We start from the raw sequence: 928,137 nt of genomic DNA on the forward strand, positions 1-928,137 counted from the left end.
GGTACGGCAGTGTCACTATGTCTCCGTCTATCTCAACTTCATGATTCTGATGTAGTTGGACTGTGGTTTGGCCGACGGTAATCTTGAGGTAACTGACACATGTAACCTCTCCACCGCTGCCACATTCCGTAAACTCGGCCGCTATCTTGAATTTGCCTTTAGCGTCCTTCACAAAAGACAAGGTGCGTAAAGGTTAAGCAAATTCATTGGTCAAGACTAAAGAGATTAGAAATTATAACAATGATATTTGACTTACCTCTACCAAGGTGTATCCGCACATTCCGTGGAATGAATATTCATGTTTATCAAAGGTTATGACGTGAGATGCTCCAATGACGTAGCAGGTAGCGTCACAGATATCGTGAGTGCAGTCCCAGCGACCTTCTCGCCATGTGCTGTTAAAGATTTTAAAAGTATGAAACGCTAAAATTCAAAACATCTTTAATCGTGATGACACATGTACCGAAAGCCCGGCAGAGAAGTAATACATCAATACGGCTGTTTCACAATAGTGCTCCACCGAGAGTTTGCAACGCGTTGGCCAATTGCAATGCGCGGAATTCGTCGACTTATTGTGCGTTTGGAAAGGGTCGACAAATTTCGCGTGTTCTGATTGGCCAATGCGTTGCAAACTCTTGGTGGCGCACTATTGTGACTGGCTCGTATTAATTCACGTATAAACATCTTCCCACTCTTTGTCAAGTCAGTATGTGCAATAAAGCAAACAAGATTTCATTTCCAACTATGACAAATTGAATGTAAACATAGCAAAGTTTCCGTGGATGTCAATTTTATTCTCACCATGTATTGCAGTCTTTCTGAATTATGTCCCCAGGGTGATATACTCTTTTGTTCACCAAACAGGAACACTCTTCAGCCGTGACACACTTATCTCCTTCAATTTCCAGATATAAATCTTCAGGACACTGACAGCCACGGACACAGGTGTCTGGACAGTCCAGGTCTTGACCGTAGTTAAGAGAAGCGCAGGTCCTTGGACAGGCTGATCCACAATCTTTGTAGATCTGACCACCAGGGCATGATTTCTCTGAATCAAGAACAAATAATGGGAATTAGGCCTGTACTTGTAAGATTTCTTCTCTTAGTAAAGGAAAGTCTGTGGATCAAATTGAACGAATTCATAATGCCATGTTGCCTAAGTTTCCAAGGTTGACTAGTACAAAACGACATCGTTTAATTAAGTCTTTAAAAAGCCAAAAATACTTAAGGTAAATCCAAAGACAGAACTATGCTAAACTGTACTTACCGCAGAAGCCATCTTCCCTCCAGTAAATGGCAATGCCTAGACTAGCGCATTCACGTACATAGGCCTCCAATGATGAACACAGAACCGCCCGATTATCAGGATCATGTAAGCAAAGATCATACAGGCATGCATCGTGGTAAAGCCCAGGATCAACCTGAAATTCAGAAATGAGCATTCTGCTGATTGAAGCAGACAAGTGAATGACAAGCAAGCATCCCAAGCAATGAGCTACGTCAGTAATCCGTCAACCACAAGCGTCCAAGCAAGAGAAAAAATAACCGAAACTGAAACCAAGTGACCGATAAATCGATGGATCTATAACTCATGCAATGAGCGAATCAAGCCACTATGAACCTGCAGATTACAAACGGAGAATGGCTCTTCTCTCAACCGATCACAGTGCTTCAGCGCATCATCTAGGTAATCTTCGTATTGCTGACAGGGATGACTCGATGGTGAAACTGTCTCTGCACATGCCTGCAAATGGATTGAAGTTAGCAGGTGCAAATTCATTAGTTTAGCAGTAAGACGTCTGTGGTAAGTAAGCTAAGCTAGGGGACAAGACTATTTTGTCCACACAACATTGCAGAAGCGGGACTACGAAGAGTAAACGAGAGTTAATATATTTAATTGGTTTGCTTTGCCATTGGAAATTGATTGACCGTTTTACCTCTTCGTCTTCAACAGACCAACTTTGTCCAAAGGCAATCGGATTTAAAGCAATGCTTCCATTCCTAGTCGTAAAATCATCTGCAAGATTGATTGATAAGTATATAACAACTTAGCTACAACCAAATTGTAAATTTCACAGAAATATAGATTTTAAGTGATTTTACATCAGCTTTACGGAGAAACTTTATTTCTACTTCTGATTCAAAGGCCAAAGATGCAATCTCTTTGTAAAGAATATTTGTATTCTTCGAAACATTTTTTGTTTTTGTTGTTGCAAGGAATTAGACTGACGTACTCTCTGGACTGCCGTCATAGTTACCACACAAGCCAGTAACGGACGCCATTAACTCTTCATTTAGTGTGACGTACACGGTGGATTCGTTGTCAAACTTGCTTCTCCAACCAGATCCCGAGTCAAGATAAAAGAAATCACCCTCCTTCTCTATCAAGATGTCTGGAAAATTAAAGTTCGCCCCACAAAAAACGACTGATGAGATTCGTTTCCTTCAGTGCAATAAAGGGTGTAAAGATCTGGGAGGACATTTTCAGATACTGTATAAAAGAGGCATAATATTATTATGACACTGACAATATGAAATATTGAGAAATTGAGAATTATTAACCTTTAGTCTGAAACGGGATGGATTCAACGATTTTGCGATTGAATGCCATCATTCCTCCTTCGGTTTCCAAGATGTCTTGGCCAAGCTGAAACTTTAAACGCTGAGAATTGAAATAAAAGTAATTAAATAGCACGTGAGTCACCAAGCAGTCGTCATTGTAAAGGCAATTTGCTGTTATCAGTACTCGAAGGCGAAACTGACGATTGAAATAATAATAAACATGGAATTATACAGTAGTAGAATCTTCACTCAAACTGAAACAAAGTATGTGATCTAAGTCGTTCTCCACATTCACCTTTTTGCAAGTCTCAGGGTTATCGCATTCCATGTTACTGACATGAATGCTCCAAGTGCCTTCAACATCTGCAGACAGTGCGTACGTGCAGCCCCCCTCGAAGTCAAACCTTCGACCGTCATAAGTGCGGTAGTGACTTGTACCCCACATCATGCAAGTTGCGAAAGGCGGACGAAAGTCAACTACAATTTCACAAAATATTTCAACTTTCGTTAGCAGAGTGGCTGGTAAAGATGCAAAGATATTTTGTGTCTGGATAGTGCTCAGAAGGCAGTGACCTCTAGGAGAAAGTGCCACCCTGTCTTCCATAAGAGTTGCGAGCTGTAATTTTCAGAGAATGATATTGCCTACTGAAAATGACAAATTCAAGCTCATACCTTCATCAAAACCTTCCGAGTAGTGGTCATTCTCATCTAAAGACAACAACAATAAAATCTAATTATTCAAATTGGGTTCAAAAGTTAAAAAAAATTGACTATCAATATATATGACATGTCTCAATGGTTGAAGATGTACTTCAATAAAACCCACCACAGTGGATCGCTAATGAATAAATAGAAAACGAAGCAATTCCTGGAATTACTTGTTCAATCTTTATGAAAATCGCAGTTATTATGTAGGTAAAGGGCGACTTACCAAACCGGTCTTCACACTGGTCACCTTTAAACCCCTCTGGGCATGCGCACTTGTTTGGCGCAACGCAGGTGCCTGAATTCTTGCAGCCAATATTGCAAATTGCTGAGTCAATAAAGAGGATGGATCAAAGTCTACATTAAATCCAATTATATTTCCGGGGTGAACGTTGATGACTTTTTCTAACAGCAAAATGAAGCATTCCAGATATTCCCCTTTCTTCAAATCCAATGGCTGCATGGGGTCTAAATGTCGTGATTTTAAAAATAATTACTCAGAACTTAATTTTGGATTTTTGTCCTGCCTGACGTGTAATCCAAAATTAATTAACTTCTCACCGACGCAAATCCATCCCTAGAAAAACTATAAACTTCTTTTCTAGTTTTACCTCGATCACAGAGCATTCCTTCCCATCCCTCGCAGCATTTTCTTCGTGCTGTTTCCTCAACTTCGACAAATTTCTGGGAAGCCGGTCTATTAACCAGATACAAATCATCGGAAAGTAAAGTGTATTTCATAAACAAATATCTTGAGCAAAATAAACAAGAAGTCTGAAAGGTTTGCTTTGTATGTTGACACTCAGGGAACTACAAGGTTTTTCCCGAAACGGGAAGAAATCACTGCTTTTCAATTAATAAATTTCATTATTGTTAATTAAAATGCTGAAATTCCTTGAAATTACACAAATAAATGTTTCATTTAAACGTCTTTGTACTTTGCTCGAGAATATTTTAATCTTTCGTATTGCGTCAAATTAAATAGGGAAATAGTTTTGGAGTTACAGTTTAGACATTTTTAAAAGGCGTCGGTGGTGAAAATCAAGTATTCAAATTCATAGTTTGACGTCAGTATAAAGTGTCTCAACAGTGAACCTTTGAGTTGTATCCTATAAGCGCTTACAAAAATAACAGCTGGAGGAAAGTTATCATGTACGTACAGTGGCCCCTTAATCAAAGAGAGAACACGGTCTCTTGACATCTTGTTTATACTTACTTATAAACCGAGCAGTTTGCAGTAGGATCCTCCTTAACAATGCCCACTGTCGTTTCGTCATCCAGTAGGAACCCGAGGGCGAAGTACTGATTAACCTCCTGGCAGGGTATAGTTAAGTTCTGCCGGGAAACCTGCACTGTCCTATCCTTGGTTACCGTATCATCGCAGAAATGAGTTCTAGGTATGACAAAATTTAGTTTCGGAGCAGTAACTGAGCGTGAAAAGTCTATCCTAAGAACCAAAAGCCTCACTCACCTAACACAGGAGCAGACACACTAGAGGACTTAAAGAACACAACTATATCCGCATTGAAATTACCATTTTAGCTGATAATCTGAACTTAAAAAAAACTTTAAGAAAACAAGAACTGCTTCAAGTCCACACTTAACACGGAGTCGGTAATTAGTGATAATTATGCACGCGCTCCATGAATCCAGAAATCTGCGAAAAACAACTGAAATTGCTGTAGTTTAAATCTTATTAAGTAGACATAGAATACTAAAATGAAAAGGTTTTTCTTCCAAACTGCCGGTTTGATTCCAATTTAATTTAAAATTTAAAAAAAGGAACTCACATTTGTTGGGCAGCTACGTCATAGTAAATGAGAACATGTAACACCAAAAGAAGAAAATTTAGAATTGCCATCCCTTCACCACGACGCCCAGAGCAGAAATGAAGCAACCACCAGCCAATACCCGTACCAAAATTATTTTCATCGATTACTTCATTTTGAGATCTTGTAGAAGATCCTTTTTAAAATGCATTTGTTACCTTGGCAAAATCCTGTTATTTAACTGTTAACAGAAACCCACAAGTAACAGCTTGACATCACGACTAGCTTTCTATATGACGGCATTGATAAGGTTGATTATCTTGACAATAGCAAAGGCCGCTTTAAGCATTAAGAAGGAATGTTACACGCTGACACGCGTTGAGTCAGAAATTTAATAGACGAAGGATTGTGAAAATTGCTAATAAATATCGATATGAAGAGGACACCAGCTTGCGCTAAGCACCGTTTCCAAGATGTGTTTTTTATTCATGCGAATGTAAATCAATGTGAATGACACGCAAAAGACAAAACGTTCTGACAAGGCTAAAACGACCTTTCTTAAATTTAAGCTGGGATGCCATGAATAAACAGTGGGTGGGCATTTCCTTTAACATGGCAGATGTCTAACTTCTTTTTATTTTTTATTTATGCTATCTTTATAATAGGGTAAAAGAGGATGCTCCGGAAGCCGAGTATGTCGCTTTGCTATTTATTTCTCTATTCAAAGCTAATTGATATTAACTGGTGAGTTAGATTACAAAGGAAAAGTCCTTGTTTATCAAGTAAGAACAGGTAATTAAAAAAACAATTAGTAACTTTTCCGGTGTGGATTGTGGAAGTAATTTGTTTTAATGTCTTATTGTTCTAGAGTACACATTTCTCTAGGCACAGAATCTTTGTTACCTAAGCTTATCATGGCCTATAAATACACTGTATTCCTTGAACCGACTCACACTTAATTGTTGTAAACCAGTCACAGAATTTCTCAAATTACTCCAATATTCAGCTGATTGCTATCAGCATTTTCATCACTATAGGAAACGGAGAAAACCACTCAACAAACTAACCCACCCTCTAATGTATAGCAGTAACAATGGTCAATTGTCTTTAATACACACTTACTTTAAACGTTATATTACATCAAATTAACCGCAGAAGAGGTAAAAGACATAGCATATCAACGTGTCCCAACAAGAGCACGTTAATGTCATAAGTCCATGCCTAAGATTTACAGCATCTTCAGATCAACACAAAATTGGCATTTCATTAAGGGGTATTCCTCCATCGGCATCTAACCATGTATCTGAAAACGTCCTTGAAATCTGGGTGCGACGCTGCGTAGATGATCGGATCAATGATACAGTTACAGTATACAATAGCAAAGATGTAAGGCGTCATTCGAATGCTCCAGTCATATCCCAATGGCAAGAGAGAAAACAAGAAGAGAAACAAACAAACCATAAATGTACAAACAACGTAGACTAAGTTTTTAGTAACTATGATTTGCCTTTTCCAAAGAGTCTTTTGTATGGACGTGTTTGAGCCGCTCACAAAGCTTGAGACAGTGTTAACTTCGTGTTGGACCATGCGACGGGATGTCTTGACCATGTACCGGAAAATCGAACCGTAGCAAAACGTAATGATGATGAGTTGGATGGGAGCATAGAAGACTCCTACAATAATGTTGTGGTGGAAAGACTTAGGGTTGGCTTTAACCCAGGCGCAAAAGCTATATCGAGGTTCGTAGCCAAGTTCACCAAACCCAGCCAGTGGCGGGACTAGGGTCACGCAAAGAGGCATCAGCCACGAGAATACCAACATCAGGGTGATTTTACGCCAAGTGTAAATACGATGAGCAACGATGCGTGGTCTGGTGATTCGTACCCATCGATTGATGGCTATGAGGGCCAAATTCGTCGAGCTGCAACCCGTGCTGAGAATGATGAAGACACTAGTCATCACACACAGCCAGTAAGCGTGTGGGAGCGGCCAGCCATCTTCACTCAATACAGCCATAGCCTCAATAGGGAGAAGCGCACAAGTTATCAAATCGCTAATACTGAGGTTTATCACAAAAGCATTGGTGACTGTACGTAGTTTCTTCGACAGTGGCACGGCCAGGATGACCATTGCGTTACCAACAAGTCCAACGACGGCTAAGGTAATACTCAATGCCGCAAATATCTGCCTCATGAAATAGGACGTATACACCATAAATGCTGGTTCAGTTGTCTGAACAAAAGTTTCACTCAGTGTCGAATTCTCCATAGTTGAAGAGGTAGAAAGGCGCTGACATAGAACGCAAAATGTCCTGAGATTGATAGATTAATGAAATTGAAATGGAAAGAGACAAATCTCGTGATTAAACCTGATTATCTAATGATGTTTCACAGTCTAAACACACCCTAGCCCCGGGCGTCCCTCTTTACAGTCAGCATCGGTATAACACGTGCATTGAATAAGCTTGTAGCAATAAAAACTAACGAAATGGAGGTGGAACATTAACGTATCACAGCAACACTCAGCAACCGCACTACGGAAGTGAAATACTGTAGCCAAGCTTTCTGTAATGAATTCTAAACACACACACTCAAATACACTTTACCGTACGTGCAATCTACAAAGACCAAATAAGGTGACTTAGTCAAAGATTGTCAAAGTACAAGAAAGGGTCGTTTCAACAGCCTTCTAGCTCATTGGTCATCTAACATCAACATTTCCTAGATCCAATTTTACATTGAAGTGAGACAAATGGCTGACACTTCGGGTAAATGTGTTGGTTACTGAGTCAAGTTCAAGTACCACTGCCACATCTTTCTATTGACCTCATGTTGCCGAGAGATAGAAACGTGTTTTTCACTCCTACAAACTTACTTCCTGTGATGTCAACATTAGCCTTTCCTAGCGATCAGCAATCCTCGCCTAACATAGCCGTTGCCTCCCAGGCCCAACAGAAAAATGTGCGAGATATTAAACTCGCTCAAAGTGAGAGTATTAACGAACATGTTGGTAACAATACGCAGTTACCTGGACAGCGTTACCAAAATGGCCGATGATTGGTACCACGATGCAAAGAGGTGCAAAATTTGCCTCTCGTAATGCATAGGTTTGCACTCCCCGGCAAAAGACAGTTAACCTGGTGCTGTACATGCATAGGTCTAGGCCTATACACTTCATAGCCATTGTATGACGACTTACAAATCAGCTGTCGCCGTTTACTAAAAGACAAACTCCTGTTGTCCGACAGGACTAAGTTCAAAAAGTTGCAGCAGGTTGACAATCATTCGATGTAGCCATGTTTCGAGTTGCAATCCAAGGAAAATTACAAATTTCTTTACTAAAGTGAGTCTGAAGCGTTTTTCACCGAGGTGGAAGTAAGGAAAGCGGAGATGAACAGGAAGGGATAAGTTCTGATGCCTTTTGACACATTACAAGTTGCTTACAACATTACCCACACACACCAAAATCTTGATTGCTGATATTTTATTCAGGTTACTGAAGTGACTCTACAGAAGAGATACAGATGTAGAAATCATTCACCTGATAGTAAGAATCACCAACTGAGTCATTGAATGAAAACCTGCCTATGAGACGTCATACACATTAGGTTCTCAGGAGTGAGACCGCATCTGCATGACTTAGATGCAATGAGAAAACAGGTCCAAGGACAAAAATTGTAGCAGCTAAACACTGCCCTCCATAGTCACGTGTGTTAAACCTTGCCGTAGCCAAGTCATTCGGACAAGGTTAAGGTCTACAAATTATTGCCGCTACTAAGGATCGATTGAATATCATTTCTATCATGAAGTTCAGCTGAAAATGAACTTACACAAATAAAGCTGAAAAATCAATCTGGCACGTTCTGTTCAATTTTCGTACTTCAACAAGTACATGCAAATGGTACGTCTTTCTTCACTCCGTCTAGAGAGTACATTTGGAGACCATCATTATCAAACATAATGTTTTTTTGTCTTGCCCGAAATTTATAATCCATACACTTGTGAGATTTAAAATAAAATGTAGATTGGGCATGAAACTGTTAACTGTGCTCTAAGCCAAGCTAAAAGAAAATATATAAAAAAAATATTGGAATAAAATACAATAATAATTTTCATACATTTATTACTCATGCATATACAGTCAGGATTTAAATTTAAGGTAACTAAGAACAAAGTTCTGCGATAATGATCAAAATGCTTTCAAATAATTTCTCACGTTACATCACGGAACTAAACAACTTTATTCCAACAAATCTAAATAGAAGAATTTATTACTAAGAATTTGACAGTAGTCATGGCAACACAGTCACTCCCTTCCTCTGCATAAGTTGTCTCTCAGAGAACACGAACAGTAGCTTGAGGCACTAAATTAAACCAAAAAAGTGTAAGAAAGGACTTTTTATTCAATAAAAACAGAATTCTGGAAGCAGCATTGGGATTCAATTTTGGACAAGGTTTTACTTCCATAATAAATATTGCTAAACAATCGACCCGTGATTTAACTAGAATCCAAGGTAAGGAAACATTTCTTACCTTCTAGGGAGCAAAGGGCCTCTTTACATCGACATCGAGCAATTTGAGCAATAGGAGCCTGGGCTGTGGTACCGTCTGGACAGATCAACGTTATCAACGTGACAGATTCCACATCACCATGACAACAGCTGCAATCCTGTTGGATGTAAGGCTCGAGGAGGACAGTGTGTGATCGTGACCGACAGTGCCCATCACATGATGCAACACTGACATTGTGAGCAATACAGCCGAGCGAGTTGGTTACTGTCTGGCTTTCATGGATTAAGCTGCAAGACTCTGGCTCTGAAAAATTCAAACAGGGAGGCAAGTGTCACTGCTTCAAAACAGCAATTGTTGCTTGTTAAATGACACCTTCCACTAATGTAAAAATACACGTTTAGAAATATGCATCATTGGCAACTTCAATTATAAATTATATATGTTGCAATTGAAAGTCCAACCTGACAAGACACTTGCGCTAACAGTGACTAAAAAGTTGAACTCAAAGCCACCATCTTACCCGAAACTTTGCGACAAACTGGACAGCACTGACTATCGTCAAAGACTGGTGCAAGCCCCTGCAGGAATTAAAATTACATTTTAGCGTTAACCAATAAAAAAAAGTAATGTCAGATGACTGATGCAGGATTCAGACTAGTAAGTTGTCCAAACACTGCGCCAACATTCTAACAATTCTGGGGAATGACCAATGGGCAAACTGTCATCTTCTTATTGACTGAAGATGCTTCAACAGCGATTTAAGAAACTGATTAGGTCATAAACGGACCTCAAGGTACAAATTTCCTTGGTGATTTTGCCACTTCAGCAATACAATATTTGCTCCACTCTACCATTAGGGTATAGGCAATATATGGTATGTGGTTTTCCAAGAAAATGTGACAAATGTTTTGTGGCATGAGGTGCATGCATGATTCAAAAAAGTCATGACAACATGGGCAATTTAAGCATTTTAATGATTTACTCACAGCAGGGCAGCTGACCGGTTGGCAGTCACTTTTGCAAACCATCTCTCCATTGACACAACTGCAGATGGTACACTCATCCTTCATCCACACATCGTCATGGCGACGCATCACACCATTCTTATCCCAACATTCGCACTCTTTGGGCAAGACACACTTGCCAGAACTATTGTGATAATAGCCAGGTAAGCAGGTGCATGATTCCTGAAGAGCATCACTGCAGGTGACAGGCTCTGAAGTTGCAATTAGGGTGCCATGAAGATCATGGCAGGTTGAGGAGCAGTTCGTGGTTTGATAGTTCCAGAATTCATTGTCACCGCAAGCTACAACAAAACACAAAGGGAAAATCACAGAATGAACCTGACGACTTTCACAGCTTTCATTATTTGAAAATCCTTCCAAACCCCAAGATCTTAAGAAGGGTCTTCACTCACAACTTTGCAAAACATGATTTGAAGTCAAATGATCAAAGACAATAGGGTAATAATTTCTGATCCTCGGTACACATACTGCACAAACATTTGCTCCAAAAAGTAAACGCAAAACAACAGACTGATATGCAGACATTTCTAATCCAACTCACGGCAATCTTCAAGATCGCAAGCTGCATATTCAACATTATCCCCTTCACACTGCATCCCACCGTGTGATGCCTGGGGATTATTGGGGAATCTCCGTCGGAACTTGCCACTATCTCCTCGACCACAAGTTGCTGAACATTCAGACCATTCAGACCATTCACTCCAACCACAGTCCACTGAATAAACAGGGAATACAATGACAGATTGAACTTATCACTGAAAATATCAAAAGAAAAGTAAAGTCATTTTACAACTAGCTATGGTGAGGGCCACCAATTAGTCCACCTGCTAACTGGTAGAGCTGTTCACTCTTTTGATCTATAACTAGAATGGCAAAGCCGCCATGGCTTGCTGCTTGATATGAAGTTGAATTTCTTTCCTGTAATAACAGGAAAGATTGAGACATCCAAGTTTAATATGGTCACTAAATTAAACAAGAAAATACTAACCAAGATTCATCAAAATTTTCACAAGATTGGTTGATACACGAGTGCAATACAGATGTATAAGATATTTTATCGACCTTAACAATAAAATTCATTATACTCTAGGAGAAAAACCTAGTCAGTGCTGTGTGCAGACTGTGTGTTAAAAGGCGCCTGTCATTTGAAAGTAAATCAACAAAGACTACCAACAAGAGAGATACAGGTACAAAGGTGTCACAGTTCTTTACAGGAGAGAAGAATGTCTATTGAGTGTGGGTCCAGTACAGTCAGACTAGATCTAGATGATTTATAAGCAGTGCATTTGTGAGTTTGATGGATGGTGCATAATAAAAAATCCTCTAAAGTACAGTTCTGCACTTTGTATCGTCGTATCCTCTACAATTTTACCCCTATCATCCATACCCCATCATCCCATATCTACCGTGTCTACTTTGACTCCACCCCTTATCCCATCTATCTCCAATCCTACATCCACCTTATCTTTCCATCCATTTCCTACTCTGCCCCCTCCCCGTCATTCCCTTCACTTCTTACTCTGGCTGGCTCATCATCCCACTAATCCAGCGCAGCCGTTACGCCAACCTTATCCAGCATATCATCCACTTTCTACATACCTGTACTTTGTCCCCATAAGCCTCCTCCTACAGGTACCCCTCCCCCAACAAACATCCTAATTTATCACTTGGAGTCCCCCCATCCCTTACATTTTCCCCTCATACTGTACATGTACATTTGTATGTGTCTAAACACTGTCTATACATACATACATGTACATTATAGGAGTGCTCAGTACATATGTACTGTAGGTACTACAATGTAAGTACACAATACAACTCAAAACATTAACATTCAACTTTTATAATTTTTCATTAAATTCGTAAGTTTCTAAGCATTAATGCCATATGAGACTATTTAAATACTGATGGAATTATAAAAGGAAGCAAACAAGCACTCATAACGGCACATTTTAACACTTACGGACCTGCAAAACTTTAACATTTGAGGATGGCCGGACGGATGGACGGACGGATGGACAGACAGAAGACGGAAATCGGTATTACATAGTCTTGCACTTGCTTCGCAGCTCGCCAAAAATCAAATCCTACTATGGGTAGCTGTTGCTGGTCACACTGAGAATATATCAAAGGAAACTAAAGCAAAGCCTACCTTTACAATCCAAGTCAGTACACACAAATGAGCCGCTGCTACAAGTACTGTCGGGTTGGAAAAAAAAAGATAAAGTTTGATTAGCTGTGCCCATACAACACTGTTATGTAAACTCTATGCACGAATCTCTGGTCTCTTTTCATGCTTCATTGATTGAAACAAAGTAACAAAGCTTTAATAACATGAGTTCCTGCACAGCTAAGAGTGCGGTAATGGACCTCTGTAATGCAAACAATCCAGGTTCGAATTTTGAGTCAAATGCTGTGCCCAAACACTGACACTTACCAATTGTTGCATTGATGATAAATGGTTGCCCCTGGCTGATACTGAACGGAGCCATCAGTAAGTTGAAAGGAGCCGATATTATCGGGAATGACAATCTTGTCAGATTCAAGACCTAAGATGAATAGATCTAAGACACAGCGACATTCAGGCTGATACACACACTGGCCATCTTGTAAAACCTACCAAGGATGAAATGAAACAATATAATAAATTGTTATCGGATGCAAAAACCCATGGTAATTCATGCCAACATACACTAAATAACTTTTATTTTTGTAAACTTTTTACATGTAAAATAAGCTTAAAAAACAGGAAAGAAGGGCAGCGAATTTGTCCTTTAACCACCATTATGTGACGAATACAAGAATACAAGTTATTGGCTATTCAATGAAACTTGTGATGACCTGTTTGAAAACCACTGCTTCACAGTGATCCAACATAGAATGATTTACCATATTTTCTGGGCAATGGCAGCCTTTGGTACAGTTCTCAACTATGCACACAGCCCCATTCTGCAGATCAGCACAGTTACTTGGACATCGATTGGCACATTCATCTTCAGCCAAGCCTTCCTCACAGACTAATAAAGGAACAACAGAATAGTCTAATTTTCAATGATGCCTGAGGAATGTGAGCTTGGAGAAAAACTGCAGAAGAGACAAAAATAATGGGCAATATTCACAGTAACCGATTCATTTTCACCACGGTAACTCACCTGTGCAAGGTTCCACTCCACAATGTTTCATCTCTACCAATGCCACTTGGCATTTCTCCCCTCCATACTGAGCAGGCACGGTGATATTACGATACCTTTTTGATGTACCACCATCACATGTGGCTGAGCAAGAACTCCAGTCCGACCATTCGTCTGTCTGACAATCAACTACACAAACAGTGACAAAAATGTTAGAACGTCACTAGATTCCAGGCAATTTCCAGTACTCATCGAGAAGTAGAGCACACAGGGTGTTCTACTAGGAGCAGATCTAGTGAAAGGATAATTTGAAAGTTGTGTTCTTTTCATCTTCTCACTTGTCGGTATCCTGACAGGAAGGTATACACTCCTAACATGTCTCACGGACAATGCTTACCAGGACATGGATCTACATTACAATCCATCTGCTCTGTATCTACTCCTGGGCATTCTTGGCCTCCATAGGCAGTTGCTGGGCAGTCACAAACACGAGAGCGTTCCTTGGAGCCAACATCACAATCTTTGCTACAATTACTCCATGATGACCAACTGCACCACCCGCCATCAACTAGAAGAAGAAAAAGTCTCACAATTAATGCTACATGAGATGAGAAATTTATTTCTGTTTTTACCTTTATGACTTACAAATACAATACGAATCTGAAGAAGTGGTTTCAATTTCAATCTTTAAAAAGAACTTTGTAATCCATCATTGCCTTTCACAGGAAACGTGCAAAGATTTACAATGGTCCTTTCTTAAATTAGGAAATCAAGTTAAAACTTCAAAGGGGGGATTAACAAAAATGGTGGCTTGAAAATTACGGCACCTGACACAGCCTGTACGTTTTGATTTGTGCACTCTGGAGTAGAGGCGGAGGCAAATTTCAATGAACATTTCACATATGTGCGATGTGTTTATGTGTATGTGTGAGTCACACTCACCAGGACATTGGTCTGTATTGCACTCTTCAACCACCATCCCATCACCTTCGCACACAGCTCCTCCATTACTTGGAGGTGGCAATGAACAAGATCGTGATCGTACCGTAATTCCGCCATTGCATGTTGCATTACATATAGACCATGGAGACCATGTTGACCAACCACCGTCGCATACATTCTCGGTACAATTGAGGACACTGTTCACGCATGTGCTGATGCAAAATGTAAATTACAGATGTTACGGTTACCAACTGAAAACCTGACATCATTACTTGAGGACAATGTTTCATTTGGAATTAAGAAACAAATTTGGCTTTCGACTTGCAACGATTCAGAAAGATTCTTGCGAAACGCCAAACTTATTAACCAGCAAAACTGAGAAGCTATCATACACTAGGCTAAACCAGGCTAATTTTGTATTTGAACTTCTTCTGGACATGCCTGATACTTTCAGGCATATTTTAATAGAATTCCAAGTTGAATTGGGCGATCCATTTTCTTACCAAGTATTGCACATATCCCGAGTCACAATTTCCCCATCAGCATACGTCTCATTGCCATATATACAACCTGAAGGGCAATCTTCAACGTTACAGTTTTGTTCCTCCTGATTGGATCCGTAGCATTCAAGACCTCCATTAGATGCTGCTGGATTGTTGGGTGATCTAGCAACAAAACCAATTCAATGCAAAAATGATTAGCAGAAAAGATTGATACCCTGCCACAGAATGTTTTATAGGGCTCAAAATCTGCAATTTGCCTCAAGGTTAAACATGTTAAACTGACTTCTATAGTTTCATACCATTATCACTTGAAAAATTTCAATCAAAATCTGCCTTTCAAAGTTTACCTGAATCTGAGTTGAGAGCCTGTTCCGCATGTTTTCGAGCAGTCTGTCCATTTCGTCCATGCAGTCCAACTACAATCCACAGCACATGGGATCTCAACACAAGTGTAACGACCATTTAAACAAGTGCTGTAACAGAGATAACAAAACAAATATTGTTACAGGGAATGTTGCCTTCAAGATGTCATTACCCAAGGTTGGCAGGCTTACATTTATCCCCGGGTTCGTCTCACCACTCTTATTTCTCAAAGTCACTATTCAATACATCTTATGATAAGAGGGGGAAATCCCATAATGGGCACAAGTCCAAATATAATTTGCATGGAAGGGCACAATGAGCAATAGATGAATTACCAAATTGTAAATTAAAGAATTTAAGTTGGTAAAATATACCAATTGCGGCAGTCTTCTACTGTAAAAGAGCCAGGGGCATGTCTGTGCCCTGACTCATCCCAGCAATCACAATCCCTCTGCAAGATACACTCCCCATCCTGCTCCAACATATCGTCAGGACACCGGCAACCAGGCTCACATGCTTCCTCAATACAGAGTGACCCAAGCTGCAGGTCAGCACAGGTCAAAGGGCAACGAGTTGCACAGTCAGGGTCATAGACACGGCCACCTTCACAATAAGTACCTGAATTCCAAACAAAGTGGATATGTAATTGTGACTAAAAAATGAAGAGAATTTAATCTCTAGGTTTAAGTTAATGGTTTAAGTTTTTAAATTGCTTTTCAAAGTAAAAGGCCTAATTACTATGAACAAAATGAACTGGCCTACATGTAATAGTTAATGTGATATTCAATATGATCAATAACTTTACATCTCCGTGAAATAATTTACCTGTGATTCCATGCAACCCTCATCTGGAAAATTGCACAGGTGACAGCATTTTTACTATTTGATCTACTTTGTACCAGCTTTCTTACCACATTTGTTGGGGTTGCAAACTTTGGTTTCCAGTGGAACCCCTTCACAATCTTTACCACCATTCTTAGGGGGTGGGTTACTGCAGTTGCGATATCTAAATGAGGTACCACCGTTACAGGTCTTGTCACAGTCAGCCCAGGCACTCCAAGAGGTCCAGTTACCATCAGCTACAATTAATTACAAACATTAAAACTGGTTTTTCATGACATGATTTGAGAGAAATTCACTTTCAGAAGTTGCAGTTGTCGTAAAATTCATAGTGAGGCTTACATCAAGTTAGGAAAAAAGCAGGACTCGATCAAGAAGGTTCAATATACAGTCGAACACTGAGAGGAAGAGCATAGTTAACACAATGCCATGTTTATATCAACGTCAGTTTTAAGTCCAAATCTTTGTTTTTCTTTGTTTTCCATTACTGATAATGAGGGGTACCTGTCTTAACAAGGTAATCTGCAAAATTTCGAAAACCCCAACACCAAAGGTTAGGTTTATGAGGTGTGAAAAGAAACTTACTAGGGCAAGGATTTACGTTGCAAAATTCGTCCTGATGAGTCTCTGTGCTATTACACTCAGCACCGCCATTCGGTGACCGGACATGAGAACGGTCGCGTGACCTCTGACCTATGCCGCATATTAACGAGCAGGGTGTCCACTCTGTCCATGGATTCATAGTGCAGTCAACGGGTTCTGTATTGAAATTGTCAAATGTTATACTCTGTTGAGTAATACCAGAGATACATAGTAATCAAAGGCTTCTACTAAAAACTTACCAGATGATGTAATGGGTATTGAGACTTCTAGAGTAGTGCTAGTGGCAGGTTCCTGTGTTACCTCATTGGGTGGTGATGTCCATGATACAAGTGTAGTCCTATTGCCTGTAATGTGCATGAAAAAACCAAAATGACAACATTAGTAAGTGATATCATCAGTGGTATCAACCTTCATCTGAAATACTATCAATATAAGAATTAATAAATTAACCATTTGTAATTTTTCAATATGATAATTATATAATTTTAATCTTTAATATGACAACTAGAAGTGGTATTGAAAAGAAGTATATAAATTAATGCATAAACAGCATAAGACTCACCACACACATGTTCATCAGAGCAATCCGAACAATCACACTCCTCATCACATACATTCTGGCCAGACACACAAGAACCATCCCTACAAGTGAACTGACCACTGTAACAGGTGCTAACAGTGCGCGTTGTCACTTGTGGCATATGTGGAGTAGTTAACTTTGGCACACTGGGTGTGGTCAAGGATGGCAAATGTTCAGTGGTTACCATTTGTACATAAGTTGTTGACTGCGGTGGCACATATGCAGTGGTCACCTCTGGGATATAGGGTGTCTTCACCTCTGTTACATGAAGTGTGGTCACTGGGGGTTTATATGGAGTGGTCAGCTTCATCAGATGAGGTGTGGTCACTGGTGATGTATAAGGAGTCCTCACTTCTGGTACATAAGGTGTGGTCGCTGGTGGCATGGATAGAGTGGTTGCCTCCTGCAAAAAAGGTGTTGTCACTGGTGGCACATATGGATTGGTCACTTCTGGTACATGAGGTATGGTCCCTGGTGGCACATATGGATTGGTCACTTCTGGCACAACAGGTGTGGTCGCTGGTGGCACATATGGATTGGTCACTTCTGGTACATAAGGCGTGGTCGCTGGTGGCACAAATGGAGTGGTCAATTCTGGTACATATGGTGTGGTCGCCGGTGGCACGTATGGAGTGGATACCTCCCTCATATGAGGTGTAGTCACTTCAGGTGTGGTTATTGGTGGTATATATGGTGTTGTCATTGGTGCTACATAAGGAGTGGTCACCTCTGGCACATATGGGGAGGTCTTTGGTAGCAGATATGGTGTTGTTACAGATGGAATATTTGCGGTAGATGACTTTAACATTTGCAGTGTTGAAAAGTATGGAGGGAGATATGTTGCAATTTCAGTTGGCGGATGTACAGGTTTCAATTCTGTAAAACTGTTTGTAGCCTGAGAAATTGGGGATGTTTGAAGATAGGTTGGGGCGGTTGGAGACGGAACAGGCTGTGACGAATACCTCCGCACTGTTGTCTGTTCAAGGGGTATAGGTGTTGAAGTCCCAGGGACATTTACAGTTGTGTGAGGTAATTTGGAAGAGGATATAGGTTGATGAGGTGTTGCTTGTGTAGTTGTTTCGTGGGAATATGCTGTGGTCACTGGAGCCAGATATGGAGTAGTTACCTCAGGCACAAAAGGTTTGGTTACCTCTTGCGTGTAAGGTGTGGTTGCTGGTGGCACATACCGAGTGGATACCTCATTAACATAAGACGTGGTCACTTCTGGCACATAAGCTGTAGTCACTGGTGACACGTGTGGAGTGGTCACCTTTTTAATATAAGGTGTGCTCACTGGTGGTGAATGAGGTTCAGTCACTTCTGGCACAAAAGGTGTGGTTATCTCCTTAACATAAGGTGTGGTCACTTTTGGCACATAGGAAGTGGTTACCTCCTTAATATAAGGTGTAGTAACTTCTTGCAGATGAGGTGTTGTTATTGGTGGTTTATATGGTGTTGTCATTGGTGCCACGTAGGGGGTGGTCACTTCTGGTATGTATGGGGTGGTCTTTTGCTGGAGATATGGTGTTGTTACAAATGGAATATTTGCGGTAGATGACTTTAACATTTGCAGTGTTGAAAAGTATGGAGGGAGATATGTTACAATTTCAGTTGGCGGATGTACAGGTTTCAATTCTGTAAAACTGTTTGTAGCCTGAGAAATTGGGGATGTTTGAAGATAGGTTGGGGCGGTTGGAGACAAACTAGGCTGTGCTGAATGTCTCTGCACTGTTGTCTGTTCAAGGGGTATAGGTGTTGAAGTCCCGGGAACAACATGTACACTTGTAAAGGGTGTTTTGGAGGAGGTTACAGGTTGCTGAGATGTTACTCTTGTACTTGTTTGGTGAGAATATGCTGTGGACACTGGAGTTTGATATGGTATAGTTACCTCAGGCATAAAAGGTTTGGTTACCTCTGGTATGTAAGGAGTGCTTACTTTTGGCACGTAAGCTGTGGTCGATGGGGACATGTATGGAGTGGATACCTCCTTAACAGAAGGTGTGGTCACTTCTGGTACGTATGGGGTGGTTATCTTCTTAACATATGATGTGGACGCTTCCGGTACATGAGCTGTGGACACTGGTGGCACATATGTAGTACTAGTTACCTCCTTATTATAAGATGTGGTCACCTCTGGCACATATGCAGTGGTTAGCTCCTTAACAGAAGGCATGGTACCTTCTTGCACATAAGGTGTGGCCACTTCTGGCACATGAGTTGTGGTCACTGGTGGCACATATAGAGTAGTTACCTCCTTATTATAAGGTGTGGTCACTTCTGGCACATATGAAGTGGTTAGCTCCTTAAAAGAAAGTGTGGTAACTTCTGACATATGAGGTGTGGTCACTTCTGGCACGTATGGAGGGGTTACCTCCTCAACATATGGTGTGGTCACTTCTGGCACATGAGCTGTGGTCATTGGAGTAGTTACCTCCTTATTATAAGATGTGGTCACTTCTGGCACGTATGAGGTGGTCAGCTCCTTAACATATGGTGTGGTCACTTCTGGCACGTATGGAGGGGTTACCTCCTTAACATATGGTGTGGTCACTTCAAGCACATAAGGTGTGGTCACTTCTGGCATGTATGGAGTGGTTACCTCCTCAACATATGGTGAATTTACTTCTGGCAAATGAGCTGTGGTCATTGGTGGCACATATGGAGTAGTTACCTCCTTATTATAAGATGTGGTCACTTCTGGCACGTATGGAGTGGTCAGCTCCTTAACATATGGTGTGGTCACTTCTGGCACGTATGGAGGGGTTACCTCCTTAACATATGGTGCGGTCACTTCAAGCACATAAGGTGTGGTCACTTCTGGCATGTATGGAGTGGTTACCTCCTCAACATATGGTGAATTTACTTCTGGCAAATGAGCTGTGGTCATTGGTGGCACATATGGAGTAGTTACCTCCTTATTATAAGATGTGGTCACTTCTGGCACGTATGGAGTGGTCAGCTCCTTAACATATGGTGTGGTCACTTCTGGCACGTATGGAGGGGTTACCTCCTTAACATAAGGTGTAGTCACTTCTGGCACATGAGGTGTCACTTTCAGCACGTATGGAGTGGTTACTGCCTGCGTAAAAGTCAGTGGTGACACACTTTGAGATGTTGCCTCTTTAATATAAGGCGTGGTTAGTTCTGGTACATTCGATGTGATCACTAATGGCATGTTTGAAGGAGTTGCCTCTGACGAAGAAGGTGTGGTTATTGGTGGTATATATGGTGTTGTCATTGGTGCTGCATAGGGAGTGGTCACTTCTGGTATGTATGGGGTCGTCTTTGGTTGTAGATATGGTGTTGATACCCATGGAATATTTGCGGTAGATGACTTTAACATTTGCAGTGTTGAAAAGTATGGAGGGAGATTTGTTGCAATTTCAGTTGGCGGATGTACAGGTTTCAATTCTGTAAATGTTTCTGTAGCCTCAGAGATTGGGGATGTTTGAAGATTGGTCTGGGTCGGAGACAGAAGAGGTTGTGACATATAACTCCGAACTGTTGTCTGTTCAAGGGGTATAGGTGTTGAAGTCCCAGGAACAACATATTCAGTTGTGAGTGATATTTTAGGCGAAGTTGCAGGCGGCTGAGATGTTAATAATTGAGTTCTTTCATCATAATAAGTTGTAGTTTCCTTTTTAAATTTTGGGGATGTGGCCCAATTTCTGTGGGGTGTGGTTACCTGTGGTGTGTACACGGTTGTGATATATGACAGAGGGGTTGATTTAAGTACATTAGGTGTGGTCGAGTGATAGAAAGTGGTCTCTTGAAGTAGACGAGGTGTGGTCGCCACTTTTAAGTAAGGTGTGGTATTTTGTTGTGATGGTACATTCGATATGGTTGTTTTTGGCAGGTATGGAGAGGTAGATGCTATTGTGTATAATGAAGTCATCTCTTTGGTTGCTGAGGGTAATGTGGTACCTGAAAAGTATTAAAAACATATAGTAAAACATATAGTATATACAATGCAGATACAAGCGGCAATTAAAGAAAAAGTGCATGTATATGTAACTCACACAAACTTAGAATTTAAAGCTGTGTGTCCTTTGAGTAAAAGGGCACCAATAAATATGAACCTAGAAAAGAGCTTGCTGGATCGAAAATCTATTAGAAATGTATTACAAAAATAGTCAAATCATGGAGCCCTGGTCGCACAGGAAATAATTATGCTCACTTGCCTTAGTTTGCCAGGAAATACTTGTTTTTAGTTCAAACATATCAATATTTTGAATCTAGGTGAATGTGTGCATAAAGCTGACAATCCTGCACAACACCTACGGAAACCAACCCATATGAGATATTTTGTGGTTGAAAAATTGTAGAAATCTTTCTGTAGAAAGCACTCAACAATGATTTTAAGGGAGATTGAGTTTCTGTTATTTTGAAAACAAATTGCATCACACTGTGATCATATTGCACTGGACTGATGCAACTGTAGATTTCCACTCACCACAGCCCTTCTCATCGGAGTAATCTCCACAGTCATTAATTCCATCACACAGTTGACCCTCAGGTCCAGCATCGATGCATAAACCATTGGTACACTGAAACTGACCAGGGCGACAGGCTGAAGGTGTTGTACCACTTGGTGTGGTCACAAAGGTAGAAGTTGCAGCTGGAGTTGTATATTCTGTTTTCAAAACCAAAAGTGTACTATCCAACCAAAACTAATTCTGTTGTTATTATTTGAGTCAAAAGCTGACAGCCTTTCAGGCAGATTATCATGCCATATGAAACTAAATATGAAATTACGACACTACTTAGTTACTGAAAGGCTATCTGCAATTTGAGACTTCTCTGAAATCTAGACTGGAATCTAAACAGGTTGCCTCCATTTGTATCAACTTGATAGGCTCTAGATGTTCTTACCTAGATATAACTCACATCCGAGGATTGCACATCTCAACCTGATTCCTCCATGATATTCTAATACAGAGATCCTGAAGAATCGTGCAACGATAGGTGCTGGAAGGGGGTCCATTTGAATGGTATGGTCATCTTTGTTTCCTTCAAAGACCTGAAAAGAAAGATCAAAAAAATGTAAAGTTATCTCTGATTAATGTGGATTTTACAAAAAGCAGAATTGCATATGAAATCACCAAGGTTATAGCAAAGATTGTATAGCGCCGCACAGCGGCACAAGATGGACAACTTGGCCAAAAAGGTGTTATCACCACAGGCGCCATTCGAATGAGTACATCGATGTGTGTGTGCCTGTCACGGCGCTTGTGCTTGTGCATTTACATGCACTGCGCAGGCATAGTCCAACCGAAATGGCGCCCATGCGATAACAATGTTTTACGTGTATGCACGGTGAAGTTCCCCATCTTACGCCGCAAAATCTTGTGCCGCTATTAGGTCTTTGGTTATAGCACGTGGTGAAATACATGCGACTGCAAAGTTACAATGGACTTCATAACTGATTTCAGAATTTGGTATATTGTTTCCAGTGATATCGTGAAAAAAGAGACCATGCCAAACAACTTTGGGCAAGACAAGTACGTCAATATGACACAAACAGCAACATAAACCTTTGAAAAACTCACCGCATCTTCCCAATCAGGTGTCTCAACAGGTGTGAATTCCTCTCCATCAACACTGTAGAACACATTGAAGAGAGTCACATACTCGTCAGTACCAAACCCACCTCCTTGCACGGCTAAGCCATTGATAATCTTCTCTGATCCCAGGTCAATCGTAACACTCGGACCTTGGTCATTTGTTGCAGGTGCCCATGCTATATAGGTACTACGTTTGAGATTGTCCAGCCGGGCATTAGCAGGGCTGTTTCCTGGCTCAGAAGAGGAGGCATTAAAGGACTTCGGCTCCAAGATCAGCTGATCAAGCAGCGTGTAGGAGAATGGGCATGACTCTATAAAATGAAATATATGCTACAATGAGTCACACCCTACAATAAAAAATAATCTAACCTATTATGGAAAGAAACACTTTCGACAAATATAAGAAAAAGCCTTCTCAGAAAACACAACTTTATCTTTAAGTGTAAAAAAAATTACTTCGACAAATACAAAATTAAGCACATGTACAACGTCCCAGCAGCATAACTTACCAGGTGATCGTGTATTGTACTGAAGAGTTGGAGCAGAAGACGCTTTCAATGTGCCACTAGGCACATATGGTGTAGTCAACGTTGGTGCAGAGGGTGTGGACACTGGTGGAACATATGAAGTGGTTACCTCTGGCACATGAGATGTGGTTACCTCTGGTACATAGGGTGTGGTTACTTCTGGCACATGGGGTGTGGACACTAGTGGAACATATGGAGTGGTTGCCTCTGCCACGTAGGGTGTGGACACTAGTGGAACATATGGAGTGGTTGCCTCTGCCACGTAGGGTGTGGACACTAGTGGAACATATGGAGTGCTTGCCTCTGCCACGTAGGGTGTTGTCACGGGTGGAACATATGAATTGGTTACCTCTGGCACACGAGATGTGGTTACCTCTGGTACATAGGGCGTGGTTACTTCTGGCACATAGGGTGTGGACACTAGTGGAACATATGGAGTGGTTGCCTCTGCCACGTAGGGTGTTGTCACGGGTGGAACATATGAATTGGTTACCTCTGGCACACGAGATGTGGTTACCTCTGGTACATAGGGCGTGGTTACTTCTGGCACATAGGGTGTGGACACTAATGGAACATACAGAGTGGTTGCCTCTGCCACGTAGGGTGTTGTCACGGGTGGAACATATGAAGTGGTTATCTCTGGCACATGAGATGTGGTTACCTCTGGCACATAGGGTGTGGTTACTTCTGGCACATAGGGTGTGGACACTAGTGGAACATATGGAGTGGTTGCCTCTGCCACAAAGGGTGTCGTCACTGGTGGAACATATGGAGTGGTTACCTCTGGCACATGACGTGTGGTTACCTCTGGTGCAGATGGTGTGGACACTGGTGGAACATATGAAGTGGTTACCTCTGGCACATGAGATGTGGTTACCTCTGACACATAAGGTGTGGACACTAGTGAAACATATGAAGTGGTTGGCTCTGCCACGTAGGGTGTGGACACTAATGGAACATATGAAGTGGTTGCCTCTGCCACGTAGGGTGTGGACACTAGTGGAACATATGAAGTGGTTGGCTCTGCCACGTAGGGTGTTGTCACTGGTGGAACATATGGAGTGGTTACCTCTGGTACATAGGGCGAGGTTACTTCTGGCACATAGGGTGTGGACACTAGTGGAACATATGGAGTGGTTGCCTCTGCCACGTAGGGTGTTGTCACTGACGGAACATATGAAGTGGTTACCTCTGGCACACGAGATGTGGTTACCTCTGGTACATAGGGCGTGGTTACTTCTGGCACAAAGGGTGTGGACACTAGTGGAACATATGGAGTGGTTGCCTCTGCCACGTAGGGTGTTGTCACAGGTGGAACATATGGAGTGGTTACCTCTGGCACATGAGATGTGGTTACCTCCGGTACATAGGGTGTTGTTACTTCTGGCACATGGGGTGTGGACACTAGTTGAACATATGGAGTGGTTGCCTCTGCCACAAAGGGTGTTGTCACTGATGGAACATATGGTGTGGTTACCTCTGGCACATGAGTTGTGGTTACCCCTGGTGCAGAGGGTGTGGACACTAGTGGAACATATGAAGTGGTTGCCTCTGCCACAAAGGGTGTTGTCACAGGTGGAACATATGGAGTGGTTGCCTCTGCCACAAAGGGTGTTGTCACTGGTGGAACATATGGAGTGGTTACCTCTGGCACATGTCGTGTGTTTACCTCTGGTGCAGAGGGTGTGGACACTGGTGGAACATATGAAGTGGTTACCTCTGGCACACGAGATGTGGTAACCTCTAGTGCATAGGGCGTGGTTACTTCTGGCACATAGGGTGTGGACACTAGTGGAACATACAGAGTGGTTGCCTCTGCCACGTAGGGTGTTGTCACGGGTGGAACATATGAAGTGGTTATCTCTGGCACATGAGATGTGGTTACCTCTGGCACATAGGGTGTGGTTACTTCTGGCACATAGGGTGTGGACACTAGTGGAACATATGAAGTGGTTGCCTCTGCCACAAAGGGTGTTGTCACAGGTGGAACATATGGAGTGGTTACCTCTGGCACATGAGTTGTGGTTACCTCTGGTGCAGAGGGTGTGGACACTGGTGGAACATATGAAGTGGTTACCTCTGGCACATGAGATGTGATTACCTCTGGCACATAGGGTGTGGTTACTTCTGGCAAATAGGGTGTGGACACCAGTGGAACATATGGAGTGGTTGCCTCTGCCACGTAGGGTGTTGTCAAGGGTGGAATGTATGGAGTGGTTGCTTCTGCCAGAAAGGGTGTTGTAACTGGTGGAACATATGGAGTGGTTACCTCTGGCACATGTGGTGTGGTTACCTCTGGTACATAGGGTGTGGTTACTTCTGGCACATAGGGTGTGGACACGAGTGGAACATATGGAGTGGTTGCCTCTGCCACGTAGGGTGTTGTCAAGGATGGAACATATGGAGTGGTTACCTCTGGCACATGAGGTGTGGTTACCTCTCGTACGTTGGGTGTGGACACTGGTGGAACATATGGAGTGGTTGCCTCTGCCACGTAGGGTGTTGTCACTGGTGGAATATATGGAGAGGTCATTTCTGGCACATGAGGTGTGGTTACCTCTGGTACATAGGGTGTGGACACTAGTGGAACATATGGAGTGGTTGCCTCTGCCACATAGGGTGTGGTCACTGGTAGAACATATGGAGAGGTTACTTCTGGCACATATTGTGTGGTTACTTTTGGCACATTGGGTGTGGTCATTGTTGGAACATATGGGATAGTAGCCTCTGGAGAATAGGTTGTGGTCACCAGAGGAACATATGGAGAGGTTTGCTCTGGCATATAAGGTGTGGTTACCTCTGGCACATAGGGTGTGGCCACTGGTGGCACATATGGAGTGGTTTTCTCTGGCACATATGGAGTGGTCACTATCGGTCTAATTGGAGTTGTAAGCTCTTTCAAATAAGTCGTGGTTGGCACCGGCAAATAAGGTGTAGTTACAGAAGGCACATGTGGATAGGTCACTTCTGTCACAGCTGGGGTTAAATATGTTGTTGCAGGTGATTTGGTCTTTTTGAAGTGTGGTGATACAGGTGTTAAAATGGATTGTGTGGAGTGAAACTGAGCAGTGGATATTTCATAAGGAATGGGAGTAGATGTCCCGGGTTGCAGACTCAAACCTGTAGATAACTTCACACTGGTGCTAGGTTGTTGCGTGTATGGCTTTGTGGTTGTTGCCTGTATGGGAATTGTTCTTTCAACATAAGATGTGGTAGTGACGTAAGGTACATTTGGTTGGGTGGTAGTCAGCGGCTTGCTGGTAGAGTAAACACAGTTCAATTCATCTGATGCATCCTCACAGTCTGGAACCCCGTCACAACGATAGGATGATTGGACGCACTCTCTTGTATTCACACACTGCCACTGGTTAATCAAGCACCCAATCACTGTGGTCGTCTGGAGTGGTTGTGGCGTAGTGCCTTCAAAAAAGGAAATAACATTTGAGGAATTTACATCAGGAAAAAACCTATGCGTTTCAATACTAAGATGTTTGGTCAAAATTTCACCATAGCAAAAGTGTAAATTTCCCTTATACATGTAATAAATATAGCATTTCACGAATCAGTTTAGAAAAATACAAATTGTATCCTTGAAGCACTTCATATTTTGTAGAGAAACGGCCAACTCTCATACCACAGTATTCCTCATCAGATGAATCTCCACAATCATTGATGCCATTACAAACACTTCCGTTAATCCCTCCAGAAACACACAGGCCATTCTTACAGGTGAACTCATCTGGACCGCATGCATAAGGGGATGTAGTGTAAGTATCTGTAACGTCAAACACATTTCATCGCTATTAGTCAGAAATACAGAAGGAGCTTATACAATTAAAATCATCAAATTCAAACAATTTCAAAAGCTTTCATGTGAGACAACCTCCTTAAGAAGTTGTCAACTTACAAAAATCACTCTCATCTTCACCCGTCTCCTTGCCATCACAATGATGAAATAATTAGATGACATAATTCTCGTTTCTTAAGTAAATATAAGTATTACTATTTGTAAATCCATTGCTTAGGGAAAGTCATCACTGGAATTATGAACAAACTGCAGCAGAAACTTTGACGAAATTACATTACCACTGGACTCAACAGTGAATAGACCAGGCAAAAGGAAATTATCCATCCATGCTGAATATTTTCCAACTGTTGGAAACACCTTGAGTAAAGTCAAAGCGTAACTTTTTAAAAACCTTTTTTCAATCATATCATTTAGAAATAATACATGTTTAATGTACCAGTGATGGTTTCATGTGTGCTGCCTGATTGTGCAGTGACGGTTGTATGTGAAAATGCCGTTGTTGTGTCTGCAAAAGACAAACACAATTACAACATGTTAAATGAAAAAACAGCATCAACACCTACAAACAAAAGACACCAATCAAAAGGCATTTTTACTCAGAATTAAAGGTCATTACAAAAGGTGGTACAATCTAAAAGGAACAACAGAAAACCAATGGAAATACTTACCACAATTCTCCTCATCAGCCGGATCATTGAAACCACAATCCATATCACCATCACAAACAAAGGATCTAGAGACACATTTGCCATTGTTGCACTGGAATTCACCACCGTAACAAGTTGGACGAGCTGAAACAAAAGAGATACCAATCTACAGATACCTCTCACAATTAGGCCAATTATCATTTGGACAACTGTCTGTAGAGAGCACAATACATGGAGTGGCAACACCATATCTGACACGTTTCAAGTTTGAAAAGATGAGCATGGTTACTCACGGCAATCCACTTCATCTGAGTTATCATCACAGTCTTGAGTTCCATCACAGTAGAAGCTTGAATCAATGCAACGGCCATTGGCACAGGTGTATTGGTCAGATGCACAGGTGTACACTAATGTGTGAACATAATAAACCAACATTTTCTAAGCAAGTTATTGAAGCTTCTGTCATGTTCAGTTCAGTTGGTGGAAAATTAGAAACTTCAGTATCGCTGGTTTCCTGAATATTTCAAAGTGTTACTGTGATGTGCCAAAGTCTCGTTCTGGTTACTTCTTTGGACACTCTCATCAATGATAATAGAAAAACATTTACGTGGAATTAGACCAACTTATTTCAACAACAGGAATAAAGGATTAAAGTCTAAATTTCTAAATGGATACTGGTCTTACCGCAATCCAGCTCATCAGATCCGTCATGGCAATCATCTTCACCATCACATGTCCAGCCAGCTGGTATGCACTCCTCACTATTACACTGATACTCATTATCAGAACATGTTACTGCAGAAAAGTTCAACAATGAAAGATGGGGTGAATTAGGGTAAATATACGACAGATTAATCCGGGCACAAAAAATCAAAACTCCCAACTCTAACGTTTCAGATCCCTTTAAGAACTTACTATTACAAGGTTCTCCTAAGCACTTAAACTTCCCTCTCTCGCAGGTGCTGCAGAAAAGGGAGAAGGTAAACAAATTCTAAAGACAAAAAATCTTAATACAGATTATGAACTAAATATTTGATACAAACTTGCAATTTCTAAATTAAAAAAATTAATGTTGTCTTACCAATTCTGGCAGTCCATGGACAAAATTGTTCCTGGTGGATATTCTGCATTGCCATGGTAACACGGACATTCATCAGCAGGAACGCATCCACCATCTGTCCAATTGATTAAACAATGTCAACTTTTCTTAAGAAACAAAAAACTCAATATCACTGAGTTATGTTAAGAATGGAGACAGATTATTTCCAGTAAATTTTGGAATGGGAGGTAGATATATTTTTTATTAGTGGGCATTAAAGCTAGGCTTGTCTCTTTGATTACAATAGAGACTATGAATGTTGACAATTGTTTTGCCACTGACTTTGCTGAATGACACACTGTTGCTCACCTTGCACTACCATTCCATCTGGACAGTGGCATCCTTCTACACATCCATTGCAATATTCTGGTCTCTCATCACCAATGGTTTGACAAGTTTCTTGGCAAGATGGTCCGCAGGCTGAATACTCAAAGCCATCCTCACACTGCATCGCTGAAACGTAAAGATTACAAATCATGGGAAGGGGATTATGATGTATAAATGGATTACGTAACTGTGTCTCTCTGGAAGATACTTTGCAAAGACAAGATGAGTATTCAACGCCACACTAGCTCCAGATTGTTAAGTGAAACAATAGGAGTTCATGGGAAAAAATACATCAATTCTGTCCCTAAACGAGCAAGAACACCAACACAATATCCCAAAGTGGATGGCTAAATAACTTTGGGCCAAAACAGAGTGCACATGCGACTTACCACACAGATCCTGTGACCTCCATTTTATGTGTATGCCACTGCGTGAACATTCCATTGCATATGCAGCTATTGCAGTACAAAGACATTCACAATCACCTCCCATATCACATCTGTGGAGCCAACAAAATAAGCATACAGGTAAGTTGAAGACAAATATGGATCAAAGCTGATAGAGTGCGTTGCAAAAAGCTGGCTTTATGCGATCAAACAGAATGAATTAGGGCAATAAAAAGGGTTGCGTACGGACTCTTACCCGCAGGAATCATAGATGCAGTTCTCTAGGTAGGGTGATGGGTCAATGAGGGCATGACAGAGTTCAAAGGTCGGCTGCATGAGGATGTTGCACCGTCGATTGGCCCATGCCTCCCTGTGCCCATTCGCCTTCAATGACAAAAAGAACATTCCCGTTACAATGAAAAAAGTATGATAGTGATATGAAGCATGTCTTTTACACGTGGCTAGAATCAATCCATCATGGGTCACATTCTAGTTAATGCAAGTATACTCCTGATTGAAATAGCGAATAGGGGTAAACTGGCTTGCTCAAGGACATAATATACAGATGTGCATGGCTGGCAGTTGGATTCCAACCTCTGACCTCGCAATCACTAGTGGCAAACCGTTACAACCAGATTACCTTCCTGCACTTAAAGGAGCAGTAGTATGACTCAAAGTGTTAATTTGCATATAATGTTTTTGTCAGTCAGTAACTCACCGTGCATGGATGAATGACATCTTCCTTGTACAGCTCCGGGCAGCCAGCACTGACCTTCCAACTATTAGCAAAGTTATCAGCACTCTGCTCAAGACCTCCATTCCATGCTGTGAAGTCATTTTCTTGGTTTCCGTCAAAGTTCCCGCAAAGGCCAGACAGTTGTCCACCAAATTCTGGCTGTACTTCAGCATAAACTCGAGTACCTATGTCAAAGGGCAGTGGTTTCAGTTGAAGTTTTTCTGGGAGCAAGTCACTGAGGCAGTTTTTTCTACAAACTGATATCACTTCCACGGTCATAACTTTCAAAAGAAACCAGACTATCCATAAAAAGGAAACCAGACTATCCACTTACCTCCATCCCACAGCACCCTGAGTCCGATATCAGATGTGATGGTGTAAAAGAACCCAGACTTCTCAATTTGCAGAGAGTAGTAATGCTTAGGCAGCTGAATTTTGACACCATTGATGGTGACCTCTCCTCCTCGCACCAAGAAGATACTGACGTAATCACCAATGTTGATTTCAATTGCTCGAGTGCAAGTGATGCCGCTGGAGCCACATACAACATTCTCAACCTCAATGGAAAATGTGTTGTTGACAGACTGTGCTAGTGTGTAGCGGCAGTCACCAACAAATGAATACATCCGACCATCAAATGTTGTATAGTGACCCTCTCCAACAGCAGAGCACACAGCTGAAATGTAAACCGAAAATCTAAATGATAGATTGCAGTCAAAACTATCTAAACAAGACAAACGAACCTGAATAACCTGTGCATAGCAATCATGAAAAAGGTGTCTGTGTCACCTAAACGAATATAAAGAAGGAAAACACCAAACTTACCCGGACAAACTTTGTGAGTGCATTCCCATATGGTTCCTTTGCAAACACTGCACAAAAATACATGACACTGCTTAACAATCTCTCACAATTCTATTTACATTCATTGACATTAGGGCACTGGTAACATCATGCACCCCAAGATGAGTTATAAAACAGGTTCAGCCAACAGAATGACATACCAGTAAATGTAAATATTTGTGAATTCATATGAGATCTTGCCATAATGTGCCTTACCATTGATTACATGCATCTATCTGTAACATTTCTGCATGTTGGTAACTATGACCACCATGATAACAGGGACATTCAGAAGGCCGAATGCAAACTTCATCCTGCAAAATGAAAAATGATTCAACTTTTGCAAATCTAACTTACAACAAGAGGCATATTTCTCTTATGAATATCTAGCCCCTTCTGAAACCGGGATTTCATTGCTTATCTTGGCCCCACGGAAGGTGACATTATTTGTTCAATCAAATTTGTAAACACTCAAGCAGGTGACCAGTTCACCTTTCTTGCAATTATCTGCTGATCTACTACTGTGAATTGTGGCCCAAACACTACTACTCCTAGAACTGTGGGTCTTCTCTCTATATTAGATTCAAGATTTGCACCAACTTTGGAATTTGCACACCACTATCACAGACTAAAACAGGAAAGTGTGGTTTCATAACTTTAAAACAAATACCAGATTAGTTATTAACTCTATAAAAGTTAATGTCTGCTGAGAAACTCATAGGCATATTGCACACGCTGTTCAGTCTTAATGCTGGGGTGTAGTGGCACTTAACAGATAACAAATCTCCTTTGGAAGACCACAGTGGTAACTATTAAGTGATACTCAAAACCCTAGTGTGGCCTGGCCAAGAACGCAAGTTCAGGTGTTCTGGTAAGTAAGAATTCACAGTCTGAACCTGAATATGAACTGTTTGACAAAACTCACCAACAGTTTGATATTTTGGTCAAATACCACAAAATCAGGGATTGAAAGCACTCAAAATGGCTCATCATATGAATTCAGTGACTGTACTTACATCTAATGCATATCCCTCAGGACACATACATCCTGGCCTAGTTGATGCGACACATGGCTGGTAATGGTCCAAGTTATCACAAGTCAATGGGCAAGGTGTAGCATGATGATCAAATATTTGATTGTTAGGACAAATCACTGTCTCATTGCATTCCTCGCCAATACAGTCAAATGTACCATTCACACATGTACTGGAAATGTAGGAATAAATAATAATACTAATGGTGAGTATTTGTGACAGGAGGATCACTGAAATTACCCCTACCCCCTAAAAAAGTATGAAGAATGCCCCCCAGGGATAGTCTAGGTAACTGACTGAGGATTAAGCCAAATATTCATAGTTATGATCGTTCTAAGACTGAATTCAACTTCTCCAGAACTTGTCAGTTGATTTGAGTGGATTCAGGCAGCTCAAAGTTGAGTTAATATTCTCACCATGTCAAGCAGGACCGTTCCATTTCTGTGCCAGGGGCAAACACCTGATCATCCCAGTAGCAGGGGCACTGTGGCGGTGATATGCAGTTACCATCATCATCCAATACCGATCCTTCTGGACAGTTACACCCCTCAACACAATAGTCGGTCTCGATACATGGTAGGCTCAGATCTCGACATGATTGGCCACAGGTTGGCCCACAAGTGCTGTACACTTGGCTCCCTGGACAAGATATATCTATTGATAGAGAAGGGTTACCATAGAAACAAGTCAGGCCGGTTCTAAAATACATAATAAAGAACTTTTTAGATAGAACTGCACTATGGCAGTATTTTGTGACCGTGAAATTTAATTTTTTTTTCAAATTGGTTCTAATTAATTTGCACGTAAAGAAAATCAATTCAAATCCCAAAATTGGGGATAAATCTGAGGACTTACCACAATACTTGGCGACCAATTCATGCTCTCTCCAGTCAATGAATATGCCCTCATTAGCACACTCCATGGCATACCCGGCAACAGACTCACACAGACACGTAGTGGTGAATGCCGTATCACACCCGCACACATCATACATGCAGATATCATAGTACAGGTCAGGACTGACACTTCCGTGGCAAGCACGGAAGACATCCTCGTTCATAATGCCACACTTTGCTTCCGCAAAGCTTGCCATGTGTGAGTTCAGACTACAAGGTGGAAGAGACACTGTTGTCTCAGGCTCGTAACAACCTGGGTCAACTACAAACTTGTTGGTGAAGGAGACTTTATTAGTCTCTATATCGCCGGCTGGTGTCATGAAGTCATTGTTTTGGTTGGAATCAAAGGTTCCACACAGTCCATGAACCTTTAAAAAAGGATTAAAAGTAGTTTGTTAGCTGAGTTATGTACCTCACCTGCCAAAATCTGTCAAAATCTTGAAATCTATATAGTAAATAACATGCCATACCTTGTACATGTAGCTTGGAGCCAGTGTTATGTACAATCTGTCAATTCCATCCCATTTTAGGCTCATTCCAAAAGCTTCTAGAATCAGAAACTTGGATGACCCTCTACGGATGGAGACATGGTGATTGACAAATGGTGGTTGGATATGAACACCATTCACTTCAACCTCCTTGCCTTGCTTAAGGTAGACCTCAGTGTTGTTGACTTTGACAATGACAGCTTTGGTACAGGTCACTGAGTGTCCAGAACCACAGTTTTGATTCTCTCCAATGATGGACAGTGACCCATCAACATAATCCTACAAGGAAAATAGAAAGGAACCAGAAACCATGGTGATGGCGGTGACAGTAATGACAATATTAGTGGCTTTAATGTTGCAACATGTGATAAAATTGTTCAAAAAGGACTGATTCAAAACAAAAAATAACTACATACAATCTTGAATACAAGCGCATACCTCAACCAGCATGTAGCGGCAGTGCCCCATGAAGGTGTACTTCTTCTTGTCAAATGTCAAGTAGTGAGGATCACCCACAACATGACAGGTGGACTGGCAGACATCGTTGCTACAAGACCACTTACCTGCATGACAGGTGCTTTGATAAGGACGAGTCAAAAAAGACACATAATCTGTCCAGCCATGTAATCAAACACATGTAGTCTAGATTAACTGAATAAATTCAAGCAACTTCCAGAGCTCTTGGGTAGGGTTTGTGAAGAAAAAAGGAGACAATTTGCAGATGGGAAGTTGCACACTCACCAAGAATTGCACTTGACTGACACGCTAGCTCCTGGTGGGTACTTCTCCCTGTTATGCACACATGGACATTCTTCTACATTGACACAACGACCATCTTCCAGGACGGTACCCTCAGGACAGTGGCAACCACTCACACAGTCTGAAGGGCAGTGGTCAGTGTTAGCTGAAGTGCAGGTTGGAGGGCATAGGGTCCCGCATTCAGAGTAGACCTGGGTATCAGGACACTGCTTCGCTGTTGACAAATAAACATTCTTGCCCAAGTTTTGGTGTGCAACGTAACAAAAAAAAGCATTTTTCCCTGCAGTGTGAATGTTGTAATCCCGAAAAGTTTGACAATCAGTCAATGCAATGCACACTGTATACAAGCTTTTGTAATGATCTGATGGTAATTAAGCTACTGAATATCTGTTCATCAACACCTTTGATCTAAATTGAACTGACATAACAAACTTACGGCACAAGTCCTCACTACGCCAGTTAAGGGCCACATTTCTGCTCGCACAAACTCGAGCATATGCCTCAAGATTCACACAGAGAGCAGCCATAATGGATTCATCTGAACCTCCAAATTCACAGATGTCGTATTGGCACTGGGTGATGTAATCCAAGGGGCTCACCTACAAGAAGAAGAGAAATGTGAAAATGATTCACCAGTTTACATGTCTATCAACAAAATAAGCAACATTAACAAGAACAGACATAGGTGAGCATCTCAGCGTGAACCCAAAATCCTGATTCCCGACAAGATCCAAGTTTGAGCTGCAACTTTCACATAACCAGATAAGAACTCCAGATCCACCTTTACGGGCAAATCTGTTAGTTGTTTCCGACAGGTTACATTTTATCACAGCAATATTACCTCCATGTAGCTGTAGTTTGTAATTGCTACAGCATGCAAGAAAATGATTGCAAAAAAGGACTTACCACCGAATGGCACTGTTGGAATTCTTCAGCAAGTTCTATGACTCTACAGAGTGAATAGGCAACACCCTCCTGATCATGGTTGACACTGCATGGATGCACTTCTGACAACGGTGGACACACCTGTAAATGTTAGTATTTGGCAAAGAATAGAGAATATTCAAGGAGGATAATTCAACAACTAGAATGAGAAGCCATTTGCTGCAGTGGCACAACGCTTGTGGACAGGTGATACGCACACGTTACGAGCCTCTTCGACCAACAGGGTGTCAGGATTTGCCAAAATACATACACGCATCAAGCTGAAGAATGTGTGTGTGAGTGTAGCGCCACTGCAGTTATGGCGTCTCCTTGGATTAGTCTTTACTGCAAAAACACCTGATTTCTGAGTCACTATAAGCCGGAAATGCAGTTACTTTGAATCAAATGCCAACATACCTCACCAGGTCCTGGCACCTCCCATGATGCGACAAACTGAATCTGATTACTGGCCACCTCACCACTTCGTGCAGTCAAATCATCTATCAAATACAGATCACATCAACAGATCACATACAGATCAAATTCAATCACAAACACATCATTCTATAATATTTAAGCATGATTATCCTTTGTACAAGCACAAGGTTGATAGGCCTAGCCAGCTACATCCTGAGAACCTAAGTTTGATATCTACATCACTTTAAGAATTTCATTTTTTTTTACAATATTATTTGACCTCGTCATTGAAGAGTACTGAGTTTACCAACATAATCCAAAAATAGCCAATTTTTGCTAAATCTTCTTGATTTAGGTTTAAGTAGTGATAAAAACCAACTTCCTTTCGGAATGACTTACTTGTAGGGTCATCATCAAATGTCCCACACAGTCCTAGTGTAGATTGACGCAGTTCAGATAACACAGTCAGCTCAACCGTCATCAACCCATCCCACTTGGCAAGAACTCCAAGACCACTCTCAAGAAATGTAAAATCACCAACTCGCTTCAAAGATATACCTTCAAGGAAATCAAAATGAAAGCCATTTATTTCATCAGATGAAGTAAATTAGGGAAGTTATAAAAAAAATCAAAATGAGAATTATTCACAGCTTCAGGATTACAACCACTGCATTCTCCTGACGACAGACGGAGCATACTGTCTGATACTGTCAAAGCTCAAAATGAGAAATACATGTACACCACTTTATTATCTTGCACACATGTGCAAACAATGCATAATGTGACGTACTTACCATTATTCAAGTAGGGAAAATTTGTGATTCTCTTGTCATTGATGAAAACATTTCTGCCATTTGCTGTGACAACATCCATGCCAAGGATCAGCTCAAGAGTCTGGCATAAAGGAAAAAAACAGATAATGAATGTTTCTTAACGTCAAATGAAAAGAATTTCCGGCTACACAGATGGGACTAGTTTTTCCATGTAGTAACTATCAGCCATTTGGTGCAGTGAAAACGTTGCGGTATTCACATAAAAAACACTTACTTTTAGAATTTTTCAGACCGGTCTCACAGGGTTTGTGCACAGTGTGTTAAAAGGAATTCGTACATGGATTTTTATCTATCAAATATTGTTGAAAAGAAACTTCCTAAACATTTTGTTGAGATTTTAATTTCTTTGCCTTACTTTGTAGCAGGTATCCAACAAATCACATTTGTTGTTCTTCAGCGTGGCATCCCATGTGCCATCAATTCCTGCAGCCAACGTGTATGTACAGTCCCCAGCAAAGCTAAAATCAACTCCGTCAAATGATCGGAAATGATCTCTGCTCCATGACAGGCAGGTTGCATAGGAGCGTGAAGCAAGGTCCATTGTCTGGTTGCCATAGTAATTCATGACTGCCACCAAATGTAGAAAAGAGCCCTGTTACTTATGAACATTGTACTAAAAACTTCAAGTAAGGCAAAAAATCATAATACATGACAACTTGAGTTAACAAGTTTCTTGTCAAAAATGTTTACTTTCACTCTGCTGACAACACAACAAAATACTGAACTGTCCAGAAGCTGGCCAGTACTAGAACTAACCTAGTGATGTAGCATGCCTTTCTACCGTGTCTTAATGGGTTAACCATAGAGCAAAGTGACAGTCATGTATCTAGTCACACCTATCTGTTACTGCCAATACTGGCATATCTTTCTACATAGGTCCACAACAATTATGGTCCTGTATCTAGTCACACACCCATCTGCTATTGGCGTGTCTTTCTATAAGGGTCCATATATTATAATTGTGGTCCCGTATCTACGTCACATCATGGTGGAAGGAATAAACAGTCACACATAAAAACCCATCGTGTCCCATTGGCTGAGCACTACACCATTTGTACACAGGACTTGTGCCTGTCACTTTCGTGTCAGCTTCAAATAATGTTGACGACAAGCACGACGAGAAAGACATTTCAAAGGAAATAAGCCAGCAGAAACTTCTTTGATGCAAGACACAAATAAAAAAATAATGGATGCACTCACAAATTCTGTTTTGCTGGCACGAGTTGAGAATAAAGAAAATTTGATTTACAGTCTAGAAAAGTTGAATTACGCGGTTGTACGTGCGGTTGAAGTTGAAGAACTAAAGCGGCGTTTATGTATACCGCCCTCAGCGTTGACGCGAGGAGAAAGTTCAGAAAACTCATCAAGCAACTCAGTGACTACGGATGTCCGTACTGTACTCACTTTCACTTGACCTTTTCGCCATTGTAAGTTTTGACCCTCCCACTGTATTTTCAAACCCTGAAAGACAAAAGTCACCAAGTACAAGGGTTATGTTCTGGGCAACATTCTACACTCCGCAAGTGCCTCCCCCTCCCATTACCTGCCCTAATCCCGCCCACTCACCAGAGGAATCGGAAGTTGGCAAAACTGACAAGAAAGATTGCCGAGATAGAAAATATTTCGATGAGTTGCTGCTCAACATACCTGGAAATGTTTCAATCTGCGGATCTGAAAACAACAAAATAAAGAATTAACACTTTCACATGACGTAGGATTGCAGCCCACGTTAGAAATTATATCACTCAAGTTTTAATAATTTGTCTTTCAATAATTTGGTTATTATTTTTTCAGCACTTAGTAGTTTTTCTTTGTTCTTTCATAATATAAAAGCACTTACGGATGCGGGATTGACATCTACTGCCTTGGTAACCAGCTGGACATCGGCATGTATCAGGTGCTACACACCTGCCACCATTCAGACACCTGTCACCGCACATTGCTAATTAATTGAGTGGATTAAAACAAAGTTTTATAGGGAAAACGTAGTCACCTGATTTTTAATTGTGGTGCTTAACTTGATCAAGAGAAGAAAAGACGTCAAATGAAGTTGGGAAATCTGCAAATTCGTTTTTATCTCTCTTAATACCGTTTTCATCTTTTACTATTAGTCTAGCATTTGTTAAACCTACGTATTTCGCAGAGGATTCCTTCGTACCCTGGACAGCATACCAGAATGGTCTTAATCTGCTCTTGCTGCACAACTCTGCGTCCAGTGAAGGGATAAAAGTATTGAGCAAGAAAGGTTAATTTGCGATAAAAGTGGGTTGTTCAAATGTTGACAATGTTTCCTGTGAATTTGGAAAGAGTGATCTGAATTATCCGTTACCTGACCAATTCGCACACATTCTCCCCATCCAACAGAGCAGGTGCTTTATTCTGGTTCCATTGCCATCCCTCTAGTATGTAAATCGGGTCATAGATGGCATCACACGGTACCTGCTGCCGTTGCTCTACATCTAGGTGGGTCTCGCTACCCGGACAGTAATGTGATCTAAAAACAAAGACGTAATATTTAAGGGAAAAGACGCCCTGCGATGATTTATGGAAATAATCCACCGAAGTAGTTATTCCCGTGGAAGATGTGCTCTGAATGATATTTCCCTGTACGAACGTTTCGAAAAAGAAAATAAGATCGCGATATCGAGCGCTGCCAATAGAAAACGAGATGCAAAAAAACTGCCCTTATTGAGTAAACAGTAAGACAATTGCCTTATTGTCACACAAAATCCAACTCGGGGAGAAACCTCAAAAAAAAAAAAAATTGAAGAGAAATAGCTAACTTACTCCAAGGCGCAACCTTCTTTAAAACCCACAGCAGCTATAATAATGGAGGCAAGAATTAAAGTAGCATCGATGGGGACTCGTCTTGCCATTCCACCTGTCCAGACAGACAGCCGGTGCAATTGAACCAATCCTCCGCTGGCGAACTTGTTAAAAATGCGTTCCGAATCCACTTCACAACTAGTTCCACCAATTTCAAGTCTCTGATGAGCAAGTCCGAAACGCCCGCCCTACTTTACCGGTTTTTACCAAAGCCGTCATCTCCCTTTCACATTTTGTACTGACTGAGTTTAAATACGATCCAGATTGTGCACATACTGCAGTTTTTCATGCACTGGTTCAATAATCAAAATTTACTTTCTTCAAAACTTCCGGAGGTAAGACACTTTGATTTGTCCCACCTGTGACAGCATGTTTCATAATGAATATAACGTCACGTCACTACCATTGTTTTGTACAACCACCAGCTGTTAGGTTTATTAAATAAAAGCTCTCTTCTTACGTCTTTCATAAACATTTTCAGTTAATTAACTTTTCAGTTACCTATTATTAATTGTCCACAACCTGTGGACAGATCTTTTGTGTACAAATTTAATTGGTTTCTGTGTGGTTGCAGACTTGTATAACTGTAATTATAAAATTAGTAATGAAATTCAAACATACTGCATTCATATGAAGGCCTGGGTGGACATTTCTTTCCAACAAGACAGCATTAATGATCAAGAAACTTAATAACAAATTCCACAAATCTTGGAGTTACTTTGGGTTATTGAAATGCGAATGAACATAAACAGGTTTTTATTCGAAGTTAATTCGATATTTTATTTTCCTTCTGCTAACAAGCTGACAAGCCAATATGAACGACTTAATTCCTTGGAAGACAGGACTATATCAGATATCCTGATAAATTTTCCCACTTCTGTTGTCTTGGACATTGTTGTAAATTCCACAAGATAAATACAGGTGTAATCATCCTAATAAGGATAAAAATGATACCAGTTTAAATGTGGGTGATGCTTGTAATGAGGAACCTCTCTGTTGATTGCATATTTTGAAGTCATCTTTTCCAGTATCTGATAGAAAATATTAAGTAGGCCTACACAGGGTCGTCTGACAAGAAGTGCCAACATTCTAAAAAAATACTGCAACCATCTGTGCAGAGTAAACGATCTACAATTTCTTGCAAGTTCTGAAGCAACAGGTAAGTATACTGTTCCATCAGTGTGTCAAGTCTTGCTGTCTCCGCCACCAGCCTGCACAAGAGAAAACAAGCGAGAAAGACCAAGTGATAAGAACTGAATGAAGACTCAGTGTACTTTCTAATGTAAAAACATTCTGGAAGTATGCATATTTAGTTCTATTCAGGAACCAAGAGGCAATCCACAACTTAACAAGAGCATCTTTAATCTGTCAAGACCAATCGTCTAACATCCTCCCCTACTTACATTATATGCAGCCATTTCTCTGCGGAGTTCCTGTATAACTGAAGCTAATGCTTCAGGATTAACACCTAATTCACACAGTTTGACAGCGATGGCTAGGGTCTCTGAGTCTAGGCCTGTCTCTAGTAGCTTTGACATCTCACTCACAGCTGCATGCACAAAGTGAATAAGAATGAACCATGACATTAGCGTATTAACGTTCAAAATGCTCATGTTTTGGTGAATCTTTATACAACGTGTACATGTTCCGGGCCATCAACGTAATGTTGTACATTTTATGTAATGTTACTCAAGTTAATGGCCAGATATATTCAGTACTTAAGTACTGTGAACATGTTTGGTTAGATCGTAAGAAATGACAGCACTGCACCATCAAAAATGTATGATTTCTACAGATAGATCTTGGAGACTTGGTGAACCATGGATGGATTGGGCATGGAGCTCCGTGGAATCGGTGGACAGGTCAACTCACTGTAAGTGTAAGCATGGTAAGCGTACATCTGTTCACCTTAAACATTGGCCTCTCAGTCCTTTTAAGTGCACCTGTTTAAAAACGACAAGCCAAGATCCAATTCGGTGGGGGGGGGGTCAAACTTGCCTAGCATGCAGGCCACAAACGATACAGCAGTAGGCCATAGTACTGTACGTGCATGTTGGCCTACTGCCTTCAGCAGACCTACTGTTGTTATCAGTAGCCTACTTGTGGGTTCAATTTCCGAGTAACAGCGATCAATTTTATCCCAAACAATAATCAGTATTCTACTTACTATCCATCACTTCTCTAGCAGAATACACAGATTCATCATCGGCCTTTCCATGAGTCATTTTGAGCAGTTAGATTTTCTCTCAAATCGTCGAAGGGTCTTTATTTTGCCGCTTCCGTATTTTGTACATAGCGCCCTCATTGCTTTAATAACAACAGAACATGAGGGCGCTCTACAGATGGCCACAGAAGAGGGGCGGGGCCTGGTGATTATAAAGGAGTTTTACTAAAGTCTTCTGATATCTCTTTTCAACAGGCTGGAAATATTCAAGCTGCATACCATGTGTCACGTAAGGCTTTCTTTTACAAACTTTATTTAATTTTGGACAGACTCCTAAGTTTAAACAAACCTGATCTATGGTTAAAAGTACATGTTGGATTCGGTTCACTTGTGACATTGCTTCGAGTTGGTCCTCGGACAAGTTATATCTGGACGGATAGCGGCTTTGTTAAGAATCTCTTTACATAAATATACAGAAGAAAAATCGTTCTTTTATAAAACAATCTATCATGAACCAGGTACAGTTACAAACTCTCACAAGTACATGTATATACTCAAAAATGCATGTAGTGCTGAACTCAAAACGGAACACTGAAAAAAATTGTTTCATCTTAAAGATCTGTTTAGTTTATATTTAAACTTTCATTGTGTAATTAATGTTTCAAACTCACATTCTTTATGTACACACTTTCAAAAACTGTGCTCTTAACACATTTTATACAAAATATACAGAACAGCCATTTGTGCCCACAAAACTGCTTCTTGTGATGGTCCCACCAGTGGTACTACCTTACCTCAAACCCTTTACGCTTTGTGCCAGTGGGGTACGGCTTGACTGAAAGGGATGAATTGGGATCTCTGTCATGTGGGACAAAGCTTGACCTGTCAGACGGTGGTTGTTTCTATAATTTGAAAAGTTTATGTAACGCTCATTAAAAAATTGCAGAACTTCTCCACTTTCCTTAAGCGCAGTGTTAACATTCCTTAGAGCACAAGACCTCTCGGGTAATAATCCTTTGACCCCTCCAAACCCGATTGAATCTACTCTTCTTTTCAATTAAGGTTGACAGGCTCTCAGTACATTAAGTCCTAGTCCATGTACCCCTCTCAAAAACTGAAGAGGGGATATAAAATGAGGAAATCTAATACAAACCCCTCAATATTTACACATAAAGAATTACAATTTTTGTTTGCAGCTAAGACACAAATATTGGAGTGTTTTCTTTCATTGTAACCCTGTTAGTGATGTCTCTTTCGTTGGGTTGGCCAAGGAGGGTAGGACCTCCGGTCAGCTCTAACGGTGTGCTATCAATGTTGACATGACGACTCTGAAATGTCTGCAGAAGAGCAAGAAATGACAAGAACTTCAATATCCATGTTTTGTATTACGTTGGAAACAATGTTTGCTGTACACATAAGGTATAATGTAGCATTCTCTTAACCGCATATCGAGTGAAAAGCTAAAGGATATCAGAAAATCTTTCTTATAGCTTCACTTACTGTCGTTTGGAGATTGGCCAAGTCAGTGCTGTGATAAGTATCACTACAACAAGAAGAAAAATTATGAAGTAAGTACCTCCTAAACACGTTAATACTGCAAGGTTGTAGTACAAGGGTTTGAGTAGAGGGAAAAAGTGAAAAGGAAGACCTGATCGAGATTGACATTATTTTTGGACAGCCATGCAAATAATTCAACTTACACATCTTTGTCTGTTTAGGACCTCCTGTATTGATTTTATATCCTGCAATGGGATAAGAACTACTTACGAATCCAGGAAGTCAGTCTGTACTCGAGAGGCGTTTATGCTCAAGTCTTGATCCGTCTTAGCAGCCTATGAAATCAAACACATTAAGAGGGGTTAAGAGAAAGGGGACGATGTATGTTGATAGGGTACAGTGTCTTGATTAAGTGGGAGTAGAGTACAAGTGGATGGTTGGAAGAAGGATCAGCTCAGAGTTGGATTTCTGAAACAAAGCTTACCTTGAGTAATGAATAGTTGGATGTACGTGCTACGTAGTTGTTCCATCTCTTGATCGCCTTCTCTTTCTGGCGATGGTTCTCTCGGATCTGAACAAAAAAGCCCAGGTATTATATTCATCATTTGTATGATAAAATACATTCAATAGTTGATATACTCCTTCACGCATTATCCATTAAAGCATGCAAATAGTTCATTTCCTTCGTAGGTTTGCCTACCTCAGCATACATCTCCTGTTCTTCCAACAGATCCTGTTGTAGCTGTGTCTCTAACATGTCAACTTGTGTATCAGCTACGTTGATTGCTAGCTCCTCGGTAGTCCTGTTGATCACTGACAAGGCTTCCTACAATGAATAACAGTGAGAGCAAATCCGGTGTTTATGGGCTGAGCCTTCAAATTTGACCACTGTGGAATTTGTTTTAGTGGCAGGAATAGCTTTATTAAGAGACTGTCTGGATACCAGAGCTATGACACTACAATGTGGCTACTAGATGACATCAACCTACTTCATCAGGCGTGACTGGTCGAACTCCCTCCTGTTCCAACTCTGATGTCACCTCCTTCCATACTTCTCCTTGCTTGAAATCCAGATACTTCTCAATAATACACACCACAACTTGGTCACTGGTAGACAGGCTTGGGTGGTCATCAAAACCTATCTTACAAAAGAGGGCATAGATCTTGGCTCGCATGTTCTCAAAGACATCAACGATCGCCTGGCTGCGGGAATTGGCTGGTAGGGGGACGATACCTGCCTTCTCCTGAACTACACCCATAAGAGGCTTCCTGGTGTCTGGTGGTGGAAGAAATGAATAGTAAATATCATTATACAAACTCTTCTCATCTTTTGTCACAGTTGATTTGAACAGCTTGTGAATTGGCTTAAGGCAGAATGATTTGTGACACTTGTGATGGACTTACAGGGACCAAATGATGAACAAGAACACAAAACTGTACATCAATGATAAGTGGTTAAATACCAACAGCAACGACCCAACCCATGCCATTCTCTTTTACCTGCAATGGTCCCATTTTCGTTTCTGGCTACTCCAAGTGCCTGTTCTTCCTGCTTCCAGATTTTGATGAGTAGCGACGCTACTGTTGTGTTTTTATCACTCTTCCAAGCCAGCATATGAGCCACTGTCTTAGCATTCTCACACAGGTCCAAAAGGCAGCCAAGGATCAGGTTATGCATGTTGGCTGAACAGGTCTAAGAAACGAGCAAACATACATTAAATTACAACAAGCACCAAGACAGAGCAAACTCAATGAGCCCTGAACTGAATCAATAGAAGGCACAATTTTCCTAGCAAGGGCGGCTACTTAGGTCAGAAATGCCCTTCGCTGGTTCACAAACGATTATAGATGCACCTGTTAAGGGTACGTTGCTACCAGCCTATAACTCCATGGGTTGCTCCAACTCAAGGCGGATACAGAATGAGTCAAGTCTATAAATCAATCAGGCTTTTTCCTCCAAGCAATTCACGCTTGAATGAGGCTGCATACCTGCAGTAAGTCAAGCAAGAAGAAGACTCCTTGTCCTTCCAGAAACAAGTCCTCATTGAGATAAGCTCCTACCACACAGCACCAAATACTATCAACCGTGGCTAACATCATACGATGGTAACCTAAACCACTACACAGCTTCTTAGGGTTGGTTTTCAGGTACTGAAGGACAACCTTCACACCTTTCTCTCCGAACAATTCCTATAAGGTGGTCGAAAAGAAGTAAAATGTATTAAATTGAATCGGATTCAAGAGGGTTTGACTTTTGGTACTGATAAACCATTATCACTCTTTTCTTTTCTAACATGTTTAAGAGGAAAAAACGACAAGATTTCACCCTATGCATATTAATCTGGGTGGACAGGAAAAATAAGATTTCGGGCTTCATCTCAACATTCATCATGTTTGCTTTAAGGAGCAATGAGAAGAGCTTTTGGCGAGAGGGGATTAAAGGAGAGTTTTACCTTTCGATGAATGTCTCCTTCACAGAGGATGGATAGAATAGACAGCATGTCAGACTGCATCTCAACATCAATGACATCATCATCACTCTCTGAATGACTAGCACTAAGCAAAATATCTAGAATACACAAACAATTCCATAGATAATTGCCAAAGCTTTTTAATTTCATCAGAAACACACAAAATATCTAGAATACACAAACAATTCCATAGATAATTGTCAAAGCTTTTTAATTTCATCAGAAACACACAAAATATCTAGAATACACAAACAATTCCATAGATAATTGTCAAAGCTTTTTAATTTCATCAGAAACACACAAATTTATTAATAGATTAAATTAGAAAATTGGACAGGATAAGAGATCAGGCATTTCTTTCCTTGCGGAACTAAAGCTTTAGACTCTTCCAAGACATTTAGATGACTGACCTAAGATCTGATTTATGGCTCCCTGATCCACAAAGTCCTGATTGACTGAAGCCTCTCCAATGCTGACAATACTCCTCATGAGATGAAGGCAGTACCTCATCTGAGCTCGCTTGTTGCCACGGCCACCGTAACCATGGAAAGCATTACCATGGCCTGCAAAATCCTCTATGAGAAGATAAATTGAAATAAAACATGTCAATGATAAGCTCTGTGAATACAATGCAAGAAATCTATCTTCCTGACAGTCAATGATCAGGCATTTTTAAAATCCAATGACAAGGACAGCTAGCAGCCTAAACAATGATAACTTTTACAAGACAAATTTCTTGATACAGATTTCCTCGCTCTCACTACTGTTCCTAGAAAACAATGACAACTTCAGAAACTGCAGCTCAAAAATAAGATGGACACTTGACATACCTTTGCCAACGCACCATTCCAACAGCAAAAGCAATCTAGTGTTCCCCTGGCAGGTCATGTAATCCTGGACACAAAGCGGTGCTACGGTACAGAGAGCACTCATAGCATGAAGTTGTACCTCCTCAAACTGAGCCGGAGTCCACTCCTGGGGCTGAGAGACATTCTCATTGCCTCTGACGTAGGAGAAGAGAGCTAAGAGAATGTGGCCTTCAGCTAGTAACTGAGAGAAAACAAGGATGATGGAGTAATGAGAAAAAGCAGTTCTGATTAGCAAATGTTGTGTTGCCTCTGACATAAGAAAACACAGCCACATGCAAGTGGACTTGTCATTCTGGAAAAATATGAGAACAGCTTTTATTAAAACTACCTTTAACAGAGTAAAATATTGTATTCTTCAGACAAACATGGAGCAAAAGAAAAACTTACCGGGACCATTGAGACATCTTTGGAGAGGACAATAATAATATTAATAAGTAATTTCTTCAGCTCAAAGTCTTCAATGCTCTGTATGAAACGAAAATTAAAACAATGAAAAGTGGGATTATAGCATAAAAGTCTAACCAATAAAAGCTAAAATCCAGCATATTATACTTTAACATCATTGCAGGCATACACTGTTATTCTCATCGATTTCTAAAGCATAGGAGCTGGCAAAAGATGCGGCTTACTGTGCCAAGTTTCAGATGTCTGACAAGAACGTTGTGACTTCTGACTTCTTGGAATGTTGCGAAGAGAAGAAGCTGTTTGGCAAACCCAGTCTCCTGTAAACATTGAAAATAACAAGCAATATCTTGACAAAAACAGGTTTATTAAGCTTCTATTTCAACTTGGGAAAATAAAAACAATGTAAAGCCTGAATTCTTCAGGACAGCAAGCGTTGGTATGAACATAACCAATGTGTGTTAAACAAAATGGCATTATTTACATAAAGGCAAAAATCAGTTCAGCAAGTTATTAACACTTTTATGCTGCTTAGTTTCTGCTTAGCAAGTCTTGGCTTCAGGGTCCTACACTAGAAATAATGACATACAATAAATGGAGCTTGGGGGCAGACTGTTGCGATCAAGGTGGCTATCACTAACAAGTCATTCCTGCAGAAAAAAAGGACAAAAGTTATACATTATTGAACAAATCAGAGATGGATTACCTTCCAGATATATACACTTGGGGTTTACCCAACAAATAGGCATCATTCATCCAAGACCAAATGTGTGTTAACTCATTCAAATCATGTGACAGTTTGCAAACACTGGCATGCAAGGTTGTTCTTTGGTCTAAGGCTTTGTCTTCTCTTACCGTAACTGTCGATCATAGTGGCTGAAACCTGATGTCATTTGTTGAGAAAATGCCTCCTGGAGAGCTCTGTATAGAAAACAAGCAATAAGACGCAACAGGTGTAACATGACAGCTTCCCATAGAGCCTCATACTGGAAGGTAAATCAATGTCATGGTCCATATTTTAGAGTTCTCTTTAGTAAGGGGAAATTTTACTTGATGCAGATGAAGGAGCTGAGCTGCTCTGCTATCTCTTCTTTGTTTCCATTCTCTAGAAGATTCCACAGAATCTCAATGGACCGGAACAGTAACCTGATAAAAACACAAATATCACAGTAAATATGACAAGTTTCACAAATGGTTTTAATAACTTTTAGTGTAACAGAGTAACATGAGGTATCTTTTTCCCCCTGGAATTGTTAAATTACAGTCTAGTAACTACTATTTTTCAGTCACAATGGAACATTGTGCAATGTGTTTCGCACAAGTCCTGTTTTCCATTTGAATGCCATTTTTCTTTAGCTCACCTGCCAGTAGGTTCTGCATCATTCATACGGCTGCAGATACGACTTGCTGCTTCAGCGGCAAGCATCTTATCACAGTTAGGAGCGGAGAATGCAGACAGGTTCTGCAGCAAGTCTAGTATGTGTAGCTTGACATCAATGTCTTGTTCAAGAAGAGCTAGAGACTTTAAGGATGATGAGAAAGAATTAGAATTAAATACAAGACTTGTTTGGGAATATTGGTTTATTAAATAAAAATGATATCACAGGGAAAAGATGCTCCTTTCTTTAAAAACTGTTTGTACATGCTTGAGTGTATTTCAACCTCATCTAGTATTAAACACTTTTGATAAATGTAGATTTCTATTGTACGGGCACAACTGTACACAATTTTGAAAGTTAATAATATTTGGCAGTGTCCAGTCATCAGCTGGCATGCACCAGAGATAATGCTCGTCTATAAGAAATGATTGCAGCCACTAGATGAGGCTTTCATCCGCTGCATCAAATAATATGTAATGTGTGCTCTCTGCAATTAATCCATTCATCTGCTTTCCTTTGAAAACTGAGCAGGCCTTCAGACAAGGCTCTTACATCTAGGTCAACACTAAGGAAAGTCAATTAGGAAAGTGATCCCTGATGGTAACTTACCTTGACTAATGTTTCAGCTACGTCGCTTTTCTCCACCATGGCCATGTTGTAGGCCCTGGAAGATGCCTGATGATCTTGGACTTCTTGTTTAGGCAGCTCATTGCTGAAGATATTGAGAAGGGTCGAAGCTAGCTGAAGACGAACCTCCTTACTGGGCACTCTCATTAGGTAACCTAGAAAACATATTCAAATTTGGGTCATCACTGTACCATGCTATATATCCAACAGCATATTTTATTGAGGAATCTCGCTCAATTATAAATCCCTTTTCCTGTTAGTGCTAAATTGGTGACAGTGAGTTTTAAAACACTACTTTAGCAAGCAAGTTTTGTTTTCTACATTGTAACAAGGGCGACTGAAAGGAAATCCATTTTCTGGGGATTTACATGTACTTTCCCCTTAAAGCCCCAAAGACAAACTGCCTCTTACCCAGCTGTGAAATAGACTCCACAACAATCTGTGCATATGCCGTACCATCAGAAGTCTTTTCTTTCAGAAAGGGTAAGCTGAAAAAAATCAATACTAAAATCCGTGAAAATTCATAATGAACCTCATTAACTCTCTAACCTTCATAAACTAAACTTTGAACACAGTTTGCCTTCTTGTATCTCCAACTTTAAGCACACACAGCCTTGGTTGTCCCTTATGCACCCTCCACAAGTGCTTGTATACATGTGGCAAATGTTACTAACTCACCCTGCAATTTTGAGTATCTCCATCATGGGTTGGATGTAGAGTGGCTGTTCCTGTACTCTGTCTGCACAAACATTCAGAATCTTAAAGACTTGAACCAGATCTTTCATGAGCTATTCATAAATATCATTAAGGATGGTAGCAGTTTATAATATGTAGACAGATCTATGAGGTTGCTTGAGGACATCAGCTGCATGTTTATGGACCCTAAGAAGCAACAATAGAGTGCTGTTTTCTCGGCAATATCATTATCTATAAAATATGTTTAACCATTCAGTATTTAATTTGTCATTTGAATGAAAGGATACAAAGCCAACTTGATAATGGCGAATCAGTTTCTGGAGTGCGTTCAGGTGCCTCTCATATAACGTTACCTGTTGGTTGAATTGAACAGGTTTCAAAGTTATTACATGTACATAATTGTTCCAATATTCACTGACATAAAAGCCCTAGTTGAAGGAGTGTTAATTTGAAGTTAATCACTTCACCACAAGAATTTAAACATGTTACGTATGCATAAATCTATAAGCTTTTTATATCTGCAATTAACATGACCTTGGCTGAAACTTTAAAGATATTTTTGAGAACATTTTTTATTCCTTTTTATAAGCCTATAACTAATATCAGGTACAGAATTAGATCTTACTGAATGAGGATCTGTAAGAAGTTTGATGACCTTGCTGTAGTTCACGACTTGAATTTTAACACCCTGTGGAATATTCAGTAAAAATGATTACGATGAATAATGTGGGCCTCCAAACTCATTTCCACTGTGAGTTCACATGATTATAGTAACATGACTGTTAATATCTTCCACAAAATGACAATTAAAAACACTAGCACACATGACACTGTATGAAGAGGTATAATTGAGTGAAACAATTTATTAGACCGTCCTATAAGTATAGCACACAGTCAATGACAAAGTTGCTAAACAAAGTAAGAGAGACAACTGATGTCAGAGGACCAGGGCAGAATGACCAAATGACCTCAAATCACTGGCATGACTAGCACAAACAGGGATGATCTAAGACCGCCTAACATACCTTGAAGTACTTCAAGAACTCTAAGTCTTTAACTCCATCATACTCCGTGTAACTTACAGGAGACAAGGTTTACATTTGTGGTGAAATGGTTCACAGCCGTAAGAAAGCTATTAAATCAAATTTTCCCCTGTCATCATACCTGCTTAATCTTTACCTCCTAAAAAGGGATAACAAAAGTTTCACAGCATGAGATGGAATATTTTTGAAAAAAAATGAGTTTTTTGCTCACCAAGCTCTCGCTTCCACTGTCGCTCCGTTCATGCCGTTCATGTTTATCAGACTGCCCATGTGGTCAAGCCAAGATGCGAAGCAAGTGCGCGGTCATTGGTGGGCTCAACACATGCGCAGTCTGATAAACACGAACGGCATGAATGAAGCGACAGTCAACGGGTGGACTGGAAGCGAGAACTTGGTGAGCAAAAATCTCATTTTTGTTTTCAAAAATACTCTGTCTCATGCTCTGAAACTTTTGTTATCCCCTTTTCAGGAGGTAATGCTGACAGGGGGAAATTTGATGTAGGCCTAGTACTAGTAGTAGGCTTCACAGCTTTCTTACGGCTGTGAACCATTTCACCACAAAATTTGATTCCAAAACCCCATAGCGTTACAACGCCATGTAAACTTTGTCTCCTAGTCTAAGTCACACGGAGTAGGCCTATCACAGAGTTAGTGACTTCAGATAGAGATCTCGAAGTACTGTAGCCTTACAGTAAATCTATGGAGTTCCCAAGGAAAAAAATGTCTTGCACGTCTCCACTCACCTTTTTAATACCCATATCGTCATCTCCAATGACATGTTTCACCACAGGTAAGGGTGTTTTCTGCACGTCACTCGACGCCATTGCTTTCTGTGTGACTTTTGTTGCACCGAACAGCAGCTGCTAAAACAGTGAAAGAGGAACAGAACCTGTGCACTATCCTGCTGCAGTGCAACTACTGTAGTGCTACGCTAGGCCGTTAATACGTGCCCGTCTTTGAAGCTTTGTTGGCAGATTTCCTTCAAGAAGCCTACTTATGAATATTAATCCCTTCACTTCACTTCACAACAATAAAGTCGTACTGCAGAACACACATTTTGTTAAGTTTGCTATGCGACAGAAACAACTTTAAACGTTGTTTCATCATGTGCATCGCCATCGGGTAAATTAGTTGAAACAGTCGCCATTTTGAGGTTGCTAAGGCAAATAATCACTGGTTACCCACATCGAACGTAAGACAAAAATGAATGCGCGTGAACCAGCTACCCACCAGACGAGATTACCCGATTACCAGACGAGACTACGAAGGTGCAACATTTGAGGCTAGGTGAAAATATGGGCGGGACATAAATACAACTGGGGGGGGGGATATTGGCCCCGCTCTCGATATGACCTTATTATTAAATACTTTTAAATAATCTTTCTGAACAAGACGTTAATTTTCACTGGTGTTTTAACAAGAAGCATCACCGAAAATATGAACATATTTCTCTCACCTGTATTGGTTTTTTTTAATATACTGTTACTCGATTTTTTTTCAATATGATAATGTAGTGTTCAGAGTTGAAACAAAATGTTGACTTATGGCAAAATAATTATTTTAAAAATGTTTAAATAATAATGATTAAATTTGTGGTGTTTGTTTGTTATTACATTTTTAGATAATTGTCTTCAAAAGTTACAAAAAATCAGTTTTAAAACATTTGAATGTGTGCTCATGATGGGAAATACTAAAAGGTTCTCTAAAATGTGAAAACAAGTGGTTTTCCTTGGGCATTGAATAAAATACAGGTAATTTTAAAGAAAAAGGCTCTGTTGTTTGGAAGATCAATCCAATAGTAATTTCTTACTACATGTATTTGTATATTTTTCCATTTTAAGACCAGTCACCATGCAAATTCATGGCCATATGTATCATAATGAAAGTAATTAACAAATCGTATATATTCAAATAAAAGGCACTTATCTTTACTAAACATTCTTTAAGTTTGAGTTATAATTTCTGCTCAATTACTCAAAATGAAGACACATATGTAGGAATGGACCTCTAAAACCGGGCACAGGAGTAAAGGGAACTTATTAAATAACATTGTAGGGAGGCAATGACATGGATGCTTGTTCAAACTGACTGGAATATCCATTAATAAATTTTATTTATATCTGGAGTTTTTGGCCCACATGTCCGGGTTGTCACCAAGTATTTCTTTCAAGGCACTTGTACAATCCGAGAGTCTCTTCACCACATTCTGGAAAAAAGAAAAGACAGCAGAATTGCAGAATTACTCAAAGGAAAGAACATCTTCCCATAAGGTGCACTCTACAGAGTAGTCTCTTTGAAAAGACAATGCAATATTAATGCCATTTTTATAGTGCGAAGAAAATGAACTGAATATTCAGTATATTATTTGTACTGCTCTTTTTTATAATTGTCACTATCAAATATTTGCCCGACATTTCCAGCATTACTGAAAATACCTGACTATTTCCCTGGAAACTGTTCACTATACAAGGAACATCTTAGAAGGAAGGGCCTACACCAAATTACCTGTGACAGGTTGACGAGTTTGCAATTGTCCTCTAGCTGTTGTGGAGTCCTACAGCCAACGATAACTGATGCAACGCCCTCTTGTGCTAAGATCCAGGACAGGGCGGCTGATGACATGGGAATGTTCTCCTTGTCACACAAATTGCGAATGTCACTTATGGCCTAATGCAACAAATGCAGGAAATTCAAATGTCAAATATTAAAGGAACCAGGAAATGGAAATATTTTTATAAATTTTACCCAAAACCCTTGACATTGCATCTTTAGGGTGTCAATTAACCTCATTTTAAACTTTTGTTTTACAATTTTAACCCATATTTTAACGTTTTTTTGGTTTTTATGCTCATGCATATTTGCATATTCATGAGCAGAACTATGATGTCATCCAAGGCACTGAATCTCAATGTTGCACTGATTTGTGCAGAGAAAATTTCTAGATTTTTTTAACCACTGCTATGGCAGACTTCATTTTCTTTGGCAATTTATTGCTATATAAGTATATGACAATAATCCAGCCAAAATCCTTTTCACAGAAATGTTCCCAGATAGCAAATTTGGGGTTCACACTTTGAACATGAAAACATACAACCCGACCATGTCTTCCTGGATTTACATCGAAGCAAAAGCGCCCTCACTTGTCCAGAAATGCTTGGTCAATTTTTCAATGTTTGAAAAAGTGTACTCTTCAGTTATGTAACTCAAAAAAGATGTCAAACAGTCTTCATACGTGGAAGAAGAGTACAGAAAGAACACAGAAAGCAATTCTATGAAAAATTAATTTCCTGGATTTTTTAAACACCTCTTCTCACACACTTTCTCCTTTATGCCTTTAGAAGGTCCATATAAAGAAAGTTTTATTTTCTTTCAAAGTCTATTAAAGTGTATTAACCTGTAGAAACATGTTACTAGGTCCCTGGAAACTCTGTCTTGTTATCTCTTGTCCAACAAACCTTAAAAGTCTCAGCCTCTGCACCTTTCTGTTCATGTCTTGACAGGTTGGTGCTATCCTTGCTGAAATGACGTGTCCTCCTTCGCCCCTCTGGTACCTCTGAGGCATTATGGAACCTGCCTGTCAATAGACCTTGTTGGAGAGGAGAGTAAGCAAGGACTGACAGACCATGCTGGTGGCTGGTTTGCAGGATGTTGAACTCGACAGCTCGCCACAGTAAGTTATAGGGGACCTTGACAGGTTTTGAATAGTGAAATCAATGAAACTGATGTTTAAAATGCTATAATTCTGTCATTTAAAAAGAACTAATGCAAAATTGGGGCCTATGATGGCGTTCTTTGATAAGCCAATAGATACTAGCAACATTATTAATACATGTGACTACAGAAACAAAGAAGCATTTCACTAGAACACAAAAACATTACATTGAGAATGGCTGAAACATATCTGCCACGATACCTGCAAAGAACATGGCCTTCCACCAGCTGTCAAGAACTTATCAATGCTTGACGAGCCAAAGTTACAGATGCCATAATGCCTGATACGACCCAGTGACTTCTGCCGGTCCAACTCAGCTACGGTTTCAGTGGTATCCTTCATATTCACTGACCAATGAACCTACATAAACAAAAAAAAATCATAAACAATTATTGTCTTTCTTCTGAACTCATTTTTTTATACAGGTGGAATCCCTTTATGAGGAATTCAAATATCACAAAAAAAGATTTCACCTGATAAATATCTATGTAGTCTGTCTGCAATGCCTGGAGACTAGCAGTGAGGGCCTGGAATGGAAAGAACAGAAAACTGTGTTAAATAAAAAACAGACCAAGATGTAAACAAAAAAGAGGAATGATGTTCTGTGAATATTATGAGTCAGTATGGTATGAGACGGAAGCAAGGAATTCGGGAGTCAGGTTGGTGAAGGTTTTCTTTCCTCACCTTCCACCTCTGGGGGCCTGGGTTCCAATCCTGCTATGTCCACCTGTGGTTTGGGTTTTCAGTTCCTACCTGAGTCAATGGGTATTCCCTGAAACATTTATCTGGGGTTTTCCTCCCACCTCAAAAACTAAACATTTCTTCATTGTCTTCTATCATCCTGTAATTGGCCCTAAATGCGGTGTTGGATGATCAGATATAAATAGAATAAAATTGTTAGATGCATGGGACATTTTCTTTAAGAGTGGCTATGTACATAGCCATTACCTGTTCAATATCAATGGCAGTGTATTCTTTAACACTGCCCCTTACATGACGTCCAAACTTGGAAGCAATGATGACATCTTGTCTTCGTCCAGCAAGACATCGGGAGAGAACTCTCTCTGAATTGTGATCACCATAAGCCTATAAAGCAAATAACTCAATAGTTCACCAACATTTACAGTGATGCTGAAGTGACTGATTCCACTAATAAAATCCTTGACTTTTCACATCCTTCATTCAGCATTTACTTAAAGTGTTATCAGTTCATTGATTTTTCTTGAGAAAAAGGGCTAGAATGAGAGTACAAGGGGCTAGAAATGAAAGTAAAAGGGGCTAGAAATGAAAGTAAAAGGGGCTAGGAACAAGAGTTTTCCCCTATGAGCTCAGATTAAATTTCAGCGTACTGTTGTCACTGAAAAAGTTCTTTTGCACTTTCTTGAGTCTCACCTCAGCAGTGTCAAAGAAGTTAACACCAAGCTCAAGAGCTTTGTCCACTATTGCCTTGGAAACCTGTAAATGTCAAGTGATGAAAATCACTGTAACATGTTGTTCCGTTCTCACAAAATGTTAAAGTCAAAGCAAGAAAAATGAAAATTGAGCATAACAGGATCAAATGTTCATTTTCTATTCTTGTTCTGTTAATTCTATTCCTACAAGTTATGTAAACAACTGTACTCAAAAGAAAGGAGTCAGGACTAATTAGGATTAACAGACTTTATGTGAAATAAGGGCTCGACTGAAGTTTCAGCGTTGTAATCTTTAGTCTACATTTAGACTGAGAAAAACACGAATTTACAGTTTCATCCTGAGCTGGCCAGGTCTCATCTGCTTTGCCACCGTTGAACTGCCACGCACCAACGCATATTGGCGACACCATCAAATCACCACCTGATAAGGCTACCCTGTCCATAGTGATGATCTGCACCGAGGAAAGGAGAGAAATACCACCTCATTGCTCTGTATCAGTTTTTTGTTCCATCAAAACGTTTTCACGTGTTCTGGCGTCACAGTATCAACTATTGCGTAGTGCTATAGTTGGGATTGCCCAACTATCCATGTACAGTTGGCAAAATTTCAGTAGAAAATTCCTCAACCTTCTTCAAGTTTATGGCATTATGCAGCTTAAATCACACCTGACACAATTCATTTAAATAATTATGAAAGCCCAGTGCTTCGTATTTGAAAGATTTCCACAAATTTCCCTTGCAGAGACAACATCCTCTGTAAAAATCAAATTTAACAGTGAAAATATTTAGGTAGCCTAGGCTACAGTAAGTCTGGGAAAATACTTCAGCCTAGCATGCCTACCATCACAGGGTTGGAAGAGTTTCATATACAGACTCCAGTAATTATTCCCTACAGTGACCTACATGTATTTGCCATCGGAAAGCAAAACAATGCCCAGAAAAGTTCAATTTAGGACGGAAAATACCATTTTCTGAGTCGTTTACTGAGGAAGTTTTCAGACCAGTCTCATAGGGATTGTGCATGGGGTGTCAAGTGAAAACTGTATACCGAAGTCTTTCCCATTAGTACCGTTACGCTCCAACTATAGTATCTGTCCCAACTGTACGTGTAGCTGGGACCGTCCAAACTATAGTGCAGCTGCAGTTGGGCTGGCCCAACTATTGTTGACCAATTTCTGTAGAAAATTTCTCAACTTTATGACATTGTAAACAATATGACTTTGGCATATCCTGGGCACATGCACACTGGACCTCTGTGCTATAGTTGGGCTGGGCCAACTATATATAGCACTGTATAGTTAGGACAGTCCCAACTATAGTTGGGACAGTCCCTACTACATGCAGTTGGGACCATGGGCTGATGCTGTAGTTGACACACTGCAGAAGAAAGTAGTTTCCAGAAAAACCAATGTTGGGGCCAGGGAAGTGGGGGGGGGCAGAACGATCAAACGTGGACAGGGGTAAGCTGGGCGCGCCCTCAAAACTCATCAGGCTTCTTTGCCATCAAAATATTTTCATACGGTTTGTCTTTGTCCTTGACTTAAGCGCAACTGTTCATAAATTTCTGTCACGTAGTCATCATGAACACCAAAGCTGTAACACTTACTTAAGCAAAGCTGAAGCGAACGTGGATTGTGATGCAAACTTCAGTGTCAAAGTGATAATCTGCTCTCATCTCTAGCTGGAACTAGTAGCAACAATTAGTCAGACTCTTTTCCTTGGAACACCAGCTGAGCTCGAATTTGAGGATCAATATACGGCGACCAGAACTAGTTAACGAATGAGGGCGCTCGCTTTACGAAACAAAATGGCGCAAACTTTTGAGTACACGTGTGCTAAATTTTCTTTGGACAATGGGCGTGAAGGACGCGGTTCATATTTTGTGAAATGTCTACTGAGTCTTTCCACGCTTCCTGCTGTATTCTGGAGGGACCAGAATGGGATGAAACCGGATTAAACTGCGAATGCAAAGGTAGGCTTTCATGAACGTCTAACTTTTTCCTATGGTGTTAGGCCTCTTATTAAGTTCAGTTAGGTCTCGTCAGAGACTGAGGTGTATGTATGGCGTGACTGGTGATGATATCCTTGTTTTTTTGACGCGCAACACTGGGATAAGGTCGAGGAACTTGTGCACAAAATATGTAACATAATTGACTAGTGAGTAGTGGTTGGCAAATGTCGCTCGAACTTGCCCATGAGTTTCGGACATGTTGCAAAATCAGTGCCAGTTGATCGATTAAAATTACATGTATTATACGAAACAAGGTCAAGGGGTCCGAGCATGGTCAGAGGACAGAGTAGCTAGAGATATCCAGCGCTGTGCGCTTATGACATAGGGAGAATCGCCACAATTAACACAGAGCTGGAAAACATCTGTATCAAAATGGGAGGTGTGTCCTTTTCGGGCATTTTTCAGGCTAATATTTCCGATCTGAATAATGTTTGCTTAAGTTCCTGCCTCAAGCATTTTAAGTCATGGAGGAAGGAATGATGATCAAGTTAACACACACAAGGTCAATGGAGCAAACACTCATCACGTAAGGTGTAAATATAATTAATTTTCAGAACCAGAATAAAGGGGCATTTCTTGGCAACTCTGGCTTTGTACAATTCTCAAGTTCGTGATGATGTCACTGACTCTTGATTCTTCACTCTGATTGGTCAATTGATGGCTATTCCATCTTTCACACTCAAAACTCAAAGGGGCAAAAATGTGGGTGAAATTTCACTATTTATGCGTTATAAACATTTCCCACACTGTACTGAAAAGCTTTAGGTATTTCCATCATGTTGTCGCCAAAACTAGAGGAAAACATGCAAATCCCTGTACAAAATGAATGGAGAGTTGCCCCTTTGCCCAGACGTGAGTGCAATAAATGGAACAACCTCCGACCTCGAGAATCTTCAAATATACACCATAAACCTTTCACGCTTGTTCCACGACGACTGTTTCATGGCTGAGTTACTGTGAGTGCCGAAGTCTTTTTGCTTGCTTCGTGAAAACATACGAACGCTCAACGTCACGGCGTCACACACGACCTCAGATCTAGACGGCGAACTGGGTTTGTGTATTGTAGAGGTATATATGATTTTGACTAAACTTGAAGTATTTTCATAACAGACCAAGGGCCTATATCTAGGCTTTTTAATATTGTAGTAATTCTCCTTGCAATCTAAAATGAACTGCAGGTCTGAGTTACGCATTGTGTTACTGACAGCACTGCACTCAGTCACTTTTTGGTCCTATTATTATTATGTCCTACATGTATAACACCATCACTTATTTCATGTATTGCTTCAAGTAGTACATACATGTACATGTACATAGGAATGAGCACACTGAGCACTTTCCGTCATGCTTGTAACAATAAATCACCTCCTTGTCCCCTTGACAGGGAATGCTTACCTTATCGTGTAGCAGGAAAAAATATAATAATTATATGGATAATTTATTTCTTCCAGTTTATACCCGTCTTCATCGTAGGCCCATATGGAAATTAGTTGTCATCCCTTTTGATAAAATTAAGTGATAAGTGCAATTATTAAATTGGCCATGTTTTTTTCCTGGCTGAGGGCGATGTTGTGATGTTTTAGGGAAGACATAGGTTTTTCTGTTCAAACTGTAGGCCCAGACTTATTCACTGAAAGCACGGTTGCCTGTTATTGTTAGTATTATTATTATTTTATTCGTCATCATCACATCGGACCAAATAAAAATGCACAAATCTAGACAAGATGACCGGAGCTAAGAAAGTGAACGTAATCACCATTGCCAAAAGGCAAATAGCCTCAAACAACAAGTAAAAGACAAAGATAAAAAGTAAGACCAGAAAATAGCATACAGAAAAAAGGGTTAACATTATATTTGAGAAGAAAAATAAAGAGTAAAAACACATCATAATCATTAATTGGGCAAGTATGTTTTATAAAGCTGGACCAAAAATCCAGGTAAAGACATAAAAATGAAGGTTGAAAGAAAGAAAGAAAATGTGACTGAGCATCGGACGAGCCAGGTTCAACTGGTATAAGGTATAGACAATAGAGACACGGTGCTAATTAACAATTAGAACCAAGGAACAGATTGTGGATGGAAAATCTCTAATTAATTTGAACAGATAAATCAATGAAGTATGACACTCATCCAGTATAGACAGCAAATTGGGAAATTTTAAACAGTGTTAATTTAGTTTACGCCACAATTTAAGCAAACTTAATTAAGAACTGTTAGAGAGAACCCATCGATAAAGCAGTTAGAAGGGTTTTGGGGAGTGTCTCCCATAAACGAGGGAATACATGGATTGGATTGTGATGTAAGCAATTGTTTCTAGCTACAAGATGAGAAAATCTTAAATCATCAATATGCCGGGAGTTGATATGAATATGTTCTACCACGGAACTGCATGAAACGTCCCGATACAAAGCTTTAGCAACGGAAAGACACCAGTAGACAGTCCCAATGGGACTATAGAGAACAACAGTTCAACTGTTAAAGTCTATCAAAGTATGGCATCTCCATTCTCCTCTGCCGGAGAAGAATTCTTGTCGCCCGTCTTTGGATCTGCTCAGTATCAGCAATCAATCTCTGTGTGTGAATGTACCTGTTGGCTTATGACTGTGTATGTGTAGTTGTACAACGATATATCTCCACAAAAAAAGAAACTCTAAAAAATAGTGCACAAACCCCGACAACATGAGGCTGAGTTTCTGGGATAACACCGCATTATACGCTCACAAAAATGGAAATATTTATTAGCGTGTACAAAGCCAGCAAAATAGCCCTTAAAAATGTAGTTATCTAGACACAAAGGTGTATTTTGCGCAGATCAGAATGGCTACTATGATGATCCCCTCTTTTGTAATTACGTAATTAAAAAAAATAATTCGGCCAAATGCAAAAACCTCCTGTTAATTTGCATTTCTGTAGATGCTGAACAGCCTAGTTTAGTTACCTTTAACATGGGGACTTCCCCTGAGCTGCTTCATTCTTTTCCAGAGCCCGCCTCCAGCCACGTCCCATGGGGATTGTATGTAAATATCTAAACCACATGCTGATAAGGGTTATTGACAAAGAAAGTGCCTGGGCAAGCCTCGGAAAGCCTGGGCCTGTCTTATATCAATGGTCGGTCTCTCTTATGTGTCTCTGAGCTGTAGACAGCTGTCTGAGTAGTTTCATTGTGTTGGGGTGTCACATTTTTGTGGTTATAACGGAAGTGATCTCAAAACGATCACCTTGGTGCAATGGGTGTAAAAAGTAGGCTCTGTGCAGTGAATTCAGCTGATACTCATGTGTCAGCGTTCGAGCATTAACATGAACAAATCGGTCCTGTGCAGCGGAGGGTTAATTAACAGGTTTTCTTAACAGGTACATTGCACTTACCCTTTAATTATTGAATGAGGATGTATTAAGGCAAAATGATGAATCGTTTTACCGACTGCACTGCAAGTTTTAAAACCTGTCATTTGTCTCTGTCCCTTTAACATATGCATTTATTGGGAAACCATCATGTGTTGTACGTAAGCTACCTAGCAATGAGCATGCAATTTACTTTCTGTCATTCTCCCATCTATAAATCATCTCCCAGTCCCCTTGAAAGGGAAAGCTTATGTATTACACACTTAACCCTAACAGTCCTCAGTCCTTCATCTGTGGAAGAAGTTACCGTTGGGATTAATTATTGAACGAGGATATATTGAGTCATTAACAGATTGATTTTGTTCTGTGTGTATTCATCATTCACAGGAACTAGCGGGGTCAGATGATCCTGTGGAGGACAATGATCTAATTATGTGTACGGTCAAATGAATTCCTTGGCGAAATGAACATGAACAATAGGCCAAATATACATGTAATATTAAAATAGCCTAGAGTTGCATGTATAGCTCGTTGTGCTTCAGCAATGAGAACTGCAGGTATTAAGCAAACATCAGATTTTTAAAAAAAGTAGAGAATGAAACGGCCTAGTTTTATGAGAACTAACACGGAATATGCTTTCCTCGTCAAACATGGATCCGTACCGATGATTTGATTCTATGGCATTTTATTGACCAAAAATACATGACCAAAAAAGTATATAATGACAAAAATATGTACAACATAAGTCTTTTAAGTACTGAAGTACTTTTTTGAATTAAGGGAAATACCCCCTAAACAGTAAAATGGGTTCTGAAGAAATATTTCTTTGTTAAGCATGTTATTTAAGTTGAAATGGAACCATTATAAGAAAACGATAAGGGGCAACTGGAAATTGTGACATTGAAAGACAACAGATATCATATTTTTTAATAATCTCACAACGAAATGTAAACTTAAAATCTTGGATATCACAATATGCTCATGCACTCCGACCATACAGTCTAATTTCATTAGGCAATTGATTGCGAACACAGAGCCCCGGTTCGTTTCACCTCACGAACCCCTCAGAGATTGCGAGAGTGTTTGCTGGTAACGACTCCCAAGAATACATCAATTCAGTAAACCGGTATTTGCCAATTAATGTATTGTTTAAGAAGCCATTACCAACTTGGCGCCATACATTAAGGGGAAATTCCATTTCTTTATTGTGTGCGCCACTTTTAAAGTTGTGTTGTAAAAGCAGCGTACGCTGATGCGAAAGTGACCTGAAATATAAGCGAATAACATAATAACGAAATTAGAGGGTATAGTCTGCTACTTGACTTAAAAAAATCTGAACATCTCTGGATCGAGCATGCAAAGAACGGTAAGGTGGAACACATTTAAAGTTTCAAGTGGACAGGATGCAGTCCTTTGCTTAAATTCATACATGTATGATCCTGACAAACAAACAAGCCCAACATACGACCAAAACTGAATAATGTGTCATCATTTCTCTTGAGTTAAACTACTTTTACACGGACATCTTTGCACAGGGCATGATAACTTCGATCCGTTTCACTTATTCTTAGTTACTACGTAACGTAGCTTAATAAAGTATAAAAAGGCACTGGAAACGAACTTAGGCTGAACATTGCTGTGTAGGGAAGCCGATAATTTTCTGCTTTTGCTTCTATGTATCGTGCAGGCAGGGCAGGTTTCATAGTAATATCATTCTGATGATTAAATAATTTAGACATACATGTAACAATAGCTATAGGACTTACAAACATTATTTTACAGGTATCATCGATCTATGTTGCTGTGTGCAAATGTTAGAAAGCTTGTTTCATTTTACTCCTTTGACCAAGTATTCCATTCCCCTGCGCGACCAAGTTGTTGACGATGACACACAAGCTGCACAGTACAATCGGAGCTGAAAGCAGGTCAATTGAATTTTGAAAGTCTCAGATGGCTTCATTACAGCTAGGACTTTCAGACACATGCACTTAGATACGTAAACACACCACGCAGGGTTGCACTGTGGCTTTCAAATGTACTCATTTTATTTGTTAAATTAATTACAAAGTGACCATATACAACCATGTAAACATTAATTAAATTTTTCCAAAACTGTCAGTAACAATATAAGAAGAATACAGTGATGATTAAGAGGTAATATACACGGTACTGTTCAAAATGTCAGTGCACCTTGTTTTATGGACCTTGTCAGCGTATATTTTCTCAAAGTGTATTGTAACCGTCGTCGGTATGCAGTGTGCATTATCTACAGTACTTACACGTAGCTGAGTAGATATTCTGAACCATTTTTATTTTTATATGAAATGAACTTCAAAGCGGTATTTATTTATTTCTGATGTTTATCCAGGGTAACCTTTTCACCATAAGGTGGTCTCCCATAGGGCCCTGGCATATACATTAAAGAAAACAAAAACAAAAACAAAAAACACATGTACAGTGAACAAATTAAGTAAATTTAGAAATGAATTTCAAAACTGAAAACTAAATATAACTTAAAATTTTATCTGAACCCATAAAATAACATAAAAATTGTTGAAGAGTTGATTTTAGAGAATGTTTAAAAATGCCGCGCGACGATACCGATTTCACGGATTGGTCCAAATTATTTCACACTGACGTCAATGTGAGCAAAGGGCTGTGTCTTAAACATTCAGAATTAAACTTTGGAACAAATAGTGAACTTATGGCATGCCGCGTATCATAATTATGAATCTGGTTAGTTGGAATCATGCTTTAAAATGCACTTAGTGATTGAACTGTCGGGATAACTTGCAAACATTGGTGTAAATTTGTGCCAGAAATGGGGAGGGGGTGGGGATGGGGAATTGTGGGGGATGACTTGCCCTGCCATCGAAATTTGAAAAGCGAGGGAGGGGGGAGACGTCCTGACATCCATGTGACACTATTATAACAGGAGGCGATGTTCATGACACAGCTGTACATCTGTAATACATGTACATATTACGGTACGTTCCTGTGGAATCTTACATCAGAACGGTATATTTATGGCTTTTTAAATTGTTCTCCCTTTTTGAGTGCTTCTGAATACATTTCCAGTTTGTTTTCGGGAGGTTCGAAAAATTCTTCACAATCCGCCTTAATTTTTTTCTCACCACGAACAGTTAGGGGAGGAGTAGCCCACTCCTCCCGGTCAAAAAGTGGGGAGGGGATACATGCACATGTATGTACCCCATCCCCCCTGGGATTTACGTCCATTGGCACCATTAATGGCCAGATTTAATTGATTGGAAGACGCCGTTTTATGATGAAATGTAATGAAGCATGCCACTACATCATAAACGACTTCCTAAAGGGTCGTAAAAGCGCCACATGATCGTTTGGCAACTCGATAAAAGCAATTATGACGTATATGTATTTGATCAGAAATCTTTTAGACCTTACCGAGTAGTGTTTAGGTTCTGCTTTACACGGTGAATGCCCATCAAGCAAATTTGCTTCTTTATACTTTAGTTTCTAAAATCAAATACCTAAATCAGTCACTGGTGCAGAGAGTCCCTACCAAAAGTATTGCTTAGAAAAATAAGGGAAAATACATGTTTTAGCAATTATCAAGTAATCTACAAGGCAGTACACAATACGAGCGATTCACAATAGTGCGCCTCCAAGAGTTTGTAACGCGTTGGCCAATCACAACGCGGAAATTTGTCGACCATCTCCAAACGCGCATTGGGTCGACAGATTTCGCGCATTGTGATTGGCCAACGCATTGCAAAGTCTTGGAGGCATACTATTATGTAAATTTGCTGTATTGGAAATTAATTGAAAATTTCTTTTATTAATCTGCGATTTAGGAACTATTTTGAGATCTCATATCAATGAAAAGGAATAGGTAGGCTATATCAAATTAAGGTCCAATTTGAACTAAAGATGACAATCTAATGAGTATTTCTATTCTTTTGTTGAAAAATAAATCAACAATACCGCTATGGTGCCTTGTAGGTGTTTTCATAAGGTATGAATCTTCAGTTTTGAGCATCACTGCGGTGGATATACAGTATATAGGATTATTTTTAAGAAAAGGAATACAAAGGGACAAAGGACGCCATACCCTGGTTTCCAATATGGACTTGAATATATTCTTGACGTAATTCTTCTCAACATTTTGCTACATGTAATTCTTTTGACAAGCAAATTTCTAAGTGTCTCGAATCAGTATCGATCATTTCGCTGGATACCGTGTCAGTCTTTCGGCAGAATAGACAAACGCTGTGTCGGAGCTGGATCCAATCAGTCAGTGGCAATTAACAGGGATTAACTTGACAGGGATGCGATAAAATGTGTTTTTATACATTTAAAGGCCTCCAAAACCATAGGCTCTGCTTAGAGTCACCCACGCGTTGGGTAAGTCAGTGGGAATCCATCGCCCATGGTAACATTGTACTTTGTTTCTAAACTATCCTGTAGCTCCTCGTGATAATTTTCAGCCCCAAACTCTTACTCGATTACATTAACTACTGATTAATCAAGTCGAAGGAATTATCTCGGTTCTACAAGTACAAAAGTAGAGGCATTTGGACAAGAGTCACTTTTGAGATTGCGTATTTTGTGCACGAGATCTTTCCGACATCAATTCGCGAGTCTTGCATCTGAGAACCTTAGCAAATGCCAATTTGAAGTCAGGATGCCTGGTAGCGTAGATGAGTGGATTGATGCAGCTGTTACTCAGAAGAATGACGCCAAATGCCGGTACAACGATTTCCCCACCTGGTAGTACCAGAATCATGCTGTATGGTGTCATGCAGATGAGGAAGATACAGATAACGATTAGCATGTTGATGGTGACAGCCATTTGACGTCGGTTCACGGATCCCTTTCGAGCTCCATTTCCGTCTACAATGCCTGATACGCTGCGTGCGGAGACGCGAGTCATACGCTGCGCGTGACGGCGTACGTGACGCCATATCCTCGCATAAGACACCACAATGACCGACAGCGGCAAGGGGAAGCAGCAGATAGACAAGATAACGTTGTAAGTCATAGAAAACCAGTGGTTAGTATCCCAGATACACATGTCGTATTTGTTGTTAAAGCCGAGAAAATTGGGAGCGAATGTCAGAGGCATGAGAGAGACAGCTAGTGGCACAATCCAGACTACAACCGTCAGACAGGCCAGGCGACGACGGGTAAGAAAGTTAGCATAGTCGGTAGGATTCATAGTCACCAGGGCGCATCGACAGAGAGCAATCCCACCCAGGCTGTACAGACTGGATCCGATAGACACCAATAAAGCCACTGATGCAAAGCTACAGATTCCTTTTGGTAGCGGCCAGCCGTCTGCACTAAGAACAGCCACGCTCATCCAGGGAAGATTCAGACAGTTGACGAGATCAGCCCCACTCAGATTGACCACAAAGACGTTTGTCTTGGTGCGTAGTTTCTTGTAGACTATCACACCAAGGATAACAAAAGTGTTTCCGATTATACCAACCACGGAGATTATGCCAATGAGAGTGGCATACACTACACGGTACGCATAGGTAGGATACACCACTACGTCTTCGTCCCCGTCTGTAGGACTCACTGTCGTAATATTATCCATGTTGAGATTTTTTAAATGTCACAATTGTTCGGTTACAACTTTGTCGACGATACTGATTGTGCACCACATTCGTAGGCTGATAGACCCGTAGGATATCTAGATATACATCCAGGAACATCTGAGAGTCTCTGCACGAAAAGGTACCAGCTTGTTGCTCTGCAGATAGAACGACTCAAAGTGTACAAACCAGGTGATATTTGTTTTCCCGTGATAGAAGATGAAGCGTGATGGGACAAACGCTGTATCTGCCTGGATATACCTCCACAGTCAGACACTGTGTATGCCCAGCTGCAGTTACTGTGTAGTGATGTACTGTCACGCCTCCTAGATCATGTGAGCATAATCAGATATGGGCGCGACTGTTCCCAGTTGATTCCATCTACGCCATCCAATGGCGAGCCGTAATTTACATAGCGAAATTATTTCTCACAGCTGATTGGTGTTTAAACCATGCAGTAAAGGTGATGCATGGCGGTTCTTAGTAGTTATTATAAATACAATGATACTGATACAACTATTAGCCTTACAAATATGCATGTCATATTTTGCAGCTCCTTCAGGTCAGTGTGTTCTAATGAACAAAATATAGTGACTTTCAATCTCGTGACTAGAGAATTAAACGCAAAAACTTTGATAATTGTTGACATATTTTTATGTACCTTTCGGTCTCAGTAAAAAAATGGATTATCCTTTAAAAAAAAAGTATAAACTGATTGTTTCCGAAGATTTGTTGTTAATTGTGCTATTTTTGTCACTCATCTTCGACATAGTGCCGAAGAACAAAGTTTGGTATGTGCTTTGATGCATCGTCTAGCTGAATTTTTATGGAACTATTCTCGAAATACGAATAATAATGCGATTTGTAAGACGTGGGTAAATAAGAAAAGTTGGCCTACGCACGTGATCCGAACTGTAGTAAGTGAATTTAAGAGTTATTTGTGGCATATATAATTGAATTATATACGATGGATTTATAGACTGAGGCTTGCTGATTCAAAGATCTGTTTTAACCTGTGCCTCTTTGCTGATTGGAAATTGTTTCTGATTTCAAGTGGGGCACTCATGAAATATCATTAACCGTAAAAAAATGGCAATCTGTCTTTAGGAGGAAACGTCAAAAAGAACCTTCGACTTGTGCCTCATGAGGAAAAAATGTTGAAACTCTTTCGGCTCTATATGCAGTATCGATTCAATTTTGATACATTTAACATACCATTTAAAATGTATTTTGGACAATTTAAACATACCTGTAAATTTTGGGGGTTTTGGGGTGGGGGTTGGTACTAGCCAATATAAACTACTACGGTGACACCACACACACGTTGAGGCGCGTCCATTTTGTCGAAATCATGAGAATTATGCACCCCATTGGTTCTATGGGGTAGTAGTAGTAAGAGTACACGTAGGCCTACTAATACGCGTTTGTCTTTCTTTGGATATCGGTACGTTTTAGATGTTATGAGTTGGAGTTGTCTGGCCTTGATAATTCACTTATAATTTACATGTGTATTATTCATCATAAAATTGTGATTGTTTTCATCTAAGCAAACACATGTCACAATAGTCATCTGTTCATATTGTTTGTTTTGTTTTAACACTGATCACTTTACGTTAACGTACTTCCAGGAAATGATTGATTTTGGGTGTTTTTTTTATGGTTACGTAATCGACAAAGTGTTGATTGTACAACAAACCCACGATTTTCTGGCCCCACAGTTCCCTTTTTTGTAACTTCCAGCATACTTTACCTCTCCCCGAGTTTCAGAAACTTGCGTAATTTGTTATTACTCCCAGAAATATCATCTCTCATCCTGTTTGTGACACAATTATGCTCCATTGACGTTGCCTGGGTACTTAGTTGAAAGCCCTTGAGAAAAGGTCGCATAGGCGCAGCACAAGGAGACGGAATGACTTCACCTGTTATCCATTGCAGAAGGGACAAACAGCTCTTTGGCAGCTTGGAAAAAATCTTCAAGCAAAAGACCTTACAGACAGAAACACCCGAGAATAAAAACATCAAAACACGTGTTATGTATCATAATCTGTCATCATTAGTTGTTTATTAATTGGCGTCACAAAAGCCAACTAATAGCCAATACGCCGGTTCCCTATTGTGTATATTGTATCGCAAGAAGGTAGTTTTGAAGAGTTCCATGCACGGACATCACTAGCTAATTTGTCCCTGCGGTAGTATATCAGCTTCCAGAAAGCCATTTCATTTTCTGCATAGTCAAATTTAGCAGAGACAATATTGAAATCGTTTTCACGGAAACGCAATTACCATCTTCCAAATACATATAAAGCCGGAGAAATAGCATATTGAGCCATCTCATCAACGGGTTTGCGATGATATAAATCATATTGCGTTATTTAAGCTATTTTACTTTCCGTTATTTGTTCATTTTTGGAGTATATTAACTGTTATTTGGAACTTTGCATAATTCATGCAAAGCCTGCAGGCGCTTGCTTGGTTCTCGACAATTTCATGACGACCTTGTGAGAGAATTGCGATTGACCCCCTTCTTCCAAGATTCTACGTAATTCTGATAATGGTCTCTTTAATCAAAATACATGTATGGAGGCCATTTTTGTGACGTGAAGTCACTCTGTAGACAATTACGGCGAAAGTTGACGTAAATCCATCTGATTTCTCTTCTGACCGATTGTGCACGAAACTTGGATTAGTGTTCGAGGATAACATGTAGGAAGTACCACTGTTTGGAAATTAGATGACAGTATGCAGCCCCAGAGATAATAGGCCCAACTCCTTTTAAATTAACCTTACAAAGACGTTAAGGCTTCCTACTGAATTCCGTCATTCAGCACTAGAACCATAATTTTAAAAACAATTATTTGTTTATCTATTATTGACTGTTGTTTGGATATGTAGCCGAAGTATTCGCTAATAACCCATTCCAATTAAACCTTAGTTGTATATATTGTCCAAGGACGCTTTTTATTGCCTTTCATTTCTAGCTAAATTGAGAATATACCGCTCATCTTATCGCTAATGGTCTCTCGAAAGCTGAGACAAAGGCCATATGACGCGGTGTATTTGCGTATTGGCGCCAATTGCCCATTTCAGTCGGTTCTCATTAGCCAACGTTGACGTAGATTCACCATTGCCTTCCTGCCTATAACAATGTAATTCGTGCAAAAGTAAAACGCTACCTCAAAACCCCTTTAAGGAGTCAGTTGTCCTATAAGTACATATAAAAATGTTGCATTACAGAAATTCAAACTTAAGATTTTCAAAGTATGGTAGTGGTTTTTAATGCGGCATTACGTTTTCCTTATGAAGTCTTCTTTTTTATAGAGGAAGAGTCTATGTTCAGAAAGAAATGAAATATTGTGATTGTACTAAAGTTTGGAGTACATTAAGTAAATCTATAGTAAAGATTGCGGTAACACCATGTATTTATCTCTTCTTTGAGTATGTGTGGTTGTGAGAAGAACCGGGGAATAACTCGACGTTTCGAACAGTGTACTCTGTCCGTCTTCAGGAGACACATTAAGTAAATCTTTTGGATTTGGTTTGTTGTTTATTCAGCTGAAAAAAGGAGAAAATTCAGCATAATCTATGGTCATCAAAAGACGCTCCATTGGAACGTTTCAGCCATTTTTAACAAACGGAAACGGACAATGCCACAACCACTAGTAAGTTCATTCATTGTGGTATTTATTGTCGTTTCGTTCTGCACAAAATTGTCGAAACATTGACCCAGCAAAGATGGAACATAACGGATATAAAAGCATTGTAAACCAGACATGGCTATTGCAGAATTCAACAGACGTAACTTAATCTATAACCACATAACACCCGCCGCCACCACCACAATCACCACCTCACTATACTTGTTTTCGCCATCGCAAATCATAATCATTATCACTGTTAACATAATCAGCCCATCAGTTTACACTCTCACCACAGCCACCACTAACTCATGTTTGTTATTAAATTGATCGTTGCTTCTGTCGCCATACCACATCACGATTGACACCCTCACCATCACCACTAGTACCACACCTGCCATCATCAGGGACAGCATCTCCCTTACTTCCTTCTTCACCACCACTTATTTAATCATCGTCGCTAGAACACGTTGTCCTCATAACCTTCAATACCACATTAAGAAATTCAACTCTTCAACATCCTCATCTTTACATTTTACCATTGAAGTCTGTCTGACAGAATGTTGAGGGTCCCAGCACAAACCGATGATAAGTTTGGAAACTACATATATAGGGTCAAAACAACTTAGGCTTATACATGCTCATCGCCCAATGCACAATTTAAAAGCTTCTCACGACTGTCAGTTTCTTCGAACCTTTTTATTCATCACGTCTTTTATAATGTTGAAACAAGATGGTCACACTGTCTTAAGACATAAACCCCCAACGCATCTCATCGGTTCTCCTTATACCATAGATCATCATCATCTCCCTCATCAGAATCTGGTTCGTAAGTGTGACGTCACTTCCGTTTTAACCACGCCCACTGCACATGCACTGCACACAGGGTTACATGCATTGATCGCCGTTTACATGGAACCATGGAACTGGAAGTTAACGCGCAACGTCAGCAATTGTCCAACGGGAGCCTAAAAAATCGTGTCGCGTCCGCCTTTTTGACGAAGTCACTTACGAACTGGACACAGTGATCCTTCCCTCGTGTCTTCATTTTCTCATTATCCCCAGCAGTAATTGCGGACAGCTATCGCTGTTCGTCATGATCGAGGTCTGTTTACTGTCACCACCGTCCTCACGCGCACAATCTCCCTTCTAATTTTCTATAATCAAACAGTTTCCCATGTCTACTACCTCCATTCTTTCGACGCTGCTATTTAGAACCCTTTTGCCTCATTTTCTTTAGTCGTAGGCCTGTTCTCTTTCATTTCCGCCCTATGTATCTCTTCCAATATCGCTCAGGCTGCAGGCATCTGTTGGGAGGGTTTCCCATGCAACAGTGTCACCGCCAAATGTTAATGTCCAGGCAGATTAAAGTTTATCTTGCCGGTCAGGTTATCACATTTGCAAAAGAAAAAAAACTTGCACATGTCTAATCACGAGATCTTGGGGACTTGGGTTTTTGCTGAACAAAAGTTTTGTGAACTTGTTAAAAATTTTCAGGACGGTGTATTATCTTCTACTTTGTTTGCTGACACATTTTCAACTTCACACAATCGCGTCAACATTTGTTTAAGGATATCCCCTCAATTTGGCTATCGTCATGCCTATCCTTGCATCTAGTCTTTGCTGTTGTTCTTAAGCTCCCTCTGTCTGTTTGTTTTGCAATTATTCGCCTATCATTTATCACTTTCTCGAAAGACTCACCACATAGACTCCGTGCCCTCTTCCAAATCAATCACGTCGTACCGCAGTAAGCTTCCAAACTGGCTGAGAAAGAAAAGAATTCTGCGGGGGCGAAAGACTGTAAACAGAACTTGGCATCAGCCATACCTATCTTGTTGTAGCACTTATGATGTGTCTGTGGAAACTAAAGTGCGACACAAGTGTTTATCTAGAAGTAAGCCAGGAGATCTTGAAAGCAATCCATTTATTCATGAAAGTGACTGCTTTTCATTCGGTCTTCATTTACATCTATATACCATCTTCTTATTAAACGTTAATCTTTACCGCATTTCAACTGGTCTTACATTATACATGAAACCTCTTCACTTGCTTAATCCTTTCTGCACCTTCCCTACACCACCCACTGATGTTCTCGCTGCACAATCCTTTATTGCCTTGTCTTTGGCCTTATTTTCAATCTCACCGCATAATAATTCTCGTGACATTTCACCAGCGTACTTACATGTGCCATCAATTACATACAATTATATTATTTCGTGCACAGACCCATTCAACATTGCCGGGGCTAGTATCATGGAGCTGCTTTGCAGAGAAATTTGCTTTTCATAGAAAGGTTTTGCCCATGCCCAAAACAGGTTACTAGCAAAATACTGCGTGATATAGGCCTAATACAAAAATGGCGTATGGTTTGGTTTTGATTAGCACATAATTTTACCCAACAAGGCTTTCTGCTTAGGAGCTCTGTAAAGTTGATATTCATCCGTTTGTCTTAAAAACAAACAAGAATTGAAGACATTATGTATCTGCATGGCTATTTACATCACAGTCACCATTATCATTACTATCATACGTGTTCTCATAGCCCTTATGACAGTAAACTGCCGTCCTTATTGAAACCGTAATAAAGTGTTATCACTGCCAGTACCACTACTCTCATTATCACCGTCCATATCTTTACAGCTGTCACACATCGCCAATCAAATTCAACCACACCATGGCAGTCATCATCTTCATTTTTAATCCGTGCATGCAATTCTCAGTACACCTTCCCTGTAGCTCTTCTTGGATTGAAAATAAGTTGTAGACATGAAGATTTGCATTAATGCTAAGAAGATCATCCTCCTGCCTGGCAAAAATTGATTAGAAAAAGGGAATTATTTTCGACTTACATCAGTTGAGCAGTGGAAGGTAGGTTATTTGGAAAAGGAAGCTTATGGAATCCTGCCGAACTACGATTTGTGGCGTGATCTTCAGGATAAATATCAGTAGATTTGACATCCTTATTTCCCCTGTGCCTAAATGTATAGGTTTGATGCAACCGTGTAATGAAAATCGAAATAGCAAGCATAAACCACATGGTCACTAGTATGTGGAACTGACTAATGCCAAAATACATAAAGGTGCGCGTGATAAAGCAATCAATGTGAAACCAGTAATAATGATATCATTTCAAGCACAAAATATAAAATGAAGGCTCCCGTATGATTTCCGTCCAAGAACGGGTGGAGCTTTCCTTGAGCATTAGTGCCCTCATCCAACTAAACTCTTCCACTCAACCACACCCCCCAATTTTCATAAAGATGTTTCCTTTCGATTCACATTCTTTGTTTGATGTGGTTGCTCATCTGGCGTGTTGTTGACGGTAATATTAATGCATTTTGACGAGGTATGCGTGGTTTGTTTGTACGATGAAGTGTTACTTTGTTGTTGAGTTTCGGATTCAGCATCAGAGGACACACATCCTGAAAATAGAAGATAAATTATAAAGATGTTTTATCAATTACTGCGAACATCTAGTTCGTTTGTGTTCCAGTCATCTTATTTGCAATTAAATGTACTTAATAAAATGGATTTAATCTTGCCTTTACGAAAGAGAAACTGGAGCAAAATTCAGACTTTAGTATTTCATGTAAAGCGTACAACACTATGCACAGATGTAAGTCGGTATCATTTCCACATGCAGTTGCTGGCACAATTCCAGTTGCCGTTTATCAAAACTCCCTTAGGAGGAGTCCAAAATGAAATCGTTGCTCTGTTGAAGACCGCAGATGGCGCTCTTTAAAACGAAAAAGGCAGATTCTTACTTTTGCATTTCCCGTGCACGCCACACAGTGCCCAAAGGCTGTTGATCAGGCTGAAATAGCCCTGTCTGTATTGTCGACTGAGGGCTCCATACACGAATGGATTCAGCAGTCCATTGAGGGTTGTGCTCATTACGGCATAGACTGCCACCAGTTGACTGACAACCACACCAGACTGCGTCAGCGTCATGACAACCTACATATATACGTATACACGTAAAAAAGTGAAGTATGGATTAAGAAAAAAATCATTGAATTGATGTAGTGATCTAATGTCAGTTTGTTTTATATCCACATATTAAAAGACAGGCGCTGGAAAATGAAAGGGGTTAATGTAAGAGGGAAATTGAAGAGGACATATAGGTTGAGTAATGATAATACAGGATGTCGAAACTACGCGGGGTTGAATGGCTGACGAGTACCAGAAAGAGCAGTACACCTAATGCTGGTAAATTGAGATTGGTTATGACAGTATGCGTGTAATATGGACGTCTCTTTGGCACTATTGAAAGTAGCATTAGGGTATAGGATTTCAGAAATTACAGCAGTGCGGCAGGTAATGATTTCCAGGCGAGATATCGTTTACCACAGACAGACGTGTTGTAGTTGGTTAGGCCGGAAATGTCTCGTTTGTTTACTCGACTTTCCAACATTTTGTACAAAACCAGCCTTACAAAAGATCATAAGATTTATTTCTGGCCTCACAAACAGATTATTGGTTACCCTTGTTCATTCCCATCTCACCCTTTCTTGAAATTTCATTGAAATGATAATTGAAGACAGCATCTTCATCAGGCCTCTTGTGAATTGGCTCAGTGCTTGGCGTGATCGCTCCCAGGTATCATCATGATTAAAATGGAATTAGCGAAAACTACGTTTAATTTGTGCAGTGCTGGCAGGTAAAACCAAGAATAATTACACAGAAAGGATTCCCTGAAGCATTTCATTGCTTTGTCTTATCTAATAAGCCGCTCAAAGAACCCCTAGGTAGACTCACGATAATCAAAGACATACCATGATTTTTTTTTCTCGAATAATCGTCACAGCAAGTTCCCTGTGGTTTTCAGCTTGAACAAATCCATAGACCGTGGAGGCCTGAATCTTACATTCACGCTTTGGAGTAAAGCTACAACAGTGCTTGCGCGGATACAGGTAGAATAATTTGGTACAATCACATTATGGTTATTTATCTTCTAAGTATCACTGATCACGCGTCTTTTGGCGATATATTTCAAATCATTGGTTATCTTGATCAATTTTGGATGATGAACGAGTTAAGTGTAGTGAAAATATTGTCAGCAGTGAGGAAGAAAAAGAAGAAAAATATCGAATTGATAACCGCCGCTTGTGTAACGCATTGAGCGAGCTCGCGCGCCTAGCAGAAATTAATGCTCTGTGCGTCGTTACCTGTGACCCAGTCTGACGTATTTCTTTCACTAAAACCTGCGCAAGGCCGTCAGTCCTTCCCAGCGCTGTTTGGGCGCTGGACGACGAGCAAAGTAGAATTTAATATGCTAGAATTCGAAATAGCTGCCGTACATTCTCAACCTTGAACGTGCTGATGGTGTATTAAACTGTAGTGATCCCACATTGGGCATTACCTCACATCACAGTACATATACTTAGATTCAGAAAGTACATGTATGTTCTTTGTGTCTGTCGGGCAATTATAAAACTGGTTTGTCTATTGTTTAATATTGTTGTTTCAACACACACCCTGCGCTGACATCCATGGACACTTTAAAACGATAGGCTGTAGCTAAATAATTCCATTTCATTTTTCCATTTTCAGTTTGTGAATTGTGATATCAGAAGCTTACACAAACCATATTATGCCATGTAAACCTCTTTGTTAGAAGGGTCGATTGATTAAACCTGTCTAATAGTTCTTTAAGTATTTCTTATTGTATCTATAGTTGTGCATTGTACCCTGGTCAGGGAAAATAAAATCCGCAGTGAGGCAGGCGGGAGAACTGCCTTGCTTTGTTTTTTTTATTATTATTATTATTATTTTTTTATCTTTCTGGCGATTTCGAGAGCAGCGGTACTAATCTCGAAACTGTCGTTTACAGATTCTGTCCCGTTCTTGAAATCCACACTGATAGGAAAAAAAAGAGAAGAAAAAACAAGGACGTTTCAATTACATGGGTTGCATTCCACTGCGGGACGCCAATTCCATCGATTAATTGTGACCGACTTGTGTCAGTTTCCTGGTAAGCACTACGGTGTTCCGGCGCGAAAACTGGAACATGACTTGCTAGAGGGCGCTGTTCATGTGCTGTTTCCTGGATGTTCCTCTCGTCTACTGCAACGTCAGACACGATCTGTCTTCCGTTTGCAGGTTGCGTTCAAGGCAGATAAGAAACTCTAAAACAAGTGACGACTGGCGGACAAGATTAGTGTCGCAATGCTGGAAGAAGGGAGAGCAAATAATGAATGACATCCGCATCTTAGCGGACACACCATACAGTTTCCTCGTGGCTGCTTTCTGGCGATTTAATTCAAAGCGCCGTGGAAAACCATAGGCAGTTTATTAGATTTTGGAAAGATAACTAGGACCTTCGTTGGGACAGAAAAGGTAATAAAAGTACGCGCAGCATATTGGATTCAGTTTGAATCAGCAGAAGAATTTCAGGAACTCCCTTACATGTGGTGATGTAGCTTTAGTACGGTCTGCCATACTCTTGGCACATAAACATTCTACCAACCACTTATTTTTAATTAAGTTGCTATTTGTAAATGGGAAGTTTTGTTACCGAGAGCTCCTTTCACATGGGCGTCTTCCCATTTCCTTCTGATAATGTTGACAGTTGGTATTATGAAAAATGTGTATTTATTTTCGGACAAACACTGGTCTCAGGGAAATTGCCGTAACAGCTGTCAAATGTTTCAGATCTGTTCTCAAGGAAATTAATCCCACGGAATGCAAGCAGGAAATCAACTGAAACTGTCATGGTTATGGTCCCAATAAATTCGTGGGCACGGCCTCACATGGTGCGCCACTCCAACGAAAATAAATAAAGTGAAAACGAAATAAACTAAAAAAAAAAAGCAAAACAAAACCAAAACAACCAAACACAGCCATTTTCTTCGATGGTTGGGAAAGAAATTTGAAACGAAACCAAGCATGCGGCCGTGAAAACACTAGAATTCACTCGGACTGTCTTCTAAATGACATGCTTACAACAGTTTACTGCACCTTCATATGTGGGTTAATTCTGGTCATCGCATGTCATAGACACGCGAGAGAATTATAATTGTAGACAGGCAGAATTATAATTGTAATGGTTGTCTTTCCATCAATAATTGGTAGTACTACCGTAGTCATACCAAGGCTTACAATGATCATTCCTTGCGTCACTTGAAATAAATCAGACCCATCTGCATACTAGTTCAGAGCGCTGAGGTGTGTGACGAAGCAGCCCACACGTTAACGACACCAGCGAACGTACGAAAGATATGTATGTATGAAATAATGGCAGGTGAAAAAAGCCATGCATTGACGAGACACGAGACATTATTGCACCGCCTTTAAAAGAGGCTGTGAAAGACGAAAGCCTAGGATTATCAACGGAAGTTGATTGTCATGTCGGAAATTGAATGAACAGCTGCGCTATTCTCATTTCTTAAATTTTCTTCTTTGCCTTTATTCTTAGGCCTAATATTGTATCCTTTTATTTAATCCTTTATTCTCGGCCTAATATTTCGGCCATCTCCACTGGTCACTTCAAGGCTTTTTAGCCTGAGTGGCTGTCATTTTTCCGTCTGTTATTTTCAATCTATTTATTTTTATGCAGCTATGCTTGACGTTAGTTTTTACTGCCAGTAGAAAGAGGGTTAAGAATAAGGTTTGCGGTAGAAAACTTGAAGATTGTTCAAAAATGCTAAGATTTGCATAAAATGAGCAAATGATGAAATCAGTATTGATTTGTTATAAAACCGCTTGCAACAGCTTTAAGTTTAGCACACTGCACTTTCTCGCAAAAGCTCGGGGTAACAAAATGTAAACCATTTTAAGAATAAACTTTATGTCATCATAGTACATGATGGTCTTAGATAATAGGAATCGTACGTTCGGTAATCAGATATAAAATGAAGCCCCACAAGAGGGCGGTGCCGTCATTAGATCCATGTTTCCAGTTTCCACAAATATATTGGCTAATTCTTTACATCAGTCCTGCAGCTTACAAATCGAAACGGTTAGTTACAATGTCCACGTCACATATACATTGTACTGAAGATGGAATCAGTTGCTATGTATATGTATGCTAGTTTCCTGCTTACTTTAATATGTGTGAAATATTAAAAAATCAGCTTTTGTTCGAAAGCATTTTGCCCACCAAAATGTACATGTACGGTATCTCAGAAATCAATCAAATTTCGGCAATATTGTAACACGATTATATATTCTGTTTGTTTGTTGTTTTTTTTTTTGGTTTTTTTGCAATTGTTACCGCGATGACTTGATAATTATTTTAGCAACGCTTTCAATGTTCGCTATAAGTCATTTACAATCTTTTGAAGACATAAGAAAGCCCAAGGGACCACACAATGTTGAAGAAAAGTGTACGGACTCGAGATCGCAGTCATCGTAAAGGGCGCCCGGGCAATTTTCCCCTCTTCGTTAAATGTTTTAAATTAAATTCCAACTCCCGATATAACCAGTTAACACTAACCAGACACTCGAGGCTCCAAGCAGCGCAGAAGAAATCACTCCAATCTGCCACAAACGTGTGTTTTGTGACTATTTATCTTGAGAACAAATGCAATGTACAGATACCCTGTGCATTCATGTACCTGTGAGTCAAATGCCGACAAATCTTGAACAAATTATGTCCATATGGCGCATGACGTCATTGCATGGCTATTTCAGTCTCTTTCTGTCAGTTGGAGTTGATTTTGAGATTTTAAGCTTCAGCCTTTAAAGGATTGTGGATCAGTTGTGAACTCTGAAACGAAAGGTTACAAATGAATGACAATTTTGATCGAGGAAACATCCGCATTTTTTCGTGGTTGAAACTTACAGGAAGTCAATCAGTCCTCCCATTACATTGGCGTCAACTCGGGTGCATTTGGCTCCATCTGTAGTCAGCTTATTTGCATTCAGCTATAGCTGTGAGTCACGTCGATTACATGTGATACTGTCCCTTGGTCGATTCAGAAACGGAACCAGTTTCATAGTTCTAAAATCTGAACCGAAAATACATTTTACCATGAAAATCCTCGTGTTTTTAATGATAATGTTAAGATATAATCTCCCCACAGACAAACGTGTCTGCATGCTTTTATAACCTACAGGTATCGAAATGTCAGGTGTAACATATTAGTAGAAATAAACAGCATGCTAAACACATCTGTGACATTTGCTGAAAAGAATGTAGTTTATTTTATGTATGAATTCATAAGTCACTTAGCAGGTACCTGTCACACAGTGCTGGTAGCGAGGAGATTTGTACTTACGGAAAAGATTTGTCTGGCTTGGATAATGTATTAGGAATCAGGTTGTTGCTAGAAAATTACAGTGATTTTGAAGCTCGTAGCAATGTTGGGCTACTGACTAATATTAAACTCGTCTTGTAGGAACAACCCACAAACAGCAATTCATAATATCACGGTTAATTCATTTCAGTTGTTTGTTTATTGTCTGATGTTATATCGTCGGGTTCTTCCGTTCCTTTATGTTTTTGCTTTTTGTTTTAAAATTTGAAACCAATGCTCGGTGTTACGGAATATGTATTTTTTTCATGAGTTTTACGGTATCCACGGGGAAAAACGTTTCCAACACGTATCAATTTATAGAAGACAGTGACGAGCTTTGCCTACTTCACTTCACAGTTGCTAGGCAATTGTTCACATATACATGTCTTATTTTTAGATTGCAGATAATTATCCAGGCTTCACTAAACAACAGGACATTAAGAATGTTGACAGCGAGAAAAATAAGATATTATCGGTGTCGTGAACGTGTTTCGACTTTTAATATGATTCTGTTTTAAGTGGGACGTTTGAGCTTCAATATGAATCATTCCTGGGACTAAGCATTAATTCTCTTTACTGAATAGGAGATTTATCTCCTTATCGAACTGTTTACGTTGTTTACCAATATCGAGAATCGCTTGTAAAATGTATCCAATAAACTACACCAAAAGTTAATATTCATTAAATACCACAATATTGAATAAAGTATAGATTTTCAAGGCACAAACCTGACAAGAAAGAGACTTTCTGTGCGTGTAAGCATTCAATTTTCATTACACCCCCTTTCTGTTAAACTTGCCAGCCAAATTTTTGAAACGCGTTCTTGTTTATTGAGACTGTAAAAACGCTTGTGATATTCCCGCGTTATTACAACCAGCGCAATGAATTCCCAACGCAGCGATCCTGTGTGTTTCATCTCTTCAAAGACGGACGGGGCCATTCATCAGACTTGACGAGGTGCAACAGTGGGGCAGAGCAATCCAAAGTCCATTGCGCCGCGAGGACTTGTCAAGATAGTGCAGACCCTATGCCTGAGCACGAGGCTAGGGTAAATACATATAGCTGAAGAGATTTGACCGGTTTACGGGTGAGACGTGTTGACCATTACATCCAGCTGTGAAAATGAACGCCGGATATCTGGTGTAATCCCATCTACCAGTAGCTTGCAATCTTTCAGATTGAGTCAGACAAGATACATGAAGGGTAAGGGTCTGAGGTACATGTTACAGCCCACTCTCACAAAATAAGACATTGGCATGAATCATATCGCAGTCTTGCATTACCCCGGTGAATGTTCTTTGGGTGCTGAGTGGTTGGCTGGGTTCAAGGAAGCCTCAAGAGATTTCATTTCGTTTTTCAAAAGTTGCAGAAACCTTCAATAATTTAGCATTTTCTGGTAAATAATAACTTCGAATTTTTACAGATGATAAGAATGGGGCTGACTCTCTTTAGCATGAAAGGAGCCATGTTTTTGTTTAGAGAAAGAAACAGCTCATTTGTCTTGATTCTAACACATTTTGTATATATAGGTTATTATTGTTTATCATGTCTCATATTTTATTCAGTTTTCTGAAGTCTATTCCAGTTAATGGAATCAGCATTTTTGTAGATCCATCACCTGTTATTCTGAAGCCGTTTGTAATTATTAACCAAGGTAAACCAACCAGCAAACGCCTCAGCATTTCGCTCGAATTTCGTATGAAATACAATTATGCACGTGACGAATCGTTTATTTTATGGTTCAACTTGTTTGTCCCAAAGAAATCGTGACTTTGCAAAGATTGGGGCAGGATTGCTAAGCGTTGATTTATTATGTTTCGTTTAGGTGTTTTGCTTCCGACAGCTTAAGTTGTCACGGTGGCATACAAAAACGGTAAGATTGATGGGGAAGGGGTGAAATAATGAGTGTTAAGCAAAAATGAGTAAAGACGGCTTGGTTTAGGTGCCGATTCCGTCCATAAAATGCAGCAACGTCGATCCAGAACATTGAAATGTTTCTGAAAAGTTAAAATCCTCTATTTTGCAATGGAGATTCCCTTTATCGAGGAAAAAACTGCTTAAGCTCTCCGATGAACACCTTTTAGGCTGGCTATTACTGTGTCACAACCTCTTAATAACAACATTCTTTGGGTTTGTTTTGCAAACAGAGCGGCCCTCGGGATGATGTACCCAGTGAAGAGTTGATTTCCTGCGCTTCACATTCACCAGGTAGGCAAACTTTAATCAATGTGTTAATTTTAGGCGCTTGTCAATCACTGACTTGACAGAAACCGAAATTACCATCCATCCGTCTTTTGCCCCTTGACTGACGTCAATAGTATACTTTTATAGTTGTAGAGTTGTGCTTGTTTTTTGTGTCTGTGAAACGTTCTGAAGCCTGGTTGAGGAAAAACAAGATGTGCGAGAGCAATACACATTATGCCAGACCACAGTTATTATGACAATGAAACTCAAATTAGCTATTAACCTGTGTGTCCTATCTCACAATCTATTCATGAACCTCATCCATCCACAATCCTTCACCTGTCGGAGTATTTAGGAGCGTTAGGGCTAACTTACATCTGTAAGCCTAAATGTAATTTACGCAAATCCAATAAAGTTGTGCAAACACGACAGGGTATAGGTCACGCAGAATTGCCATTATTAATCACGTCATTCTGACTGCACGGCGCCTATTGCGTGATCTAATTCATCAATCATAATTTTTCCATCTAGACGTTTTCGAGTCCAATTTTTTAGTAAGTAAAACGCTGAAATATATTCGTGGAAACCAATTTAGAAACCAAGGCAGCGCGTTCTCAAAAGGTCCACCCACTCACCCAAATTAGTCTACAAGTGACACAAATTATCATCTCTATCATCAAACCAAGCATTTACTTATACCTTAGTGCTGAGGTGCAGTATTAAAAGTTTAATACCTAACCCATTGTAGTAATTAAATTGAAGTTTCTCTCTGACTGAGATGATGAAAAAGTCCCAAGGTTGACGGTGTATGCCCCTTGGTAAATTACATCATGATCACCGAATCGTTGAGAGCTAAGACGCCTCTACAAAAACCTAAGCTTGAAACACATCTTTTTTCTCGTTTTTAGTTGCCGTGTGTAGAAATGAATCACTATCACATCCCCCCCAAAAACAACTACAACAAATGTATCGATGTATAGTACAAACATCCTTCCGTGTACATAATACGGGCGTTTCATAATAGTGCACCTCCAAGAGTTTGTAATGCGTTGACCAATCACAGTGCGCGAAATCTGTCGACCCAATTCTCGTTTGGAGATTGTCGACAGGTTTTGCGCACTGTGATTGGTCAAGGCGTTTCAAACTCTTGAAAGCGCACTATTGTGAATGGCCCGTATTCGAACTATATTCACAACTGGAATCGTTGATGCGAAACACACGTCCTATATCGAGATACATGTCCAAATGACCGCGCCCAAATAGTCATGTATTCTACAAAGATTGTTTCTTGACTTTGCCTTTAGGGTTAGGATACAGGTTGCTGGACAGGATAAAGTTGAAAAGAAACTTAATAGAGTTGATGCTACACTGAGCTTTGTGATTGCTTGCATATGACAGATAGGTCACGCTGAAAAATGGTCTCCGCTAATTAAAAGAACTTATAAGCTAACATTAAATGTGATGCCTCTTGACGGCATAATGCGAAAACACTGTAATTTTAATTTGTTCAGTGCAACCGTCGATATACTCACCATGACAGGAAGCCAGGTGCAATAGAACAGAACTGTAACCGCGATAACTAGCTTGGAGAATTCCCGTAGGGAGCGTCCATCGACAGTGCATGAAGACGGGCTGGCCACCGCTTCCCCTGCACCGTCACAATTTGTCTCAGCTTGCCTATCCTTCGGCCTCATCGGACAGGTAATTACGGACGATTCTAATCGTCTTCTGAATCTTGTCAGTCGCCGAATGATGCAAGTGTTTAAACTTAATACCAAGACCATGGTGATCCAACCTTCCAGTATTAATACCATTGGAAATATACTTTGGTGCCAGTGGTCTGGTCCCGAGGATATCCAAGACCGGCAAAGAGCTTTGGAGGAGTCAGTGTTCTCGTCACCCTTCACCAGCACTACAGGGGGTGCTAGACCGAAGAATGGAAGGCATGAAATTAGAAAGGCGAAGCTGTAGACAAAGGCTATTGTAATCCGTACGCGAGTTCTTGTTGTCCATCTTTTATACCGCATAGGCAGACAGATGGCCAAAAAACGCTCGAGAGCCATAGCTGTTACCAGCAGCATGGCACTGTTCTGTAGCCAGAAGACCATGAACTGATAATACAAGCAGGCACTTTTGCCACCAGTCCATGAATCCTGGGCTATAAAGCTGGGTAAAGATACCGGTAGAGGCATCAAGACAGCCATAATGTCCGTCACTGCTAAAGAGCCGATCAGGAGATCGGTTGCGGTGCGTTCGGCTTGCCTCTTCAGCTTAAACGCCACTAAAGTGGGGAAGATATTTCCGATTAGTGTCACTGCTTCCACGGTCAAGCTTAGTGCACCAGACAGATCAGTCTCGGGTCTCTTCGGGCTAAACTGTTGTTCCAATCCCTGGCCCTCACGGTATGCCATTCTTGGTACAATCTTCTAGGAGTGCCACATATCAAGCTTGCCCTCCGCATCTCCGTCGACGGCACATCACACCGTCAACTATACAAGCTTACTGCCGCTTCTACCATAACATTATTGCAATCATGCACCATTAGACGCTCCATCGGTCTTGTGCAGTTGGAGCGAACAAACACATTAGCCTTCACTCCGAGTGCCACTTCAACGTATTATCCCTTCGCCACTGCGGAGCGCAAGCAAATTACATCCCTCACAAATTCTTGACATAATCACTTTATCGAATAAAGCTACTTTAAATTTCACAACACCCAGTCTAGGTTGAGATCCATGCAGCAGAGCCAGAGCTTTATCTCTTGCTGGTAGGCTGTGTTTGCTAAATTGTTGCCGGTATGCAGCAGAGCCAGAGCTTTATCTCTTGCTGGTAGGCTGTGTTTGCTAAGTTGTTGCCGGTTGATTAAGAAGTTCATTTCAAATATTTATTCCATATGCAGGGTGATCGTTTTTCAGGCCATACTTCATCTGAAAATGGAATAAACAGATTGGAAATATTTTTGAAAGGAGATTTCTTGAGAGTAATAATATTCAAAGATTTAAAGACTACCGCTAACTTTGTGGACGTTGACAACTGAAGATCGGTATACTGGTAAAGCCCTTTGCATACAGTATAACCCTGCCCGTGCTCTTCAGGACCTGTTTGCCTTTGCTTAAGTAAACCGAATGCCGAATACATGTAATATCTCCAATAAATTGTGGTTCTGGCTGTTAAACATGTCACAGTCACAGTCATTTCGTATAAAAGCTGCTATTGTAGTCAGCCATATTGCGCGACTTTGTATCTATGAAAATTGGTATTATTGTATACAGTTGGTATTAAGATAATGAGTCTTAGCTGTTTGCCATGTACCAGATAGTCCTGTCGATATCGTTCAATCAGTCAATACATAGTGTCTTCTTGTTGATACGGACTCAGTACCGTCTACACTGAAATAAGTTGATACACACCTAGAGTGATGAAAAATCCAGCCACTGTTCCAAGTACTGAAGATGATTAATCCTCGCCAGTTTCCAAAAGCAAGATGTGCAGCACTGCGTTCCAGCATTCTAGCCACCCGTGCCTTTGCTTCTTGAAACAACAAGCTCATATGCCGAACACAAGATCGACTACATCTGATGAAGGGGTCCCGTAACGCCAATTTGGAGCGCACGCAGACCCGTTCATTGATCAAAAGATGATACGTGATCTTCCCTATATCACCAGTGAGACGCCTCTCCTCATCTTGCAGCTACCATAAAACCAAGGAGTTCTTCTGAGCCAAACTGCTGTCGCTGTATTCGCTTTTCCCAATTCTGGGCATCCTACGAATAGTATGACGCTGATAGAGTGTCTGTACTCCTCTCTTCAGCGCCTGGTGTCCAGTTTCAAAGTCCAAACGAAATGAAAACAGCACTCAGACCCTAAATGACGACGCTGCGTTCTCATGGGCTGTACCTACGAGCCGTTCTCTGAACATATAGGAATAGAGGTATGGCAACTGGTTCAACTTAACGTGCACAGTAAGTACTGGTGAACGATCTGGCCGCGTTGATGGAAATGATTTGTTTTACCGACTCTACGGCGGTTGATATAGCTGTTTATTTTGACCTGGGTACTAGACTTGTGATGATGCACGGGGACATATTTAGTGGAGGAAGTTTTACCTTTAGACAGGGTACAGATAGCCAGATTTATCCCCTCGGACACGTTAACCGGTGAAATAATATTCATTAGCGACTCTGTGGCGCTTATCACCGATTGTGCATTTATTTTGGCTGTAAAAATGCATAGTCTGGGCGGTACACTTGTGACGTTGCGTGCGGACTCATTTACCGGGGGATCGCAGTGACGCTTAGGCAGGGGGAAGATTTACCTGGAGGGCGACAGATTCACTACATGTGTAGATATGTCTCTGACACATTTGCCGGGTTGCGTTGCACTAAGGCTGTCAAGGGAACACATTAACAGTGAGGGTTAGAAGTGCCTTTTTTCATATGCCTATTTATTGATAACATTTACGAGCATGGCATGTGGTTTATCTGTGTAACATATATTCTAATACACTCGTTAAGTGTGCAGTTGATACCGTTCGCTCATATGCTAAAGCAGGTTGCCCTTGAGGCATGATACCCCTCACTGTTAGCTTTGTCGTGTTTTACTCCGTAGGTTTGTGTACTTTAATAAACCCGGATCATTTCAAAACAAGCTACCGCGCCTTTTCAGATGCAAACCCTTGTCACGTTCTTGTCTGCAATAAGTCAGAGTTCTTCAACTAAGCCACGACATCATGCGATTCATACCGTCTTTAATTTACCCCCTTTACTTCAAATCCTGACCAAGATGTCTTTAAACTCAAAGAGTGCCTCTCTGTTCTGGAGTGTTATGATGAGGAGAGAGGCAACCAAGCTTGCACAGACAGTGGTCACACCTCAAGGAACGCGTGATTGCTGGACAAGACGCAGTAGAGAGATGCCTTGAAGTGATGGCTGCAACGACGTGCCTTGTGCAACTAATGAAATCCATGCCGATCTCCCAAGCCTGGCCTCACAGTTTGCAAGTGTCTGTACATATCAAGCACCACTGGGAGTTGATGTAATGAAAACAGCAGCTTCACAAAGAAAGCCCCTAGTTTAAGACTGGTGGATATTATGCAGGCAGGCAGTCTAGATTATTATGGCGGTGTCAGAACATTATATTGAGTTTGTAAAAATACTTAGTGTCAGATTTGGAACGCTGGGAACACCATAAAATGCTCATTATGTGGACAATTTCAATAACTACATTGCCTTTAAAAATACTTGCGTTTGTATCTAGGGAAAAACCTTTGACATGCAGTGGAACTGATTAACGTGACAAGAATTGATTAATTGATACTGACATTCCGTTCATTATGCAACGTATGTCTGAATTTGCACAGCCAACTATTACATTCAAATTCCTGTCTGAAAAAAATCGACAAGTTTGGAACGTAATGAAAAGTCGGCCTTTTAATATACCTCAGTTTGAAACGTGGCAAACCAAAAAACAGGATTTGTAGTTACAAACTCAATTGGTACCAGGTCATAGCTTTCTTGAATCTCATAAAAAATGAAGAACAGCCAGTAAGATGATCAATATCCATCGAGAGTTTAATACAAGTTTTTGTGCAGATACGATGATGATTTCATTTTTTATTTATTTCTCCTTATTGTCGGGCTGTTTATGACTGATAGTCGCACGTCATTGTACATTAACATGCGATTCTTATCTACCTTCCCACACCAAAGTTGACGAAAACATTATTGGCAATTCTATTTATAGTCAGCTATTTTGTCACATTCTGACATCGCTTTCTGATATCAAATGCAACTCTGAACATAGTACGTTCGACCCGAGGAAAAGTACATAACAGAGGACAAACATCGCAAGCAGGTCACTGCTGACTACGAAACCTGAAGACCTCAGGGCTTAATCCGCCAACACAGGCCCTTTGCATACAAATGTCAACTAATTTCTATGCACTGATTACATTATCCCGTTTTTACTGTGTCTGCTCTGAGATCTCATCTTCCAGTTTGCCAATGCAAATTTTAACAAATTATAACTCCAGAGGTGAAATTTATTTGTTCGCTACATGAAATACTTGTTTTATATAACAGGACAGAATTGTGAGCTCTCTCTCTTTCGAAAGTTCTTGATAACTTGAGAACATAATAATAACGGTTTTGATTCATTAGGCATCGGAACATAATCAGGTTTATTCAAGTGTATGTTTGGCTCATTATCTCCTTGCTTTGTTTTATAAACTTCAAAGCAAAATCATAGACTGCACCCAAAAATGTCTACCAAACAATTTTGTATTCTTTTTTGTTGCTGACTGACCCTCTTATAACTGCATTTCATACCGAAGTACCCTGTCATGAAATGCTCCCGAATGTTTTTCAACTCTTGATCCCACCCAGTTTAAGTTTTTTTCCAGCTGAAAATAATAAGTAAGGGGAAGGGTTGCACGTCTGAAGTTCACGTTAGTTTTCAGGGTCGACCTTAGCCGGTTGGCCGTGGTAGTACCTCCGTCCGTAGTTTCAATTTCTGTATAACATCTGCGAACGCAGGTTTTAAAATTATAACGAAACAGAGCATGACGATGATTCAGTACCACGGCTCGGACAATGTCGAGTGTAGTCTTTAGCTATAGTGCATGTCTAAACATTTTGGCATTATAAACACATCACGCAGTCGGGTAACCTTGCATCGTGTATTACTGACAAAAGAGCCATGAACGAAAACCTATTAGATGTCAACAATGGTGCTATGGAAACAACGGTAAACAAGGCTACAGAAAACTCGCCAATCCTTGACAGTTGAGTAGGCAACAATTGAATATTAAATGTTGTAGCAGCACCCTGCACTGTCTAGGTCAAGTGCATAAAGGTGCTTCATCCACGGGACAACGTTTTTAAGTCTCAATAGTTGATGTGTTATATTACAAATTGGCCTCAAAGCATTGAGTTATCCCGGTAGAGACCAATGCATATACAGTACATTACACACTTCATGGAAGCGCAGAGAGTTCTTGATTTTGGTCTTTCGTTGGAATTTGGTTTGTCAAAGATTACAAAGATCCTGTCTTGTTTCGGCCACGGTGTCCGAGTTATCAACGGATTGGTATCACCAGTCGGATTCACAACCCAACATCTAGTTGAACTATCAGATCAAGGTCTTCAACCGCATCATGGGGAACGCATGCGCAGGAAGCACCAGTAGCTCTCCACCCGATTACCAAATCGTTGTTAAGACTGGCGACGTTAAAGGGGCAGGCACGGACGCCAATGTCTTTATCGCTTTGAGCAACAACTCTCAGTGCAGGTCCAGAGACATCCCTTTAAGCTGCCGATGGAAGAATGACATGGAAAGGGGCCACGTCGACAGCTACCCAGTTAGGAATATGCCCAACTTTGGACGGATAGACAAAATAGAGTTATGGAGAGACTCGACAGGATTGAAAGATAATTGGTTCGTTGAAAAAATAGTGGTGAGTGACAAACAACTCAGTGGTGAGTGACAAACAACTCAGTGGTGAGTGACAAACATCTCAACACATTGTTACAATCACAAGACTGAAAAATACTTTATTCCTGTATCAGAAGACACCAGTGAATGAAATATTTCATAAAAGTTGGCCAATATTATATGACAAAAAATTCCAAATTACTTTGAAGTAATTATTATCTTTTTTAAAATCAAAATCATCACATCTTCGGCTGCGGCACTGTTAACTTTCCCCTTTTAAATCAAGTTGAGAGTTGCAAAAAGGTTCGCAGGATTATGATTAATGGATCTCGATGGAGTTTGCGTAACACCACTTGAAGTGTGTATAGTCACCGTAACACAAACACATAAAAATGAAAATGCAACTCACTTTCAACATGCAGATTACCAGTCCTCAATAATCGCCTTTAAACACGTCTTTCGCATGCTTCGCGATAGAGGGCGCTAGGAAATGAATTCTGTGCCAGTACTGTTGGGCAGGGACGTGACGTACCCCATGCAGCATGATAATGGGGTTGGCAGTTCAGCCACTTAGACGTGCCACTGTGATACTTGTCACACAGTTTATAGGACAGGGAAAAGCTATGGAAGCGTATGTGGGTACAGTCCACTAATTCAATCCCCATTGAAAACAGTGTAAAATCAGGACTGTTCAGGGCCCAATAACATGCACGCCAACATCCCTGAGATTTCTGAAACACAAATGAAATTCTTGTCTGGTAACTAATCTTTCAATTTCTTTTCAATTTTTGGTGGTTTAAAATCGGTAGAATGAGCGGCCTCTTTTGGCGAGTCCGTTTTAGCTAATTAAATTGTGTTTTTTTTCGTCCAAATGCAACAACTATTTATCATATCCTACCCCTGTACCTGATGAAAAACCTGGTTTAGTCACTTTACAGCCAGGGCCTCCCCTAGCCAGAAAAAAAAAGAAAAAATCCAGCCAGCCTCCAGCCAACTCCCATAAGACTCTGTGCTAAGTGGCCCCTTGTGTACAATCTAATGGATTGTTTACAAAACGGTGCCTGGGGCAGACAGTGGAATGTTTTTTATCAGTGACAGCTGTCTGGAACTTGCCTGGAACTTTCGGCTGTCTCTGAAGTGTTATTTTGGTTGGGGGGTTGGGGGGTGTTGTGGTGGTGGTGTGGCTTGGCTGGCGTGTGTCGAGGCCCCCCCCCCTCAAATCGGATAGTCTGGGATTACGCCCCCCCGGTACTGTGATGTACTTATGGTGGTTTTTCAGAGCTGTAGAGGCTAGGGGACAACCACTGAAGCATTTATTTACCTTCAGGACGGACTCAGGGCTCTGCAACCCTGAGAAATGATACGGACTCACCTGGCGAGGCCGGTCTAGAGACCCTGTAAAGAAAATTTATAAAAGCGTTCCAGGGTTTTAAGCCAATTACATTTTTAATTATTCCCACAAAACAAAATCAACCCCCAAAAATGATTTTCCCGAAGTCTGATTGCAGCCATTTTTCAGGTGGCAACCCTCAACTTTCTCGGGCACTTGGGACCATTTTTCAACCGTAATTTTTAGCCATTCTGCTCTCATATGAAAGCTCAAAGACCTAGGGAGTTGATCCTGGCAAGAATTTACACAATTTCACCATTTTGGGGGCCAAATAATCTCCTTGTTCAAAAGATACTGTGGGGGCACTTTTAATGCTAATGAGCTGGCCAGAAATTCTCACTTGAATTATTGGTCTGCACCCATGTATTACTGTTGAGGTTTATTCCGCCCGGGACGACTTAGTAAGCCACACTGTGCTTCAGTCATATCCTAAATACGCTGAGCAGCAAACAAAACAGATTTTCATGACAGTGGAAATCAGACTGTTTCGGTATTCATGGCGAAAGGCGTGGCCACACATTTAGAGCACTTGCTACTGGTTTCTCTGCGTTGATATGATTCTGTAACTACACCGATCTCAACTGTCACGGGTCTTTTTCTTTCCAGTTTCAAGCTATGTGCTACGGGTACACTTGAAAATAATTTATCCTTTGGAAGAAGTATACGGGCTGGCTTTTGAACACCTATTCAAATGCGTCGAGACGATACATAAATGGGAAAAGGGCCATGGAAACCAGTGGAAACTCAAACGTTTTGATTTCTTTACCTATCTGCCTTGTATGAGAACAAGAAGTTCCCTATAGGCATTGGATAGGGAGGAGCGTGGGGGACTTATTGTAATACCCCCCAGGGGGAAAGAATGGAAAACTAGGAAAGGCCAGCGAAAGGGAAGTGAAAGAAATGAAGAGAGAAATGAAGACTGGTCAGGGCAAGCTTGAAAACGAGGAGCATTTACTAATGTTCAAAATGGCAGCGTTCATGAATGTCGTATTAGAAAGGAAAGGTTGTATGCAGGCAGTTGTACCGATTTACGAGTGGTAGAGCAATTTTCTTCATCGAGGTTTATGCGATCAAAATTACTGCCATCTTGCTTATCTGCCATGCTGAGGTCTCAAGATACAGCACCGTGTTGCGCTGTGCGTGCGTTTGTGCGTGCAGACAACGGAAGCCCTGTTATGCAAAACCATTCGGCTGTGCAGTCAGCCACAATCATAAATCATTTGCTAATATTTAGACCAGTAGATGCTGAATAGCATTTGCTGAATAGCCTTTTCTTATTCTTAATGGTTTTACTTCTCAGTAAATGTTTTTGCTGTTTGCTTGAACTTCACAGCATTTGCTAGTTTTCATACGACCCATTGTCTACTCACGGCACATAAAAGTTAACCAGGCGTGACTTTTTTGAGAAACTGAGACTTCCATCACAAACCAAGAGTTCATCGTCTGGGTCACTTTAGACTTGGTGACAAGTCGTTACTCACTCGTGTGTTGTCTGAGAATCTAACTTATCCACTCTGAAATCTGAACAAATTACAGTGCTCGCGTAAAATTTGCCAACGATTCCCCTATGTTGAGCACAAAACTGGAAACCTTTTCCCCTGGTGGCAATTACCCCTACCTTGCCCTAGAATTGGATTATTTTACACATCCAAAAATTTTGTATTAATTTGACGTGTGATATCTTACTGTACTTGCAATCAGCGTTCGTTTTGGCATGTGTTGTTTGGTACATGTACTATATACAAAGCCAGTCTCCATGATGTGTTGTTTCTCTCGGGGATAGCGAATTCTTAAGAGAGAAAAAATCTTATTCAACCAATATTCGGCGGCACATTTTTCTAGTTATCTAGTAATTCTACTAATTTCTAGTTATCTAGTAATTCTAGTAATAATACGGAGAATTAAAAAACTAATCACTGACTAGTCGCCAAGTCTAGAGTCGCTAGGGAAAAAACTTGTTTGTGCAATGTACTAACGCATTTAACAACTGAATGTCTGCAGTTCATGGTTGGTAGCTCTTCTATGTCAATGACTGTGAACGTTGATTTACAGCATAAATTCATGCTTGTGAAGCCGTGTATGTTTGTGCTAGCTACTACCTGTTGAAGAGCTTCTGTTTTGTTTGTTGGTTTTTTGTTTTGAAATCTGTACTGTACAAGCGCCTGGCGTTTTCCCTTGCAATTTGCTTGAGACAAGGGGTCAGTAAGTCCTGCTCCGTCTGGATAAATTGATCGTCTCGTTTATTCAACGCATTACTGACTGAACTTAAGGTGCCGTGCGGGTGCAAGTCGTAAACCCAATAGGTTACATTCGTGAGTGTATATGTCTGCACGTGGCTTGACGGTTCAACATTATGGAAAGTACAAGTGAAAATTACCTTATCGTTATCAAAACGGGCGACGTTAAAGGAGCAGGCACAGATGCCAATGTCAAAATAGCCTTGATCAACGACGCCCAAATCAGGTCAAGGGATATCGCTTTAGACAACTTGTGGCGGGATGACTTTGAGAGAGGGAATACCGATCAATTCCCGGTTGAGAATCTGGCCAATTTCGGAAGGATCGATAAGATCGAGCTGTGGAGAGACAGCCGAGGGCTTTTTGATAGCTGGTTCGTCGAGAAAATAGAGGTGGGTATAGGATTGTGATATTAGCATATCCGGGTATGGTGAAATTACGTACTTCCCAAATAGACTTTTTTTTCACCTGTACATGTATTAGAATTCCCAATGCCCCAGATAACATGGTGCGTTTCAAATGCTAGTGCTTTCAATTCCTGATTCTTTTCAAATCGGCAACAGGTGTTGGGGATACGCTGCTGGATAGCGAAACTGTGTTATTCAGTTAATCATTATAATCCATATCAATTGGAGGTTGCAAAATCTCATTTTGCTCGTACATTTTTTGGCACAAATGAGTTCCTCACCGTCTGCTGTAAAGATGCTTTCTATATATTTTGGTAACGAGTACATTTTATAAGGTTTCACGGGTTATTGTTGTTATTATTATTGGTTTATTATTATTAAATCGGATACAGAACGGCAACTCGGAGGTTGAATTGCACTTACACTAGTTATAACTTATTGCTGAAAAAATAAATATATTGTAATAAATATTGCAAGTAATAAAAAGTCTAAAAGTTCGAAAATATAGTCTAAAATTGTTAACACGACGCCAGGAGCACCAAACAGAACACTAAAATGTCACATAGAAAGTAAAAACAAACACAGGAGTCCTGAAAGTCAAAATAAATTAACTTTAAACACTAATTTCATGATCAAAAACAAAATCACTCTAGGTTATGGGTTAGAGCACGCTCAAAAATTAAAAAATACGCTCATTGATTTTAGTAACCTGGTGGCCGATGGAACACTGCTGTTTTGGTACCTGCTGGTTCTACACTAATCCTTGTAAGACGATGGGAATTTCTGATACTGTAATTTCTGAGAAAGGGAAGCCAATCACAAAATCTATTAGAATTGACGGGTGACCTGCCAAAAGTCAGGTCAACGTCTTCAGTCTTTTGGATATCGGTGGAATGTCTAATTCATTACAAATCGTATCGTACTTATGGCTTCTGCAGTGATCATATTAGTGAGGATGATCCAAAACACTTTTCTCAGCATTTTCTCTAAACCTTCTAGTTGTGTCTTGGGCAAGCCAGAAATCCACACTGGAGAACCATATTTTACAACAGGCCTAATATACTGGACATAAACAGTTCTAAGGACACACATGGGTATATTATAACGCTTCAGTTGTCTTAGAAATACAGTTTACGGTAAAATGATTTATGCACACTGTTAACTTAAGCATCCCTCTTTGAGTTTGTCTTGGATCGGACATGTATGCCCAAAAGTTTAAGACAACTCTTTGGATTAAGAGACGAGCTTCCGATGTGTAAAACTTGTGTAACAGGATTCTGTTGGAAGCCAATAGTCACGAAATTGCACTTAATCGGATTTAACAGCATCATATTGTTGTTAGACCAATGTTGGAGGCAGTAGTTACTTTTGCATGATAGCTGTATCACCAACATCAAAAGGCAAGAAAAGAGTCATGTCATCGACATGTTTGTATTGAGTAACACTTGGATTAACAAGTTTGCTGTCGTTAATCATGGCTAGAAATGAGATGGGTGCCATTTTTGTGCCCTGTGGGACACTTGCGTTGGTTGTAACCCAGTCAGATATATTCCAACGGAGGCACTTTGATCGATTAGAAGGGAACTGCATATCCACGGAATAATGCAGGGTCTGACGCCGAGCCTTAAAAAAACTTGTTCACAACCAGCTTGTGGCTGACTCTATATCAAAAGCCTTTATCAGTTGTGACAACTACGCCAGATGTTTTAGGATTGTCAGTTTCTCTATACACGTCAAGCAATTTAATAAGGCAAGAAGTAGTTGAAGATCCCTTTAATAGACCAAACTGATATGTGTCTAATGAAGGAGTAATGTCATTATCTGTCCAGTTAACCACAGAATCCTCAACCAGTTTTGCAAAAGAAAAGTTAAGGCAATAGGTCTTAACTGTTCGATATTTGGGGATTTGACTTAGGGACTGGAACAACAATGTTTTTTCTGTATATCAGAAACCACGCCTTCTCACAGAGAACAATTGAAAGACTCTGCTTAAGGAAAGCAAAGTTAGATTGGGTAATTCTTTTACAATAGTATATGGACATAATACGTGGAGCATAATTATAGTCTTACTTTACGGAGACCACTCCTTGCTTTATGGGTTTACTACACCTCAAATTATTCATGAGCAAATTGACAAAATAAAAAATTCAAAGTTCGGAGCTGCAGGGTTCCGCATGGCTGGTGAGAACTACGTGTACAGACTACTTGTCTTCCAGGTGGGTCCCAGTGGGAATTTTTTTGTGCTTCCAGCAAAATACTACCGCACGGCAGCGAGCTGAATACTCACCGGGATGACGTCACCTTAGCGCGCATCAGTTCTACTTCCCTGATGCGTGGCAAAATTGGCCAATGACGCGCTACAGTTTGTACATGAATATTTATGGCACAAAAATACACATTATATGTACCAGCAGAACAAAATTCATTTTAAAACAGCCATAAAATTTAACGATGCAGAACAATGCTCTATGAAGCAAATGACAATTATATATTTAACTTTATCACTATTGCTATTATTATTTATTCGGCCATTTCATATCGGCCTGTTCAGACAAAACAAAAGGCGCCACATGAACATATGCAAAGAGATAAAAAAGTATAAATTAACAATCAGCTGAACGCACTATGTGGAGAGAGGGGACAGTGTGGATTGGGTATGGAAGGGGTGGGGAGGGGAGGGGTTTGGGGAAGGTAGGGGGGAGAGGGTAGGGTGCGGGCGGTTTGGGTAAAGGGACGAAAGACAATCCAATCTAGGGTGGCCAGGATAAACAAAAGTGAAAAACACTGTGACTCGAGAGTCTGTTCATCCAGCCCTAGGTTGGAAAACTAGTCTTAGTATTTCGGGATTTCTCTTTTAACAGATTTTCTGCAACTTTAGAAGGATAGAAGTTTACTTCATAGGATGGAGAGATCATAGAATCGGCCGCTGCAAAATTGAATGATTACCTATTTCTGTCTGCCAGTTCTATTTAATTTTGTTTCACTATGATGTAGTATTTGTTTACCTGAATAAAAATTCGTACCGTGCCAGTATAAGAAAGGACAATGCCTGTTTTTTTATGGTCAGTTTACCCGTGGAAGTCATCATCAGAAGGGTGAACTAAAATTTAGGCCAATATACAGTCTCCCCCGTGAGGAGGCTTCGAGGGGCCATTTTGCCCCGAATTGATAATGCAGAAAGGAAACACATATTACGAAGCACTCTTCTGTCATTGTTTCTAATAGTATCAGAAGTAATGATGCTGAGAAGAAATACTTTCATCAGAATTGAGTGCTCACCATTCTCCCTGTGCACAGGTGATGGATTCTGCCAACAGCGAGACTACTGTCTTCCCTATACATCGCTGGATCAAGGCAAATACGCGCCTTGTTTTTGTCAAGTACGACTGCTTGCTCCCACAACACGATATGAACAAGGAACAACGCCATCAGGAATTGATGGAAAAGAAGACGAAATATGAGATGGAGGTTAAGCAGGAGGGTTTGCTTCCGCAAGTAAGGTTGTTGCCCTTTGACCTACCGAGTGCGCTGCGTAGTTAAACAAAATATTTGATACAAGCACAAGTGATAGTCGAAGCTGTTGTACGAATTGCAAAACCCTGCAGCTTATAAAAAATAGAGCCACAGTCTTCAATTTTTGTTCACTCTTTACGACGCTACTGCAAAACCAGATAAATCGTTATTGTAGTTCCAAAGTTTTCATGTTTTTCTTTCAGGTCAAGATTCTTCCGGATGAGGAGGCATTCTCTGATGATTACAAGGTAAATGAGCTTAACTTATATAAACCAGCTCTCCTCTTGAATAAATTCGACGTCTAGGCCTATGTGAAGTGGTCACAAACTGGTGACTTTAAAAACTGTTCGCCGAGACAGGTTGATGGCTCGAAAGTCTTCGAAATTTGCCAAAGTTAAACGTATAAACCTGTTAAGCCGTCTGGCATTTTTTTAAGATTAAAGTTTTTCAAAGTTAAGTTTAGCAAAACACTTTTGTAAAGAACCTCTTCTTCCGAACAGTGGGACATCACTAAGATGAAATTGAAGCTTCTCCTTCAGAGCAAAATAATCGGTCTGACGTCAGAGCCTTGGAAGAGCCTGGATGACATTGTAAAAGTGTACAACAAAAGCCTTCCGCTGCCTTACGTGAGTCACCACTTCTTCCAAGCCTATTGCTCCTTCATATGAAGACGACTTTACTGTGTGTCCGCGTGCAGACATCCTTGATAGCAATTTCTATAAACATTCGTCCCACAGAAAACTGTTGCAAAACTAATGGCTGAGCAACTTTCTAAAACAGTTTTGAGTAGACATTTTAAGTTTAACGCCCTTGTTACATTATGATTTCGTAATGTTGCTCGAGCTTAAAATCCAAGAGGAACTAACCCAAGGTGAAAGTCCAAGCTTTTACGGCTTTATAACATTCCAGCTTTCATTTATTATTTTTATAAAACAACCAGACAGCATGGAATCCTCCAACAGCAGGAGGCTTCTCAGGGGTGCTATTTTGGTTAATGATCAATGTTCATTGGCAGGGAACACACAATTGGAGATCTGATATTGAGTTTGGATCTCAGAAGTTGGTCGGTTGTAATCCCAACCAAATCAGGCGATGTACTGAGATACCTCACAAGTAAGTTTAGTTTTGTGTAAGGATACGTACCTTCCTATTCTAAAAGTTTCAAAAATTTAAAGATTGAAGCTCCGTCTTTATGGCGGCGAATTCTACAATAGGTGAAAATCTTGTACGATAGATTACACTATTTCAATTCTTGAGTTTGCATGACCGACATTTCAAAGAGCACTTCAAAATACCGATTATATAACATCGGCTTCGAAAAACATGTAAAGATTCGATTCTTTCGATGCGAATATTCCAAGAATCTGTTTTGCCTCTTCGTAATTATCTAATCACTGTAACACAGTAATCAAAATTAGAAACTCGCTACTGACTATTGCCCCAATACGTGTTACCAGTTGTTCCTAACTTCAGATAATGAAAACTATCAGTCTTGCAGTTGATGATGCCATGCTGAAGCCCTTGATGGAAAATTTAACCATTCAAGAGGCGATTGACTCCAAGAGACTTTATATCCTGAACTACAAGATTCTCAAAGATCTACCATGCAGCTACGGCAGAAAGGTAATAGTCCCAGGCCTATACTCTGATGGTGTTACCTTTTTTGTTAACATGGGCACTTTCCTATGGTAAAACACGCACGCTTGGCCATGATAAGTTCACTTGACAAAGAACTGCCTGTGAACTGTTTTCAAACTTCACTCAATCGCACAACGTGTCATATACAAAGTACATCGAATGCAGACTAGACTTGATATTGGAAGGATAATTGGATATTTGTGGATTTAGCTGCAAATGGTCTTTGTTCCATACAGTTAGTGTTTGGAAAGAATTCTTGATTTTTTTTTATATCCACATTAGATCTGTGCTCCCATCGCTCTTTTCTTTGTCAACAAAGAGTTAAACCTGATGCCTGTTGCCATCCAACTCTACCAGGACCCTGCTGACGATAACCCGGTAGGCGTAAGCTTTGTGTCACTCAGAGGCAAAGTAGGGGTGTAAAGTTACCATTATTCTAAGTCGAATGTCAGTTGAAGTGAACAGGTATTATCCGAAATTCATCAGATTACTCATGAACTCAGTAGTCGGCCTCCCTCAAGTGTGCATTGAAGTCCTTCAAGCTTTTGTTGTTGGCCATTCCTGAGTATAGCGCTTATTTTCAGCATTGAGAATGTATTAGAGATTCAAGTTTTGGTAATTTTTCTTTTTCAAGGTATGAGTTTGATTTGTTACATTTCCGTATCATGTGCTTGTCAATTTTCTAGCTTAACCCTTTCTAGGTTAACTACAGAGATTGATACTAAAATTCTATAAAGATGAAGAGACAGTTAGATGAAAAGTCCAAAGGTGCAGTTTCTGAGTTAACTTACACCATGAATAACAGACACAAGACACAGGCTCCATTTTGCTTTGTCTGTTCAGGTTTTCCTGCCCACGGATCCAGAGTACACTTGGATTCTTGCCAAGATGTGGTTCAACAACGCAGACGCATCCTTTCATCAATCAGCAACCCATCTTGGATTCACTCATTTGGTTATGGAGGCGGTTGCCGTGGCAACAAATCGTACTCTCTCGCCCTCTCATCCGATATTCAGGCTGTTGGCGCCACATTTTCTTTATCTGCTCGCCATCAATAGGTGCGTAACGTAAAACGAGTTCCGCTGAAATGCCAGCAACCCCACGGAGCTTCAGATGCTTGGAGTCAAATATCTGTGCTGAAAATGTTTAAATTAATGGACTGAGCCCTTGCTATGTAGAAATGGATATGATTCATAATTTCATCTCAGCGCAAAATTCCGACGCCAGACAATGTATTTGTTTCCTGAAGTAATCGTCATCTTCCACCATTCATTCATTCAGTTTCTGCGCAAGAAACACCCGGTTACCGTTTAAACTATTTGTTTTCTGACTTGTAGCCGTGCACTCTCTAAGCTGGTCTCCAAAGATGGCTGGGTTGATGAGTGCATGTCTATCGGCCGTGAGGGTTTGTTTGCCATCAACGCAAGAACTAACTCCGAATGGCGTCTGAACGTTGAGGGCAGCCTCCCTGCTGACCTCAAGAACCGTGGAGTTGACGACCCTGAAGCACTTCCTAAGTACCACTATCGAGACGACGCCGTCTTGCTTTATGAGGCTATTAGGAAATATGTATCGGAAGTTGTGGAGGGGCATTATGGTAGGAATTCTGTCAATCGTAAAACAAATAGTGACATCATTATGTTTGTATGGTAAAAGAAATCCACCAAGAAAGCGCCAGAAGGTCTTACAAGGAGATGAATAATTTTTCTAGTAATTATTCACATGCTTTGCCTCAACTTTCAGATTCGCCAGACAAGTTGGCCGCGGACCACGAGTTACAAGGGTTTGCCGAGCTGCTGACAAAGAGTCATGGCGACGGAGGATGTGGAATCAAGGTACGACAGCAACCTGTTGCTCAAGTCATAACGTCTAAGAATATCCTGTGTTTTTAATTACCTGACAATTCTGCAAGACGACACGTGGGGGGAAATCAATAAGTGAATTCACATAATCTACAGCGCATCATTAGCGAATTAAGTATAATGTTTGAGCTTAATTTTGTGTCATCGTATTGCCAAATAGGAGATAGTGTCACTGACTTCAACTATCAACAGCACGAGAATCCAAACTGATTCAACAAAAATGGTAGGAGAGAATGATACTTCGGTTTTTGGCCCATCCTCATTATCCAGTACTGCAATTTTCTTTTTGATTTTTGTCACAGGGCGTTCATGGCAATGGGAAATTTCTCAAGACGGTTGATTTAACTGATGCTGTAACTGCTCTCATCTTCACAAGCAGCGTGGGACATGCCGCCGCTAATTTTGCCCAATACGATGAGTACGCATTTCCTCCCAATTATCCTGCGTTTATGCGGCATGAACAACCACCCAAGGACAAGGTAACAGCTTGCTAAGAAGAAAGACTGCAGTTTTGAAACATTTTTTGTCTTTAACAATTTTTCAACTGATATAGATAAGATGCTAAGTGAAATACTTTAGGATGTGATCAAGAAGCCATTCTCCTATTAAAAGTTCTTTCGACATATTATTCTAAATCCATTTATGAAATACATGCACACTCTCATGTTATAAGTGTTCTTAAACTGATTCAGACAGTGCCAAAAACAGCAAACCGACTCATGCATGAAATCATGAACAATATGTGTTTTACACACCTGCATTTTAGAATCCACGGACAGAGCAAGACGTGCTGAATTGTCTCCCGCACAAAGAGATGACGTTGAGTGTCATGGTAGTAACCAAGATATTGAGTGACAGAGGGACTAACTCTCTGGGTGACTTCGAAATTCAGTACCTGTATGATCCGATTGGCACCAAAGCAGTGAAGGCGTGAGTGTCATTTTATCATCATTATTTCTTGCAATGACACCAAGGATTCCTCAAAAGCGCCCTTGGCACTGTAGCTCATAAGCCTGAAGTAGCCTGTACAGAGGAGACAATGAGAAGCGTTATGACAGTTACAAAGACACGTTTTAGAAAACTCAGCTGCAGATCCTTTCATAAGCTGCATCAGGAATGTTTCACATTAAGAAAAACGAAAATGATCTATTCGAATAAAACGACTCAATGCATTCAAGGAAATAATCATGGTTTTAAGTCTGTAGAGCTGTGGGTTTTAATTATAGGTTACTGGTGAGTATATCTGTTATTTCAAGTTTGGAGCATCTTAGGCAAAATCACGCAGCATTTGGTAATTCCATGGTTTGACTGCAGTTTCAAGGAAGACTTACTCCGCATCGGTGAAATCATCAATAAGAGGAACCAGCAACGAGCTAGTCCTTATCCCTACCTGCATCCCAAGGAGGTTCCTAATGCCATCAGTATCTAAAAGAAGAAGCTGAGATATCTAGCCAGTAGGTTTCATGACGGAAAAATAAACAAGTGGTAAGTTTGGGAAACACATTCATGAACTTTGGTTGGTTGTGGATTTACTCATTGAGAAATCATAATGATAACTTTTAAATTGGTTGATTTTAAACTTTTTCAGGTTGTGGATTTACTCATTGAGAAATCATAATGATAATTTGTAAATTGGTTGATTTTAAACTTTTCAAGTTGTGGATTTACTCATTGAGAAATCATAATGATAATTTGTAAATTGGTTGATTTTAAACTTTTAATCCACCGCAAAGTTCATTATGTTCATTCTGATTTTTGTAGTGTCTTCAACTAGCTTTGATATATTTATTGTTACAGGAACCAGGAAATGAATATTTCCTAGAATCACTTTTTGTGTATCTCTGTGCTCTTCTTCCATGTATGAAGGCTGTTTGACATCTTTTTTGAGTTACGTGAACTGAATGGTGCACTTTTCAAACATTAAAAATTGACCAAGCATTTCTGGACAAGTGAGGGCGCTTTTGCTTTGATGTAAATCCAGCAAGACATGGTTCAGGTTGCATGTTTTCATGTTCAAATTGTGAATCTCAAATTTGCTATCTGGGAACATTTCTGTGAAAAGGATTTTTGCTGGATTATTGCCAAATACTTACACAGCAATAAATTGAGAAAGAAAATAAACTCTAAAAAATCTAGAAATGTTCTGTGCACAAATCAGTGCAACATTGAGATTCAGTGCCTTGAGAGACATCATAGTTCTGCTCATGAATATGCAAAAGTGAACTAGCATAAAACCAAAAAAGCATCAAAATATGGGTTAAAATTGCAAAACAAAAATTTAAAATCAGGTTAATTGAAACCCAAATATGCAATTTCAAGGGTTTTTAGTAAAATTTATGAAAATATTTCTATTTACTGGTTTCCTTAACGTTGTGACCATACTGTCATTTTTTCTTAAAATACCTGTGGTGTTTCAGGAAATTGGTAAGTTTTGGAGTAAGAAGTTTCATTTAAAAGTTTGCTAACGAATGTTATGAATTTTTAGCATTACAATTAGAATATTTGTATCAGTTAGAGGAAATATTGGTGACGGGGATAATTAATGGAATGACAAAGATTAATTAGTGACTATTCTCATCTACCAAAATTTCCATTATGTTTATTTTGCTATTTTCCAGTGTCTCAAGCAAACATTACAACGTTGTTAACCTTCTATTTGTGATTTCATTATCCCTTTTCTTGAAACATCTGTGTAGAAGAGGGATTTGAGTCGGAAGTCTTGGTTCAAAATATCAAATTTGTAATATTTACGAGTATTCTGTTGAATAGCTGATTCAGAATTGATAGATTTCAAAAACCAAGGGCTCTCAATACTTCATATGAGAATCCCCTATTCTGACGACTTTTCCGAGGAGACAGGATTTTGCCAGAATCCCCTATTCTGACGACTTTTCCGAGGAGACAGGATTTTGCCAAATACAATCAGATTTCAAACCAAACCTTGCAACCTCTAGTTTTTAGCAGAAACATGCACAACTTATGTATTACACATTTTGCTTGCAAATCAGATTAGCATTTTAGTTGAATGAATTGAAGTTGAATTGGAATGCTTTGAAGAAACCAGAATTCTTAATCGAGTTCTGAGGTACAAGTTTCATTTAAACATTCACTGAAGGATATTATACATTTGCAGCATTACAATTAGAATATTTGTATTATTTAGAGGAAATATTGGTGACGGGAATAATAAATGGAATAACAAATTAGATTAGCATTTTAGTTGCTTGGAATGCCTTGAAGAAACCAGAATTGGTAATCGAGTTCTGAGTTACAAGTTTCATTTAAAAATTTGCTGAAGAATGTTATTGATTTGTAGCATTACAATTAGAATATTTGTATTATTTAGAGGAAACTTTGGTGCGGGGATAATTAATGGAGTAACAATTAGATTAGCATTTTAGTTGAGTGGAATGCCTCGAAGAAACCAAAATTCGTCGGAGTGCACATGTTATGAACGATTGTATGGAGTGGCGCATATGCGTCATCCGTGTATTGTTTTCAACTGCATAAAAAATACAGATTTTTTTCTGAGAACATGTTGCATGTCTAGTGGGGTTCAAATGTGGTAGGAAGTAGATTCCTTATAAAGCGCTATATTGACTGCAAAGAGTGTAATGTTCACAGACTGGAAGGAGACAACGTTGTCGACAGCAAGGACAACGGTTTTCAGTTTTCAGTACATTTCAGTCTGTTCATGTTTTTTTTCTATCTTTATCCTTCCGCTCTTCTGAATGATTCATCGGTAGTTTTGTTTGTCATTAGTGTTTTGTCTTTATAAGACTTTGTCTTCTGAACGTGCCTCCATATTGCCTCTTTTTTCTCATATGTGTCCGATTGCAAGATATATACTTTGCAATATGGAAATAAATGTTGAGGTGAATCTTAAGTCGACAGAAATCGAGACGACATAGATACCCCATGAATTTCAAGTGTAATCACTAGCTTTGTTTGTTTCTTTGTCCCACTTGAGTCTTTAAAATTAAAAAGAACTATCATTTCATTAGCCAAGACTAATAGATTATTGGCAAGGCACTTTCTACCTCTCTGAAAATAAATCTAACTGATGTTTGTTTCGTTTTTCCCTTAAATTAATTTCATTCAGCTTAATGTATTGAATTTTAGTCACTTTGCTTTTTCTATTATTCGGTTTTGTTTGAAATTTGTGTAGGATGAACATGTTTTCTTCGCAAGTATTTGAAATCAAATAAATTAGAGAAATGCATCAGCCATACGTGGCTTTTCAATGATTCTTTAAGCTTTACTGGAACTGTGTCTCGCCTTCGTTGCGCACAAGTACGCGCGTCGCTCAAAGCACGATAATACAAGCAGATGGCCTTGGCCCGTTTAAAACCTCTAACTCCGTGGAAAGAATTTACACAGGTGGCTGTGTAGTTCCATCGATCTCTGTGCTCATCGGGGCGTGAACGCTGTTCTGTTGCAGGTGGATACGGTGTAAACAACAGCAACAAGAATATGTATCATGCATCGTGGTCAGCAGTATTTGGAGTACTTGACAAGAAATTTGGTTTCTGACCATAGTGAACCACCATAAGATACAGTTAACAATACATTTTATAAGTTAATGTGGCACGTATTCTGCTGATTGAAAGGAAGTAGTACAGAGTTGTCGGTTTTCCGATCGGTGAGTTGGTATTCGTTGTTTAACTTCAGGACTTGTTGCATTATAAAGGGGCTCGTGAGACCCTTGCTTTCATCAGCTAGATACATATAGGTGACCTTTTGCCATGGGTAATGCGTGCGTGTCCGGCAATATTTCTCCTCCTGATTACGTTATCCTCGTCAAGACTGGGGATGTGAAAGGAGCCGGAACAGACGCTAATGTCTTCATCGCTTTGTTTAACAAAGAAGGGATAAGATCCCGAGATATTCCCTTGAACTCTAAGTGGAAGAATGACATGGAGCGGGGAAGTACCGATCGGTTCCCAGTCACCAATTTGGCCAACTTTGGTCAAGTCTGTAAAATTGAGCTTTGGAGAGACACAGATGGAGCCATGGACAGCTGGTTCGTCGAAAGAGTTGAGGTAGGAGAATAAAATTGATGAAACCAATCCGCCAAGTTTAAAAAAATGCATTTTTCATCTTTTTGAAAGTTAGCGGGAAATCAGAAACCCATTTCATTTTTTTTTTCAATTTTCTTGGGATACTGTATGTTTTGTGTTTGTTTGAATAAACGGTTCTCACAATGTAGATGTTGGCTGTGCAAGTCAAGAATTATAACTCCCATTAACCAGTTAAGAGAGTAGATTTTCTTTAGTTCCTGTTCAGAAAGCTGCGTCACGGTGACGCCTTGCATCCATCATCAAAAATGAAAAACAGAAACACCCCTCCACGATGTTTGCTAGTTTATCAAGTAACATTTACTCCTGATATTCAGGTGATTTGTGAGAAGAGTGGAGAGCGAGAAGTATTCCCCATCCATCGATGGCTCAAAGCTCTGAAGAGGCACACATTCCTCTGTAATGACTGTCTATTGCCTCAGTTTGATGAGAGAAAACAAGAGCGGAAGGAGGAACTAGAGGAGAAACAGATGCTGTATGAATTGGAATGCAAGGTGGAAGGTCTCATACCTCAGGTATGAAGATGTTGGTCATTGTCATTCAGTGATAGTTGCTGCTACTTCACTCTCATCCTGTATTTAATATCACTGCTTCCGTAGGAGGATGGGAGTTATCCATTCATCACTCTGTTCCTTCAAGAGGGTAAAGCAGATTTGTGTGTTTTTTTTTATAAATGCACTTCAGAATTATAGAGTGATATTGTCTTGTTTCTGCAGGTTAAAACTTTCCCCTCAGACGAATCATTTTCAGACGACTACAAGGTGAGTACCTGACAGGTACATAATTAATAGATACCCCAACAGATACTACGGTGTCCAATGACGGGCATATCAAATACCAACTATTGCCGAATGTATTCATCACGTAGGCCTATCTTTTTTTCTCACATTTAGTGGGATATTATAAAGAACAGGACAAAGCTCTTCGTGCACGTCAAACTAATGGATGTGAAGACTAAGGAATGGACATCTCTGGAGGACATTGAGAGGGTTTATAACGACCAACTTCCTGTGCCTTACGTGAGTTCATCGGACAGTTTGTTTTACATTTTAAGTGAAAGCTACTTAGAAAAATATAGTTAGATTTACATGTATTTGCTACTACCATTACCTCTACGGGAATTTAAATACAGTAAATAAAACTTGTGCACTGAATAAAATTTAAAGCTTTCTCCAGAACCAAAATGCTTTCATAGGTTTTAAATATAATGTGTCGCAGGGGATGAATAATTGGAGATCTGATGTCGAGTTTGGTTCTCAGAGATTGACTAGCTGTAATCCCAACCAGATCAGGCGATGCACAGAAATAGTAAAGAAGTAAGTTTGTTCTTTTTTGTACAAATTCAATGGAAAATCGAACCTTACATAACTGTAAACCACTTTCTACCGTTTCAACTTTGCAAAACGTCTGTTAAAACGTACAAGAAAAAAATCCAGTAAATATTGAATTCTGGAGGTAGGAGTAGGGGGGTTTCTCTCTAGGTCCTACTGCTGGAAGAAAACAGAAACCAAAATCATCCGGTTTTCAAAAATTTCTAATCACAGCTTGGCAGTCAGTGATGAGATGCTGAAACCTCTTCTTGAAGGCTTGACAATACAAGAAGCTATTGATGCCAAGAGATTGTATATTCTGAACTACAAGATCTTGAAGGATCTTCCTTGTAGTTATGGTAGAAAGGTAAGTTATCTACGAGGACAATTATCGGACCTCTTTACACAGCAAAGCCTGCTGCCAATAAAGAGTTAAAAAACAGTACCGCAAAAAAGTGCTGGTTCTTTATTTCACAGATTCTCATTTCTTGTGTTAAAGAAAAACTAATCAACTAATTTAAGAGGTTGTTTCTGTGACAAAGTTATGAATATAGGTACTATTTGACTAATTCAAACTGGTGAATGCACCATTTTCTTGACTGGCCTACTTAATTTCCATCTGTATTTAGTGCTTGCCTGTATTAACTTTCCATGTATTACGCAGATCTGTGCTCCCATCGGTTTGTTTTTCGTCAACAAGGAAAAGAATCTTATGCCTGTCGCTATCCAACTTTTCCAGGATCCAGCTGAGGATAACCCAGTAAGAAAAGTGTCATCCTTAATGTCTGTTTTACAAGAAACAAAAACATGATTATTTTTCGTAGTGATTTTCTCATTTCCTTCACATTCAAGGCACGAATTAATGCTTGAAGCCGTTTTAATTAATTCTACATGCGGCCTTACTCTTAGAAAAAGCAGTCTGCGACACATAGGAAGCACTATTGATTGTTTACAGAGCGCCCTCTCTTTATTCCAGTGTACATGGGTAGTATACTTGACTATCTTCTTTTGTCCTCCAGGTGTTTCTCCCTACCGATCCCGAATACACTTGGCTCCTTGCCAAGATGTGGTTCAACAACGCTGACGCATCTTACCACCAATCAGCCACCCATCTTGGGTTTACACATCTCATTGTGGAATCCATCGCTGTAGCCACCCACCGTACACTGTCTCCGTCTCATCCCATCTTCAGACTTCTGGCTCCACATTTTCTCTACCTCATTGCAATCAATTAGTAAGTTGAGAAATGAACTCAGGTATCAACCTTTCGAATGCAGAAGAAATCAATCTATTTCTGTTTTGAAAGGTGCTAGTTTGTTATATTCATTTCAGAGCCTGTCGCAGCTTGATTGGACTTGTTTTTATTACCCTTGATAGTCGTGCTTTGGGCAAACTGGTGTCAGAAGACGGTTGGGTGGATCAGTGCATGAGCATCGGTCGAATCGGAATGTTTGAGATTATCGTTAGGACAAAACCTTCCTGGAGACTGGACGTCGAGGGAACACTGCCAGCTGACTTGAAAAACCGTGGAGTTGATGACTCAGAAGCACTTCCCAACTACCACTTCCGAGACGATGCCCTCTTGAACTTTGAAGCCATACAGACGTATGTGGCGGAGGTTGTTAACGGAACCTACGGTAATTACTGCTCGTGAACCGTTTCACTTTTTATCCTCTAATCCTTTTATAAAGATGTAAGATTTTACAAGTTCACTGCGAGAGCGGGTGATGCTGTTTTGATTAATTAACGACAGGATTTGTAATAATATCTGGTAATGGTGCCTTGAAAAGTTTTACTGTTTGGGTAACACAGATGATCCAGTTAAGTTGGCAGAAGACAATGAGATCCAAGAGTTTGCTGAGACTCTGACAAAGCCATCAAATGAGGGCGGTGCAGGAGTACTGGTAGGTCTAGACAATGATGTTATCTAGGTCTTCGAGCGGGGCTAGCAGGGATGGATGAAAGGGGCATACACATCCATTTTTATATTATCTTATTATAAAAGTTAAATACTCTGCTATTTCCTGAATAGCTACACTGTGAAGTACATATACATGTAGTCCCCCTCAAGATTTTGGATGTTACCGGTAGCTGCATGTCCAAGATAATATCCGGTCATATTCCATGTGTCCTTTGACGTTTTTCCCAGAATCAGTTGTTTATAACTCATATCGTTCCTTTTCTAACAGGGAGTTCATGGCAATGGAAAATTCACAACAAATGCAGAGTTAATAGGAGCTTTGACCGCCATCATCTACACGAGCAGCGTGGGTCACGCTGCTGCTAACTTTGCACAGTATGACGAGTATGCCTTCCCACCCAATTACCCTTCGCTCATGCGCGTTCCTGAACCACCAAGAGATAAGGTATGTGAAATGAAACATCATCAGTGATGGGAAAATAAGGAAGAGAACAAAGCAAAGCCCAGCGTTGTACAAAAAAATCCCGTATTCTTGACAAGGTGATTATTTTGACAAGTCCATTTTATCTACTTAAACAAATTCAAAGTTGAATTTTTCATTTCGAATAAACTGATGCTGAGCAACACTTTCTGCGCTCGATCTCCAGAGAGAAGTATGAGTTCAATTTAAAAGGAAAAACTCTCTTGCTTGATCCTGAGATATAGTTCTCAGTTATGTTATCTCAGCAGTGAATTATTTTATATCCATCAAGAAGAATTGAATGTCGTGTTCTATTTCTGATCAGAGTCCTCGGAGCGAGAAAGACGTGATTGACTGCCTACCAGAAAAAGAAAAGACACTCAGTATCATGTTGGTAACCAAGATTCTGAGTGATAGGGGAACCAACAGTCTAGGAGACTTTGAAGTTGAGTACCAGTTTGACCCAATCGGCAAGAAGGCGGTAGAATCGTGAGTATAATTTCAAAAATTGTTGTTCCATCAAATGTCTGTGACATTAAATATTGTATTGAATATCGTCGACAATGGGTTTTTAAAAGACAGAGGAATCGACTTATACTTTTGTTGAATTCCGAACCAAAATGAGGGTAATAAATTGCTACAATTTGCCTGTTTCTAGCGTATAAATATAATATTCATAAAAATGATAGGTTACTGCAACCTTTATGGAATCTTTCTCGACACCCGCGAAAAAAGCAGCTTTGGATGACATCTCCAATCTTAATGGTCCAAAACTCCCTCCGCATGACAAACTAACAAACTAAAAAAATACCAGTCTCCCAAAAACGTCCATGAAATGTCGTCCAATACAAGCCATTGGCTAAATTCTACTCTCAACGAATCTGTCTCATGGAAGTAACTCAGTTAAACGTGTCCCGTGGCCCACCACTGATAGAAGAACATCGTTCATAATTACAGGTTTAGAAAGGATCTGCTTCGTGTTGGCGCCATCATCGACGAGAGAAATGCCACTCGTGCATCGCCCTACTTGTATCTACATCCTAAGGAAGTACCCAATGCTATAAGCATTTGAAAGGTGCTTCAGGCATCCTACACTCAGCAAATGTCCTATCCCAACAATACCGTAAAAATTAGGCAGAAGATTATTAACATTATTAACCTTGTTTAACTTGGCGAGTTGACAGAGGGGTGAATGAGGGGTAAATAAGTGAAAGTAAAACAATATTCGTCAATAAAGCAAGGTTTCGATTTGAGTGTTTTGTTTGGTCACCAAATAAAAATATTGATGTCATTTTCTATTTTGGAAGATTCTTCGGTTCAACGGGTAAATTTGTCAAAGATGTATAATTTAAATCCATCTCTTCTTAATTGCTTCTAGCCTTATTATACCCATGTCTAGTAAATGAAAAATCAACACCGGTAGTTTCCTTGAAGGCGATAACGGCAAACTTTTTCAATTGATATGTACTGAACATGCAATTAACCAGGCATATAATGAGGACTTTTTGACGAACTGTACATGTAACCGGTAAAATGTCTGTTTGGAGTTACAGGTTATTTGTGTAAATAGTTAATCCTGCCAAATGGCTTTGTTTTCCTGTATGTGTGTGACGCAATGACTCACTAATATGAATAATCTACACCAAACATCCTACCCTGCAGCATCTGACAAAGTCAATTGACAATCTAGAACACTGTGACTTTTTCTTCATTGATATTTCGGGTATTTTAATAAAGTCAGATACTTAAATTTTACTACATGTATTATACATGTATTAGAAAGTGTTAAAGTGATTGAATTAACAGCCCCTTCAAAATCTGTACATATTTTGGGATATATAGGGATCATGGATTTTTTTTGTATATTGAGAGCAGCACGCAGGCAAAAATATTGCTCCATCCTTTGCTTTATGTAGGTCTTATACCTCAGACAATCAAGGCAAGTGGGCGGGCTATATTGGATAAGTTGGACACACACAACAGAATGTAAAACACTCAACTATTTGTACTTAAATAGTTATCTTAATCACAGAAACCATTAGTTTTTCTTTTAACAATGCTTTCTTGTGGCATAAGATAATTAAAATTTGAAACAAAGAAGGCAGACCGGCGAGTATGCAGAATGTTAAATTCTACCATAAAGAAATACGCCAAACATTGACTCTCAAACGAATAACTACGATTGGAGTGATTTTCTGGACAAAACGATAGCCACCGTTCATGTGAGTGAGGGGCACCAGTTTATTCAAAAAATTTTCTTTGCTGAAAATATTTCCTCCAGTTAATATTTCTTGCAAGTAAAAGGAAAAAGCTACAAAAATATAACGCGTTTTACCCCAAAATTACCATACGGTAAACACTGGAAATTGACATACATTGCGCACGTTGTCATTTACTACGCTTTCCAAAACAACTTGTTTTGTATAGATTGGGTGAAACAATGTACAATAAAATGACAGTGAACCTCAAAGTCAATTAAGTAACACCAACACAAGTGTTTGCCATTTTTGTGGTCCCTTTCCAACAACTTATACGGGATCGTTGTTTTACGGCTACAAAAGGTTTACTATCACTTAATCATTCTAGATAAGACGGAAACAACTGAAATAATTTTTCCGATGCCATATTTTCCTCTTGGAGTTGGTGGTTATTTACTTTTATTCATCAACATATCCCAGATGAGGATGTGGACACTGTTACCGTTTGTCTATGATCCATTCAGTTACGAGAGGTAAGAGGGTTGTCAGATATAGCCCACCGATGAACACAAATGCAGTGTCGTAACTTCCACTCTTCTCATAGATCCAACCTATCAAGAAGATATAACAAGTGTATTGTTAATTAACAATCCAGTTACATCAGCAATGACAGGTACCCATCTGTTTTTTCTGCCTCAAACCGAATCATAAGTTAACTTCTTTACGTCATGTTGTGAAAGACCTTTGCTGAAAATAGTGTCAGTCCACGTGTTATACTTAGGCATGGAAAAGGGAAATTATATTAGATACAAATATCGAAAAAAGGGTGTTTTTAAGAAGGAGCAATTGCAAATGTCATATGGAACAGTATTATTTTTCAGTATTACTTTTTGAGGGGGCCTCACCGGGTGCGAATCCCAAGAATATTCTGCTTATCCCACCGATCAAATCAATGAAGCCCAAGGCACTAGCAAGTCCATCATTTCCAGCTATCTCCTTGGCAAAGACATCCACCAAGCAAAACACCATCCCGAAAGAGCTACCGAAGATAGTTGTCACAATCATCATGGGCCAGAACGTATGGAGCAGTGGATCAATGACAAGAGTCAGTGAACAAGTAGTGATACAAAGTACCAGTCCTACTCTGCTGCTTATCATCTCCTTGTCGATGAGTTTACCCATGGCAATCTTGGTGACGATTTGTCCCACACCAGCTACCGCGACAAACGTCACCGCCTGTCCTGGAGTGAAGCCCTTTGCCTCCGCGTGAGGAACAAAGTACAGGTACCACAAGATAGATATCAAATATGTCCCAGTCATAACCAGACAAATCACCCAGAAGACCAACTTGGTCAAGACGGAGAAGTTGAAGGTTTTCAGAAAGGACTTGGAGCTTGCTGGAGTTTGATCTGTTTGTTCTGAGGATTCCACAATCTTATCCTCGTTTGGGATGGATGTATATCCCAACTGAGTTTCTTCTGACATTGGGGGGTCTCTGAGTAGCGCACCTACGGCAATAAGGTGCAGACACAGACCACCTTGGATCAGTAGAGCGCCCCTCCATCCGTAGGTGTCTAGCAAAACCTGCATCATAGGCGCTATGAGGACCATGGACAGTGAATCACCTGCACTAGCTAGACCTATTGCCAGAGCAAAGCGATGATGAAAGTAGCGGCCTATCATGGCCTTGGTCAGGATAGTTGGTGCAGAGAAACTTACTCCTGTCATGCAGAAAAAACAACCACGCGTGAAAACTTGTGTTAACTAAAATAATGATCTCAAACTTATATTTGATGAAAGAAGTGGCTGAAAATCTTAGGTTTTTGTGTGTAGACGTCTAGTAAAGCTAATTTGACTTTGAAATATTAAATTAATATGAAAAAGGTCTCTTGAAGGAATTGTATACGGAATACCGTATACTTTTGATTTGTTTGCTTATATAGACTGATTACTTAGAGAAAAAGCTCAGCAATTCGAAAATAAAATGCCCGAGGATAAAAAAATAACACCCTACACTCCGAAGAGTAAGTGCATAATTGACTCGGTGTGTCCAGCAATTGAAAAGATAGAACTGATAGATTTCTATGAGGGAACAGTGATTGCATTTACACTCTCTAAGGTTTACCAACTGCATTTCTTATAAAGCCCCCACAATCTTCAGAATTGCAGCCCACCATTCAGCTATACTGTTGTCATTGTTGGGGACTTGTACCAACAATTCTAGAAGAGATCCTATCTCTAATCTGTATCCCCATAAGAAAACAGAACGTCTAAATGAAATCTGACACTAGCTGTAATCCAGCCACGTGGGCTGTACTTTGTACCATGTCACACAAAGGCGAAAATTGCTTGTGGATTCAGTTCACCTGACATCTAATTCTGGAGAGTGTTTTTCTGGTGAAGACAGGGAAAGGTCCCTTTTATGAGAACCACAGCTTTTTAGTCTAGTTAGTAATGTATATATTGTTTATAGTTTCAAATCTATTAGATTCTTTGTATCATATAACACAATTGGTATAGTAGAAAACCAAAGCAAAACCTTAATTATGAATATGGGGAAGATTTTGCATTACCTGATATGACGGCTAAACATATCAGAAACTGCATTGTGGTATGAGTAAAGGCCGCAAAGATGATGCCAAGAGCGGCTGAGAAACTCGTTGTCATGACAACCAGTCTGTAACCAAACTTGTCACCTATTGGTCCAGCAAAGGGACCTCAAACAAGCAAACAAACAAACAAACAAGTAAAACACAAAGATACAAAAAAGATGGATCTTCGTTTGTTCCATTTTAAACTTTTTGTCAACTAAATTTTCGAATCAGAATCATAGCAAATGATGATGTGAACTCTACCAATCAGAGTGGATGAGAAATGGTCTTTTTATGTTCGTCAGCTGGAACTTACTCACACCTATACATTCTATCAACCAGTGACATGAGCAGTTTCGGGTTGTTATATCAGCCATTCGTGTGTTTCCCTATTTAATTTCAATTTGAAGTTCTTGGAATATTGTTTACCTCCAAGGCTCCTAATGCCTGCAAGAATAGCGATCATTTCTCCAGTCAGCCCTGTATTCTGTGTCAGGTCTGTCGTCACACTAGAAAGTAACACTCCCAACCCTTTCAAGAGGCCACTCCACAGAATGAATGTCGCGAATCCTCCAAGGACGACCAGCCAACCCCAACCACCGTCGATCACCGAGGGGTTATGCCGTACCTCGGCTCCGCTGTCACTTCCGGCTGTCCTGCTCTGAGACTCCTCGATCTCGGACATTTTCCGATGATTTACCCAAGCCACACCAAATCCAAAAACTGATTGACACTGATCTTAATGGTTAGGAGTAGCGAATAACGCGCAAACCTGCTTGCCTTACACACACTGACGATCCTTAAAAGGTGACCGAACATCGACAACCCAGTCTGCTCAGCGTCCTGGTCGCTGCAAATAAGTGAATGATTTCCAAACTATTGTTTGTTTTTCACTCACATTTTCCTATAAGCGTGATGTGTTTATTGGGTTAAAAACAAAATTGATCCTGACTGCTCAGGTGCATGATTATTTTAAGCGGTGCTGTCGTGGCGTAAATTTTATTTCGACTGACGAGGTACTTTCATTTAATGCATGAACAACTACGTGTACTCTATGCATTCAGTGCATTTGAAATGCAAAAAATCTACGACGTTAAGAGTATTCAGAACTGGTGATAGTCACTACCCATGGTATCTAATTGCCTAGCCGAGGTCGTTCAACTGAATGATATTAGCAAAATACTTGAACCATACAGTGACATTTGGTTTAGATATCAGAAATATTGTATCAACGAGTGATATTTCAGTTATCACCTTGACTGATAATATTACAAAGCTGCTGTTTATAGATGCACCTTTTCGGTGTATCACGAAAAAGACAAACAGTTGAAAATGGATTTGGTATTAGCAAGGTAGTATTTTATGACATTCCCTCCTGCAGTTTGCGTAAAACAACTACTCGAAAGAGTGTGTTAAACACGGAAAGAGAAATTATTCATTCGGTAAATTTAAATAAAAACTTAAGTAGCTTAAATTAGACAATCTAAGGCAGTAAACCCCTGCCCAAAATACTACTACATGTATTTGAATTGTAGCTCTGTAAGTTTCCGTATAGAAAAAAAAAAGAAAAACAGGAATGTCAACTTATATTGTGTCATTGTTCTACAGTGAGACCATTTTCACAAGTGCAATACCCTAAATTCCCAGCATTTCTTTTTTTTTAATTGAAAGACATCTACCAGTTCATCTTTGGCTATGATCCATGTATCCTCACATCAACCACTTGATGGTTTATTTGTCACAGTTGTAATTTTTCTTCTTGTTCTACCATTGAGCTTGGAGTTCCTATGTTGCATGTACATGCCCCATCTCCTTTCTTCCTTTTGAACGCGACATGCATGCCCCGTTCCATTGTAGATATTCTGTTATATATTCCTAGTGTATATACGTGCTCCATTTCCATTGCTGTTTTGGACTACCATCACACTGTTGTAAAATAACAAAATTCTTATCACGTGACACGCTTAGGCATTTCCTCGTGTGGGCTTCCACCATTGCGTTATTCTAGCAAAGGAAAGAAAATGTAAAGAAGGATAGTCAGTGATTATTAATTTGACTTACCTAACAGTTTTTCCCTCATTATTTTGGACACCATTGTGACCTGTGACATCATCATTACTTTTGTCTTTTACCCTTCATCCACTCTAATCTGTCGTATATAGACTTTTCCTTTCTTTACAAATATTGACCGTCATTTTGTATGGACGGCTGGAGTTGCAGAAATTTTACCCTTGATAGGCAACAATTTTTAGCTTAAAAATGTACTTTTTGCGCCATCAGTTTTCAATAGGGAGGCATTTCCATTTAGCATTTAACAAGTGTATTTACTATTAAGTGTTTTCATATTTGCATAAGAAATTTTAACGCTTTCTAAATTATTTTCGTTTTTTGTACTTACGGCCTGCCATACTTTTGCCCACCATAGTTGACAAAATTGATGTTTGGGACTTGACACAGAAGGGTTTAATTACATGTTATTTCACATGCTACTGTCAGGCCTATTGTTATCATCATTACCACCAAAGGGAATATCATCTCTTGCTTTCGTCAGCAACACCTTCCAATCTCCTCCTTTTACCTTTCTACCACCACAGTCCCCATTCATATATATTCATATATATCTTGTCACTTGCATTTCTTAGAAATGTCGATACCTTTGTGTGTTCAAATTTGAAGACACGAGTAGCCCTGCAGTTGCCAAGGCCCATTCTATCGGTAGATTTCCATGGTAACGCACATTTACTCTCGTATTGAAGGTGGCCCTTCCTACTGAGCGAGAAGCTCTAAGGGTGGAAGAAAGAAAAACTCCTTCAAATCTGCTTTACCTAACCCTAGCTGACTTTGAAGCTGTAAGCGCAGTAATTAGTTTAATAGTGCCACAAAACATCAAATAAGATGCAAGAGAGCCAGAAATTACAGTAATCCAATTTAATTTAAACGCTTCAGGCCCACAAACGGGGATTGGTTTTGGGAACGAAGCCTGAGACAGAGCCCAAATCGAGTATTGGTAAAGGGCCCATGACCAGCAGTTGTTTTCAGCATGTCATAGGTATGGACTGTAACATCCCCCCAAATGTTTAGTTTATTCCTTAACACTTAGATAATTTACCTTGCTTTGCTATGTTAATTCTTTTATGAATATTCATTATGTCGGCCAATCACAGACATTGATTTCGACAATGAAGTTACCGGTCTCCAGGGTATTCGAGCTATACTTTGAGACCAGGAAAGGCACATCTGTCTTCCCTTTCCTGTTTTTCTAGAATAAACCTCCCCCGAAGCCTTTTGGCCGTTTCCTCTTCCTAACTTCATGAATTGACTCCAGGCACCCAAGGTCACGTGTATGTGCTGTTACAACCCTTGGCCCCATAAGAATACATGTTAATATTTTTGCCTGAAACAGAATTATTTATTAAAATAATCAATGAATCACTGAATGACTTTTTACCTGGTGACCACCTTGTCCGTGGCATGGGTAAAGGCCCAGTGGTCCATTGGATTGTCTGTCTAAGCATTTACCCACGCCGAGATTTCTCATCTGGAACAAAATTGCATGACACATGGGCATAACTAAATGCATTTTGGTTATTGACGCAAAAAAAACTAAGTGAAAATGAAATTCAGAAATACCGCCTTCTATATAGGCCTAGTCTCATTTACGGGATAAGGATTCTAAAGTGGGTACATTAGAATCACAATCCCACCTCTGGCGGCAAAGAGCACAATTTAAATAAACTATTCGTTAAAAATTTTTTTTAACAATATGAAGATGTTAACAAGATCACACAAAATGGGTATTTTACTATCAACTATTTTGAATTTCTTAAACGGTAATCTAGTTTGGCTCAAAAATCACCTCTCCTCTCGCCGTCACATCCATGTCTGGTACATCGAGTTCTGGATAAACATTATCCAAGTACCACTTGAAATCTTTGCACTTCAGTCGTTTTCTCAGCTCCAGTCTCTCCGAGACATCCCCATACTGTCGTGCATGCAACTCCGGTCTCATTGAGTAAAAGAGAGGTTTGAAATCATCTAACCAAACCTCAACTACACGTTGAGTATTTCGCAGAAAAGTTCTGGCGAAAAGTGGGAAGAAAAATTAATAGTGTTAGAATTGTATTGAGTTATAAAACAAACATCCAAACACTAAACATTTTAATACAAAATAGTATCAACGTTTTTCCCATTTTATCATCGGTGTGATTAAACGTAGTTGACTTACTTTACATTACCGTCTGGAAATTTATAAGGTTGTGATTTCCTGAATATATGACCGACTCTTGAACAAGGTAGAATCTCCATTGAACCACCGCACATCCAAGTCTAAGAAATAAAATGGATGGTAGCAAAATGATTCTCCAAAATGTAATCTAATGGGGATTTTTAGGGAATAGTAAGAACCAAATCACAATGTAAATGAATGAATTCACGTACTCTGAGAGATAACTCTATATTTTCTCCTCCCCATATATCCATTCCTTTATCGTATGAACCTAGCTCATAAAACCATTGACGATCGATGGAGAACAGTCCACCTGCTATCGCTGGCGTTCTGAAAGAAAGGAAAGCCAAACAATTATTCACAAATCCGAATATGTTTAAATATTCTCTATTTTTCTAGGGCAAACATAAATTTTAATAAATTAAAAACAACCTGCATAATAAAGATCTGAATTCTTCCTCAGTGGTCCGTAACTAAAAATGATAATGAGCCAGTTCTGTAAAAGGTAAGGTCTTTCGGGAACAAATCGCGCGCGTGAGGCGACGTACGGCCGTGCTGATAGGACAGATTGTCGTGAGGACGTGCTCTTGTCCCCGAATGACCTCGGACGCGCTTCAGTTTGGGCTTGCGCCGTTGAAATACTGAACTGGCTCCTTACAGGAGGAAAGAACATGAAGGTATACCGAATAGGATAAGACTCGTCTTGTCGTCTCTTGAGTTCTCTACGAGGAAGGCCGACCCAGTGGAATTGTAGATCCCATTCAAAAGCTCCCATGATATTTCCAGAGCCTTCATACCTGCATCATGTGCACAGAAAATCGTTTTATTTTCCGGACTAACAAATGCAACCCTTAACATTACGTCACCCCATGCTCGTTCGAGCAAAAAAATTTAAAAATCTGTTCTGTGTTTGCTTTATTTCCTTAGTATTGCAGCCATACAACAGAGCGGTGTGCTAAGTACCATAATAAATAAAATCCACACTGAAATTGGTTGTCAAGAATTCAAAGAAATGGCAAAGACATAAATAACATCTTTAACAATAATGCGTGCTATCACAAACTTATTCAATACATCCTACCTGAACGTGGTAGCATCAATACTATCTAACGCAGGACAAACTACTCTTGTCCTGTTTTCCCAAATCCTTTGGAGTAACGGTTCCAACCATCCCACGTGGCACTCGACGTGTGAATCCAAGAATGTTAGCACAGTTCCCTGAGCGATCTCTGCCCCACGTAGTCTGGCGCGGATTAACCCTTCTCGCTGCTCAAGCCGAAGAATCTTCACTTTTGGAAATTGGGTCATGTACTCATCCAGGGGCTGTTTCAGATAATCTGGGGGGATGCAATGGGAGAAACATAGTCGCGTAAAGTTGGAATATACCACTTAACTGATCTTTTTACTCACAGCATACCAATTGATTACATACTTTAATGCTCCGTTGATACTCAGTTGTATTCGTTACGCTTCGCTCCGATCCGATACCAATTTTGATTATTAATCATCAATATTCAATCGATTATTCGTTTTTTAAAATCTTGTGTGAGTAAAGGCAAGACCTTTGGTTAGCAAAAGTCCAGCTTATATCGGGTTTATGATTTGCTTTATATCCGAATCTCAATAAATGTTTGAGTCGATATTTTGCAAGTACAAAACCGGATCGTTGAAATCTCTACTATTGACTGAATATTTCAGTCTTCATTGTGCTTATCGCGCCACTAAACATCAAACATTCAATACAATTTCTGACTTTCCCTGTTTCATAATCAAATTTATGATTATCGATTATTTTGAATCGACCAACCTCTCTGACTGTAGTCATCGACTAATATGACCTCCTTGACTAATTCAGGCGGTGATCGATTAAGTACGCTGTGCACTGTACGAAGCAATGTTGACCATGACTCTTCAGTGAAGCAGATAATAATGCTGGTTTCTGGAAGAACATCTACGTACTTCTTCCTCTTACACCTAGGAATCAAAATGATTGATGTTTTGCTGTATGTACATGTACCTCTTTTAATAGCACATGCCACTGTGGGGCAACATACCTGGTGCTGTAGTTTCCTGACTGTGAAATAAATGTCAGGACAATTTGAAGAATTGGAGTACATTAGCGTGTGACTTACATTGGCGGTCGTTTCTCTGGTAATGCTCTTTCGAGTGAAATCATATCACTGACAAACTCATTAAAGGAGGCGTGTTTAAATCCCAAGGCGACCTTGCTGGCATCTTTGACTTCCGTCTTTACTCCTTTACCCATCTCTCCCGGCCCATTGGGGTCACGTGGCTTGGAGGTCACATCCAGGTCACGAACATAATTATACGTGGGCGATCCCTGAACCAACAAAGACCGAAAAAATATGGGTTTTTATGTTCGTGACATTTTAACTTTACAGATGAAGAGATACACGTTTGTCTCAAGGAAAGAATGAAGGATGTCGCTACATTCTCCACCTTTCACTCCTGAAAGTAATTATTTGCCGGGGTTAGTGAAATGTTTACTCTTAACTGTTAGATCACAAGTAAGTGCTGTGTCGTTCTGAGCGAGAAAAACGTATTCGCGGACTATCAATCATCCTGATTGTTGGAGTCGCGTCTATGTTCATTCGGGGTTACCAGCGCATATTTTATAACCGCTGGGCTCATTAGATTCAAAGCTGTCAGCTGATAACGGTTTATCTAGGCTTCTAAAAAGGCCATACTCATCGTAAGAAACACCAAGGAAGGCTGAGCTATGCTAGCTCAGAAATGTTATTGAACATTTTGCTTAATAAAAAGGGATACCTAACACGATGTGGCGAGGGACGACCCCCCCCCGTGATGCATAAGCTATTTAGGTTGTCGCACGTGTTCCCCTCTGAAAATATGAAAGGATTCTTATAAGCTAAGAAACCTTAGGGGATGGGGGGGCTCCCTGTTACCGCATCATTCATCATATTTAACAAGGCTTAAATTGTTAAATAGTATAAAACTTGACCCCAAACGGAACACATATCTTGATTTCCCCATAGGATTTCCGTTGGGTAAAGTAAAAATAACCCTGAGCTACTGCTCCTGTAGATAACACATACTGCAACATCTAGTCAAGGATGGAAGGACTTTAGTCTCAGATATATTTAGAACAAATTAAGTATGCTGTGAGGAAGGGATTGGTGGACACAAGGGACATGGTGATATTTCACCCCAAGGCTTAACATAAAATGTTCAGGGCTATCAAAAATACACTATGTACATCTAAGTCTATTTTGCAGTGTTTTAAAAAGTCTTTTATTGATTGCTAAGTGTCTTTCCGACTTGACTTCATTTTGAGCGAATAACCGCATACCATTAGTGTGATGAATACTGGACTGTAAGGATGTGATCAGTTGCCATGGATATTAATTTTTTAGTTTATAATTTCTCAGTAAAGTGACCGAAGATTGAAGCAATTGGAAACGGAATACCTTCGATTTTGGTTCCAGCTTCACTGATGCCTTCCTCATAATCGATCGAGGCTTGCTTTCGAGATCCTCAGATACTGAGTCTGAAACCTGGTCGTCTTTCTCATTAAGGTTGACTCCTTGCTCGACATTATGTATTTGATTCTGATTGAAATTTTTCCTTCGTATATCCTCCAACTGCCGTCTTTTGTCATTGTTTACATCTGGCAAGTCTTTTTGTACTATTTTCTGTTCCCTGTTTTGATCGACATTGCGTTCGTCTTGCAGATCGACACTCTGTGTGTCTTTTTGTTGATTCCTCACGCCAGGCTCTCCTGCTTTATGCTGTAAGTGGTCATTATTTTTCAAGGCAACGATGTTGTGTTTTTGTTCAAAATTCACGACTGGATTTTTTTCTTCATGTTTTTCCCCCAGTTGATGTCGGTTACGGATGCCTACACGGGGGTTATCCCTTGGTATCTGACGTTGAGTCCCTCTTTGCTGATGGCTCTGTACCTGGGGCATACTCCAGTCATCCCTTCTCTCCATCTTATCAAATTCCTGCCGTCCACTCTTCCGTTCTCGCCCAGTGTTCCTCTTCTGGTCGTTTCCAAACGGCAGTTTGAGACTGAAGTTACTTTCAGGTGATGTGGTGTAGGTGATCAGGAGCATGATGTCCACAGAAAACCACATCATTGATGTCAAAAACACTACTTGTATAATTTTCTTTGAAGGTGCCATTTTGAGAGGGGCCGATCAAGAATAGACACAGTATCTAGATCAATCCAGCCAGAAACTCTTGATTTTTAAATAGCCAGTAGAAACGTCTTGTAAACATCATTGGTAGCTTTCTTTTCTACATTCAGAATGCCCTCGGTGAGGCCTCATCATGCAGGTGAAAAACATTCAGTCAAAATTGTCGAAGTTAAGGTCCGGTTCTATTTCTTGTTGCTTAAGAATTATGTCCTTTAAGGTTAAGGTGTTAATGAAGCACCAACCTTGAACTCTGATGTTCGAGCATTCTGAATGAAACCAGGGAGTGGAGTTGCAAGCTCACCCCTACCAGGAACAAACTAGTTTCACGTTTTGCCTCAGACGCTTCCGAACTCTACAGGAACTGTCTGTTTCCATTAGAAGGGCGGTAGAAAGTGTGCCACGTCTGGGCTTCGTTCCTGCAATGGAATCAATTTTTTTATCTTGGTGACGTGGCTACGAAATTCATAAAATTTGTGTTCAGTGCGACAGCTGCCAGTTACGGTCAATATTTTAATGAAGCAATGGTTGCCAAAATGCAAACGTGAGCTGAACAAAAATGTTCATCGATTTTATTGGGTAGTGCTGGTTTAATTTTGATGGAATTTCGCCCTCGTCAGTGACAATCAATGATTTTATTAGAAACAAATAATGTGTAAAAATTAGCATGATATTAACTTATTTGAGATAATATACTGATAAACAGTACTGCAAAAAGGTGAAATTAAATGTGTCCACTAAATTTGTTTTGCTACCAGATCAAATTTTCTGCTGACCGTAATTATGCAACGGCACACAACTCTTCCTATTCAGAGTGGTGCCGTTTTGGATCAATATATTTCAGCTTGCAACAGCTGTACAGGGTCCTGTGTATATAAAAATAGCCTAAACGAGTAAATATTGAAATGTAAAATATGTAATAAATATAGTAAATCCCCCCAAATTCTCACTCATAAATGACTCTTTGTCAAATTGTAATGGGGAATAGGAGCAGTGAACAATGAACGTGTTTAAAATGTTTCAAATTAATCAAACAATTATCAGTTATTTATCCATTTAATTGTTCCGGTATCAAAAGATTTCCGTATAGCAGTTCAAACATTTATAATAATTGGATTTCACATTTTAAAAAAAGCACATTATAATCGATTATTTTCAATTTGGGTGCACCATAAAATAACTTTTGTACACGTTTCTTAACAAACAATTACATGAGCTTTATCAAATTGAATTAGAAGTCTGGTTTTAGTCCAGGTTACTCTAATGCTTATCGTAGAACAGAAACCAGACAGGACTTTCAATCAGAGTCAGACGAATGAATGACGAAGGGTCAAAGGTTCGTTGAGGGCGAGTTCATTAAGTCATTGGGTACGTGCTGAGGTACAGTAGTGACTGATACATACTGGGTGATGCTTCTGAAGAAAACACAAATATTTCACAGGAAATAAGGAACCCATTTTTTTCTGAGTCTTAATTTAGTCAGGTTCTCGCGTGAGTGTGATCGTATTTAACAAATTGAAATCAAAATTTCCACGAGAAACAAGGCCCAGCTTGCCGTAACCTGGGATTAGATTTGAGGTTGGACACATCTGGAGATTTAAACAAAGAATTTAGGCCTATTAAAAGCAGGATATATCATGAAAATACTTTCATACGTGGATAATTGAAATTTGTATTGATTTTCAAAGTGGTAGTTCCAAAGTGATATGAAAGACAAATAAGAAAAGCTTTATTTTTTAGAAATACTTACAGTGCAGCACCGATCAGATAGTTTCAATCCTTCATACCAACCAGCCATTTATCATTTCAAAAGAATAAATTTAGTGTGTATGAATCACCTTTAAGTTTTGCTCTGCCATCAAGAACGCGTTCATTAGCCACACTTTGACTGACACATCCCATGGGACTGGCTACAGCTGGTGGATATATTGACGAGGTCGATACGGTCAGCTAGTCACATCAGACACGCTCCTCTGGTACCCAGAAACTCCCGCCGCAGAACACATCAAACGTTTGTATTATTCTATATTGATATCAAAATATACATGTCATGTGTCTACTCCTACGGCGCTTACTTAGGATGGAATGCAGGAATGTTGATGGTTTAGAGTCATTTTTTCTACTTTGTCCTCCTTATGTCAACTTCGAAGGAAATCGCAAGAGACAACAGCCCCGACATCAGGCATTTGGTATACTGTCCAATTGGACATTGCATAATTTTATCGATGAAAAAATCTTTAGTAGCCCTAGCTTTTACTTGCGAATGCATCTGAATTATTTGGGCAAGGTTTAATACGAAATGTAAGGCTTTGTTGTCAACTCTTACACATAATGTCGGAAAATACCCCCAGGGTTTTCATCAGATGGAAATTTAAATTCTTAAATCAGGGTTGAAAATAATGACGTAACTATTAATTAACCCTAACACCCCTCAATCCTTTACCCGTTGGAGGACTGAGGAGTGTTAGGGTTAAGGGTGGCACGTAGCACTGAGAGGCCTGTGCCTCCTGCTTGAGACTTATCCCCCCCGCTCAGAAATAAGAGAAGGAAACAAATCCTTTGATTGCCCCTCTGGAAAATGAGGGCCCCACCCCCTGCAAAATGTACCCCCAGTCACGCCACTGGTTGAAAAACGAAGTTAAATTAAGTCATTTTGACGTACCTCAAACTGTAAAACCTTTCCAAGACAAGACAATTCAGAAAGTTCCCACATCCATCACTTTCTTCGACTCGTCAACGGTAAGCTCATCGCCATACTTTTTCACGCTCATCAAGGATGATTTTGAATTCTCTCAAACGTCTGGTTCATGATGTCCAAGAAAACGTCATGATTCCCCAAGTCCAGACTCCATATTTGACTCCCGACGCGTTTTCCATTACGTGGGTCTTGGTCGGCTACAAAACATGTTCGTCAACAATTCTCAGGAATGTTGTTCAAAAATTCAGTATCAACTACAGTTCATGGCCGCGTCAGCTGGCCCGACTGTCATTCACATTATGATCATGAGGGGAACTGTTTGACCAATCACCTGTCGTCTTTCCACCGAACGGCGCCGTAGGACAGTAAGTGCACATATCCTTTATCACTTAACCCCATTCCTGTTTGTTCGTTGTAAAAGGAAATAATTTTATTGAAATTCGAACACAGAAGCCGAAGACCTCTAGCTATCTGAAATGTGAGGTCGAGGTGCAGTGTACTCGAGACAGAAAATTGTTTCCCGTCTCAGAAGGCCGCCCTCTGTCGGTGGACAACAAGGAAAACCAAATCCATTTTCTTAGTACCTTAGTTTGGATACCAGACCCGATGGTTCTGACTACGAATCAAGGGTCTGGCATCACCCAATGTCCACGTGACCAAGACTGGAGGAATTTATCCAGTTTCCCGGAAATAGCCGAAATATTCCGAAGTCGTCCCGTCTATATTCGGCATGTTCGGATGGTACCGTTGATGTTCAATTATTCCCGGCTTGGTGTAGGCTAGCTGTTGAACGTAAACTCCCGTATCCTGATGGCAGCTGTTGATCCTACAATACATTTGACTATTACACACTGAAATCAAAGGTTGCCTTTGCCGAAATGCTAGGCGGATTGCAGAATATAACTTTCTTCTACCAATGCAGGCTCTGTGCCTGAAACATGCTCTCAGTGGGGATACACTTGTATTATTGCCACTGGACATGGGAAAAGCCTCAATTTTGAGATGTTGCCACTTGTGAAATCGAAAACACAAGGGCTCTCAACTTCTGACCCCTGACACTTGCGTCATATCTATTTATATCCGTGGGTGATGCCTGACCAAAGATTTTGTTATCAAGAGTCGTCAGGAAATCTTTGGGCAGGGAACCAGACTAGCATCTGCGCCTCTCAAGCTTAGCAAATGGGTTTTTTTTTCGATAGGTTAACTTTGTTTTACTGTGTAAGTTATAATTTGGACTAATCTACTTTAAAATTGGTTGTTCTCTTCAGATGCTGTCACTCTATAAGATTACCCCCACAACTATGGGGTTACTTCGTCGTCGATCGGCCGCGCTCCCCGCACGACGAGCGCGGCGCCGGACGTCGAACCGGAACCCCACAGTTCTGGGGTTAACCATTTACATGGACTAGTTTTCTGCGGGCCTTTTTTGGGGAAAGCTGCCATCATGTCGCTGCAGATCTGCACAGAAAGGACCCTTGCTCTCGCAGGGCTTAGACCGTTCCATTTATCCAGCAAGAAATGAGACAGAGGGGTACCTCCCTCAACATGCTCAATCGTCATACACACTCTAGACTATTGTTACCTAAGACATCCCCGTAAATGTCTGAAAAGAGTTCCTTAGATTCCAGAGAAACAATGGCCAACACAAAGCAGGTGGGATTCTCTCCGTCTCATATCTTACTTCAAATGTCGTTCCAACCTGAAGGCGACTGGATTAAGCCTTATTGTCGTAAAACATAGGTTACTCTTTAGGTCCTACAGAGTAACAGCAGTGCAACGCGCAACAGCCTTAGAGCATTTGAAGCAAGAAATGGGACGGAGAGAACCCCCCTGCCTTTGTGTTGGTCATTGTTTGATCGGAATCTCAGGAATTCTTTACAGACTTCTAGGCGGGATGTGACCTCTGATGAGCTGATGTATTACGTACCCACACTGCATAAAAAACAAGATCGCAGACTTCCAACGCCGCAGCTAGTACCATTTTTCATCGTCACAGCAATCGCTATTCTGGTTTGGAAATTTGTTACCAATTAACGTTTGAAACTGTAACTTAAATGATGCTGTGGACAACAATAATGTCTCGTCTTTTGCCACTGTGTGTGTTCTGAAGCTGTCCTTGTCGGTTTTTGAAGCTGTAAGGTTAACCCGCTTGCTCTTCTGTTTGCCCAGTCCACCGTCACATTGGCATCTTGGTCATCAGAGGCAGGGACCCTTGGCACCCGGGTTCAAACGGTGGAAGATTTCTCACGTATCTACACCACCCGTCTTGGTCACATGCTTGTGCCCACTCCGGTTCACCCAGACACAATCAGACCCACGGTATCAAGTTATTCTGGCTCGATTAAAATTAAGTAAAAAAATATACGACCTGTTTGCAGACTGGCTAGGGGAAGGGCTACCCATGACCAGTAACGTCAACTAAGAGACATCGCCGACTTCGTAATTAACGGGTAGGATGGACCACCTGGCAGTGGCCGGTAAACCTTTCAAAGTTGGGCGTGAGCTGGGTCTTTGTAACTTTTATATCATCCACTGCATTTCTTGCTCTCACCATTCAAACCGTCAGGTAAGACCAGGGACTAAATGTGGCATGTATGACTATAATTAATCAGGCATATGCCATTTTTCATGCCTTTTTCCATTTACAGTTTGTGCATGTGCTGTAGTTATAGCACTCTTCTGAACGCCGACTACGGTACGGCCGGAATTTGAGGAAAAATTAATGGAGGGAAAGAATGTTGCATCCTGGCTTTTCTTCAGCGGTTATGTACAAAGTCTATCTTTACAAAATTGGAAGTTTTTCTCAGTCCAAGAAATATATCTTTGTAGCGCTTCTTCATTGACTGACTTTTGATGAAATGACAATGATGGAAACGTGGAGGTAGGGTGCAACATTCTTTCCACAAATGGGAAACTGTGTTTGTTTTAAAACTTCAAATAAATGTATATGTAATTAAGGATAAAAGAAGAACATTCATTATTCTTCATATAGTTTTTGATCATTTGAAGTCTGACTTAATTATTTCAATCAACTGCAGAGTCGAGCTTTTCGAGGGCTGTTGGATTCGTGTATTTATATGGGCCGGGAGTGTTCACCACGCAATCTCTTAAATCGTATTTTGTGTCTTTTTTAGCTCAAAGACTCGATGGCAGATGGAGAAATGGATGACTTCAATCCTGGCAAGGACTGTCCAATTAGGAACCGCTAGTAATCTTTTGCTCCTTAAATATAAGGGTATTCCGTTTCGGTTCCTTGTAGGAACTGGCAAAACTGGCAGATAGCCAACAGACATATGCAAACTGTGGCTGAAGGTTTGATCAACAAGAGAAGAGTCGAACGGAATAAAATGATAGGAAGTCCAGGTCGAAAACTGTTTATACATGAAAACAATTTGCTTCTTACAGTTGCGGATTAATCGACTACATACTTTTAGGTTCTCTTAGGATGACATATGAAGTCATCAGACAATTAATATTTGTTCCCTTCCCCGTGTTTCTTAGCTTGAAAGCAGTCGACCGTTGACCACCCCCGTGACGTCTTGGACACTGTACTCCTGGCTCTTGATGCTGATGGCAGTGGCTTAGCGTATCAGAAGATCAAAGATGATGAAGTCAACACCGTCCTCCTTGGTGGACGCAACACGACATCTTGTACCCCGACGTGGATATATAGTACGCGTTAGCCATGTATTCCAAGCATCAGGCCAAAGTGAGGGAGGATGATGCGTTGCTTCAATTCGCAACGAGGACTTTGATCGGATCACCAGGTTATATTGAATGTTTTTGTGCACGTATTCTTGGTTTCTTTGGTGTATTAATTAATCTTCACCCAGAGAGTTGTGATCAGGCATGAGATATTATTAGCTTGAGATTGCGGGGATACCTCAGAAAAGAAATTAAAAATCTGCGCATGCGTAACTGTTGTTACAAATTGCACGCGGTTCTACAGTCTGACAAATTGATAATTTTAGCGCATAACTAATTCTATATTTGAATTTTGTCCTCCAATCACAGCAAGGATTAAATCAGCCTGTAGTACACGTCCCTGGTCACCAAGGAAGTCGTGAGAGTATACACTCCAGTCTTTCCACCGACACACACACTCACTACCCCATACCACGTAAACAGGGTCACCGTCCGCCTGGCATCACTAGCTACTCTAGCTATCAATCTTACCAACTTCACCACAACCCGACCGTGTGGGGGTGTGATCACATCATGGAGTTTAAACCGTCTCGGTTACTGCTGCATAACTTCGCTAAGTTGGACCCCTTTGCCTACCTGCCTTTCTCTTTCGGACCGAGAAATTGCATTGGGGCAACAGTTTGCTTAGAACCAAGTGAGGACGGTGGTTGCCAGAATTCTGAGACGGTTCCATGAGTTTAGTGGAGGGGGAACCTGAGCCGATTCCTTGCGTGAAAGTAGTGGTGAAACACCAACACGAACTGCTATTGAGTGTGCAGCTGAGAAATTTCGACAATCTGTAGATCTCCGACCGGTACAAATATTAGGATACAAACAACGGACTCGGTTCCTCCAAGGCATATTTTTTTAAAAGATGAGTAGGCCTATCGCTCCAGATTGGATTTTTAAAAATAAGTATCCAGATTCATATGATTGAAATACAATTTCAAAGAAGTACGGTGGCCGAATTAAAGAATAAAATTGAAGTAAGTATGATTTAGTTGGTTAATGTAACACAGACGGAAAGTTGATAGACCAGAAAATTAACATTGTATCAACAGGTTACATGTTTTGTATTGAACTGACGGATGCTTCCTATTGCAAATGTCTAAGTGGATTTTTTTTAACAATGTTTTGTGTCTGTAAAGCTACTAATACCAAACATTGTAAAAAAAAAAAGGTATATATGTTTTTACTTATCATTGAACTTTAACCTCGCCGGTAATAACTCTCAGCTTGATCAAAGACCTGCTCTCGCAAATGCGAAGCAGATAATGAGATGCCCGCATTTTGACGAGTACAAGATAACAGTTACATCATCTGACCATGACTGACTCTCACTCTTATGAGGTTTGCAAAAACAGCAGAACCATTACCCACAGAAGGCACTTGTCTGTTCCTGATATATTGGAAACTTTCAATCGTCTGACCAATTCTACATTTCAATCACAAGATGTCGGCTCTCAAACACATCGAGAAGATGTTGGTTACGAGGCCAATTCGTCCAGCAGCTTCATGTAGGTTGTTCTGCTTCCCCTGGGCAGGTGGTGGCACAGGCTTTTTCGCAAAATGGGGGGCACAACTGCCGGCAACTTTAGAAGGTACAACAACAGATTTCAAAGTATAGATTTTTGCAAAATCTATAGGTCATTAGTTTTAGATGATAAATGGCACAGGTAATTTATGTAGTTGACTGTTAGAAGGAATGACACTTAATAGAACTGAAGTTTCCCTAGCATTCTCAGTAAAATTTAGCCAAAATATATTTCTCGAACTCTACGAAACATCTCTTTTTTTCTTAAAATCTATTATTTTGGACAATTTTTGAGCATATTTCCGTTGCAATAAAAACAGATAAGAAATTATTGAAAAGGGGATAAACTTACATAAATGGCAACAGGTAAGTCTTACATATTTATTCAAAATAAGGTAAAGATAAATTGGATTCAGTTTGAAAATTTTAAATCAAAGTTGTACTGTTTCAATTCGATGCAAAAGAGTTATGAAATTAGTGACAAAGGTGGTATAAAATGAATCGAAATGGCAAGGGGTAGCCTTGCATTTTTATTTAATTTTGCCACATTTGTTTTCTCCAAACGTTTCCAAATTTGGGGGAAAAAGATTAGTTTGAGATTTTGAGAGCTCTTTTGTATTGTCCCCATTCAAAAGAAATGAATGCTGAAATCGGTGAAAATTGGGCAAAATGTTATTAAAATGATAAAACTTCACCAGAAGTGATATTTGTCCAAACTTATAAAGTTGATTGTTTGTGGTGAAATAGATTAATTTTGACAATTTTAGAGCTTATATGTGTTGTTTCGATAAAAAAAAAATCACTGATGAAATCAGTGAAAATTGGGCAAAATTTGATTAAAATGGCAAGGGGTTAGCCTTGCATTTTTACCAAAATTTCACAAAAAAAATGATTTTTCTTCAAACGTTCCAAATTGTTGTTTAGGGTAAATGAATTGATTTTGGCAATTTTAGAGCTTTTGATTTGTTTTCATTCAAAAGAAATCAATAACAAAGGCAGTGAAAATTGGCAAAACATTGATGAAAATGCCATTAAGGGTTTAGCGTGGCATTTTATCAAGATTTCACAAAAACTGATTTTTCTCCAAACTTATCTAGGTTGTTTTCAGGGGTGAAATACATTAATTTTGACAATTTAAGAGCTTATTTGTATTGTTTTGTTGAAATCAGTGAAGATTGGGGTGAAAATGATTAAAATGGTAAGGGGTTAGCCTTGCATTTTTACCAAAATTTCACGAAAAAATCATTTTTCTGCAAACGTTGCAAACATATTGTTTGGGGTAAATTGATTTTGGCAATTTTAGAGATTTTGGTTTGTTCCCATTCAAAAGAAATCAATGATGAAATTAGTGAAAATTGGGGAAAAACTATGAAAATGCTAAGGGGTTAGCATGGCATTTTTATCAAAATTTCACAAAAACTGATTTTTCTCCCAACTTATCTAGGTTGTTTTTTGGGTGAAATACATTAATTTTGACAATTTAAGAGCTTATTTGTATTGTTTCGACGACAAAAAATGAATGTTGAAATCAGTGAAGATTAGGGTGAAAATGATTAAAATGGCAAGGGGTTAGCCTTGCATTTTTACCAAAATTTCACGAAAAAATCATTTTTCTGCAAACGTTGCAAAATTATTGTTTGGGGTAAATAAATTGATTTTGGCAATTTTAGAGATTTTGGTTTGTTCCCATTCAAAAGAAATCGATGATGAAATAAGTGAAAATTGGGTAAAAATTTATGAAAATTCCAAGGGGTTAGCACGGCATTTTTATCAAAATTTCACAAAAACTGATTTTTCTCCAAACTTATCCAGGTTGTTTTTTGGGGTGAAATACATTAATTTTGACAATTTAAGAGCTTATTTGTATTGTTTCGAGGACAAAAAATGAATGTTGAAATCAGTGAAGATTAGGGTGAAAATGATTAAAATGGCAAGGGGTTAGCCTTGCATTTTTACCAAAATTTCACGAAAAAATCATTTTTCTGCAAACGTTGCAAAATTATTGTTTGGGGTAAATAAATTGATTTTGGCAATTTTAGAGATTTTGGTTTGTTCCCATTCAAAAGAAATCAATGATGAAATAAGTGAAAATTGGGTAAAAATTTATGAAAATTCCAAGGGGTTAGCACGGCATTTTTATCAAAATTTCACAAAAACTGATTTTTCTCCAAACTTATCCAGGTTGTTTTTTGGGGTGAAATACATTAATTTTGACAATTTAAGAGCTTATTTGTATTGTTTCGAGGACAAAAAATGAATGTTGAAATCAGTGAAGATTAGGGTGAAAATGATTAAAATGGCAAGGGGTTAGCCTTGCATTTTTACCAAAATTTCACGAAAAAATCATTTTTCTGCAAACGTTGCAAAATTATTGTTTGGGGTAAATAAATTGATTTTGGCAATTTTAGAGATTTTGGTTTGTTCCCATTCAAAAGAAATCAATGATGAAATAAGTGAAAATTGGGTAAAAATTTATGAAAATTCCAAGGGGTTAGCACGGCATTTTTATCAAAATTTCACAAAAACTGATTTTTCTCCAAACTTATCCAGGTTGTTTTTTGGGGTGAAATACATTAATTTTGACATTTTTAGAGCTTATTTGTATTGTTTCGAGGACAAAAAATGAATGTTGAAATCAGTGAAGATTAGGGTGAAAATGATTAAAATGGTAAGGGGTTAGCCTTGCATTTTTACCAAAATTTCACGAAAAAATCATTTTTCTGCAAACGTTGCAAAATTATTGTTTGGGGTAAATAAATTGATTTTGGCAATTTTAGAGATTTTGGTTTGTTCCCATTCAAAAGAAATCAATGATGAAATTAGTGAAAATTGGGTAAAAATTTATGAAAATTCCAAGGGGTTAGCATGGCATTTTTATCAAAATTTCACAAAAACTGATTTTTCTCCAAACTTATCCAGGTTGTTTTTTGGGGTGAAATACATTAATTTTGACAATTTAAGAGCTTATTTGTATTGTTTCGACGACAAAAAATGAATGTTGAAATCAGTGAAGATTAGGGTGAAAATGATTAAAATGGCAAGGGGTTAGCCTTGCATTTTTACCAAAATTTCACGAAAAAATCATTTTTCTGCAAACGTTGCAAAATTATTGTTTGGGGTAAATAAATTGATTTTGGCAATTTTAGAGATTTTGGTTTGTTCCCATTCAAAAGAAATCAATGATGAAATTAGTGAAAATTGGGTAAAATTTATAAAAATACCAAGGGGTTAGCATGGCATTTTTATCAAAATTTCACAAAAACTGATTTTTCTCCAAACTTATCCAGGTTGTTTTTTGGGGTGAAATACATTAATTTTGACAATTTAAGAGCTTATTTGTATTATTTCGAGGACAAAAAAATGAATGTTGAAATCAGTGAAGATTGGGGTGAAAATGATTAAAATGGTAAGGGGTTAGCCTTGCATTTTTACCAAAATTTCACGAAAAAATCATTTTTCTGCAAACGTTGCAAAATTATTGTTTGGGGTAAATAAATTGATTTTGGCAATTTTAGAGATTTTGGTTTGTTCTCATTCAAAAGAAATCAATGATGATATTAGTGAAAATTGGGTAAAATTTATAAAAATACCAAGGGGTTAGCATGGCATTTTTATCAAAATTTCACAAAAACTGATTTTTCTCCAAACTTATCCAGGTTGTTTTTTGGGGTGAAATACATTAATTTTGACAATTTAAGAGCTTATTTGTATTATTTCGAGGACAAAAAAATGAATGTTGAAATCAGTGAAGATTGGGGTGAAAATGATTAAAATGGTAAGGGGTTAGCCTTGCATTTTTACCAAAATTTCACGAAAAAATCATTTTTCTGCAAACGTTGCAAAATTATTGTTTGGGGTAAATAAATTGATTTTGGCAATTTTAGAGATTTTGGTTTGTTCCCATTCAAAAGAAATCAATGATGAAATTAGTGAAAATTGGGTAAAATTTATAAAAATACCAAGGGGTTAGCATGGCATTTTTATCAAAATTTCACAAAAACTGATTTTTCTCCAAACTTATCCAGGTTGTTTTTTGGGGTGAAATACATTAATTTTGACAATTTAAGAGCTTATTTGTATTATTTCGAGGACAAAAAATGAATGTTGAAATCAGTGAAGATTGGGGTAAAAATGATTAAAATGGTAAGGGGTTAGCCTTGCTTTTTACTAAAATCTTACCAAAAAATGATTTTTCTGCAAACGTTGCAAAATTATTGTTTGGGGAAAATAAATTGATTTTGGCAATTTTAGAGATTTTGGTTTGTTCTCATTCAAAAGAAATCAATGATGAAATTTGTGAAAATTGGGAAAATTAATCAAAATGGCAAGGGGATAGCTTTGCATTTTTATCAAAATTAAAAAGAAAATCTTAACGTTTCAAAGTTTTTTATTTGGGGAGAAATACATTAATTTTCACAAGTTTAGAGCTTATTTGTATTGTTTCGATGAAAAAAATGAATGATGAAATCGGTGAAAATTGGGGTAAAATAATTAAAATCTCAAGGTGATAGCCTTGCATTTTTACCAAAATTTTACAAAAAATCATTTTATCCAAACGTTGCAAAATTGTTGTTTGGGGTAAATAGATTGATTTTGACAATTTTAGAGCTTTTGATTTGTCCCGATTCAAAACAAATCAATGATAAAAGCAGTGAAAATTGGGAAAACATTTATAAAAATGCCAAGGGGCTAGCGTGACATTTTTATCAAAATTTCACAAAAAATGTTTTTTCTCTAAACTTATCAAGGTTGTTTTTTTAGGGTGAAATACATTAATTTTGACAATTCGTTGAGAAGGAAACGATGTCTGCTGGAAAATTACCTCAAGTTCGTTATAGCAGTGAATATCGCAACTTTTTCGACGTTGTCTTCCAATTTTCAGTTTGTGTTGTCCGCCTTCCTTGTCGGGAACTGCGCATGAGTGATGCTCCTTATCCTGATTGGCCAACCATGGTTGATGACATCATTGATACTTTACTTCCGAAGATACAAGAAATGCCGTTTGGGATTTACGGACACAGGTGCTTACTTCCTTATTCTGTTGTCAATTTACATTTCCAAAATTATATTCGAAAGACTTTCCAGTTCATTTGGGGGAAAAATAACCTCAATGTAAACCTGACATAGGAAACTGAATAAAGCAACCTGAATATTCGCTAAGAACAAAACAACCAAAAAAAAAAAAAAGGAAAAAAAAAACACAAAGGTTGTCAATTGAATTCGTTGAAGACTTGCATGTTAGAACTAGTGTAATGTATACTGCTTTCACACTGGGCTTTTGTATGTCAAAATGTTATTTTAACACTTAACATTGAAAACGAATTTAGGAAACAAAAAAATTCAACTTAAACTCATAATAACATATTCTTTGCACATGTCCATTATTTTTTAAGTTTTGGTGCCCTCCTCGCCTTCGAGGTTGCACGCCATCTCAAAGATCGTCATGGTTTGAGACCGAAACACATGTTTTTGTCTGGGACATTTGCACCACACGTGAGTTATAATTTAAGATTTAAGTTTTTCCCGATTGACTTTTCTTTCAAGAAGAGCTCATGTATTCAACAGAATGTAGATGCAACCTGCACCAGTCTGCGTAAGATTTCAGACTGAGCGAAACAGTCACTAATGAGACACATTCATTATATTAACAGCCTTTAGAGTGTCACTTTCACCCGTTTTTCATTCAAATACTATGTGCGACATATCTCCAGGGTGACCAAAGAAGGCGCGATCGTGCTGAATTTGTGAAGATGGCAGACGCCACAGATGAAGACTTTGTTGCGAGCCTGAAACGAAATGGCGGAACGCCCAAGGAACTGCTCGAAAACGAAGCTCTGATAAAGCTCTTCCTACCGAGTATGAAACACGACTTCCGATTGGTTGGACAGTATAGGTGAGTAACACCCTCCAGGACAAGACTTCTGATTTGATGAACAATTCAACTTGTTCTGGAAGCTAACTCACTTTTCTCAAGAAAATTTGACTTAATAGGAAACAAGTATAAGTGAAACTTGCTTTCAAAAGTGCTGCTATTGGAGTTATGTGTTTTCCCCGATCAGGTTCGAAGGGCGTGTCTCAGTGCTGGATTGTCCAATCACATTCTTCGATGGCACACACGACAAAAAACACGACACTGAAGGTTTGAATACATCCATATCTTGAAATCACTTTTAAAGATCACAAACATGGAAAGATATCCCTTAAATACGACTCCAGCCAACATCAACCTGCCAAATTATGTAATAATTTACTGCATAAAATATTCTCAATACATGTATGTGCTCCTTTTCATTTCCATTTTGTAGTTTGGCGGGAAATGACGTCGTCAGATTTCGACATTCAGCTTCTTCCGGGTGGCCACTTTTTCCTTCTCGACAAAAGCAACGAGACAAAAATAACGGACCATATCAAATCTAAACTTCGCTAGCTTTAAGGTCAATAGAAGTCACACAAGGTTCACAGCCGAAATTGAGAAAAACAAATACACAACCTCATCAGTGGGGTTACAATGTGCTCCGCGTATTGACTAAGTTGATATCAATGTATTCTTGAACCTAAAAAAGTCAGAACACGGCAAATTATCGAGATAATAATCACACTGCAAATGGTCATGTTCAATGTCAAGTACACAACTAAACTGCTAATACGCACTGTTCATTTACGAAATTTTCTGATCTGTCATGAAATGTTTATTTTTATTCTTGTTCCTGGCAACAGAGCTCGATTTTCTTTCTCCAACATTGCCACTGACCTATACTTATTTTAATCATGCATCTTGCTTCAGAAAAGAAAGCCTCACCGATACTAGAAAAACATGACTCTTTCACAAAACCTGCTTTCAAAAATTTAATATACCAGTTGCAGTCACGCTAACAAAAAGAAGTCGTGTTTGGCGAGGGAAAAATCGCACCCTTGTGGCACAATAAAACTTCGTTATTCAAGTGATTCTTAGGCAAGAAGAATCCCTGAGAACAAAATATATCGTGATAATAATCAAGAAATGGCATAGAGTATTTCCCTAACTCAGAAACTCCATGTCTCCACTGAAATTCGAAACAGACACTCACACACCCCTTCGAACAATAAGATATTGTAACATCCCAAATCCACCTTAAGTCTAAGAACGCGCGCGAATTAAACATGATGTCACTGTAAATGGCGCTTGGTTGAATAAGTCTTTACAATAACATTTTAGATACAACTCCAGCATACTCCAATAAGCATTTCACTCATATCTGACACCTGTATGCAATATTTCGAAGTTAAAAGGACTACTTTGATAAAATTTCTAGACTCGCGGGACTAGACTCATTGATTCAAGTAAATTCAGCTTTGACAGAGATATTCACAATCCACGCACTTGAAGGTTTTGTACTGCAAGTTGATTTCGACTACAGGAACATGGAAAAAACATTACCACTAATCCCTCTCCCGCAAAAACTAAAACCTATCTTCAGCAAAAATACACAAAATGGTAAAAAATTATGCTCCTTGTGAAATCATTACTTTGAATTAACATTCCTTTTTTCAAAGGAGAATTCAAATTGTTCATAGCAAACTATAAAATAAATTTATAAAAACAATTGTTGAATAGACATAGCACATACTTAACTATACGTCAAAGTAATAAACATTTCTATAAATGAATATTTCAATTTCTTTCTTTTATGCACCTCAACATTAATGCTAATCATTTTATGTACATTCCATTTGCTTGTCACAATGTACATGTATCAGCATATCCTTGATATTTACCAGGGAAGATTAAAACTACACGAAAAATACCAGAAAATGAAAGAGGAAAAGTTTAAAGCTCTATTTCTAAACTTTAATTATCTTTATATTTAAGTTTCATTTTTTCAACTGTATTTTCAAAGACAAAAAACTCCAACATCCCCTAAAGGTCACCTTTAAATGGTGGCTTCATACTGTCTGTGGTAAATAAAAGATTTAACTTTTTGATAAGCCCCATAAAACAAAGAGAATAAAACATAACCTATGACTACGCAACGGTTTCCCTTTCTGCCTGATAGCCTAATAGTCTTTGATTCCAGTCGGCAATCCAATATTTCCTCTAAACGAAACTTCCGTTCTCATCAAGTGCATTCTTTCATGCTTTAATACATAATTTCCCTGTGTCATGACATTGTTAAAACCTGAAAAATGTTAAAGAGAATACCCCCCTACTGAAAATCAAAACTAGGGCTAGGAATCTTATTTGATCTGAGTTGATACAGAAGCCTTTGTTCTCGGTCATGGATTCTGCGAGTTCTGTTCTTAGATTGTGACATTTCGCAGCATCTAAAGGCTGGATGTAATTGTAAATTTGCTTTACAATCCAGGACATCGGCAACTAATAAAGATATCTTGGATCCAGATTTTAAATCATGAATACACCAATGATATAAGCTTTACATTTAATTACATCTATTATTGAACAAGTTAGCAGGTGGTAGCTTCATACCAGTACATAACAATTGTTAGCGGCTGGCACGTTCTATGGCTTAATATCTTTGAGGGGGCAACCATGTAACTGGGCTGCTATACGCCATTATCTACAATAACCATCAATTCTGCACAATAATGGCACGACATTACACCTTGATTTTAAAGTAGCCTGAATAAACTCCAGAAGCATTTCAAGGACCTTACCAAAGTCTTACAGGCTGAACACCAATCAATGGATCTCAAGCATCCGTCTCTCATCAATGGTGATAATGGAAAATAACATCATAGAGATGTTGCCTTAGTGTACACACAGTTTAGGGGACTACACCATATTACTCTCTCTGCAGTTCATAAACAAATCCAGAGTGAGTTTGTTTCCATCTGCTGCAGTGTGATATGAGAACTGCTTCCAAGGGTTTACAGTACTTCCATTCTTCACTTTCATAAATTCCTTCCAAACTACCCAAAGAGCAATTTTACCCCCAAATTGAAAGCGACCGAAAACAAAACACTTGCTCTGTATTTCTGTGCTCATTTACGTGTTCATCATCAGTGTTCACAGAACTCGTTCAGGAAAAAATCACTGACCTGCAATTAAGAAACTACTGGATCTTCCGTTTAGGTTTTTGCATCAAAATGAGGCAATGAAGCAAAGGATTGGATCACACACAGATTACCGATTGGGAGATTTCTTGTTAGTCCTAGCTGATGGTTAATTTGGCAAATCCTACCAGATGCTCCTCATCACCTGGACTAGCGCCAGAATGCTGCGTATAACAAAAGGACAAGACAAACACAAGATGTTGAATCTGGATCCTAAAAAGTCTCAAGAATGGACGCAGTTCTTTACTGTATGATACAGGCCATTAAAAATGATGAACAACAGGTGCAAATTATGACAAGAACACAGTCTAAAGACTTGTCCTCTGCCCCTTTCTGAAGCAAAGCTGGGGAGGGACTTACCAGTTTGAACAAGACACTTTTATTTTCTGGATTATCCACTGTCTTCTGAAGATTAGCTGCAACTGTAAAAATAAGAACATTTTTGCAACTTGTATGCAGTTCAAAATCTGAAAACAGATATTTATTGCTTTTCTATACTAGCAAAATGTTGACAGAGGAGGAAAAAGTTCTGAAATCAAATTTCCATTTGAAAAAACACCTTCCTTAAGATTAAAAAAAACCATATTAACAGTATATTTCTGAAAGAGATACAAAGCTTAAATGCATTATGAATCTTGAAATTTAGTGGAGAGTTCATATTACCAACGACAAGATCTTTGAGGTCCACTAGACCAGCAGTGACCAGTTCATGAGCTAAATTGTCAGCATTGTCTTTGTTGACAGTGTAATCAAAGCGGATATCATTCAGCTCTTGCTCAGCATTCCTGAAAACAAAGAAAAACTGAGGGTTAGAAGGACCGACGAAATACAATCTGGCAATTAACATTACAGAAAGGTAATTCACTGAATAAGGTAGAATAATTCATTCCAATGACTAGAGCTTGAAAATGTCCAGTAGAAAATGGGAAAAAGAACAAATGAAATATCAGATTAGAATGGAATTTGCCTCGGAGACCAGTAAAATAAAAAAGTCCATAAAAAGGCAAGAGATATTAGCGTGTTTGTGATGTTTTCTGAACAGAAAAAATCACGGGTAAATTAATTACAATTCCTGACTAACCTTAACCTGAGGACCATGTGTAGTGTTGGCCCAGGTTCAGCACCACCTTCTGTTGCTGCGGCACCTGCTGCTGCACCTGCTGCTGCACCTGTTGCTGCTGGTGGAGATATCTCCTTGGATTTAACAACCTGTGGCTCTGCAGCTGTCTTTACCTTTGGCTGGAAAGCGGCAAGATAGGTCAATTTCTCCATAAAAAACACTGGCTAGGAAGGCATCAATCATTCACTGAGGTCTTCAATCTGCTACTGGCCCTCTCAAATCTCCCAGCATTGCAAATCAGTTGTAACACTACACTGAATCTAATCCTCCAACTGGAAGGCTTGTAATTCCAACCCCCCTCCACATAACCACCAAGAGGGTCAATCATTCACAAAACCCTAATCCTCTTGATCAGCTCTCACTAAACAGCAGCAGGGATTTGCATCCTGTTACTCATCTGTTTAAAAAAATTTGGGTTAACAGAGGGTTTGATCATGAGATCTCCACAATATTGCACTGGTGTTCAATGCAGGAAATTATCCATAAAATAACAGTTGTGCAATATGACAACGTCTGGGGAAGGGAAAGTTAGAGGCCATGAACTCCATTAACCTTAACCCTGCCAGACACACCACAGGGCATCAGGTGAAGAGGTTTGATGCACTTTGATGCACTTGAACTAACTAGCCGTGTTGAGACAATGGGAGCTAATCCCATGGAAGAATGCCATTGTTGCATCTTGTGGTGACTGGCAACCATAGACTCCCAGGCCGTTTGGACTTGGGGAGAGTTGACCTGTTGGATCTTGTTACACTGAACAGGCAAGCCACTTTGAAGAACAATGCAGTTTGATGCATCTGGCAGGGTTTCTAGCCAAAGTAGGCTGGGGTTAGGATTAATGTGACTCATCATTTTATAAAAACAGATTTCATTGGTCTATCTGACAAGAGACCTCACTATTACCCCAGATATCCCAGCCATCTGATTAGCAAGCTTCATCTTCATATCCATGGCGATGCGAGGTGATCGTCCAATACTTGCTCTTCGGCCTTCTTCACTGTTCTCATCCAACTCGTCATCTGACCATTCCCATCCATCTGCAGTACGGTGCAGACGACCACTGGATCCAGGCACCCGCGTCACCTGCAGAAATATGATGATATTACACAAGGCTGATGTCCACATGATAGAGGTAGATGTACAGTTTTACACAAAGTGTAAACGGGATGTCAATTTGACCACAAGGTGCAATCATGTGCATAAGAGCATTTCACGAGGAAAGTTATGGAAATGATTTCAATACATTAATTTTGTCAATGTCCAATCACAAAACAGCTTTGATCACAGTGCCCTCTGATATGATTAAAAGCATGGTTCAGAAAAAGAAACAAACGTTCCCGATCAACTTATAAGACATACCTTCTCTCCACGATCCTCTAAAGTTGGTGCCACCCCCAACAGTTTTTCATGAAGGTACGTACACTCTCTTGCCTTCTTAAAGAATGGACTCTTGAGAAGTTCAGAAGCATCTGGCCTGGAGACAAGACAAATTCCCTGATTGTCCTCATCAGCTGCTGAGGTGTAACATACACTGGTCCCATATCAAGCATGATGGAACTAATTTCAAATATGCGAAATTTCCTCAAAATTAATTCCTTTGCCCTTGTGCCTCTCTTTAGCAAAAAAAAAAAAAACTGGCAAAAGGAATATTACAAGCTTAATTTGTGGATATTTAGATTTCAATGGATCCTGGAAAATGTAACCGTCGCCCTCCAATGTGCTGAGCCCATCACTAGAGGGCACTCACTTTGCTCTGAGTATTGAAGCTGCACACTCAATTATCATTCAAGGGAACAAATGATTTATGCAAACTGTTGCTGTGATTACTTTCCTCAATATTCCTACAGTGGACCTATGCTCTGATGGGTTAAATCCTACTTTTTCTTCTCTGAGTGGACTACCTTTTCTCAGGATCTTTCTGCAAGCATTTTGAGATCATCTTCCGAAACTCCTTGCTGTATTTTTTTACATCTTCTTTGTTGGTCATCGCCGTTTCCAGGGAAGGTGGATCGTTCTGAAGAGTCATCATCAAAACCTTTCCAGCGATTAAAAAAGCAAAAAGAATTATTATAACCATTCATTTCTTATTTTTTCCAGCTTGCACTAAAATTACTTGATATATAAGCGGACAGTGGCAAAGAAAAGTGTTTATGTAGAAAAAAAATTCCCAAATTTGGTTTGGGGAAAACCAGGCAGTGCACTAGAGACTGACAATCAAACTATGTCATGGACTGGGTTGGATTGGAACCAGGGTCAGTATAGACTGAAGACATGAATGGCAACATCTTATCACACCATCTTCAGCTCTGGATCAATCTGAATGAGAAAATCTGCAGAAACATAACAATGTGGGAAAGTCTACATCTCCAAATGAAAACCAAATCAAGCCACGTTACAACTTCAAACTGCTGAGATAAGAACATTCCTTCCAATTCTATTCAAAGATGCCTCACCCAACAAACATCTTGGTTAATCTTCTCACCTTCATTGGTGGGTACTTGGCATATGGTGGGGTCCCAGTGGCAAGCTCAATTGCTGTGATTCCAAAACTCCAGATGTCTGCTTTGCAATTGTAGCCACGAATCTGTAATCACCAAAATATATCCCAGTATAAGGAGATCTTTCCTGTTTGAACTTGAAAACAAGATCTCTTGAAATTGCCACAAAAATTAAGCCAATGAGATGGCTCAAGATTTAAGCTCAGTACCTGCTCCATAACTTCAGGAGCCATCCAGCATGGTGTTCCAACGAATGTGTTACGCACTTTAGCCCTGGACAGGTCACCTCCCATTGCAATCCACGAACTGACACCGAAATCAGCAAGCTGAACTATACCAGTATCACTGAGAAGAATGTTACCTGCTTTGACGTCTCTGTCACAAAGAAAAGAAATGATTCAAAGACAAAACATCTGCACTAGTGAAATCAACACAGGACCTGTCAGTAAGTGGATGAAAGAAATGTAAAAAAATACAGAAAACAGTACCCAATGCAGAGAGAAATTTATCTAAACTAGTAAGTCATTGTTAGTGGGATTGTGTGTTATCTTGACTGCCATGCAATGACCGCAATCCTTGAAAAAACTTAACAGTCCATTGTTCCAGTTGACAAGTCCATGAATTACAACTTCCACCAAAACTTTGTCTTTCAAACTGATTATATGTTGAAATAGTCTAAGCCATCCATCAACTTCAGTAATGTTACTGGTGACTAGCAGGTGTTTCAGAAAACTGATTTTATAGCAAGAAATACAAGACACTTAAGAAAAAGTATGGTTTTTACCTGTGAATTTGTCCATTTTCATGAAGATATTCTAGGCCCTTCAATGTTTCTCTCAAAATTGTTGCAATCACAACCTCATCCAAACGGCAAACTTTGTCGGGGGAGTTTTTCTTGATGTGCTTCATAATGTCAAGGACTGATCCTAAAAATAAATGCAAAAGAAAAAAGGATCATTATAACAAAGCAAAAAGAACCCAGTAACGCTAGAAACAAACCTACACTATTTAAGGTTATATTTTTATTCATTTAAAGAGAATGAAGACTTTTGGAATAAAAGAAAGATAACAAACAGGTCAAATTTACCTGCAGCAAGAAGCTTCATAACAAGCCATAGTTCATCTTTCACAACAAACGATGTGTAGTAACTCACAATATTCTCATGTTTGCACTGACCCATAGACTGAATTTCTTTCTGCAACAGTTGTAAGAAAACACTGGTTTTAACAAATTTGAAGAGGAAAATAATAAACAGTGAGACTACAACATTCACTGATTAACAGTGCAATTAAACAAACTTGGTTACATACAATATCTCTTGGTTCTTACAGTTTACAAATAAAGAATCCAAAGCAGATACACAGGTCCAAACTTACCGTGAGTTCTTCCATGGTAGTGTCACATTTTTCTAAGTTGATTCTCTTGACGGCGCATTGTTCCTTCCTAGGTGTACAGTATGCCTTTTGAACCAGGGCAGTAGCACCATGCCCTGCATAGTTATAACATTCACGTTAATGTATCATTTGATATATCAGTTGATCCCGTACAAAATCTGTCTATCCCACTAGGTACTACCACCATCTTTTTCTAATGTAGAATATTGCAGGTTAGTTTGGAAAGGTTAATGAAGTTGGAGATTTCATCCTAAATTGGGTGATCTCATGACAGAAAGCAACTGATCATGCCTAATACTAATAGTAATGCTGCCATGACAGCCACAAAAACTGTCAGGTAGGCCTATTGTAGTCCCCTGACAAGCCTAATTGAGTTGCAGGTTACCCTCATACGTGTATGTCGTGTTTCTCATGCTAATTCTGTACTGCGCCCAGCAGAGAGTTGAAGTTCAGGAACCATTTAAACACTCACATTCACATGTCACTGGAAATCATTGGGTGCGATCAGTCAGTGAGCACAGTTGTTTGATCTAATTGGTCAATCTTATTGCCACCAATTGCCTTTTCTTTCTAATTCATGGTTTTGAAAGACTGTTTTAAAAATGGCACATAAAGTTAAAAATTTCATACAGGATTGACCAATCACACAGACCAATCAGGCCATCATGTAGATCGGCTAATTGCGCCAAACATAAACACAGGCACTGCTTGCTTTAAATACATCCGTTAGGTTAAGCCATCTGCTAGGCAGCAGCAGACAAGGGAAAAAATGTTGCATCCTGACTCCACTTACGCAGTTGTACAAAGTCTATGGGGAGTGAAGAGAATTTTCTAAGTATTTCCCAACATCGGTAAATGTTTCTCAGTCCAGAATTCATGTCTTTCCAGCATTTCCGTGATGACTGACTTTTATTGAGATGATACATGTATATGAGAAAAGTGGAGTCAGGATGCAACATTTTTTCTCGCAGACAAGTTATTGATACTCAGCGATAAAATCTGTATTTCTAACTTTCAAGAGAAAGTTGTATTACATTTCATGGGAAATGTGGGCTGAAATCGTTTCCAATTCCCAATACACAGTCATACAGGGCCAACTGAGAATATTTTCCCATTCTAGCCTAATTAGTCTCAGACCCAGATCCTTGAGGCTCTTTGTCGTATCAGCAAGAGCAGGTGCCAGACTGATCAAACTCCATATGCAAACACATGTATGATATGCATTTGAAGGAAATCGCCAATTATAACATCATCTACTAAATGAGCTTTAAAACACAAGGCATTTGGATCATAAATTTACCCAAGACATCTCCTAGGACGTAGGCATCCTTGCTATTCGGCCATGGTCCTGATACTGCCGGCTGGGGAGACGTAGGACCGCCAGCAGCGCTAGTATATGCTTCCGAGCGAGTCCCACCTTCCGCCATCATGAATGGTAAATTACACTGGTACTTCCCAAAATCATCATGCCCAATTCAATGGACGGCAGGGCGCCAACGTAATTCCCGCTCCTTCCTTTACAGCATGGATTAAAAATTATCCAATTTTATCAACGTACTTTTGCAAAACACATCCTACCTGAGAAGAATTAAAAGTCCTTTATTTTTATACTTTTGTGAACCTTGTGAAAGTTTGAATTCCTTCCGTCCTGTCGCCTTCATCTAGCTCATCTCTGCCGTCTATCCTCTGATTCATCCACCTATTCAGCCCCCCCCAACATGTACACCTCCATTCTTACACCCCTAAACCAACACAATCTTGATACAGGGAAAACACTTGACAAAACAAACAGTATGTCTTAAAACACATCTAACATACATCATACAAATGACACTTTTATTTATCTACAGGGTTGACTAAACATGGTACAGTGTGTGCTCGAAGTACACTACTTTATTTTTGAATGGTAATTACAGAAATAAGGGTTTTCTTCATGTCCTTGTCACATCTGACAAAAGATTTTGTGAATTCAGAATACATTTTCTAATTTGCAAGAGAGATGTTTTAATGCAAATTCCTTGCCAAACAAATAGTAATAGTTTGACATTAATTCCGGGAATATTTGTCAAATAACAAAGGTCAGACGTAACAGGGACACAAAAATGTCACACTTTTGGACCCCTAACTTCTGGAATTACCCAAACTCATTTAAAGATAGAAATGACACAGTGTGAAGTGTCAAGATTTCAGCCCATGGTGATACAGTCTTACAATTACTGCTCATTTAAATATAAGTAGAATCAATTTTAAAGGTAATATAAATGAATCCTCCACCAAAAGAGATTTGCTTGTTACATCTTCAGCCTTAGAGCACAATTTTGGAACTAGATGAGTTTGAAAACAGTAACGAAATGAAATGAACACTGGCACCTGTAAAACTACATGTACAGGTATTCACTGGCAGGGGAGGGGGGCAGAGGGGCCAGTGGGGCCACCAGGTTTTACAGCTTGGGCTTATGATTGGGGGGGCTTAATGGATTGGTCTACTAATGGCTGATGCCTGATGGTCCAACAGCTGCCCCCCCCACTTTGAAAATCATTCTGCTGTCGCTGCATGCATGTTCAGCTAGTTTCAGCCAATGGCCCATATAAATATCAATGTAATGAAGTTTAATCCACTTACAAAATGTGCATTAAAACGTCTTTTTCAAAAACAAATCTTTGTGCGCCTTTGAAATGTGGAAGCTCATTACTACATTTTTATCCTACATCTAACTTTGATTTCTTAAATGGATTTCTACAATGCACCACTTCACAGAATACACATAGTCTGTGCACAAAGAAATTGACTGAACCGATGATACCTCTTGAATATTGAAGAATCATGTACCCTAAATCCCTAGCTTGTGTTTCAAGTCTTGAACAGTCCTCCAAAAACAATGACAATTTGGGTGTCATATGTGAAATCAGCGAATACTAAACTTCCACAAAAAGAAAGCCACTACAGCTTATAGTAATATTTGTCTTTTCTTTTGCGTAGCTCCAGGAGTATTTTCTCCCTATTTTCCACCACACCGGCACTCGCCATGTCTTCCATCCCAAGAACTTGTAGCAAAGAAGGAGATGATGTCCTCAGAAATGCATTATAGGTCCTCTCTTCGGCTACAGAGGACGGACTCTGTCATAGATCAGATTGTAAACAGATTGAGACTCTGTCAAAAAAACTAAAAGGAAACAGAATTTCGATTCAAATGCAGGTCCTTGTCCCTCTTTGGAATACTGCTACCCCTGATTTTCAGGCTTATCAGATCTACCTGGATTTATGATGGAAGTAGTTATTTTGACTTTTATCCCCCTTAGCCTTTATTTATTGTCACCAAATCTCAAGTGTGTGCCGTAAACAACTCTGTTGATTCACTGTTAGGTTTCCAAAGTGAGCAAAATATCCCTCATCTGATCATTCCAAACTAACCGTTATCAGTTTTTCCTTTCTTCTCTCCTTCACCCACTCAAACTTTTTCTGTAAAAAAGGCGACAAACATTGAAAACAGAAGGCAAGAGAAAAATAAAACTGGGATGGACACAAAAAAGAGACAGGTTTGATGCTAATACATTCTAGCCTATTAATGTTAATAATTCAGGATTATAAATGCTAAACTCTTCACCTCATGTTTTCTGTGAACTGTGATTACATTATATGAGCTGAGGGAAGATTAACAAACATTTGTCTATAAGACAATGATTCAACCCTACGAGTCAAGACACTCAATTTATAAATGCCCCTCGATGCTTATTACAAAATTATTTAATCCACAATGCTGCATATTCAGCAGTTTGAGCCATATGGGTCTGAGTGCAGCTTATGAAAGCTGGGACACCCAACAAACGTTAGTATTCAGCATTTCCTATTTCATACGTTTTCTTTTAGGTACTGAAAGTCTGGTGTTTTTACCGAGATGTCAGGATTGTTTGGTTCCAAGAAATGAGCAAAGTCCAAGTTATCCTTTGCATATTCATGACCTGAAAAACAAGCCAGACAAGACATTGTAAATTAAAAGGGGGGCAATCAATAACATGTATTAATCATATATAATTATAGGATTAATCCAAACTTTGCAAGGAGCTTCAAAATTTTCTCTTTGAGTTACATGTGGGTAGAGTTTTTTGAAAAGAAAAGGAAAGCATACCAGGCCAGACTATTGTTCCCTCAGACAAATTACAAATCTTATCCAGACTTTCCAGCATGGTAGAGGCACTACCCTCAAACAATCGCCCTGGAAATAAGGAAAGAATTATCAGTAGGTGCAATTTTTGTCATTTGCATGCTTAATCTAACCTATTCCTATGAGCCCCAAGTTTAACCAAGAGAGGGCGCAATTTTCCTGGCATTGGAAGTTCCTTTGCTGTCGCGTTGCTACAAACAAATATGAAACACTCCCGATGAACATTGCTCTTTTTAACCAATGAGGGGGTGAAACCTTATTCTTCTTAACACACAGAGCCAACACTCACCACATCCCCCAAGGAACAGCAGGTCTCCTGTGAAGACACAGTCAGGGATATCACCACCAGGACTATGCAGTAGGAACGCTGTATGACCCACGGTGTGTCCAGGAGTGAAAAGGGTTGTGAACCTCAGACCACCAATCTCTATGCTATCACCATCTACAACATGGCTGCAGAGAAGCATTGAGCAATCCAGTATACAAGGTTTACCTGGGCCCCACACATAAGACACAAAATCAGGTTCATTGGTCGAAAGCATCAAGCTAAAATTACCCTCCAAACATTTTTACAATGAATTTCCTTAAAAGTGTCAATTCCTTGAAGCAAGGTCAACGCAGCCATAAACACACTCTTAAGCCAAATATATACAAGACCCTGCAATAGAGGTGATTGAAATGGCGAACACTGTGAGCTGTACCACAGGAATAAATGCTATCATCAGTGAGTTCCAAAACTAAAAGTATAAAAAAAATCATGGGGTGTCCATCGGTGGAATGCTGCCTTAGACGTCTTGTATCCACTTACTGAGTAAGGCCGGGTACTGAGTCAGTAGAGCTACCATACACAGCTATCTTCTTGTACAGCTTCCTCAGCACTTTGTTTCCACCCGAGTGATCCCTGTATTAAAAGGGTTGAAAACCAAACTCAAAATGATAGATGAACAAAAGCATACCCAGGGCCAAACAATTCTCTGCTGAGTTATAAATCTAGAAGGATTAAACTTTCAACCACTAGATGCCAGATGATGTGTAAACACACAACACATAATTTTCTTCTTTGTTTCAGGGACGTGTACACTCATTTAAAAATTCTTTTTCATTTCCTTGGTTGACATAGTAACGCATCACTTTTGGTTGGGTCAAAGCACAATTGCAAGGTTGAAGAATTTACAGGTAAGAAACCCGCCCCCAGCAGCTTGTTTTGGGGTACGGAAATCCAACGTTAACTGGTTAAAAAGAAATTGCTTCCAAACTGATTGGAATGTTGGGCTGTGAATGTACATTTATTTCACTCACCAGTGTTTATGTGTCGTGAATATCGCTGTCAGAGACACATTTTCTTCTTCTATCCAATACTAAACAAAAATTACAGAAACATCGGAAAAGAGCAAAACAGAATTAAATTTGTACAAATAATGGTATTGACTTATAAACACTTATCTGGGAACCCATAAAGGTGCCGTTACAAATTATTATCCCTGCTCACTGGGCCAATAAACAATTTATTATCCCTGCTCACCAAGCCAATAAACATTCCTAAACTATCCTCTGATCCCTGGGGAGTATAGAGCTCAATGCTGCCATTGCTGACACAAACAGCTAATTAAATGCAACAACCATCTCTGCCCTAACTGGCACCCATTTTCACTCTTAGGAGGAGAGGCAAGTGAAGTACCTAGTAAAGAGACTTGTCCAAAACATCTAACCAGCAGCCGAATTTGAACCCCAGACCTTATGTCATGTATGTTAAGAAATCTCCAACTGTAACCAACAGGCTATACGCCTCCACAACTTTAAACTATGAAGCAAATTGAAGGAGTAATTTTTAGACCCTACACTTCAGACAAATCCCATGAGATGCCATTCCAAAGGGCTATTTACACTCATGTAGCTGTCTCAACCTGACGGAGCACGCACGCTTTGGCAATTGACTACTGCCTATTGGTCAAGGAGGAATTTCACGTGCACGCACCACCTGTGTGCGAACAGGATGGCCCCGTAGTAATGACTAATTTTGGTCATCGGATTTGTCTACAGCTGGCGGTTAAGACCAGTTAACCCTCACCTGTACAAATATCCTTCACTTGTAGCCGGCGGTTAAGACCAGTTAACTCTCACCTGTACAAATATCCTTCACTTATAGCCGGCTAATTAAGACCAGTTAACCCTCACCTGTACAAATATCCTTCACTTATAGCTGGTGGTTAAGACAAGTTAACCCTCACCTGTACATATATCCTTCACTTATAGCCGGCAGTTAAGACCAGTTAACTCTCACCTGTACAAATATCCTTCACTTATAGCCGGCAGTTAAGACCAGTTAACTCTCACCTGTACAAATATCCTTCACTTATAGCCGGCAGTTAAGACCAGTTAACCCTCACCTGTACAATTTCAGGATCTCCTGGGTCAATGACCACTGCTGTGCTTGTGGCCTTATCAATCACCAGATATGCATAGTTGTCTTGCAAGAACGGAATCGGCCTGATCCTAATACCTGAAGAGCAGAAATACTGAACCTTTAGGAAAAATTACTTGAAAAACCAAAGGGGGAAAATTTAGCTAATTATTTAAATAACTCATGGAAACTAAAATACAAACAAGGAAACACTTAAATGGCTATCCTTAATAAAGCACACAGAATGGACACTTCAGTGCTTTCTTCTTCATGTTAAATTTAATGAAGTTTTACCACTCAGGCCTGAATTTTGAAATAAAGGAATTAGGAAAATTAGGAATAAATCATCTAACCGAGTCAAGAAATTCAGAGGATCACAGGTTGACAACATAAGCCATGCCAACAAGTTTTAATTGTATATTTTAAGGAAATAAAGAATTTAAATGATAACCGTTTAAGTCAGTGACTTCCACCACAGAGTGACCCTCAGGAAACTGCTGTCTGGCTTTTCGTAGATCTTTCTGATGGAGATGATGTCCCACACTAGTCTTGGAATACAGCTGGTATCTGACAGATGCAAAACAGAAAGGTGATAACAAAATGTGGTATGGCAGAAATGACAGTGCTCAATAAATAAAATACATGTACTCTAGCATTTTTGTTTTGTTGGTGGAGTTTCCTTACAGCCAGTTTTGGCAGTGGACTTTTTAACATGAACTGGTACCAATGTGCTTTTGTGTCTTTTTGGGCAGGACAACTGCACAAGTGCATTGGCTATTTCGGGGGGCCTTTAACTGTGATGAATCTTCAGCTGGTTTCATGGTAACATTGCCATTGTGAATTTGAATCCCCTATTAATCCCTTTAAAAATTTGAATAAAAAAATAAACGTGAACTGCCCTCCAAGTTACAGCAGGGTTCAATTTAAAACGTTGAAGGATGGTTAAGCAACTTTTAATAAAACCCAAAAATAAAATAAAGCCTCCAAAACAGACAGGGCGGGTCATGAACCAAAGCCCTTGCATTTTACTTGGGGGATTTGCTGGCACCATGCATCTTGAAGACTCACTGATGGTAACAGTTATTTCTTCTTAATGGTCAAATTTATTACATAAGATATAAAAGTATAACATCCTAACAACAAGTTTAATAGGCCTCCACCTTAAGCTTTCAGCTTAGCCCATCAGGCAAGTTAACCTTTATTTTCAGTGACTGTGAAAATATGGTTTCTACATGTATACTTTTGTTTACTACAGCGATTAACTCTCGATCAAACACAGTCGGGATCTGTTTGGTCTAAGAACCAAACATCGTTAAAGACAGTGATCCCAACTGCTGTTTTATCAACGACTTTATATCACCAATAATGAAGCCTTGTGTATGTGTGAATTCCCTGTCCAGTCAAATACCACTTGTGGCGAATCATTGAATAAGTACATATCCCCACTTTAAATCAGTATTTCTTTGCTTTGCAGGCACCGATGGAATCCAAACATATATCAAAATGTTTCTTATGACATCCTCTCCAAGATCACTTCAAAAAGAAAACAGTTGAAACATTTATGAGCCTTCTTACCATCCCCATCATGGCCATAACATACACACATAGGCCCTACACGCCAAATTGGGTTGGCCTGCATGTACTTTACTACTCGAAGGCGTTTTCGCCGAGTCTACACTTTTTAGATGAGCCGTTGTGAGGCAAAGGATACGGAGGCAGTCCAGTACTACTACTACCAGACTGGCCCTTGCTACATCCAGTCTGTACTCGTAGGCTGTAAGCCATGTCTTTGCTCAAGTCAGACATACCGGAACTGGTCAATACATTTTTTATACAAACTGCACTAACGTTAACACTCACCCCAGGGCGAAAAGTGGGCTCCCGGGCTTAAACATTCTTTTAAGAATTTTCGGATTCCGTCTGACTATCCAGTAAAGACCCAGACCCACAGTGAACAACACAGCAATCTGGAATATCATTACATCAATGAGAAATTTGCAGTCTTCCTAGGTACATCATGCATGCCCGCTCTGAGCTCTGACCTCGATCGTAGTCGTAGACTCGTGCGCGAACTGGCCCACTGCACTATTTACGTGTAGATGCATCCGTCCTGCATGTACATGACAGCCGTACCGTGCGTACGCGTCAAGCAAGGTACCTCACTGGTCACTCTGAAATTCCTTATGATAACTTCAAGGTAAAAGAAAATTGTAATTGAGGGCACAAAACAAGTCTTCCAAGTGAATGCAATGATAGTTTGAGGGGATTAATAAGTTCAGGGAACCAAACAAAAAACAAAAAATCGTCCTCAAAGGAGCTCCGTATCAAGCAAATGACGTTTTGGACCGTGCAAAGCACCCGGATGTCGGACCGCGGGAATACTTTCTCAAAACTAATTCCTTGCCCCGTGGAAGCTTCCCCTACGCGTTGGACGTGCTTTCACAAGAAATAAATCAATAAAAAATCCGCCTAAATTCCCGGGCATGTTGTGTACAAACATTTTCCCCGTGTACATAAAATACGCTCAACAGGTTACCGGTTATTCATGTTACTATAAATATCAGCGGTCACTTACCCCCTCCCCGGCCCCCCGGGCACGTGCCCAGCGCCGCGCCGGCCACCGGCCGGGCAGACTGCGTGCGCATTGAGCCATTGAATTCCACACGCGCGTACGTACGTACACATAGGCCCTACATGTAACAGGTGTTTATCGTGCGGCTCAGAAACAATTAGTCTGCTGTGAATCGAGTGTCATCGTAAAACCCTGGATTATTGGCTTAACCGCTCTTGGGAGATTAGTGGCACGTGGCTGCCTGGCAGGAGGTAAGCTGCAAAAATTCTTATGCAGACTACAGCTCTGAAAAAAGCTGATGTCGAATTGTAAAGAATATGTACATGTACAGTCCATGTACTAGATGTACATGTACATGATGCACGTAGGCCTACGCTCCTAGTTTATGCATAGGCTTAGAGCTCAGTAGCGTAGCAAGTCAAAAGGGTAATGCCCTTCCCCTTGTGAGAACTCTTAATTCCCACCGCCCCCTGGAAAATTTTGGGTTTGGGGGGTGGGCTGTCGCCATGCCATTTGTTTGCATTATCTTAGTGTAGACATATATATGCACGCATAACCAGGTTCCAGAAATAGCTATCTATTATACAAACTCAGTGGCCTACCGATGTCAGTGTTGTAGTACTCTTTAGAGTCCTCGTACTACAGTTCTTGTACATGGGCTACAAAATACTCGGAACTCGACATCCAAAAATTATACTCGAGCATCAAAGTACTCGTACTGGATTAACAATACTCGATTTAAAAAATCCTTCAAGTTAACTTACCATGGCCGTTAAAATAAGGTACAAAAATATTGACCCCAATGACCCGATATTCGATACGGTTCTGACAAAAAGAAGGCCGAACGTGGGACCATTAAGGTATACGACCCATTCACCGTCTGTGCATGTACTTAACCAATCACGTACGCGAATTATATTGTGGTACTCCAGAATTCTAATGACGAACCCAGCATACAGAAACTCTTAGGCATGTGAATAATTGAGTTTGGAAAATAGACTTCGCTACGCCGTGCACGTTGTGTCAACTCAGTGCTGCAACACACGTGTAGTGACGGTGACATTGCTAGCCAGATCACTTGTTCTTGTAGCCATGTCATCTGCATTCGGTGTTTCTTTTACACAGTGGCAGGTTTTAGAGTCTCTAAATTAAGATAAAACTACTTTTGAATTAGAAGTACTAGTAATCGGAATTAGAAGTACTTGTACTCGTACTCGGAATTAGAAGTACTTGTTAGTGCAAGTACTTGTACTCGGAAACCAGTACTTGTACTTGGCTGGCAAAGTACTCGACCAGTCTTTGTACTCTGCAGTACTTGGTACTTGGAAAAAAGTACTCGACTACAACACTGCTACATGTACCGGTAGCCAGGGGAGGGGACGGGGGAACTCCTGCCTCGAAGGACGCAAGCCACCCTCTTGCCCCTTCTTCACCCCCCCTAAACTGATTGGAATCAGAAACAAATTCTTAATTTTATAACATCTGTACATGGCTTGTACGTGTACTTGATGGAAAATACATTGCATCTGTGCAGCAGACTTCAGTTGGATGGAACTTGAAAACAAAATTCCCACAATGGCACAGGACACTTCTCACATCTTTTTTCTTGAGTGACGAAAAACAAAGTACATGTTTTCCAACCTTAAATGAAGAGGATGTTTTCCTTGATGGACTTGAAATTTTGTTTTCTTTCATTTTCAAAAATCCAAGCAGGGATGGCTCATTAAACTTAAAGTAATCGCCTTTGCCATCCTGAATTTAAAGCAGCAAAGTGTCATGCCCAAGGACATCAATTAGGGAGTAAGGAGGGTATATACACCTCTCAGCCATTGTAAATATTTAAGTAGGTGTGCCAATCAAGTTCCACCCCACCCAAGAGTTCATCATGTGATTACATTTTGTTTTATGATATTATGATGTAATGTAGATACGTTATTTGTGTGTGGATATGTGGATGTGCATTTCTCTGTAATAATCAGTACGGCCTAATGCTTTTGTTTGTGGGTTATTCCCAGGATATCATGAACTGTCAAGACAAAAGCATGCGAATTCGAGTTTTTACCTACATGCATGGAACACCTAAATTATTCATTTGTAAATTTGAATTTTTTAATGACTTGTAATTGATTGCAAGTTTGATGAATCTGTCTGGATATTCCGCCATTTCTATTACATGAAACTTTACATACTATTGGCTCAAATACACAATCTGCACTAGGTATTGACATGAAAGTATCATTTTTGTCTGTACACATACAGTCTTGCTTGTGACGCAGTCCCAAAAGAGTTGGGAATTTCCCATTGCCCTGATGACCCCCTCACCTCATCCACACTGAGCATGATTTGCTCTGCAGTCTGCATGCAGGGAGGGTTTGTGTCAACAATAGACAACTTGCCTGACTTGCTTAAAAAAAGTTGCTTCCATGTATAGTCCGTCATGCTGGCAAATTGTTCAGTTGTAAATTACCTCATGATCAAAGAACACTGAAAGAAAAAAGCCTGCTCACTTATTTTACACATATTTTGTAGTTCATGTAGATGTTCAAAGGTTCAACCAGAATGTACATGTGGTTGGATTGCTTTACAAATGAAATTTAAGTTAAATTTATCAACAAGTGTGCACGCATAAATAGGCAAGAAGATGAAAGGTGGGTTCTCTTCTTCAGGGCTTATCCATTGTTTTAATGGGATTTAGAACCTTTGTGAGTAAACTACTAGTATAGGTAGGCGAATGCCTTTTGGATATTACTTGAGAAGTTTTCTCAAACTTACGTGTATATTGTATCATTATTTTCCCTTGAAAAATGATTGGGCATTGATTTATTGACAGCGTTTGGCCCTAATCTTAGGGCTCACTCATGTGGAAATACAATTTTTATCAGAGGAGGTTTGCTTCCTTGTTTCTGTTTGTCTTCTTGTTTTCATCTTGGGGATTTTGATACTTGTACTGTAGTGATAGTGTTATTGATTGAATTAATTCTGTTTGATATTTTTCTGGAAAGGACTTCCCACAAAGAATTCTTCTTGTATTCTCCTGGCAACCTTGCACGTGTGAACAACTCATTTTTATGTACACTTTTTGAAAAGTGTACATAAAAAATCCTTTCCGGGAAAGGACAGTTAGATAATTCAGTCTTAGAGGAATCCCTGATGAGGCCCAGTTGAGGTTATTTAATAGTACTGGTATCTATAAGATCCCTTGTTAGCAGATGCTAAATTTGAAAAAAAAGAATTAGTGGGCATCACTTCTGTGCCTGTGTTCATAGGTTTTATTGTCAGTACATGTACATATACATAATACAGACCAGCTGATAATTTTCTGCTTTTTGCTGGGATCCCATTTTGTATTGTTTTTTGCATGCATACATGTATGGAGAAACAAACTTTTATACTTTGACCGTTTCATTTCAGGTTCCAACCTGTTCACAATGAGCTTCTCCAAAGAAAAACACCCTTTAAAGGCAAAGCTTAACCGGTAAGAAATGACAGATCCTCCTAATTAGGATTATTCTCTTCATTTGCTGCAGTAAGACATTTAATTGCATAACCCAGATGTACATAAAAAAAATTAGTCAGCGTTTTACAGAAACCATGGAAACTACATTTCCCTTCAGAAATTCATTGTTTAACCATTTGAACATCTAAGGTTTGGTGTTCATAATGTACAGTGTCAATTGAACAAGTCATGTTGTCATTTTTCTCAGTGAACATGTTTCCTGTCACTAACCAATCATGACATCTGGAGCAGGTATTCTATTTATAGCACTTGTCTCCGGGCAGAAAGTGCAGGTGTTTATGGTGCCTTGTGGGGTATCAGAACAATGGGAATTATTCCACAAGGAACATTGGTTGTACTTGTGGGGTACTAAAATGGTACCCCACAAGAATTTCATGAAACAGATATTTGGAAATTAATTTTCAAATTGCATATCTGTTTCAGTTGAAGTGTTTCATATTAAGGCCATTCAATCGAAATTTCAGCCAAGGAAATGATTCCGGATGAGATGAAGGCAATTACAAACCGCACTTTGCACACTGTTTTCTTACTTCACAAGAACAAAGGAAATTCCTCACAAGGATAGGTGTGGTTTCACAGTGTATACCACTCTTTTCCATTACTGGGTATGATAACTGATGTTTGTTCAGTTTAGTACTGGATCATCATCATCAAAGACCTTCTGTGAGTGACTGTCGTGAAAAATGTGGAAAACACAGTCACCAGTTTCCACCTAAAGCTGTTTGCTATTTGTGTTCTTGCCAGTTGTAGCCATTTGTTAATTGCTGCAGAATGCACATTGAAAGGAAAGAAAACTGTTTAGTCAGCTTCAAAAAAGAAATCAATTCCTTTCACCAATTCAGAGCTTCATTTTTCATGCTTCATGCAAAAAAATTAAATCAATACAAAGTACAGGACGATGTAAACAAAATTAGGCCCGGGGCAAGGCTCTGTAAGTTTTAATATTTTATTGATTTGTCAAATAGAAAGATATACAGTATATGTAGGTTCCGCAGGATTTTTAGGTTGGGTCAGGAGCAAAGCGTTTTTTTTTGTTTGGCCTTAAATATTCAGGCATATTTGGAATCATTTTTATTTGAATTAAATGTGAAATAGTCATCAGAATTTTGTGCAAAACTTGTCAAATGTTACTTTTCTTGTTATTCTGTAACTGCAGATGCTTTAAGAAGTTGAAGCTCCCATTCAGGAAGAGCAAAAAGGACAACATTCAAACATGCACTGATACACACACATATGTGGAATTTTTTGAAAGAGATTATTCAGACTGCGTCGAAGCTTATTTGAATTGTCGGCAAAAGATGTCAGTTGTGTACAAGCTGGAAAACCCAGAAGCAGTACAGGTTGGTCTCTTTGAGTCCAAAGAAATTGAGTTCCGAGATGTTGTGACTCTGACTTCTGATCTGGTGGTAGGTGAGAGCCTTACTGCACTGTCTGATACAAATCAGCATTTTCAGAGAAGCATCAGATTTGGAATTGCAGAGAATGAGTTGTCCTTGGATGATTCTAAGATGGCAGGATGTGTCCAAGAGGAGGGGAGTATTGCAAAGACATGTCTTGGTGAGGATGAGAAGTTGTCTGAGGGTGACTTTAGGATAGACGAAGAATGTAGCCAGAGAGAGGTGGGTGTTGGAGAAGTCAAAGATGATTGGTACCTTCCCGACTGTTCAATGTCAACATTGTATCAGGAACCAAATCAGGTCTTGATGTTTTCTTCGTGGTGGTTGATGAGTGTTTGCCTGTCTTCCAAAATGGTGATTTCAGTCAGTTGGATTGAGGTTTGGTCAGGTTTCCTTGAGGCCACTGCCCATATGGAGACTGGAACTCAAGGATCAATTTGGAAAACTGTAGAATCATCCAAGGAAAAGGTACTGACAGCATGGGCAGGGAATTCTACAGCTGTTGCAAGCAATCTCCGATCCTTGTCCGAGGGAGAAAGTCAAGATACCCAGCCTAAGTCAGTTTTACCCTGGAAAGTTCTTTCCACTTCCCCTGAGCATTCCAGTCAAGAACCACAGCAGAGTTTGACTCGTGCAATGTCACCAGTCTTGCCAGACAGCATACCCCCACCTGTGTTTTCTGGACAGAAAGCAGGCTCTCAGGGGAGGTAAGAAAGTAATCCTCAGCTTCAAACACACTTGGATCCTTTGTCCTGATTGGTCAGTCCTTAGGAACAGACTACATGTACATGTATGCTACATCAACCTGTATTACACATTCCATATTGCCAGTTTGCACATACTGTCCAATTCTAAGAGCGAGCATGTTGCATCCCTCACATGTCATTTCTTCTAAGAAGACATAGATGTGTTTGATGTTATCCACAAGCCAGTTTCTCACAGTCTAGAAAATTATATTGCTTGTCATTTGCGAGAAACAGTTAATCGGCATAGTGCTATAACAACAGATGGCCAAGAGAAATTGATCACTACTTATTGAGTTTGTTTTTGCAAATTACAGAGAGAAAAACTCAAAGATGCCAAGCAGGGGGCCAAAGAAGACAGCACAGAGAAAGTCCAAGAAGCATGAAGCATGGGAAAAGATGAAGAAGCATCCTGTCCAGCCAGAAGGTGGTTGCTCATCAAACCAGACATCCAAGGGTCAACAGAAAGGTCAAACAGGTGGAACAAAGCGGGTTAGTCTTAATCCAGTCAACTTGACATGCTTGAAGAGAATCTCCTTAATTCTACAATGGTGATGGTCAATAAGAATTCCCCAGGGTTTACCATTGTGATCTATACTAAATTATCACCAGAGCATGTGAAACAAGGTTGTGATAACTTTGTTTTTATGAAAAGTAATAGAAGTACATGTACATCCACAATGCACTTTCAGTTTCATCCTTTCATTCAGCAGACATCCAATTCTGCCGAGAGGGTTACATGTAACTCCAGGTCGGGTTTCTCCAACGTCGGAAGGACAGGGGCATCTGGAGGAACAGGTTTGGAAACAGTTTCAGTACAATTCATTTGAAAGTAGAAAATTTGTGGCAGATGAGAAAGATGTAAATGTATGGAGCATAAGTATGAAGGTAGAAACGTGATGCATAGAAGCATTGACCTTCATTACAATAAAGTCATCTTACTGTGTGCATCCTTTTCATGAATGATTGTCAGTGTAGCAAAGTGGATAAAGGTTATCTGTGAGCAATGATAGATTGCACAGGGTGTCTACATAAAAAGTATACCGAGATAAAAATTACTGCAATAGCAAAACTACTTTATATATGGGAAAGAGAAATATCAGACGAGCAGTAAGGGACATGTTACGAAGATGTCAGATGTGCATTGACAAAAATGGTGGCCATGTGGAGGACTTGGCACATTAAACTGATGAGGTAAGTAGCCAAAGCAAAGCAGATAAGATTGATTTAGGTGCATTCCTTGTTTTCAAGAATGCGTTCTTAAAGCAAAGGCATTTGGTATTCTGCACATTTGCATAGTCTAGCTTTGTTAATCACATATACAAACTTGTCACAGTGCCGATTTCAGTACCCATAACACCGGTCTAGTTTGTTCACTCATCTGTGTCAATAACATCACAAGCTGTGTACCATTGCAAAGAGGGCATTCTGCCCTTTCTAGAGATATATTTCCCTTTCCCATATATAAAGAAGTTTTGCTAGTACAGTCATTTTTATCTCGGTATACTTTTTATGTGGACACCCTGTATGTTTTGTTTTATTTGAATCCAGGTGGGGGGGAACCCCCAGAGGACAAACGGATGAGGAAGGATAAGCTGCTGCCTCAGGATAAACTTGATGATAAGGAAGAGGAGAAAGTCCCACTGACAAAGAAAAACTTGGTCAGGATGGGAAACTTCCTTAGAGACGATCCAGATGCGAGTCACACAGGATTGTTTCTACAGACTGCTACTGAACAAGCTGTTGAGAACCAGCCATCAACTGTCTCACATCCTGGCAGAAAAGCCTGCGGCTTAAGGCGCAATAGACCACCCTCAGACTCTGGTAACAGTTTCCTACAAGCATTGGCTAAGTTTTCGACTGCATCTAAGACATCTTCTCCACGGTCAACCGTTACCCGCACTAAATTTGGAGCCTACAATGCCCGGGACATGTACCAGAGGCCTGCAAGCTCTTTCTCTACTGGATCTAAGTCACCATTATGCTATGCTTCTGACACGCCCATTTTCGATGAGTCTGGAGAGTTCATTTCATACTCATGTCCTGAGCGTCGTCATAACAATGCTACATCCCGGCCAGAGGCTCTGAGAGGTGTGGTTCCATTTTCAGCTGTGAGCGATATTACCTCACAGACTGATCCAGAAACACCTGCAAGCCAAGAGATACCAGCAGGGCACAGCCATGGTCCTCCATGGCAGGCATCAGCCAGTCAAGAAAGTCAACTAACAATGTCAGATGTGGACTACTTCTCCCTCCTGAAAGGTAAGATACACCTTTTTGTGAGGAAGTTCGTAGTAAATGAAACTTTCTGTTTTTGCATGGGGGAAATTTGTAAGAACCCCAGAGTAGCACATTAATAGAGGGAATCTCAAGAGTATCTTAGGATAATAGCAGATAAGATGACGCAGGAAGAAAACTGGATAAGATTACAGATCCAAAACTGCAAAATGGAGGCGAGTTAAATGTGCGCAGACGGAACCATAAGACAGAAATAGCCAAGAGAGTGTCCGATGACTAGGTGTTTCCTACCATGTTTTAAATAAGATGACGATTTTTGCTCATCTTCTTCAGAAGACTTGCTGAGGGCTGCCCACCTCCAAGAAGACCCGGAAAAGATGTCGGAGCTGATGTTGCTTGCTTTGTCTCTGCCCGAAAAGGACGATACCAGCCCAGGAGGTGATTAAGCTCAAAGGCAGCCTTTTGTTGACAGCCGTTGCATGCATTTATCTTGATTGTATTGGTGTCGCTGGAATTGTTTCAGAGGTAGGGGCAGCCCTTGCTGGGGCACACACACCCACTTTCCCAGCAACAAGAGATCGAGCATGTACAACGTACAGCACTTGAACTCGCATGGCTTGGCTTAACTGGCTTTCTCTATCATCCAGAACGCATTTCTTGTTCTGCTCCTTTGTACTCAAATGTTCACATTGTCAATGTCTTTGTGAGACTTTCACCAATAATGTTCATGTGAATCTACGCCATCAGGATTTGTTTACATTCTGCCATCTTTCTGATCTGCCCATACACAAGCATTGTTTCATTCTCCTCTGGGGAAATTCCTCCCTGTAGTGTCCCCAGAATGGAATTCCTTACCACCACATCAAAGACTGCTGTTATTGATTCCTCCAACAGTTCCTTAGGACCTTAAAGTCGTCGCTTTTTACCGAATGCATAATTCCATCTGTTGCTTCACTGGCTGTCAGTTCCCTGTTGGGCCATTACTTCTTAAGCAGGTGCTGCAACTGCAGGTAGCAGTACTTAATTCTACTTTTGCAGTCACTATCTCTAACCCACATAACAGTCGTGAGTCTTCTCCTTGTATTCGGTTGTTGTTCGCCTGTGGTCCCCGCATCTGCCTATGTTGTTGTTTGTTTTCTTTGTTCCGCTTTGTAATTTTGTTTTCCTTGTTTTGCTTGTATGCACGCTGTTAAACTCTGTTATTTTGTTTTGGTCGAATAAACAATAAAAACAAAGCACTCATCAGCTATAAACTGATCAACCATTGACAGTCGGGAGGGGTAAATCTTTAATAGGTTGCATTCCCCATCATCTTCATCTTCGTTTCTTTTACTTTTTGCCTTCAATTTTTTTTCAGAGGATGGGCAAGTGCTACCCCCTTGCCCCCTCTGCCTTGCAACCCCCTTACTTCTCCACCCGTGACCCTGTGTTTAATTGTAAGGTATCGTGTTGTAAGTGAAATCATGTAGAATGTTCAGATTCAGTAGTCTATTGTACTCTTCGCAGAAAGGGAAAAAAGTAATTTTTCTTTGTCCAGATGATGCACAGACCAAATGTTTGCAGTTGAAGCTGTGCTTATAGCAAAGTAAATAACTTTCATGTTTGTAGTTGTGCACATACTGGGCAGCTGTGATAGGAAGTGTTGTAGTCAAGCTCCTTACAAGGCCATCCTCAAAAGTCATCCGGTCTTAAACTAAGATTTCAAAGATGACCAAAACATTCCCTTAATGTTGTTCTCCCTCTTACTTAAGACTTGTTTCATAAAATGACTTGTGACTGGACTTGCCCTCAACACTGGTGATTTGAGCCCTGAGAAATTTCTTTTTGAACTTTCTGTACATAAATGTTGCCAGAGTTTTTGTCTTAGTTATTTTCTTAGTACTTTGTAATCTTAGAAAAAAGTGCTGTAAACGTTATTCTTTAAGTTGGAAAGAATTCCATACCTTAAATCAATTTGATACTCTGTGCACAAACCGCAAAAGAGTGATCAGAAAAAATTGCAGGGGGTTTCTAAATGTTTCAAAACAGATTTAACTTTTTTGGGGTGGTACTGCTCATAATCAATGTTACAACTCTCTAGAAAAATGGGTAATAAGTTGCCAGATTCAAGTTACCAGTTTTTGATATGGCTGGATTCTGTACATCAAAAGCTACAATTTGATTTATGAAAGACCCCCTGTAGTGCACTGCTTTCGGGAGATACTTAGACATTTGTATATCCACAGTTTCGGATGCAAAAGCACTTTCAGAGATAAAGCTCAGAAAGTGTAGCACTTGGAAACACAATGCTATGCAGGATTTCTTACTGAATGATCCATTTTTTATCTTTATTCATCAGTGTCCGTGTTTGTAGTCACAAATTCTGAAAACATAAATGTTATTCAAGCTAATAGAGGAAAAAACTCAAAATCACATTTTTGAAGACGTTTTGCCCTCTCCAAATAGAACAGGCCATAACACATTTTGGAATTGCACAACTTATTACCCTTTTTTTGCAGAGCGGGCACATTTATGATATTTATTTATTGGATTAGATTATGGGCAAAAGGTACAAGCACAAAAAGTTACACAAAACTAGGATGAAAAAATGACATTAAAAATTGATAGCAAACGTCATATCAGGGAAAAATTGTTAGGTTTTCGTATGGAATTCTTCCCAACAAATTAATATGGAGTTGATATGAATAGATGTTATCACAAGGAGTTACGAGACAGGTTCTGATGATCTTCCAATTTGGAAAGAGGAACCATAAAAATTACCGAGAATTCAGAAAAGAAAACAGAAAGTACATGTATTTGTTTGGATATTTCAGGATATAGAGCAGTACAACTTGAAACATCCAACTGTGGGTACCATATTGTAGTCAACTATTTTGCACTATTGAAAGAGTTACAAACTTACTCAAATGATGGCTTGTGTCCTCCAGCTTTCAGGCTGATCTGAGGGGTACTGTCAATCAAGAATCACCGAATTGATTGAACTCCTTGATGATACACTGTTCGTGTCATACATCGCTTTATAATCTTTGTTATAGGTAAAAATTAGAAGTTTTGTAAATTTATTCCATTTATACTGTGTTTGTAGTTGCTGAAGTATTTTCACTTGACTTGTTGCTTATGCTTAGATGTTAAAATCAAAGTACACAATAATCAGTACTTTTGTTAGTGTGAATTTAAAGAATTTCAGACTTGGCAGGATAGTTGTAACCGTAAATCTGTGGTAACACAAGTATTTGCTATGGAAATTTGAAAACTGAAGCAAAAATTTGGATGAATATTTCAGGATATCAGACTTACATTCGCATTTGTGCCAAGAGCGAAATTTGTTCAGTTGGTTCGGTGTTGTGCCAGCCACCCTCAACTCTACATGTAAATCTAAAGCTCAATAGATCACCTTCTCAAATCATGCAGATTAGGAGTAGATAGATGTACATGTATTAGATGCATTTATGAGTTACCCATCACCAAAGTGAATTGTTGGAAAGTTATGTTAAGAATGTTGTTAGTACAACAAATATATTCTATTTGTGACAAGGAAAGTTTTAGGCCCCAAACCTTTGTTGATTATTTTGATACCTGATATTACAAGGTTCCTGTTGTAACAAGGTAGTCTGCCAAGTCCGAAGGATCTCTCCATTATGAGGCTCAACTGTCATCCTTTGAAAATTCAAATACTTCATGATAGAGGCAAGTTATCATAGTAGATGCACAATCCCTTTAGAAGATAACCGGTTAGGTTAAAATAGTAGGTTTTTCACAGAGCCTTTACAAAGACTCGATAGTGAGGTGATACTTTAAATCATGGGAAAAATTCCTTCAAAATATACAACCTGATGATGTTGCATTTCTCTGCATCTCCATCACTGTCATGAAATAAAATACATCAGCCAATAACAAAAAACACTTCCATACATACGTAATGGTTTATTAAAATATCACCTAACTTTTCACACTGGACAATACATAGAAAGCAATAAATAACCTGCTTAATGATTTAATTAAAATGTGCCTTACTAAACAGTCGTTTATACATGTGACCCAATGGAAGTTTTGCAATGATGGAAATAACATGGGAACTCAAAGACATCTGTGTACGGAGTCACTTATTTGCTTGAAATGTGTCATAACATAAGCTTGTCTGCAGTTCAGTGGCCTATCCAGCGGGGAGGAGGGGGGACTTGCCCTCCTGGCGGAATTTGTGCCCCATCTTTTTTTTAAATTATACTTCATAGGTGATTAGGTAAGAAAGTAATTGGTATATTAATTTATCAAATATTAGCAGCAAATTCCTAAGAAAACAACACCAGCAAATAAAAGCAAGGATGTTGGGACATGAGTAAGGTTTTTTATTTTTTTTGAATGAGCCTGAAGCTGTATTCACTTTTGAGTTTGACCTCGAAACACCTAACGCTGGATATGCCATTGTTGCAGCTGTAACCTTATGGATTGTGTAGTCTGTAAACAAACAAACATCATAAATCTAAACTAACCCCCCTCCAAGAAAATACTTGCACTCTTAAAAACTGTTCACTGCTTCCAGTGACCCAAACCAACCAGCTTTATAGTGAACATGATGAAAGTGTTCATTGTCATGAATCTTGCCAACTTTCTCAAAGGCAACCCCCCTCCCAATCAAACTACCTGAGTGTACACCACTTCCCTCCACAGGCCTGGTTACAGTCTTTCCTCTGCACATCTGAACCACACGCACCTGGAAGTTATTCTGCCAAAATTCACTGGTAAAAAGCTGCACGACTGGTAACCTAGGTTTATGCTATGGGACCTGATATAGTGTAAAGAAACAAGTTATTTGAGTGTTAAAGTAACGCGAGAATTCTGAATGGGGATGGATGAAACTAGTTCACTTCTTACATTCAGCACAAATTCTGTCAAGTATTCAATGGTACAATAAAACTGGACCAAGTTACCTCCATCACTCTTCCCCAGAGAAAACTTTAACTGCCTGTTTCATCGTTGTTTCTAGAAGGTCTGAGATCTGTATCAAGAATTGCACTGTCAAATTTCCATTGTCACGCATACACCAAACACATGTATAAGTTGTCTACGGTCATCTTCGAAACCTTCACATTTAAACACTTGGCTTTATATGACCTGCACACAATGACCGTCTTTTAGAATGGTCAAGAAACACACACTATAAATTGTTCTCATAAAACATCTTCAGGGGTGACAAAAGTTTTCCAACAAGTCAAATAAGCTTCAAAGGGTGACAGCAAATCCAATACCAGACAACCAGACCAACTACAGATAACCGTACAATCTTTCCAATAAGTAAATGTAGATGTATGGAGCCAACCTGCCCAAACTCCAATTCAAAGGATGTTCTCCACGTTACTTTTTTCCGCTCTTGCTGGTTCCATTCTTGGCTTTGCTTCCATTCTTTCCCCCTTCCTTCTTGGAGCTTTTCTCCTCCTTCAAGATGTTCCTCTTCAGGTTCTCTTTGTAAGACAAGATGTCCCCAGACCACTTGGTAACTGTCTGCTTCTCACAAACCCAGATTTCCTTGGCAACCTTTGTAACAAAAGAGAGAATGAATGGATCCTCATGATTGCCAGAAGTCCACTGTGAACATGGAATCACCTTGACTTCAATGAGAGAATCTAAACAAGCATCAAATGCTCTCTCAAAATACTGAGTGCGACAATATGTTAGGACAATATTTCTCCAAGGAGAAATTAACAAAATGCATACAGTTGACTCTTGATACAAAGAACACTGTTATAACAAAATTCTGATAAAGAGAGCAAATTCCGAGAATCACAATTTTGAATTCTTGTATTTCCTTTGTATTTCCACTCCTTACCTTATCAAATCTTGGTTACAAAATAGAAATGTTTCCATTCTCTGTCACTTTGTTATAATGAGAGTTGACTTTACGCAAAAATGGAACTTGGTTACCCACCTGGTTGATTAACCTGAAGTCATGGCTAACAAGCACAAGACCACCATCAAAGTCATTAATGGCATCTGCTAGAGCATCAATAGTCTCAATATCCAAATGATTGGTAGGTTCATCAAGTAACAGCATGTGTGGACCTTGAAAAGCTAACCAGGCGAAAATACAACGACATCGCTGGCCATCCGAGAGGTTACGTATAGGACAGATCTAACAAGGTAAAAAATATCATTTGAATGAAAAATGATTTGACTTCTGATAGAATGAAACATTTCAGATAGTGATGTTGATTATTCCCAGACATTTTAAGAATCCTTCAACAGGTGTCTTTGACTCACAACAAGTAGGAGTCATAGGTAGAGGTATTTGTGCTAGAGGTTCCTGTATCTTTATATCTCAACTCACCTGTTGCTTGCCAGTCAGCCCATAGCGACCAATGATTCGCCTCATTTTCTCCACCTCTTTGATATCTGGGAAGTTCTTCATCATCCATTCCAAGGCACTCAAGTCTAGATCCAGCAGGTCTTGTAAATGCTGTCAGAAAAAAATCAAAACATATTTTCCTGCCATATTTGTGCAAAAAAAAGAAACCAGCTTCTCTTTATCAGTTACACTTTCCAAAATAATTTGGATTTCAAAATGTTCTTGTGTTAGTACCTGATGGTATCTGCCGATCCGTAGATGAGAATACTTTCGTATTAGGCCGTCAGATGGAATGAGTTCTCCTACAATGAGTTTGAGTAAAGTTGACTTGCCGGCACCATTTGGTCCTACCAATGCTATCCTACTATCCAGATCCAGCCCAAACTCCAGATTCTTGTAGATGAGTGGCTAAAAAAAAAAATCAAAGAGCAAGCAAGTTGGAAAGGGTGAGCTATCTGTTCCTCCATCAAGGTATCCATGGCTACGAAATATTACTGCTGAAAAAATAAAATGGAATTTCTTACAAGATTTTCTCAGCAGGAATCTGGATTACTGCGAGTCGTAAAATATTTGATATGGTGTTTTGTAGAGTTGGTTTTACCTTGTCTTCGGCATACTGGAAGGACACATTCTGGACCATGATGACAGGAGGTGGAACCTTCTCCACGTCAGGAAAATAAAAGGATATCGTCTGTAATAGAAAATGTTACAAAATAACTAAACATCGTGCAAAAAAGTGAATTGGTGGGTGTGTCAATTGAAGAAGTCATCAAAATGAAACAGGAACCTGCAGGTGTTCATAAATTGAATGAGCCAAGAGCTGGGCCAAGAGAGGGCGCAATTTTCCAAGCAACAAAGGCTCCTTTGGTAGGAACTGCACTTCACTGGTTCACAAACGACTATGAACTGCACGTGGTAGGGGTGCGTCCATGCAACAAAATGAAGACTCTTGAACAACATTGCTCTTTTTAATCAATGAGGTGCTTCTTCTCTAGGCAGATACACTAAAATCAACTCAGGGAAGGTAATTCTCGATTTTGCAGCACCAAGACGGGTACTTGGGTTGAAACCACCATTCTGACATTACCTTGTCTTCCACGACTTTCTCAGTCAATCCCGCTTCTACCATTTTCCGTAATGTCTTCTCTTTGCTCTGAGCTTGACGAGCCAACTTGGCGCTACCGTGCCCAAACCTGGCAATGTAGTCCTGCAAACAATCCACAAACATAATAAAATTTACAATAACAAAAGTATTATAAATAATAATGGGAGTTGTTGGCCTGGTTTGCACTTCACCAAATAATGAAGCAAGACAGATTTATCAAATTAATAGAAAATACTCACATAGCAGTTTTTCCAATCATTCCTAAACCTACTGCCTACCTTCATGTGTTGGATCTGATCCTGTCATTCCTAAACCTACTACCTACCTTCATGTGTTGGATCTGATCCTGTCATTCCTAAACCTACTGCCTACCTTCATGTGTTGGATCTGATCCTGTCATTCCTAAACCTACTACCTACCTTCATGTGTTGGATCTGATCCTGTCATTACTAAACCTACTGTCTACCTTCATGTGTTGGATCTGATCCTGTCATTCCTAAACCTACTGCCTACCTTCATGTGTTGGATCTGATCCTGTCATTCCTAAACCTACTGCCTACCTTCATGTGTTGGATCTGATCCTGTCATTCCTAAACCTACTGCCTACCTTCATGTGTTGGATCTGATCCTGTCATTCCTAAACCTACTGCCTACCTTCATGTGTTGGATCTGATCCTGTCATTCCTAAACCTACTACCTACCTTCATGTGTTGGATCTGATCCTGCTCCCAGTCATACTTCTTCATCTGATTCTCTTCCAACTCACTTCGTGTTTTGACGTAGCTGTCATAATTACCCTGAAATACAAATACAACTTGTAGAGTCATTCTCCTTGCTTTCCATCCACTTTTTCTTCAGGGAGTTCGTAATGTTAATAATAAACAAGAAGCTGTGAGTAAAATTCAAATGTCAACAACTTCAACTGAAAACTCATCAAAAGGAAATTGGATTTTTTATACAGCAGTCAACATAACCTGAAAATCTTGACAGATCAAACGAATATTTATCAAACTCATCTGATGCACTCATCAAAAATGACTTTTATGTGCCACCTGTTGCATCTGTTGGATTTGATGGGATTAGGGATGATAAACACATCAGAAAGCTACTTACACTATAGTAGTTGAGTTTACCCTGATGCATATGGATAATGTTGGTACACACACCATTCAGGAAATCTTGAGAGTGAGATATCAGCACCAATATCCTTTGGTAGCTGAAATGAAAAACATGAATAACATTCAAACTTTGAAATTGAACAACCAAGAATAAGGTAACAAGAAAGTTACGTGCCGAGCAATGAAAGACCCTTCCAATTTATGATGGATTCATGAAAAATCAGGCAATCAGATGACATGAAAAGTGGCTGCATACGTAGAAGATCCTTTTACAATATCCTGGCTACAATAGACTTGTCTGGACATTGCAAGCATGTCATCAGTAAACGTTCACCTGATGTCTCTAGGATGGGGAACATCAGAATTCCCTGACTTTCTAAACCATCTACTCCCAAGAAATTCCCCCCCCCAAGTCCAAACTGTGATCTGAGAGTAGAACTGCTGTCGTCTTCTAGCCTACCTCTTCAATTCTTCCTCCAGCCACACACAAGCCTCTAGATCCAGATGATTAGTGGGCTCATCTAGAAGTAATAGATGCGGCTTGACAAACAGCGCCCTCGCCAGAGAGATTCTCATGCGCCAGCCACCTGAGAAGTCACGTGTCTTGGTGTGCATCATGGCATGGGTGAAGCCAAGACCGTGAAGGATTCTTGCCGCTTTGACTTCAGCGTTGTCTGCTTCCATCTCATCAAGACGTTCATAAATCTCCATCAGTGTGTCCTCAACTTCTACACTCCCGAAGAAAAAAAGGTCGATATCAAAAACACAAACTTGAGTGATTTCTTTATACTGTATCCTGAAAAGTCTGAACTTACTTTGATTTCAATGCACTCAAAGCAGCACAGCCACATGAATACAATGAAGATTCACTTGGGGTTAGGTTTGAAGATGCAACAATACCAATGTTGGTACCTATATACATGTACACGCTGGCAATAGTAAGACAGCACCAGCAAGCATGACCTGTAGAAACACCAGCAAGCATGACCTGCAGCAGTGCCAGCAAGGATGACCTGCAGCATTGCCAGCAAGCACGACCTGCAGCAGCACCAGCAAGCATGACCTGCAGCAGCACCAGCAAGCATGACCTGCAGCAGCACCAGCAAGCATGACCTGCAGCAGCACCAGCAAGCACGACCTGCAGCAGCGCCAGCAAGCATGACCCGCAGCAGCACCAGCAAGCACGACCTGCAGCAGCACCAGCAAGCATGACCTGCAGCAGCACCAGCAAGCATGACCTGCAGCAGCACCAGCAAGCATGACCTGTAGAAACACCAGCAAGCATGACCTGCAGCAGCACAAGCAAGCATGACCTGTAGAAACACCAGCAAGCATGACCTGCAGCAGCACCAGCAAGCATGACCTGCAGCAGCACCAGCAAGCATGACCTGCAGCAGCACCAGCAAGCATGACCTGCAGCAGCACCAGCAAGCACGACCTGCAGCAGCGCCAGCAAGCATGACCCGCAGCAGCACCAGCAAGCACGACCTGCAGCAGCACCAGCAAGCATGACCTGCAGCAGCACCAGCAAGCATGACCTGCAGCAGCACCAGCAAGCATGACCTGCAGCAGCACCAGCAAGCACGACCTGCAGTGTCCTACCTTGTCCTTCCAGTTGAGCTAGTTCTTCTGCTTCCTTCTCTAGTCGCACTCTCAACTCATCTACCTCCATCACACACTGCAATGCTGTCTTGTCTGATGCTGCCATCTCTCGCTTCAAATGAAAGATGTCAATGTGGTCAGGAATGGGTACTTCCCGATTTCCCAGAGATGATAAGAAAGAGGATTTTCCTGAAAGACAAACAGAAAATAATTTTTATTCACCCAAGATTCCACAGTATCGTTTTGACTTGAAATCCTCCATGAACAAGAATGTGATAAAATTCAACAGCACAAGTACTATCATCACAGAACAGTAAAAAATTTCTTTGGTTTAATAAATTTATGACACGTACTACATTTCCCAAAAATAAAGGCACATGTCAACAATGTCCATGAAATTGTTATCTCTTTTGACTCACCAACCACAGTGCAAGGTTACACAGTTTCACCCTTTCTTTCCATTTTTCAAGATAACAAAACTAAGAAGTTTTGGGACACATCTTACAAACAGGATAAACTACGCTTGTGTAGCTGGGTACGTACCACAACCATTCAGGCCAATGAGTCCATACCGCCTCCCACAGGTTAGCTCCACCCTGGTATCCTGAAACAATTCTACACCATGAAATGTCAGCGAGTAGTTATCAATCTTCAAGTCGCGGCTACTTGGATGGGAGGACAGGACACCGGTACAGGCCCGCGCATCTGAGGCTAGATCTAACAAGTCTAACTCATCAATGATGCCATTCACATCATTTGAAGCTGTTAGCATGTAGGGAAAAATGAAAAATGAGACAAAAGAACAACACAATGGCACTTAATGAAGTGTAAACATGTCATCAAATACAGTAGTTGATACACTAGTCTACATTTCAGCAACAAAGAACATTTCACTCATTCCACACAATATGGTGTGCATACTTAACTGTACTTCAAATGACACTCCGACTGCTGAACTCAAGATTTGTTTATCTGAGCAAATTCAACTAGAGCACTATGAATTTTACACCTCGATGTTTGAAAACAAGAAGTGTAGACATATTATCTCCAAATCATTCAAGTTCCCACAACCTACCTGTGCCGTTGGTGGTCACTTTGCCATTTTCTGCTTTGCCGGTTCCAGCTTTATCAGTCTGTGCACTGCCTCTTCTCTTATTTGGGGGCGCTCTTTTCTTCGGCATGGTATATGTGAGCTACTGTCCGTGATTCTGTCTGATGATTTTGTGGAAAGTCCGTACCTGTAGTAGAAGTGTAAGCTTAACATTACAGGTAGCTGATACTTGACTGGTTTGAGTCATGACCCCAATATGCTTTAGCTGGTCCATTGCAACTGACCCTTTGCAGTGGTTTATTGGGGGGGTGCTTAAAAAATTTCCTTTTCATTCTCATCGTGAATTTGCATGAACAAATAGAATTCAGTCTAGGTACAAATTTCTGACTCCCCCCCAAGAAAGTCCTTCTCAGATCAGCAGACACTGATAAAAGTGAAACCCCTGAAATTTAATTGGCACTCTTGGGATTCAAAACAGGAAAAGATAATACTAGACTTTTTGGAGTCTGCAAAAACTGTTCAATTCATAGTTCTGATCCTGGGTACCGTGGTTACATGCCTTCATGGCAGCCTGCCAGGCCTCGACATTAACAGCTGCCCGATTGTGCGGGACAAGTAATTTCCTTTTTTGAGCAAGTAAAAATTAAGGACAAATTGCCCGATGGCCAGGTACTTTTTTCTCGAAATAGAAGTGTCCATTTTTCGTGGCCAAGAATAGCAGTCATTGTATTTTCCTCTTCACAAAGGTTACACAAAGTGATAAAAAGTAAACAGCTATGTGGTGTGCAATGAGTTTTTGCAATGTTACCTACACGTACAAACTTGAAAGCACCCTGTACATTTAGCAGGGCACCTGTCCACATAAGGGAAAATGCGTACACAAATAAACTCTAAAAAATACCGTTGTGTCTGGGTATCAAACCTCATTGGTTATTACACGCATGGTGCAGCGGAGCTTTGTCGTGTTTGTCCGTCCGGCCGGAAGCTCTCTGTGACTCCAACATTTAGTGAATTTTGCCTTGTACTTGTGTGGGTACTTTTTGCAAATACAACACCAGACAAAATTGTTAAGTTAAGAAATAGCTGTTGCCTAAACTTGTATGAAGGATGCATCAGAATCGTGCCTAGGTCTAACATGCCGCGCCTAACCAACATGGCCAATATTGCCATCACTACCGGCACTAGCCCCACTAGTGTGGCACGGACTCTCACTCCCGATCCATCCTTAGCCACACATCCGTACACCCAATTTCGTATCGGGGGATTGAACAATTTGGCGCACCCACTTATCATCGTGGGCGCAATTTCTTTTGCACACGAACATGTCTTTTTGCCTTTATCCATTCAATCTAACGGGCTCGCTCTCACAGTCGCTGCTGCTGCCAAAGTTTTGGAAGAGCCCATTGGTACATGTAGTATCTTATCGCTCAGTCCGTGCATTACATATGTCTTGACATGGAAAAGCCGTCGAAACGATGAGGGGTCAAGTGACATATTGTTCAACGATCTTATTTTAAAGATGACGACTGTGAGAGCGAGCCCGTTAGATTGAATGGATAAAGGCAAAAAGACTGGAAAATACCCAAATAACATGAGTGAAATCATTCAATAAGTGATTTTTTAGAAAGCGGAAAGGTCAAGAATCATGTTCGTGTGCAAAAGAAATTGCGCCCACGATAAGTGGGTGCCCTGAAAAGTTCAATACGCCAACACAAAATTGCGTAGACGGATGTGTGGCTAAGGATGGATCGGGAGGAGAGTCCATGCCATGTGCCACACTAGTAGTGGGGCTATACCAGCACTAGAATGCTCTGAATGGTTTATTACTGCTTGGTGGTCATACAGTGGTAGGCCAGCACCGAGTTGCCGGCGAATTTGCCCGTGCGTCATCGGTCGCTTTACAAAAAATAAAGTATATGTGTTGAGTGAGGCCCTGTCGGCATGTAAGCCTACATCATTCATAACATACGTCTAGGCCCTACATCAAAATGACGAACGGCCTTTTTTGCAACAAAAGGAAACAGAGATGCACTACGAATTTTGACAGAAAAAGTTAATTTAAACGACCACAAAAAGGATTTAAATGTACAGAAATATTCATTGACGTTTTATAAAACTTCACACGGGAATAGAACCATAGATAACACGTACTTACAGACAAAACTTCATTCGAAAAAGTAGCAATGTAGAGCACAAAACGCCGGTCCGCGGTACACACACGTCGCGCCAGGAATGAATGATGTCGCAATAGTACAGTCTGGTGACAGAACTTCCTTCGCCTTTTTAATACCGACAGTGTAAAGGAACAGGCGGGTACAAGACAGTACAGCAGCAGGTGGAACGGAAGTGCACGTGGGTGGTGACGTTTAAGCACGACGTCATAAGGCTAAATCCGAATGACATGTACGTGTATTTGGTTTCGGCTCTGGATGCCAGCAGCCTCTGATGTAGTCGACATAGTCGTAGCCAATTTTCGATTGTAGTTAACGGGTTTTTTGTGTTAAGAAAAAAAACCCCGAGTTATTTTTTAATGGCAAGCGCCCTCTATGTCCTTGGAAAAATTGGGCGGGATCATGGAGCTATAGCTCCATGGTTGAATGCACATTGTTTGAATTTTCTTTTATGGATCTTTTGTTGGGGTATTTGATATATATATTCATTTTGGTTTATTTTTAATCTTGCGAGGGCTGGATTTGTAAAGTGAATACTTCCAGTTTCAGTGCCTGTATATTTTGCATGTGGTGTGATGTATACCCCTGAAGCAAAAGCTAGCTGAGAGAACCTGTTTGTCGCATATACCCCCATCCCGCCTTATACCGTCACATAAACAGATCACTTAAATTTACGGCGCACAGATGGTTACACAAGAAATGAAAAAAAATGCTTAGTTTGTTTGTATCCGTCTAGAAACTAGTTCGAATTTTTCGCGGCGGAACTTTTACCAAGTATGCAAATGTGTACAATATTGCTTTTCCCCTAATATTGATAGGGTTCTGTATATTGTTGAGTAGTTTTTGTTCCGTCATAATGCATCTTGGTCGTGTAGGCTCCTATGGAAATTGTAATTTCTGCCAGCGCCACTTCGGCCTCCGCCTAAATTAGCTCGTCATACACAATTGGTGAGTCTGTATTATTTTTTCAACAGCTTCTATTCAAGACGTAGGTCAAAACATTTTCCGAAATGTAGTCATCGATTTTGGGGGCGGGAAGCTCAAAATATAAAGAAGCCTGACAACGACTGTCGGCGGGAAAAATACTCGCCAATATCACCACTCAAGGTTGACAAATTATCCTCGCCAGATATGAAATATGAAGGGCACTGCTGATACACTCTCCACTAACGCTGTTGCCTAGTAACGACTAGCACGAGACATCGCTTTGCCACGTTGACGTGAAACTCGCTCTATCATGAGTTGTGTCTAAATGTGGGAAGGAAACAACGCTTCACAAGCTAGCTGATGATGCATGATGTGTGAACACGACCACGCCCATCTATATCACAGGCCTCTTCACTTAAAAACTCGCATTATTGGACAAGAAAGCAATAACTTAGTTCACGAGAAGATAGAAAAATCGTAAGCCATCTAAGGAAAGCTGAGAACCAGGGTTTACATTCTGTGGGCCTGGAAAGAAATCGGCAGGCATTTTAAAACTGTGCTGATTTAGCCCAGAGAATTTCACGAGGAAAACACTCATTAAAACTGTTTGGGGATGCTGTCGACAAATTTATTTGAGTACGTAAACATTAAGGCGTACTCTTTTCAATGATTTACCCCGCGTTTTCTGACTAATCATGAATTTGGCAGTGACATGTTTAAAGGCGACTTCACAGACTTGAAATGAATGAAACTTGTTCAAATTCTCACTTCATAACATTAGTATTTTCTATTGTATTGAATACCACACACAAGGCAGAAAATGTAAAACGACTTATGCAGTTTTGAATACTAACACAATAGCAAGAGACATTGCTTGGCAAAATGAATACTTGAACTGAAATTGAAGTAAAATATGACTACCACATTAACAACATCAACCGTCTCCAATAACTGTATTAGGAACACAAAGGTCTCTATTCATCATGCAGCATGATACATCGACACACATGATATACACTTACGAACCGTACAGCAAAATGCCGCTACTCAGTCGAATGTGTGTAATCATAACCATGACAACAGTTTTGGCGGTCGGTTTGTCACATGATCATACATGCATAAATTTCCACAGTGAATGATAGGCCTACTTTCACTGTACGCAGTTTTGCAAAAATAATGTGACGATATTCACAATAGTGGGCACTGTTCCCGATTACTTACACTTAGTCAATAATTAGGATTGTCAAGAAATGCATTCTGCTTCAGGCGAGGTTAATTTTATGTCACCAACACGGCATTCCATCAATTAAAAAAAACACACAAAAAAACATTGGCAAAGACTCCTTCTATTTTTGTAATACTATATCAATAATAAAAAAGGTTGATGGCACTGAAAACCCCAGAACAAAGAACCTACCCTACGCTAATTTAAAACTATTTCAGCGATAATTTCTTAAATTACTTATTCTTGGAGCAAGAATATTGAGAAAAGCATCAGAAATCAATCCCCCAATTATTTGGAGTTCGGTGAATATGGACGGTGTGAAAACACAAATACAATGCTTCCTTTTAAATTGGAAAATGCTTAATGGGATAAAAAGGGGCATTTACTGGTTTTGTCCTTAGGAGTTTAAGTACACACATAAATATCGCTCTTTTCACTACTCGCCCGCTATCATTCGAATGTACCCTCGCCCATCAAATTCTCAACTACAAGCGACGTACCGACCATGTTCGCCTGGCAGTAAAAACTACCCAATTCAAAGTTTACAGATCAAAAATCAATGCTGCTCTTAAAAGGGTAAACTTACCTCATCATGTTAAGCGAGGATGACATTGTGCGGAAAGTGTCCACATTCAAGCATACGAACGCCGTCTTTTTTCCACAACAGCAGCGACAAAATTACTACGTCTAAAGCAACATTTACCATGAAGCCATAAAATTATTTACATTTTTCTTCTCATAGCCAGATTTAGTTGTTAGTGAAGTTGTCAACCCATGGATGCTTTATTGGCAAGGAAATATTAAGCGATACTTGATCGCTTGTCACGAACAGGAACACGACCATGGGCGTAAATCCCCGGTATGGGGACATATATCCCCCCCCCCCATTTTGGAGGGGCGGACTGTTGAATCCCCCCCCCACACACACACACACTTTTGTGATAAGGTGATCGAAAATTTAAAGTCGGTTGTGAAGATTTTTTTCGACTTCCCAGTAAAACGCATTCAGTATCACTCAAAAAAGGAAAAGTAATATTCAAAAAGCCATAAACATGCCATTCTAAGTACATAATTAAAGGTGTACATCGATATCATGAACATCAAATTTTCAAATGTTCATGGCAGGGCGAGTCATTCAGCCTTACCTTTCCCTATCCCCCCAATTTCCGGCACAAGTTTCTGCTTCTGAACACGACACTGGTTTGATACAATGGGCTTTCTCGAATTTATCGCTGTATAAATTCTTAATTACAGAAAGCTAAAGCAACAACAACCAGTACAGTCAAGGTCAAAAGGGCTACGCTCTGGACCACACCTTTATTGCAGGCATCTCGGTTTTCAACGAAGCAAGGTATTTCTTCTCCTTCCTTACAATGGGCCATAGGACGACCATCCACGCTAGCATCAATGCCGCGGTACAAATCTTTAAAGGCCATGTCTCCTGGTGTAATTACACCAGATTGCTCATCCAAATTTTCCACCGAGTACTGGTCCTGTCCTGTTTGCTTTTGCAGGAACAAGATGTATTTCTTGCCCTTTATGAGATCATTATGGATGCAGTCCCCCGTGTAGGTGTGCTCTGCCACAGTGATGTTGTTCAGGCCTGTGCCTTCTTGGGTCGAATTCTTGTGATCAGCATTACTTCTCTTGCTGCTGCCTGACCCGCGTCCGCCGTCCTCATCCGTTGTCCTGTCGCCGATGCTACCGGACTCGCTACCGCGCTTGAGCCAACACAGCGGCTCCACGACTACCTTGTACTCTTTCTTTGTTGAATTATTGCCCGCTGTTGGCATTTGGTCAGAGATGATAGTACCGTAGACCGTATATTGCGATGCTTTTGCTCTGCCCTCGAGAGACTGAACGACCCTGTCACCAGTCTGGTCACAACTGGCCTGAGAGAGGCCAATCATTACGGTCAACATGGCTGAGAGAAACTGAATAGTCGCCATGGATGATTGGTGTATGATCTACAAGCAAAATAGACGAAGGGTCTTTATCAGAACGGCTATTATACGAATGACCAAGATTGGAATATCGTTGGGAAGGCGGAATCACGGGGGGTAAATCGGATGAGGGGGGTAGGAGATCCCCCACTTGGTAAGGTGGGGGGCATATGGGCTATTGAATCATTCCTCCACTTTTGTTGGTGAGCAAAATATTTAATTAAAATTTTTTTCAGACTTTTATACGTTTCTCACTCAAAAAAAAAAAGATTGAAGCCATAATATGCCGTTCTGAATGCCTATTACAGATGTACATCAATATCATGAACATCGACTTCTATACCCCCCCCCATTCAGGTTTTCATGGCTGGGTAAGTCATCCCATCACCTTTCCCCATCCCCTATCCCCCCATTTCCGGCACAAATTACGCCACTGAGCAGAACCAATGAAATGTTATTTATTCACTTCAAAACTATTAAGGAACATCAAAATTGACAGTAAAGAATACCACATTCAATTGAAACAATTTCGTGCAGAGGAGAATATTGAATATTTAACACAAAACAGCTCATGATGAGCCAGGCTCATCTCAGAGGGGGCAACGGGCAGTTGCGCTCTGTGCCCCCTTTCATACGCGCAGCCGGGCCCAAGTCAGAGGAGGGCAAGAGTTCCCGTGCGAGGGGGCCGGGGGTGCAGTTGTCCCTTGCCTTCCTCCATTGGTTACGGAACTGTGTTCATAAGCCCAGAAATTTCAACTTTTTTTTTTAGTGTCAATGTCACAGCAAAGATACTGTGTATACGATAAAGAAATGCCAAGAGATTTTCTAGTCAAAGGACACAGATGGGTACGTTTGTTCCTAATGCATGGATCTCATCGTAGACAGTCAAATTAAGTAACTTACCGAATTCAACAGAAATTGGATCAACTGGTGTGATAATACCGCGGTCGGTAATTCACGAACAACGTGTATCTCTGAGCAACCAGCTTCGTCAGAAATACAAGAACCAAATGAACCGCACTGTGTAGGTAGAGATGACACACTAGATACGCCATAGAAATTACAATGACTATTAACGTTGAGAATATTCCCTTCTTGGGTAAGTGACGTCACCTTAGTCAGTGTCGAGGAACTATGTTTCTGATATAGACCGATGCTAAAAGCAACCCTCAAAGTTGTGAATCCAAAAATGTAATACATTGGAAAATTTATCGATAATAATTATTGGGGTATATCTTTTTTCTGAAAATTAATTTGAGAAAAATTTACCATTTCGAGCTTCTTGGTATTTCCCGTGGGGAAACCCCAGGGCCAGAAATTACGTGAAAATAAATAGCGCCATCTCGCGTTCGTCAAACACCACCATCGGAATGTCGATCGACATGGACTGCCACAAACTATTCTTACTTCATAAAAAAAATGGTTAACAATAACAGGCTTACGGATTGATATAACATCACAACTTGATCCCCCTCTTCCAGTCTGTGTTTAATTTCTCATACGAAATCTGATCTCACGTTTGGATAAGATGATCATTCCTGAAAGAGGTAATTCTATAAAAGTCCATCAATTTCAAAGGTTATGCCTTCGTTACCCGGCAAAGTTAAAGTAGACCACTTCTGGGGTGCCACTTCATCTGTTCCCCAACCCAACCCGATTCTCTTTGGCGTGCTAGAGTAATTTGGATTGGTGGAGGCAGATATGAAAAGGTGCGCTTGGCTTCTTCTTTTTTCAATCAATCGTAAACATAAACTATTCACAAAACGATATTTTTCGAGTTAACAAAAGGCTCAACGTGCAGTCCGTGTAAGTAGTAGTCCAACAGTAACATCGATGTCCGATCTTTGACGTAATGAATAGTGATGAGACTATCAGAACAACAGCTTCGGCCCTGAAACGCAGACGAAAACAACAACACGTGAGATTGATTTTTATCTAGTCGGACGGACGCGTTATGCATAATGATTTCACTTTCAAAAATTATTCAGAGGGTTCTCTGCATTAAAATAAGAAATCACATTGACAGCAATTAAGTTACTTCCATTAATAGAGTAAGTAAAAACATGATTGCTCAATGACACAAATCAGGTATCGTATAGTCTTTATCAATCCCTTTAAAATCAATTAAAAGCATTTTGCTTTCTAAATAAGAAACTTGGACTGGATCTTCTTATTAAATGAAAGCTTCCCCTCCAAAGGTCTTTGAGTCCTTCTAGCTCACCTTTTTCACGCGATATTTTGAAAATTTATAATACCAATCTGGCTGGCTGTTTTTGAAGAAAGTTTCCACATCAAAGGGCAGAAATCGACTTCGGTTCTTTTCATCCCTAGAATCCCCAGCTAGAACGCCTGAGTTCATCATGCAAAGCCCTAGCGTAACATCCTCCGCAGCCTCTGTCATGCCCTGGTATGCCCCGCAGTCCTTCCTAGCCTTCAGTTGAGCTATCAGCCTTGACAAAGCTTCTTTACTCATGACGTATCCTGCTCCTCCGCTCATATAACCCTGCCGGATGTACGGTCTGAAATGGTGACCATAGTAAACCGGCGCGCTGCTGTTTTTGTCCTGAAGAAACAGTCTGAGGTTCTCCACTATGACGTAGGTGTCGTCATCAGCTTTCATGAACCAATCAGCGTCGTTCAAATGGTGTTTGAAGATGTATCTGAACGAAGACTTGGTTTTGTTCCACAGGGCGGATCTACCTTCGGCCACGTCAAGCCCAATTGCTGGGAAATCCGGGTCAGTCTGTGAGCTCATGTACAATGTAACGTCACACCGTGGACCCCAGGTTTCTTGCACATTAGTAGCTCTAGTGTATAGAGTAGTCGGTGAAGTCATGACCCAACAGAGAATTCTGGCTGGGATCGACGTTTTTGCTGGATATGGCAAGTGATGTGTACCTGTTGGGTTTAGACAACCGTGAAATGTTCCATGATATTCAAATGTCGATAAAATATTCCACTGATATTTTTAAATCATCACTCCACAATGGAAGTTTGCCTCATCATCATTTGGTCAAAATAAAATAAGCAGGACGATTGAGCCTCATAAATAACTTCAGACACTCAGAAACGAAACCAAAAATATACAGAAAAGCATATACGGATGACTTTGAGCATAAATATAACAAACAAAGAAAACAAAGGCAGAGTCAAGAGACGGAAACAAATCGGTTGGTAGTAAGAATTAAATTGAAAACAAACAGAACTATAAGAAATAAGTCTACTACATCTGCGTTGTACCATGAGATCCGACAAAAGTATTGCTGAAATATAAAAAAAAAAAGAACCTTGACTTTTGTTGTTCGTGTTCTCCTGATTTTCAAATAGCTTTTCATGATATATATCTTTGCATTACATTTACACACTCGACGTACCGTGATTTGAGTTGTCCGTTGACGCACTTTCCGGACCAAATGCCCGGTTCAAACCCGGCTGAGTGATCCATGATGGCGATTCTTTGGTGGCATGGGAAATAAGTGATCGATGGTTTGCGTCCAAAATTTTGGCTAGCTGTAATTGATAATGATTCTCCTGATGCAAATACGTTGTAAGCATCCGCGTGAAGAAACCACCCGTGGCAAAAGCTACCAATAAAAGAAAAGCGCTCCAAATCGCACGTGCCATTTTTTCTTTTACAGAGAGTGGTCGAAGTAGCCACAGAACTGTCTCGTCCCTACAATCCTGTGTATACTAAGCAGAGTGGCCTGTTTTGCCACCAGAGCCACCCATATCTCTAGGCCTTCGTTACACTGGTTACAGAAGGATGGATTTTTGAGACACATGTGCAGCATTCAACAAACACTGAATAAACAGTTGAAGAAGGAAATCGATACAGTAACAATAAATGGTAGTAACCACACATTGGATCTTTACAATAATTATACCAGCACCAGCTGTTGCATGTTTGAAACAGCAGGAGGGAAGTGAAACATAGTTTAAATTAAAGTAAAGACGAATTGAAATCCAATTTACATGTTGAAATGAAAAGAAATGAATTTTTGTCACTATGTCGTCGCTTTAAGCTCAGAAGCAAGTGCCTTGGTGAAGATGGCGGGATGTTGTCAGCGGTACCATCGCAGTGATCCGTCTCTTCTTCGGGGGATGGGCTATCGAACCCCCCCCCCACAAACGCACATACATTTTTGTGGTAAGCAAAATAATTAGTACAGCGGACTTCCAACAACTAAAATGCATTCATTATCCCTCAAAAAGGGAAACCGACCTATGTATAGACCCTCTACATAGTCATATGGCGTCACCCCCTCCTCGCTTTTCTAATTTTCATGGCCGGGCAAGTCACCCCCCCTTCCCTATCCCCTCCCCCAATTTCCGGCACAAATTTCCGCCATGCGACAGCGACGGGCATCATGCTCAGCTGGATAGCAGCTGTAATGTGTGGTGCATAGAACATAGCAGGTAATTATGCCTAAGGACAGTGGCATCCCGGAATACGAACCATTCACAGGCAGAAGTTCATCTAGTGCCATCAACATTTGTGATGCTACTGAAATATTTGGATAAGGTTAATGTTGTTACTACTTTCCTAAGGGGGAGGAGTCCCCCATGGACTCCCATAATGTCCACCAGGGCCTGCTGTTTGCATACGATAAGTTACCAGCTGCCAGTGTGCAGAGACGAGGTTTGCATCAAAACGTTGTGAATGTTATAAAGCGCAACTAGGTGCCGATACCCGCAAACAGGTTGTATCTGCGAAGCTCACCAAGAGCGACAAGCTTTATTGACCGCGAGAGAGGATTCCTGGCCGTTAGATGCCCTCACCATGTCGAAGGATAGAAAAGAATTTAGCAAACTGTTAAACACTGAGGTCTATAACCTCGACAAACTAAAACCCTCAAGTGTAACAACAAACTTAAGCCGCTTAACTTATCATCGACACAAAATTTAATTTAATTCATGTTTATGCTCACCAAAAGTTGTAAGCTTGGAGCAGAGCAAGGCTCCCAAAGATGAACTGCATGTGACTTCCATGAACGACGAGTTGATGGACGATTTCCGAAAGAAATAACGCAGGTAAATGGGCAGAAGGAACGTCCATGTCATTACATGGCGGTTGGTGTAAGAATAAACACAGAATCACACGCGAATCTGATGAGATGCGCTGAAAGCCCATCTTTCTTTTATACTTGTACATGTAATTGCGTAACAAGAGCGCAGCTATAATGGGCAACCCTGACCTGGGGATAATCGTGGCCCCTTTTTTTCAAACAAGCAAGACGGTAGGGACGAGGTTAAACCCGTATAACTCGTGGATACTGGTCGAATCAGTGTGAGTGACAGTAGCTTACATTTTAGAACAATAATATAATGTGATCTTTCTGTAAAAAGGGATGACTCACGAAGCATGTTTCACAAACAGATTTTAAAGAAACATATGATCAGATCAATTTAATTCTGTAGTTATAAAACAAGTAGCAAATTAAACCAGTATTTCTCAATGACATCAATCTCAATAAACGAACGGTTTTGATCTGTGATTAAGTCTATGGTACGGACGTAGCACGTTCTATATACAACTAACTCCAAGCCATGGACGTCGTTCGCAGAACGGAAACTTGGGGAAAAGTTAAACAAGAGACGGAATCATGAGGATGACAATCCCAAATTGTCTGGAAAAACCGCAATTGACCCCTTTCCACTGTTAACAGGTTTATCAGTTCATTGTTGATGAATGTCTTGCCCCGCTAGAAATCCCCCTTCCTTTGAAAAAAGTACTTTGCCCCCCCACCCCCGGAAGAGTCCTGGCGGCGCTCGTGATGCAAGCTTACGAGAACATGCCTTAAAGTTAGGGAAGCTAAAAATGCATCTTTGAAAATTATGTTATACAAATCGAACAAGGCAAATTTACGAGAACGATACAAAAATATATAAAAACGGTATGCTTATTCTTCCTTCAAATCTCACAGTGAGAAGAACATATTCCTGGCTCCAACTTACTAATCACCAAACTCTTCAAATACTCTCCACACGTTCAAATGCTACTGTTAGTAAGTCTAGACAAAGATTTTCTAATCATTAGAGTATTGATCCTTGGGTTGACAACGTTGTCAGAATCACAAGAACAATTTTTCAATTAACCTTTTTTTTTTACTATACAGCAATAACCCTATTTTTAATACGCTGAAAGTAATTCTTACAGTACTCAGTTTCATACATTAGCTTCTGGTGAAAAGGTGGACAGGATTAACTCTTCCAAATTAAACCAGAGATATATATTTTTAAAACTGCACTTGCAGATTTTTGCTAGAAAGCATAGGATTTGAAGGTCTATAGAAAACGAAAATCTACCCACAACTCTACAAAATACTAAACCTTTACTCAATAAATACGCGGGTATGGCAACACTGCACTTGGTCAAACAAGTAAAAATACGCTTTTTACGTCTTATTTCATTTACAATTACAAGTTATGTATTATAGTCCACTTGATCCACTTTTCTTTATTTTTAAGTGACGATCCATGTGTTCTGTGTATGATTATTGCAGATCAGGGGAAAATACAGCTTGAATGATGAAAGTATCCTAAAACGTAGACCCCTTTTGAACAAAAGTTACTGAAGTAAAACAGCATGTTTGCGTTCCATATTCCACATCATGTAAAGGGAACTCAGTGGAGGGTACCCAGACGTTGCCTATGAGAAAATAGTTTATTTCTCATCAATTAATACTTCCTCCTGCCAATTATCTTGCGTAGCTCCTTGGGCGTTGGGTGGATGTATCTTCTTTCGTTTGAGGAATCCACACTGCATAATTAAACAGTAAAACAGGAGAGAATGAATTGACAAGTACCCTCCTGTGAGCGAAAAGGGAACGTCGAAAAAAATCGTTCTGGATGTGGGCTCTTAGGAGCTCTTCCAAGTCTAAAACGTTTCACTTCTAAATTGAAGGTTGAAAATTACCTTCCACAATCCGAGAACGACAAGGAGCATTATGATACTACTAACGATCGCCACCACAATGTACACCCAAAATGGAATGATGGTAACTTCGGTCGGCCGACGTATAGGTGGCTCTGGAGTTTGACCAATCACTGGAGTCGTTGCCTAGATACATGTAAATCATCAACAAAAACGGGAACTATAGTTACAACTTGTGCGTTGGTAACAGTATGACAGATATGGGCACTACCAAAAGGGCGTTCATTGCAGATGTGATCCGTGTAAGTCGGTCGATGTGTACATGAAAGTTTTGATGAGTATACCTGAGTGACTTGTAACCGAGCTCAAACCTCGACCCAGCAATGAAGAGTCCTGCTATATGAAAGACTTGATCCTACATATTTCAGCTGACTCATCTGATTATAATATTTACTAATACGGGCGATTCACAATAGAGCGCCTCCAAGAGTTTTCCACGCGTTGGCCAATCACAACGAGCGAAATTAGTCGACCCAATGCGTGTTTCAAAAGGGTTGGCAAATTTCGCGAGTTGTGCAAACTCTTGGAGGCGCACTGTTGTGAATCGCCTGTATTGCGTCATCATAAAGGTTTTAGCCATTGGTCAAGCAAAGAATAAATATTTGTTTTGTGAAGTGTTCATTTACCTGTGCAGTAGCTGTTGGGAATGTATCCGGAAGAAGTGACTCTCTATACGGCATAGTCAACACACTTGCGTTAGCAGTGGATGATATAAAAACTTCAACGTAATCTTTCTGTATGCAAACCAACAAAATGCAGGCAATTTTGGTTATCCTCGGAAAAGTCAATTTCATGCATGGTTCTGGATTACGTCCGGGCGCATAATCACTAAAACTAAAAAATGAGAATTCTGAAAATCTCTTCATCGACAACAGAATCGTACTGAGGCCAGCTGGGCCTAGCGAAATGGGACAACGCCATCAGAGCAGAATAAAACGATTGGAATTTCTGGACACAACAACAAACGACACGTATTATATTTTTTAATTGAGAAACATACCCCTTTGAATGTTTTCTCATAAAGCCTTGATTTGATCCGTATGAGGGCGCTGTCTATATCCTCTCCACCGACGCTGGGGGCCGTTATATTACACGTGATTTGCACACAATGGAGTGATGGGCTTTTGCACTCTATGGGAACCCCAGTTCCAACCTGGGGAAGAGCTGACATGGAGCTGTTGTTAGCCTGCCGTCGTTTGCGCGATTTCTGATCAGAGTTCAAGAGACTAGACGAAGTGGAGTTATCCGTAATATCCTCGGCTTCCGTAAGCTGAGAAAAAAATGAGGAATTGAACAGCATTGAATTATTTATTTACCTTACAAAGAACATCTTAACATGAGATGAAAAACCGTATCTACTCCTATCTTTGTTTTCCTAAATATTTGTTTGGTTAAATAATTTATGTTAATCAAAGTGAATGTATATTCTGATTAATTGTTTAAGCAAATTATTACCATACCTCAAGATCTTCAGGGTTAACACCGCCTTGTACATGACAATCCTCTCCTGTTCCGAGTTTTGCACTGATCAGATACAGCAAGTATTCCCCATCAGAAGAAATCAACGGCCAGGAAATCTCAATTTTTGTGTGGCCAACCTCACTAGGACCTTTGTTGCGAAGCTTCGGTTAAAAAAATCGAAATACAGGAATCATTTAAAGAAATGTGAAGACCAAAGATTTTAAAAACCAAGTAATATTAGCCGAGACCAAAGAGCTTGTTCATCGACTGCTATCTACTATAAACTCTTCCATATCATTTTGAAGCTCTCCAATGAACTCGATAGAGTCTTTAACTCTGACCACCATGTCATTTTTTTCTGATTGATAATAGAATTGTTTTCTTTAAAAAAAATTTTGGTAATCGACACCCATATTTCACACCAGCAGGAGCGGAGGGACATATCCTACTTTATTTCGTATGATCTTAATTCGTGACCTCACCATGTATAGGTGCGTGACCTCTGCCCCCACGTCTTCCTCTTTTTGAGGGTCTGGTGGGTTATAACTGCCGTTGGAGCGCGTAAAGAGCACCTGCTCTGGTGTAGAAACGCTAAGGAAGTACAAGTCAGATATCATTAGGTGTATTCATATTATTGCTCACACAGTCTTTGCAATGCGCTCAACAGTACATAGGGAACTGTTGCTATGGAAGGTTTGTACGCTTCTTAAATAAAACCTTCAGATGCATATACACGCTTGTAGTGGTATACAATATTGAAATAATACCACAAACGTCTGAGTTTAACATTTCATTTCAATGTCTTGATTAATGTACAAAACATCTACGTAGATAAAATGTTAAGTTTAAGTAAATAATACCTTTTTTCAGAGAATCAAACTTACCCATAAAGGCCAAGCTGTGCGGTAGCATATACACCCACTGTCACGTTGGCATAATTGTCATTTGTAAGATTCATCGGTTCAAAGTTTAAACTGAAGAAAAAAATTAGTCGAGGTCAAAATTGCTAAAGTATCGAAGTTAGATCCAAGGGTATGTTCGAAGACTCCCTACATAGCCTCAGTACAGATAAGTGACATGCTGAACGCAGTTCTCGGATAGAACCCTATCATATCAAATAAAACCTTATCACAAAATGATTTCCCCAACTTTAATCAGAGTGGGTATACGGTTTGAATCCAATCTGGGCCATAACAATATATGCTTTTCATGAATCCATAAATAGTATCACTAAGCAATATCACATAAATTAGCTGTGTTACTATGGTTACTAAGACCCCGTCTCATCATACCTATCCACCTTCATACTTATGATTAATTCATCCTTCTCATCCGCTAAACGGTCGTTTCCGATGGTTATACCGAAATTAACCTGCAGTTAAAAAAGTTAAAGTTGTTCTCATAAAGACATAGGTGCTAGTGAAAGAATAAGAATAATTGATCTCTTAAATAGTGAACAAAATGCTGTATTACGCATTGTATTTGTAACTTTTTCAAGATTACTCATTCATTACGATAACTATTGAGAAAAAGTACTCGCCATGTATTCTTCTGGTAAAGGATTTCCAATGTCGCACGTTAAGACTCTGCTGTCTTCATCTAAGCTGCATGTCACTGACAGATCCTAGAAAAACCATGAGAAGGAGCTTTTGCTCGGTTTAATTCCTTGCATGAATCCTAACAGTCCCAAATCCTCCGATTTCAATGTGAGTTTTAATTCACTCCAGGGGATTAAGGTTAAAACCAGCAAGGTTCTATGTTTACTATTTTTGTCCCTCGTTAAATGTCACTGCATGGCCTATGTAGTTAGCAAGTACATAATAACTGTCCAATTACAAGTAACGCACGCTTCTGTAAAATCGACGAAATTGGAACTTATATTACCGAGGTTCCTTCTACTCGAATAAATGCCATTCCTTCGGGAATGTTGGCTTGAAAAGTGGCCTCGTAAGCGTCCTCTCCGTGGTTTGTAACCGTCACTTGAAGACTGAGTTCCCAGTCATCGCCTAGGGCAACACGCTGGATATTTCTGAACGAGTATGGATATAAAACCACACATATTATACATTTTACCAATTTTCGTTGCAATAGTCTTAGCTATTATAAACTCTGCCGACTGATAACAGGTATTTCTTTTTCTAACAGGAATTTAGGTGACAATCATGCAATGTTTACCAAGAACAATAAAGAATTTCCATAAAAAAGGTTATTATCAAAAGAAATCCAACTCTGCATGATGCTAAACGAAATACCAATGTTCTCCTAACTTACGAAGTTGCAGTCAACACAAGGTCTGGCGCACAGAGATAATTCTTGCATGTGTTTTTTATTAAAAGCTGAAAGATAGCAAACCAACAGAAATACATTATAAGATTTAACGTTTTTCCAAATCATCACATCTATGCAATTTTGGCAATTGCAAAACGGTAAAAGAGACAATTTTATTTTCCCTCTTTTTCGATACAAGGACTCACTGATCTTAAGAGGACAGGTTCAGGGGTTGAGTTCAGAATGGGTGGGACTGGAGTAGATGCCGTCGATGATCCCTGAGGAGGTGTGGTATCTGCTGGGTCAAGCTCGTAGCTGAGACGGACTCCAATTGGGAGATTTTTCTCAACAATCACAAGCTACGGGTTAAGGTAAAGTCACAAATTGATCAGAAAAGGCACCAAAATGTTTCAGAACTTTGCTAACCGATAGTTTTGGTTTGAAAATATAATTTTACACAAGAAAGTTTCGTCTTAAGCAGGATTACGAAATTGACTTACACACAAATGCAGCTAGTCAGGATTCATTTTTTTTTACATGAAATGACGGTTTCGGATTTGATTATCCAAAACGAATCTGGATGCATGGTTACCTTAACATAAACCAGGTCCTTCTGACACATCTCTGCGTCAGTTGTCAGCTTGACTCTGCGCGTCATCTCTGACAGTTCCAAGCTGGTATCGAGTACAAATGCTGCTCGTGAGGTCGTGGGTAACACAGCATCGAGCTGTAAATTGTATTTCACATCTTGAAATATAATTAGATAAAAATATACCAATCAACAGAGAGGCCAGGAACCGCTTACTGATGGATAAGAGTCTTGAAACTGGATCGGCTCTCACTAATTAATGTAATAATAAAACTCTTCTTAGACAAATATCAAAGCTTTGTGTGATGAGACTCTTCCCATTAGACATAGTAATTTACAATTTTCAGTTTAGTGACAAAATCAACGGAACAACACACCCAAATAATCCCGGGAATCGAGTTTATTTTTACATGCATTTCCATTTATTTGGCACTGATGAAATGAATATTGTGAACTGGTGCCTACCAACAGTTGCTGGAATATCCTGTCCTTTGGCTGTGAGACAAGTTGTGACGTTAAAACTGCAACAGAGCAAGACAGATTTTGTCTTCATTAAAAACGACATGAACACGACGAAGACAGCAATAAAACAAATGCGGAAATAGAGCGCGGATGCCCTAACAAAACAAGTAAACAACAGTCCAACAGCTACAATATTCAGATACTTCCTTGAGAAAGCTTGCTCTGAAATCTGGCCTTACCTTGACACTTCCTGTCCAGATGGCAACCGGTAATCTCTGACGTCAAGATTTATCTGCTCTGGTTCAAAGGTGAGGGATTTCTGAATCCGGACAATAGGCCTTGATCTGCATTTTCGATTTGAAGGGAGATAATAAATTTTCTTTATCAATCTTCAATCTACTTTAAAATTAAAAGGGGCTTAACGTTTTATCAAAGCAGTTTATTGAAAAGTGATATTTTGTATAAACGTTTCCTGTAGGTTTGTAATTTATTAAAATTAATGACGATATTTCCTCACCTCACGAGAACAGACGTTGATGACTTGTAAGCTCCAACAAGAATATCTGGGAAAGAAATTGAAATAAATGTGAAACGTTTAGCTGGCTGTCCGACAATATTTTTAGTGACAAAAACCCTAAGATGTTAGTCCTTTTTTTTGGGGGGGGGCTTTGTACTTTTCTTTTTTCCTCACCATTATAATTGTTGCCATCCATGTCAAGTCCACCTGATAACGCAGTTCCAAAAGACACGATATCTAGATCAAAATCCACTGGCCTTAACATCTGCATATACAAAACACATCAGACAAAAACAAAGAACAAGCAAAAATATTTCAGTTGATTACAACTTCATTTTCAGGTATTACTATTCTCAATTCGCGAGGTTTTGGAACAAAAGGTATGTAGGAGAATTTTAACCTTCATTTTGTACCTCGAAATCAAAACATCGTTCTACTTTGTATCGCTAATGCTTCTTCTATCTCAAGTTGAGTCTGCAATAAATTTGAAGTCTGATTAATTGACTGACCAGGGAATGCTCTGAACCTTCAATATGACTCCGAACTGGATAAGGTTAATTTTGTCTGTCAATGCCACCATTCATCAAAAAGTCTTTTTGTGTTGTTTTACAACGTTTTATATTAAAACGCCTAATTTTAGATAAACTGCTAAAACTTTTCATTTCGCTGATAACGACACCTGTGTTGCTGTCTGTTTGATTCCTCTTCTTCGTCCTTGAAAAATATACACAATACCAGAACCATCCTTGCCAGCAAATGGGGCACCCACGGCTACATCTATTGACGAAAGAACATGTCAAATGAAATCATCATTTGGTTGAAAACAAATTCTAGTATGGATATCAAGAAGCATGGTGAATCATGGACTCAGTTCGCTGGATAACTACATCCTCAGTTGTCATCATTATGAAATAAAAGATGATGTTTCTTGGTTAATGCTGATTTTACCATTAAATCCGTCTTTATTTACGTCTCCAATTGCTGCCACAGAAAATCCAAACTGCCCACCCGGATGCGTCCCAGTCATGACGTCTGTTTTCGTGAAATGTCCCTTGAAAAAAAGGAGAAAAACATCTCTCTAAAATCATATAATGTTGATGTAAGTGGGAAATTGTGCATTGTGATAAAACAACGCATGATATAATGAAGCACACGTGGAAGGATATTACCATATCATTTTACATTTACTGCTTTCATTTTTATCTTATTCATCTTTTCGTCTAAAACAACGAACAAGTAGCGAAAGAGGTCCTAAAAAATCCGAGATAGGATAGACATAACTTGAACTGTGTTTATATGCTTTAATCTGAGATACCCACCAATTGTAAAAACGCTCACGATTGGTCCAGGAATAAAATACTAAGAGTTCTCATAATTATTTTTGTCCTCTTGGTATTGCTTTATACAGGAATGGTCTTTCAATACGCAAGGTATTGCCTTATACCAATTGTCTTCCGATCTGCAACTTACATCAACAACCTGACAGTAGACATATACTCGGCCGACCTCCCACTTGTCGATCAAGTTGTCCGGGTCGACAAACATTGGAGCACCAATTATGAGATCATCAAGACTGTCAAATCAAAAGTTAAAGAAAAACTTCAAGTGATGGTAGTAGTGTCTCATGTAAAACGTTTGGTCAGTTTGCTTAATACATGTACAGGAATCTTATGCTCTATTGCCATTCAGAAACTGGAAATGAAGCCAGTTATAAAAACTTTACGTATCGTACTTGTATTCTATTTGAAATAAACAGAATAAAGATTGGAATTGGCATAAAATAAAAAGTTATAAGAGATTATGCGGCTATTTGTTGAAACTAAGGCCCATGGAAGAACTGCCTTGACAACACAAAAAAATCTTTAAACCCAGCCAAGGAGCTGAGCTGGTTTTCTGGAATGCGTTTTATCGGTGGGTACTAGTGGAGACAAACAGTAGGGCGTAGTTTGAAACCAACCCGTCTGCGTTAACGTCTGTAACAGCCAAGGAATGTCCAAAGTACGCCGACATCTGCTCTCCGTAAATTGTATCGACCAAGATGAAACTTCCATTCCAGATGGATACCTAAAGGAGGCACAAGATGCTGAATGATTAATTAAAAAGAAAAAAGGGAAACCCAAACTCGGATTGGTTGGATAAAATACTCAAAACTTGCATCGTGATACCACACTGGACAATGATTGAATGAATCTTCTCTCGTTTTTAAGCGACACCAACAGACTGACTTAATCTAAAAAGATCTTTTTCTTGTATACGATTCGAGTAGTACTCGTCACATGATGGAAGCGTGAATGCAATTACAAAACAAGACAACAGTTTTTTCCTCACAATAACCATCTTATTTTAAGGTTGGTACACTATCAGTAGTTGGTTTCCTTGGGTGACATATAAGAGCAGCGTTGGATCCAGGGGGACATGGGGGCTCATCCCCTTCCCCCTTTCACCAAGTAAATAAATAAAAAAGAAGAAAAATGGAAGGAGAAGGGAAAAAAGAGGTGTCATATTCTCTGACATTGCACCACAGAGTGCCTAGAATCCAAAATGGCTCCGGGACCCACGCCGTACGGCAATTTACCCTGCCCCTCTTTTAGTTAATGTTCCCCCCTCCCCCGCCCGTTGGAAAATCCGGGATCACGCCCCTCATTTGGAAAATCCTGGATCCGCCTTTTTAAAGGGGATAACACATCCAGTCACTCAAAACCAGACTGAATATTTATAAGGCTGAGGTTGAGTGTTAAAATTCTTTTCAACACAAATGCTGGTCCAGCAGAAACCTCTTTTACTCACCATTCCCAGGAACTCGGTAGAGCGAGGCTCACTAACTGCATACACGCCACCATTGCCGAAGCGCCCTCTAGCCACAGCGTATCCCTGATAATAGTTGTCATGTGCGTAGGATCGTTCTCGACTGTAGAGAGTTGCCGTTGGATCGTTGACGTTAACGGAAATGACTTGACCTTAAATGGAAAATACATCTTCCAGTCAGGGATGTGTACAAGGAACTGACGATCACTGTGATGAAATAAGTTAATATTTGGGAAAATATGCATGTGTCGACATGTTTTCATAATTTGGTAAAACCTGACAAAATATCTTAACTACGAACAACTTTTGAGAAAATCAAATTAAAACTATGTCGAATGATAATTTCAGTTTTAATTGGGCAATTTTTTGGGGGGTGGTTAGATATGGAGAGCCGAACACATCGTTGTTTCCTTGAATTCCATACCTTGCCAATAAAAGCTCCCAGGCGCACCAAGAAGTAATTCTGCATCCTAAGAAACAAAAGGTCACAGACAAACCCAAACAGCTTAACAACGCTTTCAAGTGATGGGCTACAAATATTTAAACAAAACACAAAATCTCAAGTGTGATTCTCACTTCAGGTTAATTGTGGTTTACTTTGTGTGATCTGCTATTTGTTACAGCTTTCATTCCCTTTTTTTAGGTAGCTGCACCCTTGCGCTCCGGTGTCTTTGCTCACTTTCATACATTTTTGAAAAGCCTTCGCGCGTTTCCAAAGAGCAAATGAGACATAAGCAACCAACCTGCGAAATGGATGCACTCAGTCCAGCCTGACAGTAACTGATGAAGTCGATGCCAAGGTCATCCCCTGTCCCCATGGCGGCAGGTAAAGGAGAGAGAAAAAAATCAATATCAACGTTAAGAACTCCGTCACCAACCCACATACAGCGGAGTGAATATGTATTTTTCAAGTTGAGATGCAATTAATATACACAGTGCTTTCATTAAACGATACCCCCATACTTTGACCCCCATTTAACTTGAAGCCAAATCACCTCGCTATGGGTCTCGAGTTAGACCAAGAGATGGCGCTATTTCCTTAGCAACGGAGGCTCCTTCGGTCGTAAATGAACTTTGCTAGTTCATGAACAACTAGAAAGCGCACGCGTGACGGCCACATCGCCACTAAAAAACTGAACACTTCCGACCAACGCGGCTCTTTTCAACCGATGAGGGGGTGCTTCTGCTCGAGGTGGATAGACAACATGTACATTACTCATCCCAACACCTGAAGTTGGCGAGCGAATATAAGACACTCATACAGAGTATGTCTGTCATCTGTCCCTGTCTCGATTTAGCCTACCTGGAATTTCACACGGAGTGATTTCTGTTATATCAAGGAAGTCATTTCTGGCAACAAAACATCCACCAGCCAGGTATCGCTGAGTGGTCGAAGAATTAAAATCATCCACTGTCCAAACTCTACGAGGAGCACAAGCCTGAAACCGAAAGTGACAAGAAAGGCATAACCAAAGTTAGTATATACTGTCGACAATAAAACGAATGGACAATACATAAAGCTAGTGCACGCCTGTTGTCGAAGAAAAAATGGGGAAAACAATTGAAAGCGCACCTATACTGTCGACATCAAAAAGAACTCCCATAAAGAAAGCTAGCAAATACCTGTCGTCGACAGTAGAAAGGCTTTACGGCACACTAAAGGACGTCTGTCGTCGACAGTAATATTGGTTATAGCACATTAAAGGACCTCTGTCGTCGACAGTAATATTGGTTATAGCACATTAAAGGACGTCTGTCGTCGACAGTAATATTGGTTATAGCACATTAAAGGACCTCTGTCGTCGACAGTAAAAAGAATGGCATCCATCAACAAAAGTATCATACACACTGAATGGAGTCACGTGCTGCCTTCTTTAATATACTAGCAAACTGAACAGTGCTATACAGGTATGTACGTACCACGACTGGTCCATCTGGTCCACTGCTGTGCAGAGTAGCACCGAAGAATTGATTGGATTTACTTCCAAACTGATCCCCAAAAACGTCCATTTCATGCCCTGGTAATGGATCCGAACAAAATGTAACTCTCCAACGCACAAACAGTACAGTTACTCCTGTGGCAAAGCTGAACACAGTTCGCAGTGACAAAATATGGTAATCTGATACATGCTAATGAAAACCACAATTACAAAAAGAATGCCGAAGAGTAAACAAATTTTATTAGCACTGTTTAGCCATAACTATTGCCTCAGTCCCAACTATCTGCTCCGAGCGAGAACAAAAAAGGGCGTGTTTTAAATAGTTCGTTGGTAACCATAAACTGTTTTTGAAAGCACAGTGCAGAGAGGACCAGTTATAAGGAAATTGCCAGAAAAACAGTAGGTCACCTGTAAACGACCATTTTCACTTTTATTTTTGGTAGTTTGCCCTTCAGCCTAATGACCTGACAACAGTTGACTAGGGTCATTTGCACCTCAAATTCACAGTACAAGTGCGAGTACATCACAAATCAACAAGTGGTCCTTGATCGAACTTGACCCCGTTGGTATGAACTCATCGCGTAGGCGCGTAAGTTAATACGCGTTTCGCGTTAGTCTGGATACGGACCCGATAATTCTGACTACTCTACGAATCAAGGGTCTGGCATCACCCAATGTCCACGTGACCAAGACCGGAGGAATTCCTCGAGTTTTCTGGAAATAGCACAAATATTCCGAAGCCGTCCCGTCCATATTTGGCATGTCCGGATGGTACCGTTGATGTTCGGTTATTCCCAGCGGGGTAGGTAGGCCAGCTATTGAACGTAAACTCCCGTATCCTAATGGCAGCTGTTGATCCTACAATACATTTGACTATTACACAATGAAATCAAACGTCGCCTTGGCCGATCGAAATGCCGGGCGGATTGCAGAATATAACTTTCTTCAACCAATGCAGGCTCTGTGCCTGAAACATGCTCCCAGTGGGGATACACTTGCAGTATTGCCCATTGGATATGGGAAAAGCCTCATTTTTGAGATGTTGCTACTGATGAAATCGAAAACACCCAGTCTCTTAACTTGTGACCCCTAACCCTTGCGTCATATCTGTGTATATCCGTGGGTGATGCCTGACCTAAGATTTTTTTATCGAGGGTCGTCAAGGAATCTTTGGGCAGGGAACCAGACTAGTTTCGCGTGGGGCACGCTGAATACGTGCAACGAATTTAATGCTGGAATGTAATGGTCCTCGCGTAAACGCCGAACGCGCGCAAGATCCCAGTTGGAAAACTTCCCACCCGGCTGTCTTTCTTTCGCCGGTGAGGGTGCACTTCAACTCGCGGCGGATACTTGGGCCGTAGTTGGAACCGGCTTAACTATAGTTGGGACCAGCCCAAGTATAGTTGGGACCGTGACCATTGTTGGGGCGTAACAGCACCATCGAGCACTTCTCATTTCTTCGCAACACGTTCATGATGTTTCCTTTTCCTTAGTTTAATCGCGTAATCCTATACCAACCAGAAGAATCAAAAGTGATTTGCTGACAGTCCTCTGCCATGACGGGGCATCGATACACAGCACCGCCTCGTTCTACGCCCGGCTGGTTAGTCTGTGCACGAGGTGCTCCCACCAACAACCTTAACACAAATCAAAGGACTATGTCAAGTTTAGGTCTGCATAAGATTCAGTTCATTCTCAGCTTTCGACACATGCAATGGACACTAGAGGGTAACCATAAATCAAATAGTTATGCAAATGACAAAAACAGGTTTAAAGTGTGTATGGCTTCCTAATTTTCCATTAATTTCTGAAGAACAGAAACACTGTAATACAATTTAATTCATAGTGTACTTAACTTACAAATATTTTTTTACAAGTAAGAAATACTTATTTCAATAATTACATTTATAAAAAAAAAATTCAATATGTGCCACTGCTGTGGCTGGCATTAGCAGTCGGAATTGTGTCGAATGAGTTTTGTAAAAGGGAACTTTCATTTAAAAAATGATCAAAACATTGAAGTGCATCCAATTCTTTGGTCGCAATATTTATATTTTTCTCCAGCAGAAAATGGCCTTCACCCAATTGTTAACATGCAACTTCAGTTTTTATCATTTTTCCAATTTTGCTATTTGGGATACAAACCACATGTTAAACATCAAGCAGGAAAATATTTTATCATCTATATTCATAGTTTATATTTTCCTCGAGCAGGAAATGGCCTTCACCCGACAGTTTCATTTTTATTTCACACGACTGTGTGTAAAAGCCCCACAATTCCTATACAATTATTACAGTATAGGAAAAGTTCGTTATCTTTCGAATGAGTCATGATTGTTAATAATTTGGCCATGATACCATGCAACATCAGTATTATTTTGCCAATTGTGCTATTGGGGATACAAACACATGTTAAACATCAAGTAGGAAGCGTTAATCTTTTAGAAAATGAAAGAAGAATCTCTTCTGGACATTATTTGTCAATTTCCCTTTGCCCTTTTTATTGACAAAACTGGTTTAAGGAACAGTTTCTGGGGTGCAAAAAGAGCAATCGCAAGCCAAATATGCTAACATTTCCCAAGTCTGTATGTATCGGTTTGATTACCAAACATTAGGCCTGTGGCACAGTTTACAAGCAATCAAGTGGTCAGATCTTCAATGTGACCTTGGTGTCGGTTGTGATAATCCTGTAACCCTGACAGCTCGGGCTATATGATCTTCCGATTTCAAAAGTATTTTTACAGGTACCCTAAAACGCACACCTTTCTTGTGTCTTCACTTACAATACTGTGTCCTTAGCTTCACTGAGGTTTCATAATGTGATCAGTTTTTAAGAAGCGTGTACTCAGGCTGTTTATGATTCAAGTTTGACAATAAACACAAAGTTACTTAAATACGTGTAATTGAGACATCAAAGCCACCGGTGGCGTGCAACGTAAAAACGACCTTAGATGTGTCTTCTTGATGTACTATCCTGTAATCATATACCTTAGCAATGGAAAGTGGAGAAAATTTAGCAAGGAAAGTCGTTTTTTTGTGAAAGGAGTTCCAGAGTCTGACATCAAAAGTAAAGCGGATGTGTGTGTCGATTGTTATTTCCGCTGGGTAGGTTTAGCTGCAGTGTGTCCGTTGCGATAACAGGAAATATTCGAGAAGTGTGTCTTTTTTTTCACCGGCCGCGGCAGGGTCCCAAGTGCATTATTCCCATATGCTTATCATTTTTTTCTTCCAACCTTTTGACTGGTTTCGATCAAGTATGAAAGCTTTAACGTGGAAAATAAACGATGTAGGCCTACATGAAATTTGAAAATCTCATTTACTTCGGCAATAACGAGACTATTAACAATGAGTCTCATGTTGAACATTAATCTTTTGGACGTTGGAACACTTTCCCACTTTTATATTTTAATTGAAGTGCCTTATGATTTAAAAGCGACTAGTTACTGTTCGTGACCCTACAGTATGCAAAGTCGTGTGTTGTACCTCTGGATATGATATAAAACGTGTTTTCAACGAAGCAACGCCAAAGAGGCCTTAATTTGATTTCAAATAATCATCACGAGTAATTAACCATGTGGATTGTCCATGGAGTCTCACGTGACATTGGGCCTTGAGATAAAACCTGCTTTTGCAAGTTTTTTCCCCCCAAAATAACCGTGATTAACAAACGCAGGCGTACAGGCAGTAACGATGATTCTTTCTGATAACTCACACGTTTGTAGATCCACTTTCTCGATGTAAAGCAACAGAATAGCCAAACAAGCTGTCGGCTGGCCCCGTCCGTGTGATTGGCATGGTAGTATCCATGTTGAACGCTTGACATTCACGTCCACAAACGAAGACTCCAACAGCGAACACGAAAAATAATCCCCGGAGATTTCGACGATACATTATGTCGAATGCGGGCTGCAATAGTTTAGTTCCAAAATGTAGTCACACTTCAATGTTTGACTCCCAATGATGACAGAAGAACTAATCGAAAGCAACAGCATCAGTATATTAAACAATGACAGCGAACAAATGAACTAGTTATACAAGTACATGTATTCGTGAACACAACACCAATAACAAAGCCTGATCCTGTGACCTCCTGAGTGCGCTGCCACCTTGGGTCGGAAGAAGTTCCTAGTCTACCCCGTGCTCAAACCGCATTCATACAAGTACGCCTGCGCTCCCGAGGCTGCAAACCGACGTGTGCAGTACGTAATTTATGTCTCAACCACGATGCACGCATGCAGGTTTCGTTGCACGGTATAAACTGAGCATGTTTATCCTCTTGTTAAAGTGCGACGCTCGTGGAGGAAATCAAATTGCGGTAAGCCATCGAGCTCGTTTTAAATTAGACTGACAGGCCTGAAAGGAAATACATATCCCGGCAAATGTGAACGCCCTGACTACATAGCTGTTAGTGTTGAACAGCCTTGGTAATCCATGCCGGAAACGAGGTGGATTGAGGGACAGTTTGGTTTGTGTCGTCACTTCCGGAGAATCAATGCAACACTGCGGTGCTCCACCTGTGGTCGGCTGAAGACTGTGACCGACTGATTGATCTCATCCTATCCACCGTGGGGAAACAGAGCCACCCCAGCTAGACGATCCCTTGAATTGTCCGAAGACAGTCAACAGTTCAACTGCCTTGGTTTAGGATGTTGTTGACCTCAACCCCGACAGTTTAATACTTATCAAAGCAAATATTCATATTAGTATCAGACAGTTTCACAGCACAGAGTTTACTTAGGCTGAATCTGAGCCAAGTCAAACATACCCACAAAGATTCATCTATCTGTATCACAAGTTCAACAGTTATGTCATTCAATATTATTCCAAGATAACAGACTAGTTCGGGGTTGTTTGGGCTTAATATTGCTTTGCTTTCGTTTCTTTTTGTAATGGTGGATATTTCAAATCTGAACAAGTTATTGATCACCCAAAAGAACAAACTGCATTTTTACAATGTGCAAATTTCAAACCAAATATGAAGTATCATTTTGAAAATCAAGTAAATGCAAGGGTAAAATAGAACATGAGACAAACAAAACGATAATTTACGTATAAAGTCCCCATAGACATCGAAACAAATACGAAAAAGTTACTGACATGAAAACAAAAGCTGGGTATAAAACAAAGCATTTCTCCATCAGATATTTCATTTCCGTGGCTGCGACTGATGAATACCTTTTACAAAAGTAAAGCTTACTAAACCTGAACTGAACAAAGCAGATATAATATTACAAATACAGCCTTGCATAAAGGTAGACATTATTCAGCCTGCAAAAAAGATCAGTTCCGACAGGTGTCACAAATTATAACAAGCACAGACTATCCCTCAGCAAAAACTCATTTAATACGGAAATACTGAAAAGGTTTGATATGCCTCTCTGTAAAGTGACTAAAATTAGATTAGATATTCCAGCAAGTAGTAAAATGTCTGCTGCATTGACGATTTAAGTTAAGTTTCCACATCTTCTGAGCAGAGAATGGAAGACAATCCATTCCTGACCACAAAGGCCTGAGATACCTGTTCTAGTGTCTATCAAATTCAGCAGAAAACTGTCTACCTTGGATTGTTTCACCCTGAATGTGAAGAAAAAACTTAACTTAGATTTATATCTTAGGGAATGACGATTCCAAAATACACTGGCAACTCTTCTTAGCATTTTCATATGAAGCCAATCATGTTTTGCTTTTTGTCCTGCAACCTGGGCCGTTTTCCAATACTCAACGTCGTCTCTGTCTCAGGCTCCGTTCCCAAAACCAATCCCCGATTGTGGGCCTAAAGCGTTTAAATTACATTGGATTACTGTAATTTTTTGCTCTCTTGCATCTTATTTGATGTTCTGTGGCACTATTAGACTGATTACTGCGCTTACAGCTTCAAAGTAAGGTGGTAAAAAAAAACAGTGGAAGCCTGAGACAGAGCCGAAGTTGAGTATTGAAAAACAGCCCTGTTCTCAAAGGATAAGACACAAGGACAAGCAACAGACTCACACACTCTGCTTTCATTTGCATAGACATATACTTCGCCCACCATACTCTCTCCAATCCAACAGGCCTGGGTACCCAACTAAGCAGGTAAAGCAGGCAAGGCGCGGCAGCTAGCGTAAACATGAATGTCCGCGAATACGAACCCAATGTCACCCTGTTTGAAGTTTGCGGTAAGTTGCCAGTACTTATTGGCCATTCTCTGCTTGCCTTGAGTCTACAACAAGACATTCATCAATACATGGACTCACGTATCTCCGATGAGAAACGTAAATAATAAACGGCTAAGGGATGCACGTGTTGGTAAATACAAAAATAGAAAGCGAAGTTATCCAAATTAAATTTTACGCTGTGCGTAAAAAGTGGGCGTGGCAGGTGAAAGCAATAATACCATGTAAATATTGACCCTGTTTCAACTTATGCTTACCGACAATACCAACGTCATTTTGAAAGAAAAAAAGCAACAAAAACAAAAACATAGATTTCCAACTAAATCAGCTACTTGAGGAAAGTGCCCATAAATCTTACAGCTGCTCTGTTAATTAAAAAATAGTTAAATTCAAAAGCTGATACCATTCATTTTACATACATGATCGTTATGCCAGCACCAAATTACATGCACTTCTATTGGAGAGATTTTAAATCTCTTGACGGATTCTGAGTCTATGAAGTATTCACTTAATGGCTCCCATTAATATTCAATTCACAACTTCAAGTTTTGGTGCACGATTTTCTGGCAAAGTGCAGAAGAGAAGAAAATTCAACTATCCACAATCCAAGTTAAAAGTGATTATACCGCTAGCTTACAACACTCAGCTTTATTCTTAATACGGGCAATTCACACTAGTGCGCCTCCAAGAGTTGGTGATGCATTGACCAATCACAATGCGCAAAATCTGTTTGAAAAGGGTCGACAGATTTCGTGCCTTGTGATTGGTCAACGGGTCGCAAACTCTTGGAGGCGCACTATTGTGACATGCCCGTATAAGATCTCATCACCTGCAGGCAATTATCAAAAGGAATTCTCCCCTTTTAGAGTTTCTGATGTACCTCTTTCCTCTTTATACCCACTCTATTTATCCCAACAGTTTACTCCAAATATGTCACTGTTTAATTATAAATCAACAAAATTAATTTTCTTTTATCATAAAAATTGTGTGTATTCCATTTTTCAGCGTGACGTCATTTCACTTTAGACCACGCCCATTACACATTGAATTTCACAGAACGGCGGGAGCAGATGTTTAGTAAGATTGCAAGTTACATGAGCTGTAGGTTGGTGGGTACACCTTGGAATCAATTTCTTCAGAAGAGGTGTGGTTCTGAGAAGAACTGGTATCAACTGCACGTTTCGGCCAGGATGCTCTCCCCGCCAAAACGTCCAGTGAACACTCAGCGGCTCTTCTAAGAACCACACCTTTTCCAAAAGAGATTGATTCCATGGTGTACCCACAAGCCTGAAATGGAAATTAACGTGTACCTTAAGGATTGTGTGCTTACAAGCAGGAAAACGTGTCAAGAATCTGGAGATTTTTCAGCGCGAAGGAGTCACCTCAGAACTTGGAGCATTCCAGACAGCTTCTTGTGTATATCTTACATATTGATGAGCAAAGTTTCCATTGTAGCATTCTGCACAGATGTTTCCATATGAGATCACTTCATGTTTCCTGACACTGTTTTTATATAGTTTGATTTGGCTGGAAACAGTGCATGCATCTGTAAAAACCACTATAGACGGCATCAGTTGCCATTTCTTCCTACCCTGTGGCCCTATTTACTGTTTCTTATGGCTTCAGCAGCAGGTGATCTCAATTAATACAGGTGGTATTTTCATTCCAACTTCATTCCAAGGTTTGAGGTGGTTCCTGGTCATTTATCTGTTACCATGACTGAGCCTGTCAGCACCGATCCAGAGTTCCCCCTTAGATGACTTTCAATTCTTTTCCAACATCGATGAAAGCCTGAACACATCTTTCAATCTCCTCCTCAGAATGTGCAGCTGAGATCTGTACTCTAATCCTAGCTTTACCTGTCAAAGAAAAAGAAAACACCAACATCTGACCATCTACTTTCAGCAATGTACTGCATTGTTTTGGCTTATGCTCACAACAAGACAGCTGGCAACCACTCAAGTTCTGTAACAAATTACTGCACAGCATTGTGGGTAGTGATGTGTGGTGATCAATGTCATCTAACCTTGTGGTACAACGGGAAAGCTGAAACCGATGACGTAGATGCCTCGTTTCAACATTTCTTCTGCAAAGCGACCAGCGAGGCTGGCCTCGCCCAGCATGATAGGACAAATTGGATGATCTTTCCCCTGTGAGAAGAGTGCATTACAAATGTGTCATATGTACAGACATAAAGAATCTCATCTAAAAAGCTACTTCAATAGTCAAAATATGACAGGATCCCACCAAATGAATTAGATGGCCACATTATTTGGTAATTCTGTTTTGTTTTGTATGAGAAAGAGGGGGCATGTGGCCAAGGCTGTGGTTAGGGTCAGTGGTTTCCAATCATAGGGTTGGAGGTTCGAATCCAGCTGTTGGCAGTATGTTGTGGTCCTTGGCAAGCCACTTCAACCCGCGGCTTGCCTCTCTCCACCCAGAAGTATAAATGGGTACCAAATAGCCGAGGAAGCAACCTGCGATGGACTGGCATCCCATCTAGGGGGGACAGAAATATTCTCAGTCGTTTCATGCCAAGGAAATTGGAGATAAACACCGGCTTGATGAGCCAAATTGGCTCGGACCAGACTTGCTTGCATGAAAAAGAGCAAACTCAATTGCTTGCTTCAATGTTTTACCCATTTTGGTCCCTCATGAAAATGGATAAAAAATATGGGTAAAAATATTGGAAGCTACCACTGTTTGACAACTCGAAGATGCAAGTTTCTTGTCGAGGCCTTTCACTCAAAACTTATTCATTTTCTTGGGTTGGATCACAGATTATCCACTGGCCAAGACGCAACAACGCTTTCAAGAATCTTTGGATTAAACAATAAAAAGCTACAACGATATGAAATTTTTTCTGCATATGCTTCCGCATATTTACTAAAAAATAAAGGGAAGCAACAAGCAACCTACGGTCAACAGGCCCAACATAAATTCACCTGCACAGCTCTGTGAGATTCAGCAAAGATTAATGCCAATGACCTTTACAAGTTTCTCTGAGCCTTTTAAATGTCAACCCCAATCTACCACTGAGCAATGACCCAATCAATAAGACCCAGATGTGAAATTTTAGACACTACGGGCAGAGTTCAGATTACTGGAGCAAAACAGGTGTATTTACCCAGAGGGTGAAGCCAGCCTGCGTCATCCTATCCCTAAAGAGTTTGGTGTTACTAGCAAGCTTCAACATCAAGGAAGGATCTTCCATTATCATATCTAGAACCTGAAATAAAATGTTGATATACGTCAATCATTAGTTCATTAGCATAGTTGAGATTAGGAATGTATAATCAACAATTCTGCCAAATGCTGTGGGGTCACATTCATATAAGGAACAAGTCTTCTACGTTACCTTTGATGCTGAAGCAACTACAGGTGGAGGTAGAGTGTTGGAGAAGAGATAGGGACGAGATTTCTGTCTCAGCATGTCAGTCAGAGACTTAGGTCCAGCAGTGTAGCCACCTGCTCATATGAATATGTTTAACCAACAAGTTTAAATAGCAATGTTTAAACATGCCGTGGAAGGACAGTCATCAACAAACACAAATTCGTGAAAACTACTCTTTAGTATAAGCATTTGCCTAGAAAAAGAAGGAACCTTTTGGTGTACAAAATGAGGTTAGTGTATTAATTCACATGGGGATTTGGAGTCATGCTTACTTTCCATCCTAGTTTTTAGGAGTGGGGGTGGCATACACTAATTGGGGCGGATCTATCTGACCTGAGGCTCCTCCTAACGCTTTGCCCAGAGTGGAATTGATAATGTCAGATGACCCATCAATTCCCAGATATTCCTCCGTTCCTCTACCAGCCTTGCCAAGGAACCCTGTGGCATGACAGTCATCGACAAACACAAGCGCTTCATACTTGTTGGCCAAGTCTGCGATCTCTCTGAAAGATCAAGTTGAAATACCAAGATGGTTCTCATATACTTAGCCACCCAAAACACAATGTCACAGTAATTTAGACAGGTGATCAACAATCAGTTTGAGATACAATCCTTTCTTACCTGAGTGGCGTAACATCTCCATCCATACTGAAGACACCATCAGTGACAATCATCCGCATGTGACAATGTTGGGTCTTCTGCAAAATAGACTCCAGATCTGAGCCCAAAACACAAGACATTTTAAAACTCGGTCACTTGTACTTTTTGTTTCTCTTTGAGCCTTGAGATGGTACAAGAGAGAGTACAATTTTCTTAGCAACAGCGGCTCTTTTGGTAGGAACTGAAATTTGCTGCTGACAAACGACTAAGAAATACATGCGTTAAGGTTGCATCGCTACTCATAAAATGAACATTCTCAACCAATATGGCTCTTTTCAACAGATGATGGGGTGCTTCATTCTCAACCAATATGGCTCTTTTCAACAGATGATGGGGTGCTTCATTCTCAACCAATATGGCTCTTTTCAACAGATGATGGGGTGCTTCATTCTCAACCAATATGGCTCTTTTCAACAGATGATGGGGTGCTTCATTCTCAACCAATATGGCTCTTTTCAACAGATGATGGGGTGCTTCATTCTCAACCAATATGGCTCTTTTCAACAGATGATGGGGTGCTTCATTCTCAACCAATATGGCTCTTTTCAACAGATGATGGGGTGCTTCATTCTCAACCAATATGGCTCTTTTCAACAGATGATGGGGTGCTTCTGCTCAAGGCAAATGAGGGCTCTGTCTAATAAAATTGGGTCCCTGACAAATCTGCACCCCATCTTTGTTCCTTCTGACAGAAATTTTTCGGTTTCATCACCTAAACAGTTCCATTAAATGTTGATAAGGGATCACAGACTTAGACCTACCTTCCACGTTCATGTGTTTGTAGCGATAACGTTCAGCCTTGCAGAGTCTTATTCCATCAATGATTGATGCATGGTTGAGTTCATCCGAGATCACGGCATCATCTGGTGTGAGGAGAGCCTCAAAGAGGCCAGCGTTGGCATCAAAACAACTTGCATACAGGATAGCATCTTCTTTTTGATGGAAAGTGGCAATCTTTTGCTCAAGATCCTTGTGAATATTCTATTAAATTGAAAAGGAATTTAACTTGACATTATCTAATAAATGCTCACAGCCTGAAGGCATTACTGTGAAATCTCTCAAACCCAACCATCCTCCAAAACCACAAAGGTGTCTTTCCAGGCAAAAAATCATAAGAATGGAACATAAAAGACCATTTGGCTTACGATTTATATTTTCATCTGCATTACGTGTTTGCGGCATTTTAATTACAATTATTCTAAAAATTTGGAAGTGTGAAGCCGAGCTACAACAAATGTATAGTGAAACATTTGGTCTTGTTACCTGTGTACCACAGATGAATCTTGTTGAACTGAGCCCAGCACCGTACTCATCAAGTGCTGCCTTTGCTGCGTTAACAACTTCAGGATGGCTCTAGACATCAACAAAATGTCAGGGGATTCAACAGACAAACCAACCTAACATTTCGAGCTTTAGAACCTTACTACCTCTGCCAAACTGTGACACACATCATCTTTCTCCTGAGGATGACACATTGGTCAAATGTTCCTAATAAAACTAGGCTACCATGAAGATCATTATCCACGATGTCACTGTCCAATTTCTCACTAGAAGCCAGTGGAGAGATGACATACTCTTACAACAAAACTTGGATTTCAGGAGGATTTTCAGTAAAAAAAGGCTGTAAGATCGTGGCAACAAATCACTGAAAAAAACAGATAATGCAGCTGGGGTTTTGAATTGTGAAAAATTTGTCTGTTTGGGGAGGATTTAGATTGATAGATTAACACAGCGACTTGTGTTGTGAAGCAATGTTTCCAGAAGGCTTATGGATAAGTACTGCCAGTCTGTCTTTCAGACTGTCCTCAGAGACAAACGCTACTGTTACGATAGCATATGACATCAGTTTCTAATTTTGTGTTCAAACGTGGTTTGTATTCCCATTGACATGCAATGAAACCAAACAGGAGAGAAAAAAATAACAAAAACAAGAGAGTAAACAAAACAATTCCAAAAATTTAAGTTTCTTACCGAGAGGCCCAGGTAATTATTAGCACAGAAATTCAAAATGTCCCGCGAGCTTCCCTCTACCTTGATGGAAGTGGCTTGGCGTGTTGTTATCACACGTTCTGGTTTATATGTACCTTTCAAACCCATATCAAGAAAGCATGAAAAGTCAGCCAATGATATTCATTAAGTGCACAAACGCTTTAATAATGGCTTAATTAAGTTACACATAGATGTAAGCATAAAATTTCCCACTTACATTAATTCACTTGCAAATTCAATTCACAACGAAATGGACTGCAGGATCTGCCAGAACTTTGCTACATGTACATGGAATTGTCCATATGTTTCTTAGCTTACCTGCTTCATGAATGGAGGTCATGACCCCTTGCATCGCCTCATTCATGACAGCCACAGCTGCTGTGCTGTAGCGCCCTCTGTTGGCCACTTGGAGGCGGGATGTTAGAAGCAAAAAAGCTCGCGCCATTCTGGTAGTAGTAAAAAAAGAAAAGCATTTCCTTAATACAATATGAAATAATGCACGAGGATTAAGTTAGGGTATTAATTTCTCCCAATCCAGCCCCTCCCCAAAGGTTCCGCTTCCGGTTCCAGTTTACTTTAGCAACGTGACCCTAGAGTTTTTATAAGCAAGTAAAAACAATTATAAATTACCTCATTATTGCAAAAGAAGACGTGATGAAAAATGTAGAAACCAGTCTTTGCATATCCGGCCAAATAGTATTAACGTTATCACATTACATGCACAGTTTCACATTGTGACTAGCCTTGCACATAGTGATATGCAAGACGTGAATTTTCTACTATTTTTAGAATTATTCACTATAAATAATTTTTTACATTAATTACTTAAGTTTTACCAGTTTTACCATGGGGGCTTTTCTTCAGCTTTTGTCAGGAAAATGAAAACAGTTCAAGCTGAAATTCACATAACTAATACCTCCATTGAATTAGTAGAAAAAATTTGGTAAAATAATTTCTGACCAACTGACCCTAATTTTTCAAAGACATGTTCAAGTGAAAGCAGAACTATATTCTTGGGAGGATAGGGCATTAGCAGGCCTCCTTCAAAACCAAAACCCTTCCCCACCAAAACAAAATTCGGTGACTAAGATCCCTCTAAAGAAAGTAGCTTTGAGGATGGATCACGTGACCAATGCATTTAAAGACACATCCTCATGTCAGTTATCTGTACTTGGAAGCTAGCTGTACCACTGCACTGTTGGGTGTGATCGGTCAAAATGCACAATCGCCCGATTGCTTGCATAATTGCTCAACTCTGCATGAAATCTCCAACATTACTTCTGTTTTTTAAAACAATCTTTCTCGACCATGGATGAAAAAGGAAAGGCGATTTGCTACGTAATGACAGAATTAATTGACAAATCATGCAGCAAGATCATGAAGATCAATGTCTACTGATCATGTGAAGATCAAGCGACCGTGCATATGCACCAATCACACACAATTTGAATATTACATGTAAGCTACAGCTTCCTTTATTGTAAACTACAGTACCCAATGCAAGCCACCAGTTATGCCAGTGTTTGCCACAAGTGTTGTACCGTTTTCAAATATTGGCACATGGTTCTGACTGGAAGCTAAGTCAACAAGAGAGATCCTACATGTTTGTTAAAAACTGACCCTAAGAATGCTAACATGACTAACACTTTGTAACAGTTAACCAACAAGACTACCAAGGCCTTACCATTGACTGAAACCTCATGATGACTTTGCTCAACTATAGACCTATGTGCTCAAACATGCAAGACAAGCAAGGCATGTCAAATTTGTTCTTATCCCCGACATGCCGCACTGAACACTGTCCATGTTACTGAGAAAACGTTAATTTGTACAGCGTATTCTACAGTCACACGAAGACACTAAAACTTGTACAAGAAACAGTGAACACACGCTTGTCGCGTGCCGCCTTTTCAGATAAAACAAGTCTTATCGCGACAAATTTCTCCAATATAATTATCCCATTGTGTGCCTTTTCTCCCAGGTTAACCTTGAGGGCGTACAACAGTTAAACGATCAGTTTAAAAATTAACAATTAAGCAAACAAAGTCTGTCACCTGGATCCTTTCGTCTATTTGCACATGCATACGCAGGGCTAAGATAAGAGTAGAATGGTTCATAACTTCAAATTAGCTTTTGACCCCTGACTAACAGGCGGAATGTGCATCTGTACGTGCAAACACTTGCGAGGTACCCAGACGTCTTTGTGTAAATTACGCAAGCTGTCAGCTTAAATCCGCTTTAGAAAATATAGAGGGCGCACTCTCAAGCGCTTTCTGGGTAAAAGGGCCAAGATGTCACTTACAAGTGGTACCGTGTATTCACGATTTACAAAATCCATTATATTTTAAGAGTTCAAAGTTTCTGAGCTTTGAAATTTGCATCAGCAGGACGGGGTATTTCGACCAAAGATCAAATCCAGTGCCATTTTCGAGAAATATTCAATCAGCAGAGAATTCAGAAAACAAGACATAACTTACGTAGGCAATGCAACAAAAGTAAAGCTCACAGTTTCATCGTTTCTGACTGACATTATTTATTTGTAGGCCCACGTTAGCCAAATCATTTCAACATTTAAAGAATATCAGACTCAGGTTTCGTCTAAAGTAGGATTACGATTTTGAAATATTTACTTGAAATTCATACACCGACACACATTATTTTGGTGTTTTTCATTTTTGTAATCATACAATAAAAATTATCTTAGTTCTTGTGCTAAACATATAAAACACATAGCATTTAAAAACTACAATGATATGAAACTGATTAGGCCTACACTAAAATGAATTATTTTGCAGCGAACGACAAACAAAAATAGGCGGATGGCATACAATGGCCAATCACTTCTACTCAGTACTGCGGCTAATTAGATTCTTCGGAATCTTAAATTACTCTTTACACTTATTAAATAACCCGATAACTAAAAACTCCCGCGATTTCTACAAATAAATAATCAGTATATTGTATTACTTGGAGCTGTTTCATTTTAACTAAAGTGTCGCAAGCCCACCCACACCAACCGGTACCTAAACAGTGCCTCCTTCCACCACCCCAAAATCAAGTCATAGGTCAACAGAGCCCTTATCCGCCGAGCCTACGACATCTGCGACCAAGAGCACCTACACAAGGAACTCCACCACATCTCCACGGCACTCCAACGCAACGGATACCAGCCCAAGCAGATCAAGACTCAAGACCCAAGATCAAGTCCCCCTCCCGGCTGAAGGGTCTCCTATACCCAAAGCCAACTAGATAAGGCCCCTAGTTCTGTCACTCTCCCCTACCTAGGACATACCTCCCACTACCTCCAGCGTATCCTGAGCAAGCACAACATCAAGGTGTTCCACACAGTTCCCTCATGATCCACGGATTCTGACTTCCCATAAGGACAGGCAAGATCCACACCGCCGACCATGCATGTATACAAGATCCCCTGCCAGTGTGGCAGTGTACATCGGAGAGACTGGTAGGGACCTCCCTACCAAGATCAAAGAACACAAAGCCCATGGCAGGAAGGGGGACTATGAGACGTCAGCCATCATCAAGCATCCCCACGCCGAAGACCACACCATCAACTGGGAAGAAACCCACCTCATCGCTAGCATCGAACAGTGGTACCCAAGACGCATTATAGAAGCCTTGGAAATCTCCAAACACCCCACCGTGCCTCAAGACATCGGCTTCTCCATCAATGACATATGGCAGCCCCTGCTCACCTCCCGGTCCAATGGGTCCTCTATACCCTAGCCCCCCCCACCATGGGTCTCCTATACCCAGGCAACCTTCCCCCACCACAGCCCATGACCAACTGCCATGCTTCAGTACCCAGGTGGATCCACCAGCTGCATCCTTGTTCTACCTGACTACACGAAAGGATCCGTCACACTCCAGTGCTCCCAGTCAGCTTATAAGCCCCACTCTATGTAGGCACCTCTTCAGTCTCCTGACGACGGACAAAGCATACTGTCCGAAACGTTGAGTCTCGCGGTTCTTTTCAGAACCATACGGACTCACAAAGAGATCGTATCCTTGCATGGTGCTACCGCAAGCTTTCCACCGTAAAGTGTTACGGTCGAATGAACGTGCGGCAACGCTCGGGCTGCAGGCTGGGTGTCCCCATTTTACTCGACACGTCTAACTTCAAACAACTGGAGTATATAATGGGAAATATGCCACTCTAGTAACGACAACATAATGACACTGCCTCGGCGATGGATCGTGTTGCTAGCCCGAACATACTGGGCATTTATTGCTCTGGGAACATACAAAGCGTTAGCAGTGTTCATTCCACTTTGGGTAGATGAATTATCCACCACCACTACGAGTGCTGGTTTCGTCTGCAGTATGTCGATCGGACTAGGCGCCATTTCAGGTGCGTATATTTATAAAATCCTAAAAACCCCTGCCTAAGAACCTACACGAATCACTGAAGATAGGATGTCCTTTTGAGTAAGAAGATTTTAGTCGCTTTATGAGAGATCATATCCTTAACATCGATCAACTGTAGAAAAAAATGCAAACCAGATGATATGCTGACCAAGTTGAGCTTTTCCATGTCCACAAGATATTAGTTCAAAGCAATCTGGGGGTTCAGAGTATATAAATATGTCACGATCAAAGTTGGAAGTTTCAATTCATTTTTCATTAATCCCTTGCACCAATTAAAGGCCAATTCAGTGGCAGCGCGATCAAAGCGGTGCCATTACAAATTTATCCTTTACCTGAAACCACCGCTTGCAACTTGCCTTTACGTGGGAGCAGTAGGCCTACAGTAAAACTACACATGCACGCATTTCCATTGTGCTTACATGAACATTATGCTTGTATTGGATGCATGTATTTGCTTTTTGGGGGTAGTATTATGTTACATACCATCTGCTACGGTTTGGTTCAAGTTGCAGCTGTACCACACAGTCATGTACGCTTCAGTAGCTCAATTAAATTGTCAGTATAGTGGAGAAGTGCATTGTCCGTTTTCAACCTCAGTGCCATTGGTTGGAGCCTTCATGCCAATGCTGGGTCCACGAATGATCACCATGGTTGGAGGAGCAATGGCTGCTTTTTGTTTGATGGCGGCGTCATTTTCACCCTCTATTCTCCTTCTGGGGTTCTTGTTTGCTTTGTCAAGTAAGTTGTCCCTGAAAATGACTTATGCGAAGAACTGATTATAGTAATAGTTATTTTTCAATTAGGTTTGCAGTATGAATCCACCAAGTGCTATGAAATCGCTCCTTCACAAAATCATGTTACCATAATACGGAAGCGTATAAGGGCCACTTGCAAAAAACTTTTTCCAGATACTATCTCGAAAAGTGTTGACGTGAAACTGAATTCAATACGGACAGAATAAGTTCGGAAAAGTTCGACTATTCCCGGAAAGCTCAGTGCTTGTCCGACAGCTTGCGAAAAAAATCTCACAAGTTTACGCGGGTCGGACTCGAACCCACGACCTCCTGCTTACTAGTGCAGATGTCTTAACCACTCGACCGCCGAGCTTGCCGGGATCGGTTGGTCGGTCCGAGTCAAATGAAGCAGCGGGTACTGCGAACTATTTTCAAGATATTTTTTTTGGCAATAAATTGCCAAAGAAAATGAAATCTGCCAAAGCAGTGTTTAAAGAATCTCAAATTTTTCTGTGCACAAATCAGTGCAACATTCAGTGCCTTGGATGACACCATAGTTCTGCTGAGTATGCAAATATGTATTAGCATAAAAACAAAAAAGCATCAAAATATGGGTTAAAATTGCAACACAAAAATTTAAACCAAGGTTAATTGAAACCCAAAGATGCCATTTCAAGGGTTTTTAGTAAAATTTATAAAAATATTTCTATTTCCTGGCTCCTTTAAGGGTAAAACCTACTTTAGCGTTTTGAAAAGTTCCTCAGATTTAGTCTCAGTTAATGTTTATTGAAACTACAAAGGAAAACTTTCTTCCTTTTAATAACAGGTATTGGGCAGGCTGCAACGCAGTTGGCCTCTGCTAAAGCCGTTATGGACTATTTTCCAGACAACTTTGCTGCTGCAAACGGCGTTTCCCTTTCCGGAGGGCCTCTTGGAATGATGATACTCCCACCAGTAACGGAATATATTGTGTCAGTTTACGGATGGAGGGCAGCTCTCTGCCTGTTGGGGGCATTTTCTTTCAACTATACTGTATGTGGTGCTCTGTTTCGACCACGAAGAGTGTCGTGTCCGACATTCTATAGTGTGCTGCCGAATCAAACTGACACAGATAACACGTCAATAACTTCAAAGGAAGAAGGCAAACGAGATGTTAAATGTGGAGGTAGTCTGACAAAGAAAATGTTGAATATTGTGCATGAACGATTCGACACAAATATACTCACCCAAGATATGTTCCTCGTTTATCAGCTTGTGACTATCTTGTGTGGCGCCCTCTTTAGCAGTTGGCACTTATTTGTAATTCCTCAAGGCATAGAGCTTGGATTTGGCGAAGTGCCCTCCGCGGTTCTTGCAACATTCGGGGGCATTGGCTCCCTTGTGGGACGTTCCGTTCATGGCCCTTTGGTTGACTACGGTCTAATCAAATCTTCGACTCTTTTTGTGATATCGAGCCTGGTGTTCGCGGCGTCTACCCTCACCAACCCGCTAGTAGTGCAATCCTATTTCGCCCTAGCATTTCTGTGCACAATAGCTGGGTTTGCTATGGGAATCTTGTACCCGATGATGTTCGTGCTTGTGCGTGAAGTTACCGGGGACCAGCACCTTTCAGCTTTTAGTTGGTTATTCGTATCTTTGTCTGCTGGCGAACTCGCTGGGGGAGTGCTCGCTGGTAGGTAGCTATCCTAGTTCTAGGATTTTGCTAAATAATTTCCATGCAGACTAAATCCGGGACATGCAGGCATAAATGGTTTTGAAAATCTTTCAAAACAACTGGTAGTTTGAAGCAAGTGGTCCTCTACTACTCGTTGTGGTACGTTACATCGATCACACGCCGACGCCTTCATAACTTGTCTTTAGTAATAACCTTTTTCACTTCTCTGTATCCTGGATCAATCCCATGAAGTACGATATGTGGCAAAGAGTACTTGGCAGTAGGTACAATAATCTAACTTATGCATCACGTAGGGGAGAAGTTCCCCTTTGCCACATCTCATGCTGGGTATACCCCGAGAACAGGAATAGATGTTGTGTTAAATATTAGTATTATACAAATCCAGCGTTTTCTTGAAAGTTACCAATGGTCTTTTACAATGGCAGAAAAGTGGCTATAAGTGCAAAAGTAATCGCAACACTTACCGCCATTGACGGGGCCCCTGCTACTGACCATGTGATAGCGTTACCACGGTCAACAGATTCATCTCCACTCCCAAGGGAGGAGAGAAATATATTGATGGGCCTGATGAGATGCACGGGGGTGATAATGCAGCACTTGTGCTTGATATGTGAGTTGTATAACTACAAATTTAAGTCACATCATTTTTCCCACGATCTGTTATTTTTGTTTCCATACAGGATGGATTCATGACCTCACAGGGGCATACGAGCCTGTCTTTGTGACAATTGGAGGCATGGCAGTAATTACATCGACCTTGGTAGCTTTCACACAATGTGCAATCTCATGTTGTCGACCTGAAAACAAGTGACTGCCTCTTAAACACGAATTTTACCCAAGTATGACGTCCTGGTCTATTAAAACTTGGTCTCGGCTAAGTCACAACAACCCTACATTCAGTGAAGTTCTACGCGCGATTGAAATTGTACCATCAACATCTGCAGAATGATCCGTAAAGAACGACGTTTGAAGTAGTATCCGTTAATAGAGTTGTCAAGATCAATAACATGTAACAAACCTATCACGTTCACGTTTTCTTTATTCGACAAACAAAAATACCCTTCTACCGCCTGAGAGCGTTATAACCGCTGTAAATACCACATTACTCACATTGCCTGTGACTATTGATAATTAAGTCTACATTTTCTTAGATTATAGGCCTACCATCAAAATTTTTGATGGACAGTTTTAAAGGAAGGTGATTCCAGAGAAAGAACGAAGATCAAGTAAAGATAAAAATTTTAGGTTATCCTTACCATTAAAGCCTTTGGCACTTGATGTATCCCTGACGCCACCAGCTACTGCCACGACAGGTGTTGACAAACAAAACAAGCGTGGTCCACTTTAAACGAACGTCAATTTGAGGACTGTCTTCCATTGCTGCATAATTTATAAATATTAAGCAAATAATCAGTCATGCTACTTGTGTTCGTGACACTGGCATAACTAAATAGGGGCAGGGTGAGGATACGCTCCCTTATTCGGGGCTTGAACTCCCGCGTGCCTCCTCGAAAAAATCTGGCAATAGCCTGCATTTGTTTAGTGTTTTAAGTGTGGCTCAACGACAAGACTACAGCGGCGTAGCCAAGGGAGGGCCTGGGGGCACTCCCCCCACAAATTCCCAGTGCCCCCTCCCAGGTGCCTTTCCCCGCTACAAAAAAGGCTTACAGAAACTCGCCCCAAAAACCACACCACTGAAAGTTGGTGCCCCCCCATAAGATGTTGATGCCCCACTAGTAAAATCCTAGCTACCCCAGTGCAAGACTACGTTAGGCATTGATTTAAAATTCCTTAAAGGCGTCCCCAGACGAGATTCTAGATGACTACAACCCTTGTCATGAAAGTGGTGCTATTGATATCACACAGGGCATAGTAAACCATCTCTACGAATGTCAGCCATTGGCCATGAATGTTATATTAAAGAACAATTATCAGTGTCAAGAAATACAAATTACGGGAGTCATGTCATGAAATATTGCAAAGAAATGTTATCAATAGTAGCTTGCATTTTGTAACAACCAACATTTTACTAAACTGGATTACAGTAACTGTAATCGAACAGAATTTGCACTCCTCTTCTAGACAGCGTTTCACCGATTCTGCTGATTTAATGCTAATTACGTTGACCAGACTAACAAATTACATGTAACAAACAATATTGATTTTAACGCTGAAGCCTGTTCTCTCTCAACATAGCTATTGGTACTGTGCCCTGTATATCGTACTTTCAACGTGTTTAATTTGACATCCTTGACAACAAAGTATATTACTCCTGTTGCAGTCGCTTCTGGTGGGTACTGGAGATCCCACATCCTATTGCTCTCTCATTCCAATCGCTTCTCCTTTGGATCTTTTCTGTCAATGAAATAACCATTTAATCATAATGTGGTAATCCAATTAAATAACCAAGCATTTTCTATTATAATCTATCATAATCATAATGTAAACCATGTTCCATAATCTGTCGCTAGAGGCAAAATAGCCATAGGCCTAAGATATCTGTGTATAGGTAAGACATCCAGTCACTAAAACGTTTGTTTCTACAGAATTTTGGAGAGTGTTAAAGAGATACTTGTCTTACCTCCTTTTTAAGTGCTATTGAATGCACTCAGTCGTTGGGAAGTCCAAAAAACTCTTCACAATCTGCTTTGATTTTGCCAACACCACAAAATGTGTGTGGGGATGATTCAATAGCCCACCTCTCCCCCTCAAAAACTCGAGTGATATATACCCCCATCCCCCGGGATTTACGCCCATGCCTACCATATGGCAATCTTCACTATTATGGCATAAGTTACCAGAAGGTAAGCAGTTCCATTTAACCTTGTTCAGGTCTTCCTTCAGTTTATGTTCAAATGCACGGATATCCTCCATAGACATGTAAATCCACTGGTATGTCCAGCAGAACATCTCAGGCTTCGTCCCCGAAACCAATTCCCGACTATGGGACTGAAGCGTTCAAATCGAATTGGATTACAGTAAGTTTTTGCTCTCTTACATCTTATTTGATGTTCTGTGGCACTATTAGACTGATTACTGCGCTTACAGCTTCAAAGTCAGGTAGCAAAAAAAAACAAAAAAACAAAAAACAGTTGAAGCCTGAGACGGAGCCGAAGTTGAGTATTGGAAACGGCCCTAATAGGGCTACGGGCCTCCGGCTGGACCTGTTTCCTTAGCAAGAGACTCCTTTGGTCGGAAATGAACTTCGCTGGTTCCCGAACGACTAGGAAGAGCGCACGTCACGGTCGCATCGACCAAGGCGGGGATGCTTCTGCTCAAGGTGGCCAGTGCCTCCAGCTACAGAAAATGGGACATGGTTTAAATGGCAGAGTCGAGAACATAATTAGCAAACACTAGGAAGAGTTCAAAGAAGTTGGTAATTGTTTACATTTAATAATCATTCCACTTTAGGTCAAAATCGCACTATAACTAAAATTGTGAAGAACTTATGGAGAGAGTTGATTGAAAATGATCAAATTGAAAATAAAGTCAATTAAACACAAACGTGCAATTTTCAGGTTGTAGTAAAATATTTATTACATAGTGCATTAAAAGGCGACCACAGACGAGATTCCAAACGGTTAATACACCACATATTAATAAACTTGCGCATTATTGCTCATAACCAGATGAACTTACAGAAAAAGTGAATATTCAGCTCAACCTGTTCTCATGAATATTACTGCGTATTGCAGCAATGCAACCAAGATCTATGTAGGGCCTACCGGTTTTCGTTGGAAGTGAATGATTAGAAAATAGATAGCTACTCCTTCTGTCTCCTGTATCTAAGCATACAAGACAATGTGCCACAGGATAAACCATCAACGTTGATGACAATGAAGTATTTCCTATTCATGCTCCAGTCGCTCCTGGTTGATGCTGAAGATTTATCACATCCTTTGGCTTACTCAACCCATCACTTCTCCTTGGGATCTTTTCTGTCAATGAAATGACCAACTGCCAACCATTAGCACAAGTGATCCAATTAATATAACCAAGTGTTTGCTATAGACGCTGTACGATGTTCCATATTATTAGCTAAAGGGAACGGCCGTATATGGTACAAAAACCAGCAATTTGTGAGTAACGTTATGACATAGCGCTATCCTTCAACGGTGTTTTCTGGCGAATGGATGTAATATTTTGGGGCAGTTATCAAAAAGACGCTGTAACCTCCACGATAAAACGCTTGTACCTTGAAGTTTGCGCTAATCTGCACATTTTCACCTTTAATTCGACTTTTGGTAATAATTGCATAAGTGTGTTATTATCCGAAATACGAGAAACAAGAGAAAATTGCACTATTAATAATTACCACATCTCACATTTTTGCAGTATACAATCTTCATTGCCACTTGTCGAAGGTTTCCAGATTGAAATCGGTTCAATTTTTACCTTCATCAGATCTTGCTGCACTTTATATTCAAATGCACGGATATCCTTCATGGACAGGTCGATCCACTTGTCAGCCCAGCAGAACATCTGACGATGAAGCTGCCTGAAATATTGTGTTGCGGCCTACAACAGAGAAAGACCAACTGAAATGTTCCAAAGCATTCCACAAACACGGCGTTCAAAAGGTCCAATAATGAGCAATTCACCTGTAGGCTGTGACTCTTGAAAAAACAGATTCAGGTTTCAAATTTCCACTCAAAACATCAGATGTAACTTTTCAACAAAGCCAACTTTTGTATTGTGTGGAGAAATAAAATAAAAATTATCGAGAAAAGAATAATAAAAACCGAATAAAAGTACTACCGGCCCTACGTTTGATATGAACAGTGATTGACTTCTCTACAATCTCAACAGAGCTTTACTTTGTGGGAATCTAAGGACTGAGGCGACTTAAAAGTGAGAAGTATTCAATACCTTCTGTATCAAACCCTCCACACTATTTATGTCGTGCCATACGAATTCCAATTCCACCAACTTGTAGACACACACGCGAACTTCTGAAGTCTGCAAATGGACAGTTCAACGGCATTTTTTAACAATACAGTAGTTAACACCAGCAAAAATGAGAAATCTGAATGCTAAACCAATGACATAAACCGTTTTGTGTTGAGAGGACCTTGACGTTGCTCTTTTAAAATACCAAATTGGATCTTTCTGGTTACCAATTTACACTATACCTTCCAGTCAGGATTGAGATTCAATTTTCCTCTGTGACATTTTGAAGGATCTTCGTCTTCTCGGTACTCCTGAAAAACAAAGGTATCAGTGCATTGGACACTGTGAGTAGATGAGAAAAATGACGTCACTTACGAGTTGAGGGGATTGGCTTCTACCTCTTCAAACAGAAACAACAAAAAGCCACATTGAACCAAACTTCATTGCTGGGCGCCCATAGAACGCCAGCTGTCATTATCCTCTTTGATGTAAGCTACGCCAAGAACTACCCGTTTGGTGACTCTGACACCTTCATATCAACAAAGACGGCCCAGGGGTTTCATGCAGTTTTACAGTTATCACTGAAGTTAGGTTCTTTTTTTGTCCAAGTTGCTTTGTTTGTGTTTGGTTGCTTTGTTATGTTTTGAGGGAATTATAACTCCAACTGAAAGGGGCATCTATTTTGTCTGAAAACTGGAAGTTACAACTTACCTTTGGATTTATTTTGTCATTTACTATGTCCACAGGAATTACTGTTCTACTGCCAGAGTAAATGCCGTCAAAAATCTAATGGTGGCAGAAAAATTGGTACACATCGGTGGTGAAATTAATCAGAGGACACAAAGATAAAACTATAATGGATCTACCGTGCCAAGAAGACTACACGTGTAGTTCACAGGAAACTTTGTCCAACTTTCAAAGATCGTCTAAAATCCTATAAGGCTTGGTATAATACCGGTTTGCAGCGTCTAGCAACACAAAATGCTTTTTTGGCTCCTAATTGTAAAGACTTTATGCTGACAGATCGGAGTTTTTCTGCCAAAAATATCCACACGAGCGTTTCCAATGTAATGAAAATAATCGACACTGCTTACGTTATCCTGTTGGCAGTCATCCGCTTCTACATACCGTGAATAGGTTTTAATGTGAAACGTTTCTTTCATGTACGGGCTCTAGACGAGTGGAAAATAAAAGAAAAGAAATGTGTTTTCATCGTAGTTATGACGTCATCACTCTTTATGCACTTACCTTAAAGGGAGACTTTTCCACCTGTTTTATGTAAACACAATAAGGGGTATAATTTCCAAACTTTCCACCAGCACTGGCTGATTGAAAACGATTGTCTTGATTACCATGCAATCAATGAAACAACAGACTGTTATTGTCACCTGTCTGGAAAGGAAATAAGTGCTTTTAGAGACAAATAGGTTTGTTTGTTTGTTTGTTCAGAAACGCGACTTTTTTCCACCAGACCTCTGCTGAAATGAATTGAAATTAATGATATTAACATCAAATTTTTATTCAAATTGGCAGTTATTAGGGAAACAGAATACCAAAGGAAACCTTTTGGTTCCTAGTCCTCGTTGGGACGAACGTTTTCGAATACTTACGCCAACTTCGGTCTTCACTTGGGGAAAGTCATTCCATGACTTTTCCATAAAAAACAGAGATCCTTTTGGTGCAAGCAACCTGATGGTGTTTGGAATTTTACTGAAAAGAGACACACACAAAATGACGGGTGATATTCGCTGGCATTAAGCACATGTCTGTCGGACGGTCCTAGTTTCCATCTGGTTACCGCGAAAGGGGCAAAAACCACTCCAAAATGACATTGCGAATCGAAAAACATGACGCATTGTACATGGTCGTTTCACTGTATCACAATTGAGCAAATAAGGAACGGAAATGGGCTGGTGTGAAACGTTAGAATGCGCATTGACAACGAGCAAGGCTTCATTGCTCTGGTTCGGGCAAATTATTCACATACCTTTCCACTTTGTCAAATAACAATCTTGACAGCTGTAACACATAAACTGAAATATAAAGTCACCTCAAATCTTCTCTTCAATGGAATGAAGGCGCAAACACTGACCTAAATCAGTGAACAGAATTTGAAATGATTGCTACGGTGGCGTCTTGCTCCGAGGAAGGCGCCTCTTTAAAAGTTATCTTCGACTAATGAGATACTTTGATCCTTACTACATGCAGACGCCCATCGATTTCAAGGTACGCTAAGCTTGTGTGGCGCCATCCTGTGACATCTACAAATTCAGATTTCATTGGGTGCCACCTTAGTTCTGGTGTTTCATCAACTAATACAATAGCCCGATCCAAGCCGTCAGTTCTTATTCATGTGAAAATTAAAAAGTGACATCAAAAACGATACGAAGCTTGTAGCTTCACCTGTCTGCACGGAAGATCTTAAAGGTGTAACGGCCAAATTCACTCGGCTCATTCTCCACGATTTCGACTCCTCCTTCAGCATCACTATTAAGGATGGCCCACTGCGCTGTGGACCATAAATGCCCAATACGGCACTGTAAACAAAAACAGGAACCCCACAATATTTCAGGATTATGAACACTGCAGCTTCCCACTATTGACTAGAATAGACTATTGACTATTGACTAGTTGAGGAGAGACCGACTTCCGTGAGTAAAAATGGGAACACGGTCAGACATTGGATACTACAAAACATTTTACGTTCTATTTACGAAACTCTTGTCTATTGTCAGTCGGAAAATTTCTAATTACATTTAACTGCTTTACCCACCTTTAAAGTTCATTTTTATAAATCTTATATTGACATGTCTAAAGTTCACAGTCGAAAGTTTGCTTTTATATTGATGTAATGAATTGAACGGTTTTATACCGTTTTTTCAGGTTATTAAACGGTTTTGTAGTAGCTTTTATGATACAGGGATATTGTGTAAATAGTCCTTTTGTTCTTCTAGTGACATGTATAGCTTGCATGTAGTTTGGTCATTACACCTGTAACTTTCATGAGTTGGGTACCTTATTTTTTGTAATCAAGAATGAATAAACCAAATTTGGTCGTGTCCTGTGCCAAGGGGACTGTAACCTGTATGGCGTTTTCATGTGAAGGTTAAGTGCCAAGTTGCTCCCTGTAACAGCTCTAAAATCCAGAACACTATCAACACCATGACTTAAAACCAAGTCAATTAAGTCAACAAGTCAATCAAAATCAATCCAAACCAAGTGAGATAAAAAGAATAAAGGCAAATTGACAATTCAAATTAGAATGACGGTCAAGTCAAAGTAGAAAGACCGCGCAATCAAATAAACTCAAAACAGTTTCTTGGTAACCTTCACAACATCAAGAGTACATACCTCGTCCAGCGTAAAGGGTAACGGAATACGACTGAAAAAGGGAGGAAAGAATCAGTTTCAGAAGAGAATGTCTGATGATGATTAAACAATGCTGAACAGATCCCTGTCTTCTACACTTTCCACAAGAGGGTTTTAGTATTAACAGGTGTAAGTTTAGACTGACACCTCGCATGCAGAAAAGGAAACACGCAAAACCTCTTAACTTGCAAGGATGATTGAGTGAAAAGCACAAAGTTTCAAGAAATCGAGCGTATTAAATGAGTTTTCAATCAGTATTCAGCCTCACTAAAGATACTAAACAAGGACACCAAGCTTGATATACTCCTGTTTCCAATGCTTCATCACACTACGCTTCCTTTTTTGGTAGGCCATAGTCACCAGCAGAATTACTAAATCCTGAGGTACGTGACCTGATGCACAAAAGGTCGTAATGCAGTGGATGAGATGATGACCGTAATATTTAACATGAATATCGAGAAATACTCACTACTCAGTACGAATGATTGCGTTCCCAGGGGACGAACACAAAACAACCAACCACACCAACACATTGGAGTTCATGCTGCCAAGATAGTTGAGACAACCTGACCGTTATTACAAAATATTAAAGCAAAACAGCAGCTGATGCAGAGTTAATCTGGCTGGTCAAGATGTCGACGCTCAATGCAGTAGGCAGTTGTTTGCAATGCAACAACTTAAGGCTTGTTAGGGGATGGTCTACAGGCTGAGGATCCCATTATTGCGTTTGGTGATTTCACATAAAACGATTACTTAACACGGACAATGTTACGCAGGAACGCTGCGATACCGCGCTCAACAATTGTACAATTTTGCATTACCATCACAAGAGGCAAAAGGCTCAGAAAGAGCTTGGCTTAAGACCCAGCTTGAAGAAAGAATCAGTTGAAAATTTAACAGTGAGAGCTACAAGAGACTGGTAGGAATTCATTACAGATATTGAGAATTGGAATGACTAAATAATATTTGAAAGACAAGATTATAAGAACCCACCTTATAGGCTTCTAAGACATGATGACACCCAGGATTGGAAATCTGAGAAACATTTTGAAATAGAAAAAAGTGGCTTTTGTCAGGATTGACACTCTCCATAAGTACCAAAGTGCTTGATATATTTATCCCAGTGTTGTAGTCGAGTCCACCAGAAGCCCACAAGTCATTGGGTCTTAAGCGAATTGTGACAAAAGCATTCTTTTTTAATAGTTCACCATCTGATGACTGGTCTTGTCATGGGACTTGGACTGACTTGAACAATGATTAATCCATATTTATTCATTTATCAATGAGTAGGCCGAAACTTTCTTTCCAGTTCAACTCATCACATGGCCAATTGCTCGTTTTTCATTGGCATGCTAAACAGACAATGCCTCTATTACAAAAAAACGACTTTTGAAACTTGCGGTAAAAAAAAATTTTTCTGGTGGGTACAAGCACCTTTCATGATTATTGGCTTGGTGAGTCCAACCTGATTACTGCCATTCTTCTGTCTCCAGAGACCCAAAACTTTGAGAACTGATCGACACAAGTCTAGGGTAGCATGTTGTATTTAATTTGCATTCATCTGCATTTTACCATCTCTGGCAGGCTATCACACATTGTTTGGACTGCCGTCGTATTGTGTGTTTCTATGGCGTGAAACAACGCGTCACCAGGATCTAATCCCCACCGCAGTAAACAATCAATCATATCTGGAAGAACCAATATGTACAAGTACATGCAATAGCGCTATCTCTCTAGCGACCACTCTGCGTCTTCCTAACTGAAAATAGGTTGAGTTTACAATGCCTTTGGGAGAGAAGATTTTCAACTACTTTTTGTTCAAAAATGAAAGTAGGCCTACGACTGAACAAAATATGTCAAGTACCGACAGAAACCAAGCATCAATACCACAAACGGAACGAATCACTAGACCACGAGACGTATCTATAAAAACTATACGGTGAGAATTAAAACAAAAACGATAAAAACGTGCAGGTAGAGAAATCTCTTGAGGAATACACGCACTGACATGTAACATGTCAAAGACACCACATGCATATTTACTGAGTGAAACGATTCCCCCTTTTCCAAAATTTATGGCTGAAAACTACCAAATCTTGGACACTTTATGTTGTGAAACAAGCTCCAGACTCACCACAGGAGTCGAGATCAATAGCAATGATCAATGCTGATTGGCCAAGGTCATCGTAATCTATCACATCTACACAATGTTCGTCTTTCAGCAGCTGTCTCACCCCGCTGATATCATTCCGCTCGATCAACTGTATATCCAAAAGCAGCGCGATAGACCATGAATAAAATCATGCGAGATGGGATGGAAGCATAAGTAATGGCACCAAGAGCACGAGACTGCCGTAGATGTTATTATTACATCTACAACATGAAAGCAACATGCAAGTTTCTCACTATCGTACATATGAACCAATCAACTCACAACGTCTACTCTAGCAAATTCCTCAGGATGAAAGACAGACACCTCTACTTTATCAAATAAATTGCGGGCAAATAAATTCACTAACAACTCAATTCTTTTACACAAATTCACATGTTCCTATATCCTTTGGGAGGGGGCTTGTAAATACCGGTTCCGGTGTATTTCCCTAAAATAACGTTCCAAATAGTGAATTACTGTGCCGTGGTCAGAATGACCCCCAAATAGTCAACAGTTGCTAATTGGAGGGATGCTTGATTACATTGAAATGTACAGTGTTGGATTTGTGTTTCTTGTTATTGGTTACGAAATAGGGTAGAAGTATTAATATGTAATAAATGTACTGAAGTAATACGCCACCTGTCTTAATTTATTCATTTTGTGCAAAAACCAACTGGACGCTTGACAATTTGACACAAGTCACAAAATAGTTAAAACCATTTAATAAACATTACAAGTCAGTTCCTACCAATTGGAAACCGATTCACATCAGTTAGACAACCGAAAACCAGTTCGTGCAAGTTCAATCAGTTCAAAACCCGTTAATACCACATGAAAACCAGTCAGCATCAACGTCGACTTACGGAAATTAATATTAACAGCAGAAATGTAGTCGTGTATGTACCTGACGTAAAACATCTTCCTTATCGCTCGTCAAAATTATGACAGAATTACCACGTTTGTTGATTGTGAGGTTCAACCAAATTCTGCCATTGGACGGGCCTACGTGTGACCTTGCATTAGGCGCGCATTAATTAATACAGCTGAGTGGTCGGCGCACTTCTGATCTGTATCTCCAGGCGTCTTCTAAACTTAAATCGACCTTGGTCGCCACGGAATCCAGACTTAACTATGATTCCTCCCCACTTGTCTGCAAAAAAGGGCGACATTATTACATGGAATGTCTGTTATAACGTTCAACCGCTGATGAAAACCAGTCCTTGTGCGTGTAAACTTGCATTCAAATACGGCTCGGTGGTCAACTAGCCCCGTGGAACTAAGTTGAAAGGAAAACATCACAGACTGCCCTTGTGAGAAAACAAGCTTTTGAAAAAGGACATGATAATCTAATGTGAGTCGGCCCAATATTGGCCAAGTTAGCTGAGGATTTGCACTGATCGCTGCTTGACAATCGAAGCCCATGACAAAGGCATTCAAACGTGTTCAATCCTGTTTGGTTATTATTCAATCGGGCAGAAGGGCTAAAGAAAGACAGTGTAAAATTTAAGTTTTCCGGTGGTAGCCTTGGTGGATGTGCACAATATTTAAGCACTGTGACGTCATATCCATCCTTTTATGATTTCCTGGCGTCTGAACACTTATCGTGCATTAACCAACACCCCGACTGATCCCCTGGGCGTTTGTCTTTGCCGTATTGTTTTTGTTAAAGCATTCTGAATTCTTTTTACGAAGTCAAATACTCAGGTCAGAAAACTAGAGGTACCGCAAAAAGGGAATCATAATTGAGACGCCAGTGTCGAGACTCGGATTCAAATTGCACGAATGCACGTTACAAGCGGCGTTAGGGGGCCTACTGAACGATTCAATCGGATAACACGATTAGATACCTAGGCAAGGAAGTAGGAATATTGAGCAGGTGGCTTATCAAATCAGCCGTATGAGGAGAGGAAGCTTCAGTGAAACTGGCTGCTGCAGCGAGGAATTCTGTTGAGAACCAATGAGATAAACTTTATAATATATTTCTTTTACGGGACTACTTCAAGTCATCCAATACCTAATGCAATGAATATGCTTTGCAAGTAAATAAGATTAAGTACTCATCTTGAGTCTATAACTGACTCTGCGTGGAAACAGCGCAAATATCGAGACAATCTGTCGCGATATGCGTTTGATTCGTCCCCTCTGTGCCACTCTAATGGGCTGTCCTAACTGATGTGCATCAATTATGGCGAAGTTCGATGTAGTGATAATTAGTCAAGCGAAGTCGATTTTCCCTGGTACTCAGAATATATTGTGCATAGGTTACCATGGCTAATTTGCCCTTGAGTTTCGCTAGGCCAACTTCCATACACTCAACCCAATTTCGGAAAGCTTTTCCACAGGGTGCTACTGGCGTCAACTGATGTTTTTGGACACATGAGGGCGCGTTCCCTCCTCAATGCATATGTCCTTTGCTTGCCCCAATAAGGGAAAACTAACTCCTTTTCCATGTTAATCATCAAGCAGATATCAAGAGCTGAGTTTGGCCTCGTCCATCTGCCAGTCCTAAGCCAAAGCAACGCCAATTTTCATTTCCTGATAACCTATCAATGTCGGTGTCATCTCTGTATAAAGAGGCACCCCAGGATGATTTGCGCTCCGTTTAATAACGCAAACACCACGCATGTGTCCTCCCTGTGGTGAATGAAAATCAAAATATTTCCCTCATTACCACCACAGGCATGGCAACTGGAGACCGCTATTCATGATGTTTGTGTTCACTAGTCGTTGGTGACGGCGACACAGTAAATCGACGCTGTGGCTGTAGTCTTGCATCCGTATTCATTTTGCCGTTTCACCTCAGCAATTTCCGCTGAAGATACGGTTCAAGCTTTTAACGAATGACTTCAGTAGTAGTGGGTCCCAGTCGGGCCGTGCCACAAATCATCGCCCTTCATAACACCTGAAAATCAATTTAGAGAGACCGTAGCCATGGTGAAATTGCACGGAGTGCCCCAATTAACAACACCACTACTAGCACAAGGGGTGCATGAGAGATTACGAGAATGAGTGACGAACGGGGCATGCGTCCAGTGAAAGATGAGATGTAACGGCCGTGAAATACAGGAACTGCTATATAAAGCTCCACAGCCAAATTTGCAGTTAGACTTCACAACAGACGGTTTCCTGTAAGGGTTCGTGATCGCAAACACTGGATTAGAGCAAATTGGAAGAATACAACAGACACAAGGACAATTTTGCAACAGCTAAAGCAAAGCAGCTGTCAACGAATCCGACTGGAGGTAGGACACCAAGGTTCGCTTTGTTTTCACCTGCCGTTTAGCCGGCTTTTCGAAGACACTGATGAGAGTTGATATTAGCCATGCACAGCCAGTAAGGTAAAATTGTTCCATCCTTTTATGTATTGCCTCAGTTGAGACATACATGTGCTTCCTTTGGCGTTCATGGAACAAATTACATCCGATATGAACACTGCAAACGGTCGAGCTACGGAGTACACCGCACTCAGCTTGCACTGTGCTCTGTTTCCAAACAGATTGGGTTTTGTTCCGGATCAAAAATCGCTCGTCTTCAAATTGCATCCATGCCGACATGCAGAATAATGTAAGCTGGAGCAGCTTTGGCTGTTCGTGAGAGACGACATAAAAATATCGCCAAAAGACGCCAACGGAGCACGTAAAAGGAAACCACTCACTCTGTGACGAGCTAAGAAGGTACATCGCTCCGTAATATCCGGCCGGTTCGTAGTCTTTCCAGTCTCCAAGGACTTGCCGCCATCAGGGAGGAAAGCGACGTCAGCATGAATCCTTGTCCTCAAAAGGCTTCACACAATTAACGACAGGAGTGGCGTCGTGTTTCTCAGTGAATACTAGGCGAGATGGATTATAAGGATTGTTATCGTTTTCGCTGTTAGCCTCATCTTGAAGGTGAGCAGAACTCCTTTTATCTCAACTGTGATTGTAATGTAATAGATTCGGTTGCAATAGACATACATACAAAAATCTCATAATGTTTAAGATGACAGTCACACTTGGCAGTGCTACGTTTTTATCGACACATATGGTAAATCATGTGTCATTTATCTATGGTTTGGATCCGTCAAAATCTGGGGCATTCCAATCTCAAACTTGTATTTGGTATGTAACAATTCGCAAAAGATGAAAAAAAAAGCGATTCACATTTGTTGCAAGGCCAGTTTACAACAGAAACAGTTATGGTTGCGCGAATTCTCTTCACAAAATATCCTCTCCCCGTTTCCAAGCACATGAAATCATTCTGTTGACGGAGTTAGTCCAAACTGTGTGTATGAAAGAGCCACTATCGACATCCGTCAACGACTGCTTTGCTGGCATGGTATTAACAAGAACCTATCTCTGGTAAGAGGGGATGGCAGCTTTGTCAGACAGAAACGGTTTGTTCACGGGTTCTTTGTCTTAACGGTGCAAAAGGCTGTATTTCACCTTCTCTTCAATGTGGTTTAAAAGACTCCGTTTCTTTTCTTCAGGTCAAACACTGGATTGCTTGACAACGTGCGAAATAAACTTGCCATTCCTTTTCGATGGAAACTGGAATGACAGATCGAGATGCCGAAAACCAATCGAACCCGGTCAGAGAAAAGACCCTGCTGACACGACTGTGCAGCTTAGCGGACTATTTCACCGGGACTATCAAGCCTTTGGAGCGGTGGCTAGCCCGGAAGCCATACCCGCTATGTTTTGTCAACGCCTGCTGCCGAGCCTTCGGGCAACCCATCTTCCTCAACAATCCCATCAGCGGGTTGATCATTATGGTAGGGCTGTTTGTGCAGAGTCCCTGGCAGGCTTTTTGCGGGATCCTTGGCTTATTTGTAGCCCAACTGACAGCAGTAGCGATGAGGCAACCCAAGGGAGCTGTGGATAGCGGTGGAGTGGCATTCCAAGGCTTATTGACGGGTTTAGTTATACCAGCACTCACCAGGGTCACTGAGTGGCATGGATTGCTTCTCTTACCGATCATTTTCTCTTCAATATTCAGGTAGATTGATGCTGGTGTCGTGTTGCTGTATACATTTTCTCAGATTTTGATACAACTGTAAACTCTATACTGCCTTCTGTTGCTGCTCCCGCCAACAAACGCATTCTGTAATGGCTTGAAAATCCTGCTTTGGTTACGGCTTCGAAATACTGCCGCTAATTCTAAAGCGTATAGTTGCAAATGCCTGCTCTATCATCTACGTCACACTACAGTACATGCTGCTGTTTTCGTATCTTGCTGCAGCTTTACTTTTTTCTCTATTTTCCATTGTAGACGCTCATTCTGCACGCTGGCGCTGAGTGATGTTGGTGTTATAACTGTTGGCTCTTTGCAGCACGTCTTGTCTGTTGCTGTGATATTGTTGCGTGTAGTTATTCTACGTCATGTTTCCAACACTTGAAATCCCATGCAGTGATCCCTCCAGTGAACAGTGCCTCTCTCAAGACCAACTCCATGATAGGTCCACAAAACCGATATTTTGTACAACCAAAATCTTGTCCTACACAAGACGGCCGATAAAATATGAAAAACTAAATTTAAAATGCCTAAAAAGTAACATAAAATAAACCAGTAAATGAAAAGCAAACAAAACCACTCATACCAAATTTAAACTTTAATTTATGTAATAGCATTAAACCTTCACTTTGTTCGAAGAGCAAGCGTCCGACTGATACCGTAAAAGCGACGTTATTCCCCAATCGACTTTACTGACTGTCTCCAGTGCATTTCCTTCTTGTGACCAATTAAACAAATAGCACTTCAGTAGAGTATAACAGTCGTGGTCCTATCATGGCGTGTTTCTTCCATTCTCGTCCAATCGATCCACCGCCTTGCTTCAATTCCTTAGCCTGGCAAAGCTAACTAAAAGCCACTCGACTTAATTTGGATCACAGCGATGTATGCATCGACAGAAATCATATCCGTTAAGGGAAGTGGACATTTTCAAATGCTTGACAAAGTGACAAATGCCGCTTAATCTTTTCCACATCTTTTATTCGCCAAAATTATAAGTACTTCCTTGTGATTTAAATTTAAAAACATGGTTACATTGTATTACAAATGTTAAAATTCTCCTACACGGGCAAACAGCAACAATATTTTCGTTACAGGTTCACAGTTGAGGTGCTTACGATTTTTTCTCAGATAATCTCAGCCTGCTAAACTTTGACCCTAACCACAAGGGTGTATGTAAAATCACATTGAAATTGGAGGACTGGGGACTGTTAGAGTTTATAGTTGTCCAATGAAAAAAAAACGTGCATGACGTATGATGTACAAAAAACCTACATTTTTCACTTTAAAGTGCTAAGGGCACAGCCCGACTTTACAACTTTGTTTTTTGTGTCACTGTACGTAGTGCAATCCTGGCCAGCGCACTGGGCAACCTACTCGGCAAGTGGGGTTTACCCGCCTTCAATCTCCCCTTTAACATGGCAACTTTCATCTTTGTGGCTGCTTCGGGTCCGGAAAATCCATACTTTGGTCCTGCCCCATCTGCCACGGACCTCAAAGCGGCAGATGTGGCGAGGCTGGACCAGACGACCGCTAATGACACGGGCGAACCCATCAGCTGGGTCCTGGTGAGTGAAATCGTCTCCTGTTAACTTAAGTTTCGCCTTCATTATTGCAAAGTGTCAGCGCAAAGTAAAAACAACCTTGTCATACAGAAATGACATCAGCTGATAATTCAATCAAACCTCTGCTCAAATATACCCAGCACAAAACAGCCAAATACAGTGCATCAATTACATTTCCCAAAAAGTTGTATTACCATAAATCATGTCAATGGCTATTCGGTATTATTCATTTTGTATAGTACGCAATCCAATACAAATGGCAACTCAATGGTCAAAGCAAATGAATGTTATTCACAATCCAATGGTCACATTTTTTTTTATAAATGTAGTTATGTAATATTTCTATAATGACCATTAATATCTACACATATGTCCAAAAACTCCAAGAGCTTCGTAATGAATAACATGAAAACTAACATAAACAAACAATGCACTAGACTACACGCTCACGGTTCAGACAGAGGGACTGAAAAATACACGCCTCGCGGACAAATCGACAATGATATGTCAAACAATACGGCCATAAAGGTAGATAAATCATTAATCTTCTTGCAAACAGACCCAGTGCATTTCGCTTGGGAACCCAACATTAACGTCAGGGCTATTTGTTTGCACGACCCGTACCTTTATTGTGTACATGAGGATGCTGATCAGTAATACTTCATGGAAATTGATACTAAATTTGGCACATGATAAACAGCCTCTCTCTTGTCACAACGCGTTGGCTGTACACTCGGTAAATATTGAACCTGCTTTCACATTCTATTAAAGCCATGTTGACGTTAACTGTCGAGAAACACTAACAAAGTAATATTTTTACAGAGTGGGCGTCCATATTATGATAATCGGTTAAAGAGTACAGCGTTTGCGCAAGTGCAATTGGCAAAGCATGTGCGAACTGTTAGAATAGAACGAAGCAAAAATTACCAAAAAAAAAAGGAAGACTTTATCTTAGTGTCCTTCACGGCAAGATTATTCTTTGAGTGCTGTACGGATGTTTGGGTTCACAGGAGCTGTACAGCTTACCAAACAATTTATGCTCTGCTTTTAATAAGCTTTCTGCGAGATAAATTTGAATAAAATCTCGTACACTGAGTTATCTGACTGCACAAAAACCATAACAATTTGAATTTTCCAGACTAAAGACATTGTTGCTATACCTTGTGATTCGGGAAGCTTTTGCATAGCGACCACCATCTCTGGAATGGACTGGTTCATTTGTACCCTTCTGATCCATTGAAAAGCGTGGTCTCTTACGTAACTAAGCAAAAGCTGCCCGATTCACGAGGTACATGTATAGCAACAGTGTCGTTAGTATGGAGTATTCAAAATCGTTGTTCACGTGAATTTAAAGAACTCAGTGTACCAGATTTTATTGAAATTTATCTCGCACAAGGCTTATTTCACAACGCGTCTTACTTCCATTCACAGAAGGCTCCGACACCGTATGTTTTTATGACACATGCAAGACACGACCCGTTCAATTTAAACTGAGTTGGTAACACGTGAAACTTAATCTGATAAATAACAGAAATGCAGAATATCACAATAAATCACGGTTTTCCATAGAACACCAGAGCCACCTTGAGAACCTTTGTTCCAGCCACTGTTTCTTCTCATAAACAAATCCCAGTTTCATTCCCCCAATGGAACCAGGAATGTTGCACAGTTCCCATATGGGAACAATGGATACGCCACTTTACAATGACTGTCTCTAAAATCGCTGACAATGTACACTAAAAATGGAAATACTCGAAAACTACTTAGCCACTTAATTGATGCTGTTTGCAATTCAGAGAGTACAGGAAGGGTAAAGGCTTCACAAAAATGTCACGTTCAATAGCGGCATTCCCAATCAGTCCTACGCGCAAAATCACAACTTGGACAAGTCATTAAACGCCTCTCTTGGAACCTTATCCAAGACAGCGCATCCTACGCCTGTTATCAGCATTGGCACTAATGTCTGTGTGCATGACGTCACGAATGCTTACAGTACCGTTTACTGATGAGTGGCCAACGAAAAGCTTTCGACCGCGTATGTGTGGCGTATGATCACTGCTGCTCGCAAACGGTTCACTTGACGGCGTTGCTCTGATATCATACACGCAATCACAACAATCCATGTCCTTGTAGCCAGGTTTTATCTTCTCTCCATGTCTTGGCAAACAAACAATTAATATTTTCCTTAATTTGATACCGCCTGTACATTTACACACCGCATCGCGATTATTACATTAATTTGTCAACCTACAAACAAGGCATATTAATTTTATACAATGTTATGAAGGCCTATCTAAGGATTCTTAACTTATTTATAGACCTTTTTTTCAAATACTGCAATACCCTGCCCTTTTCCTTGTAAATATTCCTGTCCTTATTTCTGTGGGATTCGTCAAATTTTAACATACAATTAAATTAATCATGATTTCCGACCACTGACCACAGATTAATTTTGACCACTGTTTTTGTACATACTTGCCTCGTGAGCATGCTAAGATAACTGTCGAGTCCCTCAGGACAGATTCCCAAACCACTTTAAATTTATGAACATCTAAACTGACCTTTCATAGAAGGGAATATTGATCGTTACTACTGAGAGCAAAGGTGTACATGTACAGGAAACTGTGTGTATTTATTCAATATGCCAATTGCGCTCAGTCCGTGCTATACTCGCTCACGCTGTCAATGACGATTCTTTTCAAATTTGATTATTTTGGTAAAATTGGATTTCAGAAACAAAAACAAGCTTGATTCCAAAATGCTGTCGCAATCAGCAATATAATTATGTTCAACCCTGAAAATAAATTGTCGTCATGTCTAGAAAACATACGGCAAGCTTGTGCTTTTACACAAGGGACTACTCCGATTCAGCCTTTTGCTGTAATCTAATAGTAGCTTCTGAACTGAATTCCCTTCCAATTTAATGAAATAAAGAAAATGCAGAAAAGCCTCTCCATATAAAAATTTCATTCAAACGATACAGCAGCTAGTGCGCTGCCTTGCAATCCACGTGGTTATATTTAATTTGCGTAGTTTTATACTGCGCACTTGAAAACATTTTGTGGAATCTGCGCATTATAAATACATAATCATTATTATCAAATGTGCTCAGGAAACAGGGTCAGCTCTTAAATTGGATGTGTTAGAAACAAAAGGGTGCAATCTTCAAAAAACTTAAATTAGCATTCATTAATTGTGAAATAATTAAATTGGAGACAATAACGTCACTAGTGACCTTTGACTTTTAACACCATTATTTTGCCAAATACGTCACTCGGAACTGACGTCTTTCGGGCATTTTAGTGTTCACCTCAAAATAAGAAATGGGGTTTTTAAAACTCTAATTTCATACTTAAATTAACCGTGTGCATATCTCCCGGTTATTTCTCACATTTCTTGTCTGTAGATTCTTCAAGCCATCCCAGTGGGCATTGGTCAGTGCTATGGCTGTGATAATTTGATAACAGGTTGTCTGATGGCGCTGGCTATGCTCATCTGCTCACCGATCATATTCCTACACGGAGTAATCGGCTCCATACTCGGCGCTCTAACAGGTACCGTATAATGCAGTGTGATGAAAGGGCATCAAAATATGGCCCAGTTAGAACAATTCGATTCGGGTCCCGGGTGCACTTCGTTAATTAGCCATTATCATGAGTTAATATGTTGACTACAAAAGTCACAAACATGAATTTACCACCAAAGCTCTGAACCTTTACAAGTTCATAGCTTTCATACATAGTTTTACCATGAAAATGCAGCACAGAATTTTGTTAGAATTTCTCTTCACTGTAAATTCCCAGTTATCACGCAAGTGCTGTTCACGTTGTCAGTACATCGATACCTGATATTACAACAACAGTAATTATATATGAACCCTAATGTGGTTGCTACAGGCCTATCGAAATACAACGTGATGCCTTGGTGGGTGCCGTAAACGCATTGGCTTGGGTCTATATGGCTCGTATTTCATACCACTTGCGACATACCCCCCCAAAAAAAAAAACATACAACCCCAACACCCCAACAAACAAACAAACAAAACACCAAGGTTCCCGGTAGGCCTATTTTTCGTGGTGTGAAACGAGATCTCGGTGTGCTTATTCTTCAACGACAGGCTTAGCCATGGCAGCGCCGCTCAGCGACATCTACGCAGGACTATGGGGCTACAACTCAGTACTTACCTGCGCATCAGTCGGAGGTTTCTTCTTTGTTCTGAACTGGCCCTCTCACCTGACTGCTCTCTTTTCAGGTGAGTTACTTCTCGGTTACAAATCTTTGGATATTCTCACAACTTTCACAAATTATTACATTTAATAAAGCGAGATTACTACCGGTGTACATGTATTTATGGCAAGAGAGTCGTGAAGTGTCGTTATGGAACAAACATGTAACCATGAAAGCAGTGTTGGGCAATGAAGATTGACGAGTTTGCTCTGAATGAAAAGATGATACAAGACTTGTATAAATTCACGCAACCTTTACTCCGAAAGACAATTATCGCTCAGACAAAAATGGATTGTTCCTTAATCAATACAAAGGAATAAGGAATTTAACTGATCGAAAGGAAACACTAGGAATTTAGAGAGGGAGGAAACTGATTTAACTTTCATTTATGCGCACATTTTACGCTTACAATGACTGATAAGCAAAATCTATCATAAAAGCTACAATAGGCCTATACCCATACATCACATTTGGAAATCAATTAAATTAAGAAATATTAAGCTAGAACATGAAAACAGTAATCATTAAGCCTAACATTTAATGTGGGCCCGTCCGTAGCTTTAACGCGATTGATTTCGGGATATCCTTCTTTCAACAGCAATATTTGCGGCAGCTGTCAAAGGCGCCATGTCGGCTGTTCTAATGCCAGCCGGACTTCCGGAAATTGCTTTCCCCTTCTGCATTACAGCGGGATTATTCCTCCTGGTAACCAGCGAGAGCAAACTGCTCATGCGCGTTCCCATGGACAAGATCACATGGCCCGAGGACCACAGGAGGAGGTATAACCCTAGGGGCGTGGCTAATGCGCAAGCAGGGGAAGCGTTAGAGGTTACATGAAGAAGACGGCATATGAATTTGGGACTATCGTCCCGTATACATTTCAATATATAAGGAAATGGACGATTAATGAACAACGGTGTTTAAAGTAAAGCTTGCCTGGGGGTAAGCGGGATAAACAGTGAAAACTTCTGTCCCTTTTGTAGCTGACCTACATCCGTCCATCATCTTATCCAACTTAGTTTTCTTCGCACGTTAATACATTAGCATATTAAGCAAGTACATATATCAACGTCCGAGTAGTTTCGTATTCTGTCGATAAATTAAATCACATTTTGCGTATCAATTCAGAACGGTAAATGCATTTATATGTAACTGGGTTTTCTTGTTTGTTTTTACGTGAAAGCGTGTTAGTGAAAGCAACATCTTCAAACTTTTGAGTTTAGATATGTGTCAATTTGTCAAGATCACTGAAATACATCCATTTATTTCAGAGTAAAAGTGACGGTGTAACTTCTAAATTCCAACCCTGTAGTTTTAAGCATGCTTTGTGATTGTGGTGTTACTAAGATACGAAGTTTCTTTCAGATCAGATCACAAAACGGTCGATGCTGCGCGTGGCAACAGCCCTTCTTAAGAACAAAACCACCTGATGAGTAAACCAAGAACTAGACAGAAGTCTTTAAAACAGGAAACGAAAACATGGAAAGAATATATTTCGTTAAAATGTCTGATCGCCAGTATAAAGATTTACAGTGATGATAACAGAGCAAACCAAAAATAAATAATAAACGAAACTGAACGAATGTTTATTTTCTCCATGTCATATTTATTCAGTTTTTGACATGGGTCTGAAAAATTGGTGTTGGTACCGCAAAATAATGAAAACATATTATAAGTTTGGTATTTGTAGTACAAAAATACCAAACGTCATGTTTTCTCGAATAACTAAGAGGTGAACATTTAAAAGGAACTGTGGGAAATATTGAAATGAAAACCCTTACGTCGGTGAACTTGACAACCTTTATACTACCTGGTACATGTATTTGCTTCACTGGATGTAGGTTGTAGGGACTGCTGTTTTTATCACATTAGGCAAACAGGTGTTAGGAATTACACCTGCTTACTCAAGCTAATTCCCCAATTCTGAAAGTAAGCAGTGACTGTGATTGTACTCATGTTCCCCTTTCCAACCACAATGCCCCAAAATTTTGATACGACTTTAGGACATTTCCTCATGAAGCAGGACAGAAATGCACAAATCAGAAATATTCCTACGAGTTCAGGATTTTCAAAAAAAATTTTGACGACTTCACCGTGCTCCTGCTGTCAGCTTTTAGGGGCAAACTGAACCGTGGGTAATTCAAACACTTAATTTTAATTTTCCGTTGACAACGACGGTGGCATTCAAACAGCATTTGTGAGAAACCAAGCCGAGTTTGCATTTACAGGTTTTTTTGACAATGTAATGTTAGCATCTTAATGGAATAAAATATCAACAGAACAAAGCTTTTGAACATATTGTGTGACTTGATAAATGACTTCCGGGTAGGCGTAGCCTGTTTCGTATTTTGCTTGACCTCTGATCCTACATTCAAGTAACACATTTCTACACACAATTAAGATTAATTCACGGTTAAATACTTAATCAATGAACATTCTTTTAAAACACTGACGTCCAGTTTCCCTATTGTGCCAAAAACAAACCCTTCCCCAAGGACAGGGCTTCCAAACAGATGATGGAGATCAAATTAATGACACATACCTGAGGAAAATTGAAAGGTTATAACCTACGACCTGGATGTCAGAGGTCAGAACCACCTGTCTTTACTTCCCTTCTGCCAAAATGTTGTTCATTCCAGTTGAAGCACACAGCAGGAACACTGGCCAAATGTTTGACCTGAATGTCACAGGTCATCGTTAGGAGGTTGCTGGCTGGTCATCTGTTGGTTTGTTGTCTTCTGGCTTCATGGCAGGAAAGAACAGGACCTCCTGGAGAAGAAAAGTTCAGGACAAAACAGATTCCATTGATTTATCGCTCACCCTCCAGATTAATCCGCTGCTCTCTTAAAAAAAATCAAAACAACGACACTGTTTGGGTTAGAAATGACACAGAAGCATTCTGTAACTGTTCAAGCTTTACCTTGATGTTGTTGGAGTCTGTAAGGAACATGGTCAGTCGGTCAATACCCATGCCCCACCCACCAGTGGGCGGAAGACCATACTCCAAGGCCGTGCAGAAATTCTCATCAATCATTTGTGCTTCCTCATCACCTGCCGCTTTGTCCTAAAACAAGAGACAAAAACAACATACTTGAAAGAATTCTCTCCTTTTGGACACACAGTGTCATAAAGTGAACATCTATTTTGATAATTATTGGTACCTTTGCCTGAAGAGCGAATCGTTCCCGTTGTACTAGAGGGTCGTTCAACTCTGTGTAAGCATTGCAGATTTCCTTCTGCATGACAAACAGCTCAAATCGTTCAGTCAGACCCTTCTTAGTCCGATGCCTGTTTGTCAAAATGAAAGAGTTTATGAAAATGAAAGTATAGCTGTAATAAAGCAAGGTTTCATCTTCTTTAACAGTCCCAAGGAAAGACGAAAACCTTTTTAGCACAACTCCTTTAGGCAAATTTGTACAAGTATCTAAACTTTACTTGGTTCCTTTACAACCTTGTCATAAGCCTGAAGATATGACTTAAAGTGCCAATAACTTCATGTGGCATGGACCCAAGAAATTGCGTTACGGCTGCTCATTAAGAGTTTCCTCTCTCGGCTTGTGGTGGCGGCAGCTGTGGGATACACTTAGGATCCTTGAGGCTGACACACAAATTCTAAGTACACATGCTTCAAATTAAATTAAAGCACTCCTTCCACAACCTGGTCTCATCCATTTGAAGAAAACTTTCAAAGAAAGGAAAAATAAACTCTGGGCCGAAATTTCTACTCAATATCCATAAAAGTGGCTAGAGAAGTAATATGTACAGTGCAGAAGAGTAAATGAAAAATCCAAAGGTCAGACAAATTATTCAATTATGAGAAGAGCCTGTGCGAATAGAGGAGGACAAGAAAACTGCATCAACACTTGACGAAAAAACGAATCAGAATAATGGAGCCATTTTCATTAGCAAAGTGTACATGGAGAAAGCGTGGGATTAGAAACTCCCCAGAGTAGGTCAACAAACCTGCAATGTCAACAAATTTGTCTTCCTTGATCGCGACCAAAGCCTGCTTTTTTTTTTTTTAGTAGTGGCAGGAATGCAAGGGGGAAATTTCGAAAAAGGTGGGCCCATTTGTGAAAATGGCTGCAAAACCCACCAGGGAAATCATTGGAAAAGGCTTACCACTTGGACAGAGGACTCATTATTTCTGGATGATCGATGATGAAGGTTGGGTTGATGCACTGTGTCTCCAAAAACTCCCCGACCAGCTTTATAACCATAGGAAAAAGAAGAGTACTTGTACTTTACAGCTGAAAAAAAAAGATGTTGTTTCTTCCTGACATTTAATGGAAAAGCAGCTTATTCAAAATGGGTCAAAGACAAGCAGAGTTCAAAATATCAGAAAACAATTACAAGTGACTAAGGCAAACAACTCTGAATTGGGGGGGGGTTGGTACTAAAACTTTAGACAAAAGAAAGTCGACACCGCATACTGTCTGACCTTTTCAATTTCAACTAAAGATCTGTGTAGACCATCCAATATCTGATAAACAAACACTTAAAACTCACAATATTAACGGTTTTGCAAAGTCAACCTTAAAAATACAATACACACTTTTACTCTAATTTTACAAGACTGGCCGATTTTAAGGAGGGTAATTAATTGACTTGTTTCATGTTTTGAATTCACTGCTTTGAGAAAAATCAAGAAAACCACAGCATTTTAACAACAGTGAAAGTGAAGATTATGCAATCTGTCTTATAAAATACAAAATCCATGCACTACAGGGTGTTCTTGAGTGCACAAATAAGGCGCATGTTGGGTCAATATATGCAGAGCAAATAAGAACAGGTGTTCTCCCCCATGACGAGTATTCAAGAAATTTCCCTAGAAGTAACGTGTCTCTTTCAATAATTCAACACTCTGGATTCTTATGAAGGGTAGGAGGGCAAAAACAAAAACTAGCATTTTAAGAAACGTAAGAAACATAGTTTATCCCGAAGCAGTTCACCTCTCACCTTATCCAGGAGTCTAGCTGTGGTTCTTGGAGAGGAACACTCAACTCCCTTCTTCACACAAAGGTCATCAAAAAACTTCTGGGCCTCTGTAAAATAACAAATCTCAACGATAACAAATGGGAAATTTATTCTGTCATTCTTCATTCCAAAGCCAATTCCAACACCAAACGATCACGTCATATGATTCACTGACCAGGAGTGTCGAGCTGATCCATAGGGGGGAAGTCCACCTGAAGTAATTTCTTCAGGTCCTCTATCATGTGTATTCTTCTGAATGGAGGAGTGAAGTCAATCTCCTTTGCCTCTCCCTCTGGACCATCAGGGTGGTAAGTGACTTTCAGAGAACCACCTGTGATACACTTGACCATGCCTAAGTGTGGAAGGATGAAGAGAAAAATACAGATACTAATCTCAGCGATTGGAATAATTGAAATAGTTGATTAAACAATACAAAGCGGTGTACAGTCTCCTCAAATCTGCCTGGACTTGGGGTACTTGTGTTCTTATCTCCTTTGGCAAAACATTGTCTGTCAATATGCAAATGAAGCCAACTGACAGATTTTATGTTCTAAATCGATTAAAAATAACTCAGAAAAGGTGATAAAATATTATTCCTTGACTTGGGGGTGATTTAAGAAGTCTATTGTCGAATTTCATATCAACTCTATCCATTATCTACATTAAAAAGGCAATCCTAGTTAAGCCTTGAACATTGCTTTAGCTGCCTGAAGATTCAGGCAACCCATGATGGGGAAACAGTTAAGTCGCATTTCCAAAGAGATTGCCGACTTAGTGACTTACCTGAGAGCATTGCCTCGGTGATTTCCATTAAGTCATTGTAGTCAGCATAGGCCATGTAGAACTCGCAGGTCGTAAACTCAGGATTATGGGTTAGGTCAATGCCCTCATTACGGAACTGGCGACCGATTTCATACACACGTTGAATGCCGCCGACAACCAGCATCTGGAAGACGTAAGGAATGTTCCAAACAGGATCATAATGGCAAGAAGCATTCTGAGTTGAATGTGAAGACCTTCGCTGTTCTCACAATTCCTTCTCATCCATACTTCCTACCTTGTGGTACAATTCCGGTGCTACTCTCATGAACAAATCCATGTTGAGTTCGTTATGATGAGTAACGAATGGTTTGGCAGTAGCTCCACCTGCAATCATGTTCATCATCGGCGTCTCAACCTGAGGCATGAAAAAACATCCATAAAATCTTTCAATTTAGGATCCTTTCGAAGTATAAATGTTTGTTTTACTGCTCTACTTTCTATATAAAACGTGGCACACAGGTTTATAGAGCTTTGTTAAACAAAAAAAAGTGAATTTCTTGGTCATTTAATAACAAATCTACCTCATATTACTCAAATTCGTTTTTATCTAAGTCTGTTGATAAGAATCTATTATGGATAAGGTTTCTAAATGCAACAACTGTATTACATAATCAGGCTTTAAGATTCTGGCTGTAGGTCAAAGAGTCTTTGTGCACTTGACACTGCACTGCACAGACTGACAAAGGAAGAATTTCAGTTACCTCTAGAAATCCAAAGTCATCTAGAAACTTGCGGACATAGGCAATGATCTTGGCCCTGACTACAAATTTCTGCTGCACATACTCATTCATGATGAGATCAAGGTATCGCTGCCTATAACGAGTTTCCTTCAGAGACAAAAACAACACGTACTAAACATCATTAATTACCGATTCATAAATACCTCAGTCTCCCTATTCAACAACATGCAACTTGACCATGTATTAACATTTGATAATGCCCCCTGAGAAGTGATAACACCTGCTGCGTAAATCATACGCTGGCACCTGGATACGAGACAGTTTAATCGATTCAGATTGGTCAAGAGTCTGTGTGCAAGCGGCTCGCTATGCACGCGCCAAGTCCATAAAAGGAGATTCTTTGGGACAATGTGCAAAAGGAATATACCATAAAATGGACGGGGGTGTTCAGGAAAAGGAAATAGAAATACCAATAAAATTCCAGGTGGTCTTAAACTTTTGCAAATGATTGTATATGGGAACAAATATGTGCTTGGTCAGTCTTAAAATAACGTCTTAAACTAATGCTGATAATGCCCTCGCCTGTGGCTTGGGCATGGCTCACATCCGTTTTCCTAAGCCAGTCTTCAATGCACGTTTAAGACCAACCAATTCAAGCACATATTTATTCCCTTTAACCTTAACACTCCTCAATCCTGCACCTGTTGGAGGACTGAGGGCTGTTAGGGTTAATAAAAAAAAAACAAGCACATAAATGGTTAGAAAGGTCTGACCCTCTGAATATGCAACTCACATTCCAGGCAATCTCAACTGATGAGCTGTTTCCAATATCTGTTCTATCAATATAATCACTAATAGATCAAACTGTGACAATAATGATTACGAGTACAGACAATGAAGTTCTTCAACTGCATATCCAAAGAGGTTAGAATAACTGTGGTATAATGTTATTTTTAAGCATCGAAATACCTTGTCCTTGAGACCGAAGTGAAGATGAGGCAACATGTGGAGACACGGAGAAAGCAGAGACATCTCAGAGGGGACGATACTCAGCTCACCCTTCTTAGTCTTACCTGGAAGAAAATAGAATGTTCCAGGACACCTGCTTAGTAACAGGAAATAACCTGTGGCAGAAATTAGATGAGATGTCAGAATTATTACTGCATGAAGAGAACAGTGAGATGAAACTATTACAGATGATGGTTTTTATACCTGGGTTCCCTCTGACACCAATGATGTCGCCCCGACGGATCTTGTCATTTGCCTTGAAGAACTCCTCTTCTGATGAAAATTTACTAGAGTGGACAAGATGAAATGAAGATCAAATACAGAGACCCCATTTCCACTTCAGAACTGAGATAATTCTACATGTATCGTCTCATATGTATCGTCTCAAATGTTTGAAGATGATACAAAATAAACTTATTTCTTCCTACTTTGTTCCATTATGATGGTTTGGGGACTTACGAGGCATTAGACATAACCTGTAACTTCTTGCCTTCAGCTCTCAGATCGTAGAATATCAACTTGGCTCCAGACACTCTCTTAGCATGTACACGACCTAATCAAAAGCAGAAACAGTGAGAAAGTCATGGCAACCAGATTTAAAGAGGAAACTGTTCTTTACATGCCTTATGAATTGTAACTCGCACAAAAAAATGAGAATACGTACCTGAGATTGAGTGCACTTCGCCATTCAGTATCTCGCCAGCTTCTAAATGATTATATTTCTCAATAAACTCCGTTAACGAGATGGTGACAAGGAACTTGTGAGGGTACGGAGTATCATTGGCTTCCTTCAAATTTTTGATCATCTGAGAACGAATCTTAAAGTATTCCTGGAACATGAAAAATACACTGGGTTAGAGGAGACCACAAAAACACTTTGGGATACATCCTGTGGTCTATGAGACACAGTTAGGGTTGCATTGTTTTTTTGTTCAGAGTAGCACTACACTTATTAACCCTGACTTCTTCGTGTCTTTTGTTAGGCATAGGAAAAACTCCATCAAAATCCAATATTCCCTGTGCAATCCACATTTGTTGCTGAAAAGTCCACCAATGGCGTAATGATCTTTGTAGATGGACCTATTACACAATAGCTTACATGACATCATTAGTACTGTTGTCATGACAAGATGCACCAAATTCCATGGTGGGGCTTTGGGCTTCCTAGACCAAGTCTCTATCAATATCCCCCACTTGTCATTGCTAGAGCCCTGGACCTACCCGAGGATCAAGTGTTTCTTCATCCACAGTTGGTTTCTTGGCACTAGCCTTGGCTCCATCTTGGGCTTGCTTCTCGGCTGCAGCCCGAGCCTTCTCTTCCTTCTCCTCGGCCTTCTTGGCAGCCTTGGCTCGCCTCTTCAACTCACTGGAGAGAAAACAGAAAAGCTGGTGAAATACAGCAGAAAGCGTACAGAAAAAAATGTTCGAATGAGTTCATGCTTGAACTTCTTGTCACATTTAAAACTTTGGTTTGTGTAAAATGAATATCATTGCAGGTACACGTACCATGTGTCTTTAAGGATGAAAAAATGTACATAATTACTGAAGTGACCCATAATAAACCAATCTGGTCCCTTGCACCCAACTGTACTCAAACTCCATTGAAAGTCACTTCACTTACAATCATAGAACATGAGCATGGACACAAACTTACAAATACTGATAGGTGAAATTAATATCTAAGAATTAAATTAAAGCATTGTTTTCTCATACAATTGTCAGCTGATGAATATTCAATTCCAAGAGTTTAAGCAAAGCAAGGAATGAAAACGCCACCGCTTTATGAGAGAAATTTCGTGAGAAATGGCAGGTGATTTGAACAATGTGCTTTCCACATTGCACTGTTATAGTAACAGAAAAGGGCAGATTAATCATGTGAATGTCATTTGGTATCTTTATTTGAAACGACCATGACAGGTTTGGACAGAAAAGAGCCAAATCTTCCACTAACCTGTCATCGCCCGTCCCACTGCTATAGCAACTGCACCTTATTACTGCCACTTTCTTCCAAATCCAAACATCGCCAAAATTTAGGACTTGGTTGGGTAGCCTGGGCCTGGCAAGACTTTGGCATAAGAAGGCGCCGTATTTCAAGCTTGGACGCCACATGAACCCACATGAGCTGGGTGCCGATTGAGCAGAAAGTCCTATGTCATATAGGGCTTGCGTGCCTTTTCATTACTTGCTCAGCTTGATACTGTTTGATACAAAAAGAGTCCAGAAGATTTATTTTAGTGCACGTACTGAGGTGAGGCAGAGACTAAGGTAGTGCCATACGGCTAAACATGATTATCGCATTTCTTTTATTCCATGACCAGGAACGGATCCAGGAAGAGGGGTTGGGGGTCAACCCTCCCCCCATTCTGAGCAAAAAAAAGGGGGGGATAATAAAATAACTAAACTAACTTTACCAATACCACTGTAAACAGTTTATGCCATATATGTTTTAGCATCGTGTCCACTTGTCCACAAAAATGGGACATTAAAAACTTTCTGGTTTGTCCCCCCCCCCCGGAAAATTTTCTGGGTCCCCTGATAACAGAGAAAGTCAAAACAGGCATGACAGGCCTGAAGGAAACAATATTACAGTGTTAAGGTCCACTGCTTCAAGAATTCAATAAAGTCATACAACTACTGGCCGGGCCAGGGCCTAAAGCCCCTGACTACTTGTACATGTACTAGTTACAAAATTACAATATGCAAAAAAAGAGTCACTCTTGCATGCCTGCAAGTAGTAAGACCTTCACTGGGCATCCCTCCAAAACTGTGGGGTTAAACGTCTGCCCGTCCGTGTACCCCCAGAACTGTGGAGTCCGACATCCACCTCGCTCCTGTTCTGGGGGTATGGAGACCCCACAGTTCTGGGGGGGGGTAGAACGTTCATTACAAAATTACAAATTAAACACTTAGAAAATGGATTTGGCACTGCCTAAGCTTACACACCAATCTGGTGAATTACTTGAACACGTCTGCCATTATTATCCATGCCAGAAAATTTTATTACACCGACTACAGACTGTAGTCAGTGTAATAAAAATTTCGGTAGTACAGTCAAACCTCATTAATAATTACAAGACATGTAAGTCTTAAGGACACTATTAATGGGTAATACAAGATTCTGCTAATTAATTAACAAAGAAATATTTGGTCAATGCATGATCTTTATTCATTGTTTTCATTCCTGATAATACAAGGCAAGGTTCCTGTTATAATGAGGTAATTCGCCACGTCCGAACGACTTCGTATTGACGAGGTTTGACTGTACTGTAAAAAAAAGTAGACTCAGGCCTGCTATAAACCATGAAGGTAGGAAAAAAGCCACTGTGTGCGTGGGGGGACTGCCCATGTCCATGATGCAATCGCTCTACTTTATTAGGCCTACCTGCCTATACTCCCTATCCCGCGCCCACACATATTTCTGGTGTACACAAGGCCGGCTGTCAAAACATTTTGCAAAACAAGGAACACGTGTATCGAGGAAAAGCATTAACTGTTGAAAAACCTCCATGCCTTTAGTAAAAGGAAAGCACCTGGCCGAAAAGAAGAGAAATAAACGCACCTCTTGCTCAGCTTCTCGCCTGCATCAGCCATTTTTCACGTGTACCGGTAACCTTGAAGAGCGCCCCCAATTGACATGCATAAGTAAGATACGCAAGAGCGTTCCATTCGCCAGCAACAATGAACTTTCGAAGTCACTTTGATCCAATTTATAGGGTCTGGTTTACAACATTTTAGAATGACGCAACACATCGAAATTAACACGGAATTTTTTTTTTTTCAAATGGGAGTATTTATTTTTGGAATAACCCATAGCCTTTTTCATGAATGACGTAAGGCTGAGAAATTACTCCCAATCCCTTGATATAAACAACACGTCTTTGAAAAAAAATGGTCATACCCTAAAATTCTATTAAACGCAATTAAAATTCGTACAGCCAAACAGAATCACTGTTTTGCTGGACATTTTTCGTTTAGTTCCATAAATAATCAATTTTTCTGAAGCTAACAACTTGAAACAGAATCAAGAGGTGGGAAAGCTTAGGCCATTTTAAATATTTCTAAAATTCTATTCCCAGATATTTTGTGCATGGTCTAGTATTGTCATGTTCTTCCAAAAAATTACAAGAATGCTAACCATGCAGACAAATTTTCTGACTGCTGAGCCAGAAAACTTCTAGCTTTTGCAGAACTGTTAGGTTGTTTCATTAACATCTCCATATAAGAACCCATGTCCGCCTGGAAGGTACCCTTTTCAAAGGAACTCAAATACAAAGATATAATTTCATTTTGGCCAGTAAAGACATTTCTAGAAGCACAGAAATAATTTTTCTAGACCGAGCACATTTCTCTTTTGAAGAAACTCATTTGTGCCTGAGCTAACTTCCGGGTTACAATTAATTCAGAACTTTTGCCTCTTGTTTCTTTCTTCCCTCCTTCTGCTGCTTCAGGAAGATGTTCGTATCTAGCTGAGCCAGGCTGTTCTTGATCTCCAATATAGCCGCTGCATCCCCTTGCTTCTCAGCAAGAGATAAAGCTTTCTTGTAGTAACTCCTTGCTTCCTCAAATTTCTCTGCGGAGAGATTACACATGGTTTGAGTAAAGGGTGCATTTTTAAAAAGAAAGACATGATGGCAAATGGTGAAAAAGTAAGGATTCAACTAATCAGTCAATGTTTAATATCAAGTCAGTTACCAGTAAAGAGATAAGGAGAGACTGAAATTAAGGAAAAATAACATTGGAAGTATTCCACTGTTATTTTGAAACCATGCGTTTTAACTGAGGCATTTCATACCTGCATGCATATTGACAGATGCTAAGTTGCAAAGAATTGTGGGTAGGTCACGAGGTGACCTCTTCTCAGCAAGGTCAGCAGCCCTTTGAATGAGTTCAATAGCTTCAGTGTAGTTGCCTCCAAGGTCATTGACCGTGCCCAAATCGTTCAACAGGATTACTGTCTGCAAGGAAAAAAAATAAAAAATAAAGTAGGTTACTTTTCATACCAAGATTTTTTAAAGGAAGATAATCTGTAGTGATCCGTTCTTTTGTGTCTCTGCCTAACTGTAAAGTAAAAACATGTATTTGAAATTCAGAACATCCCATCTTAACTTCCGTTTTCTAATGGCTTGTCTAATTGCCTTATGGTTACTTTTAAGTAATGCACAATTTTATGCCAAAATTTAATAAATGTACAAAGCTTGATCTTCCTGTACTGTACCAAAAACATGTTACCTGAGGATGTGGCACTCCATCAACTTTCAATTTCTCTTCACAGATGAGCAATGCACGTTTATAGGTATCCTTGGCTTCTTGCAATCTGCCATGAGCAGCCAGGTGCCTGGCGTAGCAATCTAAACACATTCCTAGTAGCGACTGCAGGTTGCGAGTTGTCTCCTTATCATTTGCCTCTGCTAACTTCTTCTCTGTGGTAGAGATGCACCATTTGAAACCTTGCTCTGCATCATCATACCTGAGACACAGAATGTGACACAAGGATTTCAAAGTAACTGAAGTGAGCAATGTACATTGCACCACGTAATGTAAAGTTGTCTTTTCTTTCACATGTGGTATTATTTATCTCATTACATCCTACCAATAGCTTCACAAAAAAAGTCCTAGACTTCAATAGAGTTTACAGAATTTTACATTATTGTTGGTTAGTGGCAAGCAATTCATATTGAGTATACACTCTCTAGACCAGGGACTAGCTTTGCTGAACAAAAAAGGCAATAAATCAAGATGGTCCAAGAAGTATGCTTCCAGCTAATTACAGGTTTAAGTAAGTTTGCCAGGCAAGCTTTATTCGGTTTTAATTTCAGCTCTAAGCAACAAGGCTTCACTTCTTACCTTCTCATCCTATCAAACATTCTGGCCAATTTGAGGGAAATCTCAACCACAGCACTGTCATCTTGTGCCGTTCCTGACGAGATCATCAGTTTCAGAGTCTCCTTGAAGAGATTTTCTGCCTTTGTCAGGTTGCCATGCCTCATGGATAAATTCGCCAACTTCAAATATAAAATACTGAATATGTTTAATCAAGGTTAGTTAAAATTAAAGCATTGAAAACGTCAATACTGTGAGCAAATGGCGACAGCGAACAGATATAGATTATGGACTGACAAGCCTTTTCTTTTAATACTTCCGCCCATGGCTTCCCAAGCATGCAAACAAATTACACAAAATACATGTGTAAAGGATTGAAAAGTTTGATGGGCGATGAGTCGGGTATGGTTCCAATTGAAAGTTTCACAATACTTTAAAATCCACCTGATCAAAGATGTAGGTGACTGCACTTGTATTCTTATCATCTTGGGCCATCTTAAGAGCTTTGTGTAACAGAGCTTCTGCTTCTGCCAAATTGCCTTCTTTTTCTGCAACCTAATGACAAAAGAAATTGAGTGGCTAATAAAAACGAATCCTGTCATGTGGAGGAAAAGCAAAAACTGCATGTACAAACACAAATGCACCAAACAGGAAAACACTTTGAAAAGATGCATTACTTTTCTACATAATTTGAAGAAAGAAAATGGAACAAAATCCATTACACTTAATACTAATTGACTCAAACAGATGTTTAATTATAAACTCTAAGCAGACACTGAGACTCACAGAATGTATTGATTACATGAATCCCAAGATTACACTTACCCAAGATTTTGCAATGAGTAATTCAATGGTATCCTCCTGTTCTTTTCTGAAGAATGCCAGTGAAAAAACAATACAGCAACACACAATGCCTGTGAGCAAACACAGAAAGTACATGTACATTCATTTGTCACACTTACACATAACGAAGTGTTTTCTTGGGGCTTGATATTTCAATTTGAAAAAATTCATGTTTATACTTGATTATCCATCAAGTTAAAGAGGTTTTGTTCTTATATGCACTTTTACTATTCAACATTTATTATTTGTTATTTTGTTGGAATATAAATATTCAAACCTGCAAATCCATAATAATATGCTGGTTCATTTATTATCTTTCGGTTTTCCTGAACAATGGGCGGAGTTTCCACAAACTGGCCAGGACCTTGATTATTCATGTCGCTATGTTTACTATCTTGGTAACCTTTGAATGTTTGCCTCTTGCCATCACCACCAAACTCGCTTTCAACACGGCGGCGGTAAAAAGCTGGGCTCTGTGCTTGCTGTTCTTGAGACTCAACTGTCGACTTCAGATCTGCTGCCAAACTGTACAGAGATTTGTGAGAGACTTCAATATTTCCTTTTAAATCAGGAATTTCTTTCTTTCTGGCAGCTATGTCTCCTTTTCTCTCGTCATGTTCATTGCTATGCAAAGTCTCTGTGATATCACTTTCACCTGATACAGTCGGACGTTCTATCAGTCTGTCGTGACTCTTATCATACTTCTTGTCACGTTGTGTGATTTGAGTCTCTGCAATTTTATCGGTGCATAAAGTTTTTCTTAAAATGCCGTCTCTTGGAAGAAAATTTATCGTTTTGATATGCTCGACACGTTTCTGGCGATTCCCAGTAACTCTCCATGCGTAGGTTTGTGCCAAGTAATACCCATGCAGTGACCTCCTGCTAAGAAATATTCGCGGAAAAACTTGACAAATGCCTTGCATGGACGCCGCCATCTTGCTTAACACTATTGGCCTCTTGAGGGCGCACTTCACAAAAAATTATCGTAGTCTTATTACCTCTTCTGAATGCTAGAGTTTAATACAAAAATAGACCATTGAGCCGAGGACCAGACTGCTGGATGTTATTAACTGTAAACAAAAAATCCTCACTGTTCGATGTGCTGATGAAGCGTGGCCGTGGGTGTGAAGGAAGGCCGTTAAATCACGGTAAAATATACGCAAACGACGATGACGAATTTGTCTTCATTACAAGTACTGACTGCGATATGTGAGTGTTTTTAAAGTCGACTGTTGTTTGTTGAAAAGTCATGAAAGACAGTAAGATCATGGAGGTAGAATCACATCAAATGTTTTTGCACCGAGCGCATTCGGAGTTGTATCAGTCACGTCAACTGATGGGGAATCCTTGCTTTCAATGGTTACTTCGACCAGACCTATACTGTCCCATCCTTATCTGGAAAAAATTGGACTGGTTCATTTTATGTAAAACCATTAATCAGTCATAATTCCTCATTACTTTTCGTGCTAGGTTCTTCTCTTCCAAGACTTGGCTTTTCATTATATTGTTTTTATTTCAGGTTCTTCTGCCAAATCGTTTCTCGGACCAGATCAAAGGTAGTTATGCTATATAACTGTTACCCAAACAAGCAGCTCATGATCCTTATGTTAAGTGTTTTTTCACATATGAAGGTGTTTTGTTACTTTTAACTATTGAGATAAAACGCACCTAGCCCTACAACTGAAGTGCTGGATAAACATGTTATTGTTAAAAGTTTCGCAAGTTTTACTTATGATCATAATTTGACGATTCTTAAAATTAAAGCAGCCTACGTGTGGTCACCATTTAAAGTGAAATTCATTAACTGGCAATTCAAACTTGTATTTCATTTTTGCAGGATAAAATGCCTCCTTGAAAATGAAGACGAGGATAGTAGTCTTATTTCCAGCTGTTCAGAGCTTCTGTGTAAGCTAGATGTTGAGGTGTGGAGTTATACTGTTGCCATTTCTGAAACCTTTACTTTCTCTCAAGATTCAAGTTTCTTCCTTTTACTATATTGGAAATTCTGGTTAAATTTACATGTATGTGCACTTCTATCACTACTATGTAAATTTCAGAAGTTGAATTTTGTTTCATTTTGTTGAAACATTTATCACCCAAGATTTTCTAAGCCCGACTGCAAATCCACAGACACACAGTCTTAGTAAAGATAAAACATAAACTTTTTTCAAAGTTTCCATAATAATTTGATTCCTTCAACAATTTAGGATGTTCTCTCCTGTTCTTCCTACAGCATCCAGTGGGTCGTGTAGCTGTTGAGGCTTGTTTAGCCCACCACAAATCACACGGCACTGGAACCACCACCATGATAACACTGGCAGGCCTTTGGGCAACAGAGGTACATGCACTCCTAGCACAGGTATTTATACACAACAAGGGTCTATGATGACATAAAGAGTCTCATACAAAGTCAGCCTGTTATTTATACCTGTGTTTCTTTTGTGATATGCTCTCCCTGTAGGGTGTTCCTGCACCAGCGATTATTCAACATGGAGATGAGTGTTTGGAGCAGTGCTTATCAACCTTAGAGGCTATTGCTACCCACAATTCTGAGCTCAGTGGCAGCGAAACGTTCTTAGGTGCTGATCCCCATGCCAATACTTCTTGCAAAAGGTCTGCCAGAACAGATCAATTAAATACTGGGAAACCACACAGTTCCCATCCAGTCAAACCTGATCTCAGAATCAACTCCTGCAGTGCACTTGGCATATCAACAGAGGCACTTGATTCTTTTCCAACATATATATCAACTAATCATGATGATCCAGATCAACAGTTTATACAAGTTCAGTTTAGCAAGCAGCAATATGACTATTCTGAAAACTTCAACTCTGGAGCAAAACTTGCTACAGCTGGACCTCCAGGAAAGTTGGAACTTGATGTCAAAGCTGATGATGATGTTTTGTGGTTCTTTGAAGGAACTTCCCAGTCTCGGGAATATTCTTTGGAACATCATAAAGCCGACTGTGAAGACATAATCGAAGCACTGGACAGACAGTTTACTCCAGACAAACTCCATTCCACTTTTTTAAGGAAGGCATCAAGTCCTAGTTGTCAAATTTCAGAGGAAGTAACAAGCAAAGGAAGTAATAGTGGACAGGTGTGGGGTGATATTGGTAGTGAATTTGATCCTAGTTTTCCTGTGGAGGAACTAGATGCCTGTTCCACATTTCCTTTGGAAAAAGTCAGTGGAAAACCTGCTCAGCACGACAGTGATGACGACTTTGACTTGTGCTTGCCTATTGAAGAGGTTGCCTTTCATCATGGGTCTCCAGCAGAAACGTCCACTGGAAAACCACCTCAAGCTGACTCAGATGATGACTTTGACTCATGTTTTGCTGCAGAAAAAATGACTTCTAGTTGGAAGTGTTCAGGAGAAAAATTTAAAAATGGCAAACTACTAGACGAAAAGCTTGATGTCAGTTTTCAAAAATCTTCAGAAATTCTACAGATACCAGCAAGTAACCAAGAAATCAATTCAGGCTTGTCTTGTAATGGTGCAGATGTTAAGTCTCAGGCTCCTTCGACTCAATTCAAATGTCCCAGTGCAATCTCAGAAGCAATCCAAACCCTTGTGCAATCAAAACAGCAAAAAATGCTCTCAGAGCAACTGAGCAATGTACAGAATATAAGCCGACATTTCAGAAGTGTTGAAACTGTGATAAAGCAGCATAACGGTCATGAACAAAGTTCAGAAAGAGGTGGCCAAAGTGAATTGAAATATGACACATTTCCTTCACAATTATCGGCCGAAGATGCAACAAACTTTAACCAGGGAAGCATATTGCTTGCTACAAGTAAGAAATGCGACTTGCCAGGCAGTGCTCTGGCTAAACCCCATCAGGAGAATGCACCTGAAATACGCGAAACACTTGGAAATCTTGTCGAGGTCAGAACCAATGAGACGGCTGCAATGAGACTACTCAGGGTCCAAACCAACAGCAGGCATTTCAGAACAGTAGAAACTGCTTGTGCACAGAATGTATTGCATGAAACAGATCTGACCTCAGGTCAGGTGTTGAACCCACAGATTGCATCGACTGAACCTGAGGACAATGATGAGCCTGAGAAGATCTCGAAATTCAGAAGTGACTGTCTGGAAGCAAGACTTTCCCATGTAGCCTCCAAGACTGATAGGAATACCCCAACAAGTACGCAAGATGTGCACGAAGCTAGTGAACAGCTAGTACCAAATATTGTGCAGCTCGGGTAATTATCAATGCAAATCCTACTTCCAATGAATGAGTTTAAAATAAAAAGAGTTACAAAGTTTTAAGTATTTTTTTTTTTTTATTGATTTAACAAACTGAATTTTGCTGTCATGTTTACTGTCTAGTAAAGATCAATATCATTAATTTCACTTTGCAGACTAGGATTAAGTCATGGATCTGAGCTTGAAATGAGATTAGTCATTCAGGCTCTTCGGGCACTCAGTGGCAATCGGTCAGAGGATGATTCGACAAGGTATGTACATGTTTGTTTGTGATAGCTTAGCAGGGTGACTTAATTGTACAAATCCTCATAAACCCATACCTTGTGTTGCATCTGTAGGATGCCAGACCTGAATCGCATTAATGTGTGCACGATTGCTGGGCCACCAGTCTCGGATTCTCATCTTCAAGATGGTCTGCTGCTACCTGTTGATCATCATCAGAGACCCATAATTGCAAAAACTGAAGGAAAACATCTGAAGGCGCTGGTAAGAGACAATCTGTCTTATCCAACACAAGTTTCCTGACATACGAACATCTTTGAATGCCATGATGGATCTCATATGAACATCAGATAACTAGCAGATTTTTCATGCAGAAGTATAGTGCTGGTGTGCATTGTCAGTACCTTCTAATCTATATGGAGAAGTATAATTTGAAGTTAACTGGTAACGAAAATGGATGAAAAAAAAAAGAATGTCAAGTGTCTCTTTATGATAATGAAACCTTTTCTTGTCAGTTTTCAAACGTTTAGCTTCTACCTTTGACTGTTGAACAAAGAAATAAACAGACGTCGATTTGTAATTCTTATAAACACTTTCTCTCTGTCCAATTTCCATTCAGCTTATTAATGGAGATGCTAAACCATCCTTCAAGCATGCTGGATACAAGAATAAAGTCAAGATGACGACGGTCAACACTTGGACAGGAAGGCCATCAACAGATGAGATGGAGTGGCTCTCGCAGATAGTTCGATTGATTCAAGAGGTATCAGATTAGCTGCAATTGTTAAATCATAGCATTCTCTTGTGCAAAGTTTGTCTAAGATGTCCAGTGGTCTTGAGAATGTTGCTGTTTTTTATCTTCACAGCTTGATGTTGAATTGCTCATCCTGAAAGGCCTTGCCGACGAGCACCTCGTTCATCACTGCCTATCCAAGAAGATCCTTCTTCTTCAAGGTGTATCTTACAAGACCCTCTTAGCTCTGGAGGAAGCATGCAGTGCCCCTGTACTCACCTACCTCACTGATGCTACACTAGACGACACAGCTTGTGGTATCACCGTGGAATGCTGGGAGTCAGGATGGGTACGGAGGACCAGGGTAAAGGATCCCGACCTGAAGAGGAAGATGTTTGTAAGGATTTGTGTAGATGGGAAGATATTACAGGTAGGTTGATTCTGAAATAGTTTGCATGATTGCTAATTTATCTTAGTTCTTTTAATACTTATCATTCTCAACATCATTATTTTACAATTTTTATGATTTATAATTTCTCATCATCTACTTCGTTGATATAACCAGTCTCATCTTACCATCTTTAATATTGTGTTTTTTCAAACTCTCATTTTTCCTTTACTCCTGTTGTCTCCTTGAATCTCTGCCAACCTCAAACCTCTCTCCACTTATGAAAACTCCTGTTCCTCATTGGTTTCTTGACAGACTGTCGTCCTCTGCAACCCTGTTGGGAACCTTCTTCCTGCATCCGAGGCTAGATTCTGGGCCAGCACTCACAGACTTCAGGCGACAGTAGCAGACGGCTGTTTCCTGCCTGGAGCTGGATTGCCAGAGCAGATAGCCATCAAACAACTCCTGCAGCTCAATGCCAATGGTATTTGACGATTTTACACACCTATGTATCCAAAAAGGCAGAATATTTTGAAATTGGAAAAATTGACTGGATTTTAATAGCTGAGTGAGTCTAAAATATGATTTGCTTTCTGAATTGCTGGTAAATGGACTAGATGCATTCTCAATTACCAATGAGACCTTTTATTAAACTTGTTTATCTGTATCTTTCAGACTCTGGTACCTCTGTTAGTAACCATGACAACTTGTCTTGCTGGAAAAGCACCATTGTGTCAGCATTTGTTGATGGATTCGTTCACTACCTGATACAAGTCTTGAAGAACATGGGAAAGTTGGAGGACTTATCTCTAGCCAAGGCTATGATAATGAATGCAGTAGAAAGGGACCAGTTAGAACCAGTTCTGTCTAGTTCATTCCAGTCTGAGCTGCAACTTAATCCATGCAAAGTCGTTACCACTGGAATCAGGTTGTTGGAAAGCAAAGCCGAACAAACTGACTGTAGCCAGTTGAGACCGGATCAAACTGATAATGACCCCTTGTGCAAAAGTGACAGTTTTAAAGATGGACAGAAGCAAGCAAATGAGTCTCATTTAAAAATCAGTTCGAATTTAAACTCAAGAACAGATTCAGCAGCTCCAAATGGAAAGGAGAACTACAGCTGTAGGCAAACAACTCCAGCGAGCTTTGCTGTGTATGACGGTTTTAGTACAAAGAAATCAGCTTGGGAAAGTGCGTGGGCATTGCTGAAAACAGTCATGCGAATTGATGCAAATATAGTCACAGGAGTCCAAGAACTAGACCAGTCTGTTTCAGCCATCAAGTTGGGAAAGTCTGTGATTCTGTGAGGAGAGTCATTACTCTGCTGAATTTAACCACAATCAAAATGGTCCATTTGGGGGAGCCAGAGAAGTCTTTAATGACTTAAAATTGGCATGAAAGTTTTTATTAGCATCGTATATATTTATAATTTTGTTAAATTGTATTTCAAAGTAATGAAATAAAATTCCAAGATGTAATGTATGGTTTTTGTGATTGGCTGAAGTTAATGCAAATCACCTATGACTGTTGCGTGCTAGACATTTGGTGTACAGGCAACAGCCGTTTAATCGACCGTGCGCATGACCGGTCGATCCTGATTGATCGATTATACATGATAATGTGCAGTAGGTTTTTCATTACGTGTTGTCTGAGGAAATTTACCATCCATTGTTTCGACGGATTTGATGAGAATATGTCAGAGGAGGGGAGATTTTACCCACCAATCGAACCGTACGACACAGGCAGGCTGAAAGTGGACGACATTCATGAGCTGTACTACGAGCAATGTGGCAAACCAGACGGAAATCCCGTGTTGTTTGTGTACGTGTGTAGTGTTTGGCGCCATCTGTCGATCGGTGCGATATCAATCAGTTGTTGATCCTCCTTTTTCGAAACAGTGGTCCACACCTGCGATTTGGAAAGTAATGCAGTAGGCTTATTGTGGAGTTCTCGGCAATGATTTGACTGACTGCGCAAAGATCGAGCGATTGCGCTCAAACTCATTATATTCATCATTATGATCATGGAGCTGTCCTTTCTAGCTCTCCATGTTATGTTTTTCACATGGGACTCTGACAGCGGTCTCAATCTAACACTAACAGCTGTTTAATGACGGAATTTTCTAGAGAGCTGCAGTGGGGGCGTCTGGCGTTGGGGTTTTGTTCAGTTGAGCATGGAAAGCCAATTAATGACTAACTGCAGCTTGCGTACAGGTTGTGCCTGTCCCCCCATATTAATATTATACCACTGCATATAGATAGGTCATTGGTATTAGAAAAATAATTTCTCTCCTTTTAGTGATTGTCATTTGGGTGGGGGGGGGTTCCACTCCCTGATTTTTCTGTATGCATTGAAACCTGACAGTTGTGAGTTTCGAAACAAAATAGATTTTTACAATTCTTTCCAATTATTTTACAAAAAACGCATACATGTAGGACAGTTGGTCGGATTAAATCTAATTTTTCCTGTAGGAATGCAGTATAACACTGATGTAAATTTCACAACAAAACAGTTTTTGCTGAAAGGGAATTTTGTCTGGGCCCTGGTACAACCACTTTGACAATCCTCCATGGTGCAACTGTTGAGTGGTTTATTAATTAATTGGTTTCTTGTAGACAGCTAGGCCTATTGTTTGCCTATTGTTTGCCTGAGATTAATTCCCCATGCATTGATATTCCCTTTGATTGGTCTTTGTTTGTAGACATGGTGGGCCAGGTGGTGGGAGCAGCCCTGCTGATCGTTGCTACTTTGACCCTCAATTCTACCGAATTGTCATCTTTGATCAACGAGGAGCAGGCAAGTCAACTCCAGCTGCAGAAGTAAAGGTTAGTAATCTAGGAGAACCAACAAATTGCTGTTGTGGAAAGCTTGAGAGATGTGACTTTTCCGACAAGATGCTTGAAGGCATAGAGTTGGTTGCCGCCCTATCCTTCACGTCCGCTTCTCTGAGGTTCAAGTCTTATTTTTCATTCGGTCATTGTTATCTCCCATCAGAACAACACCTCATGGCTTATAGTGGATGACATTGAGAGGGTCAGAGAACATCTCAACATCGACCGATGGGTAATATTTGGAGGTAGTTGGGGAGCAACACTGTGCCTCTTGTATGCAGAGACACACCCCGAGAGGGTCAAAGCTATGATCCTTAGGGGCGTCTTTGCATTTCAGTGGTGAGTGTAATATTGCAATATAATGATTTGTATATTGACCAGAAGTGAGGGCAATAGTGCAACTCTGGTTATGTCAGTGAAGTTTATATCTCCCCCCTGTGGTAAGTGCACCTTTGTTAAACACAGTGTTATTATTAACAATTAGCTGGGAATTTGCATTAATTTATTTTACATTTTGGCATCTTCACAGGAAAGAGGTTCAGTGGCTTTATCAAGAGGGAGCTAACTTGTTTTTCCCAGATCATTGGGACAACTACATCTCGGTCATTCCTGAGGTAATAGTCATGCTTGGTCATGTTGCAATTGGTTGAAGGGTCATGCAGTAGGGTCCAGTCTCTCTCTTTTTTTCTGTGTGAAACCACATTAGCTGTTTACTGGATGAGATGCCATGCATGATATCACTCCACATTCATGAGCTTCTTTCAATGAACATTAAACAAGTTTTGAGCGCTGCAGCTGGTAGCTTTGTTCATCTGTTTGTTTGTCCATGTCTTTGCTTGTCTGAGTCACCTTTGAATTAATTCGTATATCTCTCCTCTCATTTCAAGGAGGAGCGAGGGGATCTTGTCTCAGCCTATTACAAGAGACTCACAGGTGATGATGAAGACGCCAAGATGGCATGTGCCAGGGCTTGGAGTCTATGGGAGTGCTCAGTCTCCAAACTGATCCCCGACGAAGAGGCAGCCATCAAAGTGACCAATGATCTATGGGTGACACAGTTTGCCATGATTGAGTGGTGAGTTGATCTTGTCTTAATAGCTCTGCATGGAGAGTAATTCCATCTGTATCCATCTGCTATTAGGTCATTGTTCAAGTCCCACAATGATGACTGAACATCTTTCATGCTGACTAGCTTCAAGTCTCCGCTTTATTTAGTTGCTTCATAAGGATTGTCAGGAATGTGATTCAGGGGTTGCATCCCACATCTGAGACTGTTTTTTCACTGTTTAGATTAGAGCTATTTGCCATTTTACTTTGTCACCAAATTTGAGGACTAGAGCGCTAACACCTATCAGGACGTCAGAGATATTTATTAAAACAATATCACTTTAATTATCAATATCAATCCACTATGCTACTGTTTTGAAGAAGGTCTCAAATTTGTATCATTTTCCAGCCACTATATGATCAACAGAGGATTCTTAAAGTCAGATACATACATCTTGGACAATGCATACAAGCTACAGGACATTCCATGCAGCATAATTCAAGGGCGTTACGATGTTGTATGCCCACCTGACACAGCCTTCAAACTTCATCAGGTGAGAAACAATTAACAAAAAATACTATGGACAAGTCTTTTGAGATGGCGTAGCATCTCTATGAACCCTGCCCTACTTTGGCATTTTGGACATAATGCATCAATCTTTGATCATTTTAGCAACACAGAATTTCATAGCACAATTCCGGTAAATTGTCTTTCTAGAGACTTCCCAAATCAGAGCTTTGTATGCTCACAGCTGGCCACTACTCCAGGGAACCCAAGATTCATGAACATCTTATAAAAGCAGCTGACAAGTATAAAGTCCTCTAGAGATACACAGCCTCGTGAGTACCTCCAACTCAGGTTAACACTGCTGGCAAATATTTGCCACTTTTGACAAGTGTATTTTGCAACAGAAAGCATAAGCTAGCCATCTTTAAATACTAAAAGCTTTAAATTTTTGAAATTGAAATAAACATCATTTCGTATCAGAGATGGCTAGCTTCAATTCTAATTTCTTAACTTTAAAACTGTGTATAATGGTTCATTTATGGAACAGACAGAACAAGGATAATATCCAGTACAAACCAGTTGATGTCCTCTCAAAAAAATTTCTAGATTTTGACTTCAATGGAATGAAAGCCATTCATAACTTTAATGTGCATGTATAATTTAGCGAGTTGATGAAGACATAAGCCTTACATGAGTCATTGACATCAATCAACAAAAGAGGGCGCTGTTCTCGTTTTGCTGAGAGCGGCCTCATCATCCTAAGCAACATGACATTATGTTCAGACATGTTCAGAAAAAAAAAATGAAGGCTACATTTGCTACCAAAGCAACCACAATATGATATTCAGGAACTTTACTTCTCAAAATTGTTTTCAAGGTTTCTTACATTCAAGTGGTAATTTTTATAAAAGAAATTTTGATTCAATTCATCTTTGAGAATAGACTTTAATGTTCTTTAAGTTGTTTCTCGCAATTTTGCATGTTTAATTACAGATGGGTATCTTATTTGTGAAAATATTTACATATTCAAGCTGACCGTGAATTCAACGTTTTAAATTTACAACTGAGTGGAAATAGCTGTCCATTCGACAATGCTGTTTAAATTTTGAAAGGAATGTCACAAACCATTCACTTGTAAACTTGAAATTTTTGGCTTGGAAACACTATGAAATTAAATCCATGTGATTTTACTATCTGATGGATTGGTGTATTTATATTTTAATGCATGATTTTTTATTCCTTTTGGATTAGATTTCGTTCATTTTTTGTGCCTATTAAGCGTGATAACCAAAGGAATTGTGTTGTTTTAATGCAACTTTTATAATCTGTTTTAATCCGATAACACGTACCGTTTACCTTCCGACTTTTATGAATGCATAAAACAAATAATTTTTATAACAAATGAATACTTGAGTCTTTTTGACCGAGCACTTTCTTCAGTGCGCCCTAGTTTGTTCGTGCTCCGATTCCGGGTACAAAATCGGAAAACCAGTCAGGGAGTCATGACATCATGTTTTGGCCTTTACCGGTATCGTGGAGTTTAGCTTGAGTTACGACTTTGCAAATTTGAGGCCGTACCTATGGCGATGGCGTTCCGCTTCGATCACGTGCGACTTATACGTACGTGCAAGCTTACATTATAAATAGCCGTAGCCACGGCCTGTTATTAGGGTCCATTTGGCATGAGGGCAGCCGGATAATTGCTATCGCAGCCGGTGCCAGGCTTGCTTGATAAATTGGCCTGCACTCGCTCTGAACAACTGTGTGCACGTTTTCTTCAACAGGTTCACTTGTGGCGCAAACCTTTGCCTTGACCTGATGACAGCATGGGTACACTTTGCAACGGGAAAAAGGGAAAAACATTTTTTGACTTGGTACTGAGCGGTAGACGCGGTGATATCGATTATCGCTTATGACTGAGGCACGTAACCTGCGTCAAAATCGGCGCGGGGCAGTGTGAAGGAGCATTGCTTATTCGCTTGTGGGTTTCTGACAATGTTAACCCTTTTGTACTTAAAATTAGTGGAGTGTGCAGCAAATGGAGTAGACATTTCTTTGTCTTGTGGGCTCGAACTCCTTTTCCTTATTTTCGACAGTTCAAATGGAAATGTAGATTGCCAAAAACCATCCGATACAACTCACAAAGTGCTGTATTTAGTCCTTTACCATGTGGGCCACAGTCGCTGAAAATCACAAAGGAAATCGAAGAACCTTGGTCTGTAGTGATTACTCAACCAGTTCCCAGTCAGGCACCCCGTGTTTACGCAGTGGGCTCTCCTCGGTATTCTAAGGTTTAGCTTTCGTCTGGACCAGCAAGATCTCAGCTTAAGGATTGTGGCCTTCAGTGGATATTTGCCATGACCCATATCTCAGCTCAATGGAATGGAAGAACTTATGCCTCTCCATAATGATGCCCCTTAACCACTATATTAGGTTATGCCACGCAGTTTTCTTCGCAACAAACCATCTCAATTTCTCTCAACAGGCGCTGAAAGTTTGCTTAAAGTGGCGAGATTTTTTTTGGGGGGGGGTACACGTTGTCGAATTTTAAATTGCTTTATTTTCATGATACATTTTTACACGGGACATAGCACCTGTTCTCGGTGTTATGTCCCGTCTCTCTCTCTAGCCAACCCTCTTTCTATAGTACCCTTCCACTCCCAAAAGGATCTATAGATTGTCTTACTGTTGTCGGCCCGCGAAATCTTGACATGAAACAAGAATGTTTAAAACATGCTATGAAAAGGCACGCTGATGATAAAAGGTCTCTTGACGGGATCGTAGTGCAATGCTTGTCTTCATGCAAATCGACGAGTCCTTGGTACTAAGCCAATAACTCCTGCACACAGGTGGTTCTTCGATCGTACACGGGATGCGATACCGATCATCCTAGTACCTGAGGGAATGTGAGACTTGTCCAGAAAAAAAAGTTACCGAGCACCTCGGGATCGATGTGCGACCCTGAAGTCTGATTAGAACTCGGAGCAGCGTGTTATGGAATTGTTGACTCTGTAGTGTAATTTCTGTGAAGTCGAAATGTCTGTAAATGTCATATAGGGCAAAGCGGGGGTCGGATTAATTCCCGTTCTTGTATTGAGTAGATTGAAATGGTCCTTGACTATCACTACATATTATTCGATGACGCCATTTGTAATTGTCATGAACTTTTCATAGAACCTGCTAAACCACGAAGCTTTTCTCCATGTCCAAATAAAGATCCATTTGGTTTGACGTCGAGATGACGTCATTGCATTCCAAGATCAATATTTTTCGCCATTATGTAAGGGAACGTTAAGTTGTACCAAGTAAAAGGGGTGCTTTGAATTCCACTCGATACAAAAGGAATTTCCCTAGTTTCATGGAACAGAGTTTGTAAAATTACTTATTCTTGGAGGGATTTGATGGCTATGAAGCAGAAATATCGGATAAAAAGATTGACCTGTTTCGAGAGAAGGGTATATACACCATGTAGGCCTACACTTGGCAAGTCTATAGTGTCTTTATATAAACCCTGGGCTTGTATCCCTTTTATCACTATTATGAGATTATCAGAAGCCATCTCAAATGTCACTTTAAGATGCATTTATACTGGTAGAAAGTTGTCATGGTCAGGGGTAGATCCATGATATTCGGGGGAGGGGGCGGTGAACTAACAATTTTAAGGAGGTTGGGTAACCGGAAGCGTGGAAAGCAGAGCTGTTGTCTTTTACACCTTTTCCACATTTATGGGGATGGGTCTTCCAATTTTTATTATTATTTTTATTATTATTCCGCCTCCGTCCGCTTCTTGTCATTTTGTTTATTATTTATTTATTTATTTATTGGTGAAAAAAAGGAGCGTGTGCCCCCATGCCCCCGGATCTGCCCCTGATGATTATTATTATGCCTAGTGGTTTTTCAAAAAAAAAATTCAGTTTGACATGAAAAGGGACAGTTACAAGTAGTCTAGTTTTATACATGCGATTGCAATACATAGGGCGTAATCACAAAATGTAGTCTCTTTTGAAGTTTTAAAACAAGAATCTATCGAAAACCAGTGTCATCATTAGCTTTGGTGATGACGAGAGTGAGTCTGACAATGAGTGAAGACGACACTAAATGCTGGTCATTTCTTTTCGTTAGGCCATGAGAATAGAAGTTTTAGATTAGCATCCAAGCAATTTATTTTTTTCAACCTCCGAGTACAGACACTTTACAAGTACATGTATAATACTGCCAAACCAAAACTGACTGAAAGCCTTGCTGAGGAATGAGCTACACGTAGGCCCTTCATCAGATCATGGGATCTGAAGGATCAGTGTCCAACTCTATCTGAAGGAACTATCTACATGTAGATCTAGATTCAGGAACTATCTACATGTAGATTCTTTTTCGAAGGGCAATCCTCGCACTCCCGCGTTGTGAACATAACACCTCAAGACATACGAACATATAACAAAAAACATCTAAACTGAGCTTAGTATGGATGAAATGCATAAATATGGTGTTTTATACAACTACTAGAAGATTCGGATTCAGATTTTGTTGCTGAAATAATGACACTTCCCAAGGATTAAATTGTAGCTAGCCCCCTTAGTCTTCACCTTAGTTGGTTCCCGGCTGCGAAGTATGTCTATTTGTACGTTTTAAGGGAACCACTCTAGCCTAGCAGTCCCCATACAAAAGCGCGGCAGGCGTGACTAAATCGCCCGCCTACAGTGGAGGTCGAACTGAGCAGACCAGTAGTCCTGAGAACATAGTTGCGCGTAAGTTCGGGAAAGAAGCCCTGTACTTGAGTGAGAGTTTGGCATAGTAATGTAAATAATTGAGACATAAATCACCGCACTGATTGCTAATCACATAGCCACACTGCGCCAGTCCATGAAATAACGATTTTAAATTTCGGACAGGTAGGTCAACATTTTTTATTACCCAAATTAATTTAATTAGCTTTTCTGAGCACGTATAAGTTTGAACTTTTCAGAAAATAAAGATTTCATCAGCCATAGCAAGAATATGCTTAAAACCCAAATTCGTCAAAAATTGAGATGGGCGTGTGTACGTGACCAAAGCCATTTCCGTCCACAATTAGGATACATTTCGGAATCAATGATTGTGTGAGTGTTTGCGGGGTCCGATCCCCCATCCCCGCAAAAAAGCCCTCAATGTGCACCTGGCTGGTCTTGTTAATGATAACGTTGTGTACATCAAAATTAACCTAAGTTACAACTCATAAGGTAATGCTCCAGGTTAAAGAAAATGCGGATCATGAAATGAGAAAGAACGTGTATATGCAGTTGGCATAATTACTGGGACACTTCGCAATGTGGATAGAGTAACCAGTCTAGTTGCGCCCTTTCATACACGTTTCATATTCGGATTCAGCGGGTTCTTTTGATAGAAACAACCAAAGTTCCAAAGTTACTGCAATTCGTAATCATATATCACAGAAGTCATTTTCTCGTCACATTTTTGAGGGGTTGATCATAGCCTACACGTGGCAAAAAGTCCGTTGTCTCAAACCTTAGCAACGTTAAATTCAGGGATAATGATTCAAGAAACAAAAGTTGAATCATAACGATCTTTGCGAAAGTCTTCGCGGTTTGGTCCAAACCCGTTATCAGCGAAACGTGTGTTTTAGATCCCTCCCCGGCCCTGCTCAGATCGATTTATTCTTGTGGGAGTCAGCGACCGGCCGCAAGGACCGCAGACGCGTTTTCCAGGCGCAAGGCACGTAAATAAGACGCGGACTGATTTCATCACCAGACATCACCCTCCAACAAGGCGAAGGAGGGAAATATTAATTCTTGGCAGGAGTCGTCGGAGCAGGTCCTGTGGGGCTCCTCAGTAATGAAACCCAGCCGCATCGCTAACACCAGATTGTCCAACATGGCTCACGCTGTCGCCAGCACCGGAGTGCTTCTTCTTCTTCATATCACCGTTGTCTGTTTACTTCTTCCTCTCATCAACGCAAAAGATCATCCGGACAAGGTAAGACTTGATATCTTATACCTTTCTAAGTTGTTCTTGATATATGTGTTGTCTGTTTCCAGGACAGCGCACCCCCCCCCTTTTACCAGCCGATTTCAAACTTTGTGTGACTTGGAGTCGCAGGTTGTTAATGTACACCGTGTCGTTAAAACTGTACCCCACAGAGATTCCAGCGTTTTCTGCGTTGTTTATTTTTACAGGCAAGACCCCGAGTACCTTCACGTGATATAAATGGCACACTGTTATTGAAAGAAATGCGAATGGCCTTCCACATTTCTTCTTCAAGTGTTGGAACTGCAGGAGACCCGAAAAAGTTTTGTTAATTGTTTTTAAATACCGGAAACTTTTAAGAAAACTGATGATAAACCAAAAGCAGCAAACCTTCTTGATCTGGACATTGTGTCCTCAGTCCATTCTCGCTCAGAAGTTTGTCTTTTTTTTACACTTCCAAATTTTGAAATTGGAGATAAAATCACCAGTTTTTTTCCTTTTGAAAGAACTCTTAGGATTGAATCGTCAGGCCTTCTAAAAACCGGAAGTGTTCACTATGTATGAAAACGACCGTATAATTATGAGTCGTATTCACAAGCAAATTATCGTGTGGAACTATTAATGTTTTGCACACAAAATAACCACACTGAGTCAAGGCTCATAAGATCCCTGCAAAATCACTTGATAAAAACCTGACTTGTGAGGGAAGCCTTATCTTACCCAAACGCTGCCCTTCGAAAACACGGAATTTTCATTAACAATTACATTATCATTCGTCACTTTAACCTACTTTGCAACACCAGTTCAAACAGTTTTGATGCATCTTTAGTCATTTTAGAAGAAGCAAAAGGGACAGCAAATTATTGGTATAACAGACCCCACTGAATAACCGCAAACAGAGCAGTTTGTAAAGCATGTCTTCTTTTCATGCGGGTAAGGTGAGCTGTGGGTCAGGGTTTTTCAACCCGCTGAGACAATCTCGAGATTACCGCAAACTTTATGCGTTTTGTTGCTGTGGTTGCATCGTAACAGTTCAACCTGTCACGTAGAACGTCATTAGTGGCGCAGCTGACAAACGATCCCTGTTTGTCTTGCAACTTGGCACTCAGAATTTAACCTTTTAATGGAAAAAAAATGGTGGAGCAATTGCCCAGCTTGATCAGATGTATACATGCCCTTGAAACAGTCTGGACCAGTTTCAGTAGTCTGTGATTGCTGGTTGGTTTGTAGACCAACCGTAATGTTCAACCAAACTCCAACACGTAGATGTTCAAAGTTACGTCCCTATAGAGCGGTTTATTTATTGGGTGTGCACCAACCGTGAAATTAACAGCTATTACAATTCATACCGCGCTCCCTTGTCGAGTTATTATGTTAGTTACCAAAATGTTTGTTGATTTCCCACAATTTGATAGGTCTCACATTGCCCCAATTCGAGTTGAATTTGAACATTCCAAAAGCTGTTTTAATTTGTTAAATTAGCTTTGTAAAGGAGCAAAATGTGGACCTCTCAATTTCGAGAGCAAAGAAAGAACCATTAAGAAAGATTTAATACATATACGTTTTGATACTGAGAAGACTGTTACCCTCTTGTATAAATTCTTTCAGGTTTTTGACTTGTTCCAAGGACACCGTACTAAGAGATACCTTGGAGAAGCCAGATCATGGAGATACACACGCCATGCCATTGATGTCTTGAAGGCAGACCTGAACAACAATGACTTGTATTGTAAGTCATGAGTCGTACTTCTAGCAAAAATAAGTGACCCAACCTGTCAAGTTGAGTCACAAGTAGCCAGAGCCACTTTGGGTTTCCAGGCCTTTGAATGAATTTTGCTTTGTTGGAATCAAAGGGAACAATCATCATTTCTCACCCACGTAATGCCAATTTTCAGCCAGATGCCATATCGATGTAAAATTAAGCCCAGGTTGCTCTTTCTAGGGTGATATAAAACAAACCCACTGGAAAAAAATGGCCCTAGATTAATTTTTTGGGTCGAGTCTCATCTCTTAAACTAAGTTTGATGTTTCTGCTCAGAAACGTCAAGAAGTCGGGGTCGATTACTAAATTTTAAATTTCCATGTTCTTGACACTCCTACATCCAACGTGCATCCTGAAGGCTTCAGCTGTGTTTCAGAAATTCTTTGGTTATGGTTATCACCAGTTTGCCGTGGAGACCCCTTCCGCGGGGTCCAGTGTCCGGAAGAACCTTTCTGCGCAGCTTGGGATCAGATCTGCGATGGGGAGCAGATATGTGCCTTAGAGCATCGCAAAGAATGCTTGGAACGATCTGAAGCATCCTTTGGCCGGATGGATTCTAGACTTTGTGATGGAGATGAGAATCCCAAATGGTGTCATTGGAAATACCAAGCACCTGTCAGTAAGTTGTATTTTGAGGAAAAAGTCCTTTTTCTGGTGTAAAGATGAAAATGACTTTGGAAAGGATGCTCCTTTTCGGAAGCTGTGCATTTCACAATAACGTATTTTGTTTAAGTATAATTTTTATTATTCGTTTAAAGGATGCGGCGAGGACATCTTCCTGGAACCAACCAGACGAAAGGTTAGAATTCACTCCCCAAGGTTTCCTGAGAATTACCCCGGCGACTATTTCTGCTTCTGGACGGTCTCCGTCCCTGAGGGTCACAACCTGACCGTGAACTTCAAACGGTTCGAGACTGAACCCAACTATGACCTGTTGTCCCTTGGAACAGGCTACAACCGCGAGAATTCCAGGTCTGTTATCATCTTCAAGCACAGCGGCTTCAAGAAACCCTCCCCGAGCGCCTTTGACGTTGCCAGCAACATAGTATGGGTAACCTTCAAGTCCGATGACTGGGAGAACTTTAAAGGTTTCTCCATCGAGTTCGTGGACGGAGCCAGACAGCGTAAGATAGTGTATGGCATGGGGCTCAGTATTTTGGTGGCAGCTCTGGAATAAGCAATAATGCAGTGCTCCAACATTTGTATAATTCATTTGATGAATTTTCTTGTTCCAGAACATAATATTGCTGAGAAAAATAATCAATGTTGATAATCAATATGTTGATATTGATCTGTTTTAATCTGTTGAGTTCTTGTATAGCCTACGTCAATATTTGCTTTATTCCTTTACAGAATTCGGAGTGGTTGGAAGGAATCCGTTTAATCAAGAACCCAATAGAGGTAAACTAACACTTTTAGTGTAGATATGCTGGTCTCATGCTGTAGTATTAGTCGGATCATCTGCCTTATTCGGAATGCATCCCAATTTTGGAGGTTGGTTCGTGTTCATTTTTTTCCTTTGTCCGTTCCACAAAGACTTGGATGTAGCTATCCATAGCTTGTGACCAAAATGCTTCATTCGGTCGTTGTCTCTCTCTCCTGTTTTTCAGATTGTGGCGGTAAAATTCTCATGAAACCAGACAAGGAAACCATTGTCCACTCGCCACGTCACCCCGATTTTTACCCCAACAACGTGGAATGTGAATGGGTGGTATCGATTGAGGAGGGGCTGCGTATTCGAATCCACTTTGAAGCTGTTAGTTTGTTTTTCAGTTGTAGCAATTTGATAAAGAATTATTGTTCAGTTGTTAATAACATGTTTAATTTGTGGACATCAACCATAGACGTCTTCATCCTGAGTATCATCAGTATCATCAGATAGTCATCTGTAACCACAATAATTATCATCTCCATCATCATTTCCACCATCAACACCGTGAAGATTTTCACCATCTCCATCAATACTATTGCCCCGATCATTCCCATCACCAGCTTAACCTTGATCACCATCACCGTTGTTTGTCACTCGTTCCTAATCTACCACAGACGTCTTTATCCTGATCCCTAAATCTTCCTTTACTCTTCTCCTCTCCAGTTTGACGTCGAGGAAGAGGAAGACCATCTTAGTGTTGGAAATGGCATTAGCAGCAGACGAGCACCGATTCTCTACAAGTACAGCAGTCGCACCAAGCCCGCAGATATCATATCAAGGGGCAGTGACGTCTGGTTCAAGTTCGTCTCCAGCTTTGCAGTAGCTCGTAGAGGCTTCAAAGCAGTCCTCACAGAGCAACCTATTAACGGTAACCACTGTTTTCATTTCCATTTTCTGTCTGTCATTGCAGAAAACATGTATGTGGAACAGAACTGTTACTTCTTCAAATCCCAATTTTTTAGAGCTTGAAGATTGCAATCTCTGTAGATCAGCTTGCTTGTCTGATCATGAAAAGTCTCAGATAACAGGGATTTCCAACTTGTCAGTCTACCCTAGTTTCAATGCCAGTACACCGTGAACAACAAATCTTGCGTAGGTGGCATGAATCGCGTTGGCTCGCTTGTGTTTGATAAGAGGTCTTAATTTACTCTTACATTACACTCTTCCTATGGATGATAGATTGTGGTGGAATCTTCACGGTACCGAGTCACGGTATGATGAGCTTTGGTTCTCAAGATTATCCTAACAACTATCCTGCGCTGTCCGACTGTCTGTGGCAATTTCGGTCTGCCTCTGATCGGCGCATCCACATCGGCTTCAAGGAGTTCGACACGGAGTATGGCTATGACATCGTGCGCATCGGAAACGGCTTCGAGCCCAACGTAAACGGATCCAATGTCGAGATTACGCACAGTGGGAGCAGTTTGCCCGGGGGAGGAGGTCCAAAAGATCTGACCTTCCAGTCTGCCGGGCCTGTGGCTTGGCTGGACTTCAAGGCTGATGATTTCACTCAAATGAAAGGATTCCGGTTCGTGGTGTATAGCGAGGAATCGTCGCCATGGTGAGTTCTTTATTTTACATTTCCAGTGTCAGTTCGCGTGTTAGCATTAAGAAATGAAGTACTAAGAAACCACAAAAGAATAGATGGGCCAATAAATAACGCACAAATAGCAAAAACTGCATTGTAAACAAGATCAAAAAACAAAACATAAAAAAGCTTAGAGAGAACGAGACAACAGTGTGTCCCTTTTGGAGACAATCAAGGGATCCATTCAAACAAGGGATCGCCCCTAAACATCAGTTTTAGATGCGTGTGGTATGTATGTAATGAACTTTTCATAAAATCTCAAAACAGACTAGTGCCTCAGGGCAAGATTCCTAATCCTGGAGTATTTTATAAAACTCTCAACCTATCTTGACCAGGGTGGTAGATGAGTCCATTTCATACGAGGAACCAACATTACCACCAGAATCTGACACGGAAATCTTCAGCGTTGTTGACGAGTTACCGGACCTACAGCAGCAGGATCAGGAAATTGAAGATCCCAACGCCCACGGCGGTCAAGACGCCACGAACGGCGAGAAACAGGGAACGAATGAGGCTGAGCCCGAGCCCGAGCCTCAACCTGAAGAACCTCGTGATCCTCAGGAACTTCAACCTGAGGAGCCGGACAACACCGATGTTGCCACCGACCACGACCAAAACCAAGATTCAAGCACCCACCACGGACGGCCTCCCAAGAAAGGCAAGAAAGATAAGAAATCAACCACAGAGGCGCCCACGACAGAGGAGCCGACAACGACAGTGACAACGACCACCGAAGCAGTCATGACGACTGAGGAAGAAGACACGGCTTCTGTCGTCGACCCCAGTTTCAGTTACAGCTCTGACTATGACAGTGGATTCTCCACGTCCTCGTCGATCTAGTTGTGACCTTAAACAGCCTAAATTCGCTGTCTCGACGCAGTTACAACAGAACGGGCACAAAAGTGATGAGAGTTTATGAACTGGACAGTGACACCATCTCTGTATAACCATTTCTGTAGACAGTTCTTCCAAAACGGAAGTTATTAACATCTGAAAGTATCCTTAATTCTTATGGTATATAATCTTACGGTACACTTAGCATTCTTTTCTGCTGTAATCTTTATTTCAGTTGTGAACAAATTTTATCGTCACATTTTGGACCAAGGTGTGTCTACATTTGCTGGCTACTTTTCTTTGATGTATGCCTTGGGCATTGGCAGACCAGAGTGTTTGTACATGTGAAAGAAATAATCAGTAACTTTATAACATTACTCAATAATCGATCCCATCTGAATAGTGAAATCTTGGAATCAAATGCACGTAGTGAAGGTAAGTTGTTACTCTGAGGTTAAACGACCGAAGTTTGAACGAGTCAAGTCTCCTTATACAACGTGTTGTTTTATCAGATGACCTTGCACGCCACTGAGGTCACTCGCGCAGCATCACGGGGTTTTAAATTGGTTTAATAGGTTACGATCAGCAGGCTCAGTGTACACACCAACTTGGAAACTGGAGGTACCACTCATCTGCCATTTGCAACGTTCAACTAGGCCCTGAATATCTCCGATGAAAAATGTATAGTGCTTGGAATCCAGGCCAAAAGAGCTTTATTAAAGAAGTGGTTTTCAACCTTTATTTAGTGATGGATTGTCGCAGAGGGCGCTACAGGCTAGCACTTTGCGATAGCAGTTCGAGTCGTGGGAAGTAGAAGTCGATATAATTTAGGCACTAGCAAACGCTACAATATAAAACAGTTTAGCTTGCTGTACAGTAGATTACGTTTTGGCAATAAACACTTGGTGTGCGCATGCTTGGACAGTTTTGCAGTGGTTGTTTTATAGTTCCGTCCTTTCGAGAAAATTATCTTGAAATTAGGTTTTAACTGAAAGCACGGGATTCCACGCAGTACCTAAATGTAAATATATTCAGACGTTCTCGCCATTTTTAAATGGTAAGACAGCCTAGTGGTTTACCCTTGTCCGTACGGTACTTTCCAATTGACTTATGAACCCGACGGTACAAAAACAAATTATTAACAGAAAACTTTAACTTGAATTGTTTTGAATGTTAATGGTAGTCGTTGGAATCATTATCTTGGGAATTCAAAGAGCTTTATCGATGAGGTGGGTTTTTATGAGTCAAGCGCGCAGCAAACTCGGTACCCAAGGTGTCTGTCACTAAATAGCGTTAGTCAATACGGGCAATTCACAATAGTGCGCCTCCAGGAGTTTGCAACGCGTTGGCCAATCACGTCGCTCGAATCTGTCGACCCAATGCGCGTTTGGAAAGGTTCGACAAATTTCTCACTTTGTGATTAGTCAACGCGTCGCAAACTCTTGGAGGCACACTATTGTGAATTGCCCGTATTTGTTGACACATTTCGCTCATCATTTGTACGTTACGGAAACTAAGTAGACATCTAATGGGAAATTGATTTATTTGGTGTTATAATTCAAATTAAGGGTTTTTAAAAAAAGAAGAGTAGACTTGTTTGAAGGAAGCGAACTTGAAAACGAGACCTATGCCCCGCATTTGCACCTGTCAAGTCACAAAGCTCATTGTTCTGACCTATACCACTCGCTGTTCATAAATCAGTCCTGCCCAAGGTTCAGACGGTGGATTAAGCCGAAAAATATGCCTGAAGTCATTGAGAAAAAATCACTAAGTTGAATGAGAAGGATTCAGACTGAATGTTTGTCATCTACGTCACTTTAAAAGTTGATTCGTTAGTTACTGCAAGCATATAGTCAATCCTGCGACGAAAGGAGGAAATCACGTCATTTCAGATGTCACTCTTTTCACACGATTCAAATTTTATATTTTCAAGTTGATCATCGAAGTACTACTTGTATAATCATGAATTAAAAATAAAATATTACCCCCCCCAAAAAAAAACGATTCTGATGCTGCTACATTAATCAGTTCTTAATGAAATTGGTCTCACTAGCCACTTGTGACCTGAAAATGGAGTTTATATGCCATCAAAGTGTTGTGTAATCTTAACTCGGGTCACCGCACATTCCCTAGTGACGGGTCACGCTTCATGCGTAGCAGTCAGATTGGCCATTTATACATAGTCAAGGAATGCTCGGAGTTGATGGGTTTTTTTCTGTCGCATATTTTTATTTATTTGGCTCATCAAAGGTTAATTGTTTTGCTGGTGATATGGAAACATACGAATAAAAGTAACACCTGTCGTTTCTTTGGGTTTCAATATGGGGAAAATACGAAGCAGCTTTCACACATTGATGCAGGTAAGCTACTGCAGTAGGTAGCCGTCATGTTCACTTTAATTATTATCATTCTCAAGCTCTGGAGCAAAAGTCCGCTTTATATACTATGCTGATCAAACCGAGCAATGATATGTTTTTTAAGTATAGCACCATATACCACGAAAGATGATCGCTGAACTTTCCACAGTTTTCATCAGCTCGATGCAGGTCACCCACACGTTTCTCATTAGCTTCTCAATGACACTCATCCCACGTTTTAATAGGAAATTGTTACCGCATAATTTTATTATACAATACTGATTCCCAGAGGTATTTTCTCCCCCGAGGTGGCGCCACAAGTGATCGCCACAGGAAGTTGTCACGTGTTCTAGTAATCATACAATATCAACAGGTGCAATATACGCGCGCCGTGGAGTTATAATACAAGAAACTTTTTGATGTATCAACGCAACATAACCACCGTCGTTGAGCTGTTCCCAGCTCCTTTAACGATCGAACAAGTTTCCCTGCACAGAGTTTCCTTGGTAACACCCACCCCCGTTGCTTGGCAGTTCACGGTAAGTCAGCCTTGATGCTAATGCAGACTTCGACAGAGCCCAGTTGGCGGGCTTCGCGGGATTGGTTACCCTTTCGGCCCCAAAGGTCCCCCGCTGGCCCCGCAAGATTGATTTTCCATCTTAGCAGTCAGAGCGAACTTTCCCCTGTCTTTTAAAATTTGGCATCTTTCCCTGACACCTTACACAACCCATAAATTAATAAAGCATTGTTGTTATACAAACGACAGACAGAAACAAGAAAACGCTGCAATTCAACTTGATGCCATTTGCCTCACTGAGTCGATGAGTGAAACTTCGGATAAGGAGAACACAACTGTAACCTTGCCAGTTGTATCCTTGTCCACCCCCATAAATCTTCTGGGAACTTGTATGCCCAGCGCGCGCAGGTTGGTAGGTTTAGCTATTCTCTTGTCTGGCAAGCGCTCTGTGGAGGCGTTTGGGGCTTCAAACAGACTTTTTTTAATGTAATTTCTGGGGGCTATATTTGCTGACGCGTCACATCGTAAGGCGACTTGTAGCGTCTTAAACCACCGTGTCCGTGTACAAACCTGTGGAGTGTGCTCGGGTTTTTGGTCAGGGTTTACCGGGGTCTGAACTTTTTAGTCATCAGCCCAATATTGTTCCTCGTCCCAACGATGGGCCAACGAGTTTGGATTTTGTTGCTGGTGCTGTCAGCGGTGATTCTGTGGGTGCAAGCTCGGCCCAGGACGGCACTGTTCGGCTACGAAACGGTAAGACAACACAACTGTCTGAAACGATTCTCTAAAGAACCCAATTTGTAACCGCCCTTTTACTGTTGATTATTCTCGCTTTGATCTATGCCTAGGTATCACATACCACGTCTGTCTGACCTTGTTCCAACCCCGGCTCGTTACCAGCTGGTTTCAAAATGCCTTATAAAACAAACGCCTGAGGGGATTTCTGGTGTAGATTTTACGTCTCAATTTGTGTCTGGGTTTCTGTTTGCTTCTTATCCCCCAGACTAACTTTGTTTTAAACGAGGAGTACTCGTGAATTATTGTTTGCAGATTGTAGGCCCCTTACAATGAATGTTGTAATTTAAATTAAAAAAAAAAGTCCTTTGCATTTGCTACACGTGATTTCATTTCATTATATCAGACTGGAGGTGAAGTTTATGTAGTGTTAGCGACTCACAGAAAGCAACATAAGCAATTAGTCTGTATTTTATACATCAGTGTATTTTGTCTCAATGGGACAACTGAGGTTATTCAAGTTGAAATAATGATACCAGACTTTTTGTATGGATCATTTCGAGACGGCTGACTTAAAGTGATACAGGTAATATATTCTCATTGTGAACAAATCTGCTACTCCATTGGCGAAGTGCTACTCTTCACTGAACAAGAAAACTGTGGAAAATGAAGTATCAACTAGTTTTTACACTGGGCCTTTGGCTTTTGTTCAAGCGTGTCCAAGTTAATAATTAACATGTCACTCAGTGGCATACTGCGCGGAGGACTTACACGAGTTTAGGAAAATCTTTAGCCTACGAATATTGCTGACATAGCTTGAGCTACTTAGAAGTAAACCCTTTTAGTGTTACCCTGAATGTAAGGACGCATGCACGACCTCAGGGCAAACCCGCGGACTTTCGTCTGTGCATGAAAGAGGCGAACACAATTTTTGTGATTTTCAGGGAATTACGGTTCCTTATATTCAATAAAGTAGGATTTTATCTATTTCAACGCCAACATTAGTAACAGTTTTTCGTCCTTCGATACCGTTTTGGAATTTACTCGTCATGTAGCATTTGCGTCACATTGAGATTTATTTCGAGGTATTCCTGTGTCATTGGGTGGATGGTAGGAAAACTGCGAATGTTTGAATTATGAAAATTAGATATTTTGCCCTCAAAATGGAAACAATGAAAGTAAAAATCATTGGGAAATCTTGCATTTTGATCAAACCAGAATCTGTCTGGAAGATTAAAATGGAACGTAGGCCAGAAACTCTTTCGCGTATTTCTGTCCATTGCCTTTGCGAATGTAATTTATACAAAGTTGTTGTTATTCAAAAGTTTCAGATGTAATGGGAAACGATTCAGCCATCGACCTCGGAAATCGGAAATGAAATATCATTTACTTTTGAGGATGGGGTTTGTTATTACATGGTAGGAACATATTGGCTTTCCAAACACTACGTCAGTAAATGATGTTTGGTGACAGATGGTACCGGATGTTGGGAGTGTCATGGTAACACGCAGTCACCTGTTGCTCCCAGAGTCTTTGGCAAAACAAAGTGACTCATAATATCTTTTAGGAAGAGAGGTGTGAGAACTTGAAGTTATCAGAAATGATCGCGTAGCGTAAACTAAGTTTGGGTTCGTTGCCCGTGTAGCCTATATTTTCTGGTTATGGGGGTTACCGCAGGTCAAGGAGACTGGTACTTGTTTCTCACTGCGGATTGCCTTGGCCGGTTCAACGTGCTCACTTTGTCCAGATGTGGTTAAACACTTTGGCAAGGAGGGAAAAAAGACATGCGCATTTTGCATGGATACAAATCGATACTGAGAACTTGGCTGTCACAGAGCTTCGTGTACTCCTCCCACTCGTTAAGTTTTTAGTAGCTTTTATAACGTCTTCGTTACATGTATACCTCGATGTTAGTTTGACAATTTGGAAATACCAGTGTGTAACCTTCTGCTCAAAGTCATAGTACATCAGAAAGATATAAAGTAAACATATCAAGTAAACATACTTCCTATGAAGTAAACAATTTGTGTCAGCGTAATTATTGTTTGTTTCCTGAAGTTTGTTTCTAAAAAGCGGAATAATCCATGAGCAATGGAGGCAAAGTCTGCAGTTAAGATTTGACACATTATTGGCTTACGGTATACTTTTGAAAGAATTTGCCCTTAGAGAAACATAATTTTGTGTCACGTCTCGTTTTATCTCTAAGGAGCCAGATTGGCCAATCAGCCAGAGTGTGCATGGATATTCCGGATGGGGATTTGTCCACTTGTGCCCCAGTTTTCTTCACTGATTACTTCAAATTACAGGCTTTACGAGGTTAAAGGCCACTGAAAAACGAGGCCTGTAATATAAAGAGTGCACGTGCTTGACTTCAAATATTCCTTACTTCTGGGCCAAATACCAGAGAAAAAAAAGAGCCCTGCATACAATCGGCAGTGCAGGTCACCAAACCTTTTAGAAAGCAAAGGAACTTTTTTTCCTCTGTACTTGCCTGTAGGGGGCGGTACATATGCCAACAACCGATGATCATGACTTGGGATGAGAAAATCACTGTGAAAGTACAATGTGGCTGTATTTATAACAGATAACAAGAAACACTGGCTCAAACGGGACGGGCGTAAATCCACAGAGGTATAGGCCCATGCACTCCTTGGACAACTTTTTTTAGAGTTATTATTGCCTTTGCCCTACTCAAGCGTTCAAACATCCAGCGCAGTGCGCTTTTACTACAGTCGTCAAGTAACTGTTGAGACACCTGTCTATTTTGTAGAATCACTTTCTGTTCTTGTTGTCGTTGATCCATTTGTAATTTTTCGCAATAATTTATTTCATAGGGTGGGCAAGATGACGAAGAGACTTTCCTGAAGAGAGTCCGGCGCCAGAGCGATAGAACCCCTACCACTCAGAGGCAGTCGAAGTACCTGTTGTCCATACTCAACCAGTTGATGAATGACCTCAGTCTGGAAAGTAAGTAATCATACTACCGTACCTTTCCCTGTCAATTTTCAATGGGAACAGGCTCACATCGCCTCAAAATTAAGTTTGCATAACTTCATTGTGACCTGTGAACCAGTATGCATCGAATGTGATTATCAACTCGCCTCGACTGTATTTAATCCATCGTTGCTACCATCTTAGGACAAAGTAATGTGAATGATCGGCCAAACGGATTCTTAGATTGCGCTTTAAAATTTAATACACTTTCATATTTACCAGTAATAACTACAAGGAACCATGTTAACCTCTTTTGACTGTGAAGTTTGCGAAGGAGATATCACCAAGGGGGTTCAGTGTCTGGAGGAGAATCTTTGCGTACCATGGGAAGGTATCTGTGACGGTGACCAGGTATGCGGACTGGAGACCAGAGCCGGTTGTCTCAACAGTTCCTCTGTGACTTATGGCGTACCCCAAGAGAGACTATGTAATGGGGATGAGAACGAGGACTGGTGCGTGCTGCCTCAGTATGTCCCCAAAAGTAAGTGGAAGGGAACCAGACATTGTGACGTCATGCGAGTATTCTTTTAATTCGCACCTGTTAAACCTCTCTTGTGACGTCAACCATTCAGAAATGTGTCGAATAGACTGTAAAGAGTGTACATACAGTTAACAGACAGATCGAAATTGACTTTGTAGACACTGAAATTGACGTTGTGATATTGAATCATCACAACGTCAAGCAGATTAAGAAATGCAGTTAATACAGTTAAGTACACTGTTTTAGAAATTCTACAGATTAATGTTCTCTCTGAATTTTTCGATCTCCTGCGCTAACATTTGTTTCATGTCGGTTGCGATTATAGATTTCATTTCAAGTGAAATTCCATTCATTTCACTTGGATTTCTAATTCGTTTGGTTCATTTTATACATGCTCCTTCCAAATTAATCTAATTCATCACGTTTCGTTATTTTACATGTTTGTATTTATATGGTAGTTATTACGTTTTAATTATGTTGATAATAACTTCTATTATTTGTCTTCGCTCTTTTTAAATTTGCAGTTAGCCAATTTCTTTTCACTTTATTCTCAGTTGTAACTCCTCCTCTGTTATTAAAGTTAACAATGTTTTTTAAATAACGGAAAATTTTACTTTAATACCCCCAGAAATGTGGCCTTTTTCCGGAATAACTATATACCGATGAGATATCGTGTATAACTTTACAGAAGAGATCAATCGTTTAGAAACTTACCTTCCAACACTTTCCAGATGATATTCCAATTACATGGATTTCCCAGTTGAAATAATTTCCTCCGGTGACGGGGGTATTTCGATGAGCAAGCATGTACTCCGAAGGTTGAAAACTTGGTCTTCTTTTGAAGAGAAGGTGAACGGTGCTTCCCAAATTAGCTTCTCGCCAAACTTGCTTGTTGGTGGTATAAAAAGTCCTCGACTCTGTCCAGCCATATCGAGGGCATTTGATAACGTAAATCTAGCATATTTCCGCAGCTAACATCCATTTGGACTGAGGAGGAAATGAAGGCAATGTGTGCGCCCTACGATGCACTGATGGTGTTGACAGAGTGTTATGTGCGTGACTTGATATGAAAGACGTTTACATGTGAATGAAAAAAAATACTTGTTCACCCAGCCGAAGAGTTGGACAATTAACAGATGTCATGTGCATAGTTAGCCAACGCCAGACGAAACTTTTTGTGCTCTTGCACAATGCACGCTAGTGGAGAAAGGAACGCGGTTCACGTCGGAGAAACCAAAAACTAGGAGAAACGAATCAAGGATTCTCCATTTTTCATCCTTTCTGCTTAACATATTGTGCCTATTTTGGTTACGTTCTACACATTGTTGACACGAAGCACACAAAGTCACGCACAAAAGTGGGAGTTCTGTAAGAAATGTTCCGCTTTTTATGCGATCTTTTGATCAAAGTGTTTTTTTCTCTGTCCAGCTTGTGGTGAAAAAGTGGAAGTGCCGAAGGGTGGTAAAGCTACCGTCTACTCGCCTTACTTCCCCGGCAGTTATTTGGGTGACATCAAATGTGAGTGGTCCATCCAAGCCCCACAGGGCACTCGCCTCAGCGTCAACGTCAAAAGCTTCGAGTCGGAAGAGAACTACGACTTCATGAACATAGGTCCAGGCAAGATGGAGGAAGACGACAGCAATTATTACATCTTTAAACACAGTGGACAGGCGCCTCCTTCGACACCTGCTTTTAGCACACCCGACAGTAACCTGTTCTTGACATTTCAAACCGATATGTGGGTCACGTACAAGGGTTTTGAGGTTGAATTTGCCGATGTGGATGCTTACGGTGAGAATTTCAAGCGAATTCTCTTCTAATCCTTCCGCCTCTAACATTTCTTTTTCTTGCATTGAGGTATACCGAAGCAAGTTCTAACATCAATGTTGCTTCGGATAATTAAGGCCGTATAACATGGCTTTATAGACAATCTAATTGTAACGAATCTGTGACATCCTTTTGAGAATTTGATTGATAGTTTGGGTAGTATGGATAAATTCGTATTGGAAAAAGAGGTCTTATAATGGTCAGGCAAATATGCAAACGAGTATATAATGTGACACAGAATGATTTTGTCCTCTTTGTCCATTATGGTTTGTATTTTTAGACCCTGGAGTTGACATCAATGACGTTTTGGATGACGGTGCTGTGAACAATAGTAGGTGCTAGAGTCAATAGTCTAGAACTCGTCCTGGTGTCCCGGGGCACATCATTCACAGCGACAGTAACTAATGATAAGCCACGTAATGAAAGTTGGCCTAAATATTTTTTTTATAAGTAATTTAGTTCATGAATGAAAAGTCTCAATCATCTAAACAAATACAGTGCATAAATTGCCGTGTTTACATGTGGTATCACAAAAAGAAAGTTGCCACTTTTTTCGTAAGAATACTTTCTTTTTTGTGATTTGTATATGATACTAATTTCGCGCAACCATTCTGCAGCTCTGGAAGTGTACATTTTGGTATTTCTATCTTAGCCTGCGGTGGGGAAATCACACTCAAGAGCGACGAAGAGGAAACCATCACTTCCCCGCAGTACCCTCAGAATTATCCCAACAACTTTCAGTGCGACTGGATCATCTCGATTGAAGGTGGTCAGCGCGTTGGTGTCTCCTTTGAGACACTTGACTTGGAACCAGACGCAGATTTTTTGGACATCGGCACCGGCAGCAGTCCTGGTGCGCCTACGATTCGGTTGACTGCCAACAAGCGCCCCGAGGAAGCGGTTATGCTTGACTCTAGTACCATATGGATGAGATTGAAGACTGATCGAAGTATCAACAGACTAGGTTTCAAGGCTAAAGTCAGGGAACAGCCTTACAACGGTATGACACTTTTCAACTTAATGGTCCAAAGTCCTGTAAATGGCTCCCTCGAGAAATGGTGCAAAAAATTGTTGTAATTTGAAAGGATACAGGTGTCGACAGGTATATCTTACGCAGACAGAGAGAACAATATTCTTGTACAACTGTCAATGAACATCCACCTGCCAAATAAGTTACAAGTAGCAGTACCAAAATCGTCGTGATTGGTTCATAGTATTAATATTGTCCAAAGGGGCAGGTTTTTAAATGTGCAACTCTGAGTCTTTTATGGTTTCTCGTGAGTGCCGAAGTTGAGTATATAATGTTTAACACCACCTGTCTTGTCTTTGAAGAATGTGGAGGTAACGTCCCCATCAGACGAGATGGCTCAGCTGTTGTCGCTTCGCCTCAGTTTCCGGATGTTGGCTACCATCTCAACCATAACTGCCTGTGGAATATCAAAGGTGACCCCGAGAGAGGTTTGACCGCCGTGTTCAAGGACTTCAACACCGAGAAGCAGTGGGACACGGTCTCGGTGGGATTCGGACCCGAACCGGCCCGGGATGGCTCCAATTACGTCATCGAGAACTGGAGCGGTGATGCGCTGCCAGAACCGGCTGAGTTCACAACGGATGAGAATGAGATGTGGATCCACTTCAAGACAGATGGTACTGTAATCGATCGAGGATGGAAAGTACAGATATTCGACAGTAATATCATGTGTGAGTATATCTATCCTTGAGTTATAAGCCTTCCATTGAAATTAAACAATCACTAATGGATCTACGGCACAGGTTAAGAGTTTTCAACCCCAGCACAGGGATCAACTAGTAACTGACGCCTATTAGACACCCTCTTAAAGGTGCCAAACGTTGCTCCGCCCCAAAGCGTGTAGGAGAGGGAGGCTTACAGCTTTTTAACACAACCTTCATGCACATGATGGTCTTTGATCCAAACACCGACAATACTCAAACGCAATATATAATTTTTGGGGGTTTTGTCGCCGAAATACAATATTTTAAGAGTACTTAAAATATTTTGGTAATTTTCACCTACCCACTTTAATAATGGCAATTTAAAAACCCAAGCCGGTCCAGAAGCACATTGATATAGTACTCTTTCTTGTTTTACTGAAACGAACGTGTAGGCCAACTTGTAATGCAATTTGTAAATCATTTATTCTCCATCCGCAGCTTCAAACACCACAGTAGAAGAAAAGGCCAGGGTCAAACCAGACAGGGGTAAGCCAGGTCATTTTACTGAGCTGCTGACGGGAATCTCATTGTTCTCTAACTAAAATTCTGACTTTGAAAAAAAAACAAGATGTTGAATCAATTTATAGGTGTGCCAGTTTGTAGTACTTAAGGTTTGATTGGAAAATTTGGAAAATTATCCGCACAGGAAATGCTTGTCTGGTGTCAGTTTGATGATCTTTTCTCCAGTCCGTAGGCCTAATGTCCATAGACATCTTTCATGTTCTTACTGGAACAATAATTTTTGTTCTTAGATTGCGGGGGTACGGTTCGCTTCGATCCTAGCATGGGTAAGGCTGTCATCACCTCTCCTGATTATCCGAACAAGTATCGGCCCATCCTGGATTGCCAGTGGTTCATTGACATCCCCTACGAGGGGAATGTCTTGCTGCACTTCGAGCAGTTCAACACCGAGAAGCACCGGGATGTGGTCAGCGTAGGTACGGGCTCCAACCCGGACGACGAGTCCACGGCCCTTATCAACATGCACAGTGGCACTAAAAAACCCGAGGACGTCACCACGGACCAGAAAAAGCTCTGGGTCAGATTCCTGACGGACTTCCAGACGGAGTTAAACGGATGGAAGTTGGATATAATCTCTGTCCCCACCCAAGGTACCAGACTGTCTGTGATTAAAAACAGAGAAGCTTGAAAACCTTTACAAACTATCATACTTATTTACAGTGAATCGATCGAAATTTGTGAAGGTAAAGAGATGCCTGTAAGTGATTGCTATGTTGTTACTAATAGAGTTGGGCAAATGGGATCTGCTCAGTGCCATACAATACCATCGAACAAATATGAAAAACCGTCTGAAAAAATGAAAATTAAAGGCAGTCCCGTTGTTTATTCTTCTTACATGTACATTTCATTAGTTTCGTATGTGCTGATGCATAATTAAGAGAGACTTAGCACCAACGAATATCAGTCATAGTGTGTGACATAAAAATTGTTTTCCTCCAACGCAGACTGTGGTGGATATATCATGGTGCCATCTAATGCATCTATCTCCATCGCTTCTCCTGGTTATCCATACCGCTATGAAGGCAACCAGAAATGTATTTACACGCTTGTCGGACCCAACAACAGGCGTCTACGCGTTAGTGTGGCGGATTTTGAATCTGAGCTTTATGGCGGCGTTCTCAGCATCGGAGAGGGGTAGGTTAGGACTTGCTCGCTGTGCAGACATTTTGGGACAAAACTGTTGAAAGGCTAACAGTGGCATCTTGGCAAGATATCTCGTCTTTAAATAACTCAAGGCTGAAGAAAAACGGATGGATAAACCAAGATTAACATTTCAATCCTTATAAGCTTTTATCTTTACATTCGCTCGCTGTACGCCGTAAATTTCACACTTTGTTGGTCGTCTGATATAAATTATGGTGGTCAAGTGTCACTTTGTTAAGGTGCGTTCCAAACCCAAGTTTTCCATATCTTGCATCGAGGTCTCGGCCTAAGTGTTTGGGGCATTAGATCTGTGGGTTAAGTTAGCATTCCATCCGTGAACTGCATAACATCCGAAGGTGATTCTGATTGAAAAGGAATTCATTTTTTTTCTGTCCTCTTTTTATTCAGATGCAGAAAGAAGGACTTTGGTAGCAGCGTGATTGTGGATCAGCACAGTGGCTTCGTTCGGCCGCTTTATGACGCCTTTATCCCCCGGACCAACGTGGTCTGGATTCGATGGGTAACGGAATACGACAGGCCGTACAAGGGATGGAAGATTGTGGCTAGCGACACGGGTCTTGTTGGTGGTAAGATTGGGTCAAGTTAGCCTTTTTTTTTTTAAAGATTACTAGCCATGTTGCGCTGGTTGCTAAGCACTACTCATTTGAAATCGAAATTCTACTTTTCTGGAGGATACTGGCGATGCTGAACGAAAACATACAAAACCTTGCTCTTGTGCACATAACTCAATAGCTTCCAATTGGATTACCAAAACCAAATTAGTCTTAGGGTTGTCCGGATATTTTTAGAGCAAGAAAACTCTTTTCTCCGCAGAATTACCACAGGAAGAGGACGGTACCCCGATTCCCTGTAACCCACCTGGCCCGACCACCCCAGCCACGACAACTGCAGGGCCCACGCCAGGCCCTACCGAAGCCAGTGGTAGCGGTTACCCAGACTGGTACGAGGATGGGCCTGGTAATGAGGTACCCGTGGAACCAGAGGTTCCAGACTTCATACCCGGGACTGATTACTCTGTGTAGAAGGTACGAGAGTCAGGAGTACGAGACGTTAAATTATCACAGACTCTTAAGGACGAGGGTGGGAGCACACACGATGATTACTTTTCTTTGCCTTTTTTTAATCCACCTGATTTTAAAACACCTGATACCTACGTCAGTAGCAATAACTGAAGTCAATGTCCCTTTTGATTTTGTTTTTATTTTCCCCAGATGCATCAACTGTTCGCTGGCATGCCATTATCGACGAGCACGGGGTCTAGGTTCAAATTTCAGTGGCGAACGTCATCTTTGTTTTTTCAGTTGAACACAAATAATTACATGTAGAAATCTGTAACTTGCTTTCATCCATATAGATCGATTTTCTGGGTCGCCGCAGCCTCTACCGGTGTAAATCATGTCGCCCTTAATGGCGGAGTTATTCAAATGGAGTATTTTTTTGGAAAAACAAAGCTTGTTTCCTAGCCTCTCTGTGTATGCATTTTATTTAATCCTGTTCGAAAATTTCCTCGACTACTTGAATAGAATTATAGCTTTTAATATGGAAACGAAGAATGACAAAACACAAAGAAATATTTGTTTTTCTGCGAAACAAAGATAAAAAGTGAGGTAAATGTTAAGTCTGTTTACCTGTTTGTAATTTTGATAACAGCTTATACTTGCTAAGGTTTATTTTTAGTCCTATTCATTTATTTTCAGATGTTGCTTATTAAATAGAACTTTAAGGTATTGTTTTGTTGCGAGTACACTCTCCCGTTACATTACTGTCATCTATTCCTCTGCGTAGATTTAGTTCGACGATTACTGGTAGATGTTAGTGGCCCCATATTTTATTCATACCTCTGTTATGTCTTGAAATGGTACACTTAGAGCTGAGCTTCGTAGTGTGTCCTTTAAATTTTGAAATTCTTATCCAGACTATTCACATGTTGCTATTTTTATGCTAAACTTTCTGGCCTCTATGTAGTTTGCTGATCTTATTCGTTACCTGTACTGCAAGTGTCAAGCTTGAGAAAGACAGTACTTTTGTGTTATAACGAACAGTTCTTTGCGGCAACAAATCATTGTTTCGCTTTTGATTATGAGACCTAGGAGCACGTGGCATATAAAAACAACAGCGTGTTAGAAACGCATAGGTATCTGTAACCTAAATAGGGATAATAAATACAAAGTAGTTTCACCCAATTATGGTGTATCTGCAGTTTATCACAGAAAACCTCTCCTTCCATTATTTTCGACAGAATCATTTTCGACAGGGATCTTGCAAAAATACTAAATACGCGAAATCAAAATACGCGCTTGTGATGTTAATCTTGTTTGTGGTCATATCATGAAAAACTCTCCATTTTGACATTCTGACAGTTTGTTTTCATGTTACAGTTCAGTGATACAAAGAAACCCTCAAGGCAGTTCGCGAAGAAACAAAAGTCCAAAGCGACCACGCAGAACATTGTAGACAATGATTTTCTTTCATAATGTAGGACTTTATTATTGCAACCTTAACTTCCAGGACACATTCCAAACATGAGTGTCGTGCTGTTTCCTTTTCCTATTTACATTTTACACTGATTGACGGTGCCAGTCACAAAAGAAAACAAATAAGTTTATCAAATATTTGAATCTTCACTTTTTTCTCTGTGCCATCAGTTTTTGGGGGGCCTATCTACAGTGATTTATTTTGGATTCAATCCTTAAGCATTTAACGGAAATAAAGAAAATTGAGATGACCAGTTTCTAGTTGCTATGCTTCAAAATAAAAGGAAGTTTCATACAAATGTAATCTTTGTCATTCTCTAGTTAAGATTCTTTTCCAGGAGCTTGATTTTTAAGCTTGGTCCACAAATCAAAAATGTCTATGAAATCACAACTGTATTTTCTATGTACATTGTATTTTTTGTATTTTTCGACAACTGTATCGACAAGGTACAACTTGGAAAAGGGCTTTTGGAAAATCTCCATATTTCATTTTCTTTCTTAAAATGTAGTGTAAGTTAAACTTTGTTTAAAAACTGAATAATAGCAGTTTTTGGGTAGTTCGAAAAAAATGGGTCAATTATTAGGCCAACCTGGTGAAATTGTAACGTCAATGACTGATTCATGAAGACAGTGACTTCAAACTATACGTCATAAGTGCGTATCATTCTCCTTAACTCTGTTTAACTCTAGGCTCGCGTTGTCGAGTTCTAAACCTGCACTTGATGCGTCCGGTGACGATGTGGGTGACGTCAGAGGTGACGTCATGGGTGACGTCATTGGGGTTGCCATGGGCGTGGAGGCAGGAACTAGCACACAGTCAATTCGTTTGGTCTGGCGACAACGGGAGCAGCGACAAACCTTGCAGCAGGGGCGGAATGTCTTAAGCCATTGCTTGCGGATGTCGTGGTACCGGACACAATGGAAGATGAAGATATAGAAACCCTGGAAAGCCACACTTAGAACGAAGAGCGTCTGTCAAGGAGAAAGAAGGTGACACTGAGGGGAGTTTCTTTTATAACCAAAGACCAGCAAAATGGTATGGTAACGTGGATAACGTTTAGACCTCGGTTCTGACAGGCTAGCAACACTATTGCTTACATCTATAGCTTACATCTTAAAATTGTCAGTCTTGTCATGAGTCTATAAAAAAGCACTGAGAATGCAAGTATTTGGAAACATGGAAACAGATCTCAATTCCACTGACCTGAAGTATGAAGTAGCCAACAGATACATTGTCTTCGTCTGGTTGTGTATATGTGATGGCAGCTGATGCTCCGAATCCCCAGCTAATGCCAAGAAGAACCAGCAAAGCTACTGCACCAATCAGCTGCGTCAGGAGGGACCGCCGCTCGTCTGGAATGAATAGAGGGGGATTTGCACCTCCAACATTTAAGCCTTGTCATGTGGCGGCCAGTTGTGGTCAGTTGAAGAATGTCTGAGACCATCGAGTCTCTCATTTAGTAATCTCTGGATTTCTAATTCGAGCAGAAGTCACACCAAATATATCATGCACCACACCCACTTCTCAACTGACCACACCCATTTTCTTTTAACCCTGATTCGATTATCGCGACTTCTACTTTTCGTTGTCTAATAATTATTCGCACAAGCCACACCCAGATCTTCTACCTGTCGGCCTGGGAGCCATGTACAGTTTTTCCGAGTCAGACATGACTTCCAAGAAGCCCTACCCACTTTACAAGGGCCCTCAGTTGTTTGAAGTCCCCAACAGGTTTGCAGTTAAGGTTCACGTACCTCTGGCGTACATTTTGCAGATAATCCACAGTACCATAACGAAGACGACGCTGTTACAAATTACGATAGCGAGCATGGGAGTAAGAAACACGAAGCTGAAAGCCTCAGCAGATAACTGACAACTGTGGAGGAAGCAAGGGAAGATCGTCGATAAAGTTGGTGATAAGATAAGATCTGATAGATGGACTTTGATTTTACTAGAGAAAAAAACCCTCACATACACAGCGGGTATTGTTACTTACACAAAGTCACAATCTTTGTAAGTGCCGTCGTAAATTTCGAAATTGAAAGCTAGAGGCAATCCGATCAGAAGAGCCGGGAGTCCTGATCGAAAAAGAGCAGAGAATTAGAAAGAAAATCCAAATATGAATGAAGTTTTTTTTTCAATCTAGCAGTCACCACAGGGTCAGGTAATGATAACCATAATTTAGTTGGTATTTTTTTCTTACCCCAAGCAACCACGCCACATTTCAACACAAAATATCTGATGGGGCTGGAGAACACTCGAACCAATGCGATGTACATGTGGAATGCCTCCACTCCGTTCCACATAAGCGACACCAATATGAAGTACAGCCGGAGACTATTGGCGATACGACAGCCAATCAGAGTGCTTGAGTAGGTTGTCGAGGTAACGAGAACGATGATAAGAAGCAAGATGCTAACACACAGGTTGATCAGGATCAAGGTTGGTCGACCCCGGCGAACTCGACTGTAAAAATGGAGTTGAAAGAACTTTGGCAAATGGACACACGCGCAGAGCATGCGTGCATTCAAATATACATAGGCCTATGCATTTATAATTAATGTGACTACAAAAAACTTCCTTACCTTCCAGCTTCTACGAGCAAGAGCTTTTATAAAGCGGCATTAATTATTGAAACAAAATGATGCTTGATGTAGGTGTCAATTCAAACTTCCACATTTTCCTGAACTAATTTTGATTTGGGAACGAGCAAAATACTCACGGGAACACAGCATAGGTCGCAACGACGAGAAGGAGGCTAATAAGTGAAATGTAGTATCCGATGTAACACAGTGCAGTCAATGTTACGTAATACGGGAAGTTCTGTGGAGCCAATGGATAGTTTTAACCTTTTCAGATTAACTCTAACAATAATCGTACATTCTGTGATTTGCGCGCAACCTGGCAGAATTGTACTGGCTTCAATTCAAAACTCAGAGATCTGCCTGAACAAAACTCTTCTTATTTTGATTCAACTTAATGTCGTATCCAAGGATTTAAATAATCAAATTAAAAGCGCTATTGAAATCAGCTTGTGACAATTTCATCAAAAATTACAAGCGACTCACCAGAAATCCGAAGAGATCCTGAGGAACCTCCTGTGTCGTCTATGAACAAGAATATTAGTTATGATTATATAATATAATTATAATTATATAAGCTATAGCGGTGGTTCGTAAAGGAGAACAACTTTGGCCCTCGGATGTTAGCTTAACATACTCCAATTTTGATCTCAATTATGACTCATTGGTACAGAATGTTTTTACCTGTGGCTCAGTAGGAACGGGAATGAGATCTTTTATCAGTCCTAGGAGATCAAGAACTTTACAGATACAATCTGTCTGGTTGGCATTCGTGTAGTTGAGCGTACAGGCAGATGAGTCCCACTCCAGATTAACTATTAAAAAAAGGACACAAGTTGTGTACAGAAAGGATTAGTTCCTCTAAACAGCTGAGTCACATCAGCTGACGATAATGAGCCAGTTTGATATATCAAACGGTCATTCGTGAATAAAGCATGAGTGAGTCCTTGAGTGAGCGTGAGTCCGCAAAGGGCCGCGCTGATTGGGCGCACCTCACACGCGCGTCCGAATAACCTCGGACGCGCTTGCGCTTCGTTTTATTGGGCATGCGTTGTTGGAATACCGATAAGATAAGCAGGCATTCACGCAGAACTACTCTTGTCAAACAGGAACTCTTTGGTTTGAAGGCCGCTTTTCCTTCCCTCACAAATTTCACCCGATGTAGGGTTAAACCAAGGATTATGTTTGTCGACAAGGACCTTTGTTGATTCTGTCCAGGAGACCCCATCTCTGTGATTCGTCCCGAGAGAGGCGAGCTGCTCCACACTGGACATCGGATGACACGGACTACACACAAAGAACAACATAAAAACACACGTTATCCACCAAATGGACGGTACAGGAAATATGAATTTTAATATGCAATTCATACACATGCAAAAGTGGAATCATTGGACTTTGACTTGGATCCTACCTTGTTTTCCGACGCTGGGTGGTAAAACGTCACCGAGAACGGTTCTTCCAGCTGTTTCACTTCCTCCCCATCACTGTAGACCTTGGCATAGAGTAAAACGGTATCTTCCAGAGGGAGTTCAATGGAAAGATCACCAGTGAAGAACTTGGTGTTGTAGTAGACCGTGGCAGTTGTCCGAACCACAGGGACGGGAACGCTTTGTAGCTTCACCGGGCCAGTCTCGTTGCTGACTGGGTCTGCATCTCGAAAAAATCCTGAAAGAGGTCAGAAGAAAAGGGCAAAAAATTAAAACAAATTTCAAAGTGTTTTGATGGCCAAATGTAAAGAGAAAGTACGTACCAATGATTTATAACGGTACCCACCTGAAGGAACACAGCCAAAACTGGAAATACAAGGACTCAACTTTACTGGGATGAAGTTCACATCTACCAAGGCTCTGTGAACAATTAGCGAGCCATAGGTTTCTGAGTTATTGTATAACTTGTCGGGTAAATCCTAACTTTTCACATATTCAAGAGCAGATTTATTTCTCACCATTTAGGAGAAAGTACGGAAACCTGATTGTGGCTACCGTCTCAGCCTGTGACTCGGGTTTGAAGAAATTGAATTCTATTGGTAAAGTGAAGAGGTCACGGGATGGTTCGTTGATCTCCAACACGATGTTACTGAAGGAATGCTTGACGAAGCGGCTGATGACCGGTAGCTTGACGTTGGCTGCATAAGTCTGTAGACTTTTTGCAATACTGTGCAGGGTGAAACGAAAGTGCTTAAATTAGACCTACACTTCTCGTTGGTGCCTCTTAGTTACATGATACTGGGATAAAACTGGGGGACCCTTGCCAAGAGAAATGTGTTAAGTTCTCTGTATAATTTTGAATATCGTGGTATGGCTTGGTGAATTAACCTTGCTTTAGAAACAACTGCCGTTACAGTAGGCTTCCAAATCTTGAAATGTAAGATCGCACACAAACCTATTTCTTCTTTTTCTTTACATCGCTGAAGTTAATTGAATACATCATAGCTACAATGACGACATCAAAGGAAAACTGAAGACCTTTCATTAAGATGATTTGAGCCAAATCACTCTCTCAAATGCTGGTAGGTTCGATTCCCTACAAGCACCAACCTTGTGCATGCACTGTGTACTGTCTCCAGCATCCCTATCTCAATATTCAGAATGTTGTCAGCCATGGCAACCAGCTCATACCCTACGTCACTGCGCAGCGGAAATACGTCATCTACCCCAGAAGTGACGCATAGGTCCATGATGGATGCTGTCAGGGTTACGTCTTCCACAGTCAGTTGGTCAGTGAGTGAGAGAATGCTGTTGGTTTTGTGGAGGATGGTAATAACTGATGTCACGTTAGTAGCCTCTTTTTCATCGACCTGTTGGATTATAGAATGCCATTGTGCATTAATTATGAGCTTAGTGTTTAGGTGAACATTGAGTTAAAAAAAAATTGACATCCGTAAGGATGGGTGGGTTGTAACCTCAAATAGAATTGGCCAATTTTTTTTAAAGATTTCTGAACTCTCGGGACATATTAGCGGGATGGGGCAGATTAGGTTGAATTTGTTTGATCGAGTTGAGGTGAGTTGAGCTGGGTTGGGTTGGGTTTAGGGAATGGGTGGAGTTGGGTTGAGTTGCGCTAAACTGAGCTCGGAGCTCGGTTGGTTGTGCTGAATGGACTTGGGCTGTGGGCTGGGTGGGATTAGGTAGGGTTGGGTTGAAGTTTAGGTTCAAAAGAAGGCTTGTACCATTTTCTTGAGTAGCTCGATCAAATCATACAGAATATCTTCCAATTCATTGGTGATGTCTGAATTCCATCTGCAAAATGTTGTGTTGGCGTCTCCCCAGTACGAATGCTCACTGCAGGGAAAACGCGGCTTCGGTAAGAAATGCCAGCAAGTTGCTGGCGGGTTGCAAGCCCGGAAAGCTAGCGGACGATCACCGCTGGTGTTGTAGGGTCTACGGAGGCCGTTTGGACAGTACGAGAAAGCATAGTCACCAGCTACAGTATCTCCCCAGGTAAAATTACCCTTGAGATCAGTTGAGGTGGACTGGAAACAAATATCTGCCAAAAACAAGACGCATTGAAGATCAGTAACAGCTAAAAACAATAAAACTGTGTTTGAAGGGTTTACAGGACGAGATTCCAGTCTAATTGCCAACTTATACGTCACTCATATTTCAAGATAATATATCATGCCATGATCACGTGTACACAGGTCAAAGTTACCTTTCATGGAATTTCCGCCATCTTTCTCTATATAATGCATGAAGCATGTTCATGTATTTTGCATGTATTGTGATATTGCACTGTATGCGCTGGCGTGACCACATCCGCGGTGTGTGTCACAATCTTTTTTGTCAACGAGGTGATCAGGAATTCGAGCATGTCGTAACAGATAGCTGTAGTTTCACCTAGAGTTTTAGTCCTTAGAGAAATATTTTCAGCCGTCTGCCTTGGGTGAGTGCAATTAATTCGGTGATTTTCGTATTGTCGTTCCGAATCTGAATCAAAATAGGCTATATCATACGACAATCCAGGTTAACTTATGTAACTGAATCAATGCAATGACCAAGGCATGGGTGTTACCACTGTAAGCCATTTTATTCAATTATTTCAGCTTAATTTTACTTTCACTTTCTATGACAGTGTTCCTCCCTATTGGCCCTGACGGAACACACCACCTGATTACACAATGGCAGAGGGTGGAGTATCGGAGACACCACTGGACATGCTGGAGGAGGATCCGAAGAAAATCAATAAATGCTCCATCTGCCTCTCTGGATTTAAAGACCCTCGGCAACTGAACTGCTCTCACAACTTCTGCCTGAAATGTCTCCAAGAACTCAAACAGGCACGAGGTGAGTACGGTGAAAACATTGCTTGCCCTTTGTGTCGAGAAGAAACCCTTCTGCCCGAAAGAGGGGTTGACGGACTACTTTGCTCCCAAAAGGTTGTGACCACAACGGAAACCCAAGATGAAGATCAGAGTTTTAATCAGAAGATTATATGCCAGGCCTGTGATGAAGAGAATGAGGCCATTTCTCGATGTATGGATTGTGAGCATTATCTTTGCCAGGAATGCGAAAAAGCACATAACAGACTCGCATCTTTACAGAATCACAAAGTTGCGACTTTGGCAGAGTTAGGGCCTGACGGTAAGCTTGAAGATCGTGTACCTAAGTGTAAGGAACACCCGGATCATGAACTCTGCCTGTTCTGCAAGTCATGCGATGTTCTTATCTGCAATAAATGCACCGATTCTAATCATAGGCCTTCCACACACTTCCATAGCAGCATTGACGAAGCTTACTACAAATGCAAACGAGCAGTTCATGATGCAATTGGTCAAACAGAAGAGAGCCTAAAAAAGTTCATCGACGAAAATCCATTGTCGACAAGTCACTCACGTGCAAGACTGGCAACGAGGCTCAGAAGTACAAAGATACAAATTTCACTGAAAGCGGAGAGTGAGATTACTAAAATCAGGAAGAAAGAGCAACAAACGAGGCAGAAAGTCCAAGATACCTTTTATGAAAGAGACAAGCACTTCGCTTATCCAATAACAGCAGAACAGGTGGTTAGCAGGGTCAGAAGGGTCATGGAAACAGCAAGTTGCTACGAAGCTCTTGACTCACAAATGGAACTATTACAAGATCTCAGAGAACAGATCAACCTTCAGAAAACTGCAGGTATAAAGCATGCAAAGTCACTTATTGGGTTTAAGGAAAGTGAGGTTGTTGGTGAGCTTGGGACTTTGTTATTAGAGGACAAGTGGGAAAGGATCAAAATAACTATGAATAAAAAGTATCAATGTTTTAAGGCACTTTCTGGCAATGAAGTGGTTTTTGGAGGATGCCGTCAATTGATTTCTGATAGGTCTAGTTCATCATTTTCTGCAAAAAGGAAACTACCTCAAGCCCAAAATCCCACTGTTATTGCAAGTTATACAGGTGGATTTTATTCAAACGATCTATCAATTTTAGACAGTCCTGCAGTTAAGATTGTGGAAAACAATGATTCTTGTTCTGAATTCATGCCGGGTGAGGAGGCAGATATCAGCAGTAAGCCTACATGTCTTGCAGCTGGTGAACTGATCGCAGTGGGTTATAAAGACAGTCACAAGATCTCTCTCCATTATGTAAGTGGTTTCCTCATCAGAACAATACATGCGCCAAACATTGGTCAACATATGACCATGCATAACAAACAACTGATTTATACATATCCAGACAGCTCTAACGATGAGCTTCGGGTTAGATGCCTCGACTTCAATGGGAAAGAAATGTTCACATTTCCTGTACCGTGTAAGGGCACTTTGCCTGGGTTGGTGTGCTGTGATGCACCTGGTAACATTTATGTTGCAATTCCACCTATGATCTTGAAGTTCAACAAAGGTGGAACAGCGCACCTCGACTCAATGAGTTGCGAATGTTTGAAAAATCCAAGAGACATGGGATTTTCTCCAGACGGTAAATTATTGGTACTGGATGACACTGGTTTGTGGGAGTATAAAACAATGATGTAAAACCAAGCTGCGTAGATGCTTAAGCCATGCTGATACAGAAATGACGACATATGCAATGCTGGATAAGCATTAAATGAATGTCAATTGTTTACAGGGACATACAGCTAAATATGCACGGCTGTAAGCATACCACGATTGGGAATGACCGTTGGCAGAGTATGGGTAGAGGGCGTATGGACTAATAAATAACACAACTATCGTTAACAATTGGATCCATTTTGTAAGTGACAAATAAATCAGAAATTAATTATCTCAACCTATTTATGGGTAGATGCAGTTTTCACACTTCCTGGGTTAAAGTGAATCAAAATAATTTTCAAGTGTGCATGAAGGCGAGGCGTGTAACACGAGGGGGACAGGAAGTGCACATGCACTGATGTCAATTTACCTGAATCTCTTATTTTCGTAAGCATACTATTCCAAAACCAGGCTGAAGTAGGTAATTTTGGTGTTCGACGATTCCTCTCCCCCCGTGTTAATTTTTATATCAAGTGATCCAAACTAAACGATATTTTCTTGGCAGAAAGCTTTGGTATTAATGGGCAATGAAAGTTGTAGAAGGCATGGTTTGTATGTGTGCATTAGACCAGGTACTTTCCATTTAACAGGTAATAAATTTTCAATCTGGTTGTAAAATGGTGGGCCACATCATTATTAACAGTTAGATCTGCCATTGAGTTTGGAAAACAATGTGTGCATAGTTGTATTAACCGTATGATCTTTGCTATTCGTAAACGTTACTTGTTGATAACAAACCGCAATTAATGTGTTGGCATTTCAATTCGCATAAACCGCAGTTTGAAGAATTCATGTATTTTGTAAAATGTGATCTAAATAAACTTGCATTACACTTTGTTCTTAAGACCAGTCACACAAATGGGCCTGATACGGTGAACTGTGTAAACAGAATACTTTTGTCCAAGTTCATCTGAATAATTTATGACTCGACTTGCGACGTATACTGGATTGTTTTTTATGGACATGCACCGACTTACGATTGACTGAGATACAATACGACATAAATCAAGATGTACCATGTAATAAAACGCATTTTGGTAAAGATAAATGAGAAATGTTTTGGTTAAATCCAGTGTTTAGATAATAATGAACGATTGTAGGCCTGTTTTTGTAGTGATGATAAAAAGTAGGGCACTCTAATGCAGCTTTGATGTAAAACAATAGTACATGCAGGACTTAAAATAATGTACTCGTATTACTCCAGTAGATGCATGGCCATATTACTCAACTTATACATTACTTGCTATTTCTGTGTCAGCAAAATAATGACTAATTTAAGGTTTACTACATGTGTATGTACACTACTATTTTAAGCAAAGTAGGTTGAAATCTTTGATTGTTTGCACCCCATTTCTTCCTTGCCGGTATTGGAAAATAATAGGTTGGCATGAAAAAATAAAACTAGAACTCGTGGCTACTGCGTCTGTGGCGTAGCATCTTGTCCTCAAACGAGATAATCATGCTAACCTTCATTGAACAAACACAGCGTAAGACCCCTTCCCCTGACTTGAGATTTAACTTCTCTTGGTTGAAAAATATTAAGGTCAACTCAGGTGATTTGGAGAACTGAACTTATTTAAGAGGTTTGAAATCATTTCCCCCTTCGTCCTGAAATACTAAATGAACCAATTACGACAACGTAATCTTCCCCCTCCAGTGCGTAAATTGCCGCTACAGCATCTGTATCCCACCGCTGACACCATTGACCATTATGTCATCCCCTGAATACTTATTCCAGAGCGATGAAAAATACAAAAGGGAAGAGTGGAGCACTTACCCTTTCTACATTCGATGGGCAAGCCCTCATTCTCAGAGCGCACTCTCTCTATTTCCTCAGGCGGTGCAATAGTCGGCAGATCGCACTCCCCACTCACATTCAAGGGCAGCGGAATGGTGATATTCAAGCCGCTTAAGATGTCCTCGAGATCGCTCATCATTTGATCGATGGCAGGAACGAGGCTGTTAGTCGAGTTATCGGCTGGTAGTGTTGATTCAAAACTTGTTGGTGAAGCGATGGTTGTATTGAGAATGGCGAGCGACAGTACCGAGTTACAAGCAAGCAGTCCATAAAGGAACGTTATTTGAATGAATCTAGACATCTTCGCCGGAACAAAGTGACACAGAGTCTTCAAAGGTGATCACCTTTTTTACCAAATTTCAAAATAAGTTTAAAATTCACACGAATCTTCCATACAAATCCACGTTCAAAGGGCCTGATATTCAAAGTCAGTCTGGACAACTGCAACCGTAATTAAAGAACAAGAATCAGTCGGTAAAACTCATTAGCATTTCCTAAAGCCGGTCAAATCAAAAGCTTCGGTGTTCAAGACGGCAAAGACTGGATCCTCGTTCCCTTGAAAAAGCAAACCAGATGCAGCTTATGGGATAGCGTTAATCTTTGAAACGGGATCAAAATGGCGGCTGCGTTCGGCGCAACTAGTTTGCATTTGGTAAATTCTTAGTGTGCTACAGCCATATGATTTACAAGGTATAAGTATTGCATTAAGTACTATTTCCAGTCACAATCCAGTTTCAAACTTCAGACACATGGATAACTACAGAACATTCGGGTCCACGAACAGTACATCAAGCCCGCTCAACGTTTCGACGCAGCAGCGAACAACTTCCAATTGCTGTTTCAACTCTATCATTCCTTGCAGCTAACTATAAAATCCTTTGTTGCACTGGATGAAGCGGACTTGCAAAAAACAAATCATAATTATGTACTTTGCCTCTGAGGAGCTCAGAGACTGTTTGAGCGAGGGATTAATTTAATCTTAATTCGTAGTTATCGGGTCCCCTTCGGTGCAGTAGGCAGATAAATGTCTTAATATAGCTCCAATAACCCTCTTGGTATTTCTTCTCACATAGTGAAGTGAAAAACCACAAACCTTGGTGTGCATTGTCTTTTCTGCTAACACATTATTATCAAAGTCAGTTCACGTTCGCGCTTCACGTGATGAGAAGGTAACTTTTATATTTATGTAAATGTATCTCATTACAATTTATATTGGTACGCCGGAACGAGATTTAGGATGGTTTATTCAAGAGGCAAACAGAATAGGAAAAGAAGTTCATTCCAACCTTTATATTCTCGATACATAGTTCTCCTCCGAAATTAATTTGTAGTTCAAAAATACAAAACAACTGGGAACTGAAATACATCATTTAGTCGCGTTTTATTGTTTCTTTATCCGCACACGAGTAAGCGAACCTGCATATTACGCACGCTCAACTCTATTATAAGAAGTGCAGGAAAAAATATTTACATAAATAAATAAAGGTAATCTTTAAAATGTTCAAACAACATATGCGATCTAGGCCAGAGCGTCATAAATACAGCAAATTAGTTTCAATAATCTATTCAAACTGTTCCTTGTCAAAACGACAACAATGAGGACATGAAATTGATCATCTTTCCAGTCTAGATTCATTCCACAAACTAAATGATGCAAAAGTGTGTATTATTATCCTATTTGATGTCAACGGGGCAACATCATTTTGGGAAAAGCACGAAGTCATGTAGCTTGCACACGTTCATTACTCGAGTTCAAGGATGATTTATAAACTAATCGGAGATTGACAGAAATGAACTGAAGGCCAACATAAAATCATTACCGATGATCGATCTCCTGAGTCCAACTCCATGCCTCATTGTAACTTCATCGGTTATTCATACAACTGAAATTTCACGCTCAAATAAATAAAGGTAATGTTTAAAGGTTCGGTTGCCTCTGATGTGCTGGCAAAACACGGGGGGTGGTATTTTATCTCAAGAAACCACACAATGGTCATAAAGGGTTTATATACAATGTAATACATGGCAGTACATGACAAAGCCTCATGTATTTACATCAGTGTAAAACTGATATGAACATTTCGAGAAAGTGTCCTACATCTTTTGTTCTTTGTTGATTCAAACTGTTTAGGAGCATGCAAATTAGTACACGAAGTCACAAACTTAGTCTGAAATGATTTCAAATAATTTATACAATTGATCTTTTTCTACTAAAGGCTGAACATCAGAAGAAATAAACACGAAAGAAAATAACATTCGAGAGGATAATTGTCATAATCCTTCAACTGAACTTCAGTTTGACTTCACTTGAAAATAAAACCCCTAAAACCTACTCGTTTATTCTCATGCACCTGTGCATTTCTTACAGTAAGTTAATATTTTTGCTATTCCCATCCTTTTCCGGTAACTTCCGCCTTTCAGGAGCAAAGTACGGTCAGCCAATACGTACAAATTTGTTGCTGTCCACTGGTTACAAAAACAGGCACGAATACTCTGTACACGACTTGAAACCTTTAGTTTGCTCTCGGAGAACTCTATATAAAAACTGGTAGAAAAAGTGTTAAATGCAGGTTCAGTGTTCAAACGGCTATAACGCAAGACTTGCAGTCTTTCAGGGATGATGAATGTTCGATTAGACCATTCCTATTAAATGTAGAACTCAATGCGACGGTGTAGCTGAAGTTGTCAAGCTATTGCTTCAAAATTCTACAGGGTTTATGACCCACATATCACTGCTCTTTGAAAATATAATGAGATAAAGAATATGAAATTGGACAAGCGGATGAAGGGCTGGACTTCTTCAAAGGCAGGATCACTGGTTGAGCATGAGACTGTTCACTCCAGTAACATTCAAAATCCGCTGAACTGTGCACACAGTGCAGATTGTATACTTGACTCTGTAAAAGACAACTTTCAACAGATCACAATCGATCCAGAAAGTAGCTAGTTCAAAGGTAGCATGTAAGCTTCGATTCCAGTGACAAAGCATTGGACAAAACCAAGGGGGCTGCTTTAGTTGGCTAACATTGGCTGAAGTTCACCGTTGATTGTCTTTGATGTGATCTTTCCATCCTCTTCATTGATGACTGTCTCTTGCCCATTTTCGATAATTCTACCACAAAAAAGATGGCTAGAAGTCATTATCTGCAAAACTATGCTTTCATCATCTCAAAACAAGGCAAGCTAAGCTTTGAGAGGAATGGAGTGAACTACCAGATCAACTTACTTTGTCGTTTTGATCTTTTTTCCGTTTATCATTTTTGTTGATGTCGACACACTCCGCATATTTCCTGGACTGCTGCCAAACGAAGATGACGACGAAAATGATGTGAACCTGTAGATAAAATTGAGCAGTTTGCATCAGTTAAAGGATGGGATGGAACAGTCCCTCTGTCATTGTTTTACAATTTTGGGTTTTGCCAGAAATTGTACAAGGTGACTTTACACTCAATAATTGACTTGAATCTTCTTGTCTCAAAAAACAAAAGGCCTTTTAGTGGTGTACTTACCCTGGCCCAAAATCACCAAAACCGTTGTCAAAACTCGAAGAGAAGAATGAACTATGAGCACTGCACAGACAGCCATCATGCAGGCAGACATGTCAAAATCCAAGCATTGATGACAAAATCCAAGCATTGACGACAAAATCCAAGCATTGACGACAAAATCCATGCATTGACGACAAAATCCAAGCATTGACGACAGATCACGGAGAACAAGGTACATCAACAAGGGGGGAGGAGCCAGGTTTCAAACGGAGGGGGCAACAGGCAAATTGAAACTATTAGTTGTCACATTTGGGCTACAATCAACTAAATAAAAAACTACATGTGGAACCTGGTTTTTTTAAGGGGGTGTTTTTTTTAAGGGGGGTGGGGTGGTGGCTAATGGTACATCAAGATGACTCTGCAATAAATCAAGTTTTGGTTAATTTGCATCTCTGGCACTACAAGAACATGTTCAACAGCATTGGTCATTTAACAAGGGCTAACCAAATAGACTCAGCAATCTTTTTAAAAATTAGTTGGTAGTCAACTTCATGGTCTTTTAAACCGAATTTACACAGAAGGCAAACTTATTCTTTTCTACTGAAATGTGTCTACTATCTAACTTACATTCAGACAACAAGAGGTGTATTACATGTGAAATGTTATTAGTTCTTTGTAAGTGCATTAGTATCACAGGCAGTACAGTATGTTAGCACATGAGAATGAAACACTACATGCTTAGTGTACAGCTGTCTCTAATGCATACATGTTCCTTCTTCAGGGTTCCTGCACCTAAATAACGCAATTTCTTGGACTATTTGGCCTTTTAGGTTGCAAATACAATGACAGATTTATGCGCTTATTTCTGATGATAGAAATCAGTGTTTTATGACTTTTCCATGACTTTAGTCATTTTAAAAAATTCCATGACTTTTCCAGGCCTGGAAAACAAATTTCCATGACTTGCCATGACTTTTTCAGTTCTTAATGTGCATTAAATTTGAGTCCTCCGTTGACATCAAATTCCACAAATAAAATTGTGATCTTTGTATCCAAGTTGTACGTTTGGGTTCATCTGGTAATGGTCTTCACTGTTTGCCCCTCATGACAACAGCAAGGCAATAGCTTTTTGGGAAAATGAACATCTAAATGCATGTTGCAGAAGAACATAATAAACAAAAGAACCAACAGAGGGCTCTCTTGATCTTTGAAGGTTGGACTACTACAGGTGCACGTGTACTCTGATGACGTCATCTTCCTGCTGTGAGCCAAGCTAACTCTTGACCCAATGCTCTCCTACACAATCATGAAGCAGCACACAGAATGGATGCATTCTCTATATGCAGAAAGCTGTGTCTCCAGAGATGTGATGAACAGATCACAAACTGATTTTAGTTTGCCCCTGCTTGTGAGCAGGCCTGACTTTTAAGAGTTAATACACACATCAAGCGCCCTCGCCAGCTTCCCAAGATTATGCACAGTGCCACCAATGGATGTTGCTCAGAGCCAAAACAGGCTTAAAACACTCATGTCTATTCATGAGCACAACGCTTTAGCACAAGGAGATCACAGGATTCTGTGAGCACTGTTTTTCTCTTTTCTTACCCACGAGGTTGGAAAAAACTCCAAGGATCTCCGAAGGGAGTGAAGATACTGGTGGTGGTAAGAGGACTGAAGGGGGATTGTGAGAGATAGGATGGAAGGGAAATAGATGAAGAAACAAGTCAAAATGCTCCGTCTCAGACCGAGCTGTATATTCCACTCCCTGTGAGAATTTACCCGTGAACAAAGCTGGCACACGGTTTCAGTTGGCAACAACTGCAGAACGGTTGAGTATAATGAGCAGTGTTCAGTATAGGTAATGAAAAACTGATTTAGAATTATGATCAGTATGCTTCAATAAAGTTTTTCAGCAAATTTGCACAAACCAAGGATCTAGTAGCAGTTTAGGAATGATTAAAATAAGAAATGAAGCCTGCTGGAAGTCACGGGAGTGTAGGCACAGTCGATACCGTATTATGACCGATACCTGTATATCGAATTTTTATATCAATATTATTGATATATTGAATTTTATTCATTTTATTTTTCAAGGTATTCTAACAAGCGTGAATTGCTAGTAACGTGTTCTAAGGGTACACCCCTACACCATAATGGCGTGATCCAATTTTGTGATATTTTCATTAAAGTTTACGCGAATTATCGAGTGCGAGACTGAGATAGGTGACTGAATTTATTCTTCAAATGTCGCCGTATAAACCACCCGGAGTATGAGCTACAGGGACATTTTTCACTCAGCGTGAGAAGCAACGTAAGCCGTGGCTTATCAAAAAATACGGTAATTTTTGGATGCACTTTCATATTTTTCAATAAAGTTTGTTCCTCAGTAGCGATATTTTCGATATATTTCTCAACATCGATGTTTTCAAAGTTTCAATATTTTTGACTTTTCTCCCAAATCTGCTATTTTCGATATATATCAATTTTACCAAGTGACTAACATCGGCAATATATTGATATCAAACCCATATCGATAATTTCGATATATCGACGGTGCGTACGGGAGTGTGACATGGAAAATTGCTGAACAGATTTTATACACAGTTAGAAATCAGTTGAAAACCATTCAAATGAAATACACATCAATCATTACGGGTGTTTGACGGGAAACCTGGTGTAAGGTGTGTTCAGCAATTTTGTTAGCTTTCCTTACATGTACCTCCTGTTAATGGTAACCAAAAAATATGAACTGCTAACAGAATGCTTTCAGAATGACGTCATGAAATCTAGTTAAGCTGGTGTGCTAGAATGGTCAAGAAGGCTTGAGAAAAATCACCCACAATGATCTGGTAAAATATGTGATGAGACTTACCCGTGACCTGGGAACCCGGACCTCCCAAATGAATCCTGGAACAGGTTACCGTGCCCCCTCTGTGATGAACCCATCCTCGAATCTGTAAAAACGACGACAAACTTTAAATAAATCTGCATATGAGAAGTTAATGGATAATCAACACAACAGCAATCCTGAAGGAAATCCACTCCTTCCTCAACTCAAGAAACTTCATCAAAAAATATTCTACCTTCAAAGAAAGCAGCAAAGGGATCACTGGTTCCAAAGAATTCTTTGAAGATATCTTCTGGACTTCTGAATGTGAAGTGGAAGTTGCCGCCAAAGTTGCCAAAGTCGTGGAAGCCAAAATCACTCGCTGCGGGTCCTATACAAACATAAATATTACACAGTTAATAAAACATTGCCCAAAATTGGTCACTGTTGAATTAATAACACCGAGCTGGGAAAAATAAATAAATCCGGCAACCAGAATTAGGAGCCATTACTGCAGGACCATCCTATGTGCACGCAGGTGACTGGTGGTGCATGGGCGTTACCTTCCTCTCTGAACAGCGGGGTGACTTGCCAAAGTGACACCCATGCTCAAGTTAAGAACGGTGAGTTTGATGGCCCTGCAGGAATGGCACCTCCTTGGAGTTGTCTTCAAGGAAATGGCTCTCAGCTTGAAATGCTGCTGTTCTTATTGAGATACGTCTCTTGGAACATGGCATTGTCCTAATGAGTATGAGCCCTTGTTTCTGGCAATTATTTGATGGAAGAAGCAATGCCCATTTCGCAGTAGCACATATGAATATTCTCACACTGGAATACTGTACCTATATTTTTCAGGACAGCATGAAAAACATTCTTCATTCCAATTTAGATGATTCTAACAATGGCTAAGTTTGTTCACGTCAATCGTGAACAAAGGACCGGATGTCAAGCCAGCTCATCAAACACGTTCAGTGCATGTGAGCATGCAATGGCACTAACAGGGCCTTGTGTGTACATACTCAAATGGCCCAGGATGCGCTTTATTTGGAGCATGTGTACTACAGGGGATCAGGTAAGGTTGGCGTAATGCTTCTTTCTTCGCCTTTGGGTTTCGGTCCCTACCTGATTCCTTGGATTTTAACCAGAAAATGCTTCTGTGGTTCCCCCCCCCTCTAAAACTGTGACTGCTTCTCATTGCCTATCTACAGGTTCCTTCAGGCTTACGAGCTTCAGTGTCTAGGGCACTTTTGAGGAATATTTGATTTCAATACAAGAAATACAACTATAAATGATACTGTAATTACACACTGACTCATTCAATCAATACTTCCAACAGAAAAAACAGCATTTCCGTGGGGTTTTTTGTTTTGTTTTACAATATCTTCTAAGAGTTGGCTATAAATTACAATCCTTCCCTTTACCCAACCAGGACCAAGTTTTTATTGATTAAAAGCCTAAGTCAGAAAATTCTTACGGTGGAATGGCGTACCTCCTCGCTTAAGACCCTCAATGCCATATCTGTCATAAGTATCCCTCTTGCTCTCTGGAAAGAAAACAAATCCAATCAGGAAACCTCGTAATCCACACAGTGTAGAACAGAACCATACAAATGCCTAGGAGTTGCTGTATTATTGTGCCAATTCTGACAAAACAAAGGCACAGAGTTAATATAATAGTATCATTCGATCGTACACGTAATCAGAATTTTTTTTTACACATTTCATACTTTGGACTCGGGCTGAGATTTTAACAGGCATGCAGCTTCAGCTTTGACAAATAACAAGGAAATTCCAATCTTTACAAGACTTTGTCCAGTAGTTTTCAATTCTCCATGGCATGAATGTGAAGTGAAAAACAAGGACATCAGCTGATCCAAGGAAAAGTAGCATGCCTGATTAAGGAAAACCAAAGTGTGACTTACTGTCTGAGAGCACCTCGTAGGCCTCAGCTATCTCCTTAAACCGCCTCTCAGCTTCTTTTTGGTTATTTGGATTTTTGTCCGGATGCCATTTCAATGCTTTCTTCCGATATCTAAAGGTGGACACACCACAAAAGTTTGGGCAGAACCCCTCATATTACTTTGTGTGTAAATACTCAGCAATTTAAATCACATTAACCCCAACACTCCTCAATCCTTCACCTGTTGGAGGACTGAGGACTGTTAGGGTTAATGATATCCTCCAGCACTTTTCAACTTCAAGGTGGTTAAACAGTCCTGAATTCAAGGTGGTTAAACAGTCCTGAATTTCAATATCATTTTTCACATGCTCAAGGTTTAGCATGGATTAATTGAAACTATGAAAACATCATATTTTTTGGTCAGTATTGGTGCAGTACATGTACACTGTTTACAAAACTTGTTCACACAACAGTGCCCAATTCTGGCACAGGAAAGGTCGGGCCAAAAAATACCTGGGGAATTAAAAATGTCTGGTGAAATGTCTAAATTCATGAAAAATGATGAAACAGCTTTACAATTCTGAGTCACAAACTGAGTAAATACACGTATGACCCTGACCTACTTGAGTAAAACAGCAGCCTGACAAAACACAAGATGGATTGTACCTCACATTCATAATTTCAAGCATCCGGCTTTCCTGTCGCAGAGATGGATCCATGAACATACATGTACATGTAGTTTTTCTACTGAAAATGTACGATAGTTCGGATGACCTTTGACAACTGACCTTCCAAAGTCTTTCAAAATTCACAGGAAAGTCTGAAAGGATTGTGGAAGATTATGAAGTGAACTTTATGCAGGCTTTGATGTTTGACAGGGGTCACTGAATTTGCATATTGTGTTACACAACAGTTTCTTTGAACTATTCATCACAAAAATGTCAAGGGATTGGCAAAGGGTTTTCAAAGCCCAGAGCCACAATGGGGGCCAACTTGATGAACTTAATTAATTTGATGAGAAAATACATGTACAATGTTGGAAAAATGCTGCCATTTTAAATTAAAATATGACTTCCTTAAATTCTGTAGCCAGTATATTAACATTATTTACAAATAAAGAAACTGCAAACAATGTAACTACTTTAAATAAAAATACTCAAGATTACATGTTCACAGCCATCTGTATTACTGACCGTAAATGTACACGCATTTAAGAAACACACGGTGCACTTATCGCATGATCCCAGAACATGACATTTTGACCAATGCTTCTGTTCCAATGATAAATTCCCAATTCGATATAAATAAGCTGTTTCACTAACTATACATCATAGCCAAGGTATTTCAAAAAGGTTCAGTATGCTGCATGTGAAAATATTCACTCTGTCATGTCTGTGGTGGAAGCCCAGCTCAACTATGTACAACGTATACACAGGGCAGACATATGCTCTATATGTACATGTTAATTCAATAGCTCGTGTACATTTATACGCCGTGCACAAATTGTGCAATTTATGGAATTTGCAGATGATCTCAATGTGATCTAGTGCACGGGAGCATTTGCTAGAGCAGAAAAAGCATCCATGATGGTTAAATATTTACAGAAAGTTGGCTGATTTGTTGTGATTGTAATCAACTGTCCTTCCTAGGATATTACAACATTCTGTAGAGAAATTTTGCTCTTAAAATATTTCTTCATCCATTTCACTTTCAAACTTTCTAGAAGAGTAGCAAAATAAAAATGACTACCATTTTGCCTTTCTCAAAATGTACACAATGTAAGCACAATTATTAAAACACAATTTAGTTGTTCTACTCTCCAAAATGGGGAAAAAGTTCACACATTTTTGACAAGTTTGATAAAAAAAACAGCGTTTCTCACAAAACATCTCCTCACCAACAAAAAATATTCTCCAAAATACATGTACATCGCCCCATTCATTCATTTATGTTAAATTTCCAAGCATTAATCAATGGAGTTAAGCAGTCCCATCATGCAATATACTGGTACCACCCTCATCAATCTTCTATTTCTATCCAATAAGGAATGTTAGGTATTTATCTACAAGGTACAAGGTGCAATTAGTACAGTATTCAATATCCAGACATTTACATGTCCTGTCCTCCATGACATCTTTAACCCTAACAGTCCCAAATCCTCCAATTTCAATACGATTTTCCATACACCCTAGGGGGTTAAGGTTAATGTAGTTCAGTTTTTTTGTACATGTGCTACCCAACTTTGTGTGATTACTTACGCTTTTTTGATATCCTCAAGCGATGCGTTTCTGGAGACGCCGAGTACGTTGTAGTATTCGACCATGATGACACCTAATCTGTCTGCTGATGGCTCAATATTTAGATGTACTTATTGGAAAGCCTGTAGTCACCTGTGAGAAGGAAATCAAATCATTAGACTTTGGGAGACCAGAGTACATGTACAATGTATATTAAATTACTCAAAGTGATACATGTAATTCATTCTTCTCCATGCACAGAATTATTGACATCTCTGTGGCACAGACATTTGGAATAAGCCATTTGCGAGCAACATTCCAATAAAATCTGGCACACCAAGTTCTTGCAGAAGATCATAAAATAAGATGGAACAAATAATAAATTATGTACTGTAAATGCAGCACACCAGTCAAACATTGACAAATACAATACAACCCATTTTCTGTCATTCACATGTAATTTAGTACCTGCAGTGTATATAGGCTTACATTTTATGCATACAAATCGCAAAATGCAACTTTTACAATACAAAGATGTACATAAACAAAACCCATACAAGGTTTCAGGATATCCATAGGTTTGTGCACAAACATAGATGCACCCAGCAGGCTTCATTTTGCAAAGCAATTTAATGCTCTGGTAATGACGTACACTGTACAGGTCTATGGTACAGGCGCAAGAATATTTAAAGGCACTATTTTGATCCAACGCTGTGAACTAATGCACTAACAAATTTTTCCACTGGCTGCAACCAAATTAGGGCATCAGACACACAAATACATGTACAGCTCATGCACTGAATCTGCAAAAATCCAACCTCCAGGCACTGAAACTTTATGGACCTCAAAGAGTTAAAGCAAAACAAATATTCCATCTATTCTAAAAATACTGCAACTGTACTACTATAGCATTAATGCATTCAAGGAAATTGGTGAAAGTAGCCAAATATGAAATCTGAAAGGTATCAGGTGACTTCACCTGTACATGGATGTGCGAGTATGATGTTGTACTTGCCTGCTAATTTTCATCGGTACTTTTAAACAATAATCTAATCTTCTTTTGAACAGAAAGCTACATGTATGCTATAGCTTCAAGTTATTCATATGCATTTAAAATCCTGCTTTTCTTAATTTGGACAGATTCTTCAAAACCTTGTCAAATCAAATCTGTTTGACTTGAATGTTTACAAATTACATTCTAAAGCTCATGCACAAGTTTGACTCATTTCAAAATAGTTGAATGCAACAAACAATAAATTCTGTGATAAATGAGCGTAAGACTGACTTTACTTTTCCCCAAATTCCATTCAAAAAAATGATGTCTGACTTCACGCAGTAAAAACTGAAGTGATGTGAGCGCATTGTCTGACGACTCAAAATGCACGTACACACACCACGCTGTAGAAATGGAATTCTGAAATTAACTGCCACAAGACCCATCTAACGTTTTCTCAACCTTCACAGTTCAACTCACAGTCTCTATACCTCTGTGACAATATAAATATCCCCTTGTTAGTGTCACAATGTTGCTTTGTTTGTGAAGAATGCCTCAGGAAGACACTACCTTGAGATGATGTGACTTTGATACATGTATATACATGAATATTGGAAGCTAATCGCCATGCATTAAAACAGAAACAGAAAGCAGAACACAATATGAGTTTCCTTTAGTAATTTGAAAAAAACCTAACAATTACAACATACTATAGGCCTAGTTTAGAATGCATGCCATGATGTATAGACGATCGACGACGGTTGACTGAATCTATACATTGTAGGCCTACAGCAAGCACGTCACACACGTACACTTTTCCTTCCGATTGACGCGCCAACTCCATGGGCCTACAGTGAACACTCGGGTACATTTTTTACATTTCTGCAAACTGCAGACGGCATAACCTTGAAAAACATCAACTGTTTCGTTAATCCCATTTACATGCAAGTGTTTTATTCCACTTTGATTGTACAGCACAGATGGTAAGCTAGATATTGAACCCAGATCGCACACTGTTTGCGACCGGAGAAACGGCAAAAGGATTGCCAAGAATGCGACGGCATACCGTGTCGGTGCCTTGGGCTTTTGTGCTGTGCCTCAACAAATAAATAAAAATACGACATGTAAACCCCGTTTAAACTCTCACTATTTTTACAGACTGTCAGCATTTCTTACCTGTTTAGGTGCAACAAACTTACGGCGAAACTTGTACAACTTGTTTAATTAGAAACTTATTTACTTCCGTCATCTACAGAAGTTGCGAAACGGCAGTTTTTATAGCCAGTTGCCGGGGAAATTCGGCACCGAAATTTCTCGACGTGCCATTGCATTTGTAACTCAGGCAATACCATTCCTGTGCAGGGAAGCGGCTTCTTGATTGCTTTATTTGGGAACTTAAAAATCATGTTTCCGGAGTAAATCCCCAGAACTAAAAGCTCATACAAATCAGTTAATTTCAATCTACTTCCATTATTTTCTTTAAGAAATTTTAGGACTGACAAAGAGAAAATCCCGAAGAAAGTTCGACTTTACTTGGTCCCTCCTTTAATCTGACATATTCATTCCCTGAGAAGAAAAATATAGTGGCCCCCCAAAAATTCAACATCCACTTTACGAATTGTGCCGTATCATGGATTTAGACTTTAAAGAGGAAAAGAAAACAGACTCTTCGTTTAATTAAAGTGTATTTTCTGGATGTTCTTGTTCTTCGTTTTTCTGATGTTGGAAAAAATATATTTGGGGGAAATTTATAAGTTATTACATAGTAATTTATCAATTTTATATTTCCAAATTGAGTGTAAAAATGGTATTAAAAACACGTCAGTAAAACATGGAATAAACAAGCATAATTAAAAAAAAACATATTTAATGCATGCTCCCAATATCCATTCCATGAAAATAGATTTAGGCCTTTTTATCCACAAGTTTGCTTCAGAAACTTTTGGTCGACAAAAATAATAAGAAATGCAATCCAGCATTATTTCATGGTAGAAGGAGTTTGTTCTTATCTCCTATGACGGTTCCCTGTGCATCATTTTGAAAATTATGAACAAAATATTGGCATGGAGGGAACTGATGGAGAATTTTTCAGTATGACGCCTTCCCCTATTGTCTGATCATGGAGCTATCCTTTTTTTACAGCTCCATGGACTGATTATATGAACAGCCCCATACTATCTGTTAAAGTTTTCTCTATTTTCTCTTATTTTATTTCATTGTATTTATGGTTCGTATTTATTTTAGCTGTTTTCTTTTATTCGTACGTTAATAAAAGTATGGAAATAAATGTCGTTTTTGAATTTGAATTATCTTTGAATAATGCCCCATTCGCAATTGGGACAGCATTTAGTCTGGTGCGAGTTCAGCAGACGCGCGCGCAACGTATGTACAGTACAGTCCTCGTACTGTACATGTACTGTACATGTGTACATGTACAGCGTACTCGTAATTTGTGTGTGCGTCCTTATTTTCCTTCGGAATTAAGTATCCAAAACATGCCCAAACCAAGACATTTCAGAATATCTGCGGTGATTTCAGTATTTGAGTCATTGCTGAACACCGATTCATAGATACTGAAAACTGGTGATAGTTTTAGTATGAGTGTTTGGTGATAAAGCAACGAACATCGGTGGCAGTTGCAACGGCACCTGGTGAGGGATCCGGGTGCCTGCATTCGATTGCTTGAGCACCGTGCACACAACAGTTTCTGCGTCTGGTCTAGGGATCTCGTTAGAAATAGAGGGAAATTGCTGAAGCAAATTTGAAATGGCTACCGCTGCTGAAGCAAGTGGTTCAGAGCCCGGAGGTTCACAAGATGATGTAAGAGTAATAATGACCCTTTCGCATTTATTTCAAATGTTAAATGCCAGCACTGACGATAGCCTGTGGCACAGACTCTCACTCCCGCTCCATCCTTAGCTACACATCTGTACATACACAATTTGAGTGTCGGCGTGGTGAAAAGGTTCGGCGCACCCTCTTATAATCGTAGGCACAATATTTTTGCACACAGAAATGATCCTTAGCCTCTCTGCTTTCTTAGCGCCATTTATTGAACGCTGTGGCTATTGTTACGGCAGCCGTAACGTATCTCCCATTTTCTATCATTACGGCACTGCAACTGCACAAGCGCACCAACTTAGTGCAGATTTCGGACTTGTTTTCCCTTAACAAAAAATCCTCCAAAGCCTCCAATGAGAAAAGAAAAAAGATTCCTGCTTAGGCCTATATAATTAGAAACGAACAAAAAAAAAAACAATTGTATAAAACATAAACAGGTAATTTTAAAATTATATAAACCGTTGTTATGATCAGCTACGTCATCACACCTCTGCAATTCAGTGTCGTAATGATAGAAAATGGGAGGTGCGTTACGGCTGCCGTAACAATAGCCACTTCGTTTATTAAATGATTTCGCTCACGTTGTTCTGGTATTTTCCAGTCTTTTTGCCTTCACCCATTCAAGCGGCTGTTCCATGTCAAGACATATCTAAACTGCTGCCCAAGTTTTGGAAGAGCCCATTGGTACATGTAGTAGGCCTATCTTATCGCTCAGTCCATGTATTAGATATGCCTTGACATGGAACAGCCGTCGAGACGATGAGGGGTCAAGTGAGGTAATGTTCAAAGACCTTATTTTAAAGATGGCGACTGTGAGAGCGAGACATTGTTCAATACTGCCAGCGGCATATTTTTTGTGTTTTTCGGTGATGCCAATGTATACAATTTACATTACAATGGCCTTTCATTTCCTCTGAGTATACTCGTACTTAGTGGCAGAATTGGGTACACCTGTGACTACAAGTAACCGGCAGTTAATGTGTTAACGTGAGTGACATCAGTGATTATGCTATGTGATGAAGTGAGTCACGTAGTCAGCCAAAAAGGGAGATGTGTGCAGTTCGCATGATTGTGGGTTGATGCTCTGGTCAGAGTGGTACATTTAATTTTTTCTTTCAATATTTTCCTTTCAAGTTTTGGTCAAATCTTCCTTTTTCTATTCTCTTTGGTTCTGGAGGACACACACGGCTGGTACAGCTAAGCATATCTGGACCGTAAACCAGCCAAAAACGTACTACTGAATAATTAATTAGTTTTGAATTTTATTGAGCTTTTCAGAGAAGAGTCTTAAAAGCACAGGTAAACGGAAAATAATGAATCAGTGGAGCTCCACTACATTTTCCATATATTCCAGAATGAAATTTAGTACCAAATTACATTTGATTTGTTATTTCTCGTCCAAATTAATTGATTCTGATGCAAATGAGTTGTAAGACATCATCAGTGCTTGCATTACTGTAGTTATTGCTTCAAGTTCTGTTGCGTACTAACCCACAAGTCACATATTTGGAACATTTAGTCTTCCACAATCAGTCAATGTCCCCCATTCCCAATCTCCTGGTTTCAGTTTCATCAAGGAACCTCTTCAGCTGGGTAGAGATCAGAGTTTGGGTTTAGGGTTCGGACGGCCCTGCCCCCAGACTGTATTAATCATTAGATTCATACAAGTCGACTCATCATGCACTAACTGCAACTCCTGTGGAGTTTGCAGGTCAGTGATATTCCTACTGAGGAGGTGTGCAATAAATGGAACTTTGAGACCACTTCAAAATTGGTATTCATCTCTTCACAGTTGCTAAAATTAAGGATCTGATTTATACCTGTATTCCTTCAAAACTTTTTGTAGTTTTTAGCATTTTATGCTTAAAACAAAATGTATGTTGTTTTTTGTACAAAATCAATTGTAATTTGTCTTCGAAATCAGGAGGAAAGGTCAAATCCTTACATTTACAATTGAGAAAAAGGGAAATCATGCCATCTTATGAATAATGCACAAGCTATGAATATGTATACTTTACAGTATGATTGACACACTCCTTGCGGTATTTCAATGGAGCAGGACACTGTATGGGTGTGTAGTGTTTGTTCAGTGGACACAAAGTCAATGTTTATGCATGACTCGCCACCACCTGGCCTGGAGTCAGGTGGAGGCAGATGGGATGCTGTGTGATATTGCAGTGTTACATTGATAATTCAAACATCAACATTCCTTTGTATTTCAGATGTGTGTTGTGCTTTTTTCCCAGAGTCAACATGGAGAAAAAGAATATAAACTTGAAAAAGACTCAGAGTTGAGGTTTGAAGTGGAAAAAGATGAACTTGTGGAACTAAGGGTAGGTTTAATTAATTGATCACTGTTTAACTCCAAAAGTAGATTTTTAAAAATAAACAATAGAAACCTGAAGTTGATAGTATAGTGATGGTGTTATAACTACTGAAATTTTTCTTAGGTGTGGCAAATGAAATGTTCTTCATTTGAGGTTGTTACAGAATCAGTAATATTTTGTGTTAAATTGTAACTTTTCTTTCGTTTTATGTTTCTTTAGTTAAAAGAAGGACTAGCTGAGGTTTTTGGAACAGAATTGCTGAAGAGTCGTGTCTACAAATTCACCTCATTAGCAAAGGTGGCCGTCTACACATGGCACGGCTGCTCCTTGAATATATCCTTTTGTCACTAAGACAGGAATCAAAAGTCTCATGTTCAGATGATCTCTGATAGACTTTATTCATGGGGCTGGCCATATTGAATTTGAAAACGAGGTTAACTCTTCATTTTTGAATGTTGAGAGTACAAATGAAGCAATAAAATGAAATTTCATGACCAATGTCCACCTGTCTACTCTGATGAATAATTTCAAATTCATGAATAAACACATAGAATTGTACCTTGCCAGATTCTAAACATTTTTGAAAGGGAGGCTTGGAATGCATGGAAGTATAAAACAGTCCGGTGCCATCCTAATCGATAGTTTGCAATATGTAAAACAGATTTAGGGCATAAGATCAAAATGGCCTCCAGGTGAGTAGGGTCTAAATGGGTCGGGAAGCTGCTGTTAATGGCATACCTCCCTGAATATTTGCCTCTCAAGCTGCCTAACTTGCCAGTACCTTATGTGAATACTGGAAACAGGAATGGAGTTGAGTCCAAAACAGACTCTTTTTTCTGCAAACAATGTAATAAAATTACGGAAGTTGGCATGAAAGATTGAAGGGATGGAAAATGAGCCCAGATGGAAGAGAAATCATTGTTTCTGGATTTATTAAGGTTTTGATATATTTTTACAAGGTTGTTGCTTGCCAACAGCAGTTCAGAAAGTATTAAGCAGATGTTTCATCTACGGACCCATTATTCTTTGATAATTCTAAAACATCCCAGTAACGTCTTTCCTTGACCTTCCGTCTGCACCTGAAGGGCAAGACAGAGGTAGCCTACATCTCTAGAGACACCCCCATGACGACATACCTCAACACCCATGCAGCCTTGGAGCAGATGAGGCAGCAAGCTGAGCAGGAGGGCACTAGAGGGCCAAAGGTGAGACTTTTTTGTTCTTCCAAATTTTTCTGGAAGAAGAAATGAGACAACAGTAGCAGTTAGTTTTTAAGAAAAGTCCTTTGTATGGTATGTTCCCATTAGTCATAAAAGCCTGTGATTCTACCTCTCCAGACTTCTTATGATGTAGTCAATTTAGTATCCAATGTGCCAGGTAGTTTTGGATAAAACGGTAACTTAACGTTATGGATGTGAAAAAGAGTAACCTTTTGGTGGGAGGGGCAGCATTGCAGTTGCTTCTGTTTTACTTCCTGACTGTTTCTGTTCTTGTTTTCCATGATGATATTGCAGGTGATGGTCGTTGGGCCCACCGATGTTGGCAAAAGTACAGTTTGCCGCCTACTGCTCAACTACGCAGTCCGAGTTGGAAGAAGACCAACATTTGTAGACATTGACGTCGGTCAGGTACATCCTGTCATTTCTTATCGTATCCAAAATTTTGAATATACAAGAATAAACATGGCAGGCGCTATATTCAAGCGTACATGGAAAGAATCATTTGAAAGTTGTTGCTTAAAGCCTTGCTTAGACAATAGTACCATTGACATTATTTTTCTCCGTAAGGGCGTCATTTCTGTTCCAGGAACCGTTGGTGCCTTACTAATTGAGCGGCCAGCAGATGTAGAAGAAGGATTCTCATTGGCTGGTCCCCTTGTGTATCATTTTGGAGCATTGTCACCAGGAGCAAATCTCAAGCTTTATACTTTACTGGTATCGAATATGGCAGAGGTCTTCAACAGACGATGCGTGGCCAATCAGAGAGGTATCCTTAGAGTACTTTGCAAGGAGTTAGCTACTGTTTCTATCAGCTGGGTGATTTCTTAGGATTTTTTGGATTTGGGGACTTTGAAATTTCTGGATTTCAGAACTTTGGACGCCAAACTTCAAGATATATAGAATTTGAATTATTTAACATCGGCATGTTTTTCTTTAGAGAGGGAGCTTTTGTGTTGTTAACTAATGAAAGCCTAAAACGTCACTGTACACCTATATTACCGTCATTAATGCAAACCCTCCACAGGATATTTTGTGGATGTCTCTTTTCATTCCTAAATCTTCCCAAATCTGTTGGTTGGTTCACTTATCTTTCTTTCTGACATACTTTGGTTCTGTACCCCTTCTAATCTAACAACCTAAGATGACCTTGGTTCTTATTGCACTTTGACCTACATGACCTTTGACCTCATTGCTCTTCTCTTGCAGCCAGTGTCAGTGGCTGCATCATCAACACCTGCGGTTGGATCAAAGGGGATGGCTATAAATGCATTACACACGCAGCAAAAGCATTTGAAGGTTAGTTCCTCTTCAACATGCAAGTGATCATCCAGAAATTAAAATAGTTATGTTTCTTTAGGAAATGAGTGCAGCACTTATGTTTAAACTACACATTTCATGCATTACATCTGCCCTTGTACCCTTTCTCTTGTACTTTTCTTCATACCTTGCAGTTGTGGCAACTGTTTTCTAATTTTTTTCGTGTAGTTGATGTTATTATCGTGCTGGATCAAGAAAGACTATACAATGAGTTAGTACGAGATATGCCTCCATTTGTCAAAGTGGTGCTGCAACAAAAGTCAGGAGGGGTGAGTGACTCATTTTATTCAGCAAGTGAACTTTAGGTTGGAATGCCACTCAGTTTAGTTGCAGTAGTTGGTTCCCTCCATCATGTCATGTCCTTGCATCTCATTTCCACATTTTCTTCTCCATGCTTGTATTTTGCCAGATGTGTAATCCCCAGCACCTTTGATCTGTTCCAACAAATCCTCAGTTTATAACCATAGAATAACTGTCAATATGCTATCAACAAAGATAATAATTTCCTGTCGAATGTTATCTCATACGCAGGTTGTTGAAAGAACAAGAGCATTCCGTGTGGCTGCACGAGACAGCAGAGTTCGGGAATACTTCTATGGATTTGAAAACTGCTTCTATCCACACTCTTTTGAGGTCAGGTTCTCCGATGTCGAAATATTCAAAATTGGAGGTAGGGTTCTACTTTTTTCTTACTCTTTCTGTATAAAGCAGCAAATTGGAGTTGATGCAAGGATATTTTTGATCTGTCTAAAAATCTCATTTTGATCTGGATTGACTTTGCCACTTATTCTTCAGCTCCAGCAGTCCCTAATTCTTGTCTTCCTCTCGGCATGACCCCAGAGGATAACCAGACTAAGATGGTTGCAGTCCAACCGAGTAAGTATTAGAACCTTTGTCTTTTACCAATTTTTTTGGCCAAATGAACCATAATTGACTAATTTATCAGGAAAGATTTGTAGCTGTTGATGTTAAAATGCTTATAAAGTGGTAGCATCACAAGAATATCATCTCTCCGGAGACTTGTTTTTTCTTGAATTTAAACGTAAGGAATTTGTCCGTTTTTTTTTTAGGTAATGAGTTGTCTCACCACCTGCTCAGTGTCAGTCTGGCGAAGACCAAAGATGATGATCTCCTGAAGACAAATGTGGCTGGCTTCATTTGTGTGTAAGTGTCTGTAATGTGTCTTCTCACAAGTTTCTATTGACAACAGTAAATTTGAAAAAGTGGTCACTGAGATTTGGTCCTTTTCATGTCAGTTTGTTTGAATGTTTCATTGGGGCGAAAAATGGCAGGTGCTTTTACGCGAGAGAAAATCAACTAGGTGACTCTAGGATTGTCTGTTCTGATTATCGAGGGGTTTTCCACTGTCCGCCACATACTGCAAACACCAACATTTAGTTTTGACTGTTGAATTACAGTATTTGTTGGTTTTTCTTGACACCATCAGCACTCATGTTGACATGGACCGTCGAGTCTTCACAGTACTCTCTCCTGCCCCGAGACCTCTCCCCCGCCGTTACCTGCTTCTCAGTGAGGTTCAGTTCATGGACATACATAAGTGAAACCTCTTCTGCTCCTTGAAGGAACATCTCATGAGGACCATCACTGATTCATGTTGGTCTGGAACCAATGTGGAATTATTTTGAGTGGAACATTGAGGACCTTTTCACAGACCCAGGATTCAGAAAATGTCATTATTCTACGAATGCCTCTCAGTGTGGCGCCGGTTTTTCTGCATGGCATTTGAAATTTCATGTTGTGATTAGAAGCCAAAGTCCGAAGCCTTCTTATGTGGTAGAAACCTCCAAATAATTCTGGAACCAGAGTTAAAGTCGGCGACGAAGAAGAGTCAACTTCCTGTATTTCCTTCACCAATGTACAATTTCAATTCTTCAGACCATTTTTAAAGGTGGCATTTCTTACTCTTTAAAAAAATGACTTGTAAATTGTGAAAAAAAGTGGAAGGAGCAAGTGATACCACGTTATGGGTTGCATTGAAAGCTTTAATCCTACTATCAAGGATTGGAACATCAACACAATATGCAAATGCCGAATGGCTTTGAAGTTAACTTACTCCTTCGATTTTAAACATAGATATGAATTTTTTTCTATTCATTGGCACGGACACATTTCTTTTGAAAGATTCATATTTCAAATTTCAGATGAGAACAGTTGAAGACGTACGTGTCCAAATCGGGTTTTCAATTTTTCGTGGCCTTTGAGTGGCCTTCCAGGTTTGGCAACTTTGGCAGTACTCCGCTCATTTATTCTGTGTATTTTAAAACTTGTTTACTGTCTGAAGCAAGCAACTACCTTCAGGCCAACAGCGAGTTTCTTTGATTTGATTTTTTAACACATTTTAAGAGCTCAGTTCAGGCACTTGTAACCACAAGACCACTTTCTTATTTTGTTTACACCAATGAAAGTTTCGAAGTTGGCTGTGCTTTTGATTTTTGCAAACTGATATCGTCTTATGATACTTTTTAACTGAATATTTTGCTCCGGAGTCAATAAACGACAAATTCAACGTAAGTTGCTAGTGTTAGGTAATTGTCTACGTCGATGGGATAGAAAATAGTAGGATAATTACTGTCTTACCAAAGATTACTGATGCAGTTAAAACAGGTGGTCTGACATGCAGACTTCAGTTTACTCTTTTTGCAATGAGCCCCATATCACACGGCGTGATGCTGCTCTACACCTGTGTTAAGACTCGCATTTAAATTCATAACATGGATTCGAACCAGGGACCAGTTGAATGCTGTTCATTACTTCATGCCGAACACTCCGAACACATAACTCTCTTCATGGCCTAGGCCCCACACAAACTTAGGCAAGTCTCTGATTGGTTCGTTAGCAGCATTCCTCAAGCCGTACCCAATCTCCTTTAACCAAGCCAAGGTCTCCACGACCCCCCTTGACACCTCCATCACTTCCGTGCTGTAAACGCTCCCCAATCTGACGTGCAGATACTGTGGAGGATTGGAGCTAGTTAGAATCTCTTCTGCGCCTGCCAAGACAGCCGGTTCAAAACCCTGCGCGTCGATGTGCATTGCCCAGACGCGGATGCCATCTTGGAGCACATCATCAAGTCGAGACATCTTGATAGTGTTTTCATGGGAGTTACACTCATGCCCTTCATCCCCACCTATTCATTAAAGAAAATCGCACGTGTATGACATTGTTTCTAAGAACATTTATAATTCTTCAAAAATTGGGGAAATTGAACAAAACATCCCAAGGTCTTCAGCTGACCATAAGGTTCTTAAACCATTAGTCACCATCATAATGTCATGATTGTTTCAATTGTGGGGATCTTAACGCTAACATGAATGGGTTCCCCCCCCCATTTGGACTTTGCGTAACACTTTATGGTCTCTGAATTTCAACTGTTGTCCCATCTCTCCCTCGTCACTGTTTCATCTGCCTTCACTTATCTCACCTGAGACAAATCTTCCGTCTCCTTGGTTATTGGAGCTAGCCAGGAAGCAAGCCGTGCCTTGCACATTCCCCAGCGCCATGTTGTGGATGACGAATTTCTCAGACGGCAGCTGATTTAGGAAAACGCTCTCTTTGAGCAGGAAAGCATTCCGAGTCATCGGCTCAAATGCTATGACTTTATGACCACAAGCTGAGACCCCGAGAGATAGAGTCCCTGTACGAATTAAAACAAAAAGCGAAATATTGACCATTTTTTTCACTATGAGTTTTGACATTTTTCATCGTGAAGGTAGCAAGATATCAATTCTTTTAATGTAACGGTTGAACTCTACACTTTTGTTCTGGCAGTATGCGTTTGTTTCTTTTTCGGGATTGTTGGAAGGGAATGCAAAACTCAAGTTGAATTTTAAGTTTTAAAGACTCAACCTTAGACAAACTTTTAGCATGCCTTCCAAATATTGTTTGCATGTGTTTTACTTTAGCAACATTCGAATGTCTAGTTTTTGGACTGGATACCAAAGTAAGGGAAAATCTATATGATGCAGTTGTTTTTCAAATCCTCCTTTCCAGTGAATTCACTTCACTCAATTTCTGTAAGTTTAAACATCTGGGTGGACTTTCTGTTGTTAACGCACCTGTTTCTTAAAAGATATGCAGATTACATTCTTGCGCACGCGTGTACTTCACGTAAGAACACACTGTTGCCGTGTGTGTGCGGTATAAAATGTGCACGTCTGAAGTGACGTCGCCATTTTCTTGTCACAACTTTTAACTTGAGCGTTGAAAGGTCGGCTTCAGGAAGTATGTTGTTAATATTTTGAGAAGCCTAGGAATATTTAAGGCTTCCGTGCTCGCAAGGACAACTAGAAGATGACGGCTTGTCTTCTGAAGAGTGTTTGAGTGTAATTTTGACTGGAGTTACGTGAACAGTTTGGCACTCGAAATTGGAAGGTCTACTGACTGGCACTGATACGCACGTTTGTTGTCACGCCGGCGTTTTCGCTGTTTAACCTGGCCGCTCGTTCACAGGCTTTTGAATAAATTATAAAAAAAATCTCATGAAGGAGGAAAAGATACTGAGCTTCGTGAATTCCACGATCGTCTGGCATTTCACTGCGTAGTACGGTTGAGTCAAATCTGAGGACCTTCAATTCTGAGTAAGTGTAATTCTCCATTTCTTGGACTGTGTACATTTGTTGTTTTTCCTTTCATGACGGCACAAAAGCCCCGTCAAAAATGAAAACGAAACAAGCCTGGCCTATCACTATAGCTTACCAGTCGCCTCTGTTGCCAGATGACGAGTATCATTTGCATCAAGCTTCCCTATTAAATGGCAACAAAAACTGTTCAGCAAGGTTTTAGAAATGCTTCGATAGCAAGAATGTACATTTATCTTTTAACTTTATCATTCTCTTAGTTCTAGTTAAGTTTTTTTCGGCTGAAGCCCTGCCTGTTTAATTGGTTAACAGCTGTGAGGAGGGGTTTGAAAAAACAGGAAATAGAACAGAAAATATTCTATCTGTCGTTAGCGCCAGTCAGGCTGCATCCGAATTTGTTTTTCAGGAGGTAAATCTAGGTTTTCACTCCATTGGAAGCAAAGATCGTATGCGTATCTTTGATTGGGAGTACGCGGAGACGAGCAGACAACAGGCCAAGCCGTAGCTCCAGAACTGAGCCCGTTTCGTACTTGGCCTAAGCCCGCGTCTGGGCCAAAGTACTAGGCTATGGCTTGAATCACGACTTGATGGGGAACTGTCTGTGGCCACTGCTGTAGACTCGTGCGTAATTTCAGGCCACAGCCAAGTAATTCAAACACGGCCTCAGTCTGTCGAAAACATTGCATTTTGTTGAATTGGCTATCTGGGTGCCCCTTCTGAAATGTCTAGTATCTCGACTCACCAACGTAAGCACCAACATCAACAAAGTAGGCATCTTTGGGGGCCTTGTTCATCTCACGGCACATGCGCACAATTAGTTGTTCCTTCCAGTCACCTCGCTCTATCAAACTGTGACTAATCTCTGGATCTCTCTCGCTCGGATGCAGGGAGACGATGTAACCCGGAACACTAGACCAAAATAAACGATATCGTCATAACTAATTCTTAAAAAGATAAAAATATGAAAGAGCGCCATCGACGTACTTTAGTTTCCAAGTGAAGAGAAATTGCGTTTCATGAAACTTAAACAGTTTCGTGTTGATGTTAAAAATGAAGAAAAGTGTTGTAGACTCTGGCCAATAACGGGCTTTCCACGCCTTTTGGATGTTGCTTTGTGTACATTCACAAACTGATGGTCTTGGCTGGAAAATTTCCCATCACTGAAATAATTATTCCGAGACTTTTCAACTGAAGTGAAACGATCCTACTTACGATTTCATTTGAGTTTTGACAACCACCACCGCATCGTTTTGCATGCCTTCCCAGTGTCTGCTGAGAAATGACTTCAGGGTCTTGGGCACCTGGGCAATAGCTCCTTCATCTGCAGACGGGGCTTTTGGACACTCAATCTTCGGACACTGCGGGCAGATTTTCTCCTGCATGTTCTGAAAAGGTCGGCATCTTGTCCGGGACTTAGCGTGCGGTCGATGGTAGATGATTTGCCAAGCAATGCTGGCCACGATTGCACCGGCGAAGAACGAGTACAACATCAGCCGAAGCTCACGATTAGTGCATGAACGCATGTTGGAAGTTGTTATCAGTTGACTTGAAAGGACATCTTGAGATTCTCACGAAGTGTCTTGTAAGGTTTTTCTCATCTTCATAAAAGCGTCTTCATCACAAGATTTAGTTAAGATGCTCACTTAATTAAGTCGCAACATATCTTGCTATACTGAGAATGAGAATGCTCCCTTTTATATCGCAACGGAGTCGTTCTTTGATGTGTCAGTGTGAGCCTTCTGTTCTCCTTAATATTATGTCTTCAAGGTCTGCATCCATCTTGCGAAGTCTTTCAACCGCTGCCATTATCTTCAATAAGACGTTCAAATATTTGTTTGAATTTGTGTTTGCTGTGTCACTTCTGCGTTAGAAAACAGAAATGTGGTGTGCGCCCGGCTCTAGCATGCAGTGCATGTATTGTGTACAGAACTCAAATACGAAAATGGCTCCCTTAAGCAACTACTCGCAGGAAAAGCGTGTTGACAAAGAACGCTGTTTTATTGATTTTTACACAGCCCTCCCTTTGAATTCGCAGCATCAATAAAGTATCCAGGGTCATAAGCTGCTTTTATTATCTAGCTGACACAGATGTCGAAGATATACAGCTGCGTAGCGCAAGATCGTAAGTTCAAATGATTACAGTAGTTTTCGACTAAAACGTGAAAATTATAAAAACTTATAAAAAGCTTGTACTATACGAGCAGATCAAGGAAAAATAAAGTTGGTCAAACTGTATTCTTAAATTCCATAAACTGAAGTGTTCATGTGAAATATTGTGAAGTACTTGTAATTCAGTAGATTGCTACATGCCCAATTAATTAAAACCTTAACCAGCCTTTTGCAAAAAAACCTGTGTGAATTAAAATATTGTTTCAATCTGTAATTCCCACTGTGTTTCTGAAAATGACGAGGTTACTCGTGTATGTAAATCCTCCATTGAGATTTGTGATTGGCCCAAAGTGAAGAAGCAAACAAACAAACACAAACAGTAAACAGTTTGCAAGCAATATAAACATAATCAGATCTTTTTAGACCAGACGGTCCCCTATGGATATAATTCCAAAATTGCCGTTATTTATTTCTTTTTTACTCAGTGCTTTATTCGACTCTGCTCTCGGTCTTACTCGGCGAGCGTGATGTAATTCTTGCATCGGCCCTTCGGCTTCAGTGTTAACTCTTGCAGTATCTCGAATCCCTGACCAGGAACTAGTTTGAAGTTGAACTTCTTCAGTAATTTGGCCAGGATAACTCGGGCCTCGATCTGCAGAAACAATCGAAAGCAAAACTTGGCACTCTTCTCCTTAGTTGTTTATTTTCAGTCCAAGAAACATTTTTAAGGAAGAAATAATTAGAACTGGTATTTATATGATAATAAGCTCACCAGAGCGAATGGTTGGCCGATGCAAGAACGGTGTCCCTTTGAAAACGGAAAGTACGCATACTGGGTCCTGCCAAAGACAAAGATATAAACTCACTCGTTTTTTGGGGGGTGGTGGTTTGTTGGTGTTTTGTTTTGCTTTGGGCTATTCATTTGAATTATTATGTCAACTGCAGATGGACAAGTTTATTTTTGCCATCCTTAAAACTGGTTTGTTTTCTAAATAAAAAGACAGTGCCCGTTAAAATTTCAAAAGCCAAGAGAATACTTTTGTGGGCGAGTTTTATAAATACGCAAATGAGGTAGAAACAGTCTTCGTTTACTTCATGAAGAAAAAGGTTTACTCACTGGTCCTCGTTGCTCTTGAATCGATCCGGATCGAACTCAAGTGCGTTCTGAAAATACTCTTCATTTCTTCCCATGACGTAGGAATTCAGCTGCGACAGAAAACCATCAGAATTTGATAAGCTTGAAAATATTTCAGTTATTTCATCAACCAGGAAGATCTTCAGAAGTACTCAAATAGCTCATAAGTCGCATTCTGCAAAAATGCTTCCATTTTTTAGAAACACTTATCACGATAGACCATTAATTTCGGGAAAACTAATCTAGCCTAAGAAACGTTTGTTGTGTTCTCTTTTTGTTAGTTCTAAGCCCAAAATATAATTTTCCATGTGACTGAAAGTTAGTTATGTAATAACTAAAATGTCAGCCTCACCCAGATCGTGGCTCCAGCTGGTATTTTGTAACCTCGTACTTCAACGTCGTACGCGAGTTCACGGCTTGTGGAAAAAGCTGGAGACCATAATCGCAGCGTCTCCTTCAACACCTGCAGTTTATAATAAAGACAGAGAAGCTACTCAGGTAACCAGCAAAAATTCTGGTTCATTGTGCACAAATCTCAGAGGTGAGAATTCACTCACCATCATCATGTAGTCTAGCTTGCCGAGGTCAGAGTATTCAGCGTAGTCACTGTCTCCCATCACTGCCAGGGTTTCGGTTTTCAATCTGTCGAGATAAGACAAAACTACCGTTGTTTGGAAGATACATCGGGATAAACATTTCCATTATTTTGTTCCACTTAAATCATGCAACGAAAGGGAATAAAAGATACGTGTCAAAGAAAATTCTACCTCCACTTTAGATTGCTTTAGATTGGAAAGTCAGAAAGTCCATTAGACTGTCCTTAATAAATTAATCCATTGAGGGATTGCACTTCCCATTTTTCAATGGTTCCTTCTTATGTTAAAGGAATAAGTACCGAGTACCAGCTGCAAGGGGTCTATTAATTGGCTGCGTCCAAGTGTAACACTTTTGAAAAAGATACAAACGAGGCTGAACTCCTACAGGAAACTACTGTAAAACTACCTGTGCATGACATCCGGATGATGACCAAGCTCAACGAGGGCAAAGGCCAAGGTGTTGGCCGTTGTTTCTTGTCCTGACAAAGATGAAAACCGAAAATACAATGCCTAGGTAGAATGTAAGCCTGAAACATCCTACACAATGACTGGATATGAGAAAGCCCAACAACATGATTTGTTTTTTATCTAAAATATGAAGCATCTTCATTAAAATGTTCAACTTCTGCCCTCCCCATTTTGTGTATTTCTGCCCCTAACCTGGTACCATTCCCGTTCAATTAACCCCGACTTCTAACCTGCCAAGAAAAACGAGACAAATTCATCCAACATCTCCTCCATCTTGAAGTTCTCGTCTCCTTCAAGGTCGTCCGAGGCTTGGAGGATGTAAGTCAGGATATCTTGAGGGAGGTCTTCCCCTCTCCTCTTAGCCTCCAGCCGGCGCTTCACACACTCTCTGCCCGTCTCACGAAGAAATGCGATAGCCTCAGCAACCTGTCGCCGGTATTGGCGATCTGACGGAAGTGGGCTGAACTGTGGTTGGGCGAATACCCACACGCAAACACCAAAGGGGAGAAATCATTACAGTTTTTTCACTGGTTGATGAAATCTTCATAGACGATCAGACAAGGGTCTGATATTGTGCTAAATCGGTTAAAAGTTATTTTTTTTTAATATAGTGCTTTCATTTGTGTAAAAATTTTAAGAGGATTTGCGCGTCTCTTTTAGATTTAGTGATTTTAATAAGCAACTTTGATTTTTCCCATTGGTTGGTTAAAATAAAACTCACATAGAAGCTAATCATAAAAATAAGACTAATTTGATTTACTTCCTTCCAGGGAGCTCTGAATGAAATTTGTATGCCTTGCAGCGTAGTAGTCATTGCTCTGACAAAGGGCGATTCTGTTTCCTCGGTAATATTCAGCTGAAGACCAAATGCCACCTTGGAAATGAAAGTACAACGGACTTCAGAAAACAAGTGAATAAATACAGTTTAAATTCAAAGTTTGAAAACACAGCCTTGTACAAATGCTATCTATGTCCTAACTGGTTTATGGCTCAGATTTTAGCGGAAAGTTAACGGTTTTCAGACGCTGTTATTCTTCGCGTTGTCTACATTTTATTGTGTCTAGCTCATAAAGGTTCATGTCAAATGACTGATCAAAATACGTTTCTGCAGTTGCATCGCTTGATAAAAATGGTCTATGTCCATTTGCATTGTCTTTCATCAGAGTCTACATGTGCCTCAACATTTTAATGGCTTTGGGCCCTCTAAGAATTTGGCAATAATTCGTGAAACGTGTGACAGTAAAAAAGGGCCATTCTTTTCGGAAAGATTTTCATTCTTTTTTTCCCTTCACTTTGGCAATGACATCCAGGGTGAGTCGATTAAACTCGTCCAGCATCGCCACTTCGGTCTTCCCGTCTGCTAGTGTGACAAGTCGGTTCACTAGCACGTCTGCGCTGAAGTTGAACTGGTCCATCAGGCTTATCAAGTATCTGTAAGTAAAATCAAGCAAGTTGAATGATGTTCTTATTAGAGTAAAGTTATTGTTACCCACTGGCTTGGGCATTGTTCCCAGTGTTGTCAGGTCTATGGCGTGCAGAAAGTTTGCATCATTCATATTTACTTCCCCCAATATTCTGCTCGTTCCTTTTTACAAATTACATGCACGTGACTTGTGATGCAGTCTCAGGCTCGAATCCAGGTAATCTTGGGGTTCAATTTTTAATTAAAAAACTTACTTCCTGTGGAAAGCGGGATTGAAGAGTGTCCGTCGCTTGGCGTGCTTAGTGGGAACGGTTTCTGTGATGAGGCCGTTCCCCAAAAACCTTGTTCCCAAGACACTGCAAAGGTATCTGTAGCCACTGATGGGTTTAATGTGAGCCACTGTAGTAAAGATTTCCTAAAATTTTGGTGACAAAAATCTATCATTGAATCTATATAAATGCTTCAAAAGCGGCCAGTATGCAAGAGTGTAAGAATTGGAAAGGGTGTGAATAATAAGACGCAGAAGTTTATTCCTTTCAAAATATTACAAACCTTGTGAAATGGCGCATCCAGGGCCAAGACAATAGGGCGATGAATCAAAAATATGTGATACACTGCACCGTATTCTTTCATCCTGTAGCAGTTGTTAAATAAAAGTAGAATATCAATATGGCCGATTCACAGTAGTGCGCCACCAAGAGTTTGCAACGCAGTGGCCAATCACAATGCGCGAAATTTGTCGACCCAATGCGCGTTTGGAAAGGGTTGACAAATTTCGCGCGTTATGATTGGCCAATGTGAATCACCTGTATTATAACCACACCTCAAAATACTTAAAGACCTTCCATTCTTTTCAATTTGACTCAGTTCAACGGGTTTCATTTTATAATCATGAGATCCCTACTACCGAATTTATCGACTTTATAAATTAGTCTACGACTACGGATATAAGTGCCGTCAAGGGCATGTAGTTAACCATATTTTCTCTGATCAAACGCACGCTAGTCGACGACGGCCGCGTTGGAACAGCCATGGAACAGCCTATCGAGGTTGGTCGCGTCATCGGTTGCTACACTGTAAAATGATACTGTGCAATGAGCAGTGTTCTACAGTATTTACTGTGCGTTTGTGAATGCAGTCTAATACTGTATATTTGACAGTAATTAATGTTGTACGGTATAAGGTTTGACCTCAATTTGCATACTGACACGAGAAATATAAGTGGAACGTGAAAAATGAAAAATCATTCTTTTTCATGCCCCAACCATGATTGCACTTGGAGCCTAACAATGCACATAATTAAACACTATTCCAGTGCACCCTCAGAACGTAAATAAAGTTCTGCTGTGATCACGGCTTTTGAAGAATGTGTACGAAGTATGTGTATCATATACGTAATTATATTTGAAAATTACACCTAAATACAAATGTAGAATGAACCCATGATCAATGAAACGCTAGCTTGCTGTGTCTAATGTCTACATCAAATTAATGTAATTAATTGAGATGAGATAAGTTACTGTTGCTTTTACAGTTAGTTACTGTCCAATAAATCACAGCGATTTACCGTAATAATAAGTACTGTAAATCATTAACAGTATTCTCCTGGCGCCTGTGCTGTCGGTAAAGTACTTTGAAAATGTACAGAAAAATTTTTACAGTGTGTCAACTGTTTTTAATATTAGCACGGTGCAGAGAGGACTAGTTAAATAACAAATGCCGGGGAAACGGTATGTCACTAGTAAATGACAATTTTCAGTTTCCTTTTTGTAGGTTGGCCTTTCCTGCGGCCACCATTTCTCCCCTTCAACCTAATGACCTGACAACGGTTGATTAGGGTCGTTCGCAAGTCAACTTTACTGTAAATGCGCTTGGTGCGTTACGAACCAACCTCTAGTTAACCCTATAACACAGTCCAAAATCCTCCCATTTCAATATGATTTTGCAAACACCTTTGGGGTTATGGTTGTTTGTATAGATTTCAATGGTCGTCGATCGAATTTGCGGAACATTTTAAGCCATTGCAGGTGGATTAATACCATTTTATACTTACAGGTCATACAAGTACTCAGGTAAGTTACTGCCTTTATGCACACGCAATCGTAAACTCGTCAGGTTTCCTGTAAAGAAACTATTTAAAAATTTTGTTGTAAAAAAATTAATTTCTGCGTTTAAACAAGACCGGAAATTCGAAGCGCAATTATGGTTTTTCTATGCTGTTCTTTTTCTGCAAAAGGCATGAAATTGAGCATATACATCTCTTAGGGTATCTCCCCAAAGATTGGGAAATATGCACCTGTTTTAAAGTGTGTGGGTGTCAGTTTTGTGTGATTCAAAGGTAAGTTGTTGAATGTATATGCCTATGCGTACCTGTCTCTTTTCGGGCCTGGGATGTGGGCAAACTTGCGGTGGAGATATGTCAAATACACCATCACAAAAAGCAACCCAGAAAACAGCAAAGCAACAAATAAGATCAGGAGAGCAAGTACGAGGGTAGTGCATGAGAACAGCTCCATGATGTGGTCCAGATGCAAGTTGAGTACGCACCAGGGTCGAGTCGGTGTCTCTGGCAGTTGTTGTCGAGCAAGATGGTAGAACATAACCAGTGCGTGTTCAACGTTTGTCAAAATGGGAGCTTCGCAGTTTCTATTATGCTAGTCTCCAAACTGAAGGGTTCGGTTTTCGATCACAACACATTGCACCGCGGCTTTTTACGAACGGTTATTAGTACCAGTATTGCTTATGGCAAGTACGTTTCGATGGAGCGTGAAATGCGACCATCACATCCGCGCCCGGCCAAGTCTAAATGGAGGACGAACGTGAAACGTTTCGGAAACCGGGCCATGAAAAATAACCTTTGATCCCTTATCAAAAGAATAAATCAGGTGTTTATTGCGTCGCTTAAAGGGCGCAACTAGTGATACAAATCTCAAACTTAGGCCTGTACTAAAACCTTGCTAGAATACGGGCGATACACAGTAGCGCGCCTCCATGAGTTTACAGTGCGTTGACCATTCATAACGCGCGAAATGTGTCGACCCTTTCCAAACGCGCATGGGTCGACAGATTTTGCGCATCGTGATTGGTCAACGCGTTGCAAACTCTTGGAGGCGCGCTGTTGTGAATGGCCTGTATTAACATCAGAATTATCAATCTTATAGAAGGCTATCTAAACATAATTATGCCGGGTTAATGCCACTTCTTTTAAGAACCACACCTCGCCCAAAAAGAGACTGATTCGATGGTGTACCCGCAAACCTATTTCTCATGCTGAAATTAACAGTGATATAGTTCTAGTTAGTTTTTGAGGAAAAGAAACCAATCTTTTTCTGGAATTTTTCGTTGAAGGACATGAATGGCTATCATTCCTGTGTCCTAAACAGTGCAGGTATCCACTCGTGTTTAGATTCATGCAATCTTTGCAGAACTGCTTGCAAGGTTGTCGATTTCCCCAGCCGTTCTAACACCCTAACACGGGACCACTTTAATTAGCCTTTGTGTTTTGGGTTGTTCTCGCGGATCCCTTTAAACAATTTGCCCTTGCTCTTGCCCTTAATGTTGTCTTGTATCCACGTGATTGCTTATGTGGAAATATTGAGCAAGGTAAAGCTACAATGAGCAAACATACTATTGTTCTTGCCCCATTGTTATGATTTTAACCTAACCTTTAGACTCCTTTCCAGACTCGAAGTTTGTCGACTTTACCACTTGAGTTTGGGGGAATGACCGCCTGGCCATTCAACTCAAAAGTGCGCTCGAGTTAGTTGAAATGTCCCATGGTCGTTTCAACGAGTTCTTCCTTTGAACGTTGACTGACGAGTGTGTATTGATGAACTACCAAGCAGGCAATGAATTCAAATTTTCACTATTAGTTTGAGACTCTTTTCAAACATTATGTACAGGTTGGCGTAGATTGTAAACCGGACGTGGAGGATTGACAGTGATTATTTTCAAATTAATCCAGTGGTGTCACTTAGGCGGGGGGGATCTGTGAATTATATTTGTTAAGTGTACATAAGTGTGCAGCTGTAGCTTGTTTTCTTGTGGTGCCCCCTTGAAACAACCTCCTCCAGGGCACGCATTTAGCCCTAGTTACACCCACCGAATAAATCTGAATGAAACTTTGTCAAACGGACGATGTAACTACGATTGTTGACAATCTGATACGCTTTGTTGGAAAAAAAGGTGGATGAATCCCAATGCATATCATTACTCAACATGAAATACTCATTTTAGTGGAATACAATGTGATTTGCTTGACGTTTGGCGGTCTCTTCATGCATTGGGCTTTCTTTTCGCTTATTATATTGTTATAGCGCCCTCAATTGTACTGATTTCTTTCCGCGATCAAGATGGCGGCGTCCATGGAATGGGATACGAAGGTCACCGATTCCGGTGAACAACCTCCTCTCTCGGGGTCATATCCGTCTGTTGTGGAAAGATATTACACGACAAGATACAAAATTGGTAAGTACACACTAACTGGGTTAGGACTTCATTGTGGATATTTCATTCGCAGTTTTCTAAAGTCAGTTCTAAGTTTTACAAGGAATGGATCGAAGAAGTGAAACACATGACGTGACAAACCACCTACATCATGCAGCTCCACTCCGCGCCTGCAAGTATTACATAGACATTACAACAATGATCTATCATGTCCGTTTTCTTATCATTTGGATTAAACTGTCGGTTAAAGTTCTTTATAAAGTTTGTTATTTCTAAACTAAGCTTTGACTTGGCAACTTTTAAACAAAATCAGAGTTGTTTCGTGTTATATTCATCCAGCACTTTTCATTATTGGGTTTATAAAACCCTTGTTTATGCCTTATTTAATTCCTTAACCTCGTGATTTGTGGAATATAAAACCCTTTCAAGTATTTTTTTTCAATCTGAATACCTGGTAAGTTGTACAGGCACATAGATTTAGCTTGTACACTCCGTTCTCTACCACATTCCTCCATATCGCCCTTGATATGTAGCGCCCTCTATCAACTTTTTCCCGACACTGACTGAATCTCATGTAGGCCTACGTGTTCAAAACGTTTGGGTAACAGATGTAACCCTTGATAGGTTGTGGAATGAGGAAGTTATAGTGCGGAGGGGGGGGGGTTACAGATGTTTATTGTCATGGTTCTGGAAAACATACTGATTTGGGATACAAGTTCTTGTCATCTTTGCAAAGCTGCTTTACCTCGTAGCTTTCACAAGGTAAAAGTAAACAGTTGGGTTGAATAGTTGTGGAACCATGATAAACCGATGTTATGTTTCCAAATCTCCCCATGCACCGGTTTTTGGTTACTGGTTGCTGAATTTGCTGCTTAGTCTACTCGGTTATTTATCCACAAAAGACTGTTTACTTTTAAGCAAACATGTTTTGAGGAATGTCAACATATTTTCTCAGGAGAGACATAAGAATGCCTGAGGCTTAAACCATTTTTGAAAGACGTTTGGGCCACCCACTTTGCTTTCCTGTCAAAGAGTTACCATCGCATGAAAAGAGTACACCACCCAGGCTTACTCATTGTGTTGAATCTAGAAAGTACTCTTTCACTCACTGTGACCGATTAGAATCATGTCTTTATACCTGATGCATTAACACCCATTTGAATTGTTATCGAGATGTTGCCTTTGAAAGCTGTCATGAGCAAATTAGGAGTAGATTGACTAGACGTTTTCCACAAGTTGTCTAGTCTTTAAAAGTGAGTCGGTTGATCGACTGTCTGTTGACATTAATGTATGAATAACCATCAAGATGAGACAGTTTAGAAATTGTGAAGCTGAGAAGTTTGGCTTCAGAAAGGGACGATAAGGGGTGTTTGGCACCTGTTGCTTCACCTCACTCTAAGTCACCCTTTTTCCCAATTGCATCTTCTATCGCCATTCTTTCCAACGCTGTCATCACATTTTCTTGTTACCATTTTGATTTTGAATTTTCACTCGACCCGTTAAGGCATTGATACAGATAGTCTGTTAATGCTTTAAATCGCTTATCTTACGCTTGAAAGTCTTTAAACACATGTTTAAATTAAAGAAGAACTATTGTACTTTCATATATTTCTTTTCAGATGTGAATGGCAAGTCTTGCGAAGATTTCTGTGTTCTGAAACACAGCAATAAGTAAGGAGTAGCATCCAGTAATTTTATCAACCGGAATTTTAAAAATATAATTTGTAATGCATTCACAGTTTTAGACTAGGGGAAAAATGGAGAGATTCGTAAATATTTTGGAAGCCAGACTGCATTGTCTTATCTGGAAATAATCTTTCCTGCAGAGTTTGTCTTGTAACGGTTGCGAAGGGTCATCCATTGCTTCGGGAAAACAAACAAATCCAGAAAGTTGATTTCCAAGTTGGAGCCAGCACAAATCGAATGAAAAATAAAGTAATTGGGAAGCGGAAAAAGGTGAGATCTTTTGCAGAACAGTTCTTAAATTACCAACTTTATTTTTGCCGCATAATCCGTAGTATTCAGTGTTTCTGAATATTGATAAAACTCACTGCATTTTCCAATAATGATTAATTCATTACTAAGCCCCGTTTCAATAATAACTTCCGTTTAGGTACTTACCCATAAACTTGCCCTTCGTAAAATTCAACAGCTCCCCTCAGATATCTTATTACCTTCACCCATACCCTCTTTTTCCCTTTACAAGGAAACAGAAGGATTCACAGATAACACCCAAATGAATTGCAATGTACCTTTAAGGATGACAGGCTCATCTACTCTCCCCCTGTCAATTCATCTCCCAAGATTCCCGAAGGTTCCGTAACTAGGCATTACCCGAGTGCTCCTGAGCTAGGGTTTCAACAGGGCGTGGGTGTCTTTCAATATTTGCCCGGGTCTCCAAATGAATTCCTGCCGCACCGGCACGAGTTCGTTTTGCCTCACATCCCGGAGGTGTTTGCTCCACGCTTTCCCCCACTCCCTCTGGTCTGTGTTTCCGTCTCCTGTTTGTTGATTTGAGTTGCAGTGGTCTTACCGTGTCCTAGAAAGGGGCGGGGGTGGCAAAGTCTTAGGAGACTCCAGTCCAGCGCGGCATGTCACCAAATCAGTTTAGCTTCCATCCTCCACTCAGCCAGGCCTTCGCTCTGAAAACGTACTAAGTTAAAGAAGAAATATTTGGTGTATGAATACACACGTGCACTACATGTAGTACTGAAGAATGAACGTCTTTGTAGTTTAGTATACCAAGACACGGGAAATAATTGTTGCTACCAAATGCCGAGCAACTGGAAGTGAAAAACGAACTCGACTCGGAACTTATTTTACTTCTGGATCCCAAATTGTTTTCTAATGTGGGGGAAAAGATAGAGAAAGGAAGAAACGTATAAGTGTGTTGCTGCCATCAGAAGGTTAGAACATTGCTGTTGGACTCATGGCTGCAAGCTATTCTTTGCGAATTATGTGATAAAGAAGGGGGTCGAGGGGAAAAGTGACAGTGAATGTGTTCTAAAGGTGATCGCCAAGCGTTAGTAGCCTGGGTTGTACTTTTCAATTACGTCGTTGGAGGACTGCATTGTGAAGTTATAAATTTATAAATTTGCGTCCATCAAACGCGTTGCACTGCTTGCCGGCTCAAAGGTGAAATCGTGACGCGAGTGCGATGCACGCGATGTTACCGTACCGCAAGTTATAGGTTTACAACCCTTCACTGATGTTATCAGTGCAAATAACGCTCAATTGAATCTTTTTTATGTCATGGCCTGGTCACACGATAACAGACAAATTTTGGATGGTATTTACAATAAATGTTAGAGTTTGTTTAATCACCGCTAATTTAATGGCTTTATGGGCGTCTAAGTCTCAAACAATGGACTGATATGACACTCGGCTTCCATTACATAATTCAATATGTGTCCAGCTGTGACAATAGACAAGAGTTGACACTGTCCATTGAAGTCCGTTTACTCCAGTCGGTGTAATATTCGGACAGTTGCTGTGTTAACAGATTTACAAAAGGATCTTGTGATTTCAATTCAATGGCTTCACCTTTCACCTCTTCGTCATAAAAATGTTGTGTGCATAATAATTTCGTAGTATTTTTATTTTTTTGGTTGTAATAGGCGTCTGATTTTCTTTTTTGGAAAGACATGTTCAGTATTTCCAACGAGATAATATAATCTTAACTTTAATAATAATATAATCTTAACAAGAAAAATCTGAAGGAAAAAGTGATATGAAGGAATTTTGATATGGTATATTACACTGACCTTTTTGAAGAAAAATCCGAAGTTTTAATTTTTTTCTAATCAGGTGGTTTCAAAAAAATCTCATTAGGGGTAAATCTCCAAGACAGCAGAGCGTAGTCCTCAGCTATACGGAAAGATGACATTAATTTAGTTAAGCATACGACAATTATTGAACCCTAAACCACGAGGGCTAAATTTCGGTTAGTAATTGCCTAAAATGGCAGAAGATGGAAATAATAACCGAGGGAAAAGGTACTCAAAAGGTCAGAGTGATATGAAATACCCATTGAGATCACTGTATCCTTTGGAGTTTATTTTAGGGAAATGTGTACTGCTCTTTAAGTTTAGGGCCCTCCATTTTTTACTGGGACCTGTATTAGCTGAAATGGACTCACTCTTTGTGTGTATGACGCCATGGATTGTTATGGTGTTGACAACCTCTTAGGTCATGTGGGGAAAAAAAAGAATTGTTCCGAGGCAATTTGTAAGAGATTTCTCAAATCAAGCAACTCGGCTCTATGTGACTACTTGTGAAGAATCTGCTTGATTTTCTTTGGAGATGTCAGATATATTTGAAGACTTCTTACTGGGGACTTGTTTGTATCTCACTCTTCTCTCCGAGGCTCAAGTATAAAGAAGATTAAATAAAGACAACCTCTGCTACAGGGTGTTGAAGAAAAACCACAAAACCTAAATATTATTCAAAAAAATGATCTAACAAATCCCCCATAAACCCGGTTGGGTTTTGTTACTTTGAAGGGATCCAGGACCGCCTAAGTAGTATGCTGGCCATTTGTCTTTAAGGTTTTTGTGACTGTGAATTTCAGGGAGGGCAGTGGCTGAACCAGACTGCCGAACTATGTAAAGTCACCTGCTCTGATAGCACCTGCTACACGATGTACAGCTGCATCAGTGCTAAACTCATCGAGGTCAATGAAACGTTACTCGAAAATCCTCAACTCATCCAAACTAAGGTATGTTGCCCCTTTGCTTGGCAGGTTGCTGGGTCTTTACAGCACACACATTTGCGGGACTCCGGTTGAAGCTGTCGAATAAACTTGATCTGGTGCCCTTTATTTGGGACGTACTGCTTGCATGTTTCAAACCTTGAGCCAAGCATTAAACCCGAAAGCGATCAAACTACGTTTAGTATTACATGCAAGTAGGCCTAAGCAAACGAAAGAGGTTAATTTAAGGACAAATTTCGGAAAATGTGGTGTTCATCAGCTGGTCTCTTAACCTGATTAATTTAAACCGTTATATATATATAAACTCATTAGATAATTGCACCTGCGTAATATGAAATACAGATAGCATGAGATAAAGTTGGCAACTATTTTGTACTAGAGACTGTGGCAAGTATTTCTACTTGAAATAAACCGCTGCCCATGTCTGTGATTTTGTGATGCCTGCTAGGCCCTATAGATTGAAATGGTACCTGGCAATAGAAAAACACATGAATAGAACATTTTGGTCCATGGTCCTGGATTAGTTGCCCTTGCCCATCAGTTATTTTTAATCAAGACAAGATAACATTCTACTGTTGGAAATTAGTCCTTATGCTGCATATAGCGTGGTGTTACATAAACGCCGAAGGGATATATTTATTTGGTGGTCGGCTCTGTATAATAATTGGACACCGACTGTATAGTGTAGAGTACCGCAAAGGACCATGGGACTTTGAGTCTCTTTTCCTCTGGTTTAAAATTAGCTTGTCAGCGCGCTGCTCACGTAACTTGCGTGACCAAACGAGCATTCGCCCGCCCTTCTGTATAGTGTAATTTGACCACAGCCAGAAGCCATTACTGTGGTGGCACAACGCTCGTGGACAGGTGGTACGCGCGTATAACGCGCCTCTTCGACCAATAGGGTGTCGTGATTTGCTAAACGCACGCACGCGTCAAGCTGAAGAATGTGCGTGTGAGTGCGGTGCCACCACAGTTAGGGCGTCTTATCGGATTAGTTTATACATCAGCTGACGGCAGATCTTGCGCAACACACAGCCAGCTCAGCTGTAGAATATTCTACATTGCCCGTATGGGAAAAATTAGTAAAGACAATCGCTTGTGCGCCATGTTAGTGTTCTAATGTGACACTCCATTTTAATTAATGCTGGTGAAATTTTAATCGAAACATTTAATGTTATCACTTGAATAAAAACTGGAGACAGTTGAAATGAGAGTATAAAAAAATTGAAGGAACAAACAAATGGTTAGGTTGCGCAACTGAAACCCTATTTTACCAGACAGCTAAAGGTTGCAGGCTATTTTTATGCTCTCTGGTTTCGATACATTCATGAACATTATGTGGGATAATCAGATATGAATACGAGGTTATCAGGGGGTGTTCCGTTGGACATTGAGACGGCGAAGTGCTGTCTATCCCTGCTGTATATAGATTGGCGATGTCTGGAAATTAACCCCCCATCACGATGGTAAGTACAGGAGTAGACGCTGTGATATGTTTACGGCTGATAGTTTTCTGTGGAAGCTAGACCTGTTTGTTATTTCTAGAAATCTTGAACCTTGAAAGTGTTTATCCTGTATCTTACCTGAACACGTGGTTCTAATGAGGCGATCAGAACGACTGGTATATGGTACGCAGTTTGCTTTCCTCGTGCGATTTATTGGTTGTCGTTTTTCCCCTGGGTGTCTTACTTTGACAAACAAAAATGTTAACCTATTAACAAATAACAATATTTTTGTTTCGTTTGGCGTGTCGGAATTCCGACGCTATTGCAATGCTTCGAATTTTTATTATTCAGTTTTAAAACTTCTTTTATCCCTTGTGGTCGAACGAAATGTTTCTTGTTGATCTCAAGATATACCATTTTAAGGCTGTTTTTGCCGTTTTAATAAGTGAACAAGTGCCTCGCTGTAAGTCTTTATTTTTTCCAAGGTTGGTTGTCTGCCAGCCTATACCGGTACTTAACTTTAATATGATTTGAACAGCAGTAGTTTTGATGGGTCGCATTTTCCTTTTGTCTAGCCATGTGGCGAAGGTTATATCGCCATAGTCCTGCCGAAGCTCGGGGGCTGTGATCTGCAGATGGATAAACTCCTCACACCAGCTCAATACGAGGTTGTTTTGAAAGCGAGGCTTGATAAGGCAAGAGATGGAGAGATTACTACTGGTACTGTGGAAGTGCAATCTTCAGGTGGTGATTAGGGCTGAGTCAATTCGAATAATTCACGATTCGAATATTCGACAATCGATCGAATATTCGGTTTTTCGGATATTTGGCACGGCCCAGGTGGTGATCGGTCACCTGACACCCCAAACTGAATGTTAAGACTCACCTTGGTCACACTATTATACCAAAGTTGACAGCAACCAGTTCGCAAGCTCCTTGTACATGCACCACTACATACACGTCGTGTCACTCAGATCTAGCGAGATATTACAGTTTCCAAAAGCTGTAATTATCAATGCCTATTCATTGGCAGTGGGGTTATGTAATGAAGCACATTAGGGTAAGACAGGGGTTTGCTAATACATTATGTACCAGTAAGAACCTACGAATACATGCATCGTAGTTGAAAGGATAGACGTATGCCTTACTATCCCCAGATATTTCCCTTGGCTTTGCCGACATCCAGAGTTCCAGTTTTAATATTCATGTTGCAATTACCGCTTGTCTATCGTGATCTGCAGGGACCAAAATTGAACCTGACATCTTTTAATCAGCGAGTTATGTTAATAGGTTTGTGGGCGGATTACACCTGTCAATTATGTTTTGACAAACATGGAGTAAAGACCTCACGAGAACATAAGTGCTATATTCACTACACCTGATTCGTGTCAGCCCCTGTTTGTTTTAAAGCAAGTTTTTTTCTATTTAGAAAATTCTCTGAAGTACGTGCACTTGGCCCATTTGGACTCGGTCTAGACCAAATTTTTGGTGACATAAGTCATTTTCCACTCTCCAAACAATGAGCAAAATGTCAACAACAAAATGTGATAGCTGTCAAGCCGAGCGTGATACTGGTAAAGTACTGACCCGCTCCATTGAACTTCCTAGAGGTGTGCTGACGTCATAGTTTGCTTCGAAGAAAGCTCGAAAATAGTTTCGTTGGAATTTCTTTGAGTGCCCTTACAACCGACGGCCTGTTTCTAGCAATGCGTGATGTTATGCTGAGATAAATGAGATAACTACGCTCCTTCAGAGCTTCTTAAAATAATCTTTAAAAAAAGAGAGAAAACTACGCGTCCATCGGTAAAATAACTGTACTCTTGTGCGTCATTAAGTAAGTCTTCAACATGTTCCAGTCAAGTGTAAGGCCAAGATTTCTTTAAAATGTTCATCCACGGGAAGATGGGCAGATTTGTTTCCTAGTATATTTTTAACCACAAGAGGTAAGATTTAAAAGTATATTTCACGAGATTAAAATAGTTTGGTTTTGTCATGTAAATATACAAGCTCAAGTTATTGACACGCAGTATTTGTGTATTTTGTTAGAATTATTTTGTAATTTATATTTCATTTCATATCCATGCCCTAATTTTGTCTCAGTATTTTCAAGGTTATGCCCGTTTAATGGCAAAAGATTAATACCCCGGATGGATTTGTTCAGTGACTCAAACTTTTCAGAGAAATTTCGTGCTCGGCAGTGACAGGTACTTTATTTGTTTGGTCAGTAACGCGTGTTTGTTAAATATCAAGCCAAAAATAAAGTGGTGTTAGAATCTTGTTCAACATTTGTTTCTTCTGTTGGTTCTAGATTTCATCATACAGCGTTGAAGAAGAGAAGTACAAAAAACATCGACCTTCTTGAATTTGGTTTGTGTTGAGTCATCAAGCTGCATATTTACTCATGGTTATTTGAAGATCAATATTTCTTGGTGGAGACCTCATCAAGCCTTACGGCAAACGCAGGTGTGTGGCGCTAAGGTTATAGAGAAACAACGCGGGGCCGAAGTTGCAGGCTAAAAACAGATCAGGGGCAAAGATGGTGATAACAGATCACGCAAATTGTGTTTTTCTGGTTGTCGCCAGGGTCCCCTAAACCCGCCCAACACCTGCAATTGAGCGTGAAAGCAAAGCCCCGGTAATAATTGGGTCGCCTTTGATCTTTTGTCCGACTCACAATAGCTGTTTACCGCTCCCCGGCCTGTATTTTGAGATGTCAGCAAAACACCAAGACCCCTGGATTGGTTGCTTCGCGGGTCACCAAGCTGTAGGGCAAGTGTCAATTCATGGCATCGTTTGCTCGTTTATATACCAAAATAATAACAAGGTGACCGAACAAGGTGTAGCAGCTTCGTCACGCTGAAACCCACCTCCCCAGTGGTAATATTGTTCGCTCGTCGATCGTAAAGCAAACCCGACCCAACTTGTTTTTCAGGACATAAAGGGGAAAGAAAAACACATTGTGTCGTCTGCAATTACACGAAGGTCAGATCACCTTAGAGTAGTAAATGTGAGGGCTATTATTGTCTCGTGATCAGCTAATTCCTTGATGAACTCGTAAAAGTGACAGATCTTTAACATTACTTGAACTAGTTTGTAAGAATGGCCATCAGAGTCGTGGAATGAAGTATGTATATTTATTTATCTGGTTTTCCATTTTGTCAGATTTTCTGCTACACCAGAAGTCGCACAAATTGCCATGTAAGCTAAGTATTGAGAGTAGATGTAACATCAACAGGTGTTAAAAAACAGAAAGTTAGGCATTTAACCCCAACAGGCTTTAAATCCTCCGATAGTTCTTCCACCCCGAGGAGTAAGGGTGTCAAAGCGCTTTTGTGTCGGTGACGAAAAAGATGTTTTTTAAAGTTGTTATACAGTTATGCATGCGTGTCGATGCATTCATAACAGTGTGCTCGCTTTTGATGCGATGATTTTTTTCAAACTGGTTCGCAACATTTCGATTGATTTGTTGAAGCCGGTCCCTCACGACTAAACACAATTCGGTGCTCTGTGCATTTTGACAGTTAAGAGACAAATCTTGCCAAGGTTGGATAGTTAAAGATGCCCAATCGTGTCAATCGTTTGAGCGTTCTGGTGTCCCTTGATCCTGAACGTTTTGTTTCAAGTCACCAACTTTTGAATGTTGAGAGACTTTGGCAGCATCTCTTAGGAGTCCAGGGTAAAATGTTATGGATTGGAAAGAGGGACAATCAGGAAGACTAAAAAACTAGTATAAACAATGATGAGACAAGCAACGAGTCCAAAAAAAAAATCCTTCAGTTTCTCTTACACACTGACTAGGTGTGCATATTCTTTAATACTGAATAAAGCTCTGTATGCTGCTCCAAACAATTAGTAACCAACCATCTTTGAAAGACCTCGGAAAAGTAACCACCTATTTTGGATTTAGTGTCTACTGATATAATGAATCGTGTAGTTCAGTGCTGCAGAATCAGCCCCTTGCCGAAATTACCCAACGAAGTTGGCAAAAAGAGCATGCGCGTGTAGTCCTTTAAGCTCAAGCAGCCTGTAGGTAAATTCAGCATGGTGTAATTTCAGCCTGCCACACTTGTGATGAATAAACTTGACACAACATCATAGAAACACAGTGGTTTAACAACTGCTTCTTTCTCACTCGGATTCAATGAATCATTAATAATATTCCTTGGCCCACGTTTGAACTGGTTGTTGGGGAAAGCTTAGATCTTACTTGGTGCAATAAATGGGTCAAAATTTCAAGCCCAAAACACGGAAGTTGAATTTCGACACCTGTTGCACTTCACTTGAGTTACCGCTGCCTTTTCACCGTGAATCATTGGCTTAGTTAAGCTATCAAGTCCTACAATGGTTTTGCAAGTTCACTTCATTTCAATAACTCACTGCCAGAGTACTTCCAGCTTTCCTACATGCACTGCAATAATGGGTATGTTGATTTTTGGCCTATGCTTTGTTCAACACAATCGAAGGGCAAGGACAGGTATATTGTCTTCCTTCATCCGGGGGTGTTATCCATGAAAACCTTTTATTCGTAAAGTTAGCTGCTTTCGTAGAGTCTTTTTTGTAAGCATACACGTTTTGTCCACAAGCGCTTAATAGGGGCCTACTTCTTATCAAAACGGCTTTATCGAAATGTCCATCAAGATGGCTAACTTGTGAAACGGCTGTTACATCAATGCTTAGATACTTCATGGAGCAAGGGTCACAATTTGACAGATTGCAACTTTGAATTAGCACATTCTGAATAGTTAACTTGTTAGCCTATTACATAGATCAAAATGTACGAACGATTGTCGTCGGTTTCTCCAAAATACTTAACCTGCAAAGCGTTACTCAATGTGATTACTTATGATTGTTAGCTAATCCTCTAAGTACTTTGTCCACCTCCTTCAAGCCTCGTTCAAAGATTGCACAATTTTATTTATTAATCCAATTTCAGCCTCAAAAATAAAACCAAGTGTAAGTCAAGGGGCGATCCTAAAGCCACATTTTGGGGGCGTGGGCAAAAATCTGGAATTGCTTTATGTAACCTTTTATGGTCATTCTGAGGGTTTAGGCTACATTTTGGAGCTTTTCACACGCTTTGGAAGATAGACCAAAAAATAGCCTTTCTCATTTTGGAGTCAAAATTAGTTTTGCTTTAAGAGGGGGCGTGGCCCCTTTCCCCCCCCCGGTTAATCACGATTCAAGTGCAACGTTAGTTTCATTCTGTTTGTGTTGTTGATAGCTCATGTCTACCCACCTGTGCATTTCAAGTCCCTTGTCTTGTAAAGGACACCAGACTTAATTACAAAAAAAATTGACAAATTTTATTCAGATTCTTCGATATTTTGAACGGCAGGTGTCAGGAACGTTCAGAATTCCTACCAGTGTGAGATACCACGCAGTGTTTTGTAATACTGTAAATTTACCAGAGTGTCAAAAATTAGGAAGGAACCTCAATTATCTTCATTTGTCCATGGTGATTGGAACTAAAATAGCTCGGGTGTACGCATTATTCCCTTTATTCACACACTTCTAGGTAACCACCAATAGCAATGCTGACAATTCATTAGGCACAGTCTAAATACGATATATGAATTGGAGCATTACTTGGAGATTTGGCAGATGCATGATTAGGGATTGCATTACGGCGAAGACCTTAACCACAAAGTTGAAAAGAAAATGAACAGAAAGCAGTGCTACAGTTGAATACCCATACTTAAAAACTCTAAATATTTGGATAGCAAGTGAAAGTCTTGCAGACAATGCATTCTTTCCAATCAATGTTTAAGAATGTTATAATGGCCTGTCCACCTTGTTAGTTCATTACATTTATATAATGTCAAAGTCTTCTAAATGAACTACAAGACATCATGGCCTTTAAGATACCTCAGTTGTTATCAAATTTGCGAAAGCACTTTAAGTTTAATTTTAAATCATACATTACAAGTGAATGGTGGATTTACCTTCATGCACTATAGCAAGATATTACTGTTACCATTCACACAATTTTGCATTTATTGTAAAGGTCATGAACGACAGACCAACACCCTGCAAACCTGCTCGTAAAACAAATAAAAAAATAATAAAATATAGATTTGAATAGCTCTATTATGCTGACCCTGCTTGCTTTTAGAGTTCGTTGGAACCAGCTAACGAACATGGCTGACAACATCCACAAATATTTCGCCAAAACTGTTAACCCAGGTGCCCCTTCATGTTTACCTGACGCGTAAGCTAAAGATGGTGCTTCTTGTAACATTTCATAGAGTGCGATGTCGTCGCTAGAACCTTCAGGATACCAGTCAGATGTTTAAAAGCTAGAATTACATATGTATCTTATTAATTTGCATAAACAAAGCTGTAATTTGCTTTTTGTCACAAAGACAAGGCGACCATCTTTTGGCAAAGTCCCAAGAAGTTGTTGATGTAAATCATCAACCAAAGGAGCACGATACCACATGTACTTTGTTGGAACTACTTTGTCGGAAGTTGTTTCGTTCGTTTTATTTAACAGAGAATCAATATGTCCCCCTGGTAGCAATGTCTGAACTTCTTTTAGTGTTCGTTTAGCACCAGCAAACGAACATTGGTGGGATGCAGACACCATGCTATTTTGAAATCAACAAACTACGTGTGCTGTATTCCGGCACTGCAGTTCAGTTTTCTCGTTTAGTCTGCCTTATCATTAAATATGGATAAATCTGTGATATTCAAGGTTGGCAGTAGCTTCAAAACATGCGAACATTTTGCATCAAAAGACATCTATTGGATCACAGTACTGTTTTGCAACAACAACAAAAAATAGTGCCGGCTTGGCACATTGGATATTTGATATCCATCCGCGTTGTGATAGTACTGCCAGGGATTGAACTTCACGTGCTTTAGAAACAAACCAGCCATGTAGGCCTATGTAGTGAGCCCACTTTAGAATCATTGCCCATTTATGCACAGCTACAGGACTCAACTTTCATATTGGTTAATAGACTGTACTTGATGTCGGCGTTTTCATCAAAGTAGAGCACTGTAAGTGGGGCCATGTCGCTGGCAGAGCAGCACGGGCCCATGTAGCCGTCGGGAGGAGGGTTGACCATAGACATGATCTTGGTATGAGTGTACTGCTGGAGACGCATCCTTGGGCACAGACCGGAGCAGTAATTCGCCTCGTAGGCCTTCGGAATCAGAATCCAGTCCCACTGAAAGTCGGCGAAGACCACTCGAAGAGGATAACGGCAGCAGCGCTCCGTGGGCTGATTCTCCATGCAGATCAGGCCTGCAGCGCGCCGACTTCGTCGTCTCCTGGCATCATGTAGCCTCAACTGTAAGAAGGGTTTCTAAAGAGGAAAGACGAATTGAATCCTCAGTGTGATTCACAGGGAATTGTATTTCAAGGATTAAAAAAAAACTATGGAACATCGTTGTGAAGATGCAGAAACTCGTGAGTGTTGATTAACTACCAACCTTGGTCTCTTCATCATCCGTCAGTCCAGTGACAACCACGGAGTTTCGTCCATCATCGTACAGCTCGATCTTCACCCCCGAGTTTGTTCCAGGGTTCTCAATCCACTCGGTCACAACGTCGGTCAGCTCCACGCTCTGCCATTCGCCGTGCCGAGAGCTGAGAACAATCTTCTCTTCCCTCACCGTATCCAGCTTGATCAGCCCCCGACTGCCTTTCATCATGACCACACGGCTCACGCTCATCGTGTGCACTGTGGTCTGAAGAACTTTAGCCGGTTGGATGTAGAAGTAAAGGGTGGCCTTTGAGACCACGTAGCCGTCGGTCTTGCCCTGGACATCGAAGAAGCATATCGAGGCATCTTCTAGATTCAATTCTGGAGGTGCTGAAACGATCAGAGCAATGAGGAATACGATTATAAATATTGTAACTCCAGCGTGAAACAGATTGATTAAAACAATGACCAAACTTGCGAGCACTGCATCATCATATCGATTTTTTTTTAACTCGGTGGCAGTCTTTCCATTCATCGGTCTCATTAGCGGAGCCCAGATTTAGGCTTAAGGAACAAAAATAATGTGCTTAGATTCTAATCAGACCTACTTATCCTGTTGCCGTCGATGTTCATGGTAAGCATGCACCAAGTAAGTACAGGTGGAATAAAAGCAGAGTGACTTGCTTATGTCTCTTATCGTGCTCTAAGTCTTATCAAGACAATTTGCAGTAGTTGCTTGTTACCAACCAGCAAGCTGGTACATCTGTTCGCTCAGTGGTAGTTATGGTGTGCGAGACAGCTGTTTTTATATACATGGCCTCTTTTTCCCTAATACACGCAAAATGCGTAGCTGAAACACTATGCTTCACCTGGAACTTTCATTACATGATTTTTTTTTCTCCTTATCGAGAAATGGATCATAAGGTTCGGTTGATGGCCGCAAGTCAGCAGACTACTTGCTGTTGTGTACATGCTTGGAAGGGAAAGTTATATTCGGATTTATGACTCCGTCTGAAAGCGGCCCAGACTTTGGAGGATGCGGTTCACCCGGTAACTTATCCCAATCGGCTTATCAACGTGTTGTTGATCAAGGTTTTGTAGGTTTGCCCTGGGTAAGGAGGTCCACCAACCGTTAAAAGCAAATATGCCTATTAACACGTTTATTGATGATAAACGGAGGACGGACCAAGTAAACACGCTAATCCTGATTGACAGACGTCAGGTAAGGCACTATGCCAGTATTCACAATACTTGTCAAGTAGAGCATCAAGCAACTTAAAGAAACAGACAGGGAGAGTAATCCAAAAGTAATCCTGAGTCTCAAAAGAGGCTTGGACTGAAAGGATTAAAAAAACAAATACGACAATGTAAACTCCCCTCAGCGTAACTGATTGATCAATAATACAAAGTACTAGCATTAGAAACTATCTGAAATCCTCTATCGCAAGTGTTCTTTCCCTTCAATTTCTAATCTCACTTGTTTACGCCAGGTTCGTGTTTACGCCAAGAAAGACCCTGTTACTCTTTCCAAACATTGTTCTTCCTCCAACCAAACGAAATCGGCACAACGCCGACGGATCGAACCAAAGAGCAATCAATTGTTATTACGCCTATATTATCAAATTTTCTTGGAGATTTCATTGTTTCACAATGTAGATCGATTCTTATATGCTCTGACTGACAGAATCTCTTGTTGCTTCCCAGATCGAGCTGTTTTGTCGTCAAACTCAAATGAAAGAACTGTCAAGAGGGTGTATCAGTAATCTAATTTATTTGCGGTTGAGCTGATCACTAGCCTCTCTTCTTGGGGCATCCCCGGAGTTAGTAACAAACCGCATAACCGCAAATATCTCTAGAGCTGTAAAGAGTATCGAGTACTTTGCGGTTGCAGCTTGGGTTGCAAGATCAAACTTCGCACAGTGCGCCTCCACAAAGAGACCGCCAGTCTTGTGTTCCGTTAGTATCTTTTGAAAAAGGAGATTGTTTGGCTCCCAAAATGGTGAGATTGTGTAATCCCTTGCCAGGATCAACTCCCTGGGTCTTTGAGCTTTCATATGAGAGCAGAATGGCTAAAAACTACGGTTGAAAAATGGTCCTAAGTGCCCGAGAAAGGTGAGGGTTGCCACTTGAAAAATGGCCGCAATCAGAATTCGGAAAAATCACTTTTTGGGGGGTGATTTTGTTTTGTGGGAATAATTAAAAATGTAATTGGTTAACCCACAAAAAATTGAAAAGAAATTAAAAGATTAGTGACCAGACAAGAATTTCATTTGTGTTTCAGAAATCTCAGGGATGTTGGCGTGGATGTTATTGGGCCCATGAACAGTGCTGATTTTACACTGTTTTCAATGGGGCTGGAATTAGTGGACTGTACCCTTAAAACCAGTGTGGTAAAGATCTCCTTTTCCGCCATTTTGTTTTTCATATGAGGGCAAAGGTGCCTCCCGCACAACTGAGAAGGAAACCAATTCAAATAGTTCTGCTTGTTAAGCCGTTGTGTTTCACATAATACAAGTGTACAATCTCAATTTTTGTCCATTTCTATCAATATCGGAGTCAACTTGAAATTTCCCAGCATTCACCTATACTCCGTCCTTTCGCATTTCAAGGGCGGAACGAATGTTCCACCATGGTTCCACCTGTCAGTTATGGCAAATGCGCTGTCATTAATCATCTTCAAGGAGGCTCGAAGAGGTTGATAGTTTCCCTCATTTAATGGGTCAACACTTCATTATCTTCTGTATAGCTGCTCACGGTTTTTTGGTACGGTATTCGAATTCCCAAGGTTTTAACCGTTAGACTTGGTACAAAGCAACGAGGAAAGAGAAACTCTTGCAGGAAGGTCAACTTGAAGCCCTCGCCATCTCCACTTTGCAAGAGGAAGCACCCGAGGGTATCATGGCTCAATCAGCTGACAAACAATCTTTGAAATTAACTTCAGTCATCAGAGACAGAGAACACGGCTGCCCGGCACTCTGGGCATATGATTACAGACCGACCTCGGAATTGGCCTTCCCGAACCGAAGGACGATCTACATTATCAATCGTTCCTAATTACCATCAGTACAGACTCCTAAGTAGCGCATCCCTCCAGGCTCTTTCTGAACATGCATACGAGTAAGCCGTAATGGGGTTGGATGTAATAGACGACGGACTGCCAAGTAAGTAGTCGTGATTCACACTTTTTTTTAAAGCTGTGATACGTGGAAGGCAAACAAAACAAACTAAAACGTTGTCGTTTTATCGTCTTTGTTAACTGAGTGATGAACAGTTCCACTAATCGAAGTTTTGAATAGATCTTAAAGATTTCTGAATCCTCAGCATTGATAATACTGCGCCTTCGTTTTTTGTGCATCGTAAGATGTACAAAATTATTCAACAGGTAGGTATGATGTTTGAAGTCGTGAAACTAACACGGCGAAAAGGTTGTCTATTATATCTCACTAATTAAAAGAAATGCTGATTTTTTTCTTCTGACTGCGTGGGCTGATGTTTCCTTGATAGGGGGCATAATGCAAATATGACAAGACCCTGAAAACATTATTCCTCCGTGCTGACCGCATCATCTGTAGCCGGCATGTCTCGAAGACCTTTCTTTCCCCCCGGTTTTTTTTTCTTATTATTTCTTTGCTCTGCACCAGGCGACGGATGTTATTAATCAGCGAACGAATTAAGACCTCGGGGTGCCTTCCCAAGAATCTATTGATGACCCAGGGATACCCACGTACGGCTCCCTCTACCACATTCCCGGTTTCCGTTGCAGACTAGACATGAATATTCCTACAAGTATTATGCTTGTGCATTTCGGAACGTGTGATGAAAATTTAAATTTGGATTCTCTTTCAGCTACGTAGTTTCTCGCCACGAGATTTCCATTTGGCCCCATCAGCGATAGTTATCTCAACGGATTTTGATGCTTGGTTACCTTTAGTTTTTGGTTAAAGAATAGAATAAGCGTTGCAATTTTAAAAACGAGGTATTCAAAGAGAACTGGATTAAAGGATCCCCACAAAATTGAAAAAAAAATCCAAATGACGAGCATCTTGTTCGTGATTTTTCTTACACTCACCAAACATGGACAAATTGCTTTGGTTGAGTTTTGTTCCTTAAATCATAATTTACGTTGTCATACGCTTTCACATTTTGTTTCACATATTGTGCACAAATCGCTGTATGGCAACGGTGGAATTTATCGGGGTGTATTTGGCTTGGCAAACTATTTGAAACAAAAGGATAAAAAAGTTGACATGGTCCAGTTCCAGTTCGCATCAAGAGTCGGAATTGTCCTTGTATAGCGTCACCTCTCAAGACTACAGTTTTGCTCATTTGGTTTATCATTCAGATTCGTCTCATGTACACTGTTTTCTTCACCGTGACGTCATGAGTCAGTTTACAGAAAGATATCGGACTTTGGATTTTGCTGTACAGGAGGAGAAATTCTTGAGAAATGGACTCTGCTCTATTTCTTCGCTTGTTCATTATGTCTGGGTGGAGATTCCAATCTCTATGAGGAAGCAACACAGCATCGTACGGATTGAAAGTCACTCAGCCAAATGCGTCAATTGTGACCTCATTTCTTATGATCCGAGTTCTCTGTTACGAACGGAAGAAATAAATGAGCCATCTTGTGGGTTGTCGTGCTTCAGAGTCGGCAGACTTGAATCGTAGAGGACATCCGTTTGTAAATCTGTCTCTTGCGAAGTAAATCTAACATCAATGACGATAACAATGCGTACCCGAAACATCTTAGCGGCAAAGAAGTAAGAAGGATCTTGTGAAGATTTATTTTGCCCTGTAACATAGGTTGTCTTGGGTTTCATACTGTCGTGTGACGAAATGCCTCCACAAAGTTGTCCGTATTTTTTAAAACTAAATTCGATTTTCACTTCGAAAAAGGATTCAGGTGCCGCAAGTTAACTTTCACTGGTAATTTCCTCATGATGTTTTGGCTGTGAGATGTCAGCTGATCTAAGGGGGCTAGAAAGATGACTCAAATTCTAAAAGTCAACGACATCATAATTCTTCAAGGTAAATTTCAATGTAGTGAGCACGAAAAAGGTCAAAATTAGGGAATTTCAATCACCAAGACGACCAGTAACTACTGGGGCGTGTTACAACGACAAACAGAAAAAAGTCATTACTCGGAAGGCTTGTATCCGCAGAGTTTGCACTTCCAGTGTTGGGTGTTTCTGAGTGTGGGGAGAGTGTCCAGTAAACAGTGCGGGACATTTCACAACTCGACACGGGCACGTTTGGAGAAAACGTCGCAGGAAGGAGGGGGATGAAATGACGCATCACCTTTTAACGTTCATCCGTGGGGACTCCCACGCGATTGATTTCGAGTCCTAGCTTAGTCACCATGTTTTTCAACATTCCACTTCTTTCAACTGGAGTGTCACAAAGTCATACTTTTGCAACCAAGAAGAAAACTTTGACGTTGGAATGATTAAGTTCAAATGTTTCATTCTGAGCTAACTTGAGCTGTGACGATTCACGTTCGGATTGTGCAAAGATCACCTTTGCAACGTGGCATAGGGTACAAAGTGTAAAAATTTCACAGATGATGTTAATTAAGTCTTCTCCCGAATTGAAAGAAGAGTTAGATTTTCTCAAACGGTTACCTATTACTGAGGTAAGACGACCACCCCCAAATCCCAGCTAATCAGAGAGGCGTATTTCGATGTCTGTCAATCTCATCAACCAGTCACATCTGGTGATTCGACGGTTTTCTTCGGGGCAACTGGGCATTGAATCAGGAAGACTGCGGCTTATTTTAAACGACTCAATGTGAAAGACGCCACAAAAAGACCCTTTGTAATACCGACTTCACTTCCCTTCATTTCTGACTTTTGTTGACCCTTAAATCTTGTCATTTTTTTGCGTGAATACATACCTGGGTTAACTTTGGATCAATCAACGTACAATAGCGTGAACATGATGACTGTAGTACCTGGATCCTTCTAGCTGCATTGGGGACATGTAACCACTCTAACCATCATAGCTACAGTATTTTTATTATAAGGCTTGTAAAATCAATCCTGGATTCCCCGAACATTAATTTGAGGCTCGAATAATCATTGTTACAATCGCTGCGGGAATCAGCGGGACGTGTGAATCAGCAATTTGGGGTCAAGGATGAACGAGCCAACAGGGAAACAAGGCTTTTATAGACATTTTCATGCAATTCCAACGTGTTTGTGTGAGTGTTTGTGTGTGTACATTTCGAGCCCTCGGTGCATGATCTAACTTCCTTCATAAACAAGTGTAGTCGCTAACAATTTTCAACGGATCCTAATAATTACCACGAAATCGCCAAACAAGCGCCACAGCTTTCTGAAAAAAAATCCAAGCATTTTCGATTGCTAATAAATCATGGGTTCGCTGATTAAATTCGTACATTGTCAGCTGTAGCTAAACTTTCGGCTCTTTGGGAGAACTCAAGGTAATCGATGTCAATTCCACAAGCATAGACAAGTGTGTCCCGTATCTTACCCGGGCATCAACACCTGTCGTTTCCAACTTGTAACCGCCTGAATCCAGTTTCAGCCAATTGGGGAATCCGTACTGGAATCATCAGAAATGCATTACCTGGCAAAATGTGCGACAGACATACCCCGCAAACGAGTCGACATTAATGTGGGGGTGTGACTGTTTAAACCGAGAAAACTTTCTGTGGTGATGACAAGGTTTAATGGAGAACTGCGGGTGGTTGCCAATTTAGGACAGCGAATTAAACACGACTGTGATCTGTAAGTAAAGGAGCCATAACCAAACTGATGACAGAGAGGATAACCCATTCGCTATCGTGTGATACTCCCTGGATGCTCTCTCCTTGTCTTCTCAACAGAGTCTTTAAAATTCTGGTATCATGTTTCATCTCTTGGCAGCCAAGCTAATGGCAATCTGCCCGGTGCCAATAACGAATGTCTGCCAGCCTGTGTTTTAGAGACTTGCTCAGGCTTATTTTAGAAATCCAATGAGGAAGCTTTTTCCCTTAATAAGACCAGGTCGCCATACATGGAGTGATCTAGGGACATGGCGTACTCCACCGACCCACATAATTTGACGCCGTCTGTCCATTGCCCAGGGGCGGGCGTATCCAGGGTAGTAAAATTAAGGTGGAAACCGCAGAATGTCGCAGGGAAACCCCTCTGTCAAATTTAGAAATTACTAAGCATGCAATGTAAGGACTTCGCTCCTACAAGTACCAAGTAAACTTATCTTGTCAAACCTGTCTTCTCGTTTTAAACTTGAAGGGGGATGAAAAAGATTTTACTTTTGTAATTGCGCGGTTAATAGAAGGGGAGGCTGGTTGAGTCCAATTACGTTCTCACGTCAACACAAGGTGTTTCTGAACAAAGCGTAGAGTGTTGTCTTTTCCCCCAGACAATACTTCACATCGATCGAGGTCCTGGGCAAAACAAGACTCAGTTGGAAAAGGCAATGTTCCTGTGGGGAAAGCCTGTAGCTGCTTAAACTCCAGGCCCATCAGTCATGAAGGAAACATTTTTATGATGGATCAAGATGGGTGAGACCAAAAATGACCAAAAACTCAAAATAAACAAGATGCAAGAGATATATATAATGGATTGAGCTTGAAAGAACGGCCCTCCCTCTGCTAACTCCGCCCCTAATTGTGGTTGATTTGTAAAGAAGCAAGCTGTCAGTTCAGTCTTCTCTCTCTCTCTCTCTCTCTCTCTCTCTCTCTCTCTCTCTCTCTCTCTCTCTCTCTCTCTCTCTCTCTCTCTCTCTCTCTCTGTGTGTGTTTGAGGTATCCACTAAAGCTGCTTGCAGTGTGAGGGCGTCTGTATCTCATGCCAGATTTTTACCTACACATAAAGCATGATCATATTGAGAGGCAGCAACGTGCAAATGTACTTACTTGGCTTTGCGAATGTGAAAATTCGTTTGGTGGTGGCCCCGTAGTGTGGTGATGAGTCGTATTCGTCCGTGTGGGCCATTCTGAACTGTCCATGGACAGGTGCATCCCCTTGCATAGCGCTCATGTCTGGGTCCTGCCCTCCCATAAGCTGCTGCAAAGGTGGTATCTTAGGAATCGGCATGGTGATGTTCGGAACCGACTTGAGATTTAGTTTCCTCAGAATCTGTTCCTTAATGGACTGGATGCGCAGGGCCTTCTGGTGCTCTCGCATCTCGCAAGCGCCGCATCTAGCTCTGTGGTCCTCGTCCGCAGAGGCAGTTCTGTTGAGGACACCAGAATCTGTGATGGTTGCCTGTCCCGACCCAGGGCCCTCCGATTCACTGTCCTCCTCCTCCTCTTGTGGACCTGGCCGGGACTGCCCCGGTGATCCCTTCATCGGTTTGCCTCGGACGGTGTTCCCATTCTCGGCCAGGTTGTATTGACCGTACTTTGAATTAGGTAGCTGCACTGCTAAACACGCCAGATAAAAAAACTGCAGCATCAGGGCAACGGGTAGTACAACTTGCAGGTGCTTCATTTTGCGGGGCGATTTCTCGCAGGTTCTGATCAGGCGATGCTGAACACGCCAAGTCTCATCAGACTCCTCTCTGCAGCTTAGGACGAGCGAGCTAGACAGCTGATCGCGAGAAGCTTAAGGGAAGAAACAAGGGGTGCCCGGCCACTTTTATACATACGAGGCGCCCTCGTTGCATGGCGCTCAACAGCTGATCCCGCAAAACAAATTAGTGTCGGGGCAACGGTGCAATCCCCTCACGGGACGCATTTGCCAATCAAATTGGCGAATGCGCGCGCCGAACAAAACAGTTGGGGTGACATGTCGACATATACACGTACTTCAAAGGGGCCGATACGGTGACTCGACCGTGTCGTGTGTGCAGAGCTGCACGAGATGGGCACACAGTCCATGAAACACATGTGATAGAGGATTCTACTTGTACACGTTGAAAGCAAACGTGTACATCACGTTCCTTTTCATTTGGAGGATGTGGTCAGTGGTTTCACCCTCTGTCCAAATGGGAAGCACTACAGGGCAAGTTAGTTAACCATAGTTGGACTAACTCTGAGCATGAAGGTGCTCTGATCGAACGCACGTTACGCGACGATGGTTGGACTAGCCTATTCAACTATTCGCGATCAGCCTGTCGAGGTTGGTCGCATCGTTGTTGCCATAAACCGTTTTTAATAGCACTTTGAAGAGAGGACCAGTTATAAGAAAAATGCCAGTATGTCACTAGTAAGCGACCATTGTCACTTTTATTTTTTGCTACTACGCCTTTCCTGCGGCCACCATTTCTCCCCTCCGGCCTAAAGGCCGGTTCACACCATCCTCGACTTCATGGGCTGCGTGCGCGTTCCTTCGCGCAAGGCATGGTGGGAACCAACATGGCGCGGCAAGATCGTTCCCATATGAACGAGGTCGGGTTCACACTTCACGTGAAAGCCAAAACGAACGCGAATTTGTGACGTCATGTCATTTCTTCGCCGTACGAATTCGCAAAACTTGAATACTTTTCAATTCGAGCGAAATTTTGCTGCAAATTTTTCGTGACGTCAACTTCGCTTTGACGGCCTTAATGACCTGACAACACTTGACTAAGGTCGTTCGCACTTCAGCTTCACTGCACATGCGCTAGACACGTCACGAATCAACCACTAGTTGACAAGTGGTCCTTGATAGAACTGGCCCACTAATGTAAAATGGAACGGTTGCCAGCAAGGAACAAACTTGAAAGGGACTAAGCACACTGTGTGAATTTATTCGCATACTGTGATTAAAATAATTTGTAAGTCAAGAAAAGTAATTTAAGCTTTGTATTCCTACATTATTCAGGAATGCCGTGAAACAATTAACTATTCATCTGTGCGTCCTTGGGGGAAAAGTTGTTCAAATAAACAATGCTAATTGGTTGCTGAAGGGAATGCACTGATCAATTTGGTTAAATCCTTAAAATTGAAAGTAGAGCTAGCTTTGTTCAACTTCGGCAACAGTAAGATAAATCCCCTCCCCCTTGCCCAGTTAAGTCGCGAAGTTGATGGCAATGGGGGCGTGTGGCCTAGTGATTAGGGTTTGTAGCTTCTGATCATAGGGTCGGGGGTTCGAATCCAGCTGGTGGCAGCATGTTGTGATCTTGGGCAAGTCACTTTACCCCTATATGCCTCTCTCCACCCAGGAGTAAATGGGTGCCTGTGAGGGCAGACAGGAGGCATGTGGTAAAGTGGTAAGGGTTTGTAGCTTCTGATCATAGGGTCAGGGGTTCGAATCCAGCTGGTGGCAGCATGTTGTGATCCTGGGCAAGTCACTTTACTCCTATATGCCTCTCTCCACCCAGGAGTAAATGGGTGCCTGTGAGGGCAGATTTGGTTATGTTAGCCATGTGTTCCTGATAGGGCAGCATCAGGCTAATATACTCCCCAGGGAGCTGAGATGGTTTCAGGAATGCTCAGTTGTTGTGAGCCCAATGTGCAGGTGATAATACAGCTACCTCAGCATCAGTTGTGATGGATATGTGCGCTATGTAAGAATAAGCTATTATTATTATGATTAATAATAAGATGCCTTGACCCAGTAAACAGAAACAGAGAAGCAGTTCGAAGGGGGTTACCCTTTTTAATGCCATAATTGTTATTTCTCTCGTTACAGCCGTGCGAGGGCGCCAAACTCCACATTGTCATTATAAGCCAGTCAGTATTTCAACGGGAGGGTCATTCGAATAAATCTAAGCGCCTGACGTCACGCGAGGTCGAACCGCAAATGACTGATATTCTAAGACGTTCATCTTCAGCAGATTGCTCTTGTACGTCACATTACGTACGAGATTTTTTCATTAAGACTTTGTTGTGATTGATACACACTTAAAACTGAAAGATCCCTAATGGTTGGGTGCAAATTATATGTAGAAAATACAAGGGATTGGTATCATGCAATCATGATGAGAATGAGAACCAACGGTGCACAGAAAGAACGTACCCAGGGAAACGAGTTAGGCCGCATCACAAAACCTTTTTATTCGTGGAGGCGGGGTTGTAGTGGTACATTGCGTCGTGGAAGAGAGAGTGTTGGTTAGCTGCAACCGCTTCCTACAGAGTCAAGTATTTAAATTCAGAAAAAAAGCCGCATAGCGCGCACAACGTGCATCAACACTGTGGTCTCCGTGTCAAAAGCACACACCTACGTGCGCGTCTGACCGTACCCATAGTTGGCAGAGGAAAGACTAGTCGACTTCAGTAAAGTGTCTGGAGCGTGCATAAGCCCACCTACGTATTCCCCAGCTATGAATCATCATGATTACTCATCTCGAATAAATACTGAGCACAGAAATAGAGCAGCCCAAGATCTGTAGCTGATAGCCAAAGGCTGACCCCGATATAAGAACGAGGAAAAAATACATATCCAAGAGGATCAGCCTCAGTGTGCATATGCGTCAGAGGCTTGGGAGTGGGGACAGTGATGACTTGAACCAAATGCTGTGGGGTTGTCTCGTTCGTTCAGTAACCCCGCTTGGAAGAAGATGGTAAACTCAAAGTGCACTGTTTGAAAATAAAAACCACCAAAAGCCCCCGTACTCTAGACAGTACGGTCTTGTGTTTCCCAAGGAAACCAGTAGCCTGCTAGTTCATTTTTCCCCTTCATCAAGAGTCAAGTTTCAAAATGGAAACGGGTTCAAACAGAGCAGCGCTGAACGAAGTAAGAAGTTTTGCACCTTTTATCGGAGTTAGAAAGCTGAGGTTGTACTTTGAGCTGACATCATTTTATTTTCCATGATCGATCGACCGTTAGAACACTTCTATTTTCCACCCACATAACCAAACCCAGGCTTCGAGAGTGTAAATTAAATTAATCAAGAACTACTTTGGAAGAGAAAAGTACAAGTGGGTGACATATGATCTTAATAAAAGGTTGATTCAGGACAGTGAAACCAATCACGAGCGTTCATATTGCAAAACTGATTTACAAAACGTGGGAGTATGCTTGCAGTGTAGTGTTTGCATTTATGACAAAGTGTTAGAGGTAGAGTAATTTTAGTTCAACTATGTTAGATTATTTGATCCTCTGCTGATCTGCCCTTTTTTGTTCAGATGACAGTAAATCTGTGTCATCTGGGTCGTCCTATATTCACTCTGCGTCATAAACCGCCAAAAATTAGAAGAATTACCAACTTTCTGCGTTTTAAACATTTAAGCTTCCGATGTGAGAACGGGCCAGCCCTGGCAGTGCAATACTCTTGACTTGGCTCGCTGACACTGCAAGACTTAATCAGCCTAAAAGATCTCCCGTCAGTAGACGAGCTGGCAAAACATGCAATTCGAGAAAGGATACAAAGTGACAAACAAATCACTCAAGCAGGGCGCCTTTCTGGAACTCATTCCAAAATATGAAAAGACCATCATACATGAATTTTTCGGGCACTTGCCTGATGAATTAACATCACTACGCCATTCCATGACGCAGGTCCGATGTCTATCAAGACATTGAAACATCCCAAATGAGGGACAGATGCAGTCGTATCTTCGTGAGGCATGAACCGGAAGCCTTATATCCAAACGTATGGGTGATTGAAAAAATTTAGGGTCCATTTTGTGTGTGTCCCTGTCACATCTGGCATTTGATTTGTAAGTTCAAAACACATTTTCTAATTTACAAGAGTGATGAATTAATGCAAATTACCTGCCAAACAAACAGTAGGGGCCTAATAGTTTGAAATCAATTCTGGTGATATTTTCTTGTCAAATAACAAAGGTCAGATGTAACAGGGACACCAAAATGTCACGCTTGGACCCGTAATTTCTGGAATTACCTATATGCGTCTTAACGCACACGTGAGAGAATGGTGTTAACGAGGTGACAGAACTGATGACGGTGTCGAGTGATCTCCATTAACGCACCATTAAGCAGCCCATATCAAACAAAAACGCCCCAACTTGTTTCCCAAGGATGTCAAACATAGGGCCTACACATCACATTTACCTTCAATATGACTCCACATGTAACTCCAATACTCTTGCTGAAACCACTGATTGCAATTTTGTGTAATAAAAGTACATAGGCCCTACTACAAAGATGTATGTATGCAAGGTGTACAATGTATCGATTAATGTTACTTATTCTGGGATGAATGTCAAATCCTTTTTTGTTCTCTTTTATCGACGAATTCGTAACAAACAATTCCCCTACCTTCTTGTAAATTGCCACATGTTTTCGTTCATGTGTTTGCTCTGGCAGTGTAAAACTGATTAATAGCCAGGTGTTTTGCCAGGATTTAGACCAGCACCTGACTTGCTATCATATCTGATTGGGAATCTACAGATATTGGCCGGGAGGCTAAGTTTGTCCCATCTTCTTGTTTGCCGCGTCGTGGTGTCTTTGGAGAAACCAAATCGTTTTCTTACGTCACTCACGTGGCAAACAACGCGTCTTGCGTCACAGAATTCATCATGACAAACCTCGCGTGATTTTAGGATTAAAGATACCGACAACTGGCATGTTCTTCCGTGTCGCTTCTCAACCATCGACGCCGTAGGTGGCAGTTGTCTTGCGCCCCTGAACCCTATATAGACCTTTAAAGCAAACGAAAGGACGCTTGGGCTTATTTGAAGCATACGATCTCGCGTTACTGTAGGGGAAAAGATCCCAAGCAAAGTTAGGGACTTCATATCATAAAATTTGAGTCATAAGCACAAGCCAACCAGAATGGAGATGGGATCGAGGTTTGGGAAATGGTCACCGTGTCTTTACAACTAAATAAAATAAATAAACATTTTACTTGAACGTATTACGTTGGGGTCGAGGTTCGGGAAATGGTCACCGTGTCTTTACAACTAAATAAGGTAAATAAACATTTTACTTGAAAGTATTACATTCTATAGTCACCAAATACTTACTGATCGAAGTTGTTTGTTTGTTTAGAAGTATCATTTATTACAACAACATCAGCTGCGGATCCTGCATTATTGAAAGGGGGCGCAAACAATCCGGACAAAGATTTGTGCATTGAGGGGGTGCCATTCTGGCTTTCAAAATTATAAAATAAGACTAAGTAATAAACCTATTTGATAGCAGAAGAACTAAGGAACAAGAAATATCACGAGCTTAAACAAAACAATCCGCTAATGGCTATAAATGAGCAAGCAATTATGGACTCGAAACAAACACATGTACATTTTTCACAACCAAATGCATGCCCTGAAAACTGGAAATTCATCTGTAGCCAGGAAATTCTGGAATGGCATGATTTACGGTACTGTGTCTGAAAAATAATTCTTAGAAATCAGATCATGCAATATTTCCTCTTTCGACGGTAAATAAGGTTTAGGAGTCAATGGCTTGAACTGAATTTCAGGCAAATGGTTCCTAGTTTTATTAACAGAGAAGGGTGTCATCTGACCACATCCTTCCTAACAATTTCAGTATAGAAACAATCCCTGCAGAATTTTTGAAAGGGAAACTATGCCATCACCAAATATAATTAGCTCTTCTGGACATCACACTATAATTTCCAGATTCTCTCCTGAAATATAACCAGAACCATGAAAAGATTTACAACACCCACTTGAAGCAAACTTGAGTACGATAAACAGGACAATATTCATGTTGAAAGTTCGGTGGACTTGAGTTGCGGCTTTTGAGAAAGATCCTGCAAGGAATAAAATGTCATTCTGAAGGCTAGCAGCCAGAAAACCTGAATACTGTCGACAGCGATGTTGCTGCGGCTATCAATCGTCTGCTTTAGTCGTTTTCACTTTTCCTTTCTCAACCGCATCCTGACTACAAGGCCGCCCAGTAGAAAATATCCCAGAGACATCAGCGACACCAGCGACAAATCCAGAACAAAGTTTTCCTGTCAACAGGAAGACAAAAATGCAACCAATCTACCTCTGGTGGTAATCGCTTTTGCGCCACATTTAGAACTTTATAGGAAAACATTTTTGCCAAGGGCATGTGGTCAAACCTCTCCCAGTCTTCGGCATCCCAACAGGCAACAGTAATGATCGTTATCACACGTGGTTTAAAAATACATAACTACGGATCATGTGACACAATACCGTTTGCATAATTACTGTCTAACGCGCATTTACAAAACTACCAAAAAAGTAACCTTTAACACGTCTGCGATAACCAAACGACATTAAACAAAGTTTTTACTGTCCTAATGATATGTTATTTGACTTTGAAACATTTTCCAGATAAATCGATTTAGTTTTTCCCATAACGTGCGTACTGATGTAGTATGAAAACGCATATGTAAGGCATCATAGCCATTTGATATGAACCGATTCAGCCAACCATTGATCCATTTTGTTATTATCCTTTCTGTTATTCCGTTTCTTCAAGTCTGATGAATTTCTGTGTTTAGAGTGCCAAAACAAATCAAACATTCGAGGAATCCCGGCTCTCAGACAATCTCTAAGAGGACATGCTTCGTCTTCTGAGCCGAATCGGAAGGCTTTAGTCGCGTCATGCCAAGAACTCTGTGGAATGGAATGTCATTGTTCTAACCAGAAATTCCATTCCAAAACACTTTGTTAAAGCACTTGAAAGAGAGTTTCCATTCAGTAAAAGTGACGTCAAGATAACGACGGATACCGGTACACACTAAAAGCATCCGAGTGTAGATATCCGTGTTGACAGTTGCAAAATTCCGTAAAAGGTTTACAGAATACATGTACTGCGTTGACTAAAATGTTGACCACTATGTTGATTAAAATGTCAACTACGAAAACAAATTGCTAGGGCATCACTCTTGTCATGTGCCACTTTGGGGGGGGGGAAGAAAACATCTCAAGTAGTGACATCCCTTTTGGCTTTGTCAAAACCCTTCACTTCTAAACTCTTAACTAAGCGTGCAGAATCAAGAGTGGACTCCGACAGTAACACGATTTGAATTAATATAGTTTCCCTTTTCATGGCGTAAATCTGTGCCAGAAATTGGGGGATGAGGAAAGATGGAGGGGGGGGGATGACTGCCTCGCCCTGGAAATTTGAAAAGTGCGAGGGGGAGGAGGTTGACACCATAGGACTCTACATGATCGATGTTCGTGATATTGGTATACATCTGTATTTAATATGTATGCATTCAGAATGACAAATTTATGGCTTTTAACAAATTCTTTTCCCTTTTTTGAGTGATATTGGATGCAAAGTCTGAAAAATTCCCCGTAACACGCTTCCATATTTGCTTGCCAAAAGGGGGGAGGGGATGCTTCAATAGCCCGTCCCCCCTAAAAGTGTGCGGGTGTGTGTGTGTGTGGGGGGGGGTATATACCCCCATCCCATTGGATTTACGCCCATGCTCCTTTTCATAGATACCTTTATGGAGACAATTTCACCACAGAGGCAGATACTCTTCCTCATAAAGACAAGTCAAATTGAGGGGGGGGGTTAAACTTGTTGTACTACTGTTTCTGAGGTATTTTGGGGAGTGAGGCTGCACTTGGTGGTTTTCACACGATTTTTAAAAGAAGGAAATTGAAATTTGCATTTTATTGAGAAAAGGCTCTGGGGTGGGGGGGGGGGAATGCCCCCTTTGCCCGGCCCACCATCCACTAATGCCCTTGTGCACAGCACGTATACCACTGTCTTCGAAAACACTAAACCATGTGGGAACTTAAATGCCTAACAAAGAACGAGTCACATTTTGACAGTTCGGCTGATAAGGTCACGTTGGTGTTCATCCGGTACCCTTGACTTTTATATCATGTCAGATAAATGTGGTCTAACCCTGTGGTATCTGATATAAGATTGGTTTTTAATGTCGGCTTGACAGCGATCATCTGTCAGACGAACTATCTAGCTACCATAACACCTGTCAAGGGAGTAGACAAGTCAAATGTGTTAAACTCGATAGCAGCGACTGCATGCAAGTGAATAAGTGTTCTTTGAAGCAGAAGTTTGGTAACTATTACCCTCGTTTCTCAAGGGGGCATACAGGGGCACTGGAACTTTTCAGCAGGGGACTAACCTTCATTTCAACACACTGAAAACTGAGTTTAGCAAATAAACATCTTCATAAACTGAACATTATGTGTCCAATTCCCAAACGTCAATAGGCAATCGCTAACACTTTATCAATACCATAAACATGCTTGGTATTCAATATGCTCACAAACCGAGGGCCAGAGAGTGTTTAAAAGTGGGTTATTTGACCTTTGTCGCAGAACACAGTTTTTGCAATGAAGGTCATCATTATTGAATGAGTACATGTATTAATTTGTAGGTGAGGTTTCTGTACAAGTAGTAATGAGTGGAGCGGATAGGCCTAAAATATTCAGCTCGGAAAACAAAGTGGTTACATCACCATTTGTGCCTTTCAAGAAACCTACATATATACATGAAGACTTCACGTGAAAATGTTCATTGCTTATAGTTTCCTGGAAAAAATAAGCACGCAAGATGGGGGATTTTGAACAATGAACTGTTCTACAATAATGACCCAGTTTATTAAGCGTACCTGTCAACACTATGCAACCCGTTTTATATCTCACCTCAAGGCCAGAACGGCTTCCTTATGAGATTACTTAGCTTTAAAGGTACTAACCATAAGTTATACTAATTGGTACCATTTGGCATGGAATGCCAGGAAAAACAGCATTTGACCGCAGTCGCTGTCTGCGGGTTTTACAGGGCCATTTCCTCAGATAAATTTAACCACCACCTGTTTATGAGTGTTGGGGGTAGACATTTTCATGATTTATCACATATTTCAGGACAGGTGTTTATTACTTTTGTTGCACTCCTGGGAGATATCTTGACAGAAAAACAGCATCCCTAACCAGAATAGCACAGACACAGACTTTTGAGAGTTCAATTGTAACTTCTGGAAGAAAATTGAAGTGAAATAGTCCTTTTTCATCAGTGATCCCTTTCTCCAGAACTTTCAAATGCTCAGAATAGTTCTGTTATGCAAGTATTAATGCTTACAAAACATGCCAAACCAACACCCATCTTATTCTAGTGATCTGCAAATGACACCTTGCCATCCAACAAAAACTGCATTCAGTCTACTTGAAAGGCACCCATCTGTCCCTCCAGATTCCCTGCACATGTGGATAGCTCAACATGTTTCCCCCCGCGGATAACACAGGGTTGGGGGTCACGTGATCACTGGCAGATGTTGACCGTGAAACTAATGATTTGGCGGTGAAATGGAATCCTGTTTAAAAGCTCAGAAATACCTCTTCATAGCCGTATTTGCTCAAAACCTGCTGTCCGTTTTCCAAACAAGGTTGAGTGCAGTTCAACTCACAGTCTTAGCAAGAACAAAAATCAGTGACAAGAATACAAAGTTTCAAAGAAACCTCATTATGCACCTTTAATCTTTCAACATTTAGTACCGCGGGAGACAACTTTTGTAAGTTTTTCCTCCCTCATTTGTACATAATTTAAACTCATGGAATCTGCCATTCTTTCCTTACTATATGTACATGCATCTAGAACAAGAATTTCCTTACCCAAAGTTTGGATGGTAACCCACTGGTTCACCTGTAGCATCCCATACACAGCCGGGTACCAGCTCACAAATCGGACCCAAATAAAGTAAACCGGTGTGGTTCTGGGGGCCAAAAAGAGGACTTTGAAGAACTCTGATTACCACCCATAAAAAACAGAGGAAGTTTTTTCTAACAATACAGCACCACACTCCGCGAGCAAAATGGCTGCCCCTTTTGTAGTGTACAACTAATTTAGGCAGCGCACCAAAGGGGAAACACTGCGGAACTACCAAGCGGTTCAAAAGATTTCCATCCTTTTTCACTCTTCTTTTACTCTCAAATGTAGCATGCAGGCTTTGACTAACACTTACAGTGGATTCATGTAGAAACCTCCAAATAATGTAAAGAGGAAGAAGATTGGAATCATGAGATTGAGAGCGATCTCTGAAGTTGGGCTGACTACTGAGAGAAAGACACCTGCAAAATAAACAAAACTATCATTGAAGACAAACATTACTTTTACTGCAGCCAATCCTTAAACTCCTAAAAAAAAGTTGCACCTGGAATCCAACCTACATAGATCAACCAGGTCACGTCTTTTCAAGTAAATCTTCGATCAATCACTTAGGTTTTACTCTCCCACTTGAATACTGTCAAACCACACTTAATTTCATCGACCTTGCACTCACATAAGGCATTATGTTCAGAATGCTTAAGAACATACAGAGACACGTAGGCAACGTGAGTGTGATTAAAGTTGGGGGAAAAAAGTCTCTAGAAACCAGAGTTTTCCACCCAGGGAACACTCCGAGATCTGGGTATCACAGCTTGAACAAAGTTTGTCCGGGAAAATACCCCAAAGCAGTCATAAAACAAGAATGCACCTGTCCTCACTGAACAATAACTGTTGCACGTGTCTTGTGTGATTTAAAGAGGGGCATAATAAGTCTGATGCCTGCTGTGCCCTGCAATCAGATGGAACGACGTCATATTGAGAGAGTAAACTATTGTTCCATGTTTTGTTTTCTTTTCTTCTTTTGTGAGTGTGCGACTGTGCAGGCGTGGCATGCATCGAGTGGACTTCTGCACAAAAGAAGTCCACATAATGCAGGGTGCAATGGCATTGTGTGGACTCGCACACTTCCACACAATGTTTTCCCCTCTCTGAAAAACAGCTTCGGAGGCATTTTGGGGTCGGGGTTATCTGTGGCAAAAGAACAGTCCAGGAAATCATCATAAAAAATCCAGCTCGAAGAAGTTATCCTAGTGGGAGAAAAAGGAGCATTTTCCCCAAGTTTCCTTAACCACAGGAGAACAAAGAACGTCCACTTTTTGTATGTAAAACAGGTAGGGGTGGCTGTGTGTGTTGGGCAGGGGATTCTTTGGACAGGTGTTTTTAACCTTGTACGGAATTTTGCAACTGTCAACACGGATATCTACACTCGGATGCTTTAACATGTTATCAAAGAAACTGTTTGAAAAGATTCACATTAGCTTTTAAGGCATACAAGGTATCATTTTTATCTTTGAATTTAAATTAGTTGTCTTGATCAGAGGTTTAATATTGTTTTTTATGGGCAGGGCTTACCAAAGCTTACAGATGTTACTGCCATCAAGGCGGTGGTTCCCATGGCAACAAGGAAGCTTAATATATTCCTGTTCAACCCTGTAAAAATAGAGAAAGCAGACATCTGGTTAAAACCCAATGCTAAATTGGGCAATTCCAGGAAAAAATATCAAAATGGAACAGAAAAGAGGCCACAAGGAAATTCCACAACTTGGTTACTGAGCCCCAAACCTACCCCATACTGTATGTGTATTTCTCATTTTTACAAGATCATAGGTTTAGTTGATAAGCTGTACTTTAAAGAAGGAGCATATAGTCTGTGTTTTGTTTTGGTACAAATAAAAAAATTCGTTAACTTTCTCCAATTATTTTACAAAAATTGCCAACATTCTTAAAAATCAAAACAATTTGGACTGTATTTGAAATAAAAAATGTGCCCACCAATCATGTAGTAAGCGATTCCAAAAACGACGAGACTCTGAGAAACATGAGTAACTATCTGCAATGAAAAAAAAGGACAGGAAAAGTTGTCAGACAACCAGGTTTTTCTCTCCAATTACAAATCTAAACGATATGGACAAGAAAAACATTCCACATCCAAAATAAGTCTGTATGTCTACACACAGCAATGCTGAAATGTCCATGTTTTTCCTACCTTCTCCTTTCCTAGAAAGTTTTATTCCTGTACTTTGTTGCAGGTTCTTGGCAACAGTACTTTACCTCTGGCCACTTCCTGTGCTGTTTCCAAGATTATTAGTAATGGAGGATAAAATAACTACCTCGATGGAAAATCTTGCCAAGAAGTACCAAGTTGTAGAGTACATTCCACTGCGGTGTTCTCTACTGACGAGTGGGACCTCATTTGGAATGACCTGCATAAGAACAAAATAACAAAGAGTGAAAAGGTAAGTATCAATCTCAGAAGGAGGCTGGAGTGGGGTGGGTGGGGTTGGATGGGGTGGGGTTGGATGGGGTGGGGTGGGGTTGGATGGGGTGGGGTGGGGTTGGATGGGGTGGGGTGGGGTTGGATGGGGTGGGGTGGGATGGGGTGGGGTTGGATGGGGTGGGGTGGGGGTGGGATGGGGTTGGGGTGGGGTGGGATGGGGTGGGGTGGGGTTGGATGGGGTGGGGTGGGATGGGGTGGGGTTGGATGGGGTGGGGTGGGGTGGGGTGGGATGGGATGGGGTGGGGTGGGATGGGGTGGGGTGGGATGGGGTGGGGTGGGATGGGGTGGGGTGGGGTTGGATGGGGCACTGGGGAAAGGCCAACCACCAAAATGTTTAAAGCTTCAGCAAAGACAATAAATACTAAGAAGACAGTCAACTCAGACAGGAATAACTCCACTGGTTGAGCACCAATCCAGTGTTCTAGAAAGCAAATATTCAAATCTCACTGAAACCATTGTTTTCTAATCTATCGTTTTTCTGCTTATCTTTTTTTTTGTCAAATAAGTGTATGAGCAAAGTGACAGAACATCCTCCCACACATCCACGCTCACATCCTCATAATTAAATTTATTCCAGAAAAGAAAGTTGGGTTGAACTACAGCCAGATTTCGAACCACAACTTGCAGGCGACAGTTCCTGTGCTGCACTCACTCTATAATTCTCTTAAAGTACTTACTGCAGCAATTCTGGCAGGTGTGGTTGTACTGATCTGTACAACTATCAGGAAGAGAAAGCCATTGATGTTTTGGATGGAGGATTGATTGTAGGGTTGGTTCAAATACAAAAGTCCAAGAAAGATGCCAAGACCCTGCGGGACACAACAGCCTATGATCAGCCTCAGATGTGGTTTAATTATCAATCAATCAGAAAGGATCAAGCATCTAAGCAAGATTTCTTAAGTCTCCCAAATTCCTGGTAACATTAACAGAGAACAAAGTAGCCATGTGTTGGGGAAGTCAATAGGAGTCCGACCTATGTCCCACTTTCACACAAGAAGAAATATTAGAAAGAAGTCTTGTGTTGAAGATAAATGAACTCACGATGGATGTTACAAGATATGACTTTAGCAACGATGGCTCACGGAGGACATCTATCGCACATCGCCAGAGGAGAAGACAGACCTGCTGCCAGCAGGTGGCCCTGTATCTTTGTTAAAGATGACAGAGGAAGTGATTTCAAAGACTGAATTTCTACCACAGAAAAATTTAGGGGTAGGGTGGGGAGTGCCTGGAAAAGAATTCTGGTTAAGGATACATGTAGACCTACCTTGTTCTTGATGGGAGATCATCATTTGATTCCTGTAGAAAAAAAAATCACAAATAAGGGTTAATTTTAAAGGTATCCCGATGAAAGTAACACACTTGAGTTGGAACACTGAGGCCAGTCCTTTTAATTTAGTCGAGCCATTCAACTGCAGTTTGAAAGCCGAACCAAAAATGTCACATAACATTATGGACAAGCATATACGCTATCCGCTCCGAGCGGAACAAAAGAGGGCGTGTTTTTTTTAGTACTCACTGCATAGGCGCGCATTTATAATGGAGATCAATGGCCTGTTTGATGCTGAGCATGCCGAGTACACGTAACGAATTTATTCCTTATTGTATGGTCTTTGCGTACACGCAGAACGTGTGCAAGAACCCGCTTGGAAAACTTACAACCATCTGTCTTTCTTTTGTCGCTAGGGGGTGCACTTCAACTTGGGGTGGATAACCCTGTATTTGAAATTTTTCACGAAAACCAAGTACAATTATCTTTCTACAGTCCCCATTTAAGACAGCTGTTCTCATCACGGTTAATACAAGTCCCTCTTAACATCCACCTGTCTCCTAATCTCTTACATATACAGTCCTGGCTTGAAAGATCTCCTCCTCAATACTGGCCTGGACGACTCTGGACTCAGTACTACAGGCGAAGGCATTACACAGAACCTGAAGACCAGGAACACATCACACTCAAATGTTACAAAAAACAGCAAAAATATCGGAGGACATTTAGTACATCCCGACTCCTGTATCACATTAATGCATTACTGGTCTGTAAATGCTTTCAGAAAGCAATCAATTTGAAAAGAGTCAGTCTGCAGCTAAGTGTACATGGTTAACCAAGAGTTTATGGTGATCATATTTTAGTTTTGATTTTGATGAATGGCCTCTCACATCGACTCTGCTGTGGCAGTTTTTTTCTTCGCCAGGTCTGATGGAAAGTGTGTCAATGAAGAAATCAGCAGGGCAGTAATCATCAGGTGACTGGTAACCAAGTCTGGCGAAATAAGCCACAGCCTTGTCTACATCGCCTTGATAGGCACATCGTCCGTCAGCAATGAGGATCAAACTGGGTATAAACAGAAATACACTTGTGCATTTCTGGTCAAATATCACAGACATAGTGTGATATGTAATTAATAGCAGTGGAGTGGTTTTCAAAATGGGGGCGAGTAGCGAAACCATCAGGTATTTAATAGATTAATCCATTAAGCCCCACACCATCATAGGACCTACCTGCCAAAAGTGTGTGTGGGGGGGGGAGGACTGGCCCTCTTTTCCCTGCTTCCACTCCAAGAGATGACACAAGATTTGTTTAAGTTCATTCAGATTTCTGCAGTCTAGGTATCTCTTACCGGTCAAACATGGAGTAGATATCTGACGATGGCTGGTGAATGGTGCAGAGAATAGTATGGCCTTCAAGAGTAAGCTGACGTAACATACTGATTAGTGTCTCAGACATGTAGGAATCCAGACCAGATGTAGGCTCGTCACAGAAGAGAAGTGGTGGGTTGGTCAGAAGCTGGGACAAAGAATGAAACAGCATTTGGAAGAGGAAGACAGAAGTAAAAGTGGCCAAACACAGGAACAATTAATGATGACAGGAAAGCCCTTGTACAATTCACAACCTGTTAATTAATATCCCCTGTCAAGTATTTTCTCTGATGCTTGCTTGTACAATGCTTGTCACTACTGCTTGGAAATGACAAATGGAAATGATAAACTGACCTCAGATGCAAATGACAGCCGCTTTCTCTCCCCGGCCGATATTCCAGATGTCTTCGGATTACCAATCCTTGAATCTGCACATTTCACTAGTGATAGCTTTAAAAAAATTCAACAGCAAAATTGTCACGTTTGGGATGAATCTTTAGCTGGGTGCCTATGTAGACAGTCATACTATCATTCAAAACTGGAATCTACCCAGAAGTACATCTCTCCAATTCATCCATTCATTTCTAAACTTGCCTCACCTGCTCCAGGATATCCTCCACACGTTCTAACTTTCTTTCCAAACTGATTCCTCTTGACATCCTCAGTCTCGCCTGGAACAAATCCAACATTCCACTTCACCAACTGTTTTAACAGCTCTCGAAGGTGTTTAATTCAGAGATATAAAATACAGCAATAATTCTTTACTGGCCACTCAAACTAAGAAGATACCACCACGAATCCTGAAGGCTCAGATTCATGGAACCAGAACAGCAGTCCAAATGTCTTGTTTTCAGTTCCTGCCTTGGTAGCAAGACAGTGAAAGAGGATACCATTGGATGTGATGCTATATCTTTAATAACAACATAATCACAGATGATATTTCTGGTTTAGATGTGATTTTGGTAATGTGGATGTTAAATTGGATAATCACAATCAAGCGAGTCATCTTTCGATTTTGGTAGAAGAATCCAGGCCATTTACAGTGAAGTTCTAAGATCTTTTCAACACAAACAAAAATTACACACCTGAAGAATGAGATGCTCTCTGACGGTGAGGGATCCAACAAACACATCCTCCTGTTGGATATACGTTGATACCTCATCCATGTATGGTAGTATTTTAATTGAATCACTCACTGATACTTGACCTCTGACCTCTAAGCTTCCAAGACTGTGCTCAGTCAAAACATTCATCAGGGTTGATTTGCCAGCGCCACTGCAGAAATATATGAATGAACTCAGAAATGATAGAGCAAGTGTTCAAACAATTTCCCACACAGTAAGATAATGATATTAAAAATTAACATAAATTTGTAACATTTTAAACTTACTGAGAAATAAATTATATTTGGATTGAAGACAAATTTCTCACCTTGCTCCCATAATAGCAATCAGATTCCCTGGTCTTGCTAAACCACTCACTGGAAACAAGAACTCAGAGGTTAAGTTAAAGAATAGTGACGATAAAAGGTACCATATGCAATTATGCACGTATGTGACACAATGTACCAAAAGAGAGACGCTATCTTAGAGAAGTTTGAGACAATCCAAGACCCACCTCCTCTTAGTATCACTTTGGGTCGCTCCTCCAGCCTCCCACAAATCTTCTCACAAATCTTCCCTCTCCTCTTCACCTTTGTCTGCACCCACACATCATTCCACAATAGTGTTATCCTCCTATCCATTGCCACAAAGGAACTACGTCTCTGCCTCCTGGGTACGACAGGTTCCTCAATGCCCGTCTCTGGGCAAGGCCCAGGTCCAGCAGGATCCATGGACTGCATCTCCTCTTCCATATAAAAAACATCTTCCAGTTTGTAGCTCTCTCCTTCGAGGGGTGATGAGGCAAGTATTGGTCTGCTGTCATCAGGTTTGTTCTTTAGCGACCTATGGATTCAACACGTCAACTGATAAATCAGAATGATTAAACATGCATGTTTTATTCCAAACTGCACAATAGAAAACCATCCTAGAGAACTGCTCCGATATCATATTATTCATAAAATACCTTCCTACTGGAACAAATGCTGCAAGGATTTTCCTATGACTTTAAATTCAAGATAAACGACTTGCATCCACAACAAATCAATCGGTACTCACCATCCCTTGAATGAATTCCACAAACTGCTCATCTTTGGAGTAGACATTTCCAGGATTGATCAACTAATGCAGGTCCAACAAGTGATTTTCAACAGACAATTTGAAATGAATATGCGTCATAGGTGTCCATCAAACTTCAATAAAATTCATCAAATGTTTTATCATATTTTACCGTCACTGCTGAAGATTACGCTGGTGGGGTACGTAGACGCAAGAAGATAACCACACTTGAGGGTGATACCGAACCTCATCAAAACAATCCTATCTTCCTGTAATCTTTTCTACCAGCAACAATATTGTTGCTGGTGTGTATAAAAAGGACCAAACTTACGTGTGAATCCAAAGAGAAGTTAGATTTCAATGACATAATAACTTGGGATGAGAAAATACTACTTGAGAATTTTATAGCACTGCATGGACTTTTAAGTGGGCCATACAACTGATTGGTTTTCCCCATCAATTAAACTTTTTGTCATTTTAGTCTCGGGAGAGACGAAAGTGATAACCAGCACTGGAACCTTCAATTTTACAAAAAAAACATTCACGAAAGAAATCAAAAGTCTTCTTTTCAACAAGTCTCTCACTTGTTTATTGCTGAAAACAATATCCAAATAAATAACCACATTCTATACACTTAAGAAATATGATTTACGAGTAAAGAAAGTTTTAACCACTTTCTTCCAGGGAACATAATTAATGCACAAAAACAACAAACAACCTATCATTGTCAAACTTTTCTCAAAAGAAAAGAGTAAAGAGCCTAACACACACAAGGCAATGACACACATATTTGCACCGGAAATTTCAATGCTTTGGAATTGTAAAGCTGCCAGTAACACAGGCGATTCACAATACAGCACGCCACCAAGAGTTTGCTGCAGACAGGCCACTTTTCAAGAGTTTGCTGCAGACGGGCCACTTTTCAAGGTTACGGTCAACACACTGCCGCGATTAAGCGCACTTCATACATAGGCATTTCCTGCACCACACAAACCATCATTTTGAACAACCTAACACCAATTCTCAATGAGCAATATTGAATTTTCAACCAAAATAAACAAACATTCTGAAATAGTTAAAGTTTTTCATGCACAGCAGAGTAAGTGAATGAGACTTTGTCGACTAGCCCATAAAGAACTGCAAAAAGGCCTCTCCGTGATAACCTCTTGGTGGCGCACTGCATTGTGAATTGCCTGTATTGTTTTTTAAAGAATCCCCTTAATTAATATTTGCGCACTATTCACGGCTTACTTTCTAATAGTTTTCACAATTTCTGAGTAAATGTAGGTTACACAATGTCTACTTCCTACAGAGGATGATTATATATACATATATATATATTTTTGACGGAGGTTGACCTTCACACGACACGATATCACTGCGATTGTAACATCGATGTGATTTCATAGCATAGGACCTCTGTTATCAGCGCTCGTGTGAAAAGGCCTTATGCATATATTTGTATGCTTAGCAAATGTCCTTTCTCTGCTGTGCCATAAAATTGGCCTCTGGTTTTCAACAAGAGATAGAGTCGAGATCAGGGGGGAGGACTATGCAATTTTTGAACATGTAACAAGGTGCACACCTTCCATTTTGCCCAAATAAACTAAACAAAACAAGCACTGGACGGTGTGGCTTCTTTGCAGATGACTGGGAGACCTAGGCCTTGATAGCCTACATTTGCTTTGCATTGTGTGAAGCATAAGTATTAATTCATTAAGCTGATGATTCGGAGGGAGTTTCAGCTATTTCCAACTCGGTCTTGTTCTGCTCCAGGATAGGCACGATGAGGTTGTCCTTTGACATCAGGTTATACTTGGTGACAAACGTGGTGAAGCGTCGGCAGAGGTAAGTCTCATTCTGTAAAATGATTCACAAAATTTCTCTGTGCCAACTTCTTGTAATGTACAAAGAATCGGTGCCCAGTGAAAGAACATGTCATTGGTTAAGTGCATATATTTAGGGAGAGATCAGAAAGTCTCTACTGGACAAAAATGTGTAGAGGTCTTATGGTTAGTGCTACCAACTCGGAATTCAATGCCTCTGCCAACATTTTCATGATAACTTGGGAAGCTATGTGTCTGGACAAGACACCTGAAACATCATAGACCAAGAATCCTCCTTCAGACACGTCCACAAAAGGGATTTCTCTAACTTTACTTCACGATTCCAGGGATCGTGAACTGGTGACTTCAACTGTGAACTATTAATGGCTTACTTCATACTCATCAAACAGCACTCTGTGATGAAAGTAGGCATGTGAGAATATCCGATATATCCTACGGCAGACAGAACCCAGCTTGGCTACCGATGACTCCTTGATGCTGACCCTGACCAAATCAGTCAAATGTAGAAAGTAAACAGGGATTAACCTCTCATTCTTAACAATTCCCAAGAAATTCTGTTGAATTTCAAAATAGTTTTCAATACTTAAAATTTCTTTGGCTTTGGAAAGAGGGGCAGGAGGAAGAAATATGCTGCCACCAAGAACACAAAATCCACATTCATAATCACCGTTCATTTGAAGGAAACCTCAGTCACACTGCAAATGTGTCTTTTACTTTTCAAAGATCTGCTTTATAATGTAGTACAGACAATAGGGCATCCTCATTCAACTCGTCTTTGACAGGATTACTGTTTATCCATTCAATTGGATCTTTTCTAGTGAAGAAACATTTTCAGGATGACTTATTGCAAACAGCTTTTATACTTTTAAACACCATGAATTAATGACAGTGAAAGAGCATTACCTGCTAGGGAAATACTTGTTGCTATTGAGTAAGCAGGCTGCTCCATCCAATGTATGCCTCGTATAGTCAATGGCAGGGCACTAGAGGTACAGAGAGTTCCAATATGTCATCAAGCAAAAGTCAATCCCTTCAAATCAATCAATCAGTCAATCCTGGCTAATCCACAAAGTAGTTTCACAGGAATTAAGCTGATTTCAGAAGGTAGAACCACCATTATACCTTGCACTGGACTTGATACTCTTTGAAAGCTTACAAACATTGTGGTCTAGCAGGTCACTAGAAATGTGACAAGGGTGTCAAGGTTGAATATGCACTCATGAATGAAATAATAACATTCAGACCTAACCAGCTGAGTACTACAGAACCCACTGCAAGATTTTCCCACATCAATCAATTCAGGATTTAGCTCACAAAATGCCAACAGGCCAAGAGCTTCTACAAAAACCAACCTCTTTGGGAGTCTTGTGTGCAGCACATAGGAAGATCCACTGCTCAGTTGCTGTCATTTGGGTACAGGTGTCGGGATTACACTCAGTCTGTCAGTCGATAAAAGACATAGAAGCAAACCTCATCAGTCTGGAGTATAACCATATTTGGACAGCCTATTACATTAAAATCTCACGCAATCTGACCAATCACAAGGCTTGTTCTAGCAGCCTGCAACAGATTGCATGGGTGTTTCCATGTTACAGAGTGGTTTTCTTACATGTTGCAGCATATGGAGTAAAAAAAAATTTCAATTACAAAAATTTGACTGGCTGTGCAAAAAAAAGCTGACTACAAACATAAACTAGAAGTTCTAAAACAAGTTTGTACCAATGGAATTTAAAATTAGTCATTGCCAACTTGAGATATTTAAAATTGTATTTTGACAAAGATTGCTCTATCAGTATAAGAAGGGTCACTATGCCCATATATGGTAATACTCTAGACTGCTCCGTTGAGGACGAAGTCATTATACCAAAACTTGCCTGAACACTTATTTTGGAAGGCTGAAGGTCTCATACGTAAGGTGACAAATCCTGCATTTCACCTTAGCAATGATTTACCTGAAGTTGACCGCCCAAAAAACAAATCTTACATGCACCTTGGTTGGCAGCAATTTAAGTGAAGTTTGACTTTCCATCAAACAAATCCTGCATTTCACCTTAGCTAGCAGCAGTTTACCTGAAGTTTGACTGCAAGTCCATTAAGCTCTAGACAGAATTGTCGTAGATGCTCGTACTTCCAAACTCCTTCATCTTGACCTTCTGGAGCCTCCAAGATGAAATCAATGTTCTTGATTGCATTCCGAATGTTTTGTTGAATGTACTGTAGAGGAAACAAAGGACAAACTGCAATTTGACTCCACGATCACTCGTATCTTTGGAAAAATCTGGAAAATAACTACTCTCTTTTTCAAACCACAAACAATTTGTACATTATTTTTATTTAATAATTATTTACAATATAAATATCATGAACTCTACCTGTTGGACTGCTAAAGTGCTGTCCATCTCCTCAAATGACTGGTCAACCCAGTTGTGAAAATCCTGGTTTGAGATGGAAGCAAAATTGTTGAATCAGTCACGAAGTGTGGGTTATGCTGATTTTTTAATGTATTGCTACTTGATCTGTGAACAGTTCACATGTGTTGGGCCCAATTTGCTGACCTGCACAACTGGTTCATGACAATGCACAATCAGTCATTCCTCCTTGTTTCTTCTTTTCAGCACATGAATTCAAAATGGTTAATTAGACATGTTGGTAAGAAAAGATGAGCAGGTGAAGGCAGAAATGTCAATAGACTCTACAAAAAGGATTGATCACAACAGTACCTATCACTGATATCGACCATGAGATGACGACTGGTAATAACTACTACTGGCCTAGGCCTACTACTAGTACTTAGTACTAGGGGCCTTACTACGCCTAGATCTGCCACGATAATTTTGCAGATCAACTGATTTTGCCAAGCACAAGTTCGCAATTTATCCTGAAGCCACAACTTGGGAGTTACAGTCTAAAAACATATTTTGCCTTCCACTGCACGCACCAACAGAATTGCAAAATGCACCCTTCTATCAATGCCACGCCCCCTCCCCGCATCTGCAGTACTAATGAGAAAGGGCAGATATGGGTATAATGGGTGCGTGCTGTTTTGACGTGCAACAATAGAGTAACATGTTTGGTAAATCTACACGAATGTTTCACATAAAATTATCAGCAACAAAAAAACAAAACATCAATGGGTCGTAATCCACTGTAAGAATCGATCAACCTACCTCAGATTTTGTGCCCGGCCGGATCCTCCGGAGCACCAAATTGTCCGCGATGTCTGCTATGTCGGCCATCTTTTTACGCTCAGATTTCGCATAGTCTGGTTCCCAACACGTCACAGGTATATGAATGAGTCGATCGCAAGACTAAATCTGACACGAATAGCGCCCTCCATTGGCGACCTTTTATATGACGTGTCGTGCTGAGGAAAGGGAGAAAACATGGCCGATCCGAATCAGAATCCTCCGCCCTTACTACTTTTTTCTGCCAGTGATAGTTTGGCACCGGACGCTCTAAGACCGGTTCCAGCGACAGCATCTCTTTTTCCAACAGGTGGGTAACTTTTGCTCGTTTTTATTGGGATTTAATATTGAAAATCATCAAAATACGGTAGGCCTATGCGTTTTATCACCTTTCGTCTATCTTGGGTGATGGCATAGGCCAAGCGCCTAGCATGCCTAGAGATATCTGAAAGCCTGGAGGCCAGTATAGTAGTCGTTGCATCGGATTTCTTGGGCAAGGGCGGAACTTCGGAGTTTATGAATCATTCTACTAGGTTTCTCCTGTTGGGGGGGTATCATAATGCTTGCTGGCACTTTTGAAATTTGTAAGTTGTAGGAGAACCCACGCCCCAAACTACCACCTAAGTTTGTGTGATATTTCCTGGCGGAGGCTGCCTTTACCGACCATGCCGACTGTGCTGATCATGATTCAGCTTCAGAACCCCATGCCCCAGCATGCCCAGCCCAGACCAAGTCATGCCACATAACATCATTACGCCATCTGCATTGCCAAATAAAATATTGAAAGTTGAAAAATATTTTGGGGTGGTTTAATTCGAAAATCAAGTTTTTTCACATTCCATCCATGTGCGCATGCTGAGAAGATTTAACAGAGGGGAGCAAATAAATTAATGACAACAACGTTGCTTGCATAACATTTGGCGAGCATTTGCTCGCAATTGTTATTGTTGTAGATGTGGCAGAGCCAGAAACAAGTGTTTTTTAGTACACTTTTTTACATAAAAGTGTTTAGCTTTTGTTTAGAGTTCTTGATTTTTTTAGTAGTGTGTCCCCCTGTTTATTTGTTTAAGCCCCAGCTTCCCCCTAGTCTGGCCACACTTCGTGTAGCAGATCAGCAGAGGCCAGTCACCTTCACATGTACCTATGTATTGTTCCTCCTAACTGGAGTGTGGTTTTTCTGCTTGAGCCCTATTCTGCTAGAAGTCAGTGATTGAAGTCTGAGTGTATACATGTACTCATACGGTCCATTTCACACACTGTGTTGGGTTTTAGTCCTTTAAAGTTTTAGTCTTTTGGTGTGAAGTCTTTTGGCCCCTTTGGTTTTTTCATTGTTTGGGTACTTTTTAGTAAATTCTTTTTGTCCTTTTTTTAAGTCAAATATTGGTGTCTGAGTCTATTTACGCAGTTTCCTGTGACCTTTCCTTCAAAGGTCCTTGTTTAGTCAGAGATTTTGGGTTTTTTTGTTGTTGTTTTGTGAGTTCCCCCTTAGTGTGCCATTTTTCCCAGTTACATAGACAATTTGTTCCCCTCTAGCTTTGTTCACTTACTCCCGGGGGGGCGCTAAAATCAACATGGTGATGGAATGGGAAATTGGCTTATCAGATAATCCATAATCTGAAGGTGAAATTTTCCAGGTAAGCCACATAACAGTTGGGATGAGTACAGATGCCACAAATTTGTCCTGCATGGGTTGACCTGTGGACATCTGAAAGCAATGAAACGCAGCAGTGAAAATATTGAAGTTGCCTGTTTACTTAGAAAACACTTCAGGTTTTTCACACCAGATTCATAGGGTTTGTACACTGGGTTTCAGTGGCATCTGTGTATGCAACTCTTTCCCAAATTTTTTGCTATGGTGGTATGTCAGCCGTCAGACAGCAGTAGCCTTGTAAAGAGTCAAATTTGTAGGGAAACTATCAAAGTATTTACTTAAAATTTTTCAGACCAATTTCGAAGGGTTTTTGCATGGGTTGTTTAGTAATATTAAGGCATGGAACTCTTCCTCAAAAAGTTATTTTTGTTCCTACAGAAGAAGGTGAAGCAGACAATTTCCTTGGCCAGACAGCTGAGCTTCCTGGAAGCCAGACAACCCAACCACAAGTACCCTTCTTCACAACTACAACATCTTCAAGTGTCTCAGACCCTTTTGCCAACGTCAGCCAACCAGCATCCATCCCTACACATACCCAGCAGAGTACCACCTCTGTTCCTACCAATCCAAACCAACCTCCTCTGATTGCCCCGTCGTCCTCCCACCAACCTGTCAGCTTCTCTAGTCCAGCTGCCCCACCATCAACGCAGGAGTACTATGGTGGTCCTCTTGCGAGCACCCCTACCATCCAGCCAGGGCCCCCGCCCATGTCGGTGCCCCGTGATCCCAATGCACCTCCCCCCACAGGGCCTCCTGCGGGGCGTACAGGGGGCTTTGGAGGGGTCAAGCTTGGCCAAGGGTACCGACCAGTACTTCACCCTGCAGGCATCTCAGCATCAGCACCCTCTACAAGTGCACCCACAGTGGAAACACTCCCTTTGGGTGGACCCCCATCAGGAGCCCCACCTTCTGGGCCACCAAGTCGCCCAGTGGTGAGTTTACTTCACCATGTGATTTCTTTCATGATAAGAAGTCCTTGAAATACCTTTTGACAGTTGAAAAAGCAGCCGACCCCGGCAAGCTCGGTGGTCGAGTGGTTAAGACATCTGCACTAGTAAGCAGGAGGTCGTGGGTTCGAGTCCCACCCGAGTAAGCTTGTGAGGTTTTTTTCGCAAGCTCTCGGACAAGCACTGAGCATACAGTGCTTATAAATATACGTTGGGTAAGGGCAAACCCGTTATATATAATTAACATCTCCCCAACGCAAAAATACATCTTGATAATAGTTCGCGGTACCCGCTGCTTCATTTGACTCGGACCGGCCAGCCGACCCCGGCAAGCTCGGTGGTCGAGTGGTTAAGACATCTGCACTAGTAAGCAGGAGGTCGTGGGTTCGAGTCCCACCCGAGTAAGCTTGTGAGGTTTTTTTCGCAAGCTCTCGGACAAGCACTGAGCATACAGTGCTTATAAATATACGTTGGGTAAGGGCAAACCCGTTATATATAATGAAAAAGCAGTTCTTGACAAGAGCCAGTTGGGACAAAAACACCTAAAAAATCTTCACATATTTTTAATTCCAATGTTATAACCTTGAGATTTCACACCTTCATTATAAAATGTTCACATCTTGTTCTTTTTGAAGTTTGATTCTTCAAGGCCGCCCCCCACTTCTGCTGACCTGCACCAGATGCAGGTAGCTGGACCCCAGACAGGTGGCTCTCCTGTCCCAGGTGGTACCCCTTACCAACCTGTGCAGCCCCATTGGTTCTACTGTAAGGAGTTTGAGAGAGGCGAGGTGTGGAACCCCTTCAGTATTCTGGACTCCATCAGACTAGACGAGGCACTTCATGCTTGTGAGTAACTTGCAGGGAACAAGAACAAACAAACATTTCTCATTTATTAAGCACAACAATTTTTGGCCAAAAGCAGACCAGAAAAGCTGTTTTTTTATATAGTTGTGTGATTGCTTTGCCTTCAGTTTGAAGTATTACAGGAATTGTCATCTTTCAAGTTGAGTTTCCACTCATGCCTCATGGAGGATTTGATTTCAATGATGGCCAGTGATGAAGGATCCTGCCTTAAATTCACATTGATGCCAACAATAACATTGAAATAATGTTCATAACATTCTCAATATCCAGAAAAGTGAGGAGTTTAAAAAAGTATAATTACATACTGTAGTAAATAACGAACGATTTGAATTTGGAGGTCATGCTTTTGAATTTTTGAAAGTCTGTTGATTGATTTTTTGGATCTAGCATATAACAATCCTAATGGGGAAACTGTCATCTCAACCAATGGAGGGCGCTATGATGTGACTATTCAACAGCGACAACGACATGCAGTCTACTGGGATGAAAGGCCCTCTAGTGTCCGCAGATGCACGTGGTTCTACAAAAGTGATGGGGAAAACAGGTTCCTACCTTATGAGGAAGACTTGGCCGATCAACTAGAGGTCTGTGCATTTGACCAAGCAGCTATTCCACAATGTTTCCTCAGCTTCCCGGGCTGCGATTTCATTCCTTACTCTTTATTATTGCACTTTTTTTTTACTACAGCAAGAGTACAAGTCGGCGATTCTCAACAACGTTTGGCACAAGAGGCTGGAGTTTTCCAACGGCGAGACCATCGTCATGCACAATCCCAACGTCATCGTCCATTTTCGACCGCCATCCAGACCAGATGACTTTGGAACATCCCCTGACGGGCAGATGAGACCGAGGGTTGTGAAGCGGGGAGTGGATGACTTAGAAAACATTGATCAAGGTAGGATTTGAAGCTAGTTGCTAACATTTGTCCTTGTTTGTTTTTGGTCTCACAAATTTGCCACAATGAACTACGTGGTTCAGACTTTTTTTCCATAGCATTTTTAATTAATTGAAGCTTAATATGTGAACGTGCATTATTTCTTGGAAGTTTCTGTATGCAGTAACTGTAATATATTTAAAGATCTTTATGCTTCAGTCATTTGTAATAGGTCTATTATATCTGCCAGAGTAATCATTGAGTCAAATACCCATTTTTCTTCTCATTTTGGATTTTTATTTTCAGGAGAACCCAGTCAGATTGATCATTTGGTCTTCATAGTCCATGGTATTGGCCCTGTCTGTGATTTGCGGTTTCGAGGGATTGTTGAATGTGGTAAGAAAGCATTGTTTTCTCTTATTTTGTATTGCGAGCGACTCAAACCAGAACATGCCTTCCAAGTGCCTCTTCCTCTGTTATCTACAAAATCTTGGTCTATTTGATATCAGAGTTGGATCTGAAAATTTTTCCATAAGCTGCCAGTGACAGTAATGAAAACATTAAAGCTATACATCGTCAGCAAAACTTGGGTCCTGGAACACTACAGAGAATTTCCCACATTGCTTGTACAAACATGAATACTCATACGCTTCATCTTGAGTATTTGTCATTGACTCCTAGTGGATGACTTCCGTTCTGTCTCTCTGGGCTTGATGCGTTCCCATTTCAAGCATGCTGTAGATGATGGCAGGACAGGACGGATTGAGTTCCTACCTGTCCACTGGTATGATGCTTTGCATGGAGATGCTACTGGTGTTGACAGGTGCGGTTAGAATGAAATTGACTGAGCAGATTTTCTAAATGAAATAATCAGCCGAGATACCACCTAGATACAATCACGCATCGCTTGAAAATGTTGGTTGATAACCTCCATTTTCTTCAAGTTTAATATATTTTTTAGTTTGTCACAGTTTTGAGCTTGGAAGCGGAACCTTATTCCAACGTGGGCTTATCCTCACTTGGGCTGGATACTTGCACTTGAAACACTAGGAAACTTGAGGCATTTGAACATGTCTGAAAAGGAATTAATAAAATATCACCCACTTTTCTGAAGTGTTCTAACGAAAGGCATTTCCTGGTCTTCTTTCAGACGTTTGAGACGTATCACCTTGCCCAGCATCTCACGTCTTCGCAGGTTCACCAACGACACTCTCCTGGATATCCTCTTTTACTCAAGTCCCTCTTACTCGCAGACCATTGCTCAGCACGTTTGCTCTGAGATCAATCGTCTCTACCAACTATTCCAAGAAAGAAACCCCGATTTCAAGGGACAAGTTTCCCTCGTCGGACACAGTCTAGGTGAGTTTCCCTTGGACTCACAAATTTCAAGGTTCCATTTCATAAAAGCTGGACAACTGAAACCTAAATAATTTTTTTGTTCATCCTCAATTCCCCCAGGTTCTCTGATTGTCTTTGACCTCCTGTCACATCAGGGAGATGCGTGTCCAAATTTACAAACGACCGACTCTCGCTTGGCAACACCTGTCACACCCGAGCAATCAGTGGCCCAGCCTAGCAACGAGCTCAGTGAAAATTTAGCCAACGAGGGGGTTGAGGAAGAGGTCATGACCTTGGACAGCACCCTCGCCCAGCTTGGACTGACAGACTTCTTGCCCAAATTTCAGGAGGAGAGGATAGACATGGAAAGCCTGGTACTAAAGATCTTGATCAGTTTACAGATGTGTTACATACTTTCTCCCAAAGTGTGGCAAAAACAAATAGCAAAAATGTGAACAGAATGCTTGCCTGTATCCATGTCACAGGTGTACTGAGTGATTCGGTATGCTGAATCGTGTACCAGCTTATTTTATTTCAGCCCAACTTTGACAGGTGTTTGTTTGTTGTCGTTTTGTTCAGCTGATGTGCAGTGACTCAGACTTGAAGGAGATGGGCCTCCCTCTTGGACCAAGAAAGAAACTTGGAGGCTTCTTGAAGGAGCAAATAACTAAGGAGGTCAGGAGACAGCTGAAGTATCAATGTCTTGTTATGGCAAAGCTTGAAGTACACTAACCTTAACCATCATCCCCTGGAGGTCTTAGTAGGATTCAAGAAGGTAGAACTCAGCCAATGCTAATAAGTACACTAACCTTAACCATCAATCCTTTGGAGGTCCTAATAGGATTGAGGAAGGTAGAACCCGGTCAGTGCTAATTTCTGTGTGTGCTTGGTGATCATTCGAAGTTCATAGTATGAAGAATGTTTCACTGGTTTCCTACCCAGTAGGGAATCATGGAGAATTGCAAGAATGTGGAGGGAGTTATTGTTACTTACTGACCTCATAGCATCAAAATCGTACCCTGAATGCAACTGTTCAGTTGAAAGGCTGAGATTGAACTGGTTAGATGGTTAGAGAGATAAGTAAAGAGATTTTCTGACCCTTTTCCTTTTACTTCAGGAGAGCAAGAAGAAAGCGAGAGAGGCAATGATCAAAGCTGAGACAGAGAGAGCTATCAGACAAGCACTGGAGATGGAAAAGCAGGAGGCTTCGGCTTCACAACTCAACGATGTATCCACACACTCTGTACACGTTGACTTTGAACCAGGATCCGAAGGTAGTGTATGCAGATACAATCTGCCGAAAAAAGTAGTCTGTCTAGATGTTTGAATACAAAACCAGCCTGTGTATGATGTTTGTCTGATAGATTTCATGATAACCTGTCTGTGCTAGCAGATGGCGGCCTGGTGGACTTAGTTTGGTCTTAATGTAGGATACTTCCCGTCACTTTGTCCTGCAGTGGTCATAAACAGTCCTGCAATAATGAAAATCAACATCCTACTGCAGGCATTTCTGTAGTTTTATTCGAGACATATCCCAAAGTTTTGCCCAAGCATGGATTCCAAACTCGGCAGGCAATAGAAACTTGTGCTCTGATTGCTGTCCCATTTCTGTGTTTTTCCGTCCAGGTGTCGGCCAACCATTTGTTCAATATTCCCAGCTCGACTTTAAGCCACAGCGTTTCTTTGCCGTTGGCTCCCCCATCGGCATGTTCCTGACTGTGCGAGGGGTCAGTAGGGTTGGAGAAGAATACAAGCTACCGACCTGTGATGGGTTCTTCAATATCTTTCACCCAGTGAGTCCCCATTAGATTTGCTTTCTTAATTGACGGACGTCTTTTTACCTCGTCAGTAAGTCTTCTGAACTACATCATCAACAAAGGTGGAGATTTTGGAACCAGTGTGTGTATTACTCAGTTGATATTAAGCCGCTTCAAGCAGTATCTGAAATCTGTGGCTAGGGCTTGGTCAAGTTCTTCACCAGCTACATATACACAGACACATGCTGACAGTAGACATAGCCGTAGCTCTGAAAACCCATTCTGGACACAGCTGCAGACGACTTGTCGTTATTGTTATTGCTCTGTCTTTGACAGTTTGACCCAGTTGCCTACAGGATGGAGCCTCTGGTCCATTCTGACATGGCTGATGTCAAGCCATTCTTGATGCCACATCACAAGGGTCGTAAACGCTTCCATCTTGGTAACGTTCTACCGTTCTTGTTTTTTTCACAAACACAAAAGCAGATTTATGCCGTTTCACATTGAATTGTTGTAATGTTCTCATCTCATTTCAAAATTTTTCATCGTTTCCTTAAACTCTCTAGTTAATTTTGGACTCCAATTTATGGTGGATGATCCTTCCAGTAATCAAACTTGTACTGTACAGGTGTTAGCTCCTGGTAGGTTTGGTAAGGTAAAGGTCTCTTCGACTTGATGTCATTGTGAGCTTTCAGGAGGTTCTTTTACCAATACCTGGAAGTTGGCTGATCTCAGTATCATTTAAGAAAGTATGAACATTAAGATGTGTAGTACCATCCCGCTTCAATGAAACCTCTCCTTTGCAGAGTTGCGAGAGAGCCTGACAGCTTTTGGGTCCGACCTTAAGCGCAATCTGATCGAATCCATGAAGAAGACGTGGAAGTCCATCCATGAGTTTGCTTTGGCACATCGGACCGGAACAGAGGCTGCGGTTCCGCCCGTCACATCAGAGGAAATGGAGGCAGTGGCTGAAAAGTTGAGCATGGAGGAGATGTCGAGGCAGGAACAGGAACGAGATGGCCTGTCTTCCAGGGAACCAGGTAGTACTGGTACAAGACAAAGCAACATTGAATTCTCATTGAAAACAATGTCCTCATTCAAAGAGGAAAATCAGTGACTGATGCGAAACACCCTTCTCCATCAAGACCTCAAATGTGACAGGTCCTTTTATAAACACTCATTGGATTTAAAGCTTCAGGTGTCCAATGGAAACTCACTCAGTTTGGAATCTGACAAAATTGCATATGTAACATTTTCTGAAAAGGAGCTTATCTGAAATCAATGCAAGGATGTGCCCAGTTCAGCTCACTTGACAAGTTTTATCCAGCAATCAGTAAGAGCTATAAAAGGTGTTTAACCCTTTACCCTTTTATTCAATGATTTGGTGTCATAGGTCCATCCGCAGAGTGTGAGCTCAGGTTGGGTCAGCTGAACAATGGCCGCCGGATAGACTATGTTCTCCAAGAGGCGCCTTTGGAAAGCTTCAATGAATATCTCTTTGCCTTGGGAAGTCACACTTGCTACTGGTACGGAATCCTTGCCAGAAAGTCTAAAATTCAGGAAAAGTCTTCAATTGTAATGAACATCTTTCAAGACCCTTCCAGACTTCCTAATAACAATTGACCAAAGATGGAACTTCAATTCAATTTTTGTGTGACATCTTGTTGATGAAGTGTTGTAGTCGAGACCATCACGAGACCAGTCACAAGTAACAGGGTGAACAATGACAAAGGAATGCTTTTGTTGCTGTTCATTTGAGTAGTTTATGACTTGGATTCAGACTGGAGGTGTTGTGCTGGTCTTGTGTGATCTCGTGAAGGTCGTAAGTGGTCTCGCCTACAACACTTTGTTGATATAATTATACTTTACATATTTGCAAGAAATTTCAGGACGCAAAGTGAAGAAGATACAAGAAGTGAATTAAATGATGTGCTTCTTATACAAAGAAGCTAGAATTAAAACTGACAGACCAATAAATCTGATTGCTCTGCTTTGTAAATTGTGTTGGCTTGAACACTTTCCCATTTCCTTTTATGCCCAGGGATTCTGAAGACACTGTGCTACTGATCTTGAAGGAGGTTTATGCATCACTTGGTGTGTTTCCCCTTGTTCACGGTCCAAAACAAGACTCCACCCCTGCCACGCCCAAACAACACTAGTTGATTCCTGACCTACCATGGCCTTTGACCTGACCCGACCCATTTTAACATTCTGTGTTACCAAATCCTGTCTTAAATACAACACAGGTTTAAACTCAAAACACAGAATATTACAGACGAAACATGGTGCATAGATAGCTTCATTGTATTTGAGGGGTATGGTCACCGCCTCTGCAAGGGTGGATGTTACATAACATGTTACAATAAAGCACATGGCACCTTCACTTTTTATGAGTAATTTAAGAATATGTCATTTGAGCCAGTCTTACATGGGATGAATGTTTACATGTATCAAATTTATTTGGAAAGCTACATGGACCAGTTTTGAAAAATGGAAAATTGCTCAAATAAAGCTCGTTTGGTCGACATAGTCCCAGAGGATTTATTGAAATGTTCATCTGCTGTACCTATTAAAGAAAACGCTTTGTGGTTACTCTTTGTAGATCATTCCATTATTAAAGCAAAGCTTTTAACAAACCACAGCTGAGCAAAATATTTTGCATACTTCTTGAGTATGAAACGACTGTTAATTTGAAGGAACCTTTAAAACAAGAAACAGCAAAGCTGATGAGATCAATTTGTGCGTCGTAAATTGTTTAGGCAAGTGATTCGGTCGGTTTGATGTCGTATATCTTTTGGCTTGTAATTCAGGCAAGAGAGTAGTACTATACTTACATATTATTAACTAGATGTATGTTTGTATCTTTTCTGAAATGCAGTGGCTGCTGGGGGGATTGTTTTCATTCAAAGTAAAACATTACTTAATTTGTTTCTTAATAAACTGCTTTAAACTGAAAATAATGCAGGGAAATCCTCAAGAGAGAAGTAGGTCAATTCGTTTTACCCACAACTTCAGAGGTTTAATGCTTTCAAAGCCATAGCTAAGTGACTTTAAGCTTGCAAAAAGTAACTTGTCATCATTAAATTGAAACGTGAATGTCAGTTCTGATATAGATAATCGCCAAAAGAGGAAAATTGGTGATCTTGGCAAACGCATATACGACATCAATTATAAGTGAAAATTACAGTTCTGACAATTGTCTAAAATACGTTTAGTATAGTGATTAAAAATGACGTGGGAAAATGTGCTTGAGTAATATCCTTGTGCTAATGTCTGAGCATTTTCAAATGGCACATATAAAACGAAAGGATTTTAACACTGGAATTAATATTTGTGAGTGGCCTGTTTTCAGTGAAACTATATTTTTCCATTGATTACTTTTAATGGATTAATTTGTTTTTGCATGTGCATTATGACTCCCGCAAAATACATTTATCGAACTCATACTGTGAACTTGCTTTTTTCTGTTGTATCATAATAAAAAGGAATAGTGTACTCTTGTTTTTTCCCTTTTGTGTCGTGTGGTTGTATAGTGTGCTATCATCGTTCTACAAAGTGGATAGGTTTGGGGGGGCAGGGAACGCTTGTAGCCAACATTCCTCCATAGAAAGGTGTTTTCCCAGAAGCCCCGAATAAAACAGCATACATGTTTGTACTAATTTTCGTGTACTACAGGCGCGTAAATTGTAATCTGTTAGGGGGGGCTGGCGTCGAAGAAAGGGAAATTATTTCCATGTGTTTCTCAGGAAAAATGAGATTAGCGTTACCTGTAATTTTCATATTTTGGATGCCCCTCAAAAAGACTAATTTGTTCCTTAGGGAAGTAATGAATCGTTTATCCACTCCCAGAGAGTAACTTATATCTTGAATATCTATTTTTGTCCTCAATCCGTAAAATTAATTCTGCTTGGGCCCTCCAGATCCAACCTGCGCAATCAACCAACAATTTTTCTTCGTAGTAATCGATCCCACTTTTCGCACAGCATTGTGGGTAATAAGCTGCGCGTCATCGGACGTCAACAAACATGCGGTGCCATTTTGCACGTGTGAAGAGCAGACGATACTGAATGCAATCCGTTCTAGTGGAGACTTCCCAGGAGAAAAACCTCTGAAGCTGAACACAGTTATGACAGTTGGACCTGAACACAAGCTTAACCGAAGAGACACGGTTGCAGGGTGAATACTGCAAACAAATGGCCAATTTCTATCTTTAAAGGAACACCATAAAACAGGAAGTTTTGACGACCGGTTGACTAAACTTTTGGGGCACGTGCGCAACGTTATACGTTCACTCCCATTGGTACGGTTAAATGAAAACAAGATTGACGGTTGATAAGGTAAGAACATCCGTTTTTATCACATTTAAGCCGGTTTATATTAGGAAAGACGGCGAGGTAACTGGTGTGCTTACTGTAAGGGCAAACCTTGGAACGGAAATGTAGCCACAAGCCTAATTAGGCCTACACCGATATTTATCTGAAACAAATTCGACGCCCACAGATTGTAATATTTTACTTGTCGGTCTCGCCCACCCAAATTACTTTGTTCTGCCCCCTATCCTGCGACAACGTGTGTTTTCGAAGTTTGAAATAATTTTCAGGCAAGTCTGTTAATATTGTGCGATGCAATTGAAGCAAATACAAAAACTACAGGCTTGAGTCCGCCGCTCTGTGGCGGCAATCTAGCGTGTCCAGCGTGTGCAGTCGCCCGGTCGATCGCGCCAGGACACGGGCAGCTTGCGAGCAGACGCGTAGCCTACTGCTACGGGGTGGGCCGCGCAGGTACACGGTCACTTCGGCGTCGTGTGTCCTGCAGGATTTGGGTAGCTATGTGCCCTGACTCGTAGGCACGAAGAAGGTCGCTGGTCTACCTACTCCTACCAAGGTAGCTAGGATTAAACGTCAATCCACACTGACTTGGCCATATTTCGGATGAGCTTTCTAGTTAAATCCACCACTATTATTGCTTGTTTCTTTATAGATCCTCTGCCGTCTTTCATTTTCCATTCATGTTTATTTTGTTTTCTTTATAAATTTACTCCGAGTCCAGCCATATCTGGTACACGGTAGTCTAACCTCCATTGAGACGCTTTATTCACGGCAGTGGTTGTATTAAGAGAATAGGATGTCAGGTCAACCCAGAGACCTTTACTTAAAAACTACTAAAATATAAATGAACAGAATTCCTTCAAATTAATACATGCACCTAGATTCACACGAAGAATTAAGTGTAATTCAACAACTAGAATTAGAAGCCATTACTATGTTGGCACAACTCTCGTGGACAGGTGATACGCGCGCGTTACATGCCTCGTCGACCAATAGGATGCCATGATTTGCCAAATGGACACGCGCGTCAAGCTTAAGAATGTGCGTGCCTGGGTGCAGCTAGTACCATCGCAAATACATGTACGGCTTAAATAAGGAAAAATAAAACTGAGATGTTGAGCCGTTAAAAACCGATATTAAAATCCTTCGCTGCTTTAATTTGTTTTCTATTCTGCTGGGAGATAGCGTGTATGATTTAAGTTGACAGGGCACGGTTATTGCTCAGTATTATTACATAGGCCTACATGTAAGCCCAACCGTAAACTGAAATTGAGGTCAAGTCAAATCACCGTCGAATTTACCCAGTGCTTATTTATGGATCGAGGAGTGGGGAATAGACCTAAATGGTCGATAGCATTCGTTGGTGGAATATATCAAAGCAATTGGCTGCAAGACAGACATATTATTGAGGTCACAGCTCAGTATTAAGGTCACTAATATTAAGGTCATCCATACACACATGTAACCGTATGTGTAGGCCTATTTTCCAGAATACAAATTTTGAGACAGCTGGCAGAATGCCCTGTTTCCGACCCTCCCCCTCTGTTGTTCTCTTTCATGGGGTTGCCTCATACAGGTCTTTTAAGGCTAACAACCAATGTCATGATTACCAGCAGCCGGATGCGCTTGGCACACAGCCAATCTGTCAGTTTGACATCCAAAGACAACAAACGAATGTAAACGGTCAACATTTATTGGGGGAGGCATAATTGCTGTCAAATTGTTATCAGATACCGAGCCCCAGTGTTGAATAACCGTTCCGCCATTTCTTCTTGGTATGTGGGTTTGTTTAGTCCCTGATCCATGTTGATTTTCCCTCGCTCACATTCAGAAGTTACGTAAGAACTTTTGAAAAAAAAAGAAATCCTAATTTCAGACTGAATCCAGTCAGGGAAGACGTGGGGAAATCATAGATGTTTCTCGCGTGATATGATTCGCTAGAAGCAAGGAGGAAGAAAAAAGCGATGCTAAATTTGACTTCCTGGCAGGGTGCAATGTTGCTGCCTTTAATTATCTTCAGATCTTTTCAAATTAAGAATATAAAAAACGCTGGAAAGAAATACATGGAAATTGGCAAGATATAAAAATGCTCCACTGGAACCTATGACTCTTTATATAGATACAGGAAGTGTAAAAAGGGAGTATGATAAAAATAACTTCACAATGAATAGTTAATGCATTCGGAATACAAATGTAAATCTAGTTATAAATCCGTTCTTTCAAAGTTCCCAGGGCAAAATGTTTTACAAGATGGATTTAAATTCCAGTCTGTGAAAGTTTGGACTTTCTTTCATTATACAACATGCACACAAAACACGTGACCAAACAAAACGAGATAATGAGTAAAACACAATACTTGTTTCCACACAGTACAAACCATCGAATGCTGTTACAGAGGTATTTTATAGCAAAGCAGTTATTTTGTACCTATGATAAACTATTATAAACATTATATATGAACAATTACTGTTTAATATTTTGACCTTACATTACTCTAAACCTCTTTGTTCAGATTTTACACCAACATATCACAATTTTGAAAACTGTACACAAACTAAATATGCTAAAATTTCAATAACTAATTACATTATTACACTGCAACAAGACGTAGCATTGTACCATAGACCTTACAACTTTGATCAACACACGATGTAGATCTGCGCCCAATCTGCATTTGAATATTTACTAAATTGAGTAGACCTAACGAAATGTATAGCTTAAATCGCGCGCATTTCATAAATACTTGGACCAAGAGGGGGAAAAATGGCCAAAACTGCATTGGCATAAAGTGTGGTTAACATCATGCTTTTATCTCCCCGTGGCTGGTCCGATATTTGGAATAAAAAAGACCATACTGCGTGGCGAAGATTGGTATTGTAGAGGAGGAGTATACGTAGGTGAAGAATGTTAGATGGTCTCTTGAGGCAGATAAACGAAGCTCTCATCGAATAAGTTTACAGAACAAAGCGAACAAGAGTCTGTTTCATCCGAGGATACGTCACAACTCGTGACACAGATATTGAAAACGTTTTTATTTCGTAATATTTTTGCACTCCCAAACAAAACTTTGCACTGTACAAATTAATGTGTACATTTAGCGACTGTACATTGTCATAAAACTAACAGAAATACAACACGTCATATTTTTGGGGAAACAACACTTAATGCTACTTTGATCATGTCTATACACAAAAATTAGAAACAAGCTACAGCGCCGGGCAAAAGAAACTTCTACAAATTTCATATATCTGGTCACTATTTACTTTTATTGGAAACCATGAACTAAGCACAAATGTCATCTTGTAAAGTACCGGTGTATCTACATTTTCAGTCTCATATACTTGGCTGCTTCAGTGGATTATCACCGAGCACACAATCTTATTAATGGCATTCAGCTTTGCAGGATTGTTGATAATTTCATAACCAATACATTAAATTGACTACCATAATTAAGGGTCATTATTGCAGGAGCAACATGCGTTGAATACCTCTTCCACCAGTAGGGTGCTTTGATTTGCACACACCCCATTACAAGGTTACTAACGTGCGCCAGTGTGTGGTGCCATAGCAGTATGGCGTCTTCGCGGATTAGCTCATGCACTGATCCAGGGTGTTATCCCACCAAAACAGCCCAAGTATTCCATGTATATGTACCACACAGTGGCACACTCTTTATGCTAGACATTGTACTGGTGCATCTTTCTCCTTGATACAAAAACAAACAAACAAACAACCCAACAAACAAACAAACAAACTCACTAAAAACAAAACCCATAGCACCATCATGTCACCATCACTGGTTGTGGCTGTGTGCTAGAAACTGTCACTTTGATTGGTTGTTGGATCTTGGCACTCTTCGGTGGGGAAGCGCCGTTACTAGCTGGTGTTGACGTCATACTGGCGTCACTACACGTTCTTTTGTTGTTGCCAGGAAGAGGTTCACAGATGCGATAAAGAAGTGGCAAGGGTCCCATCTGTGAAATAATGATTCCTGAGATTAACCAGTGTGTTTTTATGCGCAGACCATATTGGGCAGTCAACAGAAAGAACAACTTATTGATTTGAAATGAAACCAAGGACATGTAACTCTCGGCTGTTCGAATCCAACATGATAAATCGTTTCATTTGGTTCTTATTTTGATATAAGTAATCTAAACAAGATGATGATCTCACCCGTTTCCATGCGTAGATGTAGGCGATGTCCATCAAGGTATAGTCGTCTCTCAAAACCTTGTCTTGTCCTTCACGGTGAAGCAAATCAACCTGGCGGAATAATATAAAAACGGAAAATTTGTCAAATTAACCACTGTAAGGTTAGCCTCAAACTAGCACGCATCTGCAAGCAAAACATATTGGCATTGCCTCACCAAAAGTTTGCTGTTGCTGTCGAAGAACGTTTGGTAGACGCCGTACAAAATCTTAACGTAATGCATCTGTCGTGCTACAAATTAGAATTACGAAATCTTCTTGTCCTTCACGTATCAACTCTCTCGTTTCTGTCTTTTAGCCAAAGGTTTGCTGTCCTGAATAAAATCGTACGTGGGCAGTCTTTACCTATCCAGCTGATTATTGAATGCAATACTTCATCTGCTCAAGCTCATATTAATCCCTTTACATTACTTACCTTGTATGTTGGTGGCAAACCGAATTTATTTCGGATGAACTTTTTCAGGTGACTGACCTGAACTGCTGCTGGGCACCTCAAGTATCTGGCGTCGATATCCTACAATCACCAAACAGGTAATGACATGTTCAGTATTGCGAAAGACGATGTAATATGATGTGGTTTTCAGCCGTTTCGATAATTTAATAACTGCTTGACGACTTCGAAGTGACAAAAAGTGCACGCCCAAAATTGAAGTATGCACATTTCCATGTAGGCCTACGTATGGACATTATGCATGATGCTGTATAACGCTTTGATACAGCCAAGCATAACCCTTTACCTTCTTGTCAGTGATAGCGTTGCCGTTGATATCTGTTCCAGCGTCACGTGACTCGCCATCTCCGTTCATTTGCTTTTTATCTGGAGTGGCAACGGCACTAGGTTGACAATACTCAAGTGATAAGCAGATCATTTCGTCATGCGTGTAGATGATGATAGAATCGTCGCGTATCCTCGTTGGATCCTCTGCAGCGCTGGAACCTGTCGACTCTTCGTTCTCTGTGAAAAGCAACACGATGTAAAATTCCGCATTACAGTTGTCAATTATTAAAAAACAAAACAGACTGTTTGCCTCAGCTGTTCCCCTTGTAAATTACGAATCAGGAGTCTGCGTTCTCACCGTAAAGATACTATTTGACTGACGTACAGTGAAATGATATTTTCCTGCTGTAATAACTACGTGTCTGAAGAAGTTATTTTTGAAACCATACATTGTTTCAACATGTCTTCCTTCACTTCTTCCACTGACGTAACTCTTCCTCCTCTCAAAGAGGTGTAAGAGGTACTACTTTTTTGTCATGAGTCCAAAGACGGCGCAAGCTTTCTCACCGGAATGTTGGACGTGTGTGCTTTGGAAGTCCCTCCTCCGTCTTGTCTCATCTCTGTACAGACCGGGTACCATCTTGTAAACGAGCTTCTGGAGTGCCGAGTCTGGCCTGATTAAAAATGCAAATGTCTACCTCTGACGTCACTATGAAGCAATGACTCTCGGGAGCATACGTTGCCCCGCCCCATGTTATTGTTTTCTTTCTCGTAACGTTTGGACTTTTTGGAGTCAATCAGAAAACAAAAAAAATGGAAAATATTTAAGGAAATTGCAAAGGAAAATTGCGTTTCTGAGAATGTTTTTAAAAGGAGTGACTTTTCTGAAAATCGCATTGAAAAACAGCATTCTTAAAACAAAAACACGTCAAAAGCATTGTTAGGCACCAGGCATTTCTTTTCAAACTACAAAAATATTGTGATGAAAAACAAACACATCTCATCACCTCACAGGAAAACAGACACCTCTGTTAATTCCAGTCTTTTTTTTGTGTGTTTATAATCCTTTAACCACGCCACAGGGTGAGATCTCAAAATACTCTTCATAATGCTGTCCAGGTTATCGCTTATCGCGAAATCGCAAATTCAAAGCGGCGGGGAGAAGTGACTTCATTACTCAGTCGATTTCGTTGTAGATTTTGAGGTCGAAAATATTATCCTCCCTGAAATTGCTTTTCTCAGACAAGATATATTTGTACACAGTTCAATTCAATGTGAATTTTTTTTGTCTGCAAATTATCTAAATTTGTGATTGCTATTTAAGATGGCATACAACCTGCCAATTAAAATCCCAAGATTATTACAGGCATGTATTGCTCACAACAGGGAATGCTGTCACTTCATTGCTGTATTGGAAGCATAATGGAAAGCTAAGATCAAAAGGGCGCAACTGAAAAATATTACAAGTCAAGTCAAGGATGGAAAACAACAACCTAAACTGGGTTCTCTTTAAAATATGGGTTTCAAAATAAAGAGTCTGTTTCACATTCAAATAAAATGTTTGCGCAAGATCAAATCTGGCTTGGCAATTTTTGCCAGAATGAATTTGATCACCAAGTATCAGTCGAGAGCAGAAAAAAGTTGACAGAGAAATTTTCGTCCTCCTTCCCCTTGCACCGCTAGCTGACTCCCTTCCCTGGGATTTTATTGTAATTGACTAACATGAAATTTATGACGCACATTACCTGATTTTCTCCATGGGCCTGGATTTATGCACCAGAATGTCACATGTTGGGCACTGTTTACTTTGCCGCAGGTAGGCGACTATACATGCTCTGCAATCTGCGGGGATTCGACAACAAAAGACCGCTCTGAAATCAAGAGTTATGCGGTGTGCACGTGGGACGTGACGCTAGCACTGATTTTGACTTATCGTTTTAATAAAGTATCTCTTTTACTTTACGCTGCACTCTATCCAAGAAAGGAGTGTGTTATCTCGACCAAAAGATAGGGCGATATGAAAATGTGAACACGTCGAACTGAAGTGATAATTGAGCTTATGGGAATGTTGCCACCATGTGATGTAAATTTGACAAGTGTCTCTTTACATCCGGTGTTGAAAAGCCACTCTTGTCAGTAGTTTCCCGGAGCAGGGATTTAGGAAAATTTAATCCCTACCCGATACTGCAGTTTTGGGCTTTAGCGCGGTGACATGACTTTATCTCAACATTGGCATCTCTCCGCCTGTGTCATTAAAGAGTAAATTTGCTTACTTCTGATGTACCTTTAAATCATCACCGTGGAAGGGGTGTACAATAAATTTGAAATGATTGTTTATGATTATTAGCTTTTGTAAGAGAAGAATGAGAGTTTCACAAGCTGAGTCCACTGGGAGGGGAACTCTGTGATGAGCCCCCTTTCTCGTGCAGACGTGACATCAGTTCCGTCAATCAAACTCTGGCATTAAATTTAAAAATGCAGCACATATTAATTCGGGCATGGCTTGAGGCCAAGAAATTGAATTTGATTTGATTTCTCACACATTGAGGGTGCATGGATTCTAGATTAAGAAAAAAGACCAACCCGCACAGTCCATTCACATTGGTTTATGTCCCCAATTTCATTTCCCAAAGTTCATTAGTGTAGGCACAATTTGCATGTCGAGATACATGTGTTATGATCAACCAGAGTGGAGCTTCGTCGACACGTCTTGTCGACGACAAGGAAGGCAGAATTATTCACTTCTACTTTATATCACTTGTCAACACTTGATTACCGACTGGTAATCACATCATAACGTTCATTTCCTGTGACACAAATAAAGTTTCGTTATGACATTTCGCCTTTTTTTAAACAAAATCTACATTAAGTGAATGCCACATGTCCAAGCAGGGATCAGAAGTGACATAACATGGCACCGAATCTGCTGCGAAAAGCGAACAAACAGGACGTGAATATTAACTGGCTCTCCCATCCCCCATAATAAGATTTTTTTCTATTAATCAGGCGTTAAGCGCCCCCAGTGTCACAACAACTGATTCACCGCAATATTATCAAATTGATCCTGAAGAACAAATGTGACTCACACCGTCATGGTACGACCCTCCGTGCGTGTAGTCACGAGTTCTGAAGTACTCTGACCGTAGCCCAAATCTTGGATATCTTCGGTGTGGTTCGCTCATCGCACAAATACTTAATATATATTTAGTTGTTAGGGAACTTGTGGCAGTGTTGGTCGTTAAGTTTATTATACAATTTGTTTGAATTTCTTTTTCTTTTATATATCTTTTTTGATTGTTTTCTTCGCGGGGAAGACATTTCGGTTTGGCATCAAAACCAAAACCACACTGAAAGCGCTTTCTTTCATTACAGAGACAATAAATCAATACTTATACGAGATGGTAAGAGCACTTTGGAATTCACAGGAGTATTTCCCTTTCCCATTGTTAACTCTTAAGTTTTTGTCCAGCAGGCAATTTTAATGAGACCTGTTCCCCAACCACATCAAATATCCGATTTCATCACACTCGCAATCATATCTGCAATCTCCATCAACCTACCCACCGCACATAGACCATGTACCAGTGCAGGTCTTGAATTACAAAAAAACGCAACAGCCCAATTGTACAGTCGGCTTGAACAGTGATATGCGAATGAAAGATTCACACAAGCCGTGTGTGGACAATAGCATTGTGAGGGCAGGAGAGTAGTCCTTTTCACTGTTCAGTGTTCTATTCAACACTCGGCCCAAACGACACCAGGGAGATTTTGTTTGTAGATTTTGTTGGGAAAAAAAACAACACTGGCGTGGAGGCTTAAGAAAACCGAAAGTGCTTGTATATTGGGGTTAAATAGTAAGAGGTTTTTCCAGGACATTGCTCTTTCTCCTGATTCTTTAGACAGCAAACTAACAAATGCATCAATTAATGTTTCTTTCCAGTGAAAAAGATGACCCCAGACCGAAGCTGTAACTGAATGTAAATTGGCCGATTTTTAAATGTCAGTCGCTGTAAACAATTCAAGCAAAGCTTTATTGATTACCTCGTGTTTTGTTTTTGTTTTGTTGTTTTTATTGCGTAAATAAGTGTTGCTTTTTTGTGACACATGCAGTATCGAGAACAGTGCAAACAGTTCAGTCTGTTGAAATTAATATGACGTCATAATGACGATGACTATAATTGACGTGGAATGACGCCTGATACTTAACTGTTCTTCAGCCTTATCTTCAATGCCCAATTTCATTTGCGCTTTGCCCACTATTGTACTTAGTTTAACCTTCATGTTTTTGCACATTGATCAAACTCATTTTGCTCAGGTATTAGAAATAATTTGTTTTGGTGAAACGCCTTAAACAAAATTTAGTGAATTACGAGAAGAAGGTGAGATGATTCCTTTATCACGTTCGCATGCCTGCAACGCTCAACGATTTCAATGCTGTCTAAAGATTTCCCTGTTCCTGTTTGACACAGAAGGGGGGGAGGGGGTTGGAAAGCCACTTACAGCTGTGCATACACTCCACAATGGTGGTTGCATCCACGTAGTAGCCCCCGCATAGTATGCAGACGATGAGCGGATTTATGTCCGTTATCTTCGGTCGAGGAGGTCGGTCTCGATCAGCCATTCTTGTTGGGAATGGGGCTGCCAATGATCACAGGGCTGGTGGAAAAGAAAAATGCAAACGAAGGCGAGATAAAGTACAGTGTTGTGGTACAGATTTGGATTGGAATTGACAATTGAATTATTTTCTTCACTCGGTATAATCTTGACAATGAAGAAATCGAAATTGGGAAACCCATAGAAATTCCTGTGTTTGTCTCGTCAAACGGATTGCTTCCAACAAGCAAAGATCAGACTGCCTCCGTCGACAACGCTCAGTATGGAGAACAGAGTGATTACAACATTTTGATTATGACGTAAAAGAAAGTGGGAACTTGTGGGTGGCAGTAAGAAGTGTAGTATGTCTCCTGTGTCTACCAATTCGAGGAGGTACAGCGCTATCACGCTGAACCGTGCCCGTTGCTTCCTGGGTAGACAGTAACTTCATTTCGGGTGTGTGAGAATTTTTAGACAAGGACAACAATATGATTTTTAGCAATCGGTTACCGACATCTGATCTAGACTGGTTAACTGGTATACGGTGACCATGACCTTTTACCAGGATCATAGCGGCACAGGTCACCATGTGCGTCTCAAGGAAAACAAGGATCGTGATCAGATGATGACGCTCCATTCCATGGTTCCACTTGTTGGCGTAAATCCGCATTGAACTTGAAGATTGGCAAGGTTCATGATTTTTTGCCCGAAAATTTAAAAACTGGTGGTGGGCGACCGCTTCAAAATTAGGCGAGCTGTCGATGGTGCGATTCAACCCATTCAGTGGTTTAACAATACAAAGTGGTGGTGTTTCGGTGGATTTTCCTGCTGATAAGCTGTTTTCATTCAATCCCTTATACGTGCAGTTCTTATGTGAATCTAGTGTCTTCCACTGAGGCCCAAAGTACTGGACACACCCCTATTTCCCTGTACGTCTACACCTGTTCTTTAAAGATCATCTCGAGCTTGATCTGTTGATCACTTTCTCAGGCTCCGAGCCAAGTGTGTCAGCGGTAGGCTAAGTGTAGCCTCCGTTAACCCTTCCTGCCTTCCGATCCACGGTTTCACGGTTCGCTCAGTCTCGTGCTCTCCGGACTTTGTAAACTAAATCAATTTTGACTCTGGCTGATAGCTTTCACAGTCATAACTCTCCTGAAATTGCCTCAGGCAAAGTTACATTGACAAAAAATTGCGGAAGCCGAACTTGGAGGGTGAGACGAAGCAGCATTTGCCCTTCCCGTGACTCCGTCAACAACTCATGTGAAGTTGTGAACAGTACGCATTTCACAGGCAAATTAAATTACATCACGCAGGTGGGAATGTGCACTTCGTTAATCGATGTATTTTCATACCACACAGTTTTGTATGCATTAAACGAGTCCAGTAGTCCAAGGTTTCGCTGTATTTGCTCCAGCAAGACATCTTGCCATTTCATTGGTCTTTTTCTGTATCAGATATATCTATCGCGTAAATGGTACCAGAGCTTACAGCACTAATTCAGACTTGCTCGTGTTCTAGCTTCATTTCCTCTTGACAGAGATGTTCAGGGCAATCTGGCGTGTAATCTTGGAAATTAATCTCGCCTGATAAGGCTGCTCTTCGTCGTCATTTTTTCCCCAGGTTATGAAACGACGCACGTTTTTGTCTCGCTGTCTTTCTCATAATGTGTCCGTCATTTCTTGCACATTGCCTTAGTCAGTTTTGTTACCAAGGCGATGAACATGTAATATACGCTTTTTCTCCTGACGTTTCCACAGAAACGGTAAATTTATGAAATTATGCGAATCTAATTTTTTTCGGCAGTGAAACCGAAGTTCTTTCAAAAGTGTCATAATTTAGCATATCCGTGAAGTTGACGACAGTAACGATGCATATTTTGTTCACATAACGAGGTAGGAGGGAAAGTGCTGGGGAAATGTACGGAAAGTCCCGTCGATGTCTGCTTGGTTACGATTCAAACTTGCGTCGCAGAAGTACAAGAAACGTTCAAGTGGACCAACCCAACTGTACGAAGGCAGATTGAAAACAACAAGGGACAGAGAATAGAAATTCCCGTGAACTTCCCCAGCGCCGCCAAGAGGAAATGAAAACACCATCAGAATTGAAATTATCACGCAATACAGCGTGTGCATTTCCTGTACACACATTTTAATTGTGAGCTCACGATCAGTTTATATAATTATAGGGATTTTCACAATTGTTATGTCGCAAAAGTTGCTGTACAATTATTGTGTTAATGTCTGGTCAAAGCAGCAATGTTTCATACTTTAGGTAAAATCGACAGGAGTAAAGTGATAATTCTTTACTGTACGCAATTAAATACAAGCATGCAGACCATGGTCTGGACGCGCTTTGCGATAGCATACCGACTCTACTACGATAGCAGTAGGCCGCAAGGCGACCCAGATCGACGGTTCGTAGGCTAGCCTAGCCGCGCAGTCTACTCGAACGACTCCCGGTAAATTACTTACCCATCTCGTAAAAAAAAAACAAATCGTGCGTGGACTGAAAGTGCACCATCCACGGCAACTTTGGAAAGCTCGTGATTTTTTTTTCCTCATTGGGTGAAAATAAATACAACCCTATCCCGGCATGGTTTAACTCGGTGATCATGATGACCTTTGACCCTTGGTGATGCAGCAAAGTCTATTACAAGTGGCACTCGCTTTTACGCAATATTTATATGATTATATCGGAGTAGCATCCAGTATACCGTGTAATTAACAAAGAAGACACAGGAATAGCCCATTCATCATTATTCTATAAAGCACAATTGTAATAACAAAGGAAAACGTCATGTCACAGCACTGTATTGTTTTTTTAACATTAGGGCACAGAACGCGCTAACGACGGTGGGAAAATGTTGCTGGGCAACCGTTTTAGAGTTGTCATTTTCGATTTATTTTCTCACTTCTTCCATGGGCCATCACCTTCACCATGTTTGCAACTTCAAGGCATACAATGCTGAAATCGCAATCTTATCAGGCATTCAGTGTTAGATATATAATTATGAAAGATGCATCCAAAAGACGACAGCGTCATCGACAGCCACAGAAAATCATTCATTCCATCAGAAGCACAGGCGTTAACTTCTGTTTCGACAGTTTTAATTATTCTAAGGCACAGCTGTCTCCGCATCGTAAGCATTAACTTTCAGTGACGAATTACATTTTTATGACAGATTTTGCATCTGTATGCTTTCAAGTATCCCCTCCCCCATTTTTTTTTTACAGCGGCAGACCTTTGTTAAGGACCAGAAATTGAAATTGTACGGTACTTCAGACGCGGATATTCCAACCAGTTGTGTTCATTGCTTCAGCTTCGTATATGCTCGGATTCATGTAATTACACCACCGTATTTCAACACACGCTCTAAATCAACTATTCTTACTCTATATACTAAAGAAAAAAATCTAGACGCACGTGCTCTGCAGGTTGGCCATGTGCCAATCTTTGGAGCACGCGCGACGTTAATGCGTGCGTCTCGATATAAATACGTCCACTGCCTCATTTTCTACGTAAGATGACCTAACGCTCAAATGAACACTCAAGTTTGAATAGATGAACCATTGAATCATACATAACGTGCTGTAAGAGTTCTACCCTGGATAAGTCTATCATGCATGTACGTGAAAAATCCCTTGCGCCAGTGGTTAAGCTGGAACGTGCAAGGTTCTAATTGGTAATAGTTCTGTCGAAAACAGCCTAGAAAGTGATGTAAATTGCTGTAACAATCACGATATATAAAGTAAAAATGTAGGTGTTTAATTTTAAGCCAGAATTTTAAAGTAAAAATCTAATATGGTCGATTGTTAAATCTTTTAGAGGAAGATCCCCATTTGATCAGGAGTTTGCATAGATGTAGCCATGCTTGTGACAGTGAATTGGTTATTTCCTATCCTGAAAAATATGTCTACCGACAAAAGGGCTTCTTCGAATACTGGCACAGACTTTTGTTAGATGATTTGAATAACAGATCTCAAAAGACAAAAATAAATTTATCGATTTGGATATCATCACTTGGATCAGCGTCAAGAGAATCAAGAGAATTATAACAGGCGAACACCGCACATGAAAGATTTTCACAGGTGAGTCGAGAAACGCAGCACTAATTGATCTCCAAAATCACACAAGACAAATGCTCCTTTATAATCGACTTAAACAGCAGGTTCATTCTTGGCGGCTTTTACGGAGATAATTCTTTTGTGCCACCATTTCCCTCCGTTTCTAGCCGTCGCCGTGGCCTCAGACTCCAAGGCCAGATTGAAGGCATTCCCAGGGACTTCTTTTATGACGGAATGGCATTATCATCTACTGTACTCTTTCTTTAAATACAGCAGTCTGAAGAGATCGTTTGTGCCCCGTGGGCAAGCCGGCGTGCGAGTAGTTGAGTGCGAGAAACTTAAGCCCCTTTTCCCCCACGACAATTAGATGGCGACTCGCTAACCGGTCGTGCCGCGCGTAAACGGCGACGCGTAGCACGTTGTCTTTCCAATCCACGGTATCCCGGCGGGCGGTGTGAATGCTTGTGTATGTGGGATCATGCGACTCATCGTACTTAGGTCTACGTGTCTATGTCTGCGTGTGACATTTTCCGTATTGCATACCTTTAAGATCATGTTTTATGCATTGCACGCGGAGACTCATGGTAATAAAACGGTGGATAATGATGATGTGGGGTTCAATCAACAAATTGTACCAAGAATTTCAACCCAAATTCTTCAGATTGTTCAGTTTTTGGAGATAAATGGCGCAAAAACTATGTAAATCGAACTTTCCCCTAAATTTTCTTTATGTACATAGTGCTTGTCGAGTGTAAAGTTAATGCTCATTTTCATTGTTGATAACCTTGGACTGTGAACAAGAGGACACCACATCCTGGACAGGTCCCCAAAATAATGCAATTAGCCGCTATTTATGGCCGTTTACGCCTACGTCAATACATTTTTAACCCGTCGCGTTCGTTGGATTTTAATGTTAATTTTGCTTTCTATCCATTCTAAGAAATCAAAGGAAGTTGCAGTATGACATCAAGAATATCGCAATGACGTCAAAGACGCCTGTCTGCTGATTTTACGTACCAGTAGGCTATGTCGTCTCGCATCTCTCTGTGGATCGACCAACACTGAGCAAACGTTAAAGTAGTCCTACAATGTGTGATGTTATTAGCACGTGACAACTATGTATTCATGCGGTAATTTGTTATGTTCGTTTTGCAACAATCACCAATTTTCATGCGATCGTCAGCACCCTTACCAAATGTATAAACTTTGCAACCTGTGCGTAGCAAAGTAGGGGAAATAGCGTGACCAGTCTTTTTTATGGGAAGATAGACAAATTCTCTCCTTAATTGATTCTAGAAGAGGCTGTCACTGCGCTTTGTTTGCCATTTGCCTGCCACTGTATTTTATGGTGTTCGTGTATATCTGTTTTGACAATGCGGTGTTGAAATATTGTCTTCGTAAATGTTAATGATATGCGGCAGCTTTAAACTAAAGAGAAACCAACTTCTCCTTGAAAATATTTATAATGATAAGGAAAAGGAAGTCCGTGGAACGAAACGTCTCGAAAGTACACTTGGCGGCATTTGCCTTGTTCGACGCTACCATGGAAACTGCAAATCATAATATTAAATGACTGACATCATCAAAACGAGTGTACACGTTCCAAGAAGAACGTTTCCACAGAATAGTCATACAGTTGAACGCGTTAATTTGCTTGTGAGCATACTTGAACGGAGCTGTCAGTTTGCAAATCTGTGACCATAAGACTTAGTGTGTTCAATACAGGTTGTAGTCCACAAAGCTAAGTCAATTCGACTTTATGGATTGATTTTTATCAAAATAGTTTGACCAAGCAGTATGGATATAGCTTGAAAACTTTTTGTTTGTCTTCTTTTTCTTTTTATAATGTCACGTAAATGTGATCATTCCACGATTTCATTCATCCAAATTGGATTTCCGTGGCGGAACTTGCAGCTTTGGGACTGGTATGGTAGTGCCAAGAAAACATGTGTGGGACTTTCACCTCATTTCGTAATGAGCATCGAACGCAGAAACGCACTTCTCGATGCGTTGTCAGCACGAGGTTAGCTCGGGATTAAACTGATCATGGCAGCTTCAAGATAGGCCTCAGACACGCGGTGGCCTGATGTCAATAGGAGGTTGAAATCAGGCTGGTGTGTGGGTGCCAGACTGGGGCGAAAGCGAGACATGATTTGGAGGTGTACAGAAGCTGTCTGGTGGATTTAATCTGAGTGATCCATGGTTAAATCACGTGTGCTTTTAGATGGATGACTTGGCGAAATGAAAACACCTTGTTGGAGTCTTGTAAAAAAAAACTTACGAAACTGCGCCATACTCAACCGTTTGAGAGTCGTTTACTATGCATGAAACGTTGATGGTTTTTCATGACGTATTCATTATTCTCGAATAAATCATTTCCAGATTCCTGTATTTTACACGCGCACTGCCGTCTTTTTTGTGCTTTGGATATAACTTATTTTTGAAAAGGCACATTTTGTATTCATCCATATAGTCACAGCTTGACGACGTATATAAGAATAGAACTTCAAAGTGAAAATTTCTCGCCTTGTGAATTTAATTAGTACCAGATAGAAAAATAGCTCGCTGTGGTCGTCAGTTTTATGCCAACAATTATCATTGACGATGTGAGGTTTCCTCCTTTCTTCAAAGTTAATGGTAAGCCCGACAATCTACTTACCTTTAATGTCAAGCAAAATACAAAATGCACGTCCTCTTTTTATCTACTTTGTTTTTCATGACGTCTGTCGCTGTCGGTAATGCCTTAATACTGTCTTCCATTTCAGTTTTCGAGTCTATTTTAAGTCGAACCTGGCTCGTATTTACTTTTAATGAAACGCCTACCAGTACCTCTGGATGCAACTCCAACAGATCGTAACGGCATACAAAATAATGCGTCGCACGTTATCCAGTGAAATGACGTGTTAAGAAGAAAACAACCCGACACAATTTACGAGTAGCATGCCTCCATTTATCGGTATCGGCGCCTCTTCTGTTGCCGCTCGATAAGAACATGGTAAGAACGTGTCCAGTCGGTTCCGTTAGAGAAAGGACTCGTTACTTACGGTGCTATTCGGTGGGTGAAGTGGCTCCCTTTACCCTCGGTGTTCGCTTACTTCTTGGCTGTTGGCCAACACACGATGTAAATCATAAAGTTATGATCACAAGTATCCAAAGGTACATTCAAACGACGATACGTTTATGCCTACCGGGTCTGATTGGGAGGAGAAAATATCATACCACTGCCACTGATGAATAATTAAAGTTGGCTGCTGCTACTGAGGTGTAGTCAGACACCTGAACACTCCGTCTGCCGGGGCGGGGGAAGACACGACGTTCCGGTTTTCAAGCTGGACTGAGTTACATGATCAATCGGTCTTCAATCCCCAAACCCACGGGTGTTGCTTGGGTCGATTTTTAATAGATCAAGAACGCAAAACGAAACGAAAACAATCGCGGGGATTTATGGTACAATTCCAGAAGGAATCTCCGTGCAGGGATCAAACAACACTTCCAATTACTGACTTCAGAACACAATATATAAGCCAAGAGAGTTTCAAATCTCCACATGGGTGGTCACGGTGTCTTTACTAATTACAGAGAAATGGAAGAATTACCTGGACGTTCACCAGTCCCGAACGTCTTCTTTTCCCTGGAAATTTAAAATTAGCTCAATCCCCAGCATTTGTGTTCCAGTCGGGTTGATTTCGGAATTTCCGTGAAACTGCTTATCCCGCTGTGGCGCGATCCAATTGGCGTCCACGCACATTTCCTGCAGCGCGGCCTCCGCGATTTTCGCTAACTTTGAAATCGAGAACGTCCCAGATTTACTTCGGAAAATCTGAACTGAGGCTGCTGCATTGAACGGAACATCAGAAATCCCTTGCTAAGTAAGCAACATACCTGACCATATTTTTCAATCTGAATTCGGCACCTTGTGGGGTGAGGTAAAAGCGACATTTACATACGGGAAAATATCCGATGGTGTGAGAAATTAGCATTTTAAAAGAGGCTGCTAGAAACGAGATTGCTCAGTTTGTTCTCCAACGAAGAAAAATCATATATCGTGTGTGAAGTCGCAAGAGCAGAGACAAAAATCTCTTCTGAACGTGGTAACAAGAAACACCGATGTTGGAGAGATCGAAGCTTCACAACAGCTGAGTAGTTTATCAGTAACCTGTCTTGTTTTTTACGTGCACGCACTATCAGCCATCCCTCGGCTAGTAGAAACAAGTGCGATAAATTGACTAGATTTACACCCGAAAAACAACTACGCAGAGCCACACACCAGCTCGTCAAGCCTTACATACACTGCATTTCGTTTGGTCAAATCATACAAATGTCTCGTGTTCTTTGTTTGAGACTCAAGCGAGGCCGGATGACAGCGATTTCAGCGAATCCTGCGTAGGAAGTCTCCCAGCGGCAGGGAGCTGCAGCGCAGTGGCCATCTTGAATTTGTCACGAATCTCCCGCTTCAGAAGTGGCCACGATCGTTGTTAAATTTACACCACTTCTGAGCCATGTTACACCGAACCCATACGAAATCAAGCAGTATATGAAACAGACAATCTGTTTTACCTTAAATTTGGCGGTCTCCTCCCCGGATTCGTCCAAACGGGCCGAAAAACGGACTGTATTCCTCGCGCCAACGGTCGGACTAGGCCTGTGCAGAGAAGAACTGTACGTGGTCGAACGCTGTACTTGCCATGCAAGGCCGTTGCTGTGTGAAGTCTGTGCACTGCGAACTGTGCCCTACCCAGCCTCCCTCTCTAAACACGTAGGCGATCTGGGGAAAAAAAACATATACTGCTCCTGCTGCACACGTTCGTTCGTTCGTTCGGGTGCAGGGGAAATGAATGGCGGTTGGTCGTCACGTGACATGAATTCCAGTCAATAGCGGCTGCATTTTATCAGCCAGTGTGTAGTGCACGGTTCGGATGTACATGTATGTTCACGGTGTTGTCGTGGGCCTGTGAGCCATTAATATCTGACGGGGTTCCCAGCGGTACCCACTGGCCGGGTGAATCATTGAAGTCCAGAAAGCTTGGCTGGCTCGATGCTGGCGATGTCCCGCGCTCCTCGCTACGTCTTCGCTCAAAACCAAGCGAAACTGACATTTATTTTCTACCCGACGACCGAACGCCGTTTTGGCTTAAGCAAACAGGGCGATCAAGCCGAACCCAGAGACCGAAGATAATCACCCTCAGAAGAAAAAGTCATAGTCTTAAAAAGAAGTTTAAGATAACATGTCAGTTTGACCGATTCATTAGGCCTATGGATAATTTATTTGTTTCATTTGCTATTAAGAAAGAAAAAAAAAACAAAACTGCTTATTTTCAGATTGTTGCAGACGATCAAAGAAGAAGAAGAGTTAACAACTTGGATGTTGTTTCTGAATCGATTCCCTCAAGCACGATTGTTTATCAACGTTAGTCAGGTTTGATACCGATTTCACACTTCGATCACCTAAAGCTGAGTATTTCATATTTCCTTACGAACCTTCAAAAATATCGCGTACGAAAAAGGCCAACATCCTTCGTAATATACTTTTGAATAAACATGCAGCACTCGGCATACCATGTTCCATGTTTTAACTTTTCTCAGAACGAAACGAGCCTTGTAGTAGTATACTTTGAATATTGTTCACGGCAGTGCACATGACGAAATTTATCTTCCCGGAATCGATGTTATGAATAATCAATTAAACCGTGTCTTGTCAAACTGTTTCCATTCGATTAATCATCAACGGTTAGTTAACTTCGACGATTAAAGACGCATCCGAAACCAAATGCAAAGGTAGTTTGATTATGCTTACAACTTGGACTGATAAAAGCTACTTAATTCCACACATCCTCGTGTGACTTTTGTAAGTCGTAACCTAACCCAAGACTTACTTTATCTAATAAGATATATCTGCATAATTGAAAGCGCTTCGTGGGCTTTATGGGGTTCCTGTTTTCTTGGTAAAACGAAAGAATGATTTGCTAAAGCAACAAACTTCAGTAAACAGAAAAGTATATGTTGTTATCTTTATATAGACCTATTAGAGATTTGTTCTCTGTTTCAAAATGACCAATGCGCGTACTCGTGAAAGTTCGTTTTGCTGTTCGTTGTATATCAAGTGGGGTTTCTTTTTTTTATTTTCCCACGCTGTAAATATTTGATTTCACACAGTACTTACTCATAACTCGTGTAAAATCTTGAGTAATTTTTAGCCGGACGATAGCAAAGCTAAACTCAAAAGCTAACAAGGAAAGAGGAAGTCGATTAACAAGTCCGGGTGACTGAATTTTTAAAATTGTTTTTCACTGTCGTAAGGGAAATGCAAGATCGAAATTTGTGTAATTTTAGCTTGTGTATGAAAGTTCCACAGGGAAAGAGTAGAGGGCTTTATTCAGTTTATTGAACGTTCTTCTATTCAGATTTTCTCATAATTTCTACAGATTTAGTGAGTCATTTTGGCTCCGAACTCTCCACATTTGCTTTGTATAACGAAACAGAATTTGAAACTAAAACCACTATAAAAATTATACCGAGCTTCTTAGAAACAGTGCTTTAGAAAAAAATAGTGCAATGTTGCTCAAAAATACCAGTTTTATAATATCTCTCCTCGTGTTCTCTTCATCACAGAAGTCTATCGGATTCCAGTAGACCGTAAGACGTACATGTAGAATTTAGCCCTACGTAGACTTCACAAATGAGTTTAGGGTCCGAAACTTCGGTGCCGCTCTTTGGTCGTGACGCCATGGTGAGATATGAAAATATTTAGCGACACGCTCACGTTACCCCGCATGCCCGTCTCTTTTTTAAAGGTCAGGAATAAGAACGTCGCCCTCTGCTTAGGTTTCTTGCACGTCTTAAGGTTCCGGGTCTGTACCCCCCCTCCGGCAGAATTGGGGTTCATGTGGGATAGCCTTTCCGCTACAAAAGGTATCAGAGCTGGCAGACGAGACTCTACACGATAATGTGGGTGAGCTGAATGCAGCGCGACAGAGCATGCAACACCGCGAATAAGCTGCCGGGGGAGGGACGTTATCGGAACGCATTGACGCATGTTCAGCTGCGTCAATAGAACAAACAACCACATCCTTTGAAACAAGAACGAAAACAAACATTTATCCTGATGGTATTCAAAGGAAAACGAAACTTAAGAAGTAAGATTGATTGAAAAGAACATTTCTATATGAATTGTGTCATTTGCATTCTACATTTCATATGTTCAAAAGCGTGCTAGAATTTAAAAGACAAAATTTGAATCAAGACAGTGAGTCATTTTCGTGCGGAACGTGAGCGAATCCAAAATTCTGCTGGTCCTGTACACGTAATCCACACAATAGCCTAATAAACATGAGATATGGCTACTTTGGTTGTTGGTGAAGATCAAAGTTCAAGCTGATAAAGCTAGCACTTCGATATAGGCAAATTAATTCACTGTCATTTTCCAATATCGTCAGTGATTTGTTCTTGTGTTTCGCGTATGTTGTCCGCCCGTAATGTCGGAATACCGATGTTGACTTAATAACGAACAGCATCTTTGACAGTGGGTCCATCAAATATACTTCAAATTTCGAAGAATATTTTAACTTGATATAAAAATGAGTCTTATTACGTGGAAGTCGAGAGTGGACATCATGGGGTGGGCTTTGTATTGAAATACGAGGTAGTTGCTTTTCGCTAAATGCTGTGATATATCTATTGTGGCGACAGTGTACCCAATAGAGCAGAAGTTGGATAAAAAAGAAGTGATGAAATTACTGATGCGTACTTGTGAACGCGTAATGAATAGATGAAATCTTGATTGCCCATACTTTGGGTAGCAATCCTTGAAACACTGAGAGAACCCCCCCTTACATTATCAACCTTGTACTCACAAAAGGCATTATTATGAACTGTTGAAAATATGAAATGAAGGTTCGTGGGTGGCGGATCAGAGGGGTGCACCGGGGGCGCTCCACGCACCCAAGGGCCTGAGGATCCGGGGGTGGGGTCAACAGGGGTCATGGCCCCATGTTTTTTCCCCGATCGTTACCGGTGAGTCAGGCAAGCATCTGTATAGCAATTAAATGTCCCTCCCTTCAAATGTCTTGATTTTGTTATATTATGAGTTCGAATAGTCTTGTTTGGGAATCTTTTTGTCGTGCAAATTTATGAAAAAAAATCAAGCCATTGTTGAAAATGAAATAAGGTCGTTGTTAAATGTTGATAATTTATTACATCAACTAACGCACAAATTTGGCAACCTCTTTTGGAAAGAAGTGTGTTCCTCAAAACAGCTAATACAACGATGGTTTTAAATTCAATCCAGTGCGATACGTCGTGACTTCAGGCTTAGCACCGAACGCTCGAATTTATGGCCCTCCAAGTTCCCACCCCCTTCTGACAATCCTCCATCCACCCTCGTTTGTAACAGAAAAACTGTTTGTTTCTTTATGATTACCCGCGCATCGCTCAGAAGAGGTTGGCGGAGCACGGCCTCGCATGTTTGTAGTAAGGGATATCGTAGAAGGTGGTTATAAACCTAGAGATAGACCCAACCATCTTCAAGTCCGCTCGCTCAACAGAACCAGACTATAAAAGTCGAGACGGAAAGACTGTAGACCCCAACCGGGTGTTGAAGCTCAAACTGACGTTGAAGGGAAGGGGGGAGTCTGATCTGTGGGCAGACGGTTTGGTTTAAGGACACTTGACCCCGACTTTTTCCGCTTTTAGTCACAACCAAAAGATTTCCACAAGTGTACCGTATACAGTCAGTGTGATTGCTGCTACAGTGAAAAATCTCTAAATGTCGGACAGTTTGGCTTTGTTCTTTAAAACTACGCATAAAAATAAAGGCTTAAATTTACATATGTAAGAGATTATTTCATTTAAGGGCAGCCAGTAAGAAACGAACGAGAGTAATATAGGCATATTCCAGTGTTGGAGATTATGAATTTCGATTGATTTGACAGTGCAACCTGAGCGATTTTGGGGGTGATATTACCTCGTTATTTCTTATTTAAGAAATTCTCGCTGACCATTATGATCCATCCACTTCTTTTAAATAGAAATTACAACTTTTCATCGTGAAAACACACATTCTGATAGCCGCATGGCAACACACGACAGACAGATCGAGAAAAAGAAACGATTAAACACAGTAATTTAGAGGTTTCATTATCTGTGTACACGATTTGGAATAACGTAATTATCCGTCGAAGGAACGTTTCTGGTCCTATAGAAGGTCCTAAGGTCCTATACAGGCAACTTAACGAAAAGGCTAAAGTTTGGCTATACAGTATACGCAATTTTGTACACATTGATCAAAAGACCAGGGATGATTCCTGATGTAATTACTTTTGGGGGGGGAGGGAGAAGTACTTTTGCACAAGAACGAGACTAGCAACACTGGCCTCCGATTCCAGTCTCTTTTATCGAAGGAATGAAGTTCATTCACGACTGTCATACATTAGCCGGAAAATGCGATGGTTGGGTCCCTGTATTAGTCAGTATTCGTTGACATCACTCGGCCCTGTAGCGTGACCTATAACTAACACTGGCCTGGATAAAAAAAAAAACAATCAAAAGATAAAAGATAACTGATTATGACGCCGAAGAGTTTCAATCGCGGTTCGTTCTGAAAGAGGTAGCCAGCTCGGTGTTTCAAAAAAAGCAAGGTCATTCGAGAAGAAAACATGCAAGCCAGTCGGCGTATGTGCCTAGGTGCTAATTAGGCGGACCCTGCGCGCGTTATTGCTGTACCAGAACGACCCATGCAGGCCCATGTGACGAGCTTCATTTTAGGCATGCGTCGTAGAAAACCGAACTTGCCAAATACATGACACATCAATGCATTTGGGGTCGTGTTGTCATTGTTCTCCTTGTGTTTGTAATTGTTGATGCATTATTATTGTTAGAGGCATCAGTACTGGCTCTTGTCGTGGCCTTCCTGATAGGTTACTGTTCACCTTTTCCACCTGCTAACTCACTGGCTCGGCATGTTAATGATTCTTTCTCTTGTAGGCCTGTTTTTTATTTTGGATTATTTTTGTTTTGCGTTTTTTTAGTAAATGTATTTTACAGCTGTTGTCTTTTGAAATAAATCTGGTAAATCAAAAAGGTTCTAGTTAGACAACTCAAACAATAACGCTGCAGCATCGTTGACCAACTGGTGTTATAGGTTTCAGTGCACTGCTCTTTGATTACGAGAAATTTATGACGACCGGCGCGCATCCGTAACGGCGACTAATACGAAGTAAATGACATTCGGCCTCTACCAAAAGAGGCAAATATTGGCGACAGCTGTGTTGTATGACTCTGTGTGCTTACCGCCACTTCAAATCTCCTTCAGTCTGATAACCAGAATACCCATTGATGTCTATTATGTTGTGGGATGAGTTGGAATGTTACTCGTCACAGTTGTTGAACCATCTACACATTTTTCGTTTTAATGTGAATCATAACCGATTTGTAGTATCAGTGGTCAGATTTGGGAATTAAGTTCAACTCATCCACTCAAAGTGAATATGTTTCAAACGCTTTCGAATCACCAGTTTTGAAATGACGCGAAATAGGTTTCAGTTTTCCTTTCCCCATGGCCATAACAGATTACAAGCATGTCTTTCAACTGCGCGTTAGTACCTGTATGCACTGAGGACGGTCGATGCGAAAAAATGACGTAGTTTGGTTGAATTTTGTCGTATAATGATACATTGATTCAGTTTGCAAATCAAAGACTTATGATGAACTTGTCTTTTTTGTTACCAAATACTTCAAAGCAGTGTGAACGGATGTAAGTCTTAAGCATTGTCGGATTTCTTCGACTCATAATATTATGATTGAGTTAGAGTCAAACATTGCAGCGCATTCATTGCCATCTATTTTTTGTGAAAGGCAGTTAATTTTGCTTTGAAAGCCGATAAGAATGGTATTTTCACGAAATGCCTATCGAATTGGTTTTGAACCGTGTCGCTGTCTCTTCCAAAAAGTATACACCCTTCCCATGTCCAATGAGGCAATGAAATTTATTCACGAGTATACATTGCTGTTAGCAAAGGGAAACGATGACGCATTATTCCTGAGGTTTGACAATGTGCCAAAACAATGCTTGGCGACTAAAATATAAGGCCCCCCGTTGTGTGGCATTTCACCCTAAAACTTCTGTGTAGAGTGCGCTTGGAGCATTCGATAAAGTTTTTCCAATCTCCCAACTAAATTCATATAAAAGCCTGAGTCAATTTTTCAAGGAAATTGTTACTTTTGTGAGTTCTTGTGTGAAACCATTACTGATTAGTGTTTCAATTCCCGTTTGATGAACTCGTAGCACATTTTGTTCTAATATAACATGGGTACAAGAGAGCACGAAGGATCAAACTTCAATGCACTGAATTTTATTATCTTCACATGACAGTGTCAGGTGACCAAATGTTTTACGTTAACGAGAATCTACAAAACATGATTGAAAAATGGTGTGACTTGTCTTTTGAATGATTGACAGTCAACAGCAGGTGATATACAGCGTCCTTATTCAGGATAAAGCCTTCAATTCTGCAGGAAAAAAAATGTGCTTAATAAACAAAGGCTACCCGCTCAAACTCTATCTGATTGTCATGCTAACCAAAAAACAGCAAAAAACAATTTACATCACATGTAGTTTTGGCTGGTTACCTAATTTATCAAGTAAGGTTTTTCGTGCTTAAGTAGCTCTATGAAATTGGCCCCTCAGCAGGTGTTTCATAATTACACTTGAAGTCCAGATACTTCCCCTTTAGGCATCATCGCCTTTTTGTCGGGCAAATTACAGCAGCAAGTTGATTTACAATTTCTGCTTTCGCAACAAGTGCCTTTTCAAAATGCACTTTCTGCTGACGGGCAAGGTTCCCTGATTTACACACGCAAGACTGCGAGAAGCAATTCGTTTTTGTTTTGTTTTGTTTTTCAAAATTTCAATTTCCAAGTTTCACTTTGCAAGTTTCTTAACACCAGTTGATTGGGTTTCGTAAGGCAACAAGATATCTGTAATTTTCTTCACCCATTGCTGTCTTCGTTTCGCCCATGATCAGCACGGTACACCTGCATGCATGGTAAGCGGAAACAAAGCAGCGATTTCCTGCGAGCTGTGATACAGAAACGTCTCGAAAGAAGACTTGCCATTAATCGGAATAAAGCTGGATTAAACCTCATCATTATAAAGTTTAAACTTCCTGTGTATTTTAAACCCCTGCCATCTTCGTAATTAGAAATCACAAGTCAGTTGTTGTATCTTTACCAGAGGAGAGAAAATAAAGTTGAGACGCTTTCTTCTCCATTGATCGACACCCGGCTGGGCTGAGCAAATCCGAGCGCCTCATACGACATGAACCGTCAGAGAAAACGGTGATCACGTGATCAAGTTGTCATTGGATTTACAGTGTGTCTGGCTAGTCGGCCAGGCAGGCAGGCTGGCTCAGCTTTGTGCTGATGTACATGTACACGTACATGTACATGTACAGTATGTACGTATTCGGTGTGTTTGGAAGCGGGGTCCCCGCGTGCGCGTCTACGCAGTCTCGTCTCGGGGTAAAAAAAAGAGGGAAGCCCTTCCGTGTTTCCACTTTCGGAGGCCTCTGTGTCTCCAACTTGCGCCTCAGCAGGTTAAGTGTGGGTCTCTATTCAGTCACCTTCCCTTTTTCGTCTCACGGTAAGTATTGGGCATGAAAGAGGCGAATAATTTTTTTTGGCGCGAAATATTGTCGGTTCGGCGATGTCGTCACACAATTAAAGATGGCCGCTCCCAGGGAGTCGGAGTATAATGGTTGAACTTGAGACGTGCTCGTAGATCTGGTTGAAACCAGCCGGCTGTTGAATAGCCATGAAACAAACTCTTGAAGTGAATGCATGTGTCCGACCCGGACAATTTGTTGTGACGGCCTTTTCCTGAAATTTATCCGGAATGATGGCCAAATCAATGCGTCGGTACCCTAGACCCAAATTTCATCTTGTACGAACTGACAGGATAAACGTGTAACTGCCGCCCACCAAGGATGTTAAAACTAACTTTTACCCAAATACATAGGTTTGAAACATCCGGGCTCATTGCCATATGGGTATGTCAGGATTTTGATTACTGACATCAAACAAGGATTGATGTCAATAGAACAGGTTATTTCAGGAACATGTAAGCGACGGATTGTTTGTGTTTGATTTCCTTTTTTCTTCTAAAAGAAAAACCATTCATGACATTCATGTTGTCATTTTCATCACTCTTGACTTTTACATTTTTCCTCGTATGACATCATGCAGTTTTGGAAGAATGACTTTGAAAGACTATTTGTGAAAATTGGGGAGAGTCCCCTGCCTGTATAAAACCCCGTTATTAATCTCCTCGTTATTACCTTGTGCTCCGCTCAACCAGGAATTCCCAAGTTAAAACAAGAGAGGAATACCGAAGGAACGTTACAGATATTTTGTAGATATTTCGGGGAAGTTTGTGAACAGTTGTAAGAGTTACATGTAAGCTTTCACTTTTCCTTTTGGTCCATTTCGTCGCTGCAGCGGGAATGTTAGTACCGGAACATCGCAGACTGATTTTAAATCTGCTGTTTATTACCTTACATATTATTCTTTCATCAATTTATGAATCGAATCATGTGATTTTGAAACGCACGTGGCTTTGTATTGTCATGAATGTGGAGTTGTTCACTTAAACATTTTTCAATAAAGTCTCCTTGTTTAAAATGGACATTAGTCTGATATGGAATTTTTTATGAAAATGAAAGATGAATGGGATTGCTCTACTTGATTGGATTCAGAAGCAACTCATTCAGTTTTCATGGTGTCAGGTGTCTGTCCACTGAACTCAGTCCAAACTTGGTAGGCCCTATATCCAGCCTTGCGTCCAGGCTGGCTTTAGATCAAGCCAATTTATTTATTATTTTAAGAGTTCCTGACCGGAATCAGTGATTTAGATTGTACTTCTAATCAAGGAATATCTGAAATCTTTATAACTCGCCATTTCAGATGTTGTTTGTATTCATAATTTCACATTCTTGTTCAAATACTCAGCATAGTGAGCAGTATGGTAACTGGCTTTTGGGTTTATAACTGCATTAAAAGACTTATTTTTTTCTGATATCCTGTTTGTCTTATTTGTTACTTTTAAGAAAAATAAAAACACAATGTTTCAATTTGTCTGTACTTCTGGAAGAAAAGTTTATGGATTTGCCAAGCTGACAAGACATAAAAACGACCAGTGTTAAGATATCTATGGCCCAGACTGTGCCAACGGAAGGGGGTCTAACTCCCTGTGTCTCTCAATGTCGTAGGTCATGCCCACTTGGAAACTACATAAGAAAACCATATAACGAACTTGGCATCTGCGGTCCCTCATGTGCAGTTGTCCGTCGAGTCTCAACCAGTCTGCTTCAGAGTCAAGACCTGTTTGGCTCTGCCCACTGGGATGGCCTCCCGCCTAAACTCGCGTCGCCTTGTGGACAACCTCTGATCATTTCATTTGCCAACGCTTTCCGGCGCAACATCAGCGGGAAACAATTAATATATTGTTCTCCTTGACTGGTTTACATGCTGACTTTAAACTTCATTCAGTGTCATGACAAACGTGCATTGTTTCGTTTGAATATGTTTTCCTGTTGTTATTATTAGGTGGTCTTTAATGTGGTAATAAAGCAATTTAATTTTAATTTAATTCAATTAAACGTTATAAAAACTTGTGTGTTGTGGTCAAGACACTCGCCATCTCGCAGATCTTTCCAGGAGATTGTTGGACCCACGAAGAACTTGGGCTTCAAAAGTGTTATAGGCATAATCATGGATTTTCTAGTTTTTCGAAGGTGACAAAATTCGTGAAAAAGTTTCAAACTATTGCGCCTAAACTTTGTCCTTCTAAAGAATTAAGCCAATAAGTCCAGTCCTTTAAATTTTCATCCTTTTTTTAGTTTTCTTTTTCAAAATTCTCTCTGTAAGTGCAAATAAATTTCCTTTTCAGGTATGAGTTTCCGTTGAGGTTTCAGAGAGCAAATAACGAGTAAGATGAAACCACTGAACTTGTGTCAGTAAAAAAGAGATTTTTGGAATCTGATTTGTGCCGCTGTTATTTCGTAGTCATTAATCACAATTGTTAACACTTTAATACTTCCCAAAACTTAACCAATAATCGGAAATGCTTTCTTAAAAACAGTCCTATCGTTCAGATTCGTCTGGGTTAAATTTATTGGTTCATCTCAACGGAAAATCGTCTCATAATGTGATAATTCCTGTCTAGCATGCGTAACAAGGTATGTACAATCTATTGAAGTTTGACATGTACATGCAGGTTTTTTTCGACATCTGTTCAAACCACGTAGCGCGGATGCGAGTATGATGTGGCCTTGTTGCGTTTCTCGCTTAACGCACCACCTCGCTAACAGCGCATTTACGTACAACACGCTCTAGACTCTGGCACTATGGAATTCAGTACTGGTCACGTGATTATATGCACCATTCACCGCCTTGCTCGCGGTGTGTGCACAACCTACGTATTTCTATGTCTGTGCACTGGCCATGCCACACGCACGACCAGCCCTTGTATTCTCGTAGCGATTTGTACACGTACAGTGCTATGTAACACCGTGTAGTTTCAGTCTCCGCCGCGGAAAAAGTCTGCCGCGTTTTCGGCTTTTTACGACTCATCGCGCCGCCTTTACGAGTAGCTGTAAGGTAATCCGTTATCTATGTGGTGTTTACTGTTTAATTTCGTATGGTGATGTGTCAGTGTCGAGTATTGTTCCAGAAGGAGGGATTTGTTCCGACGTGTGTGGGCCGGGCCTTTTTTGATGAGCCAGTGAATTTATACAAGATGGCCGCGCACGTAACGTAAACTGCATAACAATCCGACCAGAATTAGCTGAAAAAACACACTTGCTGGCCGCTTATCCCCACGCAGTTTATACGCCTTGTGTAACAGACAATCCACTAACGAATGAAGTGATGGCTACGTCTGATTTTGTTGTAGTCGTCGGAATTGTTCGGTTTTGGGGGAGGGTGTCGAGACGGTAGTTCGGCGAGATTGAAGACAGGCTGATGGTGGTTAAGTCCCACGCGCGTCGCCCAGTGTCACCCAGTCGGAAAGGGTGACTGACTCGCCGCGTTCCTACCTTCCTATTGCCTCTACCGCTTGCCCTGAACACAATTTCCCTTTATTTGAACTCTGTTGGATCGTAACCAATCTTGCCATCATGTTTTCGTTGGTTTAGCTGAAACTGGAGCCTGGTTGTATCCCAAGCTTAACCCAGACGAGCCCTAAATCTGGAGTACCACCCAAACTGAGTCGTCGTCGCTCCAGAAAATCGCTGCTAAATTCATGTTTTTCTTCACGACACCCGCCTTATTTTAATTTGGTCGCTTAGTGAGATGCTCCATCGTTACAAATAAGTCAAATGTTTACGACTTCGGCGTCAATTCGGACTTTTATGAACTTAACCTGTGCTGGTCATTTCCCAGTCGGAAATGGCTTTGGATCAGTCTGTGCATGTGAGGAAATTTCCGACCTTCCAAAGTGCAGGCGCTATTTCGCCTTTATCTGCACATCGTTAGCGTTCCGGAACAAAGCCTAGTGCAGAGGAAGTTACGATTATTCACATTGCATGTTTCTGAGTGTTGTAGGGCTATATAAATGCCTTACTTCTTCATTATAATTCCTAATCAAACTGTGTGTCCATGCGTTACCGGTTTGCAATTCTGTTACCGTTTGCATTGTTGTTATGACATTTGTCGCTGTCAGCTACATAGGTCGGCTGTAAACAGATGTATCCAAATCTTAAGTTTAAAGGTTTTTTTTTACTTATTGATACGCGTTTTATGAAGGATCAAAATACTCTATGTGTTCTGAATTTCACTTAATTGACCTGACTACAGGAATAAAATAGTTTGTGGGTGACATTTTGTGGTTTTAAAACAAAGCAACAATCGGTAAAAGAAAGTAAAACAATTTCTAGAAACAGCAATACAACAGAACAACCGTACAACAAGAAGAAAAAACGCCGCTCGGGCATAGTGTCCAGTGTACATTCGAGATCGTTGGGACCTAACAGTGTGCATCGGCAAAAATAGCCCAACCCCTCCATTTCGCAAATGAAAATCACTCCGGGGAAAAGACAGAATATATGGTAATATCAGCTATGATAAATGTTTGGAAACATACAGAATTGTCAATCCAGATAGTTTATCCGCTACGGGCTTCATGTACTTTGCCTGTTTGTGTACATATATTAGAATTTAATTGACCTGAAATTTAATTATGTAACCAATAAAATAAACAGAGATATCGTAATACCAAAGCATAAATACAACGTGCAGTAATCAAACATCAATACTGTTAGAGACTTTTGGACACAATAAACCAATTAATCTGTCAATGAGATCGAAAATGTCGGAAGCCTTTCCGATGTAACCGTTTTGTTGTGAATGTGTCTACAAATTGCTTTGAAATGAAGATAAGATTTTTTTTCCCTGAAGCGAAGCTCCCGTGGAAACTTTCTGAAAAGAAAGAAAAGAAATAAAAGAAAACACAAAAAGCAAAGGAAAACACGCCGTTGTCTGTTATCTGAGTGCTGTTTTGTTTTCTCTATGAACTCAAACTTGGCCTACAATAAGTTTACGCGGATGGGAACTTTGTGACCAGAGTTCTTTTAATAAATAAAAATTAAACTAATTTTCCTGCTGACCTAAGGCCAAAGTGAAGTCGTAGTCTGACTAGAGGTGGGTTCCCCTTGGTTCGAGCATAGAGGTTCGAGAAAGCTTAATCCTCACCCTCAAAAACGCGAACTGTGTTTGAAGTAATCCACAATACTTCGTTTCTCACCGGTTTGCTGACGAGTTACTCGTGTTGTGGCACCATTAAAGCAGCAGAGGATTATGTGAAGTTCGACCTTTGCCCTTACGATTGGATCAAATTATGCAAATACAGTTGTGACAGAAAACAAGTTTATGTTTGCTAAACACCTTCAAATTCCTTGACAGTCATTCCCTATTACAGCGCCGGACCTATTCAACAGTTCAATTATTTATAACTGCTTTAGGAAGCTCAGTCATTTCCCGTCTGATTTCCGTCGTCCACTTCTTGGAGCAGTCCCTTTCTCGGGAGATTTTTTTTTTGTGGTCGCCTTATGAATTGCAGTGTCGGAGCTGCCAGGACACGAGAAACAAAACGGACCAAAAAAAAAAGAAAAGAAGAAAGTTTGCAAGACAGTGGTCATTGGAAATGGCTTTCCCCTGAACGTACCTGTTTTTAATCAAGAAGCATTACAAATCTGCTAGAATTAGATAGTTTTTATTACTGCTAATACATGCCCCGACCTCACACGGATCCACTGAGCATCAACGATTGGTAAATTCCATAGTTTTATATCCATCAAGCCCTAACAAGAGGCGATGTTGCCTTTCTATAGACATTCAGCTGTTAAAAAAATCTCTTGCAAGATTATCTCTTTACAGCCATTAAGTACTTTTCTCTAGACTGCCCTAACGAGAGATCGTCCAGAAGGAGAAAACGATAGACAAACACAAGCAAAACTTGAATATTTAATCATAGTAGGGAATATGTCTAATAATTAATTTTTTAACTCCGTCACTGTATAATAATGTTCTCCGAATGTCCCGTGTCTTATTAAAGGAAATGATTCGTTCACATGTAGTCTTCAGGAAAAATGATTCAGATCTTTTCAAATGCATAATTCATTATGGACAAATATTCCTACATGATTTAGGATGTTTTTGTTTGTTTGTTTGTTTGTTTGTTTTTCATCCGTTTTAATCTAAATGCGTCAATTATATTTTGTTCATGGTTCTTTCCCTTACAAGCTTTTTCTTCTATCTTGCAGACTTTGCCCATACTTTCCAATGATGCATCGGCCTACGCGTTTGAAGATTACTGACGTCAATCCCCATCTAATTTGCATATTATGTGGCGGTTACCTGATTGATGCGACGACTATGATAGAATGCCTTCACTCCTGTAAGTAAAAACCACCCATGACTCTCTGTATCAATTTATCACTCTCCTATGTAGATACTTGCACATTGCAAAAGGAAAAAAACAATAAAAGTCGCACAGGATGAAAAGATTGAAATACGTGAACATTTTAGGATAGTATAACAAGACAGTAGCAGTATATGTTTGCGCTTGTTTAGCTATATTTTGGCGATTCCTGATTTTGCAACACTCCTGATCGTTCACTTTACACAAAGCACTTTTTCTCTCGAACTTATTTCGTCAGCATCCATTTCCTTACATTGCATTGACGATTGATACGATTGCATCACACAAATGGATTGCATGTAGTTGTATATAGTTTCTTTACATTACTGGGTAGCCATAAATGCCTTCAATGAAACTTTGATTTTAAATTTCTGATCTGCTAGTTTCCGGTGCACAAAACAGTTATGAACATTAGGCCTATTGTCCAGTCATTGTTAAACGTACTGTAACCAATGATGGCGAACGAAATCAAATTGACTATCCAATTCTTTGTATACATGTGTACGTGTTCCAATGTTGATCACGTTGGTGATCTGGTACTTAGTATAAAAACGGCCTCAGTTAATATGGCCGTCATTTTGTTCTAAAGTTTATTTGCCCGACTGTTTCACTTCGTAAAATGAAACAGGTTGAGATAACATTAAAAGATCAGGTTCCCTGCAGTGTTTTGAACTTCCATATGAACATTTCAGATCATGCAAGTTGTTGAGCAGTTCACAGAAGTATATTTTTAATATCTTTTTCAATGTTTCTTTTAAATCTAAGCAAACTGAACCGCATAAACAAATCCATCCCTTCCACGTAGTGCCAGTCATATCCAAATCGATGCTCATCATCCCGGAAACAGTCGCTTCCACACTGCCTAACCCCACTGATGCCCTGTTCTATAGTTTCTGCTCTGTTCGGCGAATGTATACCGTAATTCCCGTTGTATACAGAAACGAGACAGGAAGTATGGTGATTCCCGCATTTAATGGCATTTTTGTCCGTTTCTCGCGGCTATAGCACGGCGCCTCTTCATGTTTGGCATTTGTTCAATAACCGTGCCGGTGTTTTGCCCTATGAGGAGTAGACAGATAAAGTAACAGTTAACGTTAAGACCCTTTTTCGACTGTCTACAGTGTACCTGGTGTAAGGGTGTCAGTTGGGCTTGTCTACAAATGCACTTGTTTAGAAATGGAGCTGGTTCGAATCCCATGTTGAAAATTTTCCTGTGTGGACTCCAACAGAAGAAGTGCTTTTTCATACGTTTTCTTTTGTTAGAAGTGCCCTGTATGTAATGCATCGTGTATCAACACAATACCTCGACCTTAATTACCACATCTACGTGTGGATTGGATTATGGCTACAAACCACAGCCATGGTGGTTCCAGGGGGGGCAACAGGGCCACCACCACCACAACCCCCCCAAAAAAAATTTAGCCATTTTTTGTTTACCTAATGAGAGTAAAGAGATTTTTTAATCTATATCATTTCCCTTTCTTTCGTAAAGCGTGAAAAAGCCCCCAAATCTAGCCCCACCCCACAACAGGCCATAAGAATTTACCTGAAAAAAAGACGGTTCTGGACCCAGCTTTTAGTACACCTATCAATCGATGTTCAGGCACGTTTCAAGCTTTGCAGCTGAAATGAAAGAATTTACTTCGTGACGTGAAATACAGTCCAGGAAAGAAAATCGGGCATTGTCACTTTAATCGACATGTGGTGTAAAGTTACTAACAACTTGTGGCTGATTCGGGCAAATAGTACATGTAAACGATCCTGCATAGAAAGCATTCAGCATTTTAACCCTCATTTCGAAAGAAACCAAACAAGAAGAAGGTACATTGTATAACTGTTTGCAAACTGTCATGAATTCCTTCCACCTGGAAGAGAAAAAAATCAAATGTCAAAGCAAACCCAACTGAATAGATTTACTCCTCTGTTTTGAGACAGAGGCCTGTGGTCTCGCTTTCAGAAAATTAAAGACCACACGTTCTCTTCACCGACGGAGGCGACTGGATTCTCTAATGGGCAAAGCTTATGAGCAGAGGTTTTGTTTTATAGCTAACCGTCTGTCTTCAGTGGGATTTATCGCTTATATCAGTGGGACGTCAAAGCAAAGTGAGAGTGAAAATACTACATATAGAACTTCATTTTGTATGTTGAATTCTGAGAATGACCACAAGACAATTTAATATGATTTCTCCGTCACATATTCTCTGTGGTGCTCGATAAAATATACAGTATACAAAATTATACAATATATAATACAATATCTTTTCCCACGTTGATAATCCAGTTACGGTATTGTGTAATTTCATCTCATATGACCAGTAGTCGTTACTGGAAAATGAAATAGAGGCTGTGACTTTCGTAAGTGTTCCACTCTCCTGCTAATTGTGGAAATTAACGATTTCGAGGAAGGCTTTAGAAAAAAAACCTGATCCGAAGAAAAAACGCATGATGTGGGCTAATGATTGCTGGATAGACGTTCATATACGTGTAAACATTCCTGGGAAGTAATTTCATTTATTCTATTCGGATGGTGGAAACTGCGAAACAGATACTTTACCTGTATTTTATAAAATTGCATGATTATATATATTTGATGTGGGTGGTTTTTATCCGGGGGAGGTTGTTTTTCAAACAAAACACGTCTACGAGGCTTTTTGGGGGGGAGGGGGGAGGTGGAATCATACATTCAAGACTGTACTATTAACTCTCGCGCAGTCCAAGTCGATTTTTTTGAAAACCAAAAAAAAAAAAAAAAATACAAATGATGCGATATCTTCGCAATGTTACCCTGTGTATGGTATCAGTTATTACTTGTTTTTCTTGTATACTCTTATTATATTTATTTAGTTTTCATCATCATTGTTAAAGAAACCGCCATGTAAAAAAGCGCCATAAAATCCACCGCCTTTAGACATGGAACCAATTGCTAAAGATCTTTACTCAGAAAAGTGCAAATTCTAACGGTTTACACGAGCCAGACGAAATTGTAAGTTATTCCAGATTTAGAAAACTGAGGAGTTTTTTTTTCCACTAACCCTTCGAAGAACCACGTCTGTCCAAGGGCTCAAACTCAATTTCCGTCTCAGACAATCTTGGCTCCCCGTCAGCCAACAAACAGCTTTCCTGATCTTCGCAACAGTCGCCCCTTGCACCTCTACACTGAAAGTTCTGAAGCTCGCTCGAGCAGCTTATATTCTGGCGTCATTTAGTCCTTGCGGTCTGAGCAAAACGAGACACCTGTAGGGGTGTGTTGAAAATAAATCTCCGGTCTTAACGTAGTCTTGAGTTGAGTCAAGATAAACCTTCAAAGAGTATTGGTTTAATCTTTGTAATTTTCAGTGGGAAATTGCATGTGTAATTCCAAATTGCCAAGTATTGAATTCATTATGTTATGAAACTTGTGTGGGTGTTAATCTCGTCAGCCACAAATTCGCAGAACTCATGATCAATCTGATTTCCTCTCAGGAAAAATGGGCTCCTAGTTTAAAGTGGTAATGATTTTCCCCGACTCCGCAAAACCAATTCTTATGAGCAGAAAAACCTTACGCTGTCAAATCCAGCATATTTATGAGGCCGACGTCTTTCGTTTTTAAAAAATGAATTCAAGGCTTTCTGGACGCGGCGTCTCATTTTCATATCAGCCTTCATTTTGTAAGGGAGCGACACACTGCTGTTTGCCTGTGAAGTAAGAAATCCTTGTGGAATTCCACTGGCAACTTTCAATAGACCACCTTTTAAATGAGAATTTTCTATAATGATGCAAATTCTTCCAGCCTTTTCCCACTTTTATTTTAAAACCTTAAAAAAATTAGGGTCCTTGAAATCGCTTATTAAACCTTGTTCTTCGCTTGTCCCCTACGAATTCTTTGACAACCCTGGCCTGCTTAGATATACACTGTCGTCCCTGCTCGTGTGGAGTAAATTTATTTGGGTTTGGTTAATAAGATGTTAAGGGCGCCCTTTGAATAAAATTCATACCTCTGAATGACTCCCGACTACACGTTCATATGACGGGCATACGGACGTGTTGTTTGTCGCTATGCGTTTAAGGTCAGACGATAAAAGAAAGTCTCACTACGTGGAGCACATAATCAGTGAAAGAAATGGATCTTTTCCTCTTATCACTCGATATATAGAGATCATCCTTAAATGGCTTAACTACCTCCCATGGCTATATTTTCTTGAAAGAAAAAAGACAGATTGTATGATTGTGATGCTCCCGCCCCCATCTGCATGCGCACATCTAAGTTTGATAAGAGGATTTATGAAGATCGAGGGAGGAGGCTTTTAAAGGCCTACAATCAAAGGAGAACCTGTAACTACCTGTAAGTACCTGGCAGATTATTGTTTTGCTTCGACTTTTTTGGTTTTTTTCTTTTTTCTGAGTGTGTGCTCTGACCTTTTTGTTCTTTTGTTCCACAGACTGTCGAGCATGCATTGTAGCTTATCTACGTCAGAGTCGACAGTGTCCGCGATGTGACACAATAGTGCACAAAACCAGGCCATTGCTGAATATAAGGTTCGTCCTTATATTAATATATTTTTAAGTATATAAAATGTGTTATGGTAAGTATACTTTAGTGCGCGCTTTAGCCTATAGCTAGCCTTTAACGCCTGCAGTGGAATTGTTTACTGGAGAAATCCATTCCAATTGCTGAGGGGAACTGCACTGTATTTCATAAACACTGTTATGTGGTTCTTTGGTTATGGTATTTTTTTCTCTTTTGCTCCTCTTTTGTCTTTTTGTGTTAGATCCGACAAGACACTACAGAACTTGGTGTACAAGCTGGTCCCAAATCTTTTCAAAGGTAAGGACCAAGAAATCGTCCCCTTTAGTCATTAAGCGTGAAACATTTTGGGCTTTTTCTTTGTTTGTGTAGGTGTTTTAACATCAGATAAATGTGTCAGCCAGCTCAGAAAATTAATGTATTACATACTTAAAGAAAGTATTCATTTTCAGTTACTCTGTGATTTACTCATTTTAGATGAAATGAAACGGAGAAGAGATTTTTACGCCAAGCACCCTCAAGCAAGTAAGTGCGAAATTGACACAACATATTTGTCGTCCGATCTTTCTGTGGGCGTCTGCTCCGTCAGTTTCCCTTATATTGTCCATTAGTACGTTTTATTTTGTCAATTTTGGATGCCTTGAGGAAACACCTGCCTTTTTCCTGTTGTGTTTTTCCCTAAAATTGTCCTGGAGATTCGCAGTACAATCCTTTGCAGTTGCCTTCTCCCGGCGGGCCTTTTGCTGCTGTCTAAATTAAAGATAATGAAGTCTGCCTCTGCCTAGAGATCCTGGATTGTATCGGAAGAATAATATGGTCTGCTTACGACAAGGTGTATTGAGGGGTGGGAGATCTTTTGACTAGTTTTGAATCCCATTTTGCCGAAAATTGTGTCGATGGGCTTCAAATAGATGACATTGTTTGTCATAATGGGTTGTTTCCTTACAGAGACGTTTCTCTTGCTGAATAGCCTAAAGATCATCTATATCTCTTCAAAAATGGTTATTCCTTGCTTAAATTGAGTTCATCTTTTGGACGAATTTCTGGCAACCCCCCCCCTTTCCCTCAGGTACCAGCATGCAGTCGCCGAACGCAAGAGAGGAACGAGGGGAGGTGTGCGAGGATTCTCTGGTTATCTATACCGAGGATGAGTATATCAGTCTATCCCTGGACTACTACTTTGCGCAGCCAAAGAAGGATGAGGGCCAGAAGATAAGGGATGAAGGAGACACCAACGCCAACGGCAAACGTTCCAACGGAGACGCAAACGGGCTGGGTGGAGACGTGAGTGTAATACAGCAGGCATTGCCTAATTGCAATCATCTGTGTAGGGCAGAGATGACTGTCCACAACCAACCATCCAACACCAACCACACCTTCAGTGATAGTGACCCCTGTTTTAGCTTGAGCAGTGGTTTGAATATTTGGTCTTTAATTCTGGTACTTCAGTGTTGTCGGTTGTACTGATTTAACTTGTACAACAATGTAATAACAATTGCCCACTAACTATTCCCAATTTCAGGTGGTGGAGAAGAGATACCTACGTTGTCCCGCTGCCGTTTGCGTCTCTCACATCAAGAAATTCATCAGGAATAAATTTGGACTCTCTCCAGCTCACAGGGTACCCCAAAAAAACATTAATGAATAAAAACAAATCAGGGAAACGAATCAGGAAGGCAAGGTGCATAGCGTGAAGTATATCGTACTAAGACGTGACGACAACGTAAAAATTCAGCCCAAATCAGTCGTGTGAGTCACAACTGATTTTTTTTTCAATTAAAGAAGTCGTCTTGTTTTCCATTTATGTCTAGAATTGCTCTGATTTGTCATTTCAGATCGAAGTAGTTCACCAGAATGGTGAAGATGAGCCTTTGCGTGATGACTACACCTTGATGGACATCGCCTACATCTACACTTGGAGACGGGTAAGGCTTCATAGAAACAAACATAGTTCAATAAAATAATCATTTATTGGTCTAGGAGCAGGTGAATATCTAAAGATTCTTAATGTTCTTAATCAAGATAATCAAATGCTTATTTCTCACCCTTCTCTCTACAGAATGGACCTCTGCCTCTGTTGTTCAGAGTCTTTGAACCTTTCTCCAAACGACGAAAAGGAAGTCAGTCCAGTGTTTCATCCTCCGATTCTGTTCCATCCAGGATCGCCAGTCAGAAGCCTTCATCCCCTGCAGCTCAACGCCAAGGGAACATGACCAAATCACCTAGCCCTCCATCTCTTCAAACCAAGGAGGCACAATTTGAGAAGCCACAAGGTAAAGGAAAACCTCCTGGAGAATCCGTCAAAGGTCCAGCCAAGCCGACCAAAGCACCTTCATCAGAAACGCCCGGACAGTCCAGACAGACCCACTCACAGGACGGTAATGCCGGCCCTCAGAAAAAGTCACTGTCTGGTAAACCTGAGAAACCAAAAATGTCTTCCGCAATAAGCATCCCCACTCAGGGGTCTTCTACAAACACACAGAGTAAGACTATTGTCATTGTATCGTCAGCGAATCCTGTGTTGACGTCAGTAAAGACTCTAACCAACACCTCGTTGGTTGTACCCAAAACAGTGAACTACTTTCCACCTGCCACTGCCAACTCGTTAAAGACTGATTCGAGTTCTTTAAATCCTACTAAACCTTCACCAAAGCCCGTATCGTCACCAACAGAGCCTGGTAAGACGCCATCAACGGCCAACGTGACGTCACCTCAAGTTCCTGTTACGTCAGTTAAAGGTCAATCTCCCTCTTCTAAAGCAGAAGTGGCTTCACCAAAGTTGGACATGATTTCATCAAATTCAGTCATGGCCTTACCAAAGGGGGAAGTTGCATCGTCAGTTTCAAGTGTGGCGTCATCAAAGCCAGATTCATTACCCAAACTAACTATGGCGATGCCAAACACTGACCCGGCCACCACGAGGCCCGATATTGTGTCCAAGCCTGACAAGCCTGACGAGACTTCTCAAAAGCGCGACGCTCCACCAATCAGCTATACCCTGTCCAGTGCCACTTTGTCGCCCTCACCGTTGAAAGATTCCTCTGGCGAGAGTAAGACGTCAGCACCTGTAGAGAACGATAAACCAGGAGTTTTTCCAAATGCAGCATGCACCTCGCCAGATGAAAGAACGGACAAACAACCCGCTACACCATTTGTGAAATGTGATGATGTCCCCACTAAACATGTTACGCACTGCATTAAAGTGGAACCAACGGTGACGGCAGCTGTAAAGGAGAAGTTAAATGTTGAGACCACGCCCACAGGGAACAATAGAACATCCGAGGACCAAATGAACGCGTCTGCTTCTGATGGCGTCGTCATTGACACGCCCGTTTTATTGCAAACGTAATCTTTGAGGATAATGTCTTATACAGTAAGCGTGGATTTATGATTTCTTTGGTTTTCTGTTACTCTTTATTTGTGTTTCAAAACTGTGAAATGTTTGCTTCTTATTTTCTTTAGAAAACTGCTTTTCATCGTTTTATCAAACATGTTTTCATACTGGTGATTATGATGAATGGCTCCAATCACACTTTTCTTCTGAAGGCTGTCAGAATAATGTACATAAATAACCTAAGCAGTTCTTTAGTTTGCAGTTCCTTTGCTGTGAGGAACAGTAAATTGTTCAAGTCACCAATTTAATTGAAGTTTGCTTGTTGTTTAAAATTTCCGAAGCAAATCTTAGATTCCCACTAGTAACTCTTCATTGGTTGGCCTCACTTCAGCAACCTGCAACTCACTTTATCCCTCCAGCACGTACATATACTTGTCAAATTTCAACTAAATCTCCACAGTTAGATAACAGAACCATAGTTCCGTTAGATGTTAAGAAAAAGTGTAAAAGAAAACAAGTGCAAAATATCCATTAAACCACAAACTTTTTTATTAATTAGTAAAAAGGATACATGTATTAAAACCGACATCTGTAGGCGAAACTGTTCCACATAAATAAAATGGTTACTAGTTTAAATTTCCAAATTCATTGTACAATCTGCTCACAGTTATCATTGCTAGCCGTTGTTATGGGGGGTCTTTGAAAGCGTTTCATGTAGAACGTAAATCCTAAATATATCTTGTTATCTATACTCGCCTGACGTTAAACCATTAAACAAGTTTCTGCAACTTAAAGCTCTTTACGTGTACATTCTTCAAAACAAACTAATCACAGCCTTGCTAGTTTGATAATTTAAGTTAAGTAGTTTGATTCTCAGAGGGAATAATAACAATAACACGGTTTCTATGTAGCGCATCACACCAAGGTCTCGATGCGCTTTACAAGAAACAACAATTAATATTAATATACGTTGGGTAAGGGCAAACCCGTTAAATGTAATTAACAATTAAGAACAATTAATGAAACAAGTAAGTTTTGAGAACTGCTTTAAATTCATTTTCGCTATTGATAATTCTGATATGGTGAGGAAGAGAGTTCCAAAGCGATAGTGATACATGCTTGAAGGAACGATGTCCATGAGTCTTAGTGCGAGTGATGCGTTGTGGCTGGTAAACTTGAATAAGTCCACGGAGGTATGCTGGTGCTGAGCCATGGATGCATTTGTGAGTGAGGAGTAGAATTTTGAAAGCAATTCGCTGACTGACTGGTAGCCAGTGAAGAGTGCGAAGAATAGCAGTGATATGTTGCTTAGATGATGAACGTGTAACAAGTCTGGCGGCGGAATTCTGAATGCGCTGAAGCTTCTTGGGAATGGATCGTGAAAGAGCATGAACTGCACGTGAGAACTGGCAAAGGATCAGTATCTGGCAAGAGAGGAAAACATGCGACGAATGTGAAGCTTTATTCTCCCTCTCGTGGTTTTCCCGTGAGTGACCCCACCCCACCCCGATTCTCCAGTCAGATTTCATTCTGTCTCTCAAGTGCCTTTAGAAAAAAAAACGGTTGGTACTCATTGGCTATTGAAGTACATGTACTCCCACAGTACATTAGACGGCGCTCCAATGCATTGTGAAAGTGAACACGAACAACCACTATCGATTGTTGAGTTCATTCTAATAAAGAATAGTAAGCCACATGTACACTGCGCAGCTGCGTGTATTCCTTAGCTCAAACCGTGGTGTTTGCTGAACGAGTTACACGTCCTTGGTTGCGTGGTTGAAATATAACTAGTGGGTAAATACGGAATCCCTGTTTATCGGACGTCATGTGATTGAGACGTCATTGTTTGGAACTACTGTAAGATGATGGTGTATTGAAATTTAAAATGTATAGTAGATTTAAGTGTTTATTTTACTCTGTGAAGAAGTGGTCACTCGTATGAAATCGTAATTGAATTTTTATATAATTAAACACGCATAATTATTATTAGTTTATGTGTAAGTTAATCTAATCAAATTCTCTTTTGGGAGAATTGATAAGAGGGAAAATGATATTTCCACACCCATCTTCTCTTCGTTATGTTTAATCTTTACAGACTGAGGCACCGTGGAAGAACCTTAAAAATTAATCGCTGAATTTTGCGGATCTTATGCACTACGAAAAATGCCCCCAAAGAAGCGGACCCCATAACCGATTAGGGCCTACGTTACAGACGAGTAAACGGGCCCACAACTTCATATGAAGCAAACTGTGAGACAGAGAACTCCCCCCCCCGCCTTTGTGTTGGTCATTGTTATTCTGGTATCTCAGGAATTTTTTCAGACATCTGGGTTGGGATGAGTTAAGTGACAACAGGCTGGAGTGTGTATAGAGATCGGACTTGTTGGGAGGGTACCCCTCTGTCCCATTTCGTGCCTGGTATACACAACTTAGCGCTGACAGTGTGCCGTTGCTCCAGAGGGGTTCCGTGGCTCAGAAACAAGTTTTTAGGATTACGGTAGTGGAAACGTAGATGTTGTCAACAGAAATGCAAGCTCGTATGAACGGTGTGAAATTTGGGGTGAAATTGGGTCCTAAAAAGTTTCTATGTTGCAGTGAAGCGGGGGCATCATTTCTCAAATAGCGATATGGATCAGAACTCCATTTACTTTGGAGGAAATTTCTCCAGCAAAATCATTAGATTCCTCATGAAATTGAACTCAAATAGATTGAAATATGTCTTGAAGACCTTGCACGGTTGTATAGTGTTTTTCTCTTTACTTTTTGGGGGTGGGGTGTAGGTATTTATCAGTGTCGTTTGTGCCAATTTATTTACTAGTCTTCACTCTCAGCCACACCGAAACACACCGACAACATACAACAAAAACGTTATGTTTGTAACTCATGAATATTTGATCGTCTGTTGCTACACGACCACTGTCCAATAGGTGCGAAAGACGAGCACACCCTATAAAACCCCGTGTTTGGAACAGCGACGTCATAATTCTTACTGAGTCTCAACGTAGCACAGAGACAAGTTGGAAAACATCTCCCCTTTTGAACACGAAATCACATCTTTTTCTTCGTCAAAATCAACTGAAACTACTCTGCAAACATGGTAAGTATATCGTATAAATTGTAGGCTCCTCGTTTGGTGTGTAAACGTCTTGGGAACAGGTGTTTTGTGCCATGCAGTTCGGACCATTTTCTTGGCTCGCTCATAGAGGGCCAATGCTTCACGATACACGTAGCCAAGCCATAACGTAGGCCTACAGGACATATTTTGCATTGTTACTTGCACATGTATAAGTGTACTTAAGGAATCTGGTACCCACTAATAGGTTACTGTCTTCCGTGTGCGTACTGGTTTTTTTTGGCTTTTAAGTTACTATGAAATCATGAGCTACATGGAACAACCAGCAGACTTTAGCCTTGCTTGGATTATTAGCTCTGAAAAAAAATGTACATCTTCCCTTAATTCCCACCGACCAGAATTTGTAACCATGAAAGCTGTAATATTGGTGAAACATTCCTCGACAAATAGACTTTCAATGAGGAATTCTTGGGATTTTCTTACCATCTTGTAGAGGGCTGTGAGGAACAAACCGAATGGAGTTTGCGATGGTCAAAATTATCAACCCCATTTCAGAATTGTTTTTTAGAAACTGAAGAACAGTGAGAGCAGAATACTATTCTTTTCTGAACGCATTTAGGCTGTGGAGAAAGTTTGACAAAAACACTCCTGAGATTCCTGACAGATTCTTGAGAAATTCTACAGATGGTTTGGAACTTCCATCGTGCATAGTGAATTTGTAAAACAATAAATATTGAGAACTTGCCACGGTCCTTCCATTTTCCTCCCAGCGTGAATGTATCTCGGTCCACGTCGGCCAGGCCGGGGTCCAGATGGGTAATGCCTGCTGGGAGCTGTACTGCCTGGAGCACGGCATCCAACCTGATGGTCAGATGCCCAGTGACAAGACCATTGGAGGTGGTGACGACTCCTTCAACACCTTCTTCAGCGAGACCGGTGCTGGCAAGCATGTTCCCCGTGCTGTCTTTGTCGACCTGGAACCTACAGTAGTCGGTAAGCGAATACTTCCCCTGAAAAAGTTTGATTATTCATAGCCTTGATGCTGATAAATATTTTAAATTTCTTTGTTCACAGTTCTGTGACTTATACTTTTCTTTTGATTGCCATTTCAGATGAGGTCCGCACTGGTACCTACCGCCAGCTCTTTCATCCTGAGCAGCTGATCACAGGCAAGGAAGATGCCGCCAACAACTACGCCAGAGGTCATTACACTGTGGGCAAAGAGCTCATCGACTTGGTGCTGGACCGAATCCGCAAGTTAGCTGACCAGTGCACGGGTCTCCAGGGTTTTCTCATCTTCCACAGCTTTGGTGGAGGCACCGGCTCTGGCTTCACATCCCTGTTGATGGAGCGTCTCTCCGTGGACTACGGCAAGAAGTCCAAACTGGAATTCTCCATCTATCCAGCTCCTCAGATCTCCACAGCCGTCGTCGAGCCTTATAATTCCATTCTGACAACCCACACCACCCTGGAGCACTCTGACTGCGCGTTCATGGTAGACAACGAGGCCATCTACGACATCTGTCGTCGAAACCTCGACATCGAGCGCCCAACCTACACCAACCTCAACCGTCTGATTGGTCAGATTGTGTCCTCCATCACCGCCTCATTGCGCTTTGATGGTGCCCTCAATGTCGACTTGACTGAGTTCCAGACCAACTTAGTGCCTTACCCGCGTATCCACTTCCCCTTGGCCACCTACGCTCCTGTCATCTCTGCCGAGAAGGCCTACCATGAGCAGCTGACCGTTGCTGAGGTCACCAATGCCTGTTTCGAGCCGGCCAACCAGATGGTGAAGTGCGATCCTCGTCACGGCAAGTACATGGCCTGCTGTCTGCTCTACCGTGGTGATGTTGTCCCCAAGGATGTCAACGCTGCCATCGCCACCATCAAGACCAAGCGCACCATCCAGTTCGTCGACTGGTGTCCAACTGGCTTCAAGGTGGGCATCAACTACCAGCCACCCACCGTCGTGCCTGGCGGTGATCTGGCCAAGGTGCAGCGTGCCGTCTGCATGCTGAGCAACACCACGGCCATCGCTGAGGCCTGGGCTCGTCTGGATCACAAGTTCGATCTGATGTACGCCAAGCGTGCCTTCGTCCACTGGTACGTGGGAGAGGGTATGGAGGAGGGCGAGTTCTCTGAGGCTCGTGAGGATCTGGCAGCCTTGGAGAAGGATTATGAGGAAGTCGGTGTCGACTCTGTTGACGATGAAGGCGAGGGTGAAGGAGAGGAATACTAAACATAAATAGTCCAAGAACTCAGTACCTGAACTAAACGATTCCACCCAAGAAATCAATTACATGTATTTAGTGGACACAACCTTGCGCCACAAGATGCATGTGAGATACACAACCTTGCACCACAAGATGCATGTGAGATACACAACCTTGCGCCACAAGATGCATGTGAGATACACAACCTTGCGCCACAAGATGCATGTGAGATACACAACCTTGCGCCACAAGATGCCTGTGAGATACAATAACGAGTATCTAGGGGGAAAAAAAGAGGAGTCGAACCGTCCTTAACTGTGATGCAGCATTCTGTCAGACCGCCATTTAGTACTTTTGGTACAGCATTCTGTTAAAGTGTATTTCATTAAAACGACAGATTACCTCAATAGATTTCACAAAACTTTTGGAAATCATTGTTTATTTTCAGTTGTTTAATACTTGATTTGAATTCTTGTATTTTGAAAGGAATTATTGAAAACCCACGAGGCAATAAAGTATGACCAAGGACAAGTAGTGGTGGAAGTTGTAGTTATTTTTCTATTTATTTGGCGGCAAGAAATCGGAAGACAGCATGGATTTATTAAACTTGGTTATAGAAGCCCCTTCCAAAAACAAATCTTTTAATTGGGTTCAGGACAATACCTAGTTCCTCCCAAAGGATTTTGTAGTACATGTATTGGTGGTGAAAAATATCGGTAAGAATGAAATTTGGATAAGGAATGGAAAACCTTTGTGAAAAACACCCAAAGCTTTCTACCATGTATTGGGAGTGGAAAGAAAAATGTTTAAACGGTCCATCGACTGAACTGAAAGGCTTGAAACGCGGAACAGGTTGGGAGAAGAAAGGATGAAATCTGATAATAACCATGACATTTCATTGATAAAAACAGTTCTTTAAAAAGCGCCCTCAAACCCAAGAGCAAACCAAATAAGCACAGAAAAATCATAAGACAAAATTAACAAAGTTAGATGATTAGGTCCACATTTAAACATGAAACTAAAACAATCGTGATAACCAAATTACAAAAAGTGACTGTTAGTTTTTAATTTACATTCAAAAACTGAAAACTGTGCTTGGTGAATGTTGTAAACGGTGGAGAACTCTGAAATAGAAACTGGAACGTTCTACAATTGATGGCCACTATCCGGTTCATAAGTGACTTCGTCATACACGTGCATGCACCACTGATTACAAGATTCCATTGGTCGAACACTAAAAGTTGCACGTAAACTTCCAGTTCCATGGATTCACTTAGTTCTGTGTTCAGTGGGCGTGGTTTAAACTGAAGTGACGTCACACTTACGGACAGGGTACTCAAACAACGTAAACACGTATAATAGGATGCGTTGCTTCACATTACCATGAGACTAAAAAACAAACTTCAGCTAGCTTCGTGTAACAGACAAAAATAACACACGCGTATACATGTACAAGCAAATGGTTTGAAAATGCTTACGTCTGTAAAACCGCCACCCTCTTTACGAAACCACGTACAAGTATACACGTATAGGCCCCACTGCAAAAATACTATAAAAACCTTTGGATACATGCAGACTCCTTCGCAGTATATTTAAAAAGCTTACTACCAGCAACGTAAACCTAAACCTAAACGTCCATAGCAAAATATTAATTGCATAAACTTGTCACAAAGTGCTATAAAACATTAGCTGTAAAGAATGGAAAAAAAAACACACTGCTGCGCAAATAACGAAAACAAAGTAACCTAAAGCATCACCATTCAAGAATACCAATATCTATATATATAGTGCATAACAGAATCCATCTTATATCATGAAGTCACGGATGGTTTCAAAGCAAACTTGTAAGCGACACGCAAGCAACAGCTACAACTCCCTGGCTGTGCATTTCTGAAAAAGCTAATTGATTGGGTTAATCTCAAAACTTTAATTAGAAAAAAAAAGAAATACAAATCAGTGTGTTTCTTGATGCGGTAGCCTCGATGTCTTTACTACATCGCTTTCAGAAACTTCAATTTTTACTTATTCGGTTGTTTGAAATACAGTAGACAATTCTTTATGACATTAACCATTTCCAAACAGTTGGAAAGTGGAGTGTTTCCAAACTCGCCCGTTTTATCTCCTCACCCTGTACTCCATGGAGTGTAAAGGATTCGTAGTTAGATACTGATAGCATTTGGGATTTCCTTAGGATGACAGTAATCATAAGGAAACTCCCGATTTTTGTTTCGCTCATCGATGATGACCTCAATCTGCTTTAGGTCCTTCCGAAACCTGATGGAGAAAAAAGCAAAGATGTGGATTAAAAAGATTATTTCTATAATACCGATATACTGAAAGTTAAGATGATGTATGTTATGAATATGTTCGAGTAAGCCATTGGATACAAAATGATGTACAGTGGCAGTGTAGTAATTATTTCTGCCGTTAAAAAACAAAATCAATAATTTGACTATTAAATTAATCAATTGACTGTAAACTTATTCAATTTCCACCAGGAAAGGTCATACTAGAAAAAGCACAGAAACGGCACGTAAGACAACAAAATGGTCAAATATCAAAAAGCTATGCAATGAGGACAATATTAATAAGATCAGCATGTGACAAAATTTGAACTGTTACGTCCTGTTTCCGTAAATCTGTGATGAAAGAGTTTTGAAGAACCTTGGAAAAGGGGAAACATCTCTCTTTTTAATTGTCTTACTGTTCCAGGGCCTTGACAGCGACAGGACAGAATCCGTACTGCATTTCAAAGTCACCCAAACTATTGGTGGCCTTCTCACTGAGCAGACGAGTGACTATCATGACATCAACCGTCAATGTCTTATCGTGCAGGTTGTCTAAGATGTCTTTCTCAGTCCGCGGAGACTTCATGTAAGAAAGGTAAATGATAACTTATAAAGAATCAAACAAAACAAAAAAATAAACAAAAACAAGCATACGAGTTTCAATGCAAATTTCATACGGTTTGGCGCGAGTCATTAATGTTGCTCTGACGTAAGAACTAAATGAGCAGGTCACAAATCAAACCTTATCGGTGGGTGGGGGCATCCTCATCCCTGTCGGGCAGTGGGGAGGGAAGGCGTAGTCATCGTACATAGAGAAGTTGGCCACGCAGTGAGACACGCTGCAGGTGAACATGATGGGCGCAACGGTACTGATGACATCCTCGACGTTCGCGAAATTGCCGTCAGCCGGAATACCCTGGGGTAAATTAGTTAGTTCGCATTCTTTACTCCAGTTGAACAAATTTCGGTTCGCTTTTGGGGATCCATTCAGAAGTCCTGATCAGATCTGCATACATTTGCTCATTTTACAGAGCAGAGCAGTGAGATACTCATCTGCATTTAAAATACTATTTGACTAAATACCTGAAACCCAGCTCCTCCATCATCCTGTGGCGTGGCCATCAAACGCCCCCATTCTTGGAGTTCATAGTCCTCAGTAATCATGTCAGGAGTTTCTATAAAGTACAAACAAGTTTAGTAAGTGTCTGGTATGTTCAGGTCGTACGTTGAAATACTGGGTGTGATTAAAATTCGTAGCGATACTATAGTCTGGTGACAAAATGCTTATCAAGCTGAATGAGCCAAATCATTTCAAACATGAAGACTTGAACTTGTCCTCACCGTAATGTGATTCGACAACAACTCTGACGTATTTCTCCATCGCCTCGTAAATCAGCACTCCATCATCTCGATAGTGATAGTTGGGAAGTGCTTGGGTGTCATCGACCCCGCGTGCCTTCAAATCGTTGATGATGGTACCTTCCACATTCAGGCGCCAACGCTTGAAGGCGCGGCCAATCAGTTCATACATGCCATCTCGTCCGATGTTCATCGTTTTATCCACCCATCCGTCGACAGACATCAGAAGAGCAAGACCACGGCTGCGTTTATGAGGATTTTGAATACAATCATAGTTTGGCCATGGGTAACATAGTCTATACTGTATATCCACCGAGGAAACAGGTGATTAAATTAGGCACCTTGTAGGATGTAAACTGATGTATCAGTTTCCTCTTTCTAAAATAAAATTTCATGATAATCTACTTCTGTTTATACATGTGCCATTAATACAGCGCCCTCACCTGTTTCAATAAACAATTCGTTTCAGTACGAGAGTTAGGTGTATGTAGCCTACCTGTTGATGGCCATGAGAAACAGGAAGTGCGGCGCCAAGAGCCGAAAGAGCGGATGTGAAGGAGAGAGAGTGCGATGCATTGTAACTGCCACGCACTCCATCGCCAAATGGGTCAGGCCCAGATGGGTGCAGGACTGGTGGTAGGACGCGTCGGCAGAGTTGAACCACATCTTGGCCAGGAGCCAAGTGTACTCCGGGTCGCTGGGCAGAAAGACCTGAAGATAGTTCCAACAAACAAGAAATGCACAGATAACCAATTAGTTAACAGACTAACAGACAAACAGAGCTTTCGACAGATTATTACAGGCTGCTCAACAACCGGGGTCACACTAGAGCGGTCAATCTTTATAAGCTAGCCGACCATGCACTTGAGCAGTGATCTCTTTTTTACAAAATGAGCAAAGAAATTTATTTATCATTTAACAAGTGATCAATCTTCAATCCGGCTGCTAACCAGCGATCAATCTTCAATAGCAGCCAACCAGTAACCAATCTTCATTCAGACAGCTAAATATTCAGTTAGGGAAGCCAACCAGTGATCAATCTCCAATAAGATAACTAGCAAGGAATCTTTAATCAACTTAGCAACTGAGCAAACCATCAAATCAGTCAGCCACAACCAGCAACCAACCATGGCCAAAGACTTACCGGGTTATCTGGTCCTTTCTGTTGCTCCAACTGCAAAGCAACAGGGATAAGATGCTTGTCCTTATCCACAAAGAACAGTCCAATCGGTGAAACAACCTGACAAAAGAATTTACAAATAAAAGCCAGTACAAACCCATTTTCAATATCCGGATGAACCTTGACTGGATTCACAGCGGAGGAAAAGAATGGATACAATCTCCATACACATCCATATTGGAGGAGCAAAAGGCCTTCCCTTTCATAAATTAAAGAAACCTATGCAATGGAAACATTGGAGGTCACTATTTTGAAGAAGGAAGTGTGTGGTCTTGGAGGCTCGAAACTGTAACCTTCTCAGAAAATGCTGATGTGTCCTTACCGGTGTTCCCTGTTTAACGGGAAGGTTTTGTAGAATTTCATAGTCGATGTAGTACAGCTTCTTCTTCGCGATAGCCTCCTGGATTGTCATGCCTTCCAAGAATGGTCCAACCATCTCATCGGTCACACCAAACCTGACAAGTGACAAAAGTCGGGGAACTTTATCCTGACTGGATATAAAGCTCTATCATTTGACTTACATAAAGGAATTTTAGAATGCGATTTCATATGAATTGCCCTGTCCGCAACAAGTGTCCAATTGGATGTCAGATATACCCAGCATTTTAGAGTACAATTAAGGATGCAATTGCCCTAGGCATAGAATTCTCATTTGACAGATTAAACTTCCAGACGCCTGTGGTAGATTGTATGAGCTCTTCATGGATTCATAAGTCTTCGTGAAAAGATGCAAAGGAATTAGATTTCTGAATGTTTCCCAGAAGAAAATTTGCTCTAGCTGTACATACTTCTCTGGGACTTCCGTGAAGAGTCGAATCTGGGTAGGGTTGCATCTGATCAGTCGCTGCAGACCGAACTCAATGTCAGAGCGCCACGTCCGCATTCCCTGAAATTTACGAAACAATCAGCTCCACGCTGAGAGAGCACAAAAAACTCAACACGTGACACTCTTTAGAATTTATATTAGTAAAGTCCTTTATTTTTTCACCCTAACATATATCTACATTCAAGTTTGATGATGGCGAAAAGCTTGTTAATGCAGCACGCACGTTGCTCAGATCAAGAGACACAGGTTGACGGGTTTAAGAAATAAGAAACGAATGTCTAATTTGCAACAGACATGTGCCTCATTATTTGACCCTCTGTTGGCTAAAGGCTCCTCCACGGAAAACTGAGTCTTATCTTACATCAGGTTTGGAGAAAACTCCATGGTAGACGTTCTTGAGATCATCCAGGTTGCGCCACTTGCCCGTAAATGTCTTGGACAGTTTGCTCTGCAGGAGTAGGTTAGCCTTTCTCTTAACGAGGTCATACTGGACATAGGAGAAACAACAAATTAGAGAGAAAGTTCTTGCTTTAATACACGAAACCAAACGTTAAGTCTGAACATGATGGAAGGCATTCACGGGCAGTCGTATCATTTGTTAAGCTATAAATACATAAAGGATCTGTAATTCATAAATAATTTGATAGGCCTATTCCGAGTAACTTTCCTGTCTTACCAAATACTCAAAGGAGAACTTCTCGTCACCTGGCAGCTCGGCCACCTAATGTCAAGCGTATAAACAAAATATTGGAAGTATTTGAAATAAAGAACCCAAGTTCCCGATTGCCTTTTCACAAACTTGAAAGATGTATACATGTATATATAATAAATGTGTCAACTTGAAGAACAGTTGCGGTTCCATTCTGAAATGAAAGTGCGCGGATAAACGTAACAATGCCAAAATGCAGAGGCCTATACCGCCAGGAGAGAAAGGCAAAGCCACAATTCAGTATAAAACCTACGAATCCTACAGGAAGTACAAATGAAATAATTTTCGGTTTCTGAAAAAGTAAAGCAGCGTAGTCTGAATTTGATAAGAACCAAAAATAAATCCATATTGTCGTAGGACGGAAATGCTTTTACATTTGTACATCAACCTGTACAACGACTCCTTAACTAAGCAAAACGGAACTTCCCACAACGTGTACCAATTAAGTATGCACACAACATGTTTTAAACCTATAAACCACACCAAACATTTCCTCTTTTCATCAAAACTGCACAACTAGAGATCCAGGCATTTCTGGTCTGGCCGGTAGCCTACCAGAGGGTATCCATGTTGGTACAAGTTCAAAGGTTATACACTTAAACGCGTATAAGGACTTTTAACAGCTCTTTTTCCTGACTGAATATTTCAGTGCGAAGTGCTATGATAAACAAGTTGGCCTTGATGCTCAGTAAAGACATCAAGGCCAGATATGCCATTGGTGAAAAATACAAAGCAAACCCATACCCTTTCAAAAATAACAAAGGACGGTTGTTAAACATACAGCAGGTAGCAAGAACCCATAAAGACACCGAGGCCGGGGAATAAACGTGGATTTCTCACACGTTGCAATATCTTCATAAACGATGCGTGTAATTCAACAGTCCAAAATGGTTTCTCTATTTCGCAGTATGTGCCTTTCAGTCGCACTCATCATCGCAGTGAAAATATCAAATATCAGTAACCCTCACCGCCGAAAAACTTTGACTTTAAGTGATGATAAACAAGCAGTTCTCTTTGACCAGAATAGTCGTAGAAAGCCTTCCAGGTAAGGGAAGCTGAATTCTCTATCTTTCTATGACTCACAACAAAGTTCGACGTAAATATACGCCACTGGATACCTAGCTTAAAGAAAACTGATCACGCAAATTACGCAGCTAGATTCCGAGGCCGGAATCACTGTATACCTCATTGAGTTCAATTGATAACAACTTACTAAAGAAAAGAGGACCGTCTTCTAATGCAGATGCATCTTGACGCGTCACCACCAAATTTCGTCAATTCGAATAAGCCTATTTCTTGTTGATTCTGATCTTGACTTTGTCACCCACAGATCAGTGGGCGTTGTGACGTGTGCCGTAGGGTGTGGACTAAAATTTCAAGTAGGTCAAATTTTTGTGTTCAAAATCTACCAAACTTCAATGGCACCGTTTCCAGAAGGATTTTTCGCAATGTATAGCGTGGAATTAGCTTAATTCGTTGTACAACAGGACCTCTTTCGGAAATTTCCTTTACTAATTGGGCGGGATGCTGATTGCATCTAATCTAAATCACTATACCATAGATTTAACACTAGAAAACGCTGATTCCCTTAATGTTGTGGTCCCTAGGCCCAACATGGAATGTGTTAAGCAATCTCTCAACTATTCTGAAGCTATTATATGGAACAACATACCAGCTAAAGTCCAAAATGCATCCTTTTTGGACGGTTTAAAATTATGTATAAGAAGCTTTATTTTTAATTAGGTACTTTTAAAAACAGTTTTTATGCCCTTGTTAGTTAATTTTAATGTTACCATTTTACCCTCTTAATTGTCCATTGTCTCTGTACTACACAGGACTATGATGTAAAACAGCCTTAGAGCTGATGTCCTGTCTAAAGATTTTCAAATACATAAATAAATACCAGGCTCTAAAGAAGACATTGGAATATCATGACCTATAATATCAAGGTTTCTCACATCCGGTAGCATGATTATTATACTACATCAACTTTGTTACCTTCTAACTTAATTTTGGATGATATATTCTGATTTACCAACAAGTAGACCCCAATCTTTGTAAGAAAGATCCAGCTTAATAATAAAAGTTTACATTTGTACAAGAGATTTGATCCCAAATTCCTAAGATGACAGAATTAATAAAGTCAATACTTTGAACTGAATTTGCCTAACTCCTAAAGACAAGGTTTTTTCGAGTCAACTGACTTACTGTTAACTTACTGTTAAGAGGGAAATAACTGTTGTTCACCGTACACAGCTTTGAATTCTTGAGGTACTGACCTGGAGAGGTATGCCTGCCTCAGGAGCCTGGCTCTTCAACTCATAAATCTTCTTTATTTCCTCCATCTCCTCCTTGCGTTGTGAATCTTTGCGTGGGTCATGCTGAGGCAAGAGTGAGTCATACTGACGGAACATGACCCTCTTCTTGGCCGGAATCCACCGATGGACGGGGAACTCGTACGGCCCCTTCTTAGGCCCCTCCTTGGGCGTCTCGAAGATATCGATTTTCTCCAGGTACCACGGGTCGAAGGCACCGTGTTCGTCCCGCCAGAGCTCGATCTCATGTACAGCGCCGAAGTCAGCTGGGAGTTTGGCCTTAAACTCATCGGTTTTCCCTCTCTCGAAGTCATCGTGGAACAGCCGATCCAGCTTGATCTTCTTGGAAGTGACTCCATTCTCGTTGTGCAGGATGATGTAGATGTTAGCATCTGTACCAGCGCCTTTGCGATCGCCAGTCTTCACAAGGATCTTGTAGTGGGTGTGAGCACCGGCCAAGTCGTCGGATGACGCTTCTTTCATTGCAGTAGCCTGACCGTCGGAAACATGGTTAGGCGACTTGTTGCCGCAGCAACACAGAAGACGGGACATGGTGGGAAAAGGCTTGTAAGTTGCGGTCTAAGCTCTCCACCGAACGCAGCGGACGGCGATGCTCCTTCCTAATGGCAATGCTGGAGACGTTCAGCCTGGCTTAAACTGATGTTTACAGTGCTTTCCAATATTGTACACAGAACACAGCTTAGAACTTATTGAAGTGACCTTCCTGCTTTGACCTCGCCAACACAACAGGTTCAACCTTGGATCAGTGAACAGGAGTTGGACACAATGCAAAAGCGGTACACGTACGTTTTACTTTTCTAGTACAGTTACAGATAAAACTTTAAAAGACATTCGGATAAAAGACGTCGGATAAAAGAATTTCGGCGCCCATGAGCGCCAATCTGTGTACAATCTATGTATGTGGAAGTAAGTTTTACCATGGAGGAATGATCCATGTTTTAATTTTCTTTGGTCCCTGAAATAATTTGCCACCGAGGATCTTCCGACACCACCGTTGGTAGTGGCCGTAGTGACAGATTTGCTCCTCTCTGGAAAAATATGGGTTGTCCTTTGGTCGCGTCCGGACAGGCGATGTGTTTCACCAACTGTTTCGTCGAGAAATTATGCGTTGTAGGTGTCTGATTAGAGGCTGTTCTTTGTCATTCTAATGTAGTTACAATAAGTGCACAAAGAGTTTACTCGAGCATATCCATGTCTATGGCTGTCGCGTGTGCTGTCACGTTGATTGCTTGTCTCCCCTCTGGATTGACTTTTCTGCGAGTTACTAGGCTGTGCGCGGTCGACGGTCAGGGCCAAAGGTGTGGTGTTTATGTGTTTTACTGGTTGTCGTTATTGACTTAGCTTTTGTGAAGTAAGGCGGACACAGAAGTGGGTAAATTTTGACCAGACAGAAAAGATTTTACACAAACCAAATAGCGCCCCCATAGTGTCTGTCATAATTATTTCAAATAGACCCACAGCGTCGAGACACAGGAACCTTTAATTGTGAGGTACGACGTTGAAAAAAATGTTTATCCATGGTTTGTATTCACGGAGCTTTGTCCACGTTTGCTGTGCTTTGAATATGCTGAGTGCGCATATAAAGGTGGAAGGGCTTCGTACTGATCAAGAGAACAGGAACAACCATTTCCGCGAAACTGCTTAGACTAATCACTTTGACGCGGTGAGGTTGGGACAGGCCATTTTGAAAGGCCCATATCGCGCGCGCGGTAACGGTCAGCGGTAACAGAAAACGGTAATGCCACGCGGTATTTACCCTGAAATCAAAGGTCACCTTGGCCGAAATGCCCGGCGAAATGCAGAATATAACTTTCTTCGACCAATGCAGGCTTTATGCCTGAAAAATGCTCTCAGTGGGGACATACTCGCATTGTTGCCCACTGGATATGGGAAAAGCCTCAGTTTTGAGATGTTGCCGCTGACGAAATAAAAAACGCTCAGGCTATCAATTTCTGACCCTTGCGTCATATCTATTTATATCCGTGGGTGATGCCTGATGACCACTGATCTCTATACACTCCTCCATGATACACTGGATAGGCAGCTCAGCAGTAACTGCCTATGTGTGAATTGAAGTGACCACGCAGTCATCTTAGGGTATTCAATACAATGGGACCTACATGTACTTGCATGGCACTTGAGCCGGTGACTTGAAAACTGCCGTTGTATTGAAGAAGCCTAAGATGGCCGCGCAGTCGCTTCTGAATTGGAGGTGTTACGCCCCAACTATGGGACACTGAGTCCCAACTGTAGAGCTGCAGTTCGGGCTGGCCCAACTATTTTTGACCGATGTCTGAGGGAAATGTCTCAACATTATTCGAGTCAATGTGTCTCACACTTGACACAATTCATCAAAAATGTGGCATTTAGCCCTATGACCAATGACATGACATTTGTAAACAATATGGCACATGCTGGGCACATCATGCACACAGGATCTCTCTGCTGTAGTTGGGCCGGTCCGACTGTAGCACTCTAGTAGGGACGGGCCCAACTATAGTTGGGACTGATGCTATAGTTGGGGCGTAACAGAGGCATATGATGAGCGATATGCGGCAAAGGGGACCCCCCCTTGTGTCTTCTTTTGTGTTGATGACATCTTTGGAATTCCTTTCAGATTTCTAAGAGGGGTGCATTTTGGCGCAACAACCTTAGGGTATACAGCTTGTGCATCACATTGGGGGTTCCCCCTTTACCGCATATCGTGCTGGCTATCATTGGTAGAGCAGAGCTGCCTATCCAGGGTACAGAGATCAGTGTGCCTGACCCAAGATTTGCCAAGAGTTGTCAGGGAATCTTTGGGCAGGGAACTAGACTTCCCGGCCCCGAATCGTTGGCAGCTGCCTGGTAGGACGCCATCATCGGCCAAAACGACGTTACTTTAAGTTGCTGAGACGTCAGTGAGGAAAGAATCCCCAGAAAATGGTCACAGACAAATTTTAAACCAAAGGAATTCTGTCCCTGGGGAGCTAAGATGGTATTTGGAATGTTTCATGGGCCCTGTGAGCAGGGGTAATAACGGAAAGCGCTTTAATCTGTTTTGCTCAGCGTTTAGACAGGTATTGTGCTTTGTTTCTGGAATGTCGCTGTGCTTGAAATGGCTTGAAGTATGGGTATAAATCGGAACTACTTTCGACCACTGAGGAGTGAAATGAAAAGATTGTGATCACCAAGTTTAACTACACCCAAAATAATTGCTCTATGTTTATTTGCATTCAAAACTTGAAAGCCGCATTATAAACAGTTACGAACTCTGAAATGTTCAAAAGTCGTCCAAACCCGGGTGAAGACAACAAAAACTAGACATTCGGAAATAAAACTAGCCATAAATCTATATTCAACCGACGTGTACAAGTTAAATAAACGACAAAGAGTGTGTTGCTTTTCGAGTATTAATAGAAATACTTTAACCAGCTAGCTTCTTGCAAAGAAAGAGTAAAATCATGTATGTACAATGGACTATCATTATTACTAACTCGGCAGGAACAAAATTTCGCTTTTAACAAACTTATCTTCGCTTCTGAGTGCGAGTGCAGAGTCCTGTTTATAGGGGAAAAATTGTTGCAGCAAAATACGTAATTCCGTTTACAACGAAAAGTTTATAGACTCTTGCGTCAAAAGAATTGTTGGCGACTTATTTATTACAAATGTTTACAAATCCTGGATCATACAACTCAATGCAAAGTAACATGTAGTCATTCATAATGTCTCGATCCTGTACAGGTTGTTTAGTCTTGCCGCGAAGGTGCTACTTGGTTAGACCGTATACTGGGCCGGTAATCACCGGCTGGTTTTTACCAACTACAGCCAGTCATTCATGCGCCGCATCACCGGTGATGCGATCCAGACATCTGCACCGCCTGTGCATCGCCGAAGGAAACTACTGAATCCTCACAACCATCGCTTAATAATAACAGTAGCTTAACAATATTGTTTACTTGATAGTCTTTTAGAAAAATACGTTTCCTGCAGCCCCAGACTCAAAAAATGTTCGAAACCATAATTAACCTCCGCGTATAAAGGGACTCGCAAGGAACTGACACCCAATAATTGAATTACTAAATGGTTTAATAGGAACTGACACCCAATAATTGAATTACTAAATGGTTAGAAAAAAAACCACCGCAGCCCTCTTTACAAAATGAAGGAAAACATACGTGTATACTGAATGAGTATGAAGTATGAGTACTTTGCAATCCAAAATATTTAGCTGTACAATGTATTTGGAATTACTTATCACATGTAAACCTAAAACCTAAACCCATGCAAGGCACCACCAACCTCCCAACAAGACAACGGTACGTGACAAAATATTGCGTAAACTCGACACAAAATGCCCACGTCATAAGCTTCAAACCGTAAAGTTTTGAGAAGCAACAATTCGGTACAGTTTATTAAGATACAGTGAAACCAAAAAGCCATACATATGTAAGCACGCTACATGTACTATTTAATACTGCATAGCAGGTGTCATCTTAATAGTAAGGTACGGTATCCAATAAACAGAAAAGCTATAGAGTGTCTAGTACTTTTACGTTTTAAAAAGCGTACTTGACCGCTCCGCAAAAGCAAAAACTAGCACTTTCTACGAATTTCTGAAACAGTAAATTGATTTCTTTAACCTCCAACCTTTATTTGGAAAAAACGAAAAACTGCATATCTACGTAATAACCTCAAAGTTGTTACGACTTGGCGCATATTATTTCATTTTTGCGCATTCATTTTTTTTCCTGAAACATTGAGTAATTCTTTATCAGCATTTTCTTTTCTGAAATACAAGGCAATTCTTTCAGACATTCGTCGGGTTCACCACGAAGTGCTGTCGTGGTGGGGAAACTATCCACGATACGTCACTTCGTCGTGAAACCGAAGAATTATTCCCAGAGCGTTGGTAAGCTGGGTTTTTCCAAACTTGCCCATTTTATCTCCTCTCCCTGTACTCCATGGAGTTTAGAGGATTCGTAGTTAGATACTGATAGCGTTTGGGACCTCCTTGGGATGGCAGTAATCATAAGGAAACTCCCGATGTCTGTTTCGCTCATCGATGATGACCTCAATCTGCTTTAGGTCCTTCCGGAACCTGATGGAGAAAAAGGCAAAGATGTGGATTAAAAAGATTAATATATAAAACGATCTACTGAAAATTAAGATGGTAGATATTATGAACGTGTTGGTGTAATCTACATGGGGTAAAAACGCTCTCCACGTAATACAAGAGTGATATATGCCGTTCATGCAGAATATGTTTAGATTGTTAAAAGCATACAGACTAGAAATATGAAACAAACGAATCCATTTTTAGTGTTCAGAAGTTCTCATTAAAAAAGCATGATATTGGTATGGAAGACGACGAAATGGTTACACATGAAATCAGATCTACGAGTGAGAACGATTTCGATTAGATTTCCTAATTACAAAATTTCACTGTTTGTATTGTGAAAGGCTTCCGTGTGAGTTTGGCTGAGCCTTGAACAAGGGAAAAATCTCTTTTCAATGCTCTTACTGTTCCAGGGCCTTGACAGCGACAGGACAGAATCCGTACTGCATTTCAAAGTCACCCAAACTATTGGTGGCCTTCTCACTGAGCAGACGAGTGACTGTCATGACATCGACCGTCACATTCTTCTCAGGTAAGTTGTCTAAGATGTCCTTCTCAGAACGCGGGGACTAAGAACAAATAATTACTCAGTAAAAGTCAAAAAATTAAAACAGAGAAAGAAAGAAAGAAAGAAAGACAAAAGCACAAAGGCAAACGGTACACAGTGCAAACCTTGTCGGATAATTTACAGTTTGGCGACAGTAAGGAATTTTGTTGCGCAATTTAAGGCGGAGAAAACGTAAGAGAAAATAGACAACAAAACCACAGCCGTTCTTATATCTTTGTATGTCTGTCTCTGCAGCTAGGGGATTTCATTCACCAACAATATTTAAACGAAATCGAATGCAATTAAAAACACGATTCTCATGTTAGTTTGGGTAAATCTTACCCAATGTTACATGGAATTTAGTGTAAATCTTACCTTATCTGTAGGCGGGGGCATCCTCATGCCAGCAGGATAATGAGGAGGGAAGGCGTAGTCGTCATACTGGGAGAAGTTGGCCACGCAGTGTGACACGCTACAGGTGAACATGATAGGCGTAACAGTGCTGATAACATCCTCAACGTTGGCGAACTTGCCGTCTGCCGGAATACCCTGGGGTGAGTGAGTTAGTTATACAAATAAATTTCGGTTTGAAATGAGGTGTCTATTTCGAAGTTCTGGCACAAATCTACATACCGTACTTTCTTGCCCTTTCCAGAGCCGTTTCGTGAAATGTGTAACTAGAATTGAAAATGTTACATATATTTGAGTTAATACCTGAACACCAGCTCCTCCGTTATCCTGGGGCGTGGCCATCAAACGCCCCCATTCCTGGAGTTCATAGTCCCCAGTAATCATATCAGGAGTTTCTATTAAAAACAAAAAATGAAGTGTCTTGGATGTTCAAGTCGCACATTGAAATACAGGATATAATTAAAATTAGTTGCGATACATGGAGTCCAATGTAAAAACATCAAGCTGAATGAGCCCCTGTGATTGACTCGTTTTGAATATGGAGACGTAAGTTTGTCCTCACCGTAATGTGATTTCACAACAACTCTGACGTATTTCTCCATCGCCTCGTAAATCAGCACTCCATCATCTCGATAGTGGTAGTCTGGAAGGGCATTGGTGTCATCGACCTCGCGTGCCTTCAAATCGTTGATGATGGTACCTTCCACATTCAGGCGCCAACGCTTGAAGGCACGGCCAATCAGCTCAAACATCCCGTCACGTCCGATGTTCATAGTCTTATCCACCCAGCCATCGACTGAGATCAGAAGAGCAAGACCACGGCTGCGTTTACGAAGAAAGCGAGGAAATAAATACAGACGACAAAGTTTAAACATGATCAAATTGTCCTGTGAATACTGGCAGAAGTCTACAAACACAGAGAAATGAGTAACTAGCATCTTTCCCTACTTCATTTCATCTCTGAAAAGCTTCGATTACTACATATGATTCCCTCCTGTTAACAGCCTTGCCAACAATTCACCGCCTTCCCTTGACTACAAAAATTAGTCGACCATGAGGTGTGTGTACCTGTTGATGGCCATGAGAAACAGGAAGTGCGGTGCCAGGAGCCGAAAGAGCGGATGTGAAGGAGAGAGGGCGCAATGCATGGTAGCCGCCACGGATTCCATCACCAGATGGGTCAGGCCCAGATGGGTGCAAGACTGGTGGTACGACGCGTCGGCAAAGTTGAACCACATCTTGGCCAAGAGCCAGGTGTACTCCGGGTCGCTGGGCAGAAAGACCTGAAGAGTTTCAACAAATAAGAAATGCTCAGACAGCAAATAAGTTAACAAACAAAGCTTTTGACATATTATCTCAGGCAACTCAGCTATCGAGGTCACAATGGAGCGGTCAACCATGGAATATCCAGCTATCTATTCAAGGACAAAAAATCTAAACCAAGCAGCTTACCAGCGATCCTTCTTCAATCAGGCAGAAAACCAAGATAAATCTTTAATCAGGTAACTAATTAGTGATCAATCAAGCTAACCGCTAACCAAAGATACATCGTCAATAATGGCAGTCAACTATGATCAATCTTAAATCAGGCAACTAACCTGTGATCAATCTTCAACCGGGTAATAAAGCAGCGATCAATCTTGGCAATTAAGTTGTGATCAGCCTTCAATCAGGCAGCTGACCAAAGATCAATCTTCAATCAGCTAACTTACCTGTGATCAATCTCAAATCAACCAAGCAAACTATAACCATGGCAAAAGACTTACCGGGTTATCTGGTCCTTTCTGTTGCTCCAACTGCAAAGCAACAGGCATGAGATGCTTGTTCTTATCCACAAAGAACAGTCCAATCGGTGAAACAACCTGCAAACAAAGCAGAATTTACAAAATGCTTCTATTTCGGGGAAAAGGGCTTAAAATGATACACTCTTCGTAATACTCAACATGCGGTTGGCATAAAACAGCACAAACATTCAGAACGAGGGCGACGAAACTTCAGTTCTCTCTCCAGATGAATCTATACCTCGAGTGCAAATTACAAATCCACATTAACCCGAACCCGCCCGGGCTCTTTTTTACGAGAAACCATATCCAATCCTCCAAAATCCTCCGTTTTTTTACATTAAAAATTTGCATCCAGTCTCAATCCTCCAAAATCCTTCAAAACTACCCAGAGGATTTTGGAGGTTTGAGGAGGGTTAGGGTTAAGGGACCAACAGGCTTCCACGTCTCAAAGAAACTGAGATAAAAACTCACAAAGTGCAAACATTGGGGGCATTATTTTGAAGAGGGAAGTGTGTGGTCTTGGAGGCTCGAAACTGTAACCTTCTCAGAAAATGCTGATGTGTCCTTACCGGTGTTCCCTGTTTAACGGGAAGGTTTTTTAGAATTTCATAGTCGATGTAGTACAGCTTCTTCTTCGCGATAGCCTCCTTGATTGTCATGCCTTCCAAGAATGGTCCAACCATTTCATCGGTCACACCAAACCTGACAAGTTAAGAATGCGGCACTACTCAAATGTGATTGGATACAAAGGCTCGGGAAATAAAAAGCCCAATTGTAAGTCTGACTCGGGCATTTTGGATTCATCAAAACAATCACCTTCCAGGTCAAGGAGCCAGACTACATTTGCTAATTTGTCGTCGGTCAGAGCTCTTCGGGGCGGTTATGTACGCTGCCGTTTTACCCAAGAATTTCCCTCAAATAAGTCTACGCGTTTTCTTCAGTAATACCGACTGCAGTGGAAATACTGCCCCAGATAACACCAATGAGTGTTAGCGTCAAACTTATTCACAGCAAAGAAACCGCCATTCGTAACCTCAGATGGGATAGTACTTGCAGATACTTTAATCCCATAAAAAAACTTTCCCAGAAGGAAATTCGTTCTAGCTTCACGTACTTCTCTGGGACTTCCGTGAAGAGTCGAATCTGGGTAGGGTTGCATCTGATCAGTCGCTGCAGACCGAACTCAATGTCAGAACGCCACATCCGCATTCCCTGAAATATAAAACACGGAAGTGGTTTCACCCCAAAGTAGAGGGCACAACATATTCAATGAATAAACACTCTATGTTTGAAATTAGATTGATACATTTTTGTATCTTAGTTTATAGAATACGAAAGTATGAAGTAACTCTGAACCAGAAAAAAAACTTCAGTTTAAACCACGCCTTCTGCCCATCCACTGCACATAGAGTTACATGCATTGGTCGCCATTTACATGGAACTCTCAAATCTAGAGAAAAAGTACTACAGATTTATGGACCGAAGACAACAAAAGTCTCGAAATGCCTTACATCGGGTTTAGGGAACACCCCGTGGTAGACGTTCTTGAGATCATCCAGGTTGCGCCACTTGCCCGTAAATGTCTTGGACAGTTTGCTTTGCAGGAGTAGGTTAGCCTTTCTCTTGACGAGGTCAAACTGGGCATAGGAAAAAAAATAAAATGTTTTTGTTTGACGGGACAGCCAATCAATATTGCACGTCAGGCAAGGTATTCGTAGGCATGTCGTTTATTAGCATAAATTATAAACCAGTTTGTTACACAAACATAATATAAATCCACAATTTATGACTCGCTGATATTTAAGGCAACGTCCCTGCATGCCTCACTTACCAAATAATCGAAGGAGAACTTCTCGTCACCTGGCAGCTCGGCCACCTGGCGTCAAAAGTATAAGCAAAATATTTACAGTATTTGAAATAACAGGAACCAAGTCTAAAAATGCCCTCTCGTAATATTGAATGCTGCATTGAGTTTCTCAACTTGAAATTGAAGAGCAGCTGTCGCTCCTTGATTTTTCTGCTACAGAAGTGCGCTGATGAACGAGAAAGTGGGTCAGTGATGAATGTAAGAAGTCGAAAATACATACACCTGTTGTCTGTTGGGAAGAAGGGCGAAATACAAGTCAACTGAATAATTTATTTTCTATTGAAGAAAACCGAGGTTTCTGGCAAAGGAAGTGTAGTCCAGAGTTTCGCGGGAACTGAAACTCCAATCCACTTGTCAGTCCATGGCCAGCCCAGGTGGAATTGGAAGCCGGGTCGCAGACGAGGGAGGTCGGGAACGTATGCTAATTGACTCCCCCCAATTGGTTATACAAAGACGAACCCCAAACAGCACCGTGTCAGTGCCATTTGCACCATTCTCAGTCACTCATCCAAAGCGTAGAGAACATCATCCTTCTCAATTCTGCAGAGGATCCCTGAGCAAATATTCCACTGCAGAATGCAGTGATAGGCCCCGGCCCTATGGGAGTTGACCTTGATACAAGCATAATGTGTTCCTAGCTCTGTGATACCAGGTACCTGGACGTCACTTGTGAAAAATACAAAGCGAACTCGAACCTTTTCAGAGATTACTCAAAGGACAGTTGGTTGTCACCTTTGCCTCGAGCACTTAAACTAGCTTGAAAGGCCACTGAAATCGGGGTCGGGGAATGACGGTGGGCATCTCGCTCGTAAGCGACATTTTATAATCAAAGTGTAGGCCAAATATGAATTCGAATATTTCTGGTTAAATGTGATCCTGACTTTTTCAACCACGGACCTGTGGCCATACTGACTCATGTTGCGAATTGCGTGTGAACCACGATGCAGCTCCCAGATCAAAGTCTACAACTTACGGTTCCACGTACACGCGGATTCACTTCATCAGTTGTACCATGGACTATAAAAGCATTTCCTCCATGGGGCCTTTTCCAGAAATGTCCTTTTCTAGGACAGGATGTCGACGTACCACAGCAAAAGCACACAGTGGTACAATAAAAGTTGCAATGCTTATTTTGAAATGCAAATTGGAAGATTCCGTTCTATAGGTTGGGAACAAAATACTACACAACATTAACTAACCTCGGATGGCATGATTTGTTAACAAGTAGAGCCTAGGCCTAATCCTTGGAAGAAAGACCATCTTGACAATTTTTAGAGTGATTTGACAAGAATTATGATCCCAGATTACTATGGTAACGGATTAAAAATTAATGAAGTATGTACATGCTGGATAAAGTTTACTGCCACCTTGCGTTTCCAAAATGCTGAATGGTTTCGCAGTAATACATTATCCCCGAAGACATTATTCATTTTTTGTCGAGTTATTTGCAAAACGGAATGACCTTTTAACAGTGATATCGCTGCTGGTCACCTCATACGATATTGGGTACTCACCTGAGAAGGTAACCCTGCTTCAGGGGCCTGGCTCCTGAACTGATAAATCTCCCTTATTTCCTCCATCTCCTCCTTGCGTTGTGAATCTTTGCGTGGGTCATGCTGAGGCAACAGTGAGTCATACTGACGGAAAATGACACTCTTCTTGGCCGGAATCCACCGGTGGACGGGGAACTCGTACGGCCCCTTCTCTGGGGCATCCTTGGGCGTCTCGAAGATATCGATTTTCTCCAGGTACCACGGGTCGAAGGCACCGTGTTCGTCCCGCCAGAGCTCGATCTCATGTACAGCGCCGAAGTCAGCTGGGAGTTTGGCCTTAAACTCATCGGTTTTCCCTCTCTCGAAGTCATCGTGGAACAGCCGATCCAGCTTGATCTTCTTGGAAGTGACTCCATTCTCGTTGTGCAGGATGATGTAGATGTTAGCATCTGTACCAGCGCCTTTGCGATCGCCAGTCTTCACAAGGATCTTGTAGTGGGTGTGAGCACCGGCCAAGTTATCGTCGGATGACGCTTCTTTCATTGCAGTAGCCTGACCGTCGGAGACATCGTTAGACGACCCATTACCACAACAACACAGAAGACGGGACATGATGAAGAACTGCCGTCGTCAATTAAAGTTCAAAGCCCCCGTCCTAAACTTCAGCGAGTGGTTCTCTTCGGCAATGACAACGCCCGAAACAAGAGTCTGCACGTAAGCAGAGTGGCCAATACGACCCTTCACACCCAACACACACCGAGTACACTGCCCGTGCGAATTCCAGTTTGACCTCTTTTAATACAGCGACCTTGTATCAACAATACGATTCTACCTTGCCTCAGTGAACAGGAAAAAGAGTGCGTTTCGCCTTCATATGAATATGCAAATTTTTGAGCAGGACATGCGGTGACGCAGGGACTGATCATTTGCCGAGGGAGATCGGCCAAAAAGTGTTTTTATAGATGTGGAGTTTGACAGACAATGAGGAGCTTCAGTCTATTGATGTGAAGTTTTCTGTGTTGCGAATGATAAATATCCACCTTAGAAAAGTATTTATACTTTGTGCTTCAACGAATAAAGAGGAACACACCAGTCGAATGAACCATTTTAGTATTCCCTGGGATTGAGAATGTGTTCGATTCTTTTGCGATTATGCAGATCCCACACGAGCTTACGAGACAGTCATCAATGACTGTCCAACCGAAATCCCCATCCCCAAGTAACTTGCACTGTCACCATACAGTGACGTTTCTGTTGGCTTCCTCGCGTCATGCAAGCACCTTGGGTTCAGAATTATTGAACAAAAATTTGGATATCCAACTGCAACTGAGACATGATGGGACCATGGGACGTGGAATCCAGATCTATGTCCATGTAGAGCTGTACACAGTGAAAATGCTATATTGCTTGGAATATTTCCAACTTTCTCTTCTGCAATAATAGGACAGAAGTAGATAACCTTTGGCCGCTAAAGAGCAAGCCAACAGGAATAAACATGGCAGGGAACATGGCTCTTGGAAGTGTAAATCGACAATTCGGTCGGGAAATCCCAAGGTGGTGAAATGGGTGACTTTTACAATGTATCGGAAATAGATCTGCCGGAATTATAACTTCATCCAGTGACGGACATGACTTCTGATGATATAAGCTAATAACAGACTACATATACAGACCGATGTGTGAACTCGAGGCCGGATGTTAGACCTGGGTCGTTCTTTTTTTCTTTCTGTTTCAATATTTGAACAGGAAATTTTCTGAAAACCCTCCCCCCTCAAAAAAAATTGATGATGTCAATCCGCACTTGGGGTGAAAGAAGGTCGCATTGTAAGCTTTAGCTAATAAAACAATTTTGAAGTAGCTTTACGAGTTTAACTCGTATGAGTGAACATATGGACCAGGTGTAAATGTAACACCTATAGTGTAAGGTACTCAGAATGGGTACCTGAGAAGGAAGTCCAAATGCTTGAGGCTTGAATTTGTAGCTCTTCCTTGAATATTTCAGTTCCTCTTTCCTCTGAGTCTTGGCCAAAGGATCTCGCTGTGGCAAACAGCAATCGAACAGGGTAAACTGCATCTTCTTTTTGGGAAGAATCCATTGATGCACGGGCAAGACAGCCAGGGACCTCCCGCCCTTTCTCTAGGGCCCTCCAGCATCGTGGATCTCGATCTTCTCCAGATGCCACGCGTCAAAAGTCCCAGCCGCGTCCCGCCAAACCTCGACCCGGGAGATGCTACCGAAGCCCGCCCGCTTCAACCTGACCGCAAACAAGTCCACCTGGCCCCGCTCAAAGTCGTTCTTCGACTGGTTGTCCATCTTGAAGCTTTCGGATCGGACATTAGCGGTGTTGTAGAGGGCAAGGTAGACGTTTGCATCGGTGCCAGTACCCACCAAATCCCCCGTCTTCACAACCACGCGGTACCAGGACATCTTGCAGGCTCCTCTGCGTTCTTGAATCCTCAACAGTTCAAACGGAATCTCCCCTAACGAAATCCCTCTGAACAAAAGACAGTCGATTGGATCCCACGGGTACTTCAGCACGAACTCCTAAACCAGCGTTTATAAAAGGATAGTCAAAGCTTACAGGGGATACTCGAAAAACCCGTCCCCTTAGAACACCAATATATAAGTACTTGTTTACGACCGTAAGTATATTTATTGTTCAGTTCCAAAGTGGATCTGGACACCAAGTATGCTTACAATGATCAAATAAAATAGATGGCGATGCACGACGACCTAGCGTTTTACGAGCAAAACGATGTACTTTGAAAAAAAGTTTGTAGAAAATAGCATAATATAATACAGTACCCTGTCCATCTACCATCACACATAATGCACATGGTTCCCAATCCAATACATTTTGGTTGTAAACCAATTTTCAAAAGTTCTACTTCATTTAATTAAACTAGAACGGCCGCTTTTGAAATTGCCTTTCATTTTGAGAATACGACGTTCACAGGGCAAAGAAGCAGCCTGTTTGTAGTTGCCAAACTTCTGCGGTGTGTACATGGATTTCCGACATCGAAGGTCAACGGGACGATAATATGACCAGGAAATGAAGTCTACAAACACAGAACAGAATACAGCCGATGATTGTGGAAAAATGTCAGCAGTCAAATTGTACAAACAACGCATGATATCAAAGTTTTCCTGATGAGAGTATCTTGGAGTGGGTTCACTTGTGGTATCGGTTACAGCGGATACGATTATTGTCGGTTTGTGATTGGCGCTAAAATTGAAGACAGACCGGTAAAGCTAGAAAAAAGTGTACCGGGCCACGGGAAAGATTTTCCTATAGGGATAAAGTTGAAAATTGCCGTAGGTTTGGCCGGTACTTTCCGAAGACCATCAGTAAATCAGCAATATTTATTCGTCTCTTGATAGGCCTATCAGTAGGCAACGAGTTGACTGTCGGCGAAAACCACACATAACATTGGACCCAGAGCTTGCTCCGAACCGGAAACCAGAGACGCCTGTGGTACGGTACCCATGACACGACCTAAAGGTTAGCCTTCATTCAAGACTTTTTTACAAACGGTCACGCGTTTGGGGGAGAAATATGAATAAATATTCCTCAAAATCATCGTGATCGCTACCCTCCCTCCCAAGGATCTGTAAATATCACTTATCAGCACTTTTAAAATGAATGCCGAGACCTTTCAGAGTTCAAGGAATGATAAAATTTCCCGTTGACGTCATCAGAACATTGCCTTACCTGACATGGAAGACCTGGGGCTTGACTTCTGAAAGTGTAAGTCCCCTTGAATTCTTCTAATTCTTCCTTTCTCTGCGTTTCCTTGAGAGGATCATGTTGGGGGAGCAGCGTATCATACTGGTGAAACATGACCCTCTTCCTAGCCGGAATCCACCGATGGACGGGGAACTCGTACGGCCCCTTCTTGGGCCCCTCCTTGGGTTTCTCAAATATGTCGATCTTCTCCAGGTACCAGGCATCGAAGGCGCCATGCTTGTCCCGCCACAGCTCGATCTTTTCAACAGCACCAAACTCGGCCGGCAGCTTGGCTTTGAATTTGTCGGTGTGGCCCCTCTCGAAGGCGTTATGGATTTTGCGGTGTAGTTTGATCTCCTTGGAAGCCACCTTCTTCTTGTTATGCAGGATGATGTAGATGTTGGCGTCTGTACCAGCACCTTTCATATCCCCGGTTTTGACGAGGATCTTGTAAATCGTATGGGTGCTAGTAGCCTTGTATTCGTCATCCATAGTGGTTAAAACGCCGTAGACAGTCCAGAATGGTGTTCAAAGTTTGTAATATTGACCACCTTGCTGGTGTGCAGTGTACATGTACGTGTAAGTCGGTGTACAGCTATCACGCAACTGGTGCGTTGCAATTCTAGTAAAAGTTTCCGTGTGCGATTCGGCTAATCTTTAATACCCGTGTGGCTTCCGGATACACTGTACATCATATGCAATGTATTTACAGTCTCCCTGTGTGTACGTGTGGCCCAATGGAGTCCGTGTGAACTCAATCCGTGTATGGTGGTGGAAGAAAGGTCGAGGCCGCTTTAACACAATGCTCGCAAGATAGCAGTTGGAGCATGGTTGGAGCATAGAGCTAGGAACACAATCCTAGCTCTATGGTTGGAGCAAATAGGGTAGTCCAGTGACGCATCTTGGATTTGTACGGTTCAGTGAAAGCCATGAATGGAAAGGGTATGCTCACAGTGCGCTTCAGGGTTGGGAATTTGACTTCATGACCTGACCTAATCACACCAACCCTGCTAGTAGACTTTTGGCCCAAGACTTGGATAATTTGCCAGTGAAGCCATTCTCAGCTGGGTTTCCCATGCAGGCTAATGAACCACATACAGTACATATACACGTACACCTGTAGGCTGTACCGATGCCTAACCATCCATGTAGCCGGGTATTGGCACAACAAACAGGCTTCTAACAATGACCTAAGTCACTCATTGTGACGGAACAGCTTTCCATGAATCTTTTATTCTCTGTCATTCTGTATAGCACACCCGTCACACTCACAGTAACCGGACCGAGCAGTGGCGTAGCGAGCGGGGATGTGGGAGGTGTGGGGGTGTGTTGCACCCCCTCAATAATTCTTTTATATCCGGACCAAGCAGCGGCGTAGCGAGCGGGGATGTTGGGGGGGATGTCGCACCCCCAATAATTCTTTTCAGTCGGCAAATAAAGGGTCAGTCGGCAAATGAAACTGAAATTGTATCGACCAGTCAGCAAATTGACCCGGGCACACCCCCCCCCAAGAAAATGCCTTCGCTACGCCGCTGGGACCAAGCATTCATGTTCTTCAAAACCCGTCCATATTTTCAGACATATGACGCACACATACAGCACTCAACAGATTCCATTTGTCATACTACGAAAGGGGCCATACATATTCATTGTTTGAAATGATGATAACATGGCATATCCGGGTTCTAGTCTGAAGGTTAAAAACGTGGATTTTTGTCCTCTGGGGGGTTATCAGGAAGTTTACAACCGGTAAACCCGGTTGTAAAATTCTGGTACAATCTCAACCATATCTCAAAGGTGCTGAGGGGTCGTATCTTCTGAATATTTGTGGTTCTCGTCCGCCCCATCAGAGAACCCGAAGAAGTTGATCAGTCAATTTGGAGGGAAAAGTACTGATTTGAATATTCAGCATTAGTATCTTCAGTCCGTTCTTTCTTCGGTCTAATAACATACCAGACCCATATCATAACTCTTTGTTTGTTTTATGGGGTGTATATCATGTAAACAAGCCGCTCGATGACGAGAGGGTGTTGATGAAAGGTCACATTTTTCTTGCTTAACAAATAAACGAAGCCATCTGCAGCCAACTTAACATTTTCCATCATGGATACTATTTCAAACTAGCCGAAGAGTATCTATGGGTGTACAAATATGACACCCAAACGATAGAAAAAACCAAACAAGAAATAACATCAACCTCTAGGATAATCTAACTCGACAAGCGATGCATAATGCTGAGGATCATTGATGCATTGGGGCACATTGGTCTTGTGTATACGGCATTTGACCTGTAGTGGTTAGCATTTCTGGCTTCGAGTGACAAGGTTGGGGATTCGAATCCAGCTGGTGGCAGCATTTTGCGATCTAAAGGGCAAGTCACTTTACCCCTTCGTCAGTGCTTCTCTCCAACCAAGGAGTGAGTAAATAGGCACCTACGGAGGCATGGATATTGTGTTTAGCCGTTTGAACCTGATATTGTGGCATCAAGATAGCATACTCCCCAAGGAGCTGAGATGGTTTCAGGAATGTTCAGATGTTACGAGCCCAATGCGCATATATAATGATAACGCATCAGCGCCTTTCAATTACGGATACTGGGAGACACTGTGCCCTATAATATATGTATTAACATTTTTACCAGAACAACTAATGATAATACACAACTCTGAAGTTAACGAAGATGTTTTGAGCATCAAGGATGTCTGCATTATGCTTGACAGATCCACAAAGAACCAGAATTTTATAAAAGGAGTATAAAAAAAAAATCTCATTTAATCAGCCTGACCATGCCATGACTCCACACATGTACCACAAATGTTGGAGCGCGTCTCGCGACGCAAACACCCGCACGCACGCTCTTGTCGCATTCTGACAGTCAGTGTAGATTCATGCAATCCAAAAAAATTCTAACCTGGAGTAGAATCTTACGTGCACACACCCGATATAGCCATCATTCAACCGCTTTGTGCAGGCCTACCCACCTGACATGGAATTCCCGCCTCCGGGGCCTGGCTCCTGAACTGATAGATTTGCCGTAATTCCCGCATTTCTTCCTTCCTCTGCGTGTCCTTCAGGGGATCATTCTGGGGTAGCAGGGAGTCATACCGGTGAAAAAACACCCTTTTATTGGCCTGAATCCACCGATGGACGGGGAACTCGTACGGCCCCTTCTTGGGCCCTTCCTTGGGTGTCTCAAAGATGTCGATTTTCTCCAGGTACCACGGGTCGAATGCGCCGCACTCGTCCCGCCAGAGCTCAATCTTCGCCACGGCACCAAACTCGACGGGGAGTTTGGTCTTAAACTCGTCGGTCTTCCCCCTCTCAAAATCATCATGGAACAGCCGGTCCAGCTTGATCTCTTTGGAGGCGACAAGACTCTCGTTGTGTAGGATGATGTAGATGTTAGCATCTGTACCAGCGCCTTTGCGATCGCCTGTCTTCACAAATATTTTGTAGTGGGTGTGGGTGCCCGCCAAGTTGTCTTCTGATGATGCCTTCTTCATCTCTATTCCTGTCTCCCCATCCACGTAGTCGCTTGATCTTTGTCGGCAACAACCAAAGCAGGCCATGATTGGGAATTCTGTGTTAAACGTCTGAGACTAAAGGTCTTAATGACACATTGTAAATTTGTCTGACTCGGAGAAAATAAGAACATCAGTGGGTGTGATCTGGCTCAGCAATGCTTTCAGCAGTGAACGGCGCTACACAGGCCTAGTAGCAGACACGCTGACTAAAACCTCTGAATACGATTAGGCACCCAAGACTTACGCGTTATGCATTATTATGCTTGCAGTGGACGCTATCTCGGTGAAGAGCCGATGGAGTGTACATGTACACGTACATGTACTGTACATGGCATGCAAGACACGTACGTATATCGATCCGGTTGGAACAAGTTTCATCCACCCTGCCGATCGAGCTTGCTAGCCAGACTGGGGGCTGTGTTTACTCCACCGGAGGTCACGCGGTCGCGCAACTATGCAAGTGTCAGTGTTAAACACTATTTTCACAGCATGGTGTGAAATAAACGCCGGGTGACAGGCCATGATCCCGCGCCCCTATGCCACATTTTGGAACCACAAACCCTAGTCCACATGAATTAAAGGGGTCTCTTATCGAGGCTGTATAAATGGTAGGTGAACAAGTTTTTGAATGCTGTCTGCCCTTGATCGGAGGGAACCCGGCCTATTCAAAACAGCTTTCTTGTTTCATTTTCTTGAGGTCCTCAGAAATAGGGCGCAGAAGAAATGGCATCTTGGTTTGACGCTTCCTCCACGGTCCTTGCTCTGTGGTTTGACCATGGAGAAAGGAAGACAGTGGTCCGATAGGGTCCCTCTCTTTATATATTCTTAAAGTGGCCTTCAAGGACGACTGGGGTCGATAGCACAGGGTTCCAATGCAGGGGCGGATCCAGGAATTTTTCCAAGAGGGAGGGGCAAGGAGTCAGGCCGGTCACATTAAGAAAAATTAATATCCGGGTTTGCGGACGGGAGAAGACACAGGTAATGCATCACATTTGACCGATGCACTTACCTTAATACGTAGTATCAAGTTATCTTTTTATTATACATGCTTTATTTGTTTTTTTTAATGTTTTTTATTTTTGTTTCGGTGGGGGAGGTGAATCCCCAATTCCCTTTTGGACCCGTGCCTGGGTTCTCCGTCTCCTTCATCTTGGGGCGAGAGGGACATGAGATCACTAACGATACCCAAATCTAGAGCCAGTCCCCTACGGGCGCACCCCTAAGAGCTTAGCCTACTTCCAAACGGTCAACTTTACTCATGACATCTAAAAACATTTACCAAAAAGTCTAATGCTGCCTTTGTTAATATCCATCCATTCGACTTGTTTGGTTACATGGGCTCACCATGGAACATAACCATTCTGTGTATGTTTGTTATTAGATGAACCTGGTTCGGAAACTGTTTAGACATTGCTAACAAGCTAACAAGATGGAGTATTATATTCGTGACTAATGAATCCGGGATCAAAGTGTTGATCCCACACAAAGTTTCAGTATGTTTTTTTGAAAATCGAATCTGTTTGGTTAGTTTTAAAACCAGATAGGCTGAAGACTTATTGACTTATGACATTATGATAAACTCCGTCATATTCGAGACAGGATTTGATTAATGGCACGTTTTATCCGAAAGCTTCTCATTCTTCACATAACTGTGCCAATTTGCCGACATTGCAAAGTGCACTCGAAACTGCTACGACAATGGTGGATGAATGTAATCATAGTCGCAATCCGAGTATTTATCTCAAGAACTTGGAAGGATTACAGCCTACAATGCTCTGGGCAAATGCTTCCCCCTTGTGTTAAGCTTTGCATTCAGATATATCGCAATCTGATTTGTTGGAGACGTCATGATCAGGCGGTGTCAAATATTTTCCAGTAAGATGGAATGGTCTTATCATTGCAGTCAACGATCTATAATGATTCCCCTGTGAGATTGGCTCTCAGAGGATGGAAACGATGCGACATATCTCGGGGGACTTAATTCTCGCCACCTCTTGTGTACGTATAGTTATACTTTACCAGGACTCTCCATTGTCATTGTAGATGAAGAAATAATGAATTTGCAGCCTTCACGTCATCGTCAGCAAAGTTAGGATATTACAGAAAGTGGAAGAGCTGTGTCAAATGGCGGTTAAGTGCGAAATGTGTATGGATGCATTCATGGAATTGGCTTTCTATACCGAGCAACTTGAAGCAGTGTCCCTTTGCGCACCTCAGAAACTGCCACCAAAGATACGAGCAATATTCTGCTGTAACATCTCTCAGTGAATTACCCTTCATTAGCATATAGCTTGGTCTAATCCTCCAACATATATGCAAACATACATAATAAGTAACAACAAATTTTATAAACACACTTGTAAAAATTAACGACCATGGCAACTATTCAAACAGTCTCGAAGGCAACAGATGTCAGTTTTAGGTAGATCTATACGGGAGCTGAACGCTATAAATATGGATGCTGTACCTTCGACAAGGGCACCGATAGTATTATGGTCCCATATGCATACTGGCCTGGCAGGACTTCAGGAAAGCTAAAACACTAGCATGCTAATAAGGAGTCAACTCAAATTTGTCCCGGACCAGTTGTGGGATTATTAACAATCTTGTCGGCAATCTTCCCGCAATGAAGCAGTTAGTTTTATTGCATCCACCCCCCTCCTCCCCCCGATTGTGGTTTGTTTCAGGCCGGCACTCAAAGACACACGGTGTGTCAATTCTACTCGAAGTAAACATTACAATAGCGCCATTTATGTGGGCCACCTGTTGTGTGGGTTGCAATGAGGCCAAATGTAAACAGCCGTTAACGGTTGACAAGTTGCTTATGAAAATTCCTCCGGAACACGTCCGGGACAAATGCAGGGCTTCTTGTGGTTTAAGTCAGTGTTGCCATCCGCAACTTAAATGTCCCGGACGAGTTCTGAGATGGTTTGAGATGGTTTTGAGTGATTTACCATTCACGAACAAAGTCATCCAATGTAGACATACACAAAGAGTAACAAACAAAATTAAAAACTGACTTATCCCCCGTACAAATTAACGACCATGCCAACTGCCAAAAACATCTCAAACGCTCCGATGCCTTTTAGCATCGAGTATCCCTTTTTTTTCAATACAAAACTCGAATACTTGGATGGTAAATGTTAAGGGCGGCGCATGAATATCACATTTACGTTTATCATTCAAACTTGTGTGGGTATCATGATATATTATATGTGTCTCAGTAATCATTGTATCGAGGGAAAAAATCATGCTCGTGATCCGTGAAATTGGCCCTGACCACTCACACACACGACGTTCAAACTCAAAAACACGAAGTTCAAACTCGCAGACACGAAGTTCAAACTCACAAACACGACGTTCAAACTCACAAACACGACTTTCCAACTCACACGACGTTAAAATTCACACACAAGACGTTCAAACTCACAAACACAAATTTCCAACTCACAAACACGACTTTCCATTTCACACGACGTTCAAACTCACAGACACGAAGTTCAAACTCACAGACACGACGTTCAAACTCACAAACACGACTGTCCAACTCACACACACGACATTTGCCTGTCCGCTTTAGAACACCATACAAAAGTCACACCATCCCTATTCCATGGAAACAAACAATGGAGGCGTACATCACTGATTGACTTCGCTAACACAGTCTAATTTTATCTTGATAGAATTGAAATAAATGACCCGAAGCAGGCAATTAATTCCTTAAAGCGACTTGGACTTGGTAAATTCGCCATTAATACACAATGACAAGAAAAGTGGCCCGTGTGGAGCCTTTCTCAACTTTTTCTTTGCACACTGCGAGGCAAAAAAGCAATTTTTGGCAAAGCAACTCACACTCATTGCAATTAAGATATAGTTTTACATTCATCTTTTCCCTTTCACAACACATAAGCTTTCAGTAGTTACCATGGAAATGCAATCATGTGATTCCTCATCGCAAACGCGCAAAGGGAAGCGTCCATGATTACTTGAATGAACCGTCTGAACAGTGGAATTATAAAGCGCCACAAATAACATGCTGGAGACAAATAAAATGCCAAAGAAATCGAATTTACGACAACTGCTGCTTGATGGCCGACATAAAATGTTACTGTTCGCTTGTTTCCAAACTACTTTGCTTATATATCAAGCAAAAACATCCTTGCATTTAGAAATCCCGGAAGCTCCTGGCTGTGGCTGGTTCCTCTTTTGACCATTGTCAGTATCTTTAACCTTGGCTATTTCCTTTCCAAAAGTCCACAAGCAACAAAAATTACGTGAACATGCACCTGTAAATGCAGTTTTATTATGGTACTGGCGCGAAAATCACGGTGGATGTGGGGTATACATCCACCCAACCTTTGACCTGGGGGATGGGCCATTGAATCATCCACACACACACGTTTTCGTGTTGAAAAAAATTACGGCAGATTTTGAAGAATCTTTAGAACTTCCAATCAAGTGAAGTGTAAAATGGGAGACAAATCTGCAAAATGCACCACTTTTTGTGTACAAACCAATGGAACATGGAGGCTTCTCCCTGGCATGACATCACAGTTTTGCTCATGAATATGGAAATCCCATTAGCACAAAAAATCAAAAGGCATTAAAATACCCTTTGAAATAGTGAAACCAAAGTTAAAAATAAAGTTTACCGACGCATAAAGGTGCATTTTAAAGGTTTGTAATCAAAAACATTGATTGCAGATGCAGCTACCCTTTAAGACAACCTTGGTAATTGTGACAGAACTCAATGATCCATTACTACAATCTCTGCAAATGCGATATAGTCGTAGTAGTATAGTCATATAATCATATAGGCCTATAGTCATAAAGTGTTATAACTATGTATATCTTACATGTTCAAAAACAAACAGGTAGCAAACTATATCTGCTGAGTCAAAATATATTAGAGAATGAACTATTATTCAGTGATTGGCGTGGGATACTTCAAGCAATATTAAGAAGATATGGAATACTGTGACATGGGAGATTCCAAATTTGGGCAGAACATGATGATCCAACCCATGAAGAGAGTAAATAGATTGACCCCATGCAAAATGTGGGCAAAACTTGGCACAGATGACACAATTATGCTGTGTAGTTGCTCCATGATTTTTGTCCAGTTAGGCAGGCCTTCACTTGACGTCCAGTCTGACTTTCACATTCATGGCCGACAGCTCAGCTACCAAGTATTTGAAGACATATGGTATCGTGATAACATCAATGTGATCAACTGACCGACACGTGCTACAGGTCCATTTCTGGTTGGAGCCAAAGAGGGCGCTATTAATGCCGTCGTCGTCATGCTGTGCACTGCGCTTGTCAAGATTTATGCCTAAGATGGTGCCGCACTTTGTACACACATGGCTCTGCAGGAAAAAGGCGAGTTGATGGATTCAGTTAACACTTAAAATACTCAGAAGCTACCATCTTGGATTACTGAGATGCATAGCACTTCAGAATTACTGAATCGGTAGCTTAAAACATAAATACTTGGAAGATTTTTATAAAATTGCAAAGCATGAAGTAAAAGGCGAGTATTCCTAAGACGCACAATCCTGAGCATGTTTTTTCTTGGTCCTTACCATACTCTTATCAGAGCAGTTGAGTAGTCTGTCTTGGAGCAAGAAGGATGTTCCATGTGCAAGGAGGGAGTCTCGTTCCATCTCACCAAAGCGGATACCTCCGGCACGTTTCCTTCCTTTGATTGGCTGGTGAGTTAGGACATCTATGGGTCCGGTGGAACGCACCTGGTGAAAGTGAAGACATAGGAACAATCTGTCAATCTCATAGTCCTCACACAAGTCCAGTCACAAGTCACTGACTGCATAATGGCTAGGGATGGACTTAGAGCGACTTGTGACTCAGCTGCAACGATGTTCCTGAGCGTGAGAAGTGGATACCTCCGGCAGACACTGGCTTGACTGGCCAGTCTCTGAATCAGTATTAAAGACTGACAGAGTACAAGGACAGAGGAATGTTTCTATCCATCAGGGCTCGACATCAGAGTAACTTCTACTCATAGTGAATTTAGCCGGTGACAACACAGCAATTTGTCTTACTTGAAACTTGTCAGACACCATGTGCCTCAGTCGCTGGTAGTACACGACGCCCACAAAGATATCTGCCTCTAGCTCCACCCCTGTCACTCCACTGTACATTCTTTCTGTACCATGGTAATTATACCCAGCTGGGGTTATAAGAAAATCAGATCAAATCTTGGAATGAGAAATCGTCGGACATGAAAAATGTTGCTAACTCACAGACATCTTTTCAAGAAACACTGACCCTGAAGATACCTGTATGATTGCATCATCTTTGGCTAAAATTCACAAACACAGCCAGCAACATTGAGAGTCAAATCTCTGGAACAAAACACATGAACATTTTCATCTTCTTTGCAGTTTACCTGCGCACAACAGTCTTCCAAAGTAATCTACAGCGGGTTGGTCTTCAGAGAATGTGAACGGCGTAGCATCGTGGCAGAGACCGTGAAGGCAGCTTGACTTGCCTGCCATGCTCTCAATCATCATGCCTGAAAAATGACACGTAATGAACAAAGATGTTTAAAATAAATTGGAACTAACACATCCTTGAGAATTTCCTTAAATGGAATTTTGACAACCGGCCCTTCTATGAAACCTGTGGAACTAAAATGGTTCAACCTGCACAGTTTCATCAAGGCCGCAGTGCATGTTGTTACTACTGCTTATCTGAACCTAGTCTACAGGGGGCGCTACACTTACATACCGATGGTCATTCTGGAAGGAAAGCCGTGTGGATTGAAGATGATATCAGGAGTCATTCCGCTCTCTGTGAATGGCATGTTCTCCGCCGGCCATCGCTGACTACAGATCCCTTTCTGTCCATGCCGACTGGAAAACTTGTCCCCGATGATTGGGTTCCTCTACAAAATATCCCCAAGTCAAGGCAATTGATTGGAGGAGCTATCACTTAAGTCTTATACTGGTCATCTTAAATACTTACAAGTCTTACTTTAAACATACGCCATATTCTTGGAGAACTTTCCTATCGTCTATTGCACCTGTATCCGGAGCTGTATGTAAGCCTTCTGACATTCCTGGTTCCCATCATCATTCCCTGTGAGTTTAACATTGTCAACCACACCGGTCTCCATACCACTGTATCGCTCCACCCTGTACTGACGAGTCTCCAAATCTAAAAAACTGGAAATTGAAACAAAATAAGGTAGAAAAACGAACTGAGAGCATTGCCAAGGTAACCACTGACCTTGTCTTGGTTTCTTTGATCTTTGTCTTTAACAGTCACCGTTATGAGCTGACCTTGCTGTAAGTAAAGAGTTTAATCCTCATGAGGAGAGATGGGTGCTGAACAACTTTCTGAATTGTCCAACCTCTCCTATAGGGTTCCAGCACCTTAAGGACAATTAAATTCTATGACTTTTCCCTGACCAGTTTGTGGAAATCCATGACCCAAGAACGCAATTTCTTAGAAATAGTCAAACTTTTAAAGTTGCGGATAAAATCATGCATTTTATGCACCTATTTCAGATAATAAAAAATCACTCACAGTAATTAAAAAATTCCATGACTTTCCAAGACTTTTTTTATTTTTACAAAATTCCATGACTTTTCCAGGCCTGGAAAACAAAAACAAATTTCCATGACTTCTCCCAGGCCGCTGGCACCCTGCTCCTAGAATCTCAAGAGCTTAAGCCAAAGCAGCTTCAAAGAAGGCTGGAGTTGACTCACCTGTAGAAGGGATCTCCAGGATTTATCACAGTACCTATGGGTGGAAACCCATCAACATCTAGCATTCCTTTTGCTCTTGGGTCCTGGACATCACAACCTGGGAACAGGTTTAAGATATTAACCCCAAAACAGTTACAGTCTTTCACTTACCCTCTTTTCTTGGTCTCTCAATGTTCTACAATACAGTACATAAAACAGGCATGTAGACATCCCTGAGTCGTTATCGTCAAACCAGAATGATCCAAGTCTGAATACAACTGCACATCTGTTTAAATTCTTCAAGTTAACATGAAAACACTGCCAAGTTTGAATAATATGAGACAGAGCTGGAAACTCACCAAACGTGAGTGTGACTTGATACTTAGTTGAGCCACGGCTCTTTTTCTTGAGGTCAATTTCTTCGGTCTTGTAGATAGTTCCGTGGCAGAACCCTCTCTCCACGGATGACTTGTTGAGTATCATGGCATCTTCCATGTCGTAACCCTGTAGAGAGTAAGAGATTTGGGGAATTGAGGTAAATTAAAAACTTTCAGAATAATCAGGTATTTATGGCAACTGTAAGTGTGTAGAATTAAGGCAGGAATAAATGCATGGACATCAGACTGAATGTCACATTCTGAAATTGACTTCAACTGTTTCTGTATTCTCAAAAGTTCACATGGTGTGCTTTTTTTTAGTTAAGCGGCAAAGTGGACACTTTTAAGAAAATCTATTCAGCACATCTGTGAAAATAACAAGTTGGTCGTCCTTGAAGGAATATCACCATACCGTGTAAGAGATGACAGCAACAACGGCGTTAGTCCCCAGTGGGTATTCATCAAAGTTATAATGGTCGTAGGCGTGAGGTCTGACAACAGGTGACTGCGGGGTCTGTAGACGGTACATCTTGTGGTCATTGCGATATTGCAGAGTGTGGCATGGGACACCCATGGTCTGTTTGCCCATCTGTTTGCAAAAGACACGCAATGGTAACTACTTTAGTCTAAAAGTTTAAAGACGAAAGACTTATAACTAATTTTCACCAATTTCCTAATATCGGATTTGTGCCCACTGAAGCCAATAACTTGGTACAGTTTCCACTATTGGGTGCTCGTAAGTTGAAATGCTAGAAAACATTCCAACAAGAATTGTGTTTGTTCTATTCGAGAAAATCTGCTGTTCCTATTAGCAGCAGCTAAGGAACAATGCATGTTCCTAAATTGTGGCCAATGCCTTTGCAGGCTTTACCTCAGAAAACCTGTTCACACCGGGAACAAAATGAAAATGCAATGCGTACCCGATGGCAACTCATGGTCTTACTGAAAGAAGTGCTCCAGTTTTAACGAGAATGTTCCAAGTTTTCAGACATTTCCTCAATCCCGTGTTTCTCCCCCTCCCCTTCACCTTTCTTGTACTTCAAGTACACACCTGGCACTGGTACATGTTACGTGGACTCTGATTGAAATCGGAAAATGGCGTCAAGCTGGCGACTGCACTCAGAATGCCAGATTCACTCAACTCCATGTGGGTTGTCTCCTATTGGAAGTCACATTTACAAAGAGCTTAGTATCTTGCTCGTATCAACTGTCAGAAAGCAACTCATCTGGCTGAAATAGAGTGTCATTACTACTTTTGACCATGGAGTGATCTGACCATCGGACTTGCTTCGGGCATTTCAGAGAAATATGCATAAAGTTGAAACATCCATATTTTTGAAAGTGCATGACTGAAAATCTACTTGATTGATCGTTCATCTCTAGTTATCACATGAACTTCAAACTATCTCAATGTCTTCAACAGCTGGCAACTTATAGGAGATTTGGTGCCATTTACACAAATGAAAAGAACCTATATGCCAGGATTGGACAAAGTCTACAGCACTTACCCCTTCATGTATTTCCTTTGGTGTGACTGCGATGTTCAGATACACCTGTTCCAAGGTGCCAATCAGATGCGTTGATTGGGTTGCTAGATTGAAGACCGGTCGCATGAGCCGTGCGGGCGTTGTGAACAAGAAGAGGCCTGGGTATTGGCTGGCATGTTTCGTCATGGGAACTAAGACAACTTCAAGTGTTGCTGGTATCTGCAAAGAGGATTCCAATCATTTGAACACTGTAACTACTTTCTGCATGTGCCACTCCCCGTACACCCCCCCCAAAATTGTACCCACCCCTTTTTCTTCTTTTGCCTTTAGTGTCCTCAATCTGTCAGTTAGTTCAGGAGCCACATCCTTGGCAACCAATCCTAAGACACGCCCATCCATGACAACCTCATAGCAGTCTACAACTGAAGTAGGAGGTGGACCATCCAACGGGGCCATGCCAAGAGAGCTGAGTAGGCGGGGCAGGTGCGTTGTCATTGGCTGAGTGTTGGTCACCTGACAGGTAGCAGCTAGGTGGTTCATGAGACCGCACGGTGCGCCGTCAGGGGTGTGAACAGGGCACAGGAACCCTTGTGAAAATAAACAAAGTTGAAATGAGGAACTGACAGCAAGATAACAATCGATTAAGAAAATGTTCCTGGGTTAGTATCTTCTTTTCTAAAATCCCTTACCCCAAGCCTCGGGAAGGAGTTTCCTGACTGATGTAGTTCTCATCTCGGAGAAGAATGAGCCTCGATGGACGCAGCGGAAGTGAGACAGAAAGCGCATGAAGTTGAGTTTGTCAGCAACGACCGTCAGTCCCGAGGTCTGAGTGAGCGAAGAGCATAACAGACTGTTAGGACAAGATTTGCAAAAATAATTCTTCCATTTACTGAGCAAGAAAAGGACTCTACTAATTGGTTTAATTTTAATTGTCCAGCAATGTGTAGCACTCGCAGCTCAGCTTGTACAGCAAGTACAATGAAGCCTAAAGCATGTTACTTTGTCAAGTCTTTTTAAACATGAAGTTTCTCATAAATGCAGAATGCTCTTGGGATGCTCCATTTGGAAGAGAGTAACTTCCCAGCTATAGCACACATTCCTCTCAACCGAATAGGGTAGTTCCTTAGTTAGTATAGGAGTATCCGGTATTTCCTGGCTACTCCCGAAGGAAAAGTGTGTGTCCTAAAACGCAACAGACATTACTTCTAAGTAGAATATCCCAAAGATTCTCAGAGCTATCCCATTGTTCCATCGGTACCTGCATGAGTCCAAGTCCTGTCTTGGAAACCAAGTTCCCTGTGGCCAGAAGATATTCCATTGGCCGTGTGAGATCACTAACAGTTTTCAGAACGTTATCCAGGTTGGCTGAAGAGAAGAAAAAGTAGGAAAAATATTGTAATTTAAGGGATATGTTAATTATCTTTTGATCTTTCATTCTTCTGAAAACTATTCTCACCAAGCTATTTATTACAGTACAATCTACTGAACTGTGCTTTAAAAATGAGAGAAATAAAACCGATCTATGTAAACATTTATTCCTTTACCTTTAGTCAGTATAAAGTTGCTAGCTGAGTTGTTTGCTTTCTTTAGGATAGTCAACTTTACATTCTGTAGCCACGACTCCATTTTTTCCTTTCAAGAAAAGATGATGAACAATCACACCACATATCACGTTACTCAGTTACAAAGGACAACATATCATAAAATCATTATGGCACAGTTTCTGCCATTCAAAGAAATTGTTGATCCTGATGGTTTTCGTGAACATGCCTGTTGGGTGTGTATGCCCACAAACTATGAGCATGAATGTGAGGGGTTTATTGGCCCTACCTTCAAGACCATTTGGTAGAGATGTCCAGCAAGTAAGACTTCTTGATTCATGGGGCTGTCTGCATTATCTGCCGAACACTGTCCTCGAGCAAAGGAGAACAGTTTCCTTGCCATCAAGCTATGTGGAAAGAAAGCACAAAGTCAGTGGTAAAGCAAGAAACAGAAAGGCTGAAGCTGTCCAAGAAATCATAGTTGTTGATTTTGTTGAGTGGAAAACATAACTTTCAGGAACCATAATTTCTTCTGTATAATCAGCTTCACTCACAGCTCAGGAAAGCATGACAAAACGGCACTCACATGAGAGTGTTAAATTTATCAATGTTGGAGTCCAGGTGGATGCAGATGTGCTGACGGAGGAGGAACCGGGCAACCTCATCTGCCGAGTACCAGTCGGGGAGTCCCAGCTTGACTCGGAACTGCTCACCAATGAAACTCAGGATGCTGTGATGTGTAGTCAGGTCCTGAGATTGGGCTTGACGGAGCATCTCAGTCACACAACTGGACAGTGGGGGATAGGGGACAAGACCAACTGAATAACCCCACGCTACTAACACTGCCGCATTGATACAACCTTCCTACTGGCATGCAGCACAGGACAGAAATAATGGTGATGCTGATCGAAATTGGCCAAAGGGTCAAGTATAAAAATAGGTTTCCCACAAATTTTCTAGGACTTCATTATGACAATTTCTGTGACATTTTATGCCATCTTACAGAGAAAACTCATTTGGTATTGTGAAATGGAAGACTGTCATAGCCACTTCTACAGACTGAAAGGAAACAGCCTGTCAATGTATCATTATTCCACTGATCACATCAGGCAGCCCATGCATTAGCTTGCTGTTCATGGCTTTCCGTGACTTTTACCTCTGACTACAGGATTCCGTGGCATCCTATTTTTCCCCATTTTTCCAAGACTTTTCCATATTTTTCCAGGACTTTTTTCCAGGATTATCCATGATAATGGGGACCCTTCTTTCCAGGGTTATCCATGATCGTGGGGAACCTTCTTTCCAGGATTTTCCATGATCATGGGACCCTTAAAAAGTCATGTTTCCAAAGGAAAAATCACTGGCTTTAGCATCGAGACATTTTCGGTAGAAGTCACATCAACAAAAAGATGAAATGGAAGTTGGAAACATCACGAAATGCTTCTCACCCGATGAGGAAGGTGTCTTGCTCTATTCCTTTCAGCATCTCATTGTAGATGTGTTGGTCTGTGGTATCTACAAGGGCCTAGGTTAGAATTAAGACCAGACTTAAGAACAAATACATTGTGTTAAATATATACATGTATAGGATTTTCATAATTAAGTTTTCATTCCACAAAACCGAACAAAACATTTTTCTGCATTTTAGCATCCAAGTTTGACTTTTACTGCCTTTCCAGGACAAATTAGCATTCTCAAGTTATTGAGTCTTTGACATTATGGCGGCAACGGATTAAACAAAGTTTTCATTAAAACACTACTCATGGAGGGATCATCTAAGTGATGCTCACATACCTTAAGAACCATGACCAACGAGATGAAAAACATCTCCTTCTGGCACGTAAAGCTCAGAACAATAGTTCCATTGTTCATATAGTGCAGGATTAAATTCTGAGAATGGAGACAAATGAAGAGCAATGATAAGTATTGGCTAACACGCAATGCAAGGTATCTGCACGACAAATAACACACTAAGCCATGGGATTTTGAACTTGATATAGCAACTAGAGTTCCTCAATACATCTTATCATGAAGTAAGTACTCACTGAAGAAGTCTGGTCATTCTTAACGCATCTCATGGTGACACCATATTCAGTGAACGCTCGACCTCTTGTCTTCCACTTTGGTCTACTGATGGCCATTGGCTAGGTAAGAAAAATCAAAGCATGGTTGCATTTTGAGCAGGTTAATTATTTCACTTCTGGGAGACTACATTATGAATCACTAGTCCATGTTGACTGCTATTTCTCAGGAGTGGGGATTTCTAATCAAGAGAAATAACCCAATTTTTTTTTAAGCATACATACATAGTGTCTCCTTGGCATGACCAGCATCCGGATGACTCGCTCAATGCCGTTGACGATGAAGTATCCACCCATTTCCTCCGCCTCCTCATGATGACGAACCAGCTGAGATGGGGCCAGCTTTCTTAGGTTGCAATTGTCAGACTGCATGGAAAACAGCACAATCCAATAAACAAACCCACCAACAAAATTCTGACTGGGAGAATGCACGATGACAAACACGACCAATGACCTTAACTGGACATTTCCTCCACAAAATGGTCGACTGACCAACAAATTTGTCGATTGCCTATTGAAGGAGAAGACTAGTAAGTACGCTGAATCATTAGCATCAGTTGATTAACTGATAGCACACAGTTTCAATCAATAAGTTGCACAGATCAATCAATTGTGCCTAACAGAAGTACAAGAAGATTCATTACTTATGGCTATAAAATCCTCAGCACTTGGTACCTTGACCATGATGGGCACTTCACCAATCACTATATCCTTTCCTCCCTGGCCACCTCTGCTGTTTTTCCAAACTATCCCTGCCTGCAGCTTGGCCCGATAGGTGGTCCCTCGCTGTCTGCACTGGAAATAATACAACCACAGATATGTCATTCTAAATGCCACTGAGTTGAGGGTGGATGGGAGGTCAGATGTGTAAGTCAAAGAATGCTGCATGTGCATGTACTCTTGCAAGCTGATAAACGGTCATTTTGTACGCCTCATAAATGACAACAGAAATATTAAATCAGCTCCATATTTAGAAGGAAACCTTACTTCTTACCTCAGATGGAAAAACTTTCATTGTTGCTGCATAGCGGTTACGATTGGAGATCATGGGTAGACCAATGGTGGCATCCTTACAAAAGAAAGCAACGAATCAATACACAAATATCAATTATCAAAAGATAAAAAAGGCTTGGTTAAATGTGATCACACACAAACTATCCTAACGAACTCCATCCTCATATGTAATAATAAGAATAATGTATTCATTTATAAAGGGGACATTTCATACAGATATGTTCAAATGCACCGTGCACTGAAGACATTGGCACAATGAATACATTTAAACGTGGTTGAGCTGATGGCATACAAGGGTACCTCAGGCAGCCGCCAAACGACCTGCATCTAACTACATCTGTACTGTAGAGAGAAGACAATAGAAAGCAGTTGCAGTTTTAGCGGTGGGAGGAAAACCCCAGCTGGGGTTCCTGTCTGGGCCCAGACAGGAAATTTCTGGGTAAAACCCATGGCGTCAGGTAGGGACTGAAAACCCAATCCATGTGTGGACCGAGCCATAGATCGAACCCGGGCCGTAAAGGTGAAAAGCGAGGAAAGAACTACCCTGCCAACCCGACTACCCGTAATAATGTACATTATCTTGACAAGGATCTTTATACAGACACACCATTAAAAACCACTGACTATTGTGTGCTTTTAAGGTTTGGGCCTTCAAGTATCATAGAACCCCGTAGTTTTAGGGAAGACTATATAGATACATGAAAGAGGTGGAATGCCAATCTTGATATTACTGCTCCCAATTTAAAGGCATGACACTTATGTTTTTCTTTACCCTGAAAGCAAGAGTTATTCTGTCTCCATTCCCGAGTTGAAATTCGACTGGAGAGATGTTCCTGACAGCCAGGGAGAGTCCTTCTCTGATTACATAGTTGAATGACTCAATGTGAGGTTTAGTCAGTTCCTGAAGAGGCTGGGAAGGAATAAAATGGCAAGTGGAGGCTGGGTGCATATTTCAAAAAACAGGCACAAAATGTTCAGAATTCTCTTAAATGAAAACAGGACCAAATTATCAAATGTGTTGATGCCATAGCACAGTCGAAGTCTAAATTTCCCTGTTCAGTGATTAAAGTTTCTTATTAAAGCTCTGCATTCCCCCAAAGCTGCTCTTAGATTATCAGATTACAAGATGTTTTTATGACACGATGAAACCAGATAGATGAGATTCTACACTGATCTGCTGATCATGACCTGACAACCACCATACCAGGCAGGACAGGTCGCAGTCATGACAGTGCCTGTTGTAATGTGTGTACTAGGGCCTACAACTTGCATGACTTGAGTACAAGTACTGAAGCTTTGTATGTGCAATTGTCCCAATCTGTCATGTCAGTACCAACAACAGCCATGCGTCATGACCATCGATCCAATCGGAATGTGCTGCATGTCAGTGGCAATTCCATCCAGTAAAAAATCTCAAACAAGTTAACTTTACAATCATGACAATACATGTGAGCCAAGCATGTCAAGCAAGTTAGGCATGCTAGGGCTTTGCCATTCAATCATTTTCCCCTTTTCAAAAACTTCTACCGGTCGGGAGCGATGAATCATTACATTCGATGATCATCATGATCGATCGTTTCCAACATGTAACCCAAAACTTGAAAACGCCAACCGCACTACCACTGACATAACTGACTGACTGCAGCAGTGATCATCAACACCCGGTAGGCCCGGCGCCGGCCCCAAATGCTTTGAAATCGGAGCATTTCTCAAATATTTCAAGCGTTCTTCGGGTATACCGAGGTAGTTAAGTACTAAATATCTCACCAGATGTTGATTAGCCGGTATTTTTCCGTAGTCACCGGATTGAAGATTCTTAAATGTGGGCGCAGCCATCTTGGAAAATAAATACACGTGCTTTCGCGGGTGCCCGTTCAGTAAGTTTGCACTGGTGGGAATGCTATGCACCAGTGAAGTGTGAAGTAACTATTCAACGCCTAAGCTCCAAAAGAATGTCGTCGCAAAAATTATCTATGTAGTATAAAAACGTATTTTATGAAAAAATGATCATACACAGGACAGAAAATCAATTAATATAGGAATTTGCAGCTGTTCGTTTGCACATTTGCTCCTAAAAATGAACTTTTTAGGGAAACATTTACTGCAAGTTTGCTTCCAACTAATTTTGTGATTTTGGCGTTCTATACACATTGTGCTAATTCTGGCTACGTATGGGGCTTGGCTTTGCAAGTGAAGCGTTCACGTAATGTATGCTACGCTCAGGATTTGCCGCCATTTTGAGCTGTAGCCGGACGAGGAAGCAGCTAGGTTCCTGGCAAGTTTTTAAAAAGTTTCAGCGAAAATCAACACTCCTCACACCGGAGAATGTCAACCACAGCTTCACCCAAAAGTAAAAGTACTGCTTTAGCTGATCATGTGTACGGTCCGGGTCACCGGCGACTGAAGAAGGATGAACAGTATAAATGTATGTACAGGCCATGCAAGCTCAACACATCTTTATTCAGGGTTGGAAAGATTGACAAAAGCAGAGTGGTTGTGATCGCTCGACGCTCACCGACCGCAGTTTGTAGGGGACGCGTGCCCCGTTGACCCGGGGGGGGGTGTCTCGTCTGGGGAAGGTCTGAAGGTGCATGGAATTTGGAATAAACGCGAGCATAATACCGCGCCTCCCGAATTCTGAATGTAAATTTCTCTATTTTATTCCCTCTGTAGTGTTGTATGTTGACCTAGCTAATAATTCACGCCGTCAAGCCATGGAGTTTAATCCTAGTTCAGTGGTCAGACATATTTTTCAGAGTTTTGTGTGTTTACTAATACTTTAATAGGCCTATATTTTAAAGCTGTAAAGGGTTTATATTTGTTAGATTTGAGTGTGACTGTTTAGGCTAGGCCCTATTACTAGTTTTAGGTTCACATCATTAACTACCACAGTTTTCATGGCCGCTGCAATTTTTTTAAGTAAACACTTATTTTTTAAACATAGTTTTTGTCAGACAAATTTCCAAATCAACAGGCACATTTGCTGTCATTTGCATTTACCTCAAGGTAACAGCAGATAGTTTTTCATGCACAACATAAAACTCGGCCATGCTGTTTAGCGTCAACAAGCATCACAACCATCAACACACACAAGTAGGGTCAACAAAGTATCAACAACTTGAAAATACCCTCTACAGATTTAAAAATGGTTTTATCATATTTTAAAGACTCTAACACTTGCCACTGTGTAAAAGAAACACCGAATTTGCTTCCAGATTCTTGCAGGAAAACGAAAATGTTTTCAGTGTATGGGGCTGCCATCTTTCTTTCCTCTGCAGTCCACACAAAAACAAGATGGTAGCCGGTCGGACTGCACAAACAGGCCCGACTTAGTCACTCAAATTTCAACACGCAAATATCATTTCAGATAGATGTGATACACTGAATTTGATATGTGGGAGCCTAATTTAACATTGTAAATAAAATCTTTGCATAAATATGCTTGTATAACTCTGTTGAGGCTTATTGACGCTAAATAGCATGACCCTTAAAACTAGCTAGTGATGTGTAATGTATGCCTACAGTGCGCTTTAGCTGTAATGGCTGCCGGCTTATGATGATGAATTCCTCTCAACTGCGTTTTGTTCCAGTCTGGATGATGTGAACCTAAACAGTAATTTTAAGTGGCCTGAGATTCAGCCGCTGCAACTGTTTTTATAAGTGTTATTTTCACCGTCTTAAAACGTTTGTATTACTCCTTTCGCATTGTTTTTTCTCCTAATTAGGGTCGGAAGATGAAACAAGACGTTTCCTTGAACTTCGCAGGAAATATATCACCAACTTTTTCACAGGAAAGCGGGGCAGTATCCAGAAAACATATGCGTAAGAATGATCATGAAAATTAGCATTACGGAAAATAAAACACATTTGCCATTCTGGAATCTTATTTTCATACATGACTTAATTGTTTCAAATACTTGATTACTCATCATATCTGTCATGGTACTTCAATTTATTTTATTGAAATATGACAAATCAATTTTACTATAGTATATTTGTTTATTGGCATTTGACTTTCTCTCTCTTTTTTTTTTAGGGTGATTCTAGAAGAGATGGGTTTGACAGGAAAGGTGACTCCAATGCAAGCTCGGAAGAAATGGAACAACATGTCACAGCTCTACAGGGTAAGAGACCAAAGAAATTTATCAGTTGCGAAGAGGATACATGCATATCCAACAACCTCTTGATCAAATCCCAGTCTAGCGATCACCAACTGAGGACACTGTACATGTACTTGATGAATAAACTATTTGATCCAAGATTTTATTGTCATTTCCTTGATCTGCCGTTCTGCTTTCATGAATCCATTCTTCTTTCAGAGACTCCTGAATCAGCCGGCCATTGATGCAGGAGATGGGAAGGAGTATGTCCCAGTGATCTCTTGGCCGTTCTTCCGAGATGTGGAGCAGACCATAGAGGTGGAGCCACAAATTGTGGAGGCTCCAGCACCTCAGCAGTTTGAGGGCACAAGCTTGGAAGAGCTAAGGTAAGAGATTTCCCTAAAGCTGTGACCCCCAAGTCCAGTTTCTTTGGAGCTTGAACTTAACCATGTCACTTTCCCGGATGGTCCTTGCAGTGAACAAATCAACGCTCGCATCCTCCAAGAAACCATCCCAGCAATGGCAGCGGAAGGAGAACAGGTGGACTCTGCCGCAGCCAGGAAGAGGACTCGGAGACAGAAGAGAGCAGAGGCCTTGGGGATGATCGCAGAACTTCATCAACTGAACAAAAGACAGGAAGAGATCCTGGCCGCTAAAAATGATCTCAGCATCAAGTTGCTTACCCTCCTGGCGTGAGCCGTTTTTATTCCTTCGTTCTTCCTCACTGACTGGTCGTTACATTTTGCTTGGAAACACTCATCAAACTCACCCAGTTGTAAGGATCTCACTTTCAGGATACATTTTGGTGTGCCCCTTTAGTGTATGTAAGTAACAGAGTTCTCAGAGAGACTCTTTTTTGTAGCAATCAAGTTGTCAATCGAAATGTCATCATGTTGCATCATCAGTTGTGGGCAGTTTGTCTTCATTTGTTGACATGTATAGTTTGCCGTTGTAAATACAAGATTTCAAACAATGCACCAAACTGTGTCTCCAAATATCGAATTCATTTAACGGAAGTGTATGAAATAAACTGATTTCCATTAATTAAAGTTACAAGAACGAAAACAAATTTACCGGTAAACTAGTTGGCTAAGTTGAAATTGTATATAGCTCTTTAGTTCTTTCTTTTGGGTTTTTGTTTTAACATTTACTGCTGTTTTCAGTTTTTTTTTCCTTTTCGGTTCAGATGTGTTTATTTGATTGTATTAGAAAAAATCATTTATGGACGAAATTTGTAATTAAATTTAATGCCTAAGTTCCCATATTTTGGCCGTTATTTTTCTTGGTTCCGCTGTGAACCTTTCTTTATGGAATTCGATGATAAACAGAGTTTCTTTCGTTGTATAGCGTACATTATAGAGATTGAGGATTGAGCTTTCATTTCGGAAACTTGAGGAAAATACACTGTGTGCTTATTTTTCGTTTAGTCCTTGAAATTTTGTCTGCCTGACGAGCAATCCACACAATTCAAGTATGTGAATAATAATACTACAACTATATAAACTGTTATCACTGTCATGTCTTGGAAGATGTGAAATTGGCATGATTCGCCAAGCTCTTATGACTGTTACATAAAAACCAGTGACGAGGAAATTTCCGTGACACCGAGCTTTTCTGCTGGTAGGTCAGACGACTTAGGTATTTCTGCGGAGTGGCGCGCGTTATCGCGAATTCAGTAGACCTACACACGTACACGTTTAGAAATAGTTGAAGTGCAGATGTGACTTAAAAGTGGGGATATTCTACGTGCACTTGGCCTGTCCAACGTGTCGTTGATGTCAGCACGCTGACTTCCATCGATGATATCCACGGTATTCATGGAGTTCATTATTTCAGCAGTGCTACATTTGTGACGACGAGGTCATAGCCTGCAGAAGTAAGACAAGGATGTTGTATTATTCGTGTTATGGATTAACCTGCATATACATCTAGCCTGGTTAATCAGTGTCTTGACTGCATATATACGTATGTTATATATATATATATGTTTGTATATACTGTTTAAATATGGACGGTTGTTTTTCTCTGTGAACTGGAATAGAGTATATCCTAGCATGGCGCTACCACAAACTGTTTACCTAACCACTTTGTCCTTAAAAAACTTCAAAGTTCATCTGGAATATTCCAGCTATGTTCTTTATTTTACGTTTTCTCTAAGCACTGGCACGTGTTGTTTGTTCTTTTTACGGAAATCTACAAATATTAATTGACCAGTTTGGAATGAAAATTATTGAATATTGCCCATAGGATTTTGTCTTGTTCATCTATCCCTACAGCAAGCATCATTGTAACAACATAAAACGTTCACTTACGAAATATTGTTCCGTAAACGCCTTACCTCCAGAGGTCCGTGTTCAAAATGTCTCTTGAGGCCAAGTTTCTGGATGCAGTGGAACAGAACCAGGTGGAAGAGGTTAAGCGGATTTTGAGCACATATGGCGGCATGATCAACCTCCAGTGCAGGGACAGTGAAGGTCGAAATCCTCTCATGATTGCTATACAGGAGGGTTATTTAGGTGAGTTTAGTGGGAGGAAATGAGATGCTTTTGGAATCAACCCGCATTAGAGTGTGATTTGTTAGTGAAAGTCGATTCACGTCAAAGGACACTATGCCGCGTTTATATATACCGGGGGTACGCCGAATAATCGTCATCGTAGACCAAGGTGTTTGCGTCTTCAATTAGAGCGACATGAACGCAAGACTCGTGTTGGCATTTTCGTCCTGGGTGGAACACATCAACAGGGTGATGAGTAGAAATTTCAAATAAATTTGACAGTCATCTGAAACCAAGGTACAGCCTGGGTATGCTAAAGGCGAATAATTCCCGACACTCCCAACGACTTTTTGTTAGTAGGCCTGTAATATTTTGACTTTGGTATTTTTTTTGGTGCTTGTCTGTTGACATAGACGTGATCCATATTCTATTGGAGCATGATGTGTATATCGGCGACGCCTTACTGATGGCTGTGGAGGTACAATTCGCGGGGGCCGTTAAAGCCCTCTGTCGGTACTCGGAGTCCGAGAAAGTTAAGGTAAAGATGGACATTTGAACCTTCAGAGTGAAGCGACCGTCGCTAGGGTTTTTTAACTGTAGAAGATTTCACAGGCCTAATTCACAATATTTGATTTATTAATGTCGATTATTACATGTGTATACACTTGGTGTAGAGATTCATTGTGTGCTGGCTCTGGAGTGCATGAAGGAACTCGAGAAAACTCTTTGACTGTAATGAAAGAATCAAACCCGACTGCTTTTAAGGCAATTAAAACGATGCTACATGAAAAGACACCAGGTTCAGAATCTAATTTCACTTTCTGTGAAACGGGTTACACCGTCCAATGGCCAAAAGCGACATCCAACATTATTGGCCACAACCAGGTTGCTTGGCACGCCTGAGTCTTGACTGACTCATTTTGACAGCAGTGTCTCTTGACTGCTGAAAATGTACTAAGTACTGGAATCTTTGCATCTCTCTTTGGCAGGAGATTGGGAAGGATTTCGTGAATGGTTTTCCATCCAGTGTGAATTTCCCGCCTGGTTCGAATCCACTGCAACTGGCGGCTATCCTTAACGACTACACCATCGTAAAGGTAAGACATTATAACAGGATGAAAAATCGGTTAACAGAGTCCTGGTAATTTCCCGGGAAAACAGAAAATACTGTTTTTATGACGTCAGTCTTTAAAGTAATTCGTTTCTCAGAGAAAGCCGAGATTAAAAACCGAGAATCAGGCTGACTCATGCAGTATACCCCGTGGGCAAATTCTGAAGCTATTTGCTCACGATTTAATTACCTTTTTCAAGGATCGTTGTAAAGTTGCTGGTCCTGCAGTGACATGTACACGTATGTGATCACTGGTTATTACCATCTGCAATATTTGCTTTCTTCATGTACAACGTTAGTGCCTTGTATTTTGCAAAAAAAAATGCTGTTGAACCGAGAGAATCTCTTGACACATATGCTACGCTGAAAAGATTTGGTGTTGTTTTCAATTGAACTATTGTATAGGCCTGCTTTGCCCACTCGTCATTAACTTGGTGTATGTTGTCAAACGCCTGTGCTACGTATCTTAATATAGATAAAAATATTATATATGATCATTGCTCTGAAGGATGTTGCCGAGCTTTCATTAACTGGGAAAACCTTACGGAAAGCTCAGTAATTACAAATTAAAAGCACTTATTATATAATATTTTTGTCAGACTATATTCTGATCACGGTGCTACGCAGACCTGTCATATTTCTACGTATCTTAATTACGCTTTGTTAGGTTAGAGGGATCAAAGACCCTCCCAGCAAATGAATGAAGGTGGAATTATTAGTTTGAATCAGTCGGTTGTCCCCTTGGGGAAAGGCTAACCAGCCCCCCCCCCTTGCCCGGTAGTCATATGGCACTTAGGTTCCGACCCTGGTTGATGCCCAATCAGTAGGTATGACATAATTTTGTAAACCCAACACAAAGCATTGCACAAGTTTACTGTTCTGTATTGCTGTTTGGACAGATTCTGTTGGACTACGGCGCTCGCATACCGAGCCTAAAGGCTGTCTTGGCCCGCATCAAAAGCGATAGCTTCGAAAGAGCCCTGGCTCAGCTACGCTGGTACCAGGCAATCACAAGCCAAGCCTACCTGCTGTTGGCTAGTGAGGACCCGATGGATGCAGCTTTCTGGCTCGCTAATCAGCTCCGTACCCTGTCCAATACTGTGACCCAGCTGAAGGTACATTCATATGGCTATAATGCCACACCAGAAGGTGTTGTTGGGTACCGGTATTTCATACCGAGTACGTTTAAGTAGTACCTCCATTCATTTTTGCTGGTCGGAAGCATCACAACAACCACTGAAGTAAATAGGACCTTGCATTAATGCGAACTTTATTATTTTGCATGAACGGGTTCGTAATTGATATTGAGCACGAAAAATCAATTTGCTAGATGCGGTTGTTCCTGAGATCTCTTATTTTATCTTGTCTTCCTTTTTGCGTATCATTGTCAACATGTCTTTACCACACAGGAAGAGTACGAAGAGTTGTCAGCCAACCTGGAGCAGTTTGTGACACGTCTCCTGGGCTTCGCTCGTAATCTCGACGAGATTGAGGCCGTATTAGGAGCGCAGCGATTTGTGGCCGATCCAAACACGGAAATCTTCGCCACGCGCCATGCACTGCCCGTCAGACTACAAGAAGCTATCAAGTTCGATTTCAAACGGGTATGCTACTGTTTGTTTATTACTGATGTGATTACCCCCCCCCCAAAAAAAAAGTTATGGCCATCTGGTCTTGAACTGATAATGGTCAGTCATTCCTTCGTTACAGATGCCTAAGTAATGAGGTTTGTTTGAAAACTGTAGATCCAGCCGACAGAATATACCCTGCAGTTAAATCTTTCTCTGGTTATAACGCAGTTTGTCGCTCACTCAACATGCCAGGACTACATGTTGTCCCGTTGGTACAGCGGCTCGGATGAAACATGGCGGAAAATGACCTCCGTTAGAATGGCCAGCATGTCCAGCCTCATCATGGTCGCGTGGCCTTTCCTCTGTCTCTTCTACATCTTCACTCCTTGGGGCAAAATGTCGAATTTCATCCGCACGCCGTGAGTGAATGGAACACCTCAACGTGTTCCTCGTTAACTGTAACTTATCAAAACGAAAGTTAATCTATAAGTCTACATGGTAGATCAATTCGTGGGATGTTTGAAACGACTTACTGCACATGGGAGGCGTTTGTTGTGGCTAGCATTAACACGTGCACGTATGGAAGTTACTATTAGCGGCTAATATGTGTCGATACAATGCACCTTACATTCAGCCTGGCCGAAGACAGTTGATTCAAACTCTGTCTCGTGCTGAGGCTCGTGCACGAGAGTTTGGCCTATCAGTCTTCAACGTTTCTGGCTGCGTGCAAAATATGTCACAGTTAGGTTCTCATAGCTAAAAGACTTTGAAATAGGAAAAATCCGCCACATTTTGTTATCCATACTTGTATAGTTACGTTCGATTCTTGCTGCACGCCGGATCCCGTCTCACCTTCCTGGTACTGCTCCTTTTTACATCGGTGACCGGACACCATCTGGAAGTCATCAAGAGCTCGGTAGACGGATCGACAGTAATGTCGTACCGTGTACATGACGAATGGCAGTTGAACCAGGCTGTGCCTTGGATTATCTTCTTTTGGATTATCGGTAAGATGATAAATCTGTATTGGCCTACACACAGTCATTATTCAAGTTAATGCAGCCGGCGAAAGAGGCCAGCACCCCACATGTTTATAAGGTTTTGTTCAACCTGGTATCTTCGTCTTTCGTCTGTCTGATCTGTGTTTGCACTCGGATTATTGTTTACACGTGTCTCACTCTCTGTCTGCTGTCTCTGTTTCCGTTGCTAGGGATGACGTGGAGAGAGATGAAAGGAGTATGGCGGCGTGGAATTCGCCTTTATGTCAAAAACGGCTGGAACATAGTTCATACCGTGCAGCTGATGTTCTACTGGATTTACATTGCCCTCAGCGTTGTGTCGTACATAAAGGTCAGCAATTTATAAACATGAGCTCATCAGCGTTGGTATCAGTGTCGACAGCAGTGTCGACAAATCCGATAATAGTTTTGGTGTAAAGGAAAAGTAAAGTTAAGAGAGGCTATCGAACATTAATCCATTGGAGAACCTTTTTTCATTGTTTGACATCTTTTGATCCAGTATTTATTGCTGTTTTCATCACAGGTGGACTACACTTTCCTCGTGTTAGAGTCAGGCGGAGGCCAAGAACAACGTAGAATTCAACGCTGTGAAACTCTGAACCAGTGAGTTGGACATATACAGTTTTCTAAATCCTGGATAAATATGGACCTATCTATTAATCAAACATTTCATTGAATGCATAATGGTAGACCGACTCCGAGTTCCCCGTGCTGAAATATGAAATTGCTTAAAAACATTTAAAAAGTCTAAAATTCAACTTACATTCCACTTCAGGCTGTTTCCAGGGGATAGTGTACCAGCAAGATGTATCAACAACTCCACGACAGGCGGAAGTCCCTCCGGATCCGGACCTCCTAAGGTGATATTGTCCCCACACGACCCGCTGTTCATCGCAGAAGCTGCCTTTGCCATCGCTAACGTGTTAACCCAGCTGGGTCTGCTTAACGCTATGGTAGCCATGAGCTTCGTCGGACCACTCCACATTTCCATGGGCGGCATGGCCCGAGACATCGGCAGGTTCTTGCTGCTTTTCAGCATCGTGGGGCTGGCCTTCTCGCTGGGAATGACCCAGATCTTCCGAACTTACGAGATGGTCAGGCAAGAAACGTGCGAGGGAGAGTGTGAGGATCATGCCTTCGGAAGGTAGGCTGCGTCCAGATCTTTTGGATACACCGACAGGTCTTTGGCAGATGCCAATACGTGAGCATAATGCTGACATAGACATAGTCGTGTTGGTCTGGACATCCGTTTTGGATGCGGCTATAAGGTTCATTATTGCTGGATACGGCTTTGGTATTATAAATGTATTGTATAAGTCTATGACGTTATTTTGACCTTCTTATTCTGTTTTTTACGCTAAAAGAGCCGGGTTATTTTGGCCCATCGCCAAGAACTCGGTTGTGCTTTGCTCGAGTCTTTAAAACTTGGCATGTAGGCCTAAAGACACTCCTTATCATTACAAAATGTGAAGTTTGAATTCAATCACACACAATGCTTTTGTTGTTACGGTCCGATTTGAAGTTCTAGGCTACATGTATGCTAGCCCGAGTGCATCGAGCACCGCAGTGGAAAAAGAATCGGTGTACATTTTGGGCTGACCAGTCTCGGAAAAATGCGCGCTGCGCAAGAATAGCATGTTCGATGCTCGCAAAACTAGTGTCAAAATGATTGCAAAGAGAAACTCTAAAAACTCCAAAAGGTTCCACTCCTGTGGTGATGTCAGAATAATGTCGACGAGTCCACGCCCGGCTCTTTTAGGGTTAAAATATGTTTACTGAGTGAATAACGGACATCCTCATGATATTTTTTCCAGCTTGTGGAACTCGATTGAGACTTTATTCTGGTCTCTTTTTGACTTGATGAATCTCGACAACCTAAAAATGAACGCCGACTTAGGATTTTCTCAGGTCGTAGGTACCATCCTGTACGCTGCTTACTCTTTGGTGGGCGTGGTCGTACTTTTGAACGCCCTTATCGCTATGATGAGCAACACATACACCCGTGTTGAGGTGGGTACGCAATCACCGGCATTATTTTACCTTAATGTGTTCGCGTATGCTGGCCTGGTTTTCTGATCAATGACTTTGTGACTGGGTAAACACACAATGAGAAAACAACTTCGTTGTGTGTTCTGTGAAGGAAAATTCCGACGTGGAATGGAAGGTTGCCCGGACACGGTTGATGACGGAGTATCTCTCAGAGAGCGCCACTATACCACCACCTCTCAACATCATCCCGTCTATTAGAAGCGTTCTCAGACTGATCCAACGCTTGGCGCATTTCAACAGGGGCTCACGTCCAAAACATCAGGTTAGGTTGGGATAGATTAGTGCCGACTCCTCTGACAGAAAGTGGTAGGCTCAACTCAATTTCAAGCACTTGCAGCGCCAGGTTTACATAAACAAATTGTTCTTTTTGTTAGGCATAGCCTACTTGTAACTAATCTTATATCATTCATTCAAACAGTAGAAGAAACATGAAACCACATTACATGATAATCACTGTCCTGTAATTTTCCTTTCTTTTCTCTTTGTATCTCTTGCTAACAGAGGAAAGAAGCTTTGAGGAACTTTCAGCATGATGGCTATCAGGTATGAAATCAGGGCAGAACTTTGAGCCCTAGGAGGTGGCAGCTTTACAGAGTGCTATCGGTTCGGATAACTGTAACCATGACGAAGCTTCCGCATAACTAGCGACTATACACAAATCCAGACGGAAAAGAAACCTGTATAGCTGTCTGTACCCGGCCTAAACTGTGAGATTGACTTTCGTGACCACGTTACAACTTACTTGAATATTATTCGTTTTTCTACCGCAGAACATTGTGAGGAAACTGGTACAGCGATATCTGTGGCAGGAGAAGATGATGCGAGTTCGTGTCAAGCGTAAGGACAAAGTGCACGCGGAGCTGCTTCTCCTTAAAGATGCTGTAGAGATGGTTAGGTAGGATGCTGTAATATTCCCATCTGTAGGTGCTGTATTGGGTGAAGGTGTGATGTAGCTGCGACTATCGTTGCGGCTCTTGCACTTACGGCCCTTGTTGCCTCACCATATCAATGTCAGAATAATCAAAGGCTTTCAACCTTTACTGGATTTAGTATAAATTGTTTGCAGTGACGTAACTCACTTTATACCAACCTCTTCGTTTTGCCATCTTGATAACAGGACTATAGATTGACTTGTTAGGCAGCCTGACTGTGTAGCCAAAATGGCAAAAATGCGGGAAGCCATTTCCAATCGGACTAGACCTAATATCAAGATGAAGAATCGCGAGGGATTTGGGGAAATGCGATCTATATGAGCCAGTTCGGTATTTCAACAAGGCAAGGTCAGTTGGGAGCAAAGTGCACGCATGAGTTAGCGTACGGCCGCGCAGTTTCGTCAGATCGTCGCGCACGCGTGCTCCTGTTCCCAAATTGAACGCTGTTCAGTTTAGGCATGCGTTGTTGGAATACCGAAATGCCTCATAGGCAGAAACTGTTCACGGAAAGATATCTCACTGCTCTGTGTCTTTGGAAATATGTTAATTGTCCGTTTTTAAACTTCATTGAAAAATACAATATTAGTATAAGTTTTGTCGTTTTATCTTGGCAATGCATATTTCAATCTAGCTCCCGTACGTCTGTCTACAAGAAGCGTCGGCTGCAGAACACGATCAGCGCTGGTATGTCGGCCGATCCTTACTTGAAACGGTTCTACAGGCAGATATCCGGTGATAACATTCGGAAGAGCGTGTCCTTCGAGGAACTAGAAACTTACTTGTAGAGGCTTCCTCTCTGCACGGCTCCGCTGCACACACTGCGATGCATTCAACGGTTGGACTCACTGACAATATAGACATCTTGTCTAGTTCGTGCAGGGACAAACGAAGGCGCTGTTTCACACTTGAGGTTGCTTGAGGGCGCTTTCGTCATGACGCTCACCTTTCAACTGTTGAAAACGAAGGAGAATTGAAACAGAGACTTAAATTTAAAAAATCGACAAGACTGCTGAATATTTATTAATTATTGTTACATTCAAATTGTGAATATGATGTAAAATACTGACTACAATTTAATGGAGCTTAATCTTACGTTAAGACTTGGAAACTGCTTTACAATTTCATCCGAACTTGAATCTTTTTCGACACATTTTTTCGAGAAATTAGTATTTCATTCTCCCTAATTTTAAATTTTATGTCTGATTTTGAAAGTTAATGGCAAGCTTTTTATAAAAATGTAATTATATACACATATACATGGTGGTGTTCGACTGCAAAACTTAACGTTCTTTTCAGTTAGTTTTAGGAGTACTGGTATATCCGATGGTAAGACATTTTTGGTTAAATTAACGTGTTAATGTTTAACAACTAGTTAAATAACCCATTATACTATCGCCAGCAAGTATGTTTATTATTCTTGCGATGGTTGTGAATATAATGTGCATTTATGACCGTCGAAGAGCTGTGCGCACAGTAAACAATTAGTAGGCCCTACTTGTTCAGTCGGCAACTAAACCGATCAAATTGGCTTGGAAGATAATGTGCTCCTCATGAGGGCGTGACAAGACACAATTTTAACTGAAAAGGGCAGTGCATGTTTTGTTTCCTTCGTAAATATGCATTCGAATGAAACGTGTACGAAAGACATCTGTTATTGTTTGATCTTATGGTGTTATTTATTTCCATGAAAAGGGATTTGGGAATAAAAATCTGAAGTTGAAGATGACGATGTTAAATTTTTCTAGCTAAGCTTCAGAAAGGGTCATTGTAAATTCTCTTTTTTATCATTGCCAGTAAAATTCAACTTTAAAATGTCCATCAAAATGTTGTGTTATTTGTGTTTCATTGGTACCGTCTTTTGTAAAAGAAAAAAATCTTCATCTTTTAGAAAACGGTGCTAAGTTTGGATCGCTATTTTTATAACTTGGGCCGTTTTCCAATACTCAACTTCGTCTCCGTCTCAGGCTTCATTCCCAAAACCAATCCCCAATTGTGTGCCTGAAGCGTTTAAATTATATTGGATTACTGTAATTTTTGGCACTGGCGCTATTGGACTGATTACAGCTTCAAAGTCAGCTAGTAAAAAAATAGTTGAAGCCTGAACCACGGAGGTAGAATCACATGTGATTCTACCCCATGCCTGAACGGAGCCGAATTGAGTATTGGAAAACGGCCTCGGAATTCGCTGTGCATCGTCTACTGCTAGCGTGCTGTACTGTACATGTACATGTACATGCGCAGTTCTCAGCAATTAATTATCCTTCGCCGCGTGACCCGTACCGCACGCGATACAGTGACCATGCGTTGGCCGTGTGGCCGGCCCAGTGGTCTGACTAGGCCTGTGGCCTGACTCTATGATCAGCCAGTCAACGATCTTTATCAATCAGTTGCACTGTAATTTGTTATCTGAAGTAGACGTTAGCTTCATTTTTGATTTTGGTGAAAGGTAAGAGGACAGATGTCCCCTTAGGCTTATGTTGAACTAACTGAGCTCGTGATTTATATAAGAAGAAGGTTAACACGCATTGAAGGGTGTACAAAACAGCAGGTAGAGTTGCCAATCGTCAGGGTAGCCTGAGCCTATCATGGTGGGCAAATTCAGGACCTAACACCAACAGACAAGCTTTAGGTTTAGGTGCGCACACACCTGTTATCATTATTCATTTAAGACCACCATCGTTGTCTACTGACTGCAGGTTAGTTACGTGTACATGTTGCTTTTAGGACTTGCTTCTTCTTGTTTTTAGTTGGTGTAAGGGCTGTAAAAAGTACAATCAGCAGATCATGAATAGCGTTGAATTGTTTGGTTATGAAAGAGGCATAGTTCGGTATTGCTTGAGTCCTTGTTTCTCCGGGAATATTGTCCAATGTCAAAGTTTCCATCAGTCTGTTAAAAAACATTGCCCTCAAGAGGTGAACTTTGCTGAGTAGATGTCCTTGTTAGGCCTGGATGAAACATTGTGACAGTAAAGACATTTTGTTTATATTTGAGGAATGAAATATTAATTATGTCAGTGCCGATGTTGCAGAGACAATGGAATTTTTTGACCTCATTAATTGTGTCACTACATCTGCCTTTGGATCTCACATTTCCAGGCTTTTAAATGCAATGTTTAATTCCAAATGTACCGAGAAGTACAGATAACATTATTGTGTGAATTTAGTACTTCTTCTTTGTCATTTTTATTTGAAGCTTTTTACAGACCTGCGTCCATTGAGCTTCCATCATGGTTCTTCTGGAGAGTGTAATCAGTTTTATATCAGCCAACTCCACCTTGGTTGGCCTGGTCTGTCTCACTTTAACTTTCATCTACCTACTCAACAAGATCCTCAACAAATTGATGATCACCTCAAATTCTCCCAACCCATTTGCCAAGGACACCAGACGACCTCCACAGCCGTTAGAGACTGACCATGCAGTTAAAGATAAAGTACTCAAGCAGGGTGAGTTGTGAGAATACACATACAGAAAAAAACAGGCAGCAAAATACATGTACTCTCTGCTGTGGAGTTCTTTGATACATTTCCTTTTTTTGTTGAGAGTTGTCTTGAAATGAGCTGGTTTGCTCAGTGTTTTTAAAAAAGGGCCCCACTATCGTTCTTGAAATCATTTTGACAAACTTCCTAGTCCACAGATTTTTCCCCTTATACCTGTATGTAAGTTTGAAGAAAACAAAAAAACCATCACATATCCTAGGATTCACTGCTCAGAAGATTCCGGAGGGTCTGGATGCTATTGTGATTGGCAGCGGGATGGGTGGACTGACCACAGCCTCTGTCCTGTCCCGCATCGGAAAGAAGGTCCTTGTCCTAGAGCAACATGACCAGGCTGGAGGTTGCTGTCACATCTTCAGAGAGAAGGGCTATGAGTTTGATGTCGGTAAGATAGCCACGAACAGACCCATCAGATGAATCAACAGCTTTTTAACCTTGGCAAATTTTTAATGCTGCGATTGGAAATTTGATATTAAATCTAATCTGATGAACCAGGCAGTACTAATGTGGATGCCCGATGATGCTTGTATTCACCTGATACAATATGGCCTAGTTCCTACGAGCATCTCTCTACCCTACCACCTGAAGTTTGAAGTTTGAACATGAGTTTATTTTAATTTCATATTGAGGTATTCACTACATTGGTGAGATGACCAACAACACCATCTCCAAAGTCTTCATTGACCAGCTCACTGACGGTCAGCTACAGTGGTACCCCCTGGATGAGACCTTTGACACTGTGGTCATAGGTCAGGAGGGCAAGCAAAGGCAATATCCAATCAAGGCGGGACCCAAGGACCAGTACCGCCGGGCCCTGCTGGAGAGTTTCCCAGGAGAGGAGAAGGCTATCAACAAATTCATGAAGTTATTGCGAGTAGGCCAAAGAAATTCCCAAACACTGTATCAAACGGAGCTACATCCAGTCATTTTGGGGGGTCAAACTTAGCAATATGTTCTTGTGGTTTAATTTTTTTATATTTCTTATGCAGTTTCATTTGTCATAATTACAAAGTGGCTGTATACAATAAATGGTAGGCCAATCTTTGATGAACTATGTCTTTTTTTTACATCTTGCAGGAATTTCTTGTTTACCTTGGTTATTGTAATGTTGTCTTTCACTGGAACACATTGTTGCATTGTAAGAAAATATGCAAAGACTTTATTAAATGTAAATGATAAATAACTTAGAGCATATGTAATTGATTTCTGCCATGTTACTGGAAAGGTCATTGTGTAGTTTGCCTCAAAGCTTATAACAACAAAAGAGTCGTTTATTATCAAAATCCTTTTTTTTTTACTAATTTCAGACCGTGAAGCGTCAGTCTTTGATAGCAGGTGCTATGAAGCTGATCCCTAGGAATGTTTGTAACTTCCTGATTCAATACGGCATCATCAACTTCATTTCTTCGTTCTACTCCTATGCTCATCGTTCTTTGAAAGAGGTCCTGGATGATCTTACTGACAACGAAGACCTCAAGGCAGTTCTGTCATATAATTTTGGAGACTATGGTGAGATTTGGCAAAAAGTCAGTCACTTGTCAAATACATCTAATTCTGTTCCGAATTGTAAAATTCTGATTCATCAAAGAGTTGTGTCAACATGACTCAAGCAAAATCAATCCATGCTTTTGTGATCTTCATAATCTTCACAATGAGGTCAAATGCTTTTACCCTTGATTTGCGAGCTCCTGGTCGTATTGATGAAATGGTCTTGAAACTGATTATCTGAAAGGACTTTATCTTTACTCTACCGCAGGTACGCCGCCATCCAAGAGCAGTTTTGTTATGCACTGTTTGCTGGTTAACCACTTCATGAAAGGCACCTTTTTCCCCGTAGGGGGCGCCAGTGAAATCGCCTATCATATCATTCCAACCATCGAACGCTCTGGAGGCAAGGTACTGGTCCGTGCACCAGTGACACAGATCTTGCTGGATAGCAAGGGCAAAGCCTGCGGTGAGTTGCAAGTGTCCAGGGAATAGTTCCTTCTTTTGGGGTGGTGGATGAGATGCATACCCATTACAGTTCAATGTTTCATCAAGCAACCTGAATCTAGCATTGTGTTTTGTGTTAAAGGGCAGATCTAAAGCCAATTTTCAGGGGGCTGAACTTGTTTTTTTTTGGAAAGCCAAAAAATTCGAAAATTGATAGAGTGTTGTTATTTTTTGTCACCAGGTGTAAGAGTCAAGAAGACCTCTGGTGACATTGACATCCATGCTCCGATGATTATATCAGCTGCTGGGGTTTACAATACCTTCCAGAGGCTGCTACCCCCTACGAATCCTGTTGTTCAAAAACGTGGGTACTTGAATCCCATGCACAATAAAGTAAACATATCTTGTGGTAAATACGCAGATTGTGTGAGATTAGGCATGGAGTCTTAATGTTATCAATTTTTGTTTTCTGTGAAGCTTTGCTTTCAATGTGAACCTTATTTTTTCCCAGATCTTTTAAATCCATTGGATGTTCTTGAGGATTTATTAGATGTCGTAGGATTAAGGAAGGTAGAGACCTTACTCTGTTTTTCATGGGCCTTTGCCCTGTGATATTGTTTAAGTACAAGAAATGTGGTGTCATTTTCCTGCAGTGTAAAGAATTTTGGAGGATTGCTCAGGGGAGTAAATCTTAATTGAATCATCAATGGGACACAGTTCAGGGACGGGATGGAACAGCTGATAATTTCATCTGAACAATTGTTACCTTTCTTGCAGCCATTGAGAAGCGTCACACTGGTGTCCAGCATGGCGTGGGTGCCATGTCGGTCTTTGTGGGCCTGAAGGGAACCAAGGAAGAGCTTGGACTACCAGCGGGTCAAGTCTGGGCCTTCACAGGCAGTGATCATGACAAGAATATGGAGGAGTACATGAACCGAAGTGCTGAGGAGTCAGGCAAGGACGATATCCCACTACTCTTCATCACATTTCCATCAGCTAAGGACCCAAGCTGGCCTGAGCGTTACCCAGGTCTGTCAAAATTTGTGATGTGTGCATTTTCGCTTTACAAACTTGATCAGGTTCGTCAATGTTCTGATGTCAAATAAAGTGAGAATGTGTCAGACAAATGGGAGTATTTATAACATGGTTTTCTTTTGATCAGTTATGGTTGACAGAAATTTTCTTTGACTGGACTCTCAACTGTAACCTCTGGTGTTGCTATGGCAATTCTGATTCCTATTTAACTAGCTTCTAAGAGATATCCCTGAACAAAGACATTTACTGAGGACACTTACAGAATGAATGGCTGAGTTGATGTTGCCTCTGTATGTTATTCGAGACGTCCCTGGTTCAAATCCTGTTTCTGTTCATTTTATTTTTGTCAAACAGAAATGGATTTCCTGCAGACCTGGTTTGTAGTGACTTCCGATGAAATATGTTTCATATGAAATATGGTTTTCCAAGCAGCCAAATGTTGTACACCTTTTCACAAATGTTTCCCTTTTTGGTGGGGGCTTTATTCCCATCCAGGCAAGTCCACATGTACCATGGTGACCCTGGCCAACTGGGAATGGTTCTCCAAGTGGGAAAATGGCAGAACGGGCAAGCGTGGTGAGGAATACGATAGGATCAAAGACGCCATCGGCGAAAAGATGTGGGAACAATGCCTCAATCTCTATCCACAGCTGAGAGACAAGGTCAGTCTGACATCTGACTCGTCTACGGTGTGACAATAATGACAGTGATGACAACTATGACAGTGACAATTTCAAGGACACTACAATTAGTGTCACACTCAAGTGCTGTCTTACATGTCTACTCAACAGTTTACTAACCCTAATCAGAGTCCTGTTATGGGTCAGATAACTGAATTCTTTCAACCTGGAGTGATTTACCTGACAAAATATGGTCAGTTGTGAAATAATTTACTAGTGCTGTTCAGTGCACCCATTGCACTCTCCATTGAGCATTATCAGTAAGGTCTGTAAAGAGCTTTATAGAAGCTTTTTGTGGTAGCCATCTTGCAGGGCAGTTCCTTTTGATCCATATGGAAACTTCCCTTGTGCCTACCCTGTGGAACAAAGCACTGGCCTGTAAGATGGCAGCCATGCAAGCCCTCTATTCTATACTAAAGCATCTCAAAGACCCCCCTGGCTGATCGGTTTGCATAGCACAGACTGTCAGAAGGCTGCTTTGTGAGCTGAAGTTTGGTTGTTCCAATCTCTGCCCAAAGTATTCCAATACTGCCCAGTACTCACAAAGTACTGTCAGCAGGAAGTTCAAGGTTTCAACCATATGTGCAGCACAGAGGATGCAATGCAATATTGGGTTTATATCACAAGGAAAAATCTTGATTGGCTGAAGTAAAAATGTTTCCCACCAAACAGGTTGATTACTTCAGTGTCGGTAGTCCAGTCACCAACAAATACTACATCGAAGCCATGAAGGGAGAAATTTACGGCTTGGACCACAACAAGGAACGCTTCAGCACCCAGACTTGGCACACATTGCGTCCAGAGACTGACATTCCTAATCTCTATCTGACCGGTGAGACAAAACAGGAAGCCCAGAGGCTCCTGAAGCTCAGAAATCAGAACTGTTTCTTTGTTTAGAAATTATTATTTTGCTCATGGCCATTATTACATACAACTTGCTAGATTATTTGTTTGGTATCTGGTGTCATCATGTACTTTTGCCTTGTTTCTCTAGAGGGTGTGTTGGAACCTTAGTGCTTGCTGCGCTCGGGTTATTAATTGCTCAAAAGGACCATTTTGGGCTGGTTTAAACATACCACTAGTTCTTTTTTTCTCTGTGTCAAATTTACAGTAGCACAATGGACCCCATGTTCATCACTTTGATAACTTGTTTGGGTTTTCATCTTTTGTGTCCAGGCCAAGACGTGATGACCTGTGGCTTTGTAGGTGCAGCCTTCTCTGGACTGATTAGTTGCAGTAAGATTCTGAGTCGCAACCTGATGGCCGATGTCGTTGCCCTGAGAAAGAGGATCATTCAGCAGAAATAAAAAGAGAAAGTGTCATATTGTTCCCGTTTTGATGAAGGAATGAAATAAGGCAGATAAAGATTTGAAACAAATACTTTGTAGATATCAATTAGAGTCTTGAGCCATTGTCCAAACTTTGGCTTCCACTGTGCCATGGGTGTCATCACAGCCCCTGGAAAGTTGTGATGTGTCCACTGGACAGAATAAAACTAGTTAACAGAGAAACAAACATCAAGAAATCGATTAGATGCAACACTGATATCAGAGACAAAGCTGAGGTCTTCATGGCACGCTCATCAGTTTTGGAGTGTTTTTATTTTCATGTAAAATTATATTTTATAATTACGATTGGGAATATAGAAAATTACTAAGCGAGGAATGAAGTGGCAGTATAAAACATGTAATAACATCAAATTGTTCCTTAAATATTTGAAGATCATTCACCCTGACTACAGCAGTTTTCTTTCCTTTTTCACGTTACCAGGATTTTAAACATTTATGATGAATAGATTTCTAGAACCTCTAGATTTCTTTTACTTTAGTTTGAAGTCAGTTACTGTGGCAACCTTTTTTGTGACTACTTTTTTCAACGGGTGTAATTTTTCCACAATATTTGGAGGGGCAGATTACAGTGATCTGAAGGTTTGGGTTGGCCAAATCCAGTTCATGATTGCTGGGACAAAAAGCAGCAAGACGCATGTATTGTAAGAGATTTTCTGTTAAAGCTCAAATGATCGCATATTTCTATGCTTTATGCTATGTGTGTTTGTTGACGGGTGTTCTATTGAGAGCGATTTCTTTATTGTACCTGTAAAATATAGGTTTGTTTTGCAAGTTTACGACGGAAGATTTTATTAGCGATGGTGTGTCTAATTTATAATAAGATATTGAGTCATGTATCCAGAAAATTAAAAGGTGATTTTCCTTGTGTTTGCGTTTTATTTTCCTTTTTTTTTTGAAAGTGGATGGGCAGATAATGTGTGAATAACGGCCGTTCTGTGGCTCCGTATTTTACTCTCCTCGTGAATGCGTTCTGGCCTACATATACCAGGTGTAGAATCCATGCGTTGTATGGAGGCGCCGTAAGCGCGCGTGAAATATCGGTCAGCTAGACGAACAAGCACGAACAGCGTGAAGTGATGATGATAATAGTTAATAGGGCCTATATTTATGAATATATTGAGATTTCTGGCCTGAATACCCAACGAAAACAATCGTGTTCACCATGAAGTTTACAGAGCTTAACACTGGAATAAAGATGCCACTGTTTGGCTGTGAGTATAGGCCTAGGTCTAGTTTGGTTTTTAAAATTCTTTTAAGTTTACCTCAACCTAGCCCCACTCACTAGTGTGGCACGGATCACTCCCAATTTATCCTTAATAAATCGGGAGTGATCCGTGCAACACTAGTGGGGCTAACCTCAACCATGCCTTAACATACCGTACCGCCGCGGTTCGCATAATAATAGGGGCCTATGCCTCATAATTATGGTATAGGCCTATCAGGCCTAGACCCGTAAACAGGGCTCCTTTGTCGATCTATCAGTGTATAACCATTGAGCTGGAGGAAGGTCCTTCCTCCATGGTATAATGGAAGTTAGGGCCCTGTTTACGGGTCTAGGCATGGAGGAATCCTCCATGGTCTAGGTGAGGCCTGTCTCGCTAATTCGATCATCACAGCCTTATCGTTAACGGTGAAATACTGCAAGAGAGATTTTGCATAATTAGGCATCATGGGAAGGAATAATTTCCCTTCCCACAATGCCTTTCCACAGTTGTGCCAAATTAGCAGTGCTTGATTACTAGCACTAGCAGTAACGCTTATGTCATGTCAGTAAGCCTAGGTCTTATCATGCCCTAACCAGTGCAACTGGGCCAACAAATATGACGGTCATATCAGCAGGATCATGAGTTTTGTTTTTGTGGGGGGGGGGATAATGATGTTTGTTGCAGGTTTTGCCGATGAATAACATTATCAGTCCATTGTCATCATATAACTAAGATCTGTTGTGAACAGCCGGGCATAATATGCATGATATATAATGTAGGGGATTGCTTGAAAGTAAAATTCATGGTGGCCTCTCCCCCGACATGCCCAACAGTTCTGAATAAACCAATTTTTTTTTTATTTTATGATGGAGCCTTTTTAAAGAAGTGCAGAAATTAAAATCACCTAATTTGTTATGTTTGTATTGAACATGTATACTTAAAGTAGGAACTTACGGATTGGTTGGCCATGATGTTTTGTACAACGCCCTCGATGCTGCACTCAAGTCAGGCTATAGATTAATAGGTGAGAGAATTAAAAGTTCAGTTCATGATGTTAAACATTAAATTTGGTGACAAACCTTCTGATTTACTACATTGAATTTGGTTAAAAAAGTGTGTCCCTACTTGCATGACTTTTGGGCAGATTAAACGACATATCTGAACTTCATTGTCAAGCTTTAACCGAGATTACATCCTCCTCGTCTCATGAGGCACTAAAGAAGAGACGCCAGGGCACCACTCTCCGTTGAAGCTGTATTGAGACGGTTAAAGCAGGAGAACAAAATCATTTGGTGCAGCTAAATATCTGTCAGTTTCTAATGAGCAGTCAATCCAGACCCTTCTCTACTTCTGTAAGTGTAAGGATTGTAAAAGTTTCAAGTTTTGGAAGTAAAATTTCTCATCATACGCAGATCCAAAGAGTGTGACTTTTTGTTTCACAGAGGTTAGAAATTTCCAGTTTCATGGTTGTGTTCACTGGTGCTTGTCGATACTCATGTCCCCTCCCTTCCCCCCTCCCGTTATGCCTCAGGGGACTTTACTAGGATGTACGGCTATATCATAGCTTGTGGTTTAAGATGTAGGTGTGTATTTTGCCTCCATTTATCAACAACAAAAATTGAAGATCTCTTTGGGGGATCATACAAGCCCCCTGAGGCCTTCCCTCATTGTGCCACTAGTCGTGTTTGTGCTAGGCAAAAGACCACAGAAAACTCGGTTCTTTCTTCCCCTCAGACACCGCAGCCGTCTACAAGAATGAGAAGGACATTGGGGATTGCTTGAGGGAGCTTTTACCTAAACATGGCTTGAGCCGAGACGACTTGTTCCTGGAGACCAAACTTGGTGAGAGGTCAAAGGTCAAAGCATTGGCAACATTCAGAAGTCATAAGTGTGTCCCAACCAAATTCAAATCTGGAGGAAGTATTATAATTTTAGTCATTAAAATGTTCTGACATATAGTGACCACAAACGAGCAACACCAAAATAAGCCTCAATAGTACAAGTGGATTTTTGTATCACGCCAACCTACATGTATAAAGATGAAATCAGGCAATATGCCCTTTAAAGACATCGGACCCCTTGTCATGAAATCTTCAGCCTGTCAGTAGTAATCTTGTCAGTTCTTTGGGTTTGATGACTGTTACTGCATGGAGTTTTAGAATGTGTTATAAATAAAAGTTTAATACCCCTAAAATATCATTAAGTTGAAATTATGTTCCTCAGTCCTTGACTGCTTGACCATCCCCTAACTTCAGCTTCTTCCTTTTATGTTCAGACACCAAAGACCATGGTTTAGAGGAGGCTTACTCAGCGTGTCTGGCATCCTTGGAGAAGCTGCAGACAGATTACTTGGATCTTTACATCATCCACTGGCCAGCCAAATCCAAGATCAAATCAGATGACCCAAGACACGCTGGCTTCCGCAAAGACTCGTGGACAGCTCTGGAAAAACTGTACAAAGAAGGTATATAATTTCTAGCAAAACGATGACAAATAATGGAAATTGAAAACTGGAATTCAAAGAATGTATTGTATGACCCCCAATATTGTTGGGTTTGTTGGTTTGTTGTAGGTAAAGTCAGGAATATCGGTATCTCCAATTACACACTCAAGCATCTGAAGGAGATGGCGTCTTATACCACGATACAACCTGCTGTCTTGCAAGTATGAAGAACAGAGTGGAAATAATCATTAGAGTAATCTAACTCCTCACCTGGGAACCATGGGTTAAAGACTGGCAGTTCAAACCATGATAACAGTAGAGGTAAAGAAAGAAGACGTCTGTGTATCATCCTTGTGATTTCAACCTTTGGAGTTGATTAACTGTGACCTGTCGCCACAAAATGAGCTGAAAGTAGGAATGCTCAAATATTGAGATATGGTATATTTGAATTCAGCAAAAACAGAGTTTCCAGTGGTATGTACATCGAACACTTAGGGTAAAAGTATACGGTGGCAATGTGACATTATTCTGGCAGCTTTGTGTCTCTTCCCGTCATCGTTTCAATATTTCAGACCAGGCACGAATAATGCTGTCATCAAAATTGCTGAGAAATGACATTTTTAAATGTATGATCCTGCGAAATATTTGGAATTAAATAGGACAAGAGTTACTCCTTCCAAATATTACAAAACCCCAAATTGACATCCACTTCAAGATGACTTTAAACTCGCAAAATAGGAAATAGCAAAACTTTACTCTCATTTTGTTGTGACAAGTCACAAGTGTGAGGAGATTTTGAAGTACATTTACAGGAGAACCACGGCTGGCAAAACAATGCAATCCAGTCTGCAGGTCCAACCTGGTGGGATACAAATATGGACTTTGGAGATGGAAATCAAGCTTTCTTAGCCACTCTTTGATTGCACATTTGTATGCATTCACTCAATCTTTCAACTTGTCCTCAGGTGGAGTATCATCCATTTTACATTCAGACAGACCTGCTACAATGGTGCCAGGCTAACAACGTACACCTGCAGACCTACAGGTCACTTGGAAAGAGTAAGGTAGGTAGACACTGTCTACGTGTTTGTTGTTGACAAATACTGCCAGGGAATGAAGGGTTATCCAACGGCTACAAGTTCAGATCCAACTCCATCATTTTACCAGTGGAAATTTAAACAAGTCATCTCAAGAGTTGGACAGCTTTGTGTTTCCATAGTCAGTTATTGCTTTAATATGTATCGTTTCTTTTTGTTTGAAATCGACAGCTATTATCGGAGCCTGTGGTAGTGACCATCGCAGAGCGGACCAACAAGACTCCAGCTCAGGTGCTACTCCAGTGGGCATTGCAGCAGGACCTGGGTAGGTGGACTTCCAGACAGCTCGCTAAACTAATCTGTAAATAGAACAAGATTTTGTCCCTCTCCTGCAAACTAACGAGACAGTCACATTAACCTACTACATAAATTATTGCTTATCAACAAACATCAACATAACATCAACATGGCATCAACATAACATCAACATGACATCAACATGACATCAACATAACATCAACATAACATCAACATGACACCAACATGACACCAACATGACACCAACACGACATCAACATGACATCAACATGACACCAACATAACATCAACATGACACCAACATAACATCAACATAACATCAACATGACACCAACATGACACCAACATGACACCAACATGACATCAACATGACACCAACATAACATCAACATGACATCAACATAACATCAACACGACACCAATACGACACCAACACGGCATCAACATGACATCAACATGACATCAACATGACACCAACATGACATCAACATGACATGATCATCATTTGCAGCTGCTTGCTATTCGAAGTTTGTCTCTATTTGTCTCTTTGCCTTTTGAAACAGTCAAGTGTGTCAGATTGATCTCAGAAGTTAATTAAATTCCTCTCAGATTTTTATGAAAATGTCATTTTGAATTCTTGAAATATGCGAAAGAAATCCTTATTGGATTGAAATGCCAAGATAAAAATTTTGCCTTAATCATATCACAGGCGTAATCCCACAATCGACCAATCCAGATCACATTGCTGAAAATATTGACATCTTTGAGCATGGTGACAATTGGCTCACAGAGGAAGATATGCTCAACATCTCAGACCTTCACTGTGGAGAAAAATTTTGCTGGGATCCATCAGTTGTTCCTTGAAGCAGGGGCCCAATATTGTATCTTTGAGGTAAAGTGGTTTTCATTTTTGATCAACTTTTTTCATTTCGATAAACTTCATGTTAAAGCAGACCTCGAACTACACTGAAGTTTTCAGCAAATTTATCTGTACACATATCAAACGATAAAATTCTAGACAACCTTTACCTCAGGGTTCAAGGGCCCCGATTTAAACCCCTGAAAGTTCCTCTGTTGATAACATCTTTTCAAAACTTTCACATTTGTGTTTACCAAAGGAGTTCTTCCAAAATCTGGAACAGCGAAGCACATCGAGGACAATATGGCCTCGGTCCATCTAGAGCCACTGATGTCGGCTGACATGGACGCTTTGACTAATCTCAACAGGGGTCAACGATTGCTGCGCTTGGATCCCACAGAAGTTGCATAAACCAGGCAAGCGATGAGATTGAGAGTTTTCTGAGAAATGAGGTATTGATGTATTCACGGTTTAGGTGAAATCATTTGAAGCAAGATATGGGACAGAGAGAACCCCCCCCCTTGGTGTTGGTCATTGTTTGATCGGAATCTCAGGAATTCTTTACAGACTTCTAGGGGGGATGTGTTAGGTAACAATAGTCTAGAGTGTGTATAGGGATTGGACAGGTAAGGGGGGTACCCCTCCATCCCGTATCTTGCCTGGTATAGGTAAAATGCTATATCCTCGGAAAATATTAATGCGTTGAATTTGAACAAAGTTTGCAGTATCAAGAAATGATGTTTACTGAAATATATTAGAATATGGATACCAGTATTATTTCGTGGTGAAAAAGAAAATTCAACTTCCGCATCATGTGACATCTTCCTAGGAAGTCTTCAAAAGACTTTTAAAAATGAGAGAAAAGACAGGCGCTCATAACTCATGGTTTAATCATCGTTAATTCTGTCTCAATCTTTTAAATTTCACTTTTGGGAAAACATTCCAGGAGTTTCAAAACTATTTAAACAATCATTCAAAACATGACACATTTGTTGCTTTTACAAATTCTCCTTTTTTTGTTACTCAAGAAAAATTCAGTACCTGTTTACAAAAACCTGTCACAGAAAAGTTTTTGATTTCTAATAATTTACTTGGAATTCTCTCATATTAATGTTAAAATAGCAATTGTGCCTAGTAAGCTATGTTCATTTACAGCAAAATTCAGCCATGTGGCCAAAATTGAGCTGTCTGATTCAAATCAATTTTTCTTACAGCTCATGTTTACGGTTGAAATAAGAGCAAGTTGAAGCCACGTGTGGGTGAAAAGACAAGATATTTGGGTGTTTGCAGAATTGAAAAGCTTGCATTGGGGAAGATTGTTTGGAAAAACAAACAACTCCATGTGCCAGATTCTGGAATGGTTTGTTTACATAAAGCCAAAGAGTGTGTCACAGAGGAAGTCTGAGATATAACCTGATGTTGGTAGGATTTGTTTGTAATTCTATAAAAATTATGCAGGACTTTTATCCAAAGTACCAACATTCACTGGTAACCCTACTTCAAACTGGTACTCCTACCACTTCTAAGCATTTCTCCAACCATGCTATTGCTTCTGTTGTAAATGAACAGCTAAACATTACCTTGATGGAATGTACACGCAGATAATGTTTACTTCTGACAAAGCAAAATGTATACCTGTATTCCCAAACTCAACTATACTGCCACAACCAAATATAAAACAGCATGCCTTTGGAACTCGCAAAGGCTATGTATGCATGCAGAACACGGCATTCATTACATTGAAAAGCAGAATAAAGTAAAAGTACTTTACCTGTGGCAGATGCATAGACATACAGGTGGACTTATTGCTAAACAATTAATGTGACTTGTTTCACCAAACTGAAAGCATTTTTTTAACCTAGTTCACAATTTACAGTGACTACTATGTGAATAAATATCAAGTTTATTCCTACATCCAGCTATTTACAACAAAAATTCTACAAAAACAGTAATCTCGTCCAAAGTTTGCTTTGGGCTACCCTTTTATGGGTTTAAAAAATCTTGCAATTCCGACAGTGCCTTAGGAATAAGAGAGTTTGTTGACCTCTGTAACAATGACAACTTAGTGCTAGAACCAGTTTTGCCATCTGCAGTGTTTAGAAACAGACTTTGGTAAAAAAAAAAGTCTTTGTCTCTTGTGGAAACTATTTTGAAAACTGGTGGAATGGACTCACCAACAAAGTAAGGTTTGAGGGCATTTTTTTTGCCTGCAACATAAGAGTCAAGATACTCATAAACAGCAAACTGTAGATCAAGATGTTGAGCTAGCAAATTTGAAATAGAAACCAAACTTCGACCTCAACACCGTTTTGTTGCTAATACAACTATTTGCTCAGGATTACAGCCAGGGTTTGTAACTATTTGCCATTGCCACATGCACATTGTAACTGGATTTCTCCAAGATTACATCTCATAAAAACTTTTCAATGCAACAACATTAGTGAAGGGTAAATGTGTTTACTGAAATTGCTTAACATGTAGTGTCAAACAAGGGCCAGATATCGTGATCTTTGAACTGTTTATGTGTGTGTTTAGATGACCCAAAACTATTCACCTGACATTGGATGCCATTAAAAAAAAAAGAAAGTTTCACTATGTAAAGGTACAAAATATGAGTTGAACAAATTGTGTTTATAAGTGGATGCAAAGACCCAGGTTACAGAGAAATTCTCCTTAATTTGCTCACTTACAATGTCAGTGTATGTAGGTAAATAATGGTAACAACTCACGATGATACAGTTATACACGTGCTTCTTGTTACATGTAAGCACACTCATGGAAATGTACATGTACTTTTCCCATGGTTCCCTGAAGTTGGAAATAAATTCCCAGTCCATTGCATGGCAACTTATACATGTTTGCATTGTGATTATCTTGTTCTTGTGTGCTGGTCTTTAAATGCAAATCTGTTTGCCCAAACAAAATAATGCCAAGAAGTCAATAGTCTTGGAAGCACTTGGAAGAAATGCCTCGAAAAGACAAAGAAGTCTGGAGTTCCCTGTACAGCTGAATATTCAGGGTTCACTCTCACTTGATCAGGACACGGTAGACTCTTGGTAGATGTTTATCAGTCAGTTGGCTTACTGGCAAGTTTACACTGTAGTAACCCTCAAGCTTGCCTTCCTGCCAAGGTACATGTATACCCCTTGCTACCAACCCAACTCCACTCCAAAGGCCCTTGCCTTACCCCTGAAATATTCAGCTCTCTCCAGAGACTATCTCCAAATCTAATGTTTATAAGTGCGAAAATCCTTCTTTCAAACAAGAAAACCCCGATTGGGTAGAGGCTTAGGCATGGGACTTCTACTCATCGGGTCCTGGGTTCAATCCCCACCCATGCTCTTTTTCGTCAGAAAACTTATAATATAGAGCGAAAAAAGTAAAAAAATCCTTTTTCCACCAGGGCACCCCTGGGATTTGATCCAGGGACCCCTGGATCAGAATCCCAGGCACTACCCTCCTGAGCTACTGAGCTCTTGTTAAATTAAGCGTTCGGACCTTATACTTAAACCTTAGGATGGAATATTTCGAAACAAAATTACCCATAAGCACTCTGTATGCACATCATCAATATTCATTACATGCAAATGAGGAACAGTATGCAATTTTGTGGAATTAGCCGTTCAACATTGGTATGCATCGTGTACATTTTCTTTTAATAGTCAAAAAAGAAACACACGGTCTCTATAGTCCCTATTTTTTCTAGTTGACAATCTTTCAATTTAATTTGTTGGATGATAGAAATAAACACTTTTTTCAGGATTAAAATTCCATCGATTTCTAATCTTTTCAGCAGAAAGCTTCTGGTGAACACCCACATAGTGAAGTATAAGAACATTCACCTAATCTAGATAATGTGCAAATATCCAAGTTCATTAAAAAAAAAGTATGCGCGACAATTCCTTTTCAAACCAAATACTAGAAACTGGTGGCATTTTAGAACAAAATCTGAATGGCTGGTACAGCCCTTTGAAAGTCTTTACAGGAAAAACTTTTCTTTTACAAAAACACTAGTTGGAAGTGCATATTCACTCAGGATATGTAATCGTTGGACATTCTCCAACCAAATCCCAGTGTGCCTACCCCAAAATGGATGTCCTAAAAATGTTGATCTTTGCCTCTGTAATACACGCTACATGTACAAATAAATGAGCTATGGAATATTTAAGAACTAATTTTCAGCATGTAGTGGCCTTGTTCCCATCATCTTGGGTTTGCAGATGAATGCTTTTCCTGCAGCTCTATAAAAGCAAAAAAGCTTAATCTGACGGCTGTGCCTAACATCAGAATTCCTCTACAATTTCGGATTCCTCTGAAGAAATTTTTTTTTTAAATTTGTACATACTTCCTGGATTCTGGGACACCATGAACATTCCACACACCAATGCAAGTTTCTAAAAAAAGATGGATGTCTTGAAGGTTTGAAATAATCATGCATTAAACCAAACAAAGAGGCTAGTTTTTTGGCAAGGCATAATAAAACGATTAAAAAAAATTCTGTACAGATGCATGTTTAACAACTCTGAAACACTAAGGCCAACTTAAGCTGTTACTCCAATTGAAATCTACATACATGTACCACGAGAGAATGAAGCTAGGTGTAAGTGAACACTTCAAGCAGAATTGATCTCTTGGACTATCAAAGTCTATCGGGGTAGATGTCCTTAACATGGTGGTTGTAATATGGGCAGCGTCTTTCATCATTCACCGACTTCCTTCGATTCCCCCCCCCATAAAAAATATTGAAGTGACCGCAAACTTTCGAAATGTGAGTTTGGATAAGATGCCCGACTTTTTGAATATGTCAGAGCCAAAGTCCAGACTTTTGTCTGGAATAGTACAACTGCTGAAAACAATCCACTGACACTTGGTTTATAATTTACAATATTGGTCAATCTCAAAAGCAAAGAATCTCTAAAAAAAAAAGAAAAAGAAGAAAAATCCAACAAACCGAAAAGCGTGCGTAGCTTTATAAAATGTTGACTGAAACATTCCCATCATTGGTGATTGAAAACTGACTTATGACAGTGACAAAAAGCTAGGTAAAAAGTTTTTGAACACTAAAACGGTTTGAAACTGGCCAAGTGTTAAGAAACTTTTGACTTTGTTTGCGAAAGTGCAGCAGGCTGTGAGATAGTGGCCTTCGTTTCAGTACATCACAAAGTTTTTTGAGTTTTCAGATGAAGTGCCAACTTCTAATGACCAATAGAGGGCGCTCCAGATATTTAGTCAACAGGGCGCTATGATCAGAAATGCAAATTTACACAATCTATTTTTAGGAGTACAGGAAATATTTGTGCACTGTTACTACTAAATGAATAGTTGTTGATTACGAAGACTGCTCCTCTGTCCCGTTGGGTCACTTGATCAAGCTTAGCTTGGCGTTCTTCATTTTCTCCAATCGCTTGGTCAGGTGGCTATTCTCCGTTTCAAACTCTTCATTCTTGTCTTTCAAAGTGCGGATCTGTTGAGTTGGAAGAATAAATCGAGGGTATAGAAGTCACAAATTGAGGAGCTGAGGCAAAGAAATCGAAGCAGATTCGGGTAGGGATAGAAAAACATCTGATCCAACTGGCGATGAGTGAATTATGATGGAATGAGGTCTTGTCTTAATTATGTTATTTTCACGACACCAAACAAACATCACAAAGAGATAATTGCTTGCTGTTATATTACAACATTACTGGGGACAAAAACCTTTTGCCGCTGGACCCAATCAAACTTTAGTTGAATTGACCAGGACCACTGTAACCTTGCAAGACGTCCACATACCTCTCGTTGTAGTTTGCGTCGTTCCTGTTTCAACTCCTCTTCCACCCTCTCTGCCGTGTCTGCGGCCGTCTTGTATCGCTTCACCTGACCTTCTAGCCGCATGACCTGCCCAGGAAAACCAAGCCATTGAACAACACTCACTACCCAAACAATCTTTCACATTTCTCCTTTGGTGTCCTGACAGCCTCTAATGTACAGTTGCATTCAGGAACAGCAAATAGCTGGGCTTTAATTTCATGTGAGACACAAAATCAGAACACACATGGTAAACAGTTCAGAGTGGGAATCGAACCTGGCAATTGCAGATAATCCTAGAGGTGCTCTTCCAAGTACAACATGGAGACAACCTCCAAATATAGTAGACTCTCAATGAAAAGAACACTGTTAAAACCAAATTAATGTTATATAAAGCAATTTCTTGATATGTTGTGTTTTCTTTGTTTTTCCAATCTTCTTTTCATTACAACGTCCTGGTTACAAGAAGGTAATTTGTCTGGTCATTGTAACTTTACGACTAGAGTCGAGCGTACCTCACAATTTGTCTCAAAACACTGACTATTCAGCTTATGTTCACAGTAAATGCCAACATTTCCAGTCAAAAATAAATCATGGCAGACCAGCATCCAAGGTTCATTTTCTTTTCAAAATAAGCGTCATTTAGAAGGCCTACTTTATCTTCAAGCATTCAAAGGTGCCGGTCCAGGTGTAGTGATTACTTACATGGCCTTCTAGAGTCGCTAACTCTTGTTCTGCTTTCTGGTACTTGAATCTGTATTCATTAACTTGCCTACTAGCTTCTCCTGCGACAGATAAACATTGAGACAAGCCAAATGAAGAAGATGCCAAGTAGTAATGCATAAAGTATCACAGTGCCTGTACATTTGTCAATCACTCGCACTCACTTTGGATATCTAGCACATCTATTTCTGGTCCATTGACAGATGACGTTTGGGCTGGTCGCCTTCTCTCCGCTGTGGCAACCTTGTCTTTTTCATCTTCTAAATCGATTTCTAGTCTCCTAATCTGTGAAATGGAAGAGCGATTAAACACATCGGATATTTTACAAGCTAATGCTTTTGGTCAGACACATTTTCTGAGTACTTGGGATCTATAATCTAAATGCCTCATTCCTGCCGGGATAAAAAATCTTGTCTCTTCAAAATTGAACTATTGCAGTGGATCATGTCTGTTAGCGGTATCCCAGCAATGAAACATCAATATCAGAGATGCTTGAAATTCTAAGACAACATCTGCCAGAAAGTTGTAAGGCGGCCCAGTGACCACTCCTATCCATTCAGAGTGGAATTAAATTCTAGCCAACTCAGGCAGAAAATAAATGACAATAGTCCTCACATGAATCTACTCGGACCTATAACTCAACCAATGGCTTACTTTTTCTAGAAGTTCTTTCCTCTCCTCCACAAATCGTTTCAGCCGGACATCTAGCGGCCCGTCTCCAACAACCTCCAAGAGCTCGGCAGCCTCCGGCGAGACTACCACGATGGTGCCAACTTTGGGAAGTTTGGGTTTGTGGGACGCCTGGCCCTCTGGCAGGTCTTTGTCTGATAGACGTTCCTCGTCACCCACAAGGAGAAGACCATGTTCCTGACAGAAGAAATGATTCAGATGTAACTTGACCAGGAACAAAACCTGACGCCACTATTGTGCAGCTTCTGTTAAAAATATGTTACCTTTCACTGGGGTTAGTATTCATGAAATATCAAAACGCCCTTAGTTATAGATTGGTCACCAGTGGATTTAGAGCATCATTTTACACTTCATACAACCAGGATTCCATACATGTACTCACAGCTATCAGAGTGTCTCTTTGTGTCACCATTTCTTTCAATGAATCCACTTCCTTCTGCAGTAACAGGTTTTCCCTCTTCTTGCTTTCTAGTTCCTATGACAGATCAAATCAACAAACAAATTTACAACCTCTGGACAAAAGTCCCTATTTAATTTTAACTGGTTTCTGACAACCAATGTGAATACTACCTGTATAGCCTTGCACACTGATCAGTTTGAGGTCCTATGATTACCAATGAGACTATACCATTACCAGTGAGGTTATTCCATTATCAGCAGAGGCTATCAACAAAGTTGTATCATTACCTACAAGGTTACACAATTACCAGTGAAAGTATATTATCATTGAGGTTTCAGCTTCCCAATGTTTATCCCTACCATTAACCAATGAGGTGGTACCATGACCAATGAGACGGCATCATAACCAATCAGGTGGTACCGTTAATCAATGAGGTGACACCATTACCAATGACCATTAACCAATCAGGTGGTAACATTAACAATGAGGTGATACTATTAACAATTAGGTGATCCCATTAATAATGAGATTCTAGCATTAACCAATGAGGTTCCAGCTTCACCTACCCTGTGTTTATCCCTAGCTTCCCTCTGTACTTCCAGCATAGCTTCTTCTAATTCCTCCTGACGGTCCTTCAACATGTCCACCTCAAATATCAAGGTCGCCTTCTCATTATCAAGTTGTGCATTGTTCATCATAGCCTTCTTGTACTTTTCCTCCAAGTCAGCAATGGCCTCCTACGGGAAAGGGACACACGCAAAAATGAGTATTCATATGATGAATATTCATAAAGCTTATTATTATTCATCACAGGCATGTTGTGCTTCTCCCAGGCGACAAAGCCTGGGATGAGAAATGAATGGTTAAGATTGCATCAAATATGCAAGGTATTAGCTCCAACTACTCTCTCATTTGCAAACACTTTGGGTTAAAAGCAACCTGTTAATGTTGCCTGTCAAATGCTGCCTTTACTAACCAAAAACAACCTGATGCTTCCATATCAAGCAAATCAAATCTGCACCTGTTACAGCTCTAGAAGCAAAACAATCAAACATTAAAAAGAAATCCTTCACAGCTCTGATCATAGCACTTGTTACCTACCTGTCAACTCCAACCAAAAAAAGAATACATAACTGTAACTTTGGAACAGCCCCGGCAAACCTTGGCATTCATTTGTATTGGTTAGCACCACTCTGTTCAGGGGTCTTCCTAAACATTCACTGCAACATTCAGGGATGGTACAGCAAAATAATGCTTCCACTAACTGGGGCACACACCAATCCAATCCATTCAAACTCTTTACTTTGTGGTCCAGGTTCTTAAGGGAGCTGTACCCAAACAAGACATTCCCCATGCTAGGAGGTAAAGGAGAATAAACCTTGGCACTTGTACAATAAAGACTATATTTGGGCTTAGCTCTTGGGGTTAACAGGTGAACTGACATAGTCAATCATGTCTTCATTACCTGTGAAACGTCCAGGATTTAGAATTCACTAAGACTGTTTTACAACTCCAAATATACACACACTGTGCTCTACATGTATGACATGACTGCATGTACGTGCAAGCCTTTCTTGCTGGCTTTACATGGTAATTAATAAAAACACAATTTTCCTAGAAACGGTGGAATGCCTTACTACATGAAATTGGAACTGTGCTCAGTGTTGAACTACACACTCATGGGAATCTGGAGGAATCCGAGGAAAGCCCCGAGAAGCTACTGGAATGAAGACTAGCAGACACCGCACAAATAATCAGTAAACTACATGTGTACGTTGTAGATTAAAGCTATAAGGAAATAAACTGTTAAAATATGAACTTCTACACAGAAACTGAGAAGAAACAACTGCTGATGAATGGCCTACATGTACATCTACTACAAAAAGGATAACTTCCAAACTTCAGATCTCTTGGTGTGGATGTACACACCTGTTCATGTACATGTACTACAGAAAGGATAACTTCCAAACTTCAGATCTCTTGGTGTGGATGTACAAACCTGTTCATGAACTACAGAAAGGATAACTTCCAAACTTCAGATCTCTTGGTGTGGATGTACATACCTGTTCATGTACACCTGTTCTACAGGAACCTTTAAGCAAGGTCATATTGGACATTCTGTTCTGCAGCTTTAACATTTCACCCTGAGGCTTTGTTGGAACAAATACCGAGAACTCAAATAAAAAGCTGTCATGTTGCGAGGTACATGTACCAGGGAATAACTGAAGTGGATAGACAAAGACATGGCAGTTCCGAGTTCAATCAAGTCCACTCTGTCTAGAGACTCCAAAAAGAACAGATGTCTAAGAATGTGGTGTGTCTTAGGTTAAGTTGTACCTTAAGTTAAAAAAACATATCCTACATGTAGGTTACAGCGGGTTAGGTTTTCCTGCATTATTCTCCTGGAACTCACAAGACAGTGTTGAAGTTAAGTCAAATCATGTGCCCCACATACTGTAGCTTGAGCACCAGGGAGGGGAAGGTACGTACAAGTATGAAGGGTGGATGAAGGCATATGGGGTGAGGGGATGAAGGCAAACGGGGTGAGGGGAAGGGTGAGGGGAAGGGTTGGGGGACAGGTGGCACAGTGCCAATAAGGCTGAACACTTCAATGTCCATTTGAGGGGTTGCAGGGTTATAACAAGTCACTAAATTTTGTGACTTGAGTGAAATTGAGTCATTTAAACGTAACAACTCAAGTTGGACTTGAGTCATCGACTTGAGTCATTGGGGAGCTGTACAACAGTCAGTTTTGTTTCTAAGCTGAACGACCAGAAGTACAGGTACGCAGACCAGCATGTCCACTCTACATGAAGCTCAGCACTACACACTCTACCAGTGAGTACTAGTCTTGTCAAACCCAAACTCCTCACAAAGTTGAGTCACAAGTTGAACCAGGATTGTTGAATCTTACGAACCACTAGATTGAAAAATAAATAATCATGTTTATTCAGAGCTTACAAAGGCTCACACAGATGCCTTTGGCACTACTGATCACAGCAGAAATGATACATGTAAATTACATTGTAACACACATCTATACATGTAAGAAAACTTTAACTCAACAGTTTGACCAAACCTCTTTGCTTAAACTACATGTTCAAAAATCCCTTGGCTGTTAACCACTAAAAATCCACCTACTGCTGGAAGGAGGAAAAGGAGCAAGCTAGAAGCGCACTGATTGGTTAAGAAGCGGGTGTCATTAGTATACTTTAAACCAATCAAAATTAAGGAAAAAAATCCAAATGAATAAAATGATGAAACTGAGTGGAGTGCAGAGTTTGTGTCGTTGGACAACGTACCAATTCCTTTGGGCTGGGTTCTTCCTCAGCCGGTGGGGCGGCTGCCTCACTCTGTCGAATATATCAAGGCAGAGACAGTTTTATGCTGAATTCCGGACTTACATGTAGGACCAAGCTTTGACTGGGATGGGGCTGAACGGACTGAACTGAGCAAAACTGACTCTCACATAAAACAAGAGAATCGGGCCACTGAAAATGAATTTGAAACCCACTACAACACTGAATTTTCAAATTAGTAAAGAAATTTGTAAGATTGTGAGAAAAAGTACAGTAACGAAATGTTCCAATTAAAGACACGTTATGAAGATGTAATTATGTTTACAATGCCAGGTGTCATCCTCAAAATTTTGTAAGAATTATATGTAACACATGTACAAAAAGTATTTTTAATTTTCATTAAGCACCATCTAATTTCCAGAAATGCATGCATCCCACAGGAGAAGGCAAGGATCCCTACATGCAATCCAAGCATAAATACTCCATTACATGCAGAATACCACCAACTTGGGTCTGCCATCCATCCATGTCCAAGGTGTAAGGTCAGGTTACAACCTCTGTCCTCTATCACAACCTTTACTTACCTGACTCAGAACGTAAGTGAGCTGTTGTCACAAAATGGCACATATACATGTATTAACCCTAACAGTCCTCAATCCTCCAACAGGTGAAGGATTGAGGAGTCTCCCAAGACTGTGGTTAACATGACCACCACTTGTCTCAACTTACTTCCCCTAAGCATGTTTCATAGAAAATCTCATCCCATCTACTGAGCATTCAATGTCTACTAAATACTGCAGACTTACATTACTGAAAAAACATGAACAGATAGTCAACTCCATCTCTCAAAATGGTAAGTTTTCATCGACAGTGTCAGCAAATAACTATTTCATCAACGTCTACAAGCAACTCTCTTACAACTCTTGACACGTACAAGGTTAACCATTCAGATTTATCTAGCCTTTCTGCACAATGTTAACAAGGTTGTTTATCACACATACATGTACATGTCACTGAAAACATGTCTCGTGACTTTTGGTTCGGGGCAAGGAAAAACGTGCCGTCTGATTTAGCACGTACATGTATCAGCAACCTTTGTTGGCAAAGCCATTGATTTTCTTCTCACATGAAAATCAACTTTTCAAATGGCAACGTGACCTGTTTGCCAGTACCAACATGAGGAAAAGTCATTAAGGGTAACTTCAACAGTAAAAACTTGCCACAAGTTTCCTATTCCTTAAAAGAAACACCTGCCATAATTTAACGTGCAAATTAAACCTGCATTTCACTTGTTCCTTTTCATATTTTGGCTTCACAATTGACACTTAATGTAAAATATCTTTAATAAAAGCATTAAACCCTGGTTCAAACTTTCTAAACGTGACAGCAAACTTAACTGTTCAGAGCAGCAGTGAACTGAAAAAAGTAGAAAATAAATTGAAATGAGGCAAATTGGCTTTGTTTACAGTGTCAAGAACTAATTTTGTAAAGCAAAGTATATCAGTCCTGCTTGATGGACAGAAAAGAATAATGACCTTACGTTGGTATTTAGATACAGTGACAATTCTGGACTGCTTTAGTCCATTCCTAATACTAATGTTCGGTTTCAATGTCTGTCAAGTACATGCCAACAAGATAACATCTGCCATCATTTCATCAGCAATCAATTGCAAAACATTTCACACATCTTGGTCAAATATAATGGATGTCATTTTCAAATTTAATCATTTTGAAGGTTTGACAGGATTTCAACTATGCAAAACTGAATTTCTTTCATCGTGCAATAAATTCATGTACGGCCAGGAGACTTTCTCACAGAGGGCCTTGACTGTAAGAATCGCTTGCAAAAAAAAAAAAAAAAGAACGAGAATCAGCAATTTGCCTTGACTGGTGAATGGGATTATTGTTAACTCTTACCTTGAGTGCTACTGATTCAAACTCGATGGAATCGGTACTTCCTCTTCGCGATGAGCTTCCCCCGCTAGAATTGGGCACAACGGGGGGGATCACACTGCTGGATTTCTGGGGAATCAAAATTGGAATCAAACACACAAGACCATGAATGTGCGTGCAAGACATAGTAGTTTAAGCCAGCTTAAAAGTTTTACCTGAGCCTGAAGGGAGTTTGGCTTTTTATGTCATGTTGTGCATGGTGAGTGTTGTGAGAAATCATGCTTTTATTGTAGTGCTAAATGTACATGCACTGCATTTGTACAGCACAGGTACTGCCTTCTTAGGCCATGTCTGCTTAAAGTCATGGCTACAACTAGCAATCAGTGCACATACACCTATAGAAGCTACATATGGATAGAACTTCCCATAGATTTGTTCATTACTGTAAGCCATAGCCTGTTGGTTTGGACACTGCCAGGCTAGGGCAAGTGTGAACCAGCATACAGGTACCTCTTACATGTACCTCATAGCACAGGCACTTCAACCAGTGAGCCACTGAACATGTGTAGGTTTGATAGGACCACTGATACCAAAAGTCTCACCTTTAACAGCCATGAGTTCCACTCACTAGTTGGACAACTCCTTGCCTGTTTATCTGTGGTCTGGCAGTTTTGTTTAAAATCATCTCACTTAGATTTATCACAAGTCTATTTAAGGTGCTATCACAGTAAAACTGAATTAGGTTCATTAAATTCAATTTCCTATTGGCACTGTGCCAGTCAGGATATCCCTTATACCAAGTGTTTCCTAAACATACCCAGTGTCACAGTGAATATTATTTCTAAAAACGTATTTGTATTTTATAGTTGCCACACCTTTTTCCTGATTATCAGTCCTTGTGACAATTACATGTCTGTATGACTCTCTGTGAAATTGAATATTGTTGGCCAAATGACAGAGACAGGCAAAATATTATCTGACCATATACATGTACATGCAGTTACATGGCCACCTATTAAGTCAACAAAACTTGTGCATCAAAATGTCACAAACAGTTTCCAATTTTCTTGAGAAACCATTACGGCATTAAATACACACGACTGCGTTGGTTATAAATAAATTCCAGACTCAATAAAAATATCCATGGCTAATGATGGTAAGCTGACTACCACAAGTTGGACCTTAAATGTAAAACTCCTGCTAACTCACAGAATGAAACCCACCATGCGTCGCAAATGCTTTGGCACACATGTAACTAACCCATGGGCTAATTCTTTGTGAAAAGACACCCGGCTCCAACTGAAATACAAACCATGTTGCTGCCTCATGGCAACTTAATCAAAAGCAAAGATCGTATAGCACCGCGAAGCAGCGCAAAATGGCAAACTTCACCGTGAATATACGTAAAACGTTGTGATCGCATAGGCGCCATTTGAGCAAGCGATACGCCTGTGCAATGCATATTAATGAACAGGCGCAGTGGCAGGCATGTGCACCTAGTGAGCCTGCGCCCAAGCATTACTGTAAACTGCATAGGCGTGTTGCTTGCTCAAATGGCGCCCATGGTAATTACATCTTTTGGGCAGAGTTATCCATCTTGCGCCTTTGGCGCTATACGATCTTTGATAAAAAGACAGGTTTGGAAATCAATTCCTATTCCGATGCGTCTGGGACCACAGCCAACATCCATCAGAATCCCATGAAATCCAGTACTGGAATTTACAGGATCAGGATTGGTTTGGGTTATGGTACAAATTCTCTCATCTCACGAGTCCTTACAAAATTGAGGAGCGTAAAAGTACCAAAAATTGAGACTAAATTTCTCATTCATGCATGGGCACCCACTGGCACATATGCATACAACGTAGATGTCTGCAGGTGCAGAATAGCTTCAGGCCCAGGTCACACTTTGCCGACTTGCATCTATTCACACTTAACCTGTTATCACCAATTGGTGTTCACAAGCAGGTCATGTAAATAGCTACACAATGTTTACTGGGTAGACTTTACCTCAGACACAACCAAACAAAGATAGCTCTGGTATTCACCCCAAATCTTTATGTTCAAAACTAATGTACACGTAGCAGAAACAAACTCCATCAATCCTACATGTATACTAAGGCTTATTAACACGGTCGGTGTAAACCAATGAACCAAAAACAGTGGTGTTGAATTGATGCCCTTTATAAATCTAGATTAAGCCTTACAGAAAAAATAAGGCAAAAGTTATTTTTATGGAAGCAAACCATGTACATACAGCAGGACTTAATGAAGGTATGCCATCACTTCATTAGGCTGACATTCAGGACAATGTAAGCATGATCAATTACTATGCATTATGTGTGGAAATCAAATCCCATTCATACAAGACTTGCAACACAAATACACAATACATGTACATGTCCGTCAAAAATAGAAGCAGGTCAATGCACGGGGAACTGGGTCATTCTTTAAATTTGGGGTCCAATTTTTTTTCCTGTCCGTTATGCCTGGCATGTGATTTTTAATGTTTAGAACTCATTATTTAATTGAAAGATTGAATAAGTACTGAAAATCACCTGTCAAACAAATAATGGTTTGAAATCAATTTCAGTGATACATCCCTTATCAAACATATCAGATGCTATACATGTCAGAGGTAAGTGGGACGGAAAATGTCACAATTTGGACTCCCAACTTACAGAATAACCCAACTATATGTACATGTAAAGATCAGCATTGTAAAATTCATTTATCGAAACACTAACGATGTACATGGATGTCCAAAATGCAGAGGCTGCAATGCTGTTGATTGGCTGAATTAAATATGCGCATTTACATTACATGTACAGTATGACATCATATAATGAGGCCTGAAACATGGACTTTAACTGCTCTATTCAACAACCCTCCAATGTTTTAAAGCCGGCTGAATCCCACACCTGATGAGGTATGATTAGGATGAACTAATTCCATGTACGTGCATCTTAAAAGAGGTCCGCATTATTAATGACAAGGATTTTGATACAGCCTGGTGCTTGGAAGAGCAAGCCATCAGGTTTTGGCAGCGTTGGATTTTGATAGATTCAGGAAGGGAACTGTTAAGCCTGATTTCCATATCCACGTTAGAAATGCAGAAAACAATGGCGTCAAGATGCAAACTGCAAGGCAGACATACCGGTACATGTATGGAAGCATGTCAAATGGAACTATCGCCGATAATGCAAGCCAGCCCCGAACGGATTGGCAAAGTTGAGACTGGTTCAATTTTACTGATTGTCTGCACCGAGTAGCTGAGTAGGCCTATACAAACACACGCTGGCATGACAGGTGTACGATGTTACTCTCACTTTCACTCACTTTCTCCTTGCTACTAGTATATGAAGCCTCAGTCGTCAACAAAATACCTGACCATTAACAAATTAAATCAAACTGGAGTATCAGTTTGGCTTCAAGAGGAAACAATGCCACCTAAAAATGGCATTTTGGGAGAACATTTTGTGAGTTTGGGCGCTATTTTGTTTAATTTTTGGGTGGAATGACATCGTGCCACATTTCTTCCACAACTGTCTGCATCTTGATGCCTTGCGGACTGTCTGCATTACAAACGACCATATAGAAACCAGGCTTCACATGTACATGTGCCTACAATATACATGTACAGTAAGAGCATGCAGACAGGCTAAAGGAGCCAAGATTATTGATGATGAAGCATACAAGACTCAGACTGGATCAACTCTAAGACTGGGGATAGAAAGTCAAGAAACAATCACTGACCGGCAAGACTCAACCAAAGTGACGACAGACCAAACGGAACTACACAGACATAATGACAACAGGGTTCCATTCAGTCTAAAATCCATGTAGGTAAAGGAGGGACAAGGAAATAAAAAAAAATCACACTGGGATTTCCCTTGGCCTTGATTAGGTTACAGAAATATTACACATGCACCAGACAGGGACGATGCTACTCTTATGCATGTGATCTACATCGGACATTCTATCTGCTTGGATCATGTGACTTATTCAGTGACACTCCTTCGAGAAACTAAAAAAATAAGTGTACATGTAATGGTTCAGTTTTATTGTTTTCTCTGTTTCTTGGAAATAGTTTGAATGTCGTTGCTTTAAGTAAAAGACCGAGACACAAATGGCACTTATCTCTCGGAAGTGAATGAATCACAAACACACACACATGTACACATGTATTTACTTTAGACTTCAAATTGAGAGACAACCATTCACAGGAAGGCTGAACAAAATGTGGATCACAGCAAAATGGCAATGGATACAACAGTCACCACAGAGCAAATAGGCACAAGTACATGCATGGACATGCAGTGGGCAGATATTGAATAAATACATTCATGGTTGATGGTGAACTAGAAACAAAGTCACTGGACAAAATAGCCTGACCACATGCTGATTTACCATGAATCTTAGTCGGTGCTACAAACGTGTCCCAAATGGGTGAGCAACGTGTAATAAGAAGGAAAATAAGCATGAATCCCATCTCAAGTCTATAAACCAATTCTACATGTACAGCAAACCGGTGGAATGTTCCACTCTCCATAAACATCTCTACATGTACATAGGCAGGACTAGGTGTAAATTACAAACTCAACGTTTTCACTCCACTAAAAAAGAAAGATGACATATTTGATTACAGAAAGTTTGTTCTAAATGACAAGAGCAAACGACAACAAATGAAGTTCCAACTTCTAAATTTAGAAAAACTGAGGCGTTCATGTAGTATGGTATGTGGGTCTGCCTAATGCTTAAATAGCAACTGATCTTCTTGGCTTCACATTATATTCATGACTACAACACAGACACACCCTAGGAAATAGGTCAGAGTTCAGAGGTCAGAGTTCCTAGTGGCAACTTACGCTTTTCTTTTCTTCTTTTTGTTGCTCATATTCCTTGTCCATCTGCTCCTCGGCCTGAAAATGGATACAAAACTTTGATTATTCAAAAGATGTTTCTTCACAAAGAAATGGATTTGGAGGACAATTTGTTTCAACTTAAGTGTGATTGGTGGGAAGTTTGCCGAGATAATTACCTCTTTTTGCATTTTCTCAAGCTCCCGCATTCGAATGGATCGAGCTTCAGCCCTCGCTTGACGCTTTTTGGCCAGTCGAGCTTCCGCCTTGAAGAAGGGAAAAAAAAATTGAGATAGGAAAAAATGTGGGTCGAATACAGATAAGCCTTGAATTAGAGACTACTCAATAATGATTGGGATGAACAGTTTCACCGTCAAACATGTAGACATGAAGATTTACAAGTGACTGAGGTCAAGATTGCAATGTACCCAATGAAACATCAATTAAAAAGAGGAACTTAAAAAAAAAAAAAGAAGATGGTCTCCACACATTGAATGAACCATGTACTGTTCGTGTACAATGAATAAAACAATTCATACATGTATTTAAACATTTGTTAAGCCATAACTTCCTTTTTTACCATGTACCATCCATAACCACAGACTGATATGAAATTCTGAACCACAATTCATTTTCCATTGCTCTGTAATCAAGGACGGCAAGGTGTCAATTTATGCTGGATCCTCTCCCCCTGGTTGGCATTTCTTGACACCTTGCTGCAGTAGGATGCAGAGACTGTATGGCATCTGCTCATCCAAGAAGGCACTCATAAATACTACATGTAGGCCCCCCCTACACGTATAATTGGATTGCTGGACAAGATGTATAAAAGGACATGAATATTACAACTGTTAGCCTACTGTTACATCCTCATGACTCATTCCTTCTCGCATGTATGAGATATGGAAAGTTAAGAAACTCTAGCTCAGAGGATTATAGAATTTCATCCAAAAATGCAAAGAGGCTTTCGTCAAAAGCGTACATGTGCAAATGATGCGAGGAGTTTTTCTCATGTACACATTGATGGCGTACACAAAAGTGCATTTCTTTCATTAAAATTGTCTACGGGTACATGTTTCAGGACAACTGAGGGTAGTGCATGCTTTGCCGTCTTGGGAGGACACCGTAAATTAAAATTTGCTACCTGAAAATGTTGAAAACAAATACAACTGCTTATTTACATGTCAAAAACTTGATCGAATATAAGGAAATTTACAGCAAAATCTCACAAAATTCTGGGATTTTTTTTTCTGCTGAAATAGCTGAATACTTAATTTTCCTGGCAAGATCAATTGTTTTCTCATGAATATGAAGATACACATTAGCATAAAACAAACTGTCAAAATATGCTTTAAAATTGCACAAATGAAACTAACCTGTAAATCAGATTAAATAGGACAGAAGAGGGCCAAAAAAAGAGGGGAACTGGTCTTTTACATGAGGAAATTTTCTTGAAAAATATAGGTTTTTCTTAACGTACTGTCAGCAGGGACTTTTGAATGTGGAAACCAGTGAAATCAGTGCTTACCTCTTGTGTGATATCTGACAGTGCCTGGTCCTCTGCCTTATAGGCTCTGTTGGTGGTCCGTTTGCGACCACTTCCCAAAGGGCTGACTCCCGGACTGAGCTGACCTGGGCTACTGCCCCCATTGGTTGTTGCTGCACACATGATAGCAGTATCACTGGTACACTGGAAGCTGGGCACCGGTCGTGATTGTTTTTTTATTCTGAATTAGCGTACGTTAACATGTACTGGATTATTCCAACACAACTGAAGTACAGCACAGATGGACCTCACTGTAAAATTTTGTGAGATGTAAATGAAGTCTCCTTAGTTCCTCGGATTTCTATGATGGCTCCATGCCTGAAACAGAAATAAGTAACAGTCAACCGTCCCACGGAGGTTACACATTGCTGGCATCTCAGTGGTGTCTCAGAGGCTGTTGTTGTTATTTAAATAAAACATGATGGTGTTGTGGCGCGATCCTATCAGTAGATGTGCCATCATGGCCATGTCTTATACTGCCCCATGACCAACAAGATTTCTCTCGATTCCTCTTCCAGATTGGTCAGTTAGTGGCTATTCCATATTTTACACTCTACTTAAAGGGGCAAAAATGGCGCTGTGGTCTAAGCAGAAAATCTCAATGATTGACTACACTCTTAACCTTAACATCAAATATGCCTCAAGTTTCACTGTGAATCTGAATATCTCTTACCCAGAACTGTCGGGTCCAAGGTCTGCCCCACTCCCATGAACCACACAGAAAACAAGCTTTTTTTGCCCTTGGCTCTACATGATGTTTAACAGGGCATGAACAGGTACTTTGTAATTGAGTACCTATAGAGATGTGAGCACGCTGTTGAACTGTAAACGATGGCCATGTCCCAAACGGCTTCCAGAGCTATGGCTACGTCTATTGTCTGCTCGTCTCCGCCCATTTCTAATGGAGTGAAGACCTAAACTTAGCTCTACACAACAGATTCGGATGCAGCTGATGTCTTTGAAACAAGTGCGCATGGCTCACTGCTATCGCGATGGGCGCTCACGTGTGATCGGACTCAACGGTTGTTGCTTGTCATTCTTGCCATATTAGCATAAATAATAAGGAACCATGTGATTGGTCAGTGTGACCCCCAGCGCACCTCAGCCAACTGCCATTTCAACCCTTCATTCCAGTCACAGCTAAGAATTACACACACAAGTATGGAAAGCGGCTGCAGCCAATTTCCATGTCTTGTGTATCGATTGCAGCCATAGTCAACCATTTGGTCGCTGCTCGTCTTCGCAAGTTCACGTGAACTGCATGACTCTCAGAAATATTTGCACCTTTTTTGGAAAACGGCCTGGTTTTGGCCCATTTTTTTCTTGGTACTCAGAACAAAGTGATGTAAGCTACTGTACCATACATAGAAATCTTGGGGGAAATGGAGCAACATTTCTATGGGTACACAACTAGAATAGAATCCCTGTTCATGCACTGTTAAACGTCATGTAGAGCCTATGGCGAAAAAGGCTTGTTTTCTGTGGGGTTCATGGGAGTGGAGCGGACGTCGGACCCCACAGTTCTGGGGGTAGGCTAAATGTCTTCCACACCATACTGAAAAGGTTTCAATTGTTTTTATCCTAATTCAATGAAAAATGAGGAAACAAGCAAATCCCTGTCATGCCTGTACAGAGTGAATGGAGGGCTGCCCCTTTTTTGCCTGGCTGCAAAGTGCAATAAATGGAATAACCTCTGACCTGGTCAATCTGGACTAGAAAAAAAGGGTCATCGCCCCACCAGTAACATAAGTCATTTCAGCTCAATTGCAGAATGCCCCGCCACCCCACATGATAAACCTCATACTATAGCCAGGTACAGGTCAAAGTGTCACACTCTTTTCAAGGGATTTTCACCTTGTACCCACGTAACCAGTTATTCCAGGGGTCGTTTCCACGTAACCAGTTATTCCAGGGGTCGTTTTTTAGAGTGGCGGGGTATTCTGCAATTACTCCGTAATTTCGACTTCAAACACCCAAATGGAAACGGTCTAGTTACTGCCCTCTCAATCGGATTTCCATTTTCAAGCAAACACATGCGTTTATGAACTGCCATTTCTGTACCGGCAACCAGACCAACTTCACAAGCATCGGATCAAGTTTTACAGCAAAATAACATTCTTTTCCTGTCCAACTGTAAAACTTCACCGTTCAACTTTACCATACTTGAGTCCATGTGGCACAGTCTATCAGATGTTACAAAATGAACTAAGACGGAGCAAGCGTTTGTCCTCTGTCGAGAAAATTCGATAGCATTCCTCCCCCGTTTCTAGCCTTCGGTGTCAAATTCTTCCTGTTTTGCTCAATGAGTTCATCTACGCTGGTTCCCTTTCAACGAAGTATAAACACGTACTGCCGGGAACCACTGAAAGAAGACAAAAGCAATTCCCCGGATGTGTCACAGTTGGTGTTAATACATGTAGTTCGTGTTCACACGTCGAGAATATTGAGGGCGGCCTGTGCTTTTTGTGGGCGTAACCTACTTCTCGTAAAATATCTTTTCATGCATCGAGAATTTCCTGATTCAGAAAAAGAAAACATTGTTATCACCACCCATTTTCCTCGGGCGCAACATATTGACGAATTCAGCCGTTCCCGCCATTAATAATACATTCTTCAATTGTGTTTGCAAGGTCGTCTTGTCACATCATGGACTGCCCATTAATTTTAATAACATTTCCTGCGACTGATAATTTGTTCTCAATACTCAACATGTCTTTCAACGCGTACACCTCCCCATTGTCACTCCCTCTTTCGGGTTACCTCAATAAAAGTCTTGAGGACTTTAATTGTATCAATAACAAATAAGAAACAATAATAGTGAAGTTTATTAGCGCAAATCAAGTCAAGATAGGGGATTTTTTCCTTTTTAAGACTAAGTAGATGGATACCAATGATCAATGAATATTAATGAGAAAGTTTAACTCTTCCGCATCTTCTCAAGGTACAACCTTGAATCATAAATAGATACAAATCATGAAGTGAGAACCGATCTCGAAGGAATCGAATGTCCTTCCGGGTTTTTTTTTTCAGTACAAAACTATGGGCCGTTTCGTTATCGGTAAGCCTACTGCCAGGACACTCATAATCCTGTGGTTTACTAAACCTAGGCCGTAGCGCTGAAGCGCCGACTCGTGACCTAACCCCAAGGTTAGAGTGCGGCTCACTGCAAGCCCGCAAATAGTGGAAGAAAGTTGAAGCCCGAACCTCAGCATGCACATGTACATGTGCTATTGTAACTCAGTGTGTGCATTGTCCCACCATTGCAATGCATTCAACAATACCACAGCTTGGCTGCAGTCTCTGACGTAATCAGGCGGCTATTGTTCCCTGATCCCTCCTCGTTGGCCCCCTCGTGCACCCCTAGTGGGTGACTGACCATTCACTGTTGCGTAGATAGACACACAAACTCGAAGCTTAAGCGCATTCTCAGCGGCTGTGTCATGGAGAGTGTATAGCGTTCGTGATGATTCAAGTAACCATCATCATTTCCTGGTTCAACATCTCAGACTGAACCCGAAATACATCATTCGTCTTCAGCGCCCTTCTCATCGTGGCTTGAGGAAGATGATTCAAGAATTTCGAAAACGAACTTCACTTGGTGTAGAATATAGTTGGAAATCTCAACTGCCGGTGTGATATGTGTTAGCTGACTTGAAACTTCAAGAACTCTGCTGATGTCCTTTGGAATAATATAGCCTAGGCTCATCGTGTAGGGCCTACACGTATTATGTAAAGTCTGGCGTCTGGGAGAGTGAGCTCAGCGAAAAATCGAATTCATTTTACTCAGTGACTAACCGGGACAAATATGCGTTGAGTCTGTACTGGAGCCTTTGCTCAGATTTATGCCCATACGTGAAGCTTTCTGTGGAGTTTGGAGAACCGACTCGGTCATCATCAGTCGCAGAGACTGAGCACCACGACACACTCATCCTTGTCACCAACAGATAGAGAACTTTGATGTGTACCACACACCGCTTCACTACATGCAAACTTTTATGATTTAAAGGAATTTCACAAAGTTCTGTGACTAAACGCTCAAGTAGTAGAGCATTGCCTTTGGGCGCAAACACGTACAGCCTACGGAGCAAGGTCACTTTGTCCAGGCTGAAGGCCTATTGCTATTTTTTTCTCTGAAGCAACGACACAATAAACCCAGCAAATAATGGTACATATACAGGACATGTACGATTAGTGACCGTGGTTGCAGCCTTGGTCAGCAATATCGACGGACTGTGTTACCCAAAAATTGGTCATGCATAAATTTCAATCCACCAAAACAATCGTTGATGGTTAGCTGGTAATGACTCGAGACACCATACCTGTGTATTGAAAAGTTTCTCGTTACAATCGCTTTAGTGTGCAGTCCACATAGCGATTTGCGTTGTGGGAATAACAACAACACAGCCTGACCTTGTTTCGCCAAGTCAGACTGGGACAGTCGGTCGTGAATAACAAACTTTGATTTCAAATCTGAAAATCTTTTGAGATGGCGACTATGCTATGGCCACACTTACTTGTGATGGCTATGATGGCTGATTTATATTTCGATGGAACGACAGGTAAGATCTTGGTTGTGTCCACCAGTGAGTACATGTACAGTGTATATAGATATGAAGCTAGCTACATGTGTATGGACCTGCATCATACTGCGCTTAACTTATTTTCCAACTACGTGTAGGTCTAGGCCTACATGTATTTATAGATTCTGAGTTAAAATTTATGCCTCACGGTGTACTACACAGAAAGGCGGCTTTCCATTTGTGCGTCAACACTTGCGCCAAGCTTTGCGTATCTTTCAAAATCCCTGTCGGAGCGAGTTTGACGGCCAAAAGCAACACACACGTGTGCTTTGTTAATGGGGTCGAATTTGGTGTCTGTGAAAGTGAAGCGCATGAACGCATCGTGTACGCAACGCCGCCAAAAACGTACATATATGGAAAGGCGCCTTTAAGTAGCATTTAAGTACAGAGTAGTGGACCTAAATCATGAAGTTGTCTCCAACGTTGATGCTAATGAATAACTATCAAAAGACATGTTGAGAGAAAAAAAAATCGATTCCATTTCGATTTGAAATTGCAGCCAACACTATCGTCGAAACCAGAGGGACTTCCATCTGTACTTACCGGATCAATAACAGGCAGCTCAGTAATCCTAACTGCCTCCTTGACAACCAAGACTTTGCAGTTGCCCTGGCAGTAGATGCAGATGAAGAGTTGATCTTCTTCTCCGATATTGTCACCCGGAAGATATTTCAGTACAGACGTGATCAGCAGCCTGTGCAACTACTGTATGGTTTGGGTAGCGTTGAAGGTGAGGAACTATACCAGCAAATCTACAACAAGCAAAGTAAGCAAGTTAAACCGACTAACTGACCAACGAACCTTCCCATACCTTTTCCTAGGTATTGCTGTAGACTGGCGAGCAAAGAATCTTTACTGGACAGACTTCCTGTTAAGCTACGTTTGCGTGTCTCGATATGACGGCAGGGATCGATCAATCATCGTCAGTGAAGATGTCTTAAATCCTAGAGGCATTGTTGTCGATCCATTTGACGGGTATGCTTTTTAATTCAAATCCTCAGCTTAAACACGATTGCCCCTCTTAGTATGGCGGCATATCATCAGGGTATATTTTCAAGTTTGAAATAGAGTTTCCTTGCTTGGTAATGAAAAATCTTTGTGAGAAAACAAGAAGTAATAGTGCTTTATATGAACTTGACGCAGAAAAGCTTATCCTATTCACTTTTATATGGTGTGCACTGTGTCTGAAAGGCAGACTTGAACTTAGTCTAAATCATTACACATGGAAGAGGGAACTTACCTCGTCAGAATTAACAGTTTATATTTCCTGCCGTACGTTTCGAAGAATTCGTAAATTTCTAGCCAATTATACAAACTAGACAGCACCATCACACTGGCAGTGTGACTGGAGTTTTGACCAGGTCTTGACATCGTCTTTGCAAGGTTCATTTTCTGGACTGATCTCCGTGGCGTGTCGGATCAAGAAGGGCGGATAGAGCGAAGCGACATGGATGGCTCGGGACGGTTCGCTATCGTAGACGAGAATCTCATCTCTCCTAGCGGACTCGTCATCGACTTCGAGGAGAAAAGGTAAAGGTACTTAAAGAGAGTTGAAATAACATCCTTTATAAAGGATAGAAAAGATAATTCTCACCGTGGGCTGATTGTGCTAGGGAATGCTTCCCTCTCCTGAAAAAGCGAGATCGTACGTATATGTAGACTCTAAACCCCCCGGGTCAGATTGGGTCATTCTGACCTGGAAATTTTTAGAGTGTATAATAGGCTCGGCGTCTGGTCTCAACTGCATGTACTTCATCAGAAAAGCCTCATCACTAATTAGGAAAGCTTGAGCGACGACTATAGTTAACTATAGGCCGACTTACACCGCTCGAACGATGAATGCTGTGGACGATCCAGTCGATCATAAAGGACCAGGCCTAGGGGTCTGGTCGCACCGCTGGTTATCAATGGCTGATTTCATTTATCCTTACGGAGGGAAGCATTCACATGAAAATAATTGTACGAGATTTCAATGACTATGTACGTTGCTAGAATTGAAGCCAATGGTGAAATGTAACGATGAGATTTTAAAAACTTGACCGACTCGTTAGATTGTAACTGAATTGCGCTTGCGCATTGTTAAAAGCAGAAGAAAGCATATCACTACTGGACGAGCTATAATTTGCGCCGGACTTGTCCAATACTGCGTGAAGGTCAGCTGCCTCAAGTGATTTTTTCTAACTGGTGATATGACACATGCATGGATAACCCATTGTGTGGATATTTCTGTAGGCTATACTTTGCTGATCGGGGAACCGACACAATCGAGTCAGTAACATATGACGGGCAAGACCGCAGAGTTCTCTATCAACGAAATGGCGCCGACTTCTTTGATATAACTATTTACGGAGTAAGTTTGTGTATGATTGCTGAAATCTTTCCTTTACGCGAAGGACGTTAGGGTAAATCTCCCGTGAAGAAAACAGTTGAAAAAAATGAGTGATCGTTAAATGCAGGACTCTCGCCAGAGGTGTCAATCGCCTTTTTTGGTGTGATAAGTACTTGTTTATGAGAAACAAACTGTCTGAACACCCTACACAGATCTCAAAGAACAGTTTATGTTTATCCTCACGATTCCTTTGTTCTTCACGTTTTACTGTTATGATTTTTAAGGTGTAGTTTACGTTCTGTTTGGAAACAATCCCAGTGCCTAAAGAAATGTCCAAAGATCTCATCTTCCACTTTTGAAAGGGTGTCCTTTACGCTACGGTGTGGCAATCTACAGTGGTAAACGGGTCTGTGATGGCCATCAGCAAGCAGGGTAATGATGAGGGACAAGTCCTACAAACTTTCCAGCATCCAGACCAGGCCTTGGGGATCGCAACACTGGATGAGGATTATCAACCGGAGGAAATGGATGGATTAACAGGTGAGTAGGCAGAGAATACCTCTGCCAGCCTATCTTCCCCAGTAACTCTATCTGATGGTTTAACTTTTTGGAGTATAAGGAAACGTGTATTTTGTCTTACCTTCATAACTCCAGAGTTGTTTCAAAATGTAGTGAACCTAAGATTTCGATTGTGAATCAACAATGATGGTAGTGTGGTAATTTTGCCAGGTGATATGGTCATGTGTGGAACATTATAGGTCTGTGCATGCAATAGTTAATATGTAATAATATCTAACAAAGACGCATTTCGGTGACTTTGGTTATAACAGTTGGAGTTCATGTGCACCGTAATACGTTGTAATACCCCAACAATACCGTTTCATAGTAACACATACTTGTATCAAACTAACCAATGGTGGACACAAATTTACTTCCATAGGCGCATGTGGCGACAACAATGGTCGATGTGATCATCTTTGCTTACCGACCGGCGCAGCCAGACGAGCCTGCGCATGTGCCACAGGTTACCAACTTGCCAATGACAGGAAATCATGTGAAACCTGTAAGTTTTGTGTTCTAAAAGACACTAAAAGACAGGAAGAGTTTTATACCAGAGTACAGTAAGGGGTCATGCAAGAGAAAGAGAAGCCATGGATTTCATCTTGGTAACAGCAGAGGTAGTGGATTCCATAATGTGGCATTTGTCTGGTCGCCTTTTGTAACGGTGGTCGTTTATGACAGCATGAACGTTGCAAAAGAAATACGGTAAACGAAATCAATGTTATGCACAAACGAAGACCGCTACCGGTTTGATATATAGCATTAATGACATTATTTCAAAACGTCATCTCCAATAAGTCTCGTCAGTGGTTTGGCGATGATTATGTGAAGAACCAGTGAATTAAAAGGTCCACATTAAAATTACGTTCAACGCATAACATCTAGGCCCGCTGATTTATATCTCAGTCGACAATCCTCGTTGTGAATCGTTGCATTTGCAAGAATGGCTTTTTATTCAATAAAGCTTTAATTCAATCCCTAGACCATACGACAGAACACTTCATCCTAGTTGCCGACTCCTCACTCAACACTATCTACCAAGTCGATGCAGCCACTACCAGTTACAACGTCTCAGCCTTACCCCTAGGCGAGCTAGATTTCCCCGTAGCTATTGCCTACGATCATGTGGACGGGATGGTGTACTGGACCGACCGGGCACTCTCAGCTATCGGCCGGGCTAAGCTGGACGGGTCCATGAAGGAGAGCGTGCTGTTTGGGAATATTATCGGTAGGTATGGTTTCTGCCAGGAAAAAAAATGTATTCCATGGCTGGCTTATAGAACGCTGTGCTATGCGTTAAGGCCTTACTTGGATAGTTCAGCATCTGAAGCACGGACGTATATATAAAACAAAATCTGGACTTGCAACGCCTTTGTATGAAAAAGAAGCCAACCAGCGGCCATTTTACCGAGCCAGAATACAAAGGCGTGGGTTGGCTCCCTTCTATTGACATCAGGAAGAACAAAGGCGGGCATTGCCAGGAAAGCTTTGTATTCGGCTCGGTAAAATGGCTGCGAGTGGATTTAATGATCTCTATAAGCTGATTAAGGACAAAAAACAGTTCTGAGAAATTTCATGTTAGGCACAGAGTACGCTTCAAAGCAACATTGTAATTCTGTTTCTCTGCTTCTAGATCCGGCTGGTGTAGCTCTGGACACGAGGCGCCGCCTCGTGTACTGGACGGACGAGGAAAGGGATGAGATTGGAATGGCAGGCATGGACGGCATTCTCGGCAGCAGGGTTTTCATCGATCAAGACTTGGACGAACCCCGAGCTATCGCTGTGAATTTGTTGAATGGGTGAGTTTACTTCAAGGGGATAATAGGGTGGGGTTAGCCAAGTAGGGACGTGCCCATTCTTAAGGTGTGAACCATAATCTCAGAAACAGAAGAAACGCAACTGAAACGTTTATCTATTAAACTTGGTGATAGACATTGGATCCTATGGTGGTTGGCCATTGCTCCTGTGAGCCATGAGTGGACATGTGGAAGAACAGGAGACAGTGACTGTAGATCATTCTCATACTTTGACGATAATGCTTGACACTTTCAATGTACTTCCAGTGACGTCTACTGGACAGACTGGGGCGTGGTGGCCAAAATCGAGCGGGTGTCAAGCGATGGTACCAACCGAAAAGTTCTGGTCCAGCAGGACCTGGGATGGCCTAACTGCCTGGCAATCGACAGCCAAGGTAAGTGTCCACTGCCATCGTCGTTGTCCTCGATAGATGAGCTCTGATTGCAATCAGAGTTTCGCACCCTGTATTGATCGAATGGTGGATTTAATAAGTTGCTCTAAAAACGTTTCTTTTCATCCCTACTCAGAGGAAGTGATGTACTGGTGCGATGCGTTACACGGACGCATCGAGATGTCAGACCTAGACGGTACTAATCGAATGTACCTGGTGACTTTCAGCGGACCGGCTCACCCGTTCTCCCTGGCCATCTATGGCGACTTCATCTACTGGACAGACTGGCTCAGACATCGACTCTCTCGGGCCGACAGGTGGACGGGGGGAGATGTGGAGGAAGTAGGCGAAGCCGAGTTCTTGCGGATGCAGGGACTGGCTGCCTTCGAGGTTGCCGAGATCTTTGCTGAAAGTGAGAACAAGCATTTGCTGGCGAGGTTAAACCAAATCTTTTGAGAAAAGTACAACGGTGTACTATTTAACTGACCATTCCTATCGATTTTATGTGGCACACGATTTTACCTATATAACCGCGAGCAATTTGCTTGTTCTTTCGTCTTTATCAGCAACAACTGCGGTGTCAGAAGGCAAAGGCGACTTCACCAAGTTCACCACCTACTCTCTAACGACGGCCGCACCACCGACGAATAGCGCCCTCAATCTGCCCCTTGTAATTGGTGCCAGTGGGGGCGGGCTTGCCTTGATCTTGGTGGTCATCCTTGTCTGTTGCGTTGTAAAATGCGCACGGTCAAAAGGTGGCAGGTAATGGTATTGTCAGACATATATTGGTCCAAAAACTAAATCCACCAAACTTACCACTTTCTATTCGAAAAAAATGAAAGACAAACATTATTATTTATTTATAGTGTAAAATTGTTCACCAATAAATTATCTCCCATAAAGAGAAACAGTTACCTCAAATGTTACTCTTCTAGGCCTGTTATTCTCATAACCTGCACTTAGTTGTATCACACAATTTTTAGAGTTGATCTACATTTATTATTTTTTCAATATCTGTCTATGGACCTTTTGTGCAGGGGCTCTGATGACCACGTACCCATGTCGGTCCGCAGCACGTCCTTCGTCGGTTCGTACGACCCAAGCGGTCTCCCGGGGCTAGGCCAAATCAACAATAATCCCCCTGCCCTGCCTCCGGCCCGTAAGAAGAGTGACCCCATCTATGAGGACATCGATGAGTATCAGAAATCCAAAGGAGGCGAGGCCGCCTACCAGGCCTACCTCAACCCCTCCTTTGGAGGAGCGGAGGATGACGAGAAGAATACAAGGTACGTCAAGCGAATCACACCGGAGAACTCTGCTGAGTGTGCTCCTCAATCGACAGCGCCAGCACCACCAAAACAAACAGCGACAGCACCGCTGAAACAAACAGCGACAGCACCGCCGAAACAAACAGCGCCAGCACCGCTGAAACAAACAGCGACAGCACCGCTGAAACAAACAGCGACAGCACCGCTGAAACAAACAGCGACAGCACCACCGAAACAAACAGCGCCAACACCACTGAAACAAACCGCGACAGCACCGCCGAAGAATCCAGCAGAGCCACGGTCAAAGGTCAAGAAACCAGCGCCTAAACCGCCCGCTAAACACGCCGCCAAGAAAGCCCCGACACGACCAGACGAGACCTACCTGACACCAAATGTCCCGCCAGAACAGGATTATATGGCCTTAAGGTTACAAGCACCGTAGGTCTTGTCGTACGTATTTAAAGACACTGCCCGGTCTCACTAATGAAGGTAAATTTCTCAAGAACTTTTGAGCTTTTCTTGCTGTGCTTGACCAAGGAGAAGTCAACATTTAACGCTGGATTCTATCCCGGCTGTAAGTTTAAATTTCCAGGAAGTACCAAGCCGCCCAAATTTAAATCGAATTTCAGACTTCAAACATGTATTATATAATTGTGTCTTTTTGTTTACTCACGTGGTGGAACATAGTCCCCGTAAAACTTGTTTTAGTTTGTATCAGCGATGCAAGATTTTCCTTTCTTGTTGTATTCTTTCATCGGGAAGTTAACCACATTGCAAGACCGTTGTTTATGTAACACTAAATGTTTACACCTCACAGTTCCGTTTAAGTTTAAACGATTTTATGTTAGCGTAAACGTTATAGAATGTAATTTCAGCTTGTTGATACCAGATTGTTTGAAATGGCCTTATTTTAAAAAGTATCCTATTAGGCAGAGAAGCACGAGATTAATGTTATTTATCTTGGAGTAACCCACTTCTTTCGAACACTTTGGGTTTTTTTCTACAATGCTACAAAGGCACGTCGCAAGAGGGGGGGGAACGAACATTAAACACACTGGAAGTTATTGTCTTAAGTTTACACTGCCGGTTTAACTTTACTATGAACTATCTGAATATATTTTATTTACAACAATGGCGATTTTAGTTCACGGTGATGATTTTATGTATTTACAAAGACTGACACGATCAACACATTTACATAATTAATTACATTTGTACATACGAACCTGGGCATAGGCATGCAATGTCCTCTGACCATGTTCAGATAAACCACAACTACCTTGACGCTTTCAAAAGGTATATCGCATGCCTCCAACCACGAAAGAGTTGGCTTCTTATTACATCTGGTAGCACACTACGCTGTTTGAAAGCCAAAACCTGATTGACTAGAGAAATCCCATTGTCAGTTCTAACAACGAGGCGATGTATATATAGTTATATTTCCCTTTTTTTAAGGATTTTCTTACATGATGATTTTAAGGTGTTTTGGATAAAAAAAGAGATGATGCCCAAAGGCCTTGTTTATTTTACAGATTTTTTTCTGGGTACTTAGCAACGGCCAAGCTGTACATGTACATATCTTTTCAACACCCCACTGACCACGCATTTTTCTTAAAAAAGGCAAAACTTTAAATGGAAAACACACATCTAAAATTATTCAGCATCACTGTTAGCAGTACATTAGACATGTTCTTGACAGCACCGTCACTGGAAATGGTAGGAACTTCCAACCACTTTGTGCAGTCCATGCCTCCAGACGGTCGGTCTGAATTTTGGCGGGTAAACGCAAACAGACAAACTGAACCACAAGAAATATGTTACATGTACCACACTGAACGACAGCTACAATACCGGTACTCGACATTTCCCCACAAAAACACACGACTGTTGCTTTGGAAAACAGCGACAAAACACAGTGCTATGTCTCTAATGTATACATGTACCGGTTCATTTTAACGACAACCCCAAATTACTAGAAAGTTTCGCTAAATATTGACACTGCAACTTATGTCCAGAGAAGATCCAGATCCAGTTAAGTGCACTATTGCGTTCTGTATTTAGTTTAAACAAGGTCAGCTGAAGAGTTATTGATTTTAAGTGACCTCGAAGGAAATATCACTTTTAATTCTTCTCATAAATGGCAACTTATGACCTGAAGTGAAGTTAGACCTGAAGTATGGATAAAAGACGCATTATAAGTCTCATTAAACACAATGTTGCTGTCAAATTCCAGTGTAAAAGTTCCACAATTTACAAAGTTCGAAAACTTTTTTGACAGTTCCAAGGTGAATCAGAAATGCTATTTTCCATCAGTACAAGGTGTGGAAAGATCCTTGTAAATTCAGTAAAATAATTCAGAATATTCTGAGTTAAGTAAATATGGGCCCCGACTGGGACCAAGAGAGGGCAAAATTTTCCTAGTAAGGGAGGCTCCTTTGGTGGGAATCCGTCACAGGTTCCACGAACGACTACACGTTACAGTATTGTCGCTACCTACAAAATGTGTACTCCCGATCAACAGGATTCTTATCAACCGATGAGGGGGTGCTTCTGCTCGAGGCGGATAGGGTTAAATGTTTTTGTTAATCCTGCACGAGGTTATGGCCCTTATAAAAAGTCGAATCAAAGCCACGACATGATGGCCGTATAAGAGAAAAAATTCTTGCCCTAAAATCCTCGCTAGCCAAATGATGACAAAAGACATGACTGTGTACTGCAATATTCCAATACAAATTACTAGTAATTAGTGATAGACTAAACTCATCTCACCTGATCTCGGCCGGGAATTACCAAATACCGAGGTTGCCTGTTTTCCAGCTCAACAGCGGTGCTTTCACAATAACATCAGTATTAAACGTGAAACGAACTCCTCGTGTCTCGCGCAGCCATTTTGAAATTGACATGTACTGCCATCGCCTTTGTGAATTCAAACGCAACTCGCGTATTCAATCCTTGCCGGAAATACCGGGAGGAATTTAGTCAACAAAGAAGCATTTCCCGGAGCGTGAAACACTGTAAGAGGGCAAGAAACGATTCATTGACGCCGGCATAATTCACATACCAACATATCGGTTCGTTTGTTTTGGTAGCTTGGAGCCATCACTTCCAGCATTCTGCGTTTTCGGGGTGGGGGTCGCTCCTCGATACATTAAAAGTCGTTAAGTTGTGGTAATACCAAGGCGCCCGTTACTCGAATTCAAATTCATTAATTTGAATAAATACAAAACAATGACAAACCTGCATGACAGCAACCTGTCAATAAGGCCACTTTATGTTAGTTTTGATGGCCACTTTACACAGATTTACCTTTCAAAGACAATACAAGAAGACACCCCATTAGGGCGTATGCACTTGTTTGACTTACCAATTTAAAGGGCAGTACAAAGCACATTTGAATCAGTTGTCCCACTATACAATATACATAAAGGGTGACAGAGAACACTTAAACCTAAACAGTGACGTCGTATGTGACATCCTGTAACCCCATGTGATATGAGCATCACTGTAAGACTATTGACTTGACCTTTCCTTGAGTAGATTTCAAGTATTCCCAATTGAAGACATCGTATTCAATAAAACTTACGAATAATATGTTAATGTTGCCACAGAGACAATAAATATCTATACCTTCTTCGATCAATTATTTTAGTGTAAAAGACGCCAAAGTCTAGGGGTGGGGCGAAATGGACAGCACAGAGAGGGTCTAATGAAAAGACGAATAGATACATCGGTGCATTATATACGTGAACGCCAATGTAGTTCTCTTGAAGCATGCTTTCCTTGTAGAAAGGTACCAATGTTGCAGCTCTAAAGTTACATTGATCAAAGTATTTATCCATGGGAAACACAACCAAGATGGTTTCCAGTTCAAAGTCAAAGTGTAAGTACATGCTATATTCGTTTAGGTTTTATTCGCGTTCTTTCACTCTTGGTGCTCGACATATTCGGCAACAGGCTCTTCGGCAGATGTATGCACGGGGCTGGCCTCCGATATGACAATGGATGCTGGAGGTTTGGGAACTTTTCCTCCTTCCTCAAGGAGAGGTTCAACCTCGTCTGCTTCTTTTTCTCTCTCAATCTGATCCCATTTGCCGACTGTCCCATTACTCTTCACCACTTGCATTTCAATTTTCTCTTCATTGTTGCTTTCCTTCGCGCTCGTGTCCCCGTTGGCAACGCCGCCCGTGTGTCTCTCTTGCGTGTTTCCCCTTCTCCAGGTTGTGTTGCCCTGGTGATGGCCTTGGTGACCTACGTAGTCTTCATGGCAGCTGTCCATCACCGTGTCGTTGTTGGCCATGCTGCGCATGGTGCTCACGCATGTCCGGTCGTCGTACTTGGAGTAAGACGAGGTCCGCGGCTTGGTCCGCTTGCGGGAAAGGAACGGTGGGAGAGCGATGTGGGCGAGACGCCGGCGCCACTTGCGCCGGAGAACGGAGCGCACCTGGTGAATTAGGAGGAGAATGTTTTTGGTTTGAGAATAATCACTCATCAGCCATGGGCTCAGTTCAAGCGGTGGTCGCACCTAAAGCATCAGAAGAAATAGGTTGTGTTGCTGAACCGCTGGTGCCATCTTCTCTTTAGCACAGTAATTACCTGCCGACGGGAGAAATATCACATCTACACTATTTTCGCTTCTACCAATGTTTACACCAAGCAGCTCATTGTGCGATTATCCATATGCATTTATCGCATGCACAAAAAGTTCAAGAAAGGATCTGACATCTGCAGCTCGCATTGCAAACATCCCTGCATTCACACGATTGGCGCGTATGTAACATAGGACCTTTCCTTGAAATGTTGCTAAGCAGAAACGGTATTTCTTAACAGAGGGATTTGCTTTTCATTGTTTCGCTTTCAACCTTGACCGGTAATTAAGCAACCTCATAGCAGTGGGTCTGGCGTAAACCAGCTCCAACTTGTTTACCAGTACATATTGCACAAGAATGAACAAGTAAAACATGGCCAGCGTTTCGAAACAACAAGGGTACGAAATTAGGGCCAACAAATCAAGGAACTGTATTGAGAAAAGGTGTGGCCACTCCCGTTCAAGAAACCGTCTCAAACCGCAGCCTCTTCATTCATTGCGCGCCAGATCTGCACCCTCGATACCAAAATTAATTTGACCCTACAATCAAACACAGTTGAGTGTTCCAGTACAATACGCCAGCCGTGTTTGCATAGATCTTATATACGTAGATTCCCAGCGTGCATTATACTGCCTTAACACGCAGATAGCATCCGCGAGGTCTCACCTCTGTGTTCAAGAAGACATAGATAACAGATACCGACAAGCCTTGCGTGCCGGCCAGAACGGTGCTGACGTAAACAAAGATGAGGTTCACTGCTGTGGGCAGATTCCCCGGAAATAAGGGAAGGACCAGAATGAGGACGTAGCCAACACCAAGCAAAATGACGAGGACAAAAGTCGCTCGTGCAGCCCGTCTGTGAAAGCAAAATCACAGGAGAAAATTATTATCCCATGTAATCTTATTTTCATGTGTTGCTATTTCTGCACCGAAGCTTAGGTTGCTTATGAAAGGTTCCTGTTTTAAGGCGGTTTCAAGCCGACCACAACTTGGGTCAACTCCTCCCTCTTTGTACTCAACCATTTGTAGTTTAATTTCTACGCAAGCTTCCTTCAACACACCGTTGTTGTTAATTATTACTTGACTTCCCAATCTCAATGTCTGAATGGGGAATTTTTAAAATAGAACCCAGAGAATTTTCATTCAAAGGAAACAAAAACCGAATACTGAGGTACAAAATGAACGCCAGACGGCATCAGATTTCATCGTAACGATGTGTGTCTGTCTAGTAGCTCCGTCCTAATTGGTGCTTACAAAGCTCGTTCTTCATGATCTATCGGCTGCGTGGCCGATATGAAATGAAAGTCTACACCAAACCACCGAGTAACAAAAACACGTCGAGGATAGAACTCCTCAGAATGAGGGACGGCAGTCGGCCATTAGTTTAGCATTCTCACACACTTCCCACAGACATCAACGCCTCTCTTAAAGAGCCTTGCACAAACACTCGTTGGAAGGACGTAAGGCGAGTGCAAACAACGACGAGTTTGTCCCTCACCGAATCGGTGGGGAGATGTTCTCGTGTAACAACTTGTCAACAAACCCGCTGTGTACCTGTATTGTTTGATGTCGCTCGTGCGGTTACCCTGCACGCGTAACTTGCTCATCAGCAGACGAACGATGTTGAGCAAAAAGAAGCAATTGATCTGAAATGTGAGACAGGAAAAGATGCAACGATGACAACCGGCGTGTTTAATGTACCAGAGTTTGATCTGATTGTATCGTGTGAGAATTGTACGTCGACAGAGAGAATCACGTACAAGATTGTATGTCGGATAAATTACGAAATAGGTCATTTAGACACGAGAAAACTAGTTTCCAGAGCAGCAGAGTAATTTATCGGGGTCCGTGATAACGGTCTGCCCATTTCAGATGGCACCATATTAAGACTATCGCCAGACAAGCAATGATGAGGGCAAATTTAGGAAAATTCAATTAACAGTGCATGGTCAATGGGAAAATTACTTTCTCGTCCATCTCAGCTCGTTAATCAACCTGATAAACTGGTGCATGGGTCCTGATAACTGTCTACAACGGACAAATAGGCTGCTGATAACTTGCTGCAGTAATGTGCCTTCCCATGCAATCTTGCAGACTCACTCTTCCCCCCCCCCAAATCGGAGTCACATGCCCACTACGATCATTCCACCAACGGCCTACGACTGACACCCATTTTCCCCAATTGAATTTACTCTTCATGTAGCCATGAAGCCATTCATCCTCTGCTTGAAGAGGGCCACTCGAAGTTCAATCAGCTCATCATAATAATGTAGAAATGTCAATCTAAACGAAACGAGTTCAAGTGACCCAATCGATTAGAGTGACCTATACCTCTACTGAGTGTTGGCACAGAATCATATATTGATGGATTTGTCGCACGACTGACAAAGATTCAAGCGGATTTTCATTCTTGGTATGCTAAATGTTATGACTTACAACGTCGTGTACTTCATTATTGTACACATGACCTTTGGCGGATGAGAACTATATACATGTAGTGTCTTTGCCGACACAGAGTCGCCTTTTATAACGAGCAGCGCGGTGGGTTATGTGATAATCAACATAACATGCAAAGTTATAGTCATGTGGTCTTATCTACCAAAAAGAAAACGAGCGCAAACTGAACACACGACCTGCTGACAGCCTGTCACCCCTATGTCCCTGCTAAACATCATGTTACATTCAAAGCAAATGGACAGAACTTACATGATATTCAGCACCTGCCTTTTCAAGTTAAACATTATGTAAATCTGTTCAACGAACTGAAAAAGGCAGGTCGCCCCCACGCGTGTCGTCAGAAGAAAGAAACGAGAGAATGGGAGAATGGTGACCCCCGGGAAATTCGCGACAGCTGACAGAGAAATTCAAGTGACTCGACATGTAACATCAAAAGGGGAAAATGAGTCTCAAAATCAAGAATCAGACTGACATAAAATAAAAACCTTTCCTCGTTGGCTACCAATGGATACCAAGCAGCTCTTTGACGCACCGTGAAAGCATTGAAAGAAGCGTCAACCACGTTCCCAAAGCCGCCAACCAAATCGGTCGGGGAATTCGCTTGCGCGTCCAATTATAACCCTGCCTGGCCCGTGCATTACGAAGCAATCAATGTGTAACTCTAGCGCGGCCAGCAGCGCAAATGACACTGTAACAACGGGGAAAAAATAAATCTCACGGGGGAAAAAAAGATGGATAATCTTTTCCTTTCCGCTGTCGGATTGCCAACAATCACGGAGTTATCGGCGGTGCAATCAATCTGAAAGGCGATAGCCCAGGAGTCAGTAAGGCTACGACTGAGGAAATGGAAGACAAAATAATGAGAACCACGAGGACCGATTTAATCGGATAGGTAAACTTTAGCCACGGAAAGAACAGATTTCCAGGTTGGAGTCTTCAAGTTTTGACACAGGCCAAGCCTTTGATAAAGCTTTAGCTATTCCAATTTCGAATTCATCACAGACGTCCTTAAAACGCAGGTCAACACTGAAATCTGCTGCTAACTCTTCTTTGATGGTATGCCAAGTACCTATCAAACCTCTAGGTCTGAAACTCTCAAAAAATTCTACATCGTCATGATTTTTCAGGAAACTTTATGCTGAATATCCTATTGTAACCAACATTCGAGAAAGACGGCCATGCAAGGTCATCGCAAGCTAATTTCCTTTTGTTTGTGTCCATGCCAAAATGGCCGAAGTAACTTAGACAGATCTGGACCAATAATCTCCCCCTCCCCCCCAAAAAATAATAATTAGCTGCGGATCAAATGCAAAGTTGCGTAGTCTCTTACCACCAACACAAGAAGAATGGGGCCAATCAAGCAGACGTATTCATGCACCGCCGTAGTATGCACTGAATTGGTGAAGAAATCATTGCTAAAAAAGAAAACAAAAATACCAGGTCGTTACATTATAAATTGGTAAACAACGGTAAACAATTGGGTGCCCACTGAAGGTCTTTATATTCCTAGACGAATACGGCTGTTTCGCAATAGTGCGCCACCAGGGGTTTACAACGCGTTGGCTAATCACAATGCGCGAAATTTGTCGACCCAGTGCGCGTTTGAAATTTTGAGAGTTATGATTGGCCAACGTGTAGCAAATTCTTAGTGGCGCACTATTGTGAATCGGCCGTATTGAGTCCTGATAAAAACATTATTGGTTCCATTAATAAAGGAACATACTCGCCAGAATTAAATATAAGGTAAACGTCAGGATCGAGTACAGCCGAGATGATGGCCCACACTCCAATTAAGACCATCGGAATAGCTGTGAAAAAAGACAGAATGACATTAATTATTGACCGTATGCGTTTCTCAACTTAAATTTATGCATCATAGGCGTTTTAATGGCAAAAGACAAGGAGAAGAACCCCCAAATCTTGTCCATTTGGTGCACACGTACTTGACTTCTGTGCCCCAGGCTTTTGTTTTTGTTTTGGTTCACAAATCACCTTTATATTCCAAGGCAAAGCCTTCGATCGATCATGCGCAGACCCCAATTTTGGCAAACATACCCCAGCCTATGACGCAATACACCAAGAAGTTGATTCTGTCCGCGTCAATGCGAAGTGCGAAGACCACCAGCGTGTGAAGGTATAACCCCTCCACAAACATCCAAAAATAGTTGGTCTGTTCGAAGTAAAACAACAGGAACAAGACGATTCGCCTCAGGTGCTGTAAAAAACAAACAGAAGTTTGTCAAACGTCACTTTTCACTTCTAGAATCTCTCTCATTTGCTTGTGGCGCTTTCAATGAAACCCAAGAGGGCGCTCGCCCCTCCCTTCCGATGGAAGACCATGCTCGGTAAGGTAAGGTTTTCAAATTACTCGATATCTTAGATTTTACGATCAACTTGACGTGGAAAAGAAAAACAAAAAATACACACGAAAACATTCAAGAGGAAGATCACGTTCATTTACCTATTTAATTTTTCATTGCTAAAGGATTTCTACAAATAGGCCAAGGGACCTATTTACCTGGAAGTGTATAAGTTGAACTACTTTTATCTACTGGAGAATGAAATTCAAGCGCTGGAAAACGGAAGATTTAAAACAGTATCGTTCATCTCAGGCTAACACCACTTCAACTGATTATATCATCTGTCGTACAAGGAAAGACGCGAATAAACGTCATACCCTCTTAATAATTGACAAGAGGATCCGATTTCAAGCAGAACAAAATAAAGCTCAACCATGAGCAAATCAGCCAAAAAAATAAGCACTTCTTCGAGCAGCGATTTTCAAAATTTTCCTGAGATCAAAGTGGATTATCTTTCTTATTTCATCCTGATAACAAACCAATACCGTCAAATCGGCCACACTCAGACCAAAACGTTTCTGTTGGCCTTTTTGATGAACCCAAGGGAAATGTTTCCTCATAATACTCGCCAGAAAAAGACTCTTTTTACATCATAGCCACAAGCTGTCCAGAGCAAATAGGGCATCCGTGGAACCGGACGCAAAAATAACGTTATACACACACTCATCTGTAATCCGTTGGGGCCAGATAAGGGCCGATATCTCCCAGATAAGGAACATAAACTTACTGTAGGAGATGCCGGACCTATTATTCCGCTCTTACGATAGTAGAGAAAAGTCCATATTCAATAAACATATTCTGAAAACTGAATTAAACTTACCAAGAGTTCCGATTTCCAAATTGGGGGCTGGATGAAATATACGATGTACTTCAGCATAAATGAGGTAATCAGATGCAAATGAATCAGGTTCCTTGTACAGCGTAGGGTTCTGGAGGGTTAACACATACGGTGGTTAGATCAAACAAGTTAAGAACTCGACAAGCATGCGGAACGTAACATCTCCAAGAAGCTAGAGGAACCCATTTTCTCTCTGGAAGACCAGTAAAATACTTCTGTCACAAATTCAAATGACAACCATGTTAACTCCCAAGATTGCTGTGTTACTCTAATTTATGCAATCTTTTTTGGACCATTTAAAGCACGTAAGACAGTCCATGATGGGATATGCGGACGGAACAACTCTTAATGACAATTTTTTTTAACCTTTGCGTCTCCCTGGGCCGCCCAGATCGAGGACATGTTACTTATGTATTCTTGTCCAGATATCAACTTATCCAGTCAATCCAATCAATTCCATTGATACAATACATACGATACTATAATATTAATTCAATCAACTGTACATATCTCATACATATAGAATACAACAGAATCTATCAAATCAATGTAATTTTCAGAAATCTTACTTATCCACCAACACAATCCTTTTATCTATCAGTGCAAGCACTCATTAATCTTTTTATTCGTTAATCTATCAGCCATCAGTGCCCCGACGCTTCAATCCACCGCTTAGTATCAATCCAACAATTCATCAACCCAATTAATCCAAACGATCCACCAATTAAGTCAGTCCATCAATCCAATCTAATCCAATCCAATCAGTTCATCAATCCACTGACAGTTCACTCTAATCAATCCATCAGCCAAATTAATCCATGAATCAATCCCAGCCACCCAATGTACAAAACACTTCAACTTACCTTGAGCTCATGAATATGACGAAAGCAACTGCGCACGCAGCAAACGAAAGTGCGTATTCCGCGACAAGTAATTCCCCTGTGATCTGAGGCGAAAGTGAAAATGAAAAATAAAATAAAGACATGTAAGTTTCTGTTCGGACTCTTAGGACTGCATCTCTCTGTTCAAAACACCTGCTTTATCTTTAAACACAAGGAACTTTTAAACAAATTAATTTTACATCACTATTCTGCCTACCAATTAGTACATCATGATTTGGGCAAAAACGTCATTTTTCCTCATAAACCATATACCTATTTGGGAAATATGACTGACGAAATAGTGGGCGATATCAGGGTTGGATTACATGCGTAATGGATGAAATAAATTTCTTTGGAGATGAATGAAATGACAGTAATTGTCAGGACATTCGAGATCACTTAAATATGAACTTTTAAGATTAGTTTTAGTTATAGAGCTTCTGTTATTTTAGAACTCTGCTTTTCGACGGCAACTGAAAGAGAAGAGGATATGAATCCGATGTACATGTATTAATCTTGCACTCTGGTAGTTCATGTGTGCCTGCATTTTTGGATGGTTATTATTCATTCTTGGGGGGTAGGGGAAACTCAATATTCTCTCAATGTTTTCTTTATGTCTTCTGTCTTGTATCTATATTTATTTTTAAACTGTTTTCTTTTTTCGCTTTTTGATCTTTTTACTGGATTTTAAATGTAAATTCTCAGCTACTTTTTCATAATGAGGAATCTTTATGATAGATGACTCTGATATATTTGTGTGTTTGTGGTAATGTTTCCATTACGATTTTGATGTTGTTATTTTTGTTATTTGTTTTTCTTTTTAATGAGGGACCCAAATGATCAGCTTCTGCTGGATGGTTACCCTCAATCAAGATGATTTAAATAAAAAAACCAAAAATCAAATTTCTCAAGTTTCACTTTCACATGAAATTATCTGACCTCTCGGTAAGATCCTCGCGGTAGAGGGAACTCCCAAATTCTGTTTTCGTTTTCATTTTGGTTGCTACTCTGTCGGATTAATGCCTATTTGGTTTGCACGGGCGTCTGCGTGAAAAAAACAAGCTGGCAATCACTGTTCATACATTTCGTCTGGATTACGGACGCCGTCTGCTGGGCCGGTTGACAGAAAGAGAACAGGCCAGACGCCATTCTCACTCAAGGCACGAGCAGGATCAAGGGAAGAGAGGAGGAAAGTGTCACTGACACACACGTGGACAGACATCAACATGATCACAGGGGTCGAAGCATACACGTTAGGACACCACCTCTTGAAGAGGACGTCAGGGTACCGTTAGCTTGGTCGATCTCGCCAGACGGTGGTATTGGCACACTGGGTCATTTTGCGCATGGGGCTAGGACAGTCTGCATGCGCTATCCAAATGGAGCTCCAATGGGAATTCTGAATCCAAGGCATCTTTATGTTGTGCATCAATACCTCCAACTAGTCAAGGGATGATTCCTATTCATTCCAATTGATTCCTTAAGGCAACGCAGGATAAAAAGATTGACCGACTGATACTGTCAATTCGAATCCCTTTAAGGAGTACCTAAACTCTGGAGGGCGCCCCGCTTACCTTACAATGAAAACATTGGCACATCCCATCAGGACCATAGACATCGTAAATGTTTTCCTCCTTCCACGTGGCGTTCACAAAGCATGTACTGTGAACTGTTGGATAAAAAATCGACAGAGTTAAGTTTGGTAGATGGTGAGATTCTTCAATTCAGAGTCACACGAAATGACCGCAGGCAGCAAAATTTGATGCGACAAAAATAGGTCAGAGTGAAGGAAAAAGAAAAAATTCCACGTTTACAGGAGTATTTATAGATTGCTCCCATTGTATTTACTTTGATGTGAATTCTGACATCAAGCGATGGGAGACTTTGAGACTCATGGAGGCGGCAAACATACCGGTCCTTTTTACTAGTTCTGAGCATGCACGCGTTGTTCTGGCAGGCGTGGCGGGCATAGTTATGAGCATGCGCAATACTGTAAATAAGAACCAGTATATCTGCTGTCACCAGCGTCTGACAGTCTCCCATTGCAAGGGTGACATTTTTGCCAACTGTGGTGACTTACAGTAACAGTACAGTAGACAATATGAGAGCGGTCAATAAGCCAACAGTGTGGATTTTAGTTTACAGCAGTACACACCTGAAACAGTTTGATATTGATCAAACACGACAGGGCAGAGCATTTCCGCTGTGTCACCGGGGGCGGTCGGTGGCCAACACAGGAATCCGTCGAATCTTGCAGGGCAGTGGAAATCTGCGTACGAGAAGAATCTGAGTTAGCCTCCACCAAGGAATTGGAAAATGCCACTAAACGGAAAGGTTACAAGATAAACGCTGGAGGCCACAGCAAAGGAAATCTGATTGTTTGAAATGCAAATGGAATTCCACATAGACATTATATTATTAGGAAACCTAAAACTTCCCATTTCTCTGTGTGCATTAGACAGATGACGTCATCTGTGTGTCATAAGAAGCCGGTCCATACATCTTCGCTTCTCTAACAAGGTAAAGGTAAGCGAAGAACAACACATTTTTCCTTTTGCAAAACGGAATTTTCGTCCCGTGCCATATTGAGCATTTATACATGCTTCCACACACAAGTGAAACATCATACGATTTTGGAATATTTTGTAATATTCAATGTCTTGATGATCTATTCTCGTCCTACCAACTGTGCACTTTCATTAAACTGTCCAGATTTTGCTTCAATCAGCGTCCTGATTTCACCTTCTAACCCGTTACACTCTATCACTCACGCAACCCCCTCGGCTACAACACTACATCAAGCCCGTGATTAGGGTAATCACGGTGCGCCCAGCATCGACCTATAGACTGGTGACATGCGAGTCCAGAGCTACGGCTAGGTCTATTGTCTGCGTGTTTCCACGTACTTTCAATGGAGTGAAGACCTAGACCTAGCTCTAGACAACAGATTCAGGTGCAGTCATAGTCTAAATACTAGCAGTTTCCAACCCTCCTAGGAGTTGATATTTTCAGGCTTGCTTGTTCAATTCCACAACGATTGAATGTATACGAAAGCCGTTTGTTCCAACTGACAGAAAAGACAAACATAGAAGAAAAATGAAACACGATGAAAAGCTATGCACACCGATCACATTATAAACGTGCATGCTAGGACAATCAAACAGCAACTATGCATTTATATTGTGCTCATTGGTCTGGCCGCCAAGCTACAATGCATGCTTTCCGGTTTGCAGAGTGCAACACGATTGGAACGGTGCAGTGTGTTTACTTTGCGCAGTTCCAAACGTGACTTGCATACGAGAAACACTTTTCAGCCCCGAGGTACAAGGTTGAGTCCATAATAACACGGAGGTACAGAGAGGGTAACGATTGCTTATAGTGACGTTTACCGACGCCTTTACAAGAAACAACGCGCCGATTCATCACGATTTTTAATATACGTGCCAGACGATACGTTTGTCGGAGCTAAAACAGTATAGTTCGCGAAGATACAATGTTCAGCATGTGTGTCCACGAGAAAACGAGTATTTTGGTTACACGTTGAAACCGTGCCAAGGCTGATTCACCATTACGGCGAATTCGCATTCAAAATGGTCGACCAACTACAAATAGTTTTAGGCAAATACATCACTTCAACCTTAATGTTGCTTATTAATCAAGAGGAGGAATGATTAAATATCGAAGGTTTCAAATGTCATCGAAGTGTCCGTAATGGTGGGAAATTAAGCTTTAAAGAGATTCGGGTTTCACACCAAATAGGATCTTAACATTGAATCTCCACGAAAGATTATCGATTGAACGCCTTATAACTCTCATGAAAACCTCCATTTCCACAACCCTAAACTGGAAAATGAAACGAACAGGTAGATCGTTGGATCTAGGTTGGACAGAAAGACAACCACGACAGGAATTCATACACAAACTGTTTTAACAAACAAGGAAATTTGGGTTTGTCTTCACAGAGTACAGAGCGACATTTCATCGCAGAGAGAGGAAACTGTTGAAAGACGACCCTCTACAGTTCTCTTAGAATCGCAACCATTCTTACAACTAGCAACCCATCCTTAAAAAGCATGGAGCATGAACACAACCTGCGATTTTGGGGGTTTCTTTAAACGGCCGAAGAGGTTTTTGAAGAAACAGCAAGCCTCTGAGCGCCCCTTCTCACTTTACAGCCACGGCAAAATGTCAACATCGTTATGGCCAGGGCTAATCGAGTTCCTCTCGATCGTAGCATCGCTCCCTGCCACCCGTACCTGCTGGACAATTACCGGTCGTGCATGAAAAGGGCGGCATCCTCTGCGATTCTGACTAGTGAGCGACGGAGAAGGGGAGATTCAGCTGGTCTGGGATGAAATGGGAGACTACAGTCAGCATGCAGTCAAACACTCTATGAGTCACCATGAGATGTCAAGGGCTTCCCAAAGGCACGTTTTCGGGATCGATTCTTGCCCAAATCGATACTGGATCGTCATTGCTTTCGATCGAACCATTATTTTCACGGCATGTTTAAGTAACACTTTTATGTCAATTCTAACATGGAGGATATCAGATGGATTTCTCAAATAATGTAACTCGATGCTAAATTAGAGGAAAAGCTATGAAAATACGCGTACGTACCTTGGAGTCTATACATCGGGTACTTTTTATAAGTTGACATTTAGTCTTAACGACATATCTGCCGACATGCAACCTGCTAGTTTTGAAAGCACCGAGCCATTTCTCATCCCAAAACGATAACACAAGGAGTCTATTCCCAAGAGGCAACGGACAGTCATGCAGCAACAGCCGTGTTTGTTCCGAACTTGACCGTAGCGTTGGACACGTCCTTCCAACAAAGGGGTATTTTAAGTGGCCGTTTGGCCGGACATACCACTCTTAAATGACTATTTAAAGATCTTGTTTTTGCAAAGACTGATTTCCGCTTGGATAAACTGAAATGAAGATAGAGGTATGGATGAAGATCAGGTTTCCTGTTCCTGCAGCGGCATTTGTTGGGCATATCTAGCATTTCAACAGCCCTCAAGCACACCTCGAAAAAACGATCCGTTTTTACTGCGTCACAACTTACAACATAATAAGGGCCTTACTCACTTGCAGTTTGATATCAAGTTCAGTTACCAGGAAAGGAGGATCCTATCCAAGTACATCCACTTAAAATAATTAGAGGCAAAAAAAAAAAAACAAGTGCCTCAAACCACAGTTTGGGACATGCAATTCAATTTTAGGTCTCCAATGTGCCGGATGTAGGTTACTTAGTCTTCTGTTCTGTCCAATTACATACGACGAGACAATAAGTCTTATGTCTAATGGCAAAAGGTACTTCTCAGGGCATCTAGTAGTGTGGTAAAGCGAGCAAAACCATATCACCGACAAGGCAAGAAGCAGGCAGGTGTAAAGTTTTCTTCAACCCTACACCTCCCCTAGGGCTACCAATGGTGCTCACTACCGTGGAATGATGGTGTAACTTTCACATCCATCAGTCCTAGAGTCGTTGCAACGCTGCAAGGGGTGCCATACATGATTAATAGGCAATACAGCATCATCAGCATCATACTAATGCGCTCAAAGTAACCTGCTGTGGTTTTCCCATTAAAAAAGAGCCCTCTTCGTCTGATTTCATCATCGACGCAGGTTGCAGGCGATATTTAATCCAAGGCCCTGCCGAAGCTCATTGAATCACTGCCCTTTCCGATACCTCTCATCAACTGCAAGCTTCGCCTGCTTTGCGGGTTCCCAGACGATTGCCTCAACAGCACAGGAGACATTTATTGCACTTGAGCGGGCACATTTGACATTAATTGCGATCTGTTCTGGCAAACCTTAAATTAATGACGATCAAATACTGAAACTTAAGATTTCAAAATGTTGAGCCTAGGGGATAGCACGTCTTTCATTAAAACACACGGGCAGATGGATGACAACAGTTGTAAATATGACACCCACTTGGATGGTGATTAAGATAAAATCATCAAGTGACAAGTAGAACAGGATTACGAGCCTAAAGACAGCAAGAACTCCACTTACCGCCGTTCTTATAAATCCTTTTATTTGGAAAATACAAATTAGCGAGACAGTACGTTATAAAACTTGCCATTAAGTATGGATTTATTTGGAACAATACTTCCATAAATAAATTCCATAAATCCAGTAAAACTGTTTCATTTTACAGCGTAATAGTTGTAGAGAATTTTTAAAATCAAAATCACGAATAAAGTCTTAGGTGTCCCCTCGAGATAAGTGAGTTACGGATATATCAAGTATATCCGTTATGAACGGAGTATGAAAGTATTACAGGAACAAGAAGCCATAGGGAGCAATTGTAACGGAGTGCGCGTTCGGACTCCTTGAGGCAAGAACTCCAGGAAGTCTTTGAGATTAAAAAAGCTAAACAAATATTTCGTGGCCACTGCAGAACCTGACTGGCGAAGGGACGCAATGAATCACCTTTCGCACAGACGAAGCCCTCTTCCAACTTCAAGTATATATAAAGACAGCCCCCCCCTTGATTAAAGCTGTCCCTTCACTGCGCCTAACCACCTTAGTATATACATGTACGAGGAGGGTTAAGGGAAGAGCTTCCATCAACGCGCTGAATATATTAGGCGAAGTTGGAGCTAAGGAGGCGTGTTGACAGCAAGGGCCTCCGATATTGAAATTTTCCGCTACCGAGGATGCGAGGGGATTCCGTAATTGCGTCAGAGCTTCGGCAACTCGTGAGTCCAATTAATCAATCCCGAAAAGAACTTCGGTCGACGCGTGGCTGACGCGCGGTTAAAGCGTGGATAACGCGGGGGTTCCATTTGCCATACAGGTCCCCCAGAGAGTTCAATGACATGTGGATACTCTCGCAAATCCACATCTAAAAAGTAAGGTCCCCTATAGAATAAGCGGTGTCAATATGGAAATGTATATTTAGGTATCTTGAGCAGACACAGGTATATAAAAGCATGCATTGAATAGAATATCAATTCTGTACAGGAGAATTTGGGTTATGTAGACGGAATCTAACCAACTTTAGATAGTGGTAGATTCAACAGCTTCGGGACAGGCAATTTAACATCTTTCATACCTGACACAAACCTAGCTTCCCCAAATCGATGTCAAAAGCTTCTCTCAAAATTATCTTGCACTGCAAGGGTGTTAGTTGGATACAATATGACAAACGAGGGCGCGCTGTTCAGTTCCACCAAAGATGTCAAACACACGGTGTGAAGTCCTTGAAGTATGAGACACAAAGTGTCCTGTCCTTTGGGATCATGAAGGAAAAAGTCCGTTGTGAAAACCTGGATGGGCGGCGATTAGGAATCAATAGGTTAAATTTATACCCTCCAAGGAGGATGCAACCCTTCAAGAAGACGACACTTTAGAAAGTGTAAAAGGGGTGTTGGTTTGGAGAGGGAAATGCTGGAAGTACTCAGACGGATGTTTGCACCTACCCACTAGCACTTAAACGTGATCGATACACTGGCTGAAAACTTTAAATTACTTGGTTAATTCAAACAGGTGCGATACTCATTAGCGATTTGGCGGCCTCTAGAGAACAGTGAAGAGGATCGATACCAGCGTCGAAAAACCGCATTCGATTATGCAATCTGATGCGATACTCAGTAGCGAATGGAGCTTTTCGAGGGGCCGGCTTAAAGGGGATCGATACCAGAGTGTGTTGGCGATGGTGAGACAACAGAGGCGGCCCGCCATTCCCTGGGTTTTCAATAGGATTTTCTTTGAAAAGGCCAGGCGACACCACAGGCTCATCGTCGAGTGGTGGGCCCATCTACGGACTGCAAAACTCGACCACGCCGGGCAGAAATAAATACCAGTGCTTCAGTCGTGTTTGGCGGCGGCGTCGGCTCTTGAGATTACCCCATTCAAACAAACCCGAACGCAACCGGAACCTCCAACAGCCCGCCAGCAGATGTTTTTGAATATCATATATTTTGTAATTAATTATCTTCGCTTTAGAATGTCTGAGAGTTTTTTGGTGTGTGAGTGTGTGTAGAGAGAAAAGTGGGGCATGCAGAACACGTCAAATGATGCACTTGTCACACCTAATTAGTCACAATTTTTATGACAACTGAACTTTACCTTTTCCTGCGCTGCTGAAAGACTATACTCTGTTTAAGATGTGAAGCATGCGCCTCACCTTTGCAGCCTTCCTGCTACTTTATCAACCAAGAGGGGCTACTGACGTAGTTTAAGTAGTTTAAATGGCTTCTTAGCCTCTATTTCTAATTCTATCAATTGAATTCACTGTGGGAGACACATCTCCGCACACTGCACTCGAAATGCGCAGACCTGACAAAACTTCATACCGACAAACGCCCGGCGTTTCATATCGTACAGTTTCATTACTCCCTGAATTTCTCCCTAGGAGTGATCTAATTATTAACTTGCCGGTTTGGCGGCGTTGATACAGCTGGGAACCTGCCGAAAAACTCATAAAAACTCACTCCCCCGCACACGATGTGACAGAAAATCTGGAGGCGGGAAGCCAAATTTTAAAGAAAACTAAATCTTGCTTTGCAAACAAGCTCAAATGAACCCACCTTGATAAATTAAAGAAAAAGAAAGTATCCGGCTTTTCGAAAAAAAGGCCCAAAACACAACACTTGAGTTATTTTTAATTAGCCAGTCCGCAAGCACCCGTTGACTCTGAAAAGATTCCTAATTAAAATCCCTGAAGTCCGTGACGTCTTTCGTACCTTGCTCCCGCGGCGTGCGCAAAGATTGCCAATCTTCACGTCCACCCATCCTTGCCTAAATGTAAGGGCTGTTGACAAGGGGTTTTGGTCAGAAAATGTGAGGAGAGATTTAAGCTTCGACGAGCTCCACGATTAAAGGCCGTGCAAGCGTCACCAATTCACTGATTAAATAACAAAGTTAGAGACTTCCTTTTTCCAAAGTAAACCAAATGTGAAATTGAATAACTGCACTTTCTTGGCCGATGGTTGTCGTCTGTCTTTTGTGAAGGTCAAGACAAGCTGCCAACGAAAAAAAATGATTGCGAAGCATTGAATTGAATAAATACGGGCGTTTCACAATAGTGTGCCTCCAAGAGTTTGCAACGCATTCGCCAATCACAATGCACGAAGTCTGTCGACCCAATGCGCGTTTGAAGAGGGTCGACAGATTTCGCGCGAAGTGATTGGCCAAAGCGTTGCAAACTCTTGGAGGCGCACTGTTGTGAATCGCCTGTATCAACCGTGAAAAACATAGCTGAGCGCTATGATTACAACCATTGCTAGCAAAGATAAAATCCGGGAAAAAACACGAAAAAGTGAGGGAAATAGAGTCAACTAGAAAACAAAATGAGCACACAGCCCACAATGGTAGTTTTATTCCTTTGATTTCTTGATGATTTTGACATAATAATCTGATATATCTTTCAGCTGGTAAAATAAAGTACAATGTCTTTCAAAGAAACTTATTCTGTGTCCATTTCAAATAACTCTACACAATCTGTCCTCCGCAGTCTGCAGATCTTGTAACCAATATTCCTTATTTAAACACTCATAGCTGCTTCATCAAAATATCATTTAATCCACAGAATTTACCTTACTCATAGAGTATGCATCAATAAAAACCATCTCAAGACTGTCCACTCCCATTAAACTATTAATGTCTTCATTAAGTCCTTGATGATGCTTTGAGACTGGAGCCTGCACTGAGGGAACTGAGCCCCCCTTACCGCCAGAATAACACAACGCAACACTCTTTGCCATGAGCAAAGACCTGCCGTAGAAAATGCCGCCAAAATGAAAACCTTCCTTTGATTCCTTCACAGGCCGCAGAAAGCACAGATTAAAATGTAATTGCGAGGGCTTGGGAGCCACTTTAGTATTTCAAACAGGCACGGTCATTCGAGAACAGGGCGCGCGTGCCAGTCGGCGTGTGGATCTCCATCATAATATTAATATAATGGAGATCAATGGGGCAGGCTTTGCGCGCGTACTGCTGCTTCCCTATGACCTCGAGCATGCTTCATTTTGGGCATGCGCCGTTGTGATACCGAACTGATTCATTATTGCGCACAAAAGCATTTCTGATCACACGCGCCGTGTACATGTAGATACGATGCAGAACACTAAGTATCAATTCATCACCAGAGAATTTCCTGATTTCCTTGGATTCAGCAGCGCTGTGTCGAATGTGGCAATGGGAATTAAGTGATAGTTATTCAGGTGCAGGTGTAGAATTTCAAGAGTAGGAAGAGGTGGTTGTCCAGTTGCAATTGGGCTTTGATCTCATTGTATTTAGGAACAGGGTCTATATATGGGTAAATTTGTGTCAAACTTTTCGAAGGATCTACTGCAAAGAACGAATTTTCCAGAGAATCCCTCTTTAATAACAAAACATTGGCAACGGATGCATCGTCAATTTCGAAAGAATTTTATTCGCACCTCGAGGAAGCAAACTTTCATGTGATGTTCATTAGGTTTGGCCAGGCACTTAAATGATAAAATTATGAACCATACGCGATTTCGCGGCCATTTTCATGTCATGTGCCATGATGAAAACAATGATTTTCGTGCTCCAAAGGTCGTAAAAGCGTCACTGGCACGTGAGCGTGTCTTTGATCTCTGCGTAATCTGACAAGATCACAAGGCCGACGTCATTTAGGTCGATGGATTCTCCCCGTTTGGCGGCACGAGCAAAAATAAACACTCCCAGCGCTAAAAAAGATGCAGTTGTGGGCAATTTCGTCAAAGTCTGCCCTGGGTTTATACAAAGGGTGCATCGTCGTTTGGCGTCGAGGCAAATTTATGGTTGGCTGGAGAAGATACTTTACGATACCTTGTTTTGATTAGGAATATTTTTTACGGGTGGTTGCAATCAATTTGGGTAATACTTCAGCTGTTACGATTCGACAAGATAACATTTATGCAAGATCCAATTTTCATGAAAGTCTTCCATAGTTGGCGCCACCCAGCTGTTGACACAATGACAACTCAAGCATCAACTATACAAGAGAGCTAAATTTCTCCTTGTCTAATAATGATTTTCACTTCTCGTGCTTTACAATGGTTAAACACAGTAGGCCTATGTTATTCGCCTTTACGCGATTGCATTTTTTAAAACCTGAATTCAAGTTAAAACACACAGTTTTTACTGTTTGCTATCACGATAGCATGCATAGGCTACACTTCAATGTTGGATATTCGTTTATAACCACTTTTTAATATGAAACTAACGGATTTTTGCTGAAGAATGCATCAGTGCTCCACTTTGTCTCTACTACGTCTTTGATCACACGCAGCATCCATCACTTACCTAGTTGAGGCCTGAGTCTTAGTAGCTAAGATACCAACTTAGAAGTTCCCAAATGGCGCACTTTCAGCCTCGATAACCGAAGTATTATGCAGGGTCTGAAATGATTACTACAAAAGGGGGATGTGGCTCTGATCGTTTGAGTAATGCGAACAAGAGTGACGACAAATCCCACGGTAACCCTTAAGGCTTCTTCGCTTCCACTACTTTTATGACCCAATAATCCATAAAAATGCAGAAAAGATAAATAAATCAAAACAGATATCAGATGTTCGAAATTTACAATTATGCGGATCACAAGAGAACACATTGCGAGGAGCCTTGGCAACGGGTGTCATTAATGGGGGGAACAGATCAAATGCAAGGTCGTAAAGAGACGCAAGTTCACAGCCTCGTGGGATTTATGATAAAAAAAGGCCCCCGTCAAGAGACGCATTTGGACTTGGTTGCCAAGGTAAAGTGAATTTGGAACATCAGGAGGATGCCACAAAGGTCTAGCTCACTGGTTGCATAGCAGACAATGTCGCGGTAGTATTCAGACTAGTAGTGTCGACAGCCTTATTTACTTTAGAAAGACCTGTCTTTGCAGAACAATAATGAAGGGTTATACCAAGTTATTTCAAATAACTAATTTAATTGTCAAAAATACCACAAAGATGACCTTGAATGTTAATACTCCAAAGGCTAAACTGTTCATCTAGCTTCGCAGTGTTTGTAGCATACAAGAAAAAGTGATTACTCATGTGATCTAACACAAAACAAAACTTCCCAAACACAATGGAAACCTTTGGTGATGAAGAACGGCTGAACACGGTGTGACAGCAGAGTCCCTTTAAAAAGAGACCATGCGAAGAGTATTTCGATCGAAATGGCGGGATCTTTTCCCAAGCGAATCGCCAGCCAGTCGTGCTCAGCCGATAACATGATTTTTGCAGAGACACGTACGCCAAACAACGAGCGCACGATGAAGCCCAGTCGGCCGTGACTACACACAAGACCAACCATCAACGACATTTTTGTCAGTTTCCGATCAATGTTCATGTTGACGTTTGCGGCGATCCCGCTTCGTTTAACATCGTGTAAATATGCAAGAAAAAAAAGGGAATCGTAATGTCACATTTCGCTCGCGGCGTAAGCTGGCATCTTTGGAAAATGCCATGTTTATGTCGAAATATTTATGTACGTTGATAGCTCAGCCAACCGCGACATGCCTTACAGTATTCCCCATCAATGACATCACATCATCTCTATGAATTGTCTGCCAGTTACAATTTACCAGCATGGTGATGCATAGCTGGGGAATTATTACTGCTACTTTGAAATATATATATTCCAACTTTATGGCATTAACTGAGCGATAAATGGAACATGTGTCACACTCGGGGTGAAAATATGCGCAGGGTGAAGAAATCACAACGCACTGTTGTTGCAAACCAAAATTGTAACCAAAGACGACCGCACGCGGCCAGACAAAAACAGTCTCGTAACAATACTTTGTGAGCGCTTAACCTGTTCTTCTTTTTCGGGAAAACAGCTGAAAGTATCATACTCTAAACAGACGGTGACAGGACTGAAATCCATATCCTGCTGTGGATATTTTAGTTTTCTTTTTATATCACCCCGGCCGAAACGAATGCCTGTGAAAAGTGGAAAAAATAGATGGGAGAATCTTAAAGCTTATGGCATTCCAGTCACGAAACGAAATTGCTGCGGTATCAAATGACAAATATTAGAGACTTCAAAGACTTGGCAATTGTTTCGAAGAAGTAAAATAATTCAAGCGAATGGGTTAAGGGTAAGAAGGGGGAAATATAGGTAACGAAAGAAAAAGTCAGTAATGTATTAAGAACTGCGTAAAGGCCGGTTCATACTGGAGGCCAATATGAAAGCAATATTTGAAGCAAAATTTCGCTCGAGTTGAAATGTGTTCAATTTGGCGAATTCGCAGTGCAATCAATTTATTTGATCTGACGTCGCAAATTCGCGCTCGTGTTCGTTTCCGATCCAAGTATGACCCGGCCTCAAGATCATGATCTTTCAACGACTTTTCCAATGAAGAACACAGTACTATCTTAAAATGTTAGTGATGTAAGATAAGACCAGTTATTTTACAGAACTTCCATGTATTTCAGACAAGTTCGCGGGTACTGCAACTCGGCTAATTACTTCAGCTAAAGACATAAATTGGCCGAACCTCAACTAGCATGTTCTGCGTTTCAGCAGCAATTATCTGGCAGAGGAACCTTGTAAGCAAAGTGAAGCACGAGATGCAAGGTTTCACTCGCAATCCAAACCCGTGACTTCAATTTCGTAATAACTTGTTTCCATCGAAAAGTCATTGTTTGGTCATAACAAAAAGAACTGATGAAATTTTCGAAGTTGGTCCAGCTTTGTTCTTCCGTGCAAGGTTCTGCCAAACACAAAAACTCTGAAAATCTTTCCAAAAATGTTCAGACCTGAAGAAGGTTTAACACAGTGACTTGTAGCAACAGAGTGTGTTACAAACGTCTGCCCAGGAGTATGTTTGTGAACCTGCCCAAAAGATCTGAGTGCAGACAGAAAGCAGAAAATAAAACACATGTACCACATGACTGTGGACTATGCACATATAGGCTAGTTGACTACACTTGGTCGTTCATGTTTTTGTTTGTTTGTTTGTTGGGTTGTTTGTTGGTTTGTTGGGGTGTTGGGGTTGTTGGGGGGGTTGTTTGTTTGTTTGTTTGTTTGTTGGGGTGTTTGTTTGTTTGTTTGTTGGGGTGTTTGTTGGGGTGTTTGTTTGTTTGTTTGTTTGTTTGATTGATTGCTGCAGCATCCCGAGCCGACTCGGGAGGGGGAACATGGGCCATCGGGAACCGGGGACAAGTATAACGTCTTCACTTCTTTGCAATCAACCTCCTTAATGACCAACGGTGTCGCTTCCTCCCCTCGAGCTGATCTCATTACCAGCTCAGATTTCCCACAGAGGGATTGTACGCTTGTCAGACAAAAATCTGGGGCACAAGACAGAGGCCATCAGGAAAGCAGAAAGAGAAAAAAATTGAAAAGGATTTTTCCTTCTCCCGTTCTCCACCCTGAGAATAATTGACCTGTTTTAACCCTAGCTTAAATCAAACACACTCCTTCTGTTTACACAAGTACCACATTGAATAAAAAACGAGGGCAGGTTGAAAATGAGCAAACTTAATCTAACAGATCCACTACCACTCAACTCAAGTCATTAGAACTTCATCTGTCAGCCTAGATCAAGTGCAGGGCTCTATCACGACGTCCAAAGTGGGAAATGCCTCGGATTATTCATGAGCGACTTGTATAATTGCAAACCTCCACATCGGGGTTCGCAGCATACGACGAGCATGCAATAGTTTGACAGCGTAGGTGGGATACTCCTTGGTCAATTTTTCAAAGCAAAGATCTCCGTTTTCAATATTTCAAGGTGCGACGGGAATGAATCTTCCAATCAGCGACGACCTAAGAAGGTGTCATTTGATTCGTGTGTCAAGAAACAGGCTAACGTCATAGGAGCTACGCCATTGGAACTTCGCTAATAATGCACAAACGACATACTTCATTTGTGAGAACATACATTTAAAGGGAGAAACAAACTGGCCTAGTAAAGCCATTTTGTGTCACAAGGTGCCAACATAAAGTAAATGGATATACCTTCCTATGTAATAAGACAGGAGGTATTAAAGCCAAAGACAGGAAGCAGTCGGGATTACGCCATCATGTATACGGGCCGCCTTCAGTACCTTATTGGAAGCTATTTTGGTGCCGAGAAACCAAAAAGAATAAACAAAAACAGACTGGTCGCGTCGGTTAGACACACGTGAGGTGTAACAGCAGTATCGCTGGAGTGGAATTGATCTTCCTTAAAAATCTACTGAAAACGCGAGGATACCAATTCAAAATAAAAAACTTGGATCTTTGGTATCACAAGATACCAAACTAAAATCGATGACTGGCCAGCAGATAAATGCATCACCATCAATCTTTCTTCTTAATAAGCAATCTGAAACGGTTTGTGGTTAGGTTTGCCAACAATCATGTCCTAATCTCCGTATACATACCCAAAGAACTGACTCAGAGCCAGCAAAGAGAAATTGAGGCATACATGTACATGATGAAAGATCATGTGGTACCCAGAGTTGCAGACTTAAGTCTCAGTGGGACCCGCGATGCCGGCTAGACCGTTCCGCTTTGTCGCCCCTGACCGTGGGCGTGATAGCCCCTCATGCCGTTACGGAAACCGACTCCGAACTGCAACAGAATACGATGATGTACGTGGCTGCAATAACCGATAGAAAAATGATGCGACCGAGAACTTACCGCCCGCTTTCCTGTGGGAAATTCGGTAGTTTTTAGCAGAATGGAATATAAGACGGACGTCTGCGACCATACAGGGGTCGGCGCCTTCGCGTACAGTGAATGGTTGTACTATCGTTGTTGCACCAAAAACACAGTTGAACATAGGATATTGGCACGAATGCTAGAGGATTTACCTAGTACTCAGCGGCTGTCTCGATGATTTGAAGGGTAAGGACATAAACCCTGCGAGATCTAATTCCAATCCACTTTGGTGCACAAGGTCCGGGAAATTCAACACGCATAAGGGTGTTTCAGGGTTTCTGGTTGGTTGAGAGGGGGCCTCGAACTGACGTTGGACAGGAAGGTGATGGTAAACTAAATGGGAATCCCAAAGATTGGAAATTCCTGGTTAAAACCTTCATAGCCCCGGACTGGATACCGAAGGGCAGATCCGGACCGTTTATTCAATTCATTTACTTTTCTCGGCAACTGGATCTACAAACCAGCACAATAAATAATACGTATTTTAACTAAATACGTATTTTAACTGCACATTCGCAGGGTTCGCCAGACACCAATATCTATCCAATTCATGAGACGACTGAAGTGTACAGACATCAAAAATGACCCCAAAAGAGCAGCCGATAATCATGGCGATACATGTAAGAGTGACGGAACACCGAAGCCCGCCGGTGAGTAGCCAGCTTGCAAGCAAAACGTAGGCCCTTCAATTCGTATTTGTGGGAGGTCCCACATGATTTTGATTTTGAAGAGATAACAATGATAATAATAAAGCTGTGCAGTGCCGTTACATGAAGCCAGGCCTTTGTTTTCATTCCAAAACAAACAAACAAACACGCAATAAATGCATGTTCAATGCTAATCGCTACATCAAAATGTACATATTGTTTGGCGATTAATCCTTCAGTAGGGATATTTACGTCTGTCAGTGACTAGTGCTAAAGACCTGCCGACATTTTCCCCAGTTTAGATCCGTAATGCAACGTAACCATCCTTGCACAGACTGGGTTATTGTTCAATCGTCGCTCAGTACGTATCGGTAGTGAATTCTGTACTATAGCGAATGAAAATAACTGACCTCATTGTATGCCACAGAGTAGAATGTTAAAAGGGCACAGCAGAGCCTGAAAGACACGATGCAGATTGAGGACATGCGTACAAGTCAGAAAATAGCAAGAAAAATGAACTAAACCTCAATCATAACAACAAACAGAACACACTGAGACAACTTGAAAGTGGGACATGACAGACTGTGCGCATGACTCAACTTGCATTCTTTCCAATGAACCACCACGACGCCAAAACAGAACGAAGGACCAACTACAAGACAAGACGGCATCGGCACTCGAGCTCAAGCCATGCTTACCTTTCGAAACTCCAGGCAGGGAGACATTTTCGTACATCAAAGTGCATTCCTTTTTTTTAGCTTTTATAAACTCCCCTACATCATCCTCGCCCATCCCATCGTCCTGGCCTTCAGCTCCCGGTACGGCTAGGTTGAACGCCATGAAATACACCAAGACGTACACACGGAGACGTGTCTGTAGAAAAAAAGGGAAATTTTCCACTAAGTAGGCTAAACTATATAAAAATCCAAAATGCAAACTTATAGCAAGATTTGCTTTACACATATTTCGTAGAAATTGACAAAAACATCTTTCCAAAGTTGTAAAAGTCCAAGCAATCTTAAAAAATTAAGGTAAGCATGAAATTGCTATGGACGATAGCTACAGCGATTAATGATGAGCAGTTCTCCAGAGACAAAAGAAAAGTTGTTGCATTTTGATGTTTCATCTGGTAAAAGATTAAAGCACTAAATAGAAGAGTGGTACTGGTCACGATTCTGCTTGCGGCTTGCAATCCGAAAATCACGAGTCAAATTTTACGATGGAAAGAATTGACTACTGGATAGCATTTGTTTGTCTGATATCTCCAAGAACAGATATTAAACTTCAGTACAACTAAGATTCAGCTAATTAAAGACATCATCCCTTAGTAAGCTTAAGCTTTACTTTAAACTCCTCGGTATTCAATTTTAAACGTCGTGTAGCCGCTAAGATAACTCATTGTTTATGGTTTACTAAAGAGCCAACTGAGTTGGACTATCTCAAAATAGAACAAAAAACATCAGACTGTCAGAGCAACCACTTACCTTCAACGAATATCATACAAAAGAAGTGCAACGGACCAGTAGCAATATTTCACTGGATATCACAAACACTTCCTTATGAGATAGCCCATCCTTCGCAGATAGTACGCGATTTGATAACCAACCTAATATATTCTACAAGGTCAAGGTCTATTTGTGTAGGCAAAAGCCACGGGACAACATGTCAGAATGCCTATCGGCTGCACAAGCTGGTAAGCAGGGACTGAGCGAAAGTATTAAGTAGCGTCTGGACTTTTTATTCGGTCGGGTATTATGTTCTCGCAGATGGGACAAATTACGCGGAGATATGGCCAGCTGAAACGAAGACTCACCTTCTATACTGGTCCTTGGTGCCCGCACGACCAGGGGATAAAAAGCTAACAAGCTAGTCACGTGATCTTCACGACGCTCATTTGCAATTCAATTGATGTACAGGGCACGCGGAGGGATACTGAAGCCAATGTCAGTGATGGTATAAGAATGACCAACGGCAACTGCATATTCTTGGAGCTTGTTATTTCACTGAAAAACAGTGTCAGCAAGAAACTTTCTCTGATTTCCCAGACACCGTCTATAATAAAACACTCTCAAAACATTTAGCCAGGCATTTGATAAAAACAACCTGCTACACATCGTGAAGTTATCTCGACGGCAGATTCAACATGTTTTCGAGTGCTCCTCAGTACCCTAGAGAAGAAAATGGGTGTCGCTATGGCAACCGTATTGTGTGCATTTTATCGCCAATGTTTAAAAAAAACAACCGAAGTGTACACCTATCTTGTGGTTTTATCACCAAGCCTCCGAGGGATATGGCCAAGCGAAGAAATCGCTCGACTCAGATCAATACAGCTGGGACCCCAGACCATAAAAGTTCAATCTCAAGGGGCATGACTGAAGAAAGTGGTGCCTTATCGATGTACTAGAGTGGAATGGTCCCGCCACGTCTTATTAAGAAATACATACATCGTTTCTAACCGTACAAGTAGCCTTTAATGTGAGAGCTGCCGGTTAGCAAGTCACTAATGGAAACGGGCAAGTGGTTGACCAAAGTTATCTGGAAGGACAGCATCAACCATTGCTATTCTGACTGCGTTATTGAGTACATGAGTGAATATGTCACACACACACAGCTATAAGTGTAAAAGGCATTAGCGACAAACCAGCACGTGAACCAAGTATACGCGCACGTAATCTGTTCGTTGGCACTGCACATTCTTGTTCACAGTGACGTCACACTTCGGTATATAAAGTACCAGATCCCCAGCACCTTTTGAACGTGTGAAGTTTTGCTGTAGTACGCAATCTGGTGTGTCAACACACGCTAATGCCAATATCATTTTGGACGATTCAAGCAAGATCAACCGCATGCTACCAAACTGTATTGTGCACGAACGACTGATCTGAATTCAACTCCATTCAAGGGTTCTGCCAATCCCAGTCATCGACTAGAACAAGGGAAGATGATTTAGAACATCATCGGTTACACTCAGCATGCACTTGCAGAAGAATCTGTAGCAAAGTTCGAGCTATCATTGGTACCTTGGAAAGATTAGACCGTGCTGGTAACGATCCAACCACCCCTAGTAAAACCGAGGTAATATTTCTTTCATATCCCCTAAGCAGGCATTTCGACGCCCGTCATTGCATCCTAAAGACGATGTTACGTATAGACGCCAGGGAAAACAAGCAGAAGCATGCCCGTGAATAGTTACATGGCACTATTTTAACACTGCTGCTCTACTGATTCGCTTTCGTACCCCTCGGCAACGAAGCCCCGACCAGGTGGAGACTAGAAATTTGGTATTTCGTGACCGACATATTGTTACAGGCCAGGCTGCGCATACGAGCGGAGCCGAGTGGGTGCCGTAATACGAGAATAATTTGAGTCCAAACACGTAAGATGCTTCGCCGATTTAATCTATACTGAAGCTTTAAGCGACATCGACACTGGGAAATAATTTCATGTGATCCCACCGCTGCCACCAGGGAATAAAGTTGGAACTGGTGCCCAGCGGCAGCAGTAATGCGCTATTCAGGACATCCAACAACTTTACTTTCAGACATGCTATCAATGCCAATTAAAAAACAAATAAGATTGAAAACAGACACATATACAACACGATGGAGTTTTGTTCATTTCTCAGAAATTGCTGTGTTGCTTTGAAAGTTTGAAAGTAACGAAATTATAATAACACCTGTAGATAAGTGTATTCAGCTGTTGAATTCTTCAGTTCCTTCAAACCACACTGTAAAACAAGCATCGTCGCCACTCAGCTAAGATCAGTCCATTTGCTTCATTTTATAATCAGATTTGAAGTCATGAGGGAGACATTAAGGAGACATATTCAAGTTAAGAGGAAATGCGCTCCTCGCATGCCAAACTGCTTCTCCTTTACAGGGTGACACGGTGTGGGCGGTGAGCCAGGGAGTCCTGTCACCTCCTTAAAACTGCACTCTACATCGTGTCGTGTATCGGTGATAACACGAAGACGCCTGTGCTTGCATGTATCAAGTAAATGACACAGGATTGAGTCTCGCCTGACGTATCCATCAATACCTGTCTACACTGTATGGCGCCAGCACAAACCCATCCCGAAAGAAAACAAAGTGGACAGAAAAAAAGAGATACCCTTTTAATGGACGTGAGCGAAGGAGCGAGGGAAGTCAAAATACAGATAATGGCTGGATTGGGAAATTCGATCAGTGGTGTCGATAATAGACGTTTATAGGTAAGCACTACACCAGTGATCGAGCGCTTATGCATGTCCGTGTTCAACAACGCCATTTGTGAAGTGCCCTCCGCTGAACATAACGGGAAAAGTGCAGACGACTTGTGAAGAAAGAATCTTTCTAATGGCCCTCTCAAGCCCAATCTTAGTATCGAGACTATGGTATCAAAGGCACCAATATAATTTGACTGACTCTCTCATGTTAAAAGATGGCGTTAACTTTCCTCGTACTTTTCATAAGTGCTATGTACAACCAAAGAGAAAAGCTACACGTATCTTAAAAGCTGGTGTCCTTTGCATACGTGAGAACAGTGACTGGATCATCCGTTATTGGTTAAGTATCACAGCCAATAGCGTAATAAAGATGGCCAAATTGCTATACATTGAATGGCTCGTTAAGTTTAAATATGGATGGCTCGCAAATTCGCATGATTCTACACACAACTCGAGATAGGCCTAATTGAAGTCTCTTCTGAACAGACAGGTCCAGTTGACGAACAAGGGAAGCAGCCCATAGACATAATACCAATTCTTTGAGAATGAAAAGTGCAGTACCATCACACTTATAACTTCCCTCAAACAAGGCTTTTCCTTAAGCTTGATTATTCTACTAAACGTTTGGAAGGCTCGTGAAAAGCACAGCTATGCCTACCTTAGATACTGTGACGAGCTAACGACAACATGAGCCTTGAAAGTCCTAAAGCATGTGCAACATTCGACAAAATGCCTCCCTCGACAGGACTATATTTGAACACGCAGCTTTGATGTGCGACCATGTGCCTCATCGCTACTGGCGCACAATGTCACAGATGATAACGAATAACGATTGGGATTTGGCACGAGTTACATGCAATCGTACGATCGATAGAGAAATCATGCCAACACAAGGCACCTGAAACATGTTTAGTTATAAATGTGTCGCGGAGCACGTGCACCCGTGACACGACCGTTCGATCATTAATCAGCATGTCTGCAAACCTGTTCTGTCAGAGAGTTTTATTCCCACAATTCGTGCTCGGTTAATTTAACAACTATTACAAGAAAGTGCTTAATGAGTGTTCTCTCCAAATTGGCACAGAGGTGTGACCTGTGGTCAATAAAGACCAAACTATGCAGCAAGGAGATGGATCAAGTTGGAGTTAGATCTTCAACTTAAAAGAAGACAAATTTGACTCATTTTCATTTCGTCCTCAACTGACAGGTTATAGCTGTCATTAACTCCGCTCTACACTCCACCTCGTAATGTAAAAAATGTCTCACTAGAAATCAAAGGGATCCATTACAGCAGACTTCGCACTTTGTACATCAATGCACACAGTCATGTCCCACTTTGCAGCTTTCTTAGTCCGTAGACGGTATAAGCCAATGTGACGGGAGTGCTTTAGTTCGTCCATGAAAACGAGGTTCCGGCACGAAGGCTTTTAAGCTGCCTTAAAGGAGCCCGTGACGCAAATTGTACCTGGAACACACGTTGTGAATCTTTCTCTTTCTCTTAAATGAGTGGAAACTTCATGGCATCGCGTTTGGTCAACCTTACTCAAGAGTAAGCCTCGAATTTTAATGAAGTGTTCTACTCAGGATTTTGAGCACTTTCTCATGGAAAGCTCACTGATCACTGAAACAAAAACACCTACTAATTTCTATATATACCATTTGCAACTCTCATGATTGCACAGCATACCTAACAGACTCGCACAGCCCTCGATATTAAATTAAAAAAACATTCTCTCCCCAGGTGGTATTTTTCAGAAATTGAGATCTGAACCACGTGGACTTTAAGGTGGACAGTATACGAAAACCATACCAGCAATTGCTAGCCATGGCCCAAATTAATGGTAAAGGATGACGCGTGTTTGCCTGTACTTCTTGGCGGCTCTTTGCTCAGGACAACACAAACAGTTAAACAAGAAGGTTTAATCACCGTGTATACTTATTCCTCATATTGATATCTAGAGATAAATTGGGGGAGTGCGTCCAAAGTGTCCTAAGCAATGTACGAAGTAATTAGTATAACCAAAGTGCCAAATGTAGCGAATGGGATCCGTACCAAAAATGTACTAGAAATGCCACAAGTGCGAGACACAGTGAGGTCCTTGGAACAAGTATAGTCCTGATATACTGAAACAAGCCTTCAGGAAGTCTTTCATGCAGTAACAGAGCGATTCAGTGGAGGAGAGCATTCTCAGTACATGAAAGCATTCTTAGTGTGTAACCTGCATGGTGCGTCCAGGAAGAATGGAAAACTGTTTGAAGGAAGCGAGTGAAAGTGACGAAAAGAGAGGAATATCCATTCCCAGGAATGGGGGTTAAATCCTTCATCACAACAGCAACAGTGACAGTATCTCATTGTCAACGACAGGATGTGATAAAGAGAGCGGAAACTGGTGTGCGGAGACCTCGGCATATAATGAAGCTGAACTCACCACTAACATTAGAATTCACCAGTTGAGACAGATCTGGGGCAGGTCTAAGGGTATCTTTTTCCATCTTATTCCCTTCCTTGTTCATCCTTGAGAAAGAATTATTTTGCACGGTGAAGGATTAAACCTCGCGGTAGAGCCTGGAAAAAAGGGCATTACCTGAATAACTTTAGAAACCCTCTTGACCTGTTGTTTTATAATTCAGTTCATCGGTAATTTTTCACTGTGAATAATCGTGACTAGATTAGAGTAAAAATGAATAAAAATCTTTTTCTGCAAGGTAGCAGTAATCCTAAATATAGAAGTGTTGTATGGATCGGTGACAGAAAATGACGATAGTCTCCTGCGGTACCAATAGCAATCAAAATCACGTTAGATTATTTCGAGAACCGAGACGAACACAATATCTTTACAAACTTCCAGAAACAGAATCGACAGAATTGTAGTTTTAAAATTGAAGATGTTCATTTTTTTCTTCAGGAACGGCACAGCAAGCACCCCACACGTGTTCGTCCAAGACGTGAATCGCTACGGCGCGGTCAAGCCTCTCCGTAGATGCGCAGCCGACTGTGTTTTATCCGTCCTGACCTTGGCTCAATGCCGCCTTAACTCTGACGATTCTGCGGCCCTCGCGCTTCGTCTGAACTCGCGCCCTTGTGTGTTGCGAAACAGCTCGTCCTCGGTCCCCATCTAAATTATGCATGCCTGTCACAGTCGAGGCATACATTTTTTTCCTTTGCAAAGTAGCTTATGATGATGAAACTTTCATTTCTTGAGAATTATGAGCCCTCCGCGACTACTGGAAATAATGTGTTCTACGACACGGTCTCGCTAAGTAGCATGTTGAAATATTAATAACGTGTTAGTAAACATTACTTCAAAATACAATCAGTCAGTGTTTCCGCATCGATGACACCCTCAACCAACAAAGTAATTTGTCCTTGGGTTCATTAACTCAGAGGTCTGCATTTCTGTGTCACGGAATACCCTTTGTAGTTAGCTACTTTCTCCCCAGTCTTCATCAGGTGCGGTGAGCAAGTTCCTCTCATTTGCCGTTCGGTTGTTTTGCCAGGAAACTAAACAAATGCTTATCTCCTTTATCCTAATCCAATCTCATTTCACAACACAACAAGCGTCATGTTAAATACCCATCGTGGCAAATATTGTACAAGAGATTATGAGACTTTTTTTTCAAAGAAACCTGGATATTCAATGAGGTTTCTGCCCCACTAGCAACCAGATACCAGCACCATTTCTTACAATTAAAAACAGAATCTGAAATTCCGATCGGCTCATGGTGCCGAATTCGGTAACCTGCCTCAATCAATCAGCGATCAAAACACGCTAGGCTTTCCATCCAATCAGAATTTAGTTTTGGGCCCATCTCAGTGGTCGACCTGACAAATCTCTTGCATGAGCAATAAATTTGTTTCTACTGGACACACAGGACAAAAAACAGAAGGCCGGGAAAAAAGTGGGACGCAGGAGGACACAAAGAATCGATAGAATGTGCCAAAGGGAATGATCAAATGTCCGCACGTTAGACCTCCTATTCCCACCCAGGATGCAGTGTTTTCCCCACACAACCATCACAACAGGGAGATGGAAACGCCGGGAAAAAACAAAGGATTTTGCCCGTTGCTGTGGCAACTTGCATGACGTAATACGCGCCAGAGATCGACCTCTGACGAAGAAATGGTTGTCTTGTTTTTCCTGATAATCCCTTGATAAAGACGATTTCTGTGATGGTATACGGTTTCTCTACAGGATTAGGTACCAAGGACTGTTCATAGATACAGCACTTGTCCAGCCACTTAAAGGTATCAACACGCATCCTCTGTGTGCATAATACATGCAAAATGAAAAGTTGTGGTGAAAAAAAGGATCTGTGATGGAAGATGCTAACTTATTTCAATGGCCGTGGTAAAAGCGTTGTACACTTTACCTGAACATCCAAGCTAACGTTTTTTTCACTGCAAACACTAATTTTCTATTCGCAACACAGCTGTTGGGGGATTGGAAGTAAAAGTACTAACACCACACCTGTCACTTTTGTAGTTGAAATCAGAAAAGCGTGCTTTATTTAAATGCGGTGGCACAGCACTCAGAGAGGAATACACTTGCTGCAAAGGCTGTATATAACCAGTTTTGTCGGGGGTCACTAGTTCAGTTCACACTGAGGACTTGTCAATGTCAATCAAATTAACTCTGAAGTCCTTGAGTGGCACTTTGCGTCTTGTCCTAATTAGCATCCTTACTATCACAGGCATGCATGGACCGTGAGCACGCGTTAATACCACGACCACTTGCCCAAGACTGGTTACAAAAATACAGAAAGAAATATTCAAACATATTGGCGCCATGGAGGAGTTGGGAAGCCTACTCGAGATTCTCTGCTCAATGACAGGACTGGAGGTGCGGGTGGGTCGAGAATGCACACGAATTCATGAGACCCTCGTTTGTGCGGTGCAGCGATCGGGCAGCGTGCTGTCTGATCGTGATCGCAGAGGAAAACGTGCAAAGTCCACCTCAGACAGAATCAAACTGACCCGCCACCAGCAAGTATAGGCCTATAGGCACCGTAAGAGATGTCAACGCACTTGTGGCACAGAAAAACCCGAAATAAAAACGTCTTGCCAAACCGTAGTCTTCAACGCAGCACTGAGCACACGCACTCTGCCTCGTTTGAAAGACATTTCCAGCTTAAGTTTCGATGCCCCTTTGTAGAAAACCTCGACAGTTTTGTGGGCAGTTTCAATTTGGCAGCTCGGATTACAAGGCCTGAGCTTGTTGTAAGCTGTAATGTTCCCCTTTGAGTCTCCGATAGCTGTGTACATGATGCCGTATTTTGCACGTCACCAGCGTCGCAGTGTTAACAAAAGATGTCAGGTTTTAACCGAAGCACGTGTCTTGGATGCGGTAGGTCGATCGGTCAATCTTACTCAACAATTTATCTATAATTCCCCCATTAGCTAGTCTCCTTTCTGTCTAATTCACGATGATTTCGAAAAAGGAAGTTTTTTGAAGGTTCGACCAATCGCACAGAGCAATCGCACAACTATCGTGCAGATCAGCCGATCGCGCTCAACATTAATACTCAATGTTCGTGGAACGTCGGTTATTTCGAGACCCCCTTTTTTCTCAAATTATTTTTATTTCAGCCGGAATCTAAACAGCTTCTTATATAAAAGGAACTGCCGTCTCCATCACAAAGCGACACTGTTGATATCCTCACAGTTCAAGACGAAATGACAGCTTCCATTAGTTGCCGAAATGAGAAAAGAGTCCCCAGGAAAATCTCACAGGAAGCGCCCTATTAATTTTTAATCAACCCAACTCTCCTGGAAATCGTGCCGATACTGAAATTCAGCGAACTACGTCCTCTCCACATCAAAGGAGAAAATCGCTAATCGTGCGCACGCACTGATACCCAATTGCTCTCTACTTGGATTTCATTCTTTCAAGAATCTATACCAATGACAGGCATTCATGTTAACGTTGACAGACGGGGAACGTGGGCGTACCGAGTGTTAGGTAAGGCGCACTTTTTTGACATTTTCTCCGCGACTCGAACGAGTCTGGCCGCTGTAGCAGCTGACGTGTTGTCCAAATGCCTGGATAAGTAGGAACAACCAAATATTCCAAGTGTCTATGAATGACTGAGTAGGGGAACCAGACACACACCCTCTGGAACGCAGCATCCACGTCGGGCACTCCCACATGAAAGGAGGGGCTACCCTTTATTAAGAAAATCAAAGTAAGAACCGAAGTAGGTCAGAAAGCAATGTTTTCTCCAAAATATCTAGGAGTAAATAGTAAGATAATTTTACCAGAAAACCCCTTCTAATGCATCTGTCTTCCTGATATGACATGAGAGAGGGAGCGTCGATGTGTCCATGAATTGTAAATAAGAATTTGTCTCCTCGTACAATTTTGCTTATTGAAAGTGGGTGGTAATCAATAATCGGATTAGGAACCATTATTTTTTTCATTTTTTAATTTGTCCACTGTGGGTTCGAGTGGGCATAGAATTATTACACACAGCGGCTGCCTGATGGGAACAGAAACAAAAAACAGACACGTATTCAGAAGAAATCTGACTTCCTCTATATATATGCCGTCAAGGGACTCCGGCTAAAAGCAAGCTAACAACCTCGAGAGAGGGGGAGGGTACGAGTCCGAATAGCCACTGGGGACAAGGTTAACTGTCGCAATCCACAAAACGTTTACGAAGCTCCGCCAGAAATAAAAACTAGAGAAAACATCTTGCAAAGCACCCCCACCGGATGTATAGGAAACACACAAAAATTGCTTGGGAAAACAAACTCAACAACTGCTGGACACGTCAGGTCAAATCTCGCAGATCGTTAGACAAACATGTCAAACTATCGTCGCAAAACGACTCATCCATTGCGCTGTGAATCTCCTTGTCCTCGGGTGAACGAACGGATATCTCTGGATCTCATTTTTTAGGGGAGCCGTCAGGTGCCTTTTGAAAAAGGAAATATATGGGACGACCATTAACTGAAATAACATGACATTTCGGCGGAGACTAGAACGCCAATAAATAAAAGTAACTGCCGCTACTTTTGTATACTGTCTTCTCAAATTGCATGATCCTGAAGGTCAGGTTTAAACAAACGAGAGATATCAACCTTATAGATCCTCACCCATCATATGCGTGACCAGGAGGTAGGCGTGAAACCTGATAACTGCTATCGTCTCCAATGTCCTGGACGCACACCTCTCAAGGTCCCTGAAAATCTGATCCACTCAATGTTTGCTTTACGTTTATTGGAGCCCCTAATGGAACGATTGGGGCGTTGGTTGTTAGTTCGTCATTTGTTAACTCAAAGATGGTGTACATCTTTGGTATTTGTGTGTGTAATTGTTCAAAACTGAAAAATTCGAGGTTTTGTTGAAATACTTCAGATATCATTTTATCCGCTTGTTTCATGCTTTGAGTTTGCTGCTTTGAGAAAAAAAAATCATGAAAAGCGTCGTTCGTTTATAATGCTCAAAGCGCAGGTCGCATAATTTGCCTCAGAAACTACGGATCACGGGGCGTTTCTGAGTGTGTTGACAATAAACAAACGAGGTCACTTTGCAGAACAAAGATGGACGGGTACACCCCCCCCCCAAAAAAGGTGTAGTTATTTTAAACGGTTTGAGTAGTGGTCGGTAAATATACCTTTATTAAAGCTTTGTCACTCTCTTCGCGTGGATTCGTCGACCAGTAAAGTGGCGTCGTGCATATGCACGATCACATACATGTAATCACGTTACGTCGATCTACGTGCAGTCGGTGCACACCCAAAACACTTCTTCACTGGCAAATGAAGTAACTACCGGTAAATTGTGGACATAAAGGACATTGTGGCAGGAAAAAAGGGAGCTTCAACGGCTGTGTTTTTCAAAAAGCTTTTAAAAAAACGTTTTTCATCTCCATGGAACTGGGAAAGGAGCAGCCATGTTGCCCCGTGCGAGTAGTTCAGATCATACAATTTTTTATGGGGTGATAGTGTATGGGGTGAAAATTCAAATTTTGTTTGTGACGACTGTAAACGGCATCCAATCAACCGTGTTGCCCAACGAATGTTCGTCAAAACGATCGTTGGAAAAGGTTTTCTTAAAAGTCTGTTTTCTCAAAAAATAATAGCATTACAATTCTTAAAAAATACAGAAAAATAACACCCAATTATTATCCCAGGTCGAGTCACTTTGACTCATTTTATGTGAAGTCAAATGACTATGATGGCCCCTGGTATGTGCTACTATCCGGGGAAATTAACAACTCACGCACATGAGTCCTGTTAAAGCGTCTTTCCATATGTACGTTTTTATGGCGCGTTATGTACACATTGCGTTCATGCGCTTCACTTTCACAGACACCAAAATCGACTCTATTAACTTAACACACCTACTGTGCGTTGCGTTCGGCCGTCAAAATTGCCCCGAGAGCGATTTTGACAGATACGTAAAAACCTGACGCAAGTGTTAATTGACGCACATGTGGAAAGGCGCCTTTACTCGGCATTTATTTTGTCCAACTGTGGTAGAATTTGCCACTTCATTTTTTTTCACAATGGTCCATGTTCCTGTTATCAGGTACAAAGTAACACAGATTATCAGTTTTTAAATGACATCTTGATTGTCTGGCACTATCTAGGACGTACAGGACAAGGGTATACGCACAAACGTATCTTTTTTGTGGGGTAAGAGCTCACCACACGCCAATCACGAGCAATCCGTAAATTGTTTCCCCGGGTACTGCTCTCCTTCTTTCAAACCGATGGAAAAACGAGATACCCGAGACGACAAGGAATCTACAAGAAAATTGACTCCTTCTGTCCTAGATTGGGGAATCGTTTTGCCCTGCCGGCGGAGGAATTCGGGGGCATGATTACGGCACGGTTTGGCGCTTTGGAGACTGTTATGCGGAACGCACGGGGAGAAAAAATCAACTCACTTGCGCAAAAAAAACCCGTCACAGTAGCTTCGGAGACAATAGTAAGGAGATTGAGGCTGAGGGATGCACTCCGTTGACATGACAACCAGTTCTGTCGAGCTTATTTTTTCATGTCTTCTTGTAATTTGGGAATTCGGCCTTCTCGAGTCGGGGAGGGTATTCCGTGATCCAAATACAAGCTAAGATGCTCAGACGAATACACTTGACAGGCATTAAATTTTTAGAGGCCGCATGAAATGATCAACCACCGCAAATTACACCTTTACACGGATGAAAAGGGACCCAACCTGTCTATCAAACTTTATTCAAATCACTAACAGAGTCAAACAACGTCATGGAGATGACCTTTTAGTGAATGCGATATCAAGTGATGATTGTGACCCATTTGATTGGACGACCGAAGAAAGAGTTTGCCAAGTATAAGGGAAGGATTTTACCGTTACTTCCTTTCCCCGTGTTGGCATAATGATCGGATAATCACATTGTCTATGCGTTATATTGTCTAAACTGTTGAAGAATACAAATGTGACTCGCCACAGGCTGATTTCACTTCAAGATCGATGCCAATTAAACTCAAACTGAAACAGTGGCAGAAAACAGGTAGAGCAACAAACAAATTAGACAGTGCGTCAACGGCGACCTCGCAAAGCTCCCAACTGTCGAGCGGACCAGCCTCTCATCGATTGCAATCCGACGGGCAAAAGTGTCTGACATTTTGACAGGGATAATGCGCGCGCAACCAACGAGTACTTACCATGCCAACACCGGGAAAAAAAAATACAGACTCGGATCGGTTTATCTGAGATCAGAGAAGGGATTACCTGTAGTAAAGCAGACTGATCAGCAAATTTGACCAAGCTGGCTTTTCTTATTTGTTTTGCGAAATGGCAGTGTGCATGGGCGACACGTTGCCGTTTCTAGTGGTGTAGGCCTATAGTAAAATAAGAATAATGCAAAGAAGACAGAAGATAGGATTCGAAGATTTGCCACTAGGGAGATATGAATGCAGACAAAGTTGCAATTCGGTCTAAAAGCAGAACTCTCAACGAGTCTTTCCTACTAAATGGCCTCTACCACTGTTGTCAGTCAATATTTTCATTGGCGGGGAGGGGACAACAAGCAAAGACAGATATAGTCAGAGATACACGTGGGTATCCGCCCCAAGCTGAAGTGCACCCCCATCGGCAAAAGAAAGACAGGTGGTTACAAGCGGGTTCTTGCACGCGTTCTGCTTGTACGCAAAGACCATACATGATCCGCGTCAAACATGCATATACAATACTTGCACGCCTCATGGCGCGCCTCAGTGGTGAGTTTAAAAAAAACACGCCCTCTTTTGTTCCACTGGGAGCGGATAGAATTAACCCAAAATCTGTGACAATGTAGCAAAAGGGGCTCACGAATACATGAACAGTAAACGTATTGCAATAAGCATAATATGGCCATAATATAAAACGTGAATCTTGTTTTGCTGAAGAGCCAAGCAACAGATTTCAGAGTATATACTTTTCAAATTTTACGGACAATTCATGTGCCACATTTTGTCTGATCTTGGCAGAAAATTTTGCCCTGAGCAACTAAACAAGATGGAGTATGGTTACCTAGTTGCTTCTGTGGAAATGCAGATCATCATTATGTATGACTAAAGACTGTGACGATGTGTTACAGGTTGGAACGACAAGGAAAGGTTTAATTAGGATAACCTATCACTGAAGTAGTGCTGCATGGCCAACTCCAAAAGTGAGTCAATAATCATCCGAGTATTGCCTCGCATCCAACATGCACATTAATTGTGCATTTTTACCAATGCTCAAAAAATCACATCTGTTTCGTGGGTGTTGCAAGGCAAATACAATTGAATTATAGCTTTCTGAAATTGGCTTGGTAGTGTTCCTACTTCATTCTCGAAACCCGTTTCCACAAAATGACTTTCATTCGTTTTCCTATAATTCGCATGGAAGAAAACCAGTAAGTATAGGCCGCTGTACGTTAAATTATAGAGCGACACACAATTACGTTACCGCGGTATAGCACTGATGACAATTAACCTGCCATGTGGGCGCCAATGGATTCCCACGAGGGAAGACTGAGCAGCTAGCTGGAAATAAACAGCTCCTATATTAATGGCATGGAAATGGTGTAATATGTCCCAAACCAGCATGCCCCATAAATTTGGATCCCAAGATCAGGTGGATTGCCAGTGCAGATGGCCGGCTGCGCCCTTATTTGAAGGTGTGTATGGGCAGAAAGGCGGGTGAAATGACACGGTCATTACATCCAGTGTCACCACAGAATTCGATTAGATTGTTCAGATCTATACTCCAAAATGCTTTTATCCTGCCAGCCGCCGAGGTGGTGTAATCGCATTTGGGGAAGCGTTGCCGGTGTGCTAAGTGGGTTAGCGATGCCGGTTTAGCAGAGAGCTCCCACGAGTAACCAGTGACCCGAGGTCATGAAGCTTCCCAAGCAGAGAGAGATTGTTCTAAGATGGAATTTCCATAGGGAAAAATGAATATTTGATTGAATTTGCCCTGTAATGTCATGAACAGCAATGAAACGAAGGTGTGAATTTCGCAAAACCTAGATTAAATTTCGGACTGTATGTTACCCAGATGAGTTGCGGAGTGGTACAATAGGGTTTTCACTTGAAAACTCAAAAAGGCAAATGTTTTTCAAGATATACACAAACTTTAAATTGGAAATCGGTTCTTGTAACTAGCATTTGAGCCGGGAACGAAAGTGAATACATCTTACCACAATATCCAATTGGCGGTTTCGACTAATTAAAAGGTGAATTCACTTCTGCACAGATTGGAGGTCTCTAATTCACGTGACCTCGTCTCATCTAGTCGATTTCATTACTGTCGATCTACCTGCAGCTTTAACAGATGTGGTCAACAATTATACACTGCCACGAGTTGATAATTCGCCCTCCAGGAACCTGAATTCTGCTTCAAACTTAAACCTAATTATACTCGTTTGACTGATTCAAACACGAAGGCCGATTGAGGAGAGTTGCGAGAAAGTTTTAAGTATTTAAAAACATTTTCGTTATACAAAAGTTTATAAACATAAATTAGGCGACAGCAGTTACTTTTCTCACACCCATGGAAATGGAAGCAGGCGTTGCAGCAGCAGTTTCATTTATTCGTATAGCTTGTACATGGTATCAACGAGAGGAACCCCAACCAGTAGAACACGAACAGGTGCAATGGAAGGACCGATGGTCTGTTGTTGTTGTTGTTGTTGTTGTTTTGTTTTGTTTTTAATGGCGCTTTCAGCAACTCGGGCTATTTACGTTTAGTCATACACTTTATTTATCAGCATCAAATTATGGAGTTACGAAGAAGGTCAAGATTTAGAGGCAGGAGGAAACGGAACTACCCGGAGAAAACCTGCGAGAGCGAGTATGGACTGGAAACCAAATGCACTTAAAGCCTGGGCCAAGCCGGGACTCGAACCCGGGCCTCATTGGTGCAAAGCGAGGAAAGAATCGCTACGCTAACCCGCTCCCCGACCAATGGTAACTCGCCGAGAGGCCGCTTCAGGTTTTACGAGGCAGTACTTGAGCCTCAACATTTGCCTCATAGGGGAGGGCCTGCGTATGTGTTAAATATCTGCTGACTGCTTCAAACAAAAGTCTCAGATGTCGTGGGGGGGGTACACCGAAACGCACATCACACTGAAATAGTCAACATCGGCGTTCGTTAAATAAAACTGAGAAGCTGACTTTGCCACATTAATGAAATCCTAACAATAATGGGATTAGATCCTATTCTTTTTACCTGGGTTGATATAATTCCTGCACATTTTCACAAGCAAATACTTTATAATGCTTGATTGAGCTGTCCTTCCCAGTTTTGTTTAATACATTGTACTATGTAGATGACCGCTTCAAAAATTACAATACTGTTCGGGTGAAGTTACCTTATAAATCAATTCATCTAAACAGACTTATTGTGTGACCAGCGTGTAGATGACGATCGACCGGGCCGTTGAATGCCGCGCTTGGCCAGCCAATAGACCTGGTCGATGCACGGTACATAAGGTGTCAGTAGACCCTAAATGGGGTCATTAGCCGCGCTCGACTTGAAATGTGCGATGGAACCTTCAATTTATTCACAACGGAGAATTTTGCAATTTTTAATGAGCATGGCCTCCCCTATGCTTGCCGAGTCTTGCTTTTTGACTTCCCAATATTTACCATAGAGCCTCCATCATGACGACAGAAATTTATCCAGAAAGTTAAAGGTTTCGATAGCTTGACAACCTCCACAACAATAGGGGTGAAAACAGACATTGCAGTTCTGAGTAGGCCAAGTTATTGCTTACTTTAGCATGCGACCAATTAGACGCAGCCAATGGTAGCTATGAGCCATATTCAACCCGGTTGACCTCGGGAAGTAAAACACAAATACGTGACAACTTTCCAGCCGAGGCTGACTTGCTTTCACGAATATTGCTGCACCAAAGTGACATTTCCCTTATCCCCTTTCGTTCGATCACCAACAATATTAAGTTAACCCAATATCACTCCGTGGAAACGTGAGCTTGAGTAATATGCCCCGAGGAACCCGAATTCTCAGAGTGCAAAACGTGCTCCCTTTCCTTCATAATTTGGTATCCAACCAGCGGGTAAGTTTTGTCAAACCACAGGGTCGTCGGAAATCGTATCAAGCATTGAGTTATTACTACTCAGAATCGTGTGGTGACCTCTAATTCACTGATGTATATGTGTTATTACCATTCCAAATGAACACTTCACAGATCTGATCGACAGAGAATCATGCCTTCCATCTACTGCATGACAGGAGGGATGTCTTACACTTCGCTTTTTACTTTTGCTTTTCTACATGTATGTGTAATGGGGCCCAGGACATATTTTATGTGCAGTGAGAACGTTTTCTGTAAATATACATCCAAAGTATCGATGTTGGACTTACATGTATATAGCTGTTTACGTTACATGTTCAGCTGGTGCTTTTTACGCATGCCTATAAATCTTTCTTTATCTAATAAGCTATTTTATAAACCACACTGCAGTTTTGTCCTTCTCTGTTCTCGTTCCTTCTGTGAAATATAGCCTATGTTGCATCCCTGTATGCAACGTTTTCGAAGTGTCTTTGAGCCCATTGTGTAAAATGATGATTGCAGTTACAATAAATATATCCCATTTCGGTCAGACGCACGTCTGTGTGTATAAGGGTCCCGTGATTACAAGCTTTGCTTCTTTTGGGCCCCACTGCAGTCTCCAACCCACCCCCTTTCCCCGTTTAAACAGTGTTTCGATGCATATCTACTTATTTATTTGTGAACACTACGGAAATAAATAAACTGAACCGAGTATGCTTTTATGAAATCTTTTCCCCCTCTTTTTATCTGAAGAGAATCAATGTAATTCCAATTGAAAGATCCAGGGCAACTGCATCAAACATTTAGGTAAATATTCCGTTTAAGAAGACGAAAAAAGTGTGGATTGATAATCGATATCGCACACACAATGCCAAAGGTTCTTCATCAGGTGGGGTCATTCTTATTGTATTTGACAAGGGGGAGGAAGTGAGAAGCGGCTCCATTTCGTCAGTACTATATGAGGCCTCTTGCATTATTTAAAAAAAAGCTTACCAACACTGTCATCGATCTTGAAACGGTCTCTCTGCCCACTCGACGGACTGCCGCTCCGAACGCTCCTTAAAGTTGAAAATGGCACTTGGCCCGAGTGCGATTTTCATTATTGAGAGGGCTGATACCTTGCCAACGTTATCATACACCCCTTCCAACGACAAGTCAAAGCTAAGAGAGCAAAGGGTTGTTCGCTCTATCTGAGCTGGATGCATACGAAAATAATGAATTGGATTTAGATCGAGTCAAACAAATTGCAAGTGTACACATTATTCCTGTCAGGCGGCGATCTTTGGGGAACCTGAAATATGCTTCAAGATATAGCTCTGGAAGCAAAAAAGCAGCGATATTTATCCCCAGGGTAGTTCCTGCCTTGTTTTACACGAGGATGCATCCTATCAGGTAATTTAACAACGCGACTGATTGCTCTGGCAGGAGAAATCGCTTTCCTAGACAACGTGCTGTCGCATCCAACAATTTCTTCATTAAACCTGGACGTGCGGGCGTTATGATCAATGCACTCGCTATCGGATACAATATTAGAATTCAATTTGACTGGGTCTACAAGGCAGTCCGAAAAAGTAAGGGATCCGCACGCACCCCGGAAACATGACGCGTGTGAAAGAGCATCCCAGTGATAATATTTACATGGCGAGGGACAATGTAGAGATGCGTGAACATGGGGGTTATAGAGAACTATGAACCGTCGAATGATAGCCGTGTCATATCTCCATAAAACGCTGATCCTACCGTCGCTTCTTTGACATGAACGATGTCGCCAGTCGCTGAGACTTAATTTGCAGGGCACATGGAAATCAGACATCCCTACTGAATTCAATTGTGTCAGCCGTGTGCCTGTTGACAGCGACTGTTTTCCGTGCCTAACCACGTCAAGACTGCATGATTAGGATCTTCAAGAGAAATGGTCATACATTTTCAACCTAGCGGAAATCTTACACAACGGGATAAATTTTATGTAACTTGAATATTGCAGTTATATGAGTATACCATCGATGGCACTGTAATTTAAGAAAACGTGGTTTAGGAAAAGTAGTTAGTTTCTAACCTCAATCTAAAGTGATGTAAAACAGACGAAAACCTCCATTAAGTATCGTTTATTTAAATCATTTTTATTAATCTTAAGAGCTAAGACAAGAAAACAATACGGAAGCAGATCACGAGCAAAGTCCATTTCCGTCCGTTAAATGTCCAAATTTCAAAAAGACAACGCCCTCTCTCGACGCTTTAATGGCTAAAAGACAATATAGTTTGTCGAAACTATTATCCAATGATCATTAAGGCACACTCAACTGGTATCTAGCATTCACCCCTTCGGCAATAAACACCCATTAAAAGGTAAGCTGTGTTTATTGAATCGGCAAAAACCTAATCGACTTCCGTTACATACACGGATTGCTGTAGTTACGACGTTAATGTTTGGTGGATGCGTTTGAAATCATAGCAACCGCAGCATGTGTTATTAAAGCTGTGGGTGCAGAGGAGGAAATAATTACTACTCAGATGAAAACTTACATCTCTTGGATTTTCCAACTTCATACGGTTTCAACATTCAAAAGTCACGGGAGTGTACCTAACTTCCAATTACATAGTGAGGAGTTTACGGGTTAACAACTACCTAAGGTGAATTGACGTTTTGCCGTAAATGTACATACACGTTGAAATCTGTGGCCATGTTATTTAGTCGAAATTAACTTTGAAAAGTGAAGTCAATGCTGCATTTAGAAGCTCTTAAGCTTTTCCTTTCCTTTTTACAATCGTGGATATTCTTTACCTTCCGCAAGTCATTATGCAACAAACCAGATTATAATCCTCTTCAAAACCCACTGCAGCCGAGTAGGCCTGTATCGAAAGCATCCATGTACGCAGGCATCAGGGAAATACTTCACCAGAAAAACAAGTAGTCTCCTAGGAGTGCAAGGTATACGACAAAATCCAGTCGACTTTACAACAGTTCATATCAAACACAAATTGAAGTCACTTCAATTCACGCTTCTTCTGTCCCGCGCCATTTTATACCAAAACTCCGAAACATGTAAAGAAATAGTTAACATTTGTAGGGGGACCTGCTTCAGTCACGTGACAGACCTTGCTCTTAGCCAGAAAATAAAAAACAAAGTTACCGCTGTCGTTATTGCACTATTATTTATTCATTAAATACACCCCTGACCTCGTAAAAGGTTTTATCGACCTATTGCATAATCCGGAGCTTAAGGAAACTCGTTATTTGGCCTAATTTTGCCTATTAAACTTTCCAGACATAGTACCCTTAAACCTCGTCCTCAACTTCAAGGACCAATGTCGAAACTGTTTCAGTTTTACAGAACGACGTGACCTACACGTCACTGGAAATAAGTTTGTATCATCTCAGTAAATGGTATCCACTCGGAGGTCAGCCATATTTGATCACAGATTACACTGACGGTATACACCTGCTGTATTCCAAAGCCCTACCACAGCAAGCCCTATCACATTAGAATACAGAGAAACAAACACAGACTCATTGTATGAGGATGAGACAGGGGTTAATAGCCCGCATTCTGGTGTGTGTTATTGATTGGTTCTTTGAAAACGATATCTGAGCGCAAAGGACATAGAAAGACGTAATGCAACTCTGGTCAGGAATGTTTAAGGAAGACTGATTCTTTTCACTATCGCACATGCTTCTATAGAAATTAGTTGGAATCAAGGACGATAAATGTGCACACTGTATACCACCGCCGGCTGCAAAATCGTCGTTAGTTTCACCGGCTCCAATTTCTTATTTAAAATACCGCCCAGTCTAGAGTGAGGTCAACACGAAAAAGAAACAACGAGTGATATTCGTGACGGAAAAGGATATCTGTTCAGGATGTTCCAACCATATTAGAAACCTGCACATCATCAAACTGCAACGAGGCTCCACATGCCTAGATTTTAATAAATAAACAGGTCCAAACTCCCGGTCCAATGAGTGCTCTTCAAGTAAACAGAAATGACAGGGTGAGGAAGGCAAACGCGTGAATGGAATACAGGATTCTGTCACCTCCATGATGAGGGGGCTGGCGCCTGTGTCGCGTGCGCTCAAGTTGGAGCAATATTTAGAAAGCGATGAAAATGATAAAGTCGTCGCTCTTCACAGAACAAATCATGACTGAAGTGACAGATTGCAAGAGAGATGCCGTGAACTTATGAAGATGTCGCGTGTAAATAACTCGAGTGGGGAAGTTATACTATGTTTCTTTCATGGCTTTTGATAGAAATACAACGCCTTTCTGTATCTGCCATTTCAGAGTAGTCCATCCTGAAGTACCTCATCCTTCAACTCTTCCACAGAGTGACGAGTATTCGCAAGGATGATACTGCAAATAACTGGTGTTACATATACTCTGAAGTCTTGTAGACTTTCCCAAGTGAGAATCGATATTTGTTTTGGCAACAACCAAAGCTCGTAATTTTGAGGTGATGATCACGTGCATCAAATTCAAAAAAAGCCATGTAGCGCCCTCTTGGGTCAATGAACGGGGTAGATGGGATACAACGCCGCGTGCTTGGACATAGTATTCCTTACGCGTTCATGGCGACATTCTTGTATCAATAATACATCTGCCTTCACGTTATCACTATACGACATGTCAGTGTTTGCAAGGATTAGGTATGGTTTAGAATTACTAATGACCCAGGGAGTATCCCAACGATCCTGTAGAAAGCCTCAGGGCTCATAACGCGTTTTTGCTTTAATGAGGGAGCAATAAAACACCCGAACAAGGCTCTTTAATTGCACGTCTGAGTATCATTTTCCGGATAATCTTTCTTCGATGCGCGGGTCAAGCTTATAAGTCAGTTTTTAAAATCCCCGAGAGTGATATTACGGTTGAAGAAGGTGTTTGCAGATTTCATCGGTGGTTTTTAACTGCCGTGTCAACCATACCTTATGAAAACAGTTTGTGTAATTTAGGAACGTAAAATAGGTGCTCACCTTCAACGCAAAAAAAAAAAAAAAAGAAAAAAAAATCAGAGGCGATATTGAGGCAACAGACAAAGAAAAGTGATGATGTTCATTAAATGGTCAACATACTGTCGCATACTACAGCTTATATTTTAGATTCATGTGGTTTTTATTTAACTTTCGGCGAGGAAAAAAATTTCAGTGCCGGCAACTTCTGAAAACAACTCCAATTTCGCTAATGGGTTTAGTCACGACCTATCGTAACAAACACTGAATTTTTTCACAATTAGAAGGGATCGGTCCACCCAGACGTTATTACATTGCTGCTTAGGAAAGATCTATAATGAGCGGCAGTGAACAAATACAATCGAGTCACCAATGATATTGAGTAGGTTCGCTGTCTCCTCATTCAATGCAATTGCCTTTCAGATGGCTGTCATTATCATTTTAGTGATGAAGTCTGGATGCTCCAAAATAAGGGGAGACAACTCTTACACAATCCCCATTCGTCTGGATAAAGCTAAACATGTGAAGACAGGAATCGGGTCACAGCTGTCGTCAAATTCAGTCTAATAAAATAGTCTGATGAAACAATTTCCGAGTAGAAATGTAAAGACCTGCACACTAATGCTTCTGAATACCCAAAAAATGTTTGCTTTCATTTCGGACTCGCTTGAGATTTATGTAAAGACTTCCATCAGGCAAGGTTTACACATTTAACTTCCAAGAAAGTTCAAGCCCTTCCATCTTCGTACTTTAAACTGGCTAGAACAGTGATGACTATCTTTTCATCAGCTAGATACAGACCCATTTGATTACCAGGACGAGCCTGCGTTTATTGCAAATGTAGTTTGCTTCGTGTGAGTGTTGGAGGCTACGACAAAGCAATTGGCATCATAGCGCAGGTTGCACCTCTCCTAAAGAATACAGCGGAATTATCTACTGGGCGCGACCTAAATTTTCAAACATCGATCTCCTTCGTCAAACGGACTGTGGGAAGAGCTCTCATTTTCTCTTCAATAAATAACTGCACTTCGCACAGCCTGCAATAAACGTGGTTATATTTGCCGTGGGGTGTAAGCTTCTATTGTGTGTGGCTGCCTGCGGGATTTCGATCATTGATTGGGAAAACAACGGTCACTGCGCAGCTCATGACAAGATTTATGAGTTTCTCTAAGAGTGAAACTGAAGATTTAGTTAAAAGGGGGGCATGTACCGTCTCAGCTCAATTTAACATTAAACCAGTGTTGTTATTTCTGCGGAATTTATACAACGCAACCCCCCCCAAAAAAGTCTTTCTTGCTTAGTATGCAAAGGACCGGTTGAGAACTAGTATTCTATTACAATTCCATGACAGTACAAGTTGGCCCCACATTTGCTGCAGTATACCAGATTTGCACTTGGAGCAAAGCGGTTTAAACCAGCTGTTTGATAACGATAAAAACCATTTAATCTTAAACTCACACAGTGAAGCTGAGTAAATTTCTAACAAAAGAGGGTTCACAACACAAGGAGGGTGACAGAAGGTTTGAGAAAGAGAGAACCAAGAAGAAGACGTCGTATTATCCATACAGCCCACTTCAATGTAACAAAGAAGAGATCGCTCATAAGTCACCCTGCACTGGTGCAGCCACGGCGTGTGACATTATGGATCCCATTTTATCATGCTCAGATTGGATATCCCCATAAAAATGCGAAAAAGTGACTCTTTGGGAAAGTTAGGCGACTGGCCGAGGTGATGGGGGGGTGAATTAAAGCATAGCCGAGCACTTCTCATCCCAAGGTGAAATTCCAACTATTAAGGGAGAGGTGTTTTGCAAAATAACTATTCAAAAGATCATACAGAAGAAGGAAATACACCAAGGAGCCTTTGGAAGTTTGGTTTCTCCTATCCTCGGCATCTACATCGGTTTAAATCCTCTTAGCTCAGGGAATGGATAATCTCGCAGTTTGTGAGAAAGACCCACTTAAGCTGGCTTTTAGTCGATTTCACATTGTAATATTCAGCAAAAGACATGCCCTAAGCTGCCATAAGCCACTCAGTTGAAGGTAGAGACTAAGAAGGAAGGAAACTTCTTACCATGGTTAATCGCTGGAGTTCACCTTCAACACGGCATACACTAGAATCAATACCAGTTTATCCCACTCTTCGATAAAATTTGTTAGGTTAACGCCGGAACTTCGGTAATATCCACACAAATACATGCATCCAGACACAGTTTTCAAGCTCTTCGGTTTCGATACAGGAACGCCCCCGAACTAGGCCGATCACGAATGCCCCTGTGAAGGAACGGTGCGAAGCTATGATGGCCCTATTCGCAGTCGCAGTGCACTCAACGTGTCTCTGATCTAACACCTCCACGGAGTGGCTACGATTGGTCCAATAAGCGAGCCCGCGTGTGCGACTCGATCCCTGGACTGGTCGATGCTGATGACAAAGTGATGCTCACCACGCAATGTGCGTCGTGCCTATACCCCTCTATTATACAGTATACACACTGATAGTCACTCCCTATGGGCAGGCCCATCACTAACGTGTCCTACGTCAGGCTCCACCCAGAGCTCAGCTTTAATAGATTTGTATTGATCTTACTCTCGTGCTCTGACAAGGTGATTCCGTTAACCATGTACAGCAATTGCTGGAGTTGGGGGGGTCAGCCATGGACCGATATTTTGAGAGCAGACAGGACACGAGATGGACCTATTTGTTATCCACGCAGCGTTGTTTGGTTGGTGTCGCGGCTGTGTGGAGGCATGTTTACACGACAGGTTTTGCGGTGCTTCATTAACTTATGTGATGGCCTTGAAATGTACTTAAACCAAGACAAGAGCGCGAATACGAAGGGCTCACACATCCTCCCACTTATAGCAAGTGGGATTGCAAAACAAAGGATATGATGCAAAAGATATTGAGGAAGAAATGTAAGATAGCAAAATCAGGAGGGATAGAAAATTTCGACGGCTTGGTAGAGTCTATAGTTGGAGGTAAAACCACAGCTTAAATCGAACATGTTGTGTTTCATCTTCTGTAATTTTTCCCAAACTCACACGACTTAAAAAATTCCACAAAATTCAGACTTTCATCTCATTTGAGCCGAACTGCTTAATATAAAAAATCGTAAAAGAAAAGAGCTTCCTAATGAGATGTAGGTTCTACGACACGGGGACACTACATGAGTGTAACTAATCAAATTTCTAGAGCAAGGTAAAAAGCAATTATATCAAACGATTTGCTGCTTTGATGGATGACAAATTAACATCGATCCGTGACCAGGAATTACCAAAACGGAACACAATTTCATGCTGTGTGAACACGAATTACTCTCACGTCGAACCAAGACTAATAGCACTTTATATTTGGCCAATATGGTCTAAGAAAGGTGTTTCTTAGGTGAAATTAAGATTACCATGACAGCCAATTCTATGACAACAGGCAAACAAAATGAATCAAAGTCTGGACTGAAATGAGGTAAGGTTAATTTACAATGTCCTTCCTCTCTGGCTGTGCACATGTCAACAAAGATGGCTTCCACTGACAGCGAGATTTCACAGCCAACTTCAGCAAGCATTTTTCAACATCAAACATGTCATTACACCAATACAATTAACAATTACAATTACACCAATTAAATTTGCTGACAGAATAACCGCAAGGAAATGCGTATCTTCCATCAATATCAACAGGCCGCCTGTATATGTTTCTGTTATTATATTTGTACAAAGGGAATGAATATAATTATGTACAAGGTAATTTGGTGTCAAATGGAACGTATATGAATTCCATGTCACATTTGCTCAGGTCGAGGAGTCCAATGATGCCAAGCTACAACATTATTTATTACAAGCGCTTTAAGCGATCCACGGGCTTGTCTCCTTCCATTACATTGATTTCGAATTCAGACTGATTGTGAGATTTCCATTCCCCTGTGAATCTTATAATGCGCAACAGCTACACTTCGGACTGCAGGGCACGACTAAAGGCTGGACCACAGCAGCTCACTACTGAGTCGCCTGCAGCTTGGGTTGAGTATACTGTATGGCTCAAGGGGTCTGGCAACCGCCGCAAAGCCTTGCAGATAATTGATACTGTGTAGATATACTCCTTGTCCCACACACTGTCCTTTTCAGATGCAATTTGCAAACGTAGTGCAGTTCATCTTCAAGTCTCGTGCACTCGGGCGAGATTTATGGAGGAAAATGGACTTGACAATTGAGGAGCTCTCAGAACTCATGACTTCGTACAAAGGAAAATAAATAGGCAATAAATATATCGCAAAGCTATTACCCGTCTACGCAAGGAGAAAAGGATTATACAAGTTAAGGCAAAGCAATTTTGAGCTGGCATAAGACACAACAGCCACAGCGGGAACTTTCAATTCGCTAAAGCTGAGAAATTAACTTTGCAAATCAAATATAAAATAACGGTCAAAAATGACTACTGAAATGCAATAGCACTGTAAAAACCAACACCCGTTATAAATGCGTCTTAGCGCTGATTGCAAACATGTGACCGTTTAATTAAACACCTTTTACGAAATTAAAAAGTGTTATCACGCGATAAACGTGTTTGTTTCTTGTTGTTACACCCAAATATGTAATTGTGTTTAAATTTACTAACACATCAACACGTCTTTGTTACAACAAATAAATTAACACCACAACAGTTCATAAAGTGTTAGAAAGAAGGCATTTAAAAGGCGTCAAAACATGAACACTTTTTGTTTGTTGGGGTGTTGGGTGTTTGTTTGTTTGTTTGTTGGGGTTGTTTGTTTGTTTGTTGTTTGTTTGTTACAGTGGTCGGTTTTAGTATCAACGCATCGTGGACATGAGGACTGAGGGGAAAAGATAATAATCTCTCAAGACGGAGAATAAAAAGCAAAGATGTATGATTTCCAGATGGTTACTTTGATGACATTCTGGCAATTCATTCCTATTTTACTCGGTTAGCTGTGAATCAGGTCTTCAGTGCAAGTTCCTGATATTCATCTAGCGTTTTGACATTTGCCTGGTTTCGATTTTTTTTGGGGGGGGGCATTTTAGCCCACTTTCCTCCCAAACTGTACGGCAATACATCAGACTCAGCCGTCAGCTTTAGTGATAAGTCATTCCAGCCCGGGTCCTCGCATATTGTTTCGACCACGTGGGCCAATTCCCGCTCCATTAATCCACCAGATTGAAATGCAGTCATGGCGGGAGTGATCCACGATCACCCGAGCAGGCTCAAATCCCGATTTATTTATAATTCACGGACTGACACCTCGCACTGCGAAACATTACCAGCGAATCATACAGCCCCTTGCGGGGGCACGACTGGTAGGGCTTGGCTATATACGAGCACTGCTGCTACGTGGGAGACAACAGGGGCTGTATGATTCGCTGGTAATGTTTCGTAGTGCGAGGTGTCAGTCCGTGAATTATAAATAAATTGTACAATTTGCCCATCTCAGTACCAAGCAGACTCTTTGTTTGTCCGAGCCTCAGTCTTTCCGCCAACTAAGCTCTCTGTTTCGAATCCGAGTGAAGTTGGCGCAATTTTTTCGGCGGCGATTTCTTACTTTCAGCAGAGACGTACCGAAACACACGCACACGCACGCACTAACGACTCTGGATTGTGAGAGAAAAAAAGGTGACGGAATGGATTGAAATTGTATTCAGTGACCGTGCAAAATACCACTCCCTACGGCCGGCCGTGTCAGAAAATGGTCCCTCCAATTTCCGTCGCGAGCAGACTCGTCTGTCAGACGATCCTGAAACGTTCGAGATTGGACGAGACGGATTCGACTTTCTATGACTCGAAATGCCATCGATACCAACGATAAATCAAACAAGTGGTGAAATTACGACCGCAATTTCGGAACCGATTTTCGCTATGCTCTCTGTACGCGCCGCTTATTAAACAGCAGAATGCGGGGGTGTCTGGGTGTCATTTTGCATAGGATGGCAACATTAAATCTTTCGGGCTGACGTTGATGCAAACATTGACTTAGGATAATTTGGTGAGATATCAAAGCTTTTGTTATAGTACAACTGGCATGCTTAATAACGTGAAACTATGTTTAAAGCTTAGAACTTACGGACCTTCAACCGCTTTAAAACCTGAAATAAACAAGCAGTAAGTGAAGTGTTTCCCCCAGACGTCTTAAATGTCTGTGCTAAATGAAGCAGGGTGATATCTTCAACACGAAGAGAAACACCTCCAGCTAATTATCCAGATATCGAATCCAACATATTTACGTAGTGTCTGCAAAATAGAGCCCTATCCCGTATCATACATGTGACGCCGTTGATTTTTTTTAAATGGGTAGGGGGAACAAATAAAACCCCCCGATTTCATTAATATCACTTGAAAGAAATTGCCTACGGGGCGACTTACCATTTCAAAAATAAAAACCACTGACCCTGCCGATACGACAAATTCGGCTGCTAATGGACGGAGCGAAATGGCGCTCTGTTGGTATTTTGGCATTAAACCTTGGGGTCAGTAAATACGAACACAGGTCGGAGATACAGGGAACGGGCCTCGGGGTGATTTGGAAAGCCTTAAGCACCGAAGCTCGGTGCGGCACCCGCGTCAGCAGTCGTTGCATAATTTGACACACGCAAGTCCTACTGGCTGTGGGTTAGACTTTTGCCATGGTCTCCTCAGAGTGCAGCAAAACCTGACAATATCGGCAAGACCCTCGACATTTTTTTGGTTTAGAGTGTCTTTGACCAAGTTCAATGATGAGAACGTGGCGACTCTTGGCCTGGATCTCCAAATACCAAATACCCTGTACCAAAGGTACAGTGGATCAAACAATAAATTAACAACCTCTACCAAGTCACCACGGGGATCTGTAAACATCGTACAAACTTAAAACCTATAACAAAACTATAAAAACCGAAAGTTAGATATTGTAATTTTTATATTTATGAATCTGCATATATCACTCGCTTCAATGATATTAGTCCTGCTTTACGTCGGTAATGTTAATTCTGTGAGTTTGGCCCTTGCATCGACGTTCACCAGTGGGACATGGCCGATCTAGTTCCTACAGGTGTTGCAATAATAACCAAGTTCTCTTACCATTGAAATACCAAAATTTATAGTACGTAGTAGTCGACAGCTCAAATTGTGTACAGGACTTAACCACAAAGTCTTCGATGTATCACCCTCTGAGACAACGCAAAGAATTCACAACTCAGAAAAAAACATACACCATCCATGCGTCTTTAAATACATCAGAGGTGTTCAGGTCATTCTCTATATGTAAAGATGAGCAGATATTATGTTCTTAATGAGGAAACCGCAACATAAATCACTGCCTCGGGGGAGATAGGAAAGTGACAGTTATTCTACAGAGCCGGCCAATTTTCCACAACCAGTAATTCCAGCGTCACGTTTAGTTTTTAAAATTTCGCCGCTGGGACTTCGGTCGTCAATAACGGATGCCAAGCATCCTCGTATATTTCACGGTTCATTGGCAGTGCGGCTTCATTTAAGCCCTTGTTTACTGACAATGCGCTGAAGGGAGTTGGCACATGGTGTTCTACGAAAAGTATTCTTGCTTTTCAAACTTGACAGACTGGGAGAAACTTTCAATAATGACAAATAATACTACCCGGTCTCATTACTTCGAAATGATGACACAGTCTCGACCGGCATACAGATGCTGACTTCTGAGAAGTGTGGTAAGGAGGAACATCTTTTACCGGATCTTGTGCAAACAAGGACAGATTGCCACAAACCAACCAGGACAGGATCGAGCAAGCTAGAAACCGATGAAGATGGACAATTCAGTGAAGGGAGGATTGCCACGTCACGTCCCTTCATGGTAATGACTGAGCGAAACCCAGACCAAAGTGGACCCTTGACGTCCACTGTAACAATAAAATCAACCAGCACGAATTAATAAGATCAGCCAAATTAAGATCTTATACACATACTAATAAGAAACTAACAAGCTTATTCTTATCTTTCCAGACAGAATGTGAACATCATCGGATATCATTTGCGCACATCAGCGCTGGCTGTCTTTTCCCCGACCCTTTAATCACATTGGCTTCTGTCTCAACAGCAATGGAATGAATTAAAAAATCGTGGATCGCTCGCCTGTCGTCCATGATATTATCAAGTTTGCTTCCTTTTCATTTTACAATAAAAGCAAAAGGCGTTGTTTCCTCTGTAAGTATTTGTCATCCGTTTACCTCAACGTCTATAATAAGAATTCCTCCATTTACATCAGATGCTAGCTCATTGTGCATCTACTCTCGGTCAACACTACTCCCGGTATTCAAATAAAAATGTGGATTTTGAGTCACACTTGAAATACGATTTCCAAGCAACAACTTAAGTGTTTGAGTGCAGTCAGCTGACACTTAACAGCACCGTTGTCTAACCATGTAACTTTCCTCAGAAAACTGTTTACTTTCAAGATTGAATGTTCCTGCAAGAGTTCGAAGTGAGATCCATCTCTGAAAATATGCACTCTCAATAGAATCAATGTCTCCTGCTTACTGCACACCAAATTGATGTTTCAAACTGAGCAGCTCAAACATGTTTTAAGCGTATAAAACAGGAAGTCTCGGCTTGTCTGATTTTTTTCCCTGCCTATTTTAAGCTTCGGGGAAAACAGGCGTCAAATCGGAAGTGACAACCTGACAAACTGCCAATATTTTTGCGAAGCAGAAATTAAATTATGTCAAGGTCGCACACAAAACATCTATGCAAGTAATGTTTCGCCCTCGCGCAGGAGGGGCAGCACTTCATAGTCAGGCACTTCATCAATTATCTTCCGTAGTCTGAGGTGACAGGTCAATAACAATCTTACTCTTTGGCGCAGGCATGGACTATGGAAAAGGCATAGGTCTCTACTGAGAGTAACGGTGAAGACATTGCTCAATATGACATGGTGCACTTGAGAGTAGTAGGTATTTACATTGAAAGAAGCAATTTATGTCACACAAACTTGGTGAGGGTGAGATTCATTTGCACAAAATTCAAACCACCGGAAAATTCAAACCATGTAATTCCATTCCCAAAATTATACATTAGAAACTCGACACGCCACATGTACCTTAAGAATTTTCAAGCTACTGAAAGAATACCAAACGATATCCGGGTGTAATATTTGTAATGTTGGCAGTTCGTTACCTATTTATAAAAGTCATATCTCAGGATTAACAATCAACATAATTCGTACAAAGGGATACTGGAACCCCCATGTAATACATTATTTCAGTGGAAGAAAAAATCTACTAGACAAGGTATTTGCATAAACCTGCTGACAAATCGCACCGGGTACAGTGGCAGGGAACGAGGCATTTTCCCGCGACTACTTGGTCAGTACCTAGCAACGCAACCCGTACAACTTCGTCGGATCTGCAAATATCAAATTTATATAGATCCGGCAAGCGAAGGAGACCCCAAACGACAATACATACAAAAGGAGCATGCAAGAAGCGCATCACCCGTGTGTCTTCTCGTGTCTGTGTAGTTCCTTGCGGATCATCAACTTACCAATGGCAGAGCATCTCTTCGGAACATCACTGCGATAGCTCCGAAGGCGTTTTTGGCAGTCAAAATAACGGCGCTGCTTGCTGCTTACCACCACAAATAAAAAATTGGTGATTGGTAGGCTGTAAACAATATTTATGCTTTTAGACTATGAAGAAATCCCAGACCGAAAGTAGGCAGTTAGTTGTACAACACAGGTTGTGTTTACACTGAGCGCAAACTACCACACGCCTACACTCCAGAATACAAGGTAAATATTTGAGTACGAAATGCTATGGTCATTAGACTTCAAAGGTCCTGGACTGTACCAACTGGTAGCACACACCAGAAGTCAAATGGGAACATAATTGCTTATTACTGTTAGACTTTGACATCATACACAATCAGGGCGACACTCGTGTCTCCACGCTTAGACCAGAAGCCACACAAAACTCACCAGACACCTCAGGAATGGCTTGGGATATACTCGTCCCGCAGTCCTTCGTAATTCAACATAACTCAAGCCAAACATCCACTGTCCTCTACCAAGACCTTGAATGCCACATGATTTGCATCAATCCTTCATTCGCGAAGCTGTAATGTCACGTAGCTCTATTCTTAACCAGCATGCAACTATTTTGTTTCCCGGTGAAATGTCGTGTACATCATCATTTAAAGTTTTGAATTAAATCAGTTTGTGTTTGAACACAATGTAGACACAGCGCATCAAATTACCTTCGAGATGCAAAGACAAATGGTGTCAGCTGAGCACAATACCAGGTGGATAAATAACGAGGATTGAATTCACAGGAGCTGCATTTATTGAAAGATAAAATGAAATGACTATCGTTGGTGAAATCATAGTGCGACGCGAACGTGACCATTACAGTTCGCTCATGCGTGACAAGAAACCTGTTCAAGATAAGGGAAAGTTGAATAGCACTTTCGCCAAGGAGTGGGTGTAAAATCCATCAAGTGTGAATAATGACGCCATGACATTTGATCCCTCCGCACTGCTTCCAGATTTACAACTTGAACGACGATGAGTTCCATGCATATTTAACGACGTTTCCCTTGTAATGAGATGCTAATATCTGCATTTTTCAACCCAGAACTATTATGTACAACAAGCTTTGAAAGATGATTTTAATATGAGATGGGTATAAAAATGACCTCATCTTCTAACTACTTCTGGTGAAATTGGACTAATTTTTGGAAAAAGCCTCCCCAAAGCTAAGGCAGACAGTGCACAGACCATATCAAGCCAAACATGTAAAACACATCGCATTGTATAAAGGCCTACGCGGAGAAAGTCTGGTGTATGGTGCGTGTCTGCATACCTCTGATCTTCCGTACATCTCCAGCGTGTGCCATGCTATGGGTGACCACGCAGGTTGTCTCACTGACCAATAAGCACTGATAATGCAATTAGTTGGTGATCCTTCGTGTGATCTGCCTACATAAGATCTACTTCAGACGATGGACTTACAGCAGTCTCATCTTGTTCATTGTCTTCAACAAAACTCGGCACGAGCTACGTTTTCTGTAACTGAAATTATAGCAGGAAATGTCAACATATAACTGTAATACATGTATACACATTTTCCGATATCAGTTTACTCACAGACTTTGCTACTGTAAAACCCACACCCCAAGCCCGACTAATTTTAAAACACAGAGACATTTCAAACTGTGATGACGTATTCAACGCAGCCCTTGACGTCACACTATTGCGAGAAACATCTGTCTTTTTCCTTCAGTCTTTTTCCTGCCACCGAATGGATCAACCTGAAATCCCCAGAGGTGTAAGCAATATCGCTGTGCATTCACGGTTTCGTCTCAGGCAGAGTTAAAAATAATCCAATATCCAGACATGCACGATGCACGTAGCGTTTTAGCTGATGGACGGTGGTTGCATGGTGTTGCAGCACCGACACTGCTGATGATGATTTGGTGGTGTTGCTGTCGTTTTACACTGCTGCTGTTCTAGCGGCTCTTGCTCATGCTACTGACATTAATTCCCAGGCAAAAACTTGTAAACAGTCTGCAACGCAACAGCACAAAGTTAGAGATATTTTGAAAATGTGCTTTGCGTTGTGCAAATTGGGTGCGCCATATCGTTTCTGCAGAAGACCAGATTAAAGAAGAACTTTAAATTATCTAAATAAATTATTTCATTATATTGTTTACATTTTCAATCTGAATTCTTAGCTGTTGCTCCTAGTGAACTTAAAATCAACACAGTGAAAAATGCCAGAAGAAATAAGGCAAAGATATTGCTTCGAGGAAACTTCGTCAAACATAAAAACCTATAAGCTTTGCAATTTATATAGAGATAAACAAAATGAGGAAGGCAAGACCAATGCACTCGTTGTAAAATATTGTAACAATAGAAATGGCCGGATTAAGAAACACTGCAGGAAATGGCTTTTCCAAGAAAGGACAGCACAAACATGATAGTCCAAATCCATTATACATTATTCACATTGAGGATTTGACCTAACCAGTTTCCGTTTCGCATCGATAACGCGGCGTCATTTGGCAGATGATAAAGAAAAAGACTTTGCAGAGTGTTCTCCTCTTTGAATGCAAAAGGCATGGTTGAAAGCATTTGCTCCGGGAAATTTCCCTCCTGTTTTTCTGAGCCTTCTGTCTCAAAAGGGGACTCCATTCATCTGATTCGGAAACAGGTGAATTTCAACTGTATCGATTTTTCTGGGCGCGTGAATTGCGATAGCCATCTCTGAGCGAGGCTCCCCGGCAGATGGGTGGAATTCGTGATGAGGGGAAGCAGACTCGAGCCGTGCGTGCGCGCCTTCTTAAAGTGCGTCAACTCAGATCCTGAACCCTAAAACAAAGACACTCTTGATCCAGTTGGAATTGTGCTCCTTGTCCTACAAAGCAGAAAACGTTGCCAATCGATGCCAGTGCCTGCATGCCCTTTACGTTCGGATGCTCGACTATAATAAAGAATACACATTTTGTCGCTTGCTTGTCAGAGGATACATGCACCCCAACTAAAAGTCGGTTTATTTCGTCTCCGAAAAAAACACAGAGTGACTGATTTTAAACTAATTTCCAAGCTGGCTTTGACTGATTAATTCGAAAAGCAATATGTTTATCAGCTCTGTGTATTTCCAATCAGTGCGTGTGTTGTACGTAGAAGGTTGCTCATCAATATTTCCACGTCTTCCGTCAAATAGTAGTACCAATGTGCCCTTGTTTCTTCTGTATTTACAAGAAACCAATAATCAAAGCGGTAAACATTTCTTATTTGTCCATAAAGCAAAAAGAAGTGTAGGCCTAAATGAATCCCCAGCTAAGTTATTATCCTAAAGATCTGGCAGGACTTGCTCATAAATGCACACGCCATGAAACTAACACAACGAGAACCAGATTCATGACTAAAATCCGGTACCTGTTTCATGTACAGTAATGACCGTATCGTCACTGGTCAAACGAAAGCAATAAAACTCCGCGTCTGCATATATTCCTTTCTTCCTCCACGTCGTACCATTTACATCAATCGTTAGGCAGCTTACAAATTAACTGCGATACCGACATTTCCTCATGACGGAACATTAAACAGTCTGCATGTATAGCGGTGGTGTGTCTTTCATCAAAACCTAATACGCGCGACTTTAGTGGAACTGGTATTGGCTCCTCTTACCAGAAATAATGTAGCCTCTGCTTAGAGAAGGGACTAACAAACTACACATTAGCTCAGAGCCTACAGCAATAATGATTCCATGTCGCCGGTGGTCAGTGCAATTTTTTTTCCTGATGTTTGGCTGTCCGACGACAGTCAAAGAGAGATGATTTGATGTTCGTTTAATGTGTTTTGCGTGAAAAGCTATACAGTATCGAGTTCGCAAGGCCTTGGTACAGAAAAGACCACACGAAGTTACAATATCCAAAAAACTTTATAAATTTATTTAAAAGACATTTCTTTGACGCAAATGACGCAACCTAATCAAATTAAGCAAGAGTAAAAATTAAACCGGAAATCTTGGGGCTATTGCTATCAGAAGTTAAAACGAACATGGTATTGCCGGGTTTATTCAAATCCGTTTTGGGTTTTTGAATTCGAGTGATATGTAACCCAAGACATGTTAGGGGCAGTTCCCAAAAGCGAACACCCACATTTACTCCAGTTTCATGACGTCAGCACATTAATGTAATTGCATTGATGCATACACCACTTAGTTTATCAGCTCCTGAGATATCATTCATGCTGGAGAGCAGTGTGTCAGGGAAGACCCTCTTCAGCCGGCCTTCATCACTCATCCTTCGTATTTCTACCAACCCACTGTTCCTCTCTTCTCATCCCTTTACTGATTAAAATTACATCATCAACCTCTTGGGGTTGTTGGCCCGTGCGCGGCCGTTTGCTCTCGAGTGCCCGGAAACCGTTGAAGAGCTGTATTCACCAGCAAACCTCTCCAAACGTCTTCCCGGACGCGGCTACCCTTTTTCAGTTCTTCTTCTTCCCGCATCCCCGTCTTTGCTTACTGAATTCGCCCTCAGGAGGAGCGTCTTCTTTCCGCGACATTCTCGTTCGTCTTGCCCGCTCGTCTTCGATTCATCCAGGAAACACCCGATGCCGCACTAACGACGGTGGGGAAAATAAGGCGGGAAAAGCCTCTTCAGGTGGCCACGGTTAATATTCGTCGGAGGACTTTAAGTGGGCATAATTACGAGCGCGGTGGCAAATACAAGCCGCGCTTCGTCTACAATATTCACAAGTAAGTCGGTCGCTAATGCACAGAGTATTGGGGTATTTAGGCCGACATCTCCGTTTAGTGGAAACAGGTGATCGTTCTTTATTAAATTGAACGGCAAATTTGCGATGTAAAGTTGGCAATAAGTGCGCATTCTGTAAAATTGCTCTGAAACTTGACGCGGTTTGAAAACCTCTGTGAGTAAAACTCAATCCACCGCATTAAAAAAAATGCACCGTGAGAAAAGGGCCCAAGGAACAATATTCACAAAACATGACTTTTCAAGCTCATATCTTTATTTAAAAACTTCCAATGTTTATATTTTATTGTCAAATTCTAGTCCTTGGCACAATATGGAAACATACAGTACATGATATAAAGCATTTTCCGTCCGTTACAGATGTTGGCCGCAATGAGTAGGACAAAAGTCAGGTAATTCATGAAGGGCAAGATGCGCACAGTCCGGATGCGAATACCACCACTGATCCGAATTAACTGCGCAGGCTCTTTGGAGGGGGGAGGGGCTGGTTTTGTTGGTTCGTGTGGCAAGTTCGTCTAAATCCAGTTCAGGAACACATCTATCGCAATTTGCATCACTTATCACGTACAATCCGTATAGACTACCCACTCAACTTACTCCTTCTGGCTAAAGCTTCGACGATCACCAGGATCAGACACGCACAGGTTGTTCTCCACATAACTTTTGACTTCATACTGGAACATATCATCCATAAGTCAGATCTTTATACCTTCCTTTCAACCCTAACCTTGCAACAAGAAATGCCACCATCTGTCCCCACCCTATCGTCTCATTCAGGCCCATCTCTTTCAAGGAAGAAATATCCATCTGCGGAAATTAAATCTGAGAATGAAAGGTGCAATCGTGACTGTTCTTTCTCTGTTCCGCCTCCCCCTCCCCGTTTGTGCTTTTCAGCAGCACACGCTGACGCCAGTCCTGTCCCTAGAGATTCAATAAAGACCCTTGAGAACTCCACTAAAGGAAACGATGGATGAGAAGGAATGCTGCGCAGGAAGATGCAATCCCAAGACATCTGAACGATGAGAATTAAGAAACGCCTTGCTGGGCGAACCCACCCTGAAGCCTGACGGAAATGACACCCGAGTTTGGTTCGTTGTTAGCAGTTAGTCTCAATGTGGTACTCAGATGCCTTTGATCTAGCGTACTAAAAGAGATGTAGGTATGCGGCGGCGATAAGACCCATCTGTGCGCGGCACAGAAGAAGCTCGAAATGCCAAAATCGGCCCGAGAGGTTTATCCGGGGGCACTTTTCAGAATTGCAAACACGGAGTGGCAGATCACAGTGATGAAAACCGCCGCTTGGTTTGGCGCGCAAACGAGAGCGCCACGCGGGCGACGGTTTCAACTCCTTTTCATATCCTTCGATTTCTTGGCGCGTAATCTCATCAGGTAAAATGTCCTCTGCATATGCGATGAAATACAGAAAACATCCAGGAGACTTGTAAAGATATTATCTTTCACCCGCCAGCCAAATACCTCAATAATGTTTTTTGTGGGCGGACTTTAAAGGCAGCTCCAGGTCATGTATGCATGTTTTGAGGGATGCTTTACGCGCACGAACACAGCTCAGGGATTATGGATTATCGTTGCCTGCAGCTAATAATTTGCCAGTTAAATCGGTATACAGCATGGATAATGCAGAGAACACCCAATATTTTCAGTCCCTTTTGCTCTAAAGGTTTTTCAGTGTGCCACGCATTCCTTCCACAGGAAAGGAAAAGTCAGCGGAATATCTGTGAGGATGCAGCCTTGATTACAGATTGTAAACATGTACAGATAATAACGCTGACTGAAAGTCCAGCCCAGCACCGGCAACAGAAAACTGAAATTGGACTCCGCAGCAACACCGCCAAAGGGACAGAATGACGGCACAGTGTAAGATGAGACCTGGAATGCCAAAACTACAGAGCAGCTTCATTTGAAATATCATTCCAGATGTGGTACAACGATTACACCCTGACAACACTTCAAAGTCAAGAAATGATGTAAATCAAAGAAGCAAATTTCTAGAATTCTTTAAAAGTGCTTTCCATCAAGATCTTAGACCACCATATTTACTTTCAATTGTTCCATTATCCTTTGTGGGGCGTACACGCATCTACTCTAAGTGAGTGTATGTCAGTTGTATGCCTACACAGCTCTTCTCAAAAGATAAATTTCTTGCTTTACTTATATGCCTATGAGGTCGTTTTGAAAAATAATTAAATACAATGAGAGGAATTAAGATTGGCTAAATATTTGATTGTACTTATTTGACAATTTTTAGTACTGTCAGTATTGTCGAGCCAAAGGCCACAACATATGCGGGGATGAAGTAAAAAAGAGAAGATAAAAAGCAAAAAAAGATATCCTTCAGCATCTATTTTGATATTGGGGTAGAGTGGAAAGTATCGATGTTTACTCCGAAAAGTCATACGAAGGGAAAAGCGTCCAGTAAAATTACCAGGCTTCAACCAACCTCCCCGGAGGCAAGCCTGCTTGGAGCTCCCTCCAGGATATGTTGACGCTTCCCTCAAATTAGTTTAGACAACTTCTGGTGATTCGTGCAGCCGAGACCGGTCAGGAGGACAAACACTGCTTAAAATCGAGCAAGATCGCTTCCATCATCATCATCGTTATCACCAGGCCACGCTTTTTGAGGGAACTTCCTAAATGGAAGTCTTTAGGGGAATAAACAAAGAAGCGTGCCGAACCGGTAAGAAAGGGGGGAACCGCTCGGTGAAATGCTCTGTGTCTCTTGGGGCTTCCGCTGTCTCCCCCTCCTCTAGGGCTAGTGGCTGATAGATTACACTCCAAGTCGATATTTACGGAGCATCCAAAGGAGTAATTAAGAAATGTTCGCTGACTTTCGTCAGTATGGATAGACGCGGACAGTGGAACCGAAGATGTACGGTTTCCTTCAGATCGATAGCCCACAAATCATTACACGCAAGAAAGATATACTTTGTCATATAGCAATAGACGCAGCTGCGGAATAAAGCAGTTACCAAAACAAGCCAGCTACAAGATTGCACAACAAAGTGTCTACAAACATCCACATACTTGGGGAATGGTTGAAATTATATTAGAATTGGGGTTTCTTCAGCACCAATCTAGAAAGCAAGGTATTTAAATAAAGCCACATACTGACAGAGCTTGCAGAGTAAGCGCTCTGAACGAGGAACGACACAAACACTCAATATCAACTCCAACAATGCACATCCGCAAAACCAACAGCCCAGCCGAGTGCCTAGAATATTGTTTTACCAATTATCTGGTTATCTATAAGTCACTTTGTTTGAGATGAACTCCATCTACCGCCTCCGTGTTTAATGAGGTGACAGTCAAATGTGATACACGCGCTTCCTTTATTTGATACATTCCCGCCATCCGTCTCAGGACAAGAACCTGAATTTATCACCCGGACTCGGTAATTGAAAGACCAAAGTGTGAGGCTGAAACGAGCGTTAACAGTTGTGCTCCATTCTTGCCATCTATTAGTTACAAGTGTGCAATGGAATTGCATTGAAACAGTTGTTTGTGTACGTCGCAACAGGAGCAGCATACAAGGCATTAAATTAAGGAAATCGCAAGAAGGTTTTTGTACTAAATCAGAAGTTAACTTTGAAGTAACCACTACTGCCCAATACAACAACTCAGCAGACACGTCCTCCATTACCATCATGTGGTACAAATAACCATGACATCATCAAAAAAGGATCATCTAATGGCTTTATATTGGAAGACAATCTGCCGACCTAAACCCAGTATACTATTTCACCTCCTTAACGACCAGTGGGAAGTTAGATTCTACCTATTGCACGAAAGGACCATAATGTTGTTCTTGGCACTCCTTTTACGCCCAGATCGATCTGCCAGGCGCTATTTTTACTTCTCGCGTCTCCATAAATATTATTTCTACTGATACAGGGCAGCGGTTGTACGGGTGAAACTTGAACCTTAGCCTCAGAAAGTGGACTCCGTCAGCTCAGAACTCAGATAATCGAAACAGCCGGCATCTGCACTATTTCCGGGGTAGACTTAGTGGCGATATGTCGTTCTCATGAGAGACAATCCAGATGTAATCCGTAATAGCGGAACAAAACTAAGGCACGGTTGAGCATGAGCATTAATGAATTCATGAACCGCCAACCCAGTCCCACCTGCAATATTCCTGCTTCTGTGCACAGTACAACGTAATTCAGGCTTTAAACAGTGTGAGAAAAAGTCGAACAAGCGCGAGTTTGAACCATTTTTAATTCCCTCCAACTGTTCGGTGTGTTGCTTACTAAAGAATCAAGGCTCTGTGAAGAACAAGTCTTGTTTAGAAAAACCAACTTCTGGCAGCATTAAGACAATTCAGTTCAACAGAAGCAGACGGCAAAGAGAAGAAATACGAGATTTTTCCAGGAGGGTAAGCAGACGTTTAGCGGTTTTTCATGTGACGTAATATGACGGGCAAAGGCATTTTAGGAAGCGTACCATGTGTGCGGAGGCGATCGCATTTTCGAATCAGTGTATTTCTATTGGCAGTTCATATACGCCACAATGCTGAGAGACTTCGAAGGCGCACGGGTTACCGTGTAAACTGAAAAGTGACCGTCAAAAATCACGTGACTGAAAATTCTCTTTAGAAAAACTTTACCACTGTTAAAACCACTAGTACCGTCATAACTACACCAACTGAGAGCTACGATTTTTTAAAATTTAATATCTGTCGCTTAAATATAATACGAGCCGAAAGCGAATACCTCTTTTCACCATCCCTTCATGTAAGTGTAAATACCTCATCAAAATATGCCACGATCATGGCTTTCAGAGAGTGGCGCTTCACTGACAAATGAAAAAAGTGAATTTCGCACGTAAGCGTAAACCTTTGTTGAAGCGTACTCGTGGAAATGTAATGGGAAAGTTCATCTAACAAAAAGAACAAAAAGCCAGTTACCAGTTTAAAAGCATGTGTATTAAGAATTAAATCCATTTTTTTTAAATATTCTTTTTAACAAAGCTCACTAACCATTGTAGTCAAGGCAGGCTTTGTATCAACAATATTGTCTTATACCCGGAATTACCATTAACAATTGCTCGCATTGTTGATGAAATGCATTGTAGCCTCCCAGCAGAATAAATTACTTCAGACAATTACATTCCAACACTGCAAAGAAAAGTGGTAAGGGGACCACGCCAACACGTTCATTCGGTATTGAAATTCCTAGCGTTATTTCAACACTCTTGGTGTTACTTTCAACAACCTCCAGCGCATTGTAACACTTGTAAGTATGTAAATTAACACCAGCAGTGTTAAAGTAACACGTTTGGGTGTGGCCATCTGATGACACCAAAAATAATTTTTGCAGCGATTAAATATCTTATGTACAGCCCTCCTGCTTACATGTTTCAATTAACCGAAACGTCCTTAAGCAACGTGAATGTATCTACCCGAACAATGAAAAAGCAGGTGAAGATTTTTTGGCTTAAGAGGAATTCGATAACAGCTATTAGAAAGGAGCAAAGAGATCGATGGGCATCATTCGGGATTTTCTGCCTTTTAAAAACGTTTCGATGAACATACTCATGTTCAATGACATGTACATGTATTTGATGTATCCTGGAAACGGTTGAAGGCTGGTCTCCATTTCGATCGTTTTTCCCCAAGACGGTCGGTTAATCAATTACTTATATGTACGTTGAGATTTTTCCAAAATTTCTTCCAGATCACCGATACATTCGCTTAATGTGTGAACTGCTCACGGCGCATTACCCTTGGTTCATCTTCATCTGGAATTTCAGTCATGTAAACTCAGTCATGCCACAGGGAGTTCATCTGACTGCTACTCACTTCCGCAGGTATTCCCATTGATATATGTACGGGCATGTAGCCAGACAGTCATATGAATGGTGAATCTAATCATTGGAGAATTGCGCAAAGAACTGACAAGGCGTATCAACTCATTTTTAACAGGGACTGAAGCTTTGCTTTCAGAAGACGAGCAGATGCTAGAAGCTACACAGTGTACAGGCCTATCGTAGATAGACGGGACATAGACGCGTTTCCAGGCGAGTATACTGAAAATGACAGCAAGTAATATTTCACTTCAGACAACATGTATACACAGGAGAATTATATTGTCACAACTATCCTCAGTGGTGACAGAGAAAACTCCTTTGCATTTCATCCCCAGCCTAAACAAAGAATTCACTAAATAGTTTCAAGTCAATCAGTTCCGACTGAATAATGATCCAGATTCAGCAAAAAGATTAATGATTATCTTAGAAGTGATTTTTTTTCTCAAAGTACAGTACATCATAATAAAAATTGATTTGGCTGTTTTTCTTCAGATTTAGAGTCCAACAATTAACACTTCACCAAATTTTAAGCCTTTACCTTGTTTATATTCTCATATCTGATTTTGAGACAGAATATATATACCCTTGGAGAAACCAGTCTCTGTAAGCCTGGATAAATTCTGCTAACATTCAAAAGTGCATAGTTGTGAAGGCACGGTGGTGTCCAAATAAAGCACAACATAAAGACGACTGTACACAATTCACGCCAAAAATGCTTCCGGGTAAAATATGGCGGAAATGAAACCTTTTAAAACAAATGTGGGCATTTATTGAATGCCCATCTTGTGTAAAAGTCGCCTATGTCTCAAATAATCAAGCTGCACTTAATTAAACTTTCTTCGCAAGACTTCAGTGACGGCTTCTCTCCGCGTGCACAGACAGACGCAATCGTCACGACTGATTTGATCTCAGTGTTGCCACATATTATGAAGCTGAAAAATAATATCGAGCAATGAAGTGGGACTTGGGATATTAAACAGCCCCGGTGTAATACGCAATCAGCAAGGGGTTTGCCTCGGGAGGAACTCTCTCCTCAACGCGCTGTCGTGCAAGCCACTGTATCATTCATGGAAGGTTCTGGTTACTAGTTTGGCGATGCGGATGCCCTTCAAGGCTCAGCGAGGACTGGACAAATAAGTCGCGGATTTACGGACACCTTGCCTGGCAGCTGCGCTATGAGCGCGCCTATAGGCCCCACGGGGTACGAAAAGGGCGATCCTATCCCGTCGGGATCTAGACGAACTGAGCAGTTGTGGTGTTTATTTCCACTGGGCGATGCATGCATATGCTGGGAAGGTAAGGTAGCCTTTTGGTCGTGACATTAAGATTACCTGTTCGGGTTAACTGCGTTACCACGGTGCACCAGTTCGCCTTAGGAGGGCGAAACATTAATGTTATAACGGAAGACACAAGGAGTCACTGTTAACAATATAATTCAACTTAATAACACCAACAGTCATACCAATAACACCCTTGGGTTCCATTTCCGCTGTGTTCCTACTCTCACGCGTGCACATATCACGCAGAGATGCTACGGGGTGTAAACACCGAATGAAATCTTGGTCTCACGCGAACATGCACGCACGTGATGATAGGCCTAAACTTGGCTCCCGTATTATAAGTAGGCAGATTCCATGGCGTCTCGAAAGTTCTTGGAGGAGTCCGCTGTGCTGCGTTTGCTTCTCAGGAGTGGAAATGTCGCCGCAAGCACTGCTTCACCGAGCATTTTGGAAAAAATCACAATACCATTAACAGCTAAATTCGATATGTAATAGTACATTTAATTAACACCCGTTGAGTCCTATTCACAAAGTCCACAAAGGGTGAGAAACAGCTCCACTTTGAAGCATAAACGAAACTTAATGGGAGAGGAGCGTTTCTTTAAATGTATCGTGTCTGGTCACAGGCATGTTACCGACGCTGCTGAGGCTGGATCAAGCTCTATATTGAACTCCGGGAGTAAGGATTTCCCAAATGATATCTGCATGAATGCCATCCAAAGGTCGAAAAATTACTAGCTGTTAACTATGACAACTACAGGTGAAAAGGCAACAGATTAATCCAGCGATTTGGATGCAAGTTACCACTGCGGTAGCACCATGCTAGCGCCTGCAAAGTTGGTATGCGTGCGTTTCATGCCTCTTCCACCAATGGGATGTCGTGATTTGCCTCAATGTACACGCACTGCAAGTTTTGAGAATGCGCGCACGCGTAGTGTCACCGTATTCATGATGTCTCCTTGGATTTGTCTATCAGCACTCTAGATACATGACATTGCCTCCTCAACCACCAATCCTTAACACATTAACTAAAGCCATCTGAAAATTGCAGTTTGAGAGACTGAAGTATTCAATGCTTTCTCATAAGCGGTACTTCAGATTCAAAGAGTTCGGATTCAGGTTCGTGCTTAAACTTGAGTTGACGGAAGGGAGCAAGAAAATGAACGCCAAGCCTCGGCCGGCCGCGATCTCCCCGGCCCCTCGAGAGGCCAGCGTTAATAAAGCCAAGATTCCCGCCAACGGTCAATGTTAATTACATTGTAATCTCTATGCAGGCCCGTGGTCATTCACGAATGGACCGAACTCGCTCTCCTCCAAAGCCCCAAAGGGAACAGTTTGGAATGGAGCTGAAAACACTGTCCTCTCGATCAAATTCGACCACCTCCTCGGAATCAAATAAGAATAATGGTGTTTTTCTTGTGCCGCGTACAGTTGAAAGGGTAATTATCAATTAACAATCTGAAAGTTTCGGCAAATTCTCTCTGCCGCCAAGTCGAATTTTCTGGAGGGTGGATGAGAGCGGTGATTAAATTTGCTCATGCGTGCAGCCTACGAACATTTCAAAGTGAAATGCCAACGGCACTAATACGTCGTACGCAGGTGACAGTAGGCATATGCATCCTGAAACCTCTAGCTGTATATATTTGGTTTCAAAAATAAGATATTAAAGGATTCAGAGGATGCATGTTAATATATGACAAAGCATTCAGCACGCCCTGTCCCGTGTTTTCAATAATATACAAAAAGTTCGAAAAACAGTACCTTGGGTCGGATATTAGTTTTGTTTTGATGGCGCTGTCGGCTACTCAGGTTATTTGCGTTTTACATACGTTTTATTCATAATCTTTATTAATCAGCATCAAATTACAGGGGTTAGGAAGAATGTCCAGTTTTAGAGTCAGGAGGAAACCGGAGTACCGGGAGAAACCTGCAGGAGTGAGTATGGACTGGAAACCAAATGCACTTAAAGCCTGCGCAGAGCCAGGACTCGTAATTTTTTTCCTAGGAAGGTTAGGGGTAATTATCATATACGGGCGTGGTTAACTGCAAGCCCGATCAGGTAAGGCGCTTAGAAACTTAAGTGACAGGGTAAATGTCGGACTTTACTTTCCTTTTTTTAAAAAAAATCCCCTATTATAATATAATTCCCCTCCAAGAAAAAAAAAACTTGACTTGTTGGTTCTAAGTACAACGCTCTTCTAACAGAGCTACCACGCAAGTCGGCCAGAAAGGCGATTTTGTTGTGTCTTATGCTTAAAAGTTCGTGTGCCCCATTTATGACGTTTGCCCCCCCCACCTTCCTAGATGAAACACGCATGCGTAACGGTTAAGATACGCCAATTTTATTATAATTACCCCTAACCTTAACAAACAATAAGGCAGCCGGGACTCGAACCCGGGCCTCATTGATGCAAAGCGAGGAAAGAACCGCTACACTCCCCCTTTTAATTACGAATTCAAAAAGGCAAACATGTTTCTGATTGTATTGTCACATGTACTTACGGTATTGAGACAAACACAATGGTATACAATTCCATTCAGTGGTTGTTATCGTTGAGGGAATGCTACCAATGAAAATGGAGAAATACTCAAAGTAATGACAGTCAGATGGAAATAAGGATTGGTACAAACAAATGGGAATTCGGGAACGTCTGTTCAACGAATCCAGAAAAATTAATTTCCCCTCTCTCGGAATAGGTACGGTTTGGATTCACGGACAAAGAAATTGGGACAAAAAACTTCGGGCTGATTGAGTTTCGATTTCACCGTAGGGATCTTCAGAGTTTGTTTCGTATGACAGGAAGGCTGGGTACTGTGAGCATGACGTAAATTCCCAACAGGACTCAGGGTGACAAATAAACATACTCGAGACTGGACACCGTACTCCTGGCCAACAAAAAAATGACACAATGCCATGTTTTGTTTTTTTTTTACATCGGCGCCATTTTTTGTGGCGCGCCTATGGTGCTTGGCCGTCAAACAATCGAAGCTTATAGCCAACTTACTGTCAATTTTCCAAACTCTTTGGTTATCTTTCCGGCAATAAAAGTAGAGTACTTCGCACACTATCTAGGTAAAAGATTATGAGGTTTCATTTCTGTAATGTCCAATTGCAAACTGCATTTTTCAGTGATGCGAAATTCCTTGACTGTACCCAATGCTGAAGTAATATCCTAAAGTACGAGAGAAATTGTTTCTCTGAGCTCGCATTCCCATCCCTCAAACGCTAAAACGTTCCGCTTTCGTTGTGCCACACTCGTGGTTAAATCAATTTAGCATGCAAGAGCTGTGCTGTTCAGGATGCCTGGAGCAATGGGATGGCTGAGCAGTACACCTCACTGCCATTGGGCTCACTAAAACACACAAAGAAACATGTTCCTCCACCGTTTTCAGAGCACTAAATAAATTTTAACCCATTGAGTACATTATTTGATAAATCATCTGCAAAAGACGAATTCTGTAGTGTCAGATATCAAGATTTAAGTCTTTTAACCGGACCTATGCATTTACAAATGGAAGCCTGTCTTTACGTCTCATATAATGGACGGCCTAGGTGAAAAAAATGGATTTGAATACAAGGGACTGAATGGCTGAGATTAGGGTTTGATTATTAGGAAATTTGAATTCTTGGTCACAGGGTTATCCATTAAGAAAGTGCAGCTACCATGGTTTCATGTTTTCGGTTAAAAAGCACTCAAAATGTCACTGCAAAACGGCTTTTTATCTTGACTTGCATGAAAAATTCCGGGATTTCAGAAATCAGTGGGAAATGATGACAGTAAAATAAAAGATTCCTATTCACACCAATCACTTCTTTCGTATTCAGGCCAGCACGCTTCAATATAAATATGTATACATTTTCAAAAGTTAACGTTTATAATGAATTACTATTCTAAACAACAAATGATTTTTTTGTGCTTATTATTTTTCAATAATCCTCTCCTCTGCTCTACAGCTCTCATTTGTTTAATGTTACGTAACTGAAAGCACCAATCAGAAGATGTTTTGCCGTTCTAAATGGAAAAAATATATATATACGAGTCACAGCGAGGGTACAGATGTAAAAAGTGGAGACACCAAGTCCGTTGAGACGCCTGATCAACGACCTACAATGAAACCAAATTTAAAAGCTGGTGACAACTATTTTCTGTCGGTGTTTAACCTACACCTCCATGCAACAACAGAAAACCTTGAAGTCGTTGATTGCGGTCGGGTCAAAGACAAATTGGCTTAAATTGAGAACGCTTTCAGCGGCCAATGCTCTAAATCCTGACTGAGAGTATTAAAAAATGGCTCTGACATCCAACGGAAGTCAGTGGTGCAAAATTTCACTTTGAGCCATTTCTCTGACTGCCTCTGTGGCTCATAAACCCATTCGACCGGTCTAACATTGCCAAGCTTGTTTTTATTATAGCCGTGTTATGCATAGACATAATACCATGAACTTAACATTACTATCTGTTGGACAAAATCTTTGCAATAGGAACCTCGTTTGTTCATTGCAGCCAGGCTTTTCAAAAAATCCCGGCTTAAAGACAATACTAAATCTTGCTATAAAGGACGGCCTAGGTGAAAAAAATGGATTTGAATACAAGGGACTGAATGGCTGAGATTAGGGTTTGATTGCTTCACCTCGACGAGGGTATCTCCTTTACCATCTATAGCTACGGTTAATCAACTACTGCAGGGCCAGCATCGCAACCTATTTTTTTTTCGCTCTGGGAAATAAGCACTCACTCTGATCTACAATCTGAAAAATCACGACGACTGAAAATTCCTGCATTAATTGAGAAGAATGCCAAGGAACTGCCGATTTCCCAAAAGACATCGACGTAATGTCAAAAATATTTCAGACCTATCATCCCACAAATGTTCATTTATCTAAGCTGTTTCTTTTTTGCCTAGAGGTGAAATTCGGAATGTACATGAAATTGAAGCACTTTCGAGAAAGTCTGCTACCGTTCCTTTTATCCCAAGCTGTTTGTAATCATTACCGTTATACATGTGTAATTCGAAGAAATTCTGCCCGTCAAGACTCATGTACGAGCCGCCTCGCGATTCCCTTGAAAGCCTCCAGTCTTATATCAGATTGGATATGTATACGCGTACCAACTGGACAAAGAGACGGACGGAAGAGCAGGGCTCGCATGAGTCCTTTCCGCGAGGCAAAGCATGATGAGAATAAGTCTCCAGAGAGAATCTACAATAATAAAGCTCAGGACAGAAATCTCATACGACAATGGAGTAGGTCCCGTTGTGTGGTAGACGCAATTTTGGGAGATCGCTGAAACTGGAATGTTACTTGTCAAGTGTGTTTAGGAAGCACAAACTGGAGAATGGGTTCCAAACAACATCCGCCTGGAGCAGAAACACCTCCTTTTGGTTGAAAAGAACCTCGTGGGTCGGAATTTTTCATTTTGTAGCGATACGATTGCAACGCTCGCGTTTCCTAGTCGTTCGTGAACCAGCGATGCGTAGTTCGTACCAAAGGAGCCTCCTTTGCTAAGGAAATAACGCCTACTTTTGCTCTAGCTCGAGAACCATACACTTTAACACAGTAGAGCATTTCAGCTGATGCCCATTTGCGCGATAAAAGGCTCTGACTAGTTACAGATGTTCAGCGATTAACTTTCTTAATCTGCACCCAACCACAGTATGCTGGCCTCCTTCGATTTGCTTGATAAAACCAGTTGAATGTAACGATGCTGCATAAAAATTCTGATGAGTTTAATGAAGTCATTGACTATGTGTATGAAGAAGTTGGCTATGGTGAAAAAAATGAACACTGAGGTCGCTGTTTTAGAATTAGAACTTGAAATCGGCAGGACCATAATCTTTGACAGACGAATTGCAGTGCTTTGAATATTGTAACCAATTCTGCGCGAATAAACTCTTCAGGTAACACGGGTTTCTTGGTTACCGTTCAACTATAAATGGGAATTTATTCATCTGGGGAGTTAACTATAAGATTTATCATTCAATGTGACCAATCGACAAATTTGCAGAAACTGTAGAAAATTCCTTTGATTGATTCAGAGACAAATTGCAAAACACCAGGGAAAACCTTACCCCCGGGATTTTGAATTTAACGCTGACATTTCAAAAAGTCGTCTTTTTTCCCACTTCCAACAGCCGTGATATTTCATTCAACTGAAGAGTTAAAGATTAAATCCCAACAAGGAATTAAGTTCAGGCAAGAAGTGGCTCTGTGTATATCTCCCTCCCGTCCTTGGAATGCCGATGGAAGTTTCCGGAGGTTTGACTCGAGAGAATTGACGATTTGGGATGAAAACCTCATCGGTGTGTTAACGTCAGGTGTTTTCTGTGGTCGGTCATGCAAATGAAGTAAGGTAGCGAAAAAAACCTGACGCTTTGTGACTTCTTAACAAAATCCTCAGTGATTTTAAGGGAGGATTTAAACTGCACCTTAAACGAACCAGCAGCAGCGAAAGCAAACGCCGAATGAAAGTAAGCAAAGTGACTGTATTTCTTCTTGACATCCGAGTTTTTCTCAAGTCTTTTAAGAGAAGGTGAGGTTTCAATTGAAGTTACTTTAAGCCCGCTGTCCTCGACAAACTGTGATGTGAAGAAGTTGACATGGCTGAAAGTGAAACGTCTTCAAGTCTCTGAGTTGTTTTTCTCCGATTTTCTAGTCCACAATCTGCAAAGTGCATCGCCCGACATAAAGTGGTCAAGAAAGAGATAAGCAGAACCATTCTCTATACAGTGGGTTGACTAAGGGAATAACACTCCGCTGATCAGAATATTTACTGAGAGAGTTTGTGAGACAGTCGCAGCCCACTCAGTACAGGCCAAGACAATCAGATTCAATCCATGCCAACTTTACACTGGTGACGCCTCCAAGAGAAATTATACCTTCCTCCAAGAAAGCAATAAAATCTAATAAAAGTCACAGTGAGTATTGGTCGATCTAGTCACGTTTTAGGCAGTGCTAGAAGGTATTTTATGTAATCAAAATATTCATATAGACAAGAATCTGTACTTTCATAAACATTCACTAACCTTCAGAGAGTCCTTGAGGTACAAACAAGTTTGAACGACTGACACGAAGCTATGGACCACGTTATTTTCATTAAAAAATAGGGATTGCACTCCATCAAAATAGTCCAGGCTCGTTTAGTCTCATATAAAGACTTGCCACCAGCTGCAAATTGGTTCATTACAAACGGCACTGACCAGATGAACAAACACAGGTATCCCAACGAACGAGGAATCCGCAGCGCGTGCCAGCCCATAAGGACAGCCGTGGATTGCACTTGATTCAGGGCAGCCCGTCAATGATGACGCCTGGTTAAACAACTTGTGAGATTTTTGACAGGTATTCGGTCGAGCCTGTACCGACGGACTGTTCTTATATGGCACCAAAACGCATGTTTTCGTTACAGTGCAGCAAACTGTTTCTGAGTTTTACGAAGAAAGAGTATATTATATGCCAAGAAATAAACTGACTCGTTCAAATAAACATTACAGTGTAATTAAAGTGGTTCCAAAAATGTTGCCGTAACTCTCTGTGTCTTTTTGTTTTCACCGTATGTCTGTTTTGGAATCATATTCATCGATTCATTTTAGCTTGCCGACAACATGATTTTATCACAAACAAATATCTGACAAAGCAAAGAATTGACCAAAGTGAACGTAGATGGCGCTGCTATCCAAAAGCGGTAATGAATGACCGATTTTTTCCCTCTTGTTTCCAAAATAAAATAATCCAGGGCCGTACAGTGGCCCTGAAGAGAAGAGAATAAGATATAGAATATTGACAAATTCGACGATTACCCCTAATTATGTATATATAACTCTGTAAGTATAATACTTGGTTGTCCTCTCAAACTCTCGAAAAAATATTCCGATTGGAGAATATCACGTGACAATACCTTGGTCCAGACTATCTAGCCTGTAGGAAAGAACTCTCCGATCAAAGATTTGCGAATAGGGTCAGGCTGGGTTGGCTTGGATAGGCTTGGTTTAGTTTCGCTCTTTAGCGATGTACAACGAACGTTGTAAATTTCCCCTCGACATTTTCTCCGATATCGTCGCAGCGCATTTTTTCCCGAGCCGAGCTCTTTCTGGCCAAGTCTTTTGTGGTCAATATGAAGGTCAATTTTTATAAAAATCGAAGGAACCGTTAACGTCAAACACCCATTGGTCGGCTAAAAATGCATATTTTTCTCATTGATGAACTCAATGCTTGGACCGACATGCATGGAGACATGAAATTCAAATGACCGTGCCAACGAAACTATAATGTTGGATGGAATTGACGTTTCGCAGATGTATTGCCAGAATGAGTGTTTTATCATGCATGCCAAGTTTCAAAGTAGATCGTTTGCGTGAGTCGATTTGCTGAGGGGGCAGACTCCTCCGTCCACGAGCACCGAAAACGCCCGGCTCTTCCAAGGCTAAAAAGTTTGATAAAATTCTCTGTCCTAACAAGGACACCGCCGCTCCATGTAGAGTCTACACATTTTTAAGAGAGCAATAAAAGGAAACCGACTGAGGCTTTACAACCAACACAAAATGCAAATAAAAGAAACTAGTCACGATCAGCAAGGACTTTCATCACGTTGGCTACAGATTACCAACGTACCACCAGCAAATGTGCAGAATTTGATAGCGTACGGTATACATGAAATTTCCCAACATAAATCTGCTCTGGCACGTAGACAGAAGGGTTCACAGTACTTTGTGACCGATTGAAAAGACCAGACAGTACATGTCATTTCAGATGCTACATCAAAAACGAACTGCTGACATCAATGAATATCATTTACGCGCACTGCATTATTACATTTCACTGGCTAAACACAGCATTTGCATTTTGCATTTTGTGAGCCACTACTGGCAAAGATTGGTATTGTAAAATGTGTCCAAGCTTCTGAAGCCAAGCGCTCGTGGATGTTGTCTAAGATTTGGACTGCGGTATCTCATCTTGCCAGAGGATACGACAGGTTGTATTTGGTGCATGCGACCAATGCAACTGCATATCTTCTAAGAAATCAGTTTTTGCCATCTCCGTGTGAGAAAAACGCAGGTGAGTGGGGGCAAACGAAAGATAGGCGCTCAATCCTTATATCTTGCAATAAAGCTCAACGATTTTACCACTGAAAAATAATATGCACAAAATTCAGTCTCGTAGAAAATGTGAAGAGAAATTACGACATTGAAACCATCAAAGACTTCAGAAATATCAAACCCATAAAACTGCCCTTAACGGTTGGTGAAACAAACAAATAAAAAATCTAGTGTTTAAAATAGCAAAACACAGTGGATGGAAGCAAAGGATAATACTGTAGGATAAGACATTTTGAAGTGCAACCGTATAGACGAGTTTTATGACGCATATCGAAGTATGGAGACAACAGGTTGGCATTGGCAGACCATAAACTCAAAGATGAGTGTATTCCAAGGCATCATGCAACATGATTTACGTGTACCAGCAAATACTGAAGTACGTGACTGCATAAATTTCTGATAAAAAATCTGCGTTTTTCCTTTTTTTTTATTCATAACATTGTGGGCTTTTGAAAAAAATATAGTTCACAATAAAACGTTTTGACCATGAAGGGTCACAGTTTGTAACATTTGCTTCTGAATATCTGGACTTGTTAACAAGTCTCGTTGAATATTGATATATAAATGTCTTCACATGTACGGACGAGCTAATTCAATTCACTTAACAATATGAGTAATTAGATATGGACATCAAACGCTAACATCTGCTTCCTCATTCGGTGAACTTCAAAGACAACCTGTTGCCTATGGCTTTTTGGATTACACCAACCTTTCAATTAAGTCAGACGATGTTACAAAGAGCAATGCTGGCATCAGTGTCCGTTTGTAGGCGTCTATTCGAAAGAGGAAAATCGATAAGTTGATGCTCCGGATTTTTCATAATGAGTTTATTCTAACAAACTGATACCGATTCCGAGCAAAAACATCCAAACTCTGCGAACACGAAGCATGACCCCAGGCTGGATTTGGACCCACAAAAGCCCGCACCCTTACCTACACAGATTACAAAAATCCAATGCACTTCGACCACGGGGCCACTTGCAGCACTCAACAATTCAATCAGGCCAGTCTCCTGTACAGTTCTCCTCCAGTTTTTAGGATGTTATTAACTTGCAATACATACGATGTATGTAAGGACATTTTAACGTCATCTTGTAGGTTTGGTTCCCATTAAGGTTCATGTATTGTCTTACATGTGACGCGACATAATCGTACTGATAACAGGAATGACAGCTGGTTGATTTAGATGGCTACCTGGAATACCATCAGTCCTGCCAACTGACACTCGTTTGTATCAGATAGCGGTGGTAGACACGACATCATGATCCATCGAAATCGCTTTATTAGTGCTACAAGAACTGCACGCGTGAATATGCTATAACGTCGGTTGAAGTAAGGCTACCCCTTCACAAGGTGTCCCCCCCCCCCTTTTGACATGGCGGTCAGTCACAGACATTTGCCTGATGATGTTTACTAAATTCTGTATAGCTTCAACCGACGTGTGCACAACTCGGTACGGCCAACATGTTCAGATTATGATACAATGAGACATGGGCGTAAACTCCTGTGGGATGGGGGGGGCGGATATCCCCCTCCCCACTTTTTAACCGGGGAGGTGAGCTTTTGAATCATCCCTCTATTTTAAGGCAGATGTTGAAGGATTGTTGGACTTCCCAATGACCAAAATGTATTCAATAGCACTCAAAAAGGGAAAAGCAATAAATATGCCGTTTTGATGTAAGGTTCTGCAAGAGTGTAGCACATAATCATGAACATTAGCCTTGTGGTGTCGACTCCCTTCAAATTTCTACAGTTGGGCAAGTCATATCCTCCACAATTCCCCATCCCGGTTTATTTCCTGATCCAAATTTATGCCGCTGGAAGGAGATATATTGTTTTAAATAGTATGACATGCAAGTTGAAGTGTTGAACACTAAAGGGTCGTAGACAACCTACTAACCTGTCGGTAATGGTGCTTGAGTATGTACATGCAGCAGCCGTAGACATTGTGTCCCATATAGACATAGCACCATCACTCTACATAATAGTTTCAAGTTCCTCACACTTCGAATATTTCGTATATGGATTTCATGATAAGGCTTTCTAGAAAGATTCTATTCAAACATGAAATGGGGCCTTTCGGACAGGAAACAGTGACCAAAATATGAAGATATATCCACAGAATAGGAACAGCTCTAAATTATAGAGCTACCATCTAAGGTGTGCCAGCTAAACTACATGTTCGTTGTTTGCTCTTAATATTGTTATGTGGCCTGACACGCCGCCTGGAACCATTATACATAAACCTCATCAGTTATACGACATCCAAATTCACTGGAGTTTCGATAACATTGCTGACACTCACGCCGACAAGACAACACAGAATAGATAAATCAAAAGTCATATCAGCAATGCAGTCATAAGTGAACACGAACCTTACAAAAACACCTGTTGGATTACGATCGATAGCCTAATGTTAAACATGGTGGGATACGCTGAAATGATCCACACAAACTGACAAGATTTGCAACATCAATCTAAAAAAATGTGGCGGGGAAGTGTTTTAATTTTTTGTTAACCGTTTACGTGGGGCAATGTTTGTTCAGCTTTGTTCCTACATAATGTTAGGGCTCAACATTTCACCAGAGATAAACCTGTCCTTGCAGATTTTTCTGCTTAAGTTGTCCATTCAGACGCCCAGCTTACACGGGAAGAATCCTAATAACTGCAGGATTACTGAAGGGCCGCTTACCCTCGAGGTATATAGAATACTAACATGCTAATCGCTTAATTGCCCGAACTTTCAAGGATCGTTCTATTTTGACAACAAAGAACTGAAATCTCGGGTCAAAGAGCATAATAGCATAACAGACATCAATGTTACCTACAAATCACCTCCAGAACAGTTTGATTGACAACTAAGAACCGGTAGTTTACAGTTTCTATATAATCACATAATAAATCTCAGGTGTTTTTTAAACAATTTGTATTTCGTTTTTATTTTGTTTTTAAAGTCCTTCATTTGATAGACTATAACACAGCCAGTGGCCACACCTGTAGGAAACTAATTAACTATCAACAGAAGTCCGACATTTTTTTGTGACACAGGAAGACTATTTTCCCACCGCTGGCGATGCCTGCGGCTGACAAGTTGAAACGATTTTGTAGGGAAAAACTCAGTACACAATATGCCCCGTGCCTGGTTCACCTTGGTATACCAGTCTGATGTCAAGTAACGGGTCACAGTAACAGACGCACCTTCACTTACAGCCGGAAGGCATAGGGGAAAATTCCTGTGATTTCATATCTGAGTGATTTCACATCTGAGTGATTTCACATCCATTCCATTAGGAACAACATTCACATGCTTTCCTCTACACATTAAGAAAAACCAACTCTTCCGCATCGACTTTTCTGAGCCTTCAATTTCTTACAATCTCACAATCATTCCAGTCACTTAGTAGCAGAGATGGAACAGAGATCCTATTTAGGATATCTCAGAGAAACAACTTCAGGCCATGGCTTCAGGCAGAGCAACAACGAAACCACTGAGGTTTTTCATATTTTCCAACATTCGAGCATGCTGGCAGGCATAATTGTTAAATGAAGTGTACTCTCATAGTCAGATGGTAGTTGTCCTTGGGTGTCATATTTTGCAACCATCTGCATGTCATAAGACTGGACTGGCATGACACTGCAGCAAGATGTCGCATCCATACCGGGCATTTGAAATCCCATGGCCTTCACGAATATGTTAGTTACGTTAGCGTTGATTGTCCAACATTGCATTCAACCAAGGCCAAACAAAGAAACTCTGTGTTCGGAACAGATTGCGCGTCACAAAATGACAACAAATACCGACAATACATTCGTGAAAGTCTGTCAACGTTTCGGCCTTCATCTCCTTAATATCTTACTCCCTCTGGAATTCTACGGGCACGTTAAGATTGTTTTCAATTTACAATCACCCTAATCTAACTTTACAAATTTAAAGTTTAAGGAACTACCAAGTTCCATCGCTTCATCCACAGTTTGAGCAACCATTCATGCAAAAATGCATACACCAGGCCATCTATTCGAACAAAATAATAACCGAATGAAAAAAAATAAAAACAATTAAAGATTGCCCCATTCCTCCGTAAACAGACAACATTATAAATTACAACCGGTGAGTTATAAACAATAACAAGTAAAGTAACAAAAAAAAAAGAATTTAGTAACCTGAGATGAGTTTTCTTTTTAACTTCCCTTCCTGTATTATTCACTTGTAATGTGTCATCAAACATAACAAATCAGTAGAGTATCGCATATCATGGACTATCGTAGAGTTTAAACATCCTTGTTGTGTGCTATTGTTAAGATGTAATGAGAAGAAACCCCGGGAAATCTGGGACCTACAATGCATTGTCCAGTTCCTACACAACATGAATAAACTCTTTATGAACCCAACAAATTTCTGAACCCAAATTAAAAAGCCTACCTAAGATCATTTATAATCACTGCGCATGGTTAGTCCCACAATATACCTTCACCAAAATATCTGGCATTAAAAAAATATTTTCTGTAGCTTACTATTTATCACTTCTTTATTTCATCCGCAGCATAACTATCCGCCCAAGTATTAGCATGCGACTAGATAACGTGAGTCTTCACTATCAATTATAAATACAGCCACAAGAAGGAAGCTGGGGACTTAATTTCCAGGTTTCAGTCTGAAAATTGCTCGTGGGCATGGTCATGGTATGGACCTACACTCGACCGAGACTGTCCACGTACGTTATATACTACTAATGGAATTATGAAGCCTATTCATACTTGTGGAAAGCGTAACCCCGATGGAGTTGGTCGACTTCCACGTTCGTATCAAGTTCCACGACATGGTTCATTCCTCAACGGTTAACTTCAATACCACTGCAACACTGATGTCGAGATCTCATGACACTGCAACACATGCATTACAAAAACAAACATACCAACATACTTCATCCGAAAATAAGTTTATCTGCCTACCATTGTTTCTGTCCTCGTTATGCAACGGCTCTCCCCCAATGTAGATAATTCAGTCCCCACTGCTTCCAGCCAAGCAATCTTCTTAGAATTCCTCCGGAACAATGACAGATATGCCCGCCAGTTTCTGAAGCACTCCTTCCGACTGGTTTGACAAGGTCTTTGGACAACTGCCAGTGTAAATCAAGTTTGCTCGGTAAATACTTCAATTCTCGCTCCCTTCTCCTGTGAACTATAGGCGCTTGGTTGAAGCATGGAAGAATTAAGTCACTCAGCTCCGTGTGTCAATAGCAAACCCTACGGTCAGAGATAACAGTCCGCACACAATGGATGTGGGTACATGGGACCTGCAAGAACATTCAGTCCACTGAGTGTCCCGAGTGTGTACAAAGGATTGACCGTGTACAAGGTCGCCAAAGGTCACCTGCATGAGTCTCTTGGTCCGGAATTTGAATAGACCAGATAGTTTCTCCAATATCGACAACTAGCTTGAAACATTGTGCAAAACTGCCATTTCAGACAATAACGAACAATGTTGTTGTTTCCTGCCTGTCTGATTGGCTTAATGCATGGCTTAACGCCAAGTATGTCCGCGTGATCACTGATAAGCACCGAATTACAATGTGTGTTTTGTGCGAACACTACCCTTAATTTCACAGCTGTTCTCAACCAGACACGTGTCCGCTCACGACCAGTGGCGGCGCTACGCGGTGTCAAGGGTGAAAATGCACCCTCTGAAAAGCCGCTTGCACCCACGTTTGCACACCACAAAAATTTTGTCACAAATTCTGACAGGGCGATCAACCTTTCCGTTTTACGATTCCGCATCATATTATAAACCCAGGAAAATGGTGGCTCATTTGCATCCACGCGATTATGCTTTGCCCCACACTTGCACCCACAGCCCCCGAGGTCTGACGCTGCCAATGCCCACGACGGTCAGTGATGGCGCCCTCTCAACGGAGCACTGATGAAACCTTTGCAAGTAAGATCAGAGTTAATTTGTTTAGCGGTTTCATTTGTAACTTTCTTGCGGTGTCTAGTCACGATGTAGCCAAGCACATGGCAAGAATAGGAATCGTCACTGGCAATATTTCGCATTATAAGTCTTTGATTAAACATGACGTGGGCAGAGAGTGACCTGCAATCAATAAAAAAAATACGATATATGGAAAACGTTACATGGTAAGTAAGGCAATAAACGGGTGAATTATTTAACATCAGTCCATCTTCCACTCTGATGCTGAGGACGTCACAGTGTATTTCATTTTTAGATCATGATTTCGCTCTTTGTTCTAATTCTACAGCCTGTGATCACAATTGTTCTATTAGACATCTGCTCGAGCTGTCTGTAATGAAATTGTTTATTAAATTAAGCAAATTTCTCGAATACTCTTGAAATCCGAGTGCTTTAATCTGAATACTCTTGAAATCCGAGCGAGAAGCATCGTTTTCACTGGCCTCACTGTTGGGGTGAAATCTGGGGTCCCCCAGAGTGCACGGCACATTTTTGAAGGGGCTCTGAGATCAAAGGAATAGGTGTCTTAAATTTCACGAACTTAACTTGAAGGGTTTGGCATCCCGGTAGGTACATCCGATGGGGCGCCTCCTCTTCCCCATGTTTTCGGGTAAACGTGATTGCGATCAATTTGACACTCACGCGATTTCTTGTGTTTTCGGGTAAACGTGATTGCGATCAATTTGACACTCACGCGATTTCTTGTGTTTAATTTGGCCTGACCTAAGCAACCAATCCGCCACGCAAGTTGGTTACTTGGAGAAGAATCCTACAATGAAACGCAAAAACATGGCGGTTTTGTTGAATGATGCGAAGGAAAGTTGATGCCGCTGTAAATAGGTCAGAAAATTCTGCACGTGTACGTGCTAGTTGGCTCCATGCAGTCAAAGTTGTCAAAATGTGTAAATGTCCGTTGCTTTTGACAGTTCGAATTCACCTTACAAATCTAATTTCTCCATGGCCTTTTGACCCAGTTTGGCACTTCGAGTAACCCGAGATCGTCCCAAATTTGCTTTATAATAACACACCTCGCATACTCGCCTATACCTATGACGACATCACAGGTAAGCGCGAGGAAAGAAATTAAACGCGCTGTGTGTGGCGGTGGACACAAAATGTCTGCATTACCTTTTCCTGCAGGCGCTATCCGCTCCGAGCGGAACAAAAGAGGGCGTGGTTTGTTTGTTTGTTTTTTTTTTTGGTTTTTTTTTGGTACTCACCGCACAGGCGCGCAAGTATATACGCGTTTGCCGCGGAGCACGCTGAGTACGCGTATCTAATTTGCGCCGGCATATGTACGGTCTTTGCGTATACGCAGAACGCGTGCAAGAAACTCGCTTGTAACCACGTGTCTTTCTTTTCGCCGATTAGGGATGCACTTCAGCTCGGGGCGGATTGGACAATACCTCTCGCGCTGGAAGAAACAAAATTGTTACCAAAATGAAAAGGGCTAAAGAGGGCGCTCTTCATGTAAACACAGCCTGCGTGAGCATCCCCAGATATTTGGTTTTATCTTCCTGAAAAAGGAAGGTGTATGAGCCTCACGAGCCCCCTCTCCCAAGACATGGCATGCCATTTCTCCTTTGATATAATGTTAAGTGAAGACTATGGCATGTAAAACTGATACTCCGAAATGGAGATCCCTCTATAATTAATATTTCCTTATCTAACAGAAATATCTCTGTTAGAAATGGAGGTTTCTCGGGATTAAATGTAGACTTTGCATACCATAAAAGATGTATTTGATAACAGGTGCATCTTGTCAATTTTTTCTACGTAATCTTTTCGTTTATCATTATCGTTTTTCTTGAAGCACGGCTACAAGGAAAATCAGTTACTCAACGTAAGCAATCCAAATCAGAGACATTCGAGAAGTCAGTTCAGTTTCCATAACGATGATAAATTTATTCACATCATCCTAAAAGAATGGGGAAAATATAACTTTGTTCTCCAAAAATAAGAAGGTCACATCCAGCTGTTGGCTATGAAGGTTTCAATGTTTGCATTTACATGTACAGATATTCATAATTGGTAATGATACATTAAATGATTTCCAATAATCAAATCACAACATTTTATGCGCTTGCTTGTATAGTTAACATGACAACGATCTATTTTCATTTCTGCACCACCTTCATACCACAATATGCGTAAGCGGTAACCATGTTGGTAACAAAATCAGTCTTTTATTTTGTCCGCGAGTCACATAAAATCACATCTAAAAACGACGAAAGTAACGCCATCTAAAGTAACAGCTTTTCCCTACCACAGAGAGATAAATAACCCACATTTTTCTAGTTACATGCTTTGAGCTAAATAATCGGAAAAATCAATTCAAATACACCTCTTAATCGGCATTGCTTTTTTTATACTTTAGGAAAATAACTTCATTTCTTACATGGGCCGACACACTCAATAAGCAAAAAACAGATAATGGAATGCATCAAGTCAAAAGGGCAAACAAAATGTTACCACTTTCACTATTCTTCAAGCATTGTAGTATTTTATAATCCAAGTATGTACATAAAAGCGACATCAAGGGAACACCGTTTAGTACTTGGTATTCTACGATCTTGATGAACGAACAGCGAAAATTCTCAACAAAATAAAAAACAAAAAATTCTGTGGGGACATTCACCCAATTCAAAACACAGCACACCACAAACGGAATAGCTAATATACAAGTTTTTTTTTTCAAAAAAAAAATATGAAATAGATTTTTACGCAGAATAGTCGACTTTCTCCAGCAAGAATCGCAAGATGATGTGGCGACTACATCAGCACAGCAAACTCCCCGGAAGCGTTCAAATATAGCTTACAGTCCCGGGTGTTATTTTGAAAGAGTATTTCATGACAATAATGGACTTAACATTTCAGGTTGTGTAGACTGAAGCACCTATCGATTTCCCCTCATTAAAATTAACGCCGACTTTATATTTCTCACCAAAAACAGTCAGCAAAGACGCCTTTGGCGACAAGAATGCCAAGTTCAGTTCACTCACAATATTAAACCTGCAACACCAACAACATCCAATGTTCTGGATAATTATGGCAACAATAAATTCAACAAGATTTCGGTGAGATGTTTGCTATATTATTTGGAGAAATAACTGCCAAATATCAAGATAAAAACCACCAGAGGCACTAACATGATTACGGAATACTTCTTCAGTTTTACATATTTTACACTGTACATACAACACAATACCATACACGAAGAAACTTCCAACTTTCCTTCAACTAAAACACATCCGTCACGGTGACAGATTTCTGACCCAGAACAAATACGTCAAATTTGTACAAGCCTACAGACGCTGAGCTCCCTCCAAAATACTTCCTTAACCCAAACACTCCTCAATCCTTCACCTGTTGGAGGACTGAGGAGTGTTAGGGTAAAAAGAAAGAGTCTTACTCTGTTGGTATTGAAAACAAAAGAAACGATCAATCGTCTCCACTCAGGCTTCTTTGTGTATATTTGTTGTCATTTTTTTCTTTTATTTTTTGTTGTTTTTTTTTTGGTATTCTTTGTAATTATTTGTTTAGACAGTGCTTCTATAACAAACAATAATTAGTACGATGATATGCTTATGGAAACGTTAGCACATTCTGTTTACTCGGGTGACAGAATCACCTCCCCACCACCGCACAAATCGTACTGAAAGGGCTCAAATCGGACTTCAAAGAACATCTGTACAAATTCCAACCACAGAGGGTTTAATACCATTTTAAGGTTTTTCCTTTATATTTCTATACTCCTCAAAACTCTACAAGCCACAACCGAACCAAAGAGAAAAAAAATTAAAACTTTCATCAATTTTCCCGAGAAAAATGAGAATTTCTACTCATTTCATTCACATGGACGTTTTATCTTGAGACTTTTTTTCAAGTTTACGACGGAGATAATTTGGTTTTCTTTAAGTGTAATACATATATTGAACAGCATCTATAGTATTACATGTAGATAGAAGTTAAGTAGTGAATAAACAAATGCTTGAAACGGAAAGCAAGTCTGACACATTCATCTGAGAGACACAAAACCAAATCTATCCAAGGATATTTGTCATTCCAGTGGGTAACGGAGACTGTCAGTATTTACACTATCTGCACTGGTGCCAGTCAACTCGAAGTTGCCTCTGTCGACTTCTAAAGCCGAGGATCATATTTGCTGCTTGGGAGTAGAAATCCACCGTGTTCACGCAGCGACAGCTTTCTGTTCATATCCAAATGGGAAAGGATTCAGAAGCCACCATCTTCCAGTATTGTGGCTACCAAGTTTCTTGCATCATCACAATCAGCTGGTATAAATATCGAAACCTCGTGAGTTTTGATTCCTATTGAGGTGGGGGTACCTCACGCACGCATTGCGGGAGTCTGTCAGACAGGTGTCCCCTCGGGAGCCTTTGGAAAGGCTATCGTACCATTAGGTTTCGATGATGCCCAAGGTTTCTTACGAATGCACGGTAACAGTGGGCTCCGCTGGATGTCCTGCTTACCAGTCACTGAATCGGGGGAATCTTCCCCGTCAGTCTGGCCGCGAGAGGGAGGTTTCTCTGCGTCGGCTTTCTTCCTCGGAGATCGGTCGTATGCCTCCTCGTTCCTACCGGTATCGCAACAGGCCGGTCTTTTGTGGTTCTCATGGACCAGTTCGTCGGCGAAAGTTACCCTGCTGCGCCCGGAGGCCGTTTTTGGTCTGGCCAAACCCGGGGCCAGACTATTATTGTTGTTGTGATTCCCACCTAGGACACCATTATTGTCATGGTCAGTTTGGAGAGCTTTCTTTTCTGTGACGTTTGAAAAGTTTCCATGAGGGCCCAGATCCCATGTACCGTGATGTGATGAGTCTTGCGTGCCGTTCACCTCAGAGGTAGTCCCGCAGGCGTTGACCGACAGCAACGGTAGCTCATTGCAATCCCAGTCCGATGACTCGTTCAGTCCATTGCAACGTGCGTTGTCTCCTTTCAGTGCGTCCAGCTCAACGTCATTTATGGGCTGAGTCTCACTTTCATGGCCGTTGCCCAAGCTGACGTAGGACTGCATGGTCTGAGGCGACGTGGGCGCCTCGGAGACTGGCGTCAGAGGTTGAACCTCATCCATGCGGATGAAGGGAGGCACCTTGGCGCCGTTGGAGTAAACCTCGGGTGATGAGATGTGACCACCAGGTAGCTTGAAGGCAGTCACATGCTCGCTTGCACTTCCTGGGCCACCGTGGCCGCTACGACGTCCGCCAAAGATGCCCAGGTTACCAAAGCTGGTCCTGGTGTTGGATCCTCGGCGGGACACGACACGTGTCGGTAATGTGTTCTCTTCCCGCCATCGTCGGATTTTCCTCTTGATCACGTTCTGTACCTGTTCAGTTCAGACATGGGGAAGACAGCCGCTTTGAAATTATACTTAGGGCAAAAACAGCGACAAAGCATTCACACAATGACGAACAAATACAAAAGGAGTTCCAAAAAAGCAGAGAAAAGTTGAGCTGAGGTGAGATTGGGATTAAGAGACCTACACGAAATGCCCAACAAATGGGTTGCAGCAATGACTATAAAATATTGTGACGTTTTAGGGCTTTTAACAGAAAGGTATGAGCCCCCCCCAAAGGCTTTGACTATTTCAATCTTTGACTTCATGGTTTGTTAAAAGGGCAAAAATAGTGGTACAACCGCGATGATCAAACCTCTAAAAAAAGAAATTCGGGGCACTAATATCCAGACAAATTTTTCCCTAAAGCAATTCTTTAACGAGTCCTTAACGAATGTCTTGCCATGCTTGAGTTTGATTTAATTTATTTCCATTCCTCGCATTAGTTAAAGAAGCAAATAATTAAATAGCACGAATACACAGGGTAATGTATAGAGGACACCTGGTCGAAATATAAGCTTACATGAGGACAGGTTTTCTTAATCTAATGTGTAAAATGAATGATGCTTCTAAATAAATACACTACGACAAAGACAGAAAATTTCAAAGGGAATGTCATGATAGAAATACCACTAATTGGAACCTTTGAAGGGTGGCCTTTCTAATTTACCTCCTGGTTTAAAAACACGTAGATAACCGCCACGAAGAACCCTTGTAAGGAGCTAAGCAAAGTGCTAAAATACGAATAGATGTAGAAGGACGCTGTATTGGACTCCTTTTCGGATACTTGAGCCGGTCCCAACAAGAACAGGAGGTACGTCACACCAAGCAGGGGTAGCAGGAATAAAGTCCCCTTGACACCTTTCCTGTAAGGATGAGATTGATTGATGTTTTGGTTATTCCAACCAGGAATACAAAGTACCTGAATGATTGCGGTCACAGGAGGAATAGTGGACAGCTTCATTCTCTCGGCTCAGCGTGCTAGAAGGGTGGAGTGCTGCTACAACAAAATGTGGGAAAGTAATGAAATTGCAACAACTTGAGCCTGTCTCAATATTACAACATTTAGGATTGCTCTGCTTGTAAATGTTTTGAGCTGAAACCCGGAATATTTGTCAGTCCGAATGACGTAAAAGTAAGTTACGGTTCTCAGAACTCTCTCTTCTGCGTAAAATTCTCGATAGCAAAACATTCACATGACCAGGATACAGATAGAGTAGCCGGTAGCTGTTATTGCTGTTATTAACGGGGCAACAATGTATTTGAAATAATAGAAAATAGGCTCTGTCGTGTGCTCTTTAATGTGGACTGCCAAAAGGTTTTTTCCCTAAGTTATACGCTGGAATACTGGCTTACCGATACTGCTGGGTTTCTAGTGAATGCGAGGCTCTAAGCTTGGTCACCAGGATCGCCATGATGTGTATCAGGAAGTAGAGATTGACCGCAATGACCAAGAAGATAGGTGACATGATGATGTAATTGTGTGGGTCCTGTTCAGGGCCTGTGTTAACCCAACACCTGCAGAATGGAGAGGCAGGGGTTATATTCTCTATTAGGCTTTCTTGTTGACTACGTGTTAGCCCTCAAACAATGGTCTTTACAAAGGCATTTGACAACAGATGCACAAAAGCGTGTCCGCAAAATATCCCAATAACTTAATGAATGAATCTAGTTAATATTCCTTTGCTCCCAAAACAATTGTAAGAAACTCTTGATATCAAGCCGAAGCTAAGAAGATTTCATTCAAATGATGCATTACGGAGATATTCTAGATAACCTAACACGACTGCTGTTTGGTTCCGTCCAGTGGGATTTATCCCAACACTCAAAATGGCGTGCTACGTACAAGCCATTTAACACCCTATACCAAATGAGATCACTGAAATGGCTCAAAGAATGAGGATATTGAAGTGAACATAGTTCTGATGTGTTATGTTGAACTGCTTTTTATTTTCCATCAGCAAACAAACAGAGTCCTGATAAAGTGGTTAATATTACAGAAGTAAAGTAGGATCAGAACCTCGTTGCAAAAGAACAGAGATTGACTTCACAAGGTCAACTGAAGCTTTTTCTCCAAAACAAACTCAACAATTTTTGAAAAAAAAAAGATTAATTAAACAACCACTGTCTTCTGAAGTAGGCATCAGTTTTATTGAGTTAAAACTAGAAGTTCCAAAGAAATACAGAACCAAAAGATTTCTGCGATTGTTCGGGATTTGAATTCAGCCACTGAATATAAAATCTTGTTACGTCAGTGAAAATACCTCAGCGTCGCAACCTGAACTTTAAATGACATTTCTGGTGTAAGTGGAAGACACCATAAACTTAAACTCAATACCAACTCAGTCATTTCTCACAATTTCTTTAATGGAAAATGAACGTCACCTTTGGGGTGCGGGAGGCACTCTGCATTGCATGCAAACACAATGTGGTTGCTTTATTACGACGTCAACTGGAGCCGATGCCTTCCCCACTTTGCTTTTTTTCAGGCGAAAAAGGATTAACTGTGAGGGACTCTGTTTTTATCGAAAATCAGGGGATTTGAACGTCTCAAAGAGTGAGTACTTACTGATCGCTTTGGGAAACTATTTTGACAATAGTGAATGCTACGACGAACGGAACCGGACCAGCTGTAATCACAAATGAAAAACACAACCAAATTTGATGGATACGATCACAGGCCATTGCCTTCAGCACAAATAGATTTTATTGAAAAATTTTCACCCCATGACACTCAAAAACGTTGAGCGAGTCTGTTGAAATTCGAAGGAGTGATGGCGTCCACTCTACATATCGAACAGCAAAATGTAATCTGCTTGTCTTTGCGAATTCCTTAAAAGCGATTCCAGCAAAACAACGGAAACGTTATCAAAGGTTGGTCTCATACTTTCAGTCCAATCCTCGGCAACGCGTTCATGACGGCTCACACGGTCCAACACCTTCAATAATGCTAATTACCGTCATATCTGAACTGAAGCCGTATAATAGCTGTGATGAAGAAATCGTTTCAAACAAATATCAAGTACACGTAATGCCTCCTTTTTGCACCAGAGGTGAAGAATATTTCTAGGGAAAAATAATCGGAATTTTGAAATATTTTTCATCTGCAGTGTTAGTTTCTTTTTGACAAACTGGTTCACTTTCATGGGTTTCATGGGTGACAACTACGTCTCCACAAAATCAATATTGTGGTATATGGAATGGACGCCATTCCAAAACAGGGGCATCCACGAATCACACTACGGAACACTGTGACGCCAGCAATCGAGTTAACCTCCCAGGAAGTCATTTCAAAGAAATTAAATTACGCGGGGTCGAGAGAACGGGCGTTGATTTAATCACAGAACACTCGTCCTTAACGACTAACGTAAGGTGTGGCGTGAGCACCATCATGGGGTACAAGTGAGTGTGGTCGAAGAAATCGATCGTCTAACACTTTGATGATCAATTCTCTGGTATTTTCAGATTCGATTGTGAGGCGCTGCACTCTTCAACTAGTTTTCAAAACACTGGTCAGCTCACATCAGAAAAACTTTCCTCTTTTAACTGTTCAACACAATTGTGTAACGAGCTTAAAGATAAAAAAACCCCACCAAATTAATACAAACTTCACACCAAAATCAAGATTCTCTGTTGTGCCTAATCACAGCAGAAAGTAGACAGCAATTTAGCCTTTATCACAACCTTACACGCAGTGTAACCTTAATAACAAACATAGTGAGACGGACAAAAATCGATTCAGTGATAAGCCAGTTCGGTATTTCAACAGCACATGCCCAGTACGAGGCTATTCGGGGAAAGCTACGTGAGCGTGTGATAGTCTGTCCTATCAGCACGGCCATACGCAAACTCACGCTCGCACTTTGTTCCCGAAGACCTTGTCTTTATGAAATACCGAACTAGCTCATTGCAAAACTGGAAGTACACGCTCTACAATGCCACACATTCAACGGCAAGTTTCAGCCATAAGTACGCGCATTGCGCAGTGTATAACAGCAAACTAATGAATAAAGATGACCATTATCAGCTTTTCCCACTACTTATTGATGTGCATTTGTAACGTTTACCAAACATCCAGGGATTTTGTACGGTCCTATGCCATTTGACGGTGTAAATTAGGTATGCTTAAAGAAGCCTTTGGCAATGCATATTTACTAAACTTACAGTCCCCCGAGTACTCCGTGTCCAAAGAGGGGAAAATTACGGATACCAGCCGAGCTCTTTGGCTGAAGGAGGCACCACGATAATCCCAGAGAAATGCGTCAACAGCTTACCCCAGCCGAATATACAGTAAATCCAAAAGAAGTTTCGTCGCACGGTCAGTGCCCTGACAACCAATGTGTAGAGGTAAATTCCTTCCACGAACATCCAGAAGAAGTTAGTCATCATCGCATATAACATGAGGACGTAGAGCAGCCGGCAGATCCACTGGACAAAATCAAATAGGGAAAATTAGTTGAATGGTTAACCTAAAATCTGAAATCTCGGCTTCATAAAAATGCCAAATTCTAAGACTCAGATGCATTAATAAGATACCTGAGTGTGAGTAATCCGTTTCTTTTCCCATAGATTAGTCGAGATATTTTAAAGAGAAGCAACTTGATAGGCTTTTAGCAAGAGAAAATGATCAACAAGAGTTTCCACTTCTTAAAATCCCAAAGAAACCTTTAGAATTTTTCCATGCATGTAAACTTTATTTTAATCTGCCTCTTTCACACAAAAATGGGTGATGCCTAACGTGTTTTATCCTAAATCTAATGAAGAGAAAAAAACAACAAATTATACAATTCAAATTACAACAAAAATTGTCTGAATTCATGTCGTCCAACTCTTGTAATGTAAGTTTTCCATTTTCAGCCACGGACGTAAAGATTCTCTCGCCTTGTTCAAGTTTTCCTTTCGCGTAGACTATCGTTAAGAAAACTTGACATGAATAGTGAGGTGTCAAGTTAGTGAAAAATAGACACGCTAAAAATCCATTCCTGAAAGGTCGCCAAATGTCACAAGCAATTGATTTGAAATTGCGGTTGGAAAGCTTTAAAATGGCAGTGCCCGTGCCAATTGAATTATTTCACCCAGTTGTTTGAGGATGCCTCCTCCGTGTAAATTCAAAATATTCTCCATGGCGCAATGGTGTATCCTGTCTGCACAATCGATTCGCTTAAGGCAAAAACTGAAACGTTGTGCACCGTTGACAATTTCAAGTTAGTATAGTGACTTGCAAAAACAACGAACACCCCTTTTATCTTAATTGAAGTTTCTCCTTTTTTCGGCACGTGCATGTTCTTTTGTCCTTCTTCATTTCCGTTTGACGCTCTGGTAAGAGAATGCCACTATCTGTCAACTCCAAACTAATTAGTCGATTCTTCACTCCCAGCCAGGAAAAATTGTTTGAAATTCTCCACGCCCACACAAACGACTTCTTGGAAGCAAAACATCGTGAGTTTGGACAACCTCAATATCACATTTCGCTTTCAACGTGATATGTGAGAGTTTCAGTGCCTCTTAAATCACTGCTCAAGTTAAACATGTAGCCGAACATAAATAACAAGACCTGGGAACTTTATAATTTTTTATCGCTTGTTATTAAAAAAGAGATGATATTTATTCAAGGGTCAACGTTTTTTGAGGCCACCAAAAGTGCAGAGACGGGCATTTCATGGTACAAAAAGATATTGAAAGACAAAATGAAGTTTTAAACACGACATGCATTAGACACAATGTGGATATCCAACGAATGTGAAAGTTATTTAACACGACCCAAAAATCTGGTGACCACCCTCGATCTTCTATTGAGAAAATAGAGACAGCAGTTCCTTCATAATTACTTGTTTACATCCAAGCAGCAATTCTAACAATTCTAGCGAAAACGGCGAAGAGAAACAGCGAATAAATGAGTGGTCTCCTTCCAATTTGGCAAGGTGGACAGCTCGGCGAATCGTGAAAATAATAATCAGACGAATGTTTTGCCTTCCTGTCGCAAGTACGAATATTCCTGCGAGTTTTCCAAGCGATTGCCTTCTGATCAAAAGAGGAGGCAAAGGAAGGCCGGTCGCTCCACAATTTAAGCAAGGGGATGAGACTTATACATTTACAATCATCCGAGCACAAACTAATCAAATTATTGACAAAACGTGCACGCGGTGCACAAAGGTAACAGGAATGAGATCACGCTCTGCTACGTTAAAGTTAACAAAGTTAACGTTGCTAACTTTAACGAAAACTTCCCTTGACTAACATGGCAAACCAAGGCATCTAACGATCCATCATCATAGTAATTGTTGGGAAACTCCCCTCATCTGTCTCACACCATTACACGCAATTATTCGTGTAACGGGTGAAACTTTTTAAACAGCCAAAAAAGTGAAAAAAGCTGCAAATTGTCGACGTCCAACCGTCACTGTTGTCAAGAAGAGCCACGCCTGTCAAAAGTAGCATCTTTTCGATTTTGAATACTGTCATAAAGTTAGGGGCTAAATCTCAATAAGTCCATTTCGTGTTTTCACGAAGAGATCATACAAATCTTACTGCCTCTCCCACGCATACAAAATGTATTGACTGGAGAGGCCAAAAAAACAGATCAAGTAAGATTTTCGTTTTCACGAAGAACCACACATTTTCTTTGTTACTTTTACAGTAGCGTGTGCGTGAACACGTGTGCCCATGTCCCTTCCCCTTATATGGAGATATACATTGCACAGAAGGGCCCAAAGCCTGGATTTTCGATTTCACGAACAGATGCACATCTTTACTAATTGATTTCGGTTAGTTAGCCACTGCGGTCTTCATTTTAATTTACCTGGTTCAGGCAAGAGTTCATCTCTCAAAGAGTCTTTTGAGGCTTTCCTACCGCATAACCTTGTTCCATATTGGTATTTTTGCAGCATTTAAAAAGGAAAAACTTCTGGGGCGATTTCTCCAAAACCAGTTTTTCTTCAAAATCTACAAGTGTAGCTCTTCGTGACAACGGTGACGAAACTGACCTTGCGGTTGCCAAGGCCGTTGATTTAGAACGCCAACACTTGTACTGGAGCACTGCCAAAATATCCGACATCAAACTAAAGACATTTTTAACTCGATCTTTTGGATACGTATATACAGTGTATCCCTATGCGACCTACCTGGACATCCGATTTGTCATTCACTAGTCCAATTGTACCAGACAGAGTGAAGTAGGAGATGTATAAGACCACGAACGAACTGACCAGATTCCAATGGATGTAGTTGCGAACACATCTCAGACTCCTGCCGGACAGAAAAAGATCTCAATGGTTAGGTAACAGACATTAACCTTGCACTTTATTTGGAAAGTCACTCTGGAGGACTGACAAAAGACATCTCAGACAGTTCAAACACTGATTTCACTGATTTGTCTATACTTCAGAATCGAATTTCTCATGATCCCAACTTAGTCTGCATTGTGTTAATCAAGTTTCGTTAAGATTTACTAATATCGACGACAAATTGTTTTTCTTAGATCTATTCTTGTAATTCTAAAAGTGAAAAGTAAAACTCTCGTTCAAAAAGGTAATGAAACTGGTGTAAATAAGTTCATTTTTGTCTACCATCTCGATTTCGTTTATTTCTGCGCAGAAAATGTATTCATTGAAAAATAATAAACAGTGATTAATACAAACCAACTTACTTGAAGAATAAGAAGATGCAGAACGCCCCCACGAGGGCAGTAAAGGACAAGCTATAACCAACATACACCAAAACCTGCAGCGCGATATCGTTACTGTTTACGTCCTACATACAAGAAAAAAAAACAGATTTGAACAGTAGCAAGCATTCTCTTCCTGGAAGCACCATGGCCCTTCTCTGTCTGAGCGTCCAACACATCGTTATAAAATACCCCAGGACAGGGGCTAAACTAGGTATAAACGAACAATTGGAAACCTTAACCAATTCTGTATCTAGTGTGATTTGCGTCATTAACCACATTCAAGTTTCCAAGGCCAAATCGAAGTCAGCGTTTATCTCTCTCACGTAAATTGTGTTTTATTCTGGATAATACAAAACCTTACTATAAAGTCAGTTGATACTAACCACTGCCTGTAAATACAGACTTTTCCTTAGTTGTTGCGTTTTGGTTTTGGAATAATACCTTCTCCAATGTCAAATTCTAAACAGCTTGTTGGCATGGAGATAGAATTGACGTCATCGTTACGCATGTAGCGATAGTCAAATAAGTCAATCTCTGGTGGGATTTTAATCATTAAAAATTTATCATGCAGTGGCTTGTTATATACTTTTAATAGTAACTTGTTAAACTCTAGTCCCGATCTGCGATAATAGACCGATTTTGCCCGCTAAATCGCGTGACGGGTATTAACCCCCATAGCACCGTGTGTTTTGGGTGTCGTTACAACCAAATTACGGTACAGTACCCAGCATATCAATAGTCAGAGTACGGTACCTATCGTCAGTTTTCTTTTTGGTGAATGATACCTATGGAACACTTTAATTTTGGTGGAAGCCATGTTTGTTTAAACTTAATTCCCACTATGGGCCAAGTGACTCAGCGGGCGCAATCGATCTATGGTATTCATTTTACCACACGATTTTAACATTACATCGAATTTTGATAACACATACAACCCATTAACATGCATGGTTGCACTCTTTCAAACTACTTCCAATAAAGCTCGTATCCCACCTTTGCATGACAAATCAATAAATCACAGCAACGTTGTCAATGATGTTGTGAATTTTGGCAGTTAACATTTAGCTGACCAACGTGATTTTGTAAACTCGGCTGACAACAATCAGATTTTTACAATACAATCAGAAAGTACAATCGCGAAACTAAGATAATTGAGTAATCAGTGTCAAACTCCCATTGAGGTCAAAGAACTTGATCAATTTTTGATGTAAGGAGGATAAGGTAAATACCGGTATATATTTGGCAGTGCATGAGGAGTAGTTGGACTTGTTGGCCCAAGTACCATCCGGATTGCAGACTCTGGTTACATTGTCTGTGGTAAACAAAAACAGGTACAATGAAGAGGAAATCATTTCGGAAATACAAATAAATGGCGCCGGCGGTGAAAGCAGTTATCTGAGTGAAAAGCACTTTTAAGGTTTGCCAAAAGATGGGGGGGAAACGTTACGGCTTAAAATGACCCCGAAAGCAAGGAGACTTTCTGACTGATAACAAGAGCATTCTGAAGCGTTTGAGGGTTTGTTCTCTGAAGACTGTTGACGCCTTGGAATCGTTCAAGACTCTTATCTCCAGGGTCGGGGGTTATTAATGGGGTTCTACGTTGAGAGACCGATTTCAAATGTCAAATCTCTTATCAACCTATGGAGATATTGTCGAAATTACGGAGTCATTTAAAAGGAAGCTGCTACCAATGCCTGCGGTTGAAATGGAGAGAAAGCCGGATGGTGGGCAGTCTTGTTTACAATGGCGTAAGATATGACGTCAATGTTCAAAACTTTGTAATATCATGTGATGGGGGGGAAGATCTAGGTTTTCGACGAATCATTAAGACAAGATCGAGTTAAGTGAACGAGTGACGCAAAACAGTGCTATAGTAAAGTGGGTTCCAAAGCCATTGGCAGGAAGATTTCGCAAACTACTCGCTCGATCACTGGCCTACGTCTTCATTTGATTAAAGAATAACACACCGGCGCGATTTCTCCAAGCTGGACATGTTTATTTAACGCGGCTACCTTCGATTTGTGCATCTTTCTAGTGGAACCAAATAAAACATTGCTAGCTGTGCTCGCAAGCACAAATATCGAGATGTCCAACAGACGAGTGCACATTTTCAAAGTTCTTGAATTTAGCGTCTTTCTTAATTCAGGAGGAAGTAAACCGAATGGGGGGATTAAATTCCTTCAAGTAAAAATTAAGGACGAATGTCGTAAACGAAACTGTTATTGAAGCTTAAACGTTGTATGTAGTAACTTATTACTTCACACTAGATAATAAATGGAAATATTTCTCTAGACCACAAAAGAGAGTTAATGGAACTCTAACCCTTTTTCCTTACGAATGATGTCATGTTTGGCTCAACGAAGTCGGCATGGTTCCAATACAGACAGCAACTGTCATCCTCATTTCAACATTCGTTCTGAACTTACAACAGGATATCTTGGATGTCACTTACATGATGTATCGTAGTGTACATCGTTCAGGACTGCTGGACAGGAGCGATTGATGATCCCAGGCTCACTTGCCGGCCAGCACAAGATGGTGTCGAAAAGACTCCCGCAGTAACGCCCTTCAATGTAGAAATGACAGGACAATTATGGTCAGGACCTTATGCACTTATGCCCAAACGAGGGCGCTGTGAGGTCAAGAAAGTTTGGGAATTAAGCCAAAAACCTGGAAACACCAATACATGTTAGTAAGGCGCAGAATTTACCTGTGAATTTTCAAGTTATACCTAAGACCAATGTATTGTCTTGTGCATTACTACTTGTTAGTAAACTTTCTAAGCGGACAGTCGCAAACAGAATACCGGTACCTAACCTGACAATTTCACCCCTTACCTTATTTTATCCAGCAAAACGTACATGTATTTATCTTTGGCCAAAGACTATACGTCAAGTGTCTACCTCTTACCATTTTCTGCTGCATCGAAATCAAGAAGCGTTTCCTCCAGCATGTTTCTCAGGGAGCACTGCCTCTCCTCGCCTATTTCCAACAAGTTATGGTAGGCCATGAAATGCTCCTCGTACTCCTGGTATATGTTTTCGAAGACCGTCACGTTGAAGCGTGGAGGGGGAGTTGCCAGCCCCGCCACGGGAGCAGCGGTGCCATTGGACCGGGCGATGAAAGTGAAGGACATGTTGGTGTCAGGGGTTGCAGTAATTGATTGGGTAGTATTAGACTCTGAGGCGTCAGTGGTGTTACTGGCTTGGACGTATGTTGAAGACACACCGACCAATGAGACGATTAGCACCTGTGTATTAAGAAGGCAGGATAGGCAATATATTAATATGATAACATATAAAAACTACTGAAAAGGTCAGCATTTCTTTTTTGACAAGAGTGTCGTTCAAGGAGTCTTTTGCTGCTACCCACAGCTCTTCTCAGAGCTGATGCGTCCTTCAACAAAGATTCAGTGGATTGGCAGAAACAACCCCGATGTATCTTCTCTCGAAGTTCCTTTATTTTGATTGTTTCCGAGCTGAGCTTGAATTAAAACAAAAGGGAAACCGATCTTTCTGCCAGATAGAATCTCATGCGGGCATACCGTGGGTTGCACCTCCGTAGCAGGCGTTAACGAGTAGAACTTGCAACTGTGCCGACAACGACTCGACAAAATGTCAAGCCTCTACAACCACTTAATATCGCCACGGAAAAGCCACAAGACAATTTTACGCAAAGCTAGAAAGGCGACCGGCTGGGTACAGATTTAAAGTTCATCCTGACATTTGCCGTCGAAACTTGCAGAAAACCGGAAACCGTGAAGATACAACAGAACCCAATCACGCGATCGCAAACTTTGGCTAATAGATTTCCAACAGTAACAACTTTTTTCCCTAGCCTAAGTTCACTCAAGTCCGGGTCCTAGTTCTTTCTGCCTGGAGCGTTGTTTCCTTCCCAGGGCCCCCTCCTCTTTCTGCACGGCCCTGGATGACTTCCCTTGCCACAAGCTGACCAAAAGCCTACGTGCGAGGCAGTTGAAAACAAAGCAAGACTCGCTTCCATCAAGCACCTGTCGTGTAACCATGTATACGCAGGGTGTTGAATACCTCGATGCTTTCTTAGAATGACATCTCATGGGTGCTACACAGAGGATCGTGTTGTGTTCTACGAACATACTGTTCAGAATCACACAGCACAGTTATATTCCATTGCATCACAGTAGCTACTTGAATCTCTGAAACCTTTAAGATTACAGAAAGCTGCACCTTAATTAATATGTAAATCTTATGGGTGGTCGCGTATAACGACAAAGTGATTCTACTTTCTCAACGTGTGCTTCTGTGCATTTATGTGTTAGCAACTCGTTACTCTTGGGGCCAATCACTTTCTGTCTATCTCTCAACACGTTCGACATTCCACTTGTTTATTCTCGGCGGTACAGTAACATTTTAACGTATATTTATTTGCAATTTCTCATTGCAGACAACACGGTCAATTTAAAGAGGCTGTTGCCAAGTTCAGCTCACAGACAAACCGATTGAAAATAACTTCTATTTCGTATTCAAATATTCTCTACTTTTTGCAAACATCCTCAAGAAACTTAACTGACAAGATTACCTTTCAAATGAATCAAATATCCAGATAAAAGATAAAGGAATACATCTCAGATGTTCCAGTGGAGAAACAACTTTACATGAACACTATACCGCGCAAGCTGATATATGTACAATGAAACTAAGCACACATCGGACAATCAGTGGACCACGGTTAGTTTACAGGGTTCCCGTCCGACTCCAACATAATAGAAGCCCCGCAGCAAAAACGTGAGAACCCGTCGGTCTCTCGGAAAAAGCACGCAGGTGACAATGCCGTGACTTCCCCTCGCGTGTCACACCGATCTTCTACCAGAGGGCATCTGCGCGTCTACCGTAGATAGCACAGGTGTTTGATGAACTCTTCCGGGGGGCTGATGTACACGATCGCGCAACAGACCCAAAGGCTTTCTTGGTTTATTATCTGACGGCTAGGGACTCTCAGGCTAACCCAGTTGCCGGTTTGAGTTAAGTTTCATCTTCATGAGGGACAGTGTTTAATGTTAAGACAAGAGTAAGTTGACTGAGTGGTGTCCTAGGCAGAAATTAGAGTTCCAAACTGACTTAAGTGGATCAGAAGAACGGTGAATAAGTAAGTGAATAAGTAGGTGCTTCGTGGCTTTCAAAGGTATGAGCGACTGTGTACAGCTGCCTTATTAAAGCCAAGGAGACAATGCCACGAGACTTGGGAGGTACTTTTTTAAAATATTTTCTCTCTGTTTCCCTTTTTCGTTTTTATTCCTTCTGGAAAAAGCATACTGCAGAGGTTAATAACACGCTTCGCAATGATGGCGAACTAAATGAAATAGGTTTTAATGTAGAGATAATTTAAACAACTTTGAGTGTTTTTCCTTTGATCTTGTTTTACCTAGATCAAAAAACAAAGCCAATTTGCTTTCAAGCTTACTTGAGATCATATGATGGATCAGCATGAGTTCCTGGGATTTACCCGCTGCCTGCTCTTTACTCTCACAGCACGAACTGGCGCTTTTTATCTAATTCGTGGACGGCATTACAAGCTATGCAATGGTTACAAAACAGGAACACTCAGCGACTTCAAAAAAGCTTCTCCCGGAATCAAGGAAAAGCATTTTCCCTCTAGACAAACATTCAGCCTGCTTTCAGGCGCCACCACGAGCCATGCCTGCATATGAAAACGCGGACAACTGTGAGTGGGATGGGAGAAGGACGCCTAGTGAGAGTATTTGTCTTACGGAGTCAGGGGTGTCGGTCTGGAGATGCGGGACGGGCAGGAAAAGTTGGTCGACAAAAGTTAAAAATCCGGTCATGCCCGCAGCTGGCTGCAATCTTCGGTAAAATCCCGGAGCTGTGATCTTGTCTTGAACACCATGTGCGCTGTATACATATCCAAAATTGTTTAAGTTTGAAAAACAAAACTTCCATTAGATCATCTATGACCGAACTGTGCCTTGAACATATTGAATAATTACATAAGAATGCAAACCAGAAACTCTACCAGAAACAATGTGGTGTCCAATGAAGAATGGCTGTCGCAACAGTCCATCTATGGACATTCAAAGTAATGACAAGGCTTGGGGAAACGGCATTGTACCGACTGCCATGCGCCGTGCAGTGGGGGTAAGAGTAACAGACATTGTTTCGCAGACGATATATTCACAAAGCTGGCCAGCAAAGATGGAACGAAGACACCAGGAAAATAGCAAGGGCGGTAATACACAGGTGCGGACAGACTGATCCAAGCTTTACGAGCAAAACAGTTTGGTTTGTCTCTCTAAGCTGCCTGCAGGCTGAAGGTTATTTCCAATTATTCCTTAGTTCCAGAGTCCACTTTCATCCATCTTTCCTTCGGAGGGAACGCCTTTAAAGCCATGCTTTGTTTGTTCTGTGAAAATTACTGAGATCTTTGTAGCAGACAAGTACGAATCAAGACATCAGACACGCAGAGAAGGTGCTTTATAAGTTTAAATTGTACGAGGCCAAATTTCTGCTCGACACTGTTGGATGCTCAAAGCGGCGCATGCGTGCAGCTAGACAGCGATGAGTATTTGACAAGAAGAATGGAGATGAGCTGAAGTTAATTTCCGGTAGTCCCTTGCCCACGTGAATCACTCGTCTTAAGCTTCTTTCCCCCCCCCTCCTGCGAGTTTCCCGTTCATGTTTTCATGGACCTGTCGCGGCGATATGCGCTGACATAAGGAATGCAAAACGAATCGCAATATTCTGATCCGAGCTTTTTAATAACACAGTCTGACTGTCCGAGTGACACCTCCAAACTCACTGCAAATCCACCTCATCAGCAGAAGCCTAAAAAAAGAACTGAGTAAACAGGATCCAATGTATCAAGTAAACACAGTATGGATGAGAGTCGCGTACTCTTGGTGCTCAAGAGTTATTTATACACCTGTCGCGATGGTCTATACAATCAATGGCGTTTGAACTGGAGACTGGTCTCTCTTGCGAACCACAGAATGAAATGCAGAAATTGGAATATCCCTGATCATTAGCGCTATACGTTTATCTATGGCAAAACAAAATGTGTACGATTCTTTCATTTTTATGAGGAGCGACAGGAAAACAGCATGCAGATTTAGTCTATGTGCCAAAACCAACATGGCGCAGCCTGGAGTGGAAAGAACCGTACAAAACGGCCGGTTTTAACCACAAATTTCGTGCCAATCTAATAATTCGGTCAGAGACGTCTTTTGTCGCAATCTACGCGCACCAACACAAAAGGTAACAAACTGAGTAATAACATCATATCAATAACTGTAAGACAATAACCGCAGACATTGCAAAAACAAAAGAGGCTGTTATAAACGAACCAAACCGTCCAAAATTTGAGAATCAATTTCCTACATTAATGCACTAATACCCCCTTGATTTCTGATAGACTAAGGCATCAATTACTTGAGATTTGTTTTGAACAAAACAGTCAACTTAAATTACATGGTATTGGCGAATGGAGATTTAATTAAGATTTGCGCAATTACGTACATAATCTCTGATCACGAAGTTCCATGACTGATGATGATTCCTACCGATATATAGCGCAGGTTTCCCGCGGCAACATGCTGGCTTTGACAGTCCCTTCAGTTTTGGGCCAATACACCGAGTCAGGGTACACATACACGTACACTATTTGGCCAGAAGTGTCTTCCTCGGGCTCGAATGACATGAATTTGCATATATTCTGACTCACATTCCAATCGAGTGTGCCCACTCATCTGCTGAACAGCGGTGCTGCAGTTCGAAGGCACTAGGCCTTTACCCACCCCCTTTCTTGCTGGACATTGCACTTACGTCAGCTGATGACCTTCGTCGAGACCAGCACTGAAAGCGAATATCAAGGACCAAAGTCGTCTCTGACTACTTTAGAGAAGGCAAGGTGGGATTCCCTGTATCATGATGTCATAGGTACCAGACTAAAAGGGACAACGGTCTCGTTAATCTGCAGGTCTAGTTCTACCTACGTGAGGTAAGAATACTTGATTTAAACATATGATGACGTCATGGGTACCAGACTTATCGTTGAAGGATTACACCAAATTTTGCCTTTGTAGCCTTTTCGAGTTGCATATTTTAGTCCATATCTTCGTGTTACAAAACAAACTACTTTGCGATCGTGGCACACTGTATTTCAGATATTTTTTCACCAAGCAAAAGAGTCATTTTTATAAAGTATACTTGAAAAGGAACTTGTAAGCAAATATTGCAAAAACGAAATAAAACACAAAACAAAACGACCTCCCCAGCGAAAAACCAAACGATAAAACAAAACAAAAATAATGAACAAAACACAACTACGGAAAGCACAGGACTAATCATACTCGAGAATAAATGAAGTTATATAGGTAAAAAGCGTAGAGGTGATGAGCAAGGCTCCCCGTCAAGTGTTTTGCATATTAGTACAAACTACCCAGCGCCGAATCTGATACGCACAATCGAGTGGTTCGTTCCAAAGGTGTAAAGCGGTGGTGGGCAAAATCAGACTTGGGGAATTAAATGGCATTTCTAGGGGACGTTATTTATGGCGATGTGCCTGTAGACGGCACTTGAAGCTTAGACGGCCACAGCCGAGGGGGAAATGACTGCGTTTACATGCCTTTTCATTAGCAAACCTCCCACAGTCTCAAGAACTTAATGAACCCCTCGGAGAAGCCTTACTTCTCACTTTAGCGATTGGTGGCTGTGATTTACAGCGTTAGTGTAACAGCTTGTAAGCGGGTGGAAGCTCAACCCTCAGAATCGGGACGTCAGAACCTACAGATAGCTAAGCTACAGCCTAAAGTGGTACATTCCGACAATAACACACAAGGCTCTTGCTTGTGCGAACCAAGTTAGCGAACAGTCTACCGGATTATGAATACGCTGTCACGAGGTCGGCTGTTTGGGTATTGTGACACGAAGAAACGCTGAACGAAAAAAAAAGACGCTGAAGAAATATAATCTTACACTTTTACGACCTGTAGCCACCTAAGCCTATGTCTTTCATTGTGAAGTGATTTTTGGGTGGGGTCACAAGGGGTAACAGACAGCATGGCTAATCATTATTTCCTTGTGGTTGCTCTGTCAAGCTCACATCTTAACCAAAAGTCAAACCTCCATTCCACATTCGAGTTTCCTCATTAACATCACATCTTTGTGGACACGTTTTTGTTCGTTTCTCTTGCTCAACTCCAGGGCAATCACTAATGAACAATATTCCACAAAAAGACAACTCTCCACATTGCCTCATCGATGCCACGCAAACACAAAAGCCAACTATGTGTCGATATCTTCCTAAAACCCTTTTTGACGAGTCCAACTCCCCCACTTTGACAATACAATCCATCAAGTTTCTACAAACGTGAGCTATTTCGATCTCGGCAAACGCAAACCTTTGGACTCTGAAAAAATAACGATAGCCTTAAAGTTTGTTAAATTTAGAAGGGCTCAGACGGACCAATATGAAGAGCGACAATAGTGATTTATAACCAATATAAAAACCACAACTGAACTTAAAAATATCTAAACTAAGGACAGAGGAAGGACTGAGTACCAAAACACACCGAAGGATACATAGATGAAGGCCAAGGCAAACAGCAAATTCCAAGTAAATATTCTGACTATTTCAAACAATATCAAAGGCATTCAGGCCAGTATGATGACTTTTGTGGACGGGCAAAACTTAAAAGAAGTAATATGGATTCGACATCCGACAAAATAAATGCAAAGATGATTAAGTTCACTACTCAAAGGAGCAATGCGATTCGTTCGAACGTGGTTTAAACTGAGTTAAACATTCGAAAACATTAAGCAAAGGTATAGTTTGGTGACAGGTCCCGAAAATAAACACGTGAAACACAGGCCTTTACGACTTCACGTCCACATTTTCCTATCTTACAACGCAGCATTTAATGTGAAGGAAATAATGGGGAAATCATTCCTCTACACTTGTGGTTAAAATCTACAGTCTTTTTTCAGTTTGAATATCACATCCATTAAGCGCCGTAGTATATGTCATCCAATATAATTATGTACGAAGTATAGACACCAATTGAGTCGCAACACTCTTAACAACAAGCTGCTACATACAATATACATATACATGTATATCAGAAAAGTATACCTGATGAGCTGAGTGTCTCTAAATATCATCACATTTCCTTTTTAAATAACCAGCCAGGAGTATTTCGCATATCCTGTGTAAGTGGTACAGCCGTTAATGTATGTGGGGATGCAATTACCCTTTAAAAAGCGTGGTTTGCTTTTGGCTACTATGTGACTTTGATACCCCGAGGTAGTTTACGATAACAGGTACTCTGACTAGAAAAGCAAATGTTTTTGAAAGCAGATATATCCGTGGTGTACTTGCCGCGGCTAAGTCTATGTACACTGGTACTGGCACTCAAGCTCACGCTTAAAGCATACTTTATTACGGCATCGTTGAAAGAACTCATTCCTGTCAAAACGAGTACACAAACAAAACAAGACAAAAAAACGAGACTCTTTCTTAAAGAACTCATGTTATCACAAAGGACCAACAATATCACGATTAATGCATGTTAACTTTTATCTTGTGGCATTTTCCATGATGTCGTTTCAACAGAATGATCACACCTCCCATGGTCATGCGCAGCCAGCACAGACAGTCATGTTAGTTTTGCATATTATTCATCGAATATGAATATGAAGCGCACAGCGTGGAATTCATCCAGCAAAACGCACAACCCCTGACACCTCTCAACACGCGATATCGCGCATCCCTCTATGTTGACGGGAAGCCATCTAAAACCATTATCACTTTCCCTCCTTATTCTTTCTTTGAATGCACTGCATTATCGGGTTCGTGTTGCATTTTTAGCGAGTGGACAACTGAAGGACGATCTAATGTACTTGATTACTGTCCTCAGGACTTAGAAAAATCGCACGAGAGCACCTTCAATGCCTTAAAGATATACAGATAAGCAGAGAAGGATGGAAGAGCAATCGACCATGAAAAAATTCTTAAGCCATCCCAAGGATTGTGCCATCCTTTTGTAGCACTTAACACCACAGATGCCTTTCATAAACGTGTTTAAAGTCTGAAAAACCAGATAAGCCCTAATCATGCAGTTATTGGTAAGTCAGATCAAAGAAAAAAACAACGCTAGCTCGATTTTCTACAGCTGCGCATGCACCGACTGAATATTGTTTCTGCAATTGGTACAAACGTACAATTTTGGGTGATCCCTTCCGGTATAGCGTTATCACAGATAAATACTTTTAATAATATTTTATTTAGACCTAATGACTCAAAGAAATAGATATGAAGGTCAAGGTACGTGTCATGCATAATTAGCCATCTGAAGGCCCTGCTGTCATGTATAAAAAGCCATTAAACTCTCATGGTTGTTATACCAATAACTTACCATCAGTGCATTATTACACTACAATTCACTGGCCAATGTACGCAATGGTATGTCGGCTTTGTAGAATCTTCGGGGAGAGTTGCCTCTCCCGCAGAATCAACACAAGCCGGTTTACCTTGCACGCTTCAAATTTGTCCCCCTAATGCGTTTGGCCAGCGCACTGGAAAGACAATGTAAATACACGGGCGGAACTCCGCCGGCTGTATTGCAGGGAGCTGGCGAACACGATCTGGAATCACGATCCAAAGAGACGCACGGAAGCCCACATTTCAGCTGACAGTCAATACAAACTTTTCGGTTAGGAGCACCAACGGTGCTTTCGGTATTCGGGTAATCGATATTATCAAGAATCGTAATGTGTCCGGGGTTCTGAGTGGCTCGAGAGTCGAGTCTCGTGGAAAGTGGAGACTGTTTGCACAACTCTTCACGATAAATGACGCCCAGTCAGGATGCTAAATCAAACAACAGAATACGACTCTCCTCTTCTTAGTCATCTCTTGAAAACCAAGTATCCTCCATTATTGTAATTTACATGCTATGTTCCAACATAATAGCAAACGTGTGTACAACATGAGATCAGCTCCTTTAATGCAGCTGAAACACACGTATTAATCACATGAACAGTTGCTATGAGATATCGTGCTGGAAGATTATGCCAAACTAACAGTATGTTAAAATGTAAGACACCATTCAACTGTATACTAGCGTTCACAGAAGACAGTATATGGCGTCAAACACATGTCGCATCAAAATTTGAAGTATAATTAACAAAATCGATTAGAAAACCGTGCGCGTAATTCTGGGTCTCTTCAGTCAAAAGGCGCTTGTGGTGAAAGAAACAAAATCCATAAAACCCTCAGAAATGTTACAGAAGTTGGGGGCGTATGTCCGTATCGTTCTCTGAGAGCAAACGTACGCCTTGTTCTCCCCGAGTGAGGAAAGTAGGAAGTCCGTCTGACCTAACCCCTCCTGTCCTCTGATGTCCATCTAAACCTGTCAGCTTTGTTTTTTACTCCATCGTGCAAATTTTAGCCTCAACTGTCAGTAATTCTTGTCCGGAGCATACGGCTCTCGAATGCTCACTTGAGCGGAAGTTGACAAACGAAGTCGAGTCGTTACCGGAATCTAGACGCTGCCATACTAGCGAACTAGTACATCAGACGATACACTTGTCCAGATGTTTTCCGTTGAGCAATTCGCAGGGTGATAAAATTTCATATGATAGCGGAGGCTTTGTTATCTTTTTAGCTGCTCTTTATACCGTATTATGTTGTATCCAGTTTCACAGACGCTCCTGTCAATCCAAAGAAACATACAACTCCTCAGGTTGTGTACCATTAGTGTTGTAAAGCAGGAAAGAAAATTGGTTGTATAAACCAGTTTGAATCTGCATATATCACCTTAAATTCTCAGACCTTTAATTTGTTGAACGTGGGATTAATTTTGGCTGATTTTGACAGAATTCAAAGAATGCTCAGCGAACCAAGACAACATTGACTGTTGCAATAAAAATTAGATTTCATTAAAAAACAGCTCCAAAAAGTGCAGAGGTCATTTTTTCAGATGGTTTCGGATTTCACCTTAAAAAAGGCCATTTCAATCAATCAACAAATGAAAGCTCCTTTCTTTGTAGTGCGAGATAAAGTGATGGTCAGAAAACCACGACACGGGCCCGTGTAACTAAGATAAACAAATTCCCATTAAGCTCAGCGAGAAATCAGGTTCAACTAGAGCAGAAAGGAAGATACATAAAATAGGGAAGTGAGTACAAACTCGCCCACTGGACAAGCAATTCCATTTTTTTTTTCTTATCTGCCATTCGCTAAGCGATTTGTCTATTTGGAAGGATGTTTAATACAGAGAATGAAGTCAAGCCGCTCAACTCGCGGAGACAGCGGTGGGAGTTAGCCGCAGCTGCGGTATCTGTTGATATTTTAACAGCTAAGTCCAAGCGAGATACTGTTCCTCGTGAAGTCTTGCATTACAGACTCCGCCTTGAGGCCGTTTGTGCAAACGTCTAGTACAAACTACTACGAGGATCCGATCACTCTAAATTGAGAAAACGCCGAGGACCATTTCCTTAAACTCATCATTTGTTCAATCTCAAGGCAATTCTTCAACAAAAGAAATACAAACTGCTATAATTGTTTTAAATATTGCATTGATGCCTTTGATTAGGACCGGAAAACTCAGACACTGCCAAAACAAATTACAGAAAAACGACTGTTTCTTGAAGTCCAAAATTACACAAATCGTTAAAACGATTTAGTTTGGCATTTTTACGCATTCCATGACACTGTTTTTCATGAGTGGTCAGCCAACTGCAATGTACCAGAAGACAAACATAACAGAAATCCAGTTTGGGCCAGATGAACACTGGAAAGAGACAATCGATAGCAACAGGTGGGCACAACGGTCAGATAGAGATAAATGATGACAAGCCATAAAAGTGGGCATCTAGGCAGTCGTATCCATGAACCAGCGACTGGTAAACCATTCTCAAAACGACTATTCAGACTGAACAACGAGAAAAGATGTGAATGTCTTGGCTTTGAACCATTTTCTCTCGCAATTTTCCTTTTAATCTTTAATGAATACTATATGAGGGTACTTTTTCTCGTGTTATGCATATACACACCGTCTCTGTACAAACAGATAGTGTAATGGTATCGCACACGACTCTGTGTGGGACCGGCGTTTGACCCCAGGCCACAGTGAATGACCCCACTGTAGTCGTGAATATTCTTCCGGTAAGATTACGTTATTTCCAGTTGTCCAGTGTACGTTCCCGAGGTTTCTTGTAAAATTAAGTAATGCTGAAAGTCTATTTTAAGAAACTTACGTAATGAAAAGAAATTTCTACAAGAGTTGTGGGCTACAAAAGACGGGCCCTGGCAGACAACAAGGACAAGAGAGAGCAAGAGAGAGAGGCACACGCACCAAGAGAGATTCTGGAAGGCAATTCTACCGTATAGGCTATGAGCAGTCTTTGACTTGTTGACTTCTGCACCATTGTAGCCTGGGTGGTGAGCTGTCTGGGGCGCGACACTTGCAAATTTGTCTAGACCAAGTGAAGCACAGAGCTGAATTTTGTTCCGGAAGAGACAGTTTGTGAACTGAATCAAGTTCCAGTTTGTGGGATGATCAAGTCCCGTATTTGTGATGGACATCACCCCCTCGCAGTTTCGTATGGAGCCCGGTCATTCTTGTGGCACGTGGTCTTCGTCCGCATTGCAGCTCATTTTGCACCGTCATGGACTGATCTGCTTTTCGCCATCTGTGGAGTCCAGTGTTGTACCTGCCAAGCTTTCGTTTGTAAAATCATCTTGTTTATTTTCTTGGTTCTTTATCACAGTAACCTAGTTCCAATCAGCCGTTTCTTGTTACCTTTATTTTTGTACATGCTAAGTGTAACGTTCTCATTAAAATCAAAAATGTTTGTTTGTTCCTTAAATCAGTGTTATCTTGTTTGTCTTCTTTGTTGCATCGGGGAAAATTCAAGTTTTAGAATAATTACTACTCTTAAGTAGTTCGAAGTTTCTCGGATCGTAACACTGGATAACACTTCATAAGTCATCGGCCAAGCTTGGGTATATAAGAAGGCATTTTCGTGCGCAGACATGGCAGCGCTCAACAATTTGTAGGCGTACGTGCGCCACTCACTTGAATTGGCCCTTCACTTCCAAACCTGTTGCAGCGCAAATAATGGCGTGGTCAAAAATAGCAAGCGGGCGTTTATTCCTCGTCGATTTCTCTCCCGGGCTCAAAAGGGGACCACAACACTAACAAATCTGTTTTGAATTAGTTTGAATGGGGCTATTTTTGGATCTGGCTTACAAAGTAACACCATCAGCAACCGAGGCCGCAACAATGCCGTGTTGTCACGGCAGGAGGCCGCTAAAAGTGTCGTCCTTGAGGCAAACTTACGTGTGCCCACAGTCATGACCGAATCCATTTGCATATTTGTCTCCAAACCTCTTTTTAGTATTTCGTCGAGCACAAAACATCTATCATGGTTGATACCAATATCACACATAACTAATAAATGCAGAAATAGTTAGAATACAACAGTGGGTCCATTGTAAAAAATAATGTTACAGTTTCAAAGTGCTATATGTATTTCTAACATCAAATTCGCAAGTGTTGTACATGTCTTTTACATAGGAATTATAGATATTTTAGCATCGATATCAAAATTGTGCTTGATTTAGACTACAATCTTTGGATACTTTAAGTTTAATATATGTTAAAATTAGGATTAAATTTTGTTCCTGGGTGTTCATCTAATACATTTTTCTTATGATAACTTGAGGTCCGGACATTTTTCGGTTTATTTCTAGCAAACTGTGCGTGCTTATTTTTACAAGCATTGTTGAGACCTCCGCGGGCTTACATAGAAAGAACTCTAGTTGCACTTGTAGCATATTGAAGTCTTGAAGTACATTACAATGTTCTTGAGAAATTAACCAACATTTTCGCTATCCAATGTCAAAGGCAAAAGCATTGAATAATTTATTGCAAAGCAAGAGTGGCATAGTTATTTTCGCACTGATAAATTAAAAATATCATTTCAATGCAAATGACGAAGTCGTTAATGATTCAAAAAGGCAGGGACGCTTTGAAAAAAAAACCAGCAAAACCATAAGTCATATTAGTCAGTTTGACGGCACGCGAGATATCAGAGAAAGCAAGCGAGTGATGAAAAGCTTGTCTCCTAGCAAAGCATAACCAGACACGGTGTCCAATTTTCACCATGCCGACGACCAACACAACCTCATTAAATCCTAGTAAATTAGTTTGTCCATACCACTACAAAAATGCCTGAAGATATCCAGGGAGGGATCCTTTTGGTCAGGCCGCATCTGTCACAGGGTTGTTCTATAAAAGGTTCTAGTATTAACAGAATTGAGTAACAGCAAGTCGAATAACCTAGCACGAAGAGGAACGCGGTGCACGGTTTTGATGAACAAACACTCTCAGTCACTAAGACACCCGGTCCTTTTTTTTCTCTTCTTTTTTGGGTTTTTTGTCTTTGTTTCTGTTAAGAAAAAAAATAATGAAATTAACAGAAACTAGCGCATTACCAAGTGTTTTCCACGCCATACCTGTCTACGTAATAAATATCTAGTAAATTCCGCTGTGATTCAGTGTAAATAACGATTACACTATTTACCATTTCCACATGTTACCGTTGTCCCAGAAGGTAATTTGCACAACAATGTGTGCCCAAGTTAAACTAAACCGCGAATTGTCAACTGTACATTCATTCCGCTTAGCTAAGAGTTTTCTAATGGCTGTGACGTAATGAAACCACGCTATCTGTTCTAAATCTCAGGCAGTGTATTGTATTAGGTACTAAAAGCTGTTTTAGTTATGTTTGATTCGGTGTGCTCAGCATCATAGTCGACATGAGGACAGATAAGTGCGGATGATAAACTCCGAATTCAACATCATATCATGCACTATATTCACGTTTCTATTGACATACGTCTTACACCAGCCCGCGATAAATTAAATTAAACATTTGAATTTTTTCCATCAGCCGCCATCCTCGAGTGAGCTTCTTCTTTATGTTTGCTGCGTGCAATTGTATACGTCACAATGTTGATGAATTTGCCATATCTGACATTTCAGATCCCATTTCATCAACCCTTTACGGTATATGTGATAGCCGTTAAGGAATTTCAGCCTCACATCACGAGTGATTATTTGTCGCCCTTGGGATGTTATAAATACACGTGTTTCCCGGTCGTTGACAAATAAAGACTTACCATTAATACGGCCTCCATGTTTTCCTCTACCGAACTTGGAATAAAATCCTTTGTTAAAATGTGATCATACAATTGATTCCTGCAGGCAAGGTCTCTGGCAGCGGGTTGGAACTGGGAGCGGATCACTTGGATCCAACCCGCACAAACGACAGCAGAAACTCGCGTGGGCTCAGACAATTCCACCAAAAACCAACTATACGAATGCGGCAATGGCGCCCAAAACACCAGCGAATGCTGGTCGCTTTTGTACTTTGTTCCGATTTGCAAAATATCGGCGAGGTCAGGGTGTCCCAGCAAGGCAGTGGAGCGTGCGGGACGCCACTCATCAATGGGCCGTGTCAATGGGACATTTAAACCGGGAATTTGGTCCTGACAATCGCATTCAATGCTGCAAAGCAGCCTCCAGCAAGAAAGAAATGACGATGTAGATTGCAACGTGAACTAGGAAAAATTGAGGAACTTTTGTTGACTAGCTGAATTGGGACGATCATGTTTTGCATCTATCGCCTACGTTCGAACTCTCCAAGTAATTCCAAAGATAGGCATCCTTCAAAAAAATTATGGGATATCTCTGGTGACTATCTCTCCTTTATTTACACCCCATATGCGAGGCATTTGACTTTGTTTACTTCCGTATAATATTGGGGCAAAAATTTACAATGCCACTTTTTATACTTGTACTCTGCCCTTGAAGATAATTATGTTTACATCAAGGCGTTAAGGTCTTTGCGCATGTGCAAATGATTGCACTGTACCAACTGACGTGTCGTCGAATTTATTACAAAAACCCTCCATTAATAAATCAGGGAAAGTCAGAAATTTAAAACAGCTTTCTTGAAAAGATCTGAGATTTTGTACAGCTTACTGGTATTTTAACGAAATCAATGCTAAGATAATGAAGAAGTAATTATTATATCCTCGCTCTTCTCTATCCAAATTTTCTGGAGAAGTGCTTAAATTAAAAAAACTTGGCTATGTCATGTGCACATCGCCTGTGCTGCTTTGAGAGGCTTTGTTCAGCTTCGTTCATTTAATTATTGAAAAAAAAATCATGAAGGGGAAGAGATGTGAAGAATATAGCTGCCCAAGTACGAGACAAAGCTGCTCATGTATTTTAGACTAGGGCATGTTTAGGCTAGGGCATATTTACATAGGTTGTTGGTAGCACCGTATACAAGAAGCACAAGAACCTAAAGAAAACGTGTACCTCCTCCACACCGCTTTGCGAGTTGCAACTTAAATTACAGCGTACTGTGCCCGTGTCCGCAGCGAGAACTGCAGAGGGCACATTCAGACACCCTCGGAATAACACAAGCGTGGGTCGATACCAACATTGATTTGTACAACCAAATCACGACCCCTCCCCCCGCCATAACCCTCATTTTCGCTACAATCGATGGACGCTGGTTCGCCACAGCCTCGGTTGATATCTCGGGAAAACTTGATAACTTTCCGTACCAAATATCGTCTGAAACTCAAAACGCTCCAAAGGTTTCCTCAGTATTTCAAATTCAATTTCTTGAAGGGGAAACCCAATTCCCAGCCGACAGACGGCAAACGCACTCTCTCGAACTCAGGGAGGACTGTATGGTCGTTAACTTTGTGGTCCTCTTAACAAAGACTAAATTCAACGAAAAGCCTACATGAAAGTATTGCAAAAGTCAGCTTTCTCTAAACTCGTCCATTCCTAAAGTTTCTTTCAATCTTCAAGGCAGAAGATATAAAATATCGTAGCTGTAAATATTTTTGGCATGAGAATTTAGTCTGTTTTAGAGAACCTTAAACTTGGTAAAATGAAAGGTGTCTTCATTTAGTTTAAATAAGAATCTTTGGGGGTTTTATCTCAGAAGGGTTTCATATTTCGAAGTAAAGTTATAAAAAATCTGCATGGCAATATTCTAGTAACATTGTTATGGGGCAAAGCTCTTGGATCCAAACATTAATTATCGGAAAGGTGGAGTAAGTGCTCAACCTTTGACCTTCCCTATCCAAAAATAAACCCTTATCTTTTGGCATATAAACATGGACTACTCCCTTTGCTAGCAACTTGGTTAAAGGACTGCAATCTGAACAAACTTCTGTCGAATGGTTCATTGTTTGAATAAAGGAAACGATAATGCAGAATCTGGTCCAATAAATAAACTTTAGACCGGTATAAATACCTGCTTCCTTCAAAATGAAAGCTATGATGTCCAATTAATGCCAAATTAAAGACTGTATTTGCGCCCCTGGTATATATCAGTGACTCGGAATCGAAAACAGAACCGAAAATAAATTAGCATAGGCAAAATGTATTTCAAAAGGCGTATCCAATTGACGGAAATCCATTTTACAAGGACTAAAAGATTCCATTAACATGATTGGATAATGAGTATGCTTCATATCTGAAGCTGAGTACATCACATTCCTCCGAGAAAATGCTGTCGGCTTCCACAGGCAAAGAATGAAGTGGACCAGTAAATTACTAGTAAACCGAGAGAAAACCCTCAGGAGACAGACCCCCCTTGGGGTCTTTGTATAGAGGCACAGCAGATACGAAAGCACGGCGTGACGATAATGACATCGCCTTATTTTCAAAAAGGTCTATTGAAAAAGAAATTAGAGATAAAAATGCACACCTCGTGCATGCACCAAGCACTATTCAAATCAACATTTCAATCTCTACAGACGTTTCCACTTTTATTTATTTATTTACTTACTGGGTAGATCCCCAAAATGTTACTGTCTCACTTTCCACCCCAGATAATCAAACAGTAGACAAAATTTTTACCTCTGATTATTTTTTTGGGTGTGGTATTTAAATTTTAATTTAATAATTCGGCAATTAAATTCAACTAAAATTCCCTAAAGGACTATTTTTACGAATGCATGACGAGCTCTTTAAACATTAAAATGAAAACATCCAAAATGAGAAAATTCTGCCATGTAATTTCATTTTCCTACATTTTTCATTTGAATTCATTTTGTCATTTCATTTTTTTCATTACATGTCAATTTGTTTTTTGTTTTTGTTGTTTTGGTTCCGCCTCATCAAAATTTGACGCATGCACTCTGACCTATGCCCATTTCTAAGTTACACTCCGCATGCTTACCCAAGATTAGTTAAACGGGACGTAACAACATAGAAGACGACCGGTTGCTTTCTTCTGATCATTGAAGGATGAACTGCTCACATAATGTACTACTTCCATGCCACGGAGTAACAAAGACGCTTTGAGGATGTTCAGAGGCACGTGGGATATTCTAACTAGGCCAATATTAGATAAGCTTCAAGATTAATAAGAAAAACATAGTTGAGAAGAGGAGAGGTTATAATGCTCCCCCCCTCTCCCGCGCCCCTCCCGTCTCCCGTGAGTATCTCTTCACACACGGCCATGTCTCGGCAACTTGTCACGCTCTTGGCTCGTCGAGCTCCCTATTCGAGTTCTTCGGTTACGCTCTGAAAAGGCGGGTGGGCTTATTACCCTACCAATGAACGGGGAAGGGTATACACATCCCATCGGGCACTGTGATTGACTTGCTCGGCCGTTATGCGTGGCACTACCTGGACTTTACCATTGTTGTTGAAATGAATGTTTCAATATCATGCGGAATTGACATCGTATAGATATTGCCATATCCGCTCAGCCGACATTGTCACGTTCCCCAAAGGGGATGTGGCAATCAATGTGAAGCAAGTTTCAACGTCAAAGGTGCCAGACTAATTTAGCTTGATCGCTCGCTTCATATGATGCAAGATATGGGGCGGAGAGAACCCCCCTCCCTTTGTGTGGGTCATTTTTTGATCGAAATCTCAGGAATTCTTTACAGACTTCTGGGGGATGTGTTTGGTAACAAGAGTCTAAAGTGTGTATAGGGATTGGACATGTGGGGGGGTATCCATCGGCCCCATATCGTGCACGGTATCGCTTGCTTAGATAAGGATGCTCGTAAAATTGTCAAATGTTGGGTACGTACAGGTCAAACGGCCAAGTTTAACTTGCATGTTCATGTAATGAAAGAGAGAAACATTAGACCTACTTAATGACCTACTTTCCTTCCCAGGGAACTTTCAAGACAAATCATATAAGCAACGGTACAATAGATTCGGATTTTTTACCAGCTATAGAGAATACCTTACATAGAGAATACCTCGTGTATAACTGTAGATCCTCCCTTGTGTAACATCGAGTACTTTATTCTAAATTGTGCTTTTTCACATAAAACTGTTTGGTTTGATCACATTCATAGATTAAGTGACGTGTTATTGAGGTACGACGATTGGTTACAATCGGAACTACAGAGATGAAACATCGCCCGCCATTGGATAGGTCTGTCATGCCAAAGGATTTCACATCCTTCGACTTCGTACGACAGCAACAAAGCAAGATAAATATCACTGTCCAGCTTGTTCACGGGGGAAAACTGAGTCTGCAATCATGAGAAGCTAGACACCTAGTGCTCCTTCTAGAATAAACACATTTAAATCAACCAAAATTAACAGGAAACGAGAACGGCCGCTTAAATACTTGATAAAATCACTGCGTACTGACAGTTGTGGTCAGACGTACCAAGCAATCATGATAAATGTTTTGTGTTATCCGGCCAGGATTGTCCTCACTTTTGCCCGGGATGAAGAACACAAATTATTGTTACCAAACAAAAGTGGAGTTTGTTTACAGGAGCGCACGCATTTAGCGTTTTAACAACCGCGACTCTTTACACAAGGGTAAACAAACCCTTTGTCAGTCTACATCAGCAATTACTTTGGCACTTGAAAACTGCAGAACTACATCAAGTTATTTTAGCTGTCCTTGCCCACGTCCGCGAGTCTGTAATAGAAAATTGGAAAACCGCGACTTTCAGAAGACGTATAACCAGTGGTACGCTTTGTTTGCCAGGCACTTTCAGAATCGCTAGATTCGATTAACAATCAAAGCAAATTCGATGGAGTGTAAACAATGCATTCATGATGTTCGTTGGCTAAAAGCATCGTACCAAGCTTTCTAGCCTGCGAACTCAATTATTCCTGGGTGAAATTCATGTCGCTGAATTCCAGCTCCCTCTTAAGAACACTGTTTATTCACGATTTGTAACAACATTATACAGAAGCTTACATTTTGAACATGTCAAGTATAAAAGTGGGCCTGAAGATTGGAGTGTCGATCCCGATAGACTCGTTCTAGACTACGAAGACATTCGAACACTGTTAAACGTGTTTACTCTTACCTCTATGATCTTTATTTTCGACAATCTCGTTTTGCACAAAGCAAATTAGCACCTTTTTCTCAGGTGCTATTTAAAATGCCTGAAAGTTCATCGTGACAAGTCGTCTTGGAAACTACCCACCATATCTAATTTTTGTTATTAATGTTCACACTTTGAAAGAATTGTGCACCGCATAATGATTCAAACCTTCACCTCAGCCAATTGTTCGTGCAACAAAACACATGGCCTCTGCTTATTAATTATTTATCTTCTCCATCACGCACTTGGAATTGCATGTTCCTCTATCCAGCTGTATCCCCCTTGCCTCAATGATGCACTGGAGAAAAATACCTCCATCTGTCAATATGCATCTCTGGTGACAGCGATGTAAAATACATAGCTTGTTTTCTTTCCAAGGCGCTAGGAGTCCCTGAAAAATTCATAGCTCGGTACACCAGGTCATCGGATTCTCCTTGCAGTAGTGCATAGTGATGATAAATGACTTGAATATTATGACGGAGAGGATGGCAGGGGGGGGTAAGCACGAGCACAGAGGTACTGCGGGCAAGTCAGACCGTGTTTGGCAAATGGCAACTATTTATCTCACGTTCTCATCCGTCAATTCTGTTTTTTGATTCCATGCCCGTCCAATGGGATCAGCGGATTAATTTATCAAGTCAGTCTGTTTGATTGCGAACACCATGCTCCAGAGCTCGGTACCGGTCGAAGAGAATACTTGTCTGTAGGTCTGGTTGGAAATTCCTCCCACGTGTTGGCAATGTGCCAACAGTATTGTGTACTCGTCCACACCGGATGGTTGCTGGAGTATCTTTTTTTTGGGGGGGGGTGGTCATGACATTTAACTGTGAACCTCAGGGACGTCCAAAATGCAACGGCATTTTGTGTACCATTACCTGCTTCCATCTTGCCACCTGTTTGCTGTAAGTTCCCCCAGCCGGCTGTATGTTTGCCTTGATTCTGCACGATCTGCTTTCTCTTTGTTTTGTTGATTTGGCCACTGGCTCGCAGAGATGTAAACGGCTTGCAGATTGAATTTCTTTCCACCAAAAAAGCACGAACGGCATTCGATGATATACATGTATTTCTACTCAGAAAGTAAGAGAACCAACATGCAAGTGCAGTCGACGGGTCAACTAAAATGTAATGGCCGAAAGGCATCCCAAAACTCACATACTTCCCTATCATGATGTAGCTATCGTTTCCTTATTGACTCAAGACGGACCTCGATATCCATCCATAAATTAGAATCAATAATGTGCCTGTTATGCCACACGGGAGAGAGCGGCCCGCAAGAACGAAGACACGGTCACGTTCTAGAATCGAAATCGAACGTGACGCTCCCTAAGTCCTCCCCGAATGAGGAACCTTTCCATCGGGGAGGGAAAGGGCTCTGCGTGCAACGCACGACGTGTGGTCGAGACTGCGCTTTGGCCATTAGCAGGCCGCGACGAAACCTGCTTCGCATCTCTTGCTGCGAATTACGGGCGACATAGGTAGACAGAGTGGAGGTGTGTTTGTGCCTGTCAGAGAGAAAACATTTTTAATTGGGTTATGTTCGGTAAAAGTCGCCCGGCCTGTAACTTAAGGAGAGTACATCCACACAACAGAAGAATTCAATCCAATACTTTTCATTCAAGTTGAAGGGTATTCGATTGAGCACTTCGTGGTTGTTTCCACTGCTATTTTATCGGGACAATAAAAGATTCTTGATGAACGACAAACCAAGCCAAGTTAGCTAACTCTTATACAGCCGTAACGTCTGGACCGAATTCTCTACGGCTTGGACAAAAATAATGAAGTCAGACAAGCGACGGAAGAAGACTCCTTGATTCAATAAATCAACCCAAATTTCTTTCACAAGAGTTTTATTCTCAAGTTTAATAAAATACGCAATTCAATACGACGGTTGAACCTACGACGATAGAGCTAGACACATAAGTAAGTGTGAGCTGTAGTTTCATCGCATGTAAGATGCCATTTGTCAAGCGGCCTCCCTATGCACAGTGTACTGCTGCACAGACAGCAGCAAATTACGATACCTCATGAAAATCCTAATAACTTGGCCAAAAACCTCGCCGTGCGTTGCCATGGGAATTGATCGCATGCAATAGGTTTGAATTTTTATTGGATTCGACCAGGGGAGGGGGAAGAAGCCCAACTCTGGATGAGTACTTCTGTTATTTCTTGCAGACAGGGGAATTCGGTTTGTGTTTGTAGGTCGCTTTTGTGGGATTTTACTAGCAGTAGGATCACATCGGCATAAAACAAAAACAAAAAGCTACATCTTAAAGCTTCTAGAGGTACAAATCCCCCCCCCGGATTTCGCTGCACTAACACCCACGCTACCACTTATAATTACCAACTGCCAACTGCGTACGCCTCCGTTCATCCGTCCGAATATTCAGAGGAAGCAATTTTTCTACAGCTGGGAAATGGTTGGATAAATACATGGTCCTCATGCATATGGTAAAGTGCTCAATTGATGCGAGTAGATAACTACAGCGCACAGAGGCTTTATTCTTAAGTGCTGTTTCCGCCGATGTTTATGCCCTTTCCTCCATGAATGGCGGATTGACATAGTATTCTTGTTATCTTCGCGTATTAGCCAATTGGAAGGAACAGGATAATATAATTTCCACTCCATGTACTGCTTGTTTTACTCACTACAGGTCCAAGCCTCGCTAGACAAAATATTGGACTGTGGGTAAAACTTTGATGTACTTATATAATTAACTGTTTGCGAGATTTGGAAATCACTGATTTTCTTCTTTTTTTCAAACTACACGTTCGTTATTTTCCTGTCAATCACTTTGGGTCTCTACACCGTTTCAATTCCTCATTATTCTTAACATTAACATGCACTACGGAGACTTCATCATTACCTGCTTGTGCCGCGCACGCGTACCTGACAAGCCTACACCGCAATATTCACGTCAAAAGCCGAAACCTCGTGTACGTTAAGCGCGCGCATCCCCTTACACACACACTCACACACAGGTCAATCTAAAACGAAGGATATCTCTGCTCTAATCCATCCTCGATCAGGAATCTCCCTCGGGCCAATATTTATCCGGTTTTTGCCCCCGTATCTTTCATTTTCATAACACGGTGAATAGCCGGTGTGAACGGACCCCACGTTCCAGCGCAGCACCGACAGCACGACAAGGACACATTTCGATAAATGCTTACTGAGCTTGCGGCGATGAAATACGCAAGATATCGCTCCGCGGAGTAATTGGTCGCCCTGACCAGGCTACTTGACTTACGTATTTCCAACTTTCAAAAGGTTACCCTAATATTCGGCAAGGCAACGCATTGAGCGAATTTGAATAAAGGAAAGGACTGATTTTCAATCCTCAATTGGAAAAAATATATTAACGTAATTAAAGTGATAGATGTATTGCACTCTCAACTAAATGAGATGAGATTTAGTAGCCACATTTCTTGGCCTGTGGCTTCCCTACAGCCATTATAACTTTGCAAAATACGAAGGTCGATGACTTACTTCAATTGTAGAAGGCCAAGCCATAGCGACTTCCTGTTAAGATGAGTAGCTCCAATCAATGCCTTCTTTTATCCTACCGCGTTTCAACTTATAAATCCTGCATATATGAAAGCCTGATCCTATGCTGCATTATTCCTTCTGTCTATATTACGACGCCATGAAACAATAATGTAACACTATGCATAGAAGATTCATGATGTCAAGAATAAGGCATGTCATCCAGGAGCGTACTGCTAGACCCTAGTGTTACCGGGGTAACCACAGTCCTCTTTCCGGAGAGAACTGAAATCCTCAGGATTTGGTCATTTTCACGCTGAATTACATGAGGGGCTTTCTACCCTAAAGCTACATCTGAATCTGTTGGCTATACGGATAGGTCTAGGTCTTCACTCCATTGGAAATGCGCGGAGATGCGCAGACAGTAGACCTAGCCATAGCTCTGGAAGCTCGTTTCGGAAACGCCTAAGAGTGTGATGCTCCTATCACAGATAAAATTCATACATATAAAAAAAACACGCCCTTGGCTCATGTCGTGCCAGTGTGGACAGCAGAGTGATGCCTGGGACGGCCGAATTGGTCAGTGAGTGGCTGAGCGAGATATCATCCGCAGTGCATTTCCAGATCAAAAAGACTTGCATTTAGTACTGATTACTAATAATGAAATCACAGGTGCATGTTCTTGGGATAATGCACCAACTACGTTAAAAGTAGATAACCTTTCTAACAGCTGAAGTAATGGGAAAATGTTGCGGTTGCGATACTGAATCCCGGTTAATTTCGAAAGTAAGTAGAACTACTCATGATGCAGTCATTGGTGCAATTACGCTTTTCAACGCGGGTAATTCTCTCCCCTTTCGCCCTTTAAACCAAATAAAAGTGTGTCTACGGGGGGTTTTCGTCAAGAGCAAAATCGAGTGGATGTTCGTGGGGGCGATAAATCGGTAAGGTGTGTTTGCCTAATACGAACACAACGAAGATGGCCCACGTTCTTGGGAAACAAAATCGTCATCGGGAATTTTCAGGGGTAAAGGGTAAAAGCTGAGAATGATAAAACGGAACATTTTTGCTGGACGACGAAACGAATTGTCGTCATTAAGTCTGAGTCGGCCAATTTCTTTCCCTTCCCACAGAAAGCTTCAGCTAATAGTCTCTGTCGTTAAAAGGTTAATCTTTATTCAAACATATCAAAACGTGACTTTCAAATTAACCACAATCGAGAGAAAAGCCTGAAAATGGTATCAATCAACGAGCTCAATCGTGTCTCACCCTGAAGCATTCCGTCGGGAGAATTTGATCTTAAAGTAACTTTCTTTTCAAATCTGAACTTCAGGCACACGTAAATTTTGGCAAGGTGTAAACATCCCATTAGTGAGCGGGGATATTGGACGCGCAGGTATGCCGTACGAGGTCGTGGCAGCGCAGCAACGCAGTAATGCTTTCCAACTCCTGTGACCACGCACCAGAATCATCTATGCACTCGTTAATACACGTGGAGCATCGTGTGCACAGCGAAACAACTGGTTTTCCTCATGCAACAGAGCAAAGAAATTTGCTGATCACAAACGACGTGAGACTGTAAATCATCGGTGTAGAACTTCTGTTCATTCAGATAATCAGTGCAAACGGAATTCCGTGTCAACTTTTTGTACGGTCGCAGATTTGATTATTGCGTAAAAGGTTACCAAACATTTTCATTACAAATAGCGTAGACCGCTAACAAAATGGCATAATATAATTACGTTCACATGTGATAACTTTAAACGAAAAGGATTTACCCGGATTTACGAATCGTTAACGTCAGTCGGAACGGCCGAGATTTCACCAGTCAGGCACACTGGACATGACTCTCGAGTTCACTAACTCGGAAACTCAGGAGAAATTGGATATCAATTTCGTTGTCTTGGTTACAAATTAATGCGACAGGATTCGTCTCGTTTTCAATTTCGAAAACAGAGAGGTCGTTTACACTCCATCCCCATGTGAACTGCCCGGGTCAGTGCAATATTTCTGCACGTCTCTTCGTAATAATGTAATGCAGCAAAGCACGAATATTAAAGCAATTAGGCCTACATGTACAATGCATGCCTGATTAATTCTTACAAAAACGCTACACAACATGAATTGGCAGTCTGTTCCCATTTTACAATGTACCTTATACACTTGACAGCTGGGTACAGAGCTATGTTTTCCACCCTTAATTGATTTTTTATTAATAAAAAAATATTTGCATGATATGTAGTGTTGTTGAATACATGCCATACGGGTGAGACATTTACATACAACATATTAATGTGATATATCCAAATGGTAATTATAAATGACAATCGAAATAAAAAATGGCACCTTGTGATAAAGGTATATTTTCCTTCAGACTGGAATATCAGAATGCCGCGCAATGAAATCACTGACAAAATCGAACGCGTCTGCTTTATGTCAAACAGGCTAGCAGACTGACAAAAATAACGTTGTGTCTGAAAATGTAAACTGTTCTATTCGTTTTTGATATTGTTTCAAATTACGCACAGAATTTGGCTAGAGGGGGAAGTGTTGACATGACGCTGCCCAAGGCCCATCACGCCACTTCACACGTGATATGTTTCTTTTCTGTTTTTCTTTCCTCTTCTTTTAATATGACGTCATTTGGATTAACACAGTTTTCCCCGTCGCACACAAAAAAATACGACCTCGTAATTGATCCACGTTGATCGTCAAGCATGTACGCCAGCAAAATAAAATTCATCCTAGTCGCTGATCGAATTTCAACAAGTGGGCAGATACCGATCCTGGCTTGGAGACGGGACCGAGGGCTATCCAATACCGATCACACATCGGCCAGGACCATCTGTACCCTCTACGCGATGCTGTATCTCCTCGGCCTGGTCAGGTATGGAAATCGGCTTGGAGAGAGTGGGCCATTAACTGCAAAGCTTTTCGACCTCTCCAAGCGGCTGTGATTACGCCACTTTTAAACGTAATTTGTAAAAATAACCAAATTTCGCAATATTTGGAATCTTTGAAAACTTGTTCGTAGAATGACGTTTGTCTAACGACGAATGGTTTATAATGTGCAAACGCCTGTAAAGCCAGTTCCATTCAACTTTTTCAAGCAAATATTAATAATTGACAAAGACTCTTACACAAGCTGGAGTCAGCTACAGTTACGCAAACGCCACTCCCAGTATACATGGGATAAAATCCGATTGGAATAATCTGTCATTGCGGTCTTTCGTCTGGAATGATTCCTGATCGAGACTCAAAATCATCAATAGCACAAAGACGCAATGTAATTCCATGTGATCACGGATGCGACTAATGAGCAACGGATAAGATTGTCACGCAATAAGCGCTTATAAAAAGCCAGTGCCTTGTGTAAAAGAGAGAGTTTCCATACGAAGTCAGAGTATGATTTTCATTTTTCTCAGCCACGATTTTATTTGAAAAGTGAGCCAGGACACACCTCGAGAGCTGTCCCTTTCGTACATCTTGCAGATGCGACTTGATGCATCAGTATATTCACACTGCTCACGTGTTCAGCTAGGAACATTACCCGTCCAGAAACCGTAGCTTAAGATGTCGAGAAATCACGAGGTGTATGGAAATCCTTAGTCGTTTGATTTTTTTTATTGCAGAGACAATGCCCTGAACTATTTAACCATCAATTCAATCCCAACTTACTCATTTGTCATCAATTGGACGAGTCATTTGAGGTAATATGCCAGTGTTTTGGTTTGAAGAGACAGCAACAAATTTCACTACGGATTTGAAACCAAAAAATCGTAGCAAAAGGAAAGCTACCATGGGTTTGGCAAATCTCACATCCTTGGTTGAGGATACAAAAATCTCCTACCTACCTGTCGCTCGTGTGCTCCTGGTATAAATTATACTCCAAATTGTCGACGACAGGGCAGCAGTAGGAACTCGGCAGGGACACCGTTCAGCGTGGAGTTCTCTGCTGTGTTGGTTTGACAACAATGTATCTATATATCGGCCGTCGCTGGAGGGGTCTAGTGAGGATGTTGCGCACGAGCCTGTGTAGCCTCGCGCCGCGCAATGCCACGATTTTCCGTATTAATGAACCGGTGATGGAGTTGGAATTGGCAATGAGGCGTTCGCATTCGGGGCTTGGGTAACGTATCGTAAGCGAATCTCACTCCAACTATCGGTGTTGGCCTGTCAGTGCGTTTCGCGTGGCTCCAAAGGAAATTTATGCAGCAACGGAACCGAGCGTGACGGCCTTTTTTTTTCTTATCTGCAAGTCCACCTTTCATCCATCGACTGTTTGCATGGTCAATTTAAACAGCTTAATTGGTATACCAAAGTAAATACCACAGGCTTCTGTTTCTTATTTGATCCCATTACTTTGCAGAACCTGCCAAAAGTCCTGATGATTAAAGTCCCTCCCCGCTGTCCATTATTCAGGGATCGCAATGGGATTGTACGAAAAGGTTGTGCTTGTAATGAACTGGGCCGAATTAAAGCGCTCTCACGTTCCAACGCAGAGTCCGGCTCACACAGGACGCGTGCGGACGAGGCTTCCCCACTCCCCCTTGACAACATTACACGTATTTGATTTGTGCTCTCTGAGCCTGAGGCTTATGTGGGTCAATCCGTGTGTTTGCACGGCTTAGGAAAATCACACATCAGATTGAATATGGGTTTAATCTAATAATCCGATTTCAAACCGTCTTGAGTTTCTTCTATACCATCAAATCCTTTCAAAGCCATAAGACATTATGTGTGTCTTTCTTTTTCAGAGGAAAGTTTCGTGGAGGAGCAAAGTTGAAACTTGAATACTTCAGTTTCGTTTAAAATAAACAAGATTACTAAACGTTCTCACACCATGGATCTCAGACTGAAGATCCCGATAGAACAAACCAAAAAGGTTTGGTGTTATCAGTAAAGAACTACAAACGTATCAACAGCAACACAATGCAAACTAGACTTTTTTTCTAGACCAGATGATTCAGATGTAGAATTTAATCGATCCTGACACTCTCGGTGAGTACGAATTCATCGACTCCGGTGTCAAGTCGTGATCGATTATTCGGCGCACACCAAGGCTACTTGAGTGCTCTCCTTTCCGTCCCGATGACAGAATCGATACGGATTCACTCAGTAGGTGTACCGGCGCACTGACATCGCTGTCAGCTCAACATTCGATTATCCCCGAGAGGCAATCAGCTGCCATGCTCACTGCTTCACGAAGCAATTCCAAATATTATTTGAGTATAGTATCTAGTTGATTGAGACTAATGTAATGTTCAAAGGCAAACGGTTCTGTGAACATTTGGAAGTGCACTGTAAAAGAAAATGCACTCAGAACTTCAACACATTTCTAAACACGTTTCTTTACACACATTTTAACACGTTTTACAAACTACATATTTAAATATACAATTGAAATGTGTTTCGGGATGTGTGTAAATGCTTAATGGATTTCAAGAAGCTCAACGTAAACCAAGGAAAAGCGTTAAGCATTTAAACAGGTTTCTAAGCGCACTTCAATGTGAAATATCTAAACATGTCGTGGGTTAAACTCGTCAGGGAGTGAGTACACAAACCGTTTCAACTCTAAGCGCTAAAACAGCACTTAAATGAGAGCCCCGTCCTTTCACTTGGTGGCAGCAGATATTAAATCAAAAATTTGAATAGATCTTAACTTCCTGTGTTGCACCTCTTGACCGAGATTTCACAACTGAAGATGATCTGAATACGATATTTGGTTGATTTGTCAAAGTCCAACAACAGATACCTAAGAGTAGCCAAGAGACACGACGTCAATTAGACCTGTTGCACGCTGTCCCTTAACGCTGGCTATCAGGGAACTTGAAAATCAAGTGGAAAGGCTGCAGAGTTAAGATTCAGGAAGGCATGTTCTAGTGACATGCTGCGCACAGTTGACTGTCTGATACTGATAACGCAACGGTGGCTTCTTCAAGTGCATACAGTTTTTACACACGTCAAGGATTAAGTTAGTGATAATGCCAGTTTCCCATTACATGTACCTCGAATGATTTGTACCAGCCGTGAGACAAAATGGGTGAACTTTGATGGCGTCACGGCTAAATGTTAACAAGACCACGATCAAAACCATATAAGTGGTTTTGAAAAAAAGGGTGCTCTAGAAATAAATCATTTATCAAACAGGCGGCATTGTCGAGGGCATGCATGCGACATTTCCAGGGTAAAAAAACCTGTATCAATCATGTGGACCACTAGCGGCGGTTACACATCTGAGCGACTTGGGTGCAATCAATCTTGGTTAGCATAACCCACTGTTAAGTGGGCATGCACGGCGAGCGTCCATCAAGACAGGAATTACAACCTTTGCGTAATGCTTCCATCACCGCGTTTTCCTCTGTCTACTCCAGCGCCTCTCTGGTCCAACAACCGACGCGTGTGGAGGAGTCGCCTTTCAGGATGTAGGTCTATCCGATGGTGGATATTTCATGGGAGTGAAATAGCGAAAAGAAATGACACAGTTTATTCATAAATGGCACCGCTGATATTTAATGTACGATCCAATCAACACAAAACAATATTTTATTACGGTAATTACATCGCGCACTTCGTACTGAATACTTCACGCTGAAAATGCAAAAATACCTCTACCCTTCAACACTATATCACTATTACAGCGTACTGACATAAAGATGCACTGTTTCCAAGTAAATGACATTCAGAAATAAATTTAAAGGGCTACTAATCAGACACACAGGCCCACATCTTGAAGTCTCGAGAGATATAAGGCATTTCCATTAATGGTCATATCCATGATGACCACCGGTGCTTGTGGCGGGCCTTGTTTTCCTGAAGAATCACGCTCCATCCATTTGATTAAATGCGTTCAGGCTGGACGCATCGGACCATTGCATTTGGACAAGAGACTGACGGTAGGGCGGCAAAGAGCGCCTTCGGGGCTGCCCAAAATCAATAGTTGGACAACACTCTGGTTTGATTGCTGGCACTGGGCCGACAGAGGGTGGGACAAGGACAGCAAGACGCCGTGGGCCACTTTTATTAGATGTTGTGTTTTGATAAGATCTGCTACAGATTCTTTACGTTCAGACGCAAATGAAGAGCAGGCACAAAGACAAAGCGACGGCGCCCTCTGGCGATTCGCTTCACAGGGATCACGAAGAGGGCGTTGTCGGGTGAGACGCTTGCGGTCGAGTAGTCGAAGCGAGGCGTGGCTTTATCCCGGCACATGCTGTCATTGGTTATTTTATGAGAGAACAATGAATGTGTTGATTCATCACATCTCTGACACCATTTGTAGAAGAGGTGGCGCGAATGCCCAAAGCACGATGCTTTGCCATAGGTGAGGTGTCTAGGTAACGGGATCAATGGAGAGAAGAGACACATGAATTCCAATTGAGTTTGTGGTCAATCACCACGCACGTTTCCTGGTAAGCTCATGGCACCGGGAGAAATGCATGTTAAGTGCACCGGCATAGGATGGCTCCACCGTACAGTTACTTTGATTGAACTATAACGTAACTGTTTTAATTGGACCTTTTCCCTGACAGGTTTACAATAGGGTGTCTCGCTGAGAAGAGGTCTTCAAACGTCCCACTGCATGAAAGCATCGACTATGAGCAACGCGTGTAGCGCCCTCTATAAACGTTTTGAGGTGCGCGTTAGTACTTCAGTGATTAAGTAACTGTAAGACTTCGTGCTCCATACGCTCTTGAGTAATTGACGGCATCACATTTCCCCTTCTTTGATCATACGAGACATTCATTGATTTCCTGCATACGTATTTTACCTGGAATTTACAGTTCAGCGTACATTTTACAGCGTGACATGAGCTATCCTATGTGCAGGCATTTGGTTTTGTTTTACTACAAGTAGTTCATACACGGGAATGCATTCTTACTGTGGAATCAATGAATACTGAAAACGTAAATACCCGCAGATTGGCTACCATGCATATTCAATTTGAGATAAGAATTGCCGATCAGAATGGATCTGCAAGAGTAGGCCAACATGTATTGCGTTTTATGAGTTCACACGGGTATGACTGCAAAGGAACAACTGCTGCAGTACTTTTTGTTGACAGAAAAATAACAACCAAAACCAACGACCAGCAACGAAGATGTGCGCCGAGGAAGATTAATTCCAGGCATGTGTGGGATGTGGACTAAGCCTGTGCCATTGACTCTCATAGCGTAAAAGACTGCAGTGATATGTGTCGAAGGTCAACCCGTTCTATGATGAAATCACGTGCCAACTCTGGATCTCTAGGTCAAGATGTCAACTTACATATTTATTGCTCCTGGGAATATAGCAATACTGCGCAGTGTCGGAAGTGACTATGGACCCAGGAGGGACTGAGTGGCATCAATCATAGAGCAAGTGCTGAAAATCTGAGAATTGTACATGCCAGCCAGCTAAAGCTATAACCAGAGTCCATCAAATACAAACAGTCCACATAGAGATTGATATTAACCTGATAATGCTTTCCAGGTTTTGGGTTCAACATACTGACGTGCACTGAGGAATTCAACCCAGCTATTCCCGAGCTTCCAAATACAAGTCATGCATTTTCATGATAATTTGCGAACTCTGAGGTATCTTCCAGAAGGAATAGTGCCATTTGAGAAATTTGAGTCCGCAAAATGCTAGTTTGAAAGTAAAAAAAAAATTGACGCCAGCTTCATGATAATGCCTTTACAAAAGCAATCAAATATTTGGATTGCATCAACTTGTGCTTGTATATAGAAATCCCCGGGACCCATGTAACTCCTACCAAACTTGTTTAAAAGATTTAAGATGGTATGAATTGCCGATAGAGCCCAGACAAACTAGAAAATCTGTAGCAATCTAAAGGAGGTTCCTGATGTTTGCTGCTTCACCTCTTGATCTGTAAACCTGTAGGGAATATCTTTCGCGCCAAGTGTCAGTCATTCAGTGTCAATTGCCGATGTGCTTTTAAGCCAATTGAGAGAAGTAATGAAACTATCGCGCCAGAAATCTTGACTATTAATCGCAAGACACAGTCATCAAACTAGACGTTCTTCAGAAAGTAGGCAGGCCAATCCCCCAGTCAGCTTGATGAAAGACGACGATCACGTACCATCAAAAAATGACGACGGTGTACGGCTATAGAAGTTATTCAAGTCGGTCGCATCTTGCATCAGAGCATGTCCCGTGGACATGTACTGCTGAAACCGCCTGCGAATCCTGTTACACTACGTGCGCCCTCAATGTCAAGGTGCAATGGATTCTTCTCCACTCACGATGAAAGCCTTGTTTTCAACGACAATCGAGACACACATAATCGGGGTAAATGATCTGCTGGAGACCTATTTGAGCCCCGAGCAGGACCAAGAGAGGACGCAATTTTCCAAGCAACGGAGGCTCCTTTGGTCGGAACTGCACTTCGGTGGTTCACAAACAACTATGAAATGCACGCGTTACGGTCGCGTAACTAACAGCACAATGACTCACTACCGACCAACATGGCTCTTTTCGACCGATGAGGGGGTGCTTCTGCACAAGGCGGATACCGGCCTTGTGAGCTAGTTCACAGAAACGCAATATAATATTTGGCCGGCTGGATTCATCGTACACTGTTTTTTCCTACTTGTACCTCCGTGGTACGAGCAGCATAAAAGCCAGATTAGATGCAAACACCAAAAAGGGTTCAACAGCTGTCCTTGACCCGTGTAAATTGCGTGGTCGTGTGTGCTTAAAAACATCAACATACGATCAACCTTGGGACATGTGTTTCTATGTACATGTACCAGGAGGTGGAATCGCTCATGTTTAAACTTCATGGAAACAGACTGTGTATACTTACACAGAACCACATAACTCTGGGTTTCGTGTGTCGTGGATGTCGGAATTGACAGATTGAGATTTACAACGCACTGTAAATGTCTATTTTCAGCGATTTTGCGGTTCTGCTGTATTCCTGTGATAAGAATGTCTTTTCATTGCATGTGGCTTTCCATATAAGCACATTATTCTGACAATAATCCAAACACCCTTCTTAAAAATTGGGAGGGGGTAATTTTCACACCTAGAGACAGCCTGTCAGTTTGCGAGTCAAGCGGAACGGACGGGCCAGCGTGTTCCGATACGCCTGGAGTGTTTGTCGCCACAAATGCATGTATAACTATCACTCGATCCCAAATTAGATCACGAATTAAATATTGAATCCCGAGCAACTAACCTTGACCTCACCATTCTACCAACAGCTCTAAATTATCGATTTTCAGTGAAGGATTTTTTCCAAAAGAGGAAAAAAAGCTGGTCATGATTTTGTAAGAGTTACACTTTGTTATTCCTGTGCATTTGGCTAGCTTAAAATTTACGGTGCGTGTCAGAAACGGGAGTAAGCACTGAATTGGTTAATGTCAAACAGGCTAATAATGTTGCAAATTTTATGACCACTGGGCTGTCGTCACTTACATACATCATGTCCTTTTCAGTGCCCAGTACACGTAGAAATTGAATCAAATGAAATTTCGTATTACTCCTCTCTCGGTATCGATCAACAATACACACAGTTAACATTATGCGTTTGTATTTGCACGATAGTAACCACTTCCTGGTAACCAGTTTGATAATCAAAGAGATTTCTGTCAACAATCACCGAAGTCCCATGCACCATTATGTTTTCTTGAACAATGGCTACCTCATACTCACATCCGGTATACAAGTGTATGTGCTTTAGTACAATGATCATCGATCACTGTCCTTTCCAGGAGGATGGAAACGTGTCATTCTAGGTCAGTGACATAGATTCCTCCATTCTGAATGTCACAGTACACAAGTTTCAGGGACTGATATAATGACCGAAGAAGTGCAAAAGTCCCCCACAGCTTGCGTGGGTTGGGCTGATCGTTCACTAAAAATGGACCGCTTCGCATTCTGATGTGCACGTAGTGCGTGTTGCTGGTTCGTATGAAAACATGACCGCAAACCAACTAGTGAGAAAAATATGGCCAACTATGGTCAATTCTAGGATGGCTCATTTCGTGTCCCTCTATGGACTGCCGTTTGGTAAATTACACCCCCTTTGCATTACCAGTCTCATGCAAACAAAATTCGGCTGCCCAGCACAAACCACCCAATGGTGCAAATCGTTTGACCAATTAACTCTCGAGCTTGCTGGGTCTGAAAAATCTCAACCAATTCAAACATACAGATCCAACCAATCAAATCTAACCATGTAATTTGAAGACACTAGACTAGCCACACGTGACTGTGAAACACATACTCCCACAGCGTGTCCGAAAGGCGAGACAATTTTCACCATTAGCTCGATTTTGTTCGGCTGCCCTGCAATTTAATCACGTCGCTATCACACGAGCACCTGCTCACAAAGTCGCCGATATTTCCCTTTGCTAACTGTCTCGGTGTGAGATCGTGTAGATGATGATGATATATTGTCTGCTCCAAATGACAATAGATTTGGGCAAAGCCGTAAGGAGAAAATGACATTTCAAATTAGTTTCACTCTGAACAACTCAAAAGTCAGGCAGGCATATACTCAAAGACTTATACATGTACTTTCCTCAGTAATGTGATGTACTTCGGAGGGGGCGTATTTCGTGTCTCAACCAGTGGACAGTTTTTGTTTTACAAGACAGCGGAGGTACTATCTCAATGCTTCAGCCTACCAGAAACGATACGCATTGGGCTAATGAAGCGATGACTGCATGGAAACAAAATATTGATTTCGTGATTTCGATGAAAATATAATGCGTCCACATTATTCAGAGGAAGAAATAATCAGCTTGACCTCTCAGTCTGAATAATCCTAGCATTACATACCCTCCAGTTACTCTGGTAGATTGTTTGAAATTTTCCATTAAAATAGAATTTTTTTTACTACAAATAAAGTTACAAATACTTTAAGACAAAGGTGCAGAGTTTATCTTTGTTTATTTTATTAATATTTTACCATTTGTATTACTTTAGTGTAAAGTATTTGCTAACAGGTCAAACAAGAAAACTCACACAATTTTACTTCTGGCAGTGGAAATTGATTCTTGTGTTTTCCAATAAGGTATCGGTAACACGGCTCTTTCTGAGAGAATCATTTTTTCCCAAATTAAAGCATAAATCAAACTGTCAACCTATTTCCTTCGTGTTCTCTATAATTATCCTTTCAGAGTGCACCGGCGCGCCGTTCAGACGCGACGTACTTGCCTGTAGTAATCATGTCCGAGGGACCGAATCACAAAAAAACACACACACAACTGCGCGTATTTTAATAATCAGTCTCTTGGTAAAAGATAGACTGCGATAAACTGGGTCGGCTCAATTGAAGAGCTATAAATAAGACAAATACATATAGGTCCGAAAAAATGAGAACACTCAGTCGAAAATACCGCTAATTAGTCGAGGTAACGTTTAGAGCTATATGTACACCAAAAAATCAGATTTTAAAATTATAGTAAGCGGCTCTATTGATCAGCATTCATTAACTGCGCCGCACACCTAGTGTACACATTCTCCCCAACGGCTGGAGAGAACACAAGGCTGACACAATATCCTACAACACCGGCCCTGAATGTAAGGAGAGTCCTATGCCAGGGAAGGGTTCCTAGTAGGCAGAGTATCGAATGCGTTGTGTGTTCCCGATAAAATGATCCCCCATCAAACCACCTGTCAAGCCAGTGACTTTCTGTACCTTGCACCTGCTGATCCGTGCGATTCACGCTCAGACAACAATTGTGGGAGGTGGTTCCATCACCTCTGCACCTTGAGACCGACGGTTTGCGTAGTTAAAATACAGCGTCTCAGGCCGTGAAAGGAATGTCGTTAAAACGCTGAAAATATAAACTCCACAGAAGTATAAAGAGAAGTCGAATTTTTAAAATGAGTTTTAATTAGGAAATTCTATACCTGAGGGAGTGACGGTGATTGGCAGACCCAAGAGATTCAAGTAGGCAACGGGGTAATTGTACCATGCCTGAATTGCGTTGACCTAATTTGCAAATTTAATATTGATGTTCGAGTTTCAATTAAATGTTAAAATGAATTTCGACTGCTCAGAAATGTTGTGCGAAGGGAGCGACATTCTAATTAAAGAACGTTCTACATGATATTGTCTCCACGACCCCAATCGTGCGGAAATGGATGACTTTGGTACGACGACGAGGGCACGCATGGATTTAGCTTTTGTGTTTGGAAACTCTGCATGTAACTCGCTGGCAGTAGTGGAAGGGATATTGCTTTTCCTGAATTAGAAGCCTGCATACTCCTTTGGCTGATGTGCAGGCTATTTGGCGTGAGAGAAATTACCGGGGGCCCTTCTTCTTTGCGCGGCTGAGTCGGTCGTATTGAAAAGTAACAGGTAGCTGTAACATTTTATTACTAAGCAGACATGGCCAAGGAGAGGTGAGTGGTGGTGGTAACAATACGCCAAGGTCTGGTTGAACAGAGAGCCAATGCAATAGTGAGTTCTGCGAGGCCACTTCGAAATAAAACCTTGCACATGGGGACTGGCAGAGGGAGTGCAAGTGAAAAACTAGAATTTATTACCGTGAAAGCTGCTATACCCTGGACTCACATCTAAACATCCTCCGATGATATTGTGCACAAGTACGCCCTCAAAGGTGACAGAGGTGTTAAGGTGTAAACGCCATTGGTGGATCGTGAACACCCTACGTAAGGGATCGCGCATTCCGTGCCATATGCGCTCACATGTCTCATAATACCCTACAGTTTCTTTCTCCCCTCTACATGTAATCCCCCAAACCAAGGTCAAAATTTCCCACCGAGAGCCGTCAGGGCGTGGAGATATCCGCGCCGAGAAACAAGACTTAGCGCAGACGCTGATGGCAAAGCACGATTGCCGACTGGGCATGAGCAGTAAGCACGCTGCGTCCTCCATGGTATAATACAGACAGGTTCATTTGTTGCCAAGTTGGTGTCGCTGGGGTTCAATTATTCCTTCATTTCCTCCTTCCTTGAATAGTCAGATCCAGTGTTGTCGGCACGACCTTGAGCTTTCTGCCTTGCCTTTCCACCGGGGACAGCGTCAGATGCTCAAACTATTAGGCAGCGACGAGCATTTGAACAATGCACCGCTGATGGAGTACCTTCAATAGCACTAAGGCAATTCAATAGCATACATGTGGCAGTAGAGATTAAGGAATTGTCAGAAACACTGTGGACTATGCAGTCACGAAAGCATGTAAAGTTACGATTTTTCAAAGAAGAAATGGGCGCCTTTTATACCGAAGGATTAAATAATATCTTCACCTGATACCTACCTAAGTGGCAGATAAGATACGGAATGCAGTATGGCAAAAGTGTATTTGAAAGATTGGTCTTAAACTTGTTTGGCCATTTCATTTAAAAGTCAATGATTACTGAAAGACACGGACACTCAAAAGCTCTAAAACCAAATCGTACAGAAGTTGGGCATTTTTTACATGAGCGATGAGCATTATCACACAAAATCAGAAGAATTTTAGCCAACAACGAAAACAAAGTGAAACAGTATGGACCACTCTCATTTTGCCTACAACTTGTATGGGCCGCCAAGGCTTGCAGAAATATAATATCACTTCTTAGTCGGTTTTCGATTTTACCTCCAATCCGTTCAAAATGGACGTTTGTCCCCTTGAGTTTAAATAGGTTGTATTTTCATTTTATATTTGGTAATATGTGTATTATTATCTGGTGTTCCGATAGCTGCGTCGGATTTCAACACTTTGTGCATTTTTTGTTATTATTATTGGTTTGTTTTGTTTTGGTTTGGTTTTTTTGCTTTTGTAGCGACGGCAGACCATAGTTTTAGCAAGCCACTTGCAGGAAAAACACGTCTGTGACGTCAAAAGAGCAGACCCCAGGTTCTAAAAGAAAACTGGTTACTTCTAGGAAATTATTCCAGTCAACCCGTACGACAGACAGTCTTCAACCCACGCCCAGCGCATGGCCATCGCGGCATATGACATACACCTGGCTAAACATTAAAGCAATCATGTCATAGAAAGTCTGGAGTTTCCTGGGTTGTGAGCGTGTTGATGCAACTCAGGATGGGGCAAACGTGTTCGTCCTCCAGTTTCGGGTATTAATTTCAACTGCTCTTCAAAAAAAAAAGCAATTCGTGCGTGGTGTCCTCACTTCGTCGTTGAACATTTACATGTCAATGGAACATCTGCAAAATGTTTTGGTGTTTTCGCAGCTACCTGCAGATGGGTTCGCTCTTTGTGAGCCGCGCCGCGAAGCACATCAGTCTGAGTTGCATCAAAGAAAAAATAGATTCTCTAAATAAAAAGTAATCAGGCGTGAGAACCTAACTAGACCGCGCATCTTTAGCAGTAATGTCAAAGGATGCCTATACGGTTTGTGCTTTTCGTGTGAATGGGCGCATGGTGGTCTCTGTCAATAACCCTATCGAATGCTAAATAAATGTCGGTGAATAAAAAAATTGCATCTATACTGATTAATTTATCCCCGGCCCTCTGTACAAGTGGAGCAAAACAAAGGCAGGCCTACTGCATCTAAACCGGACCGGGACACATCATAAACCATCATGAAGAACGCAGCCAATCACGCTTCGATAGTTTTTTACTTTTATACCTTCTTGCTACAAACGACGTGTTTTTAACTGGTTTATGGTCACCAGCTGGCTCTTTCACACTACTCTGTGTAGGCATAAAGAATTTATAGAGAAAAGGCCAAACATCGAGACGGTGTGTATGTTTATGCGCGCACTTTGATATGTTGATGTTGGCTGTGAGTTAAGACAAAAAAGGTTGTTGTGAATATATCCTCGCGCAATTTACTCGACTACAACAACTTCAAAAGAAATAGCATAATGACAAACGTATACAATCGAAAGAGTACCGTACGTGTGTAGTCTTCTATCAGTACAAGCGGATAACGTCATTCTGATCTAACGGTCTTCTTTGTCTGCCCGTGCGAAGAAGTTGAAGATGTTACAACAATATTACAAAATATACACGAAGATGAATTTCTTACAGTTTGAAAACAATACATACGGTTACCAAAAAGGAAGTTTTAGGGCTTATGACATCCATCAGTGCTTACAAAGACTGCGGTCAGAGAATCACACAACAAACCAATCAGTGTCTATCTGCCTTGACGGTGCAGGGGCTCCTCGTGATGTCCTGCTTTCATCTTGACACGTCTGTCAAACTAAAAATAGAACCCGGTTTGCAGTGGAATGCCTATCCTCTAGCTGATTCACGGGCTCGCTTCCAATGTCGGGAATCCCACACGGGTGGCAAAGTACTGACAGGGACTATCATTGCAAGGATATCTCCTGGGATTTCCCCACCCTCCCCAGTTCATGTATCTCTGACAAAGTGATGACACCATTTCTACTTGGTCACTATAATGACAGTTGCCGAAATCAGCACCAAAGTGACAGATGGAAGGAGCGGGAAAATGAATGGAGATACGAATGCGTCCAACAGACATTCTGACTTGTAGAAGAGAGATTCAGACCATCTGAGAAATTCCGTTCCGGTCAGGAGACATTAGAGGCATCAACCAACGCTGCATTTAGCGCAATGTCGGACGTAAACCATCCCCTTAAGAACCGACGCGCAAACACCTATACCCCATGTCAGTTTACTCAATTTTAATATCAAAATTTGTCTTCGCGTGTAATGTCAAGTTCGCACCGAAGACGAATCAACCCCCTCCCCAGGGCAAGTGTACCATCAGGAGGTTCCCTCCTTCACAATTGGGTTATCAGTCTTAGTATCTCCGACGCCTAGGGGCCGAGGTGAATAAAGAGACTGTGTATTATAAACATACGCCTTTATAAGAAGCGTAATAAAATGTACGAGTTGCACTGCAGGTGCTCAGGTAAATGGGACGACCGATCGATGTCGGTCAAAACACTCAAGCAGACGTTCTTAAAGGTCTAAAGCAGATTGCAAGTTATAGGTTTGAAACAATGTGTGGTCAGGAATTGCAATCCCACAAACCACTGTTCACTAAAAGAGGAAGCAGGGTTGTTCTTAGTGAGTGACACGCGGAAATTGAGGAAATATCCGAAATGCTTTCTGTGGGAAACACATCAAACGCTCACTTAAAGGTTAGTTCCTTTGCACTTTTAGCACTGTTGCATATTAAACTAGGCATGTCGGGCTTATTTGGAAAGCCTAAAGGTTATGTTTTCTATTACTCTTTAGCACGTGAGGCCCAAATGATTCCACTGCAGACGTTACTAAGCCGTTGGTATGCCAACACAATAATTTAAAAATACCACTTCAGTGCCTTTAGGCCAACGTATCTTTAAACCAGATCTTTTCTGGTACACATCATTAGCAGTTTGAAGAAAAAATGACACACCCACTCAACACTCTAGAGTGATACATGGCAGCAACCATCAAGCCAGCTGGAAAATGTGGCGACAGCCTTTCCTGTTGCTGTTCCCTACGCGCAAAATGAAGCTCTCCCGCTCTGACGAAAACTGACAATTCCAAGCCTGTCATGCAAGCAGAACCAGCTTTTTCCCCCCACTTATCAAATGTTCTGCTCGGGGTGCCGACTCGAAAAGGCACGCTCGGCTTGAATATGTCTTCCAGGGACGCGCGCGGCTATTCGTACCGCCGTCTGTCACGTTCGATTTTCACATTGATCCGTTCTGTGCGCCGAAATTGGAGTTGCCGGGCAACGGTAAACAGCTGGGAGGAGAAGAGAGAGCCTACCCGTCTCGTTCTGTTAGTCGCCAGGTGGTCGTTAGAAATGACAAAATACAGATTTCACTCTGTAACCTCTGCATTTTCAAATTAACATCTTTCATCTCTCGTCTCTCTCTCTCCTTTTTGTTCCAATTTTTGGCCAGAAAACATCCAGGTGAAAAAAAAATACATTAGCCACATTTGCCCGTCCAGATACCTAATTTATGAAGTACTCAAAGATATAACTTCGTTAGGGTTTAGGAGTTTGTTTTGAGCCGATGACACGCGTGTTTGCCGCTTTGAAAAGGTAGCCGGTAAATGAAGAGTTATGAAATATCTCATCGCTTGTTCCGAAAAACAAATGGACAGAACCTGGATGAGTATAAGACTGACAGACGAGAACCAACCAATGCATCATCGTTAGCCAATACATCAACCGTTAAATCGTACAGCAAACAAACGAACTCAGTAAAACAGGATGTTTTCCCCCAGCGTAACAAAACAGTAAACTATCATGTTTGAGAAGAGAAAGCTCTCAACTAAGAATATGACTATATGTTTAAAAATATGTATGATCAATGAAATAACAGAACGTGTTTACTTCGTGATGAAATCGTTTTCCATCTAGATTGTGTCTCTATTCACATTACAATGTAGTTAACATGAGCTCATAACATGCACTACATTAATTATCGAGCCAGCTTCGGTTCGTACTACCATTTCCAACCAACGATTCGGTTAGAGCGGTAAATCCGTCACAATGAGCCACTTCGAAAGCGCATGCCCAACCTGAAGGACGTCCCGGAACAGAACGCGCGCGCGATTGTCTGCCCTATCAGCGCAGCCATAAGCCGTTAAACGCGCGTGCTTTGTTGCTGTAAGACTTTGCCTTTATGTAATACTGAACTGGTTAAGTCCGATGGTATCTGTTCAGTAAAGTACATCGTGTTAGTCTGAAACACAACTATAACGACGAATTTTCGACCCAGACATGTATTCATTGTTCATTAAAATTTATTTGAAAATCATTTTAAACTTCCAGTAACTGAAACAGATCATATGGGAAAATTTCAGCGCCCTCTAAATAACCCCGATTTCCGAAGTAATGCGCTACGGTGTCAGAATCTCAACTGTCGACTAGAAATGCGAAATGGGTACGGGGTGGCTAAGGCAAGAGGGCAAGATCTCTTGCTCTGAGGAAAGCCTGCACGGGTCAATGCATGAAGTGCTACTTCTGGTGGACGTAGCTGATATGCCAACCATTTGTGTATACTATGTTTTTTTTAGGAAATCTGTTTTTTAAAATCAGTTTGACGGAGTTAAAACTTAGATGTACACATACAGACTACACACGGCCTTTGATTTCCTGCTATTGACAAAAATTCTACATTGTCAGTTTCCTTCATGCTCCTGTAACAATCTATAAAACAGATTTTTATCATGTCAGCAAGACACGAGGTTTCAATGACGTCTATGCGAAAAACGAGGAGACTGCACAGTGCGCTGTTGGTTTTGCTCTTGTGAAACATGTCACAAGAAATTAAATCAGTGGTAAATCGGAAAGCAAAATTCGAGAGATTGTTCTCTACCACATTATTTCCTGATGAATAATAACTTACTTGAGTGCTTTCGTGTTTATTTGCCTACTTCTGTATGCTTCAATATGCAGAGTGTTACGCTGTTTGACATATAAAGGTTAATGTAATCAGCAATTATCGAGTTGTTTTGAGTATAAAGGGCGCGATTGTACATGTACAAACTGTGGAGTGCCATGCGACTCAAAGCTTAAAGCCAGTGAGATATGGCAACAGGTGAACACATGGCCGTAAATGTTAACTGATTGGCTCCATCGCTCATGGCATTTATAGGACTTTCAGCTTTGGGGATTTCGCCTCATCATTACCATGTCACGAGGTTGAGACGTGTCCTGGTGCACGTTTTCAAAGGCAGTTCAAAAATAACAGGCTTGTTTGTTTCTCTAAATGCCATGGTGCAGGCCTGACGGAAACCGTCCGCCATTCCACCTAACCATCTACAAGTTATTTCCCTAATATATTTCCCTAATAAGAAGAGATGAAACAACAACTGAACATGGAGACATAGTCCACACGGGCAGGAATTGAAAACAACTGAAATGTAAGACAAGTGACAAAGGGTTATTTCACGGAGCTCACGGCCCAAACTATGGCTATAGCTGCGCGGTCCAAAAAAATGCAGTCTATGTAACCATGGAGAAAGGATGATGTAACATAGGCTGCAGAGACAATGTACAGTACATGTACTTCGACCAGATGCTGGTGTTGTCGTAAAAGTATGAAACAGTAAACTAATATCAAACTGTGCAGGTATGGTGAAGGACGGGTGAGTACTTGAAATCACTTGCGTATTTCAAATTGTGTTTCAAACCCGGACACAAAGAGGAAGCCACTTTATAAACATTAATTCATCACTGCCGGCTGTGCGGGCTCTTTCCATTAAATTTCAATTCGATTTACAAGAGTTCATATTCACACATCCCTGATTACAACCAGGCATCATGCTAGTACATAATTCATACCCAGTAACCATAGCCTGGAAACCAGTCCTCGTTCAAAAGTACAGTTTCAAGTCGTATGATGCCAGACTTCTGGTTATCAGGTTACCAGTGCTATTTCGAAGTCATCAATATTGATACGTGTCTTCATCAACAATTGCATTATTTTTTTATCAACTGTACCAATAACATTTCTTTGGAACTGCAGACAAAAATTCGCTTGACAATAATATATTGAATTTGATGCAGCCAAGATGCCGACGAGTATTTTCATCCAGCGGGTCGAGGACTCTAGTAAAAACCTACTGAACGTGATGATTACATTTCTTCGGGCTTAATTTGTGCAGTTTTAAAGAACGAAGCCTCAAGCATGATGTAAGGTGGCTGCCGTACAAAGCGTAGTTCATGTTCTTCTAACTGTGTTTCATTTTTAGCAACATTCTTCTCGGAGAACCCAAACAAAGTACGCGTACTGATAAAAGCGTTGGTTTCATAAGTACTCTGCGAAAAGCTAACACGTCTATCGCTCTCACAGATGACAATTAGCAGCTGTGTGCTGTTCTCTGCTCAGCATCCAGAATTTGAGTTTACTATGATTGTGACTCTAATTCAATTTCGCTCCCTGACGGCCTGACGGGACGGGAGCTGGACGCCTGACGAGTTAACTTTTGCAGGCTGAGTGGCAGACTGCATTGCACTGCGCGGTGTCAGGTTGCGAAGGACTAGTACGAGGGATTCCTAGAAGCCTTTGAGACGATTGGCTAATGGCATGGGATGCTTCCAAGAGATTGCACATGACAGGTAAATTGGTCACCATAAATCTTCAGGGTAGAGTCAAGTGAAACTATGTTACTACATGATGTAACAGTCTGTACTGACCATGCTTTAATAAAGGTCCCGCTTCCTGTAACCACGGTTTTCTTCCCGGTAAAACTCAAAGAGGAACAACAAACGGATCAAATAACTGGTCGGTCGCTTAGCACTCATCTTCATCCTGTTGCAGATTAAAAAGTAGTCATCTCACTGTTTGGCCACATGCTTACATTTCCATCCACGGTTAGTTTATTTGGACAAGATATTGTCTGCGGGCAAGGATTTATGCCAACACAGGACAATGTCAATCCAAGAATACGTTAATAGACATTTGATAGTATAAAGCATTTTTGATGTTAAGGTCACCTTCAACTGGATAGATCTCCCGGTGGTTTTATGGGCTGTAAATATATCCAGGGCGATTTACGGAAATGTAATGTATCAATGTTCCCAAAGATTACATTACGGAAACATGATCATCAGTATGCTGCGGGTGACATAGAAGGTCTGAGAGCATTAATAATGCTGGTATATATTTGCAGTTTCCATAGCGGTCATGGTCAGAGATAGCATAATCGTGGGGGGGGGAATATCGAGAGGTTTGACTTGTTCACGCAGTGCTCGCTTGGATTATTTCCAGTTTATCTTTTTTAATTTCAGACCCATAGTTTTAAAAGAACACTATGCTGAAAACTATGTCAGCAACTTAAGTTTGAGTAGCTTCCTTTTCCCAGAAAACATTAGGACAAAGTTGGTGGAATACAGAAGTTCACAAAAGGCTCACAAATTCTCAGCGATAACGCAATCTTCCCGGGCGCACCTGTCAATCCACTTTTCTTAGTGTTACACAGATCCTACAGACTACATCTTTACGGCCAAAGAGCTGGGCTATGCGTACAACACTCGACCACATTGCTCGCATATTTCATTCCAAAGTCTGCACTGGAATTTGGAAGTAAACTTGCCTAGCAGCAAAACAACATCAAATAAATCAACTTCAATGATAAACACAAAATGACCTGCAATCTTGTTAAAACAAGTCCTCAAATGTGTGTCCCGATTGTATGTCACTTGAAGGCGTTCCGTGGCACGCCCCCTTATAACCTATCCACACTTTACCAAGATAAATCTTCTTTCAAAATTTTATTGTTCCGTGTGGCTCAACCGATCAGAAAACATAATGCGATGGTATATATAAACCACATGTAGCTCAGTGAGTGTTAAGACTTTTTAAAACTTCAAAGACAATTCTCCATTTCTTCAACTGTTTGAGACAGGTTTCCGTCTGCACCAGAACTTTCTAACAGAAGGCTTTCACTTTTAGAATGAACGGCTGAAATTCACGATAAGACGTAAAGTTAAAGCGTGCACCTAAGGCACATAGGCCTAGCACAAAAGCCAAATGCAAATTAAAAGCCTGAAATCTTGCCTGCAGAGGACCCCAAATTATCGAGCTTAAACTACGAAATGAACCAATTTGAACGGACTGGACATCTTTAGAAGGAAGAAATAAAATCGATACAGCTTTTTTTTTTTAATAATATGGACAAATCTACGCGTACATCCTATCCTGTGAAATGCCAGCAGCAGTGTTGAAAATGTCAAAACGGCAAGCCAGAACCCTAGGAAAACAATACTGTGAATCGTGCACTAATTGACAACTACATTAACTCATACCCCAACGGGGTCCTGTCTGCTGCTTGTCATTCAATACAGCACGCGTCAGCTAATTCCAGCTGCCCAAGTATACATTAGTTCGTTTGGGGCAGTTTCTTCAACGCAACACTGCCGAGATCTATCCATCATGCCAACAGTTGAAGGCACTGTAGAACTCCACCGAACTGACCACGCGTGGACTTGAGCGTCAAGGGTGCTTCAGCTTACGGGACATGTTGCTTAGAAAGAACACTCTCCACAGATGTTTCGGTCTATGATGACAGGGAAAGCATACACACAGGTGGCTGGCGTGAACGTGGTGTCAATAATTAATGGTTAAAAAGGTTCTAGTCAATTCCATATCATCGACCACAGGCTTCCACGAACCCTCTCAGTCAACAAGTTGTTTTAAAAATGACCAACAAGGTCTACCTATTCCCGCTAAATCGTTCTTTGGATGTAAATTGTAGCCTTTATTTCATGGACTGCATTCAAACAGATCTCACGGCTGAATCAAGATTTAAAAGCATAGTACAGAATTAGCCAACGGAGAGACTCATTCTGTGGCTTGGTAAAAAGTGAATAGCTGCTATAGGATCGATACCGCTACACCAAAGCGATAATCGGAAAGGTGCTACCCATAATGGATTTGAAGAAAAAGATATATAATGTCAGCCAATTGGATGGTGTTGACATGACTCTGAGGGGCAGTTGCTTCATCCATTGCTCCAAACTACGCCATATGTTTCCAGGTAAACAAGTCACAGTACGTGTACCCAATGTAAACTGCCTACGCGACAAGCCCGCTCATTCGTTGACGATGCAAATAAATTCTCTGGCGACTGTTATCGTACGCTTGCTTTGTATTATGTATTCTGCATCTAGAAATTGATATGACTGCACATTCATTCTTCGGCAAATTTAATAATTGCTGTATTATACTATTATATTTTGCATCGACGTGCATTAATGATTTTATGTGAACGATAAATTGTTTTCTTTTTTTTCTCCACCTTTTTTGCTCTTTTTCTCTTTTTGTGGAAAAAGAGTACAACAAAATCGTTAACGGCTAATGAACAAAGAATAATCCAAATTACATCGATGGTCACTAAAGAATACTCACTATTCACAATGGAATGATTATATGAAAAACCGAAGTCACTATCACATTCACACCAAGTATTTGGAAATTGCAGGAACGGACTGCTATCTGAGCATTGTTAGGGTTCAGCAAGGCCTCAAGCACCAATATTTTCATAATTGGATTCAATTTGTTCAGTTAATTTCCCGGTGAATTAATTCGAAGTTAAAGCATATGGCTACAACCTTCGCAGCAGGTGGCACATACATATGTCTGCATGGGGCGGCAATAGTCTATTCGAATGCATCATCAACCCCTTAAGCTTGATAGGTTCACGGAGTATTTAATAAAATGCTGCGATATTGAAGAGATAATTAATCCCCCATTAGACATGTAACAATGGATGCAAGTCCAGTCCTCTGTATATGCATAAGCAAAATATTTCTGCAACACCTGCTCGAGTCCTCATTTTATGTTAATGACACCTGAGCTGTACAATCTTCGCACTGGTAATTATTACGTGCATGATCCATCTTTACAGTTTTCAATACTTAGATTTGCATTGTCCAGGTCCAATGAAGGGCATTTTAACTCGACGGGACAGATGTCACATGCCTGAAAACTTCTTGTGATCTCGAGCAGAGGCGTCAGTCCCAAACGTAAAAGGCCACATATGAAATCTTTAATTGAACATGCGTCTGCATGTTTGTTCTGGAGCAGATGAGAACTGAAGCCTCGAATGGTGGGGTCTGACGCAATGGATGGGGTTGATTAATTGCCCACTCTTGCAAAGCCACGAGGGTGTTTATCCAGGACCATCAGTCATTTCCAGTGATAAATAACATCAGAGTGCAATATTGCTTCTTATCAGCTCTCGCACCCTGGTTCCTGAACAGCATAAAAACATACCAGTGCTCCTTCATCCAGTGATCAGGAAGTTAAATGTTTGCCAGCTCACTCTGAAGACGGTAGGGAACAGATGCACGTACTTTCATGGAATGACGATCACTCCGGAATGATCGAAGATCAACTGCACGCCAGAACAATTTGTGTCTGTGTATTTGCCAGGTGCAATCCAAGAAGCTTTTGCCCAATCGGATCCAAGCTGCTGATGATGCATGCTGCTGCTGTGAGCAGCCACTCTTGCTGCTCTACTTTTGCTGCTGCCGCTCTAGCACTCAGCTTCTGCTTAAAAAAGTCATTATGCTGGTTGTGTTAGATCACAGGTGATTCCATTCCAGCTCATGTAACGAAGATCACACAAGATTTATTGTTCAATAACAGCCAACCAGTGAAATATTAATAAGTCCAAGGCGATAGGTGTATGAAATTGTATTCGCTCATATTTTCAGATTTCTGCTAACTGCGACGTGGAAACCAGGGGTGAAGTCAACAGGTGAAAGACTGGTGAGTCTTTCAAGAACTGTGGAAGATATCATTCCCTTTATGTATCATCGCAGCAAAGTGGAACACGGCGACTGGCAAGCAGCTCATGTCGTATAGTATTGTTGGTTTTAACAAAGCAAGAATATAAATTGATGATGAATATAATCACAAGGGCAACGTACAACGTAGTAACAAAGCGGAATCTGTGACCTCAGTGACTAGGTCTAAATAATGAAGTAACCGTAACTTTATAGGGAGACCTTTTTTGTAGATTTAAGAAATACATTGATGCAAATCATGAAAATCGGACCTCTGGTTAACACTCTTCGAAGACAATTCAGTTGATAGTCCTTTCAGGGTGACATGAAAACAACACAGAGCGAATTTTGACAATCTCACAGAATTTTAAGGGTATCTTCACAACTGCAAAGCTGCATTTCCCCTTTTGGGCTATCCCACTTCTGACACCAATAGGTTCCAATAAGGCCATTTAAAGGAATGAACCTGGGGTCCGACATGTGACATTTTCTGTCCCTGTTTCAGCAGAGTTATGTAATTTGATAATGGATATATCAGCGCCATTGACCTAACTCTATTTGATATGTTTGAGTAAGTTCTATCACTTATTCACTCTTGGAAATAAAAGAATGAGTTTTCCACTTAAGAAGATGCAGCGGGGACAGGAAAAAATGAACCCTAAATTTGTAGAATGATGAAATAAAACTTCAGGGTAATTTTTTACAAGTGCATCTTTCATTACTCAATATAATTAGTTACAAATTAAGTACATAAAAGGAGGTTTTCCCAGATATTCCTAGGGGCTGTTTACGAATGATCGATATCATTCATACAATAATCAGCCTTAAAACGTGCGTTCTGACTCTTTTTGTAATTATAATAAACCATCTGGCAGGAAACCAGTAATTTGCTCGAGCAGCGTGTCGATATAGGTACCTGACTGCAAACATAACCTAAATTCGCACTGCATATAGAGTAAACATCAGCCATGCGGAACTAGAACGGGCATCGACGCCAATCGACTGAACGGAATAAACACGTTTTTTTTACAGCAGAAGACCCACTTAAACATTCAATCTGCAAACTGGGAACGGTAACAATCATAACAGAGATGCTACCTGTACTGAGCGCAGTCTTTCGACGTATGTTTAACCCGTCTGAAGGAGTAGAAAAATCTCATTCTTCCAGTTGGAATTTGTGCTTCTAAATAGACGCATTTTCAGCCGTTTGGGCCAACCGAACTTCTCAACTCAGAGCTAAATATTTGACATAAAGCAGTGTGCAAAGCACGCCTGTCCCTTACACCAAGAGACAATGTTAGAATATCATGAGGTTAATGTCGCTAGGCAGATTGAACTCGGAATTCATGCAACTAGTGGGCGAATCGGTGTGACAAAAATTTCTGCAAAATAATCTTGCTTGAAAGTAAAACTGTTTGAAGTTCATATTGGTCAATAAAACCAAGAACGGGTAAAGGGTCCATGTATTTCCATTGGGAGTTGAATTTACCAGGCAGAATGCAATCAATTACAGGAACGAACAGTGAACACCTGTTTGTTGGAAATAAACCAAGGTCTGGCCAATTCAGAATTCTGCTTTTTTACTGACCTAACTTACTGTGGGATTATTTTATCTTTCATTCGATTGCTGTAAACTTATTCCCGAGAAATCTGCTTGCGGCACTCTGCATGTGAAGCCTGGACTACATTGTAGGAACATACTCTACAGAGATTCTTATTGGAGTAGCTGAAATCCTTTACGGATACTGAACACTCTCATCAGTGCATTTATAAACCATTGAATTTCTTCAAAAGTGTCTAACGCTGGCGCGTTGATCTTTTTAAGTGGAACTGTGATATGAAGTCATAAAAACGTAAGCTCAACTGTGACTCTAGGTTATATCCTCAGCTCAACTCATGAAGTATATTGGAGAAGCATTCTTTTAGGCACTTTTCGACAGGATATTTCGCTAACCTTATGGCTCAGCGACAGCGTTCTGTGAGCTGCCGTTACCGTATGCAAACCAAGGCTTAAATCTTGGCGGGCTTGAAGGGATGAAACATTATCAAAAAGCTTTGGTCTCGTACGGGTCGGGAACGGAATAAAACTAAGGAACTTCTGTCTGTGGCATTTTTGCTGTGAGCAATATAAATTGCAATCTATTATTCAATGCGCAAACTGCTAGATTTTGTCGACGTACAGGACCAACGGGTTATGTGGTATATCATCAAGCAGGCCTTTTTCAGTCTGTCAGCTTTACATGCTACCCCCAAGGGATGGCTGCGATTAAGTGAAATCGTTTGGTGGCCAAGCTTTCCGAGACGACCGGCGTGACCTGCGCCATTGCCTACACGCTACGCGGCTGTGCATTTTAAACGGCGGGAATCTGGGCCAAGTAACGGTACTCGCGCCCCACCAACAGAATTGAAAATCAGCTGCCTTAATGCGAAATCAGCATGGTCCGCGCTTGTGCTGGATAACCTCACGCGCGAAATGGAAATCCAGGTTTCCCTGTGCCGCGCTACAATCATAGAATCGAATGTGCAAGTTTTGACAGGCCCTCAAAATGAGACACCCCTCTCCCAAAGTAGCGACTACGTAAGTAAACACCGCCGGTCATGAGCGCCAGTTGTGCCCACCTTTATGTGCATTTTGGCTAAGGCCGCTTGTTGATCAGCTGGCGTGCTCGGGCTGGCTGTTCCTCAACCCGGAGCCCTCCTGGGTAATGGAAGGGCCTCTTGACTCTGTGAGTGCCGTTTTCCCGTCTGGATTCGCATTTTCTGGCTCATGTTAAGTCATTAAAACGTTGGCCAAAACACGTCTGGGGGAATTCTGGCAGAAGCTCTCGATCGAAATGGGTTTCTACCGTGTAAACAAGCAGGACAGCGGGATGTCCTGTCCAACCAAGATAACAACTCGAGCCACTGCCAAATAAAATAGCCACCAAAAATTGATAGAAGTGATAGAACAACCTCTGATAATTCAGGAAAACATTTAACATCTAGGCTGTAGGTCCATTCCGAAGGTGTTGGAATGAAGGAAAGTATTTAACGGCCTTGCAAGGAAAAAGACTGGCGCCTTTTCAAGAAGGAAAAACAGTGCAAGCATTCAGCAATGCGTCTAAGTTATAGGTCAATTAAACAGGGACCCGGGGATTAGGGGATTACCCCAAGCTGCGGGCAAAAATAAGAACATTGCACAACATGCGAGGCCCCTACTACCACCAACGGCCATGATGGAAGGTCATGCTGACTGCAATCATTGATCCACATCAGAACTGCTCTGACCCCAACCCATTCACAAGGTCAGCCGGGCCTGCAAAGATTTACAAGGACAGCAAACAAGCGTGTCGTGTCCCTGACCCCATCTGAGGAGGTCGTGTCCGGGCAGCTCGTCTGCTTCGGCTCTTTTCTTGTGGTCAGCAGACATTAGCCTAACCGAGCATAGTAAGGTGTCAAACCTCCAAGGTTTGGACATCACACCCGACGATATTGACACTGCATGAAGTCACGGGATGAGATTAGGTCAAATACAGAGGGGGACAAAAAGGCGATAGCCGATAGAAATTCCAACCATTTGGGAAATAATCGACTGTGAAATACCCATTGCTGGCCTCGATGTGAGGTGGCCTTTATGCTCCATTAAAATCGATTGCATAAATTTGCAAGCATGTGGGAATTTTTTTACGAGCATGCTGGCAGAAATCCATTTCTGCAGGCATGTAAACAAATGCAGTGCATTTTATTAGGCAGAACAATATGATTGGCAACATCGCCTTGTTAATGTTGACACATTGCAGCGAATCAAGCCCGACGACGGTGACTAAACACTGAAGATGAACTTTATAGCACATCCTTGGTTCTTTGATATCAAACTGCATAGTAAACACCAAACTCTGAAACCCTATGAAATTGAACTACTATACTTTACTTTTACGATCCCATCGATCACAGTTCCCAAAATCACATTCTCATTTCAACATTACCTAACTCGAGGCCAAAAACAAGCTATTTTCGCGTGATATGTTGGACGGATAAGTGGTGTTTCGGTAGTGCTATTAATAAAGTTTCTCTTTTTTTCCTTTGGTCCAAAAAATGCTTGGGAGTAGTTCCCGCATTTTGTTGTTTTTAAAATGTTTACACAGAAATATCTATATATATATATGAACGAAATGTACTATCTGGGATGAAAAGCATACGGTATCTGAACCCCAAAGGCATAATCAATTCTTCAGAAGGCGAGCAGTAGTTTCAGACACTGTGTGCTACTCCCACGGAAAACTTTCTATTAAATTTAACTGGTGAGACCCAGTTTCTTATCGGGTCATCCAGTGCCGGAACTCTCCTAAACAGCCTGTTCCCACAGACAGCACCCTGCCCAAAATATACCGCATTAATGGCTTGCAGACGGATACACATACAACTACTGTTTGCCCTATTCAAAGAGCGTCTATTTCGAGATATGCATTTTTTTTACAAAGTAGAGAACAAAAGGTGAACTTACCAAAGTGCAGATAACAACAAAGTCCCCGAGGGGCCTTCGGCCGTTCGTTGTCGCCATTATGATGTGACGCTGTCAACGAATCAAATTAAAACTGCTACCATTCAAGAGATCTATCGTCTGCTTTTTAGCAGCGAAATGTGAAGAATCGGGTAAATTTCCAGTTCAAGTGGCCTCGGGATTCAGAGCAGCTGGTCCCACATGGAACATCTGCACGGCCGGTTGGTCTCAACCAGTCCAGCCAATGGTCGGTTAATCTAGAGTTAAGATGCAAAAATAGGGAGAGTCCAGAGAGTACTCGCGGCCTTGGTAGCAGAAACCGATTAAAACCAGGTCGTGGATCCTTTTTAACGCCCCCAGTCAGTTTGTGGTCGCGTGTTCTCAGATCAGGACAAGTATGTGGTTTGCCGTTGCCAATCAACAGTGTCCCGTTGGGTCGTGTATTCCAACAGGCGGTTGAGCAGCAAAGACTGGACACCCAACAGAGGCTTAGGCGTAGCTATCAGCTCAGCGGGCAGTCCACTTTATGGCGTTAAACCCTCTCTCAATCCCGACAGCCTCACTTTCCAAATTGTCTCCTTTTCTGTCCCCGACTAGGGAGGACCCTGTCGTTGGCTCGCGGTCCTGCCAGGCGAGACAATTAACTGCATCAAACGTTAACACTGAACTGCTGCTCGAGGAGGAAAAACTGTTGCTGACGACACGATGTTCACACAACACACACCAGTTGTGGCACACTCTCCCTGCGCAAACAATGGAATGGGAGTGAGTTAGGTGGCCAATCACATACAAAGTCGCGTCTACGGGGCGACATGGCCAGGGTTGTATTTACCTTCTGACAATATGCCGGTATCATACTTGCTAATGTATTAACAGTTTTGAGGGTAACTTTAAAGTGCATGACTTGTGTGAGGTTTCAGACGATTCTAGCCTAAATAATGGCATAAGAACTTAGCCAGGTGAAACCAACTAAACGAGGACCCCGGTCAACATATCATAACAATGGAACACATTGTAAAGAACGCTGGATGTAAAACAGAAATTCAAATAAGCGACAAAGGAAATCAGTAACTTTTAGGTAATGCACAGGCTCTGGCGGTTTGCAGAAGTACAAAAATACCCCCCACCAAAAAATAATAACAATAAAAATGATAATTAAAAGGCATTCGGAATTGAACGCAACATTTAAAGATAAGTAAACGGTTGTCATGCATGTTTATAGAGGTACACGTCTTCAAACTCTGCAAGGGAAGCAAGACTAGTCCTTACAAAAACATGACAAGGCAAGCGGATCTATCATTACAGAAACAAACTTTAAAATCCAACTGGCCTTCAAGATCGAAGTCCTCGTGTACTTTTATTATCCAGCTTGAGTTGAAAATTAAACTATTTTTGATGTTCAAATACAAACGTGTAGGCAATGGGTGATATTCAGCCACTTCATCTCAGAAAAACCGCACGGTCAATTGAATTTCTGCGTGGCCACCGTCCGCCCGTAATGATGTTGCCGGGTGACGGGCGTGTAGCACCGGGACAAAGCAGATCTCTCGGTACGTTGTTGGGGTCCTCTCTGCTGGAATTTTGCCTCGTTATCAAAAGGGTTTGGGAAGTACTTTGCAAAATTCCTGGCACCGTCAGCTATTGCTTGAAGACGCTCAAGCTGCAGAATTCAGACACATTTAAATCATTTTCGCCGATGCAGAATTCTAGCTCCAAATGACATTGTATGCAGTTCTACAGAATCCTTACAGTCCTCAGGGATTGTTTTTTATCAAGACCTTTCAAGTGCTCAGCAAAATCTGTTACGAAGCAATAACACGCAACGATGGTTGTAGGACCTAGATCCACCTGCATTCAATTCTAGCGACGTTCCAACCTGCTCATCGTGAGTTCTGTAAGCCATCTGGCCGATTTGATTGGACCAGAAAGAGAGGGAAACCCCTGACCTTCGGCTCAGTGGGAATAACTTTAGGCATGCGCTGAGTGTCGTTGCACTGTGCCTGGGATTTCTCTCCAAGGTCCTGGTAGTGTGTACTCCACAAACATCAGACACCTGGGGCGAATTCAGCAGGACCCAGTTTTCTGTCAGCCGGGGGGATATTGGTTCACGTGCACAGCATAGCAAGAACTAGCCGAAATCAAAATCACTGGGAGATTTCTCGTAAATTAGGCAGACTGGCCCTATTGGAATTTACTCGACAAATTCGTGTGCATAACAGATCTGGGAAATTTTGCTGGTACGGTTTACCTCAGCGTCTACAGTCACAAGAACCATTCACTAAAATAGTTTTCTGTGTCTCAACAAAGACGCGTGCGGAAACGTATCGTCGAGCACCGCGGATAGTTCAAGTCTGCGCAAACGGGAGGGCCTCGTTAACAAATTTCAGCTTTTCCATGGAATATGGAACACTATTAGGTTTTGAATGACTTGTGATCGAACAGTATTTATTTCATCAATTGGTTATCCTGTACTCAGTCACGGTCCATGTACAAACTAGCAGAGTTTTAGAGCGAAGCTGGCTAGCCGGATATGGGTGAAGGAAACATAGTGGTTGCACAATGGTCTAAGCCTACAGACATGCAGATGTATTTGCCAACTGATACCCTTGCGACCAGCCGGCCTTGAATGAAGCTTGTCGACCTCAGCTGGCCATCATTCCCGGTATGTCAATCTAGAGCCTGTTTCTGGTTTCCTGTGAGTTTATTTCCAACGGATACTTCTACGATGTGATTATGTTGCTGCCCTGGGGATTTATGAGGTTCTCCAGTTCACGTCCCAACTCAACAACGCTATAGTATAAGACCTAACGCATCGGTGAAGAAAAAACACAAGGAGGAAGTGTGCCACCTTTAACAGTATCTAGGGATTTACGGGTCGATCCTGAGAACTAAGTCTATATAAGGCCCCCAAAATATCACACACTCTACACCTGTTTGCTCGCACCATGGCCCATGGAGGGATGAGAAGGCGTTCTCATCTATATGCATGTACAAAGCCTACAGTGTGACTAACGCCAGACTACGGTGACCTAAGTATGCCATCACGGGGTGACCTGTTGTCTTGAACTCATTCATGTCAGGTGTTATGACACATAGGCCCACAGCCAGCAGAATGGATCGAATAGCACAAGTACGAAACTGTCAGGAAGAAGCGAGAACACGATACTCGCCTGGTATCCGTAAAAGTTCTTTTTACTCTCCGCCGGCAGACCGGGCCAATTCATGATCAATACAGGATACCTTCAACCTGTCAGCATGAGTATCAATGGGCATGGTCAACTCGATGATTACCTATCATTCGACACAATATATGTTCTCTATCATTTTGCTAACAAAAGTGCATTTTCTTCAAGAATTCACGTTCTTCGAAAATATGAGGCGACAAGGCGTAACCCTTTAATCAAGAAACAGGGAACCTCCAGCCGGGAAAAATTGAGTCACACCCTGGGATGCGTCCTGGGAGGAAATTGATTCATTTCTTCCGGATAATTCTGTGCGCTGACGCCGCTGAATGCTTGGAGTCTTCTCAAAATAGAAGGAAGTTCCATCCATGAAGTTAAAAATACTTCAGAATAAAAAATGACAACCCTCTCTGGCAGCGCATTCCGGTATTCGTCATGCCAGGGTTTTAAGTGGTTCTTAATTAATGCACAAATTGTCCATCTAAATCAGGTACTTAAAGACATGCATTGGAGGTCTTCGTGTCAGTAATAATGATTAAGACCACGTGACACTACACAAAAACCCCGCCGGAGACCTGTTAAAAACATTAATTGATAAGAAATTTATTGAGACTCGAGCGGTCATGTCAATTTTAATGCAAACCATGTAAATCAAGTTGGCCTCCCCTTTCACCGCTCCAATTATTCGCTTATCATTTCTGAAATGAGAGTTTTCTTTTGAATCACTCTAATATGCATCCTTCCAGGTTGGACTGGCGTGAGTTGCTTTAAAGTTATTCAATCCGAATGACTACAAATTCGGCCAATCATAATTGCGCAGAACCATCGTCAAGTGCGTCATGCAAAGGGCGACTATATTATCTTCTTTGCCGTCGCTAATCACCAACAATAGTCTCAGATCGCCAAGTGTCAAGTGTGCCCTGTCGGGGCAATGGTGTTATCGATTTCCACAATTAAAGCGAGAACTACTGGAGGCGCTAGGCCTTAAACAAGGGGAAAATAAGGGCATATTTGTAGATTTCCAAATTCGAACGCGTTGTTAATTGCCCCCAAAAGGCGTGTGAAAGAATGCATTTTTTTTTTGCGGATCTCAGAAATTGTCGCTTCCAAGACTCTAAGTTTGGATAGTACACGCCTAATGGTGTCATAATTGAAACATTCTGGACTCTAATTAACTACACAAAGTGCCCTTAGAAAAGTTTTTTTTTGGCTTTATTCTTAATGGAGATTCAATACATGATGTCCACAAGTGGCTTATAAAGTGGTTTACCGATCTTTTTTTCTTTCCGGATAATTTTTGTGAAGACTCAACTGTTATGTTTAAAGGTTTTTAATTTGAAAGTTACGGGACACAGATTGGAGCAGTATTGCAACTATGAAAGCACAACGCTTCACATAATCTCCCAGCTTACCTGTGTCACAAGACAGTTGAGAGAAACCGATAGGACTGGGGGGCTCAATCCCACACCAAATGGAACGGCAATTTTACCCGTTGGAAGTTCACATCCCATCCAGATCTGGACAAACAAGAAGAACAAAGTAAGGAGAAATCCTTACTAAGTACAGATAGCGCTTTAACTATCCTCGGTTTGGGCCCACTGCAGCTGCTCGATGACTGTGGCTCCATAGTCAATAATGACAGGATGCATACCCGGAGGGTTTGGCGCAAATGAGGGCTTATTTTCGGTGTTCCCTACAAAGCAGGCCAGCGCAATAAACACAGTGAATTGCCGCGATTTTCTGACGAGACAACCCCCTGAGCCCCAAGACTGTTTTAATTCGAGTTTCCGTGTGGCCGGGAGAGCAGCACTCGTACCTGAGTGCCTGCGTGGCACATTTCCAATATGAAGAACTCGAGAGGAGTGAGCTGGGCGTTTTCTTCAGTTTCCCCCTTCCTTTGTCTCGACTCCCGGGAGAAAGTTTCTTGCGAGTGCCCTTTGACACACTTGGAACTTCTCACCGGCTGTTTTGTAATTGGTTGCTCTGTCGGTGAACCAGGAATAATGTTGGTGGCCGACAGTTTTGCTCTCACGGGATGATCGGTTTACGAGAACGCTGAACCGAACAAGGGTCGAGTGCCTGCGGATTTTGTTAGCCATTTATTCTTCGAACAATGTTTGAATTAAAACAGACAGTACCTTGTAAGTGTACGGTGGGAAATGACCGCAAGATATAAGGTTTGATGTAAAACAAGCTAAAAAAACACTTATAACACAGTTCAAGGTTTTTGGGCCTTGCGCCTGCAGAACACCTGAGGGCGCTATATATCTGAAATGGTGCGCAATGAATTATTGAACATGACCATGTCTGCCTCGCAAACACGATGGCAGTCATGATGTCAAAAGTCTAGCAGACAACTTTGAGACAATGCAATACATAAATTGAACATAGAATGACCACAGCAAGCCATGTTTCAAAAGTTATCGTTCCTGTTGTCTATACAGCAAGAGCATTCTAAAAATTGCAACATGGAAAATGAATGTTTACGTCCCATGGGTAGAGGCTTCAGTCAGTAAACTTTTGCTATGGTGTAGCATGCAAGGCACGTGGATCCCTGAGCTCATGGGAATACTGCACGGATATATGTGAAGCATGTTCAAATCGCCAGCAATTCTGTGAATGTTGCGCTCGAGCCTTGAGACCAGAGAACTTGGTCTTAACTGACGTGCGTTTCGACGACTTGGCAACACAAGCTTTTGTTAAACTAGAGGGCGCTGCTGTTGTGCGCAAGCGTGTGAGTATTATTGTAATATACCCCAAAACTGGCTACAGTGGATGAATACCCTGCTTGGTTTTGAAAGGTTGTGAAAAAGTGACGCGTTCTTTCAGTATGAAGGCATTACTGTGTTGGTGATACAAACAACAAACCTTTCCTTTTTTTTACAAGGAACTCCACAATAAATCAACAAAATCAAGATGTGTATGACGATACAATAAAATGCAAGAATTCTGCATGCGTATAACTGACATTTGAAAAACAACCCATGTGCTATGCTATCATCGAAGCAAGCTCACACTTCAAAAATAACGGTTTGTTGAAGCTAAGAAACGTGAGTAATTTCACGTCCATGAATGTTTCATCGATTTCAGTGGCGCCTTCCAAAGACTCAATCATAAAGTAACGACGACGGCCCTAAACCTACGGGGATAGCAGACCTTTTACAGCACGCCTTCTGAAATTGACGAAGACCTCTTCTGACAGCTCAAGTTCACCACCATAAATGAGTTTATTACATCCTTACTGGGTGGCTAATTACACGACTACTGTGTCAGGAAAGTACAGAGGTGGACTCACCACTTGCTAATAGACAAGTGAGCTGGCGAGTAATCTGTCAAACGGTGTACAAGAGCTGCGCATTCGATTCGCCTAGTATAACCGGGACGTTGAATTGGCGCTTGACTGAACGAAATCAATTGCGTAAAGGGGCAAAAATCTACAAGGTAGAAATCCATATCCAAGAGCGAAGTCCCTCGTCCTCTCTCCTGTGGATATAGCGGGCAGTAGAAGCAAGGACAACCAGGTCAGCAGGGTCGTTTTTATTCTCGTACGAGGAAAAGTGAGTTCATAACAATCAACATTGATTCATGGTTTCCTGTTTGCTGGAGACCATTCGAAGATCGTCTTGTGTTTTATTGTGGCTTTGGAGAATTTTGGCCATAATAATCATGTAGCGCTGTTCATTACTTTTCCCCGTATTGCTATGGATTAAAGTTCCAAAATGCCATCAAAACATTTTGACTTTTTTGCTTCGTTTAAGTTCTACTGGAAATCGCAACATGAGCTGCGTCGGGGGGAACGCACAGTAACTTTCATCGACAATCTCACAGGCTCCTAACGGGAAAAATGAAATCGACCACAAGCAATTCTAGAGAATAACTACGCTGCAAAAAATGTTGCGTTAAACTGGAGTGCTACGGCCCGTCTGCTGCTGTATCGTCCGCCGATAACACCAAGGGTGTTAACTTAACATCTGTTATAGGTAATGCGATCGAACCAACAAATGTTTCTCACTCTCTCAACTCCCAAGGCAGAACATGTTCATTAAATACATGTACATCACTGCAAAAACCAATGCCTATTACAAACGCGTCTCAAGTTGCGTTAAAATTAAACACCCTTTACTGAATTAAACGTGTCTTACTGTGTTTTTGTGTCTTGTTTTAACACGTAAACGTGATTTGTGTCTATTTCATTAACACATCAACACGTCTTTGTTTAGAAAATAAACGCATCAACGCGTTTGCGTATTGGATTGTTAACACTGCGACACATGAAGTGTTACAAGGAATGTATTAATACATTCACACTTATTTTTACGGACTCAGGCCCGTTGCTTGATCAGAGACTGGGCCGGGACCGGGGGGCTCGTTTTCCCCAAAAGTGAAACTTTTGGCAGAGTGAGGCTCACATGGTGGCCCTTGAGATTAGCACATAAATATTCACGGCGTGTCGTAAATTGGCCTAGTATGAATTCGTTCGTCACCCAGCGCCCTGAACTGGTGCTGAGTGACGAACGAATAGTAAGAACATCATTATATTAAAAATATATATTAGTTTTAAAAAAAAACACACGACAACGAACGGAAGTCAGAAGTGAGCATGGGGGTCATTCAACCCCCCTACCCCAATCCCCAACCCCCAGCCTACGAGCCTGGGACTTAGTACAAACTGCACCATAATTATTACGAGCCACGCAAACTTATTGAAGAATGTGCAATGATACAGCATGGACTCAGAGCATGCCAGCTAGAACAAACTGCATCGGCACCTGACCATTTCAAACAGCGACAAATTACACGCGAAAACTGTGTACAAGTAAACGATTGCTGAGTCACACGATTTTGGCTTTTGGCTGTATTTTTTTGAAGACCACATAGCAAATGGCAAAGCACGCATAATTACCAACATACTCCGCTGGGACTAAGATGCCAACCCAATAAAATCAATAAAAATGGTGAGAGCATCCTTTCCAAATACGGAAACGGTAAGAAATGCACGTTGATTGTGTTTCCTCCTGACTAAATGTGCCATGAACGTGATAAAATCTATCGACGGCTGTTCTGCCTAACCCTGGAACAAAATAGCCCTGGAGAAATGTCGAAACCAGGCTGCGCCGATGGGCGACGCATTATTTTGTGGTCCTTTGGCGGTGATATCTCCCTTTCGATAAATGAACTATACATGTTGTGCTTCTGAAAGGTAGCGATTTCTCCACGCTCAAACTGTCCTTGTCTTTGGCTTCCCGCGACAATTTAAAAGTCAGGATATGGTCAACAAAGACGTGGAAAATGTCAACCAATACGCCGCGGTGGAAGTTGTCACGACAGAAGTGGGGAAACTGAAGCGTGTGTAATTGCTGTGAAAAGTGGAATAACATGTTTGGTGGAACACGCCATAACTGACGAACACAATCCTTTCTAAAACTGCTTTGTTCAAATGGAAGAAAGGTTATTCAGAGCTTTTTTATTTCGCCTTCGGGGTAAGGGACGTGATTGTGTTTTTCTGATTGAAAAGAACTTAATTATTTTTTAGCGCTATACTGTAGGAACAACAAGCACAAAAAACATACATTGTAAATTCTCCAGGGTGGTTTAAAAAACAGCAGTGAGATTTGTACGGCCGTTTCTCGACTAGAAGACACACCGAACGATGAACCCTCTGTGCACTAATCATATGGAAAAACCTCAATGTTATAAACGAATTTGCTAACAGAAAGAACAATTTTAAGAATTTGTGTTACCCTACGGGTACAAATACCGCAAAAGCCCCAGCAAATTCAATATCCAAAATAATGCAAGCAAATTTAAATGTTGCTTCTTCCGTTAATGAAGGACTAAGGTTCAAGTTCTGATACGTTTGAGATAAATCTACCAAGACCCATAATCGAATTCCTTTTCTAATGCAGCAGAATTCACTCTAACCTTTCTCTTGGTTGATATGCACGCGTTTTACCAAGCACTTTATGTTGGAATTTTAAATGAGACATTAAGCTGTGGCCTTCATGTTAAACTACTCCCACAGAATCATATCGCTCCGCAAAGGCTAGCTTGATTGAGGGTGGACATGAAAACCGCATCGTGCTGTACTCTCATTGTTGTCAATCATAGAACAAGGTCATACCTTTCATATAACGGCTTCCCCAAAGCTCTCGGGCTGCTTACCGTTTGGGCTTGGAAATAATTCTCGACCAATATGAAATCGTTCAGGGCAAACAAACTACCGTATGAGCCTTTTACTTAAAGATTCTGTCCCAGTTCATGGTGCCTCGGAGACCCCACCCCCTCCCCCCAAAAACCTGAAGTTAGTTACCACAGCGTACACTGTATGCTAAGTCAATCTATTGCCATAGGCTTAATTTCCAAGACCATATTTACAGTCGACGTTTCAAAATGTTCATTTATCAAGGGGAGTTTCGAATTGCAAAAAAAAAATAGTCCTGAATCTACTTGACCTGCGGATCAATGGATTAAAAAAAAAGAGATCGTCTCTTTAATTTCGAAATGAAAGTACGCGAGACAAGAACTTTGGCGACGGCGGATAGTGTCAAACGACGCCTCCGTACTTACCGCAGACATTAGCAATATGGCCATAAATCGCATGTTGTGTGATGCTGGGACCATAATGGAGGGAAATAGATAAATGGATGAGATGACAGCGTTGTCTAAGAAGTAATACGTGCCTGGGCATAGTCCTAATCATTATCTAGGCGTCATTAGGTGCATGCGAACGGTGAAATGTTTCGCTGAGTGGTTGCTTCTTACTGCGCTGATGTTCGAACCAGGGACTGTCCTGTTTGCCATTAAAGGTCCCTAGACTGGCATCTTGTCAAGGAAGGATTTATCAGAATTATCAGATTTCCTTTTTCTTTTTTTTTTCTTTTTTGCATCAGTGAAATGATATACTTTGTAGCATACCAAGAATTAATATCACATAATGAGCAGAACTTTTCTAAGCGATGCCTTAACCCAACCGGGTCACTCTTAAAGAAATAAGAAGACCACTCTACTCGAACACAACAACAAACAGCCCTTTCTGCATATGACTATTTCCAGCGGAGCGATTTAACAGCCTAAGACGAAGACGTCCATGCGGGCTTTTCCTGACGATCGGCAAATCCTCCGTCGTCATCGTCTACAGGACAAGCTTGGCCGGCCAAAAAGAGGGCAAGAAAGGTCAGCCTCAGCTCAAAAGCGCAGAAAACGCTAGACGTCATCACGTCAGAAAAGAGGATTTGTGTTCGACCGAGTGGTCGTGGGAGCAAGATTAACGAATGTACATGCAAACAAGAGGTCTGCTGACACTGCTGTAATAGGGTTGCTGGCTCCGAATAACATTACTTGCCTGTTTTGCTGCCGCAACATCGTTCTTCGTGTATTTTTAAGCGTGTTATACATGCATTTTCGAGGTATGGTTTCTTGGAATCAGAGCATAGATAGAGGCTTGCTGTAAATTCATGTGCTAAAAGGTGTTCCGTTTGGTAACAGTTGGCCTGTATGGTTTGCAAATAAGCGTCAATGGTGGGCTCGGGCAACTTTGTAAGTTTAAATCTAGATCATTGCTTGATTTTTACATTGCTCAGTGCCAATGGAGCAAAAGATTTTAGTACCTCTAGCCTTCGGTGCCTATAAGACGAGGATTCTCAGGAAAAAGAGGGCGCTATCCACGACGTTTTTAGCTGACACGCATTATGGAAGATGAGTGAGCAAACTGCTTTGACACGGACAGATTAGATTTTTTTGCGAATAATAATTAAACACGAACGTGTTTTAATATTAATCATGATAATCAAGTCCTGCATTGCTTCAAGGTGTGACATATTATTTCAAACGAAGGACACACTTTTTCTTGCACATAAACCAAACGGGAAATATAAAACAAACAAAACCAAACAAGAAACGGAAATTTTTATCATTGTTGACACTCACGCACTTAGATCCTATTTGATCAGTTATGGTTCTCAAAAACAGTCGGCACTATTTTTCCGATTCTATAACATTTTGCTTAAATTTTGTTTTAAAAAATCAACGTTAATGGTGATGCATAGGGCTCACAGTGTACAGATGGATGGATGCATCAAGTCACTGAAGTCAGTATCGTCTTTCCTAAATAATTGATGTTTGTTATGATACAAGGTAGACAACTGTGTGTAGACAGATCATACGTAAACACGGATCGGATTGTTAATTTACAGCGCACAATATTCAGCTCACGGAGTGACCGATGCTAAACGTGCCTCACTCCGCGTTCTTAACTCCCCCAAGGAGGTTGGTAACACGGGCACTAAGTCGATGGGGTTTGCACGCAATCTCCCCGTTGTCTGGTATACGTTTGAGACCGCGTCCCAGTGCCTCCACTGAGCACACATTAGCCATTTCGTGGTATTTTCTCAATTTCCCACATATCATGAGGCTGCATTTCCCTTCTGTAAAGTTCGATCAAACTCGTCATGCATGACATCACTTATGTTAGGCCAGGATTAAAATAGGAATCTGATTGTAGCACTGTTATAGGGAGAATTCCCTGAGTGACTGTGACTACTCCCACGCTGTGGATAAAGTATGTTTGAGTAACAAGAATATAGGCCCAAAATATTCAGCTCATTGTTACAAGCTATGACGTCACCATCAGCAAAACATAAAAGACTTTGAAAGACCATTTTCTAGCATGTGTAAGATTACACAAACATTTGCCTTAAGTTCAAATGTGATACACAGTTTCCAATTCTGCGATTTTAATGATTGGCGTAGAACGGTTACTGTGATGCTGCATCAGGCCTACCAATTTTGTTGTTTTTTTCAGTCTTTGCACTAAATGGTTTTTTATCTGAGTGGCCCAAATTATAAATTATTTTAAAGAGATTTCATATCGATGTCAACAACTTTATGCTCTTGCAAGCATAGTGGCAGCAAATCCCAATGATTAAAAATCACACGCATTCGATCTGATGCTTGGACACAAAAACTTGATAGACACCCGGAAACCATGCTAGAGAAAGGCATCTGGCATGATCTTGGTTATCTTCGTCTTCGCTCAGGTTAATAAACACCCTTTGCAAATAAAAACCAGCTTGCAGAGGAAGAGATTTTTGTGATGACAGAGAGTTATACGCACACCATACGTGCTCTTTCTCTCTTGTATTTTTTTTTGGACAGGTCTGCTTTTTTTTTCTCACAAAATATTGAATGAGGCTTTCAACTATAGTGCTGAACCATGGAAATTCGTTCGTATTCAGAGAAAGAAACCTTTTATAGAGACGGGAACGATAGGCGTACATGGAATTGCTTGAAATCGTATTGAGCAATATGTTCTCGTATATGCGTCAATTAATATGTCACTGTGTTGCAAGGACCGTATTCATAATGGTACAAAGCATCTGTCGACGCAAGATAATTATATGCGAACAATATCTATTTGTTTTCACTACGGTCATTAGCGATAAGCAAGATGGAATGAGGAAAAAGCATGCCGTCTGTTTCTACCGAAGGACTATTAATTGTTTAGCATGGTTTTCACAGCTAGTCAACCTGTTATCTCCTAGACTGCCTTTAAAATGGGATAGAGAAGAGAGCGACTCCCTTCAAGGCAAAACCAATTTCTTCAACTCTTGCTTTTAAAATTTAACACATGTCCCTCAGGGGTTGAAATCTATTTCTGTATGTAAGTCTATTTCTAAGTCTGTAAGTAATGTAATGGTGGATGTGTAGCTCACCGCCTACCAGTTTTTTTTTTTCAACGACAAACTTTTTAAGGATACATAATGAGGCCAAAAGTCTGTTCAGTTTCTGTTCTGTTGAGATGTTAGGCCCATCGCGAACTCTAATGGTTATGCCCTTCGGTGACAGCCAGGAAGTGCGAAGTGCCCATTCTTCGTCCAAACGGAATTTAATTACTTTCATAACTGCAATCCTGTATGTATAATAGTCGTACCGCGGTGAACAACATCATAGCAGGTAGCCTCATGAATCTACAGCAGCGCCTCGAGTGCAATAGCACGTCCCCCTAGGGGTGGTATGCACGATACTCAAACACGTTTACAAAACAGCGTATGCTTCGGAACAGCTTCATTCGTTATACCCTGATGCCGACAAGGTTGTTCATTTTCATATACATGTATAGTTTAATGAGTTCCATCAATTACATTTAGGCATGCTTTTCAGTTGGATACCCCATTGGGGTGGATACCGTTTAATGATTGTTGGGTATCGCTTGATTTCGGCAGCGTGCAAATTATCACCCCAATATAAAATGTGGCAAGGCCTTAATTATAAACTGTGCGGACTTTGCTGACACGGAGTTACAGCTCGACACCGCAGTCAACACAGCGTGGATGACGAAACCCCTCATCACAATGATTGCTTCAAGGAACTTGGGTCGGCCCTATAGTATGAATCTTACAGTCTGTGTCTCTGTTGAAGATGGTAGAGCGAGATTAATGGTTACGCATGCCCGAGCCAAAAGGGGCAAAAGGAAAAGCTCCTCTACCAATGCCGTTTAAAGTCTCAATTTTAGAAATTAAGATGCTACTGATTTTTATTTCTTCCATATTCCAGGATAAAAATAACACGAACAGTTGCCGAAATATCATTCTTTTCAGATTAACGACGGCGGACATTCCTTCAAAAAAGAAAAAAAAAGTTTAAACAAAAGAGAATTTCGGTCATCAGAAGACACAACCCCATAATTAGATTGATTAGAATGTATATTTTCGGGTGTGTCCACGGGCAAGGCTTCGCTACTTTAACGGGATAATTTCTTTTGTTGGCAAAGTATAGGACTTAAAGTTGTCGGGACATTTGTCTGTGCCACAAAGTTTTCGGTCCCCTCAAAATAGGTGAAATATTAAACTTGTGAGGTAATGATTGACCCCACAACTACGGAACGCGTATGTATAATCTTAAGGGATCAAGCCGTTAATGAACTGTGGTTTTGAGATGCAAGCAAGGTTATTGCATTGAAACACTAGACCGTATAAACGAAAGGCTATAGCCGTTGGGAGATACGGCAGAGGAAATTATGTTAACCCAGGCAGGAATCACGGGAATAAACTGCACAGACATTTCCATGTATTTATACCCATACATTTACACTGGGCCTCGATTGCTCGGACAAAAAATTGAATAGGCCACAAGGATTTTAAATTGAAAAGACGGTGACCATGTATTGAAATGCCCAAGCTGGTGGCGTATGAACAGACTTTCAATAATGTTTTTACTGCCATGAAGAAAACGGGCAAATTTAAACGTTGAACGTTCGACTTTTTATTTCAGAATATTATGTACAGTCATGTAGTGTGCAATGACACTCAATCTAATCAGTGATCATTTTCTAGAGCACAGACGCATCCAATTACATACGCAGAACGTACTAGGTAAAATAAACTAAAAAGTGATGATAATGATGCTCGTTCGAAACATGTCAGAAACAAGCCCTCCCCAAATTTCATCTTGAAGGAACCTTTCATCGTTACCAAAGGCAATAAGGTTGAAGCGACAACATGAATGTTGTATTTAGGTCAAGTGTATAGACACAGATCAACTTTATATTTACGTTCTGGATTCGCAGCAGGTGAAGACAAATACTTCGTGGGAGACACTGTTTTCACCGATATTCTAAAGCCGTGTGCTCAAGTAGATCCGAGAATTAGCAAAGCCAAAGAGTACTCATTATGAGAGATCGGAATGCTTTCCATTTCATAAAGTCACATAGGAAACTAACATTTCAAAAGGGGGTTTCCATAAGTTCGATTGTTCCTTTTTTTACGATATGCCTGCGCCTGAAAAAGGCCCATGATAAACACGTCAACCATCAGCGTGTTTCCTCAAGACAGGTTTTTACCTGCCGTACTATGATAAAAATAGGGAGGATCGGGGCATAGCAAAAGACGTCTGGGAAGGAAGCTAGTCGGTTGAAGCTGTTTGACTACGACCGGACATCGATTAAAAGCGTCTTAGACGCTCCTTCTACCATCCCTGCCATTTATTTGCTTGCCTCCTGTTTTTCTTCTCCTCCGGGGACCGGGAAAGAAAGGGTTAAAAAGCTAAGTGTTCAGGAGCTGAGGATCAAATATTGGATTTATGGCATTTTAGTGGGGCCACACTCAAAATTGAAAACAAAAGTGAACGATTTATTCCATTTTTACCGGAGAGGTCTTGTCGCAAAATGGTGTATAAATACCAAGGATGACGTCGGGGTCTTCCTGTAGGTGCGAAATGCTGCCACGTACGCATGCATGTTACGTTTAGCCCTTTTTCTGTATTGATTTTTGTAAAAAAAAAAAAAGGTGTCTGCTTAAAGGGAATTTTAATTTAATGTTCTTACGACTTAACTATTGATAAAAACTCAAACATTGAAAAGTAACCGCAAACAGTAAAGACTCACTGCCAAAGCCACCACAGGTGTGGATTTGTTTTGGTTTTGGCATCCAATACGACAGTTTGTGAAGCCAGATGGTTTCAAAGGGTTTGACTTAGTGCATACAGGTACGAAATTATTTCCACAAAATTAAAAACCTAGATTTCAGCTGTAAATAAGGAAACAGGTCTAATGGTGTTGCAATTGCTCATTGAATGACTATCATGAGCATGGTGAACAAAAACTCATCCAGCAAACGAGAGCTTTTAAAATGCATGACTGCACCACGCCGGACATTTTACGTATAACGTATTCGAGTGACTCACTTTTGAGTTTAAATCGGTGGTAGACGGCCTAAGCGTGATAAGCATCCTCCCCGTTCCAGTTTTGCATCAATGTCTTAATTTGGATCCCCGATCAGAGCTCTCTTTAATGACACAACGGCAACCTGCTTGGCTGATCCTGACTCTCGTTTCCACTGCTCGCCCAACATATTGGTCAAAATGAGTTCAACAAGGCGTGTAGAGTCAACGACCGAAAAAGAGGATTCCACAGCACCACCGCGGGGCTGTTTACTATAAGCCAGGGGGCTGTACGTCGTTGTAGGAGGGAGGGGAATGGTGGTACGGTGGCCAAGGCTGGCCATGACTAGCCTTGATTTCAGTAAGGATTAGTAGGCTTGATCGCGCTCCCAATAGTTGATGGCTCCAAGACTGACAGCTGAACGGGGAGTTGGTGAATTTTCTACCTCCGGTCTCATCTTGGCAAGCTATTGCCCTCGTAAGGAGAAGGCACAAGGGATCAGAAATATAAATTTTTTTATGCAAGACTGCAGACAATGAATCAAATCCTGCTAGATTCAGTTCACAATTTTCCATAAGATATCCACTATAGCCCACAGGCCTCGGTTGCATCGCCTCGTTATTTTAAATTCCAATTTAAGGGGAAAGAACACAACCTGGGAACATACAAAGTTATACACCAGTTGCCAGGAGAAACGTCATCAATTTGTGTATAAACACCAACTATGAGGGCATTAATTAAACTGAGAAAGCTGTCGACAGGCATTTGTTTCTTTCGGGAAAGATTGTCTGTAATATAGCGTATTGTCTTATAACCTGTTACGACGTGAGCTCTTGTATCCGCCAGAAAGTAGTAAAACTTATCCACTCCACAAGAGTGTGAATCGAAAGTGACCTGTCGACACTATAGCTGTCTTATTGTAAGCGATGCTTTCCGTTCGTCTATCCAATGAAATGAAAAACACCAGGATCAATCGGTGCCATTACATAGTAACTACGTGCATCACAAAATGGAGTGATAATGGTAGAAAAAACACTCATAATGGCATCGTTTTAGCATTGCATGGTATCGTTAGGTTTGGAGGAGTTCCAGACCGAGAAAAACAATTTGCTTCCGGCCGTGCGATCAAAGCCTTCACGCGCCAATATTGAAAATCTCTGGGACGACGGTTACGCCTAAGTGGATGTGACTTTGAATGTATGAGTAATCGTTAGTGTTACTGCTGTGGCCTAGATTACTCAATTGAAAGTTCCCCGCCTGCTGCAGGTTTAGAGGTGTCATTATGCCTTTCTGCCATTGTACTATGTCACTTGCAATTCGGTCGGAAAATTGTGTTACACGCGCCACTTTGAAATCGGAACACTACTTAATGTTCCTGAAGAGTTAGATGTATCCACTGTACTATGTTGCATGACATCCTGCATGTATCAGGCATCTATTTCGATTGAGGTTACTTGCAGACGCCAACCAAAATATGATCATTTACATCAATCTGTGTAAACCAGGTCCGATTTGTAGTCGTGATGTTGTACCATAGAGCTACAAACCCATGGTTGTACCAATTCCGCGCGTGTTGTGACGGATCTTTACTCCTCACATGATCCGTTTATACCTACCAGCAAGACCTATAGACGCACTTTGCATCTCCACCGTAATCCCCAACCGTGCCCCCCTCCCCCGGACTTTGGTGAAACGAAAAAGAAGTTTTTTCCGAAGCTATCAGCAAAACACCGAGTGCCCCCTCCGAAAAAAGAGGTTACAAACATCACTGTACCGATTCATCTAGGAACTAAATTAGGAGTGATTACTGTGGTGGAACCACGCTTGCTCGCAGGCAGTCCGCTCGCGTTAAATATCTTTTCCACCAATTTGCCTCGAGCTGGACCAAGAGAGGACATAATTTTCTTAGCAACGGAGACTCCTTTGGTCGGAACTGAATTTTCGCTGGTTCATTAAATGTCTATGAAACACACGCGTTACGGTCGCATTGCTATCCACAAAATGAATACTCCCGACCAATAATTATGGATCTTCTGAACCGGTGAGGGGGTGCTTAGGTTTGAGGTGGATAGAAAGCTGCACTTGCCAAATGCACGCCCACATCAAAATTTAAAAACGCCCATGTGTGGTGCAATCACAGTAATGGTGTCTCGTCGGATTAATCCATAGTTGGGCCCCTTCTGACAGAGCACCGATCGAATGTCTCGCGATATTTTCAGTCACTCGTTAATTCGTGTACTTTTTTATCATTACAATTTAAACTGAACAATCCCAATCACAAAAATGACCTGGATTGGAATGGTGAATATTCGACTCCAGCAGGCTTTAATGTCCGTTTAAAGGAGAGCCAACGTGACAAAGTGCGTTGACCCTGTGAGATACAGGCCCTACACGTCTCTAGCACCTGAGCTGACGGTAGGTGGAAGGTATAGATGTAAAACCCCCTGGCTTCGTGGAATAATTGTCTGGAGCATCAATCAGGTATGGCGATCACGGGCCCCGGCAAGCCCTCATGGACGCCCCTTCAGACCCCGTATTTGTCGTCGCTCTCTCCGCTGATGATCAAGTACGTGTTCCCCGTACGCATTTATCAAACCCGAGTACAGAGCCGCTTTTTCCCGCACAAACAACTCTCCCCAGATTGAATCTCTGGTTCAGCCTGTAATAATGATCTGTTGCTAACTCGCTGTCAGGTAGATCATAGAGTCTCATCGTTTGATTCCGGGACCAACTGATTACTGCTCGCAATCACTGCTTCACAAGAGTTTGGCCATTTAAAGGTTTGGCTGGCGATACAATTCATCAAATTTGGGTACGAAACCTTATTCTTTTTTTTCTTTTTCTGTTTTTTTAGAGTTTCCAACTCGACAGTGGTGCACATGGGGGTGGGGGCGGCTTCAGACCCCAAGAGTTGTTTTTTTCTGGAAAACGAAGGCAACACAATATACATGTACACCTTCTTAAAACTATTCAGCTCTGATATAGCCCAAAATCCTACTTCCCTCTGACGTAACCGGGGGAGAACTCGAGGGCTTGAGCATAACATATATGCAAGAGATGAGACGGAGAGAACCCCCCCCCGCCGCCTTGTGTTGGTCATTGTCTCACTGGAATATGAGGAATTCTTTTCAGACATCTAGGGGGGGGTATGTTAGATAAAATACTAGCCAATAGTGTGTATGGGGATTGGACATGTTGGCAGATACCCCTCGGTCTCATTGCTGGCTTGTATTGAGCATAATGAGTTGGGGATTCGGTCCCCCACGACAAATCCTTGGTACGCCAGTGCAACTCCATCCGTTTGTGTTAGTCAATTTCCTTCATGTCTTTCTCTAAGCCTTTAATTCTTTCCAAATACCAATGACGCAAGACGAATAACTTTTAAGACGTGGGTCAAAATGTAGTTTTTGTTGGCATACAAGCCAAAAGAACTTTAAAACAAAATAAGGTGTTTGTGAGAACACCTTGCTGGCAAATTAGATGGTAAGACCAACTGACAGGGTATGGCCCATGACCTTTGACCTCCATATTACTGCATTTCATTTAGTGTGATCAAAGCCTTTCTTCGTGACCGTTCCAGTGTTCTTGAATCGAAACAGGAACAAAAAAGCTGATAAAATATTAACAACTGCTGAGTCAGAGAATCCCAGCATTGCAAGTCTTCCACTGTATAGCTATTAAACGCATTCATGCGTTGCAATGGCAACAAACCGAAATACTGTTCCTGAACTGATGTGAAAAATGTCGGCTAATCTTACTTGGACTGCAATTATGAATAATGAATTATGAAAAAAAGTTTCTGTCTTACCTGGGACATCTACCCGGAATTAGATGTTAGCCTTCCCATGGGTAAAATGATAGACGTAAAACTCTGGGTTATGGGAAAATCCGTAGACCGTGGCCTCTCGCACTCCGGCACGATAAAACCTGACCAGTGAGCGTCAGCTTCGATTTCTGCATAGACAATCGAAAAGCAACGGCTTAAAAGCATTACAGCATGGCACGGTGTAGCCTGGACACCATACTGAACGGTAGCTGAAGAGTCAGTGTACAGCAGGTTGGATTACCATTCAGCGCCATCGGCGAAGAACGCCCCCAGCTCGAAGCTAGATCGCCCGTATAAGTGAGACGAACTTTTTTCACACGCCAGGACGGTACCGGCAAGAAATCAGTCATTCTTTTCCTCCAGCCCTAAAATCCGCCGCTCAGTGGAGTCCAAGATCGCTGAATAAACCCGAGGACAGGGATCGACACGTATATCGAGAGAGGCGCTCGTGGTAAAGGCGTGATGAATAGACCTATGTAGAGCTGATGTCAAAGGTTACGATGTGACGACAGAGGAACAGATTCTGTTTTCCTGTCACATTTCGTTCCGAATGAGTTGCCTCCTTGACAGGCTATAAGTGGGTTGAGCAAGAGAACGACAAAAGACAAATATACTAAGAGATATTGGTAGCTTGCTTGTCTGTGTGAACAGTATGAAAACATGCATGACGTTGGCAGGCTCATATATAGAAACTACGACTACGATTTCCATTTACTTTTAAATTCATGATTTAATTTCCAAAGCATTGCAAAGATGCAAACATATATGGTATCAATCACGCCATAATTTGTAACACTTCACAATGTGATGCGAGGGAAGCCTGCTAGCAAAAAATAAAAGATAAAAGAAAGACAATCCTGGTATCTGAAATAAGACCTGTTTGGTACGCAAGATAATGATGTGTGCTTGGTGTCAGCCATCGTAAAGAGGAAAATAGCAGTTTGCCTGCTTCCATTCCTAAATTACCGTGCGTGACGAATAACCCAAGGTTCGGATTATAACCAAATGGTGCATATACTGAGGCAAAATAGCACGAGGGATGCATCAGACAGCTAGGCCCTGGCTTTTTTCTTCTCCATGTATAACTGTGGAGCCGTCGTCAGCGACTGCGTGAGTTTCCTTCCAAATATCTTTCTTTTCTCTTTCTTTTCTCGGAAGCCCAAGGGTGAGCTCAAGACTCGGCACTGACCCTCAAAAGGCATATGGGTTAATGAGTTGTAAGGGTACACGGAATTAAATAGATGTCTCGTTTTAGTCAAAGCCGAGATTGTGGGGAGATCGTGCCTGTCCGGAGGTAGGGTTTATTTGCATTTATTTGCCTTTATAACAGTGAAGAAATTACCTGTTTGTTAAACTAAATTTTCAAAGGATACAAAAATACTTAAATTCGTGCGTGCCTCTCGAAACAAACTGCGATGAACAGTGAAACAACATAAAAATGTAAAAGCATTTTCGACAGTTAGTTCTAAAAAAAATCTCATGCAAATAAAATGCCCTTCTCTTCATCATTGAAATGCCATTAGGAAATTTAGTATGGCTTTGGTATGGTATAGTAATGCTCATGAAACGTCATACAGTTTTTATAATTCCTTAATCATTTAAAACTGCTTTGATATCAAGTTTCCCTCTTTCTTATTTCCTTTTCTTATGAAACAGAGAAATAACCTATATCTTAGTCTGCACTGAATTCATGCAAACGCCTGCTTGACTCGTTGCCTTGACTTGCAAGATTTCCGCTTTATTTCTTTGGGCCGCAGACTTGCTTCAGTGGAGGCAATGGTATAAACCATTTGGAAAAGAGGGCCTCTGAATTCGTTACGTCATAGTTACGTCTTACGCTTTCACAACTACTTGGTCTGTATCGAGAGCCTTAATGCAGTGAAGTTTACGACATTTGAAGGGGTCCTTTTATCACCTACCGCCCCGACTTTGCCTCAAAGTGGGGGAAGATTCGCATAATCCTGTCAAACTTACGTTTGACGGATGATGGGAGACAAGCGTATACGATGAGAATAGGGGTCTCCCGATAGGATGATCGTTTTTAAAAAGTAAGACTTACCATTTCCGTTGTGATGTGCACTGCTTGAGTTCTGATTGTTTTCCTGCGTTGTTGACTTCCAAAGCAGCTGCATGGGAACTTTGTTTCTGTCGTCTCGGTCCATAATCTGGACTAATGTGTGCCTATTACAGGAACTCGTTTCCTGTCAGAGCAGTGCAGATCGGTCTTTTCTCCGTCATACCTGAGCGACATGCGTCACTCTTTGGCATAGATGCCTTCTTAATGGCTTAAAATCCGATTTAAGCAAGCTAGCACAAGCTCAGTGCAACTCCATAGCATTTGTCATATAGCAAATATGTGAGTTTTATAGCGTAGAAATACAACACGACCTTATCAAAAACTCAAAGAGATGAATCCGTGCGTCACAATTGATCATTAAGTTTAAACAGCAGGGTAATATGGAAAACACTTCATAGTGCTTGGGGATGTACTTTAAAATGTACATCTGAGACAACATCTGTAAGTCAACATCTCAAACACTCTAAGTTCTCTCTAAAATTCTGCGGAGACATATTGCTTTGAAATACTGCAAAGATTGAAACAACAATCCACGTTTTGTAACTTCATTTCTTTACTTTACCTAAATGTGTTACTCCCTCAGCCTCGATTTGCTTCGCTTCAAGGTAACCTCAAAATGAAGTGCCTCAACTATATTTTGTAAAAGGTGAAACCCACAGCTTCAATATCAACTCAAATGAAATGAACATTGATAATGTCCTAAGGCACCTACCTAAACGAAGTGCCCTTCCCCTAACCATTCAAGTTTCCATCTTAATAGCTACCCAACATTCAACATTCGACCAAGCTGGAAAAAGCCACCAAAAATCGTTCGAATCACACCCTGAGTATGTTTCATTTTCTAATCCCTTCATGTTAGCACATCCATCGTTGACGATTTACTAGCAGGTGCCACTGGAGATGAAACAGTCTAACATGAATGGTCACAGTGCAACCACGAGGCCTGTTTAATTATCACGTCTTTGATAAGAATTAAGTTAGACGCCACACAGTCTTCTCCTAAACACGTGGACACCAATCTGCAATTTGAATTGAGAGTCGAGTCATCGCATTATGTTTTGCAAGCTAAAAACTGTAAGCCTCATATCACATATATGTGTCTCCTTGGAGCTGTTTTCATTATGTCAAGATTTATTTGCAGTGGCAGAATGGAACAAGAAAAGCAGATTTCATTCGTCACTCGACCCATTTTTGTATAATAACCCGCTTTCATGTAATCTGTTTTTATGTCTAGCATATTGAATTTCCTGGTACTAGTCATTACCCTGTAATCCAACATTAATGTACAACAGCATGGTTAGTCCTTCTTCACCTTTGTTCTACGTTTGTCCTGTGTTATTCAATGTCCTGAATAATTTCAGCTCAATAGTGTGACAAATTATTTTGGACCTGCGAATGTTATATGACAATGATGGCTTACCTTTTGAACATGTTTTGTCTATAACCTATTTTAATACATTACCGTGAGTGTCAATGTACATGCCTGCTAAATTTGTCAAATGTGTGACAGATATGCACGAATGCCCCCAAAGGATGCACCATTTCAAACCTGTCCATATCACCATCCGCACTCGACAGTGCATCTCAAGCGAAACAAATTTTAAAATGTCATTGGAAATTAATTGTACATTTTGAAGTGATGTGTTCTTTGTGCTGATCTTTCTTGACGGGCAGCCAGATAGCTAAAACACATGGCACAGGTAACAGACGCTGTACACCAATCATTTGCGTTTCTGAAAGTCTGCACGGTAATGTCGTGACAACTTAAAAAAAAATACTTCTTAAAAGCGTTTTGAATGTTTCAATATCTAGTAATCATTTGATATATTACTAAGCACTGTTCCGAATAGCCTTCGTGACTGCGATTTTATAATGTCTGAAATTAATGTCAGAGTCGTACGCTCTTGATTACAATATTGCAGTTCAGATTTTGATTTATCATTTCGATAGATTGAGACTTTCACTTTGGCAATTTTTCTAATTAGCTTCTTCAATAGGTGTTATGTGATCTTTAAAATTCCCTACACGTAGTCCTTTATTTTTTCATTGTTTGGTTGAATTGCGTCGCCCACGCGTGTTCCAGATTTCATAATCAATGATGCAATACTCAGCCGATTAGGGCAGAACAGCTAACGAGTAAATGTTATTTCCAAAGATAAATCACATCTTGTTCCAACCTTCATGGTTCAAGGATGTTTATTGTCTCCTGTCTTCGTCTAATTAAACGTCTTGGATTAGACGGATTGCACCATTAGTTGGGTGTGTCCGTCACGCACAGGATATGTGGTGCGTGTCAGCATTCATCTGTAATCTTGGAAAATGTTTTTGCCATATAGCCGGTTTGTGCGCGCTGATGAATGTCGTTCAGTAATACCTGAAAGGTCCTGAATATTCACTTGTAGTTGGTGTAACGGATCAAAATATGCCCTGAGACATATTTATAATAAGATATTTCGGGCATAAACATGTATATTAGCAGGATTGCATTAGTTAATAGCGGCACAAATTAACTGTAAAATCGTAAAGACAAGATAAAATGCATTTTTTACCTGTAAATTATTTCGTCCACAAATTAGGCCAAATGTCAAGATGCTATCGCTAAATCACTTGTGCCTGTAATATTAATGATGCGGCAAGCTGCCGACCCAAAAAGCTCCAAAGAATCAGTCCTCTCTACGTTGCGCGCGTTGCGCGCTTTTAATGAAACAGCATCCACGCCATCTCTTGCCAAATCTGATGATCTCGCAGATAATCTACCGTCAACATTTCATTACAACGGAACGTCAGCTCTCCTACGAGCACAGGTCTGGGTAAACTGACTTTATAAAAGGGAACCTCGGATGCTTGTTGGTGGGACGATGGGCAAAAAACGTTGATAAGCGACAAGGGGTAGAACTGAATGCTATTTATGGCTCCCTTAACATGATAAGGCGTAACGAGCTAAAGGCAAAGGGTGGTCTTCTTTCTACAGGTTATAAATGGTGGATAAACGTAGATGCACTTTCCAGAAAGATAAATCTTTTCTAGCTAAATTTGTATACAGAGGTACCTGGAATTGTTATTAACAGTCAGAGCAGTTACGTCAGTAATCAAATTCGCTCAAGTACAAGGCTAAGGCAGTTTGGGATAACACCTTGATCAGTTTTTTTAAACTAAGCCACTTCCCAATATGTGCCTCTCGATATTTTCTGTGAGGTCCCTTTGGCAAACCGTAGAGTGTAGACAATTTGGGTTAATGTGCCATACAGAAACACTTGGAGTAAGGCTGAGGTTATAACCTCAACGTCTTCGTTCACAACCAAAACAACCCCGAAATCACGAACCCGTTGCAAACATCATTCATTAATGTCACAGTGCTCTCTCTCTCTCTCTCTCTGCCTCTCTCGCTACGTCTTCAGTCCCACGATTCAACTGGACCCCATGGCCCATTGGATCTATACTTGTGAATCAGGTTCTTCTTAATAGATTAATACAGAAGTGGCTCCATTCCTTCACAAGTTGACAGCCTAATTGCTCACTATCTGAATTATGGGGGTGTCGTGTCATCAATGGGATAGGACACCTTATAGACAAATAAAACATGATCCCCCACAGGGAAGAACCAACTGTCGAATTAAAGCAGGATCGGCAGTTCATATCCCTTCCAATTCCCTAACTGTCTCATCCGGATCGATTTGAACGATAACATCCTACATTAGTGTCAATTTTCAAACGGATCTCTCCTTGGTGGGGATGGATTTTCAGTATGGTAGCTCATAACTTTGAAAGTCAAGGTCTTTAATTTGCGTTGGACTTGAACTGCGTTTTCTCCAAACATCACAGATTCTAATTCGCAAATGGCATTATTTTTGACTCGCTACGCCACGGGACAGCGCTGCCATGTACTGACACGCAAAGGTGAAAGTACACTGGTAGAGTGCATAGCAAGTGTTCACAATGTAGGTTTAAGTGCCATTCGCTCATTTTCAGGGTGCACGGCATGACATTGAACCTGTTGAAAGAAATGAGGCCGTCTGCATGGAGCGCCATGATGCTGCGGATGCTTAAAAAGCGCGACAATGCCGCTGTTGCTACTAAGCAACCTTTCCTTCTTGCCTCCTTCCCAATGTTTCAGCAACAAACGGGCTGAGCCCATCCTCGAGGAAGCCTGCAATACGCACAGAAAGTAGTGAAACGTCCACTCTTGGTGCGCATTAAACATCCTTTCCCCGGGAGGGCGCCTTAAACATCCGCTGCACATAATGGATAACAATTTGGTTTGAAAGGATCTCGAAAGCAGCAGAGGCCGCGGGACGACACAACAGTATTTACGTCAGTTTGTAACAGAAAGATATCAATCTTCCCTGCCGTCGTTGCAATGCCAGCATTTCCCCGCGTATCTGCGCCCGATGATGTATCCATGTTTCGTGGGGAGCTTGCGAGTATAAACCTGTCTTGCCCTTCGGGGATTTTACAGTAACAGCACTGGTTCACGATCATATCAATGGTCTACCTGCAGCCCCCTGCTCAGGAATAATGTGCAAAGTAGGAAGATGGATAACTTACGATGAATCAGTCGAGTTGTTCTCCCTGCGGTGTGGCGATAAACTGCGTCCAGTGCCCGTCAGCATGCACTTTCCCTCCAAAACACTCCTCTCGATGACGAAGATGTAAACCCATAAATCTCAGAAATTCACGTCTCGAAAAGGTTTCGTCGTTCTTCATCTAAAACACTTTTCTTGATCTGGAAAGTAAACGTATAAAACAAATTATGCTACAAAGCTCTTGGGTTAGCGTTTTAGTATAGTTTAGTATAGTTTTATACAATAAATCTACTATTTTATCACAATGAGATAATAATTTTTTCAACTTTATCAAAGGAGCAATGTTGTTTTGAAAAATGTACTGTCATGCAAAATAAAGTGACTTCTTACGGCCATTAACATGGCGATTTTTGAAGTTAATGTGACGCGGGGCAGACTACAGACGCGATATAGGCCTAAAGTACACCATACAAAGTACAAGAATGGCTCATACTCTGTGAAGCGAAATTGAGTGGCACAATCTCTCAGAGCACTAATGAAGGATCAGAATGCTAGAAAGACACTAATTAATCAACAGGAAATGGTCAAAGATAGTTTAGAAAGATGCATTAGACTTTGACAACGCTCAGCTGATCCCGCTAATAAAGGCTCTCTCGCATTAGCATTTATGACGACGACCAAAGCTAACAATGATGGCTCCGGGGGGAGCATTGGAACACTTCAGGCAATAGACAGGTTGCCGAAGAGGTCCCACCCCGGGATGACTGCGAGCGCCTTCTCGCTCTCGTCCTCTCCCCTTGAGTGATTCTTTTTAATTAAGCAAAAAATTGAACGTTTTCCTCCCTCTCTCCTTAAGAGTACATGTACACGGAGTTACCAAGCACCTGAGCAAGAAATACAAATTGGTTAAATGATCTTATTGTGTTGTTTGAAGTTTGCACGAATAAATATCGTTCTCCAAAAAGTTTCCTAGCGGAAATTGCATCAGTAATTAAGAGTGACAAAAACGCATGTAAACATCCTTAATCGTCATTAATGAAGTCACCGCTGCTGCAAGTTCAGTCGTCGTGAAGATCAGAAATCCTCCTTGGAACACTGAAATCATTCTTACTTTCCCTAATGCTTTTTTCATACCTTTGCTCTTCCAGCAGGTTATCGTCGTACACCATAACCATTTTGATGTTTGGTGTCACTGAAGTCATCGTCACAGCCACCGAAATCACACTTCAAAAACAGCAGTGAAACGTGGAATCTGTACTGGACGAGTGGTTCATTACAGTACGCGCAGGCTAACGAGGTGTTTGCTATTTGCAATAGACGTTTTTTCAGTGCACCAAAACAGTACTCCTCATGAATTCCTCGCATCTCAAACGCTATCGACCATTTTCTCGCGTCTGATATCACTGTAATTACTAAAATTCACAAAAACAAGAAACAACTTGGAAATCAACAGGGTAGGGTTCGAATACGATCAATTAACAACTCCTTTAAAAGAAATCCGGACATCACCGGGCTCATTACAGTGCTCTTCACAATCCTGCGCGCTTATGAACGTTGCGGTCGAATCCATGACCCTAGTCTTGAAGGTGACAGAATCTCCACCTATAACGGGGGGGGGGGAACCGCCGTGAGCCTCAGTAATTAGTCAGCTCTCGTCAAAAAATTCACGCATAACATCCGGAGGTCCTGTTCTGGCACTCAAGGGGCACTCGAGAGGCCACTGGAAAGGCTTCTTAGAGGGTGGTTTATCCAGGCAAGAGGACAGTGTGAGGTACTACCTCAACAAGTACCGGGAAGGAGCCAAGCAAAGAAGGGAAATAAACGTGGGACAGTTGGAGTGCTTTCAAAAGGGGCCAATTCTAGCATGTGGCAGGGCTAGCGCCGCAATTTAGTCGATGGTGTTGGCTGAAGTAGCTTGGTAAATGCAGTCAAGTGGTGCATGGATTGAAATGCTAATGAAATGTGCTCGTTTTATTTTACATTTCACATGTGTTCACCTCTAATGTTCTCCCTCTCTACCTTCGTCTTAAAAATGTATCCGTAGGAGGTTGGTATTATCAGAGTTATTTAGCCAGATACGAAACGCGTATCCCATTCGATGTGAGCCAAAAATTAACCGTGGCCGGGCTTGTTTAATCTGAACATCATCTCCCAATCAATCAAAGCTCTCAAAAATAGACTTCGAAGGACCCCTGCGTGCTGTGGCTACAGTTCTGGGACCTCGAACTCGAGAGTCTGTCACCGACTGACGAAATCCGACGGGGGAGTAATCTGAGCTTGTAAGCCGCACTCATCAACACTTCCAGATCGAATTAGTCGATATACGTTATTAGAGGATGCTTTATAATCAAGCAGTTGAAGGAAACAACAGGAACAATGGCGAAGCATCGACGCCAATGCATTCTAATTGACGGGTTTAAGATCACACAGCGTATCAGCGAAAACTAATTAAGCTTAAGAATACGAATAAAAACACAGACTTCGAAACATTTTGGCTTAACTATTTCCGTTAATAGAGTAACTTCTTCTTTGCAGATCTACTCCTTTAAGTTGGAAAAGATATAAATATGAAAAACACGCGTCCCTGAGAATGTCAAGTTAAGTGTTGCCACGAACAATCCTTCACCTCAATGCATAACACGACAAGTCAATGAGAACACTGGAACTTCCAAGTGATGATTAATTATTTTGTACCACGAAGCTCGATTATCAGCCATGATTAATGTGGCTCCAGTTCTCATCAGGCCTAAAGATATTATGGTTTCAATATTTCTTGACTTCTTATCCAGATCTAAGACCACTGAAGTCAAGTGTATGTGGGGCTCATATATCACGGGTCGGTCAGTTCTAATGCGCTCGATATTTGCTCGTTCAAGCATTTGGTCTTTCTGCTTATATGTTCTTTAAGGCTGAATATTACCTTATGAAAGACATGCGCAACTAACATGCATCCTATTACCGATGCAAGTAATGTTACATTTTCTGAGTGAAATATGGTGTGAAATCGGTGGTGAGTGGAGAAATGTCACACCTCGGAGTCAGTGTTGCATTGTACAAATGAGACTTTCACGGCTGACCGAGGCAAGGCTGGCCGTGACATGACATCAACAGCAGCCTCTGTCAACATATTATTAGGATAGCACTTCTTGATAACCCATGACTGGAACCTAAAACGCTTCATGAGTTAAAGAGGGTACTCTTAATGATATGCAGGAGTCAAAGATCACATACTGTATATCGGTCAGTTAATGCTGAAACGATAATAGGAAGGGGTTAGAGATTTCCTGAGAACACTTACCATCATAAACTTCGCCTAGAATAATTATATATATACAGATATGGTAAGCTGCATTTTGTGCCAAAGATGTTAGACACAAAACAATGGTGTGGACATCAATACTTCAAGAATAAAGCACAAGCTTAATTACTATTTAAATAACGGTCCTTGACTTGCCAAGATAAAGTGGACAGGAAGCAGTGTCCTGGATTTGTACAATTATGAGAGTGGTTTGCACTCAACCAGACGTGCTGTGATTCGGCAGCTAAAGCTATTGAGTCTGCATTCCGAAAAGATGGGTCAAGCTTGCAAATCCCCCAGTTCGTCAAGTCCACAATTTTGGCTTCAGTGTTAAGCGGCATTTGATTGGGGACACGAGAGAGGAAAGGTCCCGCTCAAACCCGGCGCAAATTGAGCAAATCAGCGAGGATTGCGTTTCGTGTAACGACCTCCGTCATGTCGAGAGGTTCCATCGCGGGCACAGTTCCCGGTCAACACGGCAGCTCGATAAGGCAGCGTTGCCTTCCGCGCGGAGCAAATCACTCCAAACTCTCGCATAACACAATTCACACACTTCCCTGTTGACTCAAGAAAATGGGAGATGCAGCCGAAGATTGTTTACCATTAGAGCCATCCGATGGAGAGATAGTGCTGGTTTAGGCTGGCCTACGTGAGACTGACGCCGGATTTTCAGTTACCTGGACCTATTAAGTGTTGATTTGAGGGCATTTTGCACACAGAGCAGCGGCAACAGACTTTTTGCGGTCGTGCGAACTTTCGACGCCTTGCTGACAAAGTTCTTGACTTTGATGTTGTGAAGGACTCTGGGGTCACGCGTGAAGCACTCCAAGTATCGAAACTTTCAGGTTAATGGGCTTTTGCACGCGCGACTTCAGAAAGGGTAAGAGTGCTTGTGGGCGATAAAAAGATAAATAGCTAGAGTTCTTTAACCGAACACTAGAAAAGGCACAGCAACCTGAGACAAACGACACATCGCGATACATGTTTATACGGCCGGTAGGGAAGATGCTCTCAGCCTCGCTGAATGTCTACGTACACTGACTCAACATTGATAAAACAAGGAACACATCTAAGAACTTTATAATTTCGTCTCGATCAAGGACTCTTCTCTTTCTATCCACCATCGTTGTGATATAAACAAGTCTTGGTCCCAAGTCAACTGCTTGGTAACCAGCGGCCATCATTTATAATAAACGTAGCCTTTCATATTTGCATTCTGCACAAAACACTGAAGCTAATTCAATTCTAAATTGCTCTTCCTCGCAACGAAAACGGGACAGATGTCCAGTCTAATTTCCAGGACATGCTCGAGAAGCAACGCGATGATACTTAAATCAGCAAATAATGTACCATTTTCTCCACGCAAGATCAATTCTACCACGAAAAGTATTGTAATTAGTAAGAACAAGGTCACTATGGATGCATGTTACTGACAGTACCAAAAGTCATTGACTACTAATACAACAGCAGTAAGGAATAACTCTACTTCTGAATGTCCACATCTGTAGTTGATAATGGGGTTTCGCACACTGCAAAAATTGGGGTGTTAAATTTAACACCCCTGGTGTTATCAGAGGACGACACAAACACTTTTCACTAGTGTTGAAGTTTTGGTGTTATTTAGTGTTACTTTTAACACGCTCCAGTGCATTGTAACATTTATAGTTGTGCAAAGTAACACCAGCGGTGTTAAAGTAACATCTTACGGTGTGGTCACTTGATAACATTAAAAGGTGTTGATTTTAAAATCACATTTTTCGAAGTGTAGTCTTAACACTGGTGTGGTAGTGTAAATTGAGGGCCAAGAGCACCATTAAGGGATAGTACTCATGTATATACCCAACATAGGGGAAGCTAATGAGTTTGAGATTTTATGTAAACAAAGGTGGATTATATTAGGGTTTGCATCAGTGATATCCCGTAAACCCGCATTTACGCTTGTGTGCTACATGGCTGACGTGAAGTCAGGGTGTAGCATTATCTCCGTCCTGTCGGGTAAAACTGGAAAAAGACAAGCCCATTGTCATTACCTTACACAAGTTCATGTTTTGCCTTGTTTTCGATTTCAAGTACAGCTAAAGAGATAGTTTATCATATCTTAAATTTAATAATCAAAGTATTATCGAAAAGTTTACCCAATTTAAAGATCCCAGTGCTACGAAAATCACTCTTTGGACGCCAAGAGCTTAGAGATTCAGATTATACTATGACATGTCACGGTAATTGTTCGCTACGCACAGCTTTGATACACCTTTAAGGGCATAGCATCGCTCAGCGTGTTCCACCTACGACATGTTCCACGAGGCCTCTTGCCGATGTGTGGTCAATATTACTGATATGGGGTTAACATGCCAAAGTGGAAAGAAACATTTGCCACTGATGTTATATCTACGGCCGCAACAGTACTAAACTGCACGAATGATGATTATGGTACGTGCCGTTGTGAAATTATATATACCCAATGCTTGTACCTTTATCCACGAGTAATGAGCCAATTCACAACCTGTCTAGCCAAACAAGGTATTTAACATATTATTGAAAGAACTGGACATAGGACAATACCATATGCTGCAATGAAGTTACCGTGTCTTGATATAATACATGTACACGGGTGCATTCATTGTACGTAAACGAGACCAACTAATTAAAGATAAGCGCTGGATGAGACGCGGGGATGTCCGAGATTCACCGCGCAGGGTGCGAGCTGAGAAGCCGGTGAAAAGCGTATTTGGCCCGTCTGACGTAGGACCGTGCCCGCCACGTATCTCGGCGACATCGAATATGCACCCAACGAGCGACATTCGGCTGTGCTACACGCTGGGAAATTCAAACCATGCAGTAAAAGGTTTCTGTAAAAGTAGCAATCTCTCCACGAGATAGTGAGACCCAAATAACCTGTTGTGCCATAATTAAAAACTGAGGGATTTGTTGCAAAGGTGTAAAGAGATCAAACAATGGACATGCATCACTTTCTGCCAGAAAAATTTATTCTTATGCATCTGTTGCATGAAAAAAGTCAAATTTATATCATCTCGTGGGGTTGTAAATTGTAATAATGAGAAAGAGTAGAAATAGTATTCATAAATACCATGACCATATGTTTTCTCTGATCAAACCGAAAAAGGTTTTTTTAATGATCGAAGGTTTTTTCTAAAGTGGACAAGAGTGATCACTGTACCTCATGAAAAAATCTGTAATCACAACAAACCCCCACATGGCATCCGTTTGAAACATTCACAAACAACGGTCAAAGTGACTTTCAAAAGACACCAAATCTACAGACTACACTCCAGCATTTCCTGAAAATTCTAATATCCTTTGTCCTTAAAGGCAAATTGCGGAACACAACTAACACCTGATGTCATTTCGTTCCACTTCAGAATCTCATTTGAGCCTCCTTGTATGAAAAAAACCCAAAACTCCAACAGATTTGCGACCCACAGTTCCTTACGATTGGCTCCGCCTCCAGATAAAACCAAAGCACACTGGAATCGTGTCCCCGTGCATGCTCTAGAGATAAACTACGTGCACACGGCGAGGCTACGAAACAATACACGTCTGGAATTCTAAAGCTAAATACGCTATTAATGAAGGAGAATTCCATCAGACCAATACAAATACTTCATAATCGTGGACTTACTTTCCATGGATTATTATTATAATTATTACCATTATTATTCAAACAGCTACAAGGAGTTTGCATTTTTACTGAAATGAAATAGGCTACATGTAAAGGTTTTGTAGGACCACTTGAAATTCTGCAGGTAGAGTGATAGCCGTTAATCATTATAATATTCCCAAACAAGACAACACCTGCCAGAATGTATGATATTGCGGCACATCCACACCGCACTACCATAAACAAAGTAGTCGATACTTTAAACAAAGAATTACATCGCATTTCGTATTAGTTCCAAAGTAATCGGCTTTCTATCAATGAAACAAAAACGTGTTATATGCCGTTCTCTGATACCGATATGAATAGTACTGTCGATGCATACGTTAATAATTTAGAAATAAGTCAAGTAAGTTCCTTCAAATTTCTTGGTGTTATTGATAAAGGTCTTAACTGGAAACTGCAGTACCAGCAGATCCACATGTCAGTTTCACGTATACTAGGGATTTTGCGCAAGTTGAAGTACATACTGCCAACAAATGCACTACTTTCTATTTATAATACCCTAGCTTTGGCCCGTCCTCAGTACGGATTGTTAGTTTGGGGAGACTCTCCGTTAACCTCTATGAATAAATGATTACTATTACAAAAAAATCGCTGCAGGTTATTACAAAATCTGGTCCTAGAGACCATACCGAACCGCTATTCCAGAAGCTGAACACCCTATCAATTTTCAACGGATACAAATATCATCTGGGTATCCTAATATTAAATTTGACAACAATCTCTATATCTTTAATTAATAATGAAGCGGTCATATTCAGATTTGTGTTCACTTCCTGAGATGTTATGACAATCAAAATCTTTGCTTAATTCTCCCGTTCAGCTGTACCGTCAGTTATCTTTACTTTCTTAAATTATCTCTCTCTCCTCTATCTTGTAATTACAGCTGCATATGAATATTATTGTGACAAATAAGGAACCACGCAGGCCATGAACAAGCCTTTGCTTTCTGTCTGGCATCTGCCATTCATCATCTCCTATTCATTCTGTAATAACATTGTTTCTTTATGTTCTAATTGTGACGTATTGAAATAAACCAACCACAATCACGCAACTAGAAATCATGACTGCATAATCTTTTACCGAGGCGCGTTCCAACTCTGGCGGTAAATTGAGCGGGTTCTAGAAAGTAGTGCATAACTCACCAGGCACCTGTTTTCCATTTTCCATAGATCAGCCAATTAATAATTGTCGTCGAATGCAGGATTGGGCTTTTCATTGCTTATAGAAAATGAACAGCTTCATATTTTGACTGAGTTCACGTTTATGACGCTAAAAAGGCAGGCCATTCCCTGCAATGTTAAAGGTGACCAAGACGCTCAATTTCTACTAAAATTGCTTCTGTCCTCACCAACGTGTTTTCTCTGAGCCATTCTTACTCTTAAGGCTGCTGCTGTTTCCATTTTTCAGGAACTGATCAACTTGAATGACAGCCAATTTTGTTTAAATACCCAAAGCTTCTCCATCCAGAGCAACGATGTCCTTACCGAGCAGTTCAAGGAGTATGTGACTACATATATATTTTACGATCGAGTTTGATAAAGAATCAATACGTTGGTGACACAAGGATTCTCTGAGGTAGGTAGACACGAACCTCACTGGTGGTTCGTGTCTTATTCCATCAACAGCACCCTCCCCCATGATTTTTAACAAAAGATGTAATTTGCCTTCTCTCAATTAACAGTCACGGCTCCTGAGACATAAAGATTTTTTTCTAGCCGAGAAAGGACAGAATGATCAGCTCACCTTCCCGTTCAACACACAATACGACGACAGACACAGACATGGTTTAAGCGCGACAAGTCATCTCGCTTCACGTCTCTTCACACCCGCGTCTGCATTTGGCTGTAGTCTAGTCAGCCTCGGGCTACGCCGACCGTGTTTGGGACGCGTAGACAGCGTCCCCAGCACTGGCCCGTGTTGTGTACAGAAATATTCTGCGCGAGGTGGCAATCTTGTGTTGCGGACACCGATTGGCTGCTGCATGTCAGTAGCGTAGATGTGGTTGGCCGACGACATTCTCCCCAATACCTGAGAGTGTAACTCCTAAGTGTGTCCTTGCACTTTAAGTTTTCAGAGTGCAATGACATTAATTTATTGAAATGGTATATTGTCAGAATTTTGACCCAAATCACTATAGCCCTTTGAAGAGAAAAAAAGTTCAGAAAACCATACACGCACCTCTTGCAATATCTGCATATAGGCCTACTCTGTTATCATTTTGTAATTTACTGACTTTTTAACACCCCTACCCCCAAAAAATCCACTTTAATGTAAATTTCAGCGTTTTCCCACTCCGATGGTACCTTAAATACACGATGTAGTGCAACATTACCAAACAGCAGGTTGACGACGGGGCGTGACCTGCCTAGGGCTTCTCACGAATCCGTTCTCGATTGGAACAAACCTAAAGCTGTAATGTGTAATGCTTGCAAACTGTGACCGCCTTCAATTCATGTATACAGCCAATTCATGATGCCCTGATATATTGGATTCCAATGTCTTTCCGCAGGGGTCTGGTTCGTCAGGGTTGGCATGCATCTGGGTAGGTGTTCGACATCTTGAGGCATCCACGCAGATGAAAATCATCCAAACATTTTATAAACAATATATATTGACGTGATTTTGCGACGATGAAACAATCGAGGTTTTGGTTCATACATCTTTACAAACATGATAGCGTCAAGCTTAGCCTCAGGTGACCGGCCAAATTCATTCCGCTCACAACATAATGACGGTTTTTTTATCCTGACCACACACCTTTTCTCAGAGCGAACATGTTGGAGAACAATTATCCACAGCCCTGTGTCATATCCAAGAGCGTGTCAAGAAGTACAAGGGTTGCAGAGTATTGCAAAGAGTATTCGAGTAAAGTAATCTGGAATGACAGTTCTACAAACCTGATATCGTGAGGCAATTCACGACGGAGCAGTACAAACGCTGGGGGTATAGACGATATTCTAACGACAAGGAGTTTGCCCGTCATCACAGGTGACAGGTACAGGTTTTTAACTTTGTTCCATGACTTATCACCATGTAAATATTTGGGAGGGTCACTGCATGTTGTCAGTGTCAATGGGAGACGTCGAAGAACATCTGAATACTGTTGCTTTGTGCAACAACAGGAAATCCGAGAGAAAAACATGAACCACCTCCGATGGGGAATTCCATACTCAACTAAATTAATAACTTTCGACTTCTTCCTATTTTAAGGAGAATGGTTTAGGATGTGCACTGCATTGGTTTCTGCATCTCTTCCTCTTTTAAAAGGAAGTGAATCTTTTTACGAGTGAATCTTCCATCAAATATCGACTTGTTCTTTGCAAACACTTTAATACGATAACCTAGAAACTCTGCAACCAGACCAACTTCCACATTCGTTTTCTAGATAAAAATGTACTCACCGGCCACTGAACTGGATTTCCGAATGTCGTCCGGTACATGTATCATCGTAAAATTGAGTTTTCCTGTACTTCTAATTTGAGCATATCAACCAGGACAGCTTTATCTGATTCGCCTGCATTAAAAAGAAAACGTGGCAACAGACAAGGCCTGAAAACAGGGTAAGGTTATAAAATGACGATATTACCTGTGACACTTGCTCACTCTCGGACTATCATTCATACTGATAAGTAACGTGAGAATATCTAGTCTGGCGGCTATCTGGTACGGTGCCGCTCAATATGCAGTTCCATGTGATGAGCGCCCTCTTTGAATCCAAGCAGTCACTAGATGTTTATGCAGGTAATAGGCCTATAATTTGTTTTGAATCCCTTTGAAAAACACAAAGAGGGGGTAGGGGGCGCTGTTAAATCGACAGACAGGCAGGACAAAAGCATCAGTGTCTAAGGAATTGGCAACAGCCTATAAAATGAGTTTATATTTTGGTCAAGAAATAATCTTGCTACAAAAGGGTACCACCCACTATCCAACTCGACAGAGAAGAAACACCAGACAAATCCCCGTACCGTGGCAACCAGGTGGTGACTTGCCATTGTTTGCATTGTTGTCTGAGCAGTTGCCATGGCAATCCAAACATCTGATGAGACTTAAAATAGTGTGGGAGGCAGTCGACGATTGCCACTTTGTTGCGCGATATTAAATCAACCACAGTGCGTTCGCACCTATCTGATAGCTTACCGCTGGGTAACTTAAACCACCTCCTTCTGCATTTTTTACATCTCCAAAACGAAGGACGTCATCATGGATGGCTACTTCGCCACGTACTACGTGAGTTATTCCTTATTTTGTGAAATTTATCCTGCCTGTTATTTGTTAGTAATCCCAACTAAGAAATCAACATAGGTTTTTCGTGATTGCATGCGCAGTTCGAATATTATTTAGCTGTGATCTATTTCAGATGAAACAATACTGTGCAAATATTTGCAAACAATTTCTTAAAAAGATCTTTAAAAAAATAAAACATTCGTCCCTTCCACTGTACTGTTGGAAGCAAAATATTTTGATCACTGTTGGTACGTGTAAATAGCACACGAATAATTACACGAAGCACATCGACGCTAGGGTGTAGAAATTATTATTTTGGCAGTAAACTGTAGGCAGTGATGAATTATGGTTCGACAGGTAATATCCATGGCTAGTTAAGCGTAACATAACACACAAACGCAAAGACAAGCATGCTACAAGATAAGAGTGTTTGATGTTGCATAGAGAAGAGCAACGCTTGATCAAAACCTTTCGTCGGGTTGATGAAGAACACTACTCTCGACCCGAGGTCTCTAGTAGATTCTGTAGCTCCATTCTCTTTGGGTTGAGGTTGGGGAAGATCTAAACTCAAGTTGGTTTTTTTTGGGGGGGGGTTTGTTTGTTTGTTTGTTTGTTTTCTAAATCTAGTTTGGAAGAGGGGTATATTTAATGCTTCTGCAGCAGTTTATTCATATTAGCAAGGACGTTCATCAGATGAGTCGCCTTTACGATATTTAAATAACAAATGACCAATACAAAGGAAGGTGGTCTAGAAGATACAGATAATTTCCCCCTTCTACTAAGTTTAAACTAAAATATTTAAGCTAAAATAACCACACTTTTAAATTGGACTGTGATAAATTCAAGGTTTAGTATACCACAATGAATTATTGTAATTACACACCAACATCATGTATGATTTCGGCTGTGCAGCTATTGAACCAATGCTAATACCAATAACACAACGAAGACAATGGTCGGCAATCCAATGGCATGGGACGACGAGTTATTGATTTGTAACACACGGAGCACGTTTAATAAGAGAGCTGTATCTGTCTTTCGCCATGCTCCGTGATACTATCTGCAGTTGTTATCGATAATTTTCATCGAGTGTGCAAGATTATTTTATTGCAACGTCCAATGGTCAAGATATGCGGTCCAAGAGTTTATTTTCCCCTAATCCGATTCAAAGGGCCAACTCTTGACACGACACTCTCTCTTCGTAAAGGCGCGAATAGCAGGGTTCTGTTTCCTGTAGTAAAATACACTTTTGTCATGTCAAGGAAATGATAAATTAAGCTGAGAGCACTGAAGCGTAACAGTCAACACGATGACTAATCCCATATTTGGTATGGCAGAACGAAAAACATCGCAAAGATAACCGATTTTGGATACAGACAATTCCTATACTAGGTAGCAAAAGACCGAACAAGCACATCTCAAAATAGAGAACGGGATAATGCAACTGTTCTGTTAAATTTGCTTTGGAAAAGGTCTGTTCTCGCAGATATTTAACATCCAGTAAGTATACCAGCATTAAAATGGCCAAAATCTGGTTGATTTTCCCGTCACGTACAAAAGAAATTTAAAAAAAAATAATGAGTCACATTCGATACTGGTATAGCAGTTTCGTCATTTGATAATTTCCTTTTGACAAAATATTCTTAGTCCTCGATCCAAGTACGGACGCCATAACCGTTAAAAATGCATAATCATACAAACAAGCTGGATGCATCACCATGGTAACAGCAAATTGCTCGTGAGGATAATTAGACGCTGTATTAAATTTTTCATGAAAATAATCTTGTCACAATAGACGTGGCAGTGGCAACTACGCATTTGGCCTCGCTGAACGACCTGCCTCATTTTCCCAATGCCAAGCTAATGTAGAGATAAATGAGTCAGAACTGCAGAGGAATTCCATCGCATGTTACTCAGCTGGTAAAAACGGTGAAGGCAATATGCAAGTTTCTGTCACGTTATTTTGATATAAAAGTATGTATATGTAACAATAAATGAATATGAAACTCTGAAGTATCATTTTATCACGCAATGTTATTACCTGGTACACAGAAGTTTGTCTTCGTGTTGCTAGATAAACTACAAATGTGCCTTCGTTCAAACAGTAGCGTTTGACCACATTGACAACATAAATTTAAAAAATACATGCAATCCTATAATCCAACACATTGAACCAGCACTCAGATACTGAAACAAGTCTCCAGATTTAAGCCACTTTCCTTCACGACCATCCCAACAGCTGTACTTTGGAAACTGCAATAAATTTTCTTGCTCAGGGGCACACACTATAGTGATCCTATAGCCAATTCCGGTGGCCATGGTCACACCATCACTAGTTCAGTGCAGTGGCCCCTTTAATGGCAACGAACATTGTGACGGTTTTTATGCAGAGCCACTGTTCTGTGACAGTCGCCCCTCACAAACCTAACACAATGTTAGCGGCATTTATGGAGGCCATCAGGAGTGATCAGTGAAACGTCACTAGATTATGGACCTTGATCATGATACTGCCATGTTTGTCTTGACCCCTGTATATCCACTGGCAGTAGTAATACAACTTACCGTATTTATAAATGGGAACAGACTATTTCTCCTTCCAGCCTCAGTCCATATGATGCAAGATATGGGGCGGAGAGAATCCCACCCCCTTTGTGTTGGTCATTGTTTGATCAGAATCTCAGGAATTCTTTACAGACTTCTGGGGGGATGTGTTAGGTAACAAGAGTCTAGAGTGTGTATAGGGCCCGGATTGGACATTTTTGGGGGGTACCCTCAATTTGGTTACATTGCTTTGAATGGCAGAAAAAGAGATGGTTGCCCAATGACGGTGGTCTATAGCCAGAACCGACGTAATTCTGAACGGAAATGCCAGGATACAAATCGAGTCCAACACAACACTGAGTACTCCATCTTACGTATGCAGCGGAACACTGTTATAACAAAGTTCTTGGGACTTTACCTCTTTATAATTTGTACTTTGCATTGTTCAGTAATAAAAAAGAAAAACAAAGACATGGTACCCTCGTTGTAAACATAACTTTGTATTATTAGTGCTCTTGTATATGATGGGCATACAAGGCTTTTTTCAATCAGCAGTAATTTAGTAAAATCCAGCCCTGGTTTTCCCATTGGAAATTTTGAACCCTGATCCCGAGGCATAGATCGAGTTGTAAATCTGGAGGCCGTGTCATGTGCTTTGCTACGCTGTACTTTACAAAGTATTTGGAATACGTTTCATTGCTCGGGATATTTAAGTGACCAATTGTTATCGATCCGTAATTCCTCTGCAGACTAATCCCGATGAAATGATAGGGGCAAGCAGGCCAAAACAGAACTACGCCATGCACAGGCAACTCTTAAGCTTCAAAGCCGGAGTGCGGCGAGTTGACAGCTTTTCTGTCGAACGACTCTACCGGCACCTCCAGGCAGTCATCCCACAAAACCTCACCGTGAATTCCCTCGGGGCCCTCCGTGACGTCATAAAGAGTATCCCACCATCACCTCAAAGGCACAAAAGCAAGATGTTCTTCAAGATGTTCTTCGAGTACATAGAGGACCTACGCCGACTGGCTTGGACCTTCAAAGACAGAATCTACACTGTGCTGTATGAGTTCTTTTATGACAGCTCGTTCATACGTCTCCGAGACCTGCAGGTCAAGACAGGGGGTCTGGTCAAGGGGCAAGGCCAAGGACTGTCACCAGACTTGATCAAGGAGGTTGGGGAATTGTGCCGACAGCTCTCGCTTGATGTGGACAGTCTGGAAGAGAATGTCAACAACTGGGAGGAGCTTCTTGGAGAGTCTGAAATCGACCCGACTCTATTCGACGAAACGTCGGCATACCACATTTGTCAGTTCAAGGACTGCAACCGATTCGAGAACATTCTAAGGTTGGTTCCAGACGTGCTGAATAAGAGCGAAATGTCGGTGGATCTGGCTAGAGATTGGTGGTGCAAAGCCGAGCACATTCGACAAAAGTTGGCCGGGAACCCTGCATCCGACAGTGGGATGTCATCTTCATCGGAGATGGATGCCCCATCGGTAATGTCCAAGGCTTCGCAAAAGAGCACACGACAGGTCGCCAAGAACAACCCAGTGCCGAAACAGCCCGTTGACGTTCGAAAGAAGGTAAAAAGTCTCGCAGACATGGACAAGGAGCGAACCTCATACGTCAATAAACCAGCACCTGCACTAGAACCTGGAAATCATGGGAGAAGCAACATGTCTAAGTCCGTAGACAGATCAGGAGGTAGCAAGAAAAATGCCAAGCCGGAGGCTACACGAGAAACCGGCGTAGAAGGCCAACACGAAAATGGCAAATCGTTTGCAAAAAGGCAGCCCGATAATTCCAACGATCGATCGCCTCTGAAAAGGAGTACCAACCAAAAATTGAGAAAAGCTAAGGCCGAGTCTAAATCAGACGATTTTGAAACTGCGGGAGGGGAAAATCAAGTGGGGGTGGCGCAAAAAAGTCAGGCAAGTGAATCCAAAATGACCAAGAACACGACAGACAAGGCCAGAGTTAGAAATCGAGGAGGTGAGGTACAGAGAAGGAATGACTCTCAACAACATACATACCAGGCAGATGGTGAAGACGAGGCAGCAGAGGACAACAGCGGAGGGCAAACCGATGAAGAAGATGCTGCAAAAAGGGCTAGTTTACCAGACCTACAGCCTCAACCAAGGGGCAAGAAAATGAGGGATCAAGATGTCAATAAGAATCAGGAAAGCACGTCTCCGATTAAAAATGAAAACGGCAAGATGCCTTCGATTCACAACGATGGCGACGCCAAAGTAAGGCCCAAAGCACCTGCCCAAGCCAGATCAACCAACGCCAAAACGGCCCAAGAAAAGTATCAAGAGCAACCCATTCCCCGCAATGCGAAAGAAGCCCTGGTATCGATGCAGGGCACAGAGGATAGCATGGAGACTCTAACCCTGGAGCATGACTTGGAACGCCAGGAACAAGAGTCGCGGGGGTCCGGACCGCTTTCCTGGCAGGAGAAAAAACTGGAGAAGCTTTGCCAGAAGTTGGAGGAGCTCATCGAGAGCAAGGAGACCCAGCAGGCTGCTCTCAAGCTCCTGACTGTCATGAAAGACAATGTGGCCAGAGAGGTGACCAAGTACCGGGGTAGCCACCGCCTGAAACGGAGGCTGCAAGCCAGGGTAGCCCTGCTGACAGAAAAAGCGCATGGGTGGAAAGAAGAAACAAAGAGTCTGGATTATCAGCACCGGCTCCTGTCAGAGGACCTCAGACTGGAAATGAAGCTGAATGGATCTTTCTACAGGTAAGCATACTTAGTACAAACAAAAAGTTAGTCGGACAAAATCCTGATTTAATATCCTCGTCCTTGGCGCACAAGTAACAGCACACAAGCCTGAATCGGTGGAATATTCTGCTTGAACGTTTCAACGAAAAAAGCTGCATATTCATCACAAATCTAGCACTTACGACTTGTATTAGCAGTATCAATGTGTTTCTAAAATTATAGAAAGGAATTTGTAAAGCATTACCCCATCGAATAATAATAATAACTGATTGATTGATATTTGAGAGGATATTTGCCTCGCCTCGAGTTCCTCGCATAACATGTTTGTGTATATCTAAAGTTTGTTGTTAAGCAAATTTCTCGGTCCTGGGAATTTTTGAGGTAGTGCAAATCTCACTTTAAAACACCGGAACATTGTCTTTTACCTCTTCAATTTTCAGACAGAAAAGACGGAAATCGCTGAAGGAAAGGATCGCCTACCTCAACGAAATTGTCCGGAGCGAACGACTCGGGATGGAGGAGCTTCTCCATGAGTTGGGAAAATTGAAAGACGTCACAGACCAGTTGATGTACTACGGCTTTCCCTTCGAACCCTACTTCGGTGAATTCGAGATGGAGTTCGGAAGGCTCGGTGGATACATACCAGACTACTGGTACAAACATGGAGCCTTGGGTGGAAGTCTCCAACCGAATAAGGTTGCCAAATTTCTTCGCGATGAAGAGCTGCTTCTCGGCAGAAGCCTCCAGAGTAGGTACGAGAGGTCCATCTGGGACGCCCTGAAGAGGGAGAGTGTAGACAGCATGCCACTGCTGAGTCCTGAGGACAGTTTTAGTTTTCCCTCTCGAGCCCTTGAGGAGAGCATGGACGTGGCTGCCAGAGGAAGCCGAGGTAGGAAGGAGCAAGGGCAGGGTTACCAAGGAGATGACGACTACTCCTCCGATTCTGACGGTGGCAACGATGAGAGGTCCGGTGACAAGAAGCAACAACCCCAGATGTACGATCTTAAGCGGGACGAAAAGCAGCCACCATCGTTCGTACCGATCTAGATAAAACCCACGCTTTTTCAAGATATTGTGATGTCACCCAATATTAACTACGCCAAACTCGCGCAGTTAAAACAGCGGTCGTGGGAAAAACGTTTCGAATTTGTTGCCATTAATTTTAAATTGAACATCAAAATTAATTAAGCCACATTGAATATATTAGCCAAACTAATACAAAATGACGTTTAAGTGAAGTTGCAAAGGAGAAAATATGATAAAATGGAATGAATAATCCACTATTCAATCAATCTCACTTTATTTCCACACGCGACAAAATATTGGGCATACATGTATAGTGTATAGCAGAAGAAAATATATAAATAATACATTATGTGGAGGATCCCATAAGAAGCAAACTTTCCGAACATGACATACCCCTAGAAAAAAAAGCTATTTTTGAAAACATATCAGCAGGGTGAAAGTTTCGATGCATTACACATACATCTTTTTTTTATGATTTCAAGAGACACTACAACAGTATATATGCAGATTTGTACACTTTGTCAAACTTGTCAGCACAAGATTTGTTTATTTCGACATGACCATCAAACATGTTAATGTTTATTATCCTTTAAGAAAAAAAATACTATTTAACACGATCATTTCAAATTATTAATATTTCCTCAGCAGTTTTGTAGGGTAGATTTATACAATTTTGTAATTTCACACATGAAAAAAGAGTTGTAAAAGTTTGCCGACTGAAAAGAAGAGATGAAAAATCGTTTCTCTTGAGAGAAGCCTTCGAAAAAGTGGACTTGTGGGTGAATTGAAATGCATAAGTATGTATATTGTGATGAACGCATTCACGCAATTTTAAAATTATCTCTTTGACAGTAGTCTACTGAACTTCAAGGTTTATTCTGGTCACTCTTTTAAAAATTTCAAATTTTAAGATAAGCTATTCCAACGCAGTTCACGGAATTATGACTTGCTTGTACATTGCGATGCACCCTTTCCGGATCGTAGTCTCGAGAGTACGTAAAAGCTCTTGCATTTTCGTCCAAGTATAAATTGTGTTTCGCGAAAGACAATCAAGAAAGGCCAGTGATATATCGTATAATACATTCATATATACCGCGCTTTAATGTAAATGTGCCTTTTGCCAAAGCGACTTATCTACATACGAAAATGTGACCCGTTTATACAAAACCAGGACAAAGTGGCACTGAATAAAATATTTATACAGTTTTATTGGATTGGACAGCGAAATCCCTTCTCTTGGGATTAACGCTACAACTAAAAGGTACAAAAATTTTATTTTATTTTATTTTCCAGCTATTTTGTCAGGATTTCGTGGCAACGTCACAAATCAGTCAAGACATTTTCGGCAGTTATGCGAAAAGAACATCACAGATTTTAGAGAATTGTCCCAGAAACTTTAAGTAACAATGATTTTTAACTGTCATCATCTTTCTTGTTAGATCTTTTTTCCCCAAAAATCATTGGAGTGCCTTAAAATAGGAGTAAATTTGTGATTTTCAGATTTATCTTAAATTACAGAGTTTGGGGGAAAATGTAGCACCCAAATTCATTTTGTAGTTAGACTGAATGAACAGCACCATGATAAAGGCTCGAATTTACGACTCTTTATTCTATAACATTTTGTCATATTAATGTACTTCATATTAAACAAAGATTAAGGAAGACAAAACAAATTCTACGCGGTGCCAGGTATACAAGTACGCCGATTCTAACGGCTACATGTTACAGCTATATTTCTGCTTTTGCTTAGTATCATTTTCAGTCCATGCCTCCTGTATTTAACCTTAAACTAATTCTGAGAAACATGATTTGGAAGTACTGTCCCAATTGACAATGAACAGCCATCGTTGAATATTTTATCCCTACTAATCAACACTCAAGCAGGTGCAGTCACGCATCAAAACATGGGCTCGAAAAGAACCATTTTCTTCCGTTTGGGGTGCATTCTTCACAATTAAAGAGAAACTTTTGCTCGCACAGACATCCAAATTGTCATGTCCCACTCTAAAAGAAGCAAGAGAGCAAAAACAACCGACAAAAGAAATGCACGCCACAGTTTAGATCTTTTCATGACAGGTTTTTCCCTTACCCGACATAAAGCACATCTTGAAAAAGTTCAGCTCCATACAGTAGACATTTTCCTGACTGTATGCATGACGGGTACAGATTTGAGAAGCTGGACACTAGACCATCAGCAAAAATGACCACATAATTCTTTGGTGGCACGACTCTGGGCAGTGAAACGTATACCTCCATTGATTTGTTTGTTTTTTCCTTGTCCTGTTTGTCTCAAACTATTTGCTATTTGTTGCTAATAAATTCATCTCTAACACTAGGCTCTAATGGAAGAATTTGTCATCAAATTTATGGTGATTTTGTGATGTGTTATTCTTCGCATTACATTACCTACCCACGTGTAACATTCCTTCCCTCCCAACTGATGTCATTCTAGCTAAATCAGCCCAACTGAAAACAGTAGCCCAAGTTTTAACACCTCAACCTTTCAGCCAGAACTCTCCACGTTATCATAGACCCTTACAACATTTGGATTATCGTTTAAGAGCGAAATCAGCAGAAATGTGTCCTCTAGGCTCTTATCATTTAACGCTATCGTGGTTTCTGGTAGGTATTCAAAAGAAGAGGATTCTACGGCATAATTTAAGGAAGCTAAATTGTTGCGGACTGTTCGGAGATCCCCCAAATCACAGATGAACTGAATGAGCAAAATAAAAGACAAAAACTAATGTCAAAATTAAAAAAACAAAGGAAAAACAGTAAAACAAAATAATACACACATAAGCACAAAAACACAAATTGAATAGTGAATTAAAGGGGGTGTCAGCCTCCCCCTCCAAAAAGGGCAACTGTTTTCCTTTTAATAAAACTTATTGATTCTGTTGAGTCAGTGACCTACAGATCAATTTCTTAAAAGGGGCATGTAACCCCAAATTTAGTAGGATTGTGCATGTTCTTGGACAACACTTAATAAATTCAAGATTGATGCAGCATCCCAATTTTGTTAGAGTCAGAAAATAAGCACTTCTAGGCTTTAACATTTGAGCAGAAAAACAGTTGGCGAGGGGATCTGACTCTACGCTCACACGCTCTCTGGAGACACATGGTTGCTGCATTTTTATGCAGCCCTTGCCATTCATCGGCTGCTTTTACTATTCCTGTATTTTGCCTCAAAAACCCAAGCCCCCCTGGGTTCAAATCCAGGGGGGCTGCCAGGTAAATCCATGAACAAATATTCACCACACTCACCATGAACAGGGCAGTGTCGTCCTCGTTACTTGTCTCCTGCACATCCTCGGCACCGACCTCGATGGCAACCTCCTCAGCAAGGTCAAGGGTCAACGGTTTCTCCTGACCTTCCATTTGTGGTAACACTTTGACCACGCCCTTCCTTGTGAAGGCATAGAGACTGGTGCCAAAGTCTCCTCTGGAACGATTTGAAAACAAAAAAGCAATGCACAAATATTTATACACTGGAATCTATTTCAAAGTTATTGTACTTGTTTTGGATTTATTCTCCCAGCGAGGCAGGCTACAATGATCAGAAAAATGCTTCAATAGCAGCAACTAACATTCAGATTTTTGAAGTATGTATCTCTACAGGTATGTACCCATCAGCAATTTTTTGGTACTTCACGTTACATGATATAACTAACAGAACTAATGGTGCAAGATGGGTCCAATTTTAGAGTATACAACTCCTGCAAAATAAACCAGTAGCAATTCAGATTTTTAGTGAGGGGGGGTTCAGCAAAAAAACTTCACCCATACCCCAAAAAATGGGGGCAGTACTATTTTCTAAAATGCCCAAACTAGCAATTCCTTTTAATAAAATTATCTCAAAGGTGAGTGGGGGGGGAACACACTACTGGATACGCTACTGTGTAGAGTCTACAGGGATAAGATTGACCAATGATAAAAATACCTGAAACAGCTGAAAAGGCATCAAGAAGCTGAACTCTTAAAATCTCCTTTGCTTTTGTACATAGCCAGTGAAGAAATAAAGCTAAAATCCAAAACAAAAAAAGCTGAAATCAGCTAAAAAGCTGAGAAATCTCACCCCTGAGTCTACGACTGATAAATCGGCCTCACCCATTCTTTTGTAAGATTCGTTGTATCTCATTCCTCGTCCTTCTGGCATTGTCTGTCAAGACATCAATGAGAAGACATGACTGGCCTGGCCCTCGTGCCTCCAACAGCAGCTGTGTGTCTGCACTCTTAGCCTTCATACACAGTGGACACAGGATCAGAATCAGCCGCAGCCAAGGCAGTGTCCGAATTACTTGGCTATGGCTTGACATTGCGCATGATTCCATGGTGCTGGCTGCAGCCACTTCACACAGGACCATGTGTAAAGCCCTAACCAAATAGTTTGGACACTGCACAATTTCATAGAGCTGCATGGCACAGAATTCTGCTAAGCAGAGAAAATATTAGTCCAACTAAAGTAGGTTACCAGCTAAAATGAAAGGCAAAGTGTACTGATGGAGACTGGTTCTCAGTCATTTTGACTGAGTGACGGTTTATTTAGCCACTTGTAAAATGCAAACAAAGGCGTTGACAGATGCTTCTTAAATTTCATCATATACTGTAGACAGAAGCAGCAGAACAGTTTTCAAAGTGGGGGGGGGCATTTGTGAGACCATCAGGCACAGCTCACTAAAGGACCTGCCAAAAGTAGGGGGCTATTACCCCCAAGTAACCCCCCACTTCTAGTGCCAGTGAGGTCTGTAGAGGTATGTTAAAGCAAAATGTCCCTGTCCATTTAGGCGGCTCTCCTACACACCATAATTAGGGAAATACTCCAAATCTTCAATACGTTGTTATGCTCTAATGTTCTTATGCATGCCGTTTGCACTGTACTTACAGGAGCTTTGAGAACCCCTTCTATTGTCGACTTTGGCATAGCTTTTGACTTGGCCTGGGATATTAAACCTGCCAGAGCAGAATTCAATTCAGGATTTGGTCCATTTTCTAAAGAGACAAAAAAAATATAAATTAAATAATTTGACATTTTTGAGGACTTGAAGAAAACAAACAAGGTAAATCAATGTAAGTTAGATGGATTTCCAAACAGTTAGCATTGTAAGTAGGGATGGATTGGTGGTTGGGTTGGCGTGGGTTGGTTTGAAGTTGGATGACCTTCACTTTGGAAGGCTGGGTAAAGAGGCTGGGTTTGGGGTAGGCTCGTTGTTGGGAGGTCCTGGAAGCTGCCTTTCCTTCAATTCTCTCAAGAATATGTTGGTCTTTTGTTTTTAAGTTTTGGGGTTTTGATTTCGTGTGGGTTTTTCCTTTGCTTCCTTCACACAGTCTGTTCATATATTAACAGTAAACAGGCCAATGAGTAGCATATGAAACAAGTGTCTTTGCATAATAAATAAACATACCTCTTATAGCAATCCTCATCTGCAGAATGAGTTTGTTGAAGACAATACTCCTTTGATCATCTTTAGGGCCCTTGATGTGCTTCACCTTGGACCATTTGTTATGCCCAGCCCAGACGGTGCTGCTCCCGTGGAAGAGCCTCATTGGTTGCGTTGAAATTCCACTGCCTGGTAGCCATCTACATGTAAGTTGGTGGCCAACACTGAGGAGTCTACAGTCAATGCTAGTGTCCAAACCTCTTTGGTGGAAGAGCATACTGGGCCATTTCATGTTCGCTTTACCTTGGTGTCGCTCTCTACACTTTGACAATTCCCTTTGATTGGACGTTGTAGCACACTGCTCGGTATTTAGGGTGGAATTAGCTATTTTAGAATTGACTGCAATATGTTTACTTCTTGAAGCTAGTTCATCAAGCAGGTAGGATGGTTTAAAATGTTGGGGGTTGAGACTCTGTGTTGTAAAGTAAATGCATGTACGAACAAGTCGCTTAAGTTCCTTGCTAGGTGCGGAAAACCAAATACTGACTGCCATCTTCACTAACAATCTGCCCTCTGGTCACGAACATACAAGACAGTCATGACAGTGCTGAAGGAATCTGCAAGTAAATGTACAAATTTGCAAGATGATAACATTACAATTGGGCAAACTATAATCTACATAATTGAGTCAGTTTCTGTCAATGTCGCCGTCATGTATGTTGAAAGTCTTAGACGACTACATGAAGGCCTACACTGTACAGTAAGTGTGCTTGCATGGTGCCCCATTCTGGAGAGCAGGTAGATATTCCTGTGCTTTCTGAGTGGACAGTCGCTTTGTACTTTCATTGTCACTGAACTTAAATTTAAAAACTGCCCTAGCCTAGAGCTGTCACGTCCGTGATTGCGCGCGCTCCGAGCAAGCAAAATCGATCAGCCATGTGTGCAATATTTTTGAGGACTGGTACTGGATGAATGGATTGAAGCCCAGCGGCCAGCCTAGTAATACTAGTACTACTAGCAGTGCTAGACCCATGACGAAGGGGTCTGGTCAAGGAGGAAGGAAAACAGAACCAGATCGAGTCTTTTCTACCTCCATCATGTCCATGTATGGAATAACTCAGATCTTTCGTCCATGACAATTTCCGACAATTATTTCAAGCCGACTCACATAACACTATGGTATTCTGCTATCTCAGTCACTGGCTGCAAACTAAAGAATTAGAGACATGATAGACAAATTTCACAGCAAAAGTTCATGGAAATGTGCAGCATATTTACCCGTCCCATGTGAATGTGATGAAGGTTTCTGCTGATGCCATGTGATGCAGACGAGAGAAAAAACAGAAATTGTAATCAACCAATCAGCGCGTCGACACCAAAAGGCGGCGTTTTGTCTCTTGGTGGCGCTTTATAAAGTTACCGGATGTAAGATAAGAAACCGAAGGCGAAGTCGAGACATTGACAAAATAGGAGTAATTTTTATTCAGAATTTAAGGCCCAGGAAAGAATTTCCTTGCTTGCCAGCAACATTGTCACGAAGCTGGACGGTAAGTTAAGCCAAAAATACTATTTTTGTTAAAATTTTGTCGTTTTTTAAAGATAAAAGTCAATCATTACATGCACATCGTGCGTAGACATCATGGATGCATGGATCTGTCATCTGACCTGATCACGTGGGTAGTCACTAGTACAGTACTACGTGTATATAGCGCATATTACGGAATGTCTGCACGTGCTTATTATCATTATCCCTGCACATTGGGCTCACATCATCTGAACATTCCTGAAACTATCTCAGCTCTCTGGGGAGTATATTAGCCTGATGCTGCCATTTCGTCGCAAACGGCTAAACATAATCGTGTCTGCCCTCACAGGTACCCATTTACTCCTGAATGGAGAGAGGTAAAGTGACTTGCCCAAGGTCATAACATGCTGCTACCAGCTGGATTCGAACCCCCGACCCTATGATTGGAAACTACAAACCCTAACCACTTAGGCCTTAGGCCCCCCAAATGCCGACAATGGTGAAACAGTTCTTGAATTGTAATTAATATTTCTCAACATATCCTGCCCTCTCATGCATAGTCATTCCGCACCCCTCTGACCAGACTCCCATTCAAGATGGCAAACTGCAAGACGGCAGTCAGCATACTGCAGGAGCACTGTGCTCGGCAGGGCATGACACCCATCTATAACACCATCAGTCAGGAGGGCCTATCCCACCAACCTAAATTCACCATCAACTGTACAGCTGGACAAACAGTAGGCACAGGTAGGTCAAACTCAAGCTACGTTGGACCTTGCCAGTTGTTTAAACATTGCATCTGTCCATTCACTCCTGGTACGCAATGAGAGAAAGCCAGTTTGGAAAGAATTCCAAGTTCAAACGCCACTTGACACCCTGTGCACCAACCCTATGAGACTGGTCTGAAAAATTCCACAAGTATTTTCTGCCGGCAAGCACAGGGCTTACATGTACATGTACCTCAATATCTTCCTTGCTAAATTCAACATTTTAGATCATGTTATTGCTCTCAGATGGCTAATAGATACATTTAGGGGAAAATAAGTACCCCTCGTATCAAGAAATCTTTCTGCCATTTTGTCCAGTATCCAGTTCATACACTTGATGGAAAGGTATTTAATGTCTCTCATTTTAAAGTTCATATAAGTAGCTATCAAAACATCACAAAGTAAATATTTATCTTAATTTTCCAATGTTTTGAAGTTTACCTCATGGACGGTGGAGATAGCGTTGATGTGAGTTTGTCGCTCATCTTTTTCCTTCACAGGAGAAGGAGTGAGCAAGAAGAGCGCCAAGCAAGCCGCCGCTGAGGCCGTCTTGCAACAGTGGGAAGTGGAGATCCCCAAACTAGACAGTGTCAAAGCGGAAACGTAGGTCTTTTGCCCCCCTCCCCCGCCAGACCCCTTCTAAGCCTCGCTTCCCAGTTACTGGTGGGATGGTGTTCCTTAGTCCCTACCTTACTTTTGCTGAAGAACCTTCCTGAGTCCATCAGACAGGATGCCCTCTGCATGAAAGTCATCAATTCAATCTACATGTTAAAATATATCTTAATTTTTTCTGATGATCAAGAATTTAATAATAAACAAGATAAATAGTATTGTTTGGTGTTTAAAGCAAAATTACTTATGTCAATACAGAACTCTGGACATCTGTTTTGCAGTCTTGTAACTTCTCCTAAATATTCACTGTATTCTCAATTATTGGAGATGAACACCATTTGTGAGTAAAAACCTTGATTTCTCCTAATTGTAAATTTTTATTTCCTCCCTTCTGTTCATGCATCAAGGGTTGACCCTCCCAACCCTGTGGGACAGCTTCAAGAGCTAGTCACATTCCTCGGTTGGAGGCGGCCGGAATATGATGAGATTGAAGAAACAGGACCCCCACATGACAGAAGCTTTGTAATTGGAGTCACCGTGGGAAAGTTCAAAGAGCAAGGTTGACTATTTTGTTGTTGACATATACTGTACATCCTGTTTATAGATATGAAGGTACTGGATAACATTTGCCAAGTTTCCTGCTGATGTTTCAAAGTCTCTTCCACGTCCATAGTTCAAAGAGCAAGGTTGACTATTTTGTTGTTAACATATACTGTACATCCTGTTTATAGATATGAAGGTACTGGATAACGTTTGCCAAGTTTCCTGCTGATGTTTCAAAGTCTCTTCCACGTCCATAGTTTGTAATCTAATTTTTTTCCTTGGCCCCTGTGTCCACAGGAACAGACAAAAGTAAACGTCTTGCCAAGCGCACAGCCGCCAAGGCTATGCTGGAAAAAATCAAAGCCTTGCCACCAGATACAGACCCAGGAATCGAACCCGGAACCACCAAGTCCAAGGTACAAGGGCTACAATTCATGGTGTATGAGGATGCATTGTTCAGACTTGATGTTTACCTCCAGTTTCGGGCACTTGGACATGTCTTTTCTTCTTGGCAGGTCACGTGACAAAGATCATGTGAGCTGTTTGAGGTTGTTCATCAGCAATCCTTTAACCTGCCCCAACCAGATCCACCAAAATCCACCAAGAGGTTTCAACAGATTTTGCCATATTGAGGGAGGTAGAGCCCAGCCTCTGTTACTGGGCATAGAGCTTGATGCCCTTGAAAGTACAAAAACTGTGTCACTGATTCCATGCACATTGGAAGAATTTGAAGGATTTAGGAAGATTGTGAGCAAAGTTATTGAGGACTTAAGGTTAACAACCACTCATGTCCTAATTCCTGATCCCTGATTTGAGTCTCACTCCATCTGTCCTTGCTCAGAAACACACTCTTCAGTTTTCTTCCTCTCACTCAACTTCTGAATTGCCATCTTAAATTCCTTTCCTTTCCTTAGTGCAGCCTTACTCCAAAATTACTCTGATCACAAAAAAATTTACAATAAAGTTTCCTTAAAAATAGTGAGTGATGACAATTTAAATTGTATTGCCTTATTCGACAGAAGAAACAGGCTGCAGATGCACCAGCTGCCAAAGCAACTGGCTGCTCGCTGCAGTTCGCTGTCGGACAGAACATCGACAGACTCCGTAACAACCCTCTCAACTTCCCAGGTGGGTCCCATTTCTCTTGTACCTCTTCTGTGTTGGTACCCTATTTTTGAAACTTCCCTCTCTCTTCTTACATAACCATAATCATGAGGATATGTGATGGTTATTCCTCTGAAAACTTCTTCTGAGGGAATATCTCATGACTCTGAACACCTGCAACGTTTCACTTAGAATGCTTCCCTGCTCCTATTGAAGGCTCTGGCAGTTGTCAGGCTTTATCCCTAAGGTGCCTGCACTAACTCCATTGCCCAGTTTCATGGCACTGCTAAGCACTTGACTTTGCGGTCACAGAGGCTTTGCATAGAACATGGAGAACGTAAGCAGCAAGCACAGCCAAAGGCATGCTAACCTCAGAGGAAAATTTGCTTAACTGAGCTAGAGAAGATGTACATTTAACAACAGAAAACTCTGTGCATGTGCAACTGGTTAACAACAAGCCAGACCTGCCAACTGGTACGATTTAGCTGGGAAATTCTGGAACATACGATCGTACGTTTTCTCCCCCATAAAATATGGGTTTTGACGATATTGACACGCCTGAAAAAAAAATGTAGTTCAACGATTGCGAGTGCACATTATACTAGAAATATACAGCCTTGAACGTTTGCACATGTACAATGTACATGTACGTGAGTACAGGGTAAGCATGCACGTGTACGAGCCTCATGTGTAAACAGCATCCAGTAATCATCCGACGTTATTGGCTGCCCATGAAATGTCAATATTCATGTTGCATTAGTGGAACTCTTCAAAGCTGCTTGTGCGTCAATGGAAGTAGTGACAAACAGTCTCCAGTATTTTATGTAGCCCACGTTTCACGTCCTCCGTAAATATGCGGCTTGAAATAAAGTTACTAATTTTTCCGCTTTCACCGCAATAGAAGGCCTCGTGCCCGGCAAGTGGTGCAGGGCAAAGGAAATTGTGTTGTACATTATTGCACAGCTTTTACAGATTCCGTGTGCATCGTTTTTTATGAGATTTCAAACAATTTTAGGACATAGACTCATCAACGTGTCCATTACAACACCTGTGTATGGATTGTTTAAAGAGGGTCCCATTTGGATGCAATCTTTGACAAGACTGATCCTCAAGTTAAAAATCTGCAGAAATGAAAAAAGGAGGGAGGCATTTTACAGCCGGCCAGCGAGCAGGCGACAATTCAGCACCAGGAAATTCCAAAAGCCTGGACTAGCGATGTGCATTTCAAGATTTCAAAATTTGAAAACGTGATCAATAAAGGGGGAATAGGGCCATATCACTCTTCAACCTCGATAATGCATTTCTCATGTGATTATTTTATGCGTTAAGAAGTGTTGGCGCAATCTTGTCAGGACTAGACCCAATCCAGACAAGTGGTCAAAACGCTCACGTGGAGGAATAGGCCTTTTCTCATTTTTGCAAAATACAATTTTTTAATGAAAAATACTACTTTTGAATTTTCAGAATACAGTTTTGTGATTCAAGAGGTTGGCAGGTCTGCCAATCACATCTATAAAATAGAGCTTGAGGCCAGCTAATATTTCTGCTACAGTAAGAACAACTTTTCTGCTATACTGTGAAGCAGCTCTGTGAAATTGGGCAGAGACCTTTCCCTTCCAGCTTGGAGTACCGCTCGGTTTGATATGGAACAGCTACTATCCTCACATGGAATAACATACTAATCCAGGACACTTCATTCCAACTGGAAACATGCAACAAAACTACTTGTTTCTGGCAGGGACAGGCAAAGTTCCAATGGAGGTCCTCCAAAAGAACCGGGACGTTTTAAGTTTCAGAACCACTCTGATACCTCCATGCACCTGCCAGTATTCCATTCATTTGTCATTTGTGTCTGCACTTTCATTTTGGTGTACATGTGTAGATGTGACGTATAGAGTACGCTCAAAAGCATTGCAGAAACCCAGCGAGTGCTACCTGTGTCGTGTTTGTCTGCTGTGTCGTCATTGTGTGGTGTTAAGCATTCATTCTTCATTTTAGCATGGCCAGTGGTTTATGGGGCAAAAAAAAATCTATATGTATGCACTCACTGCTGTCCCTCATGTGAAGATAAATGTAACATCATACCAACAGGTTCATTTTCCATCAATTTGCTGAACGCTTTGACCATGGATCATGCTATTTTCTGCCGCCCCAGCCTTTCAGCCTTGATTACTTTTCTTCAAACTAAAATTTGTAGCTAGTCCAACATAACAGCCAAAACAACCTACAGTGGACCTTTTTTCCCTCTGTGGTCAGAAATGATTATTGTAAAGTACCTTGCTCAAGGGCACAACTATTTCCATCATCATGCAGGATTCACACTCACTGTTTGAAAGTGTTATCCCAGGATTAAGTAAATTTACCGTTGTTAGCACAGCTTTGCCAAAATGTTTTGCACAAAAAAAATTTTCTTTAAGTCTGATGTCACTCTGGTGGGTTGTGCTTTATAAGCTGATCATCTGCATTAGAAAACAGAAACAAACACACTGACTGCAACTTCTTCCTCTTAACTTAGGTATCCCTAATCTTACCCTCTTTTCTTGGAATAAAAGGGTAAACAGCTAACTTCTTCAGAAGTTTAATCTTTATCCATAGTTCAATTAAACCCAAAACCAAATGTGAATTAATTAAAAAACATGTTTATCTTTACCAAAAATGACAGAAAAAGTGCCACCTGCAAGCCTAGCAGTCAACATTTGTAGCTGGTCAAAATAGTTATAGCAAAACTGGCTCTCTAAGTAACTCTTTCTGCCTTTGCAGATGCCCAATCCTGCCAGATACTGCAATTGATAGCCGTCGAACAAAACTTTGCGACCAGATACATTGACCTCCCTGAACCTGGCCCCAACAATCAGTACCAGTGCCTGGTGGAATTACAGACCTCACCCCTGGCTGTGTGTCATGGCACTGGTCAGAGGCTGGACAGCGCTCATGCCACCGCGGCTCGTAATGCCCTCTACTACATTAAGACGATGGCTCAAAAACCGCCCGATGCACTCATCGGTAAATCATGATAACTAAGCTTTGAATTTATAATTACAAATATGCGAACTATTAGCATCTTCTTTAAACGTATTCATGGATATAATGCAAATCATTTCCTGTATTATAGCTGCAGCGTTTCTTTACTTATGTCATAATTTTATCTAGATACATCCTTAGAACTTCTTTGAGGTACATATAGTTTGGAGAGATCCTTTCCATGCTTTCTATTTCAATCGTGTATCTTTGGCAAGTATACAAAGTACACCCTCATCAAATAAAAACTGTAAACTCTGATTAGCAAGGTTCTGGTTGGCTGGACAAGTCAGTTTGTCGTTGGTCTTCCATCCTTGAGGTTTGACAAGATTTTAAGCTTTGTCAGCTGCTGAAATGAATGAATGAATGACAATGGATTGGTCTTTGTCTCCTTTGTTTTCATGTGGATTTCTTCTTGTTTGGGTTAGAGAAAGTGGCTTCTTTTTTCAATTTCATATGTCATCTGTATGTTGTTTGTAGAATTTGAATATCAGTTGTCAAAACCCCTTTGTTTATAGATGTAGATACTACTTTTTTAAAAACCTTACTTTTTAAAATGAACTTGTTTCATCTGTTCAGTAGATAATTCAATACCAATGCATGCATGCATTGTTTTACAGTCTGAAGTAGACTAAAAAAAATTTCAAAAAACAATTTTTTATTCTAAGGGGCGGGAGATGCAGCAACAAAGATATTTGCAAATTGAATTCCGACAAGTGAGCATATCTATTGAACCTCTAAGGCATGCTGTCAAAAATATGTATTTTTAAGAAGCTAACTTGTTAGATCGTGCTGAGTAGTATGTTATAGATTATTCAAACAAGTGAATTAAAAAGACCTTGATATTTCCTAGCTTGTGTAATAGTATGGTTGTGTATTTGTGTCGTGGTCAAACACAAAACTTCTATTTCAATAGCATTTTGACTGGCAGTTGTTTCTGACCCGCAGTTTAACTGTGCAGTCATTAATTTTAAGACGGCTAAGAAAAACCATCTGTCGTTCTTTATGAGTCCCTTGTTGAATTCTCTTTAGTTCCTACAGATATAAAAGATGAATTTGAGCCACCTTCTCACAAGAACCCAGTCCAGATGCTAAATGAGATGACTGTCACTCCACTGGACTTCAGCATGGTCGACAAGAGTGGACCACCTCATGAGCCAGTTTACGTTATGAGTATCCAGCTAGATGGGCAGATCTTCACTGCAGAGGGTAAGAAAAAAAAAGAAGCCAAAGAAGCAATCGCTCGGAAAGCTCTGCTTACAGTTTTTGGCATCAAGTCACCTGATAATGACGGGCTTCTATATGCCAGGACTCGGCCAACACCGAGTGTTTTATACTCTACTTGGTCTGCCCAGAAGGCTCTCATTTGTGCCAACCTCATCCAAAACCTCATTGAGGCTAAGCTCCGTGAGGTTACCCTCAATGATGGACAGCATAGATACCTGAAGTACAAGGTGCTAGCCGGGATTGTGCAGTCAGACGGTGAAGCTGTGGAAAGCTTGAAAGTTGTCTGCCTAGCAACGGGAACCAAGTGTCCTCTAGCTGAGGAGCCTCACACAAAAGGCACAATCATTCATGATTGTCATGCCGAGGTCATTGCCCGTCGCTGCCTGAAGAGGTACCTTATGGAACAGCTCCTAGAGTACCAAAAGAACCCCAGGTCATCCGTCTTTGATGGTGGCATCAGTGGGATACTGCAGTTAAAGGAAGGAATCCGGTTTCATCTGTATATCAGCTGCCCCCCTTGTGGAGATGCTTCAAGTTTCATCAAAGAGGAGCGCAACATGGGACACAATGATGTCCATCCTGGCAGAGGAGCTAGAGGCATCCTCCGTGCCAAGATCAAGCAGGGAGAGAGCACAATTCCTCTGACTGGCAAAGCCACCGCAGCTCCTGAACGCCTCTTTACAATGACTTGCAGTGACAAGGTAGCCAGCTGGAATGTCCTAGGAATTCAAGGTGCACTTTTGAGCCACCTCATTGCACCAGTGTACCTCTCCAGTGTGGTTTTGGGCATGCAGTACCACCCTGATCACCTCCCAAGAGCCCTGTATGGGCGCCTCACAGACCTCCCAGACTTACCAAGAGGCTACAAGTTGAATAAACCTCTGATGGTGGGCACCAGCAGACCAAGCCAGTGCCCCTTTGGTGCCTCACCGGCTGCTAAAGCACCAAACTTCAGCATCAACTGGATTATTGATTTGGATAATATCGAGGTGATTAAAACTGATAAAGGATTGAAAGAGGATGGCAGCTCATCTCGTGTCTCCCAAGAGAAGCTCTTCTCTACTTACATGGTCATTATGAACAAGTTTCCTTCTAGCAAGGGTCAAACCACTGGAGGTTCCATCAAGCAGTCCCCCCAAAGAGGTAGCAGCTCAAAAAAAGACAAACAGGGCAAAGGGAATGTCTCCAAAGAAAAGCCTCAGCAGAACTTCAAAGTTGGTAACACTTATCGTGAGGTGAAGGAGAAAGCAGAGGCTTATCAAGAATGTAAAAAGATCCTAAAAGCCACATTTCTGTCGGAGGGCCTAGGGCGTTGGCTGGAGAGGCCCAAAGAATGTGACAATTTCAGTATTGTACCTGATCAATGATTACCGGCTAGAGCAATATGCCTACATTCTTGTATGGAGGTACAAGCGTGTTCACAAACTCATGACGCCGAAACTCTTGTTAACATTTATCAGAGGAGGCTGATTTAAAACACACCTCTTGCTGTCACTGAATAACAGACGTATCATATATGTACAATGAACATGTAGTCAGGCAACTCACAAAAGTTTCTCGACTTTAAACCTCAGAGGTGTAGCACACCAGCGATTTATTTCTAGTAATGCTTATCACATAACACGTTTTAAAGAGCTTTTTTGTGGCGAGTGTCATCCTCGTTTGCACTAAATGGTTGATACCTCTGAACAGATAAGAAAAATTTTGGGATTACATTAAATGTATATATCCCCCCCCCACCGCACCTCCCTCAAACTCAAGTCCTCAGCCCTTGGATCCATGCCTCTAAAATTACACCCCGGTAGTTACTAAAATCAGATTTTTAATCTGTGATTTTTAGCAGCGGTATGCTGAGGTCGGCGTAGCCACATTTGGTATTCAAAACGATTATGATAGAGCTTTCGTGTCAACTGCAAAGTTTTCATGCTTCATGAAATGTTTACTTTTAATTATAGGTATTATTAGCAAAACGTATTTTAATAATAATAAACATGTACTTCTGAAATAATGAAGTTATTCTGATGTGACATATAAATAAGGACTATGTTTTACATAATAATAGACGGTACTGTAGTTTGCACTTTGTATCAGATATTTTTAAGCTCATTTCGACAAGCCATGTCCACCTTGATTCGTTTCGAGATAAACTATAAAATGAAAACCAGGTGTTGCTTGTAGGATCGGAATGGCATTTGTGTTCTGTGCTCTGTAGAAATGATGAAGATACCTTTCACATCCATTAGTGAGAATGTTGACCCTCTGTTCTAATGGCAGCCTGGGGCACATTAATGGAAACGTTTGAATTCTTTGATCACTTCAAAGAGCAGTCACCATACATTTTGCTGGGATTGGATTTCTTGAATTTGCTTTCATTAATTTCCAACCTCTGACATATTTAAATTGATTGCAGCCGGACCACTTTAGAGTTGGTGGTGCATCTAGGAAGTGTGCCCTGTTATTATCTCAACCCATGACTCGCATCCCTAGTCGTCATTTTGTCGACTTGGATTGTAATGCTATCAGGAATGATGACGTATATATTGTAGCGTTCTTGAAAATACACGGTACATCATGTTCCATCTACCTCAGTGGTTAATGGACCCAAAGCTACTATAGATGGTTCCCAGTTCCCGTTTTAAATGATAACTTTGTACTGACTAACAGTTGAAGATATTCTCTCCCCCCCCCAATAACCGTAAGAGAGTGATCAAAGAGTTGGTAGGTCCCCTTATTTGGGGGCTCTTTAATACATTGCTGTGCACGAATGATTTATTTTTTGTAATTTTTTTATAATCAAAAGTAATACTGAAACCATCGATATTTGTCTTGCCATGTTAGAAGGGATGATGTTGATTTGGTGTCATCTGACAGACTGAATTACATTTTCATGTACCGTTATTTTAAAAGTAAATTATGTACATGTATACCATAATGAATACTGTGTAGTTCTTACATGTATAGCGAAAAAGATAAATCCTCAAGTTGTACAAGGGCCTCTGGCTTGCGAATGTTGTATTGTGTTGCACCTCTCTACGGCTTTGTCAAACTTTTTATATAGTTATTTTTCTTCTTGAAATACTGGTTGTCATTAGTTGCTATGGATTTAACGGAGCCTCTCTGTCAATACGATTTGCAAACTCACGAAGACAAGCGACAAAATCAACACGACAATTATGGATAGGACGATTTCACGCTGTCGCATCTCTTCATTGATTGGTCAGTCAGTTTCATCGTTTTTGGCGTCTTGATTGTTATTGGTTGTTGCTGCGTCGTCATTGGAAACAACGGGCGTGTATGTGAAGGCGCTGTTGTCGTCTGCTTGACGTACGTCTTGTTTATGTTCTAAGGCGCGATACTGGAATAGCGCTGGCGAACTCGGCCTGTCTAGGTCCGACACCTGGAATTTCTGAATTGGACTTGGCAGAAGGTCTGGCTTCTCAAAATGGTCTTCATCCAACAATGTCTTCTCAAACCCAAAGGACATGCTCCGTGGTCTAGCCTCCACCGAGCCCTCTCGGCCATCCTCGACTCCTTCTAGTTGGCTGTCGTCGCTGAGAGACACTTCAGGCTTGCTCAGTTCTGAATTGCCGGCTGCGTCTTGAAGCAAATTGGCTTTTGACAAGATTTCTTCCATATCCCTGTCGTCCTCACTGCTCTCTGATAAAGACGTCTGGTCTACTTCACCGTTTAATTGAGTTTCCTGCTCAAATGCTTTCATCTCCACGCTGTTTTCGCCTTCGCCGACGTCACTCCCAATGCTGCCCTCGTTGGCAAACTCAGACATCTCAATCTCCTCAGGCTCATAGATTTCCAGCTCATCCTCGTCACTGCCTTCGTCTTCAAGCTCGCCGGTCACCCCCTCGGGAGAGTCGATCATGATGACCGGGGTCCCCGAGCCTCTGGCCTGGGACGGCAACGTCTGCTGCAATGCAGTGACTTCCTCTTGGGTCAGTTCGGAATCGAAAGACCTGTAACCTCGATAGGTCGCTTCAATCACCTCCTGCTCCTCTGGGAGAATTCCAGGCAGTTTGGCTATGGCTGATTTTGGTTTATAGAAGTCAGGGTCCGATCCCTCTCGCTGTATTTTGCGACTAAGGGTCGGTAGACCGTGCTCAGTAAGGAGTGGTGACTGAGGATCACCGTCTTCTGGTGAGGAGGAATGCGACGAGGAATGACGAGAGGTGCCAGCACCTCCTTCGGCTCCACGCACTGGAACATTTTGCTCTTGGTCTCCATGTTCATCTTGGCCGCCTGTTTGCAATTAAATTAGATAATTTGTGAAAGTTGATGAATGTATGCTACTCTTAATTTTGCCCATAGAGCATCAAGATCTCTAGTGAATTTAAACGCCCGCGTCCGCGTCAGCTTCATGACGACAACAATCAACATCCTCATCACCTCACTATCACCATTCTAACCTCACCTTCTGTTGAGGTGAATAGGTCATCCTCTTCATCACTGTTTCTCCCAGGCTCCGTCTCGCTCTCAGCTCCAACCCCAGCGCTTCTCTCCTGCAGCGACGGCGATGCCTCTATCTGCAGCTGCCTGCTGTGGTGGATGTCTTCAGAGATCCTCTCCAGGTTTCGGAGAGCCTCGCGATACCGCTTCTTGCACTTGGCCAAGAGCTTCTGGCGATTCTCTACCGACTCTTTGAGGTTCTCTAGACGGGAATAGAAGGCATCCCTGAGATCGTAGTAAGCTCTGCAGGAGAGATTAAAGACCTCTAGCGCGTTAATGAAGAATGTACAGTTAGGCTGTGCGTATCTGTCTGTCAGTTTACTTGATTTAATTTTCATCCACCATCAATCAGGATAGACATAAATGGATGAGCCTCTCTTTGTTCTGTGTGACCGTGTTCCATTTTTCTCTCGGTATTGGCGTGAAATTTTGGAAACTATTTTCTCAAAAAATCATTTCGTAATTAATTCCATCAATCAATCCAATCAAGGCAATAATTAATCAATTCAGTCTCTGAATTTACAATGTACTTTTGCTTTTTTTGTTCCCGGGAGACCTCGTGTCTCACATGCTGATTTCATCACCAGCTCTACTCACGCTGATTTGGCGATGCTCTTCCGTAACTTCTTGGCGAGCTGTTCAACCTTAGCTAGAGATTTGACGTAGGCCTTGGATAATTGCTGGTGTTCCTTCTGACCTCCCACCTTCTCCTGTTCAGCCATGTTCAACTGCAGTAACAAGACCAATTAACCAGTTTAGGATGTCAGAAATACCCAATGTCACTTGGGAACAAAGCACGCCCGTGGATCTGTGTTCGGGGCTGCGCTGATAGGGCAGACCTCCGAGGCGTTTCATTTTGGGCATGCGCTGTTGGAATACCAAACTGGCCTGTTCGTCTCGTTGCTTGTGCATCATTCAGTCATTTTCGCTCTCTTCTCAAACCCCAGCGCTAGCTCACCTTGACCGTAGCGTGGTTCAACATCTCCTGCAGCGCCGAATCAAATTCTCGTTTCTTGTTGCCTTGCATGGATGTTTCCTCCGCAATAGTGATGGTTTCTTTCGCTGCCCTAACCATCCCCACGGCCCGCTGGTAGGCGTACGCTGCCTCTTGCACCTTCTCGTGGGCCTTGGTGTCAGAAAATAATGGGTAAGTATTTGAATTCTGGCTTCCCATGATAGTGTTACAAGACTCTGTATACAAACTTGCTAATAAAAGATTCGAACAGTGTGATGTGCGTATGCCAATCACAACGCCTTCTTAGGCAAACTTTGCACTTCTCTTCACAAGTGTTTAGAATTTCTGGTCAAAAAGTTACCTCATACTTTTTCCAGCTGCAACTGTTATAACTTTTTGGAAAGCTGGTCTTCAACTGTCTACTTGCAAATTATCCTTCCCCAAAGCAAATACGATTCTGACATCCGCCTCATAGACCTGGAGCGTTTTTGCCAGCATAATGCCTACATGCATTCAGGCACCAGCGGGCATAATCCATCCGATAGAGATTCTACACCATCTGAAATTAACTCGGCAGTTTTTTGTAATTTTAAATTTATTGTTAGTGCGAGTGTAATGTGACCAAGTCGTCATTACCCTCTTGGCCTTGAGTCGAGCCTCGTGGTATGGCTTGGCTTTCTTGACTGACTTGCCGCATCGCTTGGCCGCGTCGTTCAGCTTATGGGAGGACTCAGTAAGAGTGATGCGAAATTGTTGCCTCGCATCCTGGATTCACAAAGGAGAATCTCGTAAATTAATCCGAGTAAAAGTATGAGTCATTACACTTGAGTACCGGCGCGCACTTTTGCAACATCTTCTTAGTCGAACAGGATGTAACGCGTGCGCACCAGCTGCACGTGGGCGTGGTGTCACCGCAGTGGCTTCGAGTTCCAGCAGTGCATGCCGAAAATGAAGGCGGCGCTATTTCGGTCCGATTTTTGCACTGTTAGGGGCGCGTATTTGGTGTAGTGCAACCTGTAGGAACGCGCACGCTGTCCATGGAGTCGAGTATAACGTCTTCCCAAGGCTGCGCGGCCGTACGTGTAGATTGTTCTCGATTGGCCTTTCCTTTTTAAATTATGGAACGCCAAAGAGGCAAAAACTTGGAGGCAACACATCGATCGTTCGTCAACATCGAGTGATAGACTCACTCCCCATACCGAACTTGCACGTTCTGGTTGCCGAGTTAGTCTGTAGCAGGTCGTGATTTACCAAGAGTGTAATTCGGAGCAAACTGGGGATGCTTTTAAAACCCTCCTGCGCTATTAGATAGATATGTTCCTGCAGTTCTTTCCATTGTTGATTGTTATGTTTTCTTGGTTATATTATCCATGTTCATCGCCAATTCTGTGGCATTCATGAAGGAAACACGCTTATCAAAATATCAGCTTCTGAAATTGTAGAGTGACCCTTTCTATTGGATACAAATTATACCAATATACTTGCACCTAGGTTCTATTAAATCCAGGCCACTTCCCTCCCTATTTCTTTTTAACCACACCAATTTAGAGTTTGACAGAATACTGGACGAAAGATGTACCAAGTTCTCATTCAACTCACATCAAGTTCTTTCTCCAAGCGATTGATTTCCTCCGACGTGCTGTTCAGCTTGTCTAGTTCACCCTGGTTTCATAAATGTAAAAATAAACACATGCATGAAGTTTACAATGAACATGCTGTCCTCATCCAAATCAGATATATCTTTGTCTCCATGTTTCTTCCATTTTCAATTTCTCAAACTCGGTTGTCATTTGAAGTTCATTCTTTCTCATGCAAAAATGGTCTGAAGTATAGACTAATCTGACGACCAGAGTTAGAAGCCATTACTGGGGGGCATCCTGTTCACATACAGATGGCACGCGCGCGTTAAATTTCTCTCAGACCGATAGGGATAGCTTAATTATTATTATCTTTCTATCTGGTCATGACTTGTCAAAATGCGCTCATGCGCTCAAAATGAAACCTGTGCGCGAGTGTGGTGGCGCACCCAGAAGGAATGGCGTCTCTTCGGATTTATCTACATACAAGTGTTCAAGATTTGCCCAATTTCCTTTGCTTGCACGAGCGCTGGGCGTGCAAAGGGCAGTAAGCCAATTTTGGTATTTCAAAAGCAAGGTCATTCGGGAACAAGGCATGCGCGCGAGTGGCTTGTGCAGGGCTTTGCTGATGGGGCAGACCTCGCACACTTGTCCGAATGACCTTGGACGCACTTCATTTGGGCAGGTGCTATTCGAATACCGATCTGGCTAATTGTTTTCGGTGCTAAAGTCATCACAGGCACAATCATATATCACACCGTGAAGCATGCAGGATATTTTACTTGGGCTGTAGTAACTTTGACCTTGTCAGAAACTAAACACCACCGAATGGCATCGGAAATTACCGTCTAGATTATTTTCACATTACTCTGTCAATGGTCTCGTGAGTTGTGTGTACCAATGCATTGACAGAAGTAACACAGCATAACATATCGAGTTCAAAACTGTGATTTGTGAAAACTATGCTTTATAAAGTCCCATTATTTTCAAAGGGAACAATGAGTTGCACATTCTTCACCAAAAAAATATATTTGGGGGGAAGGAAGAACTTGTTAACAATTAGTTTAGAAGTAGCAGTCTGTAACGTGGCATACAGTTTGGAATTTCGGACGGTTGCAAACAAGTTGGAATAAGTTTCCAGAGATCTGAGTCGTTTTTGTTTGTTTGACGTGTGGGTTAGGTTAAAACTATACATTTCAGCAGTGCTGCCGAAACTATACATTTCAGCAGTGCTGCCGAATAAAATTAGCAGCTATTGTTTCGGGGAAAATAATAACAGAGATATAGCCTGGTCGTGTTGTGGTACGTACTACAGAGGTACTTCCCAGGCTATTTCCGTAAGAGTCTTTCCACTACAGTAAGAGACAGGATATGACGAAGTTTCAGATTAATTATATAGCCGATGCCACTTGTCATGGGTGTTAAATGCTTGCAAAACAATGAAAGTGTCAGTCTTACTTCGTACTCGTACTAGGATATTGTATCAGTGTTGCGTATAATTCAAAGCCGCACAGCGTGTCACAGTAAGGATTTACGACTGATTGTTCTTTCAAGTTCAAAGGTGCCGGTGAATTTAGTTTTCCCCTCGAGAGCGAAATGCCAGAAATCTAAGTGAACGGGCCCTTTGAACTGACGCACTGCCTATAGGCCGGGTCTATAAATAGTAGGCCTACTTACACTCTAAACATTATCTTAACATTGAAATGATGAAATGGATATCAGTTTCATACGCAGTAATTTTTCAAGTTGTGCATAAGTAACTACCGTGAATGAAAACCCGATTCTACATGTATGAATCCATTATGTCCTCACAAAGAAAATGATAGGCCTATGTTTTCTGAAGTGAACACATAATGACTCTTAGCATCGGGGGTGGGGCAACACGACAGCCCCCTCCCCCAACTTCGATTGGCTGTTCATCAGGCACTTCACATGAACTGTGAACACAACGGTCCTCAACCCATTAAAACAAGGACGAACCATGCTTTATCACGCCATTTCGTTGGAGAAAAACCATCTCTGAATATTATTGTAATATTATCCAGTGATGACTATGAAACTCACCTTGATTCGAGGGTCTAGTCTGGTACCTCCTTGGTCTGGTTCCTCCATCGTTCCGTTCAACGTACGTGAAGTATAGAATGAGCCGGCTTTTTATTACATAAACGCCTAAAGTTCACAGTAATCTCTTCAAATTGACTTGCTCGCCGCTTGCTCGACTGGTGAATTCGGTGTGAAGTTAAGCTGAAAACTTCCTGTGCACATGATAGTTGAGTGTCCTGACTTCGGACGACAAACTTCACTCCTGAACAGTTTTAGGTGCAGCGATACTTTGGAATCTTGCAGGCTCAGCTAAGAATAAGATGAATCAGGCCTACAGCTCCTTAAACTGCAAAACCCGTTATTACTCGGGGTTTCTTCATCGACTAAACCACGTCCGGGTTGACTCGAGCAGAAACCCTGTTTCTGACTCTGTTCACTATCGTAAACACACGGGATATACTGGTAACAAGCAAAGTATCTGCAGGTCGAGAGGGGGCGAAGGTCGCTCCGCGCAGCCACGGCACGAATGATCCGCAAAAAAAATATCAGGGGGCGTATACTTTGCGTCACCACTGCAGGGAAGTACGGGGAAGATATGGAATTGTACTCAACACTGAACTCCCTGACAGAATTGAGTGTTCGTTGTTGGTACTATGCTGAATATAGCTTTTAATTTTACTTCTGTACAAAGCACTGGCAACGAGGCACACGGTTAGCCTGTATTCAAAGGAAATGTGGAAATTGGCGGTACAACAATCGCAGTACAGCCATCATGATTTTCAAGTTGGGAACTGTCATGACGAAGTTACAAAGCGGAAATTTCATCATCATATTGCCTTAGCGGCTGTACTCGGTGTGCATGGATGATTTCTGTTCAAGGCAATTAAAAGTCCTTGTTAATTTAGAGGGAAAGTTTTGGTGTATTCTTCATTTCAAAACACCAGCTATATATTTACTCATTATTTATGATAACCATCGTGGAAACGCCCCCTTCGTACTAACAAGCCACTTGATCGATTGTCAAGTACCTGTAGGAGCTACTCGAATTCAGTTCTTTGGTTATTTTTTAATAACTTATCGAATGACCTTTGATCAGTGGCATAAGCTTCATTTATTATCATGTTCAGTATACTTTAATGTAACACTTAAGTATGTCACGGCCAGGCATGGATCGTTCAAAATTGGGGCGGGGCTTGTATTGTAACGCTTGGCATTATTGATTTTTTTATTTTATTTTTTTGGGGGGACACTAGATCTATACGGAATTGTGCTAACAGAGTAGTCAAACCATGGAGGAAGGAGGGGCATGGTCAAACTGTCTTCCAAATAGATTTCTACAGTAAATATTTGTTCCTGATGTAACGGAGATAGACAGCAGAACGATTGTGTCCCGGCCCCTTAAAAGTCGGCTACTGTTTTATGTCCGACGTCGCGAGACCGCTAATAATACGTTGCGCCCCCATACGGTTCCTTTTGTCCATGTCAAATCATTTCCTCTTCCGGTGGTCGTGTCGTGGGGAGTGGATCTGGTTTGGATAATCTCAGACTGAAGCCGGAAAAAAAGTGAAAAATTTTCCAGATTCACCGAGTCGATTAGACCTTGAAAAAGAACCGAAGATGATTCTACTGGAAATCAAGAATAAAATACTGGAGGAGACATTATTAGCGAAATTTGAGGCGGCAAAGGCGGGGCAAGTATTCCGCTGGGGTAGCTGCACCAAATTCGTGATAAAAATAATTTTCATCGTTAAAATAATTTGTATAAAATTGAAGATTGAAATAAAAGGAATTGTATTTTCTTTCCTTTTTTACAGGAACAAAGTCGACAGTACAGACATTGTTATTGCAGGTATGAGAAAACTCTTTGCCACATTGGTACAGCTTATAAACATGTCAGACATCCGACCTCGGGGAATCAGGTTGGCGTAGACCTAGTGGTTCTTTCCTCACCTTCCACCCCGTGTGCATCCTTACGTGATTCACGGCCCAGTCCACATGTGGATTGGGTTTTCAGTCCCTGCCTGATTCGGTGGGTTTTACCCAGAATATTCCTTGGGTTTTTCCTCCCACCTCCAAAACTGCTTCTCATTTTACTGTGCCTGAGTCTTCAAATATTGGACGTTGGTGCGTCTCCTGGAGGAAGAAGCCTGTTAGATATGTTAGAACTTAGTCACGGTAGGCATGGTAGGCTTAGTTGGACTTGGCTAATTATCAGATCCATCCCTGTTGCCAAACAGTGTTTGATTTTTTTTTTTGGTGGCATATTTGACAAGGAAGTTCGTTTTCAAGTTGAAATGCACAGTGATTACCAAAAGCTGTTGTATCTTTCTTACAGATTACGATGGTGTAACATACCACATTTCCAACCCTGATGGACAGAAGACCAAAGTGAGGGTTAGCATTTCGCTCAAATTCTACAAGGATCTCCAAAAACACGGAGCAGATGAGGTAAGCTACTTCCAACCCCCTTCCCCCACCTTGTCAGCATTGAATCCTTGCATGCATTTATCTTTGTATGAATGTGATATTGCCAAATCTCACTCGCTGTAGTCAAACTAACAAGTTGTCCACGTGTCAAATTGTCTAGTTACTGAAGCGAGAATACGGCTCTCTCATCATTGAAACTGAGAAAGACTACAACGTCTCTATCCTGTATGATCTTGAGAACCTTCCCAACGACATCGCGGGAGAGGCTGCCAAGGGAGCTCTACTCAAACGCAACTGCTTCGCCTCAGTCTTTGAGAAGTACTTTGACTTCCAGGAACGTGAGGAGACAGGCCAAGAGCGGGCGGTCATCCATTACCGTGAAGACGAGACTATGTGGGTCACCTTCCTTGTCTTCTTTATCCTTTCTACTTCGAAAGCATACTTTGATTTTTTTCCAGAAATCTGCAGAACCATTGAGTAAAGTTAACAACTGCGTGACAGTTCTTTTCAAAGTATCTGTATTTGTGCTGAGTGATGCACAGATGGCTTCCTGAAGTAATTCATCTCATCTTACAACTTGATTTTCCTTCTTTTTTTTTAATCCCCCAGGTACGTTTCAGCTGAGAAGGATCGTGTCACGGTGGTCTTTAGCACTGTGTTCAAGGATGACGATGACGTCATCTTTGGCAAAGTCTTTATGCAGGTTGGCTATTGCCTTGTAACATGTGTAATGTCAGTGAAAGTCTCCACTATCAAATGTATTATGTCTAGCACACTTTTCGTCAACTTTTTGTAAACAAAACACGTTGAGTGAAATAAGACTAGAATCTGTGAGCTGTAAATTAGACCATTCCAGTGCTCTACCAACGAAATGATCTGGTCCTATCTTTGCTGTCTGTGTTCTTGAATATTATGTGACCAATATGGATCCTACAGTGTCTGGTAAAAACAGAAGAATTTTCTCCTGGATTTTTGGAATTCCCTCAGATTATCCGCTCCGACCGGAAATAAAAGAGGTCCAGCTTTTAAATGAAATTGACAGACCTTTGGTACAAACTCACCATATAGGCTCACAAGGTTATGTGCATTGGATGGTGGGCATGCTAAGTACGTACAACAGATTTATTCTGATAATGTGTGGTCTTTGCGTGCACACTGAACACCTGCAAGAACCCAGTTGGAAAACTTCGTACCAGTCTGTCTTTCTTTGGCCAGTGAGGGTGCACTTAAACTCCGGGCGGATAAAGTGATTTCCATTGCCGAATCTGATCATGGTCATTGATAAGCCACCCTTGTCTGTTGTCTTGCAGGAGTTCAAGGAGGGGCGAAGGGCGAGCCAGACTGCCCCTCAGGTCCTCTTCAGCCACAAGGAACCTCCTATGGAGCTGCAGGGCACTGATGCGGCAACAGGAGACAATATCGGATACATTACGTTTGGTAAGTCCTGAGGGTCATATAGAGAAAGAAATTGGACAGAATAAAAAAACGAACACCCAAAAAACTATTGTGTGAATGGTTCCGCCGTAATTCTCAAGAAAAGAGTTTCAAAAGACGATTTAGGAAGAGAGAACCCCGAGGACCTTTGCTTTCTTAGATGGATGGAATACTTTCACCTCTGATTTCCTCCTTGGGGTGCAGAAATGAGCGATGAGTTATTAGTTCCATGCATAACGGACGAGGGCGCTCCATAGCTGTTTGTGTTTGTTTCCAACGGTCTACTGAAGTAATGAAATCAACCATTTGTTTTGCTTTTCCTCAGTCTTGGAGCCCCGTCACACTAACCGTAAGGCCCGCGACAACACCATCAATCTGATCCATCTCTTCCGGGATTACCTGCACTACCACATCAAGTGCTCCAAGGTAACATCTGGCAAAGAGCGCCCCCAATGGCTTGCATATAAATGATAGCAGATGTTAGACGAATATTGTCCACCATGTGACAGTGTGTTAAGCTGCGATGCTCAAATTTCCAATGTGCTTGTTCCTAACAGGCCTACATCCACACTCGCATGCGAGCACGCACTGCAGAATTCCTGAAAGTCCTCAACAGGGCCCGGCCTGAGAACTCCAACAAGGAGAAGAAAACAATAAGGTAGACATTGTACTACTATGATGTCACAAATGAGCATTCTCATTGGGTCAGGGGGAAATCACATGACCACGCTGAAACAGCCAAGAAAAGACGGGATTTATTTTTCATTCCTGAACATTTGCAAGAACAGTTCTCTACCAGCTTCATCGTCACAAAATAAATTCTGAATCCATTGCGTATGTCTTATCCTTGCATCAATAGAAGATGTATTTTCTGATACCCCTCTTTGCCCTCAAGTGCATTTTAGATTAAAGAACTCTGATAAATTGTCAGCGACTGTCGTCATTTTGCACTTATGTTTTTCCTCTCTTGTATTCCACAGTGGAAAGACCTTCATCCGCAGTTAAATGCCAGTTGTGAAGAAGACGTATATCACGGATATCCTTTTCTTCCAGAGCTTATAAAATACACACAAATAAACTAACTGTGCAACTTTTCCAAACAAGAGAAATGGAAGAAAGGAAAGCATACTTTCACTGACCTTTGCTTTCCATTTCCTGTGTATATATAGTGCATTTTCATATGGGAAATGGCGGAAAAAAATTGTCTGCTGATTTTACTTTTATGTTTTGGGGGTTTGAAAGTTCTAAAGTGCATTCCTCAGATGCAAGAAAACAGAACAGGATTTATCAGTTTGAATTTTTGTAAAGAAAAAAAATCGCTTTTGCTCATTGAGCATTATTAAACTCAGAGTAAGTGGAATGCACCAATGGTTTTTTTTCACACTGAAGTTTTGCTTTTCTCAGAGCTGTGAAACATTTTAAAATTGTCCGTTTGGATTCGACATAGTGTGTGAAGGTCAATGAGTAATGTAAACATCAATTGATTTGATTGGCCTTGGTCAGTCACGGTTATAAGCTCTCTCAATTCCCTCAGTAAGGCCACGTCAATATTACTCTGCTTTGGCTAGGACTTACACGTACACCTATGGTTGCGATGGAAGCCGTTTCCCATGAACATATGTGATTCTGTCAGCCACAGCCCGTTGATTCATACTAAAGCTAACTACATGTGTGGCCAGTAGTTCAGATTGACAACCTGTAGAGACCAATGCCTCCAATTAAGGACGTGCATTTGCAGAAAGCTCATCAAAGACTACTGGTCATGTAAGGCAGTGCACACTCCTCGTTTTTCAACAGATGCAGAGGATCTTGTTTTCAGCAATCAAAACATGACAGACAGCCATTTGAAAGGTTGAAACTATGTTCACTTTTGGCAGAAGCTTCTTTGGGGAAACTGTGAAACTGTTCGATAAATGTTTGCAAACGTTTCCCCCACATGAACATTTCCAAGCCACATACAGAAGCATTTATAAGTCAGTGGTCTCTTTGTAATCATTTAGAAATGTAATCGTTTCCAGAATGTTGTAATGTCAGTCCGGTTATTTTACCAAAGTAGACTTCATTTCAGGAGTAAATCTGTGGCAGAAAAGTAGATAATATGAGGTTGTAGGAATCTCCTAGTTTCTCAATGTGTCGAATTCTCGTGACCATTTGCTGTGGTATTATATTTATGATTTGTGTGCGTAATGTCCTATCTTCAATTTGTGGTCTCATTTCTGGATGATTTCTATGCATGCACAATAACAGCTTGCCTATCAGATTTGAAACATAACTGGGCCAAAATTGACCTCCAAATACAGAGTTTGCCTTATTTATTTCTTTTCCAAAAGCTTCTAGCCACGTGGAGATAAAATGCCATTCTTAGGCCACAAATTAGTTGCAGCAAACCAAAATACAGACCTTTACTGACAAATTTACACAATGATAAAGTTGGATATCGTAACAAAGTTTCTAGAACTTGTGGAAGATGTTTGATTTAATTTTATATATACTCTAAAGTTTAATTGGATAGCACCCTTCATCAACCAAGCTCTTCAGTTATAAGCTGGAAGTTGAACTTATTCTACAATGCCATCAAAAATACTTTAGGTGCAGGCCGGAAGTCTACATTATTTTTTCACATCATGTTGTAAAATTTTTAGCTGTTATCTCCAAATGTGTCTTTGCAAGAGATAGTTGCCAGCATACACCATTAGAGTTGGTATCAAAAGTAACAGTTGTCAAGTAGCCATTTTCTGATTATTCTGTTAATGTATAATTTCAATTCTCTAACAAGACCAAATCTTTTGCTTGTTAATTTTTTTTAGATATGGGTATTTTTGATGAGTTAAAAAACACCTGATCTTTCTTCAGTAAATATGGTTGTCAGCTATGTATACTGGGTAAGGTGTGGGGTTAATTTACAGGGCAAAATTATGCAAAATAACAATGTTGGTGATGATAATAACTATCGTATGACTCTAGATTTCTATCATCGACAATTAAAACATCTTAGCCAAGAAAACTTTCTTGTTTGGGGGAGTTTATTTATGTAAATATTTTGCTTTTTTTAATGCATTTTTAATACATGTAGCGTTGAAATGTGGGTCAATTTATGTTGTATTAGTTTATCTGAAGTTGGTAATGTTACCCACACACCAGTTAGTCCGACTGTTTGAGCAGGAAATTTCAAAAATTAGAAAAGCGCATTCCCCGTCTTTTATAGAAAACACGCTGGTCATTTTCAAGCCCCCTTCCTACCCAGATCCGTGCCCCGCCCGATCGATTCCCGGTGTCGCGTCCCGTCTCCGTGTGGCGCAGACAGCGCCACTATGAGTTCGCAGAAAGTTGTACGTGCAAAAAGTTGAATGTGCGTATCATGGGCCGTTTTCCAATACTCAGCTTCGGCTCCGTCTCAGGCTTCAACTGTTTTTAACTAGCTGACGTTGAAGCTGTAAGCGCAGTAATCAAATAAGATGCAAGAAAGCCAGAAATTACAGTAATACAATTTAATTCAAACGCTTCAGGTCCACAAGCGGGGATTGGTTTTGGGAACGAAGCCACAAACGGAGCCCAAGTCGAGTATTGGAAAAGGGCCATGGTGCGATATGATGCATGTCATCACGTGTTCACGGTGTGTTCTAACGGTACGATTATATAGCGCCGCGCTATACGATCTTTGGTGTAATCTTAGGTCAGGCCTCAGGTATTTATGTGCTCATTATGATTATGGTGTTCCATATGTGCCATCCAGAGTCGCATTTTTCAACCGGCGTCGCATTTTTCAACCGGCGTTGCATTTTTTCAACTTGCGTCGCCTTTCAATGTGAATAAGCCATTAATCATCAATGGTCAGCCTTGGTCCAGCCGGACCTGACGTTGTTGACGTGGATGCTAAAAGGGTGCGTACATATTTTTAATGGTTATGGAAACGGCTAAGTTAGCATGTATGCGTCGATTAACTGTATGTAAATAAGTTAACAACCCTTTAATGAACCCGATTACTCGTGGAAGTTCACCTCGCTCAATTTGGTTTCTTCTCACTTCTGCAAGCTTTTTGAGTAAAAAATGTCCCCGTACTGATGATTACTAGTTGCCACAAAAATTAGACCCAGTATAGCAGGCCCATTGTTCACTCTGGTTGGGATGGTATTTGCCGTCTTGCAGACACTGCTTCCCGAGGGAGCGTTTATCACAGTGCGGTGTATAATTTAAAATGTAATTACTCTTGGCAAAGAAATGTCACGCACCATAACTTTGAGAAATTTTACTTTTTCTTGATTAAAAGAAGTTGTCAGCAATACAAAATCTCGAAAAGTTTTCCGAAAACACCTTTTGAACCATTAAAATCTATCCAGAGGAAGCCAAGACTGATCTTATTTTTTTCATCACAGTAGAAAGGTATTTCACACATTAGAAGTTGTTCAGGCAATGGTCCGTGGTTCAGGCATTCCCCCGGTGGAGGCCGTCTGGTCATGGGCTTGAGATCATTTATCTTTCTTTGTTGGGGGGGGGGGCTTGTGTTTATTACTCAACGAAATGACTTCCCAAGGTCTTGAGGACTGCATGTGAATTTTGGGTTTGAAAAGTATCACTGTTTGAAAAGGCTGTTTCGTCGTAGCTGCTGCTTCTTGATCGACCCTGGGGTTACACGTACACGTACATGCGTTTCTGTCTAATTTCCTTTTTTTCTGTGACAAATGTTGCCGTACGTGTGAGAATCTCCACAACAGATAACTTCATTCTTTATTAGACTAGTTTTCGAGTGTTTTATGATAAGCTGGCGATACCAGTGATGGACGAGATCCTGGCCTCCATAGGTCTTTCTGATGAAGTAATGAAAAATGTGACGCCCGTTGAAAAATGCGACGCCGGTCGAAAAATGCGACGCCCGGTCGAAAATGCGACGCCCGGTCGAAAAATGCGACGCCAGTTAACAAATGCGACCAGATGGCATATATGGAACACCATAATTCACGCATAGTCATGATCAAATGATGGTCAAACCATGGTCAAACAGATCTACTTTAACTTCCAAGATTTTTTGAATAAACGTAGGGTTTGCTTTATTCTGCATTGCCTGCAGACAAGGAGTTGTCCCTGGATAGACTTTGAGGTAGGGATCAAAATTGAGGGACGTCAGGAGTGATGTGGAGGAAGGGGAGTGAGGGATTAGAATTTAGAAAAGATGCGTTTGCCGAGGCCCCATTTGACCCCCAGACCTATAGGTGTACCCAAAAGCTAGGTATCCAACATACATGTACGTATGTCCAATATTGATAAGCGCGATACACGTATGTAACAGGATCAGGCTTAGGCCTGGATTACTTATTTCCCTTGCAGTAATGTCTGTGACCGTATCGTCATGATTGTACACACGGTATAGTCGCCTGGTCCCTAACTTAGTCGATCGGTTTTCAGAGTGACTTGAGTATTATATTACTATTATTAAGTAGTGGCCAAACGAGGGACGTGGGCATGACCAGTGGACGTTACTCATTAGGGCCTTGGCCTATAATATTAGCCATCAGAAAAATGCTGAGATTTTCTGATGGAAGTCAAATTTACTGTGGTTACCGTGGTAATACCATATATAATGCATGTAAGTCTCAGAATTTTTAAAACCCAGTCTTATGCACAAACCATGGGCATGATGGGGTTGTGCATAGGGTGAATAATTAATAAGTGATGTTAAGATATGGAACTCTTTCCCAGCAGACATGGCAGAATAGTAGGCCTTGAGGTGGCATGAGTACTATATTTGTAGCCATTTTGACCTGGCAACCGTGCATTCTGTCACCACTGGTCATTTTATGTTTAGCTTAGAGCTGCAGATGGCTGACCAGAAGAACGAGGCATTGTTGGAAGATGCTCAGTCTTCAGCGTCATCCCCAAACCATGCAGTGGTAGAGGATATTAACTTACGTGCAGTGGAAGGGCCTGACAGAATGGAAAGGGCAGGTGTCCAAGGTGACGAAGAGAGACAATCCAGCGATGTTGGAGGTGATACGACTGTAGCAGTACCCGACAATCATGACAATGATGCCTCCTCCCAACCGCAAGGTGATTATTATCTCTGAGCATGAGCGACTGAGGGCGCTATTTAACCCCTTCATGTTAAGTGATAGCACAGTATTCATGAACTCTGATACACCATTACAGTGTGTGCATGCAGCACCGTGATTGTATTGAGCCTTTTAGCTCTTTAATATAATCCTTAGTTTCATGTAGTGATTTCTAGCTTCACTTTTTCACAAAAATTCTGCCTTCCTCTGGGTTCGCATTTTTCCATGAATTTTGGTTTGTTTCAGGTCGTTACAGAACATTTGCTGCTTGGATCACCTCCAATGCATTTCTCATTTATTGCAGTCAGTTTTTCTCTGCTTGGGTAAGTTTTGTTCATCTTATACTTACATGTTTATGTTAATGCAGACAAAGCGGGAAGGAGGGAGTTGAACATGGCTTGCCTTCACTAAGCAAATTTTTTTTTCATGAAGTTTTCTTTTCCACATTTGTCTTAGGTGCTCTCGGTTTTGCTAGATTTTGCCACAACATGCTCCCTTTCATTCAGCAATGTTCTTCTCTTTGGCTGTGTTTTAAGGAGAGTGGTAGCAGAAGAAACTCTTTGGGGATCTTTGTCAGTGGTTGTGAGGTCAACAGTAAATTTCCGTTCTTCTGTCAAGCAACATCTCAGCATTCTGTTCATGTGTGTCTGTAGGGTGATCGTATGTGGACTTTTGCTGTTGCCCTGTACCTTGTTGAAATTGAAGAGAAGTCACTTCGCCTTACTGCCATCTTTGGTTTTGCCTTGACTGTATCAGTGCTTCTGTTCGGTGCACTTGTGGGACAATGGGTGGACAAAACTCCTCGTTTAAGCGGTAAGCTCTTTCGTTCATGTTTTTTTATGAATAAGTAAACCTTACATGATTCTATTGAACTGAATGGAATGAAGTCCACTCGAGTCGGGTCAAGTCATGTCAGGTTGAGCTGAACTTAGCTGAGTCAAGTGATGCCAAGCTGAGCTTAGTCAAGCCAAACAGTGGTGAGCCAGGCTGTGCTGAACCAAGTGTACCAAGCCGCTGCAGTACACAACAGGAGTCTATTGTCAATCTGAATCATGACTACTTCGCAGAGCCTAGTGATCCAGAACTCAGGTGTCATCATCAATGCCATCTTCCTGCTTCTCCTGCTGCACTACAAAACAGTGGGGAAGATTTCAAATCCAGCTTCAGGCACTCACATTTGTCTATTAAACTAGGAATCCATATTCATTTGGAATTGCAGCTGCCCGGAAGAGCCTAGTGATCCAGAACTCCGGTGTCATCATCAACGCCGTCTGCTTGCTGCTCCTGCTGCATTACAAGTCAGCCATCCTGGCAGTCGGAAGTGGCGCTCTATTCTTCTTCTGTCAGGTGATCATCATCGTCCTGGGCGTTGTGGCTAACCTGGCCAGCGTGGCCGAGAAGATCTGCATCCAGAAGGACTGGGTAGTTATACTAGCTGGTGATGACAGCGAGCGGCTAGCAGGTAAGATGACCTTGCTAACCTCAGGACCCACTGATAACCAACAAAAGTCCTGTAGCTCAGCTGGGGTATATTATGCCTAGCAGGTGTCCTACACGGACACTTTTCAGGCTCATAAATCAATAATTAACACCTTTTTTCAGGAATTCTTCAGAGCATACTCTGACTGAATTTTACCTAAGCTTTAATTGGTTAAAAATGCCATCCATGAAATTATTTCTGACATCTCCTCAACTTAACAAGCTAAACGCATCCCTGGACTATTTAATAAAAGGTATTGACTTTGTCTATCAAATTGAAAGGAAAGTTGTACCAGGTGGAGCAGGCAACTTGTTGATCCCTGTTAGCTTGCTTGTGGACGTACCTTTTCATTTGCTGGCATTCAAGTTGTTTAACCCTCCTATGCTGAAGTCACTCTTTGGGTCATTTGGTAAACACCTCAAAGAAGCACAGCTGTGTTGTGTTGTGCACTGCACCAACAGTCCCTCACAGAAATATCAGATTGCACTTTTGTGCTGCCCAACAACTGTGCTTCACTGTTTCATGTGCATAACTGTGCAGTAAACCAAATGCAGTGAAGAGGACTGCACAAAAGACCCTGGGTCATTTTGTGCTGGCAATCTACTGTGTACACACTGAACCTGTGCATGTTTGAGTTCCATATAGAAACTACATGCTCACCAGTGACTGTGGACACTCGTGCACATTTGTGCTGTAAAACCAAAGGAGGGTTAATGAACGCCTCCATTTGTAATTCATTTGTAATTCTTAACCCCTTCGGGCCAGGAAGCGGCTATAGCCGCCGTAACAATTGAGATCCTCAGCCCGCTTTTCAGCTATTTTTCTCGGCCCACGCTCAAGTGAACATGGTGAAAGAAGGCAGACCCTGGCTCTTGTATATATGGTAATTGGTCTTTGTGCGTAGCCCAGAAATGATAAGACCGAATTTGCATCATGATCACCAGCTTCACAATAGTCCCCACCTTGAAAAGAAGCCACGGGAATGTGGAAGGGTGAGTAGAGCCGCATGCCACCAAACAATCAGCCTTTTCACCGTGTAATTCAAAGCGTGCAGAGCACTCAGGGCCACAAACCGAGAATTTGTGATTTGGCAGTTGGCCTTCGTGGCCAAGCGAAGATGGAATTCTCGGAGTCGGCTTTCACAAAGAATTTCCCATCATCAAGGGGTTAAAGTAAAAAAGTAAACAGTTCCTTTATTTCTCTTTTCCTTCTTTGTTGCTATCTCCAACCTCGCCTCATCCTTCAACCACACAGAAATGAATGCTACTGTTCGTCGTATTGACTTGACTGTCAATATCCTGGCCCCAATTCTCGTGGGACAAATCATGACTTTTGCCTCCATGACGGTAGCTGGGATCTTCATTGCGGCCTGGAACCTTGGCTCCCTCATGCTGGAGTACTACCTCTTGGTACGGGTCTACAGGAGAGTCCCTAGACTTGCCATCAAGTTCCGCAAAAATAAAACAGGTGAGTTGCTGGTTTGACTTGGCTTTTCAATTTGAGTCACTTGAATTGGTTGTCTTGTGTTTAAACGATTAACCACCATCACACCCCTCTAGCAACCCCCTCATTTCAAAATGGTTTTTACTACCATCCTCTTTAATAACTTTTGCTACAACGGCAGGGTAGCATTACCTAAAGATCAGTGTGGTGGTGGTAATCTACTTGCTTTCACCACCTTGACCTGAGATCAGCATGAACCTTGTAGCCCACTCTTCCAATCTACCATCGGAGTTTAATCTCATTAAAGCCATTCTCTCAAATGCCACAGCCAATCTCGGCGTTAAGATGTGCCATTTTGTTGTCACTGATCGTTCAGAGACAGCTAAAGAACCAGAGAGTGCGACCACTGCATCAGAGGCCTCCATTGAGACTAACGAGGAGGGAGTGGCCAAGTACTCCACAGAGCATACACTGGAAGAACCACAAGAAGGCAGGCAGGATGCATCTGAAGACAAGCCTATAGCATATGCCACAGTCAGTGATGCTGGACAGATGGAAGTAGGTAAGTTGGAATGCCTCCAAAGAGATCAAAAGGGATGCGTAAGCTGAGTATTAAGGAGATATCTTTTGCTCTACGCTTTGACAGGTTCATGCAAATTTGTCAGCACAGCTTTGAAATATTTTTCCCATCACTTCGCAGCTTTTGAATCTGGAGGACCTGATGAAGCAACAGGGGATTGGAGAAGGTTGGAGAACGAATCGTCTGATTCACAACCTACTAACACTGAGGGGCAATCATCTCAGCCATCATCCAGGTTTGGAATATTCCGGCGTGTGGCCAACTGGTTCGTGTCTACCTACCAGGGCTGGCTGATTTACAAATCCTACAAAGTCTGTCTGGCGGGATTGGGGCTAGCGTTCCTCTACATGACGGTCATGGGGTTCGATTCCATCACCAATGGCTACGGCTACTCCGTGGGTCTGTCCGAGGTCATGCTGGGCGTGATTCGAGGCCTGGGGTCCATCGCAGGCATTGTGGGCACGTTTTTGTTCCCAAGGTTCCGGCAGAGGATTGGACTGACCCGAACAGGTCTCTACTCTCTCTCTATAGAAATTCTCTGCCTGACTCTCTGCGTCTTCTCCATCTGGGCTGCTGGCAGTCCTTTCGACCCTGACTACTTCTCAGGACAATCCAATCCACCAACAGCTGGACCTACCGATGATGTTTTTACTACCCAAAGTCCTTTTATTTTCACACCCACATTTTTACCTGCCATGGGAGATCAGCGAATAGTCAGTGCTGTGAGCAACATCGGCAATGACACAGGGGACAGCACTACACAGAATGTCATGATGGACAACACACCCCAGGCTACACCAGATGGTAGGGACAGGCCTTCAAGCTACTTGTCTGCAGTCCTGTTCTTCACAGGAATGGTAACTTCCAGAATAGGTAAGGCAAAGATCATTGGCTCTTAAGATGAAATGAAAAGGAAAAAAGGACAAATCAAATTGAAAGAATTCAATTTTGATCATTACACCTGGCAATTGGTAGTCTAAATCCTTCACTGTCTGTCAGACATTAGACATCAACGATAATGTGAGTGTAAAACTACTAAATCTTGTTACCGTCCATAAACCTGTAGCATGTGTGCATAAGCCAAACATGCCCGAGCCTGGGACTGAGTTGTGGTACTGAAGAGGTTTTGAACAGCAGTCATTCTTTGCACTATAGAGGGATTCCATGCCTGCTATCTTGCAGGCAAGCGCTTTTGTTCCACAGGGTATGCACAAAGGTGGTTTCCCCATTGAACAAAACAACTGCCCTGCAAGATGGCTACCACGCAAAGCCTCTGTTGTCACTGGACAGCATAATTATTTATCCTCACACTCCATGGAAACAAGCACAAAGTTAGCACCTTGCATTGGACAAAGTCCACCACCCCTTCTACATGCCGTAAAGTCAAGTTATCTTTACAAGCTGTGATATGACTCTCCTCAGGGCTGTGGATGTTTGACCTGGTGACCACGCAGCTCATCCAGGAGAACGTCCATGAGGATGAGCGTGGTGTCTTCAACGGGGTGCAGCGCTCCTTGGAGTGCTCCATGGATATGCTCCATTTCATCCTGGTCATCATCCTGCCAGCTCCAGAGACCTTTGGATATCTCATCATCCTGTCCTTCATCTTCATCTGCATCGGGGCCATTTTCTACTGCGTCTTCTCCTTCAAGGACAGAGGTCACCTCTTCCACCCGGAGAAGTTGACGGTGTGCCTCCAGAACGGCCAAACTGAGACGGATGTCCTTCGCCTTACAGAAAATGAATCCGAAGCTTGAAAAGCCTGGAAAGATCTCACGCTGAAATCATTTCAAAGAGGCCAGGATCCTTTGTTGTCTCTCATTGATTTCATGGCAGAAGTAAATGGTATTCCAGTAAACCAGGTTGAAAATTGTGGACTATAAAGCCATATTATATGATTTCCTCCCTTTCAACATAATTATTCAAAATCGGGCTAAAAATGCTAAGATATATGATTGGTCACAAATTCCAAAATATTCACGAGAGTAAACAGGTACTACTTTGTTGTGAAATTTCATTTCATTGCTGTATCCAGTCCCAAGATCTAAAAATGAAGAGGTAACTTCACTTTCAATTTCAAAAAAGGCTACACCATGAATGGAATCTCTAGTATTATACAACTATTGAGCACCTGATTGTGGGATGCGGGAACATCATCACTAAGTAAAATTGGGACGTTTCAATTTCATGAGCTGAAGCCGAGCGAAATGAAAAAACAACAGATTTTACTAGGTGCCAATTTTCCTCAAATCTTTTTTTATTTAAAGCCTGTTTGTTTTTTGTAACTGACATATTGAAATATGTGAAATGCATGCAAATGTCGGCGTATCTTTTGACATCGCTGCCATGATTATGTGGTTGTTGAGCAGCCCGAATCAGGTTTCAACCTTCTCCCCAGGTTTAGGTCTGTGGCATTCTGCTGTTCAAAATTCAGAGTAATTGAGGGTCCATTGCTCAAAAGCTGTGGGAACAAGGATGATTCTAACTGTTAAGTAATAATTCCCCAATCATTTGAATTTAATTAATCACAAATTGTAAAATTACTTATTAGTATAAATGGTATTTGAGTTGTAATGAACTTTTCTTTCATTGCATCTATTTTGATTCTCAGGTTCCTAAAAAAAGTTAATCACATCTAAGTTAAGTTAAAAGTTAATCAATTGTTATAGGACTGTGTTATGCAGTTACTGCAATCCCAATGTCCTAATTCCTTGAGTTTTTGTACATACCTTTGATTTAAATTTTCATAATGCTCAGGGGATTTTTAGGCATATTATGCTAATTTCAAGTTGAATATTTATCAGCAAATGGGTGATATCGTGTTAGCTTAGCCAGAAATTGCAGTCTTCAAAATTTGTAGAATTTGAGAATGTGGTCGGTGTTCTGTTTGATATTTTCACTGTTGCTAGTAGTGTAGGACAATCAGTCTGTGAGCTAATTTTCTGCTCTGTTTCTCATGATCCGTTTTGGGGGTTTATAAGTTAGTCCCTGAACTTGTTCAGAACTATCCTGTCTTGGAGGTCATTTGATGTCTTTGTTCATAGAAGATTGGAATGATTAAATGCATAAACAACTTTGATTAAGCAGAATATAAGCAAATGGCCTACAGGCAAGTAAAATTATCAAGTGAGATTTGCATGTTTGTAAATTTATGCAGCAATATTAAAATTCCAATGTCAGGTGCTTTTTATGTTTAATTCATACAGAATAAAGCTGTAATTGGTATGTGCACACATGCTCTGATTTAACAGCTGTAAGGTTATAATTTTATTGAGGTATACCAATTGTTTAAACCAAACGTTAGTTTGAAATCAGTAATGGTATTGGTGAATTGCAATCAAAAAATTGTTTGGAATTTTTGTAAATGCTCTTATTATTTTGGGATTGTATCAAGAAATTTATTTTTGTAATAAATACATCGTAATGTTGATGTGCATAACTGCTTTCATTTGTTAAAACTTTTATTTATAGTTATTAACAAAAAAGAAAAATGTGCGTCGCAGCGGGCGCTGTGGCAACTAGTCTTGCAAGTAATTATGCAAATATCCTGACGTCACTGTGACTCCTGTATAGCCAGCTAGCCACAACCGGCAAAAAAAAAACATGCATGTTTTTAAGGAGCGACAAATCCATGTCACATGGACGCTGATCCTGTACATGACTACTGGTAGCCGTAGCCAAGTAAGTTTGGCAACCCGACATGTTTTTTTTCCTCCACGTCGGCCATTTTAGTGCAGTGAGTACGAATCCGGTCCCTGCGTGTGGCATTACTGAATCACGTGAGGGTGGGTTCACTTTGCTGTTGTACTAAGATTTGATGGTTGGACATCGAGAAAAAAAGACTACGGTCAGTAGCACGGATCAAACCACGGTGAGTGTGTATGCATTCATGCGGTGAGAACTTTAGAATTAAACAATGTCAGAAAAGCCTGCTGAAAATAAGCTAACGCATGGCTTCAGTGATGGGGTTCGACCATATCGACTGGTTACTGCCCAAGTTGTAATTTGGGCATGTTGGGTGTATTTTTACCCTGCGGGGCCAGGGTCCAACGTCCGCCCTGCTCCGGCTCCTCCCACGCTCCTATCCGGGGAGGGGGGTGGACGTCGGACCCCACAGTTCTGGCATGTCTGGGGGTAGGGTGTATTTCGGATTTGGTATCCGGCCATATCCATCTATTTTAGGCCCCAACTTTACATGTCTCAATATTTTTATTCCCCATGCAGATCAGTCATGTCAGTGGCATAGCTAGGATTTACTAGTGGGGGAGGGGGCACCAGCATCTTATGGGGGGCACCAGCTTTCAATGGTGTGGTTTTTTGGGTGGCTAGTTTTTGTTAGCTTTGTTCAATATCCATTCATCCAATTTTTTTTTTCAGTGGGGGGGGGGGCACTTGGAGGGGGCCACCAGGTTGATTGGACAGGATGGTGGGGTATTCTGCAATTGAGCTGAAAAAGAGAAAACAGTCTGCCAGTTTCAATAGCTCAATTTAAATTTAAATTCTCCCAAATCTATGAAATGGATTCTGCATTTTAACTCGTTTCCATGCCAACATTTGCTTCTCCTTAAAGGTAACCCACTGGGCTGTTCAGCCTGATTCATAACACACGACCAAATGCTGTACGTGTAACCTTGCCGGTAACCTGCTTGTACTGCACTGTGCCATTTGTCGTCTACGCACCACCCTTTTGGTAAAGAGACAACTGTTACTATGGGTGCATTTGCAAGTATATTTAAGAACCTTTTTGGCAAGAAGGAGATGAGAATCCTAATGGTTGGACTGGATGCCGCTGGAAAGACCACCATTTTGTACAAACTCAAGCTGGGAGAGATTGTCACAACCATTCCGACAATTGGTGAGTTGTAGTGTAAATTTATTCGTCTGTGTTGCTGACGCAGTGGTTTTGAATGTTAATGATGTTAAATTTCAGTCATATACAAGTAGTGGGGAATGTTGTCAGGATTTCATGCCGTCTAAAAATTGGATAAACACTAAGGAATTTATGTCAAGCTCTGTGCTTTCATCAACGTGTGGTTTTTGGTTTTTGTTTTCTTTTTTATAGGATTCAACGTAGAAACAGTTGAATACAAGAACATCAGCTTCACAGTCTGGGACGTTGGTGGTCAGGACAAAATCAGGCCTCTGTGGCGACACTACTTCCAGAACACACAAGGTGAGTCCAATACTTTTGTTTATGCATATGCCTTTCTCCTACTTAAAGATGATAGAAATCCTCATTGAATTGGTCCTTATATTTAATTACACTGCGGCATAAAGGATCTTGAACTGTTGACAGTAATTTAGTTCTTCAGGCTCACTCTTTTAGTGCTGAGTCAATTCGAATAATTCACTATTCAAATATTTGACCTTCAACTTGATCGGATATCGGGTTGCACTGACCGGTAGATTGTTGATGAACAAACCATATACAAAATCAGTTGCAATAACACACACAATTGGACATTATGATCAATATAATAGCTTCTCACATCTAGGACTATCTCCAGCCATGATAGCAAAATTGAAGAGATGAACAAGACTTCTTGAACTGTTGAAAATTTCTATTCCTTTTAAATTGTTTAATGAATAATTTATTTTTTAAATCGTTGTAAGATTTCTGACGCTTTTCATTTGAATCTGCTTGAAACAAGCCTTCATAGTGCAAGTTTTCTCATTTAAAACAAAAGAAAATGTTTCCTTCCTTTTCATGAATTTCGCGTTCAAATATTCAAATTCGAAAAATAAGATTCAAATATTCGACATTAATCGATCGAATATTGGGTTATTTGGATATTCGACACAGCCCTACATTCTTTTCATACTCCCTCAGTCTCTAGACAGAGATTAAGTGGTTGTCTCCTTTGTCTCTGCAGGCTTAATATTTGTGGTTGACAGCAACGACAGAGAGCGAATAGGTGAAGCTAGAGAGGAGCTCTTCAGAATGCTGAATGAAGACGAACTGAGGGAATCCCATCTTCTGGTGTTTGCAAACAAACAGGTCAGATATTCTTGCTGCCGAAAATGACTCCTAGTAAATATAAGGCCCAGAAAAAAAGTCTGCTCCCTTTTTCCTGATCGACACTAATTTTTTGTCACAACCCTGAAAAAATTTTTCATCAAGTTAAAATTGATAAATGAAAAAAGTGGACCCCCATATTTTTCTGGCCAACCGATCCTTTTTTTGAGAGGCATCCAATCAGAATTAGAACTTTTTGGGACCTAAGCACAGTGTGCCAGCTGGTAACCATGGTAATCGCTAAGCACGAGGTTTGCTTGGTCCAATGCTATGGCTTCTGATGGAGGAAAATCCAAACATCAGTACATCACCATCAACATTCCAATATCCATAGGTGGGATCCATCACCACCCATGGCTTCCACATTCCTTCATCCTCTCACCACCGCAGCCACCACCATACTCCCCATGGCCCACCATCCTGTTCTTTCCCTCGTTTTTCTGCCTGGTCCTCCTATCCCACTTCCTTTCACCCTGCGTGAGACTCTCAGTGGTTCTGTGATTCCTTGCACGTAATTGTTCCCCTGTCAATCTGGGGAAAAGTCTGCTCCAGTTGAAACATCAGCCACACAAACTTTGAAGATTTTCTTATTTTCTCCAAGCAGTTAACAGCAAATATTATGTTCCATATTCCCAGTGTCTGCTCGAAATAAAAAGTGAAGTCTTGCTGAACACGCGTGCAGTGCATGTTTTTTACTCTTGGAAAAACAATCAGTTCATGTCGGGATTATGACAGAAGAAAGTTGGACAAACTTCTGGTGTCTCTGTTAAGATTTACTTGTCCTTGTGAACTCAAGGAAATGTATATTTGGAAGTGGGCACTGCTTGGAAAGTGATGTTAATCATTGGGCAGGTTTGATCAAGGACCATACTGAACCATAGTTTGACTAACTCTGATCGAATGCACGATAGTTGACCTAGTCTAGTCAACTATTTGTGACCAGCCTATCAAGGTTAGTCACATCGTTGGCTGCCATAAATCATTTGAATAGCACAGTGCAGAGAGGACCAGTGATAAGAAAAATGCCGGAAAAACAGTACGTCGCTAGAGAACAACCATTTTCACTTTTATTTTTGCTACTTTGCCCTTTCTGCGGCTACCTTTTCCCCCTTTTGGCCTAATGACCTGACAACAGTTGACTAGGGTCGTTTGCACTTCAACTTCACTGCACATATGCTAGGTACGTCACGAACCACTCACTAGTTAACTAGGGGTCCTTGATCAAACTTGTCCATGGATGTACACATCCTACATGCACTTCCTTCACCGTTTGCGAAAACAATGTTGAAGGGGCTGGGTCTGGTTTTGAAACCCTCTCAGGATCTTCCCAATGCAATGAACGCAGCTGAAGTCACCGAAAAGCTGGGCCTGCACAGTCTGCGAGGGCGAATGTGGTTCATCCAGGCAACGTGTGCCACCAGTGGAGACGGTCTGTACGAGGGCCTTGACTGGCTGTCTTCTCATTTGAAAAACTCCTCCAAGTAAAGGGAATAAGATATAGGTTGAAAAAAAAAGGTGAGGAGAATAGGGGGACACCTTTGTAGGAGCGGGAGGATAGGGGACACCTTTGTGGGAGTGGGAGGATAGGGGACACCTTTGTAGGAGTGGGAGGATAGGGGACACCTTTGTAGGAGTGGGAGGATAGGGGACACCTTTGTAGGAGCGGGAGGATAGGGGACACCTTTGTAGGAGCGGGAGGATAGGGGACACCTTTGTAGGAGGTGGATAAGACCGTTTTCTTTCCGTATGTTTTTAGGGAGAAATGAGAAGATTTAATAAAGTGTATATTTCCCCAGTTTCATGCCAACTTATATTTGTACCAAACTGCACGAGTAGATAGCTGTGAAGAAAGTCTTTAACGGTAGGGGAAGGGGTGAACATGGAAAAGGCAAGGTCACCAGTCTAGTATCTGTTATGCAGTGACAGGTCCATCAGATGGTGTCCACTAAAACTTTTCTGTTGATACAGGCTTTGTTGATTTAGAGCAGTGCTGTGGTTGGCGGTACGTGTACCTTTAAGTCACTTTAATGCATGGTAATGTGTACTTAAATGGAAATTGGGTCACGATTGGGTTCATTTATAGTCACTGAATCAGTGATACTTTTGTTTACAAAGTAACGTCATTTGGGTGGTTGGCCTTCAAATTCAGAACACAGAATTTCTGTTCATTGATGAGAGGAGGGTTTTGGGTGGTACAGTCTCAGGGCCAGTCTGGCTTGTGTCCCCGCTTGTCTTTTTGTAAAAAGAGATAATTTTGTCAATTTTTCTGTTTTGGAGAAGGGGTGTATGATGTATTTTTTTTTTATTGTTTTTGTGAAAAACATCTTTGTATTAAATATTCACAGTGTTGTACATTGGGGGTTACTGCTTGTACTTCGGTGCCTTTCCTTTTTTTTTTTTGGCGAAACAGTAAATTAATTGTTCCATTTATGTGTTTGCTTTTTTGCGCCTGTTGCCACCCTTAATATAATCAAGACCTGCCGCTGACTGGTACGTAAAAGAGGTAAATGGCAGATAGAGTAACACCTTTCTTTTACCTTGATAACGCGTTGTTGCTCTGTTCCATGTTTCAGTTTACGTTTTTGTTGTAATGTCTCTGCAGTTAGAAGGGAAGATTTTTAGTGTAGTTAAGCTTGATGCAGCAAAGGCTGTTGAATAAATAAGCAATCATTTTGAACCTTTCTCTCTGAATGCTGGTATTTCGTCAGGACATAAGGATGGATTTTCTCCTATCTTTAAACCTGCAAATTTGCTTGTGAAAGTCACTTGTACTTGTACAGTAATGAAGCATATACTTACCACTTTGCAAGGTCAACCATGCAGTTATCTTTGTAATATTTACAAATGTACTGAAACAAGTCATATAAAGTCACAAAATGTTGCACGGGAGATCATAAAGATTTATCCGGCTAATGTAACTAACGTGTGAAAGCCATTGGAATGTGTAGCCCTGATAATGTAATGTGGTGTGCTTGTGAGCGCCTTTGCCCCCCCCAAGAGAGTATTGCGTAATAATGTAAGTCATCGGTACCAGACTTAGTTCCAGCAAAGACCAGAGCCAAGGCCACGTCCAAATGAATGGGCTGCAGCCAGAGGCGGCCCATTCATTTACGTTATATGTGTGAAGCCGCTAAGTTGTGGCTTCCATACATATGCGTGTTATTTCTTGCCGTAGCAAAAACCTCCTGTGTGTTTTATCAAGCTGTTTGCCGTTCTTGCACCCAAAATACGTGGTTGTAAACTATGAGTATTTGAAATAGATGTACTTGGACGTTATCAACTTCATATTGTGGACTGTACATCATCCAGCCATACACGTGCCTACAATATAAATAAAGGTGTAACACTCATTGTAACCTAATCAGAAACTATGTACATGTACAAATAGTAGATAGCATAGAATGATTCGTGCTTTATATCCTGTCTGGCTCATTGCATTGTCGAATACTTGAAGACCTGCTCACGGAGCAAATTGCCTGTGAAGGGTACCTTGAAGGCAGGTCTTTTAACTTGGTATCCCGCTGTCAACTGTACATTGCTGAATGCACTTGCAAAGAATTGTACTGGATTATAAGCCAAAGAAGCCCGCGCTTGTGACAGAAAAGTGAAGAAATGGTTTGCATCTGTATGGTAAGACAGTAACATAGGAATGTTTTGGAACTGTCTAAATCTCCAACAATACCAATAGTTGTCAGATTGTTTAACTTGGGAACATGAGAGATCTCGTGTGCCATTGGACTCAGCAGTGGGGATATGCCCATGTTCCAGTGGAACTTGGAGAATTTCAATTTCTGAGGCCTTCCTGTAGTTTGTCTCATTGAGTTTTCTCGGAAGAGGAGTTTCATGGTCATCAGGTCTTCTGTTTGGAAGTGACCGCAAGTAAATAACACCATAGCCTATATAAACAGGAAAGAAAAAGTGATTTTAACTGTTTGGATATCCAGCTAAGAACGTTTGCAAGTAGAGTAGATTTGGGCCGATGAAAGGTGGATTTTTTGTGGTTTTTTTTTACAGGATTGGCATTTTGTGTGCAATGCTCATGGGCTCAACTTGTTGTATGTTTCCCGTGATTCCATGCTGTCATACGAACAGCCTTGCCCATTTCCACCGATATTAAAATTTAATATTGTGTCACAACTGGTTTTATGATAAGTTTCGGGGACAGCCCAAATTTAACTGGTGAACATTTTTAAGTGGTTTATTTCTGTTCAGTGTATTTACGACCAACTTTGTCAGATCATTTTGGAAATAGATACAGTAATGAATGATACACAGAAAATGAAAGTTTTTGTTTTGTGTTATTTCTCTGTTGTCGGCTTGAATAAAGAGGGTAAACAGATCATAATGAGGTATATGGGACTTTTATCAGTGAGTTAAAAAAAGAACACGCCCCTGATCATGGAGGAAGGTACGTGCCCAGCTTCCTCCGTGCTCTGAAGCCCTTCCCACGTGTGTTTGTTGGCTTTCTTTTGTTGGCAAATTGTAGATACTGGGATTGGGCTTTAGAATTTCAGTTGAAATCTAACCGAAGACAATTTGAGTGAGGAAACATTTTCATTACATGAATATTTCTGTCGGACATTGGAATATTGCCTTCACGATTTTCAAAGGTTCAAACGAGCAAGTCATCAAGTTGTGGAGAGGTGTGACCTATGGGGCCGTTTTCCAATACTCGACTTCGGCTGCGTCTAAGGCTTCAACTTTTTTTTTTTACTAGCTGACTTTGAATCTGAAAGCTCAGTAATCAGTCTAATAGCGCCACAGAACATCAAATAAGATGCAAGAAAGCCAAAAATTACAGTAATCCAATGTAATTTAAACGCTTCAGGCCCAAAATCGGGGATAGGTTTTGGGAACGAAGCCTCCGACGGAGACGAAGTTGAGTATTGGAAAACGGCCCTAGTCGCGTTACGTTTCCGGTCAACTTGATGCTCGACTTTATGCATAATGCACGTTTTATCTTCACGTGATTGGCTAGGCTTGACATCGTGACGTCACTGAATGACGTGTGCCGCACCGTTTGTGAGCAACGATTTTTTCTTCCACGTTGAAGATTTGGTGTTGGCGTGCTGTGCATTTTGGCCAGAAATTTACTCACAGACATATTCTGTGTTTCTCTGACTACTGGGGACCATAGCTGTAGTTCGTGATATAGGTAAGTGTGAATGTAAGTGCTCTGAATGAGTGTTTTTCCCTGAAAATGTTGACGAATTATCGTCGGTTCGTATCACTTCGCCCCAAGCTCGCCACGGCAGTTCTTGTACATGTGCAATGTACATGTATGATATGCATTTTTCGTGGTGTGGTTTCGCCCCCATTAAACTCGTTCGTTTCGAAATGGTGAAACTGAAAGATGGCCGCCGTAGATGTAACTCGAAATCGTCATGATACTGTGCGTACAGCCGTAGCCCCACTAGTGTGGCACAGACTCTCACTCCGGATCCATCTTTAGCTACACATCCGTATGCACAATTTCGTGTCGGCGTATTGAACATTTTCGGCGCACCCACTTATCATCGTGATTCGTGGGCGCAATTTCTTTTGCACACGAACATGATTCTTGACTTTTCCGCTTTCTTAAAACCATTTATTGAATTATTTCACTCACGTTAGTGAGGTATTTTCCAGTTTTTTTTTGCCTTTATCCATTCAATCTAATGGGCTCGCTCTTGTCGCCATCTTTAAAATAAGATCGTTGAACAATACGTCACTTGACCCCTCATCGTCTCGACGGCTGTTCTATGTCAAGACATGTTATAAACGAACTGAGCGATAAGATACTACACGTACCAATGGGCTCTTCCAAAACTTTGGCAGCAGTTTAGATGTCAGTTGATCACTTGTACGACTTCTTAATATTGCACCCTGTTTCAGCTATCAGAAAAGGAAACACTGTGTTCAAATTTAATTATTTACTTTTTTCCTTGCCCCCGTTCCCTTCAAAGGTAGTCCAAGATTGACCATTTAGTACACGGACCCAGTTAACCAACGAACCCACTGTACACGTGTACTGCTGTACTGATCGTCCTTAACGTGCCACCTGTTTCTTAAAAGAGAGGAGCTGTCACCATGGGAGCATTTGCAAGTTTATTTAAGGGCCTTTTTGGCAAGAAGGAGATGAGAATCCTAATGGTTGGACTGGATGCCGCTGGAAAGACCACCATTTTGTACAAACTCAAGCTGGGAGAGATTGTCACAACCATTCCGACCATTGGTGAGTAGATGTCATCAGCTACTTCTGTTCCTCTAGATTTGACTGTGAACACGTATTTGATGGAACGCTTATGTTATCAGGGCATAGTAGATTTGTTACGCCCCAACTACAGCATCAGTCCCAACTATAGTTGGGCTGGCCCAACCACAGCACAGTGTGTCCATATGTGCCAAAGCATACGCCAAAGTCATTTTGTTTCCATCAGCAACTCGTGCTTGCTGAAATGAGGGTTTTTATGAAGTGTTGTATTTTAGATGAATTCTGTCCAGTCAAGTTTATGCAGCTCACATAAACTTGGAATTAGGTTGAGAAAATCTCCACAGAGATTGACCAACGATAGTTGGGCCAGCCCAACTGCAGCACTACAGTTGGGACTGTCTCAACTATAGTTGGGACACTACGCTATAGTTGGGCCGTAACATAGTCACTAACCACAGTTCATCACAGATTTCCAGTGAGATGTGCAATATTAACTATCTGCATGTGTAACAGTGTACATGTGATTGTATATTGCTTAATTTACATGTATATGTTTTCCAAAGCTACGCCTTGCTGTCCAGCGGTATTTCATTAATGTTTGAAAAACTTCATTATTTCTTTTCACAGGATTCAACGTAGAAACAGTTGAATACAAGAACATCAGCTTCACAGTCTGGGACGTTGGTGGTCAGGACAAAATCCGGCCTCTATGGCGACACTACTTCCAGAACACACAAGGTGAGTTGGTAATTGTTGTGTGCATTACTGCGTGTCTGCTTAACCCTAACCCTCCTCAATCCTCCAAAATCCTTCGGGCGGTTTTGGGGGATTTTGGAGGATTGAGGGTGAATGGCAAAAGTGCATGGCTGATTGCAAAGGATTATGAGTAAAGGATGTGGGTTAGACCTTGTTTTGTTCGTGCTCAGTCATGCATAAAATCAACTTAATATTTCTCTTGAATCAACCACACTGCTCAAGAATGCCATTCGCACTGCCTCAATATAATGACTGGAATCGCCGGAGGATTTTGATGGAATGAGGCAGTAGGCACACCTCCAAGTAACATGTTCAAGAAATTTTGGAGGATTGAGGAAGAATCAATTTTGTTCACTTCCTAATTGGAGGATTCTGGAGGATTGAGGAAGGTTCCTAGCAAAAAGGGCCTAGGGGGGTTAGAGTTCAAAGTTTTACAGTCACTGCTTCCTTTGACCACTTGGCCTACAATCACTTCACCCATTTGCCACTGTGCCTATAATCAATTCTCCCTCTACCACGCCCATCTAACACTTCGCCCACACACCCCTTTGCTCATCTGTTACTTTCCCCCTCTGCCACGCCCATGTACCACTTTGCCCAGGTGCCACTTTCTGTCACTTTCCCCCTGTGCCACGCCCATCCACTACTTTGCCCACAAGGCACTTTGTCCATCTGTCACTCCCCTCCAAGCCACACCCATCTGCCACTCCCCCTTCTGCTAGAGTGGCATCCAAACACATTGCTCATGTCATGTATCAGAAATGAATAAGATTTTTTTTAACAATCAATAACTTGTATAGTAAGGAGGTCAATATCTGGACATCACTTGATACACTGTGCTCAGACCCTCTGAAACTGGTTAGAAAAAGTTACAGTTTCTCCTAAAAGTATGATTTGTACTAAAAACTACAATTTCTACTAAAAGCCTTTTTCCTGTTAGCTTTTGGAAATGCCAGTCCAGGGTAACCTGTTTTTCTTACAGGGTTAATTTTTGTGGTCCAGGGTAACCTTTTTTTTTTTCTTACAGGGTTAATATTTGTGGTCGACAGCAACGACAGAGAAAGAGCAAATGAGGCTAGAGAAGAGCTGAACAGAATGCTCCAAGAAGACGAGTTGAGAGATGCAGTTCTTCTAGTGTTTGCAAACAAGCAGGTACAGTGTTCATGCTGTGTTACTTCCCAGTTACTTGTATGTATGTAAATTCAAGAGATGATGAATTTGAATTTTTTGAGGAGTTGAAATTCTGTTGCACATTTTGCGTACATGTACATCAATGTAACTATCAGATTTGGTTTCAGAAATTCGCTTGAATGTTTGTTGCGTTGGGTCAAATTAAACGACATACCTCATTTTTCTGAGAACGTTATAAATCTAGCCTTGCTTGACTAGTTTGTCTTACAAGTAAAGTTCATTCACATACATTGTGTGTGCATTCCTTTTGAATATTGGGGAAAAATCACTAAATATTACTATATCACTGAAAAACAAAATCTTACTGTTCCGTCACCTTGTTTAGCATCCCTCATGTAGAGTTCTCCACATGATTGTTCCAGATCATAGTGGGCATTACTGATAGCTCTGGATTTGTGGCTTTGTCTTCCTGTGCAAGCGTCACTTTTAATCAATGAAAGATTTGACTCGGTCATTCTGCACTTCATTCCCCCCCGTTATTTTCTAGGACCTTCCCAATGCAATGAACGCGGCAGAGGTCACCGACAAGCTGGGCCTCCACAAGCTACGCAGCCGCTCCTGGTACATCCAGGCCACGTGCGCCACCAGTGGAGATGGTCTGTACGAGGGCCTGGACTGGCTGTCACAAGAACTCAAAAAAGGGGGAAAATAAGCACACGCCTGATCTGGACGTTTTGATGTGTGTAGATAAATCATTTCATGTGGGGATTCTTGTCTTTTGGGGGGGTTCACTGATAAATTTTTCTTTCCTTTTTTCCAGGGGGGGGGTTTCGTGGGTGAGGTAGTTGGAGATGGGTTTAGGAAGTGAAATGGCTATTTCTAAGGAAATAAGTTTTCATCGACATATGTTATCCATAGTTGCAACATTTAGGAGTTGTAAAGATATTACACTGTAATCTTTGTTTTTTCTTAAGAAGGCATGCAGAAACAGCATGCAATCTCCAGCCCATGACCCAAGTCAGTGAACAAAGCAATGAGGAAAGCAAATTGATCTCTGATAATCTCTCTCAGACCTGTGGGCAATTTCAAGGACCCAATGCTTGTATGCACATGTCCACGTATGCCTAGAGCAGGCCTCAATCACTCAAGCATCTGGATAAGAAGCACAGTGTTCCGCTGCCACCTGTATGTCGTACCCATGTTAAGCAGCCATTTTCTTTAACGAAAAGTTGTTTGAGTATATATAAACGCACCTGTAATGGTTGTGGGTATATCTAAAGCTTAGTGATCTATGAAAAATTTAATACTGTATTAATTATGTCTTTAAAAAGAAACAAGGCTGACTCAACTAGAGCTCTTTGGGTTAGTAGGATGCACAAACTCCCCAGTCATATCAGATTCAAAGCTTTGTAGTCCTTCCCTGGAATCCATTGCTTGACCTTTGTTCTTTCCATTTTGAGAGCATACCCGGCTACATCGTGCCAATAAGAGGATGCTGATAGCTGACGTCCCAAGATAGTGACGTCAGTGTGGGACACTGACATCTTCCATGACAACAGGGACACAATCCATGAGTTGTTGCAGTGGGGTTGCCACGTATGCTGCAACTCGCACTGTCCGATGGCACGTGCATGTCGACTGTGCAGTGCCAGAGGTCATGCATTGCCTGTAAACAGGGACCATACAGAAACTAAAAGAGGTTGGGACACCAATCCTTGCTCGTGGGAAAAGTATTTTGTTACACATGAAAGAGTTGATCTGCAGTTGGGATGTTCATAACTTTGTGATTGCCCTAAAAAAAAATAAATCTATGGAACTTCGGAATATCACGCATTTGTATGCAGTGACTTCAAACCAGTCCCCGCTGTTCCATTTGGTATTTGGTCCTCTGACAAGACATTCTGGTTTCAACTTTTCAGTTGACTCTTCTGTATGTAGTAGTTATTCGAGACTTGTGAGTCAACAAAATTCCTCGGAGAAAAAAGAGCAGAGTCATGTAATCTGATTTTTATAATGGAATACAGTAATATATATATGTACAAACTACCAGTGGTCGCAGTGTTTTTTGGAACAAATGGCCCAACTTTAAAAAGCAAGCACGTGTGATCTGAAGAACCAGTTAAAAAGCATTTGTAGTAAGCAGGAAAAACCTTGAGGGTTGGTAAACAGTGTAGAGGTGTTTCAACTTTCGTTGGTGTATTTTTTTTTCTGAGGACTGGCATTGAATGTGGACTTTGCCCACGTCGTGTTTGCCACTTTGCACTGTCTCACATGGCTTATCTTAACCACGCAATTGCCTGTAATATGTAGAAATGTAGCAGTTTCATTCTAACCGGAAATCATTTAACCAATAAGCGTAGTATCCTCTATTGTAACAGGCAATTCATTGTAATAACTGATTCTATAAAATACAGGCCGTTTTGTCAAATGTGCAAATTCTTACCATCTTGTGATCTTTCTAAAGTGTGCATGTATATTTTCCAACTCCGTTGCCGGTGAGTATAGCAGCCTGAATGTTTCTCCCAGTTTAGTTTTGGCAGTGTCTGAAGTATTTGGAGAGGAAATTTTGGAAAGCATGGGACCAGGAAGTACTGCAGTTGCGACATGTCAAAAAAACCACTGGGGAAAATTTGCACGAATTTTTAAGCGGACTGAATTCAGTGGTATCATATTGTGTGAGGTCCGTTATATTTAAAGGAACTAGTTAAACCTGAGATGCCCCTGTGAACTTTTGCCAAGAAATCCTGGTTGCTTTCTTCCTTGCATTACCACGGCAGTGAAAAAAAGGCAAAAGTTCCTTTTTTGAGAGATGCGGCATGCACTACACTGTTCTACACATCTTTGTACATGTACTTGATCTTTATAGATTTGGACCTGCTGTTGTGATTTTTCTTTAGTGTTCATGTTAACTGTGCAGAAGTTATTTCACGTCAGAGAAGTGGAGATCCCAATAATACAGCAGCACGCCAGCCGATCTGCGGTTTGTTGTAACTGATTAAAGTGCACTTTATGGTTGGCAAGACCTGGACACAAAGGTCAGTTATTGTAAGCTAGACAAACCACATCGTAAGGTTTAATCTTGTGTTGGGAAGACGACAGTACGCTTTCTCTGTACTGATGAAAAATGTGAAATGATTTCCAAGCAGGTTTCTTTTAATGTATTGTTATTGGTGTCTGTATTTTCAGTTATGTACATGTACAATTAGCATAGTATTGCAAACTGTGTGAATAAACCTCCAATTTGCAGATGAGATCGAACAAATAGAGAGCCCCCGTCTTGTGTTTATTTTTAAATTCAGATTTGTCTGGTTTTATTGAACGAAAATTGCCTTGGATAACCAAGTACACATATCTCTAATTGCATTAAGTTACCTTGCTTAATTTGTCATCCAAGACGGCAAATCTCCTTCTTTTTTCATCTGTTTTTATCCTGAAATATGACCATGGCATCCACTTACCTTTTCTCCACATTCAGGCCTTGTTAACTGACAAATGTCCCATATTAGACATCTCATCTTCCATTATTTACCTTATCACAACAGTCATTAAAAGATGCCCATAAATGTAGAACAGGGATTTCTAATACATGTACATGTATGTAGAAATCCATGTAGGGTCCAGAAGTTTTGCTCTGTACATTGATGTAAATGTTCCTTTTGTTTTTACCATATACATGTTCATGTTTGTTATCAGTAATCTGTTTCTTGCTGATGCGTCTGAATCATACAAACTCACATTCACTTTTCACTTTGCATCCCATGTAACTTGATCCAAGCCTCTGTTGTAAAATCGTAGATCATTGTTGAATACTTGGATTTGCTTGGCTCCTCTGATCAAGTTAATACAAGATGGGAGCCTTTGCCAGTTTATTCAAGGGCCTCTTCAGCAAGAAGGAGATAAGAATCCTGATGGTTGGGCTGGATGCTGCAGGCAAAACCACCATCCTGTACAAACTCAAGCTCGGAGAGATCGTCACCACCATACCCACAATTGGTGAGTCGGCAATCTTGATTGGGCCACAGTTTACCCGAGTTGTTGACTCGAGTCATTGCAACTTGGACTCGAGTCTCTGCCTTTGGGACTTGTAGCTACCAGCTTTCACTTGTGACTTGGCTTGGCCTTGCAAAGATGGCTTGTGACTTCTCTTGAACTCGGAAAAAAAATGACTAGCTACATGTACCATATCTGCTGTTTAACTCTCTGTAACAATGTTGAGATTTTGTGAACAGGTGGGATACAGGATGCACCATTAAGTTCCCAGAAAAGTGTAGTGGTCAATGAGTCAAACACCAGATTTTCACCAAGGCCAGTTGACGCATTGATAAAAATTGGCTAGTTACTTGGAATGTGGGGGCTAAGGCTAGTGCACCCACAATTTGCCCTTTTTTCATTGGAATATTTGTTTGAAATGAAGGGACGGAACTGTATAAGAAATTGATATTAGTCATGGGTTTACATCACTGGTTTAATTCTGATTGGTCAATGGAATTAGTCATCAATTTAGAGCAGGGTGATGTAACCTTACTGCATAATTTACTTATGACTTATATTCAGTAACTATGTTAATATAGTGGATTTGAAGAGTATAAAACCCTGTAAGTGTGTTGAGAAATCAAGTTGGAACTTTGCGAGCAGAGAGCTAAAGTCTGATGAGACCAGTTTCGATGCTTTAAGCCTGTGACGTGTTTTTGTGTTGAGAAAATACTTGATTTGTGAAGTATTTTGCTGCGGTGAAATACTTGTCAGCAAACAGGAGGAGTTTCCTCAACAGCTCCCTGTTTGACAGTGAGGAGCTTTGCATGAGGCGAAGTTTTTAGAATAAAAGAAACCTGTATTCTTGACCAACTGTTGTTTGTCAAACACTTCTTTCAAGTCTGAATTGTCCGTGCACTTGGGCCAGGACAATTGGTGCGAGTTTGGTTACTGAGACTCATAATTCAGCACTACTAGAAACATCTCATGAAAAGTTAAGAAGTTGAGAGTGTTACACTCTCTGCAGCTGAAAGTTTGTGTTTGGAAAGCAGATGTGATTCAACTTCCAAAGTTCATGTACATAGCAGAATCGTATTTATTTAGAGTTCTTGTAAAAGTCTTAGCTAGCATATTTGCGTCGGTAAATTCCCTCTTTTGCATGTGTTCATATGAGATGTAGTTGCCATCTTGAAATCTCCCAATATGCCGAAGAGCCCTCTGAGTCACTGTAGTCCAAATTGAAAATTGTTTCCTCCTTATTAAGATGGAACCTCTGTGCTGAACTTAAAACTCCATCTTAATCCCACAGGATTCAACGTAGAAACAGTTGAATACAAGAACATCAGCTTCACAGTGTGGGACGTTGGTGGTCAGGACAAAATCAGGCCTCTATGGCGACATTACTTCCTGAACACACAAGGTGGGGTAGTGTACTGTTACTGTTATATGGACCCAGTGGCATAACTAGGATTTCACTGGGGGGGCACCAGCTTTCAGTGGTGTGTTTTTGGGGGGGCAGGCTTTGGTTAGCCTTGGTCAGTATCCATTCCTCCTTTTTTTCAGTGGGGGGTCAGCTGGGGGGCACTGGGAATTTGTGGGGGGTACGTGCCCCTACCCCCCCTTGGCTACGCCACTGCATGGACCTACTTGGCCTGTTGATCCCCCCACTCACACACACGCACACATACCAGGAGATACCAGCTTGCTAAGACCACTTTAAGCCCACCCAGTATCTACTGTCGCCCTAATGCAATCCCCAAGCCAACCATCATCTCCGGCATACCTTTCGCCTTGCCAACATGTTTGATTTTTGCCTTTGATTCCATTGCACAGGTTAGTTTACTTTTGTCCGTAACCAGATCCTCAGACACCGTGGTTACTTTTTCATTGCAGGTTTGATTTTTGTTGTGGACAGCAATGATAGAGAGAGAATTGGAGAGGTGCGCGACGAACTCACCAGGATGCTGAACGAAGATGAGCTACGAAATGCACATGTCCTGATCTTTGCCAACAAACAGGTTCTTTCATTTGCTGGTTGATGCTCAAATTCCACCTGTGCACATGCGAGCCTTTTTTTGACACACTGTCACGGGCTGGGCAGTTGCCGAAATTTTGCCTGTTCTTGGTGTGGACGTGTGCAGTTTCCACATCCTCCTGGATTGAACTGAGCACCCCAAAATTTGTCATAATTTATTCAATGCAGTTTCGCAGTTTTCATTGACCTGCTGCATCTTTTACTCTTTTTCTCCACACGCACGACTCTACATTAACTACCAATTTCACAATCCCCACTCTGTTCTCTAGGATCTTCCCAATGCCATGACTGCCCAAGAGATCACCGACAAGTTGAACTTGCAAGGACTACGCGGCCGCCAATGGTTCATCCAGGCAACCTGTGCTACGAGTGGAGATGGATTGTACAATGGACTTGATTGGCTGTCACAATCACTTACCAGGAAGTAGGTTTTCTTCCAATAGAAATGCAGCTTTCATGAGCAGCCTCCCCTCCCCACACACACACTTTTCCAGGCTTCCCAAGTTGTAAGGTAGGGGTGAGCACTCCGACATGATTTCCACAGCCCTCGGGTATACCTCTATTTGTGACAAATTTTTCCATTTGTTGAGTTTGACAAATCATGAAAATTGATGGGGGCTTTCGTAGGATAAAAACCTGAGAAAATTGAGCTTAGAGAAAGATGGAATTGGCTAAGCTTTAAATTTCCCTGTAATGTTATTGATAGACAATGTATGAGGTAATCTTGTCAAGCCGCTGTACTGTATCGCCTGTACACACAGTTGTCACAAGGAATATTGTTGATCAGAGTTGTTTGAGATAGACATACAGGTTCAAGTCTAGTGCCACGAAGATGTATAAATTGTTAACAAAAATTGAGCTAAAAAGTTTCGTTCACCCAACTTGCATGATTAGTTATTTCTAGATTATGTTTTGCAAATTTGCCTTCATTAAAGTGGGTTATGCATTATTAGTTACATGTATTTTACTTGCAGTCAAAAAAATAATTTCACTTTTTTCAACCTAAAAGTTCACTTTTGCAACCTAAATGTACCTGTATAAGACCGTGTAAATGTATGTTTTATGCCTCCCCATCAACAGTTAAGCCTCGCCTCTTGGAAATGAGGAGTATGTATGTAAGGTCCAGAGACTTTTCAGACCCTTGATGGCAGCAAACACAACTGTTTTTTCCTTGGCCATCTTTCCTCTTATGTGCACTTGTTCAAACTGATCCAAACATTTCATGGGAAAAGAATTCTTTATTGGCTTCCGCCAATTATTGCCTGAAGTCCCCTTCATAGGACTTAACTCGCTAGGCCCAAGTTATCCATAGTTGAATTCAATAGTCTTTGCAGTGAAAGTGGCCAAATTTATCTCACCCTTTTACGTATATCATGAGTATTTTGCATACATACATTTGCATATTTTGTATAACGTCAATAGTTCTTCCATAGGCTATAATTTACTTAATAAGAAATCAGTATATTTAAATAAAAAGGTTTGAAGCTTTCTTGTGGCGTTCTAATTCACATAGCCGGAAATCAAATCAGAGTTGATTTTGTTCATGTCTCATTCAGTGAAAATTCCCTTTTCAGGACAATCATTCCATTTTTTTTTCTATTTTTTTCCGATAATGGGAAATTAGCTAGTGTTACTGTGTCATATGAAATTAGATTGCAATTTTCCCTCGATTTGTTTGTCTTTGGACCAGGTGTGTGATGTTTTAACTGTTGTGCAGGCCAAGTCTAGAGGAAGCCACAAGCGGGTCACTGCATATTGAGAGTCTCTTGGATTTTCATCTTGTTCTCTCACTTTCACCGAGATAAGTTTCCTGGAAAGCTCAGAAGGCAACCATTTCAGTGTTCCTATTTGCCACCCCTCTGTTTTTGTTCTGTGTGAAGGAGCTCAACGTACGCGCCGCGCGCCGAAGAAAGATGCAAAGCTTGGCGAGTCCGTTAGCTTGTGGCACTAGAGGGCGCTGTTCATAGCAACGGAAGAAAATCAACGTGCAAAAAATGGTGTTCTGAAAGCAGGCCACGAGCAGAAGTAGGACACGATGGAAGATATTCGAAGCTGTCAGAATGAGGGGCAAACAGGGACACGAAAGGAGAGTCCATAGGGAGAGGTATGCATTTCTTCCACTTAGGTTAGATGTATTTATTTCCGAAAATTGGCGTGAGCTTGGAAGATGTCTCACACTTGACGATGTCATCTTGGTCATGTTTCAAACTATTAGCATTGCATAGCACTTGTGGCGACGCCATTGTCGTGTACTTAATGATAGGTATATCGGGCCTAAGTCAATGTCGTCCCTCATTGCTTTAGTCACCTACTCACCAACTGTACTGTCCCAGGGTAAGGCTCACAGGATTCGCTGAAGGGGAATCATGCTAAATTGCTTTTAAAATGTTCAAGCCTTCAACATGGCTAACGTTTTTCATTAGACAAACTAATGCATTGGTGCAGCGAGTGCGACACGTCCTGTATTGTATCGTGATCCATACACCCGAGACTGATGTGATGTCCTCGTCTATGGTAAGCCTGATGATGATAACATTGGGGTAATGCAAGCAAAACAACGGCCAAAGGGGGCCACTTCAAACCGTCTCCATGCAGCTATGGCCATCGTTAACATGTGCCGCGTACCAATGAAAACCTAAGTTGCCTGTAGACTTACTCTATAGACATAAGGCCTGGGCCTATATATTGGCACATTCCTGGTAACTTGTGTCTTGTTGTCACGTGCATATTGCATTAATTAATTTATGACGTAGCCTAGGCCTAGTACTTTATTAGCATCATGAGCAGAGAGATATTTATTGTTGCCTTGATTTGACCTTGTGCTTTGTGTGCTAGGCTACAGTGCTGTCAATATATTATCCTGTTTATGGGCACATCCTTTCCTTTCGCCCTTAACACTTGACTGTTGTCGACTGTGCTCAACTTTCATAATATTTGCTCAAGTGTTGGCGTTTTAAATTAAATTGAAATGCCACCCTCATAAAATTGCGAGAGGTACTCAAGCTGCCTGGAAACCGTGAGCTCAGACCTATTGTTGTAGGATGTTTAATACCAAAACCTATGAGAGGGATGTACAAGTTGTGGCACCATAGTGCCGTCTTCTATGAACACCTTTAGTTTTTACATCGGAAAATGGGCCTGGTAGACTTAGGCTTCATGGTGAAGGGCGATTTTTTAATTGGCATACTGCTTCACAATCTTCCCTTTCGTTCAGTCGGGTCAGCAATGAACGCGAAGGCATGTAAGCAAGGCTTAAAGTCCCACTCTCAGTTTGGAATAATGGTGCTGATGGGGGACCTACAAGAACTATGCCGTTCTGTCTGAATTGGACTTTAATTTGATTCTAAATTCTGATGTTTCATTTGAGCGTTTGCTGAAATGAAGTCTAGGGTATTATATTTCTGAATGCATTTGGGCATGATTGTAATTACAAAAACAACTTGACAGGTTTCTCATATGTATTAGGTAAATATGAGGGTGGCATTTTTTATCCAGTGTGTATTTTTATCAATTTTATCAACTTGAGGGGTTTATTCACCTGCGGGATTAATAATTAACTCTAAGTGGGTGTGGATACTCTTTAGCCTTTCGCACATAGGCCTAACCAATATTTTAATACAGAGCATTATTTATATTGCCACATTAGTACAGCAGTCCGCCGTTAATTGAAATGAATTGTCCGGAAGCAAGGTTCAAAGAAGGTGTAGTTTGAAATCTCAAATATTTGTCTCATGAAATACTTGCATTTAACTACATGAATGCATTGCAATCCACGTACATGTATCAATCTGGACCAGCATCAATCATCCGGATCTTATCAACTCTGGTGTCAATAAAGCGACTGGTATGGGATTTCTTCTCCTATGCGCGAATCTTGTTTTCTTTAAAGATCGTGTCCAAGGTGTGTAGGTCCATGGACAGTTATTATTTACCCTCGAACCTATTCGTCACCGTTGCGTGCACAGCAACACTTGGCCGTCCATTAGCATTGACTATGCGGGCGCACAAAAGGCGGCAACCACCGATGAGTTCCTTCTCCACCGAGCGTCTTCCAAGCGACCCATGAATGCTTGCCCAGATTGCGTCCTGTCTAATTAAATACCCGTGATGTGATGTTGCCACAGTGTCGCTTAGACCCAATGGGAGTACTTGCAACGCCGGCAGTTTCCTGACCCGGTTGTAGAACTGGATATATAGAGAAGCTACCACAAGCCCCTCAACCGACTCATCCCAGAAGGCGCCAGAGAGTGACAGTGACCGTAATAGCGTGCATATACCATGAAATGAATTCCGTACGAGAACACGAGCGAGCCGGGCATTGGCAGCCATAAACTTACCGCACTCACAATCTTTGCTCTGGTTACGTTTATGAATAACTGGCAATTACTAGTTGAAAATACCAGTAAAGGGCGATTGTAGGTGTAACAACACCTATATCATACTTGTGGCTGGGAGACTGGTAACTTTGGAATATATAGCTGGCATCACGCACAGGAAGAACGCCTCGTTCATGTGTGCACAAGTAGAAGTACAGAATAATTTTACCCTTCTTGTTAATAAAACTGACGATCAAAACTGTACAAACCATGCCGCTTCAGATCTTACCAACGTCGAAATAATCCAAATTGGAAGTGGTAGGGTTTTAAACAGTAGGCTCGTCCATTGCGGATGTATTTTATGACTATGAATTCCCACAATTGTTCCCTACCAAACCTGTACGACATAGCAGACGAGAACGGACACCCGGATATTGCAGCTCAACGCACTATCCTCGCTGTCACCTACATCATGGGTATCCTTTCCTTTATTGGGAACTCTCTAGTTATAACTACTTCCCTCTTCAATACCTTCAAGCGTAAGATACGCCGGCGGATAAACATCTTCGTTTGCAACTTGTCCCTGGCCGACCTCTGCATCGGCGTGTGTTTTCCCATCACGCTCCAACTGGGCTCATCGCGCGTGGACGTCGTCAGCAGCGTCTTCCTTCTCGTGTCGACAGTGTGCGTGACGTCTGTGGCCCTGGAGCGTTTCGTGGCGGTGGTCCTGTCCCCGTTCCGCTACAAGGAGATGTTCAGCTACAAACGATGCATTGCGATCAGCTTGTGCTGTTGGATCATCCCCGTCATGGTTACCATCCCTCTGTCTTTCGATCTGGTCATGTTTTACAGAGTCTTTTTCATCGTGGCCCCTTGCGTTGTCCTGTTGGAACTTTGCCTCACGATAGCTCTTTACACCGCTATCTTCTACACAGTCCGCAAACGACGACAGATCTCGGCCAATCTTCCTTTGGCACCTGATCACCAGTCTCGCCGCCTGTCAACGCTGTTTGCTCTTATCGTAGGTCTGTTCCCGCTGTGTTGGCTTCCGATGGTAGTCATCGTCATGGTACAGTCTCTCAGTTTCGGAAGCAAGAACGCTTGTTTCGTGGCAAATGTGCCTTTCTACGCTTGTCTTTGTGTGGGCCTTATCACTTCTGTAGTAAACCCCTTCATCTACTGGTGGCGGTTGCCCGACTACAAGGAGGGAACCAAGGCCCTGTGTGCTTTCATGTTCTGCAAAACATCGAATACGATTGATCCAGTTGTCACTGTTTCCTCTGTGTCCATGGTAACCGGTTGCCATGCAGATCTCACCGGTTGCCATGCAGATCAACTTCAAGAGCTTTACCGAAGCAGACAGTTTGCCGATTCTCAGTTGCCTTTGGTCGTGTAAAGATTGTGCGATGTCTTTCTCTAAGTTAACCGTGAACTCTATAACTTGCATCATAGTGTACGTAATCTTAATCATTGTACGAACGAACATGATGGATCTCAAGACATTATAACTGTGCGTTCATCCTACACCAAGGATTTGCGTGTATTAGCAGTCATATCTAATGTCAGAATTTCGCCTTGACAAAGTTCGCCATCGATTCTTCTGCTTTCCGTCTGTTCACCACCAACAGATTCTGCAACATGTGTGCACCGCATATTTGGACTATACCTGTGCAGCTGATTGAATTGGAAGAGTTCTTGGATTCTTGGACAAAACTACGATTGTGCACCATTGTTAATTGCATGTCTGATTTTAATATCCACAAATCATTTGCAAAACAGTGTATAGAACGTAATGTAAACACATGGATGCAAATTTGAGAGATTTTAACTGAATATTGATTTGAGCTTTGCTTTGTCCGATGTATGCAGCTCTCATGATTTTCGAATAAGGAATCTATAATCTACAGTTTTCTGAAAAAGTCTCAGCTAAGACTTAAGTCGACTGCAACTTACTTTTTATAGCCTGTTGATCCTCTCCATCCTGTGTATAGCAACTACGGACAGTTTTGCAGAAAAGACGTTCGCGTTTTTTTCCCAGAGCATTTTCTTTATCTTTTTAGATGCACACAAAAAATTTCAACATGAATTTTTAATCTATTCACTACATGTTCCGAAATGTTTCACTAAAATTGAGAACGATGTCTTATTTTGAAGCAGTTAATTTACACCCTTATGCACAAGCAATACTTTCAGTTAACACAGACGGAACACGTAGACCAGAAAACTGAACATAGGCCTAAGCCTTAATTTGATATTGTGTGAGTGGTGATATTATCAGTCCAACTAGAATAATGTATAGGTCTACACTACTGGACACTACAGGGACTTACAATGACAAATTCTGATAAAGTAGCAGAGATTATACATTTATGTACATTTTATTTTCGTTCAAACAATCTTTCAGTTGAAATAAAAGCGTGGTGCTGAACCTAGTTCCTCACCAGTAAATCTTTACCCTAGCAGTCTTGTTCTCAAACAAAATGGACATATGCTTAAGTGCTTCCATTTTGTTTTTACTCCCCAGGCACGGAGTAAGGTAGTTGGTCGTCGATGCTATTCTCATTAGTTTTTACACACCAAAGCAGTAACTCCAACGTACGTACAGCCTCTTTGTTTTCCATTTGCTCATTGGGCTCGGTGTAGCACCTTCAAAACGTCGGCCTGAAATATGCAAATCACCATAGACCTTAAGCCCCGCGTTGACGCTAATTTGTGAGGTTGGGTAGTATGCTACAAAACGGCCTGTAGTCATTTGGCAAAATGCACAATCGACAATTTAGAAGCTTTTTCCTTTGACGATTTCCAGTGGCAGTGAACTGTTCCCAGCCAGCATAAACTATCCAACCGTTTTATCTAAAAACTGATCTAATTACTTTTTTATGACACATACAAAAGTGGTAACACGTAAACTTACGACATGTACATTTTATGTTGACTTCAACAACAGGAAATGCTATAAGTAATAAAACACTGGCAAGTTAGCCTAACACGTCCTCCCTTTTAGTACAGAAAACATTCAGTATTGAATGAACAGAGTGAGCAACCTTCGCTAATTGGAATACGTACGCTAACGAAGTTCATATACTCTTTACATGAACATGAAAAGTACAGCATCATAAACAGCCATTGGCATAAGTACCAAAATAACAGCACGTAGGTAGCATAACCTATCCCTGTGACGATTAGTAAAACTGACATCGACATCTAGAGTTTCCGACAATTAACAAAGCACACAGTAAAGTGTCGTATGGTATCTTGAATTATGAAGTTTTGAGCTATTTTGGATGAAGTGAATCTGCGTACTGGTGTAACAGTAAACTTGTACATTGACTTCCATGCCAGTTGTTTGAGTTTGGTGTCTCTTTATATTTGTGCCTGAGAGTAAAATGACAGATACAGTATATCCAGTAATCACAGTATTTATTATTATTATTATTATTTTGAACACGACTATTGTGGTAACAGTTAAACACAGTTCAGATACTGTTGCCTATAGTCACGCTACACGTTTTTAGTCTCAAGCGATATTCACATTTATTTTACAACCAAGGACTGGATAAAATGCGTGAGCCTCCTGCGTGCAATTCTTAGAGTCTGCACTATGGATGCCGTGCAGAAAAAAAAGGTATTTGGCAGTTCACGTAAGCTCACTTAACGGGCACGCACTAGTTTGTACACCGACGATGCAGAGTAGGCACGACCAATTTTCATTAGAATGACTACAAACCAGAGGGGTCCACTCCTCGCTGGATACTAGGCCTAACTCGCTCCAGTGTTTACCCAAATATTTCCCCTACTTGCCACTTCAGAGAGGGAATTCTGCATTAGGTCCGTTGATTCGCTTAGTGGTAACAAAGTACATTGTGTAGTCTTTGTAGGGGCTTCTTGTAAGTGCAGCTGTGAAAGGGCAGGGAAACAGATATGTGTTCAGAAAGGAGTGCCAGGGATTGGTGATTTAGTCCCCATGGAGTGAACTGAACTTTTCTGGTCTGCCCTTCCAAAGCTCCCACCAGCACTGCTACTATCAGTGACGTCGGAACTCGTTGACATTGACAGAGAATCGAAATTGCTCAGCGAGTTTGCGGTAGAAAGTTCGTCGGCTGAGTGAGGGCGCTCGAGATTTGATTTGAAGTGATAGCTATGGTTATCTGGAACATTTTCGCATATCGTGTGTGGGTCATTGTCACAGTGATGGGAGCGGATTATCCCAGCGTCTTCCAACCCTGTTTCCGACATCTGATCGGTTCGATTCCCGCTCTGGCCATCATCTGAGTCAACAGTACTGAGTCGCCGAAACTCCGGCGACATAGCTAGTGATCCACTGTTGCTCCGATTGTATTCTGGAGCCTCGTCATCTGATAGTTCTGTTCGTTCCGTTTCGGCGGCGCTCTGTGTATCTCCTGCCGTTGATGAGCGATCGTCAAGGGAAAGACTCAGCATGGAGAGCCGCACGCGGTTGGGCGTCGCCGAGAGCGACCGAGCATCTACGCTGCCCGGGTCGGCCTGAAAGGCCAGAGCGGTCATGATCTTGTGGTCCGGCACCACTCCAGAGTCTCGCACCTCCTGCATGAGATCTGAGGCTGGGATAAGATGGAACGCTATCGTGTCTATGAAGGGCGACATGGCGCCTTTGATGGAGGTACCGGGGGTGTTGCGAAAGTGCAAGGTGCTCCAGGCGAGAGCGGCGCGGAATTTGGTAAGCTCGTCCGCCTGCAGTTCATCTCTCGACAGGACAAGCCGGACCACGTGCTGGGGGAGTTTCAGGAAGGCTGGAAAACCAAGAACATCTTCACCGTGTTCGTCCACAAATTCCAGAGCCTGAACAGACCAAAGATAGAAGACTAGTTAAGTTTGTTGCTTCGTCTCTGTGCTAGTCATAAAACCATCGAGTTCTATCATTGTACCTCACCTTCAGGCTAAGGTACCTACCCTTTGAACCAGAGTCTTGGTGGCCTTGTACTGGATGTATTTCTCGGCAGAGGCAAGCAGCAGGCACACGGTGCTTAGATCAAGACAGCCGTGCATGTACTCCACACATGTTCGCCGTAGCTCATCCAAGCCGTAATAATCGGCAGCATTCATCAAACCTGAAAAGAAAATAAGATGATTCATGGGTTTAATGATTTCATGGATAGCAAATTGTTAACTCTTACTATTAAGGATATAAGTACATCTCCCAAAACAGTTGAGAGTATCATTCCTTTGCAAAGACATTCAGACCCTATACTTTCATCGTCTTAGTCAAGCCAGCGAGGTACATTATAAGAGCAACTTTGCAGAATGATGAAGGCTTTGAACTGAGTAATAAATCAGTGCACAGTGGGTCGTGCCAACTGTTACGTTTACCTCTTCACGTCATGGCTCCCTGACAAAGCCGCGCGTTTTCCGTCATAATAAGTGTATTGATGGAACAAAGCAATGTTATTCCAATGGAAGAAGTATATCTCTCGATTGTATAAAAGTATCTATTTGGTTTCAGCCCTAGGTCACAAGTTTGTGATGGTTTGTGGGAGTTTTTTGTCGGCCATCTGTAACGCTGATTATCTCTTTGCCAAATGAATGGTTCTATTCCGTGCATTTATACATCTCGCTAAAAAAGTGTATTGTTTGTAACTGTACGCATTATGTACACGCCAGGGTAGGCGATGGCAGGCCATATGAAGTGTTAGCTATACGTTGAAACGGTGAGTTAAAGTTTTACTAAACGTTTATCAAATTAAACGTGAATTCTCACCCTTAAATCATCATTTAGACGAGTTTTCTGCGCAATTCATCGTGCACTGATCAAATTTTGTCGCACTTAACTTATGCTTATCACCCATTCCGAGGAGGGCTGTAATGGCCATTAACGTTAATATTTAACACGCAATGTGCACGGATGTTCGATTGGCGTCATTGAGTGAAATCGTTGCAAACAAATTCTTCGTTCGTGAAGCAATTTAAGCAGTGCGTTGACCAGAGCGTACTCCTTACTTTAGCTTCGGTGCACACCTTTGCTTTTGTAATTATCCCTCCAATGTAATCAGCCCATCACGCCTACCTGAGAACTGAGATTTTTTATATTCAAACACGTATGTTATCTTCTTTCGGACTGTTTAATTTCAATGTTTTGGCTGTTGGTGTCGGTATATTGCTTCTGGTACTTAGCCTTGATATTAGTATTCACAACAGTAAATTTTCCCAATTTCTGTTGCTAGTGCATGTAGTGTTTGTGGCATTGAAGTGCTTCTTTGTAATTTCAGTTGCTATTTACATAGGCATTGCTCTTGGCATCAGGTCTGCTTTTGCTTTTATTGATTTCATATACAAATCGATATTGTGTACTGAGTAATCAAACGATGTGTTACAGGCTTTAATCTTCAAATTAATTCGAAGATGATTTGACGACAAATCGAACTTGGAGGGGTTCGTTTTCTTTTTATGTTGTCACGTTCATTTTGTTTTGGTTTTTAACTGATTCAGACAGTGTTGTATACCGGTATATATCGGCAAAGCAAATAAACGCATCTCAGCTGTCACGACTTTCAAACAGCCAAATCACAAAATTCAATCTTGCTAAAACTTTGCTGACGCAAACTGGAGCGCGGTCTGTTTGATGTCAGCGCAGACATCTGATGTTTTAGCAATATTTAACCTTGTGATGTGAAAGCATGCATTTATGCGAAATCAATGAGAGACAGACAAGGCAAACTGGAGAACTTAATATTCTCTTGAATTGCCTTATAGGATCGAAAGAAGCAGAGAGTGTTGTCGGCTTCTGTCGCACAATATTCCGTCATCGACAAAAGCTGCCAATTAAATTCACGCAGATTCAAAAAACATTTCCTGAGTATCACCAGCAGCTTTCAAGAAAACTGTCGAGATCCATATTCGCAGGACTTCATTAAAAATGTGGAGCTTTTTCTTTGTTGTGATGTATTTGTTCCTTTATTCTTATAGTACGTTTCTCTTGTGAAGTGCCGTTTTAACGGTATAACGGTTCTAAACCTATAGCTAACTATTGGAGAAAATTAATGCATGTGCATGTCTGTATCCCCTTTCACTAAGAGTAAGACAGTTTATTCTGAGACGTCTTCGTCGACATTAGGAGTATAAATAAACAATTTCTGCGTGACTATCTGAGTTCGACTGTTCCTCGTATACAAACCGTAAAGTTGTGTTCGTTCCCTATGAGCACAGGGTATCGACCAGCCTGCGATTGCATGAACCGCTCCGAATTAACGCTTGCTGGTAAAAGGGTTCCAAGTCTAACATTTCTCTCCATGTTGTAACGTTGCAACAGGATATCACTTACTTTTCTCAGACTTTTGTGTCAGTATGCCTAGAGTGGAACGTCCAAATGCTCAAAAAGAGGTTTGTTGTAGAACTATCTTTTCCGATGGTTAAAATAATATTTACTGGCTTCAGTTTGCCGTGAAGAGCATTGCCGTTATAACGGGTAAACTTCACAACTGGTTTGTATCTGTGTTTTATGGTCTTGGTAAGTCTGTCAGCGAATCCAATTATAAATGAGTTCCATATTCACCAACACAAGGAGCCATATTCCCGCCAGTGTTGTTACATTCATGCTCCAGGGTTGCATAGAGAGCGTTGAATCATTTGCCAATAGGGATGCACGTCGTTGACATGGTGGGCGGGGCTAATTATATCTGCCCCAGTGCGATGTTCAAGTACTAGTTCTCTCTGGTGCTCACAAAATTAGGCGGCAGATAAAATAAAAGCAATCACGAGTCTATACATAGTCCAACGCCTCGTCCCCTTCGCAATCAATTTCATTTTACAAAAAGTAAGAAAGTAAAGCAGGGAAAACTTGAGACGATGCATCGTCTCACCACCCAGCCTTGGAAACAATCATACAACTCGACCATTGCACCATGTCAATCGCCATTAAAAATTGGTACGGAAATGGATGCTCTGTAATGAAAAAAAGCAATGTTACTGTCCCTCCCGCTCGAAAAAAATTGCACTCATGATGATCACCTCTACCACTGTTGACGCTCCGCATAGAGCAAATAAAGTGTGATTTGATTATCATGTGTCCATCGTTTCAAGCTCAGGCGTTTCGACTGCGTCAGTCGAGACGTCTAATGAAATGTCAAGGTGCGCAAGCCAGGTAAACATACAAGAATTTAAAATCTTCACATGAGAGTAAATCGGTTATGTTTTGTTATACTGAACATAGCTCCTCAATCATGGAGCACGATTAGTAAACTGTACTATGTAAACGAGTATCGTATAGTGCACATGAGCAGTAATCACCAATAGCGAAGCTCAACGGCCGGGGCTATCCTACCAAAATAGATTAGTTGTTAATGATCAAACCTTGCTCCTCTTTTTGACTAGAAACAATGTCTGTAGAGGTAAGGGGTTTGTGCTCTGAAACTGAAATTATCAAACCTCACCCCCCGAACAGAAATCGCCGTGATCACGTTTGATCAAATTCGTTTGAATTGAGGAACGCCTGTTCGTTGCTCTTGAAAATAACAGAGCTGTCAGTGTCAGTTTTCATCGAGGAACCTTCCAGGAAAGTGGACAAAATGAAGATCTTTCTGCTAATGACTACAAATATGAGAATCTTTGGCATTTATCAAGAAGGCAACTGATTAAGCTTTGGCTAGATCCGGTGGAATTATTATAATCGCACTCATTTTGTTGCGAAAGGGAGAGAAAAGCGAAGGAAATGTGACAGGAGAGGCCAAACTCCAATAAGTGAATGCAAAACTGCACCTGTCACTCCAAAAAGCTTTTCAGAAGGCTCTTAACGCGTCAACTTTGCACGTGAACAATGATTAATATACAACATAAACAGTGCGCTCAACAACCTGAAGGCAACCAGCCTCCACCTCCATTTCCGCTTTTCAAATTATCCACGGCCGTAGGTTTTGTTATAGCCCTGCCCCTTTGAGAAATTTAATTTTGTATCACTCCGCCAGTTGCAAACACCAATCCACAACCTTGAATATAAGGCGGCTTCTACCAGTCTTCACAGCGACCGGCAGCAGGCAAGAGAGCGTGGCAGACATCAAAGTATGTAAGAGCTGGGTTTTGATATAGGGGCACAGGCGACCAGGTGGCTTTCTTCAGCACCATTGCCGACACAAAGTTTATCGTATTTAAAAAGAAACTGAAGACCCATTTTCACTGTGATTTCGGCACCTAGTATGGAGAATTCAACAACTGTTATCTCGATCCTTCCAAGTATCAACAGTACAGAGGAACCATTTAAGGTGTATAAGTATTATTATATGAGGGTTATTCTAGCCACTTTGTGCATCGTATCGTCCGTCTTCGGCGTTGTCGGTAACACCTTGGTCATCTGTGCTGTTCCGCTCTCCAAGAAACTCCGCACTGTAACCAATGTCTTTATCGTCAACCTCAGCGTGAGTGACTTGATGGCTTGCACGTTTCTGCCATGGCAGGCAGTAAGCGTACTAAGCGAAGACGGCTGGCCACTTCCACAAGCCTACTGGCTCTGTGTTGTCACCAGTGCGGTATTTTGTCTCAGCATCTGTTGCAGTGTCACCAACTTGGCTCTCATAGCGCTGAATAGGTGGATCGGCATCACAAAATCCGCTGCGACAACTCGCCGCATTTACACCAGCCGTAACATCGCCTGTATGATAGCTTTGTCTTGGGCTGTACCCTTCGTTTTATCCATTATGTTACCCTTACTTGGCATTGGTGAAATTGGCTACGAACCACTGTACAGCGTTTGCTCCTGGGTGAAAGGCAATGAATATTCGCTTCTGCATAACATTTTAATCATCGTTTTCTTTTTTCCGGCCCCTCTTGCTGTTATTTCGCTTTGCTACATCTCGATTTTCCGGTACGTGCTCAAGACATCCCGCCGTCTGGCCCGTCAAGACATACCGAGCGTCTCCGATGCGGTGAGCGGAGCTGATCGTGCAATGCGCAAGAAGCTTTGGAAGAGGCAGATTGCGGTCACTAAGAATCTCGTCTACATCGTTTTGGCCTACGTCATCTGCATCACGCCGTTTGCCGTGTCTGTCATCCCTCTAGGATACGAGTGGAGCATCCGGCTGACTCCCTACGCCGGGGCGATCCTCTTCTTCAACAGCTGTGTCAATCCTATCATCTATGCCACATCTCACCCTGACTTCAAGGAAGCCTTTGGATTCATGGTTCGTTGTCAGTGCACAACGAAACCCCAAAGCCGCGCACAGTCTCTCCAGCTCAATACGAGAAACCAAAACAAATGAATCCAAAGTAACGCCATGCATTCGGCGGATGATGACTTCAAGAAATTCATCTCGTTATTCAGTGTGGCTGCAGGGGTGTGTTGCTGTAGAAGAGGTTATGGAAATTAAGGTGTTAATTTACAGCTAGGACGTGCACAAAAGCTGAAGGGGGATTAGGCTGATAACATATATGCCAATTATATTTGTAACGAATAAGGTCACATTGGTAAGTGAAGCATTGCACGACCTTAGAGCTATAAAAAAGAAGTGTTGAAAATGAGATATCTTTCAGTGAACTGAATTCTTCATTTTTTCTTGTGTTATTCATGTAAAAGTGAGCAGACGTGGATGTTTATACTCATATAGTGAGGAATACCTAAGGCGCAGCAGTATGCTATAGAATATGTTGCTTATCGTTTGTTCGCTGGGCTAGAGCAAGGCCAACTCCAGTGCAGCACTGTAGCTATTTACTTTTGTGACTGCAATATGGCTGTGAGCCAATCAGAAAAAAAGCAAATATGCGTCACATCAGCCTCATATCGCGCTAACCACGACTTCATTATCATGTCAAGGTCTGGTGCCGTGGTCGTCACTTTTCTTATAATTTAAATTTCCTTTCACATCAGGCGTGTATTTCAACTAAGGGAAAAGCAAATTGACAGCTTTCAACATATTCATCACAAAACCTCCTAGAGAACACCAAGTCAAACATAATTACCCTAAATTAATACCATAATGGCAACAATTTTGCCTGTGACAGGGTCGTATGATAGTGGAGTGATTAGGCTTTGTTCCGGCCTTCCGCTCAAAGAAAAAAGCTCCCTTTTCCCGTCGAGTTCTCCCACGCCCACATCCACAATGCATTTTAATGGTGATGGACGTCAATTCAGGCGCTGCACACAGCAACAAATGCGATTGGATCAATGCGTGTATCAAATTACTGCCAAACTCTACAACTCTGTGTCAGTCTGATCCTTGCTCTATAGTGTGACAAAGGCATTTGTTGAACATGTACATGTACCTGGTTGTGTTCAACGTACGATGCCGTAACAGGAGAAAAAATAGACCTGATTGCAACGTGCATGCTGTGGTAGTGTTTTGGCACTGTAGTGGGGGAACATTCTATAAATACATGTATACGTATTTTTATTTCATTAAAACATATGTACACGTACTTACGCTTTTCCTTAATCATAGACACGAAACGTTCTCGAAGAGGAAAAAGTTATTCATTCATGCAAAGAAGCCACCAACTGTTCCTTTATTTTGACATGGTTTAGCCTCGACAGATGAATACATTACGCCTATGATACATTGTCACTGTATACCGCTCCATCCCCTGCTTCTAGCGACCTCTTGCGGTAGACACTGTGTAGCAGCAGACCCAGACGATCTAGTGTTTTAATACTCTCTGCCTACTCTTCCTGAAGGTTCCCTGGACTGCATGCATTGGGGCGTCCGTAGTTGTTCCTCTGGTTCACGTACATTTCGATTTGGAAGGAGGGTCGGTCTGTCGCAGGAAACAAGGGGGTAAAAGCATTACTTGCTTGATCCCGGATGTTCTTCAACTTTTTTTCATATTTTTCTGGGTAGTGAATTCCACACAAGGTCGGTGGCATAAAAAAGTGTTTTTCCTCGGTTAGAGCAAAAATAAGGGTTGGTCGGAAATAAGAGCCATAGACGTAACCATACGGACGTCCTGATAACCAGCTCATTTACGCAAGAAAAAGATCATTTTTAACGAAGTTGAGGCTTTATCTGGCCAGGACGTATTTCTACGATAGTCATTCTTATCGAACATGGACACCTCAACATCTCATGGGCAGAATGATTCGACTGGAGCGAGTAAAGATACCATGCAGGAACCATTTGCCGTGTTTAAGGATTACTTTGTGAGACAAATATTTGCAGCTTTGTTTGTTTCGGTCGCCATCATCGGACTTATCGGTAACACTTTCGTCATCATTGCCGTGCCACTGTCCAAGAAACTCCGTACAGTCACCAACGTGTTTGTGATTAGCCTTAGCGTTAGTGATTTACTCTCCTGTATCTTTCTGCCTTGGGAGGCGGTGAGTGTGTTGAGCGAGGGCGGCTGGCCTCTACCCCAAGCTTACTGGCTCTGTGTTGTTACCAGTGCAGCAGTGATTATTGGTAATGGCTGTAGCATCAATACTTTGGCTCTGATAGCCCTGAACAGGTGGATTGGTGTCACCAAATCAAGGGGGTTGGCACGCCGCATCTACACCCGTTGTAACATCGCCTGCATGATGGCATTCTCCTGGGTCATGCCTGTCTGTTGCACGATACTGCCAACAGCTATCGGATTCGGCGAGCTCGGCTACGAACCTTTCTATAGCACTTGTTCCTGGGTTATTACAAATCCCTATTCCCACATCCAGAACATTTTGGGCGTTGTTTTCTATTTCCCCCTCCAGTTCATCGTCATCGCCATGTGCTACATCTCGATTTTCCGGTACGTGCTCAAGACATCCAGTCATATGGCCCGCTAAGACACACCGAGCGTCTCCGGTGCGGTGAGCGGAGCTGGTCGTGCAATGCGCAAGAAGCTTTGGAAGAGGCAGATTGCGGTCACCAAAAATCTCGTCTACATCGTCTTAGCCTACGTTATCTGTCTGGCTCCATTCTTCGTCATTCTAATCACTGGCCCCTATTTAATCCAAGTGGGACAGGGGTGGATCTATCACATGGCACCCTATGCTGGTCTAATCGTGTACTGTAACACCTGTATCAATCCCATCTTGTACGCCACATCTCACCCAGATTTTAAAGAAGCTTTCGCCTACATGGTCCGTTTCAAATGGAAAGACATTCCTCAACATCCTGGTAAGAAGATCCAATTGCAAGGTCACCAAAATAAGTGATACATTTACCCACAAACGAGCAGAACTTCGGAACTCTACGTAGCCTTGTAAGTAGTACCAATGAGAACATTAAAAACACAGTAAAGGCGACATTTGTCACCAAAGGAAATCTTGGTGTGCTAACTGTGAGCATTACAGAGCAATGATAGTAATTGCAACAAATAGTGAGAATTAGCTAGGGCCAGGTATTTATTATGAAAGAATTAAGTGTACACCGAATATATTCAGTGGCAGGAAGATCTTTGACCTATCGTCGTTTGATTTAAATAAATACTCGTGTGCACACGGTACGTTTTTTTTAGCTTGATTACTGCATGGCGACAGATCACAAAGATCCATTTATACAGCCAAGTTCACTGTAGCTCTATATGCATACACGTTGGTACGGTCTATTTTGTATTTCGGTGGTGTATGAGGCGAGCTCCAACGAGATTTTTTACAAGTATCATACAAGTACATGTATTACATTCTGAAGTCGAGTTTGCAAGTAGAAATTCACATTTTATTATGTACTTCACATTGTCTATAGGGTAGCCTCCATAATAATTAAACTTACATAGATTGCATTACTGCTGGTGGTACACACAGTTAATTCACAGTTAAAAGATATTGGTATTCTTTTTACTTTTTTCATTCTAGCACCAAAACGGCGACTTGTTTTGTCAAACTGTTACGGTCCTTGTGATAGGAGTACCTTGTGCCAGTGCTTGCTAGAGGTCGCTGTTCAGTTATTCTATCCAGAGCTGCGTATAGAGTTGCGCCAGCTTCAGATTTTAGGGAGCAAAATGGCTGATCATTATGTGTTTCTCAAAACCTGACAGATTCAAACACGTCTGCACGCGGCTTGCCACGCGCGAGCCAATTCGGCAACTTTCACAAGGAGTTCTCCATAAAGTGGACGGGGGTGTTAGGGAAAATGACAGTAAAATATTACTCTGGAACAACATCGCTGGAAGTCTATCTTATTTTGACTTCTTTGGATTCTCTGAAAAAAAGGTATTTATGAATGGGAATAAATATGTGCTAAAATATGCGTTTAAGGGAGGCTCATGAGAATGGACGCACCGGCTCGGGCATTATCGGCGTTCAGTCTCCTGAGCCGGTCTAGTTTGAGACCGGCCATGCACATATTTACTAACTTATTAAAGCATGTCATGTGACGGTACTCTGTAGTTTCAACAACCGTGTGGCGTACCTCAAAATAGGCAAGTTGGCTAGCCAGTATCATTTACAACATAACGCTTGAATTCGTATTAACGTTCGTGATCGTCCACGCGCAGTTCGAAATTTTGTTTTCGTTAACATGAAAAATCATCTCATTTTTCAAGAGTTCAACAACACCTTGCAATTCCTCACTTGACATTTTTATCGATCACACAATTTCGCAGTTATTATTAGATCTAAAAAGACTGTTCTTGTTTTTAAATGTCTAAACAAATAGGTTCCTATGTATATGACAAATCTGTTTATGCCATTCACACAGATTTGTGAAACAAGATACTCAGTTAACAAGGCACTTAAAGTCCCTTTAGCCAAAAAGAATGCTACGCTTAAAGTTTTGTGGCGAGAGGTGCAAAAGTATGGAATAATTTGCCAGAGCAACTCAGAAGTAAAGACTCCTTAGGGACATTCAAATCAGAACTACGGAAAGCCATGACCAGTGCCGTGTAGTCCAAAATGCTGATCTATGTTGTTAACTTGGTTGCCAATGTTCATTGGAGCTGGATCAGGAATTTGTTTGTGGTCTTTTTGTCATGGGTATTTTTCCCCAGGTTTTCGCCCATCCCGTGATCATTATTTGATTAATGCCTTGATTATTTAAATGTTCATATGTGTTTGATATTTTAGTGGTCTGTATTTGTAAATATTGATGTTGTCGTATTCGTCAATTTTACCTTTCGTTGTGAGTTTCTAACCATTAATTTGTAATGATCGCAGGGCCTAAATGGAAACCAGTTTGTAACTGTTTGGGCATACCCTGCGTAAAGAAATGGAAAAATTAATAAATAAGGACACACATTAACAATTACTGTCCATGTATTTTATGTTTTGGCTCAAATATTATTGTAAATAGAATCAACTGTTTATAGTGTAACATTATCAACGCACAGTAGGCTTAAGACTACCAATATTTTATTGTATCACGTGTGAGATCAAGACTGTGTAATTGCACCAATAGTCTGGAATTCAAGGTATCATTGTGCATTCTCTTGCAACTTCACATTATAGCCGTGATACTGTGGTGTTGTATTTGGTAACATGTGGTACATGTATTGTTTCTTTAATGTAATTTGAATATGCACGCGAAGCAGGATATGTTATTTACAACATTTAATATTTTGTGTTAATCTTAAATTTAAAAGAGAAAATTTAAATACAAAACGCTTATAGTTTGTTGCCTTTGCACCTTGCGATGTACGGAATTTAAATACTTTGAAAGATATGTCAACAAAGGTTTGCTGAATTCCTCAGATACGTTCCAAGGTATGTAGTTGAGTTAATCAGTATACAGAGCACACGAACGATATTATAATGAGCAACTTTAACTTCAAAATTGTGAGTTATTTATTGGTGACATTTTGGGTGTGCTCACAATGACCCCAACGCAAATCTGATTTCATTGTGTTGTTTTTTACCAACGTATAAAAGTCCTACTTATGGAAGACTGTTTAAGTGATCCTGCATGATTTCCCATAAAGGTTAGAGTCGTTGAATGTTAGTAATACAGCAATGTAAACATTGACATTGATACCAGCTGACATAACCAACACTGTTTTTGCACTTCCGTCACTCTAAATAAAAAAACGCACAAAATCAGTTTTGTTTTCTTAAGCGTTAACCTTGGAAATTTGTATTGTCAGTCTCTAGACGGTAAATTGGAAAAGGGTGGAGGGGATTTTCTAAACACGCCCCACGCTCCCCATTTGCTGATACGACCCAAACAGCGATAGCCACATGTATTATTAATAAATGTACATGTACAAGGTGTGAATGAGCAAAGCCTAGCAGATTTATTAATTCTCTGTACTTTGCAGGTAGACCATTGCAGTGGCTTATTGTTTGATTTGGCATAACATCTTAAGGCACAATTTCCCCTGCTCGTCTGCACATTGTATATGTACATTTATTAATAACACATCTAGCTATCGCTGGGCACGTTGTACCAGCAAACGGAGAGCTTGGAGTCTTTTCACTTTTCATTTTTTTTTTCAGTTAAAAAGATTATTATTGTGTATCCACTGCATTGACCCAATCCCAGGAGATTCGTTTTGATACATATTATTCCTGTAGATATCATGCTTACCCAAGGCCGTCTCTGCATTCAGCACCACGCAACCCGTGTGGCAGTAATCGACCAACTTCAGAAACACGGCTGGTTCGAACTCCTCGATCAGCACCGTCCGCGGACACTTGGAGGCGCTGTTGCTGCCATCTGGGTCGCCATTACTCTTGGAGCGCGTGAGGAAAGAGACGGTCTTGCGAGCGAAACGACTCTCCATGCTGTTTGCGCGTCGGCGTGGACTGCTGGATGGCGTGACGGTACCGGAGTAAAGAAGCTTGTGGAAGACCCTAGACGTTGGAAAAGAAGGTAGGAGCGAAACAAGGCAAAATAAGTTTCATTTTGTTAACGTCGATATGTGGACTGTACCGCACAACAGCTTTGATGCAAACGTGTGTTCAATACGTTGCATGTTGCTGGCGAAAGAAACTTGGAAGAAAGTGCGTTTATCCTCAGCAAAGTTCAGCGCCATAAATAAGATCATGAAAGACACATCTTTCATGTAGGTTATGTAGATTTGTGTAGTAAGGCTTTGTCAAAATACACCTTTAGGGATGAGAAAATGGTCCAAACCCGAACTGTAATGAGATCATCGGGGAGTACCCAATTTTGATGGCTGTGTGTGTTTTGTAGGTCTCTCCAAATCAACCATTATGGTGCCCCCAGAACTGTGGGGTTCGACGTCCGCCCCACTTATGGATGTCGCCATATTTCCCTGGGAAGAATTTCCAGTGGCAAGACATCACACAGAGCACGTTTGACTTGAGTTGGTATGACAAAGGAATGTGGCTTCTTTCGCCAACATTCCAGCGCTTTTGTAAGCCGCACTAGCGGCTGTCTGAGATTTACATGTGAGATTTCTCCAAGGAATATTTCAGAGTCGTTTCCAAGATTTTCGAAGGGAGCACCCAGATAACTTTTCGAGGATGGTGAGACGTCATAATCATAATATGAATGAATCTGATGAGTAAACCTACTAAACTGTACTAAATTGTAACAAAGTAAGGCAGGCAATTGAAGTAATTCAAATCTAACGTGTCATGCCAACCAACACAAGGCTAATTGTATGTAGGCTCCTTGGGTAATTAAGCTTGTATTTACCTGCTTCTTGCCGCCAAAATGGCCCTGACTGCGCAGACTGGCTCCCGCCTATCCCCAACAAGGAACGTCACATCACATAGCTCCGGCATGCGGGATATGAACTTGAGGTCGTCGGCAAGACCAAGTTTGTTCTCGAAGAAGTTGCGCGTTACCATCCTGCCCACTGGACTGATGGGGGCGCTTTTCACCTTTGTCAGGTCAGGAGACTCCTCTTGCACGCTGTAAACTGTGGAGAAAAATGAGGATATTGTGGATTTGGTCCGTTTCGTTTAAGATGGCTATTATTGTCTTGATTACCATATGTATCTAATTCATTAGAAGAGTTAACATAAAAGGAATCGCCATGTGAGAAAATGGTAAGCGCTTGTACCGTACAGTCTCGGTCTGCCGCACGATTTTTTTTCACAGTAATGAAAGATGGTTGTGCTGGATAATAGTTTTAAGCGGCAGCTTATTAAATTGGTCACTCTTTATCCCGACATACGTCCGTCTACCTTCAGTTTTAGTTGACGCAAGAAAGTAATGTTGGCAATAGAAAAAGAAACTGCAACGAATTTCAACGCGACAGGGTCCTTTCACGGTTATTCTTATCAAGGCTTAGACCTCGGCGTACTTCCAAAGTCCCACTGACATCAGGAAGACTCGTCGGCAAAATTTACACTGAATCTCCAACTTTTTTTCCCGAGGGGATGTAGCTCTGGTAAACACGTTCTCTACCTCCCCATCAAATTCCAATGACAGCACAGGGAAAAAAAGGAGTACGGTTCTCGGGGGCCAAAAGTGAGCAAATAGACAGAAGTCGGTCAAGTGTGCTGATTAGAGACAATAACGGGCGCCATTGACCGTTGAAGATTTCCGGAGGGTGAGAAGCGTTTGCATTTTAATAATAACCTCGGAAAGGGCGAGACTGTGTGACTGGAGATAGGTATCAGTGTTCTTGATTCATCGAGTGGGAACGTTTGTCATTTTTCCCGAATTTACTTACTGCAAAGTAGTTAACGTTCAAACAAATTACACATAAATTTATGAATAAATGCGTGGTAAATAATTAGTAAACATATGGTAATAGAAACGATGATTAAGCAAGTACAACAAAACTACGCAGTACTTTGACACGTAAGAATTGCAATTGAATTGCACTGTAATTCAAAGATGTTGGTAAGTGTCTGTCAGACTGACTCGCACGCGTGCTTTGTGCTCCATTGACCTTGCCTTTAAGTTGAAATAACGAACTAGCTCATTGTTGCAGCTGGTGGAAGATAAGAATCCATTGTTATTGACTGACTCTGTGTTTACATAATTCTGCCTTGAGCACTTTAAATTACAGGTTTATGTTTATTAGACGAGGGTCTGGTTAAGCGAATTTTGTTAATGCACACGTTTCAGTTCAGATCAGTCAATCTCTTGGTCTTGTAGCTACTATTTTGCAGTTGTTCGAGTCATCTTGCTTCCCTGGAATGTCTGTCTGTCATTAATCAAAAGAATGGCACAGTAGATTGGGAACGAATAAAAACACTGACAGCAGTCGCCAAATTCTAGCAGACAATCAGCTTCTCCAGTCCGCACACCAAGTCATTTCGAACATGCTCAGCTTCTGTGCTTTGCTGGTTAGCTCCCGGGTGTTCTTCCACTCTGCCAATGTCACCATAGCAACGACATGAAGCATCCTCTGCCACCATGACAACCGAGGAACAAACGCCTCTTTTAATATCTGTCATTACGTACCAGACTATTTCAGCACTGCTTAATACCGCAACGGAACAAGCCAGCCCCGACCAGAGAAAACTCCGGGGGGAGTCACATCTACGGTAACCCTCCGTTGCGCACACCTTACTTTGTCTTAAAAATGCACTCCTCTTTTAATAAGTGCATTGGTTTCAAGTCCACTGCAAAAGTTAATTGCCCAGGGAGAAGGGAAGAAATCCAAATAAACAGGTAACGTCCAGGGTCGTAATGGGCACTGCAACAGCAAGACACACGTTGCCCGCAAAATTAAAATTTTGATACAACTGTCGTTACAGTAGCACTTGAGAAGTAATTGAATTTACAGTGAATTGTGGTGGCACGTCAGTGTTCGAGACATTAGGGAGTCAGGCTCGTTTTTATCATTTCATAAATGACTTCAACTACAATGCAGGGCTGGTCTTTGCTGTTGGACTGCTGTGGAAGGTTTTTTCATCGTAGCCTGTAGCTATATAGTTTCAATATTGTGGCAGTCTTTTGTCAGGAAAACTGAACAATACAGATTCGATTATGTCTATTAACGACAAAGGTATGCCCCGAAGGCTGAGGATGTGGCTGCAGAATTCACATATACTGCAGTGCGCACGAGTAGCAGATGTGTGAGCCATACATAGAATGTTGAGACATGAAACGATGTATGATATGATAATGTGAGACGCTAACCCAGACTCTGAGCCAGCAGCCTGCTTCTGTCATATTCAGTAATAGGCCTATACCTTTCCTGCCGTTCCACTTTTGGCCTTGTCAGAATAAGTTATTCATCACAAGATTTCCATTATACTCATATTTCTAAACCCAACCTGATCAAGCAATTCTTTTTGAAATACAGTTATTCCTATCAAGGTGATTACGTCTGCAACAATAGTCCACAATTTTTAAGCAATTGTAAGCGTGCGTGTTCCTAACATGAACACCGTTAAAGGACCTTTTCGCCTCGAACGAAAAAAGAAATTCCGAATGTTAAAGAAAATTATGCAGCCGTATAACTAGCTTAATTTTAGATGTTATTCTCAAACTATTTGCTCTCCAAATGACTCCTTCGAATTAACAAGCAAACTTAAGTGCCCATTTGGGGTAGGCTTACTGTTCTTTCAATAAACCGTCAAGTCCATGTGTTCATTATTTCAGAGGAACATTTTAGTTGCATTACGTTCGGTTAGTTTCCCGACAAACGCGACCGATTTGTGGATTACATTCCGTCGAAGCAGGAGCTTCTTAAAGCGAGGATACGGGATGATAAATATCCTCAATTAAGCGACTCGTCGTTCTATTTTACAGTTCCACTGCCAGAGAGAGGCCCCATCGTCATCTACCTCCTATATCAATTATATTCGCTCCCTCTTCCAACACGTGGCGCCCATGTTCTCGGCAGGTCATCTCTTTTCTGCCTGTACCTTTCCTTTTCAGAAAATGTTTTCTTTGCTGAAACTCTGTTTTTCCATTTCATCTCTAGTCTGAACTTTTCCTTGTCTTTCTTTTTCTTCCCTTTTTTGGATAACCTATCACGACTCTGTCACTGTGTGATCCAGTGACTTCAGTCGAAATGTCATACCCAATTTTTCATCTGGTTCGATGATATTTGCCAGTGTGCAACAGTATACAAACTGATTTGTAATTGTTAGGTTAGAACCGAATTTCCTTCGGTCACATATCTCAGGCAGTGAAGCATTGGCCTAATAAATGTCACATCATTCTGTCGAATTTTCAGCTTAGAAAAAATGTTTATCCAAATGCATTGTTGATCGTCGAAATTGCAATGAACAGATAAGATAATATAAAATTTGCCGTTGATGAGCAATCATACTTTTGTGTTCATTTTACTGTACCTCACTCCTGTAGCTAATATATTATGAGGTCATGTATACGAAACGATGCGCATTGTCAGTGCCTCTTCGCTTGAGTAACTTAATATAACTTGACTGTCGGAAGCTTTAATGTACTTCGCTCTCATGTAGTCGTTTGGGAAATGTCTTTGTTTGATCCCCGGGACTGGAGTCGATGTGTATACAGGAATTTGCTGGGTAAATCTCGTTTGATGGTACACCTGATCTCACACAAATAACCCAATGTTGTTACCGCATTACCGTCCCGTCGAACGTTAGATTTACATGCGCCGCCAGGATTTTATCATCGTTTGTACAGCTCTGCCTGCAGTTGTTGTACTTACGATTCGTTATGATTGTTGTTTCGTTCCGATATTTGTAATGACTACGGCTGTCTTGTTTGACCTTTCCAATGCATTCAAAATCGTCTTTTTAAAAGAATCAATATAAAAGAGTATAAAAGAGTACACATTAATCATTCACTTAAAATTTTCCTGGTTAAGGATTTGGTTAAAACGTGAAACCTATACCTTTTACCTCACATATGGCTAGCAATGATGTAACACGCTCTTGGCGAGGTGGCGGTGAAGGCTTTGAAAGGAAATAACTGTTTGAAGTAAGTTTGTTCGGGTTGCCTGTCTTTCGAGGCTTACTAATTCCTGCTGCGGAAATTGTTTTGGTTTCGTCCAGATTGAAGCAAGTTAAGTTGTGGAAGTCATTTTGCCACAGGGTTCCAGCAAATGGCTCAAGAGAGCAAACGACGCCCTTCATAATGCCCCATGGTTCACTCTCCTTGCATAGATTATTGTGCTTCTGTCGATTTCCAAGATAAACAGCCGAACAGATCGAAAAGTCAACCCTCTCGCGATATGTCGCATGCATCCTTCTACTAATGTAATATACTAGACGTTCTCACTATGGGATCGCAGACGTGCAATTTCTTTCTAGAAAGAACACAAACAACTCTCGGCATAAGATCTGGCGAGAAATACGCTGAGATTGCTTAGGTGCCCGGCAGTTGGAGAAAAAAATGAAGATGATCACTCCAAGACACGGAAATCCCAGAGGGCAGGCTGGCAGGAAAACAAGGCATCAAGTCGGAAATAAGGAATGCGAGTGCGCGACAGGTGAAAAACAATCAATGAAGTGGGATGGGACTTGTTTGGATTGCTGAAGAGTCTTGGCCGAATCTTGCCCGGTACACATGCTTCGGAAGCCCGCTGGGAAATCCCCCTTCTGATGATGGTCCCCCCCAGTTCTGCGCCACATGAGGGCACGATGTAATGTTTGTCCCAGTGACAAAAAAACAGTTGATGGGTAAAGCATGTCCAGACGGCATTGTAAATGTCAGGCGCGTTTGAGTGAACTGTCAACAAGAGAAGGCGAGGCCATGAGGACCGAGTCATCCGATGATCCAGACGTTTCGTGGAAGAAACAAAGTCAGTTCTTCTGAAGTACCAGGTATTCTCATGAGGCAAAAAGTGACCAAGGAATATCAACGTACATGTACAACTCTTGTCCAATCAAAGCTCAAAGTGATCCGAGTGTCCTAAGTGACCAAAGCGTTTGGTCAAGAAACCTAGACTACAGGAGTATGATCATAGTTGACACATTATGGAATTTATCGCTGATTATTAACTGGGAAATTCATGTACGAAAACGGAAACCGTATAACACCGGCATCTTTAGGTTTTCATTGCTTCCCAGAGAGACGATGTCCTAAAGTCATAGCTGCAGCCTGCAATAACGCGTGCGCCTTTGTGCCACTTGCTAGAAGGCAGCCACTTCCAACAGACTTATGCGTCACTACCGCCCGAGGTCAGTTGTTTCGAACATGCTGTGATGAGCCATTAGAAACTCTCTAGTAGGCTTATTTGCTCTCTATTTTATACAATTTCCAGAAACCACGCGGTGTTACAAAGTAACCTGCATTATTGTAGTCTCGTGCTTATAGAGCATGTCGGGGGAGGCTTTCAAGCGCTTGGTCATTACACAGACATAGTATAACTTCGCACGACTGTCCGTGAACACTTTAGTATCAACCTTTATGCATCATTTCCCAAGGAAATGTAAGCATCTAATACATTTAACATTGGAGAGTAACTCATGCAAGGTATTCCAACTGCAGGGTATGTGACCATGATTCCCGGGCAGACACTAAGGTGCCAACGATTTTCTGTTTGCAACCCAAACATGTTGAAACTGCGATCGAATTCACCTGCCACGTCGGCTACATCTATACAAGGAGCACGGTCGTCAGGCCTGGAAATCCATTAGCTTTTTACGTTTTCCTTTTCACACGGCAGGTGCCCCTGAGCCTTAAAAAACGGGGCGTTTACTTAACCTACCTGTGCCGGATACTCCCGACCAGCGGGTCCTGTTGTGTGGAAGGTAGCCCTGGCACGTCCCACGTGTGTGCCGCTGCGCCATTTCAATACTCAGTTTTTTTGTTTTTTCCCCGTTTCCTTGCAAATCTTTGAGCGGGAGGAGAAAACCAACTATGAAGTGCAAAGCGCTGTTTCTGACGAGGCACTCATCAAGCCTGCATCATGTAGATTACCGCTCCTTCATCACCAGTTTGATGGGTTGACCCAGAGCTCAAACAAAACAGACGTTAAAGTCGGTGATGAATGATTCCTTGACGCTAAGTCCAACATTTGGTAAGTATAAGTACATGTTAAACAAATGTGTTGGCTAACCGAGACCGTGCACTATCTCCCCGATAGGATTCTCCAAAGTAATGGAGAATTTGTCCCCTGCACACGCCGAGGTAATCGTGCTAGACGTGATCGAATTTAGTGTAGCTATATTCCTGTAGTCGCACTCACTGCTGCTAAATCAGGAACCCTATGCAAAGTTAACAAAGCTGTTTTGACGCTTAAGTATTTTCCTGGTAGAAATCCGAATCAACGAACGTGCACAACCTATATCCCAAGACCAAGACACCGATTTCAAGAAGTGTGCTAAATCGCATAATGCTGTCTCGAGCACGATGTGTCCACAGACATCTCTTGGCTTTCTACTTTGAAAGTTTCACTAAAGGCATACAAACTGCTGATCCTTCAAGAACTCCACGTACCCGTCTCTAAAAAAACAATCCCTTTCTTTGATCATGTTTGCCAATGTGCTGAAGCAAACACGTCATCCATAGTCGGCCCAACCCCACTGGTAACGCACTTGTAAGGTTACCCCGGCCCAAGAGACCGGAAACCAGGCGACTCTAATTAAAACCCAGCTCAACCAATGCCCGAAACACTGAGCAGCTATAAACAAAGTTTATGGTTTCCAAGCACACTGACCTACTCGTACAGTCCCTGTGGTAGTTACCTGTTCAGATCCCGTGTCACCTCAGCTCGGGAAAGCGGCCCCATTGGTTTAATCCGATATGTCCCGGCGTCGTTGACAGTCCAGGGATTCCGTAAACACTTTAAGTACTGAGGTTTCATCTGAACTTTTCTGAGGGCCCGCCAACTGCTAAGAGTAAAAAAGCACCCATTGTTTAATGGGTGGGAAATACGCCCTTCCAATCCACGAAAACGAAAAATATCAGGAACGGGGTTGTCTTACGGTTTAACCACGCATGGTTGAACGTGTAAGCGTTACATCATGCATAAGCGCGGTTTGTCGAAAGCTGTTTACTTGGTACTTGGTGTTGGACCTGTTGACCTAGCGATACGCATCCAATTGCTATGGGGACGGTGTCTAAGATGACACGATGGAACGGACCTCTCCACCGATTAATGACAGCGGAAGCTAAGGAGGTCCTTCCGCCTCTAACCCTGCCAACACTCAATCGTCCATCGTGACACACCATTAGCGGATTTGTTTTCCTGGAAACTGGTGTTCCATTGGCTCACTAGAGGAAGCGTAGTACTTCAAATTTACATCTGTGAGGCCTTTGAATTAGGGCAATGTCATGGCGCGGCCATTCGGTGAGACTGCCTCAAATCAACCCGAGTCTATACCAGCAGTTCAATGTCCAAACATTTTTATATACGACGCCGTATAGATTAACAGCTAACCGACCTTTTCAGTAATATTGAATTTAATAAATTGACTTCGCTGGTAGATTTTCATGTCCTGAGTAATGCACTCGAGGTATCAGGTTCTAAATATTACTCATGCACTGGAAGTGAACACTTAGCATGAGTGCAATATTAGGGCAATTTGAATTTGAAAACCTCCAAGTTAAAGAGATGGTATAGCTAGAGATCAAAGTTACAGCACTGGTCCGCACTGTTCGCCTTTAAAAACTTGACGAAATAGTTGAATTGCTGGGAGCCAGTATCATTCAATGTCTTAGCATACAGCCAGTTACCAGTCATGTTTGTTCAGTGGTTAAACTCTTCACCTTCTCTCTCTTCCCGAGGGGAACTGAAAGCCATATGGTTCAGACAGTGGCTTGTGTAAACGGTTGTTGTCGCTGGGCAGCTGAAAACAGACTTGGTTTTTCTCTTTGCTCTAGTCATTAGCAGACGTGCCACGACACTCTTTCACAATGCAAGGATGGCGTCCCGGAAACTGCCAATCCACCACTTGAATCTGCAGCTTCAGCTCTTTTTTTTTCACTGAGCAAGCAAAGATAACCTTCTCGAAACAAATTGACCAAAGAACCCGGAATGGTGCCCTCCAAGTGCCTATGTAGCCAACAGGTGTATAATGTATGTCAACAAGGCAATGTAGAGCTCTTGTGAAACTCTGAAGTGCGTATCGGTCACAGCGAAGAAGAAATGTTTTGTGCGGCAAATCCTAAAGAGAGGCACTTTCATTGAAACAGGTGCACACTAGATTCAGGTACGTTCAGACTTAATGCATTAGGATAAAATTCTCTGAAAGACCAACCTTTGTGTTCTCTCTCCCTGTGTTACTTCACGTATTCGGACTTCAGCGCCAAAATGATCTATGTAATGCAAATTGTCATAGTTTGCTGTGTCAGATAGACAAAAAAATCAAATAAAATTTTAGCTGGCGTCTTATCTTGGCAAGCCGTCCTGGTTTCATTACAAGTAGTTCAGGTAAATATCTTATTTTCGATGAAAAAAAACAACCACCTTGCAGACTTTTGCTTGCTAGCCACATAAATCACTCATTTTTGCGGGACTTGGTTTATCGACCCCGTGCAGAATTATAAGAATGGAGATTTACGATCATATTTCAATTCACAGACCGATAATGATGTCTGTGTTCATAATTATATATATTGTCACTGATCGTTCTTCTGACCCACGCGTTGGCAGCAGGGACCAACATGTGACGGCACAAGAGTAGTATTTCATTCTGTCATAGCAAGTATGTCAAAGAGAAGCTGTGGATACTTTCATAAGAAATGTATAAAATTCAACTTTGTTTGGATAACTTACATACATTTTTTAATCCATTCATTCCTTGTTTCAAATATTCTAACTCTCTTATTGGTTTGCTTGCGATAAGAATTATACACCATCAAACAATGTCGAGGAAAACATCATCTTCGAAGATGTAAAACGAAATATAAAATTTAGCTTTGATGTAACAGATGCGTATATTGTGGAGAGTTTCAAGTTGTGTTACAGTTCCAGCAGATTGTTCAATTTCCTCAACAGTGCTGAATTTATTCCAACCCATTGAATAAGGTTTTTTTTTGTTCCCGGTGCTGTTGGCTCTAGTGTTCACGGAATATATGTTTCTTTTATGTTGAAATATATTTTTAGATATGTAAGATGCTTGGAATCGTTATTTGCAAGATAGTAAGCTAGATGTTTCGGATGATTTTTGAAAGAAGTTGCATTTAGAAGATCAAGATAAGCTACAGCCATTCTTAGACCTTATATCGTAACAGGACTAATCTAACAGGTGGTTATTGTACATGGAGATTGGTTGGTTACCTTGAGAATACGGAGTACTCCATCTTCTTGCATTGCCTCCTCCTTTGTTTACCGTCAATTCACCTGCTTCCCTAGTTGAGTATCCTTCGTCCTCACAGCATCCCTCCGTGGAGTCTCTCAAAGATAAGATAGCCTCTTTGAACGCAGGATCGGCACCAAGGGCCTGCGAGTCGGAATGTCGCCTGGGCTTCGAGGGTGAAAAACTGAACTGGGAAGTGGACCGCTCATCAGAAGAGTAACTGTATCCCTGGTACCTCCTTGGGCTCAGTCCGTCTGGATTTGGGCTAGAAATGACGTCATCTATGACGTCATCAGCTCTGGGAGACAGGGTACACATAGACGCATCGTCGTCGCCGCTGCTTCCAGAGGAGAACGCACGCTGGTCCCGTTTTTGAAGAATTGTACGGTCGATATTTTGTCCAGCAGGATTATTTCTGGCATATTCCTGGCTATCATCCGAAGGGATGATGTGAATTCTGGGTGTTGCCATGGATATTTTCCGATACAGTCTCCAGTTTCCCTCCAATCCACAAGTATCCAAGATCGAGCCGTTTTCGACGTCTGCGCTAGAATGGTTCAACTCGCTAGTGAACATAAGATTTGTACCGCTCTTATCGCACTGTGCGGAGACATCGACGAGAAAACATGATTACATCTTGTACTTTCCTCCCTCAGAGCAAGCAGGAGAGGATGAAAACATTTCCTGGAAGCAGAAATTGCGTATCAGCTTGCGTAGTGTCGATAGATGCCCGTCAGCCTTGCAGAGGACAGGTCGTCGGCTGACCACTTAACTCGATACTGAAAGGAGAAACGCTGGCGAAGCTTCCAGCCGTTCAATTATGAAGAGCGAATTGGAAGTTACTTCAAGTTAGATTAAACTGTTCGGGCCTGAGCAGACTGCGTTCTCCATGCCGAGTGATGGAGGCTTAGGCCTTCGTCCAATCCTCAGCGTATCAATCAAACATTAAAACAGCCTTCGTGTGCACGAGATGCCGTGTGCAAGTCGAATAAAAAGCGTTAAATTGCTTTTCATACCAAAGAGGACACTTCTGGATTTTCTGATTATCCACTCACAGTGATTACTGTTTTGAATTTGTTGGTAGATTCAGCCTGAGCCATGGGGCTTTATGTTACTTTTCGGTGGGTGCCACGCATGTGGTCCTCTCAAGACCTGCTTGCGACCCAAACGTTGAAAAAAATGTGACCAAGACATTCGGTCGCTCTCGGCTGACGTGACCTCCCCCGTCGTAGTGGCTCCGTTTATGGCGCCTGTTTTACATTAATGACTGCCTTGCATAATTCGCTCTCGACCATGATGTCGTCTGTGTGTAGACAATCCCGTGGAGCAGTTGGTTTGATTTCAGTACCGTCCTTCGTGAGTGTCACTTTCCATTCGCGTTTTTAGCGGCCCCCAGACCTTCCCCATCAAATTTCATCATATCTGTTTGAATGGTGTTTAAAATGACACGAATCTACTCCAGTGCTGTTTTGTCATTTCTTTTCTTTCACGAAACTGGCCTAGTAGAATTGCAGGAATGCACTTGATCAGATTAAAGTATTAGCAAGGACCTAGGGTGCATGGCTTAAGCGAGCTCTATTCTGAAAATGAAACGGAGGGACACATGCACAGAATAACGACCTCTTCAACCCTGTAAAGTATCTCATTCCGATCTGAAGAGAAAGATGGGGAATGTGAGATGTGTGCCGTCATCAGATGATAGATAAGTCACGAAATATTGTACCTTTGTTGTGGAATCTTGCTGTCTACGAAAGGGAATTGTTATACGGCTCAACGATAGAGCCTTTCTGTTAGGAATAATTGTCAAAAACTCTGTCATACTTTATTTCTTATTGTCACGTACAATGTATTTTATTGAAAATCAACAATAGAGAAGTTTCATTTTATGAACTTAGACTTGTGTGACATGATGCATTTTAAAATGTTTATCTGTCAGGATGACTTGAAACGCACCCGAGCCGGTGAGTTTCATAACGCACTAATGGATGTGTGTATTGCCAGCTGCTCAATACTCACCAAATGACACGTACTGTGAATTATCCATGAACACTATTTTTAGATGCAAATCACCTTGAGATCTGTGCTTGAGATGAGGAGAGTTTGACAACACGATGGAGATTAATTTGGATAAATCTAAGACTTCTACTGGCTAAAGGCGATTACACTTAGCTCTCGTAAGATGTCTTAATCCTTGCTGGCAAAGAATGCAATGCGTGATTGAAGCAATAACAACCTCGCGTGATGCCAACCCTTCTGGGTCCTCATGACAGAGTTTCTCACGTCGACCGATTAACTTGTTGGTCATGTCATCAGGGGCATGGTTTATGAGAGCCCCCCAAAAAACGTTCAAGCGTTCATTTTACAGTTAGGTGATTAACCAATGTTGTACGGTACTAATTTTTCCTTTCAGCCTTTTGCTGTTTTTGAAAAAGATCTCCATCTGCTGAAAAGTAGGGCGTCGACATTTTTCGTACATCTCTCCCCAGCTCCTTTTTCATCGGATATTTAGCAGCAGAAGGCCCTTAATGCGCGGACTGAGTTACACGGACGGGCAAATGCCAGGTAATCTAATTGAAATTTCCCCTTCGCTTTTGTCAGTTTACAAGGATACGGTTTCTCTCTTATTGAGTGGGGAGAGAGGTTGCGGAGGATAAAATTCCAACAAGGATTGGGTCGGTAAAGCTCAAAACACTGGCCCCTGGTCACGGAGGATGCAATAGAAAATTGCCTAGAGATTTTATTGGGTGCAGTTTTAAGTACCCCCCGGGATAAATCGACACTTTCCTCGGAGCTTCATAGTCAGCGATGTCGAGGGAATGAAGCTATCCGTCTCCGATGTTGAGAAACGCCATTACTTATATAGCGGTTATGGCTTATACTTCAAATCGTTATTGTTAAGCCTTGATGCAGAGTCAATACATGTAGATTTTATTATTCATTTTGTGTGCATTGCATTAGATTCGTTTTGACATTCACAAGTGGACAGAACTGGGGATTTTATTCATCAGTGATTGTAAAGCGGGCATGTACGTTTTATTGTGCAGGAAGCGCTACACCATGATTATTGATGTAGCTCCTTCAGCGTCATTGTAATGAACATGGACATGAATGGCTGACGCTGTTTTATAGAAGTTCAAGCCTTACTTTCAGATCAACAATAACTGAAGTGGAGACAAAGGCATACACCTCTGGTTACATTCACCTCTTATATTGTGGGGTTTCTTCCTCGAGATATGGATACCAATGAGCCGTTATTTCTTAATATCGAAAATGTGTGGAACCTGATGCCTTTATAATTTCCAGTCACCTAGCACTCTCTCAATCGAGAGATGAATAACAACAATCAGTGAGGATTTTGTCTTCCTTCGGTCAAAAATTGCTGCTTCACCGGCCTTTTACTTGAGGAAATGGATAGTTCGCCCAGAGCCTGCCCCACATCACCGTGGCAACGGGAGCAGAGTGTTCCTGTTTCATTTTGTCACTTCGCCCGGGTTCCGCACTGAGAGCGCTCTTATAGGTCTCCAGTGATGCGGAATGGGATGAAATAATCGATGAACAGCGCCTTGTGCCGACTGTAGCTGCATCATCGACATCACCCGCTAGCTCATTTTATTTCGGAGGACGGGTCATGCCGGCAGCGAGTAGCTGCAATACGTCTATGACCCCAAAGGGACAAATTCCGGCGATGGTGGCCTCTTGTTATTACCTTCTCAGGTTGTTGCCCTTCAATTAGCCCCAATTACTTTGTGGAATTTAAAAGATTTAGAGGGCCTTCCTTGAGAAGTTTAGCCCAGCCATAGAGCAGCAACAAGCCTAATTGTGTATCATTTGTTCTTTATTCGTGGTCATAAGAATTTTCTTACACTGGTCATTTTATGCAATTACGGTTATTACCGTATTTGTGCTGCCTGATAACAGAGAAAAAAGCCGGAAGAGCTTAAATAATAATGCAGCGAAGCTTTTTTATTGTACAATAAAAATGGCTCTTTCAGCGACACGTGGATGAAATACAGAAAAACAAAAAAATCTTTTGTGTGATCTGCCATAAAAAAAATAGTTAGGCTGTTTGGAAGGTATACAGGTGGTTGCCTTTTGGCTAAGTCGTGACAAACCTGAGCAGCACTGTGTGCCTACGTGCCATGGGAGGCTCGACAAAGTTGGACGACCGTCAAAGTTTGTGCAAAATCAGACCGTACGGTCCTCACGCAGACAACGGACCAATTGCGAATCCCCAGATGGGAATAAACCGGAGGCCAAATTGTCACCTTGCGGTAAATTAAGCAATAAATTGCGACATAATGGGCCGAATTCGACACGTGAAATGAATGTTCCTTTGGGGCAAAACAACAGTGCTGTCTGAAATGTCGGTGTTCTGGGACGTCTTTCTGAAATCGCACGTACGCACCACCTACAGTTACCGGACGCCGTGGGCCAACATTTACCAGTTTTGTTAGTCCCCGTTCTCAAAGGCAAAACAGGACTCTTCCCTTTCTGTTTCTGCTGAGTTGGAATGAAATGATCACATTCAATACCTGATTCTGACCAGACGATGTGGCAAATTGACAACAAGAAAAGCGATGTGCGGGGGCTAATTTACTGAAATCAAGACAAGCCGAATTTGACAATTGACCTACTTCTGAAGCTCTGATTCGCCTGTTATCAGAGTTTCTCACGTGGCACCGCCGATTCTACGAGGATCCTTGTCAATCATGAAATAAACATGAAGCATTCGCAATGGGGATAATAGAGAGTGGTCGGCGAATGGCAGGGTTTAACGACAGTTATGAATATTCTGTCAGACAACGTGCTATTAATGAGCCACCGCAGGCCTCCCAGAGATAACCTACATGCATATCTCGACTTGCTAGATGTACCCATCCACTTTCCACAGCTACTGGAAATGCAGATAATCCATTTTCCAGCTTTGATGGAACTCTCCTCTAACTTGACACTTCGGTCAAATCAAGCAAGCTTTCGGCAATCCAGCTTAGTGACATCCAATAAATTGTTCATGACTCTGGAGAACAGCCGCTTGCAGTGCGCGCCTGTGTTTTGCGCGGGTGTTTATTATAGACTCCCTGAATTTATGGCTGCGCGAGTGAGCCTTAACACTATAGCCTGATACCTTTTCGGAGCCTCGCGCCAATATAAGTGCTGTCCTGTGATCCATTACTGTCCACGCCCGCCCTCCTGAAAGAAGAAACTTTGGTCGAGCAGTCTAGGGAGGGAGCTCTGGCTCCAAATCATTCATGGCGCTATGGGTAACTTGTAGACTACACGGATTAGGAGAGCCGTATCCTGGGCGCAGGACTTTAGTGTGGAATTCCGCTGCCTGGGGGGGGGGCGCGGAAGGTCTGTCATCTTAATTGCTCACTATTAAAGAATTTTAATTCTCAGTTAATGGAAACATTGTAACGGTGTTTAAAGGTATGATGCCTCTGCAAAGGAACCTAAATAATGCTGGGATGCTTTCTTATTTGAATTGCAGGATTAGAGGTACGCCCTCAGCGTGGGGATTATTTATGCAAGCGAATCACTTCTTGATACAATTCGATCAAGATATTCTGACCAGCCTCCGGCCTTTACGTGACGATGGCATTGACAGCAAAAAACTAATCAAACTTTCTGCTCTAGCGACAAAATAACCCCGCGGGGGAATTTTAACCCACGGGAGGAGGGGAGTCGCTAGCGACAATAATTACCAAATGATTGAATGAATTGTGTTTTTCAAGAATCACCAAGGCTGGTGATCATCCATAAAGGAAAAATTTAAGCGCAGGGCATGTTGACCGCTCGTCCGGAATGGCTTGAACTTTTTGCTTATTGTGCACGTGGTCCGGAACGCGCACAGCATGAATACCGTGGCTAGTAAACTCGAGAAAAATATAAACATATGATTGAACAAAAGTATTCTGTTTATGGACCGCTCCGTGTCACTAAGACTGGCAATTTGTCGGTCTCTGGTGCTCCACTGTTAAATATCGTGGAACAGAAAGCTTGGACTGAGCAGTCTGTATTTTGAGGCACGATGGCAACAATGGAATCTGTGATTGGAACAGAATCAAAACATGCAAGTTGAACCTCGTGGAATTAACGTTTGGGAAACGAAACTGTCTGCAAGCATCGTTTTTATTTTACGCATTTTACGCAAGAGTCTCTTATGTCGTTAAAATATATTTAGTAATGTTAGTCGTCATTTAGGATACCCCGTTGTCGGGGTATTTGAATATTTCTGCTCTATTAAAGAGACTGTAATTGCAAGAAGTGAATATTTCTTAAACGTCAAGGTTTTCGTGTTATTGCGCAAGTTACTTGTCAAAATCAATTTGTGAAGTTAGCACGGATGGCGCTGTTCGTCAACTGAAGGATTTGCCCGTTTTGACAGGCTGACGGGCGGAACCCATTTTCCACGCCACCGAATTTCGTGGGAAAAGCTTGCCCGAGCTGCCGCTGAACCAAAGGTTTAGTTTTTTCTTATGATAGTCTTCAATGCATGAAAAGTTCATGCGATTTGTCCTCTCCATTGCTGAGGAAGCTTCTCCCACGTAATGGATCAAGATGTTTATCTTTCTCTCGATCGAACGCTTGCGGTGCATCAAGATCTGAATATACAGTTCAACCTCTTTCTCTCTCCCCGAACACCTCAAGGCGGCTCAAGGTGTTGCATAAAAACAAAAGCCGTCATATAACCGGTTCAACAAAGGCCCTGTCAAAACAGTCTCTTCGGACCGGAAAAGAATTAGAAGGAGACTTTCACCATTTCGGCCAGGTAACCTGGGGCAGTTTGCTGTTCCTCCTTTGTTAAGACTTAACAAGTAGCGTGAAACTTCAGATCACCCGTGCATTGTATTGTCCAAATGCAATTGGCACGATGGTGCGAAATGCATAACCGATAAAAACCAAATATACTAAAGACAACTTTAAAAAATCAGTTTTTTTGGTAGACTCACCGGACTCTCTTTTAAGAACTGGGTATCCACAAGGAGGAAGGATCACATCTTCCTTCCCCGTCCAAACAAGACAGGGACATTAATTTCAAAGAGTAAATTTATTTTGCGCAACCGTACAGTCCAAAATAGGCCTAAGTCCTGTTCGTAATGGCAAGACTGAGCCCGTGCCCATCTGCGCGTCCTCTCGCTGATTGTAATATAGTTATGTGCAGACCTTCTGAAATCGCATCGGGATTAAACTGACACGGGCTATGTCACAAGACAAACATAATTTCACTCGAATAAAGGGTATTGGTGATATGGAGACTTTTTGCTCATTCAACCTATTCTTGGATAACACTTTACGCTCGACGATTAGAACCTGAATACGTCATTTGTGTAGGCGTGACCAGGAAGATGTTACTTGTTTTGAGGGGTGGGGGGTACAGATTTTCATGCTATTTTTGCGCTTCTCCAAATCCATAGAGGGCAAAGAGGCTTTCATCTTCCGACTTCATGGTCACACTGACAACCGTGGACCAACAGAAGAACATTCAGCCGCGTCATGTTCTCCATCTTTTGTACGATTACCCTCCTCGATATAACTCGGTTACATGTTGTAACCTGTCAGCCGAGAAAGGCAAGTTTTCCGGGCGAAGTGAGGTCGGCTGTGCCCAAATTACTTCAGTGGACATAGCGCGTGCGTCTATGGAATAAATCCGCAAGCTGGTGTCATCTATTAGCACGTTCTACTTGGCGTCGACCTGATGTCATTGGAGGAAGCTTTCCCCTAAATATTTCCCACTACGGTACCCCTCAGGTGCTGGAGGTTCAGTACTTGCCCTAAAATCGTCCCTTGGTTGTGTATAACTATAGCTGTATGATACGACTCCACTCACCATGTCACTAATACCGACCATTGCTTCGGCAAACAAACTTGGGGAAAAAAACAAATTTCCGCCAGAGGCAAGCATGGCCCGTGTAAGTTTACACGAAAATCAATAGGTCGATGCGCTCCTCTCAATAAGACCGCATAACTGAAATGTGTAATGAGATTAGGGTGTCTGGCCCGGTTTTTCCGCCTTTGATTTCACATTTATGCGGATGGCTCTGCGTAAATAAATCCAGTTTAAACAGAAGTGGTTTTATTACTTGTAGGCCTATGTAATCTTGCTAGGCCCGCTGGCAAAATCGACGGTGTACATTCGGTGTAGATGACACCAATTGTGGAGCTAAAGTTTCCCCGTCCTTTAATGCGTCCATTTAGAGTATTTTGAGGAAGGCATCCATCATAGTCGAGATGGCATTGCTTGAGTAGCATGCATTAACACCCTGAGTGCAGTTGCCCTGGACTAGTTTAAATAGGCTTCGGGGAGATTAATGTTAATGACGTACGTCGCTCTCTGTGATTTCTTCAGCACCGAACACGGTACATCATTAACTGCAATAACGCTCAACTGTTTGACAGTTTTGTTGTTTTTCTATTTTGTGATGAGAAGGTTCGCCTCTCGAGCCTGGTACATCGCGCTCTTTCAATTTCTGCTAACCACTGGCGTGCAACTAACATAACAGGTTTGTCTGAAGTCCAGCACAAGCCAATTCTGCATAATAAGGGCTATTGTAACACAGAGGTTTGCCTGCAGCAAGGCCGTGTTGGCGCACAACTAGACTGCGTTCATTACCACTGATCTAAGAGCTGGCTATATGCTCTCACATCCAAGGCCTGCAGCCTTGAGCCAACATGAAGGTGTATCGCTGATTACTTGGTATGAATTTTTCAACACGCGCACGTAGTATAACCAGTTTCCATTAACAGCCGCAAGCCTGCAGATACCTCATCAACGACAAGGCACAATTGGAGTCCCTATCAATATTTAATTAGCAAACAAACAATATTAAAACTTCCTTAATAATAACCATGTTCCATCAATGCACAAGAATACTGTGAGAACATGCACAGTAGACGAACTATTTTGTACTAACCCAAGAAATTTCAATATTATACCAAACATGACGATGATTCAGAGATGGAGAGGAGGATAGCACCTTAATAATTTGGCCCCTTATATTACGTTTTCTTATTATCATGGCATGCAGAGTATAGCTCTGTTGTTTTTGTGCATGTTCCAGCATAAATAATTCATGTGTATTTGGCTTGCTATTAATTCTTACGATTATCAAGCTGTGGAAGAATGATCGGTTACAATATAAGAAAGAACAAAATTATGATTAATCAAAAAGAGATACTGACCACCTGTTCGACATGTTAAATGGGCAATATAACAATGAGTAGAATTAGTAAAAGCAAGGAGGAAATCTGGTTGCCTGTATTTTCACGTTAAGTTGTCATGAATTCACTGTTAATCGACTCGGTAGTTTCAATCAGTTTGATCTCAAGAGTCTGATCTATCTGTACTTACCATCTCCACTACTTGCACTTCTGTTCATCATTGCAGGAGGAAAGAGCTGTCTCTTCTTAACGTCTGCCAAGTCACGGAGAGATGACACAGGAGATAATGGCTGACTACCCTGGTGATGTGGACGAGTAGCTCCTCGGCGGAAATCAGGTATAGGCTTGTATGATGTCCTTTCAAAAAACTCAGTTTGCAGTACAACGAATGTAGGCCTAAGCAAAAACCTAGTTTGAAAAGTATATGTTAATAAATCCTGTTCTAACAAGGAAGACCGAGTTGACGTGTGTCGGTTCTTCGCAAGCGAACAACGTGGTTTTAGTCTTCACGTTGTTTATGTTGCATTCATTGATTGATCCAGAAATCAACCTCCAAATCGAGAAATAACATAATTTCAAACTGACATTACTTTGTGGCTCCGTTCGACGAGAAGCTAGTGCACTTGTTTTGTTTTCTTAAATCGAGCTCAACGACACCACGAACGTGGCATGTAACGTCACCGTCTCGTGGCAGTTTTCACCTTGAACCAGGGACGCGACCGACTGGATACCGTCTCGACCTTACCAACTCCCCACTGCAGCTCACAGCTCGCTCTGCTTGATTGGTTTCTTCATGGTGACTTTCCTTCGCCAAACTCCGACGTGACAAATCAAGTGCATCGGCCGAACTTAACCTGCGCGCTCATCACAGTACACAGGCTTTCTGATGATTATTAATCTCCCAAATAGACGATTCCACTGTCAGATTTATAAATATTATCCAAAAAAGAGCTTTCCTGGATACGAACAGTGCACACTTTTCGTTCTTTCGTCGAGAGATTTCGGTGAGATCAGTTATTGCAGTGGTATTTTAAACTGCCCGTGATTATTCCCGTGAGTATTTCTAAATGGATCAGTCCATTTAACCCGTTGTACCATCAATATGATTATTACGACCCCCGGTGAGGCATTATGGTATCGGCTCGTGCAGCCGATCGAGAACTCGGGCAGTGACGTGACTCGCATTGTGTTGTATACCGTATCAGGCGTATGGGTCGAAATATGGATCCATCATCTCGGGCCATCATCAACGACCTGAAAACTCCCCGAGTGCCCTCAATGAAAGAGCCGTTGTCAATTCAATCCTGTCACGCGCCGGGCGCTCCCATTCAACGACAAGGGGTTGGAGACAACAATATCATACAGTCGTTAGAGTCCCAGGCCAGGATTGGTTACAAAACGTGACTGTATCAGCACGTGTCTTAATTAAAAGTAAACAGTTTCGATCCTCCTCAGTACGGGTAAAGTTCTGAATGTTGACATTGTTTATTGATGTATCTTCCTGTCTTTTCTTTGTTGCTGTTTGCCGAAACCAATTCCTTGTACACGCGCAGAATCTCTGGATTCGGCCACCATCTTGCAATACTGTACACGTTCGGTGCCATCTACCGTAAAATCACACAGAACTTGAGCATTTCAGTTGAAAAGAAAAGCTGTATTCCTAACTTAAAAAAGACTCAAAACAAAGGCATTAAGTCTCGAATGTTTTATATTACTTTTATTTTAATTATTTCACTTCAAAAGTTGTACTTTGACGCAGAGCCGTTCGAGGAACTGATGTGAGTTCACATTTTGACCTTATACTTCTTGAAATGGCACGCCGACGATCGGCAAATCCATTAGAAACTGCCATTACGCAGCACTGGGTAGTTACTGTACAACAAATAATTTTTGAGCTTAACACCACGACTTCGTAACAGAAATAACACTGCTGGAAAATAATATAAGGTAATCTACCTTGCCATAAACAGTACACAACTGCAGACGTGCACGGGAAAGATCGCTGAACTACTGAATACTTAATAAGAGAGATAATCTACATGAGAACTAATCACTGGCGGCTTCTGTCATGTTGTGTTTCAGAGGATACGTCATTTCTCGTTCCAACACCTTACTTAATGACCAAACAGCCAACGTGTGAGAGCCATCACTCCGCAGGCTGGCTGTGACGCCAACCAATACCACGCTGGAACTCATGAAACGGACATCATATAAAAACACAGACATCATATAAAAACATTGGAAAGGGAAGAAAAAATAATGTGCAGCCAGACCGAGACGTAGACTTCCGTTTGCTGCCAGAGGCCAAACACTGATACTGGTCAACCAAAAATAGAAATCTGTTTATCAGAAAGGGGTTTCACAAATGGAAAACATTCACGTTCCTGTAAATGACATCTCAGTTCTCAATTAAGGATTAGATCATATTAAAGACGTGCATTAAAAGCGACTTCCTTGAATCAGTTGTTTTGTAGAAATGGCTCACGACAACAGGGCATTTATACAGATTGTTTTTAATTGCAATAGTTTGTCTACAATAAATATACAGGCCATTTAAAACAACACTAAGTGTCCATTAAGCGTATTGTACACTGATTATACTAGTGGATAACTGTGCCGGGCACTGTCAGGTAGGTTGACATGCCATTTTTTTTGCAAAGTTGTTTCTGTTTGCCGCAAAAAAGACCAGATTATATACAATAAACCCAATATACCGACCTTACAGTTTTGAACCAAAGGAATTAATACTCTATTTTCATTGTGAAATGCATTCCATCGGTATCAAATTAATGTCGTCGATAGTACAGATGTTAAAAACAAAGCAAGATTTTCACAATCACATGTACTTATTACAGATTTTACAACGAGTTGATGCGATTATATCCGAAATACTTAAAACAACATGTATTTAAAAGAGGGAAGCTGTGAACATTACACATGCACTTTTAAATTGCTTACTTGCATACAGTTACAAATTTCAAGTAATTATCTAACTTGCTTTTGTTTATCATTCAGTTTATCTTTATCCTCCCTTAATATGAGAAAGAATGCTGCAGTCATCTGCATTGAGCAGATACTACTAAATAGAAGTCCATCGTTGGCAATGGATTTGGCAAAGCACCGATTCATCCAACTTCTGCAGCTTCAGTTTAAGGCATAGTTTCTGTTTTTCTTCCGATTTTTTTTTTTTGGATACACTTATTTTTACACGATAACATCAACTTGGCGATTGTTATTAACGGGTATGATACAAAATTACATGAATATTGTAGAAATATACAAAATACAAAAAGGCAATTCTAAATCCACTTCTGTTAATAAGAGCACTTTTATGGAAAAGACGTTGCAGGTATGTAGAGACAAGACAAAATTGAATTCTAACTAAGGCAAGTTGTATCACTAGTGTAGAAAAGTCCTGGACTGATCACAAGTCAGTCTGCGCGTGCTGAATTTTCACACATACGGCACATTACTCGTGCCAAAATCTTACCTTGAAATTTTAAAATGAACAAATCTGGCTTTGCACAAAGCAGCAGATTTCACTGACACTTGTTTGTAATTCTGCTACTTTGTACTTATAAAAGATTAGTAAGTTTAATGTATCTGCTAGAAAACTTCTCAAACACATTGTGAGACAAATCTACGCTGGGAGCAATAAGCATGTAAACAGGCACTGCTGTGGCAATAGTCGTTTGATTCAAAGTGGAGCAGTTCAAAGGCCGTTCTCCATGGCTTTTTCCAGTTTGTCCTTTTCCCGCCTTTTGAAGAATCCGAGCTGAAAGGGAAACAAAAAGATACAAAAATTAAGTTCTGTCTGAATTTTTGATGGCGCTCATTTGCATTTCAGTAATGGCTCCGAATGTCACGTTACTTTAAACTCTCATGAGGTCATCACTTGTACTTCAATCAGTCAGATGAGAAGTATTGATTGAAATAGGTTAACGGATTCTTGAATTAATCTCAGCCAAGAAAAGGACCTTTAGACCCCCAGAAAGTCGAGGCCCGGCCTGTAGTTCGTGATGGACTACAGATAAGAACAGATTCGATGCTTTAGTGAATGGTGCCTGCAGTGGGTAAATGGCGCCCTCACAAGATTGCGCAGTGATGCAATAAAACTAGTGGGTCAGTGTACATGCACTCACTTTCCACAGAGCCAGGATTAAGAAGATAAGCCCAAGTATTCCTCCCAAAGTGCTGACAGCGATAATCCAAGGTTCGACCGGCTTCTTGGGTACCTCTTCAATAAACACCATCGTCCTCAACTAAGAAGGCGAAAATTAATATTGACATGAACAAGATGCAGTCGAACTTCGTTAATAAGAGCACTGTTAATACAAGATTCTGCTTATAACAAGAAAATATTTAGGTCCCAATCTTTCGTTCTCTATTGTTTCCATTCCTAATTATACAAGGTTCCTGTTATGACAAGGTAATCGGCAAAGTCCGAAAGACCGCTCATTAGTCAAATATGAGATGTTTGCCCTCAAACCTCAGCCTGTACTTCCTGAGAACATTGAAAGTGCTGACATTCATCAAAGTTATCGAAGTGCTTCATTTCCCCCGGCTCACAGTACACAAGCTCGCTAAATATACAGCTCGTGCCATGCCTGTATTTAAAAAAACTCTGCTGTCACGTCGCCTGTTGTTCATTCGTCTCTTTCAGCAAATAACGCCGTCTCATGTACTGAAAGTAATTACCTCAGTGGTATCCGGCATTCCGCCGTCTGGTTGCGTGTGTGAGTGGTTGGTATCCTGCACCGACACCGTTGCCGTTGAGACAAGATTCACGCTCCCCAGATTATTCTGTGCATTGGAAAGGAAATGAGACATAATGTCACTTCGGTTGGTCACCTCTCCTGGTCATGTTGAAACTAGGATGGTTTCATTCGTAATCTTTCAGGCATATTATTGAGATACGCTCTTCTAAATCTTGATGCCAAGGGGCGGTTGGTTATTTGTCTGTCAGTTTTCATCTCTTGATAAGTAATGGCTGAGAAGAGAATTGGCGTGGACTAGCGTCAGTCAACAGCAAATAACTACTTCAAACGACACCAGACACCCCCCCCCTGCATTCAACGACAAAGGCTTTTAAGGGTGGAAAGCCTAGGAAGGTAGCGAAAACAAATCACACTTCCTTGGTGTAACCTTAACAGGATTCCTTTCAAATTTTACGACATGCATTCCCAGAGAGGGAGAGTACTTATGAGAAATCGAGCCTTCAGTCTATTGCGAGTCGAAGAAGGGAAGGAAATGAATTCTGCGGGGTTATCACTGACGAGCAGCCATGTCTGAAAGCAAATTATCTTGTATACCAAAACCAACACTTAGCTAAAAAGACATTTGATGAAGCGATGTCGAGACCACTGCGGACATAGTGATTAATTTCCAAATTCACACGATTTATCAATCCGGTCCACTTAGCATGCGCCCGTGTGGAGATATGTTTCCTTGGCTAATGGATGGCAAACACTCAACAGCTGGGCCACGCTCAGCGCACGGCGTGGATCCCGGCTTGTCAGCAGTCAGGACATGCTAAAAGACATTTTGCCGTCGAGATGTACGGGATCCGAATTTTGAAGGAGTGGTTGAGGTGCTAGCGAAAAGAAGATGCCGTGCTGTCTTGACTCTGAGAGCTTGTTTGCATTAGCGTTGATTTAATCAACAGAGATCTACCAGTTTCCAACCTCAAATGGTGTTTAAGAAAATGTAAATATTAAGTTTCTCTGAAAGGCCTATATTCTTTGTTTGGAAGTGGGACTAGCTCAGGGGTGTTGGAGTCGTCAATTTTAATTTCATGAATTCTGACCCTGCTTCGAACTAAAATCGAGCGAAAATCTCCAACGCTCTGTTTCACCGCAAAGAAGATTTCATGGTCCTCAAAAACACACCAAATTCCTGTTTTTAGAGTAAGAGGGGTTCAGTTATCGGTTACTTCAGTGTAAAGTGAACTACTTTTCGAGATTCAGGAAATGAGGGCCTTCTCTTAATTTCTATTTTGGGAGGTGGTCGTACTACTTTCCTGATTGATGTCCAATTACCAGCGTCCAACAAACAAGATCTCTAAGTCTGTCACTTTTGAAAAAAAAAAACTTCATTACAGCAATCACAGGCACGCCTCAGTGGTCCAGTTAAAGCAAGGACGGGCAAAAGGACAGGAGTGCGGTGTTTGTCTGTAACAAACAAACAAACCATGTTTTCAAATTTCAGAATAATTGTGCCGACGCCTCAACGTCTGCGCGCTGACGTTTCTGTTGAGGCAGTGTCTCTGCGTCGTGAACAAGCGGTTTACGGTGTTGGAATCGTGCTGCGGGTAACAAACAAGGTCGTGTTCAAATTGTTGTTTTCCGCAAACCGATTTAAGATGCTTCATCATTTGTAGCGAAGCAAAACGTCATGGTGTGGGCTGCCAGAAAGCTAATTTTGAGCAGTCGTTTTTAAAGAATTGGTTTGATCTGCAAAATCATTCATATTGCATGCAGTCATATGTCACTGTGCGTGGCAAATAGGGTCGTTGAGAACTGCGCTGTATTTTGTATGTGTGTGTGTGTTTCAGGGCTAAATTTCTACTGCTGAATCATTCATACTGAAGCTTAAATTTCTCGTTGGAACTTAACCGGGTTATTTTGGACCATTTGACAGCCGGGGCAGATTTCGCCGACCCCCCCCCGAACTCAGCTGTAAAATGCCCGATCGTTTTGAAACTTCACACGCATGTAAAGGCAGTCATTATCAGGAGAGAACAATCTGGTTTTACTTGAGTATAACATAGGGTGTTGATGTTGTGGTCATTTGAAGTTTACACCCTAAAGCGTGTCGTCCCTCGTGAATTGAACACGCAATGGAAAAAGTATGGATTTTAGGTTGCCCTGTCTCGGAAAAATACGCGTTATGCAAGTATAGGCATGTCTGATTTCACAAAATTGGTTTCCAAACGACCGCAGAATGTTACTGAAAGAACCCCTCAGGCTCAGCGCAATACAATGAAAAAATCCCGGCCAAACTGCCACGATATTGGAGAAATGTTGACGAGGAGAACTAACACGCCTGGGCTCCGTTAGGGTGAAACTACCAACGGATTACACATTCTGAACTCCTTACTAACCACACCTCCTCATTCACCTCTTTCTGTATGTTTGCGTGGATTTTTAAAAACTGAGGCTTGAAATGAGTAAATATGCCTCGTCCAGATGCTAAATCGAATACACCCACTCTTGTCCTTGGTAAACGCGCACAGTTTCGCATGTATAGCATCAGAGTAAAGGCACAGTGAAGCACCAATATATTGCCTTCTGGGAGCATTTTGACTACTCTTGCTTCAAGTTGTGTAGACCGATTCGCTGACGCCATTACTGCTAGGTCCCCGTTACTCAGGCACACATTCCTAAGCTTGACGAGCGCATGATTTTAGTTCGAAGTACGCTCCCATTGGCTGATGAGAAAGCATTCAGTGTGCGTGTCTTCTGTACACGCGCGTGAGGACACCTCACTAATGGCTCCTGCTTCTTGTCACTAGATCGGTCTTGAAGTTGTTTTAGTGTAAGTAGTAGGTACTAGTCAGAAGTACATGCAATAATACTCAATTTAAGCACTACTGCTACAATCCAAGAAAAAGTGCTACTGATCATGAGTACTATGACTACAAAAGTCATAGTATTAAAACTACAAAGTAGGGTTTTTTTTTGTTTGGTTGTCTTTTCTTATTCTTGATTAACTTTTGACTTACTTTTGTAGATTTTTTTATTTTGGTTTCTCAGTTTTCTATTCCTGTATACGATAATTTGTTTTATGTCCAGAGCCCTCATTAATAGCAGTAAGTCTTACTGACGATACCCTGATTAAATTAAACAGTAAATAAATAAATACGGCCTTTTGAGGTTGTAGGGTAGATTTCCATCATAGAATGTGTGCTCCCTGGAAGTTGACGTGCTGTTAGAAAATGCTAATTATTCCATCAACAGGATCATTAAAGATCCAAAACTACGTTAATCCTTTGATTGCGGCGGTGCTGTGACCAGCGACTGATATCAAGCTCTTACATCGATCAACGTGCGTTGCCAAAGCACAGCATCCATGTCAACAACGGCTCCCTGACCAGCGATGATTGGTCCCTTGATGCCACACGTGATAGTGACGCATAAGGTATTACCACAACCCTATAAAGATAACGGGAAACAGAATATTCTTATTGTCTGGAATTCAACACCTCTTGACGTAATGAAGGCACCGCAAAGACGGTATTTTAATGCTACAACTGTATCAAAATGTGGAAATTCTGCTATTGTCAAGAACATGTTGCAAGTTTGTTTGGCGCAGATGATGGTACATTCAGCTGCATGTCTTTGGTCAAAACGTGTTTTGACTTGAGGCGATGCTTGTTTGGATTCACAAATAAGACTTTCTTCTTCGCATAAAAACTCCTTTGCAGTCTATGCCCGATTCCCTATGAAACTCAAACCAAATTAAATCCGGTGTACGTTGGGACTTGTTATTTTAATTACGCTTTCCCTTTTCAGACACGAATACGTATTCCCCATTCCCGACGTCTGGGAGTTAAATGTCAGGGCTTATAGGAAATAACATGCGTGGGGTGCCATGACTGCCTGTGGGATGCGGTCCGAGCCTTCACTCACGATTTCTCGGTTGTCTGATCCGTCTCCGCTGCTGGGAGGTATCTCGTGGGGTGTGTTGGATAGGGTGCCAGTCTGACCAATGTAATGTTCCCTCATTTGAGTCCTTTGTAATTCCAGAATACTTTCACCATTGCATAAGCCTTCCCCGTTCAGCTGGGGAAAAAAAAGAAATCAAGTACTTGTAGTTGCTTTTTTTCCAAACTGATTTATTACGGCATAAAATCATCTTTCCATTTTCCAGATTTAAGTTCTACACAATGTTGCTTCGTAACAACGCTCAAGATTGATAACTGAACGTGTACTTTTTGACAGATTTTTGTAACTGTCAAGAGTGACTACTCTCACTTTTCTGAAGCTAAAATAAGTTTCCCATTTCTGTGTCATATAAACACAAAACAATAACGGAGCATTCCATATTCTAAGAAACACCCATCAACCAGGTCCCAAAACGTTGAAAGAAAGAACAACACGTCTTTTTCTGCAAGTGACGACTTACTTGGATATTCTGGATGAAAATCAACCAATCACCGTTGGGTGCTCTCCATGGCAACTGAATCGTAATGATGGAGTCCAAGGGGAGGCGACCTGGGCCAAGATTACGAGCCTGAAATCATTCATGAAAAATAAGAAATCACGTCAAATTAATGGAGGTTATTACCATGCTTACAAAGTCAAGCATAAAATGTGTGGTTAAATATGCAGGAACCAACTTTGGAACAAGAGGTAGAACTTTTGTGACGTAGTTTCCATTTTTGTCCAAATTTCACTGTGAAGTAGTATTGACGGAATATAGTTCGACTGTCAACAGATTCAAAAGAAGAAAAGTGGCAATGTTTTGTAAAGAGTTAGGCTGCTTAGAAACCAGGAAGATGCCGGAAAAATCCCCTGACGACCAATCAAACAAGTCAAAAATCATCCATTCTTTCAAGCTTCACAAGTTGTCGACTCTCAAAACTTCTTTCTATACTCTACCTCATACGCATGTGCGAAGGAGGGTCCAATCGCCTTGTCGGTAGACGTGACCTCTCCCTCCAGGATTCCCGCAGCTTCTAAAGCTGCTCGCAAGAGGGCCTCCTTGTCTGGTGTTTTGCCGTCTATGGTCTCGTTGTCTGGGAAGTAAAACAACTGCTCAGGCTGCACGGCACTGCAGTGGAAATAAAAAAAATCCGACTAGTTTAATATGGCAAGGTGAAATTTCTTTTCTTCATGTTAGCCGAATCTAGAATACCATAAAACTCAAACTCTAGAACATCAAAAGTTGGCAATGCCAAGCAAAAGGTTCTGGTGGGGCACAGTGTAACAAATCGTCGCGGTGTGATGTTTCCATTTCTGGCTTAAAAACCACAAATGACCTGCAGTGGACATTTTTAAATGGTTCTGCCTAACACAGTGAAATGTTAAGTAAAGTAGGTTTACCCCCGTGCGACAACATCTGCCACTATTCTGACAGGCAAGCTGACCGTATCGGTGTTGTCAGTCAGGGTGTTGTTCTGTTCAACACTCAGGGTTGTCGCTTTAGCCGTGAAGTCAACAATTCGCCTACCATAGGACATGCCGCCAACGTCAAACCGCATACGCAAGATATTCTGGCGGGAAAATGTTACTAAATTAGTACACAAAAGTACAGTTTTATCAGTGACATGCAGAACCAGCTTCACCACATACACTCCATGATCATAATCATTGGCACCACCAGCACCCTCATTACCATCGTCACTATCCCCTAATCACCATCCAATAAATCACTGTCATCACCTCTAGCATCATGACCACCACTAAGACCATCGTCACCCCACCATCATTAGGTATTCACCATCACCATAGCCAGCCTTACAAACAATTAAATACATGTAGAAAAAACCATACTCTCCAAAGCCATATTGGCACATCAGCCACAAGCTCTGCTTCATTGGATGTGCCTCCATTTCAACCATCATAATTATGTTGTTATATGTAATACTGTATTTTTGTACCTTGTGTTGAAATGAAAATAAATGTATTCAAACAATACTCACTACTGTCCGGGATCGCATCGGATTACCAAGGGAACATAACACTTCGGCTGTTTCATTAATGGCTTCCCTGGGTTCACATGTCACAACGTTGTCTGAAGAGCAGGTACGAGCCCCCAATCGATCCGTTATGCATTCCACCTCGTGAAGAAATTTCAGAGAAATAATTAGACATTCCGTGCTGCCCAGACTGTTGGAATAGGGACTCCAACTACGCTGATTTTAAAGAAGGACTTGTATCGAGGACTTTAAGGGTTCTTTCTGTTTTTAGGTTTTCCTTTCAAACTTATTTCCCTTTGTAAATATCAGTTGTCAGAAAACGGTAAGCTTGGCGGGGGGAGGCTCGCTGGTAGCTTTACTCACTGTTCTTGACTCCAGCGACTCAAAGACAATTTCTCGTGAGTGGCTGATGAGCAGTTCTGCCTGGTGAGCTTCCTCTCCCAGGTTTTGCACCTGCACCATGAGGTAAACGACCCCATCGCCTCCTAGAGTAATGTAGGGGTTACCACTGAAAGGAGATATATTAGTTGAAAGTGGCTACATATTGCTACAAAAGCTTCTAAAAATTATTATTAGAAATTCTCTGTTTTGGTATTGATGGACTCGTATTGATTCTAATATTTTGTTCAAAATATAATTATTACATTTTGAAGAACAGTAGGTGCATTGACGAGAGTATTTTTACGCATTTCACAAGGTCACACACACAGGTTTTCAAGGTTTTCGTAATTTCTTCTGCATTTTATGTTGAAGTAGTCTAAAGAGAGAATTCTTCATCTCTCAACCTCTTGTTGAGTCGTTTCTAAGTGCCAACATAATGTTGTTACCCCTAGATACCATTGTAAGACAATTTAATGATAACGTGGTGGGTTGATTTTTTTCAAAAATCTAAAGACACGTCTACATTGATTGTTGAACGGTTTTCTCGGGCAGTTAGGAAGGTTTTAGCAGTCAGAATGATTGTCAGATATCGTAAAAACCCTCTTCATCTCTAGGAACGAGTAGATCGATGCGTGTAAACACCAAGTCCAGTTGCCCCTTCGCGAGAAAAAAACAAATTCTGGTAGATTTACCTTGACAGAAAGAGGTCAGCAATAACTCTGAGATCGGTCTGGCAAATAGAATCGTTACCGCAGTCTTGGATAAACAGCACCTTATGATACCAAACAGATGAGAACACCAGGTTAATTTGTGGTTGATAAAACAGAGTCTTCTGGGTGGCATATAGTTATGAAGGCGCAAGTGCAGACTTTGCAGCACCTCAGAAAAACAAACCTGCACAGAGACCATTGGCTTTCGTGAAGTAGTCGTCCGTTGCTTCAGTATTAAGAACTAACAGCCGTGACGAAATGATAAATGGGTCTTAGTGATGTTGGTACTGTTAGAGTGTGTTAAGAAGGCATTTCAAGCTTACTTTATAGGTTTAATTAGAGGCAAGTGATCACTTATTGGTGGAGAAATGACGCGAAGGTCGAGGTTCCTGCTTGAAACTGAAACTTCAAGAAACTAATTAATCGTGCGTTTTCTTACGGTTTTCTCGGCAGTTCCATTAGAACAGGACGGGTTGTCTATCACTGGAGGTAGACCACCTGGGAAGGGGGAGGACACCTCGTCACCACGCCTTGGAGGCTCGTCCGGATAGTCCCAAATGTCGTAAGTCAGCAGGAAACGAACAGGAGTCAGGAAATCCCGGGCCTCGCTCTGCCGTCAAACAGACAGGAACTGAGACTAGTAGGTTGGGCTATTTTTGCTGTCTGGGCTAGAGTAAAAGTTTTTTGGGGGGGGGGCTGGGTGTTGTGCAGTTCTGTTTTCTTTGGGACCATTCACTTTGGGTTTATTCTTTGTAATTCCTTTTCAAAGGATTACATTAAATTTGTTCTTTTAAGGCAAATTCTAGAGGATGTATTAAAAGTCAATCAAATTTAAATGTGCTGTGAAAGCTTTTATAAAAATAATTTTGACGAAGCAAAAATGCAAAAGTAGTTACATTTCCTTCCCTTTAGAGAAAGAACATGGGCTTGTTCCCCTGCCAAGAAATTCAGCTCTACTTGAAACTCTCAGCAAACGCTGCAACAAGTCAAACCTTGAGATAAACAAATCGCGGATAGCAGCTGGGTTGGCTTTTGATGAGTTCAATTGTGGCCGCCACCGAGTTGATCTGTTGACCTGCTTCCCCCTGGAAAAAGAACCTCGGCGTGGCCGACAAGTCTGTCTTGAGTACATCCACCTCCAGGGTGTAGTCGAAATCTGCTCAGAAACGGACCCAAAATGAAACACCCTGGTTACCAAGTCTGTTGCATTCAATGAAACACATGCCCCATGGGAAATCAGGTGTGGGTACCAAGGGTCATCACCTTCAGGCAATAGCTGATTCTGTCTGATTTCTGTCTGAGTTGAGCGGTTGTATAACTTCAAGCTATTTGCTAGCACCTTGAGAAGAGAAAATTGTGTCTTGTTCAAGAATATTGAAAAGCTTAGCTTCCACTACGTTTCAAGTGTTAGAATACTTAAAATGACAAACGATTATGAGCTGACACTGGTAAAAGTGAAGTATTGTATGGAAATGCTTCTTGGAAAGGTGAGTTTAGGCAGCTGTTGAAGATCTGTTTAAGATGAATGCTTTATTCATCAGACAGTTGAAACTGAACACTTGTTAGGTTTTCACTTACTGATCTTATCTGGCAAGCCATGCACGTCGGTGTAATCAAAGCATGCCTTGACAGTCAAACACGTGATCTTGCGACCCCCTAGCTCGCAGTTATTGAACTCAGGGTCGAGGGTCTCGGGAGACACCTCGATCCACACGCGCAGCTTGACCACAGGCAAGGTTCTGAAATGTGAAAATAATCAGGAGCATGAGGGGAAATGCAACGCGAGGAGATTAATTATGGTCACAGTCAAAAGTCAACAGCAAACTCAAAACTGTCTGCGCAATGAGAGCACAGGAACTTACTTGAACATGTAGACTTCATCATTTGCATAAGAGCCGACCACAAGATCAGGGTAGAAGTTGAAATCAATGTCCATCCCTCCGGCAATGGAACTGCCAAAGCTCGTGACACCGGGCAGTAGATCTCTGGCGGCAAGGCGCTGTTCAATTAATGGGGGAGACGCACATATAAAAGCCAAGCCAACTATCTCGTATTTACTCCTGTAATGAGTTTAACTTCGACTGAAAACCTTATTCTTTGTGGCTTTAGGGTTTTTCCAACTTGTTGGTCTATACATGTATTGTGTCATTTCATAGTAATAAGCATGCCTTCTGCATTCAACGCGTTTGGTTTCGTCTGTATACATGTAGTCCCTTGGTTGGAGAGATCTTTCCGTTTTCCCACAGGATAGCTTAAAGCTCCTTGTATATCTGTCTGTTTCCCTTCCTATCTAAATGTCCCTCTAGAAATCTGCTTTTCTGGTTTCTACCTGGGAGTATCTTCTCTGGATACCGGTTCGATCGCCTCTGTAGATATACACTGCCCCAGTGTTCTCGTCCTCGTAAGGAGCTGCAATCGCTACATCTGCGCATGGGGAACAACGATACCAGCTGAATCACAATAGAGTACATGAAATAGGGCGGGACAGGAAAGAATTCTACGCCCGAGTAGACAGAGCCCTTCAGGGCATCGTCTACGAGTGGATGGCACAGTTTGCCTAGAAAATCCCACGTACCATTAAATCCATCCAGGTTAACGTCCTTGATGTAAGCGATGCTTGTACCAAACCGCCCACCGACGGCGTTGGATCCTTCCAGCTTGAAACTCAGCTGCTCCATCCTGGCCTGAAACAAGCAAGAGTGAGAAGTTAACTTAGACAAAAAACACCAAGAATTGCTTCGTTTTTAAGAACTCCTTATACCTCTCTTTCAACTAGCAATCTTTGTTCAGTACTCTGACCCTGTCAGTGCTCCTTTTGAGTTTGTTATTATAGCAGCCTCCTAAGAAGTTGCTTCCCATTGGCCGAGTCTCAATACCCGTCGCCCATTTGTCCATTTAGCAAAGAAATATACATGTATGTCTGTCGTCTTCATAGCCTGTCACATATCAAAAGTGATATTTTTCCAGTTAGTAATTTCGTCGACTAAAGGTACCTCTCCTTTATTGATGTACACATAGACTCTCCCCTCGTCCATCACGTCCGAGTACAAGGGCGCCCCCACAAGAAGATCAGACAGTCCATCACCGTTGAGGTCGACACCCTGCACAGCGCAACCGTAGTACGTGCTCATCTGTGCGCAAAGAGATTCGGCGGGAACACAGGTGAGCAGCAGATATGGTTCACATAGTTCAGGATAGGGTGTCTCGTCACTAAATGCACATGACAGCCATATTCTGTAAGAAGATTCAAACTTGCAATTCTTACTTTTTCTGGAAGGTTTTCACTTTAAATAACTTTTACCATTTCACCCAGGAGCTCAGTGTACACTTGGAAGGTCTCCAAGTCGTAAATAGTAACCTTCCCGATCTGTTGTGACCTGGGCGCCCCTGTGACGCCCTGCTCTGTGTCCACAGTTAGGAATTTGCCAGTCGACACAGAATAACCTGCAAGTCAGAAATAAAAAGTTAAAATGTATCTTCAAGAGGGTTACGATGATAGACATCTAAAAGTAAACTGCAGAGGAAAAGCAGCTGGATATGTTGTGTTGTAAATTCCTGTGCATTGCTGCAGATGCCATAAATTCTCAAACTTCCTGAACGGTTTCTGTGAATCTGTTGCTTGCCCTGACGAGGAAGACCACTTCAATAATTATTTAACCTCAGCAAGCATTCCATTGCAATTGTTTCGGCAACCTTTCAGAAACATGGCCCACGGCATTTATGGCTCTTCCCCTTTCGAGCTCACCTCTGTATTCGGTTCGCCCCTTACTTGGCACTCCCCAGTCGCTTAGCTGACCAACGTTGTACCGAAAGTTGCTTGCCTGTCGTGTCGCTTCAATCGTGGTCCCTGGACAGAAGAGTATTTTTAATCAATCTACCTCGGTCAGCTGGAGTTTGAAAAACTTCAAGAATATATCGCTGAGACCATGTGTTCCTAGCTCTATGGTGAGTCCCCAACCTAAGTTGTGAGTCATCGTTGACTTCGGTTAAGTTTCAACAACTGAGCTCTGGTGTAGGTATACTGCAGTTTCTGTCCTGCGAATTGTAATCTGAATGACTGTGGACAACATTGGTTAGCTTCACCCAGAGAGATGACCCAAATTGTCAAATGTCTCTTTCCACGCAAGTTTCCTGGGTGTGAAAGGGGGTATCGCTAACTCAAATTTGTGGGCGACGGAATGTCGGCACAGGAATAGCATAAAATGAACCTTATCGTGTGTTATTCCTTCCTCCTGCTTGGATTGATGTTTTACGGGCGTCATTTGTGAAACAACATACCGCTGGGTTGTAAAAATAACGTTACGTTCTGCTGTCATCCCAAATCTCCTTCCACTGAAATTGTAATTCCCACTCACTTCCCACTCTTCTTACAAATTGCGTGTCGCCGGTTCAATGCCTGTCAAGGCATGGGTTTTCAGTCCGACCTAAGTGAGGCTTTATCATTCTCCAGAGTTTATGTCCTACCTCAAATATTCCATTCAAGTGTACATCTAAGCAACAATGGCGCCAAATCACTGACCATAAACCCAATTAAGATAAACACTTGTGTGATGAGACAAACATACTTCACCAGAGTTTGCTTACCATTCCACTCGTACGATCCGACAGCACCCAGAATGAGCCGACTACCATCCATGTTGTAGGTAGCACTAATTCCTGCCTGGCAGTGGCTGTGATAGCGAAAGGTGCCATTCACTTGCAACTCTGTCAAAAACAATATTCAGATTTCATTCCTTTAATCGTTGGCTGTTGGATTCTTTTAAATGCAGTAGCACAGAACAGCTAAACAAGACTGTGTTCTTCTTGTGCACACACATTTTGTATAGGATGGAAGGTTAGGTTTTCCAACAGTACCCAGGGGGTTTGCAAACATTTTCCTCTTGAGGGCGGCCTCCATTGGATCCATGTTGTCAAGTAAAGACTTGCAAAACTACCGAGGTCGTGGGCAGAGGAATTTTTTGTTTCACGTCCTCAGTCGACAAGCTGTGCAACAATTCTTGCTTATAGGCTAAATAAGCAAGAACAGCAACCAGTTTCAGAGTGCGTGCGGTGTTCAAGGCATACATGTATTTGTGGGTGTTTTGTTGCCACTCAACTCTGCAAAAACTGTGATGCTAAATTAGTGTTAATTTAACTCCCTCATATACACCCAATCTGGTGTTAAATCAGCACTACAGTTTTCAGCGAGTCTACCCGTGGGAGTCACAAGCCAAGGACTTGCCATCATGACAAGGACGCATCTTGACAACAGAATTAGCATTGAAGTCGGAGTCAATGGTGTAGCAGATTCCGTTGACGTATCGGTCCACCCTCACGTTTCTCTCTTCCTCGCTTTCTGTCGGTTCGGGACGCACGAAGTAGTTGTCGTTGGCAGACAAATGACCACAGACCTACAACATATCGACAGATGCAACGGGGCGTTTGATTAGAAAGACATCAAAGCACGCTACGCCAAATTGCCTAGAAAAAAGCTTTTACAAAGTATACCTCGCACTTTGCCAGGTACTGGTTTATATTAATTTGAAACTGGACTTGCTACAGTCAGCTACTTGGCAGGCAAGAAATATAAGAATCACCGTCAGACGCGCAAAGTTTTCTTTGCAGTATTTTGCTAAGAGAAAAGTGAAAAATCGCCGTTTTGACGACCGGCTGTTATAGCATACCGTTACATATGCATCCCGACCGTCAGTGGGTTGTCTTGTAAGGGACACGCCGAGCCATTGGTTGTCCTTGACTTCAACAATTTTATCTTGAGGGGAGTCCTCGTTTCCTACCGTTTAAATCAAATTGACAAGTAACATTATACAAGCCACAACTGCAGCATAGTATATGTTTTTTGTTTACTTCGTTATAATTGAAATAAAATGGCTGTACATCTTCAATGCCGACGAGTTTTTCTCTATTGAGGGAGCAAAACAAACATGGCAACGAAACGACAATCTAAACATCCAGCTTGCAGAAAACAAACCTAGTGATCTGTTTGTGTTTCTGGACATGTCAAGGACAATTTGTGTCTTCTTTCATGACCTTTGCATTATTTTCGCAATGTTGTCAGTGCTGCTCACATGAGGATTGAAGGACAACTCTCATGAGCTGAAGTTGTACGACTGATTCCTAGCTGACATACATCATCGCAATGGCTAGGATTGGCAGATTGTTTTCGTCAATCCACGCGGTCACCAAAATTCATCTAATCTATCTGACGTTAACAACAACAGTGCAGGGGTCACAAATGGGGCAGGTAGACGCGGGCCATGCAAAAACGAGTCTTCACTCCTGCGGATATTTCTGACCCGATTCGAATTGGATCTGAAAATCGCTCGATCTGTCCCTGGGTCAAAGCCCAGACTCACCGTCAGACTGATCTAGCGTCACCTCGTAGCAGTTGTGAGGCCGGTTGGCTTGACACCGATAGAGGGCGCCTGGTCTGTCTATCGACGATTGACTACTACTTTGCCCGCGGGGTGCTCCCACCAGAACCCTGTGAGTAGAAACAAAATACATGTATATGCTATTAACCGGGTAACTGACAACCTCGGGCTTTTCTACAACAGAAATGGAAAGGAAAGATTACAGATAGGACAGGAATATCAATGAATCATGATGCCCGTTTACGTTTCCTTTCCTTTTAATACTATTTTTGGAGGATAATAACCTTGTTTGTTTTTTCCCAGAAACAAATTTACATGTATTTAGCATTACTTTCCAAGCAGTTCTCCACGCTACAACATCCATGTCCATAAACATTCAAGTTTAAACACAGTCGGGTTGCCTTAATTATCATTTTAGCGTAATTTTGGTGCCATGACTTAATAATTTAGTCCCTATAAATTGACCTATTTCGTTTGTCCCCAGACGTCTTTGTTATTCCGAATAAGTTGATATAAGAATGGTTGGTTTTCCATCTGGAACGATCAACAATGAGGAACAGCCTTGTCGGCCGTTAACGTGCTGTTTAGTTTTTAAAATGAAAGCTGTGCACAGTAGTGTGGTTAGCTGTCATTTTAAATGACCATGGTTATGCATGTCCTGGAAATTTCAGTACTTTTCATCTCCGATCTTCCTGCTGGAGTATTAGTGGTTTCACCAGGGGCGTATCTAGACAAATTTGAGGGGGGTGGTTCAGGCCTGTCATAATTTTGGTTAGGTTCGATTGTTGTATAGATAGATAGGTTGTTGTACTGCATTACATTGTTACAGATATACACCGTACAAATAATAACCCTCAAATAATGACATCTATTATTGTCATTCAATTTTATACAATATTTTCTGGATCCGCACTGGTACGCTGACGGACGAGCAAAGTGAAACAAAGTCCAAAGGAAACCAAAACACTATTCGATGAAGAAAACACTCGACAGCTGTTATTAATTAGTGTATAGTTGTGTGTGAAATTCCCATGTAGTATTAAATTGGTCTCCAGTTACTTCTTCGTCAAGAGTGTTTTGCTTCGTAGTTTACAGTAAACATTCAATACTGTTCAGTCTGTTGATAATTTCAAGGGTTGTGATAACTTTAACTCATCCATTCAAGTATACAAATCAAGTATACAGTGGCTTTGAATATATGCTCTTCTTAGTGGCCAAAAAAAACTGGACGAAGGATACCTCACAATTGGGCCAAACAGAGTGGTCACTCACCATGCCCCGGCGATATTCCTGTGTTGCTGCACGGTATAACCAAAATAACTTCCCGGTTCACCGTTGAAAGTAATGATCTTGTCCGGAGAATCGTCAATATTGCATCCAGTCGCAAAGTGACGAACCGCCACCAGCAGAAACACAACGGCGCTGGCGGCCAGGGAAAACACAAACCTGGTCATGCCTGAGGACCTCCCGATCTGCCACCGTATTCTCATGTTCTTTGTATCTGTTTGCAGATCGTCTTGTTTTGCTAACGGTCCGGGTGGTGTTCGATTCTTCCAAAGGGATATCGGGTAAAAGTACAGAGTTTCAACTGCAAGAATTTGGCCTGGGCGAAACGACGAGTTATCTGATATTGATGTTCGAGTTATTACTCAATGCTGAACCACACGAAGGTCTCTATCATGCTGCAATCATTTCAGTTTCGGCTGGATCCTGATAACAGAGAAAGAGAGTGATTAGAAAACCGTTCGTGGCACGCAGATCACAGTGGCACTGGCAATGAACACGTGACACAGACAGTATTGTACCGTGAGCATAGAGCTATTCTTGTCGATAGCTTCCTGCTATAATGTACATATACATGTATACTGAACTCACGCACTGTTCTTGCTGTTAAATTTCATCACTTTAATCATAAATTTTGTGCGTAAAGGAGATACTCAGTAGTGTCCTAGAGCTAGAGTGATATTCAGAAGTTAGTCACGAACCCCCCATGACCTATAATGTTGCAGTTTTAACCCTCGACTACCAAGACTGCCGATTCCTGCATGGTTACACTATAAGTAATACATTTTGCAGTTTCCTGCCATCAACAAGATCGACACAGAAATAAAGTCACGACCCATACTGTGCGAAAACTAAGTGCACTTGCCAACACCAACTCAGATTGTTCCTACATTATCTAAGCAAATGCCGAGATTACCATCATCCACGGGCATATGAAGCAAGATATGAGACGAAAAGAACATCGCTCCCCCACCCCACCCCACCCCCGCTTTGTGCTGGTCATTGTTTCACTGGAATCTGAGGAATTCTTTTCAGACATCGGGGGGGGGTGTTAGATAACAATAGTCTAGAGTGTGTATAGCGATTGGACAAGTGGGGGGTGGTATCCCTCGGTCTCATTTCTTGCTGGATATATCCGTGGGATTTGCCTGCACAGCACGCCGGTCAGTCACAAGTCGCGTGACAAGCGGTACAAGTGGGCTGATCTTTGACAAAAGGAATTCTGTGGCCATTGCTCACTCTTGTCAGTTGTGACTGTGGTTGTGTTTTAAACTTCCGATCGACATGCGACCAGAACAAATTAACTCTCTCCCCGCAGACTCTGCAAACAGTACCGCCCACCTAGAACCTCGGGTGGTAGTCTCGATATATACGTGATGAGCAGGTGATCTTGGAGTAAATTCTGTTCGAGATTTTCTCAACCATGTCATCACATCTTTAGGACAATTCTTACTGTTTAGCTGCATTAGGAAACCAGTATCTTGGGGATCCGGACATACCAGCGGAAGTATAGCTCATGCCAACTTGACTCAGAAAAATAGGCCTATGATGTGTGATGACAACGTGAATTATTATGGAGATGGCTACGTAACGTGACGTAATTTGCCAACCAGATTACTTTGGTTCAAAACAAAACTCTCTGTAAGTGAACATGAGCCTACCTTATATGTATCCTAGTTATATCAGTGTAAAATAGCCCCGTGAAAAAGTCCAGCATTCCATGGAGGCAAGCAGTCAATCGCCCGTCCGTCGTGCAGCTGGTGGATGACACTGTGGAATATCTTTAGGCTCTTTACACGGTGACCCGGTAGTGGTATTCCCCGTTCACAAACCAACAAGTCTGCATATACAGTGTACAGTATCAGCAAGTACTGAAAATGTGGGCCTACATATCCTCTTCCTGACCACCTAAGTCCCCTTCCGGGTTTGCTGTGACGGGCTGGTGGTGACGCGGGGGTGCCCGTGTTGACTCGTCAATAGTGCACTGCCACGCCTCAGTGCCATTGAAAAGGTTGGCCTTCAGTCAGACGAGGAATGTGGCTCATCGATTATTGCTTAGGAAGATGACTATGCTGCCACAGTCCACCTCATTGTATGTCGAATCTGCTCATGACATCGATGACCTCCCTCAAAAAGTTGTTTTCTCTTACGTCGCTAAATTCGTTCGTCTTATGCAATATACTACTACTTACCATGGTATCACTAGCCAGTCCAGTACACTGTAAAGTTACAATTTGACACATTTTACACCTAAACTTCCCCTTACTTACCTGTGTCTACAGCCTCTGACAGATCTAATTCTGGTCATCAAATCACGGACTCTTGCACAACGTCAAATTTTGGACAGTTGTCATTGGGACATTTTTTGTACGTGTGTAGCTGGTACAACGGGAATCTCTGCGTGTAAACTGTATAAGTTTTCTGTAACTTGGGACATTCCATAATGATCACATCAACCTGTCAGTGTGTAGCTCCATGGTGCAGGAGTACAGAACGCGTGCGTGCATATCAGTTATTTGACCTCCTGGATAATCCCATAATATCACGGTACAGATCTCGTGCAACAGCGCTTGTTGCCGGCCGTGGAGGACCTTCTATTGTGACGTCATCTGAATTTATCACCTTTCTGTCTGTCTGTTGATTTTATTTGTGTCCATATTGGTTTGGGTCCACGGGTTATTGTTCACCCGCGATAGTATTTTGTGTTTGTACTCGGATCGAGTTCGTCATGTGAGGAGAATTTGCTAGAGGCAAAATTCAACTTGTCTGAACCCTCATCTAATAATAGACTGAGCCCCCCCGCTGACTTATACCGATGCCAAATTTCTCGAGATGTCAGAGACCTCCATTTTTTACGCGGATCATTTCTGTGTCAGGTGTATGAGGCTTGCACAATTACAACACACGACGCAGAAACGACGGGGCTCCTACGTTTTTACTCAGTATTTCCATAATTTCAGGAAGCTAGTGATGCATCATACTAATAATATCACGCCAAATCTCCAAAGATTTGGTGAACAGTTAGTTCATGTTTTCAAACGCAAGTATTATGTAGTATTGTAATGCAATATAGTGACGTAGTAACTCACGAATCCTTTTGCCAGTTGCTGTTTGCAAACCACACACCAGCGCAGCATAACTGTTTACACACTTGTCTGTCCTAAATCTGGAGGGACAGAATATGATTCTCATCACAGATGGTTAGTGATTAAACCATTGTTTTTTTTTCTAAGCAGGTGTTTTAGTTCCATGCATTTATGGCTTGGCTGATTGAAGCATTCTTTGATATTCTAAAATATTCTTCCAGTCACGTATGGCCCAGATAATTCTCTCAAATGTGGCCGAGTGGTGATTGGTCAAATATTTGGCCAAGTTTGAGTCATGTGCGTTGTATTGCAATCTTAGTTGATATGTATGGACGTTATTTACCAATGTGTTTAGAGTCACCCTAAGTGGTATTTTTCTACGAAAAGCAGCATGTGCGATGATCAGGGCACAGAAACAAGGTGGTCATTGTCACTGACTGAGACCCGTCGGCCTTCATTACTTCCCCCGTTAGTTGCGCATTCTCACCCGGTGGGCAGTGTCTGCGTGCTCGCTGCAAGTTCGGAGCCTCTTGGGTGGTTTTACTTGTGGCGCAAGGCAGGTCAACGGCATGAACAAATGACAGACAGAAGAACTCACAGAATGTGACCCGTGCCTCGTTTGGCCTCGTATTTCTTTTTCAATAAAAATCTTCATGCTCTTGTATGTGTCCTGGCATCGACCATGTTAATGCGCTGACTCTGGCGTTGACCACATGTCGAGCAGTATATATTCTTTCATAGCTTCCACGTGGCAAACGGATGCGATATAACATGCCTTTTACACCATATACAAAAGCTAATATTTAAATATGCAACAACCTTGGCCTTCGAGCCACCGTGAACAGCAAGAAGTACTGCGACTTTGGTTTGTGTTGTGTTTTAACCGTGTGTCAATCAAGATCTTAATGAACTTCGAAAGTAGTTTCAGTGAATACGTGAGACTGTCTGAGCCTGAGCACTGAAGCACGAACTGTCCGGTAAAGCCAACTTGACAACTCTCAGTGTTTTGCTTTCACGTTCGGCATGTACGTTGTTTTTATTTCCTCTACGTGTGATTTTTTTTCTCTAGGTTGCTTTAGGGCACAATTTGCTCCGGCCATGAGCACTCCGAATAAACTCTGAAATCTGCCTTTTCTTATTATTGATAGGAACGCTAATGTTTTATACCAAAACATCAGTAAGCGAATGACTGTTGGTTTCAAACGATGAATCATGACTTCTCCGAAACAGGTTCATTGCTTATGTTAACCGTGTCCTTGACTACACTGTACATGAAGTAACTTCCTGAAATACTGCATTCCTAAGGCTTTTCTGAGAACAGAAGAAAAGATGGGGGCATTTTTCCCAGCACTAGTAGATGTTGACTTTTAAAATGACATCTTTGGGACATGATTTACCACCGAATTTTTGACGTACTCTAAACGAGTTTTTACCGCATCGGCTCGTCCTACGACTGTAACTTCAGACCTTCTTTGAAATTCTACACCCACTCATGTCACACATCTGAAAGGAAGCTTCGCTAATAGTCACCCACATGTATTCAGTGTACTTGACCTCTTATGTCTCGTATTTTGCCGTTTAAAGGAGTTCACTATTAAAATGAAAAAAGGGTACAAAGTTTGACAGAATTTGGACCAGACTGGCATGAGTGTCGCGATGCGCTATTGACCGTCGTTTGAATAGATTTACAAACATAATGTGCCAAGTCGAAACTGTGTCCAAATTGCTTGGCTGCGGCTCAAAATTACACACAGCCAATGGTAGTGGGAGTGCCGCCAGTTGCTATAGAGTCCTGTGTAATTTCAAGTCGCAGCCAAGTCGGGTTTCTTGCAACTGCACAGGCATTATTACGTTCACAACCCAGACCTGTTAAGAAATATTCAAGTTGTTTGGATCGGTATATATTATGTATTTTATGTTGTCAGTCAGTCTAGGAAATGTTGGCGGAGGGAATTTAACCGAATTTTGAATGAGAAAATTTTTTAGTCCGTTTTGTGCATATTTCAGAGCGGTTCAATCAGGAAGCTACAAAATCAAGCACACAAGAAGGAAATGGAGCCTGTGTAAAAGTTAATAAATAAATTTCCTGTTCTTATACATTGTAATGAATCATGTCAGTGTTCTCCCACGGTACCGTCAATTTCGTAACGAAAACTCCGGACATTTTAAACGGGATAAACTGATCGATAGATTCACGTTGCGAGAGATGTCAAAGGCATAGCCAGAACTTACCTGCGCTCTGCCTTTAATGGAAGATTTCCCTTCCACCGGTTGTGAATGCTATGTCGGTAACCGAAATGTCGTTTTCGTTTTCAACCATTTCCTTCAGTTTCATGTCGCATTTTAATAATTCTCTCATGTTTTTTGGCACGCGTTGAGTATCACACCCAGAGTTCACGTTGTAGGTCGTTTCCGCGGTTTGTTTACGGCAAAATCCGGTCCAAACCACACGAGGGAGTGTGTACCATGCAAACGATGGACTGACCGTAGTTTACACCTCGATTCAGCTGCATGCACTGATCAGGGGCGCAAATATGTAGAGGTCTGTAGAAGTCCTCCCAGATTTGCAGACATTTGTAACCCTTGTCTTCACTTTGAAACATTACTTAGGGAAAAGTTATGTCTATGCTGCTCAGGAGAACGGACGCGACTAATGCCCGAGTCGCAGGCGAAGGTATTTTCAGCGTTCGTTCTCCTGAACAAGGTCTTAAACGTTAGTTTAAAAAGACCGGCCAAGCACATATTTATTCCCATTCATGAATACCTTATTATTTGGAGAGTCAATAGAGGTCAACATATGATGGATTTCCCACGATTTTATTCTAAAACTTAACTTTCTTTTTCCCGAACACCCCTGTCCATTTTATGGTATAGGACCTTTTGAAAGTTGTCCAATAGAATCCCCTTCAATGAATTTGGCGCGAGCGTGGCGCGTCGCGTGCACACAGACTCCTAACTGGGAGACTTTGAGACGCTGGTGGCAGCAGACATACCTGTCCTTTTCAAGGTATTTCGCGCGCCTAGGACTATGCACGCATGCTCAAAACACCGCGCGCATGCTCAGAACTGGTAAAAAAGACCAGTATGTTTGTCGCCACCAAGCTTCGCGAAGTCTCCCATTAGACCCGATTAAACCGTCTCGTATCCATTGATCTCCATTATAAAGACAAACAATGCGCGATGTCCTACCAAGTCTTTATGATGGAGATCAGTGCTCGTATCCATGTGCCAGCACGTGATTTACGCAGCGTTATCACTTCTCAGCGGGCATTATCAAATGCTAATACACGGTCACGTGACACGTTTCGACCATAGGCATAGGAATAGAAAAAGTGTCTGAGATATTTATGAATGTTGTTCCATGTACTCCAGTTTGCGTTCATTTCGCTTTTGCCACCCGAGAACATTTTCTGCAAAACAGTGTTGTTCTTGAAGAAATTCACAAAAATACGAACAAGCAGTGAAACAAGTTTTGCCTTCTCCGGTTTGAGGAGGGATGTAGCTCACTGTGTTTCGTGATTGCTGACCATATTTGCGGGGATCACTCCAGAAATGTCATGTTGTTGTTTTGACGGTGCGTCATTGATAGGCCTACTTGAATCCATACAGCCATGATGCCGACAGGTGAGTCACCTCTCAAATCGCATCCGGGTGTCAAATTTAAAGAAGCTATAACGGCAAAACAGTTCTGAGAACCTCTGACCAAATAGCGTGGAGGAAAGGCGATGGGAGAGCGGAGGAACCACCATCGCTTCCTTTTGGCTCCCCAACTTAGATAAAACAAAAAATGTATACAAAAACAGTTGTACAAGAGACACCCGAGCACCGCACGTACAGTGGGGTTTGCTTTTACAAAATGGTCACCAAGAGATAGACCTCGATCTGATTGCTATTAAAGTTTGGTAGCAGTATGATTTCCCGTGGCGGCAAACCAATTACAAACGGATGCTAACCTCGTTCACTCGTTTCCTGGCATTGTCTGCGGATATATTATATTTATGCACAGCGATTGTATTTATATCCCTGTATTACATTGCAACATTGTTGGAAACTAAACAGTTTTAAGAGGAAACTAAAATAGTTGGAAACTAAATAAGTTTCCAACTGAACATCATAGGCCATCATAGTAAGTTCTGTATATGCGCCACAAATTGATTTCCAGAAAAGAAATCGATGGCATACAAGTCACAGTAAACTTCTCTTCAATGGCGCTCTTAAAGATGTACCGCAATTTAGAAGTATAGCGCCTTAAGAGGGCGTACTTCCCCATCTTTCGTCGTCGGAGTTAAGACGAGTTGCCGTATATTAAAGCCTTTTGCAGAATCGAAAGGAAGAATTTAAACTCAAAAAGGGCACCGACGTTGTTTTTAATTTGAGAAAATTTTATTTGTAGATTTCAGTTACGTGCTTTCCTTTACTTAATCTCATTTACCAAGGACTATGAAATCACTCTGACAGCGCACCTAAAATGAAATCGTTCACTCCTCGGTTGTTTCCCAAAGGTTACAGTTACTAGTGTGCACTCTCTGGGCAGTTAAATTAACAGATTTATCAAAAGTTTGGAAGCGCAAGTCGTAAAACTGGACAAAACAGTCAGAAAATGTGCAACATAGTAAGCTCCAGCCATTGATCATGTTCCTGTTGGTAACAAAACGGTATGGTCAGATTTTGATGTGAACGGATTCAAGAAAAGTCGAGTTTTTCCTTTAACATCTAACGTCCAAAACTCGTACACGCAAATGAATACATCGATAAAGCTTTGCCCCACTGAACAACTTTTGTATCAGTCGATACCTCGGTACCACCTGAACAGCAGGCATGTATCATGATTAAATGCCGGGCAATGCACTCCTCGAGAAACAGATTTACAAGCTGCAGTGTCATCAGATTGAGATCGATGCTTAGATCTCATAAACGCAACTTTGAAAGTCTGCCCATTCCAGAACGGTCCATCAGCTAGATGGATCATTGTGATAAGGTCTTATTGTCGAGTCAACTCCATGGTCAAGGTCACAGGTGCTACGCCGAATATGATCCTATATGTCGCATCCGCTTGAATCACTGTAATGCTGAACGAGAATTTGGCACAGTGCCAAAACCCGGGCCCTAAATATCACGTGGCTATATAATAACTTTTCACTCAGCTACCTCTGTGCGTTGCCTAGCAACGTCAGTAGATGCATTCGAAGACATTGAGGGCTTTTCAAATATAAAAATCACATCACTCTCCGCGGAGATTCCAATTTGAAAGGGGGACGAGCTGGTTATGACAAGCCGGTACTAAATCAAATGGCAAGAAGTAGGTGGACATGCGCGCAGCTGTCAAGACGTGAGTGTTGCTTTGTACGCAACCATCAGTGTTTTGTAACGCCGTCTTTTATCTTGTTGAACTAACACAGGTTGTTCAGAGTGACTGTATCTTTCCTCAACGTGATAGTCAGCACTACTAACGAGTCAGTTCATGTCTGATTTGGAGGGACCGTGAGGCTTTTGTTCTAGGCAGTCGCCATGGTGACTGGATGACGTACGTCAGAGGCATCTACAGCTCCGGGCTGAGTGGTCTGTGTCTTGGATACCAGATGCGAAAACTGTCAGAAGCTGTTTATGTACCCTAAGAAAGGAGCAAGCAAGACGAAGGGAATTAATGTTGGTGGACGCAGTTCACGGAGAGGTGACCATGGCAAGTTGAAATAGCACACCACCCCATAGATTAACGGAACAATTGTTTCATTTGTACAGTCGTGTCGGTTTGGGCTCATCTGAAATAGTTTGTCGAACTTCCGTCCTACCTGATCTCCATGGGAACCGAGGCCATGAGCTCCATATCAACGTTCCACATCGAGAACTCTTTGCCTGTCCTAGGCACAGCGCCCCCGTTGTCGTCTTCGAGAGAGGCCTCCTCACCACAGGTCGTGTCCCCTTCGCCCTGGCCCTTGTCGAAAAGTGTTGTGCACGGTTTGTCGTTCGCTCCGAGGGGATGGAACCTGACTGCCCTCGCCCGATGTACGGATACGAAGGGAAAGTCGAACTTTCCAACAAACCAGAAGTAAACATCAATTAAGAAATATATCTCCAAGAGCTTAGAATTTCAAACAAGGAAGCCTTGGCTCTTCTGCTACGCAGATGTTCAAGAAAAAAAAACAAAATTATTGACATTGTGTAATGACGTCAAAACTTCGTTTCGTGAGTACATCCCAGCATGGAGATATAAATTTACCTTCATGATCTCTGGTAAATATGCCGGTTAAGTTTATTGAGCTTCTTAAGACTGTCAGTTGGCTAAGTTTGTTTCTGTATCTACTGGGCTGGATACACAGTGAACATGTTAGTATTTTGCCGCGCGCCCTCTATATTTGATTTTTTACTTCACCTGATTTTTGTCACTGGCATGGCGTCTAAGATGTTGCACGAACTCTCCTCTGGTCGTGCCCCGCACGAGCACCAGATCCAGGCAGCCGTCGGCTAGGTGGGTCAGAGGTGAAATGCCACCGGGGCACCAGTTGCAAAGGTTGGGTAGGGTCATTGCGCCGACGCTAACGAAGTCGCCTTTGACGCTTATCCACTCTTGAGTCTTGTCGGTTCCATCTGCTGCTAAGGCGAAATGCAACCACAGAGTTAAAACAAGACGAAACTTAGTTAAGAGTTTTATATGTGTACCGTAGTTTCCGTACTGGTGTTCCCCTCGATGGAAAGGATCAGGACATAGACAGTGTTGGTGTTTTCAGACCGAAAAAGTGAAAATCATTTCCATGCGTTTTTCAAAGTGAGCTTCAACTAGGATTTTTCATTTACTGTTGCGTGTTCCGTGGAAGGCATTTCAATCACACAAAACCATTTTGAGGTTACTACGTTGCTTCTTCATTACTCTAAAAAGTGGGTTTATCTTTTAAACACAATTTTGCTTTCACTTTGCAAAAATGTTTGGCTACTAAATATTTAGTGTTCAAGTCCTTAACATCAATGTCCAGTGCATACAATCCATTAAAATTCTAAACATGCTTAGCGTTTAAACATGTTTACAAACTGATAGCCAAAAAATGTTTAGAAAAGTGTTTACTGGCTAAACACAGTTTTTGCAGTGATGCTCTTGTTTTGAATAGGCTGACACCAACTTATTTATGTGTCTTTATAACTTGAAACTAAATTTGTCTTAAATTTCTTTGTTTTTACTATCCATATTCTTTCAAAAATGACTTGTTTTCAGAAAAACCTTTTGTTCTGATGGGAGACGTTTCGATGTCTTGACACCCTCTGTTGACTTGGCCATTTCTGTCGTGGCCCGTGTCGTTGTCACAGCCACTAGCCATGTCATCAGCACGTTGTCCTGCCGTAAGTGGCCAGGAGACTTCCCTGTCTGCCTCTCCGTTGCTAGGGTGTTTCACCTTGCACCTCTCACACCTGAGGGTCAGTCAGCCAAACACCCGACACTTAATGGCCTCGACAAATTCTGTAATCTAATTTGATTACTACCTAGAGCTGATTTCTTTCCAATGTTGCCATCGCTTCTTCTTCACGAGAAATCATGTGTTGCATTATGATGGTGCTGATATTACGGTATCTGTAGTAAAGTTTCTGGCACGTGTTACATGCAACCTGTGCCTTGGGCCGTTCTAAGCCCGACTCTCGTCAGGGAGAGTTCCTTCTTACCCCGTTCTGCAAGGTGACCTCTCACTGAAAACCCCGTTTGACTCGCAGGGAAGATATTCAACCGCACAGCGGTAAGTTCTGTTGTAAAAATGAAGACAGAACAGTTTCAATAATTGCTTGCCAAATACTTGAATCTCACACACGTTGTCTCAGACCGCCGTGAAAGTTTGGCTATTGCTGAAAATCAATTCCTTGTATTTCTGTCAAGGCAGATAGGAACATTCTCATGCCGCTGTAACGCAACATATCAAAATTATTTAAGGATTCAAAACACACACTATACACTGTCAAAAAACCTAAAGAACTACCTAACTTTGAAGACCGACTTGGCGACAGCGTAGTCCAGCCCTCTTGCATTGATAACGCCCTTGGCTCTTTGCTCCGCCCTCCGGAGACAGTCCCCAGCGAAACCGTACATCATGGAGAAGCCGAACCGGATGAACTCCTTGTTGTGGAAGATCGCTGAGACATCCAGTGGATGGAGGTGACCTGGACGAACCAAAAGCGTAGTAAAATCAGCCATGTGATAAAGTTATCACAAGCCCTCTATTACTGCCAGGTCTGTTTGAAAACTTCATCCCCGTTTTGTATCAGGGATTCAGGGTGGTGTAGTGGTTCTTTCCTCGCCTTCCACCTCTTCGGCCCAGGTTCAAATCCCGGCCCGTCCACATGTGGATTGGGTTTTCAATCCCTACCTGATTCCGTGGGTTTTACGCAGAATGTTCCTTTGGGTTTTCCTCCCACCTCAAAACCTGTAACTGCTTCTCATTGTCTCCTCTCTACAGGTTTCTTCAGGCTTGCGAGCTGCAGTGCCTAGGGCGCTTTTGAGGAATCCTTGGTGTCATTACCAGAAATATATAATAATAATAACAATAATAACGTGCGTTGAAAGGACTTTCACTCCAAGTGCACTCACTAATTCACTGGTATTCACTCCTGTTCTCGCCTACCCAATGCGTAAATGGGATCCTCAGAGTGAACACTTTTGACTGTAGGCTGTCATAATAAAGGCCCTGTGTACTGATTATGCGAATATTATGCAATGCTGAAGAAACCATCGTCAACTGAGACCGTCTAAAAATGTGTATTTACCCAGAATTATGTGTATTGCCGCTGTGAAGGGATCGCTGGTCCCCTGGGAAGAATGAGCAACGAGGTTGAACAAACCTGGGGGTAAAGGACACATTTTAAGCAGATGGCTTGTTAATTAAATACAGCGGTAGACGGTCTACTGTGTCAACAACGAGTAATTGAATCCTGGGCTGTGTTTTGAAATGCTTGGTTAAAGCAGACGTTCAAGCTTTCATAATTTCTCACAGCCACGCATGCAGAAGAAACGAGCTATAGAGAGTTAAACATATGGGCAGATCTCAAATCCGAAAGCCCACTCACCGACTGGAATGATGCCCAGCGGAATCTCACACTTAGTAAGGTTGGTATCAGGAGTGATTTCTACCAGGTCCGCATCAAGCTGAGTCCTTTCTAGCAGACCGTGTATCACCTCCCTGGTCGTTTCCTCACCACCGACACACACCAACCTAGCATAACACATAAATTTAGTGAGGTATGAATGGGTTATTTCTACCAGGTCCGCATCAAGCTGTGTCCTCGGTAGGACATCCTCAGTTACGTCACCTCGCGGGTCGTTTCTTTACCAACCACACGTCAGTCCCGTGTCGACATACTAGGATTGTTCTGTTTTACCCTCTAGAATCCTCAACATTGTGCATCATTATGTACGACGTAATTTAAAGAAAAAGACGGTGGACTGATTTATACCACGTGCGCATTAATCTGTGGCCTCTCAATCTCCATAATAACCATACAAATCATCTTGGTTCAAGAAAATGGACCTTTGTCTATTAGCTCTGCATTACATTGTGCCACCAACAGATACGTATGTCACTTTTGCAGCGTTCTTTAAAATCCCACTCTCCGACTGGGCGTCACCATAAACTGTCGTCTGTCATGGTTGTAAGCATCTGTCGTCAAGACTTCTTATGAGCATGCCCATATTTATCAAAATGAATCCACTTCACAGCTTACCCGTCATAATCATCAAAGTCGACTTTTTGCAGGATTTGGTGAGCGCTTCCCTCTCTGGTTGTCACTAAAAAGGAAATGAAAAACTCTAAATATTTATAAGGATATCTTAAATATAAAATTCCATAAATGGTATTAATAGGGGCAGTTATACATGTTTCATTAATTTCTCAGGTTTCTGATTCTATTCCTCTCTGTTTAATTGAAGGGTAGCATAGCATTAACAAAGAACAGTTATATATCCCAAAATACCTCGTATATTAATTTGTAACTTATTCTGTCCATAAACGAGAAATTCAATTAACATGCTAAAGTGCTTCATGCAACGGATAAGGCCAGTGTCGACATGAGGTGTGCACCGAGACATTCTCGTCAATGTCTTTACCTACAGTGACAACTTGTCACGCAATCTCTTGTCAACAGTCCTGATAAATTCCCGTCTTTTATCCAATTAAACTGCACCCTTGTTTTCAGAAAAGCATTTTCTGATTGAAGATGTTTTTTGACAAAAGTAGATGTAAACATTTTTCTGTACAGAAATCACAAATTGAATCATGACTTTGAATGTCAAGTTCAACAAACAAATACGATTCCCTTCTTTCTTTTGGACGGTGAGCACTGCTCTGGGCTTGATTTGAAAATTATTCTAAACAGCCAGGATCAATATTATGCGAAGAAAGGACTGTAAAACGAGAGGTTGTGCGTTGCTTTCGCACTTAAAATAAGTGTACATCAGACCATGGAGGAAGGAATCAGACTGGCTTCCGGTGTCGTACACAACGGATGCATGTTCTCAACATCCCAGTCACCAAAGGGAACGAAAACAGGCCCTAGCATACACCTTCCCATTTAACCTACATGATCAGCAGTTGTCGAATTCAATGTCAAGTCCTTAGATATTGGAGATTTAATGCATTTTTAATTTATCAGTATTTAAGCTTGGTCCTTCCTTGGTGCTTTAGTCTCTCTCATTTCTCCTTATTCTCCTTTCTTACCCGTAGCCTTCATGTCTTGCCCCTTGGGTCCTCCCCCGTTATCTTTCCCCTTGTCCCCCGCCCCTCCCAACATTCCATCCTCCCCTGTCCTCGTCTTTCTTTGTGTTGCTTTAGGGAATATAGCTGGTGCAGTGTTTGGTATATTTTGTATTTGTTTTATGTTTTAAATGTGAAGTTGTACTTTGGTTTGGTTTATGTAATTTGGGGTATTTTTTTATTGGCGGGCAACCTCTGTTGGTGATTTAAATAAATAAATTTAATAACCCATATGATTACATCACTTTCAGTAGTATTGTTACCTATTACATCAAGTCTTGTTCCTGCCACCTGGAAGACCGGAACCACCTTGGAGTAGAAAACACGTGTCGCCTCGCCATCATTAACCCAGTCATTCACAAAGGCGCGAAGTTTCCTTGGCCTCCCACCTAAGCCTGGTCAACAAACATTAAAAATGTTGTTGTTAATTGTCCGTGTAAGATTATACGGCGCATTATCCCCCCATTAGGTTGAAAGGATTACAGGGATGAGGTAGGCTACGGTGCACAAGCACTGACGCTGGAGTCCAGAGTTTTAAAGGGGCCGTGCAATGTAATTTTTGATACAGTTCTTGTAGAAAACAATATGTTTCTCTGTGTCTCGTAACTCAATTTTGGGTTTTGTTTGCCCTTGCAAGGGCATTTTGGTGCCCCTTTTATTTTATGCTAACCGCATACTTATGAGCAAACGTCTGATATAACCCAAGGCAGACAGTTACGTTTTAAAGCTATTTTAGTGCGAAAAGGTGCCAGGATTTAGGATGTTTTGTTGTCGTAAACTTCGTTTACTAATTAGTGATTCGTTGTTTCCGTTTACGGTAGCTGGCCACTAAGTAAAGTTTTCTCCTAAAGCTTTTCAATGTACAAAATGTTCAGTTCACAGTTTAAACAGAACTGCTTCCGAACGGTATCTTTCTCCAGTGACATCACAGCAACGACGCCCTTGTTTGTCGTGGAAGCGTGGAAAACTTTAAACGTTTCAAAATGTGTACTATAGATTTGATAATTTTCTTGCTTTTGAGAGGAGCAGAAAATTTCACAGGTAATATTCACTTTCCATTTGGGAAAACTTTGATGTTTTCAGTTGTCAGGAAACTAAGCAGTGTATAAAGGAACACAGTCAACCTACTCATTGACATTGAAGGTGCAATATATGAACATAAAAATGCCGCCTTTTTCACTCACAGAAAACATCCTGACTTAAAAATTCTCACTGAAGTTGTAGGATAGCAAAGCCCTTATATGACACAGGCAAAAATAGCTGTTTGGTTCTTTCATTCATTCGAAAGAAACTTGAATGCATTATATTGATTATGAAAAGGTCAATGTCTTTGCACTCCGTATCGCGATAGAAAATACAAAGACAAGTTGTTGCATCCTGGGAGGTTACGGCTGCTATTTTTTTCTCAGTACACTGATGATGCTGTCTGCTAGTGCGTTTGTCATATCGGGCTTCAAAAAGTCCATCGATCGTAGAAAATGGCTTTCGGTTTACTTTTAGATTCACGATTGGAACAGACTCTTGTTTAAACGTCGTTTTGACGCCGCTTTCAGGCGGAAGGCACGCACGGGAATTGATGTGCCGCGATTCAATCCATAATTTTGTCCCGAATGGCTACGTCAGACTTGATCGTCTGGGCCGCATCAGTCCACACATAATGCAGTGCTTACCGTATGCAGGTACATGCATCTCTTAATCTCTTTCAAGGCCGTGCCCGTGTGTTTTTTGTAGGGATTTTCCTTAGGAGTTAGGTGAATGAAGAACCGGGTAGCGCAATCCGACCCCAAATAACGTCCTTTTGAGTTCTCGCAATTTGGTTTTCATGTAGGTCAAAATCGAGACTTCAATGGTCACAATTTAGATAATACTTAATAGGTTATATGATGTGAATTTCATGTACTTAGAGAAAACTAATTCTGTTCGGTTACTTTCAATGAAAAGTGTACTCTTTTACATTTTTTAAATCCATTTTTCCTGGGCAAACGAGGGCGCTGTTGCTGTGAGGTCATATTTCACGAAGACACTAGACATTTTGAGACTTTCCGTTCAAATTGCAAACCCTAAATTTGCTCACTGAAAATTTTTGTATGGTAACTTTCCTCGTCGGCCTACTGTCTGTGAACTGAGACTACAGATCTCCAAGGTACACAGAATTTACACCAGCTAAATATTCCAAATGGTGGAAAATTTGAGCGCAGAGTTGTAACAAGTTTCTACCTTGGGTAACATCTTGCTTTTTCATCTAAATGTACAAAGTTCTCATAAGCACAAAATCAGGAAGGCACCAAATGTCCTCCCAAACTGTTATGCAAACAATTCAAAATTGAGTTGAATGCAGGAGCATTATAAGAACTACATTAAAAACCGGATTTGAAATCGCATGGCCCGCGCCGTTTCATTAAAGGCTGCCGACATTTCTGCGATTTCAAGACAATGTACACAAAAGCAGAAAGGATAGCAGAAGATTTCAAAAGTAGTGCCGGTGTCTTCAAGTAATTCCAAGGGGAAAATCTTTGTAGAAGAGGCCTTGAATCACGCCTATCCTTGCACAAGCACATCCAGGCCGGAAGCTACGTCGAAATGATGTACTCAAGTGACCAAAAAAGCTTGCAGGTTTCACTCAAAAATAAATAGAAAAATTTTACAGCATTCTTATTGATCTTGCAGTCATAGTAAAAGATACTGGATAGGCCATTAGAAAAATCATCTACGGAAGCCTGTATTGGCTACACTATCTTAAAAGCTGCAGTCTGTGCCGATCGAAATAATGCCAACGGTATCAAACCTTTTTTTTAAATCCCCGCAGACATGGCTCGCACACCATGTCGAGCGATGGATATTTATTTCCCGACGCACGGCGAAACTAAACATAAACCCACAGTTCTTAAATACAGCTCCATCTTCACCTCTTCGTAAAAAATGTCATTTTCGTCAAGTCGTAATCAGATTATAGCTTGTATTTGTAATTCGTTTAATAGCAAAGGTCTTTCGTCACGTGACGTGACTCTAAGTGGATCCTTGATGAGATTTTACCACAGTTAAGTTAATCAGTCTGGAATTAACGTTTTCCCAACTATTGTTCTGCCTTACCACTAATGCATTCGCTCCATCTAGTGACTCAAAACGAAATATTATAATACAATATACACAGTCTCTCTTCTTGTGATTAGACACAAATGGTGAGTCAACCCTTAAAAATTCTACAATCTGAAATGTTTCTTTCTCGTGCGTGCAAAAATGCAAGCCAAGGGTGGCTCGGGCAACTTTCCCAACGGGTCTTCATTATTAACTTTTGGTGGATTTCTCGTGACATAATAATCGCAACCTACGAACAACAGTGATAACATCATATTAAATAACGTATAGAGTACCGAAGTGTGACGTCACTGTGAACCAGAAAGTGCAGTGCAAACGAATGGAGTACGCGCGCGTGTGGGTTCACGCGCTGGTTCTCGCGCTAATGCCTTTTACACACTAATTGTGCGTGTGACGTATTCACTTCGGTACTCTATAGCAAAAAGTGGCTGCTGTAATTCATCGCCAAATTTATGTCTGGGCCTACATTTGCTTGATTAGCCCTGAGCCAGGCAAATTATCAGTCACAACCAGTAGAATTAACAGCAAAACCCTTGATTTTGAGCAATCTTTGCTTCACAGGGTAAACTGTATGTTTGACTCGCGCGCATGCGCCTTAATTCTCTCTAGGGTATTTTCGGCATGACGTGTCACTTCACTTCAGGCTGTCATTCCTCCCTGCTAGGATTGTATCGAGTGTAACAGGACCTGTACTGCCCATAATTTTTATGCCTGCTGTGTGGAAATAATTTGCAGAAAAATCACAGCTTTGAAAATGCCTTTTTGCCAATCCGACTGAAAATTTTCATTATCTTTCCTGCGGCTCACGCTAGGAATCTCCTTTCTCCACGCATTAAATACGCTGGTCGCTGTGGAAACTTATCACTACTCTGTCCATCGTTGCCAGCGATGCAATGCAATTGAAGTACATGTTATTTAAAAAACCTCCGAGAGGCATAAATGTCATGAAGAATGCATTACTGCAAAGTACCATGATGTTGTCACAAGCTTCTTCAATGATTTCTCTTTTTAGACACTACGTCCGTGTTTTTGAGTCTTGAAAGAATTCGGACTTTTTGTGGATTTTTAAAAATCCTAATCCATTCACATTAAGGCAGACACAGGTTATAGTGTCTAAACTGTAACTCGAATTTTATCTTCAGAGAGCCCCATTCCGTCATTAGCGGTTGTGGTTATGAACGTTGCCTGCAACCACTTTATAGGAGGGATTTCATTCTGTAAAATGCCTAATGTCATAATAATTGCTCGATCGAAGATGAGTGCCTGAGTTTATTTGCAGTTGGACGGACGCAAAAGCTGTGTTTGTCAAAATTGCGCCAACTTCGAAACGTTCTCTGCTCACAAATTAATACCACAATGAAAAACTATACCAAAGTTTCATTGCTAAAACCCCTCATGTTTTTAACCACTGCTGAGCAAGTAATGCTTACGTCTTTTATGTCAGGGAAAATTAATAAACCATCACTTCAGCGTCTTACACTCCGCCCGTCATGAACCCAAAGCTACCCCATCTGCTACCCGCCAAAGGCGGAAGATTTCCACGCTCATCACACTCGCCTGTTGGAATTGAATTAAAGAGTGTCCCACCTCTTCTTAAAACTGAACGCAGCGGCAATAAACCGTTGGGGTTGGCTAGCGTAATAGCATGGTTATCACCCGCGCAGCACTTCTAGGCCTTATCAAATCAACAGAGCTTCGGTGGTTGTTTCTTAACTAGCTCATTTTTTTCCCATTGAAATCACCGCTTTTATTATACCGTTCCAGCGACACCTCCAAAAACACTCGAGATGTGATTAAACTAATGCTTGGCAAGAAAGGAGCTCCGTCATCCCTATGTTAAATTGTTCGCTGAATTAATCTGAAATCATAGTGCATGTACCTCCTGTTGGACCAACCCTGCACTTCTATACAAGAAACCATGATCGCATGGAGAAAAAAATGGCGCTAGGTGGTTTTTTGAATGGCATCAATTGCGAAAAGGTAAAAAAATCAAGTCATTGCTCTGATCAAGGTAATACAGTCCTGTTGTTCTCGGATGGCTCGTCCTTTAATCTCTTCAAACAATGTAGCCATACCATCAACTGTAATAAAGCTTTCAGTATTCCCCAGAGTGAAGAGTTTTGTAATATTGATCACACTTTTACCACCAGTGCGATAAGGAAGTTATTTAGAGAGTCTTCGTTAGGAAGTTAATTAATGCCAAGCCTTGTAAAATTTTCACCGCTTTTGGGACATAATGCAAAGCGCACAAACTAAGCTCGATTGCGAAGATGATTCAAACGCATAAAGTAGACAATAAGCTCCATCGAGATAATTGTCGGAATTCATTGTTTTCTTTCCTCATGCAGGGAGTGATTGTACACGACCATTTTTACAGAGATAAGTCGTATTACCTTCAAGGCCTAACACCATGAAATATAAATGAGCAAAAAGTAATAACAGATATTATGAGTAATACATGTACTAGCACGTGCATTCTTATTCTTCTTGTTTTCTTGGTGGCATTGGACCTTTGCATTATCTTACAATATGAAAGCGGCAACATCGGCACAATAAGAGACGCGCCGTTGAGGGATACCTTGAATGCACTACCAGAGTTACCGTGCAAACAAAACTCAGATATCTCCGGGGAGTTTTCCTCTGCAATAAACTGCCTTGCATTCTCAATTAAAGTCATCGCTCGGCGGAGGATTATTAAGCTTTGACGTAAGCCCAGAGAAGATTTGAGGAGTCTTTACCATGAATGGTTTGCTCGGGAGATATTTTGTTTGGTTAATGATGCTGTGTATACAAGAAAAAACTTGACTGTGTAATATTCATCAGATACAGCAGATCTGGAACGCTGGTCCTCTGTCCATTTTGTTCTCGAAAGGAGCCCACGTTGGGGCTTCCTGAACAAAAGAGAGCGCTTACAACCCGTGCCCCTTTTAAGAAAAAAAAAACATTTAAGCGAGTGTCAAAATGTATGGCAGTTGAGACAAATGATTCCTGATAGTATTTTCGTAGGACATTCATAGGACACGAACTGTACAACTAAAGCAGTTGACCTGGTTTACATACGCTGTTCACCGTTGATAGGGTATATTATGTGTGGACGGAGCATATGCCAACGTATTTGGGATAAAATGGCACCCAACAGTATGAGCTGCTTCCCTTGGTATCAGTGCTTCTCCTGGGATACTTGTGCATGAAGTCAATAGCCCTCAGTCCGAATATTAAGTTGATCTTTTGCGATCCGTTTATTTTGACGTGACTGTATTACGCCCGAAGTGTCTGGTAATTTAAGATGAAGGTAAATTGCTTTCGAAAAACATGCGTTTCGTGTCATAGAAGGCACTCCACTTACGTTCTGCTTACAGTGCGTCAGTTTGGGCATTCAAGGTAACACCAGTACCTTACTCCGTTTTCACGACCAGCAATTCACATTTGGCGACTGGTAGAATTTTGTTACCACGATCAAGTGGTAAGGGCGAATCCAAGGGGACTACGGGGAACATCCTTCACCCAGCACCCACAAAAAGGAGCCCATGAAAATTGTTTTGAAAAAAAAACAAGAGAAAGGCAATTTACCGGGTTAATTAATTTTCTAAGCTTTCTTCTAACAACATGTATCCCAAAATGTAGCCACACTTCCAAAAAGGCCATGAAAGGTTACTTGAAAAACATTCGAAATTTTGGAACCCCCAAGAAGGCCCCCCATGCCCTTAGTTCAGTACCAGATGAGAGTACTTATATACGATACCTATAAAAGCATGAAAAAGCGAAGTACTTAAACATGCTGAGTAGAAATGCCCAGACAATTTTTATGAGCAATTACTCTTTTTTCCTTCTGGATATAAGACACAAAACCGAACCATGGAGTATCCATCATCAACGGACTCTCTCCATCACAAATTGGACAGGGGAATCAGTCGATGTAAGAAACAGATACGGTGTAATTATGAATGACCTTGGTATATTGAGCGCGTTGTTCCAACTGCCCCACAGAGCCAGTAATAATTAATAAACGACGGTACAGGCATCGTTAATCTACGAAGGGTTTGTGTTCTACTGTTACTCAAATTGCTCTACACTGCTGTCCACAGCTGTGTAGAACCTTTTTTCTCCTCAAAATACCGAGCAAAGAATATTGACCGAAGAGAAATTTGCCACCCAGCAATACATGATAAAAAATAACCGGGCCAGGGAAAAATCGCGGCGTTTGTGAAGACGCTTCATCGATACTTTTCCCAAAATGTAGGGCACCCTTGATGACAGAGCCATTTATGCATACGTTTCACACTGCTGAAGGTTTCTTGGACGACTGGTGGGAGTTTCACACCCTGGAATTTGGCTCGGTTAATCTTGAAGTCTTTGTTGCGACTGTCACCGAGGACAAAATTGAATTAGCGTTGGATGCGTTATAGGGTTTGTCTGAGATGAAAATCCTACACTGCAGACTTTTGTCACAAAATAACATGAGGTGCTGGCTACCTTTGACAACATAGGTTTCCAATCCATAAATGTTGCATTCACGAAAAACGTGAGTCGTCAACAGTGAAAATTGACACCGGGTGTGTAAACTTCACACCGTCGGCGTTAAAGCGCAGTGTCTCTGGACTGTTCTCAGGTGTTTGACACGTACTCGGATATAGAGTCAGGATATGTCAGCACAGCTGGCAGATATATCGTCACCGTGTTTACGGACGAAGGGACGGGCACGTGGATATTGAAAAAAAAAGTTTTCGAGATAATCGCGAGAGAAGTTTCGCTTTGTTCAAAACTGCAAAAACTACTACCTTTGCAACAATTTTAAGCGTAAAAGAAACCTTTGCATGATTCTTTGAAAAAAATCGTGAACGCAGTAATTAGAATAAACACCGTAGGCCTAATTAATTAGCTGTTAAGACGCCCATCCTTTCGTGAGAAGTTTTCCTTCACTTCTGTCCCTCTTTCCAATGTGTTTTTCCATTATAGGAAGGGGCACCGTGTTTACTCGCGAAACTCAGAATGTGACGAAGTGCCTCGTCCCTTCATCAAATCGGCAATGCCAGTTAACCTACTTTTATACATTTCCCGGGAATACGTTTCATAGGTGTTTAAGGGACAGGCAATGCATGTTTGCGCCTTTATGGAAACGCAGAACGAATGCATGAAATCTCTGCCCCTTTCATCATAAATGTAATTTTGACATATTGCTTAATTGAAAAATGTGGAAAACGAAAAATTGTCACTTCTTTTGTGCTACCAAATTAATGTAAATTCAAAGGATTGTACGTTGACCTGACCGACGATTCCCTGATTGAAAATGACAGTATCATTTAGTATGGGCTGGTTCCTTGGTAGAAAATTAATTTTAACGTAGTGTTTGCTTGGTTCCCGCAGCTGTTGGTTTCGGTTTCCAGTTTTGATGTATATGCACGTTGGAACTTGCTGACATTTCTGGCAAATAAAATATATCACACCGCACCTTCCCTGTTTAAAACAATCTTTGTCCGCCCCTGTTAGAACAAGCGGAGGTTATTTGGAAACATACAAGCGAGGTTTGTGCCTCAAAATGACAGACCAATAGTTAAACAAAATGTGTAATAAGGTCGTGCAATCGAAAAGAGATGGTAGTTGCCGTTTGGCAATGATTGGGTATACTTAGCGAGAATCTGTCAACCTATTTTAACCTCGTTCTCAGGTTTCACTCGATTTTATTCACAGTTTATGAGAAATGGGCCTTCGTAAACCTCAATCCATGCTCTTTCATACTTCATTTCAAATGCATGCTTGGGATGATTGAAGTAACGTTCATTTCCCAAGGCTTAACTGAATATTTGGAAGGATTATTTTTTTGTAATGAGTCCCCTCTGCGAGTATGTAAGCTAAACAAACCATCCAGCTTCGCTAGTGGAAACGATTGGCCAAAACAGGCCAACCGTTCTAACAGTATTTTATTAATTCTTTTACTGATAAATATGCCGCGAGAACAAAGAGATTCGATCGACCCTGTTTGAAATTAAGATGAGTGGGAAAACAGTTGCAGGTCGGCCTAGTTTTCTAGTTGCATAATTTTCCCACGGCACATGGTAAAAAGCTGTAGGCTTTTCTTAGGTTGCTGCACTTTTCTTTTAATTTGCCCGTCCAGTTGGAGAAAGAGCGGGAAATATGGAAATGTTTAAAGCATAATTTTTTGAGATATGACTTGAAAAGGAGTACTTTTTTTCAATTAAATTTGAAAACTGTGTTGAATTTGGAAGAAAACAAGACAAATAGGAAGAAAAGCACAAAGGAGAACCCTACTCAGAAACAGAGGCTTGTTTTTGGATTACCCGTCACCCTCTGGTGGACCAGATCCACATATTTTCCGTGTATCCTTTAGCTTTTCTAACAGTCAAGCATGCTCAGCAGCAGAAAAACTTTGATGCGTCCGTACGCTTGACTTAGTCTGGTTCTCCGATGATTCAGACCAGAAAATTGCCGACCTGATAATTTCAATGGACCGATTAGTGGGCTCAGCACGACCCACCTTTTGGCGAGCGCTTCGCCCTTCATTTCTATTGATAACCGTAATGGTTAGAAACGAGTGGTGTGCGTTGCGGAAATAAACAGGCTTTTTACTGTCATTGTGTTGCAGTCAATGCAAAGTTTGACGGGAATAAAGTTAAACTCATCTATTGTTGAGATGCAAATTTATGAGTTCGGCGACGTGGACTTTCATTTCAGGTATATGGGAAAGAGAATAATCTTCTTTCTCTTTATAAGTATAATGGTCGAAGAATTATTTAGTAAAATTTGCTAAAGAGATAAAAGAAAACAATCGAAACGCGTTAAATGAAATGACAGTAACATAGAAACGAAACCGTTTTGAAAGGTTGTTCTTCCCGTGAATTTTCAGCTTGATTAAGGTATCCTACGGGTTCACTGTGGGTTGGGTTGGGTTAGGTTGGGCCGGGTGGGGTTGGGTTGGGTTGTGTGGGTTGGGTTGGGTTGTGTGGGTTGGGTTGGGTTGGGTTGTGTGGGTTGGGTTGGGTTGGGTTGGGTTGTGTGGGTTGGGTTGGGTTGGGTTGGGTTAGGTTGTGTGGGTTGGGTTGGGTTGGGTTGCATGGGTGGGGTTGGGTTGGGTTGGGTTGTGTAGGTTGGGTTGGGTTGTGTGGGTTGGGTGGGTTGGGTTGGGTTGTGTGGGTTGGGTTGGGTTGGGTTGCATGGGTGGGGTTGGGTTGGGTTGGGTTGGGTTGGGTTGTGTAGGTTGGGTTGGGTTGGGTTGTGTGGGTTGTGTGGGTTGGGTTGGGTTGGGTTGGGTTGTGTGGGTTGTGTGGGTTGGGTTGCATGGGTGGGGTTGGGTTGGGTTGGGTTGTGTGGGTTGGGTTGGGTTGGGTTGTGTGGGTTGGGTTGTGTGGGTTGGGTTGCATGGGTGGGGTTGGGTTGGGTTGGGTTGTGTGGGTTGGGTTGGGTTGGGTTGGGTTGTGTGGGTTGGGTTGGGTTGGGTTGGGTTGTGTGGGTTGGGTTGGGTTGTGTGGGTTGGGTTGGGTTGGGTTGGGTTGCATGGGTGGGGTTGGGTTAAGTTGTGTTGTGGGGGGCTGAGAAGGATCAACCGTCCTAATTTTGCATCTGGGTGATTCAAAGTTGGTTTGGGTCCATCGATCTGAGGTCAAGTCTCCCGTGTTGTACCGTAGTTGACATAGGTAGTCATGAGCTGGAATGTGCAGGAAACTGAGCCAGCGGCACCAGCTTTGACTGCAATTTACAGTAAATGCAGAACAGCAGAGCGTACGCGGCGCTTGGGCTGGGATTTTCCACAGTGAGCTGGATGGTACTAAAGTTGTTGAACTGAGTGAACTTGATGTGATAAGCATGAGAGCGACTAGATAAGGGTGACCAGACTACATTTAGATCATTGTCACTGCAGCCCCAAGACAGTATATTCAAGGGTTACCTTTGAGGGCCGAATCGATGGCACACCTCCACTTCTGACAGTTGTCTTCATTGGTAGAACGCAGCGTGATCCGTTCCTCTGTCAGCACGTTGGGGTCCTTCTTGCTGGGCGTGGCCACGTAGATGATCACACCCTCCGGGTACCCGCGATTCTTGCCCGGTTTCTCCACCCTCTTGATGCCGACGGCGTACACATCATGCAGGGACACCGATGCGTGTATGCTCCGCCTACGCCCTGCGAGGGGGGGATCACCCGTCAGTTGGTTGGTTGAATGCTTTCATTATTGTATCCAACGACACAACAGCAGTCTATCAAATCTGTGTATCCGTCACACGCTGACAAGTGGTGTTTACTCGGTCAACAGTACTTGACAATGCAACATTATTAGTGACCATTAGAATAGTACACCTACAGGAACGCATGCAGCTCGGAAATACTGGGGCATAATATATCAATTTAAAATTGCTTTTACCCACATATCAAAAGTAATGTTCACCTCACATGAAAAGCTGATGTACGCCAACGTGAGTTTTTTCAGCACCATTTCTAACGGTATCTAATAATCCCATTTGTGTTTCTGTAAAAACCAGAAAAGCGCCCATTGTCGGTGTCTTTACAATGAAGAACTGTGCACCACCCATAAGCCGCATTAAGGTAATAGAGCTTGGTATAAGTATAAACCTTTTAGAGAGGACACTGTTGGGTATTATCATAATTCGTGGGCATACGTAAAGTCGTTTTCATTACTGGACAATGCAGACGAACCATCATTTTTCATATACGCCAATTGGATCTGCTTGATGTAAAGGCTTCATCATTAGCGAAATGTTTCCTGTCGCGTTGGAAGCTTTTCACCATATTGAAATGACGTCAGTGAATCACACATATGGCACGGTCCATGAAAAGTTGGATATCATGAATTGTTTAATGACAGTGTTTGTAATATACGTTGCTTGGTGTCCATTTTCTCCCTGAGACAAAACAGAATTCATCATGAATGTATCTCTGTCTTGAATGTCAGATTTCCCTATAGTATTTTTTTTTCTTCCGTGCAATGTATTGGAGAATTGCCGTGGTGTTTGTTGTCCGTAATAATATCATGATATGACCTTCAGTCAAGGATTCCATGAATGCGTTACTAGACATGACGTCATGCGGTTTTTTAAAATGATTACTCACAATCACATTTTACAATACTGCGGTTTGGGTTTTCTTACGGTTTCATGAACAATCAAGAGGGTTGGAAGGAGTAGCTAAAATCCCACTTTAATTAATAATGCGGGTAAGATGGTGTTCTGTATAAAAAGCACGATATAGTAAAACCAACTCCATGAGTATACTCTGTTTCACCAGAGGATTTTGAATACCATTATTCCACAGATAGTGCCCCGCGGGAATATTCCACATTTTGAGGGAACCGATTTGTTTTGCCTTTTCTCATAAAATCAGTCAAGGAGAATCGTAAATATCAATCTGTGTGGTTTGACGGCAGGCTAGAATCTAGTGGAAAGATGAGCCGTGTGGCAGTTGCACGTAGGCGCCTTTTGTCAATTTGATCGCTACCGTAGATCAAAATTTGTTTCAACTCGGATCAATTCTGTCAGTGGCTGTGTAAAAAGCTAGAGGTTGAAAGCAAAAGAGGCTCTTGGTAGCATTCGGTTGGTGTTATGATAAACTAAACCAAATCTCCATACCAGCTATTACATTCATTTCATGCGTCTGTGAGCGGCCCCCGTTTTTGCATTACGGTGCACTCTTTACGGAACTTAACGAGTGTTATGCGCACACCAACTGTCTCCCAACGGACACGTGAGCACACAAAAAGCTGGTAGCAACGGCAGGCTAATGAAACAATAATGGGAGGTCAACATTGGCAAAATCTATAAGCTAAACAAAGCGACAGAAGCATATGGCAAAAGGCCATGCGAGGACAGAATTCTTACATTCTCAGTTCGGTCCGTGAGTCATTTGGACCAACTCGTTTCATGTGCCGTCAAATGACATAAACGATTCACATTCGGTTTTAAAACGTGGGTCCAAAGGTCGACGGTCGGGCTATTGTTAATGACTTGTTGTCATGGAAACATTGCCAAATTGGCCGATTGAGATAAATCCGGGATTGGGTGACAGCTGTTTTCAGTACTGATAGAGGCATTTATTATTTGATAGGATATTTGTAATGATAGCTAGTTTATATCCGATGTGAATGGGACGGTACCATCTGCGATTGATATGTCTCATCTTTAGTTTCATTTTCGACATGCGTGACTTGTATTCATCTGAGTTACTCTCGGAGGGCAACCTCGGAGAGTACGTAGGCGCCATTTACGGCGTCAAAATATACCTAACAATGCCTTAATTATACCTGGCATGTATTCAAGTATTAATTTGCGAACTACAAAACAATTTGAATAGTATTTTCTCTCATAATTTTGTACTTTTAACAACTTCTGAAAGATATGACTGTCTCCGTGTGATGGATTCAAGTCAGAATACTCGCTCAAGCAAATATAGTCATCCGAATTCATGTACTCACTCAAGCCGACTCACTCAAGCCAATATAATCATCCAAGCCAATGAAGAGTCAAGGCAATATGCGTGCTATGGTCGTGGTCGACTTACCGCTTTGCATTGTCGGTAGGATGAGACTCCAACTGATTCGGTCCTTCTCCAGCACCACGTCGTAGTGTTTGCTCTTGATGTCAAAGATGCCTCTGAGGGGAAGCGTTGGGGGAGTGGTCTCCTCCTCCGAGTTGGTCAGCTTGATATGAGCGCCTCTGAAGTCCACCGGGGCTGGAGACGCCACGGCTAGGTCGTCTGTCCACGCTGACTTGGCCATCGTTACCGAAAATCCGTTGTTTCTAACACCTTGATCTCACACTTCAAGATTTCAGAAGACGAATGCTTATCGCTAAGCTAGTTCTTAAGATGGGCCTTCGATACGTCGAGGCCTCTTGAATTAAGTTAACACAGAGATTTAATGATTTTCTTTTTTTTTTCACAAAAAATGATATTCCTCTGTACATCCAGTGAAGTTTGTCCATCAAGCTTCAATCTTTTTCGTCAGAGTGGATTCAGTGAAAATAACTTGACTAGTATGTCAATCCAGAGCTCCATGGCTCAAGCATAGAGCCATCAACCTGCCCAGGTATCAGATGTATCTTACACAATCAGATGTTAAGTTGCTAGCCAAGGATTCTCCGGCCATGGGTCTTCTTCATCGCGACACAAAGCCTCGTTCACGGCCGACAATTTGGCGTACACGGGCTGGGTTTATAAATTTACTGCGTAGAGCACACAAACATTTCGCATGGCGTCGCATCCACCGTTTTCATGAGCTCTGTGGCATTTCCAATTTTTCTGCAAACACAGTGATTCCAATCAAGAGTCGGTTTTTGAAATATCTAACGTGTAGCTGATGATTGACTTGTGCAAGATGAGGCTCGTAATTTTACCCGCGTTCTCGTTATGAAGTCCAGCGTGTACGAATACATGCAAAGCGTAATTCATTCTCGATTTCAACCGCCGCTTGTGAAGCTGTCCCTTTACTCTTCACATGCCATCTCCAAGCGATCATTGTCAGTGCAATTGAAATACCAGTCCTTGGCTCGCGCAGACTGTTTGAACTGTTAGGATAAAACCGATCAGGCGCACCACGTGCACGTCAGCACTAGCCTCTTACCAATGCCGTAACCTTGTCAGCTCGGGGGTAAATAAGTGGCGCGCGAGGGATAACACATCCGGGTTTGTAAAGCTCAATATCGTCGGTTCCTCTGGTCATGGAGCTATTTCAAAAGAGAGGTTTAAATATTTAGCCATCGAGGCAATGTTTATCAAGGCGAAGGTCTTTAGAGGGGGAGAGAGCTGATAAGAAGGCATACTTACGACTGCGTTAATCCTGCGAAGACACCTAGCAATTGAAGTTCCTCTTTGAATTTAAAGAAAAACAAATTATAGGGACGATGATACAGAATTCAGTTGCAAAGATCACACAGTCTTTAGACAGAATTGTTTGTGAGAAGAGATATGTTGTGGGATGTTATTTGGATTAAGGGTGCAAAGAGTGTGTGCAGTGAGAGGGTCTCCGGCTGAAGAACTATCATTACCGCTCTTTGCCGAAGACAGTTTCCTGGGAAAGGGAAACAGCCTCTTCGAATGTCACCTGTCTCTCGGGCTGTTCCCCTTGGGTGTATAGTTTGTAGTATTAAGTGCAGTCGCTCTGCTTCAGGTGTTCACCACGGGGCGGCAAATGGACGCTCTCAAACCTCGTGCGGACGTAAGACGTTTATCAACCGGTCCGGAATTAATGAAATGTCAGTGTCAGTCAGAGAGGGCGAGGACCTCCAGTGTCCAGGGAAGGATTTGGTTATCACTTCAAGGAGTTTATATTTCTGCCAGATTGAGCAGACTGGTTGACAGGCCGGTAACATAATTATCGGGTTTGTTTCTACAGTGTTATCATGAATAACTTAAGAGAGTAGCACGAAGAAAAACGAACAACGCCAAGACAAGCCAACCCAGTAGCCAAGCTGAAATGAGTAAATTGATCTCCATTATAAAGTCTATATGATGGTGATCAATGGTTACATGCACATAGAGTTACATGGAACCATGGAACCGGAAGTTAACGCGCAACCCTTGTGTTTGTGCAATGGGAGCCTGCAATCAGTGGTGCGTCCGCGTGTAAGACGAAGTCCCTTACGAACTGGATCCGGTTCGTAAGTGACTTCGTCACAAAGGCGGACGCGCCACGATTTGCAGGCTCTCATTGGACAATTGCTGACGTTGTGCGTTAACTTCCGGTTCCATGGTTCCATGTAAACGGTGATCAATGCATGTAACCCTATGTGCAGTGCAAGGTGTGCAGTGGGCGTGGTAAAGTGGAACAAGAGCTCGTCGGTAGGGCCCGGAAAGGAGGTGTTATGTATGTAGAACAAACACTAGCAGTAGATTAACAGTGGATAGTGCTTGGGGGACAGAACTAAAATCAAGGGGATAAGGGAGAACATTGCCAAGCTGCACAGTAATCGGGTTAATTATTTGGAAAAGAATCTTCTGCTTAAGAACTTCAGCGTTCCCCTCAAAGACGTGCACCAGTCAAGGACGACATCTTCTCGGACGGCAGAGTAACGCAACCAGCCTCTTACACGGTTGATTTGGAGGCTAATTATTCTAATGGAAAGTGAGGGTCCTACATGCAGTTTTAATCAACTTGAAACACTGAAACAGTTCAGTGGAGCACCATCTCCCGTGGGATATGAAGCTGCAAGAGCGTTAGTGCATTCACATTGCAATCTGCTAATGTTTTCAGCCAAATTAATAGCTTGACGCCACAGTAAGCTACCTGACAGGTGTTCCGTGCACGCCAAACCTTACGGAGTAAAATGCGGTTGTCATTTCCTTCTACTTCCACACAGCCATTCCCATCTACGTTTTAAACCCCCGTGAGCAAGTTATACAAATTATAGCTACCTGGTAAAGGTTGCGTTGCTAGCAGTGGAATAAGCGATGACTTATTCATGGCAGTACAACTTACCGCTCAACCTGTTTGTCTGTTGGGACTGCTGGGGCACTTTTGGTATAAAATACTAATTCGCCGGCAGAAGAGGAGAGTACAGAGTGTGTCACAATATATTTGTGTTTATACTATGTGTAGGCGTGGCATACATAGTGTGGACCTCTGCTCAAAAGAAGTCTACATAATGTAGGGTGCGATGGTGTAGTGTGAACTCGCATGTGTCCACACAATGTTTCCCCCTCTCTGAAAAACAGCTTCAGAGGCATTTTGGGGTCAAAGTGGCAAAATGAAGAGGAACAGTCCAGGGAATCACCATCAAAAATCCAGCTCGAAGGAATTATCCTAGTAGGAGAAAAAGGAGCATTTTCCTCAAGGTTCCTTAACCACAGGAGAACAAAGGAATGTCCACACTTTGAATGTAAAACAGGTAGGGGTGGGTGTTTGTGCGTGCAGATTGTGTGCACTCGACCTCACAATGACCCACCCGCCATATTTTGATATCAGGCCATATCCAGATCAAGTGTCTTGTGATTCAGCTTCGGATTTTGCCAGTTAGGAGCCACAGTATTGTCACAGCCACAGAGAGTTTGGACTCACAGCCCTGTCTCCATTACTAGTGTTCTGAGACATGTCTCTGCGACTGAACACTGTCCAAGCACGGGCCTGGGCTTTCAAACAGTAAAACGACCAGTGGCGAGTCGACCACTGCTTTGTGTGCTCGTATGGTAGAGGCCTGGAAACCTCTCGTGTGGTGATTATTCGCTTGTTGTAAGCACGCACATTCAGAAAGTCATCACGAAAAATGTGAGATAGGGATCGGGCCGAACGTGTGAGAACACGTGGGAGGATTTCTCGTGCGGAGGCGTCTCTAGGAGGAGGGAAGGGGATAAACTACTTCGTGTGTGCTGTCGTTGCCATGGTGTCACATCATCCAAATGATACACTCAAAGGGCGCATAGGGTTTCCTTATAAACGTGGCCAGCTAGCTCCTCCTGTGTCTCGAAACAATTATGAGGGTAAGGTGCGTGCTTTGGTACAATGACAAGGGACAATACAAAGTGCAAGGACAAATTGAATCCTTGTGGCTGAGAGGTTTGATCTACGGCATATCACGTATAAATTTTGTGCATGTTTACTCAGACGTAGGCTACCCAAATTAATCGATTTTTGACGCGAGATGAGTTCGTCAAACTACCGACCTTTAGGTGCGTGACTGCAAAGACCGTAGACTCACCAAACCTATCGACATTTTGATGCGATATGGCACAGACGTAAATGTGGCATCAAACCAAACCTACGTCAAAGCTTTCAGGTTCCAAAGGTGACGTTTTGCCACAAAATATCGTGAATGAAAAGGAAGAGTGTATTGACAATCTCTGATTTGATGAGGGGTTTTCCTCATCTTGAAGAAGAACATCTTCTCACCTTTATTTGTACCTTAGAGCTACAAACCCTGTTTGTACTCAAACACGTGCGCACGTTTTTACGCAATTTCGTCCAAATAAAGGCGCCTTTCCATTATGCGCGTCAGCCCTTGCGTCAGCCCTTGCGTCAGACGTTGCGTCAGACGTTGCGTATAATTCTGTCAAAATCACTTTCTCGGGGCAATTTTGACGGCCAAAAGCAACGCACACATGTGCCTTGTTAAAGGAGTCGAATTTTGTGTCCGTGAAAGTGAAACGCATGAACATATCGTGTTAGCAACGCATCCCCAAATCGTACATATGGAAAAGCGCCTTAAGCCTGAGAAGAAAAATCTAATTTCGTTTTCAAGGAGCTGCCATTTCCACCTTAATTAGACCTAGCAAGGTGGCGTGCCTGTTGGGTACCCTGAGGCATTGGTTGTGGTTCGTGTCAGCCCATCAAATGAGCCCTGACTTGGCAATGCCTGGTAACGCATGGGATTTAGGAATAAGGCGGCCAGCAGCTCGCTCGTAATAAACCTCCTTGGCAAACAAAGGCCCTCGGCTTAAAATAATTCTGGGAAGTTCTGTGAGTTCTAGAGAATATTACAAAATGCTTAAGGTGCCTAGGATTTTCGTTTTAGGTATGATTGATTAACAAAAGCATGGGGAGCAGTCTTCACCGCGAAGAATTTTGTTCACACTAAAGTGTCAAGATCTTTTCCTCAGCTTAGTCGAATGCTCTCAGATACATTTTTACATTTGCCATTTCCAGCTGCTGATGGATCCATTTGAAACGCCTTGTGTGGTTCTTGACGTCTGATGTCCGTACTGATGTCCCAGCATCAGTACGTAGCGCTTTACTAAGTGTTCGGTTGAACTTTGAAGTGAAAATGTCGACTTCATCAAATTCAGCAGGCGGCGTCAACACTTTAAAAATCCCATACCAACAGACGACTGTTTATGGATACGGGAGGAGTACAAAGTTGGCGCGCTTACTAGATGGACTTTGATTTCAGATACAAGAGCGGGACAGGAAACCTGTGCAATAAATCATGATTCGGTTGAGTCACTTGTGTTCGGTTCGGTTGCCGACGGATAATGAGGTTGGGCTGAAATCAAAGACGTATACACAATCTCTCGTGTTCTGACTACAGCGACAAAAAAAATCAACTAATGTTCCCATCTTGGTGGAGACCGCGGAATGTTAAATTTTAGAAATTGCCGGAAAATTCAAACGTGTTTTGAGACTGGGCTGGAAAAAGGTCCTTGTAATGGCTGAAACATGTAGGATCCGTGTCGCTTGGTTGGAATGATAACGCCAAAGACTGTCTTAAGTGCCGTTTTTGCGTATTTGAATTGTGTACGTCAGACAAAAGAGGGGATAGTCTAATGGATTTTTTTCTATTTCTCGCGCCAAAAAACATTAATGCTTGCACGCAATACCCGACTTTGAACAGAGTATTTGTAGGCACTCTTGGCGTGACACTACAGAAAAGCGCCGTGGAATAACCTTGCGAAAGCTTGAAAACGAACCCCCCCAAAATTAACCCCAGATTTTTCCTATTGTCTGAGGCTTCGTGCATGGGCATAGACTAAAAACGTAGCAATGTTGCTGTGGCTATCTCTATTAAGTCGGCATACTAGGAATCGAGACATGGCTTGAAAATTGGAAGGGAAAATAAACAGTGTAGACCGTGCAACCTCAGACGACAGATGGATGGTGTGGATGCTCTCAGTCCACATAATCACAATTCCTGCAAGCCCCAATCCACCATGTGATTGCAGCTCAAACACGCGCCAACCGGTGAAGTCCAAATGGCGCATTATACTGTTTACTCTTTCGGCGGGGGGTCTTTTCTACCTAGATGACGGAGAGCCGCAGAGGCAAGAGGCGTTTGTTCGTGAATCATACGGTTTAATGGGAGACCATCAAGTACCGATAATTTAAGGACTTTGTGCCGTCTGTCCCCGCTTTCCCGGCGCGACTGAGCTGGCTAATTATTTGCGCGATGTTGAGTGCACCGTTTGGGAGATTTATTGTGTCATGATCGCCACTCTGGAATTGGATTTGCTATTGGAACTCTGCTGAAGAGGATCCCGTTGAGAAGGATAGAGGGTCCGCTGATCATTAAAAGTAGTTGCCAACTTTTTTCATTACTGCAGATAATGAAATCCATATATTTGCAGCAAAATTTATATAACTGGGCACAACAAATTGCCTTGTATAGTCGATTTCGTATTCGAAGAGTACCTTGGGTGTTTCGGTATATTTTTACTTTCTAACAAGAAGCGAACATTTACAAAGAGGGTTCCACCAAAACATTGACTCACTTCCATCTTTATGTTGGCCCAATCCTTCTACGAGGCGGCCCACCTCTGTCTACTCTCGGCCGCTTCTTCGACACGGTGGCCCACCTCCGTCTAATGTCGTCCGCTCTTCCTGATCAGGAAGAGCGGCCCGGGAATTGGAAGGAATTCCCAAGATTGCCCAGCACTGAAGAATACCCAACAGAGAGAGGTGTGTCCCCCTAACCACATAGGCCCATCGGGCATCATAAGGATAGGTCAAAGACTTTGTTGTTTGGGTATTAATCTCACATAGCTACAACTTTGATTCTTTGGCCTTTGAGACTATTGTCTGCCGTACAGCGGCATAACTAGGATTTTACTGGTAGGGGCACCAGCATCTTATGGGGGGCACCAGCTTTCAGTGGTGTAGGGTTTTTTTGGGGGGGTTGACGTCGTTAGCCTTGTTCAATATCCATTCATCCGGGTTTTTTTTTTTTTTTTTTTTTAGTGGGGGCCCCAGGAATTTCTGGGGGAACGTGCTCTCCCCCCCCCGGCTACGCCACTGCTGCCCAACAAATCCTGGATATGTACGCCACTTCCCTCAACCTGTGTTGTCAACACGCGCAAGGTTGTATAGCGCCACCAAGCCTAGTTGCGTGCAGTTAATCTAATCCTGTCTGTAGAGGGCGTTAAATTATTTTTTTTTTTACCTGTTCCACGTTAAGTCGTCTCAAATTACGTTTATTGAAGAGTTGATTTGCTTACGTGTTCAAGTTCAGCATTTCTTTGGAATGTTGTGTTTGAATCACAAATGAAGGTATGTAGTCATTCCTACAGTTGTATAAAAATAAAAGATTATTGGGAATTGCGGCAGTTTTAAACAACTTGAGAATTTTCCACCTGTCACATCAGACTAGGCCCTGGTGCTTGCCTGGCATGGTCAGCTCCATGGGTTAATCTAGCCCCCCTAGTGTGGCACTGATCACTCCCGATTTATCCTAAGGATAAATCGGGAGTGATCCGTGCCACACTAGTGGGGCTAGGGTCAATCATACTTGCTCCCGTCACACCGCTCTGGAATTTCAGACGTGAAACTGAAAGACATATGGCAGAATTGCAGTAAAACACAAACATGTCTCTGTTGGCCTTGCACTAAAACAGTCAACAACCCTGGTCAATCAAACCATGGAGGTAGAATTCTACCTCCATGATCAAACATGTAGGACTTCCTCGGATATTTAAGAAATGCAAAGGCCCAGGTCTGTTTGTTTTGTTATGTTTGTGAAAAAGACAAAGAAACAGTGCGGTAGTCATGGTAGATTGGTGGGATGTGTGTGGGGAGTGGCCTGCTGCCCTACCTGCAGAGGCTGCTGCACAGGCTGCTGCACCACCGTCTTTTCCTTGCCCCATGGTTGGACTTAGGAGAAATCTTTCCAGATATGCCAGGTATTTCTTGTGACAAACCATGCAAAGTTTAGTCGAAAAGAATGCCTCGTTAAGACGCCACTTGACACCCTGTGTACAAACCCTATGAGAGTGGTCTGAAAATCCAGTATTTTCTAAGTGAATACTTCAATATCTTCCCTGTTAAATTCAAACTTCTTAGGATAGGATTTTGCTTTCAGATGGCTAAAAGGTAACTAAAAGGAAAAATTAGTGCCATCCATATATGAAATTCTTTCTCGGTGCTCTTGTATATTTGTTTTAGGATTTCTATCCATCTGCAGATTTATTTCCTTGGAAATAACAAGACAATGGCTTCATGTGAAATGTAACATGCATTTCTTATAATTCCACCTGGAGAGACGCAGCATGACCCTGCTGGTCATCTTGTAACGTGGTAGGCCTACCATCCATCTAGTCTGTCTAACTGAATCAGTGTAACAGTCAGTGGATGTGACGATGGTCCTAGAGGCAAAGGATGCTATGTCCGTCGTGGCAACATTATCGACTATTGCACTCCTCCTAACAGGAATGTGAGTATATTGACCAGTCAATATGGTCATTAGACTTTACTGTTAGCCCAGGCATGTCAGGGAAATAGCCCATAATTACCCTGGTATTTACATCTGCTGTTCCTTTTAGATTGATTTCAATTATTGAGCACAAGTGCACATTATACACGTAGGAGTTAATGTACATACATTTATTTATCTAGGGTTTTTTAAATAGTTTTAATTTAACAAGACTTTTGAAAGAAGGTTGTCTTAGGAAAATTAGAATTAAAAGTTTTATGAAAAATTGTGCCTGACCAAGATATATGTTGTTGACTTTACCGGTGAACAGTTACTGCAGGTAAACCTAACATGCTGCAGTCAGGTGCCACCTGTAAGCCAACGTTTAATGTACATGTATGTTTTGCTACTTGCCAACATTTGCATTAATTCCTTTTGAGAATTCTACATAAGCATTAATATTGTTTACAAACTGTTATTGTTTTCTCTCTCTTGTAGACAAATTTGCATGAAGATCAGAAGGCAAGGGAATACCACTAATGTTTCCATCTTTCCATTTCTGGCTTCTGACATCAGGTAAAAAGAAATATAGGCAATCTCCTGGTTGCCTAATTGCTGAACTTGTTCTCAGTAATCAGCCGCGACCCAATCACCCCAATAAATTCGTTAATTTATTCCTAAAGCCTTTTTAAAAATAATCTGAAGTAATGGTGTGGGAGTTTTCTGACATTAGAACACTTATAGTATCACTTATTGATCTGGCAGATTTCTTAGTAATCGGTCTTTTTTTTGGATACCTTGTTAGATTTAGAATTTATCAGTTTATTGTTTCCTCCCTTGTTGGATTTATTGATGTGTGATACATTGTTTCATTTCTTGTTTGGTCTGTTGTTTGATTGATTGTTTATATGATCAAGCAATTACATAAATTGTGTTCGTTTGGTGTCATATTTTTTGTAGCATATCAGGTATGCATTTGTAGTTTGAATCAGTAATTTGGAATCAGTCATTTTACTTTTTGAGCAAATAAACTTCTTTTGCATGACATTGTAAGCTTCATGTTTGTTGATTGATAAACGAGTCTTGAACCTTGAATCCTATACACATTTACCAATGCCTTTGTGATGTCTTGACGATGATTACAACACTATTTGTTTATCTTATGTTGAAGTTGTGTTATATGGTTGAAGTACGGAATTCTCAAGGAAGACACAGCACTGATTATCGTCAATGCAGCCGGAGTCATTCTTCAATCCATTTACATCCTCATCTTCTACATCCACGACTTTGAGAAGGTAGCTCTGAGTTACTCTTGGCAATAACCATGCTATAGCTCACTATGATGGATCTTGCTGATCTGACCTGGGAAGAGTAGAGCTTGCTCAGTTTTTTCCCGGTTTGTTCTCATCTGCAGACTTGGCAAGCATGAAGCCTGCTGTTCTCTACTTAAATCAGTTGCCTTAAGGACTTGAAAGAGTTTGAAGTCAGGCAGCATTTCCTCCACCTGTTCAGTGCAGAGTTATTTCTATCTTTGAATGAACTCCAGCTCTTATTTTGGAACTTACCTAAGTATTTACAAATCTACAACAGTAACAGTTTAGTTTAATACTTAAAGCAGGTGTGCAATGTTTCCTTGGATCAGCGGAATTCCTAGTTTTTCACTTTACACTCATGCCACTGATAATTGATAAACACTCGGCAAAGTCTTGTAAAGAAAAGTAATTTCCTTGTTTTTTGGTCAAAGTCCCTGCATGCCTGTTAAAGTAGACTTCAAACAGTGAAGTGAATTCACCTGCTTATAATTTTGGGGTTTTTTTTTTAGACTTTACCATCATATTTCTCTTTTTGAATCCTTGAACAGGTTGCAGTCCACAGAAAGCTGTCGTTTGCCGGTCTTTTTATTTTCCCCGTCCTTATCTACATCAAGTTCTTCGTGGATGACATCGGCACAGCTCTGGGCCATCTAGGTCTCATTGGTTGCTGCTGCTCAGTGGTCATGTATGGTTCCCCTCTGAGCACACTGGTGAGTCGTGAGACTTGTAAAGAGCTTATGTTCAGAAGTGTTTCACAATTTGAGCTGAATCCAACTGAATTTCCCATTTGTCATCCTTAGTGAATCGGAGACTGTAAAGATTTGTTGTGGGGTATCCCCCCCCCAGGAAACTTGTGTCCGCTTGAGACGTTCCATTCTCTTACCCAGTGGACATGCAGCTCAAACCTTGACTGTGCAAAACTTTGAACTCAAGAATTAAAAACATCGACTTAACATATATCTGCTCTTCCTTTTCTTGAAAGTTGGCAGGGAGACTTACTTGAGTTTGGGAAACTGTATTCTTGTTTCTTGAGTCTCTCTGTTTCTCTTGGTTTCAGGCGGACGTGATTCGGACCCAGAGCACAGCTTCCATGGCCTTCCCATTAAGTCTTGCCAACTTCCTGGTCGCGCTGGAGTGGGCAGTCTATGGTCACATCATCACGGACAACTTCGTTAAGGTGAGTTTACCCCAAACTGGGGTCTCCTCAGGACCCTGTTTGGTTTGTGCCAACAGATGTTCCTGTATTCAACAGTAATAAAGTTGACCCTCCTGAAGAGGAAATTTGAAGTTTGTCACGGTGAGGGTAGGAGGTGAAGTAGTGACACCAAGTAAATCAGGAATATGTGTGGGTCTGAGAAGAACCATAGGGTACTCAACGTTTCCGACGGTATTCTCTGTCCGTCGTCAGGAGACTGCAGGGATTTGATTGGTGAAGTAGGCTTTATGGGGTTGCATACGTAACATTCTAAGTATTCATCTCGTTACCTTTCCTTGGAAAGGTCTTAGTGAGGAACAATCCGCAACACTGCAGTGGGAATTTACTGGCACAAGGGGATAAGAAGACAAACTTATTTGATATATCCTGCATCCGCTCCGAGCGGGAACACAGAGAGGGCGTGTTTATACGTGGAAATGATAGTCATTTGGTTGAAACTCACCATCTGCATGTGCAGGTTTATGCGTGTTTGGCTATGGACTCCCTAAACATGATGCACGGCCAAGTTCATTTGAATGCACGGGTCTTCGCATCGTGCGCCAGGCGTTTGCATGAGCTCAGTTAAAAAACGTCCCTCCCTCTATCAGTGAGGGTGCACTGCTCTGAACATCAACCCAGGACTTAAAATCCTGACGTATTTGCCAATCTGATGTCACACTTTTGTACCTCTTTGGTTTGGAGAGATTAATTTCTTGCCACTGGTTTCCTGCTCCTCAGATACCAAACATCATCGGTGCCCTGCTTGGGTTCTTCCAAGTCATGTTGTTCTATTGCTATTCAGGGTCACCAAGTACGGGGAACCAGCCAGTGGGACAGGTCAGGAATGTATGAGAACGGAGCCACACAAATCACCGGTAACCATAGTAATTTATCCACCACATACCACCTATTGGCCGTACACGTTTGACGATTCCCTCTGTGACGGTCTCACATTTTGTTGCAGGGAAATATGTGGTGCTGAAGATTTGAACCCACTTACACATAGGTATATTTATATCCATTGTATGATAGATTTCATATTTTGAGTTACGCACGCACACAGATGTCATTCCGACTCAAGAAAAAGATCATAATAAATGCTGTTGAGTGAATGTGGACCAGAGGACCTTAAACTACTGCTACTCCAACTTTATTTTCTAGTTCTATCTGTCTTCATTTCAAATTCCAAAACACCTATATTTCCTGGGACCCAATTGTTTGAAGATGTTTTGTTTATTCTCTTACTATCTTGTTTATAGATCACATTTTTTTCATGTTCTCTCTTGTATTATAACTTTCATTTTTAAACTGAAATTCCATCGGTCAAGAAGTCTGTAAAACATTGACACAAACTGTATTGTTACAATATGACATGAATGATCGTAAACCGTATGTCTGTCAAAGCATGGCAAAAATGCTTGGATTGTCAACACGGTGTGGAGAAGAATAACAGAATAGGGTGGTATTTGTAGTTTACTGAAGAATAGAGTGTCAGATCAAAGGTCACAGGTCAAAGGTCAGGAGGGGCACTGGAACTCGGCCACAAACTCATGCTGCTGTATGATGGTGCTTTCATTTGTTCATGCCTTGAGATGAAACAGTAACTTCTGATATGAAGCCTTTGAAATTTGGAGCAGAGTAGGAACGAGGAGCTTGAGCAATCAATGCATTCATTAGGAAATTTATTACACACCTGTGTCAGTATTTGGTCAAGTTTTTGCTGGTATGCTTAGTGGTCTGTCTGACAACCTTAATTCTTAAAGGGTCAAAAATTACCCGGTGTCTGAACAGATTGATGCAAAACTATTTGGCTGTCTGTTGTCAAAGAATTAATTTACTCCTTCTCAGGTGTTGATGGATGTAAAGAGAAATAGAAAAGCTACATTGTCACATGTGCACATTATGAAACGCTCGGAACACTCTGAAAGTCAATTTCTAGGGTACAGGTGAATCAATTAGTTCTATACGTAACTTTCAATTTTAGCTTCAAATCCAGCCTTTACGGTATTGACTTTTTGCTATGTCTACATGATGTATGGTGTCTGCGGCTTCAGCCAACATTGCCTCAGGGTTGTTTCATCGTGTAGAGTATTGGGCATGGAATCTGGTATTTCAACGCTGTTACTTTTGACTGTTTGTATTGGCATTTGTTTGGTTAAATGTGTTCATGGCCTCTGCTTTTGGAAGCCTGTTTGTCAAGTTGGTCTACTCTTGTGTTTTAATCGATTACTAATCCCCATAGGGGCGTTAATACCCAGATGTGAATAACTTGTAGCTCACAGAGCAGTACTTTCTAAGGCTACTGTCTGGACTTGAAATCAAGGCCACGCTCTGGCCAAATTTTGTATGCAGATGAAGCCATGGCAACTGGCTTAGCACAACTTGTTCCTTACTTTCGATTGATAATGGGGCCAACATTTTGATGTCATTTCAAGTTTTATCTGTCATTTGTTTACTGAGATAAAGCTAGTGTTCAGACTCCACTTTTCATTTCGTCATTTAAACAACCTCGTAAGGGGAAAAAAACAAAAATTAGACAGGACATTTCGCCAGCAGCTTGTGCTTCTGTATCTGAACAAGTTTGATAAAAAGACATTTTAAGGATTTAAGAAATAGGAATCCATTTAGGAGAGTGGGACTACTTCACTATCATTTCCTAGAATTAATTACAATGTGTATTTTAATCATGTTAATATTACAAAATTTTTAAATGTAAAATCTACTCGCCCAACTATTTAACAGTGTCACTGATTTCCAGAGTTGGAGAATCTGTAAGTAAACAGACCTATGTACTGATGACGTCACTCTTGGTTTTCACATATATTTTTCCTGTGGAGCCAGTTGGGGTCAAGGGTCGACGAACCATACACAAACAAAGCGCGGCATGATCAGTACAGAGGTACATGTATATTCAACCGCCTGTCCAAGGACCAAGATTTCAAACGAAAAATTGAAATGAATTATTGCTGTGCTTGAAGCCACAATGCGCATCCACTGTACTTGCCCCCTTTTTCTGGCGACATTTACAATTTTTGTTGTCTGTGAAGTGGAAACATTTCTGTACATACTTCTTGTCGGTGACTTTGATGAGCGGCCCTTTCTGTACGGTCGACATATCGGTAACTGTTTTTCTCAGAGGATAGATTTTACTCTGTATTATCCCACTGCACGTGTAAGTTGTCCTCAACCCAACCGTACAATCTGCATCTGTGAATTTGTCGTTGCATTAATTATCAATGTTCAGATTCTGTTTCACAGGGTCATTACTTGTTTTAAAAGCTGACTTGCAAATGTACAATGAGCTGCTTGGTTTTAAAAGTGCATTGAACTTAGGGGGGAGGGTTACTTGTTTGTGTCCTTCACGATTCTGTTTCATTAGTCAAATAATTTTTGGACTGTGTGTTTATTATATCGCCATAAGCTGATGATAAATATTAGTCACCTTTCCTTCAGAAATGTGGTTCTCCAATCATTTTTTTCCCTTTCATTTCCAGTGTTTAAGGACGGTTTATATGAGTTTTTTGTGCTTGTTTTTGGATAGTTTGGTAATGTTACAGAGGGGAAGGCATGTTTTAACCCTAACCCCCTAAGGTGTAAGTAAAATCGTATTGAAATTGCAGGATTTGAGACTATTGGGGTTAAATAATAAAACACATTCTGCCCAAAGAAATTATACTGGTTGGCTAAGATTGAAGTCCCTTTGCAGTTATTGGGGGTTTTTTTAAATGACAATTTTAAGGTTTAGCCAAGAATGAAATTGTGGCCTATATCTTATGAAGATACCAGGCAAGCCCCTTTCATAATTTTGGCTGAAACTTTCAAGTTGAGATTTCAGAAAAGTTAAAGTTTTCTCCATTTGTAATTTTAATTCAATGCTAACCCCTAGCAGTTTTATTGAATTTTGGCAGAAAATTTGAAAATTGAGATATGGGGAAATTCTGAATTTTGGCCCATTTTTATTTAAAATACAAGGCTAGCCCCTTGCTTTTTTTATTTAGTTTTTTCCAAAAATGACAAAATTGAAATTTGCTAAAAAGTTGAATTTTGGGCCAGTTTAAATTAAAATACAAGGCTAACCCCTTGCTTTTTAATTTAATTTTGGCCGAAAATGACAGAATTGATATTTGTGGAAATTGTTTATTTTTGCCAGTTTCTAATTCAAGGCTTACCCCTTGCCGTTTTATAAAATTTTGGCTGAAAATGTAAAATTTCAGAATCAAAAAGAAAATTTGAATTTTTGGCCCAAGTTTAATAAAAACAAAAAACAAACCTAACCCCGTGCCGTTTTATTTTATTTTGGCCGAGAAATGACAAAATTGAGATGCGCTAATAATTTGAATTTTGACCCATTTTTTTTTTGCTTTTTTATTTAATTTTTGCCGAAAATGAAAAAATTGGTATTAGTGAAATTTTTTTATTTTTTCCAATTTCTAATTGAAATTCAAGGCTAACCCCTTCCTTTATTTAATTATGGCCGAAAATGACAAAATTCAGATTTCCTAAATATTTGAATATAGGGCCCGTTTTTAATTAAATGCACAAGGCTAACCCCTTGCTTTATTATTTAATTTTGGTCAAAAATGAAAAAATTGATATCAGTGAAATTTTTTTTATTTTTGCCAGTTTCTAATTGAAATACAAGGCTAACCCCTTACTTTTTCAATTAATTTTTGCCGAAAATTGCAAAGTTGAGATTTCCTAAATATTTGAATTTCGGCCCGATTTGATTAAATATACAAGGCTAACCCCTTGCTTTTTAATTTAATTTTGACCAAAAATGACAAAATTGATATTAGTGGAATTTTTTTATTTTGTCAGTTTCTAATTAAAATGCAAGGCTAACCCCTTGCTTTTTTATTTAATTTTGGCCGAAAATTTCAAAGTTGAGATTTCCTAAATATTTGAATTAGGGCCCATTTTTAATTAAATGCACAAGGCTAACCCCTTGCTTTATTATTTAATTTTGGCCAAAAATGAAAAAATTGATATTAGTGAATTTTTTTTATTTTTGCCAGTTTCTAATTGAAATGCAAGGCTAACCCCTTCCTTTTTTATTTAATTTTGGCCGAAAATGACAAAATTCTGATTTCCTAAAAATTTGAATTCGGGCCCGTTTTTGATTAAATACAAGGCTAACCCCCCTTTTTCTATTTAATTTTGGCCGAAAATGAAAAACTTCATATTAGTGGAAATTTTTTTATTTTTGCCAGTTTCTAATTGAAATACAAGGCTAACCCCTTACTTTTTCAATTAATTTTGGCCGAAAATTGCAAAGTTGAGATTTCCTAAATATTTGAATTTCGGCCCGATTTGATTAAATACACAAGGCTAACCCCTTGCTTTTTAAGTTAATTTTGACCAAAAAATGACAAATTTGATATTAGTGGAATTTTGTTACTTTGTCAGATTCTAATTAAAATGCAAGGCTAACCCCTTGCAGTTTTACTAAATTTTGGCCAAAAATTTGAAATTTCAATTTCAAAAGAAAATTTGAATTTTGTCCCAAGTTTGATTAAAAAAAAATGCTAACCCTTGCCGTTTAATTTTGTTGAGGCCAAAAAATAACATAATTGAGATTTCCTAAAAATTTAAAATTTGCATTTTTAATTAATTTTTGCAGAAAATTTGAAAATTGGGGAAATTTGAATTTAAGCCCATTCTTATTTTAAAAACATGGCTAATCCCTTGCTTTTGCCTCGCTTTTATTTAACTTTGGCTGACAATTGCTAAGTTGAGATATCCTGAATATTTGAATTTGGGCCCGTTTTTAATTAAATATACAAGGCTAACCCCTTGCTTTATTTAATTTTGGCCGAAAATGAAAAAATTGATATTAGTGGAAATTTTTATTTTTGCCAGTTTCTAATTGAAATACAAGGCTAACTCCTTGCTTTTTAATTTAATTTTGGCAGAAAATGAGAAGATTGATTTGCTAAAAATTTGAATTTGCACCCGTTTTTAATTAGAATACAAGGCTAACACTTGCCTTGTATTGTAGTTTTATTAACTTTTGGCTGAAAATTTGAAATTTCGGATTCAAAGGAAGATTTGAATTATGGCCCACGTTTAATAAAATAAAAGCTAACCGCTTGCCGTTTTATCTAATTTAACCGAAAATGACAAGATTGTGATTTTTTTTATTTGAATTTTGACCCATTTTTATTTATACAAGGCTAACCCCTTGCAGTTTCATTAGAGTTTGGCTGACAATGAGAAATTCAAGGTAAACTTCAATTTTGTCCGAAATTGAAAAAATTAGGATTTGAAGAAAATAGAAATTTGATCCATTTTCAATTAAAATGCACGTCTTAACCCCTTGCAGTTTGTTTTTTTTTTAATCCGAAAATGACAAAATTCAGATTTCGGGAATATTAAACTGTTGGATTATATTTAATTAAATGCAACGCTAAATCCTTCCAACATGAAAGTATGCAGCTCTTTAAAAGGTTCACAACTATGGTGTTTTTGACGGTTTAATTCAACATCAAATGTAAACTATGATTTAAATCCAGCTGTACTTCGCCGCCAGAATTTCAATTTAACTCCATTTCCACGAGTTCAAATGGTTAACAAACTGCTTTACTGATCACTTTACTATCAGACCATTGTTACATCTTATAAATTCTGTTCCATATACAGTTGCATTATTTCATCTTCATTGAATTTTTTTGCATTATTCACTAGGCACAAAATAGTATGGAAGTGTCATTTACAGATTTTTTACAATATTTACATGGCCAAAAATAGCGCATCATCCGAAGTTTGTACATTGGTTTAATTTGAGTAAAGTGCCAAGGGTATTTTAACTATTAATAGGCAGGAGGGACTGGGTACGACTCCCACCTGCTTCACAAATCACCTGTGAAATCCTAACCAGTCTGATAATTCCAGCAATGAGGTAACTTAGCATCGAAGAACACAAGTTAAAAATCATCCTGGATATGAATAACAGTACAGAGTTATAGCAACTTGGGAAAAGTTTAAAATCTCTCCCTTCAGGGATCTAAAATGATTGGATAAATTAAACGAATGAATGACCACTACAGACAGGCTCAATAGGTTGAAATAAACTGGCTCCCAAGTGACTATCGACACCCAAGTGATCAATCGGTATTAGTAATCGATAACACATGGCAGCTCTTCAAACTGATCGAAAGTACATTTCACAAACCTGGCTCCCAACAGACTTTATCTGATTTTTTGAGAAAAATTATTTTTCAAACTGACCCAACAGACGGATACAATTTACAATAAAGTTTTAAAATTCCATTCAAAAGTATACTTGTTACTGTGAAACAATCAGGTGATCGACCTTGAAATTCATTTCTAAAAAACAAACTATTTTATATTGGTACTACAAAAATATGGATAGCATTAGCATGTAGGTTTATGTACAATTTGTTTAAAATGTTTCTAGAAGCGCTGGTACCCTGCATAGTGTAAAAACATGAAATCAGCACACAGTGAAACAACTAGCAGCTCTTCATATAACACTTGACTGGCTACCCAGTTATGTATGTTAAGCTAAAAAATAATGATCCCACTGTTAAGTCATCTACATTTTACTTCTTCCTGAAGTGACAGAAACCACGGACAAGTCGTACTTCCAGTACAAATCCACTTAGTAATCTATTGTTGGTAGTGCTGGTAGCTGATAGCAGCATCCATTGCAAATAAAGCAGGGAACCATGGATGATGTCTGGTACTGGACAACAGTTGTAAGTGCTTTAACACTAACCCCCTAGGGTGTATGTAAAATCGTACTGAAATTGGAGGATTTGGGAGTGTTAGGGTTAAGATATATTTTGAAGTGGATAGGATTTGTTTTTTCTTCTTATTTTTACTAAATTAAAACTATTCCTTATATTGGAACTTCAGCAACCGTCAAGGCTTTATTTTCAGCAATTTTCCTGGAATGTTGGTTCTAAGTTGTTTTTAATGACCTAAATATGATTGAACAGCAAGAAGCACGGAATTTTTAAATAGAATCTAATCAGGAACGAACTTGCAAGACGTTCTTCATCCATCATCTCTGGGTATTCCATCTCATTTTTTCCTTCACCAGTGGATTGTAGGACCACAGGTCTCTCTTGAGCAGGGCTATCCCAGAACGTTCCTTTCAAGTGTGCCCTTTCTCCTCTTAACCAAACATTAATTTTATTGTCTTCTCTCCACAGTAAGGCTTCAGTTTAACATCCGCTTTTCTTGATTCCTGATTTCTACGATTTCTAAGGGCTGAAATAAATAACAATGATGAAGCATGGGGGCAGCTGCGGCATGCTCCAGATTTCTTGTGATGACCTTTCACAAAGGTCAGTCTTCATCGTCTTGGAATGGGTCTTTGAGGTGGTTGGCATCCCCGTCGTGGTAGAGCGATTCCGTCTCATCTTTGTCGTTGATAAGTTTCTGCATCTCCTCCCGCTGTTTCCGCCTGAAGAAACCGCACTGTTTGGAGACAGGAAGAAACCATCAACCTCATCCGTTGATTGCTGTACAACTTTCACCCATCTCCCATATCAAGCCAGAGGCTTCATGGTGGAAAGACCTGTGCCCTTGTTGGTTTATGCCAACATGGCATCACACAATCACTGGAACTTTTGCAAACAATGTCAGCACCCTGCATACATCCCAGGCTACCTTGCCCCACTAGACACCATTTTTCAATTCAGATTTTTTGGCCAGTCACACATTCAAATCTGATCAAGTGTTTTTTCCTAAGAGTATGTCTAAAAAGTTGGGCACCACGCTCATATTTTATTGGACCTTTCCCACGGAACACTAGCATTCCATTGAACATTCAGGCCCCAGCGGGAACGGTCCACCACTTGATGGACCATTCTGAGCTAACTTTCCGATGGCAATGCCGCATTCCCGGTGGAATGGCCACCTGCTCTGCAATAAGAACAGGCCCTTTCAGATGGAACATGGCGACCATTCCAAATTAAGAGATACTCCTAAGCAAATGCTTAACATCCTCTCAGTTTTCCTTTCCGATACCCAAAATTCCTTTTAAACATATCTAGGCTTTGTTTCACTCCTCGCAGCTTGGACTTCAAATCGACACTTGTCCCCCATAACAGTAGAGATGGCACAGAGTATTGTACTGAATAATGGTTAGGGCTAGCTGCTCTCCGTTCCCCACAACCTGTCTCCATCTTACCTTCCACAGCACCAAGATTACTCCCAGCAACAAAACGATTCCAGCCACTATGCTTACTGCTAAAATCCAGTTGGGAACTTTCGTGGTTACCGACGACTCAGTGTACGCTACGGTTTGAACCTGCAATACGGCACAAAAACCCAACTAGTATAAAGACTTTCAAAAAGTCAACTTTCATATTCCCCAACCCCAAGAAGCAGGTGACCCCCCCGACTACTTCCTCTAAATGTATCACCTTCAAATTTACAATTTAACCTTAAAGTCTCCGCAGATTAAAGACAAAGAGTGCTGTGTTTTTTTCCCCCAAGAGATGCTATTTGAGAACTCCACGGTCATCTTACCACAATACTGTCTGGCCGGCCATTCACTGGCTGTACATGGACATTATTATGATGTTCTACTTTGACCGTTGCTACACTACGAAGCTTGATTGTGTCATATCCAGACTGTAAGGCAAAAAGTACAAAAGTCGTTCTCAAACATTGTCCACAAAACCAAGACTTTGGAGAAGAGTAACACGATCCAGCTGAAGCAACAGAAAATGATTAGAATCTGTATTACAGAATAATTTCTTTTCACTCAAAGAGCTCTAACCACACACCTCAATCAGTGTCTTCTCATAGAAGCGTGCCTGGATTTTAATCACAGCACCCTCGCCCATCCGCAGGTTGTCAGTCACACAGAAAATGGTGGCACACTGCGCCGTCTGACAATTGACAATCCACTGTCGGAAAACCAAAAATGTCATTTCAAAAAAAATTTAATGTGAAACAGACCACAACAAGAAATTTCAGCTGATCCAAGCAAAAGTTGTAACCCCGCCATATTGAACAAGATGGCTTGTCCACTTTTTTTTTTAATCCGGGAATTAATCCTTCTAAGCCTAGTTCTGAAACCAGAAAGAAGTCTGAACTTGAAATTTGACCAGAAAAAACAAACTGGAAACCTAACCAACCTCTCCAGAGCTAAAAAATGACAGGGGGCTCCCCTTGGAGGTGACCTCACTGGATCGGTACGTCTCCAGCTGCTGATGCTGCTGTTGTAATATGTGCTGGTATTCACATCTTCCTGTGCCTTCTAACTGCAAATACAAAAATAAAAGTCAATGAAGTTATCGACCATCACCCTGAGATGTATCATTGCTATGACAACCTGATTCATTACTTGTTCATTTCTGAAAGTTTGTCCAATCACACTTGAACCTTGTAGTGACCGGTTCTAGAGCAAAGCTAAACGTGGCAGGAAAAACGTCATTTCGAGCAATTGTAAGAGAGGTTCTAACATAGAGTGGTGTCCTAAGTCAACCCAAGTCTTCTCCCTCACCTCAATGTGAGTGAAGTACAGCAACCAGTCGCCCTCTTTCGTCTTCCAAGGAAGGGTGATGTTGACTGTTGTCAGGTAAGGGATTGTGCTGGGGCCCAAGTTCCGTGCCTGCAGGAAATCAAGTCATTGGTCTCTTTCAAACAGCAGAAATTTCATATATACATGTTGTCAAATTCAAGAGGCATTCAAACAGAAATGTAATCCATACGTCCTTCAGCAAAACATCGACAGAGATCATGTAGCACATGTAGACACCTGTACCAAAGGGGTAATCATAATTGAGTGTGAAGCATGGCAGTCACAAAAAGAGGGCGCTATTTAAAGTGGGTTATTAAATTTGGAGTGAACACAAAAGATTTTACCCAAACTGAATAGCCCCCTCTTTTGTGTCTGCCATACCTCAAATAGACTACTGCATTTACACTAGTTCTTGGCACCAAGTTAGGCCATGCATGGGAACTGTTTTATTGGCATCATGATCAGGGATAGCAATGAAGCTTGACTGCAATGCACAGAAAGGAATACAATAACATCTTTAATCTCACTCTCTTGGATTTCCAAAAGGTACTAAAGCCAACTACCACTCACATCATAAATGTGTTTGAACTTGGGGCCAATGCTGGCTTCGTCGGTTCCGTTTTGAATCAACCCTGTTGAGTTTGCCACTAGGTTGACAGCGATCCCATCCACTGCTCCAGTCCTCTCAGCACTGATTGGATTTTTCCTCTTTTTCTCACCAAATATGACTTCAGCCGGATGGGTCACCCTGATGGCCAAAAACATAAGGACACTACTGATACAGGATTTTCAGTCACATGACTTTTGACGGTCTAGCATTCAATTTACGCAGATGTGCGCAGAAACACGCGCGCCTTTGAAGTCTTTCAATATTCTGGAGTACATGAAATTGCCAACATTGGCACATGCCTCCACAAACATGGTACACTTCCTGAAATGCCCCTTCCCACTGTGTTACATAATGTGGAAAACCTCTATCCAATGAAATGCTAGGAACGAGGACTTGGGACCAACCAATTCCAGGAAAACAAAATGTTTGGAAGATATTTTGGTTTACCAATATTTAGTGAGTGAACTTTTCAAGAACGAGCTGCTACATTTAAAAAATTATTTCTCATACTTGAAAAATTTCAACTTGAACACAAAATGCATTTCCATCATCCAATTTTCCAAATTCCTTTAACATCAGCCCAAAGATTTCACGTGTAGTGCCACATGATTGCAAAGTTATGTCGATGAAGGTTCACTGGGTTTCGTTAAAAGGTCAGCCAAGGTCAGCCAAGGTCAACCAAGGTCAACCAAGGTCAACCAAGGTCAGCCAAGGTCAGCCAAGGTCAACCAAGGTCAGCCAAGGTCAACCAAGGTCGATGACTGATATCTTCCTCCTCCAGCCCTATTGTTTCTAATCCCGCAAAAACCTCAAGGATGTGAAGGCTGGACCAAACTAGAAATCCTTGTTATTTCTAACATTTGGCATATCCAGCGAATTACACGAACAAAAGACAGAACAATGCCTTAAAGAGGCACTCTTATTGCACCGTAATGCACATGTCACCCCTGACCTCATGTCAGGTCATTGCAACGGACCCCTACCACCGTTAATCAATCATGGACAAGACAGCACAATTACCACCTTCTGGGACTTCCTTGGTGTTGCTGGATGGCACTATTTGAAAAATGTCAAAAGGCACCTCGACTGAATCCACGATATAGCGTCTTTAAGATAGACCAATTCTTTATCATCAAACTGGTTTCCACCCATTGTAATGTGTCTGACTTTCATTTGTTATTTCAGACAAATACAAAACAATCTGACAATGTCCATGATATCAATCCAACCACTGCACTTCCTTTGTTCTGACTCATAGCCTGACACAAGTTGAAGTGCCCTCCATTCCTAATTGCAACCTTCGGGCTCATTTTATCTTCCCCTTTAATCCTCTCAGATCTATGATCCAATAAATGTTGCTCGACTGTGATGGACCTGGGACTGTCCAGCCAGCCTGTTACTTCACATGTTCCTTGATGTTCTTTGAAAGTTTTAGAGAAGTTCCAAGCAAAACACCTGAGGCAGTGCTAAGGGTAATTTCCAAGCAGGAATTTCTGACGCAAGACAAATTTCATTCAGAAAAACTAAAATTGTGACTAAACCAGTCTTTCAAATTTCCCTTTTTACAAATGTCTTTATCGTACCATCTTGCAATATTGCAAAGAAAATGTTAAAAAACAGACAACTCTTTCAATGAAAACAACGGGTTCAGGCTTTAATCTTCAACCCCAGCCAAGACAGCAACGGAAGTAGATGACAAAGGAAGACGTGAAGGATGTCAATCACTTCCTGTGTTACGCTGGAGGCCACATGGGTCATCTCACACTCCAGTGTAGTCTGGCTTTTTTTTTTCAGGAGTGACGAAACCTCCATAATTAGCCCTGGAACCTTGTTCTCTACAGACTGCTACATGTAATTTGGCACCCACCAAAATTTGCCCAAGTCAGGAATACTGTACATTGGGGGTTAGCATTACAGCCCTGAATTAATTTTGATTTTTATGTCCCACGAATACCAAGAGCACTACACTTGTCGGGTAACAGCAAATGTTACCGTGAACTTGGCAGCTTTCCAAAGTTTGCCCTGATCACTTTCTCCCTTGCTTTTTGTTTTGGCCTACATATGAACTAACCCTCACACTCTAATCAAGTACACTCTAATCAAGTACACTCTAATCAAGTACACTCTAATAAAAGTGAGTACAAAGGGAAATAAACTGAAACAGAGCCTTTGTGCACATTCTGTTGTAAACTGGCAGCCAACACTGTATAATGCTTCAGTACAACACTTCACTACGAAGAAATGCTATCATAATGTCAAAAAAATCCAGAACTCGGTGCCTGGGACTTTGAACAGCACCTCCAACCATCCAGTCAATTAAGAACAAAAAACACCACCTACCCAGATATGGTGACGTCTCCCTCGACTTTGACAGGCAGGCTCATCTCCTTCTTGTTATCATGCAGTGTGCTGTTGGCCTCCGTACTTGTCGTTCGGGCCTCTACCGTGATCTGGACATTGGTGGTCTCGTACGTCAAAGACGGAATAAAGAGCTTCACTCTGAATGAACTCTGTGAAAAACGAACATCAGAGATTGTTCTCCAATTTGAACCGGGAGCTACTTCAGTACTGCACACCATAAACATCCCTCCACTTACAACATACTTCATTAGTTTTTAGAGACAGCTTTAGAGTGATGATTTAAAAACCAAACTTCATCTTTCACCTTGGAAAAAGCTTTCATAGGGTTGTCCACATCACACACCACCATGGCTGTCATGTTTTCTCCTTTTTCTGGCCCGCAGAGCACTATCGTTTCCTTCCTCTAAAATTGGAGGGAAAAAAAGTTCAGTAAGGTAACTCAAAAGGACAACTTTAACTTGATCTCACAAAACAATTAAAATACAGACACTGAATGAAGGTGCAAGTAGTCTAATGTTTAGTAACGTAGTCTAGCGGACTTTGTTTCTGGAAAGCTTTGTTCATGGAGGAGAAATACGTGTACTGACTCACCCTGTTACTTTCCACACGGACGAAAGTGATGTCTTCGGGATGTGTGATGATGACCTGCGCCAAATGGGCTTCTTCACCGTGATTGGTCAGCGTAATATCAACAAACAGGTTCTCCTCATTGCCGTAGGATATGTAAGACGTACCCCTACAAAACAGTCAACAAATAGTTCACAAATTTATTGACAAAAATTAAAGAGTCTTTTTACTGTACAGGAATTCATTCATTAGTGGTATGTGTTTCTAGGGGAATCCATCTGTGCTTGGCTGGTCTTAAACGTGCGCTTAAGACTGGCTCCGGAGAATGGATGCGAATGCCTGAGCCAAAGCCAAGGGCATTATCAGCATTCAGTCTCCTGAGCTGCTCTGATAAATACCTTTTTTAGTCAGAGTCAAAAGATGTCAATATATGATGGATTTTCAGCAATTTTGTTCAAGAATTTTACGTTCAGTTTCCAGCTATTTTATGGTTTATTCTTTGTGCAAATTGTCCAATCGGTGCGCGTGTGGCGAGCCGTGTGCTTACAGACTCTTGACCAATCAGATCCCATTTTTTTGAATTGTCTTGTATTCAGGTGCCACCTCGTGATTTATGCAGCAGGCATTATCGCTTCTCAGCGGGCATCATCAAATGTTATTACACGGTCAAGCTGCACGTTGCTGAACAGGGAGACTGTCTTCCGAATTTATGAATAAAGGTTGCAGGTACGTCATACCTTGCGGGATGTAACGCTGCTTGCAAGCGAAGGTCCGTCTCACAGATAGAGTCCTCACCACAGTTGAAAATGAAACCAACCTGAAAGCGAACAAAAATAAAATGGTAATACGAACAAGGGCTTTGAAATCCCAACAGGAGGAGCATCTCCAATAACATTCTGGTTTCTGTATCCTGGTGAAGAGACCGGGTATTCTGAGTCTTAATGGCTTTCAGCAGAAAGCAGATGACTTGTTGAGTTTTGGAAAGTAACAAATATTCTTGGGAAAACTCTAGAATCAGGTAGGAACTGAAAACATTACACACCAGGCAGGATTCAAACTTTGATCATCACGGCAGGAAACAAATTTCCAAAACTAGCAGAGAATAACTGTACTCTGTACTCTGACTTGATATCTGCCAGCGATACAGGGATAACGTGTGGATTTAGATCTTCACGTATCTCACCTGTTCTACAATCTTACTGGGCGAATACATATCAAGAATGGGGCATAATCCACTACACTGAGTTATCGGCGGACCATCTGAGTTTTCTGCTGTCCTGATGTCAAAGGTCAAACGGAAAGGCAGAGAGCTGAGGTAGTCTTTCATGTTGACCTAGAAAACAGGGGAGAAAATGTTGAAAATGATTTTATGTTTTAATATAAAAACACGAGCAGCTAAGTTTGGCTTAGCAAGAAAATGTTGCGGACAAGTGAGCGAAGCTGTTTGTTTGGTTGCTGACTGGTCCTCCGACGACTTTTGTTGCTAAGTGGAATTTGTTGCTTGCCTCAGCACTCTCCAATTATCTCTGGCTACAGCCAAAATTCACAGGCAAAAGCATCCGCGCATCGGGACACCAGCTACGGGTCAGTATGATACAAATGGCAGCTTGGCTGGTTAACAAGTGCTTAATGCTTGGTGAGGTTTAGAGTTGACAGTAACAGTTTTGTGAGGAAACAACAAACGAAGTTGTTATTGTATCACTGTAGGCCCAGAATCTTGGCTTGAAGAAATTCGACCTTTATAAAGTCTGAAGCTTTGTACAGTGGAGAACAGTCTAAGGAGAGGGCATGTGGAGATACCATGTGGATAGCGGATGACCACAGCACACTGCTCGAAACATTGAGTACCCACTCACTGGTTCCTATCAGAACCATACCTCTTCTAAAAGAGATTCATCCACATGGTGTCAACGCAAGCCCTCTCCTTAAATGTGACCTTGTTTGATATCCACAGTACATGAGCAAACATGCCAACGTCATCTTCTTGATGTTAACAATGTCTGAGAACTCACATCAATATGAGCCTCCCTGGGCAAACACGTGGGCAGATTCGGTCGCAGCTCTAAGTTGTGGGAGATGGTGCTCCCACGACGGATGCCGTTCTCAACAAAAGTGACCCGGCCCGGAAGACCAGTCTGTCTCTTGAGTCCATCAGCCTCCAGAGTGAAATTTATGGCTGAGGAGGTGGAAAACCAGACATGTAAACACGCACCAATTAAGTAATACACTGAAATCTGAAATCATGAATATTCTCTATTAAGGTGTGACTCCAATTGTTTGACTTACCGACATTTTTCGGTAAACCTACGCCACTATACATGAAGCAAGGTTGAACCCAAACACAGGGTACCGGTCGGCCCTGAAACAGACACGCAGTGCGGTTGAGATCAATGGGTGTGCCTTGCACGACAACGGACGCCTCCATCTTAATGACCGGTCTGCTTCTGTGCATTTTATCAAACGAAAATAAAATGAGAATTTCAAGAAAACCGGACTCAGCTAAGATGTCACTAGATAGCAAAAGTGCCAGGGTTTGACCCAACGTTTCGGAAGGGTACAAAAAGAGCCAAAATATTCGGCTCTTCTCCACCGCGTGATCCTGGTCCACATGAAGTGAAACAAGAAAAGTGGAGCGTCTTACAATTTCAATGAGGTACAAGGGTCCAAGCAGGTAGGTTGCTGATTGGATTTGTTGTTTGGATCAGCAGTTCCAGAAAAATATAGCTTGTCAATGTTCTTGCTTATCACAAATTTGCTGGAAACCAGTTAATGTCAACAATGCATCGCATCCGAACTTGACTGGCAACCAGATTGTGTGCTGAGCGTATACTTCTCTACTAAGCAACCTTCGCCGCTTACCACAAATCGGACTCGGTTGGAAGATCAAGCGTACATTGCTGGACTTGATACAATAGTCACGGACACACTTACAAGTACAGCACAGCCTTGTTGCTCAGATGGGCTCCAATTACCAGGTCCGGGTAGCTGTTGCCATCCATGTCTACCCCGCCCGATATCGCACTGCCAAACGATTTGAGGTGTGGGATGAAGGAATGCCCAGACAGCCTCTGTAAGGTCAGGTCAGGTGTCAAAAAGAAAAGTACTTAGATTAATGCTTCTGAAGGACACAGAGGAAACACGGAATTTTTTAAAGTGTAACCAAAATAATGCACAAAATTCTACTACATTGTAACTCTAACAATCTAATGGATTCTCTGTGCATTTACAATGTAAATCACACGCAAAACAACAACAATCTATGAAAGAATGTTGGCATTTCTGTCAAAGAAGCTGCACTATTTACATGTAGCTATTTCTGGAAAGGGGTCAGTTTATAAAACTAGGTCACATCTGCACACACCTGAGCATAGGTGGTCTTGAGCCCCATCTCCCCACCATGATAGATGTACACTGCACCGCTGGTGTCATCTTCAAAGGGTGCACCGACTACAACATCTGTAACACATAATGAGGATTCTGACTTAGGACACCAGATTTGAAGTCTATGGGCTACGGCAGGGAAATTGCCACCCTCAAGAAGGAAAATAAAAAAAAAAGAAACACAGAAATCTCAATATCATTTGTTTGGCAGTACTCTACATGATATCATTACGCCAAATCAATAGGCATATGCACCCTAACTCTAGGAGAACGAATACTATTTATATTGTATATCCAAGTGCCCTCTCCCAAACCCAAGGGCCAATGGCTGGAAACCCAATTTCTTAACCCCTCCACCACAACAACATGAAAAAAAAAATCAACCTGTGAAAACCTTCCACCCAACTTCAACTCATGACAAACTTTGTCTAGGTAGTCAGTGCAACAATCCAGACAACTGCCGAGCCAATTAAAACCTGACATGATCTCACCGTTGAAGCCATCTCTGTTTAGATCGCCGCAGTCAGCAATGGCAGACCCAAACCTGGCATTCGCAGCATTGGAGCCTGACAGTAGGTCAGGCAACTTTCGCATGATGGCCTGCAACGATTCAAAGATTTTTTTTATTTTTAGTTCTTCCATTGGTCCAACTCAATATTTCTTGTTCAATCCTTTTTTCACAGAAAAAAATCAAGAAAAATTTGGGGAAGACTGAATTTTTCAATCTAATCTTGCTGTGATTTTAAATAATTCAAAGAAAAGTTAAGTGATTTTTTGAGGAAAAACCCTGCCTGAATTTGTGGCTTTCACACTAGGAAATTATAATCTTTCATAACTTTTGGCTCATGGGCAATATTTGGATTTTCCAGGTATTTTCCCTGCTTTCCAAAATTTAAAATGCATTGAATTTCAATTTTCCTAAAAATATCACAGTTGAATGTATACACCATCACAGGAAATGTAACCACTGTTATTTTTTTTGTCGAAATTGGCAAGGCGTCAACAAAAAACTTTAGACAATGTAGAGCCCCATACTTACATTACCATCGTTAATGTATATGTACACTCTGCCTTCATCCTGCGTTACAGAGTAGAGCGGTGCTCCTACAAGAAGGTCAGTCAAACCATCATTGTTTAGATCCATCCCTCTCACAGCTGCACCAAAATAGGTACCCATCTGAAACGACAGACGGGATCGACTAATCAAAGCATGGTGGGGAATGGACATCGGAAAGAGAAATTGATTGAAGCAGGATTCGAACCTAGAACCTGTGTAATACCAGAGCGATGTTCAACCAAGGGAGATAACCAGCTCGTGGATAAAAACAGGGACAAATCAGGATGACAAGCAACATGGGGCTAGGAGGCTCCGTCGGTGGAGCACCGGTACAGGGTCCAAGAGATCACAGGTTCAGATCCCACTCCAGGCAAAATGATGGGATCCAATTCTCACAGAGTAATTTTCAAATTTACAAGGCAGTGACAACATATTGCTAGCAGGCCACATGATTCCTATCTCGGCATCTCAGTCGAGCATGTGCATAAATCACCAGCCTCTGATCGGTTAACGAAAAGTGCTTGAAAGTCTGGATACCGCCAAGGCTGGTGCTGGGAAATCAATGGCACATTGTGTGCCAACGGTAAAGTACATTAGAGGAACATAGACCTCAAAATTAGGAACCCAGATACACGAAAAGAGGCTTTCACTAAAGTGATTGAGTCAAGACTTATAAACTACTTCAGGAAAGGCCATTAATTTCAAGAGCTTATTCTTCATGTTATTTTGACAGAAACATGTCCATATTCTACGGAGACACGTGATGGAAGAAATGTTCTGCACCAGCTGCAATGCTAATCAGTAAAGATTCAAAGCTGTGATCCAGATGCAAACTGGCTCCAACTAGTGTGCTTAAAAACCGAGATCTGAGAACTCTATTAGGAAAAGAAATTTAATTTTAACAAAACCATTCATGAATGCATCAAAAAAATTGTGGAAGGTGCTTTACTGAATTGCAAACTGAGGTGGTTTGAAGGTGGGCAGCTGGACAATGACAGTGCATGTCAAATTGTTGAATTGTTGAAATATCCTATGCTCTGCCAATAACAGGATTCCTGCACCTAAAGGACAATTCCATGACTTTTAAATAACCAAATTAAGAAAATACTGGTACATGACCCAATAATGCAGTTTCTTGGACTATTCAGACTTTCAAATTAGAAAATAAAATCACACATTTTGTGCACTTTTTCTGATGATAGAAATCACACAGTGTTTGAGAAGTTCCATGACTTTAGTCTTTTTGACAAAGTTCAACGTCTTTTCCAGGCCTGGAAAACGAACACAATTTCCATAACTTTTTCATGATTTTTCCGGGCCGTGGGAACCCTTCAACAAGCAAATGTGGTGTCATCAGTAGTATTTATAAAAAAGTTCTTTATCTCAAAGCAGCCCATCAAAAATAACCCATGCATGATCTTGATTTACATAAGTTTTCCGTTACATCATTCATGAACTTTTCTTTCCGACAACATGATTCCAGGATGTCACCTCTCTCCATGACCACAAGAACCTTGACACTACATCTTGCAGGGCAGTTCTTTTGTTCCACAGGGAAAACTCCAAAAGCACTGGCCTGCAAGATGGCAGTAATGCAAACCCTCTATTGGGGCTTTGGAATGTGTATCCTTTTTGTTTCACACTGCTGACAGCCTGTCTGTGATTCATGCTACTTTACTTGGCAACTCTGGCCAGTATGACACTGAAGCTATCATGGGTAGGGCAGCTGACTGTGTGGTTCGTTTTAACTCAAAACCAGTTTCGGCCACTCCTAAGTGACTCTGCCAGATGAGACAGTAACTCAGGCAGGAAGATTGGTCACATGATACATTCTAGCAACAGCTATCACAGCTGCAGGTACATGCGATTTTGCATCAAAGCTCCAACTATGTGCATGTCTAATCAGAGATTTACCATTTCGCCGACCACCTGCGACAGAAGTGTAAAGTCCTGTAGATCATAGATATACACCTTGCCCTTCTGATAAGCTCTGGGAGCCCCCGCAGCACCTTGGGTTGTTGACCTCGACACAAAGTTACCCGAGGTTACAGCATAGCCTTGACCAAAGAAAAAGAATAATATCCAACAAATTTGTACAAAAGTTTTATTAAGGCCATCCCTTCTGGAAATTGACGGGCATCATTACTTTTGTGTGACTGTTGCTTACGAAAGAAAGAAAAGATCTATTTATACAAGAGTAAAACTTGATATTAACCAGGAGTGTCAACAATTGTGGGCAAATCAAGACAAAAATAGAGGTCCGTGCTCGAAGAACTGTAAGCCGAGATCGGATGGAATGTTGCATCCTTTTAAGTGAACAATAATCAGATTGCATTTTTTCTATCCTGAACACTGGTCTTCAGTTTGTTTCTTATCGCCAAGCACAGATTTCCAAGTACCTAAGAGGAGTTGACTATCTGGCTGCCTCCTGTATCCTGCCTGTGCTTATACAGTCACTCCCCCCCCCAACCAGGGCTGGGTGGAATCGTGAGAATGTTTCCTGTCTTTGCGATTAGCAACACGTCGCTTAAATGTACATGTAGAAGGTATTTGACCTTATCAGGATAAGCAGACAAAAACCGGGTTTACTGCACTTCTCTTGGGCTGAGCTGGTAAAAAATTTGGCAACAAAACAACTTCTGTGACTCTCTTCAGAAACTGTAAGGCACACATATACGCCAAAAAACAGCAGCAAATAGCACATGTACCCAGACCATCGCATTTAAAAGTCACCCGTGAGAAAGGTTCGAGTAAACATTCAAGTCTAAAGCTGCAATATGAATTTTCACCCAAAATATGAAATTTGGGGAAGTTTTTAAGAGAAAATGGAAACGAAAGCTCAATCAGACACATTTGGGGGAAAAGGTACTATTTGCAATTTTTAGAAAGCATAGATCCCTAACCCCCTACGGTGTATGTAAAATCATAGTGAAATTGGAGGATTCGAGACTGTTAGGGTTAACAAACGAGAGCTCGCATACACCATTGTACTCCTTAAGTCCACATGGCATACACGTACATATTCTTTCATCATACCCATCTACAACTCTCAACCTCTTTCCCTGTCTTACATCATACCTATGTAACTTTCATCCTCCTCCCCAGTCGGGTACCAAGTAGTCACATCAGACATCCTCATAGCGTTTGTGTTATCAATAGACACAACACTTCCTACAAAACAAAGATTTTAAGAGAAAATGAGATCCTACTCAAATGACAGGCAATGCAAGGGAGATTGTTGTGTCATTTATTGGTTTGTGGAAAATGCCAAGTTTGGTGTTACAGTCAGAAGTGCATGACAAATACTTGTAGATGAAAGAGGAGTCATTGTTTTATTTCAGCCAGCCACACAACCTCGAGGTTTTCTGGTGATCTTTTCCTTTTTCTCTTTCTTTGTTTTTTTGGCAAATCATGGCTGGTGTGTCACTCTCTGAAACTTCGCCAACAAAGGAAGCATGCCTTCTTCCGACCTCACCTTAAGCCAAATGCCAAACCCTCAAGGTGTGCCTAATATAAAAGGGAACTCCTGAATCACGTTGCACTCAATTTTAGCTCTGAGGTAATTGGTCCCCTCCCCCACACCCCCAAAACCAAAATTGGCTGTCAAGCTCCAAGCTCTTCAACAGCAATAACCAAACCCTACAAGCCTGAAGTTGGACCAAGAGATGGTGCAATTTCTTAGCCGGGTCATTCCAGAAATTATATCTGACCTTTATTATTTGATATGGAAATATCACCGGAATTGACTTCAAACTATTATTATTTGTCTGGCAGGTAATTTGCATTAATTGATCATCTTGGAAATTAGAAAATGTGTTCTGAACTCACAAAATCACATGTAAGATGTGACAGGGATATGGAAAAAAACGGACCCCTAATTTCTGGAATTACCCATCAACAGAGGCTCCTTTAGTCGGAACTCAATTGCGCTGGTTCGAGAACGACTATTAAATGCACGTCTTACGGTCACATCACTATCAACAAAGTGAACACTGCCAACAAGCATGCCTCTACTCAAACCCATGAGGGGGTGCTTATGCTCAAGGCAGATAAGGTGATGGATACATGCTTGAGGTCACTTTGCATATTTTGCAGTGCAGAATAACGTGGGTGCGCACTTTCAATGTAAGTGGGCCAAAATGTGCTGTTGGCGTGAATTCTTCCTCTGAGTCAAAACTCAAACCTACCCCGCCAAGCGAGGGATCCCACTGCTCCTACCATCAGGGTTTCTCCGTCTGCGGTGTACTCGGCGCTGAAACCAGCCTGGCACCATCCGTGCCAAGCGATGCCTCTGCCGTTGGCATCGGACTTAATTTGGATTTCTGCCAAAGACAAGAAAATGCACCACACAGGAAACATCAGTCAGAAACTGCATCGTGAAGGTGAGGGATGCAGTTTCCAGCAAAAAATGTTTAAGGAAACAAGAAAGAGGAAGCGGTATTAAACAAGGGAAAGGAGAGATGAAAGCGCGTTCTGAAAACAAACGATTGAAAAATGGAAGCAAGATCTTTAATCAAATGAAACTCGCTCAAAAAAAAGAATGGATGAGCACACAGCTGTTACATAATATGCACAAGGTCTTTCTACCACGCCAAGGTACGTAAGGATTTAGAATAAAAGTGAAAGAATATTTTAAAGTGAAATTGTAGAAATGATGACCACGAGGAGGGAGAAGGATCCCCTTCCAGAGTTACCAAAGACAACAGCTTCAAGCAGCACAGAACAATTTCAGCGGCACAGAGTACAAAATTTATCAAGGCCACCCTCAATGAAGCCACAGCCTGTAGCTCAGACCAACTGATCCGCCATTTTTCCCTATTAAGCCCATCTTTCCTTTTTAAACCCTGACGCCACTGAGGTTGGGGAATGAATCTCTATTTCCCCACAGGAGTAGCAAAACCTCAACCAAGGATGCTGTCCCATCCCTTCCATCCCCTGAATGCCACCAACATGAATCAGGAGTGAGAAATAAATGACATGTGACACACAGCGAGACAAGGAAAAGACCGTCCCCAGTTGAATGTGTTTCCGTAATTCAGAGTAAAACCAGGCAACATCACAATTACTCACCACTGAAATGACCAGCACTCCTAAATAGATTGTGAAAAGTTACTAAATGACAACATTGGGGATCAGTCCTGGATTCAAACACTCGCCACATTTGTAAAAGTCCAGTTGATCAAACAGTAAGTTTAGTTATCAAGAAAGGGTCCTATTATCTGATATCAAGTTCCAGACAATCCTACATGTATGTGGTTTTAAATAACAAAATTCTTTTGCCTTTATTCAAATTGCGTTATCTATTTGCCATTTCATTAATTACAGACGACAAGTCATGCATTTTTGATGCATCCATACACACACAAAAATTACTTGCTGTTTTTCTTTTGTGAATTGTTTGTTTGGAGCATAGTTTTGTTGCATAGTTTTTGTTTTACTTTTTAGCTTAGTTCTTGATAAATGTTATTACTTTCTTTCCCGGACCGAATGAAGTTGACTGACTTTTTAGCAGGCCCCCACGAGGCATTCAATACCCTCAGGGGTTGAAAATTATGCTGTAATTGTGTTGACATGCACATGAAGCATGTCAATTATTTCAACCCGATGTAAACATTACCTGACATATTTACTTGAAGCAAAATATGATTGCTGAAATCCCATATCAATACCAAAGTCACAATACTAGTGCACATGTGTTTGGCATTACTGAAGAAAGGAGGTGTTTTACAGACTGGTAGCAATGATGAAGGACAGGACAGGGTTCAAGTTTCGGGAATTGGACGGTCAGGTCGTAACAGCGCTATGCACAAGGCTTGTATGAAAACTTTTTTTCGATACCTGGAAAGTTTCAAACTTGGTTCATCGTTGGCAAGAAGTGTGCTAGTCAGGGCCTTATGATGCACTCCTCAAGCTTTTCATGTCATCAGTCTTCAAAACTTGTGAATTACAACCCATCTAGAAATGCTTCTTTTTCTTTCACAAAACCACGTTATTGATGGCAGCTTGACAAGTGTAGTACCACAGCTCAACCCATTAGGAGAAGATTTGAGAGATCACCGTGCCACTGTTGTCAGATGTGATGGAGCTCTTCTGGAGTTGTTCTTCAAAGTCTTACTAGGTCAAGCTGCACAGCAAGTTGACAGCAACTGGGCATTCACACCGGTTGCTATCACGATTTCTTTCTCCCAGTTCATGACCCCCAGCCCCCAAGTGCTCTAGTGCCAATTCACATGCAGAAGTATTTCATTTGAAGGCAGGTTCATCTGATGAAAATCTGTCCTTTTTCCCAAGTGGAGGAAAAATCATACAGTTTTGTAGCCACTTGTGTGTGGGGCAAGGACTTAACGGCATCGGATGGTTCATGTACAAAATATATGTAGAGTCTGCAAGTCTTGGAACGGAGCTCTGTTTGTCTAGGAAGTTTGGTTGGCACATTGGCGCCCAGGATTGGAACGACATTCGCAGCTTTTCTTTCGTTTCTAACTTGGGCAAAGCATGTTATCTCAACGTTCAATGATCTTCCAAGTTCACTGCAAAAAGACAAGGGGAACAGAAGCTGACTTCAGGATCAAGGAAGCAGAAATGCTGGACAAAAAACAAAGACTTTGTTGATAAAAGCAACAATACTAGTAATTAGCATACAATAAAATACATGTATGCAGTCTTACAAGCTTGTGTGCTGCCATCGAGGATTCTGAATTTCGATTGTCTGGTTTGGCTTTCCTAGGGTTTCCTTCTGTACACCATCCTTTACAAAATCCATTTCATAAAGAGTCAAGGAAAAATTCACTCGCTCATGTACCAACTAACTCCACACTTCTATAGCAACACACTTTATGACAGAAAGGGAAAATAAATAATAGATGCCAACAGACACAAAACTTTCCACTATAGAGCCCTCTATAGAAACCATCAAAACCTTTTTTGTGGCTAGGCACATATATCCTTCCTAAATCACAATGGATTTTTAAGGTCAATGGGCCACCAGTGTAACAAACTGGGTGCTGTGGGGGGAGGTTATTCAAAAGCCATGCCCTTGTCCAACTCACCCACAAAAGGCTTGTTTCCCTCTGGAAGGGGAAACTCAATAGAAAGAGTGCTGCTGAAAAAAAAAATATGGCCATACACATCAGCCCCTTGGCATGGCGACCTTGCATTTATTCATTTAGGCTGGACCAGTCATTTCCAGAGGTGATTGTGGCTTTACTGACAAGACTTGTTTCCAGTGTGACATAATTTGATTTTGTTTGCAATATACTTTAACAAGAATCAAGGACAACTCCGGGAAAAAGCAGTGACCCGTTTCGGATCTTTCAAGACAACCTTGCCTGTCTCTGCACAGGTACATGTACTTGGGAGTAACCCCGTGTATTCACCTTTTTCCAAGTTCCCACCCCCCAAAACAGCCCTATCACAAAAACATTTCACGCCTATGAAGTCTGTCCTTATCGCAGGAAAAGACCGCAGCTGATGGCATGGGGGACAGAGAGGCGAAGGTCAGAGGAACTGTTGGGGCAAGGGGGGGAGGCTGCGTTGAAGGGAAGCCAGAGAATCATCAAATCTCAAGAGAATGTGTTCACAAAGATCACAGACTAAAAATAAAGGCCAGCAGTGGCCATGAATAGGTTTGGTGACAGGGCAACGTGGATGACAACAAGCTGGAGGGTAGGATGTGAGATTTCCGTAGTTGTTTATTTCCATTTTCACTTCCTGGCCTTCTCGGCGAGTCCTGCAGGGTCAATTAGTACTGGCACAGACAGTCTGTTCGTTGTAAAAAAAAATCTCAATTTATCTGGATAATTTCTGTGCCCCTGACTGCTGAGCTGTTCATTTAACTTGCAACGGTGGAAATAGAACTTGGCCACAAATATCAAGACATCAATTCGGTATTTTTTACCACTCAACCATATCCATATTCAGTGTTCCTCAGTTGCTTCACTCACAAAGTGAATTAGCAACTGAACTACAACTGCAGGCGCCGATAATTGACAAGATCTCATGGAAGAAAGGGAAGGGAATCTGAAAAATCATTGAAGGAAACTGGCGAGGTTAGCTTTTAAAATGGACAGAAGTTCACTAGTTCAATCTTAAAGTCTGCAAATTATATTATTAGAACTCTACTTTTAATTTATCCTTTTACAGAGGAACTTTACTTTCCATCATTTTTTTAATACAAGCATAAATGCAAATCTATGGATAGGGAAATCTTTGGTAATACAAAGTTGCACAACTACAGTATCTAACTTAAAAACATTACCAAGAGTGGAATGATGGATAGTGGGTCAAAACAGTGAATTGGGATCGAGTACGAGTACAAAGATGAGCGCTGACCTACTGTACTTCATTGTGTGCCCAGCAAAAGGGCGGAACAACACTCACACCCTTTTGCTGGGCACACGATGAAATACATGATTACAACAGAAAAAAAAAGTTCCCGGCAAAAGGGCTTAAGAACACTCTCTATTTCGTAAAAACGGGTAAAATTTACTACAAAATCAACACAGGCTGTGCAAAAAGCAACCTTTGAACAACTTATCAAATGACTTGGGAAAATTTTTTGTAACTATTTGCAAAGAAATCTGTATATTTCATTGAAATAAAACAGTTGCATACATACGTCTTTTTGCCGGGAAAGTTGTTTTTGGAGTGATCGTGCTTCCCGGCAAAAGATCATAAGCGCCTAAGTCCTTCTTCCAGGTACAAAATGATTTCATGAAAAATATGGAAGGGCTGCGTAGCACTATGATCAGAATATTGACAAGAATATAATATAAAATCAATGCTTTGAAGCATGCAATTGCCGAGCTTTCGGTAACTGAGTACCTTCTTCAGAACCAGCAGATTCAGTTCATAATGAACGCGGAAAAATTCATGTTCATCCCACCTGGATGCAACATCCCAAGTTAAAAAATGACATGCTACTCCAGTTCCTTACGCTGTACATCAGATGACGCTTTCCGCAGGATGCAGACGCTTACGTCACAGAGGGTATGTGGCGGCACGCAAAAGTGCTGCGCAACAGTGACACCAGGTGTTTGTTGGCACACTGCGCAAGTGTTCCGCGAAGCGGTCACCAAGGTGCTGCCAGTGAGTCACACTGCAGTGTAACTGGTTTCAAACAGAGAGGAGGCTTCCTATAACAGGACACAAAACATAACCTGTGCCTGTACTCTAGCAAGATACCAACTAGCCTCTAAGATTCATCATTCCTCCATGTATTCGCCCCCCCTCCCTCCCTCCTTCCCTTATCTCAGCAGCAAAGCTGAAACCAAACCTTGACTGAGTCTGGTTTGCCCATTCTACTCCCTAGTGACACGGGGGGAAGGAAAGGTCCAGAATTGACCCCTCTGGTCATGGTGTACAGACAGTCAGGCTAGTCTGGAAACCTGGCAGGATGCTGGACTAGCTGTGAGGGCAGCCTCAGGTCACAAGCCCAGATCTGCTGCCAGACAACTCCGACAGGTGGATGGCAGTAGCACGCTGTGACAGCGTTCAGTCATGAGGGCTTTATGAACTCAATCAATGCACATTACCTTTAGAAGTTGGCGACTTTCCAAGACTAAAAAAATACCAGATGAGAATACACTGCTCCAAAATCTCTTCAATGAGTGCAAGACCAGGATGACAACTTGTAAGAACATAGTAGATGTTTCAATTACAAGTGTTTATGCAAATGAATAAACCCCATCACGTGACAGGTGAGTCACATGACAGGCTGTATCGTTTCAATGCAAGGATACATTCAGAATCTGCAGAAAACAAATAATGAATACTTCATATCCATACGAAGTCCAAAATCACGACTTCCATGCGATGGTATGTTCCATCCTCATGAAATTACTCTCACCACTACGGGTACATTCCTGATGCATGTGTAGGAACATGACAAATTTTGCACAAATTAGCACATTTTCCGAACTATCTTAATTTGAAGGACGTGAACTTTTTAAACTTCCAATGTTCATATCCTATAAGCAGTGGGGGAGCTAGGATTTTACTAGAGGGGGGCACAAGGGGACACCAGCATCTTATGCGGGGTACCAGTTTTCAGTGGAGTGGTTTTTGGGGGCAAGCTTTTTGTTAGCCTTGGTCAATATCCATTCATTTTGTTTTTTAGTGGGGGGTTACTTGCCCCCATCCCCCCCCCCGCCCTTAGCTACGCCCCTGCACACAGGACAGAATCAGTTGACATCACGTCATGTTAAGAACAACACATAAACATATATCATTTGGTTGGCATTGGGGAACATCTCCCCGTCTCAGAAATTTCTTCCTAGTTATGCCACAACAACTATGACATCATTTCCTCACGTCCAACGGCCCTACAGTCATGACAGTGCTCACTATGAAGAATACGATTTCATATATATACAGTACTTGTACAACACTCTCTACAGATCAATGTAATATTGTATTACAGTCTCTGGGGCCAATTTCATAGAGCTGCTTAAGCACAAAATTTGCTTAAGCGCGAAAAAAACTTACTTCATAAATCAGGTAACCAGCCAAAACTCCATGTGATGTAAATTGTTTTGGGATCGTATTTAGCTGTCTTTTGGTTAGCATGACAATTAGATAGAGTTTGAGCTGGTAACCTTTGTTTGTTAAGCAAAGTTTTTTCCTGCTTAAGCAAATTTTGTGCTTAAGCAGCTCTCTGAAATTGGCCCCAGCTGATGTCAGATTCTGTCCAAACAGAATGCAAAAAGAGGCCACTTTAAAATAAAATACCCCGCACAGCACGCAGACATTTGATTGGCATCTCTGAAACCGGCCCCCCCCCCACTTTGCATCCAAAATTTCCCCGGCACAATTTTTTTCCCTCACGGAGTAGTCACAGGCAGCCCATCCACAGTGACCTTCACCCAAACCATCTGCCTTGACACCAGAGCAGTTAATTCCAGTACAAATGCTCCATTTCCCCTTGACAAAGAAGAAGTCAGCATTGAGTGACAGGGAGAGCGTTTTTACAACCCTCGTACTTTGCCCCTCACCACTGAAAGGATGGGGGGCCACAACCCCAAAACCTGGGAGACTTCACACTCGAGTGTGGGTACACACCTGTCACTTCACCGTTGGCCCATGTCTCACAACCTTTCTGCCTTCAGGGGATTGCAGACGAATATTCCAGGGATTATTATTCAATAATTATATACACATGGATCAACAACATCCCACACCTTTTCTACGGTGATGGGTTGGTATGTTGGAAAAATGCTTCAGTATGTAAACACAGGTGAGTTGGTGTTTTTTTCCTGAGATTAGACAGGAAAGCTATAAAGTTTGTTTACTTGGCAAGCGGTTACAAGTCAGTGTCAGATGTGGGTTGGGTTCACGATATTCCTGTCGTACTTTTTTCAGGCAATAGCAACCTCTTAGAAACAAAAGGCATCTGAGATAACAGGGTTTTGAACCATGGCAGACCTCATCAGGATTATTTTTTGGAGGGGGAGGGGTAAACCATTTGAATCTTTTCTGGGGTGGGAGAATTTCCCTCGGTGGGCAAAGCACTCATCCCCTTACAAGATAAAATTAACAGTACAGTAGGCGAATATCAATTTTGAGGTTTTTTCACGCAAATTGGTAATTTCCATACACTTTCATCTCTCTTTTTTAATTCTTCCAATTATTTCCCCTTTCTCGTTTCTTACTTTTCAATTTTCTTTTTCCCAGTGACTGAAAGCAGCCTCTTTGCAAATCTGAATGAAGTCAACACTGACGGGCTGGCATGATTTAGTAATAAAAAATCTCCACAGGCATCCATCCGGGAAACACAGATGCAGGAGAAAACTTCCGGCACCTTTGCCCAGGACACAAAGCCCCTTCGTCCCCACCGCTCCCGGTACCCCTAGGATACACATTGGCACAGGTCCAATGCCGAGGTGCCAATGCTTCGATCAACAGAGGTAACAGTCACCTCCGCTGTGTACTCGTACCTTTGAAACTACAATCAATTCAATTCACTGACACACAAAAGGAACAGGCTCGCACATTTTAAACTGGCATACAGACTTAGCGGGCCACAGTTATGCATCAATTTATACATGTGCAGTGTAGGCTATCAGTTTTAAGAGATTTGCAAGTCTTGTCCTTTCCCACTGAATTACCAAGTCACTCAATGAACAATCAAGCAAGAAATCGGAAAGTCAGTCCATGAATCGCTCCAACCTAGATGAACTAATACACCACACACAAAAAATCCCTCCACAACTGAAGAATAAGGTTTGTTTCTTGAAAGCAACAAACCAACCTACGTGAACACACTAGATCTCAACAGCGGACTGAAATGCACATGTACCTGGTCAAACCTTTCAAAGATGACTCCTGTACAAAGTTTGTACTGCTAAAAGCCTTTTGAGCTGGACTTTAAATTACATGTAAAAGTAACAAATTCATCAAAAGGCAAAACGTGAGTAATAGTGTAAGGGCCTTGGTTACATCAGAAAAAACAAAGAGAGATCTGTTTATTCTCCATCTGCAGAAAGTGCTCTATTGAACATTTTCACAACACTGTTACATATGGAAAACAGCACTAAGTTGCACGCTAGCAGAAAACAAATTGCTGAACCATTCGTACCATGTTTAATGCACAAACCAAATGGAGCAATAAAAAACTTAAGCTTGGAACCATAAGTACAGGATGTGATGAACACGCACAAAATGACCTGAATCTGTCAAAATCAGGCGGAAAAAAATCTCAAAGCTTGGGAGCAGAAGCCAAAGCTGCCATGACGAGCTGAGCTACAAGTTTTCACTCACAAGTCTCCGTATGGATTGGAAAAAAAAATTGGAGGGTGTCAAAGAATGTAGACAAGTCCCCCCCCCAAAAAAAGAACAAATGGAGACAAACTCTTGTCTTTTTATGAAGAAGATACTAACTGGAGATGGAACATGTACGTCAGCCTACAGCATCCCAGGAGATGCACTGTGGCATCCCAGGAGATGCACTGTGGCATCCCAGGAGACCCACTGTGGCATTTCAGGAGATGCACTGTGGCATCCCAGGAGACCCACTGTGGCATCCCAGGAGACCCACTGCGGCATCCCAGGAGACCCACTGTGGCATCCCAGGAGATGCACTGTGGCCTCCCAGGAGACCCACTGTGGCCTCCCAGGAGACCCACTGTGGCCTCCCAGGAGACCCACTGTGGCCTCCCAGGAGACCCACTGTGGCCTCCCAGGAGACCCACTGTGGCCTCCCAGGAGACGCACTGTGGCATCCCAGGAGACCCACTGTCTCCTTAGGGGGTGCAGGGGTGACCTCTCCACTGGAATTTCACACCTGACCTTATTATATGAATACCAGTCAGAGAGCAGCACAAAGGGGCAAGTCTACCACATAAGAGTGTTGTTTAAACAAAATGTAGTGGTGGAGAGATCGAAACTGCGATAAAATATAATATGGCATACCCTGACGATAACTGGTATTGTCTAAAAAATTGGTCTTTTCTCTACAAGTTTACCTGAAGAGTTATAACTATTGCATGAGCTGGGTACCTGTGCACAGACATGCACAAAACAGTGCCATACAAGCAAATTATACTGACGCCATTTCAAAACTAAACAGAGAAGCAGATGAAACTCAACACAGAGCAGTGGCAAAAGCTGGCCTGCAGTGAGAGTTTGCAAAATGAAAACTGTAGTGCCTTGGGGGTTAAGGGTCAGGGGTCGGGGTCAGGGGCTGAGGGACCGAGGACAACTTACCATGGATACACGGAATGCTCTTGTTGAGAATTTGCAAGTCGCTGTCCATGGTGAAGCACACGCCATTGGGCATCACCACCTCGGCGATACTCTCAAAGTACGCATTGGCCCATCGATGAGCGCAGGTCTATCAAGTAGGAGCCCCCAATAATAACCAAGACAAAAGAAAAAGACAGCAGGGAAGGGAAGGGACCCGGCAGAGAGTAAACATAATGCAAATGAAAAATCAAGCAGAGCTCCTCATTACAGCACAAATTCAACTCGCAAGCTATTAAAATGAACTTCAACAAAGCCATTCCTTTGTCACTGTTTTCCCTGTTACTAGTGACTGGACTTGCGACTGGTCTTGAGACTGGTCTTGGGATTGGTCTTGTGACTAGTCTTGTGACTGGTCTTCTGACTGGTCTTGCGACTGGTCTTCTGACTAGACTTGTGACTGGTCTTCTGACTGGATTTGTGACTGGTCTTGTGACTGGTCTTGTGACTGGACTTGTGACTGGTCTTGTGACTGGTCTTGTGACTGGTCTTGTGACTGGTCTTGTGACTGGTCTTGTGATTGGTCTACTGACTGGTCTTGTGACTGGCCTAGTGACTGGTCTTGTTACTGTTCTTGTGACTGGTCTTGTGACTGGTCTTATGACTGGTCTTGTGACTGTTCTGGTAATTGTCTCCACTAAAACACTGGCTATGAATGCGATATCCATATCTGTTTCTAATACTGTCGTAAAATAACTTTCTGCGTTAACAATGTTCAGTGGTTCAACATACCGGTATGTAAATATCAGAAGGGACACATAGGAGGTTTTTCAAAAACATTAGCATAAACTGTTTAGGTAAGCCCACAAAAGATGTAGCAGGCTATCAGAGGGTACAGTGAATAGAACAGAAAATGGTCCAATGTAGAAATAATGGAGGGAAGCATGTGTGTAATGGGTTGAAGTTAGAGACAAAATGCAATGCTGATTAGTGAGGTAACAATTACAGTGGGGATAGTACATGTAGTTTGGTCAATCTGTTAGCAGGTGGGTGCAAGGAACCATTAGCAAGTTAAGAAAAAATTGCAATGACATTCTCAGCCAGCAGAAGTGTCAGCATTTCTAAATGCTGCAAAATTAACGTTGCTGACATGATTTTTCTTTTAGTGGGCACTCTGTCAACCCGTGCAGGCATCACTCTGTCCTGCCAGCCACTTACCGTTCAGACACGGCCGGGCCTTGACCACGCTGGTAAAGTCAAACATGGCGTTGATGGAGTAGCAGACACCGTTAGGCAAGATGGCGTCTGCATAATAGTCATTAGACCACCTGTGGCCACACACCTGGGAGGGGGTAAGGTGAGAACATGCAGGAGAGGACCCGAACAAGGAGAGGACCCGAACAAGGAGAGGACCCGAACAAGGAGAGGACCCGAACAAGGAGAGGACCCGAACAAGGAGAGGACCCGAACAAGGAGAGGACCCGAACAAGGAGAGGACCCGAACAAGGAGAGGACCCGAACAAGGAGAGGACCCGAACAAGGAGAGGGGTGGAAGGGAGGGGGAGCATGTGGATGTGAGTAACATGACTCATCTCAGGGTTAAAGGTCATGGGATCAGAAGTTAAAAGTAAGGTGTCAATGCAGGAGTGGGATAAGTATGGTTCAGTGCAGAGCGAATTCAGGTCTGAATCAGTCATATCACGACTCGGGCTTCAGTTTGTCATATTTGACAAAATACTCAGCTTATGAACAATCCGCATTTGAGGGTGAACAAAACTTGATTGACCCCTGACCTGAATTGTGTACCTGAGCAGGATTAGCACCATTGTCAAGGCCAATCCTGTCTAACAAGTTATCTGGCTGGAGTAGCACCAACTGCTGAATGGAATTTTACTACTGTAGCTAATGGGGGCTACACATGTTGCTCAAGCCTGAATTTGACTGATTTTTTTTTAATAAGGTGGCCATCTGGAAGAGGAAGCTTGTCAAGGCTGAGGCCCATTTTTATCAGTATGAACCCCACAACCAAGACAAAACTAATGCCCGGTACCGATAACCTTTGAGGTATTGCTTCCAGAATTCTCATCAGCACTTTGGCTGACTTATATCCCTCCCAATTACAGAACTTGAACAAGCATCGGCTTTCACCACTTCAAAGCCCTATGGCTTTCATATCCCAGATGGGCCCGACAGCATGTGCAAACGCAATCAGTAATCTTTCTCTGAGTTGCTTTCAGCTGGCTTTCGCATCATTTCTGACGGAGCCTGGTATTCCTCATAAGATGCTCCTATTTATATTACATGCAGGTAACACTGTATTTCAAATTTTCGACTTCGCATGGGCTTTGACTTTTGAAGAAATGGTCCTGAACATACAGCCTACAGGCAGCAGCATCATTTCTGCAGGATTAACATTCTATCAACTAAGGATTACAAGTTATAGCTGATGAGGGCTTATGAGGGACATTTAGGAAGGAAGAAATCTGGGAAACATAGCTGGGCCACTTCTCAAATGTTATTAAGGAAATTTATGTGATTATCAACAAGAGCTTGCATTGCCATCGTGTTATTCAATTCTATGTCCAAGCAATCTGGAGCAATATTGTACGATGCCTTTTCTCTGTCCAGTCTGACAATAGGGCCTAATTTCAGCATATACTCTGCAGCGGTTTTGCAGCTCAGGTAAGTCAGACATGATCTACTCACGGTGACTCTCCCCGTTGTTCCAATGTTTTGACGAGTTAGTGACACCCCTAACCACTGGTTGTCTTTGGCATCAAGGAAGCGCGGTCTAGAGCCGGGCACACTGCGTTCATTTCCTGAAGATGGAAAATCAATTGTCCAAAATAAGAAATGCATAAATTGATTACAGCCTAACATTTCATAACACACTGAATTGCACACATTTAGAAGTGGAAAATTCAGTTGTACAAATTATACAGTGCATAAGAACACTTAAATATAACCAAGCAAGTGAGTGACAAAGTACGTCGAGACTTTTAGGAATGGGGTTCACAACAATATTTGCACATTTGAAGTTTTGGAAGCAGAGAAAAACATAAGATATACTTTCAGTCAGTGCTTGCCTGGCCGAAGCCAGACGGTATGTACCTCTCGTTTATTTGTTCTTGTCAGGAATGCATTCAAGGTAAATTCAAAAACCTCAAACAAATGACACTGCAGGCCACATGGAAAAAATGCTTTGTTTCTAGCACAGTATCCTGTCTTACCTTTGTCATCTAATTTAACCTGCTGACATCGTATTCCAATACGTTGTGAGGAGAGTCCGCATTGATATAATGCTCCTGGCCTTCGCAACAATCGCTGGTATACTGAGTTTGCCGTGGGGGCCCCGGCTAACACCCTTAAAGAAAGGAGAGCGGGAAAGGAGATATCATTCATGAAATCTCTTGCAAATATTACATTCACAAGGTTGAGAAACCAAGCAAAACTCTTTTCTGCTTGTTTGCAATTCAGAACCCTGTTAAATTTGGCAACAGGAAGTCTCGCTTTCTATGTGAACGGTAACTGTAAGCATCAACTCGGGTTAAAGCAAGTTTACAAGAAAGCCCTGCTGAAATTATGCGATGCCAAGATGGATTAGGCAAATTTTCCAAAACAGCACAGGGATATTTCTCCCCAAACGGTAACTTTGTGTCCAGTTATACGCGCATGGATGCCTTAACAACCATTCAGATGTCCATGTAAACACCCTAGAGCTGAAATTAATCCATTAGGCACACTATAAGTGTTATCAGCAATTGATTGTTTACAAAATTGTTTCAAACAAACCTTCAGAGGAGTGAGGGTACATTAGAAGCATTTAAAATGACTAGACACAGAATTAGACACTTAAAACTAGCTGGATCAACTTCTCCTACACAAACGTTGGATAAGGAAACCAATCCTAACAGGAAGTAACTTTTTAAGTACTGACTATCTAAATTTAGCGCTCGGCTGTATACATGTACTGTGCTGTTGATATGGTGTATCAACTGATTGCTGTCGGACACCAAAGACAGTGTGCCCTTATGCATCACAAACACATATTTGGACAGTTTTCTGGCATTTGTAATTTCTACTTTCTTCCCTCAGCAAACATTTTCCATAGTTTGCACAAAACACAGTGAACTTTAGGACTCGTCCATAAATGCACGCATGCTACACTTGGGAGTAAAGTCATTAGGAAGTGACTCCGCGTGCCGATATTTATAGCCGACGACCTACAGTAGGCAAAGTCGGGTCTGAATCACTGAACTGAGTAATTCCTGTCAGAGGCACTCTTCCTCTTGACTGAGTGGACCAGGGCTCGTCAGACTGTCATGTGGGGTGGGGGGTGTTTGAGTAATGGATATGGAAGCACTGTAGACAGCCCAAAAGACACAAGTGAACAGTGTAGGTCATGTTTACAATGGACATTTCCATGATTTCTTCAAGAAAAGTATAGACAATACTGAGGATAATTATAAAGGGAAGGATAATGCTACAAATACACAATTTTAATAATTCTCTAATTGTTAATTCTACAAGAGTTACTGCGTTATACGATGCATTGAAAACATATACGTCGTGATTCTAGTGCACACTGTACATGCAAATTCTACAAGTGCACCAGATACCATACAGTGTATGTATTTGAAAAATTTGTACCTTTTTCAAAATCTGGTTTTTCAAAAGATATTTAACACAACCAGGAAATCATCATTATTGTTGTTTTTTAAGAAAACTTCAATCCTAATGTCTAAACAGAACTACATTCTTGTAAAGACCTGCAGTGGGCCTACATGTACGTGCATCATACTCAAAATTTTCCCAAGCACATCGGTAAGAGTTTCATGCACGGACATCACTGAGTTTCCCTTGCAATGATTTATAAGCCATCAGAAGGTGATAACCTGCCCTAAAAAGTCGAATTTTGCTGGGAAAATATCGAAGGATTCACTTAGAAATTTTCTGACCAATCTCACAGGGTTTGTGCACAGGGTATTATGTCACGTCCTATGTATGGAACTCTTTCCCAAACTTTGTTGTAATAAATCTACAAACTGACCTACCCCTGTTGACAACCATGAAATCTGACGCTGGAAATCTAGAACAGCCATTAGGCTAAGCATTACCAAGGAGGTATCACAAACACATTTATTTCCTCCCGTGGCAGAAATAATAATAAAAAAACAAGTCTAAAAGGCATATATATGCCAGAAGAGGTGGCAACACCTTAAAAGCAAACCCTGTGTTAGGCATGCCCTTACACAAAACATACATACATATTACTATAAGAAACAACAAATCATTGTAGCTCTAAACAATTATAGAGTGATTGTTGAAGATGGACTATGAAAAGAAAAGGTTAAGTTAATTTCATGGCTACGAATATGATCAGAAGTAGTCATTGTGACAGCAGCGACTGCAATGGTAGAAGAAATTGATCTAGGAGCTGTGCTCTATTCAAACCTACCAGCAACTCACACGTAGACGTACATGTAGAGCGGTAGTAATATTATATTGTAACTCCGATTGAGGTTGAGATATCATCTCAACCTCAATCAGGAATGAGTGGCCAAAGTACAGTAACAGTACGACAGTGTAGGTCAACAAATACAAGACAATGACTCCATCGAAGCACAAAACATGACAAAATACTCACGATTTCCCTGCCGAGTTCTCGTGCAAGAGAACAGAATATCCGAAGTAGCTGTCAGTGGGTCCTTCGTAGGACACAGGGGCACTTGTATCCAGATTAAAGGGCTGGACTACACCCAACAACAGGCAGTGCCATAATCCCAATGACACAGCCAGCCTCCAACATACACAGGCGTGCACCGTCCTCAAGAATGACGGGGCCACACGACCCTCTGCCCCCAGCGCACCCCCGTCCACGCACTGCTCCCTGCTATTCCTCACGGACTTTTCTCGTGTAAACATTGTTCCAACTTCCAAAAACTGGAGCACAAAACGTGACTTGACTCTACCAGAACAGCTCAACTAGTAGTCACACCAAGTTCTCTAATACACAGCTCAGTTTACCCGCGGCATTTTAAATAGAACTTCCGCGACTGTGCAGACCTAGCAGGGAATAAAAGGCGACTTTTTCCTATCACTCAGACCAGGCGATCCTTGTCAATGTCATCAGTCTAACCACGTCGTCAACCTAGCGGATTGGACCACCACGTCACGCGTCACGTCACGCAAGATTGACCTGGGGGACAACATGGGAACCACTCACGCCACGTGTTCGATACTTGACGCTGTACATATTATTATATTGTGATAACAAAGTTTCTGGCAAGTTTATTCGGTTATTTAAAATGCTACTTTTCATGTCAAGAGATCACTTTGCTTCAACTGCGTTTATGTAAGCTTCTGATCGCCTTCTGGCTGCACTGCACCAAATATGCGCCGCCCATGGAAAACAGTTCCAAAATCAGACCGAAACGGCGCCGCCTGGTGACTCTCGGGAAGAAGTCGGCCTCCGTTTTTTCACTGGAAATTCAACATTATGGCCAAAAGATCACTTTTCGTTTCAATTTTATGGGGGTTAGCCACGATTTTATTTTAATTCGCCTTCTCCCCGAAGACACCCCCAAAATAGTAGTAAAACTATGCGCTCAGTTCTGAATGTAGCCGCCCGCCTCCATCCAAAATAGGCCCGCAATTTGGGGCTTTAATTGTGAAAGAAATACGCCGAACTGGAAACTATCAGTCCTGAATTCGGGATTTATAGAAATATCTCTGTGGTCCCTCCTGGTTATGGCACGTCTTCTTTTCAAATCCCTGTGGGATCACAAAATATTAATGAGCTAATGCAACCATTAATTTGATGGAAGGCACCCTTTTCTAAGTTGTCAACAGCAGAACTACAGTAATTAAAAAGTTACTCTTGATGTCACTGATGTTATTTTTATGAGTCAACTTCGTTTTCAAGTCTTCTTGTCAAGTACGTTTCAAGTTCCCGACTGATGGAGGACGTGTCTGAGTGTACACAGTGAATGATTCATATTCGGCTAATGTACTTCTAAGTTGGGGTAATTTTATTGGATACCTCTTTATGAGAATTTCCTGCCTGGAATATTTATATCATAGCCGAGTCATAGGCAAACCAGGGAGCCCCATCCCCCTACCTCCTCCCAAAAGGGGTGGGGCTTAGCTAACAAAAAGCGAAATCACCGTATAACATCCTGATCTTTCATTGGGATGTTTTGAAATTCTCATATGACACTTGACCGAGCAAACACAAACACAGCATTCCTTACAGTCTGCGGCTTCACAAGACACAAAATATGATGTACGGGTCGAGTGCCATGCTCAAGACGATGCATGATGGTAGGGCGAAAAGTTGCGGCGCCCTCTATAGTCAACTTTAAGACAGTAATCCCTGTCAGCCTTTATATTAGTGCAGTGTTGAACGAAAAAGAACATTTAGGTTTTACAAGTTCTCCGTCCATCGATGACTGGCGACAACTTAGCAAATGAATAAACTAACAAACCCTCTGAAATTCTTAAAATTTATGAAAGAGCCTAACAAGGCATGACAGTGTACACAATTCATTTCAGCGTCCTCTGAGCATTTTTAACAAGGATCAACGCTGGCATGCTGGCACTGCGCCCTCTTGCAGCGTGCCCCGTGACCCAAATGCGACAGTTTTTGTAGGCATGATCAGGACAGATTATGCCCTCACCACCAGTCTCGAAATATATGCATAATGGGATAGGTTGCCACGGTGCCAGAGTTGTGTTTGCCCATATCACATATGGTCATGATCAGTCGACGATCATGAACATGCTACGTCATTGCCAAAATATGCATCCATCTCTTGATTTACGAGGGGATTTTTTTTGTTTCTCTACGATAAAGGGATTGGGTGGCCAGAAACATAAGCTGAAGGTGTTGACATCACAACAGAGTTTGAATTCTTGTCAAGCACGCCTTCGAGTTCGAACCCAGTGTTTTCAGCAATATCCACCACCAATAATCTGGAAGCGTCACCGTCAGTTTCTTTTGATTTTAAAGGCGGGAGAAGGAAACTCGGGCTGTGTACCAAACGGTCCGTACACTCTCGCATGCGATAAATACCCACTTTATGGCTCAGCTCGGGAGGCTTGTTCTCGTAGGTTCATGAACAGCTCAATATGTTGTTCGTGGGTCGGTCACTCGAACACCGGGAACATAAAACTGGTTATTGCTGGAAGTAGCACTACAAGAAAAATGGCGACGTCTGTCACTTCTTCGAGGAGTTAATGCTTGGATAACTGGGCTGAATTCTTTCATTCATTCCTGTGTTAAGGAAAATTAAAAGTGTTCATTTTGCAAAATTTCTTATTGTCTCCGGCTTTGTAAGCCATCTCGCTATTTCTTACGGTAGTCAAAAATTTGTTTGAAATTTCAGGAGTTTTTTCGTGTGTTCCCGTAAAACCCTGACGAGGAGGTGTTGTGTGATCCTGTTCCGAGAACAGTGTTCCTGGGTCGTCACAAGTTCCCGCCGTTCGAGTTCGAGTTCGGGAACCGAAGAAATCTGTGTCAAGAACATTAACAGGCCACCCGAACTCAACCATCGTGCATACTCAGTCCAAGTCCCGAGATCAATCTTCAGACTTTGATGCGGTTGGCTCTCCCACGCCACTTTTTGAACTGTTTCTTTTATGTGCACGCCCACCCCTAGTAAATTCCAATCCAGGGCAGTGTCTAGACAGAATGGATCTATCTCATGAAGGAACCGCCTTTCTCTTTAAAGAGTATCTCTAAGGAAAACACGGATTTTATCTGTTCAGATAAATATGGAAGCATCCAAATCGAACGCAGTATCAGAAAAAACCCTTTTTAACTTGATATAGTTGAGCTCTGAAGACAAAATACACTGGGTTCAATTTGGATGCTTCCGTGTTTATTTGAACAGATGAAATCAGAGAAAACATGTTTTCCTTAGAGATGCTCTTTAAAGGCGTTGTCCCACAAAGGATTGTCAGTCATTCAAATTGCCAACGTATATGCGCCCTCCATGACAATCTGAGGGCCAAGTTGAGTGTCTATTCAGATCAAATGTTGTCAGATTAATTAGCACACACAAGGTTACTAAACGCTTAAGAAACAAGACAGAAGTCCATGGGAGGCGCAAATTAAAGAACTTTACCATTTTATTCAAAGACGCCGTCTTTAACGCATGCAATTTAGAACTGCGCTTGTCTGTGGTTCATCCTTCGGAAACCATCCATGTCCCTCGCTAATAATCAAGGTTCTCATCTCGCCTGATCGTGTTCTGTTTACACGAGAGCGTTCGAAACACGAGATGTCCACAGCGAGACATTCATCAGCGAAGTGTCGTTCTAAGTCCGACGGGCTATGCGTCACCAATGATCACCCCGTGTGGACCGTTGACGACGCGGCTGGTGCTCCCAACATGACCTGCACGTCTCAGTAAATATCAATAAATTATCCATCCAGCTAAATTAAAAAAAAAAGAGAAAGAAAAAGAAACGAATAAGAGTAGGAAATGTAGATCAAACATGTTTCCGCTACGAGTGCCTTCCCATAGCATGTGATAATTAGAAGAAAATCTTGGTCTACTATAATTGTGCCAATTTATCTTGTTTTGTGTTTTATTTCAAGATCATCATAGATTGCTTCCCGTATATGCTGAATATTCTTAAGATCAAGCTAGCTGCTCAACCTACAACGCGGACTTACTCCGTCAGACGCCCGTACATTCGAACTTGATCACAAAAAAACTAATAATTAAAGAAGTTTGTGATTGGTGTGCCTCGGTTGAGTAAATTGGATATTGGTTTCGTGCTATGGTGCACTCTGGCCGTGTCTTGCTTCTATGCATCATGACGCACGTCTTCGTTGTAGGGACACGAGATGACATAAAGGATCAGGAATCAAATCATTTAGAGACTACAGTCAAGAGCGGATATTATTATGGGCCATCCATGATGCAGAGGAATCTCCGATGACGTGAACACGGTACTCTGTAGGAGAAGACCCGAACTGTCTAAACCAACCATCCCCAGTAATGGCGGAAAAGCGTGGTGCCCAACTATGTTTGACCAGCGACCATAACATCAACCCATTCGTCGATTTTGCCGCTATCCACATCAAAATTACCAGGTAAAATCGACCAATGCACGGTTGACTAATAATAGTCGCTGCTTTAACTTGGACTTTTCAGAATAGTCCTCGTTGCTGGTGGTTACGTTGTCAAATAGCCGGTACAATGCATTTGCCATTATTTTAGTTGGACTTTAGTTACCGCGGGTCCGGATTCGTCTATAATAATGATGATTTTGTCGTGGGTGGTGTGAATCTGTAGCGCCCTCTACCATTAATAGGCAGATTTCAAAACTTTCGGTCAACATGTCTGCTGCATCAGATGACATTAAAGGGTGCAGTCCATTTACTCAAGTGAGAATTTCTGGCCAGCTCATTAGCATTAAAAGTGCCCCCACAGTATCTTTTGAAAGAAGAGATTGTTTGGCCCCAAAATGATGGGATTGTGTAAATGGTTGCCAGGATAAACTCCCTGGGTCTTTGAGCTTTCATATGAGAGCAGATTGGCTCAAAAGTACGGTTGAAAAATTGAAAAATTGGTCCTAAAATACCAGAGAAAGTTGAGGGTTGCCACTTGAAAAATGGCTGCAATCAGACCTCAGAAACAAATCACTTTTCGGGGGG

General features: G+C 41.3%; 69 protein-coding genes, 4 long non-coding RNA genes, 1 other non-coding gene and 2 pseudogenes across 150 annotated transcripts; 35 read left to right on the top strand and 41 right to left on the bottom strand.

Annotated features, from left to right (window-relative positions):
* Window positions 1-5,517: 5,517 nt before the first annotated feature.
* LOC110976536 (alpha-1D adrenergic receptor-like) lies at window positions 5,518-8,380 on the bottom strand. Its single transcript, XM_022229892.2, has one exon. It carries the CDS (start codon window positions 7,302-7,304, stop codon window positions 6,303-6,305), a length of 1,002 nt encoding a protein of 333 aa, XP_022085584.2. The 5' UTR covers window positions 7,305-8,380; the 3' UTR covers window positions 5,518-6,302.
* Window positions 8,381-8,504: 124 nt separating this feature from the next.
* Window positions 8,505-39,913, bottom strand: LOC110974659 (uncharacterized). Of its 3 annotated transcripts, XM_087148233.1 has the most exons (54): window positions 39,610-39,913; window positions 39,152-39,316; window positions 38,955-39,028; window positions 38,663-38,764; window positions 38,470-38,493; window positions 38,227-38,283; window positions 37,178-37,389; window positions 36,784-36,883; window positions 36,389-36,547; window positions 35,990-36,072; window positions 35,555-35,674; window positions 35,085-35,247; window positions 34,631-34,862; window positions 34,328-34,466; window positions 33,872-34,168; window positions 33,361-33,769; window positions 32,922-33,159; window positions 32,488-32,677; window positions 31,688-31,785; window positions 31,454-31,500; window positions 30,963-31,304; window positions 30,611-30,813; window positions 30,149-30,276; window positions 29,896-30,005; window positions 29,489-29,632; window positions 29,162-29,255; window positions 28,996-29,042; window positions 28,765-28,875; window positions 28,374-28,487; window positions 28,102-28,224; window positions 27,870-27,938; window positions 27,260-27,400; window positions 23,608-27,045; window positions 23,084-23,409; window positions 22,407-22,554; window positions 21,988-22,167; window positions 17,517-21,458; window positions 17,194-17,298; window positions 16,937-17,110; window positions 16,423-16,590; window positions 15,886-16,129; window positions 15,496-15,621; window positions 15,149-15,310; window positions 14,646-14,857; window positions 14,101-14,271; window positions 13,725-13,892; window positions 13,462-13,589; window positions 13,010-13,188; window positions 12,725-12,771; window positions 11,114-11,287; window positions 10,534-10,853; window positions 10,068-10,125; window positions 9,569-9,850; window positions 8,505-9,399 (listed from the first exon to the last, which is right to left on the bottom strand). In XM_087148233.1, the coding sequence occupies exons 1-54, from the start codon at window positions 39,696-39,698 to the stop codon at window positions 9,371-9,373; spliced, it is 15,405 nt and encodes a 5,134-aa protein (XP_087004359.1). In that variant the 5' UTR covers window positions 39,699-39,913; the 3' UTR covers window positions 8,505-9,370. The 3 variants fall into 3 exon arrangements, 2 of the variants coding, with proteins under 2 accessions (XP_087004359.1, XP_087004360.1); XM_087148234.1 differs by lacking the exons at window positions 38,227-38,283; window positions 38,470-38,493; window positions 38,663-38,764; ... (1 more) ...; window positions 39,152-39,316; window positions 39,610-39,913 and adding an exon at window positions 38,023-38,117; XR_015428208.1 differs by lacking the exons at window positions 8,505-9,399; window positions 9,569-9,850; window positions 10,068-10,125; ... (10 more) ...; window positions 15,886-16,129; window positions 16,423-16,590 and having other exon boundaries at window positions 16,972-17,110; window positions 17,719-21,458.
* Window positions 39,914-40,053: 140 nt separating this feature from the next.
* LOC110976499 (mitotic-spindle organizing protein 1-like) lies at window positions 40,054-41,969 on the bottom strand. Its single transcript, XM_022229824.2, has 3 exons — window positions 41,816-41,969; window positions 41,052-41,197; window positions 40,054-40,859 (listed from the first exon to the last, which is right to left on the bottom strand). Exons 1-3 carry the CDS (start codon window positions 41,871-41,873, stop codon window positions 40,833-40,835), a joined length of 231 nt encoding a protein of 76 aa, XP_022085516.1. The 5' UTR covers window positions 41,874-41,969; the 3' UTR covers window positions 40,054-40,832.
* A 128-nt stretch (window positions 41,970-42,097) lies between these two features.
* On the bottom strand, window positions 42,098-51,972 carry LOC110976495 (cilia- and flagella-associated protein 69-like). Its single transcript, XM_022229811.2, has 23 exons — window positions 51,540-51,972; window positions 50,379-50,441; window positions 50,041-50,106; window positions 49,736-49,845; window positions 49,469-49,545; window positions 49,040-49,212; window positions 48,413-48,573; window positions 48,102-48,197; window positions 47,907-47,972; window positions 47,641-47,701; window positions 47,279-47,371; window positions 47,037-47,114; window positions 46,611-46,830; window positions 46,191-46,355; window positions 45,763-45,878; window positions 45,299-45,499; window positions 44,810-45,002; window positions 44,299-44,585; window positions 44,010-44,135; window positions 43,794-43,880; window positions 43,580-43,644; window positions 43,313-43,355; window positions 42,098-43,149 (listed from the first exon to the last, which is right to left on the bottom strand). The coding sequence occupies exons 1-23, from the start codon at window positions 51,618-51,620 to the stop codon at window positions 43,009-43,011; spliced, it is 2,769 nt and encodes a 922-aa protein (XP_022085503.2). The 5' UTR covers window positions 51,621-51,972; the 3' UTR covers window positions 42,098-43,008.
* A 268-nt stretch (window positions 51,973-52,240) lies between these two features.
* Window positions 52,241-57,695, bottom strand: LOC110975325 (uncharacterized). Its single transcript, XM_022227724.2, has 9 exons — window positions 57,527-57,695; window positions 56,250-56,372; window positions 55,901-55,963; window positions 55,457-55,594; window positions 54,982-55,035; window positions 54,710-54,868; window positions 54,252-54,482; window positions 53,302-53,463; window positions 52,241-53,002 (listed from the first exon to the last, which is right to left on the bottom strand). Exons 2-9 carry the CDS (start codon window positions 56,361-56,363, stop codon window positions 52,907-52,909), a joined length of 1,017 nt encoding a protein of 338 aa, XP_022083416.1. The 5' UTR covers window positions 56,364-56,372; window positions 57,527-57,695; the 3' UTR covers window positions 52,241-52,906.
* Window positions 57,696-57,718: 23 nt separating this feature from the next.
* Window positions 57,719-104,619, top strand: LOC110975305 (allene oxide synthase-lipoxygenase protein-like). 3 transcript variants are annotated; one of them, XM_022227699.2, is made up of 14 exons: window positions 57,719-57,892; window positions 81,874-81,934; window positions 96,673-96,870; window positions 97,092-97,136; window positions 97,389-97,514; window positions 97,904-98,001; window positions 98,379-98,511; window positions 98,809-98,904; window positions 99,370-99,584; window positions 99,864-100,123; window positions 100,270-100,361; window positions 100,691-100,867; window positions 101,155-101,318; window positions 101,703-104,619. In XM_022227699.2, the coding sequence occupies exons 3-14, from the start codon at window positions 96,676-96,678 to the stop codon at window positions 101,815-101,817; spliced, it is 1,716 nt and encodes a 571-aa protein (XP_022083391.1). In that variant the 5' UTR covers window positions 57,719-57,892; window positions 81,874-81,934; window positions 96,673-96,675; the 3' UTR covers window positions 101,818-104,619. The 3 variants fall into 3 exon arrangements, with proteins under 3 accessions (XP_022083391.1, XP_087004361.1, XP_022083382.1); XM_087148235.1 differs by lacking the exons at window positions 57,719-57,892; window positions 81,874-81,934 and adding an exon at window positions 88,834-89,363; XM_022227690.2 differs by lacking the exons at window positions 57,719-57,892; window positions 81,874-81,934 and adding an exon at window positions 92,724-93,360.
* Window positions 64,393-67,161, bottom strand: LOC110975333 (histamine H2 receptor-like). Its single transcript, XM_022227737.2, has one exon. The coding sequence runs from the start codon at window positions 66,852-66,854 to the stop codon at window positions 65,838-65,840; it is 1,017 nt and encodes a 338-aa protein (XP_022083429.2). The 5' UTR covers window positions 66,855-67,161; the 3' UTR covers window positions 64,393-65,837.
* Window positions 70,513-85,859, bottom strand: LOC110975317 (adenosine receptor A3-like). The gene is made up of 4 exons (XM_022227711.2): window positions 85,321-85,859; window positions 83,443-84,837; window positions 74,252-74,444; window positions 70,513-73,909 (listed from the first exon to the last, which is right to left on the bottom strand). The coding sequence occupies exons 2-4, from the start codon at window positions 84,319-84,321 to the stop codon at window positions 73,740-73,742; spliced, it is 1,242 nt and encodes a 413-aa protein (XP_022083403.1). The 5' UTR covers window positions 84,322-84,837; window positions 85,321-85,859; the 3' UTR covers window positions 70,513-73,739.
* A 189-nt stretch (window positions 104,620-104,808) lies between the features above and the next one.
* LOC110976201 (polyunsaturated fatty acid 5-lipoxygenase-like) lies at window positions 104,809-111,632 on the top strand. Its single transcript, XM_022229288.2, has 13 exons — window positions 104,809-105,430; window positions 105,784-105,981; window positions 106,183-106,227; window positions 106,360-106,485; window positions 106,685-106,782; window positions 107,011-107,143; window positions 107,441-107,536; window positions 107,796-108,010; window positions 108,154-108,413; window positions 108,589-108,680; window positions 108,966-109,142; window positions 109,483-109,646; window positions 110,115-111,632. The coding sequence occupies exons 1-13, from the start codon at window positions 105,134-105,136 to the stop codon at window positions 110,227-110,229; spliced, it is 2,016 nt and encodes a 671-aa protein (XP_022084980.1). The 5' UTR covers window positions 104,809-105,133; the 3' UTR covers window positions 110,230-111,632.
* On the bottom strand, window positions 111,160-114,776 carry LOC110976212 (monocarboxylate transporter 13-like). Of its 2 annotated transcripts, none has more exons than XM_022229299.2 (4): window positions 114,376-114,776; window positions 113,929-114,072; window positions 112,261-113,076; window positions 111,160-111,966 (listed from the first exon to the last, which is right to left on the bottom strand). In XM_022229299.2, exons 1-4 carry the CDS (start codon window positions 114,629-114,631, stop codon window positions 111,854-111,856), a joined length of 1,329 nt encoding a protein of 442 aa, XP_022084991.1. In that variant the 5' UTR covers window positions 114,632-114,776; the 3' UTR covers window positions 111,160-111,853. The 2 variants fall into 2 exon arrangements, with proteins under 2 accessions (XP_022084991.1, XP_087004362.1); XM_087148236.1 differs by having other exon boundaries at window positions 112,243-113,076.
* A 137-nt stretch (window positions 114,777-114,913) lies between these two features.
* Window positions 114,914-125,396, bottom strand: LOC110976185 (polypeptide N-acetylgalactosaminyltransferase 13-like). Of its 2 annotated transcripts, XM_022229270.2 has the most exons (13): window positions 125,012-125,396; window positions 124,188-124,372; window positions 121,621-122,768; window positions 120,304-120,512; window positions 119,979-120,145; window positions 119,253-119,508; window positions 118,855-118,968; window positions 118,384-118,501; window positions 118,172-118,272; window positions 117,803-118,025; window positions 117,395-117,484; window positions 116,601-116,729; window positions 114,914-115,950 (listed from the first exon to the last, which is right to left on the bottom strand). In XM_022229270.2, the coding sequence occupies exons 3-13, from the start codon at window positions 122,335-122,337 to the stop codon at window positions 115,822-115,824; spliced, it is 2,253 nt and encodes a 750-aa protein (XP_022084962.2). In that variant the 5' UTR covers window positions 122,338-122,768; window positions 124,188-124,372; window positions 125,012-125,396; the 3' UTR covers window positions 114,914-115,821. The 2 variants fall into 2 exon arrangements, with proteins under 2 accessions (XP_022084962.2, XP_022084970.2); XM_022229278.2 differs by lacking the exon at window positions 124,188-124,372.
* A 1,689-nt stretch (window positions 125,397-127,085) lies between these two features.
* LOC110974650 (S-acyl fatty acid synthase thioesterase, medium chain-like) lies at window positions 127,086-136,861 on the top strand. Its single transcript, XM_087147798.1, has 8 exons — window positions 127,086-127,613; window positions 128,549-128,814; window positions 129,062-130,332; window positions 135,148-135,286; window positions 135,659-135,758; window positions 135,977-136,158; window positions 136,325-136,404; window positions 136,571-136,861. The coding sequence occupies exons 3-8, from the start codon at window positions 130,185-130,187 to the stop codon at window positions 136,690-136,692; spliced, it is 771 nt and encodes a 256-aa protein (XP_087003924.1). The 5' UTR covers window positions 127,086-127,613; window positions 128,549-128,814; window positions 129,062-130,184; the 3' UTR covers window positions 136,693-136,861.
* On the top strand, window positions 127,102-128,256 carry LOC147796257 (cytochrome P450 4B1-like; annotated as a pseudogene).
* A 237-nt stretch (window positions 136,862-137,098) lies between the features above and the next one.
* On the bottom strand, window positions 137,099-145,789 carry LOC110974710 (serine/threonine-protein kinase OSR1-like). The gene is made up of 13 exons (XM_022226514.2): window positions 145,630-145,789; window positions 144,312-144,424; window positions 144,022-144,130; window positions 143,719-143,860; window positions 143,144-143,309; window positions 142,919-143,020; window positions 142,338-142,471; window positions 141,796-141,910; window positions 141,340-141,519; window positions 140,398-140,555; window positions 139,980-140,101; window positions 139,677-139,738; window positions 137,099-139,480 (listed from the first exon to the last, which is right to left on the bottom strand). Exons 1-13 carry the CDS (start codon window positions 145,757-145,759, stop codon window positions 139,415-139,417), a joined length of 1,599 nt encoding a protein of 532 aa, XP_022082206.1. The 5' UTR covers window positions 145,760-145,789; the 3' UTR covers window positions 137,099-139,414.
* A 350-nt stretch (window positions 145,790-146,139) lies between these two features.
* Window positions 146,140-153,168, bottom strand: pnkd (PNKD metallo-beta-lactamase domain containing). Of its 3 annotated transcripts, none has more exons than XM_087147796.1 (10): window positions 152,919-153,168; window positions 151,345-151,460; window positions 150,880-150,992; window positions 149,792-149,850; window positions 149,301-149,393; window positions 148,782-148,945; window positions 148,457-148,543; window positions 148,222-148,289; window positions 147,742-147,789; window positions 146,140-147,447 (listed from the first exon to the last, which is right to left on the bottom strand). In XM_087147796.1, exons 1-10 carry the CDS (start codon window positions 152,996-152,998, stop codon window positions 147,271-147,273), a joined length of 1,005 nt encoding a protein of 334 aa, XP_087003922.1. In that variant the 5' UTR covers window positions 152,999-153,168; the 3' UTR covers window positions 146,140-147,270. The 3 variants fall into 3 exon arrangements, with proteins under 3 accessions (XP_087003922.1, XP_087003923.1, XP_087003921.1); XM_087147797.1 differs by having other exon boundaries at window positions 152,876-153,011; XM_087147795.1 differs by having other exon boundaries at window positions 152,754-152,975.
* A 151-nt stretch (window positions 153,169-153,319) lies between these two features.
* LOC110974699 (uncharacterized) lies at window positions 153,320-165,444 on the top strand. Of its 2 annotated transcripts, none has more exons than XM_022226494.2 (7): window positions 153,320-153,716; window positions 156,877-156,940; window positions 158,139-159,086; window positions 159,440-159,614; window positions 159,833-159,920; window positions 160,674-161,384; window positions 161,694-165,444. In XM_022226494.2, exons 2-7 carry the CDS (start codon window positions 156,894-156,896, stop codon window positions 161,804-161,806), a joined length of 2,082 nt encoding a protein of 693 aa, XP_022082186.2. In that variant the 5' UTR covers window positions 153,320-153,716; window positions 156,877-156,893; the 3' UTR covers window positions 161,807-165,444. The 2 variants fall into 2 exon arrangements, with proteins under 2 accessions (XP_022082186.2, XP_022082196.2); XM_022226504.2 differs by having other exon boundaries at window positions 159,836-159,920.
* On the bottom strand, window positions 165,265-174,889 carry LOC110976256 (ATP-binding cassette sub-family F member 2-like). 2 transcript variants are annotated; one of them, XM_087147793.1, is made up of 13 exons: window positions 174,732-174,889; window positions 172,601-172,763; window positions 172,069-172,287; window positions 171,526-171,714; window positions 170,384-170,651; window positions 169,919-170,021; window positions 169,507-169,602; window positions 168,788-168,907; window positions 168,302-168,391; window positions 167,935-168,108; window positions 167,683-167,811; window positions 167,284-167,487; window positions 165,265-166,892 (listed from the first exon to the last, which is right to left on the bottom strand). In XM_087147793.1, exons 2-13 carry the CDS (start codon window positions 172,704-172,706, stop codon window positions 166,713-166,715), a joined length of 1,878 nt encoding a protein of 625 aa, XP_087003919.1. In that variant the 5' UTR covers window positions 172,707-172,763; window positions 174,732-174,889; the 3' UTR covers window positions 165,265-166,712. The 2 variants fall into 2 exon arrangements, with proteins under 2 accessions (XP_087003919.1, XP_087003920.1); XM_087147794.1 differs by having other exon boundaries at window positions 174,728-174,875.
* Window positions 174,890-176,442: 1,553 nt separating this feature from the next.
* On the bottom strand, window positions 176,443-182,629 carry LOC110977397 (uncharacterized). Of its 2 annotated transcripts, XR_015428213.1 has the most exons (4): window positions 182,217-182,629; window positions 181,064-181,740; window positions 179,746-180,733; window positions 178,702-178,866 (listed from the first exon to the last, which is right to left on the bottom strand). XR_015428213.1 is itself a non-coding variant. In XM_087148269.1 (2 exons), the coding sequence occupies exons 1-2, from the start codon at window positions 180,040-180,042 to the stop codon at window positions 178,144-178,146; spliced, it is 1,020 nt and encodes a 339-aa protein (XP_087004395.1). In that variant the 5' UTR covers window positions 180,043-180,601; the 3' UTR covers window positions 176,443-178,143. The 2 variants fall into 2 exon arrangements, 1 of the variants encoding a protein (XP_087004395.1); XM_087148269.1 differs by lacking the exons at window positions 181,064-181,740; window positions 182,217-182,629 and having other exon boundaries at window positions 176,443-178,866; window positions 179,746-180,601.
* A 1,591-nt stretch (window positions 182,630-184,220) lies between these two features.
* Window positions 184,221-200,384, bottom strand: LOC110976180 (integrin alpha-8-like). The gene is made up of 28 exons (XM_022229259.2): window positions 199,531-200,384; window positions 197,337-197,455; window positions 195,799-195,896; window positions 195,182-195,317; window positions 194,622-194,686; window positions 194,303-194,348; window positions 193,861-194,030; window positions 193,031-193,137; window positions 192,544-192,646; window positions 192,022-192,124; window positions 191,753-191,850; window positions 191,248-191,338; window positions 191,074-191,119; window positions 190,796-190,900; window positions 190,560-190,615; window positions 190,098-190,252; window positions 189,712-189,864; window positions 189,509-189,573; window positions 189,122-189,266; window positions 188,778-188,861; window positions 188,530-188,609; window positions 188,122-188,211; window positions 187,720-187,828; window positions 187,237-187,398; window positions 186,777-187,046; window positions 186,403-186,510; window positions 185,759-185,902; window positions 184,221-185,602 (listed from the first exon to the last, which is right to left on the bottom strand). Exons 1-28 carry the CDS (start codon window positions 199,707-199,709, stop codon window positions 185,507-185,509), a joined length of 3,183 nt encoding a protein of 1,060 aa, XP_022084951.2. The 5' UTR covers window positions 199,710-200,384; the 3' UTR covers window positions 184,221-185,506.
* Window positions 200,385-200,947: 563 nt separating this feature from the next.
* Window positions 200,948-210,221, bottom strand: gcat (glycine C-acetyltransferase). Of its 2 annotated transcripts, none has more exons than XM_022230815.2 (11): window positions 210,068-210,221; window positions 208,332-208,459; window positions 207,996-208,108; window positions 207,288-207,377; window positions 206,786-207,005; window positions 205,986-206,082; window positions 205,698-205,867; window positions 205,329-205,438; window positions 205,098-205,199; window positions 203,997-204,120; window positions 200,948-203,829 (listed from the first exon to the last, which is right to left on the bottom strand). In XM_022230815.2, the coding sequence occupies exons 2-11, from the start codon at window positions 208,456-208,458 to the stop codon at window positions 203,723-203,725; spliced, it is 1,260 nt and encodes a 419-aa protein (XP_022086507.2). In that variant the 5' UTR covers window position 208,459; window positions 210,068-210,221; the 3' UTR covers window positions 200,948-203,722. The 2 variants fall into 2 exon arrangements, with proteins under 2 accessions (XP_022086507.2, XP_022086516.2); XM_022230824.2 differs by lacking the exon at window positions 210,068-210,221 and adding an exon at window positions 209,698-210,026.
* An 862-nt stretch (window positions 210,222-211,083) lies between these two features.
* Window positions 211,084-217,317, top strand: LOC110977613 (monocarboxylate transporter 13-like). 3 transcript variants are annotated; one of them, XM_022231900.2, is made up of 4 exons: window positions 211,879-212,382; window positions 212,997-213,137; window positions 213,960-214,805; window positions 215,489-217,317. In XM_022231900.2, exons 1-4 carry the CDS (start codon window positions 212,205-212,207, stop codon window positions 215,617-215,619), a joined length of 1,296 nt encoding a protein of 431 aa, XP_022087592.2. In that variant the 5' UTR covers window positions 211,879-212,204; the 3' UTR covers window positions 215,620-217,317. The 3 variants fall into 3 exon arrangements, with proteins under 3 accessions (XP_087004013.1, XP_022087604.2, XP_022087592.2); XM_087147887.1 differs by lacking the exon at window positions 213,960-214,805 and having other exon boundaries at window positions 211,084-212,382; window positions 215,489-215,621; XM_022231912.2 differs by lacking the exon at window positions 212,997-213,137 and having other exon boundaries at window positions 211,876-212,382.
* A 138-nt stretch (window positions 217,318-217,455) lies between these two features.
* Window positions 217,456-227,713, bottom strand: LOC110977656 (phosphatidylinositol transfer protein beta isoform-like). Of its 2 annotated transcripts, none has more exons than XM_087147890.1 (12): window positions 225,202-227,713; window positions 224,061-224,102; window positions 223,537-223,611; window positions 223,050-223,080; window positions 222,102-222,235; window positions 221,309-221,408; window positions 220,793-220,870; window positions 220,410-220,484; window positions 219,941-220,009; window positions 219,678-219,767; window positions 219,204-219,326; window positions 217,456-218,746 (listed from the first exon to the last, which is right to left on the bottom strand). In XM_087147890.1, the coding sequence occupies exons 3-12, from the start codon at window positions 223,608-223,610 to the stop codon at window positions 218,717-218,719; spliced, it is 804 nt and encodes a 267-aa protein (XP_087004016.1). In that variant the 5' UTR covers window position 223,611; window positions 224,061-224,102; window positions 225,202-227,713; the 3' UTR covers window positions 217,456-218,716. The 2 variants fall into 2 exon arrangements, with proteins under 2 accessions (XP_087004016.1, XP_087004015.1); XM_087147889.1 differs by having other exon boundaries at window positions 223,537-223,633.
* An 81-nt stretch (window positions 227,714-227,794) lies between these two features.
* On the top strand, window positions 227,795-238,291 carry LOC110977628 (urea transporter 1-like). The gene is made up of 6 exons (XM_022231922.2): window positions 227,795-229,106; window positions 229,685-230,193; window positions 231,551-231,773; window positions 235,177-235,324; window positions 235,888-236,022; window positions 236,596-238,291. The coding sequence occupies exons 2-6, from the start codon at window positions 229,739-229,741 to the stop codon at window positions 236,832-236,834; spliced, it is 1,200 nt and encodes a 399-aa protein (XP_022087614.2). The 5' UTR covers window positions 227,795-229,106; window positions 229,685-229,738; the 3' UTR covers window positions 236,835-238,291.
* kars1 (lysyl-tRNA synthetase 1) lies at window positions 237,583-247,183 on the bottom strand. Of its 3 annotated transcripts, XM_022231810.2 has the most exons (16): window positions 247,044-247,155; window positions 245,436-245,681; window positions 244,706-244,850; window positions 244,149-244,314; window positions 243,944-244,037; window positions 243,689-243,771; window positions 243,446-243,549; window positions 242,498-242,623; window positions 242,032-242,151; window positions 241,758-241,920; window positions 241,150-241,326; window positions 240,957-241,042; window positions 240,120-240,205; window positions 239,159-239,285; window positions 238,918-239,061; window positions 237,583-238,766 (listed from the first exon to the last, which is right to left on the bottom strand). In XM_022231810.2, exons 2-16 carry the CDS (start codon window positions 245,591-245,593, stop codon window positions 238,695-238,697), a joined length of 1,851 nt encoding a protein of 616 aa, XP_022087502.2. In that variant the 5' UTR covers window positions 245,594-245,681; window positions 247,044-247,155; the 3' UTR covers window positions 237,583-238,694. The 3 variants fall into 3 exon arrangements, with proteins under 3 accessions (XP_022087502.2, XP_022087511.1, XP_087004006.1); XM_022231819.2 differs by lacking the exon at window positions 245,436-245,681 and having other exon boundaries at window positions 247,044-247,183; XM_087147880.1 differs by lacking the exons at window positions 245,436-245,681; window positions 247,044-247,155 and adding an exon at window positions 246,867-246,989.
* A 121-nt stretch (window positions 247,184-247,304) lies between these two features.
* Window positions 247,305-251,117, bottom strand: LOC147796258 (tetratricopeptide repeat protein 19, mitochondrial-like). 3 transcript variants are annotated; one of them, XM_087147885.1, is made up of 7 exons: window positions 250,512-251,117; window positions 250,130-250,218; window positions 249,749-249,859; window positions 249,329-249,486; window positions 248,714-248,951; window positions 248,277-248,439; window positions 247,305-248,054 (listed from the first exon to the last, which is right to left on the bottom strand). In XM_087147885.1, the coding sequence occupies exons 1-7, from the start codon at window positions 251,080-251,082 to the stop codon at window positions 247,879-247,881; spliced, it is 1,506 nt and encodes a 501-aa protein (XP_087004011.1). In that variant the 5' UTR covers window positions 251,083-251,117; the 3' UTR covers window positions 247,305-247,878. The 3 variants fall into 3 exon arrangements, with proteins under 3 accessions (XP_087004011.1, XP_087004009.1, XP_087004012.1); XM_087147883.1 differs by having other exon boundaries at window positions 250,425-251,117; XM_087147886.1 differs by having other exon boundaries at window positions 250,551-251,116.
* A 77-nt stretch (window positions 251,118-251,194) lies between these two features.
* LOC110977522 (uncharacterized) lies at window positions 251,195-257,185 on the top strand. 5 transcript variants are annotated; one of them, XM_022231771.2, is made up of 11 exons: window positions 251,195-251,356; window positions 251,667-251,703; window positions 251,985-252,069; window positions 252,381-252,506; window positions 252,609-254,356; window positions 254,516-254,611; window positions 254,699-254,846; window positions 255,202-255,345; window positions 255,449-255,745; window positions 256,019-256,187; window positions 256,379-257,185. In XM_022231771.2, exons 1-11 carry the CDS (start codon window positions 251,317-251,319, stop codon window positions 257,008-257,010), a joined length of 3,522 nt encoding a protein of 1,173 aa, XP_022087463.2. In that variant the 5' UTR covers window positions 251,195-251,316; the 3' UTR covers window positions 257,011-257,185. The 5 variants fall into 5 exon arrangements, with proteins under 5 accessions (XP_022087463.2, XP_022087472.2, XP_022087455.2 ...); XM_022231780.2 differs by having other exon boundaries at window positions 251,209-251,295; window positions 251,985-252,052; XM_022231763.2 differs by having other exon boundaries at window positions 251,214-251,295; window positions 252,381-252,485.
* Window positions 255,555-280,185, bottom strand: LOC110977697 (uncharacterized). The gene is made up of 4 exons (XR_002597988.2): window positions 279,465-280,185; window positions 257,425-257,611; window positions 255,892-256,208; window positions 255,555-255,694 (listed from the first exon to the last, which is right to left on the bottom strand). It is a non-coding gene; the product is annotated as an uncharacterized LOC110977697 (long non-coding RNA).
* LOC110977638 (uncharacterized) lies at window positions 257,291-261,495 on the top strand. The gene is made up of 7 exons (XM_022231933.2): window positions 257,291-257,524; window positions 258,405-258,528; window positions 258,698-258,873; window positions 259,064-259,148; window positions 259,422-259,609; window positions 259,991-260,135; window positions 260,300-261,495. Exons 1-7 carry the CDS (start codon window positions 257,316-257,318, stop codon window positions 260,405-260,407), a joined length of 1,035 nt encoding a protein of 344 aa, XP_022087625.1. The 5' UTR covers window positions 257,291-257,315; the 3' UTR covers window positions 260,408-261,495.
* On the top strand, window positions 264,831-272,588 carry LOC110977560 (tolloid-like protein 1). The gene is made up of 10 exons (XM_022231798.2): window positions 264,831-264,978; window positions 265,710-266,059; window positions 267,659-267,779; window positions 268,216-268,431; window positions 268,571-268,936; window positions 269,166-269,213; window positions 269,423-269,568; window positions 269,908-270,112; window positions 270,424-270,805; window positions 271,168-272,588. Exons 2-10 carry the CDS (start codon window positions 265,919-265,921, stop codon window positions 271,670-271,672), a joined length of 2,130 nt encoding a protein of 709 aa, XP_022087490.2. The 5' UTR covers window positions 264,831-264,978; window positions 265,710-265,918; the 3' UTR covers window positions 271,673-272,588.
* LOC110977550 (tolloid-like protein 1) lies at window positions 274,765-286,180 on the top strand. Its single transcript, XM_022231786.2, has 13 exons — window positions 274,765-275,293; window positions 278,110-278,242; window positions 278,535-278,750; window positions 280,179-280,541; window positions 280,858-280,908; window positions 281,230-281,577; window positions 281,910-282,278; window positions 282,750-282,797; window positions 283,064-283,423; window positions 283,778-283,967; window positions 284,385-284,563; window positions 284,811-285,022; window positions 285,209-286,180. The coding sequence occupies exons 1-12, from the start codon at window positions 275,198-275,200 to the stop codon at window positions 285,017-285,019; spliced, it is 2,562 nt and encodes an 853-aa protein (XP_022087478.2). The 5' UTR covers window positions 274,765-275,197; the 3' UTR covers window positions 285,020-285,022; window positions 285,209-286,180.
* Window positions 286,181-286,458: 278 nt separating this feature from the next.
* On the bottom strand, window positions 286,459-299,187 carry LOC110974640 (adhesion G protein-coupled receptor G6-like). Its single transcript, XM_022226446.2, has 14 exons — window positions 296,803-299,187; window positions 292,227-292,543; window positions 291,595-291,854; window positions 291,003-291,211; window positions 290,469-290,722; window positions 290,254-290,341; window positions 289,739-289,869; window positions 289,541-289,579; window positions 289,195-289,295; window positions 288,676-288,938; window positions 288,469-288,550; window positions 288,227-288,348; window positions 287,676-287,824; window positions 286,459-287,443 (listed from the first exon to the last, which is right to left on the bottom strand). Exons 1-14 carry the CDS (start codon window positions 297,122-297,124, stop codon window positions 287,120-287,122), a joined length of 2,661 nt encoding a protein of 886 aa, XP_022082138.2. The 5' UTR covers window positions 297,125-299,187; the 3' UTR covers window positions 286,459-287,119.
* On the top strand, window positions 292,403-296,474 carry LOC147796259 (uncharacterized). Of its 2 annotated transcripts, none has more exons than XM_087147882.1 (2): window positions 292,403-292,497; window positions 293,129-296,474. In XM_087147882.1, the coding sequence occupies exon 2, from the start codon at window positions 293,175-293,177 to the stop codon at window positions 295,005-295,007; it is 1,833 nt and encodes a 610-aa protein (XP_087004008.1). In that variant the 5' UTR covers window positions 292,403-292,497; window positions 293,129-293,174; the 3' UTR covers window positions 295,008-296,474. The 2 variants fall into 2 exon arrangements, with proteins under 2 accessions (XP_087004008.1, XP_087004007.1); XM_087147881.1 differs by lacking the exon at window positions 292,403-292,497 and adding an exon at window positions 292,765-292,939.
* On the bottom strand, window positions 299,184-309,617 carry LOC110977666 (dnaJ homolog subfamily B member 6-like). Of its 5 annotated transcripts, none has more exons than XM_022231983.2 (10): window positions 309,445-309,617; window positions 307,296-307,427; window positions 305,060-305,169; window positions 304,628-304,681; window positions 303,395-303,529; window positions 303,184-303,265; window positions 301,917-301,982; window positions 300,333-300,392; window positions 300,050-300,157; window positions 299,184-299,935 (listed from the first exon to the last, which is right to left on the bottom strand). In XM_022231983.2, the coding sequence occupies exons 2-10, from the start codon at window positions 307,358-307,360 to the stop codon at window positions 299,836-299,838; spliced, it is 780 nt and encodes a 259-aa protein (XP_022087675.1). In that variant the 5' UTR covers window positions 307,361-307,427; window positions 309,445-309,617; the 3' UTR covers window positions 299,184-299,835. The 5 variants fall into 5 exon arrangements, with proteins under 5 accessions (XP_022087675.1, XP_022087659.1, XP_022087668.1 ...); XM_022231967.2 differs by having other exon boundaries at window positions 304,613-304,681; XM_022231976.2 differs by lacking the exon at window positions 309,445-309,617 and adding an exon at window positions 309,081-309,104 and having other exon boundaries at window positions 304,613-304,681.
* Window positions 309,618-310,668: 1,051 nt separating this feature from the next.
* Window positions 310,669-318,505, top strand: clp1 (cleavage factor polyribonucleotide kinase subunit 1). 2 transcript variants are annotated; one of them, XM_022231876.2, is made up of 12 exons: window positions 310,669-311,088; window positions 313,332-313,442; window positions 313,656-313,769; window positions 314,516-314,641; window positions 314,951-315,064; window positions 315,224-315,422; window positions 315,863-315,952; window positions 316,142-316,242; window positions 316,505-316,643; window positions 316,769-316,849; window positions 317,044-317,137; window positions 317,421-318,505. In XM_022231876.2, exons 1-12 carry the CDS (start codon window positions 311,035-311,037, stop codon window positions 317,533-317,535), a joined length of 1,338 nt encoding a protein of 445 aa, XP_022087568.1. In that variant the 5' UTR covers window positions 310,669-311,034; the 3' UTR covers window positions 317,536-318,505. The 2 variants fall into 2 exon arrangements, with proteins under 2 accessions (XP_022087568.1, XP_022087578.1); XM_022231886.2 differs by having other exon boundaries at window positions 313,356-313,442.
* On the bottom strand, window positions 312,709-312,843 carry LOC147796260 (U8 small nucleolar RNA). Its single transcript, XR_015428231.1, has one exon. It is a non-coding gene; the product is annotated as a U8 small nucleolar RNA (small nucleolar RNA).
* An 84-nt stretch (window positions 318,506-318,589) lies between the features above and the next one.
* Window positions 318,590-322,178, bottom strand: LOC110977649 (uncharacterized). The gene is made up of 4 exons (XM_022231945.2): window positions 321,784-322,178; window positions 321,314-321,480; window positions 319,416-319,628; window positions 318,590-319,121 (listed from the first exon to the last, which is right to left on the bottom strand). The coding sequence occupies exons 1-4, from the start codon at window positions 322,092-322,094 to the stop codon at window positions 318,742-318,744; spliced, it is 1,071 nt and encodes a 356-aa protein (XP_022087637.2). The 5' UTR covers window positions 322,095-322,178; the 3' UTR covers window positions 318,590-318,741.
* Window positions 322,179-322,550: 372 nt separating this feature from the next.
* On the bottom strand, window positions 322,551-329,139 carry LOC110977587 (cholesterol 24-hydroxylase-like). Of its 2 annotated transcripts, none has more exons than XM_022231844.2 (13): window positions 328,673-329,139; window positions 328,356-328,433; window positions 326,855-326,936; window positions 326,557-326,717; window positions 326,172-326,310; window positions 325,640-325,753; window positions 325,110-325,344; window positions 324,818-324,890; window positions 324,373-324,457; window positions 324,168-324,278; window positions 323,798-323,886; window positions 323,453-323,519; window positions 322,551-323,332 (listed from the first exon to the last, which is right to left on the bottom strand). In XM_022231844.2, the coding sequence occupies exons 1-13, from the start codon at window positions 328,900-328,902 to the stop codon at window positions 323,192-323,194; spliced, it is 1,605 nt and encodes a 534-aa protein (XP_022087536.2). In that variant the 5' UTR covers window positions 328,903-329,139; the 3' UTR covers window positions 322,551-323,191. The 2 variants fall into 2 exon arrangements, with proteins under 2 accessions (XP_022087536.2, XP_022087544.2); XM_022231852.2 differs by having other exon boundaries at window positions 328,356-328,422; window positions 328,673-329,138.
* Window positions 326,190-365,102, top strand: LOC110977689 (protein Abitram-like). Of its 3 annotated transcripts, none has more exons than XM_087148325.1 (6): window positions 326,190-326,312; window positions 330,655-330,769; window positions 332,368-332,419; window positions 332,575-332,704; window positions 335,319-335,465; window positions 364,967-365,102. In XM_087148325.1, exons 2-6 carry the CDS (start codon window positions 330,655-330,657, stop codon window positions 365,036-365,038), a joined length of 516 nt encoding a protein of 171 aa, XP_087004451.1. In that variant the 5' UTR covers window positions 326,190-326,312; the 3' UTR covers window positions 365,039-365,102. The 3 variants fall into 3 exon arrangements, with proteins under 3 accessions (XP_087004451.1, XP_022087708.2, XP_022087718.2); XM_022232016.2 differs by lacking the exon at window positions 364,967-365,102 and adding an exon at window positions 337,480-339,187; XM_022232026.2 differs by lacking the exons at window positions 326,190-326,312; window positions 364,967-365,102 and adding an exon at window positions 337,480-339,187 and having other exon boundaries at window positions 330,636-330,769.
* On the bottom strand, window positions 340,677-353,185 carry LOC110977597 (growth/differentiation factor 8-like). Its single transcript, XM_022231865.2, has 3 exons — window positions 352,217-353,185; window positions 344,342-344,724; window positions 340,677-344,214 (listed from the first exon to the last, which is right to left on the bottom strand). The coding sequence occupies exons 1-3, from the start codon at window positions 352,791-352,793 to the stop codon at window positions 343,825-343,827; spliced, it is 1,350 nt and encodes a 449-aa protein (XP_022087557.2). The 5' UTR covers window positions 352,794-353,185; the 3' UTR covers window positions 340,677-343,824.
* LOC110974356 (protein white-like) lies at window positions 353,933-370,471 on the bottom strand. 2 transcript variants are annotated; one of them, XM_022225931.2, is made up of 19 exons: window positions 370,014-370,471; window positions 369,472-369,800; window positions 369,286-369,334; window positions 368,940-369,129; window positions 368,454-368,525; window positions 368,209-368,304; window positions 367,836-368,002; window positions 367,375-367,549; window positions 367,057-367,146; window positions 366,482-366,513; window positions 366,256-366,361; window positions 365,892-366,023; window positions 365,048-365,140; window positions 364,710-364,767; window positions 364,290-364,367; window positions 363,073-363,178; window positions 362,723-362,823; window positions 362,447-362,520; window positions 353,933-359,112 (listed from the first exon to the last, which is right to left on the bottom strand). In XM_022225931.2, the coding sequence occupies exons 1-19, from the start codon at window positions 370,058-370,060 to the stop codon at window positions 359,011-359,013; spliced, it is 2,097 nt and encodes a 698-aa protein (XP_022081623.2). In that variant the 5' UTR covers window positions 370,061-370,471; the 3' UTR covers window positions 353,933-359,010. The 2 variants fall into 2 exon arrangements, with proteins under 2 accessions (XP_022081623.2, XP_022081633.2); XM_022225941.2 differs by lacking the exon at window positions 362,447-362,520.
* A 104-nt stretch (window positions 370,472-370,575) lies between these two features.
* On the bottom strand, window positions 370,576-375,152 carry mob4 (MOB family member 4, phocein). Its single transcript, XM_022232197.2, has 7 exons — window positions 375,028-375,152; window positions 374,233-374,295; window positions 373,931-374,074; window positions 373,213-373,299; window positions 372,764-372,843; window positions 372,232-372,343; window positions 370,576-371,873 (listed from the first exon to the last, which is right to left on the bottom strand). Exons 1-7 carry the CDS (start codon window positions 375,094-375,096, stop codon window positions 371,730-371,732), a joined length of 699 nt encoding a protein of 232 aa, XP_022087889.1. The 5' UTR covers window positions 375,097-375,152; the 3' UTR covers window positions 370,576-371,729.
* Window positions 375,153-375,199: 47 nt separating this feature from the next.
* On the top strand, window positions 375,200-385,971 carry sec23ip (SEC23 interacting protein). Of its 2 annotated transcripts, none has more exons than XM_087148324.1 (16): window positions 375,200-375,355; window positions 377,075-377,628; window positions 378,279-378,489; window positions 378,895-379,091; window positions 379,195-379,402; window positions 379,688-379,777; window positions 380,063-380,204; window positions 380,532-380,740; window positions 380,840-381,093; window positions 381,299-381,394; window positions 381,837-381,993; window positions 382,346-382,512; window positions 382,813-382,918; window positions 383,283-383,525; window positions 383,870-384,002; window positions 384,518-385,971. In XM_087148324.1, exons 1-16 carry the CDS (start codon window positions 375,244-375,246, stop codon window positions 384,633-384,635), a joined length of 2,997 nt encoding a protein of 998 aa, XP_087004450.1. In that variant the 5' UTR covers window positions 375,200-375,243; the 3' UTR covers window positions 384,636-385,971. The 2 variants fall into 2 exon arrangements, with proteins under 2 accessions (XP_087004450.1, XP_022087759.2); XM_022232067.2 differs by having other exon boundaries at window positions 383,283-383,516.
* An 822-nt stretch (window positions 385,972-386,793) lies between these two features.
* LOC147796261 (uncharacterized) lies at window positions 386,794-405,809 on the top strand. The gene is made up of 3 exons (XR_015428125.1): window positions 386,794-386,813; window positions 391,477-391,544; window positions 405,708-405,809. It is a non-coding gene; the product is annotated as an uncharacterized LOC147796261 (long non-coding RNA).
* On the bottom strand, window positions 388,773-405,213 carry LOC147796262 (polycomb complex protein BMI-1-A-like). The gene is made up of 8 exons (XM_087147756.1): window positions 404,946-405,213; window positions 396,232-396,387; window positions 393,477-393,573; window positions 392,299-392,405; window positions 391,751-391,968; window positions 391,429-391,527; window positions 390,978-391,067; window positions 388,773-390,778 (listed from the first exon to the last, which is right to left on the bottom strand). The coding sequence occupies exons 2-8, from the start codon at window positions 396,350-396,352 to the stop codon at window positions 390,587-390,589; spliced, it is 924 nt and encodes a 307-aa protein (XP_087003882.1). The 5' UTR covers window positions 396,353-396,387; window positions 404,946-405,213; the 3' UTR covers window positions 388,773-390,586.
* A 7,013-nt stretch (window positions 405,810-412,822) lies between the features above and the next one.
* Window positions 412,823-427,988, top strand: LOC110977726 (uncharacterized). 4 transcript variants are annotated; one of them, XM_022232100.2, is made up of 9 exons: window positions 412,823-413,022; window positions 419,198-419,331; window positions 423,775-423,871; window positions 424,105-424,160; window positions 424,338-424,385; window positions 424,930-425,144; window positions 425,383-425,481; window positions 425,696-425,785; window positions 425,920-427,988. In XM_022232100.2, the coding sequence occupies exons 2-9, from the start codon at window positions 419,217-419,219 to the stop codon at window positions 427,207-427,209; spliced, it is 2,010 nt and encodes a 669-aa protein (XP_022087792.2). In that variant the 5' UTR covers window positions 412,823-413,022; window positions 419,198-419,216; the 3' UTR covers window positions 427,210-427,988. The 4 variants fall into 4 exon arrangements, with proteins under 4 accessions (XP_022087792.2, XP_022087802.2, XP_022087782.2 ...); XM_022232110.2 differs by lacking the exon at window positions 412,823-413,022 and adding an exon at window positions 415,849-416,031; XM_022232090.2 differs by lacking the exon at window positions 412,823-413,022 and adding an exon at window positions 415,850-416,036.
* Window positions 427,989-430,133: 2,145 nt separating this feature from the next.
* On the top strand, window positions 430,134-432,765 carry LOC110977761 (tubulin alpha-1A chain-like). Its single transcript, XM_087147752.1, has 3 exons — window positions 430,134-430,291; window positions 431,038-431,260; window positions 431,380-432,765. The coding sequence occupies exons 1-3, from the start codon at window positions 430,289-430,291 to the stop codon at window positions 432,507-432,509; spliced, it is 1,356 nt and encodes a 451-aa protein (XP_087003878.1). The 5' UTR covers window positions 430,134-430,288; the 3' UTR covers window positions 432,510-432,765.
* Window positions 432,766-433,021: 256 nt separating this feature from the next.
* On the bottom strand, window positions 433,022-442,301 carry LOC110977751 (polyunsaturated fatty acid 5-lipoxygenase-like). The gene is made up of 12 exons (XM_022232168.2): window positions 441,125-442,301; window positions 438,813-438,857; window positions 438,498-438,623; window positions 438,099-438,196; window positions 437,633-437,765; window positions 437,275-437,370; window positions 436,627-436,841; window positions 436,113-436,372; window positions 435,855-435,946; window positions 435,514-435,687; window positions 435,188-435,351; window positions 433,022-434,757 (listed from the first exon to the last, which is right to left on the bottom strand). Exons 1-12 carry the CDS (start codon window positions 441,710-441,712, stop codon window positions 434,643-434,645), a joined length of 2,106 nt encoding a protein of 701 aa, XP_022087860.2. The 5' UTR covers window positions 441,713-442,301; the 3' UTR covers window positions 433,022-434,642.
* Window positions 442,302-444,355: 2,054 nt separating this feature from the next.
* LOC110977737 (polyunsaturated fatty acid 5-lipoxygenase-like) lies at window positions 444,356-459,969 on the bottom strand. Of its 3 annotated transcripts, none has more exons than XM_022232145.2 (12): window positions 459,091-459,969; window positions 450,853-450,897; window positions 450,533-450,658; window positions 450,136-450,233; window positions 449,591-449,723; window positions 449,004-449,099; window positions 448,306-448,520; window positions 447,800-448,059; window positions 447,541-447,632; window positions 447,202-447,375; window positions 446,685-446,848; window positions 444,356-446,261 (listed from the first exon to the last, which is right to left on the bottom strand). In XM_022232145.2, exons 1-12 carry the CDS (start codon window positions 459,676-459,678, stop codon window positions 446,147-446,149), a joined length of 2,106 nt encoding a protein of 701 aa, XP_022087837.2. In that variant the 5' UTR covers window positions 459,679-459,969; the 3' UTR covers window positions 444,356-446,146. The 3 variants fall into 3 exon arrangements, with proteins under 3 accessions (XP_022087837.2, XP_022087846.2, XP_022087827.2); XM_022232154.2 differs by lacking the exon at window positions 459,091-459,969 and adding an exon at window positions 456,095-457,297; XM_022232135.2 differs by lacking the exon at window positions 459,091-459,969 and adding an exon at window positions 452,403-453,143.
* Window positions 459,970-463,279: 3,310 nt separating this feature from the next.
* Window positions 463,280-475,830, bottom strand: polr1b (RNA polymerase I subunit B). The gene is made up of 25 exons (XM_022231471.2): window positions 475,613-475,830; window positions 474,618-474,755; window positions 473,826-473,900; window positions 473,507-473,626; window positions 473,057-473,197; window positions 472,796-472,894; window positions 472,545-472,640; window positions 472,199-472,275; window positions 471,337-471,537; window positions 471,040-471,157; window positions 470,754-470,841; window positions 470,468-470,574; window positions 469,899-470,034; window positions 469,516-469,796; window positions 469,231-469,428; window positions 468,774-468,881; window positions 468,135-468,311; window positions 467,705-467,849; window positions 467,367-467,463; window positions 466,679-466,820; window positions 466,384-466,540; window positions 466,043-466,168; window positions 465,696-465,823; window positions 465,219-465,383; window positions 463,280-465,002 (listed from the first exon to the last, which is right to left on the bottom strand). The coding sequence occupies exons 1-25, from the start codon at window positions 475,679-475,681 to the stop codon at window positions 464,769-464,771; spliced, it is 3,423 nt and encodes a 1,140-aa protein (XP_022087163.2). The 5' UTR covers window positions 475,682-475,830; the 3' UTR covers window positions 463,280-464,768.
* A 215-nt stretch (window positions 475,831-476,045) lies between these two features.
* Window positions 476,046-479,448, top strand: LOC110976948 (uncharacterized). The gene is made up of 5 exons (XM_022230687.2): window positions 476,046-476,270; window positions 477,571-477,667; window positions 477,882-477,969; window positions 478,165-478,331; window positions 478,422-479,448. The coding sequence occupies exons 1-5, from the start codon at window positions 476,171-476,173 to the stop codon at window positions 478,639-478,641; spliced, it is 672 nt and encodes a 223-aa protein (XP_022086379.1). The 5' UTR covers window positions 476,046-476,170; the 3' UTR covers window positions 478,642-479,448.
* A 147-nt stretch (window positions 479,449-479,595) lies between these two features.
* Window positions 479,596-488,946, top strand: LOC110976917 (short transient receptor potential channel 5-like). Of its 3 annotated transcripts, none has more exons than XM_022230649.2 (16): window positions 479,596-479,910; window positions 480,290-480,461; window positions 480,854-480,978; window positions 481,430-481,537; window positions 482,451-482,666; window positions 482,961-483,155; window positions 483,351-483,541; window positions 483,936-484,129; window positions 484,333-484,472; window positions 484,665-484,744; window positions 484,917-485,285; window positions 485,956-486,151; window positions 486,282-486,452; window positions 486,692-486,733; window positions 486,961-487,085; window positions 487,754-488,946. In XM_022230649.2, exons 2-16 carry the CDS (start codon window positions 480,305-480,307, stop codon window positions 487,905-487,907), a joined length of 2,463 nt encoding a protein of 820 aa, XP_022086341.2. In that variant the 5' UTR covers window positions 479,596-479,910; window positions 480,290-480,304; the 3' UTR covers window positions 487,908-488,946. The 3 variants fall into 3 exon arrangements, with proteins under 3 accessions (XP_022086341.2, XP_022086348.2, XP_022086326.2); XM_022230656.2 differs by having other exon boundaries at window positions 479,596-479,821; window positions 480,222-480,461; XM_022230634.2 differs by having other exon boundaries at window positions 479,596-479,821.
* Window positions 488,947-489,368: 422 nt separating this feature from the next.
* Window positions 489,369-496,480, top strand: LOC110976469 (all-trans-retinol 13,14-reductase-like). 2 transcript variants are annotated; one of them, XM_022229746.2, is made up of 11 exons: window positions 489,369-489,568; window positions 490,316-490,566; window positions 490,820-491,002; window positions 491,247-491,491; window positions 491,925-492,126; window positions 492,374-492,571; window positions 492,791-492,913; window positions 493,327-493,578; window positions 494,080-494,246; window positions 494,937-495,096; window positions 495,441-496,480. In XM_022229746.2, the coding sequence occupies exons 2-11, from the start codon at window positions 490,350-490,352 to the stop codon at window positions 495,569-495,571; spliced, it is 1,878 nt and encodes a 625-aa protein (XP_022085438.1). In that variant the 5' UTR covers window positions 489,369-489,568; window positions 490,316-490,349; the 3' UTR covers window positions 495,572-496,480. The 2 variants fall into 2 exon arrangements, with proteins under 2 accessions (XP_022085438.1, XP_087003874.1); XM_087147748.1 differs by lacking the exon at window positions 489,369-489,568 and adding an exon at window positions 489,660-489,818.
* A 141-nt stretch (window positions 496,481-496,621) lies between these two features.
* On the top strand, window positions 496,622-504,326 carry LOC110976478 (uncharacterized). 3 transcript variants are annotated; one of them, XM_022229778.2, is made up of 9 exons: window positions 496,622-496,824; window positions 497,762-497,842; window positions 498,553-498,660; window positions 499,094-499,282; window positions 499,391-499,482; window positions 500,227-500,325; window positions 500,530-500,623; window positions 501,326-501,508; window positions 501,735-501,873. In XM_022229778.2, exons 1-8 carry the CDS (start codon window positions 496,776-496,778, stop codon window positions 501,478-501,480), a joined length of 867 nt encoding a protein of 288 aa, XP_022085470.1. In that variant the 5' UTR covers window positions 496,622-496,775; the 3' UTR covers window positions 501,481-501,508; window positions 501,735-501,873. The 3 variants fall into 3 exon arrangements, with proteins under 3 accessions (XP_022085470.1, XP_022085480.1, XP_022085490.1); XM_022229788.2 differs by lacking the exon at window positions 501,326-501,508 and having other exon boundaries at window positions 501,735-504,326; XM_022229798.2 differs by lacking the exon at window positions 501,326-501,508 and having other exon boundaries at window positions 500,530-500,659.
* lrrfip2 (LRR binding FLII interacting protein 2) lies at window positions 502,348-523,002 on the bottom strand. 5 transcript variants are annotated; one of them, XM_022230241.2, is made up of 14 exons: window positions 522,839-523,002; window positions 520,658-520,993; window positions 519,309-519,395; window positions 519,136-519,189; window positions 518,678-518,695; window positions 514,292-514,396; window positions 512,378-512,428; window positions 509,642-509,812; window positions 509,058-509,150; window positions 508,640-508,852; window positions 508,150-508,270; window positions 507,968-508,047; window positions 507,248-507,352; window positions 502,348-506,939 (listed from the first exon to the last, which is right to left on the bottom strand). In XM_022230241.2, the coding sequence occupies exons 2-14, from the start codon at window positions 520,796-520,798 to the stop codon at window positions 506,835-506,837; spliced, it is 1,344 nt and encodes a 447-aa protein (XP_022085933.1). In that variant the 5' UTR covers window positions 520,799-520,993; window positions 522,839-523,002; the 3' UTR covers window positions 502,348-506,834. The 5 variants fall into 5 exon arrangements, with proteins under 5 accessions (XP_022085933.1, XP_022085923.1, XP_022085944.1 ...); XM_022230231.2 differs by having other exon boundaries at window positions 522,834-523,002; XM_022230252.2 differs by lacking the exon at window positions 518,678-518,695 and having other exon boundaries at window positions 522,834-523,001.
* An 891-nt stretch (window positions 523,003-523,893) lies between these two features.
* On the top strand, window positions 523,894-532,647 carry LOC110976683 (low-density lipoprotein receptor-related protein 6-like). Its single transcript, XM_022230172.2, has 13 exons — window positions 523,894-525,234; window positions 525,755-525,985; window positions 526,077-526,230; window positions 526,639-526,785; window positions 527,488-527,605; window positions 527,947-528,124; window positions 528,525-528,647; window positions 529,128-529,373; window positions 529,779-529,944; window positions 530,209-530,336; window positions 530,470-530,745; window positions 530,900-531,095; window positions 531,371-532,647. Exons 1-13 carry the CDS (start codon window positions 525,162-525,164, stop codon window positions 532,041-532,043), a joined length of 2,709 nt encoding a protein of 902 aa, XP_022085864.2. The 5' UTR covers window positions 523,894-525,161; the 3' UTR covers window positions 532,044-532,647.
* Window positions 532,648-532,688: 41 nt separating this feature from the next.
* Window positions 532,689-617,655, bottom strand: LOC110976690 (corticotropin-releasing hormone receptor 1-like). Of its 8 annotated transcripts, none has more exons than XM_087147749.1 (13): window positions 617,041-617,655; window positions 565,622-565,758; window positions 559,687-559,861; window positions 544,879-544,992; window positions 544,298-544,392; window positions 542,706-542,788; window positions 541,825-541,933; window positions 540,700-540,859; window positions 540,368-540,452; window positions 539,975-540,059; window positions 537,742-537,833; window positions 536,854-537,043; window positions 532,689-536,042 (listed from the first exon to the last, which is right to left on the bottom strand). In XM_087147749.1, exons 2-13 carry the CDS (start codon window positions 565,628-565,630, stop codon window positions 535,524-535,526), a joined length of 1,716 nt encoding a protein of 571 aa, XP_087003875.1. In that variant the 5' UTR covers window positions 565,631-565,758; window positions 617,041-617,655; the 3' UTR covers window positions 532,689-535,523. The 8 variants fall into 8 exon arrangements, with proteins under 8 accessions (XP_087003875.1, XP_087003876.1, XP_022085902.1 ...); XM_087147750.1 differs by lacking the exon at window positions 617,041-617,655 and adding an exon at window positions 583,736-584,116; XM_022230210.2 differs by lacking the exon at window positions 565,622-565,758 and having other exon boundaries at window positions 617,041-617,654.
* Window positions 617,656-619,934: 2,279 nt separating this feature from the next.
* Window positions 619,935-684,747, bottom strand: LOC110974889 (corticotropin-releasing hormone receptor 2-like). Of its 3 annotated transcripts, none has more exons than XM_022226869.2 (11): window positions 684,721-684,747; window positions 633,987-634,326; window positions 633,529-633,642; window positions 632,306-632,388; window positions 631,056-631,159; window positions 630,532-630,655; window positions 627,685-627,838; window positions 625,980-626,040; window positions 624,767-624,928; window positions 624,081-624,276; window positions 619,935-623,401 (listed from the first exon to the last, which is right to left on the bottom strand). In XM_022226869.2, the coding sequence occupies exons 1-11, from the start codon at window positions 684,730-684,732 to the stop codon at window positions 622,430-622,432; spliced, it is 2,322 nt and encodes a 773-aa protein (XP_022082561.1). In that variant the 5' UTR covers window positions 684,733-684,747; the 3' UTR covers window positions 619,935-622,429. The 3 variants fall into 3 exon arrangements, with proteins under 3 accessions (XP_022082561.1, XP_022082583.1, XP_022082552.1); XM_022226891.2 differs by lacking the exon at window positions 684,721-684,747 and adding an exon at window positions 660,816-661,103; XM_022226860.2 differs by lacking the exon at window positions 684,721-684,747 and adding an exon at window positions 648,252-648,775.
* LOC147796263 (uncharacterized) lies at window positions 672,024-721,787 on the bottom strand. The gene is made up of 6 exons (XR_015428202.1): window positions 721,568-721,787; window positions 712,867-713,044; window positions 706,227-706,372; window positions 691,176-691,280; window positions 686,585-687,324; window positions 672,024-681,862 (listed from the first exon to the last, which is right to left on the bottom strand). It is a non-coding gene; the product is annotated as an uncharacterized LOC147796263 (long non-coding RNA).
* A 1,972-nt stretch (window positions 721,788-723,759) lies between these two features.
* On the top strand, window positions 723,760-731,384 carry LOC110976865 (uncharacterized). Its single transcript, XM_022230517.2, has 3 exons — window positions 723,760-724,051; window positions 727,339-729,335; window positions 729,758-731,384. The coding sequence occupies exons 1-3, from the start codon at window positions 724,025-724,027 to the stop codon at window positions 730,362-730,364; spliced, it is 2,631 nt and encodes an 876-aa protein (XP_022086209.2). The 5' UTR covers window positions 723,760-724,024; the 3' UTR covers window positions 730,365-731,384.
* A 147-nt stretch (window positions 731,385-731,531) lies between these two features.
* taco1 (translational activator of cytochrome c oxidase I) lies at window positions 731,532-737,103 on the bottom strand. Of its 4 annotated transcripts, none has more exons than XM_087148192.1 (7): window positions 737,000-737,089; window positions 736,323-736,338; window positions 735,746-736,278; window positions 735,226-735,332; window positions 734,451-734,581; window positions 733,608-733,785; window positions 731,532-733,056 (listed from the first exon to the last, which is right to left on the bottom strand). In XM_087148192.1, the coding sequence occupies exons 3-7, from the start codon at window positions 736,272-736,274 to the stop codon at window positions 732,847-732,849; spliced, it is 1,155 nt and encodes a 384-aa protein (XP_087004318.1). In that variant the 5' UTR covers window positions 736,275-736,278; window positions 736,323-736,338; window positions 737,000-737,089; the 3' UTR covers window positions 731,532-732,846. The 4 variants fall into 4 exon arrangements, with proteins under 4 accessions (XP_087004318.1, XP_087004317.1, XP_022086222.2 ...); XM_087148191.1 differs by lacking the exon at window positions 737,000-737,089 and adding an exon at window positions 736,812-736,986; XM_022230530.2 differs by having other exon boundaries at window positions 735,746-736,338; window positions 737,000-737,103.
* Window positions 737,104-737,119: 16 nt separating this feature from the next.
* On the top strand, window positions 737,120-747,525 carry LOC110976367 (double-stranded RNA-specific editase 1-like). Of its 3 annotated transcripts, none has more exons than XM_087148188.1 (8): window positions 737,120-737,268; window positions 737,807-737,993; window positions 738,514-738,616; window positions 739,033-739,184; window positions 739,466-739,584; window positions 740,188-740,296; window positions 743,033-743,275; window positions 744,323-747,525. In XM_087148188.1, the coding sequence occupies exons 2-8, from the start codon at window positions 737,843-737,845 to the stop codon at window positions 745,882-745,884; spliced, it is 2,439 nt and encodes an 812-aa protein (XP_087004314.1). In that variant the 5' UTR covers window positions 737,120-737,268; window positions 737,807-737,842; the 3' UTR covers window positions 745,885-747,525. The 3 variants fall into 3 exon arrangements, with proteins under 3 accessions (XP_087004314.1, XP_087004315.1, XP_087004316.1); XM_087148189.1 differs by having other exon boundaries at window positions 744,332-747,525; XM_087148190.1 differs by having other exon boundaries at window positions 737,135-737,268; window positions 737,830-737,993.
* Window positions 746,071-754,004, bottom strand: LOC110976386 (uncharacterized). The gene is made up of 7 exons (XM_022229600.2): window positions 753,572-754,004; window positions 751,530-751,592; window positions 750,567-750,695; window positions 749,934-750,101; window positions 749,573-749,703; window positions 748,941-749,218; window positions 746,071-748,768 (listed from the first exon to the last, which is right to left on the bottom strand). Exons 1-7 carry the CDS (start codon window positions 753,617-753,619, stop codon window positions 747,735-747,737), a joined length of 1,851 nt encoding a protein of 616 aa, XP_022085292.2. The 5' UTR covers window positions 753,620-754,004; the 3' UTR covers window positions 746,071-747,734.
* A 1,021-nt stretch (window positions 754,005-755,025) lies between these two features.
* Window positions 755,026-760,415, top strand: arpc2 (actin related protein 2/3 complex subunit 2). The gene is made up of 9 exons (XM_022230433.2): window positions 755,026-755,241; window positions 755,365-755,399; window positions 755,886-755,998; window positions 756,138-756,370; window positions 756,587-756,680; window positions 757,288-757,414; window positions 757,737-757,837; window positions 757,969-758,069; window positions 758,392-760,415. The coding sequence occupies exons 1-9, from the start codon at window positions 755,168-755,170 to the stop codon at window positions 758,414-758,416; spliced, it is 903 nt and encodes a 300-aa protein (XP_022086125.2). The 5' UTR covers window positions 755,026-755,167; the 3' UTR covers window positions 758,417-760,415.
* A 1,959-nt stretch (window positions 760,416-762,374) lies between these two features.
* Window positions 762,375-770,397, top strand: LOC110977372 (ferroportin-like). Of its 3 annotated transcripts, none has more exons than XM_087148261.1 (9): window positions 762,375-762,506; window positions 763,212-763,453; window positions 763,702-763,778; window positions 764,109-764,268; window positions 764,675-764,917; window positions 766,190-766,402; window positions 766,707-766,940; window positions 767,079-767,831; window positions 768,381-770,397. In XM_087148261.1, the coding sequence occupies exons 2-9, from the start codon at window positions 763,225-763,227 to the stop codon at window positions 768,713-768,715; spliced, it is 2,244 nt and encodes a 747-aa protein (XP_087004387.1). In that variant the 5' UTR covers window positions 762,375-762,506; window positions 763,212-763,224; the 3' UTR covers window positions 768,716-770,397. The 3 variants fall into 3 exon arrangements, with proteins under 3 accessions (XP_087004387.1, XP_022087124.2, XP_087004388.1); XM_022231432.2 differs by having other exon boundaries at window positions 766,755-766,940; XM_087148262.1 differs by having other exon boundaries at window positions 763,217-763,453.
* Window positions 770,398-770,621: 224 nt separating this feature from the next.
* LOC110974632 (ADP-ribosylation factor 1-like) lies at window positions 770,622-777,258 on the top strand. The gene is made up of 5 exons (XM_087147825.1): window positions 770,622-770,829; window positions 771,529-771,813; window positions 772,021-772,131; window positions 772,832-772,956; window positions 774,295-777,258. The coding sequence occupies exons 2-5, from the start codon at window positions 771,669-771,671 to the stop codon at window positions 774,457-774,459; spliced, it is 546 nt and encodes a 181-aa protein (XP_087003951.1). The 5' UTR covers window positions 770,622-770,829; window positions 771,529-771,668; the 3' UTR covers window positions 774,460-777,258.
* A 704-nt stretch (window positions 777,259-777,962) lies between these two features.
* On the top strand, window positions 777,963-784,316 carry LOC147796264 (ADP-ribosylation factor 1). Of its 3 annotated transcripts, none has more exons than XM_087147824.1 (6): window positions 777,963-778,141; window positions 778,920-778,973; window positions 779,008-779,188; window positions 779,795-779,905; window positions 780,951-781,075; window positions 781,602-784,316. In XM_087147824.1, the coding sequence occupies exons 3-6, from the start codon at window positions 779,044-779,046 to the stop codon at window positions 781,764-781,766; spliced, it is 546 nt and encodes a 181-aa protein (XP_087003950.1). In that variant the 5' UTR covers window positions 777,963-778,141; window positions 778,920-778,973; window positions 779,008-779,043; the 3' UTR covers window positions 781,767-784,316. The 3 variants fall into 3 exon arrangements, with proteins under 3 accessions (XP_087003950.1, XP_087003949.1, XP_087003948.1); XM_087147823.1 differs by having other exon boundaries at window positions 777,963-778,129; XM_087147822.1 differs by having other exon boundaries at window positions 777,963-778,129; window positions 778,920-779,188.
* Window positions 784,317-784,461: 145 nt separating this feature from the next.
* LOC110975661 (ADP-ribosylation factor 1-like) lies at window positions 784,462-788,569 on the top strand. The gene is made up of 4 exons (XM_022228328.2): window positions 784,462-785,047; window positions 786,336-786,446; window positions 786,920-787,044; window positions 787,331-788,569. Exons 1-4 carry the CDS (start codon window positions 784,903-784,905, stop codon window positions 787,487-787,489), a joined length of 540 nt encoding a protein of 179 aa, XP_022084020.2. The 5' UTR covers window positions 784,462-784,902; the 3' UTR covers window positions 787,490-788,569.
* Window positions 788,570-788,994: 425 nt separating this feature from the next.
* On the top strand, window positions 788,995-830,213 carry LOC147796265 (uncharacterized). 4 transcript variants are annotated; one of them, XR_015428134.1, is made up of 5 exons: window positions 788,995-789,165; window positions 807,750-808,047; window positions 808,372-815,065; window positions 827,674-827,784; window positions 829,530-830,213. It is a non-coding gene; the product is annotated as an uncharacterized LOC147796265 (long non-coding RNA). The 4 variants fall into 4 exon arrangements; XR_015428135.1 differs by having other exon boundaries at window positions 788,996-789,165; window positions 808,876-815,065; XR_015428136.1 differs by having other exon boundaries at window positions 789,012-789,165; window positions 814,887-815,065.
* LOC147796266 (adenosine receptor A2a-like) lies at window positions 789,196-793,598 on the top strand. The gene has a single exon (XM_087147820.1). It carries the CDS (start codon window positions 791,730-791,732, stop codon window positions 792,771-792,773), a length of 1,044 nt encoding a protein of 347 aa, XP_087003946.1. The 5' UTR covers window positions 789,196-791,729; the 3' UTR covers window positions 792,774-793,598.
* Window positions 793,737-820,248, bottom strand: LOC110976061 (uncharacterized). Its single transcript, XM_022229024.2, has 5 exons — window positions 818,270-820,248; window positions 808,840-809,065; window positions 807,763-808,028; window positions 796,307-796,464; window positions 793,737-796,195 (listed from the first exon to the last, which is right to left on the bottom strand). The coding sequence occupies exons 1-5, from the start codon at window positions 818,862-818,864 to the stop codon at window positions 795,305-795,307; spliced, it is 2,136 nt and encodes a 711-aa protein (XP_022084716.2). The 5' UTR covers window positions 818,865-820,248; the 3' UTR covers window positions 793,737-795,304.
* Window positions 796,459-801,597, top strand: LOC110976087 (melatonin receptor type 1A-like). Its single transcript, XM_087147819.1, has one exon. The coding sequence runs from the start codon at window positions 800,539-800,541 to the stop codon at window positions 801,595-801,597; it is 1,059 nt and encodes a 352-aa protein (XP_087003945.1). The 5' UTR covers window positions 796,459-800,538.
* Window positions 803,370-807,736, top strand: LOC147796267 (allatostatin-A receptor-like; annotated as a pseudogene).
* On the bottom strand, window positions 829,138-852,291 carry LOC110975514 (integrin alpha-9-like). 3 transcript variants are annotated; one of them, XM_087147818.1, is made up of 26 exons: window positions 852,154-852,291; window positions 846,824-847,261; window positions 845,534-845,661; window positions 844,844-844,950; window positions 844,402-844,570; window positions 843,765-843,884; window positions 842,926-843,027; window positions 842,482-842,624; window positions 842,174-842,311; window positions 841,756-841,864; window positions 841,510-841,604; window positions 841,043-841,179; window positions 840,759-840,919; window positions 840,173-840,336; window positions 839,620-839,790; window positions 839,163-839,242; window positions 838,453-838,597; window positions 838,093-838,230; window positions 837,494-837,663; window positions 837,050-837,221; window positions 836,574-836,681; window positions 836,078-836,230; window positions 835,484-835,600; window positions 832,146-832,250; window positions 831,590-831,709; window positions 829,138-831,222 (listed from the first exon to the last, which is right to left on the bottom strand). In XM_087147818.1, exons 2-26 carry the CDS (start codon window positions 847,039-847,041, stop codon window positions 831,160-831,162), a joined length of 3,333 nt encoding a protein of 1,110 aa, XP_087003944.1. In that variant the 5' UTR covers window positions 847,042-847,261; window positions 852,154-852,291; the 3' UTR covers window positions 829,138-831,159. The 3 variants fall into 3 exon arrangements, with proteins under 3 accessions (XP_087003944.1, XP_022083764.2, XP_022083756.2); XM_022228072.2 differs by lacking the exon at window positions 852,154-852,291 and adding an exon at window positions 849,106-849,369; XM_022228064.2 differs by lacking the exon at window positions 852,154-852,291 and adding an exon at window positions 848,497-848,787.
* LOC110976735 (sugar transporter SWEET1-like) lies at window positions 842,206-888,984 on the top strand. Of its 3 annotated transcripts, none has more exons than XM_087147821.1 (7): window positions 842,206-842,342; window positions 882,579-882,827; window positions 883,305-883,382; window positions 883,978-884,101; window positions 884,668-884,829; window positions 885,177-885,296; window positions 886,053-888,984. In XM_087147821.1, the coding sequence occupies exons 2-7, from the start codon at window positions 882,754-882,756 to the stop codon at window positions 886,164-886,166; spliced, it is 672 nt and encodes a 223-aa protein (XP_087003947.1). In that variant the 5' UTR covers window positions 842,206-842,342; window positions 882,579-882,753; the 3' UTR covers window positions 886,167-888,984. The 3 variants fall into 3 exon arrangements, with proteins under 3 accessions (XP_087003947.1, XP_022085990.1, XP_022085981.1); XM_022230298.2 differs by lacking the exon at window positions 842,206-842,342 and adding an exon at window positions 881,527-881,668 and having other exon boundaries at window positions 882,560-882,827; XM_022230289.2 differs by lacking the exon at window positions 842,206-842,342 and adding an exon at window positions 881,527-881,668.
* LOC110977141 (ceramide kinase-like) lies at window positions 854,283-875,303 on the bottom strand. 2 transcript variants are annotated; one of them, XM_022231008.2, is made up of 12 exons: window positions 874,261-875,303; window positions 871,639-871,872; window positions 860,906-861,037; window positions 859,615-859,678; window positions 858,961-859,106; window positions 858,661-858,735; window positions 857,877-858,057; window positions 857,569-857,646; window positions 857,132-857,319; window positions 856,292-856,509; window positions 855,711-855,949; window positions 854,283-855,532 (listed from the first exon to the last, which is right to left on the bottom strand). In XM_022231008.2, the coding sequence occupies exons 1-12, from the start codon at window positions 874,475-874,477 to the stop codon at window positions 855,451-855,453; spliced, it is 1,854 nt and encodes a 617-aa protein (XP_022086700.2). In that variant the 5' UTR covers window positions 874,478-875,303; the 3' UTR covers window positions 854,283-855,450. The 2 variants fall into 2 exon arrangements, with proteins under 2 accessions (XP_022086700.2, XP_022086692.2); XM_022231000.2 differs by having other exon boundaries at window positions 856,292-856,512.
* Window positions 888,985-891,769: 2,785 nt separating the features above from the next.
* On the bottom strand, window positions 891,770-923,808 carry LOC110975847 (integrin alpha-9-like). Of its 3 annotated transcripts, none has more exons than XM_022228687.2 (25): window positions 923,116-923,808; window positions 920,699-920,832; window positions 920,175-920,287; window positions 917,493-917,619; window positions 907,979-908,113; window positions 906,870-906,962; window positions 905,706-905,848; window positions 903,774-903,911; window positions 903,226-903,334; window positions 902,715-902,809; window positions 902,285-902,421; window positions 901,640-901,797; window positions 901,366-901,529; window positions 900,537-900,686; window positions 900,091-900,170; window positions 899,378-899,522; window positions 899,091-899,189; window positions 898,766-898,935; window positions 896,386-896,563; window positions 895,798-895,905; window positions 895,430-895,555; window positions 895,076-895,198; window positions 894,816-894,920; window positions 894,475-894,594; window positions 891,770-893,759 (listed from the first exon to the last, which is right to left on the bottom strand). In XM_022228687.2, exons 1-25 carry the CDS (start codon window positions 923,391-923,393, stop codon window positions 893,628-893,630), a joined length of 3,360 nt encoding a protein of 1,119 aa, XP_022084379.2. In that variant the 5' UTR covers window positions 923,394-923,808; the 3' UTR covers window positions 891,770-893,627. The 3 variants fall into 3 exon arrangements, with proteins under 3 accessions (XP_022084379.2, XP_022084385.2, XP_022084394.2); XM_022228693.2 differs by lacking the exon at window positions 917,493-917,619 and adding an exon at window positions 918,687-918,810 and having other exon boundaries at window positions 923,116-923,806; XM_022228702.2 differs by lacking the exons at window positions 920,175-920,287; window positions 920,699-920,832; window positions 923,116-923,808 and adding an exon at window positions 918,687-918,810.
* Window positions 923,809-928,137: the final 4,329 nt, after the last annotated feature.

This window comes from Acanthaster planci, linkage group LG17 (genome assembly GCF_054643075.1).
Source record: "Acanthaster planci isolate LZ-2023a linkage group LG17, COTS_SCS, whole genome shotgun sequence".
Taxonomy (NCBI): domain Eukaryota; kingdom Metazoa; phylum Echinodermata; class Asteroidea; order Valvatida; family Acanthasteridae; genus Acanthaster; species Acanthaster planci.

Coding starts and splice junctions, on each gene's coding strand:
- LOC110974650 (XM_087147798.1), top strand. CDS start 130,185: ATGTCGGCTCTCAAACACATCGAGAAGATGTTGGTTACGAGGCCAATT. Junction 135,287..135,658: donor TTTGGGATTTACGGACACAG/GTGCTTACTTCC, acceptor TTATTTTTTAAG/TTTTGGTGCCCTCCTCGCCT. Junction 136,159..136,324: donor CGATTGGTTGGACAGTATAG/GTGAGTAACACC, acceptor TTCCCCGATCAG/GTTCGAAGGGCGTGTCTCAG.
- LOC147796258 (XM_087147883.1), bottom strand. CDS start 251,082: ATGGCGGCGTCCATGCAAGGCATTTGTCAAGTTTTTCCGCGAATATTT. Junction 250,219..250,424: donor ATATTATTATGGATTTGCAG/GTTTGAATATTT, acceptor GTTTGCTCACAG/GCATTGTGTGTTGCTGTATT. Junction 249,487..249,748: donor TCACCTACATCTTTGATCAG/GTGGATTTTAAA, acceptor TTATATTTGAAG/TTGGCGAATTTATCCATGAG.
- LOC110976180 (XM_022229259.2), bottom strand. CDS start 199,709: ATGTATCGTCGAAATCTCCGGGGATTATTTTTCGTGTTCGCTGTTGGA. Junction 192,647..193,030: donor ACAGACGTTAACGCAGACGG/GTTGGTTTCAAA, acceptor TTGATTTGACAG/TCTTGATGATCTCATAATTG. Junction 191,120..191,247: donor GGATGGCAACAATTATAATG/GTGAGGAAAAAA, acceptor TTTCTTTCCCAG/ATATTCTTGTTGGAGCTTAC.
- LOC110977372 (XM_087148261.1), top strand. CDS start 763,225: ATGGCTGACCAGAAGAACGAGGCATTGTTGGAAGATGCTCAGTCTTCA. Junction 763,454..763,701: donor TGCCTCCTCCCAACCGCAAG/GTGATTATTATC, acceptor GGTTTGTTTCAG/GTCGTTACAGAACATTTGCT. Junction 766,941..767,078: donor TGCTGGACAGATGGAAGTAG/GTAAGTTGGAAT, acceptor ATCACTTCGCAG/CTTTTGAATCTGGAGGACCT.
- LOC110977628 (XM_022231922.2), top strand. CDS start 229,739: ATGGAAACTGGAATGACAGATCGAGATGCCGAAAACCAATCGAACCCG. Junction 235,325..235,887: donor CATACTCGGCGCTCTAACAG/GTACCGTATAAT, acceptor CTTCAACGACAG/GCTTAGCCATGGCAGCGCCG. Junction 236,023..236,595: donor CCTGACTGCTCTCTTTTCAG/GTGAGTTACTTC, acceptor TTCTTTCAACAG/CAATATTTGCGGCAGCTGTC.
- LOC110977597 (XM_022231865.2), bottom strand. CDS start 352,793: ATGAAGCACCTGCAAGTTGTACTACCCGTTGCCCTGATGCTGCAGTTT. Junction 344,725..352,216: donor TTTCACATTCGCAAAGCCAA/GTAAGTACATTT, acceptor TGATCGTTTCAG/CACCTCCAGAATTGAATCTA. Junction 344,215..344,341: donor CGGATGATGAAGAGACCAAG/GTTGGTAGTTAA, acceptor TTTCCTCTTTAG/AAACCCTTCTTACAGTTGAG.
- LOC110977613 (XM_022231900.2), top strand. CDS start 212,205: ATGACACTGCCTCGGCGATGGATCGTGTTGCTAGCCCGAACATACTGG. Junction 213,138..213,959: donor GTTCTTGTTTGCTTTGTCAA/GTAAGTTGTCCC, acceptor TTTTAATAACAG/GTATTGGGCAGGCTGCAACG. Junction 214,806..215,488: donor CGCTGGGGGAGTGCTCGCTG/GTAGGTAGCTAT, acceptor GTTTCCATACAG/GATGGATTCATGACCTCACA.
- lrrfip2 (XM_022230241.2), bottom strand. CDS start 520,798: ATGTGTGCAGCAACAACCAATGGGGGCAGTAGCCCAGGTCAGCTCAGT. Junction 512,429..514,291: donor TTGAATCAGTAGCACTCAAG/GTAAGAGTTAAC, acceptor TATATTCGACAG/AGTGAGGCAGCCGCCCCACC. Junction 506,940..507,247: donor GACGCAAACTACAACGAGAG/GTATGTGGACGT, acceptor CCAACTCAACAG/ATCCGCACTTTGAAAGACAA.
- LOC110977587 (XM_022231844.2), bottom strand. CDS start 328,902: ATGTTCTACCATCTTGCTCGACAACAACTGCCAGAGACACCGACTCGA. Junction 325,754..326,171: donor CCCTGGATGTCATTGCCAAA/GTGAAGGGAAAA, acceptor TTCATTTCCAAG/GTGGCATTTGGTCTTCAGCT. Junction 324,891..325,109: donor TGTCTCGTTTTTCTTGGCAG/GTTAGAAGTCGG, acceptor CATCTTTGTCAG/GACAAGAAACAACGGCCAAC.
- sec23ip (XM_087148324.1), top strand. CDS start 375,244: ATGGCCGATCCGAATCAGAATCCTCCGCCCTTACTACTTTTTTCTGCC. Junction 377,629..378,278: donor GGCCACCAAGTCGCCCAGTG/GTGAGTTTACTT, acceptor TTCTTTTTGAAG/TTTGATTCTTCAAGGCCGCC. Junction 381,395..381,836: donor AGGAGCAAATAACTAAGGAG/GTCAGGAGACAG, acceptor CTTTTACTTCAG/GAGAGCAAGAAGAAAGCGAG.
- LOC110974640 (XM_022226446.2), bottom strand. CDS start 297,124: ATGTCTAGATTCATTCAAATAACGTTCCTTTATGGACTGCTTGCTTGT. Junction 291,855..292,226: donor TCGAGCTACTCAAGAAAATG/GTACAAGCCTTC, acceptor ATAATCCAACAG/GTCGATGAAAAAGAGGCTAC. Junction 288,551..288,675: donor ATGTGGCGTGGTTGCTTGGG/GTAAGAAAAAAA, acceptor TTTTTCGATCAG/GACTCCCGGCTCTTCTGATC.
- LOC110975847 (XM_022228687.2), bottom strand. CDS start 923,393: ATGTTTACACGAGAAAAGTCCGTGAGGAATAGCAGGGAGCAGTGCGTG. Junction 903,335..903,773: donor TATACATTAACGATGGTAAT/GTAAGTATGGGG, acceptor GAATCGTTGCAG/GCCATCATGCGAAAGTTGCC. Junction 902,810..903,225: donor AAACAGAGATGGCTTCAACG/GTGAGATCATGT, acceptor TATGTGTTACAG/ATGTTGTAGTCGGTGCACCC.
- kars1 (XM_022231810.2), bottom strand. CDS start 245,593: ATGTGGCGTCCAAGCTTGAAATACGGCGCCTTCTTATGCCAAAGTCTT. Junction 244,851..245,435: donor AGTGGGACGGGCGATGACAG/GTTAGTGGAAGA, acceptor TTTTCTCTCCAG/TGAGTTGAAGAGGCGAGCCA. Junction 243,550..243,688: donor TGGTGTCAGAGGGAACCCAG/GTATAAAAACCA, acceptor ATTTTCTTCCAG/GTAAGACTAAGAAGGGTGAG.
- LOC147796264 (XM_087147824.1), top strand. CDS start 779,044: ATGGGAGCATTTGCAAGTTTATTTAAGGGCCTTTTTGGCAAGAAGGAG. Junction 779,189..779,794: donor CACAACCATTCCGACCATTG/GTGAGTAGATGT, acceptor TTCTTTTCACAG/GATTCAACGTAGAAACAGTT. Junction 781,076..781,601: donor TAGTGTTTGCAAACAAGCAG/GTACAGTGTTCA, acceptor GTTATTTTCTAG/GACCTTCCCAATGCAATGAA.
- LOC110977522 (XM_022231755.2), top strand. CDS start 251,253: ATGAAGCGTGGCCGTGGGTGTGAAGGAAGGCCGTTAAATCACG. Junction 254,847..255,201: donor GAAAACATCTGAAGGCGCTG/GTAAGAGACAAT, acceptor ATTTCCATTCAG/CTTATTAATGGAGATGCTAA. Junction 255,746..256,018: donor TAGATGGGAAGATATTACAG/GTAGGTTGATTC, acceptor GTTTCTTGACAG/ACTGTCGTCCTCTGCAACCC.
- clp1 (XM_022231876.2), top strand. CDS start 311,035: ATGGCTACCGCTGCTGAAGCAAGTGGTTCAGAGCCCGGAGGTTCACAA. Junction 313,443..313,655: donor ATGAACTTGTGGAACTAAGG/GTAGGTTTAATT, acceptor ATGTTTCTTTAG/TTAAAAGAAGGACTAGCTGA. Junction 317,138..317,420: donor GTGGCTGGCTTCATTTGTGT/GTAAGTGTCTGT, acceptor TGACACCATCAG/CACTCATGTTGACATGGACC.
- LOC110974699 (XM_022226494.2), top strand. CDS start 156,894: ATGAGCTTCTCCAAAGAAAAACACCCTTTAAAGGCAAAGCTTAACCG. Junction 159,087..159,439: donor AAAGCAGGCTCTCAGGGGAG/GTAAGAAAGTAA, acceptor TGCAAATTACAG/AGAGAAAAACTCAAAGATGC. Junction 161,385..161,693: donor CTACTTCTCCCTCCTGAAAG/GTAAGATACACC, acceptor CATCTTCTTCAG/AAGACTTGCTGAGGGCTGCC.
- pnkd (XM_087147795.1), bottom strand. CDS start 152,872: ATGATATTCCAGATTGCTGTGTTGTTCACTGTGGGTCTGGGTCTTTAC. Junction 148,544..148,781: donor GCTGTTCCTTGGGGGATGTG/GTGAGTGTTGGC, acceptor CCTTATTTCCAG/GGCGATTGTTTGAGGGTAGT. Junction 148,290..148,456: donor GGGAACAATAGTCTGGCCTG/GTATGCTTTCCT, acceptor CTTGTTTTTCAG/GTCATGAATATGCAAAGGAT.
- arpc2 (XM_022230433.2), top strand. CDS start 755,168: ATGATTCTACTGGAAATCAAGAATAAAATACTGGAGGAGACATTATTA. Junction 755,242..755,364: donor TTTGAGGCGGCAAAGGCGGG/GCAAGTATTCCG, acceptor CCTTTTTTACAG/GAACAAAGTCGACAGTACAG. Junction 756,371..756,586: donor TACCGTGAAGACGAGACTAT/GTGGGTCACCTT, acceptor TTAATCCCCCAG/GTACGTTTCAGCTGAGAAGG.
- LOC110976735 (XM_087147821.1), top strand. CDS start 882,754: ATGGTCCTAGAGGCAAAGGATGCTATGTCCGTCGTGGCAACATTATCG. Junction 883,383..883,977: donor TTTCTGGCTTCTGACATCAG/GTAAAAAGAAAT, acceptor CTTATGTTGAAG/TTGTGTTATATGGTTGAAGT. Junction 885,297..886,052: donor TCACGGACAACTTCGTTAAG/GTGAGTTTACCC, acceptor CCTGCTCCTCAG/ATACCAAACATCATCGGTGC.
- LOC147796259 (XM_087147882.1), top strand. CDS start 293,175: ATGGCAGAGGGTGGAGTATCGGAGACACCACTGGACATGCTGGAGGAG.
- LOC110977689 (XM_022232016.2), top strand. CDS start 330,655: ATGGCGGCGTCCATGGAATGGGATACGAAGGTCACCGATTCCGGTGAA. Junction 330,770..332,367: donor CACGACAAGATACAAAATTG/GTAAGTACACAC, acceptor ATTTCTTTTCAG/ATGTGAATGGCAAGTCTTGC. Junction 332,705..335,318: donor TAATTGGGAAGCGGAAAAAG/GTGAGATCTTTT, acceptor TGTGAATTTCAG/GGAGGGCAGTGGCTGAACCA.
- LOC110976683 (XM_022230172.2), top strand. CDS start 525,162: ATGGCGACTATGCTATGGCCACACTTACTTGTGATGGCTATGATGGCT. Junction 528,125..528,524: donor GGAAATGGATGGATTAACAG/GTGAGTAGGCAG, acceptor TTACTTCCATAG/GCGCATGTGGCGACAACAAT. Junction 529,945..530,208: donor GCTGTGAATTTGTTGAATGG/GTGAGTTTACTT, acceptor ATGTACTTCCAG/TGACGTCTACTGGACAGACT.
- LOC110977649 (XM_022231945.2), bottom strand. CDS start 322,094: ATGCGTTCATGCACTAATCGTGAGCTTCGGCTGATGTTGTACTCGTTC. Junction 319,629..321,313: donor TGATGTTGGTGCTTACGTTG/GTGAGTCGAGAT, acceptor TAATTCGTACAG/GGACTCTATCTCTCGGGGTC. Junction 319,122..319,415: donor AGACGGAAGATTTGTCTCAG/GTGAGATAAGTG, acceptor TTTAATGAATAG/GTGGGGATGAAGGGCATGAG.
- LOC110974659 (XM_087148233.1), bottom strand. CDS start 39,698: ATGGCAAGACGAGTCCCCATCGATGCTACTTTAATTCTTGCCTCCATT. Junction 36,548..36,783: donor TTTTCCCTACTTGAATAATG/GTAAGTACGTCA, acceptor ATTTCCTTGAAG/GTATATCTTTGAAGCGAGTT. Junction 16,130..16,422: donor TTGCAACCCCAACAAATGTG/GTAAGAAAGCTG, acceptor TTTGGAATTCAG/GTACTTATTGTGAAGGTGGC.
- LOC110976917 (XM_022230649.2), top strand. CDS start 480,305: ATGTCTCTTGAGGCCAAGTTTCTGGATGCAGTGGAACAGAACCAGGTG. Junction 484,745..484,916: donor CGCTGTGAAACTCTGAACCA/GTGAGTTGGACA, acceptor ATTCCACTTCAG/GCTGTTTCCAGGGGATAGTG. Junction 486,734..486,960: donor TTCAGCATGATGGCTATCAG/GTATGAAATCAG, acceptor TTTCTACCGCAG/AACATTGTGAGGAAACTGGT.
- mob4 (XM_022232197.2), bottom strand. CDS start 375,096: ATGGCCGACATAGCAGACATCGCGGACAATTTGGTGCTCCGGAGGATC. Junction 374,075..374,232: donor GCACTTTAGCAGTCCAACAG/GTAGAGTTCATG, acceptor TTTCCTCTACAG/TACATTCAACAAAACATTCG. Junction 371,874..372,231: donor TGCTGTTTGATGAGTATGAA/GTAAGCCATTAA, acceptor ATCATTTTACAG/AATGAGACTTACCTCTGCCG.
- LOC110974356 (XM_022225931.2), bottom strand. CDS start 370,060: ATGTCTACTCCAAAGATGAGCAGTTTGTGGAATTCATTCAAGGGATG. Junction 368,305..368,453: donor TGGAGGATATCCTGGAGCAG/GTGAGGCAAGTT, acceptor ATTTTTTTAAAG/CTATCACTAGTGAAATGTGC. Junction 368,003..368,208: donor GGCTGTCATTTGCATCTGAG/GTCAGTTTATCA, acceptor TCTTTGTCCCAG/CTTCTGACCAACCCACCACT.
- LOC110976499 (XM_022229824.2), bottom strand. CDS start 41,873: ATGACTCATGGAAAGGCCGATGATGAATCTGTGTATTCTGCTAGAGAA. Junction 41,198..41,815: donor TGCTAGAGAAGTGATGGATA/GTAAGTAGAATA, acceptor TTGTGCATGCAG/CTGTGAGTGAGATGTCAAAG. Junction 40,860..41,051: donor GAGAAATGGCTGCATATAAT/GTAAGTAGGGGA, acceptor TCTCTTGTGCAG/GCTGGTGGCGGAGACAGCAA.
- LOC110976061 (XM_022229024.2), bottom strand. CDS start 818,864: ATGTTCACTAGCGAGTTGAACCATTCTAGCGCAGACGTCGAAAACGGC. Junction 796,465..807,762: donor GAATGCAGAGACGGCCTTGG/GTAAGCATGATA, acceptor TTTTCTTTTCAG/GTTTGATGAATGCTGCCGAT. Junction 796,196..796,306: donor CCAAGACTCTGGTTCAAAGG/GTAGGTACCTTA, acceptor TGGTCTGTTCAG/GCTCTGGAATTTGTGGACGA.
- LOC110976367 (XM_087148188.1), top strand. CDS start 737,843: ATGGCAAACTGCAAGACGGCAGTCAGCATACTGCAGGAGCACTGTGCT. Junction 738,617..739,032: donor GACAGTGTCAAAGCGGAAAC/GTAGGTCTTTTG, acceptor TCATGCATCAAG/GGTTGACCCTCCCAACCCTG. Junction 739,585..740,187: donor CCGGAACCACCAAGTCCAAG/GTACAAGGGCTA, acceptor CTTATTCGACAG/AAGAAACAGGCTGCAGATGC.
- LOC110975333 (XM_022227737.2), bottom strand. CDS start 66,854: ATGGATAATATTACGACAGTGAGTCCTACAGACGGGGACGAAGACGTA.
- LOC110977141 (XM_022231000.2), bottom strand. CDS start 874,477: ATGGCCAAGTCAGCGTGGACAGACGACCTAGCCGTGGCGTCTCCAGCC. Junction 861,038..871,638: donor CATCGATTCGGCCCTCAAAG/GTAACCCTTGAA, acceptor TTTGTTGACCAG/GCTTAGGTGGGAGGCCAAGG. Junction 858,736..858,960: donor GCTGGGCATCATTCCAGTCG/GTGAGTGGGCTT, acceptor CTTTACCCCCAG/GTTTGTTCAACCTCGTTGCT.
- LOC110975661 (XM_022228328.2), top strand. CDS start 784,903: ATGGGAGCCTTTGCCAGTTTATTCAAGGGCCTCTTCAGCAAGAAGGAG. Junction 785,048..786,335: donor CACCACCATACCCACAATTG/GTGAGTCGGCAA, acceptor TTAATCCCACAG/GATTCAACGTAGAAACAGTT. Junction 787,045..787,330: donor TGATCTTTGCCAACAAACAG/GTTCTTTCATTT, acceptor TCTGTTCTCTAG/GATCTTCCCAATGCCATGAC.
- LOC110977761 (XM_087147752.1), top strand. Junction 431,261..431,379: donor CCTGGAACCTACAGTAGTCG/GTAAGCGAATAC, acceptor TTGCCATTTCAG/ATGAGGTCCGCACTGGTACC.
- LOC110977656 (XM_087147890.1), bottom strand. CDS start 223,610: ATGAACTCCAATGTGTTGGTGTGGTTGGTTGTTTTGTGTTCGTCCCCT. Junction 220,485..220,792: donor ATGACTGCCAACAGGATAAC/GTAAGCAGTGTC, acceptor TGCCACCATTAG/ATTTTTGACGGCATTTACTC. Junction 219,768..219,940: donor ATCTCAATCCTGACTGGAAG/GTATAGTGTAAA, acceptor GTCCATTTGCAG/ACTTCAGAAGTTCGCGTGTG.
- LOC110975305 (XM_087148235.1), top strand. CDS start 89,064: ATGGGGAACGCATGCGCAGGAAGCACCAGTAGCTCTCCACCCGATTAC. Junction 97,137..97,388: donor CATTCTCTGATGATTACAAG/GTAAATGAGCTT, acceptor TCTTCCGAACAG/TGGGACATCACTAAGATGAA. Junction 98,512..98,808: donor CATGCAGCTACGGCAGAAAG/GTAATAGTCCCA, acceptor TATCCACATTAG/ATCTGTGCTCCCATCGCTCT.
- LOC110976201 (XM_022229288.2), top strand. CDS start 105,134: ATGGGTAATGCGTGCGTGTCCGGCAATATTTCTCCTCCTGATTACGTT. Junction 105,431..105,783: donor GGTTCGTCGAAAGAGTTGAG/GTAGGAGAATAA, acceptor CCTGATATTCAG/GTGATTTGTGAGAAGAGTGG. Junction 106,783..107,010: donor TGCACAGAAATAGTAAAGAA/GTAAGTTTGTTC, acceptor TTCTAATCACAG/CTTGGCAGTCAGTGATGAGA.
- LOC110977726 (XM_022232100.2), top strand. CDS start 419,217: ATGATGCATCGGCCTACGCGTTTGAAGATTACTGACGTCAATCCCCAT. Junction 424,161..424,337: donor GGTCCCAAATCTTTTCAAAG/GTAAGGACCAAG, acceptor TACTCATTTTAG/ATGAAATGAAACGGAGAAGA. Junction 425,482..425,695: donor GACTCTCTCCAGCTCACAGG/GTACCCCAAAAA, acceptor TTGTCATTTCAG/ATCGAAGTAGTTCACCAGAA.
- LOC110975514 (XM_087147818.1), bottom strand. CDS start 847,041: ATGAGAATACGGTGGCAGATCGGGAGGTCCTCAGGCATGACCAGGTTT. Junction 838,598..839,162: donor GCTGACCTCTTTCTGTCAAG/GTAAATCTACCA, acceptor ATCTCCTTTCAG/TGGTAACCCCTACATTACTC. Junction 831,223..831,589: donor TAATCCTGGCTCTGTGGAAA/GTGAGTGCATGT, acceptor TTTCCCTTTCAG/CTCGGATTCTTCAAAAGGCG.
- LOC110977751 (XM_022232168.2), bottom strand. CDS start 441,712: ATGTCCCGTCTTCTGTGTTGCTGCGGCAACAAGTCGCCTAACCATGTT. Junction 438,858..441,124: donor AGGCAGGCATACCTCTCCAG/GTCAGTACCTCA, acceptor GCTTGACATTAG/GTGGCCGAGCTGCCAGGTGA. Junction 437,766..438,098: donor TTCACGGAAGTCCCAGAGAA/GTATGTACAGCT, acceptor GTCACTTGTCAG/GTTTGGTGTGACCGATGAGA.
- LOC110975325 (XM_022227724.2), bottom strand. CDS start 56,363: ATGGACAGGGTAGCCTTATCAGGTGGTGATTTGATGGTGTCGCCAATA. Junction 54,869..54,981: donor ACTACATAGATATTTATCAG/GTGAAATCTTTT, acceptor TTGTTTATGTAG/GTTCATTGGTCAGTGAATAT. Junction 53,003..53,301: donor AACTCGTCAACCTGTCACAG/GTAATTTGGTGT, acceptor TCTTTTTTCCAG/AATGTGGTGAAGAGACTCTC.
- taco1 (XM_022230530.2), bottom strand. CDS start 736,274: ATGGCAGTCAGTATTTGGTTTTCCGCACCTAGCAAGGAACTTAAGCGA. Junction 734,582..735,225: donor AAGGGGTTCTCAAAGCTCCT/GTAAGTACAGTG, acceptor CTGTGTATGAAG/GCTAAGAGTGCAGACACACA. Junction 733,057..733,607: donor ACGACACTGCCCTGTTCATG/GTGAGTGTGGTG, acceptor TTGCTCATTCAG/TTCATCTGTGATTTGGGGGA.
- LOC110976469 (XM_022229746.2), top strand. CDS start 490,350: ATGGTTCTTCTGGAGAGTGTAATCAGTTTTATATCAGCCAACTCCACC. Junction 491,003..491,246: donor GGGCTATGAGTTTGATGTCG/GTAAGATAGCCA, acceptor TTTCATATTGAG/GTATTCACTACATTGGTGAG. Junction 495,097..495,440: donor TCCTAATCTCTATCTGACCG/GTGAGACAAAAC, acceptor TTTTGTGTCCAG/GCCAAGACGTGATGACCTGT.
- LOC110977397 (XM_087148269.1), bottom strand. CDS start 180,042: ATGTATTACATTTTTGGATTCACAACTTTGAGGGTTGCTTTTAGCATC. Junction 178,867..179,745: donor TCCAATTTCTGTTGAATTCG/GTAAGTTACTTA, acceptor TTTTGCTTGTAG/ATCATACACCAATCATCCAT.
- LOC110977737 (XM_022232135.2), bottom strand. CDS start 452,993: ATGTCCCGTCTTCTGTGTTGTTGTGGTAATGGGTCGTCTAACGATGTC. Junction 450,234..450,532: donor GGGTGTTCCCTAAACCCGAT/GTAAGGCATTTC, acceptor TTTATATTTCAG/GGAATGCGGATGTGGCGTTC. Junction 448,060..448,305: donor TTTCTCATGGCCATCAACAG/GTACACACACCT, acceptor TCGTAAACGCAG/CCGTGGTCTTGCTCTTCTGA.
- LOC110976690 (XM_022230185.2), bottom strand. CDS start 591,662: ATGTTTGGCTTGAGTTATGTTGAATTACGAAGGACTGCGGGACGAGTA. Junction 559,862..591,587: donor AGCCATTCCTGAGGTGTCTG/GTGAGTTTTGTG, acceptor TTTTTTCTACAG/ACACGTCTCCGTGTGTACGT. Junction 541,934..542,705: donor GTCATATTCATGAGCTCAAG/GTAAGTTGAAGT, acceptor TTAACCCTCCAG/AACCCTACGCTGTACAAGGA.
- LOC110976185 (XM_022229278.2), bottom strand. CDS start 122,337: ATGGCACCTTCAAAGAAAATTATACAAGTAGTGTTTTTGACATCAATG. Junction 118,502..118,854: donor GACGAGTCTTATCCTATTCG/GTATACCTTCAT, acceptor CCTTTCTTTCAG/AACGCCAGCGATAGCAGGTG. Junction 115,951..116,600: donor TCAAATTTGAACACACAAAG/GTATCGACATTT, acceptor TTCCTTTGCTAG/AATAACGCAATGGTGGAAGC.
- LOC110976256 (XM_087147793.1), bottom strand. CDS start 172,706: ATGCCGAAGAAAAGAGCGCCCCCAAATAAGAGAAGAGGCAGTGCACAG. Junction 168,392..168,787: donor AGAAAGTCGTGGAAGACAAG/GTAATGTCAGAA, acceptor TTTCTATTACAG/ACGATATCCTTTTATTTTCC. Junction 168,109..168,301: donor TCCAGTATGCCGAAGACAAG/GTAAAACCAACT, acceptor TTTTTTTTTTAG/CCACTCATCTACAAGAATCT.
- LOC110976212 (XM_087148236.1), bottom strand. CDS start 114,631: ATGTCCGAGATCGAGGAGTCTCAGAGCAGGACAGCCGGAAGTGACAGC. Junction 114,073..114,375: donor AGGCATTAGGAGCCTTGGAG/GTAAACAATATT, acceptor TGCTTGTTTGAG/GTCCCTTTGCTGGACCAATA. Junction 113,077..113,928: donor ATGTTTAGCCGTCATATCAG/GTAATGCAAAAT, acceptor TCTGCATGACAG/GAGTAAGTTTCTCTGCACCA.
- LOC110976386 (XM_022229600.2), bottom strand. CDS start 753,619: ATGGAGGAACCAGACCAAGGAGGTACCAGACTAGACCCTCGAATCAAG. Junction 750,696..751,529: donor GCTTGGAGAAAGAACTTGAT/GTGAGTTGAATG, acceptor TTGTGAATCCAG/GATGCGAGGCAACAATTTCG. Junction 750,102..750,566: donor CTCGACTCAAGGCCAAGAGG/GTAATGACGACT, acceptor TCTGACACCAAG/GCCCACGAGAAGGTGCAAGA.
- LOC110974889 (XM_022226860.2), bottom strand. Junction 631,160..632,305: donor GCACTGCCAAATATATACCG/GTATTTACCTTA, acceptor TCTTGTATGTAG/GACGTAAACAGTAACGATAT. Junction 624,929..625,979: donor ATAGTTTCCCAAAGCGATCA/GTAAGTACTCAC, acceptor TCCATTCTGCAG/GTGTTGGGTTAACACAGGCC.
- LOC110974710 (XM_022226514.2), bottom strand. CDS start 145,759: ATGATGGCGGAAGGTGGGACTCGCTCGGAAGCATATACTAGCGCTGCT. Junction 139,739..139,979: donor CCTCAAAGATCTTGTCGTTG/GTAATATGAACT, acceptor TTATTTTTACAG/TTGCAGCTAATCTTCAGAAG. Junction 139,481..139,676: donor AAAGTGTCTTGTTCAAACTG/GTAAGTCCCTCC, acceptor TGTTATACGCAG/CATTCTGGCGCTAGTCCAGG.
- LOC147796262 (XM_087147756.1), bottom strand. CDS start 396,352: ATGGCTGATCGAGACCGACCTCCTCGACCGAAGATAACGGACATAAAT. Junction 393,574..396,231: donor TGTGGAGTGTATGCACAGCT/GTAAGTGGCTTT, acceptor GAATCCCCGCAG/ATTGCAGAGCATGTATAGTC. Junction 391,068..391,428: donor GTTTGCCACCAACATACAAG/GTAAGTAATGTA, acceptor TTATTCCGCCAG/GTTGATTTGCTTCACCGTGA.
- LOC110976865 (XM_022230517.2), top strand. CDS start 724,025: ATGGATGGCTACTTCGCCACGTACTAC. Junction 724,052..727,338: donor GCTACTTCGCCACGTACTAC/GTGAGTTATTCC, acceptor ATTCCTCTGCAG/ACTAATCCCGATGAAATGAT. Junction 729,336..729,757: donor CTGAATGGATCTTTCTACAG/GTAAGCATACTT, acceptor TTCAATTTTCAG/ACAGAAAAGACGGAAATCGC.
- LOC147796266 (XM_087147820.1), top strand. CDS start 791,730: ATGTATTTTATGACTATGAATTCCCACAATTGTTCCCTACCAAACCTG.
- LOC110976087 (XM_087147819.1), top strand. CDS start 800,539: ATGGAGAATTCAACAACTGTTATCTCGATCCTTCCAAGTATCAACAGT.
- gcat (XM_022230815.2), bottom strand. CDS start 208,458: ATGGCGCGAGCTTTTTTGCTTCTAACATCCCGCCTCCAAGTGGCCAAC. Junction 206,083..206,785: donor CAAACACATGAACGTGGAAG/GTAGGTCTAAGT, acceptor TTTTGGGCTCAG/ATCTGGAGTCTATTTTGCAG. Junction 205,868..205,985: donor GGAGATGTTACGCCACTCAG/GTAAGAAAGGAT, acceptor TTGATCTTTCAG/AGAGATCGCAGACTTGGCCA.
- LOC110976495 (XM_022229811.2), bottom strand. CDS start 51,620: ATGGCGTCGAGTGACGTGCAGAAAACACCCTTACCTGTGGTGAAACAT. Junction 45,003..45,298: donor TCTTGCTTGACTTACTGCAG/GTATGCAGCCTC, acceptor CTCGTTTCTTAG/ACCTGTTCAGCCAACATGCA. Junction 43,881..44,009: donor AACAGGAGATGTATGCTGAG/GTAGGCAAACCT, acceptor TTTTTTGTTCAG/ATCCGAGAGAACCATCGCCA.
- LOC110974632 (XM_087147825.1), top strand. CDS start 771,669: ATGGGTGCATTTGCAAGTATATTTAAGAACCTTTTTGGCAAGAAGGAG. Junction 771,814..772,020: donor CACAACCATTCCGACAATTG/GTGAGTTGTAGT, acceptor TCTTTTTTATAG/GATTCAACGTAGAAACAGTT. Junction 772,957..774,294: donor TGGTGTTTGCAAACAAACAG/GTCAGATATTCT, acceptor AAACCCTCTCAG/GATCTTCCCAATGCAATGAA.
- polr1b (XM_022231471.2), bottom strand. CDS start 475,681: ATGGCTGCGCCCACATTTAAGAATCTTCAATCCGGTGACTACGGAAAA. Junction 474,756..475,612: donor TACCGGCTAATCAACATCTG/GTGAGATATTTA, acceptor ATTCCTTCCCAG/CCTCTTCAGGAACTGACTAA. Junction 471,158..471,336: donor GATAAATTTAACACTCTCAT/GTGAGTGCCGTT, acceptor CTTTCCACATAG/CTTGATGGCAAGGAAACTGT.
- LOC110976948 (XM_022230687.2), top strand. CDS start 476,171: ATGTCAACCACAGCTTCACCCAAAAGTAAAAGTACTGCTTTAGCTGAT. Junction 477,668..477,881: donor AGTATCCAGAAAACATATGC/GTAAGAATGATC, acceptor TTTTTTTTTTAG/GGTGATTCTAGAAGAGATGG. Junction 477,970..478,164: donor ACATGTCACAGCTCTACAGG/GTAAGAGACCAA, acceptor TTCTTCTTTCAG/AGACTCCTGAATCAGCCGGC.
- LOC110977550 (XM_022231786.2), top strand. CDS start 275,198: ATGGGCCAACGAGTTTGGATTTTGTTGCTGGTGCTGTCAGCGGTGATT. Junction 275,294..278,109: donor CACTGTTCGGCTACGAAACG/GTAAGACAACAC, acceptor TTTATTTCATAG/GGTGGGCAAGATGACGAAGA. Junction 278,751..280,178: donor GCCTCAGTATGTCCCCAAAA/GTAAGTGGAAGG, acceptor TTCTCTGTCCAG/CTTGTGGTGAAAAAGTGGAA.
- LOC110975317 (XM_022227711.2), bottom strand. CDS start 84,321: ATGGCATACCGTGAGGGCCAGGGATTGGAACAACAGTTTAGCCCGAAG. Junction 74,445..83,442: donor GCACCTGGCTTCCTGTCATG/GTGAGTATATCG, acceptor GTATATATGTAG/GTTGTCATGACGCTGACGCA. Junction 73,910..74,251: donor CGTGCACGGGAAATGCAAAA/GTAAGAATCTGC, acceptor TTCTATTTTCAG/GATGTGTGTCCTCTGATGCT.
- LOC110976478 (XM_022229778.2), top strand. CDS start 496,776: ATGAAGTTTACAGAGCTTAACACTGGAATAAAGATGCCACTGTTTGGC. Junction 497,843..498,552: donor GTCAGGCTATAGATTAATAG/GTGAGAGAATTA, acceptor TCTTCCCCTCAG/ACACCGCAGCCGTCTACAAG. Junction 499,283..499,390: donor GGAAAAACTGTACAAAGAAG/GTATATAATTTC, acceptor GGTTTGTTGTAG/GTAAAGTCAGGAATATCGGT.
- LOC110977560 (XM_022231798.2), top strand. CDS start 265,919: ATGAAACCCAGCCGCATCGCTAACACCAGATTGTCCAACATGGCTCAC. Junction 266,060..267,658: donor CAAAAGATCATCCGGACAAG/GTAAGACTTGAT, acceptor AAATTCTTTCAG/GTTTTTGACTTGTTCCAAGG. Junction 267,780..268,215: donor GAACAACAATGACTTGTATT/GTAAGTCATGAG, acceptor GGTTATCACCAG/TTTGCCGTGGAGACCCCTTC.
- LOC110977638 (XM_022231933.2), top strand. CDS start 257,316: ATGATAATGTGCAGTAGGTTTTTCATTACGTGTTGTCTGAGGAAATTT. Junction 258,529..258,697: donor CTCCAGCTGCAGAAGTAAAG/GTTAGTAATCTA, acceptor ATCTCCCATCAG/AACAACACCTCATGGCTTAT. Junction 260,136..260,299: donor CAGCCTTCAAACTTCATCAG/GTGAGAAACAAT, acceptor TTGTCTTTCTAG/AGACTTCCCAAATCAGAGCT.
- LOC110976536 (XM_022229892.2), bottom strand. CDS start 7,304: ATGGAGAATTCGACACTGAGTGAAACTTTTGTTCAGACAACTGAACCA.
- LOC110977666 (XM_022231967.2), bottom strand. CDS start 307,360: ATGGTCGAATACTACAACGTACTCGGCGTCTCCAGAAACGCATCGCTT. Junction 305,170..307,295: donor CTTGAGGATATCAAAAAAGC/GTAAGTAATCAC, acceptor GTCCACCTTTAG/ATATCGGAAGAAAGCATTGA. Junction 303,530..304,612: donor AGGAGGTACGCCATTCCACC/GTAAGAATTTTC, acceptor ATGTTTGTATAG/GACCCGCAGCGAGTGATTTT.